The 1,011,627-nt window shown below is 43.4% G+C and overlaps 1 protein-coding gene, 1 long non-coding RNA gene and 8 pseudogenes across 6 annotated transcripts; 4 read left to right on the top strand and 6 right to left on the bottom strand.

Moving 5' to 3' along the window:
* Positions 1 to 24,718: 24,718 nt before the first annotated feature.
* On the bottom strand, positions 24,719 to 36,858 carry LOC136652060 (uncharacterized). The gene is made up of 3 exons (XR_010794557.1): positions 36,739 to 36,858; positions 35,598 to 35,710; positions 24,719 to 25,081 (listed from the first exon to the last, which is right to left on the bottom strand). It is a non-coding gene; the product is annotated as an uncharacterized lncRNA (long non-coding RNA).
* A 2,965-nt stretch (positions 36,859 to 39,823) lies between these two features.
* LOC136654560 (5S ribosomal RNA) lies at positions 39,824 to 39,946 on the bottom strand (annotated as a pseudogene).
* Positions 39,947 to 141,887: 101,941 nt separating this feature from the next.
* Positions 141,888 to 993,417, bottom strand: RBMS3 (RNA binding motif single stranded interacting protein 3). 5 transcript variants are annotated; one of them, XM_066631436.1, is made up of 16 exons: positions 992,758 to 993,417; positions 868,915 to 868,983; positions 759,383 to 759,556; positions 525,984 to 526,153; positions 494,805 to 494,863; positions 430,973 to 431,064; positions 323,154 to 323,311; positions 309,085 to 309,164; positions 253,961 to 254,067; positions 241,173 to 241,219; positions 227,069 to 227,165; positions 221,276 to 221,326; positions 192,461 to 192,571; positions 155,194 to 155,274; positions 153,058 to 153,219; positions 141,888 to 149,759 (listed from the first exon to the last, which is right to left on the bottom strand). In XM_066631436.1, the coding sequence occupies exons 1-15, from the start codon at positions 992,926 to 992,928 to the stop codon at positions 153,088 to 153,090; spliced, it is 1,599 nt and encodes a 532-aa protein (XP_066487533.1). In that variant the 5' UTR covers positions 992,929 to 993,417; the 3' UTR covers positions 141,888 to 149,759; positions 153,058 to 153,087. The 5 variants fall into 5 exon arrangements, 4 of the variants coding, with proteins under 4 accessions (XP_066487533.1, XP_066487532.1, XP_066487534.1 ...); XM_066631435.1 differs by having other exon boundaries at positions 153,092 to 153,219; XM_066631437.1 differs by lacking the exon at positions 192,461 to 192,571 and having other exon boundaries at positions 153,092 to 153,219.
* LOC136654742 (5S ribosomal RNA) lies at positions 330,493 to 330,614 on the top strand (annotated as a pseudogene).
* LOC136654440 (5S ribosomal RNA) lies at positions 364,325 to 364,444 on the bottom strand (annotated as a pseudogene).
* LOC136655042 (5S ribosomal RNA) lies at positions 399,079 to 399,198 on the top strand (annotated as a pseudogene).
* LOC136654929 (5S ribosomal RNA) lies at positions 432,793 to 432,912 on the top strand (annotated as a pseudogene).
* LOC136654496 (5S ribosomal RNA) lies at positions 452,124 to 452,240 on the top strand (annotated as a pseudogene).
* LOC136655146 (5S ribosomal RNA) lies at positions 536,998 to 537,114 on the bottom strand (annotated as a pseudogene).
* LOC136654695 (5S ribosomal RNA) lies at positions 838,148 to 838,266 on the bottom strand (annotated as a pseudogene).
* Positions 993,418 to 1,011,627: the final 18,210 nt, after the last annotated feature.

Raw genomic sequence — 1,011,627 nt, 5'->3', positions numbered from 1 at the left:
CTGCGTGGCCAAGCTCCTTCTTTATGCAGTGAAAGAAGGTCATTCATGGTATTGTTGGAACCACCATTGGCATTTCGAATGCATTGCTAGAATATGCCCTTACTCTATCATGTTTCAAGATCAAAGTCATCACTAACTCATCTCATTAACCTCCCTCCCCACAACCCACACTTTAGCCAATCAATTCTTCTAGCTTACTTTGCATCTAGTCTATTTTCCTAGCCTAATTTCTCTTTGAGGATTGTATAAGTGCTGAATTTAATTTATAGGTTGCTTTAGTTCTTCAATTGCTTTGAAATTCCATTAAAACAAAACAAAAAAAACCAACAAAAAACCACCAGTGCATAATGGAGGAAAAAGGGTTGTAAACTCATACTATATTACCACTTTCCCTCTTTGGAATTTCCTTATTTTGTTGAGTTTATTTCTCCACCAAAAATTTGGGTGGAAGAGATTAGCCAACCAGTTGGTGAGTCTGTAGCAGATGGATGGTTACTTGCTGTTTGGAAAAAGGAACATGTAAATTTGCCAGCATACCCCCAACAAAACACATGCTAAAAGGCATTTGGATTAAAATAGGGCAACCATATATTAAAATAACTTATAGCCAATTCTAAATCTACCCTGCAGCAAGTCCTAACTCCCCTCAGTTATCACCACTCTTTAGCACAGGCTCCAAACTTTGGAGAGACAGGCTGCAATCCTATCCACACTTTCCTGGGAGTAAGCCCCATTGACTATAATGGGTCTTACTTCTGAGTTGACATGCATAGGATTGGGCTCACAGTCAGCTGCTGTCTTTTCCCCCTGATTGAGTGATCCCATGCTGATTTCAAGTCATATATTGTCAGTGCCAATAAGAGCTTCTCAACATCACATGGACACTGGGAGTTGAGGAAGCCTTATTCCACAGCCTATCCCAAGCCACACACCCTTTGGGGTTTGCTTTTCAAACCCAACCTGGGGCCTAAGTCTGCTTCCCTGAGCTGTGCAGCCTCCCAAGATGAGTTCTGGGCCCTGGTTTTGGTCACTTCCTTGCCTCAGGGTCCTCACCACCCCATATGGAGGAGGTCTGGTCTAGAGGGTAGAGCCTCTGTTAGCCTGAAGATAACATCAGAAGGTTACCAGTTCGAGCTCCCTGAACAGCTGAGAATGGTGAGAACTTGAAGCAGCTGACAAGCCAAGATGAGTGATTCCACCTGCTCTTGGTGTGAGCAAGAAGTGTCTTGGCTGCCCTCCATGTGAGAGATGGAGCTGCTTGTCAGCCTGCCTGGGAGAACTGGAGGTCAGAAGTGAGACCAAACCAGGAAGATCCATTCTGAAATGTTGTTGGTTCTTGAAAGAGAGAACCTCTATGTTTGCAAGAATCCCCTTGAGGGATTTAGAAACGCCTGCCTATGAAAACCGCCTTGAATAAAATCAGAGGAGTAATCTGATGACCAGAAAGGCGGTATATAAATACCTAGTTATAATTATTATTATTATATCTGATGCTTCTCATCCTACTCTATTCCTGATACATGGCCTAACCTAGAGTTTAGTGCCCCCCCCCCCATGTCACTAGCAGCTGAAAGTGGTGCAGGCCTCACTACAGGTCAGCCAGAAATAGATTAGTGCTTGATGGGGACAAATGCACCCCATCACCCTATATAATTCAGGTTGTGAGTGGACAATGGTCAGATCTGCCACAAATGGCCCTCACCAGGACATCAACTCCCTTCCAAATCCCTACTAACATTTCTCTTAGCTTTGACAGTCCTCTCAGAATGGATAACCCCCCTCCAGACCTGCTGCTGGAACAGGTTGGACCACCGCATGACCTGTCCAGGAATCATTCATGCAGAAGAGATAAACCCCTATTGGTATGTTGGTTCAAGGACAACTGCATCTCTTTATCTGATTATTCTCTCCTGGGATAATGAGGACTTGGGGAAGGGGTTTTACCTGGACATACTTGGAAACCACCAGCAGCAACTGGCTCCAGAGCATCCCTTGCTTTCCTATTCACTGGATGATGACCATCACATAAATGCCCAGCTGTGTGCCCATGCAGTTACTGCTGGATGCTCACTTGCTGGCCCAGAACAAAACAGAATGACCACACAGAAGCACTCTCACAGGGGCCTTCATGCCTCCATCTGATAAAAGTAATAGAACAGTGAGCGAACAGAAATAGGGATGAGGCACAATCAGTTGGCTGTGTCTCAAACCTGGACATAGCGTTTGTACACACTGGCTTCTACCAGCTCAGCTATTTAATCCACTCATCTCCCAAACCTGGCTTCTTTCTCCTGCCTTGCTTCACACAGAGCGGGGGATGGAGCAAATGTCCTCCTACTTAAAGGGAGTGGAGAAGTCATAAGAACATAAGAACAGCCCCACTGGATCAGGCCATAGGCCCATCTAGTCCAGCTTCCTGTATCTCACAGCAGCCCACCAAATGCCCCAGGGAGCACACCAGATAACAAGAGACCTCATCCTGGTGCCCTCCCTTGCATCTGGCCTTCTGACATAGCCCATTTCTAAAATCAGGAGGTTGCGCATACACATCATGGCTTGTACCCCGTAATGGATTTTTCCTCCAGAAACTTGTCCAATCCCCTTTTAAAGGCGTCTAGGCTAGACGCCAGCACCACATCCTGTGGCAAGGAGTTCCACAGACCAACCACACGCTGAGTAAAGAAATATTTTCTTTTGTCTGTCCTAACCCGCCCAACACTCAATTTTAGTGTTTCCCCTGGTTCTGGTATTATGTGAGAGTGTAAAGAGCATCTCACCAACCCTAGAAGAACTTCACGTGGCCCTGGACTCCCTTGCCTTCGGCAAGGCACCTGGAAAAGACAGCATCCCTGTTGAAGTCCTAAAGTGCTGCAAAGAGATCATCGTCACTGAGCTGCATGAAATCCTCTGTCTCTGCTGGAGAGAAGGTGGAGTACCTCAAGACATGAGGGATGCAAACATCATCACGCTGTACAAGAACAAAGGCGACAGGGGTGACTGCAATAACTACCGTGGCATCTCTCTCCTTAGCATTGTAGGAAAGTTGTTTGCCCGAGTTGCACTAAAGAGGCTCCAGGTACTTGCAGAGAGCGTTTATCCAGAATCACAGTGCGGATTCCGAGCCAACAGGTCCACCACTGATATGGTATTCTCCCTTAGACAACTGCAGGAGAAATGCAGGGAACAACGACAGCCACTCTTTATAGCCTTCATAGATCTCACGAAGGCCTTCGACCTGGTCAGCAGGGATGGCCTCTTCAAGATTCTCCCCAAGATCGGATGTCCACCCAGGCTCCTCAGCATCATCAGATCCTTCCACAAGGACATGAAGGGCACTGTTGTCTTCAATGGCTCCACATCAGACCCCTTTGACATCTGAAGCGGCGTGAAGCAGGGCTGTGTTCTTGCACCAACCTTGTTTGGGATTTTCTTCACTATCCTGCTGAAGCATGCCTTTGGAACCGCAACAGAAGGCATCTATCTCTGGACCAGATCAGACGGAAAGCTCTTCAACCTCTCCAGACTGAGAGCAAAGTCCAAAGTCCAGCTGAAATGTCTGCGTGACTTCCTCTTTGCCGACAATGCAGCTGTCACTACCCACTCTGCCAAAGATCTCCAGCAGCTCATGGATCGTTTTAGCAAGGCCTGCCAAGATTATGGACTGACAATCAGCCTGAAGAAAACACAGGTCATGGTTCAGGATGTGGACTCACCTCCCTGCATTACAATCTCTGTGCATGAACTGGAGGTTGTCCATGACTTTGTGTACCTTGGCTCAACGATCTCTGACACTCTTTCTCTCGATACCGAACTAAACAAACACATCGGTAAAGCAGCTACCACGTTTTCCAGACTCACAAAGAGAGTCTGGTCCAACAAGAAGCTGACGGAACATACCAAGATCCAGGTCTACAGAGCTTGCGTCCTGAGTACACTTCTGTACTGCAGCGAGTCATGGACTCTTCACTCACAACAGGAGAGGAAACTGAACGCTTTCCACATGCGCTGCTTCCGACGCATTCTCAGCATCACCTGGCAGGACAAAGTTCCAAACAACACAGTCCTGGAACGAGCTGGAATCCCTAGCATGTATGCACTGCTGAAAAAGAGGCGCCTGCGTTGGCTCGGTCATGTCGTGAGAATGGATGATGGCCGGATCCCAAAGGATCTCCTCTATGGAGGACTTGTGCAAGGAAAGCGCCCTACAGGTAGACCACAGCTGCGATACAAGGACATCTGCAAGAGGGATCTGAAGGCCTTAGGAGTGGACCTCAACAAGTGGGAAACCCTGGCCTCTAAGCGGCCCGCTTGGAGGCAGGCTGTGCAGCCTTTCCCAGTTTGAAGAGACACTTGGCCAACAGTCTGAGGCTAAGAGGCAAAGAAGGAAGGCCCATAGCCAGGGAGACAGACCAGGGTCAGACTGCACTTGCTCCCGTTGTGGAAGGGATTTTCACTCCCGAATTGGCCTTTTCAGCCACACTAGACGATGTCCCAAAACCACCTTTCAGAGCACGATACCATAGTCTCTCGAGACTGAAGGTTGCCAATATGGAAAGAGCATCTCCCTATCCACTCTGTCCATCCCCTGCATAATTTTGTATGTCTCAATCATGTCCCCCCTCAGGCGTCTCTTTTCTAGGCTGAAGAGGCCGAAACGCCGTAGCCTTTCCTCGTAAGGAAGGTGCCCCAGCCCCGTAATCATCTTAGTTGCTCTCTTTTGCACCTTTTCCATTTCCACTATGTCCTTTTTGAGATGTGGCGACCAGAACTGGACACAATACTCCAGGTGTGGCCTTACCATCGATTTGTACAACGGCATTATAATATTAGCCGTTTTGTTCTCAATACCCTTCCTAATGATCCCAAGCATAGAATTGGCCTTCTTCACTGCCGCCGCACATTGGGTCGACACTTTCATCGACCTGTCCACCACCACCCCAAGATCTCTCTCCTAATCTGTCACAGACAGCTCAGAACCCATCAGCTATATCTTGGTCACCTTGGTCAGTGCTTGCCCATCCAGAAGACCAACTGAAGTGGTCACCTCACGCAGCAGCATGGGAGGGGTGCTCAGCTCTGCCCATCTGCTTTTCCACTGCTCCTCCTTCTTCCACTCTGTGGATTGGAAAAGGAAGAGGATGACAGAGAGGAAGAGGAACTGTGGAGGGGAGAAGAGTGCTGAACTAGGATATTGGAGATCTGAAGGGGCAGAAGTTGACCCGTCATCGGGGAAAGAGAGGCAGCATCAGGGAAAGGGAGCATGCCATCTCATGCATCAGGAGGTTGAACTTGCCGAGTGTGCTCCAACAATGTTCTGGGCCTGCTGAAATTAGAACTAAATTTGACATTTTCTAATGGGAAAGAAGTTGGAACAGTAAGTCTTGAACATTGTAAGATGAATACAAACAAGTATCCCCTCCCTGTACTCTGCATTTGTCATCTCAAGAGTTTGTTCTTGTGGGTTTTGTTAAAATGTGAATTTATCCATAGTAATTTTGAGCAAACATTTCATTTTGCTGAAGTAAAGACCACTGCATTTAAAGAACTAGAAACTTCTTTTAACTGTCAAAATAATTTCCAATCCCAGACTAAATGAGCTGAATATAAATAAAAGAGAGAAAAAAAGCCCAGCTATATAGCACATACTATATGCAAATATCAGGCAGAACAAAGGCACTGAGTTCTTTTTTTTTATGTTTGAGACCCTCTCAAGGGATGTGGCAGTATTATGCATTGCGCAGCATGAGGCCTGCTTAAGTAAGTTCGTGCATTAATGAGTCCTACTTTGCAAAAGCTTAATGAATAGTAAGTTGGTTTTTAATTGTGGACAAAATGCAGAAGAGTGCAGGATTTTTTTTCTAAATGAGGATTTCTAAATTATGAGAGTCACATTTTTGTAAGAGTTGATCTTCTGAGCCTATTGCAGATATACACAAGGGGCAGTATGACTTAAATGTTAATATGTGCAATAATGTGCCCCTCTGCATGTATGAATTAGTTTAAGGAAAAAAAATACATTCTTAGAAGCATGAGGCCAGTGGAACTTGTCCAGTGCGCTATGCTTGCAAGACATACTCGGAGCCTTGACATACGATAGAACTCTCAGTTCCCAACAACAATGTTACTATACATGTAGTTCTCATCCATGTGCCATTTATCCAGTTAAAATCTGACCTGTTACTGCCCAGGGTAGAGGGATATAATATTTTTACCTAGAAACTTTTCTCTCTCTGTCTTCAAATCTCATGAAAACTGGTGGGGTAAAATAGTGGAGGGTGAGCTGTGAGCCAGAGAATCTCTAGTTATCTCATTTTAGAGTCAAAAACAAGATGTGATGGGGGCAACAATGTTTGTTTAGTCACATATCTATTCTATCCATGTGTGAAATGGTGGGTGTTCAATTTCTTTTTACCATATTGAAAGAGTGCAACTGAGAGGAGCTGAACAGAACAGCTCAGGAAAGTCATGCAATTTAGGGCTCAGCTGTCTCAGGGTTTCAGCCAGGGGTATGGCATCAACTGTACAGGAAAATAAGAGGACTCATGGTCCCTCACTAGCTTACTGCTCCTGCTCAACTGACTGCTGAAGGCAGGTCTCATGTTGCATGCTGGGGTTTAAGGTAAGTCCTAGCTTTTGATATGCTGAAGACCACTGCAATACTGGGAGTAAATAGAGCAGGATTAATTTTGAAATCTTTCTTTATATTACCATACATGCAGGACTGTGTATGAGACCATCCATGAGGCTGACCAAGGTAGTTGATTGGTGGGAAGGGTGCTCACTTCCACCCACTCATTCGCCTCCTCTGCTCCTCTTCCTTCTCCCACTCCCTGGATTGAACAAAGAAAGGGGAAAATGAGTGGAAGAGGAAGATGCTCTAGCCCACCACTCCTCTCTTGTTCCACACTTCCTCTTCCACTTCACTCCCTGTCTTCATTGTCCAGTCCAAGGAATGGAAGGAACAGAGGCTGGCACATCACCAGGTAAAAGAGTGTGTGTGTGTGTGTGGGGGGGGTGGTGGTGGTAGCATTTGGCATGCAACTTCTTTAGGTACCAGGAGGTCTTGAGCTGGCCTTGCATACATGTTTTTATAGTTTATTGAAATTCATGGCCTTTCACTTTAAGAGCCAAAGAAAGAAAGAAACCCCACCGTCAGGGTGAGCACCTGGCAACCCTATTCCACTAAAAATACAGACTTTAATTCTGCCAAAGAATTTGGGCTGCTGGCATAAATATCTGCATAAATCCAGGAATGATCGTGCATTCATTTCTTCAGAGGAAAAGCATATCCTGCCACCTGCTGCATCTCTCAAATTCCATTCTAATGCAAACAAGATATTTGAACAATGTGGCTGATAAGTCTGAAATAAAATGCTAACCAGCCTAAGCAAAGGCTCACACCTGTGTAGCTCCTGGAGTCTAGAAGGAGGCTCATAACCATTATGGGACCAGGGTCTGTAATTATTACAACATCCATGCAAGCATGCACAAGAATCCTCAATTTAGGAAGATAATTTTGCACAGATCAAATGAGACCGTTGAAAGATGCTCCTACATCCCCACCAACGGTGCTTTAATAAATTTTAACCACTGGATATTTAATTTATTATTGAACCTATTTTCTCACGAAGGAAGCCAGCTGTCACTGTGTTCCTAACGTGCACCTACTACCTTGATTCTACTTTTGCATGATTTTATCGGCTATGCAACAGCATAAATTCAAACTTTGCTTGTTGAATTCTGCTGCTCCCCTGGCAGTTAAAAAAAAACACTGCCTTTATCAGGAAAAAAAGGTGGCAAGTAAACATTACAAAAAAGTCTAAAGGTTTGCTAGTACATTCTGAGTCTTGGAATCTGAGAAACGAAACACATGGAACTGAAACAAATACCAGCATGATTCTCAGCAGAGTATGAATTTCTTTTTTTAATGCTCTAGCACAGGAAACAGCAGTTATCCTGAATGGGAAATTTAACCAGGAAATACCAACATGCCCAGGAAGGATGAGATAAACAACTCTAAATGAGAATTGTGGGAAAAATGTGCCTCAACAACACAGAAGAGCTGAGAACAGCAGAAAGTTTCCAATTAAAGGAAGTTTTCTTTAGCCACCTTTGAAAGTTTCACATACCTAAATAGCTGACTGCTTCAATTTTCACCATAAATTATGAGGAAGACATCTACACATTTGTAAGACACTAATATATTGTTCATTTCTCCTTTTTTCTTTTTTTAAAATAGCTAGCATTATTTCATGCAAGAAAAAAACATACAATGTGAAAACATTTTAATGGTAATAATTTTTGGATGCAAGATATAGCTTATGGAAATTGCCTGGATACGTTTTTGGACAATCAATCAATCAGTTTAAGGAAGGGCATTCAGGGTTTGGGGCAGTTACATCAGATACCTGTTGAATAATTTCAAGACTTCTTGCATACTGGCAGAAAGGGCATTTTAAGCTGACTGATCAGCAGCTTAGATAACAATGTGGCTCCATCATTAACATAATGCTAGCATGATGGGGATAAGATACTTAGCATGTGATGGTACATCTCATGTATAGGTTGATATTGTGGATCTATGCTGTTGTAATTATGGTTTCAGCATAGCTTCATTGGCCAAGGGCTCCAAATGTGTGGCATTGGGGGATGTGGAGGGAATCCAAGAGAAGGAGGGTCCTAAGGACTCTCCCTCACCACCTTCACATTTTCCCACCTTGTTTCATGCAGCGGAATGAGCCAAAGATGCCTCCTCCACAAGTCCCTTAAGGAATGGGCAGTATTTCCTGCAGCATACTCATGGTGGTAATTACAGTAATGGGTTCCTGAATGGTTCTACAGTCGAGGCTGCCAACTCCAAATTTTAAAAGGAAGCACAGTCAATTCTCCACAAAGGGGATAATTCAGTTGCATTTCTGTGCCTTCACTGATGCACAGATGCAAACGGTACATTTGGTAGCTTAGTTATATGACATATAGGAACAGCTCAGATTAAGGTGTGCCCATTTTTTTTTTAAATTCACCTGTAGTTAAACAGAACATAGGTAACAAAATGATCTTAAGAGAGTATCTGCAGATATTTGGGAGCATATATCATTTAAAAATATACTTGAAACAATTAGCCCTTTTGTCCCATGTCTTTTGGGTTGCTATGCTGCAATTCAGAGATGTTCCCTTTCCCTATAAATCTGAGGCTGAATTAGACTACAATTTATCCCACCTTTTCTTCTGCAATCTCTTGCCTGATTCTCTTCCCCCACCTGCTGTGCAACACACCTGGAATCCTGATCATTAGTGAAGTTGCTGAAGTTTGTGATTATGTGGTTAGGAATATGAATTTGTCCAGCTGGTTACAACTTGGACAGTTTGTCATCAGAGAGCTTGTATAGCATAGTGATTCAGGCTGCAATCCTACAGTTCTTTCCTGGGAGTAAATTCCATTAAACACAATGGGACTTGCTTTTTTTTGCTTTGTTTTTGTTTTTTTTTTGCAAACACTTGATGGGAAAGTGCATAATTCCTGAGCTAACTCCATATGGAGGGAGGAAGGGTGCTGCTCTTCACTGCAAACATTAAATAAGATGGAGAAGAGGAATAGGAGCAGCTACCTGCACAGATAGGAGAAGTTTCTGTTTCATGTCCCAATTTAGCTGCAGAGAGAAAGTGAAAGATAAGCTCTCTAGATCAGTGATTCTCATATTTTTTAATCACCAGGACAACACTTCTTAGAATGAAAATCTCTTGGGACCCACTGGATGTGATGTCGTTAACCTGGAAGTGATGTCATGGCCAGAAGTAACATCACCAAGCAGGAAAATTTTTGACACGCCCATAAGATAAAATCAAATTAATTCAATTAAAAGTTTACAATAAGTATATGCTAAAAATTATATTTAAAATAAATGCAAACCCTCCCAACCTTCCCAAACAGTTGCTGATCTGTTTTAAAATTTTTTCCCAAACATCCCAATGACTGCAATCCTATCCACACTTACCTGGGAGTAAGCCCCACTGACTATAAGCATAGTAGCCTGTTAAAAGTACAGATCTGTAACATTTCCTCAGATGCAGTCACATAACATGGTAGCATCAAGCCTAATATATTAAAAATAAAATACACATTGAAATGAATGGGGGCCCATCTGAAATTGCCTCATGACCCATCTAGTGGATCCTGACCTCACATTTTGAAAAAAAACAACAACACTGCTCTAGATTACAACCTGAGAACAATGCTGTCCACTTAAGAACTGTTATAATTCAGTTCTATTTAGGCTGACTCTGAAGCATCTTCCACTGAGTTCAATAACATTCCAAAGTAAGTGTGCACAGGACTGTTGCCTTGATTTTATAAATTTCTTTGTCCTTATAGGCACCTCCTCATTTTCTCTTACACATTTTCTCAAATTGAACTTATTCCTGAAGAGTGTTCTGTCATTCGTTTTCTCTTAGGAAGTGTTCAAAGACTAATATTCTCACAGCAAGACTGCTCCCAAGCAAAGGGATTTTGGGTGATTAGGCATACTAAACAGTGCTAGAGATGGACAAGTCCCTCAAGACTCTGGTTGACTCAATTCTGAAATAAGCTAAGTAACTCCCCCCCCCCCCCCAAAAAAAAAATGGAAGTAACTGAATTTCTTTCCAAGTCACATTTTGGGAAATACATTTGGGCCTCTTGTTTAACCTCCCAGTCAGTAGTGCTCCCAGAGGGGGGCACAGCACTAAGTTTTGCAGGTGCCTCAACATGCCATGTAAGTGACCCCTCCCCCTTACCTTTGGAGCTATTCCATGCAGCAAGAGCAAAGCAGTGGCATCTCCTCCACTTTGCTCTCACTGCCTAGAATTGGGGTAGGGGCCACTTACATGGAGTGTTGAAGCACCTGCAAAACTTAGTCCTTTTGCCCTTCCCCTCTGGGAACACTACCGCTCCCAGCTGCTGCTCAATGGCTGCTCACAGCTTAGCTCTGAGAATGAACATTCCCCATGCGACAATTAACAGGAGGTGACATAGCAGCTTACAGGGCCAGACCATCCATGAGGCCAACAGTTGCCTCAGAAGGCAGACTGGTGAGCATGTGGCAGGGTGCCCATCTCTGTCCACCCATCCCCCTCCACTGTTCCTCCTCCTGCTCTCTGGGATAGTAAAAGGAGAGGGGAACAACATGGAAGAAGAAAGGGGGGGGGGCTTGAGCACTGCACTCATCTGTCCTGTCCTCCACACTTCCTCTTCCATTCCATTCCTTTTTGAATCCAAGAAGTGGGAGGAGGAGGAGTAGAGGCTGTAGCTGTGGCAAAGAGCGCAGAGGCAGTTGGCCTGTCACTTTGGTCACTGGGGTATCTGGGCAATCCTGGTACCTTGCTTAGTGAGTTCATAGCTAAGGTGAAATTTGAACTCGGAACTTCCTGGCTCACATTCTTAGCTCAAACTAAACCATAGGCAGAGACATGACGCCATACCTGCATGCAGGCAAGAGGCTGAGACCATTGCTTGCCTAAGGCCACTGAATGAAATGAGATCTTAACCAGGAGCTTCCTGGTTCACCACATGCAACAGTAAATAAGAATGAATGATATCATTCAAAGAGATGTGACCAACAGGGTGTAATATCCCAGCACTGAGGATGTTATGAAATACTGTATTTTAGAGATGTTTCCCTGATCGTATTTATTTGCCTGGCTATTTGCTCTTTCCCCAGTATTATTTTTATTACTTGTTTCCAGCTATATACTCAGCCTGCTGTGCCTTCCAAAAATACAAATTATCACCATCGCTGCCACAAAGGAACCTTTAGAAAAAGCCGGACTTTGGCAGCATGAAAATGTATGCTGAAAATGAACTCTCTGACCGTTTGGTGCCAATGGAAGCAAAGTAATGGAAACTTACACCCAGCCCTGAGCACATGATGTGGCACTGCTCTGGGCACCAGTTGCACTTGCATCCAAGTAATACATTGGTGTGGACAGGCAGTGCTTAATTAGCTTCAGGTCTGCCTCTGTTGATATCCTGGCCATGTCTTCTGAGAAATGTTGCAATCAGCAAGAAGATAAGGTTTCTTTCTGGTCCAAACCTGTTTACAGGAGTAATGCTCCTGCTGACTCATCTCCATCCATATGAAGAAAAGTTAGTAGGGTGACTTGTTTGTCCTCCGTAAACTCTTTGGGTTGATTTCAGCTGCAGGAGGACAGATTAGGAAGCAGCTAATAAAATAAAGTGCATTTAATCAAGTCAAGCAACAGTGCTAATGGAAATGCTGTAAGCTTTTGTTTTTAGACAATTGATCTTTATTGAGGGTTCACACCCTCACTGAGTGGCTCTCTCATCCATGGAGAAATTATGTATCTTGATAACATTTCTGGTTGGTTGACACCCCACTCCTTTATATTTGGGTACCTAAAGTGCTTGACAAGATTTCCCCAAAGGTTCTGCACAGTATGAAATGCTGTATTCACCCCAATCCATAATTAGTCACACTACCCACTGCACTCCGTGGGATTTAAGTTAGCCATGGCTAACTAAACCCCATTTAATTTGGAAGGCCTTCGCTAACTAGGATCTGGGCTTGTGGATTTCAGCTTGATACACAGGCAACCTGCTCCCATGTGTGGTTCCTCAGATGCAAGTCCCATTTTATACAATGGAGCTTTCTCCCAGATAACAGCCCAATCCTGTGTTCCCGTCCCATGCCACGTGGCTCTGGTAGCACTGAAAACAGCTGCCACCGCATCCAGCATGCCCATTGCGGCCGTGGGCGGCACCTGGGGAAAAGGGTCAGGGAAGTAGTCCCATAATGGGGCTACTCAAAGAGTGTTTGTGTAGGGTGCCTCGCATGAACGCTCTGCACCTGCCTCCCTCCCTTCCTGCTTCCTACCCCCCCCCCGCATGCCTGCCATCTTCCCACCCCCTCCCTCCCTGGAACGCCTCCTCCCAACCTCCCCTCCGCCCCCGCTTACATTACTGTGGCTTGGTGGTCACTGCGAAAGCCAAGTGGCAGAGGCCAGGCACCCGCCCACCGCTAGCCCAGCGCCGGCCAATGCTGGGTTAGCATGGGTACTCACTCATTTGCAAACATGCCTTATGGCATGTTTGTGATAGTGTGCACCGGCAGTAAGCCGGCGTATCGAGCCCAGGATTGGGCTCTAAGTCAGTTGTGCGTGAGATTATTAGAATGTCTTGCTAGTGACTTCAGTTGAATTAGCTTCTGATGTAGGTTGCTATGTCTATAGGCAAAACATACCACTGTGTGTGTCTAAACGTGCACATATGTTCCAGGACAAACAGGAAAATGTAATGAGCAGAACCCATCCTGTTCTGTTTGGCATCTGCTTGAATCGAGTACTGTACAACCAGCCATGAAGCCATCCCAAAAGAGCAGTGATACATTTTGGCATTCGGTATGATTCGGTAGGCTATTTTCCTTCAGTCGTGGCTGCACCACAATCGTCAGAACTGGGACATCTCATTCCAATTGCCTTTCTTCTCATTCCTAGCATACTGAGGACTTGAGTGTAGTTTACTGTTTGTGCTGTTTACTTTAGAGCTTTTTATTTGCAAAATAAGTTACAACAATCCTGCGCCCCCCCCAAAAAAAAACCCCTATTCTTCCTTCCAATATGTATCTTCTTTCTACTTAGATATTTGAGGCTACTTTGCTCAAGCATGGTTTCCACTCTCCTCAATGCCCAACCTCCTGGCATAGACAGCACACCAGATGGGAAACAATGGAGAGAGAGTAGAGTTCTTAGCTCCAAACCAGATGGCTGTCCTTTTAAGAATCTCCACTCATCAACCAAGGTGGAGGGGTCATCAGAATCTGGAGAGAGAAGATATCAGTTGAAGCTGGGACTCCACTGGAGAAAACTTGTTCGTCTGGCACTCTCCAAGGTCCTGTGGCTGCCTTCCAATGCCCTATTGCACCTTGTGACTTTCACTTGGGGAGGGGACAATTCCCATCATTAAATGTGACACACACACAAAAATGAACTAAAACCTTATGTGGAAGTACTGTGGGCTGCAACTTAAATTTGTATAATGGCTGTCAGTCTAAGGAAAGCCAGCTTTATTCCTTCGTTTTCCTCCTGTTTGTAATTACTGCTTGATGAACGTAGATATGAGTGTATGTTAAGGACTGCTGAAATTATGGGATCAACAGTGAGATTTAAATAGGCCCAAACTGGGGTTTTATAAATACAGGTGGGGCCTATTTATCCGAGTTAGTTCCGTGTCTCCACACGGAGTGGGTGGTTTTATGTGGGTTTATGTGGGTTCTCCCACAAGCCATAGGGTTCTCATCATGATTATGATGATGGTAACAGTACTCTCGCTCGCTCACTGTCTCTCAGGGCACAAGCCTATGCATGTCTACTCAGAAGTAAGTCCCATTGTATCCAATAGGTCTTACTCCCAGGAAAGTGCATAGGATTGCAGCTGTGCATGTGTGTGTAATAAAACTGAGGAAATATTCACTTTCACTGTTGTAAAAACTTTCTACATCTCAGAGTAGAGAGCCAGTTTTAATGGATGGCGCAGCTGCCTTAGGGTCAAATTCTCTCCAACTTTCCAACCCTGCTGTAGCCATGCTAATGGGGTGTGCATTGCATCCTATGATGGTATGGTAGTTACAGAAGCTTTGAAAAGGTAAGGGAATATTTGTTCCCTTGCCTCGAGGCTGCACTGCAGCTACACAGGTGCTGGAAAGTTGGACAGGATTGGGCCCTTAGTGGCTTTCAAGGACGTTTTTGAAGCCATAAACTGCAAGTAGTGCACTACAAATATTTAATTATTTCTTTTGAAGATGTTCACTTTGTCTTTGATCAAGTGGTTCTCAAGGTGGCTGACAAGAAACTGCAGTAATCAAAAAGCACCACACATAATGCAGACAATCCAATATTGTGGTTGACTCTTCTAGTCACAAAGACAAAGTTTTTGTCTCTGGCTTCATTTGTAGATCTCTGAATGATTGGAGAAGTATTGTAATTTATATTATGATCTGTTTATTTAGCATCTTCAGTGTACTGTATGTGGCACTTTCTTTAGAGTGAAAAGATAGTTCTCTTCCCCAGGGAGAATGGGGAAGGCCTCGCATTCCAAAAAATCCTGTCCACATTTTCAGAATCCAGCATGTGAAAAGAACCCCAAAATGACAGAATAGACAGATGCCAAAGGGACCTCACTAGATAATCCTAATGTGGTCTCCGAGTCATACCGAATCTAATCGACTTCTTCCATGAAGTGCTTTGCAAACTCATCACAGAGAGCCACTGTGTGCTCCTCCTCATGGGGTGGCACAGACAGAATCCCTATTTTGTCTCATCCCTCCAGCATGGCATGAAGACATTCAAACCCTGTGGACCACTGGACAGGGTACCTGGTATGTTGGATGGCATCACAATTACCACTGCAACTCCAGCTCCCCATCCCTGAAGTTGTGACTGCTGCCAGTGGCATAGCTATGGAGGTGCAGGGGGTAGCAGTCAAAACAGGCAACAAGCTTTTGAGGGGCAACAAGCTGAGCTTGACACTACTGGCCCAAACTGTGAAAATCTTGGTATGTACGAATAATACCATCATGTTATATATCATTGGAAAGGTATATATCGTTGGAAAGGTATATCAATGGAAAGGTAATTTCATCTAATGAAACAAACCATCAGAATATCTGTATTCTATCAAAAGTTATGGCCAATTAACCAGAAAACGAAAACACAACTGCCTTAAGGAACAAAAAGTGGATTTCTTTAACTCAAAACTGACCTATGAGACTGATTGTTCTGAGAGCCAATGAGATGTTATTATGATATAGCATGAAACCAATAAGGTGTTAATATGGAGGAGGCAGGTTTCCCCCCAATTTGCACTTTTTAAAAAGCCCAAGTGTGACGTCACTTCCGGTTGTGACATCACTTCTGGGGCATCATTTTGAGCTCCGCACTAGGCTACCTGTTCATTAGCTACACCACTGACTACTGCAATACCCCAAAACCCAGTGGGCAAATCTGGGAGAGACTTACACTTCCCACCTCATCCTGTCATACACAACAGGTTAGCACCCTCATCCAGGATGTTATTATTTGCTGATCAGGCATTCAGAAGCAGCAGATTCATACTCAGAGGATCATTGCCAAGAGTCAGAGGACTGGGGAAGGACCAGAAAAACAGACACACACTACAGGCAGCCAAAAACTCTTGATACAAATTACCATGGAGGCTTCACAACCAACTCTCTTCCTAAGAACTCTTTCCACACATCCCATACACACCTCCATATACCCCCCTCAGCCCCCCTCACTGAGGCTTGGGTTACCACACACCCCCTGTCCTCCTCTCACTGAGGCAGAGGACGCTCCTCTCCCCTCTTACAGCACCCCACTACCTTCCCATAGCACCCCCTCTCACAAATCATACTCCCTCTAAACTTTGTAAAAACAATAACTAAGAGGCCCATCATAAAAATTAGGGGAACCAGAAACCTTTGGAAGTCTGAGCATTGCAGGTCAGGCCTGATTTGCTCTACTTTTTCGCTGGGCTGATTTGTTCAGGGGGAATCGTCTGGTGGTCATTATTTTTTTTTCCACATTTTTATACCACCCACAGTGTACACAGCTGTTCCCCTTTTTTTGTTTGCACAACAACCTGTGAGGTAGGTGAGGCTGAGAGAAAGTGACGAACCCAAGGTCACCCAGGAAATTCGCTCCACTTTCACTGCTGCGGGGAGCCCTAACAAAAGTTCGCACCGGCTCCCCGCACCCTAGGGAGGCTGCAGGAGGCTTGGGTAAGTGCTCCCAAGCCCCTGCAGCCCAGGATCATGCCGCTGCCTCCTCCCTGCCACCAGGCTGCCCTCGCCCCTTAAGGGGGCAGAGGCCAGGGTCCACAGGCTGGGGTGTTGTGGCACCCCAGTTTGAAAAACCCTGGTGTAGGGGTACCTAGTATGGTTATCATATGGCCTCAGGGCTGACACTCACTGAACTACTGGATTTCCAGGGCACAGCCAGTCTCTGTCCTGAATGTATTTGGCTTGCTCCCAGACACCAAAGTTATCCCCAAAGGGAAGCTGCCACCACCACTTTTTACCTACCAGTCCTCCAGTCAAGGGGAAGCTTAAGGCCTATGAGTATTGCTCCCCAGTCATTAACAGTTCAGAGCAACACAAACCACAGTGCTTCTTACCTCCAAGGTCCTGACCAAATGCTCAAAGACGGTAATGTGGCCAATATGTTAGGATGGCAAAGAGCTAGGTGAATATGTTCCTTCTTGGACAACTCAGCTGTAGAACTTATAAATTTATTGAGGGCCCATCCTATCCAACTTTCCAGCACTGATGCAGCTGTGCCAATGGGGTGTGCATTGCATCCTCTTCAAGATAAGGGAATGTTCCCTTACCTCAGAACTGCGTTGAGGTTGCATTGACACTGCAAAGTTGGATAGGATTGGGCCCTGAGATAGAATAAAGGTTTAGGTTGTACAGAATTTACAGCCCAATCCAACGCCCCAACTCCCCATTTGGCAATGCAGCAGCACAAACATGACTCTTGCAGAATTGTCATGAATATGTACAGTTTAGGCCTAGCAGCATGTGGAGCCTGAACCAAGGTAAACCAGTAACAGAGAAGTGGTTTGCAGTTCCTAGCTGCAAGGATGTAACCACAGCCAACGAAATTTACAACTCAGTTGGAGGTGATAATGTACCACCTAAGCAGACAGAAAGTCGCTCATCAAGGGGGAATGCAGCTGTGAATCTCCAGTGGGGAGGGGAGAGCTGAGAGGGCTAGCATCCAGCCCCACTTCGGGAAGATTCTGTCCCCAAGGTTTTCTGATTGGACAGTTTAAATGAGTACAGAGTCACCTGAGTCCTGGTAGCATGAGAAGTTAAGAACAAAGCCCAAGGGGTGTGTGGCAGTCTTTGTCTTTTGTGTCAGTCTTTTGGTGGAAAAGGTGGGTGCAGCATCCTGCAAGGAGAATCTGGTCTGTCAGGGCCATGTGGCCTATTAAGTAACTGGGAGCTGAAAGATCTACAAAGAAAGCTGACCCAGGTGAGAGTTAGGAAATAATAGAGATAGCCATTTAGCTTTGTTATTTTAATGCTGGTATGTTTCCTAGAAGTTTTATGCCTCTAGCATTTGCTGCCTTTTGTAACTTTTTGTAACCCTATGTATTTAATAAAGTAAAAATCCTTTTACTAAGTTGTTCATTGTCTGCTGGGGACAAAGGTTCAGAATCCTGCCTAGCTGTTCAGCAAGCTACTAAATCCTCATTGAGGACTAGTAACCTGAGGACTGAGGCTTGAATGAGAGATTGTGCTCAGTGCCTGCAAGGGATAGAATTAAGCCTAGAGGGTCTCGGTATCCCTGGACTGAGACACTGGCACATACAGGGTGGTGGCAGTACTACCGAATAGGGGTCCTTGAGGGCTCTAGGGTTCTAGAACCAAGAACTCTGAGCACCCCAAACCCTGGCAGTGTACGACACCCATGTGGCAATGCAGCAGCACCAACGTGACACTTGCTGAATCCTGTGGGTGTGTTTTGGCATCTGAAGATTTAAAAAAAGATTGGACAGATTTTTGGAGGAAAACTCCATCACAGATTACAAGGCGCAATGAATATGTACAGTATGAGATTAGCTGGTCGCTCATCATGTGGGCCGGCTAGGAATTTTTTTCTGTCATCCAAATTGGCTGTGAATGGCAGTTTTTCTGGCCATGGATGGCAGCTTACCCCAGACTGGTGAGGAAGGAATGGTGTGTTCAGTAGGTTTCATGTTTTAAAATTGGTTACTTGCGTTTCATAAAGTGGCCAATCTTAAACCCAAGCTGCAGTCTGGTGTCCAGTGGTGGAACTTCCCAGCCCCGTGCCCCAGAGCAAGGGTCTGCAATGGCGCCCCATGCGGGCTGTCTCCGCTCCCCTGTGGGCAAATCTGCCCCCCCACCACTTGCGCAACCCAAGGCTGCATCAGGTAAGCGTCTCTGAGGTTTCCTGACGCTATAAACTGTGCTTCTGGAAAACCAGAAGCATAGTTTCTGACCCCATCAGGAGTCTCAGAGAGCCTTCTGCGGGGTCCTACAGCCTCGCACCTGGGGCATTTGCCCCATAGAATACAATGGGAGGTCTGCAACTTGCTGGTGACTTTGCTGGGGGGTGAGAGAGATGCGGCTGAGTGGTAGTGATATCTTGTGGCAAATATCTTGTGGTCTTGTGTGCTCCCTGAGGCATCTGGTTGGCCGCTGTGAAATATAGGAAGCTGGACTGATTGGCCCTGGACCTGATCCAGCTGGGCTGTAATTATGATATTGGCGTGTGCCCCTGCTGCTGATACTGCCCCCTTCCCAGTCCTGGTCTACCCTCATCTGCTAAAAAAAGATTTTTGACTGAAAGGTCTGATTTTGGATTGTTTCTTATCTATTTAATTGACAGCCAGTTCTACAAAGCTAGAAGACTTTAAAGAGAGAGACGTCGATCCTCTTCTCCAGAAAGCTATAAAGAAAATGAAAAGATTGGACCAGATACTGACAATCTCATGAAAAGGCAATTAAAAGACAAGGCAGAGAATTAAAAACAAGACTGTGGGAAGAATTTCAGGTCAGAAATTAATTCAAAAATAATCTTGTTGCCAAATATTCTTGAAATCTAACATGATCTAGAACTGTGAATTTCACTAAATTGCTGCTGGTTTAAAAGCCATTTTGACCCAATGTTGCATGTATGCAACAGGGATCAAATGTGTACCACTGTGGGCTGTGCAGAAATGGGTTCATACAATGAAAAACTGCCCTTGTCTGGGGAATCTATAGAAAGTGTTAGCTCAGTACTCAATCACTGATGCTCAGTATTCAGTCATACTCTTTAGCACAGTGATACTAACATGTATCAAAAATGTTCTGTGTGCTTACACAAGACTTGAAGTTCTATAGGACATTAAACATTGTCAACAAAAAGATCTCTGTGCTATTTGACCAAAAGGCTATATGGAAATAAAGTCCAAAGTTGAAAACCTGGTTTTGCTTTTGTACCACTCTGTGGTTCTCCCACAGTCTGTGACCTTTTTCATACATGCACTATATGTGCACTTTTTGTCTGTATACAGGCTATGTCATCTCAAAGTTCCTCTGTGACTACTGAAGAGGTAGAAAACACCAGCAGATTTTTAGCTTTGACCTCATCTTTACAAGAAACACCTGGTAAGTAACAAAAATAGGGAATAGCAAAAATGTCATTCTCAGCATTAAAATATCAGTTAGCAGCAATAAGGAAATCTGATGTATAGTCAGATCTTATATGGGATCTGAGTGTGAGAGAGAGAGAGCTCCACCTTGCTGCACGTATTCTGGCTACAGAGATTTTAGGCCCCCCTTCCCCTCTTTAGCCTCTTTGCTGGCTCAGGGGCTCCAGGAGTGTTACTGTTCCTTTGCAAGGGGAACCTCTTCCAGGGCTATTTCCCTGCCTGGTTGAGGCAGAGCCTTTTTGCAGTGTTTTGGGCTACCTGGAAATGGATTGAGACGCCAGCGCAGGGCAAAGGAGACAAAGGTGTGTGTGACTTTCGGTTCCCCCACCCCATTGAGACAAATCCAGAGATAAAAAATCCATGGATAAATAGGCTGCACCTATATAAGACAATCTAAAAGTACCAAGGCCATACTGTATTTACCTTTCATTGTGCAAGATTAAATAGGTGTTTACATTATGAACAATAGGTATTCCTAAATTGGCATGAGAAACTAGTCTTCTCATTCAGATATTTAGGCATTAATTTCCACTATAAGCATTCGTGGGTTTCTCACCGTAATGCAGTCCTAAATGCATCAAAAATCTCATCCCTTGCAATTTCCCGGTTTTTTTTTTAGCCAAGGTAACAGATATGTCCCGGCTGCTTTAGAGGTATTCAAGGCTAAGGTACTTTCGCAAGTTCTTTATGGCTGTCCAATCTGGCATAAGGCCTTGAATCATTCAACTGAGAGCATACAGGCATCCTTCCTGCGGAGGATCTTGGGTTTTCCCAGATGTGTCCCATACTCTGTGATGTGTCTTGAAGTGGGTTTTATTAGACTTAAAACATTGACTTGGTTGAGATCAGTAAAATTTTGGCTTGCAATCCTCTTCAGTGCTGCCCCATATGGGCTAATGTACCAGCTTCTGGCTGATCCAGTACTACCTGTGGAGGTTGCGGATTTACTCACCAAGCTTAAATCGATAGGACTAGACACAGCAAGCCTGGGTATGATTGGTTTAAGCGAAGCCTACAGGACTATCAAGGAAAGATTGCTCGATATTGAGCGTCAAGAGCTACTCTGTGCAGCTAACACCATTTGCTCCCCTCTCCATCTGCACATCCCAGTCAGCTTTGGGAAGCCAGCTTCTTTCCTTTATCATCTGCAGTGCCCACAGGCTTGCAGAGCATTCTCCCTTGCGAGATGCAATGCCTTTCCATCAGCTCTGCTAGCGGGCAGGTTTAGTGGCATTCCCTACTCAGAAAGAGGATGTACCTGTGACAGGAATTGTGTGGAGACATTACATCATATATTTTTTTACTGCCCACTCCATGATACCCTTTGTAAGATCTATCTGGCTCCACTGCTGAACAAAATGCAGGGCTGGGAGGATTCATTTAAATTACAAACTCTTCTTTCCATAGAGGAAACTGACTCTCTTGACAAGGTTGCCAACTTTGTTTCCGGGATTCTGGCAGGACGGAATTCTGGGTCTTCCGCTATATTATGGTGAATGGGGGGAGGGGGTATTGGATGATTATGAGTGCTTTATTTTATTGTGTGTTCTGAATGTTTAATGTTTGGTTGTTGTTTCGTATTTCCATTATCTATGCCAATAAAGGTCTTATGTATGTATGTAACTAGTCTTCTAATTAAATAAGAAGAAAATTGGTGCTCCTTGTTCCAGGAATTGTTTTTCAGTATCACAACCAAACATATATTGCTATCTAGCTAGGAGAATGTCTTATTTTGAAAATGTCATTTTATGCGTGTTTCATAAAAGACCGCATATTAGAAATAACCTATTATTAAGGCAGCTTAATGCTTTTATTTTTTAATTTTCTCTTTTAATGCATCCTAGGTTTACTGAGGACTAGAAACCAGTAGTGATGTAGGGGGCAAAATGATGAATTTGGAGCAGGGGTGAGAGTAGGACTGTTGAATTCATTTCTGCCTCTGACAAATTTTTTAGCATAAAATCATTAACTTGCAGTCCAATCCTATTAGGCCTCTGTGCCTCTGGAATGTGTATCCAGGCAGTACAGTGTGCTTTACAGTAATCACAATGTGCAACTTGCCATTCTACTCAGCTGGGTCACCGCAAATAGTGAGTGGCCGCGGCTGTCCAGCAGCAGCTTCCATAAAAGCCCTGATGCCAATAAATCAGCATGGGGGGCAGATGGGGGTGGGAAGAATGGCTAGGCCAGAAATGGAGGAATGGGGCAGAGACTCTGGTGGTGGGGATGTCAAGGGCAGCATGGTGGTGGTTACTGGGGACAATGGTTCTGCTGATACCCAATCACCCTTTCCCTGAGTCCACTCAGATTTTCGCTAGTAAAATAGCTGGTGCAGATCTGAACAATTGGGACCAGGGACGCTTGCCTCCAGACAAGGAAACAAATGTTCCTTTTCCTCAGGGAGGCTGCTGGGTCCCAAAACTCCCTGCTGCATCATTGGCAGGAGATGTAGATTGGATTGTTTGCTAGATTACTCTAATGTGACCTGCAATGGATACCACTCAAACCTTGCACACACTATAAAAGAGACCCACACCCTATTGTTTTGCAGAAGGAAAAACAACAGTACTTTTTGCATGGGAATGTCCAGAACAATTCCTGTAATGTTCCAACAAAGCTGCAGAGGACAGACATCATTGCCACCATTGTACTAAGCTCAAAACACAGGATGTTGACACTTTTAACCCAGTGGGGATGAAATTAACAACACTGACAAAAGAGAAAGGAGATTCTAGAGGAACTCTTTTGAGAGACCTGGAAGGAAAGGATGCAAGAATTGTCAATGCAAGAGCATGTAAAATATAAAGCAAGAAACATGTTTACTGATTTTTGAATATAATCCAAGGGACAGATACGATAGACTGAATAATGGCAGCATTCACTGTTATATCTCTTGCTTCACTCCATATCCTGAGGTATCAATATAATGCATAAAGTCCGGTCCCAAGAAAATGTCACATATTTCCTTCCTCTCCTTCACTTATCTGGGTCAAAACATGTGTGAGTGAGGGACAGAGTGAGCTACAGAGAACTATGGAGAGTGATGTGTTTTCTTTGGAAAACACAACCAGCATTGACAAGAGTATTCGTGTGACTGAGAGCCAGAGTAGCCCTGACACGTAGTCCTGAGTCTTTTCCATCCCCCCTCCCAACCCCCAAATGAAAAACAGCTGTGAAATTGTGATCAGGGCAAAAAAAACAGCAAGGGAGGCTGCTTGACATTTGCCCTTCAAGATATTTGCTTGCTTCATATTGGTCCCCAGTCCAGGGTGACCAGATGTCCTCTTTTTCCAGGACATGTCCTCTTTTTTCAATTGTGTCCTGGAAAAGAATTTCAATGTTCTCCTTTTCCCTATGAGTGGGCCCCTTTAGGCAGCGCATAGCCTTCTTGTAATTAATAAATTAGATGTAATAAATTATTTGTAATATAGTTTAAAATTTAATAATAAGTAATATAGTGTTTAAATTAATCACATGAAATCAATATACGAGTGTTTTTAGTGTTTATTTTGTCATGTCCTACATTTTTCTTGGATGTCCTACATTTTGGGGTGCCTTGTCCTCTTTTGCGGTTATGACATCTGGTCACCCTGCCCCAGTCATTTTTGTCTCTGCACGGGAAGACTGGTGAAGAAAAGCAACTGGTGGGATGAGTTTGAGAAGACACAAGGCCAGAGAGAAAAGGGTTATGCAGCCATTCTCTGAAGGCTGCTCTTCATTTAGAAAAATCCTGTTGAGAGAAAGACACACAGGACTCTATGTCAGACCTCATTTGGTCTTTTGCATTGCTTCTCTATGTTATGCAAAGTGTTGAGGGAAATGTCTTTGGTGCAAAATTGGAGTGTCTTTGGAAAATAAATTACTGTACACTATTTTCTTCAGTATATGTAAACATCTGCCTCACACTGAATCAGACCATATTGCTCAACATTGTTGTCACTGTTTCTCCAGAATTTCTGCTGGTCTTTTTCCTGTCCATTTCCCAGAATTTGGGACTTTCTACAAGCAAAGCTTTTCCACAGAGTGATGAACTATGGTCCCTGTATGTCCTAGTAGTCTGAAGTCAGTCAACCTGAATACTTTGAAGCAGGCGGCCACCAGAAGCCCTCAGCCACTGCCTCTTCAACCACCCCCAGTTCATTATGGACTAGGGTTTTTTAAGCCCTTCTTATTTGGCCGCCCAGGCTCCATTTGTCTTTTCTTTACTGGTGCAGGCTGAATGTGACATCCTAGTTTCTGTAAAAACAGAAGCTGTGCTGATTGAATCAGCACATCATGTTCCCAAGCAGCCTCCATTACCAGCTGTTCTAGCACCTCAGAAAATGGTGCCCATGTTCCTTGCATGGAGCAATCAATGAAGAGCCCCAAGCCCATGGTAGCCCCAGACATGATCTCTCCCTAAAGCACCTTGTAAACTTGCCTTATAGGTATTTGTGAATAATTAAATTTCCCCCCCCCCAAAAAAAAACAACAACAACAACAAAAACAACCAAAACCCTTGCCTTTACTCTTCATTGCACCCAAACATTTTATTTTTCATATTTTTATATTGCTCCCCTTCCTCCAAAGAGCTCAGGGTGGTGTACATGATTCCTTCCCTCCTTTTGTCGTCACAACCATCTTGTGAAGTAGGTGAGGCTGAGAAATTGCCCAAGATCACCTAGGACACTTCAGAGCTGAGTGTGGATTTGAACCTGGATCTTCCGGGTGTAAGTCCAACTCCAGAACCAATACACCATCCTAGCTTATTAAAAATTTATTGTGGTGTATTCCAATAATTTCAATCCTGTTCCTTCCATAGTGTTTATACTAGCCTACCATTCTTCAGTATTCCAATAAGAAGCTGGCTGCAGCATCATCTCTCTCCTGAAAAAGAAAGAAAGGAAGTGTTCTCATATGAAGGTTGGTGAATAGATTTTTTCATTATATTGTGTGCTGAGAGACTGGGATCTGTACTCCCTTATGATTAGCAAGAAATGTCACTGAATCATATACATGATGCATTATTATTATCTTGTCTACTGGTGTAAACCTAGTTAAGTCAATGAACTTACAATACAAGGCGGAAATGGGCATGAAATGTTCAGAAACTTCTGTTTGTTTTTTTCTTGGAAAAGCACAGTTCTTCATTTTCTGCAATACACACTGTACAGGAATTGTGTGTGTTCTTTGGAGAATAATGGCAGAGTGAGGACCACTGGGGGGAACTAGTTAACAGGATTTACACTGAAATTATCTGGTATGAATTGAATATATTAGGAATAATGAATCATTACAAGCTGGTGCCTCTGAATGCTAAATCCTCATTTAGTTTAAATATACTGGAGCGGCATAGGAACGATCTCTGAGGGTAATGAAAAGCACAATAATGACAGATTACTCAGTTCACTAACTCTCCTGATTAAAATCTTTCTCAATAATGAGCCAACCAAATTAAGGAGAGACATGATGTATAAACCCTTTTTTGGTGGTGGGGGGGCTAAAGTTTGGAGCAGTTCTGAACATTGTTTGGGATCTTCCAAACATCCAAGTGAATAGAAGTGGATAATGCCAGAAATATTGTTAGACATAAGGAAAAAGGGTTGGGGTCAAACTTCCAGTTTGTTCAGGCCTGTGGTGTACTGGGTGGGTGGGGGGCAAGGGGGCAAATGTGCCAGGCTCTTTGGTGTCATTAGAAGCAGCACTGAGGAGGTGAGCGCCATTTCTAGCTGCCAATTCCAGGAGGCTAGAAGCGGTGTCTGCCTTATTCAGGAGCAGACCTTGTTTCAGTCCAAAGCATCAATTTCCAGTCACTGCAGTGGGATGGTCTTTCTCCCCTGTTCCTGGGCTGTTTGATGGAGGCAACAACTGCCAGTGTTTCCACCAAGGCAGAGTTAATCCTGGGAGTGAGGGGAATCATTGGTCAGCTGTCTCAGGCACTGGCTGAGAACCCCGGCCCATCACAGGGCTTATCTGATTGGGCTGACCTCTGAACTTACAGTATGGGTGGCAGTGGTCTCAACCTATGAATCATCAGCAGGCAGACATGTTGCACCCCAATGGCCCAGTGGCAGAGATCTGCCCCAGAAAACTGGCCCTGGCATGGTTAATGTGTCTTCTGTGACTCCCTTCTCTGCTCAGCAATCCAGCTTCTTCCTCCCTCCCCCCCCCCCACATTATGACTTCTGGATCTGGAGTCCTAAGTCAGGTGAGAATGCTCCCTGTATCCCAACATTACATAGCGATAAGAAATGAATGGTCCTTCCATCAGTAAATTAATGTTTCCTACACATAACCCCCCCACACACACGCATATGAGCAATTGTACTGATAGAAAACAACTTGCATTATCAACAGCCCAATCCTGTCCACCGGCAGAAGTTCCAGGATCCAGGTGGAAGTGCCTAGATACTGGCATGTGCCATGTGATGTTGTCGAGCTCGCTGATGCTGCTGGTGAGTGCAGTGCAGTTGCTGGCAACCACATGCGCTTGCCACTAGTGAAGACACTGTCCGCCAGCATCAGGTGAGTTGGGGTGGGTGGTAGGAGGGATCAGGGAGGGAGTGGGAGGAACAAGTGCATTCTTGGTTGGGGAGGAGGGATGAGCTAGGCATGGGGGCATGAGGGAGTAGGTCCAATGCCAATGGTGCATACCTTTCATCTTCTCAGACATACGCTAACAAAATAGGTGGCATGTGTCCAAGAGGACCTGTCAGTGATTGGACAGCCTACCAGGAGGAAAGTGCTCCAGTTGCATTCGGAGGTCAGCTTGTGGGTTCGGAACCTGCACATTATCAAATCTACAGATACTGAATCCACGGATAAACAGGCATGACCTGTATGAAATATTTTTTACTTGCCTCTTACAGGCTGTCCAATCTTCCACTTCTGCCACCCCCTAACATCACCATCACAGGATGCAGTACATGCCTTTTTGGTGCGGTTGAATCAGAATTGGTGGCAGAGGATAAGATTGGGGTGCAAGTATCCCAATACCCCCTCTTGCTGACTCTCAGTTGAGCTCCATTCATCAAGGATACACATACTTCGTTTCAACAATGATTTATCATGAGGTACCCCAGATCAATCACTGAACCCAAACAATATAAGTATAGCTAAGGAGCCGGGCAACCCAATCCTGAGCTGCCTGGCACATGGGGCTGCTGCTGCATCCAGCATGCCCCAGGCAGCCACTCTCCCCTTCCCCTGGGTAAAGTGAGTAGTCCCACAATGGGGCTACTTGATTCTATGACAACCCAAAGGTCAGCGTAGAGCTTCCGTGTTGGGCAGCCAGCCTAACATGGAGGCTCAGGATCCGGTGGAGCAAGGTTCCACCTGTTCTGCCTCCCTCCCACCCTGTTTCCCCCAGTATGCTTCCTCCATGTCCTCTCCCTGCCTTCTCTCCACCTCCCCCTACCCTGGAAGGCCTCTTCCCCGCCTCCCCCCATACCCTCCCACCTCTCCATTGCCTGGCTGTCCACGTGACCACCAAGTGGCAGAGGTCCGGTGCTCCACCGCTGCTAACCCAGTGCCGGCCAACTCTGAACTAGCACCGGCGCTCCACCGGCACTAGGGCCTACAAATGTGCTTTATAGTACAATTGCGACAGCACACACTGGCGGTGAACTGGCAGGCAGTCTTTAAGATTGGACCCCTTGTCACTATGTAGGAGTACCAATATTATCAGATTTTTCCAAGGGTGTACCTAGTCAGATGGGTTTTGCTTAATAAGGCTGACTGAACCATAGAGCAAATCTTGCACTATGCAACTGATATTGTCATTGCTATGTGCTTGAAAATGCTTCTAATGTTTTCACAGAACCATGAGTAACTGATGAATTCCTTGCAGTTGCTCTTGGGTCACACCCATGTTAATCCTCTGTGTTTTGGAAGTTCTAGATAATCTACTAGTAAGAGATGCAGAATGAGTTTTGATATAAATCTCAACCATAAAACACATCATCCTAAGAAAAAAGGAAATTGAATCCCTGCTGACTTGTGCAAAGAAGATTTGCATTTCAATAATAGAAGAATAATAGTTATATAAGATAGTCATAACTGAAAAAGCACAATTTTCCAATTTGGACAATAGGAATAAGAAGTTGAACTGACAAACATATGCAAATAGTTTGGAGTCATATTGAATTTTGCTCATACAAATATTTCTTCCACCGATAGTATATGTGGGGGGAAACCATTCTAATATATGAGTTTCATTTCACAGATGAATAAATCTATATGATAAAGTTGCTTCGGAATTATAAGGAAGCAAAATTCCAAATCCAAGCCTTGAAATGCTGGGTCTAAAATATAAGCATCAACAATCAAATTTTTAAAAAAGATTATTTCCAAGAGTAACATTTTGCAAACAATTTTCAGAGTCCAAAGCATTGGTAGATGTCCAAGAAGACAAACACAGCATGGAAGCATTTCAGTGGCCATCTTGAGTGTAGTTTAGCAAACTCAGTAGCCATAATGAGCAGCTTCCAAAATGGTGGCAATAACTGGATATCCATCTTCCATCACTTGGCTGGAAATAAGTATGCTCAGTATAGCTGATGAACATGCTCAGTTGTATTCATGCTAGCAATTCATATTTTGGGTGTGCTCTAAGAATGTGTAACACACACAGGGGAAATCTGCTATGTATGCAGAGGCCAAGTGCAGTGGCATATGTCACAACTCAATGGCATGGCATGAAATGAGGAGGGAATATAGGTGCAACAATGTCTAACTTTTATTGTGGAGCTATAGTAGCCAGGAGAAGAATCAAAAAGAATGCAGTGCAATATTCCACACATACACCCAAAACTGCTAGCCAAATGTACCAGTCATTGTCAGCCCATCCCTACTTATGAATGGAATCTCGGAATTGATTTGGTTAGAGCTGAAGCTCTGGTCAAAGTACAAGACTGCTGTTTATTGAAAATGGAATGCTGCGTATTCTCTGGTTTATTAAACAATTGGATCTTTTCATGACTCCCTCTAGAAGTGGTTAGTTATATGTTTTCACCTTTGAGATCTCCACCACAGTCTCATTTTTAATATGATGAACTCTGGAGGTCACTCATTGAGCTCCGTCCACTCACATCTCAGCTTGCTGGTTAGATGGAGAAAGCACCCTCTAACCTGCAAGCTTAGATGTGTCAGGTTGTTGGGGTCTGAGGCATTCATGAGATTTCTGAAGATGTTGCAATCCTTGAAAAATGGGAAGGGAAAGATACAGAGCCATGGAAAAGCTCAGTATTAAACAGGGCCAACCTAGCCATGAGGCGAGGTGAGACGGGCCTCTTCCAAGTAGAAGAAGGGTATTGTCAGCATCTTATTCCCATTGGAAACCTCCATGGCTGTCTCACCCAGCCTCCACTGGCCCACTTACCTCTTCCTCCTTGCTCTGTAGCTGTATGTTTTGAAACGTTGTGGTAGAGCAGGATGGAACATGAAAGAAGCACCAACCCATGTCTGCTTCTCCCAGTGTCCTTGTTATGTCCTGGTTCTGCTATTCTGATTCAAAACATAGAGCAGAAAAGCAAGGAAGCAGGTAAGCTGAGTGAGTTGGGGGGGGGTGTCTGTCTTCAGTGCTGCTGCTGAAGGTGGTAGTGGCAGAGGGAGCAGAGGAGGAGGCTGCAGGAGCAGTGGTGACAAATCCTTTTCCCTGACTGAACTTCTCAGCAGAAGCTGCGACAAAGAAGGAGGAGGTGGTTAGCAGGTGGGTAGTGGGTGCGCACACATAGGGTGGCAGTGTGGCAATAGGAGGGCAGCAAATTTTCAGTGGTGCTTCAGACATCATTTATCCTTGTGGTAGGCCTGTGGTGAGCTCAGTGACACCTTGAAGCTTGAGATTAACTTGAGGAAAGAAAAGCAAAAAGCTGAGGAAACACATTCAAGCTGCCAACTCAATAAAAGATGTGCCAGTATGTGTGCGATTCCCCAGCAGTGAGGGAAAGAACATTGTGCACATGAGGTAAACGTGTTCAAAGGCACTCCTATGTTTCCCATTACTTCACATCAAGCCTTAGCACGGAAAGCACCAGTGCTGGGGCTAAACTTGAGCTAAATTTAGGCTTTTGAGTATCAGACCGAAACTTCCAGAACTTTGTGTGTTAACGATGCCACAAAGGAATGGCGCATAATGTTGAACAAGAACTTTGGCGTGGATACAGCTAGATTCTTTATGCCTCAGTTAACCTCATTTTAAAAACACCCACAAGAGTTTTTGAAGAGCCACAGAGATGAAGATCTGTGCATACTATAGTATTCATAATAATGTTGGGGCCGAACTACTGTCTTTGGGATAGCAGATGAATAATCGATGTATGAGATGAAACAGGGAAAATGTATCCTTCCCTCTACAGTGACTGATTAATCTGTCTTCTTGCATTAAACTGAAAATGTATTTCAATATCATATTTATCTCAAAGCATTACATTTGGCTCACAAATTAATGTCCTCTTCCCCAGTTTGGAAATGAGTATGTGGGAGGAGAGAAGATTGTTTTACATTTTTCCCCTTCCGACATAATATTAATGGATATTCCTCTTCTGCATATTTTTCAGCATTTATTTTCTGTCAGACTGCATTAAAGAAAAAAAAAAGTTTACCTCAACCAGGGCACAAAGCAGTACATATTCGGGAACAATTAAGAGTCATCAGTGTCCACTGGCCTAGGTTGCAAGCCCATTGCCCTGAGGAAAACACTGAGGCTAAATATGCAAACTTATATCTCCTGAAATTTACTGGAATCAATTTGAAGCAGTGCTAGACCAGAACAAGCAACAGTCTGAACAGTAAGCTGACACCCAGACCTTCTTCTATACCACATTTTTTCTTCAAGGAGGTCAGTACATGGTACCTCCACCTTCTTTTAGCCTCACAACAACTCTATGGTTGGCTGAGAGAAAACAATTGCTCCAGGATCACCCAGCAAAGTCTTGGCTGAGCAAAGATTTGAACCCAGATCTCAATCCAGTATTTTAACTCGTACACCATACTGCCTCTAACAGTGCATGTTCTTCTATAATGAATGAACACACAAATACCCCAAACTCACTTCTACCATAGGACTCATAGTGAGAGTCTAGGACTCATAGTGAGAGACAGCGGTGTGTACAGACAGGAAATGGGTGGGTTGGACAATGTTGGACTTGGATGATGATTTTGCTGCATCCTGTCTGGTGGGAACTACTAAAGTGCCCTATTACCTGCTTTTGAAAAAAAAAATGCAACTGCTCAAGTTGGTTTTATTTCATGGGTGCACAATGAAGTTCACATTGCCCTCAACCTGATTTAGGAAAAAAGAAAAACAAGAAAAGTAGGCGCTCAGTAGCAGTGACTAATCTGGGACTGCCTATGTTATAGTCACAGTGCAGTACTGAAGGACAGGAACTGTGCACATTTTGTTTTCAGCATGTCACTTCCAATGACATGACCAAACAGAGGTGTAGTTGAGGGGAAGAAGAGTTCTGTGACTTCTCCTATTGCAGGAACAGTGACATTATCAACAGGAGTGCCCAGGTGCTGCCTTTGAAACTTTTTTCAAAGTTCAATGGAGGGCAAGCACTAACAAGCAGGCGCAAAGAGGAAGCGTTTTGGAGGGCTGCAGGTGCTATCCTCCCTGGCCACAGCGACAAGCAGGCAGCCCAGGAGACAGTGACTGGAGGGCAAACAAAACCAAAACAGATGAGAATGAAGGAGGGGGGAATTTGTAAGCCACTGATAACAGTGGCAAAAACCGAGTCCATGGATAATGGCAGTGACTGTATGTTGGATTGATTATACAGCCACTCAAGGGCATTGTGACTACAGAACAACAGTGTTCGATTGTGGTTGTGTCGTTCCACCCTTTAACTCAAGCCCTGCAAGTCTTTCATTCTGAGCTTGCTATAGATGTTTCTCTTTGTTGGTTCTGATTGTATCTTTTCTCAAACGTTCAAATCCTTTTGCAGGACACAAACTGCTAAGGAGCTGCATGTACAGGGGAAAGAAATTCTTTTCACATAAATGTGTGTTTTCTTCTCTCGGAATGCTTTAGTGCCTGAGAGATTACAAACTGGGGCTCCGAAGGGTGCTTCTGATTATTCATTCATACATCTCTACCCCGCCTTTCCAGTTAAACGCGGCCCAAAGCAACTCACAATATAAAACGAATAACAAACACTTCCGGTGTAAATATCTAAGCAGAGGAAAACTATACAAAAAGCAGCAGTTAAAAGCAGCAAGGAAGGGGGAAAAAATAACCCAGGAAGAAAGATCAAAACAATGATGAGCTTCCTAATTGGTTTTTGAGAATTCCAAAGATCTTGCAAAAATGTTGCCTTCTAACTTGATCCCTTCAAGTGCAAGAAAACAAACATTCCTTGACAAGCAATCTGACCCGCTGCCAGGACGAAAGCATTTTTGTTTTGTTAAGGTGTGTTTCTCTAACACTGCGCTTCCATCTCTGCTGGGGTGATGCAAGCCTGCCATTGACTCAAAAATAATTAGATACCAGCAGCTTGGGTATTTTTCTTCCTAGTTCTTCAAACTAACAATTCGCCTCCCTTCAGAAGCCTCCGACTTTCAAACTGAATAATGATGGACTGGAAACGAATATCAGTATGGCGCTCCGTAGCAGGATTTACCACAACACCCACTCCGCCCTTCCTGCCCTCCCCCCATGATCCAGTTTTTCTAGGTAAAGATTATTTTAAAAAGCCGCATTTTTTTTTAATAAGGCAATTTCTTCTTTTTGTTGAAAAGCTGTATATACATATCTGTAGTAATAGTAATAATTTAGGGCTGCTGTGAAATTCATTTTTCCACATTTGTCAAACTAGTTATCGACTCCCTGATGCTGCTGGTTTTGATTTTAAAGCGCTTTTTGGCAGTCTCGAGAAACTTTCACCCTATTTCTCAATGCCTCCAGTTGTGAATGGTCACCCTGCTTATCCTGTATGCTTAAGACTATCACAAGACTAGGCCACTTTCATTTCCTATCATCTGACACTCCTGGCTTCACATGCCTATTGCGTCTGAAGATCTGATGCATCTGAAGAAGTGGACTGTAGTCCAGAGAATCTTGCGGTGAACTCAATTTGTTCATGTTTAAGGTGCCAGAAGATGCCTTGTTTCTGCTGCTCGGGAGCACCCGTGTGACTGACAGACTGCAGTTAGATTCTTGGATCGACAAGCAGACAAACAAGAAGAAATCAGATAAAAACAAGAAAAGATAGTTTCTTCTAGCCACAACATGAAGCCACTGTATAACAAACTGGGGAGATCATGGCCCTGTCCTATAAGCGCCTTATGCTGAGGGACCTTGCAATCTATGTGCAAGATGTATCCATAGGCAGGCAACAGCAGCCCACTGAACCTCCTCCATCCCCTATTATCACAGGTGCATTGGCAGTGAGGGAGGATTGGGAGTTATTGAGGTGGATGACGGCAGGGAGTGGGCCAGGATGATTGGGGCAGGAGTGAGAGAATCTCCAGCCACCATAATAGCCAAAATCCTGCCTCCCTTTCTCAGCCCAGAACCATCCCTAGGAATTACCTTGGACCTGTTGAAGGTCCAGATGGCCTATGGAGGTAAGTAGAAAAGTTTTTAATTTATCTTTCCTGGCCTAGTTTGTGCCCCCCTTTAACATGCAGTGTGTGCTGTGTCAGCAGCTCTTTTCACTTACTCTCCACCTGACCTCCAAAGGGTTTCCTTGGACCTAAACCACCTCTTTAGTTGGTATAATTCTGAGGAGACTTGTGGACAGGAAGAGGAGATAGGATCTCAGTGTGTGCAGCCTCTACTAAGATCATCCTCTTCCCACCCCCAGCCGGGCCTGTTCCCCATCCAGCCTTGATCCTACCCCGCTAGTTCAGCAGGCTGCTCTCACCTGTATGCTGCCTCTGACCATTTCCCCTGATGGCTGTGACTCACCAAACAGCTGAGTAGTTTTCCCATCATTGGCCCAGGAGGACTTGCATTGATGGATTGCAAAATCCATCAGTGTAAAGCCCTTGTAGTATTAGGCCATTAGTTATACCTTTATCAGTCAGAGCTAGTAACAGTCAGAGCCACTTCAACACAGAAGATGTGTGGAAGATGGACTATCCTAGTTCTCTCCTTGCCTTAGCCAAACCAGAGTAAATGAAAATACAATTGGATATCTTGTATCTTTTAATTTCTTTTAAAATCCTTTTTGTGGATTGCATCAGGACTGTGGGGATGACAAATAGAGGTTAACCATTTTCCTTGATACCATTCCCTGATCAAAATCGTACACACACATGGCAGCTACTTGTTATGGAAAACATCCTGGATGATCAACAGCCCTTGAGTATGACTATATTGATAGGATTCATCCTCTAGACAGCTCACAATATAAAAGTTGTTTGTTTTTTTTGGTTACCCTTAAATTGGGGTTTGTATTCCCCGTATCAAACGGATCCCACACCAGACTGCATGTGCTCTTGGAACAAATCTACTTAGAAGAAGAAAACAGCTCTCAGAGCAACTGATGGATTGCAAAGAAATATAAGCAGTGTACTAGCCCTGTGGGAGTAAAATATTTTCTTGCATATGAAGAGCACCCTGGCTACTGTGCTTGTGTGATACTGTGATATACACATAATGTGTATCTTGAAGACATTTGTTCCAAGAAACAGAAAACCACACATCTACCAGATCATTTCAATGAGGTTGATACATTTCAAGAAATTTCCATTTGACTTAGGTCCTGGTACCCACATAACATATCATATTAATTCCATGCACAATTTTGAAGGAAAAAAAGAAAAACAACAACCTTAAAGATGCAATTACTTCTGAAAATGACCCAGATCCAGTAAACAGGCTACCAAGAGAATGGTGTGTACAGGGGAAATAGAAGTAACAGCAATTTGTTGACTGGCTAGCAGTCAGATTACTGTCAGATATAGTCTGTGAGTAGCACTAACAAAGTTGAATTCACTTATTTAGATTCTGCACAAGGCAAAGTGCAGTAGCAAGGATGATTCAAACTGACTCAATATAGCTCCAAAGGATGGGGAAGCTTTTCAGAGAGACAGCATGCTGTTGGAAAAGAGATCTTGGACTAAAAGTGTACGATGTTCTACGCTGTATCACAGCTAAGGCCGCGCTAGGGAGGAAGTCCCATTGAACTCAGTGGGGGGTTCGTTCTGAGTAAACAAGCTTAAGATTTCACTATGAATTATGCATGTGGAAAAAAGCAGAGTGATACAAAGGTGTAGTTATGTGCAAGCAGGGCGGTTACGAAGAAATCTGCCTGAATAGGCCAAGATGAGGGCTTCGTGGAGACTTGTGGTGGAACAGGCATTTCAAAATAAAATAAACACATTATTGGGAAAGAGAGATCAGATTAGAATGCAGAGGAAAGATAAAGTGTTGGGAGGACCAAGAGTACAGCAATACCTTGACTTTCATCCACTTGACTTTTGTCACTTTGTGTTTTTGGCCATTTTCAATATAACCACATTTCAGACTTCATCCCCGTGCTTTCCTCTTTTGCCTGATTTCAACCAACACTGCAAAGGATAAGGAATTGGATCGGTTATAATAATTGAGGAGCCCAGCAAGAGACAGTATGGGGGAATTCATCACTCTGGCATCACCTGGATATACCTGAACAGAGGAATGGATTACAACTGCCTGGCAGCAGAAGGTGGAGAGCAGTAAAGCGTGAGGGCTGGGGCCAGGGACCTACATCTCTTTAGGAAAATGATACTGCCACTGTACTAAACATGACTAGTATTAATTATTATTTTTGCTTTAAGTATTAATGCTTCTGCTAATGGAACCCTGGCCATTATAACTTCCGCTATCTGGCCTTTCAAGTTGTAAAATGTACAGCTCTGGAAGAATTAACTGATATATTTAAATGTGTTTTATTTTTTGAGAAGTCTGAGTCTTCCTGAAACTCTGCTCCTCTGCCAGCTTCACCCAAGAACATTATGATCATTCCTGACACACTGTAAAATACAATGAGGAAGTGGGAAAATGGAGTCATCAGTCAGAAACAGACTGAAGATAATACATCATCTGTCAGAGTTATCAGAGGACATTTGCTAAATCTATTTTTATTCAACCTAGGCAAGTAAAACTCAGAAATAGCATTAAAGATGGAGTCCATTTTCCAAGAATCTCTTCACTGTTCTAAAATATAGAATACGAGGTGGATCAAAAGGCTTTTAGAAGATCACAGAAAACTATATTCCCATGTTTGACTTGAATATACAGGAATGGCCCGGTATCCGCAGGGTTTCCATTCCAGACTCTCCCTCCCCCCCATGGATACCAGGGGCCTGCAAATACCAGGGACAATCTTTTAAAACAGGAGGGAAAACTTTCACATTTAGAGATTCTGGACCTTTAGCAATTGTGTAGGAGAGAGAATTTCAGAATTGTCATCTGTGAGATGATAAGTTGCACCTGCTGAAATTCCTTCTTCTATACAATTGTTAAAGGTCCAGGATCCCTCAAGTTGAAAGTTTGCCCATCCCTGTTTTAAAACATAAGAAAAATGATGGGAAATCTTAAAAATAGTGCTGTTTACCTTAGCCAGTGAAACTGCTATGTTTTCAGAGCTGCAGGCAGCCTTCAGCCTGCCTTCAACTTCTTCCCAACCACTCCAGAGCACCTCCTTCCTCCCAATGTCACCTCAGAATGCATTGCAGCCAGGAAGAGAATGCATCGCAATACATTCTGCGGAGACATTGGCGGAAAGGAGGAGCCTGAGAGCAACCAGGAAGAGGCTGCAGGCAACTCAGAAGGGCTGTCTTTTAAAAGGGCATCCCAGATATCCACAGAACCCCGTGGATAGCTGAAAATGCAGATATCAAATCCATGGACATCAGATCATCAGATCATTAGGTGCTTGTATTTGCACCTAATTGGTACCATCGTACTAAAGATGTGCTTTGGTGTGTGTGCATACAACAATGGAGTAATGGCCTTTCATTTGTGTAAAATAGCATGATTTCTAGATAAGCAGCTGATGTTGCAAAAGAGCTAGCTGGGAGTCATGTTACTGAGGAAATGGGCCATACAGCACAATCCTATGCTTGTTTACTCAGAAAAAAAGTCCTATTGTGTTCCATGGTGCTTACTTCCAGGAAAGTGTGCCTAAGATTGCAGCCATAGTCTATGAAACCTGATGCTGAAAAAGTGGCATCTTTCAGACATGTAGATGTACTGACTATAGCCAGTTGGTTAGTCTATAAGATGTTGCAATACCTTTTGTTGTTTATCTTGTCCCTTAAACGCTAAATTTACTGAGGCGTTTGTTTGTTTGGAGGCAGGAGGTGGCATATGATGGATGACTGATTATTTAGAATCAATCAAAGAAGATGGATTTATTTAGCAAAGGAACACAATAGTTCCCTCTCCCCAAATTCACAGTCCACAATCTCAAAAGGAAGACAGAGGGGAACCATCCACAAACAGCCCCTCTGAGAGAGACACTATCCTGGAAGGAATAGAGACAATTACTCATGCCTTGCTAAAAGTATAAGCCTTTCAAAAGATACCACACTGCCCAATTGGAAGGAAGTCCTTTGCACTAAATCAACATGTTTTATTCCTGCAACTTCTACTTCCATTGGTATTCAATTCATTTCAAAAAATTGTGTGTGGAGAAGGGAATTGGAATCAAAACCACAGCGGAAGCAAACTCTAAAGCCTGCTGCTGACCTGCCACAGTTTCACCCCATTTTGCATACCTTTACTATTTAGAGATAAAACAACACACACACACACACACACACACACACACACACACACACCCCAAAATCAGATCATGTTGTGTGATTAAGTACACGTCTAATTTGTCGTTGTCCCCACCAGTGTTGTCCTGGGTCTGATAAGAGGTCCCATGAGTAGACCCAAAACGTCCTCTCTGAAGGTAAATGGGGCGTGCTATATGCATGCACAAGAGCACTGCATATGTACTGGAGTGCGCAAAGTGTGTTGAATAGCCCTGACTCTTATTAAATGCATTTCCTCAGCTTTAGAAAGCACTCAAGTGGACAGTACTTTATTTCCAAAATGGGAGGTGTCAAGGGTCAAACCACCCTAGGAGCCACAACTTCTCCCCTTGGTACCCTGTCCCCAAATCTCAGGTTGTCCCCCCCTCCCAGCACTTCCACACTTCTGCTTAACATCTGCCTGGTGAAAAGTTATGTAAAAAGCTCACTGTGACTTTTGATTGGTCCCAAATAAAACATTACCTTACTTTGAATTGTGGGTTTATCTTTTATTTTTGGTCTGTGCACAGAACTTGTGAGCCGCTCGCTCAATTTAAGCTCCAAGGAGGGATCATCATCAGCCTTGTGTTCTCCATCAGTTCAGAACAAAAAGTTGTAAAAAGATCTTGCCTGAGTCCAAATATGCTGTGAAACTCCCACGACCCACTGATTTGAGATAACACTTGCACAAGACAGCCTGAGAGCCAGCCCGCATTTCCTAGGAATTCAATTATGTTCTTGTTTAATCACTTTCCGAAGCAGAGGGGATTAAGCAATTGAAGGGCGATCATTTACAGAGAAACAAATGAAAGCCTCTCACTTCAGGGAAGAAAGCAAAGCCTGGAGGATCTCTGACAGCTGTGGAGTGAGTTGCACTGGTTGACTCCTCTGATTCACAATGACGTGGACCCAGGAAAAGCTTTCCAAATTCTTGGCAATTCAGCAACAAGGCATGACTCAAGGCCTCATCAGGAGGAGCCTCACTGCTAATCAACAGCAAAAAGAAAAAGAAAAAAGAATGCTCTCCAGAAAATAAAATAAAAAGTCCCAAGGGTCTGTTTTGTCAGAAGCAGAAAACAACATCCATAGCAACCAACCAAAGAATGTGACAACCACTCAAGAATGTTATCACTCCTGGCCTACCTTTCGTCCCTTCTGCGGCTTGCTGCGCAGTAGATCTGCAGAATAAACTGGGAGATGATTGAGGGGTGGGACCAACAAAGGCTTTAAGTATATGACATGCTGTGTTTGCATACACAGATGAGCACTGGTAATAGCACAACGGCTAAGAAAACTGCCCTGAAAATCTGCCAAACAGCCAGCTATTTTCAGGCCTGGTGGTTTTTAAGGGGCCAAGATATGAAACCAAGAGGTCCCTGGAAAGAGCTGCGTGACTGCTGTCGTCTGTCCTGGAAACAATGTATGATCGGGTCACTGGGCAGGAGAGGGCTTTGGTGATTCCTTTGACGAGAAAGTTTCCGTGTACTGTACAGTTCAAGCACAGTTCAGCCAGTCTGCCTCCTTGTCTGTTGCACAAGATCACTCTAGTTCTGGCATCAGGGTCATGACAAACCTAGGATTTTAAACTCAGGCATAATTGTTCCAAGATGTACTTGGAACAGGGTCAGGGCGAACTCTGGATGGGTGGGGTACTGGGCACCGGATTTTGGAAATCAAGCCTCCATATCCGTTGTGGATTAGATTCCAAAACCTCCAGAATCTTGTTCATTCCTTCCAACATGGATCTAGAAGTGCTTCATACACACTGCAAGGAACACGAACACAGGCAGCCCTCTTCATATGTTTAGTTCAGTAATGCCTACGCTGGTGGAAAGCAGCATTAGTCCAGAGTTTTGCAATGGTTGGCAACCTTCAGTCTCGAAAGACTATGGTATAAGCCTATAGCACCCGGTATTCCCAGGCGGTCTCCCATCCAAGTACTAACCAGGCCTGACCCTGCTTAGCTTCCGAGATCAGATGAGATCAGGCATGTGCAGGGTTTTAAGCAGGGATCTTTCCCAATCCTCCTTGGAAGTGCCAGGGATTGAAACTGGGGCTTTCTGCATGGGCTGCGACAGTGAGCCACAGACCCTCCTGTAAGGATAAGGTGAGTTGGTGGTGGAGAATGCTTATGTTTATTCGGAGGCATCGGACAATGTGGTGATGTGCAGGCATACACATAAATTGTGCAGTCTGGCCCTGCTGCAACAATCTGGGGAGTCGTCCCTGCCACTTACTCTTACAGCACAATCTTATGCACATCTACTCAGAAGTAAGTCCTACTGAGTTCAATGGGCCTTACAACATAATCCTATGCCCTGAGACAGGGGTGCTCAAACTTTCAACTTTAGGGATGCTGGACCTTTAACAAGTGTATAGAAGAGGGAATTTCAGCAGGTGCAGCTTGTCATCTGTGGGATGACAAGTTGCACCTGCTGAAATTCTCTCTTTTATACACTTGTTAAAGGTCCAACATCCCTAAAGTTGAAAGTTTGAGCACCCCTGCCCTGAGAGGACAGGCATAGGATTGTGTTGTAAGGCCCAGCTTCTGAGAGAAGTGAATCCCATTGTGTTCAATGAGACTTAGGGCACAATCCTAACCAGGTCTACTCAGAAGTAAGTCCTATTTTGATCAATGGAGCTTACTCTCAGGAAAGTGTGGTTAGGATTGCAGCCTTACTCCCCAGAAAGTGTGGATCGGATTTTGGCCTCAATCCTCAGTAGACACCTAGTAAAATTTGTGCGGTTATTTAAGCTTATTTATGGATTGGATTAAGGCAGTGTTATTCAAACTGTGAGGCGCGGCTCTTTAGGGCGGCGCCAGGAACTCAAAGGGCAGGTGCGGGATGTCCCCTCGCAGCAATACAGTCACACCCCTGGGCAGAATACGAGCCCGTCTTCTGCCTGTCTTCTTCGCTTTTTTTTAAAGCAGAAGAAATGGGAGTTGCTCAGCTGTTCCCTCCGAGAGGGACTCCAAGAGTGGCTGCTGCCACCCCGCCCTCTTCTCCCTCCACTCCGAGGCTGCCGCCTTCTGTGTTCTGCATGTTGTTTCCAAAGCTCTTTGACTCCAACCCCCATCTGGCAAGTACGGAGCATGCTCAGCTTGTAGTTCTTAACCCTCGCTGATCCTTGTCTGGTTGGTTCCTAGTTCCCAGCCTGGGATCGCTTCTCATCAAAGTGAAATCTCTCTTTTCAACCCCCTCCCTCTTCCACTCCCCCCTTTCAATCTCCAAACCTTCCCGCTTTCCTCCCCCTCCCCCAACCACGGGGGTCAAGGGAGCCACTGGCCGGAAAAGTTTGTGTACTACTGGATTAAGGGGAGACTCATGTGAAGTTTGCTTCTTGTGTCTTTTTTTATTCATTAGCACTTCCAACTGTGCTATTTTTTTCTTTACATCTTCATGAAGAACCTAATATGCGAGTGTCCTTCAAAAAGAAAGACGTAAAGGCAGTAGTGGGAAAAAGCATCCAGGCCTCTCTCTCTGTATTTGGCTTTAATATGGTTATTTCCCCAGAGCTCAGACTCCATCTTACCCATATCCATGTATCCTTTTAATTAAGTTGCAGCTCCCCATTATTAAACAATAAAGTAATTTGGAGATAATTTTGCCAACTCAACAAAGCATGAAGAGGAGCCATTGCCTTCCTCCAAATTCTCAAAATGGATTGTGCCTCATTAATTGCTTACTGCTTCAATTCCGTGTCAAGGTTGTGGACCTCATTTGTGATGCATAAGAGAGGCTTAACTCCCTGGCATATCTTGGTGCACTGCCAGTCTCCCCCTCCCCACCCAGCAGCAGGGTTGCCATCTATTAAAAGGCTTGTCAGCTGCCCCCTACTTTGGGTTTGGGGCAGAGAGAGAATGATGAGAGTGAGAGGACACAACATGGGGTAGCAGCAGTCACATCAGCAGAATGATGAAGAAGCCCTACCCAATGGGCTAAACAACTTCTGAGGTGGGGAGTATTTCATCAGTGATGAAAAACTTATTACAAAAATGATTGAGGCCCAAATCCTAACCAACTTTCCAGCACTGACACAGCTGTAACAAAGGGGCATGTGCCGCATCCTGCACTTGGGTGGCAATCACTGAGAACTCCTCAAGGTAAAGGAACGTTTGTTTCCTTGCCTCAGAGCTGCATTGCCTTTACCTTGGTGCTGGAAAGTTGGTTAGGATTGCATCCTTAGTTGGTCTGAGTTTCACTGCATTCAGAAACCTTTCCTGAATTGTTATTGGTGTTGTTGTTTTTTTAAATGGTCATTGCAAGTCGCCACAAATGCCTCTCACTGGATGTGGAAAGGTGGAGTAGAAATATTGAAAATGAATATACTTAGGGCTCAAATCCATCCAACTTTCTAGCACTGATGCAGCTATGCCAGCGGGTGGTGCAATGCATTCTATGGTGGTGGGGGGTAGTCATGGAGGCCTCCTCAAAGTAAAAGAACATTTGTTCCCTTGGAACTGCATTGCAGCTGCATCAGTGTTGGAAAGTTGGATAGGATTGGACCTTTAGGCTCCAGTCTAATACACACTGACCTTAGAGTAAGTCCTATTGAACTTAGTAGGACTTACTTCTCAGCAGACATGCCTAGGACAGCATGGTTATTTATTTAAGAGTGGTGGATGCAGTTAGGCACACATTGACAGCACCTGAAATCTGAGAAGAGACTGCTAAAATGCAGAACACATTGACTGGGAAAGCAATAAAAAGAAAGGTCAGTAGAACTACAGTAGATACTCACCTATAGTACTGAAAATTTTTGCCAAGTAATCAAGCTGAAATTATCACCTCGCCTGATATCCGAGATTGATCAGAGGGCAGAGTTTTTCAACTCTGAAAAGTTTCCTTTCTTGCTCAAGAGGCAGGCAGGACTTGCTCTTTAGAAGCAATGCAGAGATCATAACTTTCTATGGTAACCTCTCTGGGAAATTCCAGCCAAAGTTAACCTTTTATTCTCTTCCAGAGGAAAGGGTTCAAGGCTTCAGTTCAAGTCAACCTCCTTCCATTTTGCAAATGCTTGCATTTGGCAGAGGTCTGTGTCATGAATATGTACAGTTTAGGCCTAGGTTAGCAGGTGAAGCCTGAACCAAACTAAGTCAGTAATGGAGAAGTGGCTAGCAGTTCCTAGCTGCAAGAATGTGAGTAAACAAACAAAAAGATTGTTGTCTCTCCTTTGCTGGCCAGAAAGGACAGACAACAAGAATTGCAACCCATTGGAATGTAGCACCTTTGCAGACAGAAAGACGCCTTATCTAGCTAGCAACCAGACCCACTCGGAGAAGGTTCTGTCCTCAAAAGTTTCTGATTGGACAGTCTAAATAAGTATGAAGTCACTTCAGTACTATTAGCTTAAGAAGTATAATAATGAGTGCCCCAAGGGGTGTTTCCAGTTCTTCTTGGGCAGAGTTTTTGGGTGCAACATCCTGCACAATGTGAGCTCCATTGTCCACCATGGGCATCTGGCCTCACAGGTAGCCTGGAGCTAAGAGATCTACAAGAGTAACTGACCCAGGTGAGAGATAGGGATTAATAGAGATAGCCAGCTAGCTTTATTATTTTATTGCTGATATGTTTCCTAGATGTTTATGCCTCTAGCATTTGCTACCTTATGTAACCTTATGTACTTAATAAACTAAAATCTCTTTTACCAAGTTGTTTCATTGTCTGTTGGGGACAAAGGTTCAGAATCCTGCCTAGCCATTCAGCAAGCTACCAAGTGCTCATTGAGGTCTAGTAACTTGAGGACTGAAGCTTTAATTGGAGAAAGAGCTCAGTACCTGCAAGGGATAGAGTTAAGCCTAGAGGGTCTCAGTGTCCCTGGACTGAGGCACTGGCACATACAGGGTGGTGGCAGTACTGCTGGATGGGGGGGCCTTGAGGGCTTTAGGGTTCGAGAACCAAGAACTCTGAGCACCCCAAAATCCCCTAAGTTTACAAGAGTGTTTTTTTCAGCACCAAGATGGGATCCTTCTTTCCATTTGAAACAAAGTCCCCAATTACAATTAAATGCTCCATTACTTAAGAATAACACCCATGGAAAGCAGGGGGTCTAATACTGAGTAAAAAGAGTTGCAACTATATGCAGCGGCACTTGCTCATCTCTCTGCTGTGAACTGAATTGCACACTTCCAGTTTTGTGTTAAAATTTGTATGTTATATGTAGAACTGCTGGATTAACACACCAGTCACCTTAAAGGTGGATTTGATTCATGGTTCTCCTGCAGTGGTTCCCTGTTTTTGAAACCTTTTTTCACTTGCATACCCCTTGGCAGTCGATTTCCATAAATTGTACCCCTCATATTAACTAAAAGTTTGTAATGAATAATACAAGCCCTCATTTCTTCTATATGAAAACCCAGACTTCATGTGTTCATCACAGTGTTTTCCCTTTTTATCTGTTTGAAGAACAGAAGACTCTGCCTTTGCACTGTTTTGCACCAGAAGTGTCCTGAGAGATTCTGGGTAATTGATCACTTTCCATATTATGTTACAGCATTTTTAGTATGTGGTTTTCAATCACTGGTTCATACAAGAATTGATGACCAAAAACTAGCTATTGGTGGGGTTTTCACAGCCAACTAGCTACCTCCCTTCCTGCCTTACTGACCCTGAAAGTCACTCTGGAGCACTACCTGCCCTTTTCTGCCATTATTCCAATCTTTTTCAAGTACCCCTAAAGGTCCTGTTGAGTGCCCCTGGGGGTACATGAACCCCAAGTTGGGAACCATTGTTTTACTGTTATGTTGTTTACAGTGCACTTACTCTGATAGTGTTTGCAAAAGGTGGTGAAGACCAGAATTTAAAAAGAATAAAAATGTATCTTATGATCTTTTGCTATGTTTTTGATAAATTAGAGACTGTACAGTTCTTAGGTAACAATTAGTGGTAGGTTATTTTTCAGGATCTGGCCTCTGGTAAAATCAGACAAAACCACAGTCAGACACCCCCCTAAGTTTAACCCTCAACTTATCCGAGGGTCATATAAAATTCCATGATTTTTGGCTCTAAGCCTGCCCTCGACTTATCTGTGAGACTGACTTATAGGCGAGTGCCTGCGGTACTTTCGGCTGTGGCACCAACCTTATGGAACTCTTTTCCTCTCAGTTCACAAACTGTTCCCTCCTTAGAGGCTTTCAGTGGGCGGGGGACGGGACGGGACGGGGATGGACCTAAAGTCATTTCTTTAAGTTTCTTAATACTGGATATCTGGGTTTTATGTAAATATCTCCATGCTGATTTAATTTTAACTAACATTGTTGTAATGTTTAAGGATATTTTAATGTGTATATTGTAACTTACTGTTTGAAATGAGGTTTTATGGTTTTGGTGCCCTTCAGGGAGAAATGCAGAATCAAAATTGAGCAAATAAATAAATAAATAAATGGGGGGTCTTCATCTGCCCCACCAGGTCCCACCTATGGAACCACCCCTGAGTTTGACCCTCAGAAGTGTAACTTCCAGAACTGAACCCTGAAGGATGAGAGCTTGACCAATGCATGCTAACAAGGCATCCCAAAAGACAAAAAATGAGGATACAGCAGGGACAGCGATTTTCCAAGAAAAGATAGCAAAAATAGGGACTGTTCTTGGTAATTAGGGAGCTCCTGAGCTTACCCTATGGGATGGACTGACAACAGACAGACAGAACAGGCAGCAAGATTTGGAAATGTGAAGGACTATTTTGATAACCAGATATCTCAGTGGGCTCACATTGTTACAGCAACAGTATGTTCTTTCATGGCCCTCTCTTCTGGCCTGTGGTAATAAACAAGGCAGATTCCACAGCAGTATCTTCTATTTATATCTAGAGTTCAAGTTTCTCCTTTGTCATTTCCCAGCACGGTTTCGGTCCTGCAGTTTTTGTGTCTGCGATGGGCGAACAACCTCTGCTTAAGTTCTACGTGCTGTTTTCCTGGTTTACTCCCATCATTGCTTCTCCAGAAACTTAGCTGCCACATTTGCACCTAAGTGAGACTGTTTAAAAGGATTCTTGCCAAGAATTACTTCATACATCATCAGGATGCAACAAGCCAGCCCTCTCTGTTTTAACATCAGCTGCGTTGAAACAGAATGTTGTGTTCACAATAGGGGAAAAAAGCCGCCTTAAAAATATTTATCTGTGATGTTTTTGTTAAAATAAAACAACTGTTATTGAAGATGTGATGGCTCAATAGTTTGATTCCATATTAAAATAATCATCACATCAAAGAACACATCACAACTGTGCGGTGAAATGGAATCTGAAGAAAACAGGAAATTAGAAAGCAAAAATGGACTTCATTCTGTGTTCTCGGCCAGTCATGTACATTTATCTTTGGGTTTGATTTTGAAGGGCTCTTGTTCAGAGATGACAAAAGATAGGGATGGGATAACAGGCTATGAGGTCCACATTTAATCAGTTAATATGGTGGGCACCTACTTGTCAGAGTCACCTCCTGTGCCATTGAGGGTAAAGAAAATCTGAGGGTGCAACTAGATGTTACCTTAAGGTAGGGGTACCCCAACCCTGGCCCAGGGGCCATTTGCAGCCCTCAGGGACTCCCAGTTTGGCCCACAGAAAACCCCCAGTCTCCAATGAGCCTCTGGCCCTATGAAGACTTGCTGGAGGCCCTGCTGGCCTGACACAACTGCTCTCAGCATGAGGGCGACTGTTTGACCTCTTCCATGAGCTGTAGGCCAATGGCTCCCTCCACTGCTTGCTGTTTCATATCTGTAAAGCAGCCTGGCAGTGAAGGAAAGGCTGGCCTTGCTTTGTGCAAGGCCTTTGTAGGCCTTGAGCTATTTCAAGATCTTTATTCATTCATATAAGTTCCATCTCTAATATATTCATTTATGTAAATTTGAAATGCAAATTAATTCTTTTTCCAGCCACCAACACAATGTCAGAGAGATGATGTAGCTCTCCTACCAAAATGTTTGGACACCCCTGCCTTAAAGCAGAGGTTCCCAAACAGGGGCATTCTGATGCCCCATCAGGGAAGCCCTGTTGCTACCCCCTTAAGGGGGCAACATTATATATGAACATACGTAGAAGCATAGGCTTCCATGGCAAACGTTCAAGCATCTCAAAGCCAGCAGTGTTTGCAACATCATAGGGGTAGAGAAAGATCACTGAGAAAACCATGAATTAAATGAGAGGAGGACAACTTGGCATGAAGAGCCCCAGCAAGAGTTTGGGCAGTCATGTGGTTGGCAGTGTTTTCCTTCTCGGTGCTATTTGGTTGGCAACAGTGTTTTCATTTCTTTCTCTAGTAACTGGATGGAACAAAATGCCACTTCAGCTCCTATGTTCAAATTAAACACATGCATTCAGCAAAAACAGTTTTTTAAAAATGTGACACATCTCTGTTTTCAAATCACTCCAATGGAGCATTACCAAAAACATGGTGTTCTTGAAAGAGGTGTTCCTTTCAGTTCCACAGTTCTGGGCTCTGTAGTGATTTCTTTCCACATTTCGGTTTTATCACCCTGGTTCATATTGCCAACATCTGTAAAAAGAATTCTTGGAACCTGCCAACAGTTAAAATAATCCCGGCACTGCCAATAATTTCAAAGCCATTTGCTTCCAAAACCTTTATTTTTGGAATGGTGGCAGGTCTCCTCTATCTACCCAAACTTCTAGAGACGATGCATTGAGCTACATATTCAAAGGTGACTCAGAATAAGAGAAACTGTCTTGTATGTTTTCTGGGAACTACCAACATTCCTTGTTCCAGTATTTTTCTGGTCTGTTCCAGAAAGACGTTTTGAAAACGTTCTTTTTTCAGATGGTATCTAGGCAAGATTTTAGGTCTTCCTGGATACATTCACAACAACTATAATAAGGGTGGATCAGACCACCGCATGATTGAAGAAACAGGGGGAAATGGGGAAAACTCATTCTGAGCCAAACACCACAGCCTCAGGAGAGAGGGAGCAAGCACATCTGGAGAAGTGGCTTTTCAGTGTTGTATTTCTTTATGCAATGCTGAAGTGAGATGAAGCGACTCAAACCATTAAGCTGGCTTTTGATCTGGCGTTTGCTCCACTGTGGGCATGCCCTAAATAGCTTGTGGTCCCCACTGGGGGAAAAAAAATGCTTAAAGCTCTATGATTCCGCTGCTCTCCAAGGGTTTGAAGGCTACATGCCCCCCTGTGCCAGAGTGCACATCTAACCAGGATATATTTAAAAGGAGGCAGGAGGTGTGGTCTGGAGGTTGAGCTGTCGCCTGAAAAAGCTAAGCAGGGTCAACAACCTTGTATGGGAGACTGAAAACCGAAATCTGCTGATAGGTCTCTGCAGAGGTGTGAGAAGGAATGAGGAGGAGTCAACTGGCAAGATAACACCTGAGGTTTCATTTGCAGCTGCCCAGAAGCGCAAAGGGCTGGCAGACCAGGATGTGACTGCACTATGAGCTCTCTCTCTCTCTCTCTCTCATGGGACAGTACTTGTAAAAACCCAATGGAAAAATGGGGTTTATGACTAACCTGCAACATAAACCACTTGACTCTATCAGAAAGGCAATAAATAAATAAATAAATAAATAAATAAATAAATGGTGCAAGATTGCTTCTACCTCATTGCACAGCCTCCCTACAGCAGGGGGATTCCCTCTCCTATATTTGTTGGGTGTAGATGGGCTATCGCACTACTGTTGCTGAATCATGATTCCTTGGATGATATGCCTGTGCTGTCCCTTGGGAGAAAGCATACTCTGGGTGATAAAAATTCTTGGTTGAAATGTAAGTTATGTTTATTTCTGATCAGACAGCAATTGTTTTACTTTTGCGCAAGGGAAGGATATTGTGGAGTCTCCAGAAAGTTCACAACAAACTCCCTTAAAGCCCTAGTGCTTTGTGAGACGTTGGTGGAGGAGATTAAAAATGTTTATCAAATGAATGGCACCAAAGGGATCTCTCAAGGAAAAAAATGTTATAAGATGTTTCAAAGGCTGTCATGCCTTCATGAGGAGCAAAGTAATCAACTGTGCCCTGCATATGAGGCAAAGGTTTAACAGGCAAAAAGCAACAGCTTCGCTGAAAAAGATTCAATGACAAGAAAGAAAATTAAGCAAATCATAGGAATACAAAGAGTCACAAAAGATAAAAAACCTAATTAATGTCTGGAGTGAGTATATTGCATTGATCAGAGTTCATACAGACAAAGTCAGAATATTGTCAGCAAAGTTAACAAAGCAATCAGCCCATCACATATAAATTGCAAACACAAGGGGGAGTGACATATTGTTGCCATGATGAATTTAACAAAGGCAACATTAAAGTTGACCTGGGCACCTTTGGGGAAAACTTTACAGATATTATTATTATTTTTTTTTAATGAGCACAAGCCAAGAACAATACCCATTTGATTAAAACTCTATTTAACAAAATGCTAAGCTACAAAAGAACAGAAAACATAGCTATGTGCCTCTCTTATTGAAAACAAAGAGCAGAGATTTGTAAATTTATCTTTCAGAAAGAGTATACAAATGGAGAAATCAAAGGTTGTTCCTTGTGGCTGGCTCCCAAGTCCATGGTCCCCTGCACCTCCCACATGCATTTTGAAGTGACAGGTTTGGGTTTGGGGGTGTTTTTTTTTTAAATGCTAGCCAGTTTCATACAACCCCATTAATATGCACCTGAAAAAAAAATACTTCACAATCGTAGAGCACTACTGAGTGCCCTCAAAGCTCTTCACCTTGTTGCAATCATGGAAGTCAGGGGTTCCCAAACTGTGAGCCATGGCTCTCCAGGGAGCTGTGGAAACCAGGCAGGGGAACCACGGAATCCTCATGAAAAAACTACTGCCCTATGCAATGTATAGGATTGTAGCCCTAATGGGGAGCCACAGCCAATAGCCTAGGAGGTCAAGGGAGAAGTCAGTCAAAAACGTTCGGGAACCAATGATGTGAGGCAAGTACTCTTCTCCCTGCAGTTCGGGTTAGGGGCCAGTCCTACCCAACTTTCCAGCAAAAATGCAGGCCTGAGGAAAGGGAACAAATGTTCCATTACCCTGAGGAGGCCTTCATGACTGCCCCCCTACCGCAGGATGCAGCGCAGTTGGCACAGCTACATCCATGCTGGAAAGTTGGATAAGATTGGTCCCTTCCCCAATGTTTCACAGTGAGGTCCGCATGCAGTCAGGAGACTCAATATCCTCCTCAGTTCACCACTATTTCCCTCTCACCCCTCCTTCTTGAGTTTGTCTCATGAGTTTGAGGACCGCACTGACAACACAGCTGCCTCCCCTACTCTGCTTTAGTTTTTCCTTGCTTTTTTCTGTGATCACCGATCATGAGCAGCATGCCACTTTGGGGCAGAGAGAAGACCGTGGATGTATTAATGCATTTTCCTTAAGACCATCAGTGCTTTGTAAAATGAACACCATTATGCAAGGCCCACCAGAAACCCATCCCTGAATGACAACCTCTGTGTCTGTTCGAGACAAAACAGTTCGAGAGATGTGGTGCATGTTTATTTTCAATACAAAATCCAGCGGCCCAACGTAAAACACCTCTCCTAGGAAGAACAACATTCCCTCTACCTACGTCAAACAGCAAGAAAAAATAACAAGCAAATTCCTGAACCTTGAATCTCAGGTTATAAAGTTCAAAGGAAGGGGGGGGGGGGATATTTTCACCATAACCAAAGGAAACTACCCAGTTCTGCTGAGTGGAAGCTTGAGTGGAACTAGGCATGTTTATACAATCTGCCATATATGGGAAGAGAACATGTAAAAGCAGGCATAGAAAATCAGAGTTGTAGATTTTAGTAACTCTCCTGGATTGCCCAGAATCAAAGAGGTGACCTAGGCTTTCTAAAGGCCCACAGCCAAATCCTTGTAGACCAAAATGTGAAATTGATTTGAACATGGAGAAGATATTACAGGATTTTAAAGTGCTTTCCAGCATGCAAATTGGTTCTGCTTTACCGTCTTAAATTTAAGAAGCAGCTCATTGGAGTGCATTGCATTGGCTAAAAGTAAACCAGATGTTTAAAATTATGCTTGCAAGTTAACCTGCATTGCAACAGTCTTCTGGTTCAGGAGAACCTGGCCAAGGATATATAAGAAGCAATACATAAAAGAATCCTCATGTAGAAGAATTTTGGACAGATGTCCTCAAGGCAGAAAAGTACATTAAAAAACTCTCATCAAGGATGGGAACTTGAGTGAGGTGACTTGGACTTGAGTTGCAAAAATGCTCATTTTTCGCTGACTCCTGAGTCACATTCGTGGAAGTCTTGAAAAACACTTGAGTCACAGGCCCCCTGACTCGTCCCCATGCATGCAGACTCGAGTCTGGTTGTGTCTGGCTGTTGCTTACCATTTTTGCAATGTGAAAAACCTCATGGGGCCATCATTCAGACTGGGTGAGCAGCAGGGGAATTCCAGCCACAAGGCAAGGAAGGGTTAATGCATTTGAGCAGGAGGGGGGCAGCAGGAGAAAGCTCTTTTGCCCAACTTCGAAGGAAGGAATCAATGATCATTGGACAAAGGATGGGCATTCTGATATTTTCTTTGGCTGAGGGAGGGCAGAGGGTTTCTTGCCTTGATGGAGATGCCCAGGGAGGGGGAAGTGTCAGGGAAGCTACGGGGAGGTGGTTTGTAGTGATGGTGGTTTCCAAACACATGGCTCCTTTTGGCTCTGTTGTTACTTGGGAGGGGGAAGCCTCATTGAATGACTAGCTACAGTGGGACTACTTCTGAGTAGAGCTGCCAAGGATTGGGTTGTTCTGGTAAGCCTTGCAGCTGCTGCATGTGACCCTCCTCCCTTTTGCTGCTTCTGTCCTGGCTCTCAGACAGTCCTTCCCACCCCCTCCTGCCCTGTTTACAGATAGGTAGGGACATCAGGAGAGTGTTCAAAGAGAACTCTGGCACACATACACCCCTCAGCAGCAGCCCTGTTTTTTTTCCCACAATGGGCTTTTTAAAGGAGGGAGCAACTCAACTCCAGTCCTTAAGAGTCACAAAGGCAACTCAGCAACTTGGAAAATGCCCCGTTATGACTTGTTTTTGAGTTGAATTGCAAGGGGGTGGTGACTCTAAACTCAACTCGACTTGAGTCGAGTCACACCATGTTGGGTTTTCCCATCACTGCCTCTCATCCCCTTAACACTGAAAGTGCTTCTGTTTGGGTAGTTAAGCAAAATGATTCTAGCAAATGAAGGATCAAGGATGTCATATGTTCATACAAGTCTGCCCAGGCTCTTAGATCATCTTCTTGGGCCCTGCTTGGAGGCCATCGCTCATATTTGGTGGGGACTGAAGACCAGGCTTTTGTTGTGGTGGGACTTTGTTGTGAAATGTCCTATCAGCAGAGCTGTAACTAGCTGTAACTGAGGGGCACCTGCCCCAGGTCTACGCCAAGCCATGACTGCCTGAGGCTCTGCCTTAGTTATGGAGGAGGCACTATCAGCTTCACATGCTCTGTTCCTTTGGGGTGTGCAAAGCACACTGTCAATAGCAGGAAAACACAAAAAAAGAGCAAATAAACATTAGAGAAGAATTGCTGAAAATGTAGAGATTTAATTCAAGATCCTTCTTCCTGTTATTGGGCTGGACCTTGATGAAAAGATGGTTCTGGAATAGACTCTACATGTCCTGACAAAACAGAGTTGTATGGCTTGCTTTCTGGTCTAGTATACAATAGATTAATATGGACTTGCAGATCAATCCAATGCACAATTTACTTTGAAGTAAGACTGACTAGGTTGTCAGTCTTAAGGAGCACAAGTGAAATCAAGCTTGTGCAAGTTGATATTCCTTTCCTTCACACTGCAGCCCCTATACTTTACCCCCAAAAGCTACTCATGATTGTCTGGGAACCCTCTACAACTATGGTTTCCAAACTTTTTAGCACTGGGACCCACTTTTTAAAATGTCACTCTATCAGGACCCACCTAGCTTTATGGGACTTGTTAAAAAGTTTAAATTTACTTGCCACTCAAAGCCTCTTTTTTATCCTTTTTACTATGGGAAAAATCACCTTCTGGAGCATTTGTAGAGCTCCATACTCATCAGATTGGGACCATTCCGGTGGCCCTGTGTTCCCCTTTGCCTCCTTTTCAAAGTGAACCAAGGCACTTTCACCTACTTGCAAGTAAATGCACACATGCTGCTCCATTTCACTTTCCATGAGGCTATCTGTAAGGCTTATGGACAATTTCCTTGTCAGCTATCAGTTTTGCAACCCACCAAAAACTGGGTTGTGACCCACAGGTGGGTCCCAACTCTCAACCCACAGTTTGAGAAGTGCTGCTCTAAAATGAAGTTGTGTGGCATGTAGAGGCTGCCAGAGGTATAGGAACACCACTGGCAATAGCCACCCTTTTGTGCAAATGAAGGGCATTCTGTTTGTGCAAGACGAACATAGAATACACCCCACTGTGTTGAATGGAGTTTACATCCAGGTAAGCATACGTAGAAATGCAACTTTAAGGCTGTAAACAATCCTGTGCACAATTTCTTGGGAGTAGATGCCACTGAGACATAAGTAAGTATCACAGGACCAGATTGCAAAGGGATTATCTGCCAGATGGGTAAGCAGCAGGACTTCCCTTCCCTCTGACCATACAATTTCATTTGTGTCTTTTGTTCCAGGTTCATTAATCTGAGATGCTTTCACAAAATAAGTGACATTGGTTAAAATCACCTTCTGAGATTCTGGATGAGAAAATGGGAAAAAGTCAGTCTCACACACAGTTTATGATATACCCTTTAACCCACCTGGTGATGAAAACCAAAGGCAAGTTACTGTTTGTTGAAGAGTAACTAGGTTTTTGTGTTCTCTGTTGCATCTCTAGTTTTGCAGAGCTTTCTTTGCCAGGCCACATTGTTGTTTAGTTAAACGGATGAATGTTTTTTGTGTGTTTAAATTGATTGCACTTTATATATATATATATATATATATATATATATATAAGATTATTGGTAACATCAATCTGCAATCCTAGGCACACTTACTTGGGAATAAACCCCACTGAACTTAACAGGATTTATTTGCAAATCAACATGAATGGAATAGGGCAGCACGTACAAGTCAATCTATTCATGAGTGTCTCCTCTTGCACTTTAAGTGATGAATTAATTCAGTCAAACTTCTGGCAAACGTTTGTGTGAAAATGGCTTGTTTGTGCAATGTTGACATTAGATCTAGATTTGCCAAATCGCCGTTACCAGTTTTCTTGCAATAATCCAAAAAAATGCCTCCAAATGTCAGAGACACTTTCAGGAAATCCTCTTTAGCCACTTCCAAGAATAGGAGAGAGACAGGCAATCAAGATTTGTTAATAACAACACATTCCAAACATTGCCATGTTTACTGGCAATTGGATCCATTTGCACTTCCCATCATTGAAAAATGTAAACTGTATACGTATAATACGCACATTCTAAGTCTAATGAAATGTAAACTAAGCAAGATTTTAAATATCAGCCAATCTGCAATAAGTAATGGGCTGAACTTGCTGATTTTGCTTCACTTTTACTGGCAAACTATGGACATCTGCCAATAGAGTTTCTTTTTAAAATATATATATATCATTATTTTAAAACCCAGCTGTTTGCACTGATTCATATCCTTAGATTTCCCTGATGACCCATAGCACACCCAAGCAATCACTTTAAAAGCACTGGTTGCCAATATTAGTACAGAAATAGTTTCTTTCAGTCTCATAGAACCAAAGGCATTCAGTTGTCACATTTTACCTATCTTAAATTTCAGCTTTTCCCACTCATAGGAATCGAATTCCCATTAGACAAATGTAATGAGTGTACAATAGAATACATGGTGAGAGCACCAGATCAATAGCCTGGGACACATTATCTTTCAAAACACATGCTTTCCCAAGAGTATGCGCTGCAGCCAATTAAGAGCTCCATTCTACACAGATCATATACACATGCTTTGAAGCATGATATGGAGTGCCCAGTGTATTACAGGTGGGCTTTAAACCAGGAATGAGCTCAAAGGAGTCTATATTTATTATGAACAAAACACATCCTCCTCTCAGGGCATGTGTCAAAAGAGGATAAATGCTTTTGTCTATTGAGGAGTGCAGAAATGCTTGCTGAAGGCAGCTGCTTTTGGCGTCAGTGATCTCAGCACACAGCCAAATCTGATTGGCTATGTCCTTTTGGATGTATCATCCTGAGATCTCATTCAGTATGGCATCCCTGATACCCTAGGTTTGCCCATGTAATTATTCCCAAGGGAAAACTCAGTAATTGTAAGGAAAACATGTCTGTTTCAAGCAGGCCTAGCCATAGTTGCCCATCCCTTTGTTACCTTTCATATAGACTACTTAACTGCTCCACGTGGAACTCCTTCTAAGAAATTCAACTGGTACAAAATGTAGCTGTTCAAGTATTGATAGGTGAGGCTATATGATTGTATCACACCCCTGTTAGGTCAGCTGTGTTGGCTGTCATTTTGTTTCCAGATGACACACAAGGTCCTGGTGATTGCCTTTAAGGCTTTAATTAGCTTAGGCTCACGGTATCTTAAGAACTTTCTTCTGCCACATGAATCTGCCTGTTCTATAAAATCCTTGAGGCAATCCCTGTTGCAAGGTCTACCATAATCTGAAGTTCAGTTGGTGGTGACCTGTGAGATGAACTTTCTCAGGGGTGACCACATCTGATAGAATCTCCCCCCTTGTTAAGTTTTCTGCCCTTGGAAGGTGCTTCTGTCTCAGTAGACTTCTACCAAGGTGCTGTAATATTTTCCTGCTAGTGTGAGATTGCAAACTTGTCTTTCACCCTATTTTGCCTATTCCCTTTTTTGTTTTTATAACTGCTTTTTACAATTATTTTGTGGCTTGGTTTTTCTATTTCATCTATTGTTGCGAGCCACCCTGAATCAAACAGGAATGGAGTTTAATCTCCCCCAAGACTACTTGCATGCTGATATTGTCTTAGGAACAGAATATCTGCAATCTTGGACATTACTAGCTATTTCCTGAGCATACATCTCAGTCTACCGTTCTCCATGAGAGCTCTCATACATCACCAGGTGGAAAAATCTGATCCTGACAAGCCTCATGGGACTCTGTGTCTTTAAGAGCTGGTGTGAGAGGCAGAAACTCAACTGGTAGAGTTTCTCCATTTTTGCAGCTCCATGCAGGTAAAAACTACACCTGCTACATTTCTTACCATTGGCTTTTTTTTTTTTTTACTGTCAAAGAAAAAAAAAGCATTGTGAGGGGCTATAAAGGTTATTACCAACCATTGTTGTTGAAAAATGATCGTAGACACTTTTCCCTGAAGGCAAATTTCCTTTGGCTTGAAATGGTATTCTTTGGAAATCTCATCATTTTGATAATTATGAATAGTTCTCAGGGTGTAATGACACAAAAGCATGAGTGCAATAGGCACCTGGAAAAATAAAACTTATCAAAACAAGCATATTTGATGCAGGTCACATTTCAACAGATTTCATATGTTCTTTTAAAAAATGGAAAAAAGAAGAAAAGGCAAGGCACAAAAATAAACAGAGAGAACACGTGACTTTATTTCACAAGAATTTAAGTAACTCTATGGTGGTAGTGACATGATCATAAGCTTCGAAATAGATATCTTTGAAATGAAAGGTCGTGGTATCCCCTGAGTGTATTTGCAGACAGTAAGAGCACAGGGCTGTCACACCTTATGCTGTACCTGAACGCAGAACATCTATACTCTGGTACAGCTCTCTGTATACAGGAACACACTTCCATGTGAATGACTGTACCTGGACTCATTTTTACAGATTAACATGCCACTGCATCAAGATTCTTTATGCCATAAAAGAGATCTTGATTACATACAACTGCATCAAGATGGGATGCAGGGTTTGCAATGTTTTAACTATGCACAAGTGTGCATTGGTCAGGAGAAAGCAATGATTCTTGTTGGAGATGAGCTCTGGGGAAAAATTCTGCAGTTCCCACCCCAAAAGCACTCTTTCTCTCTCCATGTCCATGCTTTGGAAAGCCCCCACACACCCATGCTTCATTCCTTCCTCATGGGCCCTAGAAACTAGGCAACCTAGGCAATGAGCCTTCCTTCCTTCCTCCACCAGCAGCAGCAGCAGAGAAGGAAGACTCTTTTTCTATCTGTTCTTAGCTTTCCCAGCAGGGCACCCAATGGAGAGGCTTACCAGGAGGCAGCATCAGGCTGTCCTTTTTCTTCCCCAGGAGCTATTTAATAATTCCTGAGTATCCCAGCCTGTGACAAAGTATCAGGCAACAGGACATCTGTGACAATGGCATTGGGAGAAAAAATGGTCTACTAGTTCCACAGCTTGCCTGTTATTTTCAGCAAGTACACCCATGGACCCTAGCTTACCAGGTGGCAATGGGGAATATTGGCAGCAGCAGACCCTTATTGCAACAGGTGTTGGCAGGGCATGATGTGAGCCATGGACCCCTTTGTTGGCATATACCCATCATGGCATGCACCACTTGGAAAATGTGAATGAAGTAAAGAAACAGGATGCTTAACATGTACCAAATTTTTCCTCTGGATTGGATGAATTTTTGGAGGAAAAATCCATTATGGGTTACAAGCCATGATGTGTATGTGCGACCTCCCAATTTTAGAAGTGGGCTATGTCAGAATGCCAGATGCAGCGGAGGGCACCAAGTTGCAGGTCTCTTGTTGTCTTGTGTGCTCCCTGGGGCATTTGGTAGGCCACTGTGAGATACAGGAAGCTGGACTAGATGGGCCTATGGCCTGATCCAGTGGGGCTGTTCTTATGTTTTTATGTTTAAATTCTCTGCCAAATTTCAAAATAAAATTTGAGAGAGTGGAGGATTCCCAAGGGAAGAGTTCCATTTTGGAAATGAGACCGAAATCTGGAAAGACATTTGGAGAAGGATGGTTTTGAAAGCATCCCTAGAAACCCATTGAACCCCAGAGTCAAATAATGCAATTCAATTGGACAACAAGCTTATTTTTTAGATTCTGGCTTATCTGCATATGTGGGGATACTCCCCAACAACAATGGGAGGGTGGGATATTAGTATCTTAAAATAAACAAATTTTTTAAAAAAATAAATACAGTGGGCCTTCGGTATTTGAAGCAGTCAATTCTGGGATCCCTGCAGATACCAAATTCCATGTGTATCAAAATCCATGGGGAGCCCAGGTGTGCCACATCTCGAGCTCATGCCTGGCCCTCCAAAGGTTATACTCAGCCTCCCTGCATCTCAGAACACCTCAGGATTCAACTGCCCACTTGCATCTGGGAGGCCCTCTGCAGCATGGGCTTGCAATCCACAGATAAGGAGGGCCCTGTGCAGATAAGTATAAGTATACATATGGAAAATGAAAGCTATCTTGGACTGGGATTTCTTCTATGGCATTAATATTTGTACCTTTCTTGTATTTAGATGTGAAAACATACTGACCTCTTTCTATTTATGCTTCATTCCGAGTCTTCCCATCACAATTGTTAAATAATTTTGAGAATGCTGGATAAATATTGCTGCTGTTGAAACGTGGGATGGTGCAGCAGGCATATTGACGAGAGTCCTGGGACACAGCAAAAATGAGAACATTATTATTATTATTATTAACAGTATTTATATACCGCTTTTCAACTAAAAGTTCACAAAACGGTTTACAGAGAAAAATCAAATAACTAAATGGCTCCCTGTCCCAAAAGGGTTCAGAACTGGGCCTTCTTCAAAGCACTGAAAATGGTACAGAGCTGTGTTGGTTCATTAGGAAAAATAAAATAAAAATCTGAAGTAGGGCAATACCTGGATTAGGATCCAATAAAATATTTGAGTCCTTCCAAACTCTGCTCCAGGCTAGATATGAAGCAAAATGGTGGGCGGTGGGGAGCAGAATAGATAAGACAGCGGCTGAAGTTTGTAAAAGTCTGGAAATAGGAGTGCAAATTAGTTTAGCCTCTGATAGGCGCAAGAGGGATTTGACTTTGAGCCAAGTGGAAAAGGCCACTTTGCCCCAGTGGTCCGCAGTGCAAAGTGAAATCTGTCTTGACATCTAGCAAGGGCTAATCTAATTAAGTCCGCATTAAACCTCTTGTGCTGCCATCTTTTCCAGACTTCAGACTTTGACGACTTTTCCATCCTGCCCCACTTTATCTATTCCTCCCTGCCTTGTACTTTGCTTACTGTCTAGCCTGAAGTGGAGTTCTGGAGAACTCAAAAGACTGCTTACTTTGTGACATTTCACTTGGTCCTAATAGAGGAATTACCCTACTTGGGATTTACTTTCTCCAGAATTAGGTCTCAATTCCAAATGCCTTCATTATCATTCTGATGATTGTTGCTAAATGCATGCATTGTCATCACACTTTTTTTAACCAAAAGGTAATTTAACCGGAGGCACATTAACAGATGGCCCATATAAATAGGAGAAATAAGTAGAATATAGATAGACTGAGAGCAGAATATTCTGTTTCAGAGCCCGCTTTTTCTAACTCCTGTAATCCATTTAAACTATGCAAAACTGTGCTTAATCTCCAGCGCTTCTCAGAGGGCATGAGGGGGTGAAAACTGGCCTAGAGCAAAAATCTAGTTACTTTGTCCCAAAGGGCAATAAGATCTCATTATTTCACTGTTACAGTAATAAAATGCAGAGCTATGCAAGCTGAACTTCTCATGCACAGGGGAACGTAATATAATATCCCTGATTTTATATTTTTGTATGCAGGAGGGAGAGAAAAAATGAATTTGTGACCAAATACTGGCTTCCTCTTTCGGTATCTTTATATCACTTTTAAGAAGTGTTTTTGCATGACTTGAGAAAGGTATGAGCAAGAACGAAAGAATGAGTAACTGTAATAGAGGATTGGTGGTTCACAAATTGTGGGGTGGAATCCCCTGGAGCAGGGCCGGCCTTAGGAGCTGGAAATGTTTTTTGCAGGGCCCCAGGTTCACAGCCAAGGTCTGCAGAATCTTGGGGATATAAATAAAATGTATTACAGACTTTATATCTCTATGGTTGAATGGAAAGCAATTAAACTGTGTGCTTAAAAAGTGCATGTGAATTCATGGACCAAATGGATCTAAGTATGGTTGGCAACCTTCAGTCTTGAAAGACTATGGTATAAGCCTACAGCATCCAGTATTCCCAGGCAGTCTCCCATCCAAGTACTAACCAGGCCTGACCCTGCTTAGCTTCTGAGATCATACAAGATCGGGCATGTGCAGGGTAACAGTATAGTTTACTATTAAATTGCATACAAGAGAAGATTACCCTAGTGTGGGGCCATGTTAGGTAAAGGACCCAATTGGTCCAATTGGCTTAAAGCCAGCCCTGCCCTGGAGGGAAGACATGTAAAGGGATATGTGTGAATTTTCGGAGAAAGGTTGGATCCTGCAATAGACAGAGCCAGAGATACTTTCTTTTCAGAAGAGATTATGGTAGCCATAGGAGCTTCAGGCAAGCAGGGTATACAGTGGAACAAAAGCACTGGCACCGAACCACTGGCAAGCGTTGGCACTGAAATGTTCAAAAGTGAAATTCAGAGTTAATCGCCTGGGCTATTGTCTTCAGTAGAGTCATCTGCTCCCTGCATCCTGTTTAACCTGCATATTTAATCAATATGTAGCCTATTAAATAAATAAATAACTCAGTTCCTCCTGCTCTGCTCCCCACCCTCAGGCAGATCAATAGCCTGACTACAGGGTGGAGTGATGGAGCCACCACTTTTGCCATTTTGAGCTAGGAAAACTCACTTGTTCAGCCACGGGTTTTCATGTTTTTATTAATTGATGACAACCCCTATGCAGAAGGAGCACCATACATTGCAAATGAACCTAGTAATTGGACTCCGATTTCAGTTTTTGAGGCAAAATAAATATTGATATACTGATGTATTAAATTCTGAGGACAAGTATAGGTGTTAGTTTTTTTTAAAGGTTAATGCTGGTGCCAGGTTGTTCTGGATCATGGGGTAAACCCTGCTCTGGTTTCCCAAGGCACCCCGCCGATGGTGCATTGGATACTACCACTGCCATCAATATTGGAAGCTCAGAGAATCTACCGAGTTTGGCTAACCCTTGATGGGCATGGGTCATCAGTGTGACCACCTTGGCCAAACACTAATGCCATACCTGTTAAAGATTATTTGCCTGTTTAAAAAGCATTATATAAAGACGAACTGTGGTTAATTATTATTCAGATCACTCTGACTCAGGCTAGGAGAATCTGTGCAACCGCAGGTATAAACACTGGACATAGTACTGGCGGCAGCTGAGAAAAGGGCAAGCACCACAACAGGATATGTCTCAAGTGCTTCCTGACAAGTATTCTGAATGATATGCCCAAAGGTATCATGACCACTGCCTGGGAACCACTGCGTTAAACCAACTGAAGTGGAACTATATATCATATATTAACTTTAATTTGAACCATACCTCCAAATGCTCCCATCCATTTTGATCTCATTCTCTGTCAGACATTCTTAAACTATGCCATTTAAAAAAAAAAAAATACTAAGCACCCGGAAGGTAATCACATTACATCTTGTATTTGTTTTACAATAGTATCAGAACTTTGGAAAGTTTTCAAGGTGATTTTTTTCCCCTTGAACAAACACCATTACAAACTTCACTGAAGCAGGCAGATGAAACTTAAGCAAGTAAGGAAAACCTCAGCTCCCCTCCTCATCCCTCCTCCCAGTACATTTTCAATGTATACACCTAGGTCAAAAATCTATTGGGAAAGTGATGCAACTTGAATGACCAACTTTTCTCGGCCAAATCCTCGCACAGTTCAAAGAATATGAATATTGCCTATGCACATGGACTTCTAAAACAACCCTCTCGTATAAAAAGGTTCAAAGTGAATTCTCATGGAGTGTTTTACAATAGCCAGTGACCTCTAGAAGTTGTTCAATGAATCTGTATTTATTGATGAATGTATAGATTTCAATAATGCATCCTCACAATTGGGGTACATCTATTAGAAATTTGAGGCATGCATTGGCCCCATTTAGGAGGAAACAAAATGAACTTTGTGTGCCCTTTCCAAAGTACAGGTCTTTGATCCTGTACTCCCCCCCCCACACACACACACCTCGACCCCTACACTACAGATTGGGCTGCCAGTTTATAAAGAAATCGTGCTTTTATTGTTACTGTAACAAAATATTTTCTCTAGACTAGATTCCATCTGGCTGTGAATTCCTTACAAAAGTGCTGATACAATGCTTTGATGTAGAGTTGTTTCAAATAACATTGCCCAGGAAGAGTTTTATAGTGACAGCTTATAACAGCATGCACATAATCAAAGGGAATGTGACATTTTATTGTGTCCAGTAATCAATGCTTCATCACAGCCCAACATCTAAGGGAAGGGGATATGACAACCACATGATGCAAAATGAATCCACTAGGACTTAGCAGTATTAAAGTCAATTCCAGATGAATTGGCAAAGGACTGTATTTTTTAATAAAAAAAAAATAATGCTGTACAAATGTTTGCATTATGATCCCAGCTATCAAGTAAAATCAGCATAATGTGCTAATTTAATTATTTTGCTGCTCTCATCCCTTTCTAACAGAATGCTAATAGTACACTTAAAGCCATATTACATCTAACAGAATGCTAATAGTACACTTAAGCCATATTACATCCGGCACAGGACATTTGGCATGTGGATAATGTAGAACTGCTTTGATTGTAAAATTGGTTGTTCCTTATTTCCTTAGATATCGGTTTTCAATGCTGGATTTGAAAGAACAAAAACCTCCCACAGATCCACACACTTTGTCCAACCTCTCAACCCTTGGACTCTGAAAGGAGAGGTAGAAATAATTGGTTGGGGCAGATGACCATTTTGCATGGCCTCCTGTGTGCTCGGATTCACCACTGCACCAGTGGTATAGTCAATTCTGCTATAACACAGTAGTTGTAGTCTTATCCGACCTTGCGCTATAGAAAATCATGCAATAAAAGTAACATGGCTTATGGGAAAAATAGGGTGGGGGCAGACCACCAATACCCAAAATTGAAACAAAACACTACAATATCTAGCTTCTCTTCAAACGTTCTAGTCTTTCTTTTATTTTTTTTTATGTTCACCACCAGGAATTTTATCATCAGGATGATTCTCATAAACATTCTTGTGGGTGAGGCTTGCTTTGTACCATTGTGCAACCATGGATATGGTCCACAGATACTGTAATGTCTGAATAGAGCTTTATTTGAAGAGGCATCTATCAATCAAGAAGTATGAGATTTATGTCAGCGGCATTTCTTTTTCTCCTTTATTTTTAGATACCTATTTTTGTATTAAATTGTCTATCCAATCCAAACTTTATCATGAAACACAGTTTTGATTAACTGCACTCTGTTCTATGGGGGAGGGAAACATCCTTTATTTGTTGTTGCAACATCAAAAATATGAGGGTGGGGAGAGGGATTTGGCATTCTTCAGATAAACTGCTGGCAACTCTGAAAAGACTTCTAAACAAAACCAAGATTCAACTAATTCAGACCTCAGTTAAAAAACATCTCACAAACTTGGTTGTGAGAATCAAGTGCTTATTTCTGGCCATCTTCTGCTTCATGATGTCACTCCCTGCTTAATGACATCACTTCTGGCCCTTAGCAGGCATGACAAATACTAATTTCGGCCCTCTGTATGAAACAAGTTTGACACCCCAGATCTAGATCTTTTAATTTCATGAAAGGACACCATTACTTTATCTCACTTTCAGGTGAGCAACTACTCTGTTTCCTAGGTACCAGGAATAAAGGTTGTTTGGGGTAAAATCCAGGACCCTGGAATAGTGAACTCAATGAATGTCATTAGCACCATACACCAATACGTCTGCAAGTAATATCCTACACTGGTTGGATATTACCAAATTTAAGAAGGCCTGAGATTTGAAAGCCAGTCTGCAATTCACCAGTCAATTTAACATCCCCACAAGTTTTAATGTAAAGGAGCTGTTGGTATTGCTACCGAGTGAAAGACCAGAAAGACAAGAGGGTGCTTAATGCAATTTCTTTGCTCAGAATTGCCCCCAGTTGCTTTTCTATCCACCGGGACAAAAGATATGGGAATCTCCATGCTTCCCCCCTCCCCCCCAGATGAAAAGTACTTGGGAGGTGACTGAGCAAGCAAATGACTGGCAGGGAAATAAAGGTTAAGTAGATCCCCTTCCCCTAGTCCTCTGCTCAACTTTGACACCATCATGGCATTATCTTTTTCGTTTTCTCTTTTTTTTTAATGGGTAAATAAACAACTTATTTCCTTGTGTAAAAAATATTTTGGCTAGCCGCATTGGAATCTGTTCATCTTTTTCAAGGTGGCACCATTTTTGAAATCAAATGTATAACTGGTACACTCTTATAATAATTGGATGTTTTCTTATCAGTAATTTCAGGTAGCATCCCAAGTATAAAGAACATCAGTGTCTGAATATGCAATTTAAAATCTGGATTTTTTTTCCCCCCTTCATTAAACCTCCAAACTTTTAAAGCTCTAAGATTCATCCATCATGCAACCACAGGTATCTATTCACTTGGACACAATGAATCACTTCTTTGTTAAAAAATATTTGGGCTGGGATTTTCCAGATCACCGGGAAAGGATTTGAATGGTTTGGAATTCACTGTGGTTTCTCTCCCCCCCCCCCCTCATTCATTTATGAAATGTCAGAACATTTAAACACCATTCCTCCCTTCTCTATGGCTTTCATCTTAGACAAGCATTTTTTCTTCAAGACGTAAATAGGCCTTTTGAGCCCATTGTCACTGGTGACGTTCTCCACCCTCTGAAAACTGTTCCGCAGATGTTTCTCATATAAAGGCTATCCTATCTTTTATTATTGTTCGTGCCTTTAACAATGAGCACAGTTGGCTTTGTTTCAACCTGCGCTATCTCAGCTGCTTCACCTGAGCCTAAATGCTTTGATGTTTCTCACTGTTCAGTGTCTTAGAACAAGTTTAATATCAAATATCTATAGACTCAAACATTGGCAAGTGTAGGTCAGTTGCTTACTCAGCAACAGAAAGAAGGAGGTATACAGCGTTGGCAATGGCCCAGGATTTTCCAGTGTTTGAGGAAGTATCCCAAATGTTGCTCCATTTATCTGACAATGCACCAGCCACTCCTCCCCCTTCCAGTGTTTCGATTCAACAAGGAAGAGGGGAATTGAATGGAAGAGGAAGTGGAAAAGAGAGAGAAGTGATCAGAAACACTCTAGCCCACAACTCTACTCTCTTTCATATTTCCCCTCCAGTGCTAATGAGAGGGGGGGAGAAGTGGGTAAATTGTACTTGGATTCTGGGTCAAAAAGAGGGCCCAGGAGCCAAAGGAGAGGGCCAAAAATTCCCTGGGATCTTACATTTTCTGATCTCACTAGGGGCCATGAGAGAGAGGTGCTGGGGTTACATTGTACTTGGCCTTGGGGTCAAAATATTGGCCAAGGAACCAAAGGAGGGGAGCTGGAAATTTCCCGGGATCTCAGAAAATCTTTGCATATATTGTGTGAAGACTAGCAGTCACATTTTATGTAAGCCCAAATAGTTTTATACATTGTAATTCATAGAAATTATGATCCAAAGGAGAACGGAAGGGGCCCAAAAGAAACCTTGTACCTCAAAAGGGGCCAAAAAGAAACTTTATACCATAAGAACATAAGAACATAGGAAGAGCCCTGCTGAATCAGGCCCAGGGCCCAACTAGTCCAGCTTCCTGTATCTCGCAGCAGCCCTCCAGATGCCCCAGGGAGCATACCCCTGGATAAAATTCCTCTCAGAGGTCCTATTCCTCTCCCTTACTCTTATCCTTTTCAAATCCAAGCAGTAGGAGGAGAGGAGCAGAGGAGGTGCTTGTACCCTGCCAATCCATTGCCTGAGCCTCATGGGTAGGCAGAATTTCTGAACAGGGTAGAAATTCAAACAGCAGCAGAAAATACCATGTATATTAATCAAATAGCAGTTAGGGGAGCTGGATGGCTAGATAAACTTCTCATCTCCCTTTTAATTTAAACAATTAATTTGAAACATCCATTTGAAACTGCTTATTATAAGCTTATTAGTGGTATTAATTGGTGGCCAGTGGAAAAGGACCACTCTACTAAATTCAGCTAAACTGCTCAGTTTTTAAAGTAGCCATTAGACGAGGAATCATTCAGAGAAAATACACACACACCCCACCTTTTCCAGCAGGAGGTCTTGAATTTTGGCCAACTCCTCCAAATAACAATTTATTAAAAATGGACATATTATATATTCCTGTAAAATATGGCATGGCAATGTTCATTCTGTGCAAGAGGCATACGTTCATACTAACGAAGAGAAGTTGCATCTTTTCCCAATATTATCTTGGCAGGAACTTGGGTAGAAAAGTGACTGAGTAGAGGAGAATGTGTGTGTGTGTGTGTGTGTGTGTGTGTGTTCTTGCCAAATGAATGAAGCAGGCATATTGATGTGGTTTCAAGCAGACCGAAGTTGGCAAGAAGAACACAACATGGTATGGTCTACGCTTACAACTACCTATAAACAGTGGAATGAGAGGGCTTGGATAGCAGAAGCTTCCCCTATGAGAGTTTACATGAGTCATAAACCTTAGGCAAAGCTCTTCAATGAAGGGAGGCACCCCAGATCTTCCAACAGGCCACTATGACAGAGCTGAAAAATGAGACACAATTATTTCATTTGAGGCTTGGAGTGACATAAGCCCATATGTTGCCAGCCTCAGAAAAATCATTTTTCTCCGCACAAGTTTTTCATTTAAGCTGTCATTTCCTAGGAATCTAGGCTGTCGTGTCCCGGAATCCATTCTTCTTGAGTTTTTGCTCCCAAGTTATGTGTTATGAAATGTTCTAGACAGGAATCCCCCAAAGCAAAGCAGAGCAAATTAAACATTGTTTTTCTATACTAATTCTCCTCCAGTGGCAGATGCAAATATTGATTACACTTCATGTAATTAGTGGTGTTACTGATTTAGGACCCAAACTTCTAGGCCTGAAGCCCAAACAGACCCAAATCAGCCAAATCACCACAAACTTTTCCACTAGGATGGAACATTCAAAATTAAAGCATTTGTATGCTTAGCATTTATTTAGCAGAATATTCAGAGCCCCATGGTGGCTCTCCTGGACTGATGACTACGTCCACCACCACATCCCATTCTTTCCTATATTACGTCAGGGCCACACTAAATGTGAGGATGGTCCTCCTGTGTGGTTGTGTGTTCACATGTGGAATTTGCTCAGTCCCCTATATAATATGGTGGGTTCAGTTATAGTAGCAAGAACAAGTCAGGAGCAGTAGACCCTCTAAAGCAGTGGTCTTCAATGATTTTCGTGCTACAAGCCCAATAAATAAATAAATAAATAAATAAGAGACTGGGGCAACCACCAATCCCACCTCCCTCCTAGGACCCTATCTGCCCAAACCCTGTCACCGCCCACTCCCCACCCCCATTACACCCTCCCAGCACTGTTCACTGTAACCAAATATTTGAGAGAGAGCAGAAAAAGTTACCATGAAACCTGGCATGAATGAAAGTTATTTTAGCACCACTGCTAAGAACCTGAGCAGGACTGGGAGACAATCTTTTGGTACCTGAAGGGGTATTCCAGATGTCTTCCCCTTTACCTGGTGGTGCTTAGTCCAACCTTTTTTGTTCTTGTACATTGCTGTGACCCCACAACTGAGGCTTAGTGACCCCAAGTCATGACAAGTCATGACAAGTCATGACAACTGAGTCATGACCCCAAGGCTGAAGAACATTGTCTAAAGGGATGGCACCAGTGCACGGATGCCTCTGGCAGCTGTGTGGTCTTGGAACAAATTGTGGTGTCGCCTCTTGACGTCTGGTGATGACATCATCATATCATAATTGAATTTCCAGGTTCCTGAGCTCCACATTGCATGGGAGATACATGGCGATGCACACTAGAGGAGACACTGGTCATGAGAGGCACTGAATTCCCACTACCTCTTTCTCTGTTTGGTCACTCCTAGCTACCAAGCAAGTATAGAGTTGACCTTGTTTCTCCAGGTGGGCCACAAAGTCCATTTTTTCTTTGTCTCTGGACTCCATCCCAGTATCAAATTTTCCCCATTTTTCAGAATCCTGACATCATCAGGCCCCAATTCTGAAATCTTAGTTCTTAGATGTATTTTTACCTTGCAGTCTTTGGGAGGCAATTCTAACTCAATGCTGTTTGCAAGGCATAGTGGTAGCAGCACAGGCTCCACTGCATCATGTGAGTAGTTGGAGACCATGCAGGAGTGGAAAGGCAATTACATTTTTTTTAACTTTTCCTACTCTGCGCCCAAATGGCCTCCAATGGTCTGTTTGGATCTTCACCAGCTGTTCTGCTGGCATGCATCTAAACCAGGGGTGCTCAATAGGTGGATCGCGATCTACCGGTAGATCGCGAGGCAAAATGAGTAGATCGCGGAGTGTCAACCCCCCCCTTCAGGTGCCTCTGGGAGGAAATGCCGGGAGTAAGGCCCATTGTACTCAATGGGGCTTACTCCCAGGTAAGTGTGGCTAGGATTCCAGCCTCACAGCCTAATCCTAGGCATGTCTACTCAGGAGTAAGTCTTGTTATACTCAGTGGGGCTCAAGGTACACCAACATACACTGTACACATAAATGTTATATGTTATGATGGCACGAACATTGTAAAAAAAAACTCTGGTAGATCTCCGGGCCTTGCTGGGTTTCAAAGTAGCTCTCGAGCCAAAAAGGTGTGAGCACCCCTGATCTAAACAGACCTGAGAAGACATGTCAAGGATAAAATGGTTATCAGGCTATTGGCAGAGAAGGCCAATACCCTCCCGCCATCCCCCCATGACATGCCCCCTGAGACTTTCATCCCTGCCATGACCCACCTATCCCCAACCTCCTGGGCTGGTTACCAGATCCGGCAGGTGTGGTGGTGAAACTCCAGGGCCATCAGCAGTCATTTTATGACAGTGGAACACTGTGCCACAATTGTAAATGTCTCCATGTGCCCAGGGACATATCTAGGGCAGATATGGACAACTGTCCTGGGTGTGACTTGAAGGGGGCACTGTGGAGAAGGAGCAGCGGTGGGGTGCAGCCAGATCATGAAACTAGCATCTTGTGTTTCGGCAACTTTGTAATCTGGCAGTCCCTGTTCCTTCTGCTCAGTGGTGCACCCCTTCAAGTGGTGCCCTTTCAAGTTGGAGACTCTGCAGGAGAAGGGACAGGGATGGCAGCCAGACCGTGAAACCACCACCTCCAGCACCTTCTCCAGGAAGTGACGTCACAATGCCATGTGATATTGCAATGCCATTTCCCCTGACACCAGGGCCTCTGGGAACGCCACTGCATGCACCAGCCTAGTCCTAGTTAGTATTGGGCTGTAAGTAAGTGGATAATGATGATACTCCTTTAGGTGCTTCAACATAAGAGGTCTCTTTGCCTTACTGACAGCTCTTCATTTTCCTGTGCCAATCTCTGAGGAGGCCCGCACCAGAAACTCTCTCTGTTTTGAAATGCTGTTTGCATCTGGGGGTGTGGTTAATCACATATTTGAAGTCTCACATCTAATAATCTCACACATTCATTATTCCCCACTTTCCTCCTGATTATAAAAGCCAGCTATAAGAGGGGCAGCGAGGTGCGATGGCACCCAAGAGAAATGATACTACACAAGGCATTACAAAACACAGCATTGATGTCAGAGTCGAGATAATGCTGGAATAACGGCGGCAGATGTATGCCAGGGAATTCAGAAATGGGAAAATGCTACAGTTGGCTGCCTCTGTGAATTGATTCCAGGTGGTCAGCTTCATCAGTAATGATGAGGGGGCCCTCAGTGGCAGTGATAATGAGCCCACAGCAAAAAAAGAAAGAAAGAAAGCATTATTGCACTCAATTTCCATCTTTCTTAGGGCTTTTCAAGTCGGACGGGATCCTGTCACCAGGTAAAATTATGGAAGAAACTTTTTCTCATTTTACAACAGGGCTCTGGGTAATTTGATGAGTTTGGGCATGTTTCCTCAAAGTGACAGGGAAGATCAACACCCTTGAAAGACCGGGACAGAAAAGGCCCTAGAGACCCCAGTGTGAATGCCACCAGGCCTGATGTCTTAATTAATATCTGGCAGAAGTGATGGAGAATTAATCTTTATTTAAATGGCACGAATCAGAAAAGGGCACGTGTGCTCCTCTGTCACTCCTTTCAGCCTTTGATCTGTATGGGAATCACAAGCAATGGGAAGATTTTGAATCAAACTGGAAAGAAAGTCAGTTTAGGAGACCCACTCTACCAGCCGTGGCTGACACTTTTTTTCAGAGTAGGGATCCTAAGCCTTCAGCCTCTGCATGGCAGGCAGAAATTTCAGTATGTGAAGCTTTCTTTGTCACTTTTTCTCGAAGTTGGGGAATGTTGCAGCTGTTGATTGCTTGCCAACTTATAGCAGCTAAAAGGCACAAAAGTTCCAGCAAGAAGAAAGTTGGCAACCTTATTGCCAATTGATCCATTTAGGTGAGATTTGTTAGAAACCTCAGGGATGAAAAACCAGCAGCTTGGAAGAAAGTTTTACCCAACTGGTATATAGAAAGATTGACTTTTTGAAGTGGGCAGAATAGAACTGGATTCTGTTCCTGGCAATTGCTGCATAGCTGTTGAGTATCAGCCTTCTCAACACCAGAAGAGAACCCCAATGCACCCCATCTAATTAGTGTTAAACAATGTAAATGTTTATGTAAATGTAAATGTAAAACAAAACAATGTAAATGCAAAACAATGTAAATTAGTGTAAACAATGATAAATCGTCCTCTTCTGCCTTGGTCAGTGGGTTGGTCTGCAGAAGTCAACAGGTCAGTAGTAGACCTGCCCTCATTGCGCCCGGTGCAGGTCCACAACATGCCACCCCACTCCGAAATGCTGCTCCCCCCTCTCCAAGAAACTTACTGAGGCTCACGGAGCCTTGCAAAATACTCAGCAGTGATCAAGAACCCATCTGAGGCTTGGTGGGTGGCGGGGGTGTGGCAAGCACAGCGACTGGGGCATTTGCCCCTCCGCCTCAGGTCTGCCACTGCAGCAGGTATACCTTTCAATGCATGAACTTCTGGAAAATAGGGGGGGGGGAGACATCAAATTTTTTTTTTAAGATGAATTCAGAGAAAAAGGATAATTTAAAGCATATAAAAATAAAATAATATTTCTCAATAGGTAATCCTCTAATTTTACTAAGATAGAGTACTGTATAGCTATGGTTCCCATGTGAAAGGTTATGGAAATATAGTTGTCTAGATCAGTGGTTTCCAAACATTTTAGCATTGGGACCCACTTTATGGAATGACAATCTGTCAGGACCCACCAGAAGCGATGTCGTCAACCTGGAAGTGATGTCATGGTTGGAACGGCCACCATCAATGTAGTCTTCAAACCTAAGCTGCAATCAGTCAGATGTCCTATTATGCAGTGCACTTTCAAGCATTCCAGCTCAGAATTCCAGAATTCCAGCATTCCTGGAAGACAAAGAACAAGGCAGACTTGGATCCTTCTCCAACCACATAGTCTTCCTCCTTTTCCACTGTTGCATGCTACCACCTATTCAGGGTAAAGCACTATGTCTCTCTACCATCGGAGGTCCACCCTGTCCAGCAGCTCTGTACCCTGTATTTTCAGCTCTGTATTTTCAATGGCAGTTGAGTTAGGTGCTATGCGATGCACCTGAAAATGGCTCGTTACCCCCAACTACAGAGTCCTGGCCCACAATTTGAGAAACGCTGGTCTAGATTATTTCAGGGAGGAAATAAAAAGTGGTGTTGTCCAGTGCCGTTAGGCTGTTATGCAGGGTGTGTTCAGATCAGGTGTGGATCCAGTGTTTGTGTTTTTGGGGGGGGGGGGGGTCGTGAGCACTACCTACTCCAGAGCCCAGGACAACCAGCATACACCTGGGCTCTGGATTAAACTTAATGTCCTCTGTGGCTGAGGTGTGCTGGGCAGGTAGACCTCGGCTCCTGCCCGGACTTGAAGCCCAGATCTATCTGCCAGGTAGACCTAGGCTCCGATTCTTCCTCTTCCGAGTGGGTAGACATGGGCTCTCAGCCATGATTGGGTTGTTTCTTGTCCTGGTACGTTCCCTTCCCCACTGGCATCTGTTTGGGGGTCACACACCCAAGGACTCCTCTTGGATCCACCCTGATTCAGATATGCTGCTCACTCAAAATCACCTTCAGGGTGCAATCCTAACCAATTTTCTAGCACTGAGGTAAGGGCAATGCAGCTCTGTGTAAGGGAACAAATATTCCTTTACCTTGAAGAGGCCTCCGTGACTGCTCTCCAACTGCAGGATGCAGCACACGCCCCACTGGCACAGTCCTGGAAAGTTGGTTAGGAATTTGGGCCTTAGTCACACAGGATTCCTTGCCTTCTCAACAGTTGAATTCTGAAGCCCAAATGATATTACAACCTACTGTCATTGTCTCCAGACAATAGGTCATTAATTTTTTTAAAAAAATGTATATCCTGCACTTTCACCTCCCAAATGGGAGTGGCTCAAAGTGGCGAATTAAAAGCTAATGGATCAAATGCACTGGGAAGCTTAACAGGGGAGATTTCATGTTCGCATATTAACAAGCAGTATCAAACTTTTTATTGGGATGATTGAGGATGTAATCTTGTAACACATTCCAGGGGAGTACACTTGGATGAACCTGGAACTAAGTTGCAGGCAGGTATGGATGGTCTTGCACTGTAAGTCCTTGCACTGTGAGTCTCGTAATGGAAACTTTAGATGTCCTCTGGGCAGGACATAAAAGGGAGTGTGCAATACACAGAAAGATCAGCAGCACAAGCAAGATGGCCAGAAAATTAATACGCAGGATTCTTAATACAGAGATGCAAAGGCTGTACTAGGGATGACAATGAGAAAGGTAGAATCACCCGTTCCAGTCTCCAGCTATTCAGCCTAATTAATCTCTGTCAGTTTAATGCACAACAGTGATGGAAAAGCTCTCCAAATTAACTACCTGTTCCAATTTTCAAGAAACACAATTTAAATTCAAGGCGAGATGATACAACGCCCTGGCAAGAAGACTACACAGAATGAGTCCACTGTTTCTGCCTAACTGTTGGAAGGGATGCAAATTAATTAACTCAGATTATCATGCTTGGTGGAGCTGCCCAACAATACAAGATGGCTGGGGCACAATAGTAAAAGAGTGTTGTGAAGTCATGAACAATGTAGTCAGAAAAGGATCCCAATTACTGTTGCTTAGTTGGAGAGGACAGTTCAGTAGGTTCTCAGAAACTTGTATGGCTTCGCTGGCTATGTAGTTCTGGCGGCTAAGTGAAAACAAAGCTGAGTTCCAGTTATAGGGACTGAATGAATAAAATTTGGGAGCTGATTATCATTGTTCAATACCTGAAAGTGAGAGACAAGACAAACTAATCGCCAGAGGCAAGCCGTAGATAGGCAATTGATGCAGGTATGTTAGCAGTGGGGATAGATCAGGGTGGCAATTGGGCCAGCTCAGAGGCAGATCAGAATGGGGTGGGGGAGGATCTCAGTGGCAATGGTGTCCACAAGATCTGTAGTCCCTATGGTGGTTCAGCTGGCTTGAAACACATTTTGGTGGAAACACAATAGGCCCATAGGGAACCAGGGAGTAGTGGAGGAGATAAGTAAAATTTTCTTTTCTTACTCTCCTGGTAGCCTGGTCTCCAGCCAGCCCACAAAGCATCTGCTTCTGCACTCAGGCCCCGATCCTCAACCCATTACCAGTAGGTTGATATGCATCATGGATGGGCTGGCCCTGCTTGTACCATGGCATGTATCAGGCAAAGTGAGTCTGGTTCTCCAGTGGACACATCACTGTGAAATAATTGCCTGTCACTAAAGTTGCTATGTCAATATAGCAGACCCACAGAAAGAGTGACAACGCTGTACGACATCGACCTTTCTACCTCCCTGCTTCCTGCCCCAGGCAAACTTTACAAGCTAGAAACTGCTCTGGCTCTGCAATAGATCAAGGGCCTTGTAGCAGGTGTTTCACCAGCTGTTCCTGTCCAAGTTCTGCCTAAACTAATCACAGCTGTCTATGAAAACAAAAAAATGAGGATGGAAGTTGCAACAAAGAGTATGCCAAGAGAAAACAACATAAAGAAGAGAGTAAGTCTACAATTCTAAGCACAGATATCAGGAACAAGACCCGCTGAAGTCAGTCAACTTCTCACTCAACACTAACTAATCATACTAATCATAACTAATCATTCTCTAACTTCTCAAGTCAACATTTTTGGATCAGGTGGTTGGGTATACATTGCAAGACATACGTCGGCACCTGGGATCTATAAGAAGACATGACATGAGAAGCAGACTGTTTGACTATTTAACCATTAGCATAGCTGAAGGAGTAGGTGACCCAGTGACACCGCCCCACATCATTGTGTCACCCCCTACACTTACATAGTTACCCCCTGTTCTGCACATGCACAGCTCTGGCCCTGGAAACGGCTCCATTTGGAGCCATAAGGAGACCAGGAAGAGTGGGAAGGCCCATTTTGCAGCATTCACCACATGCTCCCGGTGAGTGCTATAACCTACCCAGCAGAAATGGCAGAAAACCACTACTCTGCCATGGGAAGGATAATGCCTCCCCTGCCCCTGCTTAGCTATGCCATTGTATCTAACCCAGTACTGTTTACCTTGCTGTCTAAGTTCTCTGGTAGCTCATTCACATCTCTGCTACCAGATGTCCATTACATGCTTAGAACTGAAACTGAGACCTTTAACATGCATTGTGAACTTCGCCCCATACAAAAACTCATCTGAACTCATGCAGATCAACACTGAAGGATTTAAAGATGTAACATGATCCTTGCGATTGGGCTGCTCAAGCTTGGGTAATTTTTCTCCCCAGAAATATGCTGTCTAAGAAAATATGCTAGCTGGCCACAGTAACCATTAGCATAATATATGGTTGTGTATTTTCACAGGAAATAAGTTATCATAAAAAAGTAACTATTTACAGTTTTAAATTTTGGTCTTGTGGAGAGCATAACTGCATGATATAATTTCCCCAAATAGTAAAAGTTACAGTAATTCTTCCAAGCCTATAAAATGGGGTTTCAATTGTTAGAGTATTCACCAGATCCCTGCCAGGATTTGTAAAAGTTCAAAATAAAAACCTGATCTTGAAAACCACTTGGGAAAAAGAGTTCAGAGTCAACTGAGCTAATTAAAAATGTTGAATGTGGCTGGCCATTTAAGAAAAAAAAAAATAGCCCACTCATTTAGGAGACAGCCTTCAAATCTAGTAGCCACAATTCAATGCAGAAGAAAAATCAATGTGTTTAAGTTGGTTTCGGACCATCATGGCTTGCAGTTCGAGTCTTATAATACACTTACATTTGACTAAATGGTTTGAAGGGTGAAATCTAGCATGTCAAAATATACCTTCAGCAATATCTTTTAAAAAAAACGAATAGCAGTGAAAATAAATTTAGCTCTGAAGGCTGTTCAAGAGGCCACTGTATCGCATGCTCAACTACACATTGGCTACTGATGTGTGGTGAAATTTTGCATTATCTGGTAGGATAATACAGATGATGCTGCAATGGCAGGGTGGTAGAGAGAATACAGGTTGATTATTCCTTTATTCGAAATTCCAGAAACCATAATGTTCTGAAATCCAAAACCTTTCCAAGTGCCAACACGACATATCATGACCTTGGGTGCTGGCCAGCATGCATTCGTAACAGAATAAGAAATCATGGTTCAATGTACACAAGTGTATTTCATGCACAAAATTAATAAAAAATATTGTATACAATTACCTTCAGGTTATGTGTATAAGGGTGGAATCTAGAGAAGAACTTGGACCGGCGCAAGTCCCTTGCACTGGCCCAGGAGGGTCGCAAATGTGCCGTGAAGCACATTTGCACCTCCTCATGAGCAAGCTGAATGGAGGCTGAATCCAGACTCCATGGAGGCTTGTGCAGTGAGCCTGGTGTTGGCCCAGTTGGAGTGATGCAAGGATCTGGGGTGGACGGGGAGGAGGCGGGAGGGAGGTGATATGGGGTGGAGGGAGAGTGGGCATTGGGCAGCCCCAGGGATGGGCAGGTGGCAAGTGGGAGGCAGAGCTGGGACCCAGCAGTTACACCGGATCCCAACCCACCTTCCTGAGAAGTTTGGAGCAGCTTCAAGCCACTCCACTCTCCTCGGACTTGTGCCACCTCAGGGGGTGGCACGAGTCCGAGGAGACCCATAGGGGCCAGGGTGCCTTACCTGGAGGTAAGGGGAAAAGTTTCCCCTTACCTCTGGCTGAGCCACTTTGGGCTCCTATCCTGCGCAGGATACAACGCAAGCCACTTGGCTTACCTGTTGCAGTGCAGGGCAGGATTGCGCCCTAAGGTGCATATGAAACATAAATGAATTTCGTGTTTCGACTTGAGTTTCATCCCCAAGATATTTTGTTACATTTATGTGAGTATCCAAAATCCAGAAAAATCCCAAATCTGGAACACTTCTGGTCCCCAGCATTCTGGCTAAGGAATAGTCAAGCTAGATTTCCATTGTGGTTGGGTTCTGTATAGATTACGTACATGGCTTTCATTGTCTTCCAGTTCTATACCTGGGGGATAATCACCATGATATTTGTATTAGTCTGAAAGGACATCTAAACTGAGAAGATCAGGTCCAGCGACACCCAGGTTCAAATTCCCATTTGTCTGTATTCTCAGTGGGTAGTCCAGATGTCTCAGTTTAACCTAGCTGACAGCAGTGTTGTGGAAATTGAACGGGAGGTGGAAATTTCCATATATCCAGCTGCTCTGAGCTCCTTGGAGAAAGGTCAGGACACATCTAACGAACAAACAAATCTCAACAAATAAATTGATGATTTCACTGAACTTCTATTGCAGTGCCTTAGAATTCCATTACTAATAGTTTGGTACTGTTGCTATCCATCTATTTCTCATAAACAAGTTTTGCTTAATGGTGTGAGCCATGACCAGATGGTGCACTGATGTTACCAATATTTTGTCTAGCAGACAATATATTTGATCCTCTGATAGGGCAAGCCCGTACATGTTTACTCAGAAGTAAATTCAATTGTATCCAATGTGACTTACTCCCAGGTAAAGGTGTGCCTAGAACTGCAAACATTCATGCCTTTCAGGACACAGATCAAGTCCCACATTATGGTCTTCTGGGAGTAGAGACAGCTGCAATGGAATAATGGCAATTATGAGCAAATGCAGACAACTGGCTTCCTATGGTGAACCATTTGTCTCAGACATGCCATCATATGGGCAAGTCTGGTTTCATCACCACTGCCTGAGCATCTCAGGGACTTGGCTTGCATGTTGCTAACAGTAATAGGTGAAGAAGCAGAGAAAGGCAAGATTGCACCAATATTGGATGTTTTTCCTTTGCTCATCTGAGACATCCGTTGTGAAGGTAAACACACTGTGAGCTTCTTGTCTTCAGCCTCGGCTGAGATAATGTGAGCCAAGAAGACAAGCAAATTGTTCTTTAATCCCCCCTGCTTCAGTTTGAATAGCAAGAAGACTTCTTGGTAGGGGCTTGCATTCATTTTTTTTTTTTTGAATGAACAAAACCCCAAACAAATGGAATGACCTCAGGTGAGTGGAAGAGGGTTAGGTGAGTGGAACCTAGGTTAGGGTTCCTAGGTTAGGTAACCTAGGTTAGGGTTAGGTGAGTGGAACCTAGGTTAGGGTTAGGGTTAGGTTAGGTGACCTCAGGTGAGTGGAAGAGGGGTTGGGGGCTTACAAAGGAGGGAAAAGCTAGGACAAATTTTGATTGGAAATAAGTTGTGTTCTAAGGGCTTAGCATATTTCCAAGTCAGTCTGATGTGAGCTGGGAGGTGTCTCGTGGCGCCTGAGGCTGCAGGTCAAATACTGTCATCTCTCCTCCTCCATACTTGGTGATGTGGCAGCCTTTGCTCCTCCATCTCCTTGGATTGAAAAAGTAAGAGAGAGGTGAAGTAGAAGAAGAAGCGTGGAGGAGGTGAGAGTGGTGGAATAAGGTGTCTCTAACAGTGGATGTGAGTACGCACAAGGAGGTAAGTGCCTCCCACAAATGTGCCCTCTGAGGCAGCCTCCTCGGTTGACCTCATGGATGGACCAACCACGCAACGCTGGAGTGGCGGTGGTTGCAATCTGTCACAAGATGGTGCGCTGGCTGTTACAACAAAGATGCGAGAACCCCTCTACAAATGGCCTGCCACTTTAGGAAGCCTTCCAGTATTGCCCAATCTCTCCTTTTAACATGCCTGCTTTCCAAGGAGCCTTCCTTATTTCCCACATTCATTTTTTCTTTCTTTCTCACAACATTCATTTCATTGCCCTTAGTCCAATGCTGAAACTACGGTGGAAAAGAAAGGTAATAACAATCTGCAGAATAATCCACTACATTGCTGTTGAAGGGGGGTTGTCCGTTTTTGTAAAATTTCATGCACTACTATCAGCAGCATTCCACTTCATCCCCTCCCTATTTCATTTCCCTCTTCCAGGCCATGGTTGGAACCCCCAGGGGTTAGCAGCCCCACCAGCACCAAACAGCCAATGATTTACTAAGCCAAGCCACAGCATCATAATGCACCATGTGTGGCTAATAAGCCAGCATTTGGAAATGAAGCAGAAAAAAATCAGACACTTTTCTCTGGATAGTTTCAAGGCAACCTTAAATATGTGCCGAGCAGGATGGACTTTTAATGGATGGACGTGTGCCTTGAATGTTAAAAAGACAGGAACTTGGCACCGTCTAAATCAGTATAATTCCATGGGGCAGAAGAAGAATATATTACGAGGGAATAGATCGGCGGGTGGATGGAGAGATTGCTCACTTGCATATGTTTCAACTGGATTTTTAATATTATAGACTTGGAAGGCCTAGTATCATTTTTTAACAAAACCATAAAACTGGAGCCTTTATTTGTGCCTTTGGGTTACAGAGCTCCAGAGTTAATTGCCATAACTAGAGGTGCAATTTTTCAGCGATAACAAAATAAAAACACATGACACTGCTTTCTGCACTTCTCATTTAGAAAGAAAGAAAGAAAGAAAGAAAGAAAGAAAGAAAGAAAGAAAGAAAGAAAGAAAGAAAGAAACTGGGAAATTGGACTGGGGGTGCCTGGGTACTGACTGTGACTGGATCAGCTAACACTATACCACCGATATCACCTACCTAGTATACTTTTAAAGCAATTATAATTTATAATTTATAAAAATTCGCCCTTGGAATAAAACACATAGCATCACTTTCTGCACTGCTTTTCCTTGGGGAAAAAAAAAGAAATTTGTGAAAAAATGAAAATGTTTAAGAACAACTCCATCCATAAATCTATGCTGCTGAAAAGGAGCTTCATCAGGTGCATTATCTAGCATGAAAGGAAACATACAGTCCCTGTTCTCAATGCTTATTCAACCACATTCTTTTAACATAGGTCTGGGGTCAGTGAATAATTGCTGAGGTTCCTTGTGATCACCAAAGATGTCTGTCTTGGGTGGATCCTGATGAAGCTGGTTGCCTGCCATCTCAAGGATGGATACAAGGTCCACTGCTGGAAAACATTTAAGCTTCCAATTGTCACTAGAGGAAGTGCAACTTCAGCAGCTCCTGGCCATTCCCTCCCTGGCCCTGTCTGCACCTCCTCCTCTATCATGTTTTAAAAACTGCCATCTGCCATGGGCAGGGTAATTCCTGTCCTGACCACCAGGAGCTGGATGGAGAAGTACCCCTGATGACATCAGTGACCCACACCACCAACCAAGATGTGCTTTCTATTCACCCATTATGCACTTACATGGTACCCATCTCTGTTGCCATCTCTCAGAGCCCACTAGTAAGGACAGGAGTTCCTTTCCCTTATCCATCACTGTGCAGGAGACAGTGGTGGTGAGCCATACTTTGGAAGGGGGGGGGGTGATAGCATCAATGGGGGAGGATCAGATGGGTAGCCATTTTGCTACAGTGAGAAGCTTTAAAGGTTAAAAGGTGTTTTGTGGCTACAAACCTGTTAACCTTGCAACCCCCACACCTCCATTCTTGGTCTCTTGCATCTCATTGCATCATCTTCAGTGAACATAGTTTTGAGGAAACAGCATGAAGAGCTTGAAAAGGGCCTGCTTTTGGGGGAGAGGTAGCACATGGCAGCAGTGGTGGACCCAAGGCAGTGTTCCAGGTTGTGCTCACCCCTCCCCTCCCAGTAGTGACACTGGCAGTAATAACAGCTCATCTCACACAAAGGTATCCTCTAGTCTCCTTTCGTCTCCATTGCACAGGAATAAATTCAAGGAGGACTTGACCCTTGACGGTAAAATACATATTCTTCATAAGTAATTGATCACTTCTCTGGTCTAGTTATAAGGTTACCTTCCATACAGTTCCTTTGAAGAGCTCATAACACAGGGCTACAAGACAGTCTAAGGCAGGGGTGCCCAAACCCCGGCCCGGGGGCCACTTGCGGCCCTCAGGAACTCACAATCCGGCCCGCGGGGAGCCCCCAGTCTCCAATGAGCATCTGGCCCTCCGAAGACTTGCTGGAGCCCATGCTGGCCTGACACAACTGCTCTCAGTATGAAGATGACTGTTTGACCTCTTGCATGAGCTGTGGGACAGGTGTTCCCTCCACTGCTTGCTGTTTCAGGTCTGTGATACAGCAATGGCAGTGAAGAAAAGGCTAGCCTTGCTTTGTGCAAGGACTTTTATAGGCCTTGAGCTATTGCAAGACCTTCATTCATTCATACAAGTTCCACCTCTAATATATTCATTTATGTAAATTTATTCACATTTGAAATGTAAATTAATTTGGCCCCCGATATAGTGTCAGAGAGATGATGTGGCCCTCCTGCCAAAAAGTTTGGACACCCCTGGTCTAAGGGGTGAGCGAAACAGTGGGGCTCCTTGGACATATGCCATCTGTTTTTGTGGTTTTCAAAGGAAGGGATAAAAACCAGGGTGAGTCATTGCCGCCAAATCCAAATCCTCCCTGCCCCCAGTTCCTCACCCTCCCCACTCAAGGAGTGCCCCTGTTCCTCCCACTCCCTCCCCTGTTCCCCATGGCCATCCCCACTGCTGCCTTACCTGGTGTCACTGGACAATGTCTTCATTGTGTGGCTGCCAGCCACACAATGCATTTCTCAGTTGCATCTGTGAGCACAATGAAAGCACTTCTGCCTGGACCTGATCAGATAGGACTGGGCCATTTGTCCAAATTCAGTGTAGCAGCGAACACGTAACTGTCGACTGTTATACGAAATGCACAACATTTGATCCTGACTAAAATGGAAATGAAATACTGTGTTTTCCCAAGTGTGCAATTTTCCTTAGAAAGAGATATCTGTAATTATGAAATTGCTCCAGTGAACATATTTCCTAACAACCTGGATTTTCAGAGGCACCTTTGTGCTACATCCTTGACTTCAAACACTAAAAATACTGGAGGTTTGCTGAGCTGTCATCTTGATTCATCATCCTGGGACCCCTTGTCAGGAAATTGTTTTAGAACAAAGAGCACTATGTAAAGATTATCACCAGTTTAATCTTTGTTTTATAGGTGTCTGCTTGGCCAAGAGTTTATTCTTTTGGCTGAATCTGAAACCCAGGAGAACATGTGACTAAAGCACAGGAAGGAAGACCATTCAATCCAGCAAAAGCAAATCCCCACTGCCAACTCTCCATCCATTTATTATGTTCCTTTCTAATCAGCAGTGAGAGGAAACATTATGAGCGTCCGGTGATCACCTATGCATTCTATGTTAAACAATCTGCAGGAGGCCACTTTCCCACAGATCTGGAGGCTCTCCCCCTAGCACATTTCCACCGAAATATGTGCAGAAAATGTGTTATTGTTTGCATGCCTCATTGCAGTACTCAACAGAAATGTGAAAGGTCTTGCTAGGTCACTGGTTAATGCCCTAAAGCCAGTGGTCTCTACATGGGCCTAATGGCTATCACCACTTGAGAGCATGGCTATAAAAACCCTCATAAAAGTTCTAATAGACTTGGATCAGGTTGACTGACTAGATGTTTGGTTTCTCCTTAGCCTTGCCCCTATATTGAGTCCCTTTGGTCCACTTCTATAGCGTTTCTTATAGCACTTTCTAACAACTCTAATTACTGGAGTTGTACAGCAAGAAGACGGTTTGTAGTGGCTCCCATACAGCTGAGATGATATTGTAAGGGTCCTTTAGGAATAAATATTGTTGCAACTTCCAAAGGGTACAAATGCAAGCACTATAGCCTAGTCCAGTGGTTCCCAAACTTACCTGGGTCACAGCGCCCCCACAACCTCTTCTTCCCAGCTCAGCCAGGCACCACCATCTTGGATCTTGCAAAATTGTGTGAGATCCAACATGGCAGTTCCCAAATTTGACAAGATTTCTCAAGATCCAAGATGGCTGCACCCATCTTGTAGTAGGGGCCATCAGGGTCATCCTGCAGCATTCCTATGAGTGCACCCTAAGGCATCAGAAGCACATTTTGGGATCCTCTGTTCTAGTCCATAAGCTCCCTTTGACATTACTCCCCTAGTCTCTCTTCTCAACTGCACATGAGCCTAAATCAGTTGTTCATGAAATAACTCCTGGCACCACTCACCTCTCCTTCCTCTGGTTTCTGCCTTGTATCTATGGTAGATTTTGAGCTTCTCCAGCCAGACATATCTTCTTTTTGATTGTAAAGTGCCATCCACATGGATGGTTATATAAGATAGAACTCTTGGACAGATGGATAGATATAACAGAACTCCTGTATAAATATACACATGTAGGTGGGTCTGCAGATATTTTAAAAAAATGTATATCCCATACTTTGCCTTCCAATCGGGAGGCACTCAAGGTGGCTAATATAAAAAATTAAAGACAATAATGGAATTGCAATATATAAATATAAAAGAATGAACTTCAGCAGGCTCTGCTTGGCATGCAGGGTAAAAACAGCTGCGTTTGCTGAAGTTCCCTCTTTTGTACAACTAGAAATGACACAGGGGACCTGGTTCCTTCTGCATCTGTCATTCTACCATCTTTCTTCGTGACAGTAGCTCCTTGCCTCCAAATAGCTGTATAAGAAGCAGAAATTCAGAGGGACAGCATTCCCCAAGATTGCATTTCTGTACTGGGAAAAGCTGCCCCTGCTGACTCTCTTTCTTCTCATATAGCAGCAAGAACCAGGTTCATGTGACAATATCTTACCATACCTATTTAAGCCTAGATTTCTCTAGCAATGTACCAAAATATGTCAGTTACTTAGGGTGCAATCCTAACCCATTTTCTCGTACTGACATAAGGGCAATGCAACTTCGAGTTAAGGGAACAAACATTGCCATACCTTGAGGAGGCGTCCGTAACTGCCCCCCAACTGCAAGATGCAGCACATGCCCCACAGGCACAGCTATGCCAGTATTGGAAAGTTAGGATTGCGCCCTTTGGCAGATACATCTGGAATAAGCATTATTAGATCATAGTGATTTTAATCTTTTCTTTACTTGTGCGATGGTTGTGCTGCCCTTGCTTCCCTCTCTGACTCCTTGCATAAGGGAAGGTGAATTGTAAGGTTCAATGGGGAAGAGGCTTCCCCAAGGTACTTTGAAATCAGCACCACTGCAGAAAAGCTACATGGCCTGGCAGGTTGTTTTGTGTATTGCTCGTCTCCTTTGGCTGACATTTGAAGAACAATATATCTGAGCCAGCACACCTGCTGTGATTGGCACAAACTAGCCATCTGGGTCCTTCAGCTCACCTGACAGGGTTAGACAGCAGATAGGAATGTCTGGGGGCCCTAGCCCATCCAATCAGACAGAGCCATGACATCAGCCAACTTGGGTTACTAGTTAAGGTCACATTCATGGTTGCTAATGTGTATTCCAACCTGGTTTCCTCAGAGTACACTTGCTTGTGGCCAGTTCCTCTCACCTCCCTGGATTCGGAGATGTGTAATGGAGTGTTGAAAGCTGTTCTCAGTTGCTCAGAGAATGTATGTTTGGCGATCAGTGATCTAAATGTGTTAGGGAATTATTTTCAATGTTTCCTTGCAATGGACTGCTTGTAACTTCACCCTAGGATCTCCCATTGTCAGAGTAATTTTTGTAAGCCATTTTTGTAAGGGAAATTTTTTGATTCCTTTTGTATTATTTTTTTACTCAAGAAGCTCCTAATTCTTTTAACCCTTCACCTGCCTGTTGCTGGTTGAACTCAGTCAGAGCTTTGCCCTAGTCCTCTGTGATCAATAATACTCATTACTGTTTAGTTGATGTGTGTGTGTGTGTGTGTGTGTGTGTGTGGGAGGGAGGGTCCTCCACATAACTGGAACGGCTTTCAAAGATGGTCTCTCTCTGTCTGGCTTTGTCCTCATGGTGCCAGCACAGTCTTTGTGTTGCCCCTGAGTAATGGGTAGGATAAGGAGGCTCTAACTAAAGGGTTCCTCTAGATCAGTGGTTCCCAACCTGGGGTACGTGTACCCCCAGTGGTACTTGCCAGGACCTTTAGGGGTACTTAAAAAAAGAATTGAATAATGGCAGAAAAAGGCAGGTCTATATTAGAATGCCTTGCAGAGCTAATATGAGGGGTACAATTTATGGAAACATGCTGCCAAGGGGTACACAAGTAAAAAAATGTTGGGAACCACTGCTCTAGATCATCCATGATTGTGGATGGTGGACTGAACATGGTGGGATTGTTGTGACCTTCATGCTGTGCATGTTCATGCAACTTCCCAGATGCACCTGGTTGGCCACTGTACTAAACAAGATTTTGGGCTAAATGGGTCTTTGGTCTGATACAAGATGGGACTTCTTTTGTTCTTCGGGTATGCTAAATACCTGCTTATGCAGATTTCTCCAGAGTGAGCAGGTAGGGATGTTTTTGTTTTTTTTAAATTTGATTATTGCATGTGTTTTTATGCATGCATTCGAATGAGAAGGGGTTGTCAGTGTGGCACAAATTCCTTACATTCATATGCAAGGACAAGTGAGCTAATGAACATTCTGTGGTTTACTTAACATTTGCAAAGCTGGCTTGCTCTGAAACCCTGCAAAGACTCTCTGTGGGTGGACATTGAGAGCATACACAAAAACACCACTTGTTTTATACTAACTATATGCAACAAAAACATACAAATGAACTGCAGCCCTCCAGCTCATTGCATGCATTCACTGTGGCTCACAAAACTTAGCAGTTGTCCACCCACAATCTGAACTACTCTATTTTTCCCCCAATTCATCATCTGTGGTTCTTGCTTTCTATAACTTCTCCGATTTGATAGCCCTTCACAATCACAGACAAGATGAGATGAGTACTACTGGCAAAATTCATTTGGGGAAATGGCAGCTTTCTGCTGCAATGTGCAAATTGCCAGCCTTGGTCGGAACAAGATTTGTAGACAATGACACTTTTCTTATTCCCAGTTGATCCTCTGCCATCTTTTCAAAATGTGTTAATCCCAGGAGAGAATTCTATAGCAAAGCCAAAAAAGAAGGGGAAAAGTTGTCTTTGGTGACTTGTGCATCTTTTTTTCTAGCCATAAATAACTTTACATTTCATTTCTAGCAGTGTGATGAAGCAAGGAAGTAATGAGACATTATGGAAATCCCATCTGTTGCTCATCAGGGGATAGACTTCTGCTAGCAGATTTATTAAGGGAAATGTTCAGTGCTGGTCTTGTTACTGACAGTTGAAAATCTAATTGCTTGTCCCAAATGAAAACATATACTGCTGCTGCCTTATATTGAGTTAAGCCATTATTATGTATTCGATTTATATGCTGCTTTTCTCCAAAATGATCACCCAAAGTGGCTATCTAGCTCAGCACCCTCTCCACCAATTGACAGCAGTAGCTTCTCAGACAGGTCCTTTACTCAGCTGATGCTCTGCCCTAAGCTACAGCCAGGGCCGGACAGATTTCACCCAACTGAGCTCTGTGCTTACACTAGGGTATTCTACTCCAGTCTAGTATGCAATTTTATATTAAAATGTGCTTAGATCAGTTTGGTCCATTAACTTGCATGCATTTTTTTTAAGTGCACATTTTGATTGCTTTCCGTTCTAACAAATTTTATATCTCTAAGATTCTGCAGACCTTGGCTGTGAACCTGGGGCCCCACAAAAAGTGATTTCAGCTGGGCTCTGCAGCTCCCTGACTACAGCCCCTGTTCACTGCTTCACATATGGCTTCTCTACCATGCACTTTCATAATGAGGCAAAAAAACTAAGGGAACATTCAGAGTGTCAGTAGGAGAAATAAGTTACCTACGAGAAAGAGGCCGCAATCCTAACCAACTTTCCAGCACTGACTCAAGGGCAATGCAACTCCAGGGTAAGGGAACAAACATTGCCTTGCCTTGAGGAGGCCTCCATGACTGCCCCCCAACTGCAGGTTGCAGCACGTGCACCACTGACACAGCTATGCCAGTGCTGGAAAGTTGGGTTAGGATTGCTCCTAGAGTCACAAAGGGCCAAATAATATGTTGAAGCTATGGGGTTGAGACTGAAAATTGTATCCTCAAATACACTGTTCCCCTTTTCCATAAAACCTGGTAGGAGGGGCAAACGATAGAACTATGGAGGGATTGAGTGGAATGTGCCATAGCTCTCTTGTCTCCTGTTTCAGCAGGATATTTCAAGAGTTAGGCTACTGTCCAAGGGCTATGGCTCTAAAAAGGCAGCCGTAGAAAAGTCAGAGAAACCACAAGAGAGCCATCTATTAATTGAGCAACACATCTACATGGTTCACACCCAATTTCTTGGCAATCAAAACCTCGCAGACACTGAGAATGAGGATGTGATCCCACATCCTTCCCATGACTAATAGCTATGAATAGATCTGCCCTATGCTAGTTAATTTGCTGTGAACTGATTCTCCCATCTGTCCAAACTGAGGATCAATTCACATCATCACCTGCTGAAAAAAGGGTAAGATGAGTGCGGGACAAGTTTCATGGATAAACTGTACAGTAATCTGGTAACTCTACTGGTGGTAGTTGGTCCATGATTGCCATTGGGTTTCAAGAGAACTTAGGGTAAAATCCTGAACTGTCCTCCCACGGTACCTCCTGCCCAGCATCTGATGGTGCGTTGGTCACTGCCACTGTGGGTTCATGGGTTAGCTTGGCAAGGTGGGCCCTTTATGGGCTTACTTGGCTGATGTCATGACCAAGTTATCTTTGAAGCTGCATTGATAGCAGAAGCTGCATCAGTTACATTTCAGGCAGATATTAATGATGCAGAGCCTCTCCCAGGAAAGATGACACTCCTATTTATACCTCATTTCCGTACCATCAGTGTATGCCCCCCTGCTGAAGTGCAATCCAGTGCCTACATAAGAGCAGCCCTGCTGGATCAGGCCAAAGGCCCATCTAGTCCAGTATCCTGTATCTCACAGTGGCCTTCCAGATGCCTCAGGGAACATCCACGACAACAAGAGATCTGCGTCGGGTTGTCACTCTCTTGCATCTGGCAATCATAGATTGCAACCTCCTGCTGTTAGAAGTAGGCTATCTATCCATCATGGCTTGCAACCCATGATGGACTCTCTCCTCCTCAAATCTTCCCAATCCTCTTTTAAAGGTATCTAGGCCAGGTGGCTTCACCACATCCTTTGGCAAGGAATCCCACTGATTAATTACAAACTGGGTAGGTAAACAAATATTTTCTTTTGTCTCTTCTAACTCTCCCACCACTCAATTTTAGTGGATGTTCCCTGGTCCTGGTGTTGTGCAAGAGGGAAAACATCCCTCTATCCACTCTAACCACTCCCTGAATAATTTTATACATCTCAGGCCACAATCCTAACCAACTTTCCATCACTCACATAAGGGCAATGTAATTTCGAGGTAAGAAAACAAACATTGCCTTACCTTGAGGAGGCCTCCATGACTGCCCCCCAACTACAGGATACAGCACATGCCCCACAGGCACAGCTATGTCAGTGCTGGGAAGTTGGTTAGGATTGTGCCCTGTCATATCCCCACCCCAGGTGCCTTCTTTCTAGAATGAAGAGCCCCAAACACTGCAGCTTTCTTCATAAGGGAAGCACCCTAATCATTTTGGTCACTAGAAAGCAAGGCAGACCCAGTTTTTCAGTGGTCCGATTCTGATTAGGAAACCCCACCCTTTACTCTTACCTTTTGCTTGTTTGTCTCTGTCAAGACTGGTGGCTGCAATCATGGCTTCTTTCCACAGGTAAGCCACCTTGTTTTGCAAAGCATGTAACAGGAAAGAATGAAAACACTGAAGCCGGGATATAAAATCCCAATGTCAATGAGCTTCCTGTACAAAGCCTGTTCATTTCCCTTGTTACTTTAGTTACCAACTCAGATACTACTATTTATTTCCCAGAGACCACCTGGTCATCAATTTCCTTCTGCCTCTCTCTGATGGAGTTCAATGGTTGCCTCCTCCGAGGCTTGCTGTGTGAACAGAGTTTTGATCGTTACAGGCCTTGAAAGCAATGTGATCAAATGGATGATTGAGGAGATTTGACAGGTGTGCAGCTGTATATTGTGGCTTCTCTGCCCCCTGACTTCTGAGCTCATCTGTTTCCCTTGTCTCAAAGCACACAGAGAAACAGCCAGAGGAGATTGAAGATGCATTTCAAGGTGCTTCCATTTACTATATGAGCAGTACCACACGCGCGCGCGCGCGCGCACACACACACACACACAAAGAGAGAGAGAGAGAGGCAGGCTGCAATCCAATGCACACTCTCCTGAGAGTAAGCCCCACTGAAGACAATGGGACTTATGTCTGAGTAGATAAGTATAGGTTTGTGCCCTAAGACAAAGGGCGCAATCCTAACTCTGACTTGGGCCAGCCTGGGAGGGTTGCAAATGTGCCGTAAAGCACGTTTGCGCATCCTCGAAGGAAAGCCAGGCTGGCACTCCGAGAAGCAGAGGCTGACAGATGCCTCCATGCCGGCTTCCCCTCTAGCGCTTGCGTTAGCCTGTCAAGGCCAGCGCAAGCGAAAAAGGTAGGCTTGGGGGGGCAGGGAGGAGGAGGGAGGGAGGCATTCCTGGGAGGGTGATGGGTGGCCCCAGGGGTGGGAGGGCGGGGAGGCAGGGTTGGGATCTGGCAGTTATACTGGATCCCAACCCCATTCCCGGAGAGAACGGTGCAGCTTCAAGTCGCTCCGCTCTCCTCCGACTTGTTCCACCTCAGGAGGTGGTGCAAGTCCAAGGAGACCCATAGGCGCCAGCAGCCCTTACTCAGGGGTAAGGAGAAAAGTTTCCCTTTCCTCTGGCTAAGCCACTGCTGGCCACATTCCTGCGCTAGATACAGCACAAGCCTCCTGGCTTGCCTGTTCCAAGGCGAGTTAGGATTGTGCCCAAAGACATTCAAGTAGAACTTGTCTTGAACCTACCTGAAGAACCTTCCTGTTTCATTCATTTCTTTGCACTGGCAAAATAAGGATGCAGCTGAGATTCCCCCCCCCCATGTGTTCCCTCTTTCTGTGACTCCCCCTTTTAACCCCAACTGTTGGGAGGCAAATGAAAATCCTGCTTTCTTCAGCTGGTGGAATAGAAGAACAAGGTGGTGATGAAGCAGAAAGGCACATCACATCGTGAAATGAGAACCTGATAGTCATGGAATGAAAAGATATGAATATACTTTTAAGGAGACTCTCCTTGATTTCACAGTCTCACCCATGCAGTTCCCATTTTAAAACATTGAGCAGAAAGGATTCTCATTCATTACTTTGTGAGGGCGGTTGTGCTGAGTGACATGTGGGAGGCAGGTAAGGCAGAATTGCCCTACTGTAGTCCACAGAAAATAACTGCAGTCTCTCTTGTGACTGCACATGCACTTTCTGATTCAGAAAGCAGGTGGAGCACATGTGCAGTCACTGGGGAGGCTGGGACTATTTTCTGTGGATTGCAGTAGGGCAGTTCTGCCTCACTTGCCCCACCTCACACCACATGAGGTGTGGTGACTCTGCTGAGGGGACACACAAGGTTGTGCCTGAGTTTCCACTTTATGGACATTTTTGCAGGTGCTCTGAGCCTCAGCTGGTCAACCTGCATATTGTTATGTATATTATATGCCTAATTCTTCACATCGGTAAAGCAGCTACCACGTTTTCCAGACTTACAAAGAGAGTCTGGTCCAACAAGAAGCTGACGGAACATACCAAGATCCAGGTCTACAGAGCTTGCGTCCTGAGTACACTTCTGTATTGCAGCGAGTCATGGACTCTTTGCTCAAAACAGGAGAAGAAACTGAACGCTTTCCACATGCACTGCCTCCGACGCATTCTCGGCATCACCTGGCAGGACAAAGTTCCAAACAACACAGTCCTGGAATGTGCTGGAATCCCTAGCATGTATATATTGGCAACCTTCAGTCTCGAAAGACTATGGTATCGCGCTCTGAAAGGTTGTTCTGGCACAGCGTCTAGTGTGGCTGAAAAGGCCAATCCGGGAGTGACAATCCCTTCCACACCGGGAGCAAGTGCAGTCTGTCCCTGGTCTGTCTCCCTGGCTATGGGCCTTTCTTCTTTGCCTCTTTGCCTCAGACTGTTGGCAAAGTGTCTCTTCAAACTGGGAAAGGACATGCTGCACAGCCTGCCTCCAAGCGGGCTGCTCAGAGGCCAGGGTTTCCCACTTGTTGAGGTCCATTCCTAAGGCCTTCAGAGCCATCTTGCAGATGTCCTTGGATCGCAGCTGTGGTCTACCTGTAGGGCGCTTTCCTTGCACGAGTTCTCCATAGAGGAGATCCTTTGGGATCCGCCCATCATCCATTCTCACGACATGACCGAGACAACGCAGGCGTCTCTGTTTCAGCAGTGCATACATGCTAGGGATTCCAGCACATTCCAGGACTGTGTTGTTAGGAACTTTGTCCTGCCAGGTGATGCCGAGAATGCGTCGGAGGCAACGCATGTGGAAAGTGTTCAGTTTCCTCTCCTGTTGTGAGTGGAGAGTCCATGACTCGCTGCAGTACAGAAGTGTACTCAGGACGAAAGCTCTGTAGACCTGGATCTTGGTATGTTCCGTCAGCTTCTTGTTGGACCAGACTCTCTTTGGGAGTCTGGAAAACGTGGTAGCTGCTTTACCGATGCGTTTGTTTAGCCCTAGCATGTATGCACTGCTGAAACAGATGCCTGCGTTGGCTCAGTCATGTCATGAGAATGGATGATGGCCGGATCCCAAAGGATCTCCTCTATGGAGAACTCGTGCAAGGAAAGTGCCCTACAGATAGACCACGGATGCGATACAAGGACATCTGCAAGAGGGATCTGAAGGCTTTAGAAGTGGACCTCAACAAGTGGGAAACCCTGGCCTCTGAGCGGCCCGCTTGAAGGCAGGCTGTGCAGCATGGCCTTTCCCAGTTTGAAGAGACACTTGGCCAACAGTCTGAGGCTAAGAGGCAAAGAAGGAAGGCCCATAGCCAGGGAGACAGACCAGGGACAGACTGCACTTGCTCCCAGTTTGGAAGAGATTGTCATTCCCGAATTGGCCTTTTCAGCCACACTAGACGCTGTTCCAGAACTACCTTTCAGAGCGCGATACCATCGTCTTTCAAGACTGAAAGTTGCCAACATACTTAATTCACATTTCCTCCGAAGAGGTGAAGGTCATGGATATGGTCCACCTCCTTTATCTTCACAAGAACCCTGGGGGGCAGTTCCGATGGAGAGATGGTGACTGGCCTTCAGTCACTCTGTGTGACCTTGATTGGTGAGCAGGGATTTGATCCCAGGTTTCTATGCAACATTTTAACCACTACACCACATTTCAGACTCAACAGTTGAGGTGCACAGCTTTGCCTAATGTGCTCCTTGCCCTAGCCTCTCTATAGATAAAAGTGGTGCTTACTCACTTTTCCCCCTTTTCCAGGCTGAGAGACTTTAATTATGAAATCAGCAAGGCACAACCAAGCCATCAGCACTTCCATCAGGCACATAGCCAGGCAGCAGAGCATGGACCAATTACCTTCTCCCCTCAAGAAGCACACCAAGAGCCCATTTTATCCTACACCCTAGTGTGCTTTGATGCTATTAAAGTTATATCTGTAATTAAGAGGAAAGACGCACTGAGCCATTCTGAGGAAGAATGTCTTCAGCAAGTTCTAGATTGGGAGTGGGCTGAAGGTAGATAATGATCTACTGGCCTACACTTGTTAACTGGGCAGATGAGGCAAGTTTTTTACTTTTAAGTGGTAGTTCTCTGATATTTAGCAGGAGAAGAGCAACTATTTCCATCCATCTCAGTATATCATTTTTTTTTCCAGTGGCTCTTTACTTGGTTACATTTTACAGCCCAATCCTATTAAGTATTAGGCCAGTGCATGGAGCCCTTTGCAACCGCAGAAGGCATTTCCTCTGTTACAAAATGGCTGCCAACAAAGTGGCCAACATGAGATGCCAGCACTCCAGGACCATTGCTAGACCTGCCTACACACAACTGAGCAAGGTAAGGCAGCGGAAAGGGTGGGAAGAAGGTGAAACAGGGCAGGGCATTAATATTACTGATCAGGAAGTAACAAAAAGGTTTTTCATTGGGTTAATGCAGCACTTCTCCAACTGCGTATCAGGGCCCAATTTCTGGTGGGTCCCACAGAGCTTCTTCCAATTAAAACATGGGTTGGTGGAAAGATCAAATAACTACAGTAATTATCACAAGCCCTAAGGCTATTCAAAACTCAGTTGCTAACTGCCCTGCAAAGAGCTGAGCTCCTGAAGTTTGCAAGGAGCTGAGCTCTTGCAGTTTGCAAGCTTGCATCTCAGATTTGATAGCCCTTCACAATATAGGGAGATAAATGTTTGAGTGTCCTGTTTTCTGGTGTTTCGTTTCCAAGACTATCAACGATGGATGGCGGGGGCAGGTGAGGTCACATAACTAAGGGCCCAATCCTATCCAACTTTCCAGCACTGATGCAGTGCAACCAACACGGTGGGCACTGCATCCTATAGCAGGGGAGCAGTCATGGAGACCTCCTCATGACTACTCAGGACCATTTGTTTCCTTATTTTGGGGCTGCATTGCGGCTTCACTGGCTCAGGAAAGTTGGACAAGATTGGGCCATAAGCCCCTTAAGCCTTGAGGTTATTCATTATAGCCACCTCATTACAAGAAATGGATTGAGATTTTTTTGAAAATAAACAAAAAACAAACAATTTTTTTGAAGTGATCTTGAAAGAAATAATTTTTTTTAGCTATTTAAGGGTGCAATCCTAAGAAACTTTCTAGCATTGACATGGTGTACCATTGTGGCATGCACTGCATCCTGCAGTGGGGAGGCAATCAAGGGGGCCTCCTCAAGGCACAAGCATGTTTGTTACCTTAACTTGGGGCTGCACTGCAGTTAAGTCAGTGCTGGAAAGTTCCTGAGAGTTCCTGAGAGTAAGTACCATTCATACATACATGTTCCTGAGAGTAAGTACCATTGAACAAAATAGAGCTTACTTCTGAGCAGACCTGGTTAGGCTCGTGCCCTAAGTCTCATAAAGCTAGGTAGGTCCCGATAGAGTGTCGTTTTTAAAAGTCCCAGTGCTAAAAGGCTTGACAACCACGAAGTTAAGGAACACACTTGTTGCATTTCCTTCCCCTCCCCCACACTTGATTAGAACTCAGTTGCAAACAGGACACTTCTTTTTTTTCCAAATGTGTGCCTTGAAAAGGCAGTTTTCAGAGTTTTTCTCCAGCTAGACTGATTTATGCTTTTGCTTTATGGATGATATCACACAATTATCTCCAGATGGAATAATTGCAAGGAAGGACTGCCAAAGAATATTAGCTGCTGAAAGAGCTCAGTCATTGCAATTCATTTAGCACTGTGATTATTTTTGTTTTGACTTCATGTATTTGTGTGGAAGCAAACACCATATCTTTTAGGGCAAAGCATGTCTTTCAGTTGTCTGAAATATCATTGGTGAGACTGCACTGAGCTCGCAACCTGAACACAGCTCAAACAGCAGAACAGGCAGGCTAACCTTATCCAGGCCTATTTCTTAACTGAAGTTACTGGAACAAGCAGACCTCATTTGTCAAATGCTTTCAGAAAAGTTGCAGCCATTTCAACCCCTTTAGAAATCGCCTCCTCCTTTCCACTCGAGGAATGAAGCCCCACTTGCTGAGTGCTCCATTTGCTTTCTTGCCTACCATTAGATGATCTTGAACCCATTCTTGGCAATTGTAGTTACACAATTAAAATCCTAATGCACAGTTTTAAAAATTCTAATGCACAGTTTCTGGGCTCTGGCCCCATTTTAAGAGATTTATCTGATGCATTGTTGACACAATGTGGCTTCCAGTCAAGGCACTGGCAATACAGGCAAAATATACAGATGTTTAGACAAGAAGCATACATCGATATATCTTCGACACAAGCAGGGACATGCATACATTGAAAGGGTGTATGTGCCAATCACTGTCACAGTCAAGAGAAGACATAGCTGTTCATGTATCATCAGCTCCAAGATTGAGGTGCCATTTCAACTTGGGTCCCACAGAGGAGTGGAACATTCGATCACATACTGTACTTCATTCTATTAGTAAACAGGCCAGAGGTACACTGCATAGTACCTGAAATATGGAAAGGGGCCTAAATTGAAATTAAGAGTTGGATTCCTCCTGTGTCATCTGTCCTGGGTTGCTCCCTTCTATCCCACCTTCTCAATTCCCTTGCATCTCTTGCCCAACTTTGGATTTCCCAGAATGATTTCACCTAGCCGGTTTGTAATTAAAATGTGCAATTGTTCATCGATACAATAAAGTTCACTGCTTTAGAGAACTTTATTCTCTAGAGAACTAAAGAACTGCTCTCTTTAGTTCTCTTTAGAGAACTAAAGAACTGCTGCAGAGCAATGAATTTGGATGTTTTGCTTTTCACAACACCACCTATTTGTCATTTTAAACACCTAAACAAAAGACTAGTACCTGGACAACTTCCAAAAGGGTCACATGATTATTTTGGCTAGCAACCTAAATTCTAGGTATGCAAAATAGTTCTCCTTCTGGAAAGAAGGGCAAGGAAACATAAAGCATATATGTATTTTTATTTCTATCTATCCCTCCACCACCACCACCACCCCCTCGAGTATTAGCTTGCTACTGGAAGAATGCTGTTTGACCCTTTAAAGAAGGTCACTTATTTCCCCCCCTGCATACAGGGATAAAAATGTAGCAAGCATTTCATCAGAGCAGAAGTAGCAAGCCACAGGGGACGATAAGATTACAGGAAAGTCAGGCATTGTATCCTGATTAGCAGTTGAGTGCAATGTGAAATTAAAGGCCACCATGTACTTACCCTGCAACATTTCACAGAAGAAAGCAGACATTCTGTGTTTGTGGGCCCTGTTCTTACACCAAGAGTCACAGCTTGAGCACTTACTGGGAAAGTGGAAGGAAAGCAGCGCACTCTCATATGTGCTCACGTTGAGATGCAGCCCCCTTGTGAGATTTGATTTCATGAGAGTCAGAGGAAGGGGGCTAAATTTGAAGCTTGGCAAGTTGACCAACATGCATGAAGAACATTTGGGGACTTTAATGCTGCAAATGGAGGTAAATATGCTTTTTGTTTTGGAAGCACATAGCCATTGGCAAGGGTGAGGCAAAACCAGCACAATCCCAGTGGCCCTCCACACATTCTTATACACCAATTTGTGACATTTGCACAGGGTAGAAGCTTTAGCATATCACTATAAGCCATCCAAGCTGTGTGTGCCACTGGAACAGGCTGAACATTTGTTCAGGTACTACATTATGCAGTGTTCTGGTTACTTATGACTGCATCTCATGGGGGTTCACGAACCCTATTACAGTAGAAGTCACATGGAAAGTTTACATGGGAATTTCCTAGACCAGAGCCATTACTGCCCAGGGAGGATCAGAAATGATGTGGGAACTTCCTATATGATCCACCTCTCAAATCTATAGGCGATGAACGGGCTGAAATGGCAGCCATAGACCTCTAATAGCCTATTTCTTGCACCCTGAATGACCTCTAATTAAAAAAGGAAGGTGATTCTACTTTGCTGTTCACAGAACGGCCAGCCTGACCCTAATCATATGATGACAAATTATGGCTGAGATGCACAAACAAGTTCAAATGGTAGGGAATGTTTTGAATTCCACACTGCCATCTGCTGCTTTCACATGGAAAGACCATTGTTTTTTCCACAATAATCTTTACATTGTCTACAGTATGACCATTAACAGTGTGACAATATGTGAGCTAAAGTGATATAAGTGGCATAATTTAAATGTTAGAGAGGTGTTAAATCATGCCATTTACAGAGTTGAGAACTTTCAAGCATTTTGAAACTGGCCACCCAACTGATTTGCATCAAAACCCACCATATAGTTCCTGTTTGAAACATTCAAAACTATCTGAGTCACTTCTGCTCCAACCTGGAATGTCTGTGTTTGGTTTCATTGTAAGGTCACATCACAGTGATGGAACGTTTTAATTCTGGCAAGATTCTGGCCAATACAAGCAGGTTAATATTTACATTCTGGAAACTAGAGCCTGGTGGGTATGAGCTCACCATTAATACTGACATTTATCTGTCAACTGTACCTATTTGGTTGGCATCACAGCACCTCTCTCCCACCTGGAAGGTGACTCTTCTTATAACACTATTGGTGATTAGTAAACTATGGGTCTCTGACAATGCTAGCATGAATGTTTATGTTAGCCAGTAGGTCAATGCACATCCTGAAATTACTGGTTAGTAGAAAGAAGTTACTTCGTTAAAAACTCTTTTGGATGGTTTTGATCAGTTGACAACTGGTCAAATGACCCACCACCCACCACTCAATAAGAGATGTGGACAGACATGTCCTGCCTTGTCACAGTGTGCTGTTCCACTTTCTGTGTGGTTCATGTGTGGCATAGGCTTCAAATTAGGCGTGAGAGGGGGTTGGATCAGCCACCCCGTGAAATTATGTAAAGCAGAAAGGCAAGGGAGTGGACTGGACATGCGCCATTTTCATGTCCCTGGTTGAAGGATAGGTCTGGTCAGACAGCTCTGACCCAGCTCTGTGATGGGACATGTTGCTTCATCCTTTTGGAAATGCCTTGTTCATCTAGCACAGTGGTTCTCAAACTTATGGCAGCAGGATCAACTTTTTAGAATGAGAATCTGTCAGGACCCACTGGAAATGATGTCATGACCAGAAGTGACATCATCAAGTAGGAAATTTTTTAACAATTCTAAGCTGCACTCCTACCCACACGTAAGTCCCATTTACTGTTATTGTTAAAAGCATATACATAGTAGCCTGTACATATTCGTAACATTTCCCCAAATGCAGTTACATACCATGGGAGCATCAAGTCTAATATATTAAAAATGAAATATTGAAATGAATGGGGACCCACCTGAAATTGACTTGCAATCCACCGAGTAGGTCAAGACCTAAAGTCTGAGAAACGCTGATCTAGCATATTCAGTGACACAATATAATGTCAAATAAAATCCTCTTGCATGCTTCCTCTCTCTCCAAGCAAATACACTGACATCAAATTACCTGCACTACACGCTGATTGCACCAAAATAAGAAAACTAGTTATTCCACTCTCAGTAATGGAGTGGGAGGGGGGGAGGGCTGTAGACACCATGCTTTGCATGCAGAAGGACCCAAATTCAATCCTCAGTCTCTCCTGGAAGGACTAGGAAAGGCTGCCCTCAAAGAGCTGCTTCCAACCATGTGGACAATAGGGACAAAGGCTCTGACTCAGTATAAAGCCACTTCATATTTAAGGAAGAGTCATGCAGAGTGTGGGAGAGTGGCAAGGGGACTGCTGTATAATTAAAAAAGGATATCACCGGATATTAAAGCCCCTGAGATCCATTGACTATTCTTCTCTGTGACTTACAATGGAAGGTGGAGAACCGTGATATGGAATTTGTTATTAATCTGGTACATAGAGCTAGGATTAATGTGGCACACCAGTTAGGTGTGTGTCTCAATCCCTAGCATTTATGCCTGTTTAACGAGAATATGGAAAGTAGCAGAAATGATAGATCTTTACACATTACATCAGAGTAGGGAAAGGTTTCACATGATGACATTTACTGAGAATCTGATTCTGTTTGATTTTTTTTTTTAAACTACTACCTCTGTAATATTTGTCCATATGTTTGTGTTTGCATCCTTATTTTTATTAAACATGTTTTCCTTGGTAATTCAAGTTTACCAATTATTTTTTGATATGATCAAAACTTAATTAACCCCTTTCTGCCCAGCCCCCAGGTGTACACATTTGATCCATGTTGCGTATATGAAAAGTTGGGCAGAAATGGCTTAAAAATAAATTATGCACTGTTTTGCCTTAGCTTTGTGTAAGGCTCTTTACTGGGTTGAAACTCCTGAAAGATACACAAAGAACACCCAAATAAACCTTTACAGCGCAAGCCTAAAAAAAACAACCGTTTCTTTGCACCGGCATTTCCATAATTAAAATGGAATCTGGAAGCCGTTCTGGTCAATACTGTCTTTCCCCTTCTCAACTAGCTAGGACAGGAAGGAAAATGCTTTCAAGGGAAACTTGATCTGCCTGGCATGTGCAAGTTTTTTTCAAAGTGTTTGGCTGTTTTGCCACTGCACAAGCTAAATGAGAAGTATGCTTCAGTTATTTAATTAAACCTGATTGGGGTGTGTAGACTTCCATTACCAGATCATCCCTCTGGGACTACACTGGATTCAGCTGATCACACTACTGCCACTGTTAAAGCTTATTTGTGTTCAAGTGTCCATAATGCTTTCCTGTTGGTGGGAAGGGGGGGGGAGAGAGAGAGAGAGAGAGAGGAAAGGACTTGGAACTGAGTTGGTGTTTGGATGGAGTGGGCAGGAGGAGAGAGAGACAGTGAGTATCTTTCATAATCTAAATTCTGACTGCCCTTTTGCCAGCAAGGCTGAAACACTGCCTGATTGTCCAGTAGTAGCATGGGATCATGCAGGAATCCTCGGCTATATTTGTTTGAGGTTTATTTTTCACGCCGAATGCAGCAATGGCTTCAGTTTAATACCCTATCCAAGGAAAGAAAAAATCATGAGGTAGCAAACTCCAATGAAAAAAGCATTCCTACTACACTGTTTGTTTGTTTTTTTCTTTCTCCAGCAGTATGATTTTGTCTAAATCAGGAGTTTTCAAGCTTTGTAAATGGGGAGCATACCCAAATCAAAAGAAGTGGATATAAACTGATTGTCCTCAAGTGTGGCTGAGTGCCACTTCACACATCACCCAAAAACCAGGAATGGAGTATTTGCAGCTTAATGGTAAGAAGGAGCTGGGGAGGGGGTGGGAACAACTCCAAGGGCATACTGGCTGCTATGAAGGCAACTGATACTGCTTTTAAGATTGGGTGTGCAAAGTGTGTCTACTCCCCCCCCCCACCATCAATTGCTACTATACTATCAATTGCAAAATACTCATCCCCTTGCAAGGAAACTGACCCTGTAAAAAGAAATTCACTGAGACTTCCTACTACTTGAAGGAGTGGGGAGTGTAAAATATTATTAGTTACTTGTTGGCCCTGTGCTATGTATCTCCATGAGCTTCTTTATTGCACCTTTTTCTACTGTACACATGCACTTTCTCCTCTCATAATAATCAGCACATCTCACTGAGAACAACCAAAACTGAAATGAGAATGAAGGGATGTGGTATACATTGCCAGGTGATAGGGTTATTTGATCATTCCTGGCAATCCCAATAAATAAAGTAATTGTCCCTCTTTAGGTGTTTCTTTGCACAACTGATCTTCCTGACTGGTTCTTGTATTCATCCGACCGGATTCTGCATTGGTTTGTGCTCTGCGTAGAAATGTGAAACATCTACTACTATCTCTGAACTTGCTTGATCTCTCATTGGAGAGAAAAACCCCAAATGTTGTCATCAGGAAGTGTGGAAACACCCTGAGAAATTCCACTTGTTTTGCAGAATTTCATTATTTTTTTACAGAATCTTCTCTAGAAGATTCTCAGCGTTTCCTCTTAGAAGAAAGCTTAAAAACCAGCATTTTAAATGTTGCTGCAAATCTCAACATGCATATCCACTCATTCAGATAATCACATATCTAATGAAATGGGCTCTGGCTCATGAAAGTGTATGCCATAGTACACATATCTGTTATTTCTGTTGCAACAGACCAGGGTAGTTTCTATGTAATGTAAATGTCAAACGATGGTTTCACAATATGTGGTTGCACAGCCTTACAGCACAATCTTATGCACATCTACTCAGAAATAAGTCCTATTGTATTCAGTGGGGCTTACTCCTGGAAAGTGTTTATAGCACTGCAGCCTCTGGCTACAATCCTATCCACACATTCTTAGGAGCAAGCCCCATTGACTATAATGGGACTTGTTTCTGAGTAGACATGCATAGGATTGGGCTCTCAGGCTCCTGCATGCCCTCCTCCCAACATTTGCAATTGTTGCAGGGGTGGAGGGAGGGCACAAGTACAGGACCTCTGAAACATGGTATTACATTCAAACCAGTTTCCTAACATGCCTACAACCTTGGATTTGAATTCCAAAAATGACTTCTGATTGCAATAGCTTAGAGTTCAATACATGCTATGCATTCTGGGGCAAACCCGAAGAGAAGGCTTTCTGTGTGACCCAGAAGAGGTTGCAGGGAGCTCAGAAGAGTTCCTGGTGTCCTCAAAATGCAGCAGTTTTGCTGCACAACTGTAGGGAAAGCTATTTTGGACTTTTTCCTTTACTTTCTACATGTTATCTGCTATTCACATATTCGCAGTATCCCTGGCCGGGGGGGGGGGGAATCCAGAATGGAACCCCTGCATATAGGAGGGAATGTCTTTATAGGGTAACCAATCAAACAAACATCAAGCATGTTAAGCATAGGTAGTAGAGATAAAGTGAGAATGCCTGACCACACCCCCTCCATGGACTCTTCTAGGTCAGGTTTGTTTTTTGGTTTGAATACAGAAAGGTCTTACATTGCCCTTGCCCCTGCCTGGACTTCGTTCCAATTGATTTGACAGGAGCTGCATCTGACAGTAATCCACATTCATCCCTGGACATATCCTAGATAACCGGATAGTAGAAAACACTGTTAAATGTTGAGCTTCTCTCCTTTTTTAAATAACACCATATCAGGATGGCAGTGACTTTTGAACTAAGGTAAGCTGTGGAGGATTGTTCAGCTGTTCACCTTACACTATTCATTTTTCCATTTTCCTTGCTTCAGTTATATGCTGTAGCAATTCAACAATACGGTCAGTAGCACATCATCTCAAATCTAACTGGTGCTGGAATACAGTCTGCATTTAACACAGAGGTATATGAATGAAATCAGCGCTTGCAGAGAATTCTAGGTTTCACACCCAAACATTTTCTCAGCTGTGAAGCAAATTGTCAAAGTACTGCTCTGACAATGAACACCAAAAATACTAAACAACTGAAAACAAAAAGAAAGTGCACTCTATTTAAAGATTTGAAAGTTTAGAATTTAATGGGGCATAGTGCCAGATTTTGACTGAGAAGAGCTGATCACTGCTTAGCCATGAAGCTCAGTGAGGACCAAATCCTATCCAAATTTCCAGTGCTGTTGCAGCCGTGCCAATGGGGTATGCATTACATCTTGTTATGGGGGTCAGCCGTGGGGACCTCCTCCAGGTAAGAGAATGTTTGTTCCCTTTCCTTGGGGCTGCATTGTAGCTACATCGGCACTGGAAAATTGGATAGGATTGGGCCCTGAGTGACCTTGGGCTAGTCCCAATTTCAGTGTAACCTACTTCACGCAGCTGTCATGTATTCAGTGGATACACATACCGTACATATCACTCTTTGGTTCTTTGGAGGAATGATGGGATAGACATATATTAAATAATGTTAATCTGTGAATGTCTCTGCTTCATTTTATGCAATATCTAGAAAGACCATCGGAAATAAATTACTGGGCTGTTCATTAACAGTTTTATATGCATGACAACTAATTATTATTAGATGTGAATTTTTTTTTAAAGCAGACCACAGTCAAGGCAACATATAACAGGAGAATCACAAATAGCAAATTAACAGCCCAATCTGAACAAGGGCAGAATGCATGTTCTGCCATCATGCCATCACAGAAGCGCCACAAAGCACTTTGTGACAGCACAAGGCCCAAGCCGCTGGTGGTTGTTGGCACAAGTTGTCGTCAAGAGGCCAGACAGGGGCAGCATGATGGGGAGCAGCAATGAGGTGGATCGGGCCCAGTAGATAGTGGGATCTGCAGTGCCTGCGCCGTCTGTATTCAAACCCCCTTCCTAGGCCTGATCCACCTGCACAGATAAATGTGAGCTTGTGCCATTGATATCACTGGCAGAGATTCCAGTTGACCCATTGCAGCTGCTGGGGCTTACCCAGGGGCAAGGTGACAAATGTGCCCTTACCATGAGATCTCCAACAGCCAAAAATTACCTGCAGGATGCACCATAGCCCACACCAGCACCATTGCATTCCACATGGGGATTTGCGTTGAGTTGGACTGTAAATTAAATAATAGCTTGTGAGTGATAATGAATACTAAAAAAATAATACCTAACATACCTAACAGCAGGCAAAAGTTTTCCCATGTTTATCAGAATGTAATCCTAACTTTCGTGCCCTCTTTGTGTTGCATTTCACCATTTCTGGGTTTCAGAGCATCATTCTTGGACTCAACAGGTATATCACCACCTGAGATATTTGCTAAAATATCATCATCTTAATCAAGGGGCTGGCTTAGTGCTCTGTGCACGACAGTGTCAGCACAAATCCAGTCAAGGATAGATGCATGGTGCTGGATAAACCAGCACATCATTATGCTGGACCAGCCACTGGAGTTCTCCAGTCCATGAAGGTGAGGACACAGTCCAATTGATAATACCTCCCCTGTGCCAACAGTGATAAATATGTGAAGGGACAGGGACTCGGAGGTTAGATTAAAAAAAGGCAGAGTGAGAAACTGGCACTGAACTGTTTCATTTTTCCATAAAGAATTTGCTGGGAAGCAAACTAGAGCAATGGACTGCAGTAAATTCTTGCCTTGCTGTGTAAAGTATGGCTGGATTATTAAACCTACACTTTCGCCTTACCCAAATCATCCCCACCCCCATGCAATGCTAGCATAAGAAGATCTGCCTTTATCTGCTCAGGTGATCGGGCTGAGAAAGCTTGCATCAGCACAGAAAAAAATACAACAGATGTGTTTGCATAATGAACAGTGAAGGGAAACTCTATCATATAGCTTTCCTTCACTGTTCATCGGGCAATGCATCTGTCATGCTTTTTCATCTGAGACACTCCACAGCCCTTGGTTATGCAAATGTAGGTTTCTGTGAGTCAGTCCACTAAACTGGACAACTCACTCTTACTTACAGTCCACCTCACACTGAAATTATGGCATTTATCCCACTGTGTATACAACTTTTTGTACATTTCTCCCACAGTGTATACAACAGTTTTCTGTAACAACTTTTGTGCTGATTCCTAAAAGCACTGGGCTAGATCCAAGAATTTAGGACAGGGCCTATAGCTCAATGAAAGAGCACACATTTTGATTGCAGAATGTTCTAGCTTCTTGACAAGCAGAACTCAACCAGATAGACCAATGGTCTGACTCAATACAAGGTAGCTTTATACATTTCTGCAAGTATCTATTTTCACTGAAGTCTCATCAAGGTAGATGCTGAATACAAAGTATTCACCAAAATGGTTGGCCCTCCATTATAAGATATGAAGCAGGACTTCAGACGTGACATATTACCTTGGCTGAAAATACTTCTCTGTGAGAACACAGTGTCACAACTTCATCAAAAGAAGGGATCACAATCTGATGAGAGCTCCAACGATCCTTCCTTCTCACCTGATCATTTGACGAAAATTCATTCACATTGAACCACAAATGTCATGAGTAGGATCATTTATTGAAAATTATAGAAGTACATATGAGGTATGTCTATTAAATAACGAGACTGATTAAATAACTCACCTTTATTTATTGGTATTACAAATTTAATGTTTGTCCCCTTCAATGTACTCCCCATTTGCACTAATACATCACTGTAGTCTTGTTTTCCACTGGTCGAAGGCATGGAGCAAATCAATTTCTGTCAGTTGCTTCAACATATCTGCTGTTTTCTTCTTTACAGCATCAACTGACTCAAAATGTGTCCCTTTAAGCACTGATTTAACTTTTGGGAAAAGATAAAAGTCGCAAGGTGCTAAATCGGGTGAATACAGAGGATGTTCAAGTGTAGTAATGTGATTGTTGGTCAAAAACTGCTTCACAGAAAGTGCTGTATGAGCAGGTGCATTGTCCTGGTGAAGAATGAAACCATTTTTTCCACAGTTGCGGCCGTTTCTTTCTGACTCTTTCTCTCAGCTTTTTCAAAACTTCCTTATAATAATGCTGGTTAACTGTTGTGCCTTCTGGAACCCATTCTTTCAAAATTACACCCTTGATATCGAAAAAAACAATGAGCATTGCTTTGTTTACTAGGTGGAATCACAGTCTCATTATTTTATAGACATACCTCCTAACTTGACACACTCAACACTATATATCACATTACTATGTATACTATTTTCTCTTTTTACCAGGCAGCTGCTCATGAAGTGCAATGGAAGACGAGCCAATATCTGAGGAGCATTGTATAGAGAACAAGTGTGCTTGGCACTCAAGTACTGTGTCCTCTTGAGAAGATGCTCTAAAGCCAGGATCCCAGGTACAGTTTTGTGGAGATAATCTCCAATGAATAAGTATGGTTCATATATAGCTATTGACTTATGGACTTGTATTTGTGTGTTGGTTTCCTCTTCATTTCAATTACATTTAAGCACTCTCAACTTTTTAAAGTTGTGCTCTGTAACGAAATTGCATCACGTTGTTATTATAGCCATTGAAATAACAAAGAAATACCCAGTTCCCCACAAGCACTGCAAAATCTTCTAGGTCATTCTTTTGCAAATGTTACTTATTCCATTTGTATGGAAAGAAGGCTTGCTTTCTCCACCTAGTGGCGTAATCATAATATTCTTTATGTGTTACAAAAGGAATATCAAGATGAAATACCCAAACTGAAAGAACTTGAAATCTGTTTGTTTCTTTTTCTTTCAATAATGTTCTCTTTAAAAAAAAAAGTACCATTAAAATTCTGTGCAGGTTTAACTTTCCTGAATCATTCAAAGTCAATGTTATGGGGATTAAATATAGATGACATATAATGCAGATGTTTCAAGAATTGATACAGCAAACATTAAAATAGCACACACAAAAGCACTGGCATTGCTAGGGAGGTGCAGGGGGGGCCGCACCGGGTGATGCGCCCTTCGGAGCTACCCCGTCGTGCCATACACCATTGGATGCAGAATTCCCGGTGGAGTGCAATGCAAAAAGCTGAATTGAAATAGCTCCTTTCGTTCAAAAGTTATGGCCAAAAATCCGGAAGGAAAAAATGCATGGATCCCTATGGAAAGTGAATGTGAGCCGTATCGCGCGTTTACTTGCGAGTAGGTGTACTTGCTATAGTCCGTCGGAAAGGGCAGGCTGAGAGGAAGCCAACAACACCTGAATGTTCCCGATCCAATGAATGCAGCCCCCCGAAAAACACAAAAGGGAGAAGGAGGTCCCTTCCTCCCAGCCCTATGGAAAGCGAAGCAGCCTCACCATCGCATTTACTCGTGAGTAGGCAGATGAGCCTTGGCTGGTTTTCAAGCCAAGCAAAGGGGAATGTGAGGACACCAGAATGGTCCCAATCCGATGGAACTGAAGCTCAACATATGTTCCAGAAGGCAGCCTCTCTCCCCCACTAAAAAAAGACAAAAAAAGAGGCTTGAATGGTAAGGGGAAAATTTTCTTGCAAAGCCAGGTGGGTCTTTATCTTGATATGCTTGAAATAGAAGAACTTTAAACTGGGCACTGGGGAGGGCTGGAAATCTCACTGATTATTTTTTTGGGGGGGGGGGTTATCGCAGGCAGGCTACAGAGTAAGCCCCATTGACCACTTACTTCTGAGTAGACATGCATAGGATTGGGCTCACAGGCTGCACTCCTACCCACACTTTCCTGAGAGTAAGCCCCATTGACCACTATGGAATTTACTTCAGACTAGACATGCATAGGATTGGGCTCACAGGCTGCAATCCTACCCACACTTTCCTGAGAGTAAGCCCCACCGACCACAATAGAACTTACTTCAGAGTAGATTCACTTGGTGGAGCAGGACTGGCTCCCCCTTATTTAATTATGTCTTTTATTTTAATATAATTGTTTATAATTATTTATTTTAATTTGCTTGATGATGTCACTTCTGGCCATGACATCACTTCCAATGGGTCCTGGACAGATTGTCATTCTAAAAAGTGGGTCCCAGTGCTAAAAGTTTGAGAACTGCTGCAATAAGGTGTTCGCAAGTTGACAGGGGTGTGTGTGTGTGAGAGACTCTACAAGTTTTCAAAATCACTAAAATCAGAGTTTGGAGGAATAATACCATCATATTGTATATCAATCAATGCGTAATTTCATGCAGAATGCAATGAAACAAACCACATTGAAATATCTGTGTTCTAACAAAAGGTACAGCCAAAAAACTGGTGGGGGCGGGGCGATGGTACATCACCACACCCACCACCTGGGGCGTTGCCCTGCCCACTGCATGGGGTGACGTGCAGACCTCCTGCACTGTGTGTCGCAAATCCTAGTGACGCCACTGCACAGAAGCATATGGTCTCAGCTGGTCCATATCTGATTCAGAGCTACTTCTTCTGGTCACCGAACACATGAGAGACATGAGGAAGGATAGCCTTAAACAGTTTGTGTATTCTTTCACTGGCCATGATGAACTACAGGCTTCAGTTTGAGTCATCAGCACAAACATTATTTTGCTAGACTTATCCACCAAATTATGAATGCTCAATCCTGCAGGTGGTGATGGAGGTTCATGAGAAGCTGGACATCAGCATGCCTAGGATTTTCAAGCAGCTAGATGGCCACAATGCTGTCAAGACAGTTGTACCTAGCAAGCCATCTGCGTGATGTGGCTTTCCACCTGTGTCTAGTGATTTTAATCACACTAAAACAGTACTTCCCAAACCTACCTGACTCACACCACCATGCAGCCTCTTTTTCCTGGCTCAGCTGGATGCCACCAGCTTAGAGCTTGTGAAATCTTGTAAGATCCAAGGTGGTGGCACCCAATTCTCACAAGGTTCTGTGAGATACAAGATGGCAAACGCGGGGGGAACAGGTAGGAGGAGCGACTGGGGACATGAGTAGCATGAGTAGGGGCTGCCCCATGCTCTTCAATACTGAGTGGAATGCAGTGGAACTGTGGCTGTTCTTCTGCATCTCTTTAGATCGCAAGCCTTTTTGGGACAGGCAGCCATTTAGTTACTTTATTTTCTCTGAAAATCACTTTGTAAGCCTTTCATCCACTGCCTCATCCAGTTCCTCTGAGCCCTTCCCCTGGGAAATCCACCCCTACCTTGGCCATCTCTTCCCTAGCCCTCTCCCTGTTTTACCTGGCCCCACCCCAAGGATAAAGGGGCGACCATTACCCCAGAGGGAGAGGCCCTCATCCTACTGTGAGCAGTCTGTGCATCAAAGACATGCGTTGGGTCCTCCTCTTCTGTCTCCATGTGTACCTCCAACCAAATGACTTCTGGTGGTATGGTTTCTTCCCTGAGACTTAACTGATTTACAGGCAGACTGGAGTAAACTCGGCACTGTCCCCTGGCAGCCTGGAGAACAGTGGGTGGGCCAGGTGTGTATCAGACATTTGGTGGAATGGCGCCATTTGCTGCTCCCCTTCTGGGTATTGATGAGGTGTCCCAAGTGTTGCAGTGAGTCCAGAAACAAACAGCAGTATATACATATTAATAAAAATTCAACAGCAGCTTGGGGAATTTGTGTATGAGGTCCTCACATGTTTGTTCATTTTGAAACGGAAGCAATTCACTTTCATCATCAATGTGGGATATCTCAATCAGGCTGCATTCAGTATTTGGTTCCCTGTTGACTCTCCAATCATGGATTATGGATGCCGCTGTGAGATACAGGAAACTGGACTAGATGGGCCTATGGCCTGATCCAGTGGGGCTGTTCTTATGTTCTTATGTTCTTATGACAATCCAATCATGGATTGGGCAGGAGGTCTGGTCTAGAGGGTAGAGCCTCCATTTGCCTGAAGATAACATCCACAGGTCACCAGTTTGAGGCCACTGGCACCGTGTGACCTTGAAGCAGCTGACAAGCTGAGCCGAGTTATTCCATCTGCTCTGAGCGTGGGAGGATGGAGGCCAGAATGTGAAACCAGATCAGAAAGAAACATCTGAATGTTGTGGTTCTTGAAAGATAGAACCTTCTTTCAATTGTAAAAATCCCTATGGGGATTGAAATAGCCTGCCTATGTAAACCGCCTTGAATAAAGTCTTGAATAAAGATCAAGAAAGGTGGTATATAAATACCTGGGGGAAAAAATTATCAGTTAAAATTGTCATTTAATGCCATGGAATGCCTAGAGCAGGGCACCAGAGTACAACCATCTTGGTGGAGGCCCAGTCATGATGGTGTGGTTCTTAAGCCCAATGGCAAGTGACATGGAGCCATGTCATGCATAAGAATACCGAAAAGTGGAGGCACGTAAGACAAGAGACCCAGACAGTTACTAACTCAGCTGGGACCCCCTAAATAGATACATAATTACTATAAGATCTGCTTTGAACCTTATGCTGATATACACCTGAATGACACACACAAGAAGACTGTCAGGCATGGGTGTCATTAGGGGTTCGCCAAGTTAGGCATGGGTTGAGTGTCTACACCAGTGGACCTACCTGGGAAAGACCTACCTACTGGTGGCAATGCTAGTGTCCTGTGTACATCAGAGGTAGGTGGAGTGCACAATAAAAGATCCACTGCAGGGGCCCCCAACAGCCTAGCATTAGCACTGATGTCAGCCATTCTTTTCAGCCTTTGCAATAATTAGGATGGGGGGTTTTTTAAAAAGCTCTAAGTATTGGGCTAATTCCCAGTTTATTAAATATGACATATAAACCTGTAATGGGAAAGTTTCGCCAATATATATTTTTAACAATTAAAGCTGGCTGTCATCTCTGTGCAACCTGTCGGACATGATAAGAATAGCAATGTTTATTTACTTGCTAAAGATTTTTGTTCTCTAAATGAATTCTATGTCATATTTTCTTAACCTGGAAAGAGAAATGTGCCAGAGCTAAGCGATCATTTATTTTACCTAGCTTATTACAATCTTCCTGAACACAAGTTTCTTAAATGAAGGATAATACCAAAGCAATGCTTCATAATGTCTGATATTGCTAGGTTAAAGATCTTATTCTTTCCTATCACAGCCCATAGTAGCAATCTCAAAGCTGCTCTTTGGCTAATCCCCTGTGCTAGTGATATCTAATACAAACTCCATTTATGTGACCAAGGGGAATGGAAATAGGAATCAATAGGAGACAGGGATAGAAAGACTCAGATGGCTGAGGCATTTTTTGCATCGATGAAAGACTTCAGTTTACTTGCTGCTGATCTGAGCTTCCAATGCATAAACATTTATGGGTGCCTCTTCCCTGGAGGAAATCATTGGTCTATTTTATGCTATCATTTTGCCTCCTGTTGGATGACGATTGCAAAGCCTGGGACAGGACACTTCAGGTTGTGATGGAGGAAGCCAGTTGCTGCAGTCTACGGCATTAGATTTTCTATAACAGGGGTGACCAAATCGCAGCTCGTGAGCCACATGCAGTTCTTTGACATATAATGTGCAGCTCTCAGAAATGTGTTCGCTGAGCTCCTTCTTGCATCACAATTAATCTAAGAGGTAAATAAAAAATTTTCAATTATTAGCTTTATAACAATGCCAACACACATTTTGCTTCCTTAAACACACCAATTTCTGGGTATATTTGGGGTGCTGATTCCAAAAATGGCATCTGTTTTACATAAGAACATAAGAACATAAGAACAGCCCCACTGGATCAGGCCATAGGCCCATCTAGTCCAGCTTCCTGTATCTCACAGCGGCCCACCAAATGCCCCAGGGAGCACAACAGATAACAAGAGACCTCATCCTGGTGCCCTCCCTTGCATCTGGCCTTCTGACATAACCCATTTCTAAAATCAGGAGGTTGCACATACACATCATGACTTGTACCCCGTAATGGATTTTTCCTCCAGAAACTTGTCCAATCCCCTTTTAAAGGCGTCTAGGCTAGACGCCAGCACCACATCTTGTGGCAAGGAGTTCCACAGACCGACCACACGCTGAGTAAAGAAATATTTTCTCTTGTCTGTTCTAACCCTCCCAACACTCAGTTTTGCCCTATCACGTCTAGTTTTGGAGACACAGCTTAGCCTACACTGTAGGAAGCCTACACCATGGCTTCGTCATGAGGAAGCTGCTTGAACCATTCACTAAAGAGGCTCCAAAACTAGACGTGATAGGGCAAAACAGATGCCATTTTTGGAATCAGCACCCCAAATTCATATGAAACCACCAAAAAGTTTGGGAAAAACTTTTCTGACCCTCAGTTCTGTAGGCCTGTGTAATTACGTATTTACCAGATATAAACTGAGAGCCCACTGGATTAAAACACAAGGAGTTTAATGTTCAGGGTGAGTAAATATACTTAAGAATTAAATGCTTCTTAAATATTGCAGCTCTCAAACACCTGAAGTTTATTGTATGTGGATCTTACATTAACCCATTTTTGCCCAGCCGGCTGGTGTACACATTTGATCCCTGTTGCATATATGCAACATTGGGCCAAAATGGCTTTTAAACAATTGGCCACCCTAGTTCTATAAGCACCTTGGAATGCCTCAGAGCCCAATCCTATGCATGTCTACTCAGAAATCCCATTAGATTAAATGGGGCTTACTCCCAAGAAAGTGTGGATAGGATTGGGCTGTCACAATGCTAGGAGCAGAGCATTGCATATTAAGCTGCCTTGTTCCCTGAGTCAGTCCCTTGGTCTGTTTAAGGCAATTGTATCAACAGTGACTGGTGGCAGCTCTCCAGGGTTTCAGATCATCCCCAGTTCTGCCTGGAGAAGGCAGGATTGAACCTAGGGTCTTCTGCATACTTTGTCTATTGAGCTGTACTCCATATCAAGCCATACTGTTTCCCATCCCCAATCGCCTGAAAATCACTGAGGATGCAATCCTAACCACATTTTCCTGAGAGTAAGCCCCATTGAACAAAATAGGACTTACTTCTGAGTAGACCTGGTTAGGATTGTGCCCTGATTCAGGCACTAGCTGGCCAACATGTCCACCAGCCTCTTCAGCTTTGACTTTGACAATGGCTTGATGCGCAGCTACTAGTTGGTGAAATATTCTTGCTAGGCTGTGAAAATCTTCACCTGCTGCCTTTATCAGATCAGGCTGCTCTACAGTAAGCTCAACAGCAGTAGGCAATGCCAATTTTTGTTCGGATTAGTTGGCTACTCTGTGGAGAAGGACTGTTTTCCACCGATTCCAACACTGCTGTATCTGAGCTGGTTCCAAGTCAGAGGCTGTAATCATGGTGCAGGAAGCCCTCACTGAAAGATATGAATCAGGCTTCGTGTCTGGAAAGAATGTGTACTTTGGTCTATAAGTCTGTTTAATATAGAACTGACTGCTTATTGTTTCTATAGGATGCCAAAGACCTACATTTTGCTGACAAAAATAACTTGGGTAAGTCCTCACTCAAAGTTGTTTTGTTTTAGTCATTTCATTATAAAGTTGGTGAGGAAAAAAAATTGATTCCTGGCTGGGACCATTATCTGTGTGTAGTGTGCACATTCTCCCCATGTCTGCATGGGTTTTCTCTGGCCCTGAAAGCTCAGATTTATTTCAATGTTTAATATTAGAAGTGTTTTGGGTCTTTATTAAGAAGTTTGGTGATGTTTTGGTGACCAGAAATATGCTGTAGGAACGTAATTCTGGTTTATGTAGATTGGCCAATGATAAAAATTGATTTCATTATAAGTCATTTTGCTTAAAGTTTCCAAGAACATATCACCAACTTTAAGTGAGGACTATACATAGGAAACTGCCTTAGACCAAGTCTGCTCCAGTGTTCTGTGCTCCATCTCCCCTTGACATGTGGCCTCATCCAGGCACATTGTAATGGAAATGCACAAATTCTCTCTAGGAGATAGGGTGTGGTGTCAACAGTGGCCCCTTGCTCTGGCAAGCAAGCATAGGGTTAATCCCAGGGCTCTAACTAGCAATGGGTATGCTGCACAGCTGAAGCCACTATATTAAGGGATAAAAGCAGTACTTGATGAAGGGAGAGTTTGGTGTGTAGGAGGAGGAGGAAAGCTTGGAGGAAGGAGCTGAACTGATGGCCTACTGGAACTTCTGATTGACTAACTGACTAAAGGACAGATGGGTGAATAGACTTTGGAGACTGCTGGAGATTGGTGTGTGGCTGCTATGCCCAAGACCTGCTGAGAACCAAGGTGTTGCTGTAGTGGCTGGAGAAGCTGCTGGTAGGAGAGAGGAGGACCACTACAGGTTGAACAGGTGAGCGACCCTGGTGGTGGGGTCCAGCAGTGCAGAACTAGGGTCATTGTTGGGGAAAGAAGGGGAGCTAATTAGCTTAAAGTGGGCATAATTCTCTAAGTGAAGCTTGGCCTGGGAATTTGGCAGACCACATGTGACCTTAGCTTAGTGCCCAGAACATCTTCAGATATGATAACGCAAGTGAGGCATTTACACACACAAACTAACCAGCCAGGAAGCTTGTGATCCTCCGCATACATAGGTCTTCAGCAATCTGTCAATACAGTGCCCACAAGGCTCCTGTAATGGTGGGGGCATTTGAAAGAGGATATTTTCTTGCCATCTTGTGCCAACTATTCAAGCCCAGTCAGCAAGCCTTGCCTGATTATGAGTTCTTTTGTGCAGGTTCTTTCTTCCCCCCTTCCAGTAAATTTTCACCACCAGTCTTCTCTGGCTTTTGCCCTAGTTCAATCCATAGCAGAGTGAAATCAAATACTTTATTATAGTCTATAGGGCGAGTAACTTGCATGAAGCAAATACTAAACTGTGTATTCTAGCCATCCAGAACAGGAATGATCTCCTTGGTTTTGGGGTGACTGAAGCAACATCCTCAAGGACATAGTATTGTTATACTCTTGAGGCAAGGTGACTATGTAAATGATATGTTTTCATGGTACAATAACTCCTTCATTTCACCACTAACCGACCTAGATTTAAGCAGAATCATATTTATACCTCAACAAATGGAGCAATTTAGCCCTCTAAATGAGGAAATTAGAAAATTCTTGCACTTCTAATACCTATCAACCTGCACCCACAAATGAGGAGGAAGAAAGCGAAGATGTTGCATTTTCTTCCTGTGCTATTTTTATGTGTTCATAACTAGCAAGTCCAGCAAGATTTCCTAAAGGTGAAATGGAGGACATTACAAGGATCTGTTCCTGCTCCTCAGAATAATTAACATGACTTAATGTTGTGTGGGTGCATGCCTGTACATATGCATACATGAGTGGAAGCACTGATATATCAATTGTACTGCATCAATAGCATGCTATTTTTGCTGTTCTACAGACACAGAGCGATGATATTCAATGTTTTGGAAAGATAATACAGGTGCAGCCTATTTATCCAGATTTTTTATCTGCAGATTTGTTTCAAGGTGAATGGGGTGGGGGTACTGAAAGTCACACACACCTTTGCCTCCTTTGCCCTGTGCTGGCATCGCTCTGTTTCCAGGCAGCCCAAAACACTGCAGAAAGGCTCTGCCTTGCCCAGGCAGGGAATAGCCCTGGAGCCCTGGAAGAGGTTCCCCTTGTGAATGAACAGTAACATTCCTGGAGACCCTGAGCCAGCCGAGGCTGAAGAGGGGAAGGGGGGACCAAAAACCTCTGTAGCCAGAACACATGCAGCAAGGTGGAGCGCATGCACATGGGCAGGTGCAGTAGCAATAGAGGGGGTTGCTTTAAAAAACCCTGGGAGTGTTTGCCAAATTCCCCCCCCCCATGGTGCAGGCTTTCCTGCTCTAGCAAGCTTTGGGAAGCATGGAGAGACAGGTGAGAGTGAGCAGAGAGCCGGACTACAAGTCCCAGAATGCTCCGGGGCAGAGGAGCTTCCATGATGGTGGCCAGGGAGGGCTGCAGGAGTAGCAGCAGCCAAGAGGAGGAGAAGAACCTGCAGCACTGTTGGGAGGCCACCTGGACATAGAGGACGAGGCTTCCCAAGCAAGCTCACCATTCCAACTGTGAAAGAAGCAGGACAGCTGGCAACAGGAGGGCTGAGTATGGAGGGGAGGGGCTTAAGAACAGCTGCTTTAGTTTCCTTCCATCCGGAAGTGTCAAGCTGCAGCGTGTTTGCATAACTCTATGGAATTTAGCACAACACGTTTTTGTTAATCGCGCTGAGTCACGGAACGGAACTAACGCGGATAAATAGGCTCTACCTGTATAATAAATACCCATTCGTCCCACTTGGTGGGAGTGCTTACTTGCTTATTCAGCTTCTTTCAGCTTGATGATTTTATGAAAGAGAAGGTGATTCTACCTGCAGGCAACCATCAGTGTCTCTTCAAAACCACTGTAATCTGTGGCAGCCCTCAAGCTAATAAAAACCATGAGTTTGATTAATTTCTATTACATGTAACTTCTTAGATTTAGCTATATTTGTGTGTTAAAATGTGGCAAGAACATAATTCTGAATTATCTGTGATAAATTATCACAGATACAAGCAAACTTGTGCAGCTTGATAATATATTTATCTGCCCAAACAACATACATAAAAACAGATTGTCCCATCTTTCTGTTCTTCCAAGGACCAAACTAGCCAAGTTGTCAAGCATGTCATTGTGTATTCCCCTGTGGAAGGCCTGACCTGGACTGGGGCCATGCTGGTGACAGCTTTTCTTTCTGTGCCATTTCTCCATCCTTTCCTCCCCAAAATGTACTTGACCACAAAGGTGCATTGCAGCAAATGGCATTTCCTTGGGGCAATGGACTATTTCCTTGTGGAAAAATTTGGTGGAAAAACAGTGAAGATTCGAAGGATTCCAATCTGGACTGGGCGTGCCTGCAGTGCAATGTTAAAAAAACAAACAGGCAGGAGACAGTGGTGTGTTTAACATCTTGTCTAATTTGACCCTAACGTGAGGGCCAAACAAGCAGTGGTCGACCTCCCCTGTCCTGGGCTGAAGGTCTGTGATGGTCCCCTCCATGGGATGCCACTGTCACCCCCTGCATGCAAATCTGCCCACCACTCACCGCAATGTTCCAGCGACTCCAGGACACACCAGGGAAGCCTCCTGAGGATTCCCCACACTCTTAAACTGTGCTTTTGGCAAACTGGAAGCATGGTTTCCAACTGTGTCAGGAGTGAGGCCTCCATGTGGTCCTAGACGCACGCATGGCTCCGCACTGGGGCATTTGCCCCTTTTAATGAATGGTAGGTCCGCCACTGCAAACAAGATGTTATGGGAAGACGGAGAACTCCTAATCCCATGTTTTCTTCACAATATTCTGTAGAGTGGGAGGCTGCATTTAAATTTTCCACACGTCCACCAGTTCTTTCCCGAAAAAGTTCCCACCCCAACCACTTTAAAATGACTTTTCCCCCCTCTTAGCCATGGTCCTACCTAAACCAGAAATAAGCCAAATGTGCAAAATGACACAGTATTCTATGGGCCAGAATTGGTGAAATTAGGAAGGATTACGGACTCTTTTTCACCAATGTTTCCTATAAGTTGCATGGCTGTGGAGTTTGAAACTGAGCTCTGCGCATCCAGAAATCTGGGAATGATGTTTGACATTACCTTTGAATGCCTTGAGCCACCACCGTGCAGCGATGGAAGGGTCTGAGCAGCTGTGCAAGCACCTTAGATGGAATGCTGCATCCCTCATTCCCGCCTACTCTACAGTGTATGTACCCCACCCACAGTCTCCCATTACCTCAGCAATCACAGGTTTAGGAACATTGCTGAAAAACAGGGCTGGCTCATCTGTGAGGCCAACTGTTGTTGCCTCAGGTGGCAGATTGCTGGCCCTCCCTCTGAACTCCTGACCCGACTTCTTGGATTCAAAAAGGAAGAAGAGAACAGAGCAGACAAGGGTGTGTAGGCTCAAGAGTCAGACATTTCCTTTTCTGCTCTGTTCCCATCTTTTGTTTTGAATCCAGCTAACAGGAGGAACAGTGGCAGCGGAAACCCTCCACCTCAGGCACTGGGTGGTCTTGGACCCATCCAGCTGAGAAAGCATCTAGTTTATAACTGAGTACCTGTGCCCAACTGAAATTGTGAATTGCGCTTACATCATCTGACCAGGCTAGCTTTTCTTCATTTCTGCCCAGCTTCTAAAACAGGAATTTTATCTGAGCAGTTACATTCTAGGTGAACAATTTACACTATATTATCAATGTACTCGTGTTCCAATTCTTTTTAATTGTCTTGTTTTCGTTTCCTTGCTGAGTTTTCGTAAAGCCCCAGGGTGCCATTTATAGGGTTCAGATTATTTTTTTATATGCTCCCCAAATGTGATTTCATTTCCTGCTTGGTCAAAGTACCGCGAGAAAAACTGAACCGCAGATTACTTGAGGCCCATAAAACGTCCCCATAAGTCACAGAAAAATGCAATACAACCTTAGCAGTACCATGTTTGGATCTGATTTAACAAAGTAGTTCTTTTTTCTTCACTGAGAATTTTTCAGAAGCCAAACTTCTTGCTGCATCCTCTTTTCCCTTATTATCACCTGTCAATGTAGAGTTTCCATTCATTAAACCCTCCCTAAAATTATTACAGCAAATGAAATCAAAGAAATGTCTTGCAGAGTTGGCTCAGAGTACCATGTATTATATTTCAAGGGAGGAAAAAGCCTTTATTCCTGTAAATTTGTTTATTTTGGCAATTGGCACCTCTTCCTCCTGTGCCTTAAAAGCTGGTTTTTATAAAAAACAAAAGCTTCTAAGTCTTTCTCACTCACAGCTTGAAGTTAAGATGGAAATGAACCAGAAAGGAATTGGTTTTCTAAAAGAGCAGGGGGAACCTTAGATCACTGAGGTGGGCTGTTGCTCCTGTACAGATTTCTGTGTATGTCCTGTGTGCATCCTTACCCACTATGAGGCAAAGGGCCCAATCCGATCCAACTTTCCAGCACCAATGCAGTGCAGCCCTGAGGTAACAAATATTCTGTTACTTGAGAAGGCCTTTGTACTGCCCAGTCCACAGGATGCAGTTGGCATGACTGCATTGGCACAGGTAAGTTGGATAGGAATGGGCCCAAAGGCTGTAATCCAGTGCACACTTTCCTGGGAGTAAGCTCAATTGAATACAGTAGAACTTCCTTCTGAGTATATATACAGGATTTCCTGGTGTCATTTATTCACCTCATGATGCTATAGTTTTATTCCAGTTTAATTTCAAAGAGTCTACTTGAAAGACACAACAACTAAAAAACAAATCAGAAACAAGTCTTCTGTGCCAAGAGGCTTTCAAAGTGTTTTGTCTCCTCAGTGACCTGTTGATTCACTGAAGAAATAAAAGAGGCTGTTGAGATGTTCAAGGAGAGGCCAATAGATTATATGATCAAAAGGTATATTTGCTTGTCTTACAACATGTGAGAGCATTCCTTTAAATGCAAAAGCCCAGAGGATGCAAACACGACCAAAAGATAGTCAAGCAATTGTGATGAGCTATCACTATTCCTTGAGCAAATGACTTTAAAGAAAAATCTGTCCTTTTTCACAGCTCAGTTGTCTTCTCCTAGTTAGGTGCTCACTCTAAGAGGGGTTGGAGTTTAGATAAAACTTGCTGTATTTTACCAGATGTTGCCTCGCATTGTAAAGTTCAATAAATCATCACCCTGATTTCTTTCAAGATCTGTCTCAACTGTGTTGGTGGGGGGATACCTGGGCAACAGGGCTCCATCTACTGGAGTGTGGAGGGAGACTTTCTTGTGCAGTCCCCCCCCCCCAACTTAACAGGCTGGACTGGCAGGCTGGAAGGGGAGGGTCTCATTAGGCTATTTGCAGCACTGAGACCTCCTGCAGCCATTCTGTATTTGGCTGCAATAGATTTTCCCCACCTGCCAAGTAGACAAGTCTGAGATTAGCTGGCTGCCATGTGGGCTCATGTAGGGACATTTTGCTCCCCTCCAGATTAGCGAGGTAGGAGTTTTTTTCAGTTACCCCAGGCTGACCTTAAGGTTGGGCCTTAGCCAGGTTGGCCATGGCTTGTAGGACAGCATGGGATAGGAGGAGGACTAGGAATCAGGTGTCCACCCGTAGACAAACAAGAATCAGGGCAAAGCCAGAACTGATCCCCAGAGGCTGTCCAGATCAGAGGTACAGGCTGCTTGGCCTCCAGCTTGAATTGGGATGCCAACATTAGAAGTTACCTGGCTTAAGGTGAGCAGAGCAATTCAAGCTCCTTGACCCCCCCCCATTACAGGGGTTGGCAGTGAGGAGCTTGGTAAACTGTGAGATGACCCCAGGTTCTAAGCCAGAGTGGCTTGCCGAATGGATGGCTTGGATTAGATCAGCTGTCTCCTCCTAGGTAGGTGCTCAAACAAAGGAGTGGCATTTAGGCAGGCCCCATTTAATTCTACCAGTGACTACCTGGTACTGTAACTTTCAATAAAACATAGCCTTCATTTCTTCTAAGATCTGGTCACACATGTTTGTGGGGGGGGGGGAGAGAAGAGAATCATTGAGGATGCAGGCATAACAGAAAAATGCTCAAGCAGTTGTGAAGAGATACCAGTATTGCTTGAGCAAATGACTTAAAAAAAAAAACACCTGTCCTTTCTCATTCAGGAAACCTTAGGAACCATAGCGAAAACATCATGAAAGCAGACACACAGAGGATTAATGTTGATTGCATTTTTCACATTGTGGGTGAAGCTTTTGGAATGCATGCAAAACTCTCTCAGATGACCATAGCCCAGGAATGAACTCTTTTGGTCTGGGTTAACTTTAGTCTATATATCCTCTAAAATAGTAAAGATTATTTTTATTTCCCATTAGGTGTGAGGTAAAAATCTGGGCTAGAATGGAAAGCAAAACGGGAACCGGTGTCAGCCCAGAAACAGGCATTTTGCCACATTTTCCACCACAGCGCTGCACATGAATAAGATTGTTATTGAGTTGCTTACCGTGATACATCTGACCAGCCCCACCCTCCCCATGCAATGAGGGAAGTGAGCACACATTCTCTGTCGCCCCCTCATGCTGCTTTAATTTGAATAATTGGATGGATGGCAAAACTGCCCCTTACACATGATTTAAATACTAATTTATGTAGGAAGAACTTCTCTCTCCTGCATTTTGTGGCTGTGGTCCCCAAGGGAGGGAGTGTGAGATGTGCATGTTCGTAGTGTGTTGAGTAGAGCTACTCAGCCCAATCCAAACTAGATTTCTAGGTTACCTTATTATTATTAATAGCAATATTAATAGTAATAATATAATAGTATTAATAATGATAATAATAGGGCTATTATTTCTGATAGGGCACCTATGCCTTTAACAGTTGTGTGGTAAAAAGAAATTCAGCAAATGAAGTTTATCTTAAGAGGCAGTAGTAGAAAAAAACAATCACCTGCTGAATTTTAGCAGTGGTAAAGTGGCAGGAAGGACTTCACTTGCTGAATCTTTTATGAGGCACTATATAGGCATTCCCCCATATCCATTCTGTAACGCACATACCCCTCCCTGCCACAGTTAAGTGAAACTGAATATGACCAATTGAAAAGTTATTTTTAGCAGGCTCTCCATTCCCCCCAAGGCTCGCCCTCATCCTATACATGCTTACCTGGGAGTAACTTCCATTGAATCAATGGGGCTTACTACTGAGTAGATATAAATATGATCGCACTGCAAGTCATTTAAATCTTCCACATTCCAAATGATAATACACTAAGGTCTCTCTGTGTGGTGTACTGTTATAACTTGAAAATAATAGCACATATTCACACTGACACTTTGTTTTTAGGTACTTGTGTAAACCTGACACCAAAAAAGAAAAGAAAAAGTTGTGCTTTTTAAGATTCAGAAGAAGGAATGAAATGTGCCATGTGACCTGAGAGATTGGCCTAAGAAAGTAGACCAAGGAATGGATTTCAGTCTTTCTGAAGTGACTGATGTCAGACAAGAGGGATTTTTTCTGTGGCACACTTTGAAGCGCTAAACCATTTGAAGTTTAGTGGACCTGTTGTTCGATATAAGTTAAAGTTTACTATATTGGTGAACGTTGCTCAGTATGAAGTAAAAAGAAGGGTCATTGGGTTTTCACTGTTGTGTGTAGTATTTTATTGTGTTCTGTCACATGTTTCATTATTTTGTGACAGTTTATTTCTGTGAGGATTGCACGGTGCCTTCTTCAGGTGCTTGCTTATTTTCTTCCTTCAGTTTGAATGGTTAAAAAGTGGAGACTTTTGCTCAGATTTGCTGGGAGAAACATGTATTATAGATCATAGTTTGCTATCCTATAATCACCCCAATTCAACAGGAAAAATATGTATGAAGTGCTGTGTGCACGTTTCCTCACAATGAAAAGCCCAATGCAGAGGTCAGACTTGAGCAAGTTTGTTAACATTTCCCTAAAAAATTATCTTTGTTGGGAGCTTCCCGTGCAAATGCATCTTCACAAATCTTACATGCAGTGGTTCAACTAGGAGCCATGATGTCTACTGCTAAAAGACCCTCTAAACAAAGCTGTGATTTAGATAAGATATATTACCAGGGAATGGGGCATAGTTTATTTTGTCTTGCAGAGTACCATATCAGCTGATAAGCCAAAATGGACATTTTTTTTAAAAAAGATTCTTGGTTTATGGATAAACTTTTTTCCCAAAGCATTTTTTTTTCAAAATACATTTTAACAGTGACAGCAAAGGGTTTGTCCTTGAAGTGATTCCCTGTATGCTAGAAACAGCTTTTTTCCCCCCCCAGCAGTTCAAAGGAAAAAGACATTATTTGAGCATTTGCTTTTAGACCAACTGCAGGAAAATCCTTCCAGCTTCAAGCAAGATAACATAACCAAGGCTGATGAAAAAGGAAGGGACATCAAAGCCTTTGATATTTCTTTCTTCTAGGTGGTTGCCAAGCATCCTGAAACAAAGTGTTTGCACACGCGGTATGTTGGAGCCAAACTGAAGCTGCAGAAGTGGATCGCTCATCAAATGCAAAGGTGATCATTCCCGCCCTCGCCTCCCTGTCCTTTGTTTTTATAGTAATCTCAACTGTTTGTAGGAGCAGAGATCTGTAGAAAAGACAGGTGATCCAGATTACAGTGGGCCCCTTGTATCCACAGGTTCTGAATCTGCAGGTTCAACCAACTGCAGATCAAAAATATTTTTTTTAAATTACCCTCCTTCCTTCCTTCCTTCCTTCCTCATCCCCAGCTTGCCAGCATTGCCCTTTGAAGCACACCATGTGCAGCTGCAGGCCCTGGCTCACCATGCTTCCCTCTCCACCTCTCACAGTGCCTCACTCAGCAGCTCCCTCCAGCCCATTGATGTTTTGGTGGCCGTCAACATGGGAGCAGCCAAGCGGCCCATCGCTCAGGCAGGGCACTTCTGGTTCTTAAAGTTCTCAACTTGAAAATACTATGCCATTTTCTAGGAACATGAGTATCTGTGAATGTCGGTATCCATGTGGAATCCCAAAACCAAAACCCCACAGATACAGAGGACCCACTGTAATTAACAAGCAAATGAACCTGGAGGAGAATGTAACTTATTCTGGGAATAAGCGAGGGATAGTGCCTTTTCCAACATAAATCATGGCAAAAATTACCACATCTCTTATTTTACAGACAGACAACTTGAGTTGCCTGAGAACCAGGTCTGGTTCAAGACTTCCTGGTGCCAGCTGTGGCACTCCAAATGCTGTCGTCCTCCTTACTCCATCTCACTACTCTCCATCTCATCCATGTTTGCTCTTCCATTCTATTCCCTTTTTGGAGTTAGAGGAGAAGCAACAGAGGCCAGGTGGACAGGAATGGGTAGCAGGCACCCCTCACAAACCTATTACATGAGGCAATTGCCTCTGGTGCCTTAATGGATAATCAAGCACTGATAGAACCCCTGGTAGACGTCTCCATGGAAATTAAAATATAGGTTCCACACATTCCTAGTGGAAATTTAATTGTTCTGGAAGTGGCTGATGGAATGAACTCATTCCATCTTTGATTAAACTCATGGATAGTACTGGTTGGTCTTGATTTTGTATGAATTCCTGCTTATGAGATCAGCTTATAGCAGAATGCAGTGCACGTAAGATGGCATACATGTAGCACAGAGGGTCATTACAAAATGTTTTTATTTTAAATAGATAAATAAACTAGTTGGGGGTTCTTGGAAAGGAAGTTGCTTTTGCAGTTAAACTATACAAGTTACATTCTGTTTGAGATGGCTCTGGTGGCACAAGAGTGTACATCTCACTATGGCTGTGCTTGGGAATGCTCAAAGGGATGGTTGAAGTTTTTCCCTTTGAACAGCAGACACCCCCCCCCCCAGCCATACTAGAAACTTCTTTTTAAAATCCTCTTAAAGTGGTTTGTCACATGACATGGAAGGTTGCTGACTGAGAAATATAAGTTCCCTTGAACACACAGAACTACTTGATAGGGGAGGGGTGTGTCAGAATGGTAGAACACCTGTTTTGAATGCAGAGGGTCCCAGGTTCAATCCCATACTTCTCTAGGTATGGGCAAGAATCCGACCTGAAAGTCTAGAGAGCTACTGCTGGGTTGGGTAGACAATACTGAATTAGGTGGACCAATGCCCTGACTCATAATAAGGTGGCTTCCTATGTTCAATCAGTTGTTCTGTTATGGTCTATATGCAATAATGAACTTACAGCCCAGTCCTAACAAACTCCCCATACAGCAATGCACTGGTACCAAAATCTGGAGCCGGAGTCCCTGAGGCAGTTCATGGCTGAACACAGTCACGTTCTGGCAACTCCTGCGACGCCGCTGGAACCAACCGTATTGGCCTCTGCCTTTCCATTGGACCATTTCAGCGACGTGGAGAGGGGGGATTTGCTGCATGGGAAACAGTCTATCCTCCATATCTACTTTACCCAGGCTTCGTGCACTGGAGAGGACACTCTGTTCCAGAACCACCATTCAGAGCCAATACCATAGTCTTCCAAGACTGAAGGATGCCAACATAGGATACTGTTGATGATAAGTCATTTTGCCCATGTAGCATAAGCTTATAAGCATTAGAAACTTATTTAAGAAAAGTCTACATTATTTAAGACTCACAGGTGAGGAAAGCAGTCCTAGTTCTGGGCTAAGCCTTCTTTTCCCATGATATCTTTCCCCTTCTTACTATACTTGGGAACTTTTGCTTGTGCTAATTTCCACTTTTACACTCCCCCCCCCCCATGAAACATCCCATTACCAGCATTACAATCCTCAAGTTGCTTTCGTATTGCCTGTTGGCTCGTCCTCTGCTGTGTTGAATGGGCACTTCAGAAGGCAGTGTGACGTCTCTTAGCCAGCAACTGCTTATTTCACATACTGAGATGAGGCATTATCTGAAGCATCAATTCAGCACAGCAGGGGAAATTATGGAACACAGCCTGGAGGGGAGGTCGATGACACAAAACATGGGTCTGGAGTACTCTGGCTTCAGTTTAACCTCTTAGTACAAGGAGGTCAAAAGAATTCACCTGATAAAGATACCTTGGAGAACAGGTCCTTTCAAAAAGGATAAAGGTTCTTAAATCAGGAACATGTGTGGAGGAGTTGTCCTTCTTTAGGAGAACATCCGAGCAGTGAAAGGAACCTCTGTCCACTTTCACAGAAGCCAATACGTATACAGATGCAATGAGTGAATGTAAGCACATCTTCTCATGCTGTTCAGGGGGAAAAAAGAAGCCTAATGTCAGGTTTACAAAGCCACAGAAATCATCCTCACTAAACAAAGACTCCATGTCTGAAAAACACTCAGTGGTCTGTATAACCATTATTATTATATTGTCTTAATAATGATATATTATTAATATATTATCAATAATACAATTATTACTGATGTTGTTAATATTAATAATAATATAATTAATATATTAATAATAATAGGTAAGCGGTGTACATGATGCTTTAAACAGAATGAGAGGAAAGGACCCTGTCCCAAAGTGCTTATCATCTAGCTCAGTGTTTTTCAGCCTTTTTCATCTCACAGCACACTGACAGGGCACTAAAGCTTTTCAAGGCACACCATCAGTTTTTTGACGATTGACAAGGCAAACTGTGCTGCAGTGGGTGGTGCCCATCCCCCAATGACCCTGCTAACAAATGACCCTCCCACAAACTCTTGTGGCACATCTGCAGACTGTTTGCAGCACATCGGTGTGCTGCAGCACACTGGTTGAAAACAGCTGCTCTAGACAGATGCAGAGGAAACAGCGGAGAGGGAAATGGAGGCAGAGATAAGCAAGGCAGGACTATGTGATTGTCTCACAGCCTAACCTAATTTTCCTGCACCAATGCAGCTGTTATCTGGTGTCACTAGGCCAGGGCAGGGAAGCAAACTGTAATGCTTGAGGGGGAGCATGTCACCACACTGCCCAAGCCTCCCTTTGGCAATTTTCCACCTGCTCTGGGCCCAGCCGCCATGCATTCTTGCCACAGATTGTGTTTTTTCCTGCTCGCTAGTGAGGGCTTGAAGCGATTAGGCCTGACACACCCCAAATATCACTGAAGGGAGGTGGACTTTTCACATTTAAATCAATGTGCAGTGTGGAGACCGGGAGGTCGGGGGTGACGTAATAACATCATTGCATCACCCCAAACTTCTGGAATGCCAAGCTCCAGGTAAGCGCTGGTTTCCTGGGTGCAATCTGCAGTAGGGATGACTGGCTGTAATGCAGCCCTGAGGCAAGAGAACAAATATTTGCTTACCTTGAGGAGGTCTCCATGACTGTCACCCCACCACAGGATGCAGTGCATGCCCAGTTGGGCATGGAGTGCCTGCCCAGTGCATCAGTGCAGGAAAGTTAGTTATGTTTGGCTGTCAGTTGTATGTACTTAAGCCTCATTGCAGTAGTGAAAGAGAACTAAGGTGTTGCGTCACAGGCATGATGAAAGGAGGTGAGATTTAAGACTGAATTTGAAGCAAGTAAGAGAGGAGACAACACACAGGAGGTGATTCTAAGTACAAAAGCTGTTTTCTCAATCCAGAGATATACGCATGCATTTGTGAGCTGTGTCTTTGTATGTGTTTGCCAACCAATAAAATGTTTAGCAAAGTTACTGTTGACAGCCATGATCTTAAACTACTTGAAGGGGAGGGACACAGGATTCAGTCTGTTCCCCACCACCCGCCCCCTTCCCACCAAACTGGCAATGTAGAATTTTTGTACATGGTGTCTGATTCCAGTAACAGAAGCCGTATACACAGTTCTGGGTACTGAATGTGGGGATCTAGCCATAGCAAATGTGGATACGACACTATTTGTACAGTATATACAGTTCTGGTCCAGAACTTGAAGCCTTCTTTTGTATGCGGATCACCGATACCAGCGATCTCCAAACCGCAGCCAATGGCAAGTCAGAATTACCATTCTGGGTGCAGTGCAGCAGTGGCAAGGTCTTACCATTCTGCCAACAACCATTGTTTGTTGCACCTGATCTTCACAGAGCCTTGTGCCAGGGAGACACTTCCACTGCATGTTGGCCAGGAAAGCTCCGCGCCCCAATTTCCTGAGGGAAGTGACTCTGGAACAGTAATCTCAGCATGCTGAATCTGGCCCATGGGCCTCGGTTTGGAGGCCCATGACCTATACCAGTGGTTCCCAAACTTTTTAGCACCTGGACCCACTTTTTAAAATGACGTTCTTTTGGGATCCACCTAGGTTTACCAGATTTTTAAAAAGATCTGGAAAATAATGTATTTTATTTATTTATAAGTAATAATAACCAGCAGACCCTCAAGCCTTTATCTCCCTATACTTACCTATGCTTACAAACTGCAAGAGCTGAGCTCTTTGCAGGGTAATTAGCAGCTACAGGGCTTGAGGCAATTCATTATCTGATCTTTCCATCGCCCTTTGGCGACCCACCAAAAATCAGGTCACAACCCAACAGTGGGTCTCAATCCACAGTTTGGGAACCACTGACCTATACTGTTGTAAATATCAAATGGCTTTGTTTTATTTTTACATCCTACCCAATCCTTATGTACAGAGCATTTGCCATCCTATAATATTGGTTCATTAAACCCCCTTTTTGGAGATTGTAAAACAGAGGCACCGACTGAGCACATTCTTTGCTGATGAAATGGACTCAGGAGTCATTTTAATGTTGTTTTGCATAAGTAGAAAAAAGGGGGGGGGCAAAGAAACCTAAACCGAAAAGTTAGAAATAGAAAAAGGAGCCTACTGATATAATTGCACCGCAACAGCAGCACTATTTAACAGAGTGGCTTCATGTGAAGTTACAAGTGGAATAAAGGGTGAACAATATTTTTACAAGTGAATTATGAGCAGTAAGGATGATCCAGTAAAGGCATATGAGTGTGATTTCTTAATGCACTATTTCTGCAATAATCAGCCTCCATGCAGCATCAATGAGGCATGTATACTTCATGGCTCCATTAGATTATTGAAAGCTCGCAGTGGGCTGCAAGAGCACTTACAGCTCATCAAATTAAGGCCCCCAAAAGGACAGATTCAGTGCAATCAAGTTTGCAAAGCTTCTCCTTTATAGGGTTGTGAATTCCCGAATGGTAGGGTTAAAATTGTTATCAATATGCTCTTAAAGAAAAGGCATTGATTCCTGAAAGAGTAAACTACAAAGCTAGATCAGCTGTACCTCATTAGGCTTCATCTTGGTTAGAAGCCCGGACTAAAGGGGGGGGAGGAGTTTGAGACAAGACCCACTGCTGATTTGTTGATATGTTTTATTGGATTATTAATAAATGTGGCCCAATATTACTCCATATCTCTTGTCTCACATGTTTATTAGGGGGTTGTAAGAGCAAAGAGCTTGTGTATAATCCCAGAAAAAACATGTGAAATAATCAAGTGGACAGCTTCTGTCCAGTTACCTTGGTGTGTGGTAGCAAATAGATTCATGATTACAGAAGCCTCCTTTTGTGGTGCATTACAACAGCCTACTTGATGGAAACAGGTTGCAAAATTGGCCCCCATTTTGCCACCTTTCAGTTAGTTCCATAATCTAGTGGTTTCCAAACCTGTGTGCCACAATAAACTCACAGGCGTGCCGTGGTACATCTCCACTGGCCTCTTCTTCCAGCTCTCCTGGGAGCCACCATCTTGGATTGTGCAGCATCTTAACAAGAGTTGCCTGAGGTCTTGCATGATGCAAGATGGTGGTGCCTGGTAGAGCTGGGAAGAAGATGCTGCCATGATCCCGGTAAGTTTGGGACTGTTGCCATAATCAATTTCCTCTTTCATTAAAGACATTAGTATAGGCAGCCCTGTTGCATGCATTGGGCTTCTAGTTCTGTTTCCTTTGTCATTGCATACCCTGTTGCTCACTGAACACACTATTATAAAACACAACAGAGTAGACACTTACTAGGCATAGTATGACATGCCTCCATGTATTTGCTATCATATCGATGTGTGCACATCATATCGATGTGTGCAAAAATATCCCCCAAGATTGCTGTTTTCCATCTGGGAAATGACTTTTCTTGTCTCTTTTAAAAACTCAGCTCTGAAGTGGGGGCATCGTCTTCATTATGGGCAAATGGTAATAGGAGAAACTCTCACAGCGTCAGATTACAACCAAGGACACTCAGCAGTAAAGCTTGCTGGTTGATGTTGGATCAGTATCACCCTCTCTCTCTGTTTCAGCCTAAACTTTTTCTCATTCTTGTCATGAGGATCTAATGAGGTGGGGTGGAAAGACACAGATAAGCCATCCTGAACTTCCTGGAGGTCAGGTGGGACACAAATGAAACAAACATCTTAAAAGTAGACATTCCTGGCTTCATTGAAATGTGGCAAATTTTCCACTCCAGATTTTGCTGGCTGCTTGTGCTTCAACAAGTTTACGACAGCAGTTTAAGATTGTTTTGTTGTTGGCCTTTTCCAGCATAATGAGAGTAAGCAAGTTAGTTCTCAGAATCTTTTTTTTTTTTATGTCGATACATTGTTTAGGAGACAAAGAAGCTCCAGGCTAGGCTCTGAGTGACTAAAACTGACCAAAGAGGGAAGAGTTGGGAGGTTATCTTATATGCATCCTCAGCTGGTCAGACTTCCCTTTTGTTGTACCTTTAGCATAAGTTCAGATTTTCAGGGTCTCTCTTTATTCATGACACTTGGATGACAATTTTAGTCCAGCAGTTCTAAAACTGTAGGTCTGGGACCCATCAGTGGGTCGTGACCCAATTTTGTTGGGTCGCGAAACTGACAGGGCAGATAAGGTTATCTGCATCAAGGATTAAACGTTCTGCTACATGGTGGGGGGGGGAGCACTGCTGCCCAATCACCATTGTAGCCACACCCCTTGGCATTTATAATCAGGCAAGCAGCCTCTACAGCCTCTAAAAAGTTTGGAAACCACTGGTCTAGTTCAAAATAGTAAGGAATTAAAAGTGGGCTTCAGGAGCCTTTGGCTACTGTTAGAAAGGGGAAATTCAGGTGTGTACAAAGAGGTCCAGAATTTATAAGATTTATATCTTATTGCTGGTGACTTCACACCTTGTTCTTAAAAAGGATAATCCTCTTATGATGATCCTGGTGCATTTTTATAACTGAAGCAGGAGTGATGTCAATATCATAAGACAATATTAATGTGTTGACTCTGTAGATCATTTCATTAGGCCTGAATTAGGCACAACAATACATTTGGAGACCGGAAGACACAGTGAATATCTAGCATGGTCAATTTTGGCTGAACTTTTGAATCGCCTGTGCTTCGTGGCATTACACATGGGGTTGGAAGAAAAAGCAGACATTTGGCAACCATTAAAAGGCATCTCAGCAATGCATCTGAGACCCTTCTTTAATGCATATTACTGAAGTACCCAAAGCTCTGACTTTCAATGAATATATGTATGTCCACAGATTAATAGTGCCATCTGCTGGGAGGAAGTCAATTGAGAGCTTCTTGTTCAGTGCATACAAACCACTTCAAAATAAAAAGAGAAATAAACAATAAAACAGAATTTACCAGCCAGTCTCATTCAAATCCTTATCAAAGAATGGAAGGAATTTTAGTATGTTAAGAATCCCCAGGTAGTTCTGTGCAGTGAGAAACAAGTTAGAACTGAAAAGCACATCTATTCAAGTAAACGTAGTAGCATTTTTTCATGACATATTATTAAAGCATATTTCATCTCCATGCATAAACATTACAGGCATCGGGGATGCTGCCATTCACTGAAATCAGAGAAAGGTCAGACTGCCTAAGGATGGTGGGAAAACAGCCCATGGCACACAATTGCGCTTTAATGAGGCAACTAGCACATTTCTTTGTAAAGGCATCTGAGAGAGACTCATTGGAATTTACTTTGGTCTGAATGCCGACACCCACCCTCATTGAAACCTGGCTGAGAAACAGTAAATACTAACAATAAATGACAAGGTGTCGCATTCGGTCACTCTCAACTCTCTGTTAAATATTGAATAGCGACTCGTTGACAGAGAAGAGTACTCCTGGTCTGTGCCAATGTGTATGAGGAAGCGGTTGCAGAGGCATGCCTGGGGTTTGAATCACCCGGTGCAAGAGGTCATTGTAGTACCCCCCGATGATGAACCTCCTCTCGTACCAGGCCATACAGAAAAAATTACAATATCATACACGCACCTTAAATGCAGTGGCATCACTACAGTTGGTGTAACCGCCATTAAATTTATTTATTTTAATATAGAACAGTACAGGTCACCCAACAAATCAGTAACCAACCAAAAACCAGTGGCCAACAACGGCACTCACAAAACTGAATAACAGTGCAAGCCTAACTTGCACTGGAACAGGAAGGTCAGGAGGCCTGCCCCATATCCAATGCAAGTGTTGAGCCAGAAGTGGCTCAGCCTGGGGTATTGCTTCCCCTTACCCCGGGGAGAGCTGCTGCAGCCCCAGGGGATCTATCTGCGCCAACTAAAGAGGTGGCACAGATCCAAGCAGCCTGGACCTACCTGGGAATGGAGTCAGAATTCAACATAACTGCTGGATCCTGGCCCCACCTCCTGCTCTCCGGCCATCTGCCCACAGGCCCACCCGCCATCCGCTGTTCCCCACCCCAGAATGCCTCCTCCCCACTCCCCACCAGACCCCGCATTTGCCAAGCTCTGCCGGCCCAGACCTACCGCCTTCTGTTGGCGCAGAGGCTGGATGCAGGCTCCACAGGCTGACACATGCCCTTGCGCCAGCCTGGCTAACTCTCAAGGAGGTGCAAATATGCTTTACGGCACATTTGCGACCCTCCCATGCTGGGAATTGTACCTGCACAGCACAATGTTAGGATTGAGCTCTAAGAGTTCTAATATTAGCTCTGATAAATGGAAATGAAACCTGACTCATACTAACATCTTATTGGTTCTCTGCTATGTCATCATAACATCTCATTGATGCAGTATCATTGGTCAGTTTAGAGTGTAGGAAATCCACTTTTTGTTTCATAAGGCGGTTGTGATTTCCTTTTTTGGTTTTCTGGCTGTAACTTTTGATGGAATACAGATATTTCACCACTGTTTCTTTAATTGAATTCTACATTAAATGATATATAACATGATGGTATTACTCAAAAATACCAAGATTTACAATTTTTGCCAGTAGTGGTGTCACCCCTCCCCTGAATGAATCACCTCGTGTGGTCCACAACCCCTACACCCTGTAGCCACTGAGTTGTTGCATGGCTTTCTGTTTTTCTCCATTGTTACAAAACTTGTAAAGCTAGGACATTGTGCCTGAAGTTGGGCTAACAGAGCTGCATTGCAAGAGCACAATCCAGCCTGTCCAGATTGCAGAAGGAGGTCTCTAGATGAGACATGCCACTTTGTTCCTGCTCAGTACTGAATGCCTGACCATTCAAGGTAATGTCTCTTGTGCCTGATTTATAATCAGGTTTATAATTTATAAACCAGGAGCAGGTTAGGCAGCAAACCCATGCACTTAGTCCTCCCACCAGAGGATTGGGAAGGGAGGGAGCCAGCATGAGTTGCAAGGAGAGCTCAGGCGCATGTCTGTGGGGTGCCCACACACATATGCCCTACCTGTGTTTCTGGTTTAGTGGTTGTGATACAAGCAGAGTTTCCTTTGTACTATAAGAGCCAAAAAGTTTCATCCTTGACTAGTGGGATAAATGCTGATAGTGCTGCCTGATCTCTGTTGCTGCATCATGTAACAACCCTCTTACTTGGAAATTTGCCAGCATAAAGTTGGACTGATATATTAAGAAGATACATCTTCAAAGACCCATAAACTTCACAAAGAAAATGTCAGTTGTGGGGGAGCTGGTGGTTGGTGCCGGCCGCGCAGCTCAATCCTAAGCTGCATTTGGGCTGGCACAAGTCACTTGCGCCAGCCCAGGAGGGTCACAAATGTGCTGTAAAGCATGTTTGCGCCTCCTCATGAGCAAGCTGCACCGGCACACAGAGGCTGAATCCAGTCTCCGTGGCGGCACGCACAGTGAGCCTTGCGTTGGCCCAGCTGTTTCTGGAGAGTTTGGAGCGAGTTGAAGCCGCCCATTCTCCTCTGACCTGTGCTACCTCCAGAGGTGGTGCGGGTCCGAGGAGACCCATAGGAGCCAGGGTGCCTTGCCCAGGGGTAAGATAAAAGTTTCCCCTTGCCTCTGGCTGAGCCAATTCTGGTCCCTCTCCTGCACTGGAAACAGCGCAAGCCTCTTGGCTTGCCTGTTCCAGCGCAGGATAGGATTGCGCCCATAGACATTTTTGTACCTATTGAAGCAATGCCTTCCCTGCGCTTTTTCTTGAATATTTTTATTTTATACAATTGTCACACAGAGGAGATCAGAGGCAGGAAAATAGTGCTCCATCTGGCTTCCACTTCTGCAACTGGAGGTTCTGCTTCAAGGAGTTGTTCCAAACTGGAACCACATCTGAAGCAAATATTTTTTACATGTGGCCTGTACTTATAAGCTGGCAGTGGAACAAAACCCTCACCAGCTAATGAGCATTGTAGCAAAACTCCAAGCAAAACTTCAGTAACTGACACCTAGCTGAGGTTCCATCTGAGACATGCCTTAATACAGTGTAATTGATTTTTTTAAAATATTATTGGGGGGGGGGGTGTAAGATACATGTGAACAACATCAAGTAGCCATTAACTCTTACAGACATCAGGACATCAACCCTTCTTTACAAAAGGATGCAAATACTCTTGCACTTGTGCCATATATACAGAGGTAAACTGGGTCTGAACATGGAAGTTCCATTCTTAGTCGCCATGGCGGACCTCCATTGAAATCCATGTAAAACGAAACAAACTAGTTGTCAATTTCATTTTTGGTTCCATAGCAAAACAAATGGGCATATTTGTTTTCGTTCCCATTTGTTTTGAAAAATGAGTCCACATGTCTATGAGGAAGTGTAGAGACCGCAATAAAAGATGACAGCCTTGTCTTCCATAGTTCAGAAATGTGTTACAGATGGAATGTGACAAGCAAGAGGAAGAGTTGAGGGATGTTGTGTGGGAAGGAGAGTAATTCTCTGAGTAATGTTCTGTTCAGAGCTGTAAAAAAGCTGTAGCAAAGCGGTTTGAATCCTATATTCCTTGAGAAGTTGATGCAAAAATTTTGGGGGGGAAAAAGAACAAAACTCCCTTCTTTAGTTTTCATCTACGATGCTTACTACGTAAACACAGCCAACGTCTTAACAGCTTGTTACTCTGATGCAGGGTACTTGAAGCCCATGTAATTCCATGCAACTTTATTCAGAAGTAAGCCTCAGTTCCTCTGTCAAAAGCTTAGTTAGGACTGGGCTGTTATTCCCTTGGAACGTGGAACCCATGGCATTGTTGCTCAGTGGGGAGATAGTTACGAATGTTGTGACATTCTGCGTAACACGGCAAATCCCTGCTAGCTTTCTACATTTATAACTGATTTTGTATTTCGAATGGTTTCCTTTAAAAATCCATATCTTTATTAAAAGCTGTAAAACTGGTTTTTTAAGCTTGAGGTGGCAGGAGGAAGAGGGGGAAAAGATTTTATTGCCCTCGGCTACTCACCTTGTTGCTGAACTTACCAGGTGCTTACCTTTCTTTCAGTGTTTTCTTGTTGGGATACTTCATCACAGGGGTCCCTTGTGCTTGTAAGTCTGGAGCCAACAATGTGTCAGGTTAGTTCAATAAGACACATATACCCAAAATACCTCTTTGATCTTAATGCTTTATTGTCTCTCTGATCCACAGTCCCCATCTCCTTTTGTAAACAACATGCATCCGCTCTGACTCTGGTCCATGGTGAGATTTTATCAACTCCTATTTTGTTTTCATTTCCATTTCAGCTACATATCTCTATCCCCTGAGGGCTCTGCTTCTGTAAATATTTTCTCGAAAGGTTCCTGCTTTTATACCTACTGCCTATTTTGACACCCTTCTTTCAGCCACTCTGTCTCTCAACCCTTATCCCCTCAGTTTCTTAGGCCAGTCTATGCCAAAAATACTTACTCTTTGATCGGTATACATTACGTCACTTGTCCATAGATTCTGTGAGAGTTTTCTCCTCCATCCCACCACAGTTTCATTCTCATTGACCCCACTTTTCCTCAACTCTTGGTCTCCTTCATTCCTCTTTTTTTGTATCCACCTATCCTTCCCTCAGATAATTTTTGTCATCGTTCAGCTAACCTGCATTCTGCTTTTCTTGCTTCTAAGCTCTCCTGTTTGCTGGACTTTCTCTCCATTTACCCCTGCTAATTGGGTAAGAGGCACTTTTTCAAGTGGGTGCTCCTCTTTTTAGCAAGGGGAGAGTAACTGGCCCACCTCACCCCAGCAGTGTCTTTTCTAGTGGCTGTCTGCTGGTGTTCTTTTTGCATCTTTTTAGATTCTGAGCCCTTTTGGGACAGGGAGCCATTAGTCATTTGATTTTTCTCTGTAAACTGCTTTGTGAACTTCTAGTTGAAAAGCGGTATATAAATACTGTTAATAATAATAATTTAAGTCCCTGAAGCCTCCCTATCTTAACACCTCTCTCCTTGTTTTTACATTCTTCTTGCCAACAGCACACATCTCTTGTCACCAAATCCTATGTGAAGGTGTTTTTTTTCTTCCCATCTGACTCATCACCTTAACAGAATCTGCACTCCTTGACAACTTTCAATTACTGACACATTTTCCCTGAATAAATTGTTTGTGAACATGCCATTGTATCATAGCAGGCGAGCCAAAGGCAGGGTTGAGAAGAGGGTTGATGGACACTCAGGCGGGCAAGAAACACCTGGCAGCTTGTTCTATATTGGATGATAACTGCTCGCTGTGACTCAAAAGCAGTTCCTCCCTGAGATCTTACCTAAGTCAATTAAATAAGACTTTGGTGAAATTTCTTGGTCCTTTTCACTACAACAAAGAGGGATCCAGTCAAGATTAATGCTCTAAGGCAGTGGTACTCAAACTTTTCTGGCCAGTGGCTCCCTTGACCCCCATGGCTGTTGGCCATGACTCCCCATTATGTTCGTGACGGCTGGAAGTGACATCATTAAACAGGAAGTGGCCAGAAATATTAACTATATTAATATTAATGATATTAATCATATCATTAATTAAATGCAGATCTTAAAAATATATTATTAATACACTGCAATATACATGCTTTATAAATGATCAGCTGCTGATCACTGTTGGAGACAGGATGCTGGATTAGGTAGATTTTGTCTGGTCCAGGAGAACTCATTTTTTTAAACTTTGTAAGCATACCAATAGAATTGTTTCATCAAATGAACTTTGTGAACAACCAGTCTGACCAACATTACACACACACACCCCTGTGGGCCCCAATCCAACTAGTCATTTCTCCCATTCTCCTTGGATAGGATTAAACCCTTTATTAATTAAATTAAATTTTTCCAGCAGCTGGTAGGGAAAACAAAAATAGACCATGAAAATATATCAGAGCTGATAAGGGTTTGGTTAGGAAGCTGATTTGTCTCCTATGCTAGGAGATGCACAGCTCAAGCCTATGCATGTCTACTCTGAAGTCCCATTAGCGTCAATGGGGCTTACTCCCAGGAAAGTGTGGATAGGATTGGGCTGGCAATCACTTCATCAGTGGCTGCTAAGTATTCCCTTCAAATAGCAAGATTCATCACTTTAAAAATACAGCCTCTCCTCTTCAGTCAAACAACAAGATTAAGAAATCACTTTAAAAACAGAACCCTTTTTCTGCTCCTGGCCAAGTAAAGTGTGTGCTTGTCTCTCCCCTCCCCCCTTTGCCAACTGCATGGAAACAACTTTAAGACCCCTGGGAAGTGTTTTATTTGGGGAGGGGGAGGAAAGCAGGAAGGTTTGGAGATTGAAAGGGGGGACTGGAAGAGGGAGGGGGGTTGAAAAGAGAGATTTCACTTTGATGACAAGCGATCCCAGGCTGGGAACTAGGAACCAACCAGACAAGGATCAATGAAGGTTTCTTGTGAAGGTCAGCAAGGGCAAGGACTGCAAACTGAGCATGCTCGGTACTTGCCGGATGGGGGGTGGAGTTGAAGAGCTTTGGAAACAACATGCAGCAAACACAGAAGGAGGCAGCCTCGGAGTAGAGGGTGGGGTGGCAGCAGCCACTTTCACAGCTGAGCAACTCCCGTTTCTTCTGCTTTAAAAAAAAGCACAGACGATGGGCAGAAGACGGGCTCATATTCTGCCCAAGGGTATGACTGTATCGCTGCGAGGGGACATCCTGCGCCTGCCCTTTTAGTTCCTGGCGCCTCCCTAAAGAGCCGCACCTCACAGTTTGAATAACACTGCTCTAAGGGCATAATCCTACCCAATTGGTACACTGGCATAGTGCATGCTCCACTGGCACACCAGGCCTTCACATGTTACAAAATCGCTGCATTTACACTAGTGAACCTAGCCTGTGCGCTGTCACAAAGTGCTTTGCCAGTGCAAAGGCTGGGCTCACTAGTGTGAATGCAAAGACCTTTGCACATGCGCTGACACAGCAGAGGATGCCCATTGAAGCAAGTGAGGGGATGGCAGGGAGGGGTTTAATGGGGTAAGGGGAATGGCAGCAGTGAGAGTGGGGATGGGCAGTTCCAGCCTTGAAGGGGTGGGATCAGTGGCAGTGGTGCATGCTGCATCCTATTCCCTTTCCTGGACCTGATCTGGCAGCCATATGGCTTGTGCAGGTCCAGGTAGACCCATTGTGCAGGCTGGAGCTTCCCCAGAGCAAGGGGACAAATGTCCTTTTTACCCTGCAGAGACCTCCTGCCTGTTAAAGCTCCCTGTGTAATGCAGTGCAGCTCATGATTGCCCGGCTGTGGGGAGGGGGGGGAGGGAATTTGCATTGGATCGGGCCGTGAAGCTGCAATCCTATACATATTGACCTTTGGGAGTGAGTCCCTTACTGAACACAATGGGACTTGTTTCTGAGTAGATATGCATAGGATTGCACTGTAAGTGAAAGATCGCAAGTGGAATAGGAAAAAAAGAAAGAATTTAAATTGTTTTAAGTTCAGTCATTTCATGAATCTGTAAGAGAGAAGCTTTCAGCCGCTGACCTCTGCAGCCCCGCGCCCGAAGCAAAGCTCTGTGATGGCACCCCCCGGCGGGCTATTGTGGCCCCCCCACAGATATCCCCCCCCCACTCACCAGAGGCTCACAGCGCTTCACACGACCTCCTTCTTCGCCGGGGAAACCTCTGTGGAGTTCCCTGGTGCTATAAACTGTGCTTCCAGCAAACTGGAAGCACAGTTTCTGCCCCAGGCGGGAGGCTTCCGCAGGATCCCAGCGGCCAGTGCCTGGGACATTTGCTCCATCAAACCCTATGGCAAGCATGCAACTGGAAGCTTTGTTAGAGATATTTCTGCACTTTTTGTAACCCTATAATAATATCAGTCTTTCCAGAATATTGGTTTGTTTTGGATAGAGTTTCTTACAGTGTTTTGTTTTCAAGCCAGTAGCTTTGGGTTACAAACTTTTGCTCTGATTTCAGTCAGAGCAAAAGCAAGGTCAAAAGATAAGCCTGTTACCAATTTTGCTATCAACGATGAACCTATGCTAGCAATAAATTGTCCTAAAGACAATCCCCTTTAAGTAACAGTGCATTTTTCTAAGTAGAGATGGTTATTGATTGCAGTGGTCATTGTCAACATTTTATGTGTGCAACTTTTCTTGTTTAGTTGAAAGTGTTACAGAACAATGCTTTTTGGTCTGGACTTCATACTAACAGAGAGTAACTGGTGAGATTGGATGAAGTCAGAATAACCACGTAGTGGGATCCCAGCAAAAATTGAAAAGGAGAGCTACTGAGTTGCCTTATATAATCAAGACCAGTTCATGGTCTTGATCAGAACAAGCACTAGACTAAATGAAACAGAGATTGTGTTTGCCAAAGTGAATCAGGCTATGTCTGTTACCTGTCACCTTATGGGCCAAATCTTCTGAATATCTTGCCATACATACCAGTGCACCTGGTAAGGGGCCAACATCCTGATCCAGTAACTCTTTGGGGTATCTCACAATGATGCTTTGGTTTGATTGGGCTCAGCACACTAAGCTATTTTGCTTCCAAATTGGAAAATAGCTCAATTAATACTCGGCCCAATTCTGATTCTGTAATGTTCCTGGTTACATAATCAATCTGAATTTCTCCCTGACCCCAATGAACCCCCGACACCCTAACTTGGATGCTGCAACAATGAAAGTAGCAGTGCTGATGACACCTGGGAGTTGGAGCCCTAGTACAACAAGCTTTGGAGACACCTGAAATGCTATACTTGGGAAGGTGCCGTTCCAGTATCCTAACTGCCAAGGAGATGTGGAGGAAGCAGGAAGAATGACAGAGCTGCAGTTTAAGTGAGTTAGTGGGAGTACGGATTCAACTGATGGCCTGGTTCACTGGCATGCATTACAGGTTTGCTAAGTTTGTATTTTGAACCAGGCTGTGATGAATTTAACAGTCGAATCCTATCCTTCTCCCTGCCATAGCATGCAGCCACACCAAAACAGGTTGATACTGCATGCTCTGGTGGAGCAGCCAATCAGGAGGCTTACTAGGGGGAAGGGAAAACACTATCCTTTACTCTTCAGTAAGCCCCCTGACTGCCAATGGGTCTGCTCAGACCTGCATCAGCTTTTAACTGGTGCAAGTCTGAGGGAATAAAGGGGGTGTGCTGGCTGACTCCAAAGGGCGCATCTGCCGCAAGTCCCTTGTGCTGGGTGTGACCCCCCCCTCCTGCCTCCAACACATCCCCAGCCTCTCGCAGATCTGCCCACCCCACCCCTCCAACTTATCAGCATCGGTGGGGCTCCTCTTTGCCACCACACATGCAGGGTGCTTCACACTGTCTGCGGTGCTGGGAGCCAGAAGTGCATGGCTATGCGCTATTTTGGCTCAGGAGGTACACTGTCAAAATGTGCTTAGTGCCATGGGAATGCTAATTCCGGTGGTGGTAGGGCAGAATGGAGTTGGGTTGTGACAGTGCTGCCATGTATCCTGCAGCCTCCTTGGAATGAGGGCTAGGAAGTTTTCATCTCACTAATTAAGAACCTAGATCCCAGCTCTATTTGCATATAGCTTCGCAGAGGTCAATTCCTATTGAAGAAATGAAAGAAGCAGGAAAAGTGTCCAAGTAGAGACGCTCTAGCTCTTTATAGGTTCCTTGTCTCCAGCAATCCCAGTAACAGTTAACATCATGAAATTTAAAACAAGACAAAGTTTGTTACTTAATGAGTGTGTAGCAGTAGCATAGCTACGGAGGGGCATGGTAAGTATTGCAGGTGCTGCAATGCACCATGTTAAGTGGCACCTCCTACTCGTCATCTGTGCCATTCTGGGTTGTGGTGCCTGCAGTACTTACAGCACCTCTGCCCGTAGCTACACTACTGGTGTGTATTAATAACAAACGAGAGAACAGACCATTTTAAGTGGCGGAATGGAAAAGATACTGAAACAAAAGCAAAGGCAGTAGCTTCTTAGATGGTGTAGGAAACTGGCAGTTCAGATGAAAGGTCAGACTGCAGTGGGAGCTTGTTAGGAAGAGTGTGCACTATCGGAAATTCCCAAGAAGCTGAGAAAGGAAGCACAAGTTCAGCTTTGCTCTTGCTGTATAGTCCAAAATAGCATATTTGCCTCTGTCAGTGTCCAGAGGGGGGAAAATATCCCCTCCTCCTGTTCAATCTCCTTATAACCACCTAAGAAGGCCCCCTGGGCAGCTGCCCCACTAGTCCAAGAGCCAGGATCACTAGAGGGATGCCCTGGGCTTAATCCTACTACCTTACAATATAAAGATATTTTTGAGGTTCTCTATATTTCCTCTCTCCGACTCCCTATAACAGAAAAGAGTAATGGCTCCCGTTTACCTCAAAGAGACCCAGACAAAAACGAATAGGATCCACAAGTTTATTAAGACCTCCTAACAACAGGAGGGCTTCTATACAACCCAGATAGATAGGAATTGTAGTATCTAATTGTATATCCCAAACCTGCAGGACTTCCCCAAGGCAAAACCCCTTGTGAACTGGCTGATAAAAGCAACTAAGGAGAAAAAAATAAAAAACTAACACAGCCTAACTGTTTCACTAACTAACCAAAACTACATTAACTTCTTTCCTTTACTCACAGCACCAAGATGAGACTAACACTCCTTTAGGTTTCATCCACCAGGAAGGCACCACCAGATTCCATTCTGGTGTCTGCTTTGACTTCCTTGCTGGAATGTTTGAATTCCAAGGTGTGTAAAATAATAGCATGAGCACCCTGTGTCATAGGACCATTGGCTGATTGCAGCTTAGGTTTGAAGCCTAAATTGATGATGTCACTTCTGACTATGACATCGCTTCCAGGTTAATGCTATCACTTCTGGTGGGTCCTGACAGATTATTATTCTAAAAAGTAGGTCCTGGTGCCAGTTGCGGACCTCCCATTCAGTCTATGGGGCAAATGCCCCAGGCACAAGCCTCTATGACCCTGCAGAAGCCTCTCTGAGGCTCCCAAACAGGCTCGGAAACTGTGCTTCCAGTTTCCCGGAAGCACAATAGCGTTGAGGAAGCTTTGAGAAGCTTCCCTGACGCAGGCTTGGGTTGTGCAAGGCTCCGTGAGCATCAGGTGAGTGGGGGGGCAGATTTCTGTCGGCTCCGTGAGCCTCAGGTGAGTGGGGGGCAGATTTCTTAATTTACATTTCAAATTTGAATAAATTTACATAAATGTATATATTAGAGATGAAACTTATATGAATGAATGAAGGCCTTGCAATAGCTCAAGACCTATAAAAGGCTTTGCACAAAGCAAGGCTAGCCTTTTCTTTGCTGCCACTGCTGCATCCCAGATGTGAAACAGCAAGCAACAGCAGGTGGAGGGAGCCCTCGACCCACAGCTCACACAAGAGGTCAAACAGTTGGCTCTCATGCTGAGAGCAGTTACATGAAACCAGCACAGGGTCCAGCAAGTCCCTGGAGGGTCAGAGGTTCATTGGAGACTGGGGGATTTCTTGAGGGCCGAAAGTGGCCCCAGGGCCGGGGTTTGGGCACCCCTACCCCAGGGCATGGGGCTGGGGAGGTATGCCACTGTATAGTGCTAAAGGTTTGAGAACCACTGCTCTCCGGGATTTATCCTCACTCATGAAACTAACCATCCTCACCTGCAGCTTTTACACATGAGATCCCTAGCTAACTCTAATACCACTATAAGAGAAAATAAAACCTACATGAAACATTAGTTTCATGACAGCTTTCAACTGCCACTCTGAGATCTACTGAAACAAAAAGCTGCTAAATAATGAGGGAGAGTATCACTTTAAGAACGCCTTCTGCACTCAGAATGAAAAAAATATTATCAAATTGTAAGACTAGCCTCTGTTCAGTTTTGTCACATGTCACGAGTCTAGCCAAAGCCCTTGTTTCCAAGTTCAGTGATAACACTTAGACATTTTCAAATGGGATGAACAAGTGCAAACCAGAAATGCACAAAAAGAGAGGGGGGACAGTTGCATGTCTTAAACAATTTCAGTCTCAGCTCCACGGAGCAATTGTGGAGTTTGGGTAAATTTCAGGGCCCAAGCCTATCCAATTTTCCAGCATGGATGCAGCCGTAATGCAGCCAAAGGTAAGGGAACAAACATTCCAGCCCCAAGATAGTGGGGCTCTAGTGGCAGCAAGTTCCATATGTTAATTCAGGGTTGCATGAAGGCTATCTCTCTCTCTCTCTCTTTCTCTCTCTCTCATTGTTACATGTTCCTCCTCCAAAGCTGGGGTGTGCAAGAGAAGAGCCTTTGGGATCAATCTTAGTAATCAGGCAAGTTTGTATGGAAGAACCAAGCATCTGCCTTGGCACACCGCCCAGAATCCTTTGCAAGGCACATGGGTTCCAGGGCAAAGGGTCCACATGAAAAGGATCTCTGGAAGGTAGACCTTTCAGTGTGCTGGTTTTTCCATTGTTTGTTCCTGACCTGATAACCTTGGGTTAACCCCATCCTTTCTGCACGCATGAGTTTGCTAAATGCAGTGTTTGTGCAACCAGAGTTCATAGCTTCTGATGTATGTAAGGGAACAAACATTCCCTTACCTTGAGGAGGCCTCTGTGACTGCCCCACCACTGCAGGATGCAGCACATGCTCCTTTGTCAAGGCTGCATCAGCGCTGGAAATTTGGATAGGATTGGGTCCTTAATCTGTGATTAAATTTTTCATCAGCAATCTACCATTAAATCAATTAAAACTCACTTCATGTTTAAAGTTCTCTCTAGAACGTAATAATATCTGGTTTATGCTGCAATCTGTTAAGCAGGCACAAAAATAGTGTTGATCAGAAGAAAAACTTGTCCATCTTCAAACACTGCAATTTGCTTGGTGTTGATATTATGAAGAGAACCCTTATTTCTCAGGAGCATTTCAGGGACATCACCCTGACCCCTCACTGCCCCATACTGTATCATCTTTCAATTGTTTCATTCAACACTTGTGAAAACAAGGAACAAAGACAGTCAATGCTTTTCTTTATTTTTTTTATTGAAAGCTTCATCAAAGAAAAGAGAGGTTTAAACCTAACATCCACTGATCTACAGAAAGCCCCAGGAGTGGGAAAATGGCAGCTATTAGGATTTGTGGTACAAATGAAAAAAAAAAAGGCAAAAAAATCTTCAGCAGTACAGAAATTTTCATGACATTTTGAAACATTAGCACAAAGATGCCCTTAACAAGTCAGAATCAGTGTTTTAATTCCTGTTAGATTTTGTGGATTAATTTGGAAACTGGGAGGTCTGCAAGGGGTCTTTCCTATTTGTGTGATATTTATCTCGTTTCAATGCTCTGGCTCCTTGAGGTCATTTTAACCAGATAGATAACTCTTTGTAACAGAAAACAATTAAAACTTTGCTGTATGAAGTCTTGACACCTTTTGATTCATATATTCATATGATTCATATATAATAACCTGCCAGAATTATTATTCCTTATTATTATATAAGGATTTTTTCCCCTATCACTTGAAGGGGGGAGCTGTTCTAAGGGGCCCTCTAGCTCAAATTTAAATCCAAGCACTTCAATTTGCAAGATTGGGTTTCCCACTTTAACAGCCAGTTCACACAACACTTTTTGGGTAGAAAGCATTGATTGAATACATCCAAACTGTGTCTTTGCCAAAGTGGTTAGCTGAGTGGTTCATCTAAGCTCTGATCCTTTCTCAATACATGTTGTGGATGAGTCAAAGCTGCGCCATATGTAGCTTGTAATTGCTTCCTGCTGTGGTGAGCAGAGAATGTGATTTGTGTGCTACAAGCTGGTGCTACTGATATTTCACTCACCATGCACTCAAGATGAATCTTCCTATGAAGCAACTGCTTGGGGCAGCAGTGACAAAGGACCATATTTTCCTGCCTTGTACTTCGAGCACTTGCAAGATAACAGTGAAGAGCTAAAATCTATGCTTCACTCTCAGCAAAGATGCAGTGTGGATAGATTCAACCTACATCTAGATATGCAATCATAGTTTGTTGAATTGGCCCATGAAACTGGCACTTCTTCAGCTCTTACTAAGTAAGGGACTAACACCTTTCAGGAACACAACCTTCTAAGAGAGTGGTTCCCAAACTTGGCGCTGTGATGGTCTTTTCTACCTGGCTCACCAGGCCAAGATCACACAAGTTCTTGTAAGAATTGTGCAATATCTCATGAAAATTGTGTGAGATTTTGTGTGATCCACAGGGCACTATGGATGAAGAGTGCCGTGGCAGCATTAAGTTTGGAAACTACTGTTTTATTTTCAAATCAGGAAACACAATGATAATTTGGATGGCTGTAATTTTTTTTCTCCTTTTGAAAGAGATAGTCTCAAACATCTTTTTTCAGGGTCAGGGCCTTGTAATAAATCTAGACTAACAGCAGATCATTCATACCTCCTTACAAATAGTTATTAGGGTGGAAGAACCTCAAGTGTAATACTGTCAAAATGTAAACACAAGAATTTTGAAACCCACAGAAGCAAACCCGACATTTACTTTACAGCATTTGTCATAATTTCCATTTATTTTTAACAAAGAACATGTCAATAAAAGTGAAAATACGGTATCTTTTCTGAGGTATGAAGAGGAATTTGAGGTTGGAATCCACTTTAGGTGATAACAGTAGAAGAAGGAGGAATTTCTTTTTAATTATTATTATTATTATTTAAAGAGAATCAACCTTTCTTCTGATGTTTAATGATTCCTGAAATCTACTCATCAAGGAAAAGAGATCTGCCAAATTACTGACCCATCCTCTGGCTAAGTATGCACATGAGTGTTTCCATGCATGGTTATGTGTATGCTTTATTTAAAACGAAATACTTCACCCACCACTGCAGAGGAACGAGATAGCATACAAAAGGAGAGGTTCTCTGAAACATGCAGCGTGCTTTCCTTTGCAATTCCATCACACCGCTTAGAACATCCTTGGTCTATGCAGAGGACCTGAAAAACCTTTATACCTTTGTACATCAGAACCAATTTCATGTTAAATAAAGCTTTGAAAATAAACGTTGACCATGTATGACTCAAACACAACTATCTTCAAATTCCATATTTGGTCTCATCACCACATGGACTGATTCATCATGTTAAGCCCATTATGCACCTTTCTGTGTAACTCTTTACTATATATGTAATAGTCCAAAGGGAGTGTGCTTAAGCCTGTTTCATTCATGTCATCCGCAGCATTAAAATGAGCAGAATGATGGCTTATAAACACACCTTCAGGCTTAAAATTATGAACCAAGACAACTTTCTACACATTTCACATCATTTCTTCAATACCATAGACAACATAATTTAGATCAAAATACTGTGACATATTAAAAATAAACTTTATTACACTTCAGGCATTCTGAAATCTGCTGAGTTTGGTAGCCATACATACATAAATAATACCCTTCCTTCTCATTTTTAATGAAAAATGCATTTTAATGCTCAAGCTCACTGCAGTATCCCTTGCTTGCCTGAACACCAGTTTTTCATCAACTTCAGATGTCATTCATCTGAACACAGCCATAGCCAAACATACTGAAACATGATAGAATTTCTCCAAAATACTCCTAATTCTGCTTTGCAGTAGGATTTTGAACGAGCAACACAAGACAGTCTAAGCCTCTTGACCAACCAGAGTCTGCGAATATGAGCCTACCCTTAGGAATGCTACCATGATTCATTTTAAGGAGTAGAAAATTCTTGAATATCACTGAGGGCTTCCAAAACTACAACTGATAATTAGAAGAGCCTTTTTCAGTCTTTTTCAGTCTAATACCTCACTCCGTAGTCAATCATGATCAAATACTTGCATTTAAATAAACTGAAAGTTCATCCGTTCAAATCCAGTTTTTTTAAATTGTGCTGGGATATGGATCAGCTGAATGGGCCACAGTTTCCACTTATTTTGTTGTAGGTGACTGCCAAGATTGCAGGTAAGGCTCAATATGATATCACAGTTGTGGCACAGAAAAAAAGCCACCTCAGCACTCCAGCTAGAATATACCTTGACAATGGAAGGAAGTTAGTATCATCCGGAAGGACCTTAATCACATTGTTTCTATATCAGCAATCCTCTCCCCCCTCCAGCTGATGCTGATGTTGGAAGTAAAATGGGGGTGAGGGCTGTGATAAAAAAAGTAGGCCTATGAAGCGCCCACTCTGCATTGCTTTTGATTCCTGGCCTATAAGGCAGATTTAAGGTGCGTGTTTATTAAAACAAGGAAGAGCTGAGGTACAGGACCTCCCACATGTTGCTGTCAATACCTCTCTGTGCCTGTTTGTGTACAGGTAATGCGAAGTGTGCAACGCATGGTCAGAGAAGTGTGGAGCCCCTGAACATGGATCTAAAAAGGACCTTGTTTTCTAGCAATTTGCATCAATGAAGCAAAATACGAGTATGCAAATTTCAGCAATGCACTTTCATCTCAATCTCAATTCTTACAAACGCAGAATCCTGTACAAATAGTTCCAATTTTTTCATAGCTGTACCATTACTGAAAACTGGCAAGGAACTGCTTAATGACAGAACTGACTCAACAACAAATGTTGCACTGAATTAAGATTTTGTCGCATTGCAAAATATAATTAGGTTGCAACTGATATTTACTAAGGGCTTACATGACCAAGTGGACAAACAGTTACTTTTGGGGTGGACCATGTAGACAGTCTGAAACATACATTCTACATCTGACCTGCAATCCAGCAAATCCCTTGACATGCACTTGCTTAGCAGGACTCTCATCTTTTTACCAATAGCAGCAACAAATGCATTGCAAAAGGTTGGAAGATTGAATTTAGCAAAGTTTAAAAAGTGACTTGGAGCGTGGTGTTGGAGGAAATGATAAAAGCCTCAGTGGGTGTACAGAGCTGAGTCCACAATTCTAGGAATTGTGGATTCGGGACCTGTCTAATTTTGGCGTGGTTGATACTTAGGCAACACTGATGCCCACTGAAATGCTGAATATGTTTTATCCCAAATTGCGATGGAAAATATTTTATATGTTTAGAATTTGATGTTGATTTGATCTTGATATTTTTTTCAGAATCACAATTCACACTCTCAGATATGACAAAGTATTCTCTTCTTCTTGCAAACAGTAATCGAAGGGTTGTATCCTGAAAAAGTTAGGATTCCTAATTCATTTACAATAATGGAAGCAAAATTACTCAGAAATAACTCATCACGTCAATTTAAATGGTGCTTAGTCATGACTAACTTTCTTGGGATACAACCCAAAGATTTTGTGAGCCTCTGAACTAATGCACATATGCACAAAGCTAATCAAATCAGGAATAAATCTGGATTTAGAATCAAACCCTTTTTTTCTTAGGGTACATATATAATTCAGTGGCCACTTACAGAAGTGTAGTCATAGATCATCTTCAGGCTCTTAACCAACATATCAGTATATTAAAGATGCAATCCATTAGCTTTGTTTTATAAAATGGCAGATTCTGTAGATTGTCAAAAGAATGCAAACCATTAAATGCAACCATATCTGGGATACCTGAAGAAATAAGAATGATTTTTTTGTGATTGGTGCCTGCCTGGCTTCATAAAGGCTAACAGCACAGGAACACCATGTTTAACCATATTTACTGGAAAATCCCAGCCAAGAAAAGGTTCAAAAATCGATAAATGAAGCGGCAGAGTTCCAAAGAGAAATGGGAAAGTACCTCAGCATATCCAACAGCCACACGGTAGCTACCTCGCAGCCTCATTGGCAACTGCAACAAGACTTTTCTTTGCACCAAACTAGAAATTTTTACAGAAACGAACCAAAAAAACCCCAAACATGCTTCTTTCATATTCAACAAAATTGTGCCACAGGAGGATAATCTCTATTTATACACACAGGAAAAAAAGAGCATTAAAAGGAAGAAAACTAAGGCTGGCTTGATTATTTTTCCTATGTTCCTTCCAATAGGCACACTCATTTCCAAAGGAGAGGGGAAACCCAAAACACAACAGAACAAGTGATGCCTACAGAAAGGAAACAGCAATGGCAAAGTACATGAAAGAAAGAAGCTAGAGGTCTTTACGTAGTATCGAAACTTTTTTTCCTCTGTGCTGTGGTCCTTTTAACTGGAAGTGTCCTCAAGTAGTCGCTGGGAACGACATGTATCTCACATAACTGGATCCTTCTGTCTATGCCCATTGACTAGATGATATCCTATTTTTTTTTTGTTCTTTTAACATTGCATATTTAGCAGCCATTTGTTTGGGTAACCCAACCCCATCCCCACCCAACACGAGATAACAACATTAAAAATAAGGAAATGTTCTTAGTATTCTTAAAAAAATACTTGCTTCTTTAAAAAGGTCATTTAAAGTAACCACAGACTCCATGTACAAGGCTCTGACAGTGCTCCTGCATAAACTTTATGTCAGTTTCACTCAGGCTTCTGTGGACAGCTCATGCTCAGTGAATTGTTTGTTTCACTTTATTAACACTACAACGGGGGCAGCTGAATCTAATTGATTCAAAGCAAACCTGTTTTATTTTCACTCGTCAGTAAGGTTACCCTGTTTTGAATACACTACAGTCCTTGTAGTGAACCCTTTCTCTTTTTCTTCTAACAGAGGGGCATTTCAATTATTTGGTTTGTTTTTTAAGTGCTTCCTTTGTTAGATTTATCTGCTTCCTATAGAGGAAATATTTTGTACTTTGAGGGAAAAAAATCTTGTCCTTGTTTGCCTTGTTCTATATCTGGGGCAAAAGTCTCTAGGAACCTATACAGCATTTCAGTGGCAAGCTCATGCTTAGCTTCCATTTTTCACTCGTGCTTACACAAAAGAGATTCCCAGTGATTTGTGCCACCTTTAAATTTGGGAGTGAAGAATAAGAATGTCTGAAATGAAGGGAATTTACACATCCAAAATCTTTCCCCATACCAATCTAGGGGTACAGGCAAAATTTGGAGATGCCTTTTTCAGTGCTCGCCTCTCCCCAAATTGTCACTGCATGATATCCTTCCCTAATTTGTTTTTTTTAAAGATATTTTCTAAGACCCTCCATATATAGATTCCATATATTCTTTTTAATTCTTTTAAAAATAGGTTTTTACTGACTCAATTGACTTGCTATTTTTTTCTGCCTAATCAGACTAATCCGTGATTGTCAGCAAACATATTTAAGACAACAGAAAGATTAGTTGGCCTAAAGTGATTGTTAACTTCATGCTTGCATGAGAGAATTAACGTGAGCAATTTTTAACTTTCATCTTGCACAGGAGAGCTAAATGAAACCATTGATCATCTGCTTCCAGCGGCATCTTCTGACTTGAATGCCCCACCAAAATGCAACATGAAGATGGTTGGTTTGGAATGGTGGAAGATGACACAGAGAGAAGGGAGAAAATGAACCAGTGGGATGCTATGAAGAAGGAAGACTGTAGTTTTCAGTACAAAAGGAATCAAACAATGTAGCAGCAAAGCTCAGTAAAGTTGAAACACACCTGGGTAGAGTAGCTGGCAACCCAAACCTTCCCCATACTGTGAATTTCTGCTAAGCGCTGCAAAGTACCAACTACTCAGAACTTTCCATTAGAAGCCTAAGTACATAGGATGTAAAACACCAGTGGAAGATAGTTTAAACAAACACAAAGATAAGAACTGGTCCGGCCATGTAGGTCAAATAAAGATATTTTTAAAAAGGAAAGAAATAAGAAAAAAACTCTATCTTCTGGACTGCGGTAGGGTGTCATTTCATCTTTGGTATAAAACAGGCCATCCATAGGCTGCATTTGATCACAACTAGGAAAGACTACAGAAATTGTCAACAATTTCTTCTAGCTATTGCTTTTTTTGCACTTTTTTTTTTGACCATAAGCTCCTATCTACTTAAGTTTTTTCCCAATGCTTTTAAGCTAGGTGTTTGCAATGTGACAAGCAAAGCAGACTAAAAACTTCTTAAAGCTCATAAAAAAGACTGCAGATAAAAAGCACTAATGCTTTTGCCAGCGATCACGCTTTGTAAATTAAAAAAATTCTCCATTCTGCAAGAAAAAAAACCCGCATTCCTTAAAATGCAGGTTGATTCCCCCCTCTGTTCAATAATTTTATTGTAAAACACTTTAGCCTTCTAGATTCTTCTCTGTCAACACCAAGAAAGTTCATAAAAGTCTCAGCACTTTTCTTTCAATTTTTGAAGTTGCCGCAGTTCCTTTATCAACAGATTTTCTTCAAAAGAAGAAAAAAAGCATTTTCTGCTCAACTGTACAGTTTATAATTTTTTTTTGTTCCGCCTAAAAATTCATCAGTCTGCTGAACTTCAGCACCAGCTGAAACCGGTGTAAAGATGAATTCATTCTCATTTCTTCTAACAAGACGTTGACAGCTTGCCTTGAGAGCCTCTGACGTCCTTAAAATTAAGGCAATTAAGATTCAAGAAAAACCTTACCTAAACATTTCTTTTAAAAAAACAAAAACAAAAAATCAAATTCAAAATAAAAAAGACACACTGGATTTCAACAAGAAGGGGGGAAAGGGTCGCTGAATTCTTGAGGAAGACCGTTAGTTTTCGTCTCAGCTTGCTCCCTCTTGACATCATCGGTTTCATCGTGTTTTTTTTTAAAACAAAAACAAATCTATCTACACTTCCAAGTAAATTCTGAATTTCAAATGTTCATCCAGAAGAAATTTCAACCCAGTGTTTCGCCGTGGGTTTTTTTCTTTAATAAAAAAATAGCAAAAATAAAACTATCAGACTACATGACTGAACAATTTGCACAGCACATAGAAACACTGTTTTGTTTTTGTTGGGTAAGGTAGAAAATGAAAAAAAAATCATCTGATGCCTGTGCAAACTGGAAGCCAACTTCTTGTTCAATGAAGTTTCTCCATTCAAGGCAAACTTTTTCAGACAGACATTCTTCAGTCCTGCTTATTGTCTGTAAAAACAATTGAATTAAAGCAATCATTAAAACAGGCCAGCCTGTTGCTCTTTTCTACTTCCCTTTAAAAAGTATCCAATCTAGGCTAATTCTGCATATCTTTATGCACAATACAGGGGTTAAACAAAAAAAGAAGCAAGCAGAGGTAGAGAGCTTCTAGTCTGCTTAATCTGGAGTTTATTTCTATTAATGGTTCAGTAATGTGTGGTTAATAGGCAAGATTGAGGATACTGAAGTCAAGCAATAACAAAACAAAAATACTGTAATAAATAATAAGGTGGTCCTTGAGGTACCCTGGACCCATTGCCTTAAAAGGCTCGAAAGGTCATTACCAACACCTTGAATTGGGCTCTGAATGGAATGGGCAGCCAGTGTGGCCACCGAAGCAACAGACAGTAGGTTCAGCATTCTGCACTAACTGTACCTTCCTAACCATTTTCAAGGGAAGCCCATTGCAGAGTGCATTACAGTAGTCTAAATGAGATGTCACTTCAGCATGGACCACCATAACCCGATCTGATTGACTCAGATACACCAACTGGTCTCAACGGATACACCAGCCAAAGCTTGGAAAAATCCCGCCCAGCCACAGATGCCACCTGACTATCCAAGGCTGTGACCCTGCTCTTTCAGGTTCTTGTTGACATTTGAAAGTTGTCATTTCTGGCTGAAGACCTAATAGATGTTTTGGAACACACCTGAACCAAGAGGGGAATGGGCAGGGTTCTTTGTAACAATGCATCCACCTTCCTGGCCTCAATCCGCCCTCCCAGGGCCATTCAGACTTGTGCCAAAAAAAAAAAAAAAAAAGCTGGCACAGGACACAGAAAGCCCCATTCAAGCACCAGGGGCTTACCCCCACGCAAGGGAACACAGCTATTTTGGTTTCACATCTGCCTCTTAAGCAAACAAAATTGGCCTTTCCAGTGGGATCAAGAAAATGTCTGCACCTGCTTGGCAAAAGATAGAACGAAGTATCTGAGGTGTGAGATCTACCCACTGATGAAGTTTCCCTATAAATACTCTCTTCCCTAGAGTATTAATCCTGCCATCAATGTTTATTAGATTCAATCAAACTGCATAATAGTGCAAGTGAAAATGTATGTGTTCAAGCTCCAAAAAAAAAAAAAATGTTCCCATGTTAGAGATATCAGACAGCATTAAAGTGTCATTAGGCTCCATGCACTTTTCAAAATCTTTCCACTGCCATCAATGGATGTTACAATCAAGTCAGTTCAAAGGAAATATAAAAATGTGATTATTTCCTTCCCTCTCAATTTTTTAAAATAAAACATTTCTATACATTCTTCATTCTCCTTAGGCTACACATGAAGGATTTGTTTCTTTTGCTATGCAAACTGCTTTGTAAACAACTCTTGGTTGAAAAGTGGTATATAAGTATTAATAATAAAGAATCGGCAGCTGATTAACTTGGGGCCCAATCGTAATAGGCAATCTTGTGCCTATGAAATGTTCCCATGGTGCAGCATACTTTATGGGTGTAGCAAAAGGAGACACATCATTCAGTGTGGTTGGACTGCTGCCGCAAGCAGCGACCACATACCGGCACTCTGCCATGGAGCCAGTAAGTAAGTCAGTGTGGGTGGTAGGTGGCACGTGTTGGGGAGGGGGAGGAATGAGGTGGAGATCGGAGGTGGGGAGGTAGATGGAGGCTGGGAAGGAGGCAATATTCTGTCTTCCTTCTCAGTGCCACTTGGACATGTGCCAGCAAAAGAGCTGGCTAGGTCTGAGTAGACCCATTTGAGTGGTGGGGGCTTACCCAAACGGAAAAATTTTCCGTTGCCCAGAGGAGGCATCTGGCACTGCCATTCCCCCCAACTCCTCGTAAGATGGCAAATGCTCCAGTGGCGCAGCTGGATCAGCAGCAAGGAGGAGGGATTTGTTAGGATTGGGCTGTTAATTAGTTCCTGCCTAACACACTAGAGCAGTGGTTCTCACACTTTTAGCACTGGGACCCACTTTTTAGAATGAGAATCTGTCAGGACCCACCAGAAGTGATGTCATGACTGGAAGTGACATCATCAAGCAGGAAAATTTTTTAACCATCCTAGGCTGAAATCCTACCCACGTTTACCCAGGAATAAGTCCCATTTACTATCATTGTTAAAAGCATATACAGAATCGCCTGTTAAAAGTACAGATCGGTTACATTTCCCCAAGCCATAGTAGCAGCAAGTCTAATATATTAAAAATAAAATACTGAAATGAATGGGGACCCACTGGCTCACAACCCACCTAGTGGGTCCCAATCCACAGCTTGAGAAACACTGCACTAGAGGCTATTGTCTTATATGCCAGGCACCATTTTCAGATGTTTTTCAGAAATATATATTTACATATATACTTGCCAAATCCTACTTTTAAAAGATGTAGTTGAGATATTTACATTTAAGTAAAAGAGGACTCGTCAGCAAGTTTCCAGAGTGTTGGCGTGGGGGAGCAGTATCCGGCATGGCCAACTTGTGTAAGATACTGTCCCCTTCCTAGTCTCTCAATACACTCACACTTGGTCTCCTTGGACTTGCACCAGCTAAAGAGCTGGTGCAAGTCCAAGGAGACCCACTGGCGATCAGGAGTCAAATAAAAATATTTTCCCTTACCTCTTCCATGCCTCCGCCTAATCTATTTCCCCCACCACAGCATGAAGCACCATCTGTTTTGGTACAGTTGCATGCTATGGCATGGGAAAGGATAAGATTGGGTTGTTAGTCATGACTAATTAACCTGTTTCTGCTCAGTCCACAGGTGTGCACATTTGATCCCTGTTGCGTATATGCAACATTGGGCAGAAATGTTAAACTCAGGGCACAATCCTAACCCCTTATGTCAGTGCTTTCCAGCACTGACATAAGGGCAGTGCATCTCTGAGGTAAGGGAACAAACATTTCTTTACTTTAAGGAGGCCTCTGGGAGTGACACCCAACTGCAGGATGCAGAACACGTCCCATTGGCACCGCTATGCCAGTGCTGGAATGCACTGACATAAGGGGTTAGGATTGCGCCCTTAGGGTCCAATCCTATCCAACTTTCCAGTGCTGATGCAGTCACAATGCCTTACCTTGAGGAGGCCTATGTGACTGTTCCACCACCACAGCAGGATGCGGTACATGCCCCATTGGCGCAACTGCATCCGTGCTGGAAAGTTAGATAGGACTGGTCTCGACCCTTAGGATGATTGATGTTCAGCCAGAGCATCAGTTACACTGGTGTCAATTCAAAATGTCTTTTCTGAATTAAAAGGAATCACTGGTATACACAGAAAAGAAACTCATACCTGATGTACAGGTCAATGAACATCATCAGCTTACTTTGACTGTTGGTAGGAATATGTAGGTGCATGTTCACTGGACGTTTCCACTGCCATCGGTTGCTGTTGACCACTGGCTTCCTGTGAAGAAGGTGCTACTGTCTGTGGAGAAGTATCGGCAACGACGCCCTGAAGAAACAAACAGGAACACAAAAGGCCTTACTGCGTTTAATAAAATCAGTGACTTGCAGGAGAAGAGTCAGCACAATCTTACCAACCTCATTATTTCTTTGCAGCTGTACCATTGTCGAGTGTCAGGGATATCAGAAGCCACATGCTGATATGACATAAATGCTACATGTTGAAAAGAGAGGCATGCCATGGTTACAGCTTTGCACAGAAGGCCTGCAGAAGGCCTTTTCCTTCTAATGCGGAGTTGAAATCCACATACTGTACATTCGTGGCTGGCCTGATTTGGATCTCACTTGCAGCGATTTGAGATAAATGCAACACAGCCATTTCTTTCCTAATTGCAGTGAAATCAGAATGAAGCCTCACCAAACAGGCACATTGGAATTGTGACATACAAAGTGCAGTATCTGTATCATGCTTTGAACAATCACATAAGGCCACAAGAGCATTTTCAGAGTACTTCCTGCAAACACAGAGAATTGACTGAAAAACATGACAGCAGGTTATTGAAATTTGCTGGGCTTTTAAGACTGCATTCGTAACAATAAACTTAGAACCTGCTGAAAAAAGTTTATTTTTTAAATTAGATTTTTGACAACCACATTAATTATGAGAAATATTAGTTGTTGAAAGCATTTTGTGTGACTTTGTTTGTGCCCCAGTCATGGCAGGTGGACACTTCTGGTTAAAAATCACTTTGCAGTCGCACATCAAAGTGCCAAAAAAGAAGCAATAGCACTAAAAACCCAAATTTATTCTTGTTAAAGGTGCTGTCTAACTAAGCTGACAGATCATGCTGAATTTTTTGTTCTGCTGATGAGGTAGCCAATTACTTTTTAAGAGGCACTTAGAACCCCAACTCAGCATGCTTTTTGAAAGGAAAAAAAAGACCCTGTAACATGGTGTCCTTTTAGAAAGATCAATGAAGAGTGTTCAAAAGGGGGTGTTATGGTAACGCTGACAGCAAAACATGATAGAGAGTGGGGAAAAAAAACATTGTGTTGCAAAGACTTCAAAAGATGAATGAAATGTAGCGATGTATTCAAATACATGGGGAGTGATCACGGAGGAGGACCAACATTTGCAAGCAACACGGTGTAAAAGACTTCTCCGCAGAGCCCTGATATTTATAGCAAAGGTGTGCCAACATGGCTGCTTGAAAAAAGCATCCTTAGCTATCCAAGGAGTAATAACGGCCCCTGCCCTAAAGGAGGCATTGTAAAGGAGGCATCGTTCAATCACAAGAGTCCATGCTGTCCATCACATATAATTGGGTGAAAAGTGGGTTATAATGAAACCGTGAGGAACCAAAACGAAATAAATGACTTTTCAAATGAGCACCACCTCTCTTTCCCCGCCCCATCTCCCTCTATTTCCTTTTATTTTTGTCCAGAAGGCCTTATGGAGATGAACAGCAGCGGAGGTCAGACCGTAGCTCTCCTGGTAGCTTGTGCTCTACAGTGCCGAGTACATACTTACTCGTTCGGCTGTCATCAGCAGGACTCAGCCCCAAGGAGGGAGGGAGCAAATCCTTCATCGAGGATGAAAAAGCACTCAGTCAGTGCAGCATCCTCCAGGTCTGCATATACAAGAGGAAGGTTTCCTTTGCTCAGTCATGATTTCTGGCGGCTCTTGGCTTTCAGCAATCACCTATGGCATAAGTCTTATGCTAAGGACAGCAGCTCCCCCTTTTGGGCCGTCTTCTCTTCATGAACCTTTTGGAGTCTGCAGTCTGATTGTTGACTTTCATCCCCTTCCCCCTTCCCAGCCCAACTTCATGAGCAACCACCTAATGGAATATTCTACATCCTCTTTGATGAAAACAAAACAAAACAACATTTGCACGTTATCTTTAAAGGAAGATAAAAAACAAACTCGGTAGGTGATCGAATTTTTAGAAGCAATTTGGGATATTTCCCAAAAAAGACTTAACAAGGTCTGTTTTACATGTACAAACACAGGTCGACTTACTTCAAGAGGGACAGCAGTTGGAGGCACGGGAGTGTACTGGGGAATGTAGGTCCCTTGCATAGGTGCGGCAGCCGTCATATACTAGAGCAAGGCAAAAGGAGATCATTTTTAAAATCCAGCAGACGGATGGAAAACTGGGTATATTTTTTTTTAATGGCCACTATTGCTGACCAGTCTCAGCGAGAAATCTTCCATAATATTAGGACTCCCAAACCTGAAACAAGGCCAAGATATAACTGTTGGAATGCAAGTGACTAAGAGCGCAATCCTAACCAACTTTCCAGCACTGGCATAGCTGTGCCAGTGGGGCATGTGCTGCATCCTGCAGTTGGCGGGCAGTCACAGAGGCCTCCTCGAGGTAAGGCAATGTTCCTTCCCATACCTCGGAGTTGCCTTGCCCTTATATCGATGCTGGAAAGTGGGTTAGGATTGTGCCCTAAGTAGTAGCCACTTTGAAGCTTGCCACTGTAAAAATAAAAAAGGCTGTTGAATTTATTTAAGTCTAGCCAATTGAACATCCAACATTGCTGATTGCAGTTTTACACAAATGAGCTGCTATGTGATACAGGTATTGGAAGATAAGCATTTTCACCTTGAACTGCTATCTGTAGTAAAGAAAAAGGAAACTTTTCAACTGAAAAGCCAAGTACCCGCTGAACTCTCTCAGACAGAAATCATCAATACTTGAAAGTTTGCTTGGTTGGCACCAGGACTGGCCTGTGTGAACCGGATACACTAGGCTACCTCTCATCTCCTCTTCAATCCCCACTTCCTGGTCCATCCAGTCATCCCTCCTTGTTGAATGAAGCACGAGGACTGGAAGAGAGGAAGGAAGGAGTGGTTCATCATATACTGCTGCTGCTGTGCCAACAGCAAGCAGCAACCAAATGGCAAGGGGAAGCGTGGAGGGGGGGCTGTGGACAGGCAGTTGGGAGCGCCTTGCCACAGATACCTGAAGGTCTTGGGCCGTTACCAATTCACACCCAAACAAGAGGACACACTGCTGATATAGTAAGACTTATGTTTAAAATGCCTGGAAACTGAGATGGTCAAGCATATGTAGCTTTCTAAGCATGTGGCATAACACTAATTTGACTATACAAGAGAAAATGAAGAATTTTTTCTATGTCACATTAAACACGTGACAAAAATCAGGGGCGTGACCTTTGCATAACTGAAACCAGTGCAATTCCTCCTTGGTGAGTAATTTGAAGACTATAGTTGAGTCTTTCCTTCCCAAACACAACTTTTTTAGAATAAATCTCCCCAATGTCAGCTGATTTTACATTCACATAAGCATGCAGAACATCCCAGTCTGAATCTACGCTACCTTACAGCAATTTAAAATTTAAAAGCAAACAATTAAGTCTCTAGAGAACTGGACGGAAAGAATATCAGAAAAAGCAAAAGAAAGAAAGTGAACAGATGTCTCAGAGCTTCGCCTTTCATAGCTAGGACCGCTAACTTGATTTTCTTCTACGCATGAATTATTTTTAATTTCCAGGAAGTCTTCCTAGTATCAATTCTCCTGAAAAGCTCTTGCCCTCAAGTGCTATAGAAACATCCTTAATTATGAGGGGTGCTTTTTTTTCCCTGACACAGTTGGAACATTATTCCATTCTTGTATTACTTATAGAGAAATTGCTCAAATCCTTCAATGTCCTATCAGTATTAAGTTGTCACATCTAGACATTGCTTTGTTTTGACACTATCCAGCTCGTGCTGTATTCCCTGACAAAATACGCATAGTTGTCGGCATGGTACCTCCAACACCTGTTATCTTCAAAGATGCACAGAAGATCAGAATGTTCCCAGAACATGCTTGATGAATTTTAAAACGATTACGATACAGGCCATGTTTTCCCAATAAAATAGGGAGTGTTGGAAACATTTTGTATTGTTCATCACCAAATGCACTGTACAGTTCCTGTTTTGCTAAGGGGGTAACTAAACTTTGGATTGTTCTGGTTTTGTACATCTAGTGTCTGACAACACGATAAAACAGAAAAGGAGGGACAGAAAAGCACATGGGGACAAAAACACAAATAAATATTCAGATACAAGAATGCTAAATCAGCTCGGACAACAGGATCTTGACTTTGATGGAAGTCTTCTCTACAAGCAAATAAAGGAAAATTCAGCCCAGATCCCTATTCAATTGGAAAATGCTGTTATAAAATTATGCAATTCATTGCATGTTTGCATAGCACAAACGGCGCACAAAGAAAATGCTGGATCTTGTACTGTGTTGCTTTTTCTCAGCTGAGTTTTGATCTCATTGGTAAAAATAAAAGCTACTTTTAGTTCATGCATTTGTGTGCATCCGTTTGCAAGATTATTTCCCATCTATCTCTGTTTGGGCACACATTTTAGTCATCTGAACGAGTTTCTTCACTGCATAATCCCTGCCAGAGATCATGAAAATGGCCATACTGTGACATCACATAGGCTAGATCTTAAATAAGATTTGTGATGATGATGTCACTGATGGCAATGGAAACTTTCCTATTTGTGACCTATTCATCACCTTCACATTAAAGAGGAAAAAGAGGCAGTGCATCTTTTGGTTAACACTCTCTGTTTTACTGCACTTTCCTTCTAATTTCATTATCCAAAAGCCCTGATCCAATTCTAGTTGCTATTAAGTGACTAGCAAGGGCAGTATGCATGGGGATACACACACAGAAATACCTCCCTTTGAAAGTATAGGTGGGTCCTTGGCAGAGATGGGAAAACCCAGCATGGCTTGACTTGAGTTGAGTTGCCAAGTCACCCCCTTCCCTGTGTCTCAACTCAAAAAAGAGTCCTAAGGGGGGCACTTTCCGAGTCTCTGAGTCACCCTTTAGTTACTCTAATGGACTTAGGTTGAATTTCCCCCCCCCCCTTTAAAAAGTCAGCCGTGGGAAAAAACAGGGTTGCTGCTGGGAAATGTGTGTGTTGGAGCTCTCTTTGAACACTCCTTTGCTGTCCCTGCCCATCTGGAAAGAGGGCTGGGAGGGAGTGGAAGAGCCAGGACAGAAGTGGTGAGGGGGAGGAGGGTCATGAGCAGCAGCTGGAAGGCTTACCAGGATGACCCAATCCTTATTCAGAAGTAGTCCCACTATTCAATGGGTACCCACTACCCATTCCCCCTCCCCACCAGCAATGCCTGCAAAGCATGATTGCTATGAACATCTTCCCTGTCTCCTCTCTCTCCCATTGAAGAGTCGCCCCTTTAAAAAGTCAGCTGTGGAAAAAATGGGGCTGCTGCCAGGCTCAGTGTGTGTGTGGGAGTTCTCTTTAACTACTCCCTTGCTGCCCCCTTCCATCTGTAAAGAGGGCGGGAGGGAGAGTGGGGACCGAACCTTCTCTGCCTTCTCCACCACCTCCCTTTTGATTTAAACCCTCCTGCTTCCTTGCCTCCCCTGCCAGCTGGAACGGAGCTGCCAGAACTCCAGCTTCTGGGGTTGCTTGGAGATGATTACGCTGCTAAGCACAGGTTTGAGGCACTGCAGGCCCACCTGGATCTGGAGGTCGTAGAGGTCATGGTGGAGTTCCATGTTGGACGGCCACAAGCACCTTTCTGTGTTTTTCTGGATTCAAGCAGTAATTTGCTTTCTGCCCTTTATATTGCATATGTACAAAAATATGAAGTTACTGGCTTTGCCTACATTTTACAAATACAGGCTGGTTAAAAAACTAACTAAAGAGCTTGACAAATGCAGTACTCTGAAAGTCTTGTTCTCCCTTATTCCCCATTTGTTAGTTACATTCTATCTGAAAGCTGAACATGTTTGGGGATGGTGGATGCTTGCACATGTCGTTTCTTAAAGCAACCACTGCGCCAAAACTAAAACTGACTTACAGCTCAATCCTAAAGAGTGCGCGCTGGTTTATCACTGGCACGCAAACATACCATAAGGCATGTTTGTGGCCCTAGTGCCAGAGGAGTGCTGGTACTCCACTCCAGAGGAGTGCTGGTACTCCACTCTCACCTCCACTGGCACTAACCCAGCACTGGCCGGCACTGGGCTAGTGCCAGTGGAGCATCAGAGGACCACCGGGAAGCTGAGAAGAAGGTGGGGGTGTAGGGGGAGGTGGTGTCCCAGGGTGGGGGGGGTGATGGGAGGGCAGGGAGGGGGCAGGGAGGTGCCAGGGGAGGGAACAGGGTGAGAGGGAGGTGGGACCGGTGTAGTTTCCCTGATCCTGAGCCTCCCAGAGCCTGGATCCTACCCACCTGACACGGAGGCTCTGAATTCTATGCCAACCCTCGGGTTATCATAAACTGAGTGGCCCCATTGCAGGGCTACTTGTTTTACCTAGGGGAAGGAGACAAAAGTCCCTTTCTCCCGAGGAGGTGGCAGCTGCTGCCTGGGGTGCAGTGGATACAGCAGCAGCTATTTTTAGCGCCGCTGCAGCCCTATGCGCCGGGCAGCTCAGGACTGAGCTGTTCGCTAGGACCATCTGTTGGTTTCATGGCCATGACGAAACTCCTTTTTTGGTATTCTGGAGCACAGTGTTGGTGAATAGGCATTTGAGAATCCACAGTATTAATGCCAGCTCTTAAAATCTGAGTCTAGACGCTGCATCACTAATCAACCAACTATATGTGAAAGTGTCTGAACTGCTGCAGAAGCGGAATGCTGCTGGATATATCTCAACTCTGAAGTTTTCACTACAGTTAATCTTCTGCACTCTTCCTTCAATAAGACTTTCCATAAGTCTTGTAAGCCTTTCTGCCAGAAAAGCTTTCATCTTTGGTTCCTCTCCCTGATACGATAACATGCATACTTTTCTAGTTTGTATACCTCTGACTTGGGACTCCTTGAAGCCAAATGCTAAGTTGTGAATCCCACACCACTTTAATGTTAGAAATAATTTAGTTGTGAAAAATGAGAAAGGAAATGCTGACTTCTTCACTGATTAGAACAATTTGTCCCTGAAATGATATAGAATAGTAATCTCTCAACAAATCCACCATCATGAACACTATAAAACAATTAAAAGGAAAACAAAAAACAGAAAAAAACAATTGTGATATACCGGTCAGGAATCAGTCTGAGACATACATATTCAACATTAATATCACCAATTGAAGCACAAAACCTGAGTTTCTAAGGCTGCAATCCTAACCACACTTTCCTGAGGGTAAGCCCCATTGAACAAAATAGGACTTACTTCTGAATAGATCTGGTTAGGACTGTGCCCTAAATATAATGCCACATTATATGATTATATAATCATATAATTATACTATACTATAATTATACTATTATATAGTATACTATACTATAATTACTATAATTACACTATACTATAGTGGTATACTATACCACACTATGAATATAGTGCCACATGTATGATTATATGCCTCTGGGGCATAAGTCATGGGTGTGTCCTCGATGCAAGGAGCTCCAGGCTCTCAGGGAACGCATCCGCTCCCTTGAAGCCTTGGTGGCCGACCTGGAGAAGCGCAGGCAGCCAGAGGAGGACCGTGGGGAGACTTCTGGGGACGATCAGGCTTCGTCCCAACCTCAGGCGTGCAGCTCCTCGGCTGCCCGGGTGGGAAGTCTCGGGACTGGAGGACGTCATCCTGGAGAGGAGGGAAACAATCCCCTAGGGGGGACCCCTTCTCCAGGGGATGGGCCTGTATCCGAGCGCACTCGGGATACTCCTCGGCGGGAGGGGGGTCGGGGGCTTCTTGTAGTGGGGGATTCAATTATTAGAAACATAGAGAGGGGGGTTTGCGACGGATGTGAGGACCGCATGGTGACTTGCCTGCCTGGTGCGAAGGTTGCGGACATCATTTCTCGTCTAGACAGGCTAGTAGACAGTGCTGGGGGAGAGGTAGCGGCTGTGGTGCATGTCGGCACCAACGATGTGGGCAAGTGTAGGTGGGAGGTCCTGGAGGCCAAATTTAGGCTTTTAGGCAGGAAGCTGAAAGCCAGGACCTCAAAGGTAGCGTTCTCTGAAGTGCTACCTGTTCCACGCGCAGGGCCAGCTAGGCAGGCGGAGATCAGGGGTCTCAATCCGTGGATGAGACGGTGGTGTAGGGAGGAGGGGTTTAGATTCGTTAGGCACTGGGGAACTTTTTGGGACAAGCGGGGCCTGTACAAGAGGGACGGGCTCCACTTGAACCAGAATGGAACCAGACTGCTGGCGCATAACATTAAAAAGGTGGCAGAGCAGCTTTTAAACTGATCCCTGGGGGAAGGCCGACAGGAGCTGAGGGGCATCCGGTTCGGGACTCCTCATCCCTATGGGATGAGGATGGGGAGGTTAGAGAACAACAAGACAAAGGCAGGGTAGGAGAAGAAATTGGGAAAGGTAGGGTGATGGAATGTGATAGACGGTTTGGCACAATGAGAGGATGCGGGGACAAAGGAGCGAATAAGCAGCCCATCCTGGGGCACTCCGTGTATAAATGCTTTTATGCGAATGCCCGAAGTCTACGAGCAAAGGTGGGAGAACTGGAATGTCTGGTGACAAGGGAAAATATTGACATAGTGGGCATAACGGAAACCTGGTGGAATGCGGAGAATCAGTGGGATACCGCAATCCCGGGCTATAAACTCTACAGGAGGGACAGGCAGGGGCGTGTTGGAGGTGGGGTGGCCCTTTATGTTAAGGAAGGGATAGAATCCAGCAAAGTAGAGATTGAAGGTGGGTCCGACTCCACCGTAGAATCTCTGTGGGTTAAATTACCAGGCTTGTGCAGCAATGTAATACTGGGGGCGTGCTATCGTCCTCCAGACCAGAAATCTGATGGGGACCTTGAAATGAGGAAACAGATCAGGGAGGTGACAAGGAAGGACAGGGTTGTAATCATGGGGGACTTCAATTATCCTCATATTGACTGGGTCAATTTGTGTTCTGGACACGATAAGGAAACCGGATTTCTTGACGTGCTAAATGACTGTGGCTTAGATCAGCTAGTCACGGAGCCCACCAGAGGACAGGTGACTCTGGATTTAATTTTGTGCGGTACGCAGGACCTGGTTAGAGATGTAAACATTACTGAGCCATTGGGGAACAGTGATCATGCTGCGATCCGTTTTGACGTGCACGTTGGGGGAAGAATACCAGGCAAATCTCTAACAAAAACCCTTGACTTCCAACGGGCGGACTTCCCTCAAATGAGGAGGCTGGTTAGAAGGAGGTTGAAAGGGAGGGTAAAAAGAGTCCAGTCTCTCCAGAGTGCATGGAGGCTGCTTAAAACAACAGTAATAGAGGCCCAGCACAGGTGTATACCGCAAAGAAAGAAGGGTTCCACTAAATCCAGGAGAGTGCCCGCATGGCTAACCAGCCAAGTTAGAGAGGCTGTGAAGGGCAAGGAAGCTTCCTTCCGTAAATGGAAGTCTTGCCCTAATGAAGAGAATAAAAAGGAACATAAACTGTGGCAAAAGAAATGTAAGAAGGTGATACGGGAGGCCAAGCGAGACTATGAGGAACGCATGGCCAGCAACATTAAGGGGAATAATAAAAGCTTCTTCAAATATGTTAGAAGCAGGAAACCCGCCAGAGAAGCGGTTGGCCCTCTGGATGGTGAGGGAGGGAAAGGGGAGATAAAAGGAGACTTAGAGATGGCAGAGAAATTAAATGAGTTCTTTGCATCTGTCTTCACGGCAGAAGACCTCGGGCAGATACCGCTGCCCGAACGGCCCCTCCTAACCGAGGAGTTAAGTCAGATAGAGGTTAAAAGAGAAGATGTTTCAGACCTCATTGATAAATTAAAGATCAATAAGTCACCGGGCCCTGATGGCATACACCCAAGGGTTATTAAGGAATTGAAGAATGAAGTTGCAGATCTCTTGACTAAGGTATGCAACTTGTCCCTCAAAACGGCCACGGTGCCAGAAGATTGGAGGAGAGCAAATGTCACATCAATCTTTAAAAAGGGAAAGAAGGGGGACCCAGGAAACTATAGGCCAGTCAGCCTAACATCTATACCGGGTAAGATGGTGGAATGCCTCATCAAAGATAGGATCTCAAAACACATAGAGTCAGCATGGCTTCTGTAAGGGTAAGTCTTGCTTCACAAACCTTATAGAATTCTTTGAAAAGGTCAACAGGCATGTGGATGCGGGAGAACCCGTGGACATTATATATCTGGACTTTCAGAAGGCGTTTGACACGGTCCCTCACCAAAGGCTACTGAAAAAACTCCACAGTCAGGGAATTAGAGGACAGGTCCTCTCGTGGATTGAGAACTGGTTGGAGGCCAGGAAGCAGAGAGTGGGTGTCAATGGGCAATTTTCACAATGGAGAGAGGTGAAAAGCGGTGTGCCCCAAGGATCTGTCCTGGGACCGGTGCTTTTCAACCTCTTCATAAATGACCTGGAGACAGGGTTGAGCAGTAAAGTAGCTAAGTTTGCAGACGACACCAAACTTTTCCGAGTGGTAAAGACCAGAAGTGATTGTGAGGAGCTCCAGAAGGATCTCTCCAGACTGGCAGAATGGGCAGCAAAATGGCAGATGTGCTTCAATGTCAGTAAGTGTAAAGTCATGCACATTGGGGCAAAAAATCAAAACTTTCGATATAGGCTGATGGGTTCTGAGCTGTCTGTGACAGATCAGGAGAGAGATCTTGGGGTGGTGGTGGACAGGTCGATGAAAGTGTCGACCCAATGTGCGGTGGCAGTGAAGAAGGCCAATTCTATGCTTGGGATCATTAGGAAGGGTATTGAGAACAAAACGGTTAGTATTATAATGCCGTTGTACAAATCGATGGTAAGGCCACACATGGAGTATTGTGTCCAGTTCTGGTCGCCACATCTCAAAAAAGACATAGTGGAAATGGAAAAGGTGCAAAAGAGAGCGACTAAGATGATTACGGGGCTGGGGCACCTTCCTTATGAGGAAAGGCTACGGCGTTTGGGCCTCTTCAGTCTAGAAAAGAGACGCTTGAGGGGGGACATGATTGAGACATACAAAATTATGCAGGGGATGGACAGAGTGGATAGGGAGATGCTCTTTACACTCTCACATAATACCAGAACCAGGGGACATCCACTAAAATTGAGTGTTGGGCGGGTTAGGACAGACAAAAGAAAATATTTCTTTACTCAGCGTGTGGTTGGTCTGTGGAACTCCTTGCCACAGGATGTGGTGCTGGCGTCTAGCCTAGACGCCTTTAAAAGGGGATTGGACGAGTTTCTGGAGGAAAAATCCATTATGGGGTACAAGCCATGATGTGTATGCGCAACCTCCTGATTTTAGGAATGGGTTAAGTCAGAATGCCAGATGTAGGGGAGAGCACCAGGATGAGGTCTCTTGTTATCTGGTGTGCTCCCTGGGGCATTTGGTGGGCCGCTGTGAGATACAGGAAGCTGGACTAGATGGGCCTATGGCCTGATCCAGTGGGGCTGTTCTTATGTTCTTATGTTCTTATAATAATTCTCTAACAAAAAATATATAAAGCATTTACTTCAAACAGCCTTACATTACTCAAACAGATTTCAGACCCATAAACACAAACTGATCATAAGCAAATTGATCATATTACGATGGACAAAAACTGGACCATCTTAGAATAGCAAATAAAAAAGCTGATCAATTAAAAATCTACACTTCATATGAAAACAATTTTCATATTTGATTTGTGGGGGAAAAATGGGGAAAAAATTTAGAGAGTGATACTATGCAATGCAGATTTAATTTACAAGCTATAAGATACCAGAATGGTGAAGAGTTTAGAATCATGCACAAGTGACCCAGTTCAACACCCTAACCTGGTATTGAAAACTGATTACGGTATATAAATACTGTTAATAATATAAATACTGTTAATAATAATAATTACTATATTGGTAACATTGTGTGGCTGGACAACTGCCAACATCCCCAGAGGTAGCATGACATTATGCAACGCTGTTGGAGCACGCAAAACTCAACAGAGAGTGGGTACAAAGGCCACAGGATGGAGAACTACAGAACATCCTGAAGTTAATGCACTGCCACAGAGCCAATTTCATTACTACGTATGTAGCTAAAATAATGTGATTGAAACTGTCAGGCAGACTAGTTTGAGTTGCTCCACTTGAATTCCACAGGGTGCCACTGTAGCTACATCAGCACAAAGCCACTTTGTGCACCACTAAAGATATGCATGCCTGTGAGATTTGGAAGAACCTGCAAGTGACTTTACTCCAAGAAAAACGTTTAGCATCACTAAGCGAGGCCACTTGCCAGAGGCAGATAAAAGTCTTGAAGTTCTCATGTTGTTTGCTCACATATCAAGAGACGCAAGAGTGAACGCACAATTCGTGACTTCAAAATATGAGAAGCAGACCTACACACTTGGTTATATGAACTTTATGTAATTGGGAAGATGATTGGATATTAATCTAATGCTAGTACTAGCCCAGAAATGGTTACATGTATGTATTTCTGTATGAGTTATAACATGTACAACCTGCCACAATGCTGCTATATGAACACATGACCAAGTGAAGTACAAGTTCTGTTGGACTGATAACTTAGGGCCCAATTCTAAGCTCAGTCAGCACCAGCACTGAGCTCGAGGGACAGTGCTAGGTGCCAAAAGGCATGTTTACAGCAGCCAGTGAGTAAGGAGTGCTGGCGCTGACCCTGTACCAGTCAAGTACTGGGCCCAGTGCCAGTAGGAAGAGGATGCAACACTGCCGGGGGTGAGACCACAGGCAGTGGCGTGGTCTTTGGGGGGTAGGGGGATGAAATGAGGGCAGCAGCAGAGCGTGGCAGGGGGAGTAACTGGGGTGGGATCAGTGGAGTTCTGGTCTGCTGTATCCTGAATTCCTGTTACCCTGCAGATGCCTGATCTCGTCTGATCTTGGAAGCTAAGCAGGGTCAGACCTGGTTAGTACTTGGATGGGAGACTGCCTGGGAATACTGGGTGCTGTAGGCTTATACCATAGTTTTCAAGACTGAAGGTTGCCAACCATGTCAGGCCAGAAGGCCTCAAGACTGTGCCAGCAAAATAGCTGGCTCAGACTTTTGAAGCCCCATGGAAGGTCTTGGGGCTTTCCTGAGGGGGGGAATGAAAGTCCTTTCCCCCAAGGAGACCTTCAGCTGCTTCCCAGTGCCCGCTGGATACAGCGGTAGCCATTTTGGCGCCATTGCTCCAGTAGGTGCCGGGAAGCTCAGGACTGGCTGTTACATACGTTGTCTAGCTTATATCTACACACTTCTCTGTTCTTTTATGTGCTCATGGACTCATTCAGTATAGAACAGAATTGTCAGCCACAGTCATGCTGACCTTTTTGTTAAGAAAAAGGCAGCCAATCTTATACAAATCTTCCCGTGCCAAAGCAGCAACACCAGCACCTGTTTCCACTTCATTCTGCAGGGGAATTTCGGCCAATGGAGGTCTCCTTAGGCTAAGGTAATGTCCTCATGCCCCTTAGAATGCCCCAGCAGCCACTATTGGTCAACCTAAGCCTACGCCCAGTGGTGCACTGACTCACACCCAGGAAGGGAAATCGGATACAGCACATGACCTTGCCACTGATCCTGCCCCCTCCTGGGTCCAATTTAGCCTCCCTTGGTCCCCATTGCCCTGCACCCTCTGTACCTTTGGGAAGTGCATTAGAAAATAATTTTCTAGTAGGTGGTTGTACTAAATAGCCTTGAAGACCCCTTCCAACTTTATAACTCTATGATTCCAGGTGGCCAAGTCCAGTCACACAGGGTGTTTAGAACTTAATTTCTTGAATAAAATAATAATTGGATTAGTGATTTTTCCCATGATCCTCTAATTATTGAAGCAGGGTACTTAGAAGAAAAAAGGAATTGGAAATTATTTTGTATTGGCTGCTAGAGACTAGTATTAGGAAAAATGTGAGGTCCCACCAATCTTTCAATGGGAGCAGATGTGTTGGTAACAGCTGAAACTCACGTATGCTCAAAATTCATTGCAAATGTAGGCATTATAGAGGCATTCTTTCAGTACAGGAAAAGAAAATATGAATTGCAAAAGAACAGTTGGGCTGATTTTATATTTATACAAAGTGGTTGCGGAAAGCATGTTACTTACATGGAGCTGTAATGGGTGGGATTTAAACAGAATGATTTATGTGTACTTCTGGTACTATATGTGTGCTTTTTAATGTTTTTGTACAATAAAAAATTGCTGACAGTTATTGCCCACAATACGTTATTTGACATAACTTTATGGGAATTTCAAGTACTCATTTTATGAGGAATTCAGTTACAAATTGTTTTTGAAAGAGGGTGCAGAAACCCATGTGTTTCATGTTGCTATAAAGGGGCAGGTTTCTAACATTTTGTACCTGTATACATAACAGATGAAGTTGCCCCTATGCTGAGTCAAGTTCACTGGTCCATCTAGCTCAGTAAGGTCTCTACTAGCAGTAGCATTCCAGGGATTCAGAGAGGGGTCTTTACCCAGCTCTACTTGGAGATGTCAGCAATTAGATCTTTTTCATGCAAGGCACAAGCCCAAACAATGAGCTGCAACCCATTGTTGCTTCTATGCACACGGCCACATCCTATATCACCTAGAAAGAGGATTAAACTTCAGGAGTTTAAAAGGCTTTAAAAAGGCAATTACTCAGGTAGTTCGTCTGAGATGCCGGAAACAGTGTTCTTGGAACACACAGTGCAACTATTTTCTTCATTATAAAGCCTCTAGTGCATGAAAAATCATGCTTCAGAGAACCTGATCCATAGACAGAAGCAGTTCCACAAAGCTAATAGTCTCCTTTGCACCCCTTATGGCTCATCTGTGTACACTGAGAAGCACAAGCAGTTTATTATCTTGTGCTCATGTCTCTTGGGATTGCAGTCATATTCTTCGGTAGGTTTATCCCGATTTATTATTTACTTATTGTTAAATCTATTTTTTAAAAAGATCAAAGACAAAAAAATAAACATGCTCTTGAAATATTCTGCTAGAGTCCCCACTATTTCTCTGGGAAATATTTTGCCTATCCACCATTAACAATGGCCGATTTATGCAGTCACTGCACCAGCACCCCTCGCTGCCCTCCTCAATCTAAAGACAAACGTCAATGCTAGGAATTTTAATGCAAAGAAGCATTTAATGAAATCAGTTCCGGGATAAAGAAAGCAATCCACTTCTATGGCAAAAGAATTAATCAAGTCTTGTCTCCACATTGAAATTTCAGTGCACCAATCGTAAATAATTTCAGACAGGACTGAAAGAGACGCATGGCTACCAGGCGAGTGCTTCTGGTAAATGCTTGAACGAGAAATAAGTGGGTGATGGCTGTTCTGGATAAAGTTTCATTCTGCTTATCAATATTTGGAGTAAAAAGGGAAAAACAGAGTTATTGGGGGGGGGGGGAGGCAGAAAATGAAGCCACAAGAGAAAATTCTACTTAGCGTCTCACATTTTTATCCCACAGAACTCTTCCTAAAGCCATTAGATGAGGCAAACTAAATGGCTTGACAAGCACATGTGATAACTTATGGCTATAGATGTTTGCTCTCATCGTACCAATAGCACTGCCTCTTTTCTTCTTGAGTGGAAATCCTTTAAGGTAAACTGACTCCATGACAGCTGGCCTGCTGCCATTTTTTTTGGGGTGCTCTCTTATTACAAGGGTCTGTTTCTAATGGATTGGGTATGGTGCTTTTCCATTTTGCTAATGAGAAAAGCTGAAGGCCATTACTTGTTCTGATTAAGATCCCTGCAGGAAGAAATGTGATGTGTACATTTCGGGGGCATACGTAAAGGAGATACACGGCACATTCAGATCAATCAGACGAAAGATTGACAAAAAAAAATACCCAATTCTCATCCTGTGAATACCAATGGAAAAAGATGTGGAAGGATAAAAAAATATCTTTGCAAGGTGACTTGTGGGAATCCGTTAAAATTACATTGTTATGATGATCGACGACCAAGACTACTATCTGGGAAAAATGTAATTACCAAAATGAAAATTTCCAAATGAGACTGAGTGATTACCATCTTTCTAAGAAGAGTGATACCTCTCTTTCTGCATATGTATTATGGTGCCTTCCACCAGAAATTCTATACAATTGAAGGTGGTTCTGCGAGTTCATTGTTTCCAAGGCTAGGAAGAAGACAGGGTTTATGACTTTCTTATAGAAATTTGCTTTAAATTTAAGAAGGCTTGACTAAACCTTCGCCAGGGGCAATTTTAAAATATTAGCCGCTGATAACAACATATGAAACCAACATAATGAAAAATGGTTTTGTGGTCTCACAGTATTTCTGTGCCCGCATAAATGTTTCAGCTGAAATAGAAGAAGAATCTGTAGCCCACTGATCAGTTAATCTTACAGGATAACCCAGAAGGAAAAAATTGTACCAGCGAGAGCACTTCAGATAGTGCGGCCTGGCAGGCAGATATGCGGGTAGACAGAATGGATGATCCAGAAGGGTTTTTCCATCTCTACCATCTATGACTATAACCTTTGACACAAAGCCACATCTTTTGGAAACTGAAAATGATTTTGAAATACTGAAGTTTAGAGAACAGTTTGAATTTATTTTAATTAAGGAGACAAAGCATGAGATCATCACAGGATGTGAGCTATAGAATATACCGTAATAACCAATGGGAAGATGATCGGTTGTATAGTTTGTTTGCTTTTTTAAATATACCCGCAATATACAAATATATCATGCATAGTACATGGCCACATTTTCTTTGTTAAAATAAAAGGAACTCCAGAAGAATGACTTGGCTCAGGGCAGACAGGAAGATGATTTTGTATCTGCTGCTAGGAGCTTGATGCATAATCTCTAGTTCTCTAGATCAACCAACTGGCTCGCTTATGAGCCAATTATTGCCTACAATTGTCAGAATGAGCAAAAATCAAACTAAGGACCCAATCCTGAGCCAGCACTGCGCTAGCTCTGGTGCTGGGCTGGTGCTAAGGCTCGCAAACGTACCTTACAGCACATTTGCGACAGTGCGCACCGGCAGTAAGCTAGCATTCAGAGGGTCTGCTAAAGAGAAGGAGGCTTGCTTGATTTCAATGGAAGCATTGCTTTATTTCTCAGGAGGAGAATAAAAGGTTAACTTTGGTTGCAGCTTTGTCCTGGAGGGGTTGCCTTGGAGATTAACAGCCCACTAACTCATTGCTTCTCCAGGAGCTGCAAATTGCTTGGAAAGCCCTTTCCCCTGAGTGACCTTGCAGATAAGGTGAGGTGATAATCTAAGCTTATTGGCAGAAATTTCTCACCCTATAGGTGAGTATCTACCTCTGGCATGCCTCCTGATTGCCCCACCACCACCACAGCATGCTTCAGTGTGGCAGACAGGATTGGGCAGTGCAACTCTGAAAGTAGATCACTTGGAGTGAAAGAAAGAATCCTATCTCCCATATTCATTCAGAAGAAAGATCTGCCTCAGCTGCCAGAAGTTTCAGGAAATGCTGATCTAGAAGCACCTAAATGCTCCTAACCAGTTAAGATTTTTTTATTTGTTTTGTCTCTGGATAATAAACAGAGATGAAGTAATCCTCCATGAATGTCAGTACAGGGTGATTGTACCATGGAAGAGTAAAGTCCATTTAGCTTCCTGTCCCCACAGTGGCTGACTAGCTACTGCCAAGGAGCCCACAAGCTTGACTTGAAGACAATTGTCCTTCCAATGTTCAGAGCCATACTGTCACTGTACATAGAGCAATGATATCAGTAGTGGCCCACATAAGGGTAGAATTTGGTATATGGCCCGAATTCAGCATTCAAGTGGTCTTTTTTATTAGCAGTTAGGATCAGCAGGGGGGAGAGAGAGAGAGAGAGAGAGAGAGAGAGAGAGCAGGACTTTGAATGGCCTGAGAGGACAGAGAATCTCTCTCCTCTGTATCACAACTTATCCCTTCCCCAGGGCAAGTCAGAACAGAACAAATTAGGCAACAGAATAGAAACAGGCAAAGTACAGCTTTGATTTATTCAAATCACAGAATATGGCTTCTGGAGAGAAGGGGCGAGCAAGCATGCACTGCCCCCAAACAGCCATAAACAGTAGAACAAACCAGAGGTCATAATACTAACGGTAATTTAGTTTCTGTTGGATAATTTTAACATATAAAAGCGTTAGAAAAGTTGCCCACAAACACTGAAGCCTCCCCCTTCTACTCCTGTAGACTCTGGCAAATGCAATTGATCTGTCCCTTTGTATGTGTGGTCAAGAAACAAGGATGGCACAGAATGTACTGTTCTATCCACAAAACCGCAGGCCAGTTTGGGGATGTGCCTCCCATGGTGAACACACTGGATTTATTTGTTTTTTATTTTTATTTTCTGGTCCTTTGATCCACTCTTTTGGCTTCAGAATGTTAGCCATATGGCACTGTAACTGACAGAAAAGCTCAAGCACCTTTCTTCAGTGCTGACAAACGTTTAGTCGCTAAATGTTCCATTTCTTTTCAAACCCACTTAACATCTCTGCAACACAGTCAAGCTGTTTGCAAATGCAAGTCCTGCATTTGTCAGTCACATGCATGGTGTGGTTTTTGGATCCAAGCTTATGATTTTTGAAAAGTACATTCCTTTCCATCCCCCACAGATCCCAATTGCATTGATCAGCTTTCACTGTTCTACATTCATTATGTCACAGATATCTAAACGTCTGTGTTGAGCTACAAGATCAATAACGCTAATGTTTTAAAGGTATGGGGATAGTGTATTTTCAGAGATGAAAAAGAGACTCTGTAGTTCTCTCAATTACAGGCTGATTTCAGAGGGTGATGAATTTTGCCTCTGGAGACGTGAGTCAGCCAACCTGTACATCAGTAACAGTCCCACTCTGGCCTAGAAGGAATTATAATTGCACAAACCGAGACAGTATCTGCTTATCGCCATCCTAGCCTCAGGACTGAAACTTTTTGTGAACTGTAAAAGATCATGAAAAAGAAGGCTAAAAAAGAAGTCAGTTGAGAAAGAAAAGAAAAAAAGATAAAAATAATGCACCAGAGGTAGAGACTACCAGTGCCCTGTGTCCAGTTAGAATGAAAATGTTCAAACATCTTTCATATTTGCCACTAATGTTTGTTTTTTTTAAATCACTTGTTGCATTCTGAGTTCTTTACAATCCAAAGCCCAATCCTTTTCATATCTATTCAGATGTAAGCTCTATTGAGTTCAATGGAACTTACTCCCAGGTGAACGTGCATAGGATTGCAGCCTTAAATATTTTAAGTACTATAAAGACTACCGAAACATCAAAATGACTCTACTTACTAGAAGCTAATGAGGGGTTCTTCAACGCTGTCACAGTGAGCTCTCTAAATTAAGAAAGAAGTTGTCTGAAACTGCACAACCACAGTATCACTTCTCCCTGATGGTTATAGAGTGGGCCTAGTTCCAAACACGGGAGCCAGAAAATGCCACCTGGTAGCACCTGGGAACAACTAGCCATCAGTAGGAATTGAGTCATGAACAGCTGTCCTCCTAATCACCACATCCAATGAATGTTCATTGGGATGAAAAACTGAATTGACTTCATCACTGCAATGGCTTTTTTTTTTTACATCCCATTTTTCTGACGATTCTCTCTAATGAATTTGCTGGTTCTCATGTTTGCCCATAAAAAAGCTCAGCTGAGGCAAATATTAGAGCAAATTCTTAGAAAGCAAAGACTGAGTACATCAAGGCAAACATTTGCACTAGCAACCTGATTTGCTGAGTTGTTCCCATTCAATCAGGAAATGGTTTACCACAGAATCTGTCTACGGTTTTCTGTTACACAGACATAAGGCTCTCTCCTTAATTCATTTTCAGAAGAACATTTTGACATGTACACCTTGCCCCACAATATTCGCGGAGAGAAAACAAGATTAACACAATGGAATTAATTATTTACTTGGCTCCTATCAAAGATGTCCAGTCACTCCAAACATAAGGGATTGACAGTCTGGGTTGTCAGCCTGTATTGTCACGACTTCTTCACATATTTTTAATCTGATGTCCTAAGTATGTAACGTGGGAGTTCTGTGATTGGAACACCTGACATATTTTTCTTTTTCAAAAAGTAGGGTGCAGGAAGGGTTGGATTTGTGCCATGGAACAGGAGTCTAAAAGGGCACCGGGACGTAGGTTGTATCTTGCTATCTGGTGTGCTCCCTGAAGCATTTGGTGGGCCACTGCACGATATAGGAAGCTGGACTCGATGGGCATTAGATGGGCCTATGGCCTGATCCAGTGGGGCTCTTCTTACGTTCTTATGCCTCAGCCCTGATCCAAAGCCCCAGTCTCCCCTGAAGCCGTTGTTGGCCATGGAAGGGAAATCAACAGGCACAAATGTTCAGCCTGTAAGTTTTCCCTTTTTTAAGAGTGGTTTTGGGGGGCTGATTTAAGTCAGTGCACAGAGTGTGGGGCTATGGGGTTTACATCTTCCATCACACACATCGCCCGCATGCATACACACACCCTGGTAAGTATTGGGGCCACCTTTAACTGTTTTTTGAAAAAAGAGAAAGAAGTTGGGAATTCTTGTCACATAACTCTCATGTCACACTTAGTTTGGAACTCTGCAATCAAACCGTGTGGAGATCTTTACGACATTCATTTCGTTAGAATATACTTTTTGTCTCAGAATTTGTACGAAGTTTGCCTCTCCTTTCCCTTTCATTTATTTGCCTTAACTTTACATCCTATGGACCAGCACTGTCTGTCTATGGAACACATGGATCACACAAACTGATCGTGACATCCAAGTTCTGGCACCTGCATGATGTTGCATGATCAATAATATTACATTATATATTAACTGGGCACCTGCCTGGAGAACAAAGGGCCAGACCAATACCGTGGCCATTAGAGGACTGCTGGCAAGAGGCCATAGATCCACAGCCCAGGAAGGCCACACTGATGTTTAAAAGGCCCCACCCACTCAAAGTGATCTGGGATTCAGATCTCCAGAGTTGAATGGAGCTTAATTACTGCTTAAATGTCAATGCTGTTTTCAAGCCTCCAGAATGGAGATGAACCTTTCCAGATCTGAACCTTGCTGGAACAACAGATGTGATGGCTTATGATCCTATTCACTTCCCTGGAATCCCGAGTTGCAGTCTGAATTACCTGTACCCCGCTCCTCTCTTCCTAACCCTTTAGCTTTCTCCCATCATTCTTCCTTCACTGCACCCTGAAACCTTCCCTTTCTTTTCCTAGATTCCTCTTGGAAGCCCAACTAATTCTCCCTTCACATTTCCCCCATCTTTGCTCTGCCTGTTCTCCTCCAGTGGAGTTCCTCTTTTCTCTTTCTCTCTTTTCCACCTAACTGCTTTCCTTGGGGCTCTATCATGTCTGGATGTTATTGATAGAATCCCCCTCCCAATATAAAGAAGTGATTGTGGAAGCATAGTGAGTTGCAGATCAAAACCCCAGTTTTGGTCCTTCAGCACTTGCAGATAAAATTTGGTGCACCTTAACTTTTGCCTCAGTCATCTTTCACCACCAAATCTCATAGATGTGCCATGAACTCTGACAAAGGATCCCTGTACACGATTGTCTCTCTCTACAGGAGAGGGGCGTGTTGGAGGTGGGGTGGCCGTTTATGTTAAGGAAGAGATAGAATCCAGCAAAGTAGAGATTGAAGGTGGGTCCAATTCCACCATAGAATCTCTGTGGGTTAAATTACCAGGCCTGAGGAGTGATGTAATACTGGGGGTGTACTATCGTCCTCCAGACCAGAAATCGGAAGGCGACCTTGAAATGAGGAAACAGATCAGGGAGGTGACAAGGAGGGACAGGGTTGTAATCATGGGGGACTTCAATTATCCTCATATTGACTGGGTCAATTTGTGTTCTGGTCACGAAAGGGAAACTGGATTCCTTGACATGCTAAATGACTGTGCCTTAGAGCAGCTAGAGGACAGGTGACACTGGATTTAATATTGTGTGGTACTCAGAACCTGGTTAGAGATGTCAATGTTATGGAGCCATTGGGGAACAGTGATCATGCTGCGATCCGTTTCGACATGCATGTTGGGGGAAGAATACCGGGCAAATCTCTCACAGAAACCCTTGACTTCCGACGGGCAGACTTCCCTCAAATGAGGAGGCTGGTTAGAAGGAAGTTGAAAGGGAAGGTAAAAAGAGTCCAATCTCTCCAGAGTGCATGGAGGCTGCTTAAAACAACAGTAATAGAGGCCCAGCAGAGGTGTTTACCACAAAGAAAGAAGGGCTCCACTAAATCCAGGAGGGTGCTTGCATGGCTAACCAGACAAGTTAGAAAGGCTGTAAAGGGCAAGGAAGCTTCCTTCCATAAATGGAAGTCTTGCCTTAATGAGGAGAAAAAAAAGTAACATAAACTGTGGCAAAAGAAATGTAAGAAGGTGATATGGGACGCCAAGAGAGACTATGAGGCACACATGGTCAGCAACATTAAGGGGAATAATAAAAGCGTCTTCAAATATGTTAGAAGCAGGAAACCCGCCAGAGAAGCAGTTCGCCCTCTGGATGGTGAGGAAGGGAAAGGGGAGATAAAAGGAGACTTAGAGATGGCAGAGAAATTAAATGAGTTCTTTGCATCTGTCTTCATGGCAGATACCGCTGCCCGAACGGCCCCTCCTGACCAAGGAATTAAGTCAGATAGAGGCTAAAAGAGAAGATGTTTCAGACCTCATTGATAAATTAAAGATCAACAAGTCACCGGGCCCTGATGGCATCCACCCAAGAGTTATTAAGGAATTGAAGAATGAAGTTGCTGATCTCTTGACTAAGATATGCAACTTGTCCCTCAAAACGGCCACGGTGCCAGAAGATTGGAGGAGAGCAAATGTCACATCAATCTTTAAAAAGGGAAAGAAGGGGGACCTGGGAAACTATAGGCCAGTCAGCCTAACATCTATACCGGGTAAGATGGTAGAATGTCTCATCAAAGATAGAATCTCAAAACACACAGACAAACAAGCCTTGCTGAGGGAGAATCAGCATGGCTTCTGTAAGGGTAAGTCTTGCCTCACGAACCTTATAGAATTCTTTGAAAAGGTCAACAGGCATGTGGATGCGAGAGAACCCATAGACATTATATATCTGAACTTTCAGAAGGCGTTTGACACGGTCCCTCACCAAAGGCTACTAAAAAAACTCCACAGTCAGGGAATTAGACGACAGGTCCTCTCATGGATTGAGAACTGGTTGGAGGCCAGGAAGCAGAGTGGGTGTCAATGGGCAATTTTCACAATGGAGAGACGTGAAAAGCAGTGTGCCCCTGGATCTGTCCTAGGACTGGTGCTTTTCAACCTCTTCATAAATGACCTGGAGACAGGGGTGAGCAGTGAGGTGGCTAAGTTTACAGACGACAGCAAACTTTTCTGAGTGGTGAAGACCAGAAGTGACTGTGAGGAGCTCCAGAAGGATCTCTCCAAACTGGCAGAATGGGCAGCAAAATGGCAGATGTGCTTCAATGTCAGTAAGTGTAAAGTTATGCACATTGGGGCAAAAAATCAAAACTTCACATATAGGCTGATGGGTTCTGAGCTGTCTGTGACAGATCAGGAGAGAGATCTTGGGGTGGTGGTGGACAGGTCGATGAAAGTGTCAACCCAATGTGCGACGGCAGTGAAGAAGGCTAATTCTATGCTTGGGATAATTAGAAAAGGTATTGAGAACAAAACGGCTAATATTATATTGCTGTTGTACAAATCTATGGTGAGGCCACACCTGGCGTATTGCATCCAGTTCTGGTCGCCACATCTCAAAAAAGACATAGTGGAAATGGAAAAGGTGCAAAAGAGAGTGACTAAGATGACTACGGGGCTGGGGCACCTTCCTTATGAGGAAAGGCTACGGCGTTTGGGCCTCTTCAGCCTAGAAAAGTGGTGCCTGAGGGGGGACATGATTGAGACATACAAAATTATGCAGGGGATGGACAGAGTGGATAGAGAAATGCTCTTTACACTCTCACAGAATACCAGAACCAGGGGACATCCACTAAAATTGAGTGCTGGGAGAGTTAGAACAGACAACAGAAAATATTTCTTTATTCAGCGTGTGATTGGTCTATGGAACTCCTTGCCACAGGATGTGGTGATGGCATCTGACCTGGACGCCTTTAAAAGGGGATTGGACAAGTTTCTGGAGGAAAAATCTATTATGGGTTACAAGCTATGATATGTATGTGCAACCTTCTGATTTTAAAAATGGGCTATGTCAGAATGCCAAATGCAAGGGAGGGCACCAGGATGCAGGTCTCTTGTTGTCTTGTGTGCTCCCTGGGGCATTTGGTGGGCCACTGTGAGATACAGGAAGCTGGACTAGATGGGCCTATGGCCTGATCCAGTGGGGCTGTTCTTATGCTCTTATTGCTTTCCCCCTTGGGTGCATGTGTGTTTAAAAAAGGACTGTCATGGTCAATGGGGACACAAGTTGCCTCCTTGTGCCAGTGTCAGACCTGACCTCATCCTTTGGTATTGCTGTAATATCCGTGTTACTCTCTCCAACACCAGTGCCACACTGGAACTCTTGTACCTTGCTGGTTGTGGCAGCATGAGGTCCACCTTGATTCCCAAATTGCATCCTTGTGTCAAATGAGATGCAGAAGCTGATGCAATATGACTCTTTGTTTAGTATCCAGTTCTGTGATTATTTTTTATTATCGTGAATAGGGTCCCCCCCTTTGACTAATAGAAATCCCACTCTTTACCTGCTCCAAGTTCTAACTGAAGTCACATAGCTGAGGAGGAGGGTTTACAAACAGTTTCAGTCTGCCTAAACTTCAGCTCATTTGGATACAGAAGCTTGAGGACCTGTGTCAACAGCTCAGGGACTGCAAAGCTCCCTGAAGCCTTGAAATCAGTATTGTGGATTTTAGCACAGCATGGCACAGCTCTGTCCAAGCAATGATTAATTGCTAGGACTTGGATGAAAAATATGCAATTTTGAGTGGCACTTGAAGAGTTACTGAACACAAATATGCCAAATGACCTCCCTGTCCCCTCAACTACAGTTCTGAGCTGGAGAATGTCTTGTAAAAATGTTGCTCAATTCCTGATGTGTTTGAGCTGGACAAATTCGTATTCTGAATCAGGTACCATGACTTTCAGAAACAAGTTACTGCTTCAACCACAGTACCTGACTGAAATGGATTAATATGAGAAAATATTTTATATCTTGCCAAGAAAACAGATTACCATTTCAGAAGACCGTTCTATTCCTAAATTACTTTTTCTACTAGATGTGTTCATTTACTGTCAACCTAAATTGAAAACAAACAGAAAACTTCTGAGTGCTAAGCACGAACGGTCCTTTTATCACATTGACTTTCACTTTGCTCGAATAGCCCTTTATGCCAGGTTCCTCAAAGAGTTCCAGTTGCTTACACCTTGCAGTAGTAGGAGGTTAGGAAAATTGAGAGGGATTGTCATTTTGCCTCCTATAATAGATGATTGATAAAGAAAGTAAAAGAGCTTCAAGATTTACACCTGATAATGCTAAAGCTGTGAGATACTAAAGAAATGTGCGGCTGTAACATCTCTAGGAACTACATTGTGTACACTTAAAATAATAGAAGTCTTTTCATAAAAAAGACTTTAGAAAACATTATGGGATTTAGGTGATGTCATAAACCAGGAAAGATCAAAGCATGCACAAATTCAAGCACAGATAAGGAACAGGTTCAACAATAGCAAAGGGTCCACTGAGGATTTTTGGTGACATTGTAAACCACCAGAGGCCATGGGCGATCCAAAGAAAATATTAGATAAGGAATGCATAACAAGCTTGCTGTGTCGCTTGAGGAGTTCCGCAGATATTATCAGTGCTGGGCACCAAGAGAGCTAGCACAGTAAGTGATAAGAAACGATGTCCTGGAATAACTAGTTTGTTATTCCACTGAGAGCTTGCTGGTGACACTATAAGCCAGGAAAGCAGAGCTTCCTATCATCATCATCATCATCAAAAAAAGATACAGATACATTCCTGAATCTTGACTGCTTTTTTTGAATAGGGAATGTCTTCCTTACAATGGCCTATTGTAATCCATTGGTACTTCAGTGGCACCACTGTGTGTGTATGTATGTCATGTATGTGCATATGCCTGTGGGGCAGCCCATGGGCTGCTGTTTTGGCCATTTCCCATCCCTCCCCCAGACGGACATGTTGACATCATATACCATTTTGCACATTTGACAGCACCGTCCTCAAACACATTAATTTTGAATTGACATGCAGAGGGCCTTAGGTAAGTGGCAGAACACATGCTTTGCATGCTGAAGGGCCCAGCTTCAATCCCCAGCAGCTTCAGAAAGGGTAGAGAAAAATGCCTGTCAAACCCTGGAGAGTGAAAGTCAGTGTCAACAATACTGACCTCGGATGGTCATCCTAGATGGTCTGACTGTACAAGGCAGCTTCCTTTGAGAATGCCAAACTAGACCTGGAAGGTCAAGGAGTTAAAGAACTGTGGAAGAGACCATGCAGCACAGGATGGAGAAGTAGCAAGAAGCTTTCGCAAGTGAGGCTTAAAGTCACCTCTATTTAAAATTTGCACCTAATGTGAAGGTAATACCAGGGGCATTGTCAAACATAGCAGTGCAAGGGGGCACTACTGTCCTGATCATCTTCTTGCTCATTTTTACCTGTGCTGAAGCAAAGGGATGGGGGCTTCACTGATCCTCCCAGCTTATCTCCTCCCCCCCCCCCTGAGATGGCAAGCAGATTCACAGAGCAAGAGAGAGGCACCTTTTTTTTCCCCCAGGCAGGGAGACACCCCTCTCCAAGTGACACATTCAGTGACACAATCCTAGGCATGCCTACAAAAAAGTAACAACCCAATCCTGAGCTGGCCATTGTGTTGGGACCGCTGCAGCAGCGAAACGGCTGCCGCACCATCCTGCACACAGCAGGGCAGCTGCTGGCAGATCGTCAGAGGAAGGGGACTTTCAACCTCTTCCCCCGGGTAAGGCAAGTAGCCACACAATGGGGCTACTCGATGCTGTGCTAACCGTTGGGCTGCTGTAGAATCAAGAGCCTCTGTGTCGGGTCCACGGCTTGACATGGAGGCTCTAGATGAGGAAGCGCAGAGCTCCTCCCACCTGCCCCATGCTGCCCTGCCCTCTCCCCTGGCACGCCTCCTTCCCGCCCTCTCCCTGTGCTCCAGAGGCTCACATCTCCCAATGGCCCTATTAATACATTACGCTCCTTCAAACTCCTGCAGCACACCTGCAGATCATTCACAGCACACCAATGCGCTTCAGCACAGTGGTTGAATGGCATACAGGATGGTCCTTCCCCCCCCCCCCACCTACCACTACATGTGCAAACATGCTATCTGGGGTCCAGGTTTTTCTGACCCAAAATTAGAATCAAATTCTAATTTGACTTTGAGGAGGTGGGGAGAAGGCATGCTGGGGGGAGGGAGCAGGGCGGGAAGGAGGCGGGACCAGTGGAGCTCTATTCCGCCGCATCCAGAGCTTCCATGTCAGACCGTGGGCCTAACAAAGAGGCTCTTGATTCTGCACCAGACCAAAGGCTGCCACAGAATTGAGTAACCCCACTGTGGCGCTACTTACCTGGAGAAAGGGGATGAAAGTCTCCTCTCCTGGAGAGCCGCTGCCAGCTGCCCTGATGTGTACAGGATGCCATGGCAGCCATTTTGGCACTGTAGAAGTCCTGGCGCAATGGGTAGCTCAGGATTGGGCTGTGAGGCATTGAGGAAGGAGAAAGAAAGAAACCTTTCCAGGGACTTTGACAAACGGGAGTGGAACTTCTGGCACTTTGTTTAAAGGATAATCCCCACTTTTTTTGGTGGGCCAATGGAATAAGAGAACCAAGGCACTGAAGGCAAAAAAAACTTGCCACAAATGCCCAATTATATCCTGCAAGAGATTTCGTGACCAGATATGGTGATGACCACCCTTTGTGCCACACAGCAGATAAGGAGGGAATAAGGAAAAAACGTAGACATGTGTGCCATTTTAAATACTCATCTAGTGTAGCGAAATGGGTCTAAGGTTATCCTTGAACTTGACAATTCAATAATAATAATAATAATAATAATAATAATAATAATAATAATAATAATAATACCTCAGAAACCACCATAAACCTGACACTCTATGGCTGGTTTTAATGTGAGGGTCCGATCAAGTTCAAATGGTGACTACCCATGCAGGGACTGCCCACAGTTAATAGAAATCTCATCTGAGAGAAAATTTCTTATTGTCACTACATGTATTTTATTTATTAGTTCCTTAGCATAGAAAACCATTCCATGAGGCCTACTGAAGAGGATCCACCCCCATAAAAAAAAAGCCCATAACTCCGGTTACACTGAACTAGAAAGTTACCACAGCGAGACCAACTAAAGCTGTTTTAGATCTTTGCTTGCTGGAACTTGCTGAATATTGAAAGCATGATTCATATATCCACATTACCATTGCAAGTAAAGTTTTTGTAGCCTTGAATCTGTGCACCTCTTTGCCCTTACTGAAATGGGATTTTACCGACACAATTCTGAAAAGGGGGAGAATAATCAGCAGAAATTCACGAACGTGGCAATAGTACGGGAGGATGTGAGCAGGAAGAAAAGGTTATCTCAAACACTCCTTGGAAATAGAAGTGACAGCATGTTGACAATAAAGCTTTCTTCAAGAGTAAACCTCACCAAAGGGAAAATATTATAACAGCAAATAACTTCTTCTGCTCAGATGCCAGAGTACTGCTTTGATGGCTCCAAAAAGTGCCATTGCAAAGTGAAAGGAGCTGAGCAACAGATCCGGAGAACTCTGATCAGGCTATTCGGTTTTATTTTTCAAAGAGAGGTTTTATATTGTATCCAATTCATGCCGTCAGTCACAACTTTTATTAAACCACAAAAGTGATGCCAGATCAAAGGTGCTTTAAGACACCTTATGAGTGACAGCCTGATGATGGAGCAATTTCAGGATCCATTTATTATTAAACAGGGACTAATGCTTCTTTCTCTCTCTCCCCCCTTCTCCTTTAGCGTGGATGATATAAACCAACTGACTCTTCCAGCTAGACAAGGCAGAAGTTTAACAGCAACACTATACACTATAAATACAGACAAGGGCTGTATTTATACAGAAAATATCCCAAATGTCATTTACAAGCACCTGATGTGTAACAGGAAATGACAGGGCTTAAGCTCATAATATCTATACTCTTCCCTTCATTTCTCTTTTATGGAGGAATGAGAAGAGAGAGCTTGGAAAATGCTTCAACGGGAAGACGTTCCCTCTCTCCCCCAGTTCAAATGTGGCTTCTTCTTCACCCCTCCTGGCAAGGTATTGTAATTATGAATGAAGTGCTTTCTGAATGAAGCGGTTCACAAATCTCTTGACACAATCCTTCCAACAACCCTGTAAGACCAAGGTTACATAGTGTGTATCTCTGGAGTATGTATGCTCTGTGGTGTCACATGGCACTCACTGGTGCGCTGCCAGATGCCTGCTGCCCAGCAGCAAGGCTCCACTGCAAGCCTGCAAAAGCGGTGGGAGGCTCAGGGCAGCAGGCAGAACTGCTGCATATGTGTGTGCTTGGAAAGGCCCTTCCGCCTGCTCTGACCCTCTTACTGCTGTCTGCAGGCTTGCTTCTGGTCGCCAAACCAGGAAGTCAGTGCTGGTGACATCATTGTGCTTCATGTCATTATCACTCACTTCTGGGTTCTGGGCACTGTCTGCAGTGCAAAGGGCATCACGAGCCAGGTAGGTTTGGGATGCATTGCTACAAGGTGAGTAAGTACTATTGCCTTTGGAATGCAGCTAGGAGCTGAGGTTGAGAGGAAGCAACTTGCCTAAGGCAACCCCACTAAAATTCATGGCAAAGGTGAGATTTGAGCTACAGAAGTCCTAGCAAAAGCACCCCCTTCCTATGATAAAATATCCCAGACTAGTCGCTATCAATAAAACATACATGAGCGGAGGCTTGGTTAAGGTTTCAAAAGAAATACTTTACTCCTAGTTCATAGTTGTATACAGGTGGGGCCTCGGTATCCGTGAATGATCCATTCTTGGACCCCCCTGTGGATACCAAAAATTGCAGATAATGAAATCTGAAATTTTGACCCCTTTAAACCTTTTGAAGGCAACCAGAGCTCTGCTCTGCCCTAGTTGCCTCCAGAGGGCTTTCTGAAGCCCACAGAGGCTGCGCACATTCTTTTATGCCTTTTAAAGGCATTAAAAATGTCACTTCTGGTTCTTGACCGAAAACTGGAAGTTTTGTGTTTTTTTTGCTTCTAGGAGGCATTCTGAAGCCCGCAGAGGCCACAGGCAGATGTGCGCAACCTTTGCGGCCTTCAGAAAGCCCTCCAAACGTGATTCGAGCAGAGCTCTAGTTGCCTTCAGAGGGTTCAGGTTGAGCCAAATCCAAGGACAGAAAATCCACAGAAGTAGGCTCAACCTGTACATGCATCTTCTAATTGGATCAGGCACCCTAGTATTTTGAATAGGGAACCCTACAGCTGTCCCCTTTGTGTGGAAGTCTGATGAGGATGGGCCTGGTGGACATGGAGCTCTGGCAGAGCACATCCTTTTCCTGAATGAACTGGAAAGAACAGAGTGTGATAAGGAGGGGAGGAAGGAAACAGTGTTAAAGACTGTATTTCCTGCAAGAATCAGATGAGGACAGGAAGATGGTCTCCGGTGACTGGACAGTACAATGCCCTCCAAAGTCATGCAGGTAGCATTGCATTCAAATTCCAACAAGTCTTAGCCATCCCCTATACCAACTTTCAAAGAATAACTACAAAAGGAAATGAAATAATGATACAATCTAGAGAGCTGGACTTGAGAATACTGTTTCAGCTTTACATTTAAATCTCCAAAATGACTACTGAGTCTGACCCCCCCCCCCAACCTTTGGGCCATCACAGCATCACTGTAGGAGATGAGCATGTGCTCTTAGCCTTTATTTATGCTTGCCCATCTTTTGTTGTTGATAGCCTGCCAAATGGTGCAATCCTATCGTGCGCTGAATCAGGCAAGCCAGGAGGCTTGCACTGTATCCAGTGCAAGATAGGGCTCCACAGCGGCTCAGTCGAAAGTAAGGGGAAACATTTCTCGTTACCTCTGGGTGAGCCACTGCGACCTCTACGGGTCTCCTTGGACTTGTGCCACCTCCTGAGGTGGCGCAAGTCTGAGGAGAGTGGAGCGGCTTGAAGCTGTTCCACGTTGCTCGGGATCTGGGATTGGAAACCGGTATAACAGCCAGATCCCAGCCTCGCCTTCCACTTCTTGCCTGCCCGCTCCTGGGACTGCCCTCCACTCGATCTCCCCCCACCCCGGAACACCTCCCTGCCTCCTCCTCCCTGCCTCCTCCCTGCCCACCCCAGAGCCTTGCGTCAGCCGAGTTCAGTCGATGCAAGGCTTGCTCCGCAAGCCGCCACAGAGGCTGGATGCAGCCTCCATGTGCCATCACACCTCTGGAGGCTTGCTCTAGAGGAGGTGCAAACATGCTTTACGGCAAGTTTGCAACCCTCCTAGGAGGGCACAAGGGACTTACGCCAGCCTAATTCATATTTAGAATTGCGCTGAAAGTGGTTAGAGTGTATCCCCCATTGTTGACTATTTAATGCTGATGTGCTTACTGCAACCTCCTTCCCCTAATGAAGCCAATTTCCCCCTATGGCTAGCCCCTGGTGGAAGGTAGTTACACATCTCAGGAAATAACTACAGTGCACAGTGTCAAGTACAATTTCAACTGTTCATTTGGAGTTTCTTTGGAAAGAAAGTTTTATGTGAATTCACAAAATCGCCTTCTTTCATTCGAACCACAGATTTTGCAATGCTGCAACTTGCCCTTAAGGGCTGCCAGTATATGAATTAGGACAGTCAAGTCTCCATTTGCTCTAGTGGAGCAAGGCTGCACACTCCTGTGGGTTCACTTGTACATGTGACAGAGAACCCCATGCCAGGTGAATGTTAGTTTTTGCAGATAGACTGTTAAAAAAAAAAAAAAAAGTTTGCAAGCCTGCATTTTTAAATAAGCAGCATTCTGTCAAACATCAGCAGCTTAACCCCCATGTTTGTTCCTATACTCCCAGCCAAACTGCTTGCTAGGAAACCCTGAGGAGGGCAGTTTTTTTGGGCTCAAGCATATGCTATGCTGATTAACAAAATGGTTTGTCAAAGGAAGTGAATGTATGAAAGCCTCTTAATAAAAGTACTTTGCATATTGCAAGCTTTTAAATTAATCTGGGACAGAATGCAGTGGATACTAATGATGCAGAATAGTTGATTACTTTCTGGCTTGTTTGTATACAACAGCTTGTTGAATGGTAGCCAACGGTCCTTTATAGCACTGTCTTGCAGATTTTTAAAGGACATTATAAGTATGTGCACAGTGAAAATTTATTATTCATGCCTTTAAACACGATCCTGTTGAGGTGTTTTTTTTTTTCTCATCTACCTAGACTTGTTTGGATTGCAGTGTCCTGAAAAAATTCACCTCTGCAGACCAGACCAGGACTTCTAATGAATGAATTAAGTGGAAACGGGTTCACAATAATCAATCCAAAACTGTTCATGAAAACTACAGCCTGATTGGAAAAGATAACGAGGGAAGGAGTCCATTACTTCCCTGTAGACCTATCAAGAAAGAATGTGGTTCTGCTGAGAAAGCTTCCATAAGGTCCCAAAATCCTGACACATTCCTAAAGACCATAGCCAAAAAAGGCTCATAAAACTCACTGAGAGTTTTCGTTATTTAAAGGTTGAGAATTATTCCATGCTGCTTTTTATTGGACAGCAGCACTCAGTCGAAGCTGCAGACTCTGCAGAAGCTGCAGTATTTACAAAGAAAATACTCCAAGGTTATGGCGAAAAACAGATACCAAAGAGGCTTTATTTGGTGTCCAGAGGAGTGTGACATTCTCATGCTAAAGTAGTTATAGAACTTTTCACTTATAAACGGCAAAGGTCAGTGCTATGATTTAACTGTGTCTGCTTAAATATTAAATTAGACAAGCTGCAAACATTCATGAATGAGCAAAAAGCAATCTTAAGTCATCTATAGGATGTGTTTGCATACACACAGAAACATAACTTAGGGTGCAATCCTATCCTGCGCTGGAACAGGCAAGCCAAGAGGCTTGCGCTGTATCCAGCGCAGGATAGTGGCCAGAAGCAGTTTAGCCAGAGGCAAGGGGAAACTTTTCCCCTTACCCCTGGGTAAGGGCCACTGGCCCCTACGGGTCTCCTTGGACTTGCGCCACCTCTGGAGGTGGGACAAGTCCGAGGAGAGCGGAGCAACTTGAAGCTGCTTCGTTCTCCTCGGGAACGGAGGTTGGGATCTGGCCCCGCTTCCCTCTCCTCGCCTGCCTGCCCCTGGGGCTGCCCACCACCTGCCCTCCCCCACCCAGGAACACCTGCCTCCTCCCCGCCTACCTTTGCAGTTTGTGTCGGCCCAGGCGGGTCGAAGAAAGCCTCAGAGAGGAAGCAGGCTGGAGGCTTGTGTCAGTCTCTGTAGGCTGAGATTTATTTTTGCTCTTGTTTATGAATACTTGCAGCTTGCATGATCTTAAAAACTTCATCTAAAACTGCATTCACTGTCTCAAAATATTCTCAGATAAGCAGATTTGTCAAAGACAAATGTACTTAAACTTTACCGAAGAGACCACAGGACCACCAATTCCTTGGAATGTGTGAAAGATCACAATATGTTCCAGAAAAGGTCACAACTTATTACAAGAACAAGTTCTGTTAGTTCTGTATATGAAAATGTAAATCAAACACTTTTGCCTACTGGGGAATCTTCTTTCCTTTGACTCAGGATTTCATAAAGAGAAAAAACTGTGAGTGTTTGGCTTTGGCAATAGTGATTTCTAATGACCAAACAGAAAAGGGAAAATGCCTTGCTTTAAACCTGTTTCTTTAAGAACTTCAAAATACTGATGTCATAAACACTTATTTAACAAGTTCAGAATTAGTTCAATCAAAATTGTGTTAAATACAGAAGGCTCAAGTCACCGAAAATATGCCACATGTGGATATGGGCCATCAAATATAATTGAACAATTCAGAACTAAGAGCATAATCCTGAGCTGCCCGGTTGTGTGGCTGCAGCAGCTCTGAAAATGGCTCCGAAAATGGCTCCAAAAAGGAGTTTTTGGCCTCCCTCCCTCCCTCTCTGCTCCCTCCCTCTGGCAGAAATCTCCAAATTCACCTGAACATGTTTAGCTAGACAAATTTGGTGACAGGTCAAACTTTCAGGCCCAGTTTAGCACAAATTGCAAGGGATCCAGAGGACTGGCATATGATTTTGGTTGTTCTTGTGACAGGGTAAGTTAAAGTCATATAAGAAGCTTCTAGGATTCATCAGTGGCATGAATAGCAGAGCAGTTTCATGCTTTGGCTCATTTGACAAGACAGAAAACTACTTGAGAGTGCAATCCTAACCAGAGGTTAGGCTGGTGCAAGTCCCCTGTGCCGGCCTACAAGTGTTACGAACGTGCTGTAAAGCAAGGACATGCGCCGGCTTCCCAGAACCAGATTCACTGGCAGAAGGAGGAAGTAAGCACCAGACAAAGGAGGCCAGTGTGGGAGTCGGAGAGGGTGGTGGGAGGGTGGAACGGGGGTGTTTTTGGACAGGGGGGCCGGTGGGTGTTCCAGGCCTGGGAGGGGGGTGGGACTGGCCTTGGCAACTTAGGCTGGATCTCAACCCCCTCCCAGCCAGCCCTGTATTACACCGGGTAGCTTGGATTTTCACAAACGATTTCTCTGGCGCAGATCTAAGTAGCCCCACAGGGGCTGGTTAGTGTGCAACAAGGGATAAGGGGGAAAATATCCCCTTACTATGAGTTGTCCCACAGCCACCTCCTCACCTGCCCTGAATACAGTGCAGGCCAGTTGGCCCGCCTGTTCCAACACAGGTTAGGATTGGGCTGCCCATTAGATTGATGCACATCACTTCACAATGCTGCAAGTTAGAGGGACTCTGAAGACTTTGACCAGGGATAGACTACCCATGGCTCACGGGCCAGAGTTGGCCCATCAGCCAAAATTATCAGGACTGTGAACCCAAAAAGATACAATCACCTGGCCCACAGTGGTCCTAAAAAATTATCTCTCTGTACGGCTTACAGTGTAACCAGACCAAAGGTGGAAGCTTTCTTTGTCATCATTCACTATCTGGGCAAGCGTTTCTCCAGCCATGTCCATCTCTTTTTTTTTTTTTAGCTCTATGGCCTAAGCAGGACGTTTGCACGTGTACATTGAATGCACATTCGTTCCTAGTGCTGAAAGACTCGATGTATGACCCTTACATGGAAAAAGTTTGCTGAGCTCTGGCTTAGACTACCAGTTATACAAAAGCTTTCATCAACATGTCTACAGGTCACATTTGACGTGATGCATCAAGGTCTGGTCTAGGCAGGAGGTCTGGTCTAGAGGGTAGAGCCTCCATTTGCCTGAAGATTAACATCCACAAGGTCGCCAGTTCGAGGCCACTGGCACCGTGCGACCTTGAAGCAACTGGCAAGCTGCAGCTGAGCTGTTCCATCTGCTCAGAGCGTGGGAGGATGGAGGCCAGAATATTAAACCAGATTGAAGTGTAACACCTTGAATGTAGTGGTTCTTGAAAGAAAGAACCTTCTTTCAATTTGTAAAAATCCCTGCGTGGATTTAAATAGCCTGCCTATGTAAACCGCCTTGAATAAAGTCTTGAATAAAGACCAAGAAAGGCGGTATATAAATACTGTATATTATATTATATTATATTATGCATGAGATCTATGATTAGGCAACCATGAAACCCAAATCTGATTTGGATGCTAGGGGAAGAGGGTTTAACCCTTTTCTTGGCATTTTTCCAATTAAATATCCTTTCCCCAGCTGCTGTTTGCCCCACGTGGAAAAATTACATCTGCGCATAATATACCTGTATCTCTTTCAGGCCAAACTTTGAAACCTTGGTTGAAGGATTAACTCCTCTTCCCCAACACTGCAGAGCCAATCAGATCCAAGAGGTTTCATAACGGCTATTATTATTATTTTATTTTTTTCAATTTTAACTGCCAGAGTTTCTAATCAAGTATCTTCTACCTCACATTTAATTGCATACTATACCAAAGAGCAAATATCAAGAGCAATGACCCCATTCACCACACATTTCCCCCCCCCCATAACTTTTGCAATCAGTTCATTGGCTAAAACACATTTGTTGACAGATATAATGATTAAACATGCACACACACAATTTTATAACTTGGTAATTTCTTTTTCCAAACAGCAACCTCTCTAGTTAGTAAACTCTCAGATTTCCAGTGTATGTTATAAATGGTTACTGGCCATTTTAACTTCTTTCAGGTCCATAAACCAAACAGAAAGAAAGATAAAGGGAAATATTCAAAACCCATTTCTGTTTCCTATGTTTCTTGACTTGAAGCATTTAAAGAATATCAGGAACTACCAAAACAAATAAAATGTCTGAATGTCAATATTTTTCTCACATATGAAAAATAATACTACCACTGCAGTAGCAAGCAAGCAAGCAAGCAAGCAAGCAAACAAACAAGATGACTTGGGGTCTGGAATTTAATGCCACCATAAACATTTACACAGCAACTTATCAAAGGAATAATTTAATGCACTGTGTGCAACAAATACTGACCTTTGATTGAAATGTGCGTGTGTGTAAGCAAGATTTATATAGATAAATATTTGTCTGGGGTGTGTATACATATAAACATATCTGCACCTTCACATAGTAGATATGTCAAATGGTCTTCACAGTTCCTCATATTATGTATTCTGAGACTATTGTTGTTTACTTAGCAGATAGCTAGCTAGATAGACCAGCCATTTTCAACCACTGTGCCATGGCACACTGGTGTGCCGCAAGTGGTCCACAGGTGTGCCACAGGAATTTGGGGGAAGGTCATTTATTAATAAGGCCAATGGGAGATGTGAGCCCCCACTGGCAGCATGGTGTGCCTTGTCAATTGTCAAAAACCTGGTGGTGTGCCTTGACCATTTTATTGCCTTGTCAGTGTGCCGTGAGATGGAAAAGGTTGAAAATCACTGAGATAGACAGACATACACCTTCCTGTTCAGAGTACTGTAGTTTTATCTGGAGGATTTAGACCAGGGGTGCTCAATAGGTGGATCGCGATTTACTAGTAGATCGCGAAGCAAAATGAGTAGATCGCGGAGTGCCGACCCCCCCTTCAGGTGCCTCTGGGAGGAAACGCCGGGAGTAAGGCCCATTGTACTCAATGGGGCTTACTCCCAGGTAAGTGTGGCTAGGATTGCAGCCTCACAGCCTAATCCTAGGCATGTCTACTCAGGAGTAAGTCCTGTTATACTCAGTGGGGCTCAAGGTACACCAACATACATTGTACACATAAATGTTATATGTTATGATGGTGCGAACATTGTAAAAAAAACTCTGGTAGATCTCCAGGCCTTACTGGGTTTCAAAGTAGCTCTCGAGCCAAAAAAGTGTGAGCACCCCTGATTTAGACAGACAGACAGAAAGACAGACATTTTTGCCTATGAATGTATGTATTTTGAATCACATTTTGTAGGCAGGAAAGAGATGATATTAAGTCAACAAATGCATTCTACACATTCAGCCCTCATCTTAAATGCACTTTACTTGTATGTGCCATTCAACCACATGTGCTCAGTGAACAAAAAATAAAACAAAACAGAAAAAATAGCAATTTAAATATTGCAGGCTGTTTTGCCCACCATTCCATGTACTAAATACATGCCCTGGAGTGAGATTAAGATTGGAGTAAATCTGCTATTCCCTCAGTTGGTCTCAGTTCCCAAGTGTTGACAGCCTGTCATTTTTAAAGAGACAGTATGTAATTTTTGGATGTAGTGAATTTTCAAGGTAATTTTCAGACTACGCGATTTTAGCTTTAGGTGCTGACTGTGGAATGTAACCCTTGTATAAGATGCAGGCTGACTGTACTTATTTTCTATTTATTTAATTATTACAACAGAGGATGTATTTAAAATTCATTTAGAGTGTGTGTTCTGTAGCAGTGGCACAGCGTAAGTGTGCACTATCTCAGCTTGCCATTGGAGTCAATCATGTTGAGCAGTGGCCAAAGGCCCACGTCCAACAGACATAAACCCTGAACCTTCAGTACTGGTAGTTGTGGTAGTTCCTCATGTGCCACTAGAAGGGAGATGTGATGGGGACCATGTAGAACATTGCTCTAGCTCCAGGACCCAAGTACCAATGCCCATCTGCACCACTTGCCCATCTGCAATCACAGTTGCCATTCTAGCCTGGGTTGCACTGACACACGACTGCATCTGATTCTGACTGGAGGCAAGCTGCATGTATTCTAAGTCCTGATCATTTAGTGAGTGTGGAGTCATATGTTACAATGATAAATGTAAATAGGGACTCATGTGCTTATGGGTCTCATCTGTCCTCTAGCAATCTCCTTTCCTTTCCAGAGTTACTATATTATAGTCTTTTATTAGTGCAACCTATGAATGATATCTTGGAAAAAATTTTCCCAGGCTAAAAGCCATTAATGACCAAATACTGAAAAATGCTTCAGCATCATGGGACCCTGAAAGTTTTTTTCCTTGAAGATAACAGTAGTTTCAGGATAATTTTAATCAGGAAAATGCTGTATAGAGAAAAAAGGGTGAACCCCCTCTCCTCAATATCATGGTCCTGATATCATTTGCCCTCCCTGAACAGTTGTTGTTAAACACCTACACAGGAAGAGCTTAATTGCACAGATTTCCCATCACATCTAACTGCACCTAAATGGGCTCGTTTCACTCATGATTTGATGATTTGGTTCAAATCAACCCATCAAATCAATGACGGATTGCATCTCAAATTTATTTAGTCACTGAGTTCAGTGCAGCTTAGTCATAACAAAGGGCCCAAAACTATCCAGCACAGGAGCAGCAGCACTAAATGGCTACCACTGAATCCTGTGCCAGATCCGAGCAAGTTGAAGGTCTCCTCGGGGGAAGGAGATATTTGTCCACCTTCCCTTGCCCTCCCCCCACCCAGGAACGCCTCCCTCCAGCCCCCTCCCCAAATCCCTGTGCTACTCTGCTCCACTGGCAGCCAGGGCTTCTGCTGCAGTGTCAGTGGGGCAGCTCAGGCCTTCCCACCGGTGCCACTGCAAATGTGCCTTACGGCATGTTTGTGACAACCAGCACTGACACTGGGGCTGCAGCGCCAGAGCTCATGAAGCTGTGAATTGGGTTGCCCTATACTAAGGATATAATCTGATGTTGGGATTTTAAAAAAAAACTATAAATTGATACAGAAAAAGAAGATTCTCTCCAGCAATATTCTAATAATAAAGACTGGAACGTAAACTAAATTGACTGACCGAAAGACAACCAAGAGACTCCAGAAAATAATAAAAGGAACGCATAGCACTTTCTGTCCACTTACCGTTCCTGTTGTGCCCAAGGAAAGGTGGTTCATCTGTTGTGTCAAGGGGCCCATCATACTCGCTGGCTGCATGGACATTGTGTGATCCATTGTTGGAGTTAACACAGCACCCTAGAAACACATATAATTTCCATCATAATATTTACTCCAATTACACATTTATTTGAATCACCTCATCTAAAACTTACCATAAGTTTTATATATCATTCATATAAGGCAGGCAACCCATCTCAGACAAATGATTTCGGAGCACCACTGAAGGAAAGTAAATCCTTATAGATACGTAGAATATTTGAGTTGGAAGGTAACGTATTTCTAATCCTACCCACAGGAGCTACAAAGTGCAAGTCCTTTCCTTCTTCTGGAAAACAGATATTTGAAACCAGTTATCATATAATCAGTTTACAGGGCTTCCCTATGCATGTTTACTCAGAAGTAAGTTCTACTGAATCCAGTGGAATGTAGGGCCCAATCCTATGCTTCCCAGCGCCCAGGGCTACAGCGGTGCCAAAATGGCTACTGCTACATTCAGTGGGGCTGGGAAGCAGCATGTGGTCTACTTGGGGTAAGGGAGCTTATGCTCCCTTCTCTCAGGTAAAACCCAGGCAGCCCCAATGGGTCACCTCAGATCTGTACCCGCTCTTGAGGACATCAGTGTCAGGACTCTCAGGCTGGGAGGGAGGTCAGGATAGGTGGTACGGCCTGCCACCATCACCACTACCTCCCATCCTACTCCCTCCCCCGTCACACCTTCTCCTTGTTCTCCCCCCGGCTCTTCCAGTTCTATCCAGCTTCCGAACCACTACACCATCCTGTCTCTCAATAATATCAAAACATAGCATCACACTGAGTTTCAGTCTTCAATGTTCACAGATTATGTGAGAAGTCGAAAGGAAACACCACTATATGTAGTCTTTAAGCAGAAATGGCAGCTAAAGGCAGGAAAAGACATACTTTCTAGAAGCCATCACATGAAACAATGGCTTCCTGGTGCTTCAGGGCAGTGCCAGTCCTGCCATCCTAAAAAGAGTGTCTATGCTAGTTCCTAACACATGTCACATTGAGCTTCCTGCTCCTGACAAACAAATGCATGTATACTGGTAAACACCCAAGCGAAGTCATGTAATGTTTATAATAGTCAACTTAAGTCATCTCATTCATTGCCATCTTACATTGATGTCGCCTATTTGTCCTACAAAGATCTCATTCCTAAGCAGCACAAGTAAGCATGGCAGTTGGTTTACTTTTCTAGGCACAAAGACGAACTTTCATGTGTGGCACTTCTTCCTTTATTAAAAAAACTGAATTTTTAAACAATTAATAAAACAATAATATTTGAGAACAGAATATTGTCTTAAAATGTCTGTCCTTGAGACTCAGGGTGTATAACAAGGAAGTCTTCATATGATGTGGCATATGACTACGGTGATTTAGTTAGATTTAGTTGCAATCTAAATTGGGGCCGAGTGGGAGGTGGGGCCAGGATCCGACACTTGGGAATCCTACTCCTGGGTGACCTGGCACAGCTCTAGGCTTCTTGGATCTGTGCCACCTCTTTAGGTGGGGCTGCTGCGGCATTACCCGGGGTAAGAGGGATGAATTCCCCTTGCCCTGGGCTGAGCCACAGGCAGCCCCAACCCCTGGATACGGGGCAGGCCAGCTAGCCTTCCTGTTCCAGCGTGGATTGGGCTACCCATCTGCTAAACTACAGTAAAATAATAAAAACGTGAATTAAACTGCATATGTAAGAATAGCAGAGAAGCAGCAAAAATCTCCAAACCTCATGTGCCATACATCATATTTGTTTCTGGGGATGCTACTGGATGCATTCTGTGATATAGAGGCACCCACTGAGGATTACAAGCAGATGGAGATGAGTTAATTAGGAAAGGGCTTCTTGATAGGCAGAAGGGTCAATTCTTTGCCAATGGGTCAATGAAGCTTCTTCTCAGTCTGCCCAGATACTTGCTAAGTTTTGGATTCCCTTATGTCTTGCCATTTCCAGAGTTGGGTGAGCTTCCGTGACAGCAAAGTGTTCATGGACCCGTTTCCCCCATTCTGGTTCTGTGGGAGAAAGGCCTGAGCCACTCACCCCTCTCTGTGGATTCCCTCTCCCATTCTTTCAGGCCAGGCACACCTTATAAAAACGCACCAAGGCTAGTACCTCTCCTGGCCCACTCCACTCTCCACCTCTCAGTCCTGGGCCTACCACTTTTTATTGGGTCATCCCATGGCCTATCAATGCATACAAGTGTCGTTCTTGTCAGAAACTGTTGGGTCAACTGAGTTACAAGTGTTCTCCTTTGGTACTGGGCAGAGGACATTCTACATTCAACTTTGTCTCTAACAAGAATCACCTTTTTTCTTTCCAATGTGTCAGGACAAATATCTTACCTCTTGCATTTTGTTGGAAAGAGAGGAAAGAAGCATATACATATCACTTTCACCCAGCATTATTTGCAGCTGATCAATTAAAGTCTGTATAGTTTTGCTGCAATATCTGGCTGCTAGCAACAATTAATTTCAGAGGTTTCCAGGGATACGGAGGTGTCTTTGCTTTCCTGAGATTTCTATTGGAGAAGGACTAGTTTGAAATTTAGCTTGGTGTCTGATGTGGCAGACTGATGACTATATCAGTGCATAAATTCTGGAGACAGCTCATCAAGGGAAGGCAGCAGGAAGGGATGTTGCACGACTGAATATTGTAAATCCAAGCCGCTGATGCAGTAGTCCATCTGAAAGAACAACAGTTCTCCCTTCTCTATAAACTGCCACAATTCCCAACACTGCTGATAACGTCTTCTTAATTACTCCATCTTTGAAACATGATTGAATGACAACAGGCACAAAAAGCTACTTTCTTAGTGGTTTTGCTACAGCAATAAACAGCTCCTTTCCTTGGGAACTTGAAATCCAGAATTTGTAGATAAATACAGACATCCATTTATTGAGTGGCAATTTATCATTATATAAATGAAATGAGACAGTGAGAAGTCAATGTCTTAAAGCACTTCCTTAACATCTACCAGCAGACACATCTTTTTGTTCTGGCACAACAGAGACCATCGTTTGCTGCAATTTAGTTCCCTAAATTCCACAACCCACTAAATCAAATATGGCATGTATTGACCCCAACATGTACATATTACAAACTTATTAGGGAATAAGTGCCATTTAACACAATGCTATTTACTTCTGAGTGAATATGCTTAAGATTCCATTGTAAAAATGGAATCAGAGAGTAATGTAGGAATACTGGAGGTCTGGTCTAGAGGGTAGAGCCTCCGTTAGCCCGAAGATAACATCAGAAGGTCACCAGTTCAAGGACATGGGCAGCTCCCTGAATGGCTGAGAATGGCGAGAACTTGAAGCAGCTGACAAGCCGAGCTGAGTGATTCCACCTGCTCTTGGTGTAAGCAGGAATCGTCTTGGCTGCCCTCCATGTGAGTGATGGAGCTGCTTGTCAGCCTGCATGGGAGAACTGGAGGCCAGAAGTGAGACCAAACCAGGAAGATCCATTCTGAAATGTTGTTGGTTCTTGAAAGGGAGAACCTCTATGATTGTAAAAATCTCCTTGAGGGATTTAGAAACGCCTGCCTATGTAAACCGCCTTGAATAAAGTCAGAGGAGTAATCTGATGACCAGAAAGACAGTACATAAATACCTAGCTGCTGTTGTTGGTGTTGTTGTTGTTGTTATACTGTAAATGGTGTGCATGAGAGGGGAATCAGGGAATTTAAAAGTATTTAAAGGGGTACCAGACATCTGTTCACCATACCTCACTGCGGCTTGAGCAGACAATGAATTTCAGTGACAGTAAAGCAGAGTACGGGTACGTGTTATGAATATACTTTGGAGCTCATAAACCAGCTCAGTTGTAGAAAGGCTGGGAAATCTGTGCACTTTATAGTTTTAGGAAAAGACTGAGCAGACTCCTTTTAGTAATGTTTTAGATAAAGGGTTCTTGAAATATCCACAGAGACCAGGGATGGCCAAATTTGTTTAACGTAAGAGCCACATGCGTTAAACTCCAGATGTTTGAGAGCCGCAATATATAAGAAGCATTTAAATTCTTAAATATATTTGTTCACCATGATCCTTAAACTTACTCTCCATTTATACCTGGTAAATAACTATGAAGCATGAAATTTTTTAAGAAGCATACATTTTTTTATTTACCTTTCATATTAATTGTGATGCAAAAAGGAGCTCAGCCAACATATTTCCACAAGCTGCACATTGTATGTCAAAGAGTCACGTGTGGCTCACAAGCTGTGGTTTGGCCACCCCCATTATAGACTGTTGTAGTGATATCTAAATAATGTTGATGTTTTAATAGTTCTGAAACTTGTATAACAGCAGTTGCATCTTATTTTGCTTAGCAGCAGATGATTCAGTTAGAAGAGCTGTATGGCGTCTTGACTAGAAAAGGTTAACTGATTGTGCAAAGAAACAGGGGTGATGTCAAAGAGTTGGAGTCTGGACAGTGGCCAATGGGCCCTTATAAGAGAGTCAGCTGGTTGGGTTAACCTGGCTGGTAGTGGTAGCACCCAATATACAGTAGGGGGCACTGTGGAGGCCTAGTTCAGGATTTTGGTCAGGTCTCCCAAGCAGCTGATGCTGGCATTGAAAAAAACGTAGAGAGTTGCATTTTGCATGCCTACAGAATTCTGGTGATGGACAGCCCAATCCTATCCACACTTTCCTGGGAGTAAGCCCCATTGACTCAAATGGGACTGACTTCTGAGTAGACATGCATAGGATTGGGCTGATATTCCCCTCTCCTGTTCTTTCAAACTGGAAACACAAGCTTGGCATGCAACATGGTATGTAATGTCAACATCCTTACCAGCAGAACAAATTAATGTGTCAAATGTTAATGAAACATTGGCAGTTGCTGGACAAGCATATGCTGAAGAGCACCAAACTACACTGATGCCAAAAGAGCAAACCATTTCTCTTTAATTGATTGATATAGCTGCAGAACTGTACCTCTCTTGAAATGCCAAGGTATGATACAACTACACCAATTATTTATAAACAAAGATTTAACATATGTATGTGTATTGTCTTGAAATGTACTGCTTCATTGTGTTATATCACAATACTAGAAAGGAAAATTCACTTTTTAGCTAATTTAAGTACAGGTGCAACCTTGTTATACGCGGATTTTTTATACACGGATTTGACTCAACACGAATGGCCCCTGCAAATGAGAAGGAATGTGCTGATCCCTGGAGAAGGGGAAAAATGCACCTCTTTAAAATCACAGTTTTAAAAACTTCTGTTCTTACTATTTTAGAGAGAGTCATGCAAAGGATTGCAGTTATAATCTAATTAGCCACAGATTTTTCTGTCTCAACTTGATAAGAAGGACCCTTTAAATAAAAGGAAAATGGCTGTTTAACAATAGTCTTGTTAATGCAAGAGAGAGAGCAGCAGGCTGATTCTCACTCCAAGGCAAAGCGACCCCTCCGTTCCCCCCCAACCACTTGAAAAAAAAGATCACTTTGCTCTAGGTGAAGGGAGGGGTCCCTGGCTGACCTGGAGAGAGACTGATGAATGGATTGTCTGCCTAATGACTCTGTCTTAACATAACAAAGGTCACAGGACTTTGTTTTTTAAATTGATTTGCTTTAGTTTTTTGCCATCCACCTGAGTTCTGGGTCTCAAAATAATGAGACTCAACCTGTATAATGCTTCTTTTACTCTCCAATAGTATCTTAGCATTGGCACAGCCCATACTAGTATTGACCTGAACACATACTGGATTTTTCAGGGTGTTTTAGTGGAGTTTGGGAATAGAAACTCAATTGACAGAGAAAGGTTGCCAAATTTGAGATGGGGATAGGCCACATTTTTATTGCCTGAAATCTATGCAAATTTATATATGTGGTGTGTGTACACCCAAATACACCCCTCAACAGTCTTGTGAGAATATATGTGCCTGAAATCTGTGAAAATTTTACCAAACTGGGACACGAATGTCACATCAAAGAAAGTATGTGTAAGTATAGGTAAGCAGCTAAAAGCGAACATATTGTATACATTACATCACTGAGATTTTGTTCCAATGTTCATGATGGTATTGCATTATTTTATATTAATATACTTTCATATTTAAAAACACCATTGCCCTAAAACCTGAAACAACAGTTTACTCATTACTGCAATGTAGGTTTGAGAAGGGCGAAAATAACCTTTAGGGATCCACTTACATTTCACATACTGTATACTAAAATGAGTTCAGCGTAATTTTCCTGGAAGAAAAGTCTTATGAGAGTCTTCTATTCCTTGCATAGGCTTTTGCAGTTCTTTAATGAAGCCTTGACACAGAGGTAAATGAATTTGTCCACAGTATTTAAGGGGAGAGGACTTTAAAAAAAATAAATTTCTTTCTATCACAAGGAGGAAACTCAGATAATCCCAATTTATACTGAAACTGACAAAAACTCAAGTTCACATCATATGTAACACTCCCACATCCCCTTTCATGGCTGAAGACATTGATTTTTACACTACTCCAAAGATGGAAATGTTGTTGTTGACTAAAAATAACAACCCAGAAAGTTGTCTAAAGAATAGAAAATATTGCCACCATCTGTTGTGTAGATAAACCCATATAGTTATGCCAACATTTCTAGAGTAATTAACTATGCAAAAGTAATCTGCCTTTATCTGAGCTTTGTGGGACTAATGCTGGAAAAGAGGTACAATTGTTTCATTATTGTTTTATGCTGAAGGGCATTGGTAGCTTTGGGAAAGTTACATTTCCCAGGGCTACCAGTGCATGTGTATGATGCCATTGGAACTGAAAATTTTTCTGGCTCAGTTTATCTCAGTAGATCAGTGGTTCCCAAATGTTTTTGACTGGCGGCCCTCTTGACCTACTGGGCCATTGACTACGGCTCCCCATTAGGACTACAATTCTATACATTGTATAGGGTACTGAGTTTTTTCGAGGATTCCACAGTTCCCCTGGCTGGTTTCCGTGGATCCCTGGGAAGGGATGGCTCACAGTTTGGGAACTATTGCAGTAGATTATAGAACCTCTCAGGGCAGGGAACTAGCCTCTCATTCTTTGTAAAGCATCATCATCTCTGTCATCATCACAATGCTTACCCTATATAAACCCTCTCCCTATATAAACCCTCTCCACCCTCCACAGTGGTAGGTTTTCTCAATGTTTTATATTCATTTAGAATCTATCAATGGATTCTACAGGCCTTCTTGTACTATAACAGTGAAAACATCTACCAACTCCAGTAACTTCTACAGAAAGCTACCATTCAATAAATGTGGTTACTTATTTTTCAAACCAAGAATGCTGCTCCATCCACAAAAACTACACAATGAATCAGTCACTAGGGAAAGAAAACCGATGGCCCCCATAGAGATTTTGCATCTCTTCTCCTTGCATAACCTCAATGGATCACCCAGTCATATACTGTATATCCACTGCATAAGAGCATAAGAACAGCCCCACTGGATCAGGCCATAGGCCCATCTAGTCCAGCTTCCTGTATCTCACAGCGGCCCACCAAATGCCCCAGGGAGCACACCAGATAATAAGAGACCTGCATCCTGGTGCCCTCCCTTGCATTGGCATTCTGACATAGCCCATTTCTAAAATCAGGAGGTTGCACATACACATCATGGCTTGTAACCCATAATGGATTTTTCCTCCAGAAACTTGTCCAATCCCCTTTTAAAGGCGTCCAGGTCAGATGCCATCACCACATCCTGTGGCAAGGAGTTCCATAGACCAATCACACGCTGAATAAAGAAATATTTTCTGTTGTCTGTTCTAACTCTCCCAGCACTCAATTTTAGTGGATGTCCCCTGGTTCTGGTATTCTGTGAGAGTGTAAAGAGGATCTCTCTATCCACTTTATCCTTCCCATGCATAATTTTGTATGTCTCAATCATGTCCCCCCTCAGGCATCTCTTTTCTAGACTGAAGAAGCCCAAATGCCTTAGCCTTTCCTCATAAGGAAGGTGCCCCAGCCCCGTAATCATCTTAGTCGCTCTCTTTTGCACCTTTTCCATTTCCACTATGTCCTTTTTGAGATGTGGCAACCAGAACTGGACGCAATAGTCCGGGTTTGGCCTTATTATAGATTTGTACAACGGCATTATAATATTAGCCGTTTTGTTCTCAATACCTTTTCTAATGACCCCAAGCATAGAATTGGCCTTCTTTACTGCTGCCGCACATCGGGTTGACACTTTCATCAAGCTGTACACCACCACCCCAAGATCTCTCTCAGGACTGCATTCTTTTTACCTGCCCTTGGCTCATGTCAGAGCAGAGCCTATGCTGATCTTCAGATCCTGATCCCTCTGAAAACATCTGTTGACAACCAATATGTTGTTCACGAAACATTTATTGTACTTGGATAAATTGTTTCTTGGCGGGCAAATGTGCTTTTGGTGCACCTTAATCAAGGTTCCTAAGAAGTATCTTTGGATCAGGAATGGCTGATCTATTTTCCCTATATGGGAAGGAGAGAAGATTATTTACAGTACGAATGGTCCTGCTGATTCTGCTCATTAATCAGGTCTACAAATATAAAGGGCATTTGTTTATTTAAAAGACTGCTTAACTTCTGAGTTGTGGTCCCTGCAGAGTTCACCTGCTGTGCTGCTGACTGTATTCGCTTCATCCCCTGATTTCAAAGGAATGTAAATGTATGAAAGCAATAGAGCCATATGTAAAGGAGGTAGCCATTGTTGCTTTCACTTGCGCAATTAATTGAATACATCAAATGAAATACATTTCTTGATTAATGTGATTCCCCCCTCAAAATGAGCTACCCCTCCTATCCAGCTAGAGCTATTTCATGATCTATTACATTCATGTTCTTTGACCTAGATCAAAAAAGAATTTGCCAAACTTTTCAAAACTTCTATGCATTATTCAAAGTTCTTAGCACCCAGTTTTCCCATTCCTGGTCTAAGCATCTTGTCTTACTCCAATCCAAAATGAATAGTTAACTCCTGGCTTTCTAAGATGTGTGCACAGTTGCTCTGCTTGTCAGTCGACAGTGTACTGGAATCATTTGCACTTGCCCTCAGCTCAGTGACAATGTATGTGAATACAGGCATGCCTTGGTATCTGCCGGGGGGGGGGGGATTCCAATCTGGAACTACCACTGATAATGTGAAACCATGGATACCAGGGAACGCCCCCTACCCTCCAGAGGTGAGGGAAGCTCTGCTCTCCTCCAGAGGGTCTTCTGAGCCCAGCAGAGGTGACAAACATCTGCCTGAATCCTCTGCCGGGCTCAGACTCTCAGAGTAAGAAAAAGTTACTTTTTTTTAAACCAGAAGTGATGTTTCCAATGCCTAATAAGGCATTAAAAAGTAACTTTCTTTTCTTTTCTTTTTTGAAAGAACCATAACTTTTTTTTTACTCTAAGGGTCCATCTGAGCCCAGTAGAGGCTGCAGGCAAATGTTTGTGACCTCTGCTGGGCTCAGAAGACCCTCTGGAGGTGAGTAGAGCTCCCCTTGCCTCCGGACGGGGTGTGTGGGGAGGTGTGTGCTGGGACTCCACAGACCCAATTTGCAAGTTAGTTAAACCATGGAGATGGAATTTGGGGATAAGGGGGCCCCCTGTACTTGAGCCTTTACTGTATTTTAGAGTCATAAAATTAAGGCTTCAAACAATACAGTAATCATTGCCAAGATTTGATCCTTTGACCAAATGATTTCTGTTTCAATTATATGTGTTGTTCTTGTATATACTTTACACAGCTTTGCTACATACGGTGATGTCACCAAAGTTCTTAATTACCTGGCTCAGAAAGTGCACTGGCAACTCATAATGTTTGCCTCCATTCCAAGAGGAACATGCTGATCGCACAGACTGTATTGTAATCTATAGACTGGCTTGTAATCTGAGCTACAGAACACCTTACTTCCAGCCACCCACGTCAGTTCACTCAATCACTTGCTGTATCTCAGAACCTTGATTCATATTTCAGGACAGTAGGTTCTAGGCGCGTGATGCGGAATACAAGCACCCAAAGATGAAAGAGATATAGTATACATATACTGCCTCAGCACTGGCAACAACACTGCCTCAGAGACAACCGTACATAAGCATAGAGTCCAACAGCTATTTTAAGTGCATCGAAGGGCCTGGGATTCAGACCTGCAAGCTGTATCACAATCTCATTTTCCAAGTTCCCTCTGTTTTGAAAGCAGTTTGCCCTGCGGACTGCAGCTGATCCAAAAATACAGGAAAGCATTTCTTCCTTGATGGGTTCCTCTGACATATGAAGAATGATAGTCTGCTCTGCTGTCTTGTGCAACAATCTCTTTGAGACATTTACCTAGCGTCTGACTTCAGGTCTCCCAATTAATTCTCATTGGAAGCAACTTGGTGAGAAAGGAGAGTGCTTTTCTCACAAATGTCTGAATATTTTAGGCTGCATCATGTTTTGTCTAACAGCTGAAGAAAAAAGACTATTCAATTTTTTCCCCAACTACCTTGAAACAAAACTAAAATTATCCTCCTTGCCAAGTTTTTCTTATTTTGGACTTTTATTTACAACAAAGGTAAACTCCTTTTCCGTAGCCATGTACTATATTTAAAAATCTATATCTATCTACCTATATTTATTTACATATATACATACATACTATTGTTCTCTTTTTTAGCTTTGTTTTTTTTGTAATTATATACAGTAGCTTTATTCATGTTTCAGGAGAAAAGGAAAGTGGCAGTTCTGTATAGCATATTACATATGGAGGTTACTACAATATTAACAAAGCATTTAGTGCAATTTACTTGATACGTAGTGGTGTGGGTGGAGCAGCAATGGAAGTATGGCATTCTATGGAACTGGCACTGGGCTGCATGTAAAGTAAGTGAATCATGACTAAACATCAGCAAAATTAATGAGACTAGTTAGTCATGACAAATTTGTCTCATGTTGTCCAATGTTGCTTACCCCAGGTTTACTTTCTTTGCATACATATTGCATGTTATATGCAATCCAGAGGTTTGGAAGAAGCAGAGGAAGCAATTGTAAGTACATCACTACAGAAGACAACTATTAGCAAGGTCCCACTGAGTGCAATGGATTTTTTTTTTAAAGGTATGTTTAGAATGGCAAGCTTTCACTTCTCGCTCTGAGATCAGAGTATATACGGAAATAACAATAAAGTGCCATCTGCCACAGTAAAACACTGTAGTCAAGCACAAACCCCTGCATAGAAAGAGCTTCCTTGAATTGAAAGCCTAAAAAATGGTACAGACATGCAGTTGTCCCACATTATCCACGGAGGATCAATTCCATGGATGGTTCTATCATTCCATGGATGTTGAAATCCATAGATTTCAGGGGCCTTTAAGCCTCTAAAGGTGATTAGAGCAGTGTTCCAGTTGCCTCCAGAGACTTTCTGGAGCCTGCAGAGGCAGCACGCATCCACCCCGCGGCTTTTGCAGATTTCAGAAAGAAGCTTCTATGGGTTTCAGAAAATCCGGTTTTTAGAGATAATCAGAAGTGTGTCCCCCCCCTTTTTTTTTGGACTTCCAGGCAGCTTTTTGAGCCCAGTGGAGGCTGCAGGCACTGTTAAGGGAACTTCCTGTTTTTGCTGAAATCCAGAAGTTCCCTTTTTTTTTTTTTTTGCCTTCAAGCTTCATTCTGAAGCCCGCAAAGGTCACAGGCGGATGCACGCTGTGCCTCTGCGGGCTTCGGAAAGTCTCCAGAGGCAACCAGAGCACTGATCTGGTTGCCTTCTGAGGCTCCAGGTCGGCCCACACCACGGACTTAGTGCAGATAAAGAAATCTGTGGGATACAAATCTGCTGATATTGCCTGTATTTAAAACAGGCACACGCAATAATGCACCACAGATACTCACCTATAAGTCAATCCCACAGATAAGTCAAGGGCGGGTTTCGAGCCAGCAATCATGGAATTTTCTATGACCCTTGGATAAGTCGGGGGTTAAACTTAGGGGGGTGTCTGACTATAGTTTTGTCTGATTTTACTCGAGGCCAGATCCTGAAAAATAACCTGCCACTAATTGTTACCTAAGAACTGTAGTCTCTAATTAATTAAACACATAATAAAAGATCATAAGATACATTTTTATTCTTTTTAAATTCTGGTCTTTATCACCTTTTTGTAAGCACTATCAGAGTAAGTGCACTGTAAACAACATACCAGTAAAACAGTGGTTCCCAACCTGGTATCCATGTACTCCCAGGAACACTCAACAGGACCTTTAGGGGTACTTGAAAAAGAATGGAATACTGGTAGAAAAAGGCAGGTCATGCTCCAGAATGCCTTGCAAGACAGGAATGCCTTGCAAGGACCAGCAAGGCAGGAAGGGAGGTAGCTAGTTGGCTGTGAAAGCCCCACCAATAGCTAGTTTTTGGTCATCAATTCATGTATGAACCAGTGATTGAAAACCAGCACAGTAAAAAGCTGAAACATAATATGGAAAGTGATCAATCACCCAGAATTTCTCAGCACACTTCTGGTGCAAAACAGTGCAAAGGCAGAGTCTTCTGTTCTTCAAACAGATAAAAAGAGAAAACACTGTGTAAATACATGAAGTTGGGCTTTCATATGGAGGAGATGAGGGCTTGTATTATTAATTACAAACATTTTGCTAATATGAAGGGTACAATTTATGGAAATGGGCTGCCAAGGGATATGCAAGTGAAAAAGGTTTGGAACCACTGCAGGAGATCCATGAATCAAATCCACCTTTAAGGTGTCTGGTGAGTTAAGCCAGAAGCTCTACGTACAACATACAACCCATAACACATAACTGGGAGTGTGCAATTCAATTCACAGCAGAGAGATGCAGCTGCATATATTTGCAACCCTTTTTACTCAGAAGTAGACCCACTGCTTTCCATGGGTGTTATTCTTAAGTAAGGGTGCACTGAATTGTAGCCTGCTTCAGATGGAAAGGAGGATTCCCATCCTGGTGTTTCAAAAAACAGACCTGCTTTGCAAGCATTTGCAAAGCAAAACCAGGCTGCGGCAGAAGGAAGGAGAATAAAAGGTTAACTCTGGCTGGAATGTCCCAGTTGCCGTAGAAAGGATCTCTGCCCTGCCTGCCTGGTGCCAGCCTGCTGCTTGAGAAACTTGGTGCCTGCCTGCTGCTTGAGAAAGGAAACTGTTCAGATTTGAAAGGCTCTACCCTCTGATTGACCCGGAGATAAGGCAAAGTGATAATTGGAGCTTGATTACTTGGCAAAAATTTCACTGTACTATAGGTGAGTATCTACGGTAAGTATTTTATTTTGCCCTCACTCTGTAAGACCTTCTTCCTGTTAATTATATAGGGGGAGTTCAGAGAAGGGTTAAAAATTTTACTGATAGGTCAGAAAGGATTGCTTTGTTAACCAAGAAACAGAATTTTTTGATTTGTGCCTCTTTACATGTGGCAATGTTCTCACACTGTGAGACCTACCATAACTTTCTTTTTGGAGGGTTTTCACCAATATGTTAACAGCCTTTTTTAGCTCATCTGGAACAATTTCAAATGGCTCCTTACATGAAATGATATGTGAAGATCAGTGCTGGTGAAACTTTGAATGAGCATAGGAATGCTTTATTCTGGGTCTGACCATTGACCCATCTAGCTCTTCATGTCTGTTCTGACTGACAGAGGTTTTTCAAGGTCATGGGCAAAAATCTTCCCCTGCCCTGACACCTCAGATCCTCTACACTTGATGGAGTGAAGGAGGGTTATTCTGCACACAAAACACTGCTTTGCCTCTGAATTATGGTTTCTTCTTATACTGTATATAAATTGAATAACTAATTTGGTTCTTTCAGAAACCAAAGCCAAAGCAGTTATACGAGTGGTTTTCAAAATCTCAGGGAGAGTTTGAACAGCAGTAAGTCTTGGTGGGGGGCAGGGGGAAGGCAGCAACGTGATCCCCAGGATGCAGGGACTGGGATGAACTCACCAGTTCCTGCAGCAGCCATCCTGGGGTGCGGGGAGCCCTGTTCAAGCGTCTGTGGGGCTCCCCAGCTCATCAAAAGTGAAAGTGGAGCAATCACACTCCACTTCTGCAAAACCGGAAAACTGCAAAACTTCTCCACTTTTACTTCTCCCTCCTCCCTGCCTCCTCCCTGCCCCTGCCCCTTAAGGGGGCAGAGGCCAGGGCCTTCAGGCTGGGGCATCGCGATGCCCCAGTTTGAAAACCACTGGGTTATACAATTGCAGCCAATGAATAGCACTCAGAGTAACACTTTTTGTGAATTGAAGCACACTCTGTGGATACAGAGTGCCCCTTCTGAAGAAAGAAGCAGTACTTTGCTCACACAAACTACCTCTTCTGCTTATGCAAATATCCTTTGCGTGAGTCGAATGCTCCTTCCATTTCTAGAGGGAGCTTCTGTTCACAGAAGGATTCCTTCCTTCCATTTCTTTCCAAGCTTTCCTTCCATTTTTTAATGGAATCTCCATATTTAGAGATTAAAGTTAAATGCTTCCTTTCTAATTCCACCATCTCGAGAAATGGAGCTGAAGGCTTTTACCAAGCTATAGAACTTTGTGCCATAACTTCTGACAGCAGTGGTTGGAGGTCACGATGATTTTTATCTTCTTCTTCGTTCCCTAAAGAGGAGTGGGATAATAGCTGCAGGGCCCAATAAACTACCAATTGAAGTTATGGTTGCTTTTGACCCAAATGCTACTTTCAGTGCTTTGGGAGGACAGAAGATGACCCCACCGAGATTTCTGTTCAACAATAATGACTCCACCAAGCTAGTAAAAGCAAACAGAAGAAATATGTTCTATTATAACTTCAGAAAGAAACATTTTGTATTAAACACATTAATTTGAAGTATCGCTATCTCCCTCTGCACACTTCTTCAAGGACCCACACTGAGCAGCCATGCTGTAATGGGAGCAGAAATGGTGTTCAACCCCAACTGTACTTATTTAACTCTTAGGTCAAATAAAAGGAAGTTCAGAGTAAATAAAATATTCTTCAGAACTCACTGACTGATTTCTCATCTGCACTATTTATGAATGATTAACTAAGACTTTACACCCAATACTTCAAATATACATTATATACATCAGAATTCTATACTGGTTAATATTCATCTGAGTTCTCATACACATATCATAGTAAAGGGACAAGGATGGCCAGATGTCATAACTGCAAAAGAGGACAAGGCACCCCAAAATGTAGGACATGACAAAATAAAAGCTCAGAACAATCGAATGTTGCTTTCATGTGATTAATTTAAACACTGTATTACATATTATTAAATTTAAAACTATATTACATATAATTTATTACATATAATTTGTTAAATACAAGAAGGCTATGTGCTGCCTTCAGGGGTCCGCTCATAGGGAAAAGGAAGCTATTTAAGTTCTTTTCCAGGACACGAGGCTAAAAAAGAGGACATGTCCTGGAAAAAGAGGACAGCTGGTCACCCTGGACACTGATAGCCCAATCCTGAGCTACCTGGGGTGCATGGCTGCAGCAGCGCCAAAAATGGCTGCCACCACATCCAGCATGCTCCAGGCAGCTGCCACCTCCTCCTTGGGAGAAGGGGACTTTCATCCCCTTCCCCTGATAAAGCGAGTAGCCCCATTGCAAGGCTTCTACCCCGCTCCCTACCCCTGGAACACCTTCTCCCTGCCCTCTCCCCGCCTCCCTCTGCCTCACCTTGCCCCGGAGCGCCTCCTCCCCGCCTATCCCCACGCCTCCACCTATCTTACCACTGCTCAGTGGTCTGTGCAACCACCCAGCAGCAGAGCTCTGGTGCTTGCCACTGGTGGAGCACCGGCACTAGGGCTCGCAAAGGTGCTTTATGGCACATATGTGACAGTGTGCGCCGGCATTGAGCCGGCATGCCAAGCTCAGGATTGGACTGAGTTTATAAATATTATCTTGCATGAGATCAAATATTGGAGAAATGTTCATAATCCCATGGAAATTACACATTCCACCACAACCAAGGGAGACTTAGAGAAATTGAGAAATATTTTTCTTATTCTTATTTAATAAATCATTTTAAATATCTAAATTTATTTTTAAATTAAGTTTTCCTTAGGAATGTAAAACAAAAAATGACTTGTTCATTTCACCCATGATGCATATGGGAGCTAAAGCATGCGATTGCAGAAAAGGGCACAACTAAGAGCCCAATTCTATCCTCCTACCCATCCCACCGATGCAGGCACACCAAAAGTGTGGAATTACCAGTTTTATTTAAAAGGACTGTATGAACAAAGGAGCCTCTTCATTCATGCAGTTTCTGTAAACAAAACCGGAAAGCCTGCACTTTCAGGTCTGCAAAAAACCATTTGATGGAGCATGGTTAAGAAAGCTGATGACCCACTTTCTGCTCTATTTGAGCAAGCAGGAAGGGGATTCATGCAGCTTGCATCTGCAGGGGGATGGAGGGAGGTGGCGGCAGGCTTGGGGTAAAGAGCACCCAGCGTCAGCACCCACTCTTTCATCTGCCGTTGATGCAAGCCACACCAGGTTGTTTCATGACCGGGCCAGCTGCTAGTTTACCTTGTTGCTGGAGTAGCTAAATGAGAAGTTACATTTTAGCCCATATCTGCCATTGAAATTATGATTCCCTTTCACATATGAATGATGTCCAGTTTCTTAAATTATTAATATATAGTAATTTGGATGGCTTTAAAAAGAATTAGACAAATTCAAAGAGGACAAGTTTATCACTGGCTACTAGTCATGATGGCTATATGCTACCTCCAGGATGAGAGGCAGTCTGTTTATGAATTCCAGTTGCAGGGAAGCAACTGTGAGAGAGGGCTAGGTCTTCATTTCCTGGTTGTGGATCCCAGAGGCATCTCATGAGAAACTGATGAGAAACAGGATGCTGGATAGATGGGTCAAGGGCCTGATCCTCTTCTTATATCTCCACAGCAGTGGTTCCCAAACTTTTTCAGCTGGTGGCTCCCTTGACCTACTGAGCCCATTAGCCTTGGCTCCCTTTAAAGGCTACAATCCTATGCATTGCATAGGGCAGTGGGTTTTCCACAACTATTCCACAATCCCCTGGCTGGTTCATGTGGCTCCCTGGAGAGCCATGGCTAACATTTGGGAAAACCTGCTCTATGGTATTCAAATAGGTATCACACAAACTACTGAACAATATATATTCTGTGAAATCCATGCATTTTGGGGATATAATTTTAACTTTATTTGTATTAAATAAATCGGTGTTTTAAAATTCCCTAAAAAATATCACTCAGGCATTTATTTGCACCTTCACCATAGCTCAGCTTGCTCAGACTACACTATATTGCAAAGAGAATTGTGCCACATCAAAACTGTCAAAATGCCCATGATTGATCGATCTGTAATAACCAACATGCAGCTACCTTTGATTGATCTGTTTTAGGCAATCTCTCCCCCTTTTCATGTTTAGCATGTTTGCTTAGTCCTGAGACGTACACTATTGATAGTATTTTTATTATTATCTGCAAGTACCAGAAGAAAAAGAACAGATTTTTAAATGCAATAGCCCCCAAACCAAATACAGTGGGAATGCCAGTCATTTATATGGGTATTTAAAAACGAAGGAAAATCTCTAGCATTAGCTTGGTGTTGAATTGCTCATACTGTAAATGAACACATTTTCAGGGCATTTTCAGTCACTGAATTGCATGGAAAGAAGTGAATTTCTCTGGCACTCAAACAGTTGCTATGAAAGTAGTGCTTCCAAGAAAAAGTTAGAATAGCACCTATTGTACAAGTCCACTTGTTTGGCATTTAAAGCTATTCATCTGAGATTTCACCGCTGTATTAAAGATGCTCAGGACACAAAGAGGATTTTGAACAGCAGGAATTTGCCTGCACTAGAAATGCCAGGGATCAAAAATGTGATTATGCAGCAAATTTGCTTCTTTCACTTGATTAAACATCAAATATTTCAAATATATAACTCTCCGATTTTGCACAAAGGTTGGAAATGCTGCCTCACTCCTGAACAATTTGCTCAGTATCGGGGCAAACAGCTCCCATCAAAACGCCATCTTCAAAGGCACTTTTTTTTTTTTTTGGTCCTGTTTGTAGCAGATGTTTTGTATCACATACTTGAACGAACTAATTCATCTGCAAGGGATCGCCCACTCTGGCTGGTGTGCATCCAGCTGTGAAAATAGCTCAAGTGTCATTTGCGGCCACTTTCATTCCATTCTTCTGATCTCACAGGAACTCAGTGACCACATCCAAGTCAGAAAGAAAGGAAAAAGCACGAGAGAGAGAGAGAGAGAGAGAGAGAGAGAGAGAGAGAGAGAGAGAGAGAGAACATCCACATCCTTTAAAAAATTTCCAGCGTGGGAGTAATATTACTTCAAGCAGGAAACATTTCCAAAATGAATGCAACTGATGCTGAAGAAAGATACACGAACCCCTGGTGCATTTCTCCTAGTGGCACTGCTCCTGTCACAAAAAAATCAGCCAGTCTATGATGCCCACAAAGCCATTCAATCAGTCACCACAAGGGATGCATAAGCACCCTGAAAGGTTCAACCAAAAATGGAGTTAGGCTTTTGCACAGGTTGCAAGCAAGGTCTAGAGCCACTGTGAACCACCAATTCAGTCAGCTGTAAAGTCATGAATGCACCCACAAAAGAGCGAATATTTACAAGCATTGATGGCTTACAAAGTTTTGCAAAAGACTGAACTGAAAGGACCTTTTATTAGTTGTCAACTTGCAAGCATCAGTTTCAATTTCTGCTGGCACATTCACACTCATCTTGACTCTATTCCCAAATACTCAATCAGGGGAGTTCAACACTTCAAGGTCCCTTGGCAGGACATTGCAACATTTCTAGTCACCACTCCCTGACTAAGAAGTACTGATTCCCATTATGAGATTCATAACTCATAAGCCATGATACAAGTTCATCTCAACATGTGAACACTTTTCTATACTGTGAAATCACTTTAAAATACTTCTCAGCTAGAAACAAATCCAATTTAAATTGTTCTGTAGTGAATCCATAGCCCATTAATAGCTGTGCAACAGCATTAAAAAGTATTAGCGAATTAAAAAAAAAAAAAAGATTCGGTCTATGAAGTCAATTATTTTGTGCGTGTGAGTGTTTTAAGTGACCATATGAAACATCTAATGGCAATAATGATTAGACAGCCTGGAGATGCTCTAAAGTCAGATGGGATGACTTCATCATAGGTCTAAATTGGTCCAGGAAGATACAGCTATCTTCTGATACTCTGCGCTGCTGTAAAGCACTTTACAGCAGTGCAGAGAGAGCTGGTGCATCGTGGGAAGGCCAAAGCCCTCCTGTGTGTGCTGGCACAGTGATGAACATCCACCAAAGCAGGTAAGCCCTGCACAGGGGGTGCTTTGGGGGGAGAGATGGGAGAAGGGTTGAATGGGGCCAGAGGGACGGTGGAATGAGAAGATGGGGCAGGGATGAGTGGGTGGGGACTAGAAGGGGGGGTTTGAAGGCAGAAGCAGCTTGAGTTGAATCCTGACCCACTCCCCGAGTCTAATCTACCTGCACAGATCAACGTGGACTTGTGCTGCTGGGGTTTACTATGTGGCAAGGGGACAAATGTCCCTTTTTCCCCTGAAAAGACCTCTAGCAGCCAAAAAGCCCCCAAGGGGTGCAGCACAGACATCACTGCTGCATCGCTGTACAGGGATTTAGGCTGGATTAGGCTATAACTTTCTCATTAAAAAGAAACAAAAAGAACTAATGTATATTGAATTTTGGACCAAAAAACAAAAACAAAACTAGAATAGGTCCTTTTCCCCATAGCTCTATTCCCATATGATTTTCTTGATGAAAATGGATAGACAAAATGGCAGTTAAATTTACTGTGTGTGATCCCATTCCAACCATCTCACAGAAATGAAATGAACCTTCAGATTCCATGGTGAATATGCACCCTTGAAACATGCAGCTAAAACATCAACCTGGTTTCGACTTACTGCCTAAGGGCAGACTCCAAAAGCATGCTTTATGATATTGTCCCCCGCCACTGCTTCAGCTCTAGGAATCCTTGGGCAACAGCCAACAACTCTGCTGTTATCCGATTAGCAGCAATAGCTAATAGCCAGTGAAACCAGTCATATGATTATGGTGTGCAAGTGTTCCACAGCTAAGCTTTTGGGGAAGATGCTATAGCACTATTAAAAGGCAACAACAACAAAAGCACATCCCAAGCCTTTTGAAAAGTTCAGAACACTAAAAATAGTGTTCCTCCTGGAAATACTGGGGCATAATATTCAGTCTGCATGCTATACACAGATTCCTGTACCTAAAGTCTGCTGGGAAGATAAAGTACATCTAAGAGACTATAAATGGATTGCTGGCTTCTTATCAGACTTCGAAATGGCAGAGCCATGTCTGGAATTCTATGGAATTGCAGAATGACTTCTTTACTGAGGATACATGAAGATAACTAGCCTCATATCAGTCAGGACTTTGGTCCTTCTAGCTCAGCACTACCTACACTGACTTCTCCAGGTATTCAGAAGGGCTCTTTCCCAGCATTACCTGGAGATGCCAGGGATTGATCTTGGAACTTTCTGCATGAAAAAAGATGTTCTACCATGCAGCTGTCTCTCCATACTTTGAGTAACAGCATGGTACAAGATGCATTCTAGGGTTTGAGGTAACCAAGATGGGCAGCTGCACTGCTGGAACTCACATTCTGGTGACACAGCATGCATTATGACTGTTGCAAAAAGTGACACATCATTCAGCGTGGCTGGACCGCCGCCACTACTGGTGCACAGCTGTGACCACGTACCAGGTGCCATCAAGGAACACAGGAACTGGTAAGTCAACACAGGGGATGGGGTGGAAGGAACAGGGCAGAGACTGGGGCAGGGAGTGGATTGAGGCCAGGAAGGGGACACTATCAGTGGCAGCACCACTACAGATTTTCTATCCCCCTTCCCCATCTCAATCTTCCTTCCCAGGTCCACTCAGACTTGTGCCAGTAAAATTTAAGCTGCAAAGACTTACTGCTGGACAAGGGAACAAATGTTCCTTTACCCAGAGAAGATTGCCACACCCTCCCCCTGCAGGATGTGTGCGCTCCTCAATAAATGTAACTAAGGGCAAAATCCTATGCAGGTCTACTCAGAAGTAAGTCCTAGTGTGTTCAATGGGACTTATCCCAGGAAAGTGAAGATAGGATTGCAGCCTAAATTTGTACAAAGTCTTTGGCAGAGTCATTGGTTGATGTAGAAAAATGTGCACAAAGCATTGTTAAGTGACAATTGTCTCCTGACAATAATATTTCACAGTAATCCTGAAAATAATTTCACTTCACTGAAAATGCATAAATATTAAAAGGATGCACAATCTTTACAGATTCTTGGCCTCTGCTTTTCATTTACTATTGCTAATGAGCTAAGTGAAGTCAATAATTTAGATGTTAGTTGTGAATCAAATGTTAATGCCAGTTTACCTTGCTCCATCACTCTGCGCATCCTTCAGGATCACAAACGAAGGGACCCAAGGCTCACAGAAGTCCTAAAAAAGACTGTCTTTGCACTTGTTTCAAGGAGCATAGGAGAGGGATAAAGTCTCCTTGCCATCAAATACAACCACCCAATTGGAAGTTTAGCTGAAACAGAATAAGTGACCAAGTGGGCTTCATGATTCAGCAGGGATCTGAATCTGAATCTTCTAGGTCCTAGACTGATACTTTTTAACCATTGCTACACACTGGCTTCCAGTTCATCACCGAGGCATAGTTGGACTTTGCAAAACTGTGTAAACAGGTCTTGAAGGAAGGCATACAAAAAAGATTGTACATCCTAACTCTACATTTCAATGCATTATTGAAATTATTATTAAACATAGTATTTTATTAATCAATTGCATTGCATAAATAAAACCCAGCAACAGAACAGCCATCAGCAGAATTATGAGGTGGCTATGGATGGAATATGAATAAGCGTCAAGGTATCTTTAACAAAGTGTTGTAACCATTTTAGAAGAAAAGAACTACAAAAAAAAAATTTAGATTTCAATGGAAGCTTCCATCATTACTGAATAAAGTTAGGACTCAACCTGAGTATGGATTTTATAAACATGATCTTTGAAAACTAAAAATATTTGCTACCCTTTTTATTTTAAAATCTACCACATCACAGGGTACTTTTAAAATATAGCTATGCAATATTCAGGCTATAAAGCCTTTTAAGGCTGTTAGAGAAAGATCAGTTCTTTGCATGACATATGGAAATTCATCATGAAATTGTTTGAAGCTGCAACCATGAAACCGAGTTATGTATTATTCTGTCTTTGTAGCTCATCAGGTAAGACGGAGAGGCAGGGTGAGATGGGGTAAAGATAAATGATCCCATGTTAGCTACTTTATTTAACAAAGTAATTGGTAGATTGTGTATGTGGGTATCCAACCATGTGTTGAAAAGCTAGCGTGAACCAGGCTGCATATTGAGGAGTGTGAATCACATTGTACAATGACTCCTAAATGTACAGCCATCTTTGTGACCATGGATTCTGGAAGAAAAATGTTTCTGTGGCCATAAAAATGACTTCTGGATTTATTATACGTACAGCCAGGTCAAACCAACCTTGGTTCATGCAGTACACATGACTACATGTAAGAACCAGTGGGAGAAACTGGGGCTGAATTAAAACAACCCGGTGATCTCATCCTTGGCCTCTGTGGGCTGATGTAACCCCAATCTGACATGTTAGTACCAGAGAGGCATTTCCAGTTATGATCTGGATTATTGGAATTATAAAACTGGCAGCTCTTTATTTTCTGCCTCAAGAAATACTGGAAGATTCCCTTGCTGAGCTTTGGCACTGTCTTCTGGTTAAGATATCTTAATCTTTAGCCTTACTGTGTTTAGTAAGCTCAATTTCAAAGGGTCATTAAAAATGCACAGCTTTTTAAGTGGATAGTGAGGCGGGGAGAGAGAACAGCTTGTTGATTTGACTTCTTTGCCTTATTTCCTGTTTGTGTTTCTTATGGGGGTGAACAGTCATATTTCAATTCAGACTCCAAACATAGCTGTCCACAGCATCTAAGCTTGGTTTCATCATATTTTGACTTAAAGACACTGTGATTTTTTCATTTATCTTAATATAAAAAACATAATACACTTATATTAAGGAACAGAATACTGAGGGCTCACACAAAGAACTCAAAACCATTTGTTGAAGAAAGTTGAAAACAAAGGATTAAAAGATACATGTAGTGATTTGGATTTTGCCCAATACAGCAGGATAGTGGATAGAGAATTGAAAATCCAATACAAGGGTAGCTAAAAATGAAGGGCATTCCCTAGAGGAATGTTTTCCTGTAGTATGCCTCCAAAGTCACTTTTGGCTTAAATGCAATCCTATATGTGTGTACTCAGAAATAAGCTTCATTGAGTTTAATGAGACTTAGCATGTATGCACTGCTGAAACAGAGACGCCTGCGTTGGCTCGGTCATGTCGTGAGAATGGATGATGGCCGGATCCCAAAGGATCTCCTCTATGGAGAACTCGTGCAAGGAAAGCGCCCTACAGGTAGACCACAGCTGCGATACATGGACATCTGCACAAGGGATCAGAAGGCCTTAGGAGTGGACTTCAACAAGTGGGAAACCCTGGCCTCTGAGCGGCCCGCTTGGAGGCAGGCTGTGCAGCATGGCCTTTCCCAGTTTGAAGAGACACTTGGCCAACAGTCTGAGGCAAAGAGGCAAAGAAGGAAGGCCCATAGCCAGGGAGACAGACCAGGGACAGACTGCACTTGCTCCCAGTGTGGAAGGGATTGTCACTCCCGAATCGGCCTTTTCAGCCACACTAGATGCTGTTCCAGAACCACCTTTCAGAGCGCGATACCATAGTCTTTTGAGACTGAAGGTTGCCAACATGTAACTCTGAAGTAAATGTATATAGGATTTCAGCCTTAATGAAGTTTAACACTTTGTTGATTATAGAACATAAGGCTTAGGAAGTCACTGATATTTGTAGGGGGAAACTCTGGGTAACTGCAAAGTTAGGAACCACAATGGAAGGACGCCCCAAAGTATTGATTACATCTTGAAATAGAAAAGGGGAAGTCATCATCCCAACAGAAGGGGTGCTTTAGGAACTTGCATTCTGGCAGTACAGGGTGCATTTGGGCAGCCCAAAAGCCAGGCTGGTGAGTGGTGTGGTGTACATGGCAATCGCTCTGGGAGGTATTGTCAGCCCTGGTAAGTTGATGGCAGTGGTGAGGCACAGGTGGAGAGAGGAGGAAATTGGAAGTTTGGGGGAAGGAAGGGCTAGAGCTGGAAGCAGGCGAGTGTGCTGGATCCTATACCCCATTTTCAGCCTGCCCTGCCCCCTGGCTCTCCAACGTAGCTGGCATATGCCTTAGGAGAGCCATAAGCCATCAGGGAGCCTATGCAGGGGCAAGGGCAAAACAATCTCGCAGGCTGCCTGATCACAACCTGCCCCTCCCCCAGCATAGCATGCAACGAGCCCTTATGGTTGCTTTTCGAAAAGAAAGTGCATTGAGAGTTCAAATCTCTAAGTATTTGGACCTGATTCTGAGTGTAATTCTAATGTCTGGATCTGTACTGAGTTATTTAGCTACGCATTAATCTCTACCCCCATCCCAGCTACTGAGTGGATATGATTAGCAGAGTTTATAAGAATATGGGCTGAGTCCAAAGAAAGTAAATAATGACTAAGCACCATTGAAATCTCTGGAGACAAGTTAGTGGTTCTGTTTGATTCAAAGGTGCTTAGTCGGAATTCACTTTGGATGCAGTCCTCTGTATTTGCCCAACGAAAGGCATTTTAACATGACATTTTAATTAGCTATTACTTTAATTTAATAATATGGTTGTTAGCGCTAACTTTTAAAAGTGCAAACTACACTGACATAGGACCAGAATGGTTTTATAGGTTTGAATTGCATGCATGAGCAAAAATCTGAGTCCTGAAGACATGGCAAAAGAGTTAAAAAGAAAAAGACAGAAATAAGCATCCAATTGTGCAACTGTTCAGACACGAACATAATAAAACACACAGACCACACACATTTTATAAACTGCAAGTCCTGAAGAAGACTATCCTGTCCTGATGTAACCTTTTGGATATGAAATGCTGAATTTATAGCCTTCTTGTTCTAATGCTGCCTTACCATGAAATACAATATACACGACTGAAATTAATTTAATATTCCAAAAATATTGCATAGTAATATAGTACGCAAAACGCTTAGAATTAAAATGAATTGTGAACCATTAGCATTTGAAACAACGCAAGAGTCATCCTTTTTATTCTTAATTGTAAAAGATATTTGGAGTTTAATCATAATACATTACTATTTTTGAGAAGAAAATGAGAACTGGAACTGCACTATTTTATCATAAGCTGGGTGCCAAACAATCCAGTCCTATGTGGGCTGCCAGTGTCATGCACAGAGGTGCTGAAACAGCCACTGCTGTATGTTGTGAGGCCCAGGAGGCAGTTGGAGGTCTCCTTGGGGTAAGTGTGTCAGGAGTCACTGTTTGTTCCCTTACTTCAGGGCTGCATTGTGGCTGCACCAGCACTGGAAAGTTGGATAGGACTGGCCCCTTAGATAGCAGTAACAGTTTACCCCATATGACCCAGTTACTCCAGCTTTATTCTCAACTGGACAGGCAACAAAGGTTAATTGTGTTGGGACTAGGCAGTTCCATAGGGCTACAAGGATCTGCACCAACTCCATAGCTGGCGCTGATTGAAGTTGCCCATGTAGGGCTTTCAGGTGCAGGAGGGGGGATAAGCTATGGTAGCATCCAAGGCTGCCATCCCCATCCCTCTCCCAGGCCTGAACTGCCCCTTTTCCACCCTCCCCCCGCCTCAGGGCACTGTACTTATCCAGCAGTCACTCCCTTTCCTGCTGGCATGAGAGGCCAACGCCCACCCATGCCAACCTCAGTGCCAGCGGCAACTAATGCTGGGTCATTGTGCTTTATGACATTTACACGAAGGCTTATGCCTGGGTAACGCATGCAAGAGTGGCGCTGCCTGGGCACAGGATTGGGCTCAAAGTCACCTTATATCACTGTGCAGATTAGATTATCCCTACAAATCAATCATATCCAAGCATTGCCAATACAAGAGTAAAAACTAATCAAAGGTTCTGAGATAGGAATGGAGAAATGCTTGGATTGCTCATGTACATTTTAACCAGAAGACGTTTCATAGTTTCAGCAAGAACTTGTGAGTGCTTCTTCTTCTTCTTATACGAGATATATTTCTAAGGCATAAGAAATGCCATGGGATGTATTTTATTTCTCTCTGTAAATCTGCAGGGAAGCAGCAATGTTGGTAGGGATATATATGGTTTAATGGGCTGACATCGTCTCCAGCCTTTTAAGGAAAGAAACAGGTCTTGCATGCGGATTTAAAGGTAGGAATTTATATTGGTAATTTCAAGCAAATTCTCTGTAACATGATGAACCCATTGCAGACAGTAGGAGGGGAAAAAAGCCTCAAAAACTCCACTCAGGAAGCAACAGTGGTAGATGAGCTGAGGACCTACAAATCAGGATTAGAGTATTACTGCATGTAGGTGAGGAAATTATGTCTATTCTTCTCACACCAACCTTCAGCCTCTAAAAGCTGTTCCTTCAATTTCATGCACAGCAAAATTTACTACCAAACTATAATATGTTAGCAGATGGTCATCTCAAAAAATAAAACGATTATGACAATGCCAACTACTTATGCTGAGAAAAAAGAGCTGATGCGTCAAAAAAACCCTCTCTTTGCACATTCCTATTAGTCTCCCGTCTCTCCAAATCAAGCAGTCAAAATGTGTCCGGTGGAAGCAATGTGTGACTTTGCATACTCAATACATTCAAACTGAGCCACTTCTGAGAAGCTGCTGAAATCTAAAACAGAGAAACAATCAAGTCCTCAGGATCAAGATGCCATACAAATGGTTTCAGCTGGCACCCAACTGTCGGCGCTTTATCAAGTGCAACGTCAGGGTCTCTAAGCATGCCGGAGACAAAGCCAAAGTGATGCATTGTGATGGGCCAATATTCACTGACAATAGTGAGTTTGAGGGCTACACAAGGACAGACCAGCTTGATGAAGAATGCAGTATTATTGCGGAAGGCTTGTTCAATTTTTTCAGACATTCAACAATCCCAGCGCCACATCACAACCAGTATTCTCCATTGTTATCATCTGGACAGGTGGAATGCATATCCTGCTTTCCTTTTCAATAATCTTGTGACAATGCTACAGTTTTGAATTCTCTCACCTCACCTGATAAGCAAGCTTTAAAAAAAAATTACAGAGCACGTCAGAAATAGGAATCATCCAACCAAGTCATAGTAGATCCAAATCAGCAGACAATCTAAAAGACAGCTGAGATTCACTTTTTTTGGTATTCCTTTGAATACTTCAGCACTTCAGTAAGGCTCCTTTCTCTACAGCTTGTGTGTCAAGTATAAAGGCACTTTTATTTTATAAAAGAAATAAAAATGTAACAGGAGTAGCAGCAGATGTGCTCATCCTGGCAACTCACAATACACAGGAGTGTAATTTTCTGGCTCTCCCAAACGTAATGATTCATCGACTACACAAAGCGTACTTTACTTTGTAATTCCCTTCCCATCATTTTAGGAGGAACAAAAACCAAACACCAAACTTTTCCCAAACAGCACACTTACTCACATAATACTGCAGAACCAATTGTACTGAATTTAGGGAGATTCCCTAAGGGTGCTTCCAGAATGAAGATGCTTTTAGCACACCTGACATCTGGAAGTCAGGTGGGGACTGGCCTAGTCCCCCTACTATTACAGATCAGGAAATTAAGGACTCAAACTTATCCAACTTTCTAGCACTGATGCAGCCATACCAATGGGGTATGCACTGCATCCTGCAGTAGGGGGGCAGTCATGGAGGCCTCCTGAAGGTAAAGGAATGTTTGTTCCTTTACCTCAGGGCTGCATTGCGGGTGGAATGCCCTGGAAAGTTGGACCAGCACTGGAAAGTTGGATAGGATTGGGCCCTTAGGTAGCAGTAATAGTTTGTGCCAAAAGATCCAGTTACTCCAGCTTTATTCTCAACTGGAGAACAAAGGTTAATCTGAGGACATTTTTTTGTCACCACTGGGCTGTGTCCTGGTACCAGATCCCCCCCTCTCCAGCCTTGTGACATCACTAGGCTTGACAACACCAGGCCACCTCAGACGTTTCCTGGTTTTGGATACATCTCACTTGTCAATGTAGATTTAGGGGTTAACATAGGTGCATATCCCCAAGTAACGGAATTCCCATAGATCTTTTGCACAACAGCTCTGTACCCCCATTTTTCTGGATAATGCTTTGCTTGAACCTGCTTTTAGAGCAAAAGTGAGCAGTGCAGTAACTTTTTGTCAAGAATCTCTTCATGTGGACTGATGGTGGTTAAAACTTCACTCCATATCTGTGTCTGGTATCAGGCAGAATTCTCCTCACCATTTGGGAGGATGACACAGGATGACCAAGCTACGTCTGGCACATAGAATTTACCTGGGTTAGCTTGATTGTTTATACAGGCTCAGAGTTATCCTGAACCTAAATCTTAACCTTACTGGTAAGCACGCTTTTAAAAATATAACAGCAGCTTTTACTACACAGGAACATAGGATATATATGCTCAAAACTCTCTTCTATTGCATCAGTTTTTGACTGCTTCATAGATGGTATCACTTCAATGAGCTCTCAGCGGACAGATGCCCATATAGAGATAAGGACCTCCTATTCGCTGTACAAAAAAAAAGCCAAAACAAAAACCCACCAATTCCCAATAAATAAGAAAACGTGTCAATGTGAGCAAAGGGTCACTTACTGTTGGTTGCATAACATATGACGGGTGAGGCATCCATGAAGTACTCTGAACCTGTGTATCAGAAAGCACTATATTAGCATGATGGTGTAACAAACAGCCACAACCTTGCTTTGAATAACAATATAGCAGAGACTGAGAACTTGGCATTTCAGTTTGGAAAATGCTGCTGCCCTCATTTTACATTTCAGAAAAGTCAAAAGAGTTTGATACTGACATATCAGATTTCCATCAGAGATTTGCATTTTTAAACCTTAAGTCCAGGTCCTCACTCATGGCTCTAAGGGCATGTTTGGACTTTTGTTGCTGTGGCTTGGATACAGCCTGCAAGCCACAGGGCAGTAATGATCCTCTGGCCGATCTTCTACCAGTCCGCCTAGCATAGAAGATTGTGGGTTGATGTGGGTAGGGAAGTTCATACAGAGGAATGTACCCTGCACAGTTTAGTACTAACAAGCAGTGGTGCACATTGAGACTTGTATGGAGACAGAATGCATATGCTTACATGGTTGTGTTAACCATTAGGTCTGCGGTTTTCAAACTCTCTGGGAGTTTGAAACCTGCAGTAAGTCTTTGCGGGGGCAGGGGGGAGGCAGCAGGGGCAGGAGGAAGGCAGTGTCACAATCCCCAGGATCACGTCGCTCAGGTGGCTGCAGGGACTGGGATGCACTCACCAGTCCCTGCAGCAGCCGTCCCTGTGCGCGGGGAGCCCTGCGCGAGCGCCTGCAGGGCGCCCCAGGTCAGGGAAAGGGAGAGTGGGGCAATCTGCTCTGCCTCTGCAAAAGCGGAAGTGGAGCGCAATCGCCCCACTCTCCCTTTCCCTGACCTGGGGAGCCCTGCAGGCACTCGTGCAGGGCTCCCCGTACACAGGGGCAGCTGCTGCAGGGACTGGTGAGTGCACCCCAGTCCCTGAAGCCCTGTCAGAAGGGAAAGTGGAGCGATCGTGCTCCGCTTCCAGTTTTGCGGAGTGGGGCACGATCGCTCCGCTTTCACTTTTTCTGACCTGGGGAGCCCTGCCGAAGGTTGCGCAGGGCTCCCCGCACCCCCGGGAGGCTGCAGGAGGCTTGAACAAGTGCACCCAAGCCCCTGCAGCCCCCCTGAGCGACGCAATCATGTGGATCGCGCCACTGTCTTCCCCCTGTCTCCTGACTGCCCCGCCCCTTAAGGGGGCAAAGGCCAGGACCCACAGTCTGGGGCCCCAGTTTGAATACCACTGCATTAGGTTATAGGCATGGTCTAGGGTTCTCAATCTGACTGACTTCCACCTTTTGAAGGAGCTAACACACCAACAACCTAATGACATACACTCTAGCAGATTAGAAAGGACTTTAAATAAAGTGGAACTGCAGAAAAGACATTCCTCATTCCTAGCACTAGCTTATAGCCTAGTTTGTTCAGGAAACATATTAAATGCTGCAATCCTAACCATACTTACCTGGGAGTAATGCCCATTGACTATAATGGGACTTAATTTTGAGTAGACATGCATACATTGTGCTCAAAATTGCATACATGAGCTTGTAGGAAGTAATCTATAAATTCAGATGATTAGGAAAAACAATTAACCAGCACACTCTCAAGAAAAAAAGTAGACATTCTGTGTTGAGCAGATCATCTTTAAAATAAAACACAGTTCAAAAGCTGATAAGTATTTGTCCAAACAGCCCAAATTAACTGTATCAGTAGAAACTTCCAAGTTCAGTGGTTTTTTCATCAACTTTCCCAACCTCTCCACTGGTAATTTCCTCAACTTTAGATAGGATAATCATTTTTGCTACATGTAGAATAAGTGCTGTTTAGAATACAAAAAGGCTTCACTTACTTGATGCAATTTCAAGTATACTACAAGCTTTTCAACAAGCACAACTAGAAATGTTTGATTTTAAGTTCAACTCAGGACACTCAAGCCAGGTCAGGCAAGCCTTTAAGATCAACGTACCAATTTTTTTTTAGTTTGGTTCAGTCTGTTGCTTATTCAGCAGAGGACCTACAATAAGACAAACATTTAATAGAGGACCATAGTCCTCTGTAGCTTGAATGCTGTGTGCCATGGTTTATTAGGGGGATCATATACTATATCACATCTCATGGTGTAGTCCTTGGGAAACAAACTGGAGCTCTGTTTCCTTAGTTCCTCTGGAAGTGGAGTGATGATGTTGTCAGGTGGAGCCAGGGCCAGTCTAAGCCCTCCCACTGCCTGAGGCAACATGTCCCCACATCGCTTCATTTCCCCCAGATGCCACTTCGTGGCATGGATCAGGCAGGTAAGTAGACTCAAGAGAGAGGGTGGGCTCCAAATCACATTGTAAGCACCAAGTCTGTGAGGAGAGGTGATCTGGGGCACGGCAGATTTTTTTCTCCCTCATCTTCTTGCAGCATGGCTGGAAGGAGAAGGGGGAAAAATCTCTTTCCCTTTTAACAGGTTTAAACTTTAAAGGGAAGTTTAAATGATCACCTGAGTATGGAGCAAGGGGAGGTGGTAACAGAGCGCACCAGACTCGTGCAGCATTTAAAGTTTAAAAGGACACAGTCCTTTTAAAGGTTAAACCTCACGTGAGGATGGAGCATGAAAAGGAAACGGGATGATCCTATTCCTGCTTGGGGTTAGCAGGCAGCAATCAGATCAATGCAGCTAGAAGGGAGGCAGTGGCAGACTTGGGGTGAAGGGTGCTCTGAATCCTCCACTCCTTCCAACAGCCACCTGGATGTAAGCTGCATCATGTGGCTCTATGGTCAGGTCAGCCATGAGTGGAGCACTGTCTGCTGTTGAAGCTGAGGAAAAACTAGGCAGTGAACTGCAGCCAGTCCAATAATAAAGTATGGTAAAAGCCATCAACTGCCAACTGGGGATACTGCAGACTCTGCTTTTAAAATTCCCAGTTGGGTTTGCAGGGACTGGAAAGGCTCAGTTGTCACAGTGTTGTTCCTTTGGGTCAAAATGGGGGCTGAACTTACACAGCCATGGAGCTCTCCTCCCCTACCCCATCTTGAAATCGGCTAAAGCTCCATGCTGCAAGTATACCTTCTCCCCTATTCTTCCATGAGGCATGATTACTTTCCTCCTCTGCCGCACCACTCTCTGTGCTTCTATGCTCTTCTAGGGAAGAGATGGAAAGGAAGGACATTTCTCCAGGCAAAAGCCTAGAGACCACTAAGGTGACAGTGGAAATCAGTGGAGACAACAGACTGTGCCATTGAGAGAATCCTTGAAATGTGGTGGCGGGAGAGGTGATTTGATTCCATCTTGGTAGGAGAGAGATCCTGGCAGGCGGTGCAACTAGCAAGTCAGAGACATCAGACAAGGGAGGGAAGAGGAAGACCCAAGGGGTTATGAGGCAGAGGATATTCCTTGCGTGAGCACACATGTGGCTGGTTGTCTGGCTGGACAGCCACTGTTGGAGGGTGGCAGAAGGCTGCTAAGTAGTGCAGCAGCCTCTCAGCACCATTCCATTTTGAAACATGAAGACTCAACCCAACCACTCTTTATGCATAGTCTGAAGACTAAGAGTCCAATCCTATCCACACTTTCCTGGGAGTAAGCCCCATTGACTCTAATGGGACTTACTTCTGAGTAGACATGCATAGGATTGGGCTCTGTTGCGGCAACTGGTCTTGGGCTCTAACTGGTCACCTGTAAAGTGGCCGGGTAGGAATTTTTTCTTTACTCCAAGGCTGGCTGTCTGAGTAGGGTTTTTCGACTACCCCAGACTGTGCACATGGCTGGTTCCAGATAGGCCATTCCTGGAAGGATAGTGTGGAGCAGGAAGGAGGGATAGAGACCTGGTATCTGTCTTTAGGCAACCAAGAGGGAACAACTTGGTGAGGGAACAACTTGAACAGGCCTCAAGTGGCTTTCCAGTATGGAGATGTAGGCTGGTAAACCCTCAGGCTTGAATTGTGACACTGGCCTTAGAGGCTGCTTGGCTTTGGCCTGCAGAGTAATTCAGCTTCTTTGGCCCCCTTTCATAGGGGTTGGTGGTGAGGGAGCTGGGAGGGAAAGCAAGGTGAACCTAGGTTCAGACCCAGGGAGGCTACTGGCAGGTAAGTGTCCCCTCCAAATTAGGTGCCCACACAGAGGAATGGTATTATATCATAGGCAGGACCGGCTGCATTTACAAATTGCTGTCTGGTTAAAAAAATCAATAACCACATCTCTGAATTTTTTTACCAAAATCTTTGTGTCGGATGTGTTTATGTGGGATGATACCTGGGCAAGACATAGTTCATTAGAATTAAAATATAAATTCTTTTACCACAGAAATCCAAAAGAGTGTTCCATGCAAGCATTTTAGCTCATCTTTTTCTTGCATTTGTTGGTGAAAAACATCTAGGGCCAGAGGTTAGCAGCCATTTGGCACCTGTACGTACAAATTCTCAGTACTCATACATAATAAAGTTATGTTAATTTTCAGGTGTTCATAAATGCAGTGATTCTCAAACAATGGGCAAACACTCTCAGAAGAATTTCCAATTTTGCTTGCAAACAGTGCCATCTTGGGATGAAAGAGGTACCCTTTCTTTCAACAGAAACTTTGCTTTTCAAGTTATTCTTCTACCTTGGGCACTCTCTGAGAAACGCTTCTGAAAGGCGAACATCAATGTATCCTCTTATTTTTCTCTCTTTGGATTTTCATCTGTTTAAAAGTATACTTCATCAAGCATTTTCTTCTGTATTTAAATGACTCTTTTCTTGAAACATTTGGAAGTATCCTTTAAAGTTTCCACCTGTTCCTTTTCTGCTATTTTCTGGTATTTTCTGTGCTTCCTCCTCTTGGTCCTAGTTGCTAAATTCCCTTTTCCTGATCCTTATTCCAGAAAATCTGGAATACATTTACAACACAGAAGCTTCCGAAACAACAGCTGTTCCCTTTCTTCTAGCCCAGGGGTGTCAAATATAAGGACTATAGGTCGGGTGCAGCCCGCAGAAGCTTACACTGTGGCCCTGCTTTGCCAGTGCTGAATAGGATTGGGTTGCCCAGCAGCCATCTATTGTATGGGTAAATTCCCATACAAAATTCAACATTGAAAGTAACTGGAGTGAAGTTACTTGCGTTTTATATTAACAAACAAGTTTGCTTGCATTTTATATTAATGGACCTAATTCAGCTATGAAAAGAACGGCAATTCCTTAGTGAAGATATATTTATAACAGACAGAATTTGTCACTGCACATATCTAACAAGCAAACAAAAACATCTTGTGAAATTAGGCATTAGGACAGTAAGGAGCTTGAACAACATATGCCAACAGTAGAGACTTCAATGCACAGACATGTGACAAAATGTAGTTTACAACCATTTAGCTGCTCACTGCATGTGAAAGTTGCAATGGAAGTATGAGTGTAATGACAAAGTTACTTTGTTGCAAGGTACCTTTACAGGGACACTTAAAAGTACCTTTCATTGGGCAAACAGAACAAGCTCAGAGCAAAAGATTAAATCTGATGTATACAAGAGAAGCTTCATGTAAAATTCTACTTGTGCTAAAAGAAAACAAAAATTAAGTATGATAAACTCTGGGTGGTATTGATTAAAAATTAAAACATGCACCTCTTTCTGAAATGTTGATTGAAACATGACAAATGCAGGACAGCTCTTGTTCTTAGAGTACCCTCAAAACCAGAAAAAAACCTTAGAAACCTGGACAAACATGTGCTTACATGCTAGCTAAACAAGTTACAGAATACCACAGTTGAAGCGTGCAGCTTTGCACCATATTTTCCTCTCTTTATGTTTCATTAACATGCAAATCACAAGCACTGAGGGGATATATGAGGCACATGCAATTCCAACATACCTGATATGTGGAGACAGGGGAAGCAGCAATGAATGGCGTGATAGATGTCTGTGGAATCATGCGGTTTGTTGCAATACTGTACGGTGAGGAATAAAATCTGCAAACAGAAAACAAAAGGAATATTCTTGAGGTGGTGGACTGACATGTTGCAGTGAGCCATAGGCCATTAGCAGCCAGAGATAAATGGGAGTTCTGGCAAATTAATTCTGATAGTGTCTTTCCAAACTGCATTGTTATGGTGCTTGTTTCTTTTTAATGTGCTAAAGTTTTGAATCCTGGCTAAAGTGTTCGGAGAACAACAAAGTGTTTCTTTGATTAACAGTTTAGGCTTTACTGGAACAGAATGTCCCTCTGCCGCTCAGTGTGGACCTTACTACCATCTGTGTCTGGTGCCTCTTCAACCAGTGCAAAGGCACAGTACCTGCCTGTGCTGGCCCCCATGCTGGCATCTGTCTCTACCTGGTTGCCGTGATGTGCTTTACGGCACTTTTGCTACAGTCATTGCTGGGGCATTGTGCTGAAGGCCAATGTTGTGGACATGATGGATTGGGCTGTTAATTTGTATCAAGCCCAGCCCTGATAACTCCAGTACTGTGGGTTCTGGAACTGTTATGCTTCAGGTTTGTCACAAAATGGGATGTGACTTCAGCCTGTGGTTCTCAGTACTTGTACACAGAGAATACAACCCTTTTGTAGAAAGCAGAAGAACAGGTATGTTTGAAATGTGATCAAGTAGAGGGCAAGATATTCTAACCAGATGAATTTAAAGCCTCCCATCAGATAGAGACGAACCAATTAAGAATGAACTATTGTTCAATCAAGAACAAATTGGATTATGGCATTTTGTTTCTTGTGACATCAACTCTACACTGTAGGGGCATCAATAAGAAAGACCTCTTTTTGTTAAAAGCAATGAACAGTGAGAGGTTAAGGGGGGGGAAATTGGCAAGAACTCAGCTTGAGTTCTAAATGTTGCTGCTCCATAAGGCCCCTACATGGCAGGTCTTTCACCAGGTTGTGAAAGTTGTCTTTTTTATCAGGCATTTGGCCTGAGCCTGAATTGCATTGTTACTCCACTTTTGCTGTCTGTACTGATTTATTCTGTTGGCTGCACTGCATATTTTTCTTTAGTTGTGCTTTATAAGGTTCACTTTATTGTTTTTAAAATAGTAAAACTGTTTTGAAGGGCTGGCAGAAAAGCAACTTATAAATATTATTTACACAAATGTGTATATTTTCCCCCTTTCTCCCCCTCTTTTCTGCAGAATTCTCGAATTGAAAGGGATGTTAAACAGTAGTTTTACATTATATTACGGACTTGTCCGTGAACAACTAAAGACTAAATCAACCCTTGAAAGGGAGGAAAACTGCTAAATACTGAAGAAGAAAAAGAGAGAATGAAAAGAAAGCAGTATCTTCAAGAAACTCATATTAAAAAGAGTTGATGTACATTTATTGATCCGGTTTGAACAGAGAAAGTGCATGCGGCATCGGTAGCATGGAAATCTTTAGCAAGGGTGTAACTATCATGAGATCAAGGGTTGGCTATGCTGAGTGCTGACTAACACCCATCTGGCTGAACTGACCACTAAATCCCTTGAACCCAAGGCACCACTGGGGATGGGTGGTGGCAACATAGGGAACCGAGAGCAAGCCTTTGTCGTAGGGTCCTCAGCAACCTGGCATTTACAATGGCCATATTCACATTGTCCTTCTTTACAAGCCATTCAAGCCAAGAACACTGTATTATTGATAAATATATATCACTGCAAAAGCAAAAGCTACAACAGCATGGTAAGTGGAACCTTAGGATGCATATATGCCTGAAGTCAATTTTTTAGAAGTCATTTCTGATGAGGCTAGATAGATATTGAGACAAACCAAAGACGAAGAGCCCAATCCTATGAATGTCATAGAAGTAATTCAATGTCATACAAGTGTTTCACCACCTGAGACTGCCTTATGGAGTTGTAAATGCATCTCCTGCAGCATGCAAAGCCACGTGCTGCCAGAGTGCCATTGGGGGTGGGGGGGCCTGGAATGGCCCCAGACATGACAACAGCTTCATGGCCAAGGTAAGCCAGTGTGGGGCAGGGCGGGTAGAAAAGGGGTGGGGAACCAGGGGGCAAAGGTGGATGGGTTCAGAGGCAGCGGTATACACTGAATCCAAACCCCCCTTCCTCAACTCAAACTCCAAACCCCCTTCCTCAACTCAAACTCCAAACTTGCACTAGTTATTTCACTGGCACAGGTCTGAATAGGCCTGTCCATGCTTTAAAGGCTTACACCTGGATAAGGAAATAAATGTTTCTTTATCCGGAGGAGACCTTCTGCCCTCCCCCCCGCAGGATGTAGCTCAGGCTGTATTGCGGGGGAAGGAAGCATAGGATTGGACTGTAAGCCTTTTAGAGAAACTTGCCACCAAATACTATAGGAGTGCCCCCTTATCCATGAAGGTTCCATTTTGGAACCCCCACTCCCTGGTGGATAGATGAAACCACGGATATGCGTGAATGACTGTCCCACAGTTTGGGAAGCTGACCCCCTGGGCTTCCCTGGGCCTCCCAATGCCTTATAAGTTTCTCCATAAAATCGATGTCACATGTTTTCAACTCTAAAGCTCAGTCTGAGCCCAGCATAGACTGGGGATGGACATCTCCGGCCCCTGCTGAGCTGAGGCTCCCTCACCTCCAAATGGTGTGGGGAGGAGGTCCTGGACATGATCCACAGATAGCTAAATCCACACGTACAAGATCTGCAAGTATGGACACCCCCGTATATGAAATTCTGCAATGAGTTGTTAATATGAATACAATCAATACTTACTAACACAATCAAAGCAAATCATAGCATAGATAATATCTGAAAAGCTGCTTAAATGATTTTGATTATTCAAAAGGGGTAAGATCAGTCTAACCAGAATCACACAGATCTATCTTGGCCCTGAATGAGATTTTAAAATATTGACTGTAGTTATGTTAAGAAGCTTGATGGTGTAATTGATAGATATACAGATAATCAGTTAAGACGTTTATTCAGGGAAGCAAACTACCTACTAGTACAAAAAGATTAGTCTTGCTAATAAAGTTTCATTGTTCTGAAAAACATTTTTATGCTTTTCTAGGTGCTGAGAAAGTATTTGGAAATATTTGATACAGTTTAAAGATTCATCCATTGGATCATGTTTAAGTATAATGGAGCTTCTACTAAAATACAGATTTACAGTTATTTCCCAAATGATTTTACTTTGTTTAGAAGCAAAGGACAGAGAGATGTTCATAGCCCCCACTACTGACTGCACTGACAATTGTAATAGCAATATGGATATAAGGTGTATTGGTAGGACAAAAGAGGTTTAAAATAAATCTGTATGCAGTTTATGTAGACTGCTTTACCAATACTGAAGTGCTCTTTGAAGAATTGTTTTTCTTACAGCAACACAGTTATATCTCCCCTTACAATTGAATGGCTCTAAACTTGTCAGATGCTAAAGGTAGAATGTTTGATTCCTTAGAAAGATGTAAGCTATTGGGTAATTGTGCCAGGGTGGATCTAAATTCAGTAATAGACTATAGGCATAACAACTTAATTAATGGCATTATAAAAGATTAGAATGCCAAACAAAACTTGCCCTGCTGTGATCTGGCAGAATATCAAGCATAACTGTATGCAATATCAGAAAAGCCTGATAGCTAAAATATATGCTATGATTGGAACTGAATACTATACCCAGTACATACTTTTTTCACAAAACCAGAGTGAAGAACCAGCATAGTAATACCTTGAATGTGACTTGGTAAAAGAATTGGAAACATTCTTTCATAGCAACAGCAAGTGTAAACATGAAGGAAAAGCATTATAAAATCATTCCTTTGATTTGTATGAAATCATTGCATTCCACATTAAATAAAATGTCCAATTTAAATAATCACAACTGTTGCAGCTGTGAACATACTAAGGTAGAAGACCACATAGAAGGCAGATTTTATGCACATATTTTGGATTTGTCTATCAACCTACATTGGATATAAACCTTAAATATAATTCAAAACATTATACAATGGTCTTTAGGAGTAGATCCTGTTGTGATGCTTCTCATCTATCATGAACAACTGAATAATAAAGATCTGGAAATGGCAATGTGTTTACTTACTGCAACTGATATGTCCATACTGGAAAAAGATTGATCAGCCGTGATTATTGACTAGAATACATTGACTGGGACATTATGCTTTACGTCTGTTTATTAGCTTCGTCCATATGAGAAAATGTAGATGAGACTGTGCAAATGTTGTTTTAATTAATTGTTTACAAGAATGGTAACAGTGACATTGGGTGCATTCCTAACCAACTTTCCAGAACCGAGATAAGGGCAATGCAACTCTGAAGTAAGGGAACAAACATTGCCTTACCCTGAAGAGGTTTCCGCTACTGCCCTGCAACTGCAGGATGCAGCACATGCCCCACTGGCACAACTATGCCAGTGCTGGAAAGTTGGTTAGGATTGTACCCATTGTTAATTTATATAAGGGGTTGTATCCTAAAGTTGTAATCCTGTACAAACTTACATGGAAGTAACAACATAATCCTATGTGTTCAGTTCAGAGGGACTTACTCCTAGGGTCGCCCAGAAAGTAATGCACCACATTTTTTTTCTCAGCCTACAGTAATGGTACGAATGCGAAACTTTAGATATACATTATTTGAGTTTTCAGGAGTGTGCACACAAATTTTTGGTTTCTTCAGACAGATAGCGTAGCTGCAGCAGTGTTTCGAAATGGCGTCTGTAAGTGATGTGCGTTACAAGCAGCGTGTCGTCATTGAATTTCTCACTGCAGAGAAAGAAACTGTTGGGAACATTCACAAACGTTTGTGTACAGTTTATGGAGAATCTGCAGTCGACAGAAGTATGGTTAGTCGCTGGGCACAGAGGGTGAGGCCATTAGAAGGCGGTTCGGCAGAGCTCCAAGATTTGCAGCGTTCGGGGCGGCCATCCATGGCTCTCACACCTGACAAGACGCAGCTTACTGATGAGCTCATTTGTGAGGACCAACGCATAACGACTAGGCAGTTGGCGCTGAAGCTGTCAATCAGCAAAGGAAGTGTGGATGCCATCATCCGTGCTCTTGATTACTCAAAAGTGTGTGCACGATGGGTTCCGCGCTGTCTTACGGTGAACCACAAATCTCTCAGAAAAAACATTTCTTCTGAGTTGCTGAAACATTTTGAAGATGAGGGGGAAGCGTTCTTGTCCAAAATTGTGACAGGTGATGAAACCTGGGTTCACCATTTTGAGCCCGAAACAAAACGACAGTCGATGGAATGGCGTCATCCTCAATCTCCACAGAAGAAAAAATTCAAAGCAACTGCTTCCACCGGTAAGGTCATGATCACTGTGTTTTGGGACTGTGAGGGCGTCATACTCATTGATGTGATGCCAAGAGGCAGCACCATTAATTCTGAAGCTTATGTGAAGACATTAACCAAACTCAAGAAGCGCTTCCAGTGACTTCGGTGCCATAACAACCCAGGTGAATGTTTGATTCAACATGATAACGCTCGGCCTCACACAAGTTTGAGGACTTCGGAACACATCACTAAACAGGGTTGGACTGTGTTACCCCATCTACCCTACAGCCCTGACCTAGCTCCCTCAGACTTCCACTTGTTTGGGCTATTAAAGGATGCCATTCATGGAAGACATTTTGAGGATGACGAAGAGGTGATTTGCACAGTGCAGAAATGGCTTCGTGACCAGAACAAGGAGTGGTACCGACAGGGCATACATGCCCTTGTGTCTCGCTGGAGGAAGGCCATAGAACTGGACGGAGATTACATGGAAAAATAGGGAGTGTAGAAGAAACATCATTCTTTCTTGTGTGTAAGTTTCATTGTGTTCAATAAATAATTGTTGAAGAAAAAAAATGTGGTGCATTACTTTCTGGGCGACCCTCGTACTTAGGTGTTTTGGAAATTGCAGCCTACAATACAATTTGAGGAATGTCTACTCAGAAATAGGTTGAGCGATGCTTACTGTCAAATAAGTGTATCTAGGATTGCAGCGTAACGACCCAATATTATGAACACACTGTGCTGCTAGAAATTGTGTTCCAGTGGCACAGTATGCCTTATGGCTGTCACAAATGGTGACATGCCATTTTGCATCTTTTGAAAACCCTCTTTATGTTTTTCTGCCAAGCTTCTCTCTTCCTTATTCACCTTTCTTTCCCATTTTGGCATATCTTTTTTGGTTAGATTTTTAATAAACTGTTTTATTAAAAGGCGTGCCCCTGGCATCCAAGGGTTCTGTTCTGGAACCCCACATGATTCTGAAATTGCAGTTACCAGGGTACACCCCCTCACCCTCCAGAGGCAATGTCCATCCGCGGCTTCTGCTGGGTTCAGACTGAGCCTTAACATTAAAAAAAAGTGACTTCTGTTTTCTCCATGAAACCGGAAGTGATGTTTAAAATGTCTTACAAGGCATTAGGAGGCCTAGCAAAGCCCTCAATTTCATGGAGAAACCTGAAGTCACAATTTTTTTACTTTAAGGTTCAGTCTGAGCCCAGCAGAAGCTGTAGATAGACGTGCCTGACCTCTGCTGTGCACAGAAAACCCTCCAGAGTCAAGGGGAGGAGAAACCCCCTCACATCCAGAGAGGTCACATAGGGGGGTTATGAACCCGATCTGCAGATAAGTGAATCAGTGGATATGGGATCCGCAGATATGGGAGCTCCCTGTATTTTAACCCTGGGTCTGTCTGGTCCCTGGTACAGGAAGTACAATGGAATGTCATGCCCCCTTGCTCTGCAGGTGCTACTGTAAGAGTGATTTGGATAGGAACTGCTGAGGTTCTGTATTTTCCTGGTAGGGTTTTTTGCCCAGATAACCCCCTTCTGTCCGGCTTGATCACCTGGGCTGGTGGCAGCCCACTAAGCTTTTCCCTATTTAGCTGCATGCCTAAATAGGGGAAAGAGGGGAGAAGGAAGGGAGTGTGCATGTTAACTACTAAGCACTACTGCCCTGCTTCAGCCTGCAAATGCTGAAAGTCCCCTCCCTCCACTATGAGAACATGCATGAGATTTTACTATAAGTCTAATCAGTGATGACCAACAGCCCCATACGATGCATGTCTACTCAGAGATAAGTCCCATTAGAGTCAATGGGGCTTACTCCCAAGTAAGTATGCACAAGATTGCAGCCTGAGGAAGTTAATCATGACTAAGGTCCACAGAAACCTAAGTATAGATGAAATCAATGGCATTTAGACCTGACTAGAGGAATTTAGACAACTAACTAAACTTGGGATATTTGCAATGTGGTTTCTTTGTTTTAACTTAGGAATTTAAAATTAAAGCCTTGAAACAAGAAAGCAAGCAGGGACTCAGAGGGATGGGTGTCAACTGCAGAGAAGAAATGTGACAAAATTTTGTTTTCAGTAATCCAAATAAGATTTTAAAATAGCCATGGCATTTACTTATCAACTTATTATATTTATTTTGTACCGAATATTTTGTATTAATAAATTGCCTTTCTAACTCTATACCAGTACTTGTATCTCCATGGCAACATGCTGGAAAGCGACAGCGGATATCTGCACATTCCTTTTTCCGTACGGCCAGTTCAGCTTGGCAATGCAGATTCCATGGCTTTCACTTGCAAAACAAGCTTGGTAGCATTTTGCAGGTGTCCCATTTATGAGGCAACAAATGAGGACATGGATGCAATTTATGTTCCACCGGTGCTCAGTGGGGATCAGGCATGGGTCTTTTATTGGAAACAAAGGGGCTTCTGAACGCATTTACACTTGCAGGATTCAGGAGTAGTGTTGGTGAACTGCATATACAGGTGGAGCCTGTTTATCTAAGGATTTTATATCTGTGGACCTGGTTCAACGTGAGTCCCCCGGAAGCATGTTGAGCTAGACTTGGTCCAACCTGAATCCTCTAAAAGTGATTAGAGCTGTGCTCTGGTCGACTCCAGAGGGCTTTCTGAAGCCCACAGAGGCCTGGCATGTCCACCCACAGACTCTGTGGGCTTCAGAATGGCCCTTATGGGCAAAAAAATGCTACTTCCAATTTCACTTGGGAAACTGGAAGTGATGTTTTTATGCCATTTAATGCAACATCACTTCCAGTTTCCTGAGGGAAATTGGAAGTAGCATTTTTTTTTTTTTTGTCCATAAGGGCCATTCTGAAGCCTGCAAAGGCTGTGGGCACACATGCATGACCTCTGCAGGTTTCAAAAAGCCCTCTAGAGGTGACCAGAATGCAGCTCTGGTTGCCTTTGGAGGATTTAAAGGTCCAAAACAACGGATTTCATTATTCGCAGTTTTTTGTTTCCGAGGGAGTCTGAGAACAGATCCGCAGATACCAAGGCCCCACCTGTATATTTCTCAACACTGCTATGTTGACCTCTTGGACTGACACAAGTTCCTTTTTTTACAGAAGAGCCAAGGCAAACTGTGCATGCTAAATCCATTCTGGACTGCCACCTGCAGTTTACAGGGACTCTGTGGGAAAATGTAATGTGTATAACCAAAGCTCTTAAGTACCCAGCCCTTAACCATGCATTTTTGCCCTTTCCATTCTACTCTTTTGCATCGCTCTGATGCGGATACTTCACTCTAATGAGAAAAAACACTGCCACTCAACATAAGAACCACTGTTAGACTGTTGCGGATTAAAAAGAAAGAACACAGAGTGGAGGGAAATTGTCCTACTTGATCCTGCAACATTGCTTCTCAAAAATAAGCTCTTCATGAATCCAATCACATTTGCCACTACATCAGCAAAAAAGGCTTGCTTAAGGAAAGATGTTGGAAGACAGCTGGCCATTTCCTGTTCAGCTAAAGAGGTGCAGTTATCTGAAAAGTCTGTAAAATACACACTTCTAGCAACAGGCTTGGAAATTAAACTTGTAAAACAGATGCTCTAGGAATGTATATATTGATCCCAACCCCTCACAGGCCCAATCTTCCCACCCTCTGCCCCATCTCCTCCCCATTCTACCCTTCCCCTTCCTGTTCCACTCCCTCTTCCCCTGCCCTGTTCTACCACCTATAACTAGGTTTACCTGCTCTAGTGGAGCTCCCAAAATCCATCAGCACATGTGAAAAGGCTCCGGCCCTGCTAGCAGTTTGTGCTGCTGCAAAGCACTTTACAGATGTTTTGCAGCAGCCTGCACCAGCGGCGCACATGTTGCACTAGCATTAATCTTCCTTAGGATTGGGCAGTAAGATAGACTAAGTACTTGTAGATACTGATACAACTTTCTAAGCTTTAAGCAGTACAATAAAACATTTTCTTGTATGTGCACAGTTCAATTCAGAGCGCAATCCTAACCCATTTTCCCGCACTGACATAAGGGCAATGCAACTTCAAGGTAAGGGAACAAACATTGCCATACCTTGAGGAGGCCTCTGTAACCCCCCAACTGCAGGATGCAGCACATGCCCCAATGCCAATGCTGGAAAGTTGGTTAGGACTGTGCCCTTAGAGTGGTAAGGCTTAGCATGTCACAAAACCCTTTATCTAACCAAATGTTCTATATAATTTGAAAGCTTTGGTTGGTGTTTCCATCAGCTCAAAAACTTGCATAACCCTCTTTCAACAGAAGACGGTAATATTTCTTGGATGTATATTCCACTTTTCAGAAACATAGTCAAAGTGACTTTGACAGAGCTGTAACACTAAGGGTGTAATCCTAACCCCTTATGTCAGTGCTTTCCAGCACTGGCATAAAAGGCAATGCAGCACTGAGATAAGGGAACAAACATTCCCTTACTTTGAGGAGGACTCCATGAGTGACACCCAACTGCAGCACATGTCCCATTGGCACCGCTATGCCAGTGCTGGAAAGCACTGATATAAGGGGTTAGGATTGCGCCCTAAGAGTGCAATCCTAACCTTGAGATAGGTTGGCGCAATTCCCCTGCACAGGTCTTTGAGTGTCACAAATGTGCCGTAAAGCAAATTTGCGATGACTTGGGAGTCAGGTAGGGTGGAGTGAGGATGTGCACCAGCCTCCTGGTGCTGAATCCATACCAACTGGAGGTATGTTTATGCTGGCAGCAGACCACCAGAGCAGGGGTTTGGGGAGGATGAGAAAAAGCATTTCACGGGTGCTCCGGGGCAGGGGGAAGGCAGGCGGCAGGCAAGTGGGCTGCTGAGTGGGCCAGGCCCAGGTGGGGGGTGGTACTAAGATCCAGCACTTAGGCAGAATCCTAACCCTCCCCTCAGGCAGTCCAGTCTTACACTGGGCTGCCCAGATCTGCTCCACCTCTTTAGGTGGTGCAGATCCAAGTAGCCCCATAGGGGCAGCTGCCCTGCAACACAGGCTAGGGGGAATGAATTCCCTTACTCCTAGTTGTGCTGCAACCTGGCCCAGCCCTGTCCTGGATGCAGTGCAGGCCAGCCAGCCTGCTGTTCCAGGGCAAGTTAGGATTGGGCTGTAAACCAGAATTAAATCTTGATATTACTGGCTTGATATTACTAGCAAGATCTTGGATGTATTACCCCTGCTTCCCTTCTCCGCCTGCATGAGGAAAAGACATTTGCAGGTTCCACTCCTGTTTTAAAAACAAAGCAAGATTTTTCATTATGCCTGATACCTTGGCTTATTCACAAAATGTGGTATGAACAATTCGGAATATGCTGCTTTTGGACTCAGTGAGAAATCCCAGTTTATTTTGAACTGAAAATGGAAGCTGCAAATGTTCTCCTCTTGTGTGTTCAGGGAAAGAGGAGTTTGCAGGTTGTGCTAGTAAGAACATAAGAAGAGCCCTGCAGAGTCAGGCCAAAGGCCCATCTAGTCCAGCTTCCTGTATCTCACAGTGGCCCACCAGATGCCTAAGAATCCACCAGATGCCTCAGGGAGCCGTAGCATGCTAAGTCATAGTTTAATTGTGGTTTAATCATAGTTTTTTGTATTGCCTAAACCTGGTTGCTACATCCACTGACAAAGTTTTTTGGGATGAAGGGTGCTCAGCTTCTCCTACCACAAAGAAATTTCCCTCCAAGTGTATTGAAAACACCCATTAGTATTCACTTTTTAGAAAAAAAAAACCTCCATGCAAACTGCCAAGTACAAGTGCTGTTAGGTGTTCACATGTCAACAAAATCATGCACATCTTATAAAAGCCCAAACAAAGTCAGATGTGTAAACTCACACCCAACAACAACTACCCCGATACTCACCTATAAGTTGATCTCAGATAAATCAAGGGCAGGTTTTGAGCCTCAAATCATGGAATTTTCTATGACCCTTGAACAAGTCAGGGGTTAAACTTAGGGGTGTGTCTCACTATAGATTTGTCTGATTTTACCTAAGGCCAGGTCCTGAAAAATAACCTACCAGTAAATGTTACCTAAGAACTGTTCAGTTTCTAAAGTATAAATATATAGTAAAAGATCATAAGATGCATTTTTATTCATTAACTTTTTAAAATTCTGCTCTTCACAGCCTTTTTGTAAACACTATCAGAGTAAGTGCACTGTAAACAACATACCAGTTCAACCATTAATCAAATCCTTCTTTCAGGTGCCTGGTGTGTTAAGCCAGAGGCTCTATATATAATATACAACATATAACACATTCCTGGGAGTATGCAATTCAATTCACAGTGGAGAGACAAAGAATGACTGTGAGCAGGTGCAGCTACACATTCTTGCAACCCTATTTACTCATTGCTTTCCATGGGTGTTATTCTTAAGTAATGGTGCACTGAAGTGTAGCCTGAGACTTGGTTTCAAATGGAAATGAGGATGACACCCTGGTGTTAGGCCAGACCCATAAACTTAAGGGGGTGTGAAATTCTTTGAAAATAACTTGCCAGGAATGTTCTGAGGCAGTAGTAAAAAGAAAAAAAAGAGAGATATTTTAGCTTCTTCTCCAAGCTGGAAGGGAGTTGAAGGGGCTTGTGTGAGTTGTGAGAAGGCTTTGTGATGAATAAGTGCTGGACTTCCATAACAGCAGCCTCCATACAGACTACAGTTCACATAAGTCTCCTCCTGTTTGGAAAAGAAGCTAAAATAGCTGCCCCTGAATACCATAATTACTAGTAAAAATTATCCTTTTTCCTCCACCCCTTGTGTCCTGCTTCACAGCCCAGTACCACCTCCACTTCACCAGACAGCTGCTAAGTTTCCCAGAAGCTTCTTAGAAGCTCCTATAAGCTCCTGCTTTACTCACTGTATTGACTGGTGTATAAGTTGACCCAGGTTCTCAGGGTCAATTTTTTAGGCATGAATTCTTCAAGTTATACACAAGTATATATAGTATATAAAGAATATGCAACTACCTGGATTCACACACAGCAAGAGCTCCTTTATTGATCACTGCACTCGTAAAACTCTGTTCTTTGATGTATTAATACAGTTCCCTTCGAAGGAAATATACAGATCACAGTCCGCAAGGGCAGATTTTTAAATGCCCTTAATAATATCACATCCTTCGTGCTACTTGTTGTACGACAGATTTCTGCAAGGCATAATACTGCTGACAACCAATATGGTGGCTCACATATTTCAAACTTTTCTGCACAGAAAAATGTCATATCTGCAGACTGCCCAGTTCATTCTGTTTTAAAGCTAAGACTTTCACTACCACTGCTTCCCAATGAAGTTGTACAACACCAAATGGTCATATCTGCCCTCGGCATCACCTGGCAGGACAAAGTTCCAAACAACATAGTCCTGGAACGAGCTGGAATCCCTAGCATGTATGCACTGCTGAAACAGAGGCGCCTGCGTTGGCTCGGTCATGTCGTGAGAATGGATGATGGCCGGATCCCAAAGGATCTCCTCTATGGAGGACTCGTGCAAGGAAAGCGCCCTACAGGTAGACCACAGCTGCGATACAAGGACATCTGCAAGAGGGATCTGAAGGCCTTAGGAGTGGACCTCAACAGGTGGGAAACCCTGGCCTCTGAGCGGCCCACTTGGAAGCAGGCTGTGCAGCATGGCCTTTCCCAGTTTGAAGAGACACTTGGCCAACAGTCTGAGACAAAGAGGCAAAGAAGGAAGGCCCATAGCCAGGGAGACAGACCAGGGTCAGACTGCACTTGCTCCCGTTGTGGAAGGGATTTTCACTCCCGAATCGGCCTTTTCAGCCACGCTAGACGCTGTTCCAGAACCACCTTTCAGAGCGCGATACCATAGTCTTTCGAGACTGAAGGTTGCCGACATGGATGGTCATATTTATTCACAGAAACAAACACACATTTCCTGTGCTGTATGTCCACACATAGGACAAGGGGAAAAAAGCCCCCCCCCCCAACTCTCCTGAACAGAATCCTTGGGCTAATATAAAACTTAAGTACAGTGGTGCCTCACAAGACAAATGCCTCGCGCAACGAAAAACTCGCAAGACGAAAGCGTTTTGCGATTTTTTTGGTGACTCGCAAGACAAATTTTTCTATGGCCGTGCTTCGCAAGACGAATTTTTTTTGCAAATTTTTTGTTTGTTTGTTTGCAGTGATGCCTCGCAAGATGAAATTTTCGCAATACAAAACGACTCGCGGAACGAATTAATTTCGTCTTGCGAGGCACCACTGTATTACCAAGTATAATTGCAGTGGATTATTACTGTACAGCACCCTTAGAGTAGGGAGTGCCAGCACTGGGTCAGCACCAGTCAGCGGTGGGCTCAGTGTGGACGGACACTACCTGGAAGAAGGTAAGTGCTCTGGGCTGCAGTACTAAGTCAGTCTCTCAACTTATCCAGTCTTGAACATTCTTTAGAACATAACTGTGTCCTATTGGCCAAGTGAGGGAATTAACCATGATCAGAGTAGCACCTCTAGTTCATGAAAGAGAATGGTTGCTTCTCTCAAAGATATAAAAATTCAAGTTAACCTGCATTGGCCAAATGGAAAGAGAAATGATTAAAAAAACAAAGCAAACAAACTTCACAATAAACCAAAGCTATAAACTGGATGTAAAAAGGAAAACAATATAATATACCGTAAACTTGCTTTCAAAATTATTTTTGTGACGAATTTGTCTTTTTAAAGATTTTAATTGCTGAATTAAAGAAAAGATTGAGGAAAAGTTTATGGAAAGTATTTTTTGATGAAAATAATAGTAAATTATATACTACTTACCCATTCTGAATAGCAGTTGTAGGGTCATATGTCAAGGCCATGCCAGCCTGTGCACAGTTGGGGGAAAACAGAATGTTACTTGTTTTGCATCACATGCATTTCATATGCATACACACCTATCCACAAAGAAGGGGAAATCTGGTAAACTCACTACATTACTCCGTTTATTTTGGTATTAAATGCACTTTTAGGACTTCTTAAACATGCTGGATATTGTCTAGCATATTTATTCATTTTATTCCCAAGGAGATATCTTCCCCTCTTGTTGCCTAATAATTCTGTAACTGAATGTGCTTAGCACTAAATAATGCTCACTTTTGAGACCATGATACTCTGTAGTACAGAAAGTTATAACTGCTATTTAAAGCTATCATGGTTCAAGCCTGCTAGCTAACAAATAGATCTCAACAGGCATTTCCTTACCAGTTAAACCATATCAAATGTATGCTGACTCTCATTCACCTGTGACAAATGGCTCAACTTTATCAATCGCTGAACTGAGTGACCAACACATACTGATGAGACACAAAGATACGATACCTCTTGGAGTTGCAGCCCGTAGAAAGCATATATGGGAAGTGCTCTAGCAAGCAAAATTAAATAGAAAGGAAAACTCCTTGATAGCAAGTATTTAAAACTCCAAGCTCTTTGAAGAAGAATAGCAGGGAGGCAACAGACCAATAACATTTCCTTTAAACACTCCTTTAATAAAATAAACTTTACTCAGTAGGGAGATTAAATTGGCAATGTTCTTCCCTTTGATAATTTATAAGAGTTTTGAGTTTTGACTGGTGGCAAATATAAAAATATATGGTGGCATTAAAAGGGTTTACGTCTTTCTTTCTTTTTTTAAAAAAAAGATTTTATTAATAAATCAAACCTTTTGATGTGACATGTTTTGAACACACAGCTGTGCATTTAAGAAATAAGATGCTCTCCCCAGTAAAACATGCTGAGAGACAGTTCATTTTAATGTACTTATGCTCCCTGTAATGCTTGATGTACTATAAATTATTTGAGAGCTGATATTAGAGCAGTGGTTCCCAAACTGGTGGGTGATGAAAGAAAAGGATCATCCCCCTTTAAGGGGAATAGCCCAGATATTGGCAGCAACATGAACATGCTGGGGAGTAAAAGGTTTTTTTTTTACACTTACCTGGGGGCTGCTATGGCTCTCCAGAGGGTCTGGGGAACCTGTGACCCCCTCTGCAGCCCTCCCGGCAGCTCCAAACTGCTGTAAAAAAGGAAAGAAAAAAACCATTTCCAGTTTCATGATGAAAACAGGAAGTGGATTTTTTCCCCCTTCTTAACAACAGTTTGGAGCTGCCAGGAGTGCTGTTCAGAGCAGTGGCCTCTCCAGAGGCAGCGAGAGGGCAGCGCCTGGACCACAGCATCAGCGCCAATGCTCTAGGCTGCCCTCTCGCTGCCACCAAAGGCCTCCGGAGGCAGCGAGAGGGCGAGGCACCCAGGTCAGAGCGTCAGCGCGACAGCAGTCGTGGTGATGCTCTAGGGCACCCCTGCCCTCTCCTCCTATAAAGGAGGAGGTGGGGGCAGCCCGGTCCGGTGTTGAGTCCGGTGCTGCTTGCAGAGCTGCCGGCTTCTTTCCCTTTAAAGAAAAAAGCAGGCGGGCGGGCGGGCTGGAGGGGCGGCGGGAAGGGGGTTGAGGAGGTGCCCATGGAGGGTTGGCGCTCAGGGAATTTGCCCCATCTGCTCCCCTAGGTACGCCAGTGGTTAAGAGGTCGCAGTCTCCCCAGACCCTTTGGAGAGCCACAGTGACCTCCACGTAAGTTTTCAAAATCCTTTACTCTCTAGCAGCAGCATGATCATCCCAACTGAGTTGCTGCCCCCTCACAACCCTACAAATACTTACAGGGGCTGCAATCCTAACCACATTTTCCTGAGAGTAAGCCCCATTGAACAAAATAGGACTTACTTCTAAGTAGACCTGGTTAGGATTGTGCCCAGGGTTTCCAAAGTCCAAATAGGACTTTGTTTTAGAGGGTTTGAGGAATTTCAAGACAAACCAGAATAGTACTGAGTGGAGCCAATGAAGGTCTTCTTTCAAAATACACAGACACTTTACTAAAACTGGTTTGGGAATTAATATTCCTTTCCACAATCCTACAGCTCTCCTATGCTGACCAATGTTTCTTCTTACCAGCTCACTCTTAGACCCTTACCCTTGCTGCTGCCAACATCTTGGAAGTGCAGGCATATAAAGCATACTGCCTATATCTGCACACACCCTATGTTTTCCCTATGGAGTGTTTACCCCATGAATGTTCCAAAGTACAGGTTGAGCCTCATTATTCACATGGGCCCCTTCCAAGCATTCATGTGGATGGCAAAAATCGCACTATAGCAAATCCTTTTAAAAAAACAAAGTTTCTTTGCTCTGGTGATTGAAAAACAGCCTTGCTGACCTTTGCGATGCAAGATAAGAGTCATTAAGATGACAATCCATCAATCAGTCCTCCTCCAAGGGCTTCACTCAGCCCTCCCTTCACCAATGCAAAGTGATCACCTTTCTTTCATGTGCTCAGGGGGAAGGGAGGGGTCGCCTGGAGAGAGAAGGATTGCTGGATTGTCAGCCAGCTGCCCTCTCTCGCTGTCTCATTAAGGAGGCTACTGTTAAAGGACTGTTCAGTTTTTTAAACTGATTTTAAAGGGATGCATTTTTCCCCTTCTCCAGGGATCAGCACATTCCTTCTCATTTGCAGGGGCCATTCGTGTTGAGTCAAATTCGTGTATAAAAAATCCATGTATAAATAGGTTGGACCCGTAGCAGCTTTTCCTGCATATGCATTATTGACTGTAACATTTCTTATTTAAATTACGTAAATGCCCATCCTGTTGGACTTTTGCCTTGGCAAGGGAAAAGCAGAGTAGCAATTTTTTCAATACATAAATAATAAATAAAATCTGAATACAGAATTCCAGAATACAAGAAGTGGTGGCCCTAGAACAAAAACATTGCGTGAGAGGTGTTTGGGGGCGGAGGAGGGCCGGTGGCGGGCGTTCCTGTGGGAGGGTGGGGAGCGGGAGGTGGGGCCAGGATCAGCAGTTATGTCGGATCCTAGCCCCTTTGCCAGATGGTGCAGAGCGGCCCCTGGCTGCTCGGTTCTGCGCCACCTTGACAGATGGCACAGATCTGAACAGACCCATTGGGGCTGCTGCAGCGCGACACAGGGTTAGGGAAAAGGTTTCCCCTTGACTCAGGCTGCACTGCCCAAATGCATGCTGGCTGCAGTACAGGCCCACTGGTCTGCCTGTTTCCAGGGCAAATTAGGATTGTGCCCTTAGTGTGCTAAGACTTAAATTGAATTACTATACAATAGCTAAGCATAACAAAGTTAAATGCAAACTTATAATGGGCTTTTTCATCCAGAAGCTGCATTTCTGACTGTTCTATGACGGTTAGTTCATTGTAACCATTATTTTACGAGTGCTGCAGATCAGGGACTTAGGTCGACATGGGCCCCATATATACTAAAGCAAGCACCACAGAGTGCTCAGTATATGACTGAACAGCAGTAGCCATTTAAAAAAAATATCACAATTTGGTGAGAACAAATGCTCTGTCTGAGCTTTAGTAGTGGAGTGTTGTGCATGCATGTAACAGGGAAGATAATACAGTTTGGGGGTCCCAGACTCCTGGTAACCAGCAACAAGGTCTATTGTGGTGATTTCTTATAGTTTGGTACATAGAGATAAGAATAAATACTCAGGCATGACACTGACAGTATAATCCTAGGCACATCTACTCAGAAATAAGTCCCATTGTGTAAAATGGGGTTTATTCCCACAAAGGTGAGTATAGGATTGTAGCCTGAGAGCCCAATTCTGTGCTTGGGAACACGGGTCCGTGCCGCCGAGTACAGTTGCAAACATGCTGTAAGGCACGTTCGCGGGGCTCACTGCCGGGCTCCCAATGGTGCTAGCCCAGCGCTGGCCGGTGCTGGGCTAGGGCGGGGCGGACACCCAGGTTCCATGGCTCATCGGTCTCCCAGACTGCCGAGTTGCGGAATGGCAGGCAGGGGAGGGGACGGGGAAGAGGCGTTCCGGGAAGGGGGGAGGCTGGCAGGGGCCGAGAGAGGGCGGAGGGAGGCGTGCCAGGGGGTGGGCAGGAGGTGTGCTGGGGGAGGGAGGGAGGAGGATCTGCAGAGCTCTGCTCTGCAGGATCCAGGGTGCTTGTGGAGGGCTGCGTGCCCTACACTAACACCTTTTCCTTACCCACTGCGGGGCTGCTTACTTGGGCATCCCCTTCTCCCAAGGTGCCTCCCACAGTAGCGTGGGAGGTGCTGGATTCGGCAGCAGCCCTCCTCGGTGCCGCCGAGCCTGCGTGCCCCGGGCAGCTCAGGATCGGGCTGTGAATCATTCTACCCATGGAGGTCTATGAATTCAACCCAGGATTCTATGTCTACTTGGAGCATTAAAATGTCAAGAACAGAGGTCTGAATGCACTCAACCAATGGCTTACCTGGGGGGAAGGGGTGCAAATGCCCCAGGTGCCAGAAATGTTGGTGCCCTGGAGAGTGATATCATGACTCACTGGTTTTTATCACAGTCAGAACAGTGCTGACAGTGGCTGCAGGAGTGCAGCCGCTATCGGCATGGTTCTGTGCCAATCTGAGGGCTGCCCTCCCCTTTCTTTAAAGGGCAGGATTTCAGGCGAGGCCCACATCACTTCAAGCTCCGAAGGAGCCATTCGTGCTGCTTCTAGTAGCACAGAAAGCTCCAACGGAATTTTTTTTTGCTGCTGGAAGGAACCCAGGAGGTGAGTACTGCTAGGAATGGTGTGAATGGCTCCTTTGGAGCCTGGGCTGCCTCCCCCCGTTTTTCACAGAGGGAATGGAGGAGGTAGCATGCTGGAGATAATTGCGGTGACAATGACATCACCACAATTACTTATGGGTCCTGGAGCAGCAAGTGGGTAAGTGGCCCCTGGTGGGAGAACCACTACAATCTCCACTGCACCCAACAGAGACAAACTGATTGCTTCTAAATGCCTGCCACGGGTAGACAGAAGGAAAGTGGAATCAATGACTGATTTTCCTGCAGTTACTGACTGGGGAAATTCCAGTCTCCCAAAGAACTTTGTATAATTTTCTCCGTAAATTGGACAGAATAGTAATGAATACTTGGTCAAAATAGAAGACAGTCAAAAGAACAGTTGAAGGAGAATGTGGTTGTTGTTGTGTTTTTAAAATGACTCATTTTCATCTCTATCCTTGAGCATTTCCATGGAATGAGTCTTGAAATAAAAAAGTTAAAAATATAAGGTTATTGACAAAAGAGGTCATAACTTTGGATTAATATACCACAAAGCAGTCAAGAGAGGGAATATTGAAGGAATTTTCAATGATCCTTGCCTCTAATAAATGACTAAGGGCCCAATCCTACGCTTTGCCAGTGCACACTGTCACAAACGTGCTGTAAGGAGCTCCGGTGCTCCACTGGGCTGGCGCCAGTGGAGTGGCCAGAGTTTCGCTGCTCAGCAGTTGTGCAGACAGCTGAATAGAGGAGAGGTAGGTGGAGACATGGGGGGAGGTGATGTTCTGGGGCAGGGGAAGGTGGAGAGAGGACGGGGAGGAGGCGTGTTGGGTGGAGGGAGTGGGGGGAAGGGTGGCAGGACCAGTGGAGCTTTGCTCCAGAGCCTTTGTTTTGCACTGGCCACCCAACATACAGGCTCTTGATTCTTCACCAACCTTCAGGTCACTGTAGAATAGAATAGCCCCATTGTGGAGCTACTCAGTTTACCTGGGGGAAGGAGATGAGAGCTCCCATGGAGGCAGCAGCAGCTGCCTGGTGAGCACAGGATGCAGCGACAGCCGTTGTGCCGCCGCTTCAGCCCCGCGCACTAGGCAGCTCAGGATTGGGCTGTGACAGCCTAATCCTGAGCTGCCCAGCATGTGGAGCTGCTGTGGTGCAAAAACCGGCTTCCTGAGCATCATATCCTTCCCTCAGGTAAGAAAAGTAGCCCCATGGAGCAGAAGCAAGACACAAAGATAGGACACTACATGTCAGGCTGTAAAGCCTGACACAGTGCTCTGGATCAGGCGGAGCGGAGCTCTGACGGTTCCCTCCCGCCCCACTCCCCCATCACTCCTTCTCCCTGCCTTCTCCCACCTCCCCCATCCTGGAATGTCTCTGCCCATGCCCCACTTACCTCTCTGCTGCCTGGTGCTTTGCATGGAGCACCTGGCTGCGGTCCGCCGGCCTCCCACCATCTGTGGCCCAGCACAGGCTCGCACTGAGCCAGTGCCCATGCTGGGCCGATGCTAATGGTTGCAGGCATGCACTATGGCAAGTTTGCGACGGTGCGTGCTGGCAGCGAGCCAGTGCGCGGTCTTCAGGCTTGTGCCCTCAGGCTGCAAACCTATACTTGCTTTCCTGAGAGTAAGTCAGGTTATTGAACTCAATGAGACTTACTTCTAAGTAAATATGTATAGGCTTGCAATATTAATTTCATCCTGGTCTAATATCAGGCATGTTCAGGAACCTGTCAGTTAAACAATGGGGCACATGCCCCACTTTGCTCATGACCCTATCAAAGTAACATAAAGAGATTGGTCCCAGAATCTTTCTATGGCTCATTCAAGTCCAAAATCATCAAAATAGTCTAATTTAGTGGTTCACAAACTGTGGGTTGGGACCCATTTGGGGGGTCATGATCTGATTTTTGGTGGGTTGCCAAAGGGTAATGGAAAGATAGATAACTAATTGCCGCAATCTCTGAAGCTATTGAAAAATCAGATACTGTAGCTGCTAATAACGCTGCAAAGAGCTGAGCTCCTGCATTTTGCTAACTGCCCTGGAAGGAGCTGAGCTCCTGTAGTTTGCAAGCACCTGCGAATATAGAGAGATAAAGTTTGAGGATCTTTTTCTGGTTATTATTACCTATAAATACATAAATAAAATATTATTTCTTTCTAGCACTCTGGTAAACCTAGGTGGTCCCAACAGAGTTGGGTTGTTTTAAAAAGTAGGTCCTGGTGCTAAAAGGTTTGGGAACCACTGGTTTAATTAAAAAAAAAAAAATCTTACATGCATGTTATAAATAATGGCAACATCATCTTTCAGAATAATACTCTTCTTAGTCAAATCTCTCAGCTGCATACACTAAGGGTGCAATCCTATCTTGCGCTGTAACAGGCAAGCCAGGAGGCTTCTATCCAGTGCAAGACAGAGCACTACAGTGGCTAAGCTGAAGGGAAGGGGAAACTCTTCCCCTTACCCCTGGGTAAGCCACTGCAGCCCCTATGCGTCTCCTCAGACTTGTGCCACCTCCTGAGGTGGAACAAGTCCAAGGAGAGTGGAGCGGCTTGAAGCTGCTCTGTGAAGCTCGGGAAACAAGGTTGGGATTCAGCATAAGTGTCAGGTTCCAGCCCCACCTACTGCTCCCTGCGCACTTTTCCCCAGGGCCACCTACCATCCACCCTCCCCTGCCTCAGAACACTTCCCTCCCATCTGCTCCCCACCCACTCCAGAGCCTTGCATCAGCCGAGCTCAGCCGACGCAAGGCTTGGTCCCTCCGTTGGCACAGAGGCTGAATTCAGCCTCCACGCATCGGCCTAACCAACTCACGATGAGGCGCCCTAATAGAGTTTCTGATTGGGTATACAGCATGCAAAATATTTTGGAAAAATGGAATCTACCATTATTTTAATTAGATCTAGGAAGACTGATACAAAATTAGAACAAGACCAAACAACCAAAGACAGATATCCAATCCAAATTAATTAAATACACAAACAGGAAACATGTTAGAAAGTGTGCTACATGTATTTCAGGAAAATGTAGTTCTGTTGAGGGTTATTCCTCCAAGCTACCATTGCTCATCCTGACTCTAGAATCCTCAGAGAGGATGATGTTTTGGTTGACTGATGGGGAGAGATCTGGGGATTAGAAAAGGATGGCAGTGTAGGATACTTTTTCTGAGCTTTAGATTGACTTGGGAAAATGATCTGAGTTCTGGTTTTGAGTAAAAGAACTTAGATCGTTTTCAGATTAAACCATGTTGAGCTCATGTCTGCTTACCATATTGAAAAATTAAGTGCCGTTATACAAGAGATAGGTAAATATAAACCAGCTACAGTCTCTTTTTAAAAATATTTATATTTAAGATTTGTTTTAACTGCAGTGATTGATATATATGTTCAGTTCTCCCACAGTCCCTTGGATTTTGTGAACCAGTGTACTGCTAACTTGGTGTACGATGAAGAGAGTTGATAGGAAGTGCCATACCTCCATTCTCATATGCAGGAATTGTAGTTCTCACCAGTGCTTGCCAAGTAAGGAAAGAATGGGAAACTGGGAGGGCTTTTGAGAACAGTGAGGGCTAGGGAGAATAGGAGTTAGAAATTCTTCTCCAGCTAAAAGCAATCCAAGCCAAAGAAGAATGAGGGGACTATCTGAGAACAGCTTTAAGAGCCCTGAAGTTCTTCTCTGAGCCTGGCTTGGGAGAGGTTTGATTATAATTCTCATGATAATGTCTTCTTGAGCTGCTGAAAGCAACAGATAAACAAAATAGAGTACTGTATTAAAAACTATTTTTCATGCATTGAATAGGGGTGGCAAGAGTTAAAAATGAGATATAGCATTGGACACCTGTGCTTCTCAATTACCCAACATTATCCTGCTTTTATTGAAGAATTGTGTAAAGAGTGTTTCTTCTCCACATCGTCAAACCTGAGACTCTCACTAACAATGCCAGGATCAGTTCTCTGGGGCCCACTACACCCTTCCATCAGCAGCGCTCAGCATTTCTAATGGGCAAACCTGCAATCTTTCTTGAAATGTTGTGCTTGGATTCACTCAAGACTGTAAAGCTTGAATAAGCAGCAGCTAAGCATCTCCTAAGTAGAAACAAAGTCCCCGAGGATTCAGAGAAGTGGAAAATAGTATTCTTAGATGTTTGTCTCCAGATAAACCAAACAGGTAGTCAAGAAGATTAGATTGTTATCCACAACACCAAAATTCCTTCTCTCCTCTGGTGCACAACAGGTGGGAAGAACATTACCAAAATCAAGTGGATAGTGTCTTACTATTTGCTGTCTAATTTGCATACAGTAATATACGGTAATTGTCGTTAATATAATTTTATAAAATGTGTTAAACTAAAAGGTATTAAAGGAGCTGTATTGCTGGGCTTGAACTGAAAATGCCTGGCTACTGTTTAGAAACGGAGATCCTGTAGTCACTCAATACTACAGTGCAACAGGGAAACTCTCAGCTAAATGATTGGGTTTTTATATGACATGCACTGAACATATGACCAGACGATCATTATCTATTTGAACATATTTGTCTTAGGAATGGAGTTTGGGAATAGCCAAGTATTTTCTCTTTTGGAGGAAGGTAGGCTATTCATGGGAGGAAAGTAGGTGATTTCCACTGAAGTAAACTGGAATCAAAATAGTGCTTGGTTATGATTCCGTATAAAAAACAGAGCATGATCAATAGCACAGGGAAACTAGGCCTAGAATCAAATGTAGAGGAACCTCCTTCTTTGTAGCTCCAATGGGTAGCTATAAAGGAGGCACTTCATCCCATGTGGAGCTCCCATAAGTAAGCAATATCTGAAACTGCATCCAGATTTTACCAACTTAGGGCCCAGTTCAATCCAACTTTCCAGTACTGTGCAGCCACAATGCAGCCCCAAGATAAGGGAACAAATGTTCCCATACCTTGGGGAGGCCCCTGTGACTGCCTCCCCACCACAGGATGCAGTGCACGCCCCATTGGCACAGCTGCACCGGCACTGGAAAACTGCACTGGATATGCCAGATATGCACTGGATATGCCAGATAATCACAATAGTTTGATAGAAAGAAATGTTATAAGAATCATATGCTGAATGGTTTGCCTGATGCTGAAAAACATGAGCATTAACACATCAAACACACCTCAGTGGTAAGCCTGTTGTTCACAGGCATCAATGAGCAAGGAGCTAAACTCCTGAGGCACAGTGGTATTACGTCAACATTAACTTTCCTGTTCCGCACTGTTTATTGATCTAACTCTAGCACAGCCCAAGACAGTTGACATGATGGGCGACAATGGCACATGTTCTGTAAAAACAGATTTATAGACAGTTTGAAGTCAGGGTTGTAGACCCGACAGAGGCATCATTAGCAAGCAGTATATAAATCTGTCTTCAAGGGCTTTTCTGTTGCATTCGATCATATCAAGACCTTCTTGGGCAGTCTGAGTCAGCATATCCTTAAGAAAACAAACCATAAAGGCTCCAAAAGGCAACTTTATCCTTGTCTTGGATCACTGGCATAACAGTGCATAATGACTCCTTGGTAGCTTTTCCAGGCTCCCATGTCAATGCCGCTGTCGCAGTGGCATTTTCTATCTGCTAAAAATACTTGGGATGGTTGCACTGGAACAGGACATGGTAACCGCCTTGCAAAAGTGAGCAACTTATATGTTTTTTCAGAATACTTTCCTTATTTGTTTAGCGGGTCACTGGTGGTGCTAAAGTATGCTCCTCCCTAGACTAATGACACACAAAATATATGCCAACACTGCCAAGTCATTTTCTCGTTTGAAGATGGCAAAAAGTGGTCCAAACCCGCTAACCATATTCTAAAATCACCCCAGCCAGCCATTAAAACAAAATATATATTTTTCCTGAAATAAGTCATTATAGACTTATCCTTCTGTCATCTAGAAGACACACTCGAATGAAGCTCTCATTCAGAAGCTGGCAAGCCCTTTATTAGTAATTGCTATTAAAATGGGAAAATTTTCGTAATCAGATTTACTCTAATAGTTCAAATGGCTTAATATCCAAAAAGAAAATGAAAATAAAAATAATAATATGAACAGTATTCTTTCTCCCCCCTTGTAAAGAACATATGGAGTTACTTTATGTTTGGACACATGGTAAGGGCAAAGAACTTTTAGTGCCTAAATATTTAGAAGGGAAGAAATGAGGGGAAGCAAATGAAAATTAACCTGTTCTAATGGCCTTGTGGGAAATAACTAGTACACCATAATAAATCTTGCCTCTTGTCATAACAGAGACAGAAAATGAGACTTGCTAAATACGAGCAGGACTTCCACATTTCCCCCAGGCATGATCCTGTAGACACATTCCCTTCTTTCATACATTCCAAACGATCTCATCAGCCATATTAGTAATACCAAGTTCTTCTTTTACTACAACTATTATTATTATTATTATTATTATTAGGTGTAACTCTACCACTTTGTGTTACGAGCACATTCTCACAGTAAAATTTTGTGCTTCAAAAATGTGTGAGTATGGAAAGTATCTCCATAGAAGATCTCCATCTTTTCCCTGAACATAGCCAGGGAAGTGCTAGCAAGGGGAAGTAAGCATAGAAATAAAGTTAGATTTTATTTCTAACGACTTTAAAACATACTGATCCTGCAGTGGTTCCCAAGCAATCATATGGCAGACATGCAGAAGAAGCATTCTGGATTTATGCAGAGCTGGGAATAAATGTACTATAAAAGAATATCTGAACCTTCTAAACTAGACCTAAGTGAACATGCTCCTGTTTTCCTGTAGTTAATACCTCAAATATGCATAGCTTCCTTTAATGAGAACTGCAACATGGGATAGCATTGTATAAAACTGCTGATCTGAGACTGCAGTCTTCTGGCTATGTATGCTGAGTCCCTGTATTAAGCTAATGTAAGCAGTTGCCCGGGGCAACCCCCAGAATTCTGCCCTCCCACCCCGTTTCGCCCCCCTTCTGTGCCCCAGTGCACGTGACCCGGAAGTAACTGCGGTGACATCATCGTCACCGCAATTACTTCCGCGCAGCTGCCTCCTCTGTTCCCCCTTTGAAAACAAGGGGGAATGCAGCCAAGGCCCCCATGGAGCCTTCTGCGTTGCAGGGGTCTCATGGCAGCAGTCTGGGGCTGCTCCCAGTGGCCCCAGACTACTACAGTGGAGACCTCCGTACAGCTTGTAAGACACATTGGGGGCCGTGGGGGCCAGGAAGCGGCGCGCATCCCCTCTGACATCAGCGGCGGAGCAGGGCGACCCAGCCGGGAAGCGGCGCATGTCCCCTCCGAAGTCAGAGGGGGCGTGCACCGCTTCCACTCCGCCCCTGAGGGATGCCCTCAGCAGCGGAGTAGGGAGACCTGGTCAGGAAGCGGCGTGTGTCCCCTCCGACATTGGAGGGGGCACACGCTGCTTCTGCTCCACCCCTGAGGGACGCCTGGCACCAACTGGACCGCCCCCCTCTCCCCTTCTCCTTTATAGGAGACGAGATGGGCGCCCTAGAGCGTAAGTGCCTCTCTAGGGTGCCTGTCTCCTATCCTCTTATAAAGGAGGAGGGGAGGGGAGACTCAGTCGGCACCCAGGCGCTGATGGAGAGGCAGCAAGCTGCCTCTCCAAAGTGCTCCTGGGTGCTCGTCCTGGCGGGGGCAGGGGGAGGTTCTGAGGTACCCCTGGAAGGTCGGCGCCCGTGGCATTTGCCCCGCTTGCCCTCCCTAGGTATGCCAGTGAATGTAAGCGCTGCTGAAGTCATTGGAATTCAGCTACTTAAATGGGCAAGTATTTACTCCATAGTAAGCCATATTGTTGTATGATTACAAAGTGACACCCATATGGCAATACATGGATAAATGACATTGTTCTGTAATGCCTTTATCCTTGGTAACATTTAAATTATGAAGCCTTTATCCTTAGAAACACAGGCACCTCGTTCGCCCTTATTTTATCAAGGTCCTGTCAAGTCAGCCTCCCAACCCTCTCTACCCAAATGCCTGAGAGATTATTGTGGGTAATTGCAACTCACCTCTCCTTCCCTTGGCCACGGCCTGCCATTCTGTGTGTACTTGCTTTGATTCTGTCGTTTCTTTTGCCCTCCATCAGCAAATTTGCACAGCAAAGGCTCTGTTGGGGCTGTGAAGACAAGAAACCCAGTCTATATTAGCAAACCCCCCCAAAGAAACGAATTAGAACAGCAACTGTAATGCTTTCTCATGTTGAACTTTTGAAGTAAAATAGTGCTTTAGGCGTTTGAGGTTTCTTCAAGTGCTGTTTTAGCCTTAGTTCTACTGGCAGCTGGTCGCACAACTGATGATTTTTAAAACGACCAGCAGAACTCAAAAGACTATAATGAACAATGAGAGGGGGGAAAATATTCAGGTTATGCATAATTGGTTAGGGAGGGTGCAAAGATAAATAAAGGGACACTAGACATTCAGGACACTGACAAAATTCTGAAAGCTGTAGAAGCAGTTGATTCATTTTTTCTCCTCTCTTGTAATGCTACAATTCAGGGTCAATGAAACTGATTGGCATCACATGTACAACAGCCAAATGCTGTACTTCTTCACATACCATATACCCAACCAATGAACCATGCTATTGCAATTGTGGCAAAGGACATTAGCATAAATCGATTTAAAGGGGACCGGACAGAATCATGGAGGAAAAACAGTAATAGCAGCTAATTATGATAGCTTTATGGGACTTGCAGACTCAGAGGCAGTATGCTGGGGAAGGAGGGGGAAAAACAAAAACCAATAGAGAAGGGCTGTTGCCTTCATGCTCTGTTGGCAGGCTTCTTTGAAGATCTGTGGAACTCGATCAGAAACCAACTGTACAGCTTGGTTCACCAGGGCTCTTCTACATGGCCAATAAATTATAGTGAAATTGAGTGAAATTATAGTTAGACACTGGTTCTTCTTAAGTGAGTCACATATTAATGACAGACGCAAGCGAAAGGATAAACACTGCTGCTCCTTTTTGGTGAGGGAGAGGCAAGCCAAACTCATATTAGTAATACGTTTCCACTCTTTATGTGTTTCCCAGCACCCTGTGATTACATATCTGAGCAAGTGAAATAAATACAAGAAGATGAAAGGAGCCTTTTGCCAAACAATCAAATTAGCTTCGTTCCCCCCATTAAATCCTTATAGTTTATGACAGCTGGCAGATGACCTTCCTTATGCTCCCCAGCTGAGATCCCAGCCTTTCATCACAAAACAGGCAGCACAGCTAGCATGCAACTGTTCCATGAATGTTCAAACGGCTGTAGGCCAAAAAAAAAGAAAAAAATCCCTAACAGCGTTACATAAAATAATTCCAACGCATTTATGGAAACCAGAACAAGCATCATTCCCCCCCCCTCCCCATTTGAATTAATGCATTCAAAATAAGTATTTGGTCAGATTTCAGTTCAATTGCTATTTGTAAGATCATAATCCACAGAGGGCATGATGCGTTGAAAACAGAGCCACTGTTAGGAATCGTGTCGCTTTTTATTGTTGCTCCCAAGGGGCTTCAATAAAACCTTTAGACTGGTTCAGGCATTACACATCCAGTGGCCATGGTACCCAGACACAGTGTCCATGAGTGTGTGCCAGAAAGTCCTGCCCCAGGCTGACACATATTCAAATCTTGCTTCCCCTCCTTCACAAGTATGGGGCTGGTCTGAAGCAAGACAGAGAGATCTTTCTGGGATAATGCTGGGCACTTGATAGGAAATTCTAGCAGGTCAACCCTTTTCTAAATTATTATTTCCACTTAACCATTTCAGAGTGCAATCCTGGCTTGTGCTGCAAACAGACAGGCCAGCGGGCCTGCGCTGAATCCAGCACAAGTTTGGGGCCAATTGCAGCTGGCCCAAGGCAAGAGGAAATGTTTCCCTTTACCCCGTGTCATGCTGCAGCAGCTCCAATGGGTCTACTTGGATCTGCGCCACCTGACGAGGAGGCATAAATCCGAGCAGCCTGGGACTGCCCTGAGCCACCAGGGAACAGGGTCAGGATCTGGCATAACTCCCAAGCTCGGCCGACACAACTCACCCTCTCCCTGGGGCCCATGCGCCACAGGGAGGCTGGCACACATCCATGCGCCAGCCTATCTCCCCAGCAAGCAGCACAAAAGTGCTTTATGACACTTTTGCCACACTCCCAGGCTGCTGCAAGGGACTTGTGTCGAGGCAAGTGCCAGGTAGTATTGTGCCCTCAGTATAATTTTCTTTTAGCTGAGCATTGTCAATATGAGACTGTATGTCCTTCTGCATCTCCAGAATACGGTGTCACTTTGACCCAGAGTTTCTCTATTGTGTGGTATGCTTGCTGACCACAAGTACTTGCAGAGTTGTGATTGTGTCCTATAAACAATAGCACATCAGCATTATTTTAAAAAAATATATTTTTATATTACACAGGAGCCAATGTCAAATACATCTGATTGGGGTCCCACCCCCAAACTGTGGCTTAACTTGGGCCTACTTTACCTCATCAGTACAGTGCTTTTTCCAAGCATAGGAGAGCTAAATTACTTTCTGTGACAGCAACATTATGCAACAAAATAATTTCTGTGCAGCAGCTTGCCATGTAAATCTGGTGATTTTCTCCACACTGCCACCAAAAAAAAAAGGGGGGGGGGTTGCAATTGCATGGAGAAGATGCTGACATCTACAAGGCCACTGGTTTGTATACTTCAGTTCATAGCCTTGTGAGAAAGGATCTCTTTGATCCACGGTATTTCCAGATGCATCTACTTCTGGGGAAAAGCAAGGCTGGCAGGCAAAAAAAATAACGACAAGAATAACCTCTGTTGTTCAGTATTTCAGCTGTTATGAATCAGATGAAACCATTGAAAGATATGTGGAAAAAATCATAGGAAGAGGCTGACCATATTAATTTTTTTTCAAAGTGCATATAGAGTTCAGAATGCAAACTTCAGGGATATGATTACAATATTATGTTAAAAAGTAGGTCAAGGCAGGGTATCACTTGGAAATACCTTAAAAACAAAACAACAACAACAACCCTAAAGCCACAGGGCACACTATAAATTTTTATACCCTTGAATGAATTCTGATAATCTAACAGCCCAATCCTATGCAGAGTTTATGGGGGTGGGACTTTTTTAAAATTTTACTTTATTAAAGAATAACATAATACAATAATAAAATTATAAAGTGTAGTATTGAGTATAAAAAACTATAGAGGAAAAAGGAAAAGGGGAGGAAGAGAAGAATTCAGATAATTTAATAGCAGCCCAATCCTGGGCTGGGTTTACAGTGGCAGATCCTGCCACTTATACTTTTACTTACTTTTCCTGGGCTGACTGGTGACCCTCCCATAGTATGCAGTGCACACTCCATCAGTGGCGCTGCACGCTCTGGGCTGCTGGATTGGGCTTTAAGTCACTACAGTTCATGCACATCATTTTCTTTTGGAAGGAATGGTATCAACTGAATAAATACATACAATACCTACATATAATTTGTGCACACAGTTACCTGTCTTTCAGTTAACAAACTATTACATTTACATAAATGTGCCTACTTCCATATTCTCAATACAGGTGCCCAAGGTCAATCCATCCATGAAGTGGCTGTCTCTGGCAGCAGACTGGTGGGGGGCACCTACCTCCATCCACCTACTTGCCTCCATTGCTGCTCCTCCCACTCACACTCTCTCTCCCTGAATTGGAAAAGGAACAGGAGGGCTTGGTTGGCAACCTTCAGTCTCGAAAGACTACGGTATAAGCCTACAGCACCCAATATTCCCAGGCGGTCTCCCATCCAAGTACTAACCAGGCCTAACCCTGCTTAGCTTCCGAGATCAGATGAGATCAAGGAGAGCTTAGCGGAAGAAGAACTGTGACAGATTGGAGAGTTGTGGGTAAGAGTGTCTCCAAAATTCCAGCCCAATACTCTTTACTCCTCTGGAGGCTATTATTCTGAAATGCTGGGTAAACATGGGGGAAAGAGTGGCAGAGAAGAACGAAGAGACAAAAGAGCTCACTAGGACATTCTTATCAGTTCTGATTATATTTTTCCCACTTGCTCCTTTTTACCTGTTTGTACATCACAAAAATACATGCTACCCAATGATTAAGCTAAAGAGCCCAAGTGTGCCAGGAAGTTGGTAGCACATGTGCAAACAGGCAAAGAAGGGTCATTGGATGCAACATAATCTAAACTGGCTTGAAAGTGATTCGGATCTCCAGGCTTTGGTTAATATTTGACTTCAACACTACTGGTATACTTGTGGAGTTAAGATGGAAGCAGCCAAGTCAGGGGGCAGCGCTTGGCAAACTCCACTGAGACAAAAGTGAATAACAAACATTTTATATTTGCTCTTCTGGCTGGGGCTGTGTTTGTGTTCCAGGACAAGATGAAGGATCTCTATAGAGATGTGGTTAGAAGAGCCAACTAGCCACACATTGTTTCCACCAGGATTGCAATTCTGTGGCTCAGGTCCTGAGGTTCTGCAATTCTCTTCTTGGGAAGAATGGACCAAAGTTCCAGTGATATCAATGGGCCTTCAGTGTTCTTAAGCAGGAGAAAAACATTTGTAGAAAAATGCTGTGTAATGACAGGTCTCATAAAACATTTCCTGAAATAATATAGTCCAGAGTCATTTCCCAGACTCCATTTGAGTGACATTAAATTAACTAGTTAAAGAATAGTTTGGCTTCTGGAAGGGGGGGGGGAACAAATGTACTTGCCAAGATTTTTTTGACCTCTCCTAGCAAAGTCATGCTAGTTTATTTGAGTGAAAAAGTCGTATTATTTTACTGTTATGCTGATATGGGAGTGAAACAGTCGGTTTTCATCAAAAGGTACCAGCAGGACTTAAAACTACTTCATGTACTTTAATTTACAGCAGAAGATCAGATACCAGTGGCCTGTGTTGCTTTCTAGTTTACCCTTAAAGGGAGAAAAGTGTCTAGTAAGAATGACCTACAATAACCTGTGGTCACCCATTCTACCTTTCAATATTCTCTTTACTATTCTCCCAAAGAAAAACTCCTGCCCTGAAAATGCAAGCTTTTTGTGCCACAAAATTCCTCACTGTTTGTATCTTACATCTATTTTCCCATTTCAATAGCTTTTGATGTTGATTGCTCTGGACATTACTATTGTCCTATCAGGTATCATGAGGTAGATAAACTTGAAATGTTTGAATCAAAATTACTTTTGAAGAAAATAAATAAATCTCTTCCCAACACGTATTTTTAATAGAAAACAAGGGAAAACTTGGCATGCTGAAAACTTATCAATAAAGGGTAGCCCCCTTAAATAGTTATAAATTGCTGGATACAGATACGTTTTTTAAAAAAAAGAAATTAATAATGTTGGGGACATTTTGCTCTTACTTTTCAATGTAAGATATACTCAGGGCCAGAAAAAGCATATGAAAGCTAATATAAAATGTGTAAAGCATAAAAGAGTAATGTAATCCTATCCAATCATTTTTAAAATGTATATTTCAGTAATACACTATGTTTCTATATGCAGTCAGATGTCGGTATCCATGGGGGTTCTGTTTCAGAATCTGTGGATTCTGAGGTCTGAATTTAAATTAATTTTTTTTTAAAAGCGCCAAAATTGGGTCTCCTACTTAGTTGTGGCCAAACTGTGCTGTTTCCCAGGCTGTAGAGCTCTTTTTAGCCCTGAAAGACCCACTGTGCGCAGTTTCCTATCCTCCCAGATCCTTTGGGGCAAAGGATGCCCCAAACACCTTTCTAGGCTGCTGTCTGCACAGAAACTTCTGGGGAGTTAAAAGTGTCCCGAAAAAATAAGCAAAAAATATGGGAAAGTATACAGCATTGGTAATAATGTGATTCACTGCTGCCACTTTCATAGGGAAGTTTTCTTCCCTTGTTCAGTACTTTTCGTTAACCAAAGAACATCTTTCTCAAAAAGATTTTACTTCCTTCTCTGCTTCTGAGCTGGGGGGTTCCCAAGAAACAGATAATTATTGCTGCTTGACAGCTGATTGGTCATCCAGGACAACTATTTTGGCTGGAACCAGGGAGGGTGAGCCTACTGGTGACACTGTTCTGTACATCCCCGTGTGGAGATGCAGCAACTGCACAATTCATTTCGGCTGAATAGTAGCCATCCAAATGTGCCCCTATGTGTTTCACCATATTTAAAAGTTCTGGGGATCACAACTACAGCCATTTTTTAAGGGGGAATAGGTAATAAAGGCAAAGAAAGTGGTGGTGGGGGAAACCACACTTTCAGCATATTTGAGATTTTTAAAAATAAATGTGTGAAGGAAACACTATGCCCCAAGATGTCCTGCCAAAAAGATTTACATATACATATACAAAATACCATAAAATAACTTTTAAAAAAGCCTCAAACTACTAAATACTAAATGAAGGAGGAGAACCTAAGAAAATTAGTCATGATTAAGCATCACTGAAACCAATGAGACATATTAGATGTGATTAATTCAAGTCCCATTAATTCCACTGGAAATTGAAGTGAAATTTGATGCATGTTCATGCAGAAGTCTCGTTCAGATGCAATGGGACTTACTCCCAAGAAGATATGTATACAACTGCACTCTTTGAGCATAATCCTATGCAAATTTACACAGAAGTACATCTCACTGAGTTGAATGGGACTGACTCTGAGGTGTTAAGTTTCCTATTGCAGTCTTACAGCTCAATCCTGAAGCTGATGGCTTTGCTGGGTGCAGAGGTGCCAAAATGGCTACCACTGCACCCAGAAGCACTGTCAAGGCTGCCAGAGGTCTCCTCGGGGGAAGGGGACTTTTGTCTCCTTCCCCCAAGTAAGGGCACAGGGGCTGCAATAGGTCTCCTCCAGTCTGTGCTCGCTATTTTGCCGGCACAGACTGGAGGAGCTCTGTATCTGGTTGTTCAGCCCAACGTGGAGCCTAGGATCTGGCAGAATTGGGCTCCGCTGATCCCGCCCCCTCCCACTCTGGTTCCTTCCTCCACCCCAGAACACCTCCCCTCCTTTCCAGAAACCCCGCAATGCCATCTGATAGTGCACTTTACCACAGGCACACTTCCAGCATCGGCCTCCTGGCGCTGGGCCCAGCACTGACTAGTGCGGGCCAAGCACCAGCGCTCCTTGCTCTCCCGGTGCCTTTATGACACGTTTACTGCATTGAGCTCAGCGTTTACCAGCGCTAGAGCTCAGTGCCAGCACTGGGAGGGCACAGGATTGGGCCCTTAGTCATGACTAAGATTGCAGTCGGACACTTTCCTAACAATTAGGTTTCAAAATAAGCAGGTGATCTATTCTGTCACATTCTTAGTGCACAGTGATCCCCCTTTGCTACGTATCTCATGGTCTACTACACAGAGAAGTTATTGTACTGAACAAAATTAAACATGTTTATTTACATGTTGCCACTCTAGACTTCATTCCTAGTTCAAACATGGATACATACAACCAGGTACTGAGAACACTGTTTCATTTCAACATGGTATTGTTTTCCTTTTGAAAATCTTTTTTCATTTTCGTCAAGGTGTGGCTCTTGCAAAAGAACTTAGAGTGCTCCCCTGACAACACCAGCCCTGTGGAACTGCAATTTATTCAGATGTCCTTCCTGATGCAGCAGAAAGAAATAACCTGGCATGCTAACAGACAGGTTTCTATTTAAACAGAAAGGGGGGGGGGAGAGACAGACTTTAAGAAATAGCCTCTTAAAAACATGTTTTTGACTTCCATCCCTGAATTCCCCTGACAAAAGTAATGACTGAAGTGACAGGAAACCCAATATTAATTCTGCAAGTTCTAACTAGATGTGCAGGAGGATCTGAGTGTCAGGAATGAAGCAGGAATGCAGAGCAAATAGGCAATTATTTGGAGGAGAAGAATTCTATGTCTGGTGATGAGCTGCCTATTTCTGCTCCCCAGTCCTGGTCCAACAGAGACTGTAATCTTGTATGGTGATGCCTGCATTCAATCTTAATGCCTGATATTGAGTGATGGGAAGGTATAGGGATTCCTGTGAGATTCACTGTTAATGGGTTTAACTCAATTGGTGTGCCTGCCTTGGATATTCCCATAAATATGCAGTCCAGGTTACGTGATGAGAATAACACACCCAATCACTGTGCACAAGGCTGCTCAAAGTGGTTAACAAGTCACTCTTGGCCCTGTCCTTTTTCCAGTTTTTGTTTTAATATTTTGTCCTCCTTGCCATGGCATAGACAAAAGATTAAAAGTTACTGCAGAAGGAGAAAAGCAGTGCAAAATTGTTCAGAAACCTCATCAAGAATTGCTTTCAAAATGAACAATAAACATTCCGGGTTTATGATCCCATGAAAGGAATGTCCTTGCTAAGCCATGAAAAGTGGCATTGGGTAATAGTACCCAACAGAGACAATAACTGCAGGTGACTGCTCACTGCTAACCATTTATTTCTCATTTATTGCAGAAAATCCAGGCATATTTTCTTCAAGTAGCACTTTTCTTGCAGGAATATTGCAATTTCCCAGCATTCAAACGGCAATAATTTGGTGCAGAGGAAATACAAATATCACAAGATGCGCCAAAATTATAATCTCACATAGGTGGGAGTGGAAAAGGCAAACCAATTCCAAATCTATGATTATAAATGGCCAGCCCTGTCCCTTTAAGAGGCATTGGTTGCTGCTGCTGTTGTTGTTGGCTGCTTCCTCTAGGAAGGGAGGACTAGGTCTTGTTTTGGGGTTAAAACGTGATCTGTAAAATACCTCTCTATTATTATTATTATTATTATTAACAGTATTTATATACCGCTTTTCAACAAAAAGTTCACAAAGCAGTTTACAGAGAAAAATCAAATAACTAATGGCTCCCTGTCCCAGTAGGGCTCACAATCTAAAACGATGCAAAAGAACACCAGCAGGCACTGCTGGGGTGAGGAGGGCCCCCCTGCTAAATAAAAGAGGCACACCCACTTGAAAAAGTGCCTCTTACTCAGTTAGCAGGGATTCTCTAGGTAATGAGTGTTACTGGGTGTGCTCCTCAGATACATTTTAACATGTACACATGGGGGGATCTGTTACGTGTGCTGGAACCTAGTGCAGTGGACACAGCTCAGTGGTTTGGCATAGAAAGGAGGACATGTGGGAGAAGGTGCAAGATGATTCTATTGTGGGGATAATTTTACAGGGAAAGGGAATCAGAGGTGGTCCTGGGCTTTTCCCACTTGGGGCCACCTCTGTCTTTGCTGCCTCCCCCCGACCTGGAAATAATCACAGTGATGTCATCGTCACAGCAATTACTTCCATGCAGCTGCCTCCACTGTTCCCCCTTCGAAACAAAGGGGGAGGAAGGAGGCAGCCTATGTTCAAATGGGGGCTTTCGCGCCTCTTCTAAAGGCTCCATTGCAGCATTTTGGTGCTGCTAGAGCGGCACCCAGGAGGCATGCACTGCCTGACTCCTGGGAGTGGTGCTCGCCTCTGTCCTGGGAGCCACTTCCAGTGACGTCAAAACGCTCCAATGGAGCCTTTTGTGCCACTTAGAAGCGGCCAAAAGGCTCCATAGGAGCCACAAGCAGTATGGATCTCCTCTGAAACTGGAGGAGGTGTGCGCTGCTTCCTGCTGCTCCAAGGGATGCCCTTCTCTCCTCCCCTTTCAGACGTAGCCCTCAGACATGGCTGGGAACCACGCAGGAGTGCAGCCACTCTCGATGCGTTTCTCAGTTGATTTGCGTGCCTCCTCCTCCCCTTTAAAGAAAGGGGAGGGGGCAGTCCTCAGAGTGGCAGAGCTCCTACAGCCATTGTCGGTGCAGTTCTCGGCATACCCGTGGGGGGGCAAGAGGATTGCAGAACTGCCCCTCCCAAGTGCAGTGCCTGAGCCATTTGCCCCCTTGCACTCCTCTGGGTACGCCTCTGAGGGGAATCAAAGCGAATAAATGTTTCTTAGCCATTCATGTGGCTAGACCCTTGATGTACCTGTTGCAACATAAGAAAAGAGGAGAGAGAGATTCCTTAAAAGGGCAAAGCATATTTTGCTTATGCCACATATGATGGTGCAAGCAAGGAGCAGATAAGGGGGGAATAGATCATAGGGAAATCAGGAGTGTTATCCAGGGAAACTAGGGGAGAAGAACTAGGCATTTGATGGTAGCAGGAAGGGAGTGGGAGAGGAGGAAAGCTTGGAGAAAGAAAGGAAGAGATAAAAACAGGACCAAAGAATTGGGCAGTGGTAGGAAACTGTATCTAGAGTATGGTTCTCTGTAGCCTGAACCAAAGGCCACAGGCAAGGAGCAAGCCTTTCGTCAGACCCATGAAATCCTGTAACTTTCTTCCACAGGGAAAGCTAGTATCTTTCACTGGATAACCCTCCTCATCAGCCCTGCAGCTCAAAGGTGAGTACTCACCCAGGGCATTCCAGTTGTTTGAGAAGCTAGTGTGACAGTAAGCGAAGTGAATCTGACTGGAGGCCTGGATACTGCCATTACTTTGTGGCAGTGGCTCAGACTGGCCCAGTGGTGGTGCACTTGGCATGGCATTGCTAAGTGTTTTACAACAGTAGGATGCTCCTCTCACTGTCACAAACAGCACAATATTAAGTTAGTTCTTCAACCTAAAACTTCTACCTGGATGGTAATCCAGCACCAATTCATTTTATTAGGTCTTCAGGAGATACCTTCTGCTTATGTTGCCTACTCTCATGCTTTATCTCTTTACTGTGACTTCTAAAAAAAAAAACAACCCTAAAACATTCAATTATTTTCAATTTGAGTTTGATTTTTTGTTAGCAAGATTTTCAATAGTATTTAAGTTGCAATGGCTAAGTGACCCATGGAAAGCTTTGGCATAATAAGAGGTCAAAGTTTCACAGAGAATTATAATCTGTCTTCCATTCTATCACTCTTTGGAAAAAAAATTCAACTTATTATTAAAATCATTGATTTCATTAGTGGTTTTGTTCCCTCTACTAGGCCTTTTGGTACATGCATTTCTCATAGCCAACAAACACCTGTCACTCAAAAATGACAAACACCATGCACAGCAAGGTATAATAAATAAGGCTTAACACAAAACAACCTTCTCAAAAAGGGAGAAATACAAAGCCCAAAGTAAACCAACAATTGGGATAACACGTGTTGCTGTTTTAACCATAACAGCAGGTAAATTCTTTGAACAAAACATTTGCCAACTTTCACTTGTCTGTGCACGAAAACGTATGCGATATTACAATGCATATTAGTTTCTAGTTAGCATCCCTCTCACACCAGGGAACTTTTTAATAAGAGGCAGTGACGGAGAAATCAATGTTGGGATTCTATGGAATGTCCTATATTAATAAGGATGGCTTTACTGATTGATTTGCTGCAAACATGAGCTCACAGATAAACTACATATAGCAACATGAGCATTAAAAGAACAGCAAAATAAGGAACAGTACAGATAGTATCATTTCCAGCAATCTTAAAATTCTCTTTGTGGTCACTTTTTAAGCAGGACAAATAGGCAAATTATATGAGAAGGAAAAATACAATCCTATGCATGTTTACACAGAAGAAAGTCTCACAACATTCAGTGGAATTTTCTCCCTTGTAATTGTGTAAATGATTGCAGTCAAATAGCGCAATCCTGTTGCAGAGTGGGCTGTTGTGCAGAATATAGGGTTGGACTAAATATCATATTTTCAATACTCTTTGAGGTCTCATCTCATTTTAGTGCGCCAGTAAGATCACCGTCATTATAACTTACCTATGAGAAATTGTACCAGAGTCCTATGGCACCTTTACGACTAGCACATTTACTTCATCATAAGCTCCCATTAATAGTCTTTTAAGGTACTATAGGCCCATTTGTCATGTTTGTTGCTTACAGACTAACATGGTAACTCCTCAAGACTGCTTTGGAACTTGTTACCATAGGAGAAATGATTTTACATTACAGTACATTACATTCAAGAAAGACAGGGTTTATCTTTACCACAAACGTATATTGGTTTTCCACCAGTTTCTCATTTTCCCCAAAGATTTCCCCAAAGAATCCTGAAAGATTCCCTCAAAGAATTGTAGTTTGTTGAGTGCACTGTTAGAAATCCCAACATCAGTGGTTTCCAAAGTGTAAGCTGTGGCTTTCCAGGAAGCTACAGAAACCAGCGAGGAAGCCACAGAATTCTCACAAGAAAACCTTACATAATGCATAGGATTGTAGTCCTAATGGGGAGCCAAGGCCAATGGCCCAGTAGATCAAGGAAGCTGCCAGGCAAAAAATTTTGGGAACTACTACCCTAGCCTATCACAGGACTACTGTTCTGTGAAATGAGGGACTAGCTAAAATTTTTAGCAGAAATACACTCAAAACTTTCACAAAAAGGGAAAATTAAGAGCTTAAAAATATTTCTGGGTACAAATGTACATAGAAGCAGTGGCACCACTAGGATTTGCAACACCCGGTGTGGGAGGCCTGTGCATCACCCCATGTTGTGGGCGGGGCAGTGCCACAGGTGAGCATGGTGATGTACCATCGCCCCGCCCCCACCGGTTTTTTGGCTGTACCTTTTGTCATAACACAAATACTTCAATGTAGTTTGTTTCACTGCATTCTGCATGAAAGTTCACATTGATTGATATATAACATGATGGTCTTATTCCTCCAAATTCTGATTTTAGTGATTTTGAAAACTTGTAGAGTCTCTCTCTGTTACTCACACACACACACACATACACACCCGTGTCAACTTACTAACACCTTATTGCAGCAGTTCTCAAACTTTTAGCACTGGGACCCATTTTTTAGAATGACAATCTGTCCAGGACCCATTGGAAGTGATGTCATGGCCAGAAGTGACATCATCAAGCAAATTAAAATAAATAATTAAATTAAAATAAAATAAATAATTAAATAAAGGGGAGCCAGTCCTGTTCCACCAAGTGAATCTACTCTGAAGTAAGTCCTATTGTGGTCAATGGAGCTTACTCTCAGGAAAGTGTGGGTAGGACTGCAGCCTGTGAGCCCAATCCTATGCATGTCTACTCTGAAGTAAGTCCCATAGTGGTCAATGGAGCTTACTCTGTAGTCTACCTGCAATAACAACCCCCCAAAAAGAATCAGTGAGCTCTTCAGCCCTCCCCAGTGCCCAGTTTAAAGTTCTTCTATTTCAGGCACATCAGAATAAAGACCCACCTGGCTTCACAAGTGCAAAATAGAAAACTTTCCCCTTACCATTCAAGCCTCTTTTTTGTTCTTTTTTTGGGGGGGAGGCTGCCTCCTGGAGCAGCTCCAATGGATCAGGACCCTTCTGGTGTCCTCACATTCCCCTTTGCCTGGTCTGACCACCAGCCAAGGCACGTCTGCCTACTCGCAAGTATATGCGACTGTGAGACTGCTTTGCTTTCCATAAGGCTCCATAGATTGGAAGGGAGGCAGCTGGGAGGGAGGAACCTCCTTCTCCAGTGTTTTTGGGGGCTGCACTCATTGGATGAGGACCATTCTGATGTCCTTGGAGCCTCTCAGCCTGCCTTGACTAAGACAAGTTCACCTACTCGCAAGTAAACACGGCCACGTGGCTTCATTTCGGCCTCAGACTTGCAGCTGGGAAGGGGGAGCTTCTCAGGTATTTTGGGGGGGCTGCATTCACTGGATCAGGACCATTCTGGTGTCGTTGGATTCCTCTCAGCCTGCCCTTTCCGATGGACTATGGCAAGTGCACCTACTCACGAGTAAACGTGCGATACAGCTCACTTTCACTTTCCATAGGGCTCCATGCATTTTTTCTTTCCAGTTTTTTGGCCATAACTTTGGAAGGAAAGGAGCAATTTCAATTCTGCTTTCTGCACCATACTCCACTGGCCATTCCACATCCAACGGTGTATGGCATGATGTGGTAGCTCCTAACTCTGCAATGTTAGCGCATCCTCCCCCAGGGCGCGTCACCCCTCCAGCGTGACACCTAGTGCGGCCTGCACCCCCCTACGATGCCAGTGCATAGACGACAAATGCTTGTTAAATACACAGAAACTTGTTACTACCATGATTTCAAGATCACATTTCATGTGTGAAGGGGGCAATTCTAAACCACTTTTCTTTTATGGTGATGAAGAGAACCAGCATTCAGTTCTAAGGCTAAACTCATTACTAAGTATATATCAAACAAAAGTTAACTTTTTTTCATTAGATACTATTCATCAGTCTCATTTATTTATTTTTAGAAGACTTCGGTGCAAATCATATGTGAATCTGTCACTGGAAATGATTTGAAAATGTAAAAAAGAAATCTAGGAAACAGTCACTCCAAAAAAGAAAGGTATTCAAAATTCCAGAAAAATGTCCATGTTTCATAGCTCTAGTAAAACAACAGGAAACTTTTGAAAGACACTGAAGAGATGAGAGAGTCAGATGAAGAAGACATTAGAAGGAGACCGAAAGCGGCTGGATGTTTGCTTTAAGAGGCAGCTGTTTATGCAATTCATTTTTGCTTCAAAGGTTCTGAGATGAAAGCTCTTTTCTTCATCTAATATAGTACATTCCATTGTAACATCACAGCCCTGTAAGCCTTTCCAGCTTATCCTCTGTAACTCATCACTATAATCAAAATGTTAACATGAATGACCCAGAAAGCATGTAGTCTCTCAACATCTACACAAAACTACCTTTGTCAGGCCTCATGGGATTACATTTCTACAGCACAAGGTGCAAATGATCCCCCTGCTCTGAATGACAGCTACACTGGCAAGTACAGGTGTTTTAAATGTCCACCTTACAAGTATCAAAATTCTTCCATTATACTGTAAATTGAATGTAACTAGAAACTCTACCTTGCCATTTTCAACACACAACCCATTCTTTCATAATGCTGATTCCACAATTAAGTGGGTTGTCACGAATATTATTTTGAGGTTGTTATAACTAGTTAAACCCTCAGAAAGTTCAGTGTTTATTTAATAAACTATTTCACTTCTGCTTTCTGCAGGTTTGTTAACATTCTACGTATGTCAAAGATGAATGGTATATTATTTTGAGCTGCTGACCCTAATCATTTCTCAGGTATCACATGAAATGATCTTCTAAAGTCCAGAAAGTCTTGAAGACGAATTTCACTTAAAATGTCTCAACACAAGTAATAAACTGAATCTCTCTTCAGAGCATATTTCATATTTGAATTCCAGAATATGGAGAAGAAATCCTACTCTTTGCAATGGGCAGCCCAACCCAATGTTGCCCTACTGCCAGTGCTGCAACTGCAGTGTCGCACACGTACCATAAGACACATTTGCGCCACCCAGGGAGTAAGTGGCAATGGCAGGGAGACCGGCAGCACCCCATCAATGCTGCAATGGGAGACCTGCAATAGGATGCAGAGATATCCTGTGCTGGATAGGATTGGGCAGTAAATTCACAATAGATTACATGAGAGCTTTCATTCAATGTGCATTAAAACCTAGAACCTTCAGGGTGAGTGATCCAGTCAGTTCATCGGATAATATATTGACTATCAGCAGGATCTAAACAGTTACATCAGAAGGCAACATCACAATATGTGATTATGAGCACAATCCTATCCTGTGCTGGTACAGGCAAGCCAAGAGGCTTGTGCTGTATCCAGCACAGGATAGGGGCCAGAAGTGGCTCAGTCAGAGGCAAGGGGAAACTTCTCCCCTTACTCCTGGGTAAGGTCCGCTGGCCCCTATGGGTCTCCTCAGACTTGCGCCACCTCTTGATGTGGCACGAGTCCAAGAAGAGCGGAGCAGCTTGAAGCCGCTCTGTTCTCCCTGGGAATGGGGGTTGGGATCCGGCATAACTGCTGGATCCCAGCCCCGTCTCCTGCTCACCACCTGCCTGCCCCCAGGGCTGCCCACTACCTGCCCTCCCCCCACCCAGGAACGCCTCCCTCCTGCCTCCCCCGCCTACTTTTTCTTCTTGCGTCAGCCCAGCCAGGCCAATGCAAGTCTGAGAGAGGAAGCTGGTGCAGAGGCTTGCATCAGCCTCTGCAGGCTGGCACTTCTCGGAGCGCCGGCCTGGCTTCCTCTCAAGGAGACGCAAACATGCCTTACAGCACGTTTGCAACCCTCCTGGGCCGGCGCAAGGGACTTGAACGGCCCAAGGACGTGTTTGGATTGCACCCTTTGTGGCCTATTTCAACAGGTAAACCAGGCATATTACCTACAGATCAGAGTTAACTGGTTGAGAACAACAAAAGTAGCATTGATCAATCACTGAACAGGTCAGAATAGCTGGCTATTGTTCAAAGAGACTCATTGGTGACTAGGTGAGCTCCTGGGAGGTAAGTAAAAAGGGGTTTTACAGTCAGATGGGGGTGGCAGTCAGATGGCCACTTTAAGTAAGGGTTTTACTTACCTCTCCCTGGCCATCTGACTGCCACCCCCACTACAGCATGCAACACATGCTTCACCAATAGCACCATATGCTATGGCCTGGCAGGAGATAGGATTGGGCTGCCCTGCTCACCATTTTTCTGTGGATATGTCTAAAATGTTTCTAGATTATACTCTCGGTAGATTTCCTGTGCTACATTATATATCAATAGGATAAATCATTTAAATCTTGTAATGAATAACATTTTCAACCTGTATAATGATAGAACTATGTGGTCTCAAAATCCTAAAATACAAATAGGAGTCACAAGCAAGCGCAAGAATAAAAAAACATGTATCTTATAGCTAGGCATGCACATCGACTATCAATAAGCCATCTTCAAATTCAGCTCAGCTTCCTCATGGAGCCGACAACTGGTCCATGGCAATATTTATTATTGTCATTATTCACAAGAATATTTGAATATCACTTCTTCAACTAAAAAAAGTTCTTGAACTGCTTTACATAGATTAAAAGAATTTATCACTATGCAATTTTGCCACCACTTTGTAATTCACGTATTTAGTAACACAACCACGAACAAATATTGAACACAGCCTAGTTTCATTGCATCCACTAACTTTCAATTATATTGTCACTATCATGATTCTTAAACGAAATTGAAACAAATCCATTGAAAACACACCATAATTCAAAACATATTTAAAGAAAAATAATAGTTTGAGCCAACTTCCTAATAACCAAAATAATAAATAGACCCACAGTGCAATCTTATGCACTGAAGTAAGTCTCATTGGGTTAAACAGGGCTTACTCCCAAGTAAGTGTGTATAGAATTGCATCGCTAATCCTATATTCACAATATAGGCATAATATAGAGAAACAATGCCCTTATGCAAAATATTCAGAATCAGGATATAGGTTCATCAGCGGCGTAGCTAGGTCATTTGGTACCCACGGCCCATAAATTTTTGACATCCCCCTCATATGACAAAATTAATTAAACTGGGCTGCAATTCCAGGTGGGAGCCCAGGTCTACCTGCTCAGCAAACCTTGGCCACATAGACTAAAATTCAATCCAGAGCCCAGGTCTACTTACTTGGAAGAGATGGCTCCAGAGGGCAGTCGGAATAGGAGCCCAGTTCTACAAAGCAGGTAGAACTGCGCTCCAAATCCAGATGGGAGCCCAGGTCTACCTACCTAGCAAACTGCAGTCATAGAGGCCCAAGTTCAACTGGGAGCCCAGGTCTACCTGCCTGGGTGACCTCAGATCTGAAGTTAAGACAGTGCTCATGCCCAACCCCCCCAACACAAACAGTGAATCCATCCCTAACTCAGTAACATACTGCCCCAGCATCTGGAGGTTCAATGTAGCTATCTAACAGCCCAATCCTGAGCTGCCTGCAGCTCCCAAGCTCAGTGGCTCCACAGAGGGCTCTGCCGAATCCTGCACCTCCCGTGCTACTAAGTAGAGGAAGCAGCCCCGCAATGGGGTTACTCTCTTTAGCGCCGACCGGCGCTGGGCTAGCTCCGGTGGGAGCCCGTTGGTAAGCCCTGCAAACAGTGGTCCGCGGCACGGAACCGTGCCGTGGACCACAGGATTGGGCTCATAGTAACCACTAATAGTCCACCATCAATGTTTAGAATCCACTTTAAAAGTCATCTAAGCCAGTGTACAACGATACGCAACCTTCCCACCAATGGCATCACTGGGGTTGATGTCACCCAGTCTGATAACATGGTATCACTCCCATTAACTTTATTTTACTATACAGCAATACAGGTTACCCAATCAATCCGTAACCAACAAAAAAAAGTGGCCAACTTGATGACACTCACACAACTGAATAGAAATTTGAGCATTAGCTCTGATGCATGGAAAAGGGAGCTGACTCATAACAACATTTTATTGGTTCCATGCTGAGTCATAATAACACATTGTTAATTCTCAGAACACTCAAACTCATTGGTCAGTTTATAGTTATGGAAATCTACTTTTTGTGGCATAAGACAGTTGGGTTTTTCTTTTCTGGTAATTTTGTTATAACTTTTATGGAACACAGATGTGGTTTGTTTCATTGCATTCCGCTGTAAATTACGTATCAAATGGTCTATAATATGATGGTATTATTCAAAAAAACCACTATTTCCACAATTTTATTCACTACTAGTGTCACCCCGCAGAGGGTGTCACCTTACTAATACCTTATTGGTTTCATGCTGTGTCATAATAACATTTCATTGGCTCTTCGAATACTCATTCTCACTGGACCACTTTGAGTTAAGGAAATCTGCTTTTAGGTACATAAGACAGTTATATTTTTTTCTGGGTTTTCTTGGCCATAACACTTGATAGAATGGAGATACTTCACTCCGATTTGTTCATTGCATTATGCTGTAAATTACACATCGGATGGTATATAACATGATGGTATTATTCCTAATAACCACGATTTTAGCAATTTTGGTCACTAGAGGTGTCACTCCCCTTGCAACTTGGCACCTGGGTCCCACAAGTGGGCACCGGAGGCCCACCTGACTCCTCGCCCCCCATCTGTATGCCAGTGCATATCAGACAACTACTTCCTTAAACTACAGAGCATCTCCTGCTGGAAATAACATCTAATGTTCAAGGAGCAAATCTTAAATTATGCTGGACTTGGGACAACTCAAATATCAGCATCAGTTCATCAAAATATTACCCATATGAGTCATGAAAATTAAGTTGCATGCATACATGCTATGAATGCACATTCTTACTGTTTCCATACCTATTGCTGAGACTGCTTTTTCCAAATACACAGAAGAGAAGATTCAGTGTCCTTTTGTAGTTTGATACCACTGGCAAACTAATCTTTGTATTACGTTTACCTCCTTTCTACTACAAGGGATGACTGTTATGTATATGAGTGTATGACACACCATGCTTAATAATAATAATAATAATAATAATAATAATAATAATAAAACAGGTATTTATATACCGCCTTTCTAGGTCCTCAGATTTCTCCTCAGACTTTATTCAAGGCGGTTTACATAGGCAGGCTTAATAATATCTACCGTAGATACTCGCCTATAGGCTGATAAATTTGTCCCAACAGATAGCTCCTGAATCTACCCTTTGCCTTATCTGCGGGGCCACTCAGGGTCAGGGCTGTTTCAGGCACACTGAGGAGAAGCTGTGGTGCTACTGGGGAGGGTGACGCGCCACCCGCTCCCCCACCGTGTGGGAAGCCTGACGGAGTTGCTCGGCTCACCTGCTGCTCCCTCCTTCCCACCTGGAGCAGTGAGACTGATGGAACTGCTCCACTCACCTGCTGCTCCCTCCTTCCCACCTTGAGTGGGGAGCCTGATGGAGCTGCTCCGCTCGCCTGCCTCCCTCCTTCCTCGCCTGCCTCCCTCCTCGTTGCTGCTCCTGGGCATTGCAGTCCCGCCTGCTCAGGCTCCCCAAGCCTGGTATCCTTGGCTCTGACTTCCTCCTCCTCTGCCCCTGCTCATCTTCACAAGGACAGGAAAGGGGAGCAGGAGCCTGGAGCGCGTCCCATGTGTGTTGTCAATGGGGCTTACTCCCAGGAAAGTGTGCATAGGATGGCAGCTTTTGAGCCCAAATCTGTGTATGCATACTCAGAAGTAAATTCCATTGTCAATGGGGTTTACTCCCAGGAAAGTGCACATAGGATGGCAGCCTTTGAGCCCAAGCCAGTGCATGCCTACTCAGAAGTAAGTTCCATTATTGTCAATAGGGCTTACTCCCAGGAAAAGATTGTAGCTTGAAGATGGGGAGATGGGCTGCTTCTTCATGCAGAGTCTACAGGTCTGCATCTGCTTCTTCTGAGCAAGAGGGAGGGGAGGAGAGGAGCCCGCCACACAGCCTCCCACCCGCCCCCACTCCTGCACTGCCTGCTTCTTTCTGCCCTTCAGCCCCAGCCCCTCTCTTCCCTCCACCAGCCTTCACTCTGTTGTACTGTTTTCTCCCCCTTCTCTTCTCCCTTCCCCACTGTCCCTCTTTCTCTGCCCCCTATTTACAAGCCATGCAATCAGGGAAACTGACCAGGAAACCCCCTGACAGCCTTGATCCTGCTGTAAATCAAGAGGAGGAAACAGCCCTCAGACCAGGTGAGGGTGGGCTTGTAGCAGCTGCAGGATGCACCTACCCTGAAAGTGGAAACATTCCCATCAAATGTCTCACAAACTACAATCCAGAGCACCATTACTTAGGAATAGCACCCAGGGAAAGCAATGGGTCTGCTTCTGAGTAAATAGGGTTTCAGCTATGTGCAGCTGCACTTGGTCACAGCCATTTGCTGTGTCTCTGCTGTGAATTGCACACTCCCAGTTGTGTTCTAATTTGTATGTTACATGTAGAGCTTCTGGCTTAAGAGCAGAAGACTCTGCCTTTGCACTGTTTTGCACCAGAAATGTCCTGAGAAATTCTGAGTGATAGATCACATTTTTATGTTTTAGTTTTTTTTTTCCTGTGCTGGTCTTCAATCACTGGTTCATACATGAATTGATCACTAAAAATTAGCTATTGGTGGGGCTTTCACAGTCAACTAGCTACCTCCCTTCCTGCCTTGCTGGCCCTGCAAGGCATTCTGGAGCACTGCCATTATTCCATTCTCTTTCAAGTACCCCTAAAGGTTCTGCTGAGTGCCCCTGGGGGTACATGAACCCCAGGTTGGGAACCACTGTTCCATCAGTATGTCGTTTACAGTGCAGTTACTCTTTGATAGTGTTTACAAAAAGATGGTGAAGACCAGAATTTAAAAGTTTATGAATAAAAATGAATCTTATGATCTTTTACTATATTTTTAATAAATTAGAGACTGTCAGTTCTTGGGTAACAATTACTGGTGGGTTATTTTTCAGGATCTGGCCTAGGGTAAAATCAGACAAAACTATAATCAGACACACACTCACTCCCAAGTTTATCACCCCAACTTATCTGAGGGTCACAGAAAATTCTGATTCTTGCCTCAAAACCTGCCCTCGACTTATCTGTTTATAGGCAGGCGTCTGCAGTGAGTCTGCATTTGAGGCATTTGTATGAATACAAAATTGGGTATAAATAATTGCACTTATTTAAGGTCAATGAGCAGGTACAGTTATAAGAGGGAGAATGCATATATGATTCACTGATTCAACCGCTATTTAAGGAGGATGCCACTCGCTGCCTGTCACTAATGTATTGCATTCATTGGCAGGTATGAAGATAAATGATATATATCAGGGGTGCTCAATAGGTGGATCGCGATCTACCGGTAGATCGCGAGGCAAAATGAGTAGATCGCGGAGCCCTGTCTCTCCAAACTGTTATTATGTCAGTTTCGTCTAGTGACAAAACTGACATATTTAGCTGACACTAAACTGACATTGAAACTGACACTTTAGCTGCTCTTCAGGCATGCAGCAACAAAACTGACGAAACTGACTAGACTCCAGCAGGGGCTCCATACATTAAAGGGGGTGTCTGTCAGACGCTTCCTTCCCCCCTGGTAGATCTCTGGGCCTTGCTGGGTTTCAAAGTAGCTCTCGAGCCAAAAAAGTGTGAGCACCCCTGATATATATAGTTATCATCTCACATGTTGCATGTGCATATTATCATATATATATGTACATAAGCGTATTTGAACACATTAATTTTGTTATCTTCAGTGAAAAAAACATTTGCTTGAATAGCATTACATTTCCAATGTCTCATTTGCCTTGAGGGTACTGTATCATGCTGGAGGATTAAATGGTGATAGATTTCCTGTTTCGTTATTTAAATTCTATTTGACATATTGTAAGATTTTACTGGTAGTCGCTTATTCCTTATAATCTATTGTTAAATTGTCTACAGACTGTATACATTAGCACAAATGACCAACTCCTTTGAAGCTATGTACCTGATTACTTAACCAGCTTGTATTCCATTAGACATGCCATAACCAGAGCCTAGCCAGTGTGATCCTGCCCTTGATACCATAGGGTGGTAGTACAGGATCTTGCGGTCACTGGTTCATGCCAACACAGAAAGGTCTAGTTTGGGGGTGTCAAAGTCGTTTCGTACAGTGGGCCAAATAGCATTCACGGTGCCTGCTGAGGGCAGAAATGATGTCATTCAGCAGGAGTGACATCATTGAGCAGATGATGTTCAGACCTAGGAGTAACTGCAAATGACAGAAGAGAAAATATGATCATGCTTTCAAGATATGGGAGAGCCCAATTATCACATGGACCACCCTTTCAGCAGTGCTGTTTCTGCCAAAGCATCACTTTGCAGCTCAGCAGCTGAGAGCAGCTGATATGGTACTGGGAGAGCCCAATTTTCATGAGGGCTGAATAAAATGCTCTCAGGGGCCATATCCGGTTCATGGGTCTTATGTTTGACACTCCTAGTTCCATGAAAGCCTAGACCTTTCCCAGGAAATAAGTATTTGCATATGGTTCTGTTAATAAGTACACATAACACAAAATCTGTGTATCTAAGGGCGCAAGCCTAACCTGTGCTGGAACAGGTAAGCCAGGAGGCTTGTGCTGTATCCAGTGCAGGATAGGGGCCAAGAGCGGCTCAGCCAGAGGCAAGGGGGAAAATTTCCCCTTACCCCTGGGAAAGGCGCCCTTTCCCCTATGGGTCTTCTCAGACTTGCACCACTTCTTGAGGTGGCAGTAGTTCAAGGAGAGCGGAGTGGCTTGGAGCTGCTCAGTTCTCCCTGGGAATGGGGGTTGGAATCCAGCATCACTGCCAGATCCCAGCCACGCTTCCTGCTCCTCGCTCGTCCTCGGGGACGCCCACTGCCCACCCTCACTCCGCCCAGGAACGCCTCCCTCCTGCCTAGCTTTGGTCCTTGTGTCAGCCCAGCCAGGCCAACGCAACTTGCATGGAGGAAGCCAGTGCTGAGGCTTGTGTCGGCCTCTGCAGGCCGGCGCTTCTTTGTGTGCCGGCCCGGCTTCCTCCTGAGGACGCGCAAATATGCAAGGGACTCGCACCAGCCCAAGTGAGATTGCACCCTAACTTATTTTCCTCAGATGCTCTGGGGGCAAAATGCAAGTGAATTAGATATATTGCTATACATCTCAGGCGAATTAGATATATCCAGTCAATCTGTATCTTTACCATCTCCCTCTGTCCAATGCATCTTGACATAAGGCCTCCTGCCTTCCTACTCATTCCTTTAGTATGCAACTTGGCTTCTGGGTTCAATGTTTATGACATTGGGTGAAAAGAGATGAATACTTAGAAATGTTCCACATGGTAGTTCTCTGACTTATGTGGTGAGCTGGCCAACTTTGGGTTCTTGCCACTAAGGGCACAGTCCTAACCAACTTTCCAGCACCAACCTTAGGGCAGTGCAGCTCCAAGGCAAGGGAACAAACATTCCCTTACCTTGAGAAGGCCTCCATGATTGCCCCCCAATTGCAGGATTCAGTACATGCCCCATTGGCACAGCTATGTCAGAGCTGTAAAGCTGGTTAGGATTTGGGCCTAAGTAAGATGAATGATACCAACTTTCAATATTTGAAAATCTAGGGAAGCGGGGGGGGGGGGGGAGACAGAGACCAAAACCCACTATTTGGTCATAGTGCAGAAAGATCCTACAGAGGACATATTGAACTAAAGTGCTGCTTTCACCTTCAGTTCTCTGGCTGCTAACTACCAACTCTGAATATTCAGCATGGAGAAATGCTTATTCCTCTTTTTTCAGTCTCCTGTGGATTCCTGATGCAGCTGATAGCCCCAGGTCCCTGATATGTCCCTGACAATAAATAGCTATGTCTTCCTTTTAGCCACCCAACTCTAATGCAAAAAGAAATTAACAACTACACACAGTTTTATAAAGCTTTACATCCTGCAGGGACAAGCTGATTATCCTCAATTAGAGAAAAATAAATTAGAGTATACAATTTGCACTGTTAAACCTCCATAAAGGAGAAACTTTCATTATCCTCTGAGGGTCAAGAGTGTCCTTAGGGTACTGATGAAGAATTTGCAACTAAAAGCAATAAGATTAACATAACAGACCTCTATGATCAATAGCTGCTGCATCAAGACTGATTTTCAAATAAGCACTACAGGCAAATGATGACAAACATGTGGATTATTGGCAAAGACCTCATCACTGTGGGAGAATGCATTATGAAACAAAAAAATTGTTATGTATGATGGACATAGAGAATCTTAATGTGATCTGATACTTTTCCATGGTTTAGATGCAACAGGAAATGGAAGTGGGTTCATGCACATGACCTGTGTAACTGACTGGTGACACTCTTCGAACTGCCTGCAGGAGAACTTGTGAAAAAGAAATGTACTGATTGTAGACAGCATACAGTGAAGCTGTCTCCTGGTCAAGTTTCAGATGTTACAAATTTTCAGTCCAGACATTATGAGAGTGTATGCCAATTGGGATGCAGCTTGTCTTCCATGTCTGGCTGGTGGCTTATCCTGAAAGATCTAAAGCCACCAAGTTTCCACGGGGTTGTGGATCAGTAGTAGAGCTTTGCATACACAAGCAACCAGGTTTGATCTCTGCATCTTGAGGTAGGGATGCCTTTCGAAAACTCTGAAGGGTTGTGGACAGAGTTCCTGCTAAGCTGCGCAGACACGTGGTTCAATGTCAAGCTACGCACAGTAATGGAAATTGGTGATGACGCATAATGGCACATTTGTGGGAATCCCTTACTTTCCCTTACAGGGAATACAGGTTGCTGTGTGGCAATGGAGACAATATTCAGCTAGATGGTCCAGTGATCTGAACTGGTCAGTTCCTTGTTTTTGTATTGTGCTCTGCTCAAAGAAATAAGAAGCCAGAGGCCCACACATGTCCTGGACACTGCTTGTATTTTATTTGTAAGTATCACTTCCATTGCAAGAATTTAGGCTTCAGAAAACTTTGGGTTTTCATACCTAAGAAACAGATGATTCCAAGTCTAAAATGATTACATTTAAGGGAAACATAACGTAAGCAATCGAATCACACAAGCCAAATGTGAAAAACAGAAGAAAAGGCTTGGAAGCTCAGATAAATTACCAATTAGCCAGTTTTGACTCAATGTACATTCATTCTAGGGATGCCATAGTGATCTCACAAGTCTGATTACAGGGTTGAATATTATTCTGGTGACATGGAAAATTATCCTGTTATTTTGTTATGGCCTATACTATCCAATGAGCTTTCCACTAGCAAAACAACAAAACCCAGTTAGCTAGATGCTAGATGCTCAAATTCTGATGCACATTACACAGAGAACACAGACTGTATGAGTAATAGGAGGTGCATTGTGAGTGCAGATGTCTGCCCCCAGTGCATCACCCCCAACTGGATGCACATTCCTATTCACAACAAGAATAATTAGCCAACACCTAAATACTGCCTTTCTGCACAACTGCTTTAAAGGCATAAATGAAATATGAGTTCCACGCTCACAAAATTTGTTTGGAAGAACAAGGATAAACACTTCACAAACTGTCCAGGGACATCCAAGAGCATTAGAAGGCAAAATGGAAAGCTCCACAGGACCAAAGGGACCCAATTTGCACATCTCTAATTCAAATGATTAAGAAAAAAAAAGGAAAGTGCCTAATAATGAGTCAGAGCACTGGTTTAGTTAGTTCAGTATTGTCAACACTGACTGGCAGTGGCTTTTCAGGATTTCAGACTGGAGTTTAATTCTGCTCTACCTAGAGATATCAAGTACTGAACCTGAAATCTTCTGCCTGCAAAAGAGGTTCTCTCTCACCGAGCTACAGTTCCATCCTATATGGAACTTTAGTTTTAAAGTTTTAAAGTTCTATGCTAAAAGCACTCAGGTGTCACAGGAATATTCTTATGCATGACGCTACTGTGTTCTGGAGGGAAGCTGGTGGGCAAGCAGGTAGTCAATGGCACAACAGCTACATGCATTATACGAAGTTGTCTTATGCTGAATCAGTTCATTGGTGCATCCACTGGTGCTGACAATGGCTGACAGACGCTCTCTAGGGTTTCTGATGAGAGACTTCTCAGTCCTGCATGAAGATGCCAGGGATTGATGGGATGGGACCTTCTACATATAAAGTATGCATTCTGCCACTGAGGCACAAATCTTCCCCTGTCTGATAACAACATAATCCATACCTGACTGAGAAGTTGCTCAGAATGAGGAGCCAGCCGAAATCATTGTAGTCCTACCACTGCGGATCTACCATTGTAGTCTCCTTGTGGACCTACCATTTAGTCTATGTGGCAAATGCCCCAGACACGAGGTTGTAGGACCACACAGAAGCTTCTCTGAGGTTCCCAACAGAGTCAGAAACTGTGCTTCCGGAAACCCAAAGCCTGAGAGAGGCTTCCCCAACGCAACCCTGGGTCGCGCGAGGCTCTGTTAGCCTCAGGTGAGTGGGGGGTAGATTTGCATGCAGGGGGTGACAGCCCACGGGAGGTGCCATTGCGGACCTTTGCTTTGGGGCATGGGGCCAGGGAGGTCTGCCACTGCAATCTGTGCAATCTGTAGTTGGTGCCACTGCAGCTTTATCCTCATAAGTTTCACAGTAACTGAACTCAGGGCCCAGTCCTATCCAGTTTTCCAGTGCCAGTGCAGCTGTACCAATGGGGTGTGCACTGCATCCTGTGGTGGGGAGAAAGTCAAAGAGGCCTCCTCAATGTGTGGGAACATTTGTTCCTTTACCTCAGGGCTGCATTACAGCTGCACTGGTCCTGGAAAGTTGGATAGAATTGGGACCTCAGTCTCTACTTTTCTCCAATCCATCTGTACATGATGTACTTTCTGGGTGTCCCAAGGTACACTGATCTAAGAGTCTCATTTTTCATGGTTGCATACTATAATGTAGTGCTAAATTGCCAAACTACAAATGGGCGAAGCTTCCAGGTGGAGATGCTCATTAATTTGCAGTCCCAGTTCTCTAACTTCATATGTTTTGTTCACTTGACAGGAAATGTCTACCCTTTATTTTAGTTCTGTTTAGAAAACAGAGCACAGCACGCCCACATGTATCCTTCCAAATAGACATGGTTCAAAAACAACTCTGAGTCTTAGAACATTGACAGAAACTGTAGAGCTGCAGCCCATCAACCTGGCCTATTCTTAAGGAGATACACATAGCACAATTATTATTCTTCTGTTTGATTTATGGATTGGTATGTAGGCCATATTGTGTATATATTATATGACTGGAGTAGAGACAGCAGGCTAAAACTGGGGAAAGGCATATTGTAAAAAAACAACAACTTTTCAATAAAGAACAAAGACTGCAAGGAAAGACAACATCCGGAAGGAAATGTCTGATGACACTGAAAAGATGACTCATTTCAGAGATAGATGGATATAGATATATAGATAAGACAGTACACGCTGAGACAGAAGCACCAAGATAGACGACATCGTACATACATAAAAGGGGAAGGGGGGAAGCCATACCTTTCTGCAGTTAACAAGTCTCCTCACCTGCCTTCCTGCCCTTGTCTAGAATGTAAACTCTCCATGTAAGCGAATGTTAAGAATTTTAATGAAGTGTACACTTTAAATGTATTAAACTGAATTATGCAGGAAAACAGCGGGATAGCAACAGATGTAGAGATCTGAGGGTGACATGCTTAGTTTCACTTGATGAATGTTTGTTTTGTTGTTCTGAAAAATTAATGTAATTAAATATTTAAAGAGAACAAGCAAAGCTTAAATTGACTTGGGATAGATTCCTTTCTTCCAAGAGCACTTAAAAATAAATAAATATGTCAGTTGCATTTAAATTAGGGGAGCTTGGTCTTGAACCACCCATTGTTCTATTGCAACAATCTAACACTATCTCCATTACACACATGTCTGGTGACTGATTCAGCTTTTCCACTTACCAAGGTAACTGGGAGGGGGAGAAGCAATACTAATATATTTTCCTTTTGAAGAAATAGAATCAAGACTTTATGAAATATCATCCACTCAGGTCTTCAGTGTTTTGTGGGCAAGATTTCATTTCAGTTAAAAATGTAGCATAGATACTATTGAAGTTATGGAGAGTAGATATAAAAACTAGATACAGCATGGTTTAAAAGACTCTCAGTACAATCCTATGCATGTTGACTCAGAGGAACGCCCCATTGAGTTCCATGGGACTCTTATATGGCTACCATTCTGGAAGTGTTTTGTTTCAGCAAGCTATTAAACATTATCATCCTTAGATTGTGTTACCCAGGGACTGCCTTTTCCCCCTGCTTTTTAAGTTTGTCATGAATTTTATTAACATTTCTGTTTTTATTATTGTGCGATGCTTTATTTTTATCATAAGTCACCTTGAATAATTGCTTAAAATGCAGAGTCTATATGTGATTTTTTTTAAAAAGAAGAAAGTATTATTATTAGGAAGGAATAAATCTAGTTTGTTACTAGTTTCCTCCAAATCTGGTGACTATGACTGCAGATAACAGTGCAGAGGTGGAGGATGTTTAACACTTTAATTTTGTGCATTGCTCCTTTAAAAATCACCTCCTCCCCAAAGCTCCTTTGGGTCCCTGAAGGAGCAATAAATGGTACCTCTGGGGGGCTTCTAGGATCTGTGGAAGGGAACAATGTGCCTTCTATTTTCTTCAATAGACAAGTCAGATCAGATGTAGTTAAAAGTAAAATAAGCAAATTTAAGACCATTAAAATGGAATAAAATTACAATGTTTCTATCCCAGTTATGCTCCTATCCCACCGTCTAGCTAGTAAAGTAGTCAGAAAGGACGGGGCACAATGGCCACTCTGCTAACAGAATTTTTCAATGTATGTCTTTGCACCAGCACGATGAGAACACCAACTGTGTCACAGCAGCCTGACATGATGAGTCATCATACTAACTCTGCCAAGAGTAAAGTGGCCACTACCACATTAAATTTCACATTACGTTGAAATGGAGATAAAGTGGGAGGTAGGATATTGTCAAATAAGTGAATTGTTAGTCTTTCCTGTTTGCTCCATCACTGTGTCACTCACAGTTATGATCAGTACGAGTCACTCTGTTGCCTAGAATTTGCAACTGAATATGTCTTCAGAATTTGTGGGACACATCAGCACATGGTTCTTTCAGTAAACAGACCTTGGTGCTAGGCTGGACTGAGAAAAGTTTGGTAGGGAAAGTGTACACCTGCTTCTTGAGGCCTGCAACAGAAATGAAACTCCAAATCGTAAATCTAATAAAGTTGCTGCCATAGTTAACATAACTTTAGACTAGTGGTTCCCAAACGTCTTAGACCCGCTTTTTAAAACGACACTCTATTGGGACCCACCTAGCTGTATGCAACTAAAAAAAAGTTTCACTTTACCAGCAGCTCAAGCCTCTGTTTTTATCCTTTTTACTATAGTGGGGAGGGGGAACCTTTCTGTAGTGCATTGATCTCCACATTCATCAGACAGAACCATTATAGTGGCCTTGCAGTCTTCATTTGGCCTTCTATAATAGCCAAGGCACAGTTGCCTACTCATGAGTAAACATGCAAGTTTCACTCTCCATAGAGCTCAATACATTTTCCTTGTCAGATTGAAGGGGGAGGAACTTCCTTCTCAAGAGTTTTCTAGCACCTGTGTTGATAGGAACAGGGCCATTCGGGTGGCACTGCATTCCTCTCAGACTGCCCTTCAAAGCGGCTCGAGACATGCTCACTTACTCATGAGTAAATGTGCACATATGGCTCAGTTTCACTTTCCACTGGGCTCAATACATTTTCCTTGTCAGTTATCAGCTTGCCAGTTTCACAACCCACCAAAAATCAGGTCAGGACCCACTGATGGGTCACAATCCACAGTTTAAGAACCACTACTTTAGATGGCAATCCTGTGCACACTTACATGAGACTGTGTTCCGTTGAACTCAACAGGGTTTATGTATTAATTTTTCACATTTTTAAACTTCCTCCAAGTAGCTCAAGGTAGTGTACATGGTTCTTCCCCTCCTTTTACCCATACAACAACCCTATGAGGTAGATGAGGCTGAGTGATAGTGACTGGCCCAAGATCACCAAGGAAGTTTCATGGCTGAGTGGGTATTTGAACCTGGCTCTTCTAGATCTAAGTCACTATACCACCCTGGCTCTCTTCTGAGTGGACATGTTTAAGATTGAATTGCACGTCTCTTTTCTTCTTTCTGAGGTTTGGGAACAAATTACACATTTGCTCTACTTACTCTCAGGTTTATACAAAAAAAGCCTGTCTCAATGAAATATGGCCCTTTTGAGAAAATCCTTTAATTGTCCTCTGATCCATATTTTATTATTTGCATACTATTTATTTCAGAACATATTTTCGGATACCATTCCAATATATTCTAATTTAAGTGCATGCTTTATTAAGATGGAATTTTGCTGTGACTAGAGACACCCTCATATAGGCCAAACCAGATTTGACATTACATGCATCACTGCCTTAGTTGGAGTTCATTTTCACTTTCAGATAGCAACTGGGTGGTGGCCCAATTCAGATTGGGACAGCAGTAGAGAGGTAGAAAGCCTGTTGTTACTACCCTGAACAAGAGGAAGTGAGATGATGGTGCTTTTAAGTGCCTCTTCTCCATCCTTTTGCTGCCATTTCTCATTAGGTAAGGCAAACTCACCTACCCAAGAGAAGCAAGGGGAAAGGACCGTATTCTGAGGAGTTAGGTCAGATCACATATACACAATTTTTTAAACTACTCCAATGTCACTATGAACATTGTTCCCTTTAAGTTGTGTGGCTGTAGAGTTCAAGGCCCTTCATGTAGCTTGGAGCTTGGCGTTCTTGGAAGTCTGGTGATGATATGTGATGTCATGGACATGTGTCCAAAAATAGCAGTGGCATAGCTAAGGGAGTGCAGGGGGTTGCAGTCATGCTGGGCAACAAGCTTTAGGGAGGCAACAAGCTCAGCTTGACACTAGTGGCCAAAATTATGAAAATCTTGGTATGTATGAATATTACCATCATGTTATATATCAATGGAAAGATAATTTAATGCAGAATGCAATGAAACAAACCACATTTGAATATCTTTATTCCATCAAAAGTTATAGCCAGTTAACCAGAAAATGAAAACACAACTGCCTTAAGGAACAAAAAGTGAATTTTCTTAACTCAAAACCGACCTATGAGACCAAATTTTCTGAGAGTCAATGAGATGTTATTATGATACAGCATGGAACCAATAAGGTGTTAATATGAGTCTGCTCTCATTTCCATGTATCATAATACAGCTACTCCTGCTAATTGGTAAAGAGACACTTTTTCCAGTGGTGCTCCTCTTATATTTAGCAGGGAAAGAATAACCGTACCTCTTTACCCCTATACAGTGTCTCTAACCAATAAGGGGCACACTTTTTATTTATTTACCTTTGATTTTGTAATCGAGGGGGGGCTACAAAATCTTTGAGCCTACGTAGCAGATAGATGCCTTAGCTATGCCACTGACTAGGGGAAGGTGGCAGATCAAGTGGGTGGTGAACTGCTGGGGGGAGGAGGCAGGTGGCCCCCCAATTTGCACTTTTTAAAAAGCCCAAGTGTGTCTGGTTGTGACATCACTTCTGAGCATCATTCAGGGCATCATTCTGAGCTCCGCACCGGGCTACACGTTCATTAGCTACGCCACTGGCAGTGAGCCTTCTTGCAAAAGCCTAAGGCGTTCATCCAGTAGTGCAGACCCCTTACAGCAATCATTTTCAACCACTGTGCCACAGTAAATTGGTGTGCTTTGAATTGTCTCCAGGTGTGCCACGGGAATTTGGGAGAGGGTTATTTATTAGTAGGGCCATTTGAGGATGTGAGTCCCCGCCAGCAGGGTGATGTGCCTTGTCCATTGTCAAAAAACCGATGGTGTGCCTTGAACATTTCAGTGCCTTCCCAATGTGCCATGAGATGAAAAATGTTGAAATCACTGCCTTAGAGGGAATACTGACCTATGAGAGTGCTTAGGGCTTTGATAAAATCTCTGTGAATTGACTCAAAGTATACTCAACTATATAGGAAAAAAATAGTAACGTGAGGGAATGAATAAGCACACGCTGTTTTAGATCAGCCGTAAACATAATGTCTATGACAATGTTTAAATTTATACAAGAAACAAATGATAGGAGGAAAAAACACACACAGAATATGTATTATTTTGCTATTCAAGTAATTGAGCAGCCATTACCCAGGAAGACAAGAAACAAAGCAGGAATAGTTAGAACAAAATAGCTTGTCACATACACTTTGAAATCCAAACTCTGAGAAAAAGAAAGAAAAGATTAGTGTGCGGAATGGATTCACCATAAATTATTTTGGGCAGCATGATGCTTGCAACTATTTGGAATGCAAGCGAGCCAAGAGAATGGTTGAAGAACGAGATGGCTATTCACATGAAATTATAACACTAGTGAGGTACTGTAAAGTATAACAATCCTAAACCTCCTCATCAGAGTTACCACCCCATCAAAAAGCACTTCGACCGTCTACATTAAATGGAAAATGCTAACAAACTGAAACAGTCTAGAATACTACAAAAGAAAACAAAATGGCAATAATTAAAATAGTGATAAAAGTTATAAGAAGATGCAGGAACTAGAAATATCTGACCTGCCTAAAACAGTTTCTTGCTTTTGATGCTGGCCACTGGCTATATATTCGAAGTATTTTCTCCCTACGGTGCATACAAGTCAATATTTAACATAGCCATTAACTAATAGGCAGGGACGCATATAGAGACTCTTGCCAGGGACATGAAAATTAAACCAATTTTGCTATCCTTTGGCTAGGAGTCATCTACTTACTGCACCATGAAATTTAGAGAAGCTGAAGGCCAGCAGAGTTATATACACACCACTGCACATAATTTATTCACATGCACTGATGCTGGGACCAGGGCTGGCCAAAGCTATTAGGCTGTCAAAGCTGTGCTGCCCACTTCCTGGCTCCTTCACCCATGCAGACTCTTGAATCAAAGGAAATATGAAGCACACTCTGATCACTACCAAAGTGCTCTCATTTCCTCCTCTCTTGACAGACAGAGGCCATGTGAAGGAAAGATAGACCTTTCTCGTTCCCCCACTAGCTCCTTTGAAGCACCTTGTGGAACAAGGTGAGAGAGCCAGAGGATTGCACTCCTGGCACTCCTGATGGCTGGAATGTAGTGATCCTCACTCCATCCTCCACAAGGGCTCTTTACACAAAGCTGGCAATGAGAGACATACTCTCTGCATTGTCTGCTTTGATGAAAGAGCCATAGGAGGAAGGGCTCCATTTGCAGTGGTAAAGTGGTGAGGGAAGATTGTGGGTATCTGTCTGCAGCTCCTCTGCTCAGGCCCCAATCCTCAGCCTGATGTGAATGAACTCCTTTGCATCCTGGATGGGCTGGCAGTGGCTTGGACAGTAATCATGAACCTTTGCAACCTTTCTTTGACATTCATCACTTTTATTTGTACAAGAGGAAAAATGAGTTGGAAGACAGTCAAGAATGCCTAATAGAGTTAAGAGCTCTTGACCAGTCTCTTATTCTGGGATCAGTGATCATCTCAACAGCAGCCTGGGTAATCTTTGATGGTGAGATTCACCCAAATTATCTGCCCGATCATTCAAGGGCCTGAAATTACAATAGAGCTGGTACACAAATAATTCCAAAGAAAGAACTGTAATTTTACACTATATCAGTGTGGATGGCTTCCTATAGGTCAAGTGCATATACAGTGCACATCCAAATATCCTCGGCGCAATCAGGCATGATTCAGGCACAGCTCAGCACTATAGATACATCCAATGTCAGTGCAGGATGATCTGTGTCTTATCATTCATAAAAGAGAATGTTTCTTCGTATATTTGACCTACAGAAAATCTAGAGATCCTTGTACAGACATAGAACAATTGACAAAGTCATACCCTATGGAAGGGTTTTGCTCCTCCTTCCCATATATGCTGCACTAACATCTCTTTATCATGCTAGTCACATGACAAAGGAAAATTTCAGAGGTGGGGGGGAGTTTTCCATATGCAAAGGAAAGACAATTAAAGGGGCCCCTGATATGGAAGGATATGGAAAACTTTCATGCTTAAAATATTCTTTTTCATTTTAATTATTCACATTCCTTTGAACCAACAGCAATGGTTTTGTTCTACTCTAGTGAGGTCTGGGGAAACGTTCTAACTCTAAATTATATCCTAATGCCATACAAAGACTAATTAAAGGGGGGGGGGAGAGAAGAACATGCCAAAAAAGAAGATGACTCAATATGACGTAGCTGATTTATAGCATCAGGGGACATTCACCAAGGGCCATTAGCAGCTTTTTGAAAAGAAAATGTAAGTCATATTTGAACTTCAAAGATCATGCAATCTGGGAAGTATCATCCCGTTTCTGATTGTAAATATTTTATGACCAAAGCTCTATTAACTCCTCGGTGTTTTAAATTCCAAAATGTTTTAAAATGACTTAAAAGCTTGAGGAGAATATGGGGAAAGGAGATTTTTTAAAAATGAAAGAAAAAAAGACAAGACAGCACTAGAAGCTTCATGTTAAAAATAAAGTAATTATCTTCCATGTAAAACGGGAGGCCTGCGCTTTACCTAGCGCAGAATAGAGGTCCAAAGTGCCTCAGCTGGAAGAAAGGGGAAACTCTTCCCCCTACCCCTGGGTAAGCCACTGCACCCCAATGGGTCTCCTCAGACTTGCACCACCTCAGGAGATGACATAAGTCTGAGGATTGCGGAGCAGCTTGCACCTACTTCGCGCTGCTCAGGAACAGGGGCTAGGATCTGGTATATCTGGCAGGCCCCAGCCCCGCCTCCCGATCCCCGCCCACCCGCCTTTGGGACAACCCTCTGCCTGCCCTTCCCCTGCCCTGATCCAATGAATGCAGCCCCCCAAAACACAGAGAAATAGGTTCCTTCCTCCCAGCTGCCTCCCGCCTTATGGAAAGCAAAGCAGCCTCACAGTTGCGTTTACTCGCGAGTAGGCAGATGTGCCTTGGCTGGTGGTCAGACCAAGCAAAGGGGAATGTGAGGACACCAGAAGGGTCCTGATTTGATGGAGCTGCTCCAGGAGGCAGCCCCCCCCCCCCAAAAAGAACAAAAAAGAGGCTTGAATGGTAAGGGGAAAGTTTTCTATTTTGCACTTGTGAAGCCAGGTGGGTCTTTATTCTGATCTGCTTGAAATAGAAGAACTTTAACTGGGCACTCGGGAGGGCTGGAAATCTCACTGATTCTTTTTGGGGGGTTGTTATTTAAAGCAAACTACAGAGTAAGCTCCATTGACCACTATGGGACTTACTTCAGAATAGATTCACTTGGTGGAACTGGACTAGCTCCCCCTTATTTAATTATTTTATTTTAATTTAATTATTTATAATTATTTATTTTAATTTGCTTGATGATGTCACTTCCGGCCATGACATCACTTCCAATGAGTCCTGGACAGATTGTCATTCTAAAAAGTGGGTCCCAGTGCTAAAAGTTTGAGAACTGCTGCAGTAAGGTGTTAGTAAGTTGACACAGGGTGTGAGACTACAAGTTTTCAAAATCACTAAAATCAGAGTTTGGAGGAATAAGACCATCATGTTAAATATCATTCAATGCGTAATTTCATGCAGAATGCAATGAAACAAACCACACTGAAATATCTGTGTTCTAACAAAAGGTACAGTCAAAAAACTGGTGGGGGCGGGCCATGATACATCACCACACCCACCTGTGGCATTGCCCCGCCCACTACATGGGGTGACACACAGGCCTCCTGCACCGGGTGACTCGAATCCTAGTGATGCCACTGCTCAGAAGTAAGTCCCATTATAGTTAATGGACATACTCCTAGGTAAGAGTGGATAGGACTGTAGGGTAAGGCTAAAATCCTATGCAGATTTACTTGGAAGTAAATCATATTGACACAGTGGAACTTCTCAATAAACAGGAATAAACTAGCACTGTGATACTCCAACTCTATCTCTTACAATGCTATATTTTACTTCATTATTTACAAGAAGAAAGATTTCTTTAAAACTTGTTCTACAATTATTTTCAATTCATTTCTTTCTTCAATGGAAGAGACAATACTTGAAAATCTTCATGGAATTCTAGGTCAAACAACCACATCTGAATAAATACAATTGATGTTTTAAGCATGGAAAATACCATTATTTTCAGAATATAAATTTGACAGTAAAGCCATCTATGCATGGCCACACAGATCACATGTTGTTAAATGGGGGGGGGGGGTTTGAGAGTAAACCAGGAAGCCTGTATTATATTGACATTCTCCCAAAGGCTCCCATATGTAGAACCTTTGTCTGCATAGAAAAAGGCTGTACCCAGGAAAAGATTCTTCCCATGCATCAGCAGTACTGAATATGTGTATTTAATTTATTTTCCACAATTTTTCCACCCTTTCTTGAAGGAGCTCAGAGTAGTGTACATAGTTCTTTCCCTCTTTTTGTTCTCACAACCCTATGGGATAGGTGAGGCTGAGACAGTGACTGGCCAAGGTCATCCATGAAACTTCATGGCTGAGTGGGGATTTGAACCTGGACTTCTGGGTCTAAGTCCCAACACCAGAACTATTATACCATCCTGATTTACACCATCCTTTTTAACAAAAAGTGCACAAAGTTTGCATAGCAACATAAATGAAGCAATATGGTTCCCTGTCCCGGAGGACTCAAAATCTAAAATCTTTTGTTTTGTAGGAGGTGCTTTGCGCCCGTTTTTAGTGACCGTTCCAAAAAACGTTCGGGGAGTTCTGTGCAGGGCTACCCGCTCCTCCTGTAGCCTGCTGCACCCCTCCCTTCTGAAAGTAAGTGTAAAGCACCCCCCTCTCCCCCTTAGCGACGGGATCCTGGGGGTCGTGTTGCTGCTCTAGCCCCTCTCCGCAAGAATTTACTGAGGGAGTAAAGCTCCTTAAAGAGTAAAGCTTAAAGTAAAGCTCCTAAAAGAACCACTGATGTAGATCATCCTGAGCTTCTTGGAGGAAAGGTGGCATTAAAATGTGAAAATAAATAAATAAGGTCTTGCAAATTTGGGCTTCCCACCTTGGCATAATCTCATTTGCAAGCACACGTCTTCCTGAATACCAGATTAAGCATAACCATTTTTCTTCAGGATCCAAAGCAGTGCATCCTGGCTTCATCGATGGACATTGTACCCCAGTCAACCCAGAAGATTAAGGATGATTTCCCTTCTCTTTCCTTCCTCCAACTCCACTAATAACTCTACAGCTTTAATCCTTCAATGATCTTCTTCTTCACTCCTGTTGGCTCATCTCAGATTGAGCAAACAGCCCAGCTGGCAGCCTGACTCTTTTAATCTCTCACTTCTCAGTTAACCCATGCCTTCCTGAACTGAACTATTTTCAATTCTCCTACACCTATAATCACTAAAACTCTAAGCCAGCAAATTTCAGCTAGCATGCTGCGGCACACTGATGTGCCACAAATGGTCTGCAGGTGTGCTGCAGAAGTTTGGGGGATTGTGATTTATTAGTAGGGCCATTGCGGGATATGGGGGATACGTCACTTGCCCAAAACTGATGGTATGCCTTGACAATTTTAGCCATGAGATGAAAAAGGTTAAAAATTGCTGCTATAAGCAATCAGTCTTATAAGTACAGACTAAGTTTTCCTTTGCTTTTCTACATCTTTTCAGTAAACCCTATTTTCCTTTGGGAACTCTGTCTTGTGATAGCCTAGTTAGAGGCATTCTGAGGTCATTTGCTTCATTATCCAGTCAAGGTCCTGACAAGGGTCATTCACTGCATCCTTGGATATTGGTCTCTCTGGTTACTGAGTACAGTAGGCTTTTGGTATCTGTGGGTGATTCGTTCTTGGATTCCCCCCCCCCCTGCAGATACCAAACTTTACAGATAATAAAATCCATGGGGAAGGGCCATACCAGCAAACCAGAAGTGCCTTTCCAAAGCAACCTGGAAGCTTTCTGAGGTCCAGAGATGCTGCATGCGACCTCCCCGCTCCTCAAAAGGCCCCCAAGATGCTTTGGAAAGGCACTTCTGGTTTTTCTGGCAAACTGGAAGTGCCTTTTAGAATCACCCAGGAAATTTTCTGAGGCACAAGGTGGCCATGTGTGGCCTCCCTGCGCCTCAGAACACCTCCCAGTCGTGTCCAGAAAGCACTTTTGGTCACAACTGGGAAGTCCTTGAGGCTCTCCAGCTACAGTCTTGGCACCTATGTTAAGTGAACCCAAAGTTAAGGAGGTCCCACTGTATAAATCCTGCCAATCTGGCTTAATTCTGGGCTGGACAGATCTGAGATACCAGACTTGTGCATGTGGTAGAACAGCATTCTTCAACCTGTGGGTCACATCCCCAGTGGGTCACAAAGCCTCATTTGTGGCATTGTGGCAGCTGACAAGAATGAAAATGTCCAGCTTCCTTGACTTTACCAGGATGACAATGGCAGCGGAGGAGAGAGGACTTTGCCCAGCCTCTCTGTCCTGAGAGACTTTGCACACAATCTCACTGGTGAGGTGGATCAAGTTCTGGGAGTGGGGTGGAACTGGCATTGGGGGTGGGTTCCAAGTTTCATACTTTATTTATGTATTTATTTATTGGGGTCATAGCACAAAAAAGGCTGCAGCAAAAAACAACTGTGCGTGCACGCGTGTGCGTGTGTGGTGAGTGTGTAGGGCTCAAATAACACCAGCAAGTATTTTACAAACATAACTACACATGTGATTGTCTACCATATGTAATGATGATGCAGCTGCCATACGTTCTTCATTCACTCAAATCTAACAGCCTAGTCCAGAGCTTCTATACATGGAGTTGCAAATTAGCACGGTCTTTCCCATCCCACTATAATGTTGGTGGCATCTGTGCCTATGCAGCTTAGATGTATGTAAAAAGCTGCCCTGCTTACAGGAGTTTGCAATAATCGAATGAAAAACCATGCTAAAAATGTAATCCACAGTAGCAACCTGACTTTGAGTTGAGGAATTGATGAACTGATAGAGTTGACTAGCTCATCATGCGAATGTTACTTCCAAAGAAGGAAAGAAGAGTGGCTAAATATTCAGGAAGGCACAAAAGCTTCTTGGGGAAGATTGAACTTCTTTCCTCTTACCCTCTGCTTCTATAATATAATAATGGATAATGGATAAGGGCTAAAATGTTAAATATATTAGGAGTACAGAGGTGCTCCCAATATGGCAGAAATCTAACTAGATGTGCTTCAGAGCATTTTTTCAAAAGGAATAAATTAATATGAACTAGCATTCTGATGTACCATTTTCTCTGTGGAAAGAAATACACCAAAAAGTCTAAAGAAAAGGGGGGAAAAAACCAAAAAAGACCCCTAACATATTACTAGTATACGACACCTTGTTAAATCTTCTGGTAGCGTATTAAGGTTTTCTTCAGTAACCCATTCTGAGGAGAGCTATTGCTCTTAAGTGTGTAATTTCCCATTTTGAGACTATTTCTTAGGAACAATAATTAAAGAACTGGAAGGCATTAAGAGGCCTAGGAGAAACGTTCAAGCTAATGAAAGAATGTGAAGCAAAATTAAATGTCCAAAAATGGATGGAACGGATTTTCAATCTCAATAACAAAAGGGAGTTATTGAGGGCACAACAGAATGTGGAAAGTCCAAAGCAATTTCCTTTCATTTTAAACACAGGTTAAAAGGCATATGCAGCTGCTGATGCTATTATTTGCTGTTCTATTACTTATTATTATTATTAGTAGTAATAGTAGCAGTAGCAGCAACAGTGCCATTTTAATTAAAAGTTTTATACCTGCCCCTTCAATAAATGCTATCAGTGTAGTTAATAACAACAACAACAACAACAACAACAACAACAACAACAAATAAAAAACACAATAAAGCAGCAAAATCATTAAAAAAATAAATATATGATGCCTATAAGTATTAGGGCACAATCCTAACCAAGTCTACTCAGAAGAAAGTCCTATTTGGTTCAATGAAGCTTACTCTCAGGAAAGTGTGGTTAGGATTGTAGCCTTAGGACTGGGATCAATATTCCAGGATCAATATTAGTTTTACAAAGCTCCAAGTTACAAGGGACATTTATAATAATAGGAGGGTTTTAGCTTTGGTTAAAAGTGAGTTGGTAAACTGTCTTGAAATTGATGACTTCTTTGGAATCACAAAAGAGATGTTAATACCGTGGATTGTACTTTACAACACAATCTTATACATGTTAACTCAGTCCAATTTTCTTCAGTGGGTCTTATTCCCTATTATTTAGGATTACAGTCCTAGTCTGTCATAAGTAAGGAAGTGAGTGATTATTAAAAAGCCTATTGAAATCAATGGAACGTGGTATACCTAACTTCCTTAGACATAATAACCATAATAAACTTATTTCAGTTTAGACTAACTATATTAATGGCCCAGTCCTATCCAGCAATCTGCTCTTGTAAGTCCCAGTCCAGCATGGCAAGAGCCATGCCACTCTTGTGCACTTCAGGGTCACTGGTGCAAACTATCAGAGACCCAACATGTGCACCCCTGGCACACACAGCCCACTCCAGAGCAGGTAAGGTGGTAGCAGTGGGTGGTTTGAGGCAGGAAGGAGAGGAACCGATCAATAGCAGCACACACTAAGATCAAATTCCCCTTTTCTTGACTCAGCATGCCCCCTGAGGTTCATCAGACCTATAACAGCTAAATAACTGGCATAGGTCCAAGGAGACAGATTGGTGGCCAGGTGGCTTATGGGGAGGTAAGTGAAAACGATTTTTACTTACCTCTCCTGAACAGTCTGGTTGCACATACCTCACCATAGCATGCAGCATGCCCTCTGTCGGTATTGCTACATTGTGCAGACTGGCATGGGAATGGATTAGGCTGCTTGAATTCAACTCTATGGGCCCAATCCGATCCACATTTCCAGCACTGATTCAGTCATACCAACAGGGCCCCTGTTGTGGGGGTGGGGGACAGTCATGGAGGCTTCCTCATTTGTCTGCATTGCAACTCTATCAGTGCTGGAAAGATGAATAGGATTGGGTTTTATGATCCCCCCCCCCCATTCCTTCATGTGGTAGTGATCAAAATCCAAGAAGTACCAATATGCTAGAAAAACAATCTACTAAAGAGTAAGTGAGTAAAGTGCAGACTTGATGTTGACAATGTTGTCATTAAAAAGATTCAACAAAAAAAAAAGTAGGAGGCAAAATTTGAAATAAACAAGATATCCTTCTAAAGATGAAATTTACTCATTCTGTTGTTGTTGGGTTTGCTTTTTTATGTTAATAGTTTGCTTGAAATTCAAGAGAAACATGTGAAGCAATTGTTTTTAACCATTGACTGATGGGTAAGTCTTATCGAACAGCCAGATTCCCCATCAGAATTTCAGCTTTCTAAACAGTTTGGTATGTACTCCCCTGACTCCTGATCTTAGGTTTCTGAATTTCCAGTTTATATTCATAAAGAGGTCATGGTAATAACAAGAGCCCATTTTCCCTTTCACGCCAATTACTGTGGCACTGGGAACATAATTTTCAGACTCTGATTGTGCCTTTCCAAATACACTGGGAGACTTGATTTTCTTTACCTCACCATGCAGGAAGATCAGTAATTGCCTGGAGGTGGATAAAGTATAATGCTTGTATCTTTGCTGAGAGGTATAAATCCAGGTTTATTACAGAGATGTATAAATTGAGTAGAAGCTGCAAGGGGAAACTACGTGAATATAAAGAAACTTCTACTTAACCTTCCCTCTCCCCCATCTTGGAGTAAGTAAAAGACAAGCTAATCCCACTAGTATGGAAAGGAACAAATTATACTTTTCGCTGTACCTAAAATATCATTTTTTCTGCAAAAGCTTTTAAGGAGTATAATAACCAATACAATACAACTGTTTTAGAGATGTGTTTTGAAAGCACCCTACTTCAATAATTATGCCCAAATATTCATTCTATACAAATCAATGAAATAGTAATAGTTCCCAATCAATTATAAGAACATAAGAACAGCCCTTCTGGATCAGGCCATAGGCCCATCTAGTCCAGCTTCCTGTATCTCACAGTAGCCCATCAAATGCCCCAGGGAGCACACACCAGATAACAAGAGACCTCATCCTGGTGCCCTCCCTTGCATCTGGCATTCTGACATAACCTATTTCTAAAATCAGGACATTGCACATACACATCATGGCTTGTAACCTGTAATGGATTTTTCCTCCAGAAACTTGTTCAATCCCCTTTTAAAGGCATCCAGGCAGATGCCATCACCATATCCTGCGGCAAGGAGTTCCACAGACCAACCACATGCTGAGAAAAGAAATATTTTCTTTTGTCTGTCCTAACTCTCCCAACACTCAATTTTAGTGGATGTCCCCTGGTTCTGGTGTTATGTGAGAGTGTAAAGAGCATCTCTCTATCCACTCTGTCCTTTCCATGCATAATTTTGTATGTCTCAATAATGTCCCCCTTCAGGCGCCTTTTTTCCAGGCTGAAGAGGCCCAAACGCCATAGCCTTTCCTCATAAGGAAGGTGCCCCAGCCCAGTAATCATCTTAGGGCGCAATGCAAACCTGCGCTGGAGCAGTCAAGCCAGGAGGCTTCCGCTGCATCCAACACAGGTTCATTGGCCGCAGCGGCTCAGCCAGAGGCAAGGGGAAGCTCTTCCCTTTACCCCTGGGTAAGGACTGCTTGTTCCAATGGGTCTCCTTGGACCTGCGCCACCTCTGGAGGTGGCGCAAGTCTGAGGAGAGTGGAGCGGCTTGAAGCTGCTCTGTTCTCCGCAGGGATGGGGGTTGGGATCCGGCATAACTGCCGGGTCCCAGCCCTGCCCCCAGCTCCCTGTGTGCATGCCCCTGGGACTGCCCATTGCCCGCCCTCTCCCTGACTAGAAACGCCCCCCTCCCACCTCCTCCCCGCCCCCACGCCTACCGTTGTCACTTGTGTTGGTGCGGGCACGCTGACACAAGCAGTGGTGAGGAAGCTGCTGTGGAGGCTTCTGGCTGCCTCCGTGTGTTGGCGCATCTACATACGCCAATGCAGCTTTCTCCCACGGAAGTGCAAACATGCTTGACAGCATGTTTGCAACCCTCCTGGGGGACTTATGCTGGCCTATGTGCCTGTTAGGATTCAGCCCTTAGTCACTCTCTTTTGCACCTTTTCCATTTCCACTATGTCTTTTTTGAGATGTGGCAGCCAGAACTGGACGCAATACTCCAGGTGTGGCCTTACCATCGATTTGTACAACGGCATTATAATATTAGCCGTTTTGTTCTCAATACCTTTCCTAATGATCCCAAGCATAGAATTGGCCTTCTTCACTGCCGCCGCACATTGGGTCGACACTTTCATCGACCTGTCCACCACCACCCCAAGATCTCTCTCCTGATCTGTCACAGACAGCTCAGAACCCATCAGCCTATATCTAAAGTTTTGATTTTTTGCCTCAGTGTGCTTGACTTTACACTTACTTACATTGAAACGCATCTGCCATTTTGCTGCCCATTCTGCCAGTTTGGAGAGATCCTTCTGGAGCTCCTCACAATCGCTTCTGGTCTTCACCACATGGAAAAGTTTGCTGTCGTCTGCAAACTTAGCCACCTCGCTACTCAGCCCTTTCTCCAGGTCATTTATGAACACGTTAAAAAACACTGGTCCCAGGACAGATCCTTGGGGCACACCGCTTTTCATCTCTCTCCATTGTGAAAATTGTCCTTTGACACCCACTATCTGTTTCCTGGACTTCAACCAGTTCCCAATCCATGAGAGGACCTGCCCTCATCATGTATACAGATGCACAATTCTCTCTTACACATTCAGAGGAAGTTAATGGAGGCTGCACTCCAGTGCATACTTAACAAGAAGTAAAGCCCATTGAACTCAATGGAACTTACTTCTGTGTAGACATGCCTAGAATTGGATAGTGAGTCACGTTCCAGCTGATGCTTAGAACAGCGAAAACTTCAAGGGAGCTTTACTCCCTCGGTAATTTCTTGCAGCGGAGGGGCTAGGGCAGTGACCCCAGGCTTGCTTCACTAAGGGGGGGGGCGAGGGGGTGCTTTGAACTTACATTTAACTAGATAGGACTACTGGGGTCTGCAGGAGGTGTGGGGAGCCCTGCGCAGCCCTCTGCAGCGCGCTCCGAGGCTTGGAATGTTCAGAAAAAGCAGGTGCAAAGCACTTCTGTTTTGCAGGAGGTGCTTTGCTCCTGCTTTTTCTGAACGTTCCAAGCCTCAGGGAGTGTTGTGGAGGGCTGCGCAGGACTCCCCGCACCTCCTGCAGACCCCTTAAAGGGATGGGGGAAGTGTTAGACAAACTGGTGGGTCGTGACCCACCAGTTTGAGAACTACTGGCTTAGAAGATAACTTGTCTATGGTAAGCATATATGATGGTGAGGTGTACAGACGATACCAAGAAACTTGGTAATTAAAATAGGGGTTGATGTTTACGATAAGATCAGAATAGATTGTGATCTATAAGACCACATTCTATTGGGGGGAAAAAAACATACAGAGTTGCAATTTTAAAAATGCCATATAAAGTTAACTAACAAATTTTTATTCCTGTGATTTCCTAATGATTGACAGGTAGAACAAGAAATTTGAATTTTTTTTTAAAAAAAATCCTTATATTCATACACATAATATACATAGGGATATATAAAAATGTCAATAGGTAGCTAGATCAATATTTTTTGATGATATTTTTTTTTCCTGAACTACTATGCCCAACAAGCAAAAGAGGGATGTTCAGAGAAAGGGCAGATTGCAAGATTAGGGGCCTAATCCTGTTCAGCTTTCCAGCACTAATGCAACTGTGTCAATGGGGCATGTGCTGCATCCTGCAGTGAGGGGAAGTCACAGAGGCCTCCTCAAGGTAAGGGAATGTTTGCTTCCATCCCTTAGGTCTGGATTGCAGCTATTTTAACACTGGAAAGTTGGACAAGATTGGACCCTGGATTTAGCTGTATGAAATTAGATGTGATTCCAGAATTCTCATCTGAATTTCTCCCTGGATTTAGGAAGTTTGATCATCTTTAGTTGAAATTTTTTTTCTAAAATAGCATTAGGAATTCTTCATTGTTCCATGATTTGTTTTATTTTTGTTTTTATTTTGCTCAAAGATCTACATATTTTGCAGCATTCAGTTCCGTCAGTTTATTTGTGTCTTTCTTCCACATTACTGATGATGAATATGTGTGTATTGTATGTCGATTGATCAAATACCACAAAAAGCAACATTGATATGATTATATGCACAGTTACATCTAGATTCTTTCCTTGTGGTGACAATGTTCAAGAGTGCATGTGTGTATCAGTAAAATACTACTACTACTACTACTACTACTACTACTACTACACACACACACACACACACACACACACACACATTTTGCTGTCATTGGGCATACAACAGCATGAAGGAATGTGATCAGAAAGCAAAAACAACTCATTGAAGACCTCCTGCATCACAATATCCTGCATCACTGCCACAATATCTTCTTGCATCACTGCCAAATATCTTAGGGGCTGCCTTAAAATATGAGAGACATGGTGGATAATGAAGATACAGGCTGTCACACAGAAAGTCTAGTTGGCCATTATAAGATTTTGAAAAGAGCTTACGCAAAGTCCTGTGCAAGAGAATGTGCAAATGGAGACATTCCATGGGATTTGGCTTTCATTTTCTCATTCAACATGCTTCAGCTGAATCAGAAACAGCATGAAATGAAACAGAAACATGAAATGAAGAGGCTTCCCGTTAGCAGAAATGGTGCCTGTGTAAGACTGTACAGCAAAAGTACATATGCCTCAGGTTTTCATTTGAATGTACAGCCATCAGACTAGAATACTCTAGCATTGTGTCTGTACAGGAAGCCCAAGTTCAGTATTATACATTTAATCTTTGAAAATAATCAGTTCGAACCAGTACTACATGCACCACCTGGAGAGTACAGTACTAGTAAAATAAAACAGAATCCTACCATAAAATGTCACACAAAGTTGCTGCATTTGCATCTACTTGACTCAGCTGTGGTAATAAAAATCTAATCCTGAGTAACATAAGACATCGTTAACGATCAGATGAGAATGTTCTGATGATTAAAAGGCTATTCAAAGTCCTGGTTATCCCTAGCATTTCCATTGGATGCAACTATGACATTAGAAAGATTCATGTTGCAACCCACAGTGTTGGAAAGGAAGAATCACGATCGCCCCCTTTAAGGAGGTGATCGGAGTTTGTTTTGCCTGACCAGGACACGAGGGTCCCTCCCCAAAGGGGAGGTGTAGGGGGCTGGGTCGGGCAGCTACGGTGGTCCTTTAAAAGGGGACAAGACCCAGCCCTCTTCCTCCTTGGCAGCCCAGGGCGGGCATGAAGCAGGGCCTCGCCGCCCTTAGTGGCCGGCGGCTCGCTGGGGGCTAGCGGCACGGCACCTAAAAAAGGGGGCCGCCTCCAGGGACCGGACGGGGCCGCCATCTTAGGGAGGGCCTGCGCTGCTTCCTTTTCTTTGGCTTTGCGCTTTGCGCATGCGCGGGGCCATCTTGGGAGGGTTTCTTTCCTCCTTGCCACGTGGCTGCGACGGCCGGGCTGGGCCCCGCTGGGTGGCCTGTCGCGGCACCAGCGGAGCTGGTGGGGGGTTGGCCCCCCTTTTTTCTTCTTGCGCCCTGCTGGGGAGGGCTGGGGGCTGCCCCCCTCGGGGATTTGCCCTGTTGCCGGGAGCCATGGGCCCCATGGGGCCACCGGTGGTGGTGGTGGGATCGGCGCCCAGGGAGGGGGCTGGCCCCCCCTTGCACCCGCTTGGCAGGGCGGGGCAGGGGTGGCCACCCCCCCAGGTCAAGTGGTGGGAGGCATGTGTTCCTTCCCCCCCTTTTTTGAGTGGTAGGACAGGGATCCTGGCTGGCTGCCATGGCCCCCCCACCAGGAGAACGGCCATTCGGTCTGGGCACTTGGGGGGGGCTTTCAATCTCTGCCCCCTCCTCATGGACAGTGGGTGTGGTATTGTGCCTTGGGGATTTCCCCCCCTCTGTCGACCTGTCGGGCCTGCTTGATCCACCCTCCCTGGCGCCACAGCTTGCCAATACAGCCCAAGCCGGGCAGGCTGGGCCACCGGTGCAGAGCGGGGCTGGGCCGGCAGCAGGTGCATGGCCGCTAACGTCACCAGCGTCCAAGGCGGTGGTTCAAGGGACTCCCCCCTTCCCCCAATGCCATACGGGGAGGAGGCTCTTCCACTGGGGGATCATCTGGCCCCGGCAGTTAAAGAACGGATATGGAAGGGTGAGTATGTGGACCTTTTCAGCCTTCTACACAGGGAGCCAGAGCCCGAGATCAGGCCAGGGGAGTGCAATAGGGAGCACCAGATAGTGCGTAAGCCTAAAATAGATTGGAATTGGACTAATTGGCTAGCAGGGTTTACCATCTACATGGGGGTGGTACTGCAGAGAGAGCTGTCCAAAGGCCCGGCACTGGCAAAGTACCTGGACTTGATTCACAGGGCTTTTCGTGGATACTCGGGTTCAGGCTGGTTAGCATATGACGAGCAGTTCCGCATGCGCATGGGAAATAATCCCCAGCTTGCGTGGGAAAGGAAGAACACTGAGTTGTGGATGCAGCTTGTGATGGCGGGAGGTGCTGCTGTGGGAGAGCGTTCAGACAGCGGCCACCTGATTGCCAGGAGCAGCAATTCACGCCCGGTGGGGCCGCCACAGGCGGGAGCGCCGGGCCGACGGGTTCAACCCCCGCGTGTGTGTTATGAATACGCATCGTCTGGTTACTGTTCCAGATCAAGTTGTTCCTTCCTGCACAACTGCGGACTGTGCGGTGCAGGCCACCCGATTACCTCATGCCCGAGGGGTTACCGCGACAGGAGATCTAGGCGCCGGGGCTCAGGACAGAAGAAGGGAGGTGGGGCAGGCGAAGCTTCCACTTCCAAAGGGGCCAAGTCCGATTAGGCTGCCGGTGTTGGCCAAGCTGCTGCGCGAATACCCTGATAGCGCTGCGGCAGAATTCCTGTGGGAGGGTTTCAATCAGGGTTTCCGGATACACTCACCGCATCCCAAGGGTGTGAGCTTAGCTCGAAACCTGAAGTCAGTCATGGGCATGGAGGACATAGTCCAGAAGAAGATTGACAAGGAGGCGGGTTTGGGGCAAGTTTTGGGCCCTTTTCCTACTCCCCCGTTGCCTGACCTTAAGGTTTCTCTGCTGGGGGTGGTGCCTAAGAAGGCCCCGGGGGAATACCGCCTCATTCACCATTTGTCCTACCCCAAAGGGACATCAGTGAATGATGGGATCCCTGACCAATACTGCACGGTCTATTACACGTCTATTGACCAAGCAGTACGCATATTGAGACGATGCGGCCCAGGTGCGCTTATGGCTAAATGTGATATCGAGTCTGCGTTCCGCCTGCTTCCGGTGCATCCTGCAGATTTTTGCCTGCTGGGCTTTGCTTTCCAGGGCCAGTTTTATCTGGATCGGTCACTCCCAATGGGGTGTTCACTGAGTTGTGCCACTTTCGAACGCTTTAGTACAATGCTGGAGTGGGCCCTACGGAAGCGGTGCGGAGCGCAAACTACCGCGCATTATCTCGATGACTTTATTTTTATGGGCCCAGCGGGCACAGGTCAGTGCCAGAGGCTGCTCGCCACTTTTGAGGCCCTGACACGCGATTTAGGGGTCCCGCTGGCTCAGGGCAAGACAGAGGGCCCCTCTTCCTGCATGACCTTCCTGGGCATCGAGCTTGACTCGGTGGCGGTGGCAAGCAGGCTCCCGAGTGACAAGTTGACAGCGCTGGTGTCTAGATTGCAGGCGGTTATACAAGCAAAGAAGGTTACACTACGGGAGTTGCAGGCGCTGGTATGGCACCTGAATTTTGCTTGCAGGGTGGTCGCGCCAGGGAGGGCCTTCCTGCGTAGATTGTGTGAGGCCATGGCAGTGTTGCGCTCGCCACACCACAGGGTACAGGTCACAGCGGCCATGCGGGAAGACATAGTGGTCTGGCTTCGTTTCCTGGAGGAATTCAACGGGGTCTCATTCTGGCGTTCTGAGCAGCTGCTCAAGGCTGACTTGCAGGTGCACTCAGACGCAGCGGGAGGTTTTGGTTTTGGCATCTTTTTCCGTGGCCAATGGTGCGCTGCACCGTGGCCGCAGAGCTGGGTACAGGGCGGCATCACGGCCGACCTTACTTTCCTGGAGCTTTTCCCGATAGTGGTGGCAGTGCACATCTGGGCTGGTGAGTTCCAGAACGCCTCGGTGCGTTTCTGGTGCGACAACCAGGCAGTGGTGGCAGTAGTGAACTCGATGTCTTCCAAATCCCCCAGGGTCATGAGGCTTGTGCGGCAGTTCGTATTGCAATGCCTGCGCATTAATGCTCTTTTTGTAGCTCAGCACGTTCCAGGGGTTGAGAATTGCATCACGGATGCTTTGTCTCGATTTCAGGAGGAACGATTTCGGGAACTCGCCCCTGGGGCGGCGCCATCCCCAGACCGCATGCCTCCTTGGCTCTGGGACCTTGGCTTACAGAAGTAAACGAGGTCATATGCGCCTCACTGGCGCCCAGCACGCAGAGGGGCTATTCACGGAAGGTAACTGAGTTTGCTGATTTTAGATTGATGGCCGGATTGCCCAGCCTGTGGCCGGCACCGGTTGAGCACCTGCTGTTTTTCCTTCTACACCTGCAGCGGTCGGGAAGGGCGGTGAGCTCACTCCCGGGCTTCATGTCTGCCATAGCTTTTGTTTCAAAAGCAGGGGGCTACCCCGATTTCACTCAGGACTTCAGGGTGCGGAGAATATTGGAGGGCTTCGCTAGGAAAACACCCCCTGTCTGGGACCACAGGCGCCCCATCATGCCAGAGTTGCTCGGGGGTATCGCAGGGACCTTCACGACCCTTTGTTCGTCACCATGTGAGGTTCAACTTTTCAGGGCTGCATTGCTGACAGCCTTCTTTGGCGCTTTTCGCCCCAGCGAGTTCCTGGCAAAAAACAAGACGGATCAATCTGCGCGGGCCCTACAGAGGGCGGACCTAGCCTGGGTGCCCGGAGGAGTCTCAATTACCCTCAGGCAGTCTAAGACAGACCAAAGGGGCATTGGTTGCTCGGTGACTCTCAAGGAGGTGGTAGGAATGCCATTGTGCCCAGTTGCGGCGCTGAGGGAGTATCTTGCACTCTCAGGGGAGCGCTCAGGGGCTTTGTTCCAGCATAGGGATGGTTCTCCTCTCACGCTGTTCCAGTTTCGGGCAATTTTCTTACGAGCCCTGGGGGTGTTAGGGTTGCAGCCTAGGGAGTTTGGCTTGCACTCCCTCCGCATTGGAGCAGCCTCTGCAGCAGCTGCCTTGGGGCTATCAGGGGAGGACATTCAACGGATAGGCCGTTGGCGTTCGTCAACCTACAGGCGATATGTGCGCAAATGACGTGTATCGAATCCGGGCATACCCCAGCTGTGGGGGGAACAGCGTAAAAGTGGATACCTGGCAATAACATCTCTGTTTTCATCTTGCAGGACACGATAGCCCCATACGCATTTTAATCTGCGGCCACTCCATTATCTTTTGGGCCCGCAAGAGGGCGGCTGCTACTCCCCTCGGAGCGAATCTGGGCCTCAGCCCGGCAGTGCAGGTGGCTTGGTTAGCCAAGAGGGGCATGAGATGGGGCCAGCTGCTGCCCGCGTTGATGGAGTTCCTGAATGTGAACCTCCCACCGGACATTTTGGTGCTCCACCTGGGCGAAAATGACCTTTGCAGGATGTCCGGTCTGGCTCTGCTGAACAGAGCTCACGAGGACATCACCACCCTTATGGGTTGGCTACCGGAGACCACTTTGGTTTGGTCGGATTTCTTGCAACATCGTGTGTGGCGGGGGGCTTTCTGCTGCGCTAAGGTTGAGAGGATGCGCAAGAAAGTTACCAGGAGCATTGGCAACTTGGTGTCTCGCGCTGGTGGCAGGGTGGTCATGCATCCTGCGATTGTGTTCTCGCTACCTGGCATGTATAGGGGCGATGGTGTTCATTTGTCAGAGGGAGGCGCAGACATCTTTCTTAAGGACCTGCAGGGCGGCCTTAAGTCGCTTCTGCCCGTTTGGGAGAGGGGGGGGTCAAGCGCTATGCTGACCCCTCCTGGTGGCAGGTGGTGCGGGTTAAGAGGCATGAATGGGACTCTGGCATGCACCTTCAGGCAGCATAGGCAGGGCAAAACCCTATTTCAGTCCTCAGGGGCTTGGCGGCACGAGGACTTAGACGGGGCCCTGGCCGGGATCGCAGGGCCCACCTCAGAGGCTCAGCGGCTCGAGGTGGCGCAGTCTGCGGTCCAGCTGCCTTCCCCTTAAGGGATAGACATGGAGGAGACGCGCCGTCCCAGCAGCGAGGCGCGACTCGGAGTCAGGTGTATGCCCGCCTGGGGGCAGAGGTTTCTGGTACCGCCCAGAGGTCCCTCCCCGCACCACAGGGGCTTTCGCTGCCTCGGATGCTGCAGGTCTCAGCCTCTGCTCCTCTTGTTTAATGTACAATAAAGTGGCCCTTTCTTCCATATCTGTTGTCTCGAGTGTTCATTGGACAGTGCTGAAACAAAGTGTTGGAAAGGAAGAAAAATTCCCAACATTTAAGATCTCTGATAGTTCCTTTTTATTAAGCATTGTTCCGCAAGATCTTAGTATTCATGTTCAGTTCCTCTGGGATACTGTGCATTTGTTTACATAAATGTGCCAATCCTTTGATACCTATCAAAGGAAAAAAAAAATCTTCCATTTGTTTTATTTTCCTACAGCAAAATACCAAAACCCATAATCTACTACTGTGAATGTAGTCAATTATTGTGTAGGTGTGAATCTCTCATTTAGAATACTGAGAAACTTCCACCCTCGTACAAACAATATAACCCCACTTATTCAAAATGCTTGTTTGTAAAAAAATATTTACAAACATATTTGTAAAAAATTTTTTGTTTTAACTTATGGCACGATCCTATTGAGATTTTCGTGCTGCAATGCAATGGTTCTTGGCAGCCCAATCCTGAGTTCCCATGGTGCACGGCTGCGGTGGCACAGAAAACGTCTACCGCTGCATCCTGCGCGCCAGTGGCAGCCATGGGTGGCACCTCGGGAAAAGGGAACTTTCATCCCCTTCCCCTGGGTAAGGAAAGTAGCCCCACAATGGGGCTATTTGATTCACAGCCAACCTAAAGGTTTGATCCACGGCCAACCATAAGCCTCTGTACTGCCACAACGTGCCTTATGGCACATTTGCAACAGTGTGCATACTCCTTAAAGCTAGTACTGGACCAGTTAGGATTGGGCTGTTGGTTGAAGTGTACTTCCCTACTGTCTTGTATGACTTGGGTTTTTCTCTTAATGGTTGCATGATATGACTTGCACTACTAGACTACCTGGAAAGTGAAAAAGTTAGGAAACAAATTACATTTTGCATTTCAATATATGAACATGGCCACATGGCATCTATTTCTATTGCCCATTTCAGGGACATATTAAGAAAACAAAATAAACTTGTAGGAAATGGTTGTGGAGGACAAGAAGTAAATGTTATAGCAAATCAAATTCAATCTATGATACTGTTGCACAAAGGACAGTAAAAACATAGATGGCAAGTAAGAACACATAAGAATGGGAAATAGAAATCATTTCTGTGACCTTTATTATATAATGAAATTCCATAGACTTCTGCCTTCATCCTCCTACTCTTCCATTTCCATTATTCCTTTTACTGTATTTGCTTTTGAGGCTTCAATTCTCACAAACCTGAATAATCCTTACTAGGAAGTGTTGTTGGCAACCTTCAGTCTCGAAAGACTATGGTATCGCGCTCTGAATTGTGGTTCTGGAACAGCATCTAGTGTGGCTGGGCCCACTGAACACAGTGGGACATCAGAGTAAACCAGTGTAAGATTGTACTGTATATATATTTTTTAGGTGAGGGCGATGATTGGTGATCAAAGGCCTCAAGCATACAGCAGCACAGTGCAAGTTGTGGAGGAATATCAGTATATGAAAAGTCAAATCACAGGTCCTCATGAGCCATTTCCAGATGTCTAGTTTACAAATTAATATCACACAAAAAAACATAGAAAAACTGAGCAAGAACCATTACCTTTCGCAAACTTATAGAACTTACCTTGTTTTGCAGATAAGAAAGAACCAGAAACCTGGGGAAACTATTATCCTCCCTTGGACAACATATCTGAATAGAGCTAATTAGACACAAAGTCAGAAGGAAATCTGCCCTCTGGTTGAGGAAGCCTGGGAAATCATAGATTTGCAACTTCAGATGCCTTCTCAAATGCTCTCTTGCAAGCAATCATCCATTTCTGTAAATTTTCATCCCACAACAATCTTCAGTAAAATATCACCCACTTATATGCAGGGCATTTGAGGCCTAATATGACCCTGTTCCTAGTGTCTGGGTTCTTGACATGTACATGGTGCATTTTAAGCAAAGTGACAGGTCTCTGCCCCAAGGACTTCACAATTTAAATGTTGACAGAGGAAGAAGCAATATGGGGTTGAACTGGGGTAAGAGATAGGAAAGGTCAGGGTAACAGAAGAGAATAATACAGTATGTACAAATTAGTTACACAGGGACAGTTTCCGCAGAATATGCTCACTGGCTGTCCTTCCCGGAACTGGCCTCCAGCACAATTTAAGGCCAAACAAGACTTGACAACCATCCAAAAATATACCATACATGAATACTTTGATTAAAATGGTGAATTTTCACCACATAAGTTATCTGAACATGTATTTAAATAGCTGGATTATTTTGTTTTAGTTTGTTTGATTTAGGAAAAGTTAGGATTATCAGAGATGGGTTGCACCTGAGAGCTGAAGTTTGCTTTGGCACTTGTAATGGTCTACTGATTTCAGGGAGACTTCTCCCTTATTTTAAGATGTGCTTTTTAAACCTAATCTATATATAATAGCAATGTATCACTGAACAATTACCCTACTAAATATTTTCACAGAAATAGCTATGAAGGAGTGAAATACATTCTGAAATTCAGACAATCAAATCACAATTTTGTCTTTAAAGATATGCTAGAGATGACAATGAAGCTTACAAGTGTAACACATATGGAGTTATGGATTAAAATTCTATGGGCCCAATCCTATCCAACTTTCCAGTCACAATGTGCAGTCACAATGCATCCTCAAAGTAAGGGAACAAATGCTCCCTTACCTTGAGGAGGCCTCTGTGACTGCCTTCCCACCACAGGATGCAGTGCATGCCCCACTGGCACAGCTGCACCAGCACTGGAAAACTGGATAGAACTGGGCTGTTTGAACGTAAAACTGTAAATTCACCCACATCTCTGTGACCTTTTCAGAGAACTGTATTCATGTTCTTTAGTAGCATAATTATACCCCAAGGTGTAAACTTGTAGCAGTTTCCTTTGCTTTTACATCATCTGTTTCACAAGGGGGGGGAGGCACTTTTCACAAGGGGGGGAAAGGCTTTCCTACATTCAAATGCATAAAAAATAGCATTTTCTTCATTTTACATTGCGTTAATCTCCACAATTAAGGAAAAGCAAGAAAGCAGTATTTTTTCAGGATCCATTGACATCCAGCAGTTACTTAAACATTAGCTCAGCACACTTACAGTATTCTCATTTTGACTGATGCGTGAACACAAACCATGTATCAAAGGTATTACCATATTGTATAAACTCCTACTTTTACCTATCACAAACATTTATTGTACTAGTTTGGATCTAATAAACAGTAACTAGGACCAATTGATTCATATGGTACAGTTGTGTAAGAGGACTGTGTATCACAATAACAACTGAATATTGGAATGATTCACTTAACCTAAAATATGGAAGAACTAAAACTTAATTATTTCAAACCCCCAAGGATGTTGCCCTTTCCAATGAATTCCTGATACTTCATATTGAACAATTCAGCACAGATATTCAAAAACATTTCTAAGATCATGCAGTTCTTGTACAATCTCTCATTTAATATTCCTCAGTTTGTTGATCATTAATTAGATAAATAATAAAGGGCAACACTTACTTGGCACTCCAGGGGGTGTTTTCAGGTATTTTCCATTAAAATGCTGAATAACTACTTCACATTTTTCAGTAGATTCCATCCTGAGAGAGACAAATAAAATAAAAAAAAAAGAATTATCATTATTTAACTTGTATCAATTCAATTCAATTATCACAAAAGGACCATCTGATTGAGAGACAACCCTCACAAATCAGTCTTGCAATACTTCATAAAGGAAACACAATACTTCTTTTTTGTGTTGCCTCAGCTGACAATGGATGGTGATGCATTTCTGGTTGGAACCATTCTGTGACAATGTGCAGACTGTAAAGTTAGACTGCTATTTAATTCTCTGGGCCACAATGCATCACAATAAACCGGGTGGTAAAAATCTAACTTAGAGCACTTTAAACCTTAGCTTGTTTCATAGAGGTGCAGAAAACTCCTGAATGGCAAAAGTTCCTTGCAGCACATGTTGTCGTAGGAAAATGCATTTTTTTTCCTCTTGTAAATGACCCTGTGCCTCTTGAACAATGTCACTGTTAGAAAATGTTCCCAGATTTATTTATTTATTTGATTTGTATTCCGCCTTTCTCCCCGAAGCGCACCCAAGGCAGCAGATAAGATCCTTCATCAAGATTTTCATTCATTTCTACAACTGAACATCCTCAGTGACAACAAAAGACTTCCTCACAACTTGGAGGACCTGCTGGAGGCCCCTAAGATGCACTTTATTTTTTTTTTTAAAACTAGAAGCACCTCTCAGAGGCCTCCAGGTACAACTGGAAGGTGCTTCTGGTCACATCCATGTGGTCAAGTGTAGCCCTCCACTGCGGGTTCTGAACCCATAGTCAAGTCAAGTCAATTTATTATTATTGTTATTTATTAACAGCAACATTGCCTGTGTGAAACAAAATTTAAATTTTTTTTAACAGTTAAATGCATATCATGCCAAAAACAGGAAAATAGAAAAGTGACCAAATTTTTTCTCATAACGAATGATACTCTTGCGGGTTTTGCAGGCGGTTGCCAAGAAACTAGCACTCCACCTTGTGGACTGCAGGTTAGATCCCTTAAGAAGTTCCTTGGTTATCTCCTCATTGGGCAGACCCGAGAATTTCCTAATCGGGGGAGTAATAAACCTAGTACGTAACCCCTGATAAAATGAGCAGTGATACAGAACATGTTCAAATGTTTCCACCTCACTTGAGCCACAGGGGCAAACCCTTTCAGGGACAGGGAACTTTCTGTAGCAGCCCTCGACAAATGCTGAGGGGAGAGCTCTCCATCTAACTAAAAAGAAGGCTCTCCTATGCCCCGGAAGCTCAAGAAGCAAGAGATAGGTGGCTGGTGCAGGTATATATCTGGTGTCTTCTGCAGCTACGAAATTTGGGGTTCTACTAATATCCGAACCCATAGATAAAAACGCCTATCTGTGTATGGGAAAGTGTCACAGAAACAAACGATGCTAACAAAACAAATAATAGATGTTTCCTTTCCTGGTACATACTTCACCTGAAACAGATACCCAAGGAGATTTTTTTTAAATGTCCTTAAAAAATCTAACCCAGCTATACTGGGCTAGATAGATAGATACTCATGGATAAGCTTTAAACCAAATTATCCACGAAGATCTATCACACATAAGCCCACTTGAGACTATGCAGAATTCCACTAGCACACTCTAGTTATTCTGTTCTACCAGCCAGTTTACTTTGTTTCTCCACTGAGCTCCTGCCACCGCAAACTGAAAATCAAAGACTTCCACATCTTGCTGGAAGGCCTACAAATACTTTCTAGGGGAAAATGCCATTCAAAAAGGAGGACATTCTATCCTGACCACTTGTCCCTGCCTTTTCATTTTTCTCCCTGCAAGACTGACTGCAACTTGAAGTTTTGGTTCCTATCTCACTGTCCCTCCAGCAAGGAGACTGCAATACCCTCAACCTCTTTTCATGTTTGTAGTTCGCCTTTGTTCCATGATGTCTTAGTGTACAATCCTCAACATACTTTTGAGCTCAAAAGCAGTGATCGTATCGTCTTCGGGAGTGTAAAGAGGGTCTCCAGAGTCTAAACACAAGGTGGAACAGGGAAGTTTGAATTCTATCGCAGAAGTTTTAGACAGAATCTGGCAATCTTTAATAGGGCATGATTAACAGTATCTAATGCTAGCTTACTTTGTTTTAGAGGAGGCATTAAAACTGTCTCCCTTGGCTGGCAGTCATTGGAGTCCTTTGTACTCCCCCTTCTTCCCCCCCCCTCTTTTTTTTACTGCTGTTATAAACACGTCGGGTGGACCATTTCAACAAACAAAAAGACTAAAGCTGAGAATGTTCACTTTAGCTTCATTCAGATTTAACTAAGCGTATGTCGGCAGTGAGTCTTTAGAGACGCTTGTCTCTGAAAGAATAAATGCAATAAAAAGTCTGTTTTCTGTAGCTGCAGGCGTGGCATGTCAAACCATGTTACGCTGCACCACACAGCAGTGACAATTTCATTTTAATACAAGGGGGGCACATCTTAACAACCCAAAGTATTCCCAGCAATGAATGCAACGCCGAGGCTGCCAAGTGAAAGAGGGTCTGTACACTTCATGCATTTTATGTGGGAAGGGAATAAAAGTGAAACCCACAGTGCTTGGGAATGACAAAAAGGGGTCATCCTTTGAATGGTAGCTTTAGAAAGAATGGGTCCCTTCTCTCCTCAGGTTTCACAATTAAAGCTCTCAAATGCCTGGCCTAGTGCTCTGTAATCTGGCACACACTTCAGTTGAAACAGACACTAGCATTATCATCTTCATCTGAAAATGAAACAGAACAGACAAAACAGTGCTTGCGTGCTCTTTTCAGATACACTTCTGAGTAACTACAACTGTGCCTTTTCTTGGGGCTGGCCCAAGACATTTTTCCGCCTGAGAGAAAGGCCAAGATGACGCCCCCATCTCAGTACACGTACAGAATAATTGGTTACAATGGCCAGAAAACAGACACCATAAAAGCAGAGCATGCCTGAAAAGTATTTAAAAAAACTGCTGAAGGTAGCTTCCCAACACACCAGGTCAAAGTCATAGCACTGAAGTGCAAGAACATTCGAGGTGCATGGAACACATCCTAAATTTACCATGACAGAAAGGTCAGTCAATAGCGGAAAAAGACACCAACTGTGAGCAATCCAATTCAGTAAAAAGGAAAAAGATGAAATCTTCTACAAAGGCAATGTCAAGCCAGACAACTTCAAGCATTCCCATATGGAATTATCTCACTTTTTACCTCAACAGGGTTGTGAGAATTAGGTTAGGCCAACCAAGAATAACACACTAATACACAGTTAACTCCAGGCCATGGCTGATGGCCCAAATGTTCCCTTACCTTCAGGAGATGTCTATGTGCCCCTCTGCTGCAGGATGCAGTACATACCCTATTTACATGGCTGCAACAGAGCTGTAAAGTTGGATGGATTCGGGCCCTTAGGGCCAATCCTACCCAATTTTCCAGTGCCGATATAGCTGTGCCAATCAGTTGTGAGCTGCATCCTGTGGTGGGGAGACAGTCACAGAGGCCTCCTACCCTGAAGTTGCATTGTGGCTGCACCAGTGCTGGAAAGTTGGATAGGATTGGATCCTTACTCAGCCTGAGTGAGGACTTTTTTGTCTGGTCTCCAGGTGTACAGCATTTGATGTATAGAACATTCTATTCACAGTTCTCATTCAGTGGCCCTTCCTACCAGTTACTTTTACATCCCTAGTTTTGTACCAGTCTACTCAGAATAATGAATACAGCAAGTACAGTAGAGCCTTCAACAACTGGGTCGGGGAGGAATCTCCAAATCAGTCACTAATCCTTGGAATGAGAACTGGGATTTTACAAACCTGTTCTTGTTTTCATCTGTGAAATGTTGGAGGATATAATATTCCAATTCACAACTACAGTAATGTTGGTATCACAATTTTCACAACACAATTACTATTGTGTGAACTGTCTTTGCCTTTTCAAAAACAATGCTGGGAGGAAGAAACTGAACAAGACTGATCTTAAGAATAAAATCTTTTACATTTCCCATGGAGACACATGTCACTGGGAGGCAATCTTATCTCTCTCACTACCTAACCCACCTGACAGGGCTGTCATGAAAACAAAAATTTCCCTGTTTGCAACACCTGCTGCTCCTTGGAGAATAAGTAGTGCACGATTGAAACCATCATTTAAAAGAATTATAGGTATTAATCTCTAATGCAGGTTCTAATGCAGGTATTAACTGCTGCTGTAATGAGGAGCTTATTTTTTTAATTTAAACAAATTAAAATTGAATACATTTGTAGTTTGTGCACATTTAAGGATAGTGTTTAGGGAAGAAACAGCGAAGATGGAATTAGAAATAAATAGAAAAAAATCATAATTAGCCAAGATCCTACTTATTTTCTCTTTCAATCTACGCAGCGCTACAAGCAATCCCTTTCTTCTACCCTTGTAAGTTTCCCATTACCACTTGTTTTGAAGCAGCACTTTATATCATATTGCTTCCCACTGCCGTTCCTCTAATTTTAAAGAAGGATTGATCTACATTAAAGCAGGTTTGTGGAAGCCAGACTGATAGCAAAAAATATCAGGGCCTTCTCTGTTGTAGCACCTTTATCATGGAACTCCCTCCCAGTGGAATTAAAAAACTACCTCCTCCTTCTTAACCTTTCAGCGAGGTTTGAAAACTTTCCTTTTCTGCCTGTCCTTTCCTTCTTAATTAATTTTTTTGGAGTCTGTGGTTTCAGTTTCTTCTAATGATATTTTATTCCACAATACTTTATAATTTTTATAATTATTGCATTTTATATTCTGTTCCCATTTCTGGATTTATTATGTTCCCTATATACTGCATGCCAGTGGTTCCAAAACTCACTTTCATCACGCTGCCCCCTCTGTGCTACAGGCATGGAGCTTGGCACCCAGAAGTAATTGGTGATAGGGCCGGACAAGAGGACTTGATGACATCACTGCCATTTCTGGGTTGCAAGCACACTATGCAACCCAGAAAATGGGGATAAGAGGCTAAGGGCTTGTAGGTGGGCTCTTCATGCAATGAAAACTTCACATACTGCCCACTGAGCCGAGCCTTTTATCACCATTGTCTGAGTCATGGCATGTGCTTGTTACCAGGTGGCGAGCATCCCTTGGGACCCCTGTGTGGTTGCCATGCTGACCCAGGAAGCAGCCACACCCACTTTGGGAACCTCTGCTATACTCCATCTTCAGTGTTTCATTTATTTAGAGCAGGGGTCTCTAAACTTTTCGGCCAAAGGGCCGCATCAAACATCTGGTACAGTGTCGAGGGCCAGAAAAAAAATTAAATAATAAAATTTAAATAAATACATTAGAGAAGGAACTTAGATGAATGAATAAATGAATGGGTTCAAATGCCTAGGATTTCTCCAAGCACCAACACAGCCTAAGAAATAGAGCACACACTTAAATGGACCCCCATTCCCCCACCCCACAAGCACAACTCTGGTTGTATTTGGTCAACTGGGCCAGAGTCTCTCAGGGGATCAGAGACTGGCCGCGGGCCAGATAGAGGCTGGTTGCAGGGCGCATCTGGCTCCCGGGCCAGGGTTTGAAGACCCCTGATTTAGAGGGAATGGTGGGATATAGTCTACATACATACATATGTACATGTTATCTTTTATTGAGGCATATATCTATGTGCATGATCCATCTGCTAGCAAAGGGCTGGGTGCATCATAAGTCATAAAATCTAACAGCCCAATCCTATCCATGTCATAAGCCATCATATCTTCACATATGCCAACACAACAGCAGCCCTGTCGGTGTAGATGTCCACTTACTGATGGACACACCATCAATGCCAGCACAACATCACAAAAATACCCTGCTGACATAGCTCAGATGTCACTTGGATACCAGTGCAACTGTTGACAGAGAGGCCAAAATGGGGAGGATATCAAGGCATGACATGGGAGGCATGTGGGCGGGAAGATGAGGAGTCAATGAATGTAATATCTTAACCCTTTTCAGATGACAGACATGTCCTTGACACCAGAAAAACACAACACCAACAAAGCTGGCATAGGTACAAGTAGTTCCATAGGGGGAAAAAAAACAAAAGAAAATAGAACCTATTGCCACTTCTTCTCCATGCCCATTTTCCTACGACGGGATACTAGCTACTTTTGGTACCCAATCACAGCAGACCAACCCCAGTACAGTTACCTCCATGACTGCCCCTCCACCACAGGATGATGTGCACACCCTGCACATAGCTGGAAAGTTGGATACAATTGGGCCCTGAGTTGATCTGAGTTTTGACTTTTTTTTGTAAGGTCTGGTCTCCCGGGCGCACAATATTCTACATAAAGTGCTGCTTCGAGGAAAGCAACACCTGAATACATTCTTGCTCACAAGGATCAAGAAAATAATGAGAATCTCCATTGAAAGATTGCTCTTGCAAAAGCGTAGAGTTCTAAGAAGTTCAGGTCTAAGAAATTCAAGTAAAATGTTAGGATCAGAGATAGCAACGCACCCTTTTGTCAGACATATATTTACATGATTTTTAAAATGGATATGACTTCCTTTGGAAACCATAATTGCCCCAACATGGTTATTATGTATTTTAAAAGCAATAGGGAGCCTTCACAACAATACCAGAACTAAAGACACAAAGAGACCTTATGGAACTAAATCAACTGTACATGCTCATTATGTCAATTAATAGAGCCACAAATAAAAAAAAAAAGAAAAATATGCATTGGAAAGAATAACAAGATGATTAAATAACAGTTCCTAGGAAATACTGGGAGCCTAAAATAATATGTTGGTGGCACAACTGTGCAATTTTCTTTCAGTGTTCTACTGACTATATGACAGTAATGTTCTGTGCAGTTTCTTATAGTAGTGTGCAAGAATTATTTCCCATACTGAAAGAAAGTATCCTAAATCCACAGCTCTGAATAATAATGAATCATTGAGGTTTTATGTACCACTTTCTGGAGGATGGTAAGAAGATTTATTATTTAATTCCCTGGGGGGAAAACATGCTTATTATCACAAATGTCTATGGTTAGAGGTGTGGTATTTTTGGTGATAATGAAATGAAAACACATATTTATTTGTTTATATTTATACAGGTATTTATATACCACCTTTCTTTGGTCGTCAATTTCTCCTCAGACTTTCATCCAAGGCGGTTTACATAGGCAGGCTGTTCTAAACCCCCGCAGGGGTTTTACAATTGAATAGTTCTAGTCTTTCATAGAACTCCTCCTTCCAGTTGGATTCTTTCCCGGCCTGGCCTCTCTCTGGCCCTTCGCCTCCCACGCTCCACTTGACGGCAACTCCTCTCTGCCACCGAGGGTCAGTTCATCAGTATATCAGCGTGTCGTCAGTTCTCGGGTACTTCCGGTTGTTTTGAACTGGCAGCCTCAGATCTTCAGGCATACAAGGTGGCAGCTCTACCAACTGAGCCAGACCTCCTGCCATAACACCACACTTCTCATTTTTTGAAAAAACAAACAACCCCCCCCCCACCCACACACACAAATCTGAAAAAAAACAAAGTGGGGGAAATTGAGAAAAATTTAAAATAAAGATATTTTTATTTTTAATTTAATTAAAATTTAATTTAATTAAAATTAAAAATAAAGATATAAATAATGGTTTGGACAGGAGGGTGCATGGGTAATAACTGTGGCTGCATTTGCTGACACTATATCACCTATAGCACCTACTTCGTAAACTTTTAAAGCAATAATAATTTATAATTATAATTTATAAAAAATGTGTCCATGGAATAAAAACATAACACCACTAAGATGACAGGGAAGGCATGCCATGGGCAAGGAGCGGGAGGGCAAGGGTAGTTTCAAGGTGGACCAGAGAGTGGGTCAAGGGATGGAGGGGGTGTATATCCTTAAAGCACTGGCATGCACCAGGGTCTTCTTTCCATCCCTTCTCCTGGTCCTTCCTTTTTTTTCCTCAGACATGCCAGCTATAGAGCTGGAATAGTTCCTAGAACACCTATAGGACTTTGGGGATGTGTGTGTAAGGGAACAAAAGGGACTTTGAGGAAGATTCCTGATCACTCCCCTACCAATGGATACATGTGCATTAGACATATACCACGCTGCATCAAAAACACCCAGGATGGTATATATTACACACTTATATACTTTTCAACATGTACCTGGCCCCTCCTCTCCTTCTATCCTCACAACAACCCTATGAGTTAGATCAGTCTGTTTTAGTTTGCAGTGGTCACCCAGCCAGCTTCATAGAAGAACAGTGATTTGAACTCAGATCTTCCTAGTCCGAGTTTGACACCCTAACCGCCATACAACAAAGCTAACAGTGGGCATTGCATATAAGGCATGAAGTGGACTTGGAAGGTGATTTAAAATGAAGGCGCACATTTGCAGGCTACTCTTTTAAAGATTCCTTCTTTCTGTCTGTACACATGAACTTTGCCAGAGTGGGGTCTGTTCCATTACTTCTGAAGAGGCCTCTGTTCTATAAAGCAGAGAAGAGAACTATGGGATAGACTCACATGTCTTGGTTGAAACTTGTCTTTCTTTTAAAATATATAAAAAGTGCATGAACAGGACAGAAGAACGGCACATCTTACTGAACAACACCCCAAAACTGATCATCTTCATTATGTGTGTGAATATAACTTATATTATCTGATACTTTAGAACAGGGGTGTCCAAAGTTTTTGGCAGGAGGGCCATATCATCTCTCTGACACTGTGTCAGGGGCCGGGGGAAAAAAGAATTAATTTACATTTAAAATTTGAATAAATTTACATAAATTTACATAAATGAATATATTAAAGATGAACTTATATGAATGAATGAAGGTATTGCAATAGCTGAAGGCCTATAAAAGGCCTTGCACAAAGCAAGGCTGGCCTTTCCTTTGCTGCCGCTACTGCATCACAGACGTGAAACAGCAAGGAGTGGAGGGAGCCCTCATCCCACAGCTCACGCGAGAGGTCAAACAGTCACCCTCAGGCTGAGAGCAGTTGCGTCGGGCCACTGCGGGCTACAACAAATCTCCGGAGGGCCAGAGGCTCATTGGAGACCGGGGGCTTCCTGAGGGCCGCATTGAGAGGCCTCGAGGGCCACAAGTGGCCCCAGGGCCGGGGTTTGGGCACCCCTGCTTTAGAAAGTCTATACTCCAATTTGCCATCCCCCTACCCCTCCCACAACTTCCAATTTCTGTTTAATGCATTCCTGCGAAAGAGCCCAGCTTTCAAATGCAAGTTAATGTTCCAGATACATATCTCCCTTTAGCAAATGTATAATAAGGCAAGTTAATGAATTCACTAAGAAGAGGCAATAGCAACAGTGCCTCATCCTTCATTCTGTTTTGCCAATTGAATGCAGACAGTGCTATTTTAACATTTTCTGGAGAGCAATGTTCTTTTGTATCAAGGACAAAAGGTGAAATTGCAATGCCTATTAACTTATGTCACCTTATTAGCACAGGGGAAACCTATATTACTCATGATGAATTAAGATATGCTGCATTACAAAGGGCCGTATGAGAGAGCTGTCATCATTTTCCTAGCTCATCTGATGTCCCCTGCCATGTGGGGTTCTTTTAACACAGGCTGATTTTTGCTTTGTTGACAAGAAATCCATCGTTAATGCAAAGCATTTTCATGAATGACAGTTCTCCTGTTTTTCGTTTCCAATCCATTTTGTTTTCTGCTTAACAGAATTCTCTTTCTGTGTATTAAGTCTGGGGCAGAAGTGATGAAATAAAAAGAAAATTCATCCTCATATTTTAAAAATGTGTGCTCCCTGCATATGGGATTGTATCCTATGCAAGTGATGATTTCTAACAACCCAGTTCTATGCCTGTTTACTTTGAAATAAAAGCCACTGAATTTAATAGGACCTACTCTTGAGTAAGTATGTACAGGAGTGCAGGCTAAGGGCCCAATCCAATCCAATTTTCCAGGGCTGGTGCAGCTATACCAAAGTGGCGAGCGCTGGATCCTGCTGTGGGGGGGACAGTCACATAGACCTCCTCAAGCTATGGGAATATTTGTTCCCTTACCTCAGAGCTGTATTGCGGCTTTACCGGAGCTGGAAAGCTGAATGGATTGGGCCCTAAATCCCCTTGCATTAATGCAGAGCTTCCCAAATTCTCAGGGAGTGTTTGGGAGTCCGTAAGTTTTTGTGTAGGTGGGGGATCATCCCAATTGTGTTGCTGCCATTGCTGTGGCCTTGCCCCTTAAGGGGGCAGTAGCAGAGATTCCCCAGGTGGGGCATTGTGATTCCCCAGGTGGGGCATTGCGATTCCCCAGGTGGGGCATTGCGATTCCCCAGGTGGGGCATTGCGATGCCCCAGTTTGAAAATCTCTGCATTAATGAGAAGGAGGGCCCAAGCCTATCCAATTTTCTAGTGTTTATGTAGCCAAGAAGTAAGGGAACAAACTTTCCCTTATCTTGAGGAAGACTTCATGACTCCCCCCCCTCCCACAGCAGGATGCAGTGTAAGCCCCATTGGCACAGCTGCATTAGTGTTGGAAATGTGTTTAGAATTGAGCCTTGAAGCTAGTAACTTTTGACAGCATGATCCTCTGACAGTATTGACAGCATGAACCTATGCGTTTCTACTCAGAAGAAAGTTCCATTATGTTCAATTGGGATTGCTCCCAGGAAAGTGCACAAAAGATTTCAACCTGAGTTAGTTCTTAACCAGGATTCTTAGGATACAACCCACACATACCAAAATTTTGCAACTTCAGTGAAAATAGATAGGCACAATCCTTCCTACATGATACACAATATATGACAGCAGCATTCCAAAAAATATCAGGAAGCAGGTATTTCTAAATGAACAAATGAATGTGCAAAAATTGCCATGGTCTAAAAGTGATAGTACAGGAGACATCTGCTCTGGGTTTTCTCTTAAATGCACCCATTGTGTATCCATCCCCCACCCGCAAACTGCAGTCCATTCCTGACAAATCTTCAGCTCATCATACTAGCCCCTGACCTATTCACACAGCAGATGACACTACCAGTACCAATGAAGGTTGTACAGCTTGGCTCATCCAAAGGATATGGTTGTATGAGTTTGTTTTACCCTCACACAATATTTATATTGTGTTGCTCAGAAACAAATTTTGACATTGGTACTTTGTGGGGCTAGGGTATTTGCATCCTGGTCTACTGTGCCCTGGTCAAATGCAACCTGGACATTAGTGAATCTGGACATCTGCATCTGTTCTTTTTTTTTGGGGGGGGGGGGGGGGGACACGTCCCAATCATTTGCATTCCACTATAACTAGGCAACAAAATATAACTGTGCAACAAACCCCATGTTATAAATCCTAAGTCTCTTATCTGAGCCTTAACCCTATCTTTGTGATTAAAAAATTAAAAAGTACATATAATATAAATATACATGTATTGGAACACAAATATCAGAGACAGGAAAAGAATGGACGCAAATGTTCAATACTGGGAAGCATTTGACTGGGACACAGTTGTCCAGGACACAATGGTCCTGTGACTGTACTTGTGTAGCCCCCCCCCCCCCCCAAAAAAACAAAAAAAAACTGAAGAGGAAATTCCTTCACTGATGTGTTATAAGATTAAGATTTTCTTTCACACATGGTATTTCACACACGGGGCAGGAGGTCTGGTCTAGAGGGTAGAGCCTTCGTTAGCCTGAAGATAACATCTGGAGGTCACCAGTTTGAGGCCACCGGCAACTCCGTGAATGGCGAGACCTTGAAGTAGCTGCCAAGCTGAGCTGAGTTATTCCACCTGCTCTTTGGTGTGAGCAAAGAAACGTCTTGGCTGCCCTTCAAGTGAGAGATGAAGGAGCTGCCTGTCAGCCAGCCTGGGAGGCAACTGGGGCCAGAAGTGATACCAGACTGTGAAAGAACCATCTGAAACGTTGTGCTGTTCTTGAAAGATAGAACCTTTCTGTTATTGTAAAAATCCCTTCGGGGTTTTAGAGACAGCCTGCCTATGTGAACTGCCTTGAATAAAGTCAGAGGAGTAAACCGATGACCAGAAAGGTGGTATATAAATACCAGTATTATTATTATTATTAATATTATTATTATTATTACAAGAGGCTTTTAGCTTCTTGTATGTAAACTTTAAAGCTGACTGCAGTTTTGAAGGGGTCTTGGAAATATGACCTGTAATAGGGTTTCTCCTCTCTGGGTGAGCCTCCAAAATCTTCATGGAGAGGGGTTACCTGAGCAGCAGGGACAAGAATGGGTCAGTTTTGCTTGTCTTTCCAACTGTGTTCTCGCCTCCCCACACACGCTACCATAGTAAGAATTGTTCTGCAGCATGGTGGGAAAAAATGGCAGCTGCTATTCCCCCCCTCCCACAAGGTCCCAAAACGATGCTATATTGGGGACATTGTGGGGAAAATGGTGGTTTTTGGCAAACAGCCCATCTTCTGTGGGTAGAAAGTGTCAGTCATGGGCTTTCTAAGGCTGCAGGGCCCCTGCAGGTGGTGACAGAATGGCTATGTGTACACACTTAAGCAGGAGATGAACTGGAAGAAATTGTTAAATCAAACATTCATTTGAGACCATCTTGGTGTTACTTTCAAATGATATAGTGCCCAGTTTCTTAAGTGCGGTAAAGAACAATAGTAGTAATAATTGTAGTGATAAACACTGGAAATGCGAACAATGCAGACTTCATGTCAAACACAGTTTCCAGGGACTTGACTTCTCAAATGAAATCTGGGCACTGGCATCAGCAAGTTCAACTCCTATTAAACCACTAAGCCTTATATATATATAGCTGTCAAATTACTGGGGAATATAAACCACGGTAGGGAATATATTATACTAACTGATGCAGCATAACTTTAGCATATATGTGTATGCTGATGCGGGAAAAGAAGTTTTGTCTTGCAAAGGTATTAGTAGGAACATACTAGATCAGCATTTCTCAATTTTTGAACCCCACTGTAACCACTTCACATGGTCCACTTATTGGAAGTACCACTGGAAGTAACTGGCAAAGATGTCATCACCACTTATTACCAGATTGGGAAGCTGGACACAACAAAACAAACATGAGAAAGAGGCTCAGGGCAGACAGGAGGACTTTTTTGAGCATGTGAAAAGAGCATGATGGAACTCTGCTCACAGAGCCAAGCTTCCTACTACTGCTTGTAATGTTGCATGTGGATCTTGCTGCCTTGCTCCAGCACCACAATCAACTGCTCTTTACTTCTGAAAGGGCAGCCCACATGATATCTCTTATATCTGGAAAATATGACCAAGATTTGTGTGTTTTCTCTTCTGCCATTTGCACCAGATGAATTCCTACAGGAGAAAAAAGTGCTTATTTCCTGTCATCACCTGCTTAAATGACATCATCTCCAGCCCTCAGTGGGTATCATGAATGTTATTTCATTTGCTGTATAGTACACGTTTGACACCCCTGCTCTATCATGTATCCCCTTAGTCACATTTTTTCCCCACAAAATTAAAACTCTCCAGGTGTTGTAATCCTACCTTATAGGGAAGGTATTCTGGCTTCCTGATCATTTTGGTTGCCCTTTTCAACAAGGGGGGGCGGAGGACCTTCCTTCTTATGCAGAAGACATCCCTACAGCACTCCTGATATCTGCCTTCAACTGTTCTTGCTCTGAACCTTGTCACTAATTTCCACATTCCTTCCAGAGACCTTATACACCCCATATTATGTTTCAGAATTACTCCGTATTCACTCCTCTTTTTTGCTCTTCTCAATGGTAAATGAATAGCATAATCACAAATATGCATTTGTACAGAATGACACTTACTCTTACTACAATTGAAACTGAGCTGCTAGTTCATTATCCCTGATTATTTTACTGTCATCTTATTAAATAAAATGAAATATGTTTTTAACCAGTGCATTCTCAGTACTTTGTAAAACACAGACCCAGGCAGTCTGATCAAGCCCCAGTCTGATAGTACATTCTGCGTATTGCATAGCTACAATGCCTCAGAGCAAGAGCAAAAACAACCTTTGCAAAAAGGCCTAAGGTCTATAACAGAAAGTGGAAGAAATCAAGTGCATAATGGAGAAAGAGCAAGTTTTTCACCTGGCAAAGCCAACTCCTCTACTGACGCCATTAGCATCTCTTAATATCCTGGTAGAAATGACATGTCCGAAGGGTTTCAGCATATTCTCCAGCTCCTGCTCATCCATGTAAATGGGTAAATTTGAGATATAAAGATTTGTGGGATCTTGCTCTTGTTGCTGAAAAAGAAGAAACAGTTTCATTACACTCAGTAACGCAGATTTCAACTCTGATGATCATGAATATTTATATACCACTTTTTAATATGAACACAAAATCTTCCAGCTTACAGTATTACATTCATCTACAACTACCCCATGTTCAAGAAAAATAACCTCTTTGTAATGGCAAAAGGCCAAGGTTGACCCAGTTTCTCACAGGAGATTAAGTACGTAAATGTTGACGTATGATGGCCCTGTCATACAGTTGAAGAAGAATATTGTACATGTACGCTGTACAGAAGAGTTTTGTGATCAGTGCTATAAACTGCACACTCTTGAACAAAGAAAGAAGAGAACCATGGACAAAAAATGGTAATGTGATTCAATCGGATGGAAAATAATATCAATAACCACAGTTTTAATAGCTGTCTTCTGACAGTTCCACATATCTTTGACTTTGTCTGCCTTTTCTCTTCTCATGTCTTGCCTGACCACGCCAAAAAGCACCATCTGAAAGCTGAGTGGAGGGTAATACTGCATACACTCATGTATAAGTCCATCTCATGGATAAGTCAAGGACACATTTTACATCAAAAGTCATAGTATTTGCTATGATCCATGGATAGGTTGAGGGTTCATCTTAGGGGTGTATGAAATTCTTTGAATTGTTTGAAAATGACTTACCAGTAATTGCTCTGAGGCAGCAACAGGAAGCCAAACATTTTTAAAAAGGAGCCACTTTACCTTCTTTTCCAAATAGGAAGGGGGATGAAGGTACTTATGGGAGTTGTAGCCAGGGGTTTCAAACAAAGGGCTGGATGCGACCTTGGAAGCTCTTTCTCCTGCTCTCAGGCTCTCCCAGCACTACCATCAGCTGCTCTCAGCTACTGAGTTGTGCTGAGGTGTCATTGCTGAAAATGCAGCCCATGTGATAATTGGGCTGTACCGTACCTTGAAAATGTGAGCAATATTTGTGTATTTTCTGTCATTTGCAGTTGTTCCTAAGTGAGGAAAAAAAGTGCTTATTTCTGATCATGACCTGCTTAATGACATCACTTTCTGCTTAATGATGTCACTTCCAGCTCTCAACAGGCATCGTAAATGCTATTTGGCCTGCTGTATGAAACAAGTTTGACATCGCTGTTGTAGCCTTTGTGAGGAATACAGTACAGAACTTCCATAGCAGCAGCCCTCATAAAGACTACAATTTGCATAAGTGCCTTCACTTCTTGCTGTTTGGAGAAGAATGCCAGATGTGAGGGAGGGCACCAAGATACAGGTCTCTTGTTGTCTTGAATGCTCCCTGAGGCATTGGGTGGGCCACTGTGAGATACAAGAAGCTGGACTAGATGGGCCTATGGCCTGATCCAGTTGGGCTGTCTGGTATTTATATACCGCCTTTCTGGTCATCGGATTACTCCTCTGACTTTATTCAAGGTGGTTTACATAGGTAGGCTATCTCTAAACCCCAAGGGGATTTTTACAATAACAGAAAGGATCTATCTTTCAAGAATTGCACATTTCAGATGGATGTTTCATGGTCTGGTATCACTTCTGGCCCCCAGTTGTCTCCCACGCTGGCTGACAAGCAGCTCCTTCATCTCTCACTTGAAGGGCAGCCAAGACGCTTCTTCACTCACACCAAAGAGCAGGTGGAATAACTCAGCTCAACTTGTCAGCTGCTTTAAGGTCTCACCATTCAGACCTTTCAGAGCTTGCCATTGACCATTCAGAGCTGCCGGTGGTCTCAAAGTGGCAACCTTCAGATGTTATCTTTGGGTTAACAAAGGCTCTACCCTCTAGACCAGACCTCCTGCCCTTATGTTCTTAAGAAGGTAAAATGGCTTTTTTTGTTTGTTTGTTTGTTTGTTTGCTTGCTTGCTTGCTTGCTTTCTGTTGCTGCCTCAGAACAATTACTGGTAAGTAAAATGACTGTTTTTTTCTCCCCCACCCCTGTGTCCTGCTTCTCAGCCTGGTCCCCCCCCCCATCTCATCAAGCAGCTGCTCTTGGAAGCTTTATTGACTATATTGACCCATGTATATGTTGACCCATGTTTTCTGGGTCAGTTTTAAGGCATAATTATTTGACTTATACAAAAGTATATAAGGTATGTGTTCAAGGAACCTGTAAACTTTTTTCTGGGAGAGAGTTCCTCATATTTCCCTTTTGTCCTAAGAACCATGCACAAAAATAGAACAATATACCCTGATTGGGGGGCGGGGGGCGGGACATCAGTGCCTTATGTCCCAAACAGCCATTACTCTCCCATCTTCACCTCATATCTATTTGCATGCCTAGAAAGTCACTAAGGATAGGAGCAAAAACATTCCATGTTTAGTAGGTACAGAAGCAAATGGTCAAGAATGAATGTGGGCCGCTCAAAGAAGAGAAACCACAAGCAGCTAGCCCACGCACATTCCTACCATTTGGCGGGCACCCCACCAGTTTAGCAATAAAATTGTGAAAAGTGAAGTGATGTTGATAAATGAATTCTGCAGCTTTGAAGCTGCACAGGAGCAGTTCTGGAACACTTAGCGATAATGTCATTGCTGAGCTCTGGAGTGCTGTTATGGAAGTTGTGCAGGGCTCCAATGTGAGCTGTGTGGCTGCTCAGCTTAGTGAGAATACTGCATGTAAACCCAGATTCTTATCTCTTCCTTCTTGCTTTGCCCAGACTCAAATAGCTTTCTCTTGCTTGGTATCTCATCAGTGGCTGTGTGCTGTTTCTGCTAGAAAAAAATGAGGAAGTGACATTTCCAGCATGCTGCTAGCGTGATTCTTTTAAAACTAGAAGTAAATGGGAGAGCACTAAGAAACTATCCACATACAATTTCTCTTCAGCTTTACTTATATAATTCAGTTTCCATAGCCTGTTAAAGAAATTCAGTCTTGAAAACATCAGCAAATGGCAAAAATACAGTTCATACAATGCAGCTAATATTTTAAATTTGAATAAACGGCAGGAATTCTCCCAGATAGGTTGCCAAGTAAAAACAATTGTCTTAAACATCCTACATCATCTCCAGTTACACTTGAAAGATAACTTAAAAGTCCCCTCCCCATTTGGCAATGGAGATGGTGGGAAGAGCTGTTGCCTGCTGACAATTGCTCATCTCTGTTGCTGGCACATATGGGGGGGGGGGGCGGAAAGAGGCCCAACTCTGCCATGCTCCAAGGCCCTCATCTGGCACAAATTCTGGAAAGCCCAAACAAGTCATCAGCCTGCTCCTATCTAGTTAGCACTTGCCAGTCATAATGGGTCAACGAAATACTGGAAAACATTAGAAATACTAAGAAGCTTTGAAAACTCAGAAAAAGACAAACATTCATACCTATCTGGCCACATAACTCCATGGTTGAAAGAAGAGGTACCCTTCCAACTCATGCCCCTCCATTACAGATGGTCCCATTTGAAATTATCTGATCGTGTATGTGAAACAGGTAGAATGAATGGATAAATGAATGAATGAGAATGTGTATACGTGAAGGCAGGTGTGTACTAATCTCGAGCCAGATTATATTGGGCTGGCTGAAAAGACAGTCCCGCAAATTAATGGCATGTTAAAAACAATATTTACACTAACTGCAGCATGAGAGCATTTTAAGCACTTGGCACCAAGCACCTTGCTGTGAGAGCTGAACTTGAGAAGCGGTTAGGAACATTTGGGTCGGGGATGTGGCCAGAAATTCTGTCACTGCTGCCAGTGAGGAAGATCTGAGTCAAGCCTCCACAGCGGTGCCAAGGACCTCTTCTGGGAACACTCAAAGTGATCCAGGCTGAAATACTCCACATGGCTGAAACTGAGAGGCACTTTGAAATACAGAGGAGAGGGAACAGAGATTCCAACATGCTGTTATAGTGTGTGCTGAAGCATAATATTAGTTGTCAAACAAATGGTTATCCACTTCATCTGAGATTGTCCTTGGAAGCATTTATTTCTAGCACATTAGAACCCTAGAGAACAATGTTCATGATCAGACACTTAAGAACTTCATTGTCTTAGTAGGGTATTTTCATACAACATGCTTCTGTTAACAAAAAATAACCACAAGAACCATCCTATTATGAAAGGAGAGTATCATATGAATGGATCCCAAGAACCATTTTAGGAAATGTAAGTGTACACAATAGAACTATGTACTACTGATTAGATCACATTCAAATTTAAGTAAGCAAGCTATTTTTATTTTTCTGACCCACAACTCCAATTTCTCTTAGCTGCTGGGAGCTGTACACAACGGACAAGTGGTAATTTTTTCATGTTGGCAACCTTCAGTCTCGAAAGACTATGGTATCGCGCTCTGAAAGGTGGTTCTGCAACAGCGTCTAGTGTGGCTGAAAAAGCCAATTTGGGAGTGACAATCCCTTCCACACTGGGAGCAAGTGCAGTCTGTCCCAGGTCTGTCTCCCTGGTTATGGCCTTCCTTCTTTGCCTCTTTGCCTCAGACTGTTGGCCAAGTGTCTCTTCAAACTGGGAAAGGCCATGCTGCACAGCCTGCCTCCAAGCAGGCTGCTCAGAGGCCAGGGTTTCCCACTTGTTGAGGTCCACTCCTAAGGCCTTCAGATCCCTCTTGCAGATGTCCTTGTATCGCAGCTGTGGTCTACCTGTAGGGCGCTTTCCTTGCACGAGTTCTCCATAGAGGAGATCCTTTGGGATCCGGCCATCATCCATTCTCACAACACGACCGAGCCAACGCAGGCGTCTCTGTTTCAGCAGTGCATACATGCTAGGGATTCTAGCACGTTCCAGGACTGTGTTGTTTGGAACTTTGTCCTGCCTAATTTTTTATTTATACAGGTATTTCTATACCGCCTTTCTTGGTCCTCAGATTTCTCCTTAGACTTTATTCAAGGCGGTTTACATAGGCAGGCAGTTTAAATCCCCGTAGGGATTTTTACAATTTGAAAGAAGGTTTCTATCTTTCAAGAAACCACAACATTCAGATGTTTCTTTCTTGATCTGGTTTCACATTCTGGCCTCCCACGCTCAGAGCAGATGGAATAGCTCGGCTCAGCTTGTCAGCTGCTTCAAGGTCGCACGATGCCGGTGGCCTTGAACTGGCAACCTTCAGATGTTATCCAGTTATTAATGCAGACAGTTAGCTGCAAGGAGGGCAAGTCTCTGTTGCCATATTGGTTGCCTTGGGCAAGCTTGTGACAAAGTTGTATTCTGGATTGTGTTGTGATTTGTGAGGGCATGCTGTAATGTATGGAAAGGTATTGTCTCATAGCAAGAACCTTGCAAATACATGCAATTGCTGTATATCTTACCTAAACAAAGAGGCTCTACCTTATCGCCCACCAAGTTCTGCCCTGGACCCCACCAGGTTTTTTATTTTCAGAGTTGGCAACTCTGGCAGCATGTGCTAAAAATTGGACTATATATGAAGATGAACACTGCAGACCTTCCTCACATCAAGCAGGCTTTCTGCTGCTGGGTTGAATGTGTACATCCGATGGTGGTGGTGTTGTTTTATAAAATCCTTTAAAACGAATTCTGCTACTATATTTATATTATAAGTTTTTGTTTCTGTTGTTCCCCCCCCCCCAATATGCACCAACTGCTATTGATATGAACACACTCTTTGATGAAAAAATAATTAATATTGTCCTTCTCTCACCAACAAAGGAAATCACAAAGTGTAACTTAATTGACAATTCATTAATCACTTAATGGAGGGTGAATATCTCCACACAGTTGTTTTCAAGGAAAGGCCATTTGCTCAAATAAGTGGTTAAAGTATTCCTAAGAATCAGCAATTTTGAGAATATAAACTTTAAACAGAAAAAAAATTAAAATAAAATGCATGCAGCAAGTTATTTGCAACAAAACCTGCCATCCATGCTAGACTATTTAAAATATTATAATTAATATTTAGTTTATGCATACTGGTAAACTCTCCCAGATGAACAAATGAAGACTACTGCTGATTAAATGTGGATGCAATCCTGTCCACTAGAAGTAAATTCCATTGATTAAAAAGACTTACTTCTGAGTAGACATGCAGAGCTCTTTGTTTATGAATGGTGCCCCATATTCTAAAAGTAGATATGGCTTAAAACTGATCTCTTATTAGTCTACTTGCTACATTTGTTGCAGAACCTTCCATCACACATATTATCTGCCAATACTGATTGAAATTTCTTCTCATTTTCTGCCGCAAGGGAGTTTGCCATGGACTATGCCTTCAGAACATAATATTGGATATGTGTTTAGTATTTATTTTTATTGAGCACAAAATATTGACCTAATTCACCCAGAACTATCATAAGCTGATGCAGAGCCTGGCTGATTACATTTTATGCTCCTTTAATTTCTAAGCCAGTCTACTTTGAGACCCTTTTTTTCTTTCCCTTTTTTCAGCTGTTGCAAAAAGGAAAAATAAATGGTTCCTAGCTGATCCAATGTGTTCATGCCAGGGTCACACAGTAGTTCCACATTTACAGGCTTTGAGATTGGCAGCATTAGTGTGTGACTGTATCCTAGCCTCTTCTCTCCCTTACTCCCCCTGGTTCTACACCAGCAAAATAGCTAGTGGAGAACTGCAAAGACCCATAGGGAAAGTGGAGGTTTCCCCAAGGTAAGGGAATGAAAGTTCTCTTACACTGTGGAGACCTCTGCAATTGTCCCCACCATCACCACTGTAGGATGCAGTGCATTTTTCCTTGGCACGCGTGCTTCAGTGGGGGGAGGGATTTGGATAGGATTGGGGTTTAGGTCTCATTGGGGACGATTTCTGAGTATCTCCAGACTGTACTTTTGCCAACCAAAGCACTGACTTCATCCTATAGCTGTTTCAAAAACTGGGAAATTTGAATTATTCCAAGCACTGCACACAAAGTAATTTCAGCAAATATTACCCTTGCCAATATTTAGAGGACAGATTGGTTAAATCATGTCTGTATAGTTATGGGAATAGGATAGGTCTGGGTGGACCTGGCACCCTCTGCAATATTCTCGGTCCCTCCCTGAACGATCAACCTCTAAAAATAAATTAAGCAAACAAACAAAAAACACTAGGTCTCTAGTCATTTTACTCGTAAAGAAAAATGAAAATGTGAGCAGGCACTATTCTTGAAAATTGCACAAGAAGTTGTGGAAATAAAAAAAACTTTAAAGGTATCACGTTACCCACATTTATATTCTGATTGTTCCACAATGATTCTCTACCCTGCCCTCCTCACCATATTATTTCTGGCTACAGTCCCACTGTTACCCTGCACATGCCTGATCTCGTCTGATCTCAGAAGCTAAGCAGGGTCAGGCCTGGTTAGTACTTGGATGGGAGACCACCTGGGAATACCAGGTGCTGTAGGCTTATACTATAGTCTTTTGAGACTGAAGGTTGCCAACCATTCCCAAGTTAAACAAGAAGACCACTGAATGTACACTGTTCTGAATGTGTTAGAACAGTAGTTCTCACACATTTAGCACCGGAACCCACTTTTTAAAATGAGAATCTGTCAGGACCCACTGGAAGTGATGTCATGATCAGTAGTGGCATCATCAAGCAGTAACATTTTTAACAATCCTAGGCTGCAATCCTACCCACACTTACCCAGGAGTAAGTCCCATTGGCTATCATTGTTAAATGCATATACATAGTAGCTTGTTAAAGGTACCGGTCTGTAACATTTCCCTAAAAGCAGTCACACACCATGGTAGTATAAAGTCTAATATATTAAAAATAAAATATTGAAATGAATGGGGACCCACCTGAAATTGGCTCATGATTCACCTAATGGGTCCTGACCCACAGTTTGAGAAACACTGTATTAGAAGTTTTGAGAGACTTTACAGCTGCGGTTTTCAAACTCTCAGGGAGTTTGAACACCGCACTAAGTCCTTGCAGGGGAGTGGAGGGAGGTATCGGAGGCGGGGGGAAGGCAGTGACGCGATCCCTAGGATCGCGTTGCTCAGGGTGGCTGCAGGGACTGGGAAGCACTCACCATTGCTCTGCTTTCATTTTTGGAAGGCTGGAAAGCCCAGCAGATGCTCGCGCAGGGCTCCCCGCACCCCGACAGGCTGCTGTAGGGACTTGTGAGTGCATCCCAGCCCCCCTGAGCAACGCAATCCTGGTGACTGCATCACTGCCTTCCCCCTGCGCCCGCCCTAAGGGGGCAGAGGCCAGGCTTTTCAGACTGGGGTATCGCAACACCCCAGTTTGAATAGCTCTGCTTTACAGGGATGTATTATTGTTTGACCTCTTGACCCAGAAGCAATCAACCCACAGTTATATCCCAAGCAATTACTTACAAAGTCAGATGAACAGAGCCGGCCTTTAGACAATTTGACGATTGTGTAGAATTGGGACTTGCTCCTTGGAGGAACCCGACGCCACTGCAGCACCAGCATGGAATCACCCAGTCAGAGGTACAATGAGCAGAGTGTTGGCCGTCTCACCTGCCCTCATCTCTAAACGACCCGAAATGGGCCTCCTGGAAGCGGTTGGTGGTAACATCACGTCACTGCCAACTATTCCTGGCTGCATTGCTTCACATGCGGAACCTTCCGTGCTCAGCTGGCTGAAGCTGGGGCCCCACAGGGGCAGAGTGACCAGATGTCATAACCACAAAAGAGGACAAGGCACTCCAAAATGTAGAACATCCCAGAAAAATATAGAACATGACAAAATAAAAGCTTTAAAGACACTGCTGGGTTAAGGAGGGTTAAGGAGGGCCAGTTACTCTCCCCCTGCTAAATAAAAGAGGAGCACCCACTTGAAAAAGTGCCTCTTACCCAATTAGCAAGGGTACTGCTGTAACTTATTAAAAAAAGGTTGCTATTTTATTCCACTAGGTATATTAAATATAATTTAAAAACAAGGTTACCTAAAGTTGCAATTATGCTGCATAATATTTTTGGGAACTACCCACAGTCCTGATTTCCAACAGTAGCTAAATGGTTCTCAGGAGGAGGAGGAAATACATAATATTTTCTCCAGGAAGTGTGGTATCTGAACTTTTTAACAAACCATCATGTTTGGAGGAGATGACTATGGCTGCAATTCTAACCACACTTTCCTGAGAGTAAGCTCCACTGAACAAAACAGGACTTACTTCTGAGTAGACCTGGCTAGGATTGGGCCCTATATGATCTCCCTCTACCTACTGTATATGCAGTTCCTATAAAAGAATCCACATTGATGCACCACCACTAGAAGGAGGGAATCAGGTTTGTCCCTGGCATGACTAAGAGGACTGTATGTCTCTCAACAATGGTTTTGGATGCTATTGTGAATTTTTGAACTGTGCGAAGGATACCCAACATCGGTATCCTCCTCCAGTTTTATGTTTTGTTTCTAACAGTGCCATTATAAAGCAGCTGAATACGGTGCATGTGTAAAGGTTGAGAAATGGTTAATGTCCTCTTTCAGGAAAAGAAAACAAAAAACAAAACCACAAAGTTGCATTTCTGCCTACATATAACTGTTGGCATCTTCTCAACTACAGAACCCTTTTCTTTGACTGGATTAGGAAAAAAAATGTCATTTATTGCTGAGAAAAAGTAGTGACACTTAAGTGACACGTGAATGACCTACACTTAGTACTGAGAATCTGCTATGCCACTTCACCGTGAAGGACACTTGTTGCCAAGAAAAGGGTAAGTACTGCTACTCACTCCATTTTTTTTAAAGTATTCTTCCCTTGGCAATAGTCGGAATTAAATCAGGCCATTTCCCATGACTTCAAGAGGAACATTTTAAAATGAAACTATTATGGGTGTAAAAACCGGCATCTGTTCAATTCAATGACAATGTACAGCAAAAGCTCCTCTCGTTCTCCCATGTCTACAAGGCAATCTAAGGAAAGAAAAAAAAAAACATACACAACAAACCTTCCCACCCTAAAATACTATTCATATAATTTATGAGCCAAAAAGATTAATGATTTATTACTAGGCTCATTAATCAAAAGAGAGAAAGGAGAGGGGGGGGAGAGAGAGAGAGAGAGGGAGTGGGACTGTGTGTGTGTTTTAAAGGACCAATTCCACTGTTCAAGTCAATTAGGCTCTGTAAAGCTATTACATTGAGAAGAAGTTGCAATATTATCAAGGCTTCCCCGAGTGTATTCAGAGTATAAAATAAATGCTATTATTCAGGAGATACTGAATTGCTAAGCTTCTTAAATTTGTACAATTGGGAACCTGCAGTACATTAAAATGCTGAAACTCATTAAGAGCCTTTTCCACTGCCTTAGAATCATTGGCATTCACAGCAGTGCTTAGAACAATAAAGCACTCCCCACACCTAAGGAAAGTGGCTTCCGTTCCTCCACTTCTGCTTTAATGAATCACTGACGCAGAACTTGTACCTGAACTCTCAGGCAACTTTCTGCCTTTCGAAACAAGAAAAGAAACTAAAAAGAAAAAAAAAATGCTAATATCCCAAGCACGGATGAACACCGTTTGCCAACACTGCCATATTAAGAGAGCCCCCCACAATTTACTTATCATTGATCTCTTGGTTAGAGTGTAATTTAATTTTCTCCCTTTGCCAATAAGAAGCAAATCACCTTCAAAGTTACAAAGCAACCTGTTCTACTGCTTGGCAAGTATCGAAGTTCAACACCCCAAGAGAGAGAGAGAGCCTTCTTCCTTAGCTGTCATTTTTGGGTGTGAAGAGCAAGGAATCCGTTGCCTCAGTGCTTGTTATCGTTAATGTGAGAAGTGCTTCATCTTTCTGTGCAAGTTGGAGGAAAATTCCTAGTCATTCTGACTGCAGTTATTAGGGAGCTGCAGGAGCATCTGAATAGTTAAGGCATACATGCTTTTCAGTAAACTACCACTTCCTAATACCCGGTAAAGTGTATCTATTTGCTATGTTATATTTATTATTGTCTGTGGACTTCCAATATGCCAATAAAGGTTTACCAAAGTAAGTAGGTAACTACCACTTCACAGCCTGAAAACGCTATCCATCAGAGAATCAACACAATTTGTCCTATCAATATGAAACGTGGTCTGGATAAATGTACTTGGTGAGGGGCAGAAGCGTAATGGACTGCCCCAGTACCCAGGGCAGTGACTGAATTGCAGTCTGCCTGTGAACACTATGGAGAGTTACATAATGGAGGAAGATGGCAGGGCTGACCCAAGAGCTCCTAATGCATGAGGTGGCATGTCAAATACTGCATCTCTTACCAAATGATGCACCAGTTCTGTTTCTCTCGCTCTCCGGTGTTCTAGCTCCACACACACCCCCCCCATTTTTCTTTTCCTCTCTTGTCTTCCTCTTCTTTTTCTAATCCAGAGAGTGAATCCAGGCAGTGGAGGAAAGGAGGTGGACAGAGAAGAGCGTTACCAATCTTCTACCTGAGACAACTGCTCCTTTTGGTCCCATGGATGGGCTGGCCATGGATGATAGGATATAAATATATACAGGTGTCCCCCTGTGCCCCTGGGTGATAGGTTCCAGCTGCCTCTGCAGGTACCAAAAAATTGTGGACTGCAGCCAACACTACAAAAATTCATTCAAAAAATTCCCCATTGCGCTTAGTGGTGCATTATTTTCAGCCCTCAAACTCACTTTCTGTGAGCACTTCCTGCTTCCTGTTAGTATTGACAGACAGCAAAGAAGCGAGACACAGGAGACAGTGACAGGTAGACTGCAATGAGTTAAGGGCCAAATCCTATCCAATTTTCCAGTGCTGGTGCAGCTGTGCCAACTGGGCATGCACTGCATCCTGCAGCAGAGGGGCGGTCATGGAGGCCTCCTCAGTGTAAGCAAATATTTGTTCCCTTTCCTTGTGGCTGCATTGCAGCTGCACCTACATTGGAAAGTTGGATAGGATTGGGCCCTAAGTTATTTGTGCAATGGGGGGGGGGATTTTTGAACATCAGATAATTGAAACAGTGGATACAGAATCTGCTGATGGAGGGGGGTGTGCCTGTATAGCCATACCATCACAACCACTGCTCTGTGGCATCCTGAGTTTTAGTGCTGCCCCAGACCTGCAAAAGAAGACTGAATTTGAAGGAGCAAAAGGAAAGTGTGGGTGCATGGAGGTATGACATTCCAAGCAAGCAGAATCCGTGAAACAATAAAACATGTTTGCTCTTGTGGGCGCCTTAACTTAATGCACGAGTCAAAATGTAAGCACCTTTAGTCCCCTACTTAAACCAATTTTTTGATCCTAGAATAGAATCCATGTCCACAGCAGAGTGCTAAAATAGAGCTGTCAGAACTTCACACAATGAAGCTTCATGCTGTGCATTTTCTACACTTTGTGTGGCAGAGAGTCAAACAGTGTCAACAGTTGATAGCAGAAACTCCACGGCAGTTGGGGGGGGGGAACCAACAGGGAATCTGAGTGTTGTTTCAACCACTTCCCATTTTAATCCACAAACCACCACAGGAGAAACATCCAGGCCTAAGTGTAACACAGCAAATCTATTGTTTATGGGTATCCTGATGTGAAACTGAGCTGAAATCCCCCGGTCCAAGTTCCCCGGCCCATTTTCAGTCTACTTATACTTATAATTCAGCAACGCGGGGAAAGATGCAACAGGAACAATGTTTTTACTTCACCTATCAGCAGATGTATTGACTAGCCCAGAAGGCAGGCAGCAGACTCAGGTGGGCAGTGTGCTTGGCAGTAGGCACACCAGGCAGCAGGCTCCATCAGGCTAGGGGAGATGCAGGGCAGCTGGCGGGGGCCTCGCACTGTGTGAGTGCTGACCACAGGCAAGGGACTAATAGGTCAGAATCTGAGTCAAACACTGCAGGTATCTACATTTGCAATGCATGCAAAGGGCCCCACTTTGGGTGCTTCTGCCTTTGGGTGGGTGTGTCACATGGTCAATATTTTACTTCTGTTTAATTCAAGACATTCAGGAGACATGCAATTTATCATGTGTATATGGTGCTAGGTGCCTGCCTGGACAGCAAACGGCCAGAGCAGTAATGTGGGCTATTTTAGAGAACTGATGGAAGGCAGCCACAGATCCAAAGGTCAATGCGATCAGACTTTTCACTGAACCATATAATCAACTCCCTCTTTAATTTGCCAATACAGTTCAATGCTTTGAATTTGGAGGGAGAGAGAGAGAAAAGGAATCCATGGACTTCTCATTAAAGCTCCCATCCTAAACATAAAAGTGTGATCAACCTCTTCCCCCCTTCTTTAAAAAAAAATCCTACATGCTGAACCAAGTCATGTTCCATGTTGACATCCTTCAGTCTCGGAAGACTATGGTATCTTGCTCTGAATGGTGGTTCTGGAACAAAGTGTCCTCTCCAGTGCGTGAAGCCTGGGTAAAGTAGGTATGGAGGATAGGCTGTTACCCATGCACCAAATCCCCCCTCGAAAAAGATCCTACATGCTGAACCAAGTCACCATCCATATATATTTGCCCATTTTGTGCCCCCCTCATTTTTTTTTCCTAATTCTGGTGCAGTCACTGTCTCTAGCATACTTTGGGGTGTAAGCAGTTCATCTTGTAAGTCTATTCTCACTTTGAAATTGCCAGCATGATCCCTACATATAGCAAACAAACTTATCTCTATCTGAATTTGTTTTCACTCAGTGCTCATTTCTACACTTTTCAAAGCAAGGTCACACCGTTTTCTCACAGGCAGCCTCTTTTAGCGCATCTGAAATGCCCTCATAATTATTACAGCACAGACGATAGATAGGTTATTTGTGTTGTTGATTAATAACATATGCTTGCATTGTTGCCTTAGGCAAAATGTGTTTTTAAAAATGCATAATTGCATTCAACATCAAACAAATGATTCAGAAGAAATAAATATTTTGCCTTTAGTCATCATGGTGTTAATTTCATCTTATTGCTCGCTAAAGGCTAGTTCCAATATAACTCCTTCCTTCCACTAGAACACTCTGGACCGATTTCAGGGGAGAGTGGAAAAAATTTCCAAAATTTAGTTATGAAAACAGATCTTTTTATCTCCAGGGAGCTCTGTTGTTATCTATAGAAAATATCTTTTTTTTTTTAAGAAAGAAGCTAATTCCTGAAGGTTTTCATTATCAGCAACGAGAACTGTGCTTTAGATCATCCCCTCTCAAAATCTCTTGCTCACCGATTGCCCACATCTTGGGAATTATCTATTGATTGATTGCTCATCTCCTGCATAGGTGCCCAGTAAAGTCAGTGAACCAGCTGTGGTAGCTGGAACCGAAAATACTCTCAGTAGGATGCTGGGAGAGGCAGAAAAGTCTGCAGCACTGTGATAAAAGATGGCATCCTTAACATGGAAAGCGTACAAACAGAGGGGTTGAGTACCAGTGGAAGGACAGCCACTGGATTTACAGCAGAGATTATGATAGCTGTAGGACTTTCTAAAGCCTATATTGTAATTCTTAGTAAACTAAGCTAAAACCATGACTATCCTTACAGAAATGTACATAGGAAGGCATTGAAACGCAAGGAAGATAACATTCTTTTATAGCCATGGAAATGGGTTTCAGGGGTGGGACCCGTCATTAGCCTTCTCCACTTGCTGGCATTAAAAGCATTTCTGCCCAACGTTGCATATATGCAACAGGGACCAAATGCGTACACTTGTGGGCCGGGCAAAAATGGTTACGGTTCAAAGAAAGTGAGGACACAGATCTTGCACAGCATAAATGATGATGAAGTGTTCTCTCTCTCTCTCTCTCTCTCTCTCTCTCTCTCTCTCTTCTACTCATCAGTAAAAAGATGGGATGGGGCAAGGGGCAGGTACTCAGTACTGCATTTGCAGAATGGCACTTCAATGGTCATGGGGATGGCATTGCATCATGGCAGCTACAAGCATATTTCTCTCTCCTGGCATAGCTAGCATCAGAGCTTGCCGGCCCTCTGCTTTACTTTCTCTGTTGGAAAAGGGATACAAAAATTTTAGAGAGTGTCATGTGACTTCCCAGTGGGCAAGCACAGCATAGCGCTACAACACCATTGCGGGTACGGTGTAGGCAGGCTCAGGTGTTGTGGTGAAAATCCTTGACTCCACAGTTTTTTAGCCCCTTTTTCAAACCTGTTTTGGACATCCAGATTACCTCAGAGGCCCCTGCATGGGAACCAGGTTCCTGACGGAGCTGCTGAATTTTTAAGACTGCAGTAGTTATGTTTGTCCTCTTCTTCTCATTCTGTAGAGACTGTTAGCCATGATGGCAAAAATGGAACGCGCAGGTTCAGAAGAAGTCACATCCCTATGAAAAGCAGTTGCTGGGACAGGAGAAGGCAAATCGCAGGGGAGAGCTTGCAGACTCTGCCTGTGTGCTCTTTAGAAGCAGGTGACTGGGAAGCAGGATGATGAACTAGATCAGCAGTGCAAAAACTCTTTTGATCTCCATAGCCTCCTCCATGCTCCTAAAAGGAGTCTCAGGGACAGCCCTGCTGGCACATGCACAGGGATGCCACAGAGCACCACATGAGCGGAGTGGTACAGTGCCAAGCCCAACACTGAATACGAAGGAAGGGAATGAGGAAGGAGAGCCACAAACAAGGGAGGTGGGAGGGGCAAATGAGCATATCAGGCAGGGGGGCAGATGGCAGCCACTTATGGTGGAGAACCTGAAGGGGCTTCAGGGTTTGGAGAAACACTGGATTTGATTGACCCTTCAACATCTTTCTTCTTACAGGAGCTCTGTGCACCAGGATGAAGCTACAGGTTAGCCTTTCTGATCCGTGGGTTCAGCACCCACAGATATGACTTCACCGCAGGTGCTGTAAGCTGGGATCATCCCCAGGAGGGGGCCCCACCATGTTTTCTCTTTCATTTAAAGTGACTGCTGGAAGAAAGGGTAGGCTTGCTGAGCTACAAGGATTGGAATACAGCAACCTCACCCCTTCCTCCATGCAGGCTCTTTAACCCATTTCTGCCCAGCCCACAGATGTACACATTTGATCCCTGTTGCTTACATGCAACGTTGGGCAGAAACGGTCTAAATCAGGGGTGCTCAATAGGTGGATCGTGATCTACCGGTAGATCGCGAGGCAAAATGAGTAGATCGCGGAGTGCTGACCCCCCCGCCCCTTCAGGTGCCTCTGGGAGGAAACGCCGGGAGTAAGGCCCATTGTACTCAATGGGGCTTACTCCCAGGTAAGTGTGGCTAGGATTGCAGCCTCACAGCCTAATCCTAGGCATGTCTACTCAGGAGTAAGTCCTGTTATACTCAGTGGGGCTCAAGGTACACCAACATACATTGTACACATAAATGTTATATGTTATGATGGCGCGAACATTGTAAAAAAAACCTCTGGTAGATCTCCGGGCCTTGCTGGGTTTCAGAGTAGCTCTCGAGCCAAAAAAGTGTGAGCACCCCTGGTCTAAATGAAAGAGGAAATGTAGGGTGCACTGAGAACAACGTATGTACAGTACTGTGAAATATCTCATGGCATCAGGAAAATGGAGTAGATCTAAATTCACTCTACTGAGATGAACAAACCAGAGCAATGAGATCCAATGGAAATTCTTACCTTCAAGAGGTTATGGGTAGGACTAATGTTTTGGATGTTCATGCATTATGCCAACATGGTTTATAATAATCTGTTTGAAGAGGTCACAGCAGAACTCCTATTTTTGCCAAGAGGGATGGAAGTTAGCATGTGGCAACCTGAATCTAATGTCCAAATAATACTGTTCTATCTCTACACTTTGTCACAAGCTCAAAGTGACCTTTTTGGCTCATCAACCACAAATAGGAAAAAAACATCTAGCTTGATGAGGTTATCTTTATCAGCACAACGGCTGATAAAAATAAGAATTTCAAGATATAATTGTTACCTGCAGTCTTTTGTACTCTTTAGCAACCCATTGACTGCAAAAGCCTTACTATGTTCTATACAGACATTCACTGGTATTTGGTGTTTTCTGATATCTGCATTCACTACACTGTAGAGATAATTGACAAGACAAAAGAAGAAAAGACAGAGGTTGTGCACTTTGACTTATAAACACCAGCGAGACAGCAATCATATGCATGGTTACTTGGGTGCAGGCTCAATTGAACATAGAGGGGACCGACTTCCAAGGAAACATGCTTGGGATTGCACTGTGATAAAGGGAAATGAGATTATTGATAAACCACTTCTAAACAAGGAAAGGAAGATAAAATCCTATACTGAGTTACCATACTTAATTGTGTGCCGTTCACAGAGAATATGAATTGGTTGAAAGGATAAATACAACAAAATTAAATTTGTGCTCCTTCTAACATTTAGTAAGGGAAATTATGCATTTCCCACACAGCCTAATGCCAACTCCACAGGGATTATATTACTATTTATTGTTTTCTTTGCTCAAATAAAACACCTGTCGGGGTCATCTATTTGAAGAATTTTTAATATAGCAGGCCTTCCACTACTACGAGTGAAGAATGTTTATTCTGGTTAGATTGTCAGCTTCCCCCCACCCCTCCACCCCGGAGGTAGGTGCATAATGATTTAATAACAGAAACAGCATGCCCACAAACCTCTCCACCCCGTATTTAAATAAAAACCTAATATATTTGAGATCTGGGTGTCAGTCTGCACTGTTACTTCAAGATTTCTGGGTTATGAATAGAGCGGTATCCCTAGGATACGGCATCCTTCTTTTATTCAGCCCTGTCTTAAAGTGTCAGAAGTCAAAGAATTAAAAACAAAAGCAGCATAAATTGCTGTCAATCATTATGGCCTTTCATCTGTGCTTGACTTCAAAAAGCATTCCGCTTCCTAAATGGAAGGATCAATCACCCCACATTACATCTGCTGTTAGAAACAATATTGCCACGCTGTCAGCTCTGGGGAATGGCTAGTACAGGCGCATGTCGTTTTAACATTCAAGGCAAACCAAACAAACATATGCAAACTGTAAACCTGATGTGTGCCTGTGCCACACTGTTCTCCCTCTTTAGAGTTGCCTCGTCTCATTTCTAAGATGCCACAGCGCAGGTCTTCCACTCTAGGTTCAGTGGACAGTGTTCTGATATTATTTGCTTATTTAAATGTATAACCTCCCCAATTCCAGAGGCATAGAGCTGGTTTCAACAAATGTAAAAGCAATCACGTATCCAGTTTAAATCCCACAGAAAGAGTGAAAGCATTTTAAAAAATGCTAAATGCCAATCCTCTACGAGCACAACGCCAGCTGCCAAAAGCCAGCTCAAATAATAGGTCTCACAACTCTTATGAAAGATGATTCAACTGGGGCTTAGGGCAGCAAATTTCTCCAGGGTAGTAAGCATCTCCAAGTGCCCTTTTGCCCTGATGGCTGGTTTTGCTATTGGTCAGTGTTAGAGGGCATGAAGGGACACACGAAAAGAGGCAGCTTTGTAAGTAAGTTATTATTTCTGGGTGACGAGAAGCAATCTAGAAAAGATAAAAGTCTTCCCGGAGCAAGCGATGCAGGAAGCAACAACCCTACTAAAAACATCATCGCCATTTCATACAATCCTTTACTTGTTTTTAACTTGCTAACCATTTCTGACATATGGTCATTGTTTTGAATGCTTCCATTTTTAGATGTTTTGCTGCCAGTAAACATATTCTGCATTTATTTAGCTCAACCTCTGTCCTTTTACCCAGGTAATCAAGGTGGCAAAGATATTCAAACAAAACAGATACTATAAAACCACATACAATCCAGTATATTAATAATATTAAATGCAGCTATCTAAAACAACCACGTAAAAATAGCAATAGGTTTAAAGAAAAAAAAACAAACCACAAACTTACTCACTCCTCTCAAACTTTCCTGATTAAAACAGATTTTGTTTGACAACAGAAAGACAAAAGAAAAACAGTGTGACTCTAGAGAGGAAATAGCAAAGTCCAGGTGTTACTGCTGAAGAGGCACTCTCAGCTGTCACCACCTGCCTAAATGCTGATGGTCGGGACATAAGAAGCAAGGCCCCTGTTGATGAGAAAGTTGATGTGGGAGAAGTTGGTCCACTAGCTATTTTATCACATACTATTTAGGGAAGGGTTCCCAACAGGTGGTCTGCAGGAGCACAGAAGTTGGTCCATGAGCTGGTTGGGCCCTGTAGTCAGCAGGCATGTGGAGCTCCATGCGGTCATCGCTTTGCCTGCATTTGTGAGGAGCTTCCTGCCTTCCCTTGGCCTGGATTGGCCCCAAATCAAGGCAATCTGGCAGCCATTGGCCGTGATGCAATGACACCATCATCCCAGCATCATGTTCTCCCATGCTACCCACTCAGTGGTCTGCAACATACCCACATGCAGGCACAGTGTTCTATGCTCACCAGCAGGTGAAGAACTGCTAGCTTAGGGTATATATTAGCAATATATAAGGCAACATTAGCAATCTGAGGATTGCTAATTCCCCTGAGGGCTGGGGATAAGAATAGGCCCTCAGTTTGGCTGTACTTGTCGTAAGAGGCGACTGAACAGCCACCGGGTAGATGGGACTCATTAGCCTGCGAAGGCAGCTCATCTGAGAGAAGGAAAACTCTGATCCCAAACCTCCACTGCCTTGTGGCTACATCCAGTTATGGAAAAGGCTTCAGGAGTCAACCTCGAGGCAAAATCCGGAGCTGGAGTCCCTGAAGCAGTTCATGGCTGAACACAGTCACGTTCTGGCAACTCCTGCGATGCTGTTGGAACCAACCATATTGGCTTCTGCCTTTCCACTGGACCATTTCAGCAACGTGGAGAGGGGGGATTTGCTGCATGGGTAACAGTCTATCCTCCATACCTACTTTACCCAGGCTTCACGCACTGGAGAGGACACTCTGTTCCAGAACACTATTCAGAGCACGATACCATAGTCTTCCGAGACTGAAGGATGCCAACTCTCATTAGCAATCTGAATTGGTCCTACAAACTGGGGGATGATTCAGGTCCTTAAATATGCTATGAGTGACACAAGCCTATCGAAAGCCTGAATGCCTGCTACGTTCTGAATCACAAGTAGTTTCCTAATGTTTTTTCAGGGGCAGTTCCATGGAATTTAGCCATTAACTGAAGCGATATATGCAAAAATAAACAAATGGACTAAAACATAGCACACTTACCCATGTTTATAAAGAAAACAAGTTTATCTGCATTGAGAAGTGGTATTTCATTGTGTTGTCAAACTTATTTTGAACATGTCTGAGTAAAGGTAAGGTTCAGATATATTCTCCGGGTGTAAAAGTCTGCCATATACTTATCTGGGAGACCCAGCAGTCAGACTTGTTTCCTTCCAGACACCCTTTCAACATCATCAGCTGCTCCCCATCCACTCCAACAACATTCCTTGTTGCTTCTTCCCAACAGACCTCCTTCCTTTGCCCTGTTTAATTATCAATTTCCAGATATTTCCTCCGCTCCCCAGTCCTAAAGACATTGATAACGTGTTTGGAGCTAAGGAAACAACAGGATCCTCCCTGCATCGATAAGTAACTGAGATTTTGGAAGGAAGCAGCGCCACTTTCAAGCACAAGAAGTGAACAGCAGCAGCAAGAATTAATGGGCTCAGCCTGAGAGTGATTTGATATGATTACTTTTGACAAGGGGGCATCACCATGAGAAGACATTTTCTCCTTCTCCAGTTGTCACTAATTTTCTACAAATACTCTCATACAGTGAAATGGAGATTCATTCATGTGAAATGCAACCAGGTTGTAAATGTCAAGTGACTGAGTTTCAGGGTCTACTATGAATGTGCATTGGTGGGTGGGGAAACATTTACGAACATCAGCAGCGACAACAGAATGCAAAAATAAGGTCACCCCACTGACAATGTCTTTTCATAAAAACTGGTAGAATGAATCTTACTTGAGAGACATACTAGATGCAATGGGGGCAGACAGTCTGTTCCATTCACAAATGAATGGTGGAAGGGATCTAATTTTTAAGCAAAAAGAGTGCCTTCAGGTTAGAGGAGATGAAGTTTCCTCTTTCCCAGTCTTACCTCCCTCATACTCTGTCATTTGGGTCCAAATCCCCTTATTCACATTCTCCCTTTGTTTTAAAAAAAAATTAGACTCTTTATTTCCTGCCTTATATATGAATAGGAACATGAACAAACAAATATGGCTGCCCCGTCACACCTAGCTTGACCTGAAAGTGATACTTCGGAAGGGTTTCTACCAGACCTGGCCAAATCCCAATCACAAGCTAGACAGAGCAAATCAGGAAATATGCGCAGCATTGTTTCTTTCACACGATAGGCAGCACTGTCCATTATTTGTTGAAACAATTCATTGTCCAGCAGCACAAACCCAGGCAGGTCTACTCAGAAGTAAGTCCCATTGTGTTCAGAGAGGCTTACTGCATACAGGACCACAGCCTAAGATTATGGGGAATCTCAAATGCCACATGCATGAACACTATATGAGAAAAAGCAGATCAGGAAAAATTCACATATAATCACACACTTAATTAGACCATTGTACTAGGCTGTGTGAGGGGAAGGGTTAGATTGAATATAATTTCAAAATTTTCAAAACACTTGAAAAAGTGTTTTAACAGAACATTCAGTTTCTTAAAAAAGTTCTGAAATACTGTATTGATTCATTCTCATCAATACATGGTTTCCTCCCCCCACACTAAGTTTAATAGGCACAGCACAGGATGGCACCGTTGCCATTCACCTTCTCAACAAGTCCAACACAACTGGGGCTCTGATTTTTTCCCCCAGATGTTGATCACATTATTTCATTCCTTACTTTTCATGCCTTGTACATGAAGCAGGTATATATTCATGAACTATGTTAGCATTAACTGAACAGCTACTTCCTTCATTATTGTTCTTTTACTTCTTTATGATATGGAAGGTACTGGTGCTTACAAATAGCTAGGATGTCTGAGACCTCAACCGCTCCTTTCTATGTTCTGCTAATGTATACAGGCTCAAAATATGCCAATTTTTCAAATAATTTCCCAGCTGTTGGCATCATAAAATATGTTTGCATTTTATGTTTATTATAGTTAAATAAATAAATAAATGAAAAAATAAAATATGTTTGCTCCAATCCAGAAAACTATTGCAAAGTCTTTGGCAGGCATTCTCATGCATTCAGAGCTTTCCCAACCTGCAAAGAATTCTCCACACACCCCACTTTTGCTAACTGGGCAAAGAGGCACCTTTCAAAGTGGTGTCCTCTTATATTTAGCAAGGGGAGAGCGACTGTCCCTCTTCACCCCAGTACGGCATCTTTTCCAGTGGCTGTTGCTTGTGTCTCTTCTGTATTTCTTTTTTTAGATTGTGAGCCTTTGGGGACAGGGAACAATTTGATTTTACAATGTAACTGTTTTGTGAACTACTCCTGTTGAACAGCATATATAAATATTTTTAATAATAATTTCACATTCTTATACCGTCTTTCCTCCAAGGAACTCAGGATGGTGTACATGGTTCCTTCCCTTCTTTTTGTCCTCACAACAACCCTGTAGGTGAAGCTGAGAGATAATGACTAACCCAAGGTCACCCAGTGGAGATTTGAACCTGGATCTTCCAGTTCCACACCCAACTCCCAAGCCACTACATCAGTGTTTCTCAAACTGTGGGTTGGGACCCACTAGGTGGGTCACGAGCCAATTTCAATTTCATTTCAATATTTTATTTTCAATATAGTAGACCTAATGCTGCCAGGATATGTGACTGCATTTGGGGAAATATTACAGACCTGTACTTTTAACAAGCTACTATGTATATTCTTTTAACAATGATAGTCAATGGGACTTACTCTTGGGTAAGTGTGGGAAGGATTGCAGCCTTGGATTGTTAAAAATTTTCCTGCTTGACATCATTTCCAGTGGGACCTGCAGATTCTCATTCTAATGAGTGGGTCCCAGTGCTAAATGTGTGAGAACCACTGCACTACATCATCCTGGCTCTTCAGGATTATTATTAATAATAATAATAATAATAGTTCCATGTAAATTATATTTGCACAGATATAAACACATTAGTGCTTACATAAATGCATGCATGTACACACATACACATGAAAGAGAACAAGTGCAAACTGCAACAAAATGTCACATCTTAACCAACCCTACTGCCCACCTTCATGGTAGTATGAGTTGTCCATGGCTCAGAACAAACTAGTTTCTTTTCCTTACCCCCTTCATTGGTCCTGCTGTCACTTGTACCATTCCAACAGACCATAATTCAAAGGCTCTTGGAAACACTGACTAATTTATATCAGGCTGTCTTTTTCCCCCTTTACTTTTTCTTTAAAATGACAAACTTGGTTACTTCAGAGTAAACAGGAAGCCTTGAATATGCAGAAACCACTACCTGATCTTCAGGTGGTTGCATTTTGTTCCCAATTAAATACAATGCACCTGTGGTATACACAGATGAGGGCAGCTTGAACATGCAAACACTGTCAACGGAATGTCATTTGTTATAACAGTGTTATAAAGATGGATTTTAATTATATTTATTGTTCAAATAAGTTGTGTTTTATTACTGAGCATAAGTCATCTCAAGTGAATCTGGGTTCCCCCCCCCCCTAAAACATGAGACAACAAGGTAGAAAAATAATGAATGAACCCTTATCAGGGAAAGTGCAGATCACAACAGCTGTTCCTGGTATGTTGTTGGATGCACCATGATAGACACAGCTAGTGAGGGCATAGCTTAGGCACCAAGTTAGTTTCAACTTGTCTAACATATCTTTGTGCTGCACTGACATCCTTTCAAATTACAGCTGAAAATGGCTGTACTCCAGTTTTCCCACTAGGCTGCCTTCTCTGACATTTTCTCAACCTGCCTTCCATTGTCAAGATTATTACATCAACAAACAAGGAAGTGGGACACATTAGGCCCTCTCAGTACAGTTGCTCAAGCTTCCCAACTTGATTACGTGTCACTCTTGATTGATTTCATCACAGTACCTTACCACGCTCCTAGTGGCGCAGAGAAAAAGAGTATGTTGACTGGAGAATCTATGAATAACTTATGTCAAATAGAATCAATTATCCTTGCAGCCTATTTCATTGAGGGATGAGGGTATCCACTGCTCATAATTGCACAAGTTTGGAATACAGGACTTTAAAAAAAGAAAAAGAAGAAAGTTCTCCCCAAATTGTAAAGAATTCATTTTTAATCACTATGAGAAGTTTCATGGCTGCCTGTAAATGTTGCTCCTGACTTCAAGCAGCAGAACAGAACATATCAAATAATGCCATATGTTGAGCAGGCTGGTGCTATGCATCAGTTGTGCCTGGGAGGCAAAACAAAACCATACAGTTCTGCCCTCACTTGCCAGACAAATCCATGCAACAAGCAAGTTTTGGCAGCACATTTGGTGCTATCACTGTTATGGTTGTGGCCATTGCCACTCAAGGGTCAAGGGCCAAAGTACAATGACGTTCAGTGTGTCAATGGTCCTGATGTGTTCCAATTTTCTTAATTAAATAGCTAGTAAATTGCCTGTGCCCATTAGCTGGGACTAACGTGAGGGCAAGAGATACTTTTAACTTTACCACCGCTAAAGGTTCGACTTTGCTTGATCTGCCCTGGTTCCTATTTGCTAAGAAAAAAGAAATCTCCCACAGGAGCCAATGAGAGCTTGCTTCTTGGCAAATATTTGTCTATTTATTGCATTTTGTCCAGGAGCTCATGGCTGTTGAACCCAACACTTTGGTAACCAAGCAACATATAGCCAATGAGTCTGTTGCCAAGACCACCAACGCTGCAGTCACATAAGAAGCCACAAGTGGGTCATGCCATGGCCGCAACTACTTCCACCTCTCATGGGGCTTCTAATGTAGACTTCAGCAGTGAGAAAAAGGATTTTACACTGAAGATTTTGTACCATGCATGTGTCTACATAGCAGCTGGCTTTGTAATTCAGGTAGTTGCACAACAGTCAATGAGAATTTCAGTAAGAGTAAGCAGAAATTTTGCCTGAATTTCATATTCCTTGTCTTGGAATAGCACCCTTGGCTACTTAAGTTTACCTTAAGTACAAGATGAGCATTAAGAACTACAAATTCTTCTGCAATTGCGATTTTAATGTAAGCCAAGTAAAACTCTGCTTCTCATCCTTTCCATCTGCCTATGAATCTTCAACTCCCACTCATCTGCCCACTTTGCTGTTTCTCCAGTGAAAGTAGGAAGGAGGGAAAAATGGGCCTCCTCTTTCCTCCTTCAAAAGAGCTTCCTTCCTTCGCACTGAGCCAAGTGACAGGAGCACTGGGAAATGTCATTTTCTCAGAGCTCTAGATAAGCTGCCAACTCCAAAGTGGCTTAAAGCCTCCAAGAATCAGTGTCAGTCTCCAGATGACTGCTGAAAGTGATTCTGGATACTTTCACAGGGCCTACCTGACTTCCAGCCCAGTCCTAACCTTGGCCAGCAAATAGTGTGCAAGCAGTGCCAGTGCAGACTTTGCTGCATGCTATGGGTTGGCCATGACACAATGGAGAAGCAAGTAAAAAAAAAGTTTTACTTACCTACTCCACTGCAGCTTTGTCACTAATGGGCCTACTCAGATCTATGCCAGTTCTCTGACTGGCACAAGTCTGAGTGGGTCCAAGGGGGCACAATGAGGCCTGGAAGAGGACACTGGATATCAGCACTGCCACTGCTTCTATCATCCCTTCCCCTCTCCTAACAAGCCCCTGGTTGGCCCTGATCTCTGCCTGGATCCTCCCCCTCCCTGCTCTGTTCTCAGTTCTCAGCTCACCTACCCAACCAACTTACTAGCACCAGTGGTGACGGGGTGCTCTGGTGGTGCACAGGTGGCCCTGTAGCATGTATCATAATTGCACCTGCAACACCAGAAGCCTGGTCCTTCTGTTGAGGGAACAGGAATTTTCATCAGCAGAAGGCCCATATAGGATTGGGCCTTATGTGACATTATGTTGTGTTGGGATGGGGGGGGGGGAACATCCAGGAATAGCTTCAGAATTGGCAACCCTAGAAAGCAGGGAGAAGATCATTCCAGAGCTACAAGAACTAAAATTTAGTTTGAACCTTCTGCCCACATCAAGTTTTTTTTTTTCCCTTGTGCCCTCCTGGGAACATAGGTTCAAACTTGCGCAGAATTGTCCTGTGTGTGTCTGTGTGTTTATGTGTAAAACAACCCCAACTTATCAACTATTGTACAAGTCATCATTTTGACACTGGCTCCACCACTTCCCCACGCTGCCATTCTGGAACATTTCACCTTCCAAGTCACCATTTTATAGTGTTAGCTCCCACGGCTCTGGTAAAAAAAAGAAAAGAAAAAAGAACCTACCAGAAACCCAAAGTCTGCTCTATTTAAAATGCCAGGAGCATTATGGAAGCAACAACTCCTAGTGCCCCTGGCAACTGGTGTTTTTTTTTTCTTTTCTGCCATAGCAGCCCCAAGCACCATGCACTGGGGAAAGAGGGCAGAAAGGGGCAGAGAGAAAAATTCCTCCCTGTCTCCCTTCTATTAGAACTACTGCAACAGAAGACGGAACGGGATTGGAGATTTGCAGATGAATAAGAGAAGAGGATCTTAAACGGTGGAGGAGATGCCAGGGTCCTCTTTGACTTCAACAGGCTTAGAATAATTAGTGACATTTTCCACTTCCCTTTTGGTGGGGGGGGGGGGAGATAAACTATTTCTAAGTCAATTTGGGGGAAAACGAAGTAGGACAGGGAAGAGTTCACACTTCCCTGTTCCATGTCTATACAAGTTGTCATTTATGTTTAATGTGCTGCATTGTTCAGTGTTCAAGAGGCTTCACAAATCAACCATATCACTATAAACCATGATTAGAATAATGGGACTGTTAGTTAAATGGTGTTAATTCAGTAAGCTTTCATACAAAACCCAAGCTCTTCTCTTTTAAAAAGTATGCATCACCTGCCTATATTATGCATGGCCATTTCCCCCTGTCAGTTATATTTCACTTGTAGGCATGTATCTAAATGTACAAGGACAATATGAACTGTCAAATATATTGCTACATATCAAGGGATCTGTACTGTCTGCATCAGAAAATCAAGTCAACATAAAGTTGCTACTGAGAGTCTTTTCTGTCTCCCAAAGCACCAAGCATTCCTGGTCTCAAACAAGGATTTTTTTTTTCTAACCCATAGCTCCACAAGAATAAAGGATGGGCTGATGCCTGAAAGAGATTTACATTTCAGCTCCAAAAGGAAATACAAATTTGACATTCAGTGATTTAAAATACTACTGAGAAATAAAAGTGCCAAAGTAAAAATTTTCAGTTTTATGCTCAGTCCCAAACCTGCCAGTTCAACACCACTTAGCTCTAAAATGCTCATCTGTCATAGTCCATACCCTGCAGGAAACATCTCAAATCACTGCATCCAACAGCTTTCCCCAGACAAACAGCACGGGAACTTAAAACCAAATAAGGAGCATAGACCTGTGCAGGGGTAAGATGTGGGGAAGATGGTCCATTCTAATGTGAAGCACATGAAAGGGTTACTCTTGCACGTACCTATTTCATGTGAAAGATTACACAGGACCCAACGCTATCTGGAATTTGAGGAGCTTGAAGCAATCCACAGAACGAACCAAGGAAAAATAAAGATCTCTGGAACCTTTTCCAAGGTAAAGAAAAGGTGATTTCAGTTTTTAACAGCCACCAAAGAGTTGCCATTGCCTGCCAACTAAAACACCTAATGAGTCCAATAGGGGTTGCGTGCCAAAAGGCACAAGGTGACTGATCTTCTTTATAAATTGGGTGTCTGGAAACAATTTATGTCAAAGGACAGAAAGTCTTTTATCTACAAGTCTTTGAATTTAACCCAACATCCATTTGAAATCTCCACCCAGAGCCCACCGGTGGTCTCCATACATTTCTCAGTAAAACAGTGCAGTAAGCCATTGTGATGCTGAAACAAATATCACAGGAAAATAAAATACACACTTACAAGCCACTTATGAATATGCACATACTTATGCGGCTGTAAAGGTGTACTTTTGTCGTTGTTGTGTGTGTGTGTCCGTTCCCCCCCCCCCCCAGATTGTCAGAAAAATAATTTCAACAAGGCAATAACTTTCTGGAACTGAAGAAAAAAGAATTCATTCTTTTAGGATGAATGGTACTACTCACCGGTTGCAAATACAAGATACTGAAGCATGTGAAGTAGCTAGTTCTAAATGTATACACCTCACACAGGTGTGAGCTCCTGCCAGTTTATGTCTTACTTGCTGCATGCAATGTTTTTGTTTTATTTTAAAGAACATATGGTTCTCAAATCTTAACCACTCTTCTTCTAGCAGAACTCTGCTTTTATAAGTCTTCAAAGAACTAAAGGGACACACTGGATGGTGGTGGAGAAAACAGAATTTGTACATTGCTCTTTGTTGTTTCTTTCTTTCTTTCTTTGATCTGCTTGAAAGAAAGAAAGAAAGAAAGAAAGAAAGAAAGAAAGAAAGAAAGAAAGAAAGAAAGAAAGAAAGAAAGAAAGAAAGAAAGAAAGAAAGAAAGAAAGATGGGGACTTTTTTCTTCAGGCTGACTGAGAACCGAATCCTGAGTTCTTTAGTACTAGTGGTACAAGCATCCCGCCGGTACTGGGTGTTCACAAGCATGCTATAAGTTCCAATACTATTCACACTATTCACTATCCAATACTAAGCACAGAAAGTGCATTATTGTGATTGCCATGACTAAAACCATCTTTCATTAAAACCACAAACTCATACATATAAAGTATTGCTTGCTTCTTTTGTAAAGTAGGGGCAGTTCTTTTTGCTATATGGTCTGAAGGAGAACAGTCAGACACAACCACGAGAAACAGTCATACTATAGTTCTATTTATAAGCTCAATCCTTTGTTTTGATAAACTTCTCTGAGTTTATCCTTTCTCTCCATACATTCACTTCATAGGTTTCCATTCTACAGTGATTTCTGGGAAGCCATCTGTTGCCATTCAGCACACATGATACAGGCATCGCCTTTATTACTTCCGCCAGTGTAACCGCACACCAATTTTTGCCTGTAATTCTTCATTTATTACTTCCTTAGGGCAGAAAACCTTCCAACAACCTGCATGTGAACATACTTACGCCCTCCAAGATAAACAGTACCTACGCCTGTCTTCTCAGGAGTAAGTCCCACTGTGTTCAATGGGGCTTATGCCTAAGAAAGTCTGTATAGGATTGCAGCCAAAGCCTGCTTTATATTGCTGCTACATGTCTATATCTCAGCTTTCAATTTGATTGGCAGCACCTCCAAAAGGACAAAATATTAAAAACTTCACCAATGTGCATGTTGATTTCTTTTCAGTTGTCTCACATTTGCTGTTATTCTTATGCTTTTCTGTTTGTGCATATATCTTTAACTAAAATATACAACCTTAAAAGTTCTTCATTTCTTTATAATTTACAACAATAACTATAGGGAAATGCATGTGTGTTCCTACAGATAAACACACCAGCTGAGATATTCGCTGTAGATGTGGATTCTACACCAGAACCAAGGGACTTCCACTAAAATTGAGTGTCGGGAGAGTTAGAAAAGACAAAAGAAAAAGAATTATTTGTCTAGTGTGTAATTTGTCTGTGGAACACCTTACCATAGGATGTGGTGATAACTTCTGGCCTAGGTACCTTTAAAAAGGGGAATTGGACAAGTTCCTAGAAGGAAGATCCATCACAGGTTATAAGCCATGATAGGTTTGTGCAACCTCCTGGTTTAAGGAATAGGCTAGCACAGCAATTTTCAACCACTGTGCCATGGCACACTGGTGTGCCGCGGATAGTCTGCAGGTGTGCCATGGGAGTTTGAGGAGGGTCATTTATTAGTAGGGCAATTGGAGAATGGGAGCCCCTACCACCAACATGGTGTGCCTTGTCAATGGTCAAAAAACTGATGGTGTGCCTTGACCACTTTAGCACTTTGTCAGTGTGCCATGAGATGAAAAAGACTGAAAATCACTGGGCTAGCAGAATGCCAGGTGCAAGGGAGTGGCACTAGGATGCAGGTCTCTTATGAGCTTCCTGAGGTGGAAGGAAGTGGGCCACTGTGAGATACAGAAAGCTGGACTAGATAGGCCTTTGCCCTGATCCAGTAGGGCTCTTCTTATGTTCTTATGGTCTCCAGCTGCAAATACTTCGCAGATCATTTCAATGGATAGGACAATGCTACCAGTGCTAAAGAAATGCTATGCTTGCACAAATGGCTCAAGCATTTATTTTTCACATTTATATACCGCCCTTCCTCCAAAGAGCAGTGTACACAGTTGCTCTGCTCCTTTTGTCTTCACAACAACCCTGTGAGGTAAGTGAGGCTGAAAGAAAGTGACTGGCCCAAGGTCACCCAGGAAGCTTCATGGTTGAGGGGGGATTCGAGCCTGGATCTTCCAGGTCCACCTCCCAAACCACTACACCATCCTGGCTCTCAATCTATTTTGCTTAATCTTTATGGCTTAAAGTATGGCTAAAAGCCTACTTTACTTTTCTTTACTTTTATTTTATGGCTCTTAATCTATTTTACTTCTGATTAATCAAGATGTGCAGGAGACACACATTTATACACATGTACTTAGTGCTAAATACATGGGCTAGACCAGTAACATGGCTATTTGCTGGACTGAGGAAGGCCGTATACTCCACCTCCTTAACAAATCTATAAGGAATAAAATGCTCCGAATTTGACTGGAGACTTATTTACTTCTTAAATTCAAGTGCAGTTTTCATTGCTCCAAAATTCAATACAGTATACAGGTGGGCCTTGATATCTGTGGATCAGGTACCTGCAGTTTTAGTTATCTGTGGATGCTGTGGATATTGGGATCCCACTCCAAACATGTTCAGAAAATTAAAAAAAGCGCCCAGTAACTTGCCTGATCATTGCATAGCACTTTTGCTGCATTTGCAGAGCTATAGGCAGTCTGTTCATGTTCTTAAAGCCTCTTCTGGGTCGCATGGAGGCCTGTGTTTCTGCCCAGGCTCGCCCCAGAATGCAATGCAAAAGTGCTGGGCAACTATCAGGCAAATTACTGGAGGTTTTTGAAAAATTTCTGAAAATGTGTGGAGTAGGTCCCCAGTATCCACAAGGGTAGGGTCCAGGATCTCCTTTGCAAGCCAGAGTGCTGAATAAATTATCAGCATACATGCATACAAATATGCTTTCAGACTCACAAATCTTGCACAGATTCAGGAGCCAGAACTGGCCACATCTCCTTGGTGTATATACAAAGTTTGTGAAAATTTGCCAAATAATGTGTGAATATGCCCTAGATTCCTAGGGCCCTTTAAAGGAGTTGTCCACGTGTTGCATGGATATAATAATAACAAAAAGAATCCCAGAAAATCTTAGAGATCATAATAAAACAGAAGTCAGAAAGGGATTGTACGGCTTGTAAGTTTATCTGTTTGCAACATTTAGGTACTGTACCAACTTTTCCGTTAGAAGAGTTTTTGAAACTTTTTAAGTCAAAACCAACTCTAAATTATGCCCATAAGCAAGGCAGAGCCAAGTAGAACAATCTCATAACTTCACACCATTTCATACATTGGCCTTTGTCAGCTACACAAGCTGGATTTTCCCAACCTTCTGCAAGGGAAGTCCATAAACAGTCTTTTCAGGAAAAGTCTCTAAGGTCTAAAACACTATTGCTAAGTCCAAATTATTTAAGAGGAACAAGTACAAAGTGAGAATCAGACATCTGAATCCCATTTTTCAATTCATGCCCTTACTGTTATAACCAGCGGGGGTGGGAAGGGAGCGACACTGCAAAAGAGATTTCCTATTCATAGATTTTTTTTTTCATGGCTCAAAGGCTTCTAAAACATTATCACTTCTTTTCAGCTTATATCCTCAGTGGTTACGAGGAGCTGCTGTTCCAATAACAATAACATACTGATAATGTTAAAAGGGCCTAGTGGTTTCTTATACAGAATGGCTCTGGGGCACTATACTTGAAAATTCTTCATTCAGTAAGATGATGGATCACCATTTGATACCACTAATGGCAATAATTTTGAGTTCAGTGCTGAAGCTCTGAAACAAAAACACATTTGCAAAAGGAAATAAAAGGACACTCAAAACTCAAATGGAAAACGGAGGATTTGATGAATTTCACAGTTATTAAACAGATGTTCCACATCCTTATTGCACTTGTTGGGGTCAACCGTCTCTTCTTAATGCCTACATTTCCTGTAAACACTGCATGGTGATCTACAGAATGTACTGCAATTTAAACTGGCAGGTGTGTGATTAAGTATATGACTTTACAAAGTCAATTCTGTGCCACATTACAGTTCTGCTCATCAGTGCTAAGCCATATATTGGTGGCTGTCTGCTTAACCCACACCACCATATCCGGCAAATGGCACTTAACTTGTAAATTCCTACTCAATCCACAAGATTAAATAGACAGTAAGGCAAACAAAACACCAAAAGAACTTAACAGGCAGCAACCAATGAAACCAATAAGCGTACATTTATGCAAAAATTTATATATATATATATATATATATATATATATATATATATATATATATATATATATATATATATATATATATATATATATATATATATATATATATATATATTGGGGTGGTTAATAGCAGATAAATACTCCAATCAAAGAATCTTTTCAAAATAGCTACAATTTCACAGGCAAAATTGAGAAAGGACCACTCCAATCCCTTCCTCTGAGACAACTGTTGAAACGGACAGGGCAAGTCTATGAAACAGTCTTCTGCATACAAGGTTCCCCATCTTCAAAGGGTTGTGCAAGTGTGTTTTTGTGCGCACATGCCCTTAGCTAGACTGGGGCATAAAACGTAAAATATCTCTTTAAAAGTCAATTACGTGAAACTACTACAGTTGTGCAGACCTGCACCCCCATTGCCAAGTGAGGTTTGTGGTTAAGGGAAGCCTCCAAAGGTGAGGGGAGCTGTGCCCCCCTTGTCTCTGGAGGCTTTTCTGAGTCTTGCAGAGGCAGTGCGTATCCACACATTCTGGGAAACCAGAAGTCATGTGTTTTTGGCCGAAACAGCCAGTCTGAGCCTCTCATAAAAGCTTCTGGAGGTGAGAGGAGGAGGCGTAGCACCCTTCAGCTTTGGAGGCTGAGGAGGGTAAACAGGAACCAGCAACAGCCATCGCATATTTGGGTTGCTGCTGATCGGAACGTCGCCAAGTGATGCTCACCTGTAGTTATAACAGTAAAACCCAAACTTCTTAACTGTTGTCCTAGACTGGATCCCCAAAGAGATTCCTAGAAGAAAGGTTTTATAAGGCTTCTAAAATCTGCTCAACTGCAGACTTGCATTAGGTAGCAAAGACTGCGACATGTTTTCCGCTACAGCCAAGTTGCACTTGCCAGCATGTATACAGGTGGTAAAGAGTCACGGCCAAGTCACTCTCCAGTGCACTGATTTCATATATTTGGAAGTATGTTTGCTGTGTACACGCATTATGTAGTTCAGTATATGTTTAGATTGTTGTACAGTACATGTATACCATGAAAATATAATACACAACATTCCATAACTGTATGATAGTCCTCAGTACATCTTCTATACAATCTCTTCAGTCTGCACACAGCATGTGAACCAGCCATTAATTACCAAGTTTGTCTTAAAAATGGCAATTGGACAGAGGGAACAGAGCATTCCGTAAGTGAACGTTTGCTGCCTGGAAGCAGTTTTACGAAAAGTCAGTGTCACTGCGACATTATGGCACGATTAGGGCATAAGCCCAATTTTCTGTCAAGGTACAAGAGCCAAATGTGAAAGTCATTCTGTTGGTCCTGTGAAGAACATTGCAAACTCCATTTTGAGCCTGAATCTCTACCTTGAAGTACTGGTGAATTAATGGGGGGGGGGGAGCCTGTGTCTCCCAGTACCACAAGAATAGCTGCTAATTGGAAATGTTCGCTAGAAAGACACCAATCAAGGTTGACCACAGCCTTCAAGGCCGAGCAGCTAGCTCAAATTAATTAGAAATTGGCTGCAGCTGTGAGTTACCCAAGGGGAGGGGGGAAGTTACTGACAGGTTGTATCATCCTTCTGGTACTTTTTAGGAGCTCTGATTGACCAGAAGGTGCCTTCCTAGGTATAAAGATCTGGTTTGGGAAGGACCTTTTTTTTGAGATAGCCCAGCATGGTAGTTAGCATTAGTGATAAAGGAAGCTTTGCACTCTGCATATGCTCATAAACTTTGGTCCCAGGTGAGACTAAGGTTTCAATTCTATACATATTTACCTGGGCATAAGTCTTGTTGAGATCAATAAACTTACCTCTCAGTAGACATGCATAAGATTGTGTTGTCTGTCTTGTAAGCTAGGAGTTCATCCTTTGCTCTGCTTGCTTCTGTATAAATCTCAACAATGTTCCAGATATTTTAAAGTGTTTGCATTTTTCTTTTATTCCTAAATAAATCTTTAAACTTTCAGCAGCGTGTGATTACTCAGTGGGGCAGCCTGGTTCAACAAAATTCAGTACTGACTCAGTAAAGTTAGTCTGTGTTTCTTGCCAACACCCAAGTAGGGAGGAAATTCTTGGGCTCGAAGATTTATTTTCTTTTCTGTGCAGCTGGGATGCCAATACGCTGCTGGTTTCCCTATCTTGGCAGTAAGGGTAGTGGCAATCTACCATGCAGGGTTGGTTCTGGCTCTGGTAAAGTCCTTAATTCAGGCCAACTTACTGCAGCTGAGACTGGCACTGAAAGGTTCTGGTTTGGATTGGGAGCAGTGGGTAGAGCCATCCATGATAGACCCCTCTTCAGTTATAGCCTGTGATAGGAACGCAAAGAACATTCTTCAAGAAAGCACTAGATGTTCAGAGCAATTTCAAAATCTAGGATATTGCAAGAGTAATGGCTGACAGCCATGTTGCATTTTCACTCCTTGCGCCTGTGTATCTGCAATAAACAACATATATAGGTCTTCCGCACAATGGGAGTATTCAAGAGAATCAGTACTTGTAAATTAGCTCTACAGAGGGTTCATTTTTGCCAATTTAAGATAAACCATTTTGTGCATTTAACTTGACTTCCCTGGTAAAATTTCCCTAATGGAATGTAGTAAAACTCACAAACCATCAGATCAACATACACAAGCAAAATTAAACCCCAGAGAATGAGTTGCTTTATTATTAGTAGTATAGTTTTAAATATTCAAAATGTGTGGGTCATAAAAATATGCTTAGGGCCACATTTTCTCATAAGTTCATTTGTGAATTTTTAATAGATATTTAAACACCAAATAATATCCATCTTAACTCAAAGAGCAGTAGCAACAATGGGGGAAGCGGTTTAGCTAGTGCCATCCAAAGAGTGTTCATTTTAATCTATGCTACAGCCAAAAGACTGCCTTAGGCGAAAAAGAAGGCATCTAGAAGCCTGAAGCAATTCATATAATGTTTCATAATTTATATTAATTTCCATTACCAAACACATATGTGCATATTACCATTACCTTTCCATTACCAAACACAAATGCACACACACACACTGAGTATAGAAAAAAAAACTACTATTTTTTCAGTGAAGCCCAATAACTAAAAATATTTCCCATTCTTGGACAAAGGATATGAACTTTTCCAGAGGAAAATAGGACAGTGCAAGATTAAAATGGGGGAACATTAGTGAGTATAGAACATCTAAGGGTCATTTCACAGAGATCATGAAACAAAAGAAAACAGATGCAAGTGTGCCATGTATATATGTCAGCCCCTCTCTATGCACTCACAGAAAATAAACTTCCGAGCCACACTTCATATAGCACATGCACATCAGATTTTTCCTAAACAGAGGTTATTTCAATAAGTGCCAGTGTCTCATATGGAACAGTCCAATGCAGCCATTAAAATGAAGCAAGGTTAAAGTACACTTCTGAACAACCCAAAAGCATGGGTACAAAGAGTCCACCCTAGCAGCGGTTCCCAGAGTTTTGGAACCTATGATGCACCATGTACTGCTATGGCAGCACATGGCTCCCAGAAGTGACTGGCAATGATGTCATCACCTGTGACTTCTGGGTTTGGAGAAAACACATAAGCAATTCAAACAGTGGTGAGAAGCTCAAGGAAGGCGCAAGGGCTTTTCCCAGCACATGGTTTTCACGTGCTGGAGCTCTTCTTGCCACACCAAGCCTCTAATCATTGTTTGGAGTAATTGGTGCTGTCTCCCTGCCAACATCCCAGGGCGTTGCAATGCACAGGTTGGGAACTGCTGCACTACATAATAAGTTTACTTACTACAAAGGTTACTCCAACACTTCCCATAGCACTTTAGGAAATTTGTATAAAGAATATACCACTTTAGGTGTGGCTGAACTATTTGCATTAGTGCTATGATGGGTGGAACTATAAGAGGTAATGCTTGTCATGTCATATAAGAGGTAATGTTGTACATGAGCTTAAGTCTTTGCCACCAGAGACACCTGCTAATTGTAAACTCTAAGTCTTTGGTCATAATTGTACTGATCTCTGTGTCTCTGTCAATTTTATTTGGACAGAGAACGTGCCCTTTGGTAACCATCACCCATAGACTCATGCCAATTCAGCCACTCCATTTCAGAGAACTGGTAAATTGGTCTTGTCAGAGAATGTGCCAACATATTCTCATTTTGCCAGGAAATGCAAACAGTGTGATATAAGCAGCACAGACAAAAGACATTGAGTTTGTTCTCTTGACAAATCAAAGTGGCTTATGTGTCACTGCCACACATAGCCAGGTATTGAGAGCATAAGTTCTTTGTGCCAATGAGCTGTTTGGCATTACAAGCTTTGGAAGTCTGCCAAAAGTGATAGTTGCTTTTTGATGCAACTACTTAGTTCCTTTTCAAGTGGCAATCTATCAGTAATTATGGATTCAAGATCATACTCTTGGTCATAAATGCCATTTTCTTAATGCTGACTGTAAGGAAGTGCAAGGACCTTCTACGGAAGACAGGGTTCATGCAATTTCCTAATTGATGTTGTTCATGCACAACAAATGAAGCATCATCTCTGAAAGGAAAAGCAGCACTTGATCTTAGCAGCTTTTATGCAGACAAGGTTGTATAGCTTACTGTAAGACTTCTAATAAAACCACTACTCTGGGACTATGCTCAAGAGTACTGAGAAGAAGGGGCTATCTACCTGCTACTGCTAAACCTATTGGGGGGGGGAGGTTACTAGGCAAGGGTGAGGGTGGTGACAGCTGGAATAATCTTTGGAGCCCAAGTCTACCAGCTTTCCCTATGTGGAGCCCAGGTCTATCTCCTCACACACGGTGGCAGAAAGATACAGTAATACCGAAAGCCAAACACACTCCTAAAAAATTTTAAATATAGAAAATCATTGCAGAAAATTAGCCCCACCGTATTTAAGCTCACACTAGAATGGAAAGTGTCCTGTGTGTAACAAAACTGACTTCTGCAGTAGCTGTAGTCCTATAGCTGTGTCCCTGAGTTCCTTTTTAGTAAGGGGATTCACCAACCAAAGCAGGCCAGAAACTGTAGCAGGTCAGTTTCTTTCCAGATTGGTCACTGTGTTAAGGACTGTCAGGAATGCATTCCTCGGCCTGGCGCATATGGCTTGTGGCTGCAGCTGCTGCCATATGCCTATGGTAGTGCGCCCAGCATCCTTCACAGGAAGTGGGTCTGGGTGGGATCGGAAAATGTAAGATGCCAGGAAATTTCTGGGCTCCCTCCTTTGCCTCCTGGGCCCCTCTTGTTGACATTGGGTTTGGATACAAAATAACCTTCACCCCTACCCCATGGGCCCTTCTCTGGCTGGAGCCAGTGTGCTGATGTCCAAAGAAGAAGTGAACCATTATGTATTCTTCAAGGGAGGTGCCTGAACTAAAGGGGGAGGAGCTTAATATGAGCTGCTGCAGGATTTAAGTATAATTGATTTATGTAATTAATAAAGTGGCTCAGTTCATACCAAACAGTGAGCATATCTCATGTGTTTTATAGGAATTAGGATATTACTATATAGGATATAGGATATTACTCAATATCTACCTCAGCTGAAAGGGGGAGTGGGGGAGAGGGCACAAACAAGGCGGCTGAGCAGCACAAAAGTGAGTGTTGTCCATGGTGCTGAAAGTATGAGAAACCCAACAGGGATTACAGGTACTCCCAAGGCAATTCAGTATTGCGCCTACCCCTTCCCAAAAGGGGAGAAGGTAATTTTTAAGGTGATGTTCTGGAGTGAAGTATGCCAAAGGTTCATCTCAAAGGGCTTTGCCAGTGTTCTAGGGCAGTGGTTTTCAAACTGGGGCACTGATGCCCCAGCTTGAAGGCCCTGGCCTCTGCCCCCTTAAGGGCCCCCTTAAGGGGCAGGGGCAGCGTGGAGGCAATGACAAGATCCCCAGGATCGCATCGCTAATGGGACTGCAGGGACTGGGATGGACTCACCAGTCCCTGCAGCAGCCGTCCTGGGGTATGGGGAGCCCTGCGCGAGCTTCTGCAGGGCTCCCCAGCTCATTAGAAGTGAAAGTGGAGCGATCGCACTCCACTTCTGGTTTTGCAGAGGTGGAGCACGATTGCTCCACTTTTACTTCTGTGGAGCCCTGCAGATGCTCGCGCAGGGCTCCCCACACCCCAGGACGGCTGCTGCAGGGACTGGTGAGTTCATCCCAGTCCCTGCAGCATCCGTGAGCAACGCGATTCTGGGGATCGTGTCGCTGCCTTCCCCTCGCCCCCACCAAGACTTACTGCAGTTCAAACTCTCCCTGAGAGTTTGAAAACCACTGTTCTAAGGTATTCTCAACAGAAAGGGCTAAAATAATTCTGCCCTTCCTGTTGGTTTTTGTAACTAGCATGTTATGACATGCTCTATGTAACCTGCTCAGTTTTAGCCACCTTTTCAATTCCTTCCTCCTTCAGGATGCCAAAAAGCATAGGGTCAAGAATGCTGTCTCTTTCCATTCTTGACTGCAAAGCTTTCAAGCACATATCCATTACATTGCACTCAAGTATGCATGATTGTCCTGGGGCTTATTAAGCTCTTTCACAGCATATCAATTAAGCGCTGGAGAAAAAAAAGAGCTGGCCTGTAACGTAACGCTCATCTTCATTTTGGTTTAACACACAAACTTCATAAGGATAACTTTCAGACATTCATTCATCATCAGCAATATAAAATCCGCAGCAGTTCTGGTTACGGAACTGATTTTGCTGAAGAGCCTTTATTCATTTTTGCAGATGATTTTGTTGCTCGAGATCTGGCACTCTGTAAGCATTAAGAGAAATACTGAAGTTTGGCCATGCCGTTCCATAGTAGTGGCGTTCCTATATTCTTTCCACTAAGCATAGACTTGTCCTCAATTGACATAGTTTATGGGAGATGGCATCAGGAAGTAATCAAGCCAGAAAAAGCATCTGACTCAATGAAAAGCTATGCAGAACAAAAATTCTCACACAGTAATGTTCTTTCAAAAACCTATGACTTCACTCTTCCCGGTGGTGTAGCTGGAGGGGGTTGGAGTAGTCAGCCTGGCAGGGAGGTGGGTGAGCGGCCCCTCCCTTCGGAGCCATTCCCGGAGGGGGGGGAATGGAGCCGTATGGCTCCATTTTGCCCACCCCCCCCCACCGGGAATGGTTCCAAAGTGAGGGTTCCCAAAGGGGTATTTATTTCGTAAACCAATGTGGATGCAAACAATTAATCTATAACATTTAAAATTAGATTAAGTTCTGCTGACCAAGATTGCTGCACCAGCAACATCTCCTGCTGTCATAATAATATCCCCAGCTTGGTGTCCAAGAAAACTTCTTAATCCACCAACGCTGTTACTTAAATACCATGCGATAGGCCGTGAAAAGTTGTACAAAGTTTTTGGTGACCCCTGAGTCAACCCAAATGCTTATTGCTGTTTTCTTCTAAAGTAATCAGGACTCCAAGGCACGTTAGACATTCATTCGTTCACGTTCAACATCCCAGACTGGTATTAATATTACCAGCCAGTAATGTCCTCTCAACAACTCCATCCATATCGAGATATGCTCCATCCATATTGAGATAGGCTTTGCCAGTGGCTACTCCAAAATGGTCAGTGTTCCCCAGTCCAAATATATTCAGCGTGATATAAATCAGTCAAAGTAACAAATGGATAAATACAGGAATGGTAAATATATATTTACCATTCTTGTATTTATCCATTTGTTACTTTGATTTATATCACACTATATCTCATGGATTCAAATGGGTGTACATTTTTTTTTTTTTACAATAAGCACCATCCCAAGGAACTCACAATCTAAAGATAACAGCAGCTGTAAAGGAGACCAAATGATCGCAAAAGGACACTGTAACATAAATCTATTTAAAAAGGAGGGGAAAAAGAAAGAAAGCTGAGACCTAAGTGTGGCGGAGATATTTTTCCTAGGGTTCTGTTCAGAGATAAGTAGTTGTTAACTCCAAGTTCTGAAAACTCATGCTCCTTTATAGCAACAGCATTAACTGCCAATGGTGACTATTGGAAAAGGTGCTCCAAAGTGGTCTGGACAGGGTGAGGCAGAGCTTATTCCTAGGTGTGGTGAGTCAGAAGCAGCTGTTAACTCCCAGGTCCTAGAATGCATCTCCCTTTTTCTCCGGCTGCAGAACTAACTCCAGTGAAACTGATGATCACATGGGGTCACACTGATCATGTGTTCCTTTCCAAAGCTGCACTACCCCACCCAGTCTGACAATGCCATTTGGGGAGGGGATAGCTACCATGGGATCTCACTAGCACATGCATTAAGGCAGAAACATGCATGCATGTGCAAACACAAGATTAGTGGGACAACCAAATACCCACTCAAGAGCATATATTAAGAAAAAAAAATACAGAATGCAATCATCTAGACAGCAAACATACTGTACCTGTAATGTGTGTCAGTGTAAATAATTTCTTGGCTGCTGGCTAGAATATATTCTGCAGTTCATTTTGTTTTATCACATTATTCATACTTTTTCCCCCTTGGAACAAGCAAGCCTCTTCTTATATGACTACAGTGTAGTGGAACGAATGAGCTCAAGCTTATGATTGATTCCCTAACATAACAGAGGTGTTATTGGTTTTATTCATTTAAAAAAGAAAAAGAAAAAGAAAAACACCCCTATTTTACTCATTCCTGAGCTTGAGGGTGACTCCAAAGTGTCAGCTGTGGAGAAACTACAATGTGACATGTTAATTCTGCTCTCCTGGAGGTGAACTTTCTGACTGCACTGGTTGGCAACCTTCAGTCTCAAAAGACTATGATATAAGCCTACAGCACCTGGTATTCCCAGGCGGTCTCCCATCCAAGTACTAACCAGGCCTGACCCTGCTTAGCTTCCGAGATCAGATGAGATCAGGCATCTGCAGGGTAACAGTTGCTGATGTCACAATAAGGCAGTTAGGGAACGTAAGGGAACATAAGCAGGATGTGGCTGTTCACAAATTCAGAAAGCAAATTCCCAGAACGATGTGCTGGAAGCTTACCACCCCAAGCATTCCACTTCCATTATGTTTCCCCAGAGCAGCATGGTGAGATGCCACCGGGAGCAAGTGATGCTCACCACATTTTTTTATTTCCTCAGCATGCTAGAAGGACTGCAATGATGGCCACTATTTCTGCTTTCCTGCCTCAAAACCACAAACTAAACAAAAACAAGCCCAGAGCTAGATCACAAGATGTGGGGATTCCATGAGGAATATGTGGAGGCTGCCCCCCCCCCCAATATCTCTGACCCATAAAAATAGCAATGCACAAACTCCCAAAACTTAATCCATAATTGGGCTTGGTTAGCTGAGTGAGTTTCTTTACAAAGCCAGAAAAAATAGCTCAATTCTTTCTAACCACAATCACAGGTCTTTTTTTTTTTTTCATTGCATTCTCAATGATGTCATCAGGAGCATAACAGGGTCCAAACCCTTCTCCAGCCCCCCATACTAACCTGCAGCAGGGGCAGTAACAACAGCAAGGTTCACCCCCAGCACCTCAATTTATAGCAGCTAATTTCTCCCTTTCTCTCCTTGGACTTGTGTCAGCTAAAGACCTGCCACAGGTCCGAGGAGACCCACTGCTGCGCAAGTGGATTGTGGGGAGGTAGGACAATATTGTCCCTTTCCTCTCCCAATCTGCCCCTATTCCACAGGATGAAGTGGTAGCTTCTTTGGAGGGAGGAGGATAGGATTCAGCACCTAATCTCCTCTCCTTATTTCCCCCTACTTACTTTGCCCCTTTCTAAGGAGTTGCTCTGTCCTCTACTCTTCGCATTTCTCCTCCTTCTAAAAGCCTTCACTTACCGTTCAGTACAGTACACTTCACAAGTACAGAATCGTGTGAATGGTAGATTTACTTTTTCCCTGTCTAGCTAAGGCATGAGGAAGTTCTTTGAGACCCCAATTTTGAATCTTCCCATTCTGAGTCACTAGAACAGAATTTTCCATTGAACCTTTCAGCATCACCACCTCCATTGTCCTTTCTCTACCAAATTAGCAGCTGTGCCACTGGCCACTACACGGATCCCTGCACACAAAATTGTCCCATGTGTGAACATGTTACATGTACACAGGGCCTAGAAGAGGGGGGTAAAGGGGGTAATTTGTACCCGGGCCCAGGGTCAAAAGGGGGGCCCAGGAGCCAAAGGAGGGGCCCAGAAATTGTCTGAATTCCTACATTTTTCCCATCTACTCAGACTTGTTGCCCGCATGGGATGCTGGGGACAGTATCATGACTGGGATGCTGGGTACCCTACTGATGCCTCATGGTTCAGTAGACCTGGGCTCCAAAGGCTTTTCCAGCTGCCTCGATCCTCCCTCTACCCTGTTTCGCCCCTCCCTGCCCCATTCTGCTCCCCATCACCACCTTCCCCCACCCTGTTTCACCCCTCCCCCTTTGCAAAGGGGCCCAAAAGAAACTTTGTATCCCCTGATAAAATTCCTCTCAGAGGCCCTGCATGTACATACCTTTTAAAAAGCATTGTTGGTAACAGCAAATCCAATAGCAAGTAGCAGGGAATGACTGGGGTGGAGGGTTGAAGTGCCTGCATGGCAACCAAATATTTCTTGTCGTAATTCTCCCCTCCACTCTACTCACTCCATGCTGGGAGACAATCCCAACACAGGGGGGAATGAGCTCACGGCAGGAAAGCCACATACTGTGTGGCGGCAGCAGTATAAGACCATGATAGATAGCTGCCTGCAGTGCTCTGCTCTTCCATAGCTCAGGAGGAGGGATTGCAGCTGAAAGGTGTAATTCAGTTCTGCTTTTTCAGTGACTCCAGTGGAAGGTGGATGACTCCCTAACATTTTCTGAATTTCAAAATATGGTCCAGGGGAGAAGACTGTCACCTTCCATTTCCAAAGGCAGAGAGTAGGGTGCCACTCAAACATTACTGGGGCAGAGGAAGGCAAGCACCAGAATTAGGCAATCGGTGACACAGTGCAAAAATAATCATTGTACAAATACCTTCTGCAGAACAGTATACTGCCCTTCAGTATTATTTTCAGGGTAGGTTCCAGAAACAATGAAACAATATTTACAGTAAATAAGTAAATTATAATCCAGCAGTTCAAACATCAGCTGAAAGCAGCTCAGTTTGAAAGACAATTTAAAAGACCCAGGATAATTTTTTTAAAAAAGTCTTTGTCTAGTGGCAAACAAACAACAGTGTAGACACCCCCTAAAATGACAAAGACCAGAGGGCCCAATCCTATCCCGTTTTCCAGTATTGCTGGAGCTGTGCCAATGGGTCATCCTGCATCCTGCAGTGAAGGGGCAGTCACTGAGGCCTTCTCAAGGTATGTGAACATGTGTTCCCTTACCTCAAGGCTGCATTGTGGCTTCACTGGTGCTGGAATGTTGGATAGGATTGGGTCAAGAATGCCATAGTCGGGAGCCATAGTTGCCATGGTTGCCTGATTCCCAAGGTTCAGATTATCTTAGTGTGCTGGGTGTCTTGGGGCACAGCCCTGTACAAAGCCCCCTAGCACTCTGTGCAGAACACTCAGAGGGGTGGTGCACTTGGGGTCCCTCTGTTATGGGTATGTCCTCAGTCAGTGTCTAATCTGGGTGACCCTTGACATCCCCCAGTGAAAGCAGGTGCTTCTGTAGTTTCCCAGGTACCAAGCCATTAGGGATTTAAAGGTCATCATCAGCATTTTGATCTGCAGATGGGTGACAGAAGAGTATCTGTTTTTTGTTTGTTTCTTTGCCTTGTAATTATGAAACAGTTTCATGGTCAAAGCTGCAGGGTGGTCTTGTCACAGTGGAAAGGTCTCAGATAATCACACCATGGCAGAGGTTGCTTGGCTGGGGTCAGAACTGACACAATGTTCCAACACTGTTCAATCCCTTTAACATCTCTGAGGCATGTGCAACATGAGTCTGTTGAAGCATTCCCTGAAATTTCTTCCCTTAGTCAATATTTTATAAGTAAATAGCAGGAAATAGAACTGACAGCGTTGGTAGATAGTATGGAAATAGAGTACCAAATAAAGATGTAGGGAATTCAAGAAAAATCTTTTTTTTTTCTTTCCCAAAATGTTTCCAAGGCAAAATTGAGATGAATTCTCTTTTATAGAGTCCTCTCCCATCTTCATGTCAAAATGCCAAAATAAATGCATGTGTGGAACATTGAAATGCAGTTAAATTCCCAAAGAGCCAGGAAGCCAAATTTTTCACCATTTTATCTGTTCACCTAGATACAGTGAAGAGGAGAGGGAGGGAGAGAGAGATGCAAAGGATGAGTGAAGTGTTTCCTTGGAGAATCTAATTCAATCCCCCACTGGCAAAAACTGGAAGTTTTAAAATGTCACTTCCGGTTTAGGACCTGAAACCTTTCTAGACCTTCAGAAGACACTTCCTGTTTTCTGAAAACCAGAAGTGATGTTTTTAGGTCTTGGGGGAGGGTGGCATTTTGTGGTCATGGCCCTTTAGCAGCACAGGGCCAGGACTGCAATTGCAATCCCTATTACTAAAGCTATTAGTGGTAAAGCTCTCATTTATTTTAATGGAGGTGAAATGCTACCAAGGGAGGCCTAATCCATGGGGAACAACCCCCGTTTAAATGATGAGCAGCTGAGCAAAAGGTTAGTTGAGAAAGCTATCAAGGATATCTGGAATCTTTGAGTCCCAAGAATACACGTTCTGCAACACTGTAATGGGGAGGAAAGTGGGAACAAGTGCTGCAGAGGAAGGGGGAGGCAGGGTCAAGTCCAGAAAGAACAAACTTGAGAGAGACTCATTTCCTATTTTTTAAATTATTCATTGGATTCCCTTTTACTGTGTCATGCTTGTGATGGCGACCAACACCACTGCACATTTAGCATTTCCAATAGATATGGGAAATATTGATGTTCAATATTTAGCAATTCCCAAGAAGCCCAACTAGTATGGTCACTACCAGCCATTAAAGCAGGCTGCAGAAACTTATCTATTTCTTTGGACATTTTATTGATTTGGTTGATACCTCTTCTCTCTTGTTATTTTTAGCTCTTAGTATCTTCATTGTTTTTTATGCTTAATTTTTGTCTTCTGGAGGGCTGTAATCTTTTTAATCATTGTATTTGATGTCTCAACAGTTCCTTTAACAGTCTGAAAATATTTAAAATAAAAAATAAATACCTTATTCGGGTTCATCATTTTAATGTACATCTGACCATACTGTCATTGCCAAAATAGACAATTTATAGAATACTTTTCTTCTCTCCCCTCCCAGGATCTCTGGTTGTTGCCATTTTAATTCTGTATCATTTATATCACTGGTTCCCAACCAGTGGTCTGTGGACCACAGGTGGTCCGTGAGACCCTGAGAAGTGGTCCATGAGGTCTCAGAGAAAAAAAAAATCACTTCCAGTGTCTCAACGAGCAAGCAATCTCCCACGGACCACCAAAGGGGGAGGAAAACAGACTACCCACAGCCACTGAAGTGTCAGCTGTGGCTGTGGGCAGTCCATTCTCTCTCTGTGGGGGAGAGCTTAAGAGACAGACCATCAGGGAGGGCAGAGACCAGACCACCCACATCTGCAGAGTGTCCACAACGATTCCAATTTTTTCCTCAGTGGTCTGTGGGTTCATGAAGGTTGGGAACTACTGATTTACAAGGTAGCTGAAAACCTATTTAAACAGATACGTAGGGCATGGAAATACCTTATTAGCGTTAATGAAATGGATGCAGCATAATAAGCTATGTATGCATTTCTCTGCTGTAAATGCAAGTTATTTTTTTTTAGATTTCTAAGCAGGAGAGCCTCTTTTCTTTTTGTTATTACCATATAGCTAAGAACGACATGCAAAGATTAAGGCATTTATTACTAAGTGGTATTAAGCAAGGGGATACTTAATCCACCATTGAAATGCTTACAGCAATGCATGCTGAAATCATCTAAACTGGGCTGGCAATAATTTACAACATCAGGAGAGAGGGAAATGCTATCATCTCTTTTTCCACCGGTCTGTGGTCTGGCTTTATAAACTGCAAGCCTCGAGGAGCAAGTTGGATATAATAGGGCTAATGAGAATAAGTGGGCATGTTGCAGTGTTCTTCAAGGGTGAGGCTGCTGAGTTTCTGACTCTTTATACTTTTTAATTTCCTTGTACAAACAGCACAAGGAAAATGGCAAAATCCACTTGGCTGGTTTGCAGTACAAATTAAATCCTTGATTAAATTTTGGCAATTACTACTTTGGGTCTCTCCTCCCCCTCCCCCATTTAAACATTTTTAATGCATTGGAATAAGCTTCTTAATCATGATTCTGGCAATCTATTGTATATGAAAACAGACTGTAATAAAAGCTGGAAAGGACCAGACAGACAAATGGGAAGACAGAGAGATGCTTTAAAGGGTATTCATTTGATAGTTCAAACAAGGCTTCCATCTTGGGAAAAAGGCTTTGTCATAACAATTTTTTAATTGTTCCACATGTTTTTCTTTGCTCTTTCTTCCCATGCTAAAAAGCTTTAAAAGATTCACTAGTCTTCAAACTATTAAGAATTTTAAATGCAATCATTTATTACTACGCTCTTTGAACATGCAACCTCTCTTGTTTTTTTCTTAATAATTCTGCAGCAAGACTGGCTTTATTTCCCTCTTCAGATGGGAGAATGAGACTCAGGAAGAACAATTTATCCAAGGCCATCCATAACCCTAAATTAGGAGAAATGTCCATATAAACCTCCTCAGTGAGTTCACGTATATCTACTGGACCACACCAAGGCTTATAGTTCCATGAATGGTTATCAGCCTGTTCTTCTCCATGGCTTTTACTGCTGCAACATAAAAAAGACTTTGCCCTGAAACTTTAGCTCCTTTGCCTCCGAAAACCCCATGGCAGTTACTCTAGCAAGGAGTGGGCAAACGTTTTGGCAGGGGTGTCACATCATCTCTCTGACACTGTGTTGGGGGCCAGGAAAAAAGGAATTAATTTACATTTTTTCAAATTTGAATAAATTTACATAAACGAATGCATTAGGGCACAATCCTAACCCGCGCTGGAGCAGACAAGTCAAGAGGCTTGCGCTGCATCCAGCGTGGGATTGCAGCGGGCAATGGCTCTGCCTTACCTGTGGGTAAGGGCTGCGCGCCCCTATGGGTCTCCTCGGACCTGCGCCACCTCCGGAGGTGGCGTAAGTCCGAGGAGAGCGGAGCGGCTTGAAGCCGCTGCTGGGTATAACTGCTGGCATAACTGCTGGGCCCCAGCCCTACCCCTGGCTCCCCGCGCGCCCGCCCCGTGGGCCCACCCTCCCCCGTCCAGTAATGCCCTCTCCCGCCCCCTCCCCACGCCCCCCAAGCCTACCTTTGCTGCTTGTTTCGGCGTGCTCGCACAGGCACAAGCAACGACATGAGAGCTGCAGCGGAGGTTTCTGCCTCCATCCGCACGTCGGCGCATCTGGATGCGCCGATGCGGCTCCTGCCTAAGGAGGCGCAAACATGCTTTATGGCACGTTTGTGACTCCTCCGGAGCACCTATGCTGGCATAAGTGCCGGTTAGGATTGCTCCCTTAGAGACGGAACTTATATGAATGGAGGAATTTTACTGATCTTATTTATAATACACATGAGAACGGTAATACAGGCATTTAGAACCACATGAGAACTATGAACTGTTTGCCACACACCTCTTGCACAGTGAAAGCATACAGACCAAGCCAGAAACAAATGGAGACACAAGTTGTTCAGAGGCAATGGGAAGGAGGTTAAAATAATGCCTAGAGAAAAGCGAAAACACATGGAGACTATAAAAGGCCTTGCTCTAACTCAGCCCGCAGTTTGTGTCTGGCGATAGTGACTGGCAGTCGCGGGCCATTGCTCCAACAGTCTCTGATGGACCAGAGGCTCATTAGAGGCTGGGAGATCCCTGTGCGCCAGATTGGGGGTCCCCAAGAGCTGCAAATGGCCCGCGGGCCAGGGTTTGTAGGAGACATATACTGCTGTGGGGTTGGGGAGAGGATTCTGTTTTCTGAGTTTGCTCTGTTCCTGAAATTGGCAGTGTACGTAATTTGTAATTTACATATTTATAAGCATTTGCGTGGGGATGGATGTGTTGCTTGCTGACCTACTAATTTTGCCTCCATCATTAATTCATCCACGGATCTTGACAAAACGAACATACCAGCATCCTCCTCCTTCTACCTTCTTTCTAGGAAGGTAACAGCCCAATCCTAACCAACTTTCCACCACTGGTGCAGTTGCAGTACAGTTCCCTTGCCTAGTGGAGGCTTCCCTGACTGCCCCCTCACCACAGAATGCAGCGCATGCCCCATTGGCAAAGCTGCATCAGTGCTGGAAAGTTGGTTATGTTCGGGCTGTAAATCACTCTTCTAACTATCTGACTCTTTCCTTTACTAAATGCTCCAAAGCATCAACATTATAAAAAGAAAGTCTTATTTCTCAATCCACAGAGTTACCATTTTCAGCCCATATAACGTACAGGGGCTAGTGGCAGAGCACAATCCCAGGAATTTGGCTGGGCTTCCTCCACTGTGACTTGCCAGTGTCAAAGTATATTGACCTCCAGAATGTTTTGCCAAGCTTGTCTGATTAGTCTGGCCATTTTTGGCAGAGGTGGGTTGAACAGATGGAGAAGTACTCATGTATCATGTAGGTGAACAGAACATAAAACGATGATCCAGTTGCCTGGGGAATTGACAGTTTAGCAGTAGTAGTTCTGCATTATCACCTCTTTGTAGCTTTACTTAGTGCTAACATTTCACTCTTGTTCACTCAGTGTAACATTTACAACTGGGAAGGAACACGATAGGTGTTTTGTACAGTTTGAAAACATGTAAACCCAATTGTACTGCTCTTCAACAAGTGAGTTGCTAGAAAGCAACAACCAGTCATTTTCAAACCTCCTAAATTCCAGAAACCCATTCCACCAAGCCCATTCTGCCATGGAATTTAGGCATGGTCTTGCAGAGGATTCTGGGGAATCTCTGAGAGATAGCACTTGGAATGTACTCAACACTGCCCTGAAGTTGACTTCACAGGGGAATATTAATAGAGGTGGGAAAAGTTTTCTCAGGAAACTGTCCACCATGAAAGGAAAAACTCCCCCAACATATGCACACATGTGCATGTGTATGCGTACACAAACAAACAAAAGCTTCCGAAGTAAGCCAGGTTGTTTATCCTGTGTTTTTCAAATAGCCATCTGTGCAGTCATGTTCTCTGATTGTGCAGTAGAACGTTCTCCAGAAAGCTCCAGAGCAGTGGTTCCCAAACTGTGGGTCTGGACCCGCTGGTGCATTACAACCTGATTTTTGGTGGGTCATGCAAGGGTGATGGAAAGATCAGATAACTGATCAAGGCTTGAATTGCATCAAGCCTTGAAGCTATTCAAAAATCAGAAAGCTGATAACTACCCTGCAAGGAGCTCAGCTAAATGTTTGAGGATTATATAGGGTTCATAATTTTTTTTTCTTCTGGATATTATTTCCTGTAAATAAACATTTCTTTCTAGATCTCCTTTTTTAAAAGTCTGGTAAACTTAGGTGCGTACTGATTGAGTGTCATTTTTTAAAGTGCTAAAAAGTTTGGTAACCACTGCTCTAGAGTTCTAGCTTAGGAAAACGATGCTCTTGCCCATCTTCTCAGATAGAGAGATTTTTCCTCTCTGCAAATGCTCTGATAAACTGGAAGCACCAACAGTGGGGAAAGAGGGAGGGCTGTACAACTGCACGGATGACCCTTCAAAGAATACCAGTGTAACAGGTAAGCAAAATGTCTTTCTTCCTCATGCTCTCTGTGGATTCAACTAGACGTGACATGGGAGTACGATGAATACTCTCAGGGCGCTTAAAAAACATTCAAAACAGTCATAGGGTGCTGTTAAACCGATTGGAGAAGTGGTACTTGAGAGGAGAATGTTTAATTCTTTCCTCTGGGACAGCATGGATAAACTACAGGCTCCCTAGAATCCCATTTGATAAAATAGTTATCTTTTCATTGATTAAACAGTTATTACAGTGTTTTTCAAAATGTAACTTTGCTATGCCTCGTTACAAATCCATGAGCATTAATGGCATGAGATATTGGATACATATCTCTCATTGCAACTACACTGTATGCTACTTCCACAAAACTACCACGAAGAAAGGTAGAGCAGGAAATAAAATGGAATTGCTGAAAATTTGTTTTCAAATGAAGACACACTATAGATTTCCACTGTAGAGTTATTCATTTTACCTACAAGATTCATGAATTTTATAGACAATCTAGTTTGGGGAAACAGGATAGGGCATTACCTTTGTACATGTGCTATAATTGCTCTGAGCTATATTAAAGAACACAGGAATACTCTGTATTGAAGCTTGACAGCTTCTTTGACCTAAATGCTTTGCTTCCCTCTGTGTCTACCCTCACAAATGGAAAGTGATGGAAATTCAGAGATTAATAGTGCAATCTTACACATTGTACTCAGAAGTAAGTCCCAGCGAGTTCAGTGGAAATTACTCCCTATTAAGTGTGTATAGGACTGTAGCCTTAGATCCCTTCCCATTCCCCACCAAATCCACACAGAAATAAAAGAGACATACAACTGATATCTATGTCTTCAAAATATTAGTTGAAGTTTCTTCCCAAACGGAACCACGGCTACAGCATCAGTCAAGCTGAACGGCCCACTCTCATGGACCTTCCTTCCTCGTCCCTACCCAACATTTTCAGCTTCAGTTTCCCCTCCACAGATTTTGAAAAGGATGAATAACTACGCTGAAAAGGATGGAAAAACTGAATATCACATTCTTCTGGAGCAGCAAACCAGTCCCGAAAACCACGGCCATCCAAACCATTCCCACTTCTTTGAAACGCTACTCTCATGCACGCCTCATTGAAAATTTGTATCTGTGTCCAGAGTTTTAGAATAGGAAGAAAACCAAAGGAAATGGATGTCTGTTTCCACAGGGTTCATGATCTTATGCCAAAAATCTAACTAACAAGGTCCAGCGCTCCTGAAAGTTTACTTAGAATGGGACACAGATTGTGGTGCAAATCTACTGCCATTCACACAACCTCTCTGCAACCTAACCCACTTATATAAAGCAATCCCACTGAATAAGTCATCACTCTATTCCTGATCCATAGAGCTGCAAAAAAGTAATTATTGGTCTGGCTTCACTATTTGATATGGTCATGCTACTCCTTCTATGACAAAAGTATGATGCTGAAACCATGCATAAATACAGTGGAATATTTGTGGTCTTAACCTTATCAGATTCTCTTTTTAAACAATATCTAAGGCATGTTTCCTCCAAGGAGAGATTAATCATAATTATTCATTATTTGCAATAATGATAACTATTTGCAATAATAATAATGCATTGAGCCAGCATTTTATTACTTCTGCAACCCTTTCTCTAACACTTTCTCTAACTAGTTTGCTAGAAATGTTATTTCTCGGTAAAATATAAATATCAACAATACATGTGGGGCCTCTGTATCCATGGATTAGCTATCTGTGGATGGGATTCTAGCCAGATTAGGCCCAGCCTGAAGCTTCTGGAGGCGAATGGAGCTGTGCTCTCGTCACCTCTGGAGTATCTTCTGAGGCTGGTGGAAGCCACATAGGAAAACTGGAAGAGACGTTTTAAGGCCTTTGGAGGGCTTGGGAAATCTTCCCCGTCACTTCCAGTTTTCACACAAAACCGGAAATGACATTCTAAGGCCTCCCAGAGGCCTTAAAAGGCCTTCTGTGTGCAACCTCCACTGGACTCACAAGAGGCCTTGGAGGAGAAGCCTTAAAGGGTGCCAAACCGTGGATTTTTATCTGTGGTTTTTTAGTTTCCACAGGGGGTCTGGGAACATATCCTCCACAGATACCAAGGCACCACCTGTACTTATCAATTTAGTTTTTCTATAACATATATAGCTTTTCTATAGCATATAGAGTGTGCAAAGCGTTTCACATATATTACCTTGATATAGGCCTCTGAGCAGCCCGCTTGGAGGCAGGCTGTGCAGCATGGCCTTTCCCAGTTTGAAGAGACACTTGGCCAACAGGCTGAGGCAAAGAGGCAAAGAAGGAAGGCCCATAGCCAGGGAGACAGACCAGGGTCAGACTGCACTTGCTCCCAGTGTGGAAGGGATTGTCACTCCCGAATCGGCCTTTTCAGCCACACTAGACGCTGTTCCAGAACCACCATTCAGAGCGCAATACCATAGTCTTTCAAGACTGAAGGTTGCCAACACACACAACCTGTACAACAACCTTGTAAAGTAACATCCCAGTTCCTTGCATGTCAACTCAGAGGTGAGTCCCGTTGAACTCAGTGGGACTTACTTCTGAAATGCCTGGGCTTGTACTATCTTTTTATTGCAGCTACGGCTGAAGGGGAATAGCTTGCCTAAGACCATCTAGTAAGTTCACTGCAGATGCAAGATAATTCACAGCTCAGTCTTACACCTACGATGCGTCACCAGCTTTCTAAATATGATGATTTGTACATTGTTTCAAGAGGGTCAAATAACTTACATAAGCCTGTCATCTGTGTACCATCTCCTCTCCCTTCCCCTTCAGCGTTCGTCTCCAAATCATATGGGAGAATCCTGATGTCCAAGCAAGGAGCAGGAACTTTGCGAAGGAGACAGATGCATACAATAGCTCCCTTTGTGCAAGTATCCAGACACTCTGATCCAAATGCATCAAGTCATTACAATGCAAGCCAACACATTATTCTTTCCCACTCATTCCCTGAAGGAACTGTGTTTGACGGAGCTGAACAGATGCTACATATTTACAGATGTAAATGTATTAAAAATTTAATGAATTATGTCACTTTTAATAAAATTATTATTAAAACTCTGAAATTTTTTATTCTTAATGCTTATCCATAGCACTCTTTAAATTCTGCTTCCACCCATTCATACCTTAGCATTTTAGCTAAGCAAAGCAAACTACAAACAATATAGCTCCAACTAGATGGGCTGTGACCCTGAGGACAGTGGACAAATATCTGCCATTCTTTTCCCAAGAAAACAAACAAACAAAAGAAAGAGAACTACCATCTGCATTGGCATTGCTTATTGCTTAGCATGAATATGGATTACAGTCTATGTACATTAGTAGTAGCATGGTTAGCCCTTGATGCACAAAGCCTAATCTGCCTTGTCAGTTTTGTGACCCACTTGTGGGTCCTGACCCATAGTTTGAGAACCGCTGATCTACACGCAACAAATGCACTGACTGATTCAAAGTTTATGTGTAGACGTGCCTAAATAGCAACAAGATATGTATATCCTACTGTTCCAATCGAATCATTAGGCAGTCATTGAGAACATTTTCCTGGAGATATTTGCATTGTGTCCGTAGAACCAGACAACATTACTGTGAACACTTGGCACGGTTCTGCTTGTTCATGGCAAGGGAATGATAGGGAATTCCTCATTCACTTGGGTTAATTTATTAGAGACAAAGGGAAAAAAAAAACACCAACCTTTGGAATAGTAACTTCAGATTATCATAATATAATATTGAATGTTATAAGAAAAAAGATCAGTTGCTGGTGGCAGACAGAATTTAATGATACCTTTAAGACAGGGAGGTTCAGCTTCTTTGGTATGCTTTAGTTTATGGATACTGTTGTTGCCTAGATGAAAATGGTTGGCTAGAACCAGAAAGAAAATGGTTCATCCTGTAAAGAGGCTCTATTTTGGGGGCAATCATCATACTCTCTACACAGGCCCAACCATTGCCTCTTGGATTTATGAAAACTTTCTGAAATGCCAGTAGATTCCACAGGAATTCTACCGACAAATCAGTTGGAAAGAATTTCAAATCTGCTGTTTTCAGCTTTGGACAAATCTCCACAGCTGCCCTGATTCGAAATGACTCCTTCTGTCTCACATCTTCAGCGCTGCATATCATTCACTGACTTTGATAACTCAGCCAAATCTGGACCTTGGACTGAGGAGAAGTTCCGGAATATAACAGGAAAAGGAAGCAGGAGTGTCCTCAGCAGTGTCAGGATACCTATAAACAAATATGATAAATGGAAACAAGTCCAGGCAGTTCCATGTGTAGAAAACAGGAAGCAAGAGCAGTTGCAGTCCTAACTCAGTCAATTTTACTATCAAAAATCACCAAGGGCAATTTCAGAAATCTTAACTATACTGACATCAGAAATACTATTTTAACATACAAGCTATAAACTCTTTTGGGTTTTTTCCTCATTCTCTTTAAGTTCTTTCCCCAGCTGATGACCTTGCCCGATACCATGATTTCCAATCTACAATCAATGGCTTAGAGACAGAAGGGTGTCACAAGATTGCACACTGACCTCCTTCCTACTCTCTCCCTCTCTCTCCCTCTTGCACATCCTCCTGCAATGGTTTTCCGTAGCCATACCATACTTTGCTGGGGCCTTTTGATTTGAGGCAAATACTGTTTAGAGCCAACCACGACTGCCTGGATCAAAGCATGAAAATGAGAATGGGGCAATTTTTATTAGCTATGTCATAGTTAGCCCTGACATCATGAAAACCTGTGGTTACGGAAACCCTAGGAAGGAGGAAGAATCCATGCATAAGCAGAGAGAAGGGAGCCCATGAGTCCCAGGCATGTTCTCAATCTCCTAACCATTGCTTAAAAATTGGGAAATGTGATGTCTTAATTAAACCATTAACAGCACAATCTTATGCATGTCTACTTAGAAGTAAAGCTGCAATCCTACACACACTTACCTAAGCGCCATTAAACTCTTGTGTGGCTTACTTCTGAGTAGACATGACTAGGCTTGTGCTGTAAGTCCAATAGCGTTAGACTTCAATCCTATGCACATTTACCTGGGTTGAAGTCCTATTGCATTCAATGGAACCTACTGTACTTGTGAGTAGACATGAATGAGATTGCACAACTGTGGAAACGGATCTTGAAAGAAACGGTAATTGAAGAATGTGTCCCGTAAAAAAATGCATGCTTTGTTTTGGTTTTTTTTTTAAAAAAAAGCACGATAAAAAGACAGAAATAAGGCTGATTTCTCCATTTATTCTTGAGCCCTGAAGACAACTATCAATGCTCTAAGAAATTGTTTAAGATATTTAAATTATTCACTCCCTTGGATTCCCCCCCCCCAATACCTCTAAGCACAAACAACTAATGCTTATTTACAGGAATTGCTTATGCATTCTCAGCTATCAAGCACACTTCCATTAGCACTTGGGGAAAATAGTATATGATTTATGCTGACAAGCTCCTAGTTGTACTTAACTTGAATGTAGGCAGTGACCTATCTGCACGATTTATCTGTTTGAAGGGAACACAATTATCATCAGAGCATTTCTGAAATAATTCCCCTTTCAAATGTTGATATTAGGTTTTATGAAAAAATACATCAATACAAGGGGACTTGGTTATACTATACGCATGACTTTCATCTTGTAAGTCAGTCTTGCAGCCACTGTAAGCTTAAACAGGAAACAATACATAGAATTATTTAATCACAAGAGATGAGCTGAATAAAATCTAATATAGTTTTCTCTTTTCTTATTCTTATCAGAACCAATGTATGCTAACCATGTAACCCCGTTTTACTCAAAGGAACAAAATGTAATTCATCTGTAATCAGTAGAATATTAAGTCACTCTGGCTACATTTGATATTGCTACCAGACAGCCGACTGCAGCCCTAACTAAATTTACCAACTGCTAAAACATCCATCCATTAGAGAAGGCATAGGTTTATAAAATGATGGCCATACAAACTTGGCACAGAATTTCATGCTCATTTTCTGTATACACAATGTGTGATTTGGAGACAGTAGGCGTGGTTGCACTGTGGGTAGCATTTGACTAATCTCAGACCCCAGAGGCACACAAACTACATCCCTAGAAGATACATTTCAAGTAATGTACACTTAAAGAGGTTGGGAAGCTTCAGGGTTTTGTACAGGATCATGTTCCAACAATTCAGAGAAACTTCTTTGTGATGAGCTTCTATTCCCTAAGTAGACCGAAGTATCTTTTCTAGCCAAGTGAATGGCTTCAGCACATTCTCAAAAACACGCACTGAAAGTTCCTGAATGCATGTGGTCCCAAGACAACACCTTACATCTTACATAATGTCACTTGGACAATTTTATGAAAAATAAAGTACAAACCTTCTAATCTAAACAAATAAATGAATGCACTCAGGATCTCTTAAGAAGAAAAAGTTCACACACACACACACACACACACACACACACACACACACACACACACTGTTCTGCAGTGATGCTGCCTACATTCTTCATTATGTGGTTTGGAAAGGGATAAAAGCATCCCAATGCTCACCTGTAATCTACATCAAGCACATTTCCCCTGGATGTTTTTGCTCCAGCCTAGAATGTTAAATGAGATTCTGAGCATGTGCAGTCACAGTGTTTAGCCAGCTGCGCTGGAATGCACATGACAAAAGTTCTTTAAACGTTAAACCTCTTACACTAGCTGAAACTCTCTTTAATTGCTGTGAAGCTATGTGAACTACAAAGCTGCCAGCTTTGTAGGCACCTGTGTAGACGTTCATTAATATTAACCATTTATTCCTCCTAAAACTCCCCTAGATTGGTATGGAACTTGCTCTTTCAAATGATTTATGTGGTCAGTGTTCCCCCATCCAGATTTGAAACTCTCTCTTGTTTTTTGAAAGATTCTGGAAACTGCAGTTCCCACACCAAATGCTACCATTTCCAACCAGCATGACTAGAAAAAAATGTATCCTGAAAACAAAGTGTGCATGCACGAAAAAATGTTCAATCTAGAACTAAAAAATCCTCCCTTCTTCCCACCCACCGTGTTCTCCAGTGGTACTTGGAAATGCCAACCCAATTCCAAACTGGACCAAACAGAGGTTGCTAATTACAATTTCCAAGCTATGCTGTAGTCCTGTCTTCTTTGGTGCCTTCCTGAATTTTATTTCTACTTCCGCTAAAGATGTTCATGTCATTTGTTAGTGGCACACACACTCCCAAGGTTCTCCAACTGTTGTGTGAGAGCACAACATAGACCCATTTGGGGGAATGGGTTGATGGGACTAGCTTTTTTTGCTTGTTTCTCTCTGCCTCCAAGGCGTGTACATGGAGTTCAAGGTTGCATGGCTCTTCTCCTCCGTTTTAGTCTCACAACAACACTGGAAGTAAGTTAACCTGAGAGATATTGAATGTCCCAAAGTCTTTTGGCTGAGCAGGGATTTGAATTTGCCCGTCCAAGTATAACAGTCTAACCATTACACTACTCACACGTGCTTACCAGCATTCCTGCAATGCAAACAAGCATCAATAGAAAATTCCAATGTCAGCTAAGATCTCTCTATCTCAGGGATCTCCAAACCCTGACCCAGAGGACAAATCCAGCCCTCAGGAGGATTTTATCTGGTCCCCAAGGTTCCCCAGCCTTTCAGGGCTAAAAATAACTCAAAAGATGCACTTCTGGGTATGTTCCTCATTCAATCACTAGAAGTGATAAGTGTAATGCAATTTAATGGAAAGAAATTATTCCATTATTCCACTACATTCCACCCCCACCCACATTGAATACAATAATCAGTTCTCCACATAATTATTTATTTATTTATTTTCCAGCCCTGGACACCATGTCTAATATATGATGTGGTCCTTGTGGCAAAAAGTTTGGAGATCCCTGCTCTAGCTCACAAGAACCTAAGCAGAAACATACCTCTATGCCACATGTAGAACTGTGGTAAAACTGGCCATTTGGATCTTCACCCACTGGGACATCACTGCTGACCTGCTTTCACCCCAGACAAATGGAGCAGGAAGAGGGAACAGTAAACTGGTAGGTGAAAAAGCAGGTGCGCCAGCTGCCTATCTTTGCTGAATCCCTTCCTGCTGCTGTCCTGCTCTTGCACCAGACAGAAACGAAGAGGCTGCACATGCGCTCTGCATGCACAGGGCCTCAAATTGGCCATTAGCTGAGGTCCCAGGACACATTAGTGCCACCACTGGAAGCGAGTTCAGTGTAAGAGAAAGAGTCCTTGGATATTTAGGGACACTGTTTGGTATCTCTGCTTCACTATAGTACATCTGTCCATGTAAATATCACCATAATCTGTACCTTGGACAGGTAGAACTTTTGCTGTGTTCGTTCACAACCCACAGCAAATTTGCAGTGGACTGACTGTGAACAGTGCAATTCTCTGCAAAATAGGGCTACAAAGATTGGAAGCTTGTGGTACGGAATGGTAAGGCTTTGCCACTGCCACACCCAAGATCATTATGCTGGTGCACTGGATCTGGCCCATGGGCCAAAGTCTGGAGGCCCCTGTAATAGAGGGGTCAGAGAACAGAAGGGAAACAGTTGACCATAGCAAATAGTTAGGTAACTTCTGCCACATTGTCTTAGGAAAGTTTGTTGAGATCAAGTTCATATGGTGCTTCAAAGTGCTCTACACCAATACTTTGGTGCAAACATGGACATTATTGGTACATGAATGTACTGGTACTGCTGGCTTGCAACAAAGCAGACACATGGGATTGTAACAACCCAGCTACTGCGCATTCATCCTGAGATGAAACTAGAAATTGCCAACTCCCTTTCAGCTCACTTCTACCTCTAATTTACTGTTGGCAGCTGTAAACATGAATGGTTGAACTGACTTCAGCAACTGCTACCCAGTAGGATAGAGTTACCTTGTAAACAGGTTCTCCGGTGGTAATTTGCTATCCAGCTGAGGAGAAGAACACCATGAACTCGGATTCAGTGACTCCCTTGGTGTAAACAGTCATTAAATAGCAACATGCTGTCTAGGAATACATGGTATGATATCCATGCAAAGCCCAGTTCTGATGCCAGGATGCAAGAGTTCTTATACTGCCTACTACACATGAACTACATTTTCATTTGAATGGCCCTAAGGAAATGACAGATAAGAAAAGGATGAGCTTTTACCCTGCTCAGTGCTGGAGTAGTAGATTCATATATTCCATAAATACAACCATTTTCACAGTAGATTCTGCACAGAAACACATCCATCCAAAACCGCACTTATTATCACTCTTTCAGTTCAACCCTAACTTGACTGTGAGAATGCACAGTCATCCTGTGCCCACTCAGAGTGTTGCAAACATGCCATAAAGCATGTTTGCAGCTACTCATGAGCAGGTAGCACTGATCCCACAGACTGAGCTGGCCTGCTGGTGCTGCATCCAAGAGCAGCACCAGCTAGCACAGGAAAGGGTGTGCTGGACAGCACAGGGGGTGGAAGAGGGTAGTGGGAGGGCATTTCGGAGAAAAGGAGAGGGCATTTTTGGGCAGGGGGAAGGTGGAATAAGGTAGATCAGGCCTGGGAGGTGGCAAGATTGGCAGAGCAGGCCTCCACCATATCCTAATCCCCCTTCCAGCCTACCCTACCCGGTGTTACATTGGGCTTCCCGGATTTGCACCAGCTAAATAGCTGGCGTGGATCCCAGAAGCCCCATAGGGATGGTTGGGGCTTTACTCGGGGTAAGGGGAAATAAATCCCCTTATCCAGAGGAGACTTCTAGTCACCTCCTAAGCTGCACTGGAGCTGCAGTGTAGGCCAAGCAGCCCCATTGCACCAACGGAGTTTAGGATTGGGTTGCCCAACATCCAAATGTCCACATTTTGGTCTGTTAAAAACTGCCTCAAGCAGAGGTCCATCTCTTCTCATCAGAGGGCAATCTCTTTTGAGTTCAACATGTGTCCACTTTAAGGTTCCTTTCCCCCAGCTCCCCAAACGAAATCAGCCAGTTCATCACTTTGAAAGCAAGAGTAATTAAACACTTGTGCTCAGACTGCATCCCATTAGATCTCCTCCACAGGTACATCTTTGGAAACGAAATCTTCAGAAAAAGACATCTGCTAGGAGAGGTGGGCTGTAAATTACTATTTGAATGCTGACAGAGCTTGGAAAAATAACCAGCAGTTTTAAGTGTTATACCCAGAGAGGTGTGTTTTTTAATTAGTTGCAAGAGCTGACAAGGCTTGAAATCAAAATATTTCCAGTTGCTGAACCTGCAGAAGCCAAGAGGTCTTTTATTGAAGCTTTGTTGTTCATTAACTGCATTCAGTTTTAACACATACATCTGGTATTTGCCGTAAGAAAGTGGAGCATGAACTGGGAGGGGGGGAAGGGGGAGCTCAATTCCTTACAAGCATGAAAAAAACAGTTTCTGTTTGAGAAACGAACCTTACCGTTTGTGGGAACGGAAGAGATCTTTGGATACACCGCACAATAATTACACATTGTCTAATACTCTGGGTCTCTCTCCCCATTAAATAGTTTCAGGACTTATTAAATCAATTTGTTCTGAAGGAGCCTGCATTAGCAAGCCTGCTAGATGGGGAGTCCTCGCAGGAGAAAAAGGCTGCAATCCTAGGCAACCTCAGGCACTGGTGAGAAAGCAGCAGGTTACACAGTTGCAAAGGTTGTGTGGGTTCTGGCAAAGAGAGGCTGGTAATATTTACTGAGCAGACTCCTTTCCAGGCAAGGTACCACAGTGCAGGGGCAAATGATGACTTTTGTAGTGGAGGGAGGGAGGGAGCAGAGCTTTATTCACCTTCTCTCTTTCACTATATGCCTACAGACGTAAAGCCAATATACTCATATTTATGAATGAATTCCTAAATTTAAGAATACTGATACGATTCATTAAGGGCTGAAATTACACCGCCTGGGAATACCTGGTGCTGTAGGCTTATACCATAGTCTTTAGAGACTGAAGGTTGCCAACCACCACCACCAAATACCAGCCTGTGGGCCAGATCTGGCATTTGCTACAAACCTTCCCCGGGTGAACACACTTATCGTACCAACCGGGAAGCCTCCTCTCTGAGCCTCCGATCACCCCTAAACTTCATGCCAGGCAGCCACTTATGTGTTCCATTGCCGCAGCAGGCTTTGTGCCCAGATTTCCGGGCATACACGGCTGGCCAGCACAAACTTTGGGGGTGATTTGAGGCACAGAGAGAAGACTCCCTGGTGGAACGGTAAGCTCCATTTATGCTCAGGAAGGGTTTTTTGGTGTGCAGTGGTCCAGTTTGGAGACCACTAATCTAGAGCTCTGAAACACTGTATAGAACCTACTTGTCTTTTGCCACCTTTAGTGCCCAAAGAGACCTACAATTCTCTATCCCTTCATTATACTGTTACTTACTAGTATTCGCACAAGGAAGAGGTTCAGACATAAAGAAATGACAAGTGAATGCTATTACTTTCATTCTGAAGGAAACCACAGTTCTGCATTACACATCAACTCAAGGAACAGTGGTTTATTCATAATTATTATTAGGCTACAAATTCACTGGAGGTTGTCCATGACTTTGTGTACCTTGGTTCAACAATCTCCGACACTCTTTCTCTCGATACCAAGCTAAACAGACGCATCGGCAAAGCAGCTACCACGTTTTCCAGACTCACAAAGAGAGTCTGGTCCAACAAGAAGCTGACGGAACATACCAAGATCCAGGTCTACAGAGCTTGCATCTTGAGTACACTTCTGTACTGTAGCAAGTCATGGACTCTTCACACACAACAGGAGAAGAAGCTGAACGCTTTCCACATGCGCTGCCTCCGACGCATCCTTGGTATCACCTGGCAGGACAAAGTTCCAAACAACACAGTCCTGGAACGAGCTGGAATCCCCAGCGTGTATACACTGCTGAAACAGAGATGCCTGTGTTGGCTTGATCATGTCGTGAGAATGGGTGGTGGTCGGATCCCAAAGGATCTCCTCTATGGAGAAGTTGTGCAGGGAAAGCGCCCTATGGGTAGACCACTGCTGCGCTACAAGGATATCTGCAAGAGGGATCTGAAAGCCTGAGGAATGAACCTCAACAGATAGGAAACCTTGGCCTCTGAGCGGCCTGCTTGGAGGCAGGCTGTGCAGCATGGCCTTTCCCAGTTTGAAGAGACACTTTACCAACAGACTGAGGCAAAGAGGCAAAGCCCATAGCCAGGAAGACAGACCAGGGACACACTACACTTGCTCCCAGTGTGGAAGGGATTGTCACTCCCGAATCAGCCTTTTCAGTCACACTAGACGCCGTGCCAGAACCACCATTCAGAGCATGATACCATAGTCTTTCGAGACTGAAGGTTGCCAACAATCTACAAACTCAGACATTGTCTAGGTAGAACAGGGTTTCTCAATCTTTTTCTGTTCTTCGGCCCAGTATGAACTTCATTTATCTTTGTGACCCCCTCACAGTCACTGTTAGCTGGGAAAAAATGTACTCTGCCATCTGCACTGTTTATTCCAATAATCAGCGCTTTATTTCCAACAATGCAATTCTGCGCATGTCTATTCAGACATAAGTCTCACTGAGTTCAGTGGGACTCACTCTCAAGTAAGCGTGTATAGGATTGAAGCCTAAGTAACAAACAACATTCTTACAGACATAAAATGGACAGTAGCAGCATAAGGCCTGATACAAAGTATTATGTAAAATTGTCATTTTATTTAATGTGATCCGTGTGATAAATTCATCATGCACCTGGCAGTTAAGTTTGGGTGACCCCAACAGAAACTGACTGTGGCTCCCTAATGCTCCATTCCCCCCCCCCATTGTGGCTGCCTAGAGGGTCATATGGCCCACACTGGTCTAGAAGACAGAAGAATGCATTATTCCAAAAGCCAATACTGGAAATTAGGGCATTGAATCATTTGTGTATAAGGTCTATGATAACTCTAGATTCCAAGGATTTGTTTGTAGATACCAAGGATTTTGTTGAGGATTTATTGATACACATGCTAATGGTTCCCTGTTTCCTTTGAATATCTTAAAATATGCAGAGACATTTTCCAGATGAGGAGCTTCCTAACTGGAATCTACAGTTTAGTTTTATATTTTTTTTTAGTTGAAATCATTGAGGCCCAAATCCTAACCAACTTCCCAGCAATGACATAGCGGTGCCAGTGGGGCATGTGCTTCATCCTGCAGTTGGGTGGCACTCACCGAGGCCCGCTCAAAGTAAGGGAATGTTTGTTCCCTTTCCTCGGAGCTGAATTGCCCTTATGTCGGTGCTGGAAAGTGGGTTAGGACTGTGCCCTGAAATACAAAAAGGTAATAACATTTACTATCTTGTCATCATAATATTAAATGGCAACAAATACATCATAATTTAAATATGCCAGATACTCACATCTCATTTTAATTTTTTTTCAACTCAGGTTTACAGCTTAAATCTAAAATGCCAAATATTCTAGATAAAATTAAGTGCTGGTCTCCAAGCAATGCAGACTTAAATAAAGATTTTTTTTTTTTCATTTTTAAATATGCAGATCATTTCCTCATCCCACACTTTTTCTAATCACCCTGGAATTAGTGGGGGCTGTTGAGGACTTTAAATTGTATGCAAATGTCCCCACCTCAATTCTGTACACATGTACTAATAATCACCCAAATATGCTGAAATCATGCTGTCTAAGTGCCTTCCAGTCACGCCCAGGAGGTCCTTGAGGCCGTTCAGATGCAGGGACGGCACCTGCATTGAGTCAAATTTGCAGGTTCAGAACCTGCAGATGAGAAGGGTGAACTGCCGTACTATTTCAACAAAATACACTAACTGAAAGCTTTAATGAAAAGACTGAATAAAGCTAAATCTGTGCATACCCTTCCCACAAGATATAGCAATATTAGAAACTCTCCTCTTCAGGTAGTATGACTCCACAGTTGGTGTCTAGATGGTGACACTGACTACTTGAACTGGTGCAATCCACTCTATCTCCTCAGGATTCTACCAGTGCTTTCTACTGCATGTGTAGCCCATGTCTAAGACATGTGATATTAACAGCCCAGTCCTATCCTTCTCCATGCCGCCTGGGCATGCTATGATGGAGGAGGGGGCAAACAGGCAGTCTGCAAGAAAAGATACATTTTCCATTACCTCTCTGTAGGCCCCCAATGGCCTATGGGTCTCCTTGGAGCTATTCTAGCTATATAGCCGGTGTAAGTTTAAGGTGAACCAGGGCAGGGCAGGACAAAAAATGAGGGACAGAATCCGGCACATGCAACCACCACCAGATTCACTCCATCATGTCCTCACTCCTCCCCAAAATGCCCTGTCATACCCTACCTGCCCAATGCCCACCCCTGCTGCCAACTGCCCACCCCTGCCACCTCTTCTGGCAGTGACTGGACACTCCAGTGGCACACTCATGCAGTCATCAGCCATATGCACTTGCCGACTCATTGTGTACATCACTGCTTTATATGCACCACTGATGGAGAAGGCCCTCCACTGACAGAATGCCCATAGCTTTGGGCCCTCAAATACATATATATTGGCAGAATTGAGACCTTAAATTGGTACTCTAAAAAAAATATAGGATTCTTGAATATTCAAAAAGACACAGTGATGGTACTCTGGATGCTATTATTTATGGCTTGAAAGTGGCACTTAGCAAGACTATCTTTGCAATGTGTATGTACAGAAAATACACTCTAGAATTGCTAGTACAAATGATTATCTGATGAAACACAAATATTTTAGAATCCAACCTCAAACATTTATACCTGCCAAGAAAATAGATAGAATTTCTGAAGCAATATAGAGCTTAATCTATCTCCGTTACAAATGCCATTTAAAAGGAGACTCAGAATAAACACTTTTAAAAAAAACCACAATCTGATAACAGAAAAAAAATGGGAGGCCCTGTATATGAGGACCCTATTATCATTCCTTCCCAGAGTTCAACACAGGGCCGTTTCTTTATACAGAGAGGCATTCTGATAATGCATATACACCAGTTAAAGTCCTTTATCTTTTCTCCTTTCCAAAGGCCTTCTTGTCACTGGGAAAATTCCTCTGCCACCATCAGACACTGTGGCAAAGAATGAGCAAGACAGAAGTGAAACATCTATAAAGCACTGTTCAGTCAGCAGATATTAATTTTAACAGCTGAGTCACACAGCATCAGAACGTCTCAAGATCACTGCAGAAATTTAAAAGCATTCATACAAACCAGGGGAATGACCTTGAGTGCTTAATATGTAGTTGGTGGATCTCTCTCGCTCAGGAAGATCGCTCACAATAATGACAGCTGACTCAAGGTTTTCAATTTGTATGCTCTCTTTTTCTCAAGGCTGGAAACATCGTATGTTATATGATGAGGGTTGGGAGGGGTGTAGTAGGTTGTTGGGGGTGTTTGTATATTTGAAAAATCTTTCAAAAAGCTATTGATTAAGAATGCCCCTTCCAGTTACTTTTTGCCTTGTAAAGGAGAAGATATTAGCTCCCATATCTTTTCCCACTATGGGGCAACAAGGAGAAATAAAACATATCATAATGTATGTACAGTGGGCCTGCTGTATCCAAGGATTCAGGACTCAGGATTCAGGATTCAGGATTCAGGATGCGGATTTCATTATGTTTACAAGAACATAACACAGAAGCTTGGGTGCAACTGGCAGCCCAATCCTGTCCACACTTTCCTGGGAGTAAGCCCCACTGACACTAATGGGACTTACTTCTGAGTAGACATGCATAGGATTGGGCTGTGGATCATTCATGATGGTTATTCCCCCACCCCCAATTCTGCATGATATATCAGAGAAAATTATTTTTCACATTTTTATACTGCCCTTCCTCCAAGGAGCTCAGTACACAGCTGCTCCCCTCCTTTTGTCCTCACAACAACCCTGTGAGGTAGGTGAGGCTGAGAGAAAGTGACTGGCCCAAGGTCACCCATTACACCGCTTGAACCCTAAGTTATTATTGTACCTGTTTTAGTTTTAGCTTTAATATAAGTTAAAATATAACGATCAAATAAGACAGAAATATGGAAGGAAATAAATAAAATGTTATTTAATGTCACCAAACTGGAAGAGGGATGCCATGGTAATAGAGGCCAAATTATACTTCAGCGTGGGTGCTTCTACAAGAAGTGTATTCCTATGTTGAGATTCTATGTTGCAATTTACTATGAAAGAAAACCATGATAAAAATGGATTTTTTTTTTAAATGAAGCTGCCTTTTCAAATGGGTTTTAAACATGCAGATGATATTGCATAACATGTTTCTTCAAGTGCTGGAATTAAACAAGCCTGAATCACTGTTACCATGAAAATGATGAGAATGGCTGCCAGCATTTTTAAAATATATTTTTGGTGGCTTAATTTTTAAAATAACTGTCTGTAGGTTTTGCTATCCCAGCACAAAAATTGTTAAAACATCCCAGATCAGCATTTTTCTCTCACGCTTATAACATAAACTGGATATTTCAGAGTATCACTTCAGCAAGTTATACATTTGAGGATGAAATTATTAAATAATTTCCCTCACGGCCTGACAACAAAATGAGGGGGGAAAATGACAGGCAGGATAAATGTGACTGTCACATAGCTAGCACGCAGTCGAATCATGCCTTGAGCACTGTTTTTTTTTTTTAAAGAAATCTGAATTTTGTCACACACTAAATGCTTTTCCCCAAACTCTCACCAACATCAGCACTTGTACCATAGACATGTCACACTTCTTGACAATTGGCCTGCAGACAACATGGCAATCTTGCACTAATCATTAGCGAGCTTGTTTTCAATATGTCATTCTCTTTACCACCTCGCGTGCATAGGCAAAGCTTCGCTACAGTGCACAAAATGAGCTGGGGACTATGGATAATGCAGATTTATTTTCTCTTAATCAAACATATGAAGCTGCCTTATCCTGAGCCAGACCTACTTATCTTTCTATTCTATGACTATTTTCTATAACTTGTAGTCTTGCAAAATCCCAGGCATATCTCTTCTAGCACAGCTATCCAACAGGGATTGTTTTGGACAGGGCATTTAGCTTTGAACCCCAGGAATGCAAAGCCTGTGTTCTACCACCGCTATAAGTCTTCTCCCATTCATAAATATTAGCCATGTATTATTTTGATAGAGACGGGGATATATGTAGAAGTTCAAATAAGTAACCATAACTCACCCCACCCCAAAGCATCAACGTAATGCTTTGGAGGACTGGGTCATTTGCTGAGAACACTACTGCATAGGCCAGTAAATGTGTTGTGTGAAACTAGAAGCTTATGTTTAAGCCAAATAGGTGAGAAGAGTCACTAGGTCTTCACCGTGGGGTGAAGAAACAAACAGTGCATGGTGGTCATACAAATAACTTCTTCGACATGACAATTAAAGGAGACTGCCATCCTCCCTGTCCTTATTCCACCCTTATTCCACCCTCCCCCACCCTCCCAAAGGCCACAATGCTGCCGGGTGGTTGAATGTACCCTGGTGGCAGCGTGTCCTCTTCCTTCTGGCACTGGGCCAGGTGACTGACTGGCGCAGGCTCAGTACCAGTGCTGCCTACTCACTGGGTGGCACTAAATGTGCTTTATGGCTTGTTTAGGGCACCCAGCACTGGCACGGAACAGGTTCAAGATTGGGCCCACAGTCCCCACTCCCAATGGTAAGATACTCCAACTTTCAGGAGTCCAGTTTAAATGTGACAATACTGCTCATGGGTAAAAGAAACTAATAAGGTGCATTCCAAGAATGCATTTACACAGCAAACAATTCCAGGTGATCGCAAACAATTACGCCAAACCATGCACTACAAGTCAGGGCAATGATCATCATCATCACCTGGGTTTCAAACATTAACACGTGATGGTATTTCCCACTTATAACTCCTTTCTAGCACATTCTCCATGATCAGCATAGCCTACAAATAGCCCCTCCCTTGAGGTCAGCAGACACCTGAAAGCATGGCACACGGGGCTGTCACTGCAACTGAAATATTACCAAGCCTGTTGGCATGCATAGGGTTCAGGACTGACATCAATGACAACAGTCATCATCTGATTAGCATTGGCCTTCTCTGTGAAACATCTTGGAAGTTCACAATATTCCCAGTTCTGTTTTCTCCACTGGAGAAGTAACAGGGGATATGCTCCCAATAGGAGACTGTTCCTTTCACACCTCAAATCTCAGTCACACTGAGATTTCTCAAATAACTGGGGAAAAAGACATCTTAAAGGCTTTTATAGCTAATTACTAGGGGAAAGCTTGAAAGATATTGCTGATGAAAGGGATGAGTGGAAAAACAAACAAGTTCTAACAGATACACTTTATCATCTCTTTAAAAAATGATGTTCCTTCTGTGTTTACCTGGGACTACTTTGGGCAAAAAGCTCATCCCTAAAAGCACAGCATGTGTGGCTTCTAATGCACAGGAAATGTGATTAGCAGTCTGAGAAAGGTCCAGAATTACTCCCATTCTGACTAGATTACTGGATAATTAGATTGGTGGCACTCTTCCCTGACTGGGCTGTCAGATTAAATCCTGCTGTTTTTCCTCAGATAACTGTCATGTTCCACAATAACAAACAGATACTGACAGAAAGTGAGGGTTGAGGGTTAGTTTTTTTTTCCCTTGTTGATTTTTTTTTTTAATGTTCAAAGGATGCAAGGCCTTTTTCTCTGTCCAGCACGCCAATATGAAAATTTCCACAGCACTTACCAGTTCATTCAAAATGCCATTATGTTTGATTAGAGCATAGCTACTTGACAAACCTGATCAGGACTTTTTAATGGGAATTGATAAACGGAAATTGTATTGTTTTGTATACTTGGCCTCATGTTTACTTCAAATCAGAGCAGAAGAACATCATTAATTTAAGCAGGGAAAGAAAGACGGAGTTACGCTTATATAATTCTCTACTTTTTTCCATCTTATTTCATAAAGATCACTGGTGGAAACTTCAAGACATTCCTTCCTTCCTATTCCATTAAAGTAGAAAGCATTCCTCAAATAAATTGTTCATGTCAAAAATGACCACAGGGGTTCACTTGTTGAGCACATTTTTTACATGTAGAAGTTCTTATGTTCAGGCAGTGATATCTACCAGAGTTCATGAGAGGGGAGTGCAGGGGGTCAAAAAGGTGGCCCAGGAGACAGGAAATGGCCCAGAAATTTCTTGGGTTGACAGCTGTCCTTGGGGAGTGCAAAAGATAAAAGCCAAGCTGACTGGGAGGCCAGGCCTATTGAGGGTAGATCTAGGCTCTGTATCAGGAAGTCCAGTAAACCTGGGTTCTGAAAACTGGCTGTCACCATCCTCCCCCTGCCCTGTTCTGCCCCCTCCTCACCCCTGTTCTGCCATCCCCCACTAGGAATGATCCCTGAGGGAAACCCTGGAAGCCTCTTCCAAGGTACGAGATACTCGTAGATACTGAATTACATGGTCCAATGGTCTGACTCAGTATAAGGCAATCTCCAATGCTGCTTATATTAGTTGGGCTTATGTCCTCATGTGGGAACAACTGATACTCGCATGGAAACAAAAGTGCAATGTTTCATGCAGTGCTTTTGCTGATATATGAAATGACTGCCCATCTCCAACTAACCGCAAACAATGGTCACATGTCTATAATGGGGAGAGGAGGGGCAAAGTTTGGGATAAATGATATTGCACTTCTCATCGCAATAGGTAAATGCTGATAATACATTTTGACACTATAGTGCAGCCAATACCATTCATCCACTTGATCCATCCACCAGCCAAATGTCATGGGTTCAGCATGGAATACATACGGTATATGTACACAAAGCAAGACAAATGTTTGTTCTCTCTCTCTTTTTTTTTTTTTTTTTTTTGGTGTTGTCATTTATTTATTTATTTAACTATAATAAACATAAAATAGAAAAACAAATACATACATAAACAAAATTCCAATAAAGCAGCACGAGCGACGCCAAAACATTCCCATACTTATAATTCAAATACATACAGTCCAAACATTAACAAATGTTAATCTATACCACTAATACTTCAAAATCAATCTTCAAATCCACAAATGTTTGTTCTCAAAGAGGTCAAGATTGTTGTGAAAAAGGGAGAAGGCACAATTAAAAAGAAAACTGAGTATAAAATTAATATGGAACACCCCTACCTCACTTCCTTCATTCCCAGACCATTGTCCCTATCAGTGCTAGTTGTGCCCCGATTCCTCTAAACACCTCTAAAAATGATCCTCTGAAAAGTAGAAGAAATCTAACTTACCGCACTATCACCAACCCCGTCTTTAGTCTAATCCTCACTGTACCAAACCATGTTAGACTCATTGGAATGATTTACAAAGCATTCAAAGGTCTACAGCAGGGGTGCCCAAAACCCGGCCCGCAGGCCACTTGCGGCCCGCTGTGGGTCCCCATCCAGCCCCCAGCGGGTCCCCCCACCTCCAATGGGCACTCAGCCCTCACCCCGCCCGCGCTGGCCCGCCACGTGAGGTCTGTGCCTTGCTTTCCCTCGCTGCCACTGAGCTCAGTGGCAGCGAAGGAAAGACAAGCCCAGCGTGTGCGCAGGGCCTTTTATAGTGGGAAGGTAACGTGAGACTTGCAGGCTGTGCGCTTGCCGGCTGGTTTCTTCCTGCCTTGCCCATGGGCTGGAATGGGCTGGGCTCCGCTCCCTTCCCCTCCCCTCCCGCAACCTGAGCCAGGGGACTGCAGGAGAGAGAGAGATCCCCTGGGGGGGGAGGTCTCTCCCTGCCTTGCCCATGGGCTGGGCTGGGCTTCCCTCCCCTCCTGCAACCTGAGCCAGGGGAGTGCAGGAGAGAGAGAGAGAGAGAGAGAGAGACAGACAGACAGACAGACAGACAGACAGACAGAGAGGGAGGGGAGCCCAGCCCAGCCTGTAACAAGTCTCTGAAGGAGGGAGGGCTGGTTGACTGGTGAACCAGGTAGGCAGGCAGTAGCAGCAGCAGCAGCAGCACATACAGCCCTAGCTATCAAGGAAGGGCGGTTAGGTGGGCAGGCAGGTAGGCATGCAGCTGGGCAAGCAGGCAGACAGCCCAAGCAAACGAGGGAGGGAAGGAGGGAGGGTGAGGGGGCAGGTGAGCAGGTGGGTGTATGTGTGTGAAAGTGTGGAAGATCCTCCCTCCATTTGGGTGTGTGTGAATGGGATCATAAACTGGCATGAAGATCCCCCCTTATTAGGGTGAATGGAATCATAAACTGGATTGAATTCATTCATTCATTTTCCGTCTCTAATATATTCATTTATGTAAATTTAATCAAATTTGAAATGTAAATTAATTCCTTTCCCCCCCCCCCGGCCCCTGACACAGTGTCAGAGAGATGTTGTGGCCCTCCTGCCAAAATCTTTGAGCACCCCTGGTCTACAGTATTACAAAGTAGTGGTTTTGTGTGTGTGTGTGTGTGTTTGCCAGAGTTTGCATCAGAACCAAGGACACATGTGCAGCAGTCCAAAAAATGGGAGATGTTCCAGGTGGTCTTCCACATGAAGAGCTTTGGCATCATAAGGCAAATCCCTCTAAGTGACAAAGGAGAAAAGAGGCTTCAGCTGAAAGGGCATTCAAAAGTCTTCGTGTGCTTTAGAGGCCGGGAAATACCCACAAGAACACAAGCTATAGCTTTACCCTTTCTAAAATTAGGCATGTGCCACTGACACAGAGCTCTCTGCAGGCAGCCAGTGGCACACAGGCTGCCTTTCAGCTTGTTGAAAGGTCATTTCAGGGCACACAATGCAGATGCATGCCACTGAAAGCATTAAAACAAGATGGTTGTACAGGAGTTAGCAATGATCCTTTCCGTGGAATGACAGATTATCGTGGTCAACTTTACAAATGGGACTTTCACTAAAGTAACATTGTGGAGTAGAAATATATAAAGCAGGGTGGATGCCTAGCATTAGGAAAATGCTTCATGAGCGCACTCAAACATTCTCTGTGTGTATTGACTGAAGTGCTCCTTTACACATTACGAGAAGAACATAGAAAACTGTGGAACAAATTCCAACAACATTTAAGAGACATTACCAGCAGAGGTGTAACTAGGACCAAGTCTGAGGGGCATCTGCCCCAGGTGCTATGCCAAGGAGGGGCACATGACTGCTCCTCAGACTCTGCCCTCATTACAGAGGAGACACTGGCAGCTTCACCCCCCCCCCCATGACTTCTCACAAGAGAAGGCTTGAAGCCACCACAAGAAGCACTCCCGCTTTCGGGGAAGAACTCAGAAGAGATATCACAACATCATGTGATGTCTCTGCCACGGGCATGGTGCATTATGGGCATGGACCATTATGCATGGTCTAAGCACCTTCCAATCAATGTTACCCTTAAGGGAAGCACTATCTACATTTTATAGTTAGCAGGTGTGATACCAGTTGTAAAGGAATGACATTTACTTTGAGATGCAAAGCAAAAATAAATCTATGGAGGGTGTATCCAAAGAACGTTAGCTGGCATGACTAAGCACTGTTTAAATCAGTGGAACAAGTTAGATATGACTAACTTAAATTCCATTAATTTCAATGAGACTATTTGTTGTGGTATACAACACAATGATGAAATGATCAGAAAAAAAAATGATCAGGAAAAAAGGAATTTTAGTCAACTAGTAAATTTATCAACTCAAGCTACTTTCTAAACATATTTACCAGGGTGTATGTTCGATTAAACTCATTGAGAGTTCTGAGTAGTAGACTGAGGGCCCAATCCTGAGCCTCGTACACTGGCTCACCACTGGCACACAGTCGGTCGCAAACGTGCTATAAGGCACGTTTGTGAGCCTTACTGTGGGTTCAGCACTGGAGGTAACCCAGCGCAAGTGGCAGAGAGGTGAATGGGGGCATCAACCCAAGTGGCGGAGAGTGGGGGCATTGGGGGAGGTGCAGAGGAAGTGTGGCGGGTGAGGGAGAGGGAGGGACCAGCAGAGCTCAGCTCCACTGGATCCAGAGCCCCATGTTTGGCCACACGGTCTGACATGAAACTCCTTGGTTCTGCAGTAGCTCACAAGAGCCACCACAGAATTGAACAGTCCCATTGCAGGGCTACTTTTCTTACCCAGGGGAAGGGGACAAAAGTCAGCTTTTGGGGACAAGGAGCTGCTGGTGGCTGCCTGGCATGCTTAGGATGCTGTAGCAACCCTGCGCACCAGGCAGCTCAGGATTGGGCTGCCCAATACTGAGTTCTGAGAAGTAGAGTAAATTCGACTTCTGAGTAGACATTAATAGGATTGTACTGTAAAATCTTTCACTGTAGTTTAAAGTTTATTTTTTAATCTGAGGATAAACTGAAGATCATCATGCTGTTCAGATGTATACAGACTTGGCCCATCTATGAGGCTACCTGAAGTGGTCACCTCAGAGAGTAGTTTTGGAAGAGGCACCTGCTTCAATACAATAGCTCCTGCTCCTTGGTACTTTAAAAGGAAGGTTTCTGAAGAGGAAGTGTGGAGAAGAAGAGTGTACTGACACTCTAGCCCAGCAGTTTTCAACCACTGTGCCTTGGCACACTGGTGTGCTGTGAGGCTGCCTCAGGTGTGCCGCAGGGCCTAGGACTCAGGCAACAGCAGCAGCAGCTGCTGCTGCATGCGCGCAGGAGAAGCAGCTGCTTGGAGCCTCCTGCTGCAGCAGGAGAAAAAGGGGCAGCCTGCAAAGGGGCTTTGAAGCTCCTGCTGTTGCTGGTGCCTGCCCTGCATGCTGATTGGGCAGCCAGAGAAGCCTGGGAGGGGACCTGGAGGGCGGGAGCGAGGAGGGAGTGAGAGCGAGCCAGAAGGTGGAAACATGTATGGAGCCAAAGCAGCCGGCTGGAAAAGGATCCTTGAGAGACCCTTTTCCTTGCCTGCAATACCCCAAAGTGACCCTCCCTGCTTTGCCTCCACTGGCAAGATTCTGGCTTTAAGGGTATGGGCCACAATCCTACCCACACTTACCTAGGAGTAAGCCCCATTGACTATAATGGGGCTTACTTCTGAGTAGACATACAGAGGCTTGGGTTCTTGGTTGTACTCTTTCTTGAATACATAGCAGGCAATTGACGCTTTTCTTCTCCCCCCTCCTTCTCACCTGCACACACATTCCCCATCATAACTGCAGTTAACCCATCTCTTACTGCCCTCCCCTTCCTCTTCCCCACCTTCCAGAATCACCCCAAGTCCAGAATCAGTTGCCTCACATTCTCTCTCTCTCTCTCTCTCTCCCCTACCCCACTGAATCCTGCACTTGCTTCAGTCACATCTCCTCACTGCCCCTCACCCCACATTTCTCCAGTATGTGCTCAGTCTCATCTCTCTTTGCCAGCACCTCCTGGCAGATCAAAGCACATCAACTGATAACAATGTGATCACGTAATTCAAAACATGGTTCCTCCTTTCCAGGAGCCACATATACTTCCCTCTCCAAGCTTCTTGGGAATTTCTTTAATTGTCATGTAATGATCTAAGGCTGCAATCCTAACCACACTTTCCTGAGAGTAAGCCCCATTGAACAAAAGGAACTTACTTTTGAGTAGACCCGAGTAGATTTTACTTCTGAGTAGGACTGTGCCCTTAGTTATACTAATTAAATTAATTGTAACATAATAATGTAATTAAAAACTAGTAGTGTGGCTCAACAACTTTAGTGCCTTGTCAGTGTGCCATGACCTGAAAAAGGTTGAAAATGGCTGCTCTAGCCCATCATTCTCTTCTGCTCCACATTTCCTCTTCCATTCCATTCCCCTATTTCTTAACAAATTCCAGTGAAAGGTTAGTAGGGTGCTATTGCCAGCATGCTGGCTGATGAAGGGAGCAGCATTTGGCATGCCACCTCAAGCACTGAGAGGTTTGGGGCTAACCCTGGCCACAAGACCCCCACCAAGAAGATAGGTAGATTTCTATTCCCATTTGTATCCAAAGCCAGTAGATATTTGAACATCATGAAAATGCTACTATGGCTTTCCATCTAGAAATAACTGAAGCTAACAGTTCACTCTTGAAATCAGTGTTTTTCTCCCCACTTAAAAGAAACTGAGTTTTCTTCCACACCATCCCAAGGTTGTGCTTGCTTTTTTCTTAGTGCAACTGATTAAATATTTCAGTTGTTTCATCAAATATTCTTTGACAGATTAATCAGTTACCCTATCAAAAGACTTTGGATTTAATCAACTCAAGCAGTGTTTTATTGGTTGACATCCTATAAGTTATACCGGGCTAGGAAAAAAAAATATTGCAGATTCCTAGACGGCAAGTTCAGGAACTCAATCGAATGATGCAGGGAGCAGTGTGAGCCACCTTGAAATAACTTTAACCAAAAAAGTTAGTCATTATCATCATGCTGTTACCTTCTGTGGCTCCCTAAAACCTCATTAGTACCGATGAAGCAAATCCATTATCGCTACTGTGGTGGGCAATAAAGTCTTAAATTAGAAACAGTGGCATTTCTCAGGTATGAGATTTTTGTTTTGTTGAATAAACATAAATTGGAGATTTGTTTAAAATGGTACGAAGAGGTAACATAGACCAACTTTCTTTCCTGAGGATTGTGTTGCGTATTCTTTACAAGCTCAACAATCAAGGACAATAAAAGGGACTAATTAAAATGGTAGTTTACACAACTTTGCAGAAATTTGCACCCTGCCGTGAGAAGTGGCCAACCCAAAGTAGCAGTACATTCATTTGCAGTGTGGGGTCCCTGCTGTGCAAAAATGCTTACTAGGAGAGACAATTACATTTCAAATATTCCCAGCATAAACGGCCACAGCAAACCATCCCTGTTGTAGCATGCATTGACGGCAATGGAAGCATAGCTTAAATGCAGTATCTCTGTCAGGTATTCACTCTCCAATTCAAATAAACAGGGGCAGCAGCAACTGTTACCCTGCACATGCCTGATCTTGTCTGATCTCGGAAGCTAAGCAGGGTCAGGCCTGGTTAGTACTTGGATGGGAGACCGCCTGGGAATACCTGGTGCTATAGGCTTATACCATAGTCTTTCGAGACTGAAGGTTGCCAACCAACCATCAGGGGGCACATAGGCTGAGCCTTGTCCAGTCAGAACACCCATCAGAAGCCCACCTGGCTGACCTGATCCCCTGAACCTGATCCCCCAGTGTCAGTCAGCATCCACTGATTTCTCCCATATTCAGCAACGGACATGGTAAGAAGAGCTCCTTCCTTTTGCTGCCACCTGCCTGCACCAGGCTTTGGAAAGACCTGGAGCAGTTTTTTTTTACCCAGGGTCTGCAGGAACATGTTTCGTGGTGATTGCAACTTTGGCAGGCAGGCACATATAAGTTCCAGCATGGTGTAGCCATTAGTGTGCTGGGCTTGGGCCAGAAGGTTTCACCTGGATTCAGATCCCTGCTCAGCCAGGAATCTTACAGGGTGATCATGGACCAGTTATGCTTTCTCAATTTAATCCATCTCATAGGGTCCACATGAGGATATAAAAGGAAGAGCCATGTTCACCACCCGAAGGTCCCTGAAAGAAGGGTGCTATGTCAATGTAAAAAAAAATCAAATAATCATACCCCTGCTTTTCCATATCTGCAGGGGTTCCAGGAATAATAAGGGCCCACAGAAAACAAAAATAAAATAAACAAACAAACATAACAACATTGACGAACGTCATGGAAGGTTGGATGAAATCAGAGGAAAGCATGTGGACAAAATTGGAAATGGGGTTGTAACTGAAAACAGCTGAAAGAGCAAAGTAATGAAAGTCACGCGGATGAAACTAAAGGTGTTGCTGTATAATCACAAATGTTTGTCTGTGTACATCAGTTATGAAAGGGCCTGAAAGAGGGACCATTAGAAAGTTGAACTCTTGCCATTTTGATGCCAGACTATTGGGAGTGCCACACAATTGAAGTTTTACTCTATGTCTATCTGGTTGTGTAAATCTAAATCTCACCCACCCCCCAAATAAAAGCAACAACTAGATTAATTCTGATTCACTATTCAATTACCATTTCAAGCTATATAGATGGAGGGGGAAGAGTAGTGTCTTGGGTACTTGCTCAACCTGCACAGGCTCCGTATATGTGATCAGACTCTGAATGTACAGATTTCCCAACAGCACAGAAGAGGCTCAATTCATACCTGCTGAATGCACAGTGGTCAAAAAGGAATCCATGGGGACATCCCTGCTCCCTTCCTCCCCATATTCAGTGAATGTAGTTTCCAATGGTAATAGGCTACTGCAGTGGTTCTCAAACATTTAGCACCGGGACACACTTTTTAGAATAAGAATCTGTCAGGACCCACTGGAAGTGATGTCATGACAGCAAGTGACATCAGCAACAGGAAGAGTTTTAACAATCCTAGGCTGCAATCCTACTCAGACTTACCCAGGAGTAAGTTCCATTGACTATCATTGTTAAAAGCATATGCATAGTAGCCTGTTAAATGTACAGATCTGTAACATTTCCCTAAAAGCAGTCACACACCATGGTAGTATAAAGTCTAATATATTAATAATAAAATATTGAAATGAATGAGGACCCACCTGAAAACGGCTTGAGACCCACCTAGTAGGTCTGGACCCACAGTTTGAGAAACACTGGGCTACTACGTAGAGCTAAAACCAAGACCCGTGTCCAAAGCACTGCACAGGGGATATGGTAGTACAAGGTCCTTAGCAATTTAAATACATCATAAAAATGTACAAGCTACACAGAGTGAGGAGAAAAGACTGTGAAGCAACAACAACAGTTAACAAAAAACAGAGATGGAGTTGGCTGAGGCTGAATTAGAGTCAAGACTTCACAAGATCCCTCTACAATGTCTTGCAGTCCTGAGGTCAAGTTCATTGGTCCACCTTATGCGGCTTCAGCTAACAGTGACTTTGAAACGAAAGCAAGAGACTAATTGTAGTTGGGGTTCTACTATAATGATATTGCCCAAAAATATATATTCAGTCTATTTTTGAGGTTATGGATGCTACTGAACAATCCTCAATCAAACCCACCCTCATGTAAGCATGCCATTATATAAGATGAATTGTTAAAGATAATTCAGGCATTCACTGACATGCACAGAAAATGATGATATGCATATTTTATGCAGTATTTATTTGGCTATAAATAACCAGCAATTTAGTGAAATAACAAAAGCGAAAGTGATCAGGCTCCTTTCTTGTTCTGTTTGTTGTTTTTTCCCCTGCAATCTCTTCTGGGTCTTATATGAATCAGACAAGTTCTCCTTATGCAAGGATGTTTGTCCACAAAGGGCTATCCCAGTGAAAGAGTGTAAAATAAATGAATCGGTTCATCAGCACTGTATTCTCAAGACCTTTGTTCACCGGGTGATTTGCTAGTAAGGTCAATCTAGCTCAGCTTTCAGAACGGCAAGGAAAGAGCTCTAAATGTTCTGAAGTTGATAAAACACCTGGTGTCAAAAGGGGGTAAGGAAGCTGTTGTTTCACTAGAGCTCCACCCTTGGAAATGGGAAATGAGAAGATAATGCTATTTCTTCTTATTATTTTCATTATTAATTTATTTACAATTTGCCTATCATGAGTATGACACTTTACAATAGACCAGCGATTCCCAAGTCTCAAGTCTCCAATTAACTGAAATAAGTGATTGGAAACCACTTTGGAAACAATCTCTCTCGCTCTCTCTCTTCCCCTCCCCCAAATTCAAATTGTGAATACTGTTCCTTGCAGCTCTTCTTCCAAACTAGTCTAAGCTCAGATGAATGCAGAATGTGTGACACATTCCTGAAGCTTAGGGTCCAATCCTAAAGCTCCCCAGTGCCAGCGCAGAGCTCCAGCGCCAGAATTGGGTGTTGTAAACGTGTGTAAGGCATGCCTGTGACACCCAGAGAGGAAGGGCTGCCAGCACTGTAACTCAGGTAAGTAGTTTTGGGGCAGGGGAGGTGGGCAGTGAGTGGAATAGGTTGGGGGGGACAGGGCAGGAACTGGGGCAAGAGGTGGAACAGCACAGCCTGACACAGAGTCTCTCAAGTTTGTGCCGGCAAAATAGCTTGTGCAGACTTGATAAGCCTCACTGTGGGGCTTGGGGCTTTCCCAAGGGGAAGGGGATGAAAGGCCTTTTCCCCAGGGAGACCTCCAGCAGCCTCGGCAGTGCCACTGCTATTTTGGCACTGCTGCACCCGGCGGAGCTGCCGGCTTCAGGACTGGGTTGTCAGAGTAGCTAATGTCCAACTTATACAACACTCTCATACATGTTTATTCAGAAGCAAGTCCCACTGTATTTGATGAGGTTTACTCTCAAGTAAGTGTGCAAAGGATCACTGACCTCTTCTAACCAATGTAGCTCATCTCACTGGGATGCGCGATTGCTCCGCATCCACTTTCCCTGCTGCGGGGAGCCCTGCCAGAAGTCGTGCCGGGCTCCCCACAGCCTGGGGAGGTTGCAGGAGGCTTGGGTAAGTGCACCCAAGCCCCTGCAGCCCCCCTGAGCAGTGCGATCCTGGGGATCACGCCGCTGCCTTCCCCCTGCCCCCGCTGCCTCCTCCCCCCACCCCTGCAAAGACTTACTGGCTCTCAAACTCTCCCAAAGAGTTTGAGAACCACTGCCCTTAGCAATTCTGTACTTTACTCCCACAAATTTCTTGCTTTCTCCATTTTTAATTTTATGTAACAGATGAAACATATAATAAAATAGAAACACGCTTTACTACTTAAATACAGTTGTGGTATTTGGTGTTTGTTTAATTAAATAATTAAATAATTAATCATCAATTAATGTGCAGTGTAATCCTATCACGCACTGGAACAGGCAAGCCAGGAGGCCTGTGCTGTAAACAATGCAAGATTGGGGCCAGAAGTTGTTCAGCCAGAGGCAAGGGGAAACCCTCCCCTTACCCCCGGGTAAGCCACTATGGCCTCAGTGGGTCTCCTCAGACTTGCACCACCTCAGGAAGTGGCATTAGTCTGAGGAGAATGCAGTGGCTTCAAGCTGCTCCGCACTACTCAGGGAATGGGGTTGGGATCCAGCATAAGAGGTGGGTCCTAGCCCCGCCTTCCACTTCCTGCCCACTTGCCCCCGAGACCACCCTTCTCCGCCCTCTAGAATGCCTCTCTTTCGCCTCCACCTTGCCCTCCCCAAATCCCTGCGTTGGCCAAGCTCAGCTGACAGAACCCTCCCTTCCCAAGTTGGTACAGAGGCTGGATGAAGCGCAAATGTGCTTTACAGCATGTTTGCGACCCTCCTGGGCTGGCACAAGGGACTTGCGTCGGCCTAAACAAAAGTCAGAATTGCGCCCTTAATTAATTAAATATTTGGGAGTTTCAGTTCTTGTGGAACAACCACTTTTTGGTTAGAGTCATCACTGCTTAAGAAGTGCTAGCTATTTAAACCCTAAGTAACATTTTGAAGTATGTTTGAAAGGCATGTACAGAAAAAAACACTTACGTAAAGGTAGTGTCGCTTACCTGCCCATGTTTATTGATGTCCCAGTAACAAAGGTTTAGGATTTACTAGCCATATGCAAACCTCTACTTTACAATACTTTCTAAGGCACTGGACTATAACAATTATAATTTTAGAGGCTCATTTCATTCCTCTAAATTGCACAGACAGAGGTTATAACAAAAGCAGACCTGGTTGTCGGGGGACTCTTCACCAATCAAGGATAGCTCCCAATGGAAAGGCTGTTACAGAAATTACAAGTTTTTTCATCGACCTTCTCCAGGAACCTTTACGCATTTGTACTGTGCTTCTCTGAAGCAAAATATATATAAATAAGTCATAACTTCTAAGTTGAAAGTTAGTTGAAAAGCGGTATATAAATACTGTTGTTGTTGTTGTTAAGTCAGGCTCTCCCGTCTGTCTCACTTCAGTATGTTTGCTAGTTTGGCCAGGAACAAGGGCTGTCGAATCAGCATGATCCTTCATACACTTGCATATCTCTGGATTCTATACTCCACCCCATCCTTTGAAAAATTAAAAAAAAAACCAGAGACTTGACCTTTTTAACCAAATGATTCCCTGGATGTTTTGTTCTTGTGGATGGAGTTTCCTGCATTTCAGTCAGTGGTGTGGCTTTGTGACCTTCTGGGCACCTGGGAAGCACATTTTCAATTTTTGGAGAGTACTCTTCTCCACAGATTAAAGAATGCTTGCTGGACGGTGATCACAGAAAGTTGTAAAAACAAATGGGACAATGGTCTGTCCAGATTTCCAAAAGCTCACCATGAGAAGGATACTCATAGAAAAAAAATCTTCCGGAGGGATCAAAGGAACATATCTTTCCCTTCTCAAATTCAGTCGCACAAGATCTCTTGAGTAAACAATATCCAACTACAAAATAAGCCCTTTAAACTGCGAATGAAACCATGACTTGAAAAATGAAAGATTCTCAGTTTTGAGTAAGGATTACATAATAAATAATGTTGTGAAAATATAATCAACCCCAGGGTTCTCTTGCTTAAAACAAACTGAACTGAAAACCTTTTCTGAATTAGAATGGCATTTTTTCTTAGTATGGCTCCTCCAATATAGAGCCCTTAATCCATCCAGAGTGAGTTGTGACTACATGCCCAATCCTATCCTATCCCAATACACCAGTGTATCTCCATGTATGCTGGTGAAACAACAGCCCCACTGACGTAGTATTCCGCCCGCTGACAGTCTGTGGACTGTAACACAACATCAAAACACCACACCGATCTAGCGCAGAAATCACAGACACCAGCACAATTTCACTGGCAGAGAGGTCAAAATAAAGAAGAGAATGGAATGGGATGTGGGAGGAAGAGAATGAGGAATCAACATACATCATTTTTTGGCCAGAACATTTGAATGCGAGATGAGCTCGTGGCTTTGTTTTGTTTGTGTTATACAGCATATAGATTGTAGCATTTTCAGTCAAGCAACATAGAAAATTAAGAAAGTTCAGTATTCTCACAAATACTAGGATTTTGAGGGGCTGAATATTACCAATAAACAAATAATAAATTAATAAAAATATAGAAAAAATATTCAGAACTACAGGATTACATGAATTAATAATCCTCATTGGTAATGAAAAATCAAAATAGAAAAGAAGAAAGGTTACAGAAAAATTATAATATGGGGGGGGGGAAGTAGAAGGGGAAATGACCTGAATTTAGGGTGGGGCTATATTACCTCAGCAAATTAAGTAGGACAGGGAGCAGCATTTGCAAGTAAAAATTGGCATGCATGCTGAACACTGTTTCAACCATACTCCTCCATCAGTTATTTTCCCACAATCCTTGTCACTCAACTTGAATTATATTAGGTCTCCAAAAAAATTGTGGGGGAAAAATGGCCAAGAGAAGAGGTTCCAAGGGAGAATTGGACATCTTTCCTGCTCACTGATTCTACCCTTGCAAAATGCCCCTTTGCACCGACATCAGAATTACACATACCGGAGATTTCTGCAGTCTGCCGTAGAATGTGTAGCTCTACCCTTAAACACACATCAGTTACGTTCCATAGTTCCAATTAGACCATGTACTCTTGTTCTCTTTGAATTGTACGTGTTAATATTATGCAAACAAATTTAACAGAGAAAATATTACAATCTTCTTTCTGATGAAACTGATATTTAGTGACCTCCTGAGAAATCATCTGGAAGTACAAAAGACATCTTAAACACATAGAAGAACAGGGCAGTAGTCATTCCATAGTAAAAAATTTTGCATCTCAAATGGTTGTACAAATTTGCTCTGAAGGCTATAGTTACCACATATGGATGCCTGTGGCTAGAAAAAGATAGAAACAATGCCTAGACTAAAATAGCATACCTGGAATATATATTTCTATATATTGTAGATGAGTACACACATATTATCTCCATCGGTGACAGCAGTCAAGCAGCAGGTTTCTCAGTTTGATAAACCATGGCATGATGCTGTTTGTGTATACCAAACAATGAGACAGATGGCTTTTGAATTCCTATAGCCTTGGGGAATGCTCCCCTTTTGAGTACCCAGCAAACCATTCCGAATATGATTTGTCAATTGATTGTGCTGTCCAAATGCCTTGTCCTCTTTTGTTTTATCCAAGGTATAAACATCTACAAAGAGGCTGTTTCAATCTAAGAGCACACAAGGTAAGAAAATCTAACAGTGCAACTCTATGCATGACTATTCAGAAGAAAGCCCCACTGAGTTTAACTGACATGTAAAATCTTGTGATATTGCATTTCATATACAGCTGCATAACAAAGCTGGACTACAGCCAGGCACAATCCACCTGAAGAAGTTCCCAAATTTTCTATTCCCTCCTTTTAAAAAAATGGGTCATGCACATTGGTGTGCACGTCCCAACAGCCACATTTCTGCCATCATTGTTGTGGCCTTCTCCTCTTCACCTGCTCAGAGAAGTAGCAACATAATTCTCTTTCAATCACTCTCCTGGAAGAGTAGCAATCAAAACATAATTGCAGGCACCACAGCCTCTGCAGGGGTGTCAGAAGAAGAGGTGAGTCATTGGTAATCCAATTCTCTTCTTGCTCAAACTCAGCAAAGGAGAAGAGGGCCTCAGTGTAGGGTAAAGGCATGGGGATGGTGTCAGGGCAGGGGAGGCTACATGCAGGCACAGATGTGAGACACTGTCACTCAATCTGCTGTTGAAAGCAGCAGCTCCACCTGAACTCATAGATAAGCCAGCCTGACAACAGCATGGGAACAAACAGATCAAGTTAGGTCAGGTTATGCCCATTAGAACCTATAGGACGTACAGTTCGGTTTATCCCAACATTCCCAATAGAGCTATATGTAAGCAGATATTTCCCTATTATCTTCCAAATGTTGGGTGTTTGCTCTGGATTCACAATTGAGGTACATACACAAGAGCTGTCTCTTATAGCTCTCTTGTGTGCGTCCTGCAGATCCATGCAGAGCTTTGGATAGTAATCCACATGTGATGGCCAGATTTAACATTAACAAAAACAAACACACAGCCACACTGTAAGAGTCTGGACAGTTAAGTACAGTTTAATCTAGTGATCATGACCGTACACTTGCAAATATAGCTGCATACAGGAGGCAGTTGCAGATATGGGTTAGCTTTCATGCTTCTGAGCAGCGTAGTCTTCGTTTTGTTGCTGATATTTCATCTGCTTATCTTGAGCCTCCCTTCAGCTAACAGAATAGGTTTCCAGTAAACAAGATCAGGAAGTCTTGAGATAAGGCAATGACAGGTCCAGCAGAAATAAGAAATGCATGGCACTGAATGGAAGAAAATATCCAAACAATAATACGGAAATTACACTGCAGTCAGGGGCTACCTGGTAATTGATCATATGCAGTAGAATTACTGCATGCTATCTGAACATAGATGGAAAATATTCTGCATATATCATAAATAATGTATGCTGTTTTAATGCCATTAGCTAGTATCTGCTGCATCTGAATTAGTCATTTATAACACTGTACAAAGTCTAGGATTGATTTTTGTATGAAACTTATAGTTATCAACTTGCTATATATGCTTTTCACACATGGCGGTGAAAAGCATTAATATTTGGGGTGCATCTTGGAAGAGTACGAAGAACAATATGTTCCAGTAAAGTCTCATGCTATTCTGTAAATACAATATGAGCTAATTTAACAAATAGGAATTTTGTTTTGATGTATTTTTATCTTTTAAATTACAAATTACGCATTTTCCTCTGATATTTGAAACATTTTAATTAAGATATAAATATGAGTGGGATCCATGTTCCCCCCCCCCCAAAACAGACCTTTTCATTAGATACACTAGGTCAAAATATGTCCACATATTCGACTGTTTCATTGTTTACCAAAACATGTGCAATAAGACATGCCAGCATTTTGAGCACCCATCTGAGAGATAATTCCTTACAGCGAGAAAAAAAAATGAAGTTCTAAACTATAATAACTGTTATAATCCAAACAGAATATTTCTGCTTCAACATGACACACTTCCCTATTTCTTTAGAGCAGTGTTTTTCAACCAGTGGTACAGGTACCACCAGAGGCACTTGAGGTGGTGTCTGGTACTCACAAGACCTCTGGACACCTGCTGCCCAGCTGCAAGATCAGGAATGTGACACACAAACAGCAGTAGGAGGCTCAGCTCACCAGGCAGAGCTCCCAAAAATGCTTTTCTGTGCTCAGAAAAGCAGTCTCATCCTCCCTGAGCAACACACAACCAGTGTAGTGTTGTGTCTGGTCTCCCAACCCAGAAGTAACTGGTGATGATGTCACTGTCAGTTATTTCTGGTGGTACTTAAAATAAGTGGAGCATGTGAAATGATATGGCAGAGGACAAGCGTTGAAAAACAGTGCTTTAGAGTTTCTTAAGAGTGGCAGCTATCTGTGTTGCCACACCAGATAAAGGAAGTCAATAGAGTCAACAAATTCTTTCCTTCTTAGAATATACAGTATCCTAATCTATGTCTTCTGATCTTGAACTACTTCCCTTGGCGGCTTTGATTGTTTATAATGATATTGGGAATTTGCAGGTAGAGATGTATAAGCCCACCCAGCTGCTATTGGTTTACCGACTCTGATGTCACAGCAAGTCTGGGCAACTTTGAGTAAGTCAGATAAATGCCTTAGGGCAATCTTTGAGAAATTAAGCCCTGTTTGCACATCATGGGTTTTCAAACTGCACTTTGGGTTCAATCCTATCCAACTCTCCAGGGCCGATACAGCTGTGCCAACAGGGTACATGATGTATTTTGCAGTGGGGGGGGGCAGTCATGCAGGCCTCCTCATGGTAAGGGAATGTTTGTTCCCTTATATCGGGGCATCAGCACTGGAAAGTTGGATAGGACTGGGCCCTTTGTGGTTCAAATCAGTTGAGCAACAATGAATCTTTTGATGGAACAGACAGACAATACTTTTTTTGTGATTCTAGCAAAATTTTTAAAAAAAGTTGTGGGGAACCTTATGACATTTATTTTCCCACTTCTTGTTAATGTATTGGTCTTTACTGTGTCACAAAGCTCTTTCTTGCTTTGCTTCAACAGGCTAACATAGCTACCTTTCTCGAACTTGCTGCTTATATGATTTACTCCTCATAAACATGAGCGATATTGCCAAGTTCTTGCTGATGTCTTGATTTACTCCAGGCTAGAATGCAGCTATCACACAAGACTGACTTTAGCTGCTCTATGGTGTCTAGCCATCTAGACATCTATCTGAACCATTTACACAGTTGGTCATTTTGTGTGTTCTAGAACACAATATATTCAAATCTGGCTCGTAGGTATATAAAATGCAGACCTCCAAATGTCTGCTTCCCCCCTCTCCCAAGGAATAGAAGGCTTTCAAAAGGCATGCACCAATATGGCTTTCTGAATAAAACTCAGCTTTGAAGAATGTGCCTTCTGAAATGATTTTACTACCTGGGATGTAATGTGTTTTACAGGGTCTCTTTGTTAAATGGCCCTGACAATCACCATTTCCACTTGCTTCAATCATATTAACAGAAAGCTAAAGTTCACAAATAGTAAATATTTGTGTGATGAATTATTGTGCTATAAAACAGATCAGAGGCACCTCACAAACACATAGGGCAAAATGGCTAGCAATTGATTACACGTTTGGCTTGGCTGAGTTTGTTTCAGGCCAAATAGGATGGCTAGCAGAAGGGACTCATTGTTCACAGAACTAAAACATGGTTGGGTTGCTAACCTGACAAATGTTGGAAAGAAGAAAAGATTTTCCCAAGGCCTGCCAGATCAGGCATTTGCTATGTTAACAGAAAAAAAATAGGATTGGGAATGACCATTGCACTTCACAGGGACTCTTTTTTCTAGAAAGTTCCATGCTGGGATTCTTAAGAAACCTTGCCTACTAATCTGCCACAGACCTCTTCTCAATATCTCTATAGAACTGTTCACACATCATTTCCATGTGAATACCTGTATCTGTGTTCATGTTTATGGATCAACTGTGTACAATTATTAACAGTTGTGGTTCTGAGCTACACTGAGATAAATAAAAATCTCAAAACTGTGGGAAGTTATCAATGTTGTCGGCATCATCAGTAGTAGTAAAACTAACAGTAAAACATCTGGCTGTGTAAAAGAAACAGAGATGGGAATGTCAAGGTCTACAGATCAAATGAAACCTATATCCTTTCCCTTTAGGATATCCAGCAGGTATCTGACATCAAAAGACAGGACGCAAATAATAGGAAAAAGACAGTAAAAGGAAGAATTCATTTTTGTGACTGATACATTTGAACAAGGGTCACAGTAAACTGGGACAAGGAGTTCCCAAGTGATCCAAATGACCATGGGAAGGTCATATCTATATTAAGCCACTTTTGTCCAACATTGCATATATGTAATAGGGATCAAATGTGTACTCCTTTGAGTTGGGCAGAAACGGGTTAAAAATATAGCCATCAAACACACCAAACAATAATTGTAAGTATGAATGTTGTGTTGTTGTTTTTCATTCCCTAAGAGTCAGCAGTAATCTATTCACAAAAATCAGCCTGTACTTCCCCCTAAATGACATCATGTTTGCTAATTACACATATAATGAAGTCAAGACAAAAAGGCTCAGCGAACCCAACAGATTTTAGGGCTATTTATTTACTATTTCTATAATGTATCCATAGGTATGACACTTTACAGTGTTATAAGAAGACAGATCCTTCTCCAAGGAGCTGGTCATCTAAAATTCTCTATGGGGAGATGAACTGATAAATGAGAGGCAAAGTTTCAGTTACAGTAGGGCATGGGAGCCAGGGATTGTGCCAGAGGTTTCATGAAAAAAGTGGGTTTTGAGAAGAGATGTGAAGCAAGTAGACAAGGAGGCGTCACGCAGGTGTTCTGGGAAGCACATAAGGAAGAAAAGACAGAAGGAGCAGGAGACACCGGGTGGCTGAAGGGAATGGACTTGGAATAGTGAAAGTTGAAGGAAGTTTTGCAGAGGCCCATGGCCATAATTATGCCCTTACTGCCATGGCCCATCTTTCCCTGGGATGACAACACTAGAAGCTGTGGCATAAACAGGATAGAAGTTGGGAAACAAATACTCAGGATTCCCAATTCCAAACACAGTCGGTGAACATCGCATGGTTTGTTTGATTTTTCATGCAACCTCTGTTTAGTTCACTTGGAATAATCCTCTGCTTCCTGTGTTGTCTCACTATTTGTAAAGTTGGAGTTCAAAGTTTTCTGCAAAGAAATACTAGGACAAAATACTCCACTGTTGTCCATGCCAAGATGGCAGAAGATTTCATCAGGAAATGTGTTCTACAAGTCACAGTTACTAATATACTGTTTCCAGCAGAGAGAGATCTTTTGGCATAGCATTAATGTGAAAAACTAACAAAAACAAACATCTGATAGCACAGAAACTCCAGATTTTCTTTTGCAACAGCTCCAGCTAAAATTGTGTAGCAATCAAATATCTGCACAAACAGTTGCAGCCTTCAAAACAAATTTAGCATGCAATAACTTAAAGCCTGAAAATTTTTAGTTGGCCAGTCCCACGCCATGGATTAAAAACAGGTGAGGTTGTATCATTACAGGTTTTGAAAAGGATACAAATGGCATGAATTAAATGTCTGGTGGCGACGTCACAATTCCTGCCTCCATTCCAGTGCTTTTAAACTGTGACTTCAAACCATATTTGTATGCAAGTAAACAGAACCAGAAAACACACAGATGGTAGTATCATCATTTAAAAAAAAAGGATTACAGGATTAGGAAATATGTTTTTGGAGTTATAACTTCAGTATCAGATCAACTGTTCCTAAATGATAGAGTTCTGGCTGGCCAATTCTTTGTGTTACGCAAAAAATCCAGTCAGCTGGAATCCAAGCTGAGGATGGAGCTCAGGAGATTGTTAAGCTAATACGTCAGGAGGGTAGTTAATGCTTTTTAACAGCTCTCATATGGTCCTAAATGGAAGCAGTTATAGTAGTTCTCAAACTGCTGTGAAATTAACTACTAATGCATTATGACAAAATTTAAAAAGAAAAAGTTAATTTATTATTATTGTATCCTGTCCTTCCACAAAGGAGTTCAGGATGCTATGCTATGCAAAGTTCCTACTGAGTGGCCCAAGGTCCCATAGTAGTCTTCATGACTGAGTGATGACTACAACTTGGGTTTCCCCAGTCCTAGATCAGTGGTCCTACTCTAATCAGTCCTACTCTAACTCAGTGGTTCTCAAACTTTTACTCCCTCAGTAAGTTCTTGTGGGGGAGGGGCTAGGGCAGTGAAACGATCCCCAGGATCGTGCCGCTAAGGGAGGGCGAGGGGGGGGTGTTTGTGACTCACTTTATGAAGACAGCAGGCTGCAGGAGGTGCGGGGAGCCCTGCACAGCCCTCTGCAGTGCTCTCCGAGTCTTGGAATGTTCCGAGAAAGTGGGCGCAAAACCTCTTGCAAAACAGAAGTGCTTTGTACCCGCTTTCTCCGAATGTTCCAAGTCTCGGGGAGCACTGCAGAAGGCTCTCCCCTTCCCCTGCCTCTCCCTTCCCCTGCCCCTTAAACGGACTGGGAAACCTTAACACAAACTGGTGGGTCACAACCCACCAGTTTGAGAACCACTGCTCTAACTACTTCCAATTAACCTCCATTGGGGCTGGTTCAGCTTACCCATCTCTACTCAGGTGTGACTGGCATTCCATAACTCCTGATACAGACACAATAAAATTAGTCATTCTCAGAGGTGGCTGCTTGGCGGGTCCTTGCGTGAGCTTGCCTCCTTCCAGCCAGCGACACCCAGAAAAAGGACTAACGCGGAGACACAAAAGGTGGGTTTTTCTGAAGAAGGGTAATAGAATCCTATGCAAGTCTACTCAAAAGCATGTCAGGTAAGTGTGTAAAGGATTCATAGCGGCCTCAGTCATATATGTACACACTCTTAGTAGGTCTTACTGTGTATAAATGCAGAATGCATTTGCTAATCTCGTTCAGAAAGCGAAAAAAGACAGATTCCTCAGTTATCAGAAATTGGGTGAAATGAATTTAGCTCTAAAACAAACAGTGTATCAAGTTATGTCAGATTGTTACCACTGAGATCAATAAAGAACATTCTCTTGCAGCTATCATTGCAGCCCAGCATAACAATGACAAAAGGCGACTGACCGTGCTTAGTTGGGTTGCTTTTCATGTCACTCAATGCATATTGCAGGCAAGCATCATTGCCTACGTTTTCAAACTCAGCAAATAACTCTGGGATTCCAATTTGGGGAAGAGAAGTTTGCATTCTGAAAAGTGCAGCGCATAGTTCATTTCAAAATCAGGCAATTTGGACATGATCGGATGGAAGGAGGCACTATCTTTTTTGTCGTTGTTGTTTGTTTTTGCTATTTGTTTGCAGACTAGGGTGCCATTACTGCTCAGAATGACTGTCCCAGGGCAGTTAACTCTACAAAGTGAAAAAGGTGTCGTTATGTTCCCAAGCAGCCAAGCTTTTAAGCTGCCTTGGCTTTAAATTATGCCTTGAAGTGACAAAACAGAACCCAGTGAGAATAAGGTTTCATTTACAGAACAAACCTGGCAAGAGTGATTCATGATGTGCAACATGTATCATCTCTAATAGGCATCCAAATATTGCTTTTGTCCCTTGCAGAGCTCCACTGTCACAGACAGTACCATCAGTTATGGAAACCCACCAAAACACCAACACACTCAGCAACAGACCAACACTCATAAAACAGCATTTACAAGCATCAGGAAACGACTCAATGGCTCAGCAGACGAGGCTAAATAAGAAAATACTGGCTTTATCTTTCTTTATAGAGGCTTTCAATTCTGAACCACTGAGAGATATATTTTTAAAGTGTCTTTCCCAACCAGAGCACGACTCTTCAGTAACATGTGGTTTAATGAAAATATCTGATCTCAAGACGACGCACTAAGGAGGGAATGAGCACGTAGGAATTCTGGAGATAACGTAGTGCGTTCCCAAGAGGTGCTTTCAACGCAACAGTACTGCTTCAGATCACAAAGGGCAGTTCAACCATGTCTTGAGAACAAGTTCAGAGAGGCGCCCTGGTTGTTAAGCTAATTGTGGAATGGTAAGAGAGTTCAGCCTCTTCAACGCTGTTCAAGAAGCCAATCTGTAAATTACTTACATACTCAAAGATGAGTGCAGTGCTTGTCATACCACAGTTTTGAGAGTTTGGGGGGGGGAGCTATTTGACTGAGACCAAAGCTCTGCAAACATTTATTTATTTATATTTGGTCCTCGTCTTTATCACAGCTGAGCCTCAAGAAGAATTAAAAATACAGAGCTGATTCCCAGCCCTCCTGACTCCTGGCTGCCAAACATACATGCAAGGGAAGTCACGCGAGTTCTCTCAGCTCATCTGGCAGGAGTTGTCACAAAAGGAAATACTTCCAGATCTTGCAGTAAAAAAGAGATCCAGACAGAAAGTCCTTGTGATCACATTGCATTTATTCAGTGTGGACTGTTGCAAGGAGTTCTCCCCTTCCACACTTTAAATTTCCGTTTAATTCAGAAAGGAACCAGAATGGTTAAGCCTGCCTTCCTCCTCCCATTTCCAAACCAGCCCAAAAAGTTCACTGTGTTAAAAGCATAGCTGACCATTTTGGCTTTAGGGATGTGTCGTATGCTGTACTTGACATTTCCTATGCATGAAAGGCCTGGGCATATCTGGAATAGCAATGATTTGAGTCATCTCAAGAAAAGATTAGGGCAAAGGGAAGTGGGGCTGTGAAAGTTACACTTTACAGGATGGGGGGAAAGCAAACCAAAACTCCTCAGTCAGAAACAACATACCTGGGAATTTGAGCTACTGGGGACAGGATATGCTGTTGCTCTCATTCCCTGCTTTGCAAGCTTCCAAGAAGCATCCAGCTAGCCACTGGAGGGAAAAGAATACTATACTGTAGATATCTTTGATCTATTCCAGCAGGGTTCTTCCTATATGTTTTGCTGATTCTGTTATTGAACCATTCTCCCCAGCCTCCTTAAGAAGGATTAAGCACTCTCATTATTGGGTGTACAGGTAAACCACAAGGGAGAAGGAAAGTCTCTGTGAATAAATTCGGTATACAAGATATTTGCATTTTTGTTGGCATAAGGCACTATAAAGAACAACAAGAAAAAGAAGGTTACTCTGGTAAATACGTTGCAGTACAGCATGCATCTCCAGCTTGCGTTAACTAATAGCTGATTTATATATAACATGTAAACATATGGAGGAAGAATGAAGACAATGTTGGGGTACAGTGTTGGGTTCCTGGGGTACAAATGTTGGGGTATGCATGCCTCTGACATCTACATAATCAGTTGAATACAGGCCTGTTACCCTGCACATGCTGGATCTTGTCTGATCTCGGAAGCTAAGCAGGGTCAGGCCTGGTTAGTACTTGGATGGGAGACTGCCTGGGAATACTGGGTGCTGTAGGCTTATACCATAGTCTTTCGAGACTGAAGGTTGCCAACCACAGGCCGTCAGGAGTGACTGATGGCACTGCTCCACTCCGGACATTCACTTAGTGCAGTGGCTGCCAAACCACTGTCCACAGCATGGATCCAGTGTGCTAGAAAATCCATCTGGGCATGTTAGTGCATTTTCCACACTGCACCACAGCCTCCTATCTTTCCATCCAAACTTCTCAGAAACTTGTGCCAGACAACCTCTTCCACCGCCCATAGCCCCAGCAGGATCTGCGCCTCTATTTCCAGGAAGATGATCGAATTGAAAGATAAGAGGCTGCAGCTCGGAATAGAAAGCACTGCATCATGCCCAAACAGCTTTTCAAGCACACAACAATTCACGGTTTGGAGACTGCTGAAAGGCAGCCCAATTCTAAGCTTTCTGATGCCTGTTGGAGCAGCAGCACTAAAGTAGCTACCACTGTATCCAGTGGGTGCCGGGAACCAGCCAGAGGTCTCTTCAGAGGAAGCCCCAAGCCTGGCAATGGGACTTTTTAAGTCTGTACCAGAAATTTTGCCCTTCTAGCCCAACACAGAGTTCAGGATCCAGCAAAGCAGAGCTCCTCTGGTCCCACAAGCCCTGTCCTCCCCCACCCCAGGAGGCTGCACTGCCACCTGGCAGTCACACTTCCCCTGGCAGTGGCGTGTCCTCCTTCTGCTGGCCCTGGATCTGGGGCCTGACTGGTGCAGGCCCAGCACCAGTGCTCCCTACTCCCCAGGTGCCGTAAACTTGCTTTATGGCAAGTTTACATCACCCACTGCTGGCGCTAGGGCTCAGTGCCAGTGCTGAGGGAGCTCAGGATTGGGCCCTTAGACAAGGCATGGAGGCCTTGTCTGAACAGCTTAAATTACAACCTGACGCATTCTTGCAGGTGGCTAAATCATTCTATTCATTATGATTCATTACTCTTTTTCTTCTAATAATACCATGAAAGCAGATGATCTGCCTGGCCTCAAAAGACCATTGACATGATTTTCTACAGGCAAAAAGACAGGGCAATTGGAAATTTTGATTATTGTGAGATACTGATTGAAAACTACTACACTACAATTCAAAATGAATTCAAGAGGAAACAAATTCAATAGGAACATCCCAGGTGCTAAACGCTAATATTGTCGAGTGCCTGGATTCCCATTAGGGTATTTTGTACTATTATTATTGCCGTCCCTTAAGCCCCCAATTCTGTATATTATTTAAGCACACACCAACATTGAACTATATATGCAAGTTTAATTAACGTCACTCATAATTCAGATTTCATGACATTACTAAAGTCTAAATCAAACAGCCTCCCTGGTGCAACTGGAGCTTAGTGTTCTGCCTGGAAGGCTGCCATTGTCACCCTCAATGTTCACTCCACCCCGCCATGTCTGCCAGGAAATCCTGGTGAAGAGCCTGCTGGGGTGGCAAAATGCAGAAGCGGCAGGGTAGAGCAAACATTGGGGAAGATCAGTGCGGACAATAGCAGCCTCCTCCACAAAACAGTAAGCTCTGCTCACACAGGGCCAGGATGAGTGAGGGTACTGGATTTGCTCCATGGGCCACGGCTTGGACCACATTGGTCTAAATCAGGGGTCACCAAACCTTTTGGCCAGAGGGCCACATCAAATGTCTGGCACAGTTTTGAGGGCTCGAAAAAAAAAGTAAATATATAATTTATATAAATAAATTAGAGATGGAACTTAGATGTGTGAATAAATGAATGAATGGGCTCATTCACTCAATCTCTCTGGCCCTTAGAACACCCTCCAGATGCAACCAGAACATAGTTTGCAACCAGCAAAGTGGACCAGGGTCTTTCCGAGGACAAGAGGCTGGTTGTGGGCCGGAAAGAGGCTTGCTGCGGGCCACATCTGGTCCCCGGGCCAGGGTTTGGTGACCCCTGGTCTAAATTAAGGCTTTATGATGTTACTGAATCTGAGCCCTCTGCAATGCAGGAGCTGAAATTCTAGCAAGGTCCTGTTAATGGTTTTGGTTGGGCCTCCACTTGGAAAGAAGGGCAGGGAGCAGCTTATTCAAGGGATGGAACGAAGTGTAAAGACCAGTCTGAAGAAGAAGCATTATTCCTGATAATCAAATTAGAAAGCCAGTTGTAACAAATGGTGAAAAATATGGACCTTATCTGCAGTTCCACATAAGTGAACTGCACTGATAGAGTGGAAAACTATATTCTGCATTACAGACCGACTTGGAGATCTTTGCCTTTGATAGCATAACTCAAGAAAGAACACCATCCTGTAAAAACAGAAATGTAAGTTTATGACATCCCAGGATGAATCAGAGTGTGCATTGAAAGTCTGCATCTACCAAGCTTACTGCATTCGAGTCAAACTCTGTGTTGGGAGGTAGTCTCTAGAATCAAAGATTCACAGAGTTGGAAGTGCCTTGCAGGTCATCTTCATCCCCCTGCTAACAGGTAAAGAGACACTTTTTTCAAGTAGGGCTCATCTGGTATTCAGCAGGGAGAGAGTAACCGCCCCTCTTCAGTCCAGCACAGTGTTTTTTCTAGTGACTGTTTGCTGGTATTTCTTCTCTGTTTATATTGAGAGCCATATTTCTCAGGGTCACAGAACTTGGCTAGGAGAGAGGCACCAGGGGAGGGGAGAAAAGTAACAAAATTTGTGGGAGCTAATAATAAGACTAGAGTTAACCACCAAGGGCCTAGACCAGAGAGTATTGCCCCAGTGCTGGTCTGAAGCCTACTGCAGGAAAAAATAGCCCCCAGTTAAAGGGCCAGAGCTCAACTATTGAAGCAAGCAGTTGAAAACTAGATACTCAGAACTGAGTTTTCAGGAAGGAGTTATCAGTATCTGAGGATATTTCCAAGAAACTATGTTTGGATGCAGGGTATTGATGAAGTGCAAGTCTTGGGGTTTATTTTGCCTCTTTATCTGAGAGAGTCTCTGAGATTTCTTCCCGAAATAGTCCAGGGTGACAAAACTCCTTATCCTATATACCAGTGTATAAATTCAAGTCTTGGATTATGACAACCTCCCTTGAAATCCCTCCCTTGTTCAGAATTTAGTGGTGACCTACAAAGTGACTCCCAATCTGCCAAGATCCCAGGTTCCAGAACACTCATTGTACTGACATTTATAATAAATAGAGAAAGAAAAACAAAAGTACTGTCCATGCCATTCTACTAAACATGTATGATTGACTAAAGGATCAAAAAACTGCTTTGCAAGAGCATATTCATTGGGGGAAAAATTGGGGGAAAAATTACTGACTCGCCTTGGGTATAATAATACAGCATTAAATAAAATGCTAGCTTCTGCGTTGCACAGACGCAATACACTGTACTTAAATTATTGCAAAAAGTGGATTTGGAGTGCCCTTGGCGATTAAGGTATGCTTGCTGAAGCTGGAATCTGCTCGCAAACTGAGCAACCACTTCATAGTTGTGGTTGAATAATCAGGCATGTGGCATTTGACGTTTCCTCAGTATGAAAGGAAACTGGGAAGCCATCTGACTGCAGTGCTTAACTCATTTGCCCTATTCAGATTTCCTGTTTGTCAGATCTAAAACGTTCAAAGACTATGCATAACATTTTCCAAAATACCAACTTCTCTAAGCACTATAAAGGATGTCCAGTTCTACAGCTCCACTGAGCTCCTTTCTGTGCTGTCCTGACTCAGGTCTTGAAAACTGAGGACAGCATCAGGAAATCATATTAATTTATGACTGGGTCTGACGCGATCCTGTCCTGATCTGTCTCCTAAACAGATATCCATGAAGAAAGATTGGCTGGGTTTCCAGAGCCTTGGAGAGTTCCAACTGCACAAGTTGCCCTGACAAGGGTCAGAAGAAGAATGAGGATTCCTCCAGCCCAGATGACCCTTTCCAAGTGCCACCATCCTCCCTGGATTGTAAATGGATAAATGGATAAAGAGGTAGTCCTTTGGCCTGGAGCCTGGCACTTTCATACCACTGCATTCCCTCTGCTCACTGTAGCAGTAAGGTTCAGGCTCCAAGCAAGGTTCTGGGCACTGGTGAATCTGGTTCCTTGAAGAGTTCCATCTCTGGCTCAGGTTGCGCTGGCACTGTGATCTGTCATTCTCAAGTGTCTGGCTCAGGGACCTCCTGGTTGTTGGACTCAAGCCCAGGCTGCAGGCTGGGGTTGAAGCCTGGGTAAGGTCTGGGGCTGCTCCTTCTGATCTCTCTTCAGGGTCAGCTCAGGGGAACAGGTCATGGCACATCTTGGTTAATTACTGTACCACTGAAAGGGAATAAAATCTTCCTAAAATGCATATACAAACAGGAAAGAGACTATTAGCAGCATCAATAAGGTCGGCCCAGCCATAAAGCAAATGATGCGGCTCATGTCAGAGATGGTGGGGGAAGTCACAGATTCAGGGTGCCACCACCCCAGATCAAGCTACATTGATCCATTTCCCCACATACTCACTCCACTCCTTCCCTTGAAAGTTCCCTTCAAACTTAAAGTGACCGCCTGAGGAAGGAGTGATGTAAGGAAGAGCGGGAGCAGTCACTAAGTCGACTCCTTGTTGTCCCTTTACAGAAAACAGAAATTGTGGTGCATACTGGGAGTTCTGAGCATGACCCACACATCCTGTTTTGACTGAAAGGATAGTACAGGAAAGAACGTGATAAGTACAGTGGTGGCGGTAATGGTGGTGACCACAGATTGCACCTATCATTCTTTCTTATATCTCACTTTCTTGGAATGGTAAACTACACAAATCATTAATAGTTCAGGTTGCCACTCATCACTGATCTACTACTCCAGGGGTGCCCAAACCCTGGCCCTGGGGCCACGCGGCCCTCAAGGCCTCTCAATGTAGCCCTCAGGGAGCCCCCAGCCTCCAATGAGTCTCTGGCCCTCCAGAGATTTGTTGGAGCCCACACTGGCCCGACGCAACTGCTCTCAGCGTGAGGGCAACTGTTTGACCTCTCGCATGAGCTGTGGGATGAGGGCTCCCATCCACTGCTTATTGTTTCACGTCTGTGATGCAGTAGCAGCAGCAAAGGAAAGGCCAACCTTGCTTTGTGCCAGGCCTTTTATAGGCCTTAAGCTATTACAAGACTTTCATTTATTCATATAAGTTCATATTTAATATATTCATCTATGTAAACCTATGTAAATTTATTCAAATTTTAAATGTAAACTAATTCTTTTTTTCCCCGGGCCCCGACACAGTGGCAGAGAGATGATGTGGCCCTCCTGCCAAAAACTTTGGACACCCCTGTACTACTCCAACCAATAGATTACATTCTGACAGGGAACTAATATAAACAACAGATAGGAAAGCAAGCAAGCACTGTAACCAGCAAAACAACAGTTTATCATTACTGATTCTTTCCTGATCTGTGTTGCCCATGACTAGAATCTGCCTGAGCTTAATCAATGGCCTGATGTGTCAGGCCCTACCATGGTGCTCTCTTCTAGCTCACGCCAGCTATCACAGGGACAGTATTCCAGGTTCAGGCACACAGACTGCCATGAACATTCATTCATTGGAAGGTGCAAGTTCTTTCACATGAGCAGGTGCCAAGGACTGGTTTGGGGGGGGGGAGTTACTTTATTGGAATCTGTTCTAAAAAAATGGTTGGCAACCTTCCATCTCGAAAGACTATGGTATAAGCCTACAGCACCCGGTATTCCCAAGCAGTCTCCCATCCAAGTACTAACCAGGCCTGACCCTGCTTAGCTCAGACGAGATTGGGCATGTGCAGGGTAACAGCTGGACAATCTTCTAATTGTGAGAATGTTCAGCTTGGAAGACAGACCTATGTAGATACATGTGGCATCTGATACACACTATATCACGTTAAACAGCCTTCTCACCTATTTACACCTGCCGCGGCATTCTTGAGACTCTTCATAATGAGGCTATCATGCAGGGAATGCTGTTTGGGGAACAGGATATTCGATTTATATTTGGGGGGGCAAAGGTCTAGTTTGAAATTCCAGCCCAATTCACCAATGTAGCATGGAAGGAACGTTAATTAGGCTGTCTCTAAGCTGCTACAAAATATTTGGCAGTTTGTGGTGGAATTAAAAAAAAAAAATAGGGCTCTCACCCCATTAAAGAATTCATAGCTGATTGATTGGTTAATCAGTTACATCTGCATAAATCTGCATATAGCAATAATTTTAAATGGAAAAAAAATCATACTTGCATTTTTAGATAAGGCACACCTGTGTTGCTGCAGGCATCACTTTAGAAGAGGCGGGAATGACTCTTTTAAGATGGTCCATCCTACTTGCAGTTTTTATAGATATTTCTGTAGTGAACTTCCTTTTTGTTCCCATGTTTCCTTTAGGGGAACTCGTAGGTAGGTTTAACATGAAAGGGCCTCAACTGAGTCAAGCGGAGTCTCTGCCATTAAGACAGGCTGCCAGTATCATTTTCATTAGCAATTTTGGGCATTGCTTATCTTCTTTTTTTGGGCAGAGACAGAACAACAGATCCTAGCAATAGACTGGTATCTGCTGAGTTTGGCGTGTGCCAGTCCATTAAGCACTCTAACCCACTTGATCAGGTCGGAGGTCAGGTGGTGCTGACCACTCCAATCAGAAAGACAGGTGAGCATCCTTAACCAAGGATGACTTAAGGCAAAGTACCATGCTCTGGTTAGTTGGGCTGTAGCTTCAGACACTGGCAGGATCAGGCTCTGCACTGAGGGATCCAGGCTGGAGGAACTGTAGAAGAGCATAATGCAAGAAAGTAAGTGTAGACCCATATCTAGCTAGTCACATTCAGATTTGGTTTTCCATTTTGCCTCTGACATGGAGACCGGTTTTTGTTTAGCTAACCTATCTTTTGTCTAAGATATGTTTTTATCTAATTGCGGGTGTCCTTTTTTTGTTCCTTTTCACCATTTCTCTTTTCCATTTTGTCCTTAAATAAAATTTTACAACAGTTAATTCCCCAGTCTTTCTGCCAAGTGATGAGTTGCTGTCCCTGTCTCCAGTGGCCTTGAAGGACTATCGATAGCTAAGGCAAATGTGGGTGCTTAGAAGATGGGGTTATGCTAGTCAGCTGGCTTCCCAGATTTCTTTACTAGCAGCTGGATTCCATACTGGGGGAACCCCAGACTTTGGGGCTTACTGTAGATGAAGGTGAGGTGAGGCCCAAGCTTCTCCAAGATTTGGAGGACAAAATTTTCCCTCCAGCATTCTATCAAAGTGTTTGCGTAAAAGTTACCTCTGTCCACTGTACAATAAGACTGCACTGCACCACCACAATTTCTATGAAAAGTAAGATATTTCGTATATAGGAAGGCAGAAGAGAGGAATCCAAGGCTAAGGAGCGCCTGAAGAGCCCACCAGGGACCTGATACTACTCTACATTTTAATTATTCTGTAAAATGTTTTGCTTATTTCAGTGCCCAATCCTATCCTCCACCACTGGCACCAATGCAGCCAAACTGACTGAGCATGCATTGTATCCAATGGAGGGGGAAAGGGGATTGGACAGCCAAGTAAGAGGTAGCTAATTTTTTTTTAACTTAACCCCCTGTAGATGGCCCAATCACCTATGAGACTCCTCAGACTTGTGTCAGCTGTTTTGTTGGCACATGACTGAGGAGAGAAAAGGGGCAAGGCAGTCCGGGAAAGAGAAGGTAAGATCTGGCACATGCTGACCTGCCAAAACCCATCCCCTCCATATCCCCTTCACTCGCCCTGATCTTCCCTGAAACTCTCCCTGTCCTCCTCCTCCCTACCCACAACATGCCTCTACCACCAACTTACCAGTGCCAATGGAGACTTCTGGAGCTGCTGCTGTGCGTGCCACATTGCTGCCCAATTGTGACAGTGGCCCAGCTTTTGTACACCATAAAGGGACTTGTGCTGCTAGAATGCTAGTTCTGGCAGCACATGTTCCCAATCCTCAAACTGTGTAGTGCCACGAATGCCTTGGCAGAAAGGTTAGTGCAATCCTAGGCTTTTACTCAGAAGTCTCACTGAGTACACCTAAGAATGTATTGGATAGCAGCCAAAACGCACTAAAATAATAAACACATAAAACAAGTATCTATTTGCTGATTAATGGGAGTCTTTTTTAGTCAGTCAAAATTATTTTAATCCATATATCTAATCAATCAAGCAACAATTCCAGTCCTAGACAATGCAGCAGGACTCAGATGCCATACACATTCAGTTCTATGTGTAAAAAAAAGAGCCGCTTGCTGTTCATTTAACATGGTGATCAGTCAGTATATATAAAGAGTGGAAACACAGTGAAGTTTTCATACATTTAATTCAAATAAAGTTGATTGAAAGCTAAAAAGATGAATTTCTAAACAACGCAATTTTGCTTCAAACCTTTTTCTATTGAACGTTATAGGGAAACAGTGATTTTAATTGCACTGAATCCGCAATAAGTGCTTCTGAAAACTACATGTGAAATGTCTGTTTATCCATTAAAGACTAACATGAACAAGTCAGCACAAGTACTTCTGCCTTTTGCCCTCCACTCTTATGTAAACAGTACTTTTGAGTGAGTGATAACGGAAAATAGTTTCTTTGACTTTTCCTGGTAAAAATCATTTTGATGGATGTTTACTGAGGTGGTATTTCATGGAGGTTCCATACCTAATTAAGTTATTGGTCTAATACCAAATGTTTTAGGGGAGGATGCAATAAAATACACAGTGGTTAGTTACCTAACAGCTTCCAATTGTGTAACAAGCTGGTTTGCGGGCCTTTACAGATGACGACTTAAGACAAGTATTTGGCATTACCTCTAAGAAGCATTATTGGCTTCACTGTAATGTATCCCTCCCAAGAATAGGAGACCTCAAAGGTGTTGCATTTTAGTTTCCCAACCTCTCTTGTCCCCTGACCTTGACATCAACTTCTTATGGCAGCTGGAAACATTAGTAATTTAGCCCTACTACAAAATCAACTAATGTTTCATCATAAACAGCTGCTTGGCTCCCAGGAGGTCTGCTTTGGTGGTGAACAGAAGGGTTTAAAGCAATACAGCAGCACAAGCCAACAGCAAAGTGGGGATGCTGCAGAATAGGTAAGATTTCTAAGCTTCCTCCAAGTTTGTTTTGCTTGATAATATGAATTGCAACTGAACCAGGAATTATTTATTCAGTTCACAACAAGATCACATAGAGGTATGGTATGAAATGTTTAGTCTTCTTACAGGACAAACAAATCTGGTAACTACTCCGGGTATATATGCACAAATGTGTGTATGCGCACGTGTACATGTCCACTGGATGGGCTGCACATGCATTCCAAACTACAAATGATCTCAGGAGAAGACGTAATTCTCCTAAATGTGGTTGAGTTTTTTGCCCAGAGTTCTGGAATGTTGTCAGTTTCATAACAAGTCTTCTGAAAAATTCCATGCTGCTTGGGTAGTGGAAACTGTCTGGCAGAATCCTTGAGATGTTAGTGATGAAAATAATGTTACTGAAGCAACAATACTGCATCTCACTGAAGTTTTTTCTTCTGATAAAATGCACGCAGTTGATGCACTTAAGTTCAGCAGTTTCAAACTGGAAGTATCTAATCCTATTGTCCTGCTATATCATCATAAAAAAAGAGGGCAAGGGTGATACAATCAGAAGAGGTGGCATTTCCCTAAACTTTTTTCTAACAAACATCAAATATACAAGGTTATACTTTGCTGTGAAATACTAATTACTGTTATGAGCGAAGTAAAATAGTCTTGCAACTCCAGCAATGCTCCAAACTTTTGCTAAAGGATTATAGGTTCAGTTTGAGAAGGGCTGGAGTATTGCAAACTACACATCATCATGAAGGTGGAGCACATATATTTTGTTTCTGGGTTCCTTCTAGCACATACTGTTTTATAAATTCATCCTTGTTGTACAGGACAGAGGTGGGATTTGTGCCAGTGGAATTCCATATACTGTCCTCATGTATGTAGCACTACAAGTTTCTCAAAACAGACAACAACGTGATTAAGACAATGTTTCTGGGAAGAAAACAGACCTAAATCCAGAAACAGCTGGATATTTCAGTGTGAACAGAAAATGTCCATCTGTAATGTTAACTCTTTAAATTTACAGATCCAGTGTTTGGCTAGGCAGAACACAAGCAAGCTAAATACAGAGAACATTGCTGTATCCGAGATTCAGAACAATGGGCTTTTTGTTATTTTTGCAGTATCTTTGTTTCATCAAAGCAGAGCATGTCCTTCAAATCTGCTTTCATGGTGTAATATCTTCTGACCTGCATAAAGCCTTTTTCACACTGAGATTCCAAGCCCTGCCTGCCCAATACCTTGAGGAACAATATTAGACAATCCCTTCAGACCAATGGCTTTGTATTTGTAGAGCTCTGGTGATTGAGAACATTTGTCATTACCTACTCTATTGTGGTTTTCATACTGAACTACCCTGGTCCCATCATCGCTACCATTTAGGCACAAAGCAGAGTCTGTCAAGTTTACCAACTTTTTCAAAATTTTGTGATATCCCTGTTGTAACTGTTTTAATGGATTGGAGGGGTTGCTGTTGTTATGTTTTAGAACAGTGATTTTCAGCCTTTTTCATCTCATCTCACACTGACAAGGTACTAAAATTGTCCAAGGTACACCATCAGTGTTGGTTATTTTGCTGGTTTTAATTTTTGTAAATCTCCTTGAATGCTGTTTTAGAGGAAAGAAGACATAATTTCCATACAATAAAGTCACCATTAACTGAAGGGAGCAATATGATTTGCCCTCCCGTAATTTTTTTTTGCATAATACAAACAAATAACGTTATATGTTTCAACAGATAATTTCCAAAGCACAGCAGTAAAGAAACAATTGTAGAAGATATATATGAGGTCTAGTAAATAATCTAATACACACAATGTCTAAGCGACATCTCTGTTAGTCACAAGTTGTCGAGGAATGAAGGTTATAGAAAACGATGGTTTCACAAACATTTATATAGGTTGAGCCTCATTATTTGCATGGGTTCCGTTCCAAGCACTCACCTGGATGGCAAAAAAACGCACTATAGCATTTAAAAAACAAGTTTTCTTTGCTCTAGTGATTTAAAAACAGCCTTGTTGACCTTTGTGATGTAAGATAAGTCATTAAGAAGACAATTCATCAATCAGTCCTCCTCCAAGCGCTTCACTCAGCCCCTCCGTTCACCAATGCAAAGTGATCACCTTTCTTTCACGTGCTCAGGGGGAAGGGAGGGGCCGCTGGAGAGAGAAGGACTGATGGATTGTCAGCCAGCTGCCCTCTCTCTCTCTCTCTCTCATTAAGGAGGCTATTGTTAAAGGACTGTTCAGTTTTTTAAACTGATTTTAAAGGGGTGCATTTTTCCCCTTCTTCAGGGATCAGCACATTCCTTCGCATTTGCAGTGGCCATTCCTGTTGAGTCAAATCTGTGTATAAAAAAATCCGTGTATAAAAAGGCTGGACCTATACACCCAAAACACACACAGACATATTTAGCAAGTCTTGTTTACTTGAGGTTCAGTGTTTTGCAGAAGCATCCCTGAGTCCTAGGCATCTGAAATGTGAACTGTTTCAATCAAAATAATTCGCTTTTGTAGCCCTTCAAAAAAAGTATCTTGCTGACAGGTGGAAAAAGGGTAGAGGGCAGCTATAAGGTAGCTTAGCATTAAGAGGAAACTAGAGTACCATCTACTCACTGATATGTATAACCTCTAATCTGCCACTTCTCCCATGATTTCCTGCTCTGCTACAGCTGCTACAGTTCTAGTGGTCTTCCCAGCTTAACATGTTAATGACCCTATGTGTTCTATCAACACACACCTGGCCATTCAAGGAAACTTTGCTGAGGAAAAACAGCAACAACTTATCCAATCCCCACACAATATCCTTTGCATGCCCAAGAATGGGTAGTGGTGACTTGGCCACAGAAGACAGCAGATGAGATAAGCAAAGGATGGCATAGAAACAGCTGTGTACTGGTTCGCCCGTTGGCTTTGGTCAACATCTCTCTTTTTCAGGAAGTCAAAGTCACTTTATCTTCCTTCTGGTGTACAACCCCAACTTTAATCTTATTCTCAGTTTTGTCTCGTTTTGAATATGGAAAATGCTTGCTGGAGCGACTTCACAGTAACCTTTTGATGCTTAATTAATATTAGAAGTATGTAATGTGAAATCCTTGGGTGACGACACTACAGGAATTCTAAATCATATCAATATTTCATGCTTTCTACATTGAGATTCTGAACTTGGTTGAGATAATCACTCAGCTAATTCACCTTTATGGCTCATTTCCATATGCAACCTCCAAAGAAGTTTTGAACATTTCAAGCAAAAAAAATGTCTGAGAAAAAAAATCTATCCCTGTTGTTTAAAGGTTTACAGGCAAGGTGAACTGAATAACAGATGTCAAACCTCGATAGATACCTACACCAGAAACAGGCAGAATGCAGCTGACTGGCAAATCTTCAGATGCCTGCTGGGAAATCACCCTTGGGGCAGATCTTTGGTGGCTGCCTTTTCTTAGAAGGTCCTGCCCAAGTCCTGCCCAATTTCAGCTGGTGGTATTATTATGCATTATACCCATTGCCTGAAGTGTGGGGGTTGCATCCTACTTCTTTTCAGGGATCCTAAAACCATCGTAAGACAAAAAAGAGACTGCAAAAATGTTTAGAATGGTACTTTTATTCCCAGCACTTTTCAATGATGAGCAAATTTTTTCCAAGGAAATATTAGAAAGGCTTTAGAAAACTTTAGAATTAATTTAATGAAATTTCAAGCAAACCCTCCAACATGGCTCAATCCTCCACTGAACCAGTTCTAAAGTTTTCTAAAGCTTTTTCTAGTAGTTGCTTTAAAAAAAAATTTTTAAATTAAAAAAAATGCATTGGGAGTAAATGTCCTCTTTAGTTTTACCAGCTGTTTCATTATTGTCCTTTCTGGTTCAGGAATACAGCTGTTAGTGATCTCTGTTTTCCTCTATGTCTAAAACTATCCACCTTCATTTCAGTGGGCATAACTGAACCTGCTCTAGTCTGAAACAACACTGCCTCTCGATACCTTGTACATAGTCCACTTAGTTTACAACATTAAATTTTTCAGGCGTATACTGACTGTAGTATGGACATGTAGTTTGGCCATGTTTGAGATCTCAGGAGAGTTGTTATAATATTATTTACCTTTACATATTTATCACATTTATATCCTGCTCTTCCTTCAAGGAGCTCAGATCAACATCGATAGGTTACTCTCATTTACCTTCAGAACTATGAAGCAGGTTAGACTAAGCGAGAAAGCATGATGAGTTCAACATCAGCCAGTGAGTTTCTGAACCCACATCTTCCTGGTCCATGTTAGGCCGCTGTTTAATCAAGTCAAATTTCAAAAGTTATACAATACATACTATGTGTTAACTTCTCAAAGGCTTTGCCTGTCTTTCATGTTTGCTACTTCCATTGTTTTCATATTTCCATAAAGTGTTTCAAATATGCATCTTCACAACGAAGTTTTATTATGTGTTGGAAAAATTGAGTCACAACCATCCCCTCTTAAGCATTTGGCCAACCACTTGTTCTAGCTTTGTAGACATCATTAAGACACAAACAATGAGAATACCATGTCATACCACACCAACTGTGAATCGACACTATCACATTTACAGATATTTCTAATTGTATGACATCAGAAAGCTTTCAATTCTTCTGTTGTGATTAACTGTATTGGCATGAACGTAGTGAAAGCAAAACCAGCATACTATAAATTGGTGGCATTTAAAGTGTTCAAAATCTGAAATCCACATACGCATTTCAAGTTGGGGTTCATTTATATACCAAAGTATATACCAAACTATAAGGCAGAACAAGAAAAGCATTTGAGCTAAACCTTGTCTGTGTGATGCATTATTTTTTTGAGAATGACAGGAGAGAATTTGAATATATAATAAAAACAAATAGGGCACCGATAAATAACTCCTGTACCAAGTTCATTAGGATGAGGGTGAATAAGGTTTTGTTTTCCTTATTTCACAGCCAATCACCATCACACACTGGGATGCTTCTGGATTTCACAATCCTTATGTGTTGTTCAAAAGGGTGCCATGAATGGTGCAATCACTACACTTTAGGCAGGTCACATTTCTTCATGAATGTGAATCTCTCTGTATTCATCACCAATTCCCCTCATAGATGTGAATCCTGTATTTGTCATTGATTCATCATGGATGTGCATCCTTTGGTATAAATCCTTTTCAAAACATTATTTTATACTACAACATCTATGAGTTCCAAGCATGCAAAACAATACAAAATAAGTCAAACAAAACAAGTCAAACATATTTGACTTGAGGGATATCAAGCAGGTGGACCCTTAGATGCCCCATCACCCATCCTGATAGGTATGCAGCAGCTGATGATCAAAGGGCAACCAAGTAATAATCTCAGGTCCTTTATGCACTTTCCAGATGACCCACCATACTTTAACCAAGTCCTTGAAAGTTTATTCTCAGGTAATCATCTACTCGCAGTAAGAACATAAGAACAGCCCCACTGGATCAGGCTATAGGCCCATCTAGTCCAGCTTCCTGTAACTCACAGCGGCCCACCAAATGCCCCAGGGAGCACACCAGATAACAAGAGACCTCATCCTGGTGCCCTCCCTTGCATCTAGCATTCTGACGTAGCCCATTTCTAAAATCAGGAGGTTGCGCATACACATCATGGCTTGTAACCTGTAATGGATTTTTCCTCCAGAAACTTGTCCAATGCCCTTTAAAGGCATCCAGGCCAGATGCCGTCACCACATCCTGTGGCAAGGAGTTCCACAGACCAACCACACGCTGAGTAAAGAAATATTTTCTTTTGTCTGTTGTAACTCTCCCAACACTCAATTTGAGTGGATATCCCCTGGTTCTGGTGTTGTGTGAGAGGGTAAAGAGCAGTCTGTAAGCTCTCCACCCACCAACCCACAGAATGGTGCACATCTTCCCTAAGCCCTTGGATTTGCACAGCTTCAGTGACCCACCAGCAAGTCTGCAAAAAACAGAAGCTCTTTCTTCTTTGCCTTCCCCACCAAACCACTGTCATAGTTACTGCTCATGTGGCTATACATCACACAGAATAGACTTCCTTTTCTTTCTGAAACATGACATTCCAACCTCAGTTCAACCTTTGCAACAATGAAGTTATTGTCTTGCACTGGAGCATATCTCAAAACATGGTTTTTTTATGAAATTACTTGAAGAGGAAATACACAAAGAGGAAGGCAGTTTGGCAATTTTTGATGTGGCATCTAGTTAGAACATGGTCATCTATAACAAAGACAACTGTCAAATAAAACAACAAAGCCAACGGGCAGATTTGTGTAAACATCACAACTAGAACATGGATCCAGGAAATTGTGATTTCAAAAAGGACAAGGAAATGAAAATTGCTCCAAATTCTCACTATAGAGAATAATATCATATGAAAAAGTAAAGAGGCAATGATTGCTCAAGTCTTACCTTTGCCATCTGGGCCTGCACGCCATTTGCTTTAAGAGATGCTACTGCTTTCTGTGCTGCTGCTGGACTGTCAAAATCTACGAAACCATAACCTTGAAGGAAAAAAAAGAAACCTTCATTAATACCTTCAAAGAGCCACCTGCTATATCAAATGCTTGCTAACTTTGCAGTTTTCCTTGTACCAACAGTTACTATGTTGTTTATTTCTTTTATGTCCATTTTTTTCAAAACAAATGAATTGAACAATGGTACTTTGATACACCAGCATATGCTCCAGAATCCAGTTCAGCAAGGGCAGATCTGGAAATATTGTCTGTCTACAAAATATATTCTGTTATTCAAATCAAGCACCTCATAGACTACCATTTTCCCCCTCCCGCTTTGGGGACCATGACACTGATTTCAAAGGATTTTAGCAAGGTAAGACCCACTCTGCTGAAAAGCATCTAGGACATGCAGAGCCCAATCATATTCACTTTTCCATCACTGGTGCAGCCATGTTAACAGGCCTACGCTGCATTCTGTAGTGAGGGGGGGGGGCAGTCAGGGAGGCCTCCTCAAGGTAAGGGAACGTTTGTTTTCTTACCTCAGGGTTGCATTGTGGCTACATTGGCACTGGAAAGTTGGACAGGATTGGGCCCTTAGTATATTCTGTTATTTAATTTCCTTAATACCCATCTTGTGAGTAATTTTGAAATATGTGCAGTGTGTCCCTTGGAGAAAGGCCACAGCTTTATCCTTGCCTCCCAGTAACCCTTGCTACAATCCAAACAGCTGACACTAACATGCCTGAATGCTATAAATGCTATAATAATATTAGCACTAGGATGCTGATAGCTTAACAGCTCTTGGGCAAACATCTCCATTTACTAGGGCAATATGCAATAATGCAAAAGGCCGCCACAAATATGCTGCTACTGCATGTACTGCACGACATGTTTTATTATTTGTAAGCCATGTTCATGAACAAAAGAGAGACGGAGGAAGGGAGGGGAGAAATAAATGCACACAATTTATGTACCACCGGTCAAATCCCATTCACTACACACATAAAATTGACATTCTGAAAAAATTGTCAGTCCCAATCCTGTACCTCATGCTAAATTTATGTTCCTTGGGAGGAGAGGAACAGTTTTTAAAAACTGTAGTACAGTTGTAAAAACCAACAACAAAATGCAGCCCTTTCAGCATCTGAAAACACAGAGATGGGTACCTGTTCCATGTACTGACTTACAGCTGTCGTCAGAGACCTAGATGTCCCCATAGTTGCCATGTTCTGACAAAAGAACATCTATTCTGAGCCAACAACAAACAGCCATGAGTGTTTCCTGAAATATTTCTTATATTTTTCAGCCCCCAAATAAAACACCAAAATGTATATTAAAAATTAGAAGCATTAGCAGATCAAAAGTAAATCCAACAGGATTTGTCTCCATGGAATGGCAATTATAATATGTAGCATTTGTACAGCACTTGCTGTGCATGCAAGCACTCCACATGAATTATTGTGTTAGATGACTGTGTTAGAAGGTACTGAGAAGCCATATTATGATGTAAAGCACTGGGTGATAGACAAGTTCTGTCAGCCAAAAAATGTAGGCTGGGAATATCTGATGTTTCCCAAGAATTCCACCACACTCAACACTGGCTCATTTATTATTTGGATTGCTCATTTTGGAATAATGTCAGATAAAACATCCTTACATTGTGTATCTTATCATGCCAACAGAAGCAGGAAAGGCATCAGGGATTGACTAGGTTATGCACATGGTGAAGTTGAGCCCTGAATCTTCATTACTTGAGGCAGTGGTAGCATACAAGAGAGCAGCAACTGTTACCCTGCACATGTCTGATCTCATCTGATCTCGGAAGCTAAGCAGGGTCAGGCCTGGTTAGTACTTGGATGGGAGACCGCTTGGGAATACCAGGTGCTGTAGGCTTATACCATAGTCTTTCGAGACTGAAGGTTGTCAACCATTGCCAAACAAGGTGTGATGGGAAGCAGCGCAGGTCTTTGCCACAGGACTCCCAACAACCTGGTGCCAGCACTGAGTGGAACAGAAACTGTGACTCCTGCCCTAAAAACAGAGCTACACAAATAAGCACAGTAGAATTTAATTAGAATCTTGTGTTTACGTTTTAATTAACCATTTTTTTTCTCCACCATAACCCTCTCTCTTTGTGTCTTCTCACAGCATGTGACAAAGAAATGAACTTGTTATATCCAGCAGTGTCCTAAAAAAAAAAAACATACTGCACAGAAGCTGTGAATTACAAAGGCCACAATCCCCAAACTGCCTGTTCTGAAGTAGTGCTATGAACTTCATTATGGAATGAGGAATGGCTGGAATGTAGACTTTCAAAATCATCAAGACGAGGATGTAGGCTCAACTCCAAATAAATGTCAGAGGAATGAGGAAATGGAATGTATGGTTGTTCTGTACACTCTTGCACAAGTGCTAGCAGGAGGCCTCTCGTAGTACAGTGCCAAAATGTATTGGGGTTGCATAACTGTATGAGAAATGTAATGAATAAGGAAGACATAGGCTGTATTATATACAGGGCTTTCCCATTCTGAAGTGGGCTGAGACAATTGGATCAGATGACTGACAGACAGGGTATGGTGGCTGCCACCATCACCAACGTCTGCCAAATCCTTTCCCAGGCCTGATCTGTCTTCACCAGTTAACACAGACTTTTGCCAGTGATATCAATGGTGCAGGTCCGAACTGACCCATTGTGGCAGCAGGGGCTTATCCCAGGGGAGGAGAACAAACGTTCCCTTCTTCAACATGCCAAAGTGTCCCCATGGGATAAAGCAGACACTGTGCTGGCAGCAGGCAGGAAGTTGCAATGGATTGGGACACCTGTTAAGCATTATCTCTAAGGCTGCAATCCTAACCACACTCTCCTGAGAGTAAGCCCCACTGAACAAAATAGGACTTACTTCTAAGTAGACCTGGTTAGGATTGTGCCCTAAGCTGCAGATCTTTGCATGGCAAGCAGGGAGGTTCAAGTATGCTACTGAGAGAGAGAGAGAGAGAGAGAGAGAGAGAGAGAGAGAGAGAGAGATGGCATATTCACAAGTCAGTATTTTGCGCGATAACAGTACTGAAGCAAACCTGATCCCAACTGGTATGCTTATGAAACATCTAGCTGGCTGGGATATTGGAAGAAATCCTACTGTAGGCAGTGCAGCTGTACAAATTAAGAAATTCATCTAGCCAAAAGATGTGATGTGTGATCAACATAGTTGGCCCCTATCATGAGGCTACCTCAGGTGGCAGACTTCAGTGCCATTAAAAGAAGCAAAAAGACAGCTTTTTAATCACCATGGAGGAGAGAACTGGGATTTTCACATCAAGTGGAAAATACGCGTAACTCAACTCAATTCCACATAGTTCTAGTTAGAAGTAAGCCCAATTGAGTTCAGTGGGATCACTCCCCTGCTGAACATGTCTTGTGACTGCAGACGTAATGCCTTGCTTATACCAACTCTGGTGGATAGAATTCAATGCATGAACTTCAGTGGTTAGAGACTTGGTATGGTTTTGAATCACAACTCATTAAGAATCATGGAGACCTTTGAAACAATAACATTAAGGTCTAGTTATCACGTATTCACTGTTTTGGATTTAGCAACAGATTACAGCAAAGGAAATGCTGCACTCACTGCTTTCTTTTCAGCTTGTTTTCTTTGCAAATAGTTGTTATCCTGCCACATAACTTGGGTATACACATATTAGTGGGACAAACAGCATCCGAAGCTGAAAGCTCACCCCGCCCCACTCCTGCAATCAGTGGAACATTGCCATGCCAGAAAACTATTCTGTTGCAACCACATGGGAGGAATATCCCACCTTTTCAGGTGCACAGGTGGGCACAAATTTTAGGGAATATGGAGGCATTTCAGAGCTGGAGCTTAGTCTGGAGATGAACCACTAGCGATGATGTCCACCACAGATGCTTTCTCCAAACTCAAAATCATGTTGCATGCTGGCTTTTGGTACTTTGAAATAATCCTCTCTCTCTCTCTCTCTCTCTCTCACACACACAAACACACACACACACACACACACACACACACACGGGGGGGGGCAAGGCTGGGGAAGCAGTTTTCTGTGTTTTCTGTGTTCCTGTGTAGTTGCAGAGACACAAAAATGTCTTTCATCTAGTTCAGCAATTCTCAGCCTTTTTCATCTCATGACACATTGACAAGGTGCACACTTTTTGACAAGGTGTATCACTTTTTTTGACAATTGACAAAGCATGCCACATTGCTGGCGGGGGGCGCGCATCCCCCAATGGCCCTACTAATATATGACCCTCATTCAAACCCCCACGGCACACCTGTTGACCATTCATGGCACACCAATGTGCCACAGCACAGCAGTTGAGAATCATTGGTCTAGTTGATGATTTATTCCCCCTTGCTCAGCAACACTGCAATTTCACATGCTGCTTTGTTTATGCATGCTCGCGCCTGTGTAGTGGTTGCTTTTGACTAGGGTAGTTGCTTGAACATTTCAGACATAAGACCGAAAGAGGGATATAACTATTTAAGATAAACAATTGACATATGACAGTTAACCAGGAACCACTATTAAAAGGGACTACAGATGCAAGCCTACACACACTCACCTGGGAGTAAGCCCCATCCAATACAGTGACATTTACTTTTGAGTAAATGTGTCTGGGCTCACACTGTAATTTTCCTTTTCATTTGATGCAATTAAACCTAAACCATAAAGCCAGACAATAGCAAACTGAGAAGCTATGCCTCTGGGCAGGGCAGTGGCATTGGGGGGAGGGGAGTCCCAGCAGTAAAGAGAATTTTATGTGCGCCATAATAAGCGCTGTCTGAACACACAGTCAGACGCTAAACACCAATGTCTCCCATAGCCTAAATGGCTGGGGGCCTCCTGGGCTGAGTTTCTCCATTCCATAATTAACTTGGCAGCAGGTTCAAATGAATTAAAACTGAATGTCACTATTTTTGCAACAAATCCCTCATCCTTGTTTTTTCCTGCTTGTCAGGAGAAGACCAGCAGAACAGCAATTAGTGGTAAGCAGTGCAGTGAAAGAGAACCAAGTATACGCTAATTAGGTCACTCACCAAGCACATTCATTTCATTGGCAGATTTAATCAATGTTTTCCTGAAATGCCTTAAATCTCTTATGCTAATTTAAAGTTTTGTTATTATTGTTCCTTTAAACACAGATGGGATGCCTGGAGATTTTCAAGTGCTTTTTTCTCCCCCCCTTCAAGATGCTTTCTAAATATTATGCCTTGCACCTACTGCTTCTAAAACATTGGCACAGTTGTAATGAAATTGTTACAATTTCATGCCTCTATTTTAATGTCTAAGAATCCGGTGGATAGAACTGGGCAAGCTCACATAACTGCATATGTGCAATAAAAAACAGATATAAAAAAGTGTGAATAGAAATTCATTCAATTTCTGCAGGAGCTATTTTTAGGACAAATAAACCCCAACAGGGTAGACCAGGGGTGGCCAATGTAAGACTGGCGTACTTTACCCGGCCTGCCAAGACTTCCTCTTTGTTGCATGGAGACAAATCAGTAAACTGGTTATTCTGAGGGGAAAGGAGAAAAGCTTTTATAGAGTTGGGGGGGAGCTACAGCAAGATCACATTCAGCAACTTTTTCCATAGAGCATGGAAAAGGAAGCCAATATCTTTAGAGGTTAAAATTCAATCCCTTCTACCTCAAAACTAGGAAAGGAGAATTCTGGGATTTGAGGGGGGATAAAGATTAATTCTCTCATTCTAAACTCTCAAAGCCTTGCAAACGGAGCCCAACTCCCTCTGAAGTTCACATCAGCTTGTAATGACTCACAGCCCAATCCTGATGGGCAAACCTAACCGCCATGTCGCCACTGAGTGCAGCAGCACCATAAGGGCTACCACTGCATCCAGAGGCCCCATGGAGACCACTAGAGGTCTCCTTAGAGGAAGGGAACATTTGTTCCCTTTCCCTGAGTAAGCATGCAGGCCCCGCAGTGGGGCTACTCGAAATAGCACTAGCTATTTTGCTGGTGCAGACTGGAGAAGCTCCACGTTGGGCTTTTTAGCCCAATACAGAGGAAAGGATATAGCAAAAGAGGCTTCCACCAGTCCCACCCCTCTCCTGGGCTGGTTCCTCCCTCCATTTCACCCTCTCTGCCCAGTTTCGCCACCCTCTGCCCCCAAAAGGCACTCCACTGGCTGGAGGCAAGACTAACCACCAGCTGTGCGGCTGAGTCACCTTCCTGGAACTGAGGCCCAGCGCTGACGCTCCCCTCTTGCCCTGTGCGATAAATCTGGAGATCTCTGCTGCTGCTGGAGGACTGCTGGAGATCTCCTCAGGGTAAGGGAACATTTGTTCCCTTGACCTGGGGTTAGTCCCGGCAACCACAATGCATCAACTTGGACCTGTGCCAGTTATATTGTTGGCACAAGTCCAAGTTGTTCTGTGCCAGTGGATCAGGCCAAGGAAGGAAATTAGAATACATCATGTGTCAGCACCACCAATCCCACCCCCTCCTGGGCCTGATTCACCCACCCTGCCCATCTTCTGCCCATTCCACCCGTCCCTGCCGTGCCCCCGATTCTGAACTGGACTTACTCGGTCCAGTTGGCCGCACAACGAGAACGGGCAGGTGGGAAAGGCTCTGACCTTCCCACCACTGTGCCAATTACAAATGCAATGTGCTTTATGGGGCTTTTGTGACAGCGTGCACCAATAGAACACATGTTCAGCCAGCTCAGCCCAACCATAGGGTTGGGATGTTAGTGTAAGACAATTGCTGACTCTAAAGCAATGGTTGCTTCAAGATTGTTATTGCATTCTGAAATGTTTCAGACCAATGCAAACACTTATAATTTTTTGTTGTTGTTGTTTAATCTCTGGACATGCAGCACAATCTACTCAGACATAAATCTCCACTGCGTTCAATGGAACTTATTTCCAAGAAAGTGAACATAGCATTGCAGTACAAACTGACTTGGAGGAATGAAAGAAGCACAGTTTTCAGAGTTAAACCCAAGGGCTGCTTCTAAATGTTCAGCTCTGCAATGAAGACTTCTGAACATGCTCAGAGTTTGTATTCCTGACTCTGGAAAAAGTAGGTTCAGAGGAGTCGTAGGAATGTAGGTTCACTAGGGGTTGAGAACTGGCCGAGAGGCCACCGGTCTGGGCTGGTCCCTAAATCCTTAGAACCAGGGGCAGCAGTAGCATCCAATGCACCACCAGAAGGCAAACAGATTGCGTGATGGGGGGCTGCAGGTCTCCTCGGGAGTAGAGGAGCGGAACAAGTACTGCCTGGATCCCTTGGATCCCTTGGAATAGGGCCGGAGATCTCACAAGATTTCAGGCTGATCACATAGCCAGGTGGGGCTGGTTGCTGGGTTCATGAGGAGACCTGCAGCTGTAGAAAGAGGTTACTCTTCCTGGGGCTCGGGCTCCTCTAGGGCGGCCAGGAAACTCAGCAGTGGAACCCTTGCCTTCCTGTTGCCTTATCCTTGATTTGGAGGGGCAGGGATCACTCCTCAGTTCAGGGAGGCAATCCAGGCCCAAGCAAGGGGCAGAGGGCGACTGAGGACAAGATGGGAAGGCCCTGGGACTAGCCAAGCCTGGGGCAGTGTATAGGACTGGGGGTCAGGTCACCCGACTCCAAGTTCCCTAGGGGAGGAGGCTACCCTCCAAGTTAATCACTCCAGAGGGGCAAGCAAGGCCCTGAGATACCCGCCGCTGGGGGGCCTTGGTCCTACCTGTGGAATAATAACCACTCAGCCCAACAGCTCACTGCAGAAGCAACCTCACGACAGCACCATACACGCCAGAGGCACCCTACCCAGCAGCGTCGGAATTCATGCTAACATAAGAACTTTAAGCCAGGCCCTTGAGAAGTAACAGGGGCCTGATGACTGTCACAGCCTTGATCTGAATAAACCACCTATATCAAGCCAGCCAACAGTCTCAGTGTTCTTTTCCAAGGCGGGGTAAGTCAGCCACAGGTCAGATCTCACACCAACTGCACTCAGACTGCCTGGGGGTAAGGCAGGGTCCTGCCATGGATATACAGAGGCCAAAACATAGCTTTGTCCCAGAGCCCCAAGCAACCTGGTGCTAACACTGCGTAGGTTTTGAATCTTCCTATCCAATGAATCATTTATCAGAAACAATTTCTTTTTAAAAGCTACTATTTCCAGACCGTGTCTTCACAATGGAGGCTTAGAAGCCTTCACTGCAGAAGACTGGAAACCAATGTTTCTCAAACTGTGGGTCGGGATCCATTAGGTGGGTCATGAGCCAATTTCAGGGGCATCCTCATTCATTTCAATATTTTATTTTTAATATATTAGACCTGATGCTACCCTGGTATGTGACCACATTTGGGGAAATGTTACAGACCTGTACATTTAACAAGCCGCTATGTATTTATGATAGTAAATTGGACTTAGTCCTGGGTAAGAGTGGGTAGGATTGCAGCCTAGGATTGTTAAAAATTGTCCTGCTTGATGATGCCACTTCTGGTCATGACATCACTTCTGGTGGGTCCTGACAGATTCTCATTATAAAAAGTGGGTCCTAGTGCTAAATGTGTGAAAACCACTGCCCTGCACCCTCATGGCTGCCATTCTCCCTCTTTCTTTTTCCATCTGCCGTGACTTGTAACTTTGGGAAAGTGTGAAAAAGAGGAGGAGATGAGATGTCCCAATGATGGAGGGGCTCCCTCAATGTAGTTCTTTGCAAACTTTTGGAGAATCTCCCCCCCCCCCCCAAAAAAGCTGTTAATCTTGTGAAGAATTATCTTTAAAGGCTTGGAAAGACACGGTCTACTCTAAGTCTATATGGATGGATTTCATAGATCACCAGTGATTTGCATAGTTAGGAACTGGCATGCCTCCTTTCTTGATTGGGGTTACTTTCATGGTTCCAGATCATGAGACAACAAAACAATACGCATGTCTCTAAAAGTGGAACGTTGCTAGAGACAGTAAATGGAGTAAGAGGTTTGCACTTTCCCCAAGAGGGTATGAGGATGTAGAAGCCTGAATATAGAAGCCTGAATGTGTGCTTGTACCACCCTATTGGAGTGTAGTGTAAGACACAACCCATAAAGAGGCTTCTTGAAATGAAGAAACCATTATGCAAGGTTTGTAGAAATTTGAACAGATCTTAAGAGAGATACTCATTAATCCACGTCTACATGGCAATGAGAGTGTTTCTTCTCTCCATATACAAGACGTATCCACTTATTCCGTAAGGACCCTGCACCATCTGTTTTGCAGCATTCTTTTATATATTGTGCTTAGCCAGGATCTCTCTTAAAAAAAATCACGTGCTTCTCAACAAGTAGGGTGGTGGGCATAAAAATGATTATCCAATAATTTACTATGCAAATTTCAGTGATTGTTTTATGCACAGTGGATAAAGAATCAAATTAAAGTCTTACAACCCCTGGAAAATTAGAGTTAGCAAGCAGAGAGGTTGATTTGCCCTTGAAAACTAAATTACTAAGTGCAAATTGTGTAACATTCACACAGGCTGTACCATCTCTGAATGCATAAATGCATTAACCATGAAACATTTTAAATTATTAAAAGGACACAAGATTTTAAGTTACTAGTTAACCAGCAACTGGTCAACCTCTTAGGTTAATAAATAAGAAAAAGCAATTTGTTGGCAAAAAGGAAACATAATCTACAATCTAGAAGAGACACAAAATCATGACCGAGCATGTAACGTTTCATTTAAAGATGATTCCCAAGACACTCAGTTTGTTATGTAGGCAATATATAAATGTTAAGACTTTTTTTTCCTCCTTTAGTTCATTTGGGAAGGAAAAGGCACAAAAAACATTAGTCTCATTATAGTGCTTCTCTGAAGTTTTTAAACCCTTTCTCCTTATCATAAGCAAAGACAACATTTTGCAGGGTTGCAATCTCATCACATACCCCAGATGGAAAATAATGGTGGATTTACCCTTCCCTGCTCCCGGGGCAAAGGTCCACAATGCCACCCCCCCCCGAGAGGTGCTGCCACTCCCACACGTGCAAAGGTACCCCACTTTACAAATGTGACGGAGTCTCACGCAACCTTTAAACTGACTGGGGAAAACTTCTGAGGGTTCCCTGTGGTCTTAAACTGTACTTCCAGAAAACCGGCAATTTCCAACAATGTTGGGAGCCTCAGTGATCACACAGCTCCATTCAGGTTCGGAAGGCTTGGGGGTGCCCCTAGGTATCCGCAGTTTCAGTTAACCACAGGGGTTTCAGAACTGAACCCCCATGGATACTAGGGCATGCCTATATTATGTAAATAAAACCCAAATGGCTGGTGTAGATCTGAGTAGCTCCATAGGGCAGGCTGGGGCTCAGCACAGGACAATGGGAAAAATATCCCCTTACCACAATGTGACCTCCAGCCTGCTCCTAACCTATGTAAGATACATCACAGGTTGCGGGGTCTGGCTGTTCTGGCACAGGTTAGGATTAGATTTACATTTCAGAACTGCATATTAAATCTTCGCCTGGTGTACAGGATGAAATGTGTTCATGGTTAAGAAATTGCATAATAAAATAAGTTCGAATCGGTCAAGATTAGTTCTGGATATTTCTGTTTGCAACTAGGATGTTGCTGCCCTTGCAATTCAATTTCTTAGGTTGGACTTGCCAACTCTGTTTTGGTCAAGTTGCAAGTGTTCATTCTACCTCCTGGGCTGGACTTGTCATTTCAGTTTTGGCCAAGTTGCAAATGTTAAATCTATCTTCTTGGTTTGAACTTTTAAACTTTGGTTTGGAGAAGCTTCAAGCATTACTTCTACCTCCTGTGTTGGACTAAGCTTCGAGTGTTAATTTGATTTCCCTGGTTGGTTCTGTAACTCCATTCTGGTCAAGTTACAAAGGTTAAAACTACTTCTCGGGGCGGATCTGTAAACTCTGTTTTGGTCAAGCTGCAATACATAATTTTATGTTTCTCACATTGTTTTGGGTAAGCTGGACTTCTTGGATTTTTTTGTTTCAGTGTGGGCCAAGTTATACATGTTAAATCTATGTCCTTGGTTGGACGTGTTACTTCTGTTTTGACCAATCTGCAAGAGTTTACTTTCTGAGTTGGATTCACACATAAAACCTCTCTCACACACACGCACACATGCACACACACTACCTGCTTGTCAGAGATAGAGATCAATGTGCTAAGGTAGTGCCTTCTGCTTTTCTGTGCAGAATTGCACTAAAACAACTTAAATAGAAATGTAGTTAATTGCTATGTAGAATAATGAATGAGAACACATTGATCAGGGGTGCCCAAACCCCGGCCCAGGGCCATTTCTGGCCCTCAGGGACTCTTAATTAATAATAATAATTATTATTATTATTATTAATTCAGCCTTCAGGGAGCCTCTAGTCTCCACTGAGCCTCTGGCCCTTCAGAAACTTGCTGGAGCCTGTGCTGGCCCATAAGAACAGCCCCACTGGATCAGGCCATAGGCCCATCTAGTCCAGCTTCCTGTATCTTACAGAGGCCCCACCAAATGCCCCAGGGAGCACACCTGATAACAAGAGACCTGCATCCTGGTGCCCTCCCTTGCAGCTGACATAGCCAATTTCTAAAATCAGGAAGTTGCACATACACATGCCCAACGCAACTGCTCTCAGTGTGAAGGCGATTGTTTGACCTCTTGCATAAGCTGCGGGCCAAGGGCTCCCTCCACTGCTTGCTGTTTCACATCTGTGAAGCAGCAGTGGTAGCAAGGAAAGGTTGGCCTTGCCTTGTGCAAGGACTTTTATAGGCCTTGAATTACCTTCATTCATTCATATAAGTTCTGTCTCTAATATATTCATCTATGTACATTTATTTAAATTTGTTCAAATTTGAAATGTAAATTATTTTTTTTTTCCTGGTCCCTAACATAGTGTCAGAGAGATGATGTGGCCCTCCTGCCAAAAAGTTTGGAAACCCCTGTTACAGATTGATGCAGTAAGATCAGTTACTCTATATTTATGGCTGATGGTTTCTACAATTAAAAAAAAACATATAAAAATAAATATCTCTTCCTTCTTTCTTTGACAGTCACCTTGTCTTATTTCTCCTGTTAGATAATACAGTATTCTCCTGTAGAAACACAGAAGACCGACACATCCACAGAGCACAAATGAGAGAGGAAAGTGAAAGAAAGAAAGGACTTGTGCCTTCCTCCTCACTCCTATTGAGCTGGAAAATATAACTCACAGCTATCTATGAGCCCCAAACACTTCTTGGGATTCAACGATCATTCAAAAAGGAGAATCTCTTTCTCACTTTTGAGAAGAAAGAGGTGGAAAGGCTTCTACTACTTCATCATATGAAAAGTTGCTCACAGTAGCCTCACTTGTCCCACCAACTAAGACGCACTGCACTTTGGTCTAAGTGCTCTTTGATAGGAATGAGTCAAAATGCCCCTACCCTCAATTTTCACATGCAACAAAATTGAGGCGTGGCGGTCATATTGACAATTAGGCATAAGGCAACAAATCATGAGGTCAACTTACCAATGGCAGTAAAGGCAGCTAGCGTGCCTGTATGGGCAAGCTAGCAATGATTGCCAGGCTGATCCCCCCTATCAGCCGGCAGCAGGGCTTTGCTGCCAGCTGATTGGCTGGCTGGCTTTGGGGGGCAGGACGACTGAGCCTGATCTAGCGCACAGGCGCTGGACCCGGCTCAGTTCCGTTCCTGGAAGCGACCGGGCAGGTCACTTTTCTGGGAGCAGAGAGAGGCTGCCCCACGACGGGGCTTGAGGCACAGGGATCCGCGCTTGCAGGCTCCCGTCACTGTGGCAGAGGGTAGCCTCTCGGGAGTGAGCTGCGCGCTCTGCATTTTCACTCCGGGGCGCAGCGACGAGCGGCCCTGTGAACGATAGCGAGGAGGGCGTCCCGCTGCGCGCTCTGCAGACGGCGTCAGGGGGGTGACCCGCTGCGCGCTCTGGCCGAGCGGCGGCGGTAGGGGGTGGCCTGCTGCGCGCTCTGCCAGCTGCGTGGGTGGCAGCGCTTGGCGGCTTTGCGCACCCGTGGTAGCGGGTGCATTTGGGGGTCCATGGGGGGTGGCAGACGCCCATGGTGGGCGGCCACCCCGCGTTCCTCCTTGGCAGGCCTGACCGTTGGGGCGCATTTCGGCGGCCATTGGGGGGTGCCTCGTGGCTGGGCGCCATTTTGGGCCCTGCCTCGTGGCGCTCCGCCATTTTGAAATTTTAAAAAATAGCCTGGCGGCCGTTTTGAGGGTTTCAATTGCCCAAAGGGTCTTTCATTTCAGAGTTGGGGGACTTCCAGTTACAGCGGCCTCCCGAAACAGCGCGGAGGGCCAAGAAACCGTGCTGCTGCGGCGGCACTGTTGGGATCGTCGTCGTCCCCCCCCCTTTTTTCGTATCGTATACAGTAAAAACTTAGAACACAGGGGGTGGTGGGCCCCACTTGGGATATTCCTTCACTTGGGTGTGGACATGGGGAAGAAAGCCCAGAAGTCGGGCGGCAAGGCCGCCAGAAAGGCAGTTCCAGCTTGCCCCCCCCCTCATCATCGGATGATGAGGATCAAATGGCGGAGTTGCGGGCCCTCATGGCTCGCTACGACGCGAGACAAAAAGAAAAAGCCTTCGCAAGTCGGGGGCACGGGGGGCTGTAAGGGCCCAGGGCCATTTTGTTACTAGGCAAGGGCCAGGCTTGGTTACTACTGGGCAGGGAGAACACCTGGGAATTCTGGGTGTTGTAGGCTTATACCACAGAGAGTGCCTGGGAATTCTGGGTGTTGTAGGCTTATACCCCAGACTTTGAGATTACAGTTGCCAAGAATTTTAGGGTGATTAGGGGGAAACACAGGTGCTCATTCCCAATGCCCAGCTTCGATACTTCCGATCTATTTCACCTCCTGTGTAGTTAAATGCTCAAGCCCACCTGACTTGTGCAGGATGTCAGATTTACATTTCCTCAGGAAATGCCCTTGTTTTGAAGCCAGAAATGTCATTTTATTTGCATTAGGGGGGAAAACCGTTAGGCCCTTTCCCTCTTTGCAATTTTTAAATTGTGCTTAAAAAATTTGTGCTTAATTTGAAATTGTGCTTAAAAAAGGTTATGATAAGACTAGCTCAAAGATATAATAGCACAAATTCATAAAGCCTCTGCTTTAATAATATCCTTTTACATGAATCCCTGCAATCTTCCTGTAAGGAAAGGGTTTCATTGTCGGTGACAGTGAAGATTTTATAAGGCTAGGGTTTCCTCAATTACTCCTCTCAGGTGGATGATGCCTTCAGTACCCTGCTTAACAGGTATGGCCAGGCTGCTGCACATTTACCAGGGTGGAGCCTTGTGCAGATAGGCACAAATGTAAGGGCTGGCGGTTTTTATTCCTTGAGAGCTGCTGCACATTTAACAGGAATAGGCACGAAAGTATGACCTTTCCCAAGGCTTGTGGGTGGAATTATTTACTCACCCACCTAATGGGGTCCCCTGCCTTTATCCCTGGGGAGCTGCTGCACATTTAACAGGTGCAGTAGCCATGTGCGGATAGGCACGAAAGAATGGCCTTTCCCAAGGCTTGTAGGTGAAATCAATTACTCACCCACCTAATGGGGTCCCCTGCCTTTATCCCTGGGGAGCTGCTGCACATTTAACAGGTGCAGTAGTCATGTGCAGATAGGCATTATAAGAATGGTCTGTTCGCAAGGTTTGTGGGTGGAATTATTTACTCACCCACCTAATGGGTTTCCCAGCCTTTATTCATTGAGAGCTGCTGCACATTTAACAGGTGCAGTAGCCCTGTGCTGATGGGCACAACAGTAATGGCCTTTTCAGGCTTGCGGTTGGAATTATTAAATCAACCACCTAATGGGTTCCCTGTCTCTACTCCTCATAAGGAGAGGGTAGTGCTGCTGCACATTTGCCAGGGGCAGTAGCCCTGTGCAGATAGGCACAACTGAAGGGGCCTTTCCCAAGGCTGGCGTTTTGGAACCTTTAACTCACCTACCTGTGGGGTCCCTGCCTTTATTCCTTGAGAGTACAGGGAGCAGTGCAGGCTCCATGTGCAGCGCCAATGGGCGTGTGCAGCGCCATGTGGGCGCAAGAGTACGGGGAGCAGTGCGGGCTCCATGTGCAGCGCCAGTGGGCGTGTGCAGCGCCATGTGGGCGCAAGAGTACGGGGAGCAGTGCGGGCTCCATGTGCAGCGCCAGTGGGCGTGTGCAGCGCCATGTGGGCGCAAGAGTACGGGGAGCAGTGCGGGCTCCATGTGCAGCGCCAGTGGGCGTGTGCAGCGCCATCTGGGCGCGATGTGTCAGAGACACGTAGGTTCTGTTGGCAGCGCTTGGTGGGCGTGTGCCACGCCATGTTGGCGTGATGTGCAGTGCCAGGTGGGCACGATGTGTCAGAGCTGCGTAGGCTCTGTTGGCAGCGCTTAGTGGGCGTGTGCCGCGCCAGTGTTGGCATGATGGGTAGGTGGGGTGTCCTGGTAAGGCGGACCAGGTCACTGACCGTGACTGGCCATGGGAGTGAGTATTACAGCGGAGGAAGGATTCCTCCTTTCTCTTGGCCTGTCCAGTGAGCTTATCTCACGATGTGCTTCTTTTTCCAACAGGTCCGCAAAGGAGTTGCCCAGCCAGGGTCTTGATCTGCGGACACTCCATAGTTTTTGGGCTCAGAAGCATGCCATGTCATCCAGTTTCGGTTCTCAGCTGGCGCTGGGTGATGTTGCGCACATTGACTGGTTGGCCAAGAGGGGTATGTGTTGGGCCAATTTTTCCCGGCCTTTTTGGAATACATTGCTGTCAACCCCCTGCCGCAGGTAATCATGGTACACTTGGGCGAAAATGACCTGGGTCAGAGGATGTCCATGTCCTTGAGGCTCCAGGCCCGCAAGGATTTTAACTTGTTAGTCCATCAGTTTCCCGGGATCACTATCCTGTGGTCTGACATGCTGCCTAGGCGAGTTTGGCGGTGGGCGAATGGTGTTAAAAGAATTGACGTAGCATGCAAAAGAGTCAATGCTTACCTAGGCAGGGTCGTCACGGAGCTTGGTGGAGTGGCTATCCATCATCCCAGTATTGGTTTTGAGGAGGCTACTCTTTACCGTGGCGATGGAGTTCATCTTTGCCCTATGGGTTATGGGCGCTTTCTTTCAGATTTGCAACAAGGCTTGAACCTCTTTTTGGGTGCAGGGAAGGCCAAGCGCTAGGCTGACCTCCCCTTGTGGCGGTAGAAGTGCGGGGTGGGTAGACAGAAGACCTTCTCGGCGTCCAATCTAAGCCAGCAAGGGCAGGGGTGAACCAGCACCGCTCTTTGAATGCTTGACCTGCTCGGGGAGGCAGGCTGGCTAGCCCCTGGTCTGAACTTTGGGGCCTTAGAGGGGTGACCTGAAGGCAGAGTAGTTTGGCTGGCTTACCCTCTTCGGGCGACAGGGAAAGGTGGGCTTAATAACAATTGAGCTACGCCTGGAGTCGGGTGGACGCTCTATGAGACTGGGGGACGTAGACGGCTAGGGCCATTTCCCCATTTAGAACCCCGCACTTAGTTAGGGTATTGTTACCTATTTTGCCTTGTTGCGCTTGTTGTAAGTTAATAAAGTGGCCCATTTAATCCCATACCTGTTGTCAGCTGTATTTATTGGGGAATGCATGGTAATGGCACTTTTGGGAGTCATTGGTGGAGATCATTTTTCATGCTTCTCTGAGTCACCACAGTAGAACTTCTTGCAAGTATCAAGAGGCTTTATATGCTTCTGAAGGAGGCATATGCCATTGGACATTTTCAATTTTCTATCAGATTCTTTTCCCAGAATATTCTTGTATGCTCTTCATCTTTTTGAAGTTTTGCTTCCACCCCCCTTTTTCATTTTTATTTTTTTGCTTGAGTGACATTTCTCCTGCACCCTATATACAGCAGTAGTTCCCAAACCACCCCTTCGGTACAATAAACTAATCCCCAGTGCCCCCTACCCTATAAAAAAAAATTATTCAAAACATTACGCAAGCAGTTTGCATGATCCACTAAGGAAAACAGTAAAATTCAACACAGTAACAGTTAATTGCACATTTATTCAAAATCTAATTACTTGTAATTTATTTATAGATTTGTAATTTATTCAATGCAATTGATGAACTTGACCCAGTGATATCAGCTTTGCAAAGTCTGATAGCATTTAACAAGAACAGGGGTGCCCAAACCCCGGCCCTGGGGCCACTTGCGGCCCTCGAAGCTTCTCAATGTGGCCCTCAGAGAGCCCCCAGTCTCCAATGAGCCTCTGGCCCTCCGGAGACTTGTTGAAGCCTGCACTGGCCTGACGCAACTGCTCTCAGCATGAGGGCAACTGTTTGACCTCCTGCGTGAGCTGTGGAATGAGGGCTCCCTACACTGCTTGCTGTTTCATGTCTGTAATGCAGTAGTGGTAGCAAAGGAAAGGCCAGCCTTGCTTAACGCAAGGCCTTTTATAGGCCTTGAGATATTGCAAGACCTTCATTCATTCATAGAAGTTCATCTTTAATATATTCATTTATGTAAACTTATGTAAATTTATTCAAATTTTAAGTGTAAATTGATTCTTTTTTCCCCCGGCCCTTGACACAGTGTCAGAGAGATGATGTGGCCCTCCTGCCAAAAACTTTGGACACCCCTGAGCAAGAATCTGAGATACCACATTTAGTAACTTCACTGTTCAGTAAATTCTTCATGTGATCGATGGCCTTGATGAAGTGATGTCAGTTTCCCAACAGAGTATCTGGTCAGAAATCACTTAGCAGGAGTTTTAAATCACTGCATTTGGTAACTTGGAGTCAATTTCTTGGAGAGAAGTTGGGTGACCACATTAAAACCACGTTCCACCAAATATGAAGTTGAAAATGCAACAAGGAGCTTCTTAACCACTGTCCATAGCACAGGATAGCAATCAGAAATGTCCTCCTGTAACCAAAACTCTTGGCACTATTTCTTAAACTTTGCTAAATCTCCATGTCACTTTGGGGTCAGCACTTCCTCCATTACCCCAACTTCTATAGCATTTGAAAATGAATTTATCACCCAATCTCAAATTTCCATCAAAAGAAGATTTTTAAATCTCTCAGACATATCTTCTTGCAGCATATCCACATGGTCACACACAAACTTGCAAATCATCATCTGGTATCCCACCTTTCTCTTCAAGGTCTGCTAGACTTGGAAATTGGTATTGCTCACAACGCTCTATATTGTGCTTGAACTGAGTTAACTTTACAATAAACGTCAAGGCAACAGATTTGGCCTTAACAAGATTGACCTCATTTCCTTGCAATTGCAAATTCATTTCATTGAAATTTGCAAATAGTTCTGATAAATAAGCAACGGCATGACGGAGCACTTTGAGTTCATCACTGAGCAAAGCATTTGTGTCTTCAAAAAACTCCACAATATTGTCAAAAGGTCATAAAAGCGTCTCACATGATTGCCTTTGGACAGCCAACGAGCTTCAGTATGAAGCAGCAAATGTTCAATATCATCATTCTCAATACAGAGCTCCTGGAACAGTCAATTGTTGAAAACAAAAGACTTAATTTTATCTATTACATTAATGATAGCATGTAATGATTTGTGCAGGCAGTCAGGTTTTTCTTTTTTTTTTTGTAACCAGATGTTAGTAATGATGACACCGTGAATAGTAAAGAAATTGTCACTGCTTTCTTTCACGTAACCAGCATACCCATAGTAGTGACCAATCATTGATGATGCTCTATACAGACATGCACCGCTTAATATCCATTCACTTAATAAGGAACCGCATATATGACGGTAGTCAAAGCACCATAAAGATGCTCTTAATGAGGCAATCATGTCTCCCATAGCCTGCAGCAGAGTGTCTGTTTACACAACAGAGAGGCTCTTAATGTAAAGAAGAGGCAATCTATTTCTAGTAGCCTTTGCAGCCAGCTAGTGTCTGGCAGGGAGTGTCTGTTTATACAACAAATAGATCGGACTGAATGTTCACTTAATGACCTAATCACATAACAATGGGGATTGGAGAACGTATCTCCCTCATTAAATGGCGCACATCTGTATTTGCACAAGCAAGTATGTTCATAAGCAGAATTTCTTTGTCTTTAAAGAACTGTCCAATAACATGAAATATTGACTCCATTTTAGTAGCTTTTCTTAGCTGCCTTGCAAATAACGCCTGAGCCAAACTTTCATCTTTTATAAAATGCATATAAGTGAGAAGCAAAGATTCGTTGCCTGGCAAAGTTGACTCATGCAACTGTAATGCAAACTGTGTTGTCCTTGGTATACTGCACAATGTACCACACTCTCAGCCACTTCATCTATGTGTTCTTGCACTGAATTGTTGCTGATAGGAATTGTTTGACTTATACCATGTGATGACTTATGCAAAACAGTACTCAGAACTTCATTAACTGCTGGTAGGATGAGTATGTGGCTTTCCAGACTTAACAATCAACAATGAAATGTGACATACAAACCATCTGTGTTTTGTTGGGAAACCTTGAAAAAAACACTTAACAGGGTTTTCGGGTTTTGAAATTTATCGTGAAGTGACTGAAAAAAAAGTTACTTTCTTGTCTGACTTGTCATCATGTGCCCTCTTCAAAGGCTTCATTCCCTCATTAGAAAATATTGGCTGCTGCTGGTTTGTTGGTGCTGGTATAAATCTATACTTCAGATATTCCAAACTACATTGTCTCCATTTCCTCTTTGATTTTTCTGCTTCTGCCATTTCTATTCAATGACAAAGAGATAAATACACACACTGTGATGACAGTTTCTCAAAATGCGGCATATTGGTCTGACTAGAGCTCTGGTGATGTATTTATTAAATATTCAGATAGTTTCCACTAGTTTTCAGCACTATGCAGAGGTAGAAACTTGGAGTGCCAGCATGGTGCCATAATCCCACCAATCCCCGTGCTCTCTGCCCTTCCCCTTGCCTCTTAGTGCCCCATAAAAAATCCCACCACCCTCCAAGGAGCAGTACTCCTCGTTTTGGGAAACCACTTCCTCTTCATTATGATGCAACGTAATGCAATTTCTACCACCACCAGGACCACAAAACACATAGCAGCAAACAATGTGAGCTGGGGACAGTTTTTTGAAACCTGTCACTCCTGAGAAACTCCTAATTTCCCCAGAAGATGTTCTTCAAAATTTCCAACTCATATGACAGAAACACTGTTTTAGGTTAAAGCCACAAAGTCCAACAAAAATACTCATATTTTACTGCCATACCCAAAGGAGTTCGGCAACTATTTTTAAAGTGTTTTAAAATGATTTTAAGTATACGAAAGGATGAGTACTTATCCACACATCTGTACATATAACCTATTAAAAGAAGGGGGAATGGAAGGCAACATTTTTCTTGCATCAATGTCCTGCTATTGAAAATGTTCACCATTTAACTCTGTGGCTTGACAAGCAAACACAATATGTTTGTGATCCCACTCTATTAACTTATATGTGATATGAGGAACTGGTTTCAGTTATGAACTGGGAAGGAAGGAAGGCTTTCTCATCCTTGCTCTTCCTCTTCTCGACCTTTTCCATTGTTTGTACAGTTATTAAAGTATCAATGCTGGACCAAAGCTCATGCCATGGTATCATCGGGAAATTGTTTTCTGCTTTATAAAATGATCTTTTTATAAACAGCTGCAGAACAAATGATGTGCTGGAATATGACTAAAGGTGTATGTCAGACATGACCAATTTAAAGCCTCAGTATAGCCTGGTTGATTATCCTATCCTATCTCCAAGCAGCTCAGGAGTTATACATGGTTTTTCATACATTCTTGTCAGCCTGCGTGGGAGGAATCTGGAGGCCAGAAAGTGAGACAGACCATAAAAGATCCATCTGAAATGTTGTGGTTCTTGAAAGATAGAACCTTTCTTCAATTGTAAAAATCCCTACGGGGATTTAGAACAGCGTGCCCATGTAAACCGCCTTGAATTAAAGTCTGAGGAGAAATCTGATGACCAAGAAAGGCAGTATATATATGCCTGTATTATTATTATTATTATTATTATTATTATTATTATTATTATTATTATTATTATTATTATTATTATTATTTTCTGTTTTATCTCGGAAAACTCTGTGAAGTAGGTTAGACTGAGAGATATTGATTGGCCAAAGAGATCCCAGGGTCTGGCAGCAACTGTTACCCTGCACATGCCCAATCTCGTCTGATCTCGGAAGCTAAGCAGGGTCAGGCCTGCTTAGTACTTGGATGGGAGACCGCCTGGGAATACCGGGTGGTGTAGGCTTATACCATAGTCTTTTGAGACTAAAGGTTGCCAACCATTCCCAGGGTCTGTGAAGGCTAAACAAGATTTGAGTCTACATCTCCCTGGTCAATGCCCAACCCTTTATTACACTGGTTTCCAAACTGTGTACCACTGCGCCTCAGGGCACCACAATGAACTCACAGGAGTGCTGCAGGATGCTCTCGGTTACCACTTCGTCCCAGCTCTCCCAGGCACAGCTATCTTCCCAGTTCTTCCAGGTGCCACCATCTTGCAAGATCTTGTGCAATCCAATATGGTGGTGCCAGGAGAGCCAGAAAGAAGAGGCCACCTTGAAAAGAAGACACTGTGACCATGGTAAGTTTGGAACCTTGGTAAGTTTGGGCGTTTGACACGGTCCCTCACCAAAGGCTACTGAAAAAACTCCACAGTCAGGGAATTAGAGGACAGGTTCTCTCGTGGATTGAGAACTGGTTGGAGGCCAGGAAGCAGAGAGTGGGTGTCAATGGGCAATTTTCACAATGGAGAGATGTGAAAAGCGGTGTGCCCCAAGGATCTGTCCTGGGACCGGTGCTTTTCAACCTCTTCATAAATGACCTGGAGACAGGGTTGAGAAGTGAAGTGGCTAAGTTTGCAGATGACACCAAACTTTTCCGAGTGGTGAAGACCAGAAGTGATTGTGAGGAGCTCCAGAAGGATCTCTCCAGACTGGCAGAATGGGCAGCAAAATGGCAGATGCGCTTCAATGTCAGTAAGTGTAAAGTCATGCACATTGGGGTAAAAATCAAAACTTTAGATATAGGCTGATGGGTTCTGAGCTGTCTGTGACAGATCAGGAGAGAGATCTTGGGGTGGTGGTGGACAGGTCGATGAAAGTGTCAACCCAATGTGCGGCGGCAGTGAAGAAGGCCAATTCTATGCTTGGGATCATTAGGAAGGGTATTGAGAACAAAACGGCTAGTATTATAATGCCGTTGTACAAATCGATGGTAAGGCCACACCTGGAGTATTGTGTCCAGTTCTGGTTGCCGCATCTCAAAAAAGACATAGTGGAAATGGAAAAGGTGCAAAATAGAGCGACTAAGATGATTACGGGGCTGGGGCACCTTCCTTATGAGGAAAGGCTACGGCGTTTGGGCCTCTTCAGCCTAGAAAAGAGATGCCTGAGGGGGGACATGATTGAGACATACAAAATTATGCAGGGGATGGACAGAGTGGATAGGGAGATGCTCTTTACACTCTCACATAATACCAGAACCAGGAGACATCCACTAAAATTGAATGTTGGGCGGGTTAGGACAGACAAAAGAAAATATTTCTTTACTCAGCGTGTGGTCGGTCTGTGGAACTCCTTGTCACAGGATGTGGTGCTGGCGTCTAGCCTAGACACCTTTAAAAGGGGATTGGACAAGTTTCTGGAGGAAAAATCCATTGTGGGGTATAAGCCATGATGTGTATGTGCAACCTCCTGATTTTAGAAATGGGTTATGTCAGAATGCCAGATGCAAGGGAGGGCACCAGGATGAGGTCTCTTGTTATCTGGTGTGCTCCCTGGGGCATTTGGTGGGCCGCTGTGAGATACAGGAAGCTGGACTAGATGGGCCTATGGCCTGATCCAGTGGGGCTGTTCTTATGTTCTTATGTTATGTTTAACCACTGTTCTACCCATTACACCATATTAGCTCTCACATTGATGCAGAAATATATCTCATGGTATAAAGACAATTGATCTAGAGAGTTTTATCATTCTCTCAACATCTGTGATGAATAAACAATGTATTAGCTAATATATTTAAAACATTTATACCCCAATTATCCAAATAACAGGCTCTCAAGGAATCACTCAACCTATACAAAATCCAATGAGTTAAAGGTGTGAACAGTATAGAAAGAATACATTGATATTAAAGTTGAACTCTTCAGAAAACACAGCGGCAACGTTAAAGGCTTAAACAGGAACTGTCTTTAACAGACAGTTTTTCTCTAGAGCAGGGGTGCTCACACTTTTTTGGCTCGAGAGCTACTTTGAAACCCAGCAAGGCCCGGAGATCTACCAGGGGGGAAGGAAGCGTCTGACAGACACCCCCTTTAACGTATGGAGCCCCTGCTGGAGTCTAGTCAGTTTTGTTGCTGCATGCCTGAAGAGCAGCTAAAGTGTCAGTTTCAGTGTCAGTTTAGTGTCAGCTAAATATGTCAGTTTCATCTAGTCACTAGATGAAACTGACATATTAACAGTTTGGAGAGACAGGGCTCCGCGATCTACTCATTTTGCCTCACGATCTACCGATAGATCGCGATCCACCTATTGAGCACCCCTGCTCTAGAGCTTCCAACTCTCATTAGGCAAGTAAAATGGTTATCATTTCATGCTTCAGTTTTGAGACGGAAGAAATGTAAGATTCATTCCCATAACATATCAAATGCATTCTCTAAACAGGAAAAAATGGCTACAATGGTATAAAGAAAACAAAACTTTATCCTTCACATTGCAACTATTGTGGTTTTAAGAGAAAAAAAAATGTTTATGCAGTTGTAGGCCAATTCTCATCCTTTGGGGAAGCCACACTCTTGGCCTTCCACACACACTCAACCAAGACCTGAACACAGGCCAAATTCGGAAAACAAACTATATATTCTGTTATAAGTAAGTACATTATGAAATTTCTTCTTTAGATGCTGAGACTTCAGGAAGGGGGTATGTCTGCAAAGTGTCTAAAAATAATAAATGGTAGAAAGGGTTGATGCTTGATAACGGAGTTTGGAGATGGTAGCACTAATGCTGGGAAGGGAGACAAGAATACTCTGTAGAATCACTGGAATCACAAGAAGCAGGTGACTATCCAAGAAGTGAAAGGAGTGAGAAGAGGACAGATCAGGGCCCATGAGAAGGGGGGTTACAGGGGTAAAAGGGGGGCCAGGAACCAAAGGAGGGGCCCCAGAATTTTCCTGGGATCTTACATTTTCTGATCTCACCTGGACCCCTCACTTGTCCAGGAGGGATCCCTGAAGCCCTCACTGCACAGCTACCGCTGTTACTGATGCTGTACCAGTTCCCACCCAGCCTCCCACAAGGTATGCTGGGGCACTACTGCAGACTGTGTGGCAGTAACTGCTGCCACATGCATCAGGCCGAGGAATGCATACATGACAATCCTTACTGCAGTGTCAAACCTGGAGGAAACTGGCCTGCTACAGTAGCTCTTTGGTTTGAGGATCTGCTAAACATGAGGGAGTGTATAGGAACTCAAGGACACAGCTGAGGGGCTAGAGCTGCTGCAGAAGTATGCTTTGATACCTAGAAATTTCCTGGAATCCCAGTTGACCTTAGGGAGAGTGAAATATAGAGGCCAGCAAGACCAAAAGGCCAGGTCTACTGGGTGGGTACAGCTGGCTTCTGGAGACTTTTCTGGCTGTTCTCACCCTTCCTTGCCCTGTTTTGCCCCCTCCCCTTTGGGAAGGGGCTCAAAAGAACCTTTTACCCTCCTGATAAAATTTCTCTCTGCGTCACTGGGAGAGATCATCCCACTTGAAGTTCTGTAAAATACTGTGGTTGTAAAATATGAGACAGCAAGCCACAAACATTGCAGGACAAGAGTACCACGCCACACCAAGAGGTATCTTTCTCCAATATACATTAAACTGGGGAGCAAAGAAAGCCACTTGACAGTGCAAGCCTATGCATGTTTACTCAGATGTAAACCTTACTGTGTTCAATGGGCATTACTCCCAGGTACATATGTATAGAATTGCAGCCTTAGTTCCTTTTTGTACAGTTGGTTGTTTGTTAAATGAACAAGTGGGGAAACTCACGTAGGCACTCCTTTTTTTCCAAAGTCAAAACAGTAGCCTTTGAAACATCATTCAGCACATATCCCATATTATTTACTGAATAAAGTTATTCATGTTCCACATTGTACCTGCTACAAGCCGGAGAGACAGATTACTCTTTTTGGCTTAGACAAACAGCTCTGCTGTATCCATTTGTTCTTTAAAAAGAATTAAATATTACATCACTGTGAAATAAATTAATTGACCTGTGCTGTGAACAAATAAATCACCAAGCCCAATATGCAGTGTTGAATTTGCAGCTCATTTCAGCAAAGGGGGCTTCGCTCTCTCTTAACATATGAGTTAAGTAAGCCTTTCTGACAGGTGTAAGAGCCTCTTATATCACTTGCAAAGCTATGGTAGCAAGATATGACAGAAAATTAGGAGTAGTCATAATATCGTATGTTGCATATCACCAAGTATCATAACATAAAGCCCTGGTACACTAAATAAAACACAGCAGGCAGAACAAACAGTACAAAAGGGTGACAGAAAGACACAAGGAGTCAACCAGGCATCCTTTGCAATGGTGTGAGGTCTTCTCCTACGGGATTAGTCCAAAGGGAACCTTGTTAACTGCCAGTTGCAGATCTTATTAATCTACGGTTATTGATGTCTGGGAAATGGTTATGCTTTCTGCATTTTACATAGCCTTTACGTACTCTTCCTGACTTTCAATTTCTTAGCAGCCTCATTGAACTGTTCTGAATGTTGAAACATGGAAGATTTGCTATCTGGCTCATTGAATGATTCTTTCCATATAAATTATCTGTATTTTAGTGGGGATTCTGATTGTTCTAGTACAGGGGTGTCCAAAGTTTTTGGCAGGAGCGCTACATCAGCTCTATGACACTGTGTCGGGGGCCAGGGAAAAAAGAATTAATTTACATTTAAAATTTAAATAAATTTACACACGTTTACATAAATGAATATATTAAAGATGAACTTATATGACTGAATGAAGGTCTTGCAATAGCTCAAGGCCTATAAAAGGCCTTGCATAAGGCAAGTTTGGCCTTTGCTGCCCCTACTGCATCACAGACATGAAACAGCAAGCAGTGGAGGGAGCCCTCATCCCACAGCTCACGCGAGAGGTCAAACAGTCACCCTCACGCTGAGAGCAGTTGCATCAGGCCAGTGTGGGCTCCAACAAATCTTCAGAGGGCCAGAGGCTCATTGGAGACTGAGGGCTCCCTGAGGGCTGCACTGAGAGGCCTCAAGGGCTGCAAATGGCCCCAGGGCCAGAGTTTGGGCACCCCTGTTCAAGTACATTGGTTCTCAAACTTTTTAGCACTGGGACTCACTTTTTAGAATGACAATCTGTCGGGATGCACCGGAAGTGATGCCATTAACCTGAAAGTAATGTCATGGCCAGAAGTGATATCATCAAGCAGGAAAATTTTTAACACCCTCCCATATGACAAAATCAAATAAAGTAAGTAAATTAAGAGTTTATAATAAGTTTAGAAATTTATTTAAAATTAAGAACCCTCCTAACTCTCCCAAGCAGCTGCAGATCTGTTTAAAAAATATTTCTCAAACATCCAGAAGGCTGCAATCCTATTCACACTTACCCAGGAGTAAGCCCCATTGACTATCATTGTTACAAGCATATACATAGTAGCCTGCTAAAAGTACAGATCTATGACAGTTCCCCAAATGCAATCACATAACCATGGTAGCATCAAGTCTAATATATTAAAAATAAAATACCCTTTGAAATGAATGGGGATCCACCTAAAGTTGGCTTGTGGGTCCCAACCCACAGTTTGAGACACACAGTTCTAGTAGCACCTTATATGTTTGATCTGCATATTCACATGACTATATGAAGCTGCCTCATAGTGAAACATCCATCTAGTGTTATCCATCAGTACACAAGGTGTACAGTCCTAAAGCCCTCCAGCTCCCTGCCACAGTTCTGCCCTGTTTTGTGCCATCCTCAGGCTGCTATTTCACCACCCCGAGATAAAGGACAGAGCTCAGAGGAGGTCCAAAATGGCCAGATGTTAACCTTGCCCATCCACCTAATAAAACTACTTGAGAAACAGAGTCATTTTTGGCAAACCAGCAACACTATCCACATGCATAGGATTATTGCTCTACTGGTATCTCTGCCAAATTAGTTTTTTTTGTTCCCCCTGTCCCTTTAGGTATTCTGCAATGGTAGGCATCTGACAGCACAATCCTATGCCTGTTTATTCAGAAATCAGTCCCAATATATTCAGTTGAGCTCACTCCCAGGAAACTGGCTATAGGATTGCAGCCTCACAGGTCAGTTCTATTGTGAAAATCTTTGTTTCACCAAAAGTTTGGGGACACTGGGAGATAGCAAAGGCAGCAAGCAACCATGGACACCATAGCTGATATATAGATTCAAACATTTAAAGTACATAAACACAGAAATGAATAAGAATGGAACTTTGAGGAGAGGACTTAGCACTCAACAGGCAGGTTTCAGCCAAATCATAGAATAAACCTTCCCTTCTCTGGTCACTCAAACAAGCATCTTATACCTAATCCCTCAGTGATACCAGGCCAAGAGGACTCCATGGCAGAAGAAAGCTCTTCATCCTTCAGATGACTGCCATTGCTGATAGCACAACAGGAGAGAGGCTTTCTCTGACTGCCCTAACTGACTGCTTTCGCTGGCAGCCCCAGAATGACCGACTGATACTGAGAAAGTAGGCTCCTTTTATAAAGACGCATGGCCCTCTAATTTTGTACACAGGGGCCCCAGTGTACTCTAAAGGGGCCCCAGTCTCTGCACGCGACCCTCTAAAGCAGGGGTGTCCAAACATTTTGGCAGGAGGGCCACATCATCTCTGTGACACCGTGTTGGGGGTTGGGGGAAAAAAAAGAATTAATTTACATTTAAAATTTGAATAAATTTACATAAATAAATTTGTTAGAGATGGAACTTATATGAATGAATGAAGGTCTTGCAGTAGCTCAAGGTCTATAAAAGGCCTTGCACAAAGCAAGGCCAGCCTTTCCTTCACTGCCACTGCCGCATCACAGACGTAAGTTAAGGAGGGAGCTCTGGTCCTACAGCTCAGGTCAGAGGTTGAACAGTCATCCTCACGATAAAGGCAGTTGTGTCGGGCCAGCATGGGCTCCAGCAAGTCTCCGGAGGGCCAGAGGTTCATTGGAGATTGGGGGCTCCCCACAGGCCAGATTGGGAGCCCCCAAGGGCCGCAAGCGGCCCTCGGGCCTGGGTTTGGGCACCCCTGCTCTAAAGAATGAATGTTCTTACTCAGGTCTGCTTTAACCCTTTCTGGGATGTTAACCCCCTTTGTCTTTTTCTTATGAGAAGTATTTGTGAATCAAACTCGTATTTCTGAATAGAAATTTTCTCCTAAACCACTAAAATAAAACTTTTTCACAAAAATCGGAGGCTTTAAGGTCTCACTTAAGTCAGGTACTGGAAATTTCTTTGGTGGAAAAATTTTTACTGCTTACTGAGGGAAGTATTCGAGCTTTTAATCCTTTCTCAATACTATGCTTCCCCCTACCAATGCTGGCATGCCAAGACAGATCACGCTATAACTTGTGTAGAGAAGGACAGAGATCCAAATGACTCTGCTGGATAAAAGAACATCCAATCACTTGAGTGAGCCTCCGAGGTTTGGAAGGGTCTTCTCAGACCCACACCAGTGAAATCCCTGGGACAGGTCCATGTGGACCCAGGCCGCGGGATTGGGTCTGGAAAGGGGGTTAGGTTTTGGCTACTGCTGCTACTAGCCCTTTTCCTGGACCCAATCTGCCCAACCCCACCTTTGTTCCACTCTCCACTATCTCTTCCTGCCTTCCCGCTGACAAAAAATTGATCTCCTGACCATCACTCCACACTGGGCCACTCTGACCTCACCACCAGCAGACCAGTAACACATGGCTCCATGTGCTGCTTGAAGCCCTTTTGCAACTGCCATATGGCAGTCACCACTGGAGGAATGCTCATTCCACCAGCACTCCAGCCCAGTAGGACTGGGCTGTGAGTTGGTTACCTGGGTAAGGTGAGATAACCCTACAATTCTATGAAGATGATGTTTCTCCAAATTAATGGCAGTTCCTTATGATATAGACTGTCAACATATATTATATTGGTAATGCTTGTCTTGCTTTTGCTTTATTCTAAAGCCCAATCCTCCTTAATTAATGCACCATTCTACTTCTAATTATTCACTGAGTCTGCACGATGACAAGCAATGTCAGTGAGCATGTCAGCCTTGGTGCTGAAAGCTGTGGAACAGCACTCAAAGCCTGATGAGTAATCAAGGCTTACTTAATTGTAATTAATTTGTCACCACCCAGACAATTTGAAGACAAAATCATAACATACCGCGACCAGATATGTGCCAGATGCTGATCCCAAAAATGCTATTTTACAGTTGCAAACTTCAAGCTGTATTCCAAATTTACACCAATCTGATTACAAGCATGAAACGCTGTTAGCAAAGATCCTTTGTGCATGTGGGAGTGTGTCATTGGCTTGGGAGGGTGGATGGAGTGTGAGAATTCTGGTAAATTATTTGCTTAATGTAAATTGAGGCATAAGAAATCATCAGTGTGTGCCTAAATCTTTGCTGAGTTCTAGCATACTGGTTTTGTTTCAATTTTAGTATCAGTGATGGGTCGCATTCTTACGAAGTTTCAATTCACCCACTAGATTTGGGGTATGTGTTGGTTTTGGAAGACCATCTGAAAGCTGCAGACTTCAAGATGCATCTGGATACATCCAAAATTTCCCTAGGATCGATTGTTCTTCCAAAACAGCAATGGGGGACTCAATAGGGGTGGGCAATCTATGCTGACAGAGATGTGGAAAGCACAGAAGCTGGATTCTATCACCCTTTTCTGCAGCTTCCCCACTCCCCCTCTCTTCTCAGACTTGTGAAAATTGCTAGCACAGGTCCAAGCAGACCCTTTGCAGAGCAGAAGGCTTACAGAGGTGTAAGGGGATTTAAATCCCCTTTTGCCTCTGAAACCTCCCCTACCACTGGATACAGTGCATCCATTTTTTGCCCAGCTGCATTAGTGGAAGGGGGAAGAACAGAATGAGCTCTGAGTCATAACTTATATGAATGAACTATTTTTGCAATGATCTTTAGTTGGCTCAATTACGAATTAGATGTGGGGTTTCCACTCGACACGACTCAATATCACTTCTGCTTGGATCTTCCAAAACCCACTGTCTACATCACCCTTTCAGTCCAGCAACTGATAGTAAGTTCAGAAAGAAAACAGATGTATTGCCAGATTACATGCATTTCTTTCTCCTTGGGGTGGTGAGCAAGGCAGTGCAAAGAGAACAAAAGAACAACAAGCACAGGAATTTTCATCTCAAGAAGGCCTTAATTACCCTGCTTGATTGTAAAACCAAGTTAAAGAAAAGTTTTGTAATGGCTTGGGAGGTGGACTCCGACCTGGAAGACCTAGGTTCAAATCCCCCCGCAGCCATGAAGCTTCCTGGGTGACCTTGGGCCAGTCACTTTCTCTCAGCCTCACCTACCTCACAGGGTTGTTGTGAGAAAAAAGGAGGGGAGCAGCCATGGACACCATTCTGAGCTCTTTGGAGAAAGGGCGGTATAAAAATGTGATTAATAAATAAATAGTCTTTCGAGACTGAAGGTTGCCAACCAAATAAATAAATATTATGTCTGAAATTGTCCCCCCCACCCAAAAAAAAGAATGTTAATCCTAAATGTGTTGTGGGGTTTTTGTTTGTTTTGCATCATACCATTTTTAAGCACTGTTTTATCATTTCCAGACTTTAAAATATCAAGAGATGTCAATAATATGATCCATGCCCTAACAGTCAGCTTTGGCCTTCTACCCTTAGTACTTTTGAGCCATAGCAGTCTTAGAAGACCTTCTTGGGCACACTTACTATTGGGCACTTACTTACTATTTGTGTGCCCAAGCCCAATCTCTTCTTTTACGATTGGCGAATTGCCCGGGGGGAGTGGGGAATGACACTGCTTGCCTCTGTGCAACACGTCTATCAGTTCAAATGGTGGCTCAGGGCTTTACCCCAAACGTCATTTGAAGCAGATACAGCAGAAATTACTGCTTATACATATTGGGCACCCATGCAGATTTTCAAGAAAACAAATATGGCAACTTCTTCCATACTTTGGTACTGCAATGTATCCTCCAATCATATAGCATGGCATGTTGTCACACCATTTAGTCAGAGGTTATATTGCATGTTGATTTAGTGCTGACAAAGGACCTTACATAGACAGACAGAACATTTCTGTGGGCTGCTGTGAGATACAGGAAGCTGGACTAGATGGGCCTATGACCTGATCCAGTGGAGCTGTTCTTATGTTCTTATGTTCTGTAATAGCACAGTCCAAAACACGTTTCCTCAGAAATAAGATTCACTACATTCAGTAAAGCTTACTCCCTAATTAGACCACAGTCCTATGCACACTTTCCTGGAAGTAAGCCCTGTTGAGCTCATTGGGATTTACTTCTGAGTAGACATGTATAGGATTGAACTATAAGCGTGGTTATGTAAGGTTATGTAACCTTAGAAGATGTACCTGTTTTATGCAAACTCTCCCCTTGGCAGAGGCAGAGGCTATCCAGGTCTCTTCTAGTCACAAAACACTGGAAGAACAAACCTTGTTTGTCAATGTGTAACTTTATTTAAAGAAGACAATTTTTTTAAAATGACAATAGTCTTAAATACGTGTTTGTTTATTTAACTGGCAATGAAAATGATACTGAAGGAAGAATGCCACACACCCACGCTCTATGTCCCAGCATCAACCACATGCGTGCAAATTCATAGCTGCCTTCTCAGCCATGCACATTCTGCGCACATGTTTCCTAGTTCCACAAGGAGGGAAGCAAACTATTCCACTGACGAGAGGCCAAAAGAAACAAGAGCATTCTAATGGGCAGCATCCCTCCCTCGCTCCTGGGATTGACAGGAAGACATTGTTCGCAGATGGTAGGAGACAGGATTCCTCACAACATGACAGTGACATGGGGTGCAATAAAGTCCGTGCTTCAAGCGAATGTGTCTAGTTTCAGCTTCTATCCACTGGGTCTCATTATGTCTTTGTCTGTGATATTAAAGAGCTGCCTGCTATCAAAAAATCTCAGGTCCACAGATATATTTATAGACTGCTCAAATCTTCTCCCTGCTGGCACTTAAAGAAACTAAGCATATTGAGTTTCTTAAGTCTCTCTCTCTTCCCCCAAACCTCACTCCGAGGCAGGTTCCAGACATCAGTTTGCCCTCATGGCTCTTTTTCTGAGCCAGCCTCTTCGTTCTTTTTAAGTTTCTGATTTTGACCTGTGGCCATAAGAACATGACACATATCTTTCCCAGCAATGGCTTCATTAATTCTACAAACACAGTCTTCATATTTCCTTTCAGCTTCTTCTTTGTGATTCACCCCCTTCAAATGATTTTTTTTTTTAAGATAATGGGTAGATTGTTAATTAGGTGCAACGGGGTTTAATGCCTTGCTGCTTTTACACAAATAATGGCTGACTCCACTACTCACCTTCAAAAAGAATTATGTATGAAAGCTGCACCGTCAAATATTCATCCTGGACTACAACAATGACCATGTGAATTATTTTAATGGGAAATAGTTACAGGTGCTGCTACTGCACTTGACAATATGTTTCACTTCGAATTAAATGGGTAACTAGCAAAGCACATAGGGGGGAGGAATTCTCAGCCACATTCCTCTCCATATTTATTTCAGGAGCAGTTGCCTGGATAGAACTGCTAATAGATATAGAAGCGCTATTAGATAGATGTTTTATTTAATACAAACTGGAAATGATTGTCAAAATCAATGACCTCAGACTAAAATGCAAGACGTTCATGTTACTAGGAGATTAAAGGAGGTAATGCTTAGGCAGGAGGAGAGAGTAGAGGGTGGGTGCCATGCTTAGAGGGTGCCATGGTGGAAGTGGGTTGAGTGGTGGAAGAAAGAAACATCTGCACCACAGTTATACGCATATTTACTCAGATGTAAGCCCCATACTCTTCAGTGGGTCTTACTTGAAGGTAAACGTGCATAGGATTTATTTATTAAATGGCTTTATACTCTACTTTTCTCCCAGTAAGGGCACTCAAGGCAGTTTACAAGATTAAAAAACACAATAATAATAAAACAATAAACATTAACAAACACAAAGATCGTATAAAATTAAACAATGAAAATTACATTCATTTCGAACTGTCAGCCCATCAGGTCAGCAGGATTTCAGTCAGAGAATGAGAGGGAATTGTGAAAGGAAAATGAAAACAGAAACTGAATAGAAAGCTGGTGTAATGCGACGGCTAAGAGACTGATCTGCAAAGCAGGACTTCCCTGGATTGCGATTCAGGACTCTCCTCTGCCATATGAACTTACTCAGTAGCCTTAGGCAAGCCAGTCCCTCACAGCCTCAGTTTCCCCAGCTGTAATATGGGAATAATAATGCCCACTTTACAGGGTTATTGTAAGGGCAGCGTCAAGATGGTTGATGAGAAGCACTGGGCACACCCAGAAAGTGATTTGCAAAGTATTGTTATTTATACCTCGCTGCAAATATCGCTAGCCACACTTCCAATTTATGTCACCAGCAATGTAGTATACTGTCCTCTCAGTGAGCACCGAAGTGCGTGAAGCAATAAGGCTTTGGGCGGCGGTTCCCATGATGTTATTTCTAGACAGAACCAGGAAGTTCTTCTAAAAGCAAGTCTTTCAGAAAACTAAAAAAGCATTTGAGTTAATGAGCCATTGACGCAAAGAAAGATCACAGTATATAAAATAAGCACTTAGAATTTGTGATGTAAACTGTGGAGTGGGGAGAAATACAAGGGGAGAATTCAGTAAGATTTGCCTGTTGCCTACAAACATTCACTTTCCAAGGTTACTCCAGTGTATTAACTCCAATTTAAAATAGATCACAGGAAGGCATTCTTCCGTCTCACACTGATTTTTATGAGTCTCTGGAAACAGAGGCAACAGCAAAGCCTATTCCCAAGACATTTGAGCCACACAAAACTGAACAAATCAGGAAATGGATCTTTAAAATACCCACAAAACAATTTCCCTAAAGGGAGAAAAAAAAATCAAGAGAATCTGTCACTACACCTGTCTCTTATTTTGTATGTGAATATAGAAAGACACATTGTGACTGAAAGAGTCATATATTGGATTTGTAGATATTTTTTGCAGCAGCAGCAAGTTATTCACAACTCTCCAAGATCGACTGCACATGAGAAATATTCCACGTATGCTCTAAGCATGATGTCAACCAGCAATCTGATCTAAATTCTAAACTGAGGTCAGAAAATACTAGCTCCTTTGGATCATAATTCTTATCAGCTGTATCAGTTCTTGGCAGGCTTACATTTCTTTTCCCCAAGTCAACTTCTACATACAGGCAGCAATATATATAAATATATATATATTTGTTACTATTGGCTTCCAACCTTGACATTTTAGTGTAACTAGATGCCTGTAGCCAAATAATTAGCTGGTTTGTTTGAATCAATATGTGAAATTCAAATTCACTCACTCCCCTACTGCTTGGCTTTTATTGTCTAGTTGCCAGATCACAATACAACCGCAGTGACAGTACAAACTACAACTGGAAGAATTCTTCTTTCATGGAGATCTTAAAATGTACAGATCCTTTACCTTTCAGGAGTTAGATATGGCAACCCTCCACTTCCTTGGCTCTCTAACCCATGGACGCCAAAGCACCTGCTTCCTTCTTGCTGGTGGTATGGAGGCTTTCTCATGGTATGGAAAGTTTCAATCCCTAGAATCCCACTCCTCCACCACCTATTTTTTCGGCATATACCTGCTTTTCGGTTTGTTCACTTTAGCACATGAAGCTGGCTTATAATGAGCAAAACCATTGGTTTACCTATGCCTTGATCCTATCTAGGCCTTTTCCTGATGGAAGAACTTTCTAGTAGATTATGCCCATGGAACACTCAAGGGAGGCACTTACTCAAATCAACAAGCAAATAACACAGGCCAACACACATTTTGCTTCCTTAAATGTTACACCAATTCCTGGGTATACTTGGGGTGCTGATTCCAAAAATGGCACCCGTTTTGCCCTATCACGTCTGGTTTTGGAGATATAGTATAGTCTCTTTAGTAAATGGTTCAAGTAGCTTCCTCATGAGGAAGCTGCTTGAACCATTCACTAATGAGGCTATACTATATCTCCAAAACTAGATGTGATAGGGCAAAGCGGATGCCATTTTTGGAACTGGCACCCCAAATTCATATCAAACCACCATAAAGCTTGGGAAAAACTTTTCTGACCCTCCATTTTGTAGGCCTGTGTAATTAAACATACACATTCATTTCCTTTTAAGCCTAAGGAATGCTCTTCATGTTTAATCTTGTGGGACCAATAGAGACTTTCTATTTTTATGTATACACTTTTGGCATTTTATCTTTTCATTTGTCCCAAAATTCACCTAACAATAGAATTGGCTATGGTATGGAAACTCTCACAATGCAAATCTTATGTTCATTCACTTCATCTGTACTTTACAAAGTCTGAATTTTTATGTTCTGATGAGGACACACACTTGCTGACATCCCTGTAATTCCTCTGTAGCTCAAATTGATGGCAATGTCTTAATAAATCCCATAAAGACTAAACTTGGTAAACATCCGCAATATTCTTATCTTGCAATCACATCCGGTTCCTCCTGTCTCTAGCACTGAAATAGTGTTTTCTGCAGACAGACTCACTTCCTTCCATTTGTCCCCTAAGTCAGTGTAAGATTCTAGAGTAACGGGCTTTGATCCAAAGAACAGTGAGTCAAAAGAGAACATAACTTAGTGCTGTTCCATGAACTCTTGCATATGCATTAGTGGAAGACTTTCATGGTGCAAGGCCACAAGAGACTGGGGGTTGTACTCCAGTATGAGAAAGATGGTGAATAAGGAAGATACAGGCTGTCACACATAAACACTAGTGGGATATAAAAAGGTTTTGAAAATGGCTTATGCAAGCACTTGGACAAAATGCTGGGCAGAGTACATTTTGAGTCACTTTTCTCTAGCAATGTCCTTCCAAGAAACTGAAAACAGTCTTTCCATGAACAGAATAGATTTTTCATTAGCAAAAGGTCAATTTTGGATCCAAACCAAGACAGTGATTTGGGACCCCTCCCCTCCCAGCTCAGTTTTATTCTCATCGTAATCTACAATTTCCAAGTGAGATTTAAATATGATGAGGTCTCCACAGATCTGGGATGACTGGTGTTTCACAGGTGTTTCACAGATCACATGTGTTTATGTATATCATGATTTTGTAAAGCCACAATGAACAACTCCAGAATTTAGATGACAGGTAAGATATACACATTCTTGGTTCAGGAATGGACCAGTGTTTCTCAAACGGTAGGTCAGAACCCACTAGGTGGGTCACGAACCAATTTCAGGTGGGTCCACTTTCATTTCAGTATTTTATTTTTAATATATTAGACCTGATTCCACCCTGGTATGTGATTGCATTTGGGGAAATGTTACAGATCTGTATTTTTAGCAGGCTACCGCGTATACGCTTTTAACAATGATAGTCAATGGGGCTTACTTCAAGTCAAGTCAAGTCAACCTTTATTAGGCATAAAATGGGGCTTACTTCTGGGTACATGTGGGTAGGACTGCAGCCTACAATTGTAAGTTTTCCTGCTTGATGATGTCACTTCTGGTTATGACATCACTTCCAGTGGGTCCTAACAGATTTTCATTCTCAAAAGGGGGTCCTAATGCTGAAAATGTGAGAACCACTGGGCTAGACTATTATGGTGTCAATAATAGAGGGCCAAATTTATTATCCTGTGTATATGGATAGGAACATAGACAAGAGTGGGCAATGTGTCAGCCCAAAATGTCTAATGTGGTTGTGGTTCTCCTCCTCAACAAACATATTCCATATCTTATAATAAGAATGTTGTTGTTGTTGTTGTTGTTATGCAGGTATTTATATACCGCCTTTCTTTTGGTCCTCAGAGTTCTCCTCAGACTTTAATCCAAGGCGGTTTACATAGGCAGGCTGTTCTAAACCCCTGTAGGGATTTTTACAATTGTCTAGTTCTAGTCTTTCATAGAACTCCTCATTCCAGCTGGATTCCTTCCCAGTCTGGCCTCTCTCTGGCCCTTCGCCTTCCAAGCTCCACTTGACGGCAACTCCTCTCTGCCATCAGGGGTCAGTTCATCAGTATATCAGCGTTTTGTCAGTTCTGGGGTACTTCTGGTTGTTTCGAACTGGCAGCCTCAGATCTTCAGGCATACAGGGTGGCAGCTCTACCAGCTGAGCCACACCTCCTGCTCAGGATTTACTTGCTGGTACTTGGAACTCAGTCCAACAGCACAATCCTATGCAAGCTTATTCAGAAGTAAGGACCATTCAGTTCAATGGAACTTAGTCTTAAGTAAGTGTGTGAGAATTTCAGCCTACCTGTTTCTGTCCAGAGGTGATGTAGTTATATGTGCCATTAACAGGCTCTCTGCTGCTCCACTCCATTCCCTTTTGCCTAGCAAGCCTCTGAGCGGAGTCTAGCATTAAGACTATTAACAGCCAGAGAATTTGCCTTCTATAACTTTTCTTGCTCATGTAGCTGCCCTCTGAGGGCCCAATCCTATCCAACTTTCTAGATCTGGTGCAGCCACAATGCAGCCCCAAGATATGGGTACAGGCATTCCCTTACTTTGAAGAGTCCTCCATGACTGCCTTTGCACTGCAAGACACAGTGCACACCCCTTTGGCAAGGTTACATCAGTACTCAAAATCTGGATAGGATTCAGCCCAATAACTCCTCCACTGGAAGTTTGTCATTGACTTCCTTAGATTATACTATTCAAAACTGAACATATAAGCCCTTAACTATCCTAAGCAGAACAACATTTTTCCAGGTGTTGGAAACAGTGTTCCTATTAATGCAATGGTGCTTTATGGTACAGCATCACATTGCTGGCTTGTGACAAAATCTTTATCCTGATTCATTCCCCCCCTTTTCTTTTTGAGGCACTATCATCTTGCCAATAATTCTAATTTGTGCACTTAGTTCTTCTCTTTTTTTCCCCTGGGTGCAAAATTTACATTTGTCCTTCCTAAAATTCATTATCATTCCTAGGGTCAGAAGCTCTACTTCATTTATTGGAAACATACTCATTGCTGATGAAGAATTTAACCTCCAGTTAAGTAAGATGAAAATGACAGCTATGCTCCTTCTTCAGAAAGTGGTTTCCCTTGCATTACTTAACAGCATGCTATTTGGTTTGCTGGGATCATCCAGAAGAAAATTGGAACCAGTGTTTGACACAGTTGATAGCATGCATCCTCATGCACCTCTGGAGACAGAGAAGAGGATAGTAATGAAATGTTCAAATGACCACTCGAACAGCCTAATATTAACTGCCATTTCTTTCTTAGAAAAAGAATAATTCCAATAATTGGGACTGTATATTCACTCTGTATAAACATAAAATATATAAACATACATATATATAAAATCCCTTAGAGAGCAAGAGAGAAAAGAAATAAAGCATACTTGCTCAAGTGCATCCAATGCTACTTTTAAACTGATTCAAGTTCTTACTTCCCTCTGGAACACTGAACTCTATTCTGTGTGAATGACCTGAAAGAGAGCCAGAGAAAAAGGCCATTACCCGGTCAACGGGAAGTAAGCTGGGACAAAAGGTCCAAGTTTAGGAATGCCTTTTTTTTTCCTGGGGTCTATTTTGATCTAAAGCCTGGTTAAATTCTGCTCTTGGGGAAACGCCAGTAAAAGTAGAAGAAAAAAATAGCACTCTGGGTAACTGCGGGTTTTGATTAGAAAGACCACAGTGTTTAATATCTGAATCTGACTGGTGAGAAAGCAGGACTAAGACTGGAGTTTACTTATGAAAAAGAATGTATGCCTTCAGGCTCCTTTTTAAAATGTAAGTTATTGATTGATTTTTTTTTTTTTTGCTCAGTTAAAGAATATACTCTTTTGAAAATCTCCACTATTGCATCAAAACATGGGCAAGTTCATTCAAAACATGGTCAATCTCTGGTAGCCCTTGTTCACATATTTATGACCATTGTAAAATGATTAAGTGCTCAGAATGCTGTTCAAGCTACAGGCAGATGGGGATAAATTCTTGCTTTTCTGAAAACCAAGCACACATTCTCCCACTGTGAACACAACCAAGTATGCATAGTTCTCAAACACTCATCACTTAACAGTTGTGTAGACCTGCTCCTTATAACCTGCCAGCACCAAAAGATTCTTGCACTCTCTTACCAGTTGGTTGCCTGAAAATATTTATACCTTGGATTTTTAAGCACAGATCTATCAAACTTATGCATGAAATGAAATCTATTTCTATCTACAGAAAAAAAATAGTTTCTCCTATTTATTCATCGGTATTAAAGAAGTCATACCAATGTAGAACTCATATAAATATACTTTTCCCCCCCAAGATTTTGACTTGCTACAGTCCTTCTTCTTGTGTGAAGGAATAAAGTGGATCACTAGGGGGGAGTACACATTGATCTTACATATAAATGATAACTTTCAAGAAAGTTATTTTGTTGTGCTGTATACAGAAGCCACTAGAAATCAACACATAAGGGGGAAAATTTGATTTGATTTAAGGTATATCCCTTGATATCCCAATGACAGCAAGTTTACCTTGCTAGTAATAGTAAGAGCAAGAGCAAGAATAGCATGAACAAGAGAGAGATATTGGTGTATTGAGGCAGCTTACAATACATATATCAAAATATCCCATTCTGCAGGAAAATTGCAACATACATTGTATGCACATAATTATGAGATACAGTCAAAGTTTGCAGAAAGCCTATTTTAAAGGTCCACGATAAGAACAAAGCTCCAAAATATTTTTTAAAAATTCCTTCTGTCGGCCAAAACACATTTGATAACAAAAATTGCTAATAAAGGTAATCCCTAAAAAAATTGACCATTTCTGTCTTTGCTTGAAAATACCTATTTCTATGCAGATCTCATGAGAAAATTTAGAGAAGTTATTGCTGCCTTCCTTATCTTACTGCTTGTCAAACTTTGGTACCTAGACAAAGAGGAGTCAGATTATTCTAGCTTGAGAACAATTGTGTGCTTTCCATCTTATACGCCTGTATGTCGCATCATGAGGCGCATCAAGAGATACGATTCAGATGGTGCATTTGTAATGGGAAGAACTTTCAGTGTCTACTGCTTAATAAAAGTTTTGCATGACTTGCTACAGCTGTTTTCCATGTGTTCTGTCAGGATAATTGAATGTACAACACCAAAGAACTGAATCCAACAAATAAAACATCTTGAAAATCCTAAATTTATATGACGTTTGGATGTGAATTTAGAAGACCTACAGCCCAGTCCTGAGCAGCCTGGAGCGCCCAGGTTCGGTGACACCGAAAAGGGCTGCCGCCGAATCCTGCGCCTCCTGTGCTACCGCGGGAGGCTCCTCAGGAGAAGGGAACAGTAAGGTAAGCAGCCCCACAACGGGGCTACTCACTTTACTGTCGCCGGTAGAGTAAAGGCGCTCATGAAAGGCACACAGCCCTCCACAAGCGCCCTGGATCCTGCAGAGCTCAGGTCCGCAGATCCTCTTCCTGCCCACCCCTAGGCAAGCCTCCCGCCTGCCCCCGCCAGCCTCTCCCCTCCCTGGAACGCCTCTCCCACGCCCCCATCCATGTCCCCACCTCCTGTTCTGCAGCCTGGCAGTCCAGGAGACCACCCGGTGCTAGCCCGGCGGAGAACCCTGCAAACGTGAGCGACTGTGGTTGGTGGCACGGAGCCCTGCCGCTAACCACAAGATTGGGCTCCTAGTCTGCAGATCTAAGTCATATATATATGGCTTATATATGGCTTTATTTATATATATATATAACTTCCAAGAAAATTGTTTAGATCTGCATACTGGCTCTTCTAAATTCATTTCCAAATGTCATACAAATTTTGCATTTTCAAGATGTTTTATATGTTGGATTCAGTTCGTCAGTGCTGTACATTCAATTATTATCTTCAATTATACACACACACACACCCCTTCCCAAAACCAAGAGTAGTTTACACTGATTCATCATATTTGTCTCTGTATAATTTGTTTACATAAACTTTGAAAACTTCCCAGTCCAGTGGTCCCTTGAACTTTACTTCTTGAAAAACGTTTCCTGTGTTACAAGCGGGTGGAAGAGAAACTTCCTCTCAAACTATACTTAGTATTACTGCAACCTAGAACAGCATTTGATAGTAACTGGCAACTGCACAAGGTATGTCAAATAGGGCAGTCCTCAAAACATATTGAATATTTTAGATGAATTTCCTGTTGATATATGTGCACTGAGGCCTAGAAAAGAGTTACCAGGCCAGACTTAAACCTAGATACCATGAGTCAAGTACCATGCAAAGATAATGGAGAAAAGGGCCATAGCTCAGTCACAGATAACTGTCCTTGTACACTGGAGGTTTCATCTTCAATCCAAAGAAAGACTCCCATCTGAAACCCTGAATAGCCTCTTCAATTCAGTGCAGACAATATTGACCTAGATTGTCTCTGTCCTAGAGCTCTGCCTAGAGGCAGTTGGGATTTGAATTAGAGCAAACAATCTGAAATTAAATCCGGACAAGACAGAGGTCCTCCTGGTGCAGAAATCCACGATGCGGGTGCTGGACTATTACCCTGCTCTGAATAGGGTTGCACTCCCCCTGAAAGAGCAGGCTTGCAGCTTATCCTGGACTCACAGTTGCTCCTGGATGCCCAGGTGTCAGCTGTGGCCAGGAGCACCTTCGCCCAGCTTTGGTTGGTGCACCAGCTACGGCCATACCTGCCTCAGTCAGAGCTGGCCACAGTGGTCCATGCCATGGTGACATCAAGATTATACTATTGCAATGCGCTCTATGTGGGGTTGCCCTTGAAGATGGTCCGGAAGTTGCAGCTAATGCAGAATGCTGCGGCTCATGTGGTTGCTGGAGGTTGACGGTTTGACTCTGACACGCCACTGCTCCGGCAGCTGCACTGGCTCCTGGTTCGTTTTTGGGTCCAATTCAAGGTGCTGGTTTTGACCTTTAAGGGCCTAAATGGCTTGGGGCCAGCGTATTTGAGAGACCACATTCTTCTGTATAGTCCAGCCCGTTTTCTTCGGTCATCATCAAGAGAGGTTAGGGGGATGGCAGCCAGAAATAGGGCCTTCTCGGTGGTGGCACCTGCACTGTGGAATTCCTTCCCCTTTGAGTTGAGAACAACTCCTTCATTGTTAACTTTCAGCGAGGCCTGAAGACTTTTTTTATTTCAGAAAGCCTTTGCCTGATGGAGGGCATGATGGTTGCTTTTAACAATTGCTTTATACTGCTGGTTTTACTGCTGCTGGCCTTGTTGTTTTATTATTTATTTTATTATTGTATTTTATAATTTTATGTATTTTATTACTTTTAAGTGTTGTTAGCCGCCTTGGGTGCTCTTCGGGGAGAAAGGTGGATTACTAATCCAATAAATAATAATAATAATAATTGGTCTGACTCAATATACGGAAGCTTCAAATAATGCAGGTTAGTTTATTTCTCAGAACTTTTAAATACACTGCTGTAATTGTATTCACAACCAGGATGGTAAAGACTGAGGTCAAACCTTTCAATGCATTCTTATGGATGAAATGGAAATTTCAATTTATGGTACAGAATAATGGCTACCCCAGGAAAATTATCATGGACGCTGGAATATACAGCGTAAAATGCAGACTGGAGTTCAGCATCAGAATGGAGAATGAGATTCTTCCAATCTTACATAGATTTCTCATACTGCTCACTAATACTGTGCTCAATAATACTGTATAATAAGAACATAAGAACAGCCCCACTGGATCAGGCCATAGGCCCATCTAGTCCAGCTTCCTGTACCTCACAGCAGCCCACCAAATGCCCCAGGGAGCACACCAGATAACAAGATACCTCATCCGGGTGCCCTCCCTTGCATCTGGCATTCTGACATAGCCCATTTCTAAAATCTAAATTAGCCCATTTCTAAAATATTCTAGAAAATATTATTTCTAAAATAATAATAATACTGTATTGCACAAAAAGGAAGGAATGGATCAGCTGTGATCTTTTGTCCTTGATGAAAAGTGAAAACAACGGTTACATCTAATAAAGTTATGGAGCTATAATGCTGGTGTCGCTTCCCCAAAACGACTCCCTTCCACAATGCAACACTAAAACAAACCAACTGACTACCTTGGGATATGCAATGCAAAAAGGAAACTAAATTAGAACACAATGCATTTAGAGAAACTGTATGGATTATTCTAGACAAACCATATGGATACTGAACTAGAAAGCTGTGGTAGTATTGTTGCAATCAGTGTAATGCAAGGAAGACAAGAATGAAAGACTGAACAAAGACATTAGGTGGGGATAAAGGTTTACAACGAAATAAAAGTTTGTGTGATGAAATGCAAGGATCAATTAGTCTAGTTAGCTAAGAGGACCACAATATCCAGTATCAAACTTCACTGTCAGCATTCAGGAAAGAGAGTGGTAAGAAAGAAGTACAGTTTTTACATCTCAGGTTAAGGTCAAATCTGATCGGACCCAGATGTTGAACACTTTCATTAGCAAACACTTGCAGACTATCATTACTTCTCCTTATTAGTGTGGGTGTTACAAAAGAGCAATTTAAAAAAAAACTGATTGGTGCAGTTTAGCCATAGCATTCCAACTCCAAATTACAGAACGCTACTTATACTTGCAGGCCTTAGCAAAACTACCATTTTCAGTCTGCATTTTGCGCAACATTAATGAAATGTAGAGACAAATTGGGCAGAGAAGAGATGGAACCCGTCTCATGGAACAAAACTTGGGAGAATCCAATTATGAAAGCAATTGCATGTTGGCTACGTAAATATCAAGGAGAAGATTTAAATTCATTATATCCAAAGTAAAGAACAAAGAAAGGGGAAAAAAGAATTAATTAGAGTGGTGCTTAGGGGCATAAGGTAGTAATAAAGAACGGCACTAAGATTAAATTATAAAATGCAAAGTTTAGAACAGGTATAAAGAAAATAATTCTGCTAATGAGATTTATTGCATCAGGATATAGGTTTCCAGATAAAGTGAGCAAAACACCTTCGGCTTGGTAGATTTAAGCTAGATATACAGTATATTGTAGAAATAACATTCAACATAGAATACATTCCAAATAACAGTACGCTCTCAGGGAGAACAAGGTAGGTGGACTGTTGTTTATCATAGGAATGTAGCAAGCTGCTTCATACTGAGTCTGATCATTGTTCATCTAACTCAGTACTGTCAGCATTGGCTGGCAGTAGCAATCTGGATTTTCAGAGAGGAATTGTTCTTTGTCCTACCTGAAGATGAAGAGGATTGAGCCTTGGAACCTTCTGCATGTAAAACATGTGCTCTACCATTGAGTTACTTCCCCTCTTCTCACAAAGCTGGATGTACCCAGGCTGGTAACTGGATCCCACTAGACAGGAAGGGTTATAAAGACTTCCTTTCGGTCTGAGCAACAAGGGCTCCTTACTTCTGGTCTTTAATTTCTATGACTATTGATTTGTTCACAACTTTCAGCTTGCTTCTCCATCCCGGCTCCTATGATTTCTGGCTCTGACTTCTGGTTTGTCTCTCTGTCCTGGTTTCTGGTCTGATGACTGGTTTATTCCTGTATTCTGATTTATCTCTTTGTCCTGGTTCAATTCCTGGTTCCGACTCACAGCTTGCTTTCTGATCCTGACCTCTGACCCGCTAGACTTGCTGCCAGCAGACCTTTCTTGACAGCTCTGAGGGTCACTTCCATGCAAGCCCCTCATGTCACTTCAGAGTTGCTGAAGCTGGTTGGGTATAAGCAATAATGACTCCAGATTAACCATTTTTCCGCCAAATTCAATGCTCCTTACTCTTTTTCTTATTTATTTTCTTTTTAGACTTTTAATACACCTGTTACAGTCTACTGTAAGGGTGATTTTAATAGAGACCCCTGAAGTTCAGTATTGTTCTAAGATGGATGTTCTGCCTAGGGAGGCTTCTCGCTAACCTGATCTCCTGGCTGGTGACAGTGGATTCAGAGCCTGATCCTGTGGTCCGCGCCACAAGGCACGTTTGTGGGGCTTACTGCCGCGCTCCCAGTAGAGCTAGCTCAGCTCCGGCCGGCACTGAGCCAGCGGATGGCGGACACCCAGGCTCTGCAGTTCAGCAGTCTCCTGGTCCGCCAGACCGCGGAGCTGGAGATGGGGCGTGGTCAGAGGCATGGGGGGAGGGGTGGCATGTCGGGGGTGGGGGAGAGGCAGATCCACAGAGCCGAACTCCGTAGGATCCAAGGCGCTCGGGCAGGGCTGCTCGCCCTACACGAGTGCCTTCACTTTAGCAGCGACCAAGCAGTTGCCACTAAAGTGAGTAGCCCCATTGCGGGGCTACTTCCCTTACACAGGGGAAGGGGACGAACATCCCCTACTCCCAAGGAGCCTCCTGCGGTAGTGCGGGAGGCGCTGGATCCGGCTGCAGCCCTCCGTGGAGCCGCCGAGTCCGGGCAGCTCAGGATTGGGCTGTCAATCTACCAAGACATTCCCCCATTCAGCTGCGTGTCCAAACAGAGAAGGGAGCAGGAAGGGAGTGAGCATGCTAACCACTATGCACTACGGTCCTGAATCAGCATGCAGTCACAGACAGTCCTTCTCTTGAGTCTGACAATCATCAACTCTCATTGGATGGGATATGGCTTGTCTGAAAGTCCCTCCTTGTAAAAAAGGGCATTGCACAATAATGTGTCAAGGAGAAGGTTTCTGGCTGAACCATCTTCCTGAATGTGTTGGCATTCCATGTAAATGAGCCAGAAACATAAAGGCAATTTCAAACAGGCCATCTTTTCCATGGTTTCTGAGATTCGATTTTTCCTTGAGGATTGTACCATGAGCACTTACAAAACGTCTGAAGATAAATCTACAACCATTCTTTTCCTTTGTTATTTTTTTACTACTGAGCAAAACAGACAAACCCATACAAACATGACTCTGCAGAATATGATGTACAGTAAAAACATGCAATTGCTTTCAATTACGTGTGGTACAAAACACAGTTGAAAGGGGGAAACCTAGTTTGTGTTCAGAACAAAATTGCATTCTATTAATATTTTAATGTCTTCCTCAATTTATCTTGCATCCTGACCAAACATTCCCAAATACGCTACAAAAGCTGCGAGATCCCTGCAGAGTTCAGGATCAGATAAAGAACACATCTATAATGACTTGCAGGTCAGACACCCATGTGAAAGAAAAGGCAGGGTCGAAAGTCACAGCATTTATCAGGAAACGTGAAACTTTAAACTGGAAGCAATTTGTTCAATGGCTGTTTTTGCCATACAGGCTTCTTAATCTTGGTTCCCATAAAGCTTGGCGGAGCGCCAGCTGGAGTGGTTAGTTTCAGCTGCATAGATATCGTTCACAGAGGAAATAAAGGGATTTTAAACCCTGGAGTTAATTTCCTTTGGTTCTCAGCTCATTCAAGAAACATGTCCTCTTGGTCAGCGATATCTCAAAACTTAATTTCAGCAGCCTGAATTTTTTTTATTTTTTTTTTAAGAAAGGTTTTGTGGGAATCTTTTTGAGAAGATTTAGGGTGGTTTTGACAAAGTCATTTGCTGCTTCCTGTCGAAAACCACTGTAGGGAAGGAAAGCATTTGTGGCCATTCTGTTCTGACGGAATGTTCCAGTAAACCTGTCAAATTGCTGTGAAGTCAGAAAATGTCCATTAAAAACAATTTTAACAATTTGAGATAAGGACAAAGCATGAAAGGTGTTTTTTTTTAATTTGTTTGCTTGCTTGAGCAAAGTTTTAGCTTAAAAAAAAGAACGCGCAAGCCCAGAAGCTGCTCCATATCTGATGTCTCATAAGCTGCACGTATACAGAAGTTATACATGCAGCATGACTGACTATGAATGTGCATCCACAGACACACAAACATAAGGTAACCAGGTCCTCATGGTTAACTTGGCTGCAATCTTATACACATTTACCAGGGAGTAAGCCTCATTGAACACAGGGAATTACGTAATGGATTGCACTGTTAAACTACACCAAGGTACAAAAGCAAGACATGAAACAGTTCTTCATAGCTTAACGGCAGGGCCTCCTTTTCTCCTACTGTGAGACGAAAGTACTGACACCCATAGCCGGCAGAATCACAAAGCATCCCATACCATGTGCACTGTCTTCGCGCACACTGATTTCACTATGCACTGTTTCCTTAAGTACTGCCCAGCTTCCTGTTGCCTTTCTCTTTACAGGGTCTAGAAGAAAATGTGCTGCAGGGCTGTGTTTTAAAGACATGCCGTGGAGCTGCTGTATAAAGAACATTACTAATAAACTTGTACAATAACTGTGTGCAGCTAGAATCCATCTCCAAGGTTCAACAGACAACATATGAATTGATAAAAACTGGGAACATTTCTAGGCAAAAACAGTTTGAACCCCACATAAACATGTACTTGAAGCATGCTTCTTATTTTCTAGCTTACAGCCCAATTCTACCAAAATCCAAATGGGCTTGGCAGCGCCTACTGAATCATAACCCTCTATTAGGGCCCAAATTGTCTTCATGGGTCAAAATGGACTTGTGCCAGTGATAACCATTACAGCTGGAGCTTATCCCAGGAAAAGGGAACACATCTTCCCTTGTCCCGAGGAGGCCTTAACATGTTGAAATTCCCCAGCAAAATATAGCAGAAGCCATGCGGGGAGTTACTTAGGATTGGGCTGTAAGACTGAGAAACAAAGAGCCTGGAGAAGTTTATTTTCATCTGTTCAAAGCCAAGTATATTATAGGAACATTTCTAAATATTAAATGAAGTTTATGAGGATTGGTATTGGGACCACTGTTTATGTGCACAGACGAGAAGTGGAGATAGCATGTCTAAGACAGTCAGAAACCATTAAATGTGAATATGCTCATAAATTAACACTTTAGCTACAAATTGTTTTAATTATTTGTTCTAGGCTATATATACATACGCACATACTTATTTCACAATGCAACTGTTAAGCTGGAAATTTAAATTACTCTCTTATGCTTCAGTCCTAACATGTTTGCTCAGAATTCCCAAAGATTTCAACAGATTTTCCAGATATAAGTTGTTCTCAACTCCCATTTGCCCTGTAAGGCAGGGCTTTTCAAACTGGGGCATTGCGACGCCCCAGCCTGCGGGCCCCGGCCCCTGCCCCCTTAAGGGGCGGGGGCAGCCTGGAGGCAGGGAGGAGGCAGCAGCACGATCCCAGAGATCGCACCACTCAGGGGGGCTGCAGGGACTTGGGTGGACTTATCCAAGCCTCCTGCAGCCTCCCCAGGGTGACTCCCCAGAGAGTTTGAGAACCACTGCTGTAAGGGAAAACATATGGGCATTCTTCCCCTTCCAGCAGTGGACATTGAATAAATGAGCCAAGGAAAGTGCCATTATCTGCCCTAATTCACCACCACCATCACCAAGTGCTTTTAAAAGACAGTTAAAGAGATGGGAGATCCAATCGTGTATCAAATGTTTCACCTAGTCTGGCTCTTACACAGCAGCTCAAGTCCCTGTTATCAGCTGCACAAGGAAATATAATTTGTATTAAAATTCTTTTTTAAAAGCTTCATCCTTCAGACCCTACTTTAGACACTTTTCCCCCCACATCAGGAAAATTTGTGAAAAGTTATACACTAAAAGAAAGATAAGCTATAAACACAGAACATCAGTTCTTGCTAAGGAATTGTGGAAGGTATAAGTTGGTAGATAAGGAAGTCGTTTCCGCGTGCTTCAACTATCTGCCATCTCCTAGTCTTTGTTGAATCTCTTATTCATAATGACAAAGTAATGATTCGGAGACACACATGCCATATACAAAACGCTGAGTCTCTACAAAGCTAGCCTTTGGGAGATTAAAACAGAACAGTTCACGAATCAAAACAAGCAACTTATTTTAGCGTATGTAAATTCAAACCAAATGTTACATGGAATGTCTCTGAGGAATGCCGAATCTGAGAATAGAATGTTAGCAGAAAGGCTATCTAAGCAGGAACAGAGACGACACTCCTGTTTCTACTTTGTCCTCCGGTCACGTGTTTTCCTTCCCTCCTTGTCCACAGCTGGAAGCCTAGGTTTTCAAACCATTATTAGAAAATCCCATGTTGGTATGAGTTTTATTACTAGAAAATGACTGATTGACAGCCCTCCTCTCATGCAGGTTTGCCAACATTTGAAAATCCAAAGGAGAACCTTTCTCCTTGCTCATCTTAAGCAGTAACGCAGTCCCCAAGGCTGTCACTCCCTGGCCAGGCAGACACTAAGGCCATTACAAACACTAGCTGGTCCTCTTCATTGTTTGCTTTAAGATTTCCTTTATTTACACTATAAACATTTTATCTCATTTCATGAAACTGGTCCAAATTCCAAGCGATACACACAGTGTACACAGTTGTTTTTTTTTCTCAGAGAAAAAAAAATCCTTTTAAAATTTGGATCTAAAAGAAATCTTACACCTGAATCCAAATCAAACAACACAGAAGTTTGGTTTTGTTGAGTAACTCCTGTATGATATATTACCAACAAGTGAACCTTCTTTGTGCGTGTGTGTTAAAATCAATAGGATTTTAAGATATATCACTATCACTTTAAAATATTTAAAAGTATTCCATTTCACTGCCAAAGGCAAACAATAGCTTTTGAGTATACACCAATATAACTCATAGGAATACTTGAATAATACCCCTAAATAGCAATGTCTTTAATGTTTGGCCTCATAGTTCTCTTTATTAAACTATTATTATTATTAACAGTATTTATATACCGCTTTTCAACTAAAAGTTCACAAAGCGGTTACAGAGAAAAATCAAATAACTAAATGGCTCCCTGTCCCAAAAGGGCTCACAATCTAAAAAGATGCCAAGGAATACCAGCAGACAGCCACTAGAACAGACAGTGCTGGGATGAGGTGAGCCAGTTACTCTCCCCCTGCTAAAAAAAAGGAGCACCCACTTGAAAAAGTGCCTCTTACCCAATTAGCAGGGGTTAAACTATACTTTAATCCAGAACTAAGGCATATATTACAAAAACTTTGGACATGAATAATATGGAATACATAATGTCTCATGCCTTTCCATGTCAACAACATCCATCCATCCATCATAATCTATTACTATGGAAACTATTCCACCTCCTTTTCTTCCTCTAATTATTTGTAAACACAAAAGCCAGCAAGAAATTTCCCCTTTTCTGCTACCCATCTATGCTTGTAAACAGTAAAACCATTGCTGGGGGAACCCCGGCTTTATTTAATGTTACTATACCTGGTAGAACAGCACAAACTGTGAGTGAAAAGCAGTCATCTATCTCACACTAGCCTATTTGCTTTTGGATAGCATCCTGTCCCAAAACAGCTTTAGTGGAGATTACTGGATAATGAAATTTCAGTAGCCAAATTTGGAGAGGGACTACAGCTCCATAGCACAGCATATATTTTGCATGCAGGAGATCTCAAGTTCCATCTCTGGCCAGCACCTTCAGAAAAGTGTTGAGGAATGCCTCTCTGAAATCCTGGAGAACCATGGAAATGTAAACGAAAGCTAGATGGACCAAAGATCTGATTCAATACAAGGCATGTGTTCATGACACTCATCATTATTTCTAAGACTGCAGCATTCCATCAAGAGGGCTATGCCCATCTTTCAGTATTTTACTTGGTATCTTCTCCTGTGGCTCCAAAGAGATGGGCAGCATTATCTCCTTACTGAACAACAACTCAATACATTGCAGTGCCATGGTTTATAGTAGGATTTCTTTTTTTTCAATTGCAGTCAGCAGTAAAGGCTGTAACAGAATGCCTGCTAAGCTGGGTTGCACAAAAACAGTCCTTTGGAATTCGTCAGACAGACCTCCTTGTTAACTGATCTGTATCTTTAGTTCCAGTTGATACCACAAAGCTGCTGTTTTCAAGAAAATGAAGGCTTTGTCTTGGGCAGCACCACTGCTTCTTGAACCATTTCCCCATCCACAAATAAGGAATTCACACTTTCTCCAGTTAGCCAGTTCAATTCACAACACAGCACTGAGCTGACTGCTTCCTCCACCCACCCTCCGCCAATTGGGCCAAAAGCCTTGACTGTTCTGCCTCATTTCCCACATTCACCTACTGGCAGATATACACGGCATCTAAAACTGGTCACGTCATCTTGAAACACAAGAGATTACATTGGCATGGATGGGATGCCTATTAATGCTGCATTTTTTCGTTAATTGCCTACTGAGAAAGGAACATTTTCCTTATTCATTAGACAAAAATAGCTCCAGAATCATATGCAAAAGTCAGGAGGAACAGTGGGAAGCAAGAAGATTATGACTTTTTCAGCTTGTTGGCATCGCAAAGAGTGAAGACTACAATTCAGTGATGAGGATTCCAGATGGTCCTTTGTGAGCAACATAAGCTGTACAGTGCAGGGATGGCCAAACTTGCTTAACGTAAGAGCCACATACGATAAACGTCAGATGTTTGAGAGCAACAATAGAGAGGCTTGAGAGCTGGCGTATTTAAGAAGCAATTAAATTCTTAAATATATTTACTCACCATGAACACTAAACTTAAATTTTTGTCCAGTGAACTTTCTGTTTATACCTAGTAAATAATTATAAAGCCCAAAATGTTTTTATTTACCTATTATATCAATTGTGAGACATATAGGAGCTCAGCTAACGTGTCCATGAGCTGCACATTATATATCAAAGAGCTGCATGTGGCTCGCAAGATGCAGTTTGGCCACTCCAGTACAGCAGATCATTACAAGGGTTTTCAATCTTAATTATAAAGTCCTCCCTCTACAGCTTATCTCTTCCTCCTAAATCTCTCTTTCTCTCTCACATACACACAACTACTGGAGAATGAAAAGGTTTCATCAGAGGTTGAACTGCAGTTTGCTCATCTCTCAGACCTCTCTCCCATCATGTTTACCACCTCTACATTGGAACTTTTTGGAATGGAGGATGAAAAGGCACCTGCACTTTCTTCTGTTAAAATCCCATTCTCAGCATGCACCACCAAAAGCAGAAATCCTGCCCAGTTCTTGACTTATGTGGGGGGCAGGTGGGGGGTCATTAATGATATCCATAAGCCTCACCTCCTGACATCTCCCAATTCTGGTCAAAATATGGCCCCCTATTGCGTGAAGAGAAGAGAAGAGAAGAGAAGGCATCATCAAATATCTGAATGGTATGGAGACAAACCATGCAGTCATATAGTTCACTATCACTGAGCCTTCATGGCAGCAGCTCTCCATCATTTCAGTGATGGGTCATTTAGATCCCTTCTGGAGATGCCACAGATTATAGGCTTGGGCTTACAGTTACTTTGTCATTTGCCCAACTTGCACCAACATCTGAGGAAAATGCAGAGCAGACCCTCAGAACGTTCTTATGAACCTTACTGGCAGCTCAGAGGCCTGGTCCGATGTGCATGCAGTGCCCCATCACTTCACCCCTCCACCATCTCCTCTACATTCATTTGATCCTCTTCATGTTCCTGCCATTTTAAAAAGACAGAGGGAAGCAGAAGAGGAAGTGGGTGGAATAGATTAAAATGGTGGCCTAGAGCAGGGGTGTCCAAAGTTTTTGGGAGGAGGGCCACATTATCTCTCTGACACTGTGTCGGGGGCCGGCGAAAAAAAGAATTAATCTACATTTCAAATTTGAATAAATTTACATAAATGTATATATTAAAGGTGAACTTATATGAATGAATAAAGGTCTTGCAATAGATCAAGGCCTATAAAAGGCCTTGCACAAAGCAAGGCTGGCCTTTCCTTTGCTGCTGCTACTGCATCACAGATGTGAAACAGCAAGCAGTGGAGGGCGCCCTCATCCCACAGCCCATGCAAGAGGTCAAACAGTTGCCCTCACGCTGAGAGCAGTTGCGTCGGGCCAGTGTGAGCTCCAGCAAATCTCTGGAGGGCCAGAGGCTCATTGGAGACTGGGGGCTCCCTGAGGGCCGCATTGGGAGTCCTCGAGGGCCGCAAATGGCCCCAGGGCTGGGGTTTGGGCACCCCTGGCCTAGAGCATTCCCTGGAAGACTCTCTAGACCAATATTTTCATTTGCTCTACACACTTCTTCTGTTCCCTTTTGCCTTTTAAAATCACAGAAGCAGAAAGAAGGAAAGGAGAGACAGTGGCTCCAGGTGATGTGGCATAAGACCAAGGAAGATGCAGTGGTGGTAGTGGATGGGCAAAGTGCTTGCATGCTTGCCCACCATGCATCATTAGTAGGTCAACTAATGAAAATCATATCTCCAAAGCTTGCATTAGCCACAGAAGGGGAGCTTCTTTTGGCACAATTGAACGCTGCCTTCCTGAAGCTAATACTTTTTTTTATTGATTGTATGATTTTTATCCAGCTCAATCCCATGGGCTCAGAGCAACTCGGAATCTTTTTTCCTCCTACATATTAACAGGTGTTTTGTAACGGCAATCTTCATTTATACAATGACATAGTAGGAAAGAAGGTCCATTCCTCCCTATTCTGAATTTCCCCAGCTGTGACTGCTATTTAATGTAAAAAATGATTAAAGAATCATGTATGTGAGGATAAAGACACATTACACATAATGGGTAGTTTGGCCCTATGCCTTCAAGTAGAAAGATTTGCCCAAGTGTGTGCCAAAGGTAGGATGCATTCACCTTCCACTCAGAGATTTAATTTCTAGAGACCGAAGGAGGGAGTCGAACTCTAAAAACAATGACCAATCTAGCAAACCCTGCATGCTAACATTTTTAATGAGGCCACCCCCCCCCAATCAAAGCAAAAACAGAGGCAACATAGGGACAAGTAACAAAAGAAGAATAGCAAACACTGGCTTGACAGTGATAAAATATGATCATGACACAAGTGAATTTAAAGCCAACATTGGGATAGTTTTAAGTCCACAACAGAGTCTAAAATACCAGCAGCCTCTAATACGTAGGAGAGTGATAAGGAACATTTTAACAGACCCTGACATTGCTTGTCCATTCTGAGGGGTAGTTATAGGTATAAAAAGATGCCTAAACCCATGAGCCCATCTATTAAGAAGAACATGGGCCTGGAAACAAGTTCCAAAAAGTGACGTTTCAGAGAAAAGAACAAGTGCAGAGCCTGGGGAACTAATTAGGCTAGTGATGCCTCTCCCAAAGACTTGACCTTAAGCCCAGGGAGAAAACTGTACACGACTTAAGATAGAACAGAATTTAAATGAAGAATGCCATTTGGCATGAGAAGCAATATGTTAAAAGAGAGTCACTGAGCATCTTCAGTCTGAGATGAAGGGGGGGGGAGACAGATCAGAAATGCAGACATGCTCCTGTAATCCTTTCTAATTGTAATGATAACCTTGAAGGCATGTATAAATACACACAATGTGAAGTCTCTGAGTTAATTAACCCAACAAAGGGATTCTCAGTCATATCCCATTTGCCAAGTACCCTGCTTGTTGCCAAAAAGCCTACTAGCTCATAGAACACCTTCAGGCAAGCATGACAGGTGTCAAAGTACAAGCACAAAGGAAAGCAATCTACCTGGCATTGTTGTGCCTGCATTACTCTTGCCCCTACTCTGTCACCAAAAAAAGAGAGCGCATCTTCTAAATTCAACCAGAATTCAATCAGCTGTAATAGGCACGATTGCTGTGTCAACATTTGTTGTCGTGCTAGTAAGTAGTGTTTGAGAGGTTTAAGGTTAGTATCCAAATCTCACTGCAGTGTTTGTGACAAAACTGTTCCAGGGGCTCAGAAGGATGTACCAAAGCCTACAGTGACAATCCAGGTGGGTGACAATCCAGAGGGTTGCTGTTAATTTGCCTATCCAGAGCACATGATCAACACAATGAGTGTACAGCTAATGGCTTTGTCAAGACTTTGCAGGTCTGAAAGCAATCAATCTCACTGACAAAGGGGTCCCTGACACGGGACTCCTTGATTCTGCGCCAGCTAAACAGCTGCCACAGAACTGAGAGGCCCCATTGTGGGGCTACTTTCCTTACCTGGATGAAGGGGGCAAAAGTCCCCTTCCTTCAAGGAGCTGCTGGCGGCTTCCCGGCATGTTCAGGATCCCAGAGTAGCCATTTTGGTGCTACAGGAGCCCTGTATGCGGGGCAGCTCAGAATTGTGCTGTCAGTTCATGGCACAACTCAGCATGCTTGCTTGCTTCCTCCAAGAACCGGATTGGTGGATCTTGGGGACCGGATTAGGGTTCCTTGGGTGCCAGCCCTGAGATGGCCACTATAAGAAGAAAGACTACCCATGATGTTTCAGCCATGAGCACAAGTCCAAACCCTCTGTAGTTAGTAATGTGTGCCTATGGATGTGCTTTTAAGTATCTCCATAGGTTTTTATGTCACCAGTGATGACATTAAACAGTGAAAGGCACACAAAAAATAATGAGCACAAGATTACCACCATATCCATCAGACACTTGAACAGATAAATTGGTCCGATTTTCCCTCAAAAAATATCACACCGCTTCAAAATTCAAAGTGTTTTGTAAATTATTTACTTTCCATGAGGTCCCTTTTTCCCTTCAACTGCAGCTCTGATCATCTGCCCGATGAGTTGAGCTTATAGTCATTAAATCGCTCTGAATCCACTCGGTTCAGTTTTTCCCACTTACAAAAATGTCACTTCTGAGAAATATAAATAACCCAGCACATTTATTTCAATTTTTGTTATACCCAATAAATAAAATTTATTAGCTAAAGGGGTTTCTGTAGAACTTAACCACTTTCTTCACCATTTTTTATTACTTTTCATGGACCTGCTCCATATTGCTATTCTCAGCTAAAGTATTCAGCATTATGAACTGCAAAACATGAAGACAGCTTCAAAGGCAGCCATATAAAACCATTCATCTTTACCTCTTTTAAGGAAAAGTAGTGATTTCAGATTGGATAAAATTTTAAAGAAGTCCCTTTACCCCACTCATAGAAATAGAAGGGACTTAAGAGAAGTCCCTTTATCCCAATTCCATGCAACAATCCAATGTTACCTGTTAGTGTTTCAGTTTAAGACTCATAAATATTGACAAAGTGCCCACTGTATACTTTTCAGAATGACCACAAGTCACATAGGGGTTGTTTCTGACATTCAGAGGGCAAGACAACAGCAGCAAGTCAAGGACTTAGGGCCCAATCCTACCCAATTTTCCAGCACTGATGTAGCCGCAGTGCAGCCTTGAGGTAAGGGAACAAATAGTCCCTTACCTTGAGCAGATCTCCACAACTGCCTCCCCACTTCAGGAGGTAGCATATGCCCCACTGGCATGGCCGCACTGGCACTGGAAAGTTGGATAGGACTGAGCTCCTAGTCTGCAATCTTATATATACTTTTCCTGGGAGTAAGCCCGATTGAACATCATGGAATTTTACTTCTGAGTAAACAAATGTCAGGCAAAACAGGACATTCATATTTTAAATAAAGAACAACACTAACACAGCAGCTATGTGTATTCTAAATACAGCCTGCATTTTATGTGCAATCGACACACAAATTCAAGTATATGTTCTTGGCCACCCCTCTAAAATGACAGAGTAAAGCAATAGTTTAAATAGTGCTGTCAACTCTGTCTGCCAGCGATTCCACTTACTCTATGTCCCAGAATGAGTCTGAGAACGAAGCTGCTGTTCCTGCAGTTGCTGCGTTATCTCTTGTACTATAGTGCTTAAAGAGACAGTGCACATTTCTTGGCTTTAAGGGACTTCCAACTACAAGCGATTTTGGCTTTACACTCTGACCTATGAATGTAACGCTACAGCAGGGATCTCCAAACCCCAGCCCGGAGGCCAGATGCGGCCTGCAGCAAGCCTCTATCCGGCCGCGGCCAGCCTCTTGTCCCCTGAAAGCCTCTGGCCCACTTGACTGTACATGACCAGAGCTGTACTCTGATTGCAGCTGGAGCGTGTTCTGAGGGCTGGAAAGGTTGAGTGAATGAGCCCACTCATTCATTGATTCATCTAAGTTCCATCTCTAATTTATTTATTTAAATTTTATATTTTAAATTTTTATTTATTATTTATTTTATTTAAATTTAAATTTTTTTCCAGCCCTCAGCACTGCGCCAGATATTTCATGCGGCCCTCTGGCCAAAAAGTTTGGAGACCCCTGCTCTACAGTATGATGTGGGCCAACTGTATCTGTATCTATACAAGTTACAGCATCCAGAATCCAAAAGAACTTGTATCTCATTAGATCTGTCCAAAAAGGCCTTGAGTTTGGATTTCCCACACAGTACTCCAAATGTTTTCTGTATACAAATCTTTGACATAAGCACTTGTACAAATATATCAACAGCATCCCACTGTGATGCCTAGCAAACTGTGCATTTCAATGGGAGGAGTATTTCACTACATCAGTGATTTTCACACATTTAGCACTGGGACCCACTTTTCAGAATGAGAATCTGTCAGGACCCACTGGAAGAGATGTCAAGACAGGAAGTGACATCGTCACGCAGGACAATTTTTAACAATCCTAGGCTGCTATCCTACCCACACTTATCAGGAGTAAGTTCCATTGACTATCATTGTTCAAAGAATATACATAGTAGCTTGTTCAAAGTACAGGTCTGTAACATTTCCCCCAAAAGCAGTCACATGCTATGGTAGCATCAAGTCTAATAGATTAAAATAAGATTTTGAAATGAATGGGAACCCACCTGAAATTAGCTCATGACCTAGTGGGTCCCAACCCACAGATTGAGAAACACTGCACTATACAACACACCATAAAATCTTATGTTATACCCAACATTACAATTCTTTAAGGGGAAAACATTATGTCAGTAACAGCTAATAATTAAATCACCTATATAAAATTCTCTATAGCTGCTCTCCTAATTTCCAAAGAATTTATCTTCAAGGAAACCAAGTTCTCATTCACCAACTCAAAGGAGTATACCCTTTTTGTTTGTATACAAATGAAATCCCCAGGATTACAATGATGATCTCCTTAAAGCTACTGCTATTTATCTGTCTATTTATTTAACTTTTTTTAAAAAAGTGAATGATTTGCACAGATGACATTTGAGAATTCTCAATGCTCTCCCATGCCATGTCCTTATCAATCCCTAATGAGGTGCACAGGGCGGCAGAGTTCCTGATTAAATCGTGAACTAAAATTGGCATACACACCATTAAAGAACCCAGCAAGGCCAAATGGAGGTGACAATAATTCATGCTCTAAGAATGGGCTTGTGTAGTTGGCAAATGAACAGTCCAGTATTCCACTGCTATGAGGTATGGAAACTGTATGATGAAACCTCCATTACTCATTTTCTCTGCGCCAAACACTTAGGTATAAGAAAGGCAAGCCTTTGGGAAAAATTCACACACACACACAATAAACTCTGCAACTAACTTATGTTGTGCACTTAAGATAAGTATTTCTTGTCAATTGAGTCTAAATTTTTTCCTGACATTTTAAATTAGGAAGGAAATAAGATGAACCCTAAACCCAGGAGAATTTTTTTTTTAGTTTTGTTTTTAAATCAGACACACACACAATCTTGGACATTACGTCTCATTAAGTTTTCATGTCTGAACATCAGAATGAATCACGTATCTGCTTTTCATTCTTCCTGGTATGCAATTGGTTCCTTGCTTTGTTTGGTGATCTTGGGCTATTCTATCATGACAGCGCACATTTTGCTTTATGTTGTCCTATTAGAGGATGCTTGCTTGCTGCTATTTTGCAGCAATTAGTATGCAAGCCACCCAAGGAAGAACAATCGCACAGAGAGACTCATCAAGAGACATCCCTTAGGAAACTCTCTCACAGCCAGTAAAAAATGTTTCCTTAGGTCTGACATCTCAATTCATAATTGTTTTTCAAAGAAAGATTTCTGTAATCACAGCACTGATTTTGTTACCAACCTAGTTCTGAGGTAAGGATATCCACACTACAAATTAAAACCACTTGGAGACTGATTTAACTTCCCCAAAAGATCTTAGTAATTTTGAGAGGGTCCTGAACATTCATGTGACACTCTTTAGCCCCATGAACCTTTGCCTGTTAAGCAGGACAGGATTAAAACAGGTAAGCTATACTATAGGCCACATCTGCAAACACCATCACCTTCCCTGCATATAATGAAGCTAACATAAAAGGAAGAAAAAAATGAAATGGATGAATCTCAGCATCAAGGTCACTTACACTGTTGCTGTTACCCGCCAAACACATTTGTAACTTACAGATGTATAGAGTACATAATCTGTTCTCCTCTTCCATATTTCTGTCACTGTGACTCCTAACTCAGATGTTCCAATAAGAATGTCAACGTCCACAGGCCCACTAGATTGCGGTAACTTACATTTACTGAATCTTGATGACCACATTCAGACACAAATACTGCTAAGCCTATTTGACCTCAATACAGAATCTACATTTTTCAACAAAAACAGGAAATTGCTGTAATATTTAGGCTAGAAAAAAAAAAAAAAGAAATAGAGAGCTCACCCTATCATAGTTAATATATCAGTTCCCCATCCCCAGTTGTTAGTACTGCCCCTCAGTCTCCTTCAACTGGGAAACCAACAAGCAGTTTTAACCTAGAACCTAAAAAAACTTAGCAAGGTGGACACCAAATGAATATCTCTTGGGGCAAAGTTCCACTTCCAGGATGCTCCAGAGAGACGGTCCTATTCCTAGTTGTTCCCCACCTTATCTCCAGAGGTAGGGGTATCTTCTGAAGGTCATCTGATCAAGGCCAGCACCAGCATCAAGCTTCTAGACGCTCTGGAGGAAAAGCCCTACACTGGAAAAGCCCTACCACTGCCACCAGCACTGAGGTTTCAGGCATCAACCTGGTCAGGTGGCTCCTCTGATGGGTTAGTCCTCAGTCAAATGACCAAACTGATCAACCTCAGATGATATCACATCTTTCATAAATATCTTAAGGATCAGGTCAATAAGCAGTCATTACTCAAGTCCCAGACCAAAAGTGATAGGCGGTGGAGGGAAAACTCCTTGAACAAGACTCTGGATCAGGGTTGCCCAAACCCCGGCCCTGGGGCCACATGCGGCCCTTGAGGCCTCTCAATGCAGCCCTCAGGGATACCCTAGTCTCCAATGAGCCTCTGGCCCTCCAGAGATTTGTTGGAGCCTGCACTGGCCCTACGTAACTGCTCACAGCGTGAGGGCGACTGTTTGATCTCTCACGTGAGCTGTGGGATGAGGGCTTCCTCCACTGCTTGCTGTTTCATGTCTGTGATGCAGTAGCAGCAACAAAGGAAAGGCCAGCCTTGCTTTGTGCAAGGCCTTTTATAGGCCTTGAGCTATTGCAATACTTTCATTCATTCATTCATATAAGTACATCTTTAATATATTCATTTATGTATACTTATGTAAATGTATTCAAATTTTAAATGTAAATTAATTCTTTTTTTCCCAACACAGTGTCAGAAAGAAGATGTGGCCCTCCTGCCAAAAACTCCAAAAACTTTGGACACCCCTGCTCTGGATCAATAACAGATGGGGTACCTTGACAAAACCCAACTTGAACTCCAAGATGCCCAGGCAGTAAGATACCTGCATATGTGCTCAAGGTACTTTATTTCTACTGAACAAGTTATCAGATCAAGTTCACTAAAGAAACAACTGAATTAAAATTTGTATTCTGAGTCCATTATATGCATAGCCACGGTAGCAGTACTCTCACAGCCTCACTGGAGAATTACATCATGATAACTGAAGTAATTTGGAAGGATTTCCAGAGGGGAAAGAGAGTGTGTAGGTAGTATAATGAGATCATAAGGGGAGATAAGTCAGCAAGACTGCAAAGAAATGTGAAACATTATTTTGATCAGAGATGACAGGGCTATCAAAAATTCAGATTCTTACAAAATTTTTGACTGTACATGGTAACTGTTAAGTGACTATCGCCACAGTTGGTCAACTGCCAATGTAGGCTGCCATTCAGGTAGCTAAAGATGTCAGTGATTCTGTTTTTGGGATACATAGTAACAGCTTTATCATGCATGAAAGAATGGCAGACACAGATCCTCAAACATGAATCTGCCTCAGCTATATCAAACATGGGGGTGAGGGTGCAGAGGGGTGTACAAATGGGATGTTCAAATCCAGCTGTTCCCAAAGCCCTACTCGGATGTTGGGACCGCTCTAAGTTGTTGTGGGGGTGGGAGCAGGAGGGTTGTCCTGACAGCACCGCAGCAATCATTGTGCTACTAGGACCCAGGGACGTCCCCACATACCTGGGTGTGATTTGGGCCCAATTTGTATCAAGCCCAAAATAACTTATCAGTTCCATTCTGATCTAATGTTCTGTTGCACTCCAGATGACCTCACCATGAGTGCAATGTAGCCTGGTGGCCTTCCCATCAAAGTCTACTGTAAGTCCTCCCCTTTGTCCCCCTTACCAAGGTAAAAGGCAGCAGAGTAGGCTTCCTGGCTATCTTAGGCCTTGGTCCTGAAACCTAACAGGCATAACAGCATCCACTGAAACAAAGAAGCATGGTAAGTGTAGCTTCCAAGCATAGTTCCCATTCAGTTTCAGGAGACACTGCTGAAAAGAAAGCATGGGAACTACATTTAGTGGGCAACATCAGCCATGTTCTTGGCAATCCTAGGGGTTGCCATATTCCAGATGTTCAAATCTGGGCAGTCTAATTTTATGCCAATTGTTCACTAACAATGAAAATCGCACCTCTTAATTGTTGCATTGTCCAATTACATTGTGGCTGGTTCTGCAGTAATTATACCACCAATGCTATCATATATTCCCTTTCAACAGCATACTACTCCCCTACCCACTCCCAGTTTGAGTACTTCCATATGCTCTCTAGTGATGAAGAAGATACTCAAAACAAAAATCCTATCATACTTATACACCCGGGATTAATTCCTACTGAACTCAATGGGACTTACTTCTGAGTAGATATGCACAGGATGGCACTAAAAGTCTCATTTTGGTTTAACCCATTTTTGCCATCCCACAGGTGTACACATTTGGTCCCTGTTGCATATATGCAACGTTGGGCAGAAATGGCTTAAGCCAGAAGTAAAGCACAGGGGTGCAACTATAGAGACATGATCAGAACATGCACAGACTTGTAAATTCTACACTTTGAAATAATTCACTTCAGGTGCAGAGAGCGTCTTGCAAAGTCCAATACTACACATATGCATTCAGAAATGTGGGGCTTACCTCACCCTCCTCCTCCTCTCTCTTGCCTGGTCATGTATGATTGTCTTTGCTGCCTAATTATCTCTGGAGTAGGAATCACTGAGATCTGGGTGACTGAAGTCTACGACTTAATATAAAACTAACATTGTAAATAAACACACACACTTTCCTATCTTGGGCATTATATCAGACTTGCAGTCCAGCCCAATTCCATGCATGTGTGCTCAGAAGAAGAGGGATTCACTCTATCAAATCAATGCACATAGGATTGAAGCAGGCATTATCAGAAGCCAAGTTACACAGAACTGAGTTTTCTATTTAATCAAAAATAAAACCAGCAACACTACTATTCGGGCATTTATCAGAACATCATATTCGCATATCTGCTCTGCCTTTAAATTCAAGACGTAGCTTAGCTGGCTTTAAAAAGAGGATTAGACAAATTCAGGGAGAGCATAGGGTCTGCCATGGTGCTTATGGAAATGCAGAACCTCTGAAATCCTATGCAAACTTCCCTGGAATTAGACTCCCGCTGAATTAAATGAGACTTACTTCTGAGTAGACATGTATAAAATTGTGATACTAGTTATGTAACTAGTACCCCTGCTAACGAAGCTAAAGGGCACCTTTAAAGTGATACTTCTCTGTCCCCATTTTGGAATGAGCTTAATGGGGAAGTGGTACAGGAATTGTGTATTCAGAGAGTCATCACCATTCCTTGCATTCTTGAGAGACAGTACCATTACTACTTATGTTGAGCACTGGTACCCAACAACAGCATTCCTAGGAAAAAGATTAAGGTGGACATTTGAGGCACACAGACATTTTGATAAAGCAAAAGAAGCAAGTCACACAGCAAGAGACAGAGTTCCAATGGAATGTCTCACCAACAAGGACAACATGAGAATAAATCAAGAATAAGTACCATTATTAGCTTCTAGAAGTATTCCACATATAGATGTACAGAACAGCTACACAGGACAATATATGTGCACAACAGATGCACTATGAATGTAATTTCATTTTTAAAGACAAAGCATACTTTAAAATATGAGCCATGAAATGAAATTAGATGGCAAGAGCTACAAGTATTTGCTTATTTATATCACTAGGATGCAGTTTTATGAGCCACCTGTTAGGCCCTCGTTAATATTTTCTTCTTCTAAGGACAGAGCAGGAGATGTCAAAAGCAAGGAAAGTGGAATGAAGCTCTGCTTGGGAAACCTTTCCCAAGACTTTCTCATTTTTATATAGGAAATCAATTTGCATCACTAATAATATTGTTCAAATCAGATGACACTATGTGGTTAGAAGGTAATTTACTGTGCTGCCGAAGCAATTTGATAGTTGTTCTGATTTGTGATTTTCATTTTGTTTGTTAATGAAAAAAATTAATGAGCAATGTTACTGGAAGTACAACTCCAAGCACCGGCATTATTAACCATGTTTTCAATATACTATACATTATGTTGATTGCACAGCCGGAGTCTAAACCTTTGCAGCACAAACCAGTCAATCAACCTGATGTGGAATTTGCAGGAAAGATTTTAGGCACGTACCTTTGCACTGATTTGTGTTTTTGTCTAGAATTGCTTTTGTGGATACGATTTTTCCATACCTGCAAAACAAAAGCAAAAATAACAGTGATTTCATTTTCTGGTGTTTTAAAGCCACATCCAGTTGTCAAGGCCAGTTGTCAAGCTCTGTTGAGGAAAAGAATGACACTTTTTGGGTTCTAAAACAATTGATTACACACAGTATAGAAAGGATATTTTATGCCAATAAAGGTGGAATGAAATGAATGAATGAAAGGATGCTTCTGATTCTGAAATATGCCTGTGCTTCTGATCTGACCTTGATGGGTTACCCTTTGGAAAGCAGTTAATTTTCTACATTCGCCCCTTGATCATCAACAAAAAGACCAATTATGAAGGCAGCTTTTTTGGGTTGTCAAAACAAAACAAAGATGTTCTGTGAATACCTTGATTAAATCAGGTATGAATTAAATGAAAAAAGCTTGCATTTTTCATTAGGTTAAATGACAGAACGGGTGATTTCCCAGAGCTCAGACTGGACCACTTGCTAAAATTGGCAATGCAGTAGTGGCATATGGAGACTTTCAATAGCCAGCCCAGCAGGATGTATATTTTCAGAAATGGGCATACATATCTTGTGCAATTTGTCTGCCTGAGGCTTTTTAGTTTAGGGGAAAAATTGACTAAGGAAGGGAAAAATTATAAAGGTTTGTAAATCATGAATGATGTGGAAAGAGTAGATGGAAAGACATGTGACTCTGCCTCTCAAAATACTAAAATCCATGGGATGTCCAACCCTATTTTTTCTTTACCATTATACCACTTCTATACCACAGTTCTGTGCCACTCTACCACCAAAGCATGATTCAAAATAGTATGATGAAAATCATAATAAAAAAATTCTATGAATCCACAATGTTTAGAAATAAAACCAGTCCTAAAAATAACAGCATGAAATCAAGTCAAGAAACCTTCAAGCAGCACTAAAAGCCTTCTAGATTAGAACAATCAGGTTTTAACCAGCCTCTGAAACACCAAGAGAGGAGTGGCCAAGTGCACTTGTGATTATGGCTTCCAGAGCAAACCCATGACTCAAACCACCACCTGAGAATCCAACAGCAAAGCAAAATCCAATCTATGAACTTCACTCTTTAGTGTGATCCAATCCCTTACCTGCAAAACTGACAACCAGGTGTTTGAAAATGGTGTTATTTTTCTCAGAAGTAAGCCCACTGCATTCAGTAAGACTTAGGCTGTAATCCTATTTCACTGTCCAGAAACAAACACCTCTACTGACAACCAAATCATTAATTAGGAGCAGAACCACTGCTGGTAGTATCTCCCAATCTCATCCATCTTGGTGAGTTAAGAGAATTTGATGATTGATTGTACTGAAAGCTGTTAAGACGTCTGGAAAATGAACCAAGTACATTTTCTCTGTTCATTTTCAAACACAGATCACTTAATACTTTGCTCTAAACCAGGGGTGCCCAAACCCTGGCCCAGGGGCTACTTGCGGCCCTTGGGGACTCCCAATCCGGCCTGCAGAGAGCCCCTGTCTCCAATGAGCCTCTGGCCCTCCGGAGACTTGCTGGAGCCCATGCTGGCCCATGCAACTGCTCTCAGTGTGAGGGCAACAGTTTGACCACTTGTGTAAGTTGTGCGATGAGGGCTCCCTCCACTGCTTGCTGTTTCATGTCTGTGATGCAGCAGCGGCAGCGAAGTAAAGGCTAGCTTTGCTTTGTGCAAGGCCTTTTATGGGCCGTGAGCAATTGCAAGACCTTCATTCATTCATATACCATAGATACTCAGGTATAGTACCTAAAATTTTTGCCAAGTAATCAAGCTCCAATTATCACTTTGCCTTATCTCCAGGTCAATCAGAGGGCAGAGCCTTTCTACTCTGAACAGTTTCCTTTCTCAGCTTTAAAAAGTCTCAGGCAGGCACCTCGTTAGTTGCTATAGTAATTTTCCTGGGACATTCCAGCCAAAGTTAACATTTTATTCTCCTTCCTTCTGCTGCAGCCTGGTTCTGCTTTGCAAATGCTTGCAAAGCAGGTCTGCTTTTTTGAAACGCCAGGCTAGAACCCTCCTTCCCAGGCTACAATTCAGTACACCATTACTTAAGAATAACTCCCAGGGAAAGCAGTGGGTCTACTTCTGAGTAAAAAGGGTTGCAAATATATGCAGCTCATCTCTCTGCTGTGAACTGAATTGCACACTATCAGTTAAGTGTTATGGGTTGTATGTTGTATGTAGAGCTTTGGGCTTAAAGGTGGATTTGATTCATGGATCTCCTGCAGTGGTTTCCAACCTTTTTCACTTGCATATCCCTTGGCAGCCCATTTCCATAAATTGTACCCTTCCTATTAGCAAAATGTTTGTAATTAATAATACAAGCCCTCATCTACTCCATATGAAAGCCCAGACTTCATGTTTTCTTTTTTTATCTGTTTGAAGAAGACTCTGCCTTTGCATTGTTTTGCACCAGAAGTGTCCTGATAAATTCTGGGTGATTGATCACTTCCCATATTATGTTTCAGCTTTTTTACTGTGCTGGTTTTCAATCACTGGTTCGCAGATGAATTGATGACCAAAAACTAGCTATTGGTGGGGCTTTCACACCCAACTAGCTACCTCTCTTCCTGCCTTGCTTGTCCTTGCAAGGCATTCCGGAGCACGGCTTGCCTTTTTCTGCCATTATTTCATTCTTTTTCAAGTACCCCTAAAGGTCCTGTTGAGTGTCCCTGGGAGTACATGAATACCAGGTTGGGAACCACTGTTTTACTGGTATATAGTTTACAGTGCACTTACTCTGATAGTGTTTACAAAAAGGTGGTGAAGACCAGAATTTAAAAAAGAATAAAAATGTATCTTATGATCTTTTACTATGTTTTTAATAAATTAGAGACTACAGTTCTTAGGTAACAATTAGTTGTAGGTTATTTTTCAGGATCTGGCCTTGGGTAAAATCAGACAAAACTATAGTCAAATACCCCCCTAAGTTTAACCGCCGACTTATCCGAGGATCATAGAAAATTCTGTGATTGTTGGCTCAAAACCTGCCCTTGACTTAACTGTACGGTCAACTTATAGGAAAGTATCTACGGTAAGTTCCATCTCTAAAATATTTATTTATGTAAATGTATGAAAATTTATTAAAATTTGAAATGTAAATTAATTCTTTTTTTCCCCGGCCCCCAACACAGTGTCAGAGAAATGATGTGGCCCTGCTGCCTAAAAGTTTGGACACCCCTACTCTAAACAGACCAAAGGGATCTACCCTATCTCCCATGCTTTTTAACATCTACATGAAACTGCTGGGGGAGATTTGGTGTGGGGTGCCACCAATATGAGGATGACACCCAACTCTATCTCTCCCTACCAGCCCGTTCTGAGGAAGCTGTGGAAGTCCTGGGGCATTGTCTAAAAGCCATTAGGGATTGGATGAAGCCGATAAGCTAAAACTAAATCCTGAAAAGACAGAGGTTCTCTTGGGTCAAGAAATCTTAAATGCAGGCACTGAATCATCTGTCCACTTTGAATGGGTTTGCTCTCTCCTTACGAAAGCAGGTGCGCTACTTAGGAGTTCTCCTGAATTCTCCGCTCTCCCTGGAAAATCAGGTGGCAGCAGTTGCTATAAGTCAATTCACCCAGCTTAAATCGGTGCGTCAACTAAAACCATACTTGAGTCGTTTGGACCTAGATACAGTGACCCATGCTTTAGTAACTTCAAGACTGGACTACTGCAATGCGCTATATGTGGGGCTACCTGTTAAAACAGTTTGGAAACTACAATTAGTGCAGAATGTAACGGCCTGAGTAGTTACGGGGCTCAGACGTTGTGAATTGGCTGAACCACTGCTCCAGCAGCTACACTGGTTACCCACCCACTTCTGGTCCCAATTCAAGGTGCCAGGCTAGCTGAAAGATCGCCTCCTTCCATATATTCCAGCCTGCCCTCCCAGGTCTGCTGAAGGGGCTCTTCAACAAGTACCACTTCTGTCCTGGGTGAGAGGGGTGGCAGCTCAGGTGCAAGCCTTCTCTGTGATGGTGCCACAGCTGTGGAATGCCCTCCCAGGGGAACTAAGAACTGCTTCTTTACTCAAAGGTTTTCGGCGAGGACTCAAAACACACCTGTTTTATCTGGCAGTTGGCTGCTGGGCAGATACTTGCCCTCTGCACCTCTGTCATACTGTTGTAATTTGACAACCTCCCTTGACTTATCTCTTCCCCACTAGCTCAAGTTCTTTTTTTCCCTTTCTCCCTTATACTCTGCTCTTGATATTGTTTTTGACATTCGTACTTTACTATGTAATGTTAAAATTACTATTTTACTGCCTTGCTTGATGTTTTTACTTGTTGTGATACTCTGTAGTTGATTCTAAAATTTTGGAAGCTCCATTGGGCATTTGCTTCAGCATGGGAAAGGCAGGGTACAAATAAAAAAAATTAAAAATAAAAATAAATGACCCAGTTTGGATTTTTGGATTTGGCCAAATATTTCAAAACAGGAACTGCTCTGTACACTGTTCTCAACATGTACATGCTACCCAAAATGCCATCTGAATAGTGCTCAGTGTTCTTCACCTTTCTTTTAATTTCTTCTTTCAGTTGTGCCTGCCTCTCAATACTTTCTTTTCATTGCACTATGATCCCATGCTTACTATCTGGAGTGTTTATGGTGATCAGACTCTCCTTGATAAGTGTGGAAGAGAACATCTTTAAGAAGTCAAAAGTACTGGTGATCACTCTTCACACTCATACTTTGCCTGGTCTTGGTGACTCTGCCTTGCTATGGAGTCTGTAATCAACCTGGTCAGCTTTTAGCATGTTGATTACAGACTCCAGAGCAAGGCAGAGTCAGGCTAGTTCTTGCCTACTAGCTCTAAACTCAGGCTAGCTTTTGCTATGCCTATAATCCCATCTCACAGTTTTGTCTTACAACCAATTCTTGGGCTGCAATCCTATACACACCTACCTGGGGGTATGTCCCATTGTAGCCTGAGTAGGTATGCATAGGATTGCACTATTGAACTCTCTTGCCATATTGTGTGGGTCATTCTGATTTTATTTTCTGATCTTGCGTATATGCCACTGTCCTAAAATATACCTGTAACTCAAACTTGCAGTAGTTCTTTGTTTGAGTTGTTTTTTAACCATGCCTTTGAGACAATCTGTGGAGTATAATCTCGGTTCTTACCTCTCTCTAGAATTGACCAGGGACTGAAGAAACAAGTGGAGGCATCTCCTGTCATTGGCCAGAAGAAAAGGTCCCTGGGAGGTTGCAACCAGAGCTCTTTCTAAGGGGATCGTGCCACTGTGCGGACCCCTTCGGCAGCTGTATGGCATCGTGACTTGTTACAATGATGCCTCTGAACATTTAGCAATGATGTAATTCATGACATTGCTGAACTTCCGGGCTTTCAAGCTCTGTGCTTAATTTGCTGTTCCTTAGAAGGAACACTGCTTGCAACGTCTGCCTCCTAGGACAAACATCATGGTAAAGGAGAAGATCAATCTGACCCCCACTGTCAGCCAGAGAAAGGTGGGGTATAAGAACGCCAGAAATGAATACGTTACAACCCTCCTTGCACACTTTCCTTGTGGGAAAGGAAAGTCAGGATCAAAAAATTTAAAATAAAAAAAACTTAGAATAATTTCTTGCCAGACTTGTGTCTCAGCCCTTCACTCGTATTGCTCTTTACTAATGCCATAAAGCACTTAAATGTCCCCACGATGAATTAATTAGAATTAATTTGGACAAGATTTTCTCAAATAAATGTTATTAATTAATTGCAACAGTCAGAGCACTAGTTCTAATAATTGGCCATAAAGCTGAAATTTGCCAGGTGGAAAGATATTTCACAATATTGTAATTTACTTAATGCAGGTGTACTATAATGTGATTCGTTCTTGAATTTTCCCACTATTGTAAGCAGGATGGTTTTAATTCAATTCACATAGAGCAGCATTTCTCAAACTTTGAGGTAGCTTTACTCCCTCAGTAAATCTTTGTGCGGGAGGAGCTAGGGAAGCTAAGGGGGGTGCTTTTCACTTACATTTACGTAGGCAGGGCTGCAGCAGGCTGCAGGAGGTCCGGGGAGCCCTGCGCAGCCCTCCACAGCACTCCCCAAGGCTTGGAATGGTCAGAAAAAGCAGGAGCAAAGCACCTCCTGCAAAACGGAAGTGCTTTGTGCACATAGCACAAAGGAATAACTTATGGCAGGAAGTGTTGTGGCTACTTGGAAAGCTTGGGATATACCAAAGATGCCATCTGATATGAAACCACATGAAGACTTATATTCAATACCTAAATAGTGAATGTCTCCAAAGTGCATTGCAATTATTTCTTAAAGAAACCAAGTACAGGTGTACCCCCTTATCCATGGGGGTGCTGTTCCAGAAAAGTCCACGGTTAGTCGAAACCATAGATATTGACAAATGCCCCCACCCACCCCCATCCAGAAGTGAGGGGAACCCTGTTCCCCTTGCTTCCAAAGGGACTTCTGAGCCCAGCAGAGGCCAAGAATGCCCATTACCTCCAGGGCTTCCCCTGGCCTCCCAATGCCTTATAAGGCATTAAAAATGTCACTTCTCGTTTCTCTGTGAAACAGGAAGTAGCATTATTTTATCTGCCAATTAGTCCAAGAGGCTACTAATTAAGAATTTATGCAGGTTTTCAACTATTTCATTAGCATTTACTTAATTTATATATACAGGGCTTTTTTTCTAATGGAATGCGGGGGGACGGAGTTCCAGCACCTTTTTGCAGGGGCCCCTCCCCTTTGGAGGCATTCCAGGAGGGGGGGAGCAAAATAGAGGCATTTGCTGGGGGGGTGCTGGGGGGGTGCAGGGTGGGCGGGCGCCTGGCCCCTGCCTGACCACACAACAACCCCCTCCTGCCCCATCTCCAAGCTCTTGCCTGAGCCCAGCCTGCCTCCCCTCCCGCCACGCTCTGCTTTCCAGCGCAGCTTCCAAGCTGGTGGAGGGCCCAGGGGACACACACCAACACCGAGGAGGATGGACAGCCAGCCAGCCAGCCAGCCAGCCAGCCAGGGAGACAGGCTGCGGCACCCACAGAACGCCCAGGTACTGGCTTGGCGGAGGAGGAGGGGAAGGAACCTGGCTGGTGCAGCCCCCGTGCCAATCTGCAGCACGAGCCTAGGCGTGTCTACTCAGAAGTATGTCTCATTGTTCTCAATGGGGCTTGCTCCTGGGAAAGGGTGCATAGCCTTGCAGCCTGAGAGCCCAAGCATGTCTACTCAGAAGTAAGTTCCATTGTGTTCAGTGGGGCTTACTCCCAGGAAAGTGTCATAGCTTTGCAGCCTGAGTAGACAGGCAGAGAAAGAGCTCTGAGACTACAGTCCTCTCCACACTTTCCTGGGAGGAAGCCCCACTGCCTCTAGTGGGACTGACTTCTGAGTAGACAGGCACAGGATTGGGCCCTGAGGCTGCCATCCTATCCACAGTAAGCCCCATTCACTAAAGTGGACTTCTGAGTAGACATGCATAGGATGGGGCTCTTAGGCTGCAATCCTAGGCACTTTCCTGGGAGTAAGCTCCATTGACTGGACTCACTTCAGAGTAGACATACCTAGGATTGGGCTCTTAATCCTGGCAGAGATATATATCTGCACCCGTTTTCACATGCTAAGGGCAGGTGAAAAAGGGATTCTACATGTGTACAATGTGCTGTCCAGCCTTGCCAGAGATCCTCCTCATCCTTCCCCCACAAGCATGCCCTCTGCCAGCCAGCGTTTGCAGCTCCTCTCCAGCAATGCACAGCAGCTGCTCAGGGCAGCAGAGAACATACAATTGCATGCCAAGCGCCTTCCCAAAGACACAGAATATTCTGATACCTGAGTTAAACCATATTTAATCACTTGTTTGCAAACGTAGCTGTTTCTATGTGCACCTAAGGACCCGTCTCGTGTAAGAATTCCTTTTTTGTTCTTACTCCCACAGTTGCTTAGAGTAATTTTACTACATGGAACTCATGTAAGCCATTTTTCAGAATCCATTCACTGCTTCCTCTCCTCGAAGTAGTGCCACACTACATACTACACGCTACAAGTGCACCTGTACAGTATTTTTCCCCATGTGTAGAAAAAATAGCTAGGGGGGAAGGGGATGTAGAGATTGACAGCCCAATCCTATGCATGTCTACTCAGAAGTAAGTTCATCTTTAGGGGGGAAGCACATAAAAAATATTTTATTTATCCAATAAAAAATGGTTTAAAAATAAATAAATAAAAAAAAGATTAAAAAGTTGTGAGTTCCTGCACCTTTTTATTTACAAAAAAAGCACTGTGTGTATATATATATATATATATATATATATATATATATATATATATATATATATATATATATATATATATATATATATATATAGTGCCAGGCAAAATAAATATAGGGACTATTACAAATTCCTATTCTCTGAGACAGAGATGACAAAAACACCAGGAACCATAATCCCAAACTGATCATTTAAAGTTAAAACATTTTGTGGAGTTCACACAGAGTGCAGGCAACTCACAAGAGTCCACAAAAACTTCCTTTCATTATTTACAGATTCCAACTGTCTAGGTATTGGGCTTCTGTGATAATTATGATGCAACTTTTAATATTCCTTTTTTCCAGATGATTTTACTTCTTTTAGAAATTATTTATGGGAACTGTATCACAGGAGGGCTTCAGCTCATTAAATATTTCTATTAACTCCCTTTACTTTCAAGGCTGATGTGTCAGCTTTATTCATTTCCAAGGACTGCATTTAACAACTCAAAGAGGAACAAACACTTTTTTTTTTTATACCATTCTTCAGAGGAAAGAACTAAAACCAACATAAAGTCATCATGGCTTTAAAGTAACCGTGAAATCGATTGCCTTGGCTTTCAAAGAGGAAGGCAGTATCCTAAGACTTTTGCTGGCCTTAGGCCTTAATGATTTGTGTGTTACTTTCTGAGGTGCTTAAGGGCCCAATCCTATCCAACTTTCCAGCACCAGTGCAGCAGCAATGTAGCCATGAGGTAAGGGAATAAAAGTTCCCATACCTTGAGGAGTCCTCTGTGACTGCCTCCTCACCACAAGATGCAGTACACAACCCATTGGCACTGCTACACTGGCACTGGAAAATTGAATAGGATTGGGCCCTAAGTCACCGTGAGGTCATTTTGCCACATCAGGTGATTATAGTGAGTTGAAATGTACCTTTGGAAGCCATGTGTACCATTTCTTTTAACCCAGTGTTTCTCAAACTGTGGGTCAGGACTCATAGGTGGATCGCAAGCAAATTGCAGGTAGGTTCCCATTCATTTCAATATTTTATTTTTAATACATATATTAGACTTGATGCTACCATGGCATGTGACTGCATTGGGGAAATGTTACAGATCTGTACTTTGAACAGGCTACTCTGTATATGCTGTGATAGTAAATGGAACTTACTCCTGGGTAAGTGTGGGAAGGATTGCAGTCTAGGATTATTAAAAATGGTCCTGGTTGATGTCATCACTTCCGGTCATGACATCACTTCTGGTGGGTCCTGACAGATTTTCATTCTAAAAAGTGGGTCCTGGTGCTAAAAGTTTGAAAACACTATTTTAACTGTTTTTCCCACACTGAAAGCATGGCAAAAAAATATACTAGCGCTAACTAGTTTAATATAACTAACAAGTTATATTAATACATTGTTTGGTCTTTGCATGCTTGTATTGTTGAAGAATAAGAAAAATCAGCTATGGGAAGCCTGATCTAGACTAGGTCTGAAATGGTGAAAGGAATCTCAAACCATTTCCTTCCACATTGTGAGACTGTGGTGTCCATGAAAACTAACGGCCCAGTTAGGAAACTCCCATTTGCACCAAGCTGCTTTCTCACACCCCATGCCAGTTTTCAGACAGGGCACATTCACACAGCAACATAAAACCTCCCTGTGGTGGACTTCAACACATCTAAAAGCATCACTTGTGGATAAAAATGCTTAATGATTATATAGCACTTTCTAAATGTTTGACATTTCCACATGTATTATCCAGTGACCTTTATAACATTCCTGCAGAGCACATATGATTATCCCCATAGTGCACAATGGGATGAGGAGCAACTGAGACTTAGGGACACTCAGTGAGAACCACAGCAGAGGCAAGACTGAAACCAGAGAAGTCGCAATTTGCAGCTCAGTGCCTTTGCCAGTACACTACACATTCATTAGTTTCAACTTTGCTGCATGGATTTTCTAGAGAAGTAGACTGAGTAAGTCTCAACCATGGATGGGATTTTACATGCTCAAAAATATGCAGCCAATGTCTTTTGGCCTGTTTGTTAACACCTTCCAGTCAGTTAATTGATATGCACACATTTAGCAAGATATCCAAATGGTATCCCCCCCCCCCCATTTAACACTCTGGGCCCATAAATTTTAACACTCCCATCATATAACAAAATTAATTAATCTGGGTTTAGAATATAAGAACATAAGAACAGCCCATGGGTCAGGCCATAGGTGAGGAGAGCTCTGTATCCACAGTCATCCTGGACACAGAGGCTTCCATCCATAGCCTCTGTCAGGCTCAGACTGAGCTCTAGAGCTCAAATGCATAATTTCCAGTTTCATGGAGAAACCAGAAGTTATTTTTTAAATGCCTTATAAAGTATTAGAAGGCCCAGGGAAGTCTCCCAATGCCTTTTAAGGAATTAAAAATGTCACATCCTGTATCTCCAGGAAGATAAAGTCACATGTTCGCCCATATCTGCAGTTTCAGGTAACTGAGGGGGGTTCTGAAACGGAACTTCCCCCCCCTCAAATACAGGGGCATGCCAGTATATCTAAATCCAAATTAATTACAAATGCTCTTAATAGAATTGTTAGTTAGATTTTAAATGGCAACTGTCCTCCTTCACTGAGTTGGAGTTCCACAAGGAATAGAATGCAATTTTTGCACAATGTTTCTCCTGTCCACTAGTTAGATCAATATGGAACTTCTTCTTGTGAAAGGGATCAACAAGTGTTCACTGCCTTGATCCCATTGTAGCTGGCAAATATGAATGTCAATGGCTGTCAGTCAACAGAAGAATGCGAGCACACTGACCAAATGGGAGCCTTTTCAGAAGATGCAGTGAGTACAGCTGCAAGGGACTGGAAGACTCATCAGGTGCTGGTTGTTGTCGGGTTGCTCTTTTTCAATGCTGCTACAAGCAGAATAAAAAGGCTAGAGACCTTCCCATAATTAAGAAGCCCCTTTTTCCCTTTCACGGAACATGCAATAAAGATGACAACAGACCAAACAATTTCAAGAGAGCTTTAGAATATTTAGTAAGTCTTCATCTTCTTATTACACAGTGCAAGGCCATTGTTTCAGCTTATTGGCAACGACAACAGAGAAATCATACGATTAAATAAAGTACAATATTTGTTTCGGTGCTGATAATATTTAATAGCTGCACCATTACAGTTTGCCCTTTCCCTCTATTAGTGAGAATTACAGTCACATGTTAAAAAGAGATCCTCTATACAAGCCCTACAATAGGTAATGAAAAGGATTATTCTCTCTCTCTCTCTCTCTCTTTCTCTCTCTATCATTTTTTTTTTTAATTGCTCCAATAGCTCAACTCAACTTATTTTCTCTAGGAAAAGGTTCAGCATGTGCCTTCATTTATAAGAGACTGAAAGGAGAGAGAGTATTTTAAAGTCAATCACCTCATTCCAATTCTTGTGGGGTTTTCCTCTAAATTGTATGCAAAAATATGCACGTATTCCTATAAGTGCTGCACAGCACATAATGTGTTTAATAAATTGCATGTTCAGATGGTTGGGTTGAATTGTGCAACAAACATCTTACACGCCTCTTATGTTATCAGACTGAAAATCCAGAGTCAATATGAATTTACCTGCAATCAGTATGCTCTATATCAAGGAATGCACGAACAGAGACGTTTATCAAAGAGAGAAAGGTGGAAGACCGTGCTTCCATCATGGACTATATGACCAATTCAGGAGCTAAGTCCATGGTCAATATCCATGGCAAATGTTATCATTTTCTGTTGGGGGAGGGGGGAGATGGGCAGGAATCCTATATTCTATTCTCCATTGCCATTTCCCTACCATGGGTGTTGTTAAAATTCCACAGTGATAAGAACAAAAGAAAAAATTCCTCATCCTTTCTTCTGTGTTTTTATTTTTGGCACTAATTCTAACCCATTTTTGCCTGGCCCACAGGTGTACACATTTGTCCCCTGTTGTGTATATGCAACATTGGGCGGAAATGGCTTAAAGCAGTGGTTCTCAAACTTTTAGCACCAGGACCCACTTTTTAGAATGACAATCTGTTTGGAAGTGATGTCGTTAACCTGGAAGGGATGTCATGGCCAGAAGTGACATCATCAAGCAGGAAGCGCCAGTGGGGGACCTGGGGTGGGGCAGGGGGCAAATGCCCCAGGAGCTGCACTTGCCATGTACACGCCGCACCCCCGCTACTGCCCTGTCCGCTTATCCAAATCATTCCACAGGCAGGTTAGGCTCTGTGCGGCACTCAGTATCAGGAGAGAAGCCTCTGAGGTTTCCCATGCAGGAAACGGGAGGTGCGAGAAGCCTGAGAAGGCTTCTTCATCGCTAACAAGCATCACACAAGGCTCCGCGAACCTTGGTCAGTTTCCTGGGAAGGGGGAGCAACAGCATGCTGGACAGAGGGGCATGTCGCAGACATGTCCCAGGGTGAAATGGGAGCAGATCTGTTACTGGGAAGTGCTTTCATGAGAAATTGAAAGCACTGAAATTGCCCACGGCAAACAGTGAACTTGCACCATTTTCCCTAGATAGGTGGGCTATAATATGAATTTGGGGTACTGATTCCAAAAATGGCATCCGTTTTGCCTTTTCAGGTCTATTTTTGGAGATATAGTCTAGCCTCATTAGTGAATGGTTCAAGCAGCTTCCTCACGAGGAAGCCATGGTGTAGGCTTCCTCATGAGGAAGCTGCTTAAACCATTCACTAAAGAGGCTATGCTGTGTCTCCAAAACTAGATGTGATAGGGCTAAACGGATGCCATTTTTGGAATCAGCACCCCAAGTATACCCAGGAATTGGTGTAACTTTTAAGGAAGTAAAATGTGCATTGGCCTGTGTAATTAAATTAAATAATTAAATGCGGAATCCAGCCCTATTCCACCAAGTGAATTCTCTCTGTAGCCTGCCTGCAATAACCTCAACCCCCTCCCCCCCCCCCAAAAAAAAGATTTTCAGCTCTACCCAGTGCCCAGTTCAATTCAAGTTCTTCTCAACCTGGCCATCCCAACCCTCTTCCTCCAAGCCTCTGGGGGAGGATGAGGGGATGCTGCAGCCAGGTCGAGAGGCTACTGGGCAGAACAGCAGGAAAAGATAGAGCCAGGCATAGAGGCTGCAGCAGCAGCCCTTTTCAATCCATCCATTGTACCCTTCTTCCTCCAAGCCTCCATGGCAGAAGGAGGGGATGCTGCAGTCAAGTCAAGAGGGTACGAAGTACAAAGGAGAAGAGGGCGTGGCTTTGGCAAAACAGGAGGAGGAGGCAGCTTTGCAACCCACCTTCTAGACTGCTGCAGCAGCATGCTCATGGAGACACTAAGCAGACGCAGCCTGTACATTTGCGCCGGCCACTCTTTTTCTCCTAGGAGCAGCTTACAATACTACAGTACACTGTTCCAGCCAGGGAAAGACTGTTCCAGCTTCTAAGATGGTGGTGCCAACCTATTTTGCCAGATTCCAAGATGGTGCCATGAAGTTCTTCGCAAACCTCCCGTGGTAGCCCAGGGCGCGTAGGATCCGGCGGCAGCCATTCTTGGTGCTGCCGAGCCTGGGTGCCCCGGGCAGCTCAGGATTGGGCAGTAAGGCAGTGTTTCTCAGCCAGTGGTATGAGTACCACCAGTGCTACTTGAGGCGGTGTCTGGTGGTACTTGCAGGACCCCTGGACCCCTGCAACCCAGCAGCAAGACCAGGAATGCGACACAACAAACAGTGGGAGGAGGCTTGATTTGGTGAGCAGAGCTCTGAAGCACGATTTTCCTCTCTCCAAAAAGCCCTCCCATCCACGCCGAGCCTCTTACTGGTGTTTGTTGCGGTCACATCTGGCCTCCCAACCCAGTAGTACCTGGAGATTATGTCATCGCCAGTTACTTCCAGTGGTACTTCAAATAGGTGGACCATGTGAAGTGGTACAGTGGGGGATAAATATTGAGAAACACTTTTTTAAGCCCACTTATGGACAATTCTATCCAGGGTCAGCCTGCACAATGCAGTGACATTAAAACAGCCTCCACTCCATCCCATGAGCCAGCTGAGGCCCAGGCAGAGACAGAAACATAAGTACAGAAACTTTTGTCTTTTCTACTCTCATGCTCCCTGGACTGCAATGGGTCTACTCAAATCCACACCAGCTACTTCGCTGGTATAAATCCAGTACATCCAAGGGGGTTTGTGGACACCACTGTCACTAAGATCTGCCCCCAGCCTGGTCCTATAGGAAAGTCCTGAGTTGCAACTCACTCTTATTCATTATGCTATACTGCACCAGCACTTGGGGTGCTTCAACAATGCAATCTCAAATGTTCTATCCCAGGGGTGTCCAAAGTTTTTGGCAGGAGGGCCACATCGTCTCTCTGACACTGTGTCGAGGGACAGGGGAAAAAAGAATTGATTTACATTTAAAATTTGAATAAATTTACATAAGTTTAATAATAATAATAATAATAATAATAAACTTTATTTCTATCCCGCCCTTCTCCCTAAAAGGGACCCAGGGCGGCTTATAACATGTTAAAAACAGATTAAAAACATAATTTAACCAACAGATAAAAAACATATTAAAAACACATTAACAGATACCATAAAAACAGTAGTCAGATAAAAAGAGCATAAAGCAGCAGATCATAGAGGAATCAGGCCTGTAAAAAATACTAAAAGATGTTTAAAAGGCCATGAAATCAGAAGGCTTGTTTAAACAGAAGGGTCTTCAGGCCTCGCTGAAAAGTCTCAAGAGAGGGAGCCATTCTCAAGTCAAGGGGAAGGGAGTTCCATAACGTTGGTGCCACTACTGAGAAGGCCCTATTTCTTGCCGCCGCTCCACGTACCTCTTTAGGCGGCGGCACTTGTAAAAAGGCCTTCTCTGATGACCTAAGAGGACGAGCCGAATTGTGCAGAAGTAGGCAGTCTCTAAGATAAGTTTACATAAATGAATATATTAAAGAGGAACTTATATGAATGAATGAAGGTCTTGCAATAGCTTAAGGCCTATAAAAGGCCTTGCACAAAGCAAGGCTGGCCTTTCCTTTGCTGCCGCTGCTGCATCACAGACGTGAAACAACAAGCAGTGGAGGGAGCCCTCATCCCACAGCTCACGTGAGAAGTCAAACAGTCACCCTCACGCTGAGAGCAGTTGCGTTGGGCCAGTGTGGGTTCCAACATAACTCCGGAGGGCCAGAGGCCCATTGGAGACTGGGGGCTCCCTGAGGGCCGCATTGAGAGGCCTTGAGGGCCGCAAGTGGCCCCAGGGCCAGGGTTTGGGCACTCCTGTTCTATCCTAACAGAATGTAGTAAGTCAGAAAATATTGTTGACAATCTAATCTTAATAGACATTTGGAATGGAGTGAGGTGGTTCATTAAAAAAAATATTATCCTCCTGGTTTATAACTACATTTGTAACTGTTTTTGGATTACAACCTTAGAAGGATCCAAAGGACCCTATACATAGTTCTTTTCCATAAACTGCAGGCCAAAATTGGCTTCGGGAATCTTGGGAGCCCCTTTGGAGTAAAAAGGCAGGATATGTGGTGTTGCGGTTCCTCCCCCATACATAAATACATATATAGATACAACAGGTACAGTGAGAGATAATAAAGACGCAGCATCTCCCATTGTGCGGTGGGAGAAGGTGAACTTGAAAACTTCCCCTTCCCTTAGGCTGTTATTAAAGGTAACAGAGGCATGTCATGTACTGAAAATGGCAACTTTCACATAAGTGTTCACAAATGCTAAAAGCCTGGGGGCTGTGAGCAACAGCATTAATGGCCCAATCCTATTCAACTTTCCAGCACCAGTGCAGCCGCAATGCAGCCCCAAGGTAAGGGAACAAATGTTCTCTGTGACTGCCTCCCCAACACAGAGAGCAGTGCATATCCCATAGGCACAGCAGCACAGGCACTGGAAAACTGGATAGGACTGGGCCCTATTAACCCTATTAAGACAGTAAACCCCTTAAGATTATCTTCTGATTTCCACAGTGTTATGGCATCCAGTTTGATCCAAACCAGCGCAAGAGAGATGAGTCATCTCTAAAGTTATTATTTTCTACAGTTTCTGCCATCTTGGTACTCAGTTCCTTCAAGACTTCAACAGATTGCTTTCTGCGGATATCTTTGTAAACTGCCTGTGCACTCCGTAATTGCATCACACACAACCAACATTCGCAGACCATGTGCACGTAACAAAAAATGAACAGAAATACAAACTGCTAATCTGAATTAGAATGTACTGGTTTGCTCATAAACAGGCTACTGATGGCTGTTCTGTGGCACTAGTTTCGTCCTTAAAATCACCATGGCCCTGAGCAAACAATCCACATTCTCCTGTATGGGTTGGGAATCAAGCTGACATTTTACTCACAGCTAGTTTAAGGTGTGAAGGAAACCAGGTTGAGAGTCAATCTAGAAGCAAAAGGCCAGAACCCAAAGAGCTGCTTAAGACTCATGCAGAGGGCTTGCATGACCCATGGAATCTGTGACTTTTTTTATATTGACCAATTGGTGCCCATATCATGCCACAAACTGCTTTTGAAACTCCCTTTGGCTTCAGGAGCAGTTCATCATCACACTTATTGGACTGCTGTTCTGAGGGGGGGGGGGAAGGCTCACGTGAACAAGCCAGACTGGAGATGAAAATAGGAATTAAGTGAACTGAGCCCATGTGCGAATAGTGAATTTGTGTTGCCCTATTGCTGTATCCCCTTTCAAGGCAGACATCTACACTGCCAAACTCACATTCACATTTTTCTCTATCCTTCCACTCTCAGTTTCAAAATAAATCCTGGCTTGCTTCCTAAAGTGGGGGAGACGCTTTCATGCCAACAAATACTTTTCAAATAACACTATGGTTGCCTGTGTTTCCAAATATAAATCATAAATAAGTGCTTATCATTCAAATAGTTCTAGGAAGTTAGCAAAGACTTGGAATAAATAATGTTCTACTATTACATGAGACAGAGCTCTTGTCACTACTTGTTCAAAAAGATCAGGGAGAATCTAGCAATTGAGTACAATAGCATTTCTGTTTGAGCGCTGATAATATGTCACTGAACCGCTCTCATGAGTCCCCTGTGCCATTCCCCCTTGTCAAAATGGAGGGCATGTGCTTAAATTCTTAGTGTTAACAGAAAGCCATGTTCAGGATGTTTGGTTTTTCTGACATTTCATTGTAAATATTAGTCGTGGTTCACATTATGGCATTAAGATAACATTTGTGAAGCATAATTCCACATCTGTTCTGTAAACAGTAGGGTTATAGAAAATTTTATACTCTGTGACTGCCAGGGACATCAAAAGAGAATATCACATTCTTCCCCTAATGCCTGCACATTAATTGGAATTAGGTCCATGTGGTAAGAGAATAATTATTCTTTTTCTTTTCCTTCTTTCATTTTTTACATTAGCACAGTTGCAGAAACATGAATTCATCTCTCCCTCTAGGACTCTGTAAATCCTGCCCACCCCAGCATAAAGGTTCATGTCAGGTGGTTGCTAGTTAGCCCCAAAGGGTTTTTTCCACTCCTACACAAAAATGGAAAAGGAGGTTGATAGAAGTCGTACGGCAATGACAGGTGAGCCACCAAGTTGTCACAGCATTAAGTGCTCTTTGGTGAATACACGTAGGTAGGAACTTTCCAAACATCCTCTACAAAGGAAACACTGCACTCCAGAAAAAAAAAAAACATAAGAAGGGGAGATGCGTACATACATTCACTTCTTCCCTACTTGAAGCGTACCAATTAGTCTAAGAATAGTAAGAAAAAAACAAGAGTACTCAGAGAATGCTTAGACAACTTACAGCAACCAGTCTTCCACGGGAACATGTGATTTTGCCAACAAGCCAACATTAGTTTGTCACAACTGTCACAAACCTACTTCCCTGAGAGAAGACTTGTGAGTTCAGACTAAATGCCCTCCTCTGGGATTTACCACCATCATCTTTCTTCTACCACCAGGCAATCATGAATGATTTCTGCGCCAAAGTATGAACATTCAATGAGCATTGGAGAAACAGTGAACAAAAAGAATCTCAATATGTTGCCTAACAGGAATGTAGAGGGGACAAGACTGGAATGCATTATAGAAACTGAAATCTGTGGCTAACACAGAAATAAAAAGAGGAACACTGGAAGATTCCTTAATTCAGTGGTTCTCAAACTTTTTAGCACAAGGACCCACTTTTTAGAACGAAAATCTGTCAGGACCCACTGGAAGTGATGTCATGACTAGAAGTGGCATCATCAAGCAGGAAACTTTTTAATACCCTCCATATGACCAAATCAAGTAAATTAAAAGTTTACAAAAAAATTTTTAAAATTTATTTTAAATAAAGAACACTCCTAACCTTCCCAAGCAGTTGCGGATCTTTAAAAAATTTTTTCCCAAACATCCCAAAAGCTGAAATCCTATCCACGCTTATCCAGGAGTAAGCCTCACTGACTATCATTGTTAAAAGCGTATACATAGCAGCCTGTTAAAAGTATAAACCTGTAACATTTCCCCAAATGCAGTCACATACTATGTAGCACCAATATATTAAAAATAAAATATTGAAATGAATGGGGACCCACCTGAAATTGGCTCGTGACCCACCTAGTGCGTTTGGGAATCTTAACTAGCCCAACTAGCACCACTTCAGAACCAAGCCCATGTAATTTAGCACTCCAAAAGCCAGTGGAACGTTCAGAGGACAAGATTTGGGGAAACATGCCTCAAAATTATGTGAAAGGTTGATGTTTTCGCTAAGTAGCATTCTGTACTTATGCCTCTCATAAGATTCCTCAGATTCCTTCAGCTTCACTGAAAAGTGATATCCATCAGTTCAACCATTCTCCAAAAGCTGAAATACTGTGTCCAAGGAACAGAGAGTTCCAATTCCCTCCAAAATATGACAGATGATACCTCCTGCGCCATGGAATTGCAGAACATTAGACTTCAGTGCCATTTTCCCAGCCTCAGTTCTACCTTCTCCCCCACACGTTTATCCCAAAGAGAAAAATACTCAGGTGCCAAACAGCAGGTTTAGGGGCAAATTAACTCATGGGGTGTGCGTGTGTATGTCATGACTCTGATTCAGTTGGGGGAGACCCACAGTTGCTTTTCAATTTTTTAAAGACTCCTGCTGTCCCATCAAGTTTGACCCTGAGAAGTCCATCTCCAGCCTATTCCCCATTCCCTACACAAGATTCTTCCTTTGCTTGTATTAGTTGAATTTTCTTATTCATTTGAGTGGAGCTGCAGAATATCCTCTAGAACCTAGTCTCCTACTTCACTTAACGATTCAAATCTTCCATTTTAGCTCATCTCAGAAGCAACAATAAGCTACAAAGTTTCGTGTTTCATCCTGGAAAAGTGTTTGTGATTAAGCAACTCTGGCTCCAGATGGAGACATGTGCAGCTGCTATTTGTTCTTTGGCCTGGATAGGCCATGGGTGCTTTCAGATTCTCAAACATTTACATTAATAATAAGCAAACAGCTCAGGGCCTAATGGACGTATCCAGCAGTGCTGTTACGGTTGATTGACCAGATGCAGAAAACATGCTCGGAGAGAGCAGAAATTAAGAGGATAATAAAAGAATAGAGACACAAGTGTCTCCAAGAGGTCAGAAGATGCTCATTAAATGTGTTTGCTTTCCTTATGCCTGGCTGCTGCCTTCCCTTGCCCCCTGACAAGCAAACAGCTAGTTATTAAAAATTAACCAGTACTACATTAAAAAAAACAAACTTTAATGATCAGGTGAGTCATAAACTAGGGACACCAATAAAATCCCAATGGATGGTTTAATTTTTGCTGAGTGTGTGGGTTTTCTTCCTTGTGAATCAGAAATCATAGCAGTAGGAGCAAAAGTTTATCAGGCAAACCAAGTAGATCTTAAGGTGCTGGGAAAGAACTATCAAGACTAGTTCAGTCTTGTCAGGCAAGTCTTCATCCTCAGGGTTTACATGTTGATGGCTGCCTTACATAATGGTCATTGACAAGGCTGAAAAAAGTCTTTCAAATTTCTGGAAGTCAACACCAACTCTTAATGCAGTTATTTTCAACCAGTATGCTGCGAATGATCCACAGGTGTGCCACAGAAGATATGAGGAAGGTAATTTATTACTATGACCATTGGGGGATGTGAGCCCCACACCTGCAGTGTAGTCTTTGTCAATTGTCAAAAATACAATGATGTGCCTTGACAATTTTAGCACCTTATCCATATGCTGTGAGATGAAAAAGGTTGAAAATCACTGTGTTAATAAACCAAATTAAATTTCTAAGGGCACTGATATCCTGGTACCTGGGATTTTCCAGATTTAATCTGGCTAACTCGTTGGCTCTCATATTTTACGTAATTTCCATAGTTTGGGTGGAGTTTACATTGAAAAAAAAAAAGTAGCGGACCATCTTAACTCTTAACAATATAGTCTTTTGTCGATTAATATATACTGTTTTCAACAGTTCAACAGGAACATATTCTCCAAGCAATCACAATGAATTTATTTCATCCAAGCACAAAGGGAGTGACAACATTTTTGGGCTCTGTCTCTTCTTCCAATAAAAAAAAGACAGTTAACTTTCTAAACAGAGCTTGTTGCAGGTGTTCTTTTCTAGCTTATATTGGTTTCCCTCCTTCCTTCTTTACACATTACAAACTTTCACATCCCAGATGGGACTTCCTGCAGTGCCTTAGGCATACACTGACCTAGGGCTTTGCACTCTGAGATGAAAGAGAAAAGGTAGGGAAAGGCTGGTTGATTGCCTTTTATTTTGAAGCTTGTAGCCAACTAAATGCAAGTTCGGGGAATAGATGTTAATATGAATGGCTCAGTATTCTTTTGTTACAAAAGGTAATATGCCAGAATAAATAAAGTATTATTGTCCTGATCATGCAGCACCTGAAGCATAAACACTAGGCTCATTTACTTGCTTTGATCTTTCTTAAAATATGCAGAAATCAACATCATTCTGATTGCAACTATGCAGGCATTTTCACACAGTTTTACAGATCATCATCATTTTGACCATTAATGCTGCATCTGAATATGCAGCTCATTGGTCAAAGAGGAACCTTTTAAGGAAGTGGTTCTTATATATAGCAACAGGAGAGCAACCCTATTCACCCAGCATAACATCCTTCCAGTGGCTGGGACAAGAGAATCTCCTGTGAAGATAGCAGATCAGTGAGTTTACTGTTGATCTCATGAGCAGTGGGATTCCCCAAGGGAATGCATTTCTGCAATATCCTGACCACATGCTGAAATGTATTGCTGGAGCATGATGAATGCCTGTAGGTCCTGCCACTCAGTCTCACACTGAATTCAAAAGGAATCATACGGTTACTCTTTAGGCCTGTAATCCTACACACACTTATCTGGGAGTAAGTTCTATCAATCTCAGTAGGATTTACTTCTGTGGATACATAACAGTGGATCAAAGAGGACTGTTTCTGCAGTGGGCTAGAAGAAGGCAGCAGTGACAAATTTGGGGTGAGGGGAACCCTAAATCTGCTACCCTCTGCCCCCAACAATCTGCCACTGATGCAACCCTTGCCTAATGGATGGGCCACCCATGGGTATGACTCCATGTTCAGTCATGTAATAATAATGAAAGGTGAGAAATAGTATTTTGGAGGAGGTATTTTGGAAAAGACAGCATGGTTAATAATCACTACACAACATCGATACTAATATGCTCTGGGAGACAAGCTCTATTTTCTCTTCTGGGTAACGCTGCCTGAGTGATTTATCTGTATTTTGGTATAATTATTTTTGCTGTCCTTCAATTAAGCTTTTTGATTTCAGTCCAGAAATCAAACCTGACTGCTTGATGATCTAATTGGAATAAGAAGAATAAAGTGAGTGATGGCACAAAAGAGAAATGCCAACCCATATTACTTAAAGTTTTATAATGCCTGCAGTGATGAAGTAATTTACACTAGAGTAGTCCTGTAGATACTGAAAGGGTGTGTGTGTTATTTTTATATCTGTATGCCACCTTTCTGCATAAACGCACAAAAAAATGAAAACACAATGCAGAAACATATCAATATATTCTCAGAAAAAAACCCCAAAATAAAAGAGAAACAGCAGGGATAAAACAAAACCATAGCAGAAGCTCCTCTTTTATCTAGCACCCATAGCCAAAGGCCTTGTGGAGCAACCAAGCTTTGCAGGCCACAAAAAGCCAAGAGAGATAGTGCCAAGTGGCTCTATCAAGGTAGAGATAATTCCAGAGCCAGGTGGACTATAGCAGAGAGGTCCTGCCTCACATACATGCCAGCCAAGCCTCAGAAGGCATAGGCACTTGGAGAGAGCCCCTCTAAAAGATCTTAGTGTAGGGTTTATGAATTAAATGAGACAATAATGGGGGGAATATTATTGTTGGTCACATAATAATAGCAAAGTACTTAATCTCATTTATGTTCTACCATGGACTATTTTTATGGGGGGGGGGAGCATATATCGGCGTTTGGATTGAAAATGTGGTAGGGAGCAAAGTACTAAAGCCCCCTAACCTCCTTCTGTGGTTTTAGTCCATTTCATTGTCTCTTCCACATACTATATACTAAAAAACCTCACCAAAACTGAAAGGCTTACAGATACCTTTAGGATCATTTTGACCCTAAGCAAATACAAATGTATTTATGACATAAAGAAAATATACGCTTCACCCTCAAATCTTGGCATTTTTAAACCGATCTTTAATTTTTAAGATACTCTTCTGCATTTAAAAAAAAAAAAAATGCAACAAGGAAAAAATATCCCAGCAGCATTCTTCTTATTTACTTGGTTATTTACCATTTACTTACTACTGAGTTCATGATGACTTGTTTTCTTGTGGTTATATCCGTACTGTTTGACAGATTACTGTGACAAGGTTACCCTTAAATTGATAAAAGGTTTGATGGTGTTGATCCATTTGTCAAAAATGTCTGGCATTGTGCGTAATGGACTCTGCAGTGCGAGCGTTACTAGTGCTCCAACCTGCTATTTTCTATTCCATGTGCAGTACATGCCACAAAAAGCATACCATTGAGATGTTAAAGTGTCAGGACGTTTAGAGAAGAATGACACATTTCAAAAATGAAAGCCTACCATCTTTTACTCTCTAGGATCTAATTTTAAAATCACATATCAATTAAGACCAATTAGTGGCCCAATCCGATCCTGGACTGGCTCAGAGCATGCAGGGCACTGACACAGCTCTATGCTGTGGGCTGGTGGAGAGGTAAGTAACAGACTTGTATACTTCCCTATTCCACTACTCCCTGGTTCCCAATGGGTCTACTTGGATCTACACCAGTTCTTTTGCTGGTGTAAAAACAAGTAGGTCTAAGGGAGGCGTGTTGATCCTGGGCTGCAGGCACAGGATATCAGCATCATCACTGCAGCCGAATCAACCCTGGTCCAGTCTCGACATGCCCCCAGCCTAGACCAATCCCTGACTGGATCCACCCACAAACAGCCCCCTCTACCATCTTAACTGCATGGGTGGCGTGTCCAGGTGGCTCTGGCATTCATGTAGAGACTCCAGCTGTTTGTGTCAGCTGCTCTGAAACATGCAACAGCAGCATAGCTTTTGCGACATGTCAAAGAGGCCTACAGAAGCAGATCACAAGGTTCACTTCCATAGGCCCTTGATAGGATTGTGCCATAAAACCGTGCAAAGTGTGGCCTTCATAATGGAAGAGACTTGGAAACAATATCTTTCCTTGTTCCCAAATATACTGAGTTGAAAATCGGCTCTACATTAATATACCGATAATTTACTAGCACATGTTAAAGTTACAGTCTTTACATTTGCTAGGCTTAATAATAGGGTTGTCATTCTCCCCAGAGGTGTGGCTAAGATAGAGCTTGAGGGGCAGATGCCCTGGGAGCTACGCCAATGGGGGGGAACATGACTGCCCCTCAGGCTCTGCCCTAGTTACGGAGGAAGTGCTGGCGGCTTTGCACCCTCGTTCCTTCTTCAAAAGGGAGCCTCTAGAAAAAAGAATGGGGGTGTGAAGCTGCCACAGTGTGTGTCCCCTCCTTCTGGGAGAACCTGGAAGTGACTGCCTTGTGCTACTTGGCAAGTGGGTTCTCCCAGGAGCAGGAGGAGCTGGCAGCTTCACACCTCCTATTCCTTTTCCTGTGGTGGGGATCCTCCATAGGAGAAGGAATGGGGATGCAAAGCTGTTGCAGCAAGCACTCCCTCCTACATGGAGAATCCAGAAGTGATTTCACAACATCAATGGGTGCTAGGGCAAAGCGTTATGCCTCTGATTCTCCCCATAAAGCATGCTCGTATAACTTTCAGAGCGCTGTGACCAAGTGGTCAAATCCTAAATAACAAGCCCTGATATGCTGCTGCCTGATGGTTTCAGTCCACTGCTCTCTCTCCCCTTATTGTGTTGTGAGATGTGCTTGTTTTTTATTGTTGATATTTGTAGTTAAAGATTTGATTTTTTTAAAAATTCATTGTTCTGAATTGCCTTGTGTATCGTAGTTATTTGGGAGAAAAGATAGAATTAAAAGTTAAAAAATTTTTTAAAAAATGAAATCCATGTCACAGCAGATGAAAAGAGGTATGAAGAAGCAATACTGTGACAGGGGAGAAGAGAGAATGTTCTGCTTTCATATATGCAATGTTCAAATGTACCTTGTTGTTGGCATCCTTCAGTCTCGGAAGACTATGGTATTGCGCTCTGAATGGTGGTTCTGGAACAGAGTGTCCTCTCCAGTGCGCGAAGCCTGGGTAAAGTAGGTATGGAGGATAGGCCGTTACCCATGCAGCAAATCCCCCCTCTCCACGTCGCTGAAATGGTCCAATGGAAAGGCAGAAGCCAATACGGTTGGTTCCAGCGGCATCGCAGGAGTTGCCAGAACGTGACTGTGTTCAGCCACGAACTGCCTCAGGGACTCTGGCTCCAGATTTTGCCTCGAGGTTGACTCCTGAAGCCTTTTCCATAACTGGATGTAGCCACAAGGCAGTGGAGGTTTGGGATCAGAGTTTTCCTTCTCTCAGATGAGCTGCCTTCCCAGGCTAACAAGTCCCATCTACCCGGTGGCTGTTTAGTCGCCTCTTATGACAAGTACAGCCAAACCGAGGGCCTATTCTTATCCCCAGCCCCAGGGGAAGCAAATGTACCACTCTTACTTAAAAGTAATATTTCTGGTAGCTTGGTTGTTATAAACAGCCATTCATATATGGAGATAACCATGTAGACAGACAAGACTCCCATGTTTGGGAAACACAGAGTCAACTGTCCCTCTACTATTAGATAGTCCAGCAGTTCTCACCCTGTGGGCTTGGGACCCACTAGTGGGTCATGACCCAGTTTTTGGTGGTTCACAACACTGACAGGGCAGATCAGGCTATGTGCAGGTTACAGGTTAAAAAACCTGTTACTATGGGTGGGGAGCACTACTGTCCAATCATCATTACAGCCACGCTGCTTGACATTTATAAATCAGGCAGCAGCCTCCTGGGGCTCTAAAACATTTGGGAACCACTGATATAGTCTATATTGCAGCAATTTTCAATATTTTTCATCTTATGGCACACTAAGAAAGAGCTAAAATTGTCAGGCACACCATCGGTGGTTGTTGTTGTTTTTACAATTGTCAAGGTACATCGCAGTGCCAGCCAAGGGCTCACATCTCCCAATAGCCCTACTAATATATGACTCTCCCTCAAACTCCCACAGCTCATCTGCAGACCATTCACGGCACACCAACATGCCCTGGCACAGTGGTTGAAAACTGTTGCTATATTGCAAGACAATATGGGAGCTATAGTTCAGTGGCAGAACACATACTTTGTCTGCAAAAGATCCCAGGTTCAATCCTGGACATCTCCAGGTAGAGAAAAGACTTCTGAGGAATCAGTATAGACAATAATGATGTAGCTGGACCAAAAGTCTGACTTTGTATGTTCATTTTTTTTTTTTGTATGAAAATGAACTTTGTATGATCATTTTTTCCTCTATTAGTGATTGATACCAAAAATGGAAAAACATGAACTTCATGCATTCATTACACATGGGTGTCTGTGCAAGCATCTACTTCATCCTCAAACGTGTTCAGTCTGCAGTCCTAGGCACGCTTACCCGGAAATCAGTCCCATTAAAGTGAATAGGACTTCCCAGGAAAAATCCATAGAATTGGGCTCTGTAGAGTTGATCAAAAATTATGAAAGTAGGTCTGTTAAGGATTCTAGCAAGAACTTACAAATCACAGTGAAGTGTGATGACTACCACATGCACTCCAATGGATTTCAGTCATCCTGTAGAATCATGGCAGTCCTGGGATTTTAGCCACTACCTTTCAGCTATTGCTAAGGTACCAAGCAAATAAACAAATGAATGTTTTTTCTGGACTCTCCAATGTTACAGTGCCAGCTGGTATAAATTAGACTACAGCTATTTGTGTTTTTACACCTGTTGTGGATTAGACCATTTAATCCTCACTGAAACTCTCTGTGACTACTACAAGGAAAGCATCCTGCTGAGCATAGAACTGAAAGAGACCAAAGACCATCAATTTCAAACTTGTAGTAGAATCTTTCTCAGAGCAGCTCTTGCACTCTTGCATCCATGAGCCTTCATTAAGACATCATACAGTTTGTCACAGGCAGAGAGGATGAGCACAAATGGTAGACCATAGCAAGATGCCTGCAGAGGAGTAGACAGTTACAATTTCAAGGACCCAACCAGTTAAGCCAAGCTATACATTGTAGAGCAATGGTTTCCAAACTGGTAGTTCACGACCCACCAGGGGAACCGGAAATGGGCCAATCATCCTTAAGGTCACAACGCCGTAGGGACCCAGGAACATGTTTACTCATCCAGGGGATCATGCTGGCCTCCAGGAGGGTCTGGGAGGCTCGCAGCTCCCTCTGCGAGCCTCCACGTGGTTCCACACAGCTCTGATCACCAACTGGATCCCACTTCCTGTTTCCAATCAGAGCTCTGTAGTAGGCTCTGACCACCAACTGGATCCCTGTGGAGCTGCAGGGAGGCTCACAGAGGGGGCTGCAAGTGTCCCAGAACCTCCTGAAGGCCAGTGCAATCCCCCAGGTAAGTGAAAAATCTGCTGGGTCCTACAGCACAGCAATCTATGTGGTGCCACCAGGGTAACCACCCACATCGCACAGCCCCCGCCAAGACTTAGTTCGTTCCCAAAGTCCAAGTAGGACTTTGGGAACTACTGTTCCCATTGCCAATACCATTTGAACAGTGGCACATACTTGGGGTGTCATGTAAAGTATCTTTAAGATACATTCTGTTCTGACACCTGAGTGTGAGTTCAGAATGGGGTTGTAGGAACAAAGAATGCAGATCCAAAGCCCAGAAACCCATTTAGCTGAGCTGCCACTGGCTTTCCCATAACTTCCCTAAACATGATTAGGAGTGTGCACTTGATTGGGAAAGAATAACATTCCAAGCCAAATCTCCCTGTTTCAGAGTCACTTCAGAGAGAGCCCTCAACAAAGCAAGGCCCATCCAAAGCACTCCAGATGGAAGCTGTTTTGCATAGATGGCTCCTTCATTTTTTTTCCTCCCCCTTATTTACTTTGTCTCTAACTGCCTGGAGCCTTTTCTCCCATGTATGAAAGATGGTTTCCAAGCAGTTCAGAGGAAACAAAGCACGTTACAATTGACAGCTCTGAGGTACCAGTGAGGCACAGAGCTACTGAATGAAAGCTGCTAATTGGTGCTTTCTTCCCTTTCCAATAATTGTGATTCTTGGGAGGGAACTATGAAAATGAGAAAACATAAGCATTTTTCCCCCCTCTACCATGTGTGACTTCTGTCTTGGATGGACAGAACCTTGTTTCAAGAGCTTCTGGTGGGTTTAAATCAGTACATTCCTTCCCATTCGATTGTTCCTGAATTATCCATTCCTCCCCACCCAGCTTCCTTGTTTCCTGTGTGTATAATTCATTTCTATTTTTTCTCAGCTGCTGGGTTCCCAGGACACAGACTCACACTCCCAACTCCAATTTCAACTCCACTATTTCAGATCATTCCCAGTCTCTGAGCCTGTATTAATTTTGCTTTGACTGAGCCCTTACAACTGCAGTTCACAGTAGTATTACACATTATCATTCAATATTGATTTCTTTGGGAATTCTTGCATCACAGTTTCTGAAATTTTGCAAGGAACTTTCTTAGGTTCAATGCCACATTTTCACTGACTTTGGTGCAAATCGGGCAGAAAACAAAACTATGACAACCTCATACAACAAAGATTTATATTTGCATTATAACTCCTGACCCCTGCACTGATCTTTTTTTGAAATTTAGCCAGGGCTTTCCTGAGGGTTTGATTTTTTTTTTTTTAAAGTTGGGGTGGGTATAGCTCTTAAAAACAGCTGACTCCTGCTATGAATGGGGGAGCTGCTTTTTGGTGTCCCTTTTGGGGCTCTAGTCCTGCTTCCCACTCTTCTTCAATTTTGATTGGAACTGTTAAACATTTCCTTTTAGGGGTTTGGGCCCCTTAAAGTCTGTTTTGTTTACTGGCAGGCTATAGTTGGGGTACTTTTAAATTTTTTTGAGTCCAGCATAAGTTTACAAAACTTATTTTTTGAGTCCTGCATAAGTTTACATAAGTTCCAGCAGCTGCAATGGATCAACTCAGACCTGCATCAGTGATATCACTGGCACAAGTCCAAGTTGATATATGTCAGAGGATCAGGCCCAGGAAGGGGTACATGATACAGAATGCACTGGGGCAGCCTATCCCGCCCCCTGCTGGATCCCCCCACCCATGCCGTCACTGTCTGCCCCTGCCCTGTTTCACCCCCTCCCTGCCCTCCCCCCAACCCTGTGCCAGATGTACCTTGTTTGGGCATCCCAGAGAGCGCTGGAACCAGTGGGAAGGCTCCAGCCTTCCTATCAGCACTCCAAGACTTTGTACTATCACAAAGTGCTTTATGGCTGCTTTGCAACATGTTTTCTGCCAGTGCTACTACAGCATATGGGTGTACATGTCCCTAGAGGCTGCCTGACTCATGTAGGCTGACTGGTGATTTCTTGGGTTTGGATTGCAAAAGCTTCCTGACTTGGGGGAGGCAGTGCAGTCCATCTCTGAGTTAGGGTGCGAGTATCTGAAAGGGGACTAAACAGTCATTTGCTGCTCTGCTAGATTAGATGACCACATAAACAGGGCTAAACAGGGTCTGCTGTAGGTTTATTCTGGTTTCAACTGCCTTCAATCAAATGTGCCCAATTTATATACCAAGCAACACGTCTCATGTATTTATTGGGGTGTGTGTACAGGGACAATGAAAACTCTATCGTTTATCGGGATGAGATTTGGCTGGCTTTGGGCCCAATCCTGAACAGTGTGCACCGGCTTACTACCGGCGCACACTGTCACTAAAGTGCTTTGTAAGCTCTTACCATGTTTGCAAGCCCTTACTATGGGCCCAGTGCCAGAGCTAGCCCAGAGCAAGCCCACGCTGGGCCCGCTCCGGTGCTGGGCCCATGTTCCTCCACCTGGTGATCTCCTGGAACGCCAGGTGTTGGAGAAGTGAGTGCGGGTGTGGAGGGAGGTGGGGAGAAGACCATTCCAAGGTGGAGGGAAGTGGGGAGAAGGCGGGGGGAGGGAGGGAGGGAGGCATGGCGGGGGGAGGGAGCAGGGCAGAAGGAGACAGGACTGGTGGAGCTCTGCCACTCCGGAGTTCCATGTTGGGTTGTGCAATCCAACACAGCATTCTCCAATGCTGAGCCGGCTCAAGAGCTTCCGCAGAAAAGAGTACCCCAATTGCGGGGATACTTCCCTTACTTGGGGGAATGGGACAAAAGTCCCCTTCTTCCAAGGAGGTAGTAGCAGCTGCCCAGGGCACGTTGAGGGCTGCCAATTTGATGCTGCTGCAGCCCCAAACTCCAGGCAGCTCAGGATTGGGCAGCCTGTCCTCTTATGGAGAGCTTATAGAGGCTAAAATTATAACCACCAATCGCCAAGTGTGGAAGCATATCATGAATGACACACAGATTCCAGTGGCACCTACAGTAGCGTATTAATTGGGATGACCAAGTACCAGCTAAGAGCTAAAGAAGAAGAAAGAAGATTTAGGGCTTCCATTCCTATAAATTACATCAAATTCTGCAAAGTAAAAATGACAAAATTACAGTGGATTGAATTTTTTCCATGGAAATCAAGGGGAGACCATTTTTAAAAATGAATCAAAATTGAAATAAAGCAATCACCTATATTGGTCACCTACAGTCACCTATAGTCACCTATATAGAAGCTAATGCATCAGTGCATGAAAGACCACCAGATGAAGGAATAAAGTGAAACATAAAACAATTACTGGGAGGGGGTGTTATGCACATCCCTAGACATACTCAATGTTTGGTTGCATGACTACTACTGTCTTTCACTGTAATCTCTTCTAAAATTCAGTGCTGAGAGCTACACAGAAATACGATACGCATGCATGTCAGTCCCACGATGCCGAATAAGAAGGTTCTGGGTGGCTCTTATTACAGACCATTAATTTTGATCCCGTATGCTAATTTGGCAACGCAAGGGCTTCTATTTTTAAAACTTACTCCTACAATAACATTGTGGGGACCTCTGTTGTCTTCCGCTCATATATTCTCTTTTTCCACCACAGCAAGTTTCCCTAGCAACCACTAATGCATACCCCACCTGGGATCAAGCAGCAGCCTCCCTTCATCCTCTCCAAAGACTCTGCAGGTCAAATTATGCTTCTCCCAGCACTGGTTGTCAGGAAGATTTTTATCACACTTGAGCTAAAGATTCAAGTTATCCTTTATCAGGCGTTAGCCACTGACAGCCATACCATGCACCTAACTACTTCATTTGCACATAAATAAACCTGCCTTTCTGCGGTCTGATGCTGTTTGGGACAATTTGTCCTTGTAAAAGGGAGACAGTCAAGCACATGCATTTCAGGGTGAAGGATAACAAATCACTTTACTTACGGCTGGCACAGCTTGATAAGGTCCTGGTCAGTGGTGCCGGGTGGAAGGCCTCGGATGTACAGGTTGGTTTTACTCAACTGTTCCCCGCTGCTGTTGTTGCTGTTGTGGTTGCTACTGTTGGTGCTGGGGCTGGGAGGAGCCATGGGGTGTGGAGCTGGTGCATAGGAATGCTGAAAACAAGAAAAATGTTTATTGGAAAAAAAAAATACCACCAGCGACATAAGAATAGCCCTGCTGGATAAGGCAAAAGGCTAATCTAGTCCAGGGAATGTTTTTCTATAGTGGCCAACCAGATGCACCTTGTAAGCCCATAAGGAGCACAATATTGTTTCCAAAGGAATTCAAACAGACAACCGTGCCAAATTTAAAGTATATCAAGTAACAAAAAAGAAGGTGAACGTCGCCTTCAAAAACGACTTTCAAGGTTGTTTACAAGGTCAAAGTTCACAGCGTGGCAAGGGTTAGATTCGGTTGCCACTCAGAAAACAATGAACCTGATTGAAGGCAAGGAGCTGGACAATAAAACATACACAACCATGGGACTGCATCTTTGCTAGATGAATTGCTATAAGAGTTCACAAACATACACACGTACTCAAAATTATGGCCAGGAAGAACTGAAGTACCAATTTAACCATCCCACATAGCTAATTCAAGCACATCACATATTTGCTAGCCAGCTCATTCCCAGCAATTTGATGTATGGAATGTCCAAATCAGATTAATACTGACACAGCAATGACCAAAAAAAAAAAAAAAATAGGAGACACAGCCATACTCTTTGTGGCCATAACCGCTTTGTGAACTTTAGTTGAAAAGCGGTATATAAATACTGTTAATAATACTCCTTGAGGCAGGTATAAAGGGAATAGCACAGTATATAAATAGTATATTGATAGTGATTTAACCATTCCTGAGCCAACATGAGTCAACAAAACAACTCCAGGAAAAGAACTTTCCAGGAGGTGAAAAGCGGTGTGCCCCAAGGATTTGTCCTGGGACCGGTGCTTTTCAACCTCTTCATAAATGACCTGGAGACAGGGTTGAGCAGTGAAGTGGCTACGTTTGCAGACGACACCAAACTTTTCCGAGTGGTAAAGACCAGAAGTGATCGTGAGGAGCTCCAGAAGGATCTCTCCAGACTGGCAGAATGGGCAGCAAAATGGCAGATGCGCTTCAATGTCAGTAAGTGTAAAGTCATGCACATTGGGGCAAAAAATCAAAACTTTAGATATAGGCTGATGGGTTCTGAGCTGTCTGTGACAGATCAGGAGAGAGATCTTGGGGTGGTGGTGGACAGGTCGATGAAAGTGTCAACCCAATGTGCGGCGGCAGTGAAGAAGGCCAATTCTATGCTTGGGATCATTAGGAAGGGTATTGAGAACAAAACGGCTAGTATTATAATGCCGTTGTACAAATCTATGGTAAGGCCACACCTGGAGTATTGTGTCCAGTTCTGGTCACTGCATCTCAAAAAAGACATAGTGGAAATGGAAAAGGTGCAAAAGAGAGCGACTAAGATGATTACGGGGCTGGGGCACCTTCCTTATGAGGAAAGGCTACGGTGTTTGGGCCTCTTCAGCCTAGAAAAGAGACGCTTGAGGGGGGACATGATTGAGACATACAAAATTATGCAGGGGATGGACAGAGTGGATAGGGAGATGCTCTTTACACTCTCACATAATACCAGAACCAGGGGACATCCACTCAAATTGAGTGTTGGGCGGGTTAGGACAGACAAAAGAAAATATTTCTTTACTCAGCGTGTGGTCGGTCTGTGGAACTCCTTGTCACAGGATGTGGTGCTGGCGTCTAGCCTAGACGCCTTTAAAAGGGGATTGGACAAGTTTCTGGAGGAAAAATCCATTATGGGGTACAAGCCATGATGTGTACGCGCAACCTCCTGATTTTAGAAATGGGTTAAGTCAGAATGCCAGATGTAGGGGAGGGCACCAGGTTGAGGTCTCTTGTTATCTGGTGTGCTCCCTGGGGCATTTGGTGGGCCGCTGTGAGATACAGGAAGCTGGACTAGATGGGCCTATGGCCTGATCCAGTGGGGCTGTTCTTATGTTCTTATGTTCTAACTTTCTATTCCGATGTGCAGAAGAATCTAGGAACACAAGCCAACGATGCTCGGTTTCTGTCAAAAAAATCCCTTTGCGTTTATTCAGATGACCAGAAGGAAAGAGCACTGCAAGAAACAAAATCATCTCTAAGGTATGCTCTTAGCTGAACCTGATAATGCTGATGAACAACATGCCAGATTCCTGAAAGTCACATGTACAAAAAACTAGTTTGAGTTGTCTTTAGGCCCCAGAAAAAAATGTTAGATACCGCCAGGCATGCAAACTATGTGGCTATACCAGTGACAAATGGGTGTCTGTTTCTTTCTTTGCTTTTGAAAGAACAGATGCAGTAAAATGAATTGTGGGAGGAGAATAATGATGGAACCCAGATCATACGCAACATTGCTCAGGACATTATGTATGAAGTATTCCATGGCTGAAAACCGATGCTCAAATATATTGGTTTTACTCTACAACAGGCCACATGATCCAAGGACATGTACAGCCCTTGGACTGGTACTGAGACAGTAGAAGCGACATCACCATAGCCCAGACCATGGCTTCTCAAACTGTGGGTCGGGACCCACTAGGCCGGTCGCAAGCCAATTTCAGGTGGGTCCCCATTCATTTCAATATTTTATTTTTAATGTCTCAGACTTCATGCTCCCATGGTATGTGAATGGTTGGGTTAAATTGTGCAATAAACACCTTACACGCCTCTTATGTTATCAGACTGAAAATCCAGTCTGATAAATAATGAATTTACCTGCAATCAGGATGCTCTATATCAATGTTTCTCAAACTGTGGGTCATGAGCCAATTTCAGGTGAGTCCCCATTCATTTCAATATTTTATTTTTAATATATTAGACTTGATGCTACCATGGTATGTGACTGCATCAGGGGAAATGTTACAGACCTGTACTTTTGACAAGCTACTATATATATATATATATATTGAACAATGATAGTCAATGGGACTTGCTCCTGGCTAAGTGTGGGTATGATTTCAGCCTAGGATTGTTAAAAATTTTCCTGCTTGATGATGTCACTTCTGGTCCTGACATCACATCTGGTGGGTCCCGACAGATTCTCATTCGAAAAAGTGGGTCCCGGTGCTAAACGTGTGAGAACCGCTGGCCCAGACAATTGTAGATATACTTGAGAAAACTGGTTATCAATACAGCAACATTGCAGAAAACTGAAAGTTCTAATGCACATTTGATAACAGAAATATCTTTGAATTTCTACAGATAGAAGGAAGAGATTCCACCACACTCACATGACAATATGGCAAAGAGGACCTCCTACTCCGAACGCACCCTGAAACTTAAAAAGGGAGGCAGCCATGCAGCAGATGACAAAGGCATATTCATTTTCCATCTGATTCTCTATAATTATTTCAAACCATCCAGCCTGTTTAACACCTGATAGAAAACCAAAACCACCATCACTGCTGTGCCCTCCGTAATACAGATTTGGAAGGGGAGAGGTTCAGCAGCATCAAGAAAATGAAACACACAAGGCTAACTGACATGGCCTGGGTCATTTCAAGGATTCATGGTGAAAATCCATCAGTTCCATTTCGACAAGTATTTAATGAAATAGTCTGTGCCGATCTGCAGACTTTAAGAATATGAGGCATATTACCCATCCTTTGAGCACCAAGTGGTGATTATGATACAAGAATTACAAATGCTTATCACGTTATGAACATCTCGCAACATCTGGGAGAAATTCGGCATTGTTATAACTGATCGGCCACTGTGCAGCAAGAGCAAGGAGCTCCTATGGCAAATGCACAGTTTAAGAATCACCTCAAAACAACTGGCTAGCACATGGAAAATGCTGGGTGGGATGTCCCACAGACAGAATTGGGTGTGTATGCATCTAACGGTACACACCACATTATGGAACATAATACCAGAACATAACACCAGAACCAGGGGACATCCACTAAAATTGAGTGTTGGGAGAGTTAAAACAGACAAAAGAAGATATTTCTTTACTCAGCGTGTGGTTGGTCTGTGGAACTCCTTGCCACAGGATGTGGTGATGGTGACTGGCCTGGACACCTTTAAAAGGGGATTGGACAAGTTTCTGGAGGAAAAATCCATTACGGGGTACAAGCCACGATGTGTATGCGCAACCTCCTGATTTTAGAAATGGGCTATGTCAGAATGCCAGATGCAAGGGAGGGCACCAGGATGAGGTCTCTTGTTATTTGGTGTGCTCCCTGGGGCATTTGGTGGGCCGCTGTGAGATATAGGAAGCTGGATTAGATGGGCCTATGGCCTGATCCAGTGGGGCTGTTCTTATGTTCTTATGTTCTTAAAGCATATTACTATGCTTTCTGTGTGCATATACTGACATACAAAGTATGGTGGCACATACAATGAGCCATGGTAAGACTCCAATCATCATGAACTCTACATGGAAATAAAAAAAGCTATCCCAAAGCATGCTGCTTGTTTCCCAGTGTAGTGGTCAAGCCAGTGGATATATATTTACAGTGTGGTGGAAAGCCTGATACAGGTTTTAGACAGAAATAAGTCGAAAGATACTATTGAAAATTTCATGTTTTAACATGACAACAACCATTGTGATGTGGATAGCTTATATGAGAATGGCAGAGATTTTGAGGGACTTCATTCAGGCTGTAAGGGATGGCAATTGGACATCTGTGGAACTCCTCGCCACATTATGTGTTGATGCCACCTGGCCTAGTTGCCTTTGAAAGAGGATTGGTCAGATTTCTAGAAGAAAAGTCCAAGGCGACAAGCCATGGTGGGCATAGGCAAACTCCTGGTTTTAGAAGCAGGATACCTCAGAATGCCAGATGCAAGATAGTGGCAACAGGATGCAGGCATCTTCTTCTCTTGTGTACTTCTAGAGGCATCTGGTGGGCCACTGTGAGATACAGGAAGTTGGACTAGATGGGCCTTTGGCCTGATCCAGTGGAATTCTTCTTATGTTCTTATTGCAACTGGAAGCATGCACTGCCTAACTACCAAAGCTCACAATTTATGGAGCTGCCACAGAATCCAAATGAATGTTCCTTAAGAAGATAATATGAAAACTTATTTAAGGGCCAGATGTACACTTATCATCAGTAGATTATCAGTTACTGTAATTGCCATGGATGAAAACAAAGCTGAGCCAGTCTGCTTTTTCTCTGATGTTCTAATGATAGGAGAGAACAAGCTGCAACAGCAATAGGAATTGATGGCTAGGATAAACAATTAGGAGAGACAATCCGAGCCTTTAGGGAAGTCACGAGGATGATACATGACTGACCCTTGTGAGGCAACTGAAAGAAGTCATGAACAAGTTGTAGCCTCTTCCACAAATTTTACATTTCTACTGTTGTACTTCCTGACCACAGAAGCAACTGCAACATGGATGGTTTCTGGAAAAAAAAAAACTAGGAAATGAGATGCTACCCATTACATGCATTTCCCAAAATGTTTTCTAAACCAGTCAGGAACAAACTTGCTAAGTTTTCACATGTTAACAACAGGCTGTGATGTGGTATCCACTTCTGTGTGTGGTGGTATCACTGTTCAATAGATGTGAAAAGAAGTATTGCTGTAAGAAATTCTTGCAATGTCAGTCAGTCACTTTGTCAGTCGCACTGGATAAGATGGGTGTTATTCGGATTCCAAGAGACTGGTATGTCATATATAAGGTATTCCAAAACCATTGCCCAATGGTATCGGTATGGTATTGCCCAAACCATTAAACAGGCCAGGCTACAACTATTTACTAAGGTCAAGAGAGAACTGCAGAGGCTACCCCCAATGAAGCGCATTTTTAGAGCACCCTGTGTTTAGAGCACCTGACAAAGTTTTGGGTGCAAGCAGATCAAATTCCTATAGATGCTGCCCCTCCTTAACCTACATGTACCTGGAAAAAGGAGACTGGTGTTTTCTCAGTAGGCAAGGTTGCTTGCTGGTTGTTTAGAATGACTTGTAGGTGAGTGCAAAACAAAATGCAACAGAGCGAGATGCAGCTGTTTCAAAAATGTCAATTTTGTTTTTGCACAAAATTCTATCAAGTATGTTGTCTTCAGGCCAATAGTAGCCCTTCAATGCATGGGAATATGGAATTGGAAGTGTGCACTCCCAAATAAGCTCCAGGCCATCCCAGATCATACAAACACAGCACAAGTAGATTGTCTCCTATGAGACAGAGTCCAGCCAACATTGTTTTTAGACAGGATTCTGCCAAGTATGTCATCTCCCAGCAAATAATTTTACACTATTCATATAAATGAAAAGGGACAAGACAGCATTCTCCATCCCTGGCAGAAACCCTTGTAGAAAAGTCAAAACTGATTGGAGTAACCACTGGAACTCTAGAGAACATACATGAAAGATTAAAAGATCCTTGGATAGACTGCCCCATTTGTTGAACTGCATGTCCTTTTTCAGTACACTTAACAGAGTGTCATGTGTCAAATAAGGTGTTTGAATCATGTGCCTTCAGATCATAGCATATGGGGTAGGCCTATTGAGGTGACAAATCAAGACAGTTGTCACAAGTGGTAGGTTGGTAGGGGGACTCCTCCATCTGCACACCTAGACCACACCGCCTCACCCCACTTCCTTGATTCAGGAAGGAAAAGGAGAAATGCGTGGAAGACAAAGTGTGGTGGAAAGAAGATTGGTGAGCTAGAGTGTCTCTCTTCCCCACCACGCTTCCTCATTTGCTTTTGTGGGATGAGCAGTAGAAGCAAAGCTGGCACTCTGCTGGACAAGGGGGACAGCATTTAGTGCACTTCCTCAGGTGCAGAGAGGTCTTGGGCTGGCACTATATGGAACTCCATACATAGTGCTTTCTATAACACATAACTGAAATTCAGATCAAGGGAGACTGCATTCACCTTAAGTAGCTGTGAGTCCAGTCAAGGACCAGGATGAGAGACCAGCTAGAAATTCCATGTACACCAGCCCGAGCCCCCACAACAGGAAAGGGATGTGATGCAAATTAAATAAACATTCTGCATGAAACATTTACAAAAATCACTTTAAAAAAAAAGTCACAGGATATCTAGCATTTTCAGTCAAACTACCCCAAAATAAATCTGGTGTGAGAATCTGTAAAGAAAAATAAAATTGTGCTATATATAAAGAGAAAAGGAAAAGGAAAACTTATTCAATGAAGAGATCACATCCTCCGTTCTTCAGAGTTCACAACAGAGAAAGGGAAGTGGAAATAATTAATCAAATTTATGGCCTAGACTAACTGTCATAAGAAATAATATATAAGCTCCAGCCAAAAGTTCAATAAAATAATAGCATTATAAAACCTGCATCATTGTTTGTCATGGTAACAATCAGTTCTGTTATCAGGAAATAATCCAAGGTTGTGGAGTGCTAGGCTGTCATGATGATAGGAATCAATGAATATTATCTTCTCCCTTTTTCCTCTCTTGTCATGTCTGAAGAGACTATAAGCTGCAAGCAGAGTTTAAAATTTGCAAAGTTGATGGTGATGGTGGTGTTTTGCAGGTTCTAGTCTATGGAATGTGGGTTGGAAAGGGATAGAGAATGTCAGTGAGCTACAATGCATAGTCATGATTGGGATACAATGAATAATAAGATATCCCATCCAAGCACTCTACACTAAGGAACTGCTCAAGGAGCAGAAAAAATAATATACATTTATTTAATAATGATCCATAAAGGCTGAAGGAGATCCAGTTTTGTTCCAAAAAACAAACCAGGCTCATCTGATGGAAGGAAAATTCTGCTAAAGCTGTTTTCCTTGCACATTTCATTTCATGATTCTTTGGTCTGAAACATTTTTCTTCTGCTACTCATTTAAAGTATAAACTCTTTTCACAAAGAACAAAGCTGCAAACATTTTGCTCACATACAATTACCTCTAGATGAAAATCTCAGTTCTTGTGAAACTGTAGATATTGCCTGTTTATGAGCAGCTGTTTCTTGGGCAGATCCCTGTAGTACTTTTGGAGGGACACTGAATACTAAATGGGCCTTAAGACTACGCTTCTAGGATACAGGCCAAAAGGACAGGCAGGCTAATCCTAACCTGCGCTGGAACAGGCAGGCCGAGGGGATATTTTTCCCCTTACCCCAAATAATGCTCCAGCCACCCCTATGCAGCTACTTGGATCTGCATCAGCGAAATCGCTGGCACAAATCTGAGCAACCTGTGTAAGGCTGCTCAGGCTGGGGACGGGTGTTAAGATTCGGCCTGCACTGCCACAGTCAGTCCCACTCCCCTCCCAGTCTCGATCCACCTTCCAGACCACCTTCCCCCACCCAAAACACCCACTCCCCACTCCATTAGATTGGGCTTTTCTTCTTCATCTATGAGTCAGTCTTATGAACAAACTACAACAAGCTAAAACCATAATGTTGTTAACAAGCTAATACAGGTTGAGTCTTGTTATTCGCGAGGGTTCCCTTCCTTCCCCAGAAGCCCAGGACAGGGAAAGAATGGAGGAGGTGATAATGACTTGAATTATTTCATGCGCTCAGGGAAAGGGAGGGGTTGCTTGCCTGGGTGTGAGGCTGTTCTATGTGCCTGGAGAGAGAATGAGTGATGGTCAGCTGGTTGCCCTCTCCCCTATTAATGAGATAATTATTAAACATCTTTTCTCCTTTGATTTAAAGGGCCCTTCTCATCATATTGAGATAAAACCACAGGTGAAAAATCCATGGATAATTAGGTTATACCTGTATGTATAATGCATTTCTTAACTAACTACATCTGGTTGGGGTGCAGAACTTATTGAAAATGAAATCTGAGAAAAATCATATTTATTCTGTAAATAAATAGCATCCCCACATTTATTGGAATTGTGATGATATCCCTGTGATGATTCTCCACTCTGCTGTCTAAAAAGGAACTATTTATTATCTCTGTAGCCAACACTATATAGTGGGTCAAAGGGAAGCCATATTCTGATACCATCTACATAGGATTAGGGGTGTTTTACTTTTCTTTAACAAGGCTAACATGATTCTAACTGTTCTCAGGAAAATAATATTCACCAATTTCAGCACTGACAAGAAGCATGCTACATCCAGATACTGCTAAAACAAAAACTGGAAGACAGTAGAAAAACCCTTTTTGGGCAAAGTGTTATGTTCCCCTTGGAAAAATATATTTGAAAGCGTGCACTTTTCATGCAATTTGGAGCATTCCAAAGGCCAGCTGTTCACTCTTCAAAGCTATAATTGAGAAAGAGGGTCTCTGGCAGGCAGAATATCATGAGATCTAGGTAAGTGTGATTCATACGCAAACCACGGAAATCCACCTACTGATAAATACATTGATATGAACTACTCTGGACTTGGCACTAAGGAAGAAGCGGTGATCATATGAAACATTCCAAAATTTGACTTCCTGGCCTTCAAAGATAAGCATTACAAGCACAGCCAGCTTGAAGCTCTCTTACAGTGGATAAATAATTAGCATTAATGAAGTCCAGTAAAGATAGCAGAAACCACTTGGGAAAAGGGCTGCCACTTAAAGAGAGGATTTACTTCAGGATAAACAGAATATCCTGATATGTCCAACTGAGTTCAGTGACCAGCAGCATGAACATCAACAGGATTTGAACCCTGAACTTCTGTTACCTCTTCAATTCAGGGATGACATTAATCAAGGATAAGTTAAAAAAAACCAACTATTATCCTTAAGAGGCATTAGCTTCCCTGACCAAAACTGTCAGGTGTCCAGTGCAAAGAGTTTTCATAGTTGGCATCACTGGGGGGGGGGGTGTGGGCCACACCAGGTGATGTGCACAGGGGGGCAACACCACTACTGACCAAAATTTTTAAAATCTTGGTATTTTTGAATAGTATCATCATGTTGTATATCAATAGATGCATAATTTCATGCAGAGTGCAATGAAACAAACTGCGTTGAAATATCTCTATTCTATCAAATGTTATAGCCAAAAAGCCAGCAGGGGTGGGGCAATTGGAGGAGGTCTAACACAGGGGTGATGAGCTGGGATTCTGCGCCGGTTGACACAAACCCCTAATGACACCACTGCATGGTTCTAACTTTTGTCCTAGCAAGACTTCCTACCTTAAAGAAAAATTATGGGAACCCACCCACCACCCTTGCTGAAACACAGACCTGTTTATCAAAATGTCTAGAACAATAAGGGGCAGATAGTTCTGTAGCAGGTGCCGACGCTTTGAGAATGATTTTCCTAGAGAGAAGACAGAGCACTGGGACTGTGTTGCTCATCTGGGGTGGAGAAGGGGAGGATCATGACAATGTTTTCCTCCAACTGTTCAGACATTTCTACTATTCTGTCTGATGCAAAAACATCATAAGAGTATACAACTGAATGAGCATGAAATGGTCATTAGTAACACATTGAATGTCAAACAACATATGGCATAGTTTAATAGAGTTGGGGAGGAAAAAATATCTTCTTTGTTCTAAAGTTATTCCACTGCTGAAACAAATAATGAAGGTATGACTGTTCGTTGAAATTGTTTTTCTAAGCCTTTACAAGGCAAAGTTCTAGCAGTGTGACCATATGCATGTCTACTGAGAAGTATGTTTCATTAAATCCAATGGGATTTACATCTATAAAAAAGTTAGCTATAGTAAACTGCCACCTTTTGTTCCTGTACATGTAGTAATTACCTGAATTACCTGAGACACCTGAAAGCATTCCCAGCAAAACTTTGATCTATCTTGCAGCCCATTTGCAACTCCAAAATTCATTCACAAATGTCTGCCAAATATTTAGCTCAAAACGTAGCCTATATGACCTCAGAACAGAGCAGTGTTTTTCACCTTATGGGTCGCGGCAACTTATAAGGTGGTTTCAACAGAAAAGGTTGAAGACCACTGTACTAGAGTATCATCAGTAAAGCATCTGGTATCTGGTAGAGTATCATCTGGTATGGTGATGGTTGGCAACCTTCAGTCTCGAAAGACTATGGTATAAGCCTACAGCACCTGGTATTCCCAGGAGGTCTCCCATCCAAGTACTAACCAGGCCTAACCCTGCTTAGCTTCCAAGATCAGACGAGATCAGGCATGTGCAGGGTAACAGCTGCTGTCTGGCATCTGGTATACTCCTTCAGGTACCAGGTAATCATGTCCCAGTCCTGCTCAAGCTCTTAGCAGTTGTGCTAAAATAGCTTTCATTAGTGCTAGGTTTCATGGTAATTTTTTCTGTTCTCTCTAATAAGAATACTTGGTTACAGTGAACAGTACTGGGAGAGCGTTATGGGGCAGGGAGTGGAGGGTGATGAGGACATGGACAGGGCAGATCGGGTCCCAGGAGGGGGGAGGAATCCACAGTGGGTCCCCAGTCTCATACTTTATTTATTTATTGGGATCCTGAAGGTTGAATAATATAATATAATAATAATATACAGTATTTATATACCGCCTTTCTTGGTCTTTATTCAAGACTTTATTCAAGGAGGTTTACATAGGCAGGCTTATTAAATCCACGCAGGGATTTTTACAAATTGAAAGAAGGTTCTTTCTTCCAAGAACCACTACATTCAAGGTGTTACACTCCGATCTGGTTTAACATTCTGGCCTCCATCCTCCCACGCTCCGAGCAGATGGAACAGCTCAGCTGCAGCTTGCCAGCTGCTTCTAGGTCGCACGGTGCCGGTGGCCTCGAACTGGCGACCTTGTGGATGTTAATCTTCAGGCAAATGGAGGCTCTACCCTCTAGACCAGACCTCCTGAAGGTTACTGAAACTGAGTAAAAGTCACTTTCATTTAACTTTGATGTATCAGATTTGAAGACATTAAAACTGTAATGAGCTGTAAAGGAAACACAAATGTGTTTTAGGTGCTTGCTACTTTATGCCTGCAGTTCTCAAACTCTCAGGGAGTTTTTGTGTGGGAGTGGGGAAGGCAGTGACGCGATCCCCAGGATCGCATCGCTAAGGGGGCTACAGGGACTGGCATTTACTTATCAGTCCCTGCAGCAGGCTCCCAGGGGTGAGGGAAGCCCTTGCACGACTGTCTGCGGGGCTCCCCAGCTTCCAGAAAGTGAAAGCGGAGCAGTCGCGCTCTGCTTCCACAAAACCAGAAGTGGAGCGCGATCACTCCGCTTTCACTTTTTGCAGGCTGGGGAGCCCTCTGGAGGGTCGCGCAGGGCTCCCTGCATCCCTGGGAGGCTGCTGCAGGGACTGATAAGTAAATGTCAGTCCCTGCAGCCCCCTGTGCAGTTCCCATTCATTACTACGGTACAGTGTCAATGTGCAACGTATTGGGGACTGTACTGCACAAACACAACAAGTAAGGCCTATAGCACACAAACTCTAGCAGACCATGAAAAGGTGGGCTGCTGAGAGATACAGGAAGCTGGACTAGACGGGCCGATGGCCTGATCCAGTGGGGCTGTTCTTATGTCTTGAAAAAAGTATGTGCAAAAGTTTGCACAGGCAGAACAACTCTGGCTTTGGGGTCATGATTTAAGGCTATGCTCTTCCACTGCAAGGCAAAGCAACTTTACATCCAAGCCACTGTGCATTCAAGGTATTCCCTTTGCAGTCATACAGTTTGTAAAATTGAATACAACTCTAAAACAGCAATCCTAGATATACTTACTAGGGAGTGGACCCCATTGTGCATAGTAGAACACAGTGCTGAGTAAAGAGATATAAGATTCCACTGCAACTGTGTTTCTATATCAGGTAGACTACTCAACTTGCTTAAAAAGATTCCATCCTAGTACCAGAAGTTACAATTTGATAACTTTGCAAACTATTCTTCGGAAAGGAGAATGCAAAGTCAAGAAGAGATAGATTGTGTCTCAGTGTTTACCTCTGGAATGTGTGCCTGTATTCACCACAGGCTTCTTCCAGATGTCTGGAAACATGCCTCATCATGCTATCTGCAGAAGCTGGTTAGATTACAAAGGGAATATGACATTTTAACAACTAAGAAGAGGGGTAGTGTTCGAGGATGACAGGGTAGGGGAGACTGATTGTGACTTGGTGAAAACTCTATCCAAAAATATTCTCTAGAATAGGGGTGTCCAAACTTTTTGGCAGGAGGGCCACATCATCTCTCTGATACTGTGTCAGGGGCTGGGAAAAAATAGAATTTGTTTACATTTTGAATTTGAATAAATTTACATAAATGAATATATTAGAGATGAAATTTATATGAATGAATGAAGGTCTTGCAATAGCTCAAGGCCTATAAAAGGCCTTGCACAAAGTACGTCTGGCCTTTCCTTCACTGCTGCATCAGACATGTGAAACAGCAAGTAGTGGAGGAAGCCCTCATCCCACAGCTCACACAAGAGGTTGGACAGTCACCCTTAAGCTGAGAGCAGTTGTGTTGGGCTTTATAGCCATCACAAATGTGACTAGGTCAGAGTATGACAGGGTAGGGGAGACATGAAAGGTCAAGAAATGAAGTTCTGTAGCTCAGCATCAGAGCATATGTCTTGCGTGCAGAAGATCCCAGGTTCAATCCTCAACATCTCTACATAAGCTGGGAAAGACTCTTGTCTGAAACCCTGGAAAGCCAGAGCCAGTCAATTCAGAGAATACTGACCTAGATGGGCTAATGTTCTGAGATGGTGTAAGGCAATTACTTATATGCTATGAAATCTAAATAAGTGCTGGCATGAGGTTACTGGAGGTTCTGGGCCCTCCCATAACACCCTCACCTGCCCAGTGAGAAAAATGGGGCACTATCAATGCCACCAATACTGAGAGGTCAGGGAGTAGCTTGGCCAGGTGGATCCTCTGATGGACCAGATCTAAATATCCTCAAGGTGATACCATATTATACAATCTCCCTGTTTATGAGAGCTCACCCAATGGACAAAGTAAATTGCATTCATCTCAAAATTTATGGCTCTTTGGGATGAAAAGCAGCATTGGACCTACACTATGTTACACTAGTGTAAACACTGTTACATTACAATGTTTAGCAAAATTTTAAAAAGGTTTCAACTCTCCTCAACAACAAAGTACGAATGTTTTGAACATATACACTGTAATGAATAGGTTTTCACAGGAATATATATATTGGTTTATGTTAGAATAACATCACAAGAACACCACTACAAGTAGAGATGAATGCCAACCTATACCCTGAACCAAGTCAGCTTTCCACTTACATGGCGCAGCAAGTTTTGATTAACCCTGAAGTGATCAACAGAGTGCACTCTAAGATTATCATTGGCTACTGAAAGAGGAAAATTATAAGGACCAAAGTGCCATTCCCTTCAGGGCCTTGCTCTGTAGAACCAGGGTGTGTGGAGAGGAAAAAAGCCTCTTCACTCACCACATGCCTTCACCTCTGTTGGTCCTCCATGGATTGGTAAGGAAAAGAACAGGAACAAGGAAGAATGCATTTGAAGAGCTAGTTGGCAGGAATGCTCATTTCTCTTGTTTGCAATTATCTATTAACAACCTCCAAAGTTTTTTCCAAAACTGAACTTGGATAAGTTTGCCAGCATCTCTATAAAGCAGTCAATACCACAGAAAACAACACAGACAAGTTTGAAGCAAATCTAGGACGGTCAACTGGTAAAAACATGGCTGCTGTGACACCTTCATGGACTCTGCACATAATGAACCACAATCCAACCTTCCCCAAAAGGGTACAAATCACTGGTGTCCATTGCACTTGTCAAGTGTTGGGTACATGCCTGAGCATTTGTGCAATTAGACCTGATCAACTAGATGTACCTATCCCATTTTTGTTCAGGCCACCCTGAAAAAAAATTCAGTATCTGGCAGGGAAAAGCTGCCAACCTCGAAAATGGTTCTCCATAATCAGAAACAGATGCTGTGATGGAAATGGCATATATTGGCAGGATGGCTTAGGTTTGCTCAGACCAGTTCCATGTTCCAAAGCCAAAACAAACCCATTTCAAGCAGCCTTGCTGCAGATGTGCATGCATTCTCAATTTCCTTTGCCTGAATCCTAACACAGAGGGAGCAAGCTGTGGATTCTGACTCTTTGCATTACGTTCTTGGAAAGCAGCCAACCCATTTAAAGTGTTAGTTCTATTCCTTGGCAGCAACTCCATGCTTTAACTTTGGCCTCACTGGCTTTTCACAAGCCCTTCTTTTTAAAGTCTCTTTGTAAAAATGTCAGCATTCATTGGCCCCATCACTAGGGGAGTGGACAGCATGGACAACAGTAATCCTTTGTAGAAAGGTGGATCCCAAGATTTTAAAAAAAAGTTCTCTATCTTATGCCTAGGTTAGAGGAAAAGCCTGGAGCCATCAAAGGCCATGTGATATGCAGCTAACTTCAACTGAAAACAAAAGTACTCCCAGAACTGTGTAAGCTTTGGGGGACTTATTGACTTATTTATTGTTCTAAATCATGTTTATCCTGCCTTTTCCTTTTACAATAAAAGGCCCAAGGCAGCTCATAACAATAAAATACAATACAGTATAATAAAAGATAAAAGATCTTGCTTGGTATTTCATCCTGGCGGGACAGTGATGGGTGGCTTTTGCTGAAGAATCCTGTAGGTCTTTTTACTCCCCCCCCTTCTTTTTCACAGAATCATAGAATAATAGAGTTGGTTTGTACCTTGGAGATTATCTAGTCCAGGGGTGCTCACACTTTTTTGGCTCGAGAGCTACTTTGAAACCCAGCAAGGCCCGGAGATCTACCAGAATTTTTTTTACAATGTTCGCGCCATCATAACATATAACATTTATGTGTACAATGTATGTTGGTGTACCTTGAGCCCCACTGAGTATAACAGGACTTACTCCTGAGTAGACACATGCCTAGGATTAGGCTGTGAGGCTGCAATCCTAGCCACACTTACCTGGGAGTAAGCCCCATTGAGTACAATGGGCCTTACTCCCGGCGTTTCCTCCCAGAGGCACCTGAAAAGGGGGGGGCGGCACTCCGCGATCTACTCATTTTGCCTCGCGATCTACCAGTAGATCGCGATCCACCTATTGAGCACCCCTGATCTAGTCCAACCTCTTGTTCATCCAAGTCAACTACAGCATGCTTTGCTATGCTTTTCTGCCAATATGAGAACTATTTCTTTCTTTTATGCCCATATACCATGTGATTTCTGATATCCTTTAAAATAAACCAATTTTCTTTTTATTTATATCATACTGAACATTGATTTCCCCATCCGCCTACTCACATTAGCTGCTTTGGTTGGACTACCCAATGGAGATAAATACAGTAGATAATGGGAACAATATTTTGAAAACAGAATACAAGTCTCTCTGACAGCCTGAACAGTTAGGATGGTGGCGGTAAAACATGGAAGAATTCCACAGGAAAGAAAAAAATAATTGAGAAAACTAGCAAAATTTCTCAGGAGAGATCCCTGCCTGAGTGGGTAGTGCCTCAGATGCACTAAGGTATCAATCAAGATGAACTCACAAAATCTAACACAGTCAAAGCAAAAAAGCATAATATTGACTATGACATAGTGTTACCAGTAGCAAAAGGTCTTGGGACACCAGAAAGACTAACAGCTTTATTGTGGATTATGTTTTGTAGCCTGGTTCATCTAACATCTCTGAGGACAGAGGTTCTAGACCAGTAACTCTCAAACTTTTTAGCACAGGACCCGCTTTTTAGAATGCCAATCAGTCAACACCCACCAGAAATGATATCATTGACCAGAAAGTGATGTCATGGCCAGAAGAAGTACCATCATCAATTTAGGCTTCAAACCTAAGCTGTGATCAGCCAAGGGTCCCATTACACAGTGCGTTCACAATGTTATTTTTTATAACTTGAAATTCAAACATTCCAGCTCAGAGGTCAAAGCAGAATGCAGATTTGGACTTGGATCCTTCTCCAACCACACAGCCCTCCCCCCCTTTCCAGCATCCCATCTTCCCACCTATTCAGGGCAAAGCATCATACCTCTCTACCACAGGGAGCCTGCCTTGCCCAGCAGCTCTGTACCCTGTATTTTCTATATTTTTAATGGCGGCTGAGCTAGGTGCTATGTGATCCAACAGAAATTGGCTTGTGACCCACCTAGTGGGTCCCATCCCACAGTTTGAGAAACACTGCTCTAGACCAGGGGTGCCCAAATCCCGGCCCTGGGGCCACTTGCGGCCCTCAAGGCCTCTAAATGTGGCCCTCAGGGAACCCTCAGTCTCCAATGAGCCTCTGGCCTTCTGGAGATTTGTTGGAGCCCACACTGGCCGGATGCAACTGATCTCAGCGTGAGGGCGACTGTTTGACTGCTGTGGGACGAAGGTTCCCTCCACTGCTTGCTGTTTCACGTCTGTGGTGCAGCAGTGGCAGGGAAGGAAAGGCTGGCCTTGCTTTATGCTTGGCCTTTTATAGGCCTTGAGCTATTGCAAGACCTTCATTCATTCATATAAGTTCACCTTTAATATATTCATTAATGTGAATCTATGTAAATTTATTCAAATTTGAAATGTAAATTAATTCTTTTTTTCCCCACAGTGAGAGAGCTGCCAAAAACTTTGGACACCCCTGCTCTAGACCATGAAACCTAAGCCACATGGAAGCAGATAGTCTTGGAGCCACAAGTCTCTTACTATTTGGATTCAGTAGACAATACAAAACCAGAAAAAACCTCTCTGGATTCAATACACACATCATTAAATGTTTGACCTGTATATTAACAGTGACCACAAACTCTAAACAAATAATTAGCAAAAGCTGAGATAATTTTTTTTTTAAAGCAATAATGGGAAAAATGCCATTTCAATATTTTATCCAGATAATCTGCAACTGGAAAATTATAGTATCCGACATCACCGCAAATGATACCACAGATGGCAAAGCGGTGGCAAGATTAGTCTCTTTATCCTCATTTGATAATTGTTTTGTTTAGTGCTTTGACAAGTTTACCTACTAAGCGTCTTTCTGTTAAGCCATCATATACCCTCCTCCATTTTCTTGAGACAATTCTCCCCCCCCAAGAAAAATATGTGACAGCATTCTTTGCTGTTATCAGTCTATTAACAAGCATTTAGCTTTAATTATCTGCATAAACATTGTCACCGTGTTAGCATTTGCTTCAGAACTGTCCTCAGTGCAGTGATTCATGGAGGAAATTAGTAGCTATGATTTTAGCTGCAACAATTCAAGCGCAGCCAGCTACAGACATGCATTGTGTTGAATGCAAGCATCACATGATACCAACATTGCCACCACTACTTGTCTCTTTCTTTAATAGTTTTTTTAACATGTAGAAGCAAAGTATTCTTACAAGGATACAAAGGATCCCCCAAACAAGTTAGTATAACATGAACATGAGACACTAGAGGAAACTCATCTGTTTCGGTATCTCAAGGACAGCTTCCCACATGAGAATCTAGGCAAGCAACATGTTGCTGAAGAGGGGGACATGGAAAGGGGAGCATGACCTTATAGCTCATGCCCAGGGTGGGTCAACGCTCCGCCCCACGCTTGCTACGCCATTGCCTCAAAATGATTGTCTGTTTATAAGATACAGCTTTAATGATTTAACATAAAAAGTGCACTCTTTGCCTCTTAATAATAAATAATAATACAGGTATTTATATACCGCCTTTCTTGGTCTTTATTCAAGACTTTATTCAAGGCGGTTTACATAGGCAGGCTTATTTAAATCCCCGTAGGGATTTTTACAATTTGAAAGAAGGTTCTTTCTTTCAAGAACCACTACATTCAAGGTGTTTCGTTCCAATCTGGCTTCACATTCTGGCCTCCATCCTCCCATGCTCAGAGCAGATGGAATGGCTCGGCTTCAGCTTGTCAGCTGCTCCAAGGTCGCACGGTGCCGGTGGCCTCGAACTGGCGACCTTGTGGATGTTATCTTCAGGCAAATGGAGGCTCTACCCTCTAGACCAGACCTCCTGCCCATTTTGATTTCATATTGCTAAAAAAGTGCCAACATTTCACTTTCTACCACCTACCTACTCATTGTACCACACTGTCCACTGCAGTTTCTCCTACTGCACTATTTATATCTAGTTCTCGGAGGTGATTGAACAAAAACTTTGTTTCCACCTTTCCTTTATAAAAATAACAAAAGCATTCTCTTGCCCGTGAATTGGTAGGAAAAGCAGAAGTATGTAAGTGGCTGTGGATTTGCAGCAAAGGTACAGAATTGCTGTTACTGCTGTAACCTGCCTCTGGGGATTCCATACCGCACACAGCAAGGCACAGTGGCTTCCTTTCAAACCAGGAAAGCAGTGCTGGGCCTGTTCAGCATGGGCTCTTTTAAATTCTTCTCTCTGCTTGCAGATCGTCAACCCAACATCAGCAAATGCCTTTTTAAACCTGCACCTTGACCATCATGCTCATTAGTTGGTCACTACAGCTGCCAAATCCATCTTCTTTTTTAAGTGAAGGGTATAATAGGGAAATGGTTGTGTTCTTTAGTATAGCAACCAGCATGTTCTAGAGCAGGGGTGCCCAAACCCCGGCCCGGGGGCCACTTGCGGCCCTCGAGGCCTCTCAATGTAGCCCTCAGGGAGCCCCCAATATCCAATGAGCCTCTGGCCCTCCAGAGATTTGTTGAAGCACGCACTGGCCCAATGCAACTTCTCTCAGCATGAGGGCGACTGTTTGACCTTTCGTGTGAGCAGTGTGATGAGAGCTCCCTCCACTGCTTGCTGTTTCACGTCTGTGATGCAGTAGCAGCAGCAAAGGAAAGGCCAACCTTGCTTTGTGCAAGGCCTTTTATAGGCATTGAGCTATTGCAAGACCTTCATTCATTCATATAAGTTCATCTTTAATATATTCATTTATGTAAACTTATGTAAATTTATTCAGATTTTCAATGTAAATTAATTCTTTTTTTCCCCCGGCCCCCGACACAGTGTCAGAGAGCTGATGTGGCCCTCCTGCCAAAAACTTTGGGCACCCCTGTTCTAGAGCTATCTAAAATAAAGGATAATACTTGAAAAGCAAGAGTTCTCAATTTTTTTCTCATATGGAAGTGAAACAAAAATCTGCCTGGACCTCTTCACACATAATTCAACAAAGATGCACTACAGAGAGCTTACCGTATTCCTAGGTGGGAGGCCAGGAGACCAAAGCTAAAAAAGAGCAGTAGTTCACATTGGATCTTAGCACACTCTGTGGCCCTTGAGAAACATATCCCAAGAAAATAAATACTTTCCATGAAGGTGAATCTCTCATCACCAGCCAAAGAGGCGTTACTACCAAAACTGCACAACGATCTATATCAGTGTACGTGATCTCTGTTGCTGTTTACTGGGCCTGCAAGTCCCATCAGATTCACAGACACAGTACTTGGCCCCACACTGCTCCAGGCAAAAAGGCACATCCCCATCCCTGGAACAGTCAGATGACAGATTTGAGGAATTAGGGAATCAGGTACAGGACAGAACTCAATCCCTGTTGTTACTGCAGAGACCAATATCAGTAGTGACATCAGAGTCACTTCAGAGAGCTGCATTAACGACCTGGACTTGTTGGAACCCCAGAGATACCTTTTCGTTCATCCACTTTCATCACATTGCTCTTTTAGCCTTTTTCAATTATAACCACATTTCAGATTTGGCATACAGTGAATCAGCGTCTCATTCAGATTCTAACCAGATTCAGGCCTTCGAAGAAGAAGAATTTAAACACACACACACAAATCATGATAGTGGAGAATTCATAAAATTGCTTGTGTTCCGTGCCATGATTTTTCCTAGCAAAAGTATATTAGATTTATCAAATAATGTCAAGGAATGGGAAACTTGCTATTTAAAACAACTTTTTTCCTCCTATATTTTGCCGTGTGTGTGTGTGTGTGTGTGTGTGAGTGAGAGAGAGAGAGAGAGAGAGAGAGTTGAGGGACCACATATCACCAAAAGTGTCAAGGCAATAAAAATGTATGACTACTTCCCTTAGATTCTGAGAACATGAGACACTAGAGGAAACTCATCTGTCTGGGTATCTCAAGGACAGTTTCCCACATGAGAATCTAGGCTAGGAAATGTCACAGTCACTGACAGATGGGCTTCCCTAGCCCTGAACAACCTAATGGAGCTTTTCGTCAATTTGCATACTGGCTGTCGTGGAATGAAATTGGTATGTGTCAAGGACATTAAGCAGGCCAAAGTGAAAGTGTAATAGCCTTGTACACAATATCACTCTTTACCGTTTGCTGTATATAGGTTGGGGTGGGAAGATATAGAGGAATGTTTGACTTGACAACTGCTCCAAGGCCATAAATCTACCCTCCTTGGGCTAAAGCAAGGCATCTAGTTCAGCTCCATTGCTGCCTGAACTAAATATTATTGCTGCTATTGTTTAAATCCATTTTCTTTTCAAACCATTCTTTTGACTTGCACAATGCTAGGTAGATAGGTTGTCCTCATTAAATTGACACTTGACAAATGAGAAGCTCAAAAATAAATCTCATATGTCTGAGCCATCAGCAAGTTCATGATGGGGGGGGGGGAGGTTCACATTAGAAATATGTAATGAGCCAGAGGGCTTGGACTCATTTGAATTTTTGAGGTGCACAAAATCAATAGTGTCATGACATTATAAGAAATAAGGCAGATGCCAAGCTGCAATTGGTTTCCATGGCACTTATTCAGAAATGAGTACACTCAAATGAATAAACCCTAAATCAGCCATTGACGACTCTTGATATGTGGGCACGGAAATCATAAATTAGAGTTTGTTCTAATTTAGAATTTGTGTGTTGCAGGAGCAGATGTGTCTTTGCTACGATATTTTCAAACCTGCTTTAAAATAATGAGGGGCACAAACAAGGCTTCCTGAAAAACTGAATCTTACATAAATAGACCCAGTGGTGACAGTGTGTTCTTGAGAGTTGCAGTGTAATTTTAGGGGTAATGGAACCTGAGGGAAGGATGTTACCTCCTTGTCTGGCCAAGTGAATCTATCATGCTCTATGTTGCTTATTAGGAAAAGGCAGCAGGACAGCAAGTAGGAGAAAGCAGGGCTTAGACTTTCTCCTACCATGACCCACCTGTTCTGCGGCAGAGGGTGCTGCAACTCCCCTCCTTCTCTGGTGCCTTTGCAGGCCTCAGAAGGCTTCTGCAGGCCTCTTAAGCAACTGGAAGTCACTTTCATGAACCCAGAAGTAAACTGGAAGTGACTTTCTGGTTGCTTCTGGAGGCCCACGGAGGACTTCTGAGGCATGCTGAGGCTCTGTCTGACCCAATTGCGTTTGAAGGGTTCCAATTTGGATTCAGTGGGACACAAGGGCAGGTGGAAGGGTCCAACCCAAGACCCACTGGACATCGGCCGCTACCTACAGTTTGAGGAACCCTGAGATATAGAAATAAAAATTTAACAAAATTGACAGCTAATAGGGTTCTGCTACTTACAGTCCAATCCTATCCAACTTTCCAGTGCTGATGCAATTGTGCCAATGAGGCATGTACTGCATCCTGCAGTGGAAGGGAGCAGTCATAGAGGCCTCTACAAAGTAAGGGAATGCTTGTTCCCTGACCTGGGGGGAGGGATTGCAGCTGCATCAGCGCTGAAAAGTTGGATAGACTCAGGCCTTTAAAGTTCTATTACTCAGAGCCTTCCACATTCTGAAGCCAAGACTAATTCCCTGGCAGTTAATTCCAGATTTCATCACAAGACCCTGTAATATTGGCAGCCCAATGTCCTTAATTAGACATGCTTACGTACTCTCATTAATTTGCATAAAAGTACTGTATGACTTCTGAATCTAAAAATTAGCTTACAAAATTTTGTGCGCGCGTGCTTTCAGCAGAGCTCTTAGGCACACAAGAAAGACATATTTAAAACATCTGATGATACCTGACCTTTATCTTCCAGTTTTTTAAAACAAAGTTCTGGTGATGAGACAGTGCCAAGTTGTGAGATGCCTTGAACATCTGTTGAACAGCCTTAACTTCGATTCACTTCAGAGGGAAATATGACTGCTCAGCACATTGCACGATCATTCTCGTTAATATTAAAATCACATCAATGGCTCCTGCTTTCCATGTCCCCCATGCCAGGATAGAGCAGTACCTACTGACTTCAAAGGAATTGCTTGCAAGATGCCTAATCATCTCAGCCCCCAGTTTTAATATATACAATGGCTTTAATTTAAAAAGATGCCTCTTAAAACTCAGTTTAATTATCATTCTGCCCACTACTTACACATTTGCCCCTTTCACCTTACATCTTGCGTTCCTTGATGGCATGTCATCGTTTAAACTTTTAAAAGATTTTCCAGGCATCAGACTGAGAAGTGACTGTGCAAACCCTCCCTTAGAAAAGCGAAAAGACTGCGCAATCGGTTTATGTATAGTGTAGTACATTGGGCCATCTGAACAACACAGCAGAAAAACACTGAATGATATTTCTAACAGCAAAATATTTGAGCCAAATGGGCTTTAAAAAATGCAGTCCACATAAAACCCTTGCACCCTGGCATATCAGGCAACAGGACACAACATGAAATGCATTTGAAGAAATTGTATTAATACCGAGGAACCCATTTGCTCACTTAGGGCCCAATCCTATCCAACTTTCCAGCGCCAGTGCAGCTGCAATGCAGCCCTGACAAAAGGGAACAAAATTCCCTTACCTGGAGGAGACCTCCCTGGCTGTCCCCCTACCACAGGACGCAGTGCATGTCTCATTGGTACGGCTGGATCAGTGCTGGAAGGTTGGATAGGATTCGGCCCTTACTTACATACAGATTTTATCACATAGAGTATTTGCTACATTATCAAAGCCACCTTTAATAGAACTAACAATTTTGCTGTTCACAAATCTCATTGAACTTACTTGCACATCATGGGCACAGTAGTTGAATCAGCAACACTTAAATCCCATTGATCTCAATGGCATTTATCATCAAACAGTCTGAATTGCTGCTAATGCAAGGCACATGAGGTTCATACGTAATCTTCATCATACATGAAGATCCACACAAGCAATTGCTTCCTTTTAACACATCAGTGCTGAAGAATTCTATGCACCAGGCCCAGATATCCTTGGGCAGCTAGTAAGGCTCCAGCACCCTGGAAAAACTCACTACAAACCACTGCCAATTAACCCCAAAGGACTGGTCCTAGCATCAGTCCAGTGCATTGTGGGAAAAAGGGCATTCCTGCCAATAGTGATAGTTAGTGATCTGTCTGTGGTAGCAACATAAAAGGAAAAGATTTAAAAAAAACAAGCCTACAATAAAGGTAACACCCTTCTCAACCTTTACAGATCTAGCAGAGGTCACTAGCTGAGGGTGCCACTCCAAACCTGGAGCACTCGGGTACCACCACTTTGAGAAGAAGGTAGGATTAGTAATGTTCTATTAAGTGTCAAAGGGTTTCAAAGCAATCCTTATGGACAGTGTTTTTATCACATGTTTATGACTACTGTGCTGACAAGTGGCGCAATATAGAGGGGTCAAGAAATAATTCCAGAATATTTCTCAGTTCCATTAAATCTATTTTTTTAATGAACAATTAGCTTTGCAATACTTGTCTTGAGACTAACATATTTACTGTAGTATCAATTTCCATGTACCAGAGCCCACTTTATCACATGCAGCAAAAATGCTTTCCCAAATGGAAACTTCTGTATCTTCTGCAAGGGTCCTGTCCCCAAAAGAGTGAAAGGACAAGGCACTGTTTATCAGTGCACAACACATTCTTTAATCTTCCATGATATCACCAAATTCTGTACTTGGCAGGCAGGCACAAGGCACGGGAGGAGGGGGAACACCCATCACAGAGCATTGAGGTACAGGAGTTGTTATTGTGGTGCAAAGAAAATAATCTCTCACTTGGTTGGCAACCTTCAGTCTCGAAAGACTATGGTATAAGCCTACAGCACCTGGTATTCCCAGGCGGTCTCCCATCCAAGTACTAACCAGGCCTGACCCTGCTTAGCTTCCAAGATCAGACAAGATCAGGCATGTGCAGGGTAACAGTTAATCTCTCACTTAACATCAAAAAAACTAAAGAACTTATAATTGACTTCTGGAAAAAGAGGGATGTACACACACCATTATACATAAATGGTGAGGAGGTGGAGAGGGTTGCTAGTTTCAAATTCCTAGGTATTTACATCACAGAGAACCTCTCATGGATTATTAACACCAGCATGTTGATAAAAAAGGCACAAAAGCGGTTATATTTTCTGAGGAAGCTTGGGAGGTTAAATTTGTCATAGTGGCTGCTTGTGTCTTACTATCATTGCACCATTGAGAGTGTCCTAACCTATGATATCTTGGTGTGGTACAGAAATTGCTCTGCAGGGGACAAAAAAGCTCTGCAGAGAATTATTAAGATCATGCAGCACATCATCAACCTTCATCTACCAGCTTTGGAGGACATCTATACATCTCGCTGTTTCTGAGAGACCCCTTCCATCTGGCTCATAAGTTCTTTGAACTGTTGCCTTCAGGTAGACGATACAGAACTATTCGAGCACGCACCACACGATTCCTGAACAGTTTTTATCCCATAGCCATAACTACGTTGAATAAGGCGATATAGTTGTTACCATGCTCCTGGGCATTATGGTCTGTTATACTATTTTTATATTATGATGTATTTTGTATAGAATGTGTGGGTGAGTGTGTTGAGTGTGATTGTTGGAATTGTAATATATATTTATGCTTGTATCTCAAAGGTGCATAAATTTTGTTGTGCTGTAGCACAATGACAATAAAGTTACTACTACTACTACTACTACTACTACTACTACTGCCAACTTCCCAAAGACTGGATCTTGTTGCAGCTTTCTCCCACAATGCCCCTAACCTAGCATCAGTCCACAGCATTGTGGGAAAATTTTGTTTCCTTTCTCTAACTCTCCTGAAATGTGGTAGCAACCCACAATGAATAAAACGTATTCTGAGTTCCAGAGGTACAGTGGCAACTAACTTGTTTCCAAAAAGGCTTACAACCCGACATTAACATTTTAAAACAGAAAATGAGGAAGAAAAGGGCAGCATGCATTATGTGCACACTATTAAAAGGTAGACTAACATGACTTGTGAAGTCTAACATATTGATACATGTAACAATAACCATTTTTAATAGAACAATGCCATTGTTACAAGACTGAAATTTAATCTGAAAAGAAAATTGTCATTATTTCCTCAACTGTCACTACCACAGAAGGGAAAGAAATTAAACTTCTATCAAGATCAAATAACAAATAATGGAAGACTGGCTTACTTTATTAAGAATACAAGAGCGGCTATGTTAGAACAACTAGCTCCACCAACTAATTTAAACCCCATTTGGGGAGTATCCATAACTATTAGGAGAAACGGGAATTAACCACTATTTAAAAAGCTTCGGTGCCATAATGGGCTTAAAAAAATCTATCAGATCACCATTAGACCTGTGCCCAAGACTCTTTCCTGTGTGTAGATGTACCCAAATAACTTACACCAAGGTAAAATGAATGAGAAAAGAAACTACTGCTGTGGTTAGGAATCCAAAGCTAACCTTGTTCACCTGTTTTGCAGATGCTCTACAGCTTTAGAACTGTGGCACGACATGGACACCAGGATTAATCTCACTCACTTTTACTGCCTTAAGGAGGCATTTTCTTTCAAACACATATTTCTTGGTTATGTACCTGCCTTCTTGGCCCTCCATAAGCACCAAGTCTTATTGATTTATAGACTTGTGCTAGTAGCCAAGAGAATCATTTCATAACATTGAAACGTCTTGTATATTTCCTTCAGCGGACCAGTGGGTCACAGGCATGCTTGATGGCTGTACTAAAGGGGAAAAAAAGTCTACAGACAGATGCCCCTGAGATTTTTACTTCCATACAGTGTGACTTTCTATCTCCCTTCGAGCAGTGATGTGCCTGGTATTTCACTTCATGTATCACTTAGTCTCCACTGTTGCTGGGTCCGCCCCTCCCTCTTTTTCTTTCAACTCTTAACTTTACCTTCCTTTCATATGCGTTTGGCTGCTTTAGCTGGTCCTCTTCCTGTCTCATCATTTTTCTCTTTATTTGAGGGATGAGGTGGGTGGATGGGATTTATCAATAGAAACGGCTTTTAAAAACGTCACTAACTGACAGTGACCATGTGGTCATGTATCAAAGACACAATTCAGAGGAGAAAATAAACTGTACCTATTTGTGCTGGCCCAAACATGACAGTTCCCATGAGGAATGGATCATAACATTTGTGCCTGCTTTAGGAATTGTATAATGATGGACAATTTCTCTACCACACATCCAAGAGGTGGATGCCTGACGCAGCAGCCTGACAGAGGCAAGAGTGGACAACATGGCACTCCCTGGCTATTTCCAATGACTACCTCACTATGCCATGTGACTAGCTGACCAACCTGTGCCTTGCTTTACCCAGCACCACCTATGCCACTACTGGTGCTGCACTTCCTCTACTCACCCTTCTGCTCCTTGTCCTTTCAAAAGGCAGAGGATGGAGTAGAAGGTAGTCCAGCCATTTTCAACCACTGTGCCATGGCACACTGGTGTGCTACGAATGGTCTGCAGGTGTGCTGCCAGAGTTTGGGAGAGGGTCATTTGTTAGTAGGGCCAATGGATATGTGAGCTCCCCACCTGGTGAAATCTGCATTATGAACGCCATGGCAAAGATCAGCATATGGTGCGCTCTGAACAGGAGAGGAAAAGTGGTGGTGAACAATGTCCCACAGGATCCAATATAAACAACACTGCACCAAACTAACATTTATACAGTCCTGGATAATAGGAGGGGGAGACACACACGCTTAATTAAATCTGCAAGCCCTCCTGACCCCACTTCCTATAATGTAACTGTATTGTGGCCCACTGTAATCTTCCTCAAGAGCAATGAAGGTACAGGAACACAAGTAACAGGACTGGGAAGGGACTCTGGGAGTAATTTTATCAGGGGGTACAAAGTTTCTTTTGGGCCACTTTGCAAAAAGAGGGTGGTGATGGGTGAGCAGAAATAGGGGTAGGGAGGGACAAAACAGGGTGGGGATAGGTTAGAGACAGTTGAAAAAGTCTTTGGAGCCAGGTCTACCAACCCAAGTGGCATCAGTCGTGTCCCCAGCATCACCAGTCATTGTAGTGTCCCCAGCATCCCATGCAGGCAACATGTCTGAGTAGATAGGAAAACCTAAGATCCCATGAAATTTCTGGGCCCCCTCCTTTGGTTCCTGGGCCCCCCTTTTGACCCTGGGCCCGGGTACAAATTACCCCCTTTACCCCCCTCTTCTAGGCCCTGGGACTGGGTGCCTTATAATTCAAACACTGCATTTTCAGTTTGGTCTTGTGAAGCAGCCCTTAATTCGATGGACTCAGAGGTCAAAGTCGGTAATAGTATCATCTCTCCAAAATCATTAAAATGAAGATTTCTGAATCACAGACCAAGAAAGCCAATGCTGGAGACCCCTATACCAAACAAATTTATTCCACAAGTTGTTGAGAAGGAAGGGACCTTTCCACTCATAGGAGATGTTGGGGATGGCCAGCTAGGTCATTGGCCGTGACTCATATCCATCAGTGGACCCACTGGACTGGGTTAATGCTTTAAGGGCGCAATCCTAACCCCTTATGTCAGTGTTTTCCAGCACTGACATAATGGCAATTCAGCTCTGAGGTAAGGGAACAAACATTCCCTTATTTTGAGGAAGGCTCCATGAGTGACATCCAACTGCAGCATGCAGCACACATCCCATTGGCACTGCTATGCCAGTGCTGGAAAGCACTGACATAAGGGGTTAGGATTGCGCCCTTACCCTCAGAACAGCTAGCAGGGTTCAGTGTGACATCAGGGAATGGGAAATGAGTGCCACGGGAACTTTATCCTAGGGCTCCCACCCACCTGGCGCTGTCCTCTCACCCTCCCCCACTTGTACTCAAAAACAAAGCCAGCAGCTAGATCAAAAAGAAACACAGCTTTCCCCTTCATGACTGCAATTTCAAGAGTGTGGGTGGGTTTGCGTGTGCTGGAAAGAGACCTACATCTCTAGTACATAACTTACTGACAGAAGTGCTATGAACTACAAAGCTGAAAAGCAGAGCTCGCCAACCGCAACTTCTAGAATGGTTTTGAGATGAGTAAGTTGGCTCGCATCCTGTCTGCATCCTGCATTCTTTGGTTGAAGTGCTTACAATAAGGTCTAGAGCATCAACATGCAATGCACAACGCGTTTTTGTCTGCTCTGCTCCCCAGACCACCCACAAAGCTGGTTGAGTTTCTTTGGCTTTATAAAAGTGTCTGTCAAACAAGTATCGCAGCACTAGGACAAGGGACAAAATGAAGGATTCCAAAATATAGGCTAAAACCCCGTGTTACGTCATTCACTCTCTATAAGATGAATTCATAGCAGGCTATAAAAAGAAGGGTACTGTAAGCTGGCAGCTCTCCACAGTTCTTTACAATTAACAAGCTAGCTCATTGTCAGGGTTGTTATCTAAATTACAGCCTAGGCTTTACTGCTAACATATTTTCCAACTTTCAAAAACACTATATTGTATAGTACTTAGCACAAAGAAGCCTTTCTTTAATGCACATTAATTCACTGTTTTTCCTGTTTTAAAAAGTTAACTGCTGTAACTATAGCCCGGAGCAGCAAAGAAAAGGGAATGACTAGACTGAAATGCGCGGGAGGAAAAAAGAAGCGGATATTTTTGTTATTGTTTTCCCTCTTTTGAAGCAATGGCAACAGAAACAGGATTTGACTGAAAGGTTTCATTTGTGAATATGCTTAGATCACAACACCCACAGCATCGCGGACCTTGGGAAAGATCACAGAGAGGAGCACGTTTGAACTCTGGAACTCAAGCCACCCACTAACCTCTCCTGATTAGCGCATTTTGATAAGCTTGATACGAACCATTTGCTGACTTGAGCTCATGCCTCTGTGGAACATGAGCCTTTCCGAACAAAAAACCAAAACTAAGCAGCACCCAGTATCTGCATATTTAGGATGTACTTATTTCCCCTAATATTTGGGTTAAAAAAAAAATTCATGTCAGCAATTCTTATAATAATGACTAGAAGATAAGAACATAAGAACATAAGAACATAAGAACAGCCCCACTGGATCAGGCCATAGGCCCATCTAGTCCAGCTTCCTGTATCTCACAGCGGCCCACCAAATGCCCCAGGGAGCACACCAGATAACAAGAGACCTCATCCTGGTGCCCTCCCCTACATCTGGCATTCTGACTTAACCCATTCCTATAATCAGGAGGTTGCGCATACACATCATGGCTTGTACCCCATAATGGATTTTTCCTCCAGAAACTCGTCCAATCCCCTTTTAAAGGCGTCTAGGCTAGACGCCAGCACCACATCCTGTGGCAAGGAGTTCCACAGACCGACCACGCGCTGAGTAAAGAAATATTTTCTTTTGTCTGTCCTAACCCGCCCAACACTCAATTTGAGTGGATGTCCCCTGGTTCTGGTATTATGTGAGAGTGTAAAGAGCATCTCCCTATCCACTCTGTCCATCCCCTGCATAATTTTGTATGTCTCAATCATGTCCCCCCTCAAGCGTCTCTTTTCTAGGCTGAAGAGGCCCAAACGCCGTAGCCTTTCCTCATAAGGAAGGTGCCCCAGCCCCGTAATCATCTTAGTCGCTCTCTTTTGCACCTTTTCCATTTCCACTATGTCTTTTTTGAGATGCGGCGACCAGAACTGGACACAATACTCCAGGTGTGGCCTTACCATAGATTTGTACAACGGCATTATAATACTAACCGTTTTGTTCTCAATACCCTTCCTAATGATCCCAAGCATAGAATTGGCCTTCTTCACTGCCGCCGCACATTGGGTCGACACTTTCATCGACCTGTCCACCACCACCCCAAGATCTCTCTCCTGATCTGTCACAGACAGCTCAGAACCCATCAGCCTATATCTAAAGTTTTGATTTTTTGCCCCAATGTGCATGACTTTACACTTACTGACATTGAAGCGCATCTGCCATTTTGCTGCCCATTCTGCCAGTCTGGAGAGATCCTTCTGGAGCTCCTCACAATCACTTCTGGTCTTTACCACTCGGAAAAGTTTGGTGTCATCTGCAAACTTTGCCACTTCACTGCTCAACCCTGTCTCCAGGTCATTTATGAAGAGGTTGAAAAGCACCGGTCCCAGGACAGATCCTTGGGGCACACCGCTTTTCACCTCTCTCCATTGTGAAAATTGCCCATTGACACCCACTCTCTGCTTCCTGGCCTCCAACCAGTTCTCAATCCACGAGAGGACCTGTCCTCTAATTCCCTGACTGTGGAGTTTTTTTAGTAGCCTTTGGTGAGGGACCGTGTCAAACGCCTTCTGAAAGTCCAGATATATAATGTCCACGGGTTCTCCCGCATCCACATGCCTGTTGACCTTTTCAAAGAATTCTATAAGGTTTGTGAGGCAAGACTTACCCTTACAGAAGCCATGCTGACTCTCCCTCAGCAAGGCCTGTTCGTCTATGTGTTTTGAGATCCTATCTTTGATGAGGCATTCCACCATCTTACCCGGTATAGATGTTAGGCTGACCGGCCTATAGTTTCCCGGGTCCCCCCTCTTTCCCTTTTTAAAAATAGGCGTGACATTTGCTATCCTCCAATCTTCTGGTACCGTGGCCGTTTTGAGGGACAAGTTGCATACCTTAGTCAAGAGATCTGCAACTTCATTCTTCAATTCCTTAATAACCCTTGGGTGGATGCCATCAGGGCCCGGTGACTTATTGATCTTTAATTTATCAATGAGGTCTGAAACATCTTCTCTTTTAACCTCTATCTGACTTAACTCCTCGGTCAGGAGGGGCGGTTCGGGCAGCGGTATCTGCCCGAGGTCTTCTGCCGTGAAGACAGATGCAAAGAACTCATTTAATTTCTCTGCCATCTCTAAGTCTCCTTTTATCTCCCCTTTCCCTCCCTCACCATCCAGAGGGCCAACCGCTTCTCTGGCGGGTTTCCTGCTTCTAACATATTTGAAGAAGCTTTTATTATTCTCCTTAATGTTGCTGGCCATGCGTTCCTCATAGTCTCGCTTGGCCTCCCCTATCACCTTCTTACATTTCTTTTGCCACAGTTTATGTTCCTTTTTATTCTCTTCATTAGGGCAAGACTTCCATTTACGGAAGGAAGCTTCCTTGCCCTTCACAGCCTCTCTAACTTGGCTGGTTAGCCATGCGGGCAGTCTCCTGGATTTAGTGGAACCCTTCTTTCTTTGCGGTATACACCTCTGCTGGGCCTCTATTACTGTTGTTTTAAGCAGCCTCCATGCACTCTGGAGAGACTGGACTCTTTTTACCCTCCTTTTCAACCTCCTTCTAACCAGCCTCCTCATTTGAGGGAAGTCTGCCCGTCGGAAGTCAAGGGTTTTTGTTAGAGATTTGCCTGGTATTCTTCCCCCAACGTGCACGTCAAAACGGATCGCAGCATGATCACTGTTCCCCAATGGCTCAGTAACGTTTACATCTCTAACCAGGTCCTGCGTACCGCACAAAATTAAATCCAGAGTCACCTGTCCTCTGGTGGGCTCCGTGACTAGCTGATCTAAGCCACAGTCATTTAGCACGTCAAGAAATCCGGTTTCCTTATCGTGACCAGAACACAAATTGACCCAGTCAATATGAGGATAATTGAAGTCCCCCATGATTACAACCCTGTCCTTCCTTGTCACCTCCCTGATCTGTTTCCTCATTTCAAGGTCCCCATCAGATTTCTGGTCTGGAGGACGATAGCACACCCCCAGTATTACATCGCTGCTCAAGCCTGGTAATTTAACCCACAGAGATTCTACGGTGGAGTCGGACCCACCTTCAATCTCTACTTTGCTGGATTCTATCCCTTCCTTAACATAAAGGGCCACCCCACCTCCAACACGCCCCTGCCTGTCCCTCCTGTAGAGTTTATAGCCCGGGATTGCGGTATCCCACTGATTCTCCGCATTCCACCAGGTTTCCGTTATGCCCACTATGTCAATATTTTCCCTTGTCACCTTGTCAACCCTTGTCAACCTTCCAAGATGGTTGGAAAGACCCAACAAAATCTTAACATTTTTATAATAGAATAGTTTTATTAAAGAAAACAGTTCTTTCCTTACATTTGTGTGTTTCTTTCTAGTGCCAGGGTCACAAAGCTTTTAAAAATTAATACTCGGATTCTATGATATTTTTGTGAACTTCCAGTTGCTAAGACTGTGGGAGTCTTTAAAGAATGAAAGATTGCTCTATCCCAGGCCTTGCTCCACTCTGTTTGGGAACAAGATCTGAATGTCTGTACAGGGATCATAACTGCAGTAGACAATGGTACTTAAAAAAAAAAATCTTACTTATACCAATAATCTTCAAGCTTTTTATATCTCAATGCTCTTAGTGCATGGATTTACAAATGCCAAATAAGTATCACGTTTAACATGATAAAAAGAAATGCAGAGGTTTAAATGCAAATACTACCTATTTCATTCAAACTAATGATAGAAACCATGTAGATAAAGAGAGACCATCCACAGACAACCAAATTAAAGTTGCAATCCTAAACAGCCTTACCTGGCAATAAGGCGCATTATATTCAGTAGGACTTCTGAGTAGATACACTGTAAAAGTATGCATTATAACTTTGGTAGCAACTGTCTGAAAGATGTCCCCGAGTCCATAATAATATTTATATTTATTTACAGCTTTTCCAACAAAAGTTTCCATAGGCTTTAATGGTGGGCAGATACCCCCAGCACAAACAGGGGGGAAAAAATAAACCCTTAAGAGCAGGAAAACAATGAGTGAACTTAAGTCTAGATGCAAACACCCAGTCCATGGACTACTAGACCAGCCTTAATGTAAAGGAGAGAGTTATTTAAATGCACACTAAATTCATCTGGTTATAGACCCCATCACTGCTGGTGTCCCAACATGCTGAACCTTTATAATGTTTTACTATACACATATATTGGAACCAAGTTCTTAAGCATTTCTGCTGCTAATGAACGAAAATGGCCAACGCCTGCTAGAGTTCTGCTGTCATCACAGTCTCTGTGTCAGCAACACGTTCTTCAACACAAAGCCCCAACATAGAGTCTCTTGGAGACATCCAAGATCAAAGCACTGGCACCAGCTCGACCTGATCCTCACCAGACGCTCCAGCCTTCCCAGCATCAAGATCACACACAGTTATCATGGTGCTGCCTGCGACACTGACCACTCCCTGGTGTGCAGCAGAGTGAAACTGCAAACAAAGCGACTGTATCACACGAAAAAGGAAGGAAGACCTCGCATTGATACCAGCAAGACCCGGGATCAGAGAAAAGTGGAGGAATTTGCACAAGCGCTTGAGGAATCTCTTCCAGGCCCGGCCGACACAAACGCATCCAACAGATGGGAACATTTCAAGAATACCGTTTACAACACCGCCTTGTCCATATTCGGCAAGAAGACCAACAAGGCGGCAGACTGGTTTGAAGCCCACTCTGAGAAGTTGACACCAGTCATTGAGGAAAAGAGGAGAGCTCAAGCAGCATACAAGGCCTGTCCCAGTGAGCGCAACCTGCAGGTCCTCCGAACTGCTCGCAGCAAAGTCCAACAGACTGCCAGGAGATGTGCTAACGACTACTGGCTCCAGCTCTGTTCCGAGATACAGATAGCAGCTGACACGGGCAACATCAAGGGGATGTATGACGGTATCAAGCAGGCCCTAGGTCCAACACAGAGGAAAATTGCCCCTCTGAAGTCTGCCACAGGCGAGGTCATCCAGGATCGGGCGCAGCAGATGGAACGCTGGGTGCAGCACTACTCTGAGCTATATTCCAGAGAAAATGTAGTCACCGAAGAAGCACTGAACAACATTGAGTGCCTGCCTGTGCTGGAAGAGCTTGACAGTGAACCAACCCTAGAAGAACTTCACGTGGCCCTGGACTCCCTTGCCTTTGGCAAGGCACCTGGAAAAGACAGCATCCCTGCTGAAGTCCTAAAATGCTGCAAAGAGATCATCGTCACTGAGCTGCATGAAATCCTCTGTCTCTGCTGGAGAGAAGGTGGAGTACCTCAAGACATGAGGGATGCAAACATCATCACGCTGTACAAGAACAAAGGTGACAGGGGTGACTGCAACAACTACCGCGGCATCTCTCTCCTTAGCGTTGTAGGAAAGCTGTTTGCCCGAGTTGCACTAAAGAGGCTCCAGGTACTTGCAGAGAGCGTCTATCCAGAATCGCAGTGTGGATTCCGAGCCAACAGGTCCACCACTGATATGGTATTCTCCCTTAGACAACTGCAGGAGAAATGCAGGGAACAACGACAGCCACTCTTTATAGCCTTCATAGATCTCACAAAGGCTTTCGAACTGGTCAGCAGAGACGGCCTCTTCAAGATTCTCCCCAAGATTGGATGTCCACCCAGGCTCCTCAGCATCATCAGATCTTTCCACAAGGACATGAAGGGCACTGTTGTCTTCGATGGCTCCACATCAGACCCTTTTGACATCCGAAGCGGAGTGAAGCAGGGCTGTGTTCTTGCACCAACCTTGTTTGGGATTTTCTTCGCTGTCCTGCTGAAGCAGGCCTTTGGAACTGCAACAGAAGGCATCTATCTCCGGACCAGATCAGACGGAAAGCTCTTCAACCTCTCCAGACTGAGAGCAAAATCCAAAGTCCAGCTGAAATGTCTGCGTGACTTCCTCTTTGCCGACGATGCAGCTGTCACTACCCACTCTGCCAAAGATCTCCAGCAGCTCATGGATCGTTTTAGCAAGGCCTGCCAAGATTTTGGACTGACAATCAGCCTGAAGAAAACACAGGTCATGGTTCAGGATGTGGACTCACCTCCCTGCATTACAATCTCTGAGCATGAACTGGAGGTTGTCCATGACTTTGTGTACCTTGGCTCAACGATCTCCGACACTCTTTCTCTCGATATCGAACTAAACAAGCGCATCGGTAAAGCAGCTACCACGTTTTCCAGACTCACAAAGAGAGTCTGGTCCAACAAGAAGCTGATGGAACATACCAAGATCCAGGTCTACAGAGCTTGAGTCCTGAGTACACTTCTGTACTGCAGCGAGTCATGGACTCTTCGCTCACAACAGGAGAGGAAACTGAGCGCTTTCCACATGCGCTGCCTCCGACGCATCCTCGGCATCACCTGGCATGACAAAGTTCCAAACAACACAGTCCTGGAACGTGCTGGAATCCCTAGCATGTATTCACTGCTGAAACAGAGACGCCTGCGTTGGCTTGGTCATGTCGTGAGAATGGATGATGGCCGGATCCCAAAGGATCTCCTCTATGGAGAACTCGTGCAAGGAAAGCGCCCTACAGGTAGACCACAGCTGCGATACAAGGACATCTGCAAGAGGGATCTGAAGGCCTTAGGGATGGACCTCAACAAGTGGGAAACCCTGGCCTCTGAGCGGCCCGCTTGGAGGCAGGCTGTGCAGCATGGCCTTTCCCAGTTTGAAGAGACACTTTGCCAACAGTCTGAGGCTAAGAGGCAAAGAAGGAAGGCCCATAGCCAGGGAGACAGACCAGGGACAGACTGCACTTGCTCCCGGTGTGGAAGGGATTGTCACTCCCGGATTGGCCTTTTCAGCCACACTAGACGCTGTGCCAGAACCACCTTTCAGAGCGCGATACCATAGTCTTTCGAGACTGAAGGTTGCCAATATTTTTGTACATGAATTGGGATGACACAGAGAACAGATAGCACCAATGTACTGTTCAGGATTCCATCATCACACATAGAAACTGTCAGGAACAGTCAGTGCTGAAACCTGATAAGACCTCCCCCAAAGAGAAGAAGCGGGATCCTGTGGTGGCCCCTAACACAGATGGGAACCTCAGAACCCAATACCCTCTGAGGCTACACGCACAGATTACACAACCCAAGAGGGCAACAGTATCAGTTAACCAATGCTTCCCCATAAGAATCCCCCAGCCCTGGCTCCTGAACTTTCATCATCATCCCTGGACCTCAGAAGCAACAACTGGCTCAAGCTAAAGCTCAGGTCCATCAGCACAGTATACGTTTGGCAACCCATCTATCTGGACAATCCAGTACAAGGAGGCATGCCCATACATGCTCACAGTCTGGGCTCTGAAAAGATCCAAATCTTTTCCTGAGCTAGTCCATTAGCTGCTCAGTGCTGGTGCTCAGTGACAGAACACCTAGCCCTGCTTTCCAGACACATTTCTAGCTGGACAGCTCCCTATCTGGTCCAGGACTCTTGTTGTACATTTGCTACTCTTGCTTAGATCCTCCTACACTGCAATAGTTCTTCCCCATTCTCTCTCTCTTTCTCCCCTCCTCCTCCAATACCTATGGCAAACATTACCTAGTGCCTCCTTTATTCTCTCTGCATTCCAAACTCTAGCTGTTCAAAGTGATCCTGCACTTTTTGGTGGATGTAATTGTTAACAAGTTCTCTTTAGCATTAGGAAGGTCTCAAGTTTAAATCCACAATCATGGTTCAAAAGATGAAAATCTAGGTCCCAATAGATTTACTACATGTTGCTCAATGATACACCAAAACAGACAGGGGCGAAAAAAGGAACGAGAGCTATTTTCTTCTTCTATCCTTCCTATTTTCTTTCTGTATCATGTGCCGTGTACTATACATAGCAAATACATCTTTGTAATGTGTCTTACTAACAAGTAAAATCCTTAAAATTAATCTTGTTCGAGAGTCTGCTAAAGCGTCGCTTCCAAGGAAAATCCTCTTTCTTGCCTATCATTTTTTTTTCAGAGCATGGAGCCAAACTAATCTTACTACTTCCATTACATTATTTTGCCCCGTTCGAAATAGTAATGCTTGAAAAAGATTAAGTATTCTCTTATGAAAGCTAGACTATTATTTAATTTCTTTAAAATATCATCTCCCTCTTCAGTTCCTCAAAGATGCTGAGAACTCCTTCTATAGTAAATTGCTCTATAATACTCTTTTACTACATGGGAAAGAAACTCAAAATATTTGCAAGTGCAAACCTGTGAAGAAGTCCATGAATAGATTACAGGTTGGGCCCCTTTATTTGCAGATTCGGGACCCAAGGTTTTAACTAACCATGAGTTAGTTAAAACCGAAGCCATGGTGAAGCCATGGTGAAGGCTGGACCTGAGCTCCCACACACCACCAAAGATGCTCTCTTGTGCTGTCCAGGAGCCTTTCCAAGGCCCACAGAGGTCACACACAATCTCTGTGGGACTCAGAAAGGCTGTGCTGCAACTGTAATGAGGTTCTGGTCATGTTCAGAGTCTCTGTGTTTGTCATAATCTTTGGATTTCATTATCTGCAAGTTTCAGTATCAGCGGGGGTCCAGGAACGAATCCCTTGCAAATACTTGCACATACTTGGTGCAGCTAGCCACACATATCCACAATGAAACCACATGCTAATTTTGATTCATTCTGATCCCCAATTGTTGATGAATTAATTATCAAACTTTCTGAGAAATCTATCTGCAGATAAATCCTCAATTTCAATGGGTTGTATTCTAACTCCTTTTGCTAAAGGATGGCACTTCTGTTCACCATACAGGGTAGGTCAATTTTCACTTATCATTCTTCAGCCATACAGGCTTCTGCATCCCACCCACTCCTGCTCCAAAGGGTTCCTCAACCCTCCAGAGTAGATTTGGGGAAGGTGCAAGTTGCTGTGCAGAGCAAGAAGGAAGGAGATTTACTTTCTGTCACTCACACTCCTTAGGCTACACCTCCCACTGAAATAGTATGGTCACTTGTTCCTATGTGTACATTAAAACAGTCCATCAAACAGGGCTTGACATCAGATGAAAAGAAGCATTAATAATGTTAGCCAAATTGACTCTAAAGCCAAAGCCAAACCAAGCTACTGGAAGCTGGGTGGTAGTTAAAAGATTGGTTGATACATGCAGCAAGCTGAGATGGGAACAAGCTTGTAGAGTTTTGAGGTGGGAGAACAGACTGCACCACTTCAGGCTGCATATGGGGGACCACTTTTGAAAAATTTCCCAACATGAAGTACTCCCTACAAAGAGGGGGAAAAAAAAAACTAATTCAACAGGGAATGAGCTGGCTAGAACCCTTCCCTCGATGTGCTATTTATTTATTTATTGTTGCAATGAGTTGTTTCTATACAGAAGAGCGTTCAAAAGTGGTGCTTCATCTGTCTACTCTTAACAGCCCAGGACTGTTATCATCTCACCCTCTTGCATGTGACGATCAGGTCTTTGCCCCAAATTTCATTTCAGAAAAAAAAATCACAAAAATTATACACTTTATTACAATTTATGAGAAGAAAACAGATAAGCTCTTGTCTCTCTACTTTAAAGTATTTATTTGCCTCCACCGTAGACTAGGTTTGGCTATAGCTGTTTGCACAGTTGTCCACGGCAAGTCAGATTTGCCTCGAGGCAATCAAACAGGGAAGGTTTTGTAAACTCAAAGAGAGTTGCTTCTTTCTTCTGGGGTTGTCAGTATGTCACAAACGAATAACACAGCTATATGTTTGTAAGCTGGCTAGAGAAAAAGAAATGGAAGTAGGTTGCAACTTTGGAGAAGTTACCTGCAAGTTTCCTAACTAAAGACATTGTCAAAAAAATTGATCATATGAGATTTAGAGTCCAATCCTACCCTCCCTCTCCCCCTGGCACAGTCTTGCTGAAAAGGAGCAAACTGTATTCAGAGGGAAGGGAAGGGGGAATTGGAAGGCTTGGGATGGGAAATGGAATTAAAATCCCCTTACCCCTCCATAAGCCTCCCGATCCACAATGGGTCTCCTCAGACCTGTGCCAGCTCCATTGTTTGTACAAGTTGAAGAAAGAGGTTGGGGAGGTTGCAAAATGGGAAGATAGGATCCAGTGTGCACCGCTGCCATCTCACCTCCCCACCCCCATTCTTCCCCATTCTTCCCACTCCCTGTCCCATTTTGGATTTGATAAGTACTAGTCACATGCTACAAATCAGAGCCAGAGCTAGGTCGCTGGGGATCACCAGTACTGAGGGCTCAGGGGTCAGCCTGGTCAGGTGAACCCTCTGATGCAAGTGGATCCTCAATCAGTTTCCAGCCTGGTCAACCCATGACACTACCCCCGCTACACACACAAAGTACAAGTCTAAAGTTAACCAATGGAATTTTCACATGGAGACAGAGCAAACATGGAGTAATGTTAAAATGGATTGCTGTGGAAAGGTCTCTATACTAGTGCTTCCCAAACTCCTACAGGGAAGTTGGGAACCAGATAATTGTTTGTGTGGGCAGGGAGGGGGCAGTAACAGTGCTGCAGAGATTACAGCACTGCCAAGAGACTTTTTTTACTTACTGGGAGGGGGCAGCGCTGGCCTCCTGCAGGGTTCAGCAGCCCCTTCTGATCTCTTCTGTGGCTGCTGTAAATTGCCCTTTTTGCTGATCTCCATATATGTTCTGTTTTCTCTGAAACCCGGAAGTAGATCAGAGATAAGGGCTTTGTAAACAAGCTGCAGAGGAGATCAAAGAGGGTTTCAAGCCACCAGGACCCTGCAGGAGGCCAGTGCTGGACCCCTGGTCAGTAAAAATGCCCCTTGGCATTGGCAGTGCTGCAATCTCTGCAGTACTGTCACTGCCATTGGAGCATGGCCACTCCCCTTAAGGGGGAATGCCCTACTTCCGGTTTCTCTAGAGGGTCACAACCCACCAGTTTAGGAACCACTGCTCTATACTAAGTGATCCCAGAGGCCATTTTAATGGCATTCTTCCCCCTTACTTTTTGTTGTTTTCTTTATTTTTTTATATTGTTTCCTTAACTCAGTGGTTCTCAAACTCACAGGGAATTTGAGCCCCACTGTTCTTGTGGGGGAGGAGGCAGCGACGAGATCACCAGAAACACATCGCTGTCAAAGGGTGCAGGGGCTTGCCTGGACTCACTACAGCCTGCAGCAGCCTCCTAGGGGTGCGGGAAGCCCCGCGCCAGCCTCCGCAGGGCTCCCCAACATATGGTGCATGTAAAAATAATGATCGCAACCCACTTCCGGTTTCACAATTGCAGAGCGGAAGCGGGTTGTGATCATTATCTGTACTGTCCCCGTATGTTGGAGAGCCCTGCGGAGGCTGGTGCCCCACACCTCCCAGGAGGCTGCTGCAGGCTGTGGTGAGTCCAGGCAAGCCCTACGCCCCTCGACAGCGATGCAATTCTGGTGATCACTTCGCTGCCTCCCCACCCCTTAAGGGGGCAGAGACCAGGGCTCTCTGGCTGGGACATCGTGACACCCCAGTTTGAGAACCACTTCCTTAACTCTTTATTTTTAAAGATATACTTGGCCACAGTTTGAGACCTACAGTATTAATTAGTAGTTGGAGGGGGGACGATGACTATTCTTATAATATGCTCAATCTTTCCACCTCTTCCACTGATTCAGTTAAATTCTAGGAACACACAGCACTTTGTAGCACGTAGGAGCTAAATGGCTCCCTTTCCTGACACAGGCATACTATAGTTGGACTGCTTGCTTGCACAAGGATAGCTTTATAAACATTTCTGTTTTGTTACAGATGCAGCAGTCGCCTAACCTTGCGTCCGTCTTTCAGGAGAGCAGCGCTATGGAGGTGGCCCTGACAGTCAGACCTGTGATAACCAGGGAGAACAGCTTAAGGAAAATCTTCATTTACCCCAGAATGAGGTAATTTGAGCTAACAAGAAAACAGTTCTTCCTCTTCTCCCAGCTAACAGCCCTGAAGACTGCTGACAACACTTGAGCCTATAAGCTTCACTCAGAAAGGGCTAGTATGCCACGGGATGCACTGGCCGTTTTGCAGCTCTAACCGATGGGAACGAGAGCACCACTTTGGCACATTTTCATTTTGTCTGCCGCTTCAGAGATAGAATCTCACTACCTATATTAATACAGCCAGCCAGCCAGCCAGCCAGCATGGTATTATTATCACAGCTTCCAGTGGGGTGTAACTTTGCTGTAACAAAGAAGAACATTAGCTGCATGGCGAATAAATCCAGCTGGAAGGGAAATACATCAAAGGTCTCACACCCCTCAGTAGTGCCAGATATTGCTGTTTCTGAACTAACTCTTTCTCCTTTCTGATATGAAAAGACTCTGCTTTAGGGAAACTCTCTTTCTGTCCAAGTGTCATTTACTCATAATAGCCTGACAGCCGGACAAATTTCTGATCACTGTTTTGCCCTTCTCTGTTCTGCGCCTCCGCCCCCTCCCCTTACATTCAACCCTGGGGGTTGAGTCTCAGTGCATTTAACTTGTAACCTGCGTCCATTTTTAACGTCTCGTGAAAGGGGTTTTGCTGTGCAGATCAGTTTACAGGAGCCCAAGAAGTAAGGTTACACATAGAGGAACTACCATCTACCTCAAGGCTTCCGTTCAAGCTACAGGATGACATCCAGTGGCTTTAGTGGAAGAAAGACAAAACATCCAACAAGATCAGCAGTATTAATACCATTAAAGAACACCAAGGCTGAATACATCTTTCAGTTGTTTATGAATTGGTGACTGGACACTGCTTCAATCTACAATTCTCATTATCCATATAATTCATAAATGAAAGGTTGTAGGTTTTAGATGGTCTTCAGCAAACTGCCCTTCTTGGGCCTCCTCCTACCAGATAAGGTCACTCCGCTACCACCACATGAGAATTCTGGGGGCAGAGGTATTTCAGCTATCAATGATGCTAATCTTAAACACTGACCCTGAAAGGATTCCTTGATTGATTGATTTTAAGAATATTCATATCCTGCCTTTCCAGTTAAAACTATGCAAGGTAACTTACAATCAGGGCTTTTTTTCTAATGGAACGCACCAGAACGGTGTTCCGGCACCTTTTTTATGCACCTTTTTGATGGGCTTCCCCCGCAGCAAGCAGCTGCCGCGCTCAGTTCCGCCTCCCAGCCCAGCGCCTGCCTCCTTCCCCTCGAAAGCGCAGCCACTGAACGAGGGTCCCCCCAGCCTCCCCCACCCAACCCAGCCCAGCCCAGACCCCCCCATAGGGCTCCTCTTCTCCCCCCACCCCATCCTTTCCCAGGCAGGCTTCCTCCTGCACCAGGCAACTCTGGCTGACAAGTGTGAGGGCGCAGTGAGCCCCGTTGACTCTAATGGGACTGACTTCTGAGGAGATAGGCAGAGGAGGGGCTCTGAGGCTGCAGTCCTCTCCACACTTTCCTGGGAGGAAGCCCCATTGACTCTAATGGGACTGACTTCTGAGTAGACAGGAACAGGATTGGGCCCTGAGGCTGCCATCCTATCCACAGTAAGCCCCATTCACTATAATGGAACTTACTTCTCAGTAGACAGGCATAGGATTGGACTCTAAGGCTGCCATCCTATCCACAATAAGCCCCATTCACTAAAGTGGACTTCTGAGTAGACATGCATAGGATTGGGCTCTTAGGCTGCAATCCTAGGCACTTTCCTGGGAGTAAGCTCCATTGACTAGAACGAGACTTACTTCAGAGTAGACATACCTAGGATTGGGCTCTTAATCCTGGCAGAGATATATATCTGCACCCGTTTTCACATGCTAGGGGCTGGTGAAAAGGGATTCTACATGTGTACAACGTGCTGTCCAGCCTTGCCAGAGATCCTCTTCGTCCTTCCCCCACAAGCACGCCCTCCACCAGCCAGCGTTTGCAGCTCCTCTCCAGCAATGCACAGCAGCTGCTCAGGGCAGCAGAGAACATACAATTGCATGCCAAGTGCCTTCCCAAACACACAGAGTATTCTGATACCTGAATTAAACCATATTTAATCGCTTATTTGCAAACATAGCTGTTTCTGTGTGCACCTAAGGACCCCTCTCATGTAAGAATTCCTTTTTTGTTCTTACTCCCACAATCGCTTAGAGTAATTTTACTACATGGAACTCATGTAAGCTCATGGAACTCGCAGAACTCATTTTTTTTTTTACAAAAAAGCACTGCTTACAATAAAATCAAAATAATATCAATTAAAATAAAACAAAATAAGCAGGCAGTGATAGAACAATGGACAATAAAATAGAAGCAATTAATAAATAAAACATCCCCAACAAAATACAGAGAGCAATGGCAGAAAACAGTTGAATAGTTACAAGATGGCAGTGAGTCAGCCCTCCTATACTCCCCCTCAAAGTAAATTGAAATTAACATGTTTTTAAGCCTTATTGCAATTGCTCCACAGAGGGGGCTGTTCATAGACCCTCTGGAAACAGGTTCCAGAAATGTGCTGCCACCATAGAGAAGGCCCTGCCTCTTACCACCATCCCTTTTTGCTTCAGATGGTGGTGGAACTTTTAGCAAGGCTCTATCACTTGACCTAATGGGACAAGCCAGACTATATGGAAGTAGGTGGTCCTGAAGATAACATGGTCCCAGGCCACGTAGGGCTTTATAGGTCAATACTAGCACCTTGAATCGGGCCCTGAAATCAACTGGCAGCATGTGAATTCATCCAAGTAGTGGCCGACAGAATCAAAACACTGAGCCCAGTAATCACATGAGCTGCTGCTTTCTGAACCAGCTGCAATTTCCAAGCCGTTAGATATCTTTACAAAATTGATGCATCTCTCAGAAAACCACACAGTGTTTTTCGGTGTTGTTTGCTGCCTTAGTACTTTTGTGATTCATTGATGCACATTAATAATACAGTATCATAAACTCATGAATTGACAAATAAATGCATGCTGTGTGGACCCTTATGGTCAACACAGCTTACTTCTCTTCTTCAAGTCCCATCTTTAGCCTGGGGTACAGGCAGCCTTCTTAGTCAGCTGACTGCCAAACTTTCTCAGTGCAATCAATCTATCCTTTCTGGATTATTCTTTCCACAGGGGGACACTCTTCTCCAAGCATCTTCAGCTGGGGAGGGGTGGGAAGCTAATTGGCCACTTATGCTACCAAATGCCTTGCCCTGACAGCACTCACACTGTAATCACAGCACGCTGTGCATATCAAGAGGTATCCACAGATTTATATAGAACATGCACTTTGCATTATATTCACATCAATAGGTCTCAAAGAGTTGGGTAAGCTTCTTTAGAGATGCATGAATTGCCAAACTCTTATATGGAAGACACTTCCATGTAGTGTCTGATCTATTTAAAATATTTGCACCCCACCTTTTTGACTTCACAATGGCCTTCTGACAGTGGCTAACAATTAAAAAAAAATTAAACACAATAAGACATCATAAAACAACATTAAAAAACAGAATACATAAATGCAGCAGGCATGCAGAAAAGCATTAAAGTAGTAGTCAGTATCACAGCTTCAGGCGTATATAAGTAGCTTTCATCACTGAAAGTTGCATTTGAACAAGACAGTTTTAGGTGCCGCTTGAATGTGAAGGTTATTTCCACTCGAGCCCTTGTTCAAGTGAAGCTTCTGCCCTTGGTCTGCTTACCCTGTAAGTCTTACAAAGATATGTATTACAAACTTGAATACTTTTCTAAGAACACCATGGGCTGGGTGGGTCTACAGGCCAGATGATTTTGAATGGTCCAGTCTGTAGGACATAGATTGCCTACTGGGCAGGAGGTCTGGTCTAGAGGGTTGAGCCTCCGTTTGCCTGAAGATAACATCCGAAGGTCGCCAGTTCAAGGCCACCAGCACTGTGCGACCTCGGAGCAGCTGACAAGCTGAGCCGAGCTATTCCATCTGCTCTGAGCGTGGGAGGATGGAGGCCAGAGTGTGAAGCCAGACCAAGAAAGAAACATCTGAATGTTGTGGTTTCTTGAAAGATAGAAACCTTCTTTCAAAATTGTAAAAATCCCTACGGGGATTTAAATTTGCCTGCCTATGTAAACTGCCTTGAATAAAGTCTAAGGAGAAATCTGAGGACCAAGAAAAGCGGTATAGAAATACCTGTATTATTATTATTATTACCCCAGTGAAAAGCTTCCGTTTTAACTTCACCTCCTACTAGTTATGAAAAAGCAATGCCTCAACTAAGGGGCCATTTGTGTGGAAGAGCTCTTTGAGTGGAAATAATTGCACATGCCTCTCCCTGCCCTGGGAAAATAGGCCATAGGCCTCCCCAAAATCCCATTCACATTCACCTACAATGTTACATTCACCTACAATGAGAGCACTTTTTCTGTCCCATGGAGTCATCCCGTTTGCCCCCAGGAGAGTGCTTTCTGTTGCTATGTGGAGACTCATCTGCCCAAGTATTTTTTCAAGACACTTCATCCTGGGTAGTACAAGAACCAGAAAATTTCCTTTTAGAGCTCTTACCCCCCCTCCCATCTGCTCATCTTAGAGCAGGGGTGTCAAATCCATTTCATACAGCAGGCCAAATAGCATTCATGATGCCTGCTGCGGGCTGGAAGTGATGTCATAAAGCAGGAAGTAATGTCATTAGGCAGACAATGACCAGAAATAAACACTTAGGAACTCATTAGTTGTAAATTACAGAAGAGAAAATATGAAAATCTTGATCATGTTTTCAAGATATAGGAGAGCCCAAACATCATGCACACCACCCTTTCAGCAGTGACATCTCAGCACAGCTCAGCAGCTAAGAGTGGTGGTGCTGGGAGAGCCCAAGAGCAAAATAAAGAGCTTCCAGCCCCCAAGTCTTTGGCTTGATGCTCCTGTCCTAGAGCTTGGATGACAGGTCTCTCAACAGTCTCACCCTTCTCTTGGTTGTCAAGGACACCAGCTGATCCCACAAGTTCCTTTTCATCCTCCTCCTTCTCCCGGCTCTCTTCTCCCCTTCTTCTTGCCCCATTTCTCCCTCTTGTCTCTCCTCTCTGCTGCCCATTGTTTGTGTCTGTGCTTCTTTTTCCCTGCCACGGTCTCTGTGCTTCTTCCTGCTCATTTTTCACCCATTTCTTTTCAAGCTGAAGCCTCATCTCTTGGTCAACCCTGGCCACCACTTTGAATGCCACATTGGTTCAGGTTGGGTTTTACTCAGAAATACTCTTCTCATTTCTTATCTTTTATACTGATAAAGAAGGTGACACTCGAGCACATGTAATATGACAACTATACTACTGCGACTATCCGAGCATTTTTATCTCCTCCAGTTTTGTGATACTATAAAATGTCTGGTTTGATCTAGCACCCATTCATTCAAGATGAATGGTTCCTTTAAGAAAGACAAGCATGCTAACCCAGAAGCTGAGAAAAACAACAACACTTTAGTACAGATCAACAAAATTATGAAAGTGCAAAGTGAAAATGAACATGACATTCTTTGGAATCTGCACTAGGGGAAAAAAGAGGTTCTACATTATTTAACCAAAAAACAGCCATTTGATATGCAAGTTTTAACAAGATGACTTTTTCATTCTATATACTTAAAGCAATTAATGTTTGAAAGATGAAAAATAAATTTCTTTAAAGGCTTCAATGACATTCAGGGTGAGAAAAACTTATTAGACATCCAAGAAATAATGAACACCTTGGAGAAACCTTATTCGTATTTCTTTTTTAAATCAGAGGCAATCTCTCTCTCTTTTTTAAGTTAACTTATTACTGACAAAACAGCTGACACTTCTGCAAATGCTCCATGTAATGTCAGCATAAACAGCACTATGAACTACTGAGACTTAGAAATGTTCTGCTCTACACTTGAGGACTCTGTGTATGATAGTTAGGATCAGGAGAGCATCTTTGTAGCCAGTAACTACCTTTTAAATGACAGAGTTATCCTTGTACTGGCCTGTATCAGCATTTCTGCAAATTATTCTTCTACAGAGTAGGTAACGACACTTCTGAGGTGCCAACAGAAAAGCTATTTGAATCAGACTAAGTTATCAGAAACTAACTTGACTCACCAAGTTTACAAATCATCAAACTAATGCAGGTGTTCCCAAACTTTTTCACCTGACGGCTCCCTTGACCTACTGGATCATTGGCTGCGACTCCCCATTAGGGTTACAATCCTATACCTTGGCGGTGGTTTTTTTTTTTAAAGGATTGCTCTGCTCCCCTGGCTGGTTGCCACAGCTCCCTGGGGAGCCACAGCTCACAGTTTGGGAACTACTGGACTAGTTCAGTGTTTCTCAAACTGTGGGTCGGGACCCACTAGGTGGGTCGCAAGCCAATTTCAGGTGGGTCCCCATTCATTTCAATATTTTATTTTTACTATATTAGACTTGATGCTACCATGGCATGTGACTGCATTTGAGGAAATGTTACAGACCTGTACTTTTAACAAGCTACTATGCATATTCTTTTAACAATGAATAGTAAATAGGACTTAATCCTGGGTAAGAGTGGGTAGGATCGCAGTATGGGATTGTTAAAAATTTTCCTGCTTGATGATGTCACTTCCGGTCATGACATCACTTCCAGTGGGTCCTGCCAGATTCTCATTCTAAAAAGTGGGTCCTAGTGCTAAATGTGTGAGAACCACTGGACTAGTGTGATGTCTGGACAGAGTAGCCACCTCATTGCATAGCATAAGTCAGTGGTCTCAAACTTTAAAACGGCACTCTATCGGAACCCACCTATGTTTATCAAACTTTAAAAAAGAGATCTACAAAGAAATAATATTTTATTTATTTATAAGTAGTAGTAACCAGAAAAAAGTACCATAACACATTTATCTCCCTATATTTATATATGCTTGAAAACTGTAGGAGCTTAAGTCCTTGCACAGCACTTAGCAGCTATTTTGCAAATTGCAGGAGCTGAGCTCTTTGCAGGGTAATTACCAGTTACAGTATCTGATTTATGGAATAGTTTAAAGGCAGCCTTTTTTTTACCTTTTTCATCTCACGGCACACTGACAAGGCACTAAAATGGTCAAGGCACACCATCAGGTTTTTGACAATTGACCAGACACACCATTCTGCCAGTGGGGGGCTCACATCTGCCCAATGGCCCTACTAATAAATGACCTTCCTCCAAATTCCTGTGGCATACCTGTGGACCACTCGCGACACACCAAGGTGCCATGATACAGTGGTTGAAAATGGCTGGTTTAAGGGCTTGAGGCAATTAGTTTTCCATCACCTTTATGTGAACCACCAAAAATCAAGTCGCAACTCAACAGTGGGTTCCAGCCCTCAGCTTTAAAGTAGCAACATAGAGGGAAGAACTGAGCTGAAAGCAGACTTCTGAATTGATCTAACTTTGCCATGCCTGCTGAGAAGGTTGGAAGTTCTGTTCAGCTCTTCTAGAAATAGAGATGTGAGAGAGATTCATCCCATGTTGGTTCTTGACCATCCACAAAAATTGAGGGTCTTGTCGCTGGACATGTTGTAGAAATTACCTTTTGCAGAGAACATAAGAGGGTCCAGTGAGTTCTTGGGCCTCTAGTGTGTCAACCAAACAACCAAGAACACGGAAAACTGTCACATAAACAAACTTGCAAAAAGCAAGGGATCCATTTAACATAAAATACCACCAAAACTGCCACAAGCTATTAGTAGATAACTCTGACTCTTCTTCCAACATAAATTAACTCCTGCAAGCAAGCAGAGAACTTCAAGGATGAAACAATGTTATAGCCCAATTATTTATTAATTGCACTGGGGATTTAAAAAAAATCAGGCCACAACAAAAGCCTGTTTGGTATTAAATAGTTACAAACAGGTTACTATTATTTAGTTTTGCGAACAGGTTGTGTCCATTGCTTTATTCAAATAATACATTTAACTTGTAGTACTTAGTCATAAAGATAATCATAAACCAATTTACAGAAAATGTTATCCACAACATGCAGTCAAAAGAAAAATTTATTAATGGCTTTGGGATTTTACCTATGTGCAGACACTATCATGGCTTAATGGACTGATTAATTAGCAAGATAGTTAACCAATAAAAGTCTTTCTGTAGCAGTCACATCTCTATTTTAAAATGCTTACATAATACTTCAGTCACTGATAATTATTTGCTGTCTGTTCTACCCACTGAGAGCTATTCAAGCCACTGGGATACTAGGAAGGATTAGGTTAGATTATTACAAAAACTAACCTCCTAGGAAGGTACCCACATAAGTCACTTTTTTCCCCAGAAGTGGGCAGCTCCCAATCTTGCTCTGAGCACAGCTCACATGTAGGGCAAAGGACAAGCAAGTTCTTTCAATAAGTAGATCTCTACACGTGCTTTCAGACAAAACATTCCTGAAAACCTTAAGAGGACTGCCTGTAAAATCTATCTAAATGAATGGAAGATAAACCATCTTAACTGCACATTCCTGTAAAATAAATACTAAACAGCATTATTTAAATGCTTTAGGGATTACTAACCCCCAAACCCATCAACTACATTCAGCTTATTTCCTGCTACCCTGATCACGTTACATGAAGAGTTTTTGGATGACCGAGAGTGAAATCTGAGATTTTTGAAAGCTTCCTGGTAGCTAAAAATCAACCACTACTACTGCTCTGAACTGCTTGGGAGCTGTGCTGCTTGCTTGACTGAACTCTGTCAAAGCAAACAGTTGTTCACCCTGCTGTCCTGGGAAGATGTAGCTCTGGTGCTGCTTCACAGACATGAGGTGGCCTCCTCAAAGTAAGGGAATGTTTGTTCCCTTACTTGGAGTTACATTGCCCTTATGTCAGTGCTGGAAAGCACTGACATAAGGGGTTAGGATTTCGCCCTAAATCACTTTAATCCCTGGTTTCATTTCTACTCAGGGTTAATTCAAATGACTAAGCAGTTGTTTGGAGGTCCCTTTGATCTTATTTATGTGGTGACTATTCCATATAGAAAACCAGGGGCAGTCCCAGTGGAACTGCTGCCTGAATTGGGGCAGATGTACAACTCACTTGCCTCCTACAAATAATTCTCCTCCTTTTTTTAAAGTTGTGGACACAATAGCAAGCACACACACATCCCACTGCTGCCCCTTCAATCTGCCTAATCAATTCCTCTCACAGCCATATTGATCTACAGTGGGACCCCAATATCCATGGGAGTTCTGTTCTGGAACTCCTGCAGATATGGAATCCACAGATAAAGGGTCTGATTTTTTAGATACAGCCTTTAAACACAAAAAAGCACCAACATCGGGTTTCCTACCATTTCCAAGCCTCTAGAGCAGCCATTTTCAACCACTGTGCTGTGGCACACTGGTGTGCCACGAATGGTCCCCAGGTGTGCCGTAAGAATTTTGGAGAGGGTCATTCTTTAGTAGGGCCACTGGAGGATGTGAGCCCCCCATTGACAGCAGTGTGTCTTTGTCAATTGTAAAAAAAACAGATGGTGTGCCTTGACCATTTTATCGCCTTGCCAGTGTGCCGTGAGATGAAAAGGGTTGAAAATCACTGCTCTAGAGCTATATTTATCCTGAAAGGCCCACTATATCCTGAAAGACCCACTTCTGGATCACGCTGAGGTTCCTTGCTCCTCACAGTGCATTCTGGGGTGATGCTGGGAGGAGCAAGGAACGTCTGCGCAGCCCAGAAATGGGGCTTTCTGGACTAAATATACCTCTAGATATCTGGAAATGATGTGGTTTGGACGTGAAATGGTAAGAAACCCAATTTTGACACCATTTTATGTTTAAAGGCATTTAAAATCAGGCCCTGGTATGTGCTGACATCTACATGGAGTCAAATTCACAGGTGCTGAACCCGTGCATACTGGGATCGCACTGTATTGATTACATTTTTCTACTCTTTCTCCATAGGTCTCAGGGTAATATACATGTTTCTGCTCCCCCCACCATTTCATCCTCACAGCTCTGTAAAGGAGGATAAGCTGTGATAGAGCAACTGACCCAAGGTCACCCAGTGAGCTTCATGCCTCCCCAATCCAAGTCCAGAACTCCAGCCACTTTATCAGATTTCTTCTCTCTTTCTTTTATTCATTATCTGTTGACGGTTCCCTATTTTCTACCCTTATAGATACTCCCTTTCCTGCTATTTTTTTGTTCTTTTGGAGATCGAAAAATATCTCTGGGTTCATAACCTTCAACTCTACTCCTCTTTGCTTGATCTCACTCTTTCCTTCCACACTTTCTTATGCTTTTGTTGCTTTTTTCCTAACCTCCCAGATTATGTACCTTTTCTTAAATCTTAATCCTAATCAAATAAAACTAAACTTCTACCTTCTTCTCCACATCCATTCTCCTTCACTTTCATTTCCAACAGGTAGTACTCGCACTGTCACTCTTTCAATTCATAACCTGAGCACTACTTTTGATTCTTCTTTTTCTATCTCCCTACATACCAACTCAGTTGCTAAAGCGTGTCATTTCTACTTTGCCACATCTATACAAATGCCATTTTCAGAGCTGGCCCAAAGCTTCCTGACACCTGGGATGCCAAATGCTGCCCTCCTTCCCTGTGATGTGCTAGCTTCTGCTTCTTCTAGTCTCCAATGTTCTAGGCTCAGAATTCTGCTTCCTTCCATATTTTCTATTCCTCTCTGTCCCCCTTTTTCAATCCAGGGAGCAGGAGGAAGAGAAAGAGGAGCAGAGGTGGCATGCAGAAGAACAGACATGGGTCATCCCACCAATCCATGACCCGATGCAACTGCTTTATGTGGACTCATGGATGAGCCAGCCTGACCATTTTTTTTCCACTTTGGATGCAAATTCTTGTTCATTCTCTCATTATCTCTTGCACTGACTACTGCTATACTTTTCTGCTTGGCCTTTTCACCCCAAAATCTGCTTCCTCTGTCTTGGATATATTGCGTGAATACATCAGCTTGCCTAATCTGCTCTACTCATCACTATATACTCATTTTTCTGCTCTCTACAAAGGCTCCTTTTCCCCCTCATATAATATTTAAACTTCTATTAACTTGTCAGTGTCATAATCATCTTGCTCCCACTTATCCATGTGCTCTTCTCTCTAGCCATGCCCCGTCATGCTCACCTCCTGTACCATTCTCCCCCATAAAGCCAAGATTACATATTTCATTTCTCAAATCTGCTTGTTCTCCCTTGCTGCCTCTTACGATTGGAACTCTTCCTGACATCTGTCCAGCGTCTTCTAAAACACTTGATAAAACCTTCCCCTTTTACTCTGGCATTTCACTGATCCCACACAGCCACTTTTTATCTCCATTTCATTTCCCTTGGGTGTCTTGTCTGTCACAGAACAGAAGCCTGAGGGCAAGGCCTACGCCTTACTTTTGTTTCATGTAAAGCACCTCGTCTTGTAGGTGCTGTAGAAATAATAAGAATGCAGCTGCCTGACTCTATCCCGAGACTGGAAAGTGCAAAAGCAGCAATATGATGTACTCCAAAATGGAGTCTATACCCAAACACAACAAAGATTCCAGTTTCTCAACTATTTGCTCATGTGAACCACAACACAAACATTTTCACCACCTGCCAGGATGTCTACAGCAGAAGAACTCATGTCTTCCTCTCCAGAGGGAATCTTGGAATATCTCCAACATGGTTAAATCTTGTGGTGTTTCCATGATAGGGAAAAGCATAAAGTGTGTGTATAAGAAACAAGGCTCTTTGAGTAATGAGAAGAAACTACAAGTAAGCTCAGCGCTAGAGCTTGTATGCAGGAGGTTCCAATTTCAACACCCAGAGTCGGCAGATTAGACTGGAAAACATTGTCTGAAACTCTGGGGAGGTGCCACTGGTTAGTCTCAATTATACTGACCTATATTTGTATGGATCAATGGTATGCCTCAGAATAAGGCAGATTTAATGTTCAAATCAAACAGTAGCCAGTTTACTCCTATCTTATCTGTCTTTCCAGGAACAGAAAGGATCCTTGCATGAGTGCAATGCTGTGCACAGCAAAAAGACATCATAAGTCCAACAGGACCACAATCTCTTACTGGACAAACCTAGAAATCAAACCTTTCTTCTCCCACCAGAAAGGTATAATGAGCCTAAGTAATCCAGTTAGCCAATTACGGCACAGTGCTGTCATATTGAGGGTGAGGCACCATAACATGTCGCCCCCCCCTTTGCCCTGCACTCCGTGCACTCCAGGCAGAGACGGGAAAATGGGAGCAGCCTATTGGCTGCATTATCTGTGGGGCCAGGGCAGGCTGTGCACCCAGAAGGCTCCTCACCTTCTGGCTCCAGTCTGCTGGTTTTCCTGAGCCCCGCCCGCCTGCCCGCCCAAGAACAGTCTGAGAGTAGCTGGTCGCTCTTTGGGGGCCGGGTAGGAATTTTTTGTCGCGAGCCTAATTGGCCGTGGCTGGTGATTTTTTCACCTACAGGCCACAATCCTATGCATACACACAAAACATTCCAAAAAATATAATGGAACTTACTCCTGATTAGACATGCATTGGATTGCACGGTGCATTTAGTTGTATAAAAACACACTACAAACTCACCAATTACAAAGAGGTACCCATAACATACAAAGCAAACATCAACTGTGCCTGCAAGAGATTCCTCAAAGCTTAAATATTTGTCAGTATTTGCTCCATTTCATATGTTAACAGTCTTCTCTTTCCAAATGAGTTAACAGCTACTGATAAGAGCTGACAAACAAGAACTGAGGTTTCTCTCATGGGTACCAAGGATTTCGTTTTCCTCCAATTAGTAACGGGGAACAATCTGAGTCTAGTTTCCTTCCCCATCCCCTTAATTACTTCAATTTGTTCTATTTTCATACAATTTATTTTACTAAATCACGACTATTCATCACATATGTGCAGCCAGGGGGCTAGAGAGAATACCCAGCTGGTACTGATCGGGAGCCCACATTATTATCTTTGGTTATAAATTTGCATTCCTCCTGATCATGCCAAATTGTGAAGAGTTTCATATTAGGACCAGGTATCTGCAGACACCCATAAGATACAAGAACATCACGGCTCTAGGAACGCAGACATAACTTTTAAAACAACTTTTTCCAATGTTATTTACATCCAGTATTGGATCACAGGGAACACTAGAAATAAATTTTTGAACAAGCCAAGGCTCACTTCCATTCTCACCAACGTACACAATCCTAATCACAAAACTCTGCCTGAAGAGGCCCAATATTAGGAAGAGCAGATCAATTTTTTTCTTCATGTAAGATGGAACTAGTCATTGCAGTGACGTACAAAAGTATTGGCGTTCTCAGTTCAGTCCTCCCCTTCATGGCAAATGCAGGTGTGGCCACCAAGTTCACATGCAGCAGGAAACTAAACCAATATATATGGATATATCTGCATGATACATGTACTTAGAACATTCACATGTTACATTTTAGTGTGTCACCCTAAAATGCTCTGCTTACCAGAACAAATAACTCTTCTTCCTTCATAACAAAAAACAACCACTGTTGAAATCATATAGTCAGGACATGTATATACACAATGATCAATTACCACACAATTCTATGTATGTACACTCAGAAGCAAGCCTCATTATGTTCTATGGGGCTTACTCCCAGGTAAGTGTGCATAGAATTGTAGCTTCAGGGTCCAATACTGAGCCTCACTGCCAGTGCACACTGTTGCAAATGTGCCATAAGGGTCTTCCTGCAGGCCCAGCACTGGAGTTGGGGTAGTTCCAGCGCTGGATGTGCAGTCCGCTGCCTGTCGGCTTGCCCAGACCATTGAGCAGCAGAAAAGTGAGTATGGGCGTGGGGGAGGTGGGGAGGAGGCATTCCAGGGCAGGGGGAGGGCGGGTAGGAGGCGTGGCAGGGGAGGGCAGGACTGGCGGAGCTCAGCTCCGCTGCATCCAAAGCCCTGTGTTGGGCCGTGTGGTCCTTCACGTGACTCCTTGCTAAACAGCTGCTGCAGAATTAAGTAGCCCCATTGAGGGCTACTTCCCTTCCCCCAAGGAGCTGCGGCAGCTGCCTGGTGTGCTTAGGGTGCCAGGACAGTCATTTTCAGCCCCATGGCAGCCCCGCACATTGAACAGCTCAGCATTGGGTTGTTTCTGTGCTCTGCAAACAACAGCAACTTCCAGTGTGTGGAATTTGGTGGTTATAAATGAACAAAAAATATCAAGAGGACACTTAGGTACTACGTTGCATCCAAAGAAACGTACATGACTAAGCACTGAAATCAAGGTAGTGGTTAGAGACAAGTTAGTCATTAACGACGTTCAATTAAATGCATAAATTTCAAAGATATTTAGTCATAGCTAACTTTCTTTGGCTTCAACCCTCTGACTTCACCCTTTGACATGCTACAACCCTCTCAAGTGCAGTATTCTGCAAACTCTTTGTATTTTTAAAAGCCTGTATGCTGCCGACAGAGTTCCTTTAACGGGTAGCATGCTTGCTATGTACCAACAACAATTACCGGTCAGTCAATAATCTTCAGGCGGAACAGACAGGTCTTCTAAGCGCGGTGAATGTTACTTGAACACAGTTTCTCTACCCTGAAAGCAAATGTACCAGCGTACAACAAATGTCTGTTCTCATACTGCTTCCTTGCTCCACTTTTGCAGTTTTATCTGTTGCCATCATCCTCCATTGCCATTATGGCAACTGCAATATATTTAAATCCTGGGAATATTTCTTTTGGCTTGACATTCACATGCTGAGAAATTAAGCTGATGCAAGACAAGCGGGGGGAGGGGGGAAATCACCTGATCAATATATTACTCTTCATCACATCTAAAACACAGTATGTTTGCGCATTTCCTGTGTTGAAGGGGGGGAGATAAAAAAGCTAAATCCCCCCAGTTCATTCTCACACAATAGTGGAGCCTTTATCTGATTAAAAAAAACCAACTGCCCTGGAATCTAGACTAAACATGAAATATTTTCTTCAAAAGTATTATACAATACTATATTCATAATGTTCTTTTCCAACTGGTCACACATGCCTTGGCTTGTAGGATGCAAAAGAAGCAGAGGAAACAATGGGAGCTGGCCAAGCTGGGTCCCTTCTGTTCTAACCGTAAACTGAAATCAAGTTTTGAAAAAATAAAAAGGCTATTCGTGCTTTAAAAGAAAATGGTGCCTTTCTGCAGTGGCCAGCCATAGTATAATTATTTTATCCTCTGCCACTAAAAAAAGATACTTTGTCATAGCGTGATCAGGAAAAACTAACAAAAGAGCTTTCTGCTTTACATTATATGCTTTCAGATTCACACCACTTACCCCCCCAAAAAGGGGGGGGGGAGGGAAGGATCTGTTGTGTAATATCGGCAATAATTCCAGAAGGAACACAGAGCCGGCAAACAAGATGGTTATTATTGCCCTGATCTTTGATGCGGAGCCATTAACTTGCATAACAATGGAAATGAAAACTCATAAGCCACAGCCGTCCTACTGCTCAATAATTTTTATGCCCCTCTTTTAAAATGTCAGATGCCTCTGACAGCTCGTTCCCAGACATGCAAGGTAAGAAATGTTTCAATCTATGTATCCCTGTGGTCTCTGTCTGCAGTGCAACTTATGACTTCAAACAGCCTTCAGTAAACAGTCTTCTCATCACTCCAGTCTGGGCTGAATTTTAATCAAGGTCCTTTAAATGCCATTGAACAAATCCATATAGTATGGATTGCTTCTTATATGCCACTGGTCAAATGCTATTTGCTGTGTCATTTATTATGTTTAGAAAAGCAAAAACAATTTTCTGGTAATAGTATAAGTTATGGCCATCCAGGCACACAAATGCACCCATTTCAGATGACTTACGCTTCTCTCTGGATGATTTAGACACCAGTTGGCATGGGGCTTTTAATTATGCTTTTAGCAGGCTCTATGCAAAACGTTCCATCCATAAGCTGCACGAGAGGAGGAGTTAAATTCCCCTCCCCTACAAATTATGACCACAACTTTTTACGCCTGGACGTTACACGTCAGTTTTTAATATGCCTCTGACCTACTAAAGTCCAGTTCTAAAATGTCACTGTCAAAACCACAAGGCACGGCTATTGAGAGCAAACCTGGAGAGAATGGGGGGGAAAAAGAAGGCAGGCAAGCATTCGCTACAGGATGATGGGATTTATGGAAATGTTATTGTAGTCTCCGAATTTCTCCTGCACACCCAAACCCTGAATCTTACACAAGGCTTGTGTTTGTCCCAGTTATAAAACAATTAATGAGTATCAAACAGATCTACAGTCTCAGCATAAACTTGTTAGACACTCAGGTTGGGGGAGGGGAGGAAACATGGATGTCATTTGACTGCTCTGTTATAAGAAAAAACTATATCAGGAGAGAGGAAGCCAGAAGACTGCTGACTGCTACAGTTCTTTCCCCCCTTCTCTCTCCTAGATAAGTCAATTAATCAAACTTCCCCTACTACCTGTCAAAAAGCCAGCCTGGCCTCCTTTGCTGAAATAAGGAAAGGAAGCTGGGGTTTCTCTCCTGTATTATGATTTACCTCTCTCTGGGTAAAGAACAATGCCAGGCATTCAAAGGTAACATTAAACAGTGCAAAATGCTCTTTAAAAAAAAAAAAAAAAAGCAGTCTCATCTACCCGTTTCCTGCTCTCTCTCTCTTTCACTACTGATGAACACAGGTGGTTTATTTCAAATGCAGAGGAATTCCACATAGAAAAACAAAGAAAAAGAAAGCAAAAAGCGGTTGGGACACAATGCTCCAGCCAAACAGAGCTTTCCCCACTGCAACATTCGCAACCCTTGACATCCGACACTTTTCCTCGGGAATGCCACAGCCCACAATGCTGGATCCAGCCCCACGATGGAACAGCCTGTGGTTTTTCTCATTATCTATGGAATGGCCTTGAAAGCACTGGATGCCACATTGGGTGCACAATCATTCCGTGGCTTCAAAGTGTTGCTTTCATATCCTGACACCACAGCCCTCAGGTTTGGATACAAAACAAAAAAAGTGAGGTGCAAATCCTGCTTTATGTTCACCACTCTGGGAACAAACCCAGACGCTGTGGTTTACCATTTACATTAAAGGCAATATATGAGGGTGAAGTTAATTTTTACACTGTCAAGTACTGCCATCAGCGTAAATCACAAAGGTCCAAATTCTCTCTCAGTCTGCGTCTTCTCTCCACAACACAGAATGCCTTGAACAATGCCACTTGCATCCAACAATTCCTTGCCAGTGAAAATGCTTACAGAAAACCTGCCCACCCCAAGAGTTTTCTAATCCCCTTCAGCAAACAGAACAGATCTTTGTATGCATTTTTTGGCACACACAAGAAATTGTGTTTTCTACTGTGTGAGCAAGTCACACTCATGTAGGGGTTCCATAAGCAGATCAGGATGCTCTGAATAGAGATAGCAACATAGCAGTCCTGTCTGAACTTGTTTCATCATCATGACATAGGCACTGCCATGTTCAGACACTGCCTGATTGCATTACAAGTATATTTCAGACGGAATGACAAACCATGGTTTGTTATTAACAAGATCAAACGGCAGCAAGCCTCAGCCTCATAAGAACATAAGAACAGCCCCACTGGATCAGCCATAGGCCCATCTAGTCCAGCTTCCTGTATCTCACAGCATCCCACCAAATGCCCCAGGGAGCACACCAGCCTCATGCACTACACATTCCCTCTCATAGGAACATAAGAAGAGCACCGCTGGATCAGGCCAATGGCCCACCTAGTCCACTTTCCTGTATCTCACAGAGGCCCACTAGATGCCTCAAGCAGCATACAAGACAACAGGAGACCTGCATTCTGGTGTCCTCCCTTGCATTTGGCATTCTGAGGTAGCTTTCTTTTACTTCTACTCTCCTCCTCTGTGTATGAGAGTCGGACATTTAAAGTTTCCACTTTTAAAACTTTTGAATAAACCACACTTTATCTCAAACTCAAAAGGCCATATTTCATTCTAAGTGTAGTTTATAAACCAGAAAATGAACCAAACCATGGTGAGATCCTGTGTTCTTGGAACTAAACACAGTCAACAGGTTAGATTATCTAGAGCAGGGGTGTCAAACTCATTTCATCCTGGGGGCTACACTGGATTCAGGGCACCTGCTGAGGGCCGAACTCCAAATGTGGCACCCGGAAGTGACCTGAACACAGGAAGTGATGTCACTTATGACATCACTTCCTGTTTTTTAAAAAAAGCTGAGGCTTCCCCTTCACTCTGCTACTGCACCCTACCCCAGACCCCATTCTACCACCAAGTATCCTTTGCCTCAGACCACCCCAGACCCCATTCTACTACCAAGCAACCTCCGCCTCACCCACCCCATTCTGCCACCAAGCATCCTCTGCCTCAGTCCACCCTGACCCCATTCTACCACCAAGCAGCCTCTGCCTCCCCCCACCCCAGACCCCATTCTGTCACCAGGCACCCTCTGTCTCCCCCCACCTCAGACCCCATTCTGTCACCAGGCACCCTCTGTCTCCCCCCACCTCAGACCCCATTCTGCCACCAGGCATCCCCTGCCTCAGTCCACCCCAGACCCCATTCTGCCACCAAGCATCCACTGCCTCACCCACCCCAGACCCCATTCTACCACCAAGCATCCTCTGCCTCAGTCCACCCTGACCCCATTCTACCACCAAGCATTCACTGCCTCACCCCACCCCAGACGCCATTCTACCACAAAGCATCCCCTGCCCGCCAGCCAGCCAAGCCTCCCAGTCGGCCCCCCACCCCCCCATTCTACCACATAGCATCCCCTGCCGTCCAGCCAGCCAAGTCTCTCAGTCGTCCTCTCCACCCCCACCTACCTGCCACTAGTCAGGGCCAGGGAAGCCACGCACAGCAGCTCCGGCTCCCACACCCCCTCTGGTCGCAACTGAAGCCCAGGAGAGCTCTGGCCGTGGCTGGAGAGAGGACCGAAGGGTGGGAATGCCGCGTGCGGGTGCTCCAGCCATCAGTCACCCTTCTGGCCGCGGGCAAGCCCTGCTCACGCCCAGAGGGAGAACCGAGGACGGGGGACGCTGCGCCCGGGTGCTCCAGTCCTCGGAACACTCTCCGGCTGCGGGTGAGCCCTGCTCGCACCTGGAGGGAGGACCAAGGACACCACGCACGCACGCGCTACTGCATCACAGATGTGAAACAGCAAGCAGTGGAGGGAGCCCTCGTCCCATAGCTCATGCAAGAGGTCAAACAATCACCCTCACACTGAGAGCAGTTTTGTCAGGCCAGTGCAGGCTCCAACAAATCTCCGGAGGGCCAGAGGCTCATTGGAGACTGGGGGCTCCCTGAGGGCCGCATTGAGAGGCCTCAAGGGCCGCAAGTGGCCCCAGGCCGTGGTTTAGGCACCCCTGCTGTAAGCTATCAGGAGGACACTTTGGAAGCAATACAGAGACAAAACGCATGACAGTTGGTGCTGAGATATGGACAGAAACATGAATATGTTCCACATTTGATGGACTTCACCATCTCCATGGTTTAAGCAAGTGAGATGTTTGCAGCTTGTTCAAAACATGGTGGCACTAGCCAAGGCATTCATTTCATGACATACTCTTGTTATGCTGGCTGCATGGGAGGGAGAGCCTAGGCAACCATCTCCACTCCAGCAGCACAGATGAGATCAACCACAATTTACTCCTCCTCCTTTCCCAAGCACTCATCCAGTCTTATCACTATAACCATTAAGGAGCAATTGGTACCTGAATTTCCTAATCTTCCATTTTCCCCCTTTATATCATGTCTGTTAGACTGCATGCCATTCTTTTTAGCTGTAAACTGCCTTGAATATTTTGGCAGTATACACTGTATGTGTAGTTAAAAAAAAAAATTCTGAGGGAAGTTTCTTTAAAAAAAACAAAACCCATCATGGAGAGGAAGGAGAGACTGATTATTTTAATCCACTATTAGCAAGCTTGAGAGTGGCTGTACCTTGGGCTTTGAACATCAGCTACAAAAATATGACATTTTATTAATCTAATATTAAGTAATGTCAAGTCAATTCATGCTGGCTCTCATTCAAACCCAACATTCAATTTTCCTTATAATCAACCCCCAGAGCTGGATCCTTCCCAGACATGCTAACATTGTCAGAGCAGAACATAATTAAATCTAAACACAAACTTGTTTTGGTTTTGAGTGACTAACCAGCTTTCAGAATATCTCTGCTTTTACAGAAATGGGTTTCATGGTTTCTAGTTGTTACAGCCAAGTATTTTGCAATGGAACACCCACAAACAAACAAACTTCATTATTTGAAATGTATTTAAAGCTATGTTTCCTCCTTCTCTTTCAAAATTATCATGTCCTGAGTGTTTAGGTTTTTGTTGTTGTTTTTTTAATCACTAAGGCTGCAATCCTAACCTCACTTTCCTGGGAGTAAGTCCCATTGAACACAATAGGACTTACTTCTGAGTAGATCTGGTTAGAGGCTAAGAGGCTTGCGCTGTATCCAGTTCAGGACAGGGGCCATAAGCAGCTCAGCCAGCGGTAAGGGGAAACATTTCCCTTTACCTCTAGGTAAGGACCACTGGCCCCCATGGATCTCCTCGGACTTGCACTACCTCTTGAGGTGGTACAAGTCTGAGGAGAGCAGAGCTGCTTGGAGCCACTCCGTTCTCCCCAGGAACTTGGGTTGGGATCTGGCATAACTGCCACCCACCGCATACTCCTGCCCAGGAACACCTCCCTCCCGCCTCCTCCCCGTCTACCTCAGAGGCTTGCATCAACCCAGCCAGGCCAAAGCAAGCCTCGCGGAGGAAGCAGGCAAGGAGGCTTGCGTCGGCTTCCGCAGGCCGGCGCTTCTCTGAGCACCGACCTGGCTTCCTCTGGAGGAGGCGACCCTCGTGGGCCAGCCCTCCTGGACCCTCATGGGCCGACACAAGGGACTTGCGCTGGCCCAAGTTAAGGGCTGGACTGCACCCTAAAGCTATGTAGGGACAATTCTTATTTTGGAGGAAAAAAAATGTGAACCCAGAAATCTTTTGTTACCCATAATGTACATGTTTTCCCTCTAGGTTGTGCTACCATCAATAGGAACCCAGAGCCTACATTGTAACTGGAAGTCACTAGTTTAAAATGTGATTCTGTCACCAACCAAACCTCCATTCCGGCAGACTGCAATGTGTATGTGACCAGGTGACTCTCACAGGCATCTAAAAAGAACAAAGTAGTAATGGGTATAACTTTGTTTGGGTTCAGATCAACAGCCCAATCCTATCCCCTGCCAGCCCAGACCATGCAGCACTGCTGACGGCGCAAGCTCTGAATGGAATGGGAAAGGGGGTGGCGAGATGACTCCAGAGGGGTAAATAAAAATCTGTTTTACTTAGCTCCTTGTAGGCTGCTTGACCTCCAATAGGTCTCCTCGAACCTATACTATTTAGCTGGCATCAGTCCAGAGAGACTCAGAGAGAAGTTTGGGATGGGGAGATGGGGATAGGATCTTGGCATGCATGGCTGCTGCCAAGATCCTCCCCCTCACACCACCAGCCTGATCCCCAACCTGATCATCCCTGCTGCCAGCTTACGTGTTGCAGCAGGCAATCTGTATCCTGACACTCATGGCATGGGGCTTCTCAGTGGCCACACCACTGCTAGCAGGCCATAGAATGACAGTGAGGCTGGGGCAATAGCATATCATGTCCATAGGATTGGGCTACAAATCAGATTAAACTAATCCAAACTGATTCAAATAGGAAAAAGAGATGGAAAGGTATTCTTCTCCAGCTCAGAACAAAATCCAAACTGGAGAAGAATCAGGGTTGCAGTGCTCACCTTGCAATGCAATCAAGTGTTATGTGTTCCCAAGACTTGCATTTCCAAGTCAGAAAACTCGTGGCACTATACTATAAAACAAAAGCAGCCTGCCTGCATTCCTCATGCCCTGCATCTGAAGCATAGCCTCGCTGCAAAGAACTTTTCATTTTTTTCCCCTCTTTGCAGGAGGTATTATATGCAAAACCAACTTTCCATTTTTTTGAAGAGTATGCAAAGATGCTTTCCCTTCACAGTCAAGCTCTCACAGTCAGGCTCCCTTCCATGTAGCAAGGCTTCTAGTCACAACAATTTCATCTTACCCATTGCTCCATTATCATTATGGGACCATTGATCAAGGAACAGAAATGGTCAGTGGGCAGGGGTCCCAAATGTTGCCATCTGGACACAGGCAAAATGCTAACTTGCCAATAAGAAATACATTTCTACTGAAGACAATATACTAAGCCAAATTAATCCACTGATTGCCATAGCATACCAGAAATTTGCTGAGCTATCACTTGGCTAAATACCTGTGTGTATTTGTATAATCTCCCTTGGTTAAAATTATCCCTCTGCCTGCAAAGGATTTCTAGACTGGACCACCAGAAATGTGTTTCCTTCTGCACTGCTCTCTCTCTCTCTCTCTCTCTCTCTCTCATGCATGCACGCAAAAATCAGAAAGCATTTATTTGGCAAAAACATAACTGGATTGTATGTTGTAGTTCTCCACTCAGTGATTTTTGTTTCAAATATGGCCCCCATCCAGAGCATGGCTGCCCTCTGATAATTTTGTGCTGGAAGAAAAAAGTAAAAGATTTGAGTGTGTGAGTGTGTATACACGAGAGAGAAAGAACTGTGTGTGTTTGTACTTGTGCAAGTGTGTGAATCTAACCAAACCACATTGTGGTTTTCAAGAACTATATTCTCCCCTTCCCCCCAAGGGAGAAAAGAAAAGGGACACTAGTACTGTATGCTCTCACTTTTCCACCTAACCCTTGCAGGAATAACTGGCCACTTCCATTCTCGTAGAGCCTTCAGCTGAAAAGCAGAAAAGTAGAACAGAACATAAGAGGAGTTTTCACCTGAATTTTAAAAAATGCCTGTATACACAGAAACTTAATTTATTATTCTAATGAATTTCACAGCACGAGAGTCTCACAGGGAGACATGGCTGTATGCATTTAATAAGACTGCAGAGATTGGGACTATTCCTGATGGGCATATTGAATCATTTCCAAATCATCTTTTTATAGCAAGCAACATATAAATTATGGAAAAAGGCATTTAAATAGATACCTACTCATCCAATGGGCTGTTAGTTCCTGCTCTGATACAATGACAGTAGTACTGAAAAGAGACCTGTTTTAACATCAAAACCACGTGCACATATTTAGCGATAAAACCTACTGGCTACATACAATGAAATGGCTCATCAGCCTTTTTTAAGAACCTAACTGCCCTGTTGAGACAGCACAAGCTCCATTGAGCCTAGTACTATGTTTCCAACAGTGGCCAGTCAAGAGGTGACATGCTGGGTACACAGAGACAGAAAAATGACTTTTGGACAACACCTTCTGAGAGTACAAAATGCTTCAACACCTCCATCACGTGAGTAAGTACAGGTGCAACCTCAGTATCGCAGATCTGGCATAGCAGATTTAACTCACAGCGGATGCCAGTAGATGCTGGGGTTGCCATTTAAATGCCTATAAAATGCGGGGAAAGCACCAAAATCTCATTTCTTACCTTCTTAATGCAGAGGTTCCTTGCTTCTCCCACTGTTGGCCCAAGAATGCATAACATTGCATTCTGGAGCAATGCTGGGAGGAGTAAGGAATGTCTGTGTGACCCAGAAGTGCATCTTTTGAGCTATTTTTAGCCCTGAGAGGAGACCACATGGTTTGAACACACAAAGGTAAGTAATGTGATTTCTGCTGTTTTTAAAAGCATTTAAATGGCAATCTATAGATTTCAGTATCCGTGGGGGAGGGGGTTTCCCGAATGGAACCCTAGTGGATGCCAAGGTCGGACTGTAGTATCATCTCATATTGTTCCTGGGGAGCTGAGGCTAACAGGGAATGGCTTGCCTAAAGCCACTTAGTAAGTTCATGGCAGAGATGAGATTCAAACTGGAGACGTTCCGATTCACATCTTAGTTTCTTAGTCATGATTACCCATCAGCCCTCAGAGCTCAAAGCTCAGAATCAGGGATAACCAAATAGTGGAGTAGCAGCAAGTTCTGAAGTACGGAAGCTCATTGCGACACCCCTTCCAGAGCCACACTGCCAGGTTCATGTGTTCAGTAGGACTTACCCCTGGATAAAATTTGCTTAGAATTGTAGCATGAGTAACATGGGCTACATGCCATCTCTCATGTGTTAGGCCTTGGGAAAGCCAATGATCTAGACTAGGGGTGTCAAATGTGTTTCATACAGCAAGACAAGTAGGATTCATGGCACTTGCTGTAAGTCAGTTTTATACATCATATTTGTACAGTAACAGAGATAATGACTAGCCGTCATAGCCATAAATTATTGAGGTTACATCCACCTATACTCCTATAGTGCTGTATACTGATTCAATATTATTTATTTGTTAGGCCATATGTTTGAGAGCCCTGCACTACTGTTACTGAAAACTAAGCAATTTCAAAACTATAAAATATAAATTAATAAAAAGATATCACTATTGTACTATGTACCTTGATTTAGCCAGCGAATGTTAGAATGATACAGCAATCTGTGAGAAATTTTTATGTCTTCCAGAAGGTTGTTGAATTGCCAGTGGTTAAGACCCTTTGTTTGTATAAAATTGTCTTTATTAGCATGTCCAGAATGTTATCCCTCTTCAGTGTTTTGCTGCATAAGGATCAGTGTAAAATGCAACATTCTTGCTGTGCATTCAGATGAATCAGCTTTACCTTCAACTTTGTCACTACCTCAGCTAACTAACAAACTCAACATTCACCAACTGGAAGTGATGTCTGCCCAGATATGGACTCGCCAGGCCTCTCAGGGGCTCCCTGTTGTTGCTCTTGCCAGTCAGGGGCAGGGATAGGGGCCGACAGAGGGTGAGCCAAAGTTTGCCTGCTTCACTTTCATAGGTGCCATCGTCTTGGACATGCATGAGTGACACTCCCTGACCTCACACAGCTTCTCACAAGTCTACGAGGGGCTAAGTCAGAAGAAGGTTGGGAGTTGAATAAAAGGACAGCCTCAGAATAAGAAACACTCCTGGTTTCTGAGAGTCAGAGATCCCTTCATAGCCCACAGAAGGAAAATCAAGTAGGTAGAGGAGAAGACAGAGTGCAGGAACTTCCTCTCCACCTCAGTCTCTGAAGCTACTGCAGACTCCACCATCTCAACCTACTGCAGAGAACAGAGCTTGCCCCAAACAAAGGGCCTCTCTGCATTCTACTGCTCTGCTGCCTAGAGGAGGAGGTTACAATATCATTGTGGACAACCACAACCTGAGAATTAAGCAAAATATTGATCTTGCGCATAAGGCCATGTTGGGTATTAGATAGTATGGCTGTATAATATAAAGATTTAGTTGCATCACTTCACACAGAGAGATTAATTTATCTACGTATTTAGTGATTTTAGTCTTCAGCGTGTTATTAGTGCTAGTTCACACAGTGCCAAACACCCACCCAATCATTATGTGGGTCAGATAAATAGGTTCTGCAGACTGGACATAGCCTGCATGCCACACATTTGACACCCTGGTCTGGACAGTAACAGGCAGCCCAATCCTAACTTGCGCTGGAACAGGCAGGCCGGCAGGCCTGTGCTATATTCAGCGCAAGTATCAGGCTACCTTGAAGCTCAGCCTGAGGCAAGAGGTACCTTATAACCTTATCCTGGGGACAGCCACAGCAGCCCCAATGGGTCTGCTTGGATTTGCACCACCTAAAGAGGTGGCACAAATCTTAGCAGCCCGGGACTGCCCAGGGCCGCCCAGGAATAGGGTTAGGATCTGGCATCACTGCTGGATCCTGGCCCCACCTCCCGCACCCAGCCCACCCAGCCCTGAGAACACCTGCTGCCCACTCTCCCCTTGCCTGAAATGCTCCCCTCCTGCCCTCCCCTTGCCTCTCCAGACTCCTGCACTGGCCAAGCCTGTCAACACAAACTCATCCGGTCAGGGCTTACATTGGCACAGAGAGGCCAGTACATCTCCGTGCACTGGCCTATCTCCCTGAAAAGTGGTGCAAAAGAGCAAAAGAGCATGTTGTGCCACTTTCACAACATGCTTTGGTCGGTGCAAGGGACTTGTGCCGGCCAAAGGGGTGCTCAGGATTGTACCCTAAATCCCCAAGGCAGATTTCTCAGTTTGTGAACTGCTGAGCCTGGTGCCTTTTCTCAGTTCATTCCTCTGACTAAAGTTTCAGGGCCAGCATCTGAGGACTCCTGTCGATGACATAACTGTTTCTGCTATAGAAGAATCCAAAAGCTCTACTCTCCCACATTCCCCCTCAACTACATCCCCAGGAATAAAAAAGAAAAAAAAAATTACACGTATGCTAACATGTATTCTTATCTGAACAAAATACTATTCATTGCAAAAGCCACAGAATCCTCAAACACAGAAATCTACGTCTCTCCACTGAATACGTTATCTGAAATTCTACACCGCTGCCTCATCCTGATTTTAGACCTTGATTGAAGTTGTTGTTCTGCCTCTGTATAGTAATTGTAAAAATTATTCCCACTTGACCCACTACAATAAAGTATGGGATCTCACCCCAAACCTGTTTCTGAAAAGCCATTCTTTTGGCACCATGGCAACTCTGCAATCCTTGAGCATAATAATGAGTCTTTTATACATGCCAAAACTTAAACACAGTTGAGGAAAAAGTCCTCTTTTAATTGCCTAAGCCCGTGCATGGGAAAGGGTTGCCACTTAGAAGCCACTGAAAATGGTTTTCCCCAGTGACCACTATCTCGGCATGCTGAATCATTTCAGTGCAAAATCACCGCTTGCAGAGGTGTATAATAAGCGTCCTCCTCTAATAAGGTAGCTGTTGTCAAATGTTAGTTTAAATACACAAGTACCTTTGGGAAACAGCAATATTGCAAAGCAGTGATGCAACAGGCAAACAATTAGCTCACTGAGAATAGGGCATGGAAACTGAGAGCTGCTGACATGGGAAAAAGCTTTAACGTGCACATACACAACTATGCTCAATGGAGAATGTGTCTCCATTGAATCAATTTTTTGTGCCAAAATTCTAAAATATGCAATGAAGGGTGCAATCCAGACCTGCCAGGAGGCTTGCGCTGCATCCAACGTGGGTTTCTGGGCAGCAGCAGCAGCTCAGTGAGAGGCAAGGGGAAACTCTTCCCCTTACCCCTGGGTAAGGGCTGCAGGCCCCAATGGGTCTCCTCGGACCTGCGCCACCTCTGGAGGTAGCACAAGTTCGAGGAGAGCAGAGCAACTTGAAGCCGCTCCGTTCTCCACGGAAACAGGGGTTGGGATCTGGCATAACTGCCAGGTCCCAGCCCTGTCTCTCGCTCCCTGCGCGCCCGCCCCCGGGGCCACCCATCGTCTGCCCTCCCCCCACCCAGAAATGCCTCCTCCCCGCCCCCCACACCTAGCTTTTCTGCTTGTGCTGGTGCGAGCGCGCCGACACAAGCGGCTGCGGGGAAGCCACGGCAGAGGCTTATGCCAGCCTCTGCAGGCCGGCGCTTCTAGGAGCACCAGCCTGGCTTCCCTGCGAGGAAGTGCAAACATGCTTTACGGCATGTTTGCAACCCTCTTATGCCAGCCTAAGGAACTAATTTTTTAAATGGATTTCCTTTAACATGATTTTTGGCATCCACATGGGTTCTGGGAACCGAACCCTCGTGGATACCGAGACTCAACCTGTAATGACTTTGGTTACAGACCAGTCAAGCTGGTTAGGGAAGGGACAACAGCTCACTGGTAGAGCAGTTTCTTTGAATGTTGAAGGTCCTGGGTTCAATCCTTGGAGCTGTTAGATAGGGATGGGAAAGACTCCTATCTGAAACCATGGGCTACTCAGTGTAGACAATGTTGAGCTTGGTGGAGCAATGGAATGACGTGGTAGAAGGCAGCTTCCAACATTCATATGACTGCCTTAAAGGACCCAAAACTGTAGAGCAAAAAGTAACTTATCAATCCAAATAGCAGCTGATAAAAATGTCACCTAGATAATAAACCATATAGTGATCATTTTCCAATTCCCACACATCTTCTCCACTAAAGTAAACAGTAGCAGCAGTTCAGTCACTCATCTCCAAATCACAGTGGCTTTTGGTTGACACAACCCAAACAAATGACAATCTAATTACTAATAACACTGTTCAGTCTTGCCGGCTGGCTCAGGTACAGTCTGATCAGATGAGGTTAAGTTTTCAGGTATTCTTTCAATATCTAGCGATTGTCCCTTCTGAAGAAGAGGATGATGATTTGCCAAATATCTGCAATTTCCTTTCCACTTTCAGTCTCCATCTCATGCATTCCTTGCATAGTAGCTATGATCTGCCATGATTGTTCTTTATCAAATTTTCCATCAACTAGGTCTTCAACTTCTAGTGCAGCCATTTTCAACTTTTTTCAGCTGACAAGGCACTGATAAGGCACTAAAATTGTCAAGGCACACTACCAGTTTTTTACTTACATTAAATTACTACATTACAATTAATCTTGAATTAATAAAATTAATACAATTAAATCATTACCTAACAAAAAAATTGACAAGAAGCATGGAGAGGGAAGTATATGTGGTTTCTGAAAAGGAGGAAAAATCCTACAGGTTGAGACTCATTATTTGCGAGGATTCCGTTCCTTAGACCTCCGCGATTAAAAAAAATTTGCATAGATCTGAACCCGAAATGACATTTTTGGTAAATTTTATGCAAATTTTGGTAAATTTTATGCAAATTGCATAAGTACATTTGTAAGTAACGCAAATAATGTTTGGTTACACAAATTAACTAACACATACGCAAATAGCGCTGCAGCCTAAACCAATGTTCGGGCAGCCTATAGAAATTTACATTTAAATAGAAACCACCCAGGACAAAGGAAGAGGACTACAGGCAGGTGCAAAATCACCAGCACAAGACAGAAGAGTTGTAAATTGGTGGGCAGAGCTTTGTCTGTTTACCAAACTGCCTCCACCTTAGTGTTTGGGAACTGCCAGCACAACCCTGTGCATGTCTACTCTGAAGTAAATGCCATTTTATTCAATGGTGCTTACTCCCAGGAAAGTGTATAGGATTGCAGGCTGCATCTGAACCTGTACCCTACTGTATGCAGAATTTTGTTCTGCTATTTAAAAACGCTCCTTATGGTGCTTGTGTACTATAACTTTTAAAAAACATTTGGGGGGATGGGGGCTTCAACAAGGAATGTGTTAATGCTTCATTTTTGGTGCTTGTGTAACTTTAAAAACTTTTGGGGGAACTTGCTTTGGGTCTGCTTGATGGGAACTTTGTGGATTGGGGGTACTGCACCATATCTTCTGCTGTGTGCAGCACACAAGGCGGGTGCAATATTAATGGGCCTTTCCTATGGCTCTTTACAGAGACTGCAGAACCCTTGCACTTGCGCAGGAAGCTTGCGGAGCCTCAGATGGTAGGGGCTTCTGTGGTGTTCACAGCGCCTGCGCCAGGCGCTCACACTCAAAGAGCCGTAGAAAAGGCTCTTTACGGAGACTGCTTGAAGGTCCTGATCACAAAAGAGATGCCTAACCTAAGGAGGGAGGAGGCTAAATTGTATTTTGGACAGAAAAGACATGGGGGGTCAGGGCAACACCCCTGCCACACCCCTGACTTTCGGGATAGTCTGACACATCACTGTTAGGAGAGCCTGTTCTGAGATCCCAAGGTTGCAGACGAAGACCTGCAGCCTGAGTGACTGGTCCCTCCTTGCTCCCTTCTCCTTGCACTGGTGCCAACCCATGCTTCTACTATGAAGCACCCAGAACCTTCTAAAAACCCAACTCTGAAATCAGCACCGCAGGGAGTAAAAATCTCCCCCCCCCACCAAGGACGCCTGTTTGTGGCAGAAAAGCAGAGGAGGGACACTGACAGAAGAGGCTGAAACCAACTCCTTGCCAGAGAAGGGGTTGACTAAAGACAGCACCCCACTCCCTGCCCCTTCAGAGCCGCCTGCGAGCCCCAACTGCTGCCACAGTTAAAACTCCCTTCCCCAGTACGCAGTCTCCTCTTTACAGAGACTGTGGAATCTTCTGAGCCTGTGTGCGATGATGGGGAGGAGGTTCTATTGTGCTTGCTAAGCCTGCCCACACCAGGCGCGACTTGAGGAAACCTCTTCCAGGCTCCAGGGGTTATATCTGCGCCTGTGCGAGGCATCCATGTTTTCACTCTTGGAGCTGCCTACAAATGGAGGCGATTGAGGCTTCCGACAATGTTTTAAGGTACAGTGTGTGATGGGAGTGACACTTAATTTCCCCCCCCCACCCGAGACGTGTTGAGACAAAAACGTGAATAAATAATTTGCGGTTAATTAGGCTACACCTGTATGTTCAAATTCTTATCAAAAGTGCCAGACAGTTTTGGCAAAGACAGGGCCAAAACACATAGTGGAGAAATGCAGGTGAGGGGCAGTGAGGAGACATGATTGAAACAAGTGCAGGATCAAACTGGGAGTGGGGGAGGGAGAGAGGGAGAGAGAGAATGTGAGGCAGTGATTCTGTATCTTTGGAAGGTGTGGACAAGTGAGGGGAGGTACAGTAAGAGAGTTGCTAACTGTGATTGTGAGATTTGGGGGGTGGAATATGCCTGGGGAAGGGGGTGGGGTGGGGGAGAAGAGAAGAGAGAAGTGCCAATTGCCTGCTTGTGTATTTGAGAAAAAAGAGTGCAACCAAAAGCCCAATCCTATGCATGCCTGCTCAGAAGAAAGCCCCATTATAGTCAATGGGGCTTACTCCCAGGAAAGTGTGGATGGGATAGCACCCCCAGAGCCCAATCTTATGCATGCCTGCTCAGAAGTAAGCCCCATTACAGTCAATGGGGCTTACTCCCAGGAAAGTGTGGATGGGATAGCACCCCCAGAGCCCAATCTTATGCATGCCTGCTCAGATGTAAGCCCCATTATAGTCAATGGGCTTACTCCCAGGTAAGTATGGATAGGATTGTAGCCCAGCGCCCTTCCTCTAAAAGCCCCAAAGTGCAGGGAGGGTCGCTTTGGGGAGTTGCAGGCAAACTGGCAAGGAAAAGGGACTTTCAAGGACCCTTATCAGTCAGCCAGTCCTTAGGAAGGGGGTCTCAGCAGACTCACTTGCTATGTACCTGCTTGCAGCTTCTGGCTCCCTCTTCTCACTCACTCTGCAGTTCCAACCTCCTGGCTCCTCTGGGCTTCTCTGGTTGGGCAATCAACATGCAGGCAGGCAACAACCGCCTTTGTGCCCAACCCTATGCATGTCTACTCAGAAGTAAGCCCCATAATAGCCAATGGGGCTTACTCCCAGGAAAGTGAGGATCAGGTTGCAACCTGAGTTGTGCTCAGTAGCAGGAGCAAGCTGCCCTCTTCAGCAAGCAGACTCTTCAGCTGCTGCTCTTGCTTATGCTAACTGTCCCGGGAGGCTCAAAGCAGCCGCTTCTCCCACACGCGGGCACGCAGCTGTTGCCTGCCTCCTCTGATCCTGCAGCACACCTGAGGCAGCCTCATCACAGAAGTTGAAAACCACTGCTCTAGTGGTTGATAATTCTCACACTAAGTAGCACCAGTTCTAGAAATACTTATGGCCCAGTTTAGATTTGCAAATTTGAAAAGAGCATCTTCCTTTTTTTCCCCCAGATCAGGCCACTCTTAAATAAGAATTTGATTTATCTTCTCATTAGCAATTAACCTGGACTATATCAAACAACTACTCATGGCATTGACTTGCAGCTTCAGAGAGAAATAAGTAGTGGATTCTACTTTAAGTTTTAATTCCAATCAGAAATCATTCTCTCTGATTTGCCATCTACTTGAGAAAATGGAGGACTTGTAGTGATAAGGCAAAAGTGTAGAAGTGCCTGAAATAATTTAAAATCTGCTACTGTGAATTGGGTCATGAGCTCTTCCAGAACACAACCAGTTACTGGGCTGTACCTCAGATGTCTTATTTTGGCCTTTTAGCTTTACTTTCCCCAAATCCTTTCCTTCGATGAGAGTCACGAAGGGTTTATTGTCTAAAGGAGTCTGAAGGACAGTAGACCATACAGGCATTTATAGAAATATTCACATGCCCAAACACTAGTCAGACTCTCTTTTTCTATGTGCGCAAAGCATTTTTGGACTTAGCTATCTTTATCAGCACCAACAATATTAAAGTTGTGTGTATCATTTAAAAAGCAGCAAGTATATCCTCTGCCTTTGTAAAAGCAGCTGTCTTGATTGTTTCCCCAGAGCTGGGACGTGTCAGGTTTCAGCGACAGGTTTAATGTTCATGTCCCTGTTAAGAGGTCCTGCACGTCTTGGCCAAGATAGCACACAATCTCCCAAAAGCACTTTGGTGCTGTCTTTTTGTTGTTGTTTTGAGCATTTGGATGACTTTACCTTCTCTAGCCTTGAATTTGTCCTGTTTTCAGTAGTCACTAGCCCCAAGAGATCGGCTTCATTTTGGTGAGAAATACCCAAAACAATCTTCCTTGCTTACTTTCAGTTCTGAAGACAGAACTGAACATTTGTCATGTCATTTCACTAGTGTGCCAAATACTAAGAAGCCATCCAAAAGGATAACAATTCTTTTTCACATTTCTAAGTTCTTCCATTTCCTTCTAAAGATTCTCAGGAGCACTTATTAGCCCAAAGGGGAAGGTGTTGAAAACAGAATCACCTGAAGGATGTGATAAACGTAGTCAAGTTGGCACTTTCTTCTGTCAAAAAGATTTGACAGGTTTGGGTCTGTCAAGGGCATTCTGCTTGGAGAATACTTTGATGTCTGTCATTTGGGGGAGAAGGTTCTCCAGTGTTATTAGAACATATGCTTTATTTGGTGTTTTGCAACTAGAGATTCATTAAGTTTTTAGGATAATTGATTTTTATGAATTCTTATTCATTTTCACTAAAGAGAGCTGTTTACTACAGCAAAACTATGATGAGCGTGCCCACTTGAAGCAATGATCTCTCTTTCAAAATCTCTTCCCTTTCTGAAAAATAACTGTACTCTGTCTTCAGCCTAAGCTGATTCCTTGTTTCTACTAGCTAGTGTCTTATATTAAGCCCCCGAATGGTAACTGGATACAAACTTTACTCCTCTGAAGATCTCAGAAGAAAAAAATTGAGGGACTGCATGCCTCTTTTTTATGATCCAACCCAGGAACAGCCAATCAGTGAGTCCCACTGGTTTTTGGCTGTACCTTTAGATAAAATAAAGATATTTCAATGCAGTTTGTTTCATTGCATTCTGCATGAAATTACACATTGATATATAACATGATAGTATTATTTTTACAAACTGTGATTTTAGTTATTTTGGTTACTAGTGGTGTCACCTCCCGCCAGGGTGTCAACTAACTAACACCTTATTGATGTAGTTCTCAAATTTTTAGCGCTGGGACCCACTTTTTAGAATGACAATCTGTCCAGGACCCATCATAAAGCAAATTAAAATAAATAATTACAAATAAGTAAAATAAATAAATAAGGGAAAGCCAGCCCTATTCCACCAGGTATTTGATGTGGTCCTCTGGCCAAAACGTTTGGAGACCCCTGGACTAAGGCATGTTCAACTACTCACAAGTAAATGCGCGATATGGCTCGGTTTCACATTCCATTGGGCTCCATGGATTTTTTGTTTTCCGGTTTTTTGCCCCGTTTTTTGCATTGCATTCTGCTGGAAATTCTGCATCCAACGGTATATAACATGATGGTATTACCCCTAACCACTGCGATTTTAGCGCGTCACCCCCCTCGCCCGTCACCCGGTGCGGCCCGCACCCCCCGCGCAACGCCACTGAGGCTAACTGTCTCGAGCTGAAATCCTGTTCTCACTTTTCTTGGAGTAAGCTCCAGTAACTATAATGAAACTTACTTCTGGGTAGACAGGCATAAGATTGGGCTCTCAGTCATCCTGAGTGCCAGGATGGTTAGTGGTTTGAGAGCTGGACTTAGACCTGGAAGTTCCAGGTTCAAATCCCCGCTCAGCCATGAAGCTTCCTGGGTGACCTTGGGCCAGTCACAATCCCTCAGTCTCACCTACCTCACAGGGTTGTTGTGAGGGCAAAAGGAGGGGAGGAACCAAGTACACTATCCTGAGCTCCCTGGAGGAAGGGTGGTTCAAAAATGTGAAAAATAAAATAAACAGTCCAGCTTTTTTCCTATAGTGTAGTTTATTTCTTAGGAGGCTACTTGCCTTCCTTCAAATCCAGCCTGCCTTCATCTTGCTGCTTACTGCCAAAGTACATGTCTATCTTCAAAATGACCACCTGCCACTCATTCAGTGACCTTGTGGCTCAGCGGAGATTTGAATGCAAGTCTTTTCGGTCCAAGACTGACACCCTACTACATTTGAGACAAGTGGATCAAAGAAAATCATGTGAAATTTTCTTCTCTACTTCAGGATGGGATTGAATATGAAATCTTGCTCCAGACATTTCTGACATTGGGTCAAAAGCACTTGGGGAACTACACCTGCAAACCCAGAGAAGATAATTAAACCTCAAATCTGAACTGCAGCCTGAACCTAATCCATATTCAAATCTGAACACCACATCTTTGGCCCATCTCTAATTATGAGTAACCTTGAGTTGATTTTTATCTCAGTAAACAGACAAGCTGGGCGCAAACTGTTTTCACACCATGTCAGGAGACTAGATAATATGTATCTTCCCGATATCTTCCAAGAGTGTTCTTTTTCCCCTTCACTGCACTCTATTAGCTTTTCAAGACAAGCCTCCAAAATGAAGATCATGTTTAAAACACTGGACACTTGCTATTCTTTTCTCATCAAAAACGTCCACACGCTTCTGGTGTCAAAGACGTTTTGTCAGTTTACCAATAAAAGAGGCCGTTATTCATAAGAGCTAGCTAAGCAGAAACTGCCAGAGACTTATGAATACGTATCGGATTGTGTGAAAGTCACAGTCCTCATACCCCTGTCTGATTTTCAGCAGTAAGGAACTTCTGGGTGTCATTCGACAACGAAAGGGTGCTGTCACTTTTCCAAGAAGAGACAGCCAGACAGCATTCCTCTGTGAAAATAGTCTATTGACAGACCATTTTGATTAGCGGATCTGACACCAAGAAATTGTCTGCTGGCAACCATCCTTTTTCCTCCTTTATAACACTGAGATAAACAATCAAAGGACATTTTACTTGGGGAGTTTTACGAACCTTCCAGTTTCCATATGGCAATAGTGACCTCTCAGGGTCAAACACCAGAGTATTCATTAAAGTGGTTGTATTTCCAAAGATGAAGCATCAGAATCTCCCTCTGTACTTTTCCCAAATAAGCACTAAGGAGTTATGAGCAAATCGTGCTTACATTTTCAATTATGCCTAATTTTGCTTTCAGCCGATTAAAAAATGTTGCAAAATCACCATGGCTAGTTAAATCTATTTCTCCCTGATGGAAACAAACTCATTTTTCCTAAGATTTCCCACTGGGCTGAAGACATAGCAGGCTTACACAAAGCGTTATGAGAGGTAGTTCGCATAACAGATGTGCTAAATATAATCGGAAGAAGAAACCTATTGGCCCTAAATAAGAGTTTCTTACCTCTAGTGTGCCTCTTTCTCACCTCTAGTGCAGCTCAAGTTCCCCATAACATCCTTCCCCCCCCAGTTTTATTCTGATCCTGTATAAGGAATGATATAGGATTCCTAATCAGTTACAACTCAAACTAAGAATCAAAGAAAAAGTCAGCTGTGTTTTTTTACCCCAGTTTGGAGAAAAATTCATAGATAAGTAGTTATACATTCTGATGATTTCAAGATGTTAGTAGAAAGAGTCTATTAGGCAGTTATTGCAGAGGTTGAACATTTTCCATCCAAAGCTACATATTTTCCTTGTATGGAAAGATATACATTTTTTAAATATATGTCTCCCTTTTGTAATAAATAAATATATCATTTGTAACTTTTCTATTGACTTTCCCCATGACAATTCTTCTCTATAATCACCTCTGATCCAGTGACTAGTTTGAGGGTTGCCATATTGATTGAAATTCAAGAACCGCACTGAATCCAGAAATATCACAAGGCTCATCAATACACAGTAGAAGGCAGTAGAATCTTGCAGCACTTCAAAATACCATTGCTTTATTCAGACATGAAGTTTTCTGCAGAGAAATAACCAGATGTTTTAGGTGAGTGAAGCAGAGCTGGATGAACAAATGATACCCATTTACCATCCTATTCCTTATCTAGGCAATTAGTGTGGTGCAAAACACAAGCAGTGCAGACTCAGAACTGGGAAACTCAAGATCAAATATTCATTCAGTCCTGAAATTCATTGGGTAGCCCCTTGTCCTGGGAGCAGAGAGGAGAACATACCTCAAAGAAAGCTACACACTTATTCCTTACTCCAGTAACTTATAGCCGATCTCCTCACTGGGGATGTGAAACTGTTTTCTGTGAGGAGCAGAAACACTTGAACTCTCTCTCTTTCTTGCATGCCTTTGGTTCATATGATTTGGTGCTCTTACAAGGCACGCTGTGTATTGTATTCACGTTTCACAGTTCAGTAATCCAATCGTGTTCTTAACATCCTTATCACCTTTTGCTTTTCCCTTGTCAACCTTCACTGAGATACAGTGAAGGTCAATCCAAGTTAACAAAATCAAACTAGAGATAATGGGGAGGGGAAGAACATGACCACTTAAGGTATCAGATCTTGGCTATGAAAGGTCATGCCATAATAGGTCATTAACTCATTAAGCCACAAGACTGCCTTTTTTGTTTTAATAACTCAACAGGATAATTCTTCTGCAGTTAAATATCTACCTATCAACTTATGAGAGGTGGTCTCGAAAGGCACTTAGAAACTGCACAGCCTTCCAGATTCTCTTACCTTGCAGCACAGCAGGATGTGAATTTGAACAATACTTTTTCTTATACCCAAAGCCTTGCTCCAGGAGTTGCAAGCAGCTCTCCCTTTATGTTGCAAGTAAGCTAACAAGCTAGATCAAACCAAGAAAAAGTACGCAGACCTTTCATGTCTTACACCAAAGGCTGCTGAACTGTCCTGACATGCTTTGACTGTGCAATTCCCATTCGGAATTCCTACTTCCATATTACCAAGATGGAAAGTATTTTTTTTTTTTTGGGGGGGGGGGGACTCTCTACTGCTAGAATAGACAGTGTTTAAAAGCAGTGATGAAGCAAAGTCACACCCAAAAAAGGGAAACAGGAGACCCAAAAAAGCAACAGGAGCAGATATTCAGCTAAGACCGCCATTTTACTCTGTTTACTCTTTGCTCTAGCAGCAGTTTCCTGAACTAGTTGTAATTAAATAGAAAAGACACTTTAGTCTAGCACAGGGTTTTTTTACCTGTTTCTCCTGATGTACCACTTCTCATGCTGTAACTGTCTTAAGTACCACCAATACCTCAAATACCTGGGACCATGATGTCACTTCTGGGTTCACAAAGAACAGCACCACTGGTAGTACTTGAAGTGTTGTCCAGTGGTGTGCAAGGGGCCATAGTGCCTGGGGCTGTGATGTCACTTCAGGCAAAGCTGAGAAGCAGTCGAGCTCTTGCGAGAACAGGGAGCAGTGACTGTTTCTCAGCTTAGCTTGAAGTGACGTCATGGTCCCAGGCACTGCAGCCCCTTGCGTACCACTGGACAACACCTCACATACCACTGGTGGTATGTGTACTACTGGTTGAAAAACGCTCATCTAGCATAATCTCTTAACTTCTTAACACACCTTGCGAGGAACACACTGGCAGCAATGCAATATTTATCATGATGCTGAAAACAAACCCTGAACGTTTTATTTTTACTTTAGATATGTTCCAATGCAACAAGTCCACAGGAGTGCTTTCTGAATAACTCAAATGGAGTCATACCATGAAAAGCTAGGCTTAAATGTTTGCCCACATGCATTTTTCAGCAAAGAGCTTAGGAGAAATGACAAGGGATAATAGCCATTACCTTTAATGTTTTACTTGTGAGCTGTCAGGAGCATCTAACTGACTACTACTGGAGACGATGCTTCCAAACCAGGTGGACCGTGCTTCATATACGTATATGACAACAGACTTGATTTTTTTTTACCCAGGGTTTAGGCCAGAGTTCAGTTCTGGGAGGGAAAGAAAGCAGAACCCCAACACGGAAAGAAAAAACCCATTGGAGGTTTTTTCCCTCCATGGTGGTAGCCACTCATACAGTGTAACATGCTTTGGGGAGACAATAATATTATGACAATCTGTGACGAGGAAGAGATAACTAATAAAACTGAAACATTACACTCTTATCTTTGCGTCTCGAATGCAACCATTTGGTAGGTTGTTACTCAAGTACAAACAGTCACAAGCTTTTGCTCTCGCCTCATTTCTCATGGCCTCCACTTGACCTAATCTTTGTCTGCTCTTCATCGCCTTTCTCTGCTGACCCTGCACCCTTGCTGCTTTTATTTTTCTTTTGTGCCTTCGCTACCTTTTGTCCCCCCCCCAAGGGTTCCTCACAAACCCCAGTATTCCTCCTTCTCTGCATAACGCGAGAGACTCCCAAGCACAAACAAGCATTAAGCAAGTTTTCAGTGAACTTTACATTGGCCAACATAAATAAATAAATAAATAAATATAACACTGCAATCGTACAGCAGTTTCTGAGTGTGGTAAGCACTGCATGTGTATTATCTTGACATAATTCTTGTAATACCCCCAATGAGGTGAGACAGTATTACTACCCCTGAATGGTCGTTGGAGGGGATTGAAAAGGGTTGTGAAGTGTGATGTTTATTATTAATTATTATAATCATATTAATCTTACTATATTAGCCCAAAATTAATACAGGTTTCACTCTCTCCCATGCTCATGCACACACACACAGGTACCAGGGTTCCAAGCTTGGATTCTAACAGCCTTCCCACTCCTCCTGTGCCAAGTCCGCCTGCTTGCCAAACAAGTTGAACAGTGCAGTACAGAAAATCATCTAGCTCAGGGGTGTCAAACTTAAGGCCTGTAGGCCGAGTACAGCCCGCAAAAGCTCTTTATTCGTCCCCCACGGTAACTGGGCTCTTCCAGAACCACCATCAACTGCTCTCTGCTACTAAGCTGCGAAGTGAAGCAGTACTGCTGAAAGGGCAACTCACATGATAACAGGGCCTCCCACATCTTGAAAATATGATGAAGATTTGTACATTTTCTTTTCTGTAATTTGCAGCTAATGAGTTCCTGGGTGAGAATTAAGTGCTCATTTATGGTCATCACCTGTTTAATGATGTCAGTTTCGGCTTAATGATATCACTTCCAGTCCTCAGCAGGTGCCATGAATGCTACGTAGCCCACTGTATAAAACAAGTTTGATGCCCCAGACCTAGCTACTATTACAAGTCCTGCCAGATAATGTATCCACATGACCAGGGCAGCCAATATGATTCCACCCAAGCTTATAAAGTACAAAGCTTGTAAGGATCTGCTCTTTAGAATGAACAGCTCACTTTCTGAGATAGTCTTGCTACTGACTTCTCTTCATCCTTTTACATTTTTTCTCTGAAATGTGACTGTCCGCCTCAGGCTGCTTACCTTGGAGTAAGTCCCATTAACTATAATGGGATGTACTTCTAAGTAATCTACAGGATTGGGCTCTTAGACCAGTGGTTACCCAGCTGTGGGTCAGGACCCACTGGTGGGTCGTGACTTGATTTTTGGTGGGTCATCAAATAGTGATGGGAAGATTAGATAACTAATTGCCTCAAGCCCTGAGATTATTCAAAAATCAGATACTGTCGCTGCTAATTACCCGGCAAGGTCATCCAGGCTAATTACCCGGCAAGGCGAGGTCATCCAGGACCAGACACAGTAGATGGAACGCTGGGCGCAGCACTATTCTGAGCTGTATTCCAGAGATAACGTAGTTACCGAAGAAGCGCTGAACAACATTGAGTGCCTGCCTGTGTTGGAGGAGCTTGAAAGTGAACCAACCCTAGAAGAACTTCACTTGGCCCTGGACTCCCTTGCCTCTGGCAAGGCACCTGGGAAAGACAGCATCCCTGCTGAGGTCCTAAAGTGCTGCAAAGAGATCATTGCCACTGAGCTGCATGAAATCCTCTGTCTCTGCTGGAGAGAAGGTGGAGTACCACAGGACATGAGGGATGCAAACATCGTCACGCTGTACAAGAACAAAGGCGACAGGGGTGACTGCAGTAACTACCGTGGCATCTTAGCATTGTAGGAAAGCTGTTTGCCAGAGCTGCACTAAAGAGGCTCCAGGTACTTGCAGAGAGCGTCTATCCAGAATCGCAGTGCGGATTCAGAGCCAACAGGTCCACCACCGATATGGTGTTCTCCCTTAGACAGCTGTAGGAGAAATGCAGGGAACAATGACAGCCACTCTTTATAGCCTTCATAGATCTCACAAAGGCTTTCGACCTGGTCAGCAGGGACGGCCTTTTCAAGATTCTTCCCAAGATCAGATGTCCACCCAGGCTCCTTAGCATCATCAGGTCTTTCCACAAGGACATGAAGGGCACTGTTGTCTTCGATGGCTCCACATCAGACCCCTTTGACATCCGAAACGGAGTGAAGCAGGGCTGTGTTCTTGCGCCAACCTTGTTTGGGATTTTCTTCGCTGTCCTGCTGAAGCAGGCCTTTGGAACTGCAACAGAAGGTATCTATCTCCAGACCAGATCAGACGGAAAGCTCTTCAACCTCTCCAGACTGAGAGCAAAGTCCAAAGTCCAGCTGAAATGTCTGTGTGACTTTCTCTTTGCTGATGATGAAGCTGTCACTGCCTACTCTGCCAAAGATCTTCAGCAGCTCATGGATTGTTTTAGCAAGGCCTGCCAAGACTTTGGACTGACAATCAGCCTAAAGAAAACACAGGTCATGGTTCAGGATGTGGACTCACCTCCCTGCATTACAATCTCTGCACATGAACTGGAGGTTGTCCATGACTTTGTGTACCTTGGCTCAACCATATCTGACACTCTTTCTCTCGAAACTGAGCTAAACAAACACATTGGTAAAGCAGCTACCATGTTTTCCAGACTCACAAAGAGAGTCTGTTCCAACAAGAAGCTGTATGTATGTACATGTACATGTATCAGCTTCCAACAAGAAGCTGATACATGTATGCACTGCTGAAACAGAGACGCCTGCGTTGGCTCGGTCATGTCATGAGAATGGATGATGGCCGGATCCCAAAGGATCTCCTCTATCGAGAACTTGTGCAGGGAAAGCGCCCTACAGGTAGACCACAGCTGCGATACAAGGACATCTGCAAGAGGGAACTGAAGGCCTTAGGAATGGACCTCAACAGATGGGAAACCTTGGCCTCTGAGCATCCCGCTCGGAGGCAGGCTGTGCAGCATGGCCTCTCCCAGTTTGAAGAGGCACTTGCCTAACAGACTGAGGCAAAGAGGCAAAGAAGGAAGGCCCGTAGCCAGGGAGACACGCCAGGGACAGACTACAATTGCTCTCAGTGTGGAAGGGATTGTCACTCCCTAATTGGCCTCTTCAGCCACACTGGACGCTGTTCCAGAACCACTTTTCAGAGCGCGATACCATAGTCTCCCAAGACTGAAGGATGCCAATGATGAATTACCCAGCTAACAGCTGAGCTCATTCAGTTTGCTAGCATGTGTAAATATAGGGAGATAAATGTTTGAGGGTCTTTTTCTGGTTATTATTTATAAAAAATATTTCTAGTTATTACTTATAAATAAATAAAATATTACTGTATTTTTTCTATATCTTTTTTAAAAAGTCTGGTAAATCTAGGTTGGTCCTGATAGAGTGTTGTTTATAAAAGTGGTTTCCAGTGCTAAAACGTTTGGGATCCGCTATCTTGACTATTTTGCTGATGACCGCCTGCCTTGCTCTCATTGTCCTTGGGATTCTGAGCTTGCTGCTATTTGGGAAACCGTGACCCCCAGTTAAGTCTGAAGCACATGTACCTACAAATACATACACAATCCTTGCTCACAAAAAACCACAGATCTTGTCCAGGAACAGAACTATTTCACTAGGAAGCCCAAATGTTCCTTAAAATTGAATGCATTTTTTTTTAACCATGACAAACAAATTAACAAAATCTAAATTCATACCCAGTGCATGTCATGTGAGTTCGCAGTAAATATCTGTTACAGCTCTAGAAAGCACCTATAAATAAAAACCTTGCAATAAAACTGCAAAGCTGGGCAATCTCACTGCTGGTTGGTGGGTTGCCAGTGGCAATATAATTTCAATGGCATTACTCATGCTAATGCATTCTATGTGCAGAGGCAACTGTTTGCAAAAACAGTTCCTTAACTTGTAAATTCTTTGGAGCAGGCAATTCTATCCACCACTAATTTTTTTTAAAAAGAATTTTAGAGAAGACACTAAATTTCAGTGTTTCTCAACCAGTAGTACCACCAGTAGTACTTGAGGTGATGACTGGTGGCGTTTGAGGTGATGTCTGGTGGTACTTGTGGGAAACCTGGACATCTGTCACCCAACAGTGACCAGTGACATGACACAACAAACAGCAGTAGAAGGTTTGGCCTGGCAGGCAGAGCACCAAAGCAAGCTTTTTGCATGCTCAGAAAAGCCCTCCTGTCCACACCGAGCCTCTTACTAATGTTTATTGCATCATATCTGGCCTCCCACCCCAGAAATAACTGATGATGTCATCATCACAACTTATTTTCTGTGGTGTTTCTAGTAGACCATGCAAAGTGGTACAGCAGGGGAAACCTTGAGAAACCCTGCACTATTCTAATTCCATCCTATTTTTGCTTTGTAGTCATTTCACTGGTGTGTTACATCAGGATACAGGCTGCAACTGACATTTGTACTGCATTAATAATAGTAGTAATAATAATAATAATAATAATAATACAAAGGGGGAGCACATTTTTAAATGTCACAAGCATCACCCATGCGCATGTGTGGCAAAGAGAAATTTAGGGGCAGTGTTGCCGTCATTTAAGAATAATTGCTTTTCCATTCTTAATTTAATTAATTAACAATGTATTTATTTTGGTATGGAAAAATCCTACGGCCTTTAGGACCACATTTCCCAAGTTTAGCTCTTCCTAATGTTTCGATCTTAACTCTGAAGGGCATTGTCTGTCAAAGGTCTGAAATAACACCTAAAATGCTGAAATCACCAGGAGCAGGATGTTGAATAAATGCCCTCCTTTTTTCAGGCAGGAGTGAGCTTTTGCAGAAGCCAGTTTTTAACCTAAATTACCCAGGCCTAGTGTCTTAGCAGACTTTAGGTTAGGAAAATTTAGCTGACTTTAGGTTGTTTTAGTCTTTCTGATGGTATTTTAGTGGAGCTTCTACATCCTGCTCCTGGTGGTTCCAGCTTTCAGCACTGGAATCAGCATAATCTGCATTTCCTGATTAAAAAGCCATGATTGAGGGAGTCATGCACCTGCAGAGGGGAGGGTAGCATTACTGGGCTACTTCAGACATGTGCAACAACGTTTTCTCGAACTTGTTACAACCCCACATCCATCATGCTACGCTTGAGAGTCAGAGGACACCCTGGAATTCTGTGATGCTGGGCAGAGGACCAGTGGCATACCTAAATTGGGGCAGGGGGGTGCATTGCCAAAGTAGCAGTTTTCCACCTTCTCTAGTGGGGATGGGGTGTGTGTCACAGTATTCACCAGAGGTGCATTTGCAGAAACAGTGTGCCAAATGCTGCAAAATGGGCCCTCTCACCCTCCCCGGTCTCCATAAGGCTCCAAATGGATCCTTTCCAGAGCCAGAGCTGCAGATATGCATAGGAAGGGGAAGCATAGGGAGGTGACATGATGACCCAGGGGTGTCATCATGTCACCTGGTTACTGCAGAGGACTGTAACTTGAGAGGGACCCCTTTTAGGCATGCTTGAAATGCCTTCTCAGCCCAAGCTTTAGTCTTCATACAGTCATGAGATGCAGTGTCTAGGATCAACACAGAAATCTTGAAATTGACACTAGGCTTCTGTGTAGGCAGCTGTCATGGGTGCACTAGTGGGGACGAGACCAAAAAAAAAAGCACGGAAGTCTTTTTTTAAAACTAAAAGTAAAAAGAAGTCAGTCACTCTACTGAAAGGCCAAAAGGAAACTTCAGAAGTTCACTCGCCAAAGCTGTGAATCACAGCCCTGCCATAAAACACATTGATGAGCTGCATAAATTAAGGTTCATTTTCTAGTGATAGCAAACACAGAGTGTTTTGTCTGGCTATATGGGCCATGAAGAATGTAGAGTTTTACAACATTCCTTTCAAGCATGTTGGTGGAGGGAGAGAGAGAGAGAGAGAGAGAGGTACTATTAATATCTATTCTGATGAGATTATGAGTCTTGCAAATAGCTTCGCCTGAAATGCTCTAGCATGGGTATCTCCTTATGGGAAATATCTTCAACCCCAATTAGTTTAATTGACAGGGAAGCCAAGAGAATTGAAAGGAAAGGACAGCAATAGACTTTTTTGCAAGAGTGGTTTTCCAGGTTTCACTATGAACATTGTCACAGCTATTAGTATTTGCAGGACATGTCCTCATTCCAGTGCCTTCATGTATCACTTCGTGTATACTTTTAAACCAAAGTCCCTGGAGGCAATGCTAGTCTATCTTTAAAAGGTTTGCAGCATAATATTAGGGTGGCAGCTCAGTTTTCCGTGTTCAGGGAATGCCACATTTTGACCACATTATGTTCCCAAACACACTAGGGTAGTTTGTTCTATAAAAATAATGCACTCATGCTCCCCTTTGGAGACAGAACAAAGAAAACAAATTTGTCTACTTTGATTGATAGGAAGGTTGCTCTACCTGTGCCCCAAGCAGTAAATGAATCTCATGTTCCCACTGTACCACTGACACTTTGGAGCGCATGTATGGGAAAGTGTTGCGTGCGTGCGTGTGAAAGGGAGGGGGGTTGAGCAACCCTGGGGTTGAACAACCCTGACAATTTTACGGAATCTGTATAATTTACTATTTCCTGCAATTTGTTCAACTTCTTTCTTCTCAAGAGAAACTGGGCTACTACTTATTTACACACTGTACACAAGCTTAACTCCGAAAAGGTCAGTTAAAAATGACTGATCTTTTCATGAGAGCTGCATGCATCACTCACAAACACAGATCACAGTAATCAGCCACAGGTTCCATGAAGAAATTAAGTCTTGGCAAACTTGCCTGGAAATGAAACAGTTAGAAATCAATCCATGTAACTAAGGACTTCAAACCACTATGATAGTTTGAAAAAAAAAAAAGTGGAAACTACTAGAAGTTAAGCACCTTCAAGTGCTCTTCACTTAACCATTCTCATTTCAATTTATTGTACCCTAAGAGCAGGATTCAAGGGTCTGTGCAGCCCTAGCGCACACAGAGCTCTGAATATATGAAGCACCTTTCTACTGAGTCAAACCATCTAGCTCAGTGTTTGTCAACCTTGCAGTCAAGTCCCCAATGAGGTTGCAAAGCCATAGTTGTGGGGTCACAGCAACTTACAGGAATGAAAAAGGTTGAAGATCCCAGGACTAGAGCACCACCAGATAAAGTAGGAGACATCTGGGGTACCCCTTTGGATACCAGGAGACTGTGTCCCAAACCTGCTCAGGTTCTTAACAATTGTGCTAAAATAGCTTTTGCTAGTACCAGGTTGCTTGATAAGTTTTTCTGCTCTCTCTAATATTGTTACATTGCTGGGAGGGCATAACAGGGATGGAGAGTGGGCAGCAACAGGGGCAGGCAGATAAGGTCTCAGGAGGGGGGTGGGATCAATGTTGAGTCCCCAGTCTCAACTCTCTAATCCAGAGTTGTCGACTCTGCCTGGTGGCAGGTTTTCAGAGGGCTTCTGCAAACTATACTCAACTATATATCTTCCGTTCTCATCACCTGCTTTAAGCACTGTTAACCAAAGATGTCCAGGGTTCAACCTGGCACTTTCAGATGCAAAGCAAGGGTTCAACCACCACCTTTGTTTATACAAACCTACACAAAAAGGAGATCACATCAGCAAAATACTCATATCACACACTTAACTGACATTACACATTAAAACAAGCTGGTGTGAACAGTCATGGAAAAAAACCCTTAGCTGATTGCATGGAATTTTCATTTTCATAATGATAATGTGTAAGAGAATTCTCTCACCATGCTACAACTGTAAAGTTTCAGCGCAGTGCTCACTGTCACAAGAGGAAAGTTGAAAAAGAAGCCAATACCAGTTAATCTGACATTAACACAGAGAAATGCGTGGGTTTTCTTTAATTTCACTCATGGTGTCCTCAGATTTCCTTTTGGGAAGAGAAAGAATTTCGAGATGCCTTAGGAACTCCTTGAATACTACTCAGTCTAATGCAGAAACCGATTCCAAACATAAAGAAACATAAACAAGAAAGGAGTGAGAGAAAACTCCATGTACTGCTGGAATAAAGATGAGTAGAGAGCAGAGAGAAAGAAAACAACTTTTTGAACCTTTTAGAAATAAATATACATTTAACAGAGGAAACTTCAATAGAAGAGGGGATTGGATTGACTCTCCTACCACCAATTATATTAGGTTCACTCTCTTTCCCTGCAGAGGGTTCATACAGTGCAACCTTATGCATGTTTACCCTGAGATATGACCCATTATGCTCCGTGGGACTTACTCCCAGGAAAGTGTGCATAGGATTTCAGCCATAGTATGCAATTCACTCTGACCAGGGCTAGCACTCATTTAGCAATGGGGTGGTTTGGAAGAACCCAAAAGATTTTTAGTACTGTATGATAAAACCTTAAACACACATATCTAGGAGCCATTATGGAATGCAATTTCATTCCAATTGAAGAAATGGCAGATTTCATTCATCCTTCAAGATTTCACTTCTTATCACTTTAAAGAAGCAGCAGCAGCATATTAGTTTTCTACAGACATTTAAGCCTCAGTTTCATACTGTTTCTCTTTCTTACCTTCTGCAAAATTGTCTCTCCTTTTCATTTTTCTAAGCTGATCAACTGTATTGTCCTAGCTTTTTTAAAAAAATTCGTTGACAGAATTTCTCCTGCCCTAAATTAATCATTTTAATTATGCTGTCAACAGCTGCATTAGGGTTTCACATGGAAGCTGTTTCTTTAATGAGATTCTTTAGGCCTACATTTTTATGCATACCCCTACAAATAATAGCAGTAGTTACTGATGCGTTAGGAAAACTAAAGAACAATGAAGGAGATCTTGTATGGCCAATTATATAATTAAATATTTTATATTTTATAAGCAGTGTCTCATAATACACAATCCACTTTTCTAACACAGAGAAAACCAAAGGGACCTCACCTATATTACTAGAGAAAATACAAGTATCAAAAAGACTTAAAAATAATAAAAATTTAAATAAAACTATACAAATTTTTCAAACAATACCTGTCCAAACTATAAATAATAATGCGTATAGTTAGCTGCAAATTTTGATACAGATATCACAGTGTAACTAAAAAGAAGCAAATGGTAGAAAGAAACTACTTTAAGTTGTGTGTTATAAGGCTATTAGCACTTTTATGTCCGACACTGAGTCCTTCTAAAGGTATTGAAGGGAGTTGGATCTTAATGGTGTTGGGGGGAGAAAGAGAGAACAGACACCTGAGTGACAGAAAAAGAAAGGAAGAATAAGCAGGTATAATGCATCCCCACAGAAGCAATTCTAACTAGTTTCTTCATAGCAAGAAAAATGTAGCTTCCTGTTTCTCTGTTTGCCTTCGCAAAGCAGTTCCAAATTGGTAGAATCTCAGAGCAACAAAAGCAGACAATCATCGGATCATGATTTTGCTCCACTTTTCCCATCACCTGTGATGTTTCTTTTATCCTAACAAAGAACCCAACAAAGGCACCTGAGGGAAACAATCACAGAACAAAAGGATGCAAATTGCCACCTATTACTTCTCAAGCACTTTTCAAATAATAGAGGGACTCAGATAAATGATAGGATTCCAGTCAATAGCTGACTTCTGCTAGAAGTCATTCTCAAATATCCCTGAAAGTTAAGTCAATGCCACATTATGAGGCAGCACAGTTCTCAAATAAACCACTTCAGTTCAAAAATACAGTAAGGGTCTCCATCTTTACTACAGGTGTGCCCTGGTAACCGCAGATCCTGTATCCGCGGTTTCACTTATTCGCAGATGCAGGACCCCCGTGGTTCAAACTTACTGGGGGAAGGGGGAAAATTCTTGCTTAAACTAGGTCGCTATGAGCTTAGCAGCTTACAGAGACCTTCAGGTTGCCTCCTGGCAACATGATCTCTTCTCAATAAGTAGCTGAAAGTTAACAGGAAGTGGACCTCGACTGCTCCCTCTTAACCTCTGGCTAGCTTTTTTTTTTCCCCCTTAAAGGCCAGGTTGCCAGGAGGCAGCCTTCTCCTTCAAGGTGGTTTTTGGCTGGGGCAAGTTCTTAAAGGATCTAATGAGCTCATGGAGAGGGGAGAAACAGGGACTCTGCAACCCCCCTTGAGTCCATTAGGTCCTTTAACCTCTTACCCAGCCAAAAAGTTTTTTAAAGCAGAAGATCGCTAGGGTGCGCCTTGGCAGCTATACATTTATCCTGGTCTCTTTGTCCATGTATTGTGGTGTCTGCTTGGGCCTCTGCAGGTCTTCTCAGGGGCAGGCAGTGTTTCATCCTAGGGGACTTGCTCCCAGGGCCCTCGTTGGGGCAGTACATTGGCCAGCTCTGCCAGTCTGTGCCTGTGTGCTTGCTTCCATGAGTGTGGGGCTGGTGCCTGAGTATGGGCGGATCTGGCAGTGCATCTGTGAAGCAACATTCCGTCCATGGAGTGACTGCTGCACACTGCTCTAAGTGGGTACCAACTTCATGGCTGGTGATGGCAAACGAGTGGTACTGTTTTGCTTGGGGACACTGGTGATGGAACTAGGCCGACGACACTGGCAGGCCATGGCTCAAGCTTTGCTGTTTCCATTCATCTCTGTCCTTGTGGCCAAGCTTAGCTTAGCCGGCAGATGCTGTGCTGGTATCCATAAATGTTGGCACAGCATCTGGATAGGATATGGCTTTACACTCTATTTAATACTGTAGGAATCACTGCAAAGCTAAGCTGGAGGTAAAGAACATTCCCTTATCGAAGAGATACAGAAAATCTCATTGTTAATCACCCAAATATGAGGGTCGATTTTGAAAACTGCTGAGCGCGAGAGTCCCTGTTGTCCTCATTAGTAGCTTTCGGGTGCTCAGCACCTTTTCAAATCAGGCCATGTCTCTAGATTCCTATACTATAGCTGCGTAGTAGTGGATCTGTTGGCAAAGGCTACATCAAATATTTCCTCGCAAGAAAGAATGTGTCTCCTATCTTGGGAGACACAGAACATGAAAGAGAAAGTGCAAACTGCACAAGAAGTGTCAGTGGAAGTACTTCTTTTCTAACCAGATACAATCACAGCCAAATGAGCTTAGATGGGATTTGTTTCTGAGGAAGGGTGCATAGGATTGCCACTTCGGACATTAATTTGTAACAAGTTACTTAATGCATCCAATCACAATGTATTCTCATTCATTTAATGTATTACTATTCATTCCCATCAGTATTCATGAAAAGGTCCCTGAGCATGGTCTGAAAGCTCATGATTTGTGCTGGCACCAAACTGCCAAGGGCAAAGCATTTTATTTATTTATTTAAGAGAATTATACCCTGCCTTTCTATCCTATGAGGACACTCAAGGCAGCTCACAATTAAAATATTAAAAACATAATATACATATGAAAACATTAAAAACAATGAACACAATAAAAGCCTGGATCCCAAATTAAAATTCATTCAAAAAAAGTGCCATGCCCCCTAGTGTTAGCATAAAAAGGCCTCCCTAAATAAAAACGACTTAAACCCCAGCCGAAAGTACTCTAAAGAGGGAGCTGTTCTCAATTCCAGTGGGAAAGAGTTCCACAAATGGGGAGCCACCACCGAGAAGGCCCTCTTTCTTGCCGCCATCCCCCTCACCTCAGTTAGTGGTGGCACAGTCAGAAAGGCCCCCTCTGATGACCTAAGGGGATGGGTCGGATTATATGGAAGGAGGCGATCCCTCAAATACCCTGGACCCGAGCCATATAGGGCTTTAAAAGTCAAAACTAGCACTTTGAATTCAGCCCAGAAACGAACTGGCAGCCAGCGTAGCTGCCAAAGCAGCGGCCCAACTGAGTCGAACCAACAAGCCCCAGCAACCACACGGGCCGCTGCATTCTGCACTAGTTGCAGTTTCTGGACCGTCTTCAGAGGCAGCCCCATGTAGAGCACGTTGCAGTAATCTAATCTGGATGTCACTAGGGCATGGGTCACCATGGCCAGGTCTGAACGACCCAGGTATGGTCGCAGTTGGTATGGTCGAATCAGCCGAAGCTGAGTAAAGGCTCCCCTGGCCACCGCCACTACCTGGGAATCCAGGAGAAGCTGCGAATCCAGGATCACCCCCAAGCTGCAGAACTGCTCCTTCAAAGGGAGTGCAACCCCATTCAGAGCAGGACGATAGTGTACCTAGATAACTCAGAGCAGATGTGAGATCTTAACTGGGGAAGTCTAAAAAGCAGTGCAACAGCTGCAGGTTAACACAGGTGGATTCTGCAGCTAGGAAAGGCAATTTTATGTTTAAAGAGCTGTCAGGAGGAATGCTACACAGAAATGTTTTGAAGCAAACTTCTTTCAGAACCTGGAAAATGTTGACATTTATGGTCAAGGTGTAGCAATTACCTCATTTACGTCCACATCACATTCATACTCTCTCTAGCCATCCTAAAGGACAGTTAGCTAGTATATTATGCTTGTCAATCATTATACCAGTTCTATTACTCTAATGTTTACAAGCGCAGTTCATGCAGGTTACACCACAATTTGGCCCTTTCAAAATGCGGCCTACTTTCCTCCTTAAAAAGTTCAACATGAACTGCAAAACAAAAAATAAAACCTAAAAACCCACGCATGTGGGACTTTGGGGCTACCAAACAGGTACTGTAGCTATTTCTACTAAGTCCAGAAAATAGGTGCAGAACTTTTAAAATACTTTTTTCCTTCTGTAATTATAATGAAATACTGTATAGTGCAATCCAACGATCCCTGCCTTTCCTTGAAAGTTCAAGTCATGTGTACTGCAAAACTGCATATGGGAACACTATAATGCCTGCTTAAAATAAGTTAGCAGCTCAACAACTCTCCAGCAGGGAGAAGTAATGGAAAAACAATTATATGCGATTCTCAAGATGGTGGTAACGTTTATGCAGATCCATAGCCTCAGTTCTATTAATACAATGGCCAATGACAGGAAAGTGAGAACCTGAGCTTTCATTTCTGTGACTATCCCACAGGTGACCCTTTTATAATGAACCGGTTCTCGTATTTAGCTTGGTAGAAGGCAGAATGTCCTCAACACTGGCTCCATAATCACAGCACAGAGAGAACCTGTCCAAAACAAGGTGTATGTTGGCTCCAAAGTATAGTGGAATATAGTTTCTTTCTAGAAGTACAGTCAGTAAAGAGCAGCTTGGTCTTTAGTATAGGATGCTATATCATACCTATGCCCTAGAGCAGTGGTTCTCAAACTTTTAGCACCAGGACCCACTTTTTAGAATGAGAACCTGCCAGGATCCACTGGAAGTGATGTCATGACAGGAAGGGACATCAAGCAGGAAAATTTTTAACAATCCTACTCTGCAATCCTACCCACACTTACCCAGGAGTAAGTCTCATTGACTATCATTTTTAAAAGCATATGCATAGTAGCTTGTTCAAAGTACAGGTCTGTAACAGTTCCCCAAATGCAGTCACATTCCATGGTAGCATCAAGTCTAATACATTAAAAATAAAATATTGAAATGAAGGGGGACCCATCTGAAATTGGCTTGCAACCCACCTAGTAGGTCCCAACCCACAGTTTGAAAAACACTGAACGAGCACATTATAATTTGTTACTGTTTCATTTTTGATGGATATTTTTCAGAAGGAAAATGCAATCTTGAAAATGCCCGCGCAAGTGTACACACACACAAAATATGGCACCGAAGTTACCGCACAAATATGTGAAATATGCAGTCATGGCATCAGAGCTTATCATCCACACTCACACTAGGGAAGGGTTATGACTCAAATGAGTTGTTGCTTTCCTTCCCTCACCCATTCTAAGACAAAAAGCTTGCATCATTCCCTCTCCTTACTCTTTCCTTATGCTGTGGTCCTGAGAGATTGTCCTTGTCTTTTCCTGAAGCTCTCATCAAAGGGTGTGGCAAGGCCCACATCTTGACTGACCCTGAAGTCACACGAGATTTCTGAGATCCAGCCCAACTTGGAAGCACTGTCATTACGTCAGTCATAGTTATGCACAACACAGCCAATCAAGGGTGTACCAAAATCATGCTTGAGAGACACCCTGTTACACAGCACAGGATTTTTCTATACTGCAGGCTTTTTAAAAGAAAAAAAGGGAGGCTCTGAGTTCCAAGATTTGGTTTGAACATGTTTTGACAATTCTCACAATTGACATTTAAATTGTTCTCACGTGAGTCTTCGCTGCTACGGTCAGAAAGCATAATCACGTGTGCTACATTCCAGTACAATCCAGTACACACTTCCCTGGAAGTAAGTCCCACTGAACACAATGGGACTAAATTCTGAGTAAATGTGCAAGGAATTGTTCTGAAAGGGACATGCTTTGTGTCATTTGTGAAATGTAACACTTGTAACATCTTGCAACACTTCCTAGTTTTATGACTGTACACCAGCAAAATGCATGTTCTAGGGTGGTAACCACAGAAGTTAAGAGAAATAGAACGAAAACAGTCACATACTTTACTTTACACAGAGAAACTTTACTGTTTTACATCTATATACACTCCACTGTGTGCACAGACTAAGGGGCCCTTTAATATGATCCAAGCTCTATGGAAACTGCTCATAGAAGATGGTCTCTCTTGAAGTTAGGTTAATGACCTGGCCATGAGAATGGGGACTGATCGCATCGCTTACACCACCAGAACTGGAACTCCATCAGATGGAATGCTGCTGATTCTGGAGGAAATTTTGGTGTGATCAGCCCCCATCCACATGCTCATTTCAACTTTGCCCCAGGCAGAGAAGAAGTGTTTGCAGAAAGACCAAGAGACCACCCACATCCAATAATTATGAGTCTTATTCAATTGGGTTTATCACTACTGGTGGTTGGCTCTTAGGATTCCTTTCCTGCTTGTTTTTGGCTTTGATATTGTACTGATTCACTGTTGTGAGCAGCCCTGAATTTTTCCACTCAGAAAAAGCAGGGTACAAATGTTTTCAAATAAATATGTGCATGTTTTTACACTAGTTTTTTTTGGCTTTCGGATGTATCTTTTATAGCTCTGGGCCCAACATCAACATCATATTGATATTATTTAATCATAATTAATCATAATTAAAGGTGATTTGCCTTATTTCCAAGTCATATTGGCCAGATTCCAAAGAAGCCCATGTGCACACAGAAAGAGCTTCTGAGCATGCCAGGGACATGCCTCTGTTGCCAAGTTTCCTTGCCCTCAACAACTCTTTCTTGCACTTGGAGTGCTGCACTGAAGATATTCCTGATCTTCACAAATGGTCTGGGAAGCAGACACAAAGGGAAAGAATAAGAAGAGGAACCATAAAATCCTTAGTATACACACCATGAGTTGTCCTTTGAGACTCAAATAAATATAGTCATCGATATGATTAACAAAAATGCTGGTCTTTTATTTTCCAGTTCAGCTAGGCAGGTGACTGAGTAAAATTGATGGCTGCGTATCACTCTTCTTTATGATGTGGCAAGACTGAGAGCTTTAAAAAAAAAGGTGAACACTGGAGAAAACAAAAGCAAGAGTGAAAAAGGCAATTAAATCTATGCATCATTAAACTGTTCATTCAGTGCAAGATGGTTTTAATAAATGAAGCATTTTAATATCTAAAAGTATATTTACAAATGTTGGGGATCACCTACATTACATCCCAGGAATTTGCAACCTCCAAGTCTCTCAGTTTCACATTCGTTAACTCGGGGAGAACAGAAAACTTGGCATTTTCAACAAAGCTCAGTTCACCACAGAAGCCCTTTCCAACTGCAATTTCAGTGCTGACAGATCGTACAGAACTATACATAGAAATGCTCTCTCCATCCATCCTGGAGGAATGTGATAGCCAAAGCAAGTCCATAAATTTGAATAACTGTAATCCAAGTTAGGCCAATGGAAACGGAAGCAATTTTATTTGAACATTTCCCGCAGATAAGCCGTTGTCTAAGCTAGGACAAAACTGCAATGCTAAGACATGGGCTACCATATATTGACTAACAACCTGCCACTACTTAGAGAGCATCTAAATGAGAAACAGATGAAGATCAACCAAAGAAAGATACTGTTTTGTACAAGAGGTACAATTAGAGAACACAATGAAGTCCATATGATTTTCATCAGTGAGGAACTATTCTATATTTTATGCAGAATGAGGTGATAGGCTGAGATGGTTGGGCTCTGGGCTTTAAAACTTCAGGGAAGGTATATTTAAAGTTCTGTGATTGCACATGATTAGCACAGCATGGGGGAGGGAACACTACACTAAACTTTTATCTTGCTCTCTCTGTCATATACAAGTTTACTACATGCAGGGAGAGTTCATGTAGTCTCATATCATAACATACACACTCACTGCAATCTGAAGTACAGATCAGCAGCATAGCTGTGCCGCCTGCTACCCAGGGAAGTGACTTGTAGCGTCACAACCCTGAGTGTGCAGACGCAAAATTAATTGGTGGTGATGTGATGATGTCACCAAGTACACCAAGTACCACTAATTACTTCCAGGTAAATAGCTGCTGACTCAGCTGCTTTTTTGCTGTCCTCTGCTCTCAGAGCGCAGTGAAAGAGCGGCTGGTCCAATTGGCTTCTTTACCTCTATCTGAAGGAACATTTGGAGGTAGCTGTGGGTGCAATTTGGCTGCCACTGCCCCCTTCCTTCCAAAGGAAAAGGAAGGAAGGGGCACAGCAAGATCGCTCCCACAACAAGCTCTGCGGCCAACACTCAGAGTGGCCACAAGCATTGTGATGCAAGTTAGATGACACCACTACCATTTTTGGGGATGCAGCAGGGTGACCGACCGCACCGCGACGGGGGGCTTACCTGGCTCCCCTAGTCACCTGCAGAGGGTTTGGTCTCTCCTGTGCCAGGGAAACCAGCTTCTGGGAACCCATGGCCAGCCCAGCGCCAGAGCAGCAACCATGGGGAGTGGCATGGAGCCATACGCCCAGTCCCTTGGGAGATTCCCAGCAGGCAGCTGGAGTGGCTCCCCATTGAGTTGCCTGATCAGATGGCCAGTTGGCCCAAGATCTCAAGCCAGGGCAGAAGGGGCAGGGCGGGGCTGGCCACCTGGGCCGCAGGCCTCATAAGGGGCCCAGCAGCCATTGGGAGATGTCGCTCTTCTCCTAGCGACTGCAGTGTCAGGGAGGCAGCTGCAGGGAGCACTTGCTCCGTCCTTCCCCCGCCTGGCCCTGACAAGGGTCCCAGGGCCCCAAGCCTGGGGAAGCGGCCATGGGACACCCTGGGACTGGAAATCACTGGAATTTATTGTGGTGTTAGGCCACCCCAGGTAGAGAGGGGCCTCTCCCTCCAGGGGGCCCACCTTGACAGCCTACAGGCTGGATGAGGGTGGTTCAGGAGACCCCACAAGACCCCACAGGGATGCAATAGGCCCCCTGATCAAGGGCAGGAGCACCCCTGCCTCAGCCAGCTGCCACTCCAGACCAGCACATTCAGGGAGCAGCCGAGGCTACGTCAGGCAAGAAACCAGGGGAAAGAACCAGTCTGTATTTCTGCCCAGAGGCTGGAGGTAGCGTTGTTCTATATGATGAGCTCCTGTTAAGTAACAGGGCCCCATGAATGAGAAGAGTACTACAAGATTAAACCAGCTTGGTAAAGCAACCTTCTTGGTTCCTTGTACTTCTGTCCACCAAGATCACTCCACAGAGGCCGAAGGCCACTCTTCCTCACCCATAGACCCCCCCCCCAGGGGCGGGACCTGAGCCATGCCATGGGGCCACTTGCGCCACTCCCTGTGGCCTGGTACACGGGCTGGTACACCCCCCCCCGGCCTCCCAACTGCTATGCTACTAGTACAGATTTCCTGCAATCCAGAATCCTACCACCTTGGTCAATAATTTAATTTTATTGCATGAAAATTGCTCTGAATTAGTCAGTTATCACTGGTATTAAATATGGCGTATTTAATAACTAAGGACACAATCCTGACGAGTGGTTGGGCCAACACAAGTCCCTTGTACTGTCCCAGGAGAGTTGCAAACATGCTGTAAAGCCTGCCGTTCTGGGGGCGGGTGGGCGGGAAGCAGGAGTTGGGGCTGGGACCTGCCTCTTATGCCAGCTCCCAACCCCAATTCCTGAGCAGCACAGAGCAGCTTGAAGCCACTCCACTCTCCTTGGACTTATGCCACCTCACGAGGTGGCACAAGTCCAAGGAGACCCATGTAGTAGCTTACCCGGGGGTAAGGGGAAGAGTTTCCCCTTAGCTCCGGTTGAGCCACTTCATGGACCTATCTTGCTCTGAATACAGCGCAGGCCTCCTGGCCTGCCTATTCCAGTGCAAGATAGGATTGTGCTGTAATTCACTTGTATTTCTACACTTCTTTTCTACACTTACACTGAGGTGAATGCATATGAGCTGTTGCTTATGAGAAATATTCTACATATCATTTTACATGCACCTTTCTTTGACTATTTAGAGTTGGTATGATCTAGTGGCTGCCTTTCAGATATGCAGACCATAGGAAGCTGCTTTATACTGAGTCAGACCATTGTTCTACATAGCTCAGTATAATCTGCACTGACTGACAGCAGTTCTCCAACATTTCCAACAGGTGCCTTCCCCTGTTCTACAAGGAGAATCAACCTAGGATACTTCTATGTGCAAAATATGCACTCAGTCATTGAGGTACAGCCTTTCCCAATAGTTTCACAGGGTGGCTTCGGACAAGCTTTGTTGATAGCAAGACACACAAATAGCTAAAAAAACTATGCAGATTATAATTTTGTGCTTCTTTTATTGTTTTATGGACTCTTCTTGTAAGACCTAGAATAGATCAAAACACTTTGAGCCTGCATATACCACATTATAAATGTTTTCCTCCAGAGTGCTTCTGCAAATTACTCCCATGTATAGGTTGAGACTAATTATTTGTGTGGGTTCCGTTCCAAGCACTCAGTGGATGGCAAAAAACGCACTATAGCAAATCAATTTTAAAAACAAAGTTTCTTTGCTCTGGTGATTTAAAAACAGCCTTGCTGACCTTTGTGATGTAAGATAAGAATCATTAAGAAGACAATCCATCCATCAGTTCTTCAAGTGCTTACAAAGGCGCTTCACTCCCTTCACCAAGGAAGGGGTACGCTGGAGAGAGAAAGATTGATGGATTGTCAGCCAGCTGCCCCCCCCCCCCCCATTAAGGAGGCTATTGTTAAAGGACAGCTCATTTTTTTAAACTGATTTTAAAGGGGTGCATTTTCCCCTTCTCCAGGCATCAGCACATTGCTTCTCATTTGCAGGGGTCATTCGTGTTGAGTCAAATCCACGTATAAAAAATCAGCGTATAAATAGGCTGGACCTGTAGAATGTTGTAAAGTACAGATTTATACTCATAGTTGCTGACACAACAGACACAAGCTTGCTGTGAACCTTGGTAACGGGTGAAGGTCAAGCGAATGTCAGAAATAGGAACACATTACTGTTAAGTCACTGCAGTTTGACAAAAAAACAAAAATAAGATTACCTGTCAGGATTCATGTGAGCCGCTAAAATCCAATGAAATTGCATGAAATACCACACATGGGTCCAAAGGGGCTCTGCTAAACAAAATAAACCTACTTACAGGGTCCTGGTACTTGGGGCCATAATCTTGAAAGGATAAAGGTAGGATTAATCCCTACTAACTGGGTAAGAGGCATTTTTTCAAATGGGTGCTCCTCTTTTGTTTAGTAGGGGGAGGGTAAGTGGCCCTCCTCACCACAGCAGTGTCTTTTCCAGTGGCTGTCTGCTGGTGTTCTTTTGCATCTTTTAGATTCTGAGTCCTTTAGAGATAGGCAGCCACAGTTGTTTCATTTTCTCTGTAAACCACTTTGTGAACTTTTTGTTGAAAAGCGGTACATAAATACTGTCAAAAATATTAGGCACAACTGACAAGATCTTAAAAAAAAAAAAAATCTGAAACCTTCAGTTTAGAACCTTTAATTTGCCCAGTGAGTCAAGGGTAATGTATTTACAGATGAGTGAGGTTCTTTTCCTGCATGATCTTGAAATTAGCTGAGTATTATCCTTTGGCCCAACTATGCTTCCTAGTGACTGATTCACATGACAGCAGAGCCAAAATCTGTGACCTCAGCTTGACTTCCACGCCGCAGAGAACCGTTTATTTTGCCAAAGAACGGAGGCCTAAACAACTTCATTACGAGAAATAATCACAACAAATGAGAAAATATGCACTTATAACACAGTACAGCCTATGCTGTTAACGCAGAATTAATTTATGGTGTGGGATCACCGTGCATACCTTCTTTTTGTTTTTGCAGTCACCACACCACGCAAAATGGAACAAGCTGGGGTTTTGCACAAGGCACAGGAAGAAAAACAGCTGCAGCAGTGATAGCATAATCTGAACATTTACCCATTTTAACAATGTCAAGAATAACTGGAAAGCTCACTCTATTTTCTAGTGGATTACAGCCGAGATGGAAACCAATGGCTAGGGGTATAATATATACCATTAAAACATAATTGATGGATGTTAGGAAATGAGCATGTTTGTCAGCAAACAATACTTTTATTGTAAAACGATTCCAGCCCATGCATGAAAGATCCCAAATGCTAGTTCCAGTAAAGCATTCAATTTGATACCAAGATCTTTATCATATTACTCCATGTGAAGAAGAATTATATAGCCAATCTAGCTGACAGCTTTTCATAGGAAGAACAATTCTGGAAAGACAAACATGGCCAGCTTATTAAGTTACCATTACACATCCCAGCTCTAATGCCTGGGAGCTTAGCAGAATAAAATATATTTAAATTATTTTAAAGGGCTGAGATGAGGAGTTTGTAAGCCAAGTGATATGATTTTAATGAAAGCTGAAATTAGGGTTGCATTAGAGAGAATATACCATACATATAAAGAAAGTACCAGCAGTCTTTGCTTAGCTATTTGACTTTTTTCGGCAACTTTTTTTTTTAAGTGGCAGTAACTTTTTGGTTTTTATTTGCAATAATAATGCTTCCCCACTGAATTGTTTAAAACTTGGGATGTGAATGCTGAACAGATCAGGGAAGTTTTGTTCATTTTAAACCCAGGATATTTTTGCAATAGTTCTTAAATAGAAGATAAAGCAAAGACTCTAAATTAACACTGCAGTAATTTGTTGCAAAATAACTCTGAAGATTAACTGCATATGGTTTTTGATCTAGGCTTACACTTGCAGTTTTGCAAGCAAATCCTTCACATGGCCATTAACTCCCTCTGCGGAACCAAGGAGAGAGAGTTCCTTTTACTATTCAACAAACAGAAATACCCTTTCAATTTATGAAAGGTCACAGGGAATAAAAATACTAAATCCATTTAACGACATAACCCATTCTGTATCATCCTGGTCTGAATTAAATATTCCCTGACCAATTGAGCAAACAACAGAAACTCAAAGTGACAGACAAAAGCCAAGGCTTTTGCAGAATTCACTCCTATTTGCCCCACTCTGCTATCTAGTGATGAAAGAGTTGCATTTGTGAGGACAGAGGTACTCTGGAAAAGGCAACAATAAACCCCACAATAAACCCCATGATTAATAATCACACGAAACATCAGTTTGAAAGTAGGAGTAAGTGGAATATGAACAAAAAATCACTTTAACTCAGTGATTCTCAAACGTTTTAGCACTGGGACCAACTTTTTAGAAGGACAATCTCTCCTGACCCACTGGAAGTGATATCATTAACCTCTGAAAGTGATATCACGGCCAGAAGTGACTTCATCAATTTAGGCTTCAAATCCAAACTGGGATCAGCCAAGGGTCCCATTACACAGTGTGCTTGTGCTCTTACTACGCATAGCTTGGCATTCAAACAGTCCAGCTCAGAAGTCAAAGCAAAACACAGACTTGGATCCTTCTCCAACCACACAGCCCTCCCCCCTTTCCAGTGTCCCATCTCCCTACTTATTCAGGACAAAGCACCATGCCTCTCTCTCACCAAGAGCTCTTCCTGCCCAGCAGCTCTGTACCCTGTGTTTTCAGCTCTGTACAGCATTTACCATGACAGCTCACAACCCACCTAGTGGGACTGAAAGTTTGAGAAATACTGCTTTAACTCCATTAAAGCCAATCACATTAGATCCCATGATTGGGGCACTCCACATTTTTTTTTACAAAAGGCAGTCAGTGGGAGAGGTGATTTGCAGTGGAAGAGATTTGTTGAGCATGGGCTGAGGATGCAAATCCACAAAAGGGGTCACATTTATTCCTGGCTGACCTCTGAAGAAATGTGATTAGAAGATTGCCAGTGAAGCCCCTACACTAAACTGTTTTCCTAGCACGACAAACACCCTCCTCCCCCGCCCTATTATTTGCCCTGATGGGAAAATTTTACATAAGTTTTGTATATTACATTAAAATGCAGCTTCAGAGTGGCAATTCTGAATGAGCTTAGTGTAGAAGAAAGGTTTAAAACCCCTCCTCTCACCAGGCTGCTGTCCTGAGCTGGAGGCGGAGAGGAGATGAAGTAGCTTTTTTAATTGGTAATAATAATAATAGTAATAAAGCTTGGTGAGTTTCAATCATTGGACAAATTTATGGAGGAAAACTCCATAACAGGTTACAAGTCATTTATTATATGTAACCTCTGGATTTTAGAGGCAGCCTATCTCTGAATGCCAAATGCAAGAGAGTGGCAACAGGATACAGGTGTCTTGTTGGCTTGAGTGGTCCCTGAAGTTTCTGGTGGGCCACTGTAAGATACAGAAAGCTAGACTAGATGAGTCCTTGGCCTGATTCAACAAAGGTCTTCTGTTCTTAATCAGGAGTATCCAATATGCTCTCAAAGTAACATCTACTTTGATTCTGAGTGGGTCATATCACAGTACCCAAATTGGTGTAAGGCAAACAGCTGGTCCTTAGCTACATGTGTGTTTAGAATCACATGGAGGATATAACATATGACCTCATCTGTCCCTTGGATCTGGCAGTAATTTCTGCAAGTGTGACAATGTTTTAAGCTACCACACTTATGGAATCATTGCAGTTGAATCTACGGGCATCCCCAGTTCAACATATAAACTGACCACAAGGCTTAGCAACATGCAATTTATTTCGAGATTAATATCCTGCATTCTTTGCCATTCCAATGGCACCCAAACTGGTGTACTACCATAATAAAAACAAGTTAAAAAAAACAAAACTTAGTCATATTTTAAAGCATAAAAATAAACTAAACCTAATTAAACACAGCCATGGAGGAGGAGGAGGAGGAGAAATAGCTCCAATAGCCATTAAATGCCAACTGAAAAAATTACTTCGGAATGAGCACCAAAATTCAGCAGAGTAAGATGTTATTTCATTGTCAGTTCCACATTGAGCCTATCAACAAGGATAGCACTTGGGTCCATCTCCTTGGAGTTCTTACTTCTGAAACAGCTGGGACATCTTCCCAAGATGAACATCAGGAAGGCTCCCAGTAAATTCCTGAGACCGTATCTTTGCCCATAGCCTTCATCAGTTGGTGTAGAAGATTCTCTCCCCCTCTTCAGGCAAGAGCCTGGAGAATTCTCCACCAGTATATTGGATGTTCCATGTGATATTGGTTCAGACATAATGGGGAAACTCATGGTTGGCAAGATTGCTGAGGGGCCCTGAAACCTGGAGCCAATCCTATTTAGAGTGACCCCATACCATACAGGTTAAACCAAGACTCGTCCAATTCTAGCAGTTTCGCCCACCATTGTCACTTTTATTTTGTTTGGATTACGCATCAGCTTGTTAGCACTCATCCAGCCCATAACTTTATTCAGCTACACAGATGCAGATCCTGTATCTGCAGATCTGCTCAATGCAGGTCCTGTGGAGCTGTGATCCAGTCCCCTTTGGAGGGCTTTCTGAAGTCCGTAAAGGCAGCGCACATCCACCCACTATCTTTGTGGGTTTCAGAATGACCCATAGAGGGGGGAAAAAAGGCACTTTTTTTAAAGCAATGTTATGTCTTTCAAGGGACTCTGAGGCCCGGGAAAGCCCAGCTCCAGTATAAGGGGCCGAAAACCCGAGATTTACTTATCCATGATTTTGGGTATCCATGGGGGGGGGTGCCCCATCCAAGAATGGATCCCCTGTGAATATCGAGGCTTCATCTGTACATTCTTAGTCCAAACCAGATGTGATTTTAAAAATGGAGAAAAAATGGGGGTGGGGGGGAAATAAAGAAGATGGGGGAAAAAATGGAGTTGAACATCAACAGAACATTGATGACACTACACTCCAGATGCCAAGATAATGTCCAGGATATAAACTGCCCATAATAAATCAGTATTTGTAGTGGATGCATACAGGTATTTAAAAAAAACAAAAAAACAGAAGATGAAAACTTACAGTACTCCACATGTCAAATCCCATGGAGAAGAACAGCAGACACCCCAGCACCTCTCGTACCAAGACAGAACCACAGCTGGCGTTGATGCCAGGTTGCTGGAGACTGCGGGATGAAGCCATGCCCTGACTCTCTCTCAACTTAGTAGCAATGAGTGTTGATGGTAGCTTCTCCACCAAACCACTACTGAAAAAAAGGATGAAATCTGAAGCAACTAAGGGCGCAATCCTAACCCTTTATGTCAGTGCTTTCCAGCACTGGCATAGCGGTGCCAATGGGACACGTGCTGCATCCTGCAGTTGGGTGTCACTCACGGAGGCCTCCTCAAAGTAAGGGAATGTTTGTTCCCTTATCTCAGAGCTGCATTGCCCTTATGTCAGCACTGGAAAGCACTGGCATAAGGGGTTAGGACTGTGCCCTAACTGGTATGGAGGGTAGACTTCAGGGGGTTGACCTGGCCAGTTGAGCCTTCTGATGGGCACAGGCCCTTAGCCAATTCCTGACCTATCCATCGCTGACATTGTGCCTGACCACAGCTGAGTTATACCAATCTAACCAGGTAAATAATTCCTCAGTGAAGCCAGGAGTTAAAATGCACAAAGTGTATGCCAGTCTTAAGTAACTGTGTGACTGTAGCATAGGGCTCTGAAGTCTGTTCAAGACTGACATTTTGTTATGAGTTGTGATGGGATTCTGATAACCGCCTACTCTTTTATTTGTAAGTCATACATGGCTGTATTTTATTTATTTATTTATTTTATTACTGCATTTATGCACCACCTTTCCTTCTCCTCAGAATACTTTTCACAACTATAAAACATAACACAACATTATTTTCTTGTCTTCAGGCAGAGTAGAAGACTTCTAAACTCTATAACAGTGAAGACCAGGGCAAAATAAGATAAGTCAGAACCAATAACATGATCTACAAGACCATTATGTAGGATGCATCAGTATGGCTTAATGAAGTATATTTTCACGTCCTCTGTATACTCCTGTCCTGTTGTCCCTCTTTATGACATTGGACAAGCTGAAAAGGGATTGTGTCAGCAGTTTTGGTCACAATTACAGTAATAATGATGTACTGCTGGGAGAAGAAGAATTTAATGAGACGCAAATCATTGCATACACAAACCTGAAAGCCTGCGATGTGGCAATATTCATAACTTCAGTATATCTGCACTACATGAATTGTGAAAACCAACAAGTCTTCCATTACAATGCAAATGTTGTCATTACGGACGTCAATCTCAAAAAAGACATAGTGGAAATGGAAAAGGTGCAAAAGAGAGCGACTAAGATGATTACGGGGCTGGGGCACCTTCCTTATTAGGAAAGGCTACGGCGTTTGGGCCTCTTCAGCCTAGAAAAGGGACGCTTGAGGGGGGACATGATTGAGACATACAAAATTATGCAGGGAATGGACAGAGTGGATAGGGAGATGCTCTTTACACTCTCACATAATACCAGAACCAGGGGACATCCACTCAAATTGAGTGTTGGGTGGGTTAGGACAGACAAAAGAAAATATTTCTTTACTCAGCGTGTGGTCGGTCTGTGGAACTCCTTGCCACAGGATGTGGTGCTGGCGTCTAGCCTAGACACCTTTAAAAGGGGATTGGACAAGTTTCTGGAGGAAAAATCCATTATGGGGTACAAGCCATGATGTGTATGCGCAACCTCCTGATTTTAGAAATGGGTTATGTCAGAATGCCAGATGCAGGGGAGGGCACCAGGATGAGGTCTCTTGTTATCTGGTGTGCTCCCTGGGGCATTTGGTGGGCCGCTGTGAGATACAGGAAGCTGGACTAGATGGGCCTATGGCCTGATCCAGTGGGGCTGTTCTTATGTTCTTATGTTCAATGATTAGGATGAGAGTTTCACAGCGTTTCTTAACAACAAAACCTCTGTGTTAAGTCACAAAATGTGTGTGGGGGGGGGAGAGGGAGAGAGAGAAATTCTACTTGCAACAACAGCTGCGGAGGAATGAAAAAGGGAGGCAGTAGCTAAGAGTAGGTACAGTTTGACTTTTTTTTCCTCCTGTGGAGTGTTTGTGAAACCCAAAAATGAAAAAAGAAAAAACACCCTTCATCTTGATTCAAGCTTAGCACTTATGAGGTGTTTGTAAAGGTCTAGCACAAAGTGGCCCTATTGTATGTGAAGATTTGACACTCTGCAGGAACCTGCAGAAGGAATGGCTGGCTGTAATTGGTGTGCCAAGAATTTTAATAAAATCTTGAAAGCAAAGCAAATGCTTTTTAAGGAATGGGATGGGGTGGAAGGGGGAGGTGGAGAGAGAGTGTCCTGCACATTCTTTGGTTGAATGGGCTAAAAGGACAACCCATGACAATTTAATTCCTCTCAGGCTTAACACTTCTCTATCAAATTATATCCTCATTACCATGGCCAAAAAAAAAGGGAAAGAAAGAGAGGGAAAAGAAAAGAAATTACACCTATAATTTCAGGAATATTAACACTTAGCAATTACGTTCAGTTGATCTTTCAGCTTTCATTTAATCATTTCATTTTTGGAAGATTACTAGAGGTGTTTGTTTCCTGTGAATAAGAGAGGTTTACAGCCTAAGTCTAACAGAACACAATAGGCTGAGTAAGGTAAATAACACAATTTTCAAACATCTCTTGTGATTACCTTGAATTCTTTTTTGAGGTTTTTGCTTACTGCAATATATTTTTGATGATTGTGATCTTAACTGACATGAACCACCTTGAGGACCACTTTGGGAGCAGAAAATCAGGAGATAAATAGACCACAACAAATATGAATGTCTTTTCATGAGGTATTAACAATACTGTATTTTTTAGTTGCACCTTGCTATAGGTTGATGGTGATGATGCTCTCTTCTTAAGGAAATAGGGATTTAAATTGTGAGGTAGGGATGTTGCTCAACCCCAGAACTGTTGAACTTGTCAAACCCTAAAAAATGTGGTGCAAATGTGGTCATACTAAAGAATCCAGAAGATATGACAAAGGGGCAGGGGAGTAAAGGAAGGAGCACTGAGGTACAGAGTGGACATCCTGGGGAATAAGGAACCTCTTAAGAATTATGCCAAACAACAAACTCACGAGAACCTCATGTACTTCGCAGCCCACCGATCTCTGGAGACATCATGCCTTGGTTTGTCTCTGGGCTAACCCTGAGGAAGAGTTCTGAAACTTCGATCTGCTGAAATGCTTAGCAATGAATTTGCGAACAAGCAAAATATAGCCATAGGGAAGATAAGCGCATGATACCAGCATATTTTATATTTAACATTCTGGTCTTTCTAACTATAAAAATGAGACACTCTTCCAAGGGTGTGGAATCGCAAAGATCTCATTTTGTCCCCCCAGTGAAAAAGAGAAATAGCTCTATTTCAGTAAAGGAGTCACATGCCATTAGTGTAAGAGAAGAATTAGATGTATACAGAAAATCCCAGGAATCGATTCATCCAGCCCAAGTTACATAAGAAGCCCTCCATACAATAAATGACGGATGTAGCTGTCTGCCCCCCTAGTTCAGCTTCCATATAACAAGCAACCATACCACCAGGGAACAGTTAATCTTTTGGATTACTCAAATCATGGTTGGCTTGCTTTTAGCTTGAGTCATAACTTATTCCATCTCCAAGTTACGGAACTGGTGTTGGCGCCATAGCTGCACTCAGCCATTCCCTCTGATTATTCATCTATTTACTTAACCTCTAGTATACTTAACAAATTGATATACCTGTAGTCTGGACTGTTCCAATGCAATTCCCATTTGGACAGTAGGGTTCGAATGCATGTAATGGGTACCCAAACCATCTCATACTGCAGTCACATCTTGATCTGCTTATCAGATGCAACAGAGGCACATGACATCCCTGGGCCAGGACTATGGCTTCACTCCATTAATGCTCTTGGACACTGATTCCTGAAGCATCATGTTCCAACCATTTTCTGGGCTAGCTCCTTTTCATGAAGAGACATAGGATTTTTGTTGTTGTTTTAAATTTAGTTTCTGCTTGGCAGAAAAGGATTTGCAGAAGTCAGATATTTTAAAGCAGATACGAAGAAGCACAAAGTCTATGACAAAAGGACATGGTGGAGGGTGGCTAAACTGAATCAAGACAAGCAAAGGTTCACTGATCTGGGTGGAAGTGTTCAACCAGTATGGGACTCTTGAAAGAATCATGTACTCAATATATGAGTTCTGTATCTGATGTTATCTTTGGACACCAAGATGATATGGGGTAGCCAGGAACACCCTTTTCTAAACTTTCACTGATTCACCTAATGGAGTGGTACTCAGAGAAAGCTGATCAAGCTTCAGACTACTCATGCAATCAAGAGACTACTGCAATACCCTCTACATGGAGTTGCCTTTGAAGACAGTTCAGAAACTGCAGTAAGTTCAAAATACAGTCAACCGGCAGGGTAGCCAGCACACATGACACCAATTTTACATCAGCTTCACTGGTTATCGTTTTGTTATAGTTTATATATATAACCTTATAGTTATATAAGTTTTGAAAATATATAATATTTTGAAATATATATATATATATTTCAAAAATATATAAGTTTTGAAAACTTTACAAAATAAAAAGCAGTGAAATACACAAATAATGAAAGTTATAGGTAAAATTTAAGACACTTTATGATAAAACTATTATACTTCTGACATTGATTCTTTTTTTTTAAAATGAAGAAAACGCCTTTTCCTGGTATACTTTAAAAGCAATAGACAGATGACTTCAGTTCTCCAGTAAAACAATGATTTTTAAATTTTCTGGTTCATGTGCTCAAAAATATGACCAGAATTATGGCATCAAAGTTGATATCTTTTTTTTTTTTTTGACATCTTCATGTGGTGAAAATGCTGCTGCTTTATATTTTCTGTAATTATTTTCTCCTCTATTATCTCAAACCCTGTAGTTTTGTCAACCATTCTTGGGTTGTGCTGAATCTTTCATCTGATGAATACTCCTATAATCTGGCTATTTCTATTATTGCCCCAATATAGTGCAAAGAAATAAGGAGAAAAACAGAAGGGGGACATTTAAATGTTGCTTTATAACCACAGATACCTCAAAAGTCTGGAAGATTTAATTGGCTTTTTTCCCTTCTGCCCATGTCAGAACAGCCTCCCAAAATGAACAAAAAAACTAAGATGAGTCTTAGGAAAATATCTCCATTTGCTAGGTACAACACCAAATGTTTAGATTTCCTGGAATGGAAATCTGGGCTAGAGATGGGTCAACAACTCCAGAGATTATCACTAGACTTGTGAAAACCAGACTATACGATATAGAAAGGCAAGAGATTCTAAGTGCAGCACAGAAAAAAATGTTCCCCTCTGAATTTTCATCTTAAAATTACAAGTGGTCAACAACCAAAATATCTGTCCCTCCTAACGCACCCCCTGGAGAGAAGGGCCTTTACCTTGGCACGTTGTAACATGACCCCCTCTAATGACTTACATGGTAGATTTAGAAACACCTCCTGGGAAGATCGTTTATGTAGCTGCAATTTAGGTGAAGTAGAATCATCCACACACATTATGTTGCACTGTCCCAGATGTCAAGCACTAAGACAGCAATTTCTCTCTCCCTTGCTCCATGCTAAAACAGGGCACTCTGAAAAAGCTATAATTCAATTCCTTCTAGCAAGTGATGTAGAGCATACAACCATCTCAGTCGCACAGTTCCTAAATTTGAGTAATCTGAATCGAGCCAAGCTTTCTGTAGCAAGTAATCACTGAGTACATTACATCTCTGGCAATATCTGCAGAGTAACTGTTTTGTTTTTTAAATAATACATGTTTGTATGTAAAATGTATTGTACGTTTGTATCTGTGTGTACACGTAGGTGTGCACATATACATATATTTGTGTACTACTAAGGTTTATATTCTCTCTACGGTTTCCGTACAGAGTCTTCACCTACCAAATGTTTATGCCTAATAAAGCTTGACTTGACTTGGGTCAACAACCAAAGTGTATCTGTTTCAATAAGCGATGGGACAAATCAAACCTCAGTGTCAAAGCTGGATCTGCCATCATTCAACAACCCTGTGAACATACTGGCAATTTAATTTAAGCTCTAGAAGATGAGAGTCCAAAAAGAATTACAAACTCAGATATAATGCCCTGGGTTGGCGCTGCATCTATTAAACGGTATCAGTGTACCTACAATTATGTCAGTACTGTTAATAGCCTCATCCTCATCCTAAACCTCCGGAGATTTCCAAAGCGTGTGTTGTAACACCCTTGGGTGTCATGGGGCACTCACTAGGACATCACTGGACACCTGCCACCTGGCAGCAAGACCACAATGTGACCTTACAAATGGTGGTTGGAGGCCTGGCTCAACAGGCAGCACTCCCGCATGCAGTTCTCACATGCTTGAAAAAGCCAGCACACCTGCCCTGAGCCTATAACCGCTGTCTGTAGGGTAGCAACTGGTCTCCCAACCCAGAAGAGGCGATGACATCATCATCACATCACCACTTACTTCCGGGTGCCAGGGCATCACTATGGAGGTGAGTTTGAGAAGCAAAGCCCTAATCCCACCCCTTCCATGCTTTTATTCAGTTCTGTTGGGGAGCTTTCTGAGGTTGGTCAGACAAACTCAGAGTACACAGTTCCTTTGCTCCCCAGGCTCTGAAGATTCCCAGAACTCTGCCTTGTAGACTAGCTTAGGAATGTCACAGTTCACTGAAGACTGTGGAAGGACCAATTGGAAGGACCAAATCCTATCCAATTTTCCAATGCCACTGCAGCCATGGGGCATGTGCTCTATCTTGTAGTGGGGAGAGAGTCACAGAGGGCTCCTCAAGGTATGGGAACATTTATTCCTTTACCTCGGAGTTGCATTACGGCTACACCTGTGCTGGAAAGTTAGATAGGATTGGGCCCTAAAACATTAACCTTTGAGGACATTTCTACTCTTCTATCTACACTGCAATTAACATCCAGGACTTGGATGAAAAACAGAGGAACATGTTTGATTTCTATGCAACTTGCTTAGCTGTTTGATGAAAAGTTCTTCTTTATTAAAGATGAAAATTTTGGCAGAACAATCAAAACTCATGAAAATTTAGCTCAATTCTGGTTACAGCTTATACAGGTGAATTTATATAAAAATTTTGGTTTCAAAACATCAATGTAATACCACATTCTATATCAGTCCTTTCCAAACCGTTTAGCACTGGGACCCACTTTTTAGAATGACTATCTGTCACAACCCACATAGCTTTACTAGTCAAAAAAGTGATATAAAATGAAATTATTTTATTTATTAATAATAGGGATGCTGTGACCAAGGCTGCTAGAGACCTTACATATTACTATGTGTGTAGACATTTGCAACACTCTCCCTAAAAATGATGTCCAAGGACCTTTCTCCCAAACTTTTACAGTGATTCCAGAAGACTGAATCGGAAAGCAATATATGCAGTTAGGGACTTCCAGGCTAGAAAAAAGGCTGAAACTGAGTTCACACTTGGACTATAGCACGCCAGATATTAGAGAAAATAGGGAAATGTGACATTTTAATTGGTGAGTATGAAGATTCCCTCATACCACATGTTAGTATTCCAGCCATGAGAGTTCTCTCTCCATCTGGATTGCCCACTGCTGCTATTTTCTTCTGCAAACTGGACAAGGGTGCTTGCAAAAAAAATTTTTGTTAACATTTCAGAAACTTTTTGCGACCCACCAAAAATCAGCTTGCAACCCACTGGTGGGTCACGAACCACACTTTGGGAAACACTGTTCTATATAATACATTTTACAATGCCCTCATATCTGAAAAAAATAAATGGAACTCCTTGACCCATATAACCAACCCAACAAATTATTATAAGAATATATACTGCTTTTCAACAACAACAAAAGTTTATGAAACGGTTCAACAAAACAGAAAGAATGGACATATGATTCCTTCTCACATGCCTTCACAGCATGTGATTTCTCTTCCCCCCCCCCCCAATTCTCAAAGGGGATCACAATCTAAAATGAAGAACAAGAGACACACCAGCAACAGCTACTAGGGGAATGTTTTGCTAAGATGAATAAGGACAGTTTTTCATTCTCTGCTGAACTAAGAGAGATTCCACTCTAAAGGTGCATCTTTGCTCAGTTAATAGGGAGATGGGTGCAAAAACTCAAATCCACTGTATAAATATTTACTCTGATTTCAGTGGGACTCGCTAGTAACTAACTTTAGAATCACAAAGAAACATCTGCTTGATGGTATACCATTGCATGGGCACGCCCAGAATATAGTCAAATTCCCACTATGCATACATAAAATTAGTCAAGCAGCACTCCTTAACATACATAGTGTCCAAAGGCAGCATTGCCACTCCTGTCCTTGCACCTACCAAGCTTCATAAGAGGTAAAATTCTCCCATGTACAATCAGTGGTCCTCATGGAAGGTCATATAGACAATCAAAATGTGCATAGCTATGCAACCAATCTCTAACCCCTAACCAGCACTACAGCCAGTAGATGAGCCCCCCCCCCCCCAAAAGCAGGTCCTATAACATGCCTGTCCCAAGGCAGGTGTCCTGGTTTCTGGAGCAACAGGGACACCAGAGTCAAGTGTTCTGGGCTGGGAAGGGGGTGGGACTGGGACTGCACACAGCCCCAAGGCAGGCCCCAGACAGCGCCAGCAATAAGGAAGTAGCAGCAGGATGCAAGACCATGGACTTTGTTTCCATACCCACAGAATGAGAGAGTAGCCTGATGAGGCTGCCTCGGTGAGAGAGTGGGTGATGTATAACCCCTCTCTACTATCCAAGCCAAACTGAGTCAACAGAGGAAAGTTGTCCAGGTGAAGCAGCAGGATCCATCCCAGGTGGATGGAGAGGATGGATGAGGCCCAGCACAGGGGTACTGTGATTATGACAAGAGCCTCTCAACCTGGAGCAGGGGCTGTAAACCCCTACATATAAGCAAAAAGTGTAGGAACAAGATCTCGAGGGTGGCAAAAGAAAAGAAGACGGTTAGACAACTTAATGGAGGACTTGAAATATACAAATTATGATTTAGAAACGGCAACCCAACAAAGCCTAATAAGCAGTAGGTGGGCCCATTTCGTGGAGGATGCCGCTATGTTGTATCAGAGAGAACTTGCAATATTAGTATTGTGTATTGTGTAATTGTGTATTGTGTAATTAGTATTGTGTATGCATCTTCATCCAGATCTTGTATTTAAACAGCATATTGTTGCATAGTTCAATAGAACCCTAAACCTAGGGTTCTCCTGAAGTTCTGGCAGGATATTCGTTTCAGCTTTTGGTCTGCATTTAGTGGAGCTTTACACCCCTGCTCCTAGTTAGTTTCAGTGTTAGCTTAGTTTTTATTTCTGTTTTTAGTCCCCTGACAATGCCTAGAAAGTATAGGGTGAAACGTCGGGTTAAAATCTATATTTGGTGAACGTGGTCTTGAAACCTGGGAAATTAGCCTCTCGCTATGTGATAGTTCCGGCCACAGAAGCCTTAGTTCCGGTTAGCATTCTGTTGATAGAAAAATGAAGGAATGCCATGGAAGGCAAAAAAAATCCCTCATAGGGGCTAGTTCTCCCTTGAAACCAACCGAAAGACTAAGCCATTTTAAAGTCCTTGGATTCAAAGCAGAAAAATGCACAGAACCCAAAATATTAATACTGGAAACATTCTTCATAAAGATTGGGTCCTTGAAAGAAAGGAAGGAAGAAAGAAACAAAAATTCACTATTCAATTCAGAACAAGGGCTTGCCCTTCCCTCCCAGAGAATGTTATAACAAACATTTGCTATGTCAACTCAAGTGCACTCTATTACCATGTCAGGACAACAGCACTAATGAAGTCAATCTGAAAGCAAAAAAGGAAGTCATTGATACTGGGGAAGTTGCAGGGTATTAAATGAAGCACCAATGTGAAACTTAATTGTCTTTCTCCTTTACTACAGAAGCCAGATTCATTTTTCACAGGATCATTATTATTCTCTTCCTGGAATGAAATGACTTTCATTCCAGGAAATAATATCACTGTAGTATTGGAGCAGTACTAGAAAGAACAGATTTTTAAAAAAGAAAAAAGAAAGATACCAGCAGTCATAATTGGGTTTGGGGATCAAAAGAGCGATATCTGGGTTTCATTTCACCTGCTCTCAAGTCTCAAATTGTCCTTCTAGAATCCAAATTGCTCATGAAACTTCCAACTATGCAATAAATGAAGAGGCCTTTTGCAGGAAGGCTTGATCTGTCTCTGTCTATGGTAATCTAAAAAAAGGGGGGGGGAATAAAGTGTGGGGAGATGCTCCAGGAACTGATGGTGCATCACTTTTTGTGGCATTTGACATGATTAGGTGCATGTAATCTAAAGTGTTCGCTTTGAGGAGGCAGCACGCTTCACAAAACAGACAAAAGTCTTGGTCCATTTAGACTGCTTAGTGAAGAGGGTAACAAACAATGGTGCAGAAGATGGAAGTTTCTTGCAAATAAGGCTAACAAGAGAACAACATCTCCTGCAAATATAATGATTGTCAAATCTGCCTGTAAACAAACATACTTCCCATGGGAGGGCATTCCACATGGAAGGGGGCTAGTATGAGAAGGCATATCATATACAAATACAGGTTCAACCTCAATATCCGTGGGGAATCTGTTCCAGAACACCTGTGGATACAGAAACCAACAGATATTTAAATCCGTGGGTTGCAACCCAACAGAGCCTCAAAATGCAACGGGAACCTTGTTCTAGTTGTGTCCAGAGTCATTCTGAGGTCCATAGAGGCTTCACTCAGCCTCTACGTGTCTTAGAAACCCTCCCAGACATGATCAGAATGAGGTTCCAGTTATGTCCAGGGATGTCCAGTTATGTCCACCTCAATGGATCCTCAGGTGTGGGTTTGGAACCCACAATGGATGAAATTTGCAGATTCTGAATCCATGAATAAAGAGGACCCACTGTACGCTCTGCACTTGTGCAAAACCCAGCCACTGTGTCTTGCTAAAGCATAAAGGTGATGCTAAGCATTGGCAAATGAGACCACCTTGCTGAGGGTCCTGGAGCAAAGTCTTGCACTGGGTCCCTCCCACAGCATTTCCTCTGTGCCCCCGAATAGTGCACCAGGCATTACCACTGCCACAATACCAAGGTTTAAAGGTCAGTCTAGGAAGGTGGACACTGATAAGGCCACCCATGCAACAAAATGAGCAGAAACTCTTGACCGTTTGACATACCTACAAGTCCAGGGCTTACTCATGGCCAGCAATAAGGGATGGAAAATAGCCAAAATGCCACACATCAGTTTATTCAGATACCTATTACCATTCGCGAATACATGCCTGTACACGTGCCACTACAGTAGACTGGCCAAAGACAAAGGGAGACAGCTGTCCTGTACCTTGAAAAGCTGCAAAGAAGAGAAAAAGTTGCCAGGTTGCTGTTTTCCCTACCCTGTTTTGTTCTCCTTTACATGAAGTGGCAGATGGGAAGGTGAATCTACAACTAAATAGAGATGCTGAGAAGGTGTATATGCTAATCAGATGTATATGCAAATAGCAACTTGCTAGTTATCTATATGCACATATGCTTGACCGGAGTTTCTCCCACAGCTACATTTGACTTCTGTGTACTGGTAGGTGGATCTCAGCACCTGTTCCCTTTTACCATACATAGCAGATTCTTGAGTCAGTGTGTATGCAATAAACTATTCTGCACATCCAAAGTTTCCACTATGCAGGCAAACCAATTGCTGCAGCTTGATAGAGCTATGATAGATTCATGACAACAAGTACAGATTATAGTATAAACTCTGTATGGCCACCACTTGGCATCACTCATGTTTGGGCAATCATCTGTAAATTATGTTAAATCACATGTTCCCCATGTGTTTAGGTGATGCACAGCACACCTTTGCCATGCGTGAATAATCGATGTGATATTTCTTATCTACGTTATTGAAGTATTTATTTGACAAATCAGATTGGGGATCCATTATCTTCTACCAAACTTATCTCCAAAAGTCAAGATTCTTAGAAAACCTAAAATTCACTGCTAGAAATGAATACCAGACCCGAATAGTGCCCAATAGTGCTAGAGAGACTGACAGCCTTGCCCCAGGGAAAGTCCAAATATCTGGCAGAAGCCCAAGTTGATACATATCAGCAGATCAAGCCCAGGAAGAGGGAAAGGATATGACACTCAACAGTGTTGCCAATCGCACCTCTTCCTGGGCTTGACCCACCCACCCCTGTCGTCGTCCCTGTCCCCATCGCTTCCTTCCTCGCCCCATGCCACCCCAGTGCCGTTCAGCAGGGAAGGTACCTCATCCGGCACAGGCTGCTCTCTGTACTGGTGCCGGTAGAAAGGCTTTGGCCTTCCCAAAGGCAGGCCTACATGCTGCACTGTTGCAACATGTTTTTACAGCATGTTTTGCAACATCACACACTGGCAGAGCATTCACTCCACCAGTGCAAACCTTGCTTAGGATTGTGCCCTGAAGCTTTTCCTGTGCCCGTGGAGCAAAGATATATGCCTGCCTAAGTGACTGTCTTCTGAGAGAACACCAGAACATGGATCTGGGCTTCCCTGACAATGCAGTAGATGACGCTTTAAAAGAAACACATGTCATATATACCCAAAAGGGACATCTTTGCTTTGAAATGGCATTGTGCTGTGCTGATAAAGCAGTATTGTTTGAGTAGAGCAAGAAGACAGATAGTCTGCATGGTGGGTGTTTTATCTTGTACTGCAAGACACATGTTCATGAATGTTTCCTTCCCAGCAGAATAATAATATTAATAAAAAAACTGCTCTTGTTTGTGGATACGCCAAAAGGAATAGATCATGTACACTTGCTTGTAGAGCAAAGGGTAAGTGCAAAACATTCGAGCTCTTGTTGCCTACTTCTTTTGCCCTCTTATTTATTTAGAATTATTGTCATACAGCCCAATCTTAGACATGTTAACTCAGTAGAAAATAGTATTGAGCTCACTGGGCTTACTCCCCAGCGACTGTTCACAGAACTGCAGCCTTCTTCACTACAAACTACGTACAAAGGAATTTATGAACCTTAAGAAACCAAAATGGTGCCAACAGGGGTACATTTATGTACACGTGTTTGCATAATTCAGATTTCTTTCACACAAAATACGGGTTTCCTTTCTATTTCCAGAGGCAGAAATTCCTAGGGCAGAATTTCACCCTATGTACCCTATTTATTTTTTACATTTCTATTCCAGATTTCCTCCAAGGTAAGGATATCTATATGGGTTATCCCCCCCCCTTTTTTTTAAACCCATCCAACAACCCCAGTAAGGGAGGTTAGAGATCATGATATGCTTGAGATCACATAGTAATAGTTACGACTGAACTGGTCTCTTCAGGCTCTGAATACATACAACACCTGGGTCCCATTTTGGAATGCAGTATACAGAAATATGCATCAAATAAAAGGAAGCTGGGATTAATTAATAACCTTATTTTTGTGTGGCATTCCATGAACAGTGGAGGATCAGATACATCCCAACTGGTGCTTCTGCTATCAGGAGCAACCTCCAGGAATGAAAGCTCCATCTGTGGATTCATAGTTGGAGATTTGGACAGTGGGAGCACCAGGATACGATCCAAGTTCACAGTATTCACTCGCTGGTGCCAGGAGCATCTATAGATCAGCACAGTTGCTTTGGGTTGAGAGAGAGATTGTCTATAGGAGAATAACACGGGGAAATGGCTGACTAAAGTATTTGAAAGGGCACAAGTTCGATGAGACCCAGAGACTCAATAGTTCTTCATCAGTCTGTAGTCTCTGTGTGAGGAAAGTACAAAGACTGCTATTGCTTGACACTGATCATTTGTCAGGGAGAGACCTGGGAAAAGGTGGAGAGCTGACCTGAGAATGCTGCAGGAAGGCTACTCCAGATGGCAAGAGCTGCAGGGTCTCACACCAACAGTGGCAGATTTGCGAGAAAGAACAGTCCTAGCCTTGCTCACAGTACAGTGCCTCCGTGAATTGCTTCTCCTTAATACAGCCTGACAATATGACTCCTCCATTAAAGAAAAGGCGTTCAAATGCACAGATTTGGCTAGATTTTAATCATCTTTCTCCATTTAAAAGGTGCTTTCAGTTGGCTCCGCATCTCTCCATTGTTGGTTGGAATGTGCTTGAAGTTATTATACAGTTCTTTTGGAAAATATGGTCCCAGAAGCAAGAATTGTGTCTCTGCTTAATAGCTGGGGGGGGGGGGGAAGGGACGTGTGCCTCATCACCAGCAGATCTTGGCTATTCTTTACAGCTATTACTACAAGGGAATCTGAAAGGAACATTTTCAACTATAAAAAGGTTTTCCTTTGAGAAGCACCACCATGACTTAATTTGAGCAAGGCTCTGACCCTGCAACTTGGATTCAGTGCCAGAGTTAGACCTGGAATATGCAGTCAGAAATGAAAGTATTTATGAGACTATTTCCTATTAAATGCAAGTCCATTTCCCAGCACCTGCTAGCATATTTCTCAGACCTATTTTTTAAAAAGGTACGCTAGAATAGAGGAAACAGTATCAGATTTTCAGGCTGGTTTTATCCATCTAGACTTCTGTTACTAACAGTACTGTATTTAAGATGCAGCTGTAGTCACTCAGTGGAGGGGGGACAGCTTTGCACAAGAACAGAAGAGCCCCACTGGATCAGGCCAAAGGTCTACCTAGTCCAGCTTCCTGTATCTCACAGTGGCCCACCAGATTCCTTGGGGCGCACACAAGACAATAAGAGAAGCATTCTAAAGTAGCCTACTTCTAAAAGCAGGAGTTTGCACATTCCCATCACAGCTTGTAGCCCATGATGAACTTTTCCTCCATAAATCTGTCCAATTCCTTTTTAAATGCATGTAGGCCATGTGCCATCACCACATCCTATGGAAAGGAGTTTCACAGATTAAGTCCACCCTGGTTAAAGAAATAGTTTCTTTTATCTGTTTCAACTCTCCCAACACTCAATTTTAGTGGATGTCCCCTGGTTCTGGTGTTGTGCATGAGAGAGAAAAAATAACCCTCTATCCAGAAGGTTGCACGCAGAAGGTTGAAGGTTCAGATCATGTCATTCCAGACTGAGTGCCCAATTCTTTTCAACTTTCCAGCACTGGTGCAGCTGCAAGCAGTCCCAAGGTACGGGAACAAATGTTCCCTTACCTTGAGGAGGCCTCTTGACTGCCTCCTCACCACAAGATGCAGCGCACACCCCTTTGTCATGGCTACACCAGCACTGGAAAATTGGATAGGATTGGGCCATGAGAAAGGAAAGATCCTATCTAACACCCTAGAAACCAAAGTTAATCAGCAGAGACAATCCTGAACTAGTTGGACTCATGATCATAATAGGACTATCCACACCTTAAGTTATATCCATGTACAGGTAGCATCTACGTGAAATGCTGTACATGTGTTCATTCTAAAAGTCAACCTGGAAACTGGGGCCCTCAAAAAGTGCAAGGCCTGGATTGCGTGTAGTAGTGTACATGTGATGAATGAGAAGTATAAATGATTAAAGGTATGTTAAGATCAACAATCACACATACACTATTCACAGACAGTACACACAGAGTCCTAACGAGCTGAATTCCAATTAGAACTTATGCAGGTGGAACAGCACTTCTCATGCCAAAGAACCACTTGTTCTCTGTGGTTCTCTGGATCCAGGCCAATGCGTAAACAGGACTGGTATAAAGTAGCTTCATGTGCTCAATAGGAGAAAATGAGAACTTTGGTACAGTACATAAATGTTTGATTCTCCTTAAGCTAAGGGAGCCATTCTTTCTTAAAACATGGGATTCTGACTACCAAAAACACAGGCAATGGAACACCCTGATCTTTCAGGACAAAAGAGCATGAGTCAAGGTACAACTGCAAACAGCAAAGAGGGCCTTTGGGTTTTTAACTGCTGTTTGTATTTTTTCTTTACTTTTGGTGCAATTGTAAGTGAAATATGTAAAAGAATTCAAACACCAGAAGTTCCATCTTAAGTACATAGTCCAAAGATATCCAGAATGTTACACGGGCTGCCATTTACAAATCCATCACCTGCTTGGCACCATCTCTATCACCAAGAGGAAAAGATTCTAACTTGTGAACTGGCATTGTGCCATCCTAACACATGGGCTGCCAGACCAGAATCTCTCAACTCCATCCATCTGTTCTCCGCAATGATATTAATTGCACCTACGCTCACGAAGCAAACCATGCAATTTGACAAAATGAGCACCATAATCAGTGAAATGCATGCAGTATCCATTATGAAGACCCCCACGTGCAAGCCATGTATGTATGTATAACTGCACAATTGCCACCTTTTTAAAAACAGAGACAGGAAGATTTATGCTCTGTCCCCAACTATCCATCTATACTAGTATCAAACTTACAGTTCACACAATAACCTGAAATTCCTGTTTACAGCCTATCCAATTTTCCTATCATGCAGCCTATCCTTTCCAGCTCTCCTGATTTCAAAATTCTTTCTTCAACTATAAGGGATTAGTCTGTTTTTAACATGCACATCACCATTTAAGTTGAGCTGACAATCCTATCACACTTGATTGTGAGGAAGTCCAGCTGCTCTCAGCAGGACTTATTTCCATGTAAACATGCATAAAGTTAGGTGAGGGGTTCTCACACATTTAGCACCAGGACCCACTTTTTAGAATGAAAATTTGTCAGGACACATAGGAAGTGATGTCATGACCGAAAGTGACATCATCAAGCAGGAACATTTTTAACAATCCTAGGCTACAATCCTACCCACACTTATCCAGGAGTAAGTCCCTTTAACTATCATTGTTAAAAGAATGCACACAGATAGCTTGTTAAAAGTACAGGGCTGTAACATGTCCCCAAATCAGTCATATACCATGGTAGCATCAAGTCTAAAATATTAAAGATAAAATATTGAAATGAATGGGGACCCACCTGAAATTGGCATGCAACCCACCTAGTGGGTCCCGATCCACAGTTTGAGAAACACTGGGTTAGGCAGTTAAAATTAGGTTGTAATCTAGTACACACTTGTGAGTAAGCCCCATTCAACACAATGAAACGTACTTCTGAGTAGACACAACTTCTTCAGTAGATTGTAGTATTGCATTGTTAATTATTATAATATCAGCGTGCCCCTGTATCCACGGGGGATCAGTGACACAGACCAACCACAAATAATAATAACAACCAGTATTCATATACCACCTTTCTTAGTCACTGGAATTTGGAATATGAGGGACGTAATACGTATTACATATGGGGGACATAATACGTATTGCACCCCCCTAATACGGGGGACACTATAAAAACAGAAGCCCCCACAACACCACCCCTGCGCACCCCCTACGCACCCATTAACATTGTTAAAAAGCTTACTGAGGGGAAGTTTTCTTGTTTAAACAGGTTGCTATAAGCATTTAAACTTAAAGTACTACACAGCAGCCTGCCAACACCCTGAAAGCTTGATGAAATTAGCCCCAACACTAAACAGAAAGCAGTCACGGGGGCCCGCCTCTATTAAACTATATTGCCTTTCTACCCCGAGCAGATTTTCTACTGATGAACCAATCCCCCTAATAAATTCAATTCATAAAACTTCCATTTGGAGTTAGTTTCCATTGACTAGGAGTTCTCTCATCAGCCCAGGTTGAACAGAAAGATGCTGCAGTTCTTTAAACGCATAACAATGATTAACCAGCTTGATGTGATTAATCCATGAATTATCTTTTGAAACATTGGCAGTGGCATGCCATACCAGAACCCAGGTACATATTGGAATAATCAGAGGTCAACTCTCAAATTCATTGCAAGAGAGTCACTTCACCAAAAACCTAAAAAGTAATAACAATGTGAATTGACTCTCTGCAAAAGTATCTTCCTTATCATGAAGTTTCAGGAAGTGATTTATGACATAATCCTATTCCCTTCTGCTCCAGCAGTGCATGCATGATTCTCAAATCTCAATTCAAACCCTTGAAATTATTATGTATAGAGATTTCACTCACCCCATCTCTTCCACACCTATTAGAGCAGAGGTCTCCAAACTGAAAACTGCTAAGTCCTGAAAAAGCCCTTCCAGTCCTGAGTGGCACTTGCCATTCTGCAGCAGCACCTTGTTTCTTTCAAGTTGATCTGGGCACAGAGATGCAGAACAGCAAGTGCCACCCATGGGGGGGGGGAGGGCTTTTTCCAAACCCCAGATCCAGCCCATGGGCTGGGATTTGGAGAACCCTGTATTAGAGGAACGAAACACAGCGATACTGCTGAGGGTTATATTTCTTTTCTTTCAGGATTTCAAAATACACAAAAATTAAATTTTTGTTAAACTGGACTCTTTCAGTTAAAGGATTGCACTTCTGATTTGATCTGTTAATTTTGGCATCATCAGTACACTCACCCAGTCCTGTGAGCAGGAGACCGCCAATTTCTTCAGCTGCTTATCTATGCTAGTTTAGCTCCCAATGGTTGATTTAATATAAACACTTTATATCCTAAAGATGGGCTGTCAGATTCAGTCACATTTAACAAAACTAGTTTTGGACTCAAGGAACTGGGCAATGAATTGTGCAATTACAGGTTTAACACCATTTCCTAACAGGATTGTATTTGGGCATTCCCACCAGCAATGGAGATAAGCACCCCTTTCCTTATAAAGTTTCCATCATAACGTACTTATTTGGAACTTTTTCAGATATACAGCTCTTTAGTTGCCTGAAACAGGATTCTCTACTAATGAATCAAAATTCTTAAGTTATCCAGAACAGGTACTACCCAAAGCACTGCAATTCTACCTTTCTCCAAGGGTCTGGATTCAGTTTTTCCTTATTTAGTACATAGTTAAGGATTCAATTCTGGAGCCAAACACAATGATTTTAACCAAAGGCACATAAAAAGTGAGCCACAAAAACTCCCAGAAAGTCACTCTGGGCAAAATATAGATTGGCTGTTTAAAAATATATAGAGCATATACGGTGTGTTGCTTTCTACTGAAAATCACACAGGGCTTAGCATCATGATTGCGTTTGAAAATTTGATCTTCTGGTGTGGAGTAGGAAAAGCTGATTTTCAACATAGGCTCCTAGAAGATGATGAGAAGATTTGAACGATGTTCCTCCTCTCTCCCCCGGGTTTGCCCAAATAAATAATATATACCATTGAGGCCTTGGTTGCTGAGTTGAAGTGGGGCCAAAAGATAAGTTACTACCAAAGAAAATATTTCAGATTTTGCAAAAAGATTGGTTCTCCCCTTCACTTTTAAAATTCCTTTTGTGCTCCTTATTGGGACTCTAGCAAAACCAGCTTATTTGTTGCAGTCTCCTCCTCATTCTTGCAAAACCAGAGGAAAATTGCAAAAAAAAAAAAAAAAAAAAGTTCACCTTTGCAGGTTATGTCAAGAAAAATGTACTGCTGTTCTTCAGGGTTTTTTCTTGGTCCTGAATCTGACCAGAAAGAGAAGGCATTGCCTTCTAAAACACATATTGTGAGTCTTCCCCATCACTCCCTACAGTTGCTTTTCCCATCAGTTGCTCCCCCAGTTGCTTTTCAGGATATCATCCCACACTGAACCCTTATGCTCGTGCAAGGCAGCTTCTTGCTATTTCAGAGTCATTCAATTCAATCCCATCTCCACCTGACTCAACAGGCTCAGCCAATCCAGGATCAGATCATGAAAGTTATATAAGGCCAACAGCAGGGGGTGAGCCCAGTCCAATGGCTGGGCTCCAAGAGAGTCATTCAGTCCTCACCACATGAAGACTAGCAGCACACAAGTGGTCTCAGGGATCATTAGTGGGCCTTCAGGCGCCAGAAACTGAACAGCCCTCTCATCACTCCAAAAGCTACTGAATACCCTCTTTTAAGGATTAAGTTGGAGGCTTAGCTTTTTGAGTAGTTTTGAAATATGTATTTTTCTGTTTTTGTATTTTTTAAATATTTAATATTTTTTTAATTAACACACAGACATACAAACATATAACACACATTTAGGAGTGCTAAATACCATATACCATTACTAATTAATCATACTATACCTCCTAATCTACTTATTCATCTACTTCTACCTCATATTGATTTATCCATTTGTTTATATCATATACGATAAGTTCTTCCTAATGCCCTATACTGTATTTTCTAAATATTCACTTTCTATCAAGCGTAAACTTCAATTGCTCATTAATATTAAAGCAAAGATAATCTAATTACCAAGATATTTGTTTTTGTATTCTTATTTGATGCTTTTACATTTTTATAATGCCTCTTTATTTAAATTTCTGCAAGCCGCCTTAGGCACCTCCTGATTTGGGGGGAGGCGGAAGCAGGATAAAAATATTTTAAATTAACAGATAAAGTGTACCAGTTTCCTCTGAGGAAATGTATGTGGAATTGTAATAACTGCCAACGTGAGGAAGGCTAGCCTTAGAAATGGCAAGGGATTCTGTCCAAGACAATTGCTGGAGTGCACATCTCCCCAGCAAGTCTCCAAAGCTTGAGAAGATTTCCATTTGCTTCAAAAAGCAGATTATTTTGTGTTCTCATGCTGTATGAGAGATACTTATAGATAGCATTTAGAAGTGCCTTGTAATACCATATTACGAAATACTGTAACACCTTTTGGTTCTTCCTAAAGGCTGTTCCACACATTCTATGTTCCATGCCCTGACTACACACTCAAATGCTAAAGCTTTAGCAGACACATAACACTGGACCATAATGTGTCTCTGTTTAACCTTAACATGTAAAGCAACCTTAGATAGTACAAAGGAACGGATGGCAGAAATACCAATGCCAACAACTAAGAGAAGGGTTTAAGAAAGCTGATATCCACACTTTTCTTTGCGTACACTGATTTGTAGCCTGCCCTATACATTTCTGAGAAAAGAAAAAGGAACGGGAGTCTATATCCTGAACAGTTGCAATGCTAATCCTATGTAATAATATTCAGAAGTAAACCCCACTTAATCCAATGGCACTTAATTTCAAGTAAACAAATGCAGGATTGCACTGCTAGTCATTTAAAATTCACAATTTAAACTGATTCTACATCAAGGTGCATCCATGTGCCCTGCTAATATTTGTCAGCTTAGTAAAGACATTGCAACAGAAAAATTTGAAAGCAACCTAAGGGTTTTCATGGCAAAGTTGGAAACAAAAATAATAGAGCAAAGAGATGTCAAAATTCCACTGGCGGGTCTCCTTAAAGTTTCCAAACTGTTGGAAATGATTGCTCTAGAGCAGTGTTTCTCAAACTGTGGGTCAGGACTCACTAGGTGGGTCACGAGCCAATTTCAGGTGGGTCCCCATTTATTCCAATATTATATTTTTAATATATTAGACTTGATGCTACCATGGTATGTGGCTGCATTTAGGGAAATGTGACACATCTATACTTCAAACAGGCTACTATCTGCTTTTAACAATGATAGTAAATGAGACTTATTTAATTATTTATACAGGTATTTATATACCGCCTTTCTTTGGTCATCAGATTTCTCCTCAGACTTTAATCCAAGGTGGTTTACATAGGCAGGCTGTTCTAAACCCCCGCAGGGATTTTTACAATTGAATAGTTCTAGTCTTTCATAGAACTCCTTGTTCCAGCTGGATTCCTTCCCGGTCTGGCCTCTCTCTGGCCCTTCACCTCCCGTACTCCAACTCCTCTCTGCCACCGAGGGTCAGCTCATCAGTATATCATTGTGTTGTCAGTTCTCGGGTACTTCCGGTTGTTTCGAACTGGCAGCCTCAGATCTTCAGGCATACAATGCGGCAGCTCTACCAACTGAGCCAGACCTCCTGCCTTACTCCTCCAGACTTACTCCTGGGTAAGTGTGGTTAGGACTGCAGCATAGGATTGTTAAAAATTTTCCTGCTTGATGATGTCACTTCCGGTCATGACATCACTTCCAGCGGGTCCTGACAGATTCTTATTCTAAAAAGTGGGCCCCAGTGCTAAAAGCTTGAGAACCACTGCCTAGAGTATTCCTGTAAGCTCTTAGAATATATACAGATGTCATCAGTCTAAGAAAGGTTCGACTCTTGAGTCATCTCCTTCTTCTCAGTCATTTCTTTAGTAGTCCAGACACGCAATACTTCCACTCACACAGGCAAGCAAACAAATAGGTATAAACAAATTAATTTAGCCCTCCTAAAGGCTGAAAATTACATGAAAGAGTGAGTGAGTGAGCGAGAGAGACTATTTCAAATCACGTCATAGCATCTGCATTAAACAAATAGGAGGTGAATACCCAGGATTCAGCAGCACAGCAACAAAGCACAATAGACATTCTCATTGAAAACACCCCTTGGGGAATTATGCCAAGGCAGGGTGAGAACCTACAGGGTTAATCGTCCATCCTCTGCCTTAACCTGTTTGTTGCTTATTCAATTTGTTTCAGACACAGAGTACATGTAGAACACACAGAATTGTTGTTTCCTCCCCCCCCCCAAAACGAGCAAAAAGGTAGTTAAAACCAATCTCTGCTCCTCAAAAATTCTCACATTCGTGAATACACTTTCATGTAGATGAGTTCTCACTTATTTCAGTACTCATTTCTTTGAAGTCACTATTCTTAAGATCACAGGCTTTGGCTGCCAACCTAAGCTCACCTACCTAGGAACAGCAGGGATGGGATTGCCCAGTATTTTTTTCCTTTGATTAAATTCAGTCATCACAGATTGATTTAGATCATGCCCATGGCATGGGGGGAGCGTTAACCCTTTCCCCAATTGTTTTTCCCTGGTGGAATACCCTGCTGTGAGCTGTAAGGGGGGAAAAATAGACACCCTATCATATCTTGGGGGAAAGAGGCTTTCTTAGGGGATATAGTGTGGGGTGAAGGGTTGAAACCCATTCCCCAAGTGTCATGGCTTTAATTCAAATCAAACAGTTATTGCTGATTTTAAGCAAAGAAAAAGACAGCAGATTATCCAGCCATGGCTCTTCTATGTCACATCTTGCTGGTCCTTAGCCTCATTAGGGTTGGAACATTCACAGAAATAGCACTGCATTCAGAAAGCAGGTTATTTCATTGGGAAGAAATTTGTTCCAAATAGATAGGGATATGACTGAGCAGTTACCCATTAATTAAACTGCAGTGAAATATCTTCATTATTTACCTATATACATTTAGAAAACTAAATTACAGTTTATGTTGGGTGCATCCCTAGTGCCCAGAACTTCTCAGTTCATTGCAATGAACTGCAGGAAATACTTCTGAGAGAGGGGAGTATCTAATGTGTGCATCATAGCCCCAGTCGCACCTAGCCCCAGGTACCATTGAAGACAACCTACTGGCCTCTTCATTCAAACAAGTTTCACTGAAATATGTAGAATTTAGGCAGTGGCATACTGACAAATTCTTAAGCGTAGTAGCTGCCGAGAGACCCGCATAGTCACACCCTCATTGCTACATGCCACAAACAGCCCAATCCTAACCAACTTTCCAGCCCCAATGCAGATCCAAGGTCACAGAACAAACATTCCTTTACTTTGAGGAGACCCCCATGACTGCCCCCTACCACCACAGTATGCAGTGTGCACCCTGTTGGCCTGGCTGCATTGGTGCTGGAAAGTTGGTTAGGATTGGGTTGTAAGACTATCAGCTTGAAAATCAATGTTTACTTTCTTCATTGGAGCATTGACTTCTCACTTGTCACTTCTACTTTGAAACCCATACTTCATTTAAAGATAAACTTTATATCTTTCATATACTTTATTCAAAACTCCTGAAGCAGGCTGCAGTACTATAAAACAGCGGTTCCCAAATTTTTCACCTCCGTGACCCACCTTATCCTCTGACGTGGGTTGTGACTCTCCTTGTGGTACCACAGGGAGTCCAAGGAAGACTTCGGAGGGCTCCTCCAGGTCGTGGTGGGATGCAGACCCACTCTATCAGCCTACACGGGCCTCAGAATGGCCTGCAGAATCCTCTGGAAGCCACTTCTGGTTTTCAGAAGCAAACCTGATGTGGCTTCCAAAAACCAGAAGTGGCTTCTACAGGCCGTTCTAAGGCCTATAGAAGGCCAAGTGGTCTGCAGCCCAGCACGACCCAGAGGAGTCCTCCAGGCTCCCAAGTAAGCAGCTTCCAGAATGGCTCCTATTTGGAGCCATTAAGGAGCAAGGGTGGATGCACCCGCAATCCACATGGGCTTGCAGCCCACAGTTTAGGAACTGTGGGTATAAAAGATACATATAAAAACTTCCAAATAAATATGAAAGGTTTCTCAGAGTGTAACCCAGAGTATTACACTAAAGTTTTACTACTTCCACCATATGTATACCCTGAAGCCCTATAGCCAATGAAATGAACAAGCCCCAGAGATGGCTCTCAAGGGAATGATCCAGTTGTACCTTCACCTCTTCCATCCATCCCTGTCCTTTCCATTGAGGATAGAGCAGACTATTAGCTGCTTAGCAAATTCCACTGTTTGCCTCCTGCTGAATCTGCTGGTTTTTCTTAGCTAAGATCCTTGGGGGAAAGCATCCAAGCCAGCACAATGAGCATCCCTGCTGACAGCCCCTTCTACAGCTCCCAGAACTCCATTCCCCCAGCTCTCCCTCAACTATACCCTGAGGTTTAGGATTTTAAAGTCATCTATCATTCAATGAACTGTTGAAACATCCAAGAGATGGAAAAGAATTATTTCTCTCTCTTCCTCAAACTATTTATAGACCCTGAGGTATCATGGAGCCTTTTTAGACAGGCACAATAACTCAAATGAGTTCCATTGAATATCTGAACTTAGGGAATGTTATAAATAGAATCTCCAACAAAAAGCATAACAATAAATATACTTTCAAAATATTAGGAATAGGCTGTCAATATTTACTTGATGTTTAAGCAAGCTTTTATCTGCAGCATTTGAAAGCTAAACATTCTAACAAATTGTGAGTGACTTTAAGTGGAAAAACACGCTTCTATTTTTCCGCATGAGTGAAGTTGCAAAATGGAAGTAAAATTGGCTGTGTGTGCAAGCGCGTGTGTGGGCGTGCGAGCCCGTTGCACGCTTTGTGATGCATGCTGCTATAGGATTGTTAAAGTGATGCTTACAATATCTATTCAAGAGATCTAGGCTTCCTGCTTTATAACCATTTCTTTTTCATTCTGACGTCTTTGAACTGCTTTCCTCTCATTTTAGGGCAAGTATTTACAATTTTTTAAATGGCAGTTTTGAGATTATCTGGATAATACCAGCCAGACTTTCAGAAATAGGCACGCATGATAGGTCTAAGTGGCTCAGCCTGCCTCCCATCCATTGATCTACCTAGCATTATGTTGGGATGCAAGCGAGCTTTGCAACTTGATCCCTCTTCATTTTGTCTGAGGAACAATCCGGAGGCTTAAACCATTTGCTTCTTGATTAGGAGGAAGCTGGCTGTGATAAAGCGTGACAGCCACTGAATTTACAGTAGCCACATGTAAAATAGAGATCACGTCTATCTCTTTCTCAGCTCAACAGCAGTGAAAGACAATATAGCCCAGTGGCTGCTCTCCTGGAAACTGGAGCACTAGAAATTTCTCTGTTTCCTTTGTGTGGCATGTTCATATACTTCACCTGTCCCTATTTACTAAGGGAACGTATTTTCTGGGACTTGTCTCTAGCAAATCATAGACTCTATCCATACCTTCTGAGGGGGGGCTTCTTAAATTATTATTATTATTATTATTAACAGTATTTATATACTGCTTTTTAACGGAAAGTTCACAAAGCTGTTTACAGAGAAAATCAAATAAACAACTAATGGCTCCCTATCCCAAAAGGGCTCACAATCTAAAAATATTGTTAGCGCAAGTTGCTAGCATTGACATTCCTCAGGGTTCAGTCTCTCATCAGGGTCTCTAGAAGTTAAATCTCTGTACTGCGGAAGCATCTGCAACAGCAGAACAAAGTTCCGCTACTGCAAAATGGCTCCCAACAGTGGGTAGTGCTCTCGGTTGCCATTTTGGGAACACTGCCAGAAGGGGTGCTCTTGCAAGATGGGGCAAAACTGGGCAAAGAGAGAGTGAGGAGATGCAAAACTGGGCGGGGAGGTGGGAAGAATGGGGTAGGAAGGTTGCAGGAGGGGGTAGATCTGGTGGCAATGGAGCACAATGGATTCTATCCCCTCTTTTAACAGACTCCCCACCCCCCTTTGTCTCCTTGAACTTGTGCCAGCTAAAGAACTGGTGCAGGTCTGAGGAGACCCATTGGAAATCAGGAGGTAAAGGAAACTATTTTCCCCTCACCTTTCCCAAGACTCCCAATCCTCCCTCCCCCACAGGATGTAGCTGTAGCCTTTTAGGCATGACTGCATTGGTGGGGAGAAAAGGATAAGATTGGGCTTCTCTAATCATTGTACAGTTATGTTGTTCCAGAACTTGGCCCTGATGTCATCTGAGATAATTACCTGCGAAAGAAGGCAGGATAGGGTTCCTGAATCTTGCCTAGAAGGGGGAATTGAATCCAGTGTGGTTTCTCTTATGTGTGCATTACCAGTTCCAAAACATCATCTTCTACATAAGTATTAAAAGGTACAGGAGCCTTGTCCATGTTCTGATTTGGCCACCTGACCTGCTACTATATGAACCAAGACCAGAATTACAAGGATCATCAGTTAGAATGTTCTCAAAAATGAATGCCAAAGAAAAGGCTATAATGAAAGGACAACAGCAGAGATTGCAAGACCTGCAAAAACGCTGGTGGAAGAGGTGCAACTGAAGACGAGGAAATGGATGAAACAGACATGGATTGTCTGAACAGGCACATCACAGAAGTTATTCAATCAGATCCCTTTAATGCTTCTACAGGTACTGACACCTGACAAATCAACATAGCTGCAGGAGTCTTGAGCAATCTCTGCACTCTCAACGATACTTTTGTGTTCAAAGTACATTCCTGCAGAACAGTATATCCCTAATTACGATGGGGTGCTACTACAGAGCCTTTCTGGGTCAGTCACCCAGCCATTTAAGTTGAGACTAATTGGCTAGAGCAGAAGCAAAGCCGGAGAAACTACTGATTAAGCAATGGAGCTGGGAGTCGGAACTGTGAGCTAAACAGGAAGATCAGCAGCAGGACCAATCTCCAAAAGAAATGTTCACCAGCATTCGATAACGGCTCTCAGTTGCTCCACATTAAAGCCAGCAAGCATTGTCGCAGCGCCTGAACCGAGTCCAGCTTGGAGGCTTGGCAGGAACCACTTTGAACTGCTAATCTTAAAACTGCATTGTCACACCACGCATGACCCACATGTAAATACTTCCGTTGTGACATTCCAAGCACATTCAGAGACATGTTAGATTTAACAAGTATAATTATGTTACCAAAATGTTACACCAAGCAGAAGCTTCTAGAAATGGCATCTGCATGATGATTTACCCCAGCTGTGGCCATGTACGTCCAAAAACCAAATCACTCCAGAGCCCACATGCATCTCATGCCCCATATCAATGCTGACAATTCTGTGAGACAGATGAGACTTTTGTGAGACGTTATGTGACAGAATGAGACTCTTTTGGCCACTGGAAGGAAAAGTCATAACGTGGAGGCTCCCTATGGAGTTGGGTACTCTCTCTCTTGCCATTCTTTGAAATCAAAGAACTTGCTCCCATAGGGTGCTCTTCCTCTCACTTTCACTTCCAAATTAAAAAATTTGGACAGTGAGTAAGGCTCCACTAGCGCACGCAGGAAGGCTCCGGCCTTCTTGTCGACATGCCAGTTCTCTGCACTTCCTCAAAGTGCTTTATGGTGCTTTTGAAGAAGCCTATGATGGCAGAACATACGCTCCACCAGTGCAGGCCTTTGTTAGGATTGGCTTGTAAGGGTACAGTCCTATATACACTTTCCTGGGAGTAAATTCCACTGAACATATTGGAACATACATCTAAGTAGATCTGCCTAGGTTGTGCTGCAAGTGCGTTTAATTCCTTTCCGTATAAGGTCTAATGCTATACTCTGTAAAAGTCTGCAGATCAACAGCAGTCAGAGAAAAATGTACACCTGTTCCCATCTAGAGAAACAGTACAGTCCTCAGAAGGTGATCCTACTACAGCAGGCAGATCAAATCACTAACAGAAAAAAATTATTTGGTGTTCTATTTTACTTATTAAAACTTGTATCTGCTGCCTTTCCATCAAAATGATTCACAAAGCGACCGACATCAATTGGCACATAAGTACACGATTAAACATGCTAAAAGTATCCTTGGAGAGAACAGCATGAATGAAGATGACAATATGCTTAGAAGTAAAGCAATGATAAAATAGCAGGAAACAAAAGTTATTAAATTTGCAGCTTCCAGCGTCTTCTGAAGATGTCTCCTACCCTCAGCAAAGAAGTTGCCAGTCAAGCAACCTTCTTTAGAAGGGAACTCCAAACCTAAACCCCACTTATGAGAAGGTCCTCTCTCTCCCGATCACTCACTGGACATCAGATGGTGGGGGCATCTGTAGCAGGGCCCCTGAAGATTGTATCCTTAATTAATCAATATTGCTCCATCCATGTACATGGTACCTTAAACAGTGTGAGAAGGTTGATCCCTGTCCCAAAGGCTCCCTCTCCACATGGGAGATAAACAGAGGAAGGGGAAAAGGGTAGATGCAGAGAAAAACTGGAGAAGAACATGTACATTATGCACACTTTCTTAGGCTTAGTTGTGATGTAGCATGAGGCAAGATCTATATGGGAGGAGGCAGTCTTTGAGATATCCTAGCCATAGACCACACAGGACTTTGAAATTCACAATAAATCTGTTTTAAATAATCCAGTTCGCATGGCGAACATTCAAATTTGTGTTACTATGGTTAGTAATAATTTTGAAGTGTGTGTATATATATATATATATGGTTGGCAACCTTCAGTCTCGAAAGACTATGGTATAAGCCTACAGCACCCGGTATTCCCAGGCAGTCTCCCATCCAAGTACTAACCAGGCCTGAACCTGCTTAAATTCCGAGATCAGACGAGATTGGGCATGCGCAGGGTAAAATTCTCAGCATCTGCTTCCCTATTTCTGGTCTGCAGTTTCCCAGGTCTTAAGTAAAGAGAGATTGCAAAGGTAAGAGAAGAGAACTCTGTCAGGTCTATGTTCTGGGTAAGACAGAAACACAGCCAACTAGGTGGTTCAGGAACAGGTGCAGATTGCTGGAGTCAGCAGGATCAGCAAACACCTGTGACTGCCTCACCCTGGGTGTGGCTTAGCCTACACTGATTGGCCACTCCAACTACTTAATGTTTGGTCTATTGAGCTTCCAGTGCAGCAGTAGGAGTGTAGTAGGAGACTACTGAACTGCTGCCAGTAACTTGGGAGGCTGGATGTGAGTATATACATGTTGTTACTGACCATGGAATGAACTTTGACTGTGTATCTTGGAAAACTGATTTGGATTTGTTGTTTATGGACTGACTGCTCATCGTGCTGACTAGGACTGTTTACTGATTACTCTACCTGTGATAACCCTTGCTCTGAAATATAACCACTGCATTCAAAGAACTCTGCTGGTGTATGCTGTTTTGTGTGCCTGCTCATCCAAGGTTCCATACAACTCTTTACCTGACAAAGGGTTGCAACTCTAACAAACTCTTGATGTCTAGAGGTGTTCAACAGATCTAGAACATTGGTCTCCAAACTGGAGACTGCTGCACAATGAAAACTCCCTCCCTGTTCTGAGCAGCACGTATCATTCTGCTGCTTTGCTGTTTCATTTGTCACCCATCTGGGCATAGGGACGCTACAGGCAGTCACATCTATTACCTGGACATCCTGATGCAAAGTCTGCTGGGAGGTGGGACATAGACAAAACTGCCCAGCGTGTCCCTATGGCTAGGTGGGTAATGAACAAAGTGGCAGAGCAGTAGAACGGTAAGCGCTGCTCATGGAGGGGAGGGATTTTGATGAACACCAGATCCAGCCTGCAGGCCAGGGTTTGGTAAACCCTGATCTAGAAGATCTTTTTAAATATTATGTAAAGCATGTATACCGTGCTAAGTAAGTTTGTTTCCCTGCTAAACTTACTGCATCCACTCACAACATGCTCACTTTACACAGACAATATAAAAATCTATGAACCAAATATTATGCAGGAAAAAAGAGTGAAAAATTCAAAAGCTAAAGGGGGGGGGGAATCCTAGCAAGATGCACAGCATGTGAAATCAAGGAGCAGCTGGCTGTAATAATTTCTTGTGTATCTAATGTTGCTTATTTAACACCTCTCAGTAAATAATTATTTTGTTAGCCTGTGTTATCCCTCCAAGTAACAAGGTATCACAGACACTGGCAATTATCCTAGAGCAAACCTCTTCTGCTAAAAAAAAAATTAATCCTCACATGAAATGTTTCTTAGTTTATGACGTTGGAGGCACTTGTTCTTCAGATGAGGACTTAGTGCACAGTCGCACAGCAGGAAGATGGAGTGTGGGAATGGGAACCCAGAGTACCTAAGCAATAAACTCTAGAAGAGGTCTGATGGTATCATCACAACCTTTGATTCTATCAATTGCTTGCAGTTTCTTTATCATATTGTGTACCCCTGGATTTCTTACCTTGCGTTAAAGGCTGAGACGAATGTTCATTACATTTCCATTTTGTAGCAAAAGGTGCCATTTCGGATCACGGCAGGTTTTTAATTTTTTTTCTTCCCAAAAAAGAGCAGCAATCCTCATGGGGAAAATATTGCCTTTTATTATGCAGTCGGGATCCCTTCCTCTCAATTGGCAAAGCACTTGCCAAAGGGAAGGATGCCACTAAGCTCTTCCTAGGAGTAAAATCTACTTCTTAGCATATGGCTATGTTTGCATCTCAAAGGCCACTGCTGCAGTCATTGCAAAAGAGGCAGACAACAATCTGTGGATCCCGATTTAAGCCTTCCCAAATCTTGACAAGGGATGGGATGACTCTCTCTCTCACACACACACACACACCCCGTGGCATGGATCACTTCCCTCAAAGTAGTTGCATCAATCATCTTAAGGGAGATTGAGAACAAAGATATGGGGAGAGAGTACAAACCTTCTCTTGCAAAGTCAAGGAGCAATTGATGGCTCCAATTAGTGTTTTTAGAAGAAGCAAAGAGTTTTGCCCTGTTTGTGTACTCCCCTCCCCCTGAAAGCCTGGAAAAACAGGAAACACTTCTTTTGTGGGGAGCAAACTGTTCCATACATTTCCATTTTGGCTCAATCCATGCATACTTAACAATCTTCTGGCGCATTTCATGCATCTCTTGAAGCAGGCTCCATACTATGAATTCTCAAATTAAAACGTAGCCTTTAAAGTGCCACAAGACTCTCTTGTCTAAGCTCCAGGCACATCTATTCAAATAATCATTTGAAGCAAGAACACTAACTTCCAATTTGGAAACTGAATTGAGCATTCCTGCAAACTTTAATCCATAGCTTAATACACTCAGACTGAAGGACAAACAAACAAACAAGCCCACACCCAAATTCTGGAAACTTGAGCATAGCTCAAACATTTAGCAATGTAAAATGGAAATTGCATTAGATCATTGTGATTGGTTGGAACTGTTTTTTCCATCCTTTTTAACAAGCTAAAATATTATATCAGCCAATGCAATGCAATACACAGTGTTTCTCAAACTGTGGGTCGGGACATACTAGGTGGGTTGCGAGCCAATTTCAGGGGGGTCGCCATTCATTTCAATATTTTATTTTTAATATATTAGTCTTGCTGCTAACATGGTATGTGACTTCAGTTGCAATTCTATGCACACTTTCCTGGGAGTAAGTGCCACTTACATGGGAAATGTTACAGATCTGTACATTTCACAGGCTACTATGTATATGCTTTTAACAATGATAGTAAATGGAACTCACTCCTGGGTAAATTTGAGCAGGATTGCAGCCTACGATTATTAAAACACTTCCTGTTGATGATGTCACTTCCGGTCATAACATCATTTCTGGTGGGTCCTGACAGATTCTTATTCTAAAATGTGGATCCTGGTGCTAAATGCTAGAGAACCACTGCAATACAATAACGATGGTATTGAGAATGGGCGATGGTCGGATCTCAAAGGATCTCCTCTATAGAGAACTTGTGCAGGGAAAGCACCCTACGGGTAGACCACAGCTGCGCTACAAGGATATCTGCAAGCGGGATCTGAAAGCCTTAGGAATGAACCTCAACAGATGGGAAACCTTGGCCTCTGAGAGTTCTGCTTGGAGGCAGGCAGTGCAGCATGGCCTTTCACAGTTTGAAGAGACACTTTGCCAACAAACTGAGACAAAGAGACAAAGAAGGAAGGCCCACAGCCAGGGAGACAGACCAGGGACAAACCACACTTGCTCCCAGTGTGGAAGGGATTGTCACTCCTGAATCGGCCCTTTCAGCCACACTAGATGCTGTGCCAGAACCACAATTCAGAGTGCGATACCATAGTCTTTCAAGACTGAAGGTTGCCAACAACATGTGTCTGATTGTGAGAATTCCTGATTGAAACCAAGAGAAGCTGAATAGCATTACAAAATAATGATGCAATCCTATTCACACCTACCTGGGAGTAAGTCCCACTGAAATCAGTGGAACTTGCTTCTGAGTATACACACATAGGGGAGTGCTGTAAATTAACTATGGAAGTCATTTGATGGCCCATGACAAAATTCAGTCTCTCTCTCTCTCTAACAAAGACACACATCCCTATATTACACAGATGTTTTAAGCCTAAGAAAGTACTCTAGTATCCTCCCAGCAAGGACCAAGGATGGGAACGTGAGTCAGGTGATTCGAACTAAAGTCATGGAAATGCACATTTTTCACTGACTTGTGAGTCACACACATGGAAGACTCAGAAAAACAATTGAATCATGGGCTCCTTGTCTCAGCTCTCGTCCCCATGAATGCAGATTCGAGTTTGCCTGTATCTGCTTACAGTTTCTGCAGTGTGAAAAACCTAGTGGGACCAACATTCAGACCAGGTGAGCAGCAGGGAGGTTCTAGTCATGAGGCAGGGAAGGGTTAATGTTTGCGTTTGCATCTGAGCAGGGGGGTGGGAGGCGAGAACGGGTTCTTTTGCCCCTCTCTGATAGGAAAGAAGAAAGGAACTGATGATCATTGGACAAAGGATGGGCTTCTGATATTTTCTTTGGCTGAGAAAGGGCAGAAGGAGCAGCCAAGGACATTCTTGCTTACGATTGGCTGCAGAAGCTCAGGGAGCGGGAGGGAGGCTTTTTCCCCTGGACAAATAAGGGGAGAAGGTGGGGGGAGGCAGTTCCTAGCCATCCCAGAGAAATTCATGGCATGGCTGCAGCAGGCTCATTTAATGACAGCTGCAGTGGGACTACTTCTGAGTAGAGCTGCCAAGGATCGGGTTATCCTGTTAAGCCTTGCAGCTATTGTGTGCTACCCACACCCCTCTTGCCGCTTCCTTCCCCACTCTCTCGCAGTCCATCCCACCCCCTCCTGCCCTGTTTACAGATGGATGGGGACAGCACAGGTGTGATTAAAGAGAACTCCAACACACACACACCCCTTGGCAGCAGCTCCATTTTTTCTATGGCAGGCTTTTTAAAGGGGGCAACTTGACTCAAGTCCTTTAGTGCAGGGGTGCCCAAACCCCGACCCTGGGGCCGCTTGCAGCCCTCAAAGCCTCTCAATGTGGCTCAAAGGGAGCCCCCACTTTCCAATGAGCCTCTAGCCCTCTGGAGATTTGTTGGAGCCCACACTGGCCCAATGCAACTGCTCTCAGCATGAGGGCGACTGTTTGACTTCTCGTATGAGCTGTGGGATGAGGTCCACTGCTTGCTGTTTCATGTCTGTGATGCAGTAGCAGCAGCAAAGGAAAGGTCAGCCTTGCTTTGTGCAAGGCCTTTTATAGCTATTTCAAGACCTTCATTCATTCATATAAGTTCATTTTTAATATATTCATTTATGTAAACTTATGTAAATTCATTCAAATTTTAAATGTAAATTCATTCTTTTTCCCCCCGGCCCCCGACACAGTGTCAGAGAGATGATGTGGCCCTCCTGCCAAAAACTTTGGACACCCCTGCTTTAGTGTCTCAAAAAGGCGACTTGGCAAGTTCCCCCGTTTTGACTCTTTTTCAAGTCGAGTCACAGGGGGCGGTGACTCTAGACTTCAGTCAAGCTGAGCTGGATTTGCCCATCCCTGGCAAGGATGAATAGAAATGTAGCAAATAAATAACTAGCATGTCTGCCTCGAAACTAAGGATAATGCATAACAGAATTATTTTAAATCACTTCAGGGAAAATGTAAGTAAGCAAATGAGAAAAATGTACTGGGTTTAACTTATTGCTTAAATTATTCCAAAGCCCCAGCTATCCCTGTAAATAGGTTTTTGGGTTATTAGGTTATTAGGAAAGGGACTGAAAAAAATAAAATCCCTAGTTCCACAATACTAGTATGATACAAACCTCTAGTACAGCTATGCTTGGGATTACTCTTTACAGTACTGATCACCCCTTTCCAAAAAGCGGAAAAGGAGCAGAACAGGAAAAGGGGCAACAGAATTGTTTCTTCATCCAGCACGTAATTAATCTTTAGGATTTGCTGCCATGGGACATTGCAGCTTAAGTAAATTTGAATGGGGATTAGATACATCTATGAAGGAAGAGAGGTCTATCGCTGGATACCAGTTAACACAGCTATATGGAACCTCCATATTCTGAGACAGTATACCTTTAAATATCAGTTGCTGGGAGGGGAGGAGACTTAGGAGAAGACTTAATGTCCTGCTTACAGGCTTCAGTGTATGAAACAGAATCCTGGACTAGGTACAGACCTTTAGTTTGACCCAGAAGGGTTCTTCAGAGGTTCAGATTTCTGTATTTTTGCGAGACTTCGCAATTCCAATAAATACCACAATTATGCCACATGTACAACTGGCTGAGGGACAAGACTGCTACATATGATTTGCTAACAAGGAAACTGAATCACATTACTATCAGGAATACTTCAAGTTCAACACAGTTATTTGCCGAGTTGTTCCTGTTATTACAAAATATATTACAACTACTTCAAGAGAAATATAATTATTGTAGCACTAGATATGAGAACAACATTCAGCTGTATTCTCTTTTTTTACATGACTATAATGCTATTATTGGTGATTGTATGACAGATTTTACTGGGATGATAATAGCTCACTGCTTTGTTTATGTGTTGCAAGTAATTCTTTAGGATATATAATAAACATTTAAAACAAGGACATTTAGCAAGGGCAAAATAATTTGATGCCTTTTCAGTGGTTACCTCATTGTGGATTTGCAAACTATATCTGGAAAACTGTGAGACACGGACAAAATTAGGCATTAGTGAAGAATAGATGCAAAGAGATGACTGGTTTATAGCCAATTGACCCACATCAATGCTCCTGTATGCTGTATCATGCTGTACACAGAATATAAATGCATGCTTATTTACTGAACATCTTAGAGATGTGCTGAAAATTGTAGTGATTGCAATGGCTTCGTGCTGTCTATCCCTCAACTCACTGAAGGTTGCTGGCCCAACAAGGAGACCTCAGAGTTTCAGCAGCAGGGAGGGGGTTGGTTCACCCATCCTCCTCCTACCCCTGTCCCCTGGCTCCTCCCTTTGGCTTGCCCCAGCCCCAGCAGCCCTTCCAGAGACTTATCATCAACCTCTGATCATCATTAGGGTTTTGAAGGTTCAGCTGAGACGCCCAAGATGGTGGGGCAAGTCTGGAAGTGGACACAAATGTGTCTAACAATTCTCCCCAGGCCAATACCAAGGCCCATTTGATGTGGTACTGGCACAGTATTCATGGATAACAAGAACAGAATAACAGATAATGAAAGGTAGGTGGCAGTTCTGCCCCTCACAGATAAGCGAATTTGCAGATAGCAAATTTGCATACAAAGAGAACTGCATGTATATAACATACCTTCCTGTAGGCTTCCAAATTTTTAGACAAAGTCCATGACTCACTATTTAATGTAAACATTTTCATTACTTGCCAAAAAGCAAAATAACTTCCTGAAATTAATAAGGATCTGAGCGTTTCTAAGAATTTCCCCTTAACACACGACTTTCCCTCTCATCCACCACCCATGCTTAGATTACTTGTTAAAAAAAAAAATCTAGTATGTTTATCAAAAATGCATACTAATCTATTCCCACATGTGGAATTCCCTCAGATATACTTGCCAACATTCCTATTTGAATTTTAATGTGTGCATTAGTCTTCATTAAATATGAAATCATACTCGTGAATCATGGACACATTAGAAGAGCTCCAGGCCCCGCCCTCTAAAGCACTTTAAATATTTCATAGTTTGTGAAGAGACGAAACAAGGAATCATGAACACAACAAAGACTCTAGACATCTTCTATCATGAATCAAAAGATTCAGGGAAAAGGTCGTGTACTAGCTTACTAGCAGCAAATCAACTGCCCTTCATAAAACAAGGAGTAGAGAAATAAAAACTGCAATCTCCATGATGGTTCTCTTTGCAAGTTTCCATCAGGCTTAACCCCTCCATAAGCATTTTCTCAAATTAAAGGTCAGGCACATTCAAAGCAAAGCCGAAATAAGGACTACAGATTTAGTTTCTGCAGCAAGAAGCACTTCCTGCCTTGTAAAGCAAATTCAGCAACAGAGGCGTTTGAAGGCAAAAAGAGGAAATCAATAGGAAGTCCACATATGAAAATAGCTTTCTTCCTTAACATTTGAAGATTCCAAGGCTGCTTCTTAGTCAAAAGGATGAGATCAGATGTAAGGGTTGTCATGTCACCATAACATAACCATAAGATAAATAGGCTGCATGCAGAGATGACGCTAAACCACAGAGCAGAATTACCCCCGTAGGCAGCCACCTCACTTGTCCTTTGCAGATAAAGGGAGAGTTTATCTGAATGCTTCCACTTCCAGTTTAGAATAATTGTTTTGTCCAGACTCAAGGAACTGTGGTTTCACATCCTGGTTTGTGAACTAACAGCAGTTAGAATAACCACAGTTTCCCAAGTTTGGACAGAACATGAAACTGTGGTTTATTCTAACCCAAAAGTGAAACGTTCCAATTCCCACCCAATGCATGAAAAAGAAGAGGAGGGGAGAAGGGACAGCGTCAAGCACATAGCTTGATTCTTCTTGTGAATGGAACTGAAGCATGGTTTGGCATTAGGTTATTATTCCAAGCACACTTTACTAGAGGTAAAGTAAATCATTAGAATTATTTTTTTCCAGATCAAGTATGCTTAAGACAATGCCACATTAGATGTTTTAAAAATCAGTATAATCTCCCAACTGCAAAAAACATATTTCTGACGGAACAAAGTCTATTTTGCTTAGCTGGCAGGCTGGCACTCGAGAGAAGAAACAGGCCAGGGAAAAGGAAAGATCTGTGACAATCTACTGTATGACAATCTACATCAGGGGTGCTCACACTTTTTTGGCTTGAGAGCTACTTTGAAACCCAGCAAGGCCCGGAGATCTACCAGAGTTTTTTTTTACAATGTTCGCGCCATCATAACATATAACATTTATGTGTACAATGTATGTTGGTGTACCTTGAGCCCCACTGAGTGTAACAGGACTTACTCCTGAGTAGACAGGCCTAGGATTAGGCTGTGAGGCTGCAATCCTAGCCACACTTACCTGGGAGTAAGTCCCATTGAGTACAATGGGCCTTACTCCCGGCGTTTCCTCCCAGAGGCACCTGAAGAGGGGGGGGTCGGCACTCCGCGATCTACTCATTTTGCCTCGCGATCTACCAGTAGATCGCGATCCACCTATTGAGCACCCCTGATCTACATCATCATGCACGTAAGAGAAGGGCCTTGGGGAACAGAAAGCACACACAGTATGGATTTGTTCCCAGAATGAGCATATCACACAAGTGGAAGAGCATGTATCCCATGCAACTATCCACAAGATATTGGAGATGTGATGGCCAGGTTCAAATGGAAGAAGAAACAATGGCTAATGCTGTGAGAAGAAGCTTAGAGCACAATCTGAGTGCTCAATCGGCCAGCACAAGTCTTGTGCACTGGCTAAGTAATGTCACAAACAAGCCCAAGTGGAGGTAGGTTCATGCTGATGGCAGGCCACCAGCACGGGGGTTTGGGGAGAGTGGAGGGAAGGTATTTCATGGGTGGTCTGGGGTGGGGGAAGAGCTGGTGTTGGGCATACCAGTGGGTAGGCCAGGCCCAGGAGGGGAGTGGGACCAGTCTCTGGTACTTAGGCCACATCCTAACCCACACCCCTCCTCAGCCAGCTATTTCACTTGCACAAATCCGCGTACCCCCACTGAGGTGGCTGGGGCATTACTTGGGGTAAGAGGACAGAAGTCACCTTATTCTGAGTTGCGCCAAATCCACCTCCATTCCTGCACTGGATACAGTGCAGGTCGGCTGGTCTGCCTGTTCTAGCACAGGTTAGGATTGGGTTGCCTGGGAGCCACAGACTCACATGCTCCTTTTTTTCTAGCAGGAAACTGTTATGTCTAAATCTGGCTGACAGATCAGCATTCTATCTCCTGGGTCAAAAATTTATCCACAAAATCAGGGGTATGGGGAGTTAGCAAGTACTGCCATCACTTGCGGAATACCTGTTTCCCATTTGGAAAAAAATCAGTTCTAAAATTTTGAGTCTGCAGCCGAACCTTCTAGTTTTTAACATTTAGTTTCCAATTTTATACTGTGCAATGACCCTAAGGATCAAAGTGAATGACAAAACGTTAAAACATAAAAGCACAGAATAAAGAATTATATAGAATTATATTTCAGTCACTAAGGGCCCAATCCTATCCAACTTTCCAGTGCCAATGCAGCCACAATGCAGCCCTGAGGTAAGGGAACAAATATTCCCTTACCTTGAGGAGGCCTCTGTGACTGCCCTCCCACTGCAGGATGCAGCACATGCTCCGTTGGCATTGCTGTATTGGTGCTGGAAAGTTAGGTGGGACTGGGCCCTTACTTCACTGCTTCTTCAGTCTCAGCATCCTGTAACCATCAGTCAACTGATGGTGGTCAATATGGGGGTAAGCAAAAATGTTCTGCCTCAACACTGCAGGATTTCCCATCTTACATGTAGGTGACAGAGGGTCCAACAGAAATCTAGGTATACCAGGCATTCCTTGAGAAGCAGGCACAAATATTAACTATCACCACTGAAATGGAAATTTCAGTTTTGGCTCATCTCTGCCTCTGGTTTTTAAAAAGTATTGCATTTTAAATGATTAACGGGATTACAGTTCTAAAGTGCTTTGTACACTGAAAATTGTCATATACAATGAACTGATTATAATGTTTTTATTTAATACTTATTTGTTTTATACTAAAAAGAACAAAGCATGAAATAGCTAAGAATATTAAGTATTGGGAAATACATTTCCAATACAAATTTATACTATAGTAAGCATTCCATTGCTTCAAACAGGAACATATCAATGTGGTGACTTACCCTTGTTCTTCTCATGTGGTAATGCTTTCTCATGAGTTTTTACCATGGTCTGAATGAGGGTAGCTTTTCATTGAACCACAAAATGCAGCTGAATTCGTACACATCTCTAAGAAAATGCCACCATGGGGAAAAAAATCACAGGTATTTTTCTAATAATAAATGGTCATATAAACTCACCCTTTGATACCTGTCATTCCTGTTCTAAAATAGCCCTTCGACCAAACACACGTCCTCATGGAACAAAACATGTCATTCTGCAGGCACTGTAGCCGTACTCGACAATTCAAATTCTGGTGAGACACTAACCCTCCTTCTTAATTTTGGCAATGCTATTTCAATTCACCTTTAAAAGATGGTACAGGAACCCCCACAACCCGTTCCAGAACCCCCCATGGATACCCAAGTCCACAGATACAAGGGGACACCTACCCCACCTGCTCTGCTCCCCTTGCCTCTACAGCAGGGGTTTCCAAAGTCTTTGGCAGGAGCGCCACATCATCTCTCTGACACTGTGTCAGGGACCAGGGAAAAAAAGAATTGATTTACATTTAAAATTTGAATAAATTTACATAAGTTTACATAAATGAATATATTAAAGATGAACTTATATGAATGAATGAAGGTCTTGCAATAGCTCAAGGCCTATAAAAGGCCTTGCAAAAAGCAAGGCTGGCCTTTCCTTTGCTGCTGCTACTGCATCACAGACATGAAACAGCAAGCAGTGGAGGAAGCCCTCATCCCACAGCTCATACGAGAGGTCAAACAGTCGCCCTCATGCTGGGAGCAGTTGCGTCGGGCTAGTGCGAGTTTTAGCAAATCTCTGGAGGGCCAGAGGCTCACTGGAGACTGGGGGCTCCCTGAGGGCCGCATTGAGAGATCTCGAGGGCTGCATGTAGCCCCAGGGCCGGGGTTTGGGCACCCCTGCTCTAGAGGGTTCTCTGAGCCCAGCAGAGGCCATGAACATCCATCGGCAGTCTGTGCCAGGCTCAGACCGAGGCCCCTGAGAGTTTCCCCAGGCCTCCTAATGCCTTAAAAGTATTAAAAACGTCACTTCCAGTTTTACGTTTTTTCATTGTAAAGCTCAGTCTGAGTCCAGCAGAGGCCGTGGGCAGACATCCATGGCCTCTGCTCAGAGAACTCTCTGGAGGCAAGGGGATCAGAGCAGGAGGGCACAGACTTGATCCGTGGATAAATGCATCTGCTGATACAGGGGCCCCCGTAAGCATCTAATTTGTTTAATGCCTGTTAAAGAGTCTGCCAATGCTATTTAGATACACCCGTGAAAATATTATTATACACACTTGAATGATTTACTTGCGCATACAATTTGGAGTCACGATTATTTATGCTGTTGAAGATGCCAACTTACAGGAGCATGAGCTGTGAACAAACCAATGTTTGATTCACATCCAATGGAAAGAAAGGTCACAACTGGTTTCTTATATAAATTTTAATCACAGTGGAATGAGGTTATAGTCACCCCCATGCAGTAACCTAAAAATCAACATTCACCACAGACTGACAAAATGTACGTCATGGAGAAACAGATCCCACCACAAAACGGAGAATTTCACAAGTGGACAAACATATAATTGCATCAGCTTTATGTCTGCCACTCACATAAAGTCAGGCACCGTCTTCTAGGCATGATAAAGAACCTGAACCTGAAAATTCAGCAAATGCTACACTGAAGCATACTGAATGAATTGAATTGTATTCTATAGAGCTTAATTTGAAACTCAATCTAATTTTTGCCTTTCAGTATTTCATATACATATAACTATAGCAGACTTGATCTAGCCTTGTTCCAATCATTGTCACATTATAAAATGATTATCCAAAACCATCACTTGTCAAGAATTCAGTCGTCCTGTAGAATTATGAATGATTACACCAGCAGCTGAATCTAACAGAAGGACATTTTCTAACAGCAAATTTTACCTACGAACCATTTCAAGACTGTACCATGTGTGACTTAGTAAGCTGACTGTAGCCTACCAGCCATGAATTGTGACCCTGCAGGTGTCTCTTCTATTTTTGTAGGTTGCAAAAAAATCAGGAGTCTGAAGACTGTGTGCTGGCTCTCTGCCAGTGTGCAGTGTCGCACAGCGTGCAAGGCACGTCTGTGACACTTATTGCTGAGCCAGCATAGACACTGAGCCTGCGCTGAGCAAGCGCCAGGCAGAGGACGACAACTACCACCCAGAGCTCCAGGCAAGCGCTGGGCAGCGGAGGGGGAATGGGGGCAGGCGTTTCGGGTGGGGAGGAGGGGGAAAGTGGGGAGAAGGTGTGTTAAGGGAGTAAGGGTGTAAGCTCCCTTACTCCGAGTAGCCCAAGCAGTGCTTCCCAGCCCCTCGGGATGCCGCAGTAGCTATTTCAGCACCGCTGCATCCCTGGGCACTGGGAAACTCAGGATTGGGCTGTTATTAAGCACCTGTTGGCCTCATGGCTGGTGGACAGCTTTTATCAGTGTGCCACATGTTGTGTAGACCTACAAGAACAAAACTCAAACTTACTGACAGCTTTTCAAGTTTATTTATAGTAAGGAAAACACAGGGGGGGGGAAATGGGGAAAATATCACTTGTGGACCATTTGAAGTTGATGGGACAACTTCAGATTAAATCAGGGGTCTCCAAACCCCGGCCCGGAGGCCAGATGTGGCCTGCGGCAAGCCTCTATCCGGCCCGAAGCCAGCCTCTTGTCCCCTGAAAGCCTAAGAACATAAGAACATAAGAACAGCCCCACTGGATCAGGCCATAGGCCCATCTAGTCCAGCTTCCTGTATCTCACAGCGGCCCACCAAATGCCCCAGGGAGCACACCAGATAACAAGAGACCTCATCCTGGTGCCCTCCCCTAAGCCTCTGGTCCACTTGGCCAAACATGACTGGAACTATGCTCTGGTTACGTTTGCAGGGTGTTCAAGGGCCAAAGAGGTTGAATGAATTAGCCCATTCATTCAGTTATTCACTCATCTAAGTTCCATCTCTAAGTTATTTAAATAAATTTTATATTTAACTTTTTTTTCCGGCCCTCAATACCGTGCCAGATATTTGATGCGGCCCTCTGGCTGAAAAGTTTGGAGACCCCTGGTTTAAATCATCATCATAATACACCACCAAAGGTACAGCAAATGAAAACTTAAGTAGAAAAGGAAAACAGACGATTGTACAGAATGCCAATGCCAAACCCTTTCCAGTAAGAGAGAGCACAAAACCAGACAGTTCAAGATCACGGCGCACCATAAATATATGCAACTCTGTAAAATTCACATTAATGTGTTTTCCATCTAAATTACCTTCTTGGACAAACAACAGAATGAAAGCTTTGGTGTACAATATTTAACTCTACAGTCAGATCTAACATGGACTTTGTGAAAAAAATCAAACAAGAGATGGAGAAAGGTCTAACAATACTGTCTTGCACAACACAGCAACAGAATACTACATTAGTGTATCTTCTAACCTAGTCATCAAAGTTGTTTTCTTCTTACTGAAGTTTCTCTCTTTAATCAGGAATCGTCTAGTTTACAACTTCATCTGATGCACACACAAAAACCGTTTTTGCTCCAATACGTTTTGCATAGAGAACAATGTGAAGGCTGAATGCTCACTTTGCATTTCTAACAAGTTTCTCAGCTGGGAAACACAGGCAAAAGATGGAAAGCAAGGCACTGGATCAAGACAAACCAATAGTATAATTTACATTTCTCTGTTTAGAAAAGAAAAAAAAGGATTAGTTGCATACTTCCTGAACGGAGCATATTGCTTTATATGGCCGAAGATATTCACATGGTTGTTCTTTTTTAAATAAGCAAATCAAGTCAGAAACCACATGAGCTTTAAGAGGCAATTCTGGAAACTGGTTCAAAAACTACTCCAGACCAAGTTTTAAAAAGCCCATGGTTGATGTTTCATGGTAAATCTGGAGAAGAATTAAGCCTCTCAACTTGCACTGAAAAAAGATCACTAATTTCCCTCATGGGTCAATGCAAAAACAGGCTTCCATGTGTCAAGTGACCTTCTGAATCTGGTTTGCAGGAAGCCCTACATGCAGTAAGGAGACTCTCACGTGCCAACTTCTGTTTTGTACATGCACATTCAAATAGATGCTTTATTTTGTTGGCTGTGGTTGAAGAATCATATGTTTAAAGCAAGGGTCTCCAAATCCTGGCCTGGGGGCCAGATGCAGCCCACGGCAAACTTCTATCTGGCCCGTGGCCAGCCTCTTGTCCCCTGAGAGCCTCTGGCCTATTTAGTCGAACATGACTGGAACTGTGCTCTGGTTGCATCTGGAGGGTGTTCTAAGGACCAGAGAGTTTGAATGAATGAGCCCATTCATTCATTTATTCACTCATCTAAGTTCCATCTCTAATTTATTTATATAAATTTTATATTCAAAAAATTTTTCCAGCCCCCAACACCGTGCCAGATATTTGATGCGGCCCTCTGGCCAAAAAGTTTGGAGACCCCTGGTTTAAAGCATACAACAAGCACTGATTTCAGGCACCCTCAATATTTGATCATCACTGTCTAAAGTTGATAGCATTATCTAATAATTACTTAACGTTATTTAATCAGAGTGCAGCTCAATGGTAGAACATTGCAAGCAGAAGGTCCCAAGTTCAATTTTTGGCATTTTGACCTATGAAGAAGTTGTTAGCATAGACAATAACTGACCAATAATAGACCAATAGTCTAGACCAGGGAGCCTGCACAGCCCTTCACAGCGCTCCCCGAATCTTGGAACGTTCGGAGAAAGTGGGAGCAAAGCACTTCCGTTTTGCAGGAGGTGCTTTGTGCCTGGTTTTAGTGAACGTTCCAAGCCTCAGGGAGTGCCGTAGAGGGCTGCCCAGGTCTCCCTGGACCTCCTGCAGCCTACTGCAAAGCTACCTACATAAAGTAAGTGAAAGTACCCCCTCTTCACCCCCGCATAGGGACACGATCCTGGGGATCGTTTCCCTGCCTCTCCCCTTCCCCTGCCCCTTAAAGTGACGGGGGAACCTTTACACGACCTGGTGGGCCCCAACCCACCAGTTTGAGAACCACTAGTCTAGGTTGCTCCATATGTTCAGAAGCCATTGTGTGAACATGTCAGATGTCACCTCTTATTCTTCAGATTCTTCATTCGACACCTCTTACTATGTAATAAAATATTACATAATAAAATCAAAGACAGTTTTATTCTGCCACCACATATGGAGCTGCAGTAAAAGAAAGTCAACCATGAGTAACAGCCCCATTCTACTCCCACTCACTTCTGGAACTAGTATTCCAGTGTCAGGGCAAGTTTCCTGGCCACCTCAAATGCCTTCTGAAAGTGTGTTGACCAGGCACTTTCAGAATGATCAGTGGCGAGGCTGGAGCGGTGCTGCTACATGGAGCAGCTGTTGACCCAGGTAACTGAGGTGGGAATGAGGGCAGAACAGGGTGGAACAGGTTCAGGCTGGACTCAGCAGCGGACACCAAATCCAAACCCCATTCCTGGACCAGGTCCCATGGCCCAGGTCCATGGCAACCTGTGCCAGTGATTTTGCTGTCACAGGTCCCAGTATTATTATTATTATTATCAAATAACTAAATGGCTCCCTGTCCCAAAAGGGCTCACAATCTAAAAAGATGCAAAAGAATACCAGCAGACAGCCACCAGAACAGACACTGCTGGGGCGAGGTGGGCCAGCTACTCTCCCCCTGCTAAAAAGAGGAGCACCCACTTGAAAAAGTGCCTCTTGCCCAATTAGCAGGGGTAGCAGTAGCCTCTTCCGTGCCTCAGAGGCTTTGCCCCAGGTAAAGGAACAAATGTTCACTTACCTAGAGGAGACCCCCAGGACTGCTTGAACCTTTTGCTGGATGCAGCACAAATCTTTTTGGCCTGGCTGCATCAGTGGGGGGGGGGGGGAGCATAGGATTGGGCTGTGAATCTCAATGAAATTGATAGAACTTGGGATAATAAAAATAAAGTTAATAATTCTATTCAGAATGTACATACACTGCCTTTCCACAACAGTTTTTGAAGCAGTTCACACAGCAAGGAAAGAACACAGTTCCCCATCTGAAAGCAGCTGCCAATCTAAGAAGAAACACAAGAGAAATGCCAGCAACAGTCACTTGAAAAGATGTTATGTTGGGATGGCTAGGAACAGTTGCTCTTCCTCTGCTAAATATAAGAGAAGCCACCACTTTAAAAGGCGCCTCCCTGCCCCGCTAGCAGGGACAACTTGTCACGACCAACTTGCCTCACTGATTGAACTATGCTTAGTCATGCCCAACCTTCTTTGAATACAACCCACAGTTCGTAGCCTGAAGAAAGGGCAGGAGACGGTTGAACAAAGGCCTACACTTCTCAGCTTTCCACAGCCGATAGTGGGAGCTTGTGCACGAAAGCAACTCCTGCACAAGGCTAAAACAGGACTTTCAAGACACATTGTGACAATACAGGATTAGAGAATAGCCTGTTTGCTGCCTCTGTACCCTCCTGGTCTGGACAAGTATATTACAAAAGCTCTTGTGCACACATGCTTCTGATATTACTCTGCTTAATCACAGACAGCTGTAGTTTATGAGCACTTCTGACAAAACAACAAGGTTCAGCTTGCAGCGCATTCTAAAGAAGTCTTCACTATACGTTTTTCCCACATGGAACTTTATTTTTATATAGCCACTATATCATTTCATCAAATACACTATTTAGAACTAGAAAAGACGGAGGGAACCCTCCATAGTTTTATAAGGTGGACGTCGTGTGTGAAAACCTGGGGGAGAAGATAGATGTGCTTGAAGAAGAGGGTTACAACACTGTGAATGTACTTTTTTAAAGCCCCCCCCCCCCCAGCCAAGTGTTTTCTTTCTTGTGGGCTTCTGTTTTGTACATGCACCTTCCAACAGATTGCTGGCTGCTTTCTCCTCCTCCTGTTGCTGGGAATGGAAACACCCCACAGTTGCATGTCAGACATGGAGGCAGCCCATCTCAGGCAACCAGCTGTGGGGAGCTTGGATCCTGAATGCGAGAGGGTTGTAGTAGTGGGGCAGCCAATCGGTGGCTGCAACTATCGGCGTTTGATTTGCAGGTTTGATTTGAGAACAACAAGCAAATAATTACTAGCAGGTATTGTTGTTTACATTGCACTTTCTATGCACATGAGGAGAAAAGTCTCTGCCCCAAGGACCTTACAATGTAGATATATACACAAGGAAGAACAGAGGAAAGGAAGGGTGAATGGAGGGGGGTGGGAACTGATTGCTTCAATTACACATACTTACAACTTAGTTACTGTAGAGAATGAGGGGATGTGCCAAAGGGTACAGAAAACATGGGTTAATGCTACAGCCACGTTAAAAATGGAGGTCCAAGCACATTGTTGGCACTGTTGAATTCATTTTAAATGAGCACTTGTTTTCTTTCCTGGTGCACTTCAGATGCCTTTGAATGGAGTTGCAGATCAACTTAAGTTCTCTTTCGGAAGTCCCGGTGTCACAAAAGAAGACTAGACTACATCCTTTCAAGACAAAGTTAATATTGTCCAGTCTCAATTACTGCAAGGCCTGAAATGAACCCATGTTGTTCTTTTCAGGCACCTGTCCCTATCAGCCTTTCACGCAAACCTACAGACATTTCTCCTGAGAGCTACTCCCCCAGTTCTTTGAATTAAAAAGTATCACATATCCCGTCTCCTCTATTGGTTACAAATGTACAGAAAGATAATTCAGTCTGATCCTTCCGAACATTAAAAAAATAAAATAAAATAAAACCAGTGCTGGTAACTTCTAAGCATGTGCTTGCATAAAATACAACTGCACATTATAAATATTAATACTGGATGTTCACTGGCGCAAAATCTTTAACATCTCCAGGCCTGATCTGGCAAACATGCGCACATGTATCTCCTCTTCCGTCAGATAGTGCGGTTAGAAAGACACAGTGACCAAACAGCAGGAGAAGCACAAAGTGGTTTTAAAAGCCACAGTTTTCATCTCCACCTGAACTGAACTGCACTGAAAAAGCAATCTGAGAGAAGAATCACTGATAAGATTCAAAATTATTTAAAAGCGGTCATGCCCTTGACAGCAGCAGAAGTATTTTTAACCAGTGAGTATGCAAAAAAATTATTATATCCATGAGTGAGAAACAACTTTGTGCTTCTTAGTTTCTAAGGGAAACAATTTCAGGCTTTCAATATTCCATATCAAAACAACTGGCATTAGGCCAAGGGGAGATATTAATTCAAAATACTTGACTACAAGCAAAGGTCAATCCATTGTTATCCATGTATTTTAATACAATGCTCCCTTTCTCTGGCAGCGACAAGAGATACCGGCTGGGGAAAACACTACAATGTATCCATCCAAACTAAGACTTAAGTACATACCAACTTCATTCCTAGAAATGCATTTCTCGATATTTGCACATATTTGCCTCTGCTTCAGCACTAGATGCTCCAGCAAGACTTCTGAGCCCTGGCAGAGATCCAAGCCACAGATGGCTTGAAATGTAGCCTGAAACCAGTGTGTGGTTGATGAAATGCCCTTTACACCTGAACCCCCCCCCCCCCAACTTCACAACAGTTACAAAACACAATCTGAACACTACCAGGCAGATAAGCCATTTCAGGGCATCCTGGCAAGCCGAAAACTGGGAAATGGGCACTTGATTTATAGAGGAGAAAAAGCAGGGTGGAAGGGGAGAGACAAGTTTATGATGGTTCATTTTTATTTATTTTATTTTTAACCAATGCAGATATTTTAACAGGTATGCGGCTTGAGCACACAATGAATATACTCTCCACATAATGAAGAGTTCGTCAATTTCTTTTTTAAAAACCTGCAAACTTTAAAAAAAAAAAAAGTTAAACAACTGCACATTTTTCTTCAAGCACAAAACTGCAAAAATGACCTTTCAAATATCTAATCATAAACATCCATTTCTGGTTCTTTTGTAATAAACTTCACATTGATCCTGGGTTAAGAATGAGCTAAGGGTTTAGAAAAACAATTTGCCAACACTGATATACAAGATGATCTCCAACTCTTTTGCTCACATATCTACTTTGCTAACATTTTGTATTATTATCCAAAAAATGTCATTTCACAGTTACACAATTTCTTATATTCAGACACACACACTGAAGAAATATTGTCTCTTCTTGTTACTCTTGATTCACAGGTATAAATATAACTGTAACCTAAACATTTGATTCACTAGTTATATTTTATGCATCCTCAGAAACCAATCAGAAAGCTAAATAAATATCATGTGACTGAGATACATTCCAGGTATGTCAATAAGCAAACAATAGATGAGAATGCAACAGAACTGATTGTAACATACAAGTGAACCTAACTATATTAAAGTGGTTTTCTTCTCGAACAATGCTATACTTCAGATTTTATTTAGAATAGAAGAATCTAAATATTTTCTTGTAGACAGTTATGAATTGAAAACAAGCATCAATTAGGCAAATTGTTGATATCAGTTACTCCCAAGCGGAAAAAAGGAAAGAACAGATTCAGCTCCAAGAACCAGATCACAACACATTCATTGGACAGAATCATTTTCAGTATATAAATTGCCAGTCTCTTGGTCTTGTCCATCAGCCACCAAACAAAAGGGTTCTCTCTCCCCATTTTTAGCAAAGATTAATGGCACAGTTGAATATACCCAAACATAATTAATAAAACAAAGGAATTGTTTAACTATGTTAACACCATACAAACCATAGAAATTTTTATCATATATTACATATAATACACACAGAGGCTGAGAGAGAGGGCATGCGCATGAGTTTAAAGCCTGCAGTAAATCATCCTGCAACTAGTGTATATCCTTTTAAAATATGGTTTTGCAGTTTGAGGTCATATATTCTACAATGGCAACAAAATACATTTGGCCGGAATCAGATTCATAACATGCCTTGTGGATAACTAGGTCCTCTTCCAAAGACTTGGCCACAAGGTTAATACAATTCAGTCTAAAATAATATAGTCAGACAGTCCCACATCAGAAAAGAGAAACTGCATGCCATATCCCGTCACTTGCCATTAATTCATGGAAAACAAAGATTTTAAAAAAACAAAACGAACGTGATCATTATGATGTGATTCAGATGTGCCCAAACATTTATAATTTAAATTTCTAAAACAAAACAAATTATATTCTAAGTATTCAAACGGAACTGTGTGCATTTTGCATTCTATATTCCATATAGCAATGAGTTGAATATATAGAAAGAGCCAAACAATGCTGTGTCTTAAACCCTGCAAGTCAAAATGCCATCAGGACACCATATAAGCATACTTTCAGGACAACGGACCTGAGATGCATTTAAGTGTGCAGAACAAACAAGCATCCAGAGGAGAACATTAAAGATAAAATGGAAAAGCCAAACTCTATTCTGTATTCATGGGTTGCACAGAAATACCTGTAATAACTCTGTGTGATTTCTAATAACAGTACCGCCACTAACCTATATATTGATTTCCAAATGGGAGTTTCATATTGGTACACCTTCTGATTGTATCATTTCGTTGAGCTCCCTGGAATTAATAGCAATCTTTCCAATGTAGTTGAAATCATTAAGTAATGTATTATCATATATTGTTGTGATTGGAATGATAAGTCATCAGCTTCACACCACACAGTCATTGGGTTTCAAAATATTAGCTTGGCAGAAATGATAGCTCTAACTGCTTTTTTTAAAAAAAGTCCCAGAAGCTGATGGATAGCTTTGAGGTAACAAAATCCAGATGCTGCCTGTCTGCACTGCTTTTAACTCCTTAGGAATTCAGTGCACAAATATATATATACACGTGTGTCAATTTTATTACATATGGTTTCTACAGGGCATTGTCTCCTTTCTGTGTGTGTATCCATCAATATACACAAAAGAATGGGAACTTAATTCTCTGTATATAGATTTCTGCACTAAAGTCTTAAACAGTTTACAACAGTTCAGATATGTATAAATGAATGTATCTGTTTAATTTTTCTTCATGCTGGGAGAAAAAAGTAGTAAGTCATCTAAAAAGTAATATTAAGTAATATTGCAAGGTATTCCTATACCTGTTTGCTTGGAAGTCAGTCCTACTGTGTTCAGTGAGGTTTACTCTCAAGAAAGTGTGTATAAGATTGCAGCCTTAATTTGTGATGTTATTCATCTTTTCAAAGGCAGTGTCACTATTGTTATCATACATTTAGAAGGCAGGCTTAAAAAAAAATAGTATTTTTAACAAGGCAGCCATTATTGCTATTAAGAAACAAAGACACCTAAAAAAATGATCCCAAGAGGCAGTTGTCAGTTTCGACTTATGCACAAGGTTGGGTGTTGATAATGGAGTATTTTGCAAAGTGGAAATGAGTTCCAAAACAGGGAGACTTGCATCATTTAGGCTACGTGAGCAAAAGGCATGGAATGTCCAGTGAGTCTCATCAAGTACTTGAGGCTATTGTTCTTTTGCATCTCCCCCCCCCCCTTCCAAAAAAAGTTCCCATAAATTGCTTCACTGCATGCCAGGTTTTGAAGAATGCCATGTGCCCCATCCTCATTCCCCCAAACAGTTAAAGCTCTGGGCGATCTAGCAAGTCAACCTATCTCCAGACTGCTGCTGAAGCAGCAGCAGCAATATCTACTAAATGGCCACAGAGGTAAAATGCAATTTGAATCGACCTTGAGCAAAAAAAAAAAAAAAGGGTAAAAACAACTGGGGTTTTTTATCCTAAAAAGTCTGATCTAGCACAAAGAAACCTTCCACACTGCCACCTACCAAACAAATCAGTGGTACGTGGGTTACAAATGAAAATGGTAACATCGCACACTTGATGTCTTCTCAAGCATACACGACTTGCATTATTGTTTTATGCATCTAGTTACTTTATGTGATGTGAAATCAGACAATAAACCCAAACTGAAAAGTAATTTCAGAAGCCACAAAAGTAAACTTGGCTGCACAGAACTGGGGCAATCTCGCCACACCCGTAACCAAAAGTACCAATCATTCAGTTGCCAAAAAAAGCATGACACCCCCATGTGTTTCAACTTGGACTTCCAAGTTCATTTTCCCCTGAAGAACGTTCACATGCTGTTAAACCACATTTCTCAGATCAAACTTTTAGAGTGGAATTTTTTTTTAAGTACCCTGTCAAAGACAGGAGTGGGAGTGGTAGGAAAACAAAGCTTTATTTTACAAAGTTCACCCATAAGGTAGGTTGTGTTCTGCTGAGAAGACAGAAACAGAGCAGCATTAGAAAATATTTTCAAAGGAAAATTTAATTCATTTGTGGTGCATTACACTTCAGCCTTATTAGTAGATGAAGGCCAGACTTGTCAATAGTCTCTCTCTCTCTCTCTCTCTCTCTCTCTCTCTCTCACACACACAAATATGATAAAAAGAGAAAGCAATTGTGAAGGGCGTATTTTCTCCCCTCGTAGTGAACACCTATTTCCAGATCTTGTCAAGGTAAATGTGGATGATCATCCCACGATCAATATTTAATGAAACACTAGAAAGTGCAACGTGCAAAAATAAAACTCCCATGGATTTTTATCCGGCTCTCTCTTTACCCTCTCCTGACCCTGGTGGCATTCACAGATGGATCAGACTGAACTTGGGAGCGTCCACAATGCCACCCCTAATGGCTAAAGACTCCCCCCAGTTCCAAATACAGTACACACGGCACAGTTCACCTCCAAACTCCCCTAAGCTACCAGCCAGAAGGCTGACACTGTCCAGGCAGATCGCCACCCTGATCATTATAATGAGCACGCTACGACTGTTTCATTTGAATCAAAGTCACACATGCTGAAACCCCCCCCCTTCCACAAGCAATCGGGGGGGAAAAAACTGGACTAAATCAAGCCATCTCTCTTTTGTCCTTTTCTTCAAAACACACCACACAACACTGCCTGATACATTAATTCTGACCTTGCCCATCTCTCCCCCCCCCCCCATCTTTCTGGTTGCCTGCTTGGTTCTTAATTGGACTCCTTCATAAGACTGAATACAGCAAGGCTGTAATTGACACCAATCAACTCTCCATCCTCCACCAAGTGCCTCCTAGTCTCCTATTGACACTGCTGGACAACCCCAGGAAGTCCTTCCTTGCCGTGCACAGCCACATACCTTGGTTTGGAGATAATGAGGGTAGTAGTAAGTGTACTGGGGGTACATTGGCTGCTGGTCCAAGCGTTTGCCCATGTAGCTGGAATCTTTAGCTCTGATGCAGGGAACTCGGTGACAGGGTGGCGTGCCCCAGGCCTTTCTTCCTTTCACACCACTATTCCTGACAGTACTGATGAGGCTTTTTTCCCCTCTTCCCAAGACTTCTTTGCCTTCTTACCGCTCACCAGTTCCAAACCCAGCAAGAAGCCAAAAAAAAAAAATTAAATTAAATTAAAAAAAAAGAAAAATCAAAACACAGGAGGAGAAAAAAGAAAGAGGGATCTTGCTAGGCTCTTCTCAACCCTCTCCTCCAAGCCTTTTTTTTTTTCTTCTCCTCTCCCCCCTTGACTTTAGTAATGTCAATTGCCAGTGTCTGTAAAGGGGGTGGAGGGGGGTGGGGAGTCCTGTTGGAGGAATCAGGAAGACAAGGGTAACTCCAGATCTCTGCAGACCAGCTTCCTTTCTCTGCCTCTGTCTATTTCTCAGAATCCCTCCACCCCTCACCCCAAAAAAATAAAAATAAAAATTTAAAAAAAAATGAAAATAAAAAAATAAAAAAGGAAAAAAGGGGGGCGCCTGGCTTGCAACAGCCCTTAGTTGTTGCTGCCTCCCTTACGGAGTGGCATGGTGTGGAGGCTTGTCTTGTCTTTAATTCAAACCCCCTCCTTCCAGCCGGTGGGTGGAACTACACCGCCAGGCTCTCTCTCCCCGGAGAAGCAGACGCAGTCCAGCAAGCTGCAGTCTTTCCTCCGCGCTCCTCCAGCCCCTGGCTGGCTGCTGCAAGCACAGCCTGGCTTCCCTCTGCTGGCTAGCGCGCAGAGCGGAGCCCTTTTACAGCAGCAGCGCGGGGGCAAGTTGGCGATGGCATCTCGCAGTCGCCTGGACCCCCCTCTTGGCAGACTCTTTCCAAAGTTCCCCGGGGGTACAGCAGCGGCGATGGACGCTTCGCCACTAGGCGAGAGGGGAAGGAAAAACCCTGCCTGTCTCTGGCAAGAGACTTGCTTTCTTCTCCCCCTCTTCTCTCTCCAAGGCGCCGAGGCAGACCGCGACCAGGTTTTGTGCTCCTTTCACACGAGCGCTTGCGCCCTGCCAGTCCAGGGGGCGCCCACAAGGAGGAGATCACCACGTTAAAGCCCAAGCCTAGGCGTGTCTACTCAGAAGGAAGTCCCATGATAGGCAATGGGGCTTACACTCCGAGGCAAGTGTGGGTAGGATTGCAGCCTATGCGTGTCTACTCAGAAGTAAGTCCCATTATAGACAATGGGGATTACTCCCAGGCAAGTGTGAGTAGGATTGCAGCCTTGGAGCCCAATCTATGCATGTCTACTCAGAAGCAAGTCCCATGATAGTCAATGGGGCTTACTCCCAGGAAGGTGTGGATAAAATTGCAGCCCAAGCCCAAGTGCATTATTTAGAAATAAGTCCCTTTATAGTCAGTGGGCTTACTCACAGGCAAGTGTGGATAGGACTGCAGCCTTAGAGCCCAAGCCCATTCATATCTACTCAGAAGTAAGTCCCATTATAGGCAATGGGGCTTACTCCCAAGTAAGCGTGGATAGAATGGCAGCCTTGGGGTCACAATCTCCCTGTCCCCAGGGAGAGCATCCTTTAGGAAAGGAAAAGCTGGTTCACGCAATCGCATCAGAACAGGCTGGCGTCAGACTTGGAAGGGGGAGAGCAAGAAACGAAAATAGATCTCTTCTGGCAGATTTCACCAGCACATTTTAAAACGCTCCCTTCTGCTGCGGGGTTGATATACAGCACAAGCTCTCAGTGATATGATCCAGGGCTGGCCCAAGACCTCCTCCTGAGGCAGGGTACCAAATGATGCCCCCCCCCTTAGCCAATGATGGACCAACCTCTGCTTCTCCCACTCTTCTCCCCTCCACATTTCCTCTTCCTGTCTGTCTCCCTCTCCATTTTCCATTCCCGGGAGTGGAAAGAGCAGTGGAAGCACAGACAGTAGGTGGAAACAAGCCTGTGTGTGTGTGTGTGTCCCACTGATTGGGTGGAAAGAGACAAGTACACACACTACTCACCAGTTGGCTGCCTGAAGTCACTGTTAAGGTGACCTTATGGACGGACCTACCCTGCATGGATCTCAGACAGAGATATGGTCTGGATCAGCATTTCTCAACCTCTGTCCCCTGCTGTACCACTTCACATGGTCCACCTATTGGAAGTACCAGCACTGGAAGTGGCAATGATATAATCACCAGTTACTTCTGGCAGACATGATGCAACAAACACAGTTGCGAGGCTCAGAGCAGACATGAGAGCTTTTTTTGAGCTTGCAAAGTGCACATGCTGGAACTCTGCCCATTGAACCAAGCCTCCTACTGCGGATTGTTGCATTGGATTGCTGATCTCACTGCCAAATTGCAGAGGTCTGGAGGTCCTGTGAGTGCCGCCAGCCACCACCTCAAGTATCATGGGTGGTACAAGTACCACTGGTTGAGAAACAATTGACTGGATAATTGAGAATGCCACCATCTAGATTATTTACACTAGAACATGCTCATGCACAATGCTGCCTAATCCAATGCACAGTTACTCAGAAGGAACAGCCCAGTCCTATCCCCCATCATGCCACAAATGCACTGGCAGGGCTCCCTGAAACTCCATTTAACAGTGTAAAGGGCCCCAGAGATGGGGATACACTGTTTCAGTGTATCCAAGACACAGAGCCCAAGTTGGAGCTATGTCCATGACAAGGCTGCTGGCCTATGTGGGTTGCCATGTGCTCCGGTGGGGAAAAGGAAAGCACTGCATTTCGGAAACTTTTATAAATGCAAAACCTGCCCTCCAACTCCTGATACTGTTTTGCATAGCACCCACCGCTTCAGATTGCATGGTGTGTGAAATATGTGTGGAACAGCATCTAGAGCTCTTTCTGATAGGAAAAGCCCACTGCTGCAGCTGTTTCTCTTATGTCTGCATAAGCCAAACCTTGCAGTGTTGGAACTGACTAGAGCAGTGGTTCTCAAACTTTTTAGCCCAGGACCCACTTTTTAGAATGATAATCTGTTGGGACCTGCTGGAAGTGATGCCATTATCCTGGAAGTGACATCATGGCCGGATCATCGAGCAGGAAAATTTTTTAACAATTCAAGGCTGCAGTTCTATCCGCACTTACCCAAGAGTAAGCCTCACTGACTATTATTAAAAGCATATACACTGTAACCAAAGTACTGAACTTTGCAATCCTATGTCTGTCTACTCAGAAGTAAGTCCCATTATAAATGGCGCTTACTCCCAGGAAAGTGTGCATAGGATTGCAGCTGCAGTCACATACCATGTTGGCATCAAGACTAGTATATTAAAAATAAAAGACTGAAATGAATGGGGACCCACCTGAAATTGGCTCTTGACCCACCTAATGGGTCCCGACCCACAGTTTGAGAAACAGTAGACTAGAGCAAATTGACTGCACCAGAAACTGATTTTGCAAATATGCACCCATCTTTTCATACCATTTTTTAATGAACAAGAAAAAAATCTTCAAACATTTCTGAATGTTTGAGCTTCAGAAGATAGGCAAATAAAAAGAGAAGGAGAAGGAAAAGATCCTCAACATTCCTGGCCTTGAGCAAATTACACCCTCTGCTCCAGAAAACAACATTGCTTGGAACCACAAGTATCTACAAAGATATTTCTGCGATTCCCAAGATCTTGGCGAGATCCTGAATTGCAGAATGTAACCATCACTAGGCGATGATGAAGTCATACTCATAAATATTCTTGCTACAAAACCTGAAAACAGATTTGACCAGAAACCACAGCAAGTGCAAAAAAAATGATGTGTACTAAGGACAAGGGGGGTTTCCAATATCACTTTCCAAGTCCCTGAAAAGCTACTGTCTGTACATAATCTGTACAAACTTCCTTTACACTTTGTTCATAGATCTATCTTCAGCTTTGCTGACAGTGATTTATACATTTTTTTTAAAGCAACACGGCAGTGTCTTCTTTTGTTTTTATTTAAATTGCATGTAATACTCCAGTAGCACTGTTGTCAGCTGCTATATTATAAAACAAATTGTTTAGGGGGGAGGGGGAAGTCACTTTTTTAAAAAAAACAAAAGGGGATACTTCTCAAGGCTGGGTAGGACTAAAATTAGAACTGCCAGCTGTGCTTTGGTTTGTGGGCACATGCCTGCATGTGATGTGGGCATGCAAACATCACACTCTGTTTCAGTTTGTCAGCCTGCAGTTAGGGTATACAAGCATGGTATTGACTTGAGTAAAGATTCTTCATATATGCCTAATATGGCTGTCCAAAACAGCAGAGAGGCAGCCTAACTGTTCAAGAAGCAGACACACCTTACTGCAAATACAAATGAAATAATCTTGTTTGCACTGAACAGCAATACTTTAAAACTATAATTTATCACTCATCATTTAACACAGATTTTGGCATTCTGACTCAGAAGGCATTATTTGGGAATAAGTTTTGCGGAAATCAATAGGAATTGTTTTAAAGCAATGGATTTAGGATTGGGGTATATTTGCTAAGTGCTTTACCAGATGGCCAGGGCTATTGACATAAATGCACCTGAGCATGTTGTTCCCAGTTGTAGAGCCAAGTTGGCACCTTAGTTCTCAGGGGAGTTGCTGGAAATGAACAGGTGAGGCAGGTGTCATGCACAGTAGTGGAACGAGAACCCAACAAATACAACCAAACATGGCCTAGACAGTGTTTCTCAACCAGTGGTACGGGCAGGGCCTAGGAGAGGGGGGTAAAGGGGGTAATTTTGTACCCGGGCCCAGGGTCAGAAAGGGGGCCCAGGAGCCAAAAGAGGAGGCCCAGAAATTTCCTGGGATCTTCCATTTTCCAATCTCACCCAGGCTCTCTGCCCACACGGGATGCTGGGGGCATTACTGTGGGTGCATGGCGGCAACTACTACCCAAGCCATACACACCAGGCCCAGGAATGCATACATTCCTTAACAATGTCACATCTGGGAGGAAACTGACCTGCTACAGTCACTCTTTGGCTTGTGGATTTGCTTCCCATGAAGGAGTGTATAAAAGCTCAGGGACACAGCTGTGGGACTACAGCTGCTGCAGAACTCAGTTTTGGTATACACAGGATACTTTCCATTCTAGTGTGAGCCTAAATACGATGATGCTAATTTTCTGCAATTATTTTCTATATTTGAAAGATTTTAGAGAGACTTAGGAGTGTGTTTGGTTTTCCGTATTACTGTGTCTAGCTGCCAACAATGGGCAGGCAGGTAGACTTGAAGAATTGGGAAGTCTGGGAAGATTGATAGACCTGGGCTCCAAAGGCTATTCTGTCTGTTGCCACTTTCCCTCTGCCTGTTTTGCTCCCATTCTGCCCACCCCCATTGACACCTCCCCCACTCTGTTTCACCCCCTCCCTCTTTAGGAAGGGGCCCAAAAGAAACTTTGTACTCCCTGATAAAATTTCTCTCAGAGTCCCTGTGTACGGGTACCACCAGTGGTACTTGAGATGGTATCTGGTGGTACTCGTGGGACCCCTGGACACCTGCCGCCCAGCAGTGAGACCAGGAACACAACACAACACAACAAAAAATGATAGGAGGCTCGGCTCGGCAGGCAGAGCTCCAAAGCATGATTTTAGGTGCTTAAAAAAGCCATCCCATCCACCCTGAGCCTCTTACTGGGGTTTGTCGTATTGCATCTGGCCTCCCAACCCAGAAGTAACTGGCAATGATGTTATCACTGGTACTTCAAATAGGTGGACCATGTGAAGGACAAACCTTGAGAAATACTGGCCTAGAACCAATTTAAGGCCTACTCTGTGATGATGATAATGGCAGCAGAGAAATTGTACTTCTCTGACACTGCATCAGCAGAACGCCAGTCAGCAGAGCTTTTCGTGTAGTACAGGATCTTTTACATCTGGACCTGCAGAAAGGTTGGAAGATGCCTTGGTGGCCCACTGTGACCAATTTGCTAGCTATTTTAAAAAAATAAAATCACACATGGCTGCCATGACTTGGAATCCACACTGGGAGAGCCATTTGATGTACCCTTTGTGTCTGTTTGTCCTCCTGTTACTGATTCTTTACAAACGGTAGAGTCTGGGGATGTGGTAGGATTCTTGTAATGCCATCTGGAGGAGGAGGGCTTTTTCCAAACTCTGGATCCAGCCCACAGACCAGGGTTTGGAGAGCCCTGGTTTAGGGGACCAGAGTTATATAAACACTACTGTACACAGACCCCTATTCTGGTTTGCCCTTTCTTCACAGACTGTTGCATTTTCTTACATTGCAGGTATGGTGTGGAATGCCATCTGAAAGGTCTATGAAGAAAACCTCACTTCCTTCTCCCCCCATCCCGGCGCAATTGGACTAAACAAAAGGTGAGAAGGGAAAGGGACAGTTTTTTTAATAGTGGGTTAGCATCGCTAGGTTTGTGCATGTTCTATATCACTGAATTTTGTGCTATCTAAATGCATCACTATTTAATACTGAAGGGTCTACCTGCTGTACAACATCTCCCCTTTACTCCATTCAGCTACATCAGCTTGCGGGAGAAGTTCAAAGTTAATGGTGTGGTGTTTGTCACAATTTGTTTTGGAAATGTGCTCAGCATTTTTCCTTTTTATTTTCTTCATGGTCTAGGGGACCACCTAAGGATTACACTGAGAATCCCTGGGTTAACCACATTTTACAAATCACAGTATCAGACTACACTGGCTCACAAACATTACAAAATACTATTTTATATATAGTTTAGTTAGCTTTTCGGTTTCAGTTGGGAGCCTCAATATTTCTTCATTTTCCACTTTAAATCCCATGATTGTGTTTGTTATTAGACAAGTTTTGGAGCACTGTTTCTTATAAAACATAACAGGTTAGCCTTCAGGATACTATTTGACTGGTGAAAGCCCCATTGACATGAATTGTGCTTGTTCCCACAGAGCATTAAAAAGGATAACTCTCTGTGTTTCTGAAACTTATGGCTGTGGGGTAAAGCTGAAAAATGTGACTCAAGTGTGTCATTTCAGAAACCGATCTAAAGAATCCAAAAGTATATTTCTTTGAAGGCCCTGATCCTAAACAGACCCATATTGCTGCCATCATAATATCTGTAAGTTCTCTATTATGAAAAGGCTTCCTTGGGATTTCTATCATTTAAAGCAGCTATTTTCAATGCGAATGGTCTGCAGGTGTGCCATGGGAATTTGGGGGGATGATCATTTATTATTAGGGCCATTGGGGGATGTTATCTCCTCCCCACCAGCAGCATGGTGTGCCGTGTCAATTATCAAAAAGCTGATGGTGTGCCTTGACAATTTTAGCATCTTGTCAGTGTGCCCTGAGGTGAAAAAGGCTGAAAAAAGCATATTTAAGGTAGCCTATTCTTAACCCAGTGTCCTTTGAATATTTTATAAATTTCTTGTAGTACATTTTCTTGTGGATGGCATGCAACTTTCACATGTTAAAACTAGGGATGGGCTGCAATTCGGATGACTCAAACTCGAGTCATGAAAACACATTTTTGTGACTTGTATGAACTCGAATCACACTGTCAAAAACTTGGGCAATGAGTCATGACTCGGGGGTTTTACCCGAAAAGTGAAAAGACTTGAATAGACTCAAATCAAGTCTAGTTTTTGCATGTACTTACAACTCTGTTTTGTGTGTGTGCTTGGTTGCTTTTCTTTGCCACTTCCGCAACTCAACTTGTCTCTCGAAAAGACTCACACTTGAGTCAAACTGACTCAAAAAACAGCTCTGGTCAAGACACAACAGCCCCCATTATGACTTATGGGCGATTTGAATCAAGGGGGATGGAGACTTGAGACTCAACTTGGCACTCGGTGCTGTGACTCCAGCACATCCCTGGTTAAATCAAATTCTATAATAAACCAAATAATGGAGTAATGCAGCATTTGCAATCAGAATAGCATAACATATTTAGTTTCTACTCCATCTTTCTTCCATCACAGAACTCAAGGTGACATACACAGGGGTTGTGTGTAGCCCTGGAAAATTGGATAGGGTTGGGCCCTTAGAACATGGGGTTCGTTGCCCAGTTATAGTTTGTTCGTTACCCATTAATGCAAATGCTAATAGCCAGTACACCTGGGAGGTGGTTTCCTATCCAAGCACTGACCAGACCCAGAGCTGCTTGGCTTCAGCAAGAGGGCAGCATCACATCCCCTCAGACCAGACCTGCAACCAAATAAATCTAACTGTAACACATAGATACAAATTACATGTCTGTATGCAACGTTCTTTCAATGACCGCAACATTTGGAATCTGAATTTCCTTTGGTGCAGAACCTAAGTCATTTGCCCCTAGCCCCCCCACACCTTTTCAAGCAGCAGATTGTGTCAGTTTTCAGTAACCTTACTGAATGATAACCCTATTCTGTGTTCAGGTACTAGGACTCCACTGGCTCTGCTTTATAGCCAGGACCTGAAAACAGCCAGAACCCAATTAAAAGCTGCTCCTGTTACAGGAGAGGAAACCCACTGCTGCTTAGTTCTGTTTTGTTATGTCGGCAGTAAAGTGTATGGCACAACAAGTCCCAAGCAATTGTCTCCATAGAAATGTTTAGCCCCAGGGGAAGCACCTGTATTCATACTTTAGAAAAGATCTTGTTTCCTATAAAAATGTGGATGTGTCAAGGGAATATGAAACGCACATAGACTTGGACAACCTAACCATTTATTGTGTGAAGTGGGTCCAAGAAGGACCCATTTTTAGACATACTTCTTGTTGGCATTCTCCTCTCTCATCAAATTTCACAGTAGCACCTTTTTCAGCACAGGCTGCAATCCTAGGCATATTGATCATAATGGGACTTCCTTCCAAATAAATACACATTGGATTGGGCTGAGAGCCACCACTCCCTTTTTTCATAGCTGAAGGCCAGTTTGAGAGCTCAGGCTGAAGGGTCAGGCCTGAACTATCAGGTTTACAGAACCAGAGGACTTCTTTGGGCTCTCTGTATTACCTGAATCTCGCTAAGCTAGCAGCTACAGTAGGGGTGCAGTCCTAACCAACTTTCCAGCCCTGACCTAGCCACAATGCAGCCCCAAGTTAAGGTGACAATCATGCCCTTACCTTGAAGAGGCCCCCTTGACTGACTCCCCACTGTAGGATGCAGTGCATGCCACAGTGGCACAGGTATATCAGTGCTGAAAAAGTTAGTTAGGATTGTGCTCTAGGTGCTGTGAATCTTGAACTGCAAATTCATCAGGGTTCAGACACCTTACTCCCTAGGCCAGTGGTTCCCAAACTGTGAGCCATGGCTCCCTGGGGAGCCATGGAAACCAGCCAGGAGAGCTGCAGAATCCTTGTAAAAAATCCACTGCCCTATTCAATGTATAATATTGTAGCCCTAGTGGGGAGATGCAGCCAATGACCAAGTAGGTCAAGGGAGCTGCCAGTCGAAAAAGTTTGGGAACCACTGCCCTAGACCACCACAGCAGCTCCCAGCAGTAGCATGGCTAAGGCATCTGACACCTGGGGACACAAAAATTTTTAACACCCACCAAACCCTGTACCTCCGTAGCATCACCCCGCCCCCCAAATTTTTTTAACACCTCTCCATGTGAACTCTTAGAGGTCTCAGAAAGGCACTTCCAGTTTTCAGCAAAAACTGGATAAAACACCTCCTCAATGTGCTGTACCCAAGACAACATACCCTCCCCTGCCCCATCTTAGCTGTGCCACTGGCTCCCAGGCAAAAGAAACTATCCATCAGCTCTCTGCCACAGTGCAGTACCACCCACATAATTACCTGAATCTGTACTGCATCTCCTCAGCCCAGGTGACCTGAGGAACATAGAGCTGACCCTATAGAAACATTGTTCCAGTTTTAGTTCCTCAGTCTGAGCAACAGACCTGCCTCTCCTCACTTTGTATCTACTAGATCACCTGACTATTCATGATCACAACCGTCTGCCTCTGGCCCTTAAATTCGATCTACCTGCTCCAGTACTCCACCCAGCCTATGTTGACTCTATCTGTTGCCTCTGGCCTCTTTGACCCTCATCTGTCTTCTCTACAATCAGACCTGTGCAGCTGCAGCCTGTCTCCAAACCAGACCAAGGTCTGACAACTACCTTACAACCATCCACAGTAGCTGTTGCTGAACTTCAGCCAAGCAGCTCTTGGTTTGAGTCTTGAGCCCAGCATCTGACACTTTTTATTGTGCAGGCAGAATAAAACTGTACCAAAGTGAGAATACAATCCAGGACCGAGCATTACTCCCTGGAATATATCACTGTTTGACAAAAGCAAACAATAAAAATCACGTCACAGAAAACAAGAAGCTCAGAATATCAGCAAAAACATTAGTGTACTGATTGTAATTGACAATGATAAACTGGGGACAAAGTCTCTGATTACAGACACGCTGTTGGATTTGGTTGGGTGAAACATCCTGTCTAGACTTGAGACCAATCAGAAATCACCAACTAGCAGACAAATACACAGCCTTCAACTATGAACCTTGTTGCTGGCGATGAAATGTGGATATAAATGGAAAGACAAGACTTTAGTTGGACAATTGAGAAGTGTGCACAAACTGGATATGAATGTATGGCTTCCTAAGAGCACCAAAATGCTTCACAACAGGTTATAGCTCATACTTGGGCTTGGGGGATGAGGAATGTAGAAGAGAAAATATACAAATCTAGTTATTTACTGATAAAGAAATAGTATCAGTATGATATAAGCCCAGATATTTTGGGCAGCAACATAATTTTGTTGAACGATCACCAAGTGTCAAATGCTTATTAATTAATACAACATTTGTCAGATATTTTAGTAGATGCAATATGGGTTCTGAAAGAAAAATGATTTGTGCTAAGCCATGATAGCCCAGGGCCTATAGTGGAGGCAGTTCGGGCTTGAAGGATGCAGTGTCCCTTCTTACTACAACACTCTCCTCCTTTTCCCTCTATCTTGATACTCCCACACAATCCATCTTCAGTAAACCTCCATCAGTTTGATCTGGAACTGATAAAAAAACTGCAAAATCTGTAAAATCCTAAATTCAAAGAAGTTGAGCATAAGAATCTTCAACTTTCAAATACTGGCAATATGTGGCACAAAATGTTGTGGGTTTTTTGGTGGGTTAATTTCTTATTTAAATCAACAAATCCTATGTAATTACAATTCTTTTTTTTTACTAAAGGAAAAAAAAGCGTCATCCAGAGACTCTGTGAAAAACACAGGGAAAAAACAGAAGGCTGGAGGGATGAAAGAGGTTAGCACACTGGTTCTCAAATTTTTGGGGAGATTTTCTCCCAAAGTAAGTCTTTGCAGGGGAAGGGGAAGAGCAGCAATGTAATCCCCAGAATTGTATCGCTAAGGGGGGTGAAGGGGGTGTGGGCTTGGGAAAGCTTATTGTGGGCTTGGGCAAGCAGCAGAAGGTGTGCGGAGCCCCACACAGCCCTCCGCAGGGCTCCCTGAGATTGGAATGTTAAAAAGAAAAGCGAGTGCAAACCATCTCCTGGCTGTGTTCGCAAACCTGAAGTGGTTTGTGCTCACTATTTTTGAACATTCCAAGCTATAGGGAGACTTGTGGAGACCTACATGGGGCTCCCTGTACCTCCTGATGCTTGGTCAAGCCCACAGTAAGTAAAAACACACACCCCCTTAGTGACCTGATCCTGGGGATCCTGTCACTGCCTCCCCCCTTCCTCTGCCCTTTAAAGAGAAGGGGAAAGCTTTACATGAACTGGTGGGTTGCAACCAACCAGTTTGAGAACCACTGGGTTAGCATTTCGCTAAGTACATCTTAAACAGCCATTGCACCCCATGGGATTTTTGGCTGCTGGGGGGGTCTCCTCTGAGTAAGGGGGATATTTGTCCCCTTCCCCCAATGTAAGCCCCAGCATGTGTCAACCCAGTGATTCTCACACATTTAGCACCGGGGCCCACTTTTTGTCTGCCAGAATCTGTCAGGACCAACCGGAAGTGATATCATGACCGGAAGTGACATCAGCAAGCAGGAAAATTTTTAACAATCCTAGGCTGCAATCCTTCTCACACTTACCCTGGAGTAAGTCCCATTTACTATCATTGTTAAAATAATATATATATAGTAGCTTGTTAAAGGTACAAGTCTGTAATGTTTCCCCAAATGCAGTCACATACCATGGTAGCACCAAGACTAACATATTAAAAATAAAATATTGACATTTTTATGGGGAATGGGGACCCACCTGAAATTGGCTCGTGACCCACGGTGGGTCCTGACCTACAGTTTGAGAAACACTGTGTCAACCTGTATTGGCTACATAGCTCAAGCAAGTCCAGGTTGATCTGTGCAGGCAGATCACACCCAGGAAGAGGGTTTGGCATGAACCACCAAACTTGCCCCCTGGGTCCAATCCACCCACCCCCAACCAATTTTCTTCCCATTCCACCCTCCACCTGCCTTGTTCAACCCCCTCCCTCTCCTTGTGTGCTATTTAACCCCCTGAACCAGGCTTACGTGCTCTGGTGGGCCTCCATCAGCATGCGTAGGAAGGTTCTGCCTTCCTGCCAGCACACCAGCTCCCTGAACTGCCACAAAGTGCATTATGGCACATTTGCAGCAGCCAGAACCAGTGGAACATGCATTGCACCAGTGCTACTGCTAAGTAGGATTGGGCCGATGGTTGGTCCTAATGCAAAATTGTGCACATAAGTAAAGCAGTAATATAAAAGTATCTATAAGCTGTCATCAGGACCTTGGGGAACTGTTTCAAGAATCCTCAACTTTTCCCTTATACCAGCTGTTCCTGATATTGCAGCAAGTTTGGAAACGAGGTGTTTGCGGAGGAGGGGGGAAGGCAGCAACACAATCAGCAGGATTGCGCTGGTGCTGGGGACCAAGGTTTTTTTGTTTTTTTTAAACTTATCAATAGCAACACTGGCCTCTTGGGAAGGGGGTTCAGGGAGCCTGTGGATGCCTCACAGAGCTCCCCAAACCTCACACTGCCAAAAAGTAATAATTGCAACCCACTTCCAGTTTTTCAATTGCAAACTGGAACTGGGTTGGGATTGTTATTTTCAGACATTGCGATTAGGGAGCCCTGTGGAGGTGTCTGTGGGACCCCAGCAACCTATGGGAGGCTAGCGCTGCTATCTATAAGTTGAACCTCTCCTTGGTCCCCAGCAGCAGTGTGATCCTGGTGATAGCATCGCTGCCTTCCCCCCTCCCTGCCCCTTAAGGCAGCAGAGGTTGGCTGGGGTATCATGACGCCTCAGTCTGGGAACCCCTGCCTTATACTACAATAATGTCAATAAATGGAGTGAATGTTATATATTCCAAACAAATATATTTGATTCTAGAAATTACTGAACTCTCTTAACCTCCATTAGAATTCAGAACCAGTCTGTCTGTGAGTCTGCCTGAATCAGTTGCCTGACATGGGAGCTTGGACCCACTGTGTGCCTCTGCCCACCTACTTCTGTTCCTCCTCTCACTCCCTGGATTTGAAAAGGAAGAGAAGAATGGAGCAGGGTAGGAAGTGTGGAGGAGAGTAGTGAGCAAAAATGTCTCTTCTGCTCCATTCTCCTCTTTCTTTTTGAATCCAGGGAGCAAGGATAAGAGGAGTGGTACAGTGGGTAGTTGACATGCCACTAGGTCAGAAGGTGGCATTTGGTACAACACAACCCCATGCAATGGGGACGGTGGCATTTGGTGCACTGCCTCAGGCTCCAGGAGGTTTTGCTGGCCCTTTTAGAATTGCTTCACAGGATCGGGCCCTTTGCAGGTTGACAAATGGAATAAAAATGAACCTGTGATTGGACAAGAATATGGAAGCAGAAGTGAAGGAAGGAGGAAAATAGTCAGGGAGCTGCAAATAAAACAGACACAAAAGCCAATTCAAAGAACAGGAGCCTCTTGAATGCTACCGGTGTTAGAAAATGTAGAATTTCCATTTGTAAAATACAGACATCAAAAAGATCATCTCTGACTTAGAAGCACACTGCTTAAATAGCACTGCTTTCATTTTCTGGCCTGTGCGCCTGAATAACAGAATCAAATCGTGGGCTCCAATAGAAGTTTGCCTCCAGAGTGTTAAGTGTAAATGCTTTGTCAAAGAAAAGACAAGCTGTTCAGTCCCGGTAAGTAACAGCTGGCTAACCAAAGAACTTTCTTTTCCCCCATTGGATGGTTAAGATCAGCTCAAGAATGACGCTGCTTATGAGCCGCTTAGGAAGCAAAAACTAGCAAGCATGTAGAATTCCAATTCATTCAGCAGCACAATATATTCTGATTATTTATATGTGTTATTATTTAAATTATTTTTATCCAACTTTCCTTGCTAAAAATGGGCACAGTGCAGCTCACAATACGAAACATGATAAAAAACTATGAGACATAATATTAACCACATGATACAACTACAAAAAATAGACAAAGCCATCTAAAAACAAATAAATACTACCCTACTCTAATAAGATTATAATCCAAAAACAAGACAAAAATGAAAAGGTCAGCTACCATTTTAAAATCCCCAAAGAGAAAGCCTGATGTATAGCCTTTGGATGAAAATTCCAAGGGAAAGCATATGGAATCACTACCAAAAAGACCCTGCCTCTGGTTCTCCCAGCTATATTTAAGTTTATTCCAGTATCCCAACAGACCAGATAGCAGGGCCTCTGATGACTTGGGCAGGTTCATCTGGAAGCAGTCTGTCCTTAAGGTAAAAGGCTCCTAAACTGTTTAACATTTAAAGGCCACAAGCTCAAGTAAAACCAGAACTGAAAATTGGTCACTACGTATTTCATCGGTCTGACCAGTAAAACATTTCCCATCAGACAACCAGTAATGGGATCTGTAAAATCAGCCTAGTTCAGATTCTGTCAGTTTTCACTCACAACCTGTCAACATTTTGCTCATCACCTTCCTCATTCCATCAGTCCTGATCTCTCAGATTCTAACTTGGTTCCGCCCCTCACCCATCCAATTCTTCTCTAACTCCACTCCTTACTTGGGAGATTCCTCCAAAGTCCACCACTGAAGCAAAGAGTTCTGCCCTGTCTTCAGTCACTGCACTGGCCAAGAGTCCAGTATCTTTGAAATATAAAATTGGCAACCCTAAATATGGGTCAACTTAGAAATATTCACTGATATAATAACCCTTGTGATATTAATTTAACCTCGTGATATTAAATTAACCTTGTGCTATTTACCTGTGCCAGGTTGCTGGGGGCCTTTGGGCAAAGCCTGACGCTTTCCCTCTGTCTCCTGATGGCACATTGCCATTGTGAATTGCTACAGAGACTTTTCTCTGTAGAGTTGGCCAAGTGAGATGGACCCTCTAATAGCTATGGGCCCACAACCAGTTCCCTATTTGGCCAATGCCTGATCCCACTAAGATGGGATGAACTGATCAAGATGCATAGTGATGAATATGCTATAGGCATCAAAAGATAACAGTTACCCATGCAAACTCTGGGGAAATACAGGATATATGATGGTTTGAGATCCCTTGGCCCTTTTACCCATCACCATTTACCCATCATGACACCCCAAACTCCTCAAGGGATGTTCTCTGTATTGGTGGTGCAGCTCATGAGAGTTCTGCATTGGTCAATTACATAGACCAGTAGTTCTCACGCGTTTAACACCAGGACCCACTTTTTAGAATGAGAATCTTTCAGGACCCACTGAAAGTGATGTCATGACTGAAAGTGACATCATCAGGCAGGCAAATTTTTAACAATCCTAGGCTGCAATTCTACCCACACTTACCCAGGAGTAAGTCCCATTTACTATCACTGTTAAAAGCATATACACAGTAGCCTGTTCAAAGTACAGCCCAAATGCAGTCACATACCATCGTAGCATTGTCTGATATATTAAAAATAAAATATTGAAATGAATGGGTACCCACCTGGAATTGGCTCACAACTCACCTAGTGGATCCCCACCCACAGTTTGAGAAACACTGACACAGACCAATAGGAAAAGAGTATGGACAGAAAACTACTACTGTACTGCAGAGACTAGAATTAAATGTAATGGTCAGAATAATTCAGGCATGTGAGAAGGATCCACCACACTGTGTATGGAAAAATCCTTAAAACAGGTATATTGGACACAAAGAGGAAAATATTTCCCTTGAGCTTCAGTTTGCACTTCTAAATGAATACAGACTTGCTTATCAAGCAGGTTGCTCAAAGCAGAAAAACCAAAAAAGCTATCCAAACAGCTGGACTATAACATGTAGTGGCTGTCCCATGTTAACCAGCATCAAAACAACATCAAAACTGTCTAGATAAGATTAAGAAAAAAATGTTCTTTTTTCAGCATCAGAAAAGTATCTGACACCCACTAAGGTAATATAATGGGTAAAAGAGACAATACTCTAACAACAATTATTTTGATCTTTCATTTTTGACACCTTCTTTCTGCTTTTATTTCTCTCTATTTAGAGGTGTTTTCTTAGGAGTCCATAGTGATGTCTGACAGCTTGTTTACAATGGGCTACAAGAAGAATACAGATTTCATTGCAAGTCTTGTCAATGTATTCAATTTCAAGATTTTCAAACTTAGATCTACAAATGCAATCTTGGAACCTAGTCATTCATTCATCAGCCTGTTTTTAAAAAAAATCTGACTGAAATACTGGCAGCAAAGTACAACAGGTACAAGGTTTCTAAATAGTAAGAAGCATATGGAACACTCATTTCCTACAGTAGTTTAGGAACTGTTGGTAACAAGGTTCTCACCCTACAAACTTGGTAGTTCCAAATGTAGTGCTCTGGAAATATGCTCTGGTGTATTTTAATATGTGATGCTTTTCTTTACTTAAGTGATTCTCAAACTGCGGCGGGGGGACAGTACATGACACTTGGAGTGGAAAGGGCCACAAAGTCCCAGGAAGGAAGAGAATCCTGAGACATGTGAGATGTGATGTCTTCTAAGAGTCAAGAAATGTCTTCTAGAATCAACATTATTTGCAAGAATAAAAACATAACTGCCCAGTTAGATCAGACTAAGAACCTGTCTAATCATGCATCCTAGTTCCAAGTCTGGCTAGCTATATGTTTCAGAGAAGCCTGCAAGCAAGGTACAAAGTCGGCGACGCTCCCCTGGCAGTTGTCTCCAACACCTTGTCTTCAAAGATGTACTGCCTCTGGATGTAGCACTTTCCTTTGGTAGTCATGGCTAATAGCCCAGTAAACCCATCCTCCCAGCAAACCAGCAGGAAGTAGGTGGTCTATCAGAAATTGGCCCATGGCCCGTAGTGGCCTGCAATCTGCCTTCATACTCTAGATATGACCACTGTAACACATTCTAAATGGAGCTGTCTTTGAAAAGTATACAGAAAAATGCAACTGGTATAGAACTATTGGTCGGAGATGGTTTGTTGGAGCATATTATTTTGATTGTTGTTAGATCTACAGTACTTTGATGGCCTGTTCGTGTCCTGGCTCCACACAAGGTTGAGGTTTTACCTTGAAGTCTTAAATGGCTTGGAACCTCAGCAGGTTTCAGAAGGACTACCTTTTTCTGTATGTGCTACCTTAAGAACATATGAACAGGCCATAGGCCCATATCAGGCCATAGGCCCATCTGGTCCAGCTTCCTGTATCTCACAGTGGCCCACCAAATGTCCCAGGGAGCACACAAGACAGCAAGAGACCTGCATCCTGGTACCCTGCATCTTGTGTGTTCTATTCAATATCAGAGCCAATACTCTGATTGCTTCTGGAGAATGAGGTGCAGTAATTGTCCATTGCCATGCCCTGACCACAAGGGACAGCTGGGATTTAGAATTGGATGGAAACCAGTGCATCTGATCTCTAATACCTCTCCTAGCTGCTGAGGTGCATGCAGTAAGAAGCCCCAGAAACTTGAACTCAACCCTCCATAGGTGGTCTATCCTGAGCCAAACAAGGTTCCCTTACATGCTGAAACCTCTCACCCTCCACTGCCTACCCACCAATGCAGGAAATACCTTAAGAAAGAGGAAAGTTGGAAGATGAAATGGAAAATACTTTAGTAAAATACACTGACAGCCCAATTCTATGCATATCTACTCTGAATAAGTCCCATTACAGTAAATGGGGCTTACTCCCCAGTACTTGTGCATGGGATTGTAGCCTAAATCTGTTTTTTAGGGTCCAATCCTATTGTACTGAAGCGCTGGCACTGAGCTCCAGCACTGTTGCTATGTGCTGTAAACATGCCGCAAAGCATGTTTACTGCACCATGGAAGAAGGCAGTGTCAGTGCTGGGTCCAGCACCAGAAGGCCGCCACCCAGAGGTGAGTGAGACTGCCAGGTGGTGGTGCAGGCTTTCAGGGTGGGGGAGGAGGCATTCCAGGTTGGTGGGAGAGTAGGGAGGGGGAAGGAACAGATCTAGGAGGGAGGGAGGACTACCAGAAGCCTCCTCTGCCTGATTCTATCCTCCATGTTGAGCTGAAAAGCCAAACATGGAGGTTCTCAAGAGCCAGCAAAATACTGGCAAAGACTTGAAAAGCCCCGTTTTGGGGCCTGTGCCCTTACTCAGGGGAAAAGGATGAACGTTTCTTTTGCCTGAGGAAGCTTCCAGCAGTTTCCTGGATACAGTGATCGCCATTTTGGTGCCACTGATTCTGCAGGTGCTGGGAAGCTTAGAATTCAGCTGCATACTGCTGTGTCCTCAACTGCTTGGTTCTTTTTCGTCACTGTTACTTTATTGTAGTTTTGCCTTCCCCCCCCCCTTGCATTGTGATTGTATTAATTGGTCAACAGAGGGAGGTGGTCAACATACGGGAAAAAAAAGGCATTTAAATATTATCATGTTTAGCTCCCAGGACAACAAATGCAAGGCCAAGTTATTATTTAGATTGGATTTTTAAAATGTTTTATTACAAATATCAATGAGAATGGATCCTCCTGTGATGCTTACTATTTATATCTATATCAAGACACAGAGAATAAACAGCCCACAAACAGTGTTTAAAAAAAACCCTGAAAATTCATAAGCTTAAAAAAAATTGTAAGTTAAAAAAAATACTTGGTTTCATAGCAGACATGCAGACCAATGCTATCCCTTGCCAGCCCATAGCATGTAGCATGTTACATAGCCCCAACAGCTAAAACAACAACAACACTTTTTTACTTAGGCTGCCTGGCCTCCACTGGGTCTCCTCAGATTCACTAAATGCCAGAAGGTGTTTGATATGGTCCCTCACTAAAAGCTGCTGAGAAAACTCCACAGTCAGGGAATAAGAGGACAGGTCCTCTCATGGATTGGAAACTGGTTGAGGACCAGGAAACAGAGAGTGGGTGTCAATGGGCAATTGACAAAAAAAGTGGAGAGAGTTGGAAAGTGGAGTGCCTCAAGGATCTGTCCTGGGACTGGTGCTTTTCAACATCTTCATAAATGACCTGGAAACAGGAATAAGCAGGGAGGCTGACAAGTTTGTGGATGACACTAAACTTTTCTGAGTGGTGAAGACCAGAAGGGATTGTGAAGTGCTCCAGAAGGATCTTTCCAAACTGGGAGAATAGGCAGCAAAATAGCAGTTGTGTTTCAATATAAGTGTAAAGTAATGCGCTGGTGATGGGAACCAAAGTGAAAGGACAGTGGCTTCACTATGCACAAGCAACCTCATGTCCCTCACAACTTGGTACATGTCCAGGTACAATCGGCAGCCGGTGCAGGTCTGACGGCTAAGTGCAGTGTGCCCACCTATAAAAACCCTTTTGCACAGGCGCTAGCAGGTGTAGGGGAGGGATTGTCATGTGGCTTCTTGCTTTTCCAAGCTGGGACAAACCAGACAAAACACAGGCCCACAGTATAGTGTTCAGTGGGCAACTTACAGAGGGTAAATTAATACTCTGTGCAATGGTCGAAGTGGTCAAGTTACAACTTACGGAGGTGGTCAATATAGAGAGGTTGGTCTCCCATAGTGTATATGCAGTGTCTGTCCATACTGTGAAAATTAGGTCAACTTAAGGAGGTGGTCAATATAGAGAGGTGGTCAACTTTGGAGGTTCTACTGTATTTTAAAACCAACACATTAATTCTGCCTACTCTGGGTTTGCACCACTACTCTGGTGCAGCTGAGAGATCGCAAAAGGCCATGTTATGTTTTTGATATTGCTGTGGCTATGACTTTGTCAAACCCCATTGTACTGCTGCTTTGATACCCTCAATAACTAAAAGGTGGATGGTGCTTGCCCTAACATCTTACAAAGCCCCTTTTGTAAGGGTGAAAATCTTTCTAGGCCTATATGCCAAATAGACAAAACTTTTACTTGAAATCAGATTGTAATCAGGTAACATGAGGATATTGGGGTTGTAACACAGTTTATTGATGTCAGTAATAGGACCATGCGAACAGGCTGCCTGTTTACTTACAGCAGTAGAAACATTCAAGAATGGAGGCAATTAATTGCCACAGAAAGAGCTGCAATGAACATGTAAGAGCTTAACTTCCTTTGTATCTATTTAACCTGCCGCTTAAAGAACTATTTAGTTAGACAGTTTTCTGCTACTGGCACAGAGCAATTAGGGACAAAACGGCTTGGAAGACAAAACCCTCGGAAGGTGTCTGACTACTGAGAAATGTGCATGTATGAGATGGAGAACGGGAGAACAAGAACACAGTGATTTTCATTGAGAGCTTTATTCCAAAGTCTTGAGAGGGAGTATTAAGGCATTGAGTACAACTTAAAAGACACTTCATTTGATTCCCATCTTGCCTTGTGACCTTTTTCAACAAGGTTGTCCAGTTCTGTTGGCCATAAAGTTTGAGCCAAGTTTCTGCATTTATTCAGAAATTAAATGGTATAAGTGAAAAGAAACAGAAGAAATCACAAATGTGCAGTTCAACTAACACAGAGTTCTGGGGCAGGGGAGATTACATATCCCAGCTGAGTTATCCCTAAGCACCCCTTAGCCATTCTTTTGTTCACTGAGCCAAGGTGGCAAAAAAAGCAGAAAAGTAGATTTATTCTAGCACTTAAAAAAGAGGAATACTCAGAGGTATCTTTAGGGTTTTGTCACCTGGTGCAAGAGCTCATTTTATTACCCCCATGAACTTCCTCCTGTACCAGACCATACAGAATAAATTATAATACCACAACCTAAATGTAGTGGTATCATTAGGGTTGGTGTAACCCCCATTGACAATATGTATTCGTTAATTTTAATATATAACAGTACTGGTCACCAAACAAATCAATAACCAACAAAAAACCAAAGGCCAACTTGATGACACTCACACAGCTGAATAAGAGTTCTAAATTTAGCTTCAATACATGGAAATAAGAAATGACTCACACTAACACCTTATTGGTTCCCTGCTGTGTCATAACACCTCCTCATTGGCTCTCAGAAAAATCAGTCTCATTGGTTAGTTTTGAGCTAAGAAAATTCACTTTTTGTTACATAAGGCAGTTGTGTTTTTCTTTTCAGGTTATTTGTCCATAACATTTGATAGAATATACTTCAATGTAGTTTGTTTCATTGCATACTGCAGGGGTGCTCAAACTTTCAACTTTAGGGATGCTGGACCTTTAACAAGTGTATAGAAGAGAGAATTGCAGCAGGTGCAACTTGTCATCCCACAGATGACAAGCTGCACCTGCTGAAATTCTTTCTTCTACACACTTGTTAAAGGTCCAGCATCCCTAAAGTTGAAAGTTTGAGCACCCCTGGCATACTGCATGGATTTCCACATCAAATGATATGTAACATGATGGCACTATTCAAAAATATCAAATTGTCACAATTTTGGCCAGTGGTGGTGTCACACATACCCCCAAGCACATCATCCAGTGTGGTCTGCACCCACCTAGCAATGCCACTGGGAATAAGTATTGTATCTCATGAATGTGAGAAGATTCCACATTCATTAATACAGAATAAAAGACAAGGGTTCATATGGAGTCAGAAAACAATTCCATAAACATGGTTAATTGCTCTGAGTTAAAGTAAGATTATAAAAGAAGAAAGTCCATTGCAGTGAAAATGTTTAAAGCCTATAACAGACATTCAGAAAATTCTTGCTAGATAGTTGCTAAGTAATAGGAATATTTATATCATGCAGACATCCATTTGTAAAATATGGTCTACAGTTTTCCATGATATGTTGTCTCTCAAAATATTTAAAAATATGGGGTTGCAGCCAAAGGTTTTCTCCATCCTGAAGGAGGAGAAAATTGAAGGAATCTTCCTCCAAAGAAAGAAATTTTTAGATGGAACCTTTGTATCTCTATAGACATTCCTTTATATATATATATATATAGTCCAGAACTGGAGACAGCAAGTGATATTGAACCCTATATGCTCTTCCCAATTCACAGCCCAATCCTACACATGTCTACTCAGAAGTAAATCTCATTAGAGTCAATGGGGCTTACTCCCAGGAAAGTGTGGATAGGATTGGGCTGTCAGTCTCTCTCAGCATATTATTTAACATCATTGTTAAACATTATTGTAGTTTTGCCTCCCAGGGCAGTTTATAGAACATTCAGGGGGCAATCCTAACTGCACCCTAGGCTGGCACAACTCCCTTGCACCAGCTGAGGAGGGTCGCAAACATGCCATAAAGCGCGTTTGCACCACTGTGTGAGTAAGCTGCGACAGCACACAGAAGTGCACTAGGCCAGGGGTTGGCAACCTTAAACACTCAAAGAGCCATTTGGACCCGTTTTCCGGAGGAAAAAAAACCTCAGGAGCCACAAAACCCTTTTGACATCTAAAGTGAAGATAATACTGCATATATAGTGTTTTTTTTTTACCTTTATGCTCTTATAGGTCCCATTTTTATAATGTAGCCCCCTCTTGCAGCTTTTAGTTAGTTTTGTCATACATTCTTGTCCTGTGTTTTCAGACACCTGGTCCTCTATAGTGTTTTGCCTGATTCCAAGGCCATTCTCTGCCTGGAGAATTATGCCCACTTTAAGCAAATTAGCTCCCCTTCTTTCCCCCAACAAATGACCCTGGTTCTGCTCTGTAGTCCTGCTGGATCCCACCTCCAGAGTTGCTCACCCGTTCAACCTGCAGAGGTCCTCTCTCCTGTCAGCAGCCTCCCACCACTACAGCAGCCCCTTGGTCCTCAGCAGGTCTTGGGCACAGCAGCCACACTTCAAACTCCAGTGTCTCCAGCAGTTAGTCACAAAGTCAGTCAGAGTATCCAGGGCAGAGGCCAAAGTCAATAAGCCAAGTCACAGTCCAAGATCAGATTCCAAAGTAAGTCAGTCAAACCAGTCAGAGTATCCAAGTCAAAGTCAATAAGCCCAGTCACTCTCCCCTCCAACCTACACTCCTTCTCCAACCCACACCCCTCTTCCTGCCTCATGTGCTCCTTATAACCCTGAGGGCCCTATTGCCTTCCAGTGGCTGCAGCTGTGCAGCACACTCTGCTGGATGCCCAGGCCTTACCCTTAAATGGGCCAATGCTGACACCACATCTACCTCCTCACCAGATCTTCCAGGATTCCAATACAAATGGGGTTATGACATCTGCTTATCTTACATGGCTACTAAAGAACTCCCCCCACCTTCCAGAGGCACCCTGCTGGAAGGAAAAAAGGACACAGACTCCAGAGGTGGGGAAGAGAAGAAGGGGGGGGCAGCCACAGGCTAGCTTCTGCCCGCCCGCCCTGCCTGCCTGCCCTCCCTCACTCAGGCTGCAACCCTCTCCACACTATCCTGGGAGTAAGCCCCATTAGCTACAATGGGACTTCTGAGCAGACAAGTTGGTTGGAGCTCTCAGGTTGCAGTCCTCTCCACACTTTCCTGGGAGGAAGCCTCACTGACTACTTGTGAGTAGACCTGCATAAGAGGGGGCTGAGGCTGCAGCCCTCCACACTTTCCTGGGAGGAAGCCTCACTGACTACAGTGGGGCTTACTTGTGAGTAGACCTGCACAGGAGGAGGTTGAGGCTATAGCCCTCCACACCTTCCTGGGAGGAAGCCCCACTGACTACAGCTTACTTGTGAGTAGACCTGCACAGGAGGAGGTTGAGGCTATAGCCCTCCACACCTTCCTGGGAGTAGCCCAGGGACTACATCGGGGCTTACTCTTGAACAGACCTGCGCAGGCTCCCACTCACCCATCCTTGTGCTTGGCCTTGAGCAGGCTCCAAGGCTGCCATCCCAGGCACCCTTTCCTGGGAGTAAGCTTCATCTGCTGTAATGGGGCTTACTACTGAGTAGACACACAGGATGTCTCCTCTGCTGTGGCGCAAAAGCCTCTCCTTGCACTGAGTGGGGACCTGCTCAAGGAAAGGCGGGCTGCAAGGGCTTGCAATGGCTGAGGAGGAGGGCAGCTCAGGATTGGCTGGTGGTCAGCCAGTGAAGGGCCCTGAGCCATTCCAACAGAAAAAGCCAGGCGTCTGCTGGATGCTGATTGGCTGAGCCTGCTGGAGAGTTGGGGAAGGGAAAAAGAGGGAGCTTAAGCCTGCAGAGCGGGCAAAATTGAAAAGGGAAACCAATGCGGGGCAGGTGGGGGTGAAGGCACCCAACACAGGTGCCTCCTGTTAACTCCTTTGCCACTTTCACCTGGAGGAGCCGCAGCAGACAGCTGAAAGAGCCACATGCAGCTCTAGAGCCGCAGGTTGCCGACCCCTGCACTAGGCCATGGAGGCCAGATCCAGCCTCCATGGTAGCAGCAGGTGAGTTTGCACTAGCCGAGCTTGACCAGTGCAGGGGTCTGGGGGCGGCATGGGGAGGGCAGCCAGAAGGCAGCCGTTCTGGGGCAGGGAAGGATGACGATTGAGCATTCCTGGTGGCTGGCAGGGAGTGGAGTGACCCGGTAGATCCTAGCCCCATTCCCAGACAGCGAGGCACAGCTCCGGGCTGCTCCATTCTGCTTGGAACTGCACCACCTCGTCAGGTGGTGCAGATCTGAGTAGACCCACTGGGGCTGCTGCCACTTTACCCAGGGTAAGGGGAAAAGTTTCCCCTTGCCTCAAGCCGAGCTGCAGTCAGCCCCAACCTTGCGCTGGATACAGCACAGGCCTCCTTGTGCTGCCCATTTCACTTAAGTACTTATACCACTTACTCTAAGAATAATTAGGAGGAGGAGGACTATCCCTCTTAAGAGAGTTTTCACATATGTTTCTTGCTTTGCAAGGAACATATAAAACCTACTGTAAATTGACCAGAACACTTATTCATATTATAAAACATCTCCCTCCCACTCTCTCTTTTGCAATAACAATAATTAGATGTTTACATGAGTAGCATGAGAGGGGCTCAAAGGCACATTAAGCCCACTGTACCTGTATAAATAGTTTAGGCTGCAATCTTATACATGCTAACCTGGGAGTAAGTTCCATGGAACTCAGTAGGGCTTAATTCTGATTAGACATGCATAGGATTGGACTGAATGTGTTCAGGACTGAACAGTCTACATAGTATTGCAGAATCTGGCAACAAATGCTCTTAAGGTTCATAGCAATACTATGAGGCACAATGAAGTCACTGCTGCCTAGCAGCGATCGTCTGGAGCCCAATATGGGGGGGGGGGAACAAGATGTCCAACACTCTCGTTACAGGGCCATTCACATGTTGTTCATATCAATTTACTCCTCTGGTACTTAGCAAATGATAAAGATGCTTCCAAAATGGTGTCATGTGCCTTGTAAGTATATATGAAAGAATGGAAGTATGTTACCATCTTGAATGTGACATTACTTTTCAGCTGCCAGAGACAATTCAGTTACTTCTTACTGAAAAGCAACTGAAACACTGGGAAAAGAAAAAATGCTTTTGACATGATGTCACAAACCTATCCAGCTGTCCCAGCTTATGAGTTTGCATTGCGTGTACATATATGGTGACATTAATATTGCTGTCAACAATGGGAGGTGATCACATGTGGTATATATGGGAGGACAGGGGATTGTGGTGGTGGTGTCTGGATTTTGGCTTGAATGATCAGATGCCTGTGGCAAAAGGGTTGATTTTGAAGGATACTTTCTGAGCCAGAGAAATAAGCTATCCAGTCTCAAAAAAAAACAACCATAGCAGAGCACTTCCAATAGGAAACTTTTATGGCACCAAAACAAATTACTCTTCTTGCCCAGGTGACAACTACCTTTAAACCTGTATCTCCAATTTTATAAGAGATTTATAAAATCTTATAAAAATCTTTTTATAAGCTGTCCCAAGCTATAATTCTATGCACACTTTCCTGAGAGTAAGCCTCACTGAAGACAATGGGACTTACTTCTAAGTAGACAAGCTAGGCTTGTGCACCCAGAATCTTCCTATGCCTATGGATAAGAAAAACCAATAGTGTAGTCACCATACTTCACCTATTTCCCAGTATTTCTAGCTGAGAAGAGAGTCTAGGCTAGGGAATAAGAAGTACCCATGCTACATAGCAGCAATGGGCAACCGCCCAATCCAAATCCATGCTTTCTGAGTGATCAGCCCAAAGCTGATGAGGATTCCTCTGTGAAGAGGATTCTCGGTTTCAGGCCCTGCCATTACTGCTATTGAGACATTTGCAGCATTCATGAAATGTAGTTTTCTAACCCTGCTCTATAACCTCCCCTCTCTAGTTTCCTAGATTAAAGTCCAGTAACAAAGGCAGAATTGCACAGAGACAATGAAATACTGTCTTTGGACTGTAGAGAAATGAACACATTGCAGAATACGGCCATGCAATATGCAGTATGGGCATACATGTGGACGTGAGAGCATGTGGGGTGAAAGAACAGTCCCATTAAAGTGGCGATAGGGAAGTAGCACCATAACTCAAATTAAAAACTGCATTATCAGAGCAGTCCTAGGCATGTCTATGTAGAAGTACCACAATGTTCAATGGAGCCTACTCCCAAGTTTGTATAGGATTCCAGCTTGTTGAATTGAGGTGGTTCGAGATTCAGGCCACTGGATTTCATTAAACAATCCAGCTGTCCAATTAAAGAAGATCTATCTGGCTCCTTAGAACAGAAGTGTCAAACTCGTTTCATTTTGTGGGCCGATTAGCATTCATGATGCCTGCTGAGGGCCAGAGGTGATGTCATAAAACAGGAAGTGATGTCATAAAGCGGGTCATGACCAGAAATAAGCACTTTTTTCTCACTTAGGAACTCATTTGCTGCAAATGACAGAAAATATGCAAATCTTGATCATATTTTCAAGATATGGGACAGCCTAAGTATCATGTGGGCTGCCCTTTCAGCAGTGATACCTCAGCACAGCAGCTGATACTGGGAGAACCAGAGAACTAGACAGAGAGCCTCTGAGGGCCACAGCCAGCCCCAAGGCCTTATGTTTGACACCCCTGCCTAATATAGGATACTGGCTTGTCAATTTCCAGACAGAACAATCTTCACTTCTTGACTTTTTGGCCTGATATTTTCCATGCCGTAATCTCTCTCTCTCTCTCTCTCTCACACACACACACACACACACACACACACACACACACACTTTTTAAACAACCATTTTTTAAATTTCAAAGCCAGCTTTCTTGCAGTTTAAAGGTAGCCGATTTCAAAAGAAAAATGCATCCATTGAAATGTCATCTCGGCAATACACAGCTTACAGGCAGTATTTAAGGACTACCCATTCACAACTGGAAAAGAGCCACAATATTAAAGCTTGCCTTAAATGGGGAACAATGAAACATCTAAGCTTGCCATTGTTCCCCAAACAGCACAACATTCCTCAATAGTATGTAGGCTTGTCTATATGCCTTGTCATTCTAGCTACCAGGGTCACCAAAAAGAAAAAAAACAAGAAAAAAACCAGGCTGCTGCAAGTCCCTAAGCTTCTGCAACAGTCGGCCTGACTGGAATCCTAATTTGGGCTGTGTAGCAACCTTTGCTATGCAGTCTGCATGTTTATATGCATGTTGATCTCTTGACATTTGGTAAAAAGAAATTCTATTTGCAATAAAGAAGTCACAGCTTGAGGCAGGCTTAATGCAGTCTACTAGCAGATTGCTGCCAAAAAAAATGGAAAAAGAGGGCCCACAGTCAGGGGTGACATTGTACTTCAGGTTATCACAGTCTTCTGCAGAGTTCAGGTCATAACTTTAAATGAGGCATGGCCCATGACTATTACATTATGGCATGTGCAAAGCTATGCAAATACAACACTTGGGATATGTGCGCAGTCTTCCTTTCTCGTTTAAACTTTTTCTTTCCCCATCCCAAAAGGACTCCCAGTCTTAAAAAAAGGCACATGAGACATACCAATGAACAGCCACTGGGAGGGATTCTATGCTGGGTTGAGCAGGGACAGTTGTTCTCCCCCTGCTAAATATAAGAGAATACCACTTTAAAAATAACCCTAAGGCCAGGTAGCACAAGAGTGTTAATTCTGGCTGGCAGTGGTTCTCCAAAGACTGTTACCCAAGACCTAAAGATGTGAGTGACTTGGGCTTCTGAATGTAAAGTGTTTCCTGCTCTGCCACAGACCTATCCAGGAACAGGGCCTTAAATTTAACAAAAGAAAACCCAGGGCACCATCACTCTCTTTTCTGAATTTCAGCTACTCAGAAACATTGTCAGTCACAAAAGCTGGAAGGCTGTATCAGTTGAGATTGGGGGAATGTTTAATTTTGTATCTATGATTTACTGGAGAAAACACTGATGTACAGAATGCTGTATATCACTTCCCAGTACTGCCCAAATTCTGTCTCTCACTTCGAACGCTGCAATAATTGTAATTATTTAACAATAGCAATAATAAGTAATAGCAATGATCTCTTATCACATAAAGGCAATGCTTTGCCCTTCTAATTGCATGGTCTTTACTACACCCTATGTTTCCTAGGTGAGTGATAGAAGAGACAAAATAATCCAACACTAATAAGACCTTATTGTCCTACCATATTCTCTATGAGCTGAGTGACATATTTAGCAAAATCATGCGGTATAGTCCTTGAGCTGTATCACTTGCGGGCAAGAGGATGGGGTCTTATCTCATTGGTAGAGCATGTGTTTTGCATGCATAAGATCCTGCTTTCAATTTCTGGCATCTTCAAGTAGGGTTATTAAACAACCTACCAGAAACCCTGGAGAGCCTTTGCCTGCCAGTGTAGACAAGATAGATGAGTCAATATATATACCCCAATATATAAATAAATAAAGTATGAGACTGGGAACCCCAACCCCATCGCCACCCACTTGGGTCCTGGGATCTGCCCACCTACCCGCCCATCCCCACCACCACTGTTTACTGTAACCAAATATTCTTATTAGAGAGAACAGAAAAAGTTATTATGAAGCCTGGCACTAGTGAAAGTTATTTTCACACAATTGCTAAGAACCTGAACAGAACTTGGACACAATCTCCTGGTACCTGCAGGAGTATACCAGATGCCTCCTCCTTTACATGGTGGTGATCTAGTACAGTGCCAGCCAAGCACTCCTTTAGGATTTTGCTCTGGGTCATGTGGCTCCCCATTGGGGCTATAATCCTATACATTGTATAGGGTGGTGGGTTTTCTGTGAGGATTCCATGGCTCCCCTGGCTGGTCGCAACTCCGCACACCTCTCACAGTTTGGGAATCACTGTTTTATGGGTATCTGAAAAACTGCTTACCTCTATATGAATCTGTCTGCTTGTTGTGATCTTCAGCAGAGGCCCTCCCTCATGTGTCCTCATCTTCTGAGATGAGGTGAATGGCTACCAGGGCAGGACTTTTCTGTTGTGGCATCCTAGTTGTGAAATGGACCTCCCATGCTGGTTTATCTGGTGGCTTTCTTAAATTGTTGTAAGTGTCAAGTAGATATTAATTAGTTCTAGGTTTACCCTCTATGATGATGCGCTTTGTCTCTTTGGCATTGGATGGGTATTGTTGTATTGCATTTTAGGAATTCTGTGTAAACTTCCTTGGTTGTAAATTTAATGCAAAGTGGGATATATTATTCATGGAGAATGGATTCAAAACTTTTTATGAGAAATGCAAAGAAATTCCACTGACAAATAATAAGTGTAGCACAGTATTTTTTTTATATAGAAATCATTTCACAAAAACATCCTTGTCCTAATGAGCTAATAAAAGGGCATCTGATCAAGAAATAGACATGTATTTAGTCAATGAACAGGCAATCAGTGGAGCCTGTCCCTGGTGCTGGTTTGTATCTGCCCCATGTGGGTGGCCTTTGTGCTGTGTACTGCATTCACAGCTGTCATGACTGGCTGGACACACACTCCTTGTAGCTTAAACAACATTTTAAGGCTTTTAAACAAGCACTGGGTGGTAACCTTCATGCATTACAACAACAGAAAGGCATGGAATATTGTCATGTCACAATGGAAAATGTTCCATCATCGTAACACTAATTACAGATTTCATAGCTATTTAAATATGTACCCGTCTGCTATAAAATTAACCTTCTTGGCCCAGTCTTTTCATTATGGTTTTAAATGACCCAGAATTTCCTTCTTTATTTATTTTAAATTATCAGTTAGTATGTTAATATTTGCTTAAATATTTTGCCTTGAAATCTGTGTTTATCAGATGTTATTTTCTTTATCAGAGTTCACAGTTGGAGTCGCAAAGCAGATTTCATGGGTTTTGTGTTTGTTTGTTTTTCCTAAAGACAGAAAGGGAGCCTTCATTAATTGTCCTGGACCACTTTACAAGGAGAGAGGGATGTGATGCATGCAAGTCAGGGCGGGAGGTCTGGTCTAGAGGGTAGAGCCTCCAATAGCCCGAAGATAACATCAGAAGGTCGCCAGTTCGAGGACACCGGCAGCTCCCTGAAGGGCTGAGAATGGCGAGACCTTGAAGCAGCTGACAAGCCCAGCTGAGTGATTCCACCTGCTCTTGGTGTGAGCAGGAAGTGTCTTGGCTGCCCTCCATGTGAGAGATGGAGCTGCTTGTCAGCCTGCGTGGGAGAACTGGAGGCCAGAAGTGAGACCAAACCAGCAAGATCCATTCTGAAATGTTGTTGGTTCTTGAAAGAGAGAACCTTTATGATCGTAAAAATCCCCTTGAGGGATTTAGAAACGCCTGCCTATGTAAACCGCCTTGAATAAAGTCAGAGGAGTACTCCGATGACCAGAAAGGCGGTATATAAATACCTAGTTATTTATTATTATTATTATTATTATTATTATTATTATTATTATTATTATTATTATTATTATTATTATTATTAACTCTGCTGTCCATAAGGCTTTCAACCCTTGCTTTCTCTTTAATATTCAATTAAACTGGAAGGAATATCATGTAAAATACAGTGGGTTAACTCTAGAATTCTAAACCTCCAAGGATTACCTTTGGAACTTCAAAGATACACAGAGAAAATCTCCATCTATTTGTAATATGATATCAGAAGCCCTTATAACAGTGCTAATTATTCTTCAATGAGCTGTTGAGGTTAATGAATCAGAGTTTATTTGTGGCATTAATGACTGATCAATAAGAAAGGAAAGGATTTAATTATTTCTTCCCAGAAAAACACTACAACCACATTGAAAAATAATTTTCTTTTTCTTTTAACAATATCTCATTCTTTTCTTCAGGCTGCTTTACGGCACAATCCTATGCTCAGCCAGCCTGCAGGTGCAGTGGTGTTGACACAGCCTTCACTGAATCCTGCAGGCAGGCCAGGGACCATGGCATGACAGAGAGATAAGTAAATGAACTTCTGGCCTATTCCAATGGGTTTACTCAGATCTGGGCCAGCTCTTTGGCTGGTGCAAGTCTGAGTGGACACAAAGGGGTGTGGCAAAGCCAGGCAGGGGATATAGGATGTTGGTGGCACCATTGTCACCAATAATTACAGAATGCTCTCTCCTGACACATCTCATGGCAGCTGCAATCCCTACCCTGATCCTCTCCCTCTCTGCCCTGATCCTCTCTCACAGCACACAACCTGAGCTGACTCATCTCCTCCATAGTGGCTGGCAACTCTGGTGGTATGTGCACCATCACTAGCTTTTCACATTGGTGGCCCCACTGTGTGCATTGTTGCTGCAGCTGCAAAGCTGACACAGTGGCCCTTCAACTGACAGCACCTTGTTCATGTCCTCAAAAACAGTGGCGTGGCTCAGATTCTTTCCCCACTTTCAATCAGGCTCCAGGGCAAGCTGCAGCTCCTCCTCACAAGCAACATTCCCTAAGTTTTACCCCACCTCTTGGCTTATCAGAGGTTCCTAGAACATTCCATGATTTGGGGTTGAAAACCTGCCCTCGACTTATCTGTGAGATCAACTTATAGGTGGGTGTCTGCAGTACTTAAATCTGAACTGAAGCCACGTTCATTCAATTGTAGTTAATGGCATATTGGAAGGTGTTTTATAGAATCAGAGACACTGGCTGGTTCATTAGTGTCTATGCTGACTGGCAGTCATATCTCTGAGGTGGCAGATGGGAGTCTTTACCTGCCCTATCTAGAGATGCCAGGCATTGACCTTCAGACTGCCTGTATTTAAAGTATGTGCTCTTTTCCTGAACTACAGCCGATCCCCAGAGGTATAGTCTCTATCTCAATGTGATTAGATCAGCACAAATCCTCGTTTTTAAGCGTGATTGGCCTGTGTGCATTGGGCTGCAGGGAGCCTAATACCATTTTCATGCTTTAAAAAATATTCATCCATCACGCAGTTTCATTTCTCTATTTGACATAAACCTGACTTGCACCTTTGCTAAAATCAGTGTGTGTGCCAGCCACTTTACACCCGTTGAATCCTTGAACCCACATCCTCAGCCGACAACACCTATGAATCACAAACATGTGCTCTATACAGCACATTAACTTGCTCTTTGCAGGGCATGACAGCCCTGCAGTCTCATACGACTACATTTTTAAAGAACCAATTTGCGCATATTGAAGCGCACTGTAAAGGAATCTCTTGCGCTCGGGCGACATGCTTAGAATACACACAAACTTTGTGTTTGTCATTGGTCATGCTGAGCAGGCAGGCCTCTCTTTTCTAATCTCATCAATGTCAGAGTGATTGTGAAACCAACAGCTGTGTCAGAGCAATTGGAAAAATAGATTCAGAACAAAGGGGAAGGCCCATCTCAACAGGGCTTCTCCCACTAGAACAGAAGCTCGGCTTCACCGGAACGTATAAATATTTCATTCACTGTTTTGTACTGTAGCTTTCCTGGTTTTGTTTCCCACTCCCACAGCAACCTTTCGAAATATTTTCCTCCACTTAATGTGTCTTAAGGGATTAAGCTCTTAAACAAAGAAAAAAAATGCACATCCTTAATGAACACATAACAATACCCTGACATCGATTAATATACTTTCACAGTGAACAAGTATATTTTCCCTCTGAATTGTGGCATTTATATTATACATTCCTTATTCTTCCTTATTTGCATTTATTATAACAATAAGAACAATAATCCATGGGTTACCATATAGACATTGCAAACATGAAGCCAATTTGTTTTTAATCATATTTTTAGTCCAATGTTGAAATACATTGTCTCAGGGCAGTCTTTCCAGACAATTGTTTTATTGCACAATAGTGGGCAGTCATTCGGTCACTGAACGTGTGAGATGCAGACACCTGTTTCCAAAATGGTGCTGTCCTTGTACATCGGGCCAGCCCTGCTCGAAGGGGACCAATGAATGGAGTCATGATGGTGGGCCAGTGAAGCAGGTCACCCCTGTACCAGTGGTGGGCCAGTTCTCAGGTGCAGCACTGCAGGCTATCCAGCACCCCAAATGGATAGCCTGCAAAGAAATGGAAGTGGAATGGCAATATACTTGCAGCACTCAAACTGCGATTGCTAGAAAAATGGCATTTAGGTCCTCCACTAGCATGTTTATTGCAATTGACACTGACATGTACAATTTGGTCAGCAAAGCGGTATTTTGAATAGTGTTCATAGCATAATTACTGATGAGCAATGCATATTCCCAGACCAGCACCCTTTCAGGAACTTTCAAAATGTGGTATGTGGATCTTTTTCAGTAATTCTTACATAATTTTTAGGTCTTGAGCTGGTATAACCTAGTATATACGAGTCTCAGCTATGAAGGAGGACTGCTCCAATTCAAATCTTGCCTAAGGCAAGCTGCTCCCTCACAGCCTCAGCTCCCTAGCTGCAATATGGGGGAACAATAATATTTACTTATCATTCAGTGTGGTAAGAACAATGTCAGATCATGCAGATGGAGCACTCTGCACACTCATACAAATGTTACGTGTAAGCACTATTGGATGAATGTCTCTCAATGATTGCAACGAAGCACAGCAAATGCCTTACAATGTTTTACAGCCCAATCCTATCTGGGCTGCCCATGGCATGATACAGTGGTTCCAAAACAGCCTCCATTGTATCTTACACAGGCAGAGAGGCAGCTGGAGTTCTCCTCGAAGTAAGGGATGTTACCCCATGTTGAACCCCGGCATCCTCTATGTGTCTGCTTGGAGTCACGCCAGCTCAATCACTGGTGCAGAACCAAGTAGCCCCATGTAGGGCTTTCAGGCCCAAGAGGGGCGTAGGATGTGACGGAGGCCTCCTTTGTCATCTCTTTCCCCTCCTGGGCCTGAACTACCCTACTCCCTGCCTCTCCCCTGCCTCCAAACACCCCCTCCCATAAGAACCTAAGAACATAAGAACAGCCCCACTGGATCAGGCCATAGGCCATCTAGTCCAGCTTCCTGTATCTCACAGCGGCCCACCAAATGCCCCAGGGAGCACACCAGATAACAAGAGACCTGCATCCTGGTGCGCTCCCTTGCATCTGGCATTCTGACATAGCCCATTTCTAAAATCAGGAGGTTGCACATACACATCATGGCTTGTACCCCGTAATGGATTTTTCCTCCAGAAACTTGTCCAATCCCCTTTTAAAGGCGTCCAAGCCAGTCGCCATCACCACATCCTGTGGCAAAGAGTTCCACAGACCAACCACACGCTGAGTAAAGAAATATTTTCTTTTGTCTGTTCTAACTCTCCCAACACTCAATTTTAGTAGATGTCCCCTGGTTCTGGTGTTATGTGAGAGTGTAAAGAGCATCTCCCTATCCACTCTGTCCATCCCCTGCATAATTTTGTATGTCTCAATCATGTCCCCCCTCAGGCATCTCTTTTCTAGACTGAAGAGGCCCAAACGCCGTAGCCTTTCCTCATAAGGAAGGTGCCCCAGCCCAGTAATCATCTTAGTCGCTCTCTTTTGCACCTTTTCCATTTCCACCTTGTTCCACCCTCCCCCTGCCTCTCTGCCAAGTGGTGTGGCCTTACTCAGATTGGAGGGTGATGCTCCAACACTGGTAGAAACCTGCTAGTGCAGGTCTCTCCATAGGTGGCACTGGTCTCCACACAGTCACATTGTGCTTTTTGGTACATTTGTGACTGCACATGCGCCCATCCCAGATTGGGCTGTCCCATTTTCCCCTCCCTATTATTTAATGCTTTTTTTTGGAACCTAGGTCCTTAGGTTCAGCCTGTTGTAAAACCAACAGCCCCCCCCCCCCAAACCAATACCTACAGAAAATTATGGTTAAAAGCAGAATTTTTATGGTAGGTAGAGCCACTAACTGGCAGAGGAAGCTGCTGTTTGTGGGAGGGGAGGGAGGCAAACATACCACTGCTGCCTTCACTGCCATCCTGAAAGCAAGGCAAGCTAGACACAAAGTAAATAAACAAACAGGCTGTGGCCAAAGGGATTTTTGTCTTATTTCTTCCAATGAACAGCATCCCCCCATGCCATATCCTCTAAACATCCTGCTAGTTTCAACAGCAGGTTTGCCATGTGGCAGGAGGAACCCTTCTTTGACAAATGCAAGCTAAAAGTCCCCTTGGGCATGTGTGAACAAGTGGTGTGCTGTCCTTTGGATCCTGGCCACTGTGGTCTATTGTATTCTTCATGTTGCAATTTATTGTAAGCCATTTGGAGGGGTTATATTTTGACTGGAAAGCCAGCTAAAAATAGGCGCAATTAGAGATAAATAATAAGATGTGTTACGCTGCTAACAAGCATTCTGAAGTGGAGTGGCTCTAGCATCTGAAATCCTCATGAGTAATGAAACATCTGAACTGGCCCCTCAGAGGCTTGCCAAGTCAGCTATACGCAGAGAACACCAAACAGCAAAAAGAACTGCTCGAAAAAACGTAATTTGTAACAATACAGAGGGTTTGAGAGAGAAGGAATTACTCTTGTAGCTAACCTGACAGTAAACAAAAAGACTTCTGGAACAGACAAGGGGTATAGTGAGAAATCAATTTCAATGATGCAAATAGTGGCAAATGAATAGCAGTGGCATTTCAGATAGATGTACAGAACGCAACATTTGGTACTTTATAATTTATCTAACATGTATACTAATATTTAGACTCATGCTACATTCCTAGGATTTTCTGCAGAAGCAGAGTTTAGGGTAGTACCAACAGTTATACCACTGCAATGTCACAGAGCAGTGGTTCCCAAATGTTTTAGCACCAGGTCCTACTTTTTCAAATGACACTCTATTGGGATTCATCTAAGATTATGAGACTTAAAAAAAAAATTGAGAAAAAAATTAATATATTTATTCATTTACAAGTAATAATAACCAGAAAAAAGACACTTAAACATTTATCTCACTACATTTACACAGCTTGCAAACTGCAAGAGCTGAGCTATTTGAAGAGCAACTAGCAGCTATTTGCTTTTTGAATAGCCTCAGGGCCTGAGGCAATAAGTCCCCTAATCTTTCCACCACCAGTGTTTTCATTGGAGGCGCTGCTCGGTGCTATGAAGCCCACCAAAAATTGGGTTGTGACCCACAGTTTGAGAACTGCTGTCACAGACTATATGAACCAACCTTGTTGCAAAATCATTCATGATATCTCAGCACAACGATTTAGGGGCAGTCACCAGTGTGACAGAGTTCAATCCTATCCAGTTCCCCCCCCCCCATCGCCTAGGCAGCCATGCCAAAAAGGCTCAAGGTTTGAGCTCCCTGTCTCTAAATCAAAGCTTGTCTCACAGAGTACAGTCCTTGAGATTTTTACAGACCCCCATTTCATCCCCCCCCCCCACCTGATTATTCCTAAAGAAAGGCATCCAGGTATATATATCCAGAATGTCAGGATATCCTAGGGGTCCTTTCTGGTTTCCTGGCCTCTGAATGGCTCTTTGGCAAGTATCTCAGCTGCCTCTTTAATACAAACCACATTGGCACTTTACATAGAAAGATAATAGCAAAAAACTGAAATTAAACAAACCCTTATGTATATAAATTTTGCAGAATGCACATTAATGAAGTTTAAAAACAAACCAAAACAAAGCACAGTTCAGAAGAATGGTATTTTCTTTAAACAATGAAAGAACAACTCTGCTTTGGCCAGTTTGTCTGCTCAACAATTGTCTTCTGTGCACACAAGAGAACAGGTAATCTGGAATACATTACATACAGTTCTTTATATGCTTTATTTTCTTCTTTTTGCATAGCAATATAATTCTTGCATTGTTGATATTTCAGATTTCCACTCCCCTCCAAACAGTTGGCTCTTCAAAATTACCAAATCTTTTTTTCTCTCACATTTAAGATATTAAGGGTGCAATCCTAACCCACTTTCCAGCACTGACATAAGGGCAATGCAGCTCCGAGGTAAGGAAACAAACATTCCCTTACTTTGAGGAGGCCTCTGAGATTGCCACCAACTGCAGGATGCAGCAAACACCCTACTGGCACAGCTATGCTAGTACTAGAAAGTTGTTTAGGATTTGGGGGTGGTGGACAGGTTGATTAAAGTGTCGACCCAATGTGCGGCAGCAGTAAAGAAGGCCAATTCTATGCTTGGGATCATTATAAAAGGTATTAAGAACAAAATGGCTAATATTAAAATGCCGTTGTACAAATCGATGGTAAGGCCACACCTGGAGTATTGTGTCCAGTTCTGGTCGCCACATCTCAAAAAGGACATAGAGGAAATGGAAAAGGTGCAAAAGAGAGCGACTAAGATGATTACTGGGCTGGGGCACCTTCCTTATGAGGAAAGGCTACAGGGTTTGGGCCTCTTCAGCCTAGAAAAGAGATGCCTGAGGGGGGACATGATTGAGACATACAAAATTATGCAGGGGATGGACAGAGTGGATAGGGAGATGCTCTTTACACTCTCACATAACACCAGAACCAGGGGACATCCACTAAAATTGAGTGTTGGGAGAGTTAGAACAGACAAAAGAAAATATTTCTTTATTTAGTGTGTGCTTGGTCTGTGGAACACCTTGCTGCAGGATGTGGTGACGGCATCTGGCCTGGAAGCCTTTAAAAGGGGATTGGACAAGTTTCTGGAGGAAAAATCCATTACGGGTTACAAGCCATGATGTGTATGTGCAACCTCCTGATTTTAGAAATGGGCTATGTCAGAATGCCAGGTGCAAGGGAGCGCACCAGGATGCAGGTCTCTTTGCTGTGCTCCCTGGGGCATTTGGTGGGCCACTGTGAGATACAGGAAGCTGGACTAGATGGGCCTATGGCCTGATCCAGTGGGGCTGTTCTTATGGGCCTAAGGGTGAAATCCTGAGGCGAAGTTGGGCCAGCCAGCAAGGGAGTGTTTCAAAAGTGCCATAAAGCACTTTTCTGCTGACCTGGGAGTCAGGAAGGTTGGTGCAAGGAGTTGCATTGGCCTCACCATGCCAGATCCAGCCCCAGTGGGGTAAGTTTACGTCATCCAAGTTCAGGTGACACAGGGATCTGGGGGGGGGGGCAGGGGAGAGTGGGGAGGAGGCAGGAGGGGGCATTTCAGGGTGGGGGGAGGGCAGGTGGTGGGCATTCCTGAGGCGGGGAGCGGGAGGCAGGGCCAGGATCTGGCAGTTAAGCTGGATCCTAGCTTAAGGTTAGGTGGCGCTCCAAGGTGGTGCAGAGCAGCCCCCAGCCACTCCATTCTGCTCAGATCTGCATCGTCAGGTGGCGCAGATCCAAGTAGACTCATAGGGGCCACTGCAGCACAACACATGGTAAGGAGAAAGTTTTCCTCTTGCCTCGAGTGCACTGCTTTTGGCCCCAAACTTGCACTGGATGCAGCATGGCCTGCCTGCACAAGTTAGGGTTGGGCTGCCCGGAAACTAGTTCAAGAATGAAATTGTATTACTTGATTAAAACCATGGCTGATCAGATGTATTCTGTTTCTTCTTTTTTGTTTCATAACCCCAGTGTTATGTACTTGTAAAGGTTTTATATTCATTGATATCTATTTTGCATTGTTTTAGTATTACTGGTACTTTTGTTTCAAATGTATCAAGTCACACTTGTCTATTTACCTGGGCCATACATTTCTACGCAATCAATGACTCTGTCTAGTTTATGATACTTAACACAGAGTGAAATGATGGTCCCTGCCCCAAGGCGTTTACAGTGTTGATGCCGATGGAGGGGAGATGTTAGAGGAAAAGAGAGGTGGGAGTTGTGTAAACAAGGGGTAAGGAATCCTTTGAAAAAGGTGTACTAGAGACAAAAGTATGGATTCCACTACCATGATGTTACAAAAGTTATGGATATCACAACATAAGACATTACTTGAAATCCCAGCACATTTTGAACAATTGCATACTTCCGAGTATGGGGACCACATTTGGGGTCCAAATCTAAATCTTCCAGAATCATATGTAATTTCCTAGGAACATTGACTCATGATTTTCTTTTGTTTTCAAAATATTGCATTCAACCTCCAGCATGTTACACACGATTATGGAATATTTAAAAATGTGTCCAAGTTACTATTGATCCTCCTACAGTCTTTTGGCAGAATCCATTTGTTCCCTAATGTTTAATAATGTATTGCATTCACAGACAAGATAATGGAACCTTTTTGGCTTTGTGTAACTTTGCAAGTATCCCTTTTTCCACAAAAAGCACCTCTCCAATAACATGAAAAGGCAGTTTGGGACACCGCCACAGAACATCTAACTGCTTGCTCTTATAAGTCAAAGAAAAACAGATGGAATATTTCCAAAAAGAGAAAGGTAGATTTGACAGACATTGGGGATTGCTGATTAATATCCTTGGATGTTACAATCACTGGGACACCTGGTAAGTCATATGAAGTGCGCCAAGCTAGAATGCTGAAACTCGTCACGCAAACAGGAACTCTCCGGCTTGTGCAGACTCACCTCCACTCACTGCAGTGTTAGGCATAGCTCTGTGGGTACATTCCCATTCTCTAATCTGTGAATCAGAAGTCCTTGCTTGCTGGAAGCTTCACAAACTCATACTAGAGCTTTGAGTCTGATGCACACCCAGCCCAGGGGCCAGATACCTTCCGATGCCTGGTTCAGATTCTGGTGCCTTCCGATGGTCCAGCCTCCGCACCACAGGTGCTTCACTGTCACAGCAGCTGTAGGCCTCAGCCTCTCCTGTACTGCCTCTAACTTTTAATAAAGTGGCCCTTTCTCCCATGTCCATTGTCTCGAGTGTTCATTGTTGGTGCACCAACAGATTGTTGTTGTCGTTAAAATGCCCATTGCCACCATTTCTGTCAGTTTAAATAAATACTATGGCTGAGCTAAAGAAGGGGGGTTGCTTTTCATAAAATGAACCGAAAAGCATTCCACCTTTGGCAATTTGAAAGGTGAACTGCTTTGACTGAAGAAGTGTGACGGTGCAGAGTGAGAGTAATACTTCTGAATCTGTTTTATTTCTTCTCAGTGTTGTTTGTACATGGCCAATTCTGACTGACTGATACAAAGTACAGTGTCTTTACTCTCAATTGGAATTGTTTGCCCCAAATGACTTCATCTTGTCACCAAATCTGATTGGCTACATAGCCCTATGGCTATGTGTTTTCCAGTCACAATGCGATTCTCAAGTGGTTGTGACCTCCCATATTGTTAAGTCAAAAATAAAAGGGCCTAGCAATTGAAGGAATAAAAATGTACCTGAAGCAGAACCCAGAAGGGAAAATGATAGCAGTGAACAGGTTTGGAGAAAAAAGACATTTTCAGAAGTAGTGGGAGGGGGATGTTTGTTGTTCTGGTGGCAGCTCAATTTTTGACTGTAAAATCAAAATGGATGAATATTTGGTACACCCCTTATAAATACTAAAACTGTGTTGCATTCAATAATTTGCCTATGTGGTTATATCTTTACATACATTGATGGTCCATCCTCATTGGCAATCTTTCCAATGTGGCCCACACTCGCTCCATGTTTTTTGATCTAGTGCAACTGTTGTCCAGTGCAGCAGTCCCTGTTTAAATAACCTTGAAAAGGTATCTGACCAGCGAGTAGCTGGTCAGCCGCGGGTTCTTTTGACATGGAATGGGATCCAGTGCGTGATTCTGGTGCTCCATCGGTCGTCTGTTCAGCGGATGACATGTCCTGCCCATCTGTGCTTTGCAGAAACCATGTACTTGAGCGGGTCGCGGATCTTGGATTCTTGCCAGAGGTCTTGACTTCTGAGACCATGTTGCCATTGCCATGTTGCCTAAGGTTATATCCTTAGGAAAGTATATATTCCATAACATCCCACACAACCTAAATTATGGTGATTATTTCATCAGGTCTTCTCAGTTCTTTTGTCCTTCATTATAGGGAAACTTTTGAATACTTGTCCGGTAATGATAGCAACATGGTCAGCCCAATCCTAACTGGGTTGCCCATCCAGAGGTATAGCAGTGCTGAAATGGCCACTACTGTATCCTGTGGGACCAGGGAGGCAGCCAGAGGTCTCCTCGAGGTAAGGGACAATCCCGTGTTGGAACTTGGCAGCCCCTATGAATCTACTTGGATCTGCATCAGCTCAGTTGCTGCTCCTTGCTTCTGCCCACAATAAGTAAAAGCACCTCCCCCACCCTCCTTAGCGACGCGATCCTGGGGATTGCGTTGCTGCCCTCCTCCCTCCCCCACAAAGCCTTACTTAGGGAGTAATGCTCCCTAAAAGTTTGAGAACCACTGCTCTAGACAAAATATATGCATACAGGTGTTGTACACATGTTTGTAGGAAGCACAGTCCCTGATTTCACATATACGCACACTGTATGTATATAGAAGGTTCCAGTCAACTCACTCACGTCGGGAGATGGGACAGATCCTACTACAACTATCCATGCTTACTGAACACACATATTGGATTGTCTGAATGGTTCTTTAATGTACCCCAGACAAGTATTAAAAAACAACTGAATTTTACACTTCTGTGCAATTAGAACCCTGTCCCTTTAGTTTGTATTTCATGTTTATTTACACCGGTTTTTACAGAAACCTTCTACTGATGCTACAGGAACATCACAAGACTAATGCCTGCAAGTTCACAATCGTGTTGCGTCTTTTAGGTCACCTTCAATCTCAAGAAATGACAGGACTGGTTCAGATGAAACTTTCTGCTGTTTGCCCCTTTCTTTTTGCTTAATAACCCCCCCCCTCCTCCATTAGTATTAACTCTTATCTATTATGGTTTAAGAACAAACTTGTTTTTCTGATAAATATATTGCTAGTTTTAAGCCAGCCACCAAGGGGTGTGGAGATGTGATGCAGTTTGTATCCTTTCCCAAGAAGCTAAAAGCAATCAATTTTCCTTTGGCACAAGTTTCAACTGAGTAATATTTCTGTAGACTCAACAATCTTACCACTTTTAGAATGACTTCAGTTTAACACAATCCTGTACTTGCTATGGGTAAAGTCTTGCCAAGACTTGAAAAGTTAATAGAACATAGCCATCAAGGACATTGACACTAGAAATAGTTGACACTAAAAACTATTACTGATGCTTTTAGATGAATCATTTACTGCCCAATCCTATGCATGTCTGCTTAGAAGTAAGCCCATTATATTCAAAGGGGCTTACTCCCAGGTAAGTGTGGATAGGATTGCAGCCATAGCCGTAGAAAATAATTGTAATTATTTCCAAAGGGATACTATTAAGGTAAGCAGTAGTTAAAAAAAAAATATTCATACAATATCAAGAGCATTTGCAGAGGATCCTAGCCAGTTGTGTGTATCAGACTTATAGATGTTTATTCTCATGTTGCCAAGTTCCTGATCCTAAACACACTTGATTTCAATAGAACAAAGGGCCAAACTACACACTGTGCAAAATCCAGCAGTAGGGCTGATGTGCTTGTTTTGTCCACAGTTAACAGTGCATGAGGGGTGTGATCTGGATCAGACCATAGCACAAGGGAGGAAGCTTTAAGCATTTGCTCCCACCATGGTCTTTATCAGGATCAGCACTCCTACAGGTTCTATGTGTTCAAGAAAGCAAGTTCCTAGTCCTGCTTCCTGAGCAAACAATAGGTGTATGGGAGGGAAGGGAATCCCGATTGGGCCATGCAGGGACAAAGAGATATTTTTTTAAAAACCCTCTCTTCCACTCTCCCTGAGTCAATTAGAACCCCCCTAATGCCCTAATGCCCCCCTAATGCCCCCCTAATGCTCCCCTAATATTTACTTAGAAAAAAAAATACAAACATCAGTTCTAATAACAAATTTAATGTGTAGTTTGGCCCTTAGAATAGTTCCAGATGCAATCAGAGTACTGACAGTTTGATGTGCATTAGTGCTGTGTTCTTCCAGTGTACTTGTGCAGGGTTTGATACATGATATTCAGACATATACACAGCTTGAGCATATCTGCTGTGCAAGTTTTTATTCCAACATTACTGTGGCAACAGAAAGCATGGGAAACCCCAGACACTAAATATACCCAGAAATCATTGCATTTTTTTCCCCAAGTACCTGGAAGTTCGGATTGCTACTATGTTTCTTCAGCCATATTCTGACTATTTTACATGTGCTTTAAACAGTTAAGTAGGAAAAAGAAGTCTAAGAAGTCAGGAGAGGGAAACATGTTCAAGACAAAGCAGAAGGGATACTTTACATGCATATTCTGCCTTATTCATTCATTCATTCATTCATACTAATATCCTGCACTGTGGCAAAAGCTCAGGACAAGCAACAGGAGAATAAAATCATGTATTTGTTATGTACAGAAAACCTCAAAACTATCTTGATATGGAAGACTGTGGCAGTCTGGGCCAAGAAAGCTTCTTGCCGTACATGTCACATACCCCAAATGGCTGCTCACGTAGTTCAGTACTGAAATACATGCTTTGTCACATCAGTAAAGATAACTGTGCTAGATGGACCTATGACTCAGAACAGTATAAGGGAGCTTCCTATGATGTGGATTAGCAATAGTATGGAGAGGAGGAAGGCCAACGAGAGATCAGCTCATAAGAAATTTATATCCTACCTTTCATCATGGAACTCAAGGCATGTATATGGGGTTCCCAAGTGATCACCCAGCCAAGAACTGGCTAGAGACCCTAGCTTCAAGAAGGTAGATTAATCACATGCCCTCAGACCACACCTTAGAACCCAGAAAACATCAATATACACTGAGTGTCAATTCAAACACATTGTGTGGCTGCACCCTAGTAGAGAGCTGGATTCTAATGCAAAATACTGAAAGAACTATTCTTTCTCCAAGACTTCAGAGTTGTGCCTTGGTAACTTAACGGGGCTAGATGTTAACAAATGACAGCACCATTTATGGAAAGCTGTAGCTAATTGTCTGTGACCATTTATGAAAATTGTCTTTTTTTGCAGTTCACAAAAGTACTGTACGTTATTCTGCTCTTCTTTGTATTACAGGAGGGACACTTGATAGAAGCCCCAAAGCCCTGAAAACTGCTCCTGCGTAAGGCCTGTGATACCATCACGTTCTTGTGAAGCTTCCATTCATTTCAGTTGAGTTTGCACAGCAAAACGTGCTGAGGGATTCTGCTCTTGATTCACTTGCAGCTGCATAATGGAAATATGGATTTTCCCACCTTCCAGATTACATAGCTACACACACTAAAATATTCCATAAAGCTCTCACTTGCATCTTTGAATCCCAAGGAGATTCAAATGTACTGAACTATCACATTGCAACAAATTACTTAGCCAGAATTATTTTAATTTTTCATTTGCTGCCGCAACACATTCAGCTCCTTTTTTCTTTGCCCGTGTGTTTGGTATACATAATAAACTTTGTTATTTGCAGACTGTGCTGTCACTTTTGACTTTCAGCAGGGTCATTTTTCCATAAATGAACCAAGTCCAAACAGGTTGTCTGATGAGATTTGCTTTCCTTATTTTATTACAAGTATATCTACTTGAAGATTAATGGAGAACAGAGGTTTTCAAAGCAAGTTTTCACCCTCATGTCACCTCTAATATTTCTAGGGCAACTGCGTACTGGACAGCCTAAATTCTCTAGGTTGGAGATCCAATTTTGAAAAGTTTCTGAAAATCTATTACTAACATATTTTGCTTGACCTGGTCATATCCTACCAGTGTCCCTGCACTGAAGCAAAAATATGCTTGCAGTATAAAATCATCCTTCTTCAAACCACTTACTGTATAATTGCCCCAAGTATTTCAATAGTAAAAGCCAGTATGACATAATGGTTAGAATGGCAGACCAGGAGTGGGCAGACTTGGGATCCAACCCCTACTCAGCCATGAAAGCTCTTTCTGGGTCACACTGAGGCTGCAATCATATCCACACTTTCCTGGGAGTAAGCCCCATTGGATCCAATGGAATTTACTTTTAAGTAGATATGCATAAGATTGTGCTGTGAGCTGGATCCCCCCCCCAGTACTATACCCTGCCTTTCCTGCAAACAACTGCCTTCTACCCAAAGCAGCATAAAATAACACAATCCAGATAAAATGTAAAACACAATAAGCAATTAAAAAGAGCATAGAAACAATGAAACATGTTATTTTACTATTCTCTCAGTCTAAGCTACCTGACAGCTTAGGAATCTTGCTGATAGGGTTTGTTGTGAGAAGATATAGATGGAGGGAAAACTTAATTATGTAATTTTTAAAAATATTTTCATTTTCAGTCCTGGTAATGAGAAGATAAGTCATTATAAAACCTTTTGACTACTTTGAAGTTGTTACAAACTTTTGTTACTTTGAAGTTGTTACAGCCCTGTCCTAATTTGCGCTGGAACAGGCAGGCTGAACGGTCTGCACTGTATCCAGTGCAAGGTAGGTGCCAGCTGGAGGGCAACCTGGGGTAAGGGGACATTTTTCCCCATGTAACACACCAGTCTGCCCTATGGGGCTACTCAGATATGCACCAGCAAAATAGCTGGTGCAAACTCAAGCAGCCCATGTAAAGCTGCAGGGCCTGGGAGTGGCAGTTAGGATTCAACCTGCACTGCTGTGGCTGATCCCCCTCCCCGTGCCCGATTCACCTCCCAGTCTGCCCCCCCACCCAAAAATGCTCCCTCTTCACCTCCATTCTGCTCTCCCACCACTTTTTCCGACCATCTGCACCAGCTTGCCTTGACCAGCGTGAACTTAACTCCACTGGGTCTGGATTCAGTACTGGCAGGCCAGTGCGTGTCCTTGCATCAGCCTAGCCTCAAGGAGGTGCAAATGTACTTTATGGCATGTTGGCAACACTCCTGGGCTGGCTGTGCCAGCCGAGCATGTACTCTCATTTAATTTTATTAAAATGTATGTACATATTACTTTTATATTCTTCTTCCAGTACAGAGTGAATTATATAAGGTCTTCCCCCCCCCCCCATCTAATTTTATTCACACAACAATGAGTCAGGCTGTGTTCACTTATTGTGCCCCACACTTGTTATGTAATGGGGATTTGTCCCCAAGTGCTGGGACAAAAGAGTCAGTGTTGGCTGCCTCATCATCAAAGTTGAAATTTTTTCCCCCCTGGGTTCACAATAATTGTTTAATGCAGTAAGGACTTTTGCTAACAATAGGAAAGTTATATATTTCTAATGCCTTATTGTGGATGGTCTTGTACAGTGGAGCACTGCAGCAATTTTGTAGTCTTTCAATTTATCCTCAGCTTTTCTAACAGTGAGGTATAATCATATGTTCTGCTCCCATTTCCTCCAATCTTCTCACAAATTCCCAGTAAAGCTTAACTCAGAGGGAGACTTACAATTCTCCACCACTCCATACTACTGCAGTGTTGGAGGACTGGAAACCCACTGCAATCCTGTAAACCAAGCAGACCGCTTCTGATTCCATGCATGAGCGTAAGAGTTGAGGTTACCTTGCTCTGCAAGTGTCACACTCATGAGCCTGCTATCCTGGCAGCACACAGGACACTCTTGTGGTATGAAGCAGGCCTCTTTATCAAGAATCAACATATATCAGTGGTTCTCACACATTTAGCACCAGGACCTACTTTTTAGAATGAGAATCTGTCAGGACCCACTGAAAGTGATGTCATGACCAGAAGTGACATCATCAAGCAAGAACATTTTGAACAATTCTAGGCTGCAATCCTACCTACATTTGGGAATGGGTGTTGGGATCCAGCATAAGAGCAGGGTCCCAGCCCTGCCTCCCACTCCCCCAGCCCACCTTCTCCCAGGACCGCCCTCCGCCTGTCTGCCCCCACCCTAGAACACCTCCCTCCCACTTCCTCCTGCCCACCCCATAGCTGATGCAAGGATCCATCCCCAAGTTGGCGTGGAGGCTGGATTCAGCCTCCACTGGCCAGCATGCATCCGTGCACCGGCCCAGCTGACTCTAGAGGGGGCACAAATGTGCCAAGGGTGACTCTGGATTGCGCCCTTAGGCAGGTAAAGCCACTGATAACTCTATGCTTTATTACCCAATAACAACTAAGCATCCCCATGAACAATGGTAATGTAAGTGCTTGTTTTCTTGGTCCCTCAGCAAGTGGTTTTTTCAACCTACCAGGCAAGGCAGCACAGTAGAGCTACACAAGGAAACCACAGTCAATTGTATTTGGCATACTGCATGTCCTCATACAATAGCTTTTCCATTCAATTCTCACTGTAAACACCAGGATCTGGGACTTGACCTTGTGAATTAGTGTGGATTATGTACATCAAGACTGAGAATCTTCAGCTACAGAAGGAAATGGGTATTGCAACATTGGTCTCTGCTATTGGTAGACAGTAAGGAGCCACTGTATTGGCCATCCCTGATATAAATACTATGAGACTTGCCATATGTCTTTGTCTCATAGCCAGAGCAGCACATTCCAGTGATGCAGGCTCGAGTCCTGCAACTTGCTCCTATGTCAGACTGAAGTTCTATCAATCACGGACTTGGACTCAACGGGACACAAAGCCATTTTCACATCCAAGTCACTATGTGTGTGTGAGCATTCTTGCTTCCTGTTTTTTTGTGTTTTTTTTTGCCAGCGCTTCTGCATTGTACTGTAAGATCTCCTGGGCAATCCAGAAGTAAACACAACCGTTCAGGCAAGGCAGGAATTGGGCAGTGGGGTAGACACTTCCCTGCCACCAGCTGATTGGCAGCAATCAAATCAAACTGGCAGAGACACAATCACTCAGACAAGGTGGACAGGCACTACTTATTTTGCCCGGGAACTGCCTGCCATTGGGTGTGTGCGTATGTGTTTACAACTCCCCACAAACAGGCCACCACTACCTCCCTTTTACTGTTAAATTTGGCTCAAAGACTTGAAACTTGAGACTCTAGAGCAGCAGCGCCCAAGGTCCCGATTCCTGTGTTCTGAAAATGCAGTTCCCATTTGAACCACAGCTTTTTGTTCTGCCTCCACACGGCTCCTCTCCTGGGTAGATCTGGGCTCTGGGATGCTCTGGGCAGTCATGTCTGTTGCCCGGCATCCCAGACGGCTGTGCAACAGGACATCTGGGCAGACATGACACAGATCTGCCCAGGAGCACAGATCTACCCAGGAGAGAAGCCACAAGGAGGCAGAACAAACAGGTCAGTTCACCGGGTAGATGGATCCATCTAAATGTTGGATCTGGCTCCTGGGCCTGAGTTTGCACAGTCCTACTCTAGAGACTTGACTCAAGAGTTTAAGCATGGACTCGAGAGTTGAGACTGGGGGTTAAGGACGAATATATCACTGACACATTCCACTTGCTTTAATTCAATCCACTGGCCACAAAGACCCTATGCTGAAGAACCTACTCAGTCCAGAGTTGGGTAAATCCTTGGCCCGTTCCTACTACTAGCACAATTTGGGCTCAGAAGCATTGCAAAGCATACATAGATCGAACTTCCCAAGCTATTATATGAAATGCATTCATCAGCCATCATGGATGGGAAAAGTACAGATGGAATCTAATAAGCATATGTCTTAAATAGTTGCTTCTAAAGAGGATGTGGGATTTTAATGGGAAGTACATAAGAGCTCCAAACCCACAAGTGATGGCAACTGTGTCTCCCACAAATTCCTGAAATGTAGCCGTTTTAAATCTACCAAGTTCACCTCCTTTTTATTGGGTCCCGCCAAAAAGAACACTGTCATTCATTTGCACAAATGCATGTAATACTACTTACACATTCTGAAAGCTGTGTGGCAAAGTATTACCAGACAGCTTGTTTAAATGAGTTATGCTTTTTCTCTTTTCTTCCCTCTAAAATGTTACTTTATCATCATCCAGTACTCAAGATTCTCATTGCTACCCTGCAACTTTATTTATTGACTGCATATTTTAAAGGTATCCCGGGAAATAAAATTTTCCTCTTGAAATTCTTTCGATATAAAAATGTATGTGTGTGATGCTAAAAGTTGTACTTAGGTTTCTGTCTTACAAAGATTAGGTAGTAAAAGTGGAATTTAGTCAGAAAAAGGGACTAAATTTAGTGGGCACCTGCATTTCCTGAATCTTTGCATTCCTCTAGGCACCTACATTTCTTTATTGGAGCATGCATTTTTGTTTGCTTAAAGTTCGCAAATTTCAGTTATAAAGTTGTGAAGATCTGCAGGAAGAAATGAGGAGTGTTGCATCAAAATCCATACAAAATATAGTATAAGGCAATCCTCATAATAAGTCAGGCTATTGGCCTATCTAACTCAATGTCACTTCCACCAAGTGGCACTAGCAGATTTTTAAACAGCAGTCTTTTCTCTGCTCTAAATGGCAATGCCAAGGATTGAATCTGGGACCTTGGGCACACAAAGCATATGATTTACCACTGAGCTACAGCCCTACCCATAATGTATTCCTGGATGTAGCTTGCAGACAATGAAAGCCAGTGCTTAATAAAAGAGGCTGAGACTTGAATCTGTATAGATTCAAGCTATAACCTTACTTCTCAATTCTGTGTCAGTAGGACCTGAAAGGCACTCTCCATATGCTGAGATGAACACTGTTTAATTCCGAAGGTGTGCAAGAGAGAAAAGTCTGCAGTTGTTTGGTCAATAAACATTCTTTCACTGCTTCCTCTTCATCCATTTCTCTTTGTGCCTATTTAGATTGTAAACTCCTTAGAGAAGTGATTCCCAAACTGTGGGTCCATGGCCCACCAGTGGGTCACAACCCAATTTTTGGTGGTTCACAAAACTGACAAGGTAGATTTGGCTATGTGCATCACAGGGATGGGAACTTGAGTCATGTGACTCGAGTCCAAGTCAGGTGGATTTGGCTATGTGCATCACAGGGACGGGACTTGAGTCACGTGACTGGAGTCCAAATCAGCATTTTTTGAGTCATGCACATGGAAGACTTGGCAAAACACTTCAGACAAGGGCCCCTGACTTGTGAGTCACCATTGATTCGAGTGACTCGAGTTGCCCATCAATGGACATGGGTTGCGCTGCCTCCATCTCACCCACAAAAACCTCTTGCTACAGAAGCTGCTTTTGGCAAATGCAAGCAGCAGTAGAAGCAGCAGCAGCTGGGTACACTATGTTCAGAGATAGGCTGGGAGGATGGAGTGAAAGCGTTCACTTTATTTTTGGTTTGCACTCAAAAAATTTGCAGGGTCTCATGACACAGAACTTGTTGCAATTTTTGCAGAAGGATACATTTTACCTGGGTTCTGCAAACTGAACCCAGACAGGGAGATGCCTCCGTTGGTCAGGGGAGGGGGTCAGGAGAAGCCGTTTTTCCCCATAGGGACAAGTGAGTTGCAGAAGAAGGGGCTGCAGGAGGCAGGGAGAAGAGAAGGGGTTGGCACATTCTGCACTACTGTCTAACAGGTGGGATGGGCAAGGACAGCGGGGGAGTGTTTAAAGGGAACCCGAAACACTCACAGAGCCCAGCAGCAGCCCCATTTTCCTCCAAGGAGCCACAGCAGGCTTTTTAAAGGGAAAGACTTGAGATTTGAGTTCTTTTGAGTTGCAAAATGCTCTGAGTGACTTGGAAAATGCCTCCAAGTTACAGGGGCGGAGACTCACAACTCAACTCAGGTAAAGTCACGCCTGATTTCCCCATCCCTGGTGCATCAAGAGTGAAACAACCTGCTAATTGGGGGCGGGGAACACTAGTGCCCAATCACCAATATAGCCATAGAGGCTTGACCAGCTGCTAAAGTGAACCTTTTTTTAGGTGAGTCCGGTGCTGAAAAGTTTGGGAACCACTGCCTTAGAGCCCTGTCATCTCATTCTGTGTAAAGCACCATGTATGTTGATGGTGCCAAATAAATAATAACTTGGAACTGAACATCATCATCATCATCCAACTCCTCTCAGGGCCCAGTCCTATCCAACTTTTCAGCACTGATGCACCTGTGATGCAGATGCAATGCAGCCCCATGGTAAGGGGGGAAAAACATTCCCTTATCTTGAGGAGGCCTCCATGACTGCCCCCCTACTGCAGGATGCAATGCACGCTCCATTGGCACAGCTGCGTCAATGCTGGGATGTTGGATAGGAGTGGGCCCTGAGTCACATGAACGCTAAGCTGAAGCTGCATTAGTTCCTCTGCCTGTCGTCTTGGACATCCAAACAGGGTCAATGTAGGATGCATCTAGAATACTATTCCATAGGGCAGCTTCTCAAACTGTGTGTTTTATGCCAATAAAGGTTCTACTACTACCTCAAACTGTGGGTGAGGACCCCCTAGGTAGGTCGCAAGCCAATTTTAGGTGGGTTGTGTAACATCTAGCGCAGCTGCCAGTGAAATACAGGAAGATGGGGTTGGAAAGGAGGAGGGCTGTGTGGTTATTTTGCTTGTGTCAAAGTTGTAGACACAACTACAAGGCTTTTTTTCCTTCCTGATTCACTTTGTTATTGGAAAATGACTGAGAAATAATCCAACTTATTTCTGCATTCGCAGGAAAGCAGCAGGCTCTGGCATCTCAGTGGCTGTACTTCCAGCTTAATGATGTCACTTCTGGCCATGGCCACTTTCAGCTTAATGACATTACTTCCAGCAGGTCCTGAACAGGTTGCTGTTCTAAAAAGCGGGTCCTGGTGATAAAAAATTTGAGTACCCCTGCCCTAGGGTCAATCTTTTGTTGGGTCAAAATGTTTATCTTTGTTCTCTTGACATGGAGGGGGGGATTCCCCATGTGAGATGGAAATCCATCCTTGCTGACTCTGTGATATACAACAAGATTAAAGTCTGAAGTGGTGTAGTTCAGAAACTCCCGATGGAATCCTTATAGAATGCAATTCAACAGTTGCTCCGATATGGTAGTAAATAAATTTGAAAATTCCATTTATACTTCTTTTTTCCACTTTAAGCAGAAAATGCTTTTTCTTGAATGCGGGAACTTGCTATCCACTCTAGAAAACGGCCCCCTGAAGAGTGTGAAATGATGGTAGGGAACACATTTTCTTGGGCACACTGCATATTTCTCATCCATCCAGTGTGACATTATTCCCTTATTAACACAGTTATATAGCATCTCATTGCAACTCCCACCTCTGCATGAGTGTTTAGTAAACAAGTCAAACACCAGAGATGCTGAAGGACAAATAACGCTCCTACAAATAAAAATAACCAGATCCCAAAGTGCTGAACGCTGTGGTGCACAATATAAAATAATGTCCACACAACTCCCTACTGTTCAGAACCTCACATTTATTCATGAAGCCCTAACATATTTTCCTATAAACTTGCTGAAATTACATGGGATCTAATATAACAGTGCCTAAGGCAGAGCTAATAAACTTTTAATGCTTCACCCCACCGAGCCTATAGCCTGAATAAGCAATATTCAAGAGCCCCCATATGTAAACCATCCACTGGACAGAAAATTCTGGAGAGCAGTTTTTTTTGTTTTTTTTTCAAAGAAAGCTTGATTTTTTTTTAAAGGCAGAGTATTTTAGTGAATGTTACGTCTCCACTCAATTCCTAAAACATATAATGAGCTCTTAGCAAATTGTGTGATCTCTTCTTTTTTCCCCACAGAGAAAATAAATTATCAACACAACTGCACTTTGCTTGGGTCAGTTTAAAACAGTGAATGCTAAGAGTTCTACAACATTGTTTGCTGGGGGTAGGGTCTTAAACACAAGGGCTTAAGAAGTATAGTGCTTTTTGGAAAGGAACATATTCTTTATAGATAATTGTTAGATTTAATATGATCTGCCTGTATACTAATCCCAAGTTCCAGGGGCCGATTCCATCCACTTCTCAGGTCCAGCCCATCCACCAGCTCACCCACCCTGAGACTACCCTGAAAAGCCCTTCCCAAGCCCCTGCACCAGACTCCCTAGGCTTCCTAACCTCCTTGGGCCCGGTGGGAGCAGACCGGTGCGCTTCCTTCCACCAGCATGGCCTAGTCCTGAATTGTCACAGACATGGCTTACAACATATTCAAAACACTTGGGGGCCAGCGCAAGGGACTTACACAGTTCAGCGTGATCTTAGAATTGCACTCTGAGGCTGCAATCCTATCCACACTTACTTGGGAGTAAGCACCATTGATTATAATCTGACTTACTTCTGAGTAGACATGAATAGGATTGGACTCTAAAAGCCTTGAAGTACCTTCAAGAACAACACACGTACTTGAAAATTTGCTCACTTTGAAGGTGCCACAAAATTCTTGGTTTTTTTAAATAAGAGATCTAACATTTTTAAAAAGTATCTTTTTAGGTGGTACAAAACTACCATGAAGATAAGAGTGTGGGGGCCAGTCCCCTTCTGTCCAATCCCAAGGGGGAAGCTCCATATTGAAGTGGAGCAGGAAAGACACATCAGTGGAAGCAAGAATGGGGGAGGTAAAGTTTGCTGCTACCAGTTGTTTATTGCAGAGTTTTACATGACACAGGAGGGGTGCAGAGGCATTCAGGTTGCCAGGGAGTCCAGGAGTACCTTCCTTGCTTCAGTTCAACCCCTGCCTTGGGACTAGAGGCCAGCTCTTGGGACTGCTTTTCTGGGGTGTGGGTCACAAGGGGTTGGCATCCAGGTGGGGGCTGGTATGGGAATGGGGGATAGGGCAGGCTCCCAACCCCTGGGGCTGGCCTGAGCAGCTCTCAGTTTTCTTCTTGCTTCTCCACTCCCCCAGAGGCTTCCACTTTCACCAGAGCAGGGAGGAGGTGCACTGGTGGGAGTGTGGCGGGAGGAGAGCAGGACCTCAAGGACACAGAACTCTTTGATTTTGTGGCAGCTCCAGAGCTGCCCAGGATTCCCATTGTGGGGCTACTCTCCTTACCAAGGGGGAGGGGATGAGGAGCCACTGGTGGCTGCTCAGTTGTGTTCAGGTTGCCATGGCAGCCATTTTCAGTGTCACAGCAGCCCATTCTCCAGGCAACTCAGGATTGGGCTGTTACTTATCTACTCACTTAATACTCACCGCAGACACTCGCCCATAAGTCAATCTCACAGATAAGTTGAGGGCAGGTTTGGAGGCAAGAATCATAGAATTTTCTATGACCATCAGATAAGTCAGGGTCATAAACTTGGGGGTGTGTGCGTCTGATTATAGTTTTGTCTGATTTTACCCTAGACCAGATCCTGAAAAATAACCTACCAGTAATTGTTACCTAAGAACTGACAGTCTCTAATTTATTAAAAATATACTAAAAGATCATAAGATTCATTTTTATTCATAAACTTTTAAATTCTGGTCCTCACCATCTTTCTGTAAACACTATGAAAGAGTAACTGCACTGTAAACAACACGGTGCTCTGAATTGTAGTTTGTGAGACATCTGATGGGAGTGTTTCCACTTTCAGGGAAGGTGCATCCTGCAACTGTAACAAGCCCACCCTCACCTGGTCTGAGGGCTGTTTCCTCCTCTTGATTTACAGCAGGATCAAGGCTGTCAGGGGGGTTTCACTCTTAAAGAAGTGGGGTGATTCTGGGGAGCCGGTTCAGCTCTGCTCTCTGTCTTGGGGGGATGTGCAAATGGAAACTGCTGTCTACTGCTCTAATCAGTTTCCTGGTCAGTTTCCCTGATTGCATGGCTTGTAAATAGGGGGCAGAGAAAGAGGGACAGCGGGGAAGGGAGAAGAGAAGGGGGGCACAGTGGGCGAGGAGAAGGGGGAGAAAACAGTACAACAGAGTGAAGGCTGGTGGAGGAAAGAGGGGCTGGGGCTGAAGGGCAGAGAGAAGCAGGCAGTGCAGGAATGGGGGTGGGCAGGAGGGAGGGAGGCTGTGTGGGAGGCTCCCCTCCTCCCTCTCGCTTGGAAGAAGCAAATGCAGAGCTGAGGCAGAGGCAAAGGAGGAAGGCCCATAGCCAAGGAGACAGACCAGGGACAGACTGCACTTGCTCCCGGTGTGGAAGGGATTGTCACTCCCGAATCGGCCTTTTCAGCCACACTAGACGCTGTTCCAGAACCACCATTCAGAGCGCAATACCATAGTCTTGGTATCTGCGAACTGAAGGTTGCCAACTAAGACTCTGCATGAAGAAGCAGCCCTCCCATCTCTCTCCCCATTTTCAAGCTATGATCTTTTCCTGGGAGTAAGCCCCATTGACAATAATGGAATTTACTTCTGAGTAGGCATGCACTGGCTTGGGCTCAAAGGCTGCCACCCTATGCACACTTTCCTGGGAGTAAGCCCCATTGACACCACGCATGGGACGCGCTCCAGGCTCCTGCTCCCCTTTCCTGTCCTTTGGAAGACTAGCAGGGGTGGAGGAGGAGGAAGTCAGAGCCAAGGAGACCAGGCTCGGGGAGCCTGAGCGGGCGGGACTGCAATGCCCAGGAGCAGCAACGAGGAGGGAGTGGCAGGCAAGCTGAGCAGCTCTGTCAGGCTCCCTGCTGGAGGTGGGAAGGAGGCAGCGGCAGGCGAGCTCCGTCAGGCTCCCTGCTCCAGGTGGGGAGCGTGCGGTGGGGGAGCGGGTGGCATGTCACCCTCCCCAGCAGCACCATCGCTGCTCTGTAGTGTGCCTGAAACAGCCCTCACCCCGAGTGGCCCCGCAGATAAGGCCAAGGGTCGATTCAGGAGCGATCTGTTGGGACAAATTTATCGCCCTATAGGCGAGTATCTTAATAAATCAAATTTGATTTCATCATGGAGGGTGGGTTACAAAATCTTCTTTGACTCTGCTATGCCTTAGCTATGCCACTGCCCCAACTTTCACTTTTTTAAAAGTCTGGGTGTGATGCACCACCGGGGCATCATAAGAACATAAGAACAGCCCCACTGGATCAGGCCATAGGCCCATCTAGTCCAGCTTCCTGTATCTCACAGCGGCCCACCAAATGCCCCAGGGAGCACACCAGATAACAAGAGACCTCATCCTGGTGCCCTCCCCTACACCTGGCATTCTGACTTAACCCATTCCTAAAATCAGGAGGTTGCGCATACACATCATGGCTTGTACCCCATAATGGATTTTTCCTCCAGAAACTCGTCCAATCCCCATCATTTTCCACTTGGTACTGGGCTACTCTTTTATTAGCTATGCTATTGAATACTGTTGTTGCCAAAATTCTCCAAACCAGGCTCACCATGCATTTATTCTTCTCAGATATGCATTACCATTGGTGGTGGTATGCTTCTAGAAATAGGATTCTGGATACAAATCCAAAACAGACAGAGAAGTACAGAGATAAATCAATATTCATAAATTTGCAATTGTCTTGAGGGAATTAAGTTTGAAACAATGAGGATACATTCACAATGCCTGCGTGCCTTTTGGTTCACTTTCTTCCAATTCACACTGGTTTAAAAAAAACACACACAAAAAACAAACCTATAATTTCCTCAAAATGCTAATACATCTGAAATCAAGAAAAGGATAAACAAGAGCCGATTTAGCGATTTAATGTGGTATTTAAAATCAACCCGCTTCTCAACTCCCAGAAGTATAAAGAATTCTAAATGCTACTATTAACCCAATCAAATTCTGATCAGGCGAATCGATAAACACTACGCCCAGATGAAGGGTTCATAGTTTTTCATAAGTTAGTTCAAAATAATAATGTACAATCAATTCAAGGCACTGTTAGCTCTCCACTCCAGGATAGTAATGGGGGAGATATTAAATTGTCATCACAGCAGTGATGAAAGTATGCTTGGAATGTTTAAACGATAAATGATGACATACAAGTGCATTGATTAGCTTCTCGTGTTTTTTCATTGTTGAATACATAAACCTTTGGGGTGATGTTTTTTCTTTTCCTTCTCTTTCAAGAAACTATAAATCTATCCTTTGCACAAAACCAGATTTCCTGCGAGAAGAACCATTGGAATGAAATGGCAAAGCACAGCATTTAGCATTTAAAGTTTATATCAACATCCATGCAGGACAAAGGTAATTTATTTCGTGAAAAAGGACCCCCTCGCTACATTTAATCAAGTTAAAGAACATGGGAAAGTGCCCTCCTGGCCTCGTTTTCTGACTTCTTTTTGCCACTGAACTATTGAAAAACAATTTTCTTCTCATAAAACACCTTAAATCCAAAGTCTAATTAAGCTATTCAAACACAGCTAAGCTGAGAAACAGACTTATCTCTGTTCACTAAGTTTTTCATTTGCCATTTTGTGAAGGGTGGAGAGAATCAAAATTGCATTTACCCTTTCTTGATAGCACACAGGGTTTTCACATTAAAAGATTATTTTCTTAAACTTCCGTAGATTGAAGTTGACTACGCTCGGAAAGAGGACAAACAATACAAAAGACCTTTTGGCAGCTGAAAAGCCAGGAGGGTAAAACACTACAATGGTTTACTGAAAAGAACTGTTTAGAAATGGGCTGAATTTGAACATTCTTTTTGTAGATCATACAGAAATAGCCTTCTGCCTTGGATTAGAATAAGAGAAAAAAGGTTACAGCATTCAAAGAATCCTAGTTTAGTGGTGTTATGTTTTGACCTTCAGGACAAAGATGCTGCATGGGAGCCTTGAAACTTGAAACCCCATGGCAGCCTAAAATGGAGTAAATAGTTAAGGATCTCCTCCCATCCTGGGTTCTCCAACTCCAACACATCCACCACAGGAAAGGCAGGCAACCACATGGAGATTACAAATAGGATGTTCACAGGCTTGTACAGCTGCAGACAGCAGACCGTTGCAGTGTCTCTAGGAGTAAGCTGTTAGCATATGAGAACTACATATTCCTATTCCCCACACATCACCACTTCCATGATTGATCCAAGCACAAACTGCGCACGTCCCCTTTGCACATTGGTTCTGTTACACAAGAAGTACACTGATGCTCCATGAAATTGACCAAACACCAGGTACATATTGGGATCACTACATGTTAGCTTCCCCACTGGAGCCATTGTAGCTACTACTAGCTGATCGCAGGCTTGCCATATATTAACTGTCTTTTTTTCCCCATCACTGACTCAGGGTTACTTTGGAATGCAAGGAAGTAAATAAGGATAGCTGTTTCCTCTCAAGACTGCGAAGAATGCCAAAACTGTAATACAGAGACAAGTTCGGGACTAGTTCTATAATTATACTGAGAACATGCCCCATTTCCGATCCACCCATATATAGACCTTCTTCTCAGGTGTTTAGTGTTGTTCCCTGACAACTTCAGATTTATGCATGTGCAATTAAAAAGGTATGATTAATTTTGATTATAGCTACTGTACAGACAGTGCACACGAAACACACAAATTGGCTTGGAAAGTCATTGTGGTTTTGCATCACATTCACATTCTGCAGAGCTCCCGTACACAATACCACGTGTAATACCAGAAGTTACTTGGCTAGCAAACCAGTTTTGTTTACTAGCCAAGCCTCTCACTGTCAACTATCCATTCCCACTGCTTTGGCATGTGCAGCTGGGCTTGTAGTGCTAGCAAGGATGTCTCTAATTTGTGCTGCAGCATACAGCACAAAAAGTAGAAAACCCACCCGCTTCTTTTTCTTTTTTAAAACCTCCTTTAAAGGGCTGTACAAGACATTTCCTTTTCCCCAACCCCTTCACCAAATACAAAGTGAAAAGGGGAACCACTTCATGCTCTCATTTATGCAAAAAAATCTCAGCTCAAGTTAAAAAACCAAAGCCTTTCCTCCCCAAGCCCTCTGACCTTGCTATAGGGAGAGCCAGGATTTTCTGCAAGTAGTAGATAGCCTTGGAAAATTCCACCCTTCCCTTAGACAAGGTATTTGTGCCCCATTCCTTCTTACGTGAGGGGAATAGAAAGTGGTTCAAGAATAGCAATTGAGGCTGCTCTCCATCACAAGCTTGGTTTGGCTGAATCCTGAAGCTGTTTGGAATACTCTTAGACTAGCTGATTGGCATCATGGAACCAGGTAGGAATTTTTCATTCTTCACTTGACAGGCCTTAGGTGAGGAGTTTTTTGCCCAGTTCAGACTATGTTCAGGTTATGGTGTTATTAACTGGCAATTCTGTCCCCTGTGTTGCCCGGGGTCAGGATTGCAGGGTACCCCACCACCAATTGCTGACCCCCCCCCCAGCCATCCAGGGGCTTTTGGAGGGCTGGCCATACGTGGAGAGAAGGCCATTGGAGGAGCTTTAAACCTCACTTCGGGATTTCAGCTGAAACCGAGAAGTGGGATTTAAAGGCCTCTGGATGGGGGTGGGGGGCAGAGGCGGTGGGGGGGGCAAGGAAGATGGCACCACCCCCAGTGGTGTGGCACCCTGGGGTTTTTGTCCCCTTGCTCCTGTAGAAATGCCACTGGTGTTATTAACCAGGTCGGTCACAACTGCCAGGTATAGTGCAGGGTGGGGAGTAGGAACAGGGTTTGGTGTGCACACTGAGGTAAGCAAGAGTCATATGGGGAATAGGAACCAATCTCAAGAGAGTGCCTGGCTCAGAGATGCTGGCAGGAAACTCCTTTAGTTTGAATTGCAAATTCAACTCCAAAACCTGTGACTTGACAGAGGCAATTAAATTCAACTTCCATGACCTCCCCCCCCCCCCCAAGGTTGGCATGGAGAAGCTGGAATCATCACCCCTGAGTGGAAAAGAAAGCACACACTGCCTCTTCCTCTCTTTGTTCTTCATTGCTGCCTGCCAATTCAAGACCACCAGGCCTCTCCTTCCAGTCCTTGTGCTTGCTGATGGTGCGGAGGGAGAAGCAGGGGCTCTCTAAATAGCAGGCATCTTTGAACTACACAGAGCTATTTAGGAAACACCCCCCCCTTTTTTTTTTGGTCTGTCTTTGCAAATGAGAGAAGACTTTCTGTCCCTCCTGCCCTGTAGCAAACGTGCAGGAACGGAGAGACAGGCAAAGTCTTTTCTCACATGCAAAAACAGATAGAAACAATCAGATGTTTCCTGGCCAGCTCTGTTTTTCCGAAAGCTGCCTGAAATTTAGAGAAGACCCCTCTTTTCTCTCCAGCAGCAGCAAACATGAGGGCTGGAAGGAGGGGTTTTCTTAAAGTTGCAGGCTGCTTTAAAAAACACCAGGAACAGAGGCATGAGGAAAATATGCCTACTTCTTTTATGCCTTTTTTCCCCTAGCAGACATAGAAGGAAAACAATGGGAGAACTGTGTGCTCTGCATCCCCGCCAGGAAAGCTGATGAGTGGAATTGTTGACATGGGGTGTGATAAGAGAGTTTCACCCAGTTGTTGCTTGGTGGTGGTGACTAGTAAGTGAAGATCCTAACCCCCCACCCCAAAATTTGGCCTTTAATAGATGTGTGCACTATTAATGTTAGCATTGTCATTAATTTATTGTTATTGTCAACGTTGTCATCATTGTATTGTGAACATGATCAGTTATCATGCGACTGAATGAAAGATAGTGAAGAGCCCCCCGTTGTGCAAAAGTTGTTGATTATGTCTCAGAATTAGAAGGCATAGCGACATGTAAACAACAGTGTTGCTAGCACTGGTGGAATTCACATTCCACAAGAAGCAGAGCGGTGGGTAATTGATCCAAGATAATGAGCAAGATGTTTTGAGCTCAGAGTTCCTTGTTCCTGATCGTGCAAGTTAACAAGCTCTGAAACTTGATTATGAAACCATGCCCAATGTATCAACTTCCTCTTCATTGGAGAGCATTGCTAATTGAAAATGATGGAATTACTTTATTCCTTTTAGCTGTCTTCCAATGGAGATTTCAAATAGGCTGTCTTAGAATGTGTGTGATGAGTGACAATGTTGTTCAGTGCTTCTTCGGTGACTACATTTTCTCTGGAATATAGCTCAGAGTAGTGCTGCACCCAGCGTTCCATCTGCTGCGCCCGATCCTGGATGACCTCGCCTGTGGCAGACTTCAGAGGGGCAATTTTCTTCTGTGTTGGACCTAGGGCCTGCTTGATACCATCATACATCCCCTTGATGTTGCCCGTGTCAGCTGCTATCTGTATCTCGGAACAGAGCTGGAGCCAGTAGTCGTTAGCACATCTCCTGGCAGTCTGTTGGACTTTGCTGCGAGCAGTTCGGAGGACCTGCAGGTTGCGCTCACTGGGACAGACCTTGTATGCTGCTTGAGCTCTCCTCTTTTCCTCAATGACTGGTGTCAACTCCTCAGAGTGGGCTTCAAACCAGTCTGCCGCCTTGTTGGTCTTCTTGCCGAATATGGACAAGGCGGTGTTGTAAACGGTATTCTTGAAATGTTCCCATCTGTTGGATGCGTTTGCGTCGGCCGGGCCTGAGCTATATTCCAGAGCTATATTCCAGAGCTATATTCCAGAGAAATTGCTCTATATTCCAGAGCTATATTCCAGAGAAATTGCTCTATATTCCAGAGCTATATTCTGAGCTATATTCCAGAGAAAATGTAGTCACCGAAGAAGCACTGAACAACATTGAGTGCCTGCCTGTGCTGGAAGAGCTTGACAGTGAACCAACCCTAGAAGAACTTCACGTGGCCCTGGACTCCCTTGCCTTTGGCAAGGCACCTGGAAAAGACAGCATCCCTGCTGAAGTCCTAAAATGCTGCAAAGAGATCATCGTCACTGAGCTGCATGAAATCCTCTGTCTCTGCTGGAGAGAAGGTGGAGTACCTCAAGACATGAGGGATGCAAACATCATCACGCTGTACAAGAACAAAGGTGACAGGGGTGACTGCAACAACTACCGCGGCATCTCTCTCCTTAGCGTTGTAGGAAAGCTGTTTGCCCGAGTTGTACTAAAGAGGCTCCAGGTACTTGCAGAGAGCGTCTATCCAGAATCGCAGTGTGGATTCCGAGCCAACAGGTCCACCACTGATATGGTATTCTCCCTTAGACAACTGCAGGAGAAATGCAGGGAACAACGACAGCCACTCTTTATAGCCTTCATAGATCTCACAAAGGCTTTCGACCTGGTCAGCAGAGACGGCCTCTTCAAGATTCTCCCCAAGATTGGATGTCCACCCAGGCTCCTCAGCATCATCAGATCCTTCCACAAGGACATGAAGGGCACTGTTGTCTTCGATGGCTCCACATCAGACCCTTTTGACATCCGAAGCGGAGTGAAGCAGGGCTGTGTTCTTGCACCAACCTTGTTTGGGATTTTCTTCGCTGTCCTGCTGAAGCAGGCCTTTGGAACTGCAACAGAAGGCATCTATCTCCGGACCAGATCAGACGGAAAGCTCTTCAACCTCTCCAGACTGAGAGCAAAATCCAAAGTCCAGCTGAAATGTCTGCGTGACTTCCTCTTTGCCGACGATGCAGCTGTCACTACCCACTCTGCCAAAGATCTCCAGCAGCTCATGGATCGTTTTAGCAAGGCCTGCCAAGATTTTGGACTGACAATCAGCCTGAAGAAAACACAGGTCATGGTTCAGGATGTGGACTCACCTCCCTGCATTACAATCTCTGAGCATGAACTGGAGGTTGTCCATGACTTTGTGTACCTTGGCTCAACGATCTCCGACACTCATTCTCTCGATGCCGAGCTAAACAGGCGCATCGGTAAAGCAGCTACCACGTTTTCCAGACTCACAAAGAGAGTCTGGGCCAACAAGAAGCTGACGGAACATACCAAGATCCAGGTCTACAGAGCTTGCGTCCTGAGTACACTTCTGTACTGCAGCGAGTCATGGACTCTTTGCTCACAACAGGAGAGGAAACTGAGCGCTTTCCACATGCGCTGCCTCCGACGCATCCTCGGCATCACCTGGCAGGACAAAGTTCCAAACAACACAGTCCTGGAACGTGCTGGAATCCCTAGCATGTATTCACTGCTGAAACAGAGACGCCTGCGTTGGCTTGGTCATGTCGTGAGAATGGATGATGGCCGGATCCCAAAGGATCTCCTCTATGGAGAACTCGTGCAAGGAAAGCGCCCTACAGGTAGACCACAGCTGCGATACAAGGACATCTGCAAGAGGGATCTGAAGGCCTTAGGGATGGACCTCAACAAGTGGGAAACCCTGGCCTCTGAGCGGCCCGCTTGGAGGCAGGCTGTGCAGCATGGCCTTTCCCAGTTTGAAGAGACACTTTGCCAACAGTCTGAGGCTAAGAGGCAAAGAAGGAAGGCCCATAGCCAGGGAGACAGACCAGGGACAGACTGCACTTGCTCCCGGTGTGGAAGGGATTGTCACTCCCGGATTGGCCTTTTCAGCCACACTAGACACTGTGCCAGAACCACCTTTCAGAGCGCGATACCATAGTCTTTCGAGACTGAAGGTTGCCAATACAATACAGATGAGTGACAGTGTCATGAGGACTGACCCTAGGTGCGGAAGCTATGCCTACAAATTCCAAAGATCACAGACCATCTTTGAATGCAGGTTCGAAAGAAAAAAACACACGAGTGATGGACCTGCAATGTCAGCAACAGGATTCTGTGCCAAATGCAAGCTGTTTTTATGCTAATGAAACCCCCTGCTACATACCCCCTTTAATTGCAACTAAACACCCCCTTTAATTGCAACTAAACACAAGTCAGGACTTGTGTGTTTTCTCTGACACTTTCACAGTCTGCCACCAAGCCTTGGGCCAAAATGTAGTAATAATTTGCTTTGGCAACTTTTCCTCATCAGTGGAGGGAACTCCTCCTCATAGTTTATCCTGGCTTCATCCCTTTGCAGGTATTCCGAGCATGTGAATATGATCTTTTATACATGCTTCGAACTCTTCCCTGATGTGGTGACAGCATCTGGCCTGGGTGCCTTTAAAAGGGGATTGGACAAGTTTCTGGAGGAAAAATCCATTACGGGGTACAAGCCATGATGTGTATGCGCAACCTCCTGATTTTAGAAATGGGCTATGTCAGAAGGCCAGATGCAAGGGAGGGTACCAGGATGAGGTCTCTCGTTATCTGGTGTGCTCCCTGGGACATTTGGTGGGCCGCTGTGAAATACAGGAAGCTGGACTTGATGGCCCTATGGCCTGATCCAGTGGGGCTGTTCTTATGTTCTTATGAAATAACGTAACATATACAAAATTAACATCTTAAAAGAGCAGGGGCATGATCCAGTGATTATACATGATATAGATTCACATGCATATAAAAACACACGACATGAACTGAAGCTGCTTATGAAACATGAAGGCCCTAAATGTGTGATGTCAGAGGGCAGCCATGTAAGGCCATTGGCTATCACCCACTGGGCCAGCCTGATCAAGCCAACCCCTGAACCCTCAATACCAGATGCACAGTAGTGCCCAGTGCACCATTTGGGAGCACCATGTAGGGCACAGTTTGCTCCAAGAACATCAGTAACCTTGTGCTGGCACTGCCTTGAGGGTTCAAAGGAGAATTCCTTTGAATTACTCTGGAATTTCTAGCTGCTTAAACTTTCACTTTGCTAATATATTTTAATATATAAAATCTAGACTTGTGCAGTGACTTCAGACTTTCCTAAGACAACATCTAGGCTGCCATGAGGTGGGGTAGATCAGCCATAATCTTCAACGTGCCAGGCATCCCCAGCACATGTCCCGGTAGGCCTGCCCTTTAGCACATCCCTGGCCAGGTGGCAATGAGAATAAAAGAAATTTGTAAGAAGGAGATGCAAGAGCAGCATTATAGATGGTTGGCAACCTTCAGTCTCGAAAGACTATGGTATAAGCCTACAGCACCCGGTATTCCCAGGCGGTCTCCCATCCAAGTACTAACCAGGCCTGACCCTGCTTAGCAGCAATATCAAGACTGCTTTGAATGGAGGTGTCCAGGCTAAGGCTGGCCCCATGTCACATGATTAAGTAACTTCAAATGTTACCCTGCACATGCCTGATCTCGGAAGCTAATGTGTGGAAGCTAATGGGTCAGGCCTGGTTAGTACTTGGATGGGAGACCGCTGTAGGCTTATACCATAGTCTTTCGAGACAGAAGGTTGCCAACCATTATAGATGGCAGTTGCTGACTGCCACTCTCCATCTTCCCCCCCTACAACGCCTCACATGTTGTTGTACAAGATCTGAGGATATGCTATGCTTTGTGGAGCATTATGGGGGGGGGGCAGAATCACGTAGGCATTAACTGATGGTTGCTGACTAGAAAGCCATTGAAAAGAAACATGTGTCACCAAAACAAGGTGGGGTGAGGGCCTGCTCAGGTAGGAGGGAGGTCCATCAAAGAGCACCTTACTGAGAGTTCCCTCAAACCTGGAGCTGGTCCTGCAAACAGTTCTCTGATGAGTTTGTTCTCTCCTTTTTGTCAATCCATCAGTGCCACCTGAAATGGACATTACCGAACAGCCATTGATAGAGCATAACTCGCATTTGTGTATAAAAGCTCTCTTCCCTCCTGCAAATATATTAGCCAAAAGAACTGGCTCAGAGGTTGAAGGAAACTATCCTTCTCCAAGTGGAAGGATTTTATGCTGATGTCACATCTTCCAGAGGCTGAGGGTGTTTTTGTGTGTGTGTGTCACAACATTTTGGCTATGAAGAGCAGACATGTCTTACAGAAGCTTTAACATGCTTCCTGTCTGTTGTTAAATGTAACATGATTCTTTCCACTACTCTACCATATGGCAGGAGCAGGATGCAATGTTCTGACTACATCAAGCCATGGAACAAGAGCACAGCTGGCTATTCCCAAACCCCAAGCTTTTTCCACGTAGCTGTAGCACATTGTGCGTTTTTTCCCCTCTTCAGGGAAATGCATATTTTTTTTAAAAAAAAATAAGCAGACTTTTGTATATATGGTCTGTTTACACAATGCACCGGTTTGCTTTATGTACAGATTCAGAAGAATTGGTTCCCTATTGTTCCATTGCATTGACACTGATGTAAAAAATGGAAATTACAGCTGCCGCCACCACTATAGCTTGTATACATGCACAGCAAAAAGACAGCTCAGGTTGAATCTGTGATTTCAACAGAGTAATTGTGGTGGTGACGACAATCTATGTTTCATAAGGAAAACTCCTCTAAGGAGGATCCATTCTGCAGGTACAAACCGAGATACTAAAATGACTGAATATTAGGGGCTGGATCACATGTTAGTTTTGCCTTATGGCTGCAGCTTAAAACAACAACAACAACAACCAAATCACACATCAAGCATCCATACTGTATACCCAACTACCATAAATGTGAGGGGGTGTGGTCAGTCAACCAATGTGATAGAGATCAGTTGTATGGGAAGTGTTTCCAAATGATACAGTGGGGAGCGGGCATCTGTTGCCATGGAAATGCTATTTTCAGCAGCAGTTCAGTCCCCAAAACAACACTTGTGCCAGCCCTAAGGACAAAGGACAGAAGAATATGTGGATATTCACACTGAATAGAACCTGACAGTGAAGACATAGTTATTTTGAGAAGGTAGGTCCCCCTCAACTAACAAGCACTTACTTCCAGGTAACTGTACATAGGACTGCTGTCTTAGTGTATCAAATTTCTTGGACCTCCACACCATCTGAGCAAAGTTATTAGAGCAGTGGCTCCCAAAGTCCTATTCAGGTCACTATGGCTTTTTAGAGGGTCTGAGGAGCCTGCAGCCCCCTCTGCAGCCCTTCCGGCAGCCTCAAAATCTTGAAAAAAAGAGGAAAAATCTTCCCGTTTCAGGACGAAAACCAGAAATGGGTTTTCCCCATTTTTTCAAGATTTTCAAGCTGCTGGGGGGACTGCAGAGGGGGTCGCAGGTTCCCCAGACCATCTGGACCAGCCATTTTCAACCACTGTCCCAAGGCACATTGGTGTGCCGTGAATGGTCCCCAGGTGACAATTTAGGAGAGGGTCATTTATTACTAGGGCCATTGGGGATGCGAACCTTCCATTGGCAGCACAGTGTGCCTCGTCAATTGTCAAAAAACTGGTGATGTGCCTTGACTATTTTAATGTCTTGCCAGTGTGCCATGAGGTGCAAAAGTTTGAAAATCACTGCTCTGGATCCTCATAGCGACCCCCTGGTAAGTGAAAGAAAATCGCCCTGCCCTGCAGCCGCGCAATCGTAATAATCATGTTGCTGCCAGTTTCTGGGTCATTCCCCTTAAGGGGAATAGTCCTTTTCCAGTTTGCCTGGGGGGTTGTGACCCACCAGTTTGGGAACCACGGAATTAGAGGAAAACAATACTTTAACTAACATTAGTCATTGTTGGCCTGACAGAAAAGACAGGGGAAGTGCTATACTTGGTAGACTCTGGTCTAGCAGGGCTCATGCTCATATGTACTCACAACATTATGAGGACTATCTGCACAGTGAGACTGTTTGAAGGCAATGGGCATATGTGTGGAATTCACATATTTTCAGTGGTTTCTCCTTACTAAATACAATGTATGCAGCAGCTGTGAAAGAGTAAGGACTTATACAGTACAAGTTACTCAAAGTAGCTGCTGGCATAGCCAGGGATGTACTTAAAACCAATCTGAGACTTCCCCTCAGGCTTAAGGAAACTTCTTTTGCTTCTCTTTTGCTTCTCTTCAAAAGAAATCTTAGCTGTGGAACACTGACTCTGGAAGAAGTTCTACGTTTTTTTTTTCAAATTTTACTTCAGTAGAAAGCAGTGCCATCCTGAGGGCTCACACGGGGACACCCACACATACAGAGGAGCAATCAATATGTTAGAAGCAGGAAACCCACCAGAGAAGCGGTTGGCCCTCTAGATGATGAGGGAGGGAAAGGGGAGATAAAAGGAGACTTAGAGATGGCAGAGAAATTAAATGAGTTCTTTGCATCTGTCTTCACGGCAGAAGACCTTGGGCAGATACCGCTGCCCGAACGGCCCCTCCTGACCGAGGAGTTAAGTCAGATAGAGGTTAAAAGAGAAGATGTTTCAGACCTCATTGATAAATTAAAGATCAATAAGTCACCGGGCCCTGATGGCATCCACCCAAGAGTTATTAAGGAATTGAAGAATGAAGTTGCTGATCTCTTGACTAAAATGTGCAACTTGTCCCTCAAAACGGCCACAGTGCCAGAAGATTGGAGGTTAGCAAATGTCACGCCGATCTTTAAAAAGGGAAACAGGGGGGACCCTGGAAACTATAGGCCGGTCAGCCTAACATCTATACCGGGTAAGACGGTGGAATGCCTCATCAAAGATAGAATCTCAAAGCACATAGATGAACAGGCCTTGCTGAGGGAGAATCAGCATGGCTTCTGTAAGGGTAAGTCTTGCCTCACGAACCTTATATAATTCTTTGAAAAGGTCAATAGGCATGTGGATGCGGGAGAACTCGTGGACATTATATATCTGGACTTTCAGAAAGCATTTGACACGGTCCCTCACCAAAGGCTACTGAAAAAACTCCACAGTCAGGGAATTAGAAGACAGGTCCTCTCATGGATTGAGAACTGGTTGAAGACCAGGAAACAGAGAGTGGGTGTCAATGGGCAATTTTCACAATGGAGAAAAGTGAAAAGCAGTGTGCCCCAAGGATCTGTCCTGGAACCAGTGCTTTTCAACCTCTTCATAAATGACCTGGAGACAGGGTTGAGCAGTGAGGTTGCAAAGTTTGCGGACAACACCAAACTTTTCCGAGTGGTGAAGACCAGAAGTGATTGTGAGGAGCTCCAGAAGGATCTCTCCAGACTGGCAGAATGGGCAACAAAATGGCAGATGCGCTTCACTATCAGTAAGTGTAAAGTCATGCACATTGGGGCAAAAAAAATCAAAATTTCACATATAGGCGAATGGGTTCTGAGCTGTCTGTGACAGATCAGGAGAGAGATCTTGGGGTGGTGGTGGACAGGTCGATGAAAGTGTCGACCCAATGTGCGGCAGCAGTGAAGAAGGCCAATTTTATGCCCGGGATCATTAGGAAAGGTATTGAGAACAATACGGCTAATATTATAATGCTGTTGTACAAATCGATGGTAAGGCCACACCTGGAGTATTGTGTTCAGTTCTGGTCACCGCATCTCAAAAAAGACATAGTGGAAATGGAAAAGGTCCAAAAGAGAGCGACTAAGATGATTACGGGGCTGGGGCACCTTCCTTATGAGTAAAGGCTACGGCGTTTGGGCCTCTTCAGCCTAGAAAAGAGAAGCCTGAGGGGGGACATGATTGAGACATACAAAATTATGCAGGGATGGACAGAGTGGATAGGGAGATGCTCTTTACACTCTCACGTAACACCAGAACCAGGGGACATCCACTAAAATTGAGTATTGGGAGAGTTAGAACAGACAAAATAAAACATTTCTTTACTCAGCGTGTGGTTGGGCTGTGGAACTCCTTGCCACAGGATGTGGTGATGGCGACTGGCCTGGACGCCTTTAAAAGCGGATTGGACAAGTTTCTGGAGAAAAAATCCATTACGGGGTACGAGCCATGATGTGTATGTGCAACCTCCTGATTTTAGAAATGGGCTATGCCAGATGCAAGGGAGGGCACCAGGATGCAAGTCTCTTGTTATCTGGTGTGCTCCCTGGGGCATTTGGTGGGCCGCTGTGAGATACAGGAAGCTGGACTAGATGGGTCTATGGCCTGATCCAGTGGGGCTGTTCTTATGTTCTTATGTAACCCCCCAAATTCACAACTCATAAAGGCTACAATCCTAACCACACTTACTGAGAGAAAGCCCTATTGAACAAAATAGGACTTACTTCTGAGTAGACCTGGTTAGGATTGTGCCCAAATTCACTTTAACTCAAACTAACTTTTATCTCTTTCCATTTGAAACTGGAACTGAAATGGTTTTAAGACATAAAAAAACAACAGACACATGATTAAGCTTGAGTTAATATAAGGTCAGGATCTGGAAACGTCCCTATGAACGTAATTGGCTTTGTATCAGATTAGCAGAGAAGTTGTTTCAAAAATTACTTTGATATTTGAAGTGCACTGTATACTTTTATAAGTGTATCTTATAAAAACAAATGAATTGTTTTATTCAAACTTAATGGCTGTTTCTGGACAAAACAGAACTAGTAGAGTTTCCCCCTTTTTATGGGCTGAAGTAAAAGCTTCATGGAGTAAGTTGTTTTTCTAGCTGACTATGAAATTTGCTTTTTCTTTAAATCTCTTTCTGTACAGCTCCTACTTAGTGTCTTTTGTCTAGCCAAGTGGGACAGGTGCAATTATTCACCTCTGAGCTCTGGGAAAGAGAATATAATTCAATGCAGCTTTCCATGCGAGAGTAAAATTCATTGCCTCACATAGAGCTGCTTTATGTGGGTCAGTTAGAATTATGAAACAGTGCATGCCATGCCTGGTATGCTGTGAACCTCCCCACTGCCAACAGATTCTGCAGATTGCCCCATAAACATAGAAGGCAAAACAGTGTCACACTGATAGATTGGAGTTAGATGACAGCATGGATGTATGAGTCTGCCTTGTACTGAATCAAGACTCTACTCTTCCAGGCTGTGTTATTCTATTTGTATGTTTTTAATCTGATATAAGCCACCTTGGGGAACTCTTTGGAGGCTGGAACATGGGATAGAAATCTCATAATTAGATCAGTGTTTCTCATTCAGTAGTACTCATACTGGTGGTACTTGAAGTGTTGTCTGGTGGTACTTGTGGAAACCCCAGCCCTCCGCTGCCTGGCAGTAAGACTAGCAATGCAATGCGACAAGGAGGAGTAAGAGGCTCAGCTTGGCAGGCAGAGCTCCAGGGTGTACTTTTTGCATGCTCAGAAGAGCCCTCCCATCTGCCCTGAGACTCTTACCAGTGTTGGTCATGTTGCGCCTGCCTCTTAATCCAGAAGTAACTGGTGATGATGATATCATCACCAGTTACTTCTGGTGGTACTTCTAATAGGTGGACCATGCAAAGTGGTACAATGAGGGTCAAACTTTGTGAAATGCTGGATTAGACAGAGAGAATTGTCATGGTTTTGAATTATCTTTTTGGGAGTCTCAATAGCATTTTTACCCATTTCATCTTACTTTCATTGGTCAGGTCTCCTTGCTTTACCATTCCAACTTCCTTATGTGGACTGATAACTGATAACATTCACTCCTAACTCTTCCTTCTCAAGTTTTAAATCCTAACAAGATTTGAATCCTGACCTTTCTTCCCTGATTTCATACTACTTTCAGGATATTTCGTTACTCTTCGTCAATATACTATGGCTGTATGCAGGATTTCAGCTAAGGAGCTCCCTGTTCAATTCCCTGTTCACAAAGCTCTCTGAATACCATCATAGCCCAGGTACCATCACTGTGCCTAACCATAACACAAGGTTGTTATGAAGATGACATCTTGGCAGATGGCCATGTATGTCATGTCAGTGCTGCTTCTGCCATTGAAGAAAGGGTTAACAGAGAGACAAGGCCTTGGACATGAAGTGAGACTACTTTCTGGGGGAGACAAACACAAGGTTGGCAGCAGCAAACATCCAATTCCTTTTTGTGCTTAAAGGCAAGCCTTCTTTGATGTGGATAAGCTGCTACACACTCTAATAATTGTTTTCTTTAGAAAAAAAATGGTAAAGGGATTGCCATACAAGTTTTGCTGATACTGTATACAGTACAGTCATCTTGCACACAGTAGTGCAAACTTGGGGAATCCTGGGCTATCTCCTGAGTTTAAGAATGTTTGTGGGTATTAGCATAACAGGACAACTCAGCTGTTTGCTACTGCAACTTATTTGCATTGCCAACATTTAAGAAGCCATAAAAAGGAATATAATGGGCCTGAAACCAAAATGAGTCAGCTTGTAAGCATGGACGGTGGCTGATAGTGCACTGAATGTTATTGCACTTGCAACTGTTCCTGCACAGGACTGGAATTAAAACTATGTATACACACAAGGCAAGTGCTTTTAATTAATGCCATGACATATACAGATTAGTGAAAACAAAGTAATGCCCCCCGCCCAAAGGCTAACTCATTACAATTACAACGCATCTCCATCTAGATCCCTGTGATCTGGAGAGAGGTTGCGATATTAATGTGTTAGCTTTTTTCTTCCTGGTATGACTTTGTTTTAAAAAAGAAACAATACAGTTCTGTCTTTCAAACCAGTCTTTTAACAAGTGTCAGATGCCTCCTGACATGAAACAGGCTGGCTGGCTATAGCATTGAGCCTAGTAGTGGGATTTTCAGTGGGGCTCAGAGGATCTCATCTCCTTCCTTACAGAGTCTGAAGACAACTTATCTTGTTCATTTGATGAGTAAGTTGGAAGGTACAAAGAGAGTGCAGGGGAGATCTCCCCCCATCCCCTGCCCTTAGTTTTAATTATCTCCAGTTTTAAAAAAAAAACTATCCATTATAAATCAAGGTGGTCTATATTTAATCTTTTGTTCATTTTTTTCTTTGCAGCAAGCTTTAAGGAGCTGTCTTTTGGTTTCAGAGAATAATGAAGGACTTGTGTGGTAGCTTTGTATTGGTGCATTTGCCTGGAATACACACTTGCATACTGCTTTCATTTGTGTACTTTTCTAAGATAGTCATAAAATGTGACAGAAAAAATATTTCTGATTTCTTTAGACCAGTGGTTCCCAAAGTGGTGGGTTGTGACTCTTAAGTGGAGTGGCCCAGTAATGTGTCCCAATGGAGCTGCAGCGATTGTGTTGCCACTGGAGCCCAGGGGCTTTCCCCCTTACCTGGGAATTCCTGCTGGCCTTTGGGAGGGTCCAGGGAACCCACAGTCCCCTCAGCGGGCCTCCCCAATGCTGAAAATCACTCTGTTTGGGCAATGGATTGCACTTCAGGTTTTCGTGCAAACAGAAGTATGCTCCAATCCCCAAATGGAGTGATTTTCAGCATCGGGGAGTCCTGCAGAGGGGACTGTGAGCTTCCCGGACCCTCCACTAGGCCAGCAGGCCCCCCAGGTAAGGAGGAAAGCTCCTGGGTTCCTGTGGCACCATGACTGTTGCAGAGCCATTGGAACACTGCACTGCCCCAGTCCCATCCCCACAAACACTCAGTTGATGTACCAAAGTCCAGCTAGGACTTTGGGAACTTCTGCTATAGACGATACTGTTTTGCTCCACAATAAACCTTTGCATTTGGAAAGACAAGCAGAGTCCGTTCTCTCTTAGTCTTTTTCTTAGATACTCTAACTGCCTCTTCACATGTTCCTGCAGTAGCAATTGCATATCTGCCACCACGTGTATCATACAGGTACACAAACAAGGCAATTCTTGCTCTCTAATTTGGGTACTTGTATGATACACATAGTCAGATGATCCACATAGGCTGCTTTCTCTGGATTGTGCCTGTTGGCATATGTCTTCCAGAGTCCTAGCCAAAGATGCTTAGGACTTTGACACATTAATATCCTGATAGTTTCAAGAAGTGGAATAGATAGTATGATACAAACCACATACATTTTTTTTAGAAATAACATTACAAATCTAAAACACATTTGTTGCCTTGGCAACTTTCAATGACAAAAGTAGCTTCCATTACCACTACTCTGTGCATCCTTGCTCACTGAATGTGGCCCAAAGGTGTTATTGTTAAATTGAAGCTCTCGGTAGAACTTAAGAGAACATGACAGGACACGCAGTGGGAGAAAGAAGGTTTACAGCTTGAGATGCTCCATAACTTTCCACTCAGCAAACTTCCGCCAAGGAAAAAGAGAATGTGGCTTATAGTTATTAATTCTGCTTCATTGACTAAAGAGATAAGGCTACAAAGGATGGTATGCCATAGTCTTCTACCATGGAATAGTACTGAAAAAAGCCTCCCCAGCATGACCGAAGCTTACTGGTCTACCGGGGAGCTTGCAACCTCCATTCCTGATCTCCCCCAAAGTTCATGCTGCCTAGCTACATCTGCCTGGAAGCAGCCAGATGGCATGAACTTTGGGGGAGATCGGGGAAAGAGTTAGCAACCCCCCCCCCCCAGTGGAACAGTAAGCACTATTCATGTAGGGGAGGTGTTTGTATAGGCGCTGGATCTGGCTCATGGGCCGGGATTTGGCGCCCACTGGCATAGTAGGACATACCACATAACAAGCTCTTTTTAATGCCCTGATGATACCATTAGAGAAAACGCAAACAAGTGCTTGCTTCCAGTCATGTGATCTTTGGGAGCAACTATGGAAATGGGATAAATATAGGTCGTCAGTCCCTCTTGGAGTTAGCTTTTCCTGGAGCATTTAGTATGTTCAGTAAATTCCTTCCATTTTTTTTCTTCTTAAATCATTTCACACATTTCTCCTGATGAAATTACTGTATTCATTTTGTGTGTTCATGAATGTGCAATTCATTTTTTCTCAGTTAGTGTTTCCAGAATCCAGATCCACTCTCTCAATTCCTAGTTCAATCCAGTCATCCCACTCCATTCTCCATCTATATTCCCGTGTTAGTTTTATTCAGCACTTAAAAACTCCAATATGCAAAATATTGCATGCTACATTCCAATAATGATTTTCTTGAGAAATCCTGTCTCTATCATTCTGAACATTTTCAGGCAATGTTCCTAGGGCCAGCTCTGCAGTTCTTCTGACTTTGATGCAAACTGGGCACAAAACAAAACTACCAACCCAAACTTCCAATACTAACTTCCAATACTAATACACCCCAAACTTCATGGCTAACTCCTGAAATCCTACACCCATCTTTCTGAAACTTTGTGGAAACTTTTACCTAGGGGCAAAATTTGGCCAAACTGACCACAAAAATGTGTGAGAGGCCAGGGAAAGTCATTTAAAATGATTAAACTTCATCTGAGTATTTGAATGGCATTTCATAGGCTTTTATCATTGCAAAATATAGCCAAGTATGAAAAGAACTTTTAAAAGTTACAGTTAACTTGAGAGTAGCCCACTAAAATCAATGGGAAACAATTCAAAAACAAAACAAAACAGAAACAAAGAAACCACCAAATCAGGTACAAAATGAAGCAAAATGTTGAAACGAATCATGCCACCAAACAACAAAGCTGTGTCCAAAACAACCATAGACATTTGCACATCTCCAACACAGATTGTGTAGCAGTTACCTATAGCTGCAATGACATGAGTCTGCCAGCCTCATTTCACACATGATAATGTACATGTTTTTGAGATGATCAGTGTAGTGCAGTGTATATTATATGTATGAATGATAAAGCATCGTTTAGGAGGATAGTTGGACTATGTACCAAAGCCCATGTACTTAACACACTTTTGATGGATTTCTTTTAACAATAAAAGTAAACCTCTATGAAGCAAAATTGGGTAAATTACCTCAGTTAAACTGGTATATTACCCATGGCCTTGCCCTACAACCACTGGAAAAAGGCTCAATTTCAAAGGTTAATACTCAAAACAAATATGCCTAGCTAGCTCAAAGGCTTGAATGTAAAATATATTTGCAGATTTTTTGTGATGTTTTAAAGGCTCAGGCCAAGTTTTAATGGGCAGTCACACATGAGCAGCTATGAAAGACTTACAATGAACCAAGCTGATAAGCTGATTTGATTTGAATTAACTGCATGAGATTGCAGCTTTGAAAAGCTGGCCAAGAGAGGCTGCCGCAAAAGCAATCTTACAAGCCATTGGGACAGTTGCTTCAGATGCAAAGAAGTTTGGAGGAAGGTAGGGGAAGCTAACTGAGAGATGCATTTGTGTAACACTGACATCTTTTCCCTTAAAGGAACCCAATACAATGGAGGTGGGCTTTCTATTTATTCTTTCAATAAAGCAGCCTAATAAAGCTTGTGTTTAAGCTTTTTTTCCCAATAAGATGGTTTTAACAGATTTTTTTTTTTAAATAAGGTCAGCAGTTAGCATCTGAGGTTTAACTAATCATATGCCAACAGGGGATGCTGCACTAGGCAAGTCTACTCAGAAGTAAGACCCACTATGATCAATTACTCCCAGAAAGAACAAACAGAATTACAACCCAGGTTTCTACATCACTCCCATCAATTATAGCATTACAACTTTCAGCTGGGCTTTTTAATTCTTTATTAGGCATGTTTTTCACTCAGATATGTTTAGAAAAGGATCAGAACAATGTGACATGCTGATGTCATTGCACTGTGAGTTGTCCCTCCCAGTGTCAGCCAGTGATGCGGTGTGGGGAAGTCACAACATAATCATACTATGTCATATGGTAAGAATCCCCAAATATTATGGTGATGATAATTCACCACTGGGATTCTGCTTTTGTCACCATTCCCCAGTTAACCTAACTTTTGCCCCTACTTTTAGAGATCGCGTAAATTTAAAACAGAAAGTGAATGTAGTTGACTTTTCTTGAGTAGTGCATTAAACTTACAACTATTCTAGTAACAGTTACAGATATCAAACTAGAAGATATGGCGAGCACTGAAACATCAACTTTTTTCCTACTTTCCCCTATTTATTTGGGTCCAGATACATGCAGTATTTTAGCACAGAGGTGGCCAATTACGTTCTCAACTGATTGCAATGAACAAATTGACCAAAGTTGATATCAGAAGATAATATGTTCTACTGATGAACCTTTATAATTAACTAAAACTCTTTGGATGTTCAAGCTCAACAAACATTCAATTAGCTACAGCAAGGCTCAAAAACTAAAGGCATAAAGGAGAAAACAATTAACATGTCTTCACATTTACTATGAAACATAAGCAATGCCTCCTTTTTACAGAATGACTTCCACAAGAGATGCACTCTCAAAACAAAGTCGACTACTCTGCTTCCACTGAGATTTTAGAATCACTGTAATTGATCTGCATAAGAACACACCCTGCAAATTAGAGTGGAAACACTAGCAAAGTCCACTGAGTTTTCAAATGATGGGTCCTTCTATATCTCACTGAAAGAGAGGATGCAAAAGTCACTGTATTGACTCACCGCTGTGTGTCCAGCACAGTAGGTGTAGCTAGCGTGAGACTGGTAGTGCAAGCTTGTCCTCGGGAAAGTGTACGTGTTCCATAGAGGCTGGCTGCTGTTCCACTGTGAGCTGAAGCCAGGACTCATGGTCACTCGATATTTACTGTTTTGGTACGTTCTCACTGCAGAGTTAGGCTATCAAGAAAGAAGAAAATCTAATGTAACATGCAATTAAATAGATCCCACGTAATACATTAAACATTGCATTTGTAGACCACATACAATTCCATAGCAACTCCCCTGACTTGCCGCAAAGAGATAGAGATATTGCTGGGTACAATATATGGGGGAAGCTAAGGCAAGAGGCCTTAGACCTTCCTTCTTCATTTCCATTAACCACTTGCTTGCCCTCTTCCTCTAAGCTCAGTGCCCACTGCCATATGCTCTCCAGAAGAGAGGGTAGATGAGAGAACAGGCAGTGGCTGCTTCGCCTCACTCTTATTGCTGTGTACTCAGAGAGGGCAGGTGAGCCCACAAGGAGGAATGGCAGGTTCTTGTGGCCAGCAGAAGAGTGAACTCTCCTGTTGAGGTGTGGACCATGGCAACAATGTGAATCCCCGATGCCAGTCCTCTCCAAAAAACAGCAGGACTATTTTTTTTCCCCATGCTGGGTGTGCTAGCAACTTTTTCCATACAGGGCAAAAATATATTGACTCTTGTCTTCAGTGTATTTGAGACTCAAGTAAGCAAACCTATGCATTGCCTTATCAGAGAGGCAGTCGAGTTTATTTTAAGCCATACAGTGCAAGAGTATTCATTCCTTGAAATGGATCCAATCAGTCCTCCTGCACTCTGAATTTCAGTCTCCAATGTTTCATGTCAATGTGTGAATGATTTTTCTTCATTATTCAATAGCTATTTATTGAGAATCATAGAGCTTGAATGGGTTGCAGCAGTGGTTCCCAAACTTTTTCAAGTGGCAGCTCCTTTGACCTACGGGGCCATTGGTTAAGGCTCCCCATTAAGGCTACAATCCTATACATTGTATAGGGTGGTGGGTTTTTTTGGTGAGGATTCTGCACCTCCCCTGTCTGGTTTCCACGATGCCCTGGGGAGCCACAGCTCACCATTTGGGAACCACTGGGTTACAGGTTTGGAAATACATTAAATCAGATCACCCAAATGCTCACTCCTGTTACACAGTTAGAAAGTAGTTCATATTATATATCTTCATTATCCCTCATTTTGCAAGAGGTTATTACAAGAAGAAAAGGTCTCTTCTGCAGTTAGACCTTAATGCAGACTTTCTCAAACTGTGGGTCATGACCCACTGTGTGGTGGGTTACGACCCAACGTGTAGTGGGTCGCGCTGCAAAACATTACTGGGAGCCGCCAGAAGCCATTTCTGGGTCATGCCAGGCCCGCAACAACTTCATTGGTCTCCATGGGCCCCAAAATGCATTGATAAAGCAACCAGAAGTAATTTTCAGTTTGTGCCTGCAATTTCTGGTTTGCTTCTGCAAGGCATTCTGGGGCCTGTGGAGGCCAATGGAGTTTGTTGCAGGCCTGTTGTGACCCGGAAGCAGCCTCTGGTGACTCCTAGTAATGCTTTGTGGCATGACAATGAGCATTTGGTCACAGCCCAGCACAAAGACTAGATGGGTTGTGGCAGTACAAAGTCTAAGAACTGCTGCCCTAATGGATAAAACAATCAAGAATGTGCTTCCAGTCAATTTGAGGAATATAATTTGTGACATAAAGAAAGCAGGCATAACTCTATCTGATAGTTGTGGTGGTAATAATTAATAATGATTTCTGTAATGATTTATAATCCTAGCACTGTACACCCTGAAAGCAAACTCATCAACAGTCAGACAATAACAAAAAAAAAAAAGTTAAACAAAAAGAAGACATTTATTAATAACCAAACACTGGATATTAAAGGAAGAACAGTCATAGACTGCTTCACACTTACATTTAACCTATGTTAAATTGGTTTTAAACAATACTGCAGGGATATTACTATAACATTGTCTGCATCAGAACCATGAACTCGCACCAGCTCTGCTACATGTGTTCATGGTGAACCCACTAACAAATGAATGGGAAATTGCCTTTTCTAGAAGGCAAAATGGGAAGGTACGACTGGCTCTGGCTCCCCATGGTGTGTGAATACAGTGCACTGAAAAGCTAACAAGCTAAGTTTACATTTCACACATAATAGGATTCACTACAGGGGGAAAAAAAAATCCAAGGAACGCCTTCACTAATTTAGCAATGTATGAATTTGTGCTTAGACAGTCAAGTTCCTTTTGAGACTAATTTTGTTTCTAAACGGATGGAAGATAGCATAACTAGCATCCTCTGTATAAAAGCATCTTATAGAAATATTTCATGACTTCCAACAGAGAACTGTGGCAGTATGCCACCCTTCTGCTTCTGTTCAGCCAAGGGGAGGAGGTTCCCTTTAACCAAAGCACCAGGCAGCAAAATGTGGAACTTCTTCCACCTGTTGGCCACAGTCTCTTGAGCAGTTGCTCCCCCTCCCTGTGTTCAGTGCCTCAGACTCCCCAACAGGGAAGGATCACTTTGTCCTCCTTTCTGCAAGGCAGCTTCACAGAGCCTCTATTCACTATGCAGACTGTAGCATTCTCAGCCAGCCAGTCCTTCCTTCCTGTCTTTCCATTCAGCACTTTAATGGTTTGTTTCTTATACCACCTTGTTTCCAGCTATACCCAGTTTCCCACCCTTCCTTTATTAACAACGCTACTTCCTGCCTCCAGGTTTTTGAGGGGTGGGGTCAGGAAACCTGGCTCCTTGTAAGTAGGTCAGAATCACTCCTCAGGAGTAGTCCCAGCTCGCTTTTTGCTAGTAGGCTAGGTTTCCTTGTTGGTTTGGCTGTGGCTCCCATAGCATTTATTTGGCTCTCTGCATCTTGGAAGGAAGTGGCACCCTGTTGGATCATCAGGGTATCAGCCACTGTGAACTTGGACAGATTTCTTTTTAATTCCCACAAATAGGAAAGCTTTTTCCCTAAAGAGCTATTTTTGTCTTATTTTCCAGCAGTTTTCAGCCTCTTAAAACAGGGCTGCTTTCTTTTGTCTCATGTTAGCGATTCCTGGAGTGTGAGTTCTAAGGATTTAACTTACAGCTCTCCAGACACAAAGCATACAAATGAACACTAAAGGTTACACTAAACTCTCATTAGTCATACTATATGACAAATGGTTACTTTGTTCATTTTGAAGAAGTTTATGGAGGGAAATACTACCCTTATATGTAAAGTATATAAAGTCTGTCTATCTATCTATCTATCTATCTATCTATCTATCTATCTATCTATCTATCTATCTATCTATCTCTTACACACACACACAGAGTATATATACTCAGGCATCCATCCTTTTCTCCTAAAGGACTGCTAATGAATTATCTTTTCTTTGACCAGTTACTTATCTTTCCTTTCACTCTTCAAAAAGAAATCTTATCTTTCTTAATATAATTGAATCACTGAGGAAAGTGTAGCAAAAGGTTCTTGGTACTTTATGGTACAAGGGTACTTTTTAGTATAAGGGTTTAGAATCAGAGGGGTGTCACAAATAAGCTGGGATTGCAGACAGTTGTAGCCAAATGCAGACCTTGAGTGAATATTTATTTAGTTTTATGAGTGTCCCCTATATCCATGGTTCTCAAATCCCCCTGTCGTGCTCATGACTCACACCGACAAATGCTTTGCAAAAGGCAACTTTTTTTCCCTTTCACTTTGGAACAGGAAGCAAACAGTGAGAATCTAGACTTGTAGCTGCTAGAGGAACACTAGAGGAGGTAACTGTGAGAATGCTAACAGGATGTGGGGCCTAGCGTTCTTACTGTCTGTCTGCTCCCTCTGCTGTCCACTTAGTGTTCTTGCTGTCACCTCCTCTAATATTTCTTGGTATTTCTTGGAAGTGTGTTTGTGTGAGTGGCAGAAGGGGACATGAACTCTGGAAGCTTGGATTCCTGGCAGTTTCCTACTTTTGCTGTCTAGTATCTCCTGCAGTGGGACATGCTGTGGCATCCTGTGTTGCAAGTGTATGGTGTCATGAAGGCACCTCCCCATGTTTGGCGGTAGTAACCAACAATGTGCTACACATCCCTGGGAGCTGCCTGGGGTGGAGGTGGGGGAACTGACCCAAAGGTAGTTGCTCATTGAACCTCTGTCTGTTGCCACTTCCTGTGTAGTTCACCCTGACGGTGCTTCTCTGGCCACCAGCATTAGGACTGGGTAGCTTGTGGTGATTGGCTCCTTGCATGTTGGGCCACCATTCCATGGATAGGGGACTGGGTTGAGGTTCTATACAGCTATTCAAAACTTGTTACCTGAACGATATTTTATTTCTGTTTCATTCAAGGCATGCAGGAGAAACACATTACAGCCCAGTCTTAGCATGTCTACTCAGAAGTAAGTCTTGTGCATATGTTATGCAATGTTTCAATAAAGCACTACAGTAACAAGATACAATAGTTGCACATTTTACGGTGTATGGTCATTCTGTGTATGAATAAACTTACCAGTGTTTAAAGAGCATTCTAGGACCTCTTCTGAAATATATCAAAGAACTGAACCGCAGTTCTTGAATCTTATTACAGTCAAATTTGAATTCATTGAAGAGCTGCTTCTCCAATGCTTAAAAACACAGATATTTATAGAGCATGTTTCAACTTCAAAGCAGCATACAGACACTTAAGCTCCAGGAAAACTTGGAAATGACTGTCCAGGCATTTCAAGTGGTTTTTGGAAACAGCAGCTATCCATCATCCGTGTGCTTATTTGCATTTAAATAATATGCCGAATTTGACCAAGCTCTTGTAGATCTAAATCTCGAAGAGCATCCAGAGTTTCTGCACTGTCACTTAAGAATTTCTAATGCAGATTTTAAAATGCCACAGAAACAACCGTAGCCATAAAGATATTTGAAGAGGACGTAAGGAATTTACTCATACTTTCCTATTTTTTACCCCATCCGATAGCTATGTACTTGACTACATTGAATAATTATTTTTCCCAGAAAATTTAATGCTGTCACACTTGATTCACTTCTGTTTTACAGCTGACATTAAGGAGAAAAGTCAGAACTCAGTTCTATGTTCCACCATTGACTGTGATTTCTAAAAAACATTTGGGGTATGTAAATGACATCCAAAATTTAGTCTGTGCTGTCTAAGTTGCTAAGCTTTTAAAATTAACTTCTCCAAAGCATGAGTGGGCTGGGGAAATTACATCAGTTTGAGTCCCTCCAATCCCTGGATTATTATTATTAAAAGCATTCCGCCTTTGGCTACTTCTCTGTAGTTTTGTAAAAAAGAGAATTGTGCCTGGAGAGTCTTATTAGGCATATTTCTCTTCAACCACCAGCTTACTCTCTTTTGAGTCCCAGAGGATTACAGGATATGACAAAACCTACTGCAGGGATAGATGCCAATGCTATAGGTGCCTCTGGCTGAGGAACAAGATGCCCCAACTTGAAAAATGCCACCACAGAGATTATAGTCCTAACCCACAAATGACTAGAATTCTAAAACATTATTACCCCCAGAGACAATAGAGGTCTTCTTGAATGATGAGATGAGGAAGAGAGAGAGCCAGATAGCAAACTTCTATTTCCACTCATCAGCGAGTTCAGCAATGCTATTCTGAGTTAAGAGTTTTCTAAGCGTAACGGAAGAGCTCAGCAAAAGAAGAAAAAGCTAGATCTGAAAAGTCAGTTCATCTCTTCTTTGAACAAATGTTCCATGTCACAATTACTCTAGCCATTGGAGTTTCACATGGCCAGGCTATGATGCAATCATCGAGATTGGTACAGTTAGGAGAACAGGTGAAAATTAAAACAAACTAAACATTAGTAATCGCAACAAAAATTGCTAACAGCGCCATCCCAAATGCATTTATTATGGAATAATAGGCTCACTTAGACTTCATTCAGACTAAATGTGCAAAGGCTAAGGCGGCAGTTCTATGCACACTTATTTTGGGAGCAAGTCCATTAAAGTCTTACCAATCAACTTCTAAACAATCAAGATTAGGCTCAAATTGCAAAACCAAACTTAACTAAAGAGGAACATGGTCATAGTTCAGATAAACAAAAAGTGCCTTTTTGAAAGGACCCACTGCCCTGCTGGTGGAAATTCTGACAAGGCTGGCTGACATGAATGTTGTCAGAGAACTGACAACCAGCCAGAGAAGATAAACCAGCGTGGGAGGCAGGAGAGAGTAAGGGGAGGGCAGTTTAACATGCACTTAAAGAAATTTATGGTTGGGTTCAGACACAACATAAAGCCATATTTTAATTACTGTGGTTTGCATTATGTCTGAACTTGAGTCTGTTCACAAACTGTTTGAGTCTGACCAACAAGGAAGTTGGTTTGAAAACTAGAGTTTGTGTTTGTATAAGCTGAAGTTTCCTATTACAGTATATCTGAATCACAGACAAGTGATGAACCACAGTTAGCACTATTGCTCTGCCTTTGCTATGCTATGGAAACAGGCATGAATTTATGAAATGGATTCCAGCCCGGGGGGGGGGGGGAAATAGACAAGCAGCTCTAAGTTGTAGTCTAGTGTAAATCTGGAAGATCAGTTCATAGTGTGGGCTTCTGAAATATAATTGCCACAAATCATGGTTTCGCATTGTGTCTTAACCCAATCTAACTCTTGGTGAAATTCTGCAGATACTATTTTGGGCCCCGTTTCCCTTTAAGCAGCATTAAACACTGAACCTCCATTATCCCCAAACCTTATTGAAAAGTGTCAAACCACATGGTGCCAGTTTTGAAACGAACCAAATGTTATATGTGCTGTTCAGTGTAGATACCAGAAAGATCACAGGGTGAAATATTTTGAGCTTGTGCCAGGTATATGCTGTGGAGGGAATTTGAAAATAAAGTTTTCAATTACAGACAGCACTACCAAGCCTTTGGCGGAAAAGCTGTGACACGAGCAATTAGGGAATCCAATATAACAGACAGTCCTAATAGTTGAGATAAGCTAGCTAAAAATATTTCCTTGAATGCTCACTTGAGTGCCATTTCCATAGTATTCACTCTAAGCTTCTTTTATCTTGAGAGGTTCCAATAGACACATACAGACAGCAAACAAGCACAATATGTGGTGCGGTAAATCTCCACGGTAAATATCTTATGACTCTTTGCCATTGCACACAGAGTGACAACAAAAATGTAATGCTTGCTTAAATCAGCCTGACACAAGCAGTGCATGTATTATTAAATATTGTCATAGCCTCTAAAATATAATGATTTTCAAAGAGAAAATAAAAAAGACCAAAGGGGCAAGGGCAAAGAGCAAAAAGTTAAAGGATTGGGGAAGTAGGAAATAGGGAACAACACTAAACTTTCATTTATGATGGTAAAATAACAAGTCATGGGCAGGAAACCAACAAACTGCCTCTAGACAGGTAAAAAACCAGTATCTAACACAGCTCTCTGCCCTGCCAATGCCCTGCCTTCACATGGAAATAAAACCCTTACTACTGAGAGACTGAGGGCCCAATCCTATTCAACTTTCCAGCACTAGTGCAGCTTCAATGCAGCCCTGAGGTAAGCAAACAAATTTCCACTTACCTTGAGGAAGCTTCCATGACTGTCCTCCATTAAAGGATTCAGCCCATGCCCCACCGGCATAGCTACATCAATGCTGGAAAGTTGGATAAGATTTGGCCCTGAGTGGCAGTCAAAGGGAGACAAAGCTCATTACCAGGGAGTCATGCAAGAAAACCAACCAACAAACAAAAAACAAACCTACAAATCCCTCGATAACTATAAGAATTGGTGCTTCTGGGTATGCTCAAAAGAGTCCTTTCAGGTTCTGGAGTTAGTTAGGTAGCTGGTTGGCAGGTGTACTATCTGATAATAATGCTGTGTTCTTTTTCTTAGCTTCTAATGCTAGTGAGCTGTAATTTTTTGGCTGCCAGCATGCTAGGGGCACATTCTTTTTTAGGTTCTGGCATGCTAGCCATGCTAGAATTTTTCTAGTAAGATTGGAGCTAGAAAAGATGGCTGCCACCATTCTTACTCATTTCCGCCTCTTTTCTATCAAAACGAATGCATGAACCTGTCAAGAACATGATGGCCTTGATAGTGTATGCCAGTGGTTCTCACTCCTTTAGCATCGGGACCCACTTTTTAGAATGAGAATCTGTCAGAACCCACCAGAAGTGATGTCATGACTGGAAGTGGCATCATCATGCAGGAAAATTTTCAAACATCCTAGGCTGCAGTCCTACCCACACTTACCCAGGAGTAAGTCCCATTTACTATTACTATCATTGTTAAAAGCATCTTCATAATAGCCCGTTAAAAGTACAAATCTGTGACATTTCCCCCAATGCAGTCACATAACTTGGTAGCATTAAGTCTAATATATTAAAAAGAAATTATTGAAATGAATGGTGACCAACCTGAAATTGGCTTGCAACCCACCTAGTGGGTCTTGACCCACAGTTTGAGAAACACTGATGTATGCAGTTTATGGTGACAACATGATGACCTCCATACAATTATTTTTAATGACAGCACCATTTTGTCATTTTTAAAATAACTGCACTGGAAACATGCTAGCAGCATGCTGGAAATGTCACTTCCATTTTTTTCTCGCAAAAAAAAGAATGCAGCCTATGTTAGTTTCCCTCCTGCTTCTACTTGCCTTCTTCTTTGCAACAATAAAGGAAAGGTTTTTTTATTGTTTGGGAAGAAAATGGCAGGGTGGGGAAGGAGGCTGAAAAATACAGATTGCAAGCATTCCTCACAAATGCTCACAAGATGCCTGAGTATTTTTGAATACGGGTGTGCCCCGGTATCTGTGAAGGTTCTGTTCCGGAACCCCCCACAGTTAAGAGAAACAGGAGATACCAGGGAATGCCCCCCCACCCTCTGGAGGCGAGGAGAGCTCTTCTTCCCTCACCTCTAGAGGGTGTTTCTGAACCCTACAGAGGCCACACACATCTGCCTGCAACCTTTGCGGGCTTCAGAATGACTCTTGGAGCAAAAAAAGGTGACTTCCGGTTTTATGAAAAAACTGGAAGTGATGTTTTAATGCCTCAGTGGCTTCCCCAGTCCTTCTAATGCCTTATAAAGTATTAAAAATGTCACTTCCGGTTTTAAAAAAAACACATGGAAGTCATGGGTTTTTTTTGCTCTAAGAATCATTCTGAGGCCAGCAAAGGCGACAGGTGGATATGACCATGGATGAGCCTCTTCAGGGCTCAGAACACCTTCTAGAGATTACGGGAGCAGAGATTTCAGAAGCTTGCTGTGATAAGTTTGGAGTAAAAGAGCAAGATATCATCTGCTCCTTGGAACTTTACACTTGGCCAATTCATGTATTAAAGTACTATATAAGGTTAACATGTTTTATAAATTTTATGTGAATACAGTCCAATATTGTTTCCATGTTAGGTGCTGCATAAATTGGTACTTGGTTTGATGTAATATCTGTTCATTTTTCTGACCATTGTATTGCCAGTCTTTTGGCATTAGAGGGCAATATCTGCTGGAAGGATTGACCAGGTTGTCATAAGATCATTCTCTGTTACAATACTGCATATGTGTTATTTGCAAAATTGCATCTTCGTTCCAGGCTGCAAAATCACTGTTTATACAAATTCTCATTATTAAGGGTGATTGAAATGTCTGCCATATCTCTACTAATCTCTATTTCTTATAAAGGGATTAGAGAGGTGGTAGATATGAATTTAAAAAATGCTAAGCTCTTTTAGAATTTATTTTCAACATCAAAACTATTCAAAACAATTGGCTATACTGACTTTGGTTTTTTAAGTCTTTATTATCCTGGAGAGGAGAAAAAAATGCAAGACATTCCTTGGGAGAATATAACAGAAGATAAAGCAGCATTAGCATCTCATTCTTGTTTATCCAGTTTTATGCACAAAATATTGTTCTAAATTTCAGCACCACAATTTTATTTTCTAAAGCAATAGTTCCTTTGCATTAAAATAAACTGCACCTTCATAATCTATAGACTAGGCAACTGTAATACACATTGTTTATGATAGCCCTTGATTATTTAAAATCTTCATCTCCTGCAGAACTCAATTATTTATTTCTAGGTGCATAAGATTACTTTAAACATATGACAAAAAAAGGATTTATATCCCATACCTTCAGTGACAATATTCCCCAGACAATATGAGAAATTAAAAAAAGATAAAACACTAAAAAAAAAACACTAATAAAAATAATAGTAACAGGAGAAAAGAAACACAACAACATCTAAAGGAGTTGGCTAAAAACAACCCAGTTCATTCAAAACCTGTGAAGATACGTAAAAGGTTGTTTGCTGCTGAAGAGACGTATAATTCAATGTCAGGTTGGAGCCTCCCTAGGGAGAACTTTCTTTAAACTGAGTGCAAGAGCCAAGCAACCCCCCTCTGTAGTGATCAGACTTTTAATTCAGAAGACAGAAGCACCTGGCAAAGGGACGCAAATGAAGATCTTGATGCATGTGGATAACTAGGTTCTGAGGCAGGGGTGTCCAAACTTTTTGATGGAAGGGCGATATAATCTCTCTGACACTGTGTCGGGGACCAGGAAAAAAATAATTTGCAGTTTAAATTTGAATAAATTTACATATATTTACATAAATGAATATATTAGAGATGGAACTTATATGAATGAATGAAGGTCTTGCAATAGCTCAAGGCCTATAAAAGGCCTTGCACAAAGTACGTCTGGCCTTTCCTTCACTGCTGCTGCTGCATCACAGACATGAAACAGCAAGCAGTGGATGGAGCCCTTGGCCCGCAGCTTATGTGAGAGGTCAAACAGTTGCCCTCACACTGGAAGCACTTGTGTCGGACCAGCATGGGCTCCAGCAAATCTCTGGAGGGCCAGAGGCTCATTGGAGACTAGGGGCTCGGGCCAGATTGGGTGTCCTCAAGGGTCACTAATGTGCCCCGGGCTGGGGTTTGGGCACCCCTGTTCTAAGGACGTCCAGGCAGATGCAACTGTTCAGAGCATCCCGGTGCCCAGATTTACTCAGAATATATGCAGCATGGAGGTGGAACTGTAAGCTCTGCTCATGGAGTCCGGGGTTTGGAAAGCCCTGATCCACAGCATCAGAAGGAGCTGTACTTGTGAACTAACACTGAAATGTTCTCCTAAAATGAAACAAAGGCAGGTTGAGGAAAACAGAGGCAAGAACTCAAATTCTACTCTACAATGATATCAGCAACAGATGCTTTTATGCCAATCATGATAGCTATTTACAGGGCTTAAGCATTCAATTGAAGGCAAGAATAAACCAGATCATTCTCAAATCCTAATGTAAAACTGCACTCCTATACAGAGTTACCTGAGACTGTCAGCCCAACATTGGGCTTTAGCATTGGCAGAATGAGTATTCTGCCAGCATAACCACCTTACAGCAGTCGTAAAAATCACTCTAGCAGCATGTGGAGTCACACACTGCTGGACTGCCAGTGGGAAGGCCAGGGCCTTCCGCTGTGTGCTGGAGGATCAACAATAATGTACCAATATAGGAAAGGTGATGGAATGGGATGGAAAGAGGTAGTGATGGGTGCAGGGGAAGGGTGATCAACTCCTCAGAAGGGGGCAGGTTCAGCGGCAGTGGTGGCCATCAAATCCTAGCCCCGTCCTTGGACCAGATCCCGCAGTACAGGACCATGCTAACCTATGCCAGTGAATTTGCTAGCACAGGTTCAAGTAGACCCCTCTGCACTGTGAGGCTTACCCCTGAATAAAGTAACAAATGTTCCCTTACACTGAGGAGGTTTCTGCAACTCTCCACCCCCAGCGGTAGCCATTTTGGCATTGCTGTATTGGTGGGTAGGCAAAGAATAGGATTGGGCCGTAAGTCCCACTGACTTCATACTTCTGAGTAGACACATGTAGGATTGCATTGTAAGTCAATCCGAGCAAAACAAACTGTATCTTTATATCTGTAGTTCTTTGTTTTCCGTATTAGAAATTTATTCGTTTTCTCTGTTGTTGCAGAATTGGGCTATTTGGCAAAAAAAAAAAATTGTTTGGAAATTATAAGATTGAAGTGACAGTAATCATGATTTTGTCGTATTGTGTTTATGTTTAGATATGAATGGGAGATGCTCTCACACATATCTCTCAACACTCATATTGCTTGGTTCCTGCTGCCTTATTTGATTAGCATGAATACCAACATGCTTTTGGCTATTGACTGGTCATAGATGTGGGCAATTAAGTGTGGTTGATTGGTTTTGCAATTTGGAAACTATCAGAGTATAAGTATAATTACCTATAATTAGCCAAGGGCTTAAATCTCATGTGGCGTTCCTTGTCAAGGCCCTATTCAACATTGTTTTAAATTTAGCTAGCAAGGGATTCAGCTCTCTCTCTCTCTCTCTCTCTCTCTCTCTCTCTCATTGTATAAAATATTTCATCCCATTGGTTTACAACATGCCCTCTTGGCTTTTTATAAAGATGTGACAGTCACAAAATACCATTATCAACTGCAGGAACCTTCAGGTTCCTCCTTTGAAATCTAGCTGATCACAGCAGAGTAAGTTTTGCCTGATAGACTTTCAATTTTCTATCTTTGCTACCTCCAAATGTGGTTACTGTGAATGATATTAAACAAAATTCTCAAGTATCTAAAAATTATACAACTGTTCAATGAGCTAATTGTTTATTTCTATTTATTATCCCATTTTTGCCTGGCACACAGATGTACACATTTCGTTCCTGTTTCATATATGCAACATTGGGCAGAAATGCTGAAAATATTTCTATGGCACCTTTTGACTCACAAAAGGACCCTCCAGGCAGTTCACAAACAAAAAAAGTCCATAAAATGCCATAGAAATCAAAAGTGTTAAAAAAGAGTTTGAAAAAACAATTCAATAAATTATTGATTAATCAATTTATTCCCCATAAATCTTTTTCCCCCAAACTTAGACCCTACTAGATAGTAAATGCTGATTTGACAAATAGAATTGTCCTGAACATTCAGCCTGATGAACAGTTCTGTGTGACCTCAAAGCTTACTTCCATTGTTTTAAATACTAGTTTGCCCAATTAGCATATTGTTACAGCTGTTCTGTCTTTCATCTTCCCTAGTACAAAGGTGAATCTATAGATGATGATGATGATGATAAGATCAGTTCTATGTAATTTCTATAGGTGAACTAGTATCAGTGATACTAAATGATTGGTCTTGCAGAAAGGGTCAGACATACCAATTCAGCAAATGTTTTCCCATAAGCAGAGATATACATAGCAAATGCATGAAAAAAGTCAATGGATGTCAAAGCATAACCAAAGTTGTCAGTGAAATATAAATTGCTAATGCATTTCTACCTTGTATCTTCAGAAGTTCTTTAGGGGGTCTTCTTAAACTTTTAAAAAAATATGTGGACACCTTAATGAGCTCAATTAGAATGGAAATCAGATGGGGAAAATGTTGAAGCAAATAGAGACCTGAGGCAGTTCTTTCTGTTGAAGCACTGTTTGTTTGCAATTAAGGTGCAATAGTTTCAATTTGATATTTGAATAATTCATGTTGTCTATCCACTTTTTGTTTTGCTCCAGTGATCATATTACACATTAATGGGAAGGGGAAAAAACCAGTAATGACTTTATGACAAATAACATGAATCTGACTACAGGCAACATGTGTGGAAAATTTGCAATGGACTACGGAACATATTGGTGTCATAAACTAAATATTCTTAATTTATACTCCTAGCGCTTCCTAAGTGGTGTGAGTTCTACTGCCAGCTTACATTTCCTTTATAATGTTCATTATGTTTAGTAGTTCTAAGAGCCCACTTGTGTGATACTTTTACTAGGCTTTGCCAATATGGGAGTCACTTCCTTCTAGTTCTGGCACTGGGAATTAGCAGGAAGGAAACCCACAAAAATTATACTTGCAGTCAAAATAAGACTTGGGGCACAATCCTAACCAGGTCCACTAAGAAGTAAGTCCTATTTTGTTCAATGGGGTTTACTCTCACGAAAGTGTGGTTAGGATAGCAATTCCTGAGTGTGTGAAATACTTCACCTGTATCATCTGGATGGATGCCTTACAACAAACCTGTAAGGTGAGAAGTCCCCATGTTGTGTCTGCTGGGAGGGGGGGCATGAAACGCCTAAGTGCCAGATTTAGACTTGATGAGGCCCTAAGGGCCCAATCCTATTCAACTTTCCAGTGCTGATGCAACTGCAGTACAGCCTTGAGGTAAGGGAACAAATGTTCCCTTACCTTGAGGAGTCAGTATGGCCGCATCAGTGCTGGAAAGTTGGATAGGATTGGGCCCTTATATGAACTTTGGAGTCCCCTTGTTAAAAAATTACACCAAAATTTGCTGTGCAAGCCATTTAAAAAGATCCACACACACACAATTTTAAAAGAGCCCCCCTCCAAAAAAAACTCTTGACATTTTCTTGCAACTTCTGCGGATTGTGAGGGCCTAAGCTGTAGCTTGTTTAGCTTATGCCTAAATCTGACACTGTCTAAGGCCTCCCGGAGTTGGGCGTTAGGCAATATTCAAACCAAGGCAGTCAAGGTTTGCAGTTCAGTCTCTTCAAGTGCTTCCACACTCGGCATTTTACATGGAATTGCAATCCTGTGTTTACTCAATTTTGACAGAAAGTTCGGACGACATCATGCTTTCTCAGTTGTCCTGTGTTTTTTTCAGACCTGATTTATTGTGATTTTTTGTCTTCCTTTCCAAAACAGGAATTGTAGATGGGCAGGCAAAGTACTACTTACTGCTGGTGCTTTGTACGAGGAGAGAAGAGGATCAGTGCTCCAAACTCAAATGTGAAACCCCACGCTGCATGGACAAATCTGACTGTAACATAGGTCACTACTGCTTTTAGACATTACATGGGAGGGGGCAGATGTGCTGCATTGTGAGTGTCTCCCACATCTTTAACCCTCTCTCCCTCCAAAATACATGCAAAGTAGCTTTCACATGCTGAGCTGTCAGTTTGCCTAAAGCTGCAGTACAATTGTGTGATAGCAAAATTAATTTTCATGTGTTCAGAATCCAGATAAGTATTTGTAAAGCATACACATGATAGGCAACTCAGGAACAACCTCTGCTGGTGTACATTCATTCAGAACAAGAGAGCCAAACCACTACATGCTGTCATCGAAACATCCCTTGTAAGCTACCTCTACTGCGAAAGGCATAGCAGTACCAGCAGCTGTCAACATGCCCTGCTCCAGTCAAACAAATCCTCCCAAAATCTTTTCTACACGTGAATATTATGGATGACATATCCTAGTTTTTCCTATGATGTTCATGCACAACAGTGCAACCCTATGCAAATTTACTTAGAAGTAAGTCCCACTGTGTTCAATGGAACCTACTCCCAGGAAAGTGTGCCCCAAATTCATCAAGTTATGATCAACCACAGCTGCGATACAAGGACATCTGCAAGAGGGATCTGAAGGCCTTAGGAGTGGACCTCAACAGGTGGGAAACCCTGGCCTCTGAGCGGCCTGCTTGGAGGCAGGCTGTGCAGCATGGCCTTTCCCAGTTTGAAGAGACACTTGGCCAACAGTGAGGCAAAGAGGCAAAGAAGGAAGGCCCATAGCCAGGGAGACAGACCAGGAACAGACTGCACTTGCTCCCAGTGTGGAAGGGATTGTCACTCTCGAATTGGCCTTTTCAGCCACACTAGACGCTGTGCCAGAACCACCTTTCAGAGCGTGATACCATAGACTTTCGAGACTGAAGGTTGCCAATACATGATCAAATTTCATATTTACAGCCTAAATTTTTAAATATAATTATGACACAAACACGAAATTTGTTACTTATGAAATTAAGGATGTGATTCTGGCTCTGAGACAGGCAGGCACATGTCCCTTGCTCTGTGCCACAAGGCACTTCTGCAACAACTCAGGAGCCGATAGGCTGGCGCATGTCCATGTGCTGGCCTCTGGATGCTCTCTCCTTCGCCATTGCACCGGAGGACAGGTAGGTCCGTACTGGCCAAATCAGGCTGGTGTGGGGTCTTGGGGGCGGGCTGAGGGCAGGAAGGAGGCATTCCAGAGCGGAAGGAGGACAGGCAGATGGTGGGCCTGTAGGCGAGGCATGGTTGAGCAGGATGTGGGGCCAGGATCCGGCACTTGGGCTGGATCCTAATCCCAGTCCCAGGCGACCTGGGGCACCTCCAGGCTGTTCAGATCTGTGCCACCTCTTGAGATGGTGCAGATCCAAGTAGCCCCATTGGGGCTGCTGCTGCATTAGCTGGGTTCGGGGTAATGAATTCCCCTTGCCCTGTGCTGAGCCGCCAGCAGCCCCAACTCTGCTGTGGATGCAGGGCAGGCCAGCTGGCCTTCCTGCTCCAGGACAAGTTAAGATTGGGCTGAAAGTTTATTTTATACTGTTCACACTTACATACCACCCTTTCCTCCAAAGAGCTCAGGGCAGTGTACATGGGTTCCCCCTTTTCTCCTCACAGCAACCCTATGAGGTAGGTTAGGCTGAGAGATAGTGAGTAGTGTCACTCAGTCACCCTGTACACTTCACAGAACACTCTAACCCTGGGGCATCAAACATAAACCCACAGGCCAAATGAGGCCCCTGGAAGCAATTTATCTACCTCCCATTATAATTGTGTTCTTCCAGCATGATAATTGGGCTCTTTCATATCTTAATATAAAAAAATATTTGCACATTTTCTCTTCTGTTACTTGCAGCTAATGAGATTCTATGGGATAACAAAGTGCTTATTTCTGGCCATCTGCTTAATGATGTCACTTCCAGCCCTCAGCAGGCACCAAAAACGCTAACTTTGGCCCTCTGTATGAAACAGTTTGACACCCCTGCTCTAACCACTAAGCCATGATGGTTTTCGATAACTTAATTATGAATTTTCATATTTATCACACATTCTTAAAGATATTTGACTGACTGTAGTAACTCATCAACTAGGACTTCAAATGTTGAGGCCAAGTCAGCCTAACCAAAAAAACCTGTACTTTCCCAAGACCATGCTTCTTGTTGTATGCTCTGTACGTTTTGAAGATGTGATTGGTCTGAAAAAAGATTAAGTTGAATTGACATCAACTTCACACAGCATGAACCTGGCTGAGAATCATCTTGCTGAGGCTCCAGAGTGAAAAACAATTGGCAGTGTTAACCTTCCCCAGCTTGAACGACCACGCAGCTGTAAGTCAGTATGCTTGGAACTGTCTACATCGTACAGAAATCTAAAGTTACTGCTCTCCACAAGGATACGTTTCAAAGTGGCATGTTGTTCTCTGGTTGTTCTTTCCAACTCGATTTACAGAAAAGACAGTCAAGGTGTCAGATGGAATGTATGGTCTAAAGAAAGGCAGTAACAACTGGAACATACAACCAGGACCAGCCTGGGAACGAAACACAGGGTGAAGCTGACCTCTTCAGGAAGCAGGCCTTGAGACATTTGTCACTACAGCTTACTTATAAGTGAATTTATGGGTATTCTTACATGTGCATAGAGCAAGATCCAAATGGAGATTCTTAAGTCCATATTTGCTCTAATTAGTTGATATAATGGACTAGTGGAAAGGGATTTAACAGAATATGAAGGAAAGGGAGGAGAGAGTTGAAATAAGGAAGTAAGTGGCAGAGTTATTTTAATAGAAAGAAGGGAAATGGGAGGATGGAAAGGGGAGGAAGTGGGACATTTTGCTGATCCACTTAGATAGTAACATCTCTTGGAACAGCTCTGAATACAACTAGGTACATCAGGAAATTACCTAATGATTTATCAGACAGTGGCTTAATTTTATCATTTGTTCTTCCTGCTGAAAAATGTCACGTTCTTGGTGATGTGATCAAATTTCACAAGATTATGGAGGCACCAAACTATTGCTCACAAAATGAGTATTTTGATACCAAAGTACACAAGTGTAGCTATTCATTTTCTTTTCATTTTCTGAGAGAAGATTCTGGTTCTCTAGTCTCCATGGCCACACAACTGCATTTTTGTAGTTATGGCAAGTGTAAGATTAGCAACAAATACTGAGTGTTCTAACTCCTGCATTCAGCATGTTTGGAATTCCAGATAAATTCCCTACTAATTGCTCATAAAAATGACCTCAAAAAGGAAGATCTTCCATGAATGCAAACAATTCAATGAGAAATTCAGTAGGATTTTTTTTTTGATGAAAGCAATGGATATAACTGGTGTAAAATGAATGAAAGACAAAAGTTATTTTGTTTGCCTTGGTTAAGTGCTTTTTAGATCTGCTCCTAAGCACATTCTCAATTTTTTTTTTTCAGATTGCCCTAAAGGGTAATATATCTCAAGGTCAAATAATATAAAATTAGATAACCTAGAATGCATTAATATTACTTTGCTCCTGTTACTTGAAAGGAGTGAAGGAGAGGCCAGCTTTTACAAGGTCACTTTCTATAACACCTATGAACCAATGTATTGGTTGAACAGACAATATTTGGGGCATCACAGCAAGCATCCTGGCAGTGTGCTTCCAATTCCTCATCAGGTTGAGATCGCCCCAAGTCAACTATCTTTGACCATAGGGGAGAAATGACCATCGCTTGAGGTTTTTAAAATACTAAAGAGCAGGCAAAGGTCACCATCTGGGCTTATGGCAGACAATAATTATGCATTGCTGGTGCCAGAGGGCAAACAGGTTTAAAGGGTTCTTGCCGCTAATTGCCTATTAAATAGTTCTGTTTGCCCCTGTCAGACAGCAAATTCCACTGTGCCAGAAAAGCGGGGGGGGGGGGGAAACTTTCCTCCATCCTTTGTATGACAGAAAGCAATGCTACCATGCCCAGTAGTATAACATGCAGCCTTGCTTTTTATTAATTATGTGATTCTCCAAGTGTGGCTCTAGAGATTCATATGGTAAAGGATGACCTAGGAGGGGCAAGCATGATTACAGAACTCCTGGTTGTCTTGTTTACTGAAGCAGGCAAAAATTGGAATCATCGTGGACCACAGACAACCCCAATACCATACCAAAAATATAATTAAATTTGTAATAATTGGAGATTGATTAGATTTCTTATTTATATAGAAGATTTGTGGGTTGCTGTTTTTGTTGCCAGCTGCAGTTATTGGTGGTCCATTGGTCCGTTTGCCCTCTCTGGTGGTCTTTGGGGAGGTGCTCACTTGCTGAGATGCTGGAAGTGATTGAAGGCTATCTTTTTTCTGAGACCTTGTGAACCACATCTCAGGGTCTCGTGGACCACATGTGGTCTGCGGATCACAGGCTGGGAACCAGGGTGCTAAAGTCAAAGCTTTATAAAGCTTTTCAACATAACGTGTTAACTCTAGAAACTACGAGAAACTTGTATCTATTGATAGGCCATAAAGTTTTAACAGTCATGTATAAGACTGTTACTGCAATACTGTACCTACTGTTCCCCTCTCTTGGTTCAAAACTTTGAACTGAGAACATTTTGTCTTCCTGTACTGTGTTGTCTCTAACACCGACTGTCTACACTGAGTCACTACCCACCTTTTTAGCATAACTACATAATGTAAACAATGGTGTATGATGGGAAGTAAATTTCATCGGGGGGGGAGGCATTGTGTGAGTTCCTGCGTTTCAGAGGAATTGCTTATTTGATAAGCGCAAACCATTTTCACCACAAATAATTGTTATGCCATCTATATAACATATCTCCCTGCTAAATAGGCACCTCTGCTGCGGTATAATTGTATGGTAGCTCCCAAATATAGATTCAGTCTTTCCTGATACCAGAACTGGGCTGAAATCCTGGTCACCTGGGTACTCTGAAGAACAAAATGACAGGGTTCTGAGGGACACTGGTCTTGGACCATCAGTAGGACTACTTGTGGGTAGGTTTACATTAAAAATGCAAACTGGATTAGCTGTCACAGCTTTCCTAGAATCCTAGTTCCAGCGTTAAACTGCCATTTCTAGAGCTTTGGAAGCAGTGGGGAGGACATATTAGATTTATACTGTTTTGAAAATGGATTATATTGGATATGACAATATGGCTGAAATCTAGAGAAGCCTCTTTCCTGAGTCCAGTGTGAATCCAGGATCCCCTCTCCACATCCTTTTCATCTTTGGTGTTCCTGCAGCTGCAAAAGATAGAGAAGTTTGTAGCAAATTTATAAAGCTTTCAACGTGCCCAGTCAACTCGACATGGGCATGCTTTCAACATGCTTTCAACATGCTCAGTCAACTTGAGAAACTATATACTGATGGTCCGTAAAGTTCTATCAGTCACAACAGTAATATATGACCATTGCTGCGGTATTGTACCTACTGTAGAGTTCAGAGGTAAAAAAAGAAACTAGATCAAGATATGCTCAGCAATGGTATAGCACACTTCCATCTAATTCAGTGTGTTATTTTGAATCATAAAGGAATGGGTTGTAAGTTCTGGGTTGGTTGGTTGCACATAACAATTTCTGTGTTGTCTGTGTTGTTGCAGGCATGAGATGATGAAACTTTGTCAACACTGCTGCTTCATTTATGTGCCCAATATAAAGCGTCCTTTCAGTAAACTTAATGAACCAGATATGAAGGGGGGAAAAGGAAAATATCAAGGGAATAAGCGACCTAGGCTTTAGAGCAAATTGTTAAGCATTTCAAGTTAAGTGTCTCAGTGGTTTCTGATTTGCATCCATGCCACATATGAAGACGACACACACACAAAATGGTATACAGTCTGATTATGGTGTCAGATGTCCAGAGCTTTAAAGGATGATATAATCAATAATACCTAGTCCTATATCACATAAATAGTTTGTGTTGATTGTGCTTGAGGCTTTTGATCCCTTGGTATTTATTTACAGTAAGTTGAAAAGATAGCCTTGATACGTAGTGTGTGCTGAGGTCTTAGCATTAAGGTCAAGCGCAAACTCCACATAATCTTCACAGGATTAAGCTCTCTGGATGTCATTTCCAGGGAGTACAATATCTGAATGCAAGGAAGTAACTGCAGACTATAGGAAAGAACATTATTATTCAGATAATATTTATGTAGAATACACTGGGAGAGCATGCAAGATTGTGTGATGCAAATAGCTACCAAATGAAAATTGTGGACAACTGTGAAACAGAATACTGGATGGTGTTTTTGCTCATTTCTTAACCAAAATATTGCAAGTGGCAAGAAACCCAAAGATGGCCCAGTATGGAGTGGAAGACTTGTGGAAGATGAGGTGAGGCAATTGGATTAATCCATCCAAAAGTCTTCTCATATATGTGCAGTCCAAACCTGTCACAGGCGTACGGTGGCAGAACTTGCAATCTGTTGCCGTAATCCTGGTATGGCTTCTTAAAAGGGGTGCTGCTTTCACGTGCCACCATCACAAATGACCAGAGGCTCCACATTCATGACAGTGGCATGCAGAAGACTTGCCAGAGAAGGTAAGGTGATGGTGGTGGTGGGCTTTCATGGGGGGGATTGGGAGGATCAGAGCAGGGTGGGCAGGAGTGGGAGGGGAAAATCTCAGCAGCAGCAGCACTCCAAGACTCTATCCATTTTTTTTAGGCCCAACACACTCCCTGAGGCTCCTCAGATATACACCAGTTAAACAGCTGGCATAGGACTGGGAGAGGGATGGGACCAGCAGTAGTGGTGCAGGCTGGATCCCAAACCCTGGCCCCAGCCTGAGTGGTGTCACTTGGGACGCTTGGATTTGCGCCCCCAAAATCACGTGCGCAGATTCATGTAGCCCCATAGGGCTCCTAGGGCATTGCTTGGGATACAGGGACTGAAATCCCCTTACTCCAATTTACCCCCTGGGTAAAACATGCCCTGGGTAAAACATGCACACAAAACATGCCCTGGATACAGCGCAGGCCAGTAGGCCTCCCTGTTCCAGTGCAGTTTAGGATTGCACCCTAATTATCACAGCACTGCTTCGGTTGAAGTGTCACCACTGAAAGGATGGTCCACATAATAATTAGGTTTTCCCAGCACCATCGTTTCAGCAGCCTTGCTTCTTCTGAGATGCTGGGAGAGGGAGAAGGAAGGATGCCTCAGAAGGTGAGAAACAATACTGGGCAAGGAGCAGACCAAGAAGGATGAAAGAGGGAGAAGGGAGATGCTACTTGGATGCTAGGAGAACCCAATTATCATGCAGGCCACCCATTTATCAGTGCCATTTCTGCTGAGGCAACATTTTGCAAAGCACTTCTCAGTTGTTGATCTGCAAAGTGACACCTCTGCAAAAACAGCGCTGCTGAAAGTGTCCTGTATGATGAGCTCCCATGTCTTGAAAACACGATCAAGATTTGTATATTTTATCTTCTGTTATTGCCGCTATTAAGTTTGTACGTGAGAACAAAGCGCTTATTTCTGGTCATCACTTGCTGAATGATTGCACCTCCTGGTTAATGACATCACTTCTGACTCTCAGCAGGCGCCGTGAATGCTATTTAGCCCACTGTATGAAATGAGTTTGACACTTCTGGGCTATTGTGAATGGCAATGTCTTTCCTGGGTTTCAGGCAGGTTTTTCCCCTACCCTACCTAGAGATACCAGGGTCTGAATGTAGGACTTGACATAGGAAATGCTCTTATCTGAACAGAATCCAGTCATTCCTTAATAAATGTTCTTCCAAAATTCTACAATGCATTTATAACTGTTGTATTTTATTTTATTTTTTTGCCAGATTTAAGATCTGTTCTGATGTGAGTTCTGAGGATAACTCCTTTGCTAACATTAACATCAACGTCAACATTAATACTTTAGGAATATTTAGAGTGGGGCATGCAGCAATTTTAATAGCTTTAAGCATAAGCTTCCAAAAGAAATTATGAATGACAACATGGTCCACAACTGGGAAATCAGCTGCCTTGACCCACAGCCCCTCTAATGAGTATCACTACTACAAGACACTATTTTAAAAATATATTTTATCATAATGAGGGGGGTATAAGAATAGCTTTAACATGCATTTCTATAACATGTATTTTGCACAGTGCATTCTACCAGTCAATAAGAAACTGCCAGCAAAAGCATTGTCACTTTTGATTCAAGAGTCTTCTCTCCCTCCCCACACCTACTAAATATGTTTTTATGCTAATTGAAGAAAAGATAACATGCTTTCCATTTCATTTTATTCCTTCATGGTTTATCAAGTGAAATCTGTTTCCCCTCTCCTGCACATTACCTTTGCACAAGATGAATCACAACAAGGCCAGATGGGAGAGGGGCCTTTTCTCTCTTTAATGACAGAAAAATAGTCTTAAATGATAATTAGCCACAACTAATGGACTCTGTAGCATGCAAAGATTGTAACAACACACTGTGATAATTTATGCTAATATCTCCTAAATATGCAGGGACATGGTTAAGAAAGCAGCACTTTGGACTTTTGGATTATGACAACATGCAAATAAGTAGATTTGCATAAGAGCAGGGCTACTATTTACTCTTTCAAAAATACAGCCTCTGTGCCTCCCCTTACGCCTGCATGAGGACAACTGTGGCTTTAGTCTTCAGCTGCTGCAGCGACCATCGTATTTCACAATTAGCATTTACATTTGCTTGGACAATACAGAGAGAAGGGAATGTGAAAAATTATATACACCTGCCTATGGAGTTCTTTATGGGAGGAAGTACAAATTCATAGCAGCTTCTGGTGCACAACAGGCTTTCCTTCCCCTCACTTTCTGTAGCCAGTGGAGTCACTAGGGTTTGCGACAGGTTTGTGAGGGTTTGTCACTAGCCCATGCGAGAGGCCAGCAAATCACCCCCATGATGAACTGACGACCATGCAGTGGGTGAGGTAATGCCCCAGTGGTGGATGTGGTGATGCACCATTGCCCCACCCTGCTGGGTTTTGTTGGCTATAACTTTTGACAGAATAGAGCAGTGTTTCTCAAACTGTGGGTCGGGACCCACTAAGTGGGTTGCGAACCAATTTCAGGTGGGTCCCCATTCATTTCAATAGTTTATTTTTAATATATTAGACTTGATGCTATGATGGTATGTGACTGCATTTGGGTTGTACTTTGAACAGGCTACTGTGTATATGCTTTTAACAGTGATAGTAAATGGGACTTACTCCTGGGTGTATGTAGGTAGGATTGCAGCCTAGGATTGTTAAAAATTTTCCATGCTTGATGACATCACGTCTGGTGGGTCCTGACAGATTCTCATTCTAAAAAGTGGGTCCCAGTGCTAAAAATTTGCAAACCACTGGAATAGAGATATTTCAGCACGGTTTGTTTCATTGCGTTCTGCATGAAATTACACATTGAATGATATATAACATGATGGTATTATTAGAAAATTCCAAATTTAAAAATTTTTTGGCTAATAGTGGTGTCACCCCCTGTGCGGCCTGCACCCCCCTACTGATGCTACTGTCTCTAGGTGCTACCCTGCATTTCCTGCACTGTATGTACTGAACTGGGTTGGGGTGAAGATGTAAGAAGTAGAGAAGAAATGGGTGAAAGAAGCCAAGTCTAATTTATCTCCTACTTCAGAAGTTCCTTATGATCTCCAGGTGGTAGTCTGGTAACACTTGAAGTAAGCCTGACAGCTGTTTCATGCATTACAAAGAAGATGAGCAATGGCTATATAATTATATGTACATAATACATAGAGTGTGATTATCATGTGGATCTCATCGCCACGTGATAGCGCCTTTAAAAGGGGATTGGCCAGATTTATGTAGGCTTATAAATCATGATAAGTCATATGGAAGTTTATAAACCTCCAGGTTTTAGAGGTGGTTTATCTCTGAAAGCAAGGTACAAAGAGGTGGCCACAGGACAGAGGTATCCTGTTTTCTGTGTGCACCAAGAGGCATCTGTGCCACTGTGAGACACCAGAAACTGGATTAGGTGGGTCCTTTCCAGCAAGGCTCCTCTTATATTCTTATGTACATAGGAATGTTTTTTACTGACTCAGGCCACTGATCCATCTAGTTCAGCACTCTATATTGCTGGCAGCAGTTCTTCAGGGTCTGAGGCAGGGATTTCCCCCAACCTACCTAGAGATGTCAGAGGTTGAATCTGGGACTGTCGCCCACTGAGTTACAACCCCTCACACATCATGATAACAGTCATTGGCAATGGCCTTGTTTGTAAATGTATCCCAACACAGAATATTGAAGAAAAGAGAGAGGCAAGCTGTACTGCTAACTTATTCTCATGAAATATAGGCATTTTAGTTAGACAGCTGTAATGGCATATGTTGAACTTTTACAATATGCACTGAAATGCCTTGTTGCATACCAACCATATAAATGTTGTCACCTGGCTGAAAAGAATAACATCCATAAAGCGGGTTGCTAGTCATTGAAAATGCAAGGAAGGAATCCTGATGGCAACGTTGATTCCCAAACTAATCTGATTTTAGGAATAGCTGACCATCACTATTTTAAATTAAATTAAATGTAGGGTTAACTGATATGCCTGGGATTGCTGCTGCCTGAGAGAAAGAGGAGATGGTGTGGTAGGAAGCTGGGACTGGAGTTTCTTTCCTGGCCTCTTCTTCTGAACAAAACCCAACAATTTTGAAGCTCTGAGATGAAGATTCTAAATTTATCATCTCTGCTTTTAATATTGGACATGTGATTTCAACTATGTAGGATTATTCCTCAGAAAAACACGTAGCCCTGGCTATTCAATTAAGAAGTCAAAACGCACCACATTCCCCCCCCCCTAAATTCTGAATACGTGACTATGAAGCTGGATATGAATCTTGTCCACCACTAAAATATCTCTCCCATGCTAGCTGAAATGGCACCCTTAAGATTTAAGGCAAGTTTAAGGAGCCCAACAGCCCAATCCTATGGTAGGGGAGTACCGGCATTGCAACTGCAGTGCCAGCACTGTGTCATTAAAAGACCAAAAAATGCCACCTTGGGAGCAAGCAGCACTGGTAGGAAGATCTGCACCATCCCACAGGTGCCATATCCCACCTGATGGCTGCAGGGGTACGTAAGTGCTGTGCCAGGCAGCAGGGAGAGAGGGCATTCTGGAGACAGGGAGGTGGTGTTTAGGGGTGGGGAGGGTGCAGTGGGGTGATTCAAACCTGGAAGGAGGGTGGGAATGGCAGAGCAGGCCACTGCTACACCCTAAACCCCATTCTGGGCCTGAAAGCCCAGAAGGGGCTATTCAATTCTGCACCAGTGATTTAGCTGGTACAGAACCAAACAGCCCCATTGCATGGGCTGGGGCTCTACACAAAGTAAGGGAACAAATATTCGGTTATCCTGAGGAGACCTCCTGCCTGCACAAATCCAGCACTGGATACAACGTGGGCCCAGTGGCCCTGCTGCACCAGCATTGGATAAGATTGGGCTGTGAGAATTGCTTCAGATAAGATTTGGATAAGCCTGATCTATGTGGCCATCTAATTCTGGTATAGTGGTGTGAGGAGAATAGTCCCTTCACTAGGAAAATAAACTCAGGGGCAATGGAACAAAGGACATTCATCCCCCCCCCCACACAAACACACACAATTTCCACCATTTACTAGAGCAAGGGAATGTGGTTATTGTGGGGAAATTAAGTCAAGGAAATGAGTTTTGCATTTTGATCTACTTATCTGTGTATAACTTGCAGAAAAAAACTACTAATAGCCCTCAGTACCAAGGTCACAAGGAAAAATTTTGCACATGATTGCTAGCCTAAGAAAAATGATCACTATAGTACAAGTTTTGGTTCTTAGTAGTGCAGGAGGTATGCAAGTCCAACCAATGCACATAGGTTGTTTTTTCTATGTGCATTGTTAGTTATTTGCAAAGTTAAGGTTGTCACTGGGAGAAATTGTGCACATACATTCACACGCACCAGCTACATATATTTCAACCACTGTTGCCATCACAGCAAGGTTAATAGTTACAGCATTGACAGTTAGCCATTCTATACAGTACTAGGCTCGCACAATTCAATATTTGGCTGGAGAAAACAGGCAGGCATACAGTGAAAATGGGATTTCTCATATAACAGGGAACAAGTCAAATGAGCAAGCCACTGCCAAGGATCCTGGTAGCACACATTTGAAAGTTCCTGTTATACTAAACGTAATATATCTATGCAACTACTGCCTGACATCTGCACTGAATGTTCAGTTGTCAAAACATGTGCATTTATTTGTCCCGTAACATCACACTTTCATAATAACATAATTTTCAGAGTTCAGTCTCACTTTCAAGGCTGTGTAAAATCTAGTTCCAAATCTAACTGTCAACACTATGCCAGTCAGGTAGGTACACTGGGCACACTGCAAACACTGAAGCCACAGAAACCTATACAAATGGCAAGAAAACCAGTACAGTGGCTGTTTTGTTTGCAAAGGTACAGGTGGCAGGCAAATAGATCTTTTAAATACAGCCCAGGTTTTCAGCTGTACTTTTATTATGCCCTATACAATGATATTTCATGTCAACATTTGCCAGTTTCATCTATTTGCAGTCAAGCTACATACAATATCTGTGTTTACATTCGCTAGAGCCTTGTAACCACCAATGATAACGCCTCTGTGTCACTGTGTAGGCATTAGACTTCACTGGTGGGTAGGTGATTATAAAATCAAATGTAGTTGCTAGAATTATGTTGTGTTTTATTGGTCATGTTTGGATGCTTTTAACAATAGCCTGACATGCAGAAATTATGCAAGCCTTCCCCCCCCCCCGCCCCAGTATGGAGATGAAGAAGTGGCAAGCAGCAAAACCTCCTCCTGAGTTCTACATTTCAGAATCCGTTCTGATGGCCTGCTGGCAGATGGCTACTTACAGCACAAGCCTATCTTGTACTAGAACAGGCTGGCCAGGAGGCAAGAAAGGGGCCAGAAGTGGTAAGGGGAAAACTCTTCCCCTTACCCCAGAGTAAGCCACCACAGCCCCAATGGGTCTTCTCAGACTTGCGCCACCTCCCACACTGCTTGGGAATGGGGGTTAGGATCCAGCATATCTGCCAGGTCCCAGCCCTGCCTCCCACTCCCCTCCTGCCTGCCAGCCCCCAGGACAGCCCTCCGCCCACCCTCCCCTTGCCCTGGCATGCCTCCCACCTTCCTCCTGCCTCCCCACCTCCTCCCTGTCCTCCCCAGACTCTTGTGTCGGCTGAGCTCAGCAAGCCTCCCCTTTGAAGTTGGCGTGGAGGCTGAATTCAGCCTCCGCAGGCTGGCCCATGTCCCTGCACCGGCCTAGCTGACTCTCAAGTAATATGTTTGGAACCCTCCTGGGCCGGTGCAAGGGACTTGCTCCAGCCCAAGGTGAAATTTGGATTGCCTTGAATGGTACCCAATGAGAACAGTTCACTCCAACACACTTACTGTCTTTTTTTCAGATGGGGAGCTGCAGCGTCAAGCAAGCTCATGTTCCTGGTGTTGCATAATCATACAAGCAGACCACTCACTTAACCAGGGGTTTTGCGATGGGGGAGGCTTGTTCAAAAGTTGGCCACTAGTCTATCATTGGAAGTGAGTCTCAGGCACAGAAGTAGGCCAATGTTAACTGAACTGATCACCAATAATACAGAGGATCTAACTTTAAAGGGACAGTGTGAACAACTCTAGCAGCTCCTTCCAACACAAATATCAAGTGCCTCTAACACTGGCAGGGAAAACAGAATAATCATAGCATTTTTTTCCCCAGACTGAATTGCAGACAGTACAAAAATGTAGTCATCAGTGCCCAGAGTTGATCACCATTTAAACAGAATCAGAAGTGGGAAGGTGTATGCATGTACAGCAACTGAAAACTATTCAGCCCAGACGGAGGCTTGACGATTCAGCAGCAGTACGTTCGAATGAGAATTTTTTTTTTTAACTCATACCAGCCTCTTTCACCCCTGCAGTGATATAGCATGGCTGGGGCAGTTAGGGTGCCCCCCCCATTAATTTGGATGTTTGCCAGGCTCTCTGTGGGGGGGGGGTGCACAGCACTCACCACTTGAGGATTCAGAGCAATGAGTAGAGTGTTGAGGGACCCTCCTGCCTGCCCGCACCTGTGTTTGGCTCCAAATTGGAGCCATTTTGGAGGTGGAGGCGATGCAATGATAGGGGGTGTGTGTGATGCGATAGCATCATCATGTCAGCCTGCCCTGGGCTCTGGCTAGTCCAGCAATGTCACTGCACCCCTGCAGCGGTCACCAGTGTGGCTTACAACAATTATTAAAACAGTGAATCACAATCCAGAAGCAAAATTTAAAATGTCAAATAAAAAATCCCAACAAGTGCAAATAATAATGTTATAAAATAGAAAGGCATTATGAAGAGATAGGTCTTAACCAGATGCTTTAAAATAGCAAGAAGCTGGTTGTTATCAGAAGGGTCCTATAAACTCACCTGAGAGGAAGTGCTCTCATTGTGGGGGAAACTTCAAGGGTATGGCTTTTTTTAAATATTTGCTGAAAGGACGGGTAAAGGCGACTGCAAAGGGCCACTTCACGGCCTCGTCTCCTCATTCTGCTAAGAGCTGCTGTGGAGGTTACTCTGTGAAGAGTGCAATTACAACAACCTCTTCACACATGTTTATGTCCAATGCCAGATGTAGCAGTGTATAAAGACAGGCTGCCTGCTTGGAGTGGCCAAAAGTGCATTTACACAAGTCAGGAGGTGACCCTCCCCAGGGCCCCTGACTTACCTTCACGGGGGGATAACTCCCAGGTCCAGACCCCAGTGAACCCCCTGAGTGGAGAGAGCCCTCATTGGCCCCCTCCCCATGCTCGCCTGGCCTCACTGACAACAGGGCAGGCAGGAGACGCCCCCCTAGCCCTGGCGGCTGCCGGGACAAGAAGGGAGGTGGAGACCCACCAGTGCAAACAGCTGCCCCCCCTTCCGAACTTACGTACGGGACAACTTGCCACCCCCAAGACATCCCGCCATCCTCCACAAGCAGCGCTCCACCCAAACAGCACAGCTGTCCCCACCCGATGACGTCAGTGGCGGGTGATGCCTGCCACATGCCTCACCCACCGATGGGAGCTCCTATACGCCTCGGAGGGGAAGGTCAGAGCCCAGGAGCCCCAGGGATGCAGCAAGGCGCAGCCAGGAGAGAGACAGGCTAGAAACCTCTCCCCAAACCTGCCTCAAACCCCCTTTATGCAGGCCTAGGCCAAGGCTGCAGGCCAGCCCTTTTTACCCTGCCCAAGCAGAAGGGGCGGAGCCAGATGGGGCCTGGACCTCCTTAAAGGTTGGGCTGGCCAGTGATGAGGGCAGACTGCAGGGAGCAGGCTGTGGTGAGGTAGGAGGCTGGAGCTCCAGCTTAGCTACCCATGACCCAGGAAACCTGCCCTGAGCCAGAGAGGGGGATCAGGGTGCAGTTAACCCCCCCCTACTCTGAGGCCAACCCGACCTGCTCATCTCAACCACCTGGCATGAGCGGGGGAAGCTCATTGTGGGGCTAACCCCTTTCCTGTTTCAGAGGGAAGCCTTGGGGGTCGCTACTCCACTCCCCTTTCTGACCCTGGCACAAGGATCTCACAACAACAACAGTTGCAACTTAGTTATTGTCCTCCCCCCACTTCTAACACTGGAAATAAGAAGGCAAGAGACAAGCACCTATGAACAGCTGCCCTACATATGTTATATGCTTATTAACATATAACTTATGTTCTGCTTTTTATTTGGAGAGCTGCATTAATCTCAGAGTAATCCACATTTATACCATCGGACCACATCTGGGGAAAAAAAACAGACTTATTATGGCAAAACCAGTATTTATCTGCACTCTGTGTGTTTTTGTTAGCTTCCAAAAGGTGCATACAGGTTGAGTCACAGGTTGGTATCCACAACGTGGGTCCTGCCATTCCCAGGACCCATGTGAATGCCAAAAATTGTGTTAAAGAAATTAATTTAAAAAACAATGTCCCTTTGCTCAGCTATTTAAAAACAGCCTTGCTGACCTTTGTAATCTAAGACACAGGCATCAGGCAATCATTCTCTCTCCAGATGCTTAAAAAAGCTTCACTCCAAGGCAGTGACAACTCCCTTCAACCAGAGTGCAGGGAAAGAGATGACAATCACTTGCAATATTTCACATGCGAAGGGAAGGGTCTCTTGCCTGGGAGTGAATGTGTTCTAAGCGCCTGGAGAGAGAATGATTGATGGATTATCTGCCAGCTGCCCTCTCCCCCATTAACAAGGCTATTGTTAAACAACTTTTTTCCTTTGATTGAAAGGGCCCTTCTCATCATGTTGAGATAAAACCACGGGTGAAAAATCCGTGGATAATTAGGTTATACCCGTACTGTAGTGTGGTTGCATGGAACTGTTATAGCAATTTTATATTATATTCAACCTAAATATAAACTGGGATTTTTAAAAAAACCAGAAAAAAGAACCATGAACAAGGATTTTATGGTCAGATCAGGGTGGTCTGTTTAAAAATTTTTTAATGAGTTTTTAAATACACTAGAGGAGGGATGACCCAGAAAGTGTAATTAAGGCCAATCCTTAATCTGAGGTTAAATGAGTTTATTCCCAAGGAAGTGTACAGTGGACTGCATGTTTGTGGCACAAATGCCATGAGATGGGGCCATAGTTCAGTGACAGAGCACCTACTTTGCTTGCAGGAGGTCCCAAGTTCAATCCCTAGCATCTCCTGGTAAGGCTGGGAAAGACCCTTGTCAGAAACCCTGGAGATTCCTGTCATTCAGAGTAGATGCTCTTGAGTTAGAATTCAGTGTTCTTCAACTTGTGGGGTTGTGACCCTAAAGCCTTATTTGGGGGGGGGGGCTACTGTCCCTGCAGCTGGGGTCAGCAGAGAAAATGTGATTAGCTGCCAGTGAACAGTTTTGTAGAAAATTCCCTTGGTTTCTTTGTTGGGTCATGTTTCATGTCAAAAGAGTCCTGCAGAAACACACTTAAAAAGAACAGCATCATGCAAAGCAACCAATGGGAGAGGAAGGACAGGTCATGAGTATAGTGTAGAGATGGTACACAAGATACACTTCCAAATATGAGAAAACCAGTTACAACTCACATTGTCCCGCTCTGCTGTAGTGAAAGGTGATGCGGCCCCTTTAAGCAAAACCAGCTGTAGTAACCTGCCTAACACTCCTGGAATGCAAAGTGCCCTGGGGTTCCATCAAGTCAGGGCTCTGGGAGGAAGACCCTGGCAGTTTTCTGGTGGGCAAGCAGCTTCCTCACATTTCTGTTATTTTATCCTTAAAGGTGTTACCATGGAGACTGGCACGAAAATGGCAATTGGCCAGTGAGACAGTGACAGAAAGAGTGTAAGGGGAAAAGAGTCTAGCTTTGAAAAATCTTTAAGTTTAGGTAACCTATAACACACACACAGGTGTCTTGCACTCATCTAGATGAAGACAATTAAAGCACTTTTCTCTCCATTTCTCCCCTCCCTGCAATATAGCAATCTATCAAGGAACACAAAATGAAGTAAGTAAACACCAGCCATTAAAAGTAATCTATCACAGCTCATGAACATCCAGTTAATGGGTATTATGTTGCACAATATATTATTTTTTCCTGCATAAAATGTTGTTAGAAGTGGAGTTAAAATGACACAATAAATGTAAGTGTTTATTTCCCAGAGCAAGCTGATTAATAGGAAATATGTTCTAGTCAAGTTAGATTCTCACAGAAACCAACTGAACATTGTTCCTTGATTCATTTTTTCTAATTTGCTAAGTGGGAAAAATAAAACTAAAGAAAAAAAGAAAAAAACCAAGGAAAATCATGCAGAGAGAGTATTACAGGACTGATGCGATAGGGTGGTAAAAACCAAAGCTGATTGTGAAGAGCTCCAAGAGGGTCTCTCCAACCTGAGTGAATGGACAATCAAATGACAAATGTGGTTGAATATAAATAAGTGTAAAGTGATGCACATAGGACCACATATACTCTGTTGCAGTGGTTCTCACACTTTTAGCACTGGGACCCACTTTTTAGAATGCGAATCTGTCAGGATCCACTAGAAGTGATGTCATGACCGGAAGTGACATGACCAGAAGCAGGAAAATTTTTAACAATCCTAGGCTGCAATCCTATCCACACTTACCAGGAATAAGTCCCATTTACTATCATTGTTAAAAGCATGTACAGTGTAGCCTGTTAAAAGTACAGATCTGTAACATTTCCCCAATGCAGTCACGTGCCATGGTAGCATCGTCTAATATATTAAAAATTAAATATTGAAATGAATAGGAACCCACCTGAAATCTGCTCGTGACCCACCTAGTGGGACCCGACCCACAGTTTGAGAAACATTGCTCTGTTGGAATCTGAATTGTCAGTACGGAACAACATGAGTGTATAGGAATCCACTGGCAAAAAAAAACAAAACATAACATCTTGAGAATAGCGCCTTTAAAAGGGGATTGGACAAATTTCTGGAGGAAAAATTCATTACGGGGTACAAGCCATGATGTGTATGCGCAACCTCCTGATTTTAGAAATGGGTTATGTCAGAATGCCAGATGCAAGGGAGGGCACCAGGATGCAGGTCTCTGGTTATCTGGTGTGCTCCCTGGGGCATTTGGTGGGCTGCTGTGAGATACAGGAGCTGGACTAGATGGGCCTATGGCCTGATCCAGTGGGGCTTGGAGGGTGCAATAGTTTGCATGCTGCCAGAACACACTTTATAGCTGCTTTGCAGTAGTCAGTGCTGGTGGAACATATGTTGTACCAGTGGGGCAGTCCAATAGGATTGGGCTGTAAAACTGGTTTAGGTTTCCAATGCTGATGAATACAATTAGTGTTGGAAATTAGTTTCACGGCCTGCCTTCTCCTATGTGAACCTACCCTTCACTCAGGTTATCACGTAAAGTTCTGCTCCATGTCTTCCCATCATTGATACTGTAGTGGGGGGCTCTCCTAAAGCAGAGACTTGGAAATGGTAGAACTGGCTCCCAAATGGGCCTTGGGACCCTAACTTCTAGACTCGGATGATAACATGCTATTGTTTCAGAGGAAATTTGGAATAATTGGTGATTATTGCCCTCAGCCATTTTGTTGTTACTGCTGTTTCTGTTCTGATGTTTTTGCTTATATTTTCATTGTTGCTTAATTATGTTTTAGCTCTTGATCTCATATTGTGAAGACACCTTATGGATACTGGTGCAATTTTCAAATTTAATTGGGCAGGCTCCTTGAACTTTTGTACCTGTTTTTCTTACCTTACCTTAGCTGTTTTTCTGAAGGCTACTAAAGGTCATAATTTAGCTAAAAGCCAGACATGGTATCAAGGAGTATGGCTTGTGGATTTCATTAAGGCATCCCCTATTTATTTCATCCCATAATTTAAGCACTGTTCTATGGACAGAAAGGAGGAGCATATATATTTATATCAAGAAGAAATTGCATAGAGCCATCTCTTGATACTAGTTTGTAAAGCTAAGGGCACAGTCCTATCCTGCAAGCCAAGAGGCTTGCGCTGTATCCAGAGCAGGATTGTGGCCATAAGCGGCTTAGCCAGAGGCAAGGGGAAACTTTCCCCCTTACCCCTGGGTAAGGGCCGCTGGCCCCTATGGGTCTCCTCGGACTTCTGCCACCTTTTGAGGTGGCACAAGTCAGAGGAGAGCGGAGCAGCTTGGAGCGTCTCCATTCTCCCTGGGAACGGGGATACCTGCCGGATCCCAGCCCCACCTCCTGCTCCCCACCCACCCATCCATCCACCCCCTGCCTAGGAATGCCTCCCTCCTGCCTCCTCCCCGCCTTGCCCCCACCTACCTTTTGTCCTTGCATCAGTCCAGGCAGGCCAACGCAAGAGTCGAAGAAGAAGCTGGTGCAAAGGCTTGCATCAGCCTCTGCAGGCCAGTGCTTCTCGGACCACCAGTCCAGCTTCCTCTCAAGGAGGCACAAACATGCCTTACAACACATTTGCGACCTTCCTCAGCCAGTGGAAGGGACTTGTGTCGGCCCAAGGGCACCTCTGGATTATGCCCTAAACTATTTTCTATCTTGACCATGGAAGAAGTTCTACTGAAGCCAATCAGCTTTGGCAAAGAATTTGGAATTTACCGTGCATAAAGGATATAGATCTACAAACAGCATCTCTCAAATGCCAAGGAACACCACATTTTTATCAAATCACAATTGTTTAATAGATTTTTAATGTAGTTTAATCTAATGGCAGTTGCTCATAATGCTAGCACCAAAAAAAGAACAACATAAAAGGATCAGGAAAGATATAAAAGCTCCCAAGAGAGAAAAAAGAAACTTTTGTGCTGATCTTTATTATGCAAACACATTTAGCTGCTAGATGCTGGTAAGCTCCACCAAAGCACACTAAAGAATTCATCACACCTCTCCCTGCTTTTCAGACTTGTGAATATTTGGCAATGCATTTTCTTCCTCCATCCACCACGTCAGTGTCCTAGGAACAACTCACAAGCTTTGCCACTTAATACCAGAACATGCTTCCCCGAACTGCATAATTTAAAACCGGAATTAGTCTCTTTATGCTTGCAGCATTTTTATGAAGGCAGCGCAATCCCACGGAGCACTTACTACAAGCATTTTAAAACCTCATGTTTTACAGTGTAACTTTTTTTTTACAGCCTATGCATATATTTCACGGATTTTTTTGTGTGCCGTTTTAATTTTCTTGCAACATACCATTTAAAACAAGACTCACAGAGAATCCGAGATCTTGACATTGTTTCTAGCATTTAGTTACATATTGCTATTGCCCCATTACTCAGTTTTAGATGAAGTGCCATTTGAAGCATTTAAACATTTGATCTCTGGTACATTTCCCACATTACTAGAATGAAGGCAGAAAAATGAACAATTATAGTACTTTTGTTTGGGCAGATTCCAATGTCTAAACAAAAGTAAAATTATATGTGTGTTGTCGTCCCCATAATCCACTGAAATAAAGGCACTTTATTTTCCTAGAAAGGAAAAGGCACTCTGAAGTCCAGAATGGCATATGAACATTCTATTCAAACTGTTTCAGGTACTGCAAAAAACCTAATGTATATTAACATTAAAATTTGCATTTAGATGATACCATGTAGATGTCATAGTAATATATTTCTAACTTAATTCTTCCCACACATATGCTTAGTGTCTTGAAAACATCTTTATTTCCTCTTCTTTCATTTGTCTCAGCCTATGGGCCACTGCACATGGAAAGCAGAAGATAGTGTTGGGTGCAAGGAGCACGGCAACAGTGCAGCATTAGAAATCCAGATGTAGTGCCTGGCTTGCTTTGTTTCAGGGATCCAGGATTTCAAGTAGGTTTATTATGTTCCAAGGTTTGTACCTGTCTCACAGCCCAATCGTATGCTGGTGATCTTGCAGTCTGCCAGCATAAAGTCAGGACCACTGGGGCCCCAGCTGCTCTGTCATTCTATGGCTTGATGGTATAGAAGCTGGTAAGCCCCATACAGGCAGCGGCGGGCTGCAGAATGTCAGCTGGACTAGATAGGTAAGCAGTGTGGGCAGCTTGCGTTAGGATTAGGGGCAGATTGGGGTGGGAAGTAGGCCAGGTTGGGCACAGTTCAGGATCGGAAGGGGAAGGATCATGGCTGCACAGAACATGCCAAGATCCTATCCTTCTTTCCCAGCCCAGAAGTGCCTTGGACTTATGCCAGCTCTTTAGCTTGCATAGGTCTGAGGACACTCGTTGGAGACAGGATGGCCTATAGACAGGTAAATAAAAAAGTCGTCTACTTACCTCTTCTGTGTGTCTGGTTCCCTCCCAATCCATAACATGCAGTGTGCACTCTGTCACTGGTGTTGCATGGCCCAGGCTGGTAGGAGATAGGATTGGGCTCTTAGTGAGCTATCCCAACCTCCTCATTAGGCACAAAATGTTAGGAATATGGGGGGGCATATCTGTGGATCCCGTATTCATGGTTTCACTTAACTGCAGGTGCAGGTGGACCCCCTGTGCCTCCGCACACTATGGAGGCAAAGGGAACTCCCCTCACCTCTAGAGGGTCTTCTGAGACCCACAGAGGCCGCATGCTCCTGTGGCCTCTGCAGGTTTCAGAATGGCCATGTAGGCCAAGAAAAGTTACTTCTAGTTGTTTTGTAGAACTGGAAGTGACATTTTTATGCCTTCAATAGGCATTAAGACAGCAAGGGAAGGCCCAGAGAGCCCCAGACCCTCCTAATGCCTTTTAAAGGCATAAAAACGTCACTTCTAGTTTGACAGAAAAAACTGTAAGTTACTTTTTTTTGCCTAAACAGCCATTCTGAGACATGCAGAGTCTTCTGGCAGCCTCTGCAGGGCTCAGAAGACCCTCCAGAGATTAGGGGAGTTCAGCTTCCCTTACCTCCCAAGAGGCATCTCTGGTATCCATGGATTCTGCTATCCGCAGGGGGTTCTGTTCCAGAACTCCAGAAGATACTGGGACATGCCTGTAGCACTTGCTTTTGAGTAAGCATGCATTGGATTGCACTGACAGGTTACTGTTGTGGTCTTCCAATACACATTTTGTTCTGAGCCCACTAAGCCCTGTAGCAAATAAAGCTAGTTCTGTTCACAATAGCTGTAGGAGAGATCGTGGAGCTACAGATTCACCTGAATAGGGATTGTCTTGTAAAGCATAGAGATATTATTACATGTTCCTCAGCATCCATGTTGAATAGAAGTAGCAATGTATTGAAAAGGAATGTTCCAGAACTGACATTCTTAATAGGAAGAGATACCACAGCAAACATACTGCTACCCTAAGCATAGTCCAGGATTCAGACTGGGTGGGCACGGAAAACCAGTTCAACGGCTGATTCCTGATTCAAATTAAGCATTGGGCTCACATCCCACATTCTGTCCACCTCCACAAATCAATAGAACCAGACGGAAAAGCAGGGAACTAGTCGACACATCGTGAGCTTTGCACCTACACAAGTTTTGCTTACATGAGAAGCCTTTGTCATCCAAGCTGTATTTATCAATATTTGATTTAAACGTCTGTGCTTCCACATTTTAATGCACAAAACCAGATGGGGATTTTCAGGGGCACATCTGTATTCATTAACGCAAAAGAAGAGAGTCAGACCCAGCCAACCAGGTAGACAAAGGGATACATTTGGCCAGACTGTAAACCCTGCAACCTTGTCTCATATTTTGTGGACAGTAACAGGTTGATTGACAAATCAGCACTTGAATAAAGTTGGCATTTAGAAAACAGGACTTTTAGTAATGTGATCCTATGTATGTTTATTTGAAAGTAGTTCCAGTGTGTACAGTGGGGGTTATTCACAAATATGTTCACAAAGGATGGCAGCCTTGCTCATTTAAACTTAATGTTACTCCTGCAAGTTTCTTGAAATAAAGGAGAAAGAATAACTCAAGAATTGCATTTGCCCTCTCTGAAGTTACATTGCATTGGTGACTTATTGTATCTTGAGCAACCTTGCTGAATCTGTTTCCTCCTCTGCTATTTCCTGCTGATAAATCCCCACGCAGAACAACACAAAAAGCTTATTAAGTCTCAAACCTATTATCATAAACTTTGCACCACTCAGTTTCATTAAATTTCTGTTACTCCATTTCATTAAGTCAACTGATTAATTCTGTGTAATTTTCTGATCCTTTTCAATACTAGAAAGGCCGCCCACATTTGTATCGCCAATGTCAACATATTTCATCAATACAGTCCGACTTTCCTCTGCAAGGTCCCTAATGGAATTATTGAACGAATTAAGCCCTAAATTGGATCCCTAAGGAACTTCAACTCCTTCAAGAAATCTTTGCAGTCTCAGTAGTTCTGTTTCTGGAATTTCTTTCCCACTCCAAGTGTTGTGTATTGCAGCGAGGTTTTCAATGTGTTTTTAGTAGGTTAAATTAATATTTAAAGTGGTTGCCTGATAAAATCTTTTTTATTTCAGTCGTCTGATGTCCAAATTACATAAGTCATAGAAGATTTATGATTTCCCAACATCTTTGCTCAAAGCTTAAAAGCAGCTGCTTTGGGGATCCCCAAATTGGCAGCAGGGTTAGGGTGTTTAACACCTTCCTTCTGTCCTAGTAACCCAACTATAATATTATGCCCCCAATGTGGCTAATATCCTCACTGGGGAAAAAAAAGACAAGTGCAATACAGGAAACTGCCTTGTACTGTTAGCAGAGCTAATAATTGTTTTGGTTGGAAAAGCAGCATGGGGAAAATATTAAACTTGTCTCCCCCAACAGCAATGTGCTGAGCAAATTTGCTCCTCCTCTATGGCTGTTTTGAACAGAAGTATATTGGGAGAGTTAGGGCCCAATCCTATACAGTATGCACCAGCTCACTGGTGGCACGCACTGTCGCAAACCTGCCGTAAGGCACATTTGCGGGCCCTAGCACGGTGGAGTACCAGTGCTAGTCCAGTGCTGGCCACACTGGGTGGTTGCGTGGACCGCTGGGCAGCAGAGAGGTAGGTGGGGGTGTGGGGGGGAGGAAGGGAAGAGGTGTTCTGGGACAGGGGGAGGTGGACAGAGGGCAGGGAGAGGTTGGGGAGGAGGAGTGCTGGGACTGGTGGAGCTTTGCTCCACTGGATCCTGAGCCTCCGTTTCAGGTCGCCAGCCTGACACAGAGGCTCAAAATTCTACACCGTCACTTGGGTAACCATAGGATTACCTGGGGATCCGCCTTACCTGGGGGGAAGGGGATGAAAGTCCCCTTCTCCTGAGGAGCCACCAGCGCTGCCCGCAATGTGCATAGGATGAAGTGGCAGCCATTTTAAGCAGCCTGAGCACAATCCTATGCACGCAGAAGTAAGTCCCACTGTGTCATGGGGCTTATTCTCAGAAAAGTGCATATAGGATTGCAGCCTTAATCACATATCTGTGGTTATCCATCTCCTGAAGACCTAAATGAAGTATTTCCTCTCATGTAAACTTAATTAAACAAATACTCTTAAAACTCTCTGTCCAGTCAGTGAATAGATGTGGCACAGGAATGGATGTTCTTATCTTGAGAGCAGGAACATAGGAAAAGCCCGGTTGAACCGGGTAAATGGTACATCTATTTCAGCATTCTGCTTCCTACAATGACCCACCAGCTGCTTCTGGAAAGCCCACAGGCAAGAGAGAAAGGCATAACATTCCTGCCATTGGTCCACTGCTACTGGTATTCAGAGGCATACTGCTGCTGATCTTGGAGGTAGTGTATAACCATCATGGCTAGTGGCCGTTGATAGTCCCTGTTTTCTGTGAATTTCTCTAATCCCCTCTTTAAAGCCTTCCAAGCTAGTGGCCATCACTACATCCTGTAGCAGCAAATTCCTCAGACTAATTATGTGCTCTGTGAAGGAGTACTGTACCTCCGTTAGTCTGTTCTAAATCTCTCATCAATCAGGTGCTTTGGATGACCTCTGGTTCTCCTGTTGAGAGAAAGGGAGAAAAATGTCCTACCTGATACTTCACACAATTTATTATGGATGCCTGAGTCAGATCCCAGGCAACAACAGCAGTGGGAGGGTCTGTCATGGAACAGGACAGAGAAGTGACACAACCGGCAGCTATATTTGCTTCACTGCCCAGGTGTACCAGAAAACAGGTTCTGTCCCTGGTGGATCACTGTCATAAGAACATAAGAACAGCCCTACTGGATCGGGCCATAGGCCCATCTAGTCCAGCTTCCTGTATCTCACAGCGGCCCACCAAATGCCCCAGGGAGCGCACCAGATAACAAGAGACCTCATTCTGGTGCCCTCCCTTGCATCTGGCATTCTCACATAGCCCATTTCTAAAATCAGGAGGCTGTACATACACATCATGGCTTGTACCCCATAATGGATTTTTCCTCCAGAAACTTGTCCAATCCCCTTTTAAAGGCGTCCAGGCCAGATGCCATCACCACATCCTGTGGCAAGGAGTTCACAGACCAACCACACTCTGAGTAAAGAAATATTTTCTTTTGTTTGTTCTACTTCTCCCAAAACTCAATTTTAGTGGATATCCCCTGGTTCTGGTGTTATGTGAGAGTGTAAAGAACATCTCTCTATCCACTCTTTCCTTCCCGTGCATAATTTTGTATGTCTCAATCATGTCCCTTCTCAGGCGCCTCTTTTCTAGGCTGAAGAGGCCCAAATGCCATAGCCTTTCCTCATAAGGAAGGTGCCCCAGCCCTGTATTCATCTTAGTTGCTCTCTTTTGCACCTTTTCCATTTCCACTATGTCTTTTTTGAGATGCAGCGACCAGAACTGGACACAATACTCCAGGTGTGGCCTTACCATCGATTTATACAACGGCATTATAATATTAGCCGTTTTGTTCTCAATACCTTTTCTAATGATCCCAAGCATAGAATTGACCTTCTTTACTGCCGCCGCACATTGGGTCGACACTTTCATCGACCTGTCCACACCACCCCAAGATCTCTCTCCAGATCTGTCACAGACAGCTCAGAACCCATTAGGCTATATGTGACGTTCTGATTTTTTGCCCCAATGTGCATGACCTTACACTTACTGACATTGAAGCACATCTGCCATTTTGCTGCCCATTCTGCCAGTCTGGAGAGATCCTTCTGGAGCTCCTCACAATCACTTCTGGTCTTTACCACTTGGAAAAGTTTGGTGTTGTCTGCAAACTTAGCCACCTCACTGCCTAAACCTGTCTCCAGGTCATTTATGAAGAGGTTGAAGAGCACTGATCCCAGGACAGATCCTTGGGGCACACCGCTTTTCACTTCTCTCCATTGTGAAAATTGCTCACTGACACCCACTCTGTTTCCTGGCCTTCAACCAGTTCTCAATCCATGAGAGGACCTGTCCTCTAATTCTCTGATTGTGGAGTTTTTTCAGTAGCCTTTGGTGAGGGACCGTGTCAAATGCCTTCTGAAAGTCCAGATATATAATGCCTATGGGTTCTCCCGCATCCACATGCCTGTTGACCTTTTCAAAGAATTATATAAGGTTCGTGGGGCAAGACTTACCCTTACAGAAGCCATGCTGATTCTCCCTCAGCAAGGCCTGTTCGTCTATGTGTTTTGATATTCTATCTTTGATTAGGCATTCCACCATCTTACCCAGTATAGATGTTAGGCTGACCGGCCTATAGTTTCTGGGGTCCCCCCTCTTTCCCTTTTTAAAAATAGGTGTGACATTTGCTATCCTCCAATCTTCTGGCACCGTGGCCGTTTTGAGGGACAAGTTGCATACCTTAGTCAAGAGATCTGCAACTTCATTCTTCAATTCCTTAATAACCCTTGGGTGGATGCCATCAGGGCCCGGTGACTTATTGATCTTTAATTTATCAATGAGGTCTGAAACATCTTCTCTTTTAACCTCTATCTGACTTAACTCCTCGGTTAGGAGGGGCCGTTCGGGCAGCGGTATCTGCCCGAGGTCTTCTGCCGTGAAGACAGATGCAAAGAACTCATTCAATTTCTCTGCCATCTCTAAGTCTCCTTTTATCTCCCCTTTCCCTCCCTCACCATCCAGAGGGCCAACCGCTTCTCTGGCGGGTTTCCTGCTCCTAACATATTTGAAGAAGCTTTTATTATTCCCCTTAATGTTGCTGGCCATGCGTTCCTCATAGTCTCGCTTGGCCTCCTGCATCACCTCCTTACATTTCTTTTGCCACAGTTTATGTTCCTTTTTATTCTCCTCATTAGGGCAAGACTTCCATTTATGGAAGGAAGCTTCCTTGCCCTTTACAGCCTCTCTAACGTGGCTCGTTAGCCATGCTGGCTCCCTCCTGGATTTAGTGGAGGACCTCCTGTCCCTAATTTGGCTTAAAAATAGTATGTATGTGTGCACTAAAATGCATTAGCTCCTCTTCCAGCACCAGCCCCAGGTAACAAATATTGTTTAATATGTTTTAAGTTGTATGTTTTAAGTACAACCAGATCTACACCATGACTACATGTTCTTACGTTTCAAGGGACTCAACACTGTGGCATGTGTTGGGAACCATGAAATGGTACAAGAAGATTAAGCTGAGTTTCGCTGGTAGGTGGTAGCCACTGAAGAACCTCTATTTATCCAAGCATTTTGGATGTCCCCACTTGGATAAATAAGTTATTACTATACTGTATGCACACACACATTTCAACTGCATTTATATTAAAACAACAGATAATGCCACAATCCTACCAGCCACCTCACACCAATTCTCAGTTTGCTCCACTCCAAATCTCGTGTCTTGATAACCTACTGCATTCTGACAGGCTTTCAGATAGGGAAAGGAATACTGATCAGTAGATGGCACAGCAATTGCTGAGCTTTTGCCACAAATAAAGATTCACTTGAAAGCAGCAAAAGGTGAAAGGAAAGGATAAAAACATTGTGATCTCCTTGGGGCAGAGCTCCTTTGCATGCATATTAAAAATGCAGGCTGTTCCCAAAGGAACGTGGAGCATCTCTTTAGGTAGTAAGAACTTTATCAAAGTCATGGGGGACATTATCACACTGAAGTGAAACCTTTTATTAGCTCATTTTCTGGAAACAGTTCTAATATTTTAAGAGAAATGAGAAATAAGAAATTGAATCTTAACAAGACAGCATTTTTATAGCATTTTCTAAGAGAGCAAAGTGCTGCTTATGTGTAATATTGATGTAGTCCTAATCTACAAGGTAAGTATTATTATCTTCATATTGTAGCTAAGGAGGTGAGGATGAGAGGGAGCAGCTTGCCTAAGGCCATCTAGTGAGTTTAAGGCAGAGGCAAGATTCAAATCAGGCAGTTTTGATTGCAACTCAGTCTCCCAGCCATTATGCTACATCAGAAATCTCCTTGGTCATTAATATAAAGCATGCCAACCTCCATGGCAACCACATAAAAGTTGTTTTTATTCACTTCCTGTTGCAGCTTCCATCTTGTAAACAGATGTCAGCATGCAACTTACCACTGTGAATGTTCTCTGGGTGGCACAAAGAAAATCTGGGTGACCCACATGAAGAGCTAGATTGCACAAATGGCTTGCTCATGTGGTGACAAACTGCCATGTGGCAAAAGCTGCTACATGACACGGCCACATGGAGACATTTCCTAGTACTGATCCTAAAATTAGAGTTCTTGTTGAAACTTTGCCTAAAGTGAAATTTAAAATGATGGCAATCTTCAAATGTTTTAGTGAAAAGTCATGCAAAATATCTGAAGACTTTCAAGCAAAGTCAAAGGGGCTTTGATAACACTAACAAGATTTTTTCCCCCAGTGGATTTCACATACAATAAAAATCAAAGGAAACATAGAGGTTTCTAACCTCACAAAACATCTGAGGGCATTCAAAAGTATTGACACAAGTAGCAACTTTTTTTTTCCAAAGGACTTACACAAATCCTTAGCCATGAGCAACCATTCTAATCCATTTCCCTGTACACTGAGCTTTAAATTTAACACACTCAAGCACACTCAAGGCCCACATATGTAGTTTGTATCTGCCAGGAGCACGTGGCAACACATAAATATTGTATCATTGCTTTGTAGCTTACAGCATGTTAACAGTTTTGCTTTACAAGGAAAATACCTCATGTATCCTCTAGTGTACTGCCGTAAATTCTCAACACAGTCGGATTGCTTTATGCGACCATGTGGCAAAACACCATCAACTGTTCAATTCTAGGCAGTCCATTGAAACCAACCAACTGTGCTGAGCTGCACATACGGTTGACCTGGAAAAATATTGAAAGGATAAGTATGCAGGTATACTACAAACCACAGGAATTATTCTGGTGGCTTTATTGAGAAATATATTGCCAAACTTAGGGCCCGATCCTAACCAGCCCTTTCAATGTCACAAGCAGTGCAATGCCGGTGACCATTTTGGGGACACTGCTGCAAATGGTGCAGAGGGCAACCAGTGCCAAGGCAGGTAAGCTATTGCAGGAAGCAGTCAATGGGTGGCGGGGGGAGAAGGATGGAACACAGTGGAGTGGAGGAGAGGAACGGAGGTGGAGGGATGGATTGCGGTGGCACCAGCGGGGCACTAACCTGCCTGGCACAGATCTGAAGACACCCGTTGAGGTGGCAGAGGCTCACCCCAAATGTAAGGGAATGAAAGTGCCCTTACCGCAAGGAGGCCTCCAGGACTTCACGCCTACAGGATGCAGAGTGTCCTCCACGGGCACAGCTGTATTAGTGGGGTTTGGTGGTGGTGGTGGGGTTTAGGATTGGGCTGTCAAACAGTAATCATTGGCATGAAGCCTAACATTGTCAGCAGAGATTTCATATACCACCATACGTTCAACGTACCAACCATTTTCTCTAAGTTTGATCGTTTCCTAGTTCCCAAAGATGTTATAAAATCTGCATCTAACTCTTCACAACACCCAGCAATCACTACTCAAACTAAATAAGGAGCTGCAATCCTAAACACACTTACCCGAGCGTAAACTCAACCGAACAAAATGGGGTTTACTTCCAAATAATCACATATAGGATTGTGCTCTTTTCAAGCATTCATTGTTGGCAAATCCTAGAGAGAAAAATATCCCTTGATTTCAGAACTATTAAGTTTCTAAAAACATTTCTCCAAATCCAGTACAAAACACTTAATGGGATCATTATATACCTACATCTTATACATCTGAAGCTGAGGGAACTTCAGTTATTCCCTGAATCCCAAAAGAGCTGATTCAGGTCCAGTTGCCCTGGACTGAGGTTCAGTTGAGATCAACAGATGAAGAAACTGAGTGGAAGGTTGAAACAAGTTGGAAGAGGTGAACACACCTGTGATGGCTCTCTTAAAGCCCCATATTGGGAAGGCATTAGAAAAGCTGTAACTATTAGCCCCCAGGCACCATACAGACACTTTGCTGATGCAGATACTTTGCTGAAGCTAAGCAGGTCTAGCCTGCAATTTCCTGGCTGGGTAACCACCTAGAAACCCCTTGCTATATCATGTTGATTCCTATGATGGAAGAAAGTCAGGACATACGTGTAATAAATAACATTAATGCTTCATTTTCTTTTTGGATGAAATGCCTTCTTTACATTTCATCTCCATTGCCTCAACCATCCATCAGATTCCCTCTTAGAAACACCCAGATGTAGAACACCAAACTGCAGGTTTGCTGCCTTTTTTCCTGGCAGGGCTCCCACGCTCTTGAAAAGCTGTCTGATGCAAAAATTTAGCCAGTGAATTTTTTCCCATCACCTTATGTCCATGGCAGAAATCACATCTCCTGCAAAATTTCTGCCTGCCAGGCAGCTGTTGAAGCCTCATGAGTCTTGCCAGAAAAAGTTGGCAACCCTAGAGATGATCTTGTTATATTTATCATGTTCTCCTTCCTCCACCCCCATTTGCTACAGATCTGTGAAGCAAGCCGCAAAGCCAACTCAATAGCTTATCCTCTAGTGAAAACTAGGATTCCCTCCTTGATGCCTTTTCTATTTTAATGTGCTGTTAACAGATGGGGTCTGTGAAATAATGGACACTTTACTGTTTCCACAGCGGTAGAATTGCTTTGAAAGCTGCCTGAGCTCACTCGAAAATGGTATTTCCACTGGGAGCAGTGCCGGAGCCTCAGTCCTGCTGATCCATATGGATTTGCCTCTTAAGCACAGATCCAGCACTAAGTAGCCACAAACAGGAAACACTCAGATTGTCTGTCATTTCAGAAGGAACAGAAAAATCAGCAGGTGGAATAAAGTGCTTTAGCTGTAGTAAATTCAGACGAAATCTGACCTATTATCAGGCTCCCGAGAAGAGCGGAGGAGAGCCTGTGCACTTGGAGAATACCTCGCACACGGTAATAGCTGCGGTTGTCATTTTGTTGTTGTTGCCAGGGATTATTCCATTCCCTCAAGAAGAACCAGGTTTTTATGGTTTTCAGGGAAAATAACTTCCCTGGAGTAAATGAATTTGCTTTTCATGATCTACTAATAAAGATATATTTCAGGTTCTCTTGGCTTAGTATAGATGACTATTTGGGGGGTTGTTTTCATCATCTATTCTCCAACGTTAAGGACTTTACACTTACCATCTCATTTACAGAATGCTTACTACAATCTCTTCTTGAAGAACATGAAGATCATGACGTTAAATGCCACCTAGTGAGCTTTATTGGTTTACAAGGTTTTGAACACAGAGAGGCAAGCCGGTTTTAGCTCATCCTGGATCACCTCAACAGTCATCAGAGATCTTCCATCCCAAATTGGAAACTATTATTCAACGCTATCTGGGACAGTTCTGAGAAATTAACTCCTGCCTGCCTGCCAAACCTCTACATTCTGCTTACCTTTTCCAGTGGTAGCAAAAGCATGCCTATGGGGAGGAGAGAATTATATCTTCTTCCCTGTTCCTTTTTTGTGGCAATAGGAGTACAGTAGGTGCCACACCAGTTGGTCTATCTACATGAATGGGCGATTTTCTCCCCTTCCCCTCCCTTTTCTATACTGCTTTGATGTGGTTGCAGAACAACAACAAGAAAGTGAGGTGACAGGAAGTGAGGGGATAATCCCCATTTGTTTAGACCTTTAGGTGAGGCAGCTGATCTGTTCCTGCTGCCATGCTGGAAGGAAGCAGGAAGGAGACAGGGAAAAAGAAAAAAAAAAAGACCATCAGATCCAACAATCCACATGTTAGTTTCACATGAATTCCTGCTTGAATTCTTCTTAGGGGTGCTTCTCAGCAGAGACCCCACACTCCTCTTTATGAAGCCAGCCTTTGCAACCCATATTTCCTGCGAATAAATGCTATGCAGTCTCTCTTTAAGATCTCTTTGCTGCCATTCCAAGTGTTAACCAAGGAAAAGAACAACAAAACTGCAACTGTTCCAAACGATTTATGTGGAATCTTTAATTCTGGTCACAAAACTAATCCACTCTCTTCCTTCCCATAAAATGTACTGCAAATGCTTAAACAAGCATTTCCTTTTCCAAAGCCTACAATGTAGAACAAAACTGACACAATCCCAATGAGGAGTAATGACTGGGATGATACTAAATCCTATTTGTATGCTTACAGGGCTTACACTACAAATGTAAAGTACCAAATCATCCTCCATGAGACGAGCTCCCTCATCCCTTCTGTTGTGCAAAGCAACCTCTCTCACAGTTCATCAGGGACATGTGTAGGGTGTGGCAGGGCTGAGGTGCTAAGGCAGTAAAATGAAGGAGAACACTATCTGAGAAGAGCATGTAAAACTAGGTTGAGGCTAAGGAGAATTCTGTTTCACCCTGTCCATCATTCTGAACAGAAGGCAGTACTGTTACCCAACTGCTGTGGGGTTCTGTTTTTGGTATGCGCAGCTAGAGAAGACCAGCTTATTAAAGATGTCAGAGATCAGATACAGATTATTAGACAATATGCAATGGGAAAAGAGATAAAGAAGAAAAAAGAATTAACAATATCCCAAGTAATATTGTATTGTGTTAGGAAGGGTGGGGAACGTATAGCAAAGATAGAGCTGCTACAAGAGTCACAGTTTTAATTGAGCAGGGGCAAACGGGTACAGCTGCGTTAGCTGTGGCAACAGACATATTCCTTGATAAGCTGAAGGTTATTTCACACATTACAAAAAGGCCAATGGTCAGCAAACATGCCTTTCAAAGGGAACTACAATCAATTGTATCTTTCTGTCCAGGATAGCTGTCATGCAACTGCATACTGAGATGCAGATCCAGGGCTCTTCAACTTCTGCCCTCCCTACAGAATCATGGGCCGTGGGAAAATTAGAGGAGACTGGAGACACGGGCAGAGGGGAGCCAGAAGGGGCAGAGGAGAGAAAGAGAGAGAGGCAGAGAGCAGGAACAAGAGGAGGCAAGGTCGCAAGCAGGGGTGGGTACAGCTAGTGTTCAGCCTACAGGAAGGGAAGGAGACAAGATCCTACTCCGCACAAGTAAAAGGGGGATTCCTAGAGGGCCATGAGTGGCCCAGGACTCTCCCAAGAGGTGGGGGACAATCATCTCTCTGTCTCATTTCAGACTCAGGACACTGGGCAGGTGCAGCTTGAAGCCCTCCAATTGGGTAGACTTCACAAAAAGAGACCCTGAGAGGGATGTGAGTTGGACACTATGGGTGCAATTCTAACCACATTTTCCTGAGAGTAAGCCCCATTGAACAAAATAGGACTTACTTCTGAGTAGACGTGGTTAGGATTGTGCCTTATGTTACTTACAGCAGCCCTTGCCCCAAGGAGGTTGCAAAGCTTCTGCATAAAGGACAGTAGGCAGAGATGGGCTGGGTGAAGAGGCAAAGTAAAGATGAACAAACCTATTGGGACTAGAAGAGCACACTATTTTCAGTTAGGAGTAATCACCCCAGGCTCTTTTTGTGTAACTGTCAATAAATCCTCACAATCCCTGCCTCTCGTATTCTAATTTCTGGCTCCTGCTGCCATGTCTCACCACAGATGCGATCACATGTCAGTGGAATCTTCCATTTCCTCCCTCTCTCATCATCAAGGAGCATTCAGCAACCGAATGGGGGGGGGACTTTCCTTTTTTTCAGTTTTTTGAAGGTTAGACTGAAATTCTCTATGTATAGAATGTCTACTGGATCTCTTCCAGCTCTGTGATTCCTTTTCCTGTAGTTAAGTGTTAACCACTTCAATTTGTACTGCTTGCTGATTAGTGTTGTAATAAGGTCCATATTCTAGTGTCCATCAACGCACCTAAAAGCTACATCGGGCCACTCACACACCACACATTCCTTCAAACCAGGATCTCCATTTGCAACTATGGAAGCACAAGAGTGACTTTGTGCTCCAACCTCATCCTTGAATGCAGAGACCCAAGTCGAACTTTGCATCTCAAAGCTGCTGAGTAAATTTGCACTCGGTTTCCCCCATGGCTGCTGATGAACGCAAACCACTTCAGAATCACGCAGTCAACTAGTGCAATTACCAGTTTTATTTAACTTAATTTGCAGAAGTTTCATGCATACTAATCAGTGCACACTTGGCCAAGTTTGAACAGAGCTGCTACTTAACTTTGGAATACAGTGTCTTTTCATAGGAAAGGTCACGACTGTCTCTTAAATGAACTTGGTGCAAAGTAACACAGAAGTGTATCCGCTTTGCAAGAATGGGAGAAATCCTTGCTGCCAAAAGCCCCAGAAATGCACAGGATGTTACATGGGTCCAGAGGCAGATTCATGCCATCAGTTCCTCTCTCCCCCCCCCCCCGTTTCTTCCAGAAGCAGAAGAATGACTCCTGATGGAAGAGAAGCAGCAACTTTTATCCTCCTCATCAGCAACCCTTTAGTAGTTCATATCATTTCAGTTTTGTCCTTTGTTACCACAATAGTAATCACTATGTGAGTTGGACACTATGGGTGCAATTCTAACCACATTTTCCTGAGAGTAAGCCCCATTGAACAAAATAGGACTTACTATGTAACAAAATAGTAATCACTATGTGGTTCCCCAAATATGTGGTGTTTTCTTCTATAGTTGTGTCCAATATAAGTAAGTATAAAGTCATGCACATTAGGGCAAAAAATCAAAACTTCACATATAGGCAAATGGCTTCTGAGCTGTCTGTGACAGATCAGGAGAGAGATCTTGGGGTGGTGGTGGACAAGTCGATGAAAGTGTCGACCCAATGTGCAGCGGCAGTAAAGAAGGTCAATTCTATGCTTGGGATCATTAGAAAAGGTATTGAGAACAAAATGGCTAATATTATAATGCCGTTGTACAAATCGATGGTAAGGCCACACCTGGAGTATTGTGTCCAGTTCTGGTCACCACATCTCAAAAAGGACATAAAGGAAATGGAAAAGGTACAAAGGAAAGCGACTAAGATGATTTCGGGGCTGGGGCACCTTCCTTATGAGGAAAGGCTACGGCGTTTGGGCCTCTTCAGCCTAGAAAAGAGATGCCTGAGGGGGGACATGATTGAGACATACAAAATTATGCAGGGGATGGACAGAGTGGATAGAGAGATGCTCTTTACCCTCTCACACAACACCAGAACCAGGGGACATCCACTAAAATTGAGCGTTAGGAGTTAGGACAGACAAAAGAAAATATTTCTTTACTCAGCGTGTAGCTGGTCTGTGGAACTCCTTGCCCCAGCACATGGTGATGGCATCTGGCCTAGATGCCTTTAAAAGGGGATTGGACAAGTTTCTGGAGGAAAAATCCTTTACGGGTTACAAGCCATGATGTGTATGTGCAACCTCCTGATTTTAGAAATGGGCTATGTCAGCATGCCAGATGCAAGGGAGGGCGCCAGGATGCAGGTCTCTTGTTGTCTTGTGTGCTCCCTGGGGCATTTGGTGGGCCGCTGTGAGATACAGGAAGCTGGACTAGATGGGCCTATGGCCTGATCCAGTGGGGTTGTTCTTATGTCTTGGGGTTTCATTTTTTCCTAAAACATAGCTGGTTTTTCACATTTGAACCCACACATTCATACAAAGGAAAGCCAATATATTTGATGCAGGGGGCTGAAAATAGGATGTGTGGAACACCCTAAATATGATGAACATGCTAAAAGTAATTAGCAGGTTTTCTTTGTAGAGTAGCGCCACTGATAAAAAGTCATAGCTTAAAGAATGAAAGTTTTCAGTGATGAAGAAACTAGGGTTGGGCCAAAGAATGGCAAGATGCTCAAAGCGCAACTCTGTCCAGACCAAGAACTGAAAGGACCAGAGTAGAGGATGTAGACTATTACCCTTCACTGGGCCACCATGATGTTTTCTGAAGGTTTCTTCTTCATCGGTGTTAAAGCCAGGTGAGGACTTGAGAAAACAAAGGGTCAGCCTGTGATCCCTATTGTGAGTCCTGCTAATGATCTTCCACTGCCTACAGGTGGGGCCTTCAGATCAGTGACATTTCATGAAATCTGTTGCTGTTCTTTCATTTGCGGCCGAGCAACACACAAGCATAATTGTACACAATTTGGAAAAATAAAATGAATTAGGGTGGGTGATGTTATGGCTCAATCTGATTGCAGGGTTTGCGACCACCTGGGTATCCTACTTGACCCTGGCCTGGTCAGGTAAGCTTGGAGGATCAATCAGCTTTTGCATGCCTATCCAAGCAAGAGGGCTGGGTAAGAGCTATCGGTCTGGAGAAAGTCAGGTGGGAAGACAAGCAATCCACAAAAACCTGTCTGTTTTGGAATGAGTCTCTTCAGTAATGATGTAATTCAAGGAGTTTCAGAACATGGCTACTACAATAGGATATCTAGCAACTTTAAAAAGTTCCCTCAGGAGACACAGAAAGCTCAGCAGGTGGGGAGAGGGGGTTGGGAAGGTCAAAAAATAGGCAAAAATAGATGGAAAGTAGGAATTTTCATCACAATATTTCAAAACTATGATGAGTTCTAGGCTAATAATGTCAGCATCACCCACTACTATGCATAAAAATAGGATTGACTCAAGTAGACCCATATATTGGGTTTACTTGAGTCTTACTGGGTCTTATTCATATTGATCTTTAATGGAAAATTTGTCCAAAGCCTGGAAAACCATGTTAAACTCTTCTTTTGGAATGATCACAAACCTCGGTCATTTCACTGACTATCTGGATGTCAGCCAATTAGATGACAAGATCACTCTTGTTCATTTCAACAGCATTTGATGTCCCTATCCTGGCACAGTATAAATCCTTCTGCTAATAAACCCAGTGAAGCCAATAATAAAAATGCCAGCTTATATTTCCATTGCCTTTTGTCACCTGTCAACTGAAAAAAGGGGTGCAAGTAGAGTGTAGTATAGCTCTACTGAAAAGGATGAAATTTATAAAACGAACAAGAATATTTAAACAAAACAGAGCGTACAAACCACTAGTCTGTGCTATCTGAGATTAAAAACCGAACCAGAAAGTAGATTCCATCAAGTAGATTAATAATTTGATCCCCATGTTATTTTTTTTTTTTTACATTAAATCGAATCATTAATTGCATTGAATCAAATCATTTTTGGAGAAGAGCACTAAGTGTATACCATCTGAGAATTAATTCAGCTCTAGAAACCGGATTGAATTAGGGAGTCTACCAGGTTGCATTGCTTGGCTAGAAAAGTGCTGATCCAGTAGCAACCCAGGAATTATGTGCCCTGAAATAGAAAGCAGACAACTGTCATAGCAAGCAATCTTGATAGATCTCATGTGTGCACATATTGAAAAGAAAGCAACTACCTCTTTCTCCAGTCCTTCAGGAAAGGTTTGATGGTATAAAAGCTGCCCCTTTATTTGCAATATGAAGAGGGAGAGAAGGTTGCAGGGAGAAAAAGGAGAGACGTGGAAGTATGCAAACACAGCGTAATGGTTTATTTAATTAAACTGATCCATTGTAAAAGTCAACGTAATTATTGGAGAGGGATTAATTAGATTCTGCTTGTGCTCATAGTTACATAACCTTGCTTTGTACCTCAGCCACAAGGAAGAGTCAGAAGAGAAGGTCAACTTCTTGCACTGGTCATATATCACACGCACAAACCTCAAAATATATATCTTGCAGGTACCTGAGGTCTCATCAACCTCAGGCACATCTGGACACATCCAAGCAATACACAATACAACAGTATGTTAGAATTACAAACACACATGCACACACACAAAACTGTAGGCTAAACAAGAAGAGAAAATCACTATAGTGGCTGTTTTGGGTATTTGCTTTAGGCCCAGTCTGGGAGTGGATCATTTTCAGACATTACAGGCACAATCCTATCCAACTTTCCAGAGCCAATGCAGCCCAAAGGTAAGGAAACATTCTCTTACCTTGAGGAGGCCTCCATGACTGCTCTCCCACTGCAGGATTCAGTGCAAGCCCTGTTGGCATGGCTGCATCAGTGCTGGGAAGTCGGATAGGACTGGACCCAACCTCAAAAGAGATCTAAGGCTGTTTACAAATTATGCCTCACTTGAATACAGATTACCTATATCTGATTACATATTTCCACGTGATTGATTTGCCTGGGTTAATCTTTACTGACTCACAGTCTACGTAGTCTGTAGAAAGATTGTACCTACATTGTGTGAATAGTATCTGGAACGATATCCAGGTACAGCATAATGGCTGAACAGTCCTCTTATTACTCTTTTTCATCATCTATAATATTATTTGTATTTAAGAACACACATTTATTTCATGTTGTTCACTATTCCTCACTATTTGCCCAAAGTTTTCTCAAGTGTGCAGAAATCAGGAAGTACCAGTGTCATGCCACTCACCATCTGATGTGGACCTGTCCCCTTGTGCTGACCTCAGGGGTTCTGGTTAAAAGGGCAACACAGTGAGAGCTCTTTCAGTGTTGCCTTCATAATTTATTTTTTATATATATGCTTGGATTAGATTTTCTTTTGTCTGACCAATGGGTAAACTTGAAGGGGTCAGTGGGTGCCACACTGCTCTATCTTATCCTGTCTCTCTTTCTGCTTCTCAGGGCCAGCCCTTTGAAGACGTGGACTGAAGGTCAACTGGCAGGGTGGGGGCACTGCAATTAAAAAACGAATCCCAAAGCCCTCATCTTCCTCACTGCCCTCTCCAGCTCATGGCAGACAGATGAATTCCAGTCTGCATTCCAATTCCCTTCCCACTTCCTCTAAGAAAAAGGGAAGAGAATCTGTACAGGAGTGGCTCCTTTCTTCCCCCAGAATCGCAAGATCAGAAAAATGTTGTGCCAACATAGCTTGGATATCATTCGGACACCAGTGCAACTCACCTAGCCTAAGCTCACCTAGTAAGTTCACGGCAGAGATGAGATTCAAACTGGGAAAGTCTGATCACAGGTCATTCTCATAGCCACTACATTGCTCCAGTTTTCTTTTTTTCAAACTACTGCGAAAAGTTGCCATGTTATACTTTTAAATATAGCTAAAATTCATTCATGAAAGTCTACTACAAACATTGGTGTATCCTCTTATTATTTCTGAGCTTTACTACTGCAATTCTCATTCTGGTTCACCTCTTTCACAACCCTCTGTATTCTTTTCATGTCTGATTCTCATTTGGTCTTTTCTACATCTCGTGTTGCCCATGTTTTTCATTGGTTTTCATTTTGTTATTAGCACAGTTTAAGGGTGCAATCCTATCCCCTTATGTCAGTGCTTTCCAGTGCCAATGGGATGTGTGTTGCATCCTGCAGTTTGGTGTCACTCATGAAGGCCTCCTCAAAGTAAGGGAATGTTTGTTCCCTTACTTCAGAGCTGCATTGCCCTTATGTCAGTGCTGGAAAGCACTGACATAAGGGGTTAGGATTGTGCCCTTAGTTATTGGTTTTTGATTTTTACTTCACACTTTGGTCCTTTCTTATTTATCTTCTCCACACTAACCTTTCAGCATCTTCCATCAGCTGATACTTTCTTCTTAGCTAAACCTTGTATTTCACACATCCATCATTTTTCTTCCACTATCTTTTTTTTTAAATTCATTGCCTCCTGAAATGCTCCCTCATCATTTTTAATCATCATCCCAAAATCATATCTCTTCATCTGAGCCCTTGACCTCTAATCAACACCTCTCTCTCTCCATTCCCCTTCCATAAGTGCCTTGCCCCCTTATGATTGTTTCCTTTTAGATGGTAAACATCAGACAGAGAGGCATTTAAAATAAAAAAATCATGATTTAGTGCTTAGCTTTTGAGGTGTATTAGTATTATTGAGTACAGCAATACCTTGCACTTTCATCTGGTTAGGAACCAGAGCATGGAGGAATGTCAAAGCATAGCCTTATTTAACTTGCAGATGTATTTTGGACAGTGAAATACATAAATAAAATACAAGTGAATGCGTGCGGAATCTAAATAAACAGAAATAAAAGAATATTGACAGATGTTGTTGTCAGACAAAACTGGACAAATGAAGAAAGCACGTGGACAAAATCTGAAACATAGGTATAACTGAAAACAGCCAAAACGGCAGAGCAATGAAAGTCAAGTGGATGAAAGTCAAGCTACCAAGGGACAGCATTATGCAAACCATTGTAAGAGGAGAGCTGGACAGGGCAGCATTAGAGGTTGATCAGATGGAGCATTAACTGAGTGTCAACTTGGCCACTAAACGCTCCAATGCCAGTCAGCTGTCCAGTTTCTAATCTCCTGCCATTGGCAATTGGAAGAGTATTGCAAACTGCATTTTACTGTCCCTGCCTATTGGGGGGCGGGGCGGGGAAAGACTACATAGCTTTGCCCCAGGACCTCTAGCAACCTGTCACCAGCCCTGGATATAGGACTAGTATTTTTCCTGCTGATGTCCCAAAGCCTTGAGGGTTGCTTTGAAGGGGCCTTCCCCTATGTAGATTTTAGAGAGAAATGGCATATTTTTCATGTAAAAGGTTTTCATGTGAAAGGGGCCTTCCCCTATGACAGAAAGACTAGCAGACATGAAGGACACTTTTATAAGATGTATCCAATTATCCCTAATGCAAATCTCCTTTTTAGGCATTCAGGTCAATTGAAATAACTAAAAATCAAACTTGGGGAAAAAATAAGTGTGCAAGAAGAAAGATTTAGTTTGCTTTTAGAAACTGTGCAAATGAATTAGTAAGAAAAAGTAATTAGCAATAAAATGTTGACCTGATAAGACATCTCCTTTTCCTAAATATGAGTTAAACGAAATTATAAATGCATAATTGCTCTTTCTTTTGACCTATTCAATTCATTTGAGTTTTGTATTACAAATGGCCTGACATTTAATTAGCTTAACTTATTCTATTATGTAAATAATACCTGTAAGAAATAACCACATCATTCAAATTTTGTGCTGCTTTCTCTATTACTAGCATTATTCCAAACATTGACTGCAGTCTGAAATAAAAAATAAGAGCAACAAAAAACAAAAAACAACCCTGTTCAAATCAATTAAAAAGAACACTTTCTTTTTATGTTCAAGGGTCAGTAACTATCTGAGAATATAGTTGCATATTTGTAATATCTAGAAATAAGAACCTCAGCCAAAGCAGGTTATTCCATTTAGCTAAATGATACAGAGTTATCAAACTGAATCTACTACAGACAGCAAAAGAATGAAACCAAGGCAGGAACTGGAGATGCATCTGGAAACCTTAGTACAGCTTCATTACCCAGAAGTGCCAAAGAAACACAAGTGAATCACGGCCATTTTTCTACTTCTGGCTAATGGGCAAAGATAATGTACCTGAGTCATAGAGCTCTTCTTCAGAGATATATGGGTGTTCCTGATGAGGGAACTGTTCAATCTCCCCTGTAATAAGATCCATTTCCCCCATCACACATTATCATATGAACTTATGAAGCTGCCTCATTGAGTCAGACCATTGGCCCATCTAACCCAGTAATGTCTACACACTGATTGGCAGCACCTCTCCAGGGATTCAGGTGGCTGCCACTACTGCAATCCTCTTCTGACTTGCTTCCAGCAAATCATAGTACCCAGCAGAGAAGCAGCTTGGACAGAGTAGCGAGCAGATGTGCTAGGGGCTTGACTGTTTGCCACCCATCCAAAGGGTGCTGTTCCACGCAACCTTTTCAGGGGTCTCGGGGCAAGGCCAGCCCTGAATGTGACCCTCCCTTGTTCATTGGTACCTCCTTTTTGAAGTACTTCCTTCCTCCTATTCACACACACCTGTGATTTCTATACCAGCAGTTCCCAAAATTACTAGGGTCATGATGCCCGTGCAACCTCTTCTTACTGGCTCAGCCAGGCCCCGCCATCTTGGAGCTCACAAAATGTTACAAGAATCAAGATGGCAATGCCCAAATCTCATGAGATTTTGTGAGATCCAGGATGGCAGTGCCCAAGTCTCATGCAATTTTGTGAGATCCAAGACGGTGGCGCCTGGGAGCACAGATGGGAGGTGCCACTGGGGACACCCCACAGTGCCCCATGACTATGTTGTAATGTCCCTAAGGCACTGCAACACAGACTTTGGGAACCCCTGTTTTATATTACAGCCACATGCATGCCTCTGCAACCTTGACCTTAGTCTCTAGCCACCCTCATTTCCTCTTAACACTAGGGGCCCTTCCTTACACTACCTTTGTAGTGTGGAATTTCCTCTCCCACACTACTGTCAATATAGTCTAAAAATCTATTATGTAGTAATTGCTCATGACAGAACCTTCTTCCCTTGGCCATGACCCCAGTTCTTGGCAGGGGCAATGCTGGGGTGGCAGGATGAACTATCAAAGGGCTTTCCCCATGGCCTACATCTTCCATATTACCAAAGTGGTACAGGAAAGGGACATGCATTACAATAGCCCCCTTTCCATGAAGGTAATATTGAAAGGACCCCCCAGCAGGAGGGAGAAGGCTGGTATTGCTCTCGAGCCTACTAGCTTCAATAGACTTAACCAGATGAGCCTCTCAGGAATAATATATGCCTCATTTATTTGAGGGATATTTATAGCTTTGTATGAATAAATGCAAATATTACAGAAAGAATAGGCATGACCGCACTGAAAAAAAGCCTGACAAATTTCTCCAGCTCTTCTACATTAAAGTACATTATATTAAACGAACCCCCAAGGCAAGCTCCATAAGTAGTTTATCACCATGCGAATATACTCGTGCAGAAGAAATATAGCTCAATCTAGCATAGTCACTGAAATGTCATTTTAGAATATAAAGCCCATTATTCATTATTTAAAAAGAATGGATTGATGTGTGAGGAAAAGCACTCGTCTCTTACCTACATGACTGACACAGGGCAGACTCTTTTTAGCTGTACTTTTACAGCCATAGTAAACACAATATCCAAAGTGGACCAGCCTGACTTGCAGAAACCTTCCCCTCTCTTAGAGCAAATGAACCAGAAACAGATTGTTTTCAGGATATGAGAAAGTTTCACTTAAAACACGATAAAGATAAAAACCATGCAGGAAGTGCACAGATTACTACAGCACTGGTGAGTTAAGGGGCACCAGTCTACCTACTGTGACAAACACATTACTGCAATTTCACATCTCACATATAATCTTCAAAATCACTGGCACCGTATTAGTCATTCCGAATTTAGAATGAAACAACCAAGACCAGATCTCCCGATAGCGTAACTCAGTGTAACTCCATTACATTCAATGGGATGTGCCTATTTGCTGGTAGGAATCGGAGCGCTATCAGACCAATTCAGCAATTGCAGACTGACAGGGAGAACAGCCTCCTGCATGTAGATCAGTCTTTTGTGTCCAGCTCAGTTGTGGAGAAGGGGGAAAGCAGCTGGACCCCTGCTCTCCACAGCCTCCCACAGGCTTCTGAATGAAATCTCTCGCCATCATCAGCTGTCAGCTAGGGCAGGAGCTGAGAGGAAGGCCATTAGCCACCTTCCTGTCCTGTGCAAGATGAATGGGAAATGTGCCAAGGTTGCGGTTATAGATGCTATGCCACATTCAGCCACTAGATGGGGTGAATAATGGAATTAATGGAATGAAAATATGGCCAAATGCGACATAGCGTCTATAGTGATGCATTCTGGGGTGACAACGGAGGAGCAAGAAAGCTGGAAGTGGGTCTTCAAAGCTATCTTTAACCCTGGCAAGCTTGCAACCAGTGCGGTTTAACAGTATGAAGGTGAGATCTGGGTGCTTTTTCCTTGTTACACAGCATTTAAAGTTTCAGTGGTGAGTCAAATCAGTGGATGCAAAAACAGCAGATAAAGAGACACAAACTGTAAACATAAAAACCTGCCTTATTTCAAATTAGACAAAATGCAGCCCAATCTAGCACAAATCCCCACTGCAGTGACACCAGTGCAGGCTACGCTGCACCCTGGGCAGGAAAAGCAGTTGTTGGAGGTCTCAGTGGGGTAAGGAGACATTTGTCCTTTTGCCCTGGGGAGAACCCCAGTGGTTGTAACCAAGAGCTTGTGACTTGACCAGAGTTTTGGAAATATGTGCTGGGAGAAGTTTAGCCTGCATGATGTTTTAGTAACATAACTAGATATATAGAGAAAATTACAACTAAAAGGAAAAAGGGGATTTTCACGTAACACAATGTTGACACAGATGGGTTCGGTCCTCTGCTTAAACACGGCAAAAAAGACTGTCCAGGTTAACCAAGTTGAGGCAGATATTAACAATGCTCAAGCAAGAGCACTGCACAAGCAAGAAAAGAAAGGGCATTTATGTTGACTTGTGTTCCATTCTGGAGGGGAATGAAAATCAATGTTTTCTCAAGTAGAAAAGGGCAAAAATCATAAGGAAATAAAAATGTGTTTTCAAGGTCCCACTAGGATATCGCAAAGAATGAAAAACCTGAGAGCAATAAACAATTGCTTGCCAGTGTCTATCTAATTCCAAATGCCTGCCCGTAACTAATATATATTTGGTCACTGAAGAGAAGTGAGGGACTGCAGGCTCCATGAGAAAAAGCCATGAAACGGCTTCCACAGAAGGGAGCACAAGAAGGCACGTTCTCCACTTGTTTCACCTCGCCTATTGATAATAAATTCAGTACCTTAAGTTATTATTAATTATAGTTATAGACCGCTTTTCAACAGAATGGTTCACAAAGCAAAATAAATCAATAAGTACATGATTTCCTGTCCCCAGAAGGCTCACAATTTTAAAAAGATGCAGAAGAGACGCTACTAGCAACAGTCACTGGAAAAGCTGCCGTGCTGGGGTGAAGAGGGATCGTAGCTCTTCCCCTGCTTAATATAAGAAGACACCACTTTAAAGGGTGCCTCTTTGCCCTGGCAGTAGGGGTTAAGTATTCAGCAGTTTATTCATTTGAAAACAATTCATTTGAAAAGGCCTACTAATGTATTGGAGAAAGTGGTTCTGGAGATACCCGGATCCTAAGCTATTTCTGACTTTAAAACATAATCAGGGCTGGCCAGGACATCCTGATGCCTGTGGCGGCATGCCAAACACCGCTCCGCTTAACCAGTAACGTCCACTGCTCCTCCAATTCTCCCATGTTCCAGCTCAGCACTCTCCTTCCTTCAACCAGGGCTGGTTTTAAGCCAATTGAGAGCCCAATCCTAAGCAGTGTTGGTGGTTAAAGCATACTGCCTGGTGCTGGGTGTCACAAGAGTGCCGTAAAGCACGCCTGCGACACCCTGCGCTGAGTCAGCACCAGCCCCAGTCCAGTGCCACTCAGCACTGAGGTCACTGCTGACTGGACGCCACCCAGAGCTAGGTAACAGCTGGGTGGCATCGATGGTCTTGGGAGCAGAGGAATGTGTTCTGGGGAGGGAGGAACTGGAGCAGGGGGTGGGACCGGCGGAGAGTTCTGCCGGATCCTGAACTCCACATTGGGCTGGAAGGTCCGATATGAAGTTTCAAGTCTGCGCCGGCAAAATAGCTGGTGCAGACTTGAGAAGCCCCATTTCAGGTCTTGGGGCTCTCCCCGGGAGAAGGGAATGAAAGTCCCCTTCCCCTGAGGAGACCTCCGACAGCTGCCACAGGGCTGCAGGATGCAGTGGTTCGGCGCCAGTGCCCCTGGCAGCAGTGCCACCTTTAGGATTGGGCAGTGAACCAATTACCTGCAATTGGGCTCCATGCAGAAGCCCCCCCCCCCACGCTAAGATAATCTAGGCTTACATGTATGCAATTTTATATTAAATGTGCTTAGATCCATTTGGTCCATTAACTCACAGGAACTTTTTAAGTGCACATTCTGATGACTCTCCATTCTACCACAGAGATATAAAGTCAATAATAAATTTTATTTATATCGCTAAGATTTTACAGACCTTGGCTGTGAACCTGGGACCCTGCAAAAAATGTTTCCAATTGGGCCCCATAGCCTCTAAAGCTGGCTCTGCCCTCCACACTTCCTCTTCCTCTCTGTCCCCCTCCTCTTTTTCCAATCCAGGGAGTAGAAGGAGGAAAAGGGGCAATTAGTAAATGTGACTCCTGGCAGCCTATCTATCCCTCCCCCCATTTCCTTTTCTAAAAAATTTTTTTTATTTCTACTCCTTATTTATCAGAGGAAATGTAAAGTCTATGTGAATGTTGAGCTGAAGGGGGCAACCACACCTGACAGCCCAAGGTGTGCTGGCACAGCGGGGCCAGGTGGCTTCCGCTGAATCCAGAGCAGCTTAGGAGCAGGCTGGATGTCTCCAAGGGGTAAGGGGATGTTTTCCCCCTATCCCTAGTAATACCATAGCCTGCCCAATGGGACTACTTGATCTGTACCAGATATTTATCTCAGCATTTCTCAACATTTGTCACCGCCGTACCACTTTTCATGATCCGTGTATTGGAGGTAGCACCGAAAGTCACTGGTGATTACGTCATCGCCAGTTACTTCTGGGTTGGTCTGCTAGATGCGACACTACAAGCACTAGTAGGAGGCTGTGGGTGGATGGGAGGGCTTTTTCGAGTGCCTGAAAATCATGCTTTGGAGCTCAGCCCACTGAGCCAAGTCTCCTACTGCGGCTTGTTGTGTAACGTTGTTGGTCTCGCTGCCAGGGAGCAGGTGTCCAGGGGTCCCACGCGTACCACCAGACAGCACCTCAAGTACCACTAGTGGTACCCGTACCAATGGTTGAGAAATACTGATTTAGCTGGTACAAGTTCAAGCAGCCCTGGGCATTCAGGCATGGGAGGGAGGAAAGGATATGACAGAGTCCTGCTCCACAGATCCAGTCACATTCCGGGCCTGATCCACACCCCCCCCCCCCGCTATTTCCTCCCCTGCCCAGAAACACCCCCTCCCCACTGCCTGATGCTTCCTTACCTCCACCATTGGCCAACCTTCAGGATGCAGGGTTGGTGGATGAAGTGTTGGAACCAGCGCTGCTTACTCTCGGGGTATCACAACATGGTTTATGGCATGCTTGCAACATGCACCAGCATACTGCAGAAAACTGCAGCAGCATACTGACCTGTTTGAATTGCTCTCTGGGTTTAACTCCTCAAAACTATCTAATAATATGACTTGAAATGCCAACAGTCATCTCTAGTGTAATCCACCTCTGATAAATGGTACTTTAAATGATTTATATGTACCATGCAATGGTTAGCTTGGGAAGAATCAATAAACAATGTGTTTTTTACAAAGTGTAGAAATGCGAAGTCCAAACATGGTAAAAGGCCAGGAAATGGAAAGCCAGGAAAAGAATTTCAACACCCTCAATTTTGTCCCAATTTTTATTGTAGGCATGCTTCATGATTGCTACTTTCAAAAGTACATGTCAGGGTTCCAGTATTAATGAATAATAAAGATGGGGTGCTATGGGAGAGAGATTCTCTTCAGCCTATACTTTTACACCATGCGCAATCTGACCATTAGTCCTGCTGTACTGCATTATTTGAAAAGATTTCTGCTCATCGCATAGGTTCATTTGATCAGATTTCAGTATTTGCTAATGTTGTGTTCCCTTGAAATACATATTTACCCAGCAGCCTATATTCTCCCAGAATACGTCTTTGTTCCAATATTTCATTCCGCTGCAGGAATCCAATAAAACATGGGCTGCTCTTAATGCAACCTAGTGAATAATAGTATGCAGCTAATTTGCAGCCATGAATGATTAAACAGTTGATACAGTATATGTGCATAGAGGGCTACATCCCCATACTCATACTTATATTGGATTTGAGAAGCCACTCAGGCAAACCCACTCACATGCCAGTTACTAAGCATGGCAATTATTCTTGAGCATTCAGTATCAAGTGTAGCATACAAATTCAGCAAGAAGACCATGATGCTGCTGGACTAATTGAAGTTCAGGCACTACCTTTGTACAACAACCTGCAGGTATCATGATTTTGCTTGGGTACAAATTGTACATCATGATTCTCCTGCACCGATTCCAAAGTACAGTTAAAAAAGAAAAAACTAGTCAGTGTTTACTAGGTGCTTACTTCACAACCACATAGCCAATTTTCAGATTGTGCCACATGGTTAAGAACATAAGAGCCCTGCTGGATCAGACCAAAGGCCCATCTAGTCCAGCTTCCTGCATCTCACAGTGGCCCACCAGATGCCTCAGGAAGCACACAAGACCACAAGAGACCGGCATCCTGGTGCCACTCCCTTGTATTTGGCATGCTACTCCGAAAATCAGGAGGTTGCACGTATAAGGATTGTATCATCTCCTTACTGACCAGTTCCTCCTGCCTATTCCCATCCCGATATAACAGATTTCCTGTTTGCCCGTGTTCAAGTCAAAAATGAGGGAATTAGGAAAGCAAATCATACTTTGGGGGGGGGGGGTGAGATAAAAGTTTGTGATAAAAGAAATGGACCCAAGATTTCTCTGCCTTGACTGGTTCTTTCCAGAAATGTATCTTTCTTTCCTGAAATCTAATAAACAAATGAGACCAAGAACAAATGAGGCCAATAAAAGACACTGTTTCCAGGCATCACAAACTGCCCAATTAGCCATTTCACTATAAATTAAATTAACTTCTAATTACCAGAGTTTAGGGGGGAAAAAAATGATACTCTCGCCAACGCTATTTGCTAAGGGCTATCAAGAACTATTTGAAGACCTAAATGACACATGGCAGCTGGAGCCATGGCCCTGCCTCACCATTCATTAGTTTTCGCTCTCTCCCTTAATCCTCAGAGAAAGTAGACTATGTGGCTTTAAGTCCCAAGCAGCCAGTACATTAACAAAGACTCCAACTATTCACTTCACAGCCCTTTCCTGATGAGCTGCCTGAACATTTCCAAATTGCCACAGTCTGTTAATTGCTACACAAAAGTTATCGCATTAATGCAACATGGATGCCAAGAACCGTTTAAATGAAGTTAAATGGGTAAAGCAGATCTAGTACTTTCCATTGTTCATCTTGCAGACATTCAGTGAGTTGCATAATTGGGCATTATAACATTTTGCACTTGTTTGATTCACGGCTGCATCGCTTGAGCTGAACAAACATCTGCAGAAAGTGGAAATGAATGGAGTTAAGAATGCCTTGAGAAGGAAAAGACAGAACGAAACGACATGATCTCGTCAGCATTTTTCCATGTGAGGTTGAATTCGGTCAAATGCTTCTCCCATGTGAAACCGAGGTAGGAATTCACTGTGTCAACTTTTTAATAAGCTGGTAACACAACTTGCATTGCCAGGCTTCCTGCCCTTGTATGGAGAAGATAGGCAGGGTTGGAGGCTGTATTAAGTTGTAGATCATAATGCTTTCATTGATTACACTCATAATTTTTCATTGGTTGTATTCAACAAGTGCAACAGTTGAAAACAAGTCATCAAGGTAAGAACTTTCCAGATTTATTGGAAAAAGGAAACCGCATGGGTGGAGTAACAGAACAGTCTCAAATCACAGCAGGGAGTGGGGGTGCTTTAGTACTGTGCCATTGCTTTGGTACCAATCCTGATCACACCTCCCCATCTTGTTTTTAATGGAAGAAAAACTTCAATGGAATGTCAATGGTAACTTTTCCCCCATCAAAAACAGTGTGCGAGGGGCGGCACAATAGCAGTTGGAACTATACTAGAGGCAAAGTATTAAAGTTCTTCCCCCCACAGATTGAGCCTCTTTTGTTGTCCCTCCTCCCCATGCACAAAAGAAAGGAAGCACGACACTTGCTGAAGGTCACATCTAGTTTGATCCTAAATAGAGCTTGTCGGAGTTGAACAGGCAAAGGTAGACTGCAGGCTTGCAGGATCTATTTCCATTAAATTAACTGAAATGATTAAAATAATGAGGTTTTAAATTAGAACTCTCAGGTTCACAAACCAGAATGAGGTGCAAAATGGTGGCTGGGAGTAGAACTGTTACGTGAAAATCCCCTTTTCCCTTTCAAGTTGTGTTTTTATATCTAGTTATGTATTTTGGACTATACAGACCAAGCAAGCAGGCCACTCCTCCCCCAGCACATGTTTCTAAGGGCCATGGCCAAGCTACAAGCACATGAATTACACAACCCCCAATTCCTTGCAGGTCAATGTATAACCTAATCACTGTGTTTCCTGATTATGCAAAACAAGCCTGCACCTGAGGATTATGCAAAACAAGCCTGCACCAGAGGAAAAGGTCTATTGTTCTGTTGTTGTACTCTTAAGCACCTTATGCAGATTGCATCCCTCCCCCCAGAAGGTCAGCCTGGCTGGTAAGCTGCCTTCCTTCCGGTTCAACACATACTCCATGTGTACCATTGTGTGTTACTGAGCATGCCCACAGCTCTGGGATACTTCCGGTCAGTTTGGATTGACTTCCAGGTCAAAGACAACTCTTAAGAGAGAACTCAGAGCACATGCGGTCTCTCTCTGATTGCTCTCTTGCGAGAGTGGTCCTGCGGGACTCTTCCTCCAACTGCCCCCCCAACAGGTAAATATATCGTGCGTCTAAACTTCCCCCCCTTCTTCCCTACCTATCCCTCCCTTCTCCCCCATCTTTAGTCAGCAATTGGGTTTAGCAGATTAAGGAACCCCTAAAATACCTTCCTACACCCTAACCATTTCTGTTTCCTTTTCGGATGCACACAAATACATAGCACATGCATCCACCAAGAGTTAGGTACACCAGACAAGTACTAGAAATCTATACTTATCGATTCTCCATGTGTATTATGTTACCTTTGTGTGTTTTTGCAATAAAAATATAATCCTTTGATTGAAAGTTACCTTTCTCCCAGTCTCCTCATTAAGCTAAACAAGGGATTTCTTTGCTCTGCGCTGTCTTGTATCCAGCCTATGGTCCCAAAAGTTTCCAGAAGGCTAATATAAATAATTCCCCTAAATAAAACAGCCTTTTTGGTAACAGAACCAGATGCAAAATGGTGGCTCAGGTGGCACAGCCAAGTTACCTTATGTACAACCATGAACCATACACTGCGATAACCTGCAAATTCCAATACGGATCTACATCTAAAGGACAAAATTTGCAGCATGTTAAAACACATACTGTAGATACTCACCTATAAGATAAGAAATTTATGCCGATAAATCAAGTGTAAATCATCTCCTTGCCTTATTTGTGGGTCACTCATCGGTCAGGGCTGCTCAGGCACATTACAGCAGTCAGGAAAAGCCCAAAGGAGAGTAAGAGGACAATGTAGAGATCATTACAGAGCAATTAGACTCCAGGGCAATGAAGCTGAAAGCTGCAGTCAAAGTTAACCTTTATACTCCTCCTGAGAACAAAGTAAGCCAGAGCTCAACACTTCCATTAAAATCAAGTAAGCCTCATTCTCTTTGGCAGAATCACACCCAACTGTTCTGCACCCTTTCATTTTGCAAATGTTTGGCAGAGGTCTGGTTTTTAAAACACCAGGAAGTAATCCTCATTTCCATCTGAAATAAAATCAAGACTACCAGTCAGCACAACACTACTTAAAAGAATAACACCCATGAAACACAGTGGGTCTAATTCTGAGTAAATCAGCTATGTGTAGCTGCACTTGCACATGCTCAGTCCTTGTTGCTTGTCTCTCTGCTGAATTGAATTGCACACTTCCAGTTATATGTTATAAGCTGAGCCACTGGTTTAACACACCAGGCACTTTAAAGAAGGTTAATGGTATTACTGGTATGTTGTTTACAGTGCACTTACTCTGACAGTGTTTACAAAAAGGTTGTGAAGATCAGAATTTAAAAAGTTAAAAATAAAAATGTATCTTATGATTTTTTACTATATTTTTTAATAAATTAGAGACTATACAGTTCTTAGGTAGCAATTACTGGTAGGATTTTTTCAGGATCTGGCCTTAGGTAAAATCAGACAAAATTATAGTCAGACACTCCCCTAAGTTTAACCCCCGAGGGTCATAAAAATTCCATGACTTTTGGCTCAAAACCTGCCCTCAACTTATCTGTGAGATCAACTTAAGGCAAATATCTACAGTAGGTCCTGCATGCATGTGTGCATGCTTGTTTTTTCAAAAATACATAGCAATGACAAGAAGGATCATGATTGGGACTATGTCAAATGGGGAAGGGGGTTGACTATTCTGCCTTGCACCATGGTGTGGGGAGAAGGTTCCTTTAAGACATGGGTTGGAAGGAACACTAAGATAGACATTGTAAAGTGAGGGGCTTAGCTAAGCCCAGGAGAGAAGCCCACACTCAAATGTTCTCTATAATAGGATCCCCCAGTTAAATAATGATAATAAAGTGTTATTACAGCATTGGTATTATTAATGCAGACAGAGAACAACACCCCTGATTCCAATGAAAATGGCAGGAGCAGAAGATGCTGGGAACCCAGCATAATTTGCCAGTGCTCTTTACAAATAGAAGCAGATTAGAGTATGGATGCTGTGCATTGCATTCGTCATAAGTTAAGGGAAGGGGGAGAGCAGTGCTCATGGAAGAGGAGGCTGCCATTGTTCTTAGTACACTGGAAGAGGATCAGAGTCCCCAGTGAAGCAGCAGCTTGGAGACGGTGGTGGACAGATGGGCTTGCCCATTTGCCACTCCTCTGAGGATGTCTCCACACAACCATTTTCAGCTACTGCATGGCAAGACCGACCCTGATAAGCGGACAGTGCCTTACAAATCACTCACACAGTTTCCAAGACCTCTGTCAAACAGACCACAGTCTTGTAGTGTAATGCATGAAAACAATGGTTGGATTGTTGATTTCATTCTTATTCTCTTCTTTTCTAGTACCCTTTGCCATTCACTCCACTGTTAAAGCACTTAATTAAAATGATTACCATGCTTCACTTGCATCTTTATGTAAGTCATCACAAAAAGTCAACCTTGTGCAAAGTGACTGGTATTACATTGTACTAGCCTGTGTGTGGCTGAGTCTGAGGTCAGAAGGTGCAGGACTCTTGTAAACCTCAATGAATAATTCAGATGTATTGCTAACATTTATCAATGGCTCTATTTTTTCCCCTCTTCTTTTTTCAGGGGGCAGGAAAAAATCAGCTATGGTGATACAACTGAGCTATAAGAGTCTTTATATTTCTGACACTCTTCGTTCCTGTTGATTTTTTAACCACAGGTGGCCTGAATTACCTGTGGATTCAGAACCCACAGATTGGATCATACACTGATTCCAAACCCCCAGGGTGGGTCTAACCTGTACCCTCAGAAAGCAATGGGAGGTTGGTGTGTGTGGTTGGTCTGTGGAACTCCTTGCCACAGGATGTGGTGATGGCATCTGGCCTGGACGCCTTTAAAAGGGGATTGGACAAGTTTCTGGAGGAAAAATCCATTACGGGTTACAAGCCATGATGTGCATGTGCAACCTCCTGATTTTAGGAATGGGCTATGTCAGAATGCCAGATGCAAGGGAGGGCACCAGGATAAGGTCTCTTGTTATCTGGTATGCTCCCTGGGGCATTTGGTGGGCCGCTGTGAGATACAAGAAGCTGGACTAGATGGGCCTATGGCCTGATGCAGTGGGGCTATTCTTATGTTCTTATGGAGCTGTGCTCCCGTCGCCTCTGGAGGACCTTCTGAAGGTTGAGGATGCCTTCCTGGCCCTCAGAAGGCATTGTGAGGCCTCCAGAAGGTTGAAAATCCAGTTTTTAGATAAGTTCAAGTCATGACTTTCAGCCTTCTGGAGGCCTCAGAAAGCCTTTGAGGACTGGGAAGGCACCCCTGGCCCTCAAAAGGTCCTTCAGAGGGTTACAGGTGCCAAATCTGTAGACTTATTTGAACTTCATCATCCACAGATTTCAGTATCAGTGAGGGGTTTCGGAAATGGTGCTCATGCGAATACCGAAGGTCTACCTGTACTTAATTTATAAGAGTCTCTGCTAGTCCTTTGCATTTTTTTTTAGGGGTGGACACAACATTCTGTGGTAGAAAACAAAACACTGGGAAAAATTTTCCTTTGATCTACTCATCAGATTAGAGGAATAAAGGTGTTCCCTAACCAATTTTACAGAGGAATTAATGGACTCACTTTGCAATTTTGTGCTGGAAGAACTGGTTTCAGAATCTCAGCTGCAGAAAACCCTTATCTCTGTAAAAAATCATAGACTTGAACAAGCATCATGCCAATGCTAGAAATCAAGGCCCTTATCATTAAAATCTGTCTTTTCAATCGTAGCACCAAACTAAGAACACACTGCACACGAATGTGTGATCCAGTGCATTTTAGAAAAAGCATAACTACTAATGAGATTTAAATTGGAGAAAGGGTGGCAAAGATAAGGAATGTATAACTCTTTATCTGTTTCCCTTCTCAGTCATTCCCCACCCCTCAATGGCTTCCCCTCAATGGCAAATGGAACTTTGCAGAGTTCCAGCTCTGTATTGTATCAGTTTCAAGTAGCTTTTCCCCATGATGATCAAAGCGCGTGCCTTTCCAAACACATGTTTTGTACCGCATGGGGGGGGGGGGGAAGAGCTACTTGGGTGCAATTTGGAGCAGGGAAATATGAGTAGAGGCAGGCCCACCTGTGTACACATCACAGTACTGCTCCACAGCTTTTCTTGTCTGCCCCATCTTGGTTTTTGCCAGACTCTCCTTCCCACAGATTTCTTTCCTTTCTCATTCCTTCCCGTGGTGCGTAAAACAGGCCATGCTGCAACCAAGGTCCCATCCACCCAGCAATTTCATTCTCTACTTTTCTTTTTGCTTGCTTGAACCTACCAACTCATCAGTTTCCACTTCCTTTTCCTGGCCACCTTGACAGTGTCTCACTGAAGGTAACCCAGACCCTATACATGGAAGTGTAACTAGGGCAAAGCCTGAAGGGCCACCTGCTTCAGAGGCTATGCCAAAGGTGGTGCATGACGGCCCCCCAGGCTCTTCCCTAGTTATGGAAGAAGCACTGGCAGCTTCATGCCCACATTCCTTCTCCGGGGCATGAAGCCACTGCAGTGAATGCCCCTCCTCCAAGGATAATCTGGAAATGATGTCACATAACACAATGTCAAATGACATCGTGATACTACTGCCCCAGGTGCCGGGGCAGTGCATTAGACCTCTGCCTGTACACTACCTCCACTAATAGCCGCTATGGCAACTTCTCAGGCTCTGGCAGCAGAGGCAAAGCTGGCTCTCATGGCAAAGGCTCCTTCACCACTGCTGTGCTGCTGCCACCATGCTTCTGTTTCTCCCCATCCACTTCAATCCTGTTGTACTGTTTTGTCAAAAGTGCCAAATGGGGACTGGAAAAGCACTGAAGAGTCTCAGAGACTTATGTGGGAGGAGTGAGGCATCTGTGGAAGGGCTGCATGGTGCAGAATACAGGTAAAACCTAATTATCCACTGATTTTTCACCTGCAGTTTTATCTTTTATCTCACCCCAGCACTGTCTGTTCTAGTGGCTGTCTGCTGGTATTCATTTGCATCTTTTTAGATTGTGAGCCCTTTTGGGACAGGGAGCCATTTAGTTATTTGATTTTTCTCTGTAAACCGCTTTGTGAACTTTTAGTTGAAAAGCGGTATATAAATACTGTTAATAATAAATAATAAATAATCTCAACGCGATGAGAAGGGCCCTTTAACTTAAAGGGGAAAAGTGGTTTAACAATAAACTTCTTAATGCAAGAGAGGGCATCTGGCTGACAATCCATCAATCATTCTCTCCCCACGCACTTAGAACAGCTTCACTCCAAGGCAAGTGACTTCTCCCTTCCCCTTAAGCACGCGAAAGAAAGATAATCACTTTCCATTTCTTTCCAGCGCTGCACACTGGGTGAAGGGAGCAGGGCCTCTGAGAGGAATTTTATTAGGGGGTACAAAGTTTCTTTTGGACCCCTTACCCAAGGAGGTAACTGTCACTACCCACTCTGCCAAAGATCTCCAGCAGCTCATGGATCGTTTTAGCAAGGCCTGCCAAGATTTTGGACTGACAATCAGCCTGAAGAAAACACAGGTCATGGTTCAGGATGTGGACTCACCTCCCTGCATTACAATCTCTGAGCATGAACTGGAGGTTGTCCATGACTTTGTGTACCTTGGCTCAACGATCTCCGACACACATTCTCTCGATACCGAGCTAAACAAGCGCATCGGTAAAGCAGCTACCACGTTTTCCAGACTCACAAAGAGAGTCTGGTCCAACAAGAAGCTGACGGAACATACCAAGATCCAGGTCTACAGAGCTTGCGTCCTGAGTACACTTCTGTACTGCAGCGAGTCATGGACTCTTCGCTCACAACAGGAGAGGAAACTGAGCGCTTTCCACATGCGCTGCCTCCGACGCATCCTCGGTATCACCTGGCAGGACAAAGTTCCAAACAACACAGTCCTGGAACGTGCTGGAATCCCTAGCATGTATTCACTGCTGAAACAGAGACGCCTGCGTTGGCTTGGTCATGTCGTGAGAATGGATGATGGCCGGATCCCAAAGGATCTCCTCTATGGAGAACTCGTGCAAGGAAAGCGCCCTACAGGTAGACCACAGCTGCGATACAAGGACATCTGCAAGAGGGATCTGAAGGCCTTAGGGATGGACCTCAACAAGTGGGAAACCCTGGCCTCTGAGCGGCCCGCTTGGAGGCAGGCTGTGCAGCATGGCCTTTCCCAGTTTGAAGAGACACTTTGCCAACAGTCTGAGGCTAAGAGGCAAAGAAGGAAGGCCCATAGCCAGGGAGACAGACCAGGGACAGACTGCACTTGCTCCCGGTGTGGAAGGGATTGTCACTCCCGGATTGGCCTTTTCAGCCACACTAGACGCTGTGCCAGAACCACCTTTCAGAGCGCGATACCATAGTCTTTCGAGACTGAAGGTTGCCAATACAATACCCAAGGAGGAGGGTCTCAATGGAGGTAGGCAAAACGGAGGGAAAATAAGGTAGTGGGAGTGCGGCGACAGCCAGAGTAGTCTTTGGAGGCCAGGTGTACCAGGTTTCTTGATGCGGAGCTTAGGTCCACCCGACCATGTGACACTGGCATTTAAATAAAGTAATATGGAAAATCAAACACACTCCCAAGTCTCTCTTAAATCTTTAAAATATAGAAAATCCATTGCAGAAATTAGCATCATTGTATTTAGGCTCACACTAAGATAGAAAGTGCCCTGTGTGCACCAAAATGAACTTCTGCAGCACCTGTAGCCCCGCAGCTGGGTCCCTGAGCTCTTATCCACTTCTTCATGGTTACTGGATCCACAAGCTGAAGAGCTACTGAATCAGGCCAGTTTCCTCCAAGATTTGACATTGTGTTAAGGAGGGTCATGGATGCATTCCTGGGCCCGGTGTGTATGGCTTGCAGCAGCAGTTGCCACTGCGTATCCATGATTGTGCCCCCAGCATCATGTGCAGGCAGCAAATTCAGATGAGATAGGAAAATGTCAGATCCCAGGAACTTTCTGGGCCCCCTTTCTGACCCTGGGCCTGGGTACAAATTACCCCCTTTACCTCCCTCTCCTAGGCCCTGGAAGGGAGCGGTCACTGACTCAGAGTGAAGCCTTCCTAACCATCTGGAGAGAGACTGATTGATGGATTGTCTGCCTGATGCTTCTGTCTTACATCACAAGGTAAGCAAGGCTGTTTTTAAAATTGCCTAGCAAAGGGACATTTTTTAAAAATGGATTTGCTTTAACATGATTTTTGCCATCCATGTGAGTTTTGGGAACGGAACCCTCACAAATGACTCAACCTGTATTGCTCAGAAACCTTAGGGAGTAGATTAGGTAGAGACATCATGATTTGCCCAATGTTATCCAGTGAGCTTCCTGGAAAAGGAATGATTTAAACCTGGTTTCCCCACATGGAAACCTAATACCATGGTCAAAAGCACAACAGAGGCTTTACATTGGAAGCATATTCATAGGAGCACACACAAACACACAGAGCCACTGTTTTCAATAGCGCAGAATGAAAAAGCTAATCACGCAGACTCTAAAACCAATACAGATGTGTCCTGGCTGTAGTATGACTGCCAAGAACTAAAAAGCGGCCAGCATCTGAAATTCAGCAGCAGCCCTAATTTAATGTGGGTGGGTGGGGACTTTAACTAAGTTTGCCTACTTTAAAATAGTTGCTTACTGTAAGCATATTGAGAAAGATCGGTTGGCTTTTTGGGGGGCTTATTTTTTAAGAGGCAATGCAATTTTGAATATGCAGCTTTCATTTAGACTTCTACAACCTTGAGGAAACGGTTAAGAAGCAAGAACAGGACAGACTGCTGATGGATTACAGAGGGCCACATCGGTGTCAGTCATCTGCTCAGTCCAGCTTGCTGCTTATGGTTTGATAAATGATCGCCTGAGCTTACATGCGAAGGGCTTTAGAAGTATCTGAAGGCTGAAATATATTGGTGCTCTATTAAAAATGCAATCTTTAATCCAGGACAGCAGGCTCCCTCTCCAGGATCTTTACTCATAATCCCTAAAATAAAGTCAACTACATGTTGAAACTAGCACATGGTACAACCCTACTGGCATAGGGTTGCCATGTTCCAGTTCCTCAAAATGGGGCAGACTAATCTGTGTATTATATATACTGCCTGCTTATTATGCAATCAACTGGTAGGTTGCTGGTCACTCGGGACCAATCTGATTGGTTAGAGCAGTGGCTCCCAAACTGTGGGTCTGTGGCCCACCAGTGGATCATGACCTAATTTTTGGTGAGTCGCAAAACTGACAGGGCAGAGTAGGTTATGCGAATCAAGGGTTAAACAACCTGCTATTTGGGGGAGCACCACTGCCCAATCACCCCGACTTTTTTGTTAGGTATGTCCCGATACCAAAAAGTTTGGGAACTACTGGGCCAGAGGAAGTCAGAGGGGAAAGAAGTGAAAGTGGCATGATCACTTCCTCCTCCTCCTGTTTGGCACTGAATGCCTGGAGAAGCCAAGCGGGAGTCCTGTGTGCAGTGGCACATGTGACCCAAAGCCTTAAATGTTTCAAAGCCCAGCGCAACCTGATGACAACTCTGTTTCAAGTCCTGAATTATGACGAAGCAAGTTTTGCTAATCTCTGTTGCTATTGTCAGCCTGTGCTTTTAAAATAGGATTATGAATTACATTACATGCCAGTCGTACTGTGGAAGTACAATTCCTTCCACAGTTAGGAAAACCCAAATAACATGAATCAGCATTGCTGTGGAGCCCTGAAACCTTTCAGCTCAGCCCTGAGATTTTCAGTGTGAGGGCCCAGCCATGGCAAGGGTGAAGATAATTAAGAAAAGAACAGTTCTGAGTATGTGCAGAGTGCACTACCCTCATCATTTAGGAACTCCACCTAAATAGTGTTACCACCAAGCTCAGGGCTTACAGAAAACACAGCGGGACTTTCAGGTATGCTAGAACTCTGGCATCTATTGTTTTCCACAAATTAAGCATGGGCATATGTGTCAAGTATGTTCTGGTGCTTTAGCATACAAGTAATAAACAGATCTCTTAGTCAAGTTGCTGAGAAACATTATTCCTCCAGCAAAGCAAATAGAAGGATCAAGATTTCCTTCTTACAACAACATGGCAGTTCTGCTGACTAAGTAGATATTCTTAATCTCTATAGGATAACTTTGTGCCTGTTAGGGTGCAATCCTAACCCCTTATGTCAGTGCTTTCCAGCACTGACACAAGGGTAATGCAGCTCTGAGGTAAGAGAATAAACATTCCCTTACTTTGAGGAGGCCCCATGAGTACCACCCAACTGCAGGAAGCTGCACATGTCCCATTGGCACCGCTATGCCAGTGCTGGAAAGTACTGACATAAGGGGTTAGGACTGCGCCCTTAAAGTTACACATTGTACCACTGCATTTGTTAGGGGAGAAATTACACAGGGACACCTGGTCTGGAGCTTGACTTCATCAGAACCTGAGCTCCGCGACAGGCTTCGTGGCCTGACACAGAACTCTCAGACTCTGCGCCGGCTCAAGAGCCACTACAGAATCTAGTCACCCCATTGTGGGGTTCCTTCCCTTACCCAGAGGAAGTCACCATGGGCTGATAGGATCTCAAAACACATAGACGAACAGGCCTTGCTGAGGGAGAGTCAGCATGGCTTCTGTAAGGGTAAGTCTTGCCTCACAAACCTTATAGAATTCTTTGAAAAGGTCAACAGGCATGTGGATGCAGGAGAACCCGTGGACATTATATATCTGGACTTTCAGAAGGCGTTTGACACGGTCCCTCACCAAAGGCTACTGAAAAAACTCCACAGTCAGGGAATTAGAGGACAGGTCCTCTCGTGGATTGAGAACTGGTTGGAGGCCAGGAAGCAGAGAGTGGGTGTCAATGGGCAATTTTCACAATGGAGAGAGGTGAAAAGCGGTGTGCCCCAAGGATCTGTCCTGGGACCGGTGCTTTTCAACCTCTTCATAAATGACCTGGAGACAGGGTTGAGCAGTGAAGTGGCTAAGTTTGCAGACGACACCAAACTTTTCCGAGTGGTAAAGACCAGAAGTGATTGTGAGGAGCTCCAGAAGGAACTCTCCAGACTGGCAGAATGGGCAGCAAAATGGCAGATGCGCTTCAATGTCAGTAAGTGTAAAGTCATGCACATTGGGGCAAAAAATCAAAACTTTAGATATAGGCTGATGGGTTCTGAGCTGTCTGTGACAGATCAGGAGAGAGATCTTGGGGTGGTGGTGGACAGGTCGATGAAAGTGTCGACCCAATGTGCGGTGGCAGTGAAGAAGGCCAATTCTATGCTTGGGATCATTAGGAAGGGTATTGAGAACAAAACGGTTAGTATTATAATGCCGTTGTACAAATCGATGGTAAGGCCACACCTGGAGTATTGTGTCCAGTTCTGGTCGCCGCATCTCAAAAAAGACATAGTGGAAATGGAAAAGGTGCAAAAGAGAGCGACTAAGATGATTACGGGGCTGGGGCACCTTCCTTATGAGGAAAGGCTACGGCGTTTGGGCCTCTTCAGCCTAGAAAAGAGACGCTTGAGGGGGGACATGATTGAGACATACAAAATTATGCAGGGGATGGACAGAGTGGATAGGGAGATGCTCTTTACACTCTCACATAATACCAGAACCAGGGGACATCCACTAAAATTGAGTGTTGGGCGGGTTAGGACAGACAAAAGAAAATATTTCTTTACTCAGCGCGTGGTCGGTCTGTGGAACTCCTTGCCACAGGATGTGGTGCTGGCGTCTAGCCTAGATGCCTTTAAAAGGGGATTGGACGAGTTTCTGGAGGAAAAATCCATTATGGGGTACAAGCCATGATGTGTATGCGCAACCTCCTGATTTTAGGAATGGGTTAAGTCAGAATGCCAGATGTAGGGGAGAGCACCAGAATGAGGTCTCTTGTTATCTGGTATGCTCCCTGGGGCATTTGGTGGGCCGCTGTGAGATACAGGAAGCTGGACTAGATGGGCCTATGGCCTGATCCAGTGGGGCTGTTCTTATGTTCTTATGTTCTTATGACCGGTTGTACATTGGATGCCACAGTAGCCATTTTGGTGCCGCAGCAGCCCCGTGGTCTGGGCAACTCAGGATTGGACTGCCCATCAGTATAAAGCAAGTGGCCAAGGTGACAGCGGCCTAGAAGCAGTGGAAGCTAACCTCTTCTAGCTCTGCTTCAAGACGTAGAGAAGGCAAGCCGTGCTCCCAGGAGAAGATGATGGGGCAGGTGGGCAGCAATTTGGGGGGACTTTCCCCCCCAGCTTGCTGCCTCTCCTAGTAGCTGATTATGCCTAAATTTCATTGAAATGAATGAGACTTAGGGGCCAATCCTATACCCAGTCAGCCCATAGCAGGCCGTGCTGATGACAGAGTTAACTAGACAGCCCAGGAGAGTTAAGTAAACTTTTTTACTTACCCTTGAACCAACACCAGCTAATTTGCTATTGAAGTTTGAGACTCAGGAGGTGGTTTGATATGAGGAGAGGGGGATAGCATCTTGATGTGCACTACTGATGCCAAGATCCTCCCCCTCCCGCCCTATGCCCAGCTTGCTCCTCCCCCTGAAACACCCATGGGCCTCCCTCAAACCATCCACATGCCACCAACCTACCTATCCCAGGAGAGCATCTGGTAGTCACTGTCATGTGTACAGGTTGTCTGTCCGTTTGCACTGGTGGGCCCGAAGGGGGCACAACAGCAGTGCAGTGTTCGTGTCGCCGGGCTGGGGCTTAACACAGCAGATTGAGAAATCTGCTACCATGAGCTCCGGATAGAATTGGGCTGCCAGTTAGAGAAGACTAACTTGTTTCTTTGATTTCAGTGGTGCTTAGTCAGCAGTGGCCTCACTAGGGCTTGTATCACCCAGTGAGGGAGGCCAGTGCGTCACCCCTATGATGGCCCTCCTCCTGTACAGTGGACAGGGCAACGCCCTGGATGGTGGGAGAGGTGATGTACTATTGCATCGCCTCCACTGGGTTTTTTTGCTATAACTTTTCATAGAATAGAGATATTTCAGCGCAGTTTGTTTAACTGCATTCTGCATAAAATTACGCATCAACTGATATATAACACAACTGTATTATTTGAAAATACCAAGATTCTAACAATTTTGGCCAGTAGTGGTGTCACCCTCCTTGTGTGCAGCACCTAATGTGGCACGTAACCTTGTGTGGGCCGCATGTCCCTAGTGACCCCACTGTTAGTCAGAATTCCTTTACTTTGGTTACAAGCACATATGATTCAAAAAAGCAATGTGGAAATTCTCCCCTTCAATTTCTATCTATGCAAGTAATGTTCCATAGAGCTGCATATCACATACACACAGATTGCCCTTTCTCTGACCACAATTTGTAAACTTCGCATGCAAATGTGTAAGAATAATAATGCAAAGAAACTTTAGATTAAATTTGCCTTTTGTACTGCAGCTGGGCTAATCACGTAAAGAAAGTTCTTTGCTTTTCACAGCATGGGAGAGCAAAATGTAAAATTGAATTAAATTTTAAATTAAAATTAATCTTGCATAAATGTGACTTAAGCCTAATGTCATGTGCTTGATTTAATTGTCTGGTGTCTCAAAAACCAAAAAAAAAAAAAAAAAAGGTGCTGGCTGATAATTAATTTTTAAGAAAAAACCTGCCTAGGGCCTTATAATCTAAAGGAAGTTTTAGGAAAGGAGAAGGGGAAGGAGAGGCAGAGGTTAAGCATTTATTTCAACAGTTGCGAAGAAGGTGAGCTATAGAGGTCAAAAACAGAAAGAAGGAGCAGAAAAAGGGATGGGATACAGACATGAAACGGGAGAAACTCCAGTTTAGCCAAGAGCAGGTACTTCCTTTCTAGAAACTCTGGTGGATCCCAAATGCTAAGTAGCACTTAGCACTTTCTGAGGGCCACAGAATGTACCCCAACCCTTGCTCCTTCCCTCTCACTGCCAAACTTAACCTAAATTTTTTTTTAGGACTGGAGATGGTTGGCAACCTTCAGTCTCAAAAGACTATGGTATAAGCCTGCAGCATCCGGTATTCCCAGGTGGTCTCCCAACCAAGTACTAACCAGGCCTGACCCTGCTTAGCTTCTGAGATCAGATGAGATCAGGCATGTGCAGGGTAACAGTTGTGCAGGACTTGAACCAAACCCCTTAAACTCAAAAAAATTGTAAAATAAGAGTGCAATCCAAACACTGTGTTGAGCTGGAGCAGGCCCCCTTTACGCTCCGTAACATGCCAACTTGGAAGTCAGCTGGGCTGGTGCGGAGGACCATGCTGGCTGGGACAGTGAATCCAGCCACTGCACTAACCAGATGGGGTAAATTTGCACTGGGTGGCTCAGGGGATGGGTGGGACACGGTGGTGGGAGGGAATTCCGTGGTGGGAGGGATTTTTTTTTTTTTTTTTTTTACAGGAGGAGCCTCTTTTCTAAAAAAAAAAAATCACAAGCTGAGTTGGGAGCAATTAACAACAGGACCGTGGGAATGGTGGCCCCATTCACAGAATGCTGATTTTCCACTAAAATTCCTCCCTGAAGCTGCTATATGTCATTCCCCACCCCTCCAAAGTGGCAATTTGCAGCAAGCAGTATTTGATAATGTTATCAAAATAATAAAAGAACTCTCATTTCCTATAGATTTGAAGATTCCTTGTGTGTTCACAGTCCCAGGCAAGGGAGTTTGGCTGACAGGCAGCTGAATTTATTGCACAGTTCCAGTTAGACTACAGTAATTGGCTTCACCCAATGCTCTGAAATAGACCTTGTTGCATGATGCTGGATTAAGTTTTCACAGCTTCATTGAGTGTATATTTTTGACATTGCTCTCTCCTTGTTCCCCAGAAGTGCTGCCAATCCATTTCATTCATCCTTGTTTACACACGTTCCGTAAATTATATGGACAAATCACTTCTCTGCCGTTTCTTCACTGTTCGCATTTTTTTTATTTTGCATTTACATAAGGCACTTTAAGTTTATGGACTGCGCTGGAGGAGATAAAGAGAAAACTAACAAAGTTGTAAAAATGACTGTGTGTTAATACCATGATGGGGTGCACAATAAAATATCTCTACTATAAACATTTTGCCTATGACTTAGTTTACGTTGTTTCCCCCTTTTCAGAGTTTGGATGTTGCAACACTGATTACCTGACAAAGGGTGGTGATTAACAGAATGACCTTTGGGGGAAAACATCAAGCTGCAATTAAATAAAATGGCTTTTTGTAGGCCCTCCCCTAGTAAATGTCTCTTGATATGAAAGAACAAGCAGTCAATTGTGCCACTAAAATCTTGCCATCATTCCTGCGCAGGATTGTGAGTTGATACAGCATGTTAACAGGTCTAGCTGTCATTGCATTATCATGGGTCCTTCTGCTCTCAGAATGACATCTTTTACTCAAGCTGAACCTTTATTTATGGCTACTTCTGATGTTTTACCAATTTGGTTCTGAGGAACCAATATCTATTTCATGTGGTATATTCATGAACCAGATGGACATTTAGGGAAGTGGCTTCTGAGATTTTCAAGTTACATATCTGTGCACAACTAAATCCCCATTCTTACCACTGGAACAAACTTTAAAATGACACAGAGTTCTTCAGAGATGCATTATTGCCATCACCTCCTCTCAGAAGCCTATCTAGGGTGGAGCCTGAGAGGCATGTGCCCCAGGTGCCATGCCAGGGGACGCACATGACTGCCCCCAGGCTCCGCCCAGTCACCGCGAGGTGCCGCAGGCTTCGCAGTGCCTCCTCCTGGCTTCAAGAAAGGTTCCTAGCCTTTCCCAATGCGGGGAGAAGGTTCACAAAGCCCCACCCCTAGGAGAAGCTGGGGCCGTGATGTCATGATGTTGCATGACATCATGATGTTGCATGATGCTACGATGTCACTGCCCCAGGCACTGGGGAGAGGCATTATGCTTCTGCCTCCTCCTCCTGAAGAAGAAGCAAGTGGTGAAGGACAAGGAGGAAAAAGGGGAGAAAGATGCAGTGATGGAGGGCATGCACATACAAAGAAAAAATGAGGTTGCGTGGAATGTGGGTACCATTTTGGACACCCTTCCAGGTGGATTTGTAGGCATTATTTGTGCATTCACACACCAACCATCCAATTACACCTTGTGACAATGAGGAAAATGCACTTCATACAGGCTTGTGCCCCATTTAGAGGCAAAAGTATCTGAGATACAGAGAATCAATACATGGATGTTACTACATCTGAAAGCACAGTAATTCCTGTGCTTTCAACAAAGGAAACAAAACAAAGGAAAACTCTGAAAAGCTTCATATCCACTTTTACAAACGTACACACAACTCCCTAGCAGGCAGTGTCATTTTCATAACACATTTACAGCCATTTCACATAAGAGAAATGATCTCAAAACAGGTTTCAGCAGGGACTGAAGAACTAAGGCGACACTGATCAAAATGGTCTCACACTTTTACACATTACCCCAAAAAATTTTTTTTTAAACATAGCAATTAAACAGACACACATAAATGAAGTCACCTGTCTAGACATTATTGACAACATTTGGTAATGTACATCAAGCCTGTCAAAACAGGCCAACTCTTTCTCATATTTCAGAGCTCCAAATCACAATTTATTTCAGATTCATTTCCTGCCAAGAGAACACTCAATGACTCCCTTCTCTTCCTACAGAGGAAATGTCCGTCACCCGCTTTAGATTTTATGCTTGATGTACAAATACAGCATCATCTCCCTCCTCCATAACAAAATCACTCCCCCATGGAAATGTTAGAATGTCTGAAGCAGAATGAAAACTGTTTTTGTGGCTCCTAACACCAAGTTCTTGAGAAATGGTCTTTTTTCCTGTAACTGTAATCCCATTCGGTATAGAATTCCAGTGATAACTAAAAATTCTGGCTGTAATCTACTGATTAGCCCATTGCTAAGGAAGCACTGCAGTCATACAAAACTTATCTAGGTATTGGCATGGCAATGCTATAAAATGCTGCCACAGGAAGTCATGCTAGCATATTGGGTGACAACAAATACTGGAGGATAGCAATAAATATAGACAATTAATAAAGCTGCACGTTATTTGAGACTTAACAGCAAGTACTGCACTCCACAATTCTTACAATAATACATTTGTAACTTGCAGCTGCTTTGAACTAAGGGAGAAGACAGTAGCTAAGGCAGACAAAAAACAAGATCACAAATACAGAGTGCACAAACAAGTCTTAATTTTTTTTCTTTCCATTTTTTTTTCTTCCCTGGATGGTCAGGGAAGTTAGTCATATTTCTTTTGAGGGAGCTCTATACTCAGTGGCGTCACTAGGATTCGCGTCACCCGGCGCGGGAGGCCTGTGCGTCACCCCATGCAGTGGGCGGGGCAACACCCCAGGTGGGCTTGGTGATGTACCATCGCCCCACCCGCACCGGTTTTTTGGCTGTACCTTTTGTTAGAACACAGATATTTCAATGTGATTTGTTTCATTGCATTCTGCATGAAAGTATGCATTGATTGATATATAACATTTATTTATTTATATAGGTATTTATATACCACCTTTCTTTGGTCGTCAGATTTCTCCTCAGACTTTAATCCAAGTCGGTTTACATAGGCAGGCTGTTCTAAACCCCCGCAGGGGTTTTTACAATTGAATAGTTCTAGTATTTCATAGAACTCCTTGTTCCAGCTGGATTCCTTCCCAGTCTGGCCTCTCTCTGGCCCTTCGCCTCACACGCTCCACTTGATGGCAACTCCTCTCTGCCACCGAGGGTCAGCTCATCAGTATATCAGCATGTCATCAGTTCTCGGGTACTTCCGGTTGTTTCGAACTGGCAGCCTCAGATCTTCAGGCATACAAGGCGGCAGCTCTACCAACTGAGCCAGACCTCCTGCCTGATATGAGGTCATGAGACATGATGGTCTAATTCGTCCAAATTCTGATTTTAGTGATTTTGAAAACTTGTAGAGTCTCACACACACACACCCTGTGTCAATTTACTAACACCTTATTGCAGCAGTTCTCAAACTTTTAGCACTGGGACCCAATTTTTACAATGACAATCTATCCAGGACCCATTGGAAGTGATGTCATGGCCAGAAGTGACATCATCAAGTAAATTAAAATAAATTATAAATAATTAAATTAAAATAAAATACAGTAGAACCTCCAAAGTTGACCACCTCTCTATAATGATCACCTCCTTATGGTGACCTAATTTTCTACAGCCCTGGGTTTTTCTAGATCTAATTTTCTATAGCCTTTTCCCCCCCGTATGTTGACCACCTCCCTATGTTGACCAATTCCTCCAGTCCCTTGGGTGGTCAACTGTAATTAAATAAGGGGGAGCCAGTCCTGTTCTGCCAAGTGAATCTACTCTGAAGTAAGTCCTATTGTGGTCAATGGGGCTTACTCTCAGGAAAGTGTGGGTAGATTGCAGCCTGTGAGCCCAAACCTATGCATGTCTAGTCCCATAGTGGTCAATGGAGCTTACTCTGTAGTCTACCTGCAATAACAACCCCCCAAAAAGAATCAGTGAGCTCTTCAGCCCTCCCCAGTGCCCAGTTTAAAGTTCTTCTATTTCAGGCAGATCAGAATAAAGACCCACCTGGCTTCACAAGTGCAAAATAGAAAACTTACCCCTTACCATTCAAGCCTCTATTTTGTTCTTTTGGGGGGGGGGGGTGTTGGCTGCCTCCTGGAGCAGCTCCATCGATCAGGACCCTTCTGGTGTCCGCATATTGCCCTTTGCCTGGTCTGACCACCAGCCAAGGCACGTCTGCCTACTCGCAAGTAAACATGACTGTGAGGCTGCTTTGCTTTCCGTAAGGCTCCATAGACTGGAAGGGAGGCAGCTGGGAGGGAGGAACCACCTTCTCCAGTGTTGAAGGGGGCTGCACTCATTGGATGAGGACCATACTGATGTCCTTGGAGCCTCTCAGCCTGCCTCCACTAAGGCAAGTCTGCCTGCTCGGGAGTAAAGGCAACCACGTGACTTCTTTTCCAGCTCAGACTGGCAGCTGGGAGGGGGGAGCTTCTCGGGTGTTTTTGGGGGGCTACATTCATTGGATCAGGACCATTCTGGTGTCATTGGATTCCTCTCAGCCTGCCCTCTCCGACGGACTATGGCAAGTACGCCTACTCGCGAGTAAGTGCGCAATACAGCTCTCTTTCACTTTCCATAGGGCTCCATGCATTTTTTCCTTCTGGTTTTTTTGGCCATAACTTTTGAACGAAAGGAGCGATTTCAATTCTGTTTATTGCACTGCACTCCGCTGGCAATTCTGCATCCAACGGTGTATGGCATGATGAGGTAGCCCCTAACCCCGCGATGTTAGCGCATCCTCCACCAGGGTGCGTCCCCCCCGCGCGTCAAGTGATGCGGCCGGCACCCCCTGCACCCCCTAGCGACGCCAGTGTCTATACCAGTTTTGTAAAAACGTATTTGCTTACAAATTTGCAAGTGGAGAAATTACAGGGGTGAAGCTGCTAGTACAAACCTTGCTACTCCCAATGAAGCCTCACTTTTTAGCAGTGCTCAGAGGCTCCATCCCAGAATCCATCTGCAATGCACAGGTCAAATTTCTTTTAAGAAATCATTGTTACTTTGCATGCATCTGTTGGCCAGATGGGCAGCCCAAGTCTACCTAGCTCACCTTGAGCCAATGCAGCTGGGCCAACATTGAATATTGCACCCCACGGGGCAGTTTCAAGCCACAGAGGTCTCCTCTGGGCAAGGGAACAAATGTTCCTTTGCCTGCTGGGCCTACGTAGATCTGCACTAGCTGCTTTGCAGGCACAAGTTTGAGTTGACCTGGAAGGATTGACTGAGGCCAGGAAGAGGGCTGGATCTTGGCAGCACACTTTCCTTAACAGGCAACTTCAATCAACCCTAAACCAACAAATGAATCTCGTGTGCAACTAAATTCCCACCCTTTAATAGGGAGAAAATATTGGGGGAGGGACGGGAGAAGTTACCACCCATTCTTGGTGCCATCAACCAATCAATCTCTTCTAAGTCTCCAAAGACAGAAGAGGCAGGGTGTAGTAATTATGCATAAGCGCTGGGCTTTGGGATGTTTTGGCAGCAACAGGCAGACACATCTGCTTGTGTAACAGAAGCACACTCTGCTAGCCTTGGTAATATATGTATATTGGCAACCTTTAGTCTCGAAAGACTATGGTATCGCGCTCTGAAAGGTGGTTCTGGCACAGCGTCTAGTGTGGCTGAAAAGGCCAATCTGGGAGTGACAATCCCTTCCACCAGAATGGTCCTGATCCACCAGGAGCAAGTGCAGTCTGTCCCTGGTCTGTCTCCCTGGCTATGGGCCTTCCTTCTTTGCCTCTTTGCCTCAGACTGTTGGCCAAGTGTCTCTTCAAACTGGGAAAGGCCATGCTGCACAGCCTGCCTCCAAGCAGGCTGCTCAGAGGCCAGGGTTTCCCACTTGTTGAGGTCCATTCCTAAGGCCTTCAGATCCCTCTTGCAGATGTCCTTTTATCGCAGCTGTGGTCTACCTGTAGGGCGCTTTCCTTGCACGAGTTCCCCATAGAGGAGATCCTTTGGGATCTGGCCATCATCCATTCTCACAACATGACCGAGCCAACGCAGGCGTCTCTGTTTCAGCAGTGAATACATGCTAGGGATTCCAGCACGTTCCAGGACTGTGTTGTTATAATGGTAATATGCTGAGTGTCTAAAGCCCAGTGCCTCAACAACAGGATGTTATCATATCTAGGAATGTGTATTGCGGTTATGCTAGAGAACCGGCTAGTTACAGCCAGTGTAATCTCAGCAACCTTTCGTATTGCATAGTTTTGCTTCATGTGTTGGAAAGTCAATAAAGCTTGCAGAAGGCTGGCCGGAGGCAGACTTTTCTCGGGACTCTCTCGGGAGACTCTCTCTCTATCTCGCTCTGTCCCGCTTCCAGCTCTGCTCTCTCTGCATCTCTCTAAATCCATGCCTGCTGTCTCTTTCATTGCTCTGCTCCTTGCTGTTCCAGTTCCCACTCTCAACTACCCTCATAGTGCTTCTGTTCCTTGCACTCCCTCAGGCCACAAGGCCCTAAAGCCTTGTGTGCTTCCCAAGTAGCATAGCACTGCTACAGCAGGGCTTATGAAAAGTGAATCAGAGAAGCTTATTCTAAGCTGGTTTCCATATTAATGAAGATGGTCTTGAATGAAGCCCTCTGGGTTCATAACTGGGTTCATAAGCCCTCTGGGTAGACAAAAAAAGATAGAATTGCTACTCAACACTTCCCTGGCGTACTTTTACAGGGATTATGAAATTCATCCAGAACATTTGTTGGTTATGCAAATATGGCGGGGCCACAATAAACTAAGCAAGTATAGCGTGTATTGGAAGCTACCAGTGGGTGGGGAGGGCTGATGAGGGCAGGACCTAGATATTCAAGCTCCAGTTCAGAAGTTGAGTTTTTGGAGTTTGTCCCTGCTTTATTGGGGGGGGGGGGGCAGAATTGAGAGTCATCAAAATTTGTTTGCAAATGCCAACCGACAGTACTTTGGTGACAACACCTCTCCTCAACAGTGAGAGATTCTACTCACATCTGTTATGCCTCATCACTACATCACAACATTTCTATCCATGAGGATTGACATATATGGGTTGGGTTAAGTGTCTGATGACATTGTCACTTATCTGTACTAGCAAGAGAAGTTCCTGTATTATGCTGTTCTAAATCACACTGCATTCTATTTGAAGATACCTCAACTTGTATGTACAGTTCAATGTGAGATATCCACTATAAACAACCCATTCACCTTATGGTGAATTGATAATTTACATGATGATATTTGGGATCATTTAGCTGTGCTCTCACATGACTTTTGCACCCTGCCAAACTCCTTTGCAACTCATTTCCATGACAACATCTTTGTATGGCATCATATTTTTAGACAGGATCTAACTTTTAGTCATGCTTAGTATGCACTAAATCACCATGCTTGGAATCTGGACTTTATTTAAGATTTCACTGAAGTTTACCCTTTTGTGCAGAGGCTTCCTTGCTTTCATCATCTGGAGCTATTTGAACATCAGACATCTTTTCTTACGTATACCTGATTGCTAGCTTAGTACACCATGATCTTGAAAGAACAGACTATTCCAGAGGCATCAAAAGTCTTTCATAAAGTGGGCTGAATAGCATTCTTGGCACCTGCTGGGGTCAGAAGTGATGTCATCAAGCAGCCGATTACCAGAAATAAGCACTTTTTCTCACATAGGAATTTATTAGCTGCAAATGACAGAAGAGAAAATATGCATATCTTGATCATATTTTCAAGATATGGGAGAGCCCTGTTATTGAGTGGGCTTCTCTTTCAGCAGTACTGGTTCTGCCAAGACATCACTTCACAGCTCAGCAGCTGAAAGGTGCTCTGCGAAGTGATGCCTTGGCAGAAGCGGCACTGCTGAAAGGGCAGCTCATGTGATAACTGGGATCTCCCAGCCCCTTGGTAGCATCTTCCTCTCTCACCCCTCTTGGTTTTTTCCTTTCCCTGTATAGTCCCTTGCCTTCTGAGGCCTCCTTCCGTCTGTCCCTCCCAGAGCCTTGGCAGAAGCAGTGTTGCTGAAAGTGTGGCACTAGGTGAACCCAATTTATCAGTGGGCTGGATAAAGAGCTTCCATGGGCTGTATCCAGCCAATGGGCTAAATGTTGAACACCCCTGGACTAGTCTGTAAGAGGCTGCTGAGAGGACACTCTTGTTTTGGGGTAGAGAGCTGGACTGAGTAGCCTTTTATCTTGATGATTCATTAATGTTGCTAACTGCACTGCTGTCTGACCCCCCCCCCTTTTAATTGAGCCACCTAACTCACACTCCAGTGTTCAAACTGTATCTTGTCTCCTTCTCCTCCAGTCATTGGCAATTTGCTTTAGTTCTCAGCCAGTTCAGTTTCATTTTGTTCACTTTTATATGGTTCTGGGTTTCTACACTATGAAATATTATCCATTCCGCAGCTCTGTTTTTTGCAAGGCTATGAGTACTAGCAAAGCAAGCTTAATTCCAAGGAGGCAACAGAGGTGCCATTTCATCCTGTGTCTGACCTGCCAGTTTCTCCACATGTTGCAACTGAATGCACTGCTGTCTCCCTCCTTTATTCTACTAGGAGGAAATCTAGTGCTAAAGAACCAACTGACAACCAACATGACTATCCTTTTTACCAGAGGCTACAAGCAGGAGGGAAAGAGAGGTGGGGTATGGAAATACATTTCCTTTCATTCCAACCAAAACATACAGAATGCAGATTTCATCAGCTGTTTTGCTGACAGATGTATTGCTGTTTTCGTCACATCCTTGCTTGTGGGTTATTTCTCCAATCCTAACAAGATCCATCAGGGACTTGCAAAACTTCAGCTGTTCACAATAGACATTCTGAGGTTTCTTACCTCAGCTGGACTCTGTGGGGGCAGGAATTCTCTGCTCCCAGAGCCTGCAGCATCCTCATTCTGTGACTTCTTGGGCTCTGAGGGGGGAGTGCCCTCAGTGATCACGAGCTCCCTATTTTCTGCTGCTTTGGTATGTTCTCTTTTGCCCTTGTTGAGCACTGACGGGGACAAGAAGGGCAACATGCAAACAGCCATGCCAGTAGGTGCCAGTGATGAAAAGGCATGAGGTGTGCATAGTTGTGGCTAGATGGGTGGGCTGCTAGAGCTGGAGCTCTGTGTCACATGCCAGCCCAGTAATTGGTCCATGCCATGCTCCCTCCAATAGGTTTATGTCAGGAATGGCCAACCTGTCAGCTTTAGGGTTCCTGGAGCTTTAACAATTGTGTAGAAGAGGGAATTTCCAGCTGGTGTATGCCCCCACATAAATCTGAACCCTTGCCATTGAGAAACGTGCATGTATGTTTCACATGTTCCAGCCCTCTTCAAAGGGAGCTCTCTTTGTGTGTTTGGTTTGCTATACTAAAAATGTATTTCTTGGATTATATGTTAGTGGGATGAAGGGACTTGAGCCCTGTTCAGGGGCTCCTAGATCTTTTCATTTGCCCCTTTGCTGCTGAAGCCACTAAAACTCCTATAGGAGGTAGAGTTGCTGCGGCATCCTTGTGTTACGTTGTGTATGTGTGTGTAGCGTTCATTCCTTGTGACTAACAGGAGGTGTTCCCCATGCCACTCACTGTCCCTGCACCTGCCCTTGTGCCCTTCACTCTGCAAGTGCTTCTCCGACCACCCGCATTGGGGTGATTGAATGCAGTGATTAGCTCCTTGAACGTCATACCAATGACACACCCATGTCACATGGACGACATAACTATTTAGCAATAATACAGTGTTACACTGATGTCACACAGATGATGTGCTGATGTCCATGGATGCTGGGGTGTTACTAATTTGGGCTGTGCCAGTATTGCTTTGCCAGGACAGATTTGGCCCTTGTTGTGCTGTCATCAGTGAACTGTCTGTGTGGTGTTGCCAAGATGGGGTCAGGATAAGATGGATGTCACACCTGTGTCTATGTGCTATTGGAAGAATAGGACTGAACCATTAAGAGGAAATAAAGCTCCATTGCTTTCCTGTATTATTAATGCATATTTTATGTTAGAAGTTGGTTTCATTGACTCTTGCTGATGAAAGTGCCTTCTCTTTGCCTAAGTAGAGAGCCTCTCTCATTCTAGTCACTGAAGAAAGGGCCAGGAAAAAAAAAGATCTCATACATAACTATTAGTAAGCAAGCCACTGAGGTGCATAATTATGACTAAACAGATTTGGAAAACATTAAAAACTCATTTTGTCAGCAGCATCATGCCACTAGCTCAATTAGAGCCTAAACTATCAAATCACGTTCAAGGGCTCAGTTCATAGCAATAAGTCAGAATGTCAGCAAATACACTTGCTGGGCGCAGTGTGCAGAAGAAAGGGAGGGCCGCAACTGGTTATGACGTTAACGCTGAGTCTTAGCTCTGCCAAAGCAAAAAATGTTTCAATTATTAGCTTTAAATTCCCATTATTATTGCTATTGTTAGTAGTAATAGTGGTGGCAGCATTGCAGCACCTATGCATATGGTGCTTTACAAGAATGAGAGGAAAGGTCAGTGCCCAAGGCAAAGGTGTAACTAATGGGGAGGTATTCTCCCTTAGACAACTGCAGGAGAAATGCAGGGAACAACGACAGCCACTCTTTATAGCCTTCATAGATCTCACAAAGGCTTTCGACCTGGTCAGCAGAGATGGCCTCTTCAAGATTCTCCCCAAGATTGGATGTCCACCCAGGCTCCTCAGCATCATCAGATCTTTCCACAAGGACATGAAGGGCACTGTTGTCTTCGATGGCTCCACATCAGACCCTTTTGACATCCGAAGCGGAGTGAAGCAGGGCTGTGTTCTTGCACCAACCTTGTTTGGGATTTTCTTCGCTGTCCTGCTGAAGCAGGCCTTTGGAACTGCAACAGAAGGCATCTATCTCCGGACCAGATCAGACGGAAAGCTCTTCAACCTCTCCAGACTGAGAGCAAAATCCAAAGTCCAGCTGAAATGTCTGCGTGACTTCCTCTTTGCCGACGATGCAGCTGTCACTACCCACTCTGCCAAAGATCTCCAGCAGCTCATGGATCGTTTTAGCAAGGCCTGCCAAGATTTTGGACTGACAATCAGCCTGAAGAAAACACAGGTCATGGTTCAGGATGTGGACTCACCTCCCTGCATTACAATCTCTGAGCATGAACTGGAGGTTGTCCATGACTTTGTGTACCTTGGCTCAACGATCTCCGACACTCATTCTCTCGATACCGAGCTAAACAAGCGCATCGGTAAAGCAGCTACCACATTTTCCAGACTCACAAAGAGAGTCTGGTCCAACAAGAAGCTGACGGAACATACCAAGATCCAGGTCTACAGAGCTTGCGTCCTGAGTACACTTCTGTACTGCAGCGAGTCATGGACTCTTCGCTCACAACAGGAGAGGAAATTGAGCGCTTTCCACATGCGCTGCCTCTGACGCATCCTCGGCATCACCTGGCAGGACAAAGTTCCAAACAACACAGTCCTGGAACGTGCTGGAATCCCTAGCATGTATTCACTGCTGAAACAGAGACGCCTGCGTTGGCTTGGTCATGTCGTGAGAATGGATGATGGCCGGATCCCAAAGGATCTCCTCTATGGAGAACTCGTGCAAGGAAAGCGCCCTACAGGTAGACCACAGCTGCGATACAAGGACATCTGCAAGAGGGATCTGAAGGCCTTAGGGATGGACCTCAACAAGTGGGAAACCCTGGCCTCTGAGCGGCCCGCTTGGAGGCAGGCTGTGCAGCATGGCCTTTCCCAGTTTGAAGAGACACTTTGCCAACAGTCTGAGGCTAAGAGGCAAAGAAGGAAGGCCCATAGCCAGGGAGACAGACCAGGGACAGACTGCACTTGCTCCCGGTGTGGAAGGGATTGTCACTCCCGGATTGGCCTTTTCAGCCACACTAGACGCTGTGCCAGAACCACCTTTCAGAGCGCGATACCATAGTCTTTCGAGACTGAAGGTTGCCAATACAATACAAGAATGAGAGGAAAGGTCAGTGCCCAAGGCAAAGGTGTAATTAATGGGGAGCCTGAGGGGCACCTGCCCTGGGCACTGCACCAAGGGGGGGGTAAAAAACTGCTAGTGTCTCCTCCTCAGCGGAGAACCCAGAAGTGATTGCCTTGCACTGCTTATGGTTCTCTCAGAGGAGGAGGCACTTGTTGCAGTGGCTTCATGCTGCCCGTTCTTTCTCCTGCAGAGGCTCTCCTTTGAAGGGGGTGCCCCTTCAAAGGGGAACCTCCACAGGAGAAGGAATGGGGGGGGCAAAGCTGCCAGTGCTTCCTCCTCCAGAGAGTACCCAGAAGTGATGTCACAATGTCACATGACATCATGATGTCACTGCCCTGGAAGCCAGGCCTTCTAGTTACGCTTTTGGCCCAGGGGGCTTGAAATCTAGCTAGTTACACAAGCAAAATATCATCTTCATTAATCACAAAAGCTGTTAATCTGAGTCAGCAAGCCATCATTTAAATATCAAGCATACAGCCATATATTTTGGACAATACGGTTGCAGAACGGCAAAATAGTTAAAGTTAAGTCAAGGAGTATTTCCGAGGGCAGCAGTTCAATGTGTGAATAAGGCTGCACACGGCACGTACTGACTCTAAGAGCAGATGCTGGTAGGCATACAAATCTCCTTTTTGAGTAACCGTGGCTCAAGCTTCGATACAAATGATAATAGCCAGGAGATCTGACATTAAGAATGACACAGTGTCCTTAACAGGTCCCATTATGCCAGGCAAGCAGACTCCTTTCAGTGCTTTCACGTAACTAAGTGACCTTTCCACCATATGTGCTCCAATACCTAAGCAAACTAGGCTGAATTAAAGACAAAATATCAGCCTTCACTTCGAATTTTCCTTCCCATTATCTCTTTCTGTCACATGCATTACACAGCAACTGTGCGTGGTTTTTTAAAGCCCCATCAAGCTCTCAATGGCCAGCGTGCTCACCAGAACGCAGTTGGCATTTAATGCAAGAAACATTATGCAATGGGTCATAACAGGCACAGCACTTTTCTTGAAGTGCTCCATTGGCACACTGCACATGTTTAATGGGGACAATGCCAGCAACATATTGCTGATCCTGGCTGGGATCAGAGTGGGAAACCTCCCCATTCCTATGACTGGAACACTTACCTCTATCACTGACATCAGTGGGAAATGTCAGTGTCTATGAAAGGGCTGACTTACATAGCCTTTGCAGCCTTACGCTCCTTGCCACAGGATGTGGTGATGGTGTCTAGCCTGGACGCCTTTAAAAAGGGATTGGACAAGTTTCTGGAGGAAAAATCCATTACGAGGTACAAGCCGTGATGTGTATGCGCAACCTCCTGATTTTAGAAATGGGTTATGTCAGAATGCCAGATGCAAGGGAGGGCACCAGGATGAGGTCTCTTTTTATCTGGTGTGCTTCCTGGGACATTTGGTGGGCCGCTGTGAGATACAGGAAGCTGGACTAGATGGGCCTATGGCCTGATCCAGTGGGGCTCTTCTTATGTTCTTATGACCATATTTGTTTCCACTATTCTCCAGTGATTTTTTTTTTAATGAAAAATTGTGAAAATTCAAAATATCATAAATGAAAACAAGCGTCCAACAATTAGCATTGCTGGATGCCAAATGTCTTCCCAGCTTGAATCGGACTGGTTTGGCTCATCAAAAAGCCTGCTATCCTTCTGAAGTGAGAAACAGTTACATAAGAACATAAGAACATAAGAACAGCCCCACTGGATCAGGCCATAGGCCCATCTAGTCCAGCTTCCTGTATCTCACAGCGGCCCACCAAATGCCCCAAGGAGCACACCAGATAACAAGAGACCTCATCCTGGTGCCCTCCCCTGCATCTGGCATTCTGACATAACCCATTTCTAAAATCAGGAGGTTGCGCATACACATCATGGCTTGTACCCCATAATGGATTTTTCCTCCAGAAACCTGTCCAATCCCCTTTTAAAGGTGTCTAGGCTAGACGCCATCACCACATCCTGTGGCAAGGAGTTCCACAGACCGACCACACGCTGAGTAAAGAAATATTTTGTCTGTCCTAACCCGCCCAACACTCAATTTTAGTGGATGTCCCCTGGTTCTGGTATTATGTGAGAGTGTAAAGAGCATCTCCCTATCCACCCTGTCCATCCCCTGAATAATTTTGTATGTCTCAATCATGTCCCCCCTCAGGCGTCTCTTTTCTAGGCTGAAGAGGCCCAAACGCCGTAGCCTTTCCTCATAAGGAAGGTGCCCCAGCCCCGTAATCATCTTAGTCGCTCTCTTTTGCACCTTTTCCATTTCCACTATGTCTTTTTTGAGATGCGGCGACCAGAACTGGACACAATACTCCAGGTGTGGCCTTACCATAGATTTGTACAACGGCATTATAATATTAGCCGTTTTGTTCTCAATACCTTTTCTAATGATCCCAAGCATAGACATGGCCTTCTTTACTGCCGCCGCACATTGGGTCGACACTTTCATCGACCTGTCCACCACCACCCCAAGATCTCTCTCCTGATCTGTCACAGACAGCTCAGAACCCATCAGCCTATATCTAAAGTTTTGATTTTTTGCCCCAATGTGCATGACTTAACACTTACTAACATTGAAGCGCATCTGCCATTTTGCTGCCCATTCTGCCAGTCTGGAGAGATCCTTCTGGAGCTCCTCACAATCACTTCTGGTCTTCACCACTCGGAAAAGTTTGGAGTCGTCTGCAAACTTAGCCACTTCACTGCTCAACCCTGTCTCCAGGTCATTTATGAAGAGGTTGAAAAGCACCGGTCCCAGGACAGATCCTTGGGGCACACCGCTTTTCACTTCTCTCCATTGTGAAAATTGCCCATTGACACCCACTCTCTGCTTCCTGGCCTCCAACCAGTTCTCAATCCACGAGAGGACCTGTCCTCTAATTCCCTGACTATGGAGTTTTTTCAGTAGTCTTTGTTGAGGGACCGTGTCAAACGCCTTCTGAAAGTCCAGATATATAATGTCCACGGGTTCTCCCGCATCCACATGCCTGTTGACCTTTTCAAAGAATTCTATAAGGTTTGTGAGGCAAGACTTACCCTTACAGAAGCCATGCTGACTCTCCCTCAGCAAGGCCTGTTCGTCTATGTGTTTTGAGATCCTATCTTTGATGAGGCATTCCACCATCTTACCCGGTATGGATGTTAGGCTGACCGGCCTATAGTTTCCCGGGTCCCCCCTCTTTCCCTTTTTAAAAATAGGCGTGACATTTGCTATCCTCCAATCTTCTGGCACCATGGCCGTTTTGAGGGACAAGTTGCATACCTTAGTCAAGAGGTCTGCAACTTCATTCTTCAATTCCTTAATAACTCTTGGGTGGATGCCATCAGGGCCCGGTGACTTATTGATCTTTAATCTATCAATGAGGTCTGAAACATCTTCTCTTTTAACCTCTATCTGACTTAACTCCTCGGTCAGGAGGGTCCGTTCGGGCAGCGGTATCTGCCCGAGGTCTTCTGCCGTGAAGACAGATGCAAAGAACTCATTTAATTTCTCTGCCATCTCTAAGTCCCCTTTTATCTCCCGTTTCCCTCCCTCACCATCCAGAGGGCCAACCGCTTCTCTGGCGGGTTTCCTGCTTCTAACATATTTGAAGAAGCTTTTATTATTCCCCTTAATGTTGCTGGCCATGCGTTCCTCATAGTCTCGCTTGGCCTCCCGTATCACCTTCTTACATTTCTTTTGCCACAGTTTATGTTCCTTTTTATTCTCCTCATTAGGGCAAGACTTCCATTTATGGAAGGAAGCTTCCTTGCCCTTCACAGCCTCTCTAACTTGGCTGGTTAGCCATGCGGGCACCCTCCTGGATTTAGTGGAACCCTTCTTTCTTTGCGGTATACACCTCTGCTGGGCCTCTATTACTGTTGTTTTAAGCAGCCTCCATACACTCTGGAGAGATTGGACTCTTTTTACCCTCCCTTTCAACCTCCTTCTAACCAGCCTCCTCATTTGAGGGAAGTTCGCCCGTCGGAAGTCAAGAGTTTTTGTTAGAGATTTGCCTGGTATTCTTCCCCCAACGTGCACGTCAAAACGGATCGCAGCATGATCATTGTTCCCCAATGGCTCAGTAATGTTTACATCTCTAACCAGGTCCTGCATACCGCACAATATTAAATCCAGAGTCACCTGTCCTCTGGTGGGCACCGTGACTAGCTGATCTAAGCCACAGTCATTTAGCATGTCAAGAAATCCGGTTTCCTTATCGTAACCAGAACACAAATTGACCCAGTCAATATGAGGATAATTGAAGTCCCCCATGATTACAACCCTGTCCCTGCTTGTCACCTCCCTGATCTGTTTACTCATTTCAAGGTCCCCATCAGATTTCTGGTCTGGAGGACAATAGCACGCCCCCAGTATTACATCGCTGCACAAGCCTGGTAATTTAACCCACAGAGATTCTACGGTGGAGTCAGACCCACCTTCAATCTCTACTTTGCTGGATCCTATCCCTTCCTTAACATAAACGGCCACCCCACCTCCAACATGCCCCTGCCTGTCCCTCCTGTAGAGTTTATAGCCCGGGATTGCGGTATCCCACTGATTCTCCGCATTCCACCAGGTTTCCGTTGTGCCCACTATGTCAATATTTTCCCTTGTCACCAGACATTCCAGTTCTCCCACCTTTGCTCGTAGACTTCGGGCATTCGCATAAAAGCATTTGTACACGGAATGCCCCAGGATGCGCTGCTTATTTGCTCCTTTGTCCCCACATCCTCTCATTGTGCCAAACCGTCTATCACATCCCATCACGCTACCTTTCCCAATTTCTTCTCCTACTCTGCCTTGTCTTGTTGTTCTCTAACCTCCCCATCCTCATCCCATAGGGATGAGGAGTCCCGAACCGGATGCCCCTCGGCTCCTGTCGGCCTCCCCCAGGGATCAGTTTAAAAGCTGCTCTGCCACCTTTTTAATGTTACGCGCCAGCAGTCTGGTTCCATTCTGGTTCAAGTGGAGCCGGTCCCTCTTGTACAGGCCCCGCTTGTCCCAAAAAGTTCCCCAGTGCCTAACGAATCTAAACCCCTCCTCCCTACACCACCGTCTCATCCACGCATTGAGACCCCTGATCTCCACCTGCCTAGCTGGCCCTGTGCGTGGAACAGGTAGCACTTCAGAGAATGCTACCTTTGAGGTCCTGGCTTTCAGCTTCCTGCCTAAAAGCCTAAATTTGGCCTCCAGGACCTCCCAGCTACACTTGCCCATGTCGTTGGTGCCGACGCACCACAGCCGCTACCTCTCCCCCAGCACTGTCTACTAGCCTGTCTAGACAAGAAGTGATGTCCACAACCTTCGCACCAGGCAGGCAAGTCACCATGCGGTCCTCACATCCGTCACAAACCCCCCTCTCTATGTTTCTAATAATTGAATCCCCCACTACAAGAAGCCCCCGACTCCCCTCCCGCCGAGGAGTAACCCGAGTGCGTTCGGATACAGGCCCATCCCCTGGAGAAGGGGTCCCCCCTAGGGGATTGTTTCCCTCCTCTCCAGGATGACGTCCTCCAGTCCCGAGACTTCCCACCCGGGCAGCCGAGGAGCTGCATGCCTGAGGTTGGGACGAAGCCTGATCATCCCTGGAAGTCTCCCCACAGTCCTCCTCTGCCTGCCTGCGCTTCTCCAGGTCGGCCACCAAGGCTTCAAGGGAGTGGACGCGTTCCCTGAGACCCTGTAGCTCCTTGCACCGAGGACACACCCATGACTTATGCCCCAGAGGCATATAATCATACATGTGGCACTCAATGCAGAACACTGGATAGCCCCCACCCTGCTGCTGGCTGTCTGACTGCATAGCTTTGTTGTTGTTGTAGCTGTTGTTTTATTTAGGGGTCCTTTTATAAACCCTACACTGTATAGCAGCCCTCTTCTCAAGGGAAGAGGAAGGGCAGTGTATGGGGCCCTGGCCTCCTCGCCCTGCTGCTGAACTCGCCCAGATGCTAAACTCTCGTGCCTTACCTGGCACTTGGTTCCCAGAGGCCACACGCAATGGCCGGCCTAGCTTTATACTCCTGGCTGGCTCCTCCTCCCTCCTCCCTTCCTGATTGAAAGGGGGCTGGCCTTCCCAGGTGAGTTTACAAAAGCTCAGGAAGGCAAATGGCTGCTGATGGGCATAACCTACTCTGCAGGCTCCTGAATGGACTGCTTGGATTAGCCTAATGGGGCTCTTAATGGGTTGGGAATTGGCCCTTCCTAGGTTCTTTCCCTCCTAGTTCTGTTCTCTTAGGCTGGACTGTTTTTGTAACCTCAAGCTAGTTTTTATTTGGGTTTGTTTAATTATTTATTGCTCTCTAGATCCTGTGTCCTGTGTCCCAATTTACTGAACTGTTTAGGTTATGTTCTAACTTAGATTAGGTTTAACCTGGGTTAAGTATAGGTTTAATTTAAACAAGTAGAAAAACCTGCTTTCCACTTTATCCTCCTCCTTTCCTTCGATTAGGTGCTACCTTAGGTGCAGCTAACTTTCAACTTTGATTTAAATGCCTGACCCTTGGGCTCTTACTCACGAGTAGGACTCTGCTCCTCCCTTATGGTGCTAACTTTCAATTTTGATTTAAGGTTGATTTAAAGGTAAGGTTAAGGTTAGAAGACAGGGAGTTAGAAAGACAAAGCGTTAGAATGAGTACACTTACCCTCTCGTCATCTTCCTCCTCCTCCTCCTCCAAAACTCAGAGGTCTACTTGCCTTCTCCTCGCCCAGATGCTAAACTCTCGTGCCTTACCTGGCACTTAGTTCCCGAGGCACTTGGTTCCCAGAGGCCACACGCATTTAACCTATTAAACCTATTAAAATAGTTTAACCTATTTCTGAACCAATCTGAATTCAATTCTGAATTTTGTCTCAGCTTAGAACTCCTTTGGGTCTTTGACATATTTCTAGGCCAGAGGGTCTCAAACTGTGGGACCAGTTTTGGTGGGTCACAAAACTGACAAGCTGACAGCTGACAAGGAAAATGTATTGAGCCCTATGGAAAGCGTAACTGAGCCACACACACACATTTATCCATGAATAGGTGATAAATTGGCTCTTATCAAAGTCCAGGTGAAGGGGAAGGCAAGGCCACCAGAAAAGTCCCAATCCAATGAACATGGCGCTCAACAAATGCTCCAGAAGGTGGTTCCCCTCCCCATCATAGTAAAAAGGATAAAATCAAAGGCTTGAGCAGCTGGTGAAGTCAAACTTTTTTTTAAAGTCTCATAAAGCTAGGTGGGTCCTGATAGAATGTAGGTTTGAAAAGTGGGTCCTGGTGCTAAAATGTATGGGAGTCATTGTTCTAGGCCAGTGTTTTTCAATGTTTATTCCCTGCTGTACTACTTCACATGATCCACCTATCAGAAGTACCACTGGAAGTAACGGGTGATGACATCATCACCAGTTACGTCTAGGTTGAGAAGCCAGATGTAATGTGACAAACACCAGTAGGAGGCTCAGAATGGGCAAGTGGGCTTTTTAGAGTGCATGAAAAGAACGCTTTGGAGTTTTGCCCACCAAGCCAAGCCTCCTGCCGATATTTGTTGCATCATGTCACTTGTCTCGCTGCCACGCAACAGATGTCCAATAGTTCCACAAGTACCACCAGACACCACCTTAAGTACCACTGGTGGTAGCCACTGGTGGTTGAGACACCACAAGACACCACCTTAGGTACCACTGTTCTAGGATGTATATTTTGTTTGAGAATATGAAAAATCGATAACCCTTTCCTACAGTGAGAATGAAATAAATATTTGAAGCTGACATATATATATATGGAGTCATGCCACTGACTCACCAAGCCTGGTATTAACTGCTACATGAACTCTCCAGGGAGTCAAGCAAGGGGTCTTTCCTGGCCTCACTACCCAAGATTTTGTAAATGAAGATGCAATATCCTGCATGCAAAACACAATGTGCCTTTTCACAGAAAGTTCCGCAAATGTTTAGTAACACGCTAGAAATCCGACATGCAGATTGTGAAATACTATGTCCTGAAGTCATCAAGAAAGTTGCGACAGGGATTTCAAGGGAAGCAGGAATACAGCAAAAGCCATTTGGGAGAAGCAATACACACAGTTCTTTGCCTATCCAGAGACTTTATATCTAAAGATTCTAGGAAGAAATTCACTGCTCAGATACTTTGGTAGGAATGCATTTTGGCTGGGTAGTGGTAAATGGTTCCTGGCTTTACCTTGAATAGTCTATTGTTCAAAATAAGTCTTTATAGTCTACCCGGAGTGCCCAGCAGATGCCAACCATGCCTGTTTCTCAGTTATTTGATTTCATGAACAGATCAATACAACAAATTCTACAATAGCTTTGAAGTACTATGAGATCAGATATGAAATATGTCCCAACTGGTTTAAAGCTTCTTTATGTACTACTGTATTTTGTTCCATTAAGCAGCCATTTGCAGTAAGTACGAGCAGAGTGTCTCTGCCGTCCGGAATGCCTGCCCTTTGTCTATGGCAAGCAATCTATTTTCATTCATTTTCTTTACAGACATAAATGAGCAGATGTAATTCAGTTTAGATAATGCATCACAGCTGCAGTAGGCAGGAAAGAATGGAAGAAAGTAATTGTTCCTGAAAGGAGGATACAAATGAATCGAATGCATTGTATTTGTGCAATTCAACTTGGAATTTCTCTCTGTCAAATTTGAATGGAGTATGCATAGCAACAAATCTTTTCCTCTTACAACTGTGTTTCAGGGAAGTAAAACACAAGGTTGAACGGAAGAACGAGTGTCCTTCTATATCCCACTACAGAATGGAGCTCTCGCTGGGTTTATCCTTGTATGATTTTTCTTCTGAAAGTAAATAGAGCCACATTAATTTCCACTGAGACTGTAGCAGCCCATAATCTATCAGGTCTTTGGATCTTCCCTGTAGGACTTGTCATGCAGGTTGCACGCAGCTTCTAGCCATGCCTTCCTCAAGTTTGCTCAAATGCAGAGATGAAGAAATGTCCTTGGCGCGTGTAAGTGAATGGCTCATTGCTTTAAGCAGGAGAGAATTCTCCCTGGCTCTAATAAACAGATATTGTGTTTACCAGCATTCAAATTCATAAGCATTGTCATTTATTAAGAATGTAACTGATGAAAATCAGCATCTTGAAGAACCATGGCATAGTGATTAGTGTGTCAGACTAGGCAAGAAGAAACTAGACTTCAAATCTCCACTCATCTCCATGAAGCTCATGGGTGACCTTGGGCCAGCTTCTCCCCCCCCCCCCCATTGATTCACTTCAATATACCTTGCAAAATATGGGAGTAGGGGAGAGAGGAGAGAATCATGTATGCCACATTGGGCTTCTTAGAGGCACAGTGAGACAGAAATATAATAAATGAAGAGTTGAGTTGCCCAATGTTATCTTAGACATACCCCACTTGATTAAAAGTAAATCTGCACCATAAATTTACCAGAATCATTTATCTTGGCCACTGGGAGAAGTTAGCTCAATGACCTCCTCTTGACTGCTGAGACTGGAAGAAGTGGCAAAGCTGACCCAATAATTGCTCAACTCCAACAGTGATGAAGGATGGGCAGAAAGAAACAACATTCAAATGAGACTGACATGGTAGGATGGCTGGGTAGACCACTTACCTCATCCAGTGCTTCCCAAACTGTGGCTCCCCAGGGAGCTGCAGAAACCAGCCAGGAGAGCTGCAGAACCCTTGCAAAAAACCCTCTACTCTATTCAAGCTATATGATTGTAGCCCTAATGGGGAATCACAGCCAATGGCCCAATAGGTCAAGGGAGCTGCCAGCTGAAAATGTTAGGGAACTGCTGACCTAATTCCTCAACAGAACTACCATCACGCAAACTACATTTACTACAAGATCATTACTTACAAGATCATCAGGCTCACCATAATTCTCCATGTTCTTTTCACCAACAAAATCAACACAATGGCACTCAAATAAAATTATTCTGCTGGTGATAGCTGCATCATTCCTCTCTATTTCACATATCATTACAGTTCTCAATCTTTGCTTTCTTTTCCCTGAAAATAAATTTGTTTTGCGACCTTGGTTCACCTGGATTGTTGCTTTGTTTGTTTGTTTATCTCATTCAACATCTGGAAGCTTAAATTAGACAAATTCATATTCTGGCTTCTTGTAATCAATGAACACTAATAACCCGTTTGTAGTATTGATCAACAGTTTTCACACTACTGTGGAAAGTAATCATTAAAGACAATGAAAAATGTGAAAATTGTCTTTCAGTAAGTAAAGAACCATGAGCTAGTACTCATCCTCCTACAATTTCCCACCATGTCTAAAAAAACACAATTAAAAATATTTTATTCTAATTGCATCCCACTCTTACATACAGCTTCCAATGGCTTTGAAGGGAGGGCTTGATCACATTTATACCCTCCAGGGATTGATCACACCCATACCTCCTTAGCTCCAGCAATTATGTAGTATCAAGTTGAAGATCATTTACTGGGCATGAAGTATATCATTATATATTTACCTGTAAGTAGGTTTGGTTCAATGGCTTTAGCATTGTGCTGGATTTTGAAGAAAGGGCCTTGGACAAATTACTTAGCCGTATTTTATTTCCATCCCTGTAAACTAGAAGCAATATCCCCCCCCCCCCCCATAAAAAGACTTTGAAAGAACAATAGCACTAATAAAGAGCTTAGACAGCATGTTAATAGGGACTTGAAGCTTGACATGTTCTATACGACTTCTTTATTCAACATGTCTTTGAAAGTCTTGCAACTCCAGGCAATATATTTGTTTATGCTGAGATGGTGAAATCCTCACTTGATGACACACAGAGAGAGGTGTTTGTCCGAAACCGGCCTCCAAATGAAACCAGCCAATATTACTGCATGAGAAAACGGGTAACCCTTCCCAACGTAACAGTCTCTCCATCATAACGACTCATAATTATTTCACATTAGGATGTTCTAATCGAGACAAACAGAGCACGTGAAAATAAGGGGGTGAAATTCATGAAGACTTTACCACTAGAGAAAGGTCTATAATAAACTGACAAAGGATGCCATCAGTATCATCTTTAAAGTAGTCTAAAACCTAATCAGAGGTCATGAAAAATCAGTCAAATATGTTCCTTGCATATGGCCCTGGTCAACAACCATGTCACATGCAATCTTGCTTTAGACATTGGAATGGACATACACAGGTCTGCCACACAGATTTGCTTTACACGCTGTAAAGACCTCATGAGTGGTCAATTTTTCCCTATCACTTGGGGCCCCGGCAGTGATGACTGATAACAACAACAAAAGTAATTCCGTCAACAACAGTAGCAGTTCATCCATTCTTCTCCTCTGCCTAACTCAGTGTAGTGCAGACAATGGGTTTGTGGCACCCCATGTGGCGGGGGGGGGGAATTATGCCCTTTGCATTCCCTTCTTCTGGCACCTCCCACAGGACTTCCCTGAACCCCAGATGTATTGCCCCGGTTCTGACTATAGTGAGATGTCAAGCGTGCTCCAGGCATACTGTCAAAGGTGCCTCTTCATATCTCTTGGAATGGGGGCGGGGGGAAGGCCAGTAACACAGCGAGAGGCCATGTTGGGTGTAGCTAGTTGTTGATGGGTTTCAATGGTCCATCATTGTTGGAGCAACCCATTCCCCAACAGGGTTGTATGCTAAGGTCTTTTTCTTTGCATGGAGGAAGCCATTCTGTTGAGCAGGGACAGCTGATTTTCACCAATATCACCTTCTTTCTTTAGCTTTCTACCCCCCTCATATCTGCTCTTATGGGTTCCCCAACCGCCAGGGACAAATTGAAAGGGAAGATTGGCAACCTTGTCCCTTTTGCAAACAGGGCTATCTTCACCTTGTGGAAGAAGACCTTATGATATATTATAACCCAAAGAATTTAGAAACTTTGGAAAATAAGCAAATGCTAGCCAGATTCCCCATTATAGTTTAATACCTAGAAATAAAATTGTCTTTCATAGAAAGACATTCAGCTAAATTTCAAACATGTTTACTCAAAAGCCAGTCCCAGTGAGTTCAATGGAACCGACTTCCTATTAAGTATGTTTTTAATTGCAGCCTCTGTGTGTGGGTGGTATGGAGGGATCAACACTCCTGTCTGAACAGCTCCAAACAATTTATATATTTTCACATAAGATTTGCTTGAGACATGTTAGATCTGCCCCACAAAAGTGTGTTGGGGGTCGGTGCTGGTATGCGCCTAGTCCTGCCTTTAGATTAAATGACCTTTGGACTCCTCTGGGTATGCTGCGGTAGCAAAGAATATGTTCTACATAAAAGCCAAGGAAGGCAATAACAATAAATTGGCAGCTGGGGAGGTTTCCATAGTTCGTCTGTGTTAGAGAGAAACATTCATCAGTTTACTCAGTGGAATAATTATGTATATGTTGATAATTGCACTACTGTTCAAAAGTACAACCACTGCAAATAAATAGCCAGTTTATCCAGGTTCACCAAAGTCTATAGACAACCTCTAACCCCACAGCACCTCCAAAATTTAAAGGAAAAGTTAGCTGAAAACAGAAGGAATCCCATTTAACTTTTAACATTCCTTTGATGCACTAAAGGTCATCTTGTGTAGTTCTATTTAATTTTTCTATGGATTTTTTTTTTAATGTGCATGGAAGAGGCTTCATTGAGTTCTCAGCATGAGGCAAAGAAAATGCAGACAATAGGAACTGGCGCCATAATCTTGTTTCGCCTTGGAAAACTATTTTCTAAATGTGTAAGTAAACAACAAAGACCCTAACAGGACACCACATGAAAGACAATCTATGATCTAATATAAATGTTTTGCTGAGCATAGAAATATAGTATAGTAAGCAAACTGTGGCTTGGGATTTTGACCCCAAACTGGAATATTTCCCATCCCCCACTTTTTATCCGTCCATGGTACGAATACTTTGAATATCCACCAAGCAAGTATATATGCTTATTGGAGTCAAAACAGTGAAGATAAAGACCTACAACAAGGAAAATAAAAGAGAAGGCACTGATAAAGCAAATGACAAAAAAAGAGGAGAAAGATTACAATGCTTGAAGGATAATACTGAGGGCAAAGAAGCAGTACCACAGGCCTGTTTTAATACAATAGGACAATGCTTTCCCAACAGATGCAGAATGGTTTCAGATTTACTTTCAAACGACATTCCTGCTAGTTAATCTTTCCACCTTGTTCAATCACTAACCGGATTCTAATGTTCCGAAACAATAATCTTGGATACAGGCTTATCTGTTTCTCCCAGGAAAAGAACCCAACTATTAACGATACACACTATAAAGTGGACTCCATAGGGCGTGTTAAAGGTGTATTTTCTTAATTCTGAAGTGTATCTGCTATTAACAGGAGAGAATGTGCTGCGTGCATACACTGCAAGAACAATACTCAATTACATTTTTGCCCTAAGCATATCAGTAGGAATCTACTGACTATTTAAGCACAGAACCTAATTCCCATTAGAAAACACAAGATAGTCTTTTTAAAATTGCGCAGTCAACGTTGGTAGACTTAGCATTTAATGTACCAGAAAGCCTATTTCAAGGTTCTTTTAAAAATCCTCCAGATTTCATATCACCATGTTGGCCCAGGTATAGTTAGATTCTGTAGGGATAGGGGTTTGGGGAAACGTGTTTCAGGTGGCTCTTTCTTTGTGGAACGCAGGATTTGAAATCAATCACCCTGACCTTATTTCAGCCATTACCAGTAGATGAGTGACTAAAACTTAAAGTTGGTTGCAATTGTTCCACCGATTTCAGTGCCGCTTAGGCTGCAATCCTATCCACATTTACTTGGGAGGAAGCCCAATTTACTACAGTGGGACTTGCCTCTAAGCCGACAAGCATAGGATTGGGCACCCCAATTACAGTAAACTTTAGCCAAGTTGGAACTTCAGTTGTCAACTCAGTACAATCCAAAACCATGCAAGACACACTGCCAAAAGCAGCTCATGTAAAAATGTACAGAGAGAGGAAAATAAAACAAATAGAAATAAGGGAGGGGGGTGGAGAGAAAAACCTCAAGAGTTAAAGCTGGGCAAAGCATTGTTACTGTCCATAAAAGTTGCATTACCTCCTTGTATTATATAGCAAGCAGAACCATTTCTGAGGCATGTTTGGACCTTTGGTTATTACCTATTCCGCTTGGAGGCAGGCTGTGCAGCATGGCCTTTCCCAGTTTGAAGAGACACTTGGCCAACAGTCTGAGGCTAAGAGGCAAAGAAGGAAGGCCCATAGCCAGGAAGACAGACCAGGGACAGACTGCACTTGCTCCCAGTGTGGAAGGGATTGTCACTCCCGAATTGGCCTTTTCAGACACACTAGACGATGTTCCAAAACCACCTTTCAGAGCGCAATACCATAGTCTCTCGAGGCTGAAGGTTGCCAACAACAATACATAAATTCCATAAAAAAGACCAAACAATGCTACAGAGAAGTAGGTGTTTCAATCCTTGAAGGACATTAGCCCTGTTCAGACCTTACTGTCCATGTGAAGGATGCTGACTGAAGTTACTGGGCTGCCTTGGGCAGCATATAGCTCTGCCCAGTCTCTCTTAGCCTGGCTCCTTCTTCTGCTCGGACTCTTCAGTCAAGGTAGGAAATTGCTGGGATTTCTGTCAGTGTGCATTTCCTCCTTCCTAAGGGCCCATGTGGATGTAACAGCTATCTTGCTTCTTCTCCCATCAGGATCTTTTAAAGCCCCCAGTAGATGAAGGTGAGCCAGATTGTTACTCTCAGATTACTGGAACATTGTTTTGATATCCCATTGCTCTGAAAAAAGTAACAGTTCAGTGACTGAATTGGGACACACTAGTGTGTCAGGGGAATCTTGTTTGTGGGATGGCAGCATCTTACGCTGGGAACACAAACCTGCATTTACTACTTAAAGAGGCATGTGGAGGAAGGGGCCAGTAAGGAAACAGGCTCTGTCTACAGCTAGGGTTCTCAACCCGTGGTCTCAACCCTCCCAAGTGGTCGGCAACCTCTCTGGTGAAAAAAGAAAAAAATGCCCTTCCAGGAAGAAAAAAAGCCTCTGCAGTGCCAGCAGCCAATCAGAGCAGCTCAGAGCAGCCCAGAGCCAATCATAGCATAGCCTTTCTCCGTCTCCTGCCTCCCCCCTCCACCTCCCTTCCCTCCTTGTCTGTGAGTACCCGGACAAGCGAAAAAGTGAAGTGCAGGCACCTTGTAATGTGTGCGTATTTGTGCAGCCTCCTGGCTCAGCTGCATGCAGAGGAGAGGTGTCCTGTCACCGCTGCCTCCAGCCTCCATTCTTGACCTTGAGGTGAGCCCTGGCAGCCTGGTTTTTCAGGAGTCAAATCAAGACTGCAGCCAGCCTAGGAAGTCTCTTGGGCAGGCAGGCAGGCAGGTGGGTGGGGGGGCCGCCACTGGAGGAGGAGGAGGAGGTGGGGGGCCTGAGGAGGGGAGGAATGGGAGTAATAAGGAGGAGGAGGAGAAGGAACAGACTCCCAAAGGCATCACTGGCTGGTTGACTGGCTGGCTGGGGGTGGGGGCTTTCCCTGGGAGTGGGTTTCTCTGGATGTGATTTCCCTGGGAGTCCAGACTCCAGCTGGCCAGGGAACACAGAGGAGGGGAGTTGGAGGCAGCGTGGCAGCAGGAGAGGGGAGAAACAGTATGCTCAGCCCCCAGCCATGGTACCCCCTCCTCAGTTGGCAGGACTGGGCCCCCTTGATGTGCTCTTCTAACGCCCAGGGGTAGAGCAAGGGATCCAGGCAACCAGGTTTTGGCACCTCTTTTGGAGAGGAAAACAGGCAGCACCTCTGCTGTCTTACTGCAAGCTGCCCACCTGCAATCCCAGAAGTTGCAGAACAGGCACCACCGTAGCCAAGTACAGCAGGTGTAATCCATGATGACTCTTCCTCCTCAGAGAGCAGCAGCTTTGTCCATGGGGAGCCCTCCCCCACCCCACACTTGGCCAGTTCCCTCTCTCCTCAGATTGCAATCCTATGCATGCTTACCTTGGAGTAAGCCCCATTGACTATAATGGGACTTACTTCTGAGTAGACATGCCTAGAATGGGACTGTTAGTCACACTGTGGCTGTGATGAACTTCTCCAGAAATTTCTCCAATCCCTTTTTAAAGACATCTAGTCTAGATACCATCATCACATCCTGGGGCAAGGAGTTCCACAGACTAATGGCAGAGTAGGCAGCTGTTGTTTTGTGGCTGCAGCCTACCTATAGGCTTGCTCACACTCTCTTAGCTCCAACCAAAGTAGTCCACAGCTAGAGCATGACAGCAATTAGAACAGGAAGTGAAGAGAGGCTTTTTCCCCCTAAAGACCTTGCAGTGCACACCAAAAGGACTTTTCTTCCTGAAACATGCAGCAGCCATTCTGAGATGTCTCTCTGAGCTGGTGCTTCCTTCATGTGTCTCTTCTCCTTCAGGACCCACCTGCCTAAATTGTGTTGAACACTTTCCTAAGGACTCTGAACTCACAAGTGGGGGGGAAGCAGGGCCAGGGTTGTGTAACAAAAGGAACTGTGGAGGGATGTGTGCGCTTTTTGTTGGCTCATTTAACTACCTTGCATGACTTGTCTATAATCCCCTTGTGCTTACCCTCTCCCTTTTTGAGGTGTTTTTCCACACTTAAAAGAGACAAGGGCTGTGCGTAATGTGGTCTGGTGTGGGAGAAAAGAGACTGGATTGAATTCGGTGGGTGTGAAAACCTCTGAGTTAGGGGGGGAATTATTATGTGTTCCATGTATTCCATGTAAACCCAAGACTTTCACAGCTAGTGAAGCAAATGCAAGCACAACAATCACATTAATTATTAAATAATCTTCTTATGTATTACAAATTTAATTGTATTTTTTGTGTGCGAGGGGGGGGGGGTTGCATGTGGTCCCCACCATCTCAAAATTTTGCCTTAGTGGTCCCTGAGCTCCTAAAGGTCGGAAACCACTGGTCTACAGAAACAAAGTGATGGGGAGGTGGTGAGCATCTGTTTACTATCCTTCATCTCAGACCGCAATCCACTACCCAATGTGAATGGGCTCATTCTTATCATGGATGGAGCCAACTTTGCATGTGATCAAAGTTTATGTGAGGGGGAATGAGAACATGCTGGCAAGCCTCCATCCATGCTGACTTGCTCCCAAAAGCCATCACCCCTTTTACAGCAATGGTATGCATTGATGAATGCTATTCCTCTTTTCCATATCATGGAGAGGATCTCTCCTGCATATGGTATTTGTCACTGAAGATAAATGCTGTAAATGGGGGCATAGGTCTTTAGGAGTTTGTTGGCATGAAGGGGGAAAGGGATTGCCAGTATGTTCCCACTTTCCTGCATCACATGGACTTTGATCACATGGAAGGTAAGGTCTGAACAGGACTAATATTCTTCAAGGATGCCAGCAGATACTTAAACCTTTCAGCTTTTGCTTTCTTCAGTAACATACATACATACATACATACATACATACATACATACATACATACATATCTCTCATATACATTTGGTTTAAACGAAGCCATATATAGTAATACTTCTCATAATGTGGAGATTCATTCTGGAATGTTGAGTGTTGTGTGAAATGCTATAGGAATTCAACAATGTTTTGTGCTTCCCAGACTGAAACAGCTTCCTTTGGCTAGAGCAGTGCTTCCCAAACTTTTTAGTACTGTCATTTTTTAAATGACAGTCTGTCATGACCCACATAGCTTTACTAGACAAAAAAAAGTAATACAGAAAGCAATAACTTTATTTATTAATAATTAATAAAGTATTAATTGATAATGATCAGGATGCTATGCTCCCACGGCTGCTAGAGACCTTATATATTACTATGCATGTGTAGACAAATGGAGTTCAAGGCCTGTTCTCCCAAACCTTTTCTGACATTCCAGGGAATGCAGAAGGCTGAACTGGAGAGCAAGATGAGCAGTTAGGGACTGCTAGGTCAGACAAAAGTCTGAAAATGGGTTCGCACTTGATCTACGACACGGCAATTTCTAGAGGAAAAAAGGAATGACATTTTAATTTGGGAGTATGAAAATTACCTCATACCACAGGTTAGCATTCCAGCCACAAGAGTGGTCACTCCAAACAGACTGCCCACTGCTGCAATTTTATTCTGAAAACTGGGCAAGGGTGTTTGCAAAAACAAAAAAATTAATATTTCAGAAACTTTTCATGACCCCATAGCTTGGGAAACAGTGGGCCAGAGTATTAATTATGCTGGGTCTATAATGAATAAAGGCTAAAGGAAGCAGTGTAATGGGAGGTATTACTCTGTGTGTACATACATATATATAAAACAAGTGCATGCATACACACATGCACCCATTGTTACCTGATGTGGTTGTGAACTTGACCATCTGCTGTATGAAGGAGCACCTGAAGTCTTGCTGGCTGTAGACTTCTAAAAAACAGAGAAAAATTACTGTTACAGTCAACTAAATCTAAGTAAAAAATGGTGAATACACACACACACTAAGTAGTTTCAGAACTGTGCACTGAATAGAAAGGAAACACACCATAGTTTTGAACCAGTAACATTTCAGAGATTGGCTTGGGGCAAACCATTGTGTCAGGGGAATCTTCTCATGGGCTGCAAGCATCTAATGCTTGCCAAGAGAAATGTCACATAGGCCCCACTAAGATGACATATGTACCAAGCAAGTACACATGCTATTCTCAAATATCCAAAATATTATTTCCCAAGTACCTGGGTCATCCATCTCTTTGCACAACAGGTCAAAAGTTCTATGATGGTGCTGCTGGTGGCAGAAACGGTTAACTGTTAGGGGTTGGAATTGACCCCAGCTGCCTGGAAGATTACAGTTTCTTTGCTCTTGCTTTTAATCTACACTTAGGGCAGGAGGTCTGGTCTAGAGGGTAGAGCCTCCATTTGCCTGAAGATTAACATCCACAAGGTCGGCAGTTCAAGGCCACCGGCACCGTGCGACCTTGAAGCAGCTGGCAAGCTGCAGCTGAGCTGTTCCATCTGCTCGGAGCGTGGGAGGATGGAGGCCAGAATGTTAAACCAGATCGGAGTGTAACATCTTGAATGTGGTGGTTCTTGAAAGAGAGAACCTTCTTTCAATTTGTAAAAATCCCTGCGTGGATTTAATAAGCCTGCCTGTGTAAACCGCCTTGAATAAAGTCTTGAATAAAGACCAAGAAAGGCGGTATATAAATACTGTATATTATATTATTATTATTAGTGATATCAGGCTGCAATACAATGAGGACAGTGCGGGAGGAGACCTTCTGCAAGGGACAGCATTTTAAAAAAGAATACAAAACGCTACTAAATCCAATCCAGAAAGCAAGATGTAAAACATGTTTGATTTGTGGACCACGTATCCCAAGGATGTACTAGTTACCCATCACCATTCAATGTGTAGATCCAATGTGTAGCCCAGAGATGGAGGTGCTCCTCAAGTCTGAATACATATGGCTTTAAATATATGTTAAGTGGTGTGGGGAAAATGTTGCACTAGTGGCCATAGATCAATTTGTAGTTACCTGGTTTCTTTGTCCTTTTCTAACATTTAAAATGGAACTCACACACCTGATTCCATTTTATACGAACGCTTCATTATATATAGTCTTTTATATGCACTACAGCCTTTGAAACCACTATTAGTATAAAATACTGCTGTATTACCGAATTATTAATATGGCAACTGCCTCCCTTTAATCCAAATTACTTTAATTAAAAAGATAAAAATTTAAAAAGCTCTAGACAGTTCCTTACTAATGAAACCATCAGAATACAAAAGGAGCTTTAAGCAGTGAGCTGGATAGCATGAGAGAGAGAGAGAGAGTAGATTTCGGCACAGATTGTTTTAAGGCAATATTGCAATGTGTGGAAATTTTTCACTCCCAGCATGACATGCATAAAGCAGGTAGAAACTATTTCAGGGCAGCTGGGAGAGTTCATGTGATGTAGTCAGAAATCACAGCACCCATCACAAATGAGATTGAGAAATAATCTGGTGAATAGTTGGCAGTGGTTGGTTGACCTTGCTCTATAGCAGCTTCTGTGGGACAGTTTTGGGATAGGAAAATGGCCCAGAAGTGAAGAGTTAAATAGGTTAAACACTCCCACATAATTCCCCATGACCTCCACACTATGGTCCCAATCTGGATTGGGCTCCCACTCTGCTGTTAGGCAATGACGGATCTAACCTGCTGTTTAATTAGGCCCTGAGACAGAGACGTATCGTTTCCAGTTATGGAGGGCCCAATCCTATCCAACTTTCAAATGCCGATGCAGCCTGAATGCAGCCCCAAAGTAAGAAAAATGTTTCCTTTCCTCGAGGAGGCCTCCATGACTGCTCTCTCCCACTGCAGGATGCAGCGCACACCATGTTGGTATGGCTGCATAAGAGCAGGAAAGTTGGATAGGATAAAGTTTAGCTTGCAGCCTTGGGCAGCCCAATCCTATTCATATCTATTCAGAAGCGAGTTCCACCAATGGTGAGATCAACGATCATTGTGATTGCTGGTGCTTACTCCCAGGTAAGTGTGCATAGGATTGCAGCTGCAGTTTAAATGTTTATTTTACTTTATATCACATCCTTCCACAAGCTTTAGAGTCTCTGCAATTCATAGGCACCCCCCTGTCCTCCCTCCCCCCAGAAAATCACTACACTATTACCTTACATCAGCAGTTTTCAAACTCTCTGGGAGTTTGGAAACTGCAGTAAGTCCTTGCAGGGGAGGGGAGGGAGGCAGTGGGGGCAGGGGTAGGCAGTGACATGATCCCCAGGATCGCGTCACTGAGGGGGGCTGCAGGGACTGGGATGATTTCACCAGTCCCTGCAGCATCGTCCTGGGGTGCGGGGAGCCCTGCACGAGTGTCTGCAGGGCTCCCCAGCCTTCCAAAAGTGAAAGTGGAGCGGTTTTGTGGAGCGGTTTTGCGGAGATGGAGCGCGATCGCTCCACTTTCACACTTGGAAGCCTGGGGAACCCTGCAGACGCTTGTGCAGGGCTCCCCACACCCCAGGAAGGCTGCTGCAGGGACTGGTGAGTGCATCCCAGTCCCTGCAGCCCTCTGAGCGACGCTATCCTGGGCATCGCGTCACTGCCTTCCCCCCTGCCCCTTAAGGAGAAAGAGGCTAGGGCCCTCAGGCTGGGGTGTTGCAATGCCCCAGTTTGAATACCATTGCCTTACATCTATCTGCATGCTTGCTTTTTGTTTTAAATTTCTCCCAAGAGTTCAGCATAGTATGTGTGACATCATTTCACTGTATTCTTATGGCAACTTGCTGAAGTATATTAAGGGCCCAATCCTACGTATGATCATGTCATACCCCTGTTAATCCATCTTCACTGGCTACCTGTAAGTTTTCAAGCACAATTCAATAAACTGGTGATGACTTGTAAAGCCTAGGTCAGGATACAGATACTTGAAATGTCTGTGTGAAACTGCTCACCCCGTGAAGATATCACTGGTCACTCTGTTACAGACATGGCCACCTTTTAACTTTTGGCTGGCAGTCACCTATGACCCCTTGAACTTATGACTTCCCCTACTTCCATAGAGGTTTCAGGACCTTTTTATTTTGCAGAGTTTTTACTTAGGATGTGACTGCTTTTTATTAGATGTCTTTATGGTATTGTCATTTTGGTCTTTTATGATTAAGTAAGCTGCCTTGAACTCCTGGAAGGTATCTTCTGGAATTTATTTAAAGTTAAATAAATACATCTTCAAAAATATCTTTAAAAAAAAATAGCTTACATTTAGTTCATCACTATTGAAAATCAAAGACCTGCTCTACTGACTCTTTAAGCCAGAGTGCTTCAGTTTAAATTGAAATAATCTATCTTAATTTGTGACCTTCAGAGCTGACTCAGTACTGTACTGTCATTTTTACAATACTAGGTAAATTTTCTGGATTCGATGTAATGTTGGAAATTCCTGAAAACTCGGTTAAAACCTCCACAGTTACTCTTGGAAGTCATGCTGGTTCCTTGACATGCTGGTTCCTGAAGACCCCAGGCAAATCCTGGGCAAAGATGCACCTTTAAAAGTTGTGCTTCTCTTGCATTTAGCAGGGAAACAGCACATGTCCTTATGTACTCCAGCTTAACATCTTTTCCATTTGCTGCTTATTACTTTTGATTCTTTTTAGATTGTGAACTCTTTGGGGGCAGGGAACCATATTTTGCTATGTAAACCACTTTGTGAACTCTTGCTGAGCAGCAGTATATAAATATTTGTAATACTACTATTGATTATGAATCCTAACCTTACATGCCCTTTGAGATTTCTGAACTCTCTTTTTCCACACCTAGTCAGATTAGCCACAACCTTCTTAGACTGTGATCCCCAATCTATTCACAATAGCGCCTTATGGTATTTGTGGATTGCATTCTAAACATAACATTTCATGGTTACGTTGATCCTGAATGAGACAAGAAGCTTCCTATGGTTTTCAAAAGGTATGTTTCCATAATCAGCCATGGAGAGTTGCCAGGGAAGGTTTACATTTCTCTCAAGCCAGGAAAAGAATTGCCATATGCCCCAACTGAACCGTATCTCTGGAGCAATTTGACATCGTTTTAAATATACTGGGCTGGATCCAAAGGTTTCCTTCTTCCAGCAGAAGTTTTCCTCCTGAGGTATTAGAGGAGGCTCCTTCCTTTGGGCAACAATGTATCTTTGGACCCAACCCACTGTTAGCACCTGCAACAAAATGCACTACATATACCTTGCTTCACACACCCCAATAACTGCCTACCAGCCTAACAAATATTGCTAAATATGTTAAAATTGTAACTAACTAGCAATAAATGCAGCCAGATCCACTGTGAAACTAATGTTCTACTAAGCATTCTTACATTGCTTAACCCATTTCTGCCCAGCCTACAAGTGTACACATTTGATCCTTGTTGCATATATGCAACGTTGGGCAGAAATGGCTTAATAAAATGCTAACTTACAGTTTTTTACATTGTTAAAAAGTAACTATTACAGTCGTTTACTAGTATCTGGTTCAGTGGCTAGGCCAAGCTATTGGAAGATCAAGGAATACAGTGGACAGTAGGGAGGCAAGAGTCTTTGGCACAGAATAATAGCGGAGGGAGACCACTCACACAATGATGCTTGTGTGAGGATAGGGATGCTATGAGCACACAGCACTAGCATAGCTAAGGGGGACGAGGGGGTACAGGACCCCAGGTACCACAACTCAGGGGGTGTCAAGAGATCTCCCAGATGTGACAGGAAGTAGGCCTACTGGCAGAAAGATAAAATCTTTCCCATTGGTTCCAGTGCAATTTGAAGCATGCAATGAAGCAGGTAAGTACTCTGCCAAGTGGCACTGGAGCAAGGAAGGGCAGAGGAGGGCAGGGAGAGGTGTAACAAGGTGGGCAAGGGTGGATCAGGCCTAGGAGGGGGGCATGACTGGTAGTGCTGGCATGCACTTCATTCTATCCCCCTTCTCAGGTCTGATCCACCAACATGTATCCACTCAAATTTGCACCAGTGTTTTGGCAGGTGCAGGTCTGAGCAGACTTGTTGCTGTGGGTGGGGCTTTCCCAGGGGCAAGGGGACATGTCCCCTTACCTCACAGAGATCTCCAAGCTGCAAAAGTCTCCATGGGATACAGCAGGGATTAGATTGGCTTGCCGGTCTTGTTTACTAAGATAGGCTATATATTCTCTAAGCAAAGAAACAAACCATCTTCATCTTAGCAAAGCTTTGACCTGGTATTTTCAAGCAATTTCTGGGAATTCTTTTTTCCTCTTCTTTTAATCTTTCTGTCCCCAAACTAAGGACAAGAGTAAATGTTGCATACTGAACCTTTTCATCTAGCTCAGAAAGTTGAGTTCTTAAATTTGGGAGGCAATTAGGACAAGGTCTGAGAGCTGGAGGAATGAAAAAAAGCCATAAATGTGTGACATCAAGCAAACTGCTCCACAATCAGATTTGAATGTAATATAACATACAGTTATGCGCAGCAAACTTGACAGCTGTGCATAAAACATCAACGAATGGTAAAAAGGAAAAAGGTTGTCATTACGCAGAATTGTGACAGATATCACTTTTGTTTTACAGGAATCAATGTAACAACAAGAAGAGAAAAGATACTGACTAGAGTTGCCAGCCATAAAAATGAATCTCTCTGGACCTGGAGGGATGAGTTTTGACAGAGTAAAATATAATGCATGGATGCTTCCACCAACATGCAGAATTTGATTGGCGTAGAATATCTATAGACATGGAACTTCCTGACATTTTCACCAGCAAATAATGATTGAGAAATTCAAATAAACTGGCCAAAACAAAAGTGAATCAGAACAGTAGTTCTGAGTTAGCAATGGTATTTGTTGATTTGCATTCTCTGTCTAACCCCAACCCAAGGGTGTCAGAATGTTTTCTAGACTTTGAGGTTTTACACATTAAGTGCCAGTAAGATGATGTTGCCAACCAAATTTATTCAGATATTTGAGTAAACCCATGTTTCTGTATTGCATTGTCACAGCAACACATTTTCCTTTCCAAAGGAAAACAAAACTCTCAGTATGATGGCATCTGGACTAGGTGCCTTTAAAAGGGGGTTGGAGAGATTCCTAGAAGAAAAGTCCATCACTGGTTACAAGACACAATGGGTTTGTGCAACCTCCTGATTTTAGACATAGGCTACCTCAGAATGCCAGATGCAAGGGAGTGCCACCAGGATACAGATCTCTTGTCTTGTGTCCTTTCTGGGGCATCTGGTGGGCCACTGTGGGATACAGGAAGCTGGACTAAATGGGCCTTTGTCCTGTTCCAGCAGGGCTCTTCTTTTGTTCTTAATATGAATTGTCCCAGAACATTCAGCTGGATATAAAAATGGGTCAATCAAGATCAATGAGGCAGATAAGAAGGAATTCCCAATCATCCACAGTGATGGAAAAGATGATCACCAAGGGCTAAAAGATTATCACCTTCCCGCATTGCTCACCTCTCCCCCTGGGTTGCCTGAGAGCTGAGGAGATCATCACCTTTGGCAGGTGGGGGAGCAAGTACAATTCTTCCTCTCCTCATTCCTCCTGGCCTACAGTGCTCTCTGGTAATAGTTTCGCCACTTGAAAGTGACTTGCCTCAGTGGCTGCTAGGGAGGGAGGACAGTATCCAGGACATTTCTTCCTCCCTCCCTGCTCAGCTGCCAATAAAAGTTGTTCTCAGTAGGCTTAGAGAGTTCCAGAGATAACCACATTGGCTCCATGGAACTTGCAGCAGTCTGAGTCAACTTTGAAAATCGAGAATCACACAGTAACTCAAGAATTTTTTAAAACTCTTAAGTGCAAGTTGTACATAGAGTTAAGAAAGTGTAGAGGCCCCATGTCAATATAGATTTTTTGTTGCAAACCCCACAGCAGCCATTGGATGGATTGCTGGAACCCCTAGGAGAATATGGGCATGTGCCCAGAGAGGCCTGCCCTCTGGCTTCCACAATTATTACATTTCCATCACAGATTAGTGCTCATGGGTGTTATGTGGTTGTTACATTTTAAACAAATAACTGAAAGGTCTGCTTGCATATGAGACATTTTCAGCAAAGTAAACATGTTGAGTTTCCTCTTCTTCAATCAGGGTCACTTTGTAACACTGACAGCCCAATTCGATCTGGGCTGAGCGCTGGTAGAATACGTGTTCCGCCATTTGCGGGCTACTGAAAAAATGCCATAAAGTGATTTCTGGCAGCCAGCTGAGTGGAGAAGTGCCAGGAAGCTGGAGAGAAGGCCAGAGGCTTCCTGAGTGTGTTGTTGGTTCTCCCGCTGCTTGCCAGAGCAGAAAAGCTAGCAGGAGAGGTGGGAGGGATGGGGGAGTGTGTAATAAGGCAGGGAAGGTGTGAAACTGGGCAGAGAGAGGGGTGTAACTGGAGGGAGGCTATGGGAGGGGGTGGATCCAGGGATGATGGTACAAGCCAGATCTCCCCTTTCCTGTAGCCTCCCTGTCCCCTTTCTCTCCTCAGACTAGCAGTAAGGAAATCACTAGTGGGGGTCCAAGGAGACCCATCGCAGAGCAGGATGCTTACAGACACGTAAGGGGATTAAAATCCCCTTTTGCTTCTGAAGCCTCCCAATCTGCCCAGTCCCCCACACTGGACCTGTTTTTGGTGTGGCTGCACCAGTGGGGGGTGGGGGGGGGAGGATAGGTTTAGGCTGTGAGTTGTGCTGGTCTCCAGTAACAAAACTGTATGAAAAGTAGTCAGAGCAACTAAACTTCAAACCTAAATATTTACATACTGCAACATTTAAAATGGAAACGACAAGAATTCTGCCAAAAGTTAGTTGCCACAAGAGTCGCTGAAAGCAATGAAGTAGGATTTGGCTGCAACTAATTTACATCCTGTTGATTTCATCCTGTTTTAGATCTGACTGTCTTTTCCTGAATTATGGCTACAGTGGGACTAGTCCGAACACTTGCATTAGTAGCCACATTCTTCTCCACTTGCCTCAAAACCTATAATGACAGCATGATCAGAGACAGCTGCTACCTAGAAAATAAGATAGTGACAAAGCGATAGAAGAGACAACTAAATGGTATTAAGACAGTTGAACTCTCCAGTTTCATTGAACAGTTTAGAGTACTCTGCATAATTCACTTTCTTTCACAGGCATCTCACTAATCTGCATCCTACTTTATCTGCATAATGTTCTCATTTACAGACCAGGCACACCCACTCTCATGTCAGAATGCAAGATCCACTAGTGGCTGTGTTTTAGCCTTTGGGGAGTTGCTTACATTAGGAATGAGCTCTTTATTTCACTGCCAAACATTCTGGGCACAACCTTTTTCATCTCAGGGCACACTGATGCTAAAATTGTCAAGGCACACCATCAGTTTTTTGACAATTGACAAGGCATATTGCACTGCTGGTGGGGGGGGGGCTCACATCCCCCAACAGCCCTATTAATAAATGATCCTCCCCCAAACTCCCGTGACACACCCGCGGGCCATTTGGGGCACACCAATGTGCCACAGCACAGCGGTTGAAAATTGCTGATCTACTGCTTTCCTCCAAGCTTCATTCAAAGGAATGGAAGCTTCTAGGTGGATTATGTCCATGACTTTCTTGCTGATACATTCACTCTCCCTCTAGCTCATTCTTATTCTCTCTTAAACCCATCAAAGGATCTAAATCATGACATGGGGAAAGGTTAGACAGGAATTGAAATTTGTCTGTCGCTGCCGGAGGAGAGACGCAACATCAGGACTGCAGCAGCTATAACTGTGAAAAGATATCCTTCTTAGTTCTGAAAGCGCCCCTCCCTGCAATACAGCAGAAATGCATCTTGGCAATAAATCCTTCTAAAAGCCCTTTAAATCTATCGTGCTAATTGCAAATTGTGGTGTAGTCATTTGTCTCATCAGAGAAGTATCAAAAGCCACAGATTTGTGCTTTGAAAATTTTCAGAAAGATTCCTTAGGTGATTCAAAGTATAACACTATAGACAGTCACAGGGTACTGCACTGGGTTTATATTCCCACAAAGAAACTGCAGAAGAGCTCAGTGAGTTAAAAAACGATGAAACATGAAAAAGATTGTCAATAAAACAGACAGAACAAAGTCCTGGTATCTCTACACTGTCCAAAACTATGATGCGTCATATTACTTTTCTATTTTAAATTGTTGTACAATCAAATAATATTTGCAATCAGTAATTAAGAAAAAAATACCTGCACCAAATGATCTGTACAGATCCAGTGGTGCAAAAATATTCATGTTAGGCTGCAAGTATTTCAAATTACACTCGTTGCAAGTGCTTGAGGAAAGGCTGCCCTCTTCAGCCAGAAGTTGGGAAAAAAAATGGTGTGTATAGATTCTCCAAATGTCCTTTACAGCAAATATTTGGAGAAATGTTACTAAATATTGCACTGCAACAGGATAATGCTCTATGTGGCTTCTAACTGGAGAGAACGAGATTATCATTCATACTGGTATTAATGGGAATAAATGTGGCACACAAGAGGAAGGGGTGGTCTCTTCTTCCCATTAGTGACCTATTAAAGGTTTTCTGTTTACATTATGTCTGTTCTAAAAGCCCAATGTGAGTATCAGAACATCCCAGCATTAGCTGAAATACAAACCTGCAATTAATTGAGTTGTCTGGATCTGCAGTGTTTACTTAAACTGTCACATATCTAAGTGTTCCAATCCTGTGAATGTTTAGTAATTGGCTCTGATCACATTTTGAATGTTGAACAGTTATGATCATTTATTTTCACATTCTGGGTTTTTACAGCTGTTTCTGAAGGATCTGACATGACAATTTAGTTAGTATTTCCATTATTTCCATCATATTTTACCAACATCTATTCATCACAAAATATTCCGGGTGGAAGTCAAGTTAAATACAAAGTAAATTGGGTACAATATTATCCCTCTATAGCCTATAATACACATATTTTAATGGTTCCCCCCATGATTTGTCTTGAAACCAATGCTTTTCAACTTGTTCATAAACAATTTGGAGTTAGGGATAAACAGTGAGATAGCCAAGATTGCAGATGACATCAAACTTTTCAGCATAGTACAAACCAAAGCGGTTTGTGAAGAGCTCCAAAAGGATCTTCCAGGTGGGTGAATAGACAACCATATGGTAAATTCGGTTCATTATAAATAAATGTAAAGTGATGCACATTAGGGAAAAAAGCTTCCTAAGCTCCAATCCTATACGCCGCTAACGGAGTAAATCCCACTGAATTCAGTGGGACCTCTGAGTTGACAAGTATAAGATTGGGCTCCTAGTCTGACATATATACTGTTGGGGTCTGAGCTGTAGCTGATGAACCACAAAAGAGATCTTGGTATCATGGTGGATAGTTTAATGAAAATGTTAGCTTGGTCTGCAACAGGGTTGAAGAAGACAAACCCCAAGCTAAAGGTCAGTGCTTCTCAATGTTTGTCCTCTGCCATACCATGGTCCACCTATTCAAAGTACTGCTGGAAGTAACTAGTGATGACATCATTGCCAGTTACTTCTAGGTTGGAAGGCCAGATGAGACAAGACAAACACCAGTAAGAAGCTCAGGGTGGACAAGAGTGCTTTTTCAAGTGCAGAAAAGCAGGCTTTGGAACCTCCTACCACTGTTTGTTGCATCATGTTCCAGGTCTTGCTGCTGGGTGGCAGATGTCCAGGAATCCCATGAGTACCATCAGACACCACCTCAAGTATCACTGGTGGTACCTGTACCACTGGTTGAGAAACACTGCTATAGGTAATTAGGAAAGAGATACTGAATAGCAGCACTATCCTATGCATGCCTACTCAGAAGTAAGTCTGTGAGATTTACTACCAATTAGGAGAATATAGGATTGCAGCCTGCTAATATAACCACTGTACGAGTCAATGGTGCAGCCTCATTTGGAACACTATGTCCAGTTCTGGTTACAACTCCCAAGAAGGTTGTTATAGAGGTAGAAAAGGTGCAAAAGAGGACAATCAAAATCATCAGAGGGTTGGTGCGCTTTCCTTACAAAGAAAGACCACAGCTTTTTAGTAGGGGAAAAAAGACAATTAAGGAAGGTACATGACTGAGACTTATAAAATGATGCATAGTGTGGAGAGAGCAGACAGAGAGGAGGAGCTCTCCATCTCTCACAGTACTAAAATCAAGGGTCATGTAATGAAACAGATTAGCGGGAGATTTAAAACAGGCAAAAGGAGGTACTTCTTTACATAGTCAGCCTGTGGAATTCATTGCCACTCGATGCGGTGATGGCTACTAGCTTGGATGGCTTTATAAAGGGATTGGACAAATTCATGGAGGGCAGTTCTATCAATGACTACTAGTCATGACAGCAACATCTTACCTCCAGGCTCAGTGGCAGTAGACCTCTAAATATCAGTTCCAGGGGAACAATGGTGAGAGAGTAGTATGACATTTTCTCCTGTTTGCCCCCTCAGTTACAGGTTATGGACAAGAGGATACTAGATGGGCTTTTGGCCTGAGCCAGCAGGGCTTTTCTTATGTTCTCATTATATGCTGAGCCAGCAGGGCTTTTCTTATGTTCTATATTATATGTAGTCAAATATGGCTACAGTTTACCATCTATTATGTTTTATTTTTGACATGTTATATTTTAGGAATGTCTTCCTAGTTTTTCACATTTTATTCTGTAGGCATATGTTACTACCCAAGAAATGAGGCAATGCTGAGATGAACATTATTGATATCAATATGCCCAGCTTACAATATGGAAATATCCCAAGATGCCCAGTTCACCCATAAGGCTCTTCTCTGACCAAAAGCTATCCCTCTCAGAGAACCAGCTAGCTGTGGTATGGGCCTCCAAGGGTGAACAGAAAAGTCATAGATAAGGGCAATCAACAAACGAGGATAAAAGGGTTAGGGTAAAAGGGATGAGTCAGAGTACCAGACCCCCTCTAACGGATATCTCTGTAAACAAATTGCGATGTGTATCGAATTGCCATCCTCAGATCAACATCCTGTACTGATAACATGCCAAATGTGTGTCTGCCTGTATGTTATTTTTCCCCTGGATATTTTTTCTCTCTTTGTGTCCTCTTGTCCCCCTCCCCTATCTAAAAGACCCTATAAAACCTGCATCATTGTAATCCTTCGGGGTCATCCGTGTGTGTGTGTGTGTGTGTGTGTGTGTGTGGAGGTCCTGTTTGCAAACGAGTAAACATTAGAAGTCCTTTGAATTCTCCTGTCATCTGTTGTTTGCCGCTCCAAAATCCAAAGAACCATGTGTTCATTCGGGGTCATTATGGACCTGTGATGATATTAGTTTTCTCCCTTGCCAAACATTGTCCACAGCATTTCAGAGTTCCTTGTTTCAGTCACCCCTTCCAATCTGTTTCTACTCCCTGCCATCAATTATGTTGGTCACGTAGGTGACATCAATTCAGAGAGAAAGATGTCAGAAAATCATACCTTCCTCAGATCAGGAAATGTATACTGGAAAAGCAGGTGGACAAATGCAAAGACAAAAATACCGCAAGGTGAGGTTTCCTTAGACGGAAATGCACATAAGTCAGTTCATGTTATCCACTAGGGTTAGGTTCCTGGAAAACCTAGTGGATACTAAATTAGCGGATCCTGAATCATTGAGCCTATGGGGAAACCTATGGGTTCCAGGGGACCCTTTTACCATACACTCTATGAACGTTATGTGCCTGAATCTTAATTTGAAGTCTGTGGGACTCAGTGGTAGCAAGTGTTCATCAACATCTCCAATACCTGATGCTTCCTCCTCTGTGCTGGCTATCCCTTGACACGTTGAAGGTTGTTGACTCAACAGTGAGACCTCAGAGTTCAGTAGCGGGGAGGGGGTTCTTCACCCTTCCTTGTCCACCACCTGTCTCTTAACACCTTCCTTGGGCTTGCCCCAGCCACAGTATTTGCAGATAACAAGAACAGAGTCATGGGTAACGAGAGGTAGGTGGCAATTCTGCCCTTCGCAGATAACCAAATTTGCAGATAAATTCACAAATGAAGAGAACTGACTGTAAAATTAATCCAAAGTTAATTAAGTTAAAGTTAGTTAAAAGTTAGTTAAAATTAATCCAAAGTTTAGTTACTGAACTTAATATTTGGACTTAATAGTTGGACTTTTCCAAGTCACTTCTGTGTGTTGAGGTACTGGTTTTTGCAGATACTGCCGGGAAAGAAAAATTTGGGACGGAGTTGCCTAAGCTGATAAGTACAAATCCCTTTTGGTTCTGCCTCTCTGCAGTAAATTCCCCACCTGATCAAGATCTACGATAGCAAGCATCCCAAGGCTGTAGACTACCTCCTCTATCTAGGTTGCTTTAAAATGTATGAAGAAATAAATGAAACAATTAATCAAAAGGAAAACATGTCATTCGCAACCATGGTTTTAGATTCTCGCTGATAAAATGTCACTTGGATGGAAATAGTGTTGGGATACCAAGTATGAAAGAAAGAGAGATAAACATGTCTAGGCTCAATGTAGTCTTTTGGCTAATTTTATAACCCCTTGCTGCCTATTTGGATTGCTTTCCGACCTGGGTTTATCTGTCATTTATTTAAAATATTTCTGTCCCATCTTTCATACTGCTTGAGATGGTTTCCAAAAACCCTCATAACAGAACTCTCTGAGGGAGGTTAAGCTGCTAATGACCAGTTTACTGTGAAGCTCAAGGTCACTCTCGGCACAATCCTATGCTTGCATACTCAGGAGTAAGTCCCATCTTCAATGTGGCTTACTCCCAGGAAAGTATGCGTAGGATTGCAGCCTCACAGCTCAATCCAAAAGGCTGGTGCAGTGGCATTGGTGCACTCTAGGTGCAGTGGTGCTAAAGCAGCTACTGCTGCATGTTGCGGCCCCACAACAGCCACCGGAGGTCTCCCCAGAGCCCCGCAAAGGGGCTTCTCAAGTCTGCACTGGCTATTTTGACAAATCTCATCTCGATTGGGTTACTGGCTTAATGTACCGTGGGAATGCTGTGGATGTAATTTATCTTGACTTCAGTAAAGCATTTGACAAGCTCCCACATGACATCCTAATCAGCAAGTTGGTTGGGTTCGCAACTGGTTGGACGGCCTTACACAGAGGTGTTTGTCAATGGCTTCATGTCAATCTGGAGGACAGTTTCAAGTGGGGTGCCCTGGGGCTCTGTCTTGAACCTGGTTCTCTTTAATATCTTCATGACTTGAATGAGGGGATACGAGGGGGCCTCATCAAATTTGTGCAATAGTAGCAAACGCAATAGAAGACAGTAGAAGCCTTCAGAAAGACCTAGACAAAATCGAACGCAGGGATGAAATGAATAAGACTGAAGTTCAATAGGGACAAATGCAAGGTTCTGCACTTAGGCAAAAATAACCAAAGACGCAGGTTAAAATGGTAGATACATGGATTTGCAGCACAACGTATGAGTGGGATCTTGGAGTTGCAGTGGATCACAGGATGAACATGAGTCAGCATTGTGATGTGGCTGCAAAGAAGGTGAATACAGTTTTAGCCTGCTTTAGTAGAACCGTAGTTTCCAAGTCGTGAGAAGTCATGGTTCTGCTTTACTCTGCACTGGTTAGACCTCACCTGGAGTACTGTGTCCAATTTTGGACACCTTGCTTTAAGGAAGATGCAGCCAAACTCCAGGTGTAGCATGAGGGCTAAGGAACATATGCATCAGAGGTCCCACACGATTGGTTTACCTCTCAAACCTTCAGTACTGGTACAGTGGTAGTACCCAATGTGGCATTAAGGATGAGCAAGGAACACCAGGGGTTCCCAGACTTTTGCCCCAGGGCCCCCAATTACCTGGTACAAGCACTGACCATTCTTGCATTCTACCACCTCATTCCGCTGCATGTGTATATCAAGCAAGTATTGTACGTAACTGTGGTTCAGGGTAGCCTGTCAAAAGTGTTAATACTGTTCATGCATCATAGCGTTTTTAGCACATCACTGCTTCACTAGCACATAACCAGCCTCTCCAATTGGAGGGAACTGACATGTCCACCAAATGTCCACTGATTATCAGTCAACATATATTCAACTTACAGTAAGTTCTAAAGTATTTTAACATCAAAACACCTAAATGGACAATATATTCTTTAGTGTCCCTGCATTAACAAGAGAACTTAAATACATGTGGGCAGCCCGATCTTACAGTACAACATTAGAAGGCATAAGTTTGGTGCCAAATAAGGTGTTGCAAGCAGATGCTCAAAATGAAAACTTACTAATTATATTGAATTTCAGCGTTTGTTTTCTCACACTTCATGAACCCATAATGTTCTACTGGCACTGCCTTGCCTTAAAAAAAAATCCTCTATCCTGAATTTCGCAATAAACAAAAGGTGCAATTCTAACCCCTTGTCAGTGCTTTCCAGCACTGGCATAGCAGTGCCAATGGGACATGTGCTGCATCCTGCAGTTGGGGGGGGCGGGAGGGCTTCACGGAGGCCTCCTCAAAGTAAGGGAATATTTGTTCCCTTACACAGAGCTGCATTGCCCTTGACATAAGGGGTTAGGATTGCGCCCAAAATGAAAAACAAATTCACGCAGAAATTAAATCAAGATTAAGAAACTCAGTGAGCATTACAGACCAGGTATCTGTGCATAGTTAGCCATTGCTCTTGGGTGACAAAGATCAGGGCTTGTTTATCAAGAGGATATTTGAGTTCTTTTTTTTTCCTTTTTTTTTTAAAGAACATCAGTGAGGTTAGAACTTTCCTGAACTGCAAAATTCAGTTTCATGTATAATTGATAGGCAGCAATATTTAAGGGGTAAATAAAATATGAATAGTTAAAATATCACTCATTTCCAGTCTCCATGTTGCTATCATGTTGCTTTTATGTTTTTGTGGCCCTCATGCTGCTGGAACTTCACTGTGCTTGTTTGGTTTCAGAACAATTAAAATGTAGTCTTTTTATCTGTAACGTTATTCCTTCTTTTTAATCAGCTTGCAGTCTAAAACAAAGGCATTAAATGAATACTGATGTCTCAGATCTTTCCAATCCATATTGCTGGGTATGCCAGTTTCTTCCTGCAGAGGAACTAAGGGGTATTCACATTGCCGTTCTCGGGGTTTCACATGCTGTTAAATTATGAAACTGCTCCCACTATGTAATGTGATTGGGTTATGCATTCTCTGAAATGACAGATTAATTTAGGAAAACCTTTAGGTGAAAACTAAAGCTTTTCTTCAGCATGCATGATTTTATTTCTCCTATTTTTCCTCCAATAAAGAAATTTAGAGGGGAGTATAATATTCATAATTAGTTTAAAAGAGAAGGAGAGATTGTGATGTTAAGAGGAACTCACATACATGGAAAGAAAGGAGAATTACACCCAGACAGAAGTGCCATTTTGTCATGACAACCATTTGCCAGCTGTGTGCTGCCGATACTGAACAGGTGAAGTAGGTGAAACAGGTGTGAAGTCTTGAAAAGGCATTGCATTAACACTTTGGCAATGGTTCCCATGCAATAATCCCAACATGCTCAACTGTTTAGGTTGATCATTGTGCACACTCAACACCGTGATCATGCCGGCGAGTGCTGTCATAAGCATTTGCTGAAAATGAATGTAAGACTATGACATAGTAAGAATATAACAGATTAAAGGTTATAAATAATGCAGACACACAGTTGTAGCTAACTTCACCCTACTGTCTATTTTACAGATTCACTAAAGAATTCAGGTTCATGACAAACTCAAGTTTACTTTACAAACACTAGGACTTGGCATGTTCACTGATTATTTTCCCCCTTGTTCCTAAATTTCAGAGTAAATACACTTGTTTCCCAGATTTGTTTACCACTCTGCAGCATGTGACACAACAGAAACAAGCCAAGGGAAGCATTAAAAATGGTCTTAATTTACTCATTTGTTACATTTTTTTTTATCTCACACTTCCAAGTTGCTCAGAGAGCCATGAGTGAGTTATTCATCCCCTCCCACTTTATCCTCACAATATCTCTGAGGAAAATTAGGCTGGAAGATAGTGACTGCCCAAGACCAAGCCAGTCACAGTGGATTTGAACTCAATCTCCTCAGTCCCAGTGTAACTTTTATGCACTGCACCACAAAGCCTGGATATATAGGTTGAGACTAATTATTCATGTGGGTTCCACATGGATAACAAAAAACGCACTATAGCAAATCAATTTAAAAAACAAAGTTTCTTTGCTCCAGTGATTGAAAAACAGCCTTGCTGACCTTTTGACTCTAAGGTAAGAGTCATTAAGAAGACAATCCATCAGCCCTTCACCAATGCAAAACAATCACCTTTCTTTCACGTGCTGGGGGAAGGGAGGGGTCACCTGGAGAGAGAAGGATTGATGGATTGTCAGCCAGCTGCCCTCTCTCTCTCTCTTATTAAGGAGGTGGTTGTTAAAGGACTGTTCAGTTTTTAAAACTGATTTTAAAGGGATGCATTTTTCCCCTTCTTCAGGGATCAGCACATTCCTTCTCATTTGCAGGAGCATTCGTGTTGAGTCAAATCCGTGTATAAAAAATCCATGTATAAATAGGCTGGACCTGTATGTTCTAGTTATGTACGCTGAACACACATAGAGCGGGAACAGGGCCTGCCTTTACTCACTAGCGTCGTAACTTCTGAACAAGCCTATGTGCATACAGATTGTACTTGCAGAGATTCTGCATGGTCAATGCAGGCCCCGTGTCCAGATCCTATGCATGTTTAGTTTGAGCACATATGGCTTTTTCAAAATGTAAGCTGAATCCAGGCAAGAAGGGACAGGGCCAATGGGCACAATTCTGCAATTCCTCTCTGTACACATTAGTTCTACATAATTACAATGTGTGCACAGTGCAGCACATGTTCAGTGTTTTGGAGATGGGTGTAAGGTGGTAAAAAAAACAAAATATTACTGCAAGTAAGAAAAGAATGAGAGTCTGTAAGAAGGCTTGGGCTTCATAATGACATATCTATTAAAACCCATTTTTGCCCAGCCCACAGGTGTACACATTTGGTCCCTGTTGTGTATATGCAACATTGGGCAGAAATAGCTTTTAAAAGGGCAAAAGTCTCCACTGGGAGCTGTCTTGAAGCATGTATCAGTCTATCAAGGCATCACCAGGAAAATCAAGGCAGAAAATATTTCTTACAATCATTTGCCCGGATATTCCACACACACAAACACACATGTCACAAAGATTTTGGTAAAAATTCAAGGCCTTTTATGTTTATTGATTTGGGTATGACCACTCTGACTCCAAACTCAGGATTGTCTTGTGGCTCTCCCAACGTCTTCACCGCCAACTCCTTTGAAAGGGGGTCAAGGAAGCTGAAGTGCTCTGCCTGCCCAAAGATGGGCAACCTCTAAGGCCAGCATCACAACTCAAGCCTGAAGTTTTCCTAGCCTGCATCCCCAGGCCGGGAAGCCTCTGGCAACTATTTCTGGTTGCTCCCTCCCTCTTACTTGCTGTAGTGCAGACACCAGCTCACTTTTTCCAGCTCTCTGTCCCTACTAACCTGCCAGGCATGACTTGCCCAGCACTACAGAACCCTGTGCAGTCAAAATGGAATGACACTGGGAAGCTGCTGCACTGTGTCACAGTCTTCTGTAGGCCTCTCTCTTCTCTAATGGCTGCCTGGTTGTTTTGCCAGATTCCCGGTCCAAGCTTCACTTAGAGAATTATGCCTACTTTAAGCTAACTAGCTCCCCTTTGTTCCCCAACAACAGCCCTAGTTTGCATTTCAGGACTGCAGGAGCCCACCACCAGGGTAGCTCACCTGTTCAACCTGCAGAGGTCCTCCTTCCTCCCGTCTCCTGACAGCAGCTTCTCCAGTCACTGCAGCAACACCTTGATCCTCAGCAGGTGTTGGGCATGGCAGCCACACACCAATCTCCAGTGTCTCCAGCAGTCTCTGTTCCAGCAATCTTCGGAAGCCCATTCACCCATCTGCCCATTAGTCAGTTAGCCCATCAGCAGGTCCAGTAGTCCATCAGCAATTAGTTCCTCAGTCCATTAATCCATCAGTCTCCATCCTTCCTCCAAGCTTTCCTCCTCCTTTTACCCACACCCCTTTTCCTTCTTGCAGGTGCTGCTTTTAACCCTGTGGGCCCTTTTACCTCCTTGGCTTTAGCTGTGCAGGACACTCACTGCAATTTAAGGCCCTAGGTGTTAACCCCATGCTTGCCTGCCAGAGCAAGGGGCCACTGTTGACACCACACTCTATCTCCTGGAGAGATCTTGCGCATTTCCATTACACTGGCCAACCTACATGTGTAGGGGTGGGAATCGCAAAAGTAAGGGGTGTAAGGCCCTTCTCCATTTACATGCGGGTGGAGAGGCAGCTCTTTAATTTCTATTTACAAGGCAAAAATCAAGGAACCAGGAAGATCAGGATGTCACAATCTTGTCCTAGGGATCAACATTTCCTTCATGGCCTGCAGTGGAGGATCTGGAAGGTTGATAGCACTGCTGATTGTGAGAGTGTTCTTCGAGTCATTTTTGCATTAGAAAGGGCAAATAAATTACAGCTGATTTAAATCTGTGGATTATAGAGGCATATTAGCTGCCAGCAATTGGGAACAAGACATTTCTCATTTGACAGATTAATTCCCAAATGTGCCCTACAGATCTGCAAGCATCTTCCTTTCCAGACACTTTCACCAGCCATTATCCGTGACAAGATAACAAATGAGATGGACCACTGGCTAGAGGTTAAACGTTATGGCTTTTATTAATTTGACCTCTTTCCAGCTTTCAACAAGTGTGATAACAAACCACTGCTAACCTGCCTTCAAGAACTCAAGGAGGAGTCCAGAAAAATACCACAAAAGCAGGTTCGGTGCTTAGAGATAGTGAAGTTTGGAGGAGGTCAGTGCAACTGAAAGGAGTTATCACCTCAGCTTCTCAGGAATGAATTCTACCTAAAAGGATGAGCAAGTAGGAAATGACCTATGCCCCCGTCAATTCCATAAGATACTGTAAAAGCAACTGAACCATTGTGGAAGTACAGGATTCAACACAGTCTAAACAACGAGACATTTATTTTTGTGTGAGAAGAAAGCAAGCAGAAAAATGGGATCTGTGTGTTGTCATGCTTGAAAAACTAAAGGGCCCAGGATATCCTTAAAACATCACCTCTTGCCTATGTCTGACAACAAACGTTGGATGGATATTACCAGTTTCTCCACCATGCAATGGCTGTTTATGGTATTGTGCAGTGGGATCCACAGATATGTAGGGTGTAAGACAGTAATGTAAGGTGTGATTGGTGGGTACACGTGACAGGGACTTTTCAGATGCAGGAAGCTGATCACCACTACCCATAACCCCATCCAAAAAAAACCCACATGGGCAGTTGCAATTCATTTCCCTATCCTTCCACATCACTTCTTCCTTGCAAAGTCTCTAAGTAAAACAGGAAGTACAGGACAGACTGGGAGTACCCAGGCTCACTCACACTTCCTGTTTTGTCAGAAAGAAGGAAGAAGAAGGAGGAAGATAAGAGGCTGGATTTTTCTTTCCAGGTTTTGGGGGAAGAGTGCATGGTGGCAGGTTGGGGCAGTGTCATTCGCTTGATCCTGCTGAGCCATCCCTTATAAGAAGGATCTGAAGGTACAAAGCAAATATGCTGTAAACTGTTCAAATAAAGGGGATTTTTGTTTACCCAGATGCACTGATTTAAATACAGCATGTTCAGTGTTTAATTCATCTTGGTAAGCACTTTTGTTCAGCTACAGCATAAAGGCTTTTCTCATTCACTTCCTAGAATGTGAACAACTCCACTTACAGCACTGTCCCTGTCTTTCCTTTGTCCTTCATGGTAGATCTTAAACACATTGTTTTCAAGACTAAGGATAAACAGATCAAAATGTCTCAGAATTAGGGATACAATTGATGCAAGAAATTTTGATCTCCCTAAATTCTATTCAAGTATTTTTTTTTTAAAGAGCATCTTATCTTTCAAAGGTTCGACCTTAAAATAATGTTTAATATTAAAAATGGTACATTGATGGTTGTCAGTGGTTTTGGTTTGTTTTTTTTCTGAGTAATGCCACCATACTGCAGTTCAGGTAATGGCCTTCTTGTCCACCCTCATCTCCTCCAGGAGGCAAGAAGCACAGAGCTTTCACTGATTGGGTAATCAGAGAGAGGCATCTCTCCCTCAGCATCTTTCTCTCTATGTTCTGAGCTAACTGTTGAGAGGTCAGGTGATGTTGTACCCACCTCATCCACCCTAGGGATAGTCTGAGATTAGCTGGCTGCCCTTGGTGGTTTTTTTTTGTTTGTTTGTTTTTTATCCCCTAGACTGTTCAGATGCTCACTCCTGGCAGGAATAGTGCAGGACAAGGAGTAGGTGTAGAGATCTGGTGCTCATTCCTAAGGCAGGCAAGGGACAGAGGAGAAGTTCATTTTAAGAGGCTGTCTGGTTTGGGGACGCTGGCTGGTGACCCTTAAGGCCTGAATTGAAAAGTTCATCCTAAAGGCTTTCTGATTTGGGATGAACAGGGTAATTTGGCAGCCTTGGCCCCCTTTCCAGGGGTTAGTGGGGAAAACTAGAGTTTGGCATGAACTGAGCTTTAGTTGGGTGCTAATGCCCAAAGGGGAAGTGCACAGTCGCATCTATCCCCTGCAATGGTAGAGGGTAGGTGCCCATACTAAAGGGGGAAGAGTTTGGTGGATAAGATCCTCTGCTGAAGGTAAGCTGATTGAATCATGGAATTAATAAAGTGGGCCTGCTTTATACCAAATATTGTCTTGTCTTCTGTGATATGTGGGGGGTGCTTGGGTAATGCTCCCGTACCTATCTCCATGCTAAGCAGTGGTGAATGTTTTCCTTTGAGCAAATATAATGGTAACAACAGCTTCATTGCTTGTCAGGCAGCTGCTGACAGCACAGAAAGCCTTGCTGGAGAACCAGTTCTCAATCCGAGTGATGACGCAAAGTTGGTTCTCCAAACCGAAGAAGCGGGGGCAGTCACCAAGATGAGTTTCCTCGTATTTTGACAAGCGTGTTATGGTTCAGTTTCTCACTTTGCGGTGTTAATCACAAAATCTGAAGTAGTTTTTCCATAAATCTCTGTAGAAAAAATACATTTTAACTGTGTGCTGAAGTGTTTTGAAACTACCGAAGCACTCAAGTAACCGTCTGTCACTCTGAGTGGCACACAGCAATTTAAAATTACTGGAGCTCTTAAATTAAGTGCTTAAATTTAAAAGTGATCACCACTCTGGGTGTATGAATTGCAGAGGTATCTGAACTCTCTGAGCACTTCAATTTTCTTTAAGCAGCTCATTTTGGGGAGTGAGAAAGGAACCTTTATTGCCCAGAAAGCACCGATTTAAAGCAAGCGCTGGAAATTTTCCTATTCATCTTTCCAAGCACTTGAATTTAGGTGCAGCTTCAGTGGGTACCAAATTGACCTACAGAACTTGAACTTTATGTGTTTTCTCGTTTGTCGACAATTCTATCTCAATATTTTTGTTCTCTTCCAAATTCAAGCCTGTCGTTCAAGTGGGCATAGGTTTGGTTTTGTTAAAGGAGCCATCAGGCTGTAACAATTGATGAATTATTAACAAAACATACAGTCTGCCTTTCCACAGTAAGGCTTCCAAAGCTTGCACAGTTTAAAATGGACAGCAATAAATCAGTTCAGACCAGAGGCTGGTATGGGAATTAACCACATCACTTGGCCCAGTCTACACCAGCATTTCTCAACATCTGTCCCCTGCAATGCCACTTCGCATGGTTCACGTATTGGAAGTACTACTAGAAATAACTGGCAATGATGTCATCACCAGTCATCACTTCTGGATTGGGAGGCCAGAAGTATGTGACAAATGTGGGTAAAAGGCTCAGGACAGGACCACCGGTTAAGAAACACTGATCTACATGATTACTTTCCTCCAAGGTGGGAAGAATTGCAACTTGCACCCATGCTGTTCTGGTAATATATATGAACTGAACCTCTAGATTCTCCCACTTTCTTTCCTTGCATAGAAACATCAAATGGTAAACAGAACAGTGAAAGTACTTAATTAAGGACGCAATCTAGAGGGTGCCCTGAGCTGAGTCCCTTGTGCCGGCCCATCGTCACAAAAGTGCCACATAGCACTTTCACACCAATGTAAGCGGGGTTAGTCCGGTGCACGGACTTGCGCTGGCCTCCAGTGCCAATGTGGGCCCCAGCCAATGGGTGAGTTCCATCGGCTGAGCTTGGGCGACGCAGGGGTCTGGGGAGGGCAGAGAGGAGGCAGGAGGGCAGAGAGAGGGCAGACGGTGGTCTTTCTCAATGGTGAGCGGGCGAGGAGTGGGAGGTGGGACCAGGATCCAGCAGTTATACTGGATCCTAACCCTGTTCTCAAGTGGCACAGGGCATTCCCAGGCAGCTCAGATTTGTGCCACCTCTTAAGGTAGCACAGATTTGAGCAGCCCTATTGGGGCTGCTGTGGCTTTACCCGGGGTAAGGGGAAGTGATTCCCCTTGCCCTGGCCTTAGCCGCTTTCAGCCCCAGTTCTGCTTTGGATGCAGTGCAGGCCCCATCGGCCTGGAGGAGGAAGCAGGAGGGTGCCCAGTTCAAGCGAACATTACGTATCAGGCTAGCCTCTATGTAGACCTTCATAAGTATGTTCTGGTACAACCACAATATAATGACAATGACCATTTGCACTGATACTGCATATCACAGAAGCTCAGTTTTACTGCTGGACTAAGAACACAGCACAGCACAGTTCCTTTTTTGCACCCTACACAGAAATGCTAGGATTACATCTAAGGGACATTCCAGTTCCATGCTTCAGGTATGTCAATAACTCCATCACATACTGGCTCTTCTCAAGTCATTGTCTGCTCAGACTGCAGGTGGCAGCGGCTCTGGGAATAGCTGACCAATCAATATCCAAAGCAACAGCTACATTTGAATCCCCTGTACAGAGGATGCCAATCTTGTCAAGGTACCTGTTTTGTTTCACTTCTCTCACTTCCAGTTTATCTGACTCACTAAACCGAGACTTTGGAGGGGCCCTAAATCCAGTTAGTTATAAGATTCAGAAAGCCATTGCTCAGACCAGGGCCAGCCCAGCCATGAGTCTCACTGAAGTTGCTATTGGAAGGGGCTGCAGGGGGCTGGAGAGGGGCAGTGAATTGACAAGGGGTGCACCATGCATCTGCCTGCTGCCCCCCTCTGGTTTGCCACTCACCAGTCAGTTTTCCAATCCTTCACCCACTGTGAGCAAAAAGAGGACTGGGTTAGTGATAGCCCACCTCTTTCTCCAGCACTATCACCATCTAGAAAATGTTTGAAATCAATTCAATTGAATCTTAGCTATAGGCCATGAGTGGCCCCAGAAGACAGTGTTATAACTGATGCATCCAACTCCACATGCAAAACATAGGAAGGTTATCTGAAGACTCATTTTGACTCAACACTCACTGGTGCTGCTTTATTTGCAGTTTCACCTTGTTCTTTCAAAAGCATTGCGGGTCAGTTGTATGACTGCTTTGTATCAAGTTATATTGCTTTCAACGCTTTATTCTGATGCTCTGGTTTCATTTGTCCTTGTTCTGTGATGGCTACAGTTTCGCTTCCAACACTCAACAAGCACATATGGCTTTGATTACATTAGAAAGTTATTCATGGGTACTTTGTGTCATATTCCCCTAACAGCACAATCCAATCTTGCGCTGGAACAGGCAATCCAGGAGGCTTGCGCTGTATCCAGCACAAGATAAGGCTACAAAGTGGTACAGCCAAAAGTAAGGGGAAACTCTTCCCCTTACCCCTGCGTAAACCACTGCAGCCCCCATGGGTCTCCTTGGACTTGCGCCACCTCAGCAGGTGGCACAAGTTCACGGAGAGCGAAGCCGCTTGAAGCTGCTCCGCGCTGTTCAGGAACAGGGGTTGGGATCCGGCAGAACAGCTGGATCCCAGCCCTGCCTCCTACTCTCTGCCCACCTGCCCCCTGGGCCGCACTCCTCCCATCCTGGAACACCTCCCTCCCACTTCCTCCACGCCCACCCCAGAGCCTTGCGTCAGCCAAGCTTGGCCGACACAAGTCTTGCCCTGCAAGTTGCCACAGAGGCAGGGTGCAGCCACCATGTGCTAACGCACCTCCATGTGCAAATGTGCTTTATGGCCTAAGCCTAATTAGGTGCAATAGTTAGGATTGTGCCCTAAGTGGAATACTGATTTCAAAGTCCTTAAGCAATCCTTAGAATGAACTTTTCTCTGATACATTCATTACATTAAAATACACACCACTATCTATTCTTCAGCCTGGCATGTAAATCCAAACTACAGAGTGTTGTGTAGAGTGGCCAATTGAGGGTGGTGTGCCCTCCCACCCAGCCTATGAGGGAGCAAAATTAGCTGGTCTCCTTGTGGAGCTCAGTAACACTTCCAGATCCATCCAGAACAGATAATCAGAGGAGGGCATTTTTCAATCACTTTGCAATGTTTTGTATAGTGTTTTTTTTTTGTATGGTTGTCCCAACTGATACTTCACAGGTCACAACTGAGAGGTCCAATACAGGGGCAGGATAAAAATATATAGATGAAAGCAATAGTGAGTACCCTGAAGCACGAAGTGAAGTGAGTTCTACCAGAATCAACCCTTCATGATCTACTGCCTTGAAAGAAATGAGTACCCAATACTGGAGCGATGATTGCCTTACTAGCCCAAAGTCTGGTTGTGGGTGGATGATACTAAAGTTCTCCTCAAAATGCCATTACACACCCTGGCAGTGAAGAGGATGTACCATAGTAAACGTGATGCAGTGTTTAGAGCCCAGGTGGTATCAGTGGTCCAAGAGGAAGGCAGGAACTAAAGTTTCCTGGTTTCACCTTGGTAGGTAGGTGCCCACATTGAAAGAGTGAGGTTCATTTTTTAATTACCATAGTTATAGGAAGATCAAGTGTGTATTTAATAAAGTTGTAACCCACAAGTGAACCCATATCTAGGTTCCATGTATGACACATGGTGTGAGACCAGTATATTACCAAAGTTAACAGATACAATAAAAGAAAAACGTACAACATAGTGTGGTATAATAGGAAGAGTTTGGTGTCCCATGTCACATATAAATCTACTATACTCCAGAAACTGTGCTATGGGGATTGGCACAGTTAGATGGCATTCAGTAGAGGACCTTCTCAACACATTGCATCATCTTAACATATGGCACTTTTCCCCAATGACTACCATTCATGTCCCTGTTCCCATCAAGCCAAGTCATATCCCACAGAGATAACTTAATTCATTTGTACCTCATCCAAATGTCAACAGCCTTATGGATTAGGAGTTGCCTGCGATTTGATGATGAGTAGTTTAATGGCATTTAGCAATCCAGTCTCTATTGGCAGTGCCACCCTTTTATGTGCATATCTACTTTTGTGCCGATGAACGTAATCACTCATTTTGCATACCATCTTGGGCATCATATAATTGTCCACTCTTAAAAGCAAAGTCATGGATCATCACATTAAATCACATTCACAGCTTGTCTTTGTTTATAAAAGGAACAGGCACAGTGATCTGATTAATGTAAAAATTTTTAGGGTATCTGAAGCCTGGATAAAACTTTGCACATTATATTTGAAATTTGGATCCTGATCAAAATGTTGCAGCTTGTCTTCTCTATTTGTAAATCATTCAAAAGGAGGTGAGAGTTAGATTGCCGCCCGATCAGGTGTAAAGAAGTCACTGCCTTCAACCTCCCACCCAGGAGCATCAAATGGGAAACAGAAACTCTTAATTTATGGCAGGCCCACCTCTGGCTTATTTTGCTTCCCAGCTTTGTACATACATTGCTGCAGTTGGGTTTAACAGGTATACTGCTGATGTCACCAATGAGGCCAGTAGTTTGGGCAGGTGTTGTCAGTGGCATAGCTAGAGGGGGTGCAAAGCACTAAGTTTTGCAGGGAGTCTCGCCGCCGTGTGCAAGCAACCCCTCCCCTTCGGAGCCATTCCTGGCAGTGGGAGCAAAACGGAGGTGAATGTGAAATGATTGTCGCACAAACAGCCACACCACAAACAGAAAGACACCGAATCATTTTCCTGCTGTTTTCATCCAGGCAGAAACTGGAATCAAATGAAATTGCACTATCAGGAATATATATCCCTGTTTCCTGGCCTCTTGGCGATTAATACAACATGATTGCATTATCCGTAAGCATAGAAACGTGCCTGGGTGGTGCTGAGGCACTGCCTGAGGCAATGCAGAACTACTGCCTTACGGCCCACAAAGGAGATCTCCAGCAGCCACCCATTCCCATGAGATGCAGTATAGCCCCTGTTGGCACCACTGCATTGCTGCAGGGGGATTTAGGTAGGATAGGGTTGTCACGTTTGCTTTTACGATCTTCAAATGTCTCTAACCAGCTTCTAATCTAGTGATACATTAATTCTTCTCATAAGGTGCTTTGTCAATTGCTCTTGAAACTCTGAAACGATATAAGAACATAAGAACATAAGAACAGCCCCACTGGATCAGGTCATAGGCCCATCTAGTCCAGCTCCTGTATCTCACAGCGGCCCACCAAATGCCCCAAGGAGCACACCAGATAACAAGAGACCTCATCCTGGTGCCCTCCCCTGCATCTGGCATTCTGACATAACCCATTTCTAAAATCAGGAGGTTGCGCATACACATCATGGCTTGTACCCCGTAATGGATTTTTCCTCCAGAAACTTGTCCAATCCCGTTTTAAAGGCGTCCAGGCTAGACGCCATCACCACATCCTGTGGCAAGGAGTTCCACAGACCGACCACACGCTATAAATATATATATAAAAAACTATATATATATAATATATATATATATAACAGATATAAAACTGCTAGTTGTTTATCCACTGCTGACATATCCTAAGAATTATTTCGTCTGAATCCTTTACATCCTGCTAAGACAAATGCCTTTGAATAATCATGTCATGGGATTTCTCAGCTGCAGAGTTTCCACTAATTAGATTAGCTTTTTCTCTTTTACTCTTTTTTTTTTTTTAACAATTAAAATTTGAGGCAGGTGAATCAAACACACACACACACACACACACACACACACACACAGAGTGCACTGTTGGAAGCATGTATTTTGAAACCTAATACAACATGGTGGCAATAAGTATTCTACAGCCATCTCAGTCTCATCTAGACGGTGGAATGATACCCTGATTAGTATTTTAGGAAGTTCAGAGTGGGACTGGAATGAGTGCCCTCCTCCGATGTCTTTGAAAGAAAACTTGAATCAAAAGCCAGAATCCCATTTTAATTTAATTGCACTGATGACCTGCTATGAATCGAAGGAAAGAAGGTTACGTTAAAAGCTCACACAATTGAAATATTTTCAGATCAATCTGACAGCGCAAGAAGAAAGCAATAATTAATAAAAGCACATGAAAGTACTGATTGTGGCAATCAGCAAAGGGCTTGGATAGGGCATAAAGATTACAATTTCTATAGACTAGTGTTATGAAATTGCTACGTTTTGTGTGTGTTCTCTTGCAGAGATTCTCAAACTGGTGGGTCATGACGCATGGTGAGTGTAACTCTTCCCCCATCACTTTAAGGGGCAGGGGAAGGGGAGGGAGGCAGTGAAGCGATCCTCAGAATCGCGTCGCTAAGGGGGGCGAGGTGGGGTGCTTTGCACTTACTTAAGAAGGCAGGACTGCAGCAGGCTGCAGGAGGTGTGGGGAGCCCCGCGCAGCCCTGCACAGCGCTCTCCGAGGCTTGGAACTTTCACTAAAAGCGGGTGCAAAGCACCTGCTACCAACGGAAGTCCTTTGCGCCTTCTTTTAGTGAAAGTTCCAAGCCTCGGGGAGTGCTGTGCAGGGCTGCGTAGGGCTCCCTGCACCTCCTGCAGCCTGCTGCAGTCCTGCCTTCTTAAGTAAGTGCAAAGCACACCCCCGTTGCCCCCCTTAACGACGCAATCCTGGGGATCACGTGGCTGCCCTAGCCCCTGCCCTGCAAGAACTTACTGAGGGAGTAAAGCTCCCTCAAAGTCTGAGAAATGCTGTTCTATTCTATTTTGGTCTATTTCCTTATGTGCTTGAACTCAGTCTTAACTCAAACTGAAACTCAATAGCCCAGTCCCTGGAATGAAGGAAGCAGTCAGTGTAGACAAAACGGGAGAGCGGAGATATTGTGAGGTGCATGGGAGCATTAGTACCGTCTGAGAAAAAGCGGACCCTGATGGATGCAACTCCTACAACAGAATAAACAAAACACAGTCACTTTTTACCACTATCAAGCAAGAAAAGGAGGGAAGGAAAAGTTAAAGCTGAGTTTGATCAAGGCCCCCTACAGCTGCCATCCACTCTCTTTAAACAACAAACACATACAATCATTCAGTACCTTACCTTGGAGGGTCAGTCCCAGATGGTGGTGCTGGGGGATGCCTGTTCGACACCCTGGCCCTTGAGGTGCGGGGTGCCGCAGGGTTCAATTCTGTCCCCCATGCTATTTAATATCTACATTAAACAGCTGGGAGAGGTCATCCGGGGGTTTGGAGTGAGGTGCCATCAATATGCTGATGACACCCAGCTCTATCTCTCCTTTCCTCCAGACTCCAGGGTGGCGGTTGAGGGCCTGGAGCGCTGTCTGGAAGCAGTGAGGATCTGGATGGGGGCTAACAAGCTGAAATTAAATCCAGATAAGACAGAGGCTCTCCTGGTTCGGAAATCCTCGATGCAGGTGCTGGATTATCGGCTTGCTCTGAATGGGGTTGCACTCCCTCAGAAGGAGCAGGTTCGCAGCTTGGGGGTCCTCCTAGACTCGCAGCTGCTCCTGGATTCCCATGTGGCGGCTGTGGCTAGGGGGGCCTGTTCTGGGCCAGGATATCTTAGAGACCGCCTACTCCCGTACAATCCGGCTTGCCCTCTCAGGTCATCAGAGAAGGCCTTTTTGCAAGTGCCGCAACCCAAGGAGGTCCGGGGGGCGGCTGCAAGAAATAGGGCCTTCTCAGTAGTGGCACCAACATTATGGAACTCCCTTCCCCTTCATTTGAGAATGGCTCCCTCTCTTGAGAGTTTTCGGCGAGGCCTGAAAACACTGTTGTTTATACAAGCCTTCTGATTTCTGGCCTTCTTAACATTTTTATACATCTTTTAGTTTTTTACAGGCTTGATTCCTCGGTGACTTGCTCTTTTATTCTGTCTTTTAAACTGACTACTGTTTTTATGGCCTCTGTAATGTGTTTTTAAATGTTTTTATCTGCTATATATTAATGTTTTTAAAAATCTGTTTTTTTAATATGTTGTTAGCCGCCCTGGGTCCCGTTAGGGAGAAGGGCGGGATAAAAATAAAGTTTTATTATTTTTTTTATTATTATTACTCTTATTATGATTAACATGACTAAAAATTAAGCCCATAAAAATGTTCTTATGACAACACCGTTCAGCGTTGCAACTGCTTTGGTCCAGTGGGCACCCAAGACTCATACTTCTGCCCATAGGCAGGTCTTTGGAATTAGTGAACCGGGATAGAGAAGAGAACATCATCAACCCCCATCATGTCTGAGACAGCAGAGAAGAAACATCAGAACCAGCCTCATGCCAGCTCCAGCATGCTCTGTTAGCCCACTTATTAGCCCACATCACAGTATAAAGTATTGTACCGTAGGTGTACTGTAAATACTTTTTTTCATATGTCACATGTCCCGTATTGATCATGGTGATGTTGGACTTCAGTACAAAACAACAAGTACAGGCCTGGAATCTAACCTGTACTTGAGTAGGGGACCTGGTGTATATAGTGCAATCAAGTATTAATATACTTGATTAATATATTTAGGGTGCAATCCTAACCCCTTATGTCAGTGCTTTCCAGCACTGACATAAGAACAATGCCGCTCTGAGGTAAGGGAACAAACATTCCCTTACTTTGAGGAGGTTTTCTGTAAGTGACACCCAGCTGCAGGATGCAGCACATGTCCCATTGGCACCGCTATGCCATAAGGCATTGGTATAGAGACACTACACCACATTCAACCACTAGATGGGGTGAATAATTGAATCTAATGGAATAAAATTATAATTATTTAACAGCATAGGAAATTGGATTCTGGTGCTTTTTTTCCTTGTTACAAGGCATTTAAAGGTGGACCTCGGTATCAGTGGTAAGTCAAATCATTGGATACTAAATCAGGGGATACTGAGATCCCACCTCCATTAGGAGGAAGGGAGAAAAATCTGTCTGTCCACTCCCATTCATAACTTGGTAAACCTCTATCATGTCTCCCACACATGACAACTTCTTGACACTAAAAAGCTTCAAATGCTTTTGTCTCTTCACATTGGGGTGACAGTCTAATTCCTTGATCACTGCAGATCAACCTGCTCTTTGTCCTTTTTGCGATGGAGACAACTGTACCCTGCACAGTCCTATGGAACTGCAGCATACATTTCTATTTGGGCATTATGATCCTTGTTATTTTTTTTTCAGTCCTAATAACCCCTGTTGTTCATTCAGTCGGGGATCCTCTCACATTACATTACATTGTTCCATGTCCACGCATCCACCTGCCTAGTCATTGACAACAGGAATTGTTTTGCCAATAAAACACTGATCATTGTACATTTCCTTTGCATTCCTTTTCAAGGGCAAAATACAGTATAACATATTTGGAGCTGTTTCCCTTTTGTCCTACTGACAAAATTACATCTACTGTGGTGCAGTGGAAAAATGTTGGATTTGTATCATGGGAAGACCTAGATTTAAACCCTTGTTCATCATTGTGATGAAGGGGGCAGTAGCCAGACACACACCCCGTGCACTGAGTTTTCTCCAAACATCCCTCAAGAGATGACTGAGGCATGCCCCAACAATGTGTCCTGGCTGTCATCGCTATGTCCTAGATTGGTTCCTGGAGGAACAGGATTTGCTGCCACCAGATACTGATTCAAAGCTCAAGCCTTTCCTCCAGCCTGGGCTTAACCCTTTATTTTGGGCTCTTCCCAGCACTGAAATTGAGTGCAAGAAGAATACAAGGAGTGCCCTTCACCAAGCTGGCCCCAATTCCACAGCACATCACACACATAGACTCACACACTCCAAGACCTTGCAGCACTTAGACAAGTGAGTAGTCTGTTGGAGAGCAAGGAGGCACTAAGGGTGATTGTTGGAATGAGACTTGCTTAAAAACATAGAAATACTTTATTTCAAAAATGCAGTGGGGGATAGACAAAAGTCAAATAGACAAAAGTCAAATAGACAAAATTAGATACTTCTAATCAGAGGTTAGAAGGAAGGCAAAATCAAGTCTATTTAGGCAGTCCCTACTTGAAAGGAATTTATGTGGGTTGAACTTTCCTGTTGGCTTCTACATGTCAATCAGTTACATGTTGGTGAGAGCAGCATTAACCCTGACACTGCTGAAACAAAACTTGCTGCCTTTCCTTTTCATGGGTTGTTAGGAAATTGGGATTCCCCTTTTCTGTAAGCCAATCATAGTCTGGTGGATGGACTTACCCAATGATATGAGTAAATCCCGGAGGGTTCCAGTGGGTTTTTCCTGACCTACTGTTCCATTAGGAAAGGTGCCAACCACACTGGTGCTACCCAGTACACATCCAGAGGACTTGAGTGTTACAAAAATATAATGGCTCCATTTTGAACACAGACCAAGGCTTTCCTGAAAGGGTGAAGGGGTCCTATAGGCTGACCAGCCATTAATGGGTCTCCTCAGGCTCCTCTTTAACTGATGAAAAATGGGGATTGGATCTTAGCATGTGCTAGTAGCGCTGAGATCCATCCCCTCCTGCTCCCTGCCCCACTCCTCCCCCAAACCAAATGAACCACACCACCATCATCATATCTGCTCCAGAATGGTGTTTGGGATCCATTGGCAGGCACATAGAGCATCCAGCCACTTCTGCCTGTGGCTCTGGAGCGCACAGTGGCAGTGCGCCTTTCTACTGCACTGCTGCCATAAGCCCTGCTTAGGATTGTCTGCCTGATTGTTTATATGCTGCCTGTTCAGTCTCAGAGTGCCAAAAATGAGAAAGAAAAGCTGTGTGTTCTGAGCTCCTGGAAGAATGGAAGGGTAGAAATGCAATAATTCCTATTGCAACTGGGCAAAACATTTAGCAATAGTGACGCCACTATTACTACAATATAAAGGAAGATGGCAGGGCAAGATACAGTTATGGGTAACAGTCAGGAAAAGGCAAAATTCTGTCGTTGTGTCCTGAATCACCTTAAATTTAGGATTCATCCTTGCCACTAACTCTCCCTGTGGCAGATGGTTGCTTATTGTGATACTGACACTGCCATTACATTCTCCTTTCCTTTCCCAGTTTTGTAGGGGATTTAGATTAGAATTCTTGAACGTGCAATAGGCAGAGGCAATAAGTACTGAAACATAAGTAACACTCTCTCTTGAATTAATGGTAATTTTTTTCCCCTGCTTTGTGAGCAGGCTGATGAGGGGGACACATTACAATGCAGATCAAAAGATGAAAGAACATTTGAGAGTTCAGATGCCTTCGAAGCACAACATCTGTTACCCATGTTTTATATTTCTGCACAAGCTTGCTTCATAACACTCAGTACTGTGTAGGCAATAGCTGTTAAAGCAGAGCTTAAGTTCAGCTGTTCGCTATCTGCAAGTACTGATTTCTTAAGCAGCAATTCCACAGGGTCAAACTAGATGATGAGGTATGTTAGACATAAGCATCTCTTCCATGCTTATTTCTTTCTTTAGAAACAGTCACCATGAATGGGAGAATCTAGCCCTTTTAGCTCATGGATATATCATGGATCGTGGACATATCAATGAATGGGGAATCTGGCCCTTTCAGCTCCTGTGTCATTTTCCCATTGCTCACCCCCCCCCCCAGCTGCTCTTTTCTCTCCAAGGTACAGTTGTCTTCACTGGATCATTTGAGTGCAAATAGCTTCATGACTGATTTTTTGCAGGGAAAAATGGCATGGGGAAAAAGGCTCAGACCCTCCCCCCTACGTTCCATGGTTCTTGGCCAGATCCATCCCCTTGCTTAAGCAGTTTTTGAAGAAAAAATTAGTGCAAGACAGATGACTACATGTTTAACATATTGTCTACTAATTTCCATCCGCAAAATTCTTTAGTAGGCATTTAAATGTTTGGGTGCAATCATTTCACCAGTAAATATTTCAAGTAAACTCTATAACCCTTTCAGTGCCAGCAGATCACCTATGATATGCCACTCCACCTCCCCCCCTGAAAAATCCCTCAAAGCCACATCTTCTATGAAGCCTTTAACTCATTTTTTCTGACAGAAATTAGTTTTAATGGTTTGTTTTGTTTTGTTTTGTTTTGTTTTGTACAAAGCTTGTACTATAAGCCATGCTACAAGCAATGCTGTATAGCAGTGGTTCCCAAACTTTTGTCTGCCATGCTCCACCTCATCCTCCATGGTGGGTTATGACCCACAGACAGATTATGACAGATCAGGATGAAAGTGTCTACCCAATGTGCGGCGGCAGCAAAGAGGGCTAATTCCATGCTTGGGATCATTAGGAAAGGCATTGAGAATAAGACAGCTAATATTGTAATGTCGTTGTACAATTCAATGGTAAGGCCACACCTGGAATACTGTGTCCAGTTCTGGTCACCACATCTCAAAAAGGATATAGCGGAGATGGAAAAGGTGCAGAAGAGAGCAACCAAAATTATTACTGGGCTGGGGCACCTTCCCTGTGAGGAAAGGCTACAGCGTTTGGGCCTCTTCAGTCTAGAAAAAAGACGCCTGAGGGGGGACATGATTGAGACATACAAAATCACTCTTTTCCCTTTCACAAAACACCAGAACCAGGGGACATCCACGAAAGTTGAGTGTTGGGAGAGTTAGGACAGACAGAAGAAAATATTTCTTTACCCAGTGTGTAATTAGTCTGTGGAACTCTTTGCCACAAGAAGTAGTTATGGCATCTTGCCTGGATGCCTTTAAGAGGGGATTGGACAAATTTGTGGAGGAGAAGTTCATTACGGGTTACAAGTCATAGTAGGTATGTGCAAGCTCTTGATTTTAGAGGAAGGCTGCCTGTGATTGCCAGAGGCAGGGGAGGGCACCAGGCCACAGATTGTGCCTGTTGTCTTGTGAGCTCCCTCAGGCATTTGAGCTCCGTATGGCATTTGGTGGGCCACTGTGAGATACAGGAAGCTGGACCAGATGGGTCCTTGGCCTGATCAAGCGAGGCTATTCTTATGTTCTTATGTCCCCGTGCTCAATGCTCCACTTCAAAACCTGTCTGGGAGCCATGGAGGCTTCTTCCAGGTTGTGTGTGCTGGGCCCACAACCAACTCCATTGGCCTCTGCAGACCCCAGTATGCCTCACAGAAGCGACTGGAAACTTTGGGTTGTGGAAGCAACTTCCAGTTAACTTCAGGGTTGCTTCCTGTGAGCATTCTGGGGACCACAGAGGCCAAGTTAAGTGGGTTATGGGCCTGGCGCAACCTGGAAGAGGCCTCTGGGGGCTCCCAGAAATGCTCTGAGGCAGAGCATTGAGCATGGGGTCATGACCCACTGTACATTGGGTAGCAACCCACAGTTTGGGAAATGCTGCTTTACAGGGAATCAGCAGCAAGGACCAAGTTTCGGAAAGATGAGCAAACCACCAGCAATTGCTTCTTCCAATTTTCATCCATTCAGCATTCTGGTCTCTATGATGTGTCAGTCTCAGTGAAATGATGGCTATAATTAAGGTTTCTCAACTCATATACTGATGAGCTGACCCTCATGATGGAAGGTGGCAGAGAGGAGTTGCCATCAAGTGGAGTGTAGGAGGCGAAGGGCCAGAGAGAGGCCAGACCGGGAAGGAATCCAGCTGGAACGAGGAGTTCTATGAAAGACTAGAAGTAGACAATTGTAAAAATCCCTATGGGGGTTTAGAACAGCCTGCCTATGTAAACCGCCTTGGATTAAAGTCTGAGGAGAAATCTGACAACCAAAGAAAGTTGGTTTATAAATAAATAAATAAATATGTCATCAGAAACCACTGTTAGTACAAACCATGGGTGGCAAATCCTATTCAAATCATGGTTTTCCATTCAGCTGACAAATGGCCAACAATGATTTGTCCATTTGGATGTCAAGCCATAAGACAGTTAAGCACTTCAAATCATACATCTGAAATGACCCAAAGAAAAAACAAAGGAAAGTTACAGAACATTTTTCACCCATTACTGTAGAAGTACTTTTATTGATTTATCTATTATGTTATTATTATAAATTAATAAGAACAGGAGGTACATTAATTCAGTTTATGAGTTTCTCAATCACTGATTTCATATATTCTATTAGTCAGCTTACCACCTCATTCATGTAATTTATCTATAATCTATGCATTGTAGAACTTCAAAATTTATGTAGTACACTTACAAAGTGTCCGCATTATATTAACTCATCTGGTCACACTCATAACAAAATCAATTAAATTGTTGAGCAATGCACATTATGAACAGGAACCAATTTCAATTGAGATTTAAATTACCTATTTGTTAGCAAATTGCCAGTTATTTGTATTTGCTTAGAATCTTCCTTCTTTGCCCGAGGCAATCATCAGCAAATAACAATATGCCCATTTGTTCTTATTCTCCTCCACCACAGTACTTATTCTGTGTGTCCTTTTAGCTGATGCCTCTGAATAATTAGTTCTCCATTTCAGGGAGAAGACAGAGACTATTCTGCAGAAGAACTTCAGGAAGGAAACTCTGATCACTCCACTGATATTCTTAGGTACAACTTCCTGGATCTGTACTTATAATTGGCACCATCACTTAGAAGCATCACTCTACATATTAGTACAAGTTCTCAAGACCACTTAAAGATAGTTCTGGTTCAGATATTTACATGAGCTTCCGATGGTTGGAGAGTAATGCCCTCTCCTCTCCGCAATCACAGACAATGCGATATATGCTCTACGCTGGTACTCACTTGTGCTGAGGGCCAGTGCTCATTATTACTTCCCCTCTTTGTTTGAGGGAGATAAATGATACAATTTGGACATTCCATATTAACAAACATCAGCAAAGGGCACATATGATATAATTATATAATCTGTGCGGTGGAGGGTTGGAGGTGAATCATCTCTTGACGCAATGATGAACACACGGATATCTGAATGAAGGCATGGATTTCTTAATACTAGGTACACTTCTTTTATGGAATCTAAGTTGATGCAGGATTTGTTATTCCACTCGACCTTTGTGGGAAAGTTCATTCACTCTTAAGTTAAAAGGCTGGTCACATATTACAGCCAGAATGTGGTGAGTTGCTCAAATGCAGCAACTCACCCTGCAGATGGGCCCTAGCCAACATGCCATCACAAAGTTTTCTTTAAGGCTGTTTATAGCAGCTTGTTGAAAACTACCCAATGGCTATAGTGAATGGTTGCACATGAACAGGCCATCAGGCAGTAGCAAATGTTCTGTGCTGCAATTTAAAGGGGTAATTTGAAGCAGTGTTCAGGTAGAGCTTGTATTAAACAAGCCAGCCTCGAATTAACGAAGCAAGAGTATTTCCATTTGCATGAACTTGGACTCAAATTGACATGCCAGCCTTTAAAAACTCCTTGAAAGAATGCATAGAACTCCCTCTTTTTATCACTCCTTCTCAGTCAATGTGTGCAAAAGGTGATTCTTTTGTACTTGTGACTACTTGATGTAATTCTGTGAGATCTTTATAAATCTCCCTAGGTAACAACATCCAGACCTCATGAGTGACCATCAGATACACATAGTAGCAGAGGCATAACACACTACCCTGGCACCCAGGACAGTGACATCATGTGACATTGTGACGACACTTCTGGTTTCTCCCTGAAGAAGGGGGTTCTTGCTGCAATGACTTTACAACTCTCATTCCTTGAAGCCATCAGCACCTCCTCCTCTGGGGAGAACCTGGAAATAATTGCCACTTCCAGTCACTTCTGGGTTCTTCCTGAAAGAGGGGATGCTTGCTGCATTGGCTTCACACCCTCTGATCTTTCTCCTGTGGAGACTAATGGTACAGGGGGGTGCAAAGCCGCCAGAACCTCCTCCATAACTAGAGGAGCCTGAGAGGCAGTCATACACACCCTGCCCCGTGTAGCACCTGGGGAAGATACCCCTCAGGTTCCACCCTAGTTATGCCTGAGGGCGTAACTCAGGCATATGTTTCTGAGTTATGCCTCAGAATAAGGCATATTCTGTTTCTTTTCTAGCATTTCCCTGCATGGAAACTACTGCTGGCTTCTGGAATTCTGAAATTTAAAATACAGAAGGAACAAGGGCTGGAAGAAATGAGAAAGAGAAAATGTATGCATCCCTCCTCTTCTCCTTTTATACGTACGTATCCTCCAATTCCCAATCTCTCACTTCACTTATTCTATTTCACTTCCAAATGATTCCTCATTTCTGTTCAGATCTGTCAAGGGAATCAGGTTTTTCTTTAAAGTTACAAAACGATCCTTACCATTGTCACTAACAATATTTGAGAAGGGAAGGGAGGAGGGACTTCGTTATCTTGACAATGTCTGCAGTGGGTTGTCAGATGAAAGGTTACTTCTAAAAAATCACAGATTCAGCAACGACACATCATTACTTGACAAGGAAGCTTGTCTCCGGAGTGGTGATTATACATTTAAAGACAATAATAAGAGAGCACAGCCACTGTAAAAACCAAGCAACAAATGTAGAAGTCTCTCAGCCCATCTTTAGTCATCCCAACAGCTCTCTAGGGGGTTGATGCATATCACAAGAAGAGTCGGTTTCACATGTATGTTAAGTGCTGGAAAGTCGCACAATATGCCACTCATCTCTACATCTTATTCATAAGTTTACTACATTTTTGCACAAGAATAGGATCTGCAAGAAGGGAAAATGGAAGCAATGTTGGGAATCAAACTCCTCTATATGTAAGGAAGATCACTATGTGCATCTGTTATTTTTATTTCCACGCTATTGAAGGGAACAGGTACTGTGTTATTACAATAATAGATCCAGCTAATATTAGGTACCCAGAGAGTCAAAGCATTGTAGAATACGGAAGTGACAAGTATTTTGAAGTGGGTGCACAAAATGGATAGGAGGTGGCAAACAGGCCTAATGCAGTTTATTCAGACACACTGACCAAGAGATTGAGGGCCCAATCCGGGCAGTCCACTACTGGTGCAACACCAGCGCTGAGCATTGCAAAAGTGCCGAAAAGCATGTCAGTGATGCTCAGCTTTGGGTCTGTGCTGGTGCTGGCTCAACGCCAGTCCCTGCTGAGGCAGCACTGGCTGGAGGCCTGTTGCGCACCACCCAGAGCTCATCCCTTGCTGTGAGAGGTGAGCGGAGGTAGGGGGGAGGGCAAGTGAGGGGAGGGAGTGGAAGGGGGCGGGACTGGCAGAGCTCTGCTCCACCAGATCCAGAACCCTGTGTCAGGTCTCTCGGCCCAACATGGGACCACTTTACTCTGCGCTGGCTAAATAGCGGGTGCAGACATGAGTAGCCCCATTGCAGGGCCTCCTCCCTTATCTGGGGGAATGGGATGAAAGTCCCCTTACCCCAAGGAGCTGATGGTGGCTGCCTAGTGGCCATTGGATGCAGCGACAGCCATTTTGATGCCACTGCTTCTCTGGGCATTGGGCAGCTCAGGATTGGGTTGTGACTGAGGGCTCAATCCTATCCAACTTTCCAGTGCTGATGCAGCCACTATGCAGCCCTGAAGTAAGGGAACAAACATTCTTTTACCTTGAGGAGGCCTCCATGACTGCTCCAACCCCACTGCAGGGTGTAGCACATGTCCACTGCCACAGCTGCAACAGTGCTGGAAAGTTGAATAGGATTGGATTCTTATACCCTTCCTGTCTCTTATTCTGTCCTTCCTGTCTTTCCTGGGGATGGAGAATGGAGATTGAAACTTTATACCTTTGCAGCTATGGTTCAAGTTGTCCATAGAGAGAATATACTTTAAATATGCCTTATCTGCTTCTATGCTCCATTTTATTAGAGGTTATATTACATTAGTAAGGAAGTACTTGAATGTCCGTGGTTAATACGTCAATGTCCATGGTTATTTTCCAGGAGCTTACCTTACAAAAGGGCAACTGTACAGTTTTGTATTGGTTTGTTTTTCCTGTTTGACAAAAACTTTTCTGAATTCATGCTCCAACCTATAAAAACAAACACAGATGAGTGCCCTGGGAGCACCCCTGGGAAGGCAAGAAGGGAAGGGGAAGGCCAGCTTGGGGGGGGGGGAGCTACAAAAGAGCCTGCCTGCCTGTAATAAAGCAGCCTTGGGGGAAGAAGCTGAGGAGCCCCAACTTTCTGGGCTCCACCCATCACCTCCCTGGGAGGAGTTTGGAATCCCCAGAGTGTAGAAAGAGATGGGGTGCCTCAACCCCTGTTCCCACTCCAGTTCTGAGGTGGCCTTAAGGGTTTTGTCTGCTCCCCCAAGCAGTTTACCACCCCCACAATTGTCCATCCCTGAAGGGGGTTCACACTCCCTCAATGGCATAGACCTCTCCTTGTTGTACCTCGGGGCTGAGATTCTCCCCGCAAGCAGCTGGGCGGCAGCAATGACCCTTATGTAGCAGAAAAGAAAAAGATGTCAGAAGGCTACATGTTCCAGTCTTCACTAGTTTGAAAAGCACTAGGAGATATTCTCTTTAAACATTTAGACTTCTTTAATGCACTGTACATTCTATATTGCAATTGAGATGCACTGCACAAAATGATTTGCTGTCTATCACCCCAATTAAGCAAGCATAGCTTCATCAGGATGCTAATTAAGTACAATTCTAGACTATGAGCAATTATTTTAAACTAGATGGGAGCCCATTACTCTTTATCTTAACATTAACCAAATACTGGAAAAAGAAACAAAACGCTGGGGAGGGGAAGTTTGTCTTGCCCTTCCCAATGTGCATTCATCACACGTACATGATCTGTCGATTCTGTTATTAATAAGCTGCACAGATCTACTGCACAGTTTAACGCATGCAGATATAGGAAACATAGGAAAGTGCTGTGCCACTGAAACTGGTGGTGGTCTTAATATGCTCTGGGAAGAGACGGATGTGGAGGATCACACTGGGTCACACTGTTCAAGCAGCTAATGTGTGTACAATTCAGCCCCCAACCAGGCCTGCAGATTGTGCTCTTGTGTTGTCGAGGTTGAAACTGCAAACCAGTCACATGTGTGACAATTGCAGTGGCATGTCTATCTAATGGCATTCTCAGGGTGGGAATTCATAAACTTTGCAGGCTGCTTCAGTGCGCTATGGAAGCTGCCCATTCCCCTCACCAACTGAGCCATTCTGGGCAGCAAGAGCAACATAGATTGGCTCTGACAGTGTGGGGGAGTGGCAGCTTCCATGGAGCACTGAGGTGCCCTGCAAAACCTAGCACTGTGCCCTCCTTTGGAAATGCTACTCTGCCTATCAGTCCGTCACTTGGTTGGTGAGGCAGGCTGGCAAGTACCCTGGTAGGTTATGCAAAGGCATGGCTGATGGTTTTTCTGTGCTTTCCAGCTGCTTCAACTTTTTGGGGTTGGCTGTAATGTACTCACTTGGTCTGTGACCAGGTGGAGCCTTGAGTCAGATGGTTTGCTCATTTATCTTATGGAGGAGGTAGATGGCTAAGACTGTTTTCCCCAATCTAGTGGCCCGTGTGCCAAGGGGGTTTTGATAGTTACCCTGCTGTAATTTTTATCTGTTTAAAGTTCAGTAAAGTGGCTCTGTTGCAGTAAGCTAGCAGCCCAACGTTCAGCGTGACTATCTTCCAAGGGCAGACCGCAGCACTCCCGGGAATGAAAACGACACACGGCAGATGTCCTCCACCAAACGTCCTTTACTATGTACAGTATATACAAATCAAGGCAGACTTGATAAGCAAACAGTCCAGTAGCACACGAATCACTAAACACACTGACGTAGCCTTCGGCACAAAATCCACTCTGCATCTCCCACACGGGAGCTTGCCCTGGCTGGAGTATATACTCGCTTCAGCCAATCAGAGCGAGCCATTATCTGCTGATGTGCTGAGTCACTGTGGGATGACATACCAGGTGACAGTCCCTGCTGCCTTGGTGTTGCATCAGCCACTCCCATGATGCTATGCTCAGTCAGGCCAAGACATCAGGGCCTGGTTCTATCCAGCAGGCCTGGGGCTGCTACCTTAACAGGCCCAGTCAACCCAAGCTTCAGTGTAGTATGATTTATTTGGTGGGTGTGCAGGTAATATAAGGGCAGGAACCTAGGAAGCTACTTTCTACTGAATCAGACCCTTGGTCTATCTAACCCAGTACCACATGGCAAGGGCTCCTGAACCCTCAGTATCAGTGGTCATGTTAGTGACCCACGTACCTTCAGAGAGAGGACAAAAACCACTACAGGGGGTAAAGTGCAGGAATTTACTCCAGTGCCCCCAGTGATGTAGCACCAGAACTGCTCTGATTCACCCCTTACGCATATTAAAGATTGAAATGAATGCAGTTTTTGTGATGCAATTTTATTTTTTTTCAGGAGGGGAATAAATTCCATTAATTTCAACAGAATGTACTCAGGAATAATAAAATATGGTGTGGCCCACAGATGTACAGTATATGCTAAGAAGGGCTTGAGAGCCTATAAATAACAGGCATTGGTGCCTATTAATTAAATATAACTGTGGAAAAGGCACCTTTAACCATCCGCTCACAGTATGAGACAGTTATGTCTTAATAAGTGGCTTTGTGCCTAGTAGAAGAATTCCCAGTATAAAATTACAGCGCATTAGAATTAGTGTTTTTTCAATGTTTAAAATACAATAGTCACAGATCACTATCCCATTTTACCAAATACCTTCTAACATAATAGCTTTTGCTTTTGTTCTGAGTTTCCCTCCAACTCTCAAACCTGCTCAACAAGCCATTGGATAACACAGAATTATACCTAATAATCCAATTGTCCTCTCCAAAGCAACCTCTGAAGAAATAAAAGTATTTTTTTTTTTTTTTTACCGATAGCGTTTCTTGGTAGTATGTTTTCTACCTCCCAGCAGGAGCTGGTGCAAACATCTTGCTAGGGGAAAAACTCTCCAGGCTGGGTTTGCAAACACATTTCATGTCTCCATAATTGACATAAATAAGGCTAACTAACTGCATAATTTACCTCAATTGAACTAGACCGGATCAAGCACCATAATCTAGCAGCAGCATTCAATGCTTCAAAAAAGTATGGCTGATTTTTTTTAAACATAAAGAAAATTTACACACAGCAATTTGTGAAGCAGATTTGAAAAAAAGTTACTTTCAGTTTTATTGACACCCCACACACACTGACTACGATACTGTTTGCCACATAGCTTTCTGTTGTGTTAGCTAAGTATCATTGGGTGCTGCGACATCCAATCTAAGGGTCTAATTTTGAGACATACAAAATTATGCAAGTGATGGATGAGATGAATAGAGGGGTGTTCTTTTTCCTCTAATACAATACCAGAACCAGGGGACATCCACAAACATTAAGGGTCGGGAAAGTTAGAACAGATAGCATGTAATTAGTGTGTGGAACTCCTTGCCACAGGATGTGTGATGCATCTGGCCTAGATACCTTTAAAAGAAGATTGGACAGATTTCTAGAAGAAAAGCCTATCACAGGTTCCAAGCCATGATGGGTTTGTGCAACCTCCTGGTTTTAGAAATAGGCTACCTCAGAAGGCCAGGTGCAAGGGAGTGGCACCAGGTTGCAGGTATCTTTTGTGCTCTCTGAGGCATCTGATGGGCCACAGGAAGATGTGAGATACAGGATGTGATGTGAGATACAGGAAGCTGGACTAGATGGGCCTTTGGCCTGATCCAACCAGGATCTTCTTATGTTGGTCCACTGAGATTCTGACTTTGCTCTTAGGTTGAAACAGGCAGTGTTCGGTGATAGAAGCCTGGCCACATCTATATTTGAATATTGTCAAACACAGTGGAAGAAATGAATGGTGTAGTATGACACATGAATCTTCCCCTGAAGTCCATAACAGTCATTGAGGCAGAACTAGTTGATGATTGGTTGATGATTGGTGGCCCTTACCTGGAAGCAGAGAATCTCTGGATTTCAACTGGCAATGCCACCACAGTTACAAAATAACAGACATGGAATATGAGCTTTCCCATCTTGTAATGACCAGATGCATTTTGGGGTGTGCTTCCTTATCCTGAAATTCTTCCTCAGGTGATAATTTAAATTGAAATTATGAACCCATATGACTATTTTGCATCTCCGTCTACAATTTGCATTCATCATACAGAATGCTTCAGGTTTACAGTTGTCGTTGGCACATGCTCAGAAGCTGATTACTTGAACCCTTGGAAGAACTGGGGCTGTGCTTTCATTCTATTCAGACTTGAATATCTACACTCCCTTGCTGAGGCATATTTCTTACCTCAGTCCTTCTGATTTCAAATATTTAGAGACTTTGAATTGAGAGAGCCTGCAATCCTACAGACGCTTTCCTGGGAGTAAAGCCATTCAACACATTTGGACTTATTCATGAAAAAGCATGCACTGTTAGGCATTCCAGAACACCCCAGTGTAGAAGTCAAGCTACAACAGTAAACTGAAGCAAGTGAAGGAAATTTTGAACTTAGCTGCAACAGTGGAGACAGGTACTGGAATCTCAGTTGGGGATATTATCTTGCCAGTGGCGGAAACCTTCTCTCTCTCTCTCTCTCTCTCTCTCTCTCTCTCTCTTCCTTGTTGTCTCACACTCATTCATGCTTCTTTCTATCCCTCCCACTTCAAGCAGAACCGAAATTAAGCAGTTTGTGAGGAAACCATTTGGCCATTTTGCTGATAAACCACTTACTATCTTCTACCATAAGTTAATTCCATCAGTGCTAAAGAGTGATTTGGGAAGAATGTGGTGGGTTAGTGATATCACTAACTTCTAGCCAATCAGTGCTGTGCAAATACTACATAGGCTCTTTAAGACTTGTTGAAATTAACAGGTTCTATAAATTGCAAGAAGGCAATTTTTGCTAGTCATGTGATTCCTCTCACTGTGATACCTAACAACAGACATCAATTTTCAGGGCATGAATGTAGAAACTTTGCACAACTTTGTGACTTTTGGCATGTAACACTGAACCCGGTATACATATTCAAATAGGCTTGTGAAAAACAGGGTTAACAGAATCAAAAGATTACCTTAAAAAGCCACAGTTTCATACTTAACCATTTTGAATCAGTCAGAATTATTTAACATCTTGATCAATCCCCTTGGTACATGATTTGTTATAGGCTCAGACATTAACAGAAAGTTGTGAATTTGGTTGCTTAACCTGACTAAGGGCCCAATCCTATCAAATTTTCCAGTGCTGGTGCTGCTGTGCTAATGGGGCATGCACTGCATCTTGTAGTGGGGCAGCAGTCACAGAGGCCTCCTTAAGGTATGGGAACATTTGTTCCCTTACCATGGGGCTGCATTGTAGTTGCACCAGGACTGGAAAATTGGATAGGATTGGGCCCTGAAACAGGTACAGGTGTGATGCTGCTCTGTCAGAGAGCAAAGAAGATTAAACAAAAATTGTCATTTGATGAAAGATCTAGGGCACTGTGGCCACTGGGACACAATGACAATGTTTGTAGTTTTGGTGGTAATTCATGGAGTCGGAAAGGGTGTGTTTTGCATGAAGTTACTACACAGTCTTATGAAGTACAGACTCCTGATGGCTGCTCTTATTGACATAGCAGGCGGTATTTGCAACTTGTTTCTCAATCAGGGGAACAAAGAGACCAGCAGGTAGCTATGAACAAACTGACTCAGGAAAGTGCCTCCACAGAAAGATCAGAGAAAAGCAATAAACCTGCTCCTACTATGATTACAGAGGTATCTGAAGTATCCCCACACAGATCAAATAGTATGTGCGGAGTAGCAGAAAAATGTATTAAGCAGTGATAATGTTTACTTTAAAAGTGTATATTTTGTGTTTTTTTAAAAGTCTCTTTAAGATGTGACAAATGTTTGTTGCTGAAATTAACAAGAACTGGTTGAGGCAAGTCAAAACCAGCAGCCTGAGGGAAAAGAGATATACCATAGTTGCAAGAACAGATCTCCTGCCACTATTAAACGGAATTAATACCAAAGTATTTGTTATTTGCAGTCAGAAGTCTCATCCATCATTTAAGAACAGCACATGTAGACAGTCAGCTTCTGTTGGAAATACACTGAACTGATTTCCCTAGAATTGCATCTGGGAGAGCATGTTAAACATCTATAATAGGGGTGAGCAAACATTTTGGCAGGAGGGACACATCATCTCTCTGACACTGTGTTGGGGGCAGGGGAAAAAAGAATTTATATTTCAATTTTGAATAGATTTACATACATTTACATAAATGAATATATTAGAGATGGAGCATATATGAATGAATGAATTTTACTGAGCTTATTTATAAGACACATGAGAACTATATATAATACAATCACACAGACCACATGAGAACTATGAACTGTTTGCCACACGTGCCTCTTGCACAGTGAAAACATACAGACCAGTGTTTCTCAAACTGTGGGACCCACTAGGTGGGTCACGAGCCAACTTCAGGTGGGTCCCCATTCTTTTCAATATTTTATTCTTAATATATTAGACTTGATGCTCCCATGGTATGTGACTGCATTTGGGGAATTGTTACAGATCTGTACTTATCCAGCTCACATCTGGCCGTTGCAATTGGCAGTTGCAGGCCAGCGCAAGCTCTAAAAGTCTCCAATGGGTCAGAGGCTCATTGGAGACTGGGGGCTCCCTGTGGGTTGAATTGGTAATCTCTGAGGGCCGCAAATGGCCTGTGGGCCAGGGTTTGTCCACTCCTGATCTATAACAATGCTTTGGGAATGCATCTATAGTGGGCTAACTGCCCTGATTACGTCCACCTGTATACACTCTAAGATGGCAATAGGTATCTTAACTGAAAGGCAATCACTAGAAATATGACAATGCCTTGTTTTCACCAGTAGGTGATCCAGAGCAGGTATGATCAAGTAGTAGTAACAGATACCAGGAGGAGTCATTATGAACTTGGGAGAAGTGCAATCCCTTGATTTTTCTGCCAGCAAGCACCGCTCTTTAGAATCCCACAAAGGAACAGGAAGTTGTGTGCCTTCAGCAGCTTTGGCACCATGCAAGGCACTTGGCACCATGCAAACAATAAAATAAAATAAAATGTAGGCTACATTGCACGCCAGTTGCTGTGCAATTATGCAAAACTGAGAGCTAGAAACCAATTCCTTCCAAAGCCACAAAGAAGAATGGTGGGGGGAAAGATACTGAACAGTGAAATCTCCCCACCCAGTATTTGAAGGGGTCATAATATTCCTCTGCCCAGAACACAGCTTAGCATAAATGGGAGTAATCTGCCAACCTTGCTCATTCTTCTAGTAGTATTGCACATTTGTAAAAAAAAAATGAAACAAAAACACCTGAGACCCATGTGTAAGCATTAGCCCTAGAGCCAGACCTAGAGCTAGATGAGATTTTTAATGTTTTCATATACAAAAGAAGTGGTGGTTTTGATCATCAAAGTATATGTGCCAAGAAACATAGGAGTACTTGATAAAAGCAATCCTGGCATTCATTTGTAGTCACATGCTTTCTTAGATGGTATCACACTTTTCACACACCACAGGTTCCTGCTTAAGTGCGATGGTGCGTGTATGCTGTTGTGTTGGCCGTTTGAATGTGCATCTGGATGTATGGCATCAAACACCATGCCTATAGAGACCTACAGACTCCATCATGCTAAAAACCTGTGTGAAGAGACCTGGGTTCAGATATTTGATTCTGGATCCAATTCTATACTGCTTGCCTGCTGTGCAGTACAGCAGTTTGAAATGGCCACTGCTGTACCTTGCAGAAGAAGCAGCCAGAGGTATCCTTACCCCACATCAGTATCCTTACCCCACGTAGCACCTCAGCAGCTTCTATCAGTCTGTTTGAATGGAAGTGAGGAAAAGATCTGGGAGCTCCTTGGATGAAGACAGGGATAACAATGCAATAAATAAATAAATAAAATATGCACACCATTGACTATACTCTTGTTTTCTCCTACACCCCACAAAATACCTATACATACACACTAAAAAAGAACAAAATTTGCCCTTCTCTTTCCTGTCTCTTTCATCAAAAAAAATTTCCATCATTAACCAAGAAATCTAGAACTGAATATCTCAATGTCCCCACAGATACAACCCCCTTTTTTCTAGAGCAGTGGTTCTCACACTTTAACACTGGGACCACTTTTTAGAATGATAATCTATTGGGACCCACCAGAAGTGATGTCATGACCAGAAGTGACATCATCAAGCAGGAAAGTTTTTAACAATTCTAGGCTGTAATCCTACCCACAGTGACCCAGGAGTAAAAAGCATCTTCATAGTAGCCTGTTCAAAGTACAGATCTGTCACATTTCCTCAAATGCAGTCACATACCATGGTAGCATCAAGTCTCATATATTAAAAATAAAATATATAAATGAATGGGGACCTACCTGAAGTTGGCTCACAACCCACCTAGTGGGTCCCGACCCACAGTTTGAGGAAACACTGTTATAGAGAACACGCTTTCCAGAAAAGATGCCCAGCCAATGAAAACTTGGTGCTACACCATGTTTCACAGGAACTTTTCATTAGTCATCTAAACTGTTTGTCTGCAGTGAACTCAAGCCAAAACGGGGTGAGGCAGGGAGGATAGTGGCGAAATGGCATTCTAATTGAGCTTGTTCACACAATTAACACAGACATTTGTATGATCATTTGTATACTTTAGTTGCAGCGCTGACTTAAATAGCATTTGTTTCATCATTGTTTTATTTACACTTTTACTCACTTGCCTTTTGATTCTAGCATCTATAGCACAAAATATAATTGTTTTTTTTAAAAAAAAAAGTTGTTTAAGACTGAAGTAGACTTGAATAGCATAGACTGAAGCAATTTATTAAGAAATGTGTAATTTAAAGCACAAGTCCTGTTCTCATAATGTGCTTGTTAAAATGCCATATTTCTCTCAAGATAAAAGCATCTGCTACCTTCTTTATTTTCAGATGTATGGGGCACCCAAAATGGAGCAGGAGTGCTGAGTTAACGCTGCCCCCACCATAGTTCTGATCCTGATCACATACATGCTGTGCAATATTTTAATTAGATAAAAAGATTTCCATTGAATTTCACTAGTTTGTTGAGCCAGAATCAGGCCTCACCCAAAGAAGAAATGATTTCTTGATGCCACCCTCCATCACTGCCACTACTACCCCCACTTCAGTGTAGTAGCAGACAAGAGCAATGGCAGTGGCTGCCTTAACCCACCTGCCTCTTTCTCTGTGAGCAATGAGGAGAAAGACTGCGACAACAGCAACTGTTCTCTTAGCCCACCCACCCCCACTGATTGCCTTCTCACTCACAGGTGAGGAGTCAGTGGGGGTGGACAGTCTTATGTAGTGGTTCCCAAACTGTTGCTGTGGTGTCTTAAGGTGCTGCGGCAAACTCACAGGGGTGCTGCAGGATGACCCTAGCAGCCTCTCCTTACCAGATCTTCCGGTGCCACCATCTTGAACCATGCAAGTTCTCATGAGATCTCTCATGGTTTTTATGAGATCTTGTGCAATTCTCAGAAGATCTTATGAAATTCTTGCAATATCTTGCATGATCCAAGATGGCTGCACTGCTGCAAGAGGACAACATGGAGGAAGGGCACCGTAACCACAGTAAGTTTGGAGACCGCTGGCCTAATGGTTGGTTTCTACCATCTGTCTCCTCCTCACTTGTGGAAGACGAGATGATGGCAGCAGCAGTGGTGGTCCTTTTCCTGCTTTGGAGTTACTGCCACTAATTCCCTCCTTCCCTGCTGACTTGCTTCTCCTACTGGTTCTGCTTTGTGGGAGAGTCTGGGAGAAGCAAAAGTGGAGTAGTGCTTGGCCCAGCTTCCTTGTTCTGCCCTGCCCTGCCACTCCATTTCAAACCATAGAGTGGCAGAACTAGGAAAAACAGGTTAGAGGGCAAACTGGGAGTACATGAGGTGGCTGTGGAGGTGGCCAATGGTTGCAGGCCAATGGTTGCACCCATTCACTGCCTGAAGCACCCCACCTTATCTTGTCTCACAACAGCCAACCTGGCTGGGACTGAGTATCAAGTTCATAAGCAATCTTCTCTCTTTCCCTTTCCTTCTCCCCTTCTGATCAACTGAAAGAAAGAAATTGTGCAGTGCAATCCTAACCTACCCTGGAGTAGGCAGGCTGGCAGGCAGGTGCAGCAGGATTGGGACTGAAAGTGGCTCAACCTGGGGCAAGGGGAATCACTTCCCCTTACTCAGGTAAAGCAGCAGCAGCAGCCCCAATGGAGCTACTCAAATCTGTGCCACCTCAAGAGGTAGTTCAAAACCGAGCAGCCTGGAACTGCCCCAGGCCATCCGGGAACGGGGTTAGGATCCAGCATAACTGCGTATCCTGGCCCCGCCTCCACTCCCCACCCATCCACCCCTAGGAATGCCTGCCATCTGCCCATCCTCGAAATGCCTCCCTCCTGCCTCCTCCCCAGACCCCCAGACCCCTGCATAGGCTGAGCTCGGCCAATGCAACTCACCCTCTCCTGCGTCAGTCAGGGGAGGCCAGTGTGTGCCAGCCTATCTTCCCAACAAGTGGCACAAAAGAACTTTATGGCACTTTTGCAACGCCCCTGGCTGGCGCAAGGGAGTTGCACCAGCCCAAAGGTGTGTTAGGATTGCGCTCTTAGTTTCTTACATATCTGTTCTGTGTTATGTTCTGATTTAGTAACTGCGATTTTAAGCACTCCATACAAACCAGGATCAAAACATGGTTTGATATCCTGGTTTTCATGGAATAGTTAAAGCACAGGTCACCAGTTAGGATATAATGCAGAACTGAGGGTTAGGAAGCCAGATGCCCTCTCTTTCAACCAGATTAACAAGGAAAGGGAGAAGAAAGGGCACACAGCCTTTGTTTGATTTCAGAATCTAACATGGTTTCTTGGATTGTGATCAGGATGTTTGCATTTGGTCTAATCTTGACTAAGCATCATTGCATTGGGACTTAAGTTAGGCATGACTCTGGGCCCAATTCTATCCAGGGCTGATACATCTGCAATGCAGCCCTGGGGTAAGGCAATAAACATTCCCTTACTTTGAGGAGGCCTCCATGACTGCCTGCCCATTACAAGATGCAGTGCATAACCCATTGGCAGGTCTGAATCAGTGCTTGAAAGTTGGATAGGATTGGGCGCTAAGTTGTCTCATTGATGTCATTGGTACTTAGGATTCACTTTTGTTGAATACAATGCTCTATCTGGAAAAAAGATAGCAATCCTGAAGCATATATATGCTATCATGATTTTAAAATTTAGTATCTGTCGAATAATTTGCAAATAAATAGTCAAACATATACAGGTTGCGTCTCATTATTCGTGAGGGTTTAGTTCCCAGAACTCACGTGAATGGCAAAAATCACATTAAAGCAAATCTATTTAAAAAACAAGTCCCAGGTGATTTGAAAACAGACTTGCTGACCTTTGTGATATAAAACAGATTCATCAGGCAGACAATCCATCATTCAGTCTCTCTCCAGGTGCTTAGAAAGGCTTCACCCCAAGCCAGCAACCCCTCCCTTCACTCAGAGCAAAGTGATTTTCTTTCACGTGCTCAGGGGGGTGGGGGGATTGCTTGCCTCGGAGTGAAGCTGCCCACTCTCACATTAACGAGGCTATTGTTAAATGACTTCCTTTAATTTAAAGGGCCCTTCTCATTGAGTTGAGATAGAAAAATCCATGAATTTTTCCATGGGTGAAAAATCCATGGATAATTAAGTTATACCTATAATCACTTGCATGACTGTCTCTCTACAACAGTAAGAAAACGAGTTTTTTTAAAACTGTTATTTTAAAGGGGTGCATTTTTTCCCTTCTCCAGGGATCAGCACATTCCTTCTCATTTGCAGTAGCCATTTGTGTTAAGTTCGTGTATAAAAAATCCATGTATAAAAATCTGTGTATAACAAGGTTGGACCTGTAATAGTACTCAGACTCTGGCAGAAATCACCACTACAGGTAGATTACCCCTTATCCATCATCATGTTGGCAACCTTCAGTCTCGAAAGACTATGGTATTGCACTCTGAATGGTGGTTCTGGAACAGCATCTAGTGTGGCTGAAAAGGCCATCTCGGGAGTGACAATCCCTTTCACACTGGGAGCAAGTGCAGTCTGTCCCTGGTCTGTCTCCCTGGCTATGGGCCTTCCTTCTTTGCCTCTTAGCCTCAGACTGTTGGCCAAGTGTCTCATCAAACTGGGAAAGGCCATGCTGCACAGCCTTATCCAGACATCTAAAATCTAGACTGTTCTGAAATGTGGACATTTTTGTCTAAGACATGTTTTCTGTAGCATGAACACTAGAAAATCTTGTGCTCATTCCCACGTACAGTGCAGCTACTGGTTGTAAATTCTATTCTCTGCTCTGTTGTGTGTACCTGTATAGATACTGTTGAAAGATGTCAAAGAGGCCACCAGACACCTGTGTGGGTAACAGAGAAAAGAGCAAGAAGAAGCATTTCTCATTATATTTATGCAATTATTCCAAAATCCAGACAAATCTAAAATCCAGACATCTCCCTGTCCCAAGCAGTCCAAATAAGTGATACTCAATCTGTACTAACATGTTTAATGAGAAAAGGAAATCTGGAATGCAGACAAATTGATAGTTATGATACTATAATGATTGGTGAACCAGTTAAAAAACTGGTAATACATTCCATAGGCCCTCCAATTAGCAAAAGATACGTCACATTATTCAAATTCATTTCTACAGGTCTCATATAATTTGGTTTTTTATTTTTAAGATTTCTCTTTTCTTCAGTGCATGAATTTTTATCTGCATGTCTGTTCAGTGCAGGGGAACAAGTGTAAACTGGTTATTATTATTATTATTATTATTATTATTATTATTATTATTAAACAGAAATATGCATTAATATGTTTTTAGTGCTCTCTGAATACACAACCCAATTATAATTACATCCCGAAGTAGAAGAGGGGTGGTGCAAGCAAAGACAAATAAACTAACATGCAAAACAATCCGTCTTCCTGCATTTTCCCAACAGAACAATACATTATATTCAACAAGGAGCTACCAGTGAAAGTGTTGTAGGGGTGTGCATTTGTTAAGTGGAAAATGGAAAATTGAACCAAGCTGGGATCATTCAGTCCAGTTCATCATGAAATGAACTTCTACAGGGCTCAAATGAACTGAATAGCATATGGGCCATTTGGTTCAATCGGAGCCTGTCAGTTTTCATGATGGGAGGCAGAATAGCCTAAAATTTGTAGCAGGGAAACACAGAAGGCTTTTTCTTTTCTTTACTCCAGTGTTTCTCAAATTTGTGTGGGTGGGATTGCAACCTAGGATTGTTAAAAATTTTCCTGCTTGATGTGTCACTTCCTGTCATGACATCGCTTCCAATGGGTTCTGATAGATTTTGATTCTAAAAAGTGGGTCCCGGCACTAATAGCTTGAGAACCACTGCTTTACACTGTTTTTAAAGTGTAAACAGAACTGCAGACCTTTTCTCAGCAGCTGCATCCTAATGGCCACCATAGTTTTACCCACAATGTCGCAAACAGATATAATGTTCAAGGCATTGTGGGAAAAACCGTGGTGACCACCAGGATGCAGCTGCTGAGATGAGTCCTGATCCTCCTTTACACTTTAAAATAGTTTAAGGCGAAGGGGAAAAGCCTGCTCCCCATCCAGTCTCTGCAACTTCTATACAGCCGGGGCTTTGGTTCCCCAGCATGCCAGATACATTAGACTCTGTAGGTCAAGTACTAGCCCAGTGTCAGCTGACCCCACAAGTCAATTGGGATGCACCAGGATTTGCCAAACCTTTACAACCAAGCCAGTCTAACCAACCTGTTTTACTGAATAACAACACATTCTCACTTGATTTGCCCATCTAAAGTGATACTGACTGTGACTGGTTGCTGACTGTGACTGCCTCCACCTCCATGGGCTCATCCCAAGGGACAAGATCAGTGTCATAAGGGCTGGGACCAGGCATCTTTTCCCTGTGGGATTACCTTAAAGAAGCAGACTCAGGGTGCAATCCTAACCAACTTTCTAGCACCGAGGTAAGGGCAATGCAACTCCGGGGAAAGGGGACAAGCATTGCCTTACCTTGAGGAGGCCTCTGTGACTGCCCCCCAACTGCAGGATGCAGCAAATGCCCCACTGACACAGCTATGCCAGTGCTGGGAAGTTGGTTAGGATTATGCCCATGAAATCTTGCATGCACACTCATTTGTTCATTTATACACTTAAGTAGCTCTGGCACAGGATTCCTTTTCATCCTGCCACTGCCTCTAGCACCCGGATGTTCTCACTCACACTGTGCACCTGTGTCCCACCCCAGGGATCCAAGTTTTCAGTCATCCAGTTTCCTGTGATTTTTGCCTGCCTCATTCTCCGCTCTGCTACTCACTTGACTCTGCTGCTTTCTTTGTAATCTGCCCCCTTACATGGTCCAATTTGGCTTTCTTCCTTCTTGTCCCCCAACTCATCTCACTGTCTGTTTCTGTCCTTGCCAATCCCTCCTCTCCCCCCAATCTTGGTTCTTTCTGATGCTTAGGCCTCTTCCCTTTCCAGTTGTTCTTCAAGCTGTGCCCTTTCAGTCCAGTGTGTTTTTTTCTCCTGCACATTCTCCCTCTGAGGTTCAGCTTTCTTCCTTTTCCCTCTCCACTCTCTTCCATTCTGATTTTTCTGTCCCTCTTGATGTCCCAGTCCTATTCCTTGCTCATCTTGATGCGCCTCTCTCTCTCTTACTCTTTCCTCCTCAACACCCTTTATCACTCTTCTCCAGCTTCTTCTCACTCCTCTTCCTTCATTGGTCTTTGGTTCTTTCCTCCCTCTCTGCCTCAGCTTCTTCTCTTCAGCGCTCTGCCCCTTCTGTCTCACCTGCATCTATTACATCTCCCTCTTTTCATCTAACCTAGGTGTACCCAAACCCCGGCCCTGGGGCCACATGCGGCCCTCAAGGCTTCTCAATGTGGCCCTCAGGGAGCTCCCAGTCTCCAATGAGCCTCTGGCCCTCCGAAGATTTGTTGGAGCCCGCACTGGCCTGACACAACTGCTCTCAGCGTGAGGGCGACTGTTTGACCTCTCACGTGAGCTGTGGGATGAGGGCTCCCTCCACTGCTTGCTGTTTCATGTCTGTGATGCAGCAGAGGCAGCAAAGGAAAGGCCAGCCTTGCTTTGTGCAAGGCCTTTTATAGGCCTTGAGCTATTGCAAGACCTTCATTCATTCATATAACTTCATCTTTAATATATTCATTTATGTAAATTTATGCAAATTTATTCAAATTTGAATTGTAGATTAATTCTTCCCCCCCCGGCCCCCAACACAATGTCAGAGGATGATGTGGCCCTCCAGCCAAAAACTTTGGACACCCCTGATCTAACCCCACCCAGTAGTATAGTCAGAGGGAAGCACAGTGCTAAGTTTTGTGAAGCACCTCAATGCGTTGTGTAAGCTGTCCCTCCTTCTTGCTGTCAGAGCTATTCCCCGGTGGTAAGGCATCTCCTCAGCATTGCTCTCACCCTTGGTAATGGCTCCAGCGGTGAAGGGAGGGGCAGCTTACACAGCATGTTGAAAGGTCCTGTGAAACTTAGTGCTGCCCTGCCTCTAACTACGCTACCAACCCCATCTCCCCAAATCACCTTGGTCCCATGTAATCTCACAGGCTGTGCAGCAAGCTCACACAGCCGCAGCAGCCCCATTGCCCATCAGCACATCTTCAGCCTCTGACCCTTTTGACCCTTATGCACTTGACCTGCTACATGACGCCAACCTGCCTTGATCACATCTCCTGCTACTGGCCCCCTTTGTTCAATCATTACATGAATTTTTGAGGCAATGCTTTTTGCTTTAGCAAAAATGCCTTTTTGCAGGTAGCACACTAAGATATTCTACCATTCTCCTGTGACCAAAATAGAATTGTAGAGTGTTGACAGCCAAATACAGACTGCAGCTTTAAATTGATCTGGGCCCAAGATAAAGAAATCATAAATCTGGCTAAAATTCCACTTTGTCAGGTTTGATCTTCCTTCCCTATAATGCTATGACAAGTGCAGGACTCAGTTTAATGCTCTGTGCATTTGATTTCACAACTATAACATTAAATGGATGTTCATGACTTATGAAGGACATTGCCACTGAACAACAGTGAGAACAATTTCTAAACCCTGAAAGTTCCATTAAATATTATGAAGCAGTTTAAAGGCTGGAGACGGCATTGAAATGTTCCCTCTTCTGCTACTAAAAGTTTTCATAGCCTTTGCAAGAAATATAATGAACATGTAAATTATTTGGAGCTAATTAACGCCACCTGTTTATTTCCTTCAATGTTGAAAGGTGTCACCCCAGGTAATAATTACTGAAAATTATGAACTACCCTTTTGCTACAGTGGAGGGAAATAGCTTTAGGAGCTTAAGGAAACTGAAACATCATGGACAATAATGTTTTAAAAAAACTTGATTTTAAAAGTACAGTTGAATTCATGGTGGTGATTGTGCTATATTCAAGTATTTCTTTAAAAATGCATACTGAGTTCCTTAAATATTATGTGCTAATGCTGTGTAAAGAATGGCATTGTTTGAGAAGTTTAACAGCATAGTCCTGTCCTTGATTTTATACCAGCTGCCCAAGGACAGGATTGCTATGAAATGCAATGTAAAGGGAAGGCTTTGTGCATGCAGCAATTTAAGGGCAAATTGACACCCTGTCATATGCAATGAGTTGCTGGATAGCATCATTGCTCTTTGTATATTTGGTTGCAAGATCACAATATATGGGCTCTTTGTGTACATCCACCCCCCTCCTGCTAATAATTCAAATGTTAGTGTACAGCTAAGGCTATATGTTACACTTGCTGCTGAGATTGGCATCCCCCCACATGTACCCTATTAGTGAACACATAATGTAAATCCTATGCATCATGTAGTGATTTTCCCTATGGCCACCAAAAGGCCTCTAGTGATGGGTAGCAGAGGCAGGAATGGAAATCCTCATGGTGAGTAGTGGAAATAGCAAGCCCTGTGACAAGTGTCTTGTATAGTCCAGCTCATTATCTGAGTTTAAGAATCTGCAGACAAGCTATGAAACATTAGTTACCACGTTGAACGATGGTTTTGTTTTTTGCTTTAGCAATCTGATATTTCACCAATATGAAAAAGAAAATGCAATATTAATAAGACTTTGTAAATGTAATATTCATAAGACAAGTGTTCACAGCACGCTATCAGATTATACTGCTACATGACCTATACAGCAAGTTGAGCCCTTAACTTCCTTGGTGTCACACACTGGAAAATGACTGATCAGCAGCTCCTTATACTGGTTGAAGAACCAAATGTCATAATGAAAATCATGTTATTTCGGTATTTCAGATTTAAGAAACTAGGAAGAGAGAGCAGACTGACAGGCATGCAAGGAAGGCAGGTGAACGTCTAATGTATTTGGCCTCATTTCCTTCCATAACTCTTTCCAGCAAAATGGGGGAGGGGGGGTGTCACACGCTTACTTCCAGACAGGAATATTCATCATCTGAGTTCCAACCTTGTGAAAAATTAACAAGGAGGGGAAAACGCTATTCACAATTGATTTATGGCTAAATTGACAACAGTGGGAGGTTGGAACCAACAGCCTGCCCTCAAAATATCTTTCAATCTCATTCTCCAACTAAAAGCTCTGCTCAAAACTGCTTGGGTAATTTGAGTACCAAAATATAAAGCATTAACCCAGCACACCCCATTAATCATACCAGTTGCTTAGGTAAGGAGGCCAAAGAAAAAAATGGAGAAAAAGAAATTGGTCAAATATTATTGATCTTTGAGCAAATGCACCTTAGCAAAAGTTCTGTTCATGAGCTTGTGTAATTCCTCTCTGAAATTTTTTTAAAAAATTCCTTCATAGCAGCCAATTTCTTTCTACAAACAGCAATAGGAGGAGAAATAGAAATCAGAGATCAACCTTGGTCACCATTTTCAAGGAAAAGAAAATCAGAAAGGTCATTCTAATAAGTTCTGCCACTCCACCAAAACCAAAATAAAATCAAAATGAAGATGCATCTTCATTTTTGTACATTTCCTGGGCTAAGCAGCCTCATCTAGAAACTGATTGGTGGTAATGGCTTCAATCATGTATTCCAGAGGGAGTTACCAAAGGAGGTTTTCAACCCAATAAAATGTGCACAACATTTTCTTCATGTGCATCTTCATTTGGTTAGAGACCAAATGTGCACAGTGATCTACACCCCCCCCCCACAAAACCGTTTCAGAAACTACAAAGTTAGAACATGTGCAATGCAATCCTATGCCTATTCGATCAGAAGTAAGTTGCATTCAGTGGAGCTTACTCCTACGCACGTGTACATAAGACTTCAGCCTTAGATTTAGCTGTTACATTGAAAGGAACATTAGCTAAATTACATAATTTTCTTCACAGATTTGAATATGAAAAAGGATCAGTATAAAGTTAAATGGGCTAAAGATTTGGTAAGTGAGCAGGCATCAGAGATTTGAGATTATGCACATGACTTATTCCTGTATTTAAGAAAAACTCAGCATGAAATAAAGCACCATTGGTACTTGTCACCAGCCAGATTAAATAAAATGTACAGGGCATCAGCTGTGAATAGATGGAACTCTAATAACTATTATTCAGACTATTTAATATTCCCCTTCATTACAATCAACTACAATAAAAGAATTATTGGGGCAAAATCATGTGACAATTATATGTTTGGTTATAGTTTGGAACAGGATCCTGCTGTGATCTTGTTATGCTATCTAAAGGTCTCTGCATTGCCTAAAGCAGTGATTCTCACACATTGAGCACCGGGACCCACTTTTTAGAATGAGACTCTTTCAGGACCCACCGGAAGTGATGTCATGACCGAAAGTGACATCAACAAGCAGGAAAATTTTTCACAATCCTAGGCTGCAATCCTACCCACACATACCCAGGAGTAAGTTCCATTTACTATCATTGTTAAAAACATGTACATAGTTGCCTGTTAAAAGTACAGCTCTGCAACATTTCCCCAAATGCAGACACATCCCATGGTAGCATCAAGTCTAACAGATTAAAAATAAAATATTGAAATGAATGGGGACCCACCTGAAATTGGCTCGCGACCCACCAAGTGGGTCCTGACCCACAGTTTGAGAAACACTGGCCTAAAGACATACTTTATAATTATTCCGCTTATCAAATGGCAATCAACTAGCAGGTCCTGTTACACCATTTGCTTTCCTACTGGCAACTGGTTACTGCACTGGTCAGGGCCAGTTGAAGTTATTGGGCTGCCTGCCTTCCACACTGCCGCTGCTGGTGTGCCCTAAAACTTGTACACTCTTCACCTGGTTCCTTCCTCCCCACAGGCTCTTTACGCAAAGCAGAAAATGTAGAGTGCTCTAGGTTTGGGCAGGAAAGGAGGCTGGCTCTGTTGTGGAAGGAAGGGGGGGGCATGGATCATTGCTGTCTCCCAAATTTGCTGTTCAATTTGCTGTCCAATGCGAATGGCATCATTTGCTTCATGGATGGGCTAGCCATGGTACTGGTTCTTGTCTGCTTCAGGCTGAAAGACTGATAGAGCAGAAGAATGGAATGGTGGAATTCCTTGGTTTTTCTTGAAGCTGGTTAGAAGCGTGTTAGATTTCGCTTCTCCTATGTGTCATTGTCTACTCCAAGAGCACATAACAGAGCACCAACCATAAAATGGTTGGGCTAGGTATAGAGGAGTAGACAATAAGAAGGCATTTCTGCTGTCACTGAAGTTGGTCGGAAGCCTACACTTCCTCTTTGAATATTCCTCCCTGATATTCCAAGTCATTAAAAACCACCAATAATGCCCAGATCAGGGCAGTCCAACTTCTGATAGCCAGAAGGCCGCACAATCCTGGTATCACCCCCCGCCCCGTACTGCACACATACAGAAGTAATTAGCAGTGTGGTGATGACGTCACTGCCAATTACTTCCACTTTCTGAGCCGCGGAAGTCACTCGGCAGCTAAATCAGCAGGAGGCAGCAGTGGACACAGCACAGCTTTTCGATGCCCCTGCCATGCTGTTCCAACATCTCCTTCTCCAAAGCACATCAGGGAGATTAAAAAAGACACTGAAGAGGTGGTGGGTGGTGGCTGTGGTGGGGCTTTCAAGGGCTACCAAAAAGGGCCTCATGGGATACATGTGGCCCACAAGGCCACATGTTAGGCCACCCTGGCCTAGGTAATCGAAGTGGTTGACAGAATAATGTGATACAATGGTCTTGAATTTCATAATCTTTCAATGAATTTATGACACAAAAATATGGCTTCCCCCCCCCCAATGTCCTGGAATTTTTGTTGTAGAATATTCCAGAGGCATATCACTATATTCATTTTTAACTTGTATATAATTTGAACCTTCCCCCAAACAATTCACATCATAGATTCCCTTATATTATCAAGCAGCTGATAAAACAAATTGAAATGTGTTCGTGCACCAAGAATCATACTGAGGTGTCACAGGATTTTAAGTCTTGCTGAAATAAAGTAAACACATTTCCTACCAACATAATCCTCTCAAAAAAGCAGGGAGCATGAACCATGTGGCTATTCTTAACCTCTGCAGAAACTAATTTACAAAATAGAGACAGTTTGTTTTTTCTAAACAACTTTTTATTAATACTGTGTATTCTTTATCTGGTGTTTGATTCAGTTTTTTTTTTTACTTTTACAAAAAACAGTGGTGTAATAAGGTTTTTTAATTTGACAAATATATAATTTTAACAGATAAATGGCATCATACAAGGGAATAATAAGAGTTTCATGGGAAATTGTTTGCTTCCACCATTGGCTTCAATGTTTGCAATGCATTTTTCCTTTAGACCAGTGGTTCTCAAACTGGTGGGTCGCAACCCACCAGTTCGTGTAAAAGTTCCCCCATCCTGTTAAGGGGTGGGGGAAGGGGACAGGCAGGGAAGCGATCCCCAGGATTGCATCCTTTTGGGGGGATAAGGGGGGGTGCTTGTGACTTGCTTGTGCCTCTGAAGGCAGGGCTGCAGCAGGCTGCAGGAGGTGCAGGGAGCCCTCCGCAGCCCTACACAGCACTCCCCGAGGCTTGGAATTTTCACTGAAAGCGGGTGCAAAGCACTTCCGTTTTGCAGGCGACCGTTCGGTGAAAGTTCCAAGCCTTGGGGAGCACTGTGCAGGGCTGCGCAGGGCTCCCCCCACCTCCTGCAGCCTGCTGCAGCCCTGCCTTCAGAAGCACAAGCACAAGTAAGTAACAAGCACCCCCCTTACCCCCCTTAGAAGCACGATCTTGGGGATCGCATTGCTGCCCTAGCCACACCCCCTCAAAAATTTATGGAGGGAGTAAAGCTCCCTCAAAGTTTGAGAACCACTGCTTTAGACAATGGTTATGAGTTCTTTAATTTTTTTGGATGAAAATTCACATTAGCATTCCTTCAACAATGGGTGAATTCAGAAATAACATATAACCAGGGTTTGTGTTAATCATAGTTAAAACTGGCATCATGGTTTGAGCTTCTGGATGTACAATAGACAAACTATGGTTTCAAACTACTTGTTTGCTATTGTTTCTCATCTGCTCAGGACTCAGCTTCATAAATTCACTCCCTTTTCCACGGAGCAGCAGTCTCTTGAGGTAGAGCAACTCCTATCAGGAGCCACCTGAGGTGGAACAAAGGCCATAACTGTGATTTGTCAGTGGTCTGTGAATTAGGACACTATTGAAAATCACAATTAGCTGAAACAGTACTTTGCAACCCAGCTTCCAGCTGTGCATTCACATCTCATGTTGTCGACTCCAAACAAACCACTTTTTTTTTGGAAGGCTCAAGTTTAGACATGTGAAACCATGGTTTAGCTAAGCAAACTATGGTTTCATATTATGTCTGCACCCAGCCAATATATCTGAAAAAAAGAGGAAAAGAAAACAGAAAATTAGTAAAGTGGACCCAGCACTCTCACTGGTAAATCTGAATGAATTCATATCAGAAAAGTCTAGTCAAATACGAGAGGTTATAAACAAAAAGAAGGAACTTGGTGAATATTTGAAAATTCTGAGCACAGGATAATAAATTCTATCAGAATAATAGAATCAGGATGAACAGTATGAGAAGTCTAGAGAAGGATACATTGCCCTTATTTAAAGGAAGGGGGAAAGGATAAACATTAAAACATTCCAAATAGATTGCTCTGCAGCAGAAGGAAAACAGCATGTTTGACATAATGAGACCTCGGTTTTATTACAAATCAAATTGGATTGACTGTAATGCAGGGTTAGAGACAGGGTTGGAGGACAGGACAAGATAGAATTCCATCACCTCCAACAGCAGCCTCCCTGCCCCTTTCTCTCCTCAGTTCTGGCCAGCAAAATTACTAGCACAGGTCTAAGGAGAGCCATTGCAGAGTGGGAGGCTTATAGATGGGTAAAGGGATTTCAATCCCAATTGCCCAGTTGGGAATTGCCTCCCAATCCCCCCCCCCCCCGCTGGTGCGGCTTCACCAGTGGGGGTAAGGGAAGATAGGATTGGGCTGTAAAGGAAGCATAGTTTTAAAAAAAACACACAAAAAAAACACCAAGACTGGCTAATGGCCAGGCACTACTATTCAAGAGGATCTGATGAGTAATTATGTAAATCACAAACTGAGCATGTCAAAAATGTGAATTTTGCAAGAATAGCAAAGGGCCTCTGGGAGACATTAGCAAAAGTATTGTCTCTCATGCTCATAGAGCAGCCACAATACTCTACTTGACAGTGAATAAGATTCAGCTGGAGGAATCTCTCATTGTGTCATTTGGACAAGTTAGAAAAATATAGAGGAGCAACTTTTCGTAAAATAAAAGCATATACAAGGGAAAAGAGGAGGTATTCAAGGAACTTAAGATCTCGTTCAAGGCACTTAAGATCTCATTCTAGACTCACCTTACTTGCTCCTCCACTACACCCACAGTAATTCTGCCCTACTGCTAGCACTGTAATCTCTTACCCCATCCTTGTTTTTTCTATCTGGCACAAATTGAACTTCAACAGTTCACTGGAATGTTAAGTATTAGTTCCACCACATTTTGACCAGATACTCTTCTTCAGGGGCACTAACAAAGGAAAGCAATGAAATTCTCTAAAATAAATGCAAGACTACTCCACTTGGCTAGTGTCACTGTAGAAAAATACATTGTACTTGAGAAGCAACATACCAGCGTGCTTCTGAGGTTTCCTCTCAATGCCCCAAACTCTGACAGTGATGAGTAGGGTGCAAAGAGTAGTACCTGCATGTTCGGTTTCTAAGAAAGTAAAATAAAAGGAGACAACACTAAAAAAAAATGTTGGGCATTGATCCTGTTCTAATTGTGTGCAGCTATTCATATGCAACAACTAGTAGCCCCAAAGAAGATGGAAAATAATTTCACATGTATTTGGTGTAACAGAAAAAACAAAATCAAGGTTGCTTAATAACAAGGGGCAGGATTCAAGAACCCATTCTTTCCTTGTGCTTTGCATCTCTGTTTTATGAACAGCCAGGTCTGCACTCCTGCTGTACACCAACCGCGTGCAGAGTAAAACCACCTTAGAAATCAAAGACAATTTCAAAAAGCATTTTATTTATGCAGGGATATGGGAAGTCTGCAGTTCTTTTAAAAAAATGGCAAAACATTCCATGGAACATATGAAAGCTTTGAGTGTGTACTCCCCCCCACACACATACCACGAAATTGTACTCATAACATTTTATATGAAAGTATAGTAGAGGAGAGCACAAAAACAGTTGGATTTACTTTCGTGTTACAGTCATCTTAGAAGAAGAGAAAAGAGAAGGCACACTAAGGGAAATTTTTTTTCTTTGAACTTTTACACACACACACACACACACACACACACAGAGTGACAGCTTGGGCATCTGGGGTAAAAGACTTATGGGAACTTCTCAATAGCATGCTCTCCCCATTTGCTGTTCAGTTCCCAGTTAGCTCACCTGGTGGACACCTGGAAGAGGCTAACCCGGATGCAAGGGGGATAGGCACACATAGCAATAGTGGATCATTCTCTTTCTTGCCCAGTGTTATGTAACTTCTGGATGGCCCAGTCCCCAATGTAGCATTAGGGGAACAAGACACTTGGGAATTGGACAATGGCACCAGGGGAAGAAGATGGTTCATTGTTGCCACTGCTACCTCATAATTATATAGTTAGCTTTCCCTGGCTTACTAGGTGGTGGTGGGGAGCAGAAACAGCAGAGGGCCTTCACCACCTAAGAAATTGGTCAGGGGTGTGAACTCTTGGTCACACACCACCTGTGGAGTCACTGTTGATGCACACACCCCTGCCATTCTACATAGTTAAACTGCTTTGAAAATTCTCCTCAGTTTCAAAAGCAGTTTTCCATGTAGCATTGGAGGGGTGGCTGATTTTCCAGGAAACATGAAACCCTAACTTTTTCACAGAATAACAGCCCAATCCTAACCTGCCCTGGAGCCAGACTGTCTGCCAGACTGAGACCAGACTGGAGCCAGACTGTCTGCTGGCATCCAGAGCAGGGGTGGGGCCGAAAGCAGCTCAGCCCGGGGTAAGGGGAATTGCTTCCCTTTACCCTGGGTAAAGCTGCAGCAGCCTCAATGGGGCTACTCAGATCTGCACCATCTCAAGAGGGGGCACAGATCCAAGTAGCCCGCAGCTGCCCAGGGCTGCCCGGGACCAGGGATAGGATCCAGCATAAGTGCCAGATCCTGGCCCTGCCCTCTCACCCGCCACTTTCCCCTGGTCCCATTTGCTGCCCACCCCTGAAAGGCCTCCTCCTTGCCCTCCCCACGCTGGCCTGATTTGGCCAGCATGGGCTTACTTTCTGGATTGGCTGAGCAGGACTTGCATCGGCCTCTGGAGGCTGGTGCATGTCTGTGCACCAGCCTCCTTGTTCTCCCAATGGTGTGAAAGTACTTTACGGCACTTTCACGACACAGGTGGGCCGGCGAAAGGGACTTGTGCCAGCCTATCCACATTTCGGGAATGCACCCTAAGTTACACAGTTTTTTAGAACAGAAGAACATGAGGGGTGAGAAAAGAAAAGGGGAAATACTAAGGGAAGACACTCCCATATTGAAGTCCACATGGTCTTCCATTAAGATGCGGTGGACATCTAGTGTCTCAGCAAGGCAGATTTCAGGAGTATGTCTCAAATGTAACTATGGGTGAATTTGTTTAAGGACAGCCATCATACAGTCTCAAATTTAGTCACATGTTAGGAAACATACTAACAGTCCATTAGCTAGCGAAAATATTACTAGATTACTAAGGACAGTTGTATAACCTGCCTGACTGGTACTCTTTAAGATGAATCTGGTCAGAGATATTATATAAGAATTGCAAAATATCTTTGTGGGGAATTGAGCAGCTAACCACGGAAGCTACTCCTGGGAATAATGATTTTACTGACATTATGATAGGATTGCAACCTTTTCCTACCTGAAGTTCTGTATGTTTAATATGTGCATGAAAGCTTTCATGTGTAGCTTTCCCCAGTACTGTTTCCATGTTGTGGAAGTGTGCACTGGTTAAATTTCTGCCTGCAGAGCCAAAAAAAAAAAAAAAAAAAAACCCTCTTCAAAAAAAAGGAAGAGTCTGTATTATAGTCATAAGCTTCAGAACAGTATTTAAGTTTTTTAAACTCTATTTCCCTTGACTGTCAATAAGCTCTTTTTCTATGAAAACTATCCTTCCTGTTCACCACCCATCCACCTTTGCAGATGCTGGATATATACAGAAGAATACCTAGGGCAGAGCCTGAGGGGCAAGTGCCCCAGATGCCATGATGGGGGGGTACACATGACTGTTCCCAGGCACTGCGCAACCATCTTGGGGTACTGCAGGCTTCATAGCACCTCCTCCTGGCTTCTGGAAAGGGTCCAAGCCTCCAAACCAGGCTGCACTGCACTGCGCCTCCTCCGGACATCAGGGAAGGCTCCTAGCCTTCCCCAATGGTGAAAGAAGGTGCATGAAGCACGTTGTGACATTCTCCCCAAGGGTGAGGCTCTGCAGGTTGCGCCGTACCTGCTCCCGACATCAAGGAAGGCTAAGAGCTTTTCTTGATGCTGGGAGAAGGTGCACAAAGCCCCGCCCCAGGAAGACGCTGGGGAAGTGATGTCATGCTGTGGTGTGATGTCTTATGATGTTGCGTGACATCATGATGTCTCTGCTCCAGCACCTGGGAATACACACAAACGCATACACACAACAATACAACTTACTTATGATGTGGATAGACAGAGATGACTCTTGATTTTCAAAAAGCAAGAACATTATAAAACTAAACAATGGAGTGAATGCTATAATGCACAGAGGCTCAGATTATTGCCATGCTAAGATTAATGGCTGGTGGAGGAAACTGTGTAGGGTTGCCAACCCTCTAGAAATTGTCTTGAAATCTCCAGGAATCAGCATCCCCCTCCAGGTGGCTATTGAGAGCAGTTCTGGAGACTTGAACAGGGCCTCCAGGAATTTCCAATATTTTATCACGTTGGGGGTGAGGGGGCTCTCCAGGAATAGCTTCAGTCAGAGTTGGCAACCCTAGTGTGTGTGTGGGCACATGTGTGTGGTGTATCTGTCCTTTGTGACCAGTGTGGTTGGGCTCCACAGAATAATATAATTAAATTCCTGGATGAAATTAACACCAGAACATTAAGTTAAATGTAAAGACAGCAGGTGTGCCTCTGTGATAAATCTCAGCAGAAAGGGGTACAAAAGCTGCCGAACAGATGCTGTAATCACAATAATTAGAAGAATTGTGTTGCATAGGAACTGGAGGGAAAACATGAATTGGAATCCAAGTTATGCTGGTAATCAGTGAGAATGGAAAGAGGAAACAAAATTCCCAAAAGGAAGGATTGGGGGAAAGGGAGAATTTGCTTCCTAGATAACATAGAATCCTTTCCATAGGAGTAAGTAGAGAGGAAACAATGGCAGACATGCACACCAATAGATTTTTGTATACTAAGAAACTTTTCTTCTTTTATATACTCATGAAGCTTCTCTTTAGATATGTGCATTATATAAATGTATGCTGATGCAGGTTTTGAACAGGTTTTTAACCTGTTGCATATGTTTGAATAATTCAAATAGTAATTTGAGCGACTGATATTTATAATTTCACTACAAATGGTTTTGATATGCACATGAAATGTTTCACTGTATTGTCTTGATGGTGGGGCTATGGACCTAATATTGCCTAATTTCCTCCATTTAATTGCTTTGACCAATCAGGCAGTTAACTTACTTCTCCTCATCAGGAAAATGGCACGATAATCTTTTGTGCCTCAATCTAGGAGGCCATGTAAGGCATTTTTTTCAGTATCTCTTAATGGAACATGAGTTCTACATATCCTAACAAGGTTATGAATAGGTTTGCTAAACTGCATAGTAACAGCCCAATCCTAAACATAGCAGTGCCCAGGGCTCTGGCAGCACCCAAATGGTTACTGCTGGATCCTATGGGCTCTGGCCTAGTGCTCTTTACTCCAGGTAATGCAGCTGTAGCACCAATTGCTCTCCTCAGATTTGTGCCCACTTCTGATTGGGCGCAGACCCGAGGAGGCCTGTGTTGGGCTATCCAAGCCAGGAGGGAGTGCAGGATATGGCAGTAGAGCCTGCCACCATCTCCGCCCCTCCTGGATCCAATTCTCCCCTCCCCCCACCCAGTTCCATCCTTCCTCCACCTTCCCCCTGCTCTCCCCAAACCCCCAGGAGCCACACTGCTGCCCAGCAGTGTAACGTACCCCCAGTGGTGGTGCACCATCTTCTTCCTGGTGCTGATCCCAGTGCCAACTGGCACTGGCCTGGCACCAGCACTCCCTACTTAGAGGATACCATAAACGTGCTTTATACCACATTTACAACACCCGGCTCTGGCACTGGAATTGAGTGACAGAGCTAGGACATCATAAGACTGAGCCCTAAATAAAGCTTTACGTGTACTGTTAGAATTCAAGTCATGGTAATACTTGTATTTATGGATTACCCTAGCTGACAATTATCAGGACTGATTATTTCAAACCTTATCTTGGTGCAGTTTGGTTTTCACCACAATTTGGGGACTGAAATGGCCTTGGTGGGTAATCTACACAGGAAACTTTAAAGATAATACTCAGTGTGATCAATCAGCCTATGTACTATGCATCCTTTCATAGGTTAATTTGTTATCTATTATTATTATTAGTAGTAGTAGTAGTAGTAGTAGTAGTAGTAGTAGTAGTAGAACACTCAAGGATGTTAACATAAATAATTGAACATAATCAAAACAATTTGCTGACGAAGTATTTAAAAATTTGACAACAGACAAGAATGGGGTACACAATCAAAATAGCCTACATGAAACCAAGTTTCAAGGGTGCTTCCCACTGCATTGGTGCCAGCTTTTCCGAGAAGAAAAAAGATATAACACCAAGTTATGTTTGTAACTACACTTGGAAACATGGCTGGAAAATACATAGTGAAGCGCAGGATAGAGAGCCTTGCACAAAACACTTATTGAATGATGGTAATTTCTTACCATAGTCAATGAACTCCAGAGGATTTCAGTGTGAATCTCTGAAAAAAGAGAAAACAGGTTTAAAAACACTCTTTAGCCGATTAAGAGTTAAACTTTGAAAAAGCCATTGGCAACATAATTCTATATGTTGAGTTAAATAAATGAATACTTATCTGATGATTTCCTGGAATCCTTTTGTGGTTGCAATTCTTGAGTTAGTGGAACTTTTTAATTTTGTAATTATATATGGATGGTTTGGAACTTGAGAACAAATTAGAACTTGACTTTAAGAAGACTAAATGTACCATCATTTGGGGAAGTGACTGAGGCACAGTTTAGTTATCAAGTGGAACACAGAAATGATACTGTTTCAGTTAAATAAGAAAAAGTTGGAGATGAATAAGTATAATTTGTATACCGGAACAGTAGAAATATCCTGCACTGACTTTATCGTGGGGTCAAGGGCAACTTTTCCTGAGTGAAGGAGAACCTCCTCAGCCATTCTCAACTGCCTTGATCAAGTGTTTATTAGAGTTTTGTTTTTTTTAAAGGGGTCAGTTGTAGTCCTTTAGAAATTGCTAAAATACAATGCTTGCACATTATAGTCTCAACAGTCTCATGGATCAGTATGTTGAAGAGAAATATCCATATTCTCACAAAGGTAACTCAAATTATATACACATTGTTGGGCTAGGGCAAGGCGATGAGCAAAGCCCACAGAGTAAGATAAAGTGCAGTGAAATGCTGGCATCCGAAGCGACCCAAGATAGCGAAGCGATGGAATGAAAACACGAGCCAGGCAGATGTCCACCACCAAGCTGTATTTACAAATATACAAGCAGCAGCCGGTCTCACAGCAGTGAAACAGCAATTACAGATCTTCAGCAACTCCAACACAGATTCAAGTTCTTCCAATAACTCCTCACAATGACCCACAAGGTAGGCTCCGGCAGCCTCCCCATTATACTTCCTCTGACCAATCAGGTAAGGGATGACCTCACCCCCATTACCTCATCCTCTCATGACTGCATTACCTCATCCTCCCAGGATGTCTTGGCCCCTTTCCCACTGACTTGCATTGGGGCTGCAAAGTCGCTGTGACTCAGCACATTTACCCAGTCACTATTGGTCAGTCCAGGGTCACAAGGCACACTTAACTTCTGCCTTACTTTGGCCTTGGGTTTCCATCTAGATACCGGCCCCAGGCTTTCAGGCCTTGCCATGCTCAGGCAGCAAATTTCCTCAGGTTGTGTCTCAATACCCTGACACACATTCTCAATACATTTATGCAAGCTGACTCAATTTACATAATTTATTTTGCTTTCCACATCTTTGCAGTCATAAAGCATCCCAGGATAATCTAAGGATTGCCTATAAATGATGTTATTCTACTTTCTGATGCCAAACCCTCTTATCTCTATTCCAGCTAGCGTCCCTTCACGACTTCTGGGTACTATCAATGCTATGTGTGGAAGAAGCCACCTTTCCCCTCAGACTTCAATTTGTGCATTCCCTCATAAATTGTTTAACAAATTCACTACACTCTTTGTCTATTGGTTGAGCTTTACTTAAAACTAGGGTTTTTAATTAAAGAAGAGGCACCTAGGGCGCAATGCAAACCTGCGCTGGAGCAGACAAGCCAGGAGGCTTGCGCTGCATCCAACGCAGGTTCATTGACAGCAGTGGCTCAGCCAGAGGCAAGGGGAAGCTCTTCCTCTTACCTCTGGGTAAGGGCTGCTGGCCCCAATGGGTCTCCTTGGACCTGCGCCACCTCTGGAGATAGTGCAAGTCTGAGGAGAGCGGAGTGACTTGAAGCCGCTCCGTTCTCTGCGGGGACGGGATTTCAGCCCCGCCTCCGGCTCCTCGTGCGCTCACCCCCAGGGCCACCCATTGCCTGCCCTCCCCGCCTAGAAACGCCTCCTTCCCTCCTCCTCCCCGTCCCCCCACGCCTACCTTTGCTGCTCATGTCGGCGCAGGTGCGCCAACACAAGCAGCTGTGGGGAAGCTGCCATGGAGGCTTATGTTAGCTGATACGGCTTCCTCCCATGGAGGTGCAAACGTGCTTTACGGCATGTTTGCGACCCTCCTGGGCCAGCCCAAGGGACTTGGGCCAGCCCAAGTCAACATTAGGATTGCACCCCTGATGTACAAGTAGCCCAAGTAAAACACATTGTATTATTGAGGGTAATAGCTAAGGAATAGATGATAGCTCAGCTGCAATCCAATGAAACACATCTTAGTCAATCGCTCATGTTACTTTTAATCTAGGAATAAATGAATTAATGAAATAAAATTGTGTGATTATTCATAAGAACAAGAAGTTTTGAAGAAAGAAACATACTTTGCTTTTAGACAATATATGCAAGTGTTTCAGGCAGCAGATTATCATAGAAGAGGCATACTGTCCTATGTGAAGGAGAAAAGGATGGAATACCTCTCCTAATTTAGCAGAACCTGAAATCTGCAGGTTTTATAACTTAATAAATTAATTTATTTTCAAAATACGTTTCTCAATAATCATGGACACCCTCTTACATTATCAAAAGGCGTTTTAATGATAGTTCTAACTGATTAATGAACTTAGGGCACAAGCCTAACCAGGTCTACTCAGAAGTAAGTCCTATTGTGTTCAATGGTATTTACTCCTAGGAAAGTGAGGTTAGGATTGCAGCCTAAATGTTGCAGCCCTACTCAAGGGAGAACAATATCGTTGTAGGACATTACAGCTGTACATTGCTTAATGATGTGCCGACTAAGAACCGATCAGCTATACAATGGTGGTCATTATTAGGGGAAAAAAGGCAATTTTGAAATGGCTTTTGAAATGAATGCCAGGTGCTCGGATGCCTAACAGAGGGCCCTGGAGTCCTCCTCAGTGTTGCACAGGGCCTCTGCAGGCCTCAGATTGGCCCACAAAACCTCTAGAAGTAACTTTCAGTTTTTGGAAGCTACTTCTGGTTTGCTTTTGTAAACCGTATGTGCCAGAAGCTTCTGCAGGCCATTCAGAGGCCTGTAGAGGCCGTGAGCAACACTGAGGAGGATTCCAGGGCCTTCCATTAGGCATTCCAGTACCTGATAAGTCATTTTGAAATAGCTTTTCATTTAGCAACCAAGTCACTTAACGACAGGTTTGTGGAATGTTGTTGTATTTAGAGGAGCGAGGACCTCCCCAGGTTCAGGTTTAACTTGGAAGCACTTATATCTCTGGCATGTTCACTGGTTCACCACAATGAATAAGTATGTCAGTAATTTTCAATCTTTTTCATCTCTTGGCACACCGAGGTGCTAAAATTGTCAAGGCTGACAATTTTGGGGAAATGACTGAGGCATAGTTTAGTTACCAAGTGGAACACAGAAATGATACTGTTTCAGGGCCAACTGTCCAGCACTGGCATAACTGTGCCAGCGGGACATGTGCTGCATCCTGCTGTTGGGAGGCAGTCATGGAGGCCTCCTTAAGGTAGGGCAATGTTTGTTCCCTTACCTCAGAGTTGCATTGCCCTTATATCAGTGCTGGAAAGTTGGTTAGGATTGCCTCAGTTAGACAAGAAAAAGTTGAAGATGAATAAGTTTTTTGACAATTGTCAAGGCACATTGTGCTGCCAGCAGGGGGCTCACATCCCCCAATGGCCCTACTAATAAATGACCCTCCCTCAGTCTCCCACAGCACACCTTCATACTATTCGCGGCACACCAATGTGCCACGGCACAGTGGTTGAAAATCACTGAACTATGTTATATAAGCATTTAATAGGTCTTGTGAACTTTGTGTAACAATGACAGAAATCCCTTTGCTTAAAGAAGAGTGATCTACTTTAATAACACATTTATATCATATGACTACAGTAAAGTAACCATGAAAATACCCCTTCAGACTTACTGGGTATCACCCACAGTTTCTTCATCGCTGGAGCAAGAAAACTGTGGTTATTTCCCCCAGCTTCTTTGCAGTTTAATCTTGAGAATATCTAAGAATGCAAATTGTTGTCAGACTCTCCTCATCCCAACCCACATTTTCAGTCTGAAATGGAACCAGCTACATGGGTATTTCACACTTTCCATAGGAACTGCATAATTTCTGAAGCAGTTCACAGTGGATTAGTTGGAAGGACACTTCGGTTTTAGCTTACAAAGCACTGCTGGAGCATGCAGAGCTATTGATTTATCTTACAAAATTCTGCTATGTAGTGCCATTTTTTTTTTTTCTGATTTAGCTTTCAAAGCACTGCTGGGATCATTTAATTTTTCTTCTCCAAGGACCTTGACATACGTTATTAATCAGAATATGCACCTCATATCAAGTCAGATTTCTACAAACCCTATTTGGAACCTAAGATATAGATTGGTTGCCATCTTTTTGTCAGGTTTATTAGCTCTTCCCTGTCTATCTTCTGCCTGAAGCAGTTTTAACCAGGTAGGATTGAAATTTCAGCAACGGTTGTTTCTGAGAAAGAATTACATTGGTCAAGTCCTCTTTTACCAATGCTAAAGAAGAGCTGACAATTATGACAAGATGCCTATTACCTTCCAGTGCCTAGGAACCCACATTCAGGCTACTTTCTACAGGCAGAACTAGATTATTATTATTATTATTATTATTATTATTATTATTATTATTATTATTATTATTATTATTCAGTATTTATATACCGCTTTTCAACTTAAGTTCACAAAGCGGTTTACAGAGAAAAAAATCAAATAACTAATGGCTCCCTGTCCCAAAAGGGCTCACAATCTAAAAAGATGCAAAAGAACACCAGCAGACAGCCACTAGAAAAGACACTGCTGGGGTGAGGTGGGCTAGTTACTCTCCCCCTGCTAAAAAGAGGAGCACCCACTTGAAAGAGTGCCTCTTACCCAGTTAGCAGGGGTTATTACCCAGTTAGCAGGGGTTAGATAACTAGATAACTCTACAATTCTTGTTTTCCCAGAAGCTGAAAAGCAGTTACAGGTTGATTGGGTAGAAAACCAATTTGGGGAGAAGAGCTACCTAACCTCCATTTCTTTGCTAAAATTCCCCCCCCCCAGTGTGAAAAGGGGGCAAACAGAGTAGGAAAAGAGCTAGGAAATAACCTCTTCCTGCTACATTGCCAATCTTTTGTCCATCCTGAAGCCATCCAGGCTAGGATGAAGCTATTCCCTGGAGACTTTTTTCCCCAGCATGATGCAACATTGGAAATTCCTGAAGGCAATGCTAAAAATCTCCAGTAGACATGTGATTCAGTAGATTTCAGTAGACATGTGGAGAGTGATCATGGAGGGTTGCTAACAGTCATGATAAAAGAAAGCCATCAGGACATAGAATCATAGCAACGCACAAAGGAAATTATACATTAACTCATCTTAGAACTGGTTCTTATGCTGAAGAAGCAAAAGGGCTGCTTCTTTATCCCATGCTGTAACTGTAACATTAGATCAATAAATCATATGGTTAAGTCACACAGGATGCAATCCTAGCCCACTTTCCAGCACCGACATAAGGGCAATGCAGCTCTGAGGTAAGGGAACAAACATTCCCTATGTTGAGGAGGTCTCCATGAGTGCAGCCCAACTGCAGGATGCCCCACTGGCAGCACATGCCCCACTGGCACAGCTATGCCAGCACTGGAAAGTTGGTTAGGGCTATCTTAGCATAACCTTGATCTATCCCTTATTCTGTCATCATGAGAGGAATGAAACATGGCAATGGCAACTGTGCCACTCCTGCAACTTGTGAACCGATACTTACATTCTTGTCTCTACCTGCCCATTTCTTTATTGGCAACATTTCACATCATATGCAATTGTCATTTCCTCCATCCCTTCCAATGCAGTATTCATTCATCTTCTCTTGCACTTTCATGCAAACTTTCAGAATTTCAACTCAAATCTCCCAGCTTCCAATAACAGCAATGTGTATAGAATACTACAGGTACACAAGTGCTCTATTATGTTCTCATTATATTCTTCTGAACCATCTTCCAAAAGGATTTATGTCTGATCACCCTCCCGGCCTCAGCTAAGACAGCTGTTTTCTGCTACCCACAATTTCATTGCAGGGTCCTACCCCACAATCTCAAGAACCTTTCCATCTCTTGATCTGTTGCATTTATAAGCCTTCTTTTATATCTCTACCTTAACAATATTCTCAGAAAAGATGTACCTATTTCTTTGCTTAAGAGTTTGCATTTTTTTTTCTTTCCTTAGTCAACATGTACTTGCACATGGCTCACTCTAGCCTCTTATTTGATAAAATGAAAATTATGTTGCAACCAGATGTTAAAAAATTCACCAACAAATAACTATGGCTAAAGAGTCATAAACATACTGCATCAATAGTACACATATCTTTTAAAGAGAATTTATGAAGTATTATAACCACATTCAAAGACTTTTCCCATGTCTGCTCTCTGAAACAGATAAATAAATTATACATAATAATTTAATTTCCTTCATATATTAATCTTGTGATAAAATTGCATAGGTTAGGCATCATTTCGTTTTCCTAAACCAGCATCCATTTTTCTATTTTTACACTACATTGTTATATTTTCTACTACTATTGTTGTGCCATTTTGAGTTTTTTTCCTGATTTAAACTCACAAGCACGTAAATCTCAGTGCAGAAGATGGTAGGAATTGCAGTTTAAAAAAAAATTAAACTACATTTAATTTAAACTACAGATAGGCTGGAATCCTTGGTTACAATCCTGTATTATTATGATGAAAAAGACTGTGAAGTTAAGCAATTGTGCTTCCCGCATATCCCCACCATATTTTCTTTTTTCTTCCAATGTTCTTTTATAAAGTATTTGTAATCAGTCAGTACCGATTTATAACTATATTATTCTAATTACAGTCACATAATTTTTCCTATCAGCTGTGTTGATTCTTGCCAGCAACAAAGGATTATAAAAAGTAATATATGAAGCTCAATATTCTTATTTGCTATGAAAGCCATAAACATACAATTAATAAATAAAAAACTAATGAAATCTCAGATTTTATGAAAACTTATAACTCTTGATGTTTAGGATATTTCAAAAGTCCTGCTCTAATATGAAACATCAGTATTTACAAACAACTTTTAAGGAAGCATGATAAAGGCATGTGATGCATTTTTAAACGATAACACTTCGTAGAACTATCTACCCTCAGGGATCATTTTCTGCACTGATTTATCTAGCAAAGGTCTTTCACATCTGCCATGCAACTGCTGTATATGCTGCATTGTTCTGGGGGGGGGGGTGGCAGCTACCAGCTGAAGCTGCCCTGTTTTTGTTACAGCCACCACTTTTATCCCACAAAGGCCTAGAACAGGGGTGCTCAATAGGTGGATCGCAATCTACCGGTAGATCGCGAGGCAAAATGAGTAGATCGCGGAGTGCCAACCCCCCCCCTTCAGGTGCCTCTGGGAGGAAAAGCCGGGAGTAAGGCCCATTGTACTCAATGGGGCTTACTCCCAGGTAAGCGTGGCTAGGATTGCAGCCTCACAGCCTAATCCTAGGCATGTCTACTCAGGAGTAAGTCCTGTTATACTCAGTGGGGCTCAAGGTACACCAACATACATTGTACACATAAATGTTAAATGTTATGATGGTGCGAACATTGCAAAATAAAACTCTGGTAGATCTCCAGGCCTTGCTGGGTTTCAAAGTAGCTCTCGAGCCAAAAAAGTGTGAGCACCCCTGGCCTAGAATCATGCAACATCTGGGGCACTTTTGGTAAAAAAATGTCAGCCACCAGGAGACAGTCAGCACAATGAGCACTGCTATTCCTTTTAAATGTTTAATATCTAACAGAACTGGGATGGGGAGGGGGGAGCCTGCCACTCTGCAAGGAAGCTTCCTATTATGAAAATGAATGGGAATTCCCAATGAAATGTTTCATTCAGGACTTTTGTAAAAAATGAAATATGAAATCAGTCCCCTCAGTTTCATTCTTCCATTCTTAAATGTATACACATGCCTAATCATAATTTGTACTGGTACAACAATCCCTGTGTCCTACCTTAGTCACTGATTTGTTAACGTAACACTGTGTAGGATTCACCCTACATTATTCTGAATAAATGCAAAGTTTGTTAGGCTACAACATCCTGCAGATGACAGCACCACTCCTGCTTTAGGACCACTCCTGCTTGAGGAGAAACCCTAGCAATGGGTTGTAGGAAACCTCAGCAATGGGTTGTAACTCCCCAGCTGGGAGTAGGATGGGATGGGATCCTCCATCCTGGATGCTGGGATTAGCTGGGATGCTCCAACATCATCCCTCCACAACTACACCCCTGTATGTGTTTAATTGTGTGGCGCCCTTGAGGGTGGAAAAAGGAGACTCTCCAGGTTCTGGTCACCCAGGCCTTGGATCTGCAGTAGGGACTGAGGTGTAGTGGAGATGTTCCTTAGCTTGCAGAGTAGACAAGGGGGAAGGTTCCAGATAGTCACAATGCCTCAGTGTTCAGGGGAGATCCTCCTCCTTCCCAGCTGGGCTGGTGCGCCTCCCTGGATGCCATCTCTAGGCCAGCCCTGGTCATGGCCTCAGGTAGGCTCTTAGCTCCTCAGTCCTTGGTTCTCTCATCATGGGGTGGCAATGGGCTTTTAAGCCTTGGCACCCATTACACCTGTTTACCTGGCCCCACCCACCTCCCACAATACCTGAATGTGCCATTCCCCCTACCACTGCAGCCCCCAGCAACTTCCACCAACTAAAAGTGACATGGGTGAGGCTGGTGTGGTAATCAATGCCCCATCTGTCTGTGCCATCAGGGAGGGTGTGTTACACCCTGGGCCGATGACAAATCAGCCGAACTCCATGGGGGCAGGGAAGTCTGTCCCCAGACACCAGCAATGTCTCCAGAGACACTAGCAATATTGCAAGGAATGGCAATCTGTGTTCAAGTATAAAATCTTTTGTTGGATTTGGAAAATAAATCCAAATGCAGTGAGTTTCACAATTCCCATGATGCAAAATAGAATATAAGAAGCTGCCAAAGGAAACACACATTTGTCTTAGATTCTTAATTTTGAACAGCAGAAGTCATTTCAGGTCAATGGAGAAGTTTATTTTTAATCAAAGTGTGTTGGTTCCCTTCACAGCACTGAATGAGGAAACATACTATAATCCAATTTCATAGGCACTGAAATGGATCAGTGCATTGGTTTGGAAAATAATTTAAGAAAACTTGTGTCCTAAAAGGCCACACGCTTATTCCTGTTCTCTCTGCTTCCAATTAGAATTTTGCCACTCATTTCAGCTGGGTTCAGCAGCAAGCCTAGATATCTAGGGCTAAATAGGCCAACCAGTAAAGGCCATGAGGGTTGTCAGAATAGGATACATTTAATATATCGAGTTGACAGAGAGCAACCTCATTATTGCTGAAACGTGCTCTCTTCCTGCTAACCTCTTTCATCCTTCATCTCCTGTGTCTTTTCAATCCCCTGCTGCTCAGGAAGGATTATTCTCCCTTTCACACCCGTATGGTTTTAAAAGCATGGCTAGTTGCAATTTAAGAGCTCTACCTCAGTAATAATAATCTCCTGATGCTGAATGAGATATTAGGAAGGTGAATGAGTTGTGTATACACAGAGCTCTCCCTTGCAACCACTGCCCAAATCGGCTGCCTTCGAATCAGGTTTCTGGAGGGAGCAAGAAACTTCCATGGTTTAATGAGAAATAGGTGAGCATCCCTATACACAAATCGTTATACTCTGACTGGCTGAAACAGGAAGGTGCAACTAGGCCCACTAACAGAGCAACAAATTCACCATGTAGACCTAACATTCTCTAACTATGTTTTTCCTCCAGTGAAATGTAACACTTCAAAAGGAGATTTCAAGTTGACCAACAGGCCCATTTTTAGTTTTTCAAATTCTACCTGAGAAGACTGACATTTTATGTATATTTATACAAAAAGTCATTGGGGAAAAATGGTTGAAGTCATCAGAATTGTATTAAGCACTCATTTGTCCTGATCAGCAGGTTTGTGTTTGTACAGCTGATATGGAAGCTTATTTGCAACCAAACTTTTTTTTTTTATCATTTATTTAAAATACGTATGACCCACTTCTCAGCCTTAGTTTCCAAAGTGGCTTACAACAAGACTGAAAAATCCATATAAGATAACGAAGCCAAGAGAGCTAAAATAGCAGTAAAAACAAAAGAGCTATTTAAAAAACTATGGATTGTATCCAAAGAAAATTTTTAATAACTAAACCCATTGAAATTAATGGGTTCTGAATTCATCAGTGATGGTATAGTGGTTCTGATGTTGGACTTATACCTGGAATAGTCAGGTTCAGCTCCCCACTCAGCCACAAAGCTTCCTGGGTGACCTTGGGCCAGTCACTCTCTCAATCTAATTAAGCTCATGGGCAGTTCAATCCTGAGCTGCCCGGGGCGCCCAGGCTCAGCAGCACCGAGAAGGGCCTGAGCTACCGCGGGAGGCACCTCCAGAGAAGAGGACTTTTGCCCCCTTCTCCCAGGTAAGGTAAGCAGTTCTGCAATGGGGCTACTCACTTAAAAAGGCACTTGGGTAGTATGCACAGCCCTACACAAGTGTCCTGGATCCTACAGAGCAGAGCTCCGCAGACCCACCTCCCATCCCTCCCCCAGGCACACCTCCAGCCCGCCTCTCCCCGTGTCACACTTCCCCGTCACACCTCCTCCAAGCTCTCTCTCCCCCCCGCTGGCCTCCCCCCTCCCCAGAACGCCTCCTCCCTGCTCCTGTCCCTGCCCCTGCTCGCCGTGCCACTGCTCGGCGGTCCGGGAGACCGCCGAGCTGCGGAAGCTGGGTGACCACCCCATGCTAGCCCAGCACCAGCCGGCAATGAGCTAGCATGGGCGGGAGCCTGGTGGTGAGGCAACAGTGCTCGGCGGCACGGAGCCATGCCGCCAAGCACAGGATTGGGCTCTGAGTTGTTCTGAGGACAGAAGGAGGGAAAGAACCATGTACACCACCATGAGCTCCTTGGACGGTGGGGGTATAAAAACATGGATGGATGGATAAATAGATTTATCTCATTGATTTGAATAGTGCTTAGTATGACTAACTTTCTTTGGGTACAAGCCACTAGCAACACAGCTGAAGTAGCATGTATACAGTATGTCAGAAGCTTAAAATCATCTGAGTAAGAAAATATATCAAAGAACCTGGGTTCCATTAAAAGCTTCAAGACACAGCAGCATTTTTAATAGGCACCTAGAAGCCATCAAAGAAGGTGCTAAATGAACAGTTAGCAGGAGGGGCTTTACACTGCCTAGTTCAGCAATTTTCAACCCTTTACATCTCACAGCACACTGACAAGGCACTAAAATTGTCAAGGTACACCACTGGTTTTTTGACAATTGACAAGGCACATCATACCAACAGCAGGGACTCACATCCCCCAGTGGCCTTACTGATCCTCCCCCAAACTCCTGCGGCACACCTGCAGACCATCCACGACACACCACAGTGCCATGGCATAGTGGTTGAAAATGGTTGGTATAATTATTTAGGCTCTCAATAAATTGCACATGTGTGACTAGCAGCACATAACTAACTGGACTACACAGAGCTAGATTGGGGATGCTGAGGCTTTTTACTTTTTTTTTTAAGTTCATTGGCAGATTTAACTTTTCTTTTTGGGTTGAAATGATAATTGAGGCTAATAACAATTCATTTAAATAAAATAATAACACAATAAATAAGGTGTGGTCTGCATTTTTCTGGTGACTAAAAACCAATTTAATTTTTAAAAGGCCGTACACAGTTTGGGCTTGGAAAAACCTCAACGGTAGGATGTTCAGGCCTCCATAGAAGTCCCATTACACATTCTTATTTATTGAATTAAAAGCTTTCATGTTCCAGTTTTCCAATTAATTCCACATACAACTCATAAAATAATCCAAAGAACCATACAACAAAATAGCAGTAACATTAGCAGCCATAAAACCAACCAATAACAGTAGCAAACTCCAACATGGAAGGCAGAGGATGGGGAAATATAATGGCAGGCCAAATGCCCCAAACTCAGCGTCCATGCAGCATTGCAGATTGCACGGGAAGTTTCTTGAGGCTTCTGACGTGGTCTTAAACAGTACTTCCAGTTTCCTAGAAGTACTGTTTAAGATCACGGGGAAGCCTCAGTACACTTTCTGAGTCATCCCTAATGCTGCGCGAGGCTCCATTGCGCTGGGTAAGTATGGGGAGCAGTGTGGTGCAAGAGGCAGCATCAAGGACCTTTGCCCTAGGGTGCATCAAGAGGCACGTCCGTTACTGTGGGCATTACCAGGAGCCTGAATGTGAGTAGCATAGCCATCAAGAATACTCCTTTGAAGCAAGTGTTCCAATCCTAACCAACTTTCCAGTACTGACATAGGGGCAATGCAATGCCAAGGTAAGGAAATAAACATTGCCTTACCTTGAGGAGGCCTCCATGACTGCCCCCAACTGCAGGAAGCAGCACATGTCCCACTGGCACAGCTATGCCAGTGCTGGAAAGTGGGTTAGGATTGCGCCCTAAAACAGTGATTTTCAACCTTTTTTTATCTCATGACACACTGATAAGGCACCAAAAGTTTCAAGGCACGCCATCAGTTTTTTGACAATTGATAAGGCACATTGTGGTGCTGGTGGGGGGCTCACATCCACCAATGTCCCTACTAATAAACTCCCCCCCCCAAATTCTTGTGACATATCTGCAGACCATTCATAGCACACCAATGTGCTGCAGCACATCAGTTGAAAATCGCTAAATTGAAGCATGATCAATCAAGGTACCACAATTAAGGAGGCCCTTTCTTCAGGAGCCACATGCCCAACTTCCAATATCAGGAAGGTCTCATGAAGATAGCCGCACTACAATCAGACTGTGTGCCAGCCACCATGGATCAATAATCTGTACCCTGATTAAAGTCTATTAGAACATAAGAACAGCCCCACTGGATCAGGCCATAGGCCCATCTAGTCCAGCTTCCTGTATCTCACAGCGGCCCACCAAATGCCCCAGGGAGCACACCAGATAACAAGAGACCTCATCCTGGTGCCCTCCCTTGCATCTGGCATAGCCCGTTTCTAAAATCAGGAGATTGCACATACACATCATGGCTTGTAACCCATAATGGATTTTTCCTCCAGAAACTTGTCCAATCCCCTTTTAAAGGCATCCAGGCCAGATGCCATCACCACATCCTGCGGCAAGGAGTTCCACAGACCAACCACACGCTGAGTAAAGAAATATTTTCTTTTGTCTGTCCTAACTCTCCCAACACTCATTTAGTGGATGTCTCCTGGTTCTGGTGTTATGTGAGAGTGTAAAGAGCATCTCTCTATCCACTTTATCCTTCCCATGCATAATTTTGTATGTCGCAATCATGGCCCCCCTCAGGCGTCTCTTTTCTAGGCTATTGTGAATGTACACCAAGAATTACTGAAAAGCTATGACAGTATGCTTAAGAAATCATTTTCTTGCATTAGCTACAGTCTGCAGTGCACTGAAATTATCCTAATAATTCATCAATTCCAAATGCTCAGTAGGAGGGCCTTTGCTGCACTGCATCAGACCCCAGAGAGCAACCCTGAACCCAAAAGATGCTTTCAGCAATCCGCCTTCCATTCCCAGCTACTCTGTTGTTTTTGTTTCATCTCTCTCTCTCTCTCTCTCTCTCTCTCTCTCTCTCTCTCTCTCACACACACACACACACACACACACACACACACACACACTCCCCCCAGTTAGCAGGGTGCCTGTCAGTGTCGACAATACTGAGCTAGATGGACCAGTGATCTGACTCAGTTTAAGGTAGTTTCCTATGTTCCTGGGATCTGATGACATTTTCATTCAAAACACTCAGATTGACTGCCACTATCTTCCAGCCATCAACCAATAATCCAACTCCCATGGAGAAACATTAATCCACCATCCTGGACTATAAACAAGTACTCTCTTTAACAAAGGAAAGTCAGCCAGGACCCATTCCAGTGTTGATTCCAAACAATTATCCACATATCAGTTATCAATTTTTTTTTAAATGACATACATTAATGGACAGATTTTTCCTCCTTTTCTAGGAAATTTCTAATTTACAATATGGACAATGTGTCTGGTTTCCACACCTGAAAATGATACTATACATGTGGAAGAGGGCAACCAAAATTATCAGAAGGCTGGAACACCTGGAGGTTGCCACTGTAGGTAACAACTTTGGGGCTTTTAGCTTGGAAAACGGGCAATTAAAGAGGGAAATGATTGAGGTGTATGATACTATGTATGGGGTGAATGGAGAAAGATATGTTTTTTTCTGTGTCTGTCTCATAGTACTAGAACCAAAGGTCATTCAATGAAACTGATTGGTGTGAGATTTAGAATGGACAAAAGGATGCACTTCTTTATGTAGCACATAATTACTCTGTGGGATTCATTGCCAAAAGATGTGGTGATGGCCACTAGCTTGGACAGCTTTAAAAGAGAACTGGAAAAATTAATGGAGGACAGGTGGCTACTAGTCATAATGACTATGTGCTACTTCCAGATCCAGCAGCTGTATGACTCTGAATGACAATTGCAGGGGAGCAACTGCAAAAGAGGAGTATGACTTCCTCTCCTGCTTGTGGGGTTCCCAAAGGTAGCTGGTGGATCACTATGGTAAACAAGATGCTGGTCTAGATGGGCATTTGGCCTTATCCAGCAGGACGTTTCTTATGTTTCTATATAACTGGATAGAGATGATTTCTTTACTTCTTTCTATGGTAGCAAACGGCTTCCATTGATTTCTGTGAAAGAAAGTAGATAGTCTGACTGATGGATGTTTTGCTTGTGGAAAATACTGCTTAGATGCTCTATAACAAAATACAAAATATTTTAAAAGCTATATCACCAAGTTTGACTTTAGCAGCTGCAATCTGAAAGGTGCTAATTTCAGTTGAAATTGTGATACATAGGATGTTAGACAGGACCTGTTTTAGTTCTTGTGGGTGCAGAGAAAGTGTCTGTTTTCTGGGCTACCTTTGACTTCTCACCTTTTCTGCTCAGTTCCATCTGGTTCATATCACAGAGCAACTGTTAATCCATTCATCCTAGTTAAGTGAGCTATAACAGATTGCAACTTGGCTGGTGGTACAGGAAAGTGCTAACTACCATTCTTCCCAGAACTTGTCGAGAATTATTCCATTGTATTGTAACAACTATTTTTTTTGTTGGCAACCTTCAGTCTCGAAAGACTATGGTATCGCGCTCTGAAAGGTGGTTCTGGAACAGCGTCTAGTGTGGCTGAAAAGGCCAATTCGGGAGTGACAATCCCTTCCACACTGGGAGCAAGTGCAGTCTGTCCCTGGTCTGTCTCCCTGGCTATGGGCCTTCCTTCTTTGCCTCTTTGCCTCAGACTGTTGGCCAAGTGTCTCTTCAAACTGGAAAAGGCCATGCTGCACAGCCTGCCTCCAAGCGGGCCGCTCAGAGGCCAGGGTTTCCCACTTGTTGAGGTCCATCCCTAAGGCCTTCAGATCCCTCTTGCAGATGTCCTTGTATCGCAGCTGTGGTCTACCTGTAGGGCGCTTTCCTTGCACGAGTTCTCCATAGAGGAGATCCTTTGGGATCCGGCCATCATCCATTCTCACGACATGACCGAGCCAACGCAGGCGTCTCTGTTTCAGCAGTGCATACATGCTAGGGATTCCAACACGTTCCAGGACTGTGTTGTTTGGAACTTTGTCCTGCCAGGTGATGCCGAGAATGCAGGACTAAATAACTATGAAATTAAAAAATGCATTTAAAATTACATGAGTTTTGAAAAAAGATCATCTGCATTCTTAAAGGCATTTCCACAGAGTATTCAGCCAGTTCACACTGACCCATGCTGCAGCCTGACACATGACACAACATTCCCTATGGAGAATTTACACAGAAGCAGGCAGTCTGATCCGACACTGCCCTAGCACCAGCGCTGCAACTGCAGTGCCAATACTGGGTGTCGAAAACATTTGCACCATATAGGGAACAAACAGCACTGGCAGGGAAGTCTACACTACTCTGTTGATGCTGTGGTTGAAGTCCCAGCTGCCACCAAAGATCACATGTTCCAGGTGGGATGGGGCATGGAGAGGGTGGCAGGGGGAGATGTTCATGGGTGTGGGAAGGGTGGGGAAGAGCAGGTGGGACAGGACTAGGAGGGGTGTGGGACTGGCAGAGGCATCCTTCACTGAGTCTTTCCCCACCTCCTGGGCTCAGAAGCCTAACATGAGACACTTAAATAGCTGGTGTAGCTTCAAGAAGCTTCACTGAGCAGGTTGGAGTTTTGCTCAGGGGAAGGGAACAAAAGTCCCCTTATTCCAAGACCTCCAACCTGCTCAAATCTAGCACAGGGTGCAGCGGTAGCCATTTGATGGTGGATAGGATTTGGCTCTCAGAAGTACATTAATGTTTTCAGGAGGGTTCCGTAAGCACATTTACTCTGACTGGGAAGTATGAAAGCAACTGGAGATTCAACTTAACTGAAGCACTCAGAAAAAAAAAAATTCATTTTTCCATTATTTGTTGAGCATCTAGCCTAACAAAGAGTTCTGTGGATGGGAGACGACTGGGACTCCGAGCCAGTGAGTAAAATACATATAAACATTTTTTTAAAAAATCTCTAATTCTCCTTGTGTGTTTCCCCTGTAGTTTACCTTCCAAGAAATTTGAACCAAAATAGTGCTGAAAATGCAGATACATCAAATATCTCTGGCAACCATTTCCAGACATGAATTGTGAGTTATATGAAATAGTTCTGTCTTCCAAAATCTAGTGCAAATCAATTTCTGTGGATTATCCCAAGATCTAGTACTATAAGAAAAGGCAGGCGGTGTGGTCTGGTTGAGCTGTTGCTCTGTCTGAAAAACTAAGCAGGATTGGTTTCTTGGACTGACAGCCCAATCCTATCCACACTTTCCTGGGAGTAAGCCCCATTGACTCTAATGGGACTTACTTCTGAGTAGACATGCCTAGGCTTGGATATGCCTAGGATTAAGAGTGAAGAGGAATTGAGTGTAGAGGAGTCAGCTGGCAAAACAACCCCCCCCCCTCCCAAAAAGTTAACCTTGATAAGCCAGTCTGAAGCTTGTTTGCAGCTGCCTCCAAGGGCTTGGAAAGTGCAAGAGCCAGGATGGTGACTGCAGGCCCAATCCTATCCAATTTTCCAGTGCCAGTGCATCTGTGCTAATGGGGCATGCAGTGCATCCTGTGGTGGGGAGGCAGTCACAGAGGCCTCCTCAAGAAAAGGGAATGTTTGTTCCCTTACCTTGAGGCTGCATTGTGGTTGCACTGGAGCTAAAAAGTTGGATAGGATTGGGCTCTGCATTATGAAGGGAAACACCTGGAGAAATGGAGACAATTCTATAAGATTGTCTCATGGAATAATACTTATAAAAATCTCATTTGAAAAATAAAAGGATTATGTTCAGCCTGCCTTGAGTCTCTGAGAAAGGTGGTATATAAATAAATAAAAGGAAGGAAGGAAGACTACCTTCTATTATATATTTAATTTTCATTTTTTTCGCCAGTCCTATGCCATTCTAAATGGAATTAATGTATAGATTGGAAGGGAAGGATTGCACCTGCTTCCTGCTCCCAACTTCTATGCACAGATTTTGTTCTCTCCGTACATACGTACAAGCTTTCCAAGCAAAAATGCAGGGTTCAGATCATGCTAATAAAGTCTACACACACATGCTATTCACGCAGGGCTCCTAATAATCCTGAACACTTCCCATTTTGCACTTCATTGAGCTTCACACTATGATCCCAAGTTATCTCTCCTGGGTAATCACAGCCAATTTATATTCCATCAGCATATATATGAAGTTGGGGGGGGGGGGACACAATTGTCCTACTGCACATCACTTTACTTATACTAAATCTCAACTGTAATTCTGTTGCCAATCACATATATATAGACTTTGACCAAAAGACGTAAAGAATTCTCCAAAGAACTGTGGACGGAAACACTCAAAGAGATTAGATAATCCTCAAGAAAACTGAATCAGTTGGGTCTTTATTCATTTTAATCACATGGTTTAACTGAAAAGAAATAGTGATGTTTCAATTATGCTTTTTCCCCAAGAGGTTCTTACTCCTATAAATATGTAGACACACATAATCAGTCTCGTGGATCTTAGGAAGATTGTACGAGTGTGCATGTTCTTCACAGCTGGCTGTATAGTACTGCTTTGAAGGACATAAAAAGTGGGACTAGCTCAGGATAAACAAGTGGTTTACAATATACTACATGTACCATACTCCAGAGTTCTATGAGAAGTCTCCTTCTTTCTGCATTGTTTCTTGAAATTATGCCCCTTCTCAAGTAGAATATCTCACCTAGAAATACTTGACTATGGTGTGTCATTAATATCTGACACTTCAAAAACACAAAAGAATTCAGTGGCAGGAAAAAAAGATAAAAGAAATCTTTTAAGTGCAGAGTTACACATATGGTTAGGAGTGACAACAAAAAGCAAGCAATTGTTGTGATGACTCAGGTCTCTTTAATCATGAACATAACATTGGACAAGCCCTCCTGGATCAGGTTAAAAACCCATCTAGTCCAGCATCCTTTTCCCTACAGTGGTCCACCAGATGCACCTGGAAAACCCACAAGCAGGAGTTGAATGAAGTTCCTCTCCTGCTGTTGCTCCCCTGCAATTGGAATTTAGAAGCATACTGCTACTGAAGCTGCAGGAAACCTTTAGCTGTTTTGACTGGAAGCTTTTGATAGACTTGACATCCATTATGTCAGTGGTTCTCAAATTGTGAGCCATGGCTCCTGGGGAGCCATGAAAACTAACCAGGAGAGCCACAGAATCCTCTCAAAAAATCTGCTACCTGTATTGGAATCGAAGAAGATCTGGTGAGGAGGTAGATGTCGTGTCAGCAGTGGCCCCTTTAAGAGTTAAGGCCTGGGCTCTCAGCAACGGGTGTGCTGCCCAGCTGCAGCCACTAGAGGCAATAGGGTCCTTAGGGATATAAGGAGCACCTGAGGGGTTGGTGGGTTGTAGGAGGAGTGCAGGTGGGAGACTGATTGGGCTTACTGAAGCTGGCTTGGCAACTCTGACTTATCTGGAATCTGACCTTGGGCCCTGCCTGCTCCAGGGCTATTCTTACGACTCTGGACTTTGGCCTGGATACTCTGACTTTGTGGTTAAGGGACTCTGCCTTGTGGACTGGCCTTCTGGCTAATTGATTATCTGGCTCACTGGCTAATGGACTACTTGAACAGGCTGTGGAAAGCTGGAAAGTTGAGGTGTGCTGCTATACCTGGAAGGACAACTGCCTTAGGAACTAGGAGGAGGGGTCCCTGCAGTTTAAACAGGCAAGCTACCCTGGTGGTGGAGTCTAGCAGTACTGCTGTAGAGAACTGGGGCCATTGTTGGGGAATGAAATGGGAGCTAATTAGCTTAGAGTGGGCATGTTCCCTAAGTGAGGCTTGGATTGGGAATCTGGCAGAACACCACCCTATACACAATGTATAGGACTGTAGCCCTAATGGGGAGCCATGGCTAATGGCCCAGAAGATCAAGGGAGCCACTGACAAAAAGTTATGTGATTGCATTTTTAGCCTGTTTTAATGTTAACTTGCTTATTATTTCTAAAATAGCAGCCATTTTAGAATCATTGACTGAAAGACAGGCAGTAGAAATATTTTTAATACTTTTGTTACTATGACAACAATAATAATTGAAAATTAAAATTTTATAGGCTGCACTATACAAACCTACCTGGGAATTTGTTTAATCTAAGTTCCTGAGGTATTCTAAGTATTAGTAGACATGGATAGGGTTGTGCTGATAGCCTAGATCAGGGGTGTCAAACATAAGGCCTGGGGGTTGGATGAGGCCCAACCTCATCCAAAAGTTGGAAGCTTTTTATCTGGTCCTCAGGCTCTCAGCTGCTGAGCAGTGCAAAGGAGTTACTGTTGAAAGGACAGCACACATGAAAATTGGGTTCTCCCATGTCTTGAAATATGATCAAGATTTATGCATTTTATCTTCTGTCATTTGTAGCTAATAAGTTCCCAAATGAGAGAGAGTGCTTGTTTTTTGTTATGACCTGTTTAATGACATCACTTCCTGCCTAATGACATCACTTCCAGCCCTCAGCAGGCATCATGAATGCTGTTCAGCCCTCTGTATGAAGCAGGTTTGAAACCCCTGGTCTAGATAACAAAATACACTAAGCAGAAGAGCATATTCTCTATTTGCAGTCCTTTTCTTAGAGCAAATGTGACTTACATGAGAATGAAGCAAGTTTTAAAAGTGGTCAGCCCCACAAACTGTTCTGTGGTAGGAGGATATGACTTCCTTAGCTTAGCAATGTTATGCTGTTGAGTTTTATCCAGATCTTCGGCATCCCACCAGGTGCCCCTTTATTCTGAAAGCTGCCTCAAATTGACAGCTTTCATTCTTCCTTCCATTTTCTTAAAGTCAAACTTATAGCTGCTCAGGAAGCTGAAATGTGCCTGGAACTATACTACACTGACCTGTCATCGGATCTCACTCAGGCTGCATTCAGTTTTTGGTACTGAAAATAGCCAAAGATGAAGTGGAATTCAAAAACAAAGTAGAAGTATTCAAAGTAGAAGTGGAATTCAAAAACAAACAACAAACTACACAGAAAATGGTGTGCAATTCAAAAATATATTGGCTCTTTACCGCAGAGATGCAGTGGCTATAGAGGCACAATCCTGTCCACCATACAGAATCATTACAATGGAGGCAGCCATGTTTCTAGCACTAAGTGCATAGGAAAGATTGCTAGCATGGCAAGCGTGCTGTAAGGTGAAAAATGAATGCGCGCTACAAGGGGAAAACAGTTATCTAGTGCTGGAAGCAGAACAATGAATGCAGTCCCAATTAGATGTTCAGGCAGGATGGTTGATGCTGCTGGAAGTCTTAAGGTGGCAGAAGCTAGGTGCACATACACCACTAGCTGCTGGCAGGCTAAAGGAGTGGCACTATTGAGAAGATTATCACCTGTAACTCTGCTAGCTGTCCTGCCTGCATCTTCATCTTCTCCATATAGCAGATATTGCAGCAGCCTGCCTGAGGGACTTGGTCTGAAGTAGGTTGTACCTGGGCTGTGGTCAGTCTGAGGAAGGGAAGCAGCAGCAACAGCTCTTTGCCCTTTCTACCTAATGCAGCACAACCTGATAGCACTCAGGAGCATAACTAAGGGTACAATCCTAACCAGATCTACTCAGGAGTAAGTTCTAGTTTGTTCAATACGGCTTACTCTCAGGAAAGTGTGGTTAGGATTGCAGCCTAAGTTGAGAGAAAGTTGAAGCAGCTTGAGCTGTCATTAGTGAGAGCAAAGGCTAGTGGGGTGATATCAGGATATTTTTGTTTAACCCACAGATGTCCTGAAATCTTTTTCTCTCTTTTCATTTAAATTAAGGGGGGGGGGTCAGGATCAACCCCCTTACCTGTTCACAGAAGAAAAGTTGAAAAGTACCTCTTTGCCTCACTTTCCTGTCTCCATTCTGCTTCACTTCCTCCTCTCTCATCAAATTATTGCTTGAGGCATCAGTAGCCACACAGGACAAAGTGGGGGTGGGGGGCGCAGAAGATCCATGATTTCATTTCTGGATGTTTCCTTTTTTGAAAGCTAAAGAGGGGAAGCAGCAAATTCCGTTTGTCCCCACACTGATCTAAATGTCACGCACAAAGTGGGGCAAAAGCAAGGGAGAGGAGGTGGTTTAGTCTGGGAAAATGGCAAGGGGTGGGAAGGGTGAAACAACCTTTCTTCATAGTGCCCTTGCTTTGCTTCAAATCTCCACCTCCAGCTTCTTTTAACTTTAAAAAAACAACAACCGGCAAAGGCTTGGAGATCTGATCACAGAATGTCTCTTTGTTTTAGGAACGGCTGTTGAAAAGAGAGGTGGTTGTGTGTAGATGAGCTAGAGAGTGTGTGTTTGCCTGTGTGTGTAAAAAGCTGAGGGACTGGAGAGCAAGACTGCATGTCACGTGGAAGGGAAAGAAGGTATTGATTTGCTTTTTTTAAAAAAAAAACCATTAGAAATTGCCAAGCACCTGTTTCTTTAATTAAGGCTTTTCCTTCGGAAATGCTTGTTTTTCTAACCATGAGCCCATAAAAACCAAATTGCACATTTAGACAGGCGGTGACTGGGCATTAGGCAATGATGTTCCACTCCAAGTTAAAACTTATACATTGGCTTCTGCCTACAAATGCACAGTTGGAAAAGCATCGGACAAAATAGAGGCATAAAAGCTGAAGTTAGTAGAAAGGTCATTGAAAGCAAAGAGGATTCTGCTGATCTGTCTGACCTGGACTTTTTCTGGTGAGGAATCATTGGCATTAGAGACAGCATCTTAGCAAACTGGTGCTGCTTATTCCATGTATTCAGGATCAGTGAGATGCAACAAGCTGCTTGTATCACAACTAGTTCAAGGATGAATTTCTATCTAGTATTAAACAAACTGATATTTCAGTCCACATTTAATACACTTGCTGAAGTTTTGGTGTAAGATAGGAACTGAGAGTTTCTGGACTAGAAAGCTTTAAGCATAAGCAGTGGTGTCACTAGGATTTGCATCTCCCAGTGCAGGAGGCCAGCTTGTCATCCCATGATGGATCTCCTCCCATGCAGTGAGCGGGTAAGATGGGGTAAGTGGGTGTGGTGATGTACCACTGTCCCAACCCATTGGTTTTTTGGCTATCTCTTTTGATACAAGAGAGATATTCCAATGTGGTTTGTTTCATTGCATTCTGCATGAAATTACACATCAAATGATATATAACATGATGGTATTACTTGAAAATACCAAGATTTTAAAAATTTTGGCAAGTAGTGATGCTACCCCTCCACATGCGTCACCTGGTGCAACCTGCACCCCCCATGCCTTCCTAGCAATGCCATTTGGAATTGTCCCCTGATTTTGGCTTTTTTCCTGTCTACATGGCTGTTTGGTAACTTGTTTTAAATGTTCAATTTCTTCAGAACAAGTATAGCTATGGAGCAGGTTTCATTTTCTGTGTGTTTAAAACAAGTTGTAATGTTTCTAATTTTAAAAATTCTGGTTTTCCTATTTCTTTATGGCTTCAGAAGTGGGAGGGAGGGATTTTCATTTTGCATTTGTGTGCTTGAACAACATTGGTGGAGGCTTTCCCTTGATGGCAAAAGTTCCTTGCTCTAAGTTCATAAGTTCATGCTCTAGTTTTCCTGTTCACTTAAGGTACAGTTATCTCCTTGCACTACGGTGGTGTACTGCCACATATGGCAGCATTATGTTGACCTCAGCAGAGCAGAAATCCTCCCGCCGACGGATGCACCATAACATTGGGAAAACACTGCACCAGCATAACTCCGCTAGCAAAGAAGCCAAAATTTGTAGGTATGACATAGAAGGAACATGGGAGTGATGAGAGAGTCAACAGACACCATTTCCTAACCCCCATCAGACAACAGATGCACCCATGACCCCAGAAAAACACTATACCAACAACAGAGCTGGTGTAGGTAGGAGGAACCGCATAAGGAACAATGGGGAAGGGGGAAACAGCTGAAAATTGCACCTCTTGCCACCCCTTGCCCCACTCATTTTCTGACATGGAACATAGAATACAGATACTACCTAGGATAGATTTTGCAGCCAATCACAGTACACCGGCCCCCAGTACTAAAGCTCCTGACAGGGACATTACATCTCATAGGAGCAGCATAGGGCTTACCCTTTTCTCATGGTGAAAGGTCACTTGGTACAGGGAACCACTGTATGTACACTCTGATGGCATCATTCTCCCTCACAAACCCTAAGTATACTGTTTGACCCAGAGAACAGCCCAGAGCACTACAAGTGTAATGTTGCTATCAATTCCTTGTTACCCTTTTTGTGCCTCCTTGCTCCTCACTGGCATCTGTCCCACAAATGAAGATACTGTGCAGCCCTAGGTGAGACAGGAGCAGGTCAATGAACAGGAGGAAGTAAGGGCCTATGGCAGCGGTTTTCAAACTCTCAGGGAGAGTTTGAGCTGTTCTGTTCCTGCGGGGGCGGAGAGAGGCGGGGGGGGGGGAGAAGCTCCCCGCAGCTTCAGAAGTGAAAGTGGAGTGATTGTGCTCCACTTCTGCTTTAGCGGTGGTGGGTCGCAATCACTCAGCTTTAGCTTTCAAAGCTGCGGGGAGCCCTGCAGAAGGTCACGCAGGGTTCCCCACACCCCCAGGAGGCTTCAGGAGGCTCAGATAAGTGTACTCAAGCCCATGCAGCCCCCCTGAGCGGCACAATCCTGGGGATTGTGCTACTGCTGCCTCCAGGCTGCCCCTGCCCCTTAAGGGAAAACAGGCCAGGACACCCAAGTTTGTAAAGCCCTGGTCTACGGCAATGGTTCTCAAACTCTCACAGAGAGTAAGCTGCAGTAAGTGTGTGCAGGGGTGGGGGAAGGCAGTGATGTGGCCTGCTGGATTGTGCTGCTTTGGGGGGGGCACAGGAGCTTGTTGCCACTCGCCAGAACCTGCAGCAGCCTCCTGGGGGCATGGAGAGCCCCCATCCCAGCCTCTTCAGGACTCCCCACACTGCGGCAACCCTCAAAATCGGAATTGATTTTGTGTTTGCGAAATCGGAAGCAGTTGCAATCGCAATTTGAGGGTCTCTGCATATAGCAGAGCCCTGTGGAGGCTGGCACAGGAACTCCCCACACACCCAGGAGGCTGCTGCAGGCTCTCGTGAGTGGCAGCAAGCCCCTGCATCCCTCCAAAGCAGCGCGATCCAGTGGGTAGCATCACTGCCTTCCCCCTTCAGTGAGTTAAATGTTACCTTATAAGTAGAAGTGTTTTAAAGTGGTGTTACTTATTTTACTCTGAAGTAAGCCCACTGTGTTCAGTAAGACTTATTGTACCAGATGCAAACGTCTCTACTTATAAGACTCAGGACCCGAACCTATCCAACTTCGCAGCACTGATACAGCCATGCCGATGGGGCATCCTGTGGTGGGGGAGGGGGGACAGTCATGGAAACCTCCTCAACATTTGTTCCCTTACCTTCGGGCTGTATTGCAACTGCATCAGCACTGGAAAGTTGGATAGGATGAGGCCCTCAAACTTCTTTCTTTTAGTTTTTGTTCAGCTACTGATAGTTCAACTGTACATCATTACTGTAAGCTGCCTTGAGGACACTTACAGCATGAGGAGTAGTAGAAATATAATAAATACATGTAAGGTGCAAAAGTGTTTTTGTTTTTGAGCCAAAGCAACATATTGGGAAGCAGAAGTATGAAGCGGAAAAGCATGAGTGATGTTGCTTTGACCCTTCCCATAATCCTGGCGGAGCTGTGCCGCCGAGCACAGGATTGGGCTCCAAGTCAGCTCCAGCACTTATATGCCAAGGGGCAATGCATAGGCTCAAGGCATATGATGGAATTTGCCATATTTTTTTTTTAAAAAGATCCCTACAAGATACAATTAAAATGTCAGGAGGATTCTCCTCTCTTTCTACCTTTCCCCTCCTTTTGTGTACTGAGGGAGAAGGAAGCTGACATGATCTATTGATCTCAAAGTAGTGACAACCACTTTCTAGTCAAGTATCCACTTGTGTGACAATGGATGTGCTTCTGAGACAAGGACAGACAATTCCCTTGAAGAGCATTGCTTGTGTTTGAGACAAAAAAAAATACCCATTATGTATAACTGAGAACTATTACTGTAACAAAGTACAAGGTAACATTTCACCAGAGGATACAAGAGTTCCTGAGAGAAGTCACGATGAAACCAACACACCTTTTCAATCCATCAGCTGCTCAGTGTTCTGATCTTTTGAAATCTGAGGGGGGGGAAAATCAACAGTATACAGAAAGCACAGGCAAGCAATAGGCATACTAAGATTCTGCATAAATAGGGGAGACGAGTGAAGACAGGTAGTGGACACATGTCAGAGGTGAACAATGTGCAATGTACAGAGGTTAATCCTAGACAAGTGCACGCCTAATCAAAAAAGGAAGCATGTGCTGATCTTACAGTCAACTTATGACTTTCTCCCTTGCTGTCCCCTTATGCCAGATCTGTCTTCTCCTGTATGCCATCCATCTTTTATTTCCTCCAAATCTCTCCGCAAGACCCTTTCTTTTTTTTCCAGTGAAGCACTTCAATACACTCGCCCTGTGCTACTGTATGTGAAAGAGGATGAACCCATGCTAAGGAGCTCATTCCATCAACTCCTATAAGAAACTAGCACTGGCCTGAGCAAACTGATAGACAAGGCTTCATGTTCCCAAGGATTATGTGAAGATTTTCATTACTTCCATTACTCTGAGGTAAAGGAAGCAGCCATTTTTCATGGTGGCAGCCATTTTTTTTTTTTAACATATGCTATTCTGGAATGATGCTGCATTCTGGGGTAGTTCTGGAGATTCAAAACAATGCCCACCAGGAGGCCAATGTTCATTGTAGTTTGTGCCACCATCGAAACAAGCAAATATGTTAAATAAAAATAATTACATTTTTAAAAATGAAAATGATTGGGGAAGGAGATTAACAGCCCAATCCTGAGCTGCCTGTTGCGCCAGGACTGCCATGGCATTGAAATGGCTGCCACAGCACCCTGCATGCAACAGGGCAGCCGCCGGCAGCTTGTCAGGGGAAGGGAACTTTCATCCCCTTCCCCTGGGTAAGGAAAGTAGCCCCGCAATGGGAATGCTTGATGCTGTGGCAGCCCTTGGGCTGCTGTAGACTCAAGAGCCTCCGTGTTGGGCCTGTAGCCCAACAGGTAGGTTCTGGATGCAGCGGAGCAGAGTTCCCCCCGCCTCCCTCCTGCCCTGCTCCCTCCCCCTGTCATGCCTCCTCCCTGCCCTCCCCCTACCCCGGAACACTTCCTCCCCCCACGCCCCCACCAACTGGCTGGCAGTGGGCTAGCTGTGGCAGACTGGCTCAGAGGACTGCAGATGTGCCTTACGGCACATTTACAATACTTGGTGCCAGTGGAGAAATGGTGGTAAGAGTTCAGAATTGGGCTGTCAGCTATTTTTGCCCAAAGTTGCATATACACAACAGGGACCATGTATACACCTGTGGGCAGGGAAAAAATGGGTTAAAAGTGAATCAGAACCCTTTGAATGGGTACTGAAAAGCAGCAGATGATCCAAATGGGCCAGAGAGAGAGAGCGAGAGAGAGCATGCATGTTGTGTATGTATGCGGTATAAATATGGAGCCCTATGTTATGAATGGTATCCTGGACTTCCTATTACTCAGGGGAGAGGTGACGTAAAACAGATAGAATAATAATTCTTTGAAACCAGGAGCCAATTTGGACAGTAGTTTGTGCTACATTTGAATACATTATATTGCTCTACATTTGGAGATCAACATCGAAATAAACACTGAAAAAAGATGGATGGACCTTTATATAGACACACAAGTACAATGAAAGCAAGAAGCATTATTTCACATAGATTCTAACCCTGAATTTCAGGTGCAAAATTTCCACACACAGAGCCAGACCAATCAAACACAGATCCAGGGGCCCTTAAATGATGAAATGAGATGAAATGAGACTGCCTTGCTATCCAGTGGAAAGCACTGCATCCAAATGTAAGCGAGAGAAGGCTCGCAATGTGTCATAGGTACTACTGTTTATAACACTGAGATTCACTGAAGATTGCAGTACTACACCTGATCACTGACTATGAATATGTTGGCATCAGTGCTGGTCAGGCTTTTGCAGCGACTAGGTGCGCCCTTGTCATTGAGATCATGCCAGTCCATCCCCCATTCCTTTATACGAGCACTCTATTTATAAACCTTTCAGATAGGAACTTGGCAGTATCAAGGAGGCAGATTCTGTACTGATCTGACAGCTGAGAGTAAAGTTATCTGCTCATAGAACAAACATCTACAGAAATCTCCCAATCACTCTTGGCCAAAGCCACAACTCTTCCTCATCCTAAAAATCTAAAATATGATGCAAAATAATAATTCTCCTCCCTCTCTTTGTTGTTTGTTGAATTTCTGCACAAATAGATGCCCCAGGCCCTGAAAATGATGTGTAGTGGTGCTTTGGTGGGGAATAATATGCAATATTTCTAACAATATACCTACTAATTAAAGTGGATACATCTGCTAATTAATATGTTTCCAACAGAGACTCATATGCACATATGTTGCAGTACTTAGAAATACCTGTCATTAAGCCTGCAAGAGTAATCCTCAGATAGAATCTAAAACCTCCATGAGGGCAGCCAGCAAAGTTGGAAGAATCTGCACGATTACTTACCATCACTCTCAATCCGCCAGTAGGGAGAACCCAGTGTGGCCTCCGGTGTGTGAATAAAGGATAAACAAAAAGGAAGAGTGATCTCTTGCATCTGCAATTAGGCAAGAGAAGGACTTATTTCAAACATTTCATTAGCGATAGCAACTATGATTCTAAGCATTCCTTTAACCCGAAAGTGTGCTGATTTCCTGGGAGGAATGGAATATAATAATTTTTGGAGGCGATGTAAATCAGGGGTCAGCAACTGGAGACTCTAATACTAAAACATGGCTCTGTGAGGGGTGGTCCCTGGTACCTCATTAATCAACCTAGAGGCAAAAAGGATATGAGTAGAGGTGTTTGTTTCCAGTCAGTAAGCTAGGCTTACAGCCTAAGTCTTACTGAACACAATGGGCTTACTTCTGAGTAAAATAAATAACACCATTTTCAAACACCTCTAGATAAGAGGAGAAAATATGCCCTGTTCACATTACAGAAGTGTGTAGAGCCATTTTTGGAAAGCCCCCACCAATAGGGTGACCAGACACAATGGAGGACAGAGCGCATGTACCCTTAACCACTGCATAGAAGAGGGAATTTTGGCAGGTACAACTTTTTTAATCCTTCCATTTTTGAGCTGCACCTGCCAAATCCCCTCTTTTACACCATTGTTAAAAGTACGTGCACTCTGTCCTCCATTGTATCTGGTCACCCTGCCCACCAATGATGAAACTTCAAAGCTCCACCTATTCACCCCACATCTTCAGCATTTGTCTTCTGGAACAAACACTGAACACAAGGAGAGTTTCTTCCTGTGCATGACACCACAGAATGTTGTTGTGACAATGAGCCTTGCTAGGAATCCATTTAAAAGCCTGGACTTGAGGCACTGGCCCTCCTGCCCTCCCTCACTTCTCAAGGTTACCCTCCAGGAAACTGAATGCTTACCAGAGCAGAATTAAATTCCACATTTGAAGTAAAAATGGTCCATTTTGATGAAGGCAAAGAGTTTCACATATACAACATCTGTATTAATTTTCCACTTGCCTGTAACCCTTGTCTCTTGAATGGAAATGACAACAAGAAAAAGCCAGCAAAGCTATACGCAGATGCACCTGTGGCTAACTTTCAAGACCCTATTTTCCTTGTGACTGCAAATGGGGAGCAATGCACTTCATAAATGTCCTGATCTCTATTAGGATCACATGGCATAAAGCTTATTGCAATTACCGTACCTTGGATAGCAGAAGCTCCTACCATTTGAAATTGAGTCACTGATTCAGACAAGGTTTCTAAATGATTCATATTGGCTATAATTTTCAATTAGAGCAAATAAAAGCTTTAAATGACCTTTAACCTAGATTTTTCGCTAACAGATGAGGGCTAAATTTATAGTGACAGCACCTAATCACATTTAGTGCAGCTTGTGATTCAATGGAACCTGGTATCGCATCCACTGCAGGCTGAGCTGGTAAGGCTGTTAGACAAAGAGCCTGCAATAGACTGGTATGCTTGTTAGTTTCCCAGGGAATTGTGCATTTACCACTGACATAGTTTACACTGTTGTTGATTTTAAAGAGTGTCACGCAGCTTTAATCTTACCTCCAGAACAATTGTTTACATTGAACATACCATTTCCCAGCATTCAGGATGGAACTAGCTGTTATGTGCGACACAGAGCTGCTGTAGTTCTGTCTTTCTTCCCTCTCTTCCTTCTAATGTCTTAATCAACACATAGTGCATTATCAGGCTTGTTGCTTCACTGCCCCGCTGGTCAATGTACAACATGATGATGTCACATCTTAGGATGTGTTAAACTAGATATTCCAAGCAATGGCATGACTAGGTTTTGCATCACCCGGTGAGGGATGCCAGCGCCTCACCCCATGCAGTGGGTGGGGCGACACCCCAGGTGGTGGGTGTGGTGATGTACTATTGCCCTGCTTCCACTGGTTTTTTGGCTGTACCTTTTGATAGAACAAAGACATTTCAATGCTGTTTGTTTCATTGCATTCTGCATGCAATTACACATTGATTGATATGATTTTAGTGATTTTGGTCACTAGTGGTGTCACCCCCCCCCCCGGGTGTCAACTTACTAACATCTTATTGCAGCAGTTCTCAAATTTTAGCACTGGGACCCACTCTGTAGAATGACAATCTGTCCAGGACCCATCGGAAGTGATGTCATGGCCAGAAGTGACATCATCAAGCAAATTAAAATAAATTATAAGTAATTAAAGTAAAACGAATAATTAAATAAGAGGAAGCCAGCCCTATTCCACCAAGAGAATTTTTTCTGTAGCCTGCCTGCAATACCCCCCCCCCCCCAAAAAATATCAGTAAGATTTTCAGCCCTACCCAGTCCCCAGTTCAATTTAAGATCTTTTGTTTAAACCAGATCACTGTCAGGATCCAGCTGGCTTTGCAAGTCAAAAAAAATTCTTTAGGACTGATTCTTCTCAGCCTGCCCTTTCCAAGGGACTAAGGTAAGTTCGCCTGCACGCAAGTAAACGTGTAGTATGGCTCAATTCACTTTCCATAGGGCTCCATGCATTTTTTATTTTCTGGTTTTTTGGCAATACCTTTTGATAGAATGGAGATATTTCACTCTGGTTTTTTCATTGCATTATGCTGTAAATTCCACACCCAACGGTATATAACATGATGGTATTATTCCTAACCACCACAATTTTAGTGCATCACCCCCCAGTGAGCATCACCCCCCTTGCGTGTCACCGGGTGTGGCCTGCACCACCCACACCTCCCTAGCAACACCACTGATTCCAAGGAAGATAAGGAAACTGGTGTACAGCTTTTTCATAGTACAGCTGAGTACCCTTTATCCGGAATTCTGAAATATGGAACATTTTTGAGCACCAACATGACTTTTTTTAAAAACTTTTTTGCTAAAGATATAAAATAAACTATGTTTCATGCAGAAACCTTGTTTCATGCACAAACTTATTAAAACTATTGTATAAAATTACTTTCAGATTATGCATTTAAGGGGTATATGAAACACAAATGAATTTTGTGTTTAGACTTGGGCCCATATACATAATGAGAAATTTGCTTGCTATGTATATGCAAGTATTCTGAAATACAGAAAAATCCGATATCCAAAATATTTCTACTTCCAAGCACTTTGTCTTTACCCACCCACCCTGTATACTGCCCTGCAATGATGCTGCATCACAAAGAATCCGGATAATTTAAATGCTGCAGGACCCAATCCTATCCAATTATTCAATGCCAGAGTAGCCGTGCCAATGGGGCATGCACTGGATCCTGTGGTGGAGGGGCAGTCACAGAGGCCTCCTCAAGGTATGGAAACATTTGTTCCCTTACTTCAAGGTTGCATTGCAGCTACACCAGTGCTGGAAAGTTGGATAAGATTGGGCCCACAATCTTGTACTTGTACTTCTGAGACCTCTGGCAAAGAACTGAATGGGCAAGAAAGACAGTCTCACTCCCAACCACCCAACATTGCCCCAAAACAGAAACCATGGGATTTTTTTACACAGATGAAGGATTGGGGCTAAGCAGAAATGGGGAAGCTTAGTTCCCACTGGCTCTCACTGCATTTTAAGGGACCAAGTCAATGACATGCTGGTTTCTTTTTTATTGTTTTACCTTTTATTCTTTGTATTTTAGCAAACTTTGTAAGCCACCTTGGTGCCCTGTTGTTGGGGGTGGGGTGAGGTAGGGAGAAGGTAAAGATATAAATCTTTTAATTAAATAAAATGAAATAAATATGTGGTCAGCAAGGCTTATCAGTCAAATCTTTGGATGGAACTCTAGTTTAATCTGGAAATGCAATAGTTGGCTTTTTCCACTAATATACTGTAACATGTTCATATGGCAAGCCAAAGAGTAACATAGTTCAGTTAATGTATACGAAGTAGAAATTACTCATTTTGTAATTCCTTGAACTTCTCAATTGGCATAAAAATAACTATGCAGCTGTCAAGGCTTTCAGGCTGAAGTACTGAGTTAAAGAGTCCCACTACATATTATCATAGTCTGATCCTTGAATATAGCCAATATGATGAGATCTAAATGTATTCCATGTATTCACATTTAGACCAAATTCTGTATACAACTATTTTGGATCACCACATTTTATTAAAATTTAAATCAAGCATAGGCTTCTACATATGTAGATATACTGAACCAAGAGATCATATGGGTGTGGGTGAATGAAGTGTAGAAGCAGCCTCACTGGCATGAAGCAATAATACTTACTGAATAAGCCTAAAGGTGCTGCAGGACATGAGCTGTACTCATTTACTTCAGGGCATAAAAATATTTTCACAAATATGAAATAATAATTAATTGTGTAAAAGCTTGACCATATTTAAAATATTTATTCATCTACCAATATAAAAGATATATGTTAACTGTAAATAGGTTTCCTATGTTAACATATCTTTTAAATATTGTCAAACCCATTTTCTAGTATTGCCCATGAACTGATTCTTAATCTCTCTAGTTCATCATCATCCAAACTGAACAGCAGCAATATTTAGAAAGGTGTGAGTTCACCTCTACCTTGGGATCTTCCTCTGGTCTCGTGTTTTCTTCATATCCTTTTTCATCATTCATAGAAGTGAACTCCCAAACTAGAGTTCTTGCTGTTCATTGAAAGTAAACTTGCCTTGACCACAGATATTGAAACCATGCGGCTTAGCTTGAGACAAATACAGAATCCTTCCACACAGTCCAGTCCTTCCACTCAGTCATTCACTTCAATACCTGGGTACATTGTAGTCTTGTTCCATCGTACAAACAATATAAAGTGCAACAATTTACTTTTTACTAAATCAAACAAATGGTCAGCCTATCCCAGTATTGCCTACCATTCCAGCCTTGGCCTTTCAGTGTCTGCTATCTAAGATTTTTTTCCAATAAAGATTCTGGGGATGAAGCAAGCCTACTCTGAGCCAAAGTGCCACCTGAAGCAGCATGCAAATTGCAGGAGGGGGGAACATGTGTGCATGCCCCAGCCCCACTCCCTGCAGCCACCTTCTCACTCACTTTCTCACTCACCTAGCTACTTAGGAAAGTGCTCCCTGCATGCTGTGCTCTTTCTGCTTACTTTAAATAGAATGGGCACAGAGGAAGGAGGTGGCAATCTAAAGCAGAAGATTAGCAAGGAGGTGGGCTGCAGGCCCTGCCTTTCCTTGCCCATTTGGCTGCTTTTCTAAGCAGCTGGGTAGGCTGGAAGAGTAAGAAGGCAGTGGCAGCTTTCCTCTCCCTTTTTCCAGCAGTGCTGGAAGAAGAAGTGGACTGCCATTTGTTCAATGCTCTTTCTGCTCACTCTTAGTGAGCAGAAAGATGATCAGAGTGCCAAATGACTTCACCAGCAGCAGGCCAGGGAGATGTGGTGGCCAGATGTGGGCTGTGGCAGGGCACCACTCAACAGCTTGCCACTCCCTCCAACTGCCAATTGAAGCCAGCTTTTCAATCTGTTTCATCAGTAGGTAGGATGTGAGTTGTGAGATGAAGTCTGAGGCAGGTTGGCCCATCTATAAAGCCAACTGCAGTGGTCACCCAAGGCAGCAGATTTGTAGGGGGGCACGCCCATCTCTGTCTGCATATTTCTCTTCACTGCTCCTCCCCCTCACTGTACTGGAAAAGAAAGAACATTGGAGAGTGGGAGCAGCAGAGGCTGGCAAAACATTGGGTAAGAGGCAGGGATGGGCAAACTTTCCTGCTTGGATGCAAAAGCAAAACTTAATCCTTCCCTGCCTCCTGGCTAGAACCTCCATGCTGCTCACATGGTCTGAATGATGGTCCCATGAGGTTTTTCATGCTGCAAAAACAGTAAGCAAGCACACCCAGACACAATTGGAAGATGTGAAGAAAACAGAAGATAAACAGAAGGACAAAGCAGAAAAGATGATGGTGAGGGATGAAATCATCATCAGAAGAGTGGATACAGAAATTAGAAGAGTGGAAAGTCAACAGGATCTAGAGGGGATGCTGATGGAGACTGAAATAGAGAAGATGGACAGAGTAACATGGGTGCACAAAATACAAAATTTGTTGGAACAAGAAGAAGAAAACATATCCCAGTTACTTAGAAGAATGAACATACCTTATACAAGGAAGTGTGGGCTTATTGGATTCTGTTATGGAGATAAATTATTAAAGATATTACAGGAGAAAAAATGGAAAGAAAGAAAAAGAAACCTGAGGATTAAAGAAAATTGGAGGATTTTATTTAGTTAATAACTGGTTTAAATTTACTTAAAAACAAATATATATGAAATTGATATATATGAATTAGAATGAATTAGAAAAAATAGCTGGAAATGTTAGCATGTGGATGAATTGTTTTATAGGTGGTTATTATGTTAAAGAAAAAAATGTAATCAGATTGGAGAATTAGATTGGAGAATGGTAAAGAACCTATTATAAGAGATTGTTGGTTTTTTTATAATTTGAAAATTAGATTATTATTATTTGATATTAATGAGTAATTGAACTCATTGATGATAAATAATTGATTGATGATTGATGATAAAAAGTGAATATTTAGAAAATATATTATAGAGAATTAGGAAAAATCTATTATATTTTATATAAGAAATATATAAATGAGTAGAAGAGTTAGAAGTAGATGGAAGAATTGTTTTATATGTTATATTTTGGTAATTAGATTATTTTGTTTTAATATTAATGAGTAATTGAAGTAAGTTTATGTTTGATAGAAAGTGAAAATTTAGAAAATATAGTATAGGGTATTAGGGAAAATTTAGTATATATTATATAAATAAATGGATAAACTAATAAGAGGCAGAAGTAGATGAGTAGTAGATTAGGAGATATAGTATGATTAATGAGTAATGGCATATGGTATTTAGCACTCCTAAATGTATGTTATATGTTTGTATGTCTGTGTGTGTTAATTATAAATAAATAAATAAACAAACAAACAAACAAACAAACAAACAAACAAACTGGCACAGGAGCTGGATCTGATGAACCAGCTTGGGTTTCTGCATCAGCCCAGCCAACTCCTAAGTTGGCACAAACATGCCATATAGCAGTAGTTTTCAAACTGGGGTGTTGCAACACCGCAGTCAGAGAACCCTGGTCACTTTTCCTTTAAGGGGCGAGGGGAGGGGGAGGTAGCGAAGGGGGGCGCAGGGTCTGGTCCCTGCAGCAGCATCCCAGGATTGTGGGGAGCCCTGTATGACCTTCTGCAGGTCTTCCCAGGGCTTAAAAAGTGAAAGTGGAGTGATCGCTCAAACTCCTGGAGAGTTTGAGAACTGCTGCCACACAGCATGTTTGCAACACTTTGGAGACAGCGCAGGGGGACTGTGCTGCCTCAAGTGCCATCTAGAATTGTGCCTTAATTTGTTTCTAGTTGTCAAAAGCTTCTATGCATCGTCATCGGGAGATGATTCTTGTTTGGCCATTTGCAAGCTTCCAACAAAGTATCCATGTGTATGATACATATTGACCTGAATTACGTGCCTCCTCTGTGCACACTTTAAAGTATACCTTACATTCTAATGTCTGATTTTCCAGATGCTTTTGTTGTTCCAAAACTATTCTCATCACTGAGCCTGTCGGTACCATAAGTCAGACACTTTTATATTTCATGATCATTAATTGTTGAAATTGTAACTACCAATTCAATAGGCAAACAGTAAAGAAAAAAAATTCTCATAAAAATGTCATGGGTTTTTGGTGCTATGCTTTGTAACACCAGTCAGACCTTTCATGTGCCTTTGCTTATAGTTTTGCTGCAGAGGGAATGGAAAGGTATTATTTTCCAATAGAAACATACATCAAGAGATACAAAGAAAACTATAATTAAAAATATCAAATGTGTATGCCATAGGAGTTCAAAGAAAGTGATTTTTTTTTGTTGTTGTTCACACAAAAGCATACCATACAGACACACAAAATTCTCATGCAGTTACTTTGCCTGCCAGCCTTGCATATACTTTAATAATAGATTTATTGGCATAAGACATTTTTCCCCCTTAGCAGTTTTGCTTATAAGACCTCCATCAACACTCATCTTGTTAATAGTACATAAATAGTTGCAGAAAGGAGGCTGAATTACACTATTCTTATGCCTGACAAAGCAGCTACTTCTCACCCGCACCAATCCTAAAGTCATAGACAACTCAATCATATCCAGAATTGGGCTATTACAAGCAGTGCTCCATCAACAGACCATACATAACAGACCAGACATAACACCAGAACTAGGGGACATCCACTAAAATTGAGTGTTGGAAGAGTTAGAATAGACAAGAGAAAATATTTCTTTACTCAGCGTGTGGTTGGTCCGTGGAACTCCTTGCCACAGGATGTGGTGACGGCATCTGGCCTGGACGCCTTTAAAACGGGATTGGACAAGTTTCTGGAGGAAAAATCCATTACAGGGTACAAGACATGATGTGTATGCGCAACCTCCAGATTTTAGAAATGGGTTATGTCAGAATGCCAGATGCAAGGGAGGGCACCAGGATGAGGTCTCTTGTTATCTGGTGTGCTCCCTGGGGCATTTGGTGGGCCGCTGTGAGATACAAGAAGCTGGACTAGATGGGCCTATGGCCTGATCCAGTGGGGCTGTTCTTATGTTCTTAACAGCCATTTTGGGAGCACTGCTGCAGCAGCAATTCGGAGGGGCAGGGCGGGGGTGGAGAGGTGGCAAAATGGAGCTGGGAGGGGAGAAGAACAGGGAGGATGTGAAGGGGTGGATCTGGCAGCAATGCTGTGCGCTGGTAGGGAGGATGCAAAATGAAGCAGTGAGGAGACAGGTAGGGGAAGGAATGGGGCAGGGAGAATGCAGTGGGGTGGATCGAGCACCAATAGCATGTGCCTGATCCTATTCTTTTTGGCAGCCTCCCCATCTCCTTTCTCTCCTTGGAATTGCACTAGCTAAACGGCTGGCACAGATCCAAGGAGACCCATTACAGAGCTGGAGGCTTATGGAGGTATGTGGGGAAATCTCCTTTCTCATCCAAAGCCTCCTGAACTCCCCCCCCCCCATGTATACAATTTGTACCTTTTCAGCATGGCTGCACCAGGGGGGGGAGGGGTGGAAAGGATAGGATTGGGCTCTGAGTGCATAACAAACCACTGCATGCCTGCATCTTCTGCAAAGGGGAATGTGTGTCAGGTTCTCCACTGCACTTATAGACCATTACCCTTGTTCATAAAGGAGAACAGGAAGTCCCTATATGTGTTCATAATAAGAACCTAGTTCCACAAATAAGTGTCATCCAGTACTTCTTATTATGAAGTACTGGATGACACTTATTTGTGGAACTAGGTTCTTTTGATGTTAATGAAATTGATTTTCACAAGGTGTGCAAAAAGGCCCAGATTTGGTCACAAAATTCTATCTAGACCAATAACAGTGATTTCTTTTTCAGCTTAACCAGAACTGTGGAGACTTTCACAGGCTTTAGTATCTTATATCAAATCTACTTCATCATAACACTCTTAAAATTTCAGTAACTATTTTTTTTCACGTGGATCTCACCATTCCTCAGAGCTGCTTATATATGGTTCCCAGGTCTTTTTCCAGTCAAGACGGCACAGGGCCAGGACTTGTTTCGCTTCAGCTGTAGATCTGTCATACAGACCATTGGTTCTGGTGACAACCTAAGAATACAAAATGAACTAGCCAGCCAGTAAAGTTGCTGTCCTTCCATGAGTCAAGGTGCTAAATGGGCTTTTCCTTTTTTACATGTGTTGATTCATTTTAAACACACACGAAGTTTGAAATGACCCACTGCCTGGCACTGTGACTAAACTGAAATACAACATGTCTTGATGACCCCCCCCCCAATTAAATGGAATGAAATCAGGAGTTACAACAACCCTAACCATCCACAAAAACATCCAGTTTATTTATTTACATCAGTATTGATAAGCTTCTTTGCAATCACCTGGGGCAGTCCTAAACACATTAAAACTGATAGATCGCACTTCCAAATAAAATATGTTTTTAGAATCAAGCTGTCACTATGCTACGATATAGATCTGTTTTGCATCAGATGCATCAACAAATAGAAACTCAAGTCATGCTCCTGCCCTTTGTCTTTTCCCATATTCCTATCCCTAAGAGGATTTGTACTAAACTGCATACTGACAGCTCTGTATAACAGCCAGGATGGAACTAAAAAATGCAGCACTAGGAAGTCACAGACAACAGGGAAAATCAAATGTAGCTGTTCAGTTCCAGCATCATTATTATATTTATAATCATCAACATCATTGTCTTTGGAAACCTGGCACCAGAATCTTGTGATCCGCTGGCCAGAATCAAGATTCCATTCAAAAATCACTAACAGTCAATACACTCAGTAGCTGGCATACAGTAATCTTGGAGAGGTTGGCATGCTGCAACAGTTTCTAAAAATACATAGATATTCAACCCGAAAGGCTGCTGGGAGAAGGAGATTCTCTGGATAAAACAGAATGGAAATAGCTGACCAAACTGCTTGCTGTGTATATATTTTTTAACAAATAATGGGATTACAGGAATCTGGCCTCCCATTAAGAACCACTATCCAATGCCAAGATAAGAAGTTCTATTCTTCCATTTCCTACAGCTGCTTTCATATACTGTACATATTCCCACGCATGACACAAGGGCAAAGTATGAAATGTAGATTAATTTTAAACATATTAAACACAGTACAGCATCAGTCTCAATATTTGACTTTTTATTTGACCCTCCTTTGCAAGTGAGAGAGTGCTCGGAACAGGAAAGATCTTATTATAACAGAATGGCTTTTAAGACGTATCACTCAAAGAGTGTGCTATTTCTAGTGACAGTTTCAACTTCAGAACACTGTTCCTATTCTCCAAGGAACTTCAAACACCTTCTCCATTTGTGTGAGGCTGACATGCTGCATGTGCTAATGATGATTCCTATTAATATTTCTTAGCTGAATACATTTTGCTATCATTCCACTTCAATACTGTATTTTCACAAATGCATTTTTGAATGTTTCTGAAACTTTGGAAGTTAGTGCACAGGACAGAGGAAGAGAATGAAATGGACCTTATATCTGTGCACTAAATAAACTTCTAATGACAGAGAAAGAAGGGGAATCTTCTACAGCCCATGTAGGAGGTTCCAGGTTCAATCCCTGGCATCTCCAAAGCTGGAGAGCCATTGCTAGGCAATACTGAGGCAGATGAACCAATTGTCTGACACAGTGTAAAGCAGCTTTACGTGTTCTTGTACCAGATGGAGCATGTTGTAACTAAAATTCCATTCTTAGCTATGAAGAACCTGTCACTTACAGACTTACAGTGCATATACAGTACAAGCTTTGTTTTTTCTCCTAGTCTCTCTGCAAATGAGCGAGCAGTGTGAGATCAAAACTAACATAGGCCTGGTCAGTACTATTGCACCATAGAGTAGAAAGACTTTCATTTGCTAAATAGCCCTAGATTAGTTTTTAACCACTTCACCTTGCCATCTATAAAATGGGCAATAGTGATGATTTCACTCCAGGAATTATTCCAAAGAAAAATAATAACTGAATTCTTATATTACATTTATAATGCATTTTCCCACAAAAATGCTTAAGGCACATCACCAGAAAATAACCAACCCAGTCCAAATCCTACAGTAAGATTATCAATCAGAATCCAAAATGTCAAAGCATTCAGGCTAGTTTAAGCCCTTTCTGTCCAACTTTGAATATACGCAACAGGGATCAAATATGGAGTGAGTAGAAATGAGTTAAACTAAAAATCTCTGGAAGCCTATTTTAAGAAAAGTCACTCAGGTTCATATGCTGGCAGACTTCCCTAGGTATAGGGCGCAATCCTAACTTGCGCTGGAACAGGCAAGCCAGGAGGCTTGCGCTGTATGCAGCGCAGGATTGTGGCCAGCAGCAGCTTAGCCAGAGGAAAGGGAAAACTTTTCCCCTTACCCTCGGGTAAGGGCTGTTGGCCACAATGGGTCTCCTCAAACTTGCACCATCTCCTGAGGTGGCACAAATCTGAGAACGGAGCAGCTTGAAGCCACCCCACCTCCCCCTCTCCGCCTGCCTGCTCCTGAGCCATCCATCTCCCTCCCTCCCCCCGCCCAGGAAAGCCTCCCACCCTCCTCCTCCCTGCCTACCTTTCATCCTTGCATTGGTTCATCCGAGCCGACGCAAGGAGCTGGGGGAAGCTGCCGCAGAGGTTTCCATCAGCCTCCACAGGCCAGCGCTGCTCCTTCCGATGAGGCGCAAACATGCTTTATGGCACGTTTGCAACCCTCCCAGGCTGGCCCAAGGGACTTGGGCCAGCATAGGGTGCGGTTAGGATTGCGCCCATAGAGTTGCCAAGGGAGTAATCATGACAATTGAGAAGGAACCCATTACACCTCCATAGATCTTAATATAACAGCAGACTTGAGACCAAATGGGTGTCTCCTGAAGATTTCCAAGGAAGGGCAGATGTTTAAATGGAAACGGCTGTAAAGCTCAAATTGCCCTTGCATCCCCCAATAAACTTACAAGGCAGAAACTTGGGATAAACCCAGGCATTTTATTGAAAGCCAATCAGAACAAGAGAAAACCTGCAACAGTAAAGCCTAGAAATTCCTCCTCCTTTAGTGTGGGTAATCTAGAGAGACAGCAAATGATCACCTATTCCCCTTCGTGGGCATTCCAACCCCAACTCAGATGCAGCCTGTCAGTAGACGGCCCGAGCTTCTCTATGCCAAAGGGTTGAGGCATCTGGACTAAACTGGCTCTGCCAAGCAAGAAAGCCTTTGAGGTCGCATTTGCAATCCAAGACAGTGAGCTCACCAGCCATCCTCCCCAAGCCAGCCAGATCATAGGGATCAGTACTGGCTCACCCATCAACCTTTGCTTTCCTCAAGGTGCACACTGAAATTCCTACTCTTGCCTCCCCGGCCTGCCAAAAATGCTGAAGAGAAACCTCTAGAACCAAATGAACAGATTTAAGAACATAAGAACATAAGAAGAGTCCTGCTGGATCAGGCCAAAGGCCCATCTAGTCCAGCTTCCTGTATCTCACAGCTGCCCACCAAATGCCCCAGGGAGCACACAAGAAAACAGGCACAACCTGCGTCCTGGTGCCCTTCCCTGCATCTGGCAATCAGAGGCAGCCTGCCTCTAAAACCAAGAGCTTACACATACCTGCTATGACTTGTAACCTGTAATGAATTTTTCCTCCAGAAATTTGTCCAATCCCCTCTTAAAGGCATCCAGGCAAGATGCCATCACTACATCCTGTGGCAAGTAGTTCCACAAACTAATTAGGTAGGTGAAAAAACTGCCCACCAAGTCAAATCAAGCAAATAGCAAAAACTTCCCATCTGACTCCAAGGGCAACCAGTTAATTTCAGACTGCACAATGTGGATGGCGGTTGAAAGCAAGAGCCAAACTGAGGCAAAAGCCTCTGGAATGGTGACTAATGGTTGGCTAGACTCCACCACCAAACACAGTCACCAATCAGGTACCTGCTACTTCATGCCTCAGTCTCATGTGATGCACGGGGTTGGACAAGATCTCTCTTCCCCATAGAGGTGGCAAGGACCAGGAGGCTATAACATGTCCTTACTTCATTATAATGTGATAAATAATCAGTATTTATTTTTAGTGGAAGGGCATCTTTGGGTTCAAGCCCATCTTAACTGAACACCTAGAGTGTTCCCTTCTTTGTTTTCACTCTTCAGATAAAATTAATAATAATTTCTATATGATTTGGAATTAACATAAATATATTATCATCATTATTTTTCCTTGATGGCTACTGACAGTGGTTGCTTCTATGTTCACCTACTATCAAAACTAGATGGTAGCAACAAAAGGAAAGGAATGGATATTTGTTGTGCTTTCTTTAAAGCTGCATAGTGGAAGCTGTACTATGTTTGCTGTTGGACTAACAAATTTGTTTAATGGCTTCACACAGGCGCAAACAAACAGACCATGTTGATTTAATATTCCATTGTGCTTGGTTTATTCTTAGCTGTCATTACTTATACGCAGCAAAGTGAATGAAGATATACCATCGAGGACAAATCTGTGAAACTGAGGGAACCTCCCAAAATCCTTATATTTAAATTTGAACTAAATACGGGTCCTGCAAAAGTATAAGGCTGTGTGTATGAATAGCCCAGGCTATCCATATGGAAGGCTAGCTCTGCATAGCATTTCCTTACTCTCATTTCCTGAGCCATCAGGTTCTCAGTGCTAAACACCTAGTTTGTGCCTTGAATTCTCCAGATGGAAGCAGTTAATTCCAAAATGGCATACAATATGACCGAGTATTGTTTATCTGTGATTAGATTTACATCTTGGTACAGTAATGTTAGGGATGTGTGTATGTTTTTGGTGATTTTTTTTTCAAAATTTCTTGATTAAAATAGTAAATTGTAGTGTTATTTGTTTTTATCCACATTCTTATTCAGAATTGTAGAAACAGCACAATAAATATTTCAACTGTGAACTCTGTATCATTTTACCAAACATACATACATACATATTCATTGGTTTTCCAAGCTTCTCAAAAGTATAGCACCACACAGACAAGCAGAAATTTTTTTTAATCACATTATCCCCCTTTGCATACCAGATTGGCATAAAATGTGCAAAACAAAACAAAAAAGCCACAGAAAGTGATCAGGTCAAGGTTCAATACAATAAAAAAAGAATAAAATCAGAGAAAGGCTTTACTGAACCTTGCTTGGTTTTCCAAGCTTGTCAAAAGTGCAGCACTACACAGACAAGCCCCAGAAAAGACATTTACAGAGTGGCTTGGTACAGAGAGGAGATCCAGATCCAAGCACATTCACCTGGTCACAGATCACATGCAGATCACAGTTTAGATCAATCGCCTCACATCCAGATTACAGATCAATTGCCACACATCCAGATTACAGTACAGTGCAGGTACCATACCTGGGCATCCCACCCACTCATGTCTCTTCCCCCCCCCAGCTGCCACACATGTGCACATCCTCTAGAACACTGGTTCTCAACCTGTGGTCCATGGGAGCCTGAGAAGTGGTCCACAAGTCTCAGGGGAGAAAAATCACCTTTGATCACTTCCAGTGTCTCACTGTGCAAGCAATCTCCCATGGAACACTAAGGAGGGCAGAGAATGGACTGTCCACAGCCACAACCATTGAAGTGTCAGCTGTGGCTGTGGACAGGCCATTCTCCATCCTCTCTGATAGTCTGTGGGGGAATGTTTGGGAGACAGACTACCACAGAGGGTAAAGACCAGACTCTCCACAGCCACATGTGGTCTACAATGATTTCAATTTTTGCTTCAGTGCTCTGCGAGCTCCTAATGGTTGGGAATCACTGCTCTAGAACAGGGGTGTCCAAAGTTTTTGGCAGGAGGGCCACATCATCTCTCTGACACTGTGTCGGGGGCCGCGGAAATAAATAATTAATCTACATTTAAAATTTGAATAAATTTACATAAGTTTACATAAATGAATATATTGAAGATGAACTTATATAAATGAATCAAGGTCTTGCAATAGCTCAATGCCTATAAGAGGCCTTGCAAAAAGCAAGGCTGACCTTTCCTTAGCTGCCGCTGCTGCATCACAGATGTGAAAGAGCAAGCAGTGGAGGGAGCTCTCATCCCACAGCTCACACGAGAGGTCAAACAGTCGCCCTCACACTGAGAGAAGTTGCGTTGGGCCAGTGTGGGCTTCAACAAATCTCTGGAGGGCCAGAGGCTCATTGGAGACTGGGGGCTCCCTGAGGGCCGCATTGAGAGGCCTTGAGGGCCGCAAGTGGCCCCCGGGCCGGGGTTTGGGCACCCCTGCTCTAGAAGATACTTTTACTCAGCCGTTCCACCATTAGAAATGCTTCAGGGGCTCACTGCCTTAATGAAAGCTACTTGTAGATTCCTTCAAAGGAAGCAAAAGTGATGTTATTTCGTGAAATGAGTGGTTTTCATGTTTTGATCATATTGTTTTATATCATGATTTGAGCAGAAATTCTCATTATTTTGCATTCTGTGTTGGTCACAAAAAAAAAAAAATCTTAAGTATTGTTCACATATGATGTATTGTATAGCATTTAGCCACTGTTCTACCTGAATGACACATGTTCTTCATATCCCATCAAAATCAACGAGCCTAATTGCATTACTCATTGCAAGTGCATTATGAGAGACACCCCAGCTCTGGAACCTTCCTTGTCCTTGCTTCGATGTCACATGCATATGAGTTAGTCTTATCTCAACCAAAGGGATAAAAACTGCAGCTTCTGATCCTGAGTCACATAAAGAGTCTTGCTATTGACAGGGTCACATTATGACTTTTGTGGGCCCTAGGCACTTTTGCCTTCTGGGACCCTCCCGCCATAATCATATCAATGCTTAAAATTATTTTTGATGTGACTTTAAATACTTCCATTTTTTTTTTTTTGGCAAAATTTAATAGATTTTCATGGTCCCTAAACGTTTCGTTTTTTCTCCTGATGTGAGGAAAAATTTAAAACATTTTCTTTGAACCCAGAAGTTCATTTTGACTTTTGATTTGAAAAGGGATTAAAACATTTTTGGGGATCCCTAAAAATATCATGGGCCCTAGATACTGTACCTAATGGATAGGCTGGCCCTGGCTATTGACACAGTGGATGCAGAATCAGTACAACAACTGAAATTTGTTATATTTTGATATACCGGATTATAGACACAGGATGATAGACAAAGAAACAACCAACTGCAAGGAATGACATGAATTTCCTTTTCTGCACTTGCATGTATATACATGCACACACATAGAGCGAGAGAGAGAGAGTGAGTGCTGAACGCTTTTGCATATAACTTGAGATGGACCAGATTTCCCTCAGATTCCTTCACAATCCTTTCACTGTTGCAGTGCAAATGTTTTTAAAAGCATGGGTGCTGCTGAACTTTGTACACTAACGGACGTCCATTTGGTTGAAGACACAGTTCTGTTACAAGTTGGCGCGCAGCTCTTGAGTTTGGATTCTAATAAACACTGGAAGACAAACATTCCTTTTAACAGAGAAAATTATGCCAGGCAATTGCTCCAACGCATTAGGTAATGCTCAGGAAGGAATTGAAGTTACATTGCATGGAGTAGAATTCAATTAGTAAAATGCTCTCTGTCTTGGAAACTCTGCCCACAATTCCACATTGTGCAAGTTAGAATAAGAAAGTCATGTCACAAATGCTTAGACTGTGAGGAAACACTTTCCTCTCCAGCCAGCCTAAAGGTATAGAAAGCAAGGGCCAGGTCATGTTTCACAGGGTGGCTGACAATCCCCCAGGAAACAGCAGTGGCAAGAGAAATCTCTGACCCGATACATACCTCCAAATGGGTTCGGTCTTTCAGCAATCCTTGTAATCACAGCAGCAGCTGGAAAATAGGGTTTCAACATTACACAAATCGCCACCAGGACATGACAGTCCCACACAGGGATGTGCTGTGTTGGATGTTATTTGTCTCAAGTAGCTGCATTCCACGGGTGGTGGGGCTGGTCTTCATGTGCCAATCTGTAAATATCTGAACTGGCTGTTGTTGAAAATAGGTTCTGGAGATGAGCCTTGGCAAGTCCTACCTGAAATGACACTTTAGTCTGTATCCTGAAATTATACATTATAGCAGTGGTTCCCAAATGTTTTAGAATCGGGACCCACCTAAACAAAAGATTCTCTTTACCAGCCACACAAGCCTCTGTGGCTGTAATGGTGATTGGACAGCAGTGCTCCCCCCAAGTAGCAGGTTGTTTAACTCTTGATGCACATAGCCTAATCTGCTTTGTCAATTTCGCAACCAAACAAAAATTGGGTCATGACCTACTATTGGTGGGCCACAGACCCACAGTTTGGAACCACTGCATTATAGCAATGTATTTAGAGTTATTTCTTTTTTCTTGGACAATGACCTGGGCTTATAATTTCATTTTGGTCAACCTGCTCACAAAACACTAACCTAGAGCCAGTTTCACATGATCATTGGGTATGTGGTAGTTGTTAGGGAAGCACCTTGAAAATTCTATAAGTGCCACTTCCCTGCTCATGACCATTCCCTTCAACTCTTCACAGCATAACTTAAATGGCTCAAATACCTGGCAGGCAGTGACCAGTTTAAGATTTTGCATGTTCTGCTTCTTCCTCTATGGCTAACTATTTGTGGGCACTCCCTGCCACACCAACAATAGTCAATGACTTGGGTTCGACATAATATAATACTCAGCCACTGCTTTGAGTGACAACATAAGGAAAAGAGGCCCCATGTCCTCAGCAGATGGAGCTATGCAACAACAGCAGAGGTGTCACTGTGTCAGACCAATTCTCTTGGCTGTACCCATCCTGGGGTTAGCCTGCGGTCACACTCAGTATGGTTGGGCAACCAGCAGGAGCACAGTTCTGACCAAACCATCCTTGACCTCCATCATTGCCTTTCAATACCTGCCAATGAAGATGTTAGACCCTTCCCCTTGATCATCACTTCATGACAGTACTATGTTCTGCCCAAACTTATCGTTCATTGCTGGTATGATGCCAGATGCAGAAAAGTCGCTAATCATGGATAAGGAGCCAACAAATTTAAGCTTTTCAAGGGATTACTAGATGTTTAAGAGGCCTACAAAGCAGTGGATGGCTATTTTTCTGAAGCAATTTCCCCTTTACTGCTCCTATTGTTCTGCTTGATCCAACATCAACTGTACAAAGATAATGGAAGGGAACAACCTCCCTATGAAGGGGAAAGCCCATTTTCTCAGTTTTCCTAATTACAGCGATTCCCGGTAGTCCTATAGAATTAAAAAAAGATGTGAAATTGACTAGATAAGATCACAAACAGCTTCTGGTCTAGTTAATTTCTTTCCTAAGGGAAACTTGGCTCTTATTTTCTTGTTAATGGGATACATGTGCAGAAATGGATATGTGAATATGTACTCCTTTCACATTTTTTAAAAAAAGTTAAATATAGCTTCAGAAATGCTCCAGATGTTTTTCTCTGGAGGGGAGAGAATGTTAATCATCATAGGCATTATCCAATAGTTACTGAGGACTGAAATACACATGAGTCTCTTGCAGTGGTACCAAATGTGAGTATTGCACGTGCATGCGCATTTGCTTAGGCCTGCTTTTCCCAAGTATAGCTTCGATAATTGATCAAAAATGATAATACTGATTTTACCAGAGATAATTTGACCATAATGGCTCTAGGGCTCTGAAAATCTGCCATCTATATACCCCCTAATACAGATATACCCCTATCTACCATGGTAGAGAGTTATAGATATGGTAATATCAATATGGTAATAGATACCATGAAGAGTTATATCTGTTCCATGGAGTTCAAGAAGCTGACCTAGGGCTGACATAGCTGTAGGTATTATATATGTTTTCTGGGCAGAAGGTTGCAAGTTCAATCCCTGGGATCTTCAACTACAGCCAGGAAAGATCCCTGACAGTCAGGACTGGCAGTTAGCATGGGCGATATTATTTATTTATATAAAATATTTATATCCCGCCTTCCTATGCCAGAGCAAATGCTCAAGGCAGCCTTCAAGAACTAAAAACATACAATATATAAAACAATAAATAAGGGCAACAACAAATTGGAAGAGGGTAATTATTTCTAACCAAAGCACTGCTATAGGGACAGGCAACTACACATCACCAAAACGCAAGACGGAACAAAAGCAATATTGAACTTGATGGACTTTCTACTCAATAGAAGCCTTCTGTGAGTTCAGTGGAGACAGATACTATTTTGCAGGACATTCTCTTTACAATAATGGACATCTGCCAACCTCTGCTGAAGTCTACTGAAAATATCAGACTTGTTCTGGGGCATGAATACAAAGATGAAACAAAGCTCTGATGACAATGGACAGTGTTATTGCTATATTGAATACATACAGTATTCTCATTATGTAGGACAGGGGTGCCCAAACCCCGACCTGGGGCCTTTTGCAGCCCTCAGGGACCCCCAATCTGGCCTGCGGGGAGCTCTCACCCTTCAATGAGCTTCTGGCCCTTCGGAGACTTGCTGGAGCCCATGCTGGTCCGATGCGACTACTGTCAGTGTGAGGGTTGACTGTTTGACCTCTTGCCTGAGCTGTGGGCCGAGGGCTTCCTTCTCTACTTGCTGTTTCACATCTGTGAAGCAGCAGCAGCAGCAAAGGAAAGGCCAGCCTTGCTTTGCGCAAGGTCTTTTATAGACCTCAAGCTATCGTAAGACCTTCATTCATTCATATAAGATCCACCTCTAATATATTCATTCATGTAAATTTATTCAAAATTTTAATGTGAATTAATTATTTTTCCCCGGCCCCCAACACTGTGTCAGAGAGTTGATGTGGCCCTCCTGCCAAAAAGTTTGGATACCCCTGATGTAGGGGATGCACAGCAAAGAGTGTGGTACAGAAGGCAGTGCATTAGGTCTAGGCACAGGAGATTCAGATTTAAACCTCTCTGGGATATCTTAAGCAAGCCACCATCTCTTAATGGAATCTACCTGGCAGCAATTGGGGAAGGGATAAATTAGTGAATAACTGCAAGGAACTTTGTACACTGAAAAAGGCTGTAGAAATAATTAACTAATAATAAAACAAATGTTTCTAGGCCATCCTTCATGTTGCCTTTTTACTTATCAACCATGAGGTTCTATTTTCAACTATTTTCAACTTCAGACCGTTACTTTTACATAACCAGTTTCCCTAGCACATGCACACAGATACACCACTTTGTGATAATTTGACTCAAAATAGGACCTATTTTAATGAGAGCCCAACATTACAATGGCGTTTTCTATAGTCCCAGGAATCAGTGGCAGTGTGAATGGTTTTTCAAGCTTCATCCACTTATTGATCATTTGGCTGAAAAATTCAAACAGCTGTTCACTCTCAGGAGGTTTAAGCCATTCTTTTCAGAGGACAAATAATTTTCAAATAGTGTGTTTATTAGCCCCTTTGCAGAATTTTTTTAGCATTGACAAAATCATGAAGGAGACATAACCAACTTTGCTACACTTTTTTGGTTATCTGTATTGAAGAGCATTCAGAAATGGAAGTGCCATCAGCTCAGAACTCAGCTTACAACAGTTCTCTGCTTCAACAACCAACTCAGCTTACAACAGTTCTCTGCTTCAACAACCCTTATCCCTAGACAGTCAACTTGCTTAGATTTAGGAAAATTGAGTAAAGGGGATTCTTAAAAGGAAACAAAGGAAGGCGTCAACGAAATAAAACATGACAGAAATAAAAGATGTCCCTCTCAATAAAGGAAACTTAAACCCAGTAGCTCATGTTTTAATTACCATATAAAGTGTTCCTGCATGTTATTCTTTTCCTTCATGAGATCCAATTATCTCATTTCTAAGTGTGCTTCTGGTATAAAATGCCTGCATATCAGAGGTCCTTTCCAGGACATGAAATGGATTGCCTTGGGAACAAAGAGTGACCGACACAGGAGCAAGAAAGACATGCTATGTTCAGAGCAAGAAAGATCATCCCTTCAGTCAGCGATTTTCAACCTTTTTCATCTCATGGCACACTGACAAGGCACTAAAATTGTCAAGGCACACCATAAGATTTTTGACAATTGACAAGGCACACCATGCTGCCAGTGGGGGCTCACATCCCCCTTTGGCCTTACTAGTAAATGACCTTCCCCCAAATTCCTGCGGTGCACCTGTGGCCCACTTATGGCACATGAATGTGCCATGACACGGTGGTTGAAAATGGCTGCCCTTAAGTAGTACCAATCATTTAAAGCTGAACAGAAAGTTCTCAATAAATGTCTTTTGGCTCAAAATGAGGAGAAGGAAAAAAATTTCTGGGAAGTCCCCTCAATTTACTTTTTTATCATTACCACTATTTGGACGCAATCCAAAAGTTGACCTGGGTCAACATAAGTCGTCGTCATCATGGAAGTGCTGTAAAGAACTTTCATGCCAACTTAAGAGGAGGGAGGCCAGTGCATGGACATCGGCTGGCGTCCAGAGGCCAAATCAGACCCTCCTGCGACGGTGGAAGGGTAAGTATGTGCCAACCTTTCCAGGAGACGTCAGGAGTGAGGTATTCTGGGGTGGGGGACAGTGGGTGGTGGATGGGTCCATGGGTGGGTGTCAGGGAAGTGGGAGGTGGGGCTGGGACCCGGCAGTTATGCCATATCCTGACCCTGTTCCTGGGCAGCCCAGGCCAGCTCTGGGCTGCTCAAATCTGCGCCACCTTTTTAGGTGGTGCAGATTCGAATAGATCCATTGGGGCTGCAGTCACTTGGCTCTCTCTGGGGTAAGGGGAAGCGATTCCCCTTGCCCCAGACTGAGTCGCTTTCAGCACCAAGCTCATATTAATATGGGGCAGGCATGCTGGCCTCCCTGTTTGAGCACAAGTTAGGATTGCGCTGCCCATTTTCAGCAGTGGTCCTCCCAGTGCCTGACATCCATTTTTTGTTTGCCCATGTAACCTTCCAGACCAGGGGTGCCCAAACCCCAGCCCTGGGGCCATTTGCAGCCCTCAGGGTCCCCCAAACCGGCTGATGGTGAGCTCCCATTCTTCAATGAGCTTCTGGCCTCCTGGAGACTTGCTGGAACCCACGCTGGCCCGTTGCAACTACTCTCAGTGCAAGGGCCGACTGGTTGACCTCTTGCGTGAGCTGCAGGTTGAGTGCTCCTTCCACTGCTTTCTGTTTCACATCTATGAAGCGGCAGCAAAGGAAAGGCTGGCCTTGCTTTGCACAAGGTTTTTTATAGGCCTTAAGCTATCATTCATAAAAGTTCCATCTCTCTAATATATTCATTTATGTGAATGTATTCAAATTTTAAATGTAAATTAATTTCTCCCCCCCCCCCCGGCTCCCAACACAGTGTCAGAGAGATGATGTGGCCCTCCTGCCAAAAACTTTGGACACCCCTGACCTAGACTAGAGTGCATTGCCTTCATTGTGTTTAGTTTCAGAATTATGTCACATCCTCACAATAAAAAACAAAGAGCAGTCACTTGCTGCCAAGACTCCAGGGACCATCACTGGTAATGAGTTCAGTTAGACTTTATTTCCTAAAACTACGTAATTGAAAGGACGCTGTCCAACGTCACTGCCTGCAAATGGGGTGGTGAAATTGGGGGTGCCATTCCAGCTCAGTTCATTTTAGTGGAAACAAACTTCAGCTGAATTTCAGCCTAAAGCCTACATTCTCTTTACAGTGTACATATTTGGCTTCAGCTTCAAACCAAGCCTGCTATAGATCTGACTATCAGGCCTAGACTCAGTGACTCATTATCTGAGTGACCTATTATGTTTACTTCCAAAATGTAAGAAGGATTAAAAGGTGAATTCTGATGCAGCAGTGTTTTAGGAACAGCAGACATCAAAAAGCAAGACTGGTGTGATTGTTTGGATGTCATCCCTGTGGGGCAACTGTAAGGCTTGTTGAGAGTGGAATCTCATACTGGCAAACCATCCCAAGTGCTTTACTATATATACCACCAGAGCAGTGTGCAAGTAGAGGTAATTCCTAGCCTCAGGGCCCTATCCTATTCAACTTTCCAGCACTGATGCAGCAGCAAGATAAGGCAACAAACATTCCCTTACCTTGCGGAGGCCTCCATGTCTGCCGCTCCACCGCAGGAAGCAGCATAGGTTCCGTTGGCATGACTGCATCAGTGCTGGAAAGTTGGATAGAATTGGGCCCTAATCCATGTTGCTCTGCAGCATTACCACATAGTATTCCTCAGTTTTTAGGTTCAGCACAATCAGGTGACCTGAGAACCAATAAGCCCACACCTGGCTTTATATCACTGTTATCTCCGACCTAGCACCAAACAACTTATTGCACAGTTCAGACTGAGCAGTTACAGATTGCCTAAACCTATGAAATGCCTGGCACATGGAACCCCAAATTCATTTGCTGCAGTATTTTAGAGGGGAAATTAAAAAGCACTATTCTTCCTTACATATAACCTAAAATACTATGGTCCTAGAAAGATTTAAGTATATATTTGACTGAATGCATAGGTTGGCTCTTGGACCATAATTTTAAATCCTAACCTGGAAATTTAAGCTTTCTCAGTATGAGGGCCCAATCCTATTCAACTTTCGAGCACTGATGCAGGCACAGTGCAGCCACAAGGTAAAGGAACAAACATTCCCGTACTTTGAGGAGGTCTTTGTGACTGCCCCCCCCCCAAACACAGGAAGCAACATGTGCCCTATTGACACTGCTGCATCAGCACTGGAAAGTTGGATAGGATTGGCCCCTCAGTCTCAATCCTCCATTCATGAAATTGCAATATTAGTGCAATTCTTCATATGATTAGGGAGATGTGGACATCACACAAGTTTCACACTAAAAATGCTATGTAACTATTAGTAAAGTGTTCATTGTTTCAGTATAGTGAAGAAAGGCTCTGTGTGTGTGTTTGTACATGCCCAAAGTTTGCACTTTGGTATTCTGCAATAAGTAAAACAGTTATGATCTAGGATACTTTTTGCTTACACATCATTTGTGGGTTTGACTGATAAGATACCTGGAAGAGTTTAGCACTAGATAAATTATTGTACAACCAAAATTGACTAGCAAAGCCTTCCTCCCCTTCTGGCTCCAAAACCAAATTCCTTAGGCAATAAGGAAGATCAGGTTCAATACCCAAGAGAACGCAGTCAGCATTTGTCTGAAAAGCTGCACCTGAGGAAAAGCAGTGTTATGTTTTGTGAACAAGTTCTTAAGGCAGAAACAGAACAATCAGTGCACGGCTCAATTATATCCATTTTAATTAGCTATAAATCTAGCCAAGCATCCTCAGCTCCTTCTTTCACCTGCAGACATGCATTATTTGGCTTCCTGCTACCGGCTGCTAGTAAAACATTAGACAGAGTGCACAGTGCATCTAGAAGTAACTACTGATCACAGATTTCTGCTGATGGCAGGCTTTTGAAATGCTGAAGGCATTGGCACAGCCGCCATAGATTTCAGCAGCAGCAGCTCTCACTGTATATTTTAATTAATGTGCAAGCTAATATTTGAGGAATATGCTTAAAGTTCCAAGCTTTAAACAGTTTATAGACCTGAATTGCCAAAATTGTTTGTGTGGGCTATAGCAGTATGCTGTCACAACCAAGTAAATTATTAACAACATAACACATAACTAAAATGCAAGCTTCCTTTGTGAAGGCTAACAGCATATTTAAAATGTGAAAAATGCATTACTATCTTAAGAAAGTTAACCCCATTCCCAACCACCCAGCCCAGCACATCTTCAAATCCATAGCACTGGCGTATATTATCAGCCTTGGACATTCCACTTTTTTTTTTTTTTAAGTAAGGAGGTAAAATGATTAAAAAAATTGCACTGATGTCACAAATTTACCCAATAAAGCCCCAAAAGAATAAGCATAGATTATTGAACTTGGTACACTGAACACAGTATTGTCAATCAACAGCCTGTATTGTCAATTAACAGTGACATAGAATAAATTCAGTAGAAACAATGATTGCTCATTAACTATAGAAATTAGATAGTTGGTGCACCAAATAGTTGTTGCACCATTTTGAATTACACAGCAGAACAAAAGAGCAGCACCCAATCAACAGAGGTCAGAGAAGACGAAGGCCAATCACAGGTGAAAAATGCAGTGTATTAAAGCAACAGATAGATATCTGATGTCTGTGATTCCATAAATGTTAGCCTGCCCCATCACTGGATTCCTTCTCTGCCCTGTGCATAAGGTTTAATGGTGACTATAAGTCTCTTTGTATTATTTTTTGTGTAGCTGTTGCTTTCTATATTTCCAGTATAAATCAGAACTACTATCCCATGTAGTCAAACTACATCATGAAACCCACTTGAATTCCAGGATAGTGCAACCATTTACACTGGGAAAAGATGACCATTTAACTAACACAAGGCTTATCCACAGGGATGAAATGGCACACACGCCAGTGAAATATTATTTGCTTTTGCACCATGTAACATTTTAATCAATCGTCACATTTGCTGTTTTCGGAAAATGTAGGCCATCTCTATTGTGAGCAATACATCATTTATAGTACTCAGTTATTAAACCCATGCTGGGAAATATTAATGGAACGGAAGGCATGCCTACAGACAGGAAGGCTGATCAATACACTTTGCTAACATTATCTTTAGCGGGGGTTATTCTCCCTCTCTCTCTCATCTCACTGCCTGCCGTAGAATTCCAATGGCAGGGAATCTATGAGCAGCACCCAGGAAGGCAAATCTGACCCATTTCTCTGCTGAACTCAGTTATTCAGCGATTTGCACTTGGTACATTAAGAAGCAGCCCAGTCTACAATGACACAGCAAGGATGGAGCAACAAAATATGCCTGGTTTCCTCCTCTTCTCAGTTGCCCCATTGCCCTTTAATACATTTCAACTGTATTCAAACTCTGCACATACACATATGGGGGGGAGGGGGGAAGAGACACTTTTGACAACAACATTGTTAAACAAACTTTTCAGTGCTTTTTTCCCCTTTGTTATTTATTTGCACTGGCAAATAAATTTATTTGCACTGGCTAAGGCACTGGATCCAGTACAATATATTTGTTTTGTGGAGGGAGGAGGGGGAGAGGAGGAATCCATTGCCCACTCCAGGAATGGGCAGAGAAAGGTTGTCTAACAAGTGGCTATTTAACTCTCCCTAATCTGTTTTGTCCTTAAACAACCTTACAAACCCCTTGTCCTTATGCCAGAGAACTCATTTTCTTTAGATGTGGGGCGGAGGCAAAAGAACCCTGAAAAATACAACCACCTCACTTTTATTCCCCCCACCCCGAGAAAGAACACAGTGCATGCAATGCATTGGTTGGGATTCAAAATCCAGGACACATTTTTTTCCGCCTGCATCCAGAGAAGGCGAGATTCTTCCACTTCTCCTCCATGCCAGATTGCATCCCTACCCCCTTCCCATCATTTCCTCTCCAGGAACCGATTCCTCCTCCTCTCCCCACCCCCCCTTCCGCCCGCACGCCCAGTTCCTTCAAGGCAGCTTCTCCCTGCGGCGAGTGTGAGTGCTGGGCGATTTCCGCCTGGGAAAGGGAAGCGGAGTTGGAAACCGACCTTTTTGTCTTCCTTCTCCCCGCTCTGCCTCTTCTCCGGCTGCTGCTGCTGCTGCTCGCTGTCACCGCCAGTCTCCCCTGCCTGCCCATCCTGCTGCTGACAGCCTCCAGACCCCTGCGCGTGGGGGAAGGGCTCTGGGCACTGAGAAACTCCCTGAACATCCATCTCCATCTTCCCATCCACCGGATCGCCAACAAAAGCAGGCGAGGAAAGACTTTCCGCCTCCCCCCCCCAGCCCCCCACCGATGCCTTGGTTTCTTTCTCTTTCCTTCCTTCCTTCCTTTCTTTTTGAAAAGGAGGACGCCCTGGCAGACTCACATGGTGTTCTCTCCGCCTCTCCTGCACCGATCGGGTGGCTGCGATTTTACGCGCACGCTCGCGAGCACACACACCCCCCAAGCACACACACGCACACTTTGGGTCCTCCACACTTCGCGTGTGTGTGACCGCGCCTGGTGGTGCGGTGGCCTTCAGTCGCCCCTCCACCGCAGCAGCGAACGCCAGCTAAGCAGATCGCCTGGAGGATCAGCTCCCACTTCTGCTCGCTCTTAACTCGGGTGATTATGGACTTTGTGGTGCTGCTAACCCGAGTGTCCCAGGCCCGGACAAGCCTTTTAACACCCCCCCCTTCTTGCTATTTTTTTATGTTGGCCCCTCCCTTCTCTCCCTCTCCTTGGGCTGCAGTCTTTTGGAACAAAGTTACACTGGAGAGGAGAAGAGGATGCCAGAGCCAGCCCAGCTGGGCTTTGGGGAGGGTGAAACTGACAATAACCTGCTCATGTCAAAGAAAAGTTAAAGCTCCTCCCCTCCCTTTGCCTCTCTCCAGAGCCCAGGCAGCCGCAAGACACTGACAGCAAAGCCAAGCGAGTGGGTTCAGACCTGGGCAAAGTGCTAGTGGCCGTGGCAGCCAGGGACCGGGGCCACCATGGAGCTGATGCTGGGCTTTCAGGAGCACCCCACCCCCTTCGCCCCCCCTTCTCCATGGCAAATGTCTCCTTGATGTTAATCTCCTCTCCCTGCTCTCTCTGTGTGCCAGTGTGTGTGTGTGCCTTTCTCCCTGTATATAGATATACGTGCTACTGGAGCTCCCTCTCTAGTCTGCCAGCGCCACAGTACTGCACAAGAAATAAAAAAAAATTAAAAAGCTAAAGGGGGGGAGAGAAAGCAAATCTCCCGCCCCCATCCAGCAAATTTAGACAAGAAATCAAAACCTCCACTGGGCATTATTGAGTCCCCCGGGGTCAAATTCACTGGATTCAGTTAATACTGAGAGTAAATTTTAACATAGGATGGAGGTAAGTAGAAGAAGGCTAGACCCCCCCCCAATGGATTTTAAATTCCAGTGTTCAGCTCCGAAACATGAAAGTAACATGGGCATGTGCAGAGTACTTCCTTCTCTGCTGAGTAATCATCAGAGCCCAACCAATATCTCTCTTTTTCAAAATGAAGTCTTAGGAAAGGGTAATGTACACCAAATACACTCTCAAAAGATGTTTCTAACAGTCAAAGGGGGGAAACATTTGGTGATTTTTTTTATTTAGGAAAAAACGACAAACATATGGATTATGTCAACCAACATGCAACATCACAGTCTTCTATTCAATAAGGAATGAAGGGCAAGCTTTGATCTAATCATTCTTAAAACAAGACTATCAAATGACTAGGCTGCAGTTCTAAATATAAGTTGCTAAATATAAACTAACATTGTAATAAAGAGCTGCTGCTGCTGCTGCTTTGAAAGGTACCTGGAAACAAGGTGTGGGTATAAATCTGTACATATTTGCATGCTTTTTAAAAACTCCACTGTGAACAAATACCTCCTTCGATGCAGCTGGTCTATTGCCCGGTTCACAGAAACTAGCCCTTGACCCTGTTTGTATCAGCTGTATCACCTAAGGATATTCAGAGAAGATCCTCTGAGTGGCATGACATGAAGCACTTTGGTATTTTGCCCGAAGATCCAGTATGGCCAAAATATTTTGGAAGCTAAAATACGTGTTGGCAGCTTTTGCAGTTGCAGTAAAATGAAGACAGAGAAGTGAAACATTAACAGAGCCTCCAAAAGATGATACCAATAAAAGTGAGGTGTTTTAAAACAGAAATACCATATTTTTCACTCCATAAGACACACTTTTTCCCCCAAAAAAAGTGGGGGGGAAAGTGTGTGCATCTTATGGAGCGAATACTGGGGGCAAGGTCCGCACCAGGGGCAAGGTCCTCATTTGCGCAGGCGCCACAGGGGGAGGGCAGGCTTACTTTAAAAGTAAGTTTTCCTCCTCTAAAAACTAGGTGCGTCTTATGGTCAGGTGCATCTTATGGAGCGAAAAATACCGTAATTCACTATATACTGTATAGTTGTCAGTTTCAATGCATTCACTTCAAAGCTGCTTCATTCTGTTTCAACTGAGTACTTAAGTTATCAGTGAGAGGACATTCAACACATGCATCATGTTGTAACATGATGAGTTTTTCAACTCTGTTTTGTTCTGGGCATTTGTGGCAGCCCACACCTGGAACAACTATAATGCATTTTCCTATATCCTCATTTAATTAATTCTTGTTATCGTCACAGATTGTTGATAGAGCTGTCTGGGTAACCCTCATTTTCCCCCTATACTTCTATGTAGCAATGTAAATGGCCACTTGATAACTGACTGCCTACTGAAGCTGATGGTTTCTCACTTGGATTTATACCGTTCCAGAGTTTCTTGCTGTAAATATAGGTTGCTGGGTGCACATGATTCTGCCAATCTTAGACTTAAATTGTGCCCAATATGTGCAGTATCTGAAACACTAGTTGGGTGACAGATTGTGCAACTAATAACATTTTAAAGCTAATTAAAAGTGTTGTCTTCTTTGTTGCTCTATTGATTTACACAGCAACTTTTGCCATAGTCGCTAGCCACTTGTTTACAAAGTTAATAAAATGATAAATTACACCAAAGTCTCTCTGTAATGGGGAGCAGTAAAGAATTGGTGTTGTTAGGAAATAAAATCAGAGCAAGCTTCTCTAGCACCTGAGGCTAAAACAAAAACCACGCAAGGACTAACACAATTTTTTTTTAACCCACCTTGTGTCCTGGAACTTACTGGAGAGGATGTTTGGCAGAGCACCAAGATAAACTCTTTCTGAGGTCATGGGTCTTCTGCTGTTCCTGAAACGTATAACCACAGATACCAACATGAGCCATCTAGACAGCCTGGGATGACATACAGTCAGATTTTAGATCATTCCAAATGTCTAGATTTAAGAATACAACATAAAATAATTCTCCATAACCACTCATTGATTTGGAAACACTCACGCCCCAATCTTAACCTGCACTGGAGCAGGAAGGCCAACTGGCCTGCACTGTATCCAGCACACATAAGGAGGTAGCTGTTGTGCAACTGTGGTGCAACTCAACAATCTTATGGATCTGTGCCAGTGAGGTCGCTAAAGCAAGTCCGAGCAGACTGGTGTAATGCCAGGCTGGCTGGGAGGAGGGTTAGAATCTGGCCTAAGTTGAAGAGGCTGGTCCCACCCTCCCAGGCTTGGTTCACCCACTAGCCTGCCTTCCCCCATCTTCCCCCACCCCAAAACGCCCCATTCCACCCTCTCACCATCCTTTCCAACTCTAGCTGCCCTCAGTCAGTGCAAACGTACCCTCTGCCAGTCTGGATTCAGCACCAGGAGGCCTGCATGCCTCCTCACGCTGGACTACCCAACTCCTGTGGTGGCGCAAACATGCTTTAAAGCATGTTCACAACACTTAGATAATGGCGCAAGTCTGTTGAACTGGCCTAAGTGCTGGTTAGGAGTGTGCTCTCACTCCACCATTTCCACCACTCATTTGGAAAATATTTCTAATCTACATATTCTGATTGTTATCTTTCATTTCCTTAGGAAAATCCTTGTTTTATATAGTCTTTTGCAATAGTCTTTTTTTAAAACACATACAATTTGGGGTGTTTAAAAAGTAGAAGTTCACTATTTGCTAAATAACAATCAGACCTTATGCGTAAACTGAATGTGGTAACCAAATAATAAAAAGTCAAAGGGGCTGTGTGGATGAAGAATAATTGGCTCTGTTCCAGTTATATTCAAGGAAGAACAACCTAAAAAGGCTCACTTAGATATTCCAGAATGCTCTTATGACTACATTGGCAATGAAAAGGCAGATAATTGCAAATTTCATTCCAGTCCTTTGCCCCACAATATCACCATGTGTCACAATCATCTCATTTCAGTAGACTTGAAATTAGAGGCTTGGGGTGGGGGTGTCAAAATTTGAATGTTGATTTTTCACATTTGAACTTTGAAATTTGGCTCACATGAGAGTCACCATGTTTCTGACATGGCTAACTATGAACAAGAGTACAATAGCTGGCATCTGATTGCATAGGCTTGTGTGAAATTTGGTTCTGTGGTTGATTGACTCTGATACGGTCAGGGTTTCTCTGTTATTATAGAGAGGGAACTAGGGAATCCCTGGTTCTGTGGTTTCTGCTAAATTGGACCCCCATTATCCATCTTGCTAAACATAAGAGAACCCCCTCCTGAAAGTTTCCTCTTAACCCAAATACCAGTTTGAAAATGCAGAGTATTCCATGGCTCATACCAGAACTTGTAGTAATGAATTCTGAAGTGAGTTTGGGAGAACCATCTTTTAGCATTTCCACTTAGAGTCTGCTTTTACCCTGTACTTTACATAAATATGCTATCACACTATGTAATCTAACCTTTAAAAAATAGGCAGAGAGCCGAAACTTAAGATTGCATCTTTAGCAGTTTGCAGAAACATTGGCTGTCTATGCAGTAAAGCAGGCAACAAGATGGAACCTTTTATTATACCATTATTGGGGAGAGAGTTATTTTGGAGAACAACCATTGGCATCTAACTTGACAGGAGATGCAAAAATATGGGAGCACAAGCCAATCCCACTGTTGGTTCTACAAGAGTGTGCAGTCCATGAGCTATGAGAATCAGATTGGAAGGGTTCTCACTGTATTGGTCCAAGAGAATGAGACAACAGCTGCCTTGTATTGGAACAACATGACTGGGTGAAAGAGCACATACAAGTGTTTCATTTTATGAGAACTCTACATGAATAAATGAGTGGCATCAGCATATTTGTTCTGTTCATTTTGTAACAATTGCTGTGTTTGAAAGCTACTTTAAATATACCTCCTTTATAAGTTATCTTTATATATGGTTATTTCAAACCATAGTCACCTGCCCCAAGATGGAGAGGGAAAGGAATGTATAACTAAAATTAAATGATATAATACTATAAAAAGATGGGGTCCTAGAAATCAATGGCTAAAATGGCAGACCAGGCAGTATTCTGGTTGGACCACATCCTCGACTGAACTGCAGACTGTTGCTTTTGCTATTACTGTTTGTGCCGCTGATAGGGAATGACCATAACTCAGTCGCAGTGCACCTGCTTTGCATGCAGGAGGTCCCAGGCTCAATTCCTGGCATCTCCGGGGGGGGGGGGGGGAATCCTGCCTGAAACCATTCACAGCAGCTACCAGGCAGTGTCAACAATACTGAGCTAGATAGATCAATGGTCTGACTCAGCGTAAGGCACTTTGTTTTAATGTTTTAATTCAGCGTGTTCTCTGCCTTATAAGCACTTGAACCTAAAAGGTGAAATATACTTTTATACGTACATAACACATAAATGGCTGCATTTGCCCATACAAAGGATACTTTCGCCTCTCCCTGTCATGTGCTCCCTTGCTGTTGAAATTTAACTCCTCAAGGGAGGAACTGCTTTTTTTTTTTTTTGCTTATGCTCCCACCTACACCACTACAGGTTAAATAAATAAATAAATAAATAAATCCAAAATTGCCATTACTTTCTGAAACAATTTCAGTTATGTATACTGATCATATGCAACCCACAAACCTACAGTGCTGGTCACACATCATGTATGTGTATTCATTTTAAAATGCAACATGGGAAGTGGACCTCTCAAAAATCAAGTGTACCACTGCATAAGCATCAGTTGTGGGGAGGGGAGGGGAGGGGAGGGCATGGTACCATCATAACATCACCAGTGAGATGCTACACTCCACACACACACACACACACACACACACACACACACACACACACATTCAGGAACACGTGGCGAAAAAGTGTCTGAAGAGTGCTTTCCTGTGGCTGTGCTCATAAGCTCAGTAGTCAAATGTATGCAATAAATAGACTATATGTGCGCTGAACATAAGAGGGCAACTAAATCAAACACGTCGCTCAAGAAATGCAGAGCATCTATTTCACTTTCTGTCACATTTGTATCTCAGTCTTCCTCCCAAAAATTTAGGGCAGTGTCTTTGAACCTGTATGTGCCTCAGTCCTGGCAGGTAGATGATTAGGCTGAGAGATACTGACTTGCCCAAGGTCACCCAGTGAACTTCATGGATGAGCAGGTACTTTGAACCCTGGCCTCTCTACTCCAGCCACTTATGTGACATCGACTTTCTTATTAAAATACAGAGCTTTCCCCCCTAAACAGTTCTGTTGTGTATGTCTAAAAGAAAGCCGGCTTTTAAAGACGGCCTGGTCAACTAACCTTGTAACAAATTAGGACACACACTATAATGCTTCCCAGTGTAACAAAAATGAGGAATTCTCCTTGCAACCCAAATATCTACATATTTGCCTAGATGTACCTTCCATTGAGTTTAATGGGGCATTCTGAAGGAAGTGTGCATGGAACTGCAGCTTGCAATGGCATTTCATTTCATTCTGTAACAGCACAGTCCTATCCATGACCTGCTACAGCAAACAACTATGCCAACAGAGCAAGAGCTGCATTGTAGGTGGGGAAGAGGAACCAGAAGGCCAACCAGAGGTATTTTTTTACTTACATCTGGGTCAGCCTTGTGGCTGCCTATGGGTCTCCTCTGACCCATGCCAGCTATGAAGCTGTCGAAGGCCCAAGGAGACAAAAGGGTGGGATGGACTGGGAAAGGGGTGGTAACATCCTGCACACATCACTGCTGCTCCTTTTCCTGAACTGCTCCCTGCCCTCCCCCTCTCTGTCTCCCCCAAACTCCCCCAAACTCCCTCTCACATGATATGCTCCCGCTGCCCACTTACTGAGGATGGCACAACCTGGATTCCATGGTGGTGGGTATGTGAAGCTTTGTGGCAGCAGCTCCAAAGGCCTTGCAGTGGCGAGGTGTTTATGCAGTTACTTGGTCCTTTTACAACAGCATATTGGGAGAAACACTGTCATAAAAGGCCCATAGAATTGGGCAAAAGATCTGACATAGCTTTGAGGAACCCAATAGGGGACCAACCAGCAGCTGAGTAGGTAAGTAAAATACTGGTTTATTTACCTTTCCTGGTCAGCCTGGTCTTCTGCTGGTGCGCAGGATTCAGTGGACACTGAGTTGATGGCTCTGCACTGTGCACATTGGTCCAGAGTAGAACTGGGCTGTAGGTATGTGGTTGAGGGAAGAGGCAGGATTCTTCTACTCTGACACACAAATAGATGTGGGAGCTACTTGGGTAAATGAATATCTGAACTGATGGAGAGAAACCAGCTATTCAGTTTCCCAGTCTAGCGTTAGATTCAAGATTCTAAGATGTGCCGACAGCAATACCTTGCACTTTCGTCTGGTTGGGGACCAGAGCATGGATGAAAGTCAAAAATGGATGAATGTCAAAGCATAGCTTTGTTTAGCATGCAATTTTACTTTGGCCTGCAAAAAACATAAATAACTAAGGGCCCAATCCTATCCAATTTTTCAGTGCCAGTGCAGCTGTGCCAATGGGGCATGCACTGCATCCTGTGGTGGGGAGGCAGTCACAGAGGCCTCCGCAAGGTATGGAAACATTTGTTCCCTTACCTCAAGGTTGCATTTCAGCTGCACCGGTGCTGAAAAGTTGGGTAGGATTGAGCCCTAATTATGTAACACATGCAAATGCTCATGAAGCCTAAATAAACAGAAATAAAATGCCAGGGGGCGAGCCCCTGTCCAACCCCTGCCTTACCTAGCTGTGGGCTAGGGACAGAACTGCCCGGCCACAGAACCACCACCACCTTACCAGCTGACCAGGCAAGATGCAGGGCAGCTGGGTGGGTGGGAGGGGCAGCCCCCCCCCCAGAGCTCACCTGACCGGAGAAGTAAGCAGGGTTGGATCCCCATTAACCACCAGAGAGGAGGGAAGTAGGCGAGGGTTGGGGCCCCTTTAAGCCTAGAGAGGGAGAAAGAGGAGGAGCTGAGGGTGTGGCTGGGGAGGATAAAAGCTGGGAAGCCTGTGAGGACAGGCCATTCTGGAGAGGGAAGGCAGGAGGCTGGAGCTGGAACCCCTGCTCGAAGATCAAGGGCCTCAGGTTCTGCTTCCAGGGAGGAGGAGAAGGGTGTTGTGAACCCCCTCCCCCTGACTTGGTCTGAGGCTCCCCCTGCAGGGAACCCCAGGGAGGTGGACACACCCACCCAGGGGATCCCAAGAGACCAACCAGCTGACCCTCGGCACCCCCCAGAGACCCCCTTCATGGGGCACCCCTCACAAAAATAAAAAATAAACATAATATTGATGAATGTCACGTAAGCTTGGATGAAAGCAGACAAAAGAGGAAAGCATGTAGATGAAATTTGAAATGTGGTTATAATTGAAAATATCTGAAAGAAAAAAGCGATGAAAGTCAAGGTATTGCTGTATTTTGGTTATTCTTAGGACAGCTGATGAAACCCCAATCAATGTATCACAGCTCTGTCTGAAGATTTTTTTCCCATGGCTAATGGAGAAAGGTACACCCTTTGCAAGCGATGACATACACCTTTTAGATTAACCAACATGTAGAGAATGAGACTCATGCGTGCTCTTCATCTGTCTACACATTTTGTACACTGTTCCCATTAAAGCAACCTTTAATCTGGCTAGAATGTAAGTCCTCCAGCTCTCTGGTGTGTGGGTTGGGCTGTCTAAACCTAAAGACTCCCCCTCCGACACACACACACACACAGAGAGAGAGAGAGAGAGAGAGAGAGAGAGAGAGAGAGAGAGAGTGCAAAAGTTATCAAATGAATCACAGCTTCAGTTCCCAATGTTTCACAGGACCTGGAAGCCACAATTGGCATTTGAATATTGTTGACCTTTTACCACCCTCAAATAATTTAAATCAAAGGCTTCCTCATATTGACTCAAACTCCTTGGGGCCTCTGTCGACACCATTTCTGTCCACTTGCATTCCAGGCTCTTTTCCACTCTGAGATGTGCGCCGCAAACAGAGTTGCTTCCTCATGCGCTACTGACCTTATTGATAATTCCCTCTGTACTATACATTTCAAAGTGAATGACACAGATGTACATTGAGTCATTTTCCCACCCATCGATTTTGGGTCCTCTAAGGGCCTTTGCAGCAAGTGTGCCAATATCCAGCAGTCTAGAGGGTACTGTCATGCTCCTGCTTTTAGGCATACAAGGCTTTTGAGATTTGCCTTTGAGGTATGCAATTGTCTACATTTTCAGAATACTAACCTGACAAAAAATATGCTGCACAACAACATAATTCTACTAGAGACATGGAGACAAACCACTGAAATCTTTTGCAAAATTCTCACAGAGTATAAAGCCCAAGGATCCCCTTTGATGTTCACTGTATCTGTGGGTTTAAAGCATGTTCAAATTTGTTTATCTTTTTTGAACAACATGTCGGTGAAGTCCCAGCTAAATTTTTAGCAACCCTGATCTAAGGTATTTAGCATTCATATTGTGCTATGCTTCCAAGTAGGCTTGGTTCATGGGCAGCCCAATTCAACTCAACTCTCTGCACAGTAATGCAGTGGCACCAATGTGACACCTGCTGAATCTCACAGGGGAGTTTCAGCCTCCGGAGACCTCCTTGGGATAAGGGAACATTTATCCCCTTTCTCCAGGGTAAGCACACACAGGCCTACTGGGTCAACAGGTTCAGGTTCAGGGATCAAGGCTGGGAAGGGGGTTAGGATATCAGCGTGTGCCACTGCTGCTAATACTGCCCCTTCCCAACCTCAATCCACCTTCCTCCCCATTCCTCTAAGCACCCATCTCTTGCCCATCCCTCCCCTCCCTAGCCTGTTCCACCCCTGCCTGCTTTCCTCCAACCCCTTTCGGGAACTTATTGGCACCAGCAGGTGTCCCTGGTCTACTGGCTCACAGACCCAACTATTTGCTGCTTGTGGCAGTGACCAGGCTGCGCTGAATGACTTGTTGCCTCCTGCAACAGCTGTAAATAGCCTTACATCAGTAGATCAAGTGTTGCAGTAGCACAAGGTCCAGTTAGGATTGGGCCATAGTATAACTCAAGGCCCACTCTATCACTAAGCAGTGCAAGGCAGCTCAACCCTGTAAATTCTAATTTACAAATAAAAGGTAGCAAATTATCTCATTAAATACACACATTATGTTAAAATATGTACATTTGAACCACCATAGAAGTGCTGCTTGGATTCTCTGCATCTATGTACCAGAATGCCTTCCACCATCTCTGAGGGCAAATCTACATGGAGGCTTATCTTGGTTCAATTATTGAGCATCAAATCAGGTAAAAACAGGGACCATTTAGCAAGTGGTAATGAGGGTGTTCTAAGATATTTTGGTACCTAAGGCAGAAAACTAGATGGCCCTTCTACTAACAAGGAACACAATCCACCAGGGAGTTTTTCTGCACAAGTCCCATTAAAAGAATGGGGAGCTGTATATTATTATTATTATTATTATTAACTGTATTTATATACCGCTTTTCAACTAAAAGTTCACAAAGCGGTTTACAGAGAAAAATCAAATAAATAATGGCTCCCTGTCCCAAAAGGGCTCACAATCTAAAAAGATGCAAAAAGAACACCAGCAGACAGCCACTAGAAAAGACACTGCTGGGGTGAGGTGGGCCAGTTACTCTCCCCCTGCTAAAAAGAGGAACACCCACTTGAAAGAGTGCCTCTTACCCAATTAGCAGGGGTTAGTATAATGTGATACCAGATCATTAAAGATCCATCTGAAATGTTGTGGTTCTTGAAAGACAGAAATGTTGTGGTTCTTCAATTGTAAAAATCCCTATTGGGATTTAGTATAGCCTGCCTATGTAAACCGCCTTGAATTAAAGTCTGAGGAGAAATCTGACGACCAAGAAAGGCGGTATATAAATACCTGTATTATTATTATTATTATTATTATTATTATTATTATTATTATATAAGAGCAGCTGTGTGAAAACTTAGAAGGAGAGAAACAGAGCAAAATCCAATCTAAGCCAGAAGATAAAGGTGGGGTGTTAGTAATGATGAACAGTTAATATTATATCATGGAGGATATAATATTATAATATAATATAGCTATATAGCTGGAGCGGGTCTGAGTAGATTCAGTGGGGCAGCAAGGGCTTACCCCAGAGCAAGGAAGCAAATGTCCTTCATAGCCTGTAACTCCCCTGCAGGATGCACCCTATTGGTGTGGCTGCAACACCACATGGGAAGTTAGGTAGGATAGGACACCCTGTCATTCCACAGTTTTTATCTTCCCCAGATTGAAAATAACGTAAGGTTACTCCAATAATAAATCAGTGTGACTTCTTTATATGGCAAATTTACTGATTAGGTAATGGCCCACTCCTACAGAGGGCCTACGACAGTAGATCAGGAGGTCTGGTCTAGAGGGTAGAGACTCCGTCTGCCTGAAGATAACATCCACAAGGTCGCCAGTTCGAGGCCACCGGCACCCTGCGACCTTGAAGCAGCTGACAAGCTGAAGCCGAGCAATTCCATCTGCTCTGAGCGTGGGAGGATGGAGGCCAGAATGTGAAGCCAGATCGGAATGAAACATCTTGAATGTAGTCGTTCTTGAAAGAAAGAACCTTCTTTCAAATTGTAAAAATCCCTATTTAATAAGGGATTTAATAAAGCCTGCCTATGTAAACCATCTTGAATAAAGACCAAGAAAGGCGGTATATAAATACCTGTTGTTATTGTTATTATTATTATTATTATTATAGATCACTTGATCCACTGCCATAAGCCAAAAACAATCTGCAGCCAAAAACAGGGTTTTTACAAAGCCAAAAAATATTTATAGGTCCAGTTTTTCAAACCAGGACTTCAGACAATAATGGGATGGTTAGTATTCTCTTATGACTGTTATAACAAGCTTAAAATATTATTAATAAACATTGGTATCTTTTAGAGAATGTTCCTAGATGTTTAAAAAAAAATGTAGGATTTTTGCATGTAGGATCTCAATGTTTGCATGTTTTAACACATTGCGATGAGAAGGGCCCTTTAAATTAAAGGAAAACAGTTTTAACAATAGCCTCAGTAATGCGAGAGAGGGCAGCCAGCTGACAATCCATCTATCATTCTCTCTCTAGGCATTTAGAACAGCTTCACTCCAAGGCAAGCGAACCCTCCATTCCTCCTGAGCATGTTAAAGAAAATCATTTGCATTCTTTCCCAGCCCTGCGCTCTGGGTGAAGGGAGGTGTTGCTGGTTCAGAGTGAAGCCTTTCTGAGCATCTGGAGAGAGACTGATTGATGGATTATCTGCCTAATGCCTCTGTCCAGGGCCTCCAAGAGGAATTTTATCAGGGGGTACAAGATTTATTTTGGGCCCCTTTGCAAAAGGGGGGGTGAAACAGAGCAGGGGAGGGTGGTGATGGGTGAGCAGAATAGGGGCAGGGAGGGGCAAAGCAGGGTGAGGGGAAGGTAGAGACAGCTGGAAAAGTCTTTGGAGCCCAGGTCTACCCACCCATGTGGCATCAGTAGTGTCCCCAGCACCCCTAGTCATGGTAATGTCCCCAGCATCTTGTACAGGCAACAAGTTTGAGTAGACAGGAAAATGTCAGATGCCAGGAAATTTCTGGGCCCCCTCCTTTGGCTCCTGGGTCCCTCTTTTTACCCTGGGCCTGGGTACAAATTACTTCCCTCTCCTAGGCCCTGCCTCTGTCTTACATCACAGAGGTTGGCAGGGCTGTTTTTAAATCGCCTATCAAAAGGACATTGTTTTTAAAATAGATTTGCTTTAATGTGATTTTTGCCATCCGTATGAGTTCTGGGAACAGAACCCTCATGAATAAGGAGACTCTATCTATACAGTATGCCATACTGGTGCAAATTAGCTGATGGCTCTGGGTTAAATATCTGCTGAGCCAACGCAAGGATGAAAGGTAGGCGTGGGGGGATGGGGAGGAGGAGGGAGAGAAGCGTTCCTGGAATGGGGGAGGGAGGGCGATGGGTGGCCCCAGGGGCGGGCAGGTGGGGAGCGGGAGGCGGGGCTCCCCATCCCTGGGTAAAACTGAGCGGCTTCAAGCCGCTCTGCTCTCCTTGGACTTGTGCCACCTCAGGAGGTGGCGCAAGTCCAAGGAGACCCATAGGTGCCAGCAGCCCTTACCCAGGGTAAGGGGGAAAGTTTCCGCTAGCCACTGGCTAAGCCACTGCTGGCCACAATCCTGTGCTGAATATAGCGCAAGCCTCCTGGCTTGCCTGTTCCAGCACAAGTTAGGATTGCACCCTGTGCCATGGCACACTGGTGTGCCGCGAATGATCTGCTAGTGTGCAGCAAGAGTTTGGGAGACGGTCATTTGTTAGTAGGTCCAATGGAGATGTGAGCCCCCCACAAACAGCATGTCAATTGTCAAAAAACCGATGGTGTGCCTTGACAATTTTCGTACCTTGTCAGTGTGCTGTGAGATCAAAAAGGTTGAAAATCACTGGGATAGCCAAAGGGATGGTTTTGTGATTACAGAAGATCTTATGACTACTCCCACTACAGGGTTTCAGCTGTCTAAGCTCTCTTCAAAGAGTCAACATGGCACCTGCTTGATTCTCAGCAGAAAGTGTCAGAAATGCTTTCAGGAGTGTATTATAAGCTAGTTGCAATCCAGCCCCTCAGCAGTTCTACCATCTGCTTCACATATTGCCCACATCAGATGCCTCTGCCAAAAGTAGTTTAATTAACACAGCAACCAAAGACTGCATAAGATGGCAATGTAAAGTATCTGCACAGAGTAAAGATGCAGGGCAGGAGGAAAACAAGGACAATGAACACTGGAATCAGTGACAATAGCTGCGCCTATTTATTCCAGCCTTGGTCTTTCAGTGCTATAGCCAATAGCAGTGCTCGCCAAATATCCCTCCCCTGAGGGATTAGTGCTTACCTTTCCACCTAGCTGCTGGGAAGAAGCCTACCTGAGTGCTGCAATGCGGCACTGACTCCAGGACAGCAATTTTCAATCTTTTTCATCTCATGGCATACTGACAAGGCACGAAAATGGTCAAGGCACACCATCAGGTTTTTGGCAATTGACAATGTACAGCATGCTGCCAGTGGGGGGCCAGTGGGGGGCTCACATTCCCATTGACCCAACTAATAAATGACTTTCTCCCAAATTCCTGTGGCACACTTGTGGACCACTCTTAGCATACCAGTATGCCACGGTACAGTGGTTGAAAATGGCTGCTCTAGGCAGTCACAAAGCCTGCTGCAGCTGTGGGCTACAGAGGCAACTGCCTAGAGTGTCATATTGCAGTACTCAGGTGGGGTACTGCCTAGAGTGCTGCATTGCCATACTCAGTACCCAGCAGTGAGGCGGAATGGTCAAAGGGGGTCTGGATGGGGACCGATTTTCCAGTGCACAGTGCTTGTGAGTTTGACGACTGCTGGCCAATAGAAGTAGCAGGTGGGCTCACAGCAGTCACTGCAGACAGGTGGCTTGGGTCCGGGAGGAGTGAGTTTAGTGGCAGCAGAGGCCACCAAATCCTAACCACCTTCCCAGTCCTGATCCTATGACATGGGTCCACACAGACCAGACTCAGCAATTTAACTAGTGGAGGTCTAACTAGACCCCCATATGCTGTGGAGGCTTACTCCAAGGTAAGGGAATGATTGTTCTTTTATACAGAGGAGACCTCTGCAAATCCCCCTTCCCTTACAGGATGCAGCAGTAGCTATTTTGGTGCTGCTGCAGCAATGGGAAGGGAAAAATAGGATTAGGCTCTAAGATGTAGATCCTGTAGTTCAGTCATGTAACATTCCAACATAAAATAATGATCTTTAATTGAATTAAATTGTGGAGATTAAAACAAGAGATTGATGTTGCAGGTACAGCAGCATCAGAGAGTGTTGTAGACTCAGCTTGACTTTTTTTAATGGAAGAAGTTTGTAATCCTCATGGCTATGGAGAAAAAAACCAAAAATGTGCACAGGCAAACCACACATTTGCAAAGCTTGCTCACTTAAATTAATTAGAACTGTACTGAAGCTCCATAAACAGTTTTGGGAGCTAAAATACCAAATGTCAGGTGAAAAAAGATGAGTGACAAGTATTGTTTCCTTGATTGTTCAGATTATATTAAAATTACAAACCCACGAGTGGTTACCTCTTAAATCAGTGGTTCTCAAACTCGCTGGGAGAGTTTGAGAGCCACTAAGTTCTTGCGTGGGAGGGAGGGGGGAGGTAGCAGGGGCAGGGAAGGCAGTGGCGCGATTCCCAGGATCGCGCTGCTCCAGGGGGCTGCAGGGGCTTGGGTACATGTACCCAAGCCCCTGCAACCTCCCAGGGGTGCGGGGTACCCGGTGCAACCGTGCTCCACTTCCGCTTTAGCAGCAGTGAAAGTTGCGGAGCTTTAGCGGAGGCGGGGCGCAATCACTCCGCATCTACTTTCACTGCTGTGGGGAGCCCTGCTGCAGGTTGCGCTGGGCTCCCCGCACCCCCAGGAGGCTGCAGGGGCTTGGGTACCCAAGGAGGCTTACATGCAGGGGCTTACATGTACCCAAGCCCCTGCAGCCCCCCTGAGCAGCGTGATCCTGGGGATCGTGCCACTGCCCTCTCCCTGACTCCAGGCTACCCCTGCCCCATAAGTGGGCAGGAGCCAGGGCCCACAGACTGGGGCGTCGCGACACCCCAGTTTGAAAAACCTTGTCTTAAATCATTGTCTTTCTTAAAGCATTTTTAAAGACATGTGTAAGGTCTGACAAACGCATCTAAGGCCTAGGAAGCAATAATCTAGGAACCTGATCTACTGCCTAATACATTTGAGTGCAGAGGTATCCAACACAAGGCTTGATTAGGACCCAATTCAGCCAGTGGTTATAAAGCATTTGGTGACTAGGAAACAAAACCTCTGAAATGAATGCATTTCTTTCAGATGCATTCATTGCCACCTGTGAATGAACATGATGCAGCAGTGAATAGCACTGAGTGTCAAAGGTTGCCTTTCAACACTGGTCACTAATGTCCAAAGCACATGTGTAAGTGACAATTGATTTCTTTACTAAAGAGACTGACAATTCTACACTCTATTCCCGTGACTGAAAACAAGGATAGGGAGAGGTTCACTAATACAATGTTCTGCATATGCTCCAAAGAACCCACTTCTTTACTTGACAGGTTCTTAGTTACTGTTGCCAGGTGGGGAATACAGCTTCTCCAGTTCATTTAACACGCCTGGTTTAGTGTGATTAGAATCAGCCCCCAGATGATATCATTGTTTACGGATTGCCCTGCCTACCCATTTATGTGCCATCCATTCAGCAAAAGGAACCAGTCATCCTAGCAAGTCAAAGATAAGACATTTTGATGACAGATCTAAAGTAAATAGACACAGCAATAAGTATGAAGAATATCAACTGGACCTGAATAGAAGTTTACTGATCAAGGAAAATGTAAAATTAGTGGAGCAGAACACACTGGTATGCTCTCTGAGGGTACACTTGAGGGTTAAAAGTCAAATCTTAAGTGGTTGTAAACTATATGTGTGTAGTTTTGTTCATTACCCCTTGTTTGGCAAGGATTGTACATACACACAAACCTGCTTGTACACAACCTAATATTGATACACAGAGGCAGGTGGGGTTTGTGCATTCAGCCATACATCCCTTATTTATGGACCAGAGGAGCCATGCTCCACACTGTGAACTATTACAAAGGTGTATTGAATTTAAGGGTTTAAAGAAGCTTTGAATGCCCTTCAGGGAGATAAAGTGGAGTAGAAATTTAGTAAATTCAAAGAGGTAAAATAAAGATGTGTGTTTTAAAAAACAAAAAACTCAATCAGTACTCACAGCCCAATCCTAACCTGCACTGACACTGGCACAGCCCGGCTGCATGGCCTGTGCTGTATTCAGGAGGTCTCCTTGGGTTAAGGGGACATATTTCTCCTTACTCTGAGTAAAGCCCCTGTATGCTCTATAGGGCTTCTTGGATCCACGCTGATGGATTTAGCTAGTGCAAATCTGGGAAGCCTGGTGCAATGCTGGGAGGCTTGGGAGCGGTGGTTAGGATACAGCAGAGACCTGCTCCATAAGAACATAAGAACAGCCCCACTGGATCAGGCCATAGGCCCATCTAGTCCAGCTTCCTGTATCTCACAGCGGCCCACCAAATGCCCCAGGGAGCACACCAGATAACAAGAGACCTCATCCTGGTGCTCTCCCTTGCATCTGGCATTCTGACATAACCCATTTCTAAAATCAGGAGGTTGCGCATACACATCATGGCTTGTACCCACTGTTCCCACCCCCTCTGGATCTGATCTGCCCCTGTTCTGCACTCCCCCACCCAGAAACCCTGTCTCCCTGCCACCATCTCCACACCCCTGTGCTAGCCAGCACAACCTTACTTGCTCTGTTTGGCACTGCTCCTGGATGCAGTGTTGGTGAGCTAGTACAGCTGGCTCGCGAGTAGTCGCAAACATGCTTTACAGCACATTTGCAACACTCTGAGTCAGCACAAAGATGGCTGTGCCACCAGCTCAGGCGATGGTTAGGATTGCGCTCTCAGTTACTTAACTACTATTTCCAAAAGCCACTGTCCTATTTGGCCCTTTACCAAAATAAGGCAATGAGCAACAGTGCCTTCCATAGAACTTCTTTATGTGAATGGCCATTCCTTTCAGTGTGCCCTGTAATCCACAAGCTATGGTTGATGATGTCTTCCATTGTAATGAATGGGATCACTCCAAGAGTTAGATAACACAGGCCTACAAAATTGAGGGCCAGAAACGTTTTTCCCAAACTTCATGGTGGTTTGATATGAATTTGGGGTGCCGATTTAAAAAATGGCATCCATTTTGCCCTATCACATCTAGTTTTGGAGATATAGTATAGCCTCATTAATAAATGGTTCAAGCAGCTTTCTCATGAGGAAGCCATGGTATAGGCTTCCTCATGAGGAAGCTGCTTGAACCATTCATTAAAGAGGCTATGCCGTGTCTCCAAAACTAGACATGATAGGACAAAACGGATGCCATTATTGGAATCGGCACCCCAAATATACCCAGAAATTGGTGTAACATTTAAGGAAGCAAAATGTGTGTTGGCCTGTGTAATCTACAAAATCATACACTCAGGACAAAAGAGTGAGCTAGACCTTCTCCAGAAAAATACAGAACTATAAAACTCTTCTGCAATCCAAACCAGAAGACAGCATCACAATCATAATGCACCTGCCTGCTGAAATTCCCTCTTCTACGCAATTGGCAGGAGGTCTGGTCTAGAGGGTAGAGCCTCCATTTGCCTAAAGATAACATCCGAAGGTCGCCAGTTCGAGGCCACCGGCACTGTGCGACATGAAGCAGCTGAGCCGAGTTATTACATCTGCTCTTAGCATGCGAGGATGGAGGCCAGAATGTGAAACCAGATCAAGAAAGTAACACCTGAATGTTGTGGTTCTTGTAAGATAGAACATTCTTTCAAATTGTAAAAATCCCTTCCGGGATTTAATAAGCCTGCCTATGTAAACCGCCTTGAATAAAGTCTTGAATAAAGACCAAGAAAGGCGGTATATAAATACCTGGGGGGGCGGGAATTGTTAAGGGTCTAGGAACCCTAAAGCTGAAAGGTTGGCCACCCCTGGCTTAGGCCTGTACCCTCCAATTAAAGGTTCAGAGCAGGTGAT

The sequence above is a fragment of the Tiliqua scincoides genome, chromosome 5 (assembly GCF_035046505.1).
Source record: "Tiliqua scincoides isolate rTilSci1 chromosome 5, rTilSci1.hap2, whole genome shotgun sequence".
In the NCBI taxonomy this organism is placed as follows: Eukaryota; Metazoa; Chordata; class Lepidosauria; order Squamata; family Scincidae; genus Tiliqua; species Tiliqua scincoides.
This window is presented reverse-complemented; position numbering and strand designations above follow the sequence as displayed.

Bases quoted from the DNA above. Each gene is read 5' to 3' on its own strand.
- RBMS3 (XM_066631435.1), bottom strand. From the start codon at position 992,928: ATGGAGATGGATGTTCAGGGAGTTTCTCAGTGCCCAGAGCCCTTCCCC. The intron at 323,312-430,972 runs GTAAGACTTGAG...CTTCTTTTTCAG, and splicing joins TGCAGGCCCAGATGGCAAAG to CAACAAGAGCAAGATCCCAC. The intron at 241,220-253,960 runs GTGAGTTGCAAT...AACTGTGCACAG, and splicing joins CGTGGCCAAGGGAAGGAGAG to GCTGGCATGGCCTTGACATA.